The 1,153,433-nt window shown below is 44.2% G+C and overlaps 3 protein-coding genes across 12 annotated transcripts in view; 1 reads left to right on the plus strand and 2 right to left on the minus strand.

Annotated features, from left to right (window-relative positions):
* Positions 1 to 16,814: 16,814 nt before the first annotated feature.
* Positions 16,815 to 534,767, minus strand: ING5 (inhibitor of growth family member 5). Its single transcript, XM_033958242.1, has 10 exons — positions 534,442 to 534,767; positions 454,936 to 455,007; positions 424,269 to 424,291; positions 369,213 to 369,356; positions 351,186 to 351,297; positions 258,760 to 258,853; positions 257,067 to 257,202; positions 184,519 to 184,580; positions 115,758 to 116,029; positions 16,815 to 17,795 (listed from the first exon to the last, which is right to left on the minus strand). Exons 1-9 carry the CDS (start codon positions 534,476 to 534,478, stop codon positions 115,759 to 115,761), a joined length of 951 nt encoding a protein of 316 aa, XP_033814133.1. The 5' UTR covers positions 534,479 to 534,767; the 3' UTR covers positions 16,815 to 17,795; position 115,758.
* A 124,749-nt stretch (positions 534,768 to 659,516) lies between these two features.
* DTYMK (deoxythymidylate kinase) lies at positions 659,517 to 850,147 on the plus strand. Its single transcript, XM_033957656.1, has 5 exons — positions 659,517 to 659,854; positions 717,709 to 717,817; positions 748,688 to 748,778; positions 789,638 to 789,835; positions 849,439 to 850,147. Exons 1-5 carry the CDS (start codon positions 659,659 to 659,661, stop codon positions 849,553 to 849,555), a joined length of 711 nt encoding a protein of 236 aa, XP_033813547.1. The 5' UTR covers positions 659,517 to 659,658; the 3' UTR covers positions 849,556 to 850,147.
* A 140,640-nt stretch (positions 850,148 to 990,787) lies between these two features.
* The window catches only part of ATG4B (autophagy related 4B cysteine peptidase), a 669,563-nt gene continuing 506,917 nt past the window's right edge, over positions 990,788 to 1,153,433 (minus strand). For 8 of the 10 annotated variants that reach the window (XM_033957652.1, XM_033957647.1, XM_033957650.1 and 5 more), the window contains 4 exons: positions 1,151,284 to 1,151,429; positions 1,111,050 to 1,111,106; positions 1,006,355 to 1,006,448; positions 990,788 to 991,513 (listed from right to left, as the gene is read on the minus strand). In XM_033957652.1, coding sequence (XP_033813543.1) covers positions 991,440 to 991,513; positions 1,006,355 to 1,006,448; positions 1,111,050 to 1,111,106; positions 1,151,284 to 1,151,429 — 371 coding nt within the window. In that variant the 3' untranslated portion in view covers positions 990,788 to 991,439. The remainder of the gene's footprint in view (positions 991,514 to 1,006,354; positions 1,006,449 to 1,111,049; positions 1,111,107 to 1,151,283; positions 1,151,430 to 1,153,433) is intronic. The other 2 variants (XM_033957646.1, XM_033957648.1) reach the window with 2 other exon arrangements.

The raw sequence follows: 1,153,433 nt of genomic DNA on the forward strand, positions 1-1,153,433 counted from the left end.
AATCATTGGCTTTGGAACCAGAAAGATACCAACAAAAGGCTTTGGAACCTTGACAAAGAAACCAAATGCGAGGCTTGGGAACCTGGACGAAGTGGCCCACCCGTGGCTGGTATTGCACAGCTATCGGGCGTGACCCCTATTACGATGGGGTTGCCAGTTCAAACTCTTGAACTGGTAGTGACAATGTCACCATGGACCAACGCAATAGAGTAGTAGTAATACTACGTCAATACAAAACTGTAACTTTAAAAATAGAAACATAGAAACATAGAAAGATGACGGCAGAAAAGGGCTACAGCCCATCAAGTCTGCCCACTCTACTGACCCACCCCATTAAGTCTGAGTGCTGATGACTCAGTTCCTTAGCTCAACCCTCATAGAGATCCCACGTGGATGTCCCATTTATTCTTAAAGTCGAGCACGCTGGTGGCCTTGATCACCTGCACCGGAAGTTTGTTCCAGTGATCCACCACCTTTCTGTGAAGAAGTACTTCTGGTATCACCACTAAATTTCCCTCCTCTGAGTTTGAGCGGGTGCCCCCTTGTGACCGAGGGTCCCTTTGGAACGAATATATCGTTTTCCACCTCGACACGACCTGTGACGTATTTAAATGTCTCAATCATGTCACCCCTTTCCCTGCGCTCCTCTACAGTATAGAGCTGCAATCTGCCCAGTCTTTCTTCGTATGAGAGACCCCTGAGTCCGGAGACCATTCTAGTGGCCATCCGCTGGACTTGCTCGGCTCGAAGCACATCTTTACGGTAATGTGGCCTCCAGAATTGCACACAGTACTCCAGATGAGGTCTCACCATGGTTCTGTAAAGTGGCATTATGACTTCAGGTTTGCGGCTGACGAAGCTTCTCTTGATACATCCCATCATTTGCCTTGCCTTGGATGAGGCCTTCTCTACTTGTTTGGCAGCCTTCATGTCTGCACTGATGATTACTCCCAAGTCTCGTTCTTCTGAAGTCCTAGCTAGTGCTTCTCCATTCAAGGTGTATGTTCTGCATGGCTTTCTGCTGCCGAGATGCATGACCTTACACTTCTTAGCGTTGAAGCCCAGCTCCATGTCGAGGACCAGTTTTCCAACGTGATCAGATCCTGCGTCATACTATCCTTGAGATTGCTTTCACTTACTATATTACACAGTTTGGCGTCGTCGGCGAACAGTGCTACTTTACCCTGAAGCCCCCGGGTCGAGTCCCTTATGAATATGTTGAAAAGGGATGGTCCCAGGACCGATCCCTGCGGCACTCCGCTAGTCACCTCTGATGTCTCAGAGAGGGTGCCGTTGACCACCACCCTCTGAAGTCTTCCACTCAGCCAATCCTTGACCCATGCAGTTAGTTTCTCACCTAACCCCATCGATTTCATCTTGTTTAATAGTCTACGGTGCGGGACACTGTCAAAAGCTTTACTGAAATCCAAGTACACTATGTCCAGAGACTCTCCCGAGTCTAGCTTTCCTGTCACCCAGTCAAAGAAGCTGATAAGATTGGATTGGCATGACCTGTCCCTAGTGAATCCATGCTGACAGAGATCCCTCAGATTTCCCTCATCCAATATCATGTCTAATTTACCTTTAAGTAAAGTTTCCATGAGTTTACACACTATTGATGTGAGACTCACTGGCCTGTAATTCGCAGCCTCCGCACTGCAACCCTTTTTGTGCAGAGGAACAACGTTGGCTGTTTTCCAGTCCAGGGGGACTCTCCCCGTACTTAGGGAGAGATTGAAGAGCATGGCTAACGGTTTCGCCAGAACATCGCATAGCTCTCTGAGCACTCTTGGGTGCAAATTGTCCGGTCCCATTGCTTTGTTCATCTTGAGTCTTGACAGTTCTCTGTAAACATCAGCTGGTGTGAACTCAAAATTCTGAAATGGGTCTTCCATGCTTTGCTTTGCTTCCAGCCGTGGCCCGTGCCCTGGTGCCTCGCAGGTAAAGACTGAACAAAAGTAATCATTCAGTAGTTTGGCCTTATCGGAATCTGTTTCCTTATAGTTCCCTTCCGGCGTTCTAAGGCGTACTATCCCGTTTGCGTTTTTTTTCCTGTCGCTAATGTACCTGAAGAAGGATTTGTCCCCTTTCTTAATGTTCTTCGCTAGAGTTTCTTCTAGAGGTTGTTGCCGTGGCAACGTCTCCCAACTTTGTCCCCCTTTTTCAGCCATTGTTAACCTGCGTTGAAAAATGAAGTCCACTTTTCTAGGGGGTTTGAAATATGCTCTTTCTAATGAGACTGATTTGAAAGAGTTTGTAAAAGGTATTTTTCTGTAAAAGCAGGCTGAAAATACCCTATTTTTGGCCTTTTTACACAAATTAGCAACTTTACACTTAATTTGTAAACTAATGGAAAGAGCTTGGAGGTTGAAATTGTACTTTTGAAAACAACGTTGTACTGAGACATTATGCGCCAAATTTCGCATTTATTACTCAATTATTGTGGGAGCTAAGTAATGTCAAACTTTGACTTTTTTGGAGCACTAATTTTTTCGGCCAAGTTTACTGTAATTCAGGCATTCAATCAGTGCTCGGCAAAAATTGTTATTGGTAGCAATGAACAGAGCTCAAAAAGTTGTGCAGGGTAGCTAAGTTTCAGTTTTTTTGGAAACACAGCTCGGGAGATATTGTGTCTCAAAGTTGTCAGAATGTCATTGTCGTACTGTATTTCATTGTGGTATGGGGTCAAACAAATGGCTATATCTCCACAAATATTCCACAGGCGAAACTAAAACTTTACCAAAGTTCGTTTGAGACATGGTGGACTCTGCATATGAAGTTTCATCAAAATCCGTGATGGTCATGCAGGGCACTTTCCAAGAATCTGATCACTTGACATGGAATGACCCAAATCCTTAAAGACAAATTAACACAGCAAAAATCATCTCAATCCCCAATAGCAACCTGCATAATATCATGGGAAATGTCCTTATCTATTCGTAAATGTCCAAATAACTCCTTATGTAATCCGCCTTGAACCGCAAGGTAATGGCGGAATAGAAATCACTAATGTAATGTAATGTAATATTGTAAGCGGCATGAAGAGTGGGTCTCATTTCCCTGGAGGACACTAAGACTGAATTGTTTGCAGACATTTCAGTGATCACACTTCATCGCAGGTGAGAGTTTAGAGAAGTTATACGATGCCTGTCCTCGCATAACATTTGGTACCCTTTTGGATTATCCTTTGCTTTGGATAACAAACCTCACTGCATTACCTCAGTACCGGAAGCACAACACTTACTCACTGAAGGAGGATTTATCAAGCCATTGGAGGGAAAGTCATCCGCCCACTCAATGAGTATCCAGTGTTGGCATCGGGGAGAGCAAAAGCGGAATCTGCAACAAAATTCAGACATTCCATTTGTCTCACCAGACCAACTGGACTGAGTTCCTTGGAATGGGCTGGACCATAATATTCTTGGACTTGAACTATGAGACTAGATCTTCCTGTATCTCAGATCTTATGCCTCACTATCAGTGGGGCTACCTGCTGTATCATCCTGATTGTTAGTCACCTCCTTGATCATTTATGAGCTTACTGTTTTGTTGCTTATTTCATGTTATTCATGGCCCCTAATCATTTTCTAGTTATGGGGACTATGAGCAGGGGGAGGCTGAATTCTTTAAAAGTGATGTCACCCTTCCTATGGTCTGTTTAATTTATGGCCTATCTTTAAAGGGTAGGGAGCTAGGGGATTGTTGTGAAAGTATGAATGGGACTGATGGGGGTTTATGGAAGATAAAGGGAGTGCATGCTTGGTGCGAGTTTCCTGCTGTATGGTTGGAGTATGATTGCTGTGAAAGAATGGATAGATTTGTCAAACATGCTGAGTCTTGACTGATTGATCCCACAACTTAAACAAATTTGTGTTTCTATAAATGTTAGGGGCTTAAATTCACCATGAAAGTGCCAAACATATTTCAAAGAAACTGACAGATTGCATATGCAAAAGACACACTTGTTACCTAAGTGTGAAAAGAATTTCTCCATAAAAATATCAGAAAATTTTCTTTGCCTCTAATAGAGTTAAAGCTAAAACTAATAGAGTAGCTATAGTTTTTGAGAACTCAGTGTTAACAGAGGTAAGAGAGATTGTATAAGATAAAGAAGGACAGCACCTCCTATTGAAAGTAATCTTGGGGGGACAGTTAAGAACATAAGAAGTTGCCTCCGCTGAGGCAGACCCTAGGTCCATCCTGCTCAGCGGTCCGCTCCCGCGGTGGCCCATAAGGCCCATTGCCTGAGCAATGGTATATACCTATCTATACCCCTCAATCCCTTTTTCTTCAAGGAATCTATCCAAACCTTCTTTGAAACCATTTAATGTTTTGTTGCCTACAACAGCCTCTGGAAGCGCATTCCATGTATCCACCACCCTCTGAGTGAAAAAGAACTTCCTAGCGTTTGTTCTAAACCTGTCCCCTTTCAATTTCTCCGAGTGCCCCCTTGTACTTGTGGCGCCCCTTAATTTGAAAAATCTGCCCCTGTCTACTTTTTCTATGCCTTTCAGGATCTTGAAGATTTCTATCATGTCTCCTCTAAGTCTCCGCTTTTCCAGGGAGAAAAGTCCCAACTGCTTCAATCTTTCAGTATATGGGAGATTTTCCATTCCCTTTATCAGTCTAGTTGCTCTTCTTTGTACTCCCTCAAGTACCGCCATGTCTTTCTTGAGGTACGGTGACCAGTACTGGACGCAGTACTCCAGATGTGGCCGCACCATTGCACGATACAGCGGCATGATGACTTCTTTCGTCCTGGTTGTGATACCCTTCTTAATGATACCCAACTGTTATACCTCAGCATATTCAGCATATTAAATATTACTGATATGTCTCCTCAAGTCTGCTTATCTGACCTCTTTGTCCTGAGTGTTACCTTGACCACACCAAAAGGATAGTAAAGACAGATGGCCTCTGTAACACCTTCTTGATAGCATCAACGAGACAGTGCAACACCTATCCTGACTTCCTTTATTTGAGTGACAACTGGATAGCATCAAAGAGACAATAAACTGCAACACCTCCTTGCTTATTTAAGATCCTGACCTCTTTTGACCTCCTTACCGCTTAATTAACATCAGTAAAGATAGATGGGAAACTACATCAAAAAGAAAAGGGACAGTGAACATCCTAACCTCCTTGATCTTCAAAGGGACAGTGAAACCAGTCTCATGGGAAAACAATTACTGCAAACACCTCTTTCTGACATCCTGACCTGGGTGTTGTCAAAACACAGAACAAAAGAGCAGGACTAATTGTAACAGCAGGACCAGCTGTTTATACTTTTACTATGAACTCCGCAGTGTGCATCCTATATAAGACCGGGATTCTGACCCTGACAGTAGAATCCTAGCCGGCTACAGGAACAGAAGCCACGAGGCTAAAGGGTCAGTCTCCCGTGTCCACTCACCTATCAATTGTATGGATTCTCCAATTGGGAAGGGAGTGTTTGCTTGGGATACGGTGAAGGTATTTAATTCTTATCATATATATATATGTATAATAAAGTGTTATTGTTTATGCTTTATATTGTCTGGGTGCTTTTCTGAGTGTTACTGATCATCCCACCTGTATGAAATTAGTGGCAGAACAAATTGGTACCAGGAAGTGGGGTAATCATGTGGTCAGAAAAGCTAACTAGAAAACAAGGGGTAGAGGAGCAGGCTCCCAATCCCTCCATTCCAAATGGGAATGAAATTATGGGAAAATTAATGACCACTGAGTGGTCTGTAGAAGCAGTAGAAGCAGGATTGTGTGAATCCTGTACTTTTGGAAGTGGGGATCCACATGAATTATGTGCCTCCTTACAAAGGGTGAAAATCTCAAAAGGAGAAGAGCAAGAAGTAATTTCTAGACAAGGAAGGATGATTTTGTCAGACTGGAGGAATTTGCATGAAGCTAAACAGGAATTACAATTGAAATCAGGAGAGCTGGAAAAGAATAGGTGTAATCAACTGCATGCCTTTGGAATGCTGCAATGTCAGAATAAGTTGTTAATAGATAAGGCCGTGCGATATGCACGATATAAATACAACAAACGGAGGCGGAAAGTGAGTTACAGAAAAGTTAAAATCTTAAATTATCATCTGCCGAATGATTGGAATCCAAACAAACGGGATGGGAATATTTGGGATTCAAATTCTAATAACAGTGAGGAGGATATATGTGTTAAAGGAGAACAGGCAGAAAGTTTAGAAGCAGAGCCTGTGAGGAGACAAAGATTACAGGGAAATCTGCAAACAGGAGAAAATCTAGTTAGGGAGGATGTTACTCCACATGAAATCATGGATATGATGGCACGCTTTACACAGCAGCCTGGGGAACCACTAATACAGTGGGTAGTTCGGGTGCAGGAGCTGGGTGCAGCAGGGATTATGTTAGATGCCACAGATGCCCCTAAATTTGTTCAAATTAGTCAAGAAGTAGCAATGCAACATGCGTTGCGGGAGGATCCTTATCCTGCAAAAAATGCTCAATGGTCTTTATTAGAGATAATTAGTAGGGGTGTCAGGAGGCGATATCCACTTGAATCTGATTGGCCCTCAAATGATAAGATTTGGTATACATTAAAAGATGCTCAAATGAGAATTAAGGAGGAGTCTATGAAGGCAGCCTTAGTAATAGGTCACGCTGACACATATATGTCATTACCTTTTACTGAGTCCATGAGAAATAAAATTATTAAGCATGCTGCACCAGCATACAAACAGGTAATGATAACTTTGTTGATCAATCAAATAGACAGGACTATTTTGGAAACCTTAGAAGCAGTCCGACAGTTAGGAGATCGGGGGGACTGGGGACCTCAAAATACTTTTGATAAAAAGAGAACAGGACAATCCAATTCAAACAGGGCTAAGCGGGTGTCTCGGAGGAATATGTTTTTGGCATTAATAAAAGATGGTGTAAAGAGGGAAGAAATAGATGGAAAAGATACAAGGACATTATGGGGAATGTACAAAAGTAGAGGACTGGGAAAGAAATCTATGCCTCAAGCACAAGTGAACAAAGGAGAGAGGGTGCCAACGGCTCCCCCTGAGGAAACTGCTTCCATTCTTTATCCTGATTTAAAAGGGTGGAAGTGTTGGGAGGATCAATAATGTGAATGCCGAGCCTCAGTGTGTGCCTGGACCAAATTAGAACAGCGTCCGCAGGTAGAGATAAATACCTAGTAGAAATCTGGGGAGCAAAAGGTACAAGCTGTAGTGGACACTGGGGTGTAGGAATATAAATATCAGGATTGGGGGGAAAATTATACAAACAGGAAGACAAATTTTAAAATTGGACAATTACCACTTTGGGATTAATCTATGGGATTCCTTGCCAGATATCCAAAAAGGGTTAACATGACAGGATTAATCTATGGGATTCCTTGCCAGATATCCAAAAAGGGTTAACATGACAGCTTTCCGATGGAATCTATAGTTTTGGTAAATTGCCAGACATTCCTATGAGATCAGTAGTGGTGGAGAAAATAATAGTAGTACTGATCGCCACAAAAATTGTACTATTCCTATAGTGGAACAATGTCCAGAACCATTTACATCCACTTGGCAAGGGAGGCAATATACATATACCAGACTACCACAAAAAATACTTACAGATGCCGAGAGGTGATAGAGAAAGCTAAACTGTAGAAATATTGCTAAGTGACCTTTATAATGTATAAAGTTTTGTTAGATAGTATAAGGAAGTTGCACTCCAAGTAATTTTGCAAATGTGTCTTTTACCTAAAACACTAATATTGTGAACCACTGTACATGCACGTAAACCTCTCTTGTATATTTTATAGATTAAAAATTCCCTGCGTGCATTCTCTTACGATTGTGTGACAGAGCTTTGAAATGGAAGAAAATAGAAAAGAAGACCAGTAAAACTATATAGAGCAATTAACTTAAGTTTCTATCTCTCTCTTTCTTTTAGAAGCTTAGTATCCAGACATGGTCAGGAGAACCAATTTCACTGTGCCACATTTAAAATACGTCCAGCACTGTGACCTGATAGTGGGAATCCAATGGATACCACATTTGTTTGTGACTCTTTTGATTACAGATTAAAATCAACCCTGAATCATTACCGATGGAAGAAAGCATGCCGGAGCTCTGTGTTTGTCTGTTTCTGTTATATGTTGTCTGTTTTAGCTTATGGGGTACCCCAACATTGCACATTGGCCATTTCCAGAGTTTATTCCACCCCTTCTATTAGTCCAAATGGTACCATATCCCTTTCCAAAAAAGATTCCCCCCACATACCAGAAAGTATCTTATGAAAACCATGCTCACAATGATTTTATGCTAGGGCTCACAGGCAATCGAGGCCAGCAGCGTGCCAGTTTTTTTAGAAATAAAGGGGACGCCCATGTGGGATCCCTACGTGGGTCAGGGCAAAGGGTCTATAGAGTGGGCAGACTTGATGGGCCTTGGCCCTTTTCTGCCGTCATCTTTCTATGTTTCTATGTTTCTATACAGCCCAATGATAATTTAGTTAGGGGTTATATTATAAAAGGATATCTGAAGAGAAATAATTAGAAAGCTTTATACCTGGTAAAATGGTGTTCATTGATATTTGATATTTGCTAAATAAAATAAAAAATGGTCTCTCTTTATTTAACTTACCAGGTATAAACAGTGCAGTGCACATCTCTGACATAAGTTATTTTGGTAAACAATTACTGCAAACACCTCTTTCTGACATCCTGAACTGGGTGTTGTCAAAACACAGAACAAAAGAGCAGGACTAATTGTAACAGCAGGACCAGCTGTTTATACTTTTACTATGAACTCCACAGTGTGCATCCTATATAAGACCGGGATTCTGACCCTGACAGTAGAATCCTAGCCGGCTACAGGAACAGAAGCCATGAGGCTAAAGGGTCAGTCTCCCGTGTCCACTCACCTATCAATTGTATGGATTCTCCAATTGGGAAGGGAGTGTTTGCTTGGGATACGGTGAAGGTATTTAATTCTTATCATATATATATATATGTATAATAAAGTGTTATTGTTTATGCTTTATATTGTCTGGGTGCTTTTCTGAGTGTTACTGATCATCCCACCTGTATGAAATTAGTGGCAGAACACCAACATTCTGTTTGCTTTCCTTGAGGCCGTGGCGCATTGCACTGATGCCTTCAGTGTTGCATCTACCATCACTCCCAGGTCTCTCTCCAGGTTGCTGACCCCTAGTGGTGTTCCCCCCATTTTGTATGTGAACATCGGGTTCTTTTTCCCCATGTGCATGACCTTGCATTTCCCCACGTTGAAGCTCATCTGCCATTTTTCGGCCCACTTTTCCAGCTGTGTTAGATCCTATTGAAGATCTTCGCAGTCTTCCCTGGTTTGAGCCCTGCTGTATAGTTTGGTGTCATCTGCAAATTTAATGACCTCACACTTGGTTCCCGCCTCTAGGTCGTTTATGTAGATATTGAACAGGAGCGGTCCCAGCACCGACCCCTGCGGAACTCCGCTCGTGACCCCTTTCCAGTCTGAGTAGTGGCCCTTTACGCCAACCCTCTGTTTCCTGTTTGCCAACCAGATTTTGATCCATCAGTGGACCTCCCCTTGTACCCCGTGGTTCCATATCTTTTTAAGCAGTCTCTTGTGTGGCACCTTGTCGAAGGCTTTTTGGAAGTCAAGGTAAATGATGTCTATAGATTCCCCTTTATCCATCTGGCTGCTCACCCCCTCAAAGAAGTACAATAAGTTAGTGAGGCATGACCTACCCTTGCAGAAGCCGTGTTGACTCGGTTTTAGCTGCCCATTTTTTTTGATGTGCTCACAGATGCTGTCTTTAATCAGTGCCTCCATCATCTTTCCCGGGACTGAGGTCAGGCTCACCGGCCTGTAGTTTCCCGGGTCTCCTCTTGCGCCCTTCTTGAAGATGGGCGTGACATTTGCTATTTTCCAATCCTCCGGGATCTCTCCGTTTTTTAAGGATAGGTTGCATATCTGTCGAAATGGCTCCGCTATTTCGTTTTTTAGCTCCTTGAGTACCCTTGGATGAATGCCGTCCAGACCTGGCGATTTGTCACTCTTTAGTCTGTCAATCTGCTTGAGTACATCCTCTTGGCTTACTTCTAAATCGACCAGCTTATCGTCTTGGTCTCCTATAACGGTCTCCTCGGGTTCCGGAATGTTGGTTATATTTTCCATCGTGAAGACTGACGTGAAGAACTCATTTAACCTGTCAGCTATCTCTTTCTCTCCTTTTACTACTCCCTTTCTGTCACCATCGTCCAATGGTCCCACTTCTTCTCTCGTCGGTTGCTTCCCCTTGACGTATCTGAAGAACGACTTGAAGTTTGTTGCTTCCTCTGCCAGTCTCTCTTCGTATTCTCTTTTTGCTTTTCTAACCATTCGATGACACTCCTTCTGGTGTTCTTTGTGCACTTTTTGGTTCTCCTCTGTTTGGTCTTTTTTCCATTTTCTGAACGATGCCTTCTTGTCGGTTATTGCCTTCTTCACTGCATTTGTTATCCACACTGGATTTTTTGTTCTATTTTTTTTGCACCCTTTTCTGAACTTGGGGATGCATAGGTTTTGCGCTTCGTGCACAGTCTCCTTGAGTAAGGTCCAGGCTTTTTCTACGGATTCCGTCTTCCCTATGTTGCCTTTGAGTTTCTTTCCCACTAATTTCTCATGGCATCATAATTTCCTTTTTTGAAGTTGAGTGCCGTCGTTGTGGTTCTTTTCCCCTTTGATGATCCAATTTCAAGCCTGCACTGGATCGTGTTGTGATCGCTGTTACCTAGCGGGGGTAATACCGCCACCTCTTTTGCTGGCCCTCCTAGTCCGTTGAAGATTAGGTCAAGAGTGGCATCGCCCCGTGTTGGTTCCGTGACCAGTTGCTCCATGAAACAGTCCCTCGTGACCTCTATGAATTTGGTCTCTCTTGCGCAGTTTGAGTGTCCAATACTCCAGTCTATCCCAGGATAGTTGAAGTCCCCCATCACCACCACATTTCCGCTTCTGCATACCTGCCTCAGTTCAGCTTCCAGCTCCTGGTCGATTTCTTCCGGTTGTCCAGGTGGGCGGTAATACAGACCCAATTTAATGTCTGCCCCTGCTCCTCCCTGTAGTTTAACCCATAGTGATTCCAAGCCATCGCCCATACTGTTGTTTCCATCCTGGCTGATGGTATGGAGTCTTTTATGTACAGCGCTATCCCTCCATCCTTTTTATGTGTCCTGTCTCTCCTGTACAGTTTGTACCCTGGTATGGCCACATCCCATTGATTTTCCCCTGTCCACCACGTTTCTGTGACTCCAATTATGTCTAGGTCCTTATTGCTGGCAGTGATTTCCAGTTCTCCCATTTTGGCCCTCAGGCTCCTAGCATTTGTGTATAGGCAGTTTAAGACCCAGTTTTTTGTCCTCTCATTTTGTTTCCCTCGTGCTTTGGTACTCTTGCAGTTTTCTTCATGGTTTACCAGCCCCTGAGCTTTGTCCTCCTCCTGCTGTGTGTGTGTGACGTCCTCTGCCTGCTTCCCCTGCACCTCCTGCTCTCCTAATTCCCACTCAGTCCTGGGCTCTTTTTCGCAATGTCTTTGTCCCTCTGGCTCCTGTTGTTCTGTATTGGTGCCTCTTACCAGGTCCATTTGTGCCCTCGATCCCTGCAAAGCGTCTTTAGGTCCCTTTTCAAAACATATACACTCATTCCCGAGTCCTCCTTTACAATGTCCCAGTTCAGTATCCTTGTCAGGTACTGATGTCCGATGTGTCGAGGTCAGGTCGACTATCGGCTTTCCCCTTCTCCTCAGTTTAAAGCCAAGTCTATGACGTTCTGGACGTTGCGTGCCAGCATCCTCGTCCCAGCTGTGCTAAGGTGCAGTCCATCTCGTCTGTAGAGCTTATTCTTCCCCAAAAAAGTAGTCCAGTTCCTAACAAAGTGGAAACCCTCCTCCTCGCACCATCTCCTCAGCCAAACGTTAATTGATTGTAGTTCGCTCTGTCTCTTTGTGTCTGCCCTCGGTACTGGCAGGATCTCTGAGAAGGCTATTTTCCTTGTCCTTAGTCTCAGTTTCCTCCCCAGGGTCCTGTACTGGTCAGTTAGTGTAGCCCCGTTGAAGTTTCTCCTGCTGATGTCGTTGGTTCCGATGTGGATCACTACTGCTGTCTCCTCCGTCTCGGTTCCCTCCAGGATCCTCTCGATATTGTCGATGATGTCCTTTGTTCTTGCTCCCGGGAGACATGTTACCAGTCTGTCCTCTCTCCCTCCGGCTATATGACTGTCTACTCCTCTCAGGATTGAGTCCCCAACTATGATAGCCGATCTCCCCTTCTTCAGCTGTCTCTCTGGTCTCAGATCTGTGTCATATGTTCAGTCCAATTGTCCGTCCTCTGGGCTCTGCTGTGTCTCCGCCCCTGGTCTCAGGTCTGTGTCATCTGCGCGGTCTGCTAGTCCTTTCTCCTGGCTCTGATGGATCTCCTCCTCCTCTGCCTGCCCAGGTCCTCCGCAAGGTCCTAGTTTCATGGTGTCTGGTGGTTCCTGCCGTCCAACTGTTGGTTCTCTCCTGGTGTGTTGGTGGTCCTGTGCTGCCACCATCCTGCAGGCCTCCTCAATGAATTTCTCGAGTTCCCTAACTTGTTCCGCGATGTTGCTCTCTCTGGCGGTGTCCTCGGTTGTCCAACACTGTTCTTCCATGGTGCACAGTCCCTCCAGTTCTTGTACTCGAACCCGCAGTCTCCCGACCTCCTTCTTCAGGCTATCCAGTTCCTGACATCGATTGCATATGTATGCCTGCCTCCCGGAGGGGAGGTAGTCATACATATGACACTCGATGCAGAAAACTGGGTAGCTCCCCTGGGTTCCTGTAGCCTCCATTCCTGCAGCCTCAGTGATTTGGGAGTGGTGCCTGGTGTGCAGTTAGCTGGTGTTCTGGAGTCTTTGGCTGTCTATGCTCGACCCTTCTCGAGGCCCTTCGCAAAGGCGCTCTCGCTAAGGCGAGCGCCTTTGCCGCTCGCCTTCGCTGCGCGCCGAACGGCCGTGCGCCGTTGGCTCCCTTCCTGTTAAGGGGGAGTCGGGGCTGACGCTGATGACGTGGAGGGGGTGGGCGGAGCTTTCTCTCGCCGCTACCCGCTCCTCTCTGCCTCCGCTGGCCCTGCTAAAAGAAAAAAAAGAAAAAAGAAGAACAAAGCACAATCCTCCGGCTCCGCTCTCCTGCCTCCGCTCCTCGCAACGCGGCCTTCGCCCTGGCTCCCTTCCTGTTAAGTTGTATACATTATTGAATCTATATGCCACCAAAAGTGACCAGGGATTGTTCTTCCAGAAGATCAACCTCCTACTTGAAGAGACAGCAGAGGGTAAACTGATCCTCGGTGGAGGCTTCAATTTAACTTTAAATATTAAACAAGACAATTGGTCCTGTGAGGTGGGATAATGCAAAGCTGATAAGAAATTTCTACAGAACTTGCTTGATAATTGGGATCAGGTCAACATTTGGCGACTCCACCATCCTCTTGACACTGATTACTTATTTTTCAGAGGTCTATAATTCATATTCTAGAATAGATATTTGGCTGGTGGGCAAAGATCTCCCTGTAGTGAACACTTCTAGCACTGAAACCAGAGTTTGATCTGATTACACCCCAATTTACCTTAATTTGACATTACTGCAACCAACAACAGGGCAGAGATATTGGCGGTTTGATGATAGTATTCTTTTGGACTCCCAAAACGTGCTTCAAATTGAGTGAGATTTAAAGGAATACTTTGAATTCTATGATGTGGCTAATGTCTCCCCAGAGACATTTTGGGAGGGTCTAAAGGTGGTACTTCAGAGTAAACCAAGACTTAGGGCCCATGCACATAAAGCTCAAGCACAAAAGAAAGCAGACCTATGACTCTGTTTATATCAACTGGAACAGGTTCATAAACAGAGACATTCAAACCAGAGCATATTTAACAAGCTAAGGACAGAGATTCAAGATCTGGAATTGGAAGGTATGCATTAAAATTACAATCCCTTAAGGAATACTTTGAAACTGCTAACAGAGCAGGCAGGCTTCTAGCTCACAAACTAAAAAAGAAAAAAACTTAGGAACACTATAGTGAGGATTGTAGACAAGTAGGAAACAAATTGCAGAACCCCTGAGCAGATACAGCTTGCTTTTACTCAATTTTATATCATACTCTGAATAAACTAGAACAAGAAGTCCTATTGCCCATCATCACTAATTTTCTAGCTCAAGTAGAGTTTTCTAGATGAATGGCAGCTGAGGTGGACCAATTATCCCTGCCTATCATGGAGGATGAAATTTTATGGGCTATCAAAGATATGCAAAGTGGCAAGGCCCCAGGTTTAGAGGGCTTCACCACTAAATTCTATAAGATTTTCAAGGCCTACTTGGTGAAGCCCCTTGCTAGACTACTCAGTATTTTCGATGGCGGAGCTGTACTACCATACTCTTGGAAGTTAGCAGTCATCACAGTTTTACTAAAATCAGGCAAGGACTCCATTAGCTGTGGCTCCTATCACTCTATATCATTATTGGGCATAGACTATAAAATTTTTACAAAAATTATGACAGAGATTATACTCCTTTATGCCATAACTAGTGCACAATGATCAATCAAGGTTTATTAGAGGCCAGCAAACATTCGATAACATCTGCAGCATTTATTATCTTATATGGCAGGCTAGCAAGAGGGGAGAATTGGCTTTAATATTGGGAACCAATGTTGAGAAATCATTTGATAGGATCTACTGGCTCTGTTTCAAACTTTGAGTAAGATGGGTATTTCTGTATCCTGACCTGACAAGTTTTAAACTGGGTCAGGGAACAAGACAGAGGTGTACCCTTTCACCAGTTCTATTTGCACTGGTGATAGAGCCCTTAGCTCAACTGGTCCGCCAAAATGTTAGAGTACTAGGCATTCCCTATAAATTATAGTGCTTGGGATAGCTGGTTCATAATACTGTATCTTTCATTGATCTAAAAAAACTCCGATATTTTTACCAATCTATATGAATTGTTTGTTATCCTTCAAATTTAAAATAAATAACTCATGACTTTATAAGTCAAATTGCACTTAGCTTATGTAATTGGAGGAATGTGGTTAGAACTACAATCTCAGCACCTTGAGGTTGTGGGTTCAAACCCCGTGCTGCTCATTGTGACCCTGGGCAATTCACCTAATCTTCCACTGCCCCAGTTACATTAGACAGATTGTAAGCCCACCAGGACAGATAGGGAAAATGCTTGAAATATGTATGTATGTAAACCGCTTTGAATGTGGTTGTAAATTATAAAAAAGCGGTAAAAAAGTCCCAGTTCCTTTCCCTAATTCTTACAAACACTAGATGCTATGTTATAGGTTCCGAGATCCTTTTTTTCTCCCATTTAAATAGTGTGTTATTATATTTACAGTATTTTTCAGAAGTCATGTGGTTGTGATATAGAAGATTCTTCAATCCCTTTACAGGTCTCAACTGTCAGCAATAGGATTGAAAATGGATATAAAATGGTTATATCATTGGTACTACATGCCAGTTCATCTTAAAGCTATATTTGGTAAGGGCTTATGCATATCTGGTGGTCTTGCCCCAAAGACCAACCTTTTGGGACCAAGTTATGACTTTTCTGGGGGATGTTCTGGGGGAACCCATCATTAAGAATGTTGAATGTTATCGCTTAAAACAGGTCTCTGGCTTAAACAGGGGCCTGGCTTAAACAGGGGCTCTGGCTTAAACAGGGGCCTGGTCTCTGGTATCACGTAGGTGGAAGTAGGTTCATCAGGTTGTCATAGCTAGCTGCTGGGGATTGCATCAGCATGGAAAAATCCAGACCTTCCTAGTTTGACAGCTGTGCTAAAGATGATGAATTATATTTACCTGATGTCTGAGCTTACCACTTTGAAGAGAAATAGACTCATACTTCCACAAGATATGGGAGAGTAATACCACTTGGGTAAAAGCCTCCCAGTTTAATTCAAAGTAACTTTGCTTTTCAGAATTATTTGGAAACTATATTGTCCTTAACCCTACATCCTACTATGTTTAGGAATTAGCAGGGAAAGAGTGAGGGTAGATAGGGTGAGAGGGAGAATCTTTTGAGGGGAGGGAGATCTTCTTGTTAAATTTGGTTATATAATCTAGAAGGCACTTTGTGATGCCTGTGTTAGCCATGTATTGAAGAACAATAGTATATTCTGTGCAAAGTCCTTCTTTATACCTTTATTTCCTGTTCATGTACTTTTTGTTAAAAAAAAAAAAAACCCAAACCAAAGCCAAATGATTCCACATGGGGTTGGGTGGGGGAAGAGGGTATAAAGGAGGGAGACAGTATAATGGGACTACACAAGAGAAAACCAACTCTCTTTCTCTAAACACACAAAAAAAAAACATAACCTTACTGTTTCTTGTTTTCACTTTTCCACAGACTTGAGAAGAGGCTACACCAGCTATCTGACCAACCACCTGCAGGAGATTGAGGAATACTGAATAGCTAAGGGGTTGCAGAAGGTTTCTTAACCGATGACATCATAGTTCAGTACGTCTCAGTCTCTACCTACTGGCAGAAGAACATAACCTATGTGTCTGGATTAATAACAGCAGCCACCTTTACAGGTTGAGGAAATACATTTCCCCTCTCACTCCCTGAACCATGAACATAAAACTCTAATCAAACTGCATTTACATTCAAGAACACAGATTTGACTAAAGTGCTTGTGCTTCCTAATGGAAATCAAACCCATTCCAGTTGATAAGGAAATTTCTCAATACATTCTTCATCTGTGACATAACATGTTAATCTTCAAATTATATCAGAATCACAAAACAATCAGGAAAATCAACATTGATTTCCCTTCTTGGATGTATGGGACTCATTCAAAAGCAATGAAATTCTTTTTTTTTAAGATACTTAAGACAATTTACATGAATTTCCAGACAAAGGATATATATATATATATATATATATATATAATGGAACTCTAACATTTTAATGTAGCCATTTGCCAGAACAGGCCAGCTTGATACTGTCAATAGGAAGACTATATAACTAGAGGAGAGCTACAGAATAAGGCTGGATGATGGCACTATCCTGGATTATTAGGTAATAAGCATAGTCGGTAACAGTTTAGGAGCTGGATAATATTCAGGCTAATATGCAATACTGGTATGTCAAAATAAAAGTATGCTAGACTGATGAAAGGAGAAAAGGAAAGTGACTGATAAAAAAAGTGGATAAACTTCTGCATTTCATTTTCAAAATCTACTTTTCAAAGGCCAGTTAGTTGGTTTACATGGATTTAACTCAAGGCAAAATAATCCACGGGAAGTACATTCACATTGTGGTGAAAGAAGACAACACACACCATCAAATACTACAGTTAAATTGGTCAAGAGTAACTCCCAGCACTAGAATATCTGGGGCTGGCAAAGCATGAGGTACAGCTTTGCATAAATAACGTCAAACTGGATAGGGTGAATAATGTTAATGGGTTCAGTGCTTGATCATGATCAACAGTAAACAAGTCACTGAGCTATTATCCCTCCATACCTTGACATATCCCATAATATACACACACTACTTGTAACATATGATATGACAGTCTCTATTATATTGACAAGCACAAATCAGTTCCTTTTGAAATTCAAACTTTCAGCAAACTGGCCACAGAACAATAAGACAACAAAACGAGACATATGAGAACATAACAGATTCAAATCAAGAAAAAAGTAAGAAATTATTGGGGTAATAAGAATAAAGAAATATATTAAACTGCTCTCTTCTGGATTATGCAATCAACATCTATTTCTTCTTCCATTCCTGAACGCAGCGTGGACAGAACCTAAGGGTAAAAAAAAAAAAATCAATATGTGCATCACAAGAGTTTGTCTGGCTTCCAAACTCAGTTCATCTCACTTCACGTTCTAAAGAAATCCAAAACACACCAGGATCTTCACAAGAGGTCAAACAACAAAGCACAGCATAATGTCAGCTCCCTCTGGAGGTTCTCAGAGTATTACTTCTCAACTCCAGTCCTTGAAGGTCACAAACAGATCTAAATTTCATATATCCAAATGTCTGATGGTGCTACAATGCACTCTAGATCCACTTACCTTTCATTTTGAAACAGTATTTAAAAAAAGAAAATAAGTAGGTCTCTTGGACTCTTTTGGACACTTGGAAGTAAATTTTCATAAGCTTGATTAGTATCTAATGGAGTAATTCTCTATAGATTGTTTAAAGGTAGGCACCACAATGATACATGTTAAGTGTGGATTCTATAATGGTAAGTCCTGGATGCGTTAGGTATTCAAGGTAAAGTTCTCTCATGGTTTAAGGGGTTCCTTGAATCTAGATTATACAAAGTCAGATTTAACAATACATCTTCTAACACTTGGAAAAATCCCAGCAGAGTCCCACAGGGCTTACCATTTTCTCCTACATTGTTCAATGTGCATTTCTCCTCCTTGGGTTATATACTGAGTAACTTGGTGTAAAACTGTTCAGCTATGCTGATGATATTACAATCATCATCCCATGCAGTACTGTTCCGTCCAATAGTACTCAAATTACTGAGTCGGTGTTGAATCTGATGGATTCTTGGGTGCAGGAATTTAAATTGAAATTAAAACAAGACAAAACCAAATTTTTTTTGCTTCTTCACAAAATACTTTTATTGAACCATCAATTAAGATAAATTCATCACTTTACACGATATGTTCAACAATTAAAATATTGGGCGTTTTTGATCAGCATCTGACCATGAAGAACCAGATCGATGCTATGATTTGAGATATTATACTTTGTGGAAACTGCGTACCATCAGATCCTATTTTGAGATTTCTGTCTTTAAAATTCTGGTTCAGTCACTATTGCTGAGTCTTCTTGACTACTGTAACATCATTTATTTGTCAAGCACTAAGAAAAATATGGCCAGACTGAAACTGCTGCAGAATATCACGGTCAGATTGATTTATGGCCTGAATAAATATGATCACGTGATACCTTTTTACCGTGAGTTGCACTGGCTTCCTATGGAAGCCCGTGTTGCCTTCAAGCTAGGATGTCTATGTTACAACGCTGCTTTCGACTCAGCTCCATTATAATTAGTCGATAGATTTCTCATAGCGTCCCATAAGAATAGCAGAGTCACCTGCTCTTTTTGTTTTTCCATCAGTCAAGGGATGTAAAAGTAAGAACTATCTTGAACACACTATCATAATCAAGCAGCCTACTATGATAGAGATTTTCAACACCTACTGCTTACATCCTATTCTTACGAACAATTTAGAAAACAACTGAAAACTTTTCTCTTTTCAAAATTCTTGACCTAATAGCTTTCATTGTATTATTTTTATAAGCTTTGTAAAACCGCATCGAACTTATGGTTAATGCGTCTAGAAATCTGGTGTTATGTTATGTAAATCTGTAAAACTAGAAGTAAAGGGACAATCTGACTGACTGAAGAAGTATTGCCTGGATTGGATGGTATATATCTCAGAGTGCAGACTGAAAAATGAACTTGCAAAGCTAATGTTAATAATTTATCTTTATGTTTAAATCTGTTTTATTAGAGTTTTCAAAAAACACTAGTATGCAAAATATAAACCAGACAATATACAATACACATAAGACCCCCCCAACCAAACCCTCCCCCCCCCTAGGAACAGTCACTGCAGTAAACAATCAGGTGAGTAATCAATCGAGCAAACGTGCCCTCACATTAGGCGACATAGTAGAACAGAAAGGCCTCCAACAACGAAGGAACAAAATACCCTGCTTAGAGTGTAGATCAGGAATGGCCTGGCGTTCATATCCCAACAAATGGATCATATGAATCCGCCAGTGAGAGACAGAGATGTTTGTGGCGACAACCAGCATTGTAAGATAGTTTTTATACCTACAAATATGGGCCCTTTGAACAAAAGCATCATGCCCTAGTTTGACCGGGACCAGAGAGAACTTTAAAGTGAAAAGAAAAGGTCACTGTAGGTGTCCAGGAGCACTTCCAAAGGGACTGAATCAAAAGGCCTATGCGCCGCCAATAGGCCCGAATTACCAGGGCATAACCAAAACATATGCCCAAGGGTTGCCCTAGGAGCATTACATTTAGGACAGCACGTAGAAGAACTAAGACGTGCTCTATAGGCACGCACAGGGGCAAAGTAGGCTCGCACCAGGAACTTGTATAACGTTCCCTCTCCACCGCTGCAACCAGGACAGTTGACCTCAATTTAAAACTCCGCTTTAACATGGATGCTGACACTGTCACTTGTAAGTCTAGAGTCCAGGAACTTGCCAAAGCAGCATAGTCCAGTTCCCCAGCCAGTTCTTGAAGAAAGCGATGGTGAAAGAGCGAAGCGAGGTGGCGATTTGCGCTGTTAAACAAAAGGATTTAGTCAATTTTTCCCACACTTCCTCTGTTAAGGCCTGTTGAGGAAGGGACCGTACATAGTGCAAGAGTTGACCATAGCTCAACCAATCATTGGTTGATAATAGATGAGAGTCCATCAGCATCTGGAATGATTGTAATGTACCATCAGGTTGCAACACTTGAGACAGATAAAACACACCATTCCGAGTCCATGAGGATGAGGTGCCCAAACCAAGACCCGGTGAAAAATCCCCATTACCAAGAATAGGTAAACACGGTGTCACATCAAACCGAATGTGCAATTGTGTGCATATTTGTTTCCAGATTTTACGCACCGGGAATAAAAATAAATCCCCATAACGGTGAGTACGCAAAGGTAGGTGCGGGACATGTAATAAGTAACTAAAGTGAAATGGAGCAAAAGCATGGCATTCCACCCCGGCTGCTGAAAAGTGAGAAGTCTCACAGAACCAATCGTTCAAAATGACGGAGTTTGGCAAGCAACATTCATTCTTCCAAATGCAACAACCCCAGGCCCCCCTGAGCAACGGGCAAAGAAAGAGTACGAAGGGGAATCCAGGCCCCCCTGAGCAACGGTAAAGAAAGAGTACGAAGGGGAATCCAAAGACGTTTACCACCCCATAAGTATCCTGATAGCGTTTTATGTAACACCCGGAGGTGACGGCGTTGTAGGAGCAAAGGTAAAGTCTGCAGAAGATACAACCACTGGGGAATAATCATCATATTATATAAGGCTATATAATATCATATTATATAAGGCCCAGGAGAGTTAATGGATAGGAGCGCCAAGCATGAAGCCTCTGTCCCGTGCACGTAAGCAAAGGCAAAACATTAAGCATATATAACTGAGCTAAATCCCGCGGGATCAAAACCCCTAAGGTAACGTAAAGGTGTAGAAGTCCATTCTAAGGGAAAGGGCCCGATCCAAGAGCTCCGGACCTCCTCCTGTAAGGGGAGGACTAAGGATTTCTGCTTGTTCAAAGTAAGACCAGAGAAAAGATGAAACTCGTCCAGTATCTCAAGTGCCCGAGATAAAGATTTTTGAGGGTGGGCCAATGTCAACAGGATATCATCGGCGAAAGCCAAAACCCGGAGTTGAGAAGAGCCCTCCTGCAGTCCGACCAAAATATCATCCCTTTGAAGCGTCCGTATAAGGGGTTCCAAATTTAACAAAAATAGTAAGGGCGATAACAGGCAACCCTGACGAGTCCCCCTACCAACCTCAAAGGGCTTTGTAAGGATCCCATTAACTAAAATAGACGCCGTAGGGGAAGAATACAAGGCTCGCAATGCAGATAAAAACCACCCTCCAATGCCCACGTATTCCAGGACCATAAAAAGATAAGGCCAAAGAACCTGGTCAAAGGCCTTGGCTGCATCGAGACTAACTAAAACGCCAAGGGTGTCCGAGGCTTGCGCCCTGGCCATTGCCAGCAGTGCCCGACGAACATTAAGAACAGAGTGACGACCCTGAACAAAGCCAACCTGCGCCGGAGAAATAATATGAGGTAAAAGGGGTGTTAAACGATTAGCCAGCAAGCGAGACAGAATTTTTACATCTACATAGTCCAGGAGCTGTCCCAAATCTCCGAGCAGGCACTGGACAAATCCATCCTCGTGACACCCAAACCCTCAGCCTTGAGGACCAACGACTGGGGTACAGGAAATGGCTGGGGGACGCCGACTCCTGGCAGCTGGTAACCTCCTCCACAGGCAAGCACAGGAGACCCCCCCCTTTCTCAGTTTCTTCTTCATCTTCTTCCTTTTCTCTCAAAACAGGGCAGTTTACATCGACCCCACAAATCGCCCTGAGAAACAGATTCCAGATCCTACAGGAAGGGATTGCAGTTGAGGAACAGGAAGACGTCCAACACATGACCCCAGTCCCAGGGACGACTGAACAGCTCCCCTCAAAGAAACGCAGGGTGGTGGTCCATTGGGGATTCCATGTTAAGGGGCACCGAGGGACCAATTTGCAGACCGGATATACAATCAAGGGAGGTTTGCTGTCTGCCTGGGGCCAGAATCCGAGATGTCACCACCTGTCTAGATAGACCTTCTCAAAACCACAGGACCACTTCCCCATGCTTCTCATCCACGTTGGGACCAATGACACTGCCAGGAACACCCCGGAGACCATACCCAAAGACTTTGGAGCCTGGGTGAGGAAGCTGAGGCAGTTGGGAGCGCAGGTGGTCTTCTCATCAATCCTCCCGGTAAGAGGTAAGGGTAGAGCCCAGGGAGGAGCGTATCCAGAGGACTAACGAGTGGCTACATGGATGGTGCAGGGAGATGAACTTTGGATTTTCTGGACCATGGTAGAGGCACTGCAGGGGACTTCAGGGACCAGACGGACTCCACCTGACCAGAAGAGGTAAGAACGTCTTCGGACGTCGACTAGCCCGCCTACTTCGAAGGGCTTTAAACTAGGTAAGTTGGGGGGAGGGTATCCGTTCATTCTCTGGAGCAGTAAGTAACTATCCTGAGGAGGTGAGTCGCCACTCTGAGTCTGAGGTAAGTGCACACAATACATCGGGGGGTCACACTAACTCAGGCGGGAAACTCTATACAGGGACTTAGCAAACATAAGGTATGGAGAGCTATGTACGTCAATGCACACCAGTTTGGGCAATAAAATTCTAGATTTAGAGACGGAAATAATGAACGCCGACCTAGACGTAGTGGCGATATCCGAAACTTGGTTCACGGACTCACACGGGTGCGGATATGGTTATACCGGGTTACAACTTACTCCGTCGAGACAGGGAAGGGCAAGTTAGGAGGAGGGGTAGCTCTATTACACTAGAGAAGACAGCAAAACTACCATAATCACAGAGTTAAGTATAGCCGGGAATCCCTCTGGGTGAACCTGGCTAGAGGAAATGAAAAAATGCCTGTATCTTGGTGTGATTTACAGACCTCCGAGACAACAGGTAGACAAGGATATGGAATTAATCGAGGACATTGAAAACATCACCTTGCGTGGGGACACAGTACTGTTAGGGATTTATAATATGCCCGTATACAGATTGGAATGCACTTACCGCACAAACTAGCGGCAGTAGAAGGTTGTTAACCTCCATAAAAGGGTGCACAGCTCAAACAATTGTATTGGAGCCCTCTAGGGACCAGGGCGTTACTAGGACCTTGTACTCACCAACGGAGACAGGCGTATCAGAAGTTTTGGTAGGTGATACGCTGGCCTCCAGCGACCATAACATGGTTTGGTTCAACCTTCGGAAGGTTTCTCCAGATCGACCACAACAACAAAGGTCCTAGAAATTTTCGTGGCACTGACTTCAAACGCATGGGAGACTTCGTCCATCGGGCACTGCAAGACCATGCCGAAACCAATAATGTAGAGGGCCAGTGGGGCAAACCTGAAATCTACCCTACATGAAGCAATAAATCGCTATATAAAAACAACAAGCAAATGACGGAGGAATAACAGACCCCAGTGGTTCACTACAGAAATCTCGGACCTCGTTAAGAAAAAGAAAAAAGCATTTGTTTCCTACAAACATTCAGGAAGAGGAGCAGCAAAAGAAGACTATCTGGCCAAGTCCAAAGCTGTCAAAACGGCAGTCAGAGAGGCCAAGCTTCAGATAGAAGAGAATCTAGCAAAGGACATTAAGAAAAGGGATAAATCCTTTTTCAGGTACATCAATGATAGGAAAAGAAACACAAATGGGATAGTACGCCTTAGGAAAGCAGACGGGTCTTATGCAGAATCAGATTCCGATAAAGCCGAACTACTAAATGAATACTTCTGCTCAGTCTTTACCTGCGAGGCGCCAGGGTCCGGTCCACAGTTGCAAGCAAGGCATAGCTCAGATGACCCATTCTGGAATTTCGAGTTTACACCCAGCAGCGTCTACTGCGAACTATCAAGACTCAAAGTGAACAAAGCCATGGGACCGGACAATCTACACCCCAGGGTGCTTAGAGAGCTGTGTGATGTCCTGGCAGAGCCATTGTCTGTGATCTTCAATCTTTCCTTGAAGGCGGGAAAAGTCCCCTTGGACTGGAAAACAGACAATGTAATCCCACTCCACAAAAAGGGCTGCAGGACAGAGGCTGAGAATTACAGACCGGTGAGTCTCACATCCATAGTGAGTAAACTCATGGAAACACTAATTAAGCATAAATTAGATACAATCCTAGACGAGAAGAATCTACGGGATCCCCGCCAACATGGATTTACCAGAGGCAGGTCCTGCCAATCCAATCTGATTAGTTTCTTTGACTGGATAACAAGGAAACTGGATGTGGGTGAGTCCCTGGACGTCGTTTACTTGGACTTTAGTAAAGCTTTTGATAGCGTTCCGCACCGCAGACTATTGAACAAGATGAAATCAATGGGACTGGGAGAGACGTTAACTACATGGGTCGGTGATTGGCTAAACAGTAGACTTCAGAGAGTGGTGGTAAATGGTGCCCCTTCAAAAACGTCGGAGGTGGATCAGTGGAGTGCCTCAGGGCTCGGTCTTGGGGCCCGATCCTCTTCAACATATTTGTGGGAGATCTGACTCAGGGGCTTCAGGGTAAAATCACATTATTCGCCGATGACGCCAAACTATGCAACATAGTAAGTGAGAACACTTTACCAGACAGTATGACGCAGGACCTACTTCTATTGGAACATTGGTCCTCGACTTGGCAGCTAAACTTCAATGCTAGAAAATGTAAGGTCATGCACCTCGGCAGCAGGAATCCATGCAAAACTTACACACTAAATGGTGAAACCTTAGTTAGGACCCAAGGCGGAACGTGATTTGGGGGTGATCATTAGTCGAAGGACATGAAGACTGCCAATCAAGTGGAGAAGGCTTCATCAAAGGCAAGACAAATGATGGGATGCATCCGAAGAAGTTTTATCAGCCGGAAGCCCGAAGTTATAATGCCATTGTACAGATCCATGGTGAGGCCTCATCTGGAGTATTGTGTACAATTCTGGAGGCCACATTACCAAAAGGATGTGCTGAGAGTTTGAGGTCGGTTCAAAGAATGGCCACCAAAATGGTCTCGGGACTCAAAGACCTCCCGTATGAAGAAAGGCTGAATAAATTGCAGCTATATTCACTTGAAGAACGTAGAGAGAGAGGAGACATGATAGAGACGTTTAAATACATCACCGGCCGTATTGAGGTGGAGGATGATATCTTCTTTTTTAAAGCCCCTCTGCCACAAGAGGCCATCCGCTGAAAATCAGGGGTGGGAAATTTCATGGCGACACCAGGAAGTTCTTCTTCACCGAAAGGGTGGTCGATCGATTGGAATGAACTTCCACCTCAGGTGATTCAGGCCAGCAGCGTGAAGGATTTTAAAAGGAAATGGGATACACATGTGGGGATCTCTAGGGGGGTAAATTCCAAGGGGGTAGGGTTTGTGGAGTGGGCAGACTTGATGGGGCTGTGGCCCTTTTCTGCCGTCATCTTCTATGTTTTCTATGTTTCTACATTAAGTAAGGAAATTGGTCTATATGAGTCAACCACTATCTTTAGGTTTATTCGGTTTGGGAAGTAATGTGATGGTGGCAGAATTTGCAAAATCTGGGAAGGCCCCGGTTTCCAAGGCTTCCTCGTAGTAGCTCATCAACGAGTCACATAGCTGAGGGACAAACATCTTAAAAAATTCCGGCGAAAACCCCGTCTGGGCCGGGGGCTGTGCAAGAGCGTAAGTTCTTGATCGCCCTTTGGATTCCACGCCCTGTATAGGTCTGTTTAAGGCTTCCTGCTGTTGGTCTGTAAAGCGAGGTAGGGCCAGCTCATTCCAAATAATCCAAAACATCAGGGCCACAGGAAGTACCAGGACCCGAATAAAAAGTAGAAAAATGCCGATAAAATGCATCTGCAATATCCATCGGTTTAGTATGATGGCTGACAGAGACCCTGTCAGGATTTTTGAAATATATCTAGATTCATGCCAGTTCTTAGTTAAGGATGCCAACATCCGACCCTAGTTTATTCCGTAACGATAAAATTATATTTACGATAAATAAGGAGGAACGTTTAGTACGATCGTGAAGTAACACATTAAGAGATACCTGTGCCGAAATGAAGTTCATCCCGTAGTACAGCGGTAGGGATACGGAGGTAGTGCCGCCTTCAAAAAGGAGCACTGACGCTCCAGACGACTAATTCCAGCCGAAATGCGTTTATTCCGTGCCGCCACATAGGCGATTATCGCCCCCCTAAGGACAGTCTTAGTGATTTCCCAAAATAGACCTGGGTTAGAACGATGTTGGGCGTTAGTGAGCACGTAATCCTCCCAGCTAGTTCGGAGATAATCCCAAAAGGTGGGATAAGAAGATTAAGAAAGGGAAACGCCACCTATGCGAACCCAGAGGAGACAATACCCAAGCCAAATCATACCCATATAGGGCAATGATCAGATATCTCCAGTGGTCCTATGACTGCCTCAGAAACACGCGCAAACAGGGATTCCGATACCAAAAGATAGTCTAAGCGAGAAAAGGACCCATGGGCACGAGATTGGTGTGTGTAATCTCGCTCCGACGGGTGGAGAAGGCGCCAGGGATCTACCAGGCCCAAAGACTTACAAAGAAAAGGGATGCCTTTATTCAGATTAGGAGAAGAAGACACCGCAGAGCTGGAGCGATCAAGAGTAACGTTCATTACCTGATTGAGATCTCCAGCTATAACCAGAGGCAGCGATGTGTCTTGGAGACCCAGAGACACCAGAGAATCGAAAAAATCCTGGGAGTAAGTATTTGGCCCATATACATTCAGCAGCCGAAAATCAGTACCCTGTATAGAAATATGTACGAGTAGATATCTACCCAAAGGGTCCTCAGAAAATTGGCGTATAGAACATGTGTAAACCTTTGCGTACTAATAAACAGACTCCCGCATTTTTCCCTGATGAAGATGCTGAATACACTGAGCCCACCCAACCCCTTCTCAACTTTTGGTGTTCTTCCTGGGATAATTTAGTTTCCTGTAAGCACACCATATCCGCCTGATGGTGTTTTATCTGTCTCAAAAGTTTAGTGTGTTTCACTGGAGAGGTAATGCCAGATACATTCCACGAAAGGAGACGGAGGGAGTGGTCACCCAGGGTCGCAACTCAAACTGCTAGAAACAAGACAAATTAGGTGTCCAACACCTGGGTGCCCAGCCCCGCCCAAGTGTGCAATAGTGACCCAAGCATAGAAAAGAATACTCACAAATTGTATACACAACATCAAAAGAAAAATAATGAAAACCCAAAACATCATATCGGTGGACTGTTCCCAACCCAACAACCCCCCCTCACCCAAACCCCAAAGAGACCCAAAAAACATACCCCTGAAAGAGTATGCTAGAGGTAAAAAATGACACCCCACAGGACCCCACCCCTCCAAACAACAGTAATAAATTACACAGTTTCAATCATGGAAAACAAACTTTGAGAAATCAACAGATTATATGATCAAGCAATATAATAGCCGCACTGACGTGTGTATAAAGCCCTAGGTCTCAGGAAAGTGTCATGGAGGCTCCAAAGGAGATTGTAGATTTTTGTTAATGTAGTCAGCAGCTTCAGAGGCCACTGTAAACAGATGCCAGGAGCCCTCATGGTGGATCTTCAAGACGGCAGGATATATGAATTGAAAACGTTGCTTGTGATCCACCAATTTGGAGCAGAGGGGATAAAAAGCTTTCCATGCGTTCTGTAAGGGCAGTGGAATAATCTTGACTAATCCGGATGGTAGAGCCCTCGAAAATTGTATGGCATCTCGTTTGGCACGGTACTGCCGTAAGATTTCCATTTTATGTCTGTAGTTCAGAAACTTGGCCAGCAAGTTCAGAAACTTGGCCAGCACAATCCGAGGCCTGGAATCCCGGGCAGGACGAGCGCCTAGGCGATGAGCGCATTCCAGGCAGAGAGGGCCCAAGGAAGCTGTATCAGGGAATTCCAGTTCCAGCCAGCCCTCCAACTCCGCTAGCAGGTGAGCATCCGGGATATTTTCAGGAATGCCCAAAAAATGAAGATTCCCCCGGCGTGAACGGTTCTCAAGACCGTTTAGCTTAGCCGCCTGCAGCTGAACTGTTTCTTGGAGGGCCGTGAGGTCCAGCTCGTGAGAGTTGATGGAGTCCTCTGCTGTGGATACTCGCTGTTCGAGCTCGGTTGTTCTAGCCGCGGTGTCTGTAAGTAGCTGTTCCAGACAGGTCATTTGGGTCGTTAGTGTGTCCATCTGTGGACCCAGAACCTGCGCCACCGCCACCTTGATGTCGTTCAGCACCGCGGCTGTGAACTCCGACACAGCGGTTCCGGATGCGGCCGCCATTTTGGCCCCGCCGGGGCTCGATCGCTCTTTTTCTTTTCGAGCCGGTTTCATGCGTGCCGCCTCCTGGGATCGCGTTAAATACCGTCCATGGGATCCCCAGTAGGTGTTGGACAAGCATGCCGACCAAAACGCCGAACAGCCAGGGAAAAAATGCTGTAGGAGGAGCGGGGTCCCGGAGCCGATCAGGAATGTGTCCTCACCCGCTCATAGCGTCACATGACCGCCTCATAATTTATCTTTAAAATCTAGCATGGTAGAAGAGGAAGCGACATCAGCACTCTGAATGGCAGCCTGAACATGGAGCTCTGTGCTGGCCCAGGTGATATACTAAGCGTTTTCCAGTGTTTGTATCAAATAAAAGTGGATTCTTTCTCACCACTTAACTCGGGTAACTAGGTGTGAACTTTATAGTGATGTTATTTGACCCGGGGGAAACGACAGCAGTCACAGGATCCAAAATGTCGCAGCCAGAAACACAGCCACATGCGGCTCTTGATGGCGCATTAGTGGGACACCTTGGAATCTATACCTCGGAGCCCTTTGATGAGACTTGCGAGTGGATACAGGAGATTCACACAGTCTTAGGGGCCATCTGTATTGAATTAACATCATTAACAACTGACCTATAGGTCTGAAATCAAAGACCTGGGACCCTGAGTTGAAGCAGACAAATCACAGTTGGAGGAACAGCAATCAGTGATGACAATGCGAAAGGTGTCACGGCCTCCCAGGCAGTTCTAGCCGACAAGTTAGAAGATTTGGAAAACAGAAGTTGCAGATCAAACTTATGCTTTCGTGGCTTGCCTGAAATGCAGGAATACGCTAATGCAGAAGAGATTGCCAGACAACAGGTGGGCCACATTTTAGCTGCTGATAGGGTGCCTCTGGCACCAGACTGGATCAAAATTAATTGAGTGCATCACTCTTTGGGTAAAGTGTGGTCCAATGTGGCAAAGGACATTATTGCTTGTTTTACTGAATTTAAACTTAAAGAATCTTTTCTACATAAGGTCTGAACTATGGATAATCTCACATGGGATACATACCCCATAGAAGTCTACCAAGATCTAGCAGCTGCAACTTTGAAGCACAGCCATGACCTGTAACCCATTATCTACAGTCTAATAACATTAAGTATAAATGGAAATACCCTTTTACATTGTCATTTTATTATCAAGGAAAGCTATTTTCAATTAAGATGTGTGAAGAAGCAAAACTGATCTTGAATGGAATTGAAGGAGTGGGGGCCATGACAACGTCTATGGTGATGCATGTGTTGAACTCTCATCCCAAATGGCAACGGGTGGAAGGTGGTAAGAAGCGCTTAATGCAACAAAAATCAGATTTAAAACTAGTCTGAACCTGACATTCTGAACCTGTTGGGCTACCTTTGATTGGATAGGTTGAATATCAGAAGATTCTTTTTTTTAAAGCGCTTCCGAACACTGGACTAAGAATAATATTAGGCCATGTGCAGTGGACGTTTCTTCCCCTCTTTGGCAAAGCAAAGGGAACAGATTTTCTTTTATCCAGGCCCTTTGGACTATGAGGTTACTTGGAGGGAGGGGGGATATGATAGTTTTCTTTCTTGTTTCATTTATTTCTGCCAAATTAGAGGGGGGGGGGGTAGGTAAAGCATTGTTTCTATGCTCCTGCAATAGGAAAGAAGGCTGGTGTGGCTATTCTTGTCAATAGAAGGCTGTCTGCTGTATTTGGTAACTTTCAGGCAGATCCTATGGGTAGGTGGCTTCATGTAAATGACTTCAAGTATCAATACCCTGTCGCTTCTCAATGTTTATGCTCCTAATTCAAATCAGTCTGAGTTCTTTTAAAAACTCCAACAAATAATTTTGTCACTGGCTACATCTAATTTAATTGTAGCAGGAGATTTCAATGCTGTCAATGGATCCATTATTGGATAAACAACATAGTAAGCAATTAAAATCATTAGGCTTAGAAAATCTTGTGCACTCATATGGCTTGAAAGATATATAGCGGACTCTTCATTTTAATGCTCATGAATTTTCCTTTTGCTCCCAAGTACATAAATCATTTTCAAGAATTGACTACATTTTTGTTATCAGATAATTTAACACAACAGGTTACAAAGGCTAGCATAGATCCGATCCTTTTGGCATTTGGGTGGAATATCAGTTTAATGATGAAGAATCTACTGGACCTGTTTGGAGGTTATAATAATACATTGCTTGCAGATCAAACTTTCTTGAGAAAATTCAATTAAACAATGAATGAATATTTTCAACTCAATACCTCAGAGAAAAATCTTTTTGGGAACAATTTGGGATGCTTTCAAAGCTACCATTAGAGGGCAAATAATTTCCTATTCAGCGCATATTAGGAAAGTGATAAAAATCAGAATTTTCAAATTTGGAACAAACTATTTTGACTTTAGAGTTGCAGTTGGCTTCGAAATGGGATCAAGTTACATTGAATTGCCCTGCTGAAAACTAAATATAAATATAATGAGATTTCCTCACATTTGGCTAGGAAAGATTTGTTTTCTCAGCAGGCTCTGTATTATGGAAAACTCAAATAAAGTGGGAAGATTATTGGCAAACTACCTTAAAGCAAAAAAAAAAAAAAAAAAAAAAGTAAAGATTGTGGCTATTAAAGATGAGAATGGTAAAATTCAGACTCAAATAGGAAATATTTTAAAACAATTTTTGGATTATTACAAAGTTTTGTATTCTTCTGAGCCTTATATTAAATAAAGAAATTAAGGAATTAGAATTTTTAAAATTAATTCAGGGGCCAAAAATTCCTGAGCATATAAAAGGAAATCTTAAAGAACTTCAGACAGTATTGAAATCCTCAGAGTTGGATCTGGATTTACAGTGGAGTTTTTCAAATCATTCCAAAGTATACTATTATCTCAGCTTCTAAATTTATATCAGTCACAACTGACTAAAGATTGTATTTCAGGTACTATGGTGGAATCTTTAAACCACTGTTTTGCCGAAGCCAAATAAAGATCCCATGTTGGTTTCAAATTATAGGCCTATTTCTTAATTAATATAGATGGGAACCTTCTGGCTAAATTACTGGCTGTTAGACTAGCCAAGGCTTCTCCCTTATATGATTGGTAATGCACCAGACGGGTTTCTTTGCTCAGAGACATTCTTCAAATAACACTAGATTGGCAGTTTCATACGTTAAATTTATCAAAAACAATGGATGATCCGGCCTTCTCTGTTTCTTGGATGCAGAGAAGGTCTTTGATCGTGTAGAATGGACTTTCATGTATCAAGCAATGGATTGGTTTGGCATAGGGAATTCGGATTCATTCAAATGATCCAAACCCTGTATAGTCCTCTTCTGTTAGATTATATATTAATAATACATTTTCTGAACGTTTTATGTCTGAAAAGGGGAGTTAGACAGGGATGTCCCTTATACTCCTTTGCTTTTTGATATTGTTTTGGAACTCTTGTTGGCTATTCAGCAGGCAAATGAGATACAGGGAATTTCATATGCAGATATTTTGCTTCATTTGAAGAATCCTGAGTCTACCATACCGCAATTTACTGGAATTGATAGATCGGTTTGGTAAATTTTCGGGGTACAAAATAAACTGGAGTAAATCAGAGGTTCTTCCATTAAATGTGCATTGTGTTAAAGGCTTATTTGATCCATTCCCATTCCTTTGGAAGGAAGAGGGAATAAAATATTTGGGTATTATGATTCAAAAAACATTGAAAGACACAATGACAGTAAATGAAAAAACGCTATTGCTGAAAGTCAAAGAAATGTGTGAGCATTGGAACCCATTGCATCTTTCTTGGTGGGGGAGAGTCCAAACCATTAAAATGATGAGTTTGCCTGTAGTTTTGTTATCAAAAGAGTATGTTGCTTGTTTATTTTCAAGGGTCCTTTTATAAAAAATTAAATGGGATTCTCATAAAATTTATTTGGCTGGGTAAAACTGCTAGGATAGCCTTAGTAGCTTTGCAAAAATCAATTATGGTAGGTGGGGTAAATTTTCCAAATTTCTATAGATATCATCAAGCTTTCATTATGAGACAGGGTATGTACTGGATCCTTCCTGAACTCATGGAGCATCATTCCGGACTAGGCTTATTCTAGAATGGCAACCTATGTCCCCATTACAGTTTCACGTTATTGTAAACCGCCTAGAAGTCGCAAGATTGTTGGCGGTATATAAGAATAAAGTTATTATTATTATTATTACGGTTATGTCATATTTTGAGTATCAAGTTGCCCCAAATTTACAAGGACAATAGTATTCTTTTTGCCACATGGAACACCTTAAAATTTATTAACAATTTAACAGCTGTACCGGTACAACAATCCACGTGTTGAACTCCAAGATTCAAATTGGTGAGTCTAAGATCCACTGGAAGCATTAGCTGCAGGCAGGTATATGTATGTTAGATGATGTGATCTCCAATGGGAAGAATGCTAAGGGGCTCATAATCGAAAGAGAACTATGTCCAAAAACCGGCCTAAGTCGGCACTAGGTTAAACATTTCTCAAATACATCCAAGGTGTCAATACTAAAAACAGGTTTTGGACGTATTTCCAAATGACCAAAGCTAAACGGGGCATTTTGTGGAGGATGTGTCGAGGCGGGACGTGGGCTGGCTTAGACTTAGTCCGTAACAGTATGTATAACCGAAAGTTATACAGCCCACGATCGACGGAACTTGAACGTTGTGACTAAAACATGGTCTAAGTCACAAAAAACCCAACCTAAACTCACCAGATAAGCACTTAAAACACATAATACAGACCCCCACACACTACCCCAGTGATCACTGACCCCCCCTAAAAAATAATAATCACATCTTTAAAATTCAGCCTCCAGACCATCATCATCTGCCCCCTGGCATAGGAAAGCCTAGTCGTCCAGCACAGAGGCAGCTTAAGTCATCTTGGGGGGTGGGTTAGGGACTCATAGAGAGGAGGACCCATGCCCATAAGCTCCTGTAATCACTGATTGATACTTAAACATGTGGCACTACCCTATACACCCCCAAAACCCTTTTTTACTGGCATATAAGTGAAAGTGGCTCCTACAGCCATAAGGGCTATTGGGGTGATAGATAAGTGGATTTTAGGGGATACTAGAGGTGGTTTGGGGGGCTCACCGTAACCTATAAGGGAGCTGTAGGGAGGAGAAGACATGGCACCCTTTTTGTGAAGTTTACAGCAGTGCCCTGTAAGGTATCTCACTATTTAGGTGACATGTCTGGGTGTGCAGTCCATCACTTTGCAGACCCCTGCCACGTCCAACAGGGAATTGTTCTAGGCGTTTTGGACTTGTATGGAAAGTTGGATGAAAATGTGGTATAAAGATGAACAATTTAGCAGCTTTGGACGATTAGATCGCAGGACGTATAAATAGACGATTTTTGAAACGAAAAAAAAGTTGGACATATTTTTTGAAAATGTATCTTAAGCTGTTTTTTACTTTGGACGACTTGAGAGATGGACTTAAAACGAACTTGGATGTCCCTTTCGATTATGCCCCTCCACATCTATTACAACTGCCAACTATCATTCGGCATCTCAAAGTCTCAAGCATATAAATGGTTGCAGTTGAAACAGGCCATTCAGAGTGGGTTCCCTGATTCGCGAAATTTAAAAAATCAGTATAGCTTGCCGGGCCTATGCTTCCAGACAGATTTGCTAGTACATCAGGCTGCCAAGTGGTATAAATTAATATCTGAGTATTTAAAAAAGAAGCCTAAAACTAGTCTAAAAGACATTTGGGCTCTGATTCTGCAAAGTGCTCCCGATTGTAGACAAGTGTAGGCATCTTACAGCTGTCTAATCAGCCAATTGGGGAGGCACTTTTTCTAAAAAAAAAAAAAAAAAATGCTCCCCAGGCAGGCCGCCTATATTGAAGGTGCCTCCAGGAATTTCTAGAGAGGCCCGCAAGCCGCCTAAGCTCGCCTAAGGCTAGGCGGTAGCCTTAAGCGAACCTAGGCGGCCCTATGCGTCTCCCCTAGCAGAATGGGAGATGCTTACAATGTAGGCTAGCAAAATGCTGGCCTACATAGTAAGTAAACGTGGCTGCTGTACCTAATCGCGGCAAGGATCTCCCTGCCGTGATTAGTATAGTGGCTGTGGCTAAAGGCCACATAAAGTCCCCTCCCCCCAGCGATCACGGCAGAAAGGGTGCCCAACCCCTCCTGCCGACCCCCCAACGGCCCTCCATGACGATCGCGGCAGGAGAGTACCCAACCCCTCCTGCTGATCCCCCCATGGCTCCCCCTAAGATCACCGGCAGGAGGGTGTCCAACAACTCCTGCCGACCCCAATGGCCCCCCATAAGATCGCTGGCAGGAAGGTGTCCAACCCCATCCTGCAGGACCCCCCCCAGCGAACATCCACCACCGCCGGAACCCCACTTTGACCTTACCAGCAAGTTGGACCGGACGGTTCCTCGCACGTCCGGCCAGCAGGCCCGCCTTCGTCCAAGGCCCTCCCCTACCCTGTCCAAACCCACAGGATCCTAGGACCTGATTGGTCCAGGCACCTAAGGCCCCCTCCTGCTATAGGAGGGGCCTTAGGCGCTTGGGCCAATCAGGTTCTAGGATCCCTGTGGATAAGCAGGGTAGGGGTGGGCCCGTCTCATTTGGACGGAGGCGGGCTTGCTGGCCAGACGTGCGAGGAGCCGTCTGGTCCAACTTGCTGGTAAGGTCAAGGGGGGATTCCGGGGGTGGTGGTGTTCGCTGGGGGGGATCCAGCAGGAGGCGTTGGACACCCTCCTGCTGGTGATCTTAGGGGGGAGCCGTTGGGGGGGTCAGCAGGAGGGGTTGGGTACCCTCCTGTCGCGATCGTTGGGAGAGCCCTTTGGGGTGTCAGCAGGAGGGGTAGGGTACCCTCCTGCTGCGATCGTCTGGAGGGCCGTTGGGGGGTCGGCAGGAGGGGTTGGGTACCCTCCTGCCGGCGATCTTTGGGGGGGCCATTGGGGGGGGTCTGGGGAGGGATGTTGGGCACGTTAAACTCGATTCTGTAACCGGCATATGCAACATGGTCGTCGGTTACAGAATCGGGTTAACTTTGGGCGGGTGTAGGCCCGATTCTGTATAGGACGCCCAGGATTGACGTCCTATACAGAATCCGGGCCTCAGAGCATTGAGATAAAGCAGCGGATTACTGCTACTCAATGGCAATGGATTTGGACTTGGAGAATAAGTTGTACAGCATCAGCATCTATGAGACAAACTTGTTTTTTTCTGTTGCATAGAATTTTTTGGACCTCAGTTAATTTGCAAAAGTTAGATAGTACAAAATCTAATAGATACTGGCACTGTCATCTTGATATAGGGACGCTGGATCATATGTTAAAATGGTAAAACCAGAGGACATAATTTGAGGTTGAGGGGTGGTAGATTCAGGGGCAATGTTAGGAAATTCTACTTTACGGAGAGGGTAGTGGATGCCTGGAATGCGCTCCCGAGAGAGGTGGTGGAGAGTAAAACTGTGACTGAGTTCAAAGAAGTGTGGGATGAACACAGAAGATTAGAATCAGAAAATAATATTAAATATTGAACTAAGGCCAGTTACTGGGCAGACTTGCACGGTCTGTGTCTGTGTATGGCCGTTTGGTGGAGGATGGGCAGGGGAGGGCTTCAATGGCTGGGAGGGTGTAGATGGGCTGGAGTAAGTCTTACAGAGATTTCAGCAGGTGGAACCCAAGCATAGTACCGGGTAAAGCTTTGGATTCTTGCCCAGAAATAGCTAAGAAGAAAAAAAAAAAAAAAAAAAAATTTAAATTGAATCAGGTTGGGCAGACTGGATGGACCATTCGGGTCTTTATCTGCCGTCATCTACTATGTTACTATGTAATTTTAATTTTAGGAACTAGGATTCCGTTGTCGTATGAAGTGGCTATTCGTGGACTTTATTGTATGTTAAACCTCCGTTAGATAGACATAGATGCAGACTTTTAATTGTTATGACAGGAATTGCCATACAGATGATTACTAAAAACTGGAAAAAGTGGGATCGACTTAATTTTTCCTTTTGGTGGAAGTCTTTATGTTTATGCTATAAATTTGAAAAAATGTATGTAGAAAGTACGGGACATAACAAAATTTTTAAATTTTTTAAATTAACATGGGACCCATTGATTAAGTTTATGAGTTCTGAGTAAGCTAGAAAATCCCTTAATTCCTATAAGATTCAATTATACATCCAGGGAGGGAGAGGAGGGAGGAGGGTATATATTATTATCTATATAATAAAACGTTAGCGGCGCATGCGCTTTTAAAAAAGCGTGATCCCTGCCGCTGTGGTGTGTGATTCGTGGCCTTGTTCCATTTTAGAACCCAGCCAGGGATCATTCTGGCCACTCCCCTCCTCCCGCCCTCACTCATCAACCCGAAGCAAGCTCGAACACACCTCCCGCCCCCACCTCACCAACCCGAAGCAAGCTTGAACACACCTCCCGCCCTCACCTCACCAACCCGAAGCAAGCTCGAACACACCTCCCGCCCTTGCTCACCGCTGCCGCTGATCCTCCTCTTCGGGGCAGCCTGCGATTGTGGCCAGCTTTGGCGGGCCTCGCAGGCCACTTTCCGGCCTTGGTGGCACGTTCCCTCTGACGCACGGGATCGCGTTGGGGTGGAGCATGCTTCCGGGTTGGGGAGTGGCCTGCGAGGTTCGCTGGGGCCGGACACCACGATCGTGGCCTGCTTTGGAGAGGAGCAGGCCAGAAGATGCTGGGATGGAGGGACGGTAAGCAGGGGGATCAATATAGGGGGTCACAGGGAGAGGGAAAGGGGGCTGCTTTGGGGGGAAGAGTGTGCTGAGGGGAGACATAAGGGGCCATGGAGAGATAGGGAGAAGGAAAGGGGGCTGCTTTGGGGGGAGGTTTGCTGGGGACAGACAGTTTTTGCTCTGGGGGGAAGACAGAAGGGGCCATGGAGAGACAGGGAGAGGGAAAGGGGGCTGCTTTGGGGGAGGGGTGTGCTGGGGGGGAGACAGAAGGGGCCATGGAGAGATAGTGATAGGGAAAGGGGGCTGCTTTGGGGGGGAGGTGTGCTGGGGACAGACAGTTTTGCTCTGGGGGGAAGACAGAAGGGGCCATGGAGAGACAGAGAGAGGGAAAGGGGGCTGCTTTGGGGGGGAGGTGTGCTGGGGGGAGACAGAAGGGGCCATGGAGAGATAGGGAGAGGGAAAGGGGGCTGCTTTGGGGGGGAAGTGTGCTGGGGACAGACAGTTTTGCTCGGGGGAGAAGACAGAAGGGGCCATGGAGGGACAGGGAGAGGGAAAGGGGGCTGCTTTGGGGGGAGGGATGTGCTGGGGCAGACAGCTTTGTATAAGTATATCACCGGCCGTATCGAGATAGAAGAGGAGATTCTCTTTCTCAAGGGACCCTCGGCCACAAGAGGGCATCCACTCAAACTCAGGGGTGTCCATGGCGACACCAGGAAGTATTTCTTCACCGAGAGAGTGGTTGATCCTTGGAATGAGCTCCCGGTGCAGGTAATGGAGGCCAACAGCGTGCCAGATTTTAAGAGCAAATGGGATGCCATGTGAGATCCCTCAGAGGGTTAAGTTAAGGAGATCAGTCATTAGTAGTGGGATCTCTAGGAAAGTAGACTTGGGGGTGGGTAAGTAGTGTGGAAAGACCTGATGGGCTATGGCCCTTATCTGCCGTCATTTTCTATGTTTCTATGTACCTACAAATCCAAAATGTGGCCCTGCAAAGGGTTTGAGTTTGAGACCACCGACTTGACAGTACCCTTGGATGAAGCCCATCAATTACATTACATTGATGTCTTTTATCTCGCCAATACCTTTCAGTTCTAGGCGGTTTACAACAAGAAATTAGCCTGGGCATTCCCAGGGAGATTACAAGGTTGAAAGCTATAGTATGTGTCGGGATCTGGGAATGGTCGATATGGTTTGGTTAGATCATTTGACAAATTTCTTGAATAGCATGGTTTTTAGTTCTTTCCTGAATGTTTTGTAGTTGGGCATCGTAGTCAGCAGATTTGCGAGGTGGTGGTCTATTTTTGCTGCTCTGGTGCCTAGTAGACCGTCGTATAGTGGGTAAAGTGTGCTTGAGTTCTCCTTGGTCTGGATGTGTTTTTCCTGATTAGGCGATTGTTCAGATAGCTTGGTCCATTTCCATTTAGGGCTTTGAATAGGGTGCAGTAGAATTTGTGTTGTATGCGTTCTTGTACTGGGAGTCAGTGTGAGTCTTGGAAAGCTGAGGTAATGTGGTTGTATTTTTTCAGCGAATATATTTGTCTTAGGGCTGTATTTGGACTGTTTTGTAATTGTTTTAGCATGTTGGGGGGAATGACAGGTAAAGTATGTTACAGTGGTCCAGGAGTCCTAGGATTAGCGCTTGTACTATGAGTTTGAATTGTTTGTTATTGAAGTATTTTCGGGCTTGTCTTAAGTTGCACATGGTTGCGAATGCCTTCTGAACTGTTTTGCTGATTTGAAGTTGCATGATGCAGCCTTTGTCTATCATTATTCCCAGCAGTTTTAGGTTGGATTGTAAGGGATATGTGATGGAGTTTATTTCTAGGTTTGTTATGGTTGGGGTTTTGTTTCTTTCTAGAAGTAAGAATTACAACAAAAATAACTGTTTCTCTGGACATCTGGGACACTTTGCTATCTGGTGATCAATCTTCTCAGGAATATAGATATATGCTGGTAATTTTCCTGGCAGCCTTCGGGAGCTTTTTTGGCTCCTAGAGGACTGGACCTCATTTTCTCATTCTTGGATGGGATAAATAGTTGCTATTAAAATGATCTTATTACCTATGGGGCTTATAATCGAAATAGAAAAACATCCAAAAACCGGCCTATGTTGGCACTTGGACGAACATTTCCCAAATATGTCCAAGTGCCGATAATAAAAACAGGTTTTGGACCTAGGCCTTCATAGTGCCGCTGAACGACCAAAGCTAAACGGGGCATTTCAGGAGGCGAGTCAAGGGCGGGAATTGGGCAGGATATGGGCCGGCATAGACTCAGTTGTACAGCATGTATAACTGAAAGTTATACAGCCCAGGATCGACGGAACTTGGATGTTGTCACAAAAACCTACCTAAAGTCAGCAGATAAGCACTGCAAACACATAAAACAGACCCCCACACACTACCCCAGTGATCATCGACCCCCCCAATCCCATAAAAATCGTAATCACACCTTTAAAATTCAGCCTACAGACCATCATCACCTGGCCACCTGGCATAGGAAAGCCTAGTCGTTCAGCACAGAGGCGGCATAAGCCGTTATGGGGGTGGGTTAGGGACCCATGGAGAGGTGGACCCATGCCCATAAGCCCCTGTAATCACTGCATTGATACTTAAACATGTGCACTCCCCTATACATCCCCCAAATCCTTTTGTACTGGCATATAAGTGGCTCTTGCAGCCATAAGGGCTATTGGGGTGGTAGATAAGTAGGTCTAGGGGATTCTGGAGGTGGTTTGGGGGGCTCACCATGACCTATAAAGGAGCTGTAGTGAGATGATGACATGGCACCCTTTTTGTGAAGTTCACAGCAGTGCCCTGTAAGGTACCCCCACTATTTAGGTGGCAAGTCTGGGTGTTCAGTCCATCACTTTGCAGACCCCTCCCAAGTCCAACAGGGCTTGTTCTAGGCATTTTTGACTTAGAAGAAAAGTTGGACGGAAATATGGTATAAGATGGACGATTTAGAGGCTTGGACGATCAGATCGGCAGGACATATAATTAGATGATTTTCGAAACAAAAAAATTTTGGAATGTATTTTTCGAAAATGTGTTCTAGGCTGTTTTTTTACTTATGGAACGACTTGCGACCTTAGACGCAAACGGACTTAGACGTCCCTTTCGAATTATGCCCCTCTAAGCTTTTATATTTGTTTTTGTCTCTTCCATTAGACATGCCGGGGCTCATTTTTCCAGGAGTTGAATAGGAAGTGTTTCACAATATATTGGCAAAGGAAGCCTCCTAGGGTGAAGCATCAAGTAATGTGGTATTTGAAAAAACAGGGGGGAATGGGAGTACCCAATTTTGAGTTATATCACTGGGCAGCGCAATTGTAAATACTGTCAGCCTGGTCCAATAGAATACTTAAATTATGGGTGTAAATGGAACAGCGATTATTGCCTATGGTGCCCTTTTGGGCTATTCTGGGTTTGCCCCAACAGCAGCTTTCCGCTTTGATGGGTAGATCTGCCCCTTTAGTGAGTTGTCTCTTACAATTCTGGTACTCTCTTCGCTATACTTGGTTCCCTGAACGTTAATATTTTGGATTCACAGCCATTTTATATACTCCAGGATTAAATAGAGGGGTATAGATAGAAGATTACTGCACAGGTCCTGGACCTGTTGGGCCGCCGCGTGAGCGGACTGCTGGGCACGATGGACCTCGGGTCTGACCCAGCAGAGGCATTTCTTATGTTCTTATGTTAAATACTGATCTGTCCTGGTCGATTTTTCTACGCTGGGTGAAAGCATCGTTGTGTACTTTGGGTCAACTATGGAGTGAGCAGGGAATGTTGTCCTGGAATACATTACAGGAAGAGTTTGGGTTGCCTAACTTTGAATCCTTCTACTATAACCAGCTTAGAGATCTATTATATAAAAAAGCTAGAGATAAACTCTTCCTTCCACATAAGTATCTATTCTAGAGCATGTTTTATAGAAACCTCCACATCAAAGTTCACTGCCTTTCTTGTATTGGGTGATCTTGATACGGACGGATCCTATGATACATTATAAAACTTTATGGGAAAGAAAACTTTCATACGCTGAGAGATTGGAGAAACTGGGGTTCTTTTCCCTGGAGAAGAGGAGACTTAGAGGGGATATGATAGAGACTTACAAAATCATGAAGGGCGTAGAGAAAGTGGAGAGGGACAGATTCTTCAAACTTTCGAAAACTACAAGAACGAGAGGGCATTCGGAAAAGTTGAAAGGGGACAGTTTCAAAACAAATGCTAGGAAGTTCTTCTTCACCCAACGTGTAGTGGACACCTGGAATGAGCTTCCGGAGGGTGTGATAGGACAGAGTATGGTATTGAGCTTCAAGAAGGGATTGGACAATTTTCTGCTAGAAAAGGGGATAAAAGGGTATATAGATAGAGGATTATTACACAGGTCCTGGATCTGTTGGGCCACCGTGTGAGCGGACTGCTGGGCACGATGGACCTTGGGTCTGACCCAGCGGAGGCACTGCTTATGCTTATGTTCTTATTACACTTGAGCAGTGGAGTAAGAGTTTTCAGAGCTTGTTGAAAACTTCTATTTCAAGTAACATGAATGAAAATGGTCATAAAATATTATATAGATGGTATTATACTCCTCAAAGCTTGCATAAGATTTACAGCACAGTGAATTCACTGTGCTGGAGAGATTGTACTGAAGTGGGGGATTTTGATGATATTTCGTGGAGATGTCCGATAATACAAAGATTTTGGACTTGGTTTGTTTTATACTTATCATCTGATTACAGGTGATGATTATCCACAAAAGCCTATATATTGTTTATTACATGTGAAACGGACATTGCTTGCCTACTAAAAAAACTGGCAAAGAAACGCTGCTATCTCGACCTCTGTCAAGCTAACCTACTAGACCACGCACCTACCAAATTTATACACTGGCTCATTGATCTCACCAACTATGCCTAATGGAAGGGATCTACCCCACAACGCTGTCTACCATCTCCCTGATACCCATCCTCAAGGACACATGACTTCACCCAAGCAAGGCAGAGAATTACAGACCTATAGCTTGAATAACGTGGCCCGCCAAGCTGATAGAATTTAGCATCAACACACAACTGTCCAAATTCCTCCACCAGATAGATGGCTTCCATGACACCCAACAAGGCTTCAGACCAAGTCACAGCACTGAATCACTCCTTCTCATGTTCCTTGCAAAAGCAAAGGACTATCTGAACAAGGACAAATAATAATAATAATAACAGTTTATATACCGCAGGATCGTGAAGTTCTATGCGGTTTACAATGATTAGAAATGTTACAGATTGAGTGAATAAACAAAGTTTACAGATGGAATGAATAAACAAAGTACAGACTTAGCGATGGTGGTTCTTGCGGTCATTTGTTAAGGACTAAGATTGAATAGGTTGGTTTCCTAAGTATTTTAGGAATAGATGTGTTTTCAGGCGTTTCCTGAATTCTCCATAGGTAGTAGGCACAAGCAATTGTTCAAGGTCTTTACCCCATAATGCTGCTTGATGTGCGAGAAGATGTTGATGATGACTTTTAAATTTACAACCTCTAACCGGTGGAGAAACGAAGTTTAGGTGTGAGCTACGCTTGTGTCTGTTGGTTGTGAAAGAGAAAAGGTCTGTTATGTATTTAGGGGCTAAGCCATAGAGTACCTTGAAGCAAAAACAACCAAACTTGAATTTCACACGTGCCTCCATCGGTAGCCAGTGTAAAAGTCGATAGGAAGGTGTCATGTGATCAAACTTCTTCAGTCTACAAAGTAGTCTAACCGCTGTATTTTGAACTAGTTGCAATCACCGCATGTACTTCTGGGGGAGTGCCAAGTAGGCAATGTTACAATAATCGAGTTGACTCAGAATAAGGAATTGTACTAGAATTCGAAATGATGAGGCATTGAAGTAAGCTCTGATGGACCGAAGTTTCCAGAGGGTGTGAAAGATTTTTCTGATCAAGAAGTCTACCTGGTCTTTCATGGTCAGGTCCTGGTCCAATATCTTCATAGTGGGTTGAATGGGATAACTAAGGTTATTGATGCACATTGGTGCTTTAGTGTCGAGTGGATATGGCGCTGCTATGAAAAATTTTGTTTTCTTTGAGTTTAGTTTAGCCTGAATTCGGTCATCCATTGCTCCATCCGATTTAATACTTCTGTTGCTTTGTGGGTGACTTTCGAGACAGTGTTGGTGAATGGGATAATTATCGTGAAGTCATCAACGTAGCTAAATAGTTTTATCCCCAGCTGGGATAGTTGTGCACCCAATAAGGACATGTAAACATTGAAGAGCAAAGGGGATAACGGTGATTCTTGTGGCACGCCAGATGGATTGCTCCATGTATCTGAGAGATCGTGATTAAAACGGACTTGGTATGTGCGTGATATAAGGAAACCTCAAAACCAGTTCAGTACTTCTCCTCTGATTCCAATTGCATCTAGGCATTGCAACAGTTTTCCATGGTCCACCAAGTCAAAGGCGGAACTCATGTCAAATTGCATGATTAGGGCATTGAGGCCCTTACTGAACAAGTACACAAATTGTCCAGAATGGCCACAATTACTGTTTCAGTGCTAAATAGAGGCCTAAAACCAGATTGAGTTTCGTGCAGGAGAGAGAATTGGTCAAGATATTCCATTAGTTGGGTGTGTACCAATCCTTCCATGATTTTTACCATAAATGGAATAGATGCTACAAGTCTATAGTTGGTTATTGATGTTGCTGATTCTTTACAATTTTTTGGGATTGGGGTTATTATAATATGACCATTGTTGGTGAGGAATTTTCCATTGTATAGGTCGGGGGTCGGCAACCTGCGGCTCCAGAGCCGCATGCGGCTCTTTTCCACCTTTGCTGCGGCTCCGGTAGTGTGTCACGCAGGCATGCAGCTTACAAGTCCGGTGTCGCGGCGGGAAATAGCCATGCTGAGCAGTGAGCTCAGCACATACACAGATGAAAGCCTTGCTTGCTGATTTGGTCCGGCGGCCCCCACCCCGCCGTGCCGCCGGACCAATCAGCAAGCAAGGCTTTCATCTGTGTAGTGCTGAGCTCACTGCTCAGCATGGCTATTTTCCCGCCGCGACGCTGGACTTGTAAGGTGCATGCCTGAAAAGAAATCATCTTGGCCGGGGTCGGTGTCATGCTCCGGAGATCTACAGCCTTCCTATCTCCCTCTCCCTTCTACCTGCTTCCGGCCACATCCCCTGCTCCGCGGCTCTCTTCGGCAACTCAGCAGCAGCGATCGACACAAGCTTCTGATGTCGGGACCTACCCTCTGCGAGTCCCGCTTGTTTCAACTTCCTTTTTCCACAAAGGCGGGACTCGTAGAGGGAAGGCCTCGATGTCGGCAGCTTGTCTTGATCACTGCTGCTGACGAGTTGCTGAAGAGAGCCGCGGAGCAGGGGGGTGTTGCCAGGTGCAGGTAGAAGGGAGAGGGCCAGATGAAGGACTCGTGGGTGAGGGAGAGGAGAAGAGAGAGAGAAAGAGAGAAGGGAGGGAAACAAAAGGAAATATTCATACTGGGCTGGGACGGAGTGGAGGGAGGGTGGAAAGATTCTAGCTACAGGGTGCAGTAACAAAGGAAAAGGGGGGAAAGCTGAAAATGGAGATAGTGACACAAAGAAGAGAAAGGGTAAGCAGGACCTACTGAATAAGGATAGAGATACAGAGGGGACATGAAGAGGAGGTGAAATAGAGACATAGAAGTAATGCTTGAAAAAGTGTGGGTGGGGGGATAAAGACATTGAAAGGGCAAATGGTGAACATTGGCGTAAAGATAAGGACAGAGACAATGAAGATTCTGAAAAAGTGGTGAGATAGGGATATAGGTGAGATGGACACAAAGAAGGGTGATGCTGGAAAATAGGTGGAATGGTAATTCTGACAGAACAGAAGGGAAATGCTGGATCAAGGAGAGATGGGGCTCAGGCTGGATGGAATGAGGAGAAATGCCTTGTTGGCCCGGAACTTCCTCTCCTACGTCAGAATTGACGTCAGGGAGCGGAATGCTGGTCAGCGCAACACTTCTGCAGGGAAAGCTTGGGACGGTGGTGGCTTGGGGGCTGTTCCCCGATTGCGGTGGCAGCAAACCGAGTGGCTTGGGGGACGGCACGGAGACAGAAAGAAGGGGGAACAGGGAGACAGAAAGAAAAAGTTGGGGGAGAGAATGAGGTCTGGAGGAGAGGAAACATACAGGAGGCTGAAAGAAAGGAAGAAAGATTGGATGCACAGTCAGAAGAAGAAAGTGCAACCAGAGACTCATGAAATCACCAAATAGCAAAGGTAGGAAAAATGATTTTATTTTCAATTTAGTGATCCTGTATATAGCATTAAGATAAGAAACAATATATGCAGTGTTAGATTTGTTTTATAATGGTTTTGCGGCTCCAAGTTTTTTTTTCTTTTCGAAAACGGGTCCAAGTGGCTCTTTATGTCTTAAAGGTTGCAGACCCCTGGTATAGGTTATTGGTTAGATAATTCAATAGGGATAATTTAAAGCCTAATGGAGCTGCTTTCATATCTCTGGGGGACATGAGTCCAGTAACAGTATGGAATTAGAGTATTGTTATATAATTTGATGTAGTTATTCCAATCTGAGTTGTGGAAGGAACTCTAGATCATATCGCTGGTATTTCATTCTGGTATATCAATTGATTGATGTTCGTATGCAGGAATTGTCGAGTACCGTATTTATCGCGGATATAACGCGCACCTGTGTAAAACGCGCACAGGGGTATAGGCGCGCAGAAATCACGATGATATGTACCAAAACTTTTCTATACCGCGCTCAGGCATATAACGCGCATGATGCCCGACGCTCCTTTCGCCCGCCCTGACTTTCCGTGCGCGGTCCGACTCTCCGTTCACCCCCCCTGACTTCCGTGCACTGCCCTGACTTTCCGTGCGCTGTCCTGACTCTCCGTTCACCCCCCCTGACTTTCCGTGCACTGTCCCCCCTTGAAGTCCTGTCCCCCCTTGAAGGTCTGTCCCCATCCTGAAAGCCTGATGCCCCCCCCCCGACGTCCGATACATCCCCCCCCCCGGCAGGACCACTCGCACCCTCACCCCGAAGCACCGCCGACTCCCCAACAATATCGGGCCAGGAGGGAGCCCAAACCCTCCTGGCCACGGCGACCCCCTAACCCCACCCCGCACTACATTACGGGCAGGAGGGATCCCAGGCCCTCCTGCCCTCGACGCAAACCCCCTCTCCCCAACGACCGCCCCCCCCCCAAGAACCTCCGCCCGTCCCCCAGCCGACCCGCGACCCCCCTGGCCGACCCCCACGACACCCCCACCCGCCTTCCCCGTACCTTTGTGTAGTTGGGCCAGAAGGGAGCCCAAACCCTCCTGGCCACGGCGACCCCCTAACCCCACCCCGCACTACATTATGGGCAGGAGGGATCCCAGGCCCTCCTGCCCTCGACGCAAACCCCCCTCCCCCCCCCAACGACCGCCCCCCCCCAAGAACCTCCGCCCGTCCCCCAGCCGACCCGCAACCCCCCTGGCCGACCCCCACGACCCCCCCACCCCCCTTCCCCGTACCTTTGGAAGTTGGCCGGACAGACGGGAGCCAAACCCGCCTGTCCGGCAGGCAGCCAACGAAGGAATGAGGCCGGATTGGCCCATCCGTCCTAAAGCTCCGCCTACTGGTGGGGCCTAAGGCGCGTGGGCCAATCAGAATAGGCCCTGGAGCCTTAGGTCCCACCTGGGGGCGCGGCCTGAGACACATGGTCGGGTTTGGCCCATGTGCCTCAGGCCGCGCCCCCAGGTGGGACCTAAGGCTCCAGGGCCTATTCTGATTGGCCCACGCGCCTTAGGCCCCACCAGTAGGCGGAGCTTTAGGACGGATGGGCCAATCCGGCCTCATTCCTTCGTTGGCTGCCTGCCGGACAGGCGGGTTTGGCTCCCGTCTGTCCGGCCAACTTCCAAAGGTACGGGGAAGGGGGGTGGGGGGGTCGTGGGGGTCGGCCAGGGGGGTCGCGGGTCGGCTGGGGGGGCGGTCGGAGGTTCTTGGGGGGGGGGCGGTCGTTGGAGGGAGGGGGGTTTGCGTCGAGGGCAGGAGGGCCTGGGATCCCTCCTGCCCGTAATGTAGTGCGGGGTGGGGTTAGGGGGTCGCCGTGGCCAGGAGGGTTTGGGCTCCCTTCTGGCCCAACTACACAAAGTACGGGGAAGGCGGGTGGGGGTGTCGTGGGGGTCGGCCAGGGGGGTCGCGGGTCGGCTGGGGGACGGGCGGAGGTTCTTGGGGGGGGCGGTCGTTGGGGGGAGGGGGTTTGCGTCGAGGGCAGGAGGGCCTGGGATCCCTCCTGCCCGTAATGTAGTGCGGGGTGGGGTTAGGGGGTCGCCGTGGCCAGGAGGGTTTGGGCTCCCTCCTGGCCCGATATTGTTGGGGAGTCGGCGGTCCTTCGGGGTGAGGGTGCGAGTGGTCCTGCCGGGGGGGGGGATGTATCGGACGTCGGGGAGTCGGCCGGGCAAGAGGGCTTGGGCTCCCTCTTGCTCCGATCGTGGATGCGGGTGCGGGTGGGAGCGCGTGCGAGCGGTCGTTCGGGGTGGGGGTGCGAGCGGTCCTGCTGGGGGGGTGAATCGGGCGTCGGGCGGGGTGGGAACTATGTTTAAAAACTTTTCTATACCGCGCTCAGGCATATAACGCGCGAGAGGTATGCGCGGTAGGTAAAATCGCGTATAACGCGCGCGTTATATCCGCGAAAATACGGTAGTTATTTCTTAGGTTTTTGATTTTTGAGTTGAAATGTTTTGCTAGTTCGTTTGCTGAGGGTAGTTTGGCATTATGCATGGGTTGAGTGTGGCGTGTGGTGTCGAATAAATTTGTAACTATGTTGAACAGTTCTTTTGTATTGGCTCCTTTTGAGCCAGTATTAGATGAGTTGATTTTGGACGAGTAAAATGTTTTACATTTTTCTTTTATCTGTTGTTTGTAGAGTTTTATGTTGGATCTCCAGATGTTTCGGTCTGACAGTTTTCCCGTTTTTTTCCAGATTCTCTCTAATCGTCTTACTGATTGTTTCATTGTTAGGAGTTTGTATTTGTTTGAGCAGCTTTTGCTCTTTCGTATTGGGGCAATTTTATCTAAGATGGACGTGCTAGTTTTCATCCTATGAGCATAGAAGTCAACTCCTTCTTCTTCTATCTTCGCTTGTAGATCATATTGTGAACAATATTCCTCTGGATTGATATGGCTCCTTGTGATGTGATCTCTTTTTGTCCGTTGGCGTGTCTTAGTTTTTAGCTGGGTCCAAATTAGATTGAAATATATGAAATGGTCGGACCAGATATCATGACACCAGGTACCATTTGAGAGAGAGATGGGAGGGTTTGTGATTTCCTTTATTGACATCGCTACCATATCTAGGTGATGGCCTTTTTTATGCATTTCAGTGGGTGAAGGGAGATTGTAATTGAGTAGTAAAAGAAAGTTTTTAAAGTCTTTCGCTTCTGGATTGTCTATTTCATCTAGATGTAAGTTTATGTCTCCTGCGATTAGGTTATGTGATGAAGTGATTGAGTTGTGTAGGACGAATTCGCAGAAGTCCTCTCTAGCTTTTGGCCAGCTTTTCGGTGGAACATAGAATAGTATACAAGAAAGGGAGTCTTCTAGTTACTTATTGCTAATTTTGCAAGCTAATATTTCTAATTGATCATTCATTTTGGAATCCAAAAGTTCAACTACAAATCCTTCTTTGGCGACAATTGCTAATCCTCCCCCTCTTCTTCCTTCGCGATTTAGCGTGTGGATTTTAAAATTATCTGGTATGAGATCATTTATTATTGGGTCAGCTTCAGACAGAAGCCATGTTTCCGTTAGAAAGAGACAGGCTATTTGCTTGTTGATGATCCAATCTTTAATTAAGAATACTTTGTTCCTAACAGATCTGGTGTTGAGATATGCACAGGGAACGGAAGTAGATGTGATAGGTTTGTTCTGATAGGTTTTACTTCCCTTATCCTTTTGTTTTTTGGGGTACGTTGATATCTTCCGTTGCTTGAAATTACCTTGATCTGATTTTCTCTATCTTCTTGTTGGTTGATTATAAACCTAATGGGTAAAGCAGAGTAATGGATTAAGTGTAGCTGTGGATAGAGCCTATTCATGCCCTCCACACTCCTGGTGGTGGAGTGGTCTCCTGGATGACTGAGGTGGAACAGGTCTTGCATGAGTTTTTTGCTAAACTGTATGATCCGCCGCCTGATGCTTCTCCGGATCACCCTATCCAACTAATCACCCCTTCTTCGTTACCTCCTTTACTAAATGCCTCTGCTCTGCTTTATCGAACTCCACAGTATATATCACCGCCGTATGTAACAATACTGTATGAACTCCGCTATATATATGCAACTTACAGCAAATGTAATTTCTCTGCAATTGTAACCGACCTGAAAAATAACTTCACCGTAAATGTAGCGTCGCCAAAAATGTAAATGTAGCTATGCCAAAAAAAAAAAAAAAGTGTAACATCGCTGTAATGTACAGTCTCTTCATCTGTTAACCGCATAGAACTTCCATGGTAATGCGGTATACAAAAATAAAGTTATTATTATTATTATCGATTATTTACAGTCATTGGGGATGCCGCGCCTATCTGAGGAGGCAGTGGATTGCTTGAATCTACCTTTTCGGGCATTAGAGTTACAGAATGACATTAAGGCCCATAAAGCAGGGAAAGCCTGGGGCCCTGACGGATTTTTGGAAGAGGTCTATAAGATGCTGACTCCCCAGCTTTGTGATCCTTTACTATGTTATTGTAATGAAGCTATTGCATGGGGTTCTTTCCCCCATTTTGCCAATGAGGCCCTTATCACACTCCTTTTGAAAACTGACATGATGGCAGATGAGCCCAGCTCTCACCGTCCCATTTCACTGATTAATGTGGATCTCAAGGTTTTTTCTTGCATGTTGGCGGACCGCATTGCTATTTATCTCCCATCTTTGGTCCATGATGACCAAGTTGGTTTTGTCCGTGGACACCAGTCCGTTTGTAATGTCAGTAAGGTGCTTTTCACCATGGCTCACTGTCATCACCATCACATTCCTGCTCTTTTTGTTAGCTTAGATGCCTCCAAGGCCTTTGATAGTGTGCACTGGTCTTTTCTTTTCCCACATTGACCCATGTAGGCCTTGGGGGCTTTTATTTGGATGCTGTTCGAGCTTCTTTGTTAGTAAATGGTACCGTTCTGACTCCTTTCAGATATTGCGGGGCACTAGACAGGGGTGTCCCTTATCCCCTTTATTGTTTCTCCTCTCCTTGGAGCCTCTACTTTGTATTTTGCGACTTTTTGAACAGGAGAGTGGCCTGTGTGTCTGTGATGCAGAAGTTAAAACATTAGCATTCGCGGATGACTTGTTTCTAGTTCTTACTAATCCTACTGTGTCTCTTCCAATGGCACGTGATTTGATTTCTGAGTTTGGGTTCTTTTCTGGCCTCTTTTTAAACCTAGATAAGTCTGTGGCTCTCCCATCCTTTCCTGTAGTTTGCACTGGCTGGCCTGGCATTTTTCCACTTACCTTAAGTACTTAGGAGTATTATTGCCTAGTGACCTGTCACATTTATATGCACTTAATATTGAGCCTTTATTTTGGGACTTGACCAACCAACTGCACCTGTGGCAGGGATATATCCTCTTTCTCTTGTGGGAAGAGTCAGTTTATATAACATGATTGTAGTGCCTCGTTGGCTGTATGTCTTTCAGGTTCTTCCGTTGTATTTGCTCCATAAGGATGAGGCCCGACTTAGTCGTTTGGTACAAAGATTTCTATAGAAACATAGAAACACAGAAGATGACGGCAGATTAGGGCCATAGCCCATCAGGTCTGCCCACTCTACTAACCCACCCCCAAGTCTACTATCCCAGGGATCCCATTCCTGGTGACAGGTTCCCTTGGCTTAACCCTCTAAAGCAGGGGTGTCAAAGTCCCTCCTCGAGGGCCGTAATCCAGTTGGGTTTTCAGGATTTCCCCAATGAATATGCATTGAAAGCAGTGCATGCACATAGATCTCATGCATATTCATTGGGGAAATCCTGAAAACCCGACTGGATTCCGGCCCTCGAGGACCGACTTTGACACCTGTGCTCTAAAGGATCCCACATGGGCATCCCATTTGCTCTTAAATTCTTGCACGCTGTTTGCCTCAATCACCTGCACTGGGAGCTTGTTCCAAGGATCAACCACTCTCTCGGTGAAGAAATATTTCCTGGTGTCGCCATGAAATTTCCCACCCCTGAGTTTAAGCGGATGCCCTCTTGTAGCTGAGGGTCCTTTGAGAAAGAGAATCTCTTCTTCCATCTCGATACGGCCGGTAATATACTTAAACGTCTCGATCATGTCTCCTCTCTCCCTACGTTCCTCGAGTGAGTACAGCTGCAAATTTTTCAGCCTTTTCTCGTACGATAGATCCTTGAGCCCTGAGACCATCCTGGTGGCTATCCATTGCACCGACTCTACTCTCAGCACATCTTTTCGGTAGTGTGGCCTCCAGAATTGCACACAGTATTCCAAATGAGGTCTCACCATGGTTCTGTATAATGGCATTATGGCTTCAGGCTTCCGGCTGACGAAACTCCTGCGGATGCAACCTAACAACTGTCTTGCCTTAGATGACGCCACATGATCACCAGTTTTCATGTCTGCGCTGATGATCACTCCCAAGTCTCGTCCTGTTGAAGTTCTAGCTAAGGTCTCACCATTCAAGGTGTAAGTTCTGCACGGATTTCTGCTGCCGAGGTGCATGATCTTGCATTTCTTAGCGTTGAAGCCCAGCTGCCAGGTCGAGGACCAAAGCTCCAACAAATGTAGGTCCTGTGTCATACTATTGGGTGAATTGCCATCTCTCACTATATTGCATAGTTTGGCGTCGTCAACGAATAACGTTACCTTACCTTGAAGTCCCTGAGTTAGGTCACCTATGAATATGTTGAAAAGGAGCGGGCCTAAGACTGAGCCCTGCGGTACTCCACTGGTCACCTCCAATGTTTTAGAGAGGGTACCGTTAACTACCACCCTCTGAAGTCTGCCACTCAGCCAGTCATTGACCCATGTAGTTAGTGTTTCTCCCAGCCCCATTGATTTCATCTTGTTCAACAGCCTGCGATGCGGGACACTATCGAAAGCTTTGCTGAAGTCTAGGTATACGACGTCCACGGATTCTCACAAGTCTAACTGTTTTGTTACCCAGTCAAAGAAGCTGATGAGATTGGATTGGCAGGACTTACCCTTGGTGAATCCGTGTTGACTGGGATCCCGTAGATTCTCCTCATCCAAGATTGCGTCTAATTTACGTTTGATTAGTGTTTCCATGAGTTTGCATACTATTGATGTGAGACTCACCAGTCTGTAGTTTGCAGCCTCTGCCCTGCAACCCTTTTTGTGCAGTGGAACGACGTTAGCTGTTTTCCAGTCTATGGAGACTCTCCCCGAACTTAGGGAGAGATTGAAGAGTCCTGATAGCGGTTCTGCCAGGACATCACACAGCTCACTGAGCACCCTGGGGTGTAGATTGTCTGGTCCCATGGCTTTGTTCACCTTGAGTCTTGCCAGTTCGTAGTAGACATCGCCAGGTGTGAACTCGAAATTCTGAAACGGGTCTTCCACGCTGGGCCTTGCCTGCAACTGCGGACCGTGCCCCGGTGCCTCGCAGGTGAAGACCAAGCAGAAGTATTCATTCAGTAGTTCTGCTTTATCGGAATCTGATTCTGCGCAGTTCCCATCTGGTTTTCTAAGGCGTACTATCCCGTTTGTGTTCTTTTTCCTATCACTAATATACCTGAAGAAGGATTTGTCCCCTTTCTTCATGTTCTTTGCCAGAGTCTCTTCCACTCGAAGTTTGGCCTCCCTGACTGCCGTTTTGATCGCTGCAGACCTCGCCCTATGTTCTAGTTTAGCTTCCCTAGTCTCCGTTCGTTTGTAGGAAATAAATGCTTTTTTCTTCTCCTTGATGAGGTGCGAGATTTCTGCGGAGTACCATTGGGGTTTGTTGTTTCTCCGCCGTTTGTGTACTGATTTAATGTAGAGGCTTGTTGCTTCATGTATGGTAGATTTCAGGGATGACCACATAGCTTCCACATCATCGGTCGTAGCTTGGTTCTGTAGTGTCCGGTAGACGAAATCTCCCATGCGTTTGAAGTCAGTGCCTCGGAAGTTGAGTACTTTTGTTTTCGTGTTTGATCTAGGGAAACCTTTCCTGAGGTAGAACCACACCATGGGCGGGCAAGCAAATTGAGACGGTCTCCTCTCTTGTTGTTATTCCCAGTTATCACCCATGAAAGCTGGGTGTTGCTGCTTTCCTTAAATGGTCAGTTGCGATTGCTCTAAAATGTATTTTATTGAAGTGGTTGGACGTGGAGGCACCTGACCTTTCCCTTTGGAGGACTCAAATAATCAACTTTCTGATGTGGGAACGCATAGACATTGTGGATATCTCCTCTCCTAAAGGACTGACCTTTCAGCGGGTGTGGGAACCCTTTTGTACCACCATGACTACTGTGGCGTGGAGTCAGTTATTGAACTATTGATGCTGTCTGTGTTCGATGGTGTCTCTTAAGTTTCTTACTGTTGGTACCCTTCTTTGCTGATTGGAGAACGTGAGGGGGTGGGGGAGGGGATTCAGGTGTGGGGGGAGGGTTGTTGGGGGTGGGTATTGTTCTTTTTGAAAAATGTTTTTGAGCTTTCATGTATCTGTAAGAATATGCTGTACCTTTGAAGTATTACACTCAATAAAAATTATTTGACCATAAAAGTGTATCACCACTTTAAGTTCTTAGAAACTTTATGACTGCCCACACCTCTGGTCCAGAGTTATCGTGCCACATGAGTCGCCTCGCTTGCTTTGGTCTACTGAGCATTTTGACTTGTCTGTCCCATCTGTGCAGGACTTGAGGCTTTCAACATCCAGGAATAGTGTTTTTCACTGCAATGGCCCCAGGGAATGGAACAACATTCCAGAGTATATCCACCATGAGCAGAATTTACAGAACTTTAAGAAAATATTGAAAAGACATTTGTTCTGACGATGAAATATTGATATGAGAGTGCTCGAGAGAGCAGTAGTGGTGACTGTTGAGTGCAGAGTGTGGGTCACTGTTGTATTCCATGGTCTGTTTTGTGTTACTGGCTTTAATGACTTGTATATCATAGGCATTTTTATACTCTGTTGTATACTGATTCTTGTTGAGCATAGCAGAAAGCAATACAGGCTGCCAACCATGTGGAAATCGTTCTCTTGGTTACAGGCTAGCTTAGCCTGTTACGATCAAGGGAGATGAACAGTTGAGATGTCCTATGTCAGTGTCTCTCAATACGTAGTACGAGTACCCTTGGCGGTACATGGGCCACTTGTTGGGAGTACGTAGCATGGCTGCTGCGGAGAATATTCTCTGCCCATCCATCCGAAGCTGCACTGCCACCGGCGGGGATTTCTCCTTGCTGCCCGCCCCACCCACAGAAGTGGACAGTTTTCAATGTAGTGTAATCATCATCAGGATGCTCCATCCTCTTCTATATCTTCAGTATTGGATTACCTTCTTCACTTAGCCAACTCAGGATTGCAGGCTGCCTGTGCGAGGCCATCAGCTCTGCTGGTCCCCTGCTCTGGAACAGGAAGTTGATGTCAGATGGTGTGGGGGCTTGCAGATCTCAGACTCACAACTGCTCCAGCACTCCTGAGGTCCCTGCACCCAGGGCAGACCACCCCTCTACTCTGCCCTTGGGTACACCATTGCTGTTCCCTGTAAGCTGAATGGGACCAAAGCAGTAACCATTATACTATGTTCCATGTTTAACACATAACCCCTACAAGCCTATTTTTAAGGCTGTGGTCGGGTGTACCTTCTTCTCTTCCTCCCCTGTCCTTTCTGAAAACATCTAGTACAGAAGAATTTCTTATCATCTCCCCATCCCTAGTGTCTCAACTTGAGGGAGAGAAGATTAGATTCAGAGAGCTACTAGTCCTAGATAAGTGGCATGGACTACTGCTACTGTTTGGGTTTTTGCCAGGAAGAAGATGAGGAGGATCAGTGAACAGCTCTTTTGCTCTTTGAAGTACATGATTAAGATTGATGTTTCCCTGACCTCGAGCATTGAGTAGAAGAGGAACGCTGATGTCTCAAAGCAGTAGATCAATACACTGATGGAGAGCGGGATCTATACACTGATGGAGAGTTGGACCTTTGATGCAATGATCGATAATAGGAAGTAGAATGTCGAGCTAAGGATTGACGATTGTCTCGGTGAAAATCCATGTAGACGTTCTGAGAGAGAGCTGATTGTGGTACTGTGGGGCCTCGTGGCGCTATGTTCAGACTGGGCCGCACCGAGGGGGCCGATGTAAGCACTGGCACTCCGTGCAATTTGAAAGGATCACCGAGCTCCCTCTGGAAGAATTCATTGAGCTTCTCCCTAAATGAAAGCACCAGTACTGTTGGCTTATCTGCTGGTACCATCAGTGCAGCAGTTTGCCTAGGAGAGGGTGACTTTGATAAGGATGCACACCTCGAAGGAGAGACAAACCGCAATAGTGGTGAACGTTGGGTGTCGCTGTTTGGTCTGCATCAAGGGACTTGATGCTGTTGTGACCTGCAATGCTGGTTGGGAAGCAGATGGCTTCTTATCTGGCTTCCCTGATGGTGCAAGATCTCCCAATACCGATGTAGGAATCTTCGATGTTGAGGTCTTGTCTTGTCAATGTCCATGGCTGAGCCGAACAACTTCTCCTGCTGAAGATGATGGGCTTTGATAGAGTACTTCTGTAAGGTGGAACACCGAGCACAAGTCTCCACCCAGTGCTCAGGGCCTAAAGACTGCAAACACTAACAAAAAGGGTCAGTGACAGAAATAGGCCCTGACACCTACAACATTTTTTAAAGCCCGTTAACAGTTTTGACATGGGCAGAAAATGGCTTCAGCGAAATTAAACTCAATTTTGTCCCAATGGAAAACCCCGAAGGCCGAAGCAGACAAGAAAAAAAAAATTTTGTTTTCTTTTCTACAGATATTTTTTTGTAAGTTCAAAGTGTTTTATTGAATTTTATAAACATATACAAAACATATAGAAAACATTTTTTGACATAATGTTCATAGGCGATACAGCAAACATGTACGTTAACATAATGGTTTAGCATTGTAGTATACATGGGCAGGTATAAAGAGTGTGTACAGAAACCGAGAGAGAGAAAAGTGGGTATGTAGTCGATAAGTAATTGATAACTCAAGACTCATTACAATATCTAAATAAAGGTGACCATACATTATTGAATTTGCAAAGGGTTGCAGTTCTTTCAGCTAATGCCTTTTCATATTTGCCAGTAAAGCACAAATTATTCCACCATGTGTGGTATTCAGTCTTTGAAAGATCCTTCCAACAAAATAGAATGTTTTGAATAGCCAGGGAGAGCATGATAATTAAAAGTCTGCCACTGTATGAGTCAAGTGTGGATTTAAGACCATGCCCCTTCATGATAATTATAGGAAACGTGAATGGTTTAGAGATGTTCAGTATTAAACAAATGGTGTGCCATACTCTCTCCCAATACTGCTTCAGATGTTTGCAAGAAAATATGAGATGTTCCAATGTGCCTGGGGACGTAAGACAAGACCAGCAAGAGGGGGAGGATGACGTATCAATCTTATTGGCTAATATGGGCATCCAAACAGCTCTATGCAGCAGATTATACATGGATTGTAATAAGGAGGCCGATCTGATGGATTTGAATAAGTGAAGCCAGATGGAGGACCAATCTATGGCATCCGATGGGAGGTTCAATTCTTTGCCCCATTTCAACTCCAGATTTATAGGCATATGGTATTTAGATTGTTGTAACCACTTATACCAAATTGAGGCTTTATTGTCCAACTGAGAAATTTTTCCCAGCAGAGCCGCCAGGCTGGGTTGAGCGTGCAGGGCTAGGGCATCGGGCAAGGATTTCTTAAGACAATGCATCAGCTGAACCCATTGGAAGTATTGACTACTTGGAAGATTCCACATTTGAGAAAGTTCCTGAAATGTCATCCACTTGTCTTCTATCATTAAATCCTGAATCGTTCGGATGCCTAGTTGTTTCCATAACGGCCAGGAGATAGGAGCTTCATGAATCTTGAATTTCACATTGTTCCATATGGGTATGAGCTTGGAGTGTTCCCAGCGTACTTCTAAGAAGGAATCAACCTCTGCCAAAGCTGCCTTGTAGGAGGAAAGAATAGAGTCATTTTTGTCAGTATGTGATAGTGAAGATCCCGCCAGATATTGCATGCGTGAGGTACCATACTTAAGAGTTTCAAGAGTGTGCCAGGAGGGTGTCTCAGCATGTCTCAATCCTGAGTGACTCAAGGCCCATTGTCTGATTAGAAATGCGCTGTGGTATTGGGAGAAATCAGGATAATTAACACCACCACAAGTTCTACTGGCGTTTAGTTTGGCTAGTGCAATACGGGGTTGTTTTTTGTTCCACAGGAAGCTTGATGTGAGAGAATCTACACTCTTGTAGAAGGAGGATGGAAGAAAAAATGGGAGCATGTTCAAAACATAATTAAGTTTTGGTGCTATCATCATCCGAATCGTCTCCAGTCTTCCCCACCAGGACAGGTGTAATGGAGACCATTTATTCGTTGAAGTTTTGACTATGTGAAGAAGATATTCTATGTTATGTTGTATTGTCTCCTCCAAAGAGGGCCCAAAGAATACCCCTAGGTATTTCATTTTCACACGAGACCATGTAACTCCAAGTGCCTTAACCTCAGCTTCCACATCTGGACAATTGAGAGGCATGACTTCCGTTTTACTGGTATTGAGTTTGTATCCTGACACCGTGGAGTAATTAGCAATCAACTGAAAGAGTGAAGGAAGCGATGAAGGTGTCATGTAGAGCAAGATGTCGGCAGCATATGCTGATACTTTAATCTCCATACTACGAAACTTGAAACCAGTTATGTTAGAGTCCAATCTTATGGAGTTCAACAGTTCTAGTTCAAATAATAAAGGTGACAGGGGACAACCCTGTCTAGTTCCCCTGGATGGGTGAAAAGGTGATGATAATGAACCGTTGATAAAAGTCCGGTGGTGGGTGAGGTGTAGAGTATACGAATTTTATCAATAAAGTTGTTTGATATGCCATACCATTGCAATACTTTAAACAAAAATGACCACTCCACACGGTCAAAGGCCTTCTCAGCGTCTAATCCCACAGCAATAAGATCTTGTTTACTCTCTTGGGCATGAGCTATAATGTGTGAGAAGGTACGAGTATTGTCACATGAGTAACGTCCTGTTATGAAGCCACACTGGTCTGGGTTGATCAATTTGGAGATTACCGATTGTAGCCTCCCCAATAATATTTTAGCGTAGATTTTAGCGTCTACGTTGATTAATGAGAGTGGCCTATAATTAGAAATATATCTGGGGTCTTTATCCGGCTTAGGTAAGACTATAATATGGGCTTCGGTGAATGATCTGGACACTTGTCCCGTGGAGATGAGATGTTGAATAAATTGCACATAGGGAGAGATGCTACATCTTGGAATTCCTTGTAAAACTCTACAGTTAGCCCATCTGGACCGGGTGCTTTTCTTGCAGCCATAGAGTTTATAATTTGAGAGATCTCAGTATGGGTAATGGGACGATCCAATGTCAAGTTATCTTCTGCACCAAGCTGGGGATGTGGGAGGTCTTTCAAGAATGTGGATGCTGTCTGATGGTGTGGCAACTCTGAAGTGTAAAGGGACTGGTAATAATCCTTAAAAGCTTGCGAGATCTCCTTGGTGTCTGTCAATGATACTCCCTTATCAGTTAATATACTGGTGATGTTGATTCTATCTGCACGTTTCTTTAGATAGGGGCAAGCAGATGTCCACACTTATTGTTTTCTGAAAAATAGGTGGTGGACTGTTGAAAAACGGCCTGAGAGGCTTGCTTGCTAAGAACCGAATTATAAAGGAACCGAGATTTGTTAAGCTGTAGTAAAAGCTCAATATTAGTTGGGGTGCGTTGATGACTTGATTCCAGTTCTCTTATTTCATCTTCATAGCGATGTAACTGTTCTCTTCGCTTTTTGTGGAGGTTGGCTGTGAAAGATATTATTATGCCTCTGATATAGGCCTTGAAGGCGTCCCAACAGCTAACCCAAGAGGTGTGTTCCGAAGTGTTTAGTACAAAGTATTCTTTAATGGCATTTCGAACCGCATCTTTAAACCCAGGCTCTTGGAGCAGGCCGTGATTGAAGAGCCACTGTTTGTTGTGAAACGGAATTGGTGAAAAGGTGAGTTTTATTCCAATTGATGCATGATCAGATATCATAATTGGTGATATAGAAGAATCTGTGACCGAGTCACATAGAGAATTGCTTAAGAGAAAGAAATCGATGCGTGAATATGAAAGATGAGGGCTAGAGAAGAACGTGAAGGCTTCTTCTTTGTTGTGCATACATCTCCAGATGTCAGATAGGTGTAAAGTATGAATAAGGTCCTGTAGAGCATATCAAGATCTGGATTTCTTATAAGCATGCTGGGATTTTCTATCTACTGTTGGATCCAAAACCATATTGAAATAGCCTCCCAGTATTAGTTGTGAGTTGGCATCTGACAGAACTGTGGCAGCAAGCGCTCGAAAAAAGTCAGGGTTATCAGAGTTGGGACCATATATGTTAAGGATGGTGAAGATCTGACCAGCATAACTCAATGTGACCTTAACCCATCTTCCATTAAGATCTGAGGAGGAGGAGAGTACCGAAAGCCCCTGTTTCTTTCTAATTAATGTGAGGACCTCTCCTTTCTTGTCCAAGGCTGAGGAAAAATAAGCCGGCATAGCCCATGATGGATGAATCTTACTCGATGCAGTCTGATCCAGGTGGGTTTCTTGGATCAAGATAACATCAGGGTTGCGTTGCTGTAGATGGGTCAAAATCTTTTTCAACTTAACCTTGTTATTGAGTCCCTTTGCATTCAGTGAAATGATCTCAAGAGACATCAAAATTTGCAATAATAACACGTACATACCCAGTGTTTGTACAGACCAAGTGAGATAGGAACAGATCTATACCCATGTTTACTCTGAAACGCTTGTAACATGTGATCATGTGGAAAAACAAAAGCATTATGAAAACAAGTAGGCAACCATGAACATTAGAAATACAGAGAAGTGACATAAGTCACAAGAAGAACCTATGAGTGCAGCAGTGAGAGCTAAAATAGCAAGGAAGAAAAACAGAGCACCCAGAAACATGCATAACAATAAATGGACATAAGTCCAATAATGTAGAGTAACCACTGCAGGAGTGTTTGCAAATAAGTAAGCTGAGTTGAGCCAACAAGCAGCTCATTCATAGTACAGAAAGTCCAGAACGAGTGGAACTTTGAAACCTAGGATCAACCAAAGTAAAGACATCCACAGACTATCAGCATTCAAACCTGGTGAATTGGGGTAGATGAATGCTGTACAATATAAGCAGTTAAGTCCTCCGGAGATGTAAAGTCCTTCGTCTGATTGTGCAAGGTAACTCTCATGCGGGCAGGATACATCATGCCAAATTTCGCGGAGAGTTGCTTTAGCTGAGGCCTGTATGATAGTAGTTGCTTGCGCCGGAGTGCTGTTGTCTTATTTAAATCCGGGATGAATAGTATGGTATTACCTTCATGTTTCACAGGAGCCCGGATTTTTGCGCGCTGCATTATGTCAAGAACGTGTTGGTATCTCAGAGATTTAAACACCATTGGTCTCGGAAAGCAATCATTATCTCTGCGATAAGATGGCACTCGATGCGCTCTCTCTATCTCTAAGTCATGCTGGAAATTGAGATCAAGCAGTTTAGGTATGAGGTCTTCTAAATACTTAGCCAGATTGCGATCATGTGTCCCTTCAGGGAGCCCTAATAGACGTATGTTAGATCTAAGAGATCGATTGCAGCTATCTTCCAGTTCTCTTTCCAGGGAAGAGATGCGAGTAGATTGTTTGCGCAGTTCAGAAACCGAGGAAGTGGTCGCGGCCATCTTGTCTTCAAGTGTGGTGACTCGTGCCTGAAGCAACGAAAAATCAGTAGACAAGGTGGATAATTTATCATTGATCTCGTCGGTGTTAGTTTTTGTGTCTGCAACCAGCTCCTTAAGTTCCCGTAATTCCGCCAGGATTGCTTTGTTGTTAGAATCACCTTCCGTGTTAGGTAGTGGGACTTTCGAGGGAGATGGCGGGTCGGGCTTATGCCGCTTGCCCACTTTTTTATCAGCCATCTCACGCGAGCAGGTTTAAACTCGACGAAGATCAGTTGGTGTTGTTAAGAAGATCGTAGATGTCAAAATAACCAATTTTTTTGCGGTCGATTCGCAGGCAGTGGTTATGATTTTACGAACAGGGGCAGGAGCTCCGTAATCAAGCTGCCATTTGTCGCGGGCTCAGCAGCGCCCCCATTTTTTTTTTTTTAAGAAAAGAAAAAAGATACTAGAAAAACTAGTCAGAAAAAAACCACGAAGCGAGAAGGCCACACAGACTGATGGAGTTCAGTCAAAAAAGTACTTGGCTCTGTGGAAAACGAAGAATTGAGGAAAAATGAGCCTATGTCGGCCAGGAAGGCACTTGTTTAGGGCGGGCAGTTGCAAATTTTATAAAAATTTAAAGTAGTGATACACTTTTAATACCGACTGTACCGGGGCTCCGTGGATGACGTCACCCATATGTGAGAATATACTGCCTACTTGTCCTGGGATAATACCAAGTACAGTGGAATGGGTAGATATGAATCACTTGTTTACTCTTTCCAAAAATACTAGGACAAGGGGGCATGCAATGAAGCTACTAAGTAAATTTAAAATGAACTGGAGAAAACATTTCTTCACTCAATGTGTAATTAAACTCAAATTCATTGCCAGAGAATGTGGTGAAAGCAGTTAGCTTAGTAGGCTTCATAAAAAGGTTTAATTTCCTAAAAGAAAAGCCCATAAGCCAGGGGTGCCCAACGCGTCGATCGCGATCGACCGGTAGCTCAGGAAGGCAACGTGAGTCGATCGCAGAGCCCATCCCGTGCTCTGTGATAGACTCGTGTTGCCATCCCGATCTACCGGGCCTATCAGCCTTCCTCTCCCCGACGTCAAAGACGCCGACGCCGGGCATTAGGCTGTTTTTGTCATTTTGGGGGGCGTGGTGGCGGCAGCAGCAGCAACAGCCTGAAAAAGAAATCATCCTGGCCCGGATCGGTGTCATACTCCGGAACTTCTACCTCTTCCAGCAGCCCTCTTCCTGCTTCCGGCCACACCCCCTGCTCCGCGGCTCTCTTCGGCAACTCAGCAGCAGCGATCGACACAAGCTTCTGACGTTGGGGCCTACCCTCTGCGAGTCCAGCTTGTTTCAACTTCCTTTTTCACAAAGGCGGGACTCATAGAGGGAAGGCCTCGATGTCGGCAGCTTGTCTTGATTACCGCTGCTGACGAGTTGCTTAAGAGAGCCGCGGAGCAGGGGGGTTTTGCCAGGTGCAGGTAGAAGGGAGAGGGCCAGATGCAGGACTCGTGGGTGAGGGAGCAGAAGAGAGAGAGAAAGAGAGAGGGGAGGGAAACAAAAGGAAATATTTCATACTGGGCTGGGCTGGAGTGGAGGGAGGGTGGAAAGAATCTGGCTACAGGGTGCATTAACAAAGGAAAAGGAGGGAAAGCTGAAAATGGAGATAGTGACACAAAGAAGAGAAAGAGTAAGCAGGACCTATTGAATAAGGATAGAGATACAGAGGGGACATGAAGAGGAGGTGAAATAGAGACATAGAAGTAATGCTGAAAAAGTGTGTTGGGGGGGAGATAAAGACATTGAAAGGGCAAATGGTGAACATGGGGTAAAGACAAGGACAGAGACAAATGAAGATTCTGAAAAAGTGGTGAGATAGGGATATAGGTGAGATGGACACAAAGAAGGGTGATGCTGGAAAATAGGTGGAATGGTAATTCTGACAGACACAGAAGGGAAATGCTGGATCAAGGAGAGATGGGATGAGGAGAAATGCCTTGTTGGCCCGGAACTTCCTCTCCTACGTCAGAATTGACATCAGGGAGCAGAATCCTGGTCAGCGCGACGCTTCTGCAGGGAAAGCTTGGGATGGCAGTGGCTTGGGGGCTGTTCCCCGATGGCGGTGGCAGCAAACCGAGTGGCTTGGGGGACGGCACGGAGACAGAAAGAAGGGGGAACAGGGAGACAGAAAGAAAAAGTTGGGGGAGAGAATGAGGTCTGGAGGAGAGGAAACATACAGGAGGCTGAAAGAAAGGAAGAAAGATTGGATGCACAGTCAGAAGAAGAAAGTGCAACCAGAGACTCATGAAATCACCAAACAGCAAAGGTAGGAAAAATGATTTTATTTTGAATTTAGTGATCAAAATGTGTCGGTTTTGAGAATTTATATCTGCTGTCTATATTTTGCACTATGGCTCCCTTTTACTAAACCGCAATAGCGTTTTTTAGCGCAGGGAGCCTATGAGCATTGAGAGCAGCACGAGGCATTCAGCGTAACTCCCTGTGCTAAAACCTACTATTGTGGTTTAGTAAAAAGGGAGGGGGTGTATTTGTCTATTTTTGTATTTTGTTACTGAGGTGACATTGCATAGAGTCATCTGCCGTGACCTCTTTGAAATAACCCGGAACATGAATAATTAACATTTTCTCTACCTTTCAGTGTGCTTTGTGTTTTTTTTAAATTTTATTGTTGGTAGATCATTTTGACTTAGTCATTATAAAAGTAGCTCGCAAGCCCATAAAGTGTGGGCACCCCTGCCATAAGCCATTATTAAGACAGACATGGGAAAATCCACTGCTTATTTCTAGAATAAGCAGCATAAAATCTGTTTTACACTTTTTGGATCTTGCCAAGTATTTCTATCTTGGATTGACCACTGTTGGAAATAGGCTTGATGTATCTTTGCTCTGTTCTGGTAGGCAACTCTTATGTTCATTGTAAAATACTATGATAAGTACACAGTTGTGCGCTTAACTTTAGGCATGTGCACCTATGCTAGTTCAACAGCTAGTATAAATACTATCACATAACTACAAGCAGTTAGGCATGCAGCTGATAGCCTTCTATAACCCATGCATGTTAAGTGCTAGGCATGCTCCTAATCCACCTCCACAGTTGCGGGCTATGTAATTTACACATGCAGTTTGCAGAATCCCGACTAGCAGTAGTTGTACGTGTGCTAATTAGTGCAAATACAGCCAATATTTGGTAATAGCAAAGAAAATGGGATGCAATCTTTATTTTCAATGGAGTACAGATGATATAAAAAATGATACTTGACAGCCATGTTTTGGCTGGTCAGCCTTCATCAAGAGTCAAATCAGCCTTCTATTCTCTATACAGCATAAAGTTCTGATGGCAAAATTAATATACAATGTGCGTGAACATGAATACAGCAAATGTCTAGTATGCAGTTTAGTCACAGACAATGCTGAAAGTGTATCCAAGATGAGAAGAAATTTAGAAGAGCAGGAAGAAAATAACAAGCTAATAACATATGGTTGCAGTGCTCATTTGCTGCACTTGCTGACCAAATACTTTAGTGTCCCAGAAATAAAGACTAATGTTGAAATTGCTAAATACTTCTGTCACAATCATTTTGCTGCTGCAGCAGCAGCAGCTCTGAAAAGAATGGGTGGAACCAAGTTAACAATCACACAAGATGTTAGATGGAACTCTGCAGTGGACTGTTTTGAGCAATATATTAAGAACTGGCCTATGAGTATTCTGATGACAGATTATGAACAAAATCAAGAGAAAATAGATGGCACTGTTAAAGACAAAATCCTCAATATTAGGCTTGAGAGAAATGTTGAAGTTATGCTGAGAATCCTGAAAACTCATTCTGAAGCTTTAAACAAAATACAGAAAAATAGCTGCTTTATTGCTAATGTTGTTTAAATTTGGAAGGAACTGAGTGAGCAAAACAGAACTGCATAATGACAAAATTAGAATTTATTAAAAGGTGCTAAGCTTAAACATATAGAAGAGCATAATTTAAAAAAAAAAAAAAAATCTAGTCCCCTTTTGGCCTATGTCCCTAAACGCTGAAAATAGCAGCAGGGAAATGTCCATTCTCAAAAAAATAATCCAAAATGAGGGGATTTTTTGAGAATGGCCTACCTCTACGTTCAGCAGTTTAATCGCCCAGACCACCACTACATCTAACCTTAAAACACATTCCCCACAAAAAAATTGCCCAAGTTCCAAACACTCAAAACAAGACCTTTTAGACGAAGGAGGGGCCAGTCCTTCACCTAAAAGCTGGATTCTGTAACCGGCGTCTGTCAAAAATAATACCGGTTATAGAATCCCCCTCCTCCCCAAATGGCTGCGAAACAGCAGGAGGGATCCCAAGCCCTCCTGCCGGCACCCCTGAACCCCCGACAATACCAGCAGAAGGAAACCCAGGTCCTCCTGCTGAAGACGGTCCCTCATAACCCCAAACAACCCCCCACTACCAAGGACCACCCACTAACCTTAACATTGGTCAGACGGATGGGTCCCTGGTCCGTCTGGCTGGCAGGCCCGCCATCCTCAGAATCGCAGGGCCTGACCCTTCCCGGTGCATTGTGGGATGCACCGGGGAGGGGCCTAGGGCCTGATTAGCCCATATGCCTAAGGCCCCGCCCTTAGGAGGAGCCTCAGGCAACTGGGCCAACAGGAAGGAGCAGACCCGCCATGCCAAGAATGGTGGGCCCGTCCGGCCAGCCAATGTTAAGGTTATTAGGAGGGGTCTGGGGTGTTGATGGGGGGTCGGGGTAGTGGGGGGGGTTGTTCTGGGAGGTGTTCGGGGGTTCACAGGGATTCTCGTGGGTGGGGGGCCATCTTCAGCAGGAGGGCTTGGGATCCCTCCTGCCAGTATTGTCGGGGGATAGGGGGTTTGAGTGATCAGCTCAACTTATACCTGTTTTGACTTGGTCTAAGTCAAAATGTATAAGTTCCGACTAGGCGATCTCCTTAGACTTTTGGTTATACTTGCAGTACGACTAAATCTAGGTTTGCCCACTTCCCACCCTTTCCTCCTCCTCTAAAAACGCTTCTTTTCAGTCTAGGCATTCAGAGGCAGGTTAAAACTTGAATCTCCTGCTTCAGAACAGCTCCACTACCAACGGGAGCTGCCCGACGCCTCAGCACACCTCCTCACTGCAGGGATCTGAATCGGGACAGTGTGGGAGACGAACTCTGCCTCCTGACATCCCTAGCAGGGCTCTAAACTTGAAGCTCCTGCTTCAGAACAGCTCCACTACCAATGGGAGCTGCCCGACACCTCAGCACACCTCCTCACTGCAGGGATCTGAATCGGGACGGTGTGGGAGACGAACTCTGCCTCCTGACATCCCTAGCAGGGCTCTAAACTTGAATCTCCTGCTTTAGAACAGCTCCACTACCAATGGGAAGGGGGGGGGGGGAAGACTGAACTCTGATGCTATACGATCCCTCACTAGAAACTATTGTCTATCTCTAACCAAGTTTCACATGAAACTAACACCTATTAAGCTGTTAAGCTGTTAAACTGCAAGTAATTGTCTAACCCCTCTTTGCTCTTATCTCACTAGCAGCAATTGGTGCTCAGTCTTCATCCAACCCAGCTTGCTTGTTTTCTGGGGGGGGGGTTTCCTTCTCTCTCCTCCAGTTGTCTCACTAGCAACAATTTGGCACCAAGCTCCCATCTTAGCTCTGTCATACTTGACCCTCTATTAGGCTCCAGCTGCAATGGTAGGACTGGCCAGGACCTGATAGTGAGACCTTCTCGAAACTCTTCAAGCCCAGCTCCTCAATCCCCCCATCCTATCATGCCCCCAACTCTCCAGGCCACCCCCTTCCCCACCCCCCTTCCCACCACTTCTCAAACCACCCTCTTCCCCACCTCCAATCCTACCACATCCCCAACACTCCTTACAATACCATACTTCACCATCCCCATCATTACAGGCCAAGGCAGATACAGTGATCTTACCTTCCAGCACAAAAAAAACCACACCATGAACCCTGCCAACCTCATCCCCATTCTACCCTCCCCACCAGCAATACTCTCAAACTGGCACTCATCAATGCAAGATCAGTTAACAAGACCTTCCTCCTACACGACCTCATCCGTGACAAGACTTGGGACGCCCTCATGATCACTGAAACCTGGCTCCAAGACAATGATGGGATAGCACTAGGCGAACTATGTCCTCCAGGCTACCAGGCCCTAACCTTCTCACGTACCTCTGGGAAAGGAGGTGGAGTGACTACCATCATCAAGACCTCAATCACACCAAAACTGATAAACTCTATCAACATTCCCTCCCTAGAAGCTCTTGCCTTCACCATAGGCCACAAACACAAAATCGCCCTCATACTCCTCTACAGAGCCCCCAACTCCCCAACAGATACCCTAGAGACCCTCCTCGATTTCATCACCGAACTGACCATCTCCCACAAACATGTGACCATCCTGGGAGATTTCAATTTCCCAGACTACCCCAACACCTCAGGATAAAGAGACAGCTTCCTCTCCTCCCTCACCGACCTGGAATTTCATCAAGCTATAACCACCCCTACACACTCAGCAGGCAACATCTTAGACTTAATCTTCACCCTCAGAGACCCAACTGCAGAGCACCAACAAACAATCTACACCACCACATCTGTCCCATGGTCAGACCACCACCTCATTGAATTCCAACTCCCACTCTAAACTACCCTAGCCCCGTGTAAAGACCTTAACCCTCCTACGCCAACTCCCTAACTCAGTCAGCCCTCCAGCCATGGCTGCAGGCATTCGCACCCTGAATGAAACCTGCACCAAACATCCCCACTCCATCAACCTAGCAGCCTCCACGTGGCACTCCAACATTCAATCCCTCTATAACAGCCTTGCCCAGACAAAAACAACTCGAATAACCACCAATAAAACACCTGCTCCCTGGTACACCAGTGACCTCCAATCCATAAAACGATCTCTGAGGAAAGCAGAAAGGAATTGGATCAAACACCCAAATTCAGAAACCAAAGCCCACTGGAAAAGCACATCCATCACCTACAAAGCTGCCATCCTAGAAGCGAAGAAAGCCTACTCTCGCCTCCTACAATTAGCCCCTGCTAGATCCAAACAACTATTCACCCTCACAAACCAACTCTTCACCAGTGCCCAAGGAAAAAGCCACAACAACCAAACAGAACTTGATAGTGAGACTCTCTCGAACTTCTTCCAGTCCAAAGTACAAACCATTCGCAACAATCTTGACACCAACACCAACCCCACTCCTGCACACCCCCAGCCTAACCCAAATACCCCATCCTCTACCATGCTCCCCCAACTTGATATGACCACCCATGCCGAGGTTCTCAAGACCCTGAGAGAACTCAAACCCTCCAACACCATCCTTGATCCCTGCCCATCCAGCCTCCTGCTGTCCACAGAAGACGCCATGGCAGAATCCACCCTCCCCATCATTAATACCTCCCTCTCCACAGGGACAGTTCCCCTCAGCTGGAAATCAGCTATTATCAAACCCACTCTCAAAAAACCCACCCTTGACCCCAACGAACCCGGCAACTATCGCCCGGTCTCCAACCTCCCATTTGTCTCCAAACTCCTAGAACAAATTGTGCTCCGCCGACTACACCCTTTCATAGAAGAACAAGTGGCCCTGTCCCCTGCTCAATCCGGCTTCCGAACAGGCCACAGCACAGAGTCAGTACTCCTAGATATCATCGATGACAGCTGGTCAATACTCGACAAAGGCAGCGATGCCCTACTAGTCCTACTTGACCTCAGTGCTGCCTTTAGCACGGTCGACCACCACCTCCTCATATCCAGACTCTATGACCTTGGAATCAAGGACTCTGCCCTCCAATGGTTCACCTCCTTCCTCCACCAAAGGATCCAAACTGTCCTACTAGGGACGCACAAATCTAACCCCAAGCCTATCAAATATGGCGTTCCCCAAGGCGCCCTTCTATCCCCCCTCCTATTCAACCTATACATCAGACCTGTCATTGATATAGCGCAGAAGTACAATATTAAAATCCACTTCTATGCCGATGACATCCAGCTGCTCCTCCCTCTAGGTGAAAACCGATCGTCCCAAATTGCTAACCTCCAACACTGCCTCTCTGACATGAAAACCTGGATGACAAACAACAAACTACAACTGAACGCCTCTAAGACCGAACTCTTATGGATCAGGAAAAAAAACACCAAATACACACGCCCAACACTATCATGGGACTCCACTCTACTAACGGCAACAGATCAAGTACGCAGCCTAGGAGTAACCTTAGACGGACACCTATCCCTATCCACCCACATATCCCGAGTAGTCTCTACCTCCTTCTACTACCTCCGCCAACTGAGAAGGATCAAACCCTACATCTCCACACCTGACCTAGCCCAACTCCTCTACGCATATGTCCTCTCCAGAATGGATTACTGCAGCTCCCTATTTAATGGAATAACCAAAAAAGATCTCAAGCGCCTCCAACGGGTCTAAAATGCAGCTATCCGCCTCCTACACAGCCTCAACTACCATGATCCCATCTCCCCAGCACTCCGCGCTGAACACTGGCTCCCAATTAGCCAACGCTGTGCATTCAAGGCCCTGGACAATAGCACACAAAAAGAATTTATGCCACCACCCCCCTCCTACATAAAATCCATGCTACCCATCTACATCCCCACCCGCACCCTCCGCTCAGAAACGGAGATACACCTATGCATTCCCCCCAGAAGGTCCCTCCTCTCAGAAACTGCCCGCAAACGCTCCTACAGCCACTTCATTCCCCAACTCTGGAACCAACTCCCCCCTCAACTCAGACTACAGAACTCACTAATGACATTCCGGAAAATGTAAAAGACCCTCCTCTTCAACTAAAGGTCACCCTCAGGTCTACACCCAAACCCCTTAAAACTCCACCTCTACCCCTTCTTTCTCCATTCTAATCTTCTGCCTAAATTTCTGTATAGTCCACTCTCAGCCTATACTCAAATAACTTGTATCTAAACTAAACTACTTATATTTAACTTACTGTTCTTAATTTGCTGTATAGTCCCTATATCTAAACTGCTGCACAGTCTCGTATGTCCAAGTATTTAAATCTACTGTATAATCTTGTATGTCCAATTCACTCCATTGTGAATGTTTACTTGTAAACCGTTCTGAGCTACTGGGAGGATGGGATAAAAATCGAAATAAATAAATAAATAAATAAAGGCCTAAGCTGGTTTTAGATATGTCTAAATCCAGATTTGATTATTGGTACTTGGACGATCTGTCTTTTTGATCGTCCAAGTACCGAGTTAGGCCACTTTTTGAACTTTTTTTTTTTTTTTATGAGCCCCATAGGTGCTAGGTGAAATTCTAAAGAATTAAATTACAAGTATTGAAAAAACAAATTTGGGACTTCCGGTTAAGCCATGGAGCTGTGAAAATGTGAGTCACATCAGCTCCAGAGAACCCCGCAGCAATTCAAGTTTCAAGTTTAATAAAATTTGATTATAATGCACTATCATATATTCAATGCGATTTACAAAATTTAAAACAAGGAATGACAGAGTATTTGGGGAATAAAAGACAAACATAGACAAGTACACAATGACAGGAACAAAAGGAAAGAGGGAAGAACTACAATGCTGCCATTTCACATAGCCCAAATATTTTTGTTACCATTATAACACTCATCTTTGACATAAGAAATGTTTATGTGTCTATAGAAGAAAAAAAGAACATTCAAGGGCAAAGAGTTCAGGTACTAAGGGCTCCTTTAAATAAGTTGTGGTAAACGTACTAGCACATGCTTACCTTAGCTTATGTTGAATCAATTTTTATTTTCAAACAAAAAAAAAGTCAACCAGCAAATACCAACACTCAGAGAACAATAGAAAGAAACCCAAGTACAAAGCATCAGATCCAACAATCCCATCCCAAACTTTTCCCACCCCAAACCTCCCAAACCAAAAACAAATAAAAATCTTAGAGCAGTAGGCTTGGACTCTTATAACCCACTGCCAAGGACTACACTGTAATAAAAAAAACCAAACAAACCAAAAACCTGAAATAGAAGGAAGTTAAAACAACACAGAAGAAAAGTTCACAGCTTTCCACGCACCCCTGGCGCCCCAGCGAGAACAGTATAGAGAGCTCCGGCCTTGGAGAGGTTCACAAGGAATTCAAATTGTTACTTCAAGCCCTTGGCAATAGAGAATGGAGATAGGAATCCCAAATCTGAAGAAACTGTTGCTTGCGTCGCAAGCTATGACACACATCCTTCCGTTCCAGCAGCAGCAAAGCATGCAAACGATTCCTCCAAGCCCAAAAGGAAGGTAAAGTGTCTCCAATCCAGACAGAAAGAATCACCCACCCGCCGCATAAACTGATGCTGACTCGGATCAGGCATGCAAAAGGCTTCATATTTATCCAGCAAAAGACCAGTCTCAGAAAGAGGAAGTGTACAACCCAAAACACCCTCTACGTAAGATAAGACCTGCCTCCAAAAGCGTTTAATTTTCACACAGGACCAAAAAGCGTGGATAAACGAATGGGGCTGCACCCTCCCAGGCACCAAGCAGGTATCGAAGTGCCACCCGCGGCCATCGTCCCCCCCAACAGAAACGAGAAAGCATAGAATGTAGTTTAGTAATATCCTTTTTCAAAAGCCACAAAGGGAGTAACTGCAAAGTATAAAGCCATTTAGGAAAAAGGACCATGTTAAATAAATGGATTCTGCCATGTAAAGACAAAGGAAGAGGAGACCAGCGGGTAAAACACTCAGCTGAATAACGCAACAAAGTGTCAATGTTAACACGATACAACGCAGAAGTATGAGTTGTCAATAAGATCCCTAAATAACGAAAAGAAATGGAGACCCATTGAAGAGGAAAAGTCCCAGGCCAAGAGTCCCGCAATTGCTGGGATGTGGCCATAGCAAGAGATTTGTCAAGATTAAGCTTAAAACCGGAATAATCCCCATACTCTGTAAAGGTGGCCATCAGATTCGAAAGAGACACAGTAGGATCCGAGATATGGACTAAAAGGTCGTCAGCAAAGGCTGAAATCTTAAATTCCGAAGAGCCTATTCGAATGCCCAGAATAGCCTCGTTAAGCATAACATCACAAATCAAAGGATTCAACGACAGAGCAAATAACAATGGGGAAAGGGGACAACCCTGACGCGGCCGCGACATATGGGGAAACGAAGAAGAACAGAGTCCCATTGGCCCAGACTAAAGCCTTGGGGAATGATAGAGCACCTGACAGCATCTTGAAAAAAATCCTTGGATACCATACCGATCTAAGACCGCAAATAACTGTATCCAAATAAAAAGTTCCAAGAGACCCGATCAAAGGCCTTTTCAGCGTCAAAGCTGACCAAAAGAGAAGATTGTTGCTTCCGCTCCACAAATTCCAAAGATGCCAAGATGGATCTAATATTTCTAACATTAGTGCGTCCCTGCACAAATCCCACCTGAGGATAGGTTATCAAATCAGGAAGGACGCAAGCAAGACGATTAGCCAAGACCTTGGCAAACAGTTTGGCCTCCACAGTCAGCAATGATATAGGGCGATATGAGGAAGAGAGGTCAGCCTCCTTATGTGGCTTCAAAAACACGACGATTTGAGCAGTAGTAAGAGAGTCTGGAAAGCTACCTTGCTGAATGGCTGCTGTAAAATATCTGCCACAACAGGCACCATAGTGGGGTAAAGAAGTTTATAGAATTCCATCCGAAAACCATCCGGCCCGGGAGCCTTCAACAATGACCCATTCTGTATGACGCCCGCCACCTCCTCTGCAGTAATCGGGGCATTAAGTTTATCCATGGCCCATTCCGATAAACATGGGAGAGGAAGGCCATCCAAATATACCGTACCCTCCATTAAATCAGATTGTTGCTCATAAAGCTTCTTATAATATTCAAAGAATACCGCATTAATCTCTGTGTCCGCCGGACCATGACCCCTCCAGCTGAGCGAAGTTGCAATATATGAGTACGTCCCACAGAGTGACGCACCACCCACGCCAAAAGTTTCCTTCGCTTGTTCCCATAGCGAAAAAATTGATACCTATAATAAGCAAGCGATTTGGTAGCTATCATGCAATAATTCCTGAAACATACACATCAATGTCGGGCTCAGGACCAGGAGATTTTACGTTTGGAACGGAGGGTTGGTGAACTAAAGCCGGCGAAGTTCACCAACCCTCCGTTCCAAACGTAAAATCTCCTGGTCCCGAGCCCGACGTTGATGGCTGGAATATGCCAAGATTTCTCCGTGGAGCACCACCTTTGCCGCCTCCCAATAAAGAGTAGAATCTTCACGATTTTCAATATTATGGAGTTGATATTCAGACCATTTCCTAATCAGGAACTCCTTAAACTTAGGATCCATATACAGGCAAAGCGGAAACCGCCAAAGGAAGGAACCCGGGGAAGAGATGTTCAGATGCAGAGTTAACAAAAGCATGGTATGATCAGAGACATCAAAAGACCCAATCGTAACAGATTCAATCTTGGAAAACAACGAGCTGGAGGGTAGCCAGTAATCGATTCGAGAAAGATGCATGAGCCCTAGAAATATGAGTATAATCGCGCTCACCTGGATGAAGCGTCCGCCAAACATCAATAACATCTAAAGAAGAGCAAAGTAAAGAGATACCCTTAGTGGGGTTCAGCCGATCCTGAGGAGCAGGAAGCGATTTATCTAACAAGGGATCATGAACACAATTGAAATCCCCCCCCCACAAGTAAAGGAACATCGGGATGTTGACCTAGGAGACGAATAAGTAAAGAGAAAAACAGAGAGTAATAGGTGTTAGGAGCATAAACATTACAAAGATTCAAGGAATGATGATTAAGAAGCACCTTAGCGATAAGATACTTACCCCAGGATCCACCCATTGATGCTGAACAGCAAAGGGCAAACCCCTTCCTAATCAGGATCAAAACCCCTGCCTTACGCTTCTCAGCCGGGGCCCCTAGGTGATGACCTACCCACCAGGTTTGAAGTTTGGCATGCTCTGCCGCTGACAGGTGCGTCTCCTGTAAAAATACAAGATCAGCTCTCTGACGGTTCAAGGCTCTCAAGATCTTATGCCGTTTAATAGGCAAAGTGACTCCATTAACATTCCAGGATATACATCTAAGAGCCATCAAATGGAAAAATAAAACAACAAAAAGCAGTCAAAATACCAAAAGAATAACAGAGAGCAAGGTCGTCCCAGCCAGTGATCTGCTCCCACACCATCAATCCAGGCCCGAGCATCCCCACCAAAAGCAGAATGCCAAGCTCAGGGTACCAGGTATGCGAGAGAAAAAAGAAAGAACCCCTCCCCCATAAATGCACACCAAAAAAATACAGAAAACAGAACAAAATAAAAGCCCAGCAACCCCCCTTCCAACCCCTTCCCAACAACCCCCCCACACCCTCCCCACCACCTCTCCCTCCCCGTCCCTCATACGACCCACAAGTGGTCCAGGGGTCCTGTGGAGCAGCTCCCAACATCCCCACCCTATGAAACGTTTACAAACATAAAAACAACCCTCACAAAACCAAACAAACCCGAAAAATTCACTGAAAGGTCTCATGCACAACTGAAGCAGACCAATTTGGAACAGCTAGCAATCCCCAAACTGAGTCAAAGTAACAAGGAACAGTGTCCAAAAGCAGTCCAGGCACCAAAATGGGCCACAACCAAAGCAATAGGAAGCTGTGAAATAAAAACAATACCAAACAGCTCAATAGAGCAGCCAAACAAACGTCCAAAACTCCCAACCCAGCACACCTCCCGTGAAATACACAAGCACACCAATCCCATATACACACATCCCTTGTGCAAACAAAACCACCCAAACCGAAAACAAGGACCTCCCCTCACCCCTAATATAGAACAGGAACAAAACAAAACAAAAAGGAAAAAGGAAGTAAATCCCAAAAAATATACAACAACCACCCTATCAAAATAACAAAGCACACACCTTCAGTCATCCACACAATCCAGGAAACTAAATAGTCCCCAGGATCCACGCCAAGGCCTCCATAACGCCAAGATAACTAGAAGAAATCTGGCAGACAGAAAAACAAGGCAAATGATCTTTCCAAAAATGGCTAATGTCAATTCCAAGACAACATTCAGCTGATCAAGGAGCCGGATCATGGGCCTGAAGGGGACGTGGCTCCAAACCGAAGCGCTTCAACAGCCACCGCTGAAAAAACTTGGTCTGACCAGCATGTCTCAGCCTCAGGCGCATGGGATACAGCAGCGCAAAGGGAATTTTCTTCTGAAACAGCTGGGAGCATACTGGGGGTGAATTCCTTTCCTTTTGGCTTTGCAATAGCAGGGGAGTAGTCCTGGAAGCACAAAACCATGGAGTTGTCATGAATTAGGGGACCCGAAGTAAGGACAGCCCGCAAGATCTCTTGTTTATGGGCCGAGTTCAATAACTTAAGAATGACTGTGTGGGACCTAGAGCTGGGCTCCCCCAACGGACCCAAGCGATGGGCGCGTTCAATTCTCAGGGGTACCATGTGCTGTTGATAAATTCAAAGTATGCGGTAACCACGATTCCAAAAAAGAATGGAGCTCACCATACTTCGCAGTCTCAGGCAAACCAACCCAAATCGTCGAGTTTTAACTCCATAGCAGTGAGTTGCGCTCGGAGTCGCAGATGGTCCCCTTCACATTACTGTACTTGGTCATCCAGGGTAAAAAGACGTTGCTGGTAAGATTGAAAACTCAACCTTGCAAGGTTTCCAGTTTGGGTGTCCACTGAATCTAATTTGTCCACAATAGGCTGCAATTTCAGCAGTGAGGGAGCCCTCCAAAAAAAGTTTAACCTCAGCCACAATTTCAGTTACCCAAGCGGATGTCACAGGGAGCTTGGCGGGGAAGAGATTCGTGGTCGGCCATCTTGGACTCACCCGCTCGGCCCCGATCCCGCTCACGGCGGGGCAATTTGCTGGTCATGAAGCCCAAGATCCACAAAAAGCTCGTCCGTAAAGAGGAGGCCAATCGTTAACAAAAACCCAAAAGGCGAAATCGCTGATCACAGGGTCAAAATGAGCAGATTGTGGGAATGGGATCGGGAGCTCACCCCCACCGACGTCTAGCCTAGCAGCTCGACATCACATTGGCCCCGCTTTTACCGTTAAATGCATCTTTAAAAAGAAAGCATTTAAGATTTCCTTTAAATCTATCTAGATTAGTTTCTTCTCTCAAGTGAACGGGCAGCAAGTTCCATAAGTGAGGAGTAGTCACAGAAAAGATCGTATCCCATCGAGTGTTGATAGTTTTTAAAGAAGGAACTGAGAGTAGATGTTTATCCTCGGATCTTAATGATCTAGATCAGTGTATCGAAACTTTGTGCAGTGGCACACTAGTGTGCCTCCTGAGATTCCAAGCATGCCACACTGAGGAGGAAGAGAAGCGCTGGCCAGCTGACTAAGCTCTTGCTGCGAGGCACCTCCTGTAGGGCTAGAGTGGCGCTGCATATATACAGGCAGCATCTTCCTGCTGCTGTCGAGTTTCTCTCTGCACCCCCCCTGCTGCTGGTGTATTTCTCTCTGAGCGTCCCCCTGCTGCCATCATGTTTCTCTCTGCATGCCCCACCCCCCCCCTCTTGACCAGCAGCGGCAGCTCGGTGTGCTTTTAACTTGGTCACATAGCTGCTGCTAGGATTAATTTAGACGCAGTTTCATCCGGGAGCCTCAGAGCCTTTGCTAGACCGGCCCGTTTCAGTGGACCAGCCAAGCAAAGGCCCCAAGGCTCCCAGATGAAACCGCGTCTAAATTAAATCCTAGCGGCGGCTGTGTGACCAAGTTAAAAAACACACAGTGAGCTGCTGCTAGAGACAGGAGAAGTACTGCTGGACAAGGGAGGAGAGAAAGGGAAGGGAGAAGGGGTACTGCTGGACAGAGGGAAGGGGGAGGATGAGAAGGGTATTGCTGGGAATGGTGAGGATGGAAGGCAGAAGGGTATTGCTGGGAAGGGGGAATGGGGAGGATGGAAGGGAAAAGGGGTACTTACTGGACATGGGGAGAGGAAGAGGTGCTGCTGGACCTGGTAGAAGGGACGGGAAGTGAAGGGAAAGGAAAGATGCTACACACTAGAGGGGAGGGTGAGATGGTGGATGGGGAGAGAAAGCATATTAGCTGTGAGTGCAGTTGGGGGGATGGAAGGAAGGAAACTGTTACAGGAGGAGTGAGAGTTATGAGAGAGGGAGAAATGGACATGGGGTGGAGGAGAGGAGTAAATGATGCGATGGTGAAAGCATGGGTTGGGGAGTGGGAAAGGAAGGATGTCACTTGAGGGAAGAGGCAAGGGAGAGAGAAAAAAAGTGTGTAGGAGGCAGAAAGGGTTGACTCATGGAGAGGGACAAAGGAGGGAAGGAGAAATGTCACACTCAGGGGGGAAGGGAGGAGAGGGTAGAGTGAAAAGTTGGACTCATGGAGGGCGAGAGAGAAATGTTGGTTAAGGGAGGGAAGGAGGACCGGAGAAGAAGCAGCATACAGGAGGAAGAGAGAAAGAATTGGACTGATGGGAAGGAGGGAGAAATGTTGGACTGGGAGCAGGCCAGAAAAGAGGAAAGAGAAGGGAGATGGACTGCAGGGGGCAGAAAGGAGGAAGGGAGAGCAAAATGTTACACTGGGAGGGTAAGAGGGGAGAGATGACTAAAGGAAGGGATAGATACCAGACCAGGGAATTGAAAGGAAGGAGGGAAGTCTGGTAGCGCAATAGAAATAATAATAATAGTAGCAATAGTAGAAAGAGATGCCAGATTATGGGAAGGAGAGGAGAGAGTTGCCAGACTGGGAAGGGCAAAAGGAAGGAGAGAGATGTCGGACCACTGGGAGGAGGGATGGAAGGAGAGAGATGGCAGACTACTGGGGGGAAAGGAGGGAAGGAGAGAGATGGCGGAAATGGTGAGGGAAGGAGAGAGAGAGAGAGAGAGAGGAAGGTAAGTCATGAAAAAGTAGATTTTGAGAAGAAAGCAGAAAAATGGAAAAATTGAATGTTAAGTTAATGCCAATGATGGATGCAAACAGACCGGGGATTTAAAGAGCTTATGAACATATTTAAATATTTAAAGCCTTTAAATGTTACATGATGATATTATTTGAGAAACTTGCCCAGTATTGATGAGAGCGGGGTCTTTTGTTTTGTTCTATAATGATGGATGCAAGGCAGAAAGTGAAGAAGGAGCGAAAAACAGTCAGTGAATAAGAAGGCACTGGAAACATAGTTAAAAGCACAGAAAAATAAAGTCACCAGACAACAAAGGTAGGAAAAATGATTTTGTTTTCAATAAAGTGATAGAAATATGTCAGTTTTGAGAATTTATATCTGCTGTGTATATTGTGGTATATGAAAAATGAATGGAAAAAATTGCATTACAATTAGTAAAGAGGGCTTGGGACTTTGGGAGGTCTATGGTTGGGGGTACTCAGTTGATATTTGTTAGACCTTCCCTGCTGGCATGCCCTACTGGCATTTCAGGGCCTATCTGGAAGGCTTCTGAGCATGTGTAGATATTGATGTGATGATGTCACGCATGCGCATGATATCATCATGGTGATGTCCGCACACTTCTGGGTGCCTCGAGCCTTGGCTACTACCTTTAGTGTGCCCCGGTTTGAGAAAGTTTGAGACACTGATCTAGATGGAATATAAGGAGTATGAGATTTCCAGAAATTAACCCACATTATAGCATCACCCCTATTATTTTGCCCGTGTGAGTTCGCCATGGCTCTGGGAAGTACGCGGCTTTCATATGTGCAATAACTGTGGCTGGATGGCGACAAAATTAACACACAAGGATCAGGAGAAGGGGAAGGCTTGGATCCTAAGATGGCGGATGCAGCAGCGCCGGCCTTTCCCACTCCCAGTTCGCCTAGTTCCACATTAGTAGCGGAGGTCACTACCGAGGGTCAGGCAGTGCTGGAACACACAGTGGACAAACAACTTCAACAAATGCTAGATAAACTGGATGCTATGGACCAGCGGTTTACAGCGATTACTAAAGATCTGCAGGAAGTGCAACAACGAGTTGGCTCAGTGGAAAACACAGGTCATGTGCTCACTACAGATTCCCAAACTACAGCCTCATGTCTCCTTGAACTGGAAGCTAAAGTAGAAGACCTGGAAAACCGGTCACGCTGGAATAATTTGAGGTTGATGGATCTTCCGTAATCCATACCTGCTCAAACACTTTCTACTTTCTTGGAGACATGGATAGTGGATGCTTTACAACTTACTTCTTTGCTGGGCCCGTTCCGCATAGAAAGAGCGCAGAGACTGGGTCAGCATCACGATGCATCAGAGCAGCCCAGGATTGTGATCTTTAAAGTACTAAACTATGCACATAAAGTAGCGATCCTGTGGGCACTTAGAATGGGAAATTCTTTACAATATGAGAATAGGCTGGTGTTATGCTTTCAAGATTACTCAATAAAAGTGCAACAAGCTTGGAAGGCCTTCTCGTCATTGTGTTCCCAAATGTTCTGGGATAAAGTCCACTTCAACTTCATGTACCCTGCTTGCCTGAAAATCTTGCATGCAGGAGCTGCTCACTTCTTTGAGGATGTGGCGATGGCGGGTTCTTTTCTGCAGACCCTGCCAAAACCTTGACTTTGATTTCTTAGACTTGATTTTGGATACGCAGGTCTTATATACACACTTTTTGTCCATGTATCCACTTGCTTCAAGATGGGGGACTGCCTTTCCGTTTCCAGTGACTGACCGTTTTTCGTTTGATGGTGGCTGATCGTTACCTGAGAGCTGAGGATGGAACTGCTGTTAAAATTTACTTCACTGCCTTTGGAGGGAGATATTCCTCCATTTGTTTTTCTTAAAATATATTTTTATTGAGAATGGCAAATGGCCCAGACACAAAATCACAATCAACAAAACGACAATACAGGAAGAACAATAACAACAATGGAAGATCTGACAAGGTCAAGCCTCCCCAAGAAGATAGTCCAGCCGGGAGCAGTCTGGGGTCCAGCAAAGAGAGGAGCATCGGGCCGACCAAGACTCACAGCACCCGGGACTAATACAGCTCCAGATGGGAACATTAGCCATAGTATTTTTACGCTAGGAAACTCACCAACCCTCAGACAAACAAGCAGCAACCCTATACACCGAAAAACCACACAACAGGCATACAGCAAGCATACTATAATCCACCTCAAACAAACTGTCCAACCATACCCCCCCCCCCCATCGAAACCCATCCTCCCGCCCTCAGAGTACAAGGAAGCAGAAGCGCCAAAGTCGGGCGCTCTAGAGGAGTGAATGGAATAAGGTGATCAAAGAGCAATTAAGTAGCAATTAAGATACCAGAGAAAGGAAAATGGTAAACCAGAGGACATAATTTGAGGTTGAGGGGTGGTAGATTCAGGGGCAATAGGTTAGGAAATTCTACTTTACGGAGAGGGTAGTGGATGCCTGGAATGCGCTCCCGAGAGAGGTGGTTGGAGAGTAAAACTAATGACTGAGTTCAAAGAAACGTGGGATGAACACAGAAGATTTAGAATCAGAAAATAATATAAAGAATTGAACTAGGCCAGTTACTGGGCAGACTTGTACGGTCTGTGTCTGTGTATGGCCGTTTGGTGGAGGATGGGCAGGGGAGGGCTTCAATGGCTGGGAGGGTGTAGATGGGCTGGAGTAAGTCTTAACAGAGATTTTCGGCAGTTGGAACCTAAGCACAGTACTGGGTAAAGCTTTGGATTCTGCCCAGAAATAGCTAAGAAGAAAAAATTTAAAAAAAAAAAAAAATTTAAATTGAATCAGGTTGGGCAGACTGGATGACCATCCGGGTCTTTAATCTGCCGTCAATCTACTATGTTACTATGTTACTAAGAAGGTCCAGCAAGCCCCCCCATAAACCAACATAGTGCCTCATGTCCAGTCTTTGGGATTTATCATAGGATCGAATCTCAAATTGAGCCATCTCTCTCAGCTTGGCCTGCTATTGAGCGGTAGGCGGGGGCGGGGGGGAGTCCTCAGAAGCCCAGTAAGTCAAAATCAATTTTTTTGCCACAAGAATGGCATTGTACAGGAATCTACATTGGGAAGGGGAAAAGGCCTGCTCTTGTAGCGATCCCTGGAGGCCCAAAAGAAGAGTGCCATAGTCCCATTCTATAGGCCTATGAAGGACAGATTCAAGGAGGCCCAGGAGCTCCTGCCAAAGGGAAAGCTCAGCGCACTCAAGGAACGAATGGATGTAGGTGCTAAGCTTACATTTACACTTGACACAGAGATCACTGGACCACAATCCAAGCTGCGCCCCCCTATGCCGAGTGATGTGGGCTCTATGTAATATTTTATACTGCATTTCCTGATAGTCTGCCGACTTAGAAAAGAGATAAAGGGTCCGGAAACAGTCCAAGAACTGTGGGTCAGTGATGCTGTGGCCCAGATCCCCCTCCCAGCTCTCCCAAAATTTGCCCATCCCAGGAACCCTTGAAAGAGAGCCGCAAGACACCATACCAGTGGGACAACCGGTTGAGTATCAGGGGAGTAGCCACGAAGAACTGATCCAGAGACCCAGAGTCCCAACCCCCCTCCCCACACACACACATTCCTGGTTTGCAGTGGTCAGTATGCTGAAGCTGGAGAAAGAAAAACAGATAGGTATGGGGATTGCCCATTTTGCCTGGAACTGTTGAAAGGAGGGAAAGGAAGCCTCCGAGAGATCCAGAAGCTGTTCCATACGGTGGCAGCCTCACTGTGCCCTGTGCCCACTCCTGAAACACCGACTGTCCCTGAATTACCCTCGAACAGCAAATAAAAGAAACCGCAGACAATAAGCCCTGCCGTTGCCGCCACCATTACCAGGCATGCCGAAAGAGCAACAAAAAAACGGGAGTGGTCCCCGGAATATGCAGTGTGGTCTGGCTGAGAATGCAGTAAATTAAAGAACTGGAATAGTTGGCTCCATACCTCAACCCACCCGGAGGGAAAGTAGCGATCTTGCCCCGTATAGCCCTTGTGGATCCAGCGCATAAGGGCGGCAATATTGTACAACCATATATCTAGAACATTCAACCCGCCAGCCCCTTAGCCAAGGACAGTTTGGCCAAAGCCATTCGAGGAGTCTTAGACTTCCAAATAAACCAAGAGATTAAAGATTTAAAATGAAGTTCATCCTGACGACAGAGCCAGAGTGGCACCATCTGAAAGGGATAAAGTAACTAAGGAGCAGGACCATTTTTACCAATGCCACATGCCCCAACAGGCCCAGCGGGAGATCCTTCCATGCCTGACACAATTTCCCAATGAGATTGAGATGGCGGAGGACATTCATAGAGTAAAAGGTAATAGGATTATTACTCAAGAATATACCCAGATAACATACAGGAGTAGCCAAGGGTGGGATAGGGAGCAAAGCATGCCATGGTTCTACGGGGCCTCCAGCCAATAACAAAAGCTCAAAACTTACTACAATTGATCTGCAAACCCGACAATGCCCCAAAATCCCGCATGATCGCCAGTGCCTCAGTCAAGTGGGTGGGAGCCTGGTCCAGATAGAGTAAAATGTCGTCTGTAAACAGGGTGATTTTGCATTCCCCCCCCCCCCACACACACACACAGATTCCCCGGACACTAGGGTCCTGTCGTATCTTGAGAGCCAGAGGTTCAATAGCCAAAAGAAACAGCAGTGGGGAGAGCAGGCAACCCAAACACATCAAGCCCCCATTAATGAGCAACCGAGCTTTGGGGTGAGTGTACAGTGCCCTAATCCAATCCAGAAAGAACCCTGTAAAACCATAACCCTCCAAAACCCAAAAAAAATTTTCCCAGGAGACACTATCAAATGCTTTTTCCATATCCAATCCCGCCACTGCGGACTGCTCCCCTTACCCTTATGTTCATGAATGCCCCCAATACTTTCATCATATTCATTGAGGCATATCGACCAGGCACAAAACCCACCTGATCCAGGAAGATCAAGTCCGGCAAAAAACAATTGAAGTGGCGTGCCAGTGTCATAGCTAGTAATTTAATATCCTGGTCCAATGATGAAATGGGGTGGAAGGAACCCACCAATTCAGGATCCTTCCCCGGCTTCGGCAGTAGCACACTATGTGCCAAATTTTCAGGAAAGCAACCGTCAACTCCCGCTACCACATTACACATCCGACTAAGCAGGCCAGCCACCAGGTCCCGTAACAACTGATAATATTCAGTGCCGAAACCATCGTGCCCGGTGCTTTGGCCAAAGTAAGGGAATTAATCGTGGTAGACATCTCGTCCTCTATAAGGGGTGCGTTCAAAACCGCTACCTGATCCTCTGTCAACTGAGGCAGTCCTAGCTCAGCAAAAAAATTGGTCAGGGCTTCCCTATACAAAGGCCAACGTCCATATAAAGTCTGACAGTATTGAACAAATTGCGTTGGGATTTGGCGCTCCCCCATATGACGTACAACCCGGGCATCCTTAATAGTGGTGATAACCTGTCACTTTTTATGCGGGCGGATCAAGTTAGCCAACAGCTTCCCAGTTTTTCCACCCCAACGGTAAAGCTGATTCAGCTGGTAATACCACCAGGTTTTACCGCCGAGTTTCAGCGACGGGAACCAGCCCATGCCGCCAAAGCCTGTGAGGGACACCATCGGCCCTGCCTGCAGGGTGAACGAGCCTCGCTCCGCCTCCTCCCCACTGCCAGACGGGAGAGGAAGCTTTTTTACCGCCGAGTTTTCAGCGGCGGGGAACCAGCCCACGCTGCCAAAGGCCTGTGAGGGACAACCATCGGCACTGCCCGCAGGGTGAACGAGCCCCGCTCCACCACCTCCTCCCACGTGCCAGCCGGGAGGAAGCTTTTTTTACCCGCCGAGTTTCAGCGGCGGGAACCAGCCCACACCGCCAAAGCCTGTGAGGGACACCATCGGCCCTGCCCACAGGGTGAACGAGCCCCGCTCCACCTCCTCCCCACTGCCAGCCGGGAGAGGAAGCTTTTTTACCGCCGAGTTTCAGCGGTGGGAACCAGCCCATTACACCAAAGCCAGTGAGGGACACCATCGGCCCTGCCACCCCCTCTCCCCCTCATTCCCCCCAATATATCTCTATTCCTTCTGAACCCTACACCTTGCACCTAGCTTACAGGCAAAAGTTGATTCTCCACCACACACAACAACACAATGACACCCTGTACAAAAAAAAATCATGCTCGTCCATCTACTACTCTTCCTATTTCTAACCAACTGGAAAACAGCAGGGTACCATACCTCCTCTATCCCAATCATAACAGAATCCTACAGACATCCACAACCGATCAGAAAACTCAACTCCCCCAGACAACTGATAGTCTGCTCTACATTCAACCAAAAAAAACATTCCTACCAGCTGGGGAAAAAGACCACCTCCAAAACCAAGATCAACAGATCACAACACTCACCCTCAACCAAGAAACCTCCTCCACCCAAAATGCACCACCTTTCCCCACATAAGCCACACCTCATTAACTTGTGCATATATGAACATTAGATTGATAGGACCTAAGGCAGACCTAATAAAGGACTGGATAGTTAAAGAACAGCTAAGCTGCTTATTCCTAACCGAAACCTGGCTAACCTCCGACTCAGACCCCTGCATCACAGAACTCTGCCCTAAGGGATACAAACTAGAGCTGGTCTGCCGTGAAATAAAGCGAGGGAGAGGCCTAGCTATCCTGGTCAAAAACAACATCAACATAAAGGTCCTAGACAAACATTCCACTCCCCATATGGATCTTCTAGCCTGCCAACTATTCGACGATTCACTCATAGGGTCCCTGACCTGCATTCTATGTTGCTTAACACCAGGAAAATGGAACACAAATAATCAAGTACTCGAAGATTTCATCTACCAGAACTCTCTAACATCACCTCATAACCTACTTCTTGGAGACATAAACCTCCACCTAGAAGACTACACCTCCAAACAAGTTGATAATATTCTCTCATACCTCAAAGCACTAACCTACCAGATCCTTAATCCCCAACCCACACACGAAAAAGGGCCACCAACGTAGATATCGCAGCAATACATGACCCAACACCTTCATTAATGCCTGATATCCATATCTCAAACAGAGGCCCTGGCGACCCCTCCCTCTGGTCAGACCGCTACAAATACACGCTTTACCATCAACTGGGCAACAATGCCAACAACAAATCATCATCCCCTTAAAATCCCCCTTCAAAAATAACGCCAAAAAATTGAACCAACCACATTCTGGGATAAGGAGCAGACCTTGTAATCGATGAACTGTAAGCCCAAACGAATTCGATATCCCAATGGCGAACCTTAGAATGTAAAACCATCCTGAATGAGCTTGCTCCAGAAAAATTAAAACTTAGAATCTGTAGACCATCAGACAAATGGTTTGACACCGAACTTCTCCAATTAAAAAAGCACTGCAGACAACTAGAAAGAGAATAGAAAAAAAAGAACCTAGAACACACTAAAATAGCATGGAGAAACCTCATCAAACAATATAAGATCAAACTCAAGGAAAAACGGAAAGCCTACTACTCCAAAATGGTAGGCACGGAAACCCTAGACACAAAAAAGCTATTCAATCTAGTAAAGAACCTCATCGATACCAAGCCTTTCCTAGCTACACAAGAAAGCCACCCACCGACAGCCATCCAACTTGCAGACCACTTCAAAAACAAGATCACCAAGATCAGGACCACCTTCAACAATTCACACACCCATCTCGACGAGATAACTACAAACCCACCAATAGGAGAAGCCACTGCTGCAGACAGATGCTGGATCAACTTCCCAGTAATACATTGGTCTGTAATGAATCAACTCTACAAGAAATACAGCCAAGCTTCTTGCGACCTAAACAACTGCCCCACCTACCTGATGACAAACACCTCCACCAAATTCAAAGCTAGCCTCATGCAATGAATTCAAACCACATTAGCAGAAGGCCAATTCCCACAGGACCTAGGAGAGATCATAATCACCCCAATTTGAAAGATCACTAAAGCCCAATAGATAACCCCTCCAACTACAGACCCATCGCCTTAATACCTATATATGTTACAATAATAGAAGGTCTAGTTGCACAACTCCTCACCAACTACCTGGAAGATCACAACCTACTTCATCCCTCACAATCAGAATTTCGAACTAAACACAGCACAGAGACACTACTAGTAACCCTACTAGACACAGCTCGACAGCACCTTAGTCAAAGGCAAAAAAATGCTGCTAATTCAACTTGATCTCTCTGCTGCATTTGACCTGGTCGACCACTCCATACTACTACAAATACTTGAAGCCATAGGGATCGCAGGCAGGGTATACAACTGGTCCCAAGGATTCCCCAAATCTAGAACCTACAGAATAAAGTCCAACAACCTCAACTCTGATCCATGGTCCAACCCCTGTGGAGTTCCACAAGGATCTCCTCTATCACCTACGCTCTTCAACCTCTTTATCTCCTCCCTCGGAACCACTTTAGACAACTGCGCGGACAACATCACCATACTCCTCCCCTTCGACTCAGCAGTCCCCACCTCAACAATAAAACTGGAAAAAACATTAGATGCAGTGGAAAAATGGATGGCAGACCACAAACTAAAACTAAACTCAGATAAAACAAAATTCCTTCTGCTCGAAAAGGCCAAAACCCCCCCATCACAGAATTGGAAATGAAGGCCACCAAATACCCAATACAGCCCGAATTTAAACTCCTAGGAGTAACGATAGACAGATGCTGCACAATGCAGGCCCAAATCAATAAGACAACCCAGAAAGCTTTCTTAATTATGAGAAATCTACGTAAAATAAGAAAATTCTTTGACATAGAGCAATACAGGCTCATAGTCCAATCCCTAGTACTAGGTCTACTGGACTACTGCAACTCCCTCTATCTGCCATGCCCTGCCAACATGCTAAAACAGCTTCAGACTATACAAAACACCGCTCTCAGACTGATCTACTCCCTGAGAAAGTATGACCACATCACCTCTGCCTACCTAAACTCTCACTGGTTACCAATTCAAGCCCGAATTCAATTCAAACTTTACTGTCTATTATTCAAAGCATTAAACGGCCTGCCCCCTCCTACCTAAACAACCGCCTAAATCAAATCCTCACCACTAGACAAAGAAGAACCCTGACCCCATTTGTCTACCCTCCACTCAAAGGTACTCAGCGCAAGAAAATGTTTGACAACCTCCTAGCAACGCAAGCAGCGAAAATCGCTGTTGACAACTATGAGCGACCTCAAAACATTTCGAAAAGAAATCAAAACACTGTTATTCTAAAAATTTATCCAGATACCTTAACTCTCCCCCTCTTTCCTCCCCTCTCTGGTAAAATTCCTCTCCCAAAACCTCCACTCCTTTGGTAATCTTTTCCTCCTCAAATTATCAACCAAGAATACAGTTCAAAATTTCTACCAAGAATAGTTCCCTAAAATGTAATGCCCCAAGAAATGTACAGCTATCTTAACTGTTATCTTGTTTGTAATTGCCTAGAAATGTCCAATCATCTTACTATCTAATTCGCAAGTGCTACGGAAATAAACCAGCTACCCAATCTCATTTGTAACCAAAAATAATTGTAACGTCCCTGGAATTATCCAGCTATTTTTACCCAATGTTTAACCAACAAAATTGTAACGTTCCTGGAAATGTCCAGTCAGCTCTTTTGTAATCCGCCTAGAACTGCAAGGTACAGGCGGAATAGAAGTCACTAATGTAATGTAATACAAAGAGCATTCCGTACGCTTATTAAGAAGCTCCTCAAGCTGACCCGAACCTCTGGGAGCTCCAGACGATCTGCCTCCGACAATGTGCTGATGTGGGTCCTCCAAAGGTAGCCTCCCAGATAGCCGCAATAATTCCCCCTCCCGTTTTTTCCGCTGACCCTGATACTCAATAATGTGCCTCCAAAGCACCGCCTTAGAGGCATACCAGAAAGTAACAGGGCCCACCTCAGTCGTGTCATTCATAAGTGTATAATCTACCCAATGTGCTCTCTAAAAAGTGCGGAAGTCCGGGTCGAGGCAATTTCCAGGAGGAGGTCTGACACCTGGGAGCATAACTCAACCAGAGTCCCACTGGTGCATGATCAGAGATGGTGCTCTCATAAATTTCTGAATGAGTGGCCATGGAGAACAGGTGCTTATCCAGAAGGAGGTAATCCAGCCTGGCATACACTTTATGAGCATGAGAGTAAAAGGTGAAATCAATATCATAGGGGTGCAGAGTGCACCAGACATCTTTTAGATCCAAATGCTGGGTAAGGAAACCAACCCTCCAATTATCATGATCTCTCGTACGGGCCCTGGGCAGCTTACAATCTACCCCTGAATTTGCAGTAATGTCGAGATCCCCGCCCAAAATCAAGTGATACTCAGTATGTTGAGAGATGTGGGCAAGAACAGAGGAGAAAAATTTATGACAGTAAACATTCAGGGCGTACAGATTATACAAAAAGAGCTTATGGCCCCATAGCTCCCCTAGGACCATTACATAACGGCCCTCTTTGTATTGAATTTGTTTATGAAGATGGAAGGATAAACTCTTATGCACTAAAATTGCTACCCCTCTTTGTCTACCCCCAAAAGCTGAGGAAAACACCTCCCCCACCCAGCCATGTTTGGCATGCTCCAGCCAAGAGAGATGGGTTTCTTGTAAGTAAGCAATGTCAGTTTTCAATTTACGGAGACTGGACAAAATTCTAGATCTCTTTACAGGGGACTTAATACCATCCACATTAAACGTGGTCACTGTCAGTTCAGCCATACTCTCCTCAGAAAAAAAGAAAAATCAAACAGCAACACACCAACACTAGCCATTCCAGGGCTTCCCAGCCGGACCCCATGGCTGTGCGATAGAAGCAGGCCAGCACATCAGGAGCGCAAAATCTCCCCACCTGCTCCCCCTCCCCCTCCCCCCACTGTACTCAGAGAGACCCTCAAACATCACGCAAATCTCCATTCATACCTTCATGCACATGTCCAGACAAACTCAACCACCCACTCCCGTCCAACCCTCCCCCTCCCAAACCCATCCCGTGTTCCCCACACACAATCCCAAATCCATTCTCACTGCCTATCCAAAGGAGACCTCCACCCCCACCCCCACCTTCCATAATCCATCCCCGGAATACAGCAATGCAAACATAAGAAAACTTGGAAGATCAACACAAATCCATGCCCAGAGCCCTGGCAGCATCAGGTAACTTGAGCCCAAGGCAGGTCATTAGAAAGAGTGACAGGACTGTCTCGGAACCCTCCAGTGGTACAGACAGAGGCCCTGTCTCAAGAGTCAGCAGGAACAGGGCAGGATTAATCTTTCAGTGGGCCCCAGGCTCACAAGTACACTGGGTCCCCTGGCCCTATCCCTCTTGTTTGCTTGCTTATTTACTTTGTTTATTTTCACTTGATTTTTTTTCTCTTTATTTTATTTTTTTTTATAATTCTTTATTCATTTTTAAACTTTCAACAAGTGTACAATATAAGTAATACATAGATTTACTAACATCACTTGATAAATCTATCAAGATCATAACAAAGGTATATATATCTAAACCCTTCTTCCCCCCTCCCTTTCCATACAATTATTTAATTGAATCAATCTTTGTCATATTTCTTTTTTTACATTTTTATTTATATAAACCCTCCCCTTTCCCTTCCAATCATAAATAATGTTAATAAAATGGTGTTTATTCATTACAAAACAATGTCAATGGCCCCCATATTTCATTAAACCTTTTATAATTTCCATTTTGTATTGCTATTGAACGTTCCATTCTATATATGTGACATAGTGAATTCCACCAGAAATTAAAATTAAGTCTTGTGTGATCTTTCCAATATGTAGTAATATGTTGCATGGCAACTCCTGTCATAATCAATAAAAGTTTGTTATTACTTGCCGATATCTGACTCTTTTTCCTCATAGATATGCCAAATATCACAGTATCATAAGTTAATGCTACAGGATTATCTAATAAAGAATTTATTTGATCCCAGATCGAATTCCAAAAGGCTAATATATAGGGACAGAAAAATAAAAGATGATCCAAAGTCCCTACTTCAAGCTTACAATGCCAGCATCTATTAGACATTGAACTATTTAATTTTTGTAATCTAACAGGGGTCCAAAATGCTCTATGCAAAAGAAAAAACCAAGTTTGTCTCTTAGATGCTGACAGTGTACATCTTATTCTCCAAGACCAAATTTGTGGCCATTGAGATGCCAAAATTTGATGATTAATCTCAATGCTCCAAATATCCCTAAGACCATTTTTAGGTTTTTTATTAACCAATTCACTAATAACTTTATACCACTGTGCGGCCTGGTGACCCAGAAAATCTGCCTGGAAGCATAAAAATTCCATGCTGTATTGAAAATTTAAAGTTTTCCATTCAGGGAACCCTGCCTGAATGGCCTGCTTCAATTGCAACCATTTATAAAATTGTGATTTATTCAGTCCAAATTTATTTTGCAATTGTGTAAACTCAAGCATTTTTCCATTTGAAATAACATCATTTAAAGTTCGTATTCCTGCATTTAACCAATGCCTCCAGACAATCTTAGTTCCGCCAATCTGAATCTTGGAGTTTAGCCATATAGATTGATTTGTCGATTTACTAATAGGAATTTCAGTTAAATTACTTACATATCTTAGAGTTTTCCATGTATCTAATAAAAGTTTATTTTCTTTATACAATCTGGGCATCTTGATACTGAGAATGTGACAAAGATGTAAAGGAGACAGGAGTCGCCATTCCAAGTATAACCAATCTGGAGTGTATTCAATGAGATTTGGGAGGACCCAATACATACCTTGACGTAAAATATAGGCCTGATGATACCTATAGAAATTTGGGAAATTTACCCCACCCTCCTTAATTGATTTCTGTAAAGATACCAAAGCAATTCTAGGTGTTTTGCCAAGCCAAACAAACTTAATAATTATTGCATTCAATTTTTTATAAAAAGAGTTCTGAAAAAAATACCGGAATCATACACATTTGATAGCAAACCACAGGCAATATCATCATTTTTATGGTTTGAACTCTTCCCCACCAAGATATATGTAATGGGTTCCATTGTTCACATAATTCCGAAACCTTTTTTAATAAAAGTTTTTCATTTTCTTTTACTGTATCTTCTATTGAATTTTTAATCCAAATTCCTAAATATTTTAATCCATCCTCTTTCCATACAAAAGGAAATGAATCAAACATAGATTTTATGCAATGCACATTAAGCAAAATAATTTCAGATTTATTCCAATTGATTTTATATCCTGAAAACATTCCAAATCTTTCAATCAATTCTAACAAACATGGTATAGTTGAACCTGGATTGCGCAAATATAATAAAATATCATCCGCATAAGCAGATAATTTGTATTCCCATTCTTTCAAGGGAATACCCTGTATCCCCTTTGTCTGATTAATAGCTATCAATAAGGGTTCTAAAACAATATCAAACAGCAAAGGAGATAATGGACATCCTTGTCTAACTCCTCTATGTAATTTAAAACTCTCAGATAAATTATTATTAATGTATAATCTTGCCATAGGGGAGCTATACAAAGTTTTAATCATTTGAACAAAACCAGGACCCACACCAAACCAATCCAAAGTCTGATACATGAATGACCATTCTACCCTATCAAAAGCTTTTTCTGCATCTAATGAAAGAGCAAAAGCTGGTTCATTCATCATTTTAGTTAAATTTAATGTATGAAATGTCAATCTTGTATTGTTAAAAGAATGTTTGTTAGCAATGAAACCTGTTTGATGTACATCAATTATGTAAGGAAGAGCCTTTGCCAATCTTAATGCCAGTGTTTTAGCCATTAATTTTCCATCAACATTAATTAATGATATTGGCCTGTAATTTGAAACCATAGTGGGATCTTTATTTGGCTTTGGCAAAACAATCACCATAGATTCTGCCATAGTACTTTTAATACAACCTTTATTAAGTTGAAACTGATATAAATTTAGTAAATAGGGTAATAAAGAATTTTGAAATGTTTTATAGAATTCCACAGTAAAACCATCCCCACCTGGAGCGGATCCAACTCTAAGAGACTTCAATGCTGTTTCTAATTCTTTTAATGATATAGGTTCTTCTAAACTTCTTTTTATATGATCAGGAAGCTTTGGACCCTCAAGAAGATTTAAAAATTCCATACCTTTTTGAACTTTATCAATAGAAGACTCGGAAGAATACAACTCTTTGTAAAAAGCCAAAAATTGATTTAAAATGTTATTAGTTTGATTATGCATATTTCCTTTCTCATCTTTTATTGCACTTATTTTTATTCTTCTCTTTTTTGCTTTAAGATAATTTGCAAGTAAACTTCCTGCCTTATTAGATTTTCCATAATACAAGGTTTGCAGAGAAAACAAATCTTTCCTTGCCATTTTTGAAGAAATTTCATTATATTTGCCTTTAGCCTTTAATAAAGTTTGCAAATTTTCGTGATTCCAATCATCTATTAATTTGGATTCCAGCAATTTAATTTCTTTTTCCAAATCTGAAAATTGTTTAATAAGTTGTTTTTTAATATACGCAGAATAAGAAATAATATTACCTCTTATAGTAGCTTTAAATGCATCCCATAAGATTTCCGCATTAATATCTGCTGAGGTATTTATTTGGAAAAATTCCAAAATTTTTAACTTAATTTCTTCAAGAAAAGTTGAATCTGAAACCAATGTATTATCAAACCTCCATAATGATCTATTGTATTCATTATTATCTAGTGTAAGTGTAATCCACACTCCTCCATGATCAGACAAAATAATTGGATCAATGGAAGCTTGTGTCACTTGTTGCACTATGGAATTTGATACCAATATGTAATCAATTCTTGAAAAAGATTTATGAACTGGTGAGCAAAAAGAGAACTCCTGATCATTAAAATGAAGAATACGCCATATATCTTTCAAATTACAAGTATTCACCAAATTATCTAACCCTAATGATTTTATATTTTTGCTTGGTTTTTTTATCCAAAAAAGGATCCATAACAGCATTAAAATCTCCAGCTACTATTAAATTAGAAGCAGCCAGTGGGAGTATTAATTTTTGTATATTAATAAAAAAATCATTTTGATTCGAGTTCGGGGCATAGATATTTAATAAAGTCAAAGTATTATTTCCCATTCTCATTTCCGCTCGTATACATCTCCCTAAAGGATCAAAATCTATCATTTTAAATGAAGCTAAACATTTTGTGTTCACTAATATAGCCACTCCTGCCTTTTTCCCTATTGCGGGAGCGAAAAAACAGTGTTTCACCCAATTATCTTCTAACTTTTTGGATTCAACCACTGATAAATGTGTCTCTTGAATATAATACACATCAGCCTGTTGCCTTTTTAAAAATGCTAACATTTTTTTTCTCTTTACTGGGTGATTAAGGCCATTAACATTGAGTGAAAAAATTTTAATCTCCATCAATCCAAATAATTTTTACAAAAGTTCTTCCAATTATTATATCTGAACAAAAAACTGAAATCATTTGAAATGAATAAACACCACCTTCATTTATATCTCCCAATCCAACATCTCTACCCCAATTATCAAATCCCTTTAACCCCCCTCCCATCCCTCCCTCTCCCACCCTTAATATTGGCTGATAAAACCTGGAACTGCACATACAAGACCAAGTAAAGCTAAACTAAAAGCTCTATACAGACTTCAATTATAAAACAATATTGTATGTAATAATCATATGTATTTTTATAAATAATTTATGTAATATTCTCAAAATATTAAAAAATCAAAATAAGAAACTAAAGATCTTCCACTCACATTATAAATGATAAAAAAGAATGTAAAACTCTGTCTGCTAAAAGTATCAGACTTGTAAGAAACCTATAAATGAAAATTAAGCATTAATAATATATTTTCCTTTTTTTAATTATTGTTATTATTTATTTTTAAATACATATATTCCCCTTAAATATTCTCAAAGAAGCCTACTAAACCTTAAACTAGAGTCCCTTGAAAATCTTTGCTAACTGAAATCTTTTGTACTGAATTTTTATCAAAACCTCCATTAACTCATCATAACCTATGATCTAAATCTGCCACTATAAGCTCTGTATATTAATATCTTATCTTCATGAATATATTGCAATAACATATATCAGAGATTCTAATATCTTATTAAGATATGTAACAGCAAAGGAACAAATCATTTCAACTTTAAAAGTCATCCTTTGAGAAAGAGATATTAAAGGCTCACAGAGAAACAAACTGCCTTTTTCATCAACATTCCATTTCACAGTTTCCATTCAAAATAAACAGAGCCAAACTGTCAGTTAGCAGATTCTCAAATATATTAAAGATGAATAACAAATAAAATCAAATAAAAACCAAGAAGAATCAACTCCAACTCCAGGAAGTAAATAAGTCAAATTAAATTGACATCGGCTGCTCCCTTTGATTTAAAAACATTTCCAACTTCACAGGTTCATCAAAGCTCATAGTTTTGTTGTCAATAGTTATTTTCATAATCGCAGGGTATATCAGGCCAAATCTAGCTCCGATTTCTCTTAACTTCGGCCTCATGTCTAGAAATTTTTTCCTTTTTATCTGCCGTTGTTTTAGCGAAATCAGGAACGATGTGAACTTTGGCATCCTGACATTTTAAATTTGCATGTTCTTTAGCCATTCTTAACACCTCTAAAACTTGCTGGTGTCTTAGCAACTTGAAAATTATGGGGCGAGGACCTTTTAAAGTATCCAGTCTTTTCACTGGTATGCGATGTGCACGTTCAACTTCTATCGGGTAATTAGATTTGAGGGGCAGGACTTTCATCAAAAAATTTTCCACAAATGAAACCGGATTATTTTTCTCCACCCCTTCCGGTACGCCCAAAAGTCTCAAATTACTCCGTCTCATGCGATTCTGGCAATCCTCAACTTCCCTGGTGAGTGTAAAGATTTTTTCTCTGTCCAGTTTATATTGCCTTTTTTCTGCTTCAAAACTGTCCATTCTCATTTCCATTTTTGTTGTTTTAATCTCCAGCACTTCTGTTCTTTTATTTAAAGTCATTACTTCTTCCTGTATTTCATCCAGCTTTTTGGCGTTTTTTAGAAGAATTTCTTTTATCTCTTGTATTTCTTTCCAGAAATCAATGTCACTTTTCTCTCTTGACAACGGACACTTTGAGGGTGTTGCCGGCTCTGGCTTAGATCTCTTAACACTGCCAGTATTAGAAATCCCCATTTCAGACTTGTTTTGTTTTCCTGAAGCCATCACGTTGTATTTTCCTTCGTTTCTTCAGTTAAAATGAAAATTTTATTTCAGTATTTTATGTCATTAATGTCTGTATGTACAGAGCCTCTGCCCTACCCGACCATCCTCGTGCACTCCCAAGCCACGCCCCTTTTCTCTTTATTTTAAAATTCAAAACAAACAACAAAGATCACCTCTTTGCGGACAACATCCAAAGCATTGCTGCAAGAGTGAGACCTGGACATGACATCATTGGACCAGTGCACCAGGCCCCCCTGATCTCTCCGGGCCCAAGGCATGTGTCTACTTTGCCTATTCATTAATCCAGCCCTGACCGGGAATAGACATTACGGGAACTAGCTGCGACCATGTCCAAGAAACCCCCAAGCAGGTCCCAAAGGTGCAGGCAGCTCTCTTGAAGACAGGAACAGGCAAAGCCCCAGTCCAAGGCCCACTAACAGATGCACTCCAAATCACTGGGGCATCACGAAAAGGGGAGCAGGAAGAAAATCAAAAAGGGGTGCAGGAAGAAAATCAAGCAGACAAGTTGCCCACAAACGCGCGGGCCTCCTCCACCATGGCCAAAGTCACAGATGTTCCATTCCTCCAGACCCACAACTTAGCCGGGAAAACCAGGGCAAACTGAATGCCGTTATTATGGAGCTTGGTGCAGAAGGGTGGCATCAGTTTATGTTGTGCCGCTACTCGCACAGAGTAGTTGTTGCACAAAAGCACTTTTGCCCCCTCAAACTTCGCTTTACGAAAGGTCTTAAGGATCGCCTCCTTGCCTTTCCAGCTGCAGTAGCGGGCGAAGGCCATGCGCCCCGCCTGCCGTCCTCCACCTTGAGGCCAATACGGTGGACCCCTCTCACAGTCAAATTGCAGGCCAGAATCTAAAAGGCCCAATTTCTTCGGCAGCCAGGTGCTGAAGATCCGATAGAAGTCTCCGTTGGTAACAGCCAACCAGCCGAAGACTATTTTCAAATTCTTCAAGCCAGTCCTGCATGTCAGCACTCTGCTTTTGAAGCGCACACACCTGCACCTCCAAGGCCGAGCATGTGTCCTCCTGGCCCGAGACTCACTGCTCCACTGGCTTTGTGCATCAAATTTTTCATGGACTTCCTCCATCGACTACAGGAGCTTTTTGAGGTAGTCCACCAAAGCTACCATCATCGATCGGGTTATTTCTTGGATCCAGTCCCCCGCTGGGATAGTGAAAGATGCGAGTTCTGCCGCCATCTTGACTGTGGGTGACTTAGACTTATCTCAGGGTGGTTTTGCTGCTCTTATGGGCATACTAAAGTTTTGTCCGCTTCTCAAATGCAGCAACAACGATCCGGGGTGCTGAGCACTGTGTGCCAATACAGGTTAGGAGTGGAATGCAGTATAAAAGAATAAAGTTATTATTATTATTACTAGTGTTTAAGCATGTTACATTAACGGGTGCTAGAGTAGATATCTGTCTGTCCGGGGTTTTTTTCTTTGTCTCTGTCTCTCTTCTTGGATGCTTTCTGTCTCTCTGGCCCCCTCTGTCTGCCTTTCTTTCTGTCTCCCTGGCCCCCTGCCTGCCTGTATTTCTCTGTTGCGCCATGCCTGCCTGTCTCTCCGTGGCCTCTTCCTATGTCCTTAGTGCCCTCAGTGCCTCCTTCCTATGTCCTTAGTGCCCTCAGTGCCTCCTTCCTATGTCCTTAGTGCCCTCAGTGCCTCCTATGTCCTTAGTGCCCTCAGAGCCTCCTTCTTATGTCCTTAGTGCCCCTTCCTATGTCCTTAGTGCCCTCAGTTCTGCCTGTCTCTCCGTGGCCCCCTTCCTATGTCCATAGTGTCCCATCCTATGTCCTTAGTGCCCTCAGTGCCTCCTTCCTATGTCCTTAGTGCCCTCAGTTCTGCCTTCCTATGTCCTTAGTGTCCCATCCTATATCCTTAGTGCCCTCAGTGCCTCCTTCCTATGTCCTTAGTGCCCTCAGTGCCTCCTATGTCCTTAGTGCCCTCAGTGCCTCCTTCTTATGTTCTTAGTGCCCCTTCCTATGTCCTTAATGCCCTCAGTGCCTATGTCCTTAGTGCCCCTTCCTATGTCCTAGTAGTGCCCCTTCCTATGTCCTTAGTGCCCTCAGTGCCTCCTTCCTATGTCCTTAGTGCCCTCAGTGCCTCCTATGTCCTTAGTGCCCTCAGAGCCTCCTTTTTATGTCCTTAGTGCCCCTTCCTATGTCCTTAGTGCCCTCAGTTCTGCCTGTCTCTCCGTGGCCCCCTTCCTATGTCCATAGTGTCCCATCCTATGTCCTTAGTGCCCTCAGTGCCTCCTTCCTATGTCCTTAGTGCCCTCAGTTCTGCCTTCCTATGTCCTTAGTGTCCCATCCTATATCCTTAGGGCCCTCAGTGCCTCCTTCCTATGTCCTTAGTGCCCTCAGTGCCTCCTATGTCCTTAGTGCCCTCAGTGCCTCCTTCTTATGTTCTTAGTGCCCCTTCCTATGTCCATAATGCCCTCAGTGCCTATGTCCTTAGTGCCCCTTCCTATGTCCTAGTAGTGCCCCTTCCTATGTCCTTAGTGCCCTCCAGTGCCTCCTTCCCATGTCCTTAGTGCCCCCAGTGCCTTCGTCCTGTGTCCATAGTGCCCCCAGTGCCTCCTTTCCATGTCCTTATTTCCTCCGTGCCTCCGTCCTGTGTCCTTAGTACCCATTGTCTCCGTCCTGTGTGCTTAGTGCCTCCTATGTCCTTAGTGCCCTCAGTGCCCCTTCCTATGTCCTTAGTTGTCCCCAGTGCTTCCTTCCTATGTCCTTAGTGGCCCCCAGTGCCTCCTTCCTATGACTTTGTCCCACCCCCACCCTCCGAAGCCAGCCTGCCTGTCTCTCTCCCATTCCCTTTTGCATTATAACACTTGAGAAGCATGTTTCCATCTTCCCCCCCACTCAATACCGCCGCCGTGCAGTGGACCCCACTAACCCTCCCATTGTAAGTTGACTGACGGGCCTCCCAGCTCCGGCAGTGTCTGCAGCGCTCTGGGCGTGCTGCTTCGCAGCCTTCTGCTGCCCTGATTTCCTCTGCCGCATCTCTGATCATGTCATCATGGACGCGGCAAAGGAAATCGGGGCGGTGGAGGGCTGCGAGGCAGCGTGTTTGGAGTGCTGTGGACGCTGTTGGAGGCTTGAGGTTTGTGGTCGTCTCGCGGTGGGAGAGTCGGGTGGGAGGGTCAACGGGGGTTCGGGTGCGGCAGGGGGGCGATGACGATTATATGGGAGCTATTGAAGGGATCAGGGTAGGGTTGAGGGCACCATCGTGTACTGGAAAACAGAACCCTAGGTGCGCATGCGCACTCCTACCTGCCAGGGACCTACTGATCACAGAACACACATGTGGGAATGCGCATGCGCACTTAGGGTTTGTTTTTGTTTTTTTAATATTATCTTTATTAACAATTGCAAAGGAACAAACAACCACGAGCAGAACAGCAGAAAACAGAGCATTCTGAAACAGTACAAAAGAGAATGCCAACAATAGGTGCTCAGTACAAAAAACCCCCATGGGTGGATGTCTATCACAATTGACATTTTTAGATATCTACCCTCCCCAAACAAACACACACCAGCCAGCCCCAAGCCCTCACCACAGACCACATCAACCACTCCGCACTCAATCCACCAGACAGCCCGAATGCACACTCCCTCTCACACACACACACAGATGCAGCTACCCAAGGAAAAACAAAAGCATGAAGACAAAAGGAGAGAGAACAACAGCCTCCCCAAGAAGAAGAAAGAAATCAAGGGGAGGATGCCATGTCCTCTGCCTCCAAACTGGAACAGACCTTCAACACCCGCTGCCACAGATCTCGGTAGCAACGGTGGGTCAGATTCCCAGACTTAGGGACACGCTGAAGTTCATACCGCCCCACCTCAACCAACCGAGCCCTCCAGAGTGGGAAGGAGGCCACAGAATCGCCCACCCAATGCTGTAACAGGAGCTTTTTCACCACCAAGACAACCATGTAAAGAACCCTGTGTTGAGGAAGCATGAGCCCCCTCAATCAAGTCACGTTGATCACCCAACAAGCAGAAAGCCATAGGACCATGGCACAGCTCGTTGTAGAACGCTCTCTAAAAAAGGGAGAACTTGCAAACATACTGCAAAAGAAGGGCATTCTAAAAAATGGTGTGTAAGGGAACCTAAGAAACGATTGCATTTAGTACAAACTGCTTTCTCCCACAGCCCCATACGAGCTCCCTGAGCCCTAGAAATATAAGCCCGGTGCAGGATTTTAAACTGCATTTCCCTATAATCCGTGGAACCCCCCAAGGCATGCTCAGTGGCAAAGAGATCAAGGAAAGTCTTACGATCCAGAAGGGTGCCAAGCTCTGATTGCCACTGGAAAGCCAGGCGATCAATAGATCCCAGGGCCGATGCGTCTTCAGGATCCGATACCAAGTAGCTAATGTGTTAGAAGCAGGAGAGACCTGAAAAAATTGAACATCCAAGGGACCACAGAGCCAGGCCTCTCCCCAGCGAAGCTCTAAGGACAAGTAATAATGCCAGACCTGAAGGTAAGCCCAAAAGTGTGTCTGAGGCAGTCGCCAGTGAGACTGCAGCTGAGCAAAAGAAGGAAAGTGACCCCCCCCCCACTGCAAGAATATCCTGAAGAGTTCTACCCCCTCTCTGCTCCCACTGCCGAAACCAGACATGGCCCATTCCCGGGGCAAAGTCAGCATTTCCATACAACTGTAACAAAAGGGAAGCTGCTGGAGTTTTCCCCTGCCGACGCCGCCACCACCGCCACGCACGCCGCAGAGGTAAAAGATACACAAACTTAGCCCCCCACCCGGAACAGCCGACAACGGGGTGTGCAGAAGGGACAGGACCGAGTGCGGGGCACACCAGGACTCTACCCAACCCCTGGAAGAGAACTTATAACAGCCGACCATCCTTCATGAATAAAGCGAAACAGAGCGGCAACATTATAATATCGAAGATCTGGAAGGTTCAAACCGCCTCTATTTTTATCCAAAGCCTAGGTGGCATAACTAATCCTGGCCCGATTATGACGCCAAATGAAAGAGGAGATAATCGAATGAAACAGACTCACCTCTTTAGTAGTAACCCAAAGCGGCACAGCCTGCAACGGATACAAAATCTTGGGGAGGAATACCATCTTAGTCAAGGCTACCTGCCCCCAAATACCCAGCGGAAGATCTCTCCATTTATCACACAAGCGCTGAATCGCCTCCAAATGACGGATCACATTATAGCGGTACAAAATCTTAAGGTCTGGGCTTAAATATACCCCAAGGTAACGCATCGGCCCCCTCACCGGTGGTATCTCTAGACTCACGTGCCAGGACTCCCCCGCAGTGGACCGCAAGGGAAGAAGCTCAGAATTATCACAGTTAATGCGCAGACCAGAAAGGTCCCTAAAGGAGCGGACTAGAGCGAGGACCCGCCCCAAATTCCATCTGGGTTGGTCCAAATAGAGGAGAATATCATCCGCAAAAAGATTAATGTAGCTCTCCATGCCCCCTATGCGAATGCCCTGAACACTCGGATCACCGCGAATCCTAGCAGCCAAAGGTTCGATAGCTAACATCAAAAAGCAACGGGGACAACGGGCAGCCCTGTCGCGTCCCCCTTCCCAAAGCAAACAGTTCAGTAAACTGACCATTAACCAAAAGTCTGGCCTGAGGTTGTATATATAAGCTACTGATCCAAGTATGAATAGAACCCTCAATGCCAAACTGACGCAGAACCCAAAAGAGATATTGCCAAGAAATACTATCAAAGGCCTTCTCCATGTCTAAGCTGACAATAACTGAATCGCCCACCAGGCCACGCTTCAAGTGAAGGGCCACAAAGCTCTGATCAGATTCATCGACGCATAGCGTCCCGGCACAAAACCAGCCTGGTCCTCATGTATCAACAACAGCAAAAAGGCATTCAATCTATGCGCCAAGATTGCGGCAAAAAGTTTAGCATCCTGATTAAGAAGGGAAATAGGCCTATAAGAACCCACCTGCCAGGCTTAGGCAACAGCACAATATGGGCCATATTAGGAGTCCCCAAACCCCAATTCTCAGAGAGCGCATTAAATGCCCCTGCCAAAGCAGGAGAGATCTGATCCGACAAGATCTTGTAGTACTCAGACCCAAAACCATCAGGGCCAGGTGCCTTAGTTAACTTAAGTTTCTTAATACCTAACAATACCTCCTCAGAACTAACAGGAGCATTCAAACACTCTAGCTGTGCAGCTGTCAACCAAGGGAGCTTAAGCCCCTGAAAGAAAGCGTCCCTGTCAGCATCCGAGAACGGTCGATTAGCATACAAAGATTCATAAAAATGGACAAATTGCTGTTGAATCTGCCGTTCCTGTGTGAAACAAGTACCCTGCGAGTTCCGGATAGACAGGATAACCTGACGGGTTCGCGGAGGCCGGACCAAATTGGCCAACAATCTCCCTGTCTTACCCCCCCAGGCATACAATTTATACCGTTGAAAATATATATCACGAGAAGCCCTCTGCGTCAAAATTGCATCTATCTGCCGTCGGACAGTCAGCAAGCTAATTTTATCCTCCTCCGAAAGAGAGGCACAGTGACGAGTCCTCAACAGTCGAAGCTCCCCCAACAGACTCAATAACTCCGCATCCAGGGACTTCCGCTTGCGAGCCAGATAAGCAATAATGAACCCCCGCAGAACCACCTTGGAAGCCTCCCAATAGGTCACTGGATGAACATCGTCAGTATTATTATGAGAACTACTAGTCTTTAAGCCCGTTACATTAACGGGTGCTAGAATATATGTATGTCTGTCTTTCATTCTTTCTTTCTCTCTCTCTCCTCTTGGCCGCTTTCTGTCTCTCTCTTTCCTCGGCTGTCAACCATCACCCCTTGCCTGTTCCACCTGTCCAGCAGTAGGCCTCCCTTCCTTTTACCTCCCCCTGTCCAGCAGCACTCCTTACCTGCTCCCCCTGTCCAGCAGCACTTCTTCCCTGCTCCCCAGTCACTCTTCCCTGCTCCCCCTGTCCAGCAGCACTTCTTACCTGCTCCCCTGTTTCTCTTCCCTGCTCCCCTGTTCCTCTTCCCTGCTCTCCCTGTCCAGCAGCACTCCTTCTTTTCTCCCCCTGACCCTCTTCCCTGCTCCCCCTGTCCAGCAGCACTTCTTCCCTGCTCCCCAGTCACTCTTCCCTGCTCCCCCTGTCCAGCAGCACTTCTTACCTTCTCCCCTGTTTCTCTTCCCTGCTCCCCTGTTCCTCTTCCCTGCTCTCCCTGTCCAGCAGCACTCCTTCTTTTCTCCCCCTGACCCTCTTCCCTGCTCCCCCTGTCCAGCAGCACTCCTTACCTGTTCCCCCTGTCCAGCATGCGGCTCCTATCAGCATTCCCTCTACCTCCATTTCCTTGTGCATCAGCATTTCCCCCCTCCCTACTTCCCTGTGCAGCATTTTCCTCCCTCCCCACTTCCCTGTACAGCAGCTGCAGCAGCATTTCTTCCCCTGTCCATTTTCCTGTGAGAGCCGGGTGAGAGCTGCTATCTTCAGCTGTTTTTTTTTTTGTAGTTGAAAGCCTCAGCTGCAATTAGGGTTTGCCGGCTGCCAGCGCTCAGCCGCACCCTGAGAGCCGGGTGAGAGCGGCGACCTGCAGTTGTGTATTTTTTTTTTTTTAGTTGAAAGCCGCCGCTGCAGCTCCTCTCTCGATCGTGATGCAGAGCGGGAGGCGGGGCCTCAGCACTGGCTGGGCTGCTCGCAGCGCCGGCCCTCAGGAACTCGAGATCGGCGGCGGACATGCGTGGCGTGCCATGGTGCAAGAGGAACAGAGATCATTGGCGGCGCGAGGTGGAGAGCAGGTGACGTAAAACCCGCGCATGTGCACTCGTGTTTCCGCGACGGGGTCAGGGAACACGATTTTTGAGTGTGCATGCGCGGCCTATCATTTTATTATATTAGATACTCCAACCACTGTTCCCGAAGATATTTATGAAAGTCAAGATCTCTATAAAGGTAACACGGAAATTTCCAATGGCGCTCCTCGGGCTCCGGCGTAAACTGAAACTCCATGACAACAGGCGCATGGTCTGACACCCTGGGGAGCAGAGAGGGCGAGATCAGCAGATAATCCAACCTAGCATATACATTGTGGGGGTGGGAATAAAAGGTATAAGTGCGTTCCGTGGGATGCAAAATCCTCCAAATTTCCAACTGCAACTGGCTAAGCAGAAAATTCACCCCCCGGGCTCCGTGGTCCCTTGCCCCTTTCTTTGCCGGACTACAGTCCAGGGCAGGATCCACAGTGATGTTAAAATCCCCTCCCACCAAAGGTGAATAACCCGGATACATGGCTATCTTGGCAAGCAAAGCGGAAAAAAATTTATGATTATACATATTAGGAGCATACAAATTACACAATAACCATTTGTGCCCCCATAATTCCCCTAAGACTATAACATAGCGGCCTTCTGGATCTTGGAGAACTTTATGAGTGTGGAATGGCAATTGTTTATGAATAAGGATGGCAAAAGACTGCTTGGTCTTTTGTTATGCCTGCTGACTCACTGTCTTAATACTAAAACCTCCACTTGACTGTTTTTATTAATTTTATTTAATTTTAATTACTTTTTATTTCAAGTTTGTTTTACTTACCCACTTTAACTTGAATTGTACTTGTACTTCTACCTCAGGCCCTCTTGTTCTTTCAAAGGACCGCCGCCGCAAAGACGACTCCGCCCACATTACCTCGCTGGTAACGTCCCCCATAAATTTCTCTGCTTTGCGGCGCACGCCGCAAAGGAGCGCACCTAAGGAGCAGGTCCTGCTCCTTTATGCGCTCCTTCATGCTGTTCCTTCATTTCTTATTAACTTCACGTCATAACCCTCATCCTACTACACCCTCGCTTACTTTCTCCTCCCTTCTTAGACCCTTTTGTCTTTTTCTCAATACATATATCTTTTTTTTCTTCTTGATTTTTCACTGCTCAGTCTTTGCCTCCCATATTCCTTCATTTACTACTTCAAACACCATGTCTTCAATCCCAACTATTTGGGGCCGTCGCTATGTCAAACCCACATTCTGTAAAAATCAAGTCAAACCACACTCAAGACAATACATTTCCATCCCAATTCACCCCCCCCTCCAATCCCTATCTCAATCAACTCCATCACTCTCTTACATTCAACTCCGGTTTAATAAACGTTCGCTCTATAAAAAATAAACATCATTTAATTCACGATATAATTATCCAACATAACCTTCAAATACTCTGCCTTACAGAAATATGGTTAACTCAGGGAGATAATGCTTACATCACTCAGGCTTGCCCACCTAATTATAAAGCATTTTTTCAACCCCGCCCCAACAAAAAAGGAGGTGGACTAGCAATTATATATCACACTTCAATTCCTCTTCAGATAAATACCTCCAACCTTTTTTTTCTCACAATCCTATTGAATCTCTTCAATTTTCAATTAGACTTCCTACCCCTCTTAACTTTCTCCTTATCTATTTACCCCCACCTATAACTAAAATCTCCCTTTCATCTCTTATTTCCACTCTAACCGATTTTAATATCACCTATCCTGAATCAATAATTCTTGGAGATTTTAATATCCACTTTAACTCCCCTAATCACTATAATACTTCTGAACTCCTAACCTTGATATCCGACTTATCACTATCGCCTCTCATCCATACTCCCACACATTCTGCAGGAAATATTCTGGACATGATCCTATGCCCAACTGCCTTGACCTTTCTTTTCCATAATTTCGATTTCATCTCTGTACCATGGTCAGATCATACACTGATTATTTGGCAATCAAACATTCCAACTCAATCAAAACTCATCAATCAGACAAATAATTCCTTTTTCACCCGTAATATGAATAATATAACTCTTTCTGCTATCCAATCCTCCTTCGACCTAAATCTCAAAGATTTCTCTTCCCTTCCAATCGCAGAACAATTTTCTAATTGGGAAACTGCTATGAAATCCCTCCTTGACTCACTAGCACCCAAAACCGTCAAACAAAATAAACCCACTCTTAACCCTTCCTCAAAGAAACACCAACCTTGGTTTAATGAAAACTTGATTCTCCTCCGTCGACAGGTCCGTTCAGCCGAAAACAAATGGCGTAAAACTCTTCATAACAGTCACCTTCTTTATTATAAAGAAAAAGCTTCTATCTACAAAAAGACCATTCAACAGACAAAAAAAGACTACTATTCAAAACTTATCTCTACCACTAGTAGTTCATCCACTCTCTTCAGTATTGTCCAATCTCTTTCAAAATATTCTAAAAAAAAACTTCCTCCTCCTGCTTCAACTTTACCATCTGCTGATGAACTTTCCCAATTCTTCGACAACAAAGTCACTACTATTCGATCTCATCTAGGACCTTCTCCTCCTGCTTTTTCGACTCCTACTAATAAAGATTTAACTTTCCTACCTCTCAGTTCTCTTTCTAATTTCAAAGTACCTTCACTAACTCAACTTTTCTCCGTTTTACAATCTATAAATTCTCCCAATAACATTATTGAAAGTTTTCCTCCACAATTTCTCAAAAAATTCTTTTCTTTCTTCGGTCCCTATATAAGGGAAATGATTTTCAAATCTTTTTCTGATTGCTACGTTCCTACTGCATGGAAAACAGCTCTAGTTTTCCCAAAACTTAAACAATACAACACTGATCCTACCTTACCCAACAACTACCGTCCTATTGCCAATCTGCCTTTAATCTCTAAAGTTACCGAAAAAATTATCCATTCTCAACTGTCTGAATTCTTCGATCAAACACATGCCCTACATCCTTATCAGACTGGCTTTCGAACTTCACATTCCACTGAATTATCGTTACTTGGTCTCATTACAACTATACAATACTTTCACGATCACTTAAAATCGGTTATACTAATTTCTCTTGATTTATCTGCAGCATTCGACACCATTGATCATTCTTTACTTCTATCTAGATTAGTAGATTGTAATATCACAGGTCACGCTCTCAACTGGTTTATATCCTACTTTCATCAACGTAACTTTAAAGTTCATGTAAAAAACCAAACCTCTTCTCCGGTAACTCAAACTTTTGGAGTTCCTCAGGGCTCTATTCTATCCCCGTTATTATTCAATATCTTTCTATCCCCTCTTCTTTCTCTTGCCCAGTCATTAGGATTCTCAATTTTTGCCTATGCCGACGATATACAGCTGCTTTACCCGATTAATACCTTAAACCCTTCAGATATTAATGATTTAAATACCAAACTAGATATTTTAAGTGACTGGCTCTTTTCTAATAAACTTTCACTCAACGTTGATAAATCCTGTGGTCTCCTTCTCCCCATTAAAAAATCTGAAACATTACCAGGAACTATTTACATTAAATCTACACCTTTATTTATGGATACTAAAATAAAATTACTAGGTGTTATCTTAGACAGAGAGCTTACTTTTCATGACCACATAAGTTCAGTTGTAAAAACATGTTTCTTTAAATTACGTATCATCCGTTCCATTAATTCCATTCTAAATACCGACTCGATTAATATCCTAATTCATTCTTTAGTCATTTCTCACTTAGATTACTGTAATTCTCTTTTAAATGGACTACCCCAAAAAGAACTTCGACACTTGCAACTCATACAAAATACCGCAATTAAACTCATTAACAAAATAGGTAAGTTCGAACACGTCACCCCCCTTCTTAAAGAGGCTCATTGGCTCCCAGTCACCCACCGTATAATTTATAAAATCATATTGCTCTCTTTTAAAATCAAACTCTCCCATTTGCCCTTATTTCTCGATAAATTATTAATACCCCAAAGTTCTCCCCGTTCATTAAGGTCTACAGACCAAAAACTCCTTTTCATTCCTTCTTTAAAAGAATCCTACTATACTAGGAAAACTAACTTTGCTATAACTGCCCCCACCTTATGGAATTCTCTCCCTCAATTTCTTCGGGATGAAATTCATTTACAAAAATTTAAGACTAATCTTAAAACTTTCTTATTTCAAGATGCTTTCGACAAATCTTAATCTATACTTTGTTTACTTATTTATCTTTTTTTCCCAAAACTAACCTTTACTTCAGCGCATATCTTTTATACCATGCACCCTTATCCCTCATGTTCTACCCCTTCCCTCTATCACATTTCTTCTAATATTATGTAACTTTTCCCTTCCTCCCTATTCTTCCCCACGGTCAGGTTTGTCAGTACATGTTTTATACGTTTTCTCTAACTTTTCTAATACACCATCAACTAGTTCTTTCTATTCTATTTTAAATTTTATTGTTAATCGGTCAGATATTTGTTTTATGATCGGGATATTAAAAACTAATAAACTTGAAACTTGAAACTCCTCGCTTCCGGGTACCGAAGGCAGACGAGCAAACCTCACCCACCCAGTCTCTCCGCAGCTTGAGGTGTTCCGCCTGGGAAAGATGAGTTTCTTGCACGAAGGCGATATCAGTCCCCCTCCTGCAGAGCCAGGTCAATATCTTCTTTCTCTTAACAGGGGAATGAATCCCGTCCACATTTAGGGTAGTTATAGTCAACCTAGTCATTTAGAAAAATGCCCCCAGATGGAAAAACAGGAAGCAGTGAAATACAATAGATGGGTAGCCCCCCAGCTAGGCCTCCCATCCAGGAATACTGAAGCCTGGACACGGGAAAGAAGAGCAGGGGACACTGAAGCAAGTACCCCCTCCCCCTAGAGCGCTGCACCACCACCCACACCGAACACATCCAAACCCATGCACACCACAGCCACTCAAATCCACAGCCAACCTCAACAGCCATCCCCCCACACCCCCCACACCCCAACTACCCTCCCTCTCCCCACCAACCACAACCCACCACCCTGACAGAATCTTCCCCACGGCCATCTCTCAGTCCCCCCAACACAGTAGGAAACGGAGAACAGCCCCACCCCCTCCCCCAGAGAATCCCATCTCCAGAGGCACCCCCACAAACCCCATCCCGTACAAAAAAGAAGCTAAAAAGAAAAAGAACAAAAACTGCGCTCCCAACAACTGGAGCAACCTAAGTCCTTCTACTGAGCTCTCATAGACCAGAGTCCCCCAGAACAAGTATGCTGTCCAATATACCCCAGAAAGAGCCAACCACCACCGGAAAGAAGAAACACCCCACAATCAGTCCATAATGAAAAGGCAGCATCCTCAGGGAAAAGAAAGAAGGAGCCCAGTGGACCACTGTAGACAGTCCAGCCCTCGGGACCAGCAGCAGAGGTAGAGCACGGCCTAACCACCAGGCCCCTCCAATTCCGGAGTCCTCAAGGCTCCCCCTCTCTAGCCAGCAGAAACCAGACAGCCCAGCCTTGAGGGGTGAAAAAACCAGGCCTCCGGGGACCAACAGTACTCACTAGGGGAGGAAAGTCTCAGAGATATAATGTTGAATGCAGACAGCCGTATCAGAGCAGATCAAACAGATCAAACAGAGCAAACAGATCAGACAGCCGCTGGGGCTCCACCATCGACACTCGCGGGCAGAGAGTCCAAATAGCGCTGAGCAGCCACCCGGTCCAGGAATGTATGGGGTTTCCCCTCCCGCCAGATGCGCAAGGACGCCGGATAGACTAGCGCAAAGCGCACTCCCCGTCGATGGAAGGCTGTGCAAAGAGGCGCCATTTCTTTTTGAAGGAAAGCCACGTGGGTAGAATAGTCATTAAACAACAGCAGCTTCTTCCCTTCATATTCCAGCAGTCCTGCCTTCCGGTAAGCTTGGAGAATGAGCTCCTTCTCCTTCCAATTCAAATATCTCGCGATTGTTGCTCGGGTACGGTTGTTATCCTCCGATCGTTGCCCCATGCGATGCACTCGTTCACACAGGAATCCAGCCGGCGGCAGCTCCAGCCCCAGCCGCGTCGGGAGCCAGACTTGAAAAAAGTTATAGAGATCTTGGTCTGCTCGCAGCTCCGGCAGACCCACCACACGCAAGTTATTTCTGCGCTGACGGTTTTCTTGATCATCAAGCCTGCTAGTCAAGGTAGCCACCTGTGCCTGCAGAGCTAGTACGCTGTTCCGCTCCTGTAGGGCCGCATCTTCCCCATCAGAGACCTGCTGCTCCACCGCTGCTATACGGGTAGTATGGGAGTCAAATCGCTCGTTAAAGCCCTCCACAGCAGACTGCAGCTTATGCAGACGATCCTCCAGGGCTGCCGTTACCATTCTCGATATTTCCTGAGCTCATTCACCCCACTGAACCGGAGCAGCAGGGGGAGTCGGGGATGCCGCCATTTTAGCCCCAGACAAAGCCGACTTGTGCTTAGGTGTCTTCGCGGTTTTAACCGGCATGCTAGGTACCAGCTAGCTCGCAGGATCCCTCTCTGCTCCCACAACCCTAAAGAAGGGTCCGGTGTATGCAAAAACAGCCAAACAGCGTGATTTAGAGAGTTAAGCAGATTTTAGGGGGCTCAAGGTCGGAGAGCTTATGGAAACACGTCCTATCCAGGCAAACTCATCACGTGACCCCGCGCACTTAGGGTTTTATTATTATAGATTATTATTATTACTAGTCATTACGCCTGCTACATTAACGGGTGCTAGAATAAATGTCTGTCTGTCTTTCTGTCTCTCTCCCTCCCGCTGTCTCTCTCTCTCCCTGGCTCCCTTTCTCTGTCTGTCTTTCTATCCCTCTCCCTGCCCCTGTGTCTTTCTTCTTTTCTTTCTGTCTCCCTCCCACTGTTTGTCTGTCATTCTTTCCCTCCTTTTCCCTGTGCAGCAGCATTTCCACCCCACTTCCCTGTGAAGCAGCAACAGCATTTCCCTCCTTCCCCCCTCCACTTTCCTGTGCTGAAGCAGCAGTGGTATTTCCCTTCCCCTCCAGATCCCTGTGCAGCAGTAGCAGCATTTTCCCCCACCCTCCCTTCCCTTACCGCGATCTGGCCTGCTCCGTTCAGCCCCTCCCCTTTCTTTTACTGAATTCTGTCCTGCTTCGATTTGGCTTGCTCCGTTCGGCCCCTCCCCCTTCCCTTCCCGCGGTCTAGCCTGCTCCATGCCCCTCCCTTCCCTTATTGCGTTCCTGTGGCTGGAGTCCTCTTCTTTGTTAGCCCCCACTTCCCTTCCCGCGGGCTGGCCTGCTGTGGCCGAAGTTTTTTTTTAAGTTTAAAAGTGCCGCCGCGGCTCCTCTCATGATCCCCGCCAGCGTCAGAAGCCTTCTCCGATGGTGGTGTGGCTCGTGAGAGGAGCCGACACCACAGCTTTTAATTTTTGTTTGAGGAGGTGGAGAACATGGAGTCCAGCGCTGCAGGCCAGTCCTGGCGGCCACAGAGAGAGGGAGCGATATATGTGCACATACATACTCCTGCTGCCACAGACCTACTGATCACAGAGCAGAGATCACAGAACACGCAGGAAAGAGTGCGCATGCGCAGCTAGGATTTTATTATATAGGATTAATAGCCAATGCTTAAAGCTGATTTAGTCAGGGTCGGTTTGGAGCTCTCTTCTCCTGCGTCTGTGTAGGCAGGCTACATTACATCCCCCATTTGTAACCTATGCACTTGGGGTGCTCCCTTTCTGTAGAGCTGCCCTTTGGGACTCTACCCCAGCTCCTGAGGTCTGGAGTGTCTTTGTTAATGACTGTATTTAATTACTTTTGAGAAGCTACGTATTTGGTTTTCTTTTCTCTCCTCTATCCTTGTTGCTTTACATTTTGACATTGGGGAGGTCTGTCCCCTCTATGGGCCGTTTGCCTGAGCGTTTCACTTTGGGGTGCAATTTCTCTGTTAAATTTCTCTGTCAGGACCCTTGGTTTATGCAGAAGTGGCACTTGAGAGGTGCCCAGGGATGCTGTTGATTGGGAGGTTGGGAGGGAGGTAGAAGGATGGGGAGGCTTGGGGAGGGGGAAAGGGGAGTGTTGAGTGGGTTGCTGGGTTGTCAGCGCTGGTTTTCTGTCTTTCAAGATTTCTGGGGGGAGGAAGGAACAGGCTGGGACATCTCCCTCCTATCTATCGATAGATTTTTAACTGTCAGGAAGTTCTATTTGTTTCCTTTTCATGTCCTTTAAATTGATCTCTTGGAATGTGGGGGAATCCATTCACCGATTAAGAGGCAGAAAATTCTCCAGCTGTTACGCAGGACTCACGCTGATGTAGCTTTTCTCCAAGAAACATATTTTACTTCAGTTGAGCATGCCAAATTACGCACTTGGTGGGTGGGAGAAGTCTTCTCCAACTCAGGGAAAAAGGCAGATGTCATTATCTTGGTGGGGAAACATTTACAAGTTGAGGTACATGTTATCCTCCAGGACCCCAATGGCAGCTATATTATAGTGTCAGCGTAAACTCTAGGCCCTATGTCCTTTGTAATCTTAATGCCCCTACCAACCCAATAGCAGGATTTTTCCATCATTTGGCAGATCTTTTACAGGTTTATACCGATATCCCATTGGTGCTGGGTGATGATTTCAATGAGGTGACTGATCCTTCTTGGGACAGATATAAAGGGGTAGGGAGGGAGATCCATAAGCCTTGCACGGGTATCTCAATCCTTTATGACTCTCTGGACCTGGTGGATGCCTGGAGAGCCCTGCATCCCCTGGAGACGTATTTCACACATTTATCCTGGGTGCATGCAACTATGTTTTGTATTGATATACTGCTCTCTCGTTCTGTATTTTCTGATTTTCCTGAATCTAGAATTGGCCCCATTGAGATTTCTGAACTTGCATGGGTGGCAGTAGAATGGCAATTGGCTCATGTATCATGCTCGATTCGTAGATGGAGATTTCCCAGCTACCTCTATAAAGACAGCAAATTTCATACTCATCTGTTAATCCAATGGTGAGCTTTCCACGAAACAAACAGTGTACAATGATGATCCAATGCTAGCATGGGAAATGGCTAAGGCAGTACTTCGTTACTCAGTTTGCGAGTAACGCAGTTTGTGAGTGCAAGACGAGCAAAACACTTAGCAAATTTTTGTCTCGCAAAAGCGAGCACCGCCCCGATAAACAAGCACTTACAGCTGCAGGAAGCGCCGCTTCAGGGGGATTCCTCTTCCGTCCGCTGGCCAGCCTTCCACTCCGGGTGCCTTCTGCATGTTGGAGAGCCTCTGTCTGATCCCACGCAACTGAGTGCCATCCCACCTGCACGTTGCATATGATCACGCACAATGTCAATCATCGACATTGTACGTGATCATACGCAATGTGCAGGTGGGATGGCACTCGGCTGCATGGGCTCTCATAGGTTCTCCAATATGCGGAAGGCACCCGACATGGAAGGCTGACCGGCGGACGGAAGAGGAATCTCCCCGAAGCGGCACTGCGTGGGCTCAGGGGTTCTCCAGCGGCTGGCAGATGGAGGAGGCGTTTCCTAGAGACGGCGCTGCAGCACCCGGCACCCGACAGGTACACACCCCTGGGCCACCCCTCACCACTTCCACAGCACCTTTTGGGTTGTGGAACGAATTGTCAGCATTGTCATTATGGCCTATGGGGAAAGTTGCTTTGATATACGAGTACTTTGGGTTACGAGCATGCTTCTGGAATGAATTATGCTCATAAACCAAGGTCTCTTCTTTGTGACGGCGGTATGGTCACACTCAGGTATTGCTTGATAAGGCTCAGTTGTTGGAGACTCAATGCTCGCTAAATGCCCCTTTACATCAGTAGGCTCAGAAATCCATGGAACATTATAAATTAAACCTTTTTTATTTTGCTAATAAAGGCAGTAAACTCTCGGCTAAATTGGTTAAGCAACAGCAGGGAAGTACACGTATTACCACGTTGTTGGATGAGAGGAATAGCGTTGTGAACTCAGATAACTGCCATTAATAAGGTTCTTAGTTCTTTCTATGAAAAACTATATTCTCAACCTCGTGACCCTTTATCGGCTGGTGAGATGTATCTTTAGAGTTATGTTCTCCTGCCGCTTTTAGCTTTGGTCCAGGGCTAAACTGGATGCCCCCTTCTCAGCTGATAAGATTGAATAGGCTATTCAAACTAGCGCCTTGGGTTGCGAAGTGAATTTTATAAGATCGTGGTAGCCCTGCTTTTGGCTGCTACATTTAATGCAGCTGTAGAGACTGAGAGACTCCCTAACATTTAAATGTACCACAAATTATTATTGTTTTGTTGAAGCTGGGCAAGGGACTGAATAAACCTGAATCCTACAGACCAATTTCACTGCTGAATTTCGAGGCAAAATTTTTACAAAGGTCTTGGCTAATCGCTTGGTTACAGAATGTTCTGGTCTTATTTTGAAACATCAAGTGGGCTTTGTGAAGGGAGCTGATGAAACACCTCACAGCCGTTATGGCTGATAATCTCTCCAGTTTGCAGCTCTGTTGCAAAGAACATGCGCTGAATTTTGGCAGCTCTGGAAAGAGCGGTCCAGGACCAATTCCCTTCTCTGGTGGTCAATTTTGACACCGAGAAGGCCTTTTCCCAGGTAGATTGGGACTTCTTATTTGATGTTTTAAGGACATTTGGCCTAGGACCCTGGTTCATCCGAGCGATCACTACCCTCTATAAAGATCCGCAGGCACAGGTGTGGGCAAACGATGTCCATATGGATGCATTCCTGATTTGCAGAGGTACATGCCAGGGGTGCCCCCTATTGCCAAGTTTCCAAGTTTATTAAATATTTTGATTTATCGCATATTCAAAATTCTAGGCGATGTACAAATTGTTCAAAAATTAAGGTAACATATCATTTAAACATACAATAATTTGGGTAAGAAAAGTAAACTTATTTAAATAGATATAAATACATTTAGGTGAGATATTTCTACGTATAATAATAAAACAAAAGGGAAGTTATTTAATGGTTACATTCATTGTTAAGTTCAATAATTCAAGGGAAGTACATTAGGAAGGGAGACACTGACAATTAACGAAAAAAATTAGATTTGCAATGCAGAAGATTTTAGTCATTAAAAGCATCTGTAAATAAAAAACTTTTAAGTTTAGTTTTGTTATTTATACTGACCTTGGATCCTCTTATTCGAGAAATCCAGGACAATCCAGAGATACAGGGGATGGTAGTGGGAGCCCATCACTTTAAAGTTGTGGCCTTCGCAGATGATATACTGGTCTATTTGACTGAGCCCAAGGTCTTACTGCCTATTCTCTTGGATAGCTTACAGTAATATGGGGACTTTTTGGGCTTCGTAAAGTCATGTTCCCGCTGCAATGGGCGCACACTTCTTTTCACTATCAAGGCATCCAGCTGCCCATTGATAAGTCAAGTCATTATACCGCTTGTATGTAGATAAATTGTTGGCTGAGACTAAGATACTCTTGAGACACTGGCGGAATCTTCCAATCTCGATGGGGCGCATACACCTGTTTCGTATAATCGTTTTCCCCAAGAGGATCTTTTGCAGACATTGCAGCTTTTCCTGCTTAAAAAGGATACCGAGCATCTCCATAGGCTAGTTATTTCCTTTTATGGGAAGGGGGGGACAGGAAAAGCAAGATGAATAGTGTATTTTTGCAGGGTTCCTGGTCCATTGGGGGATTGGGACTCCTTAATGTTCAATTGTACAATCTTGCCTGTCTGCTTCAGTTTACAGATGTAACTTTGGAAAAGAACTAGTTCTTTCCCTGGAATTTGGTGTATCTTTTGCATTGGAAGGGTACAGTTCTGTCCGGCCCAGGGGCAGGTAACTGTTTGGTCTGGCCGCTCTGGCGCGCTTGGAGATGATTATTATCTTTCTGGGGCTATTCTCCTTATATTACAGCCCTTTTGCCACTGTTAGGTAATGCGGACTTTAAGCCTGGACAGGATAACACAGTATTTAAATACTAGGCTAGAAAGGGGTTTTGTTGCTTGGGATAGTTGGTTATTGTAGAGCAGGGGTATCAAACTCAATCACATAAGGGGCTGAAATCTAAAACATAGGCTAAGTTGCGGGCCAAATTTTTAAAATAAACTTAGGGGTCCTTTTATTAAGGTATGCTAACTGATTTAGCAAGTGCTAAATGCGCACCTTAATAAAAGGACCCCTTAGTCTTAGTAGAAGTATAGGGTTACAGAAATTTACAACCTCGCCAACCCCACGCTGGCTCTGTGATGTAAACATTATAACATTTTTAGTCTTGTTAACCATCCCTTTTTTAATAATTCTTAGCATCCAGCCAAAAAAGCTAACAGGATGCTAGGAATTATTTTAAAAAGGGATGGTTGGGTGGTCACGTGATGAGCACGCTCTGACAAGACGTCCCAAGGCAAAGCTCATGGAGCTGCTCCATTAAAATTTGGGGATTCCCCTATTAAACTGCTTGGCACTCACCTTACCAGCTGCTTTTGGCGGGGAATGCCGCAAAGAGGGTCGAGGGGTTCCCAAGATAGCGACAAATGGCGTGCCAGGCACCGCGCAGCCATCTACTCCGCCGGTGGTTCAGCTTAGCGAGGAGGTGGTACGGGAGCTGATGAAACACCTCACAGCCGTTATGGCTGATAATCTCTCCAGCTTGCAGACTACCATTCAGGAGGTCAAAGACAGCGCCGAGGCCTTCAATGCCTGCGTTGTGCAGCTCAAAGACCGGATAGTGGGCCAGGAAGCTGCAACAGATGCAATGACCACAGGGTCACTAAAGTAGGGAAAATCCTGTTAGAAATCTTGTGTTTTAGGGTAGCCACTGATTTGGTAAACAGCCTGCATTTTTGTTTAAAATCCTGTGTTTTAGAGTGGCTTAGAGCCTTTATTTCTGACTTACTAGTTTTCAACCGCTGTGTCTGCTGATTAGGTGGAGAAGTGAGGGGCTCTGATTTACTACTAAGGTTAACTGCATTATCTTTGGGACAGTGCTGTGAACAAGTCTGCCCTGTGAACTTCTAAAAGCTAAGTTACTCAGCATTTCATATTCTGCTCTTTTCACTGTTTTTCAGCATTATATCTGCTTAATTTCTCTTCTCCTCCTCCTTGTTTCTTACTTAAAAAAACAAAAAACCACAAAAAATACACCCTTCTATTTCCTTTGTTAAATCTTATTTCCTCTTTCCATTCATAGGAATAAGGGTAAGACTTATAGTCCCACCAACCCCGGGGACCACTTTTCATATATAGAGACCCAAATAATCAGGACTACTCAAATCAAGTCACTTCACAACCAATCAAGATGACCTTTATTCTATGCAATCACTGTGGTGCTTTAATTCCAAAACACACTATTTGGAGGCTTAAGACTTGCCCCATCTGTCTTGAACTTGCTAGTATTAAGGAGGAGCTCTGCAAACTTAAACAAGAATTGAATACAATTAAAGCAGCTTCCATCACTCCACAAAATCATACCAACTTACCATCTCTACCTCAAAGAATAAAACAGCCCAAGAATAAATGGGTCACAGTACGCTCAGGAAGACTGCGACATGTAACACAGAAACATCCACCTTCACTAATATTACCTCTACAGAATTCCTTCGCTCCACTAGTGCACTGCGATACTCAAGAAAACAGAAAGGAGGTGGGACTAGAACCAATGAAGGTAACTCAAAAGAACAAGCGCACCCTAAGCACAAATAAAAAAGGCAAAAACAGAAAACTATTACTGTTGGGGGATTCCATCATCAGAGGCATTAACCTTGGAACATAAGGCGAGGAGACCAAATAGTGAAATGTCTTCCAGGATCCTCAGCTACTAGGAGTTCCAGGCAAATACAGACTATAATTAAGGAAGAAACTAAGGATTTTAACACTGATGTTGTTATCCATCTGGGAACAAATGATCTGGCCAACAACTCCACACTTGCAGCACAGAAAGCTTTTCGGGAGCTTGGTGAGGGTTTGAAATCTTTTGTAAAGACTTTAGCTTTTTCTGAAATACTGCCTGCATATGGAAAGGGAGAGCAAAGAGTGAAAAACACAGAGGACTTTAATAGATGGCTCAAAGCCTGGTGTCATCAAGAAGGCTTCAGGTACATAGGAGGATGGGGAAATACATGGAAGGACAAGAAGCTATATTGCACTGATGGGCTACATATTACTACAGCAGGAAAAAGAAACCTTGCAGAGAAATTTAGACAATATGTTTCTAGGCATTTAAACTAGAAGGTGGGGGTGGTGTATGTATAAAGGACAATTATAGAGACCACCCCCAGCAAAAGAAAAGATGTGATAGTAGTAAAGATTGCAACATAAACAATATCAGCAACTCATTTCTTAGAATTGCAATGGAAAGTGAAACAAAACAAAAATCCATACAAAAAAAGGAGATTACCGCTGAAAAATAGCTGGAAAGCGATGACCACAAATGCTCACAGTCTAAGCAACAAAGTTCATGATCTGCAAGCCCTGATGTTAGAGGCAGATCTAGATATTGTCGCTATCACAGAGACATGGTTCAGTGAATCACATGGATGGGATGCAAACATACCAGGATATAATCTTTTTAGGAAGGACAGAGATGGTCAAAAAGGTGGAGGAGTAGCTTTGTAAAGATCAATACCCAAGTGACCGAAATGCAAGGGACCTGGGGAGAGGAAGAAGCGATATGGATCGCTCTGAAAAGAGAAGATGGAACTTCTATCTACGTGGGTGTAGTCTACAGACCTCTGACTCAATCGCAGCTAATTGATAAGGATTTGATTGTGGATAGCCAAAAGTTTGGAAGGAAAGAGGAGGTTCTGTTGTTGGGAGATTTCAACCTGCCGGATGCGGACTGGAATGTTCCGTCTGTGGAATCGGAAAGAAGTAGGGAGATTGTGGATGCCTTGCTCTGCTCAGACAAATGGTGACGGACCCCACAAGGGAAAAAGCGATATTGGATCTGGTTCTCACAAATGGAGAGAGTATCTCTAATGTTCGAGTGGGTGCTCACCTGGGAAGTAGCGATCATCAAACGGTTTGGTTTGATATAACGGCTAAAGTGGAGAGCGGCCGCACGTTACTTAAAGTCCTAGATTTCAAACGTACGGACTTTAATGCAATGGGAGAGTACCTGGAGAAAGAGCTGTTAGGATGGGAGGACATAAGAGAAGTGGAAAGACAGTGGCCTAAGCTGAAAGAAGCAATAAAAATGGCTACGGATCTTTATGTGAAGAAAAGGAAGCCGATATGGTTCTCCAAACTAGTGGCGGAGAAAATAAAGGCGAAAGAGTTGGCGTTCGTGAAATATAAAAAAAACCAAGAAGAGGAGTGCAGAAAGGACTACAGGGTGAAACTGAAAGAAGCCAAGAGAAAGATACGTCTGGCGAAAGCACAGGCGGAAGAACAAATGGCTAAAAATGTAAAAAAGGGAGACAAAAATGTTTTCAGATATATTAGTGAAAGGAGTTAGATGAGAAATGGAATTGCTGAACTAAAAGATGCTTGGAACCGATATGTGGAGAGTGATGAGGAAAAAGCAAATGTGTTAAACAAATACTTCTGTTCTGTGTTCACAGAAGAAAATCCTGGAGAAGGACCGAGATTGTCTGGCAAAGTTACACGAGAAAATGGAGTAGATTATTCACCGTTCACGGAGGAGAGTGTTTATGAGCAACTTGAAAAACTGAAGGTGGACAAAGCGATGGGACCAGACGGGATCCATCCCAGGATACTAAGGAGTCAGAGAGGTTCTGGCGAGTCCTATTAAAGACTTGTTCAACAAATCTCTGGAGACGGGAGTGATTCCTGAGGATTGGAGGAGAGCGGATGTGGTCCCTATTCACAAAAGTGGTCACAGGGATGAAGCAGGAAACTACAGGCTGGTGAGCTTCACTTCAGTTGTTGGAAAAATAATGGAAGTGTTGCTGAAAGAAAGGATAGTGTACTTCCTTTAATCTAATGGGTTACAGGATCCGAGGCAACATGGCTTTACAAAAGGTAAATCGTGCCAAACGAATCTGATTGAATTTTTTGATTGGGTGACCAGATAGCTGGATCGAGGACATATGCTAGATGTAATTTACTTAGATTTCAGCAAAGCCTTTGATACAGTTCCTCATAAGAGGCTGTTGAACAAACTTGAAGGGCTGAAGTTAGGACCTAAAGTGGCGAACTGGATTAGAAACTGGCTGTCGGTCAAACGCCAGAGGGTGGTGGTTAATGGAAGTCGCTCGAAGGAAGGAAAGGTGACTAGTGGAGTCCCTCAGGGTTCGGTGCTGGGGCCAATCCTGTTCAATATGTATGTAAGTGACATTGCTGAAGGGTTAGAAGGAAAAGTGTGCCTTTTTGCAGATGATACCAAGATTTGTAACAGAGTAGACACCGAAGAGGGAGTGGAGAATATGAAAAAGGATCTGCAAAAGTTAGAGGAATGGTCTAATGCCTGGCAACTAAAATTCAATGCAAAGAAATGCAGAGTAATGCATTTGGGGATTAATAATCGGAAGGAACCGTATATGCTGGGAGGAGAGAAGCTGATATGCACGGACGGGGAGAGGGACCTTGGGGTGATAGTGTCCGAAGATCTAAAGGCAAAACAACAGTGTGACAAGGCAGTGGCTACTGCCAGAAGGATGCTGGGCTGTATAAAGAGAGTCGTAGCTAGTAGAATGAAGAAGGTGTTGATGCCTCTATACAAGTCATTGGTAAGGCCCCACTTGGAGTATTGTGTTCAGTTTTGGAGACCGTATCTGGCGAAGGACGTAAGAAGTCTTGAAGCGGTCCAGAGGAGGGTGACGAAAATGATAGGAGGCTTGCGCCAGAAGACGTTAATACCCTTCAAGTATTTGAACGTCTGAATCATATCTCCCCTGTCTCTCCTTTCCTCGAGAGCCGTATTCTAGTCGGGTTTTCAGGATTTCACCAATGAATATGCATGAAATCTATTTGCATGCACTGCTTTCAATGCATATTCATTGGGGAAATCCTGAAAACCCGACTGGAATACGGCTCTCGAGGACCGGAATCCCTACACCTGCCCTAGAGGAAAGGAGAGACAGGGGAGATATGATTCAGACGTTCAAATAATTGAAGGGTATTAACGTAGAATATAATCTTTTTCAGAGAAAGGAAAATGGTAAAACCAGAGGACATAATTTGAGGTTGAGGGGTAGTAGATTCAAAGGCAATGTTAGGAAATTCTACTTTACGGAGATTGTGGTGGATGCCTGGAATGCGCTCCCGAGAGAGTTGTGGAGAGTAAAACTGTGACTGAGTTCAAAGAAGTGTGGGATGAACACAGAGGATCTAGAATCAGAAAATAATATGAAAAATTGAACTAAGGCCAGTACTGGGCAGACTTGCATGGTCTGTGTCTGTATAAGGCAATTTGGTGGAGGATGGGCTGGGGAGGGCTTCAATGGCCGGGAGGGTGTAGATGGGCTGGAGTAGGTTTTAACGGAGATTTCAGCAGTAGGAACCCAAGTACAGTACCGGGTAGAGCTTTGGATTCTTGCCCAGAAATAGCTAAGAAGAAAAAATTAAAAAAATTTAAATTGAATCAGGTTGGGCAGACTGGATGGACCATTCGGGTCTTTATCTGCCGTCATCTACTATGTTACTATGACCAACCGCATGCAAGCACTGGAATAAATAGCCCACCTGCTCTACGAGTGGGTGGATGACCAGGAGAACCTTTCGCGCTGGAAGAATCTTCAGGCGATTGACATCCCTGAATCCATGAAGGAAAGTGAGCTGTGCACACGGCTGGAGGGCTGGTTGCCAGGGGCTTTACAGGTGTGAGAGGGCCATCTGATTCTCCGGCTGGAAAGAGCGCACTGCTTAGGCCAGTGTAGGGAGACTGATTCCAGACCGCGTCCGGTGATTATGCGGTTTATGACCTATGTGGATAAGGAGTTAGCTATCCAAAAATACCGTGACTGCATGAAGTTGACTTTTGAGGATCACCAGGTCCTTCTTTTTCAAGACTTTTCTGCAGAAGTGGCTGAAGTGCGCCTCGCTTAACAGGGGAAGATCCTCTACTTTGAGAAACCGCAGGAGGTGGAGGCATTTCTTCATCAATTGCTGCCGCCGGCACCTGGGGGCACTTGAGGGGCTCTGACTACCTCTGCCAACTGGTGGCTCCGGAATCTGTCTCCCTTTTCCTTTGGGTGCTGTTCCCATTTCTATTGCTGGATATGCCTGTGGACTGGCGGCCTGGATGACCAGCTGCCCTGGCACTCAAGCTGCTCCCTTGTTTTTGAGGGGCTCCTTCCGAGTTATAGTTATTTGTTGGTATTTTCCTGTGCCTTATTTTCTTATTCTTGTGCTTCCCCTCAGGTCCCTTTCTTCATAGAGAATGTGTTGTGCTATAAGCTGCACTGAGGGGATAGATTCTCTTTGTCCTTGTGTTTGGGAGCAGAATTCTGTATTTATGCCAATGTACTGCTGGTTGAACTTTCACTTGGACATTTCCTACATTTCGGAGTGGCTCCGGGGAGAGCCGTTTGATTGCTTGTTTTGCTGTATCAGGGGGAGGGGGTGGGCGGGGGGGTAGGGGTATTATGGGGTTTGATTTTTGTTACTATTGGGTGTTGCGGTGTGTCTGGTTGAGTGCATGGGGTGAGGAGGGTGAGTGGGGTGAGGGGAGATGGGGGGGCTGTTGTCACCTATGGAGTTCTGGCTCAGAACCGAGAGCCCACTTCGGGGCCTGCTTCTGAGGTGGGGGGGACCTAGCTGGGGGGGTTGCTCCCGTCCTTTGGGAATGGTTATTCTTTTAGATTAATCTGTTGATGCTCTGGGATAATGGTTAAACTGAAGCTAGTTTTGCTCAATGTATATGGACTACACTCTCCAGTTAAAAGATCTAGGGTACTTTCCTTGCTGAGTAAGCTCCAGGCAGATCTGGTGTATTTACAAGAAAAAAACAAAAGAAAACCACAGACTAATATGTACAAGTTGCAGGCTATGTTTATTATACCAAATATTTAGTGCAGTCACTAATATCACCTTTTTACAAACCAAGGGACCCGATACGGTCCATGTTTCAGAAAACACGCCTTCCTCAGGGGTCCTAATAAATATAAATAACAAATCTATGAAAATACAGATAATACATCATAAATACAAAGGTGGTGTGCATCAATAGCAAAGTGATAACTTTTATGAAATAATGAAGAAATGATCTAAGTAATGTTATTCTTAAATAAGTGTAAGTGCTTAAAAATCTCGCAAGGTAAGTAACATTAAAATATAATAAAAGAATACATAAATAGGAAGTCATCAGGAATACAAAAGTAAACAGAAATACAAAATAGGGAAGAATAGGGAGGAGAAATGATAGGGACATAGAAACCAATGACAGTGCTAATGTCCGTTCAAGTGTGCATAAAATAAGTACAACATGCTTTACATGAATCATAACAAATTAATGGAGTGGGCATAAAAGGACCTACCATGGTAGTTAAGGTTTAAGACAAACCACAATGCTAAAATGGTAATGAACTAAGGTAAAAAATAAGGAAATGATAAGGATAAAACATTCATAAAATGGTAATGAACTAAGGTAAAAAAAATAAGGAATATGGTAAGGATAAAACATTCATAAAATGTATATATTAAGAGTTCATATTATCAAGTTCATATTGTGAAGTTCATGTTATAAAATTCATGTTATAAAAATTATCTTTCTTTATTAAAGAGTTCATGTTAAAAAATCAATATGATCAACGTTGTAGAACAATCTATGATAAAACTTTTAAGACCGAAAGAAAGTACACTTCTCCCTCCGTATTCGCTGTGACAGGGGGATTAACAGAACCGCAAATACAGAAAAACCGCAAATAACTTTTTCATATGTTATTCGCTGTTTTCTATCGTGAATATGGTGAAACCGCGACTAACATGGTAGGAGACCTAGCCTGTTTCTGAAGGAAAGGCAAAACACGGTGAAGAAAGTGCTGGGAATCGGCAATTTTCTCTGTAAATACTTGGAATCAGCGATTTCTCTATGCAAGCTGATGTAATTTTGGAGGAGGAGCCAGCAAACTAAAAACCATGAATAATCGAAACCGTGAATGCTGAAACCGTGACTATGGAGGGTGAAGTGTACCAAGTAATTTTAAAATGTTTTGATCAAAAAGTATTGTGAAGTGTATAAAATAGGCGCTATTAAAAAATTCTTCCACCATCATACAAATATAAATGAAAAACCATATGAAAAAATATGTAAATATTTTTTTTTATATACCACTATAGAGCAAGGGTAGCCTTTTACATTACAATATTGTGACTTATAAAGGTCGTAAGCCAACCAAAAAAAAGGGAGCAGACCACTAATCTTATTAAAGCAAACCACTAAGGGTCAGAGGCCAACTGAAAAGCAAACCACTAATCTTATTAAAGGGTTAACTCAATCTATACAAATGGAGAAAAACTAAAAGTGAGCAGAAAATTGATTCCGGAACTTGGAGACATAGAAAATGGCTGTGTAGCTGTTGAGCTCCTGTCCCTGGGCACCCTTTTGTTGGTTTTCAGCTGTACAACTTTTCTCTTTAAAGGCAGGAAGTCTGGAAATTTTTCAACCAATGGCTTCTAACAAACAATCTAAGCCTGAAACTGCTCCAAAATCAGGAGGGAAGACTAAAAGACCAATAGAAGATTCTCCCATCCCTGTTAAGACTCCTCTGCCTGTGGATGCCTTAGATATGATCGAGTTGTTAGAGGAGCTAAGAAATATTAGATTGGCTTTAAAAGAAGTCACAGAACAAATGGCAAATCTGGATATGGTTAGCACCAGAATGGATCAAATGGAGACCCGAGTGGAGAAAATGGAGCAGGAGCAGCAGCACTGCAAAAAGGATCATAAGATCATTCAAGAATTGGGAAAACAGATGACAGACTATGAAAACCGGGCGAGGAAAATTATGTGAGGATCCTGGGTTTAAAAGAGGGGGCAGAAGGGAAAAAGCACAGTTACTTACCGTAACAGGTGTTATCCAGGGACAGCAGGCAGATATTCTCTACATGTGGGTGACATCACTGAAGGAGCCCCCTAGCGGATGTTTTCGCAAGCAGACTTGCTTGAAGACCTTCAAGCTTGAGAATGTACCGCACATGTGCGAGTGCCCCTCCCGCCTGACTCAGGGCATGCGTCTCCTCAGCGTGTACTCAGTTCAAATAGCAAGCAAAGAAGCCAACCTCGGGGAGGTGTGTGGGTTGTGAGAATATCTGCCTGCTGTCCCTAGATAACACCTGTTACGGTAAGTAACTGTGCTTTATCCCACCCTTTATCCCACAGGACAAGCAGGTAGCATATTCTCTACATGTGTGTGACCTCCAAGCTCACGAGACAGGGAAGGCGGGAGAGCTGGCAAACTAGAAGAATAGATGTTGCAAAACGGACTGGCCAAAATGGCCATCATGCCTGGAGAAAGCATCCAGACAATAGTGAGAGGTGAAAGTATGAACCGAGGACCAAGTGGCAGCCTTGCAGATTTCCTCCACCGGGGTCGGCCGGAGGAAAGCATCATTCTGACCTTGTGCCCCATAACTCGACCCAGCAGGGATAGACCAGCCTGAGCATAACAGGAGATACAAGCGGCCAACCAGTTAGAAATGGTCTGCTTTGAAACAGGGTGCCCCAAACAATTGGGGTCAAAAGAGACGAAAAGCTGGGGAGCAGACCTATGAGGAGCAGTGCGCTTCAAGTAAAACACCAGCGCACGCTTGCAGTCAAGAGTATGCAAAGCCACTTCTCCAGGATGAGAGTGGGGTTTTTGGAAAAAACACCGGAAGAACCACGGACTGGTTAATATGAAAGTCCGAAACAACCTTAGGCAAGAATTTAGGATGCGTACGGAGAACCACCTTATCATGATGGAAAACAGTGAAAGGCAGGTCCGACACCAAAGCCTGGGGCTCAATGACCCTGCGAGCAGAAGTGAGCGCAATGAGAAACACAACTTTCCAAGTGAGATACTTCAAGTGAGCCCAAGCAAGTGGCTCAAACGGAGGCTTCATCACAAGAGAAAGAACCATGTTAAGGTCCCAAACCACCGGTGGAGGTTTAAGGGGAGGATGAACGTGGAAAAGACCCTTCATGAATAGGGAAACCACAGGATGAACAGAGAGAGGTTTCCCATCAACCGGCTGATGAAAAGCAGCAATGGCACTGAGGTGGACTTGAATAGATGTGGATTTGAGACCAGCACCAGACAAGTGCAACAGATAATCCAGCACAGAAGACAAGGAGGCAGAGTGTGGCTCCTGACGCTGCGTAGCACACCAAGATGAAAAACGGTCCACTTCTGATGGAAACATTGGCGAGTGGACTCCTTCCGAGACGCCTCAAGAACATCCAGGTCCGACTGAGACAATTGGAAAGAGGCCATCAAGTCTCGAGGAAGCTGTTAAGTGAAGAGACTGCAGGTTGGGATGAAGTAGAGATCCCCGACTCTGCGTAAGCAGTGAAGGAAAAACAGGCAGAAGAAAATGCTCTCTGACACTGAGTTGCAGCAGAAGGGAGAACCACAGTTGTCTGGGCCACCGAGGAGCAATCAGAATCAAGGTGCTGTGAGTGGACTTAAGCATGACGAGAGTCTTCAGGATCAGAAGGAATGGAGGGAACACATACAGAAAAAGGTTCGTCCAGTCCAGAAGGTGCGGGGTGTAGACCCTGGAGCAGAAGCGAGGTAACTTGTGATTGAGGGGGGGACGCAAACAGATCGACATCCGGAATCCCCCACCAAGCAAACACCTGACACAGAGTCAAGGAATGCAGAGACCATTCGTGAGGCTGCATAAGGCGGCTCAACTTGTCCGCCAGACAATTCTGGTGGCCCTGAATGTAGACCGCCCTGAGGAAAATGTTGCGGCGGATCGCCCAATCCCAGAGCCACATCGCCTCCTGGCACAGGGAGAGAGATCCCGTGCCCCCCTGTTTGTTGATATAATACATGGCGACCTGGTTATCCATGCAGACCAGCACGACACTGTCGCGAAGCAGAGGACGGAAAGCCTTCAGAGCGTTGAACACCGCCCTGAGCTCCAGCAGATACATGTGAAATAGACGGTCTGCACTTGACCAAAGTCCCTGGGTGTGAAGACCGTCCAGATGCGCCCCCCCAAGCATAGGCCAATGAGTTCATCATGAGAACCCTCTGCGTAGGAGGAGCGCAAAACAAAAAACCTCTGGAAAGATTGGTAGAGAGCATCCACCAACAGAGAGACTGTTTCAACAAAGGAGTCACCACAATGTGTCGAGACACCGGATCCCGATCCTGGCTCCACTGAGACGCCAGAGTCCACTGAGGAATGCGGAGGTGAAGTCTGGCAAAAGGAGTCACGTGAATCGTGGAGGCCATGTGACCAATCAGGACCATCATGAGACGGGCCGGAACCGAGGACAGGAGAGCCACCTTTCGACAAAGATGGATAAGGGCCTCCTGACGAGGCTGAGGCAAGAAGGAGCGAAGATGACACGTGTCCAGTACCGCCCCAATAAATTTGAGGGACTGAGACGGACGTAGCTGGGACTTCGGAAAGTTCACCTCGAAGCTGAGACTCTGAAGGAGCGAGATAGTTTGATTCGTCACCCTCAGAACCGCCTGGCGGAATGAGGCCTTGCTGAGCCAATCGTCAAAGTAGGGAAACACCTGAAGCCCCTGCAGGCGAAGGGCCATGGCCACCACTACCAGGCACTTCGTGAACACCCTCAAGGAGGCAGCCATACCGAAGGAAAGAACACGGTATTGGAGGTGGAGATTCCCCACCCGGAATCTCAGATACCGGCAAGAAGCCAGATGAATCGGCACGTGCATATAGGCCTCCTTGAGATCCAAAGAGCACAACCAGTCCCTGTCATCCATCAGGGGATACAACGTAGGAAGAGTGAGCATCTGGAACTTTTCCTTGACCAGAAATTTGTTCAGAACCCTGAGGTCCAGGATTGGACGCAGGTCTCCCGTCTTCTTGGGGACCAGAAAGAACCGGGAGTAAAATCCCGTGATCAGCTGACCCGGAACCTCCTCGACCGCCCTGAGGCGAAGGAGGGCCTGCACTTCCCGCAGAAGAAGGGGAAGGTGCGACTGGGGAGAAGGAAACTCTCTGGGTGGAAGATCCGGGGGTACCCGACTGAAGTGAAGGGAGTGCCCCTCCTGGACGATGGAAAGGACCCATATGTCTGTGGTAAGTTTCTCCCACTGAGGATAGAAATGATGGAGGCGTCTTCCGATGGGAAGGGAGAGGGCTCCAGGAGGAAGGGAGCCAGCAGGCTCAGACAGGAATTATCAAAAAGATGGCCCAGGCTTCGGAGTGGGCGGCTGAGTCTTAGGAGGATGCTGCTGTTGCTGCAGGCGTTTCTGGGGCAGACGAGAGAACGCAGGAGTGGACTTCTGCGGATATCACTGAAGAGGAATCTTGTACTGATGAGCCAGTGGAGTCTTCGACTTGAGCCTCACCAAGGAGGTGATAGACCGCTCATGCTCTGACAGGCGCTTAGTGGCAGCCTCGATGGAGTCATCAAACAGCTCGTTCCCCATACAAGGGAGGTTAGCCAGACGATCCTGGAGGTTGGGATCCATGCCCACAATCTGGAGCCAGGCCAGGCGACGCTTGGAGACCGCAAAGGCCGTGACCCTCGAGGACAGCTCAAAGGTGTTGTAAGCCGCTTGAAACATATAGAGACGGAGCTGAGAAAGAGTCTCATTAAGCAGACGGAACTCCTGCCTACGAGGAGAAAGCACGTCAGACTGGAACGAGAGGAGAGCGTCCACACAGTACCTGAGATAGGACGTGAAGGTGAAATTATAATTTAGAACCCGGTTCGCCATCATTGAATTCTGATAGAGGTGGCGACTGAATTTGTCCATCGTACGCCCGGAGGGACAGCCGCGTAGACCTTGGACGGATTAGATTTCTTCAAGGAGGACTCGACCACCAAAGATTGATGGGAAAGCTGAGCACTTTCGAAGCCCTTGACCAGCACCGTCCGGTAACGGGACTTCATCTTGGAGGGAATGGCAGTGACAGCATAAGGAGTCTCCAGATTCTGAAGGAAAGTTTGCTGTAGCACCTGATGCAAGGGCAAGCGCAAAGCTTCCCGAGGCAGATGAGGAAGCCCCATCTTCGCCAAATACTCCTGAGTATACCGGGACTCGGATTGGAGATCAAGCTTAAGAGCCCGGCCCATGTCCGAAACAAACCGGATAAAGGAGGAGGTACGAGAAGAAGACTCATCCTCCGGAGGCGAGGAAAACTCAGATCTCGGAGCAGCCAAGAAAGAGGGGGAGACTTCCCTGGAATAATAAGCGGGGGCCTCCGAGTCCTGAGCTCCGGACACCAAGGAGGCTCTGCTACACTCCCATGGGGGCGTTGAATAACAGCCCTACTGCAGACGAATCGGGGAGAACCCCGGCGTCCGAGGATCCACCATCCGAAGCTTCAGAGATGTAGGCATGCATGAGGAGACCCCCGTGCAGACAAGGGTCGGTGCCCTCGGTGAGACCACAAGGGGCCCCGAGGAACGAGCAGACGGGGACCTGCCTCAACGTGGCACAGTGCGGGGTCCAGCCCGGGAGACCCGTAAAGTCTCAGGCCTCGAATCAGGCGATGAAGAATTGCTCGAGGGCATCCAGTGAGACTTGAGGGACTGACCCCAAGCAACCGCAGGGGAACGCCCAAACTGGTCAGACGGAGGCTGGGCCGAGGCTGGAGCTAGCTGACCCAGGACCGAGGAAATCTGCATCGTAAGGATAGCCTTAACCATGTCCTCAAACATAGGCACCGAAACCATAGGATGCTGGAGTTGAGGTGTAGCAGTGCGCTCCTTCGGGGGCGACGTCAAGGAAGAGTATTCCCTGTGTGAGGAGGCACGCTTCGAATGATGTCTCGATGTGGCAGAAGATGCGGTAGTCACAAGAGACTCCGAGGTTGGCTTCCTCGCCGGCACAACTGAGGAGGGAAGCAGATACCCGAAGCTGAGGCAGAGCGGGGATCGACGTCTTCAAGGTCGAGGGCGACTTCATCGAGGTCGAGGCCGAGGTCGACCCCTCGGGTTACATGGGGCCAAAAAGTTGAAGAATCTTGGCCACACACTGATGAAGAGCCCGCGGTTGAAGGGTAGCACAACGCGGGCAAAACTCGGCTCGATGTTCAGCACCCAGGCACTCTACACACCAACGATGTGAGTCGGTGATGGAGATTACTCGGTTGCACTTAGTGCAGTTCTTAAACCCGGTCAGAGGCCGGGACATAGGACAAAATACACCTGCGGCCCCGCGAGGCCAGGCAGCCTGACAAAAGCCGACCACCCAGTCGGAAAAAAGAAATAGGAAGGAACTTGTACAAAGATGCGCAGCACAGTGACTCACCTGAAAACAAAAAAGCAAGCCGCGGTGCAAAGAGGCACCATGAATTCGCACAGAGCAAGGGAGCAGGGCTTCTGGCTCCGCGGAAAACTTAGAAGTTTCAAGTTTCAAACTTGAAACTTGAAAACTTGAAACTTCTGGCTCCGCGGAAAACTTAGAACTGAGGAAACGCTGAGGAGACGCATGCCCTGAGTCGGGCGGGAGGGGCACTCGCGCATGCGTGGTACATTCGCAAGCTTGAAGGTCTTCAAGCAAGTCTGCTTGCGAAAACGTCCACTGGGGGCTCCGTCGGTGACGTCACCCACATTCTCTTGAAGCAAATGATGGGATGTATCAAGAGAAGCTTCGTCAGCCGCAAACCTGAAGTCATAATGCCACTTTACAGAGCCATGGTGAGACCTCATCTGGAATACTGTGTGCAATTCTGGAGGCCACATTACCGTAAAGATGCGCTTCGAGCCGAGTCGGTCCAGCGGATGGCCACTAGAATGGTCTCCGGACTCAAGGGTCTCTCATACGAAGAAAGACTGGGCAAATTGCAGCTCTATACTCTAGAGGAACGCAAGGAAAGGGGTGACATGATTGAGACATTTAAATACGTCACAGGTCGTGTAGAGCTGGAAGACGACATATTCGTTCCCAAGGGACCCTCGGTCACCAGGGGGCACCCGCTTAAACTTAGAGGAGGGAAATTTTGTAGTGACACCAGGAAATACTTCTTCACAGAAAGGGTGGTGGATCATTGGAACAAACTTCCGGTGCAGGTGATCAAGGCCACCAGCGTGCTCGACTTTAAGAATAAATGGGACATCCACGTGGGATCCCTACGAAGGTCGAGCTAAGGAACTAAGTCATATGCACTCAGACTTAATAGGTTGGGTCAGTAGAGTGGGCAGACTTGATGGGCTGTAGCCCTTTTCTGCCGTCATCTTTCTATGTTTCTATGTAGATAATATGCTGCCTGCTTGTCCTGGGATAAAATATATTATCTTTTCTATAGGAAGCTATTCCAAAAATACTTCCCCTTAATCTCAAAGTGCCACTAGAAATAGAAAGGGCGGCACTAATCGGCAAGATGGCGTCAGAGCAGTTGGCTGAGAATTTTCCTGGAATATATCGTTGGAGACTTTTTCCTATGCCTAAAAGAAGGGGGAAACAGAGAGGCTTCCTCCACCTACATCTGGCTCTTCAATGCCACGGCAGACTGTAATTACAGCCTTTGCAACTTCGAGCGTATCCACTACTGTGAGTGGGGAAGCTCACAGCTTGGACGGCGAGATGTCGCTCTCGTTAAGCCTGGGAGTACCGCGCCCCCCCCCCCAATGCCTGGAGAAACTTCGGCAGGGCAGACTATGCAGGAGGGCTCGCCGAGCACATCGAGTGAGGCACATTCTGCAGCTGTGTTAGACCCAGAAGTATTCATCAGAACGCTGACTCCTGTGCTGGAGCCATCGCGTGCTGGGAGTGTCGAGCCAGTGGGAGCAAGCGGTGGTGAGGTTGTTGGAGTCCGGAGATCACTTTCCGGGGAAGAAGCCAAAGAAAACCTGGCAGTTACCTCCCTCCTCAAGCCACTGGTGAGACCACAGGCAGTATTCTATCTAGACGGCGATTGAGAACCTACATTTGGTATGCACAAACTTTGTTTCTATTACTTCAAATTCAATATCTAGGATAAGTCTCTTAGAGACTTCTGTTCAACAGCACCAGGTGGATTTAAATAAATTAGAGAAGATAACAACTGAGACCTCAAATTTGGTTACTAAACAGATGACTGATAAAATGATGATCTTGAGGAAAATTTAAAACCTAGAAAATCAACAAAAAAATTTGAACTTGAGGATTCTTAATTTTCCGATTGCTAAGTTTATGTCACCACAAGAACTTTTTTTTTTTTTTTTTTTTTTTATTATATTTTTATTATTTTCAACTTAAATTTCAAGTATTACACTTGTACAGAAAGCAAGAATAGAATGGATATCAAATACAATAGTAATATAATTCCTAAGTTAACAATTATACTATTTATGCTCAAGTCCACAAATTAAGATCCAAGAATTAAAGAAACTTGGCGAAGAAAAAAAAAAAAAGAACAGTAATAATAACAGAAAACTGAGAGCTATAGCATTGAGATAGGGGTCACAATTTCTAAATTATAGGGCTCAAAGATTGTTAACATTCAGACGAGACATAGCCACGAAGTTAGTCAGTTGTGATGGTTCAAAAAACACATATTTAAACGTACGATAATATACAATACACTTACACGGATGTCTCAAATAAAAAGTTGCCCCCAAAGATAAAACCCCAGGTTTCAAAAGAAGAAATTCACGGCGGCGCCTTTGCATCTCCCGTGCCAGATCTGGGAACATTAATATTTTGTAACCAAGAAAGCTTTTTTGTCTATTTTTAAAGTAAAGTTTTAACAACCATGTTTTGTCAATTGGCAAAGCTAAGGTGATAATCATAGTGGCTGGTGATGCTAAATCCTTCTCAGATGTTTCTAAAACCTGTGAAATATTTAAAGGTTCTTGATCTGAAGATTTTACTTTTGGTTGTTGATTTTGTTCTTTATCAGGCAAGTAATAAACCCTTGAAAATGGTGGTAATGAATCCTCGGATATCTCTAAATTTTCCATTAGATATCTCTTAAGCATATCTCTAGGAGTTACTAACTCGAGTTTTGGAAAATTAATTAACCTTAAATTATTGCTACGTGAATTATTCTCAAGCATTTCAATCTTCTTCCTTAGGTTAATATTGTCTTTAACTAAGATCTCTTGAATTTGTTTCGATGATTCAATTTCTTTTTCTATTTTTTGAGTTGATGAATTAAAAGTATTTGTTTCTTCTCTTAAGTTCTTCAGTTCCTTATCATGTTCCTTAATTTTCTCTTCAATTTGTTGAAATGTAGGAGTTATATTTTTAACAAAACCAGCCATTAAGTCCCAAATAGAGTCTAAAGTCACTACTGCAGGTTTAATCAGTACAATTGGAGTTTGTGTAAGTGTAAATTGCTCACCGTCCTGAAATCCTTCGAGGGGAGTCTTCTGTCCTTCCCCCTCAGATTGAGATGGTGTTCCCCCAGACATCTCCATGGGGGCCCTGGAAAAATGGGCCCCAACCTCCAAGCTCTCCAGTAAGTCCTTCCTTGCCTCTGGAGAGGAGAAAACCATTGAATCCGGGGTTTCCCCGCCCCTGGGAGAGCTGGTCGTCTGGGGCTGCGGGGGCGGTGCCCTAACGTCAGGGCTCAGCGTGGTATCGGGCCCAGGAGTATCCACAACGGGTTCGCCTCCCTGTGTCCTCTGCGGGCCGCCATCCGACGTCGCTGTGGCCTCTTGCGTGCGCCTCAGGAGATCCTGTATATTCCCGAGACCCGGGGCTCCAGGACGCCGCGAGGCAGAAGCGGCACTCCGGCCCCGTCTCTTCGGCATCGCGGTAAGTAAAAACCGCTAGGAGAAATTCAAACGAATACGATCCTGGGACACGCAGCTCAGCGCGTCCTGCTCTCAGATCGCCATCTTGGATCTCCTCTGATCCCACAAGAACTTTTTAAGAACTTTATGTTAACAGTTTTGAAAGTTCCAGAAACAAGCCTTCCCCCACTACAGAGAATTTATTATTTAAAACAAATGCAAAAGGGAAAAACTTCAGATGTTGAAAATACACGATTAGATGTTTCTGCTATATTGCAATCTTCTGATATCAAAATTCAGGAACGGATGACATTGTTGGTCTCTCTTGTATTCTTACAGGACAAAGAAATGCTGTTGAAGTTATACTTTAACTTAAAACAAGTCACCTATTTAGGTGAAAGGATATATATATTTCCAGATGTCTCCAAATGGACACAATCCAGGAGGAAAGAATTTTTATTATTGCGCCCAAAAGTGATTGCCTTAGGGGCAATGTTTCAATTGAGATTTCCTTGTAAATGTTTTGTTTCCCATCAAGGGAGTAAATATTTTTTTTAACCTGCCCAATTAGGCTTTTTTCTTGAGGGTAAAGGAGTCTTGACGCAGCCAGAATGAAACATGTTATTTAGTGTGGTGATTAATTCAATAAGAGTAGGTTAACATCAATTGCTGCTCTATTTTCTTTATTTTTACTTTTCATTGTACATAAATTCCTCTTTTCCTGAGGGGATTTCCTTAATCTTGCTCCTTCTCACTAGATTGTGGACTGCATTATGGTAAGTATTCCATTGTTTTATTTCTTGGTGCTTAGTCTGAATAACTAAGTAATGTTATACTTTTGGATTTCCTTTTACATCTATGTATTTTGGATGTAGTGAAATGATAAATTAAAAAAAAAAAAGAAAAAAGAAATAGAAAGGGCACATAGGATCCCGGGGAGGAGACCTCATGGCCAGGTGAGACACAGACCAATAATTTTGCACCTACTGCGTTTCCAGCACGTTTTAGAAATTTTAAGGGTGGCATAAGAGAAAAAAAAAAATCTGTCATATAAAGATTCCAACATTATGTTTGTCCCAGACTTTGCACATGAAACAGTGCAGCTTCACAAACAATTTCTGCAAATGAGACAACAATTGAAGGATATAGGGGCAAAATATGGTCTTTACGACCCTGCTCTAATGAGGGTTACTCATAAAGATAAATTTTAGCAATTTGAAGTCTCAGAAAAGCTAAAGGAGTTTTTGTCCCAACAAGAAACACCAATGGACTAAATCAGGGGTGTCCAACCTGTGGCCCGAGGGCCGCATGCGGCCCCGTGAAGTATTTTATGCGGCCCTGATCGAGGGCGATGCAGTGTTTTCCTTTGCTGCCCCTGGGTGTTTACCATTTTGCCGGCTCCCTCCTCTGTCTTGCTGCAGCGTTTGCGCGGCCCCAGAAACATTTTTTTCGGCCAATGCAGCCTAGGGAAGCCAAAAGGTTGGATACCCCTGGACTAAATGGATAATCCTGTCAGCTGTAAATGGATTTTTATTAACAAATTTTCTCTGGACATTGGAGATTTAAAGAAGAATTTTGATGTTTAATGTTTTTAAACTATTTATTTAACTATATGTTTTTAAACTATGTATTTAACTGTCTTTGGATTTCTAACTGTCATGGAACCATAGATTTGTTTGATTTGATTTTTCCTTCTCATTTAAATTAGCCTTCTGATAGGAAAATTCTATATAAGACCAGTTGTTGTTTTTTTTTATATGAAGCCAATTGGCAACCATTGAGGCTTTGCAATTGTTTGTTGTGGTAAAGAAGCAGTGAATGGCTACCTTGTATCTTTTCATTTTTATTTTACTTTTTATTACAAAAGCTTCTGTAAATAATAAAGATAAAAAATGAGTTTGTGAAGGCTCTCTGCTAAGCAGCTGGATTCAGCAGTTTAACCTCCTCTATCCTCCACTAAGGCAAGGGTGGGTAATATGTTTAGACCTTTCTATTACTGCTTCCCTGATTTCAATAAATATTTCTTCCCCCCCCCCCCCCCACTATGGCTCCCTCCCTCCACATGTAAAGATCTCTCCTATTTCCTTTCTTACCTTCATACTTGTTTTAATTGAATTTAATTTAAAGGAGACCAAGGGCTATCTTGACAAACTTCAAAATGAAATCAGCAAAACCCTAGAGAAAGCGGGCAGTCGGGAGAAAAACAGTAATAATCAGCTGGAACACTTAGGGCTCCTTTTATCAAGTCACGCTAGCAGTTTAACGCGCATAATAGTGCGCGTTAAACCGCTGGCCGCGTCCCTAAGTGGCTTTACGTACTGCAGACTTTGCCTTTGTATCTCTTGCGTAAGTATATCCGGGCCCTTTCCTCTTTGTTGTCCAAGTTCTTTTGGGGTGGACGGAGACCTAAATTGCAGTGGCAGTTGCTGGTGGGCTCTTGGAGCCAGGGCAGTTTTGGGGTTCTGGATATTGCGCTTTATAATCAAGCGTGTCTTTTACGCCACATCCGGGACTGGGTTTTGGGTATGGACCTTTATACTGATCTCTTCTTGGAGCGCGATTATTATTATCCTTCTCACCTTCTTTCTCTATTACATGCTCGGTTGGCGGTGCTGCCAGTTTCTTGTCGACGGAGTGTTTTGTTTCGCCCCCTTTGGGAGGTGTGGCGACGGCTGCTGCCGTTTTGGCGGCAGGATCCCTATGTTATTGTGTTACTGCCTCTGACCGGCAATTTATCCTTTCCCCCGGGGCTGTTTCCCTCTCTCTTTGGGCGCTGGCGAGCTCGAGGGTTTGAGTTTCTTTTTCATATGCTGCGGGATGACGGAACGCTCCTTTCTTGTGACGAGTTGTTACGTAGGGGTCTGCCTTCTTTGGGTCTTCCCTTTGCTCATTGTCAATTGCGGCATTATATGCAGTCTCTTCCTCGTAGCTCTCTTTCTTTGGATTTTGGGATCAGTTTTCGAGCCTTTTTGGAGGGGGGGAGGACTCAGTCTCTGGGATCTCGGTCTCCCTATATCATAAACAACTTGGGGCGCTTGGACCACCGCGGGATTTTTCATTGGTGCTAACGGCTTGGCAGAGGGATTTGGGACGGGAGCTCGGGGCGGGTTTTTTGCTTCGGGCTCTTCACTGTGTTCCTGCTTTGGTGCATAGTGCGGAGCTTCAAGAATGCCACTTCAGGACCTTGTTGAGAGCATATGCCTCCCAGAGCCGGGCCTATCATATGGGCTGTGTTGATACCCAATACTGTCTTACCTGTCATACGGAGGTGAATTCTTACTTTCATGGTCTTTGGGGTTGTGAGAGTATTCAGAGCTTTTGGGGGGCCCTGGCTTCCTTTCTTCAGGGCCTCTTACAGGTTTCTGTCCCTGTCTCTGTATATCATATGTTGTTTGCTCATTTTTCCTTGTTTTCTGTGTACACCTCTACGGAGAAATTGTTTTTGAGCAAATGTTACATTTTGGGGAAAAAGTGTATATTGAATTTCTGGCTGGCGGAGGTTCCTCCCTCCTTCTGGTACTGGAGGAATAAACTACATGACCTTCTCGGATGGGAGGCCCTTCTGGCTTCTTCCTCCCGCCGACGGAGCAGAGACTTTGTTCATATTTGGACTCCTTATTTGGACAGTTTGCCTCCCCGGGTCCGTAGCCGTGTCTTGAATAGACTGCAGTTGTATTCCATCCCGCCTGTCTGATCTGGGAGGGGGGAGCGTTGGGGGGTGTGGCGTTCTGGGTGGGGGGGTCTGCTTTTTTTTGGAGGGGGGGATTGGGGGGTCGGGATGCTTGTAACCTGAGAGGACATCAGAGTCCAGTCCTCTTGGGGGAAGGGAGCTTTGTTTTCAATATTTGAAATGCTTTTTGTCCCGCTGTTTGCTTTTGTTATGGTTGTTGCTTAATAAAAACAGCTTTCACTTAAACCGCTGGCCACGCTAGCCGCTACCGTCTCCTCTTGAGCAGGCGGTAGATTTTGGCCAGCACGGGGGTTAGCGCGTGATGAAACGTCACACGCGTTAACCCCAGTAGCGCGGCTTGATAAAAGGAACCCTTAGTAATTATAAGTAGAGTTAGGGTAAAATGTTTAGTTATTAATTTTTGGTGTCATGAGGGGATAGTTATTTTAATTAATTACATCTGTTTAATGTAATTTATTTTGTTGCTGTACTCCAGTATTTATGTATTCATTCTTTTTGAGTATTTATTTATTCAGGTATTTATGAAATATTTTAGTCTTTAGGGGTTGATTAATTTTAATTTCATGGGGGGGAAGTATTCATTTTATGAATTTTAGAAACTTAATATTTTATAGATTAATTTACTTTGGCACCCTGGGACCTCATATATATTTCCTGATAAATGTTTTAAAAAAAATTTAAAAAATTCAGGATTAGGTCTCATTGCTGTAAGTTTCTTTAATAGGTTAATGGGGTGTTGGTATGATTTGGAGGAATTTAAAGGGTATTCATTGGTCATATTATTAAAGTATATTTGTTTGAATATATTTCATTAATGTATTTCCACATAGGTAGGGAATGAACTTTATTTTGTTGTTATATTCTATTAATTATTTGTCCACTTTTAGTTTATAGGGGTTGATTAATTGTAATCATATAAGGGGAAGTAATGAATTAGGTTGCCTGGGGGTGGGATATGGCTGCTAGTCTAAATATATGTCTTTAAGCAATTGTATGATAAGGGGGCTAGGGAATTGGGGGGAAAGGAGGGATTTTAAGGGGTTTAGGATGTATATTGAACAAAGGGTGTATTTGTGTGATGTATTTGGTATACTATTATGAGTTCTCTTCTTTGAAATTTTACAATTAATTTTAAATTGTTTTCTTTAAACGTTAATGGCCTCAATCATCCTGTTAAGAGGAAGAAAACGCTAAATTTTTTAAAGCAGCAAGGTGCGGATATATGTATGATACAGGAAACTCATTTGAATGCGGGTGAATCTATGAAACTAGAAGGAGGGTTGGTCAAGCAGTGTTTTATTGTGCCGGCTCAGGGAACGAAAGCGGGAGTGGCTATTTTAATCCATAAGAAACGCTCAGCTGTATTTAATTTTATTTCTGCAAATCATTCAGGAAAGTGGATTCAGGTAAAGATGACCTTGGGGAAACAGGCTCTGACACTGTTTTGTGTCTATGCCCCTAATTTAAATCAATTAGTGCAAACTATATAGTTGAAAAAGTCTATAAGATGGGAAAGTAGAAATCAAACCTATAGAGTGGGTCGCGTCGTGGGAAACACATTCTAATCGAGGGATTCACAGCCCTGATGAAACCCGTGTTTGGGTGATAACTTGTTGGTGATAGTATCCCTTAGAATGGACCAGTATAGCTAAGCTAAGTATTAGCTCTTATCTACAATAAATTTTACTTTGGCACTGTTGCACTTTATGAAAAACTAAGATATTCACAAATTTAAAAACAAAACAAACAAAAATGGCCCGGTGAGGATATAATGTATAAATCCAACCACTATGAAACATATTTGAGTGGCTGGTGGCATTTCTGAGGGTCAATTGCATTCAATACTGCGCTGGGAAAATTACCAGGGGGTCTTAGCATGGCCTAATTCAAATCAAGCAGAATTTTTAAAAACTCTTCAACAGGTACTTCTACCACTGGCTGCCTCTAATCTAGTGGTAACTGGGGATTTCAATGCTGTTATGGATCCATTGTTGGATAAACAACCCAGTAGGATTTTGAAATCAATGGATTGGATAATTTAGTTCAATCCTGTGGATTAATAGATATTTGGTGAATTCTCCATTTTAATGCTTGGGAGTTTTCCTTTTGCTCCCAGGTTCATACATCATTTTCAAGAATAGATTATGTATTTGTATTAGATCAATTAGTTTAATAGGTAACCAAAGCTGGCATTGATTCAATTGTTTTATCAGATCATGCTGGAGTTTGGATTGAATTAAAATTTGAGGGAGAAGCCGGGAAGAGCCTGTGAGGAGCTAGTGGCAGCGGCGAGAGGAAGCTCCACCCACCCCTTCCACGTTATCAGCGTCATCGCCCCGACTCCCCCTTAACAGGAAGGGAGCCAGGGCGCGAAGGCCACTGCAGCCGCGTGGTGAAGAGGAGCAGCGGAGGCAGGAGACAGCAGCCAGTGGGGAGAAGCCGGGAAGAGCCGGTGAGGAGCTAACTGCGGCAGCAAAGAGGAGCGGGTAGAGGTGAGAGGAAGCTCTGCCCACCCCCTCTGCGTCATCAGCGTCATCGCCCCAACTCCCTCTTAACAGGAAGGGAGTCAACGGCGCACGGCGAGCGGCAAAGGCGCTCGCCTTAGTGAGAGCGCCTTTGTTAAGGGCCTAAAGAAGGGCCGGGTCGCTACATTCAGGATCCCCAAGAAAGACAGCAATGTAAGAGAGTAGCAAGAGCACAGGATAGCATACACATACAAGCAAGTAAGGCAGAGGGGCAGCAGACACAGAAGATAAGAAACAAGTAGGCCCAGGGGAGACCATACCCACACATGAACAAAGAGTAGCGACACACGAACGGGGAAGCGACAGGTGAAGGCGCAGAAGAAAAGCAGCAGGGACAGAAGATAAGGAAGGGATAGGCCCAAGAGCCAAGCACAGGAGTGAGCACACAAGCTGAGAGTACCAGGACCAGAAGGCAGACAAGAATGAAAGCTGAAGGAACCCAGAGGATGAGCTTTCCAGGGTACTGCATGGACTGCCACATGTACGACTACCTCCCCTCGAGGAGGCAGTCGTATGTGTGCAGACAATGTCAGGAACTGGAGAGCTTGAAGAGTGAGGTCAGTCATCTGAAACACAGGATCCAGGAGCTGGAGGGACGCTACATCTTAGAAGAACCCTTCCAGGCAGCCGAAGACCCTATGCGAGAGAGGCACATCAAGGAACAGGTGAGGGAGCTTGAGAAGTTCATCGAGGATGCCTACAGGAAAGTGGAAGAATAAGAACACAAGCAGCGCAGGGACAAGGAAGACACACAGAATGGAGAACAAGATCCATCTGACACCAAGGTAGAAGGTACCCATGGAGGAATCTCGCAGAAAGAAGAGGCAACACTCTATCAGTGCCTAGAAGGAGAAGAAACGAAGCGCACCTGCGACCGCAACGGAGGCTGAAAAAGGGGAAATCTGCATTCCTGGTGGGAGACTCAATCCTAAGGCAAGTAGACAGTCACATAGCAGGAGGAAGAGAGGATCGGCTAGTTACCTGTCTCCCAGGAGCAAGAACCAAGGACATCGTAGACAAAATTGAAAGAATTCTGGAGGGAGCAGAGATGGAAGAGACAGCAGTGATAGTCCATGTCGGGACAAACGTTGTCACCAGGAGAGACTACAGCAAGAATGCACTGACCGAACAATTCAAGACCTTGGGAAGGAAACGAAAGATGAGGGCTCAAAAGGATAGCCTTCTCAGAGATCCTACCAGTGCCAAGAGCAGAACCGAAGAGGCAGAAGGAGCTACAATCAATAAATGCGTGGATGAGGAGATGGTGTGAGGAAGAGGGATTTCTCTTTGTGAGGAACTGGACAACATTCTGGGGTAAGAAAAAGCTCTTCAACAAAGACGGACTACACCTGAGCATGGCGGGAACTAGACAACTAGCAAATAACATCAGAAGAGCAATAGAGCAAGCGTTAAACTAAGTGGAAGGGAAAAGCTGACAGTTGACCTGGTGTCGACGGTTCGGAAGACGTATCCCGAGAAGATACTGGGTGAGACAAACGCTGGGAAGATGCAAATGGCACACATCAGGAGCAAAATAAACAAGGGAAATGGAAGAAGTAAGAAGAGGTCAGGAGGAACATACTGCAAAGGTAAGTCAAAATGGAACTGGACAACGAGAAGGAACAAGAGGAGGACAGTAGACACATATCACAAGGGGAAGACAAAGGAGAGGAGGACACGAGGAACATACTACATGGGGAAGTCAAAATGGAACTGGACAAAGGGAAGGAACAAGAGGAGGACAATAGGTACATACCACAAGGGGGAGACAAAAGACACATAATCAGGAGTTGGCAAATCAGGAAGGGGATGGAAAGGAGAATGAAACACAAGGAAACATAGCAAGGAAGAGAAAATACCAGGACCTGAACTACATGTACACTAATGCAAGGAGCCTAAAAAACAATATGGGAGAATTGGAAGTCATGGCCAAAAATGAGAGCCTGGACATCATAGGGATCATGGAAACATGGTGGAACGAGGAAAAAAAATGGGACACAGTACTGCCAGGGTACAAGCTCTACCGAAGAGACAGGATGTATCAGAAAGGAGAAGGAATAGCACTATACATAAAGGACACTATTCACTTGGCCAGAGTGGACGCAGCAGCAGTGACAAATGTCCAACTGGAGTCACTATAGGTTAAAATACCAGGTAGAAATGGATCCGAGATAAAGATGGGGCTGTAAATGAAGCAACTGACACAGAAATGGAGGCCGGGTTGAGGCGGGAATGCAAGCATACTAATACCATAGTTATGGGAGATTTCAACTATCCCGGGATAGACTGGAGTCTTGGAAATTCAAAATGTACTAAGGAAACGGAGTTCCTGGAGGCTGTACGGGACTGCTTCATGGAACAACTTGTCAAGGAATCAACGAGAGGGTCAGGGATTCTGGATCTAATCCTCAATGGGCTGAAAGGACCCGCAAAGGGAGTGGAGGTCGTGGGACCACTAGGAACCAGTGACCACAACATGATTCGGTTCAAAGTAGAAATGGGATTACCCAAGGGGATGAGAACCAATGCAACAGTGTTTAACTTCAAGAAAGGGAACTATGATGCCATGAGACAAATGGTGAGGAAGAAACTCAGAAACAGCACCAAGAAAGCTCAGACTGTGGAGCAAGCCTGGTCTTTATTCAAAGACATGGTAAACGAGGCTCAAAACCTGTATATACCCAGATTTAGGAAAGGATGCAAGAAGAATCATACAAAAAAATCCAGCATGGATAACCAATGAAGTAAAAAAAGTGATAGGAGACAAGAAAAAATCATTTCGGAAGTGGAAAAAGGACAAAACTGACGAAAATTGGAAGGAGCACAGGAAGCAGCAAAATGAATGTCATCGAGTGGTCAGAAAAGCAAAGAAAGAAAGAAAGAATATGAAGAGAGACTAGCCAAGGAAGCACGATATTTTAAACCATTCTTCCGATTTGCGAAAGGAAAGCAGCTGGCGAGGAAGGAGGTGGGACCTTTGGACGAGGGAGACAGGAAGGGAGTGGTGAAGGAAGAAAAAGAGGTGGCTGATAGACTAAACGCGTTCTTCTTGTCGGTCTTTACAAAAGAAGACACATCCAATGTGCCTGAACCAGAAAAAATCTTCAAGGGAGTTCAAGAGGGAAAACTATCATACTTGGAGGTAAGCCTCGAAGACATGCTCAAGCAAATAGATAGATTAAAAACGGACAAATCTCTGGCTCCAGATGGAATCCACCCAAGAATACTGAAAGAGCTCAGAGATGAAACAGCAGAGTTACTGCGACAGATTTGTAATCTATCCTTGGGAACAGGGGTAATCCTGGAGGACTGGAAGATAGCAAATGTTACACCTATCTTCAAAAAAGGATCGAGAGGCAACCCGGGGAACTACAGACCGGTGAGCTTAACCTCAGTTTCGGGAAAGATGGCTGAATCATTGATCAAGGAAAGTATCAATGAGCACATAGAAAAAAATAATCTGTTGAGAACAAGCCAGCATGGTTTCTGTAAAGGAAGATCATGCCAAACGAACCTACTGCATTTCTTTGAGGGGATAAGCAAACAACTGGACAAAGGTGACCCTATCGACATCGTATATCTGGATTTCCAAAAAGCTTTTGACAAGGTACCCCACGAGCGCCTACTAAAGAAGCTGTGGAGCAACGGGGTGGAAGGGGACGTGCACAGATGGGTCAAAAATTGGCTGGCGGACAGGAAGCAGAGGGTAGGAGTAAAGGGACACTACTCTGACTGGAAAGGGGTAACGAGTGGTGTCCCACAGGGGTCAGTGCTGGGACTGTTGCTGTTCAATATATTCATTAATGACATGGAAACAGGGACGAAGTGTGAAGTTATAAAATTCGCGGATGACACAAAACTCTCCAGTAGGGTCAGAACTGTTGAGGAATGCAAAGATCTACAAAATGACCTGAACAAGTTGGGTGAGTGGGCAAAAAGATGGCAGATGAGCTTCAATGTAGAGAAATGTAAAGTCTTGCACATAGGGAAAGGCACCCGATGTACGATGGGAGGGAGGGTATTGGGGGAGGGCAACCTTGAAAAAGACTTGGGATATTGGTGGATACAACGATGAAGCCAGCGGCACAAGTGCAGCGGCCTCAAAAAGGTGACAGAATGTTGGCATTATCAAAAAAGGTATCCCCTACCAGACGAAGGAAGTTATCCTGCTGCTGTATAGAGCAATGGTGCACCCGCATCTGGAGTACTACGTCCAATACTGGTCGCCACACCTTAAGAAGGATATGGTGATGCTCAAGAGGGTCCATAGAAGAGCACCAAAAATGATTAAGGGAATGGAAAACCTTGCATATACTGAAAGGCTGAGAAGCTGGGGCTCTTTACCCCTGGAAAGCGGAGACTTAGAGGGGGACTTGATAGGACCTATAAAATCATGAAAAGTATAGAGAAGGTGGAGAGGGACAGATTCTTCACAGGCTAGCAGGGACATCAAAAACAAGAGGGCATTCAGAAAAACTGAAAGGAGACGATCAAGACAAATGCTAGGAAGTACTTCTTCACTCAGCGGGTGGTGGATACCTGGAATGCACTTCCAGGAGAGGTGATAAGACAGAGTACAATAATGGGTTTCAAAAAGGGCCTGGATGACTTCTTGAAGGAGAAAGGGATTACAGGGTATAGATAGAGGGGTACTATACAGGGTACTTCAGGATTAGAGCATAAACAATTCAGGTGGTGGGAACTTACAGGTCAAGGACCTCAAGAGCCACTGCGGGAGCGGGCTGTTGGGCACGATGGACCCCTGGTCTGACCCGGCAGAGGCAATACTTATGTTCTTAAGATTGTAATAGACCTATGTGGAGGTTCAATAATACATTGCTTGCAGATTCTAACTTTATTGAAGAATTTCAATTAAAAATGAATGAATATTTTTAAATCAATGCCTCAGAGGAAATCTCTTTAGAAACACTATGGGATGCTTTTAAAGTTACCATGAGAGGGCAAATTATCTCATATTCGGCACATGTTAGGCAACAACTTAAATTGGAATTCTCTAATTTGGAACAAAATATTAAGGACTTAGAGTCACAATTGGCCTTGAAATGGGAACAAAATACTTTGCAGGCCCTCTTAAAAGCCAAATACAAATACAATGAGGTTTCCTCTCAAATGGCTAGGAAAGAGTTGTTTTCGAAACAGGCTTTGTATTATGGAATCTCGAATAAAACGGGAAGCGTATTAGCTAATTACCTTAAAGCTACAAAAAGGAAAGTAAAAATTGTGGCCATCACAGATGATAATGGGGAAACTCATTCTCATATTGGAACTATCTTAAATTAATTTTTGGAATATCATAAAGCTTTATATTCTTCTGAGCTTTACTCAAATAAAGAACTTGGGGGTTTAGAGTTCTTGAAGTTAATTAAGTTCTTGAAGTTAATTCCTGAGCATATAAAGGTGAACTCTATGATGCGCCTATATCAATGAAAGAACTACAAGCCTGCGCTGAAGTCCTTAGATGTTGGATCCGCTCCAGGAGGTAATGGGTTCACTGTAGAGTTTTACAAATCTTTTCAAATTATCCTATTCCCTCATTTATTAAATTTATATCAAACTCAGCTGATTAAAGTTTGTATTACAGGTACTATGGCAGAATCTTTAACTATAGTTTTACCAAAGCCAAATAAAGATCCTATGTTGGTTTCAAATTACAGGCCTGTTTCTTTGATTAATGTAGATGGAAAACTTCTGGCTAAGTTATTGGCTTTGCGCTTGGCCAAGGCTCTCCCATATATTATCGGTATGCACCAAACAGGGTTCGTTGCTCAGAGACATTCATCAAACAACACCAGATTGGCTTTTCACATGTTAAATCTAACAAAAGCTATGGAAGATCTGGTTTTCTCTGTATCCTTGGATGCAGAGAAGGCCTTTGATCATGTAGAATGGACCTTCATGTATCAAGCAATGGACTGGTTTAGTATTGGTTCTAGATTTATACAAATGATTCAAACTTTGTATAGTTCCCCTTATGCAAGATTATACATTAATAATATTTTTTCTGAACGTTTTTGTCTTAGAAGGGGAGTTAGACAAGGGTGTCCGTTATCTCCTTTGCTTTTTGATATTTTATTGGAACCCTTGTTATTGGCTATTCAGCAGGCAGAGGAGATACAGGGTATTCCTTATGCAGTTCGGTAATACAAGGTCTCTGCTTATGCAGATGACATATTGCTTCATTTGAGGAATCCTGAAACCACCATTCCACATTTACTGGATCTGATTGATAGATTTGGAAAATTATCTGGTTACAAAATAAACTGGAACAAATCAGAGGTTCTTCCACTAAATGTATATTGTACAAAAGTATTATTTGATACATTCCCTTTTCTTTGGAAGGAAGAGGGTATAAAATATTTAGGTATTTGGATAAAAAGTACACTGGAAGAAACTATGAAGTAAATGAAAAATCTTTATTGCTGAAGGTCACAGAAATATGTGAGCATTGGAACCCATTACATCAGTCCAAACAGTTAAGATGATGATTTTGCCTGTAGTCTGTTACCAAATGGGTATGTTGCCAGTGTTTTTTCAAGGGTCTTTTTACAAGAAATTAAATAGCATTCTGACAAAATTTATTTGGCTGGGGAAAGCAGCAAGAATTGCCTTAGTATCTTTTTTAAAAGCCAATTGTGGAGGGTGGGGTAAATTTTCCCAACTTTTATAGGTACCAAATACTTTTATAGGTACACATATACTTCAGACGAATCAGCATGCCATCTTTGAAACTCAAGACCAACCAGTACTAAATCTTCTCAATTCATCTAATAATGCTCCTTCGGGATTATCTCATCCAAAATCCTTCCTCAATTTCATTCCACTTAAAATTTCTAGACATATCATTTTCTTTTGTTAATTCATATATCTTACACCTCCTTCAGTTGAAAAGTGCTTATAGTTCTTGAAATACTTAAAGTGCGTAAGGATTAGAACTAATAGTAGGAATAAAGTTTATATGTATTTATTTGAAAAAAGTGATGTAGTCAAGTCTAAAATGTTAATTAATTATTCAATAAATTAAATAAGTCAGTAGGGAGGTTGGTAATCCTAACTTGGGAAATATGTACTCCTAAGTCTGAGGCTTGTCCCCGTTGAATTTGTTAGTTTAATTTGATTAAAGGTTAAAACTCTAAATTAATTTAATGAAAGGTTAAGAGTTATTCAGTAGATTTAGAATCAGTGTTCATTTTTGATTTTTTTTTTAAATGTCCTCTGAGATTATGTCACGTTCTAAGTATCACAATGCCTAGATTGTATAAGGACAATAGAATTTTAGTAGATACCTGGCGGACACTAAAATGTGTGAATAATTTAATGCCTATTCCGATTCATAAATAAACCTATCAAACCATATGGCTAAACTCCAAGATTCAAATTGGCGGGTTTAAGGTTATCTGGAAACACTGGATGAAGGCAGGTATACGTACTTTGGATGATGTTATATCAGATGGTAAGCTGCTTGACTTTTCACGATTGCCACACAAATTTGGTCTTAACAAATCACAAAATTATAGATGGTTGCAGTTGAAGCAGGCCATTCAGGAGGGGTTCCCTGAATGGAAAAACCTAACTAATCAATATAGTTTGCTAGTCTTATGTTTTCAGGTGGACTTCCTGGGACACTAGGCCGCAGTGGTATAAATTAATATCTGGATTTTTGAATAAGAAACCAAAGACTGGTCTGCGTGACATTTGGAACATTGAGATAAAGCAACAAATTATTGCATCTCAATGACCACAAATTTGGGCTTGGAGGATGAGATGTACGGCATCGGCATCTATGAGACAAACTTGTTTGTTTTTTTGTTACATAGAGTTTTGACCCCAATTCGTTTACAGAAATTAGATAGCTCTAAGTCTAATAGATGCTGCCACTGTCATCTCAATGCTGGGACATTAGATCATTTACTATTCTATTGTCCATTGATATTTAGTTTTTGGAAATCCATCTGGGGCCAAGTGAATAATCTACTGGAAAATCCGGTGGCATTATCATATGATACTGTGTTATTTGGTACTTCCATGAGAGCCAAGAATCAAATCTCTTCTAATAATAATAAACTTTTGCTCATTATGACAGGGGTTGCCATACAGGAAATTATGAAAAATTGGAAAAATTGGGATCGGCTGAATTATAATTTTTGATGGAATTCGTTATGCCAAATCTTTAAAATGGAAAGGGTAATAGTCATACACCAGGGGTATTTTAAGAAATTTAGGGAGGTTTGGGAGCCATTAACAAAATATTGTACAGAATGAATATTATTTTTTCCCTTTGTTCATAGATGTCCAGGGGAGGGGGAAGGGAATATTTTATGATTTATTATGCTTAAGTTCAATTGTTGGGTATAAGGGGGGATGGATATTTGATATGAGTCAAACTTTGATGGTATATTATGTAATGTTAAAGTATCTTTTGTTACACTTGTTGAAAGTTTTAAAAATGAATAAAGATTTTTTTTAAAAAAGTGAGCAGAATAAAGGTAAAATCAAATCGGAACTTACCAAACATATGTGTATACAATGAATAGCGAGCCGACAGTGCAAAGCAAAAAACAGATGCCGAAGCAGAACAGAAACGCCACGGGAAGCCAGGGGAAAAAAAAGGGGCAGTCTAAAATGTGGACAGCTGTGATAGGCCAAGGGGCGTGTCCTGAAGTCTATATCGGGTTAGCTACACTGTAATCTATTGGTTAAAAGAATCTTTAACTATTGTTTTGCTGAAGCCAAATAAAGATCCTATATTGGTTTCAAATTACAGGCCTATTTCTTTGATAAATGTAGATGTCAAACTGTTGGCTAAGTTATTGGCTTTGCGCTTGGCCAAGGCTCTCCCTTATATTATTGGTATGCACCAAATGGGGTTTGTTGCTCAAAGACATGCTTCAAATAACACCAGGCTGGCTTTTCACATGTTAAATTTAACAAAAGCCATGGATGATCCAGCCTTTTCTGTATCCTTGGATGCAGAGAAGGTCTAACTTACCAACAATTTTGAAATGCTTTAAAAAAGCATCTCTTCATTGAATCTTTTGGGAATTAGATAGATCTTGTTACCGTATTCAGTTGTATTCTCTATCTTTTGTAAACCGCATAGAACTTAGCGGTATTTGTGGTATTGAAGTGAGTTTTGTGTTATGTTATGTAATGCCAACTATAATAAACTTCAGAGCTAAGGGGGAACCATTCAAGAAAGCACAGTTACTTACTGTAACAGATGTTATCCATGGACAGCAGGCAGATATTCTCACTGATGGGCGACGTCACCGACAGAGCCCCAGTACAGACCATTTTTTTTTTTTAAATAAATCTTTATTGATTTTTAAACTTTGACAATGCAATACAAATATTTGAACATAAATATTTCATAAAACGCATTATTAAACATACAATTTATACTTAGAACAATCATTTTCTCCCCCTCTTACCAAATTACTACAATAAGACTAATTATGTAATTATAATATTATAATTAAGTATTTTAATAAACAAAATATCTTTCCCTCCCCCCTCCCTCCCCTGGATGTGCAAGGAATTCTACCAACCTCAAAAATAAATAAATAAATTACAATTATTATGATGTAACAAATATAGTCAATGGACTCCACACTCTATTAAATGTACTGCTAAACCCCAAACAGACCATTTTAAAAGTGCATCACCACTTTTATGTCTTTAAAAATTTTGCGATAACTCGTAGTGTGCATGCACGAGTGCCTTCCTGCCCAACGTAGGCACGCAGTCCCTCAGTTAAGATAAGCTAGCTAAGAAGCCATCCAGGGGAGGTGGGTAGGTTGAAGAATATCTGCCTGCTGGCCCTGGATAACACTTGTTACGGTAAGTAACTGTGCTTTATCCCAGGACAAGCAGGCAACATATTCTCACTGATAGGTGACCTCCAAGCTAACAAGAATGGGTTAGCAGGAGTGCTGGCCTTTAGGAAAATAAACTTTTTAATACAGATTGGCCAAAGTGCCCATCCCATTTAGAGAAAGACTCCAGACAATAGTGAGAAGTGAATATATGAACTGAGGACCAAGTGGCAGCTTTACAGATTTCCTCAATGGGAGTAGATCTAAGGAAAGCAACAGAAGCTGCCATAGCTCTAATTTTGTGGGCTGTGATGCGACTCTCTAGTGCCAGTCCAGTCTGAGCATAACAGAACGAGATACAGGCAGCCAGGCAGTTGGAAATCGTTCTCTTGGAAACAGGATGCCCCAACTTGTTCAGATCAAATGAGACAAAGATTTGGGAAGAAGTACGATGAGGTTTTGTCCTGTCAATGTAATAGGCCAAAGCACGCTTACAGACCAGAGTGTGCAAAGCGGTTTCTCCTGCATGAGAATGAGGTTTAGAAAACAATATTGCCAGAACAATCGACTGATTGAGAAGAAACTCCGTGACAACTTTCGGTAGAAACTTTGGATGTGTGTGTAGAACCACTTTATCATGGTAAAAAACTGTGAAGGGTGGATCTGCCACTAAACGCTTGTAAACTCACTGACCCTCCTAGCAGAGGTGAGAGCAATAAGGAAGACAACTTTCCAAGTGAGAAACTTGAGATGAGCTGTGGCCATTGGTTCAAATGGTGGCTTCATCAAAGTACAAAGTACCACAATAAGGTCCCAGACAACAAGTAGAGGTTTGAGAGGTGGTTTAACATTGAAAAGTCCTTTCATGAATCTGGAGCCCAGAGGATGAGCGGTGAGAGGCTTTCCCTCAACTAGTATGTGAAAATCTGTAATAGCACTGAGATGGACTCTGATAGAGGTAGATTTGAGATCAGAGTCAGACAAATGAAGAAGATAATCCAACACCAAATCCACTGATAAGGAAGTTGGATCGTGATGTTGAAGAAGACACCAGGAGGAAAACCTAGTCCACTTTTGTTGATAACATTGTTGGGTGTCTGGTTTCCTGGATGCGTCAATAATATGTCTAACAGGCTGAGAGAAATGCAAGTCAGATGGATTCAGCCCGAGAGAAACCAAGCTGTCAGGTGCAATGATTGCAGGTTGGGATGTAGAAGTGATCCTTGATGCTGAGTAAGCAGAGTAGGAAAAATTGGAAGAGGTATGGGCTCCCTGGAGCTGAGTTGAAGTAGAAGGGAGAACCAAGGGCCACTGAGGAACAATTAGAATCATGGTGGCCGCCTCTCGTTTGAGTTTGAACAGAATCTTTAACATGAGAGGAATTGGATGGAATGCATAGAGAAACAGGCCTGTCCAATCCAGGAGAAAGGCATTGGCTTCCAGATGGAGAGGAGTGTAAAGTCTGGAGCAAAACTGGGACAATTTGCGATTGTGAGGAGCCGCAAACAAGTCCACCTGTGGAGTGCCCCATTGAGCAAAAATGGACTGGAGATCTGCAGAACTGAGAGTCTATTCGTGAGGTTGAAGAATTCTGCTGAGGTTGTCTGCTAGGAAATTCTTCTCCCCTTGAATGTAGACAGCCTTTAGGAAAAGGTTGCGAGCCGTCAGCCAAGTCCAGATTTTCTGGGCCTCCTGACATAACAGGAGAGAGCCCGTGCCTCCTTGCTTGTTTATGTAGTACATTGCTACTTGATTGTCTGTGCGAAGGAGGAGGACTTGAGGGCAGAGAAGATGATGGAAAGCCTTGAGTGCATAATACATCGCTCTGAGCTGTAGGAAATTGATGTGAAATTTCCGTTCCCTGGCAGTCCAGACACCTTGGGTCTGAAGATCGTCCATATGTGCCCCCCAAGCATAAGGAGATGTATCCTTCGTGAGTACCTTGTGACGTAAGGGTCCACTGAGGAGTGCGAAGATGAAGCCTTGCCAGTGGTGTCACATGCACAGTGGAAGCCATGTGGCCCAGAAGAACCATCATGCATCGCGCAGAGATGGATTGAAGAGAGAGCATTTGTTGACAGAGGTGGACGAGAGTATTCAGTCAATCCGGAGGAAGAAACGCCCTCATGAGAGTGGTGTCTAGGATGGCTCCAATGAACTGAAGATGTTGAGTCAGAATGAGATGTGATTTGGGGAAGTTGACTTCAAATCCTAGAGCCTAGAGAAAAGAAATGGTCTGTGAAGTTGCTTGGACCACTTCCTGAGAAGAAACAGCCTTGATCTACCAGTCGTCCAGGTAAGGAAAGACTTGGAGACCGTGCGATCTGAGAGATGCAGCCACTACAATCAGGCACTTCGTGAAGACTCTGGGAGAAGATGCCAGGCCGAAGAGCAGGACCTTGTACTGGTTGTGATGTTGATGTAGATGAAAATGGAGATATTTCCTGGAAGCCTGTGAATTGGGATATGTGCATAGGCTTCCTTGAGATCCATGGAGCATAGCTAGCCGTTCTGACTGAGAAGTGGATAAAGCAGGGCAAGGGAGAGCATCCAGAATTTTTCCTTGACTAGAAATTTGTTGAGATCTCCAAGATCCAGAATGAGTTGCAGTCCTCCTGTCTTCTTTGGAACTAAGAAGTAACAGGAGTGGATCCTTGGTTCTGTGGGAAAGAGGTACTTCCTTGATGGCATTCAGCAGGAGAAGGATTGAACTTCCTGAGAAGAAGAGAGGACTGCGCAGGGCTCAAAACAGACTCTCTTGGCAGATGATCTGGAGGCAGTGTGAAAATGGAGAGTGTAACCCTGACAAATGATGTTTAAGACCCAGAGGTCTGATGTTATGAGTTCCCAACGAGTGATGAAAAGTTAGAGAAGGCCTCCGATGGGCTGAGGTAGAGGATGTGAAATGTTGACTGTAACTACGCCCTGAAGAAACATGTCAAAAAGGCTATGTAGGTTTTGGGGGAGCAGCCTGTTGCTTAGGTTGCTGATGAGGTTGTTGCTTCTGCCTTCTAGGTTGAGGCCAAGCAGGAGGTGTAGCCTTAGCAGAAAACCTGCGTTGGTATGAAGGAGCCTGTTGGAAAGAACGAGGAGGAGAGGCTTCTTTTTAGGCTTGACCAGAGTGTCCCATCTGATCTCATGAGCAGACAACTTCTGTGTAACTGTGTCCATAGATGGACAAAAAGTTCATGTCCCAGACACGGGGCATTTGCTAGCCTATCCTGGTGGTTCACATCAAGCTCTGAAACATGAAGCCAGGCCAGGTGTCTCACGGCTACAGACATAGCTGCAGCCTGGAAGATAAGTTCGAATGTGTCATAGGTAGAATGGACCATATATTTTCTTAAATGAAAAAGGTCAGAAATATGTTGTTGATAAGCAGGAAGCTTGCATTCTGGGAGATATTTCTGAAAATGTGAAATCTGTTTGACGAAATGCTTGAGGAAAAAGGAAAAATGGAAATTATAGTTTCCAGAATGGTTGGCCAACATGGCATTCTGATATAGATGTTTGCCAAATTTGTCCATGACTTTGCCCTCTCTGCCAGGGGGTACTGATGCGTAGACACTAGCCCCTGTAGATTTTTTTAAAGTTGACTCCACTACTAGAGACTCGTGGAGTGACTGAAGGTTTGTCAAAACCAGGGATAGAAGCCATTCTGTATAAAGATTCTAATTTCCGAAGAGCCACAGGGATAGAAAGTGGTGTCTCTAGATTTTAGAAAGTTTCTCGTAAAATGTCATGAAGAGGAAGCTTGAGTAGTTCCTTGGGGGGCTGGTCATAGTCTAAAGTAGGGGTAGGGAACTCCGGTCCTCAAGAGCCGTATTCCAGTCGGGTTTACAGGATTTCACCAATGAATATGCATTGAAAGCAGTGCATGCAAATAGATCTCATGCATATTCATTGGGGAAATCCTGAAAACCCGACTGGAATATGGCTCTTGAGAACCGGAGTTCCCTACCCCTGGTCTAAAGCCTCCAGGAACTGTTTGCTATGTTTAGAGTCTGCTTTCAGTGTAATAGAGAGGTCTTCAGACATTTTGCAAAGAAATCTTGAAAAGTTGGACTTTTCAGAAAAAACAGAAGGTTCCTGAGAAAAACTTTGAGGAGAATCATCATCAGAAAAATCCTCATCATCAGATAAGAGTGGTTTGTGCTCTGAGTCTCCAAACAAGCCTGAATCCTGGATGGAATGTGGGCGGTGTCGAAGGCTTGAGATGTTTCATCTTCTGTAATGCCTTTTGGGACCACACCGGAGTAGTCTCTGGAGATGTTTGCATCGAGGACAACTGGTGTCGGGGAGCTGACAGCATCGATTTCCATGCCGAAAAGCTCCGCACCAATGGAGCATCAAAAGGTGGTGCAGACCATACTGGTACCGAGAGAGTCATGTAGACATAGGCATAATTTGGGTCAGCACCAGCATCTGGAAATGCTCACCCAGTTCCTCCCTAAGAAAATTGTCAATCTTTTGCTTGAGGGAGAGCACCGGTACCGCTGTTTTTTTTGCCGGAACCTTTGGTGCAGCTCCATGCTCTGGTGATGATGAGGCACTCACTGATATTGGAGTGGAGCACTTTCTGTGCTTTTTTTTTTTTTTTTTTTTTTAGTTTTAAACATTTTATTGAAAAAAATAAAGGAACCATACAAAATGTAAAACACACCAAAATCACTGGGACAGAACACAGAGTTGTAACAGTACTCTTTGTAACAAGGCCAACCAAGAGCAGTAAAACAGAACAGTACCAGGAGCTCATCCCCCCCTCCCTAAACCCCCCATTCAACCCCCCTCCCCCCCCCGAGTCCCGGAAATCATACAAAATCAGCAGTAGAAATAAGCCTAAGGAAAACAAAGCAAAACATGGGGTGTAGAAGAAAGAAAAGTATAAGATAAAATTTCAGCCATCCCGTCTAGCCTTCCAATCAAGATATGGTTTCCACCAATGCATGAACATACCCAACGTGTGCTGGCGCACAGCAGTCAACTGAGACATACGAAATCCGTAATCCATTTTGTTAACCACCTGTAATTTAGATGGTATAGTATCTTGGCGCCAAGCAGCAGCCAAGGCCAAACGTGCTGCAGTAACCAGAGGGGCAATAATAGAGGAAAATCTAGAAGGTACTCCCTGAGGCATCAAATTTAACAGTGCACACCCCAGATCTTTAACCATGAGCACCCCACAAATGTCCGATATAACAGAAAACACCATATCCAAAAGGGACCCACCTTTGGACAGGCCCACCAAATATGTTCAAATGTTCCAGAGGCCCCACAGCTATGCCAACAATCATCAGGGAGAGCAGGATTAATCCTATGCAATCGTTCAGGTGTGTAATACCAACGATATAGCATTTTATAACCATTTTCCACCATATTGCTAGCAATAGAAGGTTTAAGGAGAGATCGGAGGATACGCTTCCATTGTGCTGCAGTAAAAGTACGGCTCAAAAGACCTTCCCAATAAACAAAATATTGCACAGGGGGAACATCATGCGAAAGAAGTAACCCATACAATCTAGAAATACATCCTCTCCCACTCGAAGCTTTCCACACTTTATTCCAAGCATCAGAATCCAAAAGAAGATCTGGCAAAGCTCGTCATCTAAGAAAATCAACAACCTGGTTATATTGTAACAAGTCCGCTCCCTGTAAACCATATTCCTCCTGCAGTTGGGAAGTCGGAATCAAGGCCCTATCCACCACAAACTGTCCCAAAGTAGTCAACCCCCCGGCTTCCCAAAACTTAAAACGAGAGTCAGAATGTCCTGGCAAAAACCCCTCAGCTATCCGCACAGGGGTTTGAGAAAAATACACCCTACCCGGAAACAATTTCTCCCGAAACAACAGCCACACATGCAAAATAACCCCTACCACCGGGTTAGCCTTTTGAACCAGAACCCGAAGTTTACCCAAAGCAAACCACGGTACAGAGCGCAATGAAATATCACCCAAAAACCAAGCATCCAATTGTACCCAAGTCCTATGAGGCTCTTGCTGCCATGCCAATAAGTACCGCAACTGAGCAGCCAGAAAATAATAATAAAAATTGGGAACCGCCATGCCTCCCCTATCCCGTGACTGAAACAACATTTGACGGCGGACTCGTGGAGGTCTCCGTTTCCAAATATAAGAAAAAATCATACGGTGTAAATGTCAAAAAATGCCCTTGGAAGAAAAATTGGCAACGCTGTAAAAAAGTAAAGAAAACAAGGCAAAAACCATCATTTTGATCACATGAACCCATCCCAGCCAAGATACAGAAAGATTTCCCACCGATCTAAATCCTCCCTCACCTGTTGCAATAAGCGGGGATAATTGGCATCATATAAAGAAGACAAATTTACCGTAAGATGTATACCCAAATACTTCAATGAAGAAGTTGTCCACCGAAAGGGAAACCGTTGTTGCAAATCCAAACAGTCCTGTCCCCTAATTGTGAGATTAAGAATCTCTGATTTAACCATATTGACTTTAAGGCCAGAGACCTGTCCATACTCAGCTAAAGCTGTCACTATCCCCTGAAAGGACTCCCCTGGGTTTCGAAGCGTAAGGAGAATATCATCCGCAAAAAGAAGTATTTTCTGTTCTTGTCCTCCGCTAACAATACCTTCAATATTAGGACACTCTCGCACCCTCTGTGCAAACGGCTCCATAGCTAGCACAAAGAGGAGAGGCGATAAAGCACACCCCTGTCTCGTACCTCTAGCGAGCTCAAATTCTGCACAATAAGCACCATTCACCTTAAGAGAAGCTAAAGGCTTAGCATACAAGAACGAACCCAATCCAGATATTGACCCGATATTCCCATAGAGTTTAACGTCAAAAGCCTTTTCTGCGTCTATTCCTAAAATCAAAGCAGGGTCCTTCCGTGCTTGCACAGAATTAATAATATGAAACACCCTGCGAAGATTATCAAATGTCTGTCGACCTTGGACAAAGCCCGCCTGATCATCCTGTACCAATACTCCCAAATAATGCTGTAGACGACGAGCCAACACTCCCATAAAGATTTTGTAATCCGTTCCAAGTAGAGATATAGGACGATACGACGCTCTATCAGTAGGGTCCTTTCCAGGTTTTAACAACAACGTTACCCCAGCCAATCTCCACGACCAAGGCAATTCCGCAACCCCCGTCAAACTATTAAAGAATTCCGTAAGCGACTTAACCAAAAATGAGCTAAAACATTTATAAAATTTATTGGAAAAACCATCCAAACCAGGCGCCTTTCCCATAGGCAAAGCCTTAAGGACTAGAAGCGTTTCTTCCTCCTCTATAGGCCTAGATAACCAGTTCGCCTCTTCCAAGGATAGTTTAGAAAGCGACACTTGAGCCAAATATTCACCCACCGCCTGGTCCAGTACTATATCCTCCTCCCTGTATAACTCAGTAAAGTATTGTGTAAGAATAGCTCCAATTTCTCCAGAGGAGTTATACAACTTACCATCCAGGCCTTTTAATTGAAAAATAAAGTTTTGTTGACGCTGCTGCCGAAGCTTATGAGCCAAAAGACGCCCTGCCTTATTACCCGATTCAAAATACCGTTGCTTCAAAAGTTCAAGACGCTGCGAAATTTCCTTCAACTCCAACTCCTGAAGAGTCCCCTTCACAGTCCGGATCTGACGCAATACCTCAACATTCCCCCTGTTCTTCTTATGTTGAGCCTCCAAATCCCGCAACTGAACCCTAAGATCCTGCTCCTGTTGAAATCTCTCCTTCCTACGAAATGCCGCCAAAGATATAATCTTGCCCCTCATTACACATTTAAGTCCCTCCCAAAACATAACTGGAGAAATCCCCTCTGTAAGATTAAATTTAAAATATTCTTTAAGATTATCTACAAGCTGAGAAACATTAGCCGGATCCAACAGAATTCCTTCATTCATACGCCAAAAGTTTTTGCCATGACTCCTTTCCTTACGCAACAACGAAAACCAGATCGGGGAATGATCAGACCACACCCTAGAAGCCATATCCACCTCATCCACCCTTAATAACACTTCCGCAGATACCCCCCAAAAATCAATCCTTGAGTATGAATTATGCACCTCAGAAAAATAGGAATAATCCCGTACCCCAGGGTTGTGGTGACGCCAGGGATCAGTCAACCCCCAATGAGTAAAAAGGTCCATCAATTTTTTCCTATCCTGATGCCCATACGTAACCCCATCCGCCGAACTGTCCAAAGATGGGTCCCAAGATAAATTAAAATCCCCCCCTAGCACCACATTGCCTTCAACCAACTCCTGCATCACCTGTCCCAAATTCTCAAAAAAGGAGCCCTGCTCCTTATTAGGAGCATATATATTAACACAAGTAAAAAGTTCCTCATGAATAGTGACTTTTACAATTATATAGCGCCCCTGTTTATCCCGGACTACTTCATGCACTACAGGAGCCAATTCCTGCGCTATGAAAATTCCTACCCCATTTTTTCTTCCTGCTACAGTATTGGAGGCTAAATACATATGTGGGTATTTCTTATGATGGAGATAAGGTTCATGCATTGGTCGGAAATGAGTCTCCTGTATAAAACCAACTCCCACCTTCAAACAATCAGCTTCCTTAAATAACAATTGACGCTTCCTGGGAATATTTAATCCTCGCACATTAAAGGACATCCATCGTACCATGTTAAAACTCAAATATACAATCCAACTTGTATACCAGCATAAATCCCCCCAAAACACAAACCCCAGTTCCAAGCAATCCACTGCAAATATAACAACCCAAAAGCGATGTCCAGGACCTCAACCCCCTTCCCTACAACAACCTTTCCCAACCTCAACTCCATTCCCAACCCTCCCCCCTCCCCCCAAAAACCACACCAGCAATGAACTTCCAGCTTTCACCCCCTCCCCTCCTCACCCAGCCTACATTCAATGACCCCTACATTCATACAAATTCCCAACCCCCACCCCAATGCACACCCAGAATAATCAGACCCAACTATACTCCAACACTCACCCCCAGCTGAAAAAAAAAAACCAACCCACCAAATACCCAACCCCAATGGGGATGGTAAACCCGACTATATCACTAGGAAGTGACCCCCACCACAAACAGTAATCCCTAAATCATACAGAACACTTCAAGTGGGGAAAGTCACTGTAGCCTCATCAGAATGACGCTGAAGACACTGTCCACTCTTTTCCCCTCTTCGCCAACGGGACTGACTCACGCTCCCACTGCGCTGTGGGAGGGCCACTGCCGGGTGAGTCTCCTCCGCCAACCATAGCGTAGCTTGCTGCAGCAGTAACTTGGCCTCCTCAGGGGTCGTGACTTTATGAACTTGATTTTGCAAAGAAAATGTTAATCCAAACGGATAATTCCATTTATAGCGAATTTGATGAGCCATCAAGCACTTAGTAACGTCCCGGAAATCCCTCCGCTTCCTGAGAGTGAAGGCAGACATATCAGCATATAGTTCAACTTTAGCTCCTTCCCAGTCAATATGGCCCACTCTCCTCGCCGCTGCTAAGACCTGGTCTTTTAAAGGAAACCTGTGGAAGCACGCTACGAGATCTCGCGGGCGATTCATGAGAGAATTCCCTACAACCCGATGGACTCTCTCGAACTCCATAGTAGGGGGAAACAACTGTTGGATCATCAAGTTGTAAAAATTTTGCACAGATAGCGCGCATGGTATCCTCCAGCGATAGCGAACCACCACGCTCCGGCACTCCCCGGGCCCACAAGTTGTTACGACGGGCCCTATTTTCCATGTCCTCAGTCTTCAACAAAAGCTCCTCATACTTGTCCTCCATTCCCTTACATTGCTGCTGTAGACGTAAAATATCTCCATCATGATCGATAACTCGCTCTTCGAATTCGCTTAATTTCTGGCCCATATCTACCACAGTCTTCCGCAAAGCAGTAACGTCAGAATGCAATTCCTTCTGCATCACCATCATTGTATTTTTAAGGTCAGCAAACCAACCTTGCAACTCCAAACGGGACATTGGCATGTCCACCTCAGGGGTCCCTGTAGGCGATCGGGAACTCAGCTCTCCCTGCACATGCAAAGGCTCACTGCAAAGGCGCGACGAGCAGGCTGCTTCCCCAGGCGCCATCGCTTGAAAAGCAAAGTTCGCAGATCAGTCTGCAATTTTTTTTGTCGCCCGCGGCCATCACTGAACCGCCAGAGCAAAATCAGAAGGGTAAGAACTACCCAAAGTAGGTCACTAAAGTGCCAATGATAGCAAATTAAGGCTGGATGAAGAGGAGCATGTCTCTCACACCGCCATCACACGGATGACATCACCGAAGTCTTTTCTGTGCTTTTTCAAGGTCGGCAGGACTTGGCTCACTGCTACTCTGACCTGAGGCCCAGATGGGGTAGGGGAAGGCTTCTTAGCCAGCTTACCCACAGAAGGTTACAACACCGGAGTTGTTTCTGCTGATGTTGAACGATGCGGTGTCACCTTGGAAACAATGAAAAAAAGAAAGAAGTGACTGAAAAGTCAAAAATCTGAGAAAGCGGGAAGGCAGCACAAAAGAAAAATTTCAACAGCTGTTGAAAACATGTCTTAGCTCCGCGAAAACTAAGAAACTGAGGGACCGCGTGCCTACGTCAGGTGGGAAGGCACTCGCGCATGCGCGGTGCAGGCTATCGTAAACTTTCTTAAAGATTAAAGACTTAAAGTGGCAATGCACTTTTAAAGTGATCCGTACCGGCACTATGTCGGTGATGTCATCCATCAGTGAGAATATGCTGCCTGCTTGTCCTGATAAATATATGTTTGCTGATGATATTTTAAATAGAGTCACACCAATGAACTGGTGGAGGTCACTTATTAAACACTTGGATTTAGACATTGTTGGAAATAATGATTTCATTTTTAACAGCAGTAGCTTCTTCTGTTGGCATAGAAAGAATATTCTCTTCCTTTGGACTTACTCATTCCAAATTGAGAAATTGTTTGGGACCAAATAAAGCAGGAATGCTTGTTTTTCTTTTCCAGATTATGAATAAACAAGAAGATAAGTGAGCTACAGACACAGTATTTTAAAGTTTTTATGTGTATACCTGGTTGATAGTGTAAGTATTTTTAAAGATAAATTGTTTAATCACATCAGTTAACATGGATGTTTAAGCAAACAGAATAATACATTTGCTATAATGGCATTGTTTTGTTTAAATAAAATATTTAAATTGTTATCAAGGTAATGATTTTTCTCCTTTCAATAAAATTCAGCAGAAATGTTGTCCAAATATAAATGATTAACCTATTAGATAAATAATTATGAAATTATTGCGAGTTGAACTATGTATTTCTAATAGTAAAACCAAATCAGTAATTTTTTTTTATATAAGAACATAAGAATTGCTGCTGTTGGGTCAGACCAGTGGTCCATCGTGTCCAGCAGTCCGCTCACGCGGCGGCCCTTGATCAAAGACCAGCGCCCTAACTGAGACTAGCCTACCTGCGTACGTTCTGGTTCAGCAGGAACTTGTCTTGAATCCCTGGAGGGTGTTTTCCCCTACGACAGACTCCGGAAGAGCGTTCCAGTTTTCCACCACTCTCTGGGTGAAGAAGAACTTCCTTACATTCGTACGGAATCTATCCCTTTTCAATTTTAGAGAGTGCCCTCTTGTTCTCCCTACCTTGGAGAGGGTGAACAACCTGTCCTTATCTACTAAGTCTATTCCCTTCAGTACCTTGAATGTTTCGATCATGTTCCCTCTCAATCTCCTCTGTTCAAGGGAGAAAAGGCCCAGTTTATCTAATCTTTCACTATACGGCAACTCCTCCAGCCCCTTAACCATCTTAGTCGCCCTTCTCTGGACCCTTTCAAGTAGCATCATGTCCTTCTTCATGTACGGCGACCAGTGCTGGATGCAGTACTCCAGATGAGGGCACACCATGGCCTGGTACAGCGGCATGATAATCTTCTCCGATCTGTTCGTGATCCCCTTCTTTATCATTCTTAGCATTCTGTTCGCCCTTTTCACCACCGCCGCACATTGCATGGATGGCTTCATCGACTTGTCGATCATAACTCCCAAGTCTCTTTCCTGGGAAGTCTCTCCAAGTACCGCCCCAGACATCCTGTATTCGTGCATGAGATTTTTGCTACCTACATGCATCACTTTACACCTATCCATGTTAAACCTCATCTGCCATTTTGATGCCCATTCCTCAAGCCTGATTATGTCACGTTGCAGATCTTCGCAATCCCCCTTTGCTTCACTACTCTGAATAACTTTGTACCGACTCGGACCCTAGCATAACAGAATTCTGTCCAAAGGGATACAAACTTGAAGTAGTCTGCCGAGAAAAAAAGCGAGGAGGAGGTCTGGCCATCCTAGTAAAAAACAACCTAAATATAAAAGTCCTAGACAAACACTCCACCCCCCACTTAGACCTGCTTGCCTGCCAACTCTCCAGCGACTCACTCAAAGGCACCATTACCTGCATCCTCTGCTACATAACTCCAGGAAAATGGACCGCCACAAAACACGAACTCGAAGATTTCATCTTCCAGAACTCTCTAACCTCCACACACTACCTGGCTCCTTGGCGACATAACCTCCACCTAGAAGACCACACCCCCAAACAAGTTGACGGCATACTTTCATACCTCAATGCATTATCTTTCCAAATTCTTTACCCCCCCAACCCACACACGAAAAAGGCCACCAACTCGATATTGCTGCATATATGTCCCAACATCCCCACTCACCAGACATTCATATTACTAATGGGGCCTGGCACCCTCCATCTGGTCAGACCACTACAAATTTTACTTTCATAATCAACTGGGCACAAAATACAAACAAACACGAACCCCACACAATCTCCTTCAAAACCAGACAAAAAATTGAACCCGCCACATTCTGGGCTTAAAGCAGACCACACAATTACCTACTTAGACCCTAATGAATTCATACACCAGTGGCGCACCCTGAGCGAAACAATCCTCAAAGAGCTAGCCCCAGTAAAGAATAAAACACAAATTCTGCAGACTTTCTGACAATGGTTTGACACAGAACTCCTTCAACTAAAAAGACATTGCAGACTACCTCGAAAGAGCCTGGAGAAAAAAGAACCAAGAACACACCAAAATAGAATGGAGAACATCAATAAAACAATACAAAATCAAACTTAAAGAAAAACGAAAAGCTTATTACTCCAAACTAATTCGGCACAAAAACCCTAGACACAAAAAACTCTTCCAACTAGTAAAGGACCTCACTGACACCAAGCCATTCCTAGCCACACAAGGAACTTCCTCTCCAACAGCTACCCAACTAGCAGACTACTTCAAAAACAAGATTTACCATAATCAAGAACCTCCTTCAATAACTCACCAACCCACCTCAACGAGATAATAATAAACCCTACAACAGGAGATGCCACTGCAGCTGACAGATACTGGACCAACTTCCCAGTGGTACAATGGTCGGACATGAACCGACTCTACAAAAATATAGCCAAGCGTCATGCGACCTGAACAACTGCCCCTCGTACCTGCTTACAAATGCCTCCCCCAAATTCAGAACCAACCTCATGCAATGGATTCAAACTACTCTCACGGAAGGCCAATACCCACACGACCAAGGAGAAATCATAATCACCCCAATACTGAAAGATCACAAAGGAAGGCCCAATAGATAACCCTTCCAACTACAGACCCATCGCCTCAATTCCATTATAAGCTAAACTAATAGAAGGTTTGGTAGCACAATACCTCACAAATTACCTAGAAGACCACAACATACTTCACCCCACACAATCAGGGTTCAGATCCAACCACAGTACAGAGACGCTACTAGTTTCTCTACTAGACAGCATCTTAGCAAAGGAAGAAGGATGCTGATTATCCAACTCGACCTCTCTGCCATATTTGACCTGGTAGATCACACCATACTTCTTCAGATCCTAGAAGTCATAGGGATCTCAGGAGGGGTATACAATTGGTTCCAAGGATTCCTCAAAACAAGAACATACAGAGTAAAAACAAAAGATCTTATATCGGATTCCTGGTCTAACCCCTGTGAAGTACCTCAAGGGTCACCTCTGTCGCCCATACTCTTCAACCTATTCATCTCCTCCCTTGGTACTATTCTAGATAACCTAGAAGTAACTTCATTCAGCTACGCAGATGACATAACCATACTCCTCCCCTTCGACTCACAAGATTCCACTCCAATAGACAATCTGAAAAGAACACTAGAAGCAGTGGAAAATTGGATGCTAGACCACAAACTGAAGCTCAACCCGGACAAAACAAAATTTCTATTGCTTGAAAAGGACAAAACCCCATCTATAACCGAGTTAGAAATAAAAGCCACCAAATACCCCATACAGCCCATTCTTAAACTCCTCGGAGTTACACTAGACAGATGCTGCACCTTGCAGGTCCAAATCAATAAAACAACACAAAAAGCATTCTTTACCATGCGCAACCTACGAAAAATAAGAAGTTTTTTGACAAAGATAAATACAGACTCATAGTCCAAGCCCAAGTCCTGAGTCTAGTGGACTACTGCAATATCCTCTACCTACCATGCCCCACATATTTAATACAACAACTACAGACTGTACAGAACACAGCCCTCAGACTGATCTACTCACTTGGAAAATTTGATCACATCACCAATGCCTTCCTAGACTCACACTGGCTACCTATACAAGCCCGCATACAAGTCAAACTATACTGCCTACTATACAAAGCAGTAAACAGAACATAGAAACATAGAAACATGACGGCAGAAAAGGGCTATAGCCCATCAAGTCTGCCCACTCTACTGACCCACCCCATTAAGTCTGAGTACTAATGACCTAGTTCCTTAACTCGACTCTCGTAAGGATCCTACTAGGGCATCCCATTTATTCTTAAAGTCAATAACGCTGGTGGCCTTGATCACCTGCTCTGGAAGCTTGTTCCAGTGATCTACAACCCTTTCTGTGAAGAAATACTTCCTTATGTCACTATTGAATTTCCCTCCTCTGAGTTTGAACGGATGCCCCCTTGTGACCGAGGGTCCCTTGAGAAAGAAGATGTCTTCTTCCACTTCGACACGTCCCATGATGTATTTAAATGTCTCAATCATGTCCCCCCTCTCCCTGCGCTCCTCTAGAGTGTAGTAGCTGCAATTTGTTTAGTCTTTCTTCGTACGAGAGACCCTTGAGCCCCGAGATCATCCTAGTGGCCATCCGCTGAACCGACTCAACTCTAAGCACGTCTTTACGGTAATGTGGCCTCCAGAATTGTACACAGTACTCCAGATGAGGTCTCACCATGGTTCTGTATACAGTGGCATTATGACTTCAGATTTGCGGCTAACGAAGCTTCTGTTGATACATCCCATAAGTTGCCTTGCTTTGGATGAGGCCTTCTCTACTTGTTTGGCGGCCTTCATGTCTGCACTGATGATTACTCCAAGTCCCTTTCTTCTGAAGTCCTAGCTTAGTGTTTCTCCATTTAAGGTGTAAGGTTTGCATGGATTTCTGCTACGAGATGCATAACCTTACATTTCTTAGCGTTGAAGCCCAGCTGCCATGTCGAGGACCAGTTTTCCAACGTAAGCAGATCCTGCGTCATACTATCCTGCAGATTGCTTTCACTTACTATATTACATAGTTTGGCGTCATCAGCGAATAGAGTTACTTTACCCTGAAGCCCTTGGGTCAAGTCCCTTATGAATATGTTAAAAAGGAGTGGACCCCAGGACCGAGCCCTGTGGCACTCCGCTGGTCACCTCCGATGTCTCAGAGAGGGTTGCCGTTGACCACCACCCTCTGACGTCTTCCACTTAGCCAATCATTGACCCATGCAATTAGTGTCTCACCTAACCCCATCGATTTCATCTTGTTTAATAGTCTACGGTGTGGGACGCTGTCGAAAGCCTTACTGAAATCCAAGTACACTATGTCTAGAGACTCTCCCGAGTCTAGCTTTCCTGTTACCCAATCAAAGAAGCTGATAAGATTGGATTGGTATGACCTACCCTTAGTGAATCCATGTTGACTAGGATCCCTTAGATTCCCCTCATCCAAAATCGTATCTAATTTGCATTTAAGTAATGTTTCCATGAGTTTACACACTATTGATGTGAGACTCACTGGTCTGTAATTCGCAGCCTCCGCTCTGCAACCCTTTTTGTGCAGAGGAACGACGTTAGCTGTCTTCCAGTCCAGGGGGACTCTTCCCATACTTAGGGAGAGATTGAAGAGCATGGTTAACGGTTCCGCCAGGACATCACACAGCTCCCTGAGCACTCGTGGGTGCAATTCGTCTGGTCCCATGGCTTTGCTCACCTTGAGTCTTGACAGTTCGCTGTAAACATCAGCTGGTGAGAACCCAAAATTCTGAAATGGGTCTTCCTTGCTTGGCTTGGCTTCCAGCTGTGGCCCGTGTCCAGGTGCCTCGCAGGTAAAGACTGAGCAGAAGTAATCGTTCAGTAGTTTGGCTTTTTCGGAATCTGTTTCCACATAATTCCCGTCTGCTGTTCTGAGGCGTACTATCCCGTTTGTGTTCTTCTGCCTGTCACTAATATACCTGAAGAAGGATTTGTCCCCTTTCTTAATGTTCTTTGCTAGAGTTTCTTCCACTCGAAGTTTGGCCTCCCTGACTGCTGTTTTGACCGCTGCAGACCTTGTCTTGTATTCAATGTTAGCTTCTTTCTCCCCGGTGCGTTTGTATGAAAGAAATGCTCTTTTCTTGTCCTTGACTAGGTGTGAGACCTCATCAGTGAACCAACGGGGTTTCCTCTTTCTTTGTTGTTTGTTTACCGATTTTATGTAGCGGTTAGTTGCTTCGTGTAGTGTCTTTTTCAGTGTTGACCACATAGCTTCCACATCATCCGTTATTTCTTGAGCCTGTAGCATCTGATGGACGAAATCACCCATGCTTGCGAAGTCAGTGCCCCGGAAATTGAGTACCTTTGTTTTTGTTTGTGATCTAGGGAAGCCCTTTCTAAGGTTGAACTGCACCCACCCACCCACCTATATAACCGCCTAAATCGGAACCTCTCATCCAGGCAAAGAAGAACCCAATCTCCATTCACCTTCCCCCCTTTCAAGGGAACTCAGCACAAAAAGATGTACGACCACCTACTAGCAACACAGGCAGCAAAATTGGACCCCTACATCTCCAACCTGCTCATAGCAACAACTGACTACAAAACGTTCCGTAAAGAAATCAAAACCCTGCTATTCAAAAAATTTATCCAGCTAGCTTAACCCCCCTCTCCTCCCCTCTTGCAATCTCCCCCCTCCCACCCTCTACCTGTATTTTCCTCCAAAGACTCAACAATGTGACAGTTTCTCCTCTTTAACATCCTCGAATTCTTCCAGCATTATCCGACACTTTTCCTATTCTCTCCAACTATCTGGTACCCTCTTCTCAAAACTTTATTATGAACCAGCTCCTTAATTGTACAATGTATCCAGCTCCTTAATTGTAACTTTTTCCTGGAAATGTCCAGTTTTCTTAACTGTAACTTTTGTTCCTGGAAATGTCCAGCTATCTTCTGATGTAATCCGCTTAGAACTGCAAGGTATAAGCGGAATAGAAGTCAGTAATGTATTGTAATGTATCGTCCGCAAATTTAATCACCTCACTTGTTGTACCTATGTCTAGATCATTTATAAAGATGTTGAAGAGCACGGGTCCAAGCACTGAGCCCTGTGGCACCCCAATAGTGACGCTCTTCCAGTCCGAGTATTGTCCATTTACCCCACTCTCTGTTTCCTATGATCCAGCCAGTTTTTAATCCACGTGAGTATTTCACCCTCGATTCCATGGCTCCCAATTTTCCGAAGTAGTTGCTCAAGCAGAACGTTGTCAAACGCCTTCTGAAAATCCAGATATATAATGTCGACCGGGTCGCATTTGTCTCTCTGTCTGTTTACTCCCTCAAAGAAGTGCAGCAAGTTCGTCAAACACGATCTGCCTTTGCTAAAACTGTGCTGACTAGTCCTCATCAGCTCGTGCCCATCAAGATGATCAATGATGCGGTCCTTTATCAGTGACTCTACCATCTTTCCCGGTACTGAGGTCAGACTCACTGGTCTATAGTTTCCCGGATCTCCCCTCAAACCTTTCTTGAAGATCGGCATAACATTCACCACCTTCCAGTCTTCCGGAATCTTTCCCGATTTGATCGACAGATTGGTTATTAGTTGAAGCAGTTCAACTATGGTCCCTTTCAGTTCCTTTATGACCCTCGGATGGATGCCATCCGGTCCTGGGGATTTATTGCACTGGGGGCACTAAGGACAATATAATTGTAAAACTAATCTGAGAAGCTATTTTTCAAAAAATGAAACCTTCATTTGGTTGTAAATATTAAGATTATTCCAGCAAGAATGAGTCTTTTTATAGAAAACATGATCTAAATCAAGTCTTTCTGACTACCGATTTAAACAGATTTGATTTAAATCAAATCCCCCTGTTTTATATGTTCCATGACTGGTAAAATAGGCATGACTACTGTAGGGGCAGAGTCAAAGATGGTGACCCCAGTGGTGGAGCGAGGGTGATAGGTGCCTTTCTCCCGTACTCTTCCTCTGCCCCCCACCCCTACATGCTCCGTCTTAGAAGGGCATGGCAGCCGTCCTCCTTTCCACCTCCCACTCCTTCCCTGTTCCCCCACTGTCGCACGCTGCTTCCCTTCCTCTGTACCTCTAACGTTTCTGGTGCAAGTAGCAACCCCCAACCTACTTTTGCACCTGTGTGGGCTCTCCCTCTGGTGTCACTACCCAGGAAGTGATGTCAGAAGAAGAGCAGACACAGGTACGACATCAGGTTGGGGGCTTCTGCTCAAGCCAGGAACGTTATGGAGGTACGGGGGAAGGGAAGTGGCTTACGTTGCAGTGGGGGGGACAGGGAAGGAGTGGGGGGTGAAGGGGAGGAACAGTGCCACACACCTACCAAGACAGGGCCCCCACCCTCTTACTACGCCACTGGGTGACCCTACCCTTAAGGTTGGTCTTGTATGAGTACCAGTACCTCTTTCCTACAAAAAAGCACAGCAATAGTAATATTATTCAAAAAAGAAAGGGATAAATGTAAAGGAATTCTAGTTATTAATAAATTAAGGTACAACCAAGATAATGGTTGTACCTTCATTTATTAACAACAATGCAGTATCGCAACAGAAAGTAAATTGAGCAGATTAGAAGGGTCCATCGTACATGCTTCCACTGTTTTCCAAGTAACCACAATATGCACAACCTGGTTCATTTTAGACATCCTGAAAATCAGCAATATTTGTCACCATCAAGGACTACAGTTGAGAAAGAACAGTTACTTACTGTGCAGATGTTATCCAGAGACAGCAGGCAGATATTCTCACATATGGGAGACGTCATCCACGGAGCCCGGTATGGACAGCATGAAAAGTGTACTGTCACTAAGTTTTAAGAAACTTCGCAACTGTCTGCACCATGTGTACATGAGTGCCTTTACACCTGACGCCCGCTCATGGTACCTCAGTTCCGTAAGCAAGCTAAGAAGCCAACCAGGGGAGGTGGGTGGGTTGTGAGAATATCTGCCTGCTGTCATCGGATAATACCTAAACAATAAGTAACTGCTTTATCCTAGGACAAGCAGGCAGCATAGTCTCAAATATGGATGGAGGGAATGTTGACCAAAGAAGTAAAGAAATTTTGTAAAAAATTACTTGGCTGAAGCGACCCTCCCTTGTGGAAAAGATTCCAGACAGGAGAGATGTATGAAGAAATAGACTGAGGACCAAGTAGCTGCACTGCAGAATGTATCTTTAGGAGAGGAATATAAAAATACAACTGAAGCTAGACTGCCTAATAACTTACATGATATCAGAGAAGCCCCAAAATGCAGTATAGCCCAAACATGGCAAAAGAGATATAGATTGTAAGGTATGAGGAAATAGATCTCCAGGGATAAGCAAAAACTAACCCATGAGAAATGAAGGGGATGAACCGGTGAGAAGAGATTCTGTAGAGAGTAGTTGCTTGTAAGAGGTTCTTTTGCAGTACAAGGTACGAAGAGCCATTTCTCAAGGGTGATGCGATTAGATGAATATGATGCGATGATGATACGATTAGATGAATATGATATCTCCTGATGAGATGTATATCATGATATCATGATGAGATGAGATGTATATGATATCTCCTGACTTCTGCTGCCCAAACAAGAAGGAGGGGTATAGAGAAATTACTGTATCATGGTGCAAAACCGTACAAGGCTCAAAAGAAGGGAGCAGCAGTGAGAGAGAACAAGTTGAGGATCCCAAACCACTAAAGACCGGTGGAGGTCGACAAGAGCGAGAATTCGTAGGAGCCATTCAGGAAGCTGGTCAGCGTCAAGCAGCAGCACCAAAGCACGCCACTGTTTGTACTGCTTAGCGGCTAAAGAAGCCAGAACTTGGAGCAGCCATGGCAGCGATTGACTGGGTTAGCAGCGGGGCAGGAGCACGGAAAGTTTGCTCCTGCCCAATGCATCCCTGGACCACCAGGAATTCCAGCAGCAGAGGAGGTAGGATGGATAGGGCAGGGATGGGGGACAGGGTGGAAAGCCTGATGGGAGGAGGCACTGTACACATGTGTCAGTATTTTTTTGCTTAATGTATATTTTATTTTATTTTTTATATACTGCTATACCGTGAGGTTCAAAGCGGTTTACAATAAAGATGCATTAAAGATACAATAAAATAAAAATAAATAAAGATAGGTACTTGGAAGTTCTCTAACTGTCCCGAAGGCTCACAATCTAACTAAAGTACCTGAGGAAAAAAAAAAAAAAAAAAAAAGCTGGTATGCTCCTTGAGTCCTGAAATATGAAGCCCAGCCACCAAACAATTGCTTATACAGATTACAGAATTGAGGTTCAGAATACAATACATAGGAAAATTAATTCTGGATACGTTACATAGGAAATTATTTCTGGTTATATTACATAGGAAATTACATTACATAGGAAGTTACATTATATAGGAAATTACATTGCAAAGGAAATTATTTCTGGTTACGTTACATAGAGGATTAACTGGTTTCCTTACGATGATAGTTAGAATGTATTAGTAGGAGATGTTAAGAATCAGGTTGATTACTTGGGTTTCCGGTTACTTTTTTGGGACGTTGAGAAAATGGTACCAGGAAGTGGACTATACTTGGGAAAGTTATAGAGGGGATAGGAGGAGGGGGGGTTTAAGTAGATTGAATATACTTTTTGAATAGGAGAGTTTTGATTTCTTTACAGAATGCTTTGAGATCAGATGTTGTGGTTAACAATTTGGAGATTTATGTTCAAATATATTTTATTGAGCTCAACAGAAAGTCAGCAGTACATTGAACAGGAAGAAAAGCGAACCTCAAATTTTATCAGAAAACCTACAACACCACAGGTACCCAGTATGCCCCAACAACCATCCCCCCCCCTTACCCGGTCCTACTTCCATGTACAGTCCCCAAAGGGGAAAAATGTAGTACAAAGAAACAGACATACAAAAATTAGCAGAACAAGGGAACAATACAGGATATCAACAATTAAGCAATTTGCTGTGAGCTAGAAGGGTCATAGTGTTCCAAAAAGGTTCCTAAGTACACTGGAAAGAGCGCCCAGTAGGAGAAGAAAAGTCTCGTATATCTCGGCACTCCCACATCAGCAAGGTAATCATCTGGCACCGCCAGAGGGAGTAATTCGGTGCCTCTCCGTCGAGCCATTTCAAGGCATTTCAAGGCAATAATAACTGTCCACCTAAGAAAGCTGGCTGCCCCCCATTTTCTTGGGGAATAATGAGGGATGACTCCAAAGAGAGACAGAGGAGAACGTTGAATAGTAATGGTCCAAATACGCTCCACAAAAAGAAATATGGTATCCCAAAAGGAGCGGATGTTGGGACATGTCCAGAACATATGGCCCAAGCCCGCTTCAGAGTCCTGGCAACTAAAGCAGGCAGCGGACTCACAAAAACCAGAGAGGTAAGCCCGCTTAGGGGAGACATATAAACAACAGACTAATTTATAATGTTGTTCCCAAAAAGTAGCATATTTTCGAAAAGTGGGCAGTCTATGAATTGCTTGTAAGATCACATCCTCAGGCAATTCCACAGCAAGGTCCCGAACCCAGGCATCCCGTAATCTAGAATGATCAAACAAGAGGGACTCATCCATGGAATTTAAGGGGAATAGGAAGTTGGGAATCAATAGTAAAGGCTGTGGATAAGAACTCCTGAAAAGAAGTCGTTAAAGATCCTATAGGTAGGGAGTTAAGATAGTGTTGCATTTGTATATAGGCAAAATAGTCAGTGGGCGTAAGATCAAATTCCTCCCGCACCTTTAGCAAAATATCGAATCTTCCCATCATCGTCCACTAATTGAACACATAATGAATGCCCCTTGCTTCCCATCGAGCAAAACTAACCCCATCTATCCCAGGAGGAAAAGAACCATTAAAGCAAATAGACAGAAAAGGAGTGACAGAAGGATTAACAGAATGAAATTTACAGATCCAATGTCAAACTTTCCGCAGAGGATGGTGCAACACCCTGCGGGAAAGAGGCTCAGGTGAAGTAGAGGGTACAGCATGGAGATAGGTACTAAAATGAGTAGTCTGGAAACAAGAGAGTTCCAAAGAGATGTTAGTGAAAGCAGAAGAACCTCTAAAAAGATCATTGATATGACGCATACCACAGGCAATAGTCAAAAAGCGAAGATTCAACAATCCGAGACCCCTCTTGTACCATGGAGCCACCGCCCATTTGTACGGCAGTCTCGCCCTCTTACCGGCCCAAAAAAACCTCTGAACCAAGCACTGCACTCTACAGTCATCTCTGGAAGTCAAATAAAGAGGAAGTACCTGAAAAACATATAACCAACATGGGACAATAAGCATGTTGTATAAATGCACCCGGCCCAAGAGCGAAAACGGGAGACCTCCCCAAAACCGCAACTTATTCTGGAGCGCCTGAAATACAGGCTCCACATTCATAGAGTATAAATGAGATAAATCAAGTACAATTAACACCCCTAAGTACTTCAACGATGTGTCAGCCCAACGCAACGGAAATGCACCCCGCCATGCCGCACGGACCTCAAAAGTAGAAGGCAAAGCCACCGATTTATCCAAATTGAGAGATAAACCAGAATAAAATCCAAACTCAGAGATGAGATCCAAGGCCGTCAGCAAAGAATCCTCAGACCTAGTAAGAATCAAGAACATGTCATCAGCGAAAGCTAAAGTCTTCAATTCTAGCCCCGCAACACTAAGGCCCTGCACCTCTCCAAACCCATGAAGAGTGCAAAGTAAAGGCTCTAAAGAAAGGAGAAAAAGTAAAGGCGAGAGGGGGTACCCCTGTCGAATGCCCCGAAGAATAGGAAAGGAGTCCGTACACGTCCCATTAACCAATAAAGAGATCCTCGGATTAGAGTACAAAGAACCCACTGCATTTAGATAGAAGCCTCCCAGCCCAATATACTCGAAGGTACAAAACAAAAAGGACCAATAAATATTATCAAAGGCCCTAGAGGCGTCGAGGCTAACAAACAAAGCTGGAATACGATGTTGTTGGCAGTGAGCTAGGGCAAAGAGAACCTTACGCACGTTACAGACAGATTGGCGACCATGGACAAACCCTACCTGGTCCTCATGAATGAGCGTGGGGAGATGGGAAGCAAGACGATCGGCAAGAATGTGAGAGAAAAGCTTGAGGTCCACGTTAATCAGAGAGATCGGGCGATAAGAGCTGGGATCATCAGCCACCTTTCCAGGTTTCACCAATAAAGTAATAAGCGCCTCGTTAGCAAACCAAGGAAAAGATCCTCGAGTAATAAGCCAACAAAGGACGACAAAGATTAGAAGAAAGAATGCGGTAAAACTCTCCAGAAAAGCCATCTGGGCCTGGAGCCTTACCAGAGCGGAGAGCTTTGATAGCAGATTCCAACTCCACTGCCTAAAAGGGGCTATTAAGAGCAGTCACAACGTCGTCGGAGAGGCGAGGGATTCCAGAGGACTGGAGATAATCTGCCAATAAGTCCGGTGACGCATCCTCAGGAGCTCCATATAGCCATTGAAAAAAGTCAAAGAGGACCCCCGAAACTGCCAACGTACTGGTCACCCTACCACCCCCCGGGGTTCAGAGAGTTAAAATTGGTTTTCTGTTAGTCTCAACTGTCACTAGTTGCGCCATAAGGTACCCTGGCTTATTACCAAAACGGTGAAACCGATGTTTATAGTAAGCTGTCCATTTCTGAGAACGTGAGTGAATAAGAGAATTGAGAACCTCTTGTGCTGAGCACAGGAGAGGTAGGAAGCAGCGTGCTCAGCAACCAGGAAGCGGCCAGAGTCGGGGCAGAGCAGGAGGAGGCAAATGGGAGCTGAAGGTTCGGGGAAGCGGCGAGAGTACGCTCCGCCCACCCCCACCGCGTTGGAGGCAGCGTCGGACTCCCCCTTGAAAAGGGGCGGAGCCAACGCAGCAACTCATGGTGCTGGTGCTGAGCACAGGAGAGGCAGGAAGCAGCGTGCTCAGCAACCAGGAAGCGGCCAGAGTCGGGGCAGAGCAGGAGAAGGAGGCAAGTGGGAGCTGAAGGTTCGGGGAAGCGGCGAGAGTACGCTCCGCCCACCCCCACCGCATCGGAGGCAGCATCGGACTCCCCCTTGAAAAGGGGAGGAGCCAACGCGGCAACTCGTGGTGCTGGTGCTGAGCACAGGAGAGGCAGGAAGCAGCGTGCTCAGCAACCAGGAAGCGGCCAGAGTCGGGACAGAGCAGGAGAAGGAGGCAAGTGGGAGCTGAAGGTTCGGGGAAGCGGCGAGAGTACGCTCCGCCCACCCCCACCGCGTCGGAGGCAGCATCGGACTCCCCCTTGAAAAGGGGCGGAGCCAACGGTGCGCAGCCGTTCGGCGCGCGGCGAAGGCGAGCGGCAAAGGCGCTCACCTTAGCGAGAGCGCCTTTGCGAAGGGCCTTGAGAAGGGCCGAGAGAAGACAGCCAAGGACTCCAGAATCACCAGGAGCACACCAGCACTTTACAAGAGCGATGGAGGACCCAGGATCCCAGAGGTACTTTCCGGTATACTGCATAGAGTGTAATATGTATGACTACCTCCCCTTGGGAAGGCGGGAGTACATATGCAGTCGGTGTCAGGAACTGGAAAGCCTGAGGATGGAGGTCGGCAGACTGAGGGTAAGGGTCCAGGAACTGGAGGGGCTAGAGGGACCCCGCACCACAGAGGAGACGAGCTGGTCAACCAAGGACACAGATGGAGCAGGCTCCAGTGTGGACCAGGTGAGGGACCTCGAGAGATTCATCGAGGAAGCCTACAGGAAGGTGGAGGAACAGGACCAGCAGCTGTACAGACGGATGTCGGCAGACGAGACCCAGGATCCACAAGGCGACACCGGGGAGGGACCTAGCGGAGGAACCACGCAAGAGGAGGAGACCGCGACTCACCAGGACCCTGAGGGAGAGACACCGCTCTACACCGAGGACACGGACCTGAGACAGAGGAGGTTGCTGAGGAAAGGGAAGTCTGCTATTGTGGTGGGAGACTCGATCTTGAGAGAGGTAGATAGTCATGTAGCCGGAGGAAGGGAGGACCGGCTAGTGACTTATCTCCCAGGGGCCAAGACACGAGACATCACTGATAGGATCGAGAGGATCCTGGACGGAGCAGAGACAGAGGAGACTGCGGTGATAATCCACGTCGGAACAAATGATGTGAGCCGGAGGAACTTCAGCATAGCCACACTGACTGACCAGTTCAGGGTCCTGGGACGAAAGCTGAAGCGAAGTACACGGAGGATAGCATTCTCAGAGATCCTGCCTGTACCGAGGGCAGATGCAAAGAGGCAGGCAGACCTCCAGGCTGTGAATGCATGGTTGAGGAGATGGTGCCAAGAGGAGGGCTTCCACTTTGTGAGGAACTGGACATCCTTCTGGGGAAAGAGCAAGCTCTACCGGCGGGACGGACTACACCTGAGCACAGCAGGAACTAGACTACTGGCAGCCAATGTGAGGAAGGAGATCGAGAGGGCTTTAAACTGAGGAGAGGGGGAAAGCCGACAGCTGAACTGATGTTGACGCTTCGGACAACAGTATCCAGAACAGATGCTGAACGGGCTGACTGCAGGAAGGAAGTAGAGGGACCGGTGGATCTTGTGATCAGACAGCGAGGGAACCATCAGGTAAAGGGAGCTTGCTGGGAGGAGACTAAGGGGCATGAAGACACAGGGGGACTGGGTGGCACGAGGGCAAAAGCTGAGGGCAATATAGAGGTGCCACAAGGCGAGGGGGATCAAACAGAGGTTCAAGGGATGATAGCCCAGGAGGGGGCCGGTAGGGCTAGAAAACCCAGAGGAAAAGTGGGGAAGTGGGGTGGCGGGAGTATGGGGAAGCTGAAAGTTACGAGGGTACAGGCTGAGAGCAAAGCAGAAGCACAGGGAACGGGAGAACTGCCCGAAACTCAAGGGGAGGCGGCCCAGGTAAATGCAGAGGTAAATGCAGAGGTGGAGCAAAAACGACGGGACCTGCGGTGCTTATACACAAATGCAAGAAGCCTCATGGCCAAGATGGGTGAACTAGAAGTCGTGGCCAAGGGGGAGGACCTGGATATAATTGGAATTACAGAAACCTGGTGGACAGAGGAAAATCAATGGGATGTGGCGCTGCCGGGATACAAGCTCTACAGGAGGGACAGGACCCACAAGAAGGGGGGAGGCATAGCACTATATATAAAGGACTCTATCTACTCGGTCGGGATGGATATGGCGACAAAGGCAGAGGGGCTGGAATCGCTATGGATCAAATTGCCGAGAAACAAGGGTGCAGACATAAAACTGGGGCTGTACTATCGCCCACCTGGTACGCCAGAAGGAGTCGGACACGACTTGGAAGCTGAACTGAGACAGGAATGCAGGACTGGAAGTGTAACAGTGATGGGGGACTTCAACTACCCGGGGATAGACTGGAGTACGGGTCACTCCAACTGCACTAGGGAAACAGGATTTGTAGAAGCTGTGAGGGACTGCTTCATGGAGCAACTAGTCAAGGAACCGACGCGAGGGGGTGCTACTCTTGACCTCATCCTAAACGGATTAGGGGGGCCTGCAAGAGGGGTAGAAGTGGGAGGACCACTAGGCAACAGTGATCACAACGCGATCAGATTCACATTAGAAAGGGGGACACCCATAGTAAGGAGGACCGCAACAACTGCGCTCAACTTCAGGAAAGGGAACTATGTTGCTATGAGGGAAATGGTGAGGAGGAAGCTCAGAAACATCTTTAGGATGGAGACTGTAGGAAGCGCCTGGACCCTATTCAGGGACACCCTGCAGGAAGCACAAAGAATGTACGTCCCCAGTTTCAGGAAAGGCTGCAAGAACAAGCGGTCAAAGGACCCGGTTTGGATGTCAACTGAAGTAAAGAGGGCAATAAATGACAAAAAAGTATCCTTCCGGAGATGGAAAAAGGACCCAACGGAGGAAAATCACCAGCGCACAGGAAATGCCAAAAGGAATGCCACCGAGAGGTTAGAAAAGCAAAAGGGGAATACGAGGAGGGGCTGGCCAGGGAGGCAAAAAACTTCAAGGCATTCTTCAGTTACTTAAAGGGGAAGCGACCAGCGAGAGAGGAGGTGGGGCCGTTGGATGATGGGGATAGGAAGGGAGTGATTAAGGAGGATAAAGAGGTAGCTGAGAGGTTGAACACGTTCTTCTCGTCGGTTTTCATGAGTGAAGACACATCTAATATACCGGACTCAGAGGAGCTCATGAGTGGGGAACAGGCCGAAAAATTGGAGCACATAGAGGTAAGTAAGGAGGATGTCCTCAAACAGATAGACAGGTTAAAATGCGGCAAATCACCGGGCCTGGACGGGATCCACCCAAGGGTTCTGAAGGAATTAAGACAAGAAATAGCGGGCACAATCCAGCATGTTTGCAACCTATCCTTGAAAACTGGAGAGGTACCAGAGGACTGGAAATTGGCGAATGTCACACCTATCTTCAAGAAGGGATCAAGGGGTGACCCCGGGAACTACAGGCCGGTGAGCCTGACTTCAATTATAGGGAAGATGGTGGAAGCTATGATCAAGGACGGCATTTGCGAACACATCGAGAGGAATGGCCTACTGAGAACTAGCCAGCACGGATTCTGTAAGGGAAGGTCGTGCCTAACGAACCTTCTGTACTTCTTTGAGGGAATAAGCAGTCGGGTGGACAATGGGGAACCCATAGACATCATTTACCTCGATTTTCAAAAGGCTTTCGACAAGGTGCCACATGAAAGGCTGCTTAGGAAGCAGTGGAACCACGGGGTGGGAGGGGATGTGCACAGATGGATCAAGCACTGGTTGTCGGGTAGACTGCAGAGGGTCGGAGTAAAGGGCCAATATTCTGACTGGGGGGGAGTCACGAGCGGTGTGCCACAGGGATCGGTGCTGGGGCCGTTACTCTTCAATATATTTATCAATGACCTGGAAAAGGAGGCAAAGTGCGAGGTTATAAAATTTGCAGATGATACCAAACTGTGCGGCAGAGTTAGGTCCAGGGAAGAGTGTGAGGACCTGCAAAGGGACCTGGACAAGCTGGAAGACTGGGAAAACAAATGGCAAATGCGCTTTAACGTGGAAAAATGCAAGGTCATGCATATAGGGAAAAAGAACCCGTTGTTCAACTACAAATTGGGGGGGCATTGTTGGGAGAAAGCAGACTTGAGAGAGACTTGGGTGTGCTGGTGGATGCATCACTGAAGCCATCTGCACAGTGCGCAGCAGCCTCAAAAAAAGCCAACAGGATGCTGGGCATCATAAAGAGGGGCATAACAACCAGGACGCGGGAAGTCATCATGCCATTGTATCGAGCGATGGTGCGTCCACATCTGGAATACTGCGTTCAGTATTGGTTGCCGCACCTCAAGAAAGACATGGCGGTACTTGAGAGAGTCCAAAGGAGAGCAACGAAACTGGTAAAAGGGCTGGAACACTGCCCATACGCCGAGAGGTTGGATAGGCTGGGGCTCTTCTCTCTGGAAAAAAGGAGACTCAGGGGAGATATGATAGAGACCTTCAAGATCATGAGGGGCATAGAGAGGGTGGATAGGGACAGATTCTTCAGACTGAGGGGGACAACAGGTACGAGGGGGCATTCCGAGAAACTGAAGGGAGATAGGTTCAAAACAAATGCAAGGAAGTTTTTCTTCACCCAAAGGGTCGTGAACACTTGGAATGCGCTACCGGAGGAAGTGATCAGGCAGAGTACGGTACATGGATTCAAACAGGGATTGGACGGATTCCTGAGGGATAAAGGGATCGTGGGATACTGAGAGAGGTGCTGGGATGTAACACAAGTATAGAAAGCTAACTAGGTAATAAGTATAGAAAGCCAACAAGGTCGTGCATGGGCAAGACCAGAGGGTGAGGACTTTGATGGAAGATAGGACTTTAATGAGAAACCAAGGTGGCAAGGGGCCCCTTCTGGTGATTCAGACAGGTCGTGACCTGTTTGGGCCGCCGCGGGAGCGGACTGCTGGGCAGGATGGACCTATGGTCTGACCCGGCGGAGGCACTGCTTATGTTCTTATGTTGAGTAGACAAATAACGTTCCCGAGTATCCCCCGAAGGAGCTGAGTGAAACGATCGCTTAGCATCGCGTAAGGCCTTTTCCAAAGTGATGATTCCTCTATGGAAACACTTGTTCCTTACACACAAAAAAGAAATAATATGACCCCTAATTACCGTCTTAGCCACTTCCCAAAACAAAACGAGATCATCCATGTGGGTGGCATTATGAGCGACATAGTCATCCCATTGGGCCTGCAAAAAAATTTGAAATTCCACAACCTGAGCCAGGTAGTACGGAAAGCGCCAAGAAAGGGAGCGAAGATAAGCAGCTTCTAAATGAACGTCCATCCATATCAGGGTGTGATCTGAAATAATCAAAGGACCAATTTCTGCAGAGACGATGGAAGAAAACAATGTCGAGGACAGGAAAATGTAGTCAATCCAAGACCAAGTATTGTGAGCCCAAGAAAGATGAGTGTAATCATGAACCTCAGGATGAAGAAGGCGCCAAGGGTCCACTATAGAAAGAGTATCACAAAAAATCTGAAAGGAGACAGCCCTTGGCCCCCAATGAGTAGAGGAAGCACCCGACTTATCAGAGGCAGTATCTAGAACCAAATTAAAATCACCCAAAAGAATAAGTGGATCCCCAGAATAATGAGAGCAAAGCTGAGTCAATTTCTGTAGGAAAGAGGATTCCAAGGAGTTAGGATCATAAACCACTAGGAGAAGGTAGTGTTGGTCACCCAACGTCAGGCGGAAAAGGAGATATCTACCATCAGCGGCCTTATCAAGGACTTGAACTCCCAGCGGCGAAGATTTGCGGATCAACACAGCTATCCCACCATGACGGCCCAGTGACGAAGCAAAGTAGACCTCCCCTACCCAAGAGCGATGTAGTTTAAGATGTTCTGCAGCCGTTAAACGAGTCTCTTGTAAACAGGCAACATCTGAGCGATATTGATTTAGAGCCGATAAAATTTTAGACCTTTTAACCGGTGAAGTGATTCCCCCCACATTCCAAGAGGTTAGTCTAAAAGGAGTACTCAGACTAGAGAATCAGGAAAGAAAGACGCAAAAAATAGACAAGACAGAAACCCCAGGAGCCCAGCCTCCCCTGAGGACAGCAAATCTATAGAGAATGTACATACTGAAGATATATTAACAACAATGTGATATCCTATGAAACCAAACATGAGAACCGAAGGAGGACCGCCCACCCTTCCACTTAACAACCCAACCCATCAATCTCTCCCACCCCCCCCAGAATGCGAACCCCCCCTTAAACCTATATGTCGAAAACTCACCCCGCACCACCTAGGCAGCACGAAGTGAGGAGTCACTACTTTGTGATCGGGGCTCCCAGTCCACCCCACCCACACTAGAAAAGAAAATATACAAATCAGCAATGGCAAGACCCTAATACTGTATTGGCATAGCACATTAAAAACATTGCAAACACTGCATCACCTCCCCCCCTCCCAGATTGAAGCAACATATGGTAGCTCAGGCAGTCCCCCCCAACACCATCCATAAGTAGAGCCAGACCCCATCATCATGAAGCAAAGCAGAAGCCAACCTATAGGGTAGACTCACACAAAGCACCAGGCCATATACAGAAAAGTGCCAAAAACTAGGAACCCACATCCATACTCCAGACAAACCATTGGCATGTGCCACCTATATAAACACACCTAGAAACCCAACAGGAATGTACCCCAAAGATACCCAGGAGAGAATACAAGCACACAAGGCACACACATACGCCCCATCCCCCAGCAGACAAACCATCCAACCCAGAAATAGGAATACCCCAAAAGGACCCAAAGTGAGTAGCATGCACACCAGACACATGTACATCCTCGCCCTTCTCTTCCACAATACCTCCATAGGCGCTCCTAGCAGTACAAAATGCTAGAAAGGGGAGCCCAGAGTCGTAGAGCTGCACCCTACATCCAACGAGGAAAGGGAAAAGCAAGTAGGTCAAAAGAAGATCTTGCGCCTGCAAGTCAGCAAATACAGTCCAACCAGGGCCAATGAACCATCTCCACAGGCAGGCACACACCATACACTCAAAAGCAGCAAGGCCAAGGATTGAGAGGCACCCCATTTCCCGAAAGTGCTCATATTCGAGCCACCCACACAACCCCAACTTCAATCAAGCCCAAAGGCAGAGGAAAGGCAATGCATAAAAGAGGAAAGCCTGTCATTAAGAAATGGAGGTACTAGGTTCCTCTGGTAGCGTATCCAAATAAGCTTGAGTGGAATTCACGGTATCAAAAGTCTTCCACCCAGCGCTTATCCAGATCTTCAAATAGCATGAACCGCCGTTTGCAATTATACAGAGCAGAACACACCGGGGAAAAGGGTCATCATCGCTCTTGCAGGGCCGGGGAATAGTCTTGAAACAGCCGGACTGGGTTCCCATTGTAGCGAAGCTCTTTCCTTTTTTGCTTGTACAAGCGCAGCAATTCTGCCTTGTGAGCATAATTATGGATCTTCAGGATAATCACCCGAGCCCGGGCATGATCATCCCACCGTCTGCCCAGACGATGTGCTCTTTCCAGCCGTAATGGCCCCATGCCTTCAGGTTAAAGCTCCTTGCGGAGCCAGGACTCCGCTGTGGACAACATGCTGTCATCCGACACAGACTCTGGGAAGCCCACCAGCGGAAGATTATCTCTTCTAGAGCAGTTTTCCAAGTCGTCGATTTTTTTCCATCTGCCGGCGCACATGTTCCTTTAGGACCGTTAACTCCCACCGCTGATGTGGTCTGCGCATCTTCCGTCGATGCGACCCAGTTCTCAAGGTCCCCAGTTCGACGCGTGGTGTCGGCTAGTAGATTTTCCAATGTTGAGAGCTGCCCTGTCAGCTGCTCGAATCGAGCTTCCAGAGCTTGCACCGCTTCTATGTGTTCTGCCGATAGCGTGGTGTCAGCTAGTAGATTTTCCAATGTTGAGAGCTGCCCCGACAGCTGCTGAAATCGAGCCTCCAGAGCCCTCACCGCTTTTATGTGTTCTGCCGATAGCTGACGCGCGGGGCCCGACTCATGCGCTGCCATCTTGGGGTCAAGCTTCTGGGAACGGGTGGATTTTTCTTTATCTATACGAGTGGCTCTCCCACTCATAATCGGGCTCAAAGAGTGGACAAACTTGTCCATACACCCCCACCGCCCGAGTCACAGCAAATTGATAAGTTGGAAAGATTAATGCGGTAGAGTAAAGGCCCCGGAGCTCAAGCAGAGCATGTCTTGCTCTACTCAGCACATCACGTGATCTCCCTTAATGTATATTTAAAAAGGGGGGGTCTTATACGCCTATACACCGGCAAATATGGTGAGGATTCTACTCAACAGCAGAGTTTTGGTAAATGTGACATCCAAACTTGTCCATAGTACGGCTTTCACATCCCGGAGATAATGAGGCATGAACTATGGTAGGAAAATATTTCTTGAGGATTGATTCCACTAATGAATGATGTGGAAGCTGTGGACTATCAAATCCTGGAGTAGAGAAAGTTCTGTAAAGCAAATTCATCTTCCCTAGAGCAGCCTTGACAGATAAAGGCACCTCCCAAATTTTGAAAATGATTTGTTTAAACAGTTCATGCAATGGCAATTTTAAGAGATCTTTGGAAGGTCCATGAAAATTCTATATATTTTGGAGTTCAGCAGTAAATGAGGCATCAGTCTCCACTGAAAGAGACAAATCTTTGCACAATTGGTTAATATAAGTGGCAAATGAGAATTCTTCAGGAGAAGATCTTATTTTGGGGATAGTTGCACTAACAGACTCAGGTTCAGAGAGGGGAAAACCCACACTGAGTCAGACTTTGAATCAGAGAACACTTCTGGGAAAAAATGTCTAGACAAAGTCCTGCGACATTTCAGTACTGGTCTGATGAAGAGGCAAAGTGGATCGATGAAATGCCTGATGTCTCTTCGAAAAAGGAGGTCGAGCAAAAGAGGAATGCTGAAGTCTTGGTCTGGAATGCCTCACAGAAGAAGAAGACTTACGACCTGAAGTAGCAGCTCTAAGTCTTGAAGGGAGTATTGCTGAGAAGTAGAACTTCGATGTGAAGAAAAATGCCTGGAGGAAGATCGGCACCGAGACATGATGCCTCACAGAAGATACCTGAGCAGTATTTTGATGCTCCAATGGATCAATGGTATCAGTACCTTGATGCCTTGCAGTGGTATGATGAGGTTGGGCCAGTACCAAGGGTGTTGAATGTAGGTGACGCATGCAATGCAACCTAAAAATAGTGGCAGTCTTCCTGTGAAAGAATTCATCGAGCTTCTCTCAAAAAGAGTGCACCAGTAGTGATTGCTCAACAGCCGGTACCGTTGGTACGTTGTTTCAATATGGATGACCTGGCAGAAGACACACCCCATATGGGAGAAAAAAACCTGAAGCTCAGCAGAACGATGACAACATCTTTTGGCCTGCATCAAGAGACTCAATGCCATTAAGGCCTATGACATCTACCAAGCAGCATGAACCAGTACTGAAGGCTCACCAGCCCATACTCTCGGTGCAGCAGGTTGTCTCGGAGAGGGTGATCTCGATGAGGATGCACACCTAGGAGGAGAGACAACCTGCTGATCCTTAGATCGATGGCATCGATGCGTGGTCAGCATCAAGAGACTCGATGCTGTAGAGACCTGCGATGCTTGCTGGGAAGAGGATGGTTCAGAAACTGGCTTCCCCTATGCTAGATTTCCTGATGTCAATGGAGGAGTTTCAAAGGTGATGGCGCCAAAGTTTTTCTGATGTCCATAGTGGAGCCAAACAGCTTCTCAAGTTGAATACAACGGGCTTTAATGGAACGCTTTTGTAAGGTGGAACAGAGCCCAAACATTGAAGACATCAATTATGTGGATCGGTTATGGAAATAGGCCTCTGGCATCTGCAGCACTTTTTAAACCCCGTCATAGGTTTCAACATGGAAAAAATCTCATCGGCAAGATTGAACTCAATGATTGAATGAAGTCCTGCCAAGGAGAGAACCTCGAGGCTGAAGCCAGAGATTGAACAAAGGAAAAATATTTTAATTTTTTTCTTAAACTATACAAATAAAAGTAAAATTAGACTAAAAACTAGTAAAAAAGAAACACAAAGTGGGATGGCAATGCCGGCTGAACAGAGTTCCGCAAAAGCAGACTTCTACGCTCCACGGAAAACAAAGAACTGAGGTACCACGAGCGGGCATCGGGCAGTAAGGCACTCGTGAATGCGCAGTGCAGGTAGTTGCGAACTTTCTTAAAACTTAAAGTGACAGTACATTTTTCATGCTGTCTGTACCCATATGTGATAATATGCTGCCTGATTGTCTTAGGATAACCCCTGTTATTGAAATGAGCTCATCTGAAATTAAAAGTATCACACTAGCATCTAATTTGGATAGAAACAATAGCCACAAACTCAAAATCAAGATATATTAGCCTACATAGATTATGACCGTATGAGCGAGTTGCTCTGCCCAATTTATATATACTGTAAAACTATAGATCCGACATCTATGTCCAGTGTTACAATGAGGGATCTTCTGTCAAACTTAGTTGATTTCCATTACTGTCTCTTTCTCTAGCACTTCCAATTGGAAGTTATTCTATATACCCAACACCTTTTAAGGATATACAGTACTTTCTTACTGCAAGCCCAAGACTTCCTCTTGTGCCTTATAACACAACCACTTGCTGTGGAGCACCCTTTTCACTTTAATGCACAAGAAGCATTAATTAATTAATTAATCTAATTATAGATGAGTTACTGGATGTTCTTTAATATTCCCTTCTCTTCTAAAGTATACACATTTAGGTTCTTAAATTTCACTTCATTTTACTTGCAGAGCAGATTGTAAGTGTTGCAAAGGAATATGAATACAGAGAAAGTCTCAAATCAAGAGAGAGAATCTCACTCACCATTTTCCTTTTGGCTTTGTAGTAAGATCCACACAAGCAAAATGAAACCATTCAATCGGACACTATAGATTAGAAAGAAGTAAAAATAAATAAATAAATAACACATCTAAAATTTTGGTATTCCTTAGCTGGAAGACATATATATTCAGGTTGCTCACAGTGCAGATGTTCTCTTCACTAAGAGTTAAGAATCTTTCTTTGATATTACCTTCATGATGATAATTTTATAATTGCTTCCAAAGGTTAAAAGTATGCACATTTGTTTCATGCAGCAGACTTTGCTGGATTTTCAATGTTAAAATATGTTTATTAAAAATTTTATATACCGCATAACAGCCAACAAAGGATCTGAGCGGTTTATAATATATATTTCACATCAATTAAGAAAAGAACTCCAATCACAATCAGTGGTGAAAAATTTAATAAACATGTTGGCTTCATTGGAATGGGTAACCCATAACAAAATCCCTTCTCTTTTGACTAGTTTCAAAGCAGAAACAGCATTTCAGTGGGTGAATTGGGGGTACTTATATGGTGTATTGGAGAAATATGGGTGTAGGTGGTATATTTTTTGAAGATGCTATTAAGGCCTTATATCAGGACTCCTGGGCAAGGGTTAGTGTAAATGGGCTGCAATTGGACTTGTTTCCTGTCAGGAGAGGTACAAGACAGGGGTGTCCCTTATCCCCCCTATTTGTGCTCAATTTAGACCCCCTTATTTGGAAACTGATGGGGTATTTACAAGTTAACAGGTGTTTAAGATATCCGCATATGTGAATGATCTCCTTGTTCATCTCACTCTGGAAAGTTTTGAAGAGTATGGGAATTTGGGGGGCTACAAACTCAATATGTTAAAATCTGAACCCTTAGCAACCGATGACACCGTGAAAGCTACTTTGGGTCCTTTATTTCCATTATGGTGGTTAGAAGGAAGTATTCGATATTTGGGCATTATACTCCCATCTGATTCAAGGCTCCTATATTAAGTTAATATACTGCCACTGCTTTCACTTACTAAATGACAATCTTTACCTTGTCTCTGGGAGGCTGTATTTCACTGTTTCAGATGGTGCTATTTCCTAAATAGCTGTATGTTTTACAACTGGTACCACTCTGGCTATATAGAAAAAAGATTGGGGAGTTTTACGGAAGGCCATTGCTAATTTTTGTTGGGTAAATAAGAAGGCGAAGATGCGTTTTGATAATCTTTTGGGCACTTGGCATGGGAGGGGGATGGGGCTTCCGGATATTCATCTCTATAATTGGGCATGTTTACTACGACATATGAGAGATTGGATTTTTGATCTTACAGATTTTATCCCTTGTTTGTTGGAGCAGGAACTTTTTGCTTCCATTCATCTACGATATTTGTTGCATCCCCAAAGAGGTCAGTTACCATTGAAAACCTGAAATAATATATTTCTGCTTCCTTTAGAGAATATCATGGCGTTGTTTAATGACGCTACGGCACTTTAATCCCCCCTATTACAGATACCCTTCCTTTACAAAGAAATTTGAATTTTGCGCCTGGGATGAATACTGTAATGTCTAGAAGATGGCGAGCACAGGGCATACATACACTAGAACAGGTCTAACAAGCAGATGGCACTCTGAAATCTTTTCAGTCGGTTCTACTACGCCAATGATAGTTACTTTGGATATATTTGATTACATTCAATTACAACATTATGTTGCTACCATTCACACATAGGGGCTGTTGGTGAGTGTGGCCAGAAAATTATGTGTACTCTTTTTACTTGTGAGGATGACAAATAGGATCCTGTAGCCATTTCACAATTACATAAAACAATTAGGGATCAGCTTTGAGAGGCTTTCTGGTCCCAATTTCTCAACCATCTCCCTCCTTCTCCTGACCATACCGACCCTAATTCCAATTGGCACAACTGAGTAACCCTTTCTGAATCCACTTACCGTGCTCTCGCTCCTCTCACTACTAAACCTATCTCCCACTCCCGCAAAGCTCCCTGGTATCTTCCATATCATAGGGAATTGAAGCAAAAATGTTGAGCACTGGAGCGTAAATGGAAAAAATCGAAATCCCCTTCTGACAGACAATCCTGGAGAGACAACATCAAGTTCTACAACATGGTATTGACAAAAGCAAGGAAAAATTTCTATGGTGACAAAATCACCAGATCAAAAAAACAAACTAGTACACTGTTCAACATCTGGCGTAATTTAACCTCAAAAAATGACTCCACCTTCCCCTTCTCTCCCCCATCCGCAAACGACCTAGCCAAATTTTTAATGAAAAGATCATTACCATAAGAAGTTCTTCTCCCCAACCATCTCTTACAATTCTCTACCTCCCAATGACTCCAACCTTATCCCTGCTGATAGATCCTGGACTGCCTTCGAAATAGCCTCTGAATCCTAGATCTCTAAACTTTGTCTCAAATTGAAATCCTGCAAATGTATCCTAGATCCTTTCCCATCCTACCTTTACGATAACATTCCTGCGCAGGCCATCTTCTCCCTTACCAATCTTGTAAACACTGCCCTACTATCTGGCCTGTTCTCTACAGAAATGGGACACATTGCCTTATCCTCTCTTCTGAAAAAGCTGATCTCGACCCTTCCTCACCATCGAACTACCGCCCCATAGCAAATATCCCTCTCCTAACCAAACTGCTTGAGTCCATAGTCACTATCTTCTTACCTAGAGAGATTCTCCATTCTCCCCCCCTATCAACATGGCTTTAGACCCAGCTTCAGCATCGAGTCCCTCCTTGTCTCCCTAATATCAAAGGTGCAACAACTACATTCTCGAAACAAATTCGCTGTTCTGTTACAATTCGACCTCTCTGCTGCTTTCAATGTCGTTCACCACGACATACTACTTTATCAACTTTCCAAGATAGGAATTGATTCCACCGTTCTTAATTGGTTCTCAAACTTCCTTCGCTCTCGCTCCTACACTGTCAACTCTAATGGCGCCATGTCCGCTCCTTGGTCTCCTTCTTGCGGTGTCCCTCAGGGATCACCCCTATCCCCTATCCTTTTTAATATCTATATGTCCTCACTGAAGCTCTTCCAGCTTTCCCCCTTGAAACAATCTACACATACGCTGATGATATCCTTGTCCTTCTTGAAACAGACCAGAACCTCACCAACCTCCACGATAACATAACATCCTGCATAATGAGACTCCACTCCTGGTTCCTATCGGTACAGATGAAACTAAATGAATCAAAAACAAAATTACTCTGGCTCGGCCCAAAGTTAGAACACCTGCCTTCCTCTTCGCACTACCCTCAGGCACTGCCTTACACCTTGAGTTCTCAAGCAAGGTCCTTGGCGTCATTATTGATTCCTCTCTCTCCCTCAACGACCACCTCAACTCCTTGACAAAATCATGCTTTTTCAGCCTCCACATGCTAAGGAAAGCAAGACCCTACTTCTGCCAAAAACATTTCACTGTCCTTGTCCAATCCATCATCCTCTCCAAACTTGACTACTGTAATGCCATTTACCTATGCTTAACAAAAAAAAAGCCTCCAAAGACTCCAGCTTATTCAGAGTACAGCAGCCAAGCTGATCTTTGCAAAACGTAAATCTGACCACGTTCCCCACTCCTGGCCAATCTGCACTGGCTCCCAGTGATTTCCAGAATCCAATTCAAATGCTCTTACCTGGCTTTTAAGATTATTCACGGCATCCTTCCTTCCCTAATCCCACTTTCCTTCAACTCCTCTGCCCTGACTCCACCAGGACCGCCCATAAATTAAAACTATCCTTCCCCTCCCTACATGGTATTCCTCCATGCAGTAAACTGGGAAAATCACTTCTATTCAAAATCACAGGTCTCTGGAATGACCTTACCATCCCGCTGCGGAACCTGAGCTCCCTCCATTTATTCTGCAAGCAACTAAAAACCTGGCTCTTCTCTAACATGTAATTTCTTTTTCCCTTCCTTTTCCACTCAACTTATAAACTTATGTAAACCTTTTCCACCCTTTCTCATTTTTAAGTTCTTGTAAACTGTGCCGAGCTCTACTTCCGTGGAGATGATGTGGTATATAAACTTAAGGTTTAGTTTAATTTAGTTTAGCTTGTTTTAAAAAAATTGGAAGAACTGGGATAGGTTAAATTACATATTCTGGTGGGAACCCCTCTGTTATATTTTAAAATGGAACGTTTCATGGCCATACAGCAGGGACGTTACAGGAATTTTATGGATGTTTGGGAGCCATTGGCTAAATTTTGTAAGGAATGATGACTGATTTTATTTCATTGACTTGCAAACATACACACTCAGGGTTGGTGAGGGGGAGGGGGAAGGGAGTTGCATTGGAATTTGATTCAGGAAATTTATGGATAGTTTCTTGAAGGTTTTTATTTTATTTGAATATTAGGTGGGAGGGGGAATATAATTGTACATTAACGTCTGAAAGTTTATTGTGCTTTTCTTGTAATATTATATGTATATGAATTACTTGTTGCACAATTGTAGTTTGAAAATTCATAAAGATATACAAAAAAGAAAAAAAAGGAATTCTTTCTAGAGCTTATTTTATTCAAGTACAAGTCTGTCATGCTGGACTGGCCTCTTCTGCATTATGGAGACTGAACTCTGAGGGACTTTCTTAGAGATTCAGATTCCACAGGTGAACCTTGAGGGGAGGAATGCTGGCCTAGTGCCCTCAGTAAGCCTGGTTCTAAGAGAGAGGTTGTAGAGGCTTAGCATTAAAACTAGTTTTCACAGCAACCTGTGAACTGCATGTATAATTTCCATATGTATTATTTACTTGACGAGAGAGCTGTCGATTAAAAAGCTTCTTTGGATTTGTTTAGGACCTTTTTGAGACATTGGGGAGTAGCAAGTGGGGAGAGAGGCCTGGACAACTCTTTAAAGTCAGGCCAAGTGTGATACGTTTCATGGGGATGTGAATCCTCTCACCCTAACTGAAAAATACTCCTTGAGAAGAGACCTCTGGCTGGTTTCAGCCTCTTATTTTGAGACTAAACTCCAAGGATTTTCGTAGAGATCAGACTCCACAGGTCACCCTTGAGGTTAATTTCCACCCACCCACCCCAAGGAGGAGCTTTTTTGGCTCTTCAGCCAACCAGAAACAGGGCATTATTTCTGTAGGATTTTTCTGTTCTTTCTTTTTTCTTCCAGGTGGAAGTACTTCTGCAACCACAGTAAGGCAGGAAACATTGTGTCACCAAAGCTGCTGCTCAGGTTACAGCTTCTGTCTCTGTACAGACAGAAAATGTTACCCAAGCAGAGGGCATGGTTCCATGTGCAAGCTGTCTTCAGCTTGAATCCCTCATTAAGGAAGTAAAGGAAATGAGAGAGGGAGGTGGTAAGACTGAAAAGCATCCGTAAGAAATGAGAGTTATATCGATGAAATGGTTCATGAGGCTTCAAATATTTCCAGCAGTGGAGAAGAAGAGGCTGTACTGAGGAAGACAGCTGGACTCAGATTATTGAACTCTGAAAGATAGGTACTGTGACTCCACCCACCCTTGAAATGAAGAACCAGTATGCTGCCCTGGAAGTGGAGGAGATGAAAGCATACCAGGAAGAGGAAGGCCCAAAGCTTGAAATTCCTAAAATTGCTAGATCCATGATCACTAGGAATGCATAAGATAGCGGTGGTTGAAGATTATTTTCTGAGGGGTACAGAAGCATCCATCAGCAGACCAGATGTGTTGTCCTGAGAGGTATGCTGTCAGCCTGGGTACCAAAATCCAAGATGTTACAGAAAGATTGCCAAGACTCCATCAAGCCTGATGACTATTATCCGATCCTGCTCATCCACATTGGAACTAATGATACTGCCATGTAACCCTGCAAACGTATCAAAAAGTGATTTTGTGGCTCTGGGAGAGAAGGGTGAATATAGTCAGGTGTGCAGGTGGTATTCTCGTCCATCCTCCCCGTCGAGGGTTAGGGCCAGATCAGAGAAGAACGCATCCTAGAGATGAAATGTATGGGCTATGTGGATGGTTTCATTGTGAGCGTTCTGGCTTCCTGATTTTTCAAGGGCTACTGAGCTGGGATAGGTATAGCATCTATCAATGAAGGGAAGAAGTGTCTTTGGCGGCAGGCTGGCTAATCTACTGAAGAGGGCTTTAAACTAGAAGTGATGGGGAGGGTGATCAAAGCCCCCGGGTGAGTATAAGCCCTCAGGTAAGTAAATCACTGAATACCTCTATATCAGTGGTCTCAAACTCATGGCCCACCAGGTACTATTTTGAGGTCCTTGGTATATTTATCATAATCACAAAAGTAAAATAAAACAGTTTCTTGATCATATGTCTTTTTAGCTATAAATTACAATGCAGTATAACCTTGGTTTGCGAGCATAATTCGTTCCAGAAGCATGCTTGTAATCTAAAACACTCGTATATCAAAGCAAATTTCCCCATAGGAAATAATGGAAACTCAGACGATTCATTCCACAACCCAAACACTTCAATACAAAATACTATACGTATTTGTATTGCAAGACCTTGCTCATTTAGAACAGTCACTACACTCCCGCAGCGTCAGAGAGAGAAGAACCATTGGCTCAGCTGTAATGATGTGACGCGTGTATACTGTATGTACTCGTATTGTAAGATTTTGCTTGTTTAGAACAGTCACTACACTCTTGCAGTGTCAGAGAGAGAAGAACCATCGGCTCAGTTGTGATGTGTGTTTACTGTATGTACTTGTATTGCAAGACCTTGCTTGTATATCAAGTTAAAATTTAATAAAATGTTTTGCTTGTCTTGTAAACACTTGCAAACCAAGTTACTTGCAATCTAAGGTTTTACTGTATTATTATTAAGACTTAGCCAAAAGGAAAGATTTATAAACTATAAAGAGCTTTACCTCATGCAAAATTATCATTTTTAAATATGACATTAACTATTTTTTCCGAAGCCCTCCAAGTACCTACAAAGCCAAAATGTGGCCCTGCAAAGGGTTTGAGTTTGAGACCACTGCTCTACATAGATGGGAAAAGGGGGCAATGTCTGGAAAGCAGTATATACTAATGCTCAAAGTATGGGAAACAAGATTCTGGATCTAGAAGCTGTGATGGAAGAAGATGAGTTGGATATATTGGCTATCACAGAGACGTGGTTCACGGAGAACCATGACTCAGATGTAGTTATACCAGGCTATAATCAGTTCAGGAAAGACAGGGTAGGAAGAAAAGGAGAGAGAGTAGTGTTATATGTTAAAGATCATATTAAAGCCACACAATTGCAGGATCTGCAGGGCAAGGATAAGGCATTGTGGATCAATTTGGAAAGAGGGAATGGTATAGATATTTACATTGGTGTGATATACAGGCATCCTTCACAGATGGAAGAAGAGGTCAGAGATTTATCATATACGTATACTCGAATATAAACAGATTTTTGGGCCAAAATATTGGCCCAAAATGGGGGTTTCAGTTTATATTCGGGCCAGTGTCCCCCTCCCGGAGTTGTTGCAGGCCTCCACCAGGCTCTATACCCTGTCTCCCTTCCCTGTTGTATCCATTGTACCTCCTCTCTGGCGATATCTTGCATGCCACCGCACCTTCTGTATGCCCCATGTACCTAGAATCCCTGGTGGTCCAGAGGTGGCAAGACTGTCTGACTGAATGGCTGCAGCGAGTCTCGTGAGAATTTGCGGGAGACATTCAGGAAGCCGCTCAACACCTAGCAGTAGCGCGGGAAGCGCGCTCCTTCTCTGCACAGCTGAACTGTCAAAACTCACAGCAGCGACCAGCTCAGCAGCAGGACAAGAGCACGGAAAGCTCGCTCCTTCCCACCTCACCTCAGAACCACCAGGGATCCAGGTACACGGGTCCATAGCAAATGATGCGGCGGCATGCAGGATATCAGCAGAGAGGAAGTACAATGAACAGGACAGGGAGGGAAGGATTTGGATGCAGTACCTGGCAGGGGAGGGGGGCTGGATGTGCCAGTGCCTGTGAGGGGAGGGAGGCAAAAGGACTGGGTGCAGTACCTGGCAGGGAGGGGGGCTGCATGCAGAGCCTGAGAGGGGAGTGTAAGGAGGGGGTGTTGGGGTACAGATCCCGGAAGGGCTGGATACTTAATATTAAGCTGCCCGTCTTATATTCGAGTCAACCTTTTCTCCTCCTTTTGTGGGGAAAAATGGGGGTCTTGACTTATATTCCAGTATATAAGGTAATAGCAGACATTCAGAATATACTATATTAAAAAAGGGGAAGTTTTACTAATAGGTGATTTAACATGCCAGATGTTGATTGGGGTATCCCTACTGCAGGGTCTTCTAGAAGTAGGGAGACTCTGGATTCTCTACAAGGAGACGTGTTCCAGCAGTTGGTAATGGAACCCATGCGTGATGGGGTTATACTGGACTTAGTGCTTACAAACAGGGAAAGTGTTTCTGATGTTACAGTGGGTGATCATCTGGCATACAGTAATCACTGCATGGTTTAAAACTGAGACAGGTATAGAGAGGGCTCATTCAAAAGCAAAGGTTCTAGACTTTTAAAAAAACTAGCTTTATTTGGATGGGGGATTACATCAAGGAATTGTCGTCTGGATGGGAACATCTAGGAGAAGTGGAAATGCAGTGGGCAAAACTGAAAGGAGTAATTGTAAGTGTGACAAACCTTTTTGAAAGGCACGTAAGTAAAAGTAAGAGGAAAGAAGGCTGCTTTGGTTCTCAAAAGTAGTAGCTGAGAAGGTAAGGAATAAGAGCTTAGCTTTCATAAACTACAAAAGATCACAGAAATAAAAAGATAGGCAAAAATATCTGGAAAAGTTAAGAGAGTCTGGTTGTGTAGTCAGGAAAGCAAAGATGCAAATGGAAGAAAAAAATAGCTGACACAGTAAAACGGGAAGACAATACATTTTATAGATATATTAGTGATAGGAAGAAGTGCAAAATGGCATTGTGAGACTCAAAGGTAAAAGGGAGAAATAAGTAGAAGCTGATTAAGAAAAGGCTGAATTGCTTAACAAATATTTCTGTTTTGTGTTCACGGTTGAAGGCAAACATGAATAGGGATGAAGTGATAGACCCTTATCGATTTTCAGAGGGTTGTGTTCATGAGGAGTCTGCTAAAATAAAAGTAGATAAAGCGATGGGGCCCGATGGTGTACATCCGAGGGTGCTCAAGGAATTTAGGTAGCTCTGCTGACTGACCTTTTCAATGAGTCTCTACAGTCGGGAGTGGTACTGGAGGACTGGAGAAGGGCATATGTGATCCCTCTCCACAAAAGTGAAAGTAAGGAAGAAGTAGGGAATTACAGGCTGGTAAGTCTGACTTCTGTGGTAAGCAAATTAATGGAAAGGCTTTTAAAACAGAGAAAGGTCAAGTTTCTGGAATCCTGTGCATTACAAGACCGGAGGCAACATGGATTCACTAGAGGTAGGTCTTGTCAGACAAATCTGTTCAATTTCTTTAACTGGTTGACCAGAGAATAGAGTGAGTGTGCTAGATGTGGTGTATTTAGATTTTAGCAGTCTGACAGTGTTCCACACAGACGTCTAATAAATTAACTGAGTGCCCTCAGGATGGGTCCCAAAGTGACGGTCTGGGTAAAGAACTGGTTGAGTGGAAGGCAGAAGGTAGTGATCAATGGAGATCACTTTGAGGAAAGGGATGTTACCAGTGATGCACCTCAAGTTCTGTTCTTGAGCCTGTTCTTTTTAACATTTTTATAAATGACATTGCTGCAGGGCTGTCGGGTAAGATTTGCCTCTTTGCTGATGATACCATAATCTGCAATAGAGTAGACACCCAAGATGGTGTGAACAACATGAAGAAAGACCTGTTGAAGCTTGAAAAATGGTCTGAAATTTGGCAGCTAAAATTTAATGCTAAGAAATGCAAGGTCATGCATTTGAGTTACAAAAAAACAATCCTATATTATGTGTTAGGGTATGTATTGGGTCCTCTCAGAGCTCATGGAAAAGTTCCCAGATTGGTCGACGTTGGAATGGCAACTCATGTTTCCTCTGCGATTATGCCATGTTCTTAGTATCAAAATACCTAGGTTATGTAAAGAAAACAGAATATTAGAAGGATCATGGAAAACTTTAAGATATGTGAGTAATTTAACACCTATTCCAATACACAAATCAACGAATCAGACAATATTGACAATCAGACAACTTTGACAAGATTCAAATTGGCGGATTTAAGGTCATTTGGAAGTACTGGATGATTGCAGGTATATGTATTTTAGATTATGTTATTTCTAATGGAAGCTGCTTGATTTTTCACAGTTGCAACATAAATTTGGCCTTAATAAATCACAATGTATTAGATGGTTGCAATTGAAGCAGCTAAAAATATTCAGGAATACAATCGTAAATAATCAATAGATATTTGTCAGAAACGTATTGTAGATGATATTTAGTAGCAGGGAGTCATTCAAACCACATATACACGAATTGCTAACACAACACAAACTGTATAAAAAATCATAATACAACAGAGAAAAATAAACCTCAATTGTGGAAGGCTGGGACTACACAAATGCCCAAACCTATTCACATCATCACGGATTTATAAAAAAACTCAGTATACATATAAATAAATAAATAATTTCCATTCATACAGAATCAACTCTTTTTCAAAATTTTTTCAGTATAAGTAGTGTGCGCAAAGTTCAATGCATTAATCGTGTCCAAAAAAGTGACCAGAATCCCAAACTAACTAAATTATTAGCGAGGGCTACAGCTCAACTTCACTTGTGTAAGCGGTTGTGGAGGCGTAGAGCATAGAATCACGGTAACAGAGAAAAATGCACTCATCTGAAGGCGTAGAACTTCAAAAAAGGCTTCTAACTCCTTGACCCGACAGAAAAGTCTTTCTGTTTCGCCTGAAAAGGCTACTTCAGGGGATCCATGCAATGTCCAAAATTCTCCCCGCTTCTTACAACCTGACAATAGTAAAGCCGGCTCCTCTCAAAATGGTGCTGGGACTGTGAGACGTGCCCGGCTCGAACAAAAAAACGAACGAACCGGGCGACGTGACGTCATCACGAAACATGATGCGTGATAGACTAAACACCGGCTCATGTAAAACCAAATATAATTAAAGAATCTATATGTTGTAAATAGTTCTCAAGTTCAGAAGAAAGGTTGCCATTCATAAACAGTGTTCAAACCAAGAGGTTCTAAAGTTTGTAGTCGATTGATCCATTGTTGCTCCTTCTGCCATAACACTCTCCTAATATCTCCTCTTCTCTGAGATTTCTGCCATAACACTCTTCTAATATCTCCTCTTCTCTGAGATGGAATCATTTTCTCTATCACCCAACATTTCAAATTCTCAAACTTATGTCCGCATTGGATGCAATGAGCAACTATAGGAGCTGTCAATTTCCATGTATTTAAACAACTTTTGTGCTCTGTTAATCTCACGGTTAAAGTGTGTGATGTTTGACCTATATATAATAGGTCACATGGACATTGGATTGCATACACAATGTTAACAGATTGACATGAAGAGGTGTGACGTAAAGCATAGTTCTTACCATTGCTTGGATTAATAAAATTGGAAACAGTGACCATTATGTTGCAGTTTGAACAATGACCACATGGCCTATGTCCTAATATGGTGTTCATATCTTCATCATTAAATTTTTCTTTGGAAGTGTGACATAACAAGTCACTTAGATTCTTGTTTCTTGACTGAGAGAAAATGAATCGCTTATTTTCAAAACAAGGGAGAGTTTTAAGTAGTGGAAGATGTCTTTTATACTTCTTGATAATTTGCTGAGACATTCGGGTTTGTTTAATTATACAAGGAATTAATGCTTCTTCTGGTTGAGATTTTTTATAATCTAACAACGTTTCTCTGGGATTATGTAAAGCATGTTTTTTTTGCTTTTTTAACTACAGTGGTGCCTCGCATAACGAACGCCTCGCACAACGAACGCTGCACACAACGAACTTCATGTCTTGATTCACACAACAAACTTCGTTTCACACAACGAACTTCACACAACGAACTTCGTTTCACACAACGAACTTCGTTTCACACAACGAACTTCGTTTCACACAACGAAGTCGCCCGAGCTGCCGATGTATTGCATCCTTCCACGCAGGCACTTCAGGCAGGCGTTAGTCACTGCGCTTAACTGCCCTCTCTCACTGTATACAGTCGTCCTTTTAAGATAAACTCAATGTTTTTATATATCATGGCTTCTAAAAAAAGCAGGAAGGTGATTTCTGTTGAAATGAAACGGGAAATAATTAGAAGGAGTGAATGTGGGGTAAAACAGTGTGACCTCGTCAAAGAGTTTGGCCTCAGCAAGACCACCATTTTCACCATTTTGACAAATTTATCTTTTTTTATGTCATCTTAGCATATTTTATGCTGCAGAACGAATTATTTTTTTAACATGTATTGTTATGGGAAAACGCGTTTCACATAACGAACTTTTCGCATAACAAACTTGCTCCTGGAACGAATTAAGTTCGTTGTGTGAGGCAACACTGTATAGTATAAGGATAATCCCTAGATAGCAATCTTTGTTCTAAAATTTTCGCTTCTTGTACAAAATTTTCTTTGGTGTTACAGGTCCGTCGATATCTCAAAAATTGGGCAAAGGGGATGCTAGTTTTCAAATGGACAGGATGCATATTATCAAACTTCAATAGAGTATTTCTGTCTGTATTTTTACGATAGATGGAAGTTTCAAAACTGCAGTCTTTCTTTTGAATTAAAACATCTAGAAAACTGATCTTATCCTTACTATATGACATGGTGAATTTTATAGATCGATGACATTGATTTATTAATCTATCAAATTCTAGGAGTTGTTGCAAAGTGCCTGACCATTTGACAAATATATCGTCTATGAAACACCACCATTTGAATATATGTTGAAACTCAGATAGCGTATAAATAAATGACTCTTCAAACCATGACATGTATAGATTGGCTATTGTGGGTGCAAATGAAGCACCCATCGCGATCCCTGAAAGTTGTTTAAAAAAATCTCCATTGAAAATGAAATAGTTATTTTTCAGGGCTATCGCACATAATTCTTTTAAAAAACAAGTGTGACTGTTATCACGATACGGTTGAGAATTCCATAAAGCTTCAAGTACTTGAAGGGCTTTTTCTTGTGGAATACTTGTGTACAAGGAACACACATCGAAAGTAACCAATATGCAGTCTGTAGGCATTTCAATTTCCAAATCGTTTAACATCTTTAGAAATTGGGTAGTGTCCTGTATATATGATTTAATGCTTTTCAAAAAACCTTGAAGTTGTTTATCAATGTATTTACTTGTTCTTTCTAATAACGAATCACAGGCCGATACAATGGGATGACCCGGTGGACACTGAGGCCCTGATTCTCCAAAAGTGCATCCCGAGTTTAGGCAGCTGTAGGCGTCCTACAGCTGTCTAATCAGCCAATCGGGATGCACGTTTAAAAAAAAAAAAAATGCTCCCCAGGCAGGCCGCCTATATTGAAGGCGAGGCCCGCAAGACACCAAGGCCCTGATTCTGTACAGGACGCCCGGGAGAGGCTCCTGATAGAGAGTCGGCACCTCGGCTATGGCCCGAGACATTGGTTGGCATGAAATGCTTATCTATGGGACCCGTTATAATAGGTGTAGAGACCTTGGCTTTCCCCTTTCTTTTGCCCATGATAAATAATAATACAAACACTTAAATAACTCACTATTTCCCAGTGTCTCCAAGGGGCTCCCAAGGGGCATGACCCGCCCCTTAGGGCATGCCCCTTTGGCCACGCCCTGCGGCCGGGCGCCGCAGTCTCGGCATCCTTTTCACTCACGAGTGAAGGACCCGGATGACGTCGATGTAGTTGTCTCCTCGGATGCCCGTAGGAATTCGGCTCCCGATGTCTCCTGGCTCTAGCTGGAAATTGAGCACTGCTATCCAAGGCAAATAAGTCTCCTCTAATAGCACCACCAATGCAGATAAGTTCTCCATGGGTGAGCAGTCTCGGCGTTCTTTTCACTCATTAATGTGGGCTTGAGGAAAATGATTTGGTTATTTTATGTTTAAACTTTAATTTCTATGTAAAATTCCTTTCTTTCTTATTGTTGTAAAATGATAATGATGGAAAAAAAAAAAAGGGAATTTTAGCAGTTTCATCTATATGTTGGAGCTCACAAGTCATAAGGTTTTTAAAATTTGAATGTTGGGTGATAGAGAAAATGATTCCATCTCAGAGAAGAGGAAATATTAGGAAAGTGTTATGGCAGAAGGAGCAACAATGGATCAATCGACTACAAACTTTAGAACCTCTTGGTTTGAACACTGTTTATGAATGGCAACCTCTCTTCTGAACTTGAGAACTATTTACAACATATAGATTCTTTAATTATATTTGGTTTTACATGAGCCAGTGTTTAGCCTATCACGCATCACGTTTCGTGATGACGTCACGTCGCCCGGTTCGTTCGTTTTTTTGTTCGAGCCGGGCGCATCTCACAGACCCAGCACCATTTTGAGAGGAGACGGCTTTACTATTGTCAGGTTGTAAGAAGCGGGGAGATATTTGGACACTGCATGGATCCCCTGAAGTAGCCTTTTCAGGCGAAACAGAAAGACTTTTCTGTCGGGTCAAGGAGTTAGAAGCCTTTTTTTAAGTTCTACGCCTTCAGATGAGTGCATTTTTCTCTGTTACCGTGATTCTATGCTCTACGCCTCCACAACAGCTTACACAAGTGAAGTTGAGCTGTAGCCCTCGCTAATAATTTAGTTAGTTTGGGATTCTGGTCACTTTTTTGGACACGATTAATGCATTGAACTTTGCGCACACTGCTTATACTGAAAAAATTTTGAAAAAGAGTTGATTCTGTATGAATGGAAATTATTTATTTATTTATATGTATACGGAGTTTTTTTATAAACCCGTGATGATGTGAATAGGTTTGGGCACTTGTGTAGTCCCAGCCTTCCACAATTGAGGTTTATTTTTCTCCGTTGTATTATGATTTTTTATACAGTTTGTGTTGTGTTAGCAATTCGTGTATATGTGGCTTGAATGACTCCCTGCTACTAAATATCATCTACAATACGTTTCATGCAATTGAAGCAGGCCATTCAGGTAGGGTTCCCTGAATGGAAAGATGTTAATAATCAGTATAGTCTGGAATTCTTGTGCTTTCAGGTGGACTTCCTGGGACACCAAGCCGCTCAGTGGTATACATTGATAGCTGGATTTATAAAAAAGAAACCAAAAACTGGTCTTAGGGATATTTGGAGCATTGAGATTAAGCATCAAATTACTGCATCTCAATGGCCACGAATTTGGACTTGGAGGATGAGATCATGAGGGGCATAGAGAGGGTGGGTAGGGACAGATTCTTCAGACTGAAGGGGACAACAAGTACGAGGGGGCATTCGGAGAAACTGAAGGGAGATAGGTTCAAAACAAATGCAAGGAAGTTTTTTTTCACCCAAAGGGTCGTGGACACTTGGAATGCGCTACCGGAGGAAGTGATCAGGCAGAGTACGGTACAGGGATTCAAACAGGGATTGGACGGATTCCTGAGGGATAAAGGGATCGTGGGATACTGAGAGAGGTGCTGGGATGTAACACAGGTATAGAAAGCTAACCAGGTAATAAATAAGTATAGAAACCCAACAGGTCGTGCATGTGCAAGACCGGAGGGTTAGGACTACGATGGGAAGATAGGACTTAAATGAGAAACCAAGGTGGCAAGGGAGCCCCTTCTGGTGATGCAGACAGGTCGTGACCTGTTTGGGCCGCCGCGGGAGCGGACTGCCGGGCAGGATGGACCTATGGTCTGACCCGGCGGAGGCACTGCTTATGTTCTTATGTTCTTATGTTCTTATGTACAGTGTCTGCATCTATGAGACAAATTTGGTTTTTTCTATTACATAGAGCTTTATGGACCCCAGTTCGGTTACAAAAGTTGGATAGCTCTAAATCTAATAGTTGTTGGCATTGTCATCTCGAAGCAGGGACTTTAGATCATTTATTATTCTATTGTCTATTCATTTTGGCTTTTTGGAAATCAATATGGGGCCAAATAAATTGTTTATTAGAAAATCCGGTGGCATTATCATATGATACTATATTATTTGGCATGTCAATGAGAGCTAAGAGTCAAATATCTTCAAACAATAATAAGCTTTTACTTATTATGACCAGGGTTGCCATACAACAGATTACAAGCAATTGGAAGAATTGGAATAGATTGAATTATAACTTCTGGTGGAATTCTTTGTGTCATATACAGTATATAAAATGGAAAGGGTAATAGCTACACAGCAGGGGTAAAGAAATTTCAAGATGTTTGGGAGCCTTTTAACAAATTATTGTAATATGTAACAAATTATTATATTGAGTAAACATTTTCTCTTTAATTGTGTATATTCATGGACGGGGAGGGGGAGGGGTGATTTTAATCTTTGTATAAAAATAAGGAATGTATAGAAGGATTCTATTATAGGCTTTTATCTGTTGTTAAAAATTGTTATGGAATGGGGGAGGGGGAGATAAGTTTTAAGATGGATTATTGAAGAATATTAAGTGTTATATTTAAGTAAAAATGTTAAGATTTGTTGTCACACTTATTATAAGATTTAAAAATGAATAAAGATTTATAAAACAAAAAACCAAGGGAACGGTACAATTTAAGGGGTGAAGAATTTATGTGCATGACAGAAGAGAAGGACTTGGGTGTGATTGTGATCTTAAGGTGGCCAAACAGGTTGAAAAGGTGACGGCAAAAGCTAGAAGGATGCTAGGGTGAATAGGGAGATGTATGGCCAATAGGAAAAAGGAGGTATTGATGCCTTGTATGAGACTCTGGTAAGACCTCATTTAAAATATTGGGTACAATTCTAGAGGCTACATCTTCAAAAAGATATAAAAAGGATGGCATCGGTCCAGAGGAAAGCTTCTAAAATGGTGCGTGGTCTTCATCATAAGGTGTATGGGGACAGACTTAAAGATTTCAATCTGTATACTTTTGAGGAAAGGCGAGAGAGAGGAGATATGATAGACACGTTTAAATACCTACATGATGACTTCTGGTGATGCCACTAAACCAAATGGCAGATTAGAGCCAGAGTTCTGATTCCGGTGAGCAAATTCTCCCTTCCCAGAGCACAAGTGAGTAGGTGGTGGGCGACGAAAGTGTGCGGCAGCTTACCATAGGGTGCAAGCGGGTGGAACATGTCCTTAAAAAAGAAAGGTGATGAGGGGAAGCCACACAAAAAGGCAATGGACAAATGTGGTCTACTCCAGTTGCGCATCAGTGCGTGAGTCTGGGGAGACCGAGTCGGAGGAGGAGTCAGTGAAGGGGGCTTCTCTGAGACTGAGGCACATGGACCAAAGCAGACCTCCAGCAATGGGATTGTGATATCAAGCAAGAGGTAGCTGCGGTGAAGGGGAAAATTAAGGATGCAGTCAAAGAAATTAAAGCGGGACCTGGCAGACCTCATGGGGAGAGTGGAGGAGAAGGAACGTCACATAGGGAAGCGGGAGGAAGTGGCATAAGAGCTGAATGGGGCATTTGAAGTGGCTTAAAAGGACTGGAAGGACTGTTATAATTGTGTGGAGGACCTGGAAAATAGGTCAAGGAGAAACAATGTCCACATCCATGGGGTGCCAGAATCGGTGGATTATACTGGGCACCTTTGAGTGGAAGACGCATAAGGTAGAAGTGTTTCAGGATCTGTCTACAATTACACTGCAAAGATGGAGAGAGTTTTGACCGATAGTGGCGGTCCTGAAGCAGAAAAACTTTAGATATTAGTAGCTGTTTCCATTTGGGCTCCTAACCACCATCAATGGAGTCCATAAGAAAGTGACTACAGTAGCGGAGGTGGGAGCGTTGTTGAGGAAAAAAGGGTTGCTCAGTGTGGAGGATCCAACCCCAGGGAAGCAGACGTTGCAGAATCTGGAGAAATTTCACTGGAGAATGAGCTCTTGGCAACAGGGATCTGGGAGCTGGGCACTGGAGGAACCTACTGGGAGCAGAGGAGATTGTACAGACACCTGAAGAGGAGAGGAGTGGGAGATGACGGGTTTTTTTTTTTTTTTTGAATGGCTGCTTTCGTCCATCCTGGGACCTAACAATGTTATGGACCTTCTGATTCTCAAAGTGGAGTGTGAAAGGGGTTGGATGAGAGGGAATTTTGATATGGGGGGTAGTGTGGGAGCGGTATGCTGACTGTTGGAGGGAGGAGGGAAGGGGGAAGGAGGGGGAGGAAATAGAAATTGGTGGGGTCACACAAAGTCATAGAGGAGACTAGGAGACTGAAGGAAAGGGTTATGGGGAGGGGGAGAGGTTGGGGGAGGGGGAGAGGGGAGGGGAGGGGGGAGAGGGGGGTAGGATAACAGCAGGGTTATTTCTGGGAGACTTTGGATGTGGGAGGCATGGGGGAAGAGGCGTGGGTCTATTTGCACAAGCCATGGGGATTGATAAGTTGAGGGTGGGTAGCCTCAATGTTAAGGGTCTTAATATGCCTCGTAAAAGACCCTTCCTCAAAATATCAACCAAGAATACAGATCCCTAAAATGTAATGCTCCCTCGAAATGTCCAGCATTCTTAATTATAATCTTATTTGTAACCTTATGTGTTATATTACCTAGAAATGTCCAGTCATCTTACTATCTAATTTGCAAGTTCTCCTGGAAATATCCAGCTATCTTACCTCTTTTGTAACCAAAAAACAATTGTAACGTTACTGGAAATGTCCAGTTAGCTCTTTTGTAATCCGCCTTGAACTGCAAGGTATAGGCAGAATAGAAGTCACTAATGTAATGTAATGAAAGAGTTAAAGAGGCTTCAGATTGCTGTCACTTTTGCTCAAGAGACACATTTTGTGAAATCAAGGGAGAAACTGGTACAATATAGAGACTATCCCTATAGAGTGTGGGCTTCCAATAAGAAGGAACGGAAAAAGTCTGGGGATGAGTTCTGTTTGCTAAACATCTTAAGATAGTTCCGGAGAAGGAATGGAGGGATATGGGGGGATGCTGGGTCATTTGGGTAGGACAGATTAATGGAGAATTGGTCACCTTGGTTAATCTCTATGCTCCTAATTCTAAGCAGGATCAGTTCTTTGATGCGGTTTTGGCCAAAGTACTGCAGGTGAAGGTGTTAGTAGGAGGGGATTTTAATTTGGTTACTGATCCTAGATGGGACTCTACGTGATCTGGAGGGGGATAGGCAAAAAGTGGATAGGCAGCACCTGTGGCACTTTGTGGACATCCTCAACATTGTGGATGGGTAGAGGTCCCAACATTGGCAAGGAAAGGACTATTCATATTATTCCCCAGTCCATGGAGTGTATACTCGGATTGATATGATTTATTTAGATGGGGGAAGGGCAGTAGACTGCTGGATTTACATATTGAGGATATTGGGTGGTCTGACCACGCTACCATTTTGATGGATGTGAGGTGGGGGCCCTGAGTGTTGGAGATCGCTACTGGAGATTGATTGACAGTTTGGTGATGCATAAGGTTGAGCAGATTATTTTAGACTTTTTGGAGCATAACAATATCAATCAGTATTCTCCAACAACGATTTGGGAAAGTCTGAAAGCTGTACTTCGAAGTGAGCTTATCTCTTTGGCTACCCATAAGAAATGAACTAAATTGCAGAAGGAGCAAAAGTTGAGGGCGACCTTAACACAGTTAGTGGAGCAACATAAGCGGGGTCAAGGGGGAGAACATCTTAAGCTGAGGATTCGGGAAGTTCAGAAGGAGTTTGGGAAATCAGAGGATGAGATTAAATTTAATTTGGAGAGACTTTGCCTTCAGTTCTTTGAGTCAGGGAATCAAGCAGGGAAATTATTAATGCACCGCCTTAAACTTAAACAAACGCAATCTAATATCATGGGGTTACAGGATCGAATGGGAAAGATATTGACGGCTGAGGAAGCCATTCAGAAGCGGTTTACAGAATTTTTATCAAGAACTCTATACACCTGAGAGTCAGGGATCTGAGGAAGACATAGGGCAATTTCTCAAGGGGGGGATTTTCTTTTAATTTCAATTTTTTTTAATTGCTTGGGTGATAGGGTGGGTGGGAGGGATTGGGTTGAGTCTTGAATAATTAAATATTTATATAGGTGCTTACTATTTCCTTATAAAGATGAAATTTGACATTTCCACTTTTGGAAGGGTATAAATATACTTTATCAATAACTATATCTATAATAATTTTTAATGGGGAAATATGTTGATCTTATATATTCTAAGGATTTTAAGTGATGTATAAAGTGTAAAATGTATCTTTTTTCTTGTATTCACTTAATGAAAGTATTAAAAATGAATAAAGATTTAAAAAAAAAAAAAAAAAAAAAGGACCTGGGTAAGGCATCCTTGACGGAGTCTGAGGCTCAGGGATTAGATACCGATATCACAATAGAGGAGGTACAAGCAGTGATCCGATAGCTTAAACCGGGGAAGTCTCCTCTGCTGATGAGTTTACAGGCCTATTCTACAAGAAGCTCCACTATTGGTAAGGGTTTATAATGATCTCAAAGAGGGAGCACAATTGCCTTTTTTCATGAGACTGATGGGGATTACGATTCTACCTAAACCTAGGAAGGACAGTACTCAGTGTGGGAGTTATCGACTGATTTCCCTTTTGGGGATTGATACTAAAATCATGGCGTGTGTGTTGGCAGATAGATTATTGGCTCATATGCTTTCGCTCACCCATCCCGATCAGGTGGGGTTTATAGGGAGGAGGCAGGTGGCTGATGGGATCTGTAAGGTCCTGAATTTGGTGTAGCAGGCCCAGCGGAGTGGGAAACCTTGGGCAAAATGGTACCCACTAGTGCCGACACTTGTTGGACGGGGTATGGGCAATGGATTATGTTTTTTCACATGTTGCCCAGAGATTCAGGTATATTGAGGACAGGTATTTGGCTATGTGGGAAAACTTCTTCAGGTGCCCTTAGAGAAGAGGGCAGAAATAGCACTACTGGGGATGCACATGAAGGGGGGGGGAGTTGATGATATTCAGGATAAATTGGCTAGGCTAGCGTTCACTAGCGGCTAGGCTGACTGTGGCTCGCTATTGGAGGAGCTCAACTATGCCCACTTTGCAATTCATGCGGGAAAAATTAGGCTGGGTGTATGATAAGTATAGGCTTTCGGCCTTGTTGACCAGAACGTCCTCTCCGAAGTCAGAATTGACGTCGGAAAGAAGACTTCCTGTCGGGTTTAGCAGCTGTAGTGGCAGGGCAGTAAGAGCAGCAGACAGGGGGAAAGATGGGGAGGCTTTTTTTTTTTTTGCGGCAGGGAGGAAAGGAGATAGGTAGGTAGGCAAGCAGTCAGGCTTTGGGAAGGGAGGGAGAGAGGAAGACAGGCAGGCAGGCTGGCTTGGGAGGTGGGGGTGGGACAAAGTGTGGAAGGCAGTGAGAGGGACATAGGAAGGAGGCACTGGGGGTACTAAAGACATGGGAAGGAGGTACTGGGGCACTAAAGACATGGGAAGGGGCACTAAGGACTTGGGAAGGAGGCACTGGGGGCACTAAAGACATGGGAAGGAAGTACTGGGGGCACTAAGGACAGGAAGGGGCACTAAGGACATGGAAAGGAGGCACTGGAGGCACTAAAGACATGGGAAGGAGGCACTGGGGGCACTAAAGACATAGGAAGGGGCACTAAGGACACAGGACGGAGGCACTGGGGGCACTAATAACACAGGATGGAGGCACTAGGGGCACTAAGCACACAGGATGGGGGCACTGGGGGCACTAAGGACACAGGATGGAGGCATTGGGGGCACTAAGGACATGGGAAGGAAGGAGGGAGGGAATAGAAAGGGACAATTGTTGGGCCTGAGTGCAGAAAGAAACAAAAGAAAGGATACACAGACAGAAGGAAATGCAACCAGAGACTCATGAAATCACAAGACAACAAAGGTAGGAAAAATGATTTTATTTTTAATTTAGTGATCAAAACGTGTCAGTTTTGAGAATTTATATCTGCTGTCTATATTTTGCACTATATTTGTCTATTTTTCTTTAGTTACTGAGGTGACATCGCATATTTGAAAGTTATTTCCCTTGACATCTTTGAAAACCCCTCCAAATATAAATGATAATTAACATTTTCTCTGCGTATAGTGTGCTTTGTATTTTTTTTTAATTTTATTACATTAGGGATTTCTATTCCACCATTACCTTGCAGTTCAAGGCGGATTACAAAAGAATTATCCAAGATGTATTACAACAAGAACTTACAAAAAAAAAAAAAATTGGTCATTTTCAAAAAGAGTGAGAAATGGGTAAGGTTATTTGTTTGGGGTAGTTGGCTTTAGTGAGAGATGGAGTTTGAGACTTGCGGTATTATTTCTTTTTTCAGAATTTTCTTGAAGAGTATGGTCTTTATTTCTTTTCTAAAAGTCTTGTAGTCGAGGGATGCCGTCAGTAGATTGGCGATTTGGTTGTCTAGTTTGGCTGCTTGAGTGATGGCCAGAAGGCCATCATATAGTTTTTTCCGTTTGACCTCCTTAATTGGGGGGTATGAGAATGGGGTGTGAGTTTTCCTATGTCTGGTTGCGGTGTTGTGGATGAGGTGGTTATTCAAGTAGTTTGGACTGTCTCCGTATAAAGTCTTAAATAGTAGGCAGTAGAATTTAAATTGTATTCTTGCTGGGATCGGAAGCCAGTGCAATTGGAGATATGCTTCTGTAATGTGATCATGTTTCTTTAATGAGTAGATGAGTCTTAGTGCTGTGTTTTGGATTGTTTGTAGTTGTTTTGTTATGGTTGTAGGGCATGGGAGGCAGAGGATATTACAGTAGTCAAGTAGGCCTAGTATTAAAGACTGAACTATGAGCTGGAATTGAGTTTTCTCGAAAAATTTCCGAACTTGTCTTAAGTTTCTCATGACTAAGAATGACTTTTGTATTGTTTTATTGATTTGCGGTTGCATGGTGCAGCATCTGTCGATAGTTATTCCTAGCAGTTTTAGGGTGGTTTGTATGGGGTAGTTGATTGCGTTGATTTCAATGTTGGTTATGGTTGGTATTTTGTTGTTTTCTAGGAGGATGAATTTCGTTTTATCTGGGTTCAATTTCAGTTTGTGATCTTTCATCCAAGTTGCTATTGATTTTAGTGTTTGGTATATTGTGTTCGTCATGGAGAGTTCAGGTTGATCGAAGGGTATGAGAATGGTAATGTCATCGACATAACTGTAGGAGGTTATGCCTTGTTTATCCAGGTGAGAGCTGAAGGAGGCTGTATAGAGATTGAAGAGAGTCGGGGATAGAAGGGATCCTTGAGGAACTCCACAGGGGTTTGACCAAGGTTCAGATTTTTGTTCGTCTGATTTTACTCTATAGGTTCTTGATTTAAGGAATCCTTCAAACCATGTGTATACTTTATCTGTGATACCTATTGTATCCAGGATTTGTAGTAGAATGTTATAGTCCACCAAGTCGAATGCAGCGGTAAGGTCTAGTTGTATGAGCATCATTTTTTTTCCTGTGCTGAGATGTTGTCTGGCTGTGTCCAAGAGAGATCCTAGTAGTGTTTCCGTGCTGAAATTGTTTCTGAAGCCAGATTGTGTGGGATGGAATATGTTATGGTTTTCTAGGTAATTGGAGAGGAATTTGGCAACTAGTCCTTCTATTATTTTGACATAGAGTGGATTAGAGGCAATGGGTCTGTAGTTGGCTGTTTGGTCTATCGGTCCTTTGGGGTCTTTGAGGATCGGGGTGACGAGATAGGAGACAACCGCACACCAGGAGGAATAGTGAGAGCACAGGAAGACATCCCCCCACCCGAAGAACAGGAAACAATTTCAAGAGTATCATTGGAGGAAGAAGACTGGCCCTACTCCAAGGACGTGGACCTACGCCCCCCCAAGGAACTCCCGAATAAAGAAGATGGGGATCATCGTAGGCGACTCCATTATACGACATGTGGACAGCCACACCGCAGGAGGAAGAGAGGACAGAGTCGTCACCTGTCTGCCTGGAGCAAGAGTGAAGGATGTGACCAACAGGATCACCAGGATCATAGATGGCGCAGGGGGAGAGGACACCGCTGTGCTTATCCACGTGGGAACAAATGATGTGAGCGGGCGGAAGTATGACAGGGAAGAGCTGAAGGGCCAGCTCCGCTCACTCAGAAGACAACTGAAGATCAGGGAGGTGAAGGTGGCCTTCTCTGAGATCCTCCCAGTACCAAGAGCGGATGGAAAGAGACAAGGGGAATTGCAAGTAATCAACGCCTGGATGAGACGATGGTGCGAAGAAGAAGGCTTCGACTTCGTGCGCAACTGGACGGCGTTCTGGGGAAAAAGCAAGTACTACAGAAGGGACGGACTACACCTCAACAAGGAAGGAGCACGAGTTTTGGCAGGCAACATGAAGAAGGCAATCAAGAAGGCTTTAAACTGAAAGATAGGGGAAAGCCGACAGTTGACCACCGGTCGATGGCACGGATAGCAGGATGCCCCGACGAAGAAGCCAAGGACTACTACTCCTACACAAGAGAAGACGACCTCACAGCCAATAAGGGAGAAAAAGCAGGAAGGGACAACTCAGACACAGGAGAGGGACGACCACACAGCAAACAAGGTGATAACACAGGAGCAGTAAAGGATACCGTAATTGAAACTATAGGGACGGCCAAAAGTAGAAGGTCCAAAAAGGTAACACAAAGGGAACTTAGATGTATGTATACGAACGCTAGAAGTCTAGGTAACAAAATGGGGGAACTAGAGACAATAGCGAGACATGACATATTGGATATCATTGGCATAACAGAAACATGGTGGAATGAAGAAAACAAATGGGACACAGTACTACAGGGATACAAACTGTATAGAAGAGATCGAGTAGGGCAGAAAGGTGGAGGTATTGCTCTATATGTTAAGGAGGGAATAGATTCTGTTGAAATGGTTACAACAGAAATGAAAAAGAAGCTTGAGTCACTCTGGATCAAAATTCCTGGTCAATATGGCGCAGATACGAAAATTGGCCTTTACTATCGTCCCCCAGGACAGGCGGAGGAAACTGACTCAGAAATGATGGAGGAAATCAAACAAGAATGCAAGACGGGCAATGTAATTATATTGGGAGACTTCAATTTCCCAGGGATAGACTGGAAACTAGCAACCTCCAACTGCGGCAAGGAGGCCAAGTTCCTGGAGGTGCTAGGGGATTGCTTCCTGGAACAAATGGTAAAAGAGCCGACAAGAGGCAACGCCACCTTGGACTTGGTCCTAAATGGCCTCACGGGACCGATAACAGAAGTGGAAGTCGTGGTTCCACTGGGAATGAGTGATCACAATGTAATCAACTTTAAACTTGACATCGGGAAAGGGAAACATGCCAAAACCTTAACCACCACCTTAAACTTTAAAAAGGGTAAATACGATCGCATGAGGGCCATGGTAGAAAAACGACTAGAGAAGATGGTGGACAAACCTGAAACGGTAGATCAGGCATGGTCCCTACTGAAAAATACTATCACAGAAGCACAAGATCTCTACATTCCGAGGATTTCCAAAGATCGGAGAACAAAGAGCAAAAGAGAACCGGCATGGCTTACCATACAGGTGAAGGAAGCCATAAAAGAAAAGAAGGACTCTTTCAAAAAATGGAAATGCATAATGACAACCAAAGCCTGGAACAAACATAAAGATGATCAGAAGAAATGTCACAAGGCGGTGAGGGATGCCAAACAGGATTATGAGGAAAAAATAGCCCAGGAGGCCAAAAAACTTCAAGCCCTTCTTTAGATACGTGAAAGGGAAAAACCTGCAAAAGAGGCAGTGGGACCCCTGGACGACCAGGGAAGAAAAGGGTACATCAAGGAAGATAAACAATCGCAGACAAACTAAATTCCTTCTTTGCGTCTGTCTTTACGAAGGAAGACACCTCAACAATACCTGAAGCGGAGAAAGTGTTTCCAGGAGAAATAGAAGACAGCCTCACCACAGTTGAAGTGGACTTAGACCAGATATACTATCAGATCGACAAACTTAAAAGTGACAAATCCCCTGGACCGGATGGAATTCACCCGAGAGTCTTAAAGGAATTGAAGGTTGAAATCGGAGAGTTATTGCAAAAAACTTGCAAACCTGACAATCAGAACTGGACAGATACCGGACGACTGGAGGATAGCGAACGTCACGCCAATTTTCAAAAAAGGATCGAGAGGGGAACCGGGCAACTATAGGCCTGTGAGTCTTACGTCGGTCCCCGGCAAGATGGTTGAAGCACTGATCAAGGATAGCATAGTCCAGCACTTGGACGCACACGACTTGATGAAACCCAGTCAACATGGATTCAGGAAAGGGAAATCATGTTTGACGAATTTACTCCAATTTTTTGAGACCGTAAACAAGCAAATTGATAGTGGGAAGCCTGTGGACATAATATACTTGGACTTCCAGAAAGCGTTCGACAAAGTTCCACACGAAAGACTTCTCAGGAAACTACAAAGCCATGGCATAGAGGGAGATATACAAAGATGGATAGGCAAATGGCTGGAAAACCGAAAGCAGAGAGTGGGCATAAATGGGAAATTCTCCGATTGGGAGAAAGTGACTAGTGGTGTACCCCAGGGCTCGGTACTTGGGCCGATCCTTTTTAATATTTATATCAATGACCTGGAGGAAGGAACATCCAGTGAGATCATCAAGTTTGCAGACGATACAAAACTATGCCGGGAAATCAGATCGCAGGAGGATAGAGAGGAACTCCAGAGCGACTTGTGTCGGTTAGAAACATGGGCGGAGAAATGGCAGATGAAGTTCAATGTGGAGAAATGCAAGGTAATGCATTTAGGCAATAAAAATAAGGAATACGAGTATACAATGTCAGGTGCAACTCTGGGGAAGAGTGAACAAGAAAAGGACCTGGGTGTACTGATAGATAGGACCCTGAAGCCGTTGGCACAATGCGCGGCAGCGGCAAAGAAGGCAAATAGAATGTTGGGCATGATAAAGAAAGGAATCTCGAGTAGATCGGAGAAAGTTATAATGCCGCTTTATAGGGCAATGGTCAGACCACACTTGGAATACTGCGTCCAACATTGGTCTCCCTACCTAAAGAAGGATATAAAACTGCTGGAGAGGGTGCAGAGACGAGCAACAAAACTGGTGAAGGGTATGGAGAGACTGGAAATATGAGGATAGACTTATAACACTAGGATTGTTCTCCCTTGAGAAAAGGAGACTGCGTGGGGATATGATCGAGACCTTCAAAATACTGAAAGGAATCGACAAAATAGAGCAGAGAAGATTATTTACACTGTCCAAATTGACACGGACTAGAGGACATGTAATGAAGCTAAGGGGGGACAGGTTCAGGGACTAATGTCAGGAAGTTCTGCTTCACTCAGACAGTGGTTGACACCTGGAATGCCCTCCCAGAGGCGATTATTGCGGAATCGACCGTCCTAGGCTTCAAGAGCAAACTAGATGCATATCTCCTTAAGAGAGGCATATAAAGATATGGTGGACTATAAATTATGCCAGGTGTACACCTGGCAGGGCCTCCGCGTGTGCGGATCGCCGGACTTGATGGACCGAAGGTCTGATCCGGAGATGGCAGTTCTTATGTTCTTATGATGATTTCGCTGAGGTTGGTAGGGTAGTGGCCGTTTATTAGCGAGATTTGTATCCAGTTTAGAAGAAGAGTGCGGAATTTTGTGCTGGATGTTTTTAGGAGATAAGGTGGACAGTTGTTGAGGTCACAGGATGCATGGCTGTATTTTTTGTAGTATTTGTTGAATTCGGGCCATTGTATGTTAGGGAATTAAGACCATATTCTATCTGCTGCAGTAGAATCTCTATCTATGGGGAGAATTGTGAATTCGTTAGGATGGGTAGAGGTGTCACTGAGGGTAGCTCTTGCATTGGTAATTTTATTTTGGAAGTGTTCTGCTAATGGAGTGGCTGAGGGTGGGGTAGTATTGTTAGTGGTCAGGTAGGGTTTGGTGTCGGTTAGGGTTTTTAGAATTTGGAATAGTTTTTTGGTGTCTTGGGTTTCAGTGCCTATTAGGTTGGTGTAGTGTGCTTTTCTCTTGTCCTTTAATTGTGATTTGTATTGTTTGTTGATTTTTTTCCAGGCGGATTTTGTATGATCCGAGTTCGATTTTCTCCATTTTCTCTCTAGTCGTCTACATTGTCTTTTGAGTTGTAGCAGTTCGGAGTCGAACCATTTATCTGATCTCCTGCTGGGTCTGGATTTGGTTTGCAGTGGGGCTAAATCATCAAGGGTGTTGGAGCAAAGTCTTTCCCAATGTAAGATGAAGTCCTCAGGGTTGTTTTCTTGAATAGTTTCATCTATTTTAGACCAGAATATGGAGGGTTCGATGTGTTTGCGTGAGGTGTATGTTACTTTATTGAGTTTTGGTATAGTTTTTTTGTTGTTTTTGGTCCAGTTTATGTTGAAAGTGTAGGTGTAGTGGTCTGACCAGATGGATCTGGACCATGTTCCGTTAGATGTATGAATTTCTGTTAAGGATGGTTGGTGGGTCATGAAGGCTGCAATATCAAGTTGGTGGCCTTTTTCATGAGTTGTTTGTGGATTTAGCATTTGGAAGGATAAGGCTTTGAGAAATGAGAGAAAGTTGTCTACTTGTTTGGATGATTGATCATCTAGGTGTAGATTTAGGTCTCCTAGGAGTAGATTGTAGGTTGCTATTAGTGAGTTTTGGTATATGAAGTCTTCTACTTCGGTTCTTGCTAAAGACCAGTTTCCCGGCGCTATGTAGCAGAGCATGCAGTTTAGTGTGTCTTTTAGTGTGGTGCTTGAGAGTTGGCAAGCTAAAAGTTCCATGTACGGGTTAGATGTTTTCTCAATTATATTAAGGGTTAGATCTTGTTTGATTAAGATTGCTAGGCCTCCGCCTCTTTTTTTTTTTTTCTCTGCAGACCACTGTAATTTTGTATCCTTGTGGGCAGACTTCAGTTATTCTGGGGTCTGAGTCGGAGGTTAGCCAGGTTTCTGTGAGGAAAAGACAGTCCAGGTTTTCTTGTGTTATCCAGGTTTTTATAAGCTCTGTTTTTGGACCTAGCGCTCTGATATTTAAGTAGGCGCATTTGAGTGTGGATATCTCTGTGTGATAGTTGTGGGTTGTGTTTGGATATATAAGTGATTTGGTGTGCCGGTGTGGTTTAGTCTTAGTGTGTGTTGGTCTTCTTCCCCATGCTGTGGTAATGGAGTGTAGAGTGTTAGATTGTAGGTTTGAGTTTCTGTCACTTGATGTTCTCCTATTTTGGAAGAGAGATTTATTTATATCTGTAGTGGGTGTAGGGAGGAGGTTATTTGCTGCTGTCTTCCCGCTGGTTAAAAGAAGGATTAACAGTATGAAATGCTGGGCTCATGAGGTTAGCTTCATTTTGGGTTTGTTGTTTTGTTATTTTTTTTAATTTAAATTTTTTTAATTTTTATTTATTTATTTTTTTTGTTTGGTGGTTGGTGAAAGGTGGTAGAAGGGTCTTTGGTGGTTTGGCTGCTGTTTTTCAGTTGGTTTACATTTGGTAGTGTTGTGGGGGTGGATCGCTTCTTGGTCGCTTCACAAAGGTGCTATGAGCGTCTTAGACAGCGTGTTGTTAGGCGCTGAATCTTTTATTGGTTCAGCGTAGTCCCGTCGGGTGGGGAGGAGGGGCGGAGTGCGCTCCCAAGCTGGCAAGCCTCCCTGCCTGCTCCTGGGTCCAGCGATGTCGGCCAAAGTGAGATTCAAATAAAGCAAAAAGAAAAAGAGACAAACGGGTGCTGGGAGACTCCCTGAGCCTTCCAACTGGCTCAGTGTAGTCCTTTCAGGTGGGGGAGGGGCGGAGTTCGCTCACACGCCGGCAAGCCTCCCTGCCTGCTCCTGGGTCCAGCGATGTGGCCACAGTGAGTTTCAAATGAGAAACAAGAAGTAAACAGAAACTAACAGAAACACGGGTGCTTAGAGACTTCCTGAGCCTTCCAACTGGCTCAGTGTAGTCTAGAGGTCTGCACGGGAACGGGGATCGCGGGGATCCCGCGGGTTCCCCCCCTGGCCCACGGGACTCCCACGGGGACGCCCCCTGGCCCACGGGACTCCCACGGGGATGCCCCCCTGACCCACGGGACTCCCACGGGGACGCCACCCTTGCCCACGGGACTCCCACGGGGATGAAAACAACCTACCTAAATTCTGGCGATGCAAGCATGCAGCTTACAAGTCTGGCGTCGCGTCGGGAAATAGCCATGTTGAGCAGTGAGCTCAGCACGTACACAGATGAAAGCCTTGCTTGCTGATTGGTCCAGCGGCCCCGCCCCACCGTGCCGCCGGACCAATCAGCAAGCAAGGCTTTCATCTGTGTACATGCTGAGCTCACTGCTCAGCATGGCTATTTCCCGACGCGGGCATTAGGCTGTTTTTTGTCATTTCGGGTGGGGGATGGCAGCGGCAGCAGCAGCCTGAAAAAGAAATCATCCTGGCCGGGTTCGGTGTCATGCTCCGGAGCTTCTACAGCCTTCCTATCTCCCTCTCCCTTCTACCTGCGGCTCTCTTCGGCAACTCAGCAGCAACGATCGACACAAGCTTCTGGCGTCGGGCCTACCCTCTGCGAGTCCCGCTTGTTTCAACTTCCTTTTTCCACAAAGGTGGGACTCGTAGAGGGAAGGCCTCGATGTCGGCAGCTTGTCTTGATCACCGCTGCTGACGAGTTGCTTAAGAGAGCCGCGGAGCAGGGGGGTGTTGCCAGGTGCAGGTAGAAGGGAGAGGGCCAGATGCAGGACTCGTGGGTGAGGGAGGAGAAGAGAGAGGGGAGAGAAACAAAAGGAAATATTTCATACTGGGCTGGGCCGGAGTGGAGAGAGGGTGGAAAGATTCTGGCTACAGGGTGCAGTAACAAAGGAAAAGGGGGAAAGCAGGAAAATGGAGATAGTGACACAAAGAAGAGAAAGGGTAAGCAGGACCTTCTGAATAAGGATAGAGATACAGAGGGGACATGAAGAGGAGGTGAAATAGAGACATAGAAGTAATGCTGAAAAAGTGTGTGTGGGGGGGGAGATAAAGACATTGAAAGGGCAAATGGTGAATATGGGGTAAAGGACAAGGACAGAGACAAATGAAGATTCTGAAAAAGTGGTGAGATAGGGATATAGGTGAGATGGACACAAAGAAGGGTGATGCTGGAAAATAGGTGGAATGGTAATTCTGACAGACACAGAAGGGAAATGCTGGATCAAGGAGAGATGGGGCTCAGGCTGGATGGAATGAGGAGAAATGCCTTGTTGGCCCGGAACTTCCTCTCCTACGTCAGAATTGACGTCAGGGAGCGGAATGCTGGTCAGCGCGACGCTTCTGCAGGGAAAGCTTGGGACAGCGGTGGCTTGGGGACTATTCCCCGATGGCGGTGGCAGCAAACCGAGTGGCTTGGGGGAGGGCACGGAGAAAGAAAGAAAGGGGGCAGACAGAGAGACAGAAAGAAGGGGGAACAGGGAGACAGAAAGAAAAAAGTTGGGGGAGAGAATGAGGTCTGGAGGAGAGGAAACATACAGGAGGCTGAAAGAAAGGAAGAAAGATTGGATGCACAGTCAGAAGAAGAAAGTGCAACCAGAGACTCATGAAATCACCAAACAGCAAAGATAGGAAAAATGATTTTATTTTCAATTTAGTGATCAAAATGTGTCTGTTTTGAGAATTTATATCTGCTGTCTATATTTTGCACTATGGCTCCCTTTTACTAAACCGCAATATTGTTTTTTAGCGCAGGGAGCCTATGAGCATTGAGAGCAGCGCGAGGCATTCAGCGTAACTCCCTGTGCTAAAACCTACTATTGTGGTTTAGTAAAAAGGGAGGGGGTGTATTTGTCTATTTTTGTATTTTGTTACCGAGGTGACATTGCATAGAGTCATCTGCCTTGGGAAATGTATATGGCAGATATCTTTGTTTTGTGTTCAAAAGAAAAGGAAATGCATTTCTGGTTTTATTTCTACAGTGTTGAAGTACTTGTTGGCCCTTGCTGTGACTGGTGGGGATCCCCAAGCACCGCCAGCAGAGGACCTCCTCTAGAGATGGTCAGAACTCCCCTCCACCAAGCGCAGCAGTCGCTGGCAGCATCCATGAGCCACTGAGGTGCCAGCATCTGTGACTCAGGGACGCTACTGCTGCCTGCCAAGCTTGGCAAAAGGGACCCCAGGCCAACTGCAAAGGAAGTCCTCAGCTGACAGTTTGTGGGTTCTCATCAGCTGAGTATTTATATTTTATATTTACATTAGAGGTTCTGGTAGAAACCCATTTACAAAGTATGTATTCTTCCCAATTAATATTTCCAAATTAATAGTCTCTTTGCTTATTTGTAAATGGGTCTCTACCAGAGCCTTTAATTCAGTAGCATAATTAAATAAAATAACTATTTCTGAAGTTTATAGGGAAGGATGGTGACGGAGGGGATTCCTCGCGGGGACGGGTGGGGACGGAGGGGATTCCTCGCGGGGACGGGTGGGGACGGAGGGGATTCCTCGCGGGGACGGGTGGGGACGGAGGGATTCCTCACGGGGACGGGTGGGGACGGAGGGATTCCTCACGGGGACGGGTGGGGATGGGTGGGATTTTGGCGGGGACGGGTGGGGACGGGTGGGATTTCTGTCCCCGCGCAACTCTCTAGTGTAGTCTCGTCGGGTGGGGGGAGGGGCGGAGTGCGCTCCCATGCCGGCAAGCCTCCCTGCCTGCTACTGGGTCCAGCGATGTCGGCCCTGTGCAGTCCCGTCGGGATGGGGGAGGGGCGGAGTGCACTCCCACGCCGACATGCCTCCCTGCCTGCTCCTGGGTCCAGCGATGTGGCCAAAGTGAATTTCAAATGAGAAACAAGAAGTAAACAGAAACTAACAGAAACACGGGTGCTGAGAGACTTCCTGAGCCTTCCAACTGGCTCAGTGTAGTTTCGTTGGGTGGGGGGAGGGGCGGAGTGCACTCCCATGCCGGCAAGCCTCCCTGCCTGCTCCTGGGTCCAGCGATGTGGCCAAAGTGAGTTACAAAAAAAAAACCAAATAAGATATGTGTACATGAAAAATGACTGGAAAAAATTGGGGCGAGATTGGGGGGTGGGGCTAGGGGGTGGTTGGGGGTGGGGCTAGGGTGGGTTTGGGGCAGGGCTAGGGTGGGATTGGGGGCGGGACTGACAATTAATAGATGTCCCTTTTTGATGAAAAAAAATAAATGGTCACGTTACGCATGACCAGGGTTGATTGGGGGATATTAGGGGTGGGTTGGGGGTCACGAAAGTTCTTTTCATTATTCTGTCTTCTTGGTTTGTTTATCTTTGTTGTAATTGGGGTGCCTCTCTGAATGTGGAATGGTTGGGGGTTTGGATTGTGAGACTTTTGCCTGCTGTTACTGAGGGGGGGAGGGGGGTTTCTAGGGATGTATTGGAGGCTGGTTTGTTCAACATGAGGAAGGGGTATTTTTTTGTATTGTAGTTTTTGCTTGATGACATATTGTGTTTTTTCTTCTAAATAAAGAATTATAAAAATAAATAAATTAATACCTACATGATGTAAATGCGCATGAGCCGAGTCTCTTTCATTTGAAAGGAAGCTCTGGAATGAGAGGGCATAGGATGAAGTTAAGAGGTCATAGGCTCAGGAGTAATCTAAGGAAAGACTTTTTTTTATAGAAAGGGTGGTAGATGTGTGGAACAGTCTCCCAGTAGATGTGGTTGAGACAGAGACTGTCTGATTTCAAGAAAGCCTGGGATAGACAGTGGGATCTCAGAGAGAGGAAGAGATAATGGTAACTGTGGATGGGCAGACTGGATAATCCATTTGGCCTTTATCTGCCATCATGTTTCTATGCTTGATTTCAGGAAATTTTAAATTTATTTATTCATTTTTCTATACTGTTCTCCCAGGGGAGCTCACAACGTTTTACATGAATTTATTCAGATACTCAGGCATTTTTCCCTGTCTGACCCAATGGGCTCACAATCTATCTAATGTACTTGGGGCAATAGGGGGATTAAATGACTTGCCTAGGGTCACAAGGAGCAGCAAGGGGTTTAAACCCACAACCTCAGGGTACTGAGATTGTAGCTTTAAACTTTTTATATTTTCTTTAAAAATATCTTACATATTAAATCGCGATCATCAACACACAACATGATTAATTGCGATTAAAATTAATTTTCCTGAAGCCCTAATTTAAATTAAACAGAGAAAAGTAAATTCTTGAAAGACTTGATAGATTGATTCTGAATTATATACTGTAAGCTTGACACCTCGCCTAGATCTTGGGAGTTCAACACAACCCACTGGCAAGTTCTATATAGTCTACCTAAAGTTAGGCGCCTACATCGGCGTACCTAGATGATATAGGTACCTAATTAATAGACTTAATTGGCTTTAATTGGACTTTAAGTTAGGCACCTAACTCGAAAAACACGATTCTATAAAAAGCAGGTGCTTAATCAAAGAACCTACCTATAAAAGGGCATAGTTAGGGGGTGGGTCATGGATGTAGGGGCTAACATGCTCGCTTTTTGGACTATAGAAAAGCAAGCATGTTAGCCCCTACTACAAACTGCTACACTGGTTACCAATGGAGGTGCGAATAATGTTCAAGTTCTCTTGCCTATGCTTTAAACTGGTGTGGGGAATGGTCCCTACCTATCTCTTACCACATTTCGAGCTACACATTCCCAGTAGGACAACCAGAAACTCCAATCTTTTTGCCTACCCAAGGATCACTGATTGCAAATACAGGTCCTTTATGGACTGAACTTTGAAGTCTCAAGCTAGCAAACAGCAGACCTGGCTAGGCAACTACATCAACAGAGCTAGGCTGACCTACGTTGCATTTCAGAAAGAAATTAAGACAGCACTGTTCAACAGATTTATCTCCTAATCAGTTACCAGTTCTAAACGATTAACTCCATGCTGATAACTTGAGAAATACGTGTACTGTACAAACTGTATTGTATCGTATTGTATTTTACTAATTGTAATCTGTAATTCACTGACTGTCCAGCTCTTTTCACTGTGAACCGCCTAGAAGTCGCAAGATTATGGCGGTATAGAAGAAATAAAGTTGTTATTATTATTATTATTCTTTTCTAGTTAGGTGCCTCTTTGTAAATTAGGTGCAGATATTTAGGCAAAGAAAACCCTGATATAAATTGGGTACATCTAAAGTTAGGATGCCTAGCAATGCTAAGCACGATTCTATATAGTGCGCCTAACTTTTATAGAATCGCTCTTAGTGCTTTACTAGTCGGTGCCGATTTTTTACCATCTATCTTCACATTGATTGTTCAATCACTATTACAATTGCAAATGGATTATTGCAATTTTGTCTATTTGGGTTGTACTCAATTTTTCATTAGAAAATTACAAACAATTCAGAATATGGCTCTCATGTTAACCTTTTCAGGTAAAGACTGATAGGGTTACTCCTTTCTTTAAAAGCTACATTGGTTGCCTGAAAGGGCCAAAGTGAAGTTTAAAATTATGTAGGTTAATATTTATGATTCTATATGGTTACGCACCAAGTTGAATGACAAATTATATTCAAATATTAAACAGAGGTACAATTCATTCCATTAGAAAATAGAATCTCCCTTTTGGCGACTTAATAATGCCTTACTTTTAGATGATGCAATAGTGGACAAAATCAAATCTTTTACCACAGAATTTTTTGAAATTAACACCAAAGATTCAGAAACCTGTCCTGCTATTGTTTGGGAAGCTTACAAAGCCTCCCTCAGAGGTGAATTGATTAAACTTGCTTCCTGGAAAAAAAAAACAATCCATACAAAAAGAAAAAGAATTGGAAATCTCTATCAAAAACTTAGAATACAACATATGTCCACTCATTTGCATGATCCATCCATGTTCCAACGAATTCAAAATCTTAAATATGAATATAATACTCTGCTTTCCCACACGGCCCGACGTGACATTTTCATTTCCTCCTCCGGTCACTATATGGGAGATAATCTTATGGGTCGCCCTTTAGCTAGGTATCTTAAAACTAAATCAAAACGTTTACACATCTCAGCTGTTCAAGACTCATCAGGACAATTAGTTAGAACCAGATCTCTGATTTCTTCCCATTTGAAAAATTTTATACTACTCTATATCAATCTGAGCTATCAGCCCCTGAATCGGATATAGACTCTTTCCTCGCCTCTTTAACTCATCCGACTGTATCGGAATCTATAAAAACAAAACTGGACGCTCCCATCACCACGTCTGAGATTGAAACTACTATATCCTCCTTACCCACTGGGAAAGCCCCAGGTCCGGATGGCTTTACTAATGAGTTCTTCAAAATTTTCCGAGCTCTCTTGGCGCCTCAACTCCTCACATATTATGATTTCTCCACCTCCACTCCGGATAAACAATTTAATTTCGCTGAGGCCACTATTGTAGTTATTCCTAAACCAGAACGCGATGCTACTTTGGTTAAAAATTTCCGTCCTATCTCTCTCCTTAATTTGGATTACAAAATTATGGCAAAACTACTCGCATTAAGACTCCCAACCCTTGTACACAAAGATCAAACAGGATTCATCAAACAAAGATACATAGGAGATAATTTACGCTTATTTCACCATATCAATGCTCACGCCAAAACACTGTCAGATCCTGTGATTGGTCTAGCCATTGATGCTGAGAAAGCCTTCGACCGAGTGGAGTGGCCATTCTTATTCCAAGTACTGAAATGGTACAATTTTGGTCCTTTCTTCACAGACTGGATAGAAACACTATATAGACAACCCACAGCTCGTATTCTGATTAACAACTCTCACTCCAACAAATTCCCCCTTCATAGAGGCACCCGTCAAGGCTGTCCCCTTTCACCATTGTTATTTGACTTAGCGTTGGAACCTCTCCTGTCTGCTATCCGACAATGTCCCCTAATTAAGGATATCCCCTCGTCAAGTCGAGACATTAAATTAGCAGTCTATGCTGACGATGTCCTTCTCTTTCTCAGAGATCCTCTTGTCTCCTTGCCCCATCTTATTAACATTGTCTCTCAATACTCTCAACTTTCTGGATATTCTGTTAATTGGGAGAAATCAGAAATCTTTCCTCTCAATGACCACATCTCCTCCTCAGATCTGGCTCAATTTCCTTTTTCATGGTCACAGGGAGCTGTGAAATATTTAGGGGTCCTAATTCATAAAGATCCAGTACACGCACAGGATCTGAACATATCCAAAATCAAAAATTTAGTTTTAAACACTACAACTCGTTGGTCCCCACTTTATTTGTCATGGTGGGGCAGAATAGCCTCCATTAAAATGACTTTAGCCCCGCAAATTAATTACACCCTTTCCATGCTTCCCCTCCTATGCCAGAAAAAATTATTTCATTGGCTCAATATGAAAATCTCTGAATTTATTTGGAACAAGAAAAAACCCCGTATCGCTCTCGCCAAGCTGAAGGCCTCTAAGATTAATGGCGGATTAAATTTACCAGATTTTTATTATTATTATATCGCATCTTTAGCCAAATATGGAGTTTATTGGATCGTTGATTCTAATCCTCAGGATCAACCAGCATGGTTTGAAATGGAACGCTTTTTAAGTGCACCACTGCACGTTTCCTGCTTCCTTACAGTGTCAATACCTAGACACTTGAGAAAGTATTCCTTGTTGAGGTGCAACGCAGCATGCTTTTCATCTTCTAGATGCAACGGCTGAGATCTCTGTTAGCGAAAGCCCACTCATGTCCCTTTGGAATAACCCTAAAATTCAAAATAAAGGTAGATCCCTTTCATGGAAGAGGTGGCAACGGGCGGGTGTTGAGTTTGCTCATCAATTAATCTCCTCCACCTCATTCGTTTCCTTTTGATATTTTTTGTTCTGCATATTCACTTCCATCCTCTATACATTCCCAATGGCTCATGCTTACTGGAATACTGTCTAAGGTACATATACGCCCTGACTTTATGACCTCTATCCACACTGTTCACCACTGGTCTACTCTGGCCTTAATGAAGGGTAAAGCGATATCTCTTTTTTATAGTATTCTAAGAGATCACTCTTTCACCTTTTTACCTCAATCAGTGAACCAATGGGAATCGATTCTGCAGACTACGCTTTCTGATATAGATTGGGAACTTTTCTGGTCCTCTACAAACCGTCCTCTTCTATCTTCCAGAGTCTCGCAATCAATGTTCTTCGTTATGTGGAATGCAGTATGGACCCCATTTCGCATGTGGAAAGCGAAGCTAAACAAGACTCCAACTGCTGGAATTGTTTGAAAGAGTCCTGGAACTCTTGATCACATGCTTTTTTCATTGCACTATAGTTCACTCCTTCTGGATTCGTATTTGGGACACTATAAATCTATTACTAAGTGTTCAGAAGAGATTTCCATGGACATTATAATTCTTCGTTCTCAACACCCTTGTTTCGCACAAACAAACTGCCCACCTAAACTCATGATGCCATGTTTGTAACAGCTCTTATGCATATTCTAAAAAATTGGAAATCATCCTCGCTACTTGACTACACCTTTTGGTGGAACTCTCTGAGCATGTATCACATAATTTGAATCTTATGCATATGAGAAAAACATGATTTCCTCGACTCTCCAGAAACATGGTGCGAAATAAATCACCTTGGTCATTCTTAGATTCATATGTTCATTCTAACCAGTAGACACTTCTGCCTCTCTATCTATCTATCTCTCTCTTTTTTCTCCCTCTTTCTTTCCCTCTCTCTATTTCACTTTCCCTGCTTTTCTGCCTTTCATATATCTTCTATTAGCAGTTACAAATACCCTGGATCCTTTTATTAATCTGGTTGTATGTAAATGATTGTAGACATAGACTTTTTTCTACACCATTGTGTCTTATTCAGATTTTGTGTATTTGAACTGCTCTCTGTAAATTTCTTATAATATTCAATAAAAACTAATGAACTGGAGAAAATAGATGGTTTTGCAGTATTTTAATTTAATTTAATTCTTATATACCGCTAATAACCCGTGAGGTTTCTAAGCGGTTTACAAAAATGATGCATTAAAAGATACAATAAATAAAATAAATAAGATAGGTACTTGGAACTTCCCTAAGTCATTAATGTAATGTAATGTAATGTAAAGGCTCACAATCTAACTAAAGTACCTGAAGAAACAATTTATGAAAAGTAAAGATAAAAATATAAAGACAGAGGTAGAGATAGAGATAGAAATGAATATTCCAACAAGATGGCAGCCAGTTAGGTCATCTTCTGTGCTGTCTCTCTTGTCCTGCTTTTGTTTTTGTTTTATTTTGCCTTTGTTGAATTTTTCTTTTAAATTTCTTTTTTGTTGGTTTTTTGTTCTGTCTCTGCTGTTTTCATTTGGGACTTCCAGTCTCGTTGGTGTTTGCTTCTTTTGAGCTCACTTACCGATTTCCAGTTTGACAGTTGCTCCGATCTGGCAGCTGAGGGAGCAGTTGCCTGATGCCTGAATGGTCCTATGGTGAAGGTTAAGAGTTGAAGAATTGGGTCCTGTTTTTTTCATGGTGGATGGGAGAGTTCTGGCTTTCGGCTCTTTGTGTTCATGTCCAGCCACTAGCGGAGATGAGTGTGGGAGCACTGCTTCGCTCCCTCCCGAACCAGCATAGGACCAGCTCCGTTGAATTCAAGCTGCAACAACGGCGTGCTGAGGGCAGATGAAGGCGGGAGCCAGCCCACGCTTGCCACGGAGGGACTACATCGGACCGGCATGCAGGTCGGTCGAGCCAGCTCGACCTCCTCCCCGTTACCATCAGGGAGAGGAGATTAAATCTTTTCTCCCTGTTAGGTTGTGGGAGAAGCGGAGCGGTGATTGCACTCCTCTCCTGAGTGGGCTGGCGAAAGATGTCAGCCCGCTGCTTGAAAGCAATCTTTTTTTTTTTCCCTGCTGGGTCGTGGGAGAGGCGGAGCGGTGCTCACACGCTACTCCTGAGCTGATTATTAATATTAATATGAAGATCTACAATGCGGTGGAACTGTGACCAGGTGTGCCCTGCTGGAGAGGGGCTCCCGATACTGCTGCTGGTTTCGGTGAGCCATTAGCACCGCTTCTTTCAAAGTGTTCTCCCCTGCTGGATCGGGGGAGGGGTGTAACTGTGATCATGTGCCCTGCTGGAGAGGGGCTCCCGATACTGCTGCTGGTCTCGGTGAGCCATTAGCACCGCTTCTTTCAAGTGTTCTTCCCCTGCTGGATCGGGGGAGGGGTTGTAACTGGTGATCAGGTGCCTGCTGGAGAGGGGCTCCGATACTGCTGCTGGTCTCGGTGAGCCTTTAGCACCGCTTCTTTTAAGTGTTCTCCCCTGCTAATAAGATTAGATCAAAAAAAAATTGTTCACATCATCATTCTCCTATCAAGTGTAACAGATGTGGAATGCCTTACTGGTTTCAATAAGATTGCAAAGAAACTATTAAAAGGTTAAAATGTTTATTTCAAAATGTGTGTTAACGAAATGGACATTATAGGAGATTGATGTAGATGACTTTGAAAATTAATTATTGTCATGTGGTGCAAATATAAAGTTAGTTTGGGGTAGTTTGGGGCTTATAGTCTATATGGAAGTTAGATTAAACTTGGGCTTTACTGTATAGCTGTCCAGACCAGGCTTGAACTGTATTTTTTAAAAGAGAATTAAGCTGTCAGCCTTATTGATCCAAGCTGGTGTACTGAAAAACATTGCAGCATGGAGTTGAATTGTTTATTCTAGATGAGATCATGGGACAGATAATCTTGGTGGAAGGCCATTTAGGTCATGATGATCTGGGACAATCCTGCATACACCCATGAAGGTGGTCAGAGACTTCCCTTTAATGGGCCTATCAGAGAATGACTTAATCCTCATCCAGCTGGACCAATCATGAACTGACAAGCTCCATTACTTCCATGTTAGCCTGTCAACAGCCAATGACAGGACTTACCATTCATGTGTATGGCAACAAATCCTATATAACAATGGATTTCCTGAACACAGAGGAAGAAGAAAAAAGAAGAAGGAGGAGGAGAAAGAAAAGGAGAATGAGACTGTAAGAGAGAGCTGGTGGCTTCCAGCCCTGCAGAGGGATTGGAAAGATGTACCATGGAAAAGGATGCTTTGCAGAGACGTGGGAGGGGGGGGGGGGGGGTTGCAATTAGAGAATTGCGCGGGGACAGAAATCCCACCGATCCCCGCCAAAATCCCACCCATCCCCGCGAGGAATCCCCTCCATCCCCACCTGTCCCCGCGAGGAATCCCTCCATCCCTGCGAGGAATCCTCTCCGTCCTTGCCCGTCCCTATAAACTTCAGAAATAGTTATTTCATTTAATTATGCTACTGAATTAAAGGCTCTGGTAGAGACCCATTTACAAATAAGCAAAGACACTTTATTAATTTGGAAATATTAATTGGAAAGAATACATACTTTGTAAATGGGTTCCTACCAAAGCCTCTAATGTAAATATAAAATATAAATACTCAACTGATGAGAACCCCCAAGCTGTCAGCTGAGGACTTCCTTTGCAGTTGGCCGGGGGTCCCTTTTGCCAAGTTTGGCAGGCAGCAGTAGCGTCCCTGAGTCACAGATGCTGGCACCTCAGTGGCTCATGGATGCTGCCAGCGACTGCTGTGCTTGATGGGAAGGAGTTCTGGCCCTCTCTAGAGGAGGTCCTCTGCTGGTGGTGCTTAGGGATCCCCACCAGCCACAGCAAGGGTCAGCAAATACTTCAACACTAGAAATAAAACCAGAAATGTATTTCCTTTTCTTTTGAGCACAATACAAAAAATCTGCTATATACATTTCTCAAAGCTAACATACTTTAGTCAATAAATTCCGTTTTTTTACCTTTGCTGTCTGGAGACTTATTTTTCCATAAAGTTGGCCCAGTTTCTTTTTTTCCACTTTCCCATCTTCTGTAAATTCTATCTGTTGCTGTTCATTGGTTCCTTCTACCATGGTCCAGCATTTATCCCTCTCTCATCCCCAGGACATTGTGCAGCATCTTTTGCCCCTGCCACCAGCCCCATTCCCAACATTTCTCCTTCTATCATCCCTCTCCAGCTCCCATGCCACATTTCTCCCTCCATTCTCTTCACCAACTATGTCCAACATTCCTCCCTCTTGCATCCATTTCAATCTGTCCCACTGTTTCCCTTTCCACCACAATATTTCTCCCTCTCATCTTTCTCTTTCCTCTCATCTGTACCTCACTCCCTCCCTACTGACCAAAATTCTCCTTTCTTCCATTCCCCGTGTAAACAACCATCTCTCTCTCCCTCTCACTGACATTACCCATACCCAATTCTCCCTTTCCATTCCCTCCCCCCTTCAATATCTCTTTCCCTCCCTTCCTCCAACCTCTCTCCCAAGTTCATGCCTTGTGTCCAAAACGCACTCCCTCCCCCCTTTTGTGGTCCCGCGTTTGTCTCCCATGTTCGGCCCCCTTCTGTCCCGCATTTGTCTCCCACTTTGACCCCTTTTGTCCTGCATTTGCCTCCCATGTTCGTGTCCAACCCTCATCTTCCAGCAAATTACCTTTCAGCAACTTTCTCTGAGAGGTAGCTCGAACCACGAGGCTCGGCTTCTATTTCCTGCCTGCCCTGCAGCACGTAGCTGACCAGAAGTCTCCCCCGTAGTCAGCGCTGATGTTGGATGGAAGGCTTTGCGTAAGTCACATGCAGCGTGCATGGGCTCGTTGCCCTACATGCTGGCACGTAACTGACGCAAAGCCCTCCCCTCCGACGTCAGCGCTGACATCGAGGAAGACTTTCCCGGTCGGCTATGTGTGCTGCAGGGCAGGTAGGAAAAGAAGACAATTCCTCGCAGCTTGAGTTGCATCCAACCCGCGGGATCCCCGAGACCATGAGGGGGGTCTCTACGGGATCCCCGCAACCCGAGGGGGCATCCCCACAGGATCCCTGCGACCCGAAGGGGGAACCTGTGGGATCCCCGTGGGTCCCGCAGAATTCCCGTCGTTCCCGTGCAGCTCTCTAGTTGCAATCTCTTCCTATGCAGAGGTGGGAAATGCAGCTACAGTGGAATTCTGTTTCAAATTGGATTCTTTTTAGAGCAGTACTAGTCTGACAGCAACTAGCAAAGTTCAAGTTCATTCACTGAACAAGGAGTAGGCTAGAGTAAACATGTAGTATTGACTGTGTGGAAACATTAAACAAAAAATTAAAAACCAGGATGTTGTAACAAACTTCCTAACATTCACTTCATAAAATTCTATACTCAGAATGGTCAATATATTTCATATTTTATTAAATTACATTTATTTTCTAAAAAAAATTTTCTTACATTTCATTTCTAAATATATATATTTACTAGAAATATAAAGTGCAAATATAACGTGCAAAGTGCAATCCTGTGCAAAAACAGAACAGAGCTGCAGCTCTGTGATCAATTCATATAGTTCACATAGTTCATCAATTGATCTTCATAATTCATCGAGATATAAAATCTCCATAAGTTCACTCCAAAAAAACTTTATGTATCAACAAGCAAGTACTTATCTCCATCCCTAATGGCGGCTAATGTGAGTGAAATATAGAACTTGCTCTATGAAGTGAATATAACATCATTTTACCTAATGGATTTTGGACACTTTGATCACACAATGGGTTAATCAATTGGGCTGCAGCAGCATAGAAGAGGATTCCGATTGGTCAAAGGACATAGATAAGTGCGCAACTGGACGATGTTCTGGGGGAAGAGCAAGTTATTCAGGAAGGATGGACTCCACCTCAGCGGCGACGGAACAAGGCTGCTTGCAAGCAACATCAAGAGAGAAATTGAGAAGTTTTTAAACTAGGAAGAAGAGGAAAGCCGACAGTTGACTAAGAGTTGATGGTTCAGGAATCGGTATACCCAAAGGATACCGTGCAGGATGATAGCGGGGAAGACTCACAAGATCATAGGCAAGACAGAAATCCTGATAGATCAAAAGGGACACAAGAGGGAAGGAAATGCAAGAAAGTAACAGGCCACAAACTCAAGGTATGTACACGAACTCAAGGAGCCTAAGGAATAAGATGGGGAAATTGGAAGCTTGGCACAAAAAGATAACCTCGACATCATCGGCATCATCGGCATCACAGAAACATGGTGGAACGAGGAAAACATCTGGGACACTGTGCTACTAGGATACAAGCTATACCGCAGAGACAGAGTGGGTCATAAAGGAGGGGGTATTGCCCTATACGTCAAAGAGGGAATTGAGTCTACTGGAGAGAACACACCAGAAACGAAAAATAAGGTAGAGTCTCTTTGGGTCAAAATTCCGGGAACAAATGGAACGGAAACATAGATCGGCATCTACTACCGACCCCCAGGGCAGTCCGAAGAAATTGATGGAGAAATGACGGATGAGATTAAATGCAACTGCAAGGGAGGCAACACAGTTATCATGGGCGACTTCAATTATCCGAGGATAGACTGGAACCTAGGCACCTCCGGCTGCTATAGGGAGACCAAGTTCCTGGATGCTGTAGGCGATTGCTTCCTGGAACAACTTGTCAAGGAAAATACGAGAGGAAATGCAATTCTGGACTTAATTCTAAATGGACTACGAGGACCGACGCAAGATGTAGAAGTAGAAGAGACGCTGGGAAGCAGTGATCACAATATCATCCGCTTCAACCTGGACACAGGGGCAAAACATCGATCCAGAATGTCAGCCATAGCACTGAACTTCTGAAAAGGGAATTATGAAGGGATGAGACTCATGGTGGGGAAGAAGATTAAGAAGAGGATAATCACTGTAAAAACGCAAGAGCAAGCATGGTCCCTTTTTAAGGACATGGTCACCGAGACGCAAAATCTATATAATCCGTGTATCAACAAGGGATCCAAGAGGAAAAAGAACAAAGAACCGGTATGGCTCACTGTAGCAGTGAAGGAAGCGATCAGAGACAAAAAGACTGTTTAAGGAATAGAATAGGTCAAAAACGGACAAAAACTGAAAAAGCACAAACATCAAAGCAGGTACCATAAGGCGGTAAGAGGGGCCAAAAGATACTACGAGGAAAAAATAGCCAAGGAGGCAAAAAAAACTTCAAGCCGTTCTTTCGATATATTAAGGGGAAACGACCCGCAAAGGAAGCGGTGGGGCCGTTGGATGACCATGGAATAAAGGGATTGCTAAAGAAGGACAAAGTCATCACCGACAAACTGAACACATTTTTTGCGTCTGTATTTACTGAAGAGGACATACACAACATATCGGAAGCCGACAGGCTATACACAGGAAATGAAGAAGGGAAACTGACAGGGCTGACGGTCAGTTTAGAAGAGGTATGCAGGCAGATTGATAGGCTTAAAAATGATAAATCCCCAGGACCGGATGACATCCATCCGAGGGTAATCAAGGAACAGAAAGGGGCTATAGCTGAACTGCTTCAACTAATAGCCAATCTGTTGATCAATTCTGGAAGACTAGAAAATGGCAAATGTTACGCCGATCTTCAAGAAAGGTTCGAGGGGAGATCCGGGAAACTACAGACTGGTGAATCTGACCTCGGTACCAGGAAAGATGGTAGAGGCGCTGATAAAGGACCGCATCATTGATCACCTTGACGGACATGATCTGATGAGGACCAGCCAGCATGGCTTCAGCAAAGGAAGATCTTGCTTGATGAACTTGCTGCACTTCTTCGAGGGAGTAAACGGGCAGATAAATAAGGGTGACCCAGTTGATATTATATATCTGGATTTTCAGAAAGCGTTCAACAAGATTCCGAATGAATGACTACTTTGAAAAATTGCAAGCCATGGAATTTAGGGTGCAATACTCACGTGGATTATAAACTGGCTAGAGCATAGGAAACAGAGAGTGGGGGTAAATGGACAATACTCGGACTGGAAAAGCGTCACTAGTGTAGTGCCGCAGGGTTCGGTGCTTGGACCAGTGCTCTTCAACTTATTTATAAATGACCTGGAAATTGGTACGACAAGAGAGGTGATTAAATTTGCAGACGATACGAAAATATTCAGAATAGTGAAGATGCAGGAGGTTTGAGAAGACCTGCAACGTGACATAAACACGCTTGAGAAATGGGCCACGACATGGCAAATGAGGTTTAATGTGGATAAGTGTAAGGTGATGCATGTTAGTAACAAAAATCTTATACACGAATACAGGATGTCCGGTGCAGTACTTGGAGAGACCTACCCAGGAAAGAGACTTGGGAGTACTGGTTGACAAGTCAATAAAGCCTTCCACGCAATGTGCGGCGACGGCAAAAAGGGCAAACAGAATGCTGGGAATGATTAAGAAGCGGATCACGAATAGATCGGAGAAGGTTATCATGCCGCTGTACTGGGCCATGGTATGAAAAGAGGAGACTGAGAGGGGACATGATCGAAACATTCAAGACTTAGTAGATAAAGACAGGTTGTTCACCCTCTCCAAGGTAGAGAGAACGAGAGGGCACTCTCTAAAGTTAAAAGGGGATAGATTCCATACAAACGTAAGGAAATTCCTCACCCAGAGAGTGGTAGAAAACTGGAATGCTCTTCTGGAGGCTGTTATAGGGGAAAACACCCTCCAGGGATTCAAGACAAAGTTAGACAAGTCCCTGCTGAACCAGAACGTACGCAGGTAAGGCTATTCAAAGTTAGGGCACTGGTCCTAAAACCTAAGGGCCATCGCATGAGCGGACTGCTGGGCACGATGGACCACCGGTCTGACCCAGCAGCGGCAATTCTTATGTTCTTAATATATAAACAGACCCCATTACATAACTTCTTGGTTTTGTCCAAGCTTCTTGATTTGTAATTCACATAGAATCTCAATAGCTAATTATGGCTTATATGAACAGAAATGCAAATGTAAAAATGTAAATATCTGCTTATACTCCAACTAGGCCACTATGTTCTATTGATGCTCATTGGCTAGTTCCCCCTCCCCTTTAAATGCCTATTATGAATCAATTACAACTCCTATAGGAGGGGGCCTTATGCATCTGGGCCAATCAGAGCCTTAGGCCTCTTCCCGGTGCATCCAGGGAGGGACTTGAGGCTCTGATTGGCCTAGGTTGTTTAAGAAACACAATAGGGTGAACAATGAAAAAATAAAGCACAGATAACAAAATGAATGGGATGTGTGAAAAAAATAGGATGAATATAGAACAGATAAGGTAAGGGGGGAGAGGGTGGGTGTCATTGGGGGGAGGAGTGTTGTGTGGCAGCAGGAGAGTGTGGGCATCTGCTGAGGGGGGGTGTTGGTTGGGTGGTGGGAGATATTGGGCATCTCTCCCGCTGTTTTGTTTTGTGTTTATTCTGCACATGTGCCCATCACTATCACCAGCAAATTTAGCGAGTCTTCGCTACTCTTTGCCAACCTCATGTGCATGAGCATTTTTTGGAGAATGGCTCGCTTTTTTAAAATCGCTACTGTAACGGCTGCAACAGCAGCCCGTTATTTTTTTACAGAGTTTTTTGAGCATCTAGGCCAGTGTTTTTCAACCTTTTTTGGGCAAAGGCACACTTGTTTCATGAAAAAAATCACGAGGCACACCACCATTAGAAAATGTTAAAAAATTTAATTCTGTGCCTATATTGACTATATATAAAGTAATTATCTTGAATAGGAATCAAATAAACACAAAGAAAGTATTTTATAATTACTTTATTATGAAATATTAAGTAAACAGAATAGTGAAAAATTATAAAATACTTTATTCAGTGCGAAACCTGGGCCTGTTTGGCTGAACACAAAGCTGATATTCTGGCTGGAATCGAAGAAAGACACACACGTAGCTCTTCGTCAACAGCTCTCAGTCTCTCTCTGTATTTGGTTTTTATAGCATACAAAAATAGACAAATATACCCTCCATCCTTTTTATTAAACCACAATAGCAGTTTTTAGCGCAGGGAGCTGCGCTGAATGCCCAGCGCTGCTCTTGACGCTCATAGGCTCCCTGCGCTAAAAACCACTATTGCGGTTTAGTAAAAGGTGACCATATTGTAAAATATAGACAGCAGATATAAATTCAGAACTGTGCATAGTAAGTGAAGGGAAGTTTTCATCTCTGGGAATTTACCCAGTTAACTATTAAGTTATTTGGGCAAATTCCTTTGAAAACTGTGGTAATACTGCCTCCACTTTGCTAAATTTAAAATAAAATCATTTTTCCTACCTTGTCTGGTGATTTCTGGTTGCACTTTCTTCTTCTGACTGTGCATCCAATCTTTCTTCCCTTCTATCAGCCTGTATGCTTTCTCTCCTCCACACCTCATTCCTTCCCCCAACTTTTTCTTCCTCTCTCCCTGACCTTTCTTTCTTTTTTTCTGTTTCTCTTCTTTCCTTCTGTTTCCCTGCCTGCCCCCTTTCTTTCTTTCTCCCTGCCGTTCCCCAAGCCACTGCCACTGCCGCTGCCATCGGGGAACAGGACCCACCAATGGATAACAGGCCCCAAAGCCGACGCATGCTCTCCCTGACGTCAATTCTGCAATCGGAGAGGAAGTTCCGCCCAGCCAGGCAGCAATTGGCTGGCCCGAACTTCCTCTCCGACTGCAGAATTGACGTCGGGGAGAAGAAGACTTATCGGCTCGATAGATTAGATCGCCAAGACAAAGTGAGTCCTGGGTGATCGACTCACTTTGCCTTGGCGAGCTACTGGCGCCCCTGCCTCGGGCCCCCTGTCAGCTCCGGGCCCCTGAATGCAGGACTGGTAGTACTGCCCTGATGGCGGCCCTGCGGCACACCAGGCAACATCTCGCGGCACACTAGTGTGCCGCGGAACAGCGGTTGAAAAACACTGATCTAGGCCACAATACCTTAAAGGTAATGCAAACAGAAACAGGCAAACATTGTAGCTCTTTCAATATGAAAGTAATATGATCTGTTCTCTAACAATCATACATGCTACTTATTACAAAGGCATGCACTAGCTTGATCAGATTTTCATGAATTAGTAGAGGCTTCAGCTGTCATATTAATAATGCAACAGACAAGGGAGTAGCTACATAGAGGAATAGATGGCTACTTTCAACTAGAAACACAATAGGGTAAACAATGAAAAGATAAAGCACAGATAACTAAATGAATGGGATGGGTGAAAATTATAGGAAGAAGATAATACAGATACAGATATATGTGTGAACAAGTAGAATTTAGAATGAACATAGTACACGATATTTGTTTTATGTGTAAATAAAGTAACTTGAGTGTACGTATTTTGATGTTTCATCATTTAGAGTTTTGGTGCAATCTCTTATATTAAGCCTATTTGACTACTGCAATGTTGCTTATTCAGCAATTTCTCAAAAGAACATGCAACGATTGCAGATGGTGCAAAATGCAGCAGTCAAGCTGATTTTGGGGTTAAAGAAATATGACCACATGACACCCCTTTACCGGGTGTTGCATTGGTTACCAGTGGAGACGCATGTGAAATTAAAACTCGGTTGCTTTTGTTTTAAGGCTCTATTTGGTTTGACTCCCAAATATATAAATGAGCTTTTTTCTTTTACAACTAATAGACATAAAACAAGCTCACATTTGAATTTTGTTTCTCTGCCTGTTAAAATGGGTCGCAGATCGCCTGTCTTCTTCGGGACTAGGAAGTAACGGGAGTAAAACCTCCTACTCTGCTGTTCCAGCGGAACTTCCTCTATTTCATGGAGACAAAGCAGAGCTTGAGCTTCCTGAAGAAGGGCAGTCTGGGATGGATTGGAAGGAGACTCTTTTGGAGGCAGGTCTGGAGGAACCTGGATGAAAGGAAGAGAGTATCCTTCCCTGATGATAAAAAAAGCTGAGAGAGCTTAGGCGCAGCAGGAGTCTAAGGTTTCTGTTGCCTCTGCTGCTGTTGTGGTTGTTTCTGAGGAGGTGCTCTTTTATAAGGAGCTGCTCTCTGTGAAAAACGCCTCTGAGAAGATGAAAGAGGTCTGAAGCCTTTAGAAGTGGAAGGCTTAAGCTTAGGACAAGTGATGGAAGCAAACGATTTTTCATGTTCAAACAGTTGTTGAGTAGCTGCCTCGATGGAATCATCAAACAATTCATTGCTTTGACGAGGAATGTGGCCAATCTTGAAGATTGGGGTCCATGTCTATAGTGTGGAGCCAGGCAAGCCTGCGCATCGCTACTGAAAAGGCGGCGACCCTCAAGGCAAGTTCAAATGCATCATAGGAAGATTGAAGGAGATGCACGTGAAGTTGAGCCAGAGTGGTAGTCACATGTTGAAACTCTGAAAAACGATGTTGAGGAATAAATTTGTAAAATTCAGGGAGGATGTCAACCAAATACTTTTAATACGTATGGGGCTGGCAGCGATTAGGTGTCTTATAGCTTCCTATTGGAAACAACCCTTGGTACCAGATGAACAAGAGTGGAGAATGAAATTTTTAATGATTAGGGAAGATGGAAATGTATGTAGCTAAACGCAGATGGTACTATCAACAATCGTTACAAACCTGGACTATTATTACTGAGAAATTGAATTTATTGAATGCATAATATTACAAGAGATCCAGATTTTTATATACATTTGATGTTGGGGTGGGGGGAGGGATTGACTTGGAACGTTGTGGGGATAATATATTTGTCACAATTAATATTATGGATGTTAAAAGTTTGTAAAAGTGGATTTTACTATATTATACGTATTAATTATGTTTCAACTTTAATAAAATTTTCAGAATTCAAAAAAAAAAAAAAAAGAGTTGTTTGGTAGAAACCACGACCATATCCATGGTCCTGCCCTCTCTTCCAGGAGGGACAGTGGTATAAACTGTGACAGGATTGGTTCTTGACAGAGAAGATTCCACAAGGAAGGCTGATGGGATAACTGAGATTTCTCGAAGCCTTTGCAGTGGACCATCTTGTAACAAGATTCCAGCTTTCCTGGTACAGCAGGAATGGAATAAGGTGTCTCAAGATTTAGCTTGAAAGTTTGAGAAAGAAGTCTATTAGTGGGCAATGTAAGAGACTCCGCAGGAGGACAAGACATATCCACTTCCTCTAAATACTTCGTAGAGTATTTGGTGAGGAAAAAAGAAAAAAAACCATCTGCTCCAAGCAAGGTTGACCCCGAGGGGAAGAAGGTGACCTCGAGGCGCCTCGCAAAGCAGAGAAAGAAGGAGGCGTTCTCGACTTCGTAGTTGGAGGCCTCAAAGAGTCTTGAGGCCTGGAGAAACGAGGCCTGTCTTGAGAAGAGGACCTGGGCCTTGATGGGTATCTCGACTGATGTGGAGAACAGTGCCTCAAACCAGGCAGGTTCCGCTGAGAGAAAACGTTGAGGAGTCCTGGCCCATGCCTCGAAAAGGGCAGCGCCTTATGTGAGGAAGCAGGGCTGGAGGCTGGAGATTGAGGTCGAGACATCAAAAAGGACTAAGCTCCTTGTGTCGAGGTATCTTGAGATACTGGCAAGGACTTGGCTCCTTGTACAGAGTGCTTAGGCTCCAGACGAGACACTCGCAAAGACTCAACTCCTTGCATAGAGTATATATATTCCGCTCGAGGCACTGCCAAGGACTCGGCTCCTTATTCAGAGTGCTTAGGCTCCAGACGAACTCCTTGCATAGAGTGTATAGATTCAGCTCGAGGCACTGCAAAGGACTCGACTCCTTGTGGTACTGCTGAGTGCTCAGGCTGTGCTGCAGGAAGCAGAGTAAAGGCAGGAGTATGTTTGGCAAGCATATTACCAAACTCCTGAGGCATAATGGTCTGGATCATAGCCTGCAAATGTGAAACCGAGATTTGATCTGGTACATTTGGTATGGCTATAGTCTCCGAAGAAGAGGAGAAAGAATGATGCCTCAATTTGGAGACATGCTTCTTGGGCAGCTTCAGAACCACTGCTGAAACAGACTGCTGCGCTAACTAACCTGAGGAAGACAGCGAGGAAAGCAGCTCCTCAGGAGAAGACATGGCAGATTTGATCGAGGACGAGGACTTCCCAAACGAGGAAGGTTTGATGAAGGCAAGGTAGAAGGCGGGAGCCCCATAGAAGACTTGACTGGATCTGAGGTCGAGGTCAAGACCAGGGTTAGTGGAACCATACCGCCAAAGATTTCTCCACCGGACCTGTGACTGGCCTGGACATAGGCAGAAAAATGGCCTCATCAAAATCGAAACCCGCTAGCGGAGCCTGCAAAGCAGGCCCTGCCGTGACAAAAGAAATCAAATTAAAGGGGGTATGGGGGGGGGGGTTTGTAGAAATTAACACATGCAAAAAACAGTGACCCTGAAAAATAACAGAACACGAGCCGTGGTGAGAGAAGGCACGAAGTATTAGAACTGAGTCTAGCACAGAGCGTCGAAAACATGACTTCTCGGCTTTGCGGAAAACTGAGAACTGGGAAAACGCGCGCTCTTGCGTGGGCAGGAAGGCACTCGCGCATGCACGGTGCGGCAGTCACAAACTTTCTAAGTTCTGCAAGCAAATCAGCTTGCAAAGCTGTCCACATTGGGGCTCTGTGGAGGACATCAACCCACATGTTGAGAAAAGGCTGCCTGCTTGTCGTGGGATAAATACTGTATACTCAGTCAAACACCCCCCCCTCAAAAAAAACAAAAAACAAAAACCTAATCCTGCACTGTACTGTTAACACCTTTACAGAAGCTCCTGCATGGAAAACAATCATAGAAACACCCTAATTCCATATTGTAATACCATTAATGAAGCCCATGTATTGTAATACCATTACAGAAGCTATGTAAACTGCTCTGAATTGACTCCCCAGTCATTAGTAGTGGTATAGAAGCTTTCAACGAACAATAAAACAATTGAAAATAGCAAATTTTAACAATATGATTTATTTGTTGGTCAAACTTTAAAGTTAAAAAGTGATAAATCGCCAGGACCGGATGGAATACATCCCAGGGTATTAAAAGAACTAAAAAATGAAATTGCTGACCTGCTGTTAGTGATCTGTAACCTGTCGCTAAAATCGTCTGTAGTACCTGAAGATTGGAGGGTAGCCAATGTTACGCCGATTTTTAAAAAGGGCTCTAGGGGAGATCAGGGAAATTACATACTGGTAAGCCTCATTTCAGTGCCGGGCAAAATGGTAGCAACGATTATAAAAAATAAAATTGTGGAACACGTAGACAAGCATGATTTAATGAGACGGAGTCAGAATGGGTTCAGCTGAAGAAGATCTTGCTTCACAAATTTGCTTGACTTCTTTGAAGGTGTGAATAAACATGTGGATAAAGGTGAGCTGGTTGATATAGTATATCTAAATTTTCAGAACGCTTTTGATAAAGTTCCTCACGAGAAGCTCCTGAGAAAAATAAAGTGTCATGGGATAGGTGGCAAAGTTCAGTTGTGGATTAGGAATTGATTATCGGATAGAAAACAGAGGGTAGGGTTAATTGGTCACTCTTCTCAATGGAGGAGAGTAAACAGTGGAGTGCCGCAGGGGTCTCTACTGGGACCGGTGCTTATTTATAAATGATCTGGAAATTGGAACGACAAGTGGGGTGATTAAATTTGCAGATGACTCTAAACTGTTCAAAGTTGTTAAAAAGCATGTGGATTGTGAAAAATTGCAGGCGGACCTTAGGAAATTGGAAGACTGGGCGTCCAAATGGCAGATGAAATTTAATGTGGACAAATGCAAAGTGATGCACATTGGGAAGAATAACCTGAATCACAGTTACTGGATGCTAGGGTCCACCTTGGGGATTAGCGCCCAAGAAAAGGATCTGGGTGTCATCATAGATAATATGATGAAATCTTCCACCCAATGTGCAGCGGTGGCCAAAAAAGCAAACAGGATGCTAGGAATTATTATAAAAGAGATGGTTAATAAGACTAAGAATGTTATAATGCCTCTGTATCGCTCCATGGTGTGACCACATCTGGAGTACTGTGTTCAATTCTGGTCTCCTTATCTCAAGAAAGATATAGTGGCGCTAGAAAAGGTTCAAAGAAGAGCGATCAAGATAGTAAAGGGAATGAACTCCTCACGTTTGAGAAAAGACTAAAATGGTTGGGGCTCTTCAGCTTGAGGAAGAGACTGCTGAGGGGAGATATGATTGAAGTCTACAAAATCCTGAGTGGAGTAGAACGGGTACAAGAGGATTGATTTTTCACTCCGTCAAAAATTACAAAGACTAGGAGACATTCGAAGTTACAGAAAAATACTTTTAAAACCAAATGGAGGAAATTTTTTTTCACTCAGAGAATAGTTAAGCTCTGGAACGCGTTGCCAGAGGATGTGGTAAGAGTGGATAGCATAGCTGTTTTTAAGAAAGGGTTGGACAAGTTCCTGGATGAAAAGTCCATAGTCTGTTATTGAGAAAGACATGAGGGAAGCCACTGCTTGTCCTGTATCGGTAGCATGGAATATTGCTATACCTTGGGTTGTGGCCAGGTACTAGTGACCTGGATTGGCCACCGTGAGAACGGGCTACTGGGCTTGATGGACCATTGGTCTGACCCAGTAAGGCTGTTCTTATGTATTGTTGCAGTGAAAACCAAGAGTTAAAATCCGAAGGTGTTCCGCCACTTATTTCGGTCAAATGGGATGATCAGTGACACTCAGAAAAGCACACAGACAATATAAAAGCATAAACAATAACCCTTTATTCTACATATATAAATATGAATATAAGCATAAAAAACATCACCGTAATCCCAGGCAATGACCTGCAACAACCAGCCTTCACAATTGGGAATCCTTGCAATTGATAGGTGGGTGGACCCGGGAGTCTATCCCTTTAGACATCTTGGATTCTAATCTTAGGAGCAGAATCCTGTCCTTTTAAAAGGGTGAAAGCTGTTGAGTTCAAAAAGCATAAACAGCTGGTCCTGCTATTACAATTAGAACAGCTGGTCCTGCTCTTTTGTTCTTTTGTTTTGACAACACCTAGGTCAAGGAGGTGTTTGCAGAGACTGGTTTCCCATGAGACTGGTTTCCCATCTGGCTTTACTGATGTTATGTGAGCGACACGTAGGTAAAGGAAGTCAGGATGTCAGTTAAGCTGGGAGGTGTTGAAGAAATCATCTTCCCATCTGGTTCCCTTTGATGTTGTTTTGGGCAACACTCAGGTCAAGGAGGTCAGAATGTCAGATAAGCAGACTTGTGGATACATGTCAGTAATATGCTGAGTTTCAGTTACCCCCCTGGCTAGTCCTTTTGATGTTATCAAGGAGGTGTTACAGAGACCGGTTTTCCATCTGTCCTTTTGATGCTGTTTGGGCAACTCCCAGGTCACAAAGGTCAAGATAGCAGATTGTGGAAACCTTTGATGTTGTCTTGGCAACACCCAGATCAGATAAGCAGACTTGAGGAGACATATTACGTTAATTACCCCCTGGTCATTGGCATAACAGTCCACCCCTGGATCCTAAAGTCTGCACCTCCCAATAAGAAATCATCCGCATAAACGGAGAGAGTTTCCTTTTGTATACACAATAGGTAAACCCACAATTAAGAAATGTTAACATAAGGATAGTTAGAGTAAGGAATGAAAAAACACCTTTTGTGCCGTAGCCCTCCCTCTAGTAAAAGCATTCCACCAAGGGTGTGCAGTGGTAGCTTCAATGTGATCTGATTGCTATATTTTGCATGGCTTTCTTTATAGATGGCAATAAAATACATTGGCAAAAGAAAAATTAATATTTACATTTGATATACACATACTGAAAAGGGAGCTTGAATAGCATGAATCACAAGTTTAACAGTACTGCTCGTAACAAAAACATTTTTATGTGATATTTCTTGTATAAAGGTATAATCTTGCGGTGGAATGGTCCATTGGCACAAATTGTCATAGAATGGCACGTTTGTTTTATTTTGTTCATCTATTTGTTGCCCATGATAAGTGGGAAACCCTAATTGGGGTCCCAATGTCAAAGGCATCACCGTAAAAGGACACATTGTTTCATTTCAAAATTACACCATTTTCTATCTAAGGGTACAGAATGTGATGTGGTTTTAAATCAATGAGATAAAGTTAATTCTTTGTGATATTTATATTCCTCCACCCCAGTGTCCCCTACAGCTTGTACCTTTTGCTCCCCAGATTTCTACTAAATATTTATCTCTACCTGCGGACGCTGTTCTAATTTGGTCCAGGTAAACACTGAGGCTCGGCATTCACTTTATTGATCCTCCCAACACTTCCACCCTTTTAAATCAGGATAAAGAATGGAAGCAGTTTCCTCAGGGGGAGCCGTTGGCACCAAAATATCCTCCCTCTCTCCTCTGTTCATTTGTGCTTGAGACATAGATTTCTTTCCCAGTCCTCCACTTTTGTACATTTCCCATAATGTCCTTGTATTTTTCCCATCTATTTCTTCCCCCTTTACACCATCCTTTATTAATTTCAAAAACATATTCCTCCGAGACACCCGATTAGCCCTGTTTGAATTGGATTGTCCCTTTCTCTTTCTGTCAAAAGTATTTGGAGGTCCCCAGTCCCCCCGATCTCCTAACTGTCGGACCGCTTCTAAGGCTTCCAAAATAGTCCTTCTATTTGATTGATCAACAAGGTTATCATTACCTGTTTGTATGCCGGTGCAGCATACTCAATAATTTTATTTCTCATGGACACAGTAAAAGGTAATGACATACATGTGTCAGCGTGACCTATCACTAAGGCTGCCTTCATAGCCTCCTCCCTAATTCTCATTTGAGCATCTTTTAATGTATACAAAATTTTATCATTTGAGGGCCAATCAGATTCGAGTGGATATCGCCTCGTGACACCCCCACTAATTATCTCTAATAAAGACCATTGGGCATATCTTGCAGGATAAGGATCCTCCCGCAACGCATTTTGCACTGCTACTTCTTGACTAATTTGAACAAATTCAGGGGCACCTGTGGCATCCAACATAATCCCTGCTGCGCCCAGCTCCTGCACCCGAATTACCCATTGTATTAGTGGTTCCCCAGGCTGCTGTGTAAAGCGTGCCATCATATCCATGATTTCATGTGGAGTAACATCCTCCATAACATTATTTCTAGTTAGATTTTCTCCTGTTTGCAGACTTCCCTGTAATCTTTGTCTCCTCACAGGCTCTGCTTCTAAACTTTCTGCCTGTTCTCCTTCAACACATATATCCTCCTTACTGTTATTAGAATTTGAATCCCAAATATCCCCATCCCGTTTGTTTGGATTCCAATCATCCGGCAGATGATAAATTAAGATTTTAACTTTTCTGTAACTCACTTTCCGCCTCCTATTCTTATATTTATATTGTGTACATTGCCCAGCTGCCTTTCCTGTTACATTTTGATAGGTGTCTACCTTATCCATTAACAACTTATTCTGACATTGTAGCATTTTAATGGCATGATTATACCTTTTCTTTTCCAGCTCTCCTAATTTCAATTGTAATTCCTGTTTAGCTTCATGCAAATTCCTCCAGTCTGACAAAATCATCCTTCCTTGTCTAGAAATTCCTTCTTGCTCTTCTCCTTTTGAGATTTTCACCTTTTGTAAGGAGGCACATAATTCATGTAGATCCCCACTTCCAAAAGTACAGGATTCACTTAATCCTGCTTCTACAGACCACTCAGTGGCTATTAATTTACCTATACTGTCATTCCCATTCGGAATGGAGGGATTGGGAGCCTGCTCCTCAACCCCTTGTTTTCTAGGTAGCTTTTCTGACCACATTGATCAACCCCACTTCTGGTACCAATATGTTCCGCCACTTATTTTGGTCAAATGGGATGATCAGTGACACTCAGAAAAGCACACAGACAATATAAAAGCATAAACAATAACCCTTTATTATACATATATAAATATGAATATAAGCATAAAAAAACATCACCGTAATCCCAGGCAATGACCTGCAACAACCAGCCTTCACAATTGGGAATCCTTGCAATTGATAGGTGGGTGGACCCGGGAGACTATCCCTTTAGACGTCTTGGATTCTAATCTTAGGAGCAGAATCCCGTCCTTTTAAAAGGGTGAAAGCTGTTGAGTTCAAAAAGCATAAACAGCTGGTCCTGCTATTACAATTAGAACAGCTGGTCCTGCTCTTTTGTTCTTTTGTTTTGACAACACCTAGGTCAAGGAGGTGTTTGCAGAGACTGGTTTCCCATGAGACTGGTTTCCCATCTGGCTTTACTGATGTTATGTGAGCGACACGTAGGTAAAGGAAGTCAGGATGTCAGTTAAGCTGGGAGGTGTTGAAGAAATCATCTTCCCATCTGGTTCCCTTTGATGTTGTTTTGGGCAACACTCAGGTCAAGGAGGTCAGAATGTCAGATAAGCAGACTTGTGGATACATGTCAGTAATATGCTGAGTTTCAGTTACCCCCCTGGCCAGTCCTTTTGATGTTATCAAGGAGGTGTTACAGAGACTGGTTTTCCATCTGTCCTTTTGATGCTGTTTGGGCAACTCCCAGGTCACAAAGGTCAAGATAGCAGATTGTGGAAACCTTTGATGTTGTCTTGGCAACACCCAGATCAGATAAGCAGACTTGAGGAGACATATTACGTTAATTACCCCCTGGTCATAGGCATAACAGAAGGCTGTCCACAGAAGGGGAAATAAGTTTACTGTTAAGGTTAGATAAAATCTGGTTTGGTCATCCTTTACAAAAACAATTATTTGGATATCATCAGCAAAAAATGAGATGGGAGACCCCAGCTTTCAAGTAATTCTTCTAATGGAGCCATACACAAGTTAAATAACAAAGAAGAAAGTAATTTGAGGAATGCCACAATCCAAACTTTTGCTAGAATATAATTGAGTTCCAGCATGCCAATTGAGAGCAATTAGTAAAATAAGATTTAAACCACTGAAAGACAGTAGACTGAATTCCAACTTTTTGTAGCAGGGAATGTAATTTGAGAGATGGTGTCAAAAGCAGCACTTAGATCTAATTGGATCAACAATGCATTGTAACCTTGATTGCCCTTTACCAGGACATCACCGATAGTAGACAACAAGAGACATGGGGCTAGATTCACTAAGCAAGCCAATTGTGTACCAATTGTTTGCGCTCACTTTCCGACTACGGCTTGATTCACTAACTTTCCTTCAGAGCACATCTGCACCCGATCTGATCTGCGCATGCAAATGAGTAAAAAGGCTTGTGAATTTCTTAACGGGTTGATTCATGAAACCATTTCGTCCAAACCGACTGGCCTTTCCTGTCCAAAAAGTTACGATTACTGAGGACCAGTCGTTTACATCCTCGCCGACTAATTCTGCCTAGCAACTGACGCATGCATGTTAAGGAAAAATTATGTTCTTACCTGATAATTTTCTTTCCTTTAGACGCAGCAGATGAATGCAGAGAGCAATGGGATAGCGCACATCTACCAGCAGGTGGAGATAGAGAAACTGATTAACAGGTGGTCCTATTGGTTGGCACTCCTTCTGTATCTCCAGTATAGCTCCTTGCCCAAGCATCCGTAACCATCAATAGGCATAGCATGTAAAAAACTTCTTTCCCATAACAAATCTCAAAAGGCAAGAATACAGAATACAACCATCAATAATAACAAACTTCGAAAGTTGGAAAAGAAAAAACCGACAGACAACATCCAGAAAGGATTCATCTGCTGCGTCTAAATGAAAGAAAATTAATAGGTAAGAACATAATTTTTCCTTCCTTAACAACAGCAGCGAGATGAATCCAGAGACCAATGGGATGTAGCAAAACAATCTTCAATCTGGGTGGGAAGCAAACGCCGCCTCCGCAACAACCGAAGAACTAAACGCTACTGCATGGGCCCCCACATCCAACCAGTAATGCTGAGAGAAAGCATTCTCGGAAGACCAAGTAGCCGCGAGATAAAACTCCTCCAAGGAAAAAAACCTCTGGACCGAGTTCAAGAAGTAGCCATCATTCTGGCGGAATGGTCATGTAGTTCTTTCGCCAACCGCTTCCCTGCCATCAAGCAAGCGTAAAGAATGTCCTCCTGGACCCATCGAGCGATGGAGGCTTTGGACGCCACCATACGTTGGAGGCGTCCCGTGAAGAATACAAAAAGGTGATCTAAACAACTAAAAGTTGTTAGAAACCTAGCTCGCGGAGAACGCTACACACTTTCAAAAAAATGCAGTGAATAAAAGTGCGTCTCCCCATTTCTCCTCCCAGGAAGAAGGAAGGAAAAGTGAGAGTGTCATAAAAGAAAGGATGACACCTCCTTAGAATGAAATTGTGGTACCGTCCAAACTGACACCCCAGATTTTGTAAATTAGAAATAGGAATACCCGCCAAACAAGGCCTGCAACTCAGAAAACCGCCAAGCTGAAGCCATGGCCACAAGAAACCCCGTGTTCAACGGCAAAGCCCTTTAGAGTCTCAAAAGACAAGATGAAATGAAGCCATTGGTAAACTGCGAAGTACCTTAAGACTGTACTCTGGACAGGGCTTTCTAAGAGGTGTACGAATATATCGTACTCCGTTTAGGAACTGAACTACATGAAGCTGAGAAGTAATCGAAGAGCAATATACCTAGCCCTTGTAACAAGCTAAGAATGGCACTTGAAGCTGAAGGGAATCGAACGCTAAGCCCTTGGCAATACACTTGTGCCAAAAAAGAACTCTTGAAAGGTGCAAATGTTGAGAAGTATCCAAGAAAGGAAAAACCTTCAAAAGGAAGCAGAAGCCACAGGTGAAGACGTCTGTATCGCCTGGATAAGAGAAGAAACAACCTGCTTCGCATAACCCTTACACTTCAGCCATGACTTTTCAAAAGCTAGGTCGCAATACCAAAGTAGTACGAATATCCATGTTGATCAGACCCTAGGTGAGCAAATCCAGAGATACCAGGAAACTCAACAGTCCAGCTGTCGAAAGATTCATCAGATCCGCATAGCAAGGATGGCGCAGCCAATCCAGAGATTCTACAAATACTGTGCCCTGAAAGTGAGCTTGAGATGGCAAATCCAAGCCATCATCAGCCAGGGGAAAACACTGAAAAAAGAGAAACCAGAGGTGAGAAAGAAGCCACACTGCTACCCCCTCTGACTCCCACTCCCTGTGCCCGCTGAAGAAGCTAGGAAGCTTAGAATTTTGAGACGAGGCCATGAGGTCTAGTTCCAGGAGATCTCACTTCCATATAAAGAGCTGGAACACCTGAGCCAAAATTCTCAATATCCAGGATGTAGAAGATTTCACTAGTACTAACATTTACACTTTCTAGAGCGTACACAGCGCTATACACTGTAACATACAATAAATGAGCCATGCACAGAGAAAGTTTATCCAAACTCTTTTCCTGACCCATAAAATGATCTGCCAACAGAAGAGGAAGACGAGGATCCACCCAATGAAGTAGAACTTTACCTTCCAACTGAGTACATCACCTACTGCCCAGGCTGTAAAGAAATACCCCCATCATAATACTGACTGAAAAGACCTTCAGCGTCATTCTGGAAGAATGGTCTGAAGCTCCAGAAACGGTAGCCTGACCATGCTCCAGAGTAGAAGAATGAACAAGTACTTAGTCGCCTCTTAAGACCAGACTCCTGGAGCTGAGGATGGAAGGCACCGAGCCCCCCAACTCGACAGCCCGGGATTATTGGTGGCCATGAGCTAGTCCAGCAAAGACCGAGGCATGCCTTTGAAAAGAGAAATCTCGCTGAGCCACCAAATCATACAGAGTGATGCTTGAGGAGCCTACCAAATAATTGGAGCCCTGAGATACTGGGAACCACCGGAACAAAAGCGACTGCTGTAGAGTCATAATGGGAAAGCAAGCTGAAGTTCCCAGTGGAGTCGGCAACAAGGATCCTAGAACCTGTACAGAATCCCATACTCTTGGTCATGGTGACCAAAGAAGAATGCAAACCTGAGACTGTGACCCATCGCCCTAGTCTCTGGGAAGAAACACATTTCTCTCCTATATGAATAAAACATCTCCCCGATATACCTATAAATAGTACAGGAGAAAAGAGCGTTGTGCAAATTCGAAGATTCATGTCCAAAAAACTGAGGAAAAGAAACCACCCTTTTCGTGTCAGTCAAATGGCCCGACTGGAAGACGTCCGAATCAAGCAGTCAGTCAAGAAGAAATTAGGTGAATTGCCTGGTAGCACCAAAACGGTACCACTGCCCACATTTTCTAAAATGTTCGTGAAGCCTTGGGTAGGCGAAATGGCATGTGCCAAAACCGAAAGCGCTGCTCCAAGAGAGGCAAGCAAACCTAGTGCAGAGTCGAAATCCATAGTGAAAATGTAAATATTCTCCCAGTTTTTCTGCAGAAATGTGTAACCCTGAGAAACTAATTCAGCAGAATGAGATCCAGCCTGCCCAATGCCCCCGTCTTGGGCACCATGCAGTAAGTGGAACAACGTCCCTTAGTTCCTGAAGAACTACAAGAACTGCCCTGAGGACCAGTAACACTTAAAAGAGAAACACCAAACATAGAGACTCCAAGAACGAACCGGAAACCTGAGGAGGATGCAAAGTTGCAAGCATCCTGAAAAATGTTCACAGCCCCCTGACCTAACATTATAGCGTCTTCTCCCTCATGAGAAAGCCTGAAGAGTCATTGGAAGAAGTCAAGATCCCCTCAGAATGAAGTGCAGAAGGTCAGGGAATGGCAGGATGAGAACTGTAGGATCTGTAAGAAGAAAGAAATTCTCCTAGGAAAGATCAAGTTTCGCAATGTAAAGAGGAGTATACTGGAACCATGAAAACAGTACTAACTCCATGCAACGTGAGCGAAATACGTATGTCCTTTAAAGTGAATATGTACTAGATGCAATCAAGATGCTGCATCTACTGCCCCGTGGAAAACAACAGCATCCTAACAGGTATCAGACAAAGCTCACATCGCTGAGAACTTCAGGGATGAGGCTAATCGCCACATAGCGTGCACTCCTCCACGGGTTTGATAGAATAAGTAACTAGCTCCTGGTTAGAAGGAGCTGCACAGCCTTTCCTGTCTGGTCGGGGGGTCCATCTAGCATGTGCCATGAGAAGAGGGCGACAGGAGAAACCAGCGTGATAAGCATGGAAATCTGAAGTCCAGGCCCTCTCAGAAATAGAGAAAGAGAGTCCTGGCCGCAGGAAGATGCGAAGTGTCATTATGCCCATAGAGACAACCCGAACTTGGAAACTGTTAGTACAACCTTTAGGCATATATATCCTATGCCACTACTAGACACATGCAGCGCAGCACAGAGGCCCAAATAAGAAGGACAGTTATCAACAGACAAAGGCTCAATCTGCAGGGACCCCCTGAGAAACAATGAGATACCCATGTGAAATACAGGGCACTATCTTACTGCTGATCTCACTGTGCCGTCGACCCAGTCCGGAGACAAACCGAGACTGGGTGACCTAGCACAGGTCAGAGTCTCTCTGGTAATCCCCTTGAGTGCTAACCCCAGAGTCTGATTAAACTAGCAGCTTCCTTCAAGGGAATACAGCAGGAACACAGACACACAGACATAGACGTTTAAAAATGACCAAGCTTGTCCCAAAGCTGGTGAAACACGTACAACTTGTGTGAACCGGAAAGGAGAGAAGCTGGGCATACCCTGACCAAAGTCAGCTGTAAATAAACTACCGGAACGCTGCAGTTCTCTCGCCATCGCTGGAGACCCAAGCGCATGCCTGATTCTCACTGATAAGTGGCCACTGCATCAACGCTCCTAGAAACATAGTCGGATTCAAGCCCCGCAAAATTTACCCTGCCACGGCCTGCCTAGAAAGAAAATCAGACTCGGGGAATAACAAGAAGAACGGTGCAGTGCTTCCCACAGCGCCGGAAAAAAAACATGTACCATCTCATGCGCGCTGCTATAAACCGGCACCTGCACAATCAGCTGCACATGGCCGTGACAAACACCGACGAAAGAGAGCCTCAGAATAAACAGGACTACTACTGCAGCACTGAAACCCAACAAGGAGAACAAGTGCGAGCATGAAATCACACCGTTACTGCTGCGTTGTAACCAACAAGGAAACCAAGTGTGTGCATGCAAAGGGCGGGAAAGTCCCGGCTCCCTAAATGGATTTCTAGTCATAAAACTTAGCCTCAATAAAATATCCATTCCTTACACATACGTTGACCGAATCCACAGTACTAAGACTCCCAAACAGAACCTGAAGTTCAAACAACAGTAAAACACACATACATACTCACAAACTTGTTATTAGGGCCGATTGAAGCCAATAAGAGCTGGTTGTGCAGCAATAACAGGACAGAATGTAGCAACTGTGGTCTCCTGGTTTGTCTGTTTGTTTGTTTTTAAACAGAGAAGGGAAAGAAGAAAAAATTGAGACCCAGTCAGACCCTCTAGCAATGGAGGGAGGATGACGCAGGGACCTGGGGGGGCCCAGGTGTAACCCCTAAAGCCGGCACCATTCAGCAGGACACCCCTTTCTCACTGAAGAGAAAATCTCAACAGGAGTATTGCCAGCTCACTGAAGAGAAACCTCAACAGGAGAAACAGAATGGCAGTCTCACTGAAGAGAAACCTCAACAAGAGAAAATAAAGTTCCAGTTACAGCCAGAATCCAGGAGCTATTCAAAAAAAAAAATAAAATAAAATTCTATTCTCCTCATATCACTCTTTCTCTCTCTCTACTTTTTCAGATAACTGCACATCAGGCACCACTCCCAAATCACCGAGGCTACAGGAATGGAGGCTACAGGAACCCAGGGGAGCTACCCAGTTTTCTGCATCGAGTGCCATATGTATGACTACCTCCCCTCCGGGAGGCAGGTATACATTTGCAATCGATGTCAGGAACTGGATAGCCTGAAGAAGGAGGTCGGGAGACTGCAGGTTCGAATACAAGAACTGGAGGGACTGTGCACCCTGGAAGAACAGTGCTGGACAACCGTGGACACCGCCAGAGAAAGCCACATCGCGGAACAAGTTAGGGAGCTCGAGAAATTCATTGAGGAGGCCTGCAAGAGGGTAGAGGCACAGGACCACCAACACACCAGGAGGGAACCGACAGTTGGACGACAGGAATCACCAGACACCATGGAACTAGGACCTGGCGGAGGACCTGGGCAGACAGAGGAGGAGGAGATCTATCAGAGCCAGGAGAAAGGACTAGCGAACTGCGCAGATGACGAAGACCTGAGACCAGGGGCGGAGACACAGCAGAGCCCAGAGGACGGACAAACGGACTACACATATGACACAGATCTGAGACCAGAGAGACAGTTGAAGAAGGGGAGATCGGCTATCGTGGTCGGGGACTCAATCCTGAGAGGAGTTGACAGTCACATAGCCGGAGGGACAGAGGACAGACTGGTAACATGTCTCCCGGGGGCTAGAACAAAAGACATCATCAACAACATCGAGAGGATCTTGGAGGGAGCCGAGACGGAGGAGACAGCAGTAGTGATCCACATCGGAACCAACGACATCAGCAGGAGAAACTTCAACAGGACTACACTAACTGACCAGTTCAGGACCCTGGGGAGGAAACTGAGACTAAGGACAAGGAAAATAGCCTTCTCAGAGATCTTGCCAGTACCGAGAGCGGACACAAAGAGACAGAGCGAACTACAATCAATTAACTTTTGGCTGAGGAGATGGTGCGAGGAGGAGGGCTTCCACTTTGTTAGGAACTGGACTACTTCTTGGGGAAAAACAAGCTCTACAGAAGAGATGGACTGCACCTTAGCACAGCTGGGACGAGGATGCTGGGCACGCAACGTCCAGAACGTCTAGACTTGGCTTTAAACTGAGAAGAAGGGGAAAGCGATAGTCGACCAGACCTCGACACATCGGACATCAGTACCTGACAAAGATACTGAACTGGGACATTGTAAAAGAGGACTCGGGTCTAAGGGTGTATGGATTGAAAAAGGACCTAAAGACGCATTGCAGGGATCAAGGGCACAAATGGACCAGGTAAGCGGCACCAAAACAGAACAACAGAAAACAGAGGGACAAAGTCATTATGAAAAGAGCCCAAGACTGAGTGGGAATTAGGAGAGCAGGAGGCGCAGGGGAAGCAGGCAGGGTACGTCACACACACACAACAGGAGGAGGACGAAGCTCAGGGGCTGGCAAACCATGAGGGAAACTGCAGGAATACCAAAGCACAAGGGAAACAAAGAGAGAGGACAAAAAACTGGGTCTTAAACTGCCTATACACAAATGCTAGGAGCCTGAGGGCCAAAATGGGAGAAACTGGAAATCAACAGCCAGCAATAAGGAACCTAGACATAATTGGAGTCACAGAAACGTGGTGGACTGAGGACAATCAATGGGATGTGGCCATACCAGGGTACAAAACTATACAGGAGAGACAGGATACATAAAAGGGTGGAGGAAATAGCGCTGTACATAAAAGACTCCATACCATCAGCCAAGACGGAAACAACAGTACGGGCAGATGGCCTGGAATCACTATGGGTTAAGCTACAGGGAGGAGCAGGAGCAGACATTAAACTGGGTCTGTACTACCGCCCACATGGACAACCGGAAGAAATCGACCAGGAGATGGAGGCTGAACTGAAACAGGTATGCAAAAGCGGAAATGTGGTGGTCATGGGGGACTTCAACCATCCTGGGATAGACTGGAGTATTGGGCACTCAAACTGCGCAAGAGAGACAAAATTCATAGAAGTCACGAGGGACTGTTTCATGGAGCAGCTGGTCACGGAACCAACACGGGGCGATGCCACTCTTGACCTAATCTTCAACGGACTAGGGGGGCCAGCAAAGGAGGTGGCGGTATTACCCCCACTAGGTAACAGCGATCACAACATGATCCAGTGCAAGCTTGAAATTGGATCAACAAAGGGGAAAAGAACCACAACGACGGCACTCAACTTCAAAAAAGGAAATTATGATGTCATGAGAAAAATGGTGAGAAAGAAGCTCAAAGGCAACATAGGGAAAACGGAATCCGTAGAAAAAGCCTGGACCTTACTCAAGGAGACTGTGCACGAAGCACAAAGCATATGCATCCCCAAGTTCAGAAAAGGGTGCAAAAAAAATAGAACAAAAAACCCAGTGTGGATAACAAGTGCAGTGAAGAAGGCGATAAGCGACAAGAAAGCATCGTTCAGAAAATGGAAAAAGGACCAAACAGAGGAGAACCAAAAAGGGCAGAAAGAACGCCAGAAAGAGTGTCATCGAGTGGTTAGAAAAGCAAAAAGAGAATACGAAGAGAGACTAGCAAAGGAAGCAACAAACTTCAAGTCGTTCTTCAGATACGTCAAGGGAAGAAACCGGCGAGAGAAGAAGTGGGACCATTGGACGATGGAGACCGAAAGGGAGTTGTAAAAGAAGAGAAAGAGATAGCTGACAGGTTAAATGAGTTCTTCACGTCAGTCTTCACGATGGAGAATATAACCAACATTCCGGAACCCGAGGAGATCGTAATAGGAGACCAAGACGATAAGCTGGTCAACTTAGAGGTAAGCCGAGAGGATGTACTCAAGCAGATTGACAGACTAAAGAGCGACAAATCGCCGGGTCCGGATGGCATTCACCCAAGGGTACTCAAGGAACTAAAAGACGTAATAGCGGAGCCACTTCGACAAATATGCAACCTATCCTTAAAAACCGGAGAGATCCCGGAGGATTGAAAATAGCAAATGTCACGCCCATCTTCAAGAAGGGCGCAAGGGGGGACCCGGGAAACTACAGGCCGGTGAGCCTGACTTCAGTTCCGGGAAAGATGATGGAGGCACTGATTAAAGACGGCATCTGTGAGCACATCGAAAAAAATGGGCAGCTAAAACCAAGTCAACATGGCTTCTGTAAGGGTAGGTCATGCCTCACAAACTTATTGTACTTCTTTGAGGGAGTGAACAGCCAGGTGGATAAAGGGGAATCTATAGACATCATTTACCTTGACTTCCAAAAAGCCTTCGACAAGGTACCACACGAGAGACTGCTTAAAAAGATATGGAACTACGGGGTACAAGGGGAGGTCCACCGATGGATCAAAAACTGGCTGGCAAACAGGAAGCAGAGGGTTGGCGTAAAGGGCCACTACTCAGACTGGAAAGGGGTCACGAGCGGAGTTCCGCAGGGGTCGGTGCTGGGACCGCTCTTGTTCAATATCTACATAAATGACCTAGAGGCGGGAACAAAGTGTGAAGTCATTAAATTTGCAGATGACACCAAACTATACAGCAGGGCTCAAACCAAGGAAGACTGCGAGGAGCTCCAAAAAGATCTAACGCAGCTGGAAAAGTGGGCCGAAAAATGGCAGATGAGCTTCAACGTGGGAAAATGCAAGGTCATGCACGTGGGGAAAAAGAACCAGATGTTCACATACAAAATGGGGGGGAACACCACTAGGGGTTAGTAACCTGGAGAGAGACCTGGGAGTGATGGTAGACGCAACACTGAAGGCATCGGCGCAATGCGCCACAGCCTCTAGGAAAGCAAACAGAATGCTGGGTATCATTAAGAGGGGTATTACGACCAGGAAGAAGGAAGTTATCATGCCGCTGTATCGTGCAATGATACGGCCGCATCTGGAGTACTGTGTCCAGTACTAGTCGCCATACCTCAAGAAGGACATGGCGGTACTTGAGGGAGTACAAAGAAGAGCAACCAAACTGATAAAGGGAATGGAAAATTTCCCATATACCGACAGATTGAAGCAGTTGGGACTTTTCTCCCTGGAGAAGCGAAGACTTAGAGGAGACATGATAGAAACCTTCAAGATCCTGAAGGGCATAGAAAAAGTAGACAGAGACAGATTTTTCAAATTAAGGGGCACCACAAGTACAAGGGGGCATTGGGGGAAATTGAAAGGGGACAGGTTTAGAACAAACGCTAGGAAGTACTTTTTCACTCAGAGGGTGGTAGACACATGGAACGCGCTTCCAGAGGCTGTTGTGGACAAGAAAACACTAAATGGATTCAAAGAAGGTTTGGATAGATTCCTAGAAGAAAAAGGGATTGGGGGGTACAGATAGGTATAGACCATTGCTCAGGCAATGGACCTGATGGGCCGCCGCGGAAGCGGACCGCTGAGCAGGATGGACCTATGGTCTGCCTCAGCGGAGGCAACTTCTTATGTTCTTATGTTCTTATCACCTGCTGGGAGATAGAGCATACTGGAGATACAGGAGGAATGCCAGCCAATAGGACCACCTGTTAATCAGTTTCTCTATTAGAGAATGACATGGGGAAAAAATCTGTCCCCGGCTCACCGTCCCCTTCACCGCCCCGTCATAGAAACATAGAACATGATGGCAGAAAAGGGCCACGGCCCATCTAGTCTGCCCACACTAATGGCCCACCCCCCAACTAAGTTGCGGCTGTACTCACTTGAGGAAAGAAGAGAACGGGGAGATATGATTGAAACGTATAAGTACATCACGGGACGCATCGAGTCAGAAGATGATATCTTCTGGCTCATGGGACCCTCAACCACCAGAGGGCATCCGCTGAAAATCATGGGAGGGAAGTTTCATGGCGATCCCAGGAAGCACTTCTTCACCGAAAGAGTGGTGGATCATTGGAACAGACTCCCACCCCAGGTGATAAAGGCCAGTAGCGTAACGGATTTTAAGAAAAAATGGGATACTCACGTGGGATCTTTAAGGGAGTAAATTCAGGGGGGGATACTTGGAATGGGCAGACTTGGTGGGCTATAGCCCTTTTCTGCCGCTTTTTCTATGTTTCTATGTTTCTATATTTCTAACTACCTCCATGAAGAGATCCCACATGCCAATCCCATCTTTTCTTAAAATCTGGCACGCTGCTTGCCTCAATTACCTGTTGTGGAAGATTATTCCAGCGATCAACCACCCTTTCAGTGAAGAAATATTTTCTGGTGTCGCCATGAAATTTCCCACCCCTGATTTTCAACGGATGCCCTCTTGTTGCCGTGGGTCCTTTAAGGAAAAAGAGATCCTCTTCCACCTCGATACGGCCTGTGACATATTTGAACGTCTCGATCATGTCTCCCCTCTCTCTGCGTTTCTCGAGTAAATACAGCTGCAACTTACTCAGTCGTTCCTCATACGGGAGATCCTTGAGTCCTGAGAACATCCTGGTGGCCATTCGCTGAACCGACTCAACTCACCGCCATTCCCTTCACCGCCCCGTCACCGTCACCGCCATTCCCCTTCACCGCCCCGTCACTGTCACTGCCATCCCATTTACCGCCCCGTCACGTCCCTAAGCATCCATATAAGCCTCAGTACTGCAAAACACCATGAAGACAGAAGAGAGTCTTGCCACTACTACTATTGCACTGAAAATCTGTTTCAGTGCCTCTGCCCTGTAGTAAAAACAGAACATAAAGTAAATCAATTGACTTGTCCTCCCTTGCAATGACGTGTCCCCCATGTTCACCTATAGCTCGAATCAGGTCAATTGTGCACACTAAAAATGCCCACCTGAGCACATAATCATGCAGATGCTGCAGTACAATGAGCAACAGGAGGATCTGGAACGTGAGCGCAGGCAGACAGTGATACAAAAACAGCAGACACCCGACCGATTGCAGCGTTCCGCCATCTCCCTCCCGCCACTCACCTTAGATGTAGAGTATGCTGGCTTTCCTTTTCGCCCATCCGCACGCGCAGCTGCTCATTTGTTCAATATTCTCCTCTGACGCAACCGGAAACAGGAAGTTGCAGGAGAAGAGAGAAGATTGATCAACTCGAGCAGCCGCGCGTGCGCGGCTTTTTGAACGCGTGCAGCTGAGTGAAAAAGAAAGCCATCATACTCTACATCAGTGTTTTTCAACCTTTTTACACCCATGGACCGGCAGAAATAAAAGTATTATTTTGTGGACCGGCAAACTACTAGGACTAAAATTTAAAAACCCCGTATCCGCCCTATCTCCACGAGCTCGGTCACCTCAGTAACTATAGAAAAATAGACAAATATAGTGCAAAATATAGACAGCAGATATAAATTCTAAAAACTGACACGTTTTGATCACTAAATTGAAAATAAAATCATTTTTCCTGCCTTTGCTGTCGGGTGATTGATTTCATGAGTCTCTGGTTGTGTTTCCTTCTGTCTGTGTATCCTTTCTTTCATTTCTTTCTTTCTGTACTCAGGCCCAAGAATTGTCTCTTTCTATTCCCTCCCTCTTTCCTTCCTATGTCCTTAGTGCCCTCGGTGCTTCCTTCCCATGTCCTTAGTGCCCCCAGTGCCTCCTTCCCATGTCCTTGGTGCCTCCTTCCCATGTCCTTAGTGCCCCCGGTGCCTCCTTCCCATGTCTTTAGTGCCCCCAGTGCCTCCTTCCCATATCCTTAGTGCCCCTTCCTGTCTTTAGTGCCCCCAGTGCCTCCTTCCCATGTCTTTAGTGCCCCCAGTGCCTCCTTCCCATATCCTTAGTGCCGCTTCCTGTCTTTAGTGCCCCCAGTTCCTCCTTCCCATATCCTTAGTGCCCCTTCCTGTCTTTAGTGCCCCTAGTGCCTCCTTCCTATGTCCCTTTCACTGCCTTCCACACTTTGTCCCACCCTCACCCCCGAAGCCTGCCTGCCTGTCTACCTCTCTCCCTCCATCCCTAGCTATAGCCACCTGCTGCCTCCCTGCCGCTCAAAAAAAAAAAAAGCCTTCCACCTTTTCCCCTGCTCTTACCACCATGCTGCAGCTGCTAAAGCCAACGATTGGCTGGCCCAGAACGTCCTCTCCGACGTCAGCATTGACGTCGGAAAGACTTCCTGTCGGCTTTAGCAGCTGCAGCATGGCGGTAAGAGCAGGGGAAAAGGAGGGAGGCTTTTTTTTTTGCGCCTGTGCCTTGCTGCGATTGGGCGGGTGGTGACCGTGCGATCCTTGATTGCCTCACTGCGGAGACAGATCCATTCACCGCTCCACGGGACGGAGAATGGCCTTGTCCCCGTCCCCGCAGAGGCCACTATTTTTTCTTCCCCGTTTCAGCAGGTTACCCGCGGCTAGCCGCGGGTAACAACCACCGTGTCATTCTCTATTCTCTATCTCCGCCTGCTGGTAGATGTGTGCTATCCCATTGGTCTCTGGATTCATCTGCTGCTGTTGCTAAGGAAGAACCCCATTAAAAATATATATCTACCCCTCCAAAAATCCAAAATATATCGAAACTTTTAAATATATGTAAACTTTCATGTACATAAGCGTTAGAAATATTTTTTTATTTTTTTGGAATGCGCATAACGAGCGAATGGAGTGAATCTCGGATTTGTAATGCGCATGGCGAGAAAATCACGGATTAACCTTGTGCTCTCCTTGCGCATTGTACATTTCAAATATCAATGCCAAATAACAAAAAAAAATCCAAAATCAAATATAACTTTTAAGGGTCAGCTATCCTCCCCCTTCCTTCCAGCTAGATTGTCGCGTCCTAACGAACTAGCGCATGCGTTATGTGCTTCAAAACCATCGATCGATGTTTCAGCACTAATAGCGGTGTGTTTACGATTGGATCATTTGCATGGACTAGCTTTACTAACTTGATTGGCTACAATGACTTGGAAACGGATAGGACACGAATCAGATAGATTTCAGGTCTTTAGTGAATCCTGCCCTTGGTACTATGATGTGACCTACTGTGACTTGTGAAGTAGCTGTGTTTTTCATTGAAGTCAGTTAGTTACATTACATTAGTTGATCAAGAACTGCTTTTTCTAAAACTTTAGTTAGTAACGATAGCTTGGAAATTAGTCAAAAGCTAGAACAGCCCTTTGTAGAAGAAGAATGTACCTGGAGATATTTGGTTATAGCAAAATCAGTACACTTTTGAAATTGAAATCAGAAACCTTCTTTTGTTCAACAGCAGTGCCAGAATCAGTAGATGAAGATAAAAGAAAATTTGTTAATCAGGCGCTAAGCAGGGACAAATGTAACAAATATGGACCCTTACATCTTGGTTGTCACAGCCAATCATCTCTCCATAGGACACCTGGTGGCATAAGCAGTAAGTAGGTTCATTTGGATCAACTGGCATATCCAGAACATCTGAAGGATGCACAGCCAAAATGGTCTCAGCAAAATCAGCTCTGCATAGAGATCAGGAATAGCACCTTTCAGTATGAGTTTACACACAATACATTCCGCATGGATACACAAGACAGAGGCATCTAAAAGCTATGCAAGTTGATTATTTCAGAAGTATAGCACCAGTTACTTAACACACATTTGTCTGTTACTAAGGGCAGCCAAAACTTGTTCCATATAAGCTTTATTATCTGACATATAAACATGACTAAAATCAGTATTTTGTTCAGTTATTTATTCATTAATTCTAGTATTCAAAGGAAAAAGTTATCCTAAGATATATACCGTATATACTCAAATATAAAGCAAGATTTTGGGGTCAAAAAATTGGCCCATAAATGGGGGTCTTGGTTAATATTTGGGCCACCACTCACCCGCCCCCCTCCCGCACTTGTGGCAGGCTTCCGCCGGGCCACCAGGCTCTGCACCCTGTCCCCCCTCTCTGCCCTGTCCATTGTACCTCCTCTCTGACGATATCCTGCATGCCGCCACGCCTTCTGTATGACCCGGGTACCTGGAATCCCTGGTGTTCCAGAGGTGTAGCAGGCAGGAATAAACATTCCACGCTCCTGCCCCACTGCTAAGCCGGTCGCTGCCGCGAGTTCTGGCTTCAGCTGTACTGAGCAGCAGCGCACTTTGGATACTGCTGCTTGGCGCTAAATGGCTTCCTGAATGGTTCCCACGAATTCTCACAAGACTCGCCGCAGCCATTCAGAAAGCCACTCAGTGAAGAGCTGCAACGCCCAAAGCGCACTCCTGCTTGATACAGCTGAACTCGGAGTAGCGACCAGCTCAGCAGCAGGGCAGGAGAACGGAAAGCTCGCTACTGCCCGCTACACCTCTGGACCACCAGGGATTACAGGTACATGAGTCATATGGAAGGCACAGCAGCATGGAGGGTATTGGCAGAGAGGAGGTACAATGGACAGGGCAGGGAGGGAAGGGCCTAGAAAGGAGGGGACTGGGTGCAGAGCCTAATAAGGGAGATTGGGAAGGGGGCTGGGTGCAGTGCTTGACAGGGGGGGCTGGGTGCAGAGCCTGACAGGGGAGGGAGAGGGTGCTGGGTGCAGATTCTTGCGGGGCACTTGAATATTAAGCCACCCGTCTTATAGTCAACCTATAGTCCTCCTTTTTGGGAGGAAAAATGGGGGTCTCAACTTATATTTGGATCTACTTATATTCAAGTATATATGGTATATGTTCTTTGGTGGTAATACTAATCATTTACACACAGCTACATGATCATTTGTACTGACCATGGAACTCCAAATGCTTAAAGGAATATTTAAAGGTCTGATGAAGATGCATTCAAAACAGCTGTAATCTGACTTGAGCATTTGTTATTCTCCACCATTTCAAGATTAATTGTTTTACTTCTATATGAAGACATGATTATAAAAGGCAAAGAAAATCTGAGCATGAGTGCAGCATGCTTTCTTTCCACTATTCAGTCAGACACAAAAAGCCTTAAGCAAGTCTTAATCTGAGAATGTAAGCTTTAATGTATCTTTTGTAATATGTTATTTTCAGACAGAAGTTAGAGAATGGCTGTTTCTTACCCTCCTTTTAATTTCTTTTTCTTAGGCGTGTCCTCCTCAGATACCCGCTGGCCTCGGCCCCGGGATCTTCGCTTTTCCTTCTGCCCACGTCCCTCTAGAAAGATATCAACAGATCAGATTAAAAGGTTCCTAGAAATAGTTGGGGGCCGAATATGTATTTCATCTACTACTGATATGCAACCATAACACAAGCTATGAAACAGCATGGTAGACAGACAGAATAGATTTAATTTATGTTGCTAGCTTTGGAAAAAGTTGAAATTAGAAAGAGAAAGCTACTGTGAAAAAAACCAGTGTGTAGGGAAACTGAATCCTCTGTACTGTGCAATATTTCACTTACACATAGCAGCACCCTGTGTCAGTAATTGATGCACAAAAACAGAAGAAAAGAAATCCCTCGCAAAGAACAAACAGGCACTACCACAGTGAAGGAGACAAAAACCAATGGACTATAGTTGGATCAATTTATTAGATGATACAAAAGACAACACAATTTGTATTTCGGCCAAGGTCCTGCATCAGGAGTCTAAAAGTAAATTAAAAATAAAATAAATATTAATCAATTAATAGTACCCAATGATTATAAAAATTAAAGACAAAATTAAAAAAAAATTATAAAGCAAATATGCAATACAAGACAATAAAAATTGTAAAATGACAAGAACAATAATATGAAAGTTGCAAGCTTACCCCCCTTTTTACAAAACTGCGCTATCATTTTTTAGCACTGGACACGGTGGTTACAGCTCTGATGCTCATAGGAATTCTATGAGCATTGGAGCTGTTACTACCATGATTAGCAATTAAAAAAGCAAATTATAAAAAAGGGGGGGAAGCGGTAATTAACAAAACTACAATAACAGCTCAGAAAATCATCAATTGATTACATGCAATTGGTAATATTTCTCTTCTTTATTCCATGGTTTTAAAATAAAACATACAAAAAATATATGCAGTTATACCTTGGTTTGCGAGCATAATTTGTTCCAGAAGCATGCTCGTAATCCAAAGTGCTCGTATATCAAAGCAAAGTTCCTCTTAGGCCTTAATGGCAACTCGGATGATTCATTCCACTGACTTAATAGGTACATATCTCTGATCCTACCTGACCCCTGAACTGAGCCAACCTGACTCATATCCCTTCTTCTGTCTTCTTCCACTGCTATCCTCCATTTTCACACCCCACCCCAGGAACCGGCTTTGCTGCTCCCCCGAGGCCACCGGCACTGCTCCCTCCCTTCAGGACAGAGATCGCCTCCTCCACCCACTGACCGGCCCTGTGCTTACCCGTGTGCCGGTGCTAAAAGTGCCTGCCACTAGTTCTCTGCTGGGCTGCTGCGGGCCTTGAGCATCTGCGCATGCTGAAGGCCTTCTGGCTCTCACCCTCTCCGAGATTCTCATGAGATTCGGTGGCCCCTGTGGCCTCGGGGGAGCAACAAAGCCGGTTCTCGGGATGGGGTGTCAAAGCGGAGGGCAGCAGTGGGAGAAGACAGAAGAAGAGATATGAGTCAAGTTGGCTTGGGTCGGGGGTCAGGTCAGGTCTGGTCAGATCAGAGAGATGTACCTATTAAGTCAGTGGAATGAATCATCCGAGTTGCCATTAAGGCCTATGGGGAACTTTGCTTTGATATACGAGCACTTTGGATTACGAGCATGCTTCTGGAACAAATTATGCTCGCAAACCAAGGTATCACTGTATATATTTTTTGTATGTTTTATTTTAAAACCATGGAGTAAAGAAGAGAAATGTTACCAATAGCATGTAATCAATTGATGATTTTCTGAGCTGTTATTGTAGTTTTGTTAATTACTGCTCCCCCCTTTTTTTTTTTTTTTTTACAAAATCACGCTAGTGTTTTTTATTGCTAATCATGATAGTAACAGCTCCAATGCTCATAGAATTCCTATGAGCATCAGAGCTGTAACCGCCTTGTCTAGTGTGTCAAAGGTGATGCTGCGCGGGCATATTATCACATACACGGCTGGCAAATGCAGGAAGCGGGATGGGGAACTTTTGTAGTCATCTCAAAGACTTCAGGCCTTCGGTGCTCTCATATCCAAACTTTGTCAGAACAAGATCGCCTGGAGAACCAGGACATTCGACGCCAATTAGAGGAATTGCTCAATAAATGCACAAAGCATTTTTTGTATTACCAACGCTTCCAGCTCTACTGCTGGGGAAGTAAGACTGGGAAGCTGTTGGCTAACCCGGTATGACCACATAAAAAGAGGCAGGTTATTATCACAATCAGAGACATTGGGGGACTAGATATGAGGGTTAATGTCATATTACCGAACAGTTCATTCATTATTATTCGACCTTGAATGGGCGTAAGCCCCTGGACAAGGATGCCCTGCTTCAATTTTTTGAGGGCCTTGGCTTGCCTCGGTTGACAGAGGCCCAGGTTGCAGTGTTGAATGCCCCTGTTATGGCCACAGAAATATCTAGTACGATAAGATCCCTCACTCTGGCTAAGGCCTCCGGTCCTAATGGTTTTGGCCCAGAATACTATCGAATTCTGCATGACCTAGTGGCTCGACCACTTAGTGAGATATGTAATGCGGGGGCTGGGGATGGTCTCCCTGACAACTTGGCCCATATTATACTGTTGCCAAAGCTGGGGAAGGACCCTGAGTTGGTGGGCTCTTTCCGACCCATCTTACTCCTGGACCAGGATATTAAACTACTCGCTATGACCTTGGCGAGTCACCTTAATTGTTTCTTACCCAATCTCATTCGCTCTGACCAGGTGGGTTTTGTGCCAAGCAGATACACATCTATGAATCTCCTGAAGGTTTTGGGGGCTATCCATGAGCAGGTCAGTGGGGGGAGGGGGGGTGTCAGTCAGCAGTGGCGGTCTTAGACATGGAAAAAGCCTTCGACAGTATCTCATGAGAGTACTTATTCTGGATCATGGAAGGGTATGGATTTACTGGTCTCTTTCTGGGGTGGGTACAGGCTTTATACCATAACCTTAGAGCTTGGTTATTGATCAAAGGGGGGCCCTTTGGATTACAATGGAGTACAAGGCAGGGGTGTCCGCTGTCCCCACTGCTGTTCTTCTTGCCATAGAACCACTTGCCATTAAAATCTGGTAAGCAGATCAAATTAGAGGAGTGTGGGTGGGGGGCAGGGAAAGTAAAATCAGCCTGTTTGCAGATGATATTCTGCTTTATTTGGAACAGGCACCCACACACCTGGCAGAGGCGCTGGCGGTTGTGCAGCATTTTGATGCGTTGTACGGCTTGCAGGTAAATTGTAGTAAATCATAACTCCTCTTATTGGCTGGTGGCCCTGCGGGAGCAGTGGCATGCTCTCCTACCCATTGTACCTTCAGATAAACCTGTCCAATACTTGGGCATCTACTTGAGCACTAGCCCTGCCACGTTATACTCTGCCAATGTTCTTCGCCATAGAGGCTGTGGCAGGTGTGGCAGGACCTTCTGATAGGTTTAATGGGGTGGGTAGCTTTAGTTAAAATGGTCTTGCTACCAAAGCTGCTTTATCCACGTCAGATGCTGCTGCTTTGGCTTCATCGTAAGGATGAGCTACGGTTTACATCTATAATTACCAAATTTATCTGGAAATCTAAAGCTCCCAGAGTGGCGTTGGCTAAGCTTAGTCTAGCAAAGGGTCTCAATGCCCCTGATATCCGGCTGTATAATGTATCTGCCCTTCTATGCTGGATCCATGAGGGCTTCACGGGGAGTACCTGTTATTTTCCCTTGGGATGGGCTGAGGGTTGGAGCCACCCTTTCAAATTTCTCAATTTGTTATATTCTCAATTGGATCATGTGGCTCACTCTGGCAATAGGTCATGGTTTTTGCTGTCCTTCCAGCAGGCATGGAAGTGGTGGAGGCATAGACAGAGTTTGTGTCCCGACATCTCCCCTTATGTGTTGTTTGAAGTTAACTCCCAATTTCTGCCGGGGTGGGGGTGCTCTGTCTTTCAAGACTGGGCTCAGCGTGGGTGTACATGCATGACACAGATACTGGAACTTCCAGACACCTCTTTTCCATCCTTTCAGCAGTTTCAAAAGAAATGGGATCTCCCTCACAGGTATCTGTTTTCTTTCCTCCAGCTTAGACATTACTGGGATTCTGAACTCCATGGTCGACCAGAGGCCTGGGAGCTGGGGTCTTTGGACAAGATTTTTTCCGCCATTCCAGTGCTGCTCAACAAGTTGTCTCACAGGTATTGAGTGTTGCGGCTCTCAGCCCGGATGCCGGCATGAGCTTTCTTTGGGAGCATTGGGAAGGGGATATTGATCAGAGTTTTTCTGAACACCAGTTTTTGGAGTGTTTTCAGACACTCTATCTTTTCTCTAAATCCACTGATTTTCAAGAACTACAATACAAGATTTTACACAGAGTTTATATCACCCGGCATTGGGGGGCGCAACTTGGGTTGTGGGAGTGCGATGTTTGTGTTAAATGGAAGTGTCACCCTGGCACCTATATTCACTCTTTTCTTGAATGCACCAAGCTTACTATTTGACAAGAGCTGCTGCCCCTTCTTGAAACCACTCTTAACCGCTCTGTGGAGTGGGATTAAGGGGCACTTCTTTTGGGAGTTCAGGAGCTGCTGCAGGAGCATGGCATTACTATCCCTCAGTGTCGCTTTCTTTATAATGCTATACTCTTAGCTAATTAACCCTGACATATTGGGTTTTGGAGGATGCGCCCCCCCCAACGCTCCAATGGAAATGTTTTCTACTAGAAACACCATTTTTTCCGCAATCGCACCTTTGCTTTGGAATGCAATGCCACCACACCTCCGCAGTGATAATTCTCTAAATAAGTTTAAAACAAACCTAAAAACATTTCTATTCAAAGACGCTTATCAAAATTCCAATTAAGAACCCTATAAAGGGAAAATAAAAACTAATAAATAGAGAAACGCTTTCAGAAGTGACATCCCCTTTCTCCTCTTGTTTTATTCTTTCCCTCTTCCCTTCCTTTTATTTTTATTTACACAATGTAAATAAAATCTCCCCCTCCCCCTATGCCTCTTGTCTCCAACATGACTTAATTTTGTCCTTGTCCTGGCCTCAATCCCCCTATTTTTATTTCAATTTATTTTTTTAAGCTATTTTAAATATTTTAGTTTGTATTATTGTAAACCAACCAGATACTTGTGATGGTCAGTATATCAAGCTATGTTTTTCCACCTTATGGATACTCCGTACCCAGTGGCGTACTAAGGGGGGGGCGGGAGGGGCGGTCCGCCCCAGGTGCCAGCCATGAGGGGGTGTTCCCGGCCTTGCCGTTCATTCCCCCCACCACCACCCCCAAAGGACCGCTCGCCCCACTGACCTTCCTGCACCACCTGTAAAGCAGCCGCAGCAGGATCGCGACTTCAGCGATACCTGAGCTGCTTGGACGCTGCTTCCTGCGCCGTGGTCCCGCCCCTCCTCTGACGTCAGAGGAGGGGCGGGAACGCGGCGCAGGAAGCAGCGCCTAAGCAGCGCAGAGATCGCTGACGTCGGGATCCTGCTGCGGCTGCTTCATAGGTGGTGCAGGAAGGTCAGTAGGGCGAGCGGTCCTTCGGGGGGGGGACTGAACGGCAAGGCCGGGAGCATAGGTAGTGCTGCTTCATAGTGGTGCGGGGAGGCCAGGGGCGAGCGGTCCTTCGGGGTGGGGCGGGCGGGCAGGCAGGCTTTCAAGGAGGAGGGAGGTGACAGACAGGCAGGAAGGCCTTCAAGGGGGGGGACAGGCCTTTGGGGGTGTGTGCAGACCTTCAAGGGGGAGGGACAGGCCTTCAAGGGGGGGGCAGGCAGGCCTTCAATGGGGGGACAGGTCTACAAGGGGGTGGGACAAGCCTACAAGGGGGTGGGACAGGCCTTCAAGGGGGGAACAGGCCTTGGGGGGGTGCAGGCCTTCGGGGGGGGGTGCAGGCCTTCAAGGGTGGGACAGGCCTTCAAGGGTGGGACAGGCCTTCAAGGGGGGGACAGGCCTTCAAGGGGGATTCAGGCCTTCGGGGGGGGTGCAGACCTTCAAGGGGGTGCCAGCCTTCAAGGGGGGACAGGCCTTCAGGGGGGTGCAGGCCTTCGGGGGGGTGCAGACCTTCAAGGGGGGGGGGACAGGCCTTCAAGGGGGGGACAGGAAGGCAGGCCTACAAGGGGGGACAGGCCTACAAGGGGGAGAGGACAGGCCTTCAGGGGGGGTGCAGACCTTCAAGGGGGGGACAGGCCTTCAAGGGGGGGACAGGCAGGCAGGCCTTCAAGGGGGGACAGGCCTACAAGGGGGGGAGGACAGGCCTTCGGGGGGGTGCAGACCTTCAAGGGGGGGGACAGGCCTTCAAGGGGGGGACAGGCAGGCAGGCCTTCAAGGGGGGGACAGCCCTTCAAGGAGGTGGGACAGGCCTTCAAGGGGGGTGCAGGCCTTCAAGGGGGGACAGGCAGACCTTTAAGGGGGGACAGGCCTTTGGGGGGGACCCTGGTTTAGAAGTACACAGAGGGAAGGGGGTGTTCAAAGAGACGTGCATATGCCAAACTTTGGGGGGGGAGGAAGAAATAATGGGTCTGAAAATAGAGGAGAGGGAGGGAGATGATGGACCATGGGATTTAGGGAGGGAAGGAACAGAAAGGGAGAGAAATTGGACACAAGGGATGGTGTGGAGGAGGGATAGAGATACTGGATAGGAGGGTAATTGGGAAAAGAAAGGGAGAGATGGTGGACTCGGGTGGTGGGGAAGGAGGGAGAGATGCCGGATGAAAGGGTAGTTAAGAAAAGGTGGATCTGTGGAGGGAGATGAAAAAAAGGAAAGATACCAGACTTCCTAGGGAGGGAAGGGAAATGGAAAGGGAGGACAGAGTTGGCAGATGGATGGTTAGCATGCAGAAAGAAGAAAGAAGGAGACCCCAAGTTATCAGAAGAAAACCAGAGCCTTGGACCAACAAGATTTGAAATATAATCAGACAACAAAAGGTAGAAAAATTAATTTTATTTTCTGTTTTGTGATTATAATATGTCAGATTTGAAATGTGTATCCTGCCAGAGCTGGTGTTGGACTGCAAACGTGAGCTAGGATTTAACAGAGAGAGGAAAAGTCCTTTTTGTTTCTTTATTTTATTTACACCACAGCGCCAGTGTGGTTAGGAGAAGCCAAAGGGGGTGAAAAAGCTATAAAACCCACCAGGAGTTTTGAAAAAAATCACCCAACTGGGCAGGAAAATCGAATTGAAAAACCAATTCAATAGGCTGAATCGAATCAAAATTTTTTTTCCTGAATCTGGCAGCATTAGTTTGCGCTACTGTCTTAGACTTTAGGACCTGGGATTGGGGAGAGATGGCATCCTCAGTACTTTATAATGCAAGTGAAACGAGGATTTGGTCAGACTTTTGAAGGGTCTGCAGAAAAAAAATATTGTATAGGCCGGGGACATGAGACAGCAGGAAATGGGAACTTTTCTTCCTTCTATTTTTGTGATTGGAAAGGCTGAGGATGTCAGAGAGTTCAGTTAAAATATGTGCTTTATAAGAAAATATAATTATGTGTTTTATAAAGTTTATAGCATAGCTGGCCTACCCAGTGAGGTGTTCCTAGTGGTGGTGGTGGTGGTGGCAGCGTGTCAATGTGTTGAGAGGAAGAGGTGGTCTGGGAAATTCTGCTGAGCAAACTCTGGGCCCATTTCCACCCCCCAGTTAGTCCACTCCACTCAACTGGTTCACACACTGAGTGGGTCTTTGGGTGTTGTTTTGGGATCTCTTCCAGTGGTTTATCAGTATCTCCTTCTGGTCCAAGGAAGGAAACTTTGTTATCCTTAGCATTGACCTACAGAATATGTTTGTAACAGCGCTGCTTGTGTGGCATTAGGCTATGTAGTGATCGAAAGAAAAAAACAGACCTTTGCACATTTTTGCACTATATGGTGGGTGTATGAGGAGATTCACATTTCCTGCACAGCTAAGTCCATGTGAAGTTACCTTGTGCTGTATTTGACATCTAGCAAGGTCTCTGTTTGAAAGGAAAGATCTAAACTTAAAAATGAAGTGGCCAGAAGTTATGGTAAAAGCAGATAGTGTAGCTGGTTTTAAGAAAGATTTGGACAAATTCCTGGAGGAAAAGTCCATAATCTGTTATTAAGACATGGGGGAAGTGTCTGCTTGCCCTGGATCGGTAGCATGGAATGTTGCTACTCTTTGGGTTTTGACCAGGTATTAGTATCCTGGATTGGCTACCATGAGAATGGGCTACTGGGCATGATGGACCATTGGTCTGACCCAGTTAGGCTATTCTTATGTTATGTTCTCATCTGTAGGGGCCTTTGTTTTCACTTCTTATTTTAATGTATTTTTTTTCTGGGAACTTATCAGTGTTTTTTATAATGGGAACAAAAATGGAAGAGAATTAATGTGTGTGGGATGAGGAGGTAACTAATTTCTTCAGCTAAATAATTCAATCCACCTCAACCAGACATAGGAGAACTCACGCACCATTCACACACCCTCCAACCAAAAACGGCAAAAGAAAAAAACTGTTCGACAACCTCCTAGCCATTCGAGCTGCAACACTCGACCCCCAACTCTACAACCAATTGACATCGACCACAGACTGCAAAACCTTCAAAAAGAAATAAAAACCCTTCTATTCAAAAAAACACATAAAACCGAACTAACACAATCAGAACTGTCCCAAGCATCACCTGCAACTACTCCATATGTACTTCTGATGTCATGACAATTCAAACATAATTTATGTTATGTTATGTTTGGAATATAAGAAAATTTTCACTGCCTGTTTCTATTCTGACCATTTATTCCGTTTAATGGTCATTACAAAAAAATATTTTTTTACATGGGGGGGGGGGTGTCAAAAAATGATGGGCCCCGGGTGCCACATACCCTAGGTACGCCACTGTCCGTACCATTAAACACTATTTTGACTTCCTCTCTTTTCGACTGCTGGTTCAATCTCTGATATTAAGCATCTTAGATTACTGCACTATTATATCCTTGGGATCCTTTAAGAAAACCATCAAATGATTGAAAGTCATTCAGAATGCTGCCATCCTTCTCATTTATGGTCTCAAAATTTAAAAAAAAAAAAATCGGACCATACAAGCCCATATTACAAAAAACTACACTGGCTGCCGGTGGAAGCAAGAGTCATTTTCAAGTTTGCCTGCCTCTGCTTCAAAACCATAACAGGTTCATCCCCAGTCTACCCGTCGCACCATTTTGAATTTCCAAGCACCACTTGCACACGTAGTGCCTACCTGTTTGCTTTCCCATCCTTGAAGGGCTGTATCTACAAGAGATTCCTTGATAGATCATTATCATTCCAAGCAGGCAAATGGAATAAATGGTTAACCAACTTCATTTCAAATGCACCCTCCTACCAAATCTTCAGGAAATCAATTAAAACCTATTTCTTTGATAAATTTCTCCGACTCCTTTCCTGTCTTGTTGTATCTTTTAAATGCTTCTGGATAAATCCTGACTATTCTCGGCTTGCTAATGTAATTTGAAAGTCTTTTTTTGTGTCTGTATACACAGGGCAGGATTAATTCTTCGAGGGCCCCTAGGCACACAAGTACACTGGGCCCCCCTGGACCTGCCCCACCCACACCCCGCCCCCATTTATCTATTTTTCTTATTTACTTTTTTATTTCCACTTATATTTCTTTTTTTAAATTCAAAACAAACAAAGATTAGCATACCAGTGCACAGTTTTTCTTCTATGCAACCCCCAAACATCTCTGAACAAATCCCCTTTCCTTCCCTTCCCACCTACTTACCCAGGACATTAACTCTGAACCCTTTCAATACGTATATAAAAGCGTTTAAATATATTGTAAAGCAGTAATACTATCCAAAATATAAGTCTATATTAATAACCAAATTTACATTGCCTAACTGCCTCACTCTACATCAGGGGTGTCAAACTCAATCACATAAGGGGCCAAAATCTGAAAAAAAGGCAAGTCGCAGGTCAAATTTTTAATTAAGATACTTAGGGGTCCTTTTAGTAAGGTGCGCTAATTGCTTTTGCGCACGCTAAATTTGCACCTTAATAAAAGGACCCCTAAGTGACTAAGGCTTAGTCTTAGCAGATATATAGGGTTACAACATTTCCAACCCCACACCAGCTCTGTGCTGTACACAAAATAAATATTGTAATCACAAAACAGAAAATAAAATTATTTTTTCTACCTTTTGTTGGTCTCAGGCTCTGGTTGTCTTCTGATAACTCGCTTGCCAGGGTGTCCTGCCCATTTGTCGCTTTCTTCTTTCTCCATGCTAACCATCCATCTTCCATCTCTGTCCTCCCCTTCCGTTTCCCTTCCCTCCCTCGGAGGTCTGGCATCTTTCCTTTTTTTCATGTCCATATCCGCAGCTTCAGCAAAGGACACCACCATCCCCAGATCCACCATCTGTCCTTTTCTCAACTACTCTTTCATCCAGCATCTCTCCCTCCTTCCCCACTACCCCAGGGTCCATCATCTTTCCGTTTCTCTTCCCAACTACCCTGTCCTATGCCACTTCCAGAAACTGTATGCCTCCCCCTTCTATCTTTCCCTTCACCCCCACTGGTCTGGCATCCATCTTCTTCCATTCTCTCCTCCAATGATCTGGCATCTCTCTCTTCTCCTCTTCTTCCCTTCCCTCTCCCACACCCAAACCCACATGTTCTGGCATTTTACTCTCTTCTCTCTCTTCCCCCCCACTTCCATCAGCATCTGCCCCCTTTCTTTCCCTCCAGCCTAAATCCATCCAGTATCCTTCCCCCTTTCCCTGCACTCCAATTCCATCAACATTAGCCCAACCTAAATCCATCCAGTATCTTTCCCCCTTGTTTTCCCCCTTTCCTTACACACCAATTCCATCAGCATGTGCCCCCTTTCTCTCCCTCCACCACCCTTTCCACACAGCAACAGCAACGGGCCTCCCTCTTCCCTCCACGGCAATGGGCCCCCACCCGACAACAATGCCGGGCCCCCACCCGACGACAATAGCGCCGGCCCTCCCCCCCCCCCAGCATCGACTGATGGCAATGCAGCCAATGAAGCTCGAAGAAGATCCCGCGATGACTGCGTCTGCCGGTCCATCCCCCTCTGACGTCATTTACTACTTGTTTTGTTCTATTTTTATCATTTAAATTTTTCCAGAATTCTATTGTTCAACAGTTCCTCCTTCTGCATCTATTCCTTTCTCTCCTCTCTTCTACCTTCCAAAGTACTTAGATCAATGCAGTCTTGTTAGAATGTTTATTTTCTTATTTTTTCCTCTATCTCTATTTTTCACTTCTTTATTACTCTCCAGGTACTTTAGTTAGATTGTGAGCCTTCGGGACAGTAAGGGAATTTCTAAGTACCTTTCTTACTCATAATTTTAATGTATATTTTCTGTAAACCGCTTAGAACCTAACGGATTAGCGGTATATAAGAAATAAATTACAATAAATTACATTACATATTCTCTTTTCATCTCTTATTCCTCTTCTAATCTTTCTTGTAGCTCTAGTGTCCTTACTGTATTCCAGGGGGTAGGGGTGGGGGTAGGGGGTGTTGGCTCTGTCTGGGATGTGTGGTTGGTTTGTTGGTTGTTGTATGATTGTTGTTTCGGTCAGGGTGGGTGGGGTGAGGTTTGGGGGGGTGAGTGGAGGTGTGTTTGCTGGGGTTTAAAAATGCCAAAATGAATGGTGGGTTGGCATGGCTCTGCGTTGGCAATTTGACCTTTCTGATTGTTGATGTGTGGTGGTTCACTACTGGACTCTCTTACATTTTATGGTTTGTACTTTTCTCTTTGTGAATTCTAGTCATAAGAACATAAGAACATAAGAAATGCCTTCACCGGATCAGACCTTAGGTCCATCTAGTCCGGTGACCCACACACGCCTGCCTTTTGCCTGCTCACACCACAGCTGACATCTCCAGAGCTCCCAGGCCACCTCTCTTCCTCCGGGGCTTGGCGTGTGATCGAGTGCCGTCCCCCAGAAGCAGCCGGGAACCCCCCTGAACTGCGGCAGTTAAGCCGTTCACCTGCTCCTGCCTTTTGCCTGCTCGCACCGTAACTGACATCTCCAGAGCTCCCAGGCCACCTCTCTTCCTCCGGGGCTCGGCGTGTGAGCAAGCTCCGCCCCCCAGAAGCAGCTGGGAACCCTCCTGAACTGCGGCAGTTGAGCCGTTCGCCTGCTCCTGCCTTTTGCCTGCTCGCACCGCAACTGACATCTCCAGAGCTCCCAGGCCACCTCTCTTCCTCCGGGGCTCGGCGTGTGAGTGATCTCCGCCCCCCAGTAACAGCCAGGAACACTCCTGAACTGCGGCAGTTGAACCATTTGCCTGCTCCTGCCTTTTGCCTGCTCACACTGCAACTGACATCTCCAGGGCTCCCAGGCCACCTCTCTTCCTCCAGGGCTTGGCGTGTGATTGAGTTATCACTGGACCTTCCTGCACCTCAGCGCAGCTGCCAACTCTGCTGCAGAAAAAGAGGAGGAGTTAATGTGCCCCCGACCAACATGGCACCCAGAACAGACCGCCCCCTCCCTTACGATGTCACTGTTCAGTTTTTATCGGGCATTGTTGGGGCAGGTCGCGTCGGTGAGGATTGCCGAGTTGGAGCAATCGCTCACCCAGCCCCTCCATCCCATCATCGCCGTCACCCCTGTCGCCGAGAAGCCGGCAACCAACCCGGCACTCGCCCGCTGCTAGAGGCACCCGGCCCTGACACCAGCCTGGGCCTGCTGAGCAGCGTCGACTCAGAGAAGGCGCTGCAGCCGCTAGCTTCGGCCATGATGAGGAGCGACCCCCACGACCACCACCGCCACCACGAGGGGGAGGCCATGGTTGGCGCCGCAAATGACGCGAGCGGTGCCTGTCCTGAAAGGAGACAGATTCAGCGAATTTGACATGCAGGCGGAGAGAGTGAATATCTTAGACGAGTTGATGACCGGAGACACTGGATTTGGGGCTTCCGGTTTGCTGACAAGGATCGGATGACATCTGGAGAAGTTTTGCAGCCAAAGCAGTGAAGTCATTTCAAGCTGGACTTCAGTCTTGACTGTTTGTTTTTATTTTTTCACTTTCTTTTTTTAGTTTATGATATTTTATTTTTAAATCTCATTCATTGTTTTGCCACTTGGTTTTTGTTTCCTACTTTATTACTTAAATTTCATTTAAATTTCCCAAGAATTCTATAGTTTCAACGGTTCTCCCTTCTGCTTCTATTTCCTTTCTCCCCTCTTTTTCAACCTTTAGACCATTGTAGTCTTATTAGAATGTTTATTTTCTTATTTTTTCTCATCTATCTCTATTTTATTTTTTCATTACTCTACTAATTGTCATTTTTCTAGGTACTTTAGTTAGATTGTGAGCCTTCGGGACAGTAAGGGAATATCTAAGTACCTATTTTACTTATAATTTTAATGCACCCTATTGTCTATTTTTTCTGTAAACCGCTTAGAATCCTAACGGAGTTTAGCGGTATATAAGAAATAAATTACATTACATTACACGCGGAGGCTACATAGGTGTTCACTGATGAAGACCTTGTTTACTTGTATCCCTAAATGTGATTTGCAAGAAGGTGTGCATACAACTTGCCCTAGAATCCTAGAATGGTGGCCTCCGTCACAACCTCCTCCGGGAGAGCATTCCAAGCGTCTACCACTCGCTGTGTGAAACAGAATTTCCTGACATTTGTCCTGGGCCTGTTGCCCCTCAGTTTCAGTACATGACCTCTTGTCCGAGTCACATTTGACAATGTGAATAAAGATCTTTCTTGCTCTATTTTATCAAATCCTTTTAGTATTTTAAAAGTCTCTATCATATCCCCTCGCAGTCTTCTCTTCTCGAGGGTGAACAATCCCAGTTTTCCGAGGTGTTCTTTGTAGCTCAAATTCTCCATGCCTTTTACTAGCTTCGTGGCTCGCCTCTGTACCCTCTCCAGCAGGGTTATATCCTTCTTTAAGTAGGAAGACCAGTGTTGGATACAGTACTCCAAGTGTGGTCTGACCATTGCTCTGTAAAGCAGCATTATGACGTCCGCCGATCTACTTGTGATTCCCTTCTTTATCATGTCCAGCATCCTGTTTGCTTTCTTTGCCGCCGCTGCGCATTGAGCCGACGGCTTCAGGGTCCTGTCTATCAGTACCCCAGGTCCCTTTCCAGTTCGCTCTTGCCCAATGTTACACCTAACATTTTATATTCATGTTCCTTGTTTTTCCTGCCCAGCTGCATCACTTTGCATTTTTCTATATTAAACTTCATTTGCCACTTTTCCACCCATTTCTCTAGCTGGTTCAAATCTCTCTGGAGTTCTTCGCTGTCCTTTTGTGACCCAACTGCCCGAAATAGTTTTGTGTCATCTGCAAAATTGATTATATTACTTGTTGTTTCCTCTTCCAGGTTATTTATGATGATATTGAATAAGATGAGCCCAAGAACCCAAGATGAGCCCAAGGTGGGGCACACCGCTTGTCACCTTCTCCCAATCCGAGAACTTCCCATTTATGCCTACCCTCTGCAATCTGTTCTCCAGCCATTTGCCTATCCATCTTAGTATATCCCCTTCTATTCCATGGCTTTGTAGTTTCCTCAGAAGCCTTGTGTGTGGAACCTTGTCGAACGCTTTCTGGAAGTCCAAGTATATTATATCCACCGGGTCTCCGCTATTGATTTGTTTGTTCACCTTCTCCAAAAACTGAAGTAAATTTGTCAAACATGACTTCCCCTTCCTGAAGCCGTGTTGACTGGCTCTCATCATTGTCACTTGTATTGTTGCCTTGAAACCTGTTGATTTTGCTTTATGCTGTATGTGCCATCGGCCATTTTCAATAAACATATATTGAGAATGTGCCTTTACAGAAACAGGAGATTGTTTTTCTGCAAGAATGTAGGTGGATGAAATGGTCCTACTCACCGGGAGATCGTGGCCTTAGAAGTGGAAGTACCTCGCTGACTCGATTGCGTCAGCACCAACAGATGGTCGGCAAGGCAAAAATTGTTAGTGACCTCCAGGTAACGCAGCAGAATTCTGCACACGTCCAACTTCTTCAGGAGATGAAGAAGGTAAACACACGTCCTGATTGACATGAAATTGTGAAACCACCTTCGGCAAGAAGGAAAGGAATTGTCCGGAGCGAAACTCCCGTGTCTGAAATTCGAAGAAAAGGGTCTCAACAAGACAATGCCTGAAGTTCGGAAACCCTGCAGGCAGAAGTGATGGCGACCAGAAAAACAGTCTTGTTCTTAAGATCCAGGAGAGAAGCATCGTGAAGAGGCTCAAAAGGAGCTCTGGCAAGACCTGACAACACCACGTTAAGGTCCCAGGCCAGGAACGGATTCTTAAGAGCCCCCTTCAAGAAACATGCAACATCTGGATGTGACGCTAACGATGACCGGCTATCCCGAGATCAGAAACAAGATAGACCAGCCACATGGACTCTTAAAGACGCCACTGCGAGGCCCTTATCCAGACCAGCTTAGAGAAAAGCAAGGACCTGCGACACTGGAGCCAAAAAAGGGTCCACCTGATCCTGGTTACACCAATGTTTAAAGGTTCTCCACGCCTTAGTGTAGGCAAACACTGTGGATGACTTCTTAGATTTGAGAAGAGTAGCGATCACAAGCTCTGAATAGCCTTTACGCTCTAAGGCCGCACGCTCAAGAACTAAGACATAAAAGCAAAGCAACACGGATCTTCCATGGCTACCGAGTCTTGCGTAAGAAGGTCTGGGTAGGTGCTCAGGTGTAGACTGCGTCCTACCCACAGTCACATCAGATCTGCGTATCAGGGTCTTTGCAGCCAGTCAGAAGCCACTAGAATGACTTGGCCTAGATGAGTCGCAATCCTTTGAAGAACCCTGCCGATCATAGGCCAGGGTGGAAAGACATAGAGAAGAACATCCGGAGGCTGTGGCTATATGAGAGCATCGAGCCCCGCACTTCTGGGCTCACATCTGCAGATGAAGAAGTGTGGAGCTTTCCTGTTTTGTGCCATGGCCATAATATTGAACATAAGAACATAAGAATTGCCGCTACTGGGTCAGACCAGTGGTCCATCGTGCCCAGCAGTCCGCTCACGCGACGGCCCTCTGGTCAAAGACCAGCGCCCTAACTGAGACTAGCCCTACCAGCGCACGTTCTTCTTCAGCAGGAACTTGTCTAACTTTGTCTTGAATCCTTGGAGGGTGTTTTCGCCTATGATAGACTCTGGAAGAGCGTTCCAGTTTTCCACCACTCTCTGGGTGAAGAATAACTTCCTTATGTTCGTACGGAATCTATCCCCTTTCAATTTTAGAGAGTGCCCTCTCGTTCTCCCTACCTTGGAGAGGGTGAACAACCTGTCCTTATCTACTAAGTCTATTCCCTTCAGCACCTTGAATGTTTCGATCATGTCCCCTCTCAATCTCCTCTGCTCGAGGGAGAAGAGGCCCAGTTTCTCTAATCTTTCGCTATACGGCAGCTCCTCCAACCCCTTAACCATCTTAGTTGCTCTTCTCTGGACCCTTTCGAGTAGTACTGTGTCCTTCTTCATGTATGGTGACCAGTGCTGGACGCAGTACTCCAGGCGAGGGTGCACCATGGCCCGGTAAAGAAGCATGATAACCTTTTCGATCTGTTCGTGGTGCCCTTCTTTATCATTCCTAGCATTCTGTTCGCCCTTTTCACCGCCACAGCACATTGTGCAGACGGCTTCATCGACTTGTTGATCAGAACTCCCAAGTCTCTTTCCTGGGAGATCTCTCCAAGTACTGCCCCGGACATCCTGTATTTGTGCATGAGATTTTTGTTATCGACATGCATCAATTTACACTTATCCACGTTGAACCTCATCTGCCATGTCGATGCCCATTCCTCGAGCCTGATTATGTCACGTAGCAGATCTTCGCAATCTCCCTGTGTCTTTACTGCTCTGAATAACTTTGTATCGTCCGCAAATTTAATCACCTCACTTGTCGTACCTATGTCTAGATCGTTTATAAAAATGTTGAAGAGCACGGGTCCAAGCACTGAGCCCTGCGGCACCCCACTGGTGACGCTCTTCCAGTCCAAGTATTGTTCATTTACCCCCACTCTCTGTTTCCTAAGCTCCAGCCAGTTTTTAATCCACGTGAGTATTTCAAGTTTAATAATAAGTTTAATAAGTATTTGATTAATCGCTTCCTCAAATATCTAAGCGATGAACAAATCATTCAATTTACAGGGGTTATAAAAGACAGATGGACACTGAACAAAACATATTAAATTAACGACTAACAGAATAAACAGAAAAGGAAAACAAAGGGAAAGGCAGGGTAATGATCAATAATAATGATAGAAAGAAGGACGATTATAGTAAAAAAACAATAGGAGGGAAATAAAAGAAGTAGCCTTATGAAAATAAGCAAAAATAGGCTGGGACTCCTAAATATCATAAGCGTCTTTGAAAAGAAAGCTCTTAAGTTTACTTTTAAATTTATATAAGTTCTTTTCTTCTCTGAGATATATAGGGAGGGAGTTCCAAGTTTGAGGAGCTGTAACAGAGAAGATAAAGTGCCGCCGTGTATTAATAACTTTAAGCGAGGGTGTAACTAATAGATGTTGATCAATAGATCTCAATGATCTGATTGGGGTATAAGGAATCAATAACTTGTAGATGAAAGCTCGATTCCATGGCTCACAATATTTCGAAGTAGTTGTTCATGTGGAACCTTGTCAAATGCCTTCTGAAAATCCAGATATACAATGTCGACCAGGTCGCCCTTGTCTATCTGCCTGTTTACTCCCTCGAAGAAGTGCAGCAAGTTCGTCAAACAAGATCTGCCGTTGCTGAAACCGTGCTGGCTGGTCCTCATCAGGCCGTGTCCATCAAGGTGATCAATGATGCGGTCCTTTATAAGAGCCTCTACCATCTTCCCCGGTACCGAGTTCAGACTCACCGGTCAATAGTTCTCCGGGTCTCCCCTCGAACCTTTTTTGAAGATCGGCGTAACATTCGCCACCTTCCAGTCTTCTGAAATCTTTCCCGATTTGATCGACAGTTTGGCTTTTAGTTGAAGCAGTTCAGCTATAGTCCCTTTCAGACGGGGTTGTCTCCATCTCACGATCGCCTGAAATGCCTGAAGTGACAGGGCTCACTCGCCAGGATCCTCACTGACTGAGGAAGTCCGCTTGAACGTTGTCCACTCCAGCCACATATGACGCTGTCAGTGCCAGGAAATGACGTTCCGCCCAAAGGAAAGAAGCCGAGCCTCCTGAGCCAAGGGAGAGAGCTCTTGGTCCCTCCTTGTCGACTGACATATGCTACTGCCGTCGCATTGTCAGAAAAGACAGCTTGCCCCCCAGAAGACTCTGTAATGCTCTCAGGGCCAGCCAAATGGCCTGGAGCTCCAGCCAGTTGATGGACCACTTCCTCTGCGATGGAGGGGACGACGTCCCGAAGGCTGGCATCCGTGGTTACCACAATCCAGGAGGCAATCTGTTAATGGGATACCCTTTCAGAGCATCTGAGGGCAAAGCCACCAGGCCATGCTTGCTCTGGCCTCCAATGTCCATGGCAGATGCATCTTTAAGACATCTCGATGTTGTGCTCAATGAGAAAGCAAGGCATACTGAAGAGGATGCATGTGTGCCCTTGCCCAGGGGACCACATCCAGCATGGCTATCATGGAGCCCAACATCTGAAGGTAGTCCCACACTGAAGGAGCCGCCTTCTTCAACAGAACCGAAATCTGCACACACAGCTTTTGTCTGCGAGGTCTGGGCAGGTAAATGCAGCCCACTGCCATATCGAACAGAATTCCCAAGTATTCTGGGCATTAGATGGCTCTTCCTGAAGTTGACAATTCAACCCAAGGATTCCAGCACCCAGAACACCCTTTCCACCGTAGTACACCACTCTGCCAATGAGGGCGCTTTGACCAACCAGTCGTCCAGATATGGGTGAACTTGCAACCTCATCTTCCTCAGATGAGCTGCTACTACCACCATCACTTTGATGAACGTCCGGGGTGCTGTTGCCAGGCCAAAAGGCAGAACTGAAAACTGATAATGTTGATCCAGCACATGAAACCTTAGAAATTTGAAGTGAGCTGGAAAAAATGGGAATGTGCAGATATGCTTCCGTAAGATCCAAGGAGGCCAGAAACTCCCCCAGAGACACTGCTGCAATGACCTACTTCACGGTCTCCATCCAGAACCAAGGAATCTTGAGAGCCGCATTAACATGTTTCAGATCTAGAAAAGGTCTCCAATCTTCCAACCCTTTCTTTGGCACGATGAAGTAAACAAAGTATCTGCCCGAGCCCAAAAAATATCACTTGGCACTGGCTCTATTACTCGAATATCCAGCAAGCGCTGAACCCTAGCCTGGATTCTGCACGCTTTTTCCTGACCCCCTGCAGGAGAGGTCATGAGCCAATTTGACAGGGGTTGGGCAAATTTCAGCTTGTAGCCTGAACGAATAATTTCCAAGACCCACTGGTCTGCAGTAATGCGCATCCAGGCAGGCAGAAACTCCGATAGCCAACCCCCTATCTTTAGAGGGGGCCTCGGCTGCCTGGCATCATTGGTAGTTTGGGCAGGAAGGGCGGTGGCTGGCTGGGAGCACTTGTAGCCCACATATCTACCTTTGAAGCCCCATGAAGATCTCTACGACGAGGAGGGAGAATACTGTTTTGTAATCATGAAAGTTTCTTCTGGAGCCACAAAAATTATAATGCCCTACTATCCAGCAGAGACTTTAAAGGCAAATGAGCCAGGGTTGCCTTGGAGGTGGAATCTCCAGCCCACTGCTGAACCCAGAGTATCCGGCAGGCCAATATAGAATAGGCTGAGACCTTTGCTAGTACTCTCAAAAGGTCGTATAAGCCATCCGCTAAGTAGTCCATCCTAGCCATTAGAAGCTGAGGAGGAGGATCCACTGCATCAGTCTAGCTTATGCAACCAAGCCATATAGGCGCATACCACAAATGACATAGCCACAGCAGCTTTGATTCCTAAATTAGCTGTTTAAAATTTTTTCCTGAGGATCACATCCACCCTGTGATCCTGCATATCTTTTAACATAACGCCCCCTCACTAGGTAGCGAAGTACATCGGGTCACCTGGGCCACCAAGGAATCCACCGTGGGTTGTCCCAGCACCTGCTGACACTCCTGCGCCAGAGGATACAAGCGAGACATGACCTTAGTATTCCACAAAGGACTTTCCGGAGAGTCAAACTGCTCTGTGACTAAGAAACTCAAATCCGGATGCCAGGTAAAAATTGCAGATTGGGCTCGTATACTGCAGAGCCATGGAGAAGAAGTGGAAGAAGAGGAAGGAGTGGGTTTGTCATCCAAGTCAAATTCCTGCAAAGATTCAGCAATCAAGTCAGGAAGTGCTGCAACTTTAAATAAGCGCACCACAGTCGGATCTTCTCCAGGATCTGGAGCCCCGAAGGGATCCGCAGATACAGCATCCCACTCCGGATTCTCTAATCCAGGGAATATTTGATCAGCGAGGTCCGGATCTGCAGCGGTAGCCTCCTGAACAGACTGTGAAACAGCCAGGATGGCCTGAGACTGACATCCCCAAGGAGATACTGGCACTTTGCGACATCATAGGGGGCAACGGATTAACATCCAGCCACCGGAGCCCTGGATTGAAACTCGGACCACATGGGACTCCCCCAGGGAAACCCCCCTCTTGCAGGGAGAGTGTCAGCGCTGCAATGATAAATCTCAACCCTGCATTGAGTCCTTGGCAGTGGCCGGACTCAGACATAGTGGAGCAGAGCTGTAGGGATGAAATTTATCATTGCAGCACTGGATCCTTCCATTCAAGAAAGAAGACTGAGGGGAGAGGCCCTGAGTGTGGGGTATAGGAGGATGAGAGCTGTGGCTTGGGGTGGCAGGAGGATGGGAACCAGATGGAACTGAAAGAAGGCCTAAAAGCGAGTGTAGAGACTAAAGACATGTGGCATTGAGGAGGGAAAGAAAACAATGGTGAAGGCACTTATCTCTGTGTTCTTGGCGCAGGCATTTCCTATGGTACGGGTAGAGATAGGCCTTGAGACAAGTGCAGGCAGGATTAGTAATATTGATATTCTAGTTTGCTTTGTGATAAAAATACATTGTTAAGACCACCATTTTCTATTTTGCTTTATATATTCATGTGAGAGATACCAGATTATAAGTGCATGGTAGAAATTGCTTGTAGCTGCTAGAGAATATTTTTATTACAGAATAGTTTATATAGTGTGCACATTAAAATATTTATGGGGGGAGGGCGGGAACGGAGGAGATTCTGGTAGAGACGGGCAGGAATGAGCAGAATTCAGATGGGCAGGATTTCTGTCCCCGTGAAGCTAATTCAACTCCAACACTGCCTAATAACTTTTATGAAAACCAAAAAACTATATCCCACCATTCCGAGTTTAATAGTCTTTTCTTCTAAGATAGTTCCTAAAAAAGATACCATCTCTCAATGGTACAAATTATTACAATCTGCTCATTTTTCTCATCCCTTGTGGGACCAAATTGACATGGCAATTTGATCTTAAAATGGATCTTGCTGAAAAGCAATGGGAGCACATCTGGATTTCCATTCATAAATCTCTAAAATCTGCTGCAATCATACAAACTATGTTTTCTGTGCATCACAAAGCCATATAGACACCATATAAATGATCTAAACTTATAAATGCTGATTTAAATTTTTGTTGTTCCTGTAACAAATATATTGGCACGTTATCCCATTTACTTTTTTACTGTGTCCAACTACAAGAGAGTTCTGGCAAAAAATTTGGTCAACCATTTATTTTCTACTGAATATCAATGAATCTTTCACCTTTAATATTGTTATTCTGAGACTCTATGGCTTTAAATATCCAACTGTAGAGGAACAATCTAAACTACTATGAATTTTACTAAACTTAGCTATCAAAACCATTCTCAGCCATTAGAAAGATACTTCTACAGTTGAGTATAATCACTTGATGGAACACAGTCTATATCACTGCCAGCTGAAAAAAAACCCAACAGTAGGCGCTCTTTTACTAAAATTTGGGAACCACTTGCTTAATACAGTTATACACCCTTTTAGCCAAACTCAAAGAGAAAATAGTTTTCTTCCAAATTTTGGAATTCATCAACCCCCCCCCCCCCCACACACACACACACAAATCCTACATCTGAACCAAATTGGTTTCAGACAAAATCATTCTACGGAGCTTTCACTGATCGGATTGACAACAAACATCCTCTACCACCTTGACCACCACAAATCAGTTGCTCTTATTTCTCTGGATTTATCTGCCGCTTTTGACACAATCGATCACAAATTAATTCTACAACGCCTACATAATATCGGAATTAAGAGACCAAATTCTGGACTAGTTCATCTCCTATTTCTCTAATAGAACCTCAAAAGTCATTTTAAAACACACTACTTCTAACCCTTTTCCTAATAAGTACGGTGTACCCCAGGGTTCTATTTTTTCTCTGCTATTATTTAACATATTCCTGACTCCCCTTTTGACTCTGGGCCAGTCAATTGAATTTTCTATATTCGCTTACACTGATTACATTCAGTTAATTCACCCAATAGATCTTGACAACCCAGAAGATACATCTCTTATAAACCAAAAGATGGAAAAAAATAAATAATTGGTTAAGCTCTAACATGTTAGCATTAAACATCAGCAAAACAAAAGTTATGATTTTTCCAATTAGAGATAGCCTTTCTCTATTTAGCCCAATTTCAGTACAGTATCATTAACTCCCCTACAAACAGTGCCAACATTCAAACTATTGGGTAGTCACCTTCAATGGAAAACTTACCTATCACAATCAAATTAGCATGGTAGTACAAAAATGTTTCCAAAGACTCCACATGATTCATTCACTTTCCAGATTACTAGACTCAGCATCCATCAACATTCTAAATCATTCCCCTGTAATCTCCTGTCTCGATTACTGCAACGCTTTTTGTAAAGGTATAACCCAGAAGGAAATAAGACGCTTGCAGAATGTGCAAAATACTTCAATTAAAATGATAACTAATGCAAGGAAATACGACTATGTTACCCCGTTACTAATCAAAGGTCACTGGCTCCCGATAGAGTATAGAATAGCCTATAAAATCCTTTTACTAACATTTAAAGCTCGTGCTACTAATCTTCCCGACTTCATAAACAGACTTCTTATTCCATACACCTCCCAAAGCTTACTTTCCATTCCATCTCCGAGACATATCAATATGATGGGTACGAACATCTTATTGGTTACCGCACCATCTCTCTGGAAATCTGCACCAAATCATTTATGGGAAGACAACTCTTTAACTTACTTCAAGTCCAAATTAAAAACATACCTGTTTAAGAACGCTTTCAACCTATAACCGTCCTGTTAAGGACTCTACCTTTTTCATTTTTTTATTTATTTAACCTGGCATTTGCTCCCCAGCCTTATGTTTTTTTCACCTTCTTTGCTCTTTCCTATTAAATATTGTAGTTCTACCTCCTTCCTCATGTTCCAGTTAGTCCGTTATGTCCTGTTTATCCTTTGTTTCTTAAGTGAAGCTTAATGGCCTGTATTAATAATTGTATTTTATCCTTTTTTTATTGGATGTACACCGCCTAGAAATTTGATTTGGTGGTATAACAAATTTTTAATAAACTTGGTAACTTGGAATTACCACCCTTTTCTTATTAGTGTACATCCATAGAGCATATTTTCCTGTATACTATACTGTTTATTGATAATGACAAAATGTTGCTTTTTGAGTTTTGTTTAAGGGGGGGTTTCAATATGTACTGATTATTGTGTTATTTGTATGGATTTGGGGGTTGGGTTTTTTTTATAATTCAATAAAAATTATTGAACACTACACCTGGTGTAAGGTGGGTCTGGTATTAACACCTGAAATTAATTTACATGTCTGGCAGAAGTGAGTGTTGTTAATAAGATCCCTTTCTATGTGAGAAATTGTAGAGAAAAAGAATGAAGTTCAAAGTAACATTCTTTCTGCGAGGAAAAAAATCTAAATCCCCTGCAGACAAACTCTCCTGGAGGGTCAACATCAAAATCTACAACACCGTTCTAAAAAAGCAAGAAAAAACTTCTACTGAGACAAAATCTCTAAATCCAACAATCAAAGTAGCACATTGTTTAACATTTGGCGTTCCTTAACCTCCAAAAATAACTCCATCCTTCTCTCCTCCCCCTCAGCCGACTCTCTAACACAGTTCTTCAACAATAAGGTCTCCACCTTGAGGCGCTCCTTCCCACCTGCAATCTCCTACAAATCCCTGATTCCAATCGACCCCAACCCACTCTTAACAGACTCCTATCCTATCCCAGCTGACAGATTCTGGTCTTCCTTCAAACCTGTTTCTGAATCCTTGGTCCATAATCTCTGCCTCAAACTGAAATCCTGTAACTGCACCTTGGATCCTTTCCCCTCCTACCTGAGCTAGACCCCGCTCTACCATCCAACTACTGTCCAATAGCTAACATTCTCCTTCTTACCAAGATGCTAGAGTCCATCATATCCACTCAACTCTCCTCCTACCTTGAGAAATTCACCATTCTTCAACCCTACCAACACGGCTTCCGTCCCAACTTCAGCACCGAATCCCTTCTGACCTCTTTAATCTCAAAAGTTCAATATCTCCAATTCGACCTCTCTGCATCTTTTGATATCGTACATCATGATATTCTAATTTACCAACTCACCGAAATAGGCATCAACTCCACAGTCCTTGACTGGTTCTCGAAGTTCTTACGCTCCTGCTCCTACATAGTCAACATGAAGGGCTCCTCCTCCTCCCCCTGGAACCCGATCTGTGGAGTCCCGCAAGGCTCACCTCTCTCTCCTATCCTTTTCAACATTTATATGTCCTCCCTTAAACTCCCCCCTCGAAACACTCTACACTTATGCAGATGACATCTTTATCCTACTCGAGACCGACCGAACCCTCACAAACCTCTCAGCGAACATAACCTCATGCATATCGAACCTTCAATCCTGGGCTCACACTGTGCAGATGAAACTGAACGAATCTAAAACAAAACTTCTCTGGCTCGGCCCAAAACTGGACCAACTGCCCACCTCCATCTCACTGTCCTCGGGCCCCACTTTACATCTAGAATATTCAAGTAAAGTTCTGGGAGTCATCATTGACTCTACACTTTCCCTCAACGATCACCTCAACTCCCTAGTAAAAAAATGTTTCTTCAGCCTCCACATGCTACGGAAAGTGAGATCCTGCTTCCATCAAGAACACTTTGCCGTCCTAGTACAATCCACCATCCTTGCCAGACTGGATTACTGCAACTCTATCTACCTAAGCCTAACAAAGAAAAACCTTCAAAGACTCCAGCGGATTCAGAATACCGCTGCCAAGCTTATCTTCGCAAAAAGCAAATTCGACCATGTCTCACCGCTTCTGTCCAAGCTCCATTGGCTACCGATAATCTCCAGAGTCCACTTCAAATGTGCCTGCCTCACTTTCAAGATCCTACACGACATCCTCCCTCCCCTCATCCCTCTCGCTTGGAACTCCTCCAACCCTAATTGCACCAGATCCACCCAAAAAATGAAACTTTCCTTTCCCTCGCTAAAAGGCGTTTCCCTTGTAGGGAAACTTGGTTCCTGTCTCCATTTCAGATTCACTGAGCTCTGGAACAACCTTACCTCCCCTCTCAGGATTCAAAGCTCTCTCCAACTCTTCCGTAAACATCTGAAAACCTGGTTATTCTCAAAACCGTAACTCCTCCTCCCTCTCTAATCATTTTAGTCCTCTAATTCTCTTCTCCTCTTTTTGCCCCCTCTGGAGTTCCTTTCTACCCTAACTCTTGTTAACCGTGTCGAGCTTTACGAATGTAGAGATGATGCGGTATACAAACCTAAGGTTTAGATTAGATTAGATTAGAGAAGAGGACATTCTCTTTCTGAGAGGAGAGATGAGATGAGTAGAAGATATATCTCTGGTTGAGTATACATTAGATTTTATCCCCCAAATTATCAAAGCTCAGAGCAAAGTAAATTGTAGGTTCCTTTATATAGACAGTTCAGAACTTAAAAGAACAAACTTTACATAGCTAATTTCCATAGAATAAAAGCTTTTTATAGTTTTTAACTTGAATTTTCTGCTTGAGAAAGTCTTCATTCCCGCCCACCCAGCCTAGCTCATTTCTTTACTTATAGTCTTAATTTTTTGCCAATTATTCAAATTAGGACAACAGGAGAACTCCTATTACATATTCTTATTATATTTCATTACCTGCTAAGAGTCAAACACTAAATAAAGCATACATTATAATCCTAAGGCTCTCTATACTAGTCTAATATATTTCTAGTAGATTAATAGGGTTTAATTAATCAATTCAATAATAAAATGCAGTCAGTAGTCCAGCAGCAAGAGGAGTGCTATCTAGTCTTTTGCACTGTGTAACATGTCATATGTTTAATGTACAGTGCTGCGTATGTCTAGTAACGTTATAGAAATGATTAGTAGTAGTAGTCAAATGTATGATTATCTCCCAGTTGGCGAGAAGTTATATGTGTGTGGGCTCACTGCAAAGAGCTCCTAGCTCTCAGAATATAAGTCTGTGCCCTTGAGACTAGAGTAGCAGACTTGAGGAGCTGAGGGAGACAGAGAAGTGTAGAAGAAACCTAGAAAGACCTCACGTGTCACTTAGGATATTAGATAGTGCTGAGGAGGAGCCGGCTGTCTTGGTACATATAGATACCAATGGAAGCTAAAGGTAGAAAGCTGAAATTCAGATCCTCCAGGGTAGAATTTTCAGAAATGCTCCCAGTTCCACAAGCAGGACCCAAAAGGTAGGCAGAGCTCTGAAGTCTCAATGCATGGTGGAGACAATGGTTCAGCGGTGAAGGATTTAGATTTGTTAGGAACTGGGCAACCTTCTGGGAAAGTGGGAACATATTCCAAAAGGATGGACTCCACCTTAACTAGGTGGAACCAGGCCGCTAGTGCTAATATTTAAAAAGGAGACAGAGCAGCTTTTAAACTGAAATGGGGGGGGGGAGGGGGGAGAAAGTTAACAGTTGCCCACAAGCAGATAGTTTGATGTGGAGTATCCTTGAAGGATACTACTGAAAAGCACAGTTACTTACCGTAACAGGTGTTATCCAGGGACAGCAGGCAGATATTCTCACACATGGGTGACATCACAGACGGAGCCCCGGTATGGACACTTGAAAAGTGAATCACAACTTTAAGTTTAGAAAGTTCGCAATCAGCCACACCGCGCATGTGCAAGTGCCTTCATGCCCGACGTAGGCACGCAGTCCCTCAGTTAAGATAAGAAAGCTAAGAAGCCAACCAGATAGTTTGATGTGGAGTATCCTTGAAGGATACTACTGAAAAGCACAGTTACTTACCGTAACAGGTGTTATCCAGGGACAGCAGGCAGATATTCTCACACATGGGTGACATCACAGACGGAGCCCCGGTATGGACACTTGAAAAGTGAATCACAACTTTAAGTTTAGAAAGTTCGCAATCAGCCACACCGCGCATGTGCAAGTGCCTTCATGCCCGACGTAGGCACGCAGTCCCTCAGTTAAGATAAGAAAGCTAAGAAGCCAACCAGGGGAGGTGGGTGGGTTGTGAGAATATCTGCCTGCTGGATACCACCTGTTTCGGTAAGTAACTGTGCTTTATCCCAGGACAAGCAGGCAGTATATTCTCACATGAGTGGATAGTGGAAGAGTTGGCCTTTAAGAAAATAAATTTTGTAATACAGACTGGCCGAAGTGTCCATCCCGTCTGGAGAAAGACTTCAGACACTAATGAGAAGTGAAGGTATGAACTGAGGACCAGGTGGCAGCTTTACAGATTTCCTCATTAGGAGTAGATCTGAGGAATGCTACAGAAGCTTCCATAGCTCTGATTTTGTGGGATGTGACTCGACTCTCCAGGTGCAGTCCAGCCTGAGCATAGCAACCAATTGGAAATCATTCACTTGGAAACAGGATGCTCCAACTTGTTAGGATCAAATGAGATAAAGAGTTGGTTAGATGTTCTATCGGGCTTTGTCCTGTCGATGTAATAGGCCAGAGTACATTTACAATCTCCAGCATGAGAATGAGGCTTAGGGAGAAAAACTGTAAGGACAATCGACTGATTGAGATGAAACTCCGTGACCACTTTCAGTCGGAACTTTGGATGCATGCGTAGAACCACTTTATCATGGTGAAAAACTGTGAAGGGTGGATCTGCCACCAACGCTTGCAACTCACTGACCCTCCTGGCCGAAGTGAGCGAAATAAGAAAAACAACTTTCCAGGTAGAAACTTAAGATGAGCTGTGGCCAGTGGTTCAAATGGTGGCTTCATCAACCTAGAAAGAACTACATTAAGGTCCCAGACTACAGGAGGAAGTTTGAGAGGTGATTTCACATTGAAAAGGCCTTTCATGAATTTGGAGACCAAAGGATGAGCAGTAAAAGGTTTTCCCTCGACTGGCATGTGAAAAGTTGTAATAGCACTGAGATGGACTCTGATAGATGTAGATTTGAGTCCAGAGTCAGATAGATGAAGAAAGTAATCCAACACGAAGTCCACTGATAATGAAGTTGGATTATGATGATGAAGAAGACACCAGGAAGAAAACCGAGTCCACTTCTGTTGATAACATTGCTGAGTGGCTAGTTTCCTGGAGGCGTCGATAATAGTGTTGATAGGGTGAGAAAGATGTAATTCAGCTGAGTTCAGCCCGAGAAATACCAAGCTGTCAGGTATAATGATTGCAGGTTGGGATGAATAAGGACTCCTTGATTCTGTGTAAGCAGAGAAGGAAAGATTGGACCTGGTGCTGAGTTGAAGTAGAAGGGAGAACTAATGCTGTCTGGACTAGTGCTGCCCGATTCAGGAAAAAAAATTTCAATTCGTTTCAGCCTATTGAATTGGTTTTTCGATTCGATTCTATTTTCTTGCCCAATTGGGTGTTTTTTTTCAAACATCCTGGTGGGTTTATTTTATAGCCTCTTCACCCCCTTTGACATATTGTAATCACAAAACAGAAAATAAAATTAGTTTTTCTACCTTTTGTTGTCTGGTCATTATTCAAATTTTGTTGGTCCCAGGCTCTGGTTGTCTTCTGGTAACTTGCTTGCCAGGGTCTCCTTCCTTCTCCATGCTAACCATCCATCTGCCATCTCTGTCCTCCCCTTCTGTTTCCCTTCCCTCCCCAGGAGGTCTGACATCTTTCCTTTTTTTCGTCTCCAAGTTTCAAGTTTCAAGTTTATTGAAATTTTGATTTGAACGCAATATCAAGTATTTTCAATGCGAATAACAATTCTAATTTGGGGGGGACAAATAAAACCATTTAAAAACAATAAACATACAATCATATCCATAGTGAATTGGAGATACATAAGGAAGGCAGGGATAAATTACAATTAAAAAAAACATTGAAGGAAGAACAGCATCAGGAAGGGTATTAAAAATTTTTTTTAGGTAAGATTTGATCTAAAAGTAAATGTATAAATAGGACTTGGTCTAAAAGTGAATAGGAAGATCAATGACCTATTTACAGATCTGGTTAGATTTAAGTATTTTGTCCTAAGTTTGTTGATAGAGGGAAAAGAAAAAAAAACAACTATCCAATCTAAGATTCATATGCATCTTTGTATAGGTAACTTTTTAGTCTGCTTTTAAATTTATCTAGAGAGGTTTCAGCGCGTAAATAGATTGGTAGCTTGTTCCAAAGCTGGGGTCCCAAGATAGAAAAAATTGTAGTTCTTCTAGTGCCTATTACTTTCAATGACGGAATGGTCAGCAAATGCTGATCTGTTGATCTTAAATATCTAGCTGGGGAATATGGTATTAAATATCGATGTAAAAATGTTGGAGCATTAGTTTGCTGAATTTTGAATGTAAGCAATGCAATTTTATATGTTATTCTATATGAGATAGGTAGCCAGTGTGCTTCTTGCAAAAGAGGAGTAACATGATCGTATTTTTTAGAGTTAGTAATAATTTTTATTGCTGTGTTTTCTTAACTACTCTTTCATCCAGCATCTCTCCCTCCTTCCCCACCACCCCAGGGTCCACCATCTCTCTCTTTTCCCAAACTCTACATACAAACCGTGAGTAAAAGACGGAGAAATAATAGACCCCAGTGGTTCTTCGCAGAGATCTCGGACCTAGCAAAGCATTTATATCCTACAAAGAGCATTTATATCCTACAAACAATCACGACAACTAGAAACTAAAGAAGCCTATCTGGTGAAATCTAGAACTGTTAAAACAGCAGTCAGGGATGCCAAACTCAGGATGGAAGAAAAAAATAGCTAGGCATGTTAAAAAAGGGGATAAATCATTTTTCAGGTATATTAGCGACAGAAAAAAGAACACAGACGGGATTGTGCGCCTCAAGAAACCTGACGGTAACTATGTAGACTCGGACTCAGATACAGCCAAACTACTCAATGACTACTTCTGCTCGGTCTTTACCTGTGAGGCGCCGGGATCCGGACCACAGCTGCAGACAAGGGAGTGCTCGGAGGACCCATTCCGGGATATTAAATTTACCGCGAGCAGTGTCTACCAGGAGCTATCGAGGCTAAAAGTGAACAAAGCCATGGGACCAGATAATCTACACCCCAGGGTACTTCGGGAATTGAGAGATGTCTTGGCAGAACCATTAGCTGCGCTTTTCAATCTTTCCCTAAACAAGGGAAAAGTCCCCTTGGACTGGAAAACTGCTAACGTTATTCCGCTCCACAAAAAGGGATGCAGGTCAGAGGTTGAAAATTACAGACCTGTGAGTCTCACATCAATAATGTGTAAACTTATGGAGATGTTGATTAAAAATAGATTGGATAGGATTCTGGATGACGAGAGGCTGAGGGATCCCCACCAGCATGGATTTACGAAGGGAAGGTCTTGTCAATCCAATCTGATAAGCTTCTTTGACTGGGTAACGAAAGAACTAGATAAGGGAGAGTCCCTGGATATAGTGTATTTGGACTTCAGTAAAGCCTTTGATAGTGTCCCACACCGTAGGTTATTGAACAAAATGAATACAATGGGACTGGGAGAAACATTGTCTGCATGGGTTAAAGACTGGCTCAGTGGTAGACTTCAGAGGGTGGTGGTAAATGGTACTCCCTCAGAAACGTCGGAAGTGACCAGTGGAGTGCCACAGGGCTCGGTCTTGGGTCCGATGCTATTTAATATCTTTGTACGAGACCTGCCCCAAGGACTTTGAGGTAAAATTGCTTTATTTGCCGATGACGCGAAGCTATGCAATGTAGTGGACAGCGCAACCGTGCCCGACACTATGAGGCAGGACCTACTTTTACTTGAAAAATGGTCAAACACTTGGCAACTGAGCTTTAATGCCAAAAAGTGTAAGATTATGCACCTTGGTAGTGGTAAACCCTGCAGAACATACACCCTGAATGGTGAAACCTTAACAAGAACTGTCGCAGAACGGGACCTGGGTGTAATCATTACTGATGATATGAAGACTACCATTCAAGTGGAGAAAGCTTCAACCAAGGCTAGACAAATGCTGGATTGCATCCGAAGAAGTTTTGTCAGTCGAAAGCCTGAAGTTATAATGCCGTTGTACAGGTCCATGGTGAGACCTCATCTGGAGTACTGTGTTCAGTTTTGAAGGCCACATTATCAAAAGGATGTGAAAAGAATGGAATTGGTTCAGCGAATGGCCACTAAGATGGCCTCAGGTCTCAAGGATCTCCCATATGAAGAACGTCTAAGCAGGCTGCAATTATATTCTTTCAAGGAATGCAGAGAGAGGGGAGACATGATAGAGACATTCAAATATCTTACAAGCCGTGCTGAGGTGGAAGAAGATATCTTTTTCCTTACAGGTCCCACGGCAACAAGAGGGAATCCACTCAAACTCAAGGGTGGGAGACTTCATGGCGACATCAGGAAGTACTTCTTCACCAAAAGGGTGGTTGATCGTTGGGATGGTCTTCCACGTCAGGTAGTCGAAGCCAGCAATGTGCTCGAATTCAAGAGACGATGGGAAAAACATGTGGGTTCACTCCGGAGAAATGCTTAAGGGGAGGGTTCTTTTAAGGGGAGGGTCTTTGAGTGGGCAGACTTGTTGGGCCGTCTGCCCTTTTCTGCTTTCATACTCTATGTAATCTATGTAATCCTATCCAGTATCTCTATCCACCCCCCACACCATCCCTTGTTTCCAACTTCTCTTCCTTTTTGTTCCTTCCCTCCCTAAATCCCATTGTCCATCATTTCTCTCCCTCTCCTCTATTTTCAGACCTATTATTTCTTTCCCCCAAAGTCCAGCATATGCATGTCTCTTTGAACCCCCCTTCCCTCCCTCCCTCTGTGTACTTCTACACCAGGGCCCCCCTCTCCTGAGGTCTGTCCCCCCCCCGAAGGTCTGCACCCCACCCCTAAAGGCCTGTGCCACCATCACTGAAGGCCTGTTTCCCCCTTGAAGGCTTGTTCCCCCCCTATAAAGGTCTGCATCCCATCCCTGAAGGCCTGCCTGTCCCCCTTGAAGGTCTGTCCCCCCTGAAGGCCTGCACCTCCCCCAAAGCCTGTCCTCCCCTTGAAGGCTTGTCCCCCCCCCTGAAGGCATGTCCCCCCCCTTAAAAGCCTGCATCCCACCCCTGAAGATCTGCCTGCCTGTCCCAACCCCCACCCCAAATGACTGCTCACCCCCCCCAGAAGGCATGCTTGTTCCCCCTGGCCTCCCATTGGTGGCCAGCTTCCCCCTGGCCTCCTCACACCATTAATCTTATAGGAGCAGCCTGCAGATAAGATTGCGGTGCTAGCGATCTTTGTACAGCTTCGGAGCTGTTTCCTCTGCCGCGGTCCTGTCCCTCCTTTGACGTCAGAGGCAGGATCGCGGCAGAAGAAACAGCTCTGAAGCAGTGCAAAGATCACTAGCACCGCGATCTTGTCTGCAGGCTGCTCCTATAAGGTAAACGGTGCAGGGAGGCCAGGGGAGGAAGCCGGACACCGGGGGGGAACCAGACGCTAGGGGGGGAAACCGACAGCAGCATTTCCTGACTGACCCTTCCCCCTCGTCCTCTAAAACAGGTGTGGCAGCGGCCGGCCAGCAAGAGCAGCGCTGCTGCTCCTGCTTTAGGGGGCGAGGGGGGAGGGTCAGCCGAATCAGGAAGCTGATTTTTTTTTTATTTTTTGCTTTGAATCGATTCACCCGAAGTGAATCGGTGAACCGATTCGAAACTTGAATCGGGCAGCACTAGCCTGGACCACCGAAGAGCTATAAGGATCATGGTAGCCGACTCCTGCTTAAGTTTGAAAAGAGTTTTAAGATTAGAGGAGCAGGAGGAAACGCATAGAGAAACATTTGCGTCCAATCCAGGAGAAACGCATCTGCTTCCAGACGGTGAGGTGAATAAAGACTGGACCAGAACTAGGGCAACTTGTGATTGTATGGAGCTGCAAAAATATCCACTTGAGGAGTTCCCCATTGTGCGAAAATGACTTGGAGAGTTGTTGAGCAGAGAGTCCATTCGTGAGGCTGAAGAATTCTGCTGAGGTTGTCTGCCAAGGAATTCTGCTCGTCCTGAATGTAGACTGCCCTCAGGAAAAGATTGCGGCCCATCGTCCAAAGCCAGATCTTTTGAGCCTCCTGACAAAATGGAAAAGAGCCCGTGCCTCCTTGCTTGTTTATGTAGTACACTGCTACTTGATTGTCCATGCGAAGGAGGACTTGATCGGTCAGAAAATGTTAGAAAACTTCTGAGAACATTCTGAGCCTTTTCTTAAAGGGCCAGATTTAAATGGAACAGCACAGAAATATTTCTCCTTTCTGGGCTGTGCTGTCCTGGGAACATGGGCTGGTTCTGGATCAAAGTCCATTATCTCAGGGTCTGGGAAGCGCAGTGCAGGGGTCCCTGCCACACCCTGCGTTTGAAGACCATTTATGTGTGCTCCCCAGGCATATGGGGAAGCATTTGTCATGAACACCTGTTTATAAGGAGGCAGATGAAAAAAAAGGCAACTGGATAGATTGAAGTGAAATTTGCATTCTGTAGCAGTCCAATATCCCTTGTAGCAAAGACTCCCAGCTGACCCCTTTCTGGGCTCACTGTGTCCCCGCCTGACCGAGCGATTCAATGTGTGACTATGCTGTTTGTCCCTTCCAGTGCCTCCCATGCATACTGCTGGACTAGGTTATAAAAGCAAACATTCAGCAACAAAAGAAAACTTCAAGCAGTTTCATTATTTTTAATGAAAACTCCGGCTTTATTTTTCTGGGTTTCATTCACCCACAAAAGAGTCATGTTTGTCAGGATTTACAGCTTTCTGGATAATGTCCAAACACAAGAAAAAAAACAACCACCTTTTTATAATCCACAAAGACTGGACTGGCCCCAGTATTATCCCTCCACCTAGGGATCAGGATTCTGGAAGGTTTGTTATCCCTTCCCCCACCACACTGGTGACCAAAAGCTTCTCTTAAGTTTTAATCACTTTAATCACTTTATCACTTTTAAGCACTCAAAAAAACAAACAATTTTTACAGGATTTTCAGAGAGGAAAAACAAAACAGAATAATTGTCCCAGTACCAAAGACCAAACATGAACTTCTGCAACTGTCCTCTCTCTCTGTTAAACAGCCGCTCTCAACAGGCAAAACATTTAGCCCTGGGCACACGCTGCTAGAGGGAAACAAAATTCAACAAGGCAACAGGCTTTACAAATCTTTAGAGAAACCCCCCCCTCCCAAACTCTGCTTTGTTCCAGGCTGCTCCACTAAAGCTCCATGGACTCAGCCTGCTGCTATTCTACTTTCGGGTAGCCCTTCCAGTCCATGCGAGGCAAACAATCCTCACTCTCAGCTGGCTGCAATTCCTCCATGCAGAAGTCTCTTGCTCAGTCTGAAACATCCCAGCTGCTCTCAGCTCTCGAGTCCTCACCCAGCTCCTCCTCTCCTACTGCCTGAGCTCTGCTGCTGGAAAAGGGCTCTCTCAATCTATGCCCCTCCCCCTTTATTAAAACAGATGCAGGTTTCCTAAGCTGGTTGATTCCTGGCCAGAGCACATTCTTGCCTTTTCTTAAAGGGCCAGACTTAAATGGAACAGCACAGAAATATTTCTCCTTTCTGGGCTGTGCTGTCCTGGGAACATGGGCTGGTTCTGGATCAAAGTCCATTATCTCAGGGTCTGGGAAGCGCAGTGCAGGGGTCCCTGCCACACCCTGCGTTTGAAGACCATTTATGTGTGCCCCTCAGGCATACGGGGAAGCATTTGTCATGAACACCTGTTTATAAGGAGGCAGATGAAAAAAAAGGCAACTGGATAGATTGAAGGTCATCCACCAGTGGAGCGACTGTAGAAGAGATGAGGTTGCAGAGATGTGCTGTGAGAGCTGGTCGTCGCCTGAGACCACTGCGAAGCGAGGGCCCACTGGGGAGCACGAAGATGCAATCTGGCAACTGGCGTCACATGAACCGTGGAGGCCACGTGTCCTAGGAAAACCATCATGCGCCTCGCAGATATTGTTTGGAGATGAAACATCTGCTGGCAGAGTTGAATTAGAGTAGATAGGTGATCTGGGGGAAGAAATGCCCTAATGAGAGTAGTGTCAAGAATTGTTGGAGACATTGAGTCGGTTGCAGGGATGACTTGGGAAAATTGATCTCGAATCCTAAGGTTTGAAGGAAGGAGATAGTATGAGTTGTCACCAGCTCCACTTCTTCAGGCGCTGAAGCCTTGATCAACCAGTCATCCAGGTAAGGAAAAACCTGAAGACAATGAGATTGGAGGGCTGCTGCTCCATAATCAAGCACTTCGTGAATACCCTGGGAGAAGATGCCAGTCCGAACGGAAGTACCTGGTATTGGTAATGACGCTGGTTCATTTGAAAGCGGAGGTATTTCCTGGAAGCCGGATGGATGTAATGTGAGTATAGGTTTCCTTGAGATCCAGAGAGCATATCTATTCATTCTAAGCCAATAGGGGATAGAGAAGGGCAAGAGAGAGCATTTGAAATTTCTCCTTGACGAGGTATTTGTTGAAAGCTCAGAGATCCAGGATGGGTCACAGTCCTCCCGTCTTCTTTGGTACTAAGAAATAGTGGAAGTAGAATCCCTGGTTGTGTTGCGAGAGAGGAACCTCCTCAATGGCATTGAGAAGAAGAAGGGATTGAACCTCCTGGAGAAGAAGAGAGGACTGTGCAGGGTTCAAAGCAGACTCTCTTGGAGAATGATCCAGAGGGAGGGTGTTGAAATGGAGGATGTAATCCTGACTAAAGATGTTTAATATTCGAAGATTGGAGGTAATGAGCTCCCAATGACTGATGTAATACTGAAGCCACCCTCCTATCGGCTGAGGAAGTGGTTGTAGAATGAGAACTGTAGCTATGCTCGTGAGGAACACGTCAAACAGGCTGCTGAGGTTTCTGTTGAGCAGCTGCTGAGGTTCTGTTAAACATCCAGCTGGCTGTTTAGGTGGTTGACGCTGCTGTTGCTTCTGCCTTCTAGGTAGTGGAGGAGCAGGAATAGAGAATGACACGGGGAAAAAATCTGTCCCCGTCACCGCCCCGTCCCCGTCCCACCATCCTCTGCACTGCCCCGTCACCACCGTTCCCTTCACCGCCCCGTCACCGTCATCCCTTTCACCGCCCCGTCACCGCCACTGCCATCACATTCACCGCCCCGTCACCGTCACCGCAGCATGCATAAAAGCCTCAAACAGGTATGATTTTATATACTTATCTTTATTAACGTATTCCCATGGGTTACATACTGAACATGTGCTGGATTCCTCCATTCTTGCAGCACATGTTCAGGAATAGGATTCAGTAACCCATGGGAATGGACACAGCACACTACTACACTAGTACTCAGATTAAAAAAAAAAAAGAACCAGCTCCTAGCTCAGCCAGACTCCCATCTCCAACCGGTCAAAGAATCCACTCAAAAAAAAAAAAAAAAAAGGACCAGCTCCCAGCTCAGCCTGACTCCCGTCTCCAACCAGTCAAAGAATCCCACTCTGATTAAAAAAAAAAAAAGAACCAGCTCTCAGCTCAGTCAGACTCCCGTCTCCAACCGGTCAAAGAATCTCACTCAGATTAAAAAAAAAAAAGAACCAGCTCCCAGCTCAGCCAGACTCCTGTCTCCAACTGGTCAAAGAATCCCCACCCCCACCCCTGCCGCCGCCGCCGCCAACCCTGGGCAGGCAAGTAGTAGGAAAGTGTGCACCTTACCTCTACTTGTAGCGCCAAAGTTTTTAATGAAATTTCAGCTCCTCCAAGTCTGCAGCAGTGACTCCTCTCCAATCCAGCGACTCCCAAAAAAATCCTGGGCTTGCCTCTCAGCTCCGAAATCCCCCGATTTCCAATCGCTACTGCAACCCATTAAATATCATGGGTGGCAGTAGCGATTGGTCCCCTTCTTGAGCAGGAAAGAACTGACTAATGAGGAGCCAGAATATTGAAGGGGGCGGAGTCAGGCAACGTGCAAGTCGGGTGGAGAGAGACGAGTTGGAGGAGACCACATGGCCGACAAGCATGGCCGCTGGAAAAAAATCAGACACCCGTCCCGAAGTGAACCGAACACACGGTGAAGACCCGGTAAATCGCGGTATGTAGAAGGGGATACATTTGCCTGCGGGGACAAATCTTTTCACCGTTTTTGCAGGCGGTGAAAACTTTTGTCCCCGTGTCTGCAGTGATTTGGCTATGGAGTCTCCATAGCCCGCAGCCAAACCGCAGCCACACCGCGGTTCCCCGCGGGGATCGCTCCCCGTGTCATTCTCTAAGCAGGAACAAAAGCCTTGGCAGCATAGCGACGTTGGTAAGAAGAGGCAGGCTTGAAAGGTCAAGGAGCCTGAGGCTTTTTTCTAGATTTCACCGTGTCCCATCTGGACTCATGGGCAGAAAGCTTTTGTATAGAAGTGTCAGTAGAGTCATCACAGTTTGTCACCCAGATGAGACGCTCACCTGAATCAGCACCATGCGCTTATGAGACTTACATGAGGTCGGCATGACTTGACTCAATGCAGCTTTGACCTGTGTATCGGAGGGGGAAGTGGAAGGCTTCTTAGCTGGCTTACCCAATGTGGAGGATTGTGACACCAGAGACAGCATCAGCAGATCTGCCGGTGTCGATCTCAGTGTTATCTTGGTTGGTGCGGTCGTCTTGACTGGTGCGGCCGGGTTCGGTGATGAAGTAGGCTTCGCTTCCATAGCAACATCAAAAAGATTTTGCTGCAAAAGATGATTTTTTGAAAGTTCTCTTCTACAACGAAGAACAGCGGGTACAAGTTTCAGGACAGTGCTCGGGACCCAGGCACTGGAAACACCAGTGGTGAGGGTCGGTAAATGAGATAGGCCGAGCACAGCGACCACACTTTTTTTAAACCTATAGGCAGGCGTGACATTGATGGGAAGACTGCCTCTGTGAAATTGAACGTGACGATTGAGGCTGCGAGCCTGTGAACAGAAAAATTAAAGGAAGAAAGGATTCTTTTTTTTTTTTAATTTTATTTATTTATTGAGCAAATTATCAAGAATAACTTCTTGTACAGAGTATGATCGACAATCAGCAATATACAAAAAGGAAATTAAAATAAACAATCAGAAAATAACTAATTTGCTTAATCAATTTTTAAAGTCCTATAATAAGGATCCAAGGTGGTAATTTGAGTTTAAAGTAAAAACTAAATAAAGTATAGCAAATTTACCAATTAGGCGGTTTTGCTGTAAGTGGTTCACAGGAACATTCTAAATAACTAACTAAGTTGTTACTATCTCTCCTTCAAGACGTTTCATGGAGAGAAAGCCCGTCAGCTGTGAAGATTCAAAAAATACATAATTAGAAGATTTGTATTTAACTATACACTTGCATGGATATCGTAATAAGAATAAAGCCCCCATCGCAGTGACCCCTGGTTTAAGGAGCAAGAACTGTTTTCTGCATCTCTGGGTTTCTTTTGTCACATCAGGAAATATCTGAACTCTCTGTCCCATAAACTCTTTGTGTCTATTTTTAAAGTATATCTTTAAAATCCAATTCTTGTCAAAAAAAAAAGGATTCTTTAAAAAAAAAAAAAAAAAAAAAAAATTTGCAGTAACAAAGAAAAGAATAAGAAAAATGACAAAAAAGTCACAAACCACGAGAGCAGGAAGGCAGCAAAAAGAGAAAAAACTTTCAACAGCCGTTGAAATATGTCTTCTTAGCTCCGTGGAAACTAAGAAACTGAGGTACCGCGCACCTACGTCAGGCAGGAAGGCACTCGCACATGCACGGTGAAGGCTGATCGCAAACTTTCTAAACTTAAAGTTGCGATTCACTTTTCAAGTGTCCGTTGGGGCTCCGTCGGTGACATCACCCATGTGTGAAAATATGCTGCCTGCTTGTCCTGGGATAACAGGATATTTAGGGAGTCCCAACAAAGAAGTTTCAATAATGGTGAAAGAAAGCCAGGAGTGTTTAAGGGCAAGGGATTGGAACTTGTATACCATGGTCCTTTTTGTAGTTATACAATCACACTCAAAGCAGTTTACATATATACAGGTACTTATTTTGTACCTGGGGTAATGGAGGATTAAGTGACTTGCCTAGGGTTACAAGCAGCAGCCCTGGGATTCAATCCCACAACCTCTGGGTGCAGAGGCAGAAGCTCTACCACTAGGCCACTCCTCACCTTCAAGGAAAGCAGCGTAAAAGACTCAGATTATCCTTGTCATCTTCTTAGCAGTCTGTACATACAAGGAAAAAACACAACTTGAAGTGTCTGAATACAAATATTAGAAGCCTAAAAAATAAAACAGGAGATTTAAAGTATATAGCACTGAATGATGAGGTAGATATACATTAATAGGCATCTCAAGAGACCTAGTGGAAGGAGGACAATCAATGGGACATTATGTTACCTGGGTACAAATTATATCACAAGGATAGAGTAAATAAAATTGGAAGGGAGTACACTATATGTTAAAAAGGGAATTGAGTCAATCAAAATAAACATGTATCTCCAGAAAAAGGAGGACAGATTGAGGCATCTGGGTTTTACTTCAATTGACAGATTGCAGGGTGGAATCTATATGGATAGAAATTCCATGTGTGAAGGGAAGGAATATACAGGTAAGGTTATACTACCGTCCCCCAGGACAAAATGAACAGACAGATACAGAAATGTTTTCAGAGATTAGGAAAGCTGGCAAATTGAGCTGGATGAATCAGGGAGAGCTATGGAGGTAAAATTCCTGGTCCAGGAACTGACAAGAGGGGAAGCTATTTTAGATTTGGTCCTTGGTGGATAGTGGAATGTAGGGCATAGTACAGGAGGTAAATGTGTTGGGTCCACTGGGAAACAGTGATCATAACGTGATCAAATTTTAACTGATATCTGGAGTGATGTTGCTAAAGAAATCTACTGTAGAGGGCTGACTGAAGCTGTTGCCGACATCTCCCTTCAGTCAGGCACCCCTGCAGCCACCACCCGGCATCTGCCATCGGGAGGAGAGGTCCTCGCTCCCAGGAATAAAATCTGCTGTGAGCCGCGGAACGCAGCCCGCGGACGCGAGCCCATGGCCGCGTGTCTGAAGAGGCGTGGCCAAAGGGGCAGGACACGCCCCTTTTGAGCCCCTTCGGAGCCCAGGAGGAGCAGGGAGCAGATTTGTGAAGTTATGGGCAAACGAAAAGCCAAGATTATTTCTACTATAAATTCTGGTCCAATGGATCGCCATTTATGCCATATTCTTGTAACAGTGATGGAAGGTAAGCCTGATTTACAGACCCAATCTGTTTCTCTCTCATCTGGGGAACCCACGCCTCCACCTCAACCTGTTCAATTTTCCTTAGAGAAAGATGATTCTGACTCCATAGTAGAATCGGATTCATCTCCTCTACACTCATTTGAACTTGAACTGGATGCCAAAAGCATAATAAAGGGGAAACAATTGTTATCTGTATCCCCTGTTTCTATGCCTATTGGGCCTGTTAACAGGCCTGAGTTGGGCAATAAAGTGGTTACTCTTCAAGATGTCTGGACAGTTGTGAACAGAATTGATAAAGTGGAAGCATCTGTTTCTGTAATGCAATCTTGTGCAGTTTCTAATGTTAAGGATAATACTTTATTCCACTTACAGATGGAAAAAATGGAAAACGCTATGAGATCCAGGAACCTCAGATTTCTGAATTTTCCTATATCTCATTACCTTTCTCATTTGGAGTTATTAAAATGTATTTAAAGGATATACTTTCCTACACTAAGATAGAATCCTTCATACCAGATAATCTTTATTATATTCAGTTTAAATATTTCTCAATTCTTGGAATCATCGAAGGATTTTATAGCCAAAAGAGCAACATTGTTGGTCACTTTCAAAACTGACATAGAAAAACAGGACATTCTTAAACTATATTTTATAAATAAGAGTGCCCTGTTTTGTGGTCAACAGATAAACATCTTTCCAGATGTCTCCAAACAAACACAATATAGGAGGAACAATTTCTACAACTCAAGACTCGAGTCTTGGGTGTAGGAGCTTCTTTTTTCCTTAAATTCTCATGTAAATGTTTGGTGACTTATCAAAACGTTAGATATGTTTTTGTAGATCCAGCTCATTTAGAGAATTTTCTTCAAGATAAAAACAAAGTGAACATTTTACCTGAAACTATTGCAGAGATTGAGGTTGAGTGAAATATAGAAGTTCTTTCTTTTGCCTGATCTGAAGACTACTGAATAATTTCCTGTTAATTTTTAATTATGATTTGGTGATGCCAATAGAACAAGCAGCCCTCATATAATGTGGACTTGAATTAGATTTTCTTTTATTTTTGATGTATTTTCCTTGATTATTTGTTTTCATGGAATTGTTATAAGTTGTAACAAATGAATAAATTTATAAATAAAATTAAAAAAAAGAAAAGAAATCTACTGTAAAGGCGTTTAATTTTCCAAAAGGTGACCAAGATAAAATGAGGAAAATGGTTAAAAAGATGCTAAAAGAATCAATAACAAAGGTTAGGACTATAAACCAGGTATGGATGTTAATTAAAAATACTATTATAGAAGCCCAAACCAGATGTATTCCGTGTATTAACAAAGGTGGAAAGACAAAATGAGAGCTACCATGGTTAAAAGGTGAAGTGAAAGAAGCTAATAGAGCAAAAAAAAACCCACAAACAACTTTAAAGAATGGATAAAGGATCCAAATGAAGAAAATAAGAAGACACATAAGCACTGGCAAGTTAGATGTAAAGCACTGATAAAGAAAGTTAAGAAAGAACATGAAGCGAAACTTGCCAAAGAGGCAAAAACTCATAGTAACAATTTTTTAGGTACATCAGAAGCAGTAAACCTGTGAGGGAATCCATGGTACTGATGGATAATCAAGGAGCAAAAGGGGCATTCAGAGAGGATAAGGCCATAACGGAGAGACTGAATGAATTCTTTGCTTCAGTCTTTATGGAAGAAGATTTTTTACCCTCCAGAAGAGAAGGCTGCAAGGGGATATGATAGAGACTTTTAAAATACTAAAAGGTTTTGACAAAATGGAGCAAGAATCTTCGTTATTCACATTGTCAACAGTGACTCGAACAAGAGGTCATGGACTAAAACTTAGGGGAGGCAGACTCAGGACTAATATCCGGAAGTTCTGCTTCACACAGCGAGTGGTGGACGCCTGGAATGCTCTCCCGGAGGAGGTTGTGACAGAGACCACCATTCTGGGATTCAAGGGCAAGTTGGATGCACATCTTCTTGCAAATCACATTGAGGGACACAGGTGAACAAGGTGTCCATTAGAGAACACCTAGCTTGGCCTCCGCGTGTGCAGGTCGCCAGACTAGATGGACCTAGGGTCTGATCCGGTGAAGGCATTTCTTATGTTCTTATGTTCTTATCGGAGGGGTAATGATGTAAACGAACTTAAAAATCTTGGTGAATTTGGAAGATATACCAAGCCAAATTGACAAGTTAAAAAGTGATAAATCACCTTGACCGGATGGTATACAACCCAGGGTACTGAAAGAACTCATACATGAAATTGCTGGCCTGCTATTGGTGATCTGTAACCTCTCGCTAAAATCATCTGTAGTAACGGAAGATTGAAGGGTGACCAATGTTATGCTGATTTTTAAAAAGGGTTCCAGGGGAGAACTGGGAAGCCTGACTTCAATGCCAGTCAAAATAGTGGAAACAATTATAAAAAATAAAAATTGTGGAACACATAGACAAACATGATTTAATGGGACAGAGTCAGCATGGGTTCAAGCAAGGGAGGTCTTGCCTTACTAATTTGCTTGACTTCTTTGAAGGTGTGAATAAAAAGGTGATAAAGTTGAGTCGGTTGATGTAGTGTATCTAGAATTTCAGAAAGCTTTTGACAAAGTTCCTCATGAGAGGCTCCTGAGAAATAGTCATGGAATAGGAGGCAATGTTCAGTTGTGGATTAGAAATTGGTTATCAGTTAGAAAGTAGAGGGTAGGGTTAAATAGCCATTTTTTTCTCAATGGAGGAGGGTAAATAGTGGAGTGCCGCAGTCCGTACTAGGACCAGTGCTATTTATTTATAAATGATCTGGAAATTGGAATGACACTAAACTGTTCAGATTGTGAAAATTTGCAGGCAAACCTTAGAAAATTGGAGACTGGGCGTCCAAATGAAATTTAATGTGGATAAATGCAAAGTGATGCACATTGGGAAGAATAACTCAAACCAGAGTTGCACCCCCTCTCCCCACACAAACTATACCTCACTAGCCTGTGCATATATGAACATCAGATCAATAAGCACAAAAGCAAACCTTATAAAGGACTGGATAGTTAAAAAACAGTTAAGTTGCTTATTCCTAGCCGAAACCTGGCTAACCTCTGACTCGGATCCCAGCATCACAGAACTCTGCCCGAAGGGTTACAAAATAGAATTGGTCTGCAGAGAAAAAAACGAGGAGGAGGTCTAGCCATCATACTCAAAAACAACATCAACATAAAGACCCTAGACAAACACTCCACTCCCCATCTAGATCTCCTAGCCTGCCAATTATCCAACGATACACTCATAGGAACTCTAACCTGCATTCTTTGTTACACAACACCAGGAAAATGGAATGCTAACAAACAAGCTCTCGAAGAATTCATTTACCAGAACTCCCTAACATCACCTCATAACCTACTCCTTGGAGACATAAACCTCCACCTAGAAGACCACACCTCCAAACAAGTAGAAAATATACTCTCATACCTCAAAGCACTGAACTACCAGATCCTCAACCCCCAATCCACACACGAAAAAGGTCACCAACTAGATGTCGCTGCATACATGTCCCAACACACTCACAATCTCGAAATCCACATCTCAAATGGGGCTTGGCATCCCTCCCTCTGGTCAGATCACTACAAATACACCTTTTACATCAATTGGGCTCAACACAATAACAAGCAACCCCCTCCCAAAACCTCCTTCAAAACACGCCAAAAAATTGAACCCTCCACATTCTGGGACAAAGCAGACCCCGCAATCACCAATTCATATCACAATGGCGTACTGTAAGCGAAACCATCCTGAATGAGCTAGCTCCTGAAAAATCAAAATTCAGAATCTGCAGACCGTCAGACAAATGGTTCGACACTGAACTTTTCCAACTAAAAAAGCTCTGCAGACAACTAGAAAGAGAATGGAAAAAAAAGAGCCTAGAACACACAAAAACAGCATGGAGAACTCAAATCAACCAATACAAGAACAAACTCAAGGAAAAACGGAAACGGAAAGCCTACTACTCCAAAATGATAGGCACGGAAACCCTAGACACAAAAAAGCTATTCAATCTAGTAAAGAATCTCACCGACACCAAACCTCACCTAGCTACACAAGGAAACCACTCACCGACAGCTATCCAACTAGCAGACCATTTCAAAAATAAGATCACCAAGATCAGAACCGCATTCAACAATACTCACACCCACCTCGACAAGATAACAACAAACCCTTCAACAGGAGAAGCCATCGCCGCAGACAGAAGCTGGACAGTCTTCCCCGTATTACATTGGTCGGATATGAATTGACTCTACAAAAAATACAGCCAAGCTTCTTGCGACCTAAATAACTGCCACACCTATCTGTTATCAAACTCCTCCACCACATTCAGAGCCAACCTCATGCTATGGATTCAAACCACATTAACAGAAGGTCAATTCCCTCAAGACCTTGGAGAGATCATAATCACCCCAATCATGAAAGACCACAAAGGCCCAATAGATAATCCCTCCAACTACAGACCAATCGCTTCAATACGAATATACGTTAAAATAATAGAAGGTCTAGTTGCATAATACCTCACCAACAACGTGGAAGACCATAACCTACTTCATCCCTCACAATCAGGATTTCGAACCAACCACAGCACAGAAACACTACTTGTAACACTACTAGACACAGCCCGACAGCAAATTAGCAAAGGCAAGAAGATGATGCTAATCCAACTTGACTTCTCCGCAGCATTTGACCTGGTCGACCACTCCATACTGCTACAAATAATTGACGCCATTGGGATCTCAGGCAAGGTCTACAATTGGTTCCAAGGATTCCTCAAATCAAGAACCTACAGGGTAAAGTCCAATAATATCAAATCAGAACCATGGTCCAACCCATGCGGAGTTCCACAAGGATCACCTCTATCACCTAAGCTCTTCAACATATTCATTGGAGATCTGACTCAAGGGCTTCAAGGCAAAGTAACCTTATTCGCTGATGACGCCAAACTATGCAATATAGTAGACGGCCATAATCTACAAGATGCTATGGAGCAAGACCTGCGTACTTTAGAAAGTTGGTCCTTGATGTGGCAGCTGGGCTTTAACGCCAAGAAATGTAAGGTCATGCATCTCGGTAACGGAAATCCTTGCAGAACTTACACCCTGAATGGAGAAACTTTAACCAGGACTACGGCAGAACGAGACTTAGGAGTAATCATCAGTGCTGACATGAAAGCAGCCACTCAAGTGGAGAAGGCTTCATCTAAAGCACGGCAGATGATAGGTTGTATCAAGAGAAGCTTCGTCAACAGGAAACCTGAAGTCATGATGCCATTGTACAGAGCCATGGTGAGACCTCATCTGGAGTACTGTGTGCAATTCTGGAGGCCACATTACCGTAAGGATGTGCTCAGAATGGAGTCGGTTCAGCGGATGGCCACCAGGATGATCTCGGGGCTAAAGGGTCTCCCGTACGAGGAAAGACTGAGCAAATTGCAGCTCTACACTCTTGAAGAGCGTAGGGAGAGGGGAGACATGATTGAGACATTTAAGTACATCACGGGACGGGTCGAGGTGGAAGAGGATATCTTTCTTCTCAGGGGACTCTCGACCACAAGAGGACATCCGCTCAAACTCAGGGGAGGGAAGTTTCGTGGAGACGCAAGGAAGTACTTCTTCACGGAGAGAGTGATCGAGCATTGGAACAAGCTTCCAGTGCAGGTGGTCGAGGCACGCAGCATCCCAGACTTCAAGAACAAATGGGATACCCATGTGGGATCCCTACGGGGTCATGCCAAGGGATAGAGTCACTAGGACTTAAATGAGCGGGTCAGTAGAGTGACAGTATAATTACAATTATACTTAAGGGGTCAGAAGACTTAAGAGGGTGGGTAAATAGTGTGGGCAGACTTGATGGGCTATATGGCCCTTATCTGCCGTCATCTTTCTATGTTTCTATGTTTCTATTTCCTCCCTTGGAGCCACTTTAGATAACTTAAATGTTACATCCTTCAGCTACGCAGACAACATCACCATACTCCTTCCCTTTGACCCATCAGAGCCCACCACTACAGCAAAACTGGAAATAATCCTAAATGCAGTGGAAAAATGGATGGTAGACCACAAACTGAAACTAAACTCAGATAAAACAAAATTCCTTCTGCTCGAAAAGGCCAAAACTCCCACCATTACAGAACTGGAAATTAAAAACACCAAATACCCAATACAGCCCGAACTCAAACTCCTAGGAGTAACGATAGACAGATGCTGAACAATGCAGTCATAAGAACATAAGAACTGCCATCTCCGGATCAGACCTTCGGTCCATCAAGTCCGGCGATCCGCACACGCGGAGGCCCTGCCAGGTGTACACCTGTCGTAATTTATAGTCCACCATATCCTTATATGCCTCTCTTAAGGAGATATGCATCTAGTTTGCTCTTGAAGCCTAGGACGGTCGATTCCGCAATAATCTCATCTGGGAGGGCATTCCAGGTGTCAACCACTCTCTGAGTGAAGCAGAACTTCCTGACATTAGTCCTGAACCTGTCCCCCCTTAGCTTCATTACATGTCCTCTAGTCCGTGTCAAGTTGGACAATGTAAATAATCTTCTCTGCTCTATTTTGTCGATTCCTTTCAGTATTTTGAAGGTCTCGATCATATCCCCACGCAGTCTCCTTTTCTCAAGGGAGAACAATCCTAGTGTTATAAGTCTGTCCTCGTATTCCAGTTTCTCCATACCCTTCACCAGTTTTGTTGCTCGTCTCTGCACCCTCTCCAGCAGTTTTATATCCTTCTTTAGGTAGGGAGACCAATGTCGGACGCAGTATTCCAAGTGTGGTCTGACCATTGCCCTATAAAGCGGCATTATAACTTTCTCCGATCTACTCGAGATTCCTTTCTTTATCATGCCCAACATTCTATTTGCCTTCTTTGCCGCTGCCGCGCATTGTGCCGATGGCTTCAAGGTCCTATCTATCAGTACACCCAGGTCCTTTTCTTGTTCACTCTTCCCCAGAGTTGCACCTGACATTGTATACTCGTATTCCTTATTCTTATTGCCTAAATGCATTACCTTGCATTTCTCCACATTGAACTTCATCTGCCATTTCTCCGCCCATGTTTCTAACCGACACAAGTCGCTCTGGAGTTTCTCTCTATCCTCCTGCGATCTGATCGCCCGGCATAGTTTTGTATCGTCTGCAAACTTGATGATCTCACTGGATGTTCCTTCCTCCAGGTCATTGATATAAATATTAAAAAGGATAGGCCCAAGTACCGAGCCCTGGAGTACACCACTAGTCACTTTCTCCCAGTCGGAGAACTTCCCATTTATGCCCACTCTCTGCTTTCGGTTTTCAAGCCATTTGCCTATCCATTTTTGTATATCCCCCTCTATGCCATGGCTTTGTAGTTTCCTGAGAAGTTTTTCGTGTGGAACTTTGTCAAACGCTTTCTGGAAGTCCAAGTATATTATGTCCACCGGCTTCCCACTATCAATTTGCTCGTTCACGGTCTCAAAAAATTGGAGTAAATTCGTCAAACATGATTTCCCTTTCCTGAATCCATGTTGACTGGGTTTCATCAAGTCGTGTGCGTCCAAGTGCCGGACCATGCTATCCTTGATCAGTGCTTCAACCATCTTGCCAGGGACAGACGTAAGACTCACAGGTCTATAGTTGCCCGGTTCCCCTCTCGATCCTTTTTTGAAAATTGGGGTGACGTTCGCTATCCTCCAGTCGTCCGGTATCTGTCCAGTTCTGATTGTCAGGTTTGCAAGTTTTTGCAATAACTCTCCGATTTCAACCTTCAATTCCTTTAAGACTCTCGGGTGAATTCCATCCGGTTCAGGGGATTTGTCACTTTTAAGTTTGTCGATCTGATAGTATATCTGGTCTAAGTCCACTTCAACTGTGGTGAGGCTGTCTTCTATTTCTCCTGCAAACACTTTCTCCGCTTCAGGTATTGTTGAGGTGTCCTCCTTCGTAAAGACGGACACAAAGAAGGAATTTAGTTTGTCTGCGATTTGTTTATCTTCCTTGATGTACCCTTTTCTTCCCTGGTCGTCCAAGGGTCCCACTGCCTCTTTTGCAGGTTTTTTCCCTTTCACGTATCTAAAGAAGGGCTTGAAGTTTTTGGCCTCCTGGGCTATTTTTTCCTCATATTCCTGTTTTGCATCCCTCACCGCCTTGTGACATTTCTTCTGATCATCTTTATGTTTGTTCCAGGCTTCGGTTGTCTTTATGTATTTCCATTTTTTGAAAGAGTCCTTCTTTTCTTTTATGGCTTCCTTCACCTGTTTGGTAAGCCATGCCGGTTCTCTTTTGCTCTTTGATCTCCGATCTTTGGAAATCCTCGGAATGTAGAGATCTTGTGCTTCTGTGATAGTATTTTTCAGTAGGGACCATGCCTGATCTACCGTTTCAAGTTTGTCCACCTTCTTTTCGAGTCGTTTTTCTACCATGGCTCTCATGCGATCGTATTTACCCTTTTTAAAGTTCAAGGTGGTGGTTAAGGTTTTGGCATGTTTCCCTTTCCCGATGTCAAGTTTAAAGTTGATTACATTGTGATCACTCGTTCCCAGTGGAACCATGACTTCCACTTCTGTTATCGGTCCCATGAGGCCATTTAGGACCAAGTCCAAGGTGGCGTTGCCTCTTGTCGGCTCTTTTACCATTTGTTCCAGGAAGCAATCCCCTAGCACCTCCAGGAACTTGGCCTCCTTGCCGCAGTTGGAGGTTGCTAGTTTCCAGTCTATCCCTGGGAAATTGAAGTCTCCCAATATAATTATATTGCCTGTCTTGCATTCTTGTTTGATTTCCTCCATCATTTCTGAGTCAGTTTCCTCCGCCTGTCCTGGGGGACGATAGTAAAGGCCAATTTTCGTATCTGCGCCATATTGACCAGGAATCTTGATCCAGAGTGACTCAAGCTTCTCTTTCATTTCTGTTGTAACCATTTCAACAGAATCTATTCCCTCCTTAACATATAGAGCAATACCTCCACCTTTCTGCCCTACTCGATCTCTTCTATACAGCTTGTATCCCTGTAGTACTGTGTCCCATTTGTTTTCTTCATTCCACCATGTTTCTGTTATGCCAATGATATCCAATATGTCATGTCTTGCTATTGTCTCTAGTTCCCCCATTTTGTTACCTAGACTTCTAGCATTCGTATACATACATCTAAGTTCCCTTCGTGTTACCTTTTTGGACCTTCTACTCTTGGCCGTCCCTGTAGTTTCAATTACGGTATCCTTTACTGCTCCTGTGTTATCACCCTTGTTTGCTGTGTGGTCGTCCCCTCCTGTGTCTGAATTGTCCCTTCCTGCTTTTTCTCCCTTATTGGCCGTGAGGTCGTCTTCTCTTGTGTAGGAGTAGTTTTCCTTGGCTTCTTTGTCGGGGCATCCTGCTATCCGTGCCATTGACCGGTGGTCGACTGTCGGCTTTCCCCTATCTTTCAGTTTAAAGCCTTCTCGATTGCCTTCTTCATGTTGCCTGCCAAAACTCTTGCTCCTTCCTTGTTGAGGTGTAGTCCGTCCCTTCTGTAGTACTTGCTTTTTCCCCAGAACGCCGTCCAGTTGCGCACGAAGTCGAAGCCTTCTTCTTCGCACAAATCAATAAAACATCCCAGAAAGCTTTTTTAATTATGAGAAATCTACATAAAATAAGAAAATTCTTTGACCCAGCACAATTCAGGCTAATTGTCCAATCCCTAGTCTTAGGTCTACTGGACTATTGCAATTCCCTCTATCTACCTTGTCCTGCCAACATGATAAAACAACTTCAGACTATACAAAACACTGCCCTCAGACTGATCTACTTCCTGAGAAAATATGATCATATTACAACTGCCTTCCTAGACTCTCACTGGCTACCTATGCAAGCACGAATTCAATTCAAATTCTACTGTCTATTATTCAAAGCATTAAACGGCTCCGCCCCCCCCTATCTAAACAACCACCGCCTAAACCAGATCCTCACCTCAAGACAAAGAAGAACTCTGAACCCTTTTGCCTTCCCTCCACTCAAGGGCACTCAGCGCAAAAAGATGTTTGATAACCTTCTGGAGACGCAAGCAGCAAAACTTAACTGTAATCTATTTGTTATATCACACAGTAACGTACAGTCAATTTAATATCAAGTTCTTCCGGAATTAATCCAGCTACCTCTCCTCCCTTGTAACCAAAAAAAACAACAAAACAAAACTGTTGTAACTTCACTGGAAATGTCCAGTTAGCTCTTTTGAAATCCGCCTTGAACTGCAAGGTATAGAAGTCCCTAATGTAATGTAATGTAATGTAATGCTAGAGTCCATCTTGGGGGTCAGAACTCAAGAAAAATATCTGGGTGTCATTGTAGACAATATGATGAAACCTTCCGCCCAATTTGTGGCAGCGGCCAAAAAAGCAAACAAGATGCTAAGAATTATTTAAAAAGGATGGCTAACAAGACTAAGAATGCTATAATGCCTCTGTATCACTCCATGGTGCGACCTTCCCTTGAGTATTGCATTCAATTCTGGTCGCCTTATCTGGAGAAAAAAAAAAAAAAGATATAAAGGATCTAGAAAAGGTTAAAAAAAAGAGCAACCAAGATGAAAAAAAGGATAGAACTCTTCTCGTATAAAAAAGACTAAAGTGATTAGGGGTCTTCAGCTTGGAAAAGAGATGGCTGAGGGAACTCTACAAAATCCTGAGTGGTGTAGAATGGGTACAAGTGGATTTAGAGTTTACTCCATCCAAAATTACAAAGATTAGAGGACTCTAGAAGTTACAGAGAGATACTTTTAAAACCAAAAGAAGGAAATATTTTATCTCTCAGAGAATAGCTAAGCTCTGGAACACTTTGATAGAGACTGTGGCAAGAACAGTTAACATAGCTGGTTTTAAGAAAGATTTGGACAATTTCCTGGAGGAAAAGTCCATAGTCTGTTATTGAGACATACATGGGGGAAACCACTGCTTGCCCTGGATCGGTAGCACAGAATGTGCTTTGGGTTTTGGCCAAGTTCTAGTGATCTAGACTGGTCACTGTGAAGACAGGCTACTGGACTAGATGGATCATTGGTGTGACCCAGTAAGGCTATTCTTATGTTCTTAAAGGGAAACCTCATGAGAGCCATGAGGATGACAAGCAGATCCCAGATCACCAGAGGAGGCTTGACAAGGTGTTTTGTGTGAAACAAGCCTTTTATGAACCAAACTACCAAAAGATGAACAGATATTAATTTATCATTAATCCCTGAGTGGAAAGCACTAATTACACTCAAATGTACCCTTACTGAGTTAGTTTTAGTCCAAAATTAGAAAGATGGAGGAAATACTTCAGAATAGAAGGGTTAAGTGCATTGGCTGTACACCAGAAGGAAAAATTTGACTATTTAAAATGGTAACATTTCTGTGGAAGGTTTTCAAGAAGCTATAAAGTATTGCAGATAGGTCTTCTGTAAAGTTCAAAGACTAGACCTATGTCAACCAGAACTACGCCATTAGGGCAAGGGAGCAGGAGTCAGTGCAAAGGAGGGACTGGCCGCTCTGTGTGATGAGAGTTGGAGAAACATATCTGTTCAAACAGGTTTACCCAGCCTACTAAGCCAGGACTGAACCAAAAACCAAGGAACTAGAAACTAAGGGCTCCTTTTACGAAGGCGCAGTAGCAGTTTAACACGCGTAATACATTACATTACATTACATTAGGGATTTCTATTCCGCCTGTGCCTTGCGGTTCTAGGCGGATTACAATATAGAAGATGTCTGGGCAATTCCAGTAGAATTACATTACAGGATAAGAGTAGATTACAGGAACAGTAAAGAATTATGATACAACAATTTAACAGAATGGTACATAACACAGAGGATAATACATGTCACAGAAGATAATACATATCACATGAGATAATATATATCGATTGAATCAAGTTAAATCAGGTGTAGTGTAGAAGAGTTACAGTACATTCTAAATCACAGACAAGGAGATACTATAGGTGGGTATTTCTGAAGGTGTTGATTGAGAACTCGTTGGGAGGAGGTTAGAGTGATGGGAGATATTTTTTGAACAATAGTGTTTTTATTTCTTTACGGAAATCTTTTATGTCTGTTGTTTTGATCAGTAATTCTAAGATGTCAGAGTCGATTTTAGCTGCCTGTGTCCCTAGAAGGTTGTCGTAAAGTTTCTTACGACGAGTTCCGTTGAGAGGTGGGAAGGTGAAGATGTTCTGCGTTCTCCTTCTTCTGGGTGAGAGGTAGTAGTGAAAGCGGTTGTTTAGGTAACTAGGTGCCGTGCCGTGGGTTACTTTGAAAATGAGACAGTAGAGTTTGAATTGTATTCTTGCTCTTATTGGTAGCCAGTGAGATTCTAAGTATGCATTAGTAATGTGGTCATGTTTGCTGAGTGAGTATATGAGTCTGAGGGCTGTGTTCTGGATGGTCTGCAGTTTTTTTATTGTGTTGATAGGGCAAGGTAAGTAAAGGCTGTTGCAGTAGTCTACAATGCTCAGCACAAGAGATTGGACAATGATCCGGAATTGGTCTTTATTAAAAAAATTTCTGATTTTTCTTAGATTTCGCATTGTGAAGAATGCTTTTTGGGTGATTTTATGAATTTGTGTTTGCATTGTGCAGCATCTGTCTAGATGTATACCCAGGATTTTGAGGGAGCTTTGTATTGGGTACTTGATTGAGTTTACTTCCAGTTCTGTTAGGGATGGTTTTTTGTCCTTCTCTAGCATTAGGAATTTAGTTTTGTCTGGGTTCAGCTTCAACTTATGATTTGTCATCCATTTTTCTACTGTTTCTAGTGTTGTTTTCAGGCGTCCTGTGGAGGTTGGATTGTGGATGTCGAAAGGAAGGAGGATGGTTATGTCGTCCGCATAGCTGAAGGAAGTAATATTTAGGGTGTCCAGGGTGGTGCCTAGGGAAGCTATGAATAGGTTGAAGAGTGTGGGAGAGAGGGGAGAGCCTTGTGGCACTCCGCATGGATTGGTCCATGGTTCTGATAGAATGTCTTTTGATTTGACTCTATATGTTCTAGTTTTAAGGAAGCCTTGGAACCAATTGTGAACTTTTCCTGAAATTCCAATTGCGTCTAGTATCTGGAGAAGTATGGCATGGTCCACCAGATCGAATGCAGCCGAGAGATCAAATTGGATGATTAGCAGTCTGTGTCCTTGGCTGAGGTGTCTTCGAGCTATGTCTAGTAAAGATACCAGAAGAGTTTCTGTACTGTGGTTGGTTCTGAATCCGGATTGGGATGGATGTAGGATGTTGTGGGCATCTAGGTACATGGACAGTTGTTGTGCTACTAGCCCTTCTATTATTTTGACGTATGTTGGAATTGAAGCGATTGGTCTGTAGTTCGATGGGCTGTCTATTAGACCTTTGGGGTCTTTCAGTATAGGCGTAACTATGATTTCACCAAGGTCAGGTGGGAACTGGCCTTCCCTGAGTGTGGTTTGCAGCCATAATATGTAGCTAGCTCTGAAGTTGGTGGAAGCTGTTGCTAGTAGGTATGGTGGGCAGTTGTTCAGATCACATGAGGATTTGCAATATTTTCTGTATAGCCTGTCCAGATCAGACCACTGGATTGTGGGGAAGTCGGTCCAGGATCTGTATGCTGATATGGACTCATCTGTTATGGGTTTTATTAGAATCTCGTCTATGTTGTTTTGTGAGTTATTGAATGTTGTTCTGATTGAGATGATTTTATTTTTGAAGTGGTCTGCTAATTGGGAGGCTGTAGGTGTTAGGTTTCCCTGGGTGGCTAGACATGGTTTGGTGTCGGTAAGGGTTTTTACTAGGTTGAAAAGTTTTTTTGTGTCTGGTTTGTCGGTGCCTATGAGGTTGGAGTAATAGTCTTTACGTTTTTCCTTCAGTTTGATTTTGTATTGCTTGATTTGGATTTTCCATTCTGTTTTAGTGTTATCTTGTTTCTGTTTTAACCATGCCCTTTCTAGTTGTCTACATTTCCTTTTTAGTTGTAGGAGTTCGATGTCAAACCATTTGTCTGATTGTCTACATATTTTATTTTTTGCTTTTAGTGGTGCTAGTTTATTCAAGGTCGATTCGCTGAGAGACCGCCAGGTGTTTATGAATTCACTAGGGTTACTGGAAACTAATGCTGGGTCCACTGCGCTCCAGAATGTGTTGGGGTCGATTTTCTGTCTGATCATAAAGCTTGTTTTGGGAGGAGTGGGTTTATTTTTGTTTTGCTGCCATTTGATGGTGAAATTGTATTTATAGTGGTCCGACCATAGGGTGGGTTGCCAAGCGCCGTTGGTGATTTGGATGTTTTGTGTATTGAGGTTTGGGGATGAGTATGCTGCAATATCGAGTTGATGACCTTTTTCGTGTGTTGGTTCAGGATTGAGGATCTGGTACGATAGGGTATTGAGGTATGATAGAATATCTACTACTTGTTTGGAGGTGTGGTCTTCTAGGTGGAGGTTTAAATCACCAAGGATCAGATTATTTGTAGAGGAAAGAGAGTTCTGGAGGATGAACTCTTCTAGGTCTTGTTTGGTGGTATTCCATTTTCCTGGGGTGATATAGCATAGAAGGCAGTTTAGATTTCCTGTAAGGGTGGAGTCAGAAAGTTGGCAGGCTAGAAGGTCTGAATGAGGGGTGGAGTGCTTGGCTAGTACTTTGATGTTGAAGTTGTTTTTTACTATGATTGCTATCCCTCCTCCTCTTCTGTTAGCTCGGCATATTAGTTCAATTTTGTATCCGTTAGGGCAGAGTTCTATAATGTGTGGGTCTGTATCAGATGTGAGCCAGGTTTCTGTAAGGAAGAGGCATCCTAGATCATCTTTTATCAGCCAGTCTTTGATTAGTTCTGTTTTTGGACTTACCGATCGTATATTTAAGTATGAACATGCTATTGTGGTTTTTTTGAGGGGGATGGGGGTAGTAGCTATATTTGATAGTATTTTATATGATGTCTGAGGTCTTTGTAAGCTTGTCTTGGCTTTTGTTGTATGTCTTTTACCCCAGGTTGTGGGAATGCTTACTTGGTCGGATGGTGAACAGAGGATCAAGTTTCTAGGGGTTTGGAGTTTCCTGGTTTGTAAAACAGATTTGTGTGGTACTGTGATGATTGGGATTGGCTGTGTGTGGTATCCTGCTGTTTTCCATTTGTCTATGAAGAGGGATAGCAGTAGTAGCGCAAGGATGAGTTTGGGTGTGTTTGTATCCATTGTGTGAATAGTGGGGAGTAGTTGTGTGGGATTTGCTGGTACTTTGGTGGCCCTCAGTATTTAGGCTGGTCGTTTGTACTGTTTGTAGGTTGCGTCACTTAAGTGAATGTTTGTTTGGTTTTGGTAGTGGTGTTCTATCTAGAGTGATTTCCGGATGGTGTGGGTGGTTTTTCTCACTCACTTCTAAGTTAACTCTTCTAAGTTAACTGGTATTGGCAGCTTATGTGTTCCGGTCGTTCGCGCTAGGAATTTAGATGGCTCCTTTGCTGAACGGGAGTGGAGTGGAACAGGGCTCCCACTCTGACCTCTCTCAGGATCGGGTCCGGGACTCTGAAGGTCCTGCTGGTGTCTGGTTAGGGGCCCGATAATATGTGTTTAAGCAATTTGGGGTAAGCTGTCTATCAGCATGTTGTCAACCATTAAGTATGAGTCTACAGTTGAATAAAACAAGGTAAATAATGCAGTTAAATAAATCATTGTAAACTAACTGTTAAGTGAAACCAGCAGTTGGGCTTGAGACTAGTTCTTTGTGCTAATATATGTTTAAACTGGTTATGGCAGGAAGTCTATCATTACGTTGTTTATCAGCCATTAATTATAAGTCAACAGTACATATAAGACAAGGTAGACCATCAGTTAAATATCGCAATCTATGTCAATGTATGCCGGCCTTACTGCTGGCTAGTGGTGCAAGAGGGCTGTATGTCGTTGGAGGATTCAAAGGTAAGGAGACCCTCGCTGGTTTTGGGGGAGGGGCGGACCGCCTCGCGCTCCCCCGCAGGATCGGGCTCCTCTTTCCTCTTTTCCTGCCTACCTGCAGGCTCTCTGTGCAGGCGAGGCAGCGTGTCTCGGGCTAGATCAAAGGAGACCCCGCTGGTTTCGGGGGAGGGGCGGACTGCCTCACGCTCCCCTGCAGGCTCGGCTCCTCTCTCAGATTTAACTGCCTTCCTGCTTTCAGAGTGCAGGCAAGGCAGATCGCCGGTGTGGGGCTCTAAAAAGCAAGGAAACCCCGCTGGTTTCTCCATTTGAAGATGAAGATGGACAGTGCATCAATCCTAACATCAAAATCCAGTGATGCATATTTCAGCATGTTAGAGTGGAGCTATGAGGTAATAGCATGCCCTAAACTGCTGGCCACACTAGCCGCTACTGCCTCCTCTTGAACAGGCGGTAATTTGCTGGCTAACGCAGGGGTTAGCGCGTGATGAAAAGTCACGCGCATTAAAGCTGCAACCGCGGCTTCGTAAAAGGAGCCCTGAGACATTAATATGACATTGACAAATTTAATGTTTATATATGACTTGACCTGTCTCTTATCCCTATGTATAATGTATCCACTAACCTGAATCCTATACCTTTGAAAACCTTGAATTGTCAAATCTACTATTATGTATGTACTGTAATCCGCCTAGAAACTTACTGATAGAGCAGAACATAAATCCATCAAATAAACTTCCATGGATTTGTGGATGACAGTTTCAAATCTGACATAGCCAGTTGGGAGCAATTAGGATCATGGCCCCTTGGTCTCGCTGTATCTTGAGAAGAGTGTTCCCCTTGAGAGAAGTGGGGAAGAAACAAGTTTCAAGTTTATTAGGATTTTATATACCGCCTATCAAGGTTATCTAAGTGGTTTTTACAATCAGGTACTCAAGCATTTTTCCCTTTCTGTCCCGGTGGGCTCACAATCTATCTAACGTACCTGGGGCTATGGAGGATTAAGTGACTTGCCCAGGGTCACAAGGAGCAGCGCGGGGTTTGAACCCACAACCCCAGGGTGCTGAGGCTGTAGATCCAACCACTGCGCCAGTGGAGGAACAAAGCATCTGGGACTACTCAACTGGGAGCTTAAAGCCTGAAGCAGTAGAAGGGGAGCTTGCTGTTCTGAGATGATGCCAAGAGCTTTATTATTTCCACTGCTGAAAAATCCAGTGAACCAAAGGTTCATGAACCGAAAGGTTTGAGTCGTACTTCTCGATCGATCCTACCAGATAATATTAGAAAACTTGAAATCAATACCCTTCATACAAAACTTTGGAGTACCTCAAGGCTCAATACTATCACCCATTTTATTCAATTTTTTTCTTGCACCATTATTGACCCTTGCCCAGTCAACTGGATTCACGGTTTTCGCATACGCTGATGACATACAACTTTTTACACTCTCTCCAAGGTCACATACCAGGGGAAATACAAGAAATCAACCTCAAATTGGACAAAATAAGCATATGGCTCAATGAGAATATGCTATTGCTGAATATCTCTAAGACCAAAGCACTCCCGTTCCCCATTAAGGACAGAGAAGTCTTTCAGGCTCCAATCTGTATATGATCCACGCTGATCCAAATGGACACCGCCATTAAATTGTTAGGGATAATCATAGACAACAAACTAACCTACCATCATCAAATAAGCTCAGTGGTCCAAAAATGTTTCTGTAAACTAAAAATGATTCGTTCCATTTGAGCACTTTTAGAACCATCATCTCTTGATATTCTGATTCATTCGTTAGTCATCTCCCACCTTGATTATTGTAACTCTCTCTACCAAGGCATCACTCAGACAGAGATCAGAAGACTCCAAAACATTCAAAATACAGCTGTGAAAATTATATACAAAGCCAAAATATTTGCTCATGTAACCCAGTTTCTCATCGTATAACATTCAAAATTCTACTTCTTCCATTCAAAACAAAATTAGCACATTCTCTGGCTTTTATTGATAGATTGATCAGTGAAACCTTACTCTACTTCCAGAACTCTAAGTTATTTTTATCTGTTCCATCGATGCGAAATATTGTTTATGACACTACACGGAAATCCGTCTTCTCCGTCATAGTACCATCCCTATGGAATGCTTTGCCCATTCAACTCAAACAGCAAGATTCCTTATCTAAATTTAAATCAGAACATAAAACATTCAAAATACAGCTGTGAAAATTCTAATTTAAAGATTTTTATAATTCATAAGATTTTTCAAAAACTTAAACTTGCATGCTGAGGGACCATTTGTAGCACTGGAAGATTGTGCCAGCTAGGTAAACTGTTTTGAGAAATATTCCCAGGTCCATATTTCCACATTGCTGCCTGACATACTAGGTAAGAACATATTCCTTCTTGCTTATATATCATTATCTGGTTGCCAGTGTGAACGAAAACTATCTGACTGAGAAGGCGGTCCTGGAAAGTTTTGAGGGTGTTTCAGGTTGCTTGCTATTGTGAAGGCCATGAAGATGAGCCCTCCAATCTACCATGGAGGCATCTATAATCAAAACTTTCTGATATGAAAGGGACTGAAAGAGGTCTCCAAATCAGGTTGTGTGAAAACTGCAAAGAGTGGTGAAGCTCTTAACTTGGACATGGTCTGAAAGAGTTCCTGTAGCCTGAGATCTTAAGAGGAGTGAGTACATTAAAATGGGAGTTGAATTGAAGGTGCGATATGGGCAGTGGAAGCCATGAGGCTTAGGAAACAAGAAAGTTGATGAGCAAATACTTGTCTAGACCTGAAAATTTGTTTGAATAGAGTTATTATGGTTGTTCCCTCTTTGCAGAGGTAGAAAATTTCAGCCCTGGACGGTGTCGAAAAGGGTTCCAATGAACTCCACACACTGCACTGAAAATGTGATTTGTGGTAGTTGATTTCAAATCTAATGAGTTCTAGGAAATGGATGACTGACAGATTGGAAATCTGCACCATCTACTGGGAGACTGCTTTGATCAATCAGTTATCAAGGTAACATAGTAACATAGTAGATGACGGCAGATAAAGACCCGAATGGTCCATCCAGTCTGCCCAACCTGATTCAATTTAAATTTTTAAATTTTTTCTTCTTAGCTATTTCTGGGCAAGAATCCAAAGCTTTACCCTGTACTGTGCTTGGGTTCCAACTGCCGAAATCTCTGTTAAGACTTACTCCAGCCCATCTACACCCTCCCAGCAATTGAAGCCCTCCCCAGCCCATCCTCCACCAAATGGCCATATACAGACACAAACCGTGCAAGTCTGTCCAGTACTGGCCTTAGTTCAATATTTAATCTTATTTTCTGATTCTAGACCCTTTGTGTTCATCCCACGCTTCTTTGAACTCAGTCACAGTTTTACTCTCCACCACCTCTCTCGGGAGCGCATTCCAGGCATCCACCACCCTCTCCGTAAAGTAGAATTTCCTAACATTGCTCCCGAATCTACCACCCCTCAACCTCAAATTATGTCCTCTGGTTTTACCATTTTCCTTTCTCTGAAAAAGATTTTGTTCTACGTTAATGCCCTTCAAGTATCTGAACGTCTGAATCATATCTCCCCTGTCTCTCCTTTCCTCTAGGGTATACATATTCAGGGCTTCCAGTCTCTCCTCATACGTCTTCTGGCGCAAGCCTCCTATCATTTTCGTCGCCCTCCTCTGGACCGCCTCAAGTCTTCTTACGTCCTTCGCCAGATACGGTCTCCAAAATTGAACACAATACTCCAAGTGGGGCCTTACCAATGACCTGTACAGGGGCATCAACACCTTCTTCCTTCTACTGACTATGCCTCTCTTTATACAGCCCAGCATCCTTCTGGCAGCAGCCACTGCCTTGTCACACTGTTTTTTCACCTTTAGATCTTCAGACACTATTACCCCAAGGTCCCTCTCCCCGTCCGTGGAAGACATGAATGTCCCATCTGCGCAGAGCTTCAGACACTACCACCAGGTATTTTGTGAATAAGAGGAGCTGATGCCAAGGTGATTGGCAGTCATTTTGATGAAACAGGGGACGAAAGGATCCCAGGGATACCATGCAAAATTTTCCTTTGAGCAGCTTATTGATCATCTTTTTTAAAATGAGAATCTTCTTTGATATGAGAAAGTAAGAACATAAGAACATAAGAAGTTGCCTCCATTGGGTCAGACCAGAGGTCCATCGCGCCCAGCAGTCCACTCCCGCGGCGGCCCATCAGGTCAATGACCTGTAAGGTGACTGGTGTCTAAGCCCTTTTAATCCCCTTGTCCTTCCCTGTAAGCCCTTTCATAACTTATCTCTACCTCTATCTGTATTCCTCAACCCCCGTGTCCTTCAGGAATTTATCCAATCCTTCCTTGAAGCCCGGTAGGGTACTCTGTCCTATTACAGCCTCTGGAAGCGCATTCCAGGTGTCCACCACCCTTTGAGTGAAAAAGAATTTCCTAGCATTGGTTCTAAACCTGTCCCCTTTCAATTTCTCCAAGTGCCCCCTTGTTCTTGTGGTTCCCAATAGGCTGAAGAATCTGTCCCTTTCCACCTTCTCTATACCTTTCATGATCTTGAAAGCCTCTATCATGTCTCCTCTGAGTCTCCGCTTTTCCAGGGAGAAGAGCCCCAGCCTTTCCAACCTGTCTGCGTAAGAAAGGTTCTCCATCCCTTTTACCATTTTCGTCGCTCTCCTCTGAACCCTCTCAAGCATTGCCATGTCCTTCTTGAAGTATGGTGACCAAAATTGGACACAGTACTCCAGATGCTGGCGCACCATCGCGCGATACAGCGGCATGATGACTTCCTTCGTCCTGGTCGTAATTCCCCTCTTAATAATACCCAACATTCTGTTTGCTTTCTTTGAGGCTGCTGCACATTGTGCAGTTGATTTCATTGTTGCATCCACCAGCACACCCAAGTCTTTTACAAGGTTACTTTCCCCTAGCACTGATCCCCCCATTTTGTAACTGAACATCGGATTCTTCTTCCCTATATGCATGACTTTGCATTTCTCTATATTGAAGTTCATTTGCCATTTATTTGCCCACTCTTCCAGTTTGTTTAGGTCCCTTTGTAGGTCTTCACATTCTTCCACTGTTCTAACCCTGCTACAGAGTTTGGTGTCATCCGCAAACTTTATAACTTCACACTTCGTCCCCTTTTCCAGGTCATTTATGAATACATTGAACAGTAGCGGTCCGAGCACCGACCCCTGCGGAACACCGCTCGTGACCCTTCTCCAGTCTGAGTAGTGGCCCTTCACTCCAACCCTTTGCTTCCTGCCTACCAACCAGTGTTTAATCCATCTGTATACGTCCCCTTCTACCCCGTGGTTCCACAATTTTCTAAGTAGCCGCTCATGAGGTATCTTGTCAAAGGCTTTTTGGAAGTCGAGATAAACAATGTCTAAGGGCTCCCCTTTGTCCATCTGGCTGTTTATCCCTTCAAAGAAGTGCATTAAGTTTGTTTGGCATGATCTTCCCTTGCAAAAGCCATGTTGGCTCGCTTTCAGTTGTCCATTTTTCTCTATGTGCTCACTGATGCTGTCTTTTATCAGTGCTTCTACCATCTTGCCCAGGACTGAAGTCAAGCTTACTGGCCTGTAGTTCCCCGGGTCGAAGATAGGTGTGACATTCGCTATTTTCCAGTCCTCCAGTATCTCCCCAGTTTTCAAGGACAGATTACAAATGTGTCGGAGTATTTCCGCTATTTCATTCCTCAGTTCTTTTAGTACCCTTGGGTGGATTCCATCTGGTCCTGGTGATTTGTCGCTCTTCAATCTATCTATCTGTTTGAGGACATCCTCATGGCTTACCTCTATTTGCGACAGTTTTTCTTCTTGGTCTCCACTTATGATCTCTTCAGGTTCTGGTACATTGGATGTGTCTTCGCTCATGAAGATTGACGAGAAGAACTTGTTTAACCTCTCAGCTACCTCATTCCCCTCCTTTACCACTCCCTTTCTGCAATCATCTAATATAAAGCAATTTTTATTGAAGCGAAAATAACACAGCAAAAAGATTCAATCATGTGGAAAAGCAACAAGTTCCCCAACGCCCACCCACCCCCCAAACCCAACCCCTCCCCAAACCACCCCCCAACCAAGACCATCCAAGCATCAAAAAGAAGAAACAAGAATAAGCAAGCCCAGAAACCAGCAGCATCCCAACCCTGTGCCACTGGGGAGGCCCAAACACCAGAGTCCAAAATACCATGCAAACAGAGCTCTGTACTCTGATGAGCCCTGAGAGGACCACTAGCCCCCCCCAACCCCCCCTCCCACCAAAAGGGGCAGAAAGGAGGGGGAAAAAAAAAAAAGAGAACCACAGCCGGGGAGAGGCACACCCGAGCACCTCCAATCACCGCTCAGAACAGCTCAAATCCGCAGCAGATTTAGAATTAAGCTCCGACTTCTAGAAGACAGTTAATAGATATAGGGCCCCCAAACCCGCAGGAAAAAATTTTTCTGTCGAAAGGAAGCACACACCTGACTCCTCTCAAGTAACATCAAAGCATGCAGCCTATTGCGTCATGCCCAATACGCAGGAGGGTCAGCCGACACCCACTCAGTCAATATGACCTTTTTAGCTACCAAGCCCGCCTTCCGCAAGAATAAACTGCCGACCCCAGGCAGCAAACGAAAAGCCTCAAATTTATCTAAGAGAAACCCCACCGGAGTAAGCGGGATTGAACAGCCCAACACAGCCTCCAAATATTGGACTACCCACCTCCAGAAAGACTGAACTACCGGACACCCCCAAAAGGCATGGAAGAAGGACTTCGGGGCAGCTATACATTTCTCACAAAGATCCGAATCAGCCAAACCAGAATGAAACAGTTGAACCCTCGTGAAGTACGCCCTATGGAGCACTCGAAACTGGCACTCCCGAAGTTCAGCGGAGACAGAAAGAGTCGGGATCCTCCGAATAAGGCCGCCCACATCCAAATCGGTCGGGAGAAGACCCAAGTCCGGGGCCCAACTAGCGCACAAAAGGGCCCAAGAGCGAGGCGGGGCCAGCAAACAAAGCTCCTTATGTAACGCCGAAACAGAAAGCCCTCCATCTGCAAAACCAGCAAAAAAGGAGCGAAGCCGAGAACCTAAACCGAGCCGCAGGCCCTCCACCCTCAAGGAACGAACATAATGGTCCAATTGCATATAGGCAAAAAAATCAGTGGCCTGAACCCCGTTCTGAAGTTGAAATGCCGGCCAAGAGAGGAGGTTCCCATCCCCGGTCAGTACATGCTCCAAAATAGTCAGTCAAAGTTGGGCCCAGCGTCGAAAGGAAGCTGAAGAGCGGCCGGGCAAGAATTGAAGGTTCCCTTGCAAAGGCAACTGATCTGACACCCCCGGCTTTTCTCCCAAGCTCAGCACCAAAGTCTTCCAGGTATCTTGCAAAGATCCCAACAAGAAGCTAAAGCGCAGAGAAGAAGGAAGAGCCGACCGAGGCGCATGCAATAAAGAATATAAATGCCAAGGATGATAGTACGCCCGTTCATACGTCCAGCACGTATACACGTCTTGTTCCAAAATCCAATCACCAAGATAATGGAGGAGGCAAGCCTGATTATATGTCTGCATATCGGGAACACCCATGCCGCCCCTCAACCAAGACCCAATCAAAAATGGAAACTGCATCTGCGGCTTCTTCCCATTCCAAAAGAACCTAGAGAGAAGTCGATGAAGCTCCCGAATATCTTTCTGCAATAAACGAATAGGCAACAACTGCAGAACATACAGCCATTTTGGGAAAATGATCATATTGAAGAGATGAATGCAACCATGCACCGATAGGGGAAAAATCCTCCAGCCGTCTAGCCGCCGACAAGTATAATCAAAAAGCAGTTGTAGGTTAGTCTGCTTAAGGGAAGAAACCGAGGCTGTCAACTGTATACCTAAATACCGAAAGGCACCATTCGCCCAGCGCAACGGGAAGATCCCCGGCCAAGTGTCCCAAACCTCAGGAGACGTCGGAAGGGCCAAGGACTTATCTAAATTCAACCGAAACTTGGAAAAGTCCCTATATTCGGCCATCACCATTAAAAGAGCAGGTAACGCTGCAACCGGATTAGTAAGATGGACAAGGAGGTCATCCGCGAAAGCTGAAACCGTAAATGACTCCCGCCCAATACGAACTCCACAAATATCTGGATTATGGAGAACATCCCAAATGAACAGATCCAGGGTAAGAACAAACAGAAGAGGAGATAAAGGACACACGTCCCATTTGTTTTCCTCAGTCCACCAAGTTTCTGTGATTCCAATGATGTCTAGGTCCCCCTCCTTGATTTCCAGTTCTCCCATTTTGGCCCCTAGGCTCCTTGCATTTGCATACAAGCAATTTAAGTCCTGGTTTCTTCCTTCCCCTGCTGTTTTTCCTTGTGATTTTGATTTGCTCCTCTTTCCGTCCCCCTCATGGGCTGCCAGATCCTGAGTTTCGTGTCGTTTTTCTTCATTCTGCGGTGTGTCTTTCTCGTCCTCTTCCTTTTTCCTCATTTCCACCCGCTCCTCCAGCTCCTATTGTTTGCTCATCTGCTCGTTCTCTAGTTTCTCTTGATCCTCGCACCCCTTTTGTTCATCTTTTGTTTCTTCCCAGCAGTTTCCCCGCTGAATATCTTTATTTGATACTTCTGTCCGAACTATCGACTGCAGCTCGACTGTCGGCTTTCCCCTTCCTCTCAGTTTAAAGCCTGCTCTATTCCTCTCTTGACGTTGTTCGCCAGCAGTCTCGTCCCTGCTGTGCTCAGGTGTAGTCCGTCCCTCCTGAAGAGCTTGTTCTTTCCCCAAAAAGTTGTCCAGTTCCTCACAAAGTGGAAGCCTTCCTCCTCGCACCATCTCCTCAGCCATGCGTTTATTGCTTGCAGCTCGGTCTGCCTCTTCACATCCGCCCTCGGTCCCGGCAGGATCTCCGAGAACCTTGAATAGAACTCTCAACCTCTCATCCGTGAAGGAACTGGTTCTATAGTATTGTGCTAAAATAAGGTTTAAGAACTCTTGATGAAGTACCATCATTTGAAGGAAGATGAAACAAGACTCTCTTGGTAGATGTTCAGTAGGCCTTCTTTCCTAACAGAGAACGTAACCCTGTCGAAAAACCTGAAGAACCCAATGGTTGGAGGTAATGAGGGGCCATCTCTCTTGATAGATGAGCAGGCAGTAATGTTCTCCATGAAGGAGTCAAAAACTGGGTTGTTTAAGCTGCATAGGGGCCTATGATTTTTGTCCTCACTGCTGCCCCAGACATGAGAACTGAATGGAGGTTCTCTGAACCAAAAGGGAAGTGGATATATAACAATGCATAGAAAAAGAATAATAGGAGCATCGTGGGTCTCCACAAAATCTCCTAGATGAAGGAGGAATAGAAAGCTATGACCTAGAGAGAGTCAATGGCTGTATGCTTGCTTTTGATAAGGTCAGCTACTTCTTCAACTTTGTCGCTAAACAAGTTGTCTCCTCGACAAGGGACATCTGCTAGATGTACTGCAGGCTCAAGATCTGAAACCCTGTCAGTACAGATGATGCACGGTTATATCCTGTGTGGAGACACAGGATGACACATTAAAGGCATGTTTCTCAAGATACTTATGACAATCTAGAAACTTTCTGTGGAGTGAAAGTCAGAAGTCTTTTACCGAGGGAGAAAATCTGTACAATCTGTACACTCTGTAGAGTACACTCTGTATTGTAGACTTGTGGAATAAAGCTAGTAGCCCAATATGCAATTAGTTAGCATAGAGCAGTGGTTCTCAATTAGTGTGACCCCAAGAGATAGGAGTTATCACAATAAATTTGGGGTCAATTAGTGTGACCCCCAAGAGATAGGAGTTATCACAATAAATCTGGGGTCAATTAGTGTGACCCCAAGAGATAGGAGTTATCACAATAAATTTGTAAGCCTGTGTTTCCTTTACAACCATTACTACCTGCAAGCTGGGAAGACCAGCAATCTTGAGTCAGGTTCTTGCAATCCCCATAACAGGTCCCTTATTTCTGCTTCCCACTACGCCCAATAATAACTGTTGCTTCCAGCTCCAACTGAACATGTTGCAGATCTGCTGGTTTCTGAATAGCCCAGGGCGCTGTGCATATTCGTTAGTTGTTCTGTTGCTTCAGAGTATCTGGCAGTGGAGGGATTTTGTGGTGCTGTTACTGAGGCGACACCAGAATTTGACTATGTTTGTTTTGTTGTATGACAAGTGAGGCACCTGAGACTGATGTGTCATATACAGTTTTTAGCATCGCCCAACGACAAGCTCAAAGAAACAAAGATACATGTGAATGGTGTGGATTATGATATAGACCAATCCATAAAAATACTGGGAGTAACGTTGGATAAACATCTTACACTGGAAAAACATACCAATTTATTGATTAAGAAATGCTTTTCAGTGCTCTGAAAGCTCTGTACCATTAAGAAGTATTTTGATCAATGATACATATGAAATATCGCAAGCTTTTAAGGATTTCTATCAGTCCTTATATACTTCTGAATTAGATGACACATCTTCACCTGCTGAGTTTTTGGACGGTATCCCTCATTGTCGTGTGGATGGGAGTGATGCGGAATGGTTAGATGCACCTATAACCCTATTTGAATTGTCTCAAACTATTGCTTCAATGGCGACAGGGAAGACTCCTGGCCCAGATGGATTACCAATGGAATTCTACAAAGAGTTCCAGGATGTCCTGGCGCCTCATTATTTACAATTCATAGAACATCTTATCTCATCTGGGAATGTATCAGGCTCCTTTACTGAAGCAACAATAATAGTCATTCCTAAGCCGGGTAAGGATCCCAGATTGATATCCAATTATAGACCGCTGTCTTTAATAAATGTCGACGCAAAAATATTTGCTAAACTACTGTTCAGCAGGTTACAAAATATCATAGCCAAACTGATTGCTCCAGAACAATGTGGATTCATCACTGGGAGATACTCTAATGACAACACGAGAACCTTCTCCAATATTATCGCTCATTCGGAACATCTAAGTCAAGAACTAATGGCTGTAGGACTGGACGCGGAAAAAGCCTTTGATAGGATTGAATGGCCTTTCTTATTTAAAGTTTTACAGTGGTATGGTCTTCCTGAACATTTCATCAACAAAATTCAGGTTCTCTATTCGTCCCCCACCATGAGAACGTGCATTAACGGAACATTATCCTCTGTGTTCAAGCCAAACAGGGGTACCAGACAGGGATGCCCCTTGTCGCCGTTGCTCTTTAATCTAGCTCTAGAGCCGCTCATAAAGCAATGTTACTTACCGTAACAGTTGTTATCCAGGGACAGCAGGCAGCTATTCTCACTAGTGGGGTGATGTCATCCGACAGAGCCCCGACACGGACATCTTGAAAGCATGTCTTGCTTGAAGAAACTTAGAAGTTTCGAGATGCCCGCACCGCGCATGCGCCAGTGCCTTCCCGCCCGATGTACCGGGCGTGTCTCCTCAGTTCAGGTAGCTAGCCTGAGAAGCCAACCCAGGGGAGGTGGGTGGGACGTGAGAATAGCTGCCTGCTGTCCCTGGATAACAACTGTTACGGTAAGTAACATTGCTTTATCCCAGGACAAGCAGGCAGGTATTCTCACTAGTGGGTGACCTCCAAGCTAACCCCAATGGGATGGTGGGAGAGTTGGCAATTTCAAGAGAATAAATTTTGTAACACTGTTTGGCCAAATTGTCCATCCCGTCTGGAAAAAGTGTCCAGACAATAATGAGAGGTGAATGTATGAACCGAGGACCAAGTGGCAGCCTTACAAATCTCCTCAATCGGTGTCGATCTGAGGAAGGCTACAGAGGCCGCCATTGCTCTGACCTTATGGGCTGTGACCTTACAGGGAAGGGATAATCCAGCCTGGGCATAGCAGGAAGAGATACAAGCCGCCATCCAGTTAGAGATGGTGCGCTTCGATACAGGTCGTCCCAACTTGTTTGGATCAAAGGAGACGAAAAGTTGAGGAGCAGTTCTGTGAGGCTTTGTGCGATCCAAGTAGAAAGCTAAAGCACGTTTACAGTCCAGAGTGTGCAAAGCAGCTTCCCCAGGATGAGAATGAGGCTTTGGAAAGAACACTGGAAGCACGATGGATTGGTTGATGTGAAATTCAGAGACCACTTTAGGCAGGAATTTCGGATGAGTACGAAGAACCACCTTGTCATGATGGAATACAGTGAACGGTGGATCCGCCACTAGGGCCTGAAGCTCACTGACGCGGCGAGCAGACGTGAGGGCCACCAGAAAAACCACCTTCCAGGTGAGATACTTAAGTGGAGCCTTGTTGAGAGGTTCAAACGGAGGCTTCATGAGATGAGACAGGACAACATTGAGATCCCAAACCACAGGAGGAGGTTTGATAGGAGGGTTGACATGAAAAAGACCTTTCATAAATCTGGAAACCACAGGATGAGCAGACAAAGGTTTCCCCTGTAGAGGCTGATGGAAAGCCGCAATAGCACTCAGGTGGACTCGTATGGAGGTAGATTTGAGACCAGACTGAGATAGGTGTAAAAGGTAGTCCAATACAGAAGAAAGGGAAGCTCGCTGAGGTTCCGTAGCATTGGAAATACACCAGGAGGAGAATCTAGTCCATTTTTGGGAGTAGCATTGTCGAGTAGCAGGCTTCCTGGAAGCCTCCAAAACCTCCCTCACTGCTTGAGAAAACTGGTGAGGAGTTATGTTGAAAGGAACCAAGCTGTCAGGTGGAGGGACTGCAGATTGGGATGAAGTAGTGAACCTTGATGTTGAGTGAGAAGTGAAGGAAACACTGGAAGAAGTATGGGCTCCCTGCTGCTGAGTTGAAGTAGAAGGGAGAACCAAGGTTGTCTGGGCCACCGAGGAGCAATTAGAATCATGGTGGCATGGTCTGATCTCAACTTGACCAGAGTCTTCTGAATGAGAGGAAAAGGAGGAAACGCATATAGGAAGCGATTCTCCCAATCCAGCAGAAAAGCGTCTGCCTCGAGGCGGAGAGGAGTGTAGATCCTGGAGCAAAACTGAGGCAGCTTGAAGTTGTGGGGGGCTGCAAAGAGATCTATCTGAGGTGTCCCCCATTGTGCAAATATCTGATGAAGGGGTTTGGAATTGAGCGTCCATTCGTGAGGCTGGAGAAGACGGCTCAATTTGTCTGCTAAGACATTGTCCTTCCCCTGAATGTAGACAGCCCTGAGGAAGGTGTTGTGGCAGACTGCCCAATCCCAGACTCGAAGAGCTTCCTGGCAAAGGGAGGCCGAGCCCGTGCCCCCTTGCTTGTTTACATAATACATGGCGACCTGATTGTCGGTGCGAATTAGGACTACCATGTCGTGAAGCAGATGTTGAAAAGCCTGAAGAGCATTGAAGATGGCTCTGAGCTCCAGAAGATTGATTTGATGGAGTCGTTCCGCACTGGTCCAGAACCCCTGAGTGCGAAGACCATCCAGATGAGCTCCCCATGCATAGTTCGATGAATCGGTCGTGAGAACCTTCTGGTGGGGAGGAGAGTGAAACAGCAAACCTCTGGATAGATTCGAAGAGGTCATCCACCAAAGAAGAGACTGCCGTAGAGCAGGAGTGACTACAATGTGGCGGGGCAATGGGTCGGACACCTGAGTCCACTGAGATGCCAAGGTCCATTGAGGAATTCTGAGATGTAGTCTGGCAAAAGGCGTCACATGAACTGTGGATGCCATGTGACCCAAGAGGACCATCATGTGTCTCGCTGAGATGGACGGGCGAGAAGACACCGACTGGCAGAGTAGAAAAAGAGCATCCATGCGCTGAGGAGGAAGGAACGCTCGAAGTTGGATGGTATCCAGGACCGCCCCGATGAAGGGGAGAGTCTGGGTGGGCTGAAGATGTGACTTGGGAAAGTTGATCTCGAAGCCCAAGTTCTGCAGAAAACAAATCGTGGTCAAGGTCGCCGAAATGACCTCTGGGCCCGACGGGGCCTTGATGAGCCAGTCGTCGAGGTATGGAAACACCTGAAGACCCATGTTCCGGAGTGCAGCGGCCACCACCACCAGACACTTCGTGAAGACTCTGGGCGAAGAGGAAAGGCCAAATGGAAGCACTCGATACTGCAGATGTAGATGTCCCACCCGAAATTTGAGGAACTTGCGGGAGGCCGGATGAATCGGGATGTGAGTGTAGGCCTCCTTGAGGTCCAGAGAGCATAACCAATCGTTCTGCTCGAGGAGGGGATAGAGAGAGGCAAGGGTCAGCATACGGAACCGCTCCTTGACCAAAAACTTGTTGAGGACTCGAAGGTCCAAAATGGGCCGCAGATCGCCCATCTTCTTCGGAACTAGGAAATACCTGGAGTAAAACCCTTGGTTTTGCTGATCTAACGGGACCGGCTCGACGGCCCGAAGCCGAAGCAAAGCTTGGGCCTCCTGGAGAAGAAGAGCGGTCTGCGTTAAGTTTGAAGGATACTCTCTTGGAGGGTGGTCCGGGGGGACCCGTTGGAAATGAAGAGAGTATCCCTCTCTTACGATGGTAAGGACCCAAAGGTCTGTGGTGATCGCCTCCCATCGATGACAAAAATGATGGAGACGACCCCCTATGGGAAAAACAGTGGAAGACAGAACGTCGGTTATGCTCCCTGGAAGAGAGTCAAAAAGGCTGAGTAGCCTTGGGTGCAGCCGGCATCTGAGGCTTCTGCTGAGTCTTTTGCGGAGGCTGTCTCTTCGCAGGCTGTCTCGCAGGAGGAGTCTGTCTCGGTTGATAACGCCGCTGGTAAATTTGAGGCGGTCTGGATGGACGAGACTGCTGAGGTTTCGGTTTAGGACGTAGAATAGACTGAAAAGACTTTCCATGGTCCGACAGCTTTTTAGTAACAGTTTCGATGGACTCATCAAATAGATCCGCTCCTGCACAAGGTACATTTGCCAGTCTGTCTTGGAGGTTCGGATCCATATCAATGGTTCGAAGCCATGCCAGACGACGCATGGCAACCGAACATGCCACCGCTCGAGCCGAGAGGTCAAAGGCATCGTAGGAGGATTGCATCAGTTGAAGGCGTAATTGGGACAGGGTCGCCACCACCTCTTCAAACTGGAAACGAGCCTGAGCATCGATGAAAGGAGTGAACTTGCGGAGCACCGGCAAGAAAAAATCCAAGTATGAAGAAAAGAAAAAGTTGTAGTTGAGCACTCGAGTCGCCATCATCGAGTTCTGATAGATACGTCTACCAAACTTGTCCATCGTTCTCCCCTCTCTGCCCGGAGGAACGGAAGCATAGACTTGGGAGGGATGAGAACGTTTGAGAGAGGACTCGACTAGAAGGGACTGATGAGAAAGTTGAGCTCCCTCAAACCCCTTGTGGTGAACGATGCGGTATCGAGCATCCAGTTTACTGGGGACTGCAGGTAAGGAATACGGTGTCTCAAAACAGCGCATGAAAGTCTGGTCCAGCAGTTTGTGTAGAGGAAGCCGAAGTGTCTCCGCCGGAGGATGAGGTAAATGCATGGTGTCCAAATACTCTTTAGAATATTTTGACCCAGTGTCCAAAGTCACATCCAAGTCATCCGCCATTTGTCGGAGAAAGGATGAGAAAGACAGTTGGTCCGCCAAGGCCGGCCGACGAGACGGGCTAGAAGACGTGGAAGCCTCCGGGTCCAGGGAGAGCTGAGATCGGCAGGGAGAATAGGAAGTAGATGGTTCCTCATACTCCGGCCCTTCCGGCTGGGACAAATCCGACGAGGAGTATCCCAAATGCTGCATCTTCTTCTGCGGGGACACCTCCGAATGACGTGAGGAGTGCCGAGAAGAGTGTCGAGATCGATGCCCCTCCCGGTGACGGGACGGAGAACGAGATCTTCTATGCATCGAGTGGTCCCTCGAAGCCTCAAAGGAATGGATAGGGCTTGATGCAGTGGATCGTAGAGGTGGCAGAGATGCGGATTCATGCAGCGCCACCCAGGTCTGGTATGGAGTGCGGAAGAACTCCTCCTGCGATGCAGTATGCCCAGGACTACGATTATCAGGAGCCGCCCTAGCACCCTGTTGGCGTGGAGGTGTGATGGGCTCCAAAGGTGGCATCTCAGGAAGGGAAGCCCTCCTGGAGGATTCCGCCGCCCTCCGCCGATCCCCCTCGTCGAGTAGAGAGATTGAGCGACGAGGAGGAGGGGGAGGGGGCGGACCGCCCTCTGAAACCGGGGTCGGAAGCTCACCGTGAATGTTGGCAATAAGCCGGGGTCCCATAGTGCGCATAAGCTTGACAAACTGAGCTTCTAGCAGGGAACGAAGCGAAGCCGACATGGAGGGATCCGCACCGAAAGGGGGTCCTCCAGTATGGTCTTCGCGTTCCTTCGTGGCCAAGTGCTTCTGCTTGCTAGCTTTAGGCACTTTGATGACCACCGGAGGAACAGTGGAAGGCGGTACCTGAACCGAGGAGACGGAAGCAGGCGCCGATGCTGAACTCGATGCTGAAGCCGGTGTGAACGATGCGGGCTTCACGATGCTCGATGCAGGAGTCGTCGATGCAGGTTTCGAACGGACCGGCGAAACCTCAACAGCCGCAGTAGTAGAGACGTCCTTGGCAGTCTCCATCTTGAACATCGACTCCCAGAGCAAGCAGCGCCGCTTAAACGAGCGCGCAGTGAGCGTGGAACAAGGCCGGCACGATTTCGGAACGTGTTCCGGACCAAGACACTGAAGGCAGCGTCGGTGTGGGTCCGTCAGCGAAATCGCACGCTGGCACTTGCTGCACTTTTTAAAACCGGTGATTGGTCGGGACATAGGCCGGAAAATCGACGCTGCAAGGTCGAAGCCGCTAGGGCCGCAGCCACGAGGCCGGCCCGGCCGAACCGCCGGAAGAAATAATTTTAAGTTTTTTTTTTTTTTTTTTTTTAAATAAAGTAAAATTGAAATAAAATTAAAGAAAGAAACAGAAACGCGGGTAATTAGAAGGCAAAAACTGAATTTCAGTCAGCGCAGAATGAAGTACAAACTTCTCAGCTCCGCGGAAAGAAAAGAACTGAGGAGACACGCCCGGTACATCGGGCGGGAAGGCACTGGCGCATGCGCGGTGCGGGCATCTCGAAACTTCTAAGTTTCTTCAAGCAAGACATGCTTTCAAGATGTCCGTGTCGGGGCTCTGTCGGATGACATCACCCCACTAGTGAGAATACCTGCCTGCTTGTCCTGGGATAATAGCAATACTTAATGATCCTAACATTGCTGGATTTACATTTAAAAATCAAGAAATAAAGGTGTCAGCATATGCGGACGACATCCTACTCTATATTACTCCGTCCTCCTTGCCTCATCTTCTTTCCATTATCAAAAAATATTCGAAGGTGTCTGGATATAAACTTAATACTGGCAAAACGGAAGTAATGCCATTGAATTGTCCTGGTGCTAAGCAAGAGGTCCTGGAACATGGAGTCCGTTGGTCAGACAGAAAAATGAAGTACCTGGGGTTTTTCTTCGGACCCACCATAGAAGAATCTATTCAACATAATGTGGAACATATGATAGAAATTGTCAAAAATGCCACAAGATCTTGGTCACCACTCAAATTGTCCTGGTGGGGATGTCTCGAAACCATACGGATGATGATAGCCCCAAAAATAAATTATATATTGAACATGCTTCCATTTCACCTACCACACACCTTTTATAAGACTGTTGACACACTTCTCACTCATTTCCTCTGGAATAAGAAACAATCTCGCATAGCTTTGCATAAATTAAAGGCTCCTCGGGATAAGGGTGGTGTAAATTTTCCATGCTTTTATCTTTATCATAATGCGTTTCTTATGAGACATTGGGCTCAGGGTCATAATGGTAACAGAAATGTGGATGAACCTGCATGGCTGTTGTTAGAAAGAGCGATTCATGGTGAAGTGAGGATGAAATGTCTGGCGGGGGTATTGCTCACGAAACAAGATAAGAAGGATCCAATTCTATTGGCATATAAGACAGCCCTGACCGCAGTAGAATCTAACATGTCTATCTCTTGGACTGAATCTGGAATGATACCCATATGGAATAATATGATGTTCATGATTCAAAACGAACCGATTATATGGCCAATTTGGCAAGCTTGTGGTATCTTGCTGATCCGAGACTTATGGAATGAAGGGGGTTGGATGCCGTTTAAAGAACTCTCTGCTTACAAGAACTTGCCAAGTACTCAATATTTCCAGTGGCTGCAGCTAACCCATTGTGCCAAGGGTGTGATATCTGCTTTTACAACTCAGCTGAAGCCACCGAGCTTAAGTACATATCTCTGCAAATTCTCATTGAAACACAATAAAGCTTCGCTGTGGTATAAGCTATTGCAAATTGAATCTTTCAAAGCTCCTATTGAAACTGAGCTTAAATGGCACAAAGATTTGAGCCTCCCTTCTGACGCCATTGATTGGTCGCATGTATGGTCAGATATTTATTCTTCCATTCGATCTGCATCACTATTACAATCTATGTTTTTCTTTTTGCACAGAGCAACTTGGACACCTGTTGTCTCTAACAAAATTGATTCGCAGAATTCTGACTGTTGTTGGACTTGCAAACAGGAAAGAGGTACCCTGTTACATCTTGTATTCTCATGTAAACACTTAACCCTATATTGGGACAAAGTGTGGTCCACAATATGTACTGTCATGAAGATATCTGAGCCTATAACTATATCTGTTATTGTTCTAATGACACAGGGCTTATCCCATACCCTTAATAAGTTTGAATCAAGATTATTCACTATTATGTTAGCTTTAGCGATACAAACTGTGTTATATTGTTGGAAAGATCTCACTAAAGTGGAATTTCACACTTGGTGGAATACGTTGTGTTTGATTAGTAAATATGAAAAGGCTTTAGCTGAGAGAACGGATACCTTATCTACCTTTGAGAACATTTGGGCATTGCTCATTGCTCATTGTGGTTGACATGGTCCTTTATCGTTCTTATCTTCCTATTTTTACTGACTGAGCTGATTCTTTATATTCGCATCACCTGCTTTGGGAGTTCACATTGTCTGATACTTGAATATTTATTCTGGTATGCTACTGACTGATGTGTTATGCATGTGAGAATACACTGTGGACTGCACCTTTTACATATACACTTGGATTTCTTTGTTCTGTAATTCTTATGTTTGAAAACCCAATAAAAAGTTTTGAACTAAAAAAAAAAAAAAAAAGAAGTATTTTGACAAAGCTTCCTATCGTTTGCTGGTGCAATCTTCAATCTTAAGTATTCTTGACTACTGTAATATTGTATATGTAGGGGCTTGTAAGAAAATTCTTAGAAAATTAAGAGTAGTACAGAATACCGCTGTTCGCCTCATTTATGGTTTTAAAAAAATGGGAGCATATTACTCCTTTCTATCAAAAACTGCACTGGTTGCCAGTGGAATCTCGAGTTATATTTAAGTTCTCATGCATCTGTTACAAAGTAGTTTTTGTCACCAGGTTACCTGTTCCCTCATTTTTCCTTGAGTCACTTTAACAAGAATACACAGAGAGTACATCTGTTTACATATCCTTCCATAAAAACTTGTCACTATAAGAGGTTCCTTGAGAGAACTTTTTCATTTCAGGCCACCATATTGAATGCATGGCTCGGCAAAATGATGTTAGAAGGATTTTAGACAATTGCTAACAACTATTCGATAGGATAGTATCTTAATGTTCTCTGCTTTTTTAACATGTATTTTTAACTCTATTCATTTTACTCATATGTTTGTATTTTTTCTTAATGTATTTATTAGAATTGCATGTACTGTTGTTAGCCGCTTAGAACCTTCCCGGTATGGCGGCATATAAATAAATTAAATTTAAAAAACACCATCAACATCTTCTCTCACATCAAGCGGCATTACGGGGCAAAGATCTGGAACAACTGCTCACGCACTACTTATGGGGAATTTAGGAAACACCTAAAAACATACCTGTTCCTGAAGTATTTAGGCAACTAACCTGTACAATCCTACTCCACAATAACTGATCTCTAGCGCTGTTAATAACTAGCTTCTAACCTTGTTAATTCTAATTAATTTATAACATCTTTTAACCATTGTAAACTGCATAGAACTTCATGGTACTGCGGTATATAAACTGTTATTATTATTATAATTATTAAATTCATTCTAAATTTTAATTTAAACAATTCAATTCTAAACTTTAGTTCAAACAATTAAATATTTAGGCATGCTCTGTTCAGCTGTGAATTTTAGTGCCTGATGTTTCTGCTAGGCATGTCACAACCAACCAAAGGTTGAGAACCACAGGCACAGAGGCTTAGAATACTTCACTACCAAAAGGGAGTCTAGTGTTCTAGCTTCTCCTCCTGGAAGCTTTTATGTGAATTCCACAACCAATGAATGATGTGGCAATTATATATTTTTCAAAATCCAGAACATTTTTGTACTCTACATAGCATCAAAAAAGGAACTTTCCAGTTTTTTTTAAAGATCATTTACGATTCTATGAAAGGGTACTGTGATATTCTCTCTAGGAAGGAGCCAGAATACAATACTTCAAAAGCGCCAAACGAGGTATTGCCTCCATTTCAAAATAGGATATTGTCTGAGCCATCTCACAGACAAACCCAGGAAATGAAATGTTTTCTGGATCAGACTTAAGCCTAGCCTGAGACGTTTTATGGATCCTGTTACATCTCTCAGTAAAAATTGGAATCCAATTCTTCAAAGTACTCTTCTCGGGAGGTATGTGGAAGAGAGTGTTGGCTCTGCATGGATGGGCATCAAGGCATATGACCCATGAAAAAGCTTCTCTACTGATTTTGCATGCATTGGTCGGGTTTAAACTGTCCCCAACAGTCAATGCCAGAGTGTAAGACTTTTCTCATGACTGATGCACCAATATATTTTTGGCCTGGACTGAGGTTGGTGCAAGCTTATTGCTTAAGCAGTAGCCCTGGAAACTCATGTTTGAACACGGCCCAGATCTCCTAAGAACAGCCATACTGAGACAGACCAATAGTACATCTAGCCCATCCAGGTCACAAGTAACTGGCAGAAACCCAGGTCACAAGTAACTGGCAGAAGTCCAAATAGTAACAACATTCCATGCTACCAATCCAGAGGAAGTAGTAGTTTTCCCTGGAGAGAAGGCATCGTTGTAGGCTGGGAAGCCAATGTAGAGGCAAGTTGACAAAGTGTAGGAGACCTCAAGGATCCAGAAGGCCAATGGTGAAGAGCAATCAGTGTAGAATCAACACTTCCCCAGTGATGAAGACTTCTGGTGGTTAGTGTTTAGAACTGCTGCCTCAGCACCCTGAGGTTGTAAATTTGATTCCAGCCTAGTCCTTGTCACTCTGGGCAAGTCACATAATCTCCCAATGCTCCAGGTACCACAGTTAGATTGGGAAAACACTTTAAAGTGCGCAATTACTACTCAATGTATTGTAAACTGTTGGGGGGCGAATCTCTTCATGAAAAAGACAGTTAATAAACCCAAATAAATGAATAAGACTATGATGCAGAGGCAAACCGAAGCTGAAAAGAGGCAGGAGACTAAGGGGATCGGCGAGAGTTAGCTCCGCTCACCCCTGACGTCAGCCACCAAAGCTCCCCCTTAAAAGGGGAGGGGCCAACGGCGCACAGCCGTTCGGCGAGCAGCAAAGGCTTAGCGAGAGTGCCTTTGCAAAGGGCCTCAAGAAGGGCAGAGTTAGTACATCAAGGAAGGGCGACAAGGTAAGAAAAACAATAACTAACATAGCAGAAAATCTTAAACTGTTATCTTTAGCAGGAACGACAATGGAAGCAGAGGAAAACCAGAAGATGAGCTTTCCAGTGTTCTGCACAGACTGTCATATGTATGACTACCTTCCCTCGGGGAGACAGTCATATGTATGCAGTCAGTGTCAGGAGCTGAAAAGCTTGAAGAAGGAAGTCTAGCGACTTGAGGACAAGATAAAGGAGCTAGAAGGACTTTACACCACGGAGGACCCTATCAGGACATTTGAAGACTTCATGAGTGAGAGACACATCGAGAAGGAAGTCAGGGATCTCGAGGAATTCATTGAGGAAGCATACAGGAGGAGGGTGGAAGAGAACAATCTCCAGATGAAAGATGAAGTTACACCAACACCAACATGGAAGGGAGAGCAAGAAACAGATGACCTCAAAGAAGACACCCACAGAGGAATACCGCACGAGGGGGAGGAATTGGCTAGTCGATGCCCAAAAGAAGAGAGAGCGAAGCACACCGAGGACATCGACCTGAGACCGAAGCGAAATTTGAAGAAGGGAAAGTCAGCGATTTCTAGTGGGAGACCTCGATCCTGAGGCATGTGGACAGCCACATAGCAGGAGGAAGAGAGGATCGGCTGGTGACCTGCCTCCAGGAGCAAGAACCAAGGACATCGTGGACAAATTGGGAAGATCCTGGAAGGAGCGGAGATGGAAGAGACCGCAGTAATGATCCACATCGGGACGAATGATGTCAGCAGGAGAGACTACAGAAGAAGCACGCTGATAGAACAGTTCAGGATTCTGGAAGGAAGCTGAAGATGAGGACCCAGAAGATAGCATTCTCGGAGATCCTACCATGTACCGAGGGCAGATGTGAAAAGGCAGGAGGAACTACAATCAATAAATGCGTGGATAAGGAGATGGTGTGAGGAAAAAGGGTTCCACTTCGTGAGGAACTGGACAACGTTTTGGGGCAAGAGCAAGCTCTACAGGAGAGATGGACTGCACCTGAGCGCGGCAGGAACAAGACTTCTAGCAAACAACATCAAGAGAGGAATAGAACAAGCTTTAAACTAAGAGGAAGGGGAAAGCCGACAGTCGACCTAGTGTCGACGATTCGGAAAGAAGGTATCCTGTGAAGATACTAAGGGGAAAAAAGGCTGGGAAGAAACAAGGGATGAATTACAGGACTCAACTAACCCAGAAGAGGAGGTTAGAAAGATTGTAGCAAAAGAGAAGACACTAAAGACCGAAGCACAGGGAAAGGAAATGAAGACAACAAAATGCCAGGATCTAAATTGTATATATACTAATGCAAGGAGCCTAAGAAACAAAATGGAGGAACTAGAAGCCGTAGCTAATGCAGAGGACATAGACATCGTTGGAATCTCTGAAACATGGTGGAATGAGGAAAGCAAATGGGATACCAGCGCTGCCGGGGTAACAAGCTCTATCGCCAGGGACAGGTCAGGACAGAAAGGAGGTGGAATAGCCCTATACATAAAAGAAAGCATACAATCGACAAGAATAGATACAGCGGAGACGACCAACAAGCTGGAATCACTATGGGTTAAAATACCGGGTAGGAAAGGACATGAAATAAAGAATGAGCCCTATACTATCGTTCACCCGGGCAAACCGGAGATATCAATAAAGAAATGGAAGCTGAGATGAGCGAGGAATGCAAAAGCAGTTACACAGTTATTATGGGAGACTTCAACTACCCCGGGATAGACTGGAGTCTTGGAAGCTCAAGATGCGCTAGGGAGACAGAATTCCTGGAGGCTACACAAGATTGCTTCATGGAGCAGCTTGTTAGAGAACCGACAAGAGGAAATGCCACTCTGGATCTAATCCTAAATGGGTTAATGGGACCTGCAAGGAAGTGGAAGTAGTGGGACCATTGGGAAACAGCGATCATAATATGATCAAGTTCAAGATTGAAGTAGGAATATCGAAAAGAAAGAGAACCATAGCGACAACTTTCAACTTCAGGAAAGGAAACTACGAAGCAATGAGGGAAATGGTAAGGAAGAAACTTAGGAACACTTCCAAGAAATGCCAAACGGTGGAACATGCCTGGTTTTTTTTCAAGGGACACGGTGAGCGAGGCTCAAAATCTGTACATCCCCAGATTCCGAAAGGGGTGCAAAAAGAGTCGAACAAAAGATCCAGTATGGATCACTAAAATAGTGTCATTCAGGAAATGAAAAAAGGACAAAACTGAGGAGAACTGGAAAGAGCAAAGGAAGTATCAAAAAGAATGTCACCATGTGGTTCGTAAAGCCAAAAGAGAGTATGAAGAGAGGCTAGGCAGGGAGGCACAAAATTTCAAACCGTTCTTCAGATATGTTAAAGGGAAACAGCCGGCTAGGGAGGAGGTGGGACCGCTGGATGACGGAGACAGGAAGGGAGTAGTGAAGGAGGAGAAAGAAGTCGCGGAAAGACTTAACATGTTCTTTTCGTCTGTATTTACGAACGAAGACACAACAAACATACCAGAACCTGAGCAATTCTTCAATGGAAATCAAGCAGAAAAATTAACATCCATGGAAGTGAACCTTGAAGATGTGCGCAGGCAGATAGAAAAACTAAAAACTGACAAATCCCCGGGTCCAGACGGAATCCATCCAAGGGTTCTGAAAGAATTAAAGGAGGAGATAGCAGATCTACTTCAGCAAATTTGCAACCTATCCCTGAAAACAGGAGTGATTCCGGAGGATTGGAAGATAGCCCATCTTTAAAAAGGGATCAAGAGGTGACCCGGGAAACTACAGTCTCACCTCGGTTCCGGGGAAAATGGTGGAAGCACTGATAAAAGAAAACATTGATGAATATTTGGAAAGAAACAAACTTCTGAAAACAAGCCAACATGGTTTCTGCAGGGGGAGATCGTGCCTAACTAACTTATTGCACTTCTTCGAAGGAATTAACAAACAGATGGACAGAGGAGACCCCATAGACATCATATACCTGGATTTCCAAAAAGCCTTTGACAAGGTGCCACACGAGCGTCTACTCCGGAAACTGAAGAACCATGGGGTGGACGGAGACGTACATAGATGGATCAGAAACTGGTTGGCAGGTAGGAAACAGAGGGTAGGGGTGAAGGGCCACTACTCGGAATGGAGGAGGGTCACGAGTGGTGTTCCGCAGGCCTTGGTGCTCGGGCTGCCGCTATTTAATATATTCATAAATGATCTAGAAACAGGGACGAAGTGTGAGATAATAATATTTGCAGACGACACCAAACTATTTAGTGGAGCTCGGACTAAAGAGGACTGCGAAGAATTGCAAAGGGACTTGAGCAAACTAGGAGAATGGGCAACGAGATGGCAGATGAAGTTCAACGTTGAGAAATGTAAAGTATTGCATCTGGGAAGCAGAAACCCGAGGTACAACTATACAATGGGAGGGATGTTAGTGAACGAGAGTACCCAAGAAAGGGACTTGGGGGTAATGGTGGACATGACAATGAAGCCGACGGCACAGTGCACAGCGGCCGCTAAGAGAGCAAGTAGAATGCTAGGTATAATCAAGAAGGGTATTACAACCAAGACGAAAGAAGTTATCCTGCCGCTGTATCAGGCGATGGTGCGCCCGCATCTGGAATACTGCGTCCCAATATTGGTCACCGTACCTTAAAAAGGATATGGTGTTACTCGAGATGGTTCAGAGGAGAGCGACACATCTGATAAAAGGGATGGAAAACCTTTCATACGCTGAGAGATTGGAGAAACTGGGTCTCTTTTCCCTGGAGAAGAGGAGACTTAGAGGGGATATGATAGAGACTTATAAGATCATGAGGGCATAGAAAGAGTAGAGAGGGACAGATTCTTCAAACTTTCAAAAAATATAAGAACAAGAGGGCATTCGGAAAAACTAAAAGGGGACAGATTCAAAACAATTGCTAGGAAGTTCTTCTTTATCCAGCGTGTGGTGGACACCTGGAATGCGCTTCCAGAGGACGTAATAGGGCAGAGTACGGTATTGGGGTTTAAGAAAGGATTGGACAATTTCCTGCTGGAAAGGGGGATAGAAGAGTATAAATAGAGGATCACTGCACAGGTCCTGGACCTGTTGGGGCCGCCACATGAGCGGGCTGCTGGGCACGATGGACCTCAGGTCTGACCAGCGAGGCATTGCTTATGTTCTTATGGTGTCAGCATCATGCTAGAAGATGAGCCATGTATGTATGGTGCATCAATGAAGAAAACTTAACATCCTTTCACATCCTAGGTACAGAGTCTGATGCTGGACACCTTGATACCATGTCTGTGCACTTGAAGTTGTTGCTGCTGGCGTTGCTATAACTTCCACATGTGGTATCAAGTCCCCTGCCATACTCAATATCAGTGCCAACACCAATGGAGGTTATGTGTCTGGCATAAAGTACCCTGCTATATCCGACATCGATGCCAACATCGATGTAGATTACGTGTCTGGTGCTGTGTTCCCTGCCATGCCTGAAGTCGATACTGATAGAAATCCAAAAAAATTAAGTACACTGGAGTCCTCAGGCTTTTGTATAGACAGAGAACATACACTGAATATCCCAGAACTCAGGTCCCGAGCACTGAATACACCAATTATGGGGGTTAGAGTTTTAAATGGGTCTTTAGTACCGAGTACACTCTGCACTCTGTAACATGGAGGGGAAAACGGCCAATGATGAGGCTTAATAGCTCAAGGAGTTCGATGCATTGAAAACTGTTGATGCTCTTCAGCCTAAAAAAGCACTGGAAGTCCTGAAGGCCGTATAACCATGAACTTGAAAAAAAATTGACAAATTTGATAAAATGACTTTAAAATGAAAAACAGAAGAAAAAAAAGGACAAAATATGAAGTAAAATAAGAAAAAAAACCCACAACGAAAAGTTGATTCCATCTTCTCCATGTTCCTTTCAGGTCCCTCATAGCAAACCAGTGCACACAGCGATCTTTTTATTATTTTTTTTTTTTTCTTCTTAGCTATTTCTGGGCAAGAATCCAAAGCTTTACCCAGTACTGTGCATGCGTTCCAACTGTCGAAATCTCTGTTAAGACTTACTCCAGCCCATCTGCACTCTCTCAGCCATTGAAGCCCTCCCCTGCCCATCCTCCACCAAATGGCCATACACAGACACAAACCGTGCAAGTCTGCCCAGTAACTGGCCTAGTTCAATATTTAATATTATTTTCTGATTCTAAATCTTCTGTGTTCATCCCACGCTTCTTTGAACTCAGTCACAGTTTTACTCTCCACCACCTCTCTCGGGAGCGCATTCCAGGCATCCACCACCCTCTCCGTAAAGTAGAATTTCCTAACATTGCCCCTGAATCTACCACCCATCAACCTCAAATTATGTCCTCTGGTTTTACCATTTTCCTTTCTCTGGAAAAGATTTTGTTCTACGTTAATAACCTTCAAGTATTTGAACGTCTGAATCATATCTCCCCTATCTCTCCTTTCCTCTAGGGTATACATATTCAGGGCTTCCAGTCTCTCCTCATATGTCTTCTGGCGCAAGCCTCCTACCATTTTCGTCGCCCTCCTCTGGACCGCCTCAAGTCTTCTTACATCTTTCGCCAGATACGGTCTCCAAAACTGAACACAATACTCCAAGTGGGGCCTCACCAATGACCTGTACAGGGGCGTCAACACCTTCTTCCTTCTACTAACTACGCCTCTCTTTATACAGCCCAGCATCCTTCTGGCAGCAGCCACTGCCTTGTCACACTGTTTTTTCGCCTTTAGATCTTCGGACACTATAACCCCAAGGTCCCTCTCCCCGTCCGTGCATATCAGCTTCTCTCCTCCCAGCATATACGGTTCCTTCCTATTATTAATCCCCAAATGCATTACTCTGCATTTCTTTGCATTGAATTTTAGTTGCCAGGCATTAGACCATTCCTCTAACTTTTGCAGATCCTTTTTCATATTTTCCACTCCCTCTTCGGTGTCTACTCTGTTACAAATCTTGGTATCATCTGCAAAAAGGCACACTTTTCCTTCTAACCCTTCAGCAATGTCACTCACAAACATATTGAACAGGATTGGCCCCAGCACCGAACCCTGAGGGACTCCACTAGTCACCTTTCCTTCCTTCGAGCAACTTCCATTAACCACCACACTCTGGCGTCTGTCCGACTGCCAGTTTCTGACCCAGTTCACCACTTTGGGTCCTAACTTCGGCCCTTCAAGTTTATTCAACAGCCTCCTATGAGGAACTGTATCAAAGGCTTTGATGAAATTACATCTAGCATATGTCCTCGATCCAGCTCTCTGGTCACCCAATCAAAAAATTCAATCAGGTTCGTTTGGCACGATTTACCTTTTGTAAAGCCATGTTGCCTTGGATCCTGTAACCCATTAGATTCAAGGAAGTACACTATCCTTTCTTTCAGCAACATTTCCATTATTTTTCCAACAACTGAAGTGAGGCTCACCCCCGGCAAAAGAAAAGATGTGATAGTAGTAAAGGCTGCAACATAAGCAATATCAGCAACTCATTTCTTAGTATTGCAATGGAAAGTGAAACGACACAAAAATCCATACGAAAAAGGAGATTATCGCTGAAAAATAGCTGGAAAGCGATGACCACAAATGCTCGCAGTCTAAGCAACAAAGTTCATGATCTGCAAGCCCTGATATTAGAGGCAGATCTAGATATTGTTGCTATCACAGAGACATGGTTCAGTGAATCACATGAATGGGATGCAAACATACCGGGATATAATCTTTTTAGGAAGGACAGAGATGGTCATAAAGGTGGAGGAGTAGCTCTCTATGTAAAGATCAATATCCAAGCGACCGAAATGCAAGGGACCTGGGGAGAGGAAGAAGCGATATGGATTGCTCTGAAAAGAGAAGATGGAACTTCTATCTACGTGGGTGTAGTCTACAGACCTCCGACTCAATCGCAGCAAATTGATAAGGATCTGATTGTGGATATCCAAAAGTTTGGAAGGAAAGAGGAGGTTCTGCTGTTGGGAGATTTCAACCTGCCAGATGCGGACTGGAATGTTCCGTCTGCGGAATCGGAAAGAAGTAGGGAGATTGTGGATGCCTTTCAAGAGGCTCTGCTCAGACAAATGGTGACGGAACCCACAAGGGAAAAAGCGATATTGGATCTGGTCCTCACAAATGGAGAGAGTATCTCTAATGTTCGAGTGGGTGCTCACCTGGGTAGTAGCGATCATCAAACGGTTTGGTTTGATATAACGGCTAAAGTGGAGAGCGGCCGCACGATACTTAAAGTCCTAGATTTCAAACATACGGACTTTAATGCAATGGGAAAGTACCTGAAGAAAGAGCTGTTAGGATGGGAGGACATAAGAGAAGTGGAAAGACAGTAGTCTAAGCTGAAAGGAGCGATAAAAATGGCTACAGACCTTTATGTGAAGAAAATCAATAAAAACAAGAGAAAAAGGAAGCCGATATGGTTCTCCAACCTAGTGGCTGAGAAAATAAAGGCGAAAGAGTTGGCGTTCATGAAATATAAAAAAAACCCAAGAAGAGGAGAGCAGAAAGGACTACAGGGTGAAACTGAAAGAAGCTAAGAGAGAGATACGTTTGGCGAAGGCACAGGCGGAAGAACAAATGGCTAAAAATGTAAAAAAGGGAGATAAAAATTTTGTCAGATATATTAGTGAAAGGAGGAAGATAAAAAATGGAATTGCTAGGCTAAAAGATGCTGGGAACAAATATGTGGAGAGTGATGAGGAGAAAGCAAATGTGCTAAACAAATACTTCTGTTCTGTGTTCACAGAAGAAAATCCTGGAGAAGGACCGAGATTGTCTGGCAAAGTTACACGAGAAAATGGAGTAGATTCTGCGCCGTTCACGGAGGAGGGTGTTTATGAGCAACTTGAAAAACTGAAGGTGGACAAATCGATGGGACCAGACGGGATCCATCCCAGGATACTAAGGGAGCTCAGAGAGGTTCTGGCGAGTCCTATTAAAGACTTGTTCAACAAATCTCTGGAGACGGGAGTGATTCCTGGGGATTGGAGGAGAGCGGATGTGGTCCCTATTCATAAAAGTGGTCACAGGGATGAAGCAGGAAACTACAGGCCGGTGAGCCTCACTTCAGTTGTTGGAAAAATAATGGAAGTGTTGCTGAAAGAAAGGATAGTGTATTTCCTTGAATCTAATGGGTTACAGGATCCGAGGCAACATGGCTTTACAAAAGGTAAATCGTGCCAAACGAACCTGATTTAATTTTTTGATTGGGTGACCAGAGAGCTGGATCGAGGACATATGCTAGATGTAATTTACTTGGATTTCAGCAAAGCCTTTGATACAGTTCCTCATAGGAGGCTGTTGAACAAACTTGAAGGGCTGAAGTTAGGACCCAAAGTGGTGAACTGGGTCAGAAACTGGCTGTCGGACAGACGCCAGAGGGTGGTGGTTAATGGAAGTCGCTCGAAGGAAGGAAAGGTGACTAGTGGAGTCCCTCAGGGTTCGGTGCTGGGGCCAATCCTGTTCAATATGTATGTAAGTGACATTGCTGAAGGGTTAGAAGGAAAAGTGTGCCTTTTTGCAGATGATACCAAGATTTGTAACAGAGTAGACACCGAAGAGGGAGTGGAAAATATGAAAAAGGATCTGCAAAAGTTAGAGGAATGGTCTAATGCCTGGCAACTAAAATTCAATGCAAAGAAATGCAGAGTAATGCATTTGGGGATTAATAATAGGAAGGAACCGTATATGCTGGGAGGAGAGAAGCTGATATGCACGGTCTGGGAGAGGGACCTTGGGGTGATAGTGTCCGAAGATCTAAAGGCGAAAAAACAGTGTGACAAGGCAGTGGCTGCTGCCAGAAGGATTCTGGGCTGTATAAAGAGAGGCGTAGTCAGTAGAAGGAAGAAGGTGTTGATGCCCCTGTACAGGTCATTGGTGAGGCCCCACTTGGAGTATTGTGTTCAGTTTTGGAGACCGTATCTGGCGAAAGACGTAAGAAGACTTGAGGCGGTCCAGAGGAGGGCGACGAAAATGATAGGAGGCTTGCACCAGAAGACGTATGAGGAGAGACTGGAAGCCCTGAATATGTATACCCTAGAGGAAAGGAGAGACAGGGGAGATATGATTCAGACGTTCAAATACTTAAAGGGTATTAACGTAGAACAAAATCTTTTCCAGAGAAAGGAAAATGGTAAAACCAGAGGACATAATTTGAGGTTGATGGGTGGTAGATTCAGGGGCAATGTTAGGAAATTCTACTTTACGGAGAGGGTGGTGGATGCCTGGAATGCGCTCCCGAGAGAGGTGGTGGAGAGTAAAACTGTGACTGAGTTCAAAGAAGCGTGGGATGAACACAGAAGATTTAGAATCAGAAAATAATATTAAAGATTGAACTAGTCCAGTTACTGGGCAGACTTGTACGGTCTGCGTCTGTGTATGGCCGTTTGGAGGAGGATGGGCAGGGGAGGGCTTCAATGGCTGGGAGGGTGTAGATGGGCTGGAGTAAGTCTTAACAGAGATTTCGGCAGTTGGAACCCAAGCACAGTACCGGGTAAAGCTTTGGATTCTCGCCCAGAAATAGCTAAGAAGAAAAAAAAAAAAAAAATTTAAATTGAATCAGGTTGGGCAGACTGGATGGACCATTCGGGTCTTTATCTGCCGTCATCTACTATGTTACTATGGCCTGTAGTTTCCTGCTTCATCCCTGTGACCACTTTTATGAATAGGGACCACATCCGCTCTCTTCCAATCCCAGGAATCACTCCCGTCTCCAGAGATTTGTTGAACAAGTCTTTAATAGGACTCGCCAGAACCTCTCTGAGCTCCCTTAGTATCCTGGGTCCCGTCTGGTCCCATCGCTTTGTCCACCTTCAGTTTTTCAAGTTGCTCATAAACTCCCTCCTCCGTGAACGGCGCAGAATCTACTCCATTTTCTCGTGTAACTTTGCCAGACAATCTCGGTCCTTCTCCAGGATTTTCTTCTGTGAACACAGAACAGAAGTATTTGTTTAGCACATTTGCTTTCTCCTCACCACTCTCCACATATTTGTTCCCAGCATCTTTAAGCCTAGCAATTCCATTTTTTATCTTCCTCCTTTCACTAATATATCTGAAAAAATTTGTATCTCCCTTTTTTACATTTTTAGCCATTTGTTCTTCCGCCTGTGCCTTCGCCAAATGTATCTCTCTCTTAGCTTCTTTCAGTTTCATCTTGTAGTCCTTTCTGCTCTCCTCTTCTTGGGTTTTTTTATATTTCATGAACGCCAACTCTTTCGCCTTTATTTTCTCAGCCACTAGGTTGGAGAACCATATCGGCTTCCTTTTTCTCTTGTTTTTATTGCTTTTCTTCACATAAAGGTCCGTAGCCATTTTTATCGCTCCTTTCAGCTTAGACCACTGTCTTTCCACTTCTCTTATGTCCTCCCATCCTAACAGCTCTTTCTTCAGGTACTTTCCCATTGCATTAAAGTCTGTACGTTTGAAATCTAGGACTTTAATTATCGTGCGGCCGCTCTCCACTTTAGCCGTTATATCAAACCAAATCTTTTTAATGATCGCTACTTCCCAGGTGAGCACCCACTCGAACATTAGAGATACTCTCTCCATTTGTGAGGACCAGATCCAATATCGCTTTTTCCCTTATGGGTTCCGTCACCTTTGTCTGAGCAGAGCCTCTTGAAAGGCATCCACAATTTCTCTACTTCTTTCCGATTCCGCAGACGGAACATTCCAGTCCACATCCGGCAGGTTGAAATCTCCCAACAGCAGAACCTCCTCTTTCCTTCCAAACTTTTGGATATCCACAATCAGATCCTTATCAATTTGCTGCGATTGAGTCGGAGGTCTGTAGACTACACCCACGTAGATAGAAGTTCCATCTTCTCTTTTCAGAGCAATCCATATCGCTTCTTCCTCTCCCCAGGTCCCTTGCATTTCGGTCGCTTGGATATTGATCTTTACATAGAGAGCTACTCCTCCACCTTTATGACCATCTCTGTCCTTCCTAAAAAGATTATATCCCGATATGTTTGCATCCCATCCATGTGATTCACTGAACCATGTCTCTGTGATAGCAACAATATCTAGATCTGCCTCTAACATCAGGGCTTGCAGATCATGAACTTTGTTGCTTAGACTGTGAGCATTTGTGGTTATCGCTTTCCAGCTATTTTTCAGCGGTAATCTCCTTTTTTTGTATGGATTTTTGTTTCGTTTCACTTTCCATTGCAATTCTAAGAAATGAGTTGCTGATATTGTTTATGTTGCAATCTTTACTACTATCACATCTTTTCTTTTGCTGGGGGTGGTCTCTATAATTGTCCTTCATACATACACCACCCCCACCTTCTAGTTTAAATGCCTAGAAACATATTGTCTAAATTTCTCTGCAAGGTTTCTTATTGAAGTTCCAGGGCAGCCTTGTTCACAGCAATGTCCCAAAGATAATGCAATTAACCTTAGAAGTAAAACAGAGCCCCTCCCTTCTCCACCTAATCAGCAGAAAACAATGGCTGAATACTAGTAAGACAGAAATATAGGCTCTATACCACCTAAAACACAGTATTTTAAACAAAAATGCAGGTTCTATCAGTGCTACCCTAAAACACAAGATTTATAACAGGATTTTCCCTACTTTAGTCACCCTGAGCCACAGGCACCAGGATTTAATTAGAGTTAACAAAGTCTTACCCTTTTTCCTATGAAGAGGAAGAGGAAATAAGATTTAACAGAGGAAAGAGAAGGGTTTATTTATTTATTTTTTTTTTAGTAAGAAACAGGGATGAGAAGAGAAATTAAGCAGATATAATGCTGAAAACCATGAAACAAGCAGAATATGAAATGCAGAGCAACTTATCTTATTGAAGTTCACAGCTTTGTTCACAGCAATGTCTTCCAGCAATGTCTTCCAGCTCTCCCGCTCCATTTGAGGCCACTGGCTGATTGGTTGCTGTGAGTTCTCAGCCAGCAGCCTAAACGGAGCAGGAGAGCTGGAAGATCGCTCCTGCTCCATGTACTGGCTGGCCACATGAGACCCAAAAGGTATGTGGGGGAGGTGGGAGGGAGGTGTGAATGTCCGATTTTGGCAGGCAGAAGGCTACCGAGGAGTGTTGGTGGGGGGTGCACGAGGGGGGGTGGAGTCGGCTGGGACGGGAAATGGGGGTTCCCTCATAACCTGGACCACCCCTGAGCAGGCCCAGTGAAGGCCTGCAAGGCATGAGGAAAGAGGGAAATGGTACAGGGCAGGGAGGGAGGGGGGACAGGGTTCAGGGTGCAGAGCCTGGCAGGGAAGGGAGTGAGAAGGGGGTGTTAGGTGCAGAGCCTGGCAGGGTAGGGCACTTGAATATTAAGCCCCTGTCTTTGAGGGGGAAAACTGGGGGTCTTATATTCGAGTATATACGGTAATACAAATTCATTCTGGTTACCATGTGGTATATACTTACTATGCAATATTACATCTTCTACATTGTATTTTACTTGTTATATCCACATTGTATCTTCTAAGTTACATCCACATTATACTCATTACAATAACAAAGTTCTTCTTAGTTGTAACCCGTCCCGAACTGATCTGATGAAGATTTGGCGGGATATAAGTCAACATTTAACATAACACATGATGTGAATGTATGGATAGATGCTCACATCGCAACTTTGCAAATCTCCTCTATGGAGACTGATCTCTGACATTATGAGCACTTACATCACCCCCAAAAATCAGCCCTGCCTAGATATATGTAAAAGGAGATGCAATCTGTCAGCCAATTGGAAATTGTGTGGTCAAATGAAATAAAAAGCTGGGTGGACTATCTGTAGGCTTTAGTCCACTCCAGATAGAAGCCTAAGGCTTCCTTGCAGTTTAAAACAGTGGTTCCCCAACTCTGTTCTGGAGGACCACCAGGCCAATCGGGTTTTCAGGATAGCCCTAATGAATATGCATGAAGCAGATTTGCATGCCTGTCACTTCCATTATATGCAAATCTCTCTCATGCATATTCATTAGGGCTAGCCTGAAAATCTGATTGGCCTGGTGGTCCTCCAGGACAGGGTTGGGAACCACTGGTTTAAAGTATACACGTACAGCATGCTTTCGTCTGACTAAGCATGTACAGTGAGTCAACTACTAGAGCCTGAAGCTCACTGACCATATGAGCTGAAGTGACTGCCACCAGAAATACCACTTTCCAGGTCAAAAACATCAAATAATGGGAATCAAGTGGCTCAAAAGGCAGTTTTCATCAGCTGGGAGAGAACTGGAGAATGACACAGGGACAAATTTGTCCCCGTCCCCATATTAACTCAATTTCCCCACCCCGCGAGTTTTGTCGCTATCTCTGTCCCTGCCCCATTCCTGTAAGCTCTACCTTAACAGCACAAGCCTCAAACACTTATAATTTTAAAGTGTTTGAGGCTTGTGCAGATGGAGACAGAGCTTGCAGGAATGGGATATGGACAGGAAAAGAACTTGCAGGGACAGGGAAAACTTTGTCCTCATGTCATTCTATAGTGAGAACCACATTAAGATCCCATGACAGGTTTGATAGAGCACTTTGACAATAATAAACCTTTCATGAATCAGCCTACTAGAGACAGGCTCACCTCCTACACAAGTATATTTATAGCAGTGGACTTTCAAGTGGAAGATTTTCAAAGGAAAGCTCTGTTTATATGACAAAGAAATGTATACAAGTGCATGCACTCTCTCAGGTAGTAATCCTATCTCCACACCATCAGGCAAAGTTCTTGAATTTGTTGCCAGTTCTTTTCCTCAGCCTGCAGCAGACCCTTCACTTTCTCTCATTCTTAAATTTCTACTCTCTTTCAACAATCCCATTCCCCTAAATACTCACTAATTCCACAGCTCTCCTGAAAACACCATAGAGTGCAAAGCCTCTTCTTCCTGGGACTAGAAGCCTCCCCATTGGCTGGATCCTACCACAGCCTTTGCACTGGATGGGGAAGAATTGATAGCTAGCTACAGAGGGCTAAATTATGAAAAAAAATACCAGATACTTTAACCATCGTGTCTGACTGAGCCTGGTAATTTACAAATTTGTAGAATCCTATAAAAATCCAGATAGTTGGCAATCCAAGACTCCCGAGACCTCAACACATCTGACAGGGCCTCCTCCCTAAACATTTGGACCTGAGGTATATACCTAGTTTGCCTATGCCTTGATCTGGTTCCTTATATTCATAAGAAATAAACAATGTTGCATTCACCCAACTTATGATTTCAGTAAACAATGCCTTAAGTTGGTCTTCTGCATAGCTCTTGCCACACATCTTCAAGCACAAATGGCATTCTGAATCAGAACATACTTTTTAGACCTCGTGCTTCAGCACTTTCAAAGTCACTACACTCCAGCTTCTCCTTTAGGTCTGCTTCAAACCGTGCCAGGTCTGCATCCAATCGCCGGATGTGTTTATCCACCTGTACCAGAAAAGGACAAAAGAAACCTCACAACACTGAAGGAGAAACACATGGATCAGGGTGGCAACCATGTATCTTAGAACCAACTATTGTGTTTCCCCGAAAATAAGACCTATCCTGAAAATAAACCATACCATGATTTTTAAAGATGCTCCTAATATAAACCCTACCTCAAAAATAAGCCCTAGTTAAGATCAACCCCCCGAAGCCACTCCGACTCCATCCCTTACATTAGTGCTGCCTGATTTGCCAATCATCTCTCCCTTCCTCTCCTTCACCCCAATTCTTCCTCTTTCCTTTCTCCCCCCCCCCCATGTGCAGCATCTTTCCTCTGCTAGTCTCCTGCTCCAGAAGAGGAAGTTGATGTCAGAGGGGGGCAGAGGCTAGTGAAGCCAACGGCCATACACAGGTGGACCACAGATTCACTGCTCCAGCAACCCTGAGATCCCTACACCCAGGGCCCCCCCTCCTCCGACATACCTTTCATACGCCACTGTGAGCCTCCACAACTCTTCAATTGTTTTCTGAACTCTTACAAAAATTTTTGTGTGAACCTGATGGTTGCTAACAAAAGCTTTTTAAAGACATAGAAACATAGAAATAGACAGCAGATAAGGGCCACGGCCCATCTAGTCTGCCCACCCCAATGACCCTCCCCTACCTTTCTCTGTGAATAGATCCCACGTGTCTATCCCATTTGGCCTTAAAATCAGGCACGCTGCTGGCCTCAATAACCTGAAGTGGAAGACTATTCCAGCGATCAACCACCCTTTCAGTGAAAAATAATTTCCTGGTGTCCCCGTACAGTTTCCCCCTGATCTTCCACAGATGCCCCCTTGTTGCTGCGGGACCCTTGAAAAAGAAGATATCTTCTTCCACCTTGATGCGGCCCGTGAGATACTTGAATGTCTCGATCGTGTCACCCCTCTCTCTGCGTTCCTCGAGTGAGTAAAGCTGCAACTTATCCAGCCGTTCCTCGTACAGGAGATCCTTGAGTCCCGAGACCATCCGGGTGGCCATTCTCTGGACCGACTCCAGTCTCAGCACATCCTTACGGTAATGCGGCCTCCAGAATTGCACACAGTATTCCAGGTGGGGCCTCACCATGGATCTATACAATGGCATAATGACTTCAGGCTTACGGCTGACGAAACTCCTGCGTATGCAACCTATGATTTGCCTTGCTTTGGATGAAGCTTGCTCCACTTGATTGGCAGTCTTCATGTTCTCACTGACGATCACCCCTAAGTCTCGTTCTGCTTCAGTTCTTGTTAGGATCTCGCCATTAAGGGTGTAAGTCTTGCATGGATTTTGGCTGCCCAGGTGCATGACTTTGCATTTTTTGGCATTGAAGCTGAGTTGTCAGGACCTAGACCAGCGCTCCAGTAGGAGTAGGTCGTGCATCATGTTGTCGGACATTTAATTTATGTCTGTTGTGCTTTTGCCCACTACATCGCTTAGTTTGGCGTCATCGGCGAATAATGTTATTTTACCTCGCAGCCCTTCTGCCAAGTCTCTTATAAAGATGTTGAATAGGATCGGGCCCAGGACTGAGCCCTGTGGCACTCCACTGATTACCTCCGTCAATTCGGAGGGGGTGCCGTTCACCACTACCCTCTGAAGCCTACCTCCAAGCCAGTTCCCAACCCATTTCGTCAATGTGTCGCCCAATCCTATAGAACTCATCTTGCTCAGCAACCTGCGGTGTGGTACGCTATCGAATGCTTTACTGAAGTCCAGGTATACGATGTCCAGGGACTCCCCCAACATCCAGCTTCCTCATCACCCTGTCAAAGAAGCTGATCAGGTTGGATTGGCAGGATCTCCCCTTAGTAAATCCATGTTGACAGAGATCCCATAGATTCTCCTCGTTCAGGATCGTATCCAATTGGCGTTTGATTAGAGTTTCCATTAATTTGCACACTATTGATGTGAGACTCACCGGTCTGTAGTTTGCTGTCTCCATCTTGGAGCCTTTCTTGTGGAGTGGAATGACATTAGCCATCTTCCAGTCCAACGGAACATTACCCATACTAAGGGAGAGATTGAAGAGCGCGGATAGCGGTTCCGCCAAGACATCACACAACTCTCTGAGCACCTTGGGGTGTAGGTTGTCAGGCCCCATTGCCTTGTTAACCTTAAGCTTTGACAGCTCGCAGTAGACACTGCTGGGTGTAAACTCGAAATTACTAAACGGGTCATCTGTGTCAACCCTTGTCTGTAGCTGAGGGCCGAGTCCTGGCGCCTCGCGGGTGAAGACTGAGCAGAAGTATTCATTTAACAGTTGGGCTTTTTCCGAGTCCGCTTCTACATAGTTTCCATCTGGTTTCCTAAAACGTACTATCCCGCCTGAGTTCTTATTTCTGTCACTGATATACCTGAAGAAGGATTTATCTCCTTTCTGGATGTTCGCTAGAGACTCCTCCATGCGGAATTTGGCCTCCCTAACTGCTGTTTTGATGGCTTTTGACTTGGCCAGATAGACTTCCCTAGAGTCCTGTTTCCCTGATTGTTTGTATGAGATGAATGCTTTTTTCTTCTCCTTGATGAGGTCCGAAATCTCCGCAGAGAACCACTGTGGCTTATTGTTCCTTCGCCGTTTACTTACTGATTTAACATAGCGGTTTATTGCTTCTTGTATGGTGGCTTTCAAAGTCGACCACATTTCTTCCACGTTATCGGTTTCTGCTTGGCTTTGTAGCGCCTGGTGAACGAAGTCTCCCATTTCTTTGAAGTTTGTGTCCTTGAATTTGAGGACCTTGGTCAGTGTGGTAGATTTAGTGAAACCTTTCCTGAGATTGAACCATACCATGTTGTGATCACTGGAGGCCAATGTGTCGCCCACCGAGACCTCTGTTACACTTTCTCCATTGGTAAGTATCAGGTCCAGTATTGCCTGATCCCTTGTTGGTTCCAACACCAGTTGCCTGAGTCTTGCTCCCTTCATAGAGTTTAATAGCCTCCTGCTGCTGCCGGAAGCAGAGGAAAGCGTGTCCTAATCCACATCAGGCATGTTGAAGTCACCTAACAATACTGTGTCCCCACACAAGGTGATATTCTCTATATCTCTGATTAATTCCATATCTAGGTCATCCTGTTGTCTTGGGGGTCTGTATATTATGCCAAGATACAAGCATTTGTCCTTCCCTCTGGCCAAATTTACCCAAAGGGATTCCCCAGTGTAGTGGACATCTGTGATTCTGGTGACCTTAATGTCATCTTTAGTATATAGAAACATAGAAATTGACGGCAGAAAAGGGCCACAGCCCATCGAGTCTGCCCATACCAATGACCTACTCCCTGACTTTTACTGCCCTATAGATCCCACGTGAATATCCCATTTTCTCTTAAAATCTGATACGCTGTTGGCCTCAATCACCTGCTGGGGCAGCTCGTTCCAATGATCGACCACCCTTTCGGTGAAGAAGTACACCTCCTCCCATTTTGCCCTCCCTGTCCTGGCGAAGTAAGTTGTAACCCGGTATGACCATGTCCCACCCGTGGGAATCCGTGAGCCAGGTCTCAGTTATCGCCACCACATCCAGGTCGGCATTCCTCATTTCTGTTTTTAATTCCAGCATTAAAATCAACTTCCATGCTTTGATAATGATGATATGAATTGTATTCAGGCCTAGAGGTGCTGCATAGTAACATAGCAGATGATGGCAAATAAAGGCCCGAATGGTCCACCCAGTCTGCCCAACCTGTTTCAATTTAAATTTTTTTATTTTTTCTTCTTAGCTATTTCTGGGCAAGAATCCAAAGCTCTATCCAGTACTGTGCTTAGGTTCCAACTGCCAAAATCTCCATTAAAACCTACTCCACTCCATCTAAACTCTCTCAGCCATTTAAGCCCTCTTCAGCTCATCCTCCCCCAAACGGCCATATACAGACACAGACCATGCAAGTCTGCCCAGTACTGGCCTTAGTTCAATATTTAATATTATTTTCGGATTCTAGATCCTCTGTGTTCATCCCACGCTTCTTTGACTCGGTCACTGTTTTCCTCTCCACCATCTGTCTCGGGAGCACATTCCAGGCATCCACCACCATCTCCGTAAAGAAGAATTTCCTTACATTGCTCTTGAGTCTACCACCCCTCAACCTCAAATTATGTCCTCTGGTTTTACCATTTTCCTTTCTCTGGAAAAGATTTTGTTCTACATTAATACCTTTCAAGTATTTGAACGTCTGAATCATATCTGCCCCTCCTTTCCTCTAGGGTATACATATTCAGGGTTTCCAGTCTCTCCTCATACGTCTTTTGGCACAAACCTCATGTCATTTTTGTCACCCTCTTTTGGACTGCTTCAAGTCTTCTTATGTCCTTTGCCAGATACGGTCTCCAAAATTGAACACAATACTCTAAGTGGGGCCTCATCAACGACCTGTACAGGGGAATCAACACCTTCTTTCTTCTACTGGCTACATCTCTCTTTATACAGCCCAGCATCCTTCTGGCAGCAGCCACTGCCTTGTCACACTGTTTTTTCGCCTTTAGATCTTTGGACACTATCATCCCAAGGTCCCTCTCCCCGTCCGTGCATATCAGTTTCTCACCTCCCAGCATATGTTGTTCCTTCTGATTATTAATCCCCAAATGCATTACTCTGCATTGAATTTTAGTTGCCAGGCATTAGACCATTCCTCTAACATTTGCAGATCCTTTTTCACATTTTCCACTCCCTCTTCGGTGTCTATTCTGTTACAAATCTTGGTATCATCTGCAAAAAGGCACACTTTTCCTTCTAACCCTTTAGCAATGTCACTCACAAACATATTGAATAGGATTGGCCCCAGCACTGAACCCTGAGGGACTCCACTACTCACCTTTCCTTCCTCCGAGCGACTTCCATTAACCACCACCCTCTGGTGTCTGTCCGACAGCCAGTTTCTAACCCAGTTCACCACTTTGGGTCCTAACATCAGCCCTTCAAGTTTATTCAACAGCCTCATATGAGGAACCGTATCAAAGGCTTTGCTGAAGTCTAAGTAAATTACATCTAGCATATGTCCTCGATCCAGCTCTCTGGTCACCCAATCAAAAAATTAAATCAGGTTCGTTTGGCACGATTTACCTTTTGTAAAGCCATGTTGCCTCGGATCCTGTAACCCATTAGATTCCAGGAAGTACACTATCCTTTCTTTCAGCAACACTTCCATTATTTTTCCAACAACTGAAGTGAGGCTCACCGGCCTGTAGTTTCCTGATTCATCCCTGTGACCACTTTTATTAATAGGGACCACGTCCACTCTCCTCCAGTCCCCAGGAATCACTCCCATCTCCAGAGATTTGTTGAACAAGCCTTTAATAGGACTCGCCAGAACCTCTCTGAGCTCCCTTAGTATCCTTGGATGGATCACGTCTGGTCCCATCGCTTCAGTTTTTCAAGTTGCTCATAAACACTCTCCTCTGTGAACGACGCAGAATCTACTCCATTTTCTCCTGTAACTTTGCCAGACAATCTCGGTCCTTCTCCAGGATTTTCTTCTGTGAACACAGAACAGAAGTATTTGTTTAGCACATTTGCTTTTTCCTCATCACTCTCCACATATCGGTTCCCAGCATCTTTTAGTTTAGCAATTCCATTTTTCATCTTCCTCCTTTCACTAATATATCTGAAAATATTTTTGTCTCCCTTTTTTACATTTTTAGCTATTTGTTCTTCTGCCTGTGCTTTCGCCAGACATATCTCTCTCTTGGCTTCTTTCAGTTTCACCCTGTAGACCTTTCTGCACTCCTCTTCTTGGATTTTTTTATATTTCACGAACACCAACTCTTTCGCCTTTATTTTCTCCGCCACTAGTTTGGAGAACCGTATCAGCTTCCTTTTTCTCTTGGTTTTATTTATTTTAATGATAATCTAGCTGTGAAAGAGAGATAGTGTGCCTATGTGGTAAAGGCATAAAAATTCAGAAGAATCCTGTCTGCCTTTCACTCTGGATCTTCTTTGTTTCTTGAGAATAGAACAGAATAAAATGTGAGTGCTTTTTAAGAAACTCAGAATGGAACACTGTTTTCTTTTACAGGTGTTGTTATGGGAGAGGGTTCTTATTTTTATTCTGTAGTGAATAAAATAAATTGTTGCTTGCACTACTACTATGCACTGATTAATTTGGAAATAACTTCTCTGGTAATGTTTTCTTCTTTAGTTGCACTTTATATTGAGAGTCTCACTGGCTAAGCTTTTTGTTTTAATTTGTCTTCACAGAATGGCATAGAATGGCAAGACAACTCTTTCCGTAACAAAATACTTACTGTGTTTCACCGAAAATAAGACAGGGTCTTATATTAATTTGTGTTCCAAAAAACGCAGTAGGGCTTATTTTCGTGGAATGTCTTTTTTTTTTAATGTACAACAATCACCCACCCCAATTCTTCCTCTTTCCTTTTTCTCCACCCCCCCCCCCCCAATGTGCAGCATCTTTCCTCCCCTCTCACCCAACCCCTTGTGCAGCAGCTCCAGAGGCCTCCAAAAACAGCGGCAGCGCTCTGAAGGGCTGCTTCGCAGTCTTCCCCGCCTGGGATGGGCCTTCCATCTGACATCATCATGCAGCAGAGAGAAGACTGCAAAGCAGTCCATTTAAAGTGCTGGCGCCGCCACTGTTTTGAATTCTTTTGGAGTGGAGATATCAGGCTCACGGTGGGAGCGTCGGTGGGGTTCTGCTGCACAGAGGGATGGGAGGGAGGGATAGAAAGACGCTGCAGAGGGAACGCCCAGCCCAGGCCTCACAATACTTAAAGTCCTAGATTTCAAACATACAAACTTTAATAAAATGGAAGAGTATCTGAAGAAAGAGCTGTTAGGATGGGAGGAAGAAGAGAAGTGGAAAAACAGTGGTCTAAGCTGAAAGGAGCAATAAAAATGGCTAAAGACCTTTATGTGAAGAAAATAAATAAAAACAAGAGAAAAAGGAAACCAATATGATTCTCCAAACTAGTTGCGGAGAAAATAAAGGCAAATGAGTTGGTGTTTCTGAAATATTTAAAAAAATTAAAAAAAAAATCAAGATGAGGAGTATAGAAAGGACACCGGGTGAAACTGAAAGAAGCCAAGAGAGATCGTCTGGCAAAAGAGAAGGTGGAAGAGCAAATGGCTAAAAATGTAAAAAAGGGAGCCAAATTTTTTTTTCAGATATACAAGTGAAAGGAGGAAGATAAAAAATGGAATTGCTAAACTAAAAGATGCTAAGAAACGATATGTGGATAGTGATGAGGAAAAAACAAACATGCTAAACAAATACTTCTGCTCCGTGTTTACGGAAGAAAATACTGGAGAAGGACCAAGGTTGTCTGGCAAAGTTACACAAGAAAATGGAGTATATTCTGCACTGTTCATGGAGGAAAATGTTTATGAACAACTTGAAAAACTGAAGGTGGACAAAGCGATGGGACCAGACTGGATCCATCACAGGATACTGAGGGAGCTCAGAGAGATTCTGGCAGGTCCTATTAAAAAGACTTATTCAACAAATCTCTGGAGACGGGAGTGATTCCTGGGGACTGGAGGAGAGCGGATGTGATCCCTATTAATAAAAGTGGTCACAGGGATGAAGCAGGAAACTATAGGCCGGTGAGCCTCACTTCAGTTGTTGGAAAAATAATGGAAGTGTTGCTGAAAGAAAGGATAGTGTACTTCCTGGAATCTAATGGGTTACAGGATCCGAGGCAACATGACTTTACAAAAGGTAAATCGTGCCAAACGAACCTGATTTAATTTTTTGATTGGGTGACCAGAGAGCTGGATCGAGGACATATGCTAGATGTAATTTACTTAGACTTCAGCAAAGCCTTTGACACGGTTCCTCATATGAGGATGTTGAACAAACTTGAAGGGCTGAAGTTAGGACTCAAAGTGGTGAACTGGATTAGAAACTGGCTGTCAGACAGACGCTAGAGGGTGGTGGTTAATGGAAGTCACGCGGAGGAAAGAAAGGTGATAGAAATAATTAATAGTAATAGTAGTAGTAGTGGAGTCCCTCAGGGTTAAGTGCTGGGGCTGATCCTGTTCAATATGTTTGTGAGTGACATTGCTGAAGGGTTAGAAGGAAAGGTTTGCCTTTTAACAGATGATACCAAGATTTGTAACAGAGTAGACACCGAGGAGAGAGTGGAAAAGATGAAAAAGGATCTACAAAAGTTAGAGGAATGGTCTAATATCTGGCAACTAAAATTCAATGCAAAGAAATGTAGAGTAATGCATTTGGGGATTAATAATCGGAAGGAACCATATATGTTGGGAGGTGAGAGGCTGATATGCACGGATGGGGAGAGGGACCTTAGGGTGATAGTGTCCAAGGATCTAAAGGTGAAAAAACAGTGGGACAAGGCGGTGGTTACTGCCAGAAGGATGCTGGGCTGTATAAAGAAAGGAGTAACCAGTAGAAGAACGAAGGTGTTGAAGCCCCTGTACAGGTCGTTGGTGAGGCCCCACTTGGAGTATTGTGTTCAGTTTTGGAGACCATATCTGGCAAAGGACATAAGAAGACTTGAAGCAGTCCAAAGGAGGGTGACAAAAATGACAGGAGGTTTATGCCAAAAAACGTATGAGGAGAGACTGGAAGCGCTGAATATGTATACCCTAGAGGAAAGGAGGGGCAGATATGATTCAGACATTCAAACTATACTAAACTAAACCTTGGGTTTGTATACCGCACCATCTCCATAGTTGTGTAGCTCGGCACGGTTTACAGGAATTGTAATTAGAAAGGAACTCCATGGAAGGGCTAGATGAAGATCAGAGGGGAGAAGAATGTTAGAGGGCTAGGATGTCAGAAGAGGGGGGAGTGTTAGGTTTTGGAGAAGAGCCAGGTTTTCAGATGTTTATGGAAGAGTTGAAGAGCACTCAGGTTTAGAAGAGGGGAGGTAAGGTTGTTCCAGAGCTCGATGAATCTGAAGGAGAGGGAAGTCCCCAGTTTTCCTGGGTGGGAAATGCCTTTTAATGAGGGGAAGGATAATTTCGATTTTTGGGTAGATTTGGTGGTATTAAGATTTGAGGAATTCCAAGAAAGTGGAATTAAAGGAGGAAGGATGCCATGGAGGATCTTGAAAGTTAGGCAGATGCATTTGAAGTGAACTCTGGAAAATATCGGGAGCCAATGAAGCTTGGAAAAGAGCGGTGAGACATGATCGAATTTACTTTTTGCAAAGATAAGCTTGGCCGCAGCATTTTGGATCCGTTGGAGTCTGTGAAGGTTTTTCTTTGTTAGGCTAATGAAGATAGAATTGCAGTAGTCCAGTCTGGAGAGGATGATGGATTGGACGAGAACGGCAAAATGTTTTTGGTGGAAGCAGGATCTTACTTTCCTCAGCATGTGTAGGCTGAAGTAGCATTTTTTTACCAGGGAGTTGAGGTGGTCATTGAAGGACAATGTAGAGTCAATGATGATGCCCAGGACCTTGCTGCAGAGTGGAGCCAGAGGGCAGTGGGATTGAGGTGGGTAGCTGAGATAAATTTGGGCCAAGCCAGAGTAATTTTGTCTTGGATTCATTCAATTTCATTTGGACGGTGTGGGCCCAGGATTGGAGGTTCGAGATACAAGAGGATATGTTCTCTGAGAGATTAGTGAGATTCGAGTCGGTCTCGAGAAGGACGAGGATGTCATCAGCATAGGGGTATATTGTATAGATGGAGGAGTTTTAGAGAGGTCATATAAATGTTGAAAAGGATAGGAGATAAAGGTGAGCCTTGCGGGACTCCACAGATTGATATCCAGGGGGAGGATGAGGTGCCATTCCTATTGACAATGTAGGATCGGGAGTGGAGGAATTTTGAGAACCATTCAAGGACTGTAGAGGTGATGCCAATGTCGGAGAGTTGGTAGATTAGAATATCGTGGTGAACACGTCGAAAGCGGCAGAAAGATCGAATTGCAGGAGGACGGCGAACTTGTTGCGGGAGTGAAGTTGTTGAACCTTGGAGATTAGGGAGGTCAGTAGGGATTCAGTGCTGAAGTTGGGGCGAAAGCCATATTGGTAAGGTAGGAGAATGGAGAATTTCTCTAGATAGGATGAGAGTTGGGTCGATATGATGGTCTCGAGCAACTTGGTTAGGAGAGGGATATTTGCTATTGGGTGATAGTTGGATGGTGTAGAAGGGTTGAGGTCGGGTTTTTTCACTAGAGGGGTTAAGGCGATATGGCCCATTTCTGGGGAGAAGAGGCCCGAATATAGGGCGGAGTTTAGGAGTTTGGTAATGGAAGAGATGGCCTGAGTGGGTATTTCCTCGTAGAGGCAGGAGGGGAAAGGGTCCAAAGAACAATTGCAAGATTTCAGTTTGAGACAGAGTTTAAGGATGTGGGATTCGGATACGTGCTCAAAGGCAGCCCAGAATCTGTCGGCTGGAATAGTGCTAGGGGCCATTAGAGAAGGGTTGGGGTCAGTGAGCACCAGGGAGTTGTAGGAGATTGCAGGTGGGAAGGAACAACGTAGGGTAGTGACCTTTTCATTGAAGAATTTTGCTAGAACTTCGGCTGAGGGAGAGGAGGGGAGAGAGATGGAGTCTCTTTTGGAGGTTAGAGAGTGCCAGATTTTGAAAAGTGTACTGCTCTGGTTGTTGGATCTGGAGATTTTCACGCCGTAGAAGTTCTTCCTTGCTTTTTTTAGTGCTGAATTGTAGAGCTTAATGTTGGCTCTCCAGGACTGTCTATAGGGGAGTTAGATTTTTTCCATTTGCGCTCCAGGGCTCAACATTTCTGCTTTAGTTCACTGTGATAAGGGAGGTACCAAGGGGCTTTGCGAGGGTAGGAGATTGATTTGGTGGAAAGGGGGGCGAGGGAGTGGTAGGTTTACTCGGAGAGGGCAGTCCAGTTATGCCAGTTGGATTCGGGGTCTGCAGGCTTAGGAGCAGAGGAGAGTTGTTTGAGAAATTTTGTCCAGAACAGGTCGCTTGAAATTTTTTTGCGAAAGGTAATGGAATTAGAGGAGCGGGGGGGAGCCCCAAGATGCGACATGAAGATGGGGAGACTGAAGGTCCCAAGGAAGTGGTCAGACCAGGGGACCTGCTCCCAGCGGGTGTCGCCGGCTACGGTTTTGTATGCGGTAAGGTCCAGGAAAATGATGAGGTCTAGAGTGTGTCCCTTTTCATGGGTTGGGGAAGGTGAAGGTGGGGAAAAACCAAGAGAGATGAGGAAACTCTTCAGTTCAATCGTGTCCTTGTTGGAGTTGTTATCAAGGTGGAGACTGATGTCCCCAATGATCAAAAGTCTTTGAAATTTGAGGAAGGCGTTTGAAATGGTTTCGAGAACGAGATCAGAGGATTTGTTCCATTGGGTAGGTGGGCGGTAAAGAAGTAGGATACCCAGTGGGTGAGGTTGGAGTTCGTCATTGATCGAGGCTAGCATGTATTCTAGAGAGGTGTGGCTGCCCTTTTCGATGAGCTGGACATCGAAGAATGATTTGTAGATTAGTGCCAGGACCGCCTCCTTTTTCGGTTGGTTCTGGGAGAGAAGAGACCTTGGTAGCCATGGGAGCAGAGTTCATTTTGAGTAAATATGTCATCTTTTGTGATCCAAGATTCCGTGACGCATAGGAATCCCGGGTCAGAGTCTTTGAGTAGGTCCTTCAGGATTTGAATCTTATTGCAAGTGGATCTGGCGTTGCAATAGAGTGTTGGGACTGGGGTGAGAGGAATCTGAAGCAAGGTTGGGGAGATTTGCGGAGGGAACAGGTTTTAGGGATGCGTGGTTGACTCTTTGAGGGGTTTTTTTTTGGAGGGATGGTTTCTGGTGCGCAGCAACGTGGGGATTTTGAGGCCAGGGCAGATGTTAAAGTCAATTGAGGGGTCGGGAAGGTTGGGGGGAGGAGGTTTCAAGCAAGGGGTGGTGTAGGGAGAAGAGCAGAGCAGGAGAAGGAGCCATGAAGGCGGATTCATGATGAGGGTTAGTTTTTTTTTTGTTTGATTTTTTTTGTTATTGGGGGAGAGCTTTATCGGGGGAAGAGCTAGGTAGTTTGAATCAAAAGAGGAAGAAGATTGGGATGGAGCCCGATCTTAGAGGAGGGTGAACTATGATATCTAAACTGGATGAGCGACAGGATAGTGGACTGGGTAGTCTGCTAGGATTACGAACTGGATGATCAGCAGTAGGTAGAGTAAGAATCAGAACAGCTGGAAAATCAAACTTGGTAGCAGGGTAATAACATGTAGGGGTAATAAGTGGCAATGAGAAACAGTAAATCAAACTTGGTAGCAGGATAATAACGTGTAGGGGTAATAAGTGGCAATGAGAAACAATAAGTGTTCTATGAGGAGATGGCGACTGCTCATGCAGAGTAGCTGTGCTGTTAGTGGCGGTTGGACGGGTCAGTTGCCGTTAGCACTGGGACTTTTTCAGCAGGTTCCCCTGCTGGATCGGGGAGGGGGCGGGGCAGTGCTCCCACGCTGGTTGGTCGGCCCCGAAGTTGTTCTCTGCCCGCTGGTTTCGGTGCGGGGGATGGCTGGAGAAAAACTGCTGGTGCTGGGGCTTTTTTAGCAGGATCCCCTGCTGGATCGGGGGAGGGGGCGGAGCAGTGCTCTCACGCTGGTTGGTCGGCCCCAAAGTTGTTCTCTGCCCGCTGGTTTCGGTGCGGGGGGTGGCTGGAGAAAAGCTGCTGGTGCTGGGGCTTTTTTAGCAGGATCCCCTGCTGGATCGGGGGAGGGGGCGGAACAGTGCTCCCAAGCTGGTTGGTCGGCCCCGAAGTTGTTCTCTGCCCGCTGGTTTCGGTGCGGGGGACGGCTTGAATTAATACTTGAAAGATATTAATGATTAATACTTGAAAGATATTAATACATTAATACTTGAAAGATATTAATGTAGAACAAAATCTTTTCCAGAGAAAGGAAAATGGTAAAACCAGAGGACATAATTTGAGGTTGAGGGGTGGTAGACTCAAGAGCAATGTAAGGAAATTCTTCTTTACGGAGATGGTGGTGGATGCCTGGAATGTGCTCCCGAGAGAGGTGGTGAAGAGGGAAACGCTGACAGAGTTCAAAAAAGCGTGGGATGAACACAGAGGATATAGAATCAGAAAATAATAGTATATTAGTGAAGAACTAAGGCCAGTACTGGGCAGACTTGCACAGTCTGTGTTTGTACATGGACATTTGGTTGAGGATAGGCTATGGAGGGCGTCAATGGCTGGGATGGAGTAGATGGGCTGGAGTGAGCTTTGATGGAGACTTCAGTAGTTGGAACATAAACACAGAACCAGGCAGGGCATTGGATTCTTGCCCAGATATAGCTAAGAAGAAAAAAAATTTTAAAGATTGAACCAGGTTGGGCCATTCGGGTCTTTATCTGCTGTCATCTACTATGTTACTATGTTAAAGATGCTGCATGTTGGGAGGGGGGAGAAAGGATAGAGGAAGAATTGGGGTGGAGGAGAGGAAGGGAGAAATGATTGTTGTACATAAAAAAAAAGATATTTCACAAAAATAAGCCCTAGTGTGTTTTTTGGAACACAAATTAATATAAGACCATGTCTTATTTTTGGTGAAACATAGTAAGTATCTTTTTAAGGAAAGGGTTGTCTATGCCACATACATACTGAGGCTTCTATGCCATTCTGTGTCTATGAAGACAAATTAAAACAAAAAGCTTAGCCAGTGAGACTCTCGATATGGCCTAAAAATGTCAGATCATATTAGCCCGTTCTACAGAAAACTTCACTGGTTGCCGTTCGAGGGCAAGGGTCATCGTCAAATTTGCCTGCCTCTGCTTCAAAACCCCTAACAGGCTTATACCCCAATCTACATGTCACACCACTTTGTATTCCCAAGCTCCACTCGCACACGCAACGCCTATTTGTTTGCCTTACCCTCCCTAAAGGGCTGCATCTACAAGAGATTCCTTGATAGAACACTGTCATTCCAAGCAGGCAAATGGAATAAATGGCTAACCATCATCATCTCAAATACTCCCTCCTACCAATCCTTTAGGAAATCAATTAAAACCTATCTCTTTGATACATTTTTCTGACTCCTTCCGACCTTGTTGTACTTCAGAACAGTGGCGTACCAAGGGGGGGCGGGGGGTGGTCCACCCCAGGTGCAGCCTTAGGAGGGTGCACAGCCGGCCCGGTCCCTATCACGCTCCCACCCTCCCAGTGAGAGCAGCAAACCTCCCTCCAGTAGCGTCGGCTGCTTTGCGGCTTTCTCCTCCCTCTGCCGCGTCACTGATGTCATCAGTGACGCTTCACCGGCAGGAGAAAGCCGCAAAGCAGCTGACGCTCCTGGAGGGAGGTTTGCTGCTCTCGCTGGGAGGGTTGGAAATGTTCACTTGGAGGGGGGAGAGATAGGAGGGTCAGCGGGGGGTTCGGCTGGGAGGGGGGAGAAGCGGTCTGCCTCGGTGCTCCAAGGCCTGTCGCCATTACCTTCTTCGGGCAGCAGCAGCTTTTACAATTCGCTGCTGTTGCAGGCTTCAGACCTTCCTCTCTGCCGGGTCCTGCCTACTTCCTGTTTTCATGAAGACAGGACCCGACAGAGAGGAAGGCCTGAAGCCGGCAACAGCAGTGAATTGTGAATGCTGCTGCTGCCTGATGAAGTTCAGGACACCAGGCCTTGGGTGACAGAAGGAGGAAAGGGAGCAGAGGGGGAGAGAATTGGGGAGAGTGTTGCTGTACCCAACTGGAGGGAATGAAAGGAGATGCCAGGGCTTGGAGGGAAGAAGAGACACCAGGGCATGGAGGGAAGGAGGAAGGTATGCCAGATCAAGGGGAAAGGAAGGAGATGTCAGAGCATGGAGGGGGAGGGAAAGATGGAAGAAAAGGAAAGTAGAGAGATGTCGGGAATCAGGGAAGGGATGATGCCAGACCATGAGGTGGGAAGGAAAGAAAGGAGAAGAGAGAGATGCCAGAGCATAGGGGAGTGGGTGGTGACAGAGAGAGAAAAAACGGAGAGGTGACAGAGTTGAAATCAATCATGTACAAAGGAGAGAAGGGGCACGGGATAGATAGTTTATGGAAGGAGCATAGAAAGAGGGAAGATGCTATATGGAAGAGAGAGAGGGTGCACACTGGAAAGAAAGAGCACAGAGGGCAGTGAATGGAAGGAGCGAGATAGAGGGTGAACAGTAGATGGAAGGGGTAGAGAGAGGGAAACAGACACTGAATGGAAATGTGAGGAGAGGAAGGACAGCTGCTGAATGGAAGGTGTGAGGAAAGGAGGAGCAGATGCTGGAAGGGAAGTGGGGAGGAGAAATAAAAAAAAGGGCACATGCAGGATTGAGGGAAGAGGATAGAGTTAGTTACTGGAAGGAGTGAGGGAAAGAGGTGGCAAGCATATAGGTAGACACAGTGAAAGAGGGAAATTGAGACTGAATAGTAAAAAAGAATTTAGACAGAGGCAGAAAATAAATTGAGAAGGAAGACCAGGGAAGAACAGGAGGAAGGGAGCGGAGAGAGGAGATGCCAGAGCAGGGGGGAAGGAGAGGAGACGGATAACCAGACCAATGGGGGGTGAAAGGAGAGATGGAAGGGGGAGGCATACAGTTTTCTGGAAGAGGCATAGAAGGAGAGAAGATGCCATATAGGGGCAGAAAGAGAGATGGCAGACAGTGGATGGAAGGAAGAGAGTAACAAGAAGACGAGGGAAAGCAGAAACCAGAGAAGACAAAGATAGAACAAAAATTTTCTATTTATTTATTGCTTTAGGAGATATGTGTCACTGTTTCTGTGGTATTGCATTGTATGCAGAGTCCAGCTTCTTGCTGGTTCAATTTAACCTTTGTCTATGTATTTCTATTTTATCCCCCCTTTTACAAAACTGTGGAGTGTTTTTTAGCGCCAGCCGTGGTGGTAGCAGCTCTGATGCTCAGAATTCTATGAGCGTCAGAGCTGTTACCACCGTTGCTAAAATCCACACTACAGTTTTGTAAAAGGGGGAGGGGTAAGTTTGTGATGACATTCCATACTAGGCGAAGGTGTTTTCTGTGTTCTGTGTATTCGAAAGACATGGTTTTCTGTTAGGATTGACTGCAGGATTGATCTGTACTAGTCTGGCTTGTTTAGTTTTACAATGGGTGTATTGCTGTTGTACTTCTCACTGCAGGTATGTAAGATGCTGCCTTTTCATAGGTACTCATATGTGACATGTGGCTTGTTACTAAAAATCATGTTTTTTCGTACAGATGTGGGGGGTGTGCCAAAAAATGATGGGCCCCGGGTACGCCACTGCTTCAGAACTACTTATTGCATCCTTGACACCAATGTAATTTGAAACTATTCTTTGTAACACTCTCTGTAATACTATTGCATCCCTGACACCAATGTAACTCGAAACTACTCTCTGTAACATCGCTGTCTATGCACAGTCTCTTCCTCTGTAAACCGCTCTGAACTGTTTGTGTTACTTGCGGTATATAAAATAAAGTTATTATATTATAAAGTGCAACTAAAGAAGAAAACACTACCAGAGAAGTTATTTCCAAATTAATCAGTGCACAGTAGTAGTGCAAGCAACAATGTATTTTGTTCACTACAGAACAAAAATAACACCTGTAAAAGAAAACAGTGTTCCATTCTGGGTTTCTCAAAAAGCACTCACATTTTATTCTACCACAGTTCTATTCTCAAGAAACAAAGAACACGCCAGAAGACCCAGAATGAGAGGCAGACAGGATTCTTCTGAATTTTTATGCCTTTACCACATAGACATTTCAAACTAGATTTTGAATAATCTGAACCAGTGTTATCTTACCATTATTATCTCTCTTTCACAGCCAGATTATTATGCAGCACCTCTGGCCCTTATATACTTCAAGAGAAAGGCCTGAATAGAATTCATGTCATCATTATAAAAGCATGGAAGTTGATTTTAATGCTGCCTTTAAAAAGCCTTTGTTAGCAACCATCATGTTCACACAAAAATTTTTGTAAGAGTTAAGAAAACAGTTGAAGAGTTGGGGAGGCTCACAGTGGCGTACCAAAGGCATGCCGGGGTGGGGTGGGGGCCTGCGGGCAGGGAGTTCAGGGTTGTTGGAACATGATAAAGAAGGGGATCACAAACAGATTGGAGAAGGTTATCATGCTGCTGTACCGGGCCATGGTGCATCCTTACCTGGGAGTACTGCATACAGCACTGGTCACCGTACATGAAGAAAGACACGGTACTAATCGAGAGGGTCCAGAGAAAAATGACTAAGATGGTTAAGAGGTTGGAGGAGCTGCCCTACAGCAAAAGATTAGAGAAACTGGGTCTCTTCTCCCTCGAACAGAGGAGATTGAGAGGGGACATGATCGAAATATTTAAGGTACTGAAGGGAATAGACTTAATAGATAAGGACAGGTTGTTCGCCCTCTCCAAGGTAGGGAGAACGAGAGGGCACTCTTTAAAGTTGAAAGGGGATAGATTCTGTACAAACGTAAGGAAGTTCTTCTTCACCCAGAGAGTAGGGAAAACTGGAACACTCTCCCGGAGGCTGTCATAGGGGAAAACACCCTCCAGGGATTCAAGACTAAGTTAGACAAGTTCCTACTGAACAAGGACATACGCTGGTAGGGCTAGTCTCAGTTAGGGCGGTGGTCTTTGACCAATAGGGCCGCCGCATGAGCGGACTGCTGGGCATGATGGACCACTGGTCTGACTCAGCAGCGGCAACTCTTATGTTCTTATGTTCTGTGGTCCGCCTGTGCGCAGCCGTTGGCTTCAATAGCCCCTGCCCCCCTCTGACATCAACTTCCTCTTCTGGAGGGGGAGACCAGCAGATCCAATGGCCGCATACAGGCAGCCCGCAACCAATCTACACATTTTCTCACTCCCTGGAGGGGGATGCTTCACTTCGGGTGTCCGCTTCGCCAGGTACGTCACTGGAGGCTCATTTTCAAAGAGCATAAGCTTACAAAGTTCCATATGTTATCATGGAACCTTGTAAGTCTAAGTGCTTTGTAAATGAGCACCTTAGTCTTAATGCTTACTCAGCTCTCATCTACCAATCCTCACCATTTCATATGTCTGCATTGCCAATTGCACTTTGTCATCACTGTACTCCTTGCACTTGCTGTAGGCATTCTGGATCCGTTGCAAATGTTCCACCCGCTGCACTGGAGATAAGCTTCGCACTGTTGCAATGTAATGTGCGGCAGGCTGTCAATCTCTGCTTCTTATCTGTAAAGACACAACTATTTATTTATTTATTTGTTTTCTATCCCGTTCTCCCCAATGAGCTCAGAACGGGTTACAGGTTAACACACATAATATACAGTTAATGGATTATAATTTGCCATAATTATAGTACAAATTTTGTCAATACAAGTTTTTATCCTAACTTGACACATGCTAGGGATCTAATACCAATATACATAGAGGGGCATAATCAAAACAAACTTCTAAGTCCGTTTTAGGCCTAAGTCACTAGTCGCCCAAAGTCGGATATGGGAAAAGGTCCCATTTTCGAAAAATACATCCAACATTTTTTTTTTATTTTTTCTAAAATCATCTAACTGTACGTTCAACTGTCTGATCGTCCAAACCACTAAGTTGTCCATTTTTATACCCCATTTTTGTCCAAAAATTCGTCCCAAGTCAAATACGCCTAGAAAAAGACCTTTTGGACGTGGGCAGGGTCATCAAAGTGATGGACTGGACACCTAAACATTGCACAGAGTAGTGGGATACCTTATAGTAGTGCTGCCCGATTAAGGAAAAAAAATTTTGATTTGATTTGGTTCAGCCTATTGAATCGATTTTTTTCGATTTGATTTTCCTGCCCAATTGGGTGTTTTTTTTCACCCTCTTTGCCTTCACCTAACCACACTGGCGCCATGGTATAAACAAAATAAACAAACAAAAAAGACTTTTCCTCTCTCTATTAAATCCTAGCTTACGTTTGCGGTCTAACACCAGGCTTGGCAGGATACACATTTCAAATCTGACATATTGTAATCACAAAACAGAAAATAAAATTATTTTTTCTACCTTTTGTTGTCTGGTCATTATTCAAATCTTGTCGGTCCCAGGTTCTGGTTGTCTTCTGATAACTTGCTTGCCAGGGTCTCCTTCTTTCTTTTTTCTCCGTACTAACCATCAATCTTCCATCTCTGTCCTTACCTTCCCTCTCCTGGAAGTCTGGCATCTTTCCTTTTTTTCATCTTCATCCACAGATCCATCTCAACTACCCTTTCATCCAGCATCACTCCCTCTTTACCCACCATCTCTCCCTTTCTGTTTCCAACTACCCTCCTATCCAGCATCTCTATCCCCCCTCCACACCAACCTTTGTGTCCAACTTCTCTCCCTTTCTGTTCCTCTCATCCCTAAATCCCATTGTCCACCATTTCTCTCCTTCTCCTCTATTTTTAGACCTATTATTTCTTCCCCCAAAGTCCGGCATATGCACGTCTCTTTGAAACCTCCCTTCCCTCCCTCCATGTACTTCTACAACCAGGGCCCCCTCCCCTGAAGGCCTGCACCCCCTGAAGGCCTACACCCCACCCCTGAAGGCCAGCCTGTCCCCCCCCTCCCTCCCAGCATCAATTTACCTAATTTCAGCAGCCTACATAAGATCGCTGGCACTAGCGATCTTTGCAAGCTGGCAAACGTCTTCAGCGTTGTCTTCTCTCTGCCGCGGTCCCGCCCCTCCTCTGATGTCAGAGAAGGGTTGGGACCGCGGCAAAGAGAAGAGTGCTCCGAAGACATATGGCAGCTTGCAAAGATCGCTAGTTCAAGCAATCTTATGCAGGCTGAAATTAGGTAAATTGATTCCGGAGGCTAGTGGGGAAGCTGGGCACCAGTAGGAGGCCAGCAGGTAAGCCACTTCCCCACTGACCCTTCCCACTCACCCTCTAAAACAGGAGTGGCAGGCCAGCAAGAGGCAGCCCTGCCGCTCCTGCTTAGGGGCGAGGGGAGAGGGTCAGTCAATGAATCGGGAGGGCCGATTTTTTGTCATGGTAAATCAAAGTGAATCGGTGAATCGATTCGAATCGTGAATCGGGCAGCACTACTGTACAGGACAACTGCTGTGAACTTCACAAAAAGGTGCCACATACACATCTCACCACAACAATCTTATAGGTCATGGTGAGCCTCCCAAAACACCCCCCCAGAACCAACTAGACTCACTTTGTCTAACACCCCAATAGCCCTTATGGCTGCAGATGCCACTTATATGGCAGTACATAAGAGTTTTGGGAGTGCACGTTTCACCATGCATGCAGTGGTTAGAGTGGCTTATGGGCCTGGGTCCTCCTTTCCATGGTTCACTAGCCCATCCTTCAGACCACTTAAGCCACCTCTGTGCAGCTCTATTAGGCGTTCCTATGCCAGGCTGCCAGGAGCTGATGTTCTGGAGGCAGATATGTAAAGTTGTTATTATGATTTTTATGGGGGTGGGGGTGAGGTCAGTGATCACTGGGGCAGTGTATGGGGGGTCTGTACTTTGTGTCTGCAGTGCTTATCTGGTCACTTTGGATACCTTCTGTGGACTTAGACCTGTTTTTAGATGGCTTAAGTCACAACGTCCACGTTCCGTCTAGGCAGTGTTGTAAAACTTTCGGTTATACATGCAGTATGACTAAGTCTAGGACTGCCCACGTCCTGCCCAAATCCCACCCTCGACACTCCTCCTGAAACGCCCCTTTTAGCTTTGGGCATACTGCAGCACTGTGAAGGCCTACCGTAAGACATTTTTAGATACGTTTAAAACTCGGTTCGATTATCGGCATTTGGACGACTTGTGTTACTGATCATTCAGGTGCTGATTTAGGCCGAATTTTAGATATACAATCAAACCTCGGTTTGCGAATAACCCGGTTTGCGAGTGTTTTGCAAGACGAGCAAAACATTGTCGCAAAACTTGTCTCGCAAACCGAGTGTTGACTCGATTTGCAAGCACCCCTCCCCCCAATAACCGGCATCGCTCCCCCCCCGCTCGCAAAGGCCCCCCCCCCACTCGAACCGGCACCCCCCACCCGAACAATTGAACTTACCCCCCCCCCCCCGCCTGGCACCGGTACACAACCCACAGGACATGCCGATGCCACTAGAAGATCTTCCTGCTTCTGCCAGGCCTTGAGCATGCATCTGTGCATGTTCAAGGCCCTCTAATTCTCCCTCTCGCCGAGATTCTCAGAGATGTCCGAGAATCTCGGCGAGAGGGAGAATTAGAAGGCCTTAAGCATGCACAGATGCAGGCTTAAAGCCCAGCAGAGGCAGGAAGATCTTCTAGCGGCACCGGCACGTCCTGTGGGCTGTGTGCCGGTGCCAGACGGGAGGGGGGGGTAAGTTCAAGTTGTTCGGGTGCTTTGATATACGAGTATTTTGGTTTATGAGCATGCTTCTGGAACGAATTATGCTCATAAAGCAATGTTACTTACCGTAATAGTTGTTATCCAGGGACAGCAGGCAGCTATTCTCACTAAAGGGTGACGTGATCCAACGGAGCCCCGATGCAGACGCCTCACAAGCAGTTTTGCTTGAAGAAACTCGAAGTTTCGAGTTGCCCATACCGCGCATGCGCGAGTGCCTTCGCGCCCCGTGCAGGCACATCTCTCCTCAGTTCAGATAGCTAGCAGAGAAGCCAACCCAGGGGAGGTGGGTGGGACGTGAGAATAGCTGCCTGCTGTCCCTGGATAACAACTGTTACGGTAAGTAACATTGCTTTATCACAGGACAGCAGGCAGGTATTCTCACTAATGGGTGACCTCCAAGCTAACCATAATGGGATGGTGGGAGAGTTGGCAACTTAGGAGAATAAATTTTGCAACACTGTTTGGCCAAACTGTCCATCCCGTCTGGAGAATGTATCCAGACAATAATGAGAAGTGAAGATATGAACCGAGGACCAAGTGGCAGCCTTACAAATTTCCTCAATAGGTGTAGATCTGAGGAAAGCCACAGAAGCTGCCATTGCTCTGACCTTATGGGCTGTGATTTTACTGTGAAGGGGTAATCCAGCCTGGGCATAGCTGAATGAGATATAAGCTGCCATCCAGTTGGAAATGGTGCGCTTAGAGATAGGATGTCCCAACTTGTTCGGATCAAAGGAGATGAAAAGTTGAGGAGCAGTTCTGTGCGGTTTGGTGTTCCAGGTAGAAAGCCAAAGCACGCTTACAGTCCAGAGTATGAAGAGCTGATTCTCCAGGGTGAGAATGAGGCTTTGGAAAAAAACACTGGAAGAACAATGGATTGGTTGAGATGAAATTCCGAAACAACTTTAGGAAGGAATTTGGGATGAGTGCGAAGCACCACCTTGTCATGATGGAACACTGTAAAAGGTGGGTCAGCTACCAAGGCTTGGAGCTCACTGACTCGTCTAGCCGAAGTGAGACCAATGAGGAAGACAACTTTCCAAGTGAGATACTTCAGATGAGCCTTGTGAAGAGGTTCAAAGGGAGGTTTCATAAGTTGAGAAAGAACAACATTGAGGTCCCAAACCACTGGAGGCGGTTTGAGAGGGGGATTGACATGGAAAAGTCCTTTCATGAATCTGGAAACCACAGGATGAGCAGAGAGAGGTTTCCCTTGAAGCGGCTGATGGAAAGCAGCAATTGCACTAAGATGGACTCGTATCGATGTAGATTTGAGGCCAGAATGAGAAAGGTGCAAAAGATAGTCCAAAACCGAAGACAAGGAGGAGTGTTGTGGCTCGTGATGATGAGAGAAACACCAAGTAGAGACTCTGGTCCACTTTTGGTGGTAGCACTGTCGAGTGGCAGGCTTCTGTGAAGCTTCCAAGACGTCTCGCACAAGTTGGGAAAACTGTAGAGGAGTTATGTTGAGAGGAACCAAGCTGTCAGGTGTAGGGACTGCAGGTTGGGATGAAGCATAGATCCCTGATGCTGTGTAAGTAGCAAGGGAAAAACAGGTAGAGGATACGGCTCCCTGGTGCTGAGTTGAAGGAGAAGGGAGTACACCAGGGTTGTCTGGGCCACCGTGGAGCAATCAGAATCATAGTGGCCCGATCTGACTTCAGTTTGACTAGAGTCTTCTGAATGAGAGGGAATGGAGGAAACACATATAGGAAGAGATTTGTCCAGTCCAGAAGAAAAGCATCTGCCTCGAGGCGCTGAGGAGTGTAGATCCTGGAGCAGAACTGAGGCAGTTTGAAGTTGGGGGGGGCCGCGAAGAGGTCTATCTGAGGCGTTCCCCACTGAGTGAAGATCTGATGAAGGGGCGTGGAGTGGAGAGTCCATTCATGCAGTTGCAGAAGATGACTCAAGTTGTCTGCTAAGGCATTGTCCGCCCCTTAATTAAACAGCTTTGAGGAAGGTGTTGTGGCGAATCGCTCAATTCCACACTTTCAGAGCTTCCTGGCAGAGGGAGGCTGATCCCGTCCCCTCCCTGTTCGTTGATATACTACATGGCAACTTGGTTGTCTGTGCGAAGGAGGACAACCTGGTCATGAATCAGATGTTGAAAAGGCATTGAGAGCGTTGAAGATCGCCCTGAGTTCCAGGAGATTGATGTGGCACTGGCGGTACATGCTGGTCCAGTATCCCTGGGTGCTGAGGCCGTCCAGTTGAGCTCCCAAGCATAAGTCAACGAGTCGGTCCGTGAGGACTTTCTGGTGACGGGGCGCGGTGAACAGTAAACCTCTGGATAGATTGGAGGATAGCATTCACCAACGAAGAGACTGTTGCAGAGCAGGAGTGACCTGGATGTGTCGAGACAGAGGGTCGGACACCTGCGTCCACTGAGATGCCAGTATCCACTGAGGAATCTTGAGGTGAAGTCTGGCAAAAGGAGTCACGTGAACTGTAGAGGCCATGTGGCCAGAATGATCATCATGTGTCTCGCCGAGATGGGACAGGCGAGAGGACACTGAGTGACAGAGGTGGAGGAGAGCTTCCTGGCGTGGAGGGAGGAACGCTCTGAGTTGGGTAGTGTCCAGGACAGCTCCGATGAAGGGGAGAGTCTGAGAAGGCTGAAGATGGGATTTTGGGAAGTTTATCTCCAATCACAGATGCTGCAGCAACCAAATTGTCTTCTGGGTCGCAAGGACAACTCCCTGAGATGTTGAATTCTTGATGAGCCAGTTGTCCAGGTAGGGGAACACCTGGAGGCCATGGTTCCTGAGTGCTGCGGCCACTACTACCAGGCACTTGGTGAAGACTCTGGTGACGAGGCCAGGCCGAAGGGGGAGCACTCAGTATTGAAGATGAAGACGTCCCACCCTGAATCTGAGGTATTGATGGGAGGCCGGGTGAATGGTAATGTGAGTGTAGGCCTCCTTGAGATCTAGAGAGCATAACCAGTCGTCTGCTCAATAAGGGGGTACAGGGATGCTAGGGTCAACATGCAAAATTTTTCTTTGACCAGAAATTTGTTGAGCACCCTGAGATCCAAAATGGGGCGCAGATCACCCGTCTTCTTCAGAACATGGAAGTACCGGGAGTAGAAACCCTTGTTCTGTTGTGACAAAGGAACTGGCTCGACAGCCCCGAGCTGCAACAAGGCCTGGGCTTCCTGAAGAAGAAGGGCGGTCTGGGTCAAGTTGGAAGGATACTCTCTTGGAGGATGTTCCGGGGGAACTTGATGGAGCTGAAGAGAGTATCCCTCCTTGACGATGGAGAGGACCCACAGGTCGGTGGTGATAGTGGTCCATCGGTGATAAAAGTGATGGAGACGACCTCCAATCGGTGGAGCAACTGGGAAAGGCAGAACGACAGATGTTATGCCCTCTATGAGACAGTGAAAAGGGCTGAGGAGCCTTGGGGACTGTTGATGGTTGAGGCTTCTGATGCTGCTTTTGAGAATGCTGCCTCTTCACAGGCTGACAGATGGGTGGAGCCTGTTTTGGAGGGGAACGCCGCTGGTAGATCAACGGTGGGTGTGATGGATGAGGAGGAGCAGGCTTGGGCTTCGGACGCAGGATGGACTGAAAAGACTTTTCGTGGTCCGAGAGCTTCTTGGTTGCCGCCTCAATGGACTCGTCGAAGAGGTCGGTACCAGCGCATTGCACATTGGCTAGCCTGTCCTGGAGATTGGGGTCCATGTCGATGGTCCTGAGCCACACCAGCCGGCGCATGGCCACCGAGCATGCTGTGGCCCGAGCCGAGAGCTCAAAGGCATCGTAGGAGGACTGCATCAATTGAAGCCGGAGTTGGGACAGCGAAGCCAGAACCTCCTGGTACTCAAACTGTGCCCTGGGGTCCAGATAGGGCATGAACTTCTGGAGTACAGACAGGAAGAATTCAAAATATGTGATGAAATGGAAGTTATAATTCAGAACTCTGGAAGTCATCATGGAGTTCTGATAAATTCTCCTGCCAAATCGGTCCATGGTCTTGCCCTCCCTACCAGGTGGAACGGTGGCGTAGACCTGGGAGGGGTGAGACCGCTTCAGTGAGGAATCCACCAAAAGGGATTGATGGGAGAGTTGGGAGCCATCAAACCCTTTGTGGTGGACTGTGCGGTACCTGGCATCCAATTTCCCAGCACGGCAGGGATGGAATAAGGTGTTTCAAGGCACCGCACAAAGGTCTGGTCCAGCAGCTTGTGTAAGGGAAGCTTGAGGGATTCAGCCGGAGGTTGAGGAAGGTGCATAGTCTCCAGGTATTCCTTCAAAAATTTAGACCCTGTGTCCAGGTGTATGTCTAGATCAGTTGCCATCTGCCGGAGGAACGAGGAGAAGGACAGCTGGTCAGCCAATGCAGGGCCTCGAGAAGTACTCGAGGACGTCGAGGCCTCTGGATCCAATGAGGACGGGGATCATGGTGGTGATAAAGACCCCAGTGTGTCCTCGAGCTCTGGCATCGGAGGGGGTGAAGTAGCCGGTGGTGAATACTCGAGAAAAGGCTGCTTCCGATGAGGCGAGGCGTGCCTGGAAGAGTGCCTCGAACCATGATGCAAACTGTGCTTGGAAAACGGCCTCGATGGACGAGGCGAGTGGGTCTTCGCTGAGGCCCCTAGATAGTGGATGGGGCTGGAAGCGGTTGATCGAAGCAGAGGTGGTTGGCTGGGCTCGCCCCGAGGGACTCGTAGAGGCTCGAGCCTTTGCATCGGGTGAATCGGTTCCACTGGAGGCACTCGCAAAGACTCTGCTCCTTGCATCGAGTGGATCAGTTCCAATGGAGGCACTCGCAAAGACTCTACTCCTTGCATTGAGTGAATCGGTTCCAATGGAGGCATGGGGCAAAGAATCTGCTCCTTGCAATGCATGCAATCGATGCCAGTACCAGACACTCGCAGAGACTCTGCTCCCTGTTGAGAGTGTGTAGTATCGCTGAGGGCACCGGAGGCGGCTCAACCTCGCGGGAGGCCTCCACGTGCCCAGGCTGGATTTGGGAGAGAAGCTTAGGCCCCATGGTGGTGAAGAGCTCAATGAATTGCTTCTCCAGTAAGGTCTGGAACGAGGCCGGCAAGGATGGGATCCGCATTAGCAATGGGACCACCTGCACGAGCCTCACGCTCCTTAGAGGCAGTGTGTGAGTGCTTGGGCTTGGGAGCCTTGGGCACTTTTAGCACTACCTGTGTGCTACCTGACTTGAAGAGACCGAGGAAGGCATCGCAGCAGGCGCTGGAGTCTGAGCCGGAACAAAAGAGGCAGGCTTGAGGAGACTCGAAGCTGCAGAGGTGGGAGACTGGAGTGTGGATGATGTCGAAGGCGAGGGTCCTTTCGATGAGGATGGCTCCGCCGAGGACTCCATGAACAGCGACTCCCACAAGACGCAACAACGCTTGAAATCACGTGCGGTGAGTGTGGAGCAAGGCTGGCAAGATTTCGGAAGGTGTTGAGGCCCGAGACACCAAAGACAGCGTCGATGAGGGTCCGTTAGCGAAATCGCGCACTGGCACTTGGCACATTTTTTAAAACCGGTGATAGGCCGGGACATAGGCCAGAAAAGCTCAGCCGCATGATCGAAGCCGCGGGGCTGCGGTCACGTGGCCTGCCCGGGTCGAACGGATGGAAGAAATTTTTTTTATTTTTAAACAATAAAGAACGACGAAAATCAGCGATTAAGAGAGAAAGAACCAAAACCGCAGACTTTAGAAGGCACAAGTGAAAAAACTTCACGCAGAGAGTCGAAGACGGACTTCTCGGCTCCGCGGAAAAGTAGAACTGAGGAGACGCGCCCTGCACGGGGCGGGAAGGCACTCGCGCATGCGCGGTGCGGGTGACTCGAAACTTCGAGTTTCTTCAAGTAAGACTGCTTGTGAGGCGTCCGCATCGGGGCTCCGTTGGATCACGTCACCCTTTAGGTAATAATAATAATAACTTTATTTTTCTATACCGCCATAATCTTGCGACTTCAAGGCGGTTTACAATGAAAGAGAGCTGTACAATCAGCGAATTACAGGTGAGATCAGGTAGGGAATCACTGATTATCAGTGTTTACAAGTTACAAATAGGTTACAGTATAATCTTAATCATTTTTACATCAAAGGGGCTGGATAGTCAGCGAATTACAGAATACAGGTGGTGAGAATACCTGCCTGCTTGTCCTGGGATAAAACCAAGGTTCCACTGTATTTCTGTTTCGATTATGAGTCCCATAATATACAGTTTACAGGTTCAATTTGCCATTGTTATTAGGCAAGATTGTTACAGTGCCATTGTTACAGTGCAAGATTTCTCTCTCTTTTTTTTTTAACATTCTTTATCGCATTTTTAAACAAACTAAAATATAAAACCATCTGAATATACAATATTTCTTGCCAACAATGTTCATAAGCAATATATCCAGAAGGGGCAGCATTAGTAGTCAGCATTTTATCAATACAGGAAAATGCTTTCCAGTAATGCTCACCAGTAGTTGGCTCACCAACCGCCAGTAGTCCTGCACCAAAGGGCAGTTCCACCAGGTTATGACAGAAATCCCCCCAGCTGGCCACAACGCCTCCAGCACAGGTTCTCTGGGATGCCATATATGTGGGCTAGTTTACATGGGGTCATATACCATCAATAATAAAGTTTATCTCCATTTTCTATTAGGTTAGAAGAAACAGGTAAACAAATTTTTATATATTTGTGCCCACATAGTGTCATAACTTGCCAATCCAGGTCCCCCTCCCATCAATCCTTGTATCCTATATAATAAAACTCTAAGCACGCATGCGCACTTAGAGTTTTGTGATTCCTGGCTCCATGAGGTGTGTCCTCCGTGCCGAATTTGATTTTCGAACACGGAGGCAGGCCAGAACACGGAGCAACTCCCCCCTCACCGTCACTCACTGCCAGAGTGTCGCCTCACTGCTTGATGCTGATTCGGAGGGGGGTACAGGCACACCTGCCAGCATCTTCTTCTCACCCTCCTCCCTCATGCCTGCTCAACCGCCCACAAAGCACACTGCGCAGTGCTGCCGCTGGCCTCGCCATCTTCTCTCCACTGAGGCTTGCCTTCCTCCAACGGACTCTTCTCGGCCTTTATAAGCGGTACCGCTCCCCCAATTCCCTTATCTCGGCGGCAGCAGCAGCAACGGTGGTCCCGGTGGTTTTTGCAGCCTTCCATCACCAAAATGGCCGTACCGGCCGAAGTTTACTTTTAAGTTAAAAGCCGCTGCGGCGGCTCCTCTAATGAGCCGCAACTGCGTCGAAGAAGGCTTCCGACGCAGGCGACGATCGTGAGAGGGGCCATGGCACATTTAAACTTAAAAATAAACTTCAGCCCGTAGGGCCGTTTTTCCTACGATCGAGATGGAGAGCAGGGAGGCCAGAGACTAAAACTAATCCTGCATGCTATATCGCAGCAAGGGAAGGGGGGGGGGCGGCAGGGAGCTGGCCAGACCGCAGGAAGGGAAAGGGGGGGTAGGGGGAAATAATGCTGCTGCTGCACATGGGATATGGAGGGAAAGCAAAATACCGCTGCTGTTTGCTGCACAGGAAAGTTGGGGGGAAGGGAAATGCTGTTGCAACAGGGAAGTGGGATAGGGGCAAGGAGAGAGACAGATAGACAAAGGATAGAAAGAAAGACAGGGGCAGGTAGAAAGACAGAAAGAAAGACAGACAGACACATATTCTAGCACCCTATCAATGTAACGGGCTTAAAGACTAGTAATAATAATAATAACAATCTTTATTCTTCTATACCGCCATACGAACATAAGCAGTGCCTCCGCCGGGGTCAGACCACAGGTCCATCCTGCCCAGCAGTCCGCTCCCGCGGCAGCCCAAACAGGTCACGACCCTGTCTAAATCACCAGAAGGGGCCCCCAAATCGTGCAACTTCTAGGCGGTTCACATTGAAGAGAGCTGGACAATCAGCGAGTTACAATATGCAGATAGTCAGTGAAATTACAGTATGCAGAATCTTAAAATGCAGCAAATTACAATATAACACACAGTTTGTTAAGAATTTCAGAGGGACATATAGAAATAATAGAATTAGATTTAGTGTTTGGTGTAGTTACTGTTTAGGTGATATATCTGTCAAATAAGGCAGTTTTTATGACTTTTCTGAAAGCATCGTAGGTCAGTCTAGCTCCATTAATGTAGTTGTCTAGCCAGTGTTGTTTGTTTGCTTGGTACAAAAAAGTTCTATCCAGAAAGGTTTTGTATGGATCACAAGGAGCCTCTTTTCCTAGTAGAGCCAAATATATCCAGGAAATCCTACCTCTTCCCACCCCCTTGAGCAATGCTTTTTCTAAATGAGTCTCTCCTAAACTAAGATCCCCAAACACTTTTTTAAGAAAATGTGCGTAATTGTGTGTAAAGAAAGGAATCCTGGTTCAAGAAACCATACTACTCCTTTTTTTTAATTAAATCTTTATTCATTTTTAACACTTTCATTAAGTGAAAACAGAATATATTAAACATTATACACTTTAGACATCACTTAAAATTTTACAAGATTCAGACAGATCAAAAACTTTCCCCCACCCTACCCAATCCGAACCATTAAAGTAACTTTAAAATAACTTTAAAATTTTTCATAGTTTTAGAAATACACTATTAATGTTTTAACCATAAATTATACATTTATAACCATTCAGAATTGTTTATCAATCCTCAAAAATACCACCCTTTTCCCCCAATACCATCAGTAAAAAATATTTATTTAAAATCTTATATCCCCCCCCTTCTCTGGATGTGCAGTTTATCTGACAACAAAAATCACAACTATAATAATTCTACAAAAGACATCAATGGGCCCCATATTAATTTAAAATTTTTAGTATTCCCTAACACATCAGCGTTTATTTTCTCATATTTATAAATTAGACATAAACTTGCCCACCAGAATGTAAAGTTGAGACGATCCCAGTTTTACCAGTTGCATGTAATTAGTTGTATAGTTGTATTTGTCATAATTAAGAAAAGTCGTCTTTTATATTTGTCTAGGAGATCTTTAACATGTAAAATGGTACCACAAATCACAACTTCATAAGTTAAAGGAATCTCAGATTCTAAAATATTATTATGTCCCCAAATTGATCTCCAAAAAATCAGTATCTTTGGGCAATAAAACAGTAAGGGGTAATAATAAATAAATAAAGTCTAAAAAAGTGTCCTAAATGGCTATTTGGACGATCAAAAGCCTAATCGTCCAAGTACCCATAACCAAAGCTGGTTTTTAGACGTATCTAAAACCGCTTAGGCCTTTCCCTGCCACTAAACGCACAGAGAGAAAAGAGGTTGTGTTTAGAGGAGGGAGAAAGGGCGAGCAGTGGGCGGGAGGTGGGCCGACCTACAACTAGGCGTACAACAGGTATAACCAAAACATTTACAGGTTGCCTAGTCGGCACTTAGTACCTTTTTGACTTAGACGTAGTCAATCCAGGTCTAGTGTCGAAAAAGGGGCCGCTGAGCTGATAGCCGCTGGCGCTATCAGTTCAGCAGCCCGGCAACCTACCCACCGCAAGCATCGCGGCAGGAGAGATGCCTCATCTTCCCTACCGCGATGCCATCTCTCCTCTACCCGAACTGCTGCGATGCACGGCAGGAGAGATGCCCTATCTCTCCTGCCGCGGGTCGCGGCAGTTCCGGTAGAGGAGTGATGGCATTGAGGTAGGGGAGATGAGGCATCTCTCCTGCCGCGATCCATCACCCCCACCCTTGCAATTAACATCGGGCCAGGAGAGAGCCCAAGCTCTCCTGGCCCGCGGCGACCCCCCCGCCGCTCCTTGAATGGGCCAGGAGGGAGCCCAAGCCCTCCTGGCCCTGGCGACCCCCTCGCCGCTACTCGTTCGAGCCAGGAGAGAGCCCAAACCCTCCTGGCCTCAGCGACCCCCTACCCCCACCCCGCACTACATTACGGGCAGGAGGGATCCCAGGCCCTCCTGCCCTCGACGCAACCCCCCTTCCCCCAATGACCGCCTCCCCAGAACCCCCGATCACCCCCCCAACTGACCCCACGACCCCCCCACCCCCACCCCCCTTCCCCGTACCTTGTTTCAGATGGCCGGACAGACGGGTGCCAAACCTGCCTGTCCGGCAGGCAGCCAACGGCAGAATGGGGCCGGATTGGCCCAGCCGTCCCAAAGCCCCGCCCACAGGTCAAAAGCGCGCGACGACGAAGGCGCGACGACAACCCAGTTAAGTTTCCAGTAAATGAGGGGGGTTACAACCTCCCAAACCCCCCCCCCCAATGCCGGCGCGATCTCTGTTAAGTAAAGTGGGGGGGTTCCCCACCAACAACCCCCGTCGGAGCCCCTTAAAATACTGTTTTTCTCAGCGCGCTTCCGCCTTGTGCTCAGTTGTCTGCGCTGGGTTGTCGGCGCGCCTTTGTCATCGCGCGCCTTTGTCTATGAACCCATTTCTGTAACCTTAAGCAATAAAGATTTTTCATTTATTTTCATTGTTTCTTCCAGTGTCTTATAAATCCATATTCCTAAATATTTTATACCCTCTTCTTTACAAAGAAAAGGGAACTGATCAAACAATCCTTTTTGAGAATGTATATTAAGCGGAAAGATTTCTGATTTACTCCAATTTATTTTATATCCTGAAAATTTTCCAAATCTTTCGATCAAGTCCAATAAATGTGGAATAGCCAATACTCCTCCTGTAGATGCTCAAAGGGGTCAGTCTCCGACTCCTGCCACATTTGTCCCAAGGTCCACAGGCCCGCCCTAACCCACTGATAGCGAATGGGATCCTTACTCCATGGATAGAAATCAAAAGTCAAGCTGATAGAGGTACTGATAAAATAAACCCATTCTGAAAACATCTGTCAACGAAGCCTGTGCCAAATTGTGAGTATTGCTCATAAGAAAGGATTAGGAGTATGTAGATGTATGCACAATTTAGCCTTGAGAAACCACGGGCAGCCTCCTATAAGTGATCGCGGGAAGGGATGCCTGCCTCTAATGCATCCAGGGTTTGTCTGCAAAATTAATCCATGCCACTATTTCCTGCAACAATGCTGCCTGATATAAAGAAAAAAGCAGGGAGTCACGTGATTGTGCTGAGCAGGGCACGACGTGTCCTTTCCCACCCTGCCTAGCCTCCCTCAGTGTTTTGTAACTCACGGTCGTGGTTGGAGAGTTGTATGGACAGGTTTGTACAAATTACAGCCCGGATATGAGCGGAAAATCAATGAAAAAGGATTAAAGAAAAGGACACGACCCCAAGATGGTGGCAGCAGTCCCGGGTTCCGCGCTCCCTCTATCTGAAGCGCATATTGAAGCGCTCTCAGCGTCGATGGTGCGGGCTCTTGTTTCCCGATTTGAGCACCTCTCGGGCCAGCTGACATTCTTTGGAAAAGTGCTCACGAAACGACACGGCACACAGGCGAATTGGAAACGCGGGTGGCGATGGTTGAGGATGTGCACCACGGATCTTCTTTCCCTTAAAGAGCAGATCCAGCACCAGGCCGAGAAACTAGAAGATCTTGAAAATCATTCTAGAAGGGATAATTTGAGGCTGGTGGGCCTCCTGAAGCGATCCCCCGACGCTTGTCTTTTTATCCACCCTCGAGTCCTGGTTGCAGAAGGAGCTTCGTTGCCGGAGAGAATGGGGCCCTTGCGCCTCGACGGGAGCACCGTCTTGGCATGAGAGCTGAAGATCATACCCGCACCAGGGGACCATTCTCAAGGTGCATAATTCTGCTCACAAGGCAGAATTGATGAGGCATTACAAGTTGAAATGGAACACCCTTTGCTACGAGGGAGCCCCGATTAAACTTTTCCAGGACTACTCCCCTGCTCTGCAGGAACATCAGCGGTGATTTTCCAGGGTGTGCTCATCGTAAGCAGCATTTTATGCTGCTTTACCCGGCGCTCCTGAAGATCTGGACGAGCGACGGGTGGAAGAGCTATGACACTGTCGAGGCTGCCCAGGCATTCTTGGATGCCTTGCCCGCTGAACCTAGTCCTTCCTTGGCACCCTGAGTCAGCAGGAGCAGTGGGGCTGATTCTGGACTTTTGGGGATCTTATCTGATGGGTCGCTTGTGGAGAGTTACTGCCGGTGGAGTGTTTTGTTTTTTTCTAACTTTACTTGGTCCTCCATGCCCTTTCTGTTTAGTGGGCTTTTGTTGATTGGGGTGAGCTTAGGGATTTTAAGTGTGTCTGGGGGTTTGAATGCTTGGGTATAGTATGCATGAAGGTCCAGAGAAGGGCGACTAAGATGGTTAAGGGGCTGGAGGAGTTGCCGTATAGTTAAAGATTAGAGAAACTGGGCCTTTTCTCCCTCGAACAGAGGAGATTGAGAGGGGACATGATCAAAACATTCAAGGTACTGAAGGGAATAGACTTAGTAGATAAGGACAGGTTGTTCACCCCTCTCCAAGGTAGGGAGAACGAGACGGGCACTCTCTAAAATTTGAAAGGGGATAGATTCCATACGAATGTAAGAAGTTCTTCTTCACTCAGAGAGTGGTAGAAAACAGGAACACTCTTCTGGAGTCTGTTGTAGGGGAAAAACACCTCCAGGGATTCAAGACAAAGCTAGACAAGTTCCTGCTGGGCATTTGTTGGCGCGTTTAGTTGAGGCCAGGACGAGTCGTAAACCGATTTTAATGCTCAGGACTCCGGGGGGGGGGGGGGGGAGGGTGTCTCACACTGCAGGAGTGTCTGAGGCTCTTTATGATTTCTTCACCAGGTTATATTCTGCCCCTAATGATGCCTCCGAGGTTCTGGTTGATGGATTACCTTCAGGCGTCTGGGTTACCCTGTCTTCCTGAGGATGTAGTGTCCAGCTCTTAACAGCCCTTTTTAAATCGATAGAACTACAAACTGCAATTAAATCTAATTGTCCAGGCAAGGACCCTGGTCTGGATGATTTTCGAGGAGTATTTCTATCGTATGCTGTTACCCCATCTTTGGGGCCCTTTGTTTGGACTATTATAACGCTGCTATAACTACGGGCTCTTTTCCTTGTTACGCCAATGAAGCCCTCATCACGTTGCTGCTGAAGCTAGGTATAAAAGGCCGACAACCCTGGATCTTATCGTTCGATCTCCTTGATCAACGTCGATCTTAAATATTTCTCACGCCTGTTGGCTGATCGTCTTGCTCCTCATCTTCCCATTATTATCCATACTGATCAAGTTGGTTTTGTCCGTGGCCGTCAGACGGTTTGTAATGTGCGCAAGGTTCTTTTTGCACTCGCACATTATCAACATCACGAGATTCCTGCCCTGTTTGTAAGTCTGGATGCCTCTAAGGCCTTTGATAGTGTGCACTGGTCCTTTTTGGTTCGTACTCTTGAATATATTGGGCTTGGGGGGTTCTAACTTCAAGCGATATATTCCTTATACTCTAATCCTAGAGCATCTCTGCTGATCAATGGCACCCGCACTGACTCTTTTCCTATACTCCGGGGTACGAGACAGGGTTGTCCCCTCTCTCCATTGCTCATCTTACTTTCTTTAGAACCTTTGCTTTGCACTCTTCACCTTTGTGATAAGGTGCGGGGCCTCCGCGTAGCGTGTGTTGACTTGAAGACGTTGGCTTTCATGGATGACATGTTTTTAATTCTTACGGACCCAGAGGCTTCTTTACCTGCGGCGTTGGATTTGATTTCTGAATTTGGTTTCTACTCTGGTCTTTCTCTAAATTGGATAAATCTGTGGCCCTGCCCTCTTGTCCTGCGGTCCGTACTGACTGGAGAGGATGGTTTCCTCTGAGGTGGGCGGAGTCCGCATGAAATATTTGGGAGTATATATTCCCATTGACCTTACTAGGTTATACTCTTTGAATGTGGAACCTTTGTTTCAGGCCCTTGGTGAACCAGTTACAGTTATGGCGGGTCTTCCACTCTCACTCTTGGGTAGAGTAAGCCTGTATAATATGCATATTGTTCCTTGTTGGTCATATATTTTCAGGTTCTCCCTTTGTATTTGACTCCGAGGGATGAAAAGCGGCTTGAGCGCCTGGTTCAGCAGTTTTTGTGGGCGAGGAGACGAGCTCGCTTGCCCTACTGACGAGCGGCCTCTCCGTGGTATAAGGGAGGCTTAGGCCTTTTAAACCTTCGTTTCCTGACTACTGGATGTGGCATGCGCCATATTAATGATTTTTTTCGGGGTACTTCTTATTTTACTAACACCACCCTAGAACTATCCTGTTTTACTACAATCCACTTTAGTGCATTTTTTCACTCTGCTCTCCTCACTAAGCCGAGCCTCCTCCCATGTACAGTGTTACATTGTCCTCTACGGAGGGTTTGGCACTGGGTCTGCAAATTTCATTCGCTTAGTCCTACTGTTTCTCCCTTCTTACCTTTTATGTTTTAATCTGAACTTTCCCCCAGGGGTGGATGGGGCTAGTTTTGTAGGCTGGGAAGCAGGGGGAGATTCATTATTAGTTTCATCTGGTGGAAGAAGATGGGACCATTAAGTCCTTTGCTCAGTTGTGTGAGGAATTTGCCATCCCTCCTACTGACAGTTTTGCTTACATGCAGATTCGTCATTATATTGCTTCTTTACCCCGTGCCAATCTTACGGCTCCTTGCCAAGAGCTGTTGTCTACTGCATTTACATTTGGTTCCCAATTGCCTGTTCCTCTGAAATTCTACCATAGGCATCTTAAGGATGAGTCCCCCTAGCTGCTCACCGTTTAAGGGAGGCCTGGGTATGTGTTCTTAATGTTGAATTGCCTGAGGATGTAATTCTGAATGCGGTTAAATGTTTACCTGCTCTCAATAAATACATGACTTTTTGGGAGCAACATTATAAGCTGGTCCTTCGTTTGTACATCTCTCCTAAGCGAGCGCACCTGGCAGGGATTCGAGCTTCTGCTGCCTGCCTTCGCTGCAATGCCCCTGAAGCTGGATTGGGGCACATGTTCTGGACTTGTCCCTCCATCCAATCCTTTTGGGAGGCCATTTTCCTCTTTGTGGACACTACTTAGAACATTACTATGCAACGTTCTCCTCTCCTTTTGTTTGCAGCCTCTCTACATTTTCATCCCCGGCACCCTGGGGCGGGTGCTTTTCTCTGATGGACTGTTCTGCTTGCACTGAAGTGCATCTTGCTCAAGTGGCTGGATGTGGAAGCTCCAGACTATTCCTTGTGGCATTGCCGAATGATTACCCTTCTGATGTGGGAGTGCAGGATTTCTCCTCATTGCATGGGAGAGTCTTTCAGCGTACCTGGGAACCTTTCTGGAATACCTTGACTCCAGTAGCATGTAGCCGATTATTGAACTGTTAACTTGTTTTCTGTTTTGTGTCTTGGATTGATTCTATTGTTTGTATCTTGGTGAATGAGGACTGGGGGAGGTTGGCATGGGTGAGGGGTGAGTGGAGGGGGTTTGAGGGGTTTATGCTAAATCTGTGAGCTGGTATTGCTGTATTATTATGTTGCTTTGCATATTGTTTCTCTTGGGCTCAATAAAATATATTTGACAATAAAGAAAAAAGCATCGTACTCACATGCCTCCATGAGACTTGATCTGATATAAAATAGAACGGGCTACAAATATAAGCAAAAACTTTTTGTGTCAAATTTATGATAAAAGGACTGATCATTTACTATTCTATTGTCCATTGATTCTTTGGTTTTGGAAATCTAATAATGGGGGTCAAATGAACAATTTATTGGAAAATCCGGTGGCATTATCGTATGATACTGTGTTATTTGGTACATCAATGAGAGCTAAGAGCCAGATATCTTCTAATAATAATAAACTTTTGCTCATTATGACAGGGGTTGCCATACAGCAAATTATGAAAAACTGGAAATATTGGGATCGGCTAAATTATAACTTTTGGTGGAATTCGTTATGTAAATCTTTAAATGGATCGGGGTAATAGCCATTTAGGGATGTTTGGGAGCCATTAACAAAATATTGTACAGAATGAATATTATTTTTTCCCTTTGTTCATACACTCCAAGGTGGGGAGGGGGGTAGGGATACTTTATGTTTTCTATGCTTAAGAACAATTGTTGGGTATAAGGGGGAGGGATATTTGATGTGAATTGGATTTTGATGGAATATTAAGTGATGTTAAAGTGTAAAGTATCTTATGTTGCACTTATTGAAAGTTTTAAAATGAATAAAGAATTTAAAACAAAAAAAGAAATAAGGAACCGAGGGAGTGCAATGGGCAATGCCATAAAAAATAAAGCAATTTAGGAAGCAGCATTTATTTTTATTGCTGCAATGCATCCAACCACCCCAATGTTTAAGCCCTCCCTACGACTCCAATTCTACAAAGAGATTATGAAGATCTGGAAAATGCTCTCAACTGCTCCCTTCCCCGGGGGTCTAATAGTTGACTTCACCCTACTTTCCAATGTATTCAAATGCATCCGTACAGATTGGCTCTTCTCTGAAAGTGGATTCATGCAGTGTGTGCTTGGAGGGTTATAAGTTTGCCCCAGATGACCACTTTGAGAGCCTCCCACAGCATTACCAGCTAGATGTCCACTACATCAGTGTTCTTCAACCGCCAGTCCGTGGACCGATGCCGGTCCACAGAAATTTCCTGCCGGTCCACAGGGCCGACATGTGCTTCGGGCTCGATACAGTTTTCTTCAGTCACTGGTCCACAGTGCGATCGATGCGGCGATGTCTTCGGGCCAGCTCCCTCTTCCTCAGTGCTGTAGTGCCACAAGCCATGGGCAGAGGCTCCTACCCGTGTCCTGAACCGTAAGCCTTCTCTCTGATATTGTAACGTCAGAGGGAAGGCTTCCAGATGAGGCGTGGGATGCGTGAGGAGCCGCTGCCCATGGCTTTGTGCATTGCAGCACTGAGGAAGAGGGAGCCAGCCTGAAGATAACACCGGGGGGTAGGCCAGAAGGCAAGGCACAGCATGGAGGGAGGGAGACAACAATGGTAGGGGAAATGATTTTATTTATAATTTAGTGATTGACTTACATCTGCTGTCTGTTCAGGAAGAAATGCATTTGTTTCTTTTCCCTCTGGGTTATATTGCATGCAGAGTCTTGCACCTTAGGGTTTGTTTGTATTATTAGTTACTTTTAGTTTTTTGGTCCCGTATTTGCATGAGGTTATCTGTGTTCTGGTCGGAATGAATACTGAGAAGCATACAGTGTGCTTTGTGTAGTCTAATTTTGGGTTAACCAATATTTGTTATTAATACGATTGTAGTGTGTGTGTGTGTGTGTGTGTGTGTATGAAAAATGAATGGAAAAAATGGTGTTACAATTAGTACTATTATGGGGACGGGGTCTGGGGCGGAGATTGGGTGGAGATGGGCGGGGTCTGGTCCACGACTTAGCCCAGTGTTCTTCAACTGCCGGTCCGCGGACCGGTGCCGGTCCACAAAATATTATTTTATTTCCGCCGGTCCATAGATGTCAAAGGTTGAAGAACACTGCACTATATCATTAAATGTGAGGTATTCCACAATCTCCTTTTCTATAGTTTCAATATTAACAGACTCCAAAAGTAGGGCTTCGTTGAACCACCAAGGCGGTCTAGGCCTCTGTTCTAAGCCTCCCCTAAGGGTCAAAAAAAACCAGAGCATGCTCGGAATATACTGTACACTATTGACTATCCGACACACCTGCAGCCTATGGCGAGTAGAGGCCTCTCTCAGGAAAAAGTCTATCCTAGAATAAGATCCATGCAGAGGAGAGAAATAAGTATAATCATGTCAATAGGATGCTTATAATGCCATAATTCAGTTTGACCCCCAGTGGTATAAAAAGGACTGAAGGCGGTCTCTATCTTTTTGTGCACAGAGCACTTTTGCAGAGGAATTATCCCTCATTGGGTCAGGTGTTAATCCTCCTTTTATAAACACTCCCTGGATCTTTCTCTGCAAGACGGACTCCAAGTGATCATAGAAATCCCACTGACCCTCATTTGAGTTGTATATATTTACCAATGTATAAGCTGTATCCCCCAACTTAACCACTAACAGGAGATATTGACCTTCCGGACCTGGTATGGTATCGTAGTGTGCAAGCAAAATAACCACACCCTCCTTGTTTTTTGTTTGACCTTTTAGAATCTATGTTAGACCCCTGGAAATTTTCTATGGTGTAATAGATGTTCATGTTTAACTATAAATGCGTTTCTTGTATAAAATCTATCATGACTTTAAGATGCATAAGTTCCTTAAACAGGAGATGTCGCTTTGCCGCTACATTTGGGGCCCCTGACATTAAGAGTCAGGAAATTCAAGTCACTCCTTAATTTGGGACATTTAATTCAACTCCATCACTAAGAACCGAGCCTTCCTCCACCAAACAAGGCTCCCCCCAAGGAAAAGGATCTTCTATAATAATCCATTTCCCACCCCCTGCCCCAGCCTCTCCAACCTCCGCATTTCTCCAAACACTGCTTCCAATCCTCACCTGTTCCCCCCTCTCCCCAACTCCCTATCAACACCACTGGGCCTCTCATTAACTAACAATGGCCCATGAATCAATGGGGAGACAACCCAATCTACATACCTCCGACAAAACAAAGAAAACAAATATCCTTAGAATAAATTTCCCCAATCTCCAAACCAATTAAAACATATCAACCTCGCTCAAGTATACAGAGCATCCAGGAAAAAAAAAGAAACATAGCAAAGCGGGCATTTTTATGGGCCAATCCAGGACTGGAGGCAGCAGGCCAAGTGCATGGCCCTGCCTCCTTACTGGCAGAGCATACTACCATAGCAAAATATCCAGCACTATATCCACCTCAACCGTCACACTGGCTTGCCATTTCAATTGCTTGGGCTGCTGTTCTTAGGTGGGATTGCTGGTTAGCTAGCCTCTGCTCGTGGCCACCTGCTGCCATCTAGGTTCCAGGATCCTGGAACTTGCTGGCCGAGATCTTAACAGCTGCTTCCCTGATGGTAGAGATTTAGGTTGCAATTTTCCTGCTGGAAACGTCAGGGAAGCCTCCTCCAAAGAATGCTCCAGGGTAGAAAAGCAGCGGAAATGGTGGCACCTATCGATATTTATATTTTTTTTCTCATAGATACTGCAGAAAAGGCTTCAATTCTGATCACGCATCACAAGGTGACTGAGGCAAGGTCCTGATATTTTTCTATATCATATGAGTTCCCATTGAATATGATCCCTGCCTCTTGCAGTCTTCATTGACCACTTCTTTAATCTTAAATCAGTATAGAAGGCAATGATATCGCGTGGTTTAATTACTTTGGCGGGGCTGACATGACCCGATGGGCTCGTCCAATTGGTATGTTCTCAGGGAGGACAGTTGCGGTGGCCTCTGACAGGTAAAAGGCATGCTACCACTTGTATTACTCATGTACAGTTTGTATAATCTGCCAGCTCAGGGACCCGACCCCCCCTCCTCCCCCCCCAGATATCATAAATTAGACCTGCGGCTTCTATTTCCTAGATCCGCTAGTTTATCAAGACATAGCTTAGATGCGCAATCAGATCCTTAGAACGGGAGGTCCATTATTACCATGTGCTCACGTTGCTCCTCCAGACATTCTTCTGTGTCACTCACCCGCTGTCCCAACTCCGCCATTTCACCTCATAGATCTGCCTCCAGGGTGGTGAGCTCTTCCCACACTGTTTTAATATCTGTGCAAATCTCAAGCATCATTGCTCAGACCTCTTCCACTGGGTCCAGTGGTGGCGGTAGAGCAAAGTTTGTATCTGGGCCTACTGCCGGTCCCAAAGCTAGACCACCCTTTGGGCCTCTTGGGCCGCCATCTTGGAGCACTCTTGATTGCTTGGAGAGCAAGCAAATTCTTGTAGCGTCTTGCACTGCACAGTGAATATCTGTTGCCACAAGTCACAACGCTTACACCTCAGCCTTCTAGTCGCTATCTTTTGAGCCCAGTTTCGACCCAATTGACCTGCAATAGGAAACAATACACTTCTCCCTCTGAATCTGCGGTTTCAGCAACTGCGAATTCGGTTATTCGCAATTTTTTTTTTATACAAGAAATGCTGCATTCCCCGGACCTTACCTCGTGGTCTAGCGGGCTTTTGGGGCAGGAGCAATCTTACTATGCTCCTGCCCCTTGTAGATTACTGAGAAAAAATGGCTGTGGGGAATTCCCGTCATAGTCTCGAGAGACTTCAGGAACTCCCTGCAGCCATTTTGTCTCAGTGATCTGCACGGGGCAGGAGCGTAGGAAGATCGCTCTTGCCCCGAAAGCCCGCTAGACCACCAGGTAAGGTCCAGGATGCTGGGGGGAGGAAGGCGGGAGGGAGGCAGGGGTGGGTCAGAGCCAGCCAAAAATTTATTCGCGAATTTTCAACATTTGTGGGCCGGCTCTGCCCCTAACCCCCACAAATATTGAGGGAGAAGTGTATCTTATGGAGGCATGCAGAGCAATGTTCTCAGCCATCCATTCAGGTCGGTGACATCGCTTCCCTCACCCAAGATTTTTCAATACTAGTTTTTATCCTAACGTGACACATACCAAGGATCTAGTAGCAATATATATTTCTTTGTAATCCATCAGTTAAGGGCAGGGGCGTTACGTGAAGAGGTATGCTTTTACTGCTTTCCTAAAACTGAGGAGTCGACTCTTTCAGGGATCTGATCTGCGGGGGCAGTTGATTCCAGTGGCTCAGTATGAAGTAGGAGTAAGAACATCGTTTGGCGGTTTGAATTTGAAGGGCACAACCAGGGGGAGTTTTAAGGCGTATTTCATCTTGGGAGTGGAGGGACCTGTTTGGCACATACGGAGGAAGCATGTAGCCTGGCGCCATGTCGTGCAATGATTTGAATGCTAGCATCAGGCCCTTGAAGACACAAGGTTTGGTTACAGGGACAGATACATTTCTCAAAATCCCAGACCATCCAAAGGCTCCAATTGGTACCGAGTCTAGAGAATTACACTGGAACAAAACTTGTCTCCTTGCCCATGGGCTCTGTCCCTGTCCACACAAGCCTCTTAACCGTTATGATTTTGTATTTAAATCTTTTTATTTAGTATAAAATAGGAGCAAAATCCTGTAAAACTGGTGTTTATAAATCACAAATAGAAAACAATTAGGAAGTGACATCATGAGCCGTGATGGCAGCTTAATTTTGCAGCTCGTTCTCCCTCCAGCAAAAATCACTCAGCTCATAGCGAAATCAGCAGTGGATTGGCGGTGAATTTATCAATTCTGATAGCTAAGCTTCCTGGCTTGTTGCACATTGATTCCATGTCGCACTCACAGCGTAAGACTTTAAAAGATTATGCTTTTCAAATGGTCCCCAACAGCAAGGCCTAAAATGGAGGACAGCAGGAGCCTGTCTGAGCCTGGACCTTCCAAGACCGCATCAGAGACAGGGGAGCAGAATGTGGGAGATCCGATGGAAGAATTTCATGAGCTACTCCATGAAATACTGATGTTAAGGCAGTCCGGGAGTAGCTCACTGCTTTATCGGCAGACCTGAGAGGAGAGATTAAGAATTGGGGCACAGCGTGGAGGAGGTGGAAACTCAATTGGATGAGCAATATGATTCCTTAGAGCTGGTGCAGTCCCAACTTAAGGACGCCTGAGTCATACAGAGTCAGCTGTTAGATAAAGTTGAGGATCTCGAAAACCGGAGTCGACGGGTGAACATTAGAATTCGGGTGTCCCTGAGGAACCTGCCTATTCTAATTGCAAATTGGTGGTGCAAAAGGTGGCATGCTTGCTTCTTTCAAATGAAACCCAGGTGATTGCGCCTGACTCCATAATTCTGGAAAGAGCCCATAGATCGTTGGCTGCCCCCCCTGCGCAAATAAGCCTTGAAATATCATAGCATGTTTTAAGGACTATAAGAAAAGGAAGAAATTATGAATAAAGCTAGAAGCAAACAGCTCATTAAATGGGATGATCTAGTGACTGAGCTTTATCAAGATCTGGCGACATTTACATTGCAAAGGCAGGCAAACCTTTGTGCAATGGTGTCTCACATAAGAACATAAGAAGTTGCCTCCACTAGGTCAGACCAGAGGTCCATCACGCCCAGCGGTCCACTCCCATGGCGGCCCATCAGGCCTATGACCTGTGAAGTGGTCCCTGACTATTCCTATAACCTACCTCTACTTCTATCTGTACCCCTCAATCCCCTTATCCTTTAGGAACCTATCTAAACCTTCCTTGAACCCCTGTAGCGTGCTCTGGCCTATCACAACCTCCGGAAGCGCGTTCCATGTGTCCACCACATTCTGGGTAAAAAAGAACTTCCTAGCGTTTGTTCTAAACCTGTCCCCTTTCAATTTCTCCGAGTGCCCCCTTATACTTGTGGTTCCCCACAGTCTGAAGAATCTGTCCCTGTCTACTTTCTCTATGCCCTTCAGGATTTTGAAGGTTTCTATCATGTCTCCTCTAAGTCTCCGCTTTTCCAGGGAGAATAGCCCCAGTATTTCCAACCTGTCAGTGTATGAAAAGTTTTCCATACATTTTATCAGTTTAGTCGCTCTTCTCTGAACTCCCTCAAGTACTGCCATGTCCTTCTTGAGGTACGGCGACCAGTACTGGACACAGTACTCCAGATGTGGGCGCACCATTGCATGATACAACGGCATGATGACTTTCTTCGTCCTGGTCGTGATACACTTTTTAATGATACCCAACATTCTGTTCGCTTTCTTTGAGGCTGTCGCACACTGTGCTGATGCTTTCAATGTTGTGTCCACCATCACCCCCAGGTCTCTTTCAAGGTTGCTTACCCCTAGCAATGATCCCCCTATTTTGTAGCTGAACATCGGGTTCTTTTTCCCTACATGCATGACCTTGCATTTCTCTATGTTAAAGCTCATTTGCCACTTTTTTGCCCACTCTTCCAGTCTCGTTAGGTCCCTTTGCAGGTCTTCGCTTGGACAGGAGCGGACCCAGCAGAGGTGAGGGGAAAGAGGCAAGGGGAAAGACACGAGAGATAGCTCCGCCCACCCCCGACGTCACCAGCTGACTCCCCCATAAAAGGGGTCGAGCCAACGGCAAGGAGACCAGCTGTTTTCTTTTTCTTCTTCTCTTACTGCATTTAGGAGGTGCTGTGCAGTTTTAGCTGACCCGAAGCACGTGGAGAGTAGGTGGAAGCCAGCGGGGATAGCGAGTAGCTGCAGGGAGAGAGGCAGTCTGAGCAAGTTCAGTGAAGCGGAGAGAGAGGCAGACTGTGCAGAGGGGGTCAAAAGTAAGGAGAGCAGAGCGAGGGAAAGCAGCCGAGCAGGCAGAGGAGAAAGCAGCAGGACAGGAGCGGACCCAGCAGAGTCCAGGGGAAAGAGGTGAGAGATAGCTCCGCCCACCCCCAACGTCACCAGCTGACTCCCCCATAAAAGGGGTCGAGCCAACGGCAAGGAGACCAGCTGTTTTCTTTTTCTTCTTCTCTTACTGCATTTAGGAGGTGCTGTGCAGTTTTAGCTGACCCGAAGCACGTGGAGAGTAGGTGGAAGCCAGCGGGGATAGCGAGTAGCTGCAGGGAGAGAGGCAATCTGAGCGAGTTCAGTGAAGCGGAGAGAGAGGCAGACTGTGCAGAGGGGGTCAAAAGTAAGGAGAGCAGAGCGAGGGAAAGCAGCCGAGCAGGCAGAGGAGAAAGCAGCAGGACAGGAGCGGACCCAGCAGAGTCGAGGGGAAAGAGGCGAGAGATAGCTCCGCCCACCCCCCGACGTCACCAGCTGACTCCCCCATAAAAGGGGTTGAGCCAACGGCACGCAGCCGTTCGGCGCGCGGCAAAGGCGCTCACCTTAGCAAGAGTGCCTTTGCGAAGGGCCTCAAGAAGGGCCTCAAAGGAATAAACCTTCAACTTTAATCTGTACTTGAGCTTCTACAACTACTAACTACCTAATTAACTACAATCTAAACTTCCAACTTCCTAACAAATCTTTCCTCTCTCTACCAAACCACCAAACACCTACAACTTTCACGCTAAGCAGGCAGACCACACCAGTCACTTTCCTCAACCTTTTAGACCTCCCTAGCCCACTAAGACAAAGACAGTCTTAACTAACAATCATCTGATTACTGACTATATCTCTTAAACCTCAACACTAGCTAACCTATAACCTCAACACTATCTAACCTATAATAAAAAATTATAACTATAACTATCTAAAAAAAAAAAAAAAAAAAAGGGGGGGATTTCTAATTAATTAATTTACACCTTCTAAAATGGCAGGTAGAACCAGAGGTAGCAAGACTTCAATCAAGACAGGCAGTACAGTCGCCGAGGGTATCCAGGGGGTGGCTACGGCACATGTGCAGATGGAGGGGCAGCCAGGACAGAGTACGGAGGTCTCTGTGCAGACCGAGGCCATCCCCTCAAAGATATCTACAGTTGCTACACAGACAGATGTAACGGATCAGCTAGATGGAAACCTTTTACTGGAGCTGAGGAACCTGAGAGAGAGGTCCAGCGCTTAAGAAGCATTCGAGACGACGAGACCTTCATCGACGGCGTCATCCAGGAACTGTCCCAGATCACCAAACAGGAACCAAATGTGACCATACCCGCGACACCCAAACAAACTACCAATCCTGATACCTCCAGACCAACCATCGGAGTACAGGAGGAGGCTGGGGACACTGACTCCTGGCAACTGGTGACTTCCTCCACAGGAAAACGCAGAAGACCTTCCTCATCTTCTGTCTCTTTCTCTCACACACAGGGCTGTTCTACATCGACCCCGCAGGTCACCTTGAAGAACAGATTCCAACTGCTACAGGACGAACCTGACAACGAGGTACAGAGAGATGATCAACAGGAGATTCCAGTTCCAGAGACACCAGATCGAACCACCCCTAGGAAGCGCAGAGTGGTTGTCATTGGAGATTCGCTACTGAGGGGCACCGAGGGACCAATCTGCAGACCAGACTTGCAATCAAGAGAGGTTTGCTGTTTGCCAGGGGCCAGGATCCGGGATGTAACCGCTTGCCTGGATAGACTCATCAAACCTCAGGACCACTTCCCCATGATCCTTATCCACGTCGGAACAAACGACACCGCCAGGAGCACCCAGGATAGCATACCAGCAGATTTCAGAGCCCTGGGTGAGAAGCTGAGGAGGATGGATGCACAGGTGGTCTTCTCCTCGATCCTCCCTGTAAGGGGCAAGGGCAGAGCCAGTGAGGATCGCATCCAGAGGACTAACAACTGGCTGCGAGATTGGTGCAAGGAGATGAACTTCGGGTTCCTGCAACATGGAGAGACACTACTAGGACTACAGGGACCAGATGGGCTACACCTGACCAGAAGAGGGAAGAATGTCCTTGGACACCGACTGGCCCGTCTACTTCACAAGGCTTTAAACTAGGTATGTTGGGGGAGGGTACAAGCACAAACACAAACAACCTATCTGACAAGCTAGGTCATCAATATTTCTCTGAGACTGGGGTAAGCAAACACCGCAATTCTGGGCCTGGGACTGTGATGAGTAAACACATTTCTAAGTATGGGGCGAGTACACACATTTCTAGTCTAAGGTAGGTTCACACTGTAATTCCGGGTCTAGGGAGAGTACACACATTGCAAGCTGTACTAAAAGAATTAAAGTAGCTCAAACAGTTATTCCCCCACAGAGTACAAACACTTTCGAACCTAGGGTAGGTACACTTTGCAATACCGGGTCTAGGGAAGGTACATAAACTACAAGTAGTACTGAAAAGGTCCACGCAGCTCAAGCAGGAACAGCCCCATGGAGTGCTATGTACATGGAGGGCTATGCTACATGGAGGGCTATGTACGTCAACGCCCATAGTTTGGGCAACAAGATCCTGGAACTTGAGACTGAAATGAGGTGGTGTGACCTGGATGTGGTGGCGATATCTGAGACCTGGCTCACCGACTCCCACGGGTGGGACATGGTGATACCAGGATACAACCTCCTTCGCCAAGACAGGGAGGGCAGAATGGGAGGTGGTGTAGCATTATACACTAAGGATGATATTAAAGTCACCAGAATCACAGATACACAGGGGAATCCCTTTGGGTAAATTTGGCCAGGGGGAATGACAAATGCCTGTATCTTGGCATAGTTTACAGACCCCCAAGGCAACAGGATGACATAGATATAGAACTAATCAGTGACATAGAGAATATCACCTTGCGTGGGGATACAGTGTTGTTAGGAAACTTCAACATGCCTGATGTGGATTGGAACACACTTTCCTCTGCATCCAGCAGCAGCAGCAGACTATTGAACTCTATGAAGGGAGCTAAACTGAGGCAACTGGTATTGGAGCCAACGAGGGAACAGGCAATACTGGACCTATTGCTTACCAATGGTGAAAGTGTCACTGAGGTCTCAGTGGGCGACAAGTTGGCCTCCAGCGACCACAATATGATATGGTTAAAGCTCAGGAAGGGTTTCGCCAAAACTAACACATTGACCAGGGTCCTTAGCTTCAAGAATGCCAACTTTGAGGGTATGGGGGATTTCATCCATTAAGCACTACAAAACCAAGCAGGAACAGATAACGTAGAGGAACTGTGGTCAACTCTGAAAGCTACCATTCAGGAGGCGACCAATCGCTATATAAAATCAGTGAGTAAACGGCGTAGGAACAATAAGCCACAATGGTTCTCTGCGGAGATCTCAGACCTCATAAAAGAGAAGAAAAAAGCGTTCATCTCCTACAAACATAAAGGATCTCAGGACTCTAGAGAAGTCTATTTGACTAGGGCAAGAGCCGTCAAAACAGCAGTTAGAGAGGCCAAAATCCGAATGGAGGAAACTTTAGCAAAGAACATCAAGAAGGGCGATAAATCCTTCTTCAGGTACATTAGCGACAGAAACCGCAGCACAAGCGAGATAGTACGCCTTAAGAAACCAGACGGGACCTATGTAGAAGCAGACTCGGAAAAAGCTGAACTGTTAAATGAATACTTCTGCTCGGTCTTCACCCACGAGGCGCCAGGTTCCGGCCCTCAACTACAAAAAAAGGATGGCTCAGTAGACCCGTTTAGTAACTTCAAGTTCACAACAAGAAGTGTCTACTGTGAGTTGTCAAAACTCAAGGTTAACAAAGCAATGGGGCCAGACAACCTACACCCCAGGGTGCTCAGGGAGTTAAGGGACGTCCTGGCGGAACCACTATCCGTGCTCTTCAATCTCTCCCTTAGTACAGGTAGAGTCCCGTTGGACTGGAAAACGGCTAACGTCATTCCACTCCACAAAAAAGGTTGCAGGACAGAGGCTGAGAACTACAGACCAGTGAGTCTCACATCAAAAGTGAGCAAACTAATGGAAACTCTAATCAAACACCAATTAGATATGATCCTGGATGAGGAGAATCTGCGGGATCCCCGTCAGCATGGATTTACCAAGGGGAAATCCTGCCAATCCAACTTGATCAGCTTCTTTGACTGGGTGACGGGGAAGCTCGATGTTGGAGAGTCCTTGGACATTGTATACTTGGACTTCAGCAAAGCATTTGATAGTGTCCCTCACCGCAGGTTATTGTGCAAAATGAGTTCTATAGGATTAGGTGACACTTTGACTAAATGGGTTGGGGACTGGCTTGGTGGTAGGCTTCAGAGGGTGGTGGTAAACGGCACCCCCTCTGTAACGACGGCAGTGATCAGCGGAGTGCCGCAGGGCTCGGTCTTGGGCCCGATCCTTTTCAATATCTTTATAAGAGACTTGGCTGAGGGGCTTCACGGTAAAATAACATTATTCGCCGATGACGCCAAACTGTGTAACATAACAAGCAAGAGCACAACAACAGACAGTATGAAACACTACCTACTCCTATTGGAGCAATGGTCTAGGACCTGGCAACTGAGCTTCAATGCCAAGAAATGCAAGGTCATGCACCTTGGCAGTCAAAATCAATGCGAGACTTACATCCTAAATGGCGAGATCCTAGCAAGGACTATTGCAGAACGGGACTTGGGGGTAATCATCAGTGAAGACATGAAGACTTCCAATAAAGTGGAGCGGGCTTCATCCAAGGCTAGGCAGATTATAGGATGTATACGTAGGAGTTTCGTCAGCCGCAAGCCTGAAGTCATTATGCATTGTATAGATCCATGGTGAGACCTCATCTGGAATACTGCGTACAATTCTGGAGGCCTCATTACTGCAAGGATGTACTGAGGCTTGAGTCAGACCAGCGAATGGCCATCCAGATGGTCTCGGGACTCAAGGATCTCCCGTACGAGGAACGGCTGGATAAATTACGGCTATACTCACTCGAGGAACGCAGAGAGAGGGGAGACATGATCGAGACGTTCAAATACCTCACGGGCCGTATCGAGGTAGAAGAAGTTATCTTCTTTTTCAAAGGTCCAACGGCGACAAGAGGACATCCATGGAAAATCAGGGGCGGGAAATTGCACGGCGACACCAGGAAATACTTTTTCACCGAAAGAGTGGTTGATCGCTGGAATATACTTCCACTTCAGGTGATCGAGGCAAGCAGCGTGCCTGATTTTAAGAAGAAATGGGATCGTCACGTGGGATCTCTGCACAGAGATAAATAGGGGAGGGTCATTGGGGTGGGCAGACTAGATGGGCCGCGGCCCTTATCTGCCTTCTTTTTCTATGTTTCTAAGTTTCTATGTTCTGAGATCGGGGCAGGCAGAGGAGGAGAGGGCTGAGGAGAGAAGCAGAAGGCAGGATAGAGGAGACACGTGGAGGTAGAAGGGAAAGAGCAAAGAGAGGCAGAGGGTGAGGGGCTGAGGCGAGAGTTAGCTCCGCCCACTCCCTGACATCACCGGCAGCAGACCCGGTGCTCCCCCTTAAAAGGGGAGGGGCTAAGGATCGCAGATCAGCTTGCTTTCGGCTTGTTCTGAGATCGGGGCAGGCAGAGGAGGAGAGGGCTGAGGAGAGAAGCAGAAGGCAGGACAGAGGAGACACATGGAGGCAGAAGGGAAGGAGCAGGAGAGAGGCAGAGGGTGAGGGGCTGAGGCGAGAGTTAGCTCCGCCTACTCCATGACATCACCGGCAGCAGACCCGGAGCTCCCCCTTAAAAGGGGAGGGGCTAAGGATCGCAGATCAGCTTGCTTTCAGCTTGTTCTGAGATCGGGGCAGGCAGAGGAGGAGAGGGCTGAGGAGAGAAGCAGAAGGCAGAACAGAGGAGACACGTGGAGGCAGAAGGGAAGGAGCAGGAGAGAGGCAGAGGGTGAGGGGCTGAGGCGAGAGTTAGCTCCGCCCACTCCCTGACATCACCGGCAGCAGACCCGGAGCTCCCCCTTAAAAGGAGAGGGGCTAAGGATCGCAGATCAGCTTGCTTTCAGCTTGTTCTGAGATCGGGGCAGGCAGAGGAGGAGAGGGCTGAGGAGAGAAGCAGAAGGCAGGACAGAGGAGACACGTGGATGCAGAAGGGAAGGAGCAGGAGAGAGGCAGAGGGTGAGGGGCTGAGGCGAGAGTTAGCTCCGCCCACTCCCTGACATCACCGGCAGCAGATCCGGAGCTCCCCCTTAAAAGGAGAGGGGCTAAGGATCGCAGATCAGCTTGCTTTCAGCTTGTTCTGAGATCGGGGCAGGCAGAGGAGGAGAGGGCTGAGGAGAGAAGCAGAAGGCAGGACAGAGGAGACACGTGGAGGCAGAAGGGAAGGAGCAGGAGAGAGGCAGAGGGTGAGGGGCTGAGGCGAGAGTTAGCTCCGCCCACTCCCTGACATCACCGGCAGCAGACCCGGAGCTCCCCCTTAAAAGGGGAGGAGCCAACGGCACGCAGCCGTTCGGCGCGCGGCGAAAGCAAGCGGCAAAGGCGCTCGCCTTAGCGAGAGCGCCTTTGCGAAGGAGCCTTGAGAAGGAGCCCAGGCAGCCCAGCAGCAAAAATCTAAGGTACTTTTCTTCTCTTCTCACTTTTCTCTCTCTCTACTCTTTCAGCTAGCTGCGCGCCAGGCACCACTCATACGCACCGTGGGACATAGGAACAGGATAGAAGAAATGGAGGCAGCAGGAGCCCAGCAGAGCTACCCAGTATACTGCATCGAATGTCATATGTATGACTACCTCCCCTCCGGGAGGCGGGTGTACATATGCAGTCGATGCCAGGAACTGGATAGCCTGAAGAAGGAGATTGGGAGACTGCAGGTTCGAATACAGGAACTGGAGGGACTCTGCACCATAGAGGAGCAGTGCTGGGCAACGGAAGACACCGCCAGAGAGGACCACATTACAGAACAAGTTAGGGAACTTGAGAAGTTCATCGAGGAGGCCTGCAGGATGGTGGAGGCACAGGACCACAAGCACATCAGGAGGGAAATAACAGACAGATGACAAAATCCACCAGACGCCATGGGAGTAGGACCTTGCGGAGAATCTGGACGGGCAGATGAGGAGGAGACCCGACAGAACCCGGAGGAGGGAATAGAGGACTGCATCACCGATACAGACCTGAGACCAGAGAGACAGTTGAGGAAGGGGAGATCTGCTATCGTGGTGGGAGACTCAATCCTGAGAGGAGTGGACAGTCACATAGCTGGAGGGAGAGAGGACCGCCTAGTGACATGTCTCCCGGGGGCAAGAACGAAGGACGTCACCGACAGAATCGAGAGGATCCTGGAAGGGGCCGAGACGGAGGAGACAGCTGTAGTAATCCATGTTGGAACCAACGACGTCAGCAGGAGGGACTACAACAGGACTGCACTAACCGATCAGTTCAGGATCCTGGGGAGGAAACTGAAACTGAGGGCAAGGAAGATAGCCTTCTCAGAGATCCTGCCAGTACCTAGAGCAGACGTAAGGAGGCAGAGTGAACTACAAGCAATAAACGGTTGGCTAAGGAGATGGTGCAAGGAGGGTGGTTTCCTTTTTGCACGGAACTAGACAACTTTCCTGGGAAAGAATAAGCTCTACAGGAGAGACGGACTGCACCTGAGCACGACTGGGACAAGGATGCTGGCACGCAACATCCAGAGCGTCATTGATTTGGCTTTAAACTGAGGAAGAGGGGAAAGCCGACAGTCGATCTGACACATCGGACAAAAGTATCAAGTAAGGATACTGAGCAGGGACATTGTAAAAGAGGGCTGGGGACTGAGTGGGAACTTTTGGGAAAAGGACTTAAGGATACAACACAGGGGCCCAGGGCCATGGACATAGAGCAAGGACATTGTAAAAAAGGGATCGGGACTGAGAGGAAACTTTTGGAAAAAGAACCTAAGGACGCAATGCAGGGGACCCGGGTCAAAGATATTGAGCAAGGACCCTGTAAAAGAGGGCTCAGGTCTGAGTGGGAACTTTTTGAAAAAAAATTGCAGGGGTCTTGTGCACAAATAAAACTGGCAAGCAGCACTAATAGAGAACAACGGAATCCAGAGGGACAACCAAAAACAGGGGAACAGGCTGAGGACGAAACAGACACACCACAGGAGGAGGATGACCGAGATGAGGCTTGGGGTCTGGCAACTCACAAGGGGGCCAGGAGCGCCAAACCACGAGGAAAAACAGCAAGAAAGGCGAACAAACGGGACTTACTTTGCCTATACACTAATGCTAGGAGCCTAAGGGCTAAAATGGGAGAGCTGGAAATCCTAGCCAGCAAAAAGGGCCTAGACATAATTGGAGTCACAGAACGTGGTGGACTGATGACAATGAATGGGATGTGGCTTTACCAGGATTCAAACTCTACAGGAGAGATAGGTCACACAAAAAGGGTGGAGGAATAGCGCTATATATAAAAGATTCCATACCTTCAACCAGAATGGAAACAACAGTAAGGGCGGACGACTTGGAATCACTATGGGTTAAGCTACCAGGAGGAACTGGAGCAGACATAAAATTGGGTCTGTACTATCGCCCACCTGGACAAACGGAAGAAATCGACAAGGATCTGGAGGCTGAACTGAGGCAGGTATGCAAAAGCGGAAGTGTGGTGGTGATGGGAGACTTCAACTACCCGGGAATAAACTGGAGTATTGGGCACTCAAACTGCATGAGGTAGACCAAATTTCTGGAGGTCACGAGGGATTGTTTCATGGAACAGCTGGTCACGGAACCAACACGGGGTGATGCCACTCTTGACCTAATCCTCAACGGACTAGGGGGACCCGCTAAGAAGGTGGCGGTACTAGCCCCACTAGGAAACAGCGATCACAACACGATCCAGTACAGGCTAGAAATTGGATCATCAAAGGTGAAAAGAACTACAACGACTGCACTTAACTTCAAAAAAGGGAATTATGATGCCATGAGGAAAATGGTGGGAAAGAAACTCAATGACAGTGCAAGAAGATGGAGTCCTTAGAAAATGCCTGGACCATACTCAAGGGCACAGTGCACAAAGCACAGAACCTGTGCATCCCCAAGTACAGGAAAGGGTGCAAAAAAAATAGAACAAAAAACCCAGTGTGGATAACAAATGCAGTGAAAAAGGCGATAAGTGACAAGAAAGCAATGGAAAAAGGACAAAACCAAGGACAAGAACCAAAAGGAACACAAAAAACACCAAAAGGAGTGTCATCGAGTGGTTAGGAAAGCAAAAAAAGAATATGAAGAGAGACTGGCAGGGGAAGCAACAAACTTCAAATCATTCTTCAGGTACGTTAAGGGGAAGCAACCAGCAAGGGAGGAAGTGGGACCCTTGGATGATGGGGACAGAAAGAAAGTGGTAAAAGAGGAAAAGGAGATAGCTGACAGGCTAAATAAGTTCTTCACGTCAGTTTTCACGAGGGAGGACACAACCAACATTCCGGAGCCCGAGGAGATCGTAAAAGGAGAGCAGGATGAAAATCTGGTCCAGCTAGAGGTGAGCAAGGTGGATGTCCTCAGGCAGATAGACAGGCTAAAGAGCGACAAATCGCCAGGTCCGGATGGCATTCACCCAAGGATACTCAAGGAACTAAGGAACGAAATAGCTGAGCCATTTCGACAAATATGCAACCTATCCCTAAAAACTGGAGAGATTCCGGAAGACTGGAAAATAGCAAATGTCACGTCCATCTTCAAGAAAGGCTCAAGGGGAGACTACAGGCCGGTGAGCTTGACCTCGGTCCCGGGAAAGATGATGGAAGCACTGATTAAAGACAGCATCTGGGAACACATCGACAACTATGGGCAGCTAAAGTCGAGCCAGCATGGCTTCTGCAAGGGCAGGTCATGCCTCATAAACTTATTATACTTTTTTGAGGGGGTAACCAGCCAGGTGGATAAAGGGGAATCCATAGATATCATTTACCTTGACTTCCAAAAAGCCTTCAACATGGTGCCACACGAAAGACTACTAAGGAAGCTATGGAACCATGGGGTGCAAGGGGAGGTCCACCGATGGATCAAAAACTGGCTGGCGGACAGGAAACAGAGGGTTGGAGTAAAGGGACATTACTCAGACTGGCAATGGGTCACGAGCGGAGTTCCACAGGGGTCGGTGCTGGGACCGCTCCTATTCAATATATTCATTAACGACCTGGAAGCAGGAACAAAATGTGAGGTTATTAAATTTGCGGATGACACCAAACTATATCGCAAAGTCAATAACATGGAGGACTGCGAAGATCTCCAAAAAGATCTGACAACACTGGAAAAATGGGCCAAAAAGTGGCAAATGAGTTTCAACATAGGGAAATGCAAGGTCATGCATATAGGGAAAAAAAACCCGATGTTCACTTACAAAATGGGGGGATCAGCGCTAGGGGTGTGCGACCTTGAAAGAGACCTGGGAGTGATGGTAGACACAACATTGAAGGCGTCGGCGCAGTGTGCCACGGCCTCAAGGAAAGCAAACAGAATGTTGGGTATCATTAAGAAGGGTATCACGACCAGGACAAAGGAAGTCATCCTGCCACTGTATCGTGCTATGGTGCGCCCGCACCTGGAGTACTGTGTTCAGTTCTGGTCGCCGTACCTCAAGAAGGACATGGAGGTACTTGAGAGGGTCCAGAGAAGAGCAACTAAGCTAATAAAGGGCATGGAGGACCTCTCATATACTGACAGACTGAAAAAGCTAGGGCTTTTCTCCCTGGAAAAGTGGAGACTTAGAGGAGACATGATAGAAACCTTCAAGATCATGAAGGGCATAGAAAAAATAGACAGGGACAGATTTTTCAAATTAAGGGGATCAATAAGTACAAGGGGGCACTCAGAGAAATTGAAAGGGGAGAGGTTTAGAACAAACGCCAGGAAGTTCTTTTTCACACAGAGGGTGGTGGATACATGGAACGTGCTACCAGAGGATGTGATAAACAGGAGCACGCTACAGGTGTTCAAAGAAGCTTTGGATAGGTACTTGGAAGACAAAGGGATTGAGGGGTACAGATAAGAGTAAAGGTAGATTATAGGGATGGGATTAGAGGTAAGTTACAAAATTAATCAGGGACCACTGTTCAGGCACTAGGCCTGATGGGCTGCCGCGGGAGCGGACCGCTGAGCAAGATGGACCTCTGGTCTAACTTAGTGGGGGCAACTTCTTATGTTCTTATGTTCGCAGTCTTCCGCGGTTCTAACCCTGCTGCAGAGTTTGGTGTCATCTGCAAATTTAATAACCTCACATTTTGTTTCCGCCTCCAGGTCGTTAATAAATATATTGAACAGGAGCGGTCCCAGCACCGACCCCTTTGGAATTCCGCTCGTGACCCATTGCCAGTCTGAGTAATGGCCCTTTACGCCAACCCTCTGTTTCCTGCCTGCCAGCCAGTGTTTGATCTATCGGTGGACATCCCCTTGCACCCCGTGGTTCCACAGCTTCTTAAGCAGCCGTTCATGGGGTACCTTGTCGAAGGCTTTTTGGAAGTCAAGGTAAATTATGTCTATGGATTCCCCTTTATCCATCTGGCTGTTTATTCCCTCAAAGAAGTACAGTAAGTTCGTGAGGCACGACCTTCCCTTGCAGAAGCCGTGCTGGCTCGCCTTCAGCTGTCCATTGTTCTCTATGTGTTCGCAGATGCTGCCCTTAACCAGTGCTTCCATCATCTTTCCCGGAACTGAGGTCAAGCTCACCGGCCTGTAGTTTCCCGGGTCACCCCTTGATCCCTTCTTAAAGATGAGCGTGGCATTTGCTATTTTCCAGTCCTCCGATCTCCCCAGTTTTTAAGGATAGGTTACATATTTGGCGAAGTGTATCCACTATTTTGTTTCTCAGTTCTTTTAGTACCCTTGAGTGGATGCCATCCAGACCTGGTGATTTGTCGCTCTTCAGTCTGTCTATCTGTCGGAGGACATCCTCTTGGCTTACCTCTAGTTGGCTTTTCATCCTGATCCCCACTTATGATCTCCTCGGGTTCTGGAATATTGGATGTGTCCTCTCTCGTGAAGACTGATGAGAAGAACTTGTTTAACCTGTCAGCTATCTCTTTTTCCTCCTTTAACACTCCCTTCTTGTCTCCATCATCCAATGGTCTCACTTCCTCCCTGGCCGGTTGCTTCCCCTTCACGTACCTGAAGAATGGTTTGAAGTTTCTTGCTTCCCCCGCCAGTCTCTCTTCATATTCTCTTTTTGCTTTTCTAATCACTCGGTGACATTCCTTTTGGTGTCTTTTGTGATCCTTCTGGTTGTCCTTGGTTTGGTCCTTTTTCCATTTTCTGAACGATGCTTTCTTATCCCTTATCGCCTTTTTCACTGCATTTGTTATCCACACCGGGTTTTTTGTTCAATTCTTTTTGCACCCTTTCCTAAACCTGGGGACATACAGGTTCTGTGCTTTGTGCACCGTGTCCTTGAGTAGGGACCAGGCTTTTTCTACGGTCTCCATCTTCCCTGAGCTGCTGCTGAGTTTCTTTCCCACCATATTCCTCATGGCCTCGTAATTCCCTTTTCTAAAATTGAGTGTGGTCGTTGTGGTTCTTTTCACCTTTGATGTTCCTATTGCTAGCTTGCACTGGATCATGTTGTGATCGCTGTTTCCTAGTGGCGCTAGTACTACCACCTCCTTTGCGGGTCCCCCTAGCCCGTTGAGGATTAGGTCGAGAGTGGCATCTCCTCATGTTGGTTCCGTGACCAGTTGTTCCATGGGTCTCTTTTCCCTGGAGAAGAGGAGACTTAGAGGGGATATGATAGAGACTTATAGGATCATGAAGGGCATAGAGAGAGTAGAGAGGGACAGATTCTTCAAACTTTCTAATAATAAAAGAACAAGAGGGCATTCGGAAAAGTTGATAGGAGACAGATTCAAAACAAATGCTAGGAAGTTCTTCTTTACCCAACGTGTGGTGGACACCTGGAATGCGCTTCCAGAGGACGTAATAGGGCAGAGTACGGTACTGGGGTTCAAGAAAGGATTGGACAAATTCCTACTGGAAATGGGGATAGAGGGGTATAAATAGAAGATTACTGCACAGGTCCTGGACCTGTTGGGCCGCCGCGTGAGCGGACTGCTGGGTATGATGGACCTCGGGTCTGACCCAGCAGAGGCATTTTTTATGTTCTTATGTTCTTATGAAACAGTCCCTCATAGGCTCCAGGAATTTTGTTTCCCTCGTGCAGTTTGAGTGTCCAATACTCCAGTCTATTCCAGGGTAGTTGAAATCCCCCATCACCACCACACTTCTGCTTTTGCATACCTGCCTCAATTCAGCCTCCAGGTCCTGGTCATTTGCTTCTGATTGTCCTGGCGGGCGAAAGTACAGTCCCAATTTTATGTCTGCTCCATTTCCTCCTGGTAGCTTAACCCATAGTAATTCCAAGCCGTCCGCCCTTACTGTTGTTTCCATCCTGGTTGATGGAATGGAGTCCTTTATATATAGCGCTATTCCTCCACCCTTCTTGTATGTCCTGTCTCTCCTATAGAGCTTGTACCCTGGTATGACCACATCCCAATTGTTGTCCTCGGACACCATGTTTCTGTGACTTCAATTATGTCTAGGTCCTCCTTACTGGCTATGACTTCTAACTCTTCCATTTTGGTTTTTAGGCTCCTTACATTAGTGTATAGGCAATTTAATTCCCGGTTGTTTACCTTCCCTGTTGGTTTTACTCGTGGTTTGGTGCTCCTGCCGACCCCCTCATGGGCTGCCAGTCTCCGAGCCTCGTTTTGTTCATCCTCCTCCTGTGGTATGTCTGTTTCATCCTCATCCACCTCCTGTGGTGTGTCTATCTCGTCCTCAGCCTGCTTCCCCATTTTTGGATGTCCCTCTGGCTCGTGCTGTTCTCTCTTCTTCCTGCTCTTTAGTTTCGTTTGTTCCTTGGGCCCCTGTATTTCATCTTTGGGTCCTTTTTCCAAAAATTCCCACTCAGTCTCGAGCCCTCTTTTAATGTTCCCGGCTCAGTATCCTTGTTTGATACTCTTGTCCGATGTGTCGATGTCAGATCGACTATCGGCTTTCCCCTTCTCCTCAGTTTAAAGCCATGCCTATGCCGTTCTGGACGTTGTGTGCCAGCATCCTCGTTTCAGCCTGTGCTCAGGTGCAGTCCGTCCTTCCTGTAGAGCTTGTTTTTCCCCAAAAAAGTTGTCCAGTTCCATACAAAGTGGAAACCTTCCTCTTCGCACCATCTCCTCAGCCAACCGTTTATTGCTTGCAGCTCGGTCTGCCTCCTTGCATCCGCCCTCGGTACTGGCAAGATCTCTGAGAAGGCTATCTTCCTTGTCCTCAGCTTCAGTTTCCTCCCCAGGATCTTGAACTGCTCAGTTAGTGTAGTCCTGTTGTAGTTCCTTCTGCTGACGTCGTTGGATCCAACGTGGATTATCACTGCTGTCTCCTCCGTCTCAGCTCCTTCCAGGATTCTCTCGATTCTGTCGGTGATGTCCTTCGTCCTCGCCCCCGGGAGACATGTCACTAGTCGGTCTTCTCTCCCTCCTGCTATGTGACTGTCCACTTCTCTCAGGATTGAGTCTTCACTCCGATTGCAGATTTCCCCTTCTTCAGCTTCCTCTTTGGTCTCAGGTCTGTATCAGTGACGCGGTCCGCTAATCCATCCTCCGGGTTCTGGTGGGTCTCCACCTCCTCTGTCTGCTCGTTTTCTCCACAAGGTCCTTCTCCCCTGGCGTCTGGTGGATTCTGTCCCCCATATATTGGTTCCTGTCCCCCGGTGTCTGGTGGATTCTGTCCTCCATCTGTTGGTTCCCTTCTGAATTGCTGGTGATCCTGTGCCTCCACCATCCTGCAGGCCTCCTCGATGAATCTCTCGAGCTCTCTAACTTGCTCCTTGATGTGGCTCTCTCTGGTGGTATCCTCAGTTGCCCAACACGGTTCCTCTGTGATGCGAAGTCCCTCCAGCTCCTGGACCCTGACCTGCAGTCTCCCGACCTCCTTCTTCAGGCTATCCAGTTCCTGGCATCGACCGCATATGTATGCCTTCCTCCCGGAGGGGAGGTAGTCATACATATGATACTCAGTGCAGTATACTGGGAAGCTCTGCTGGGTTCCTGCTGCCTCCATTTCTCTTTTCTCGTTCCTAAAGTCCCTCGGTGTGTGGGAGTGGTGCCCGGCGTGAAGCTAGTTAAAAGAGTAGAGAGAGAAGAGAAGAGAAGAATGAGAAGAGAAGAAAAGTACCTGTGGTTTATTTTTCAGAAGTTAGAATTTGCTGCTGGGCTGCCTGGGCTCTTGGCTTCTTCTCAAGGCTCCTTCGCAAAGGCGCTCTCGCCAAGGCGAGTGCCTTAGCCGCTCGCCTTCGATATGCGCCGAACAGCTAAGCGCCGTTAGCTCCTCCCCTTTTAAGGGGGAGCTCCGGGTCTGTTGCCGGTAATGTCAGGGGGTGGGCGGAGCTAACTCTCGCCTCAGCCCCTCACCCTCTGGCTCTCTCCTGCTCCTTCCCTTCTGCCTCCACGTATCTCCTCTTTCCTGCCTTCTTGCTTCTCTCCTCAACCCTCTCCTCCTCTGCCTGCCCCGATCTCAGAACAAGCTGAAGACAAGCTGATCTGCGATCCTTAGCCCCTCCCCTTTTAAGGGGGAGCTCTGGGTCTGCTGCCAGTGATGTCAGGGGGTAGGTGGAGCTAACTCTCGCCTCAGCCCCTCACCCTCTGGCTCTCTCCTGCTCTTTCCCTTCTGCCTCCACATGTCTCCTCTTTCCTGCCTTCTTGCTTCTCTCCTCAGCCCTCTCCTCCTCTGCCTGCCCCAATCTCAGAACAAGCTGATCTGCGATCCTTAGCCCCTCCCCTTTTAAGGGGGAGCTCCGGGTCTGCTGCCGGTGATGTCAGGGGGTGGGCGGAGCTAACTCTCACCTCAGCCCCTCACCCTCTGGCTCTCTCCTGCTCCTTCCCTTCTGCCTCCACGTGTCTCCTCTTTCCTCCCTTCTGCTTCTCTCTTCAGCCCTCTCCTCCTCTGCCTGCCCCGATCTCAGAACCTGCCTGCCCCGATCTCAGATCTCACCTCCGAGCTACTAACATCCACTACCGATGGCAACACCCATTTGCCCTGAATTTTTACCTAGAAGGCAAACTTTATCAAATAAAGTTTATGGAGGAAGCGGGTGGAATGTTTCCAGAGCTGGTCGAGTCTACTGCTCGTGATCTGGAAGAAGCTTCCTCACACAGTAACCCTATGCGCTCTGTTTGCCCACCCTAGCAGCGAGAACATAAAGGTGCAGGATAACTTACTTGAGAAAGATCTGGGGCACAACTCCCTACATGAGTGCTGCAGTGCAGATTTTTCCTTGGCCTGTCACTTGTGGGACCATTATAGGGGTCTGCCTACCAGCACGATATGATGTGTTTGCTGAGTAGATGGACTGACAGAGGATTCTGTGGATTTTTTTTCTACGGGTGGTAAGGGAGCAAAGTTATTGTTCGCTTTTATGTGAATTTTCACTGCTGTTTTGTGTGTTTGTTATACTGGTTGCAATGGTTTTGTGGGTCGGTAGTTCAATAAGTGTGGGTTTTCTGAGGGATTTTTGAAGATGTGAATATTGTATGAGAGTGCTGGGGGGGTGCGGGACTTCACTTCTTTTTGGTTTTTGGGGGACCCTCTAGTGTGGGATTTCTTGCTTGATTAGATGGTAGGGAGGGGGAGGAGGAGGAGGGTGGGGGAGGGAGGAGGGTGGAGTGGGGGTAGGGGTGGGTACCTTCTTTCCTCCTTGTATAGAAGCTTAGTATTATCTTAGCCTAGGATGTGGCCCTTTTGCTGTGCATTTCCTATACTGGATAGATATAAATGGGTGACCTGAAAATGTTATCGTTTAATGTGCAAGGCTTGAATACCCAGATGAAAAGATCTCTTATGTTTAAAGAAGCCCTATGCTTACAGGCGGATATTGTGCTTATTTATCCAAGAAACTCATTTGTAGGTGAAACATGCTCATTTATTCAGACATAAAGATTTCCAATATTCCTATTTGGCATCTAATCTGGCCAAACCTAAGATAGCGGGTGTATGGATACTGCTACATAAAAATTGTAGATGGCAACCTCATAAGGTCTGGTTGGATGCTGAAGGTAGATATATTTTATTGGTGTTGACATTTGGGGGTAAATATGTGTTGGTACTTAATGTGTATGCGCCTAATGCTGATTGAGGTCCATTTTGATTGCTTCTCTGCTGCGTTACAACACCATCTGGAAGGCAGATGGTGGGGGGAGATTTTAATCTTACACCTAATCCTCATCTAGATAACTCTGGTAGGGCTGTGGGGTATGCTCAAGGGGATCGGGATCTCTTTCATAGTTTTTGTAGAAAGTGGGATCTTGTGGATATTTGGAGGGAAAGTTATCCGAGTGGGCAAAATTATACCTATTTTTCCCCAATGCACAAGACTTTTTCCAGGATTGATCTGTGGCTGAGGGATCCTGAGTTAAGACGTGCAATGGACCGGGTTGATATACATTCTAGGACGTGGACTGATCATAATCCTATTACTTTGGAGCTACAGCTGTGGAGGCTAGGACATTGAGTGAGGTTTTGGCAATTTCCAGATGAGCTTTTGGAGAATCCTCTTTATGTTAAACAGATTGAACAAGCTATTTTAGAATTTTTAGAGTTCAATTGCACCCCCGAGATTGACCCTCTGATTTTGTGGGAAAGCTTTAAAGCTTTGCTTTGTGGTAAAATAATTTCTTTACAAGCACAGGTCAGAACGGTTGGCAGGCAGAAAGAACAACAATATAGAGAGGAAATTTTGTCTTTGGAACAAATTTGAAAGATGGGTAATAGCACTTCAATTCAACGGGCAGCCATACACAAGGCGCTCTTAAATCTTCATGCGTTGAAATTGAGGGAGATTAGGAGTAAATTGAATAGGCTTAATCAAACTTACTACTAATTAATAATCGGGCTAGTCGTATGCTGGCCCGTAAGCTGCAATTACAATCCAAGTGAAATGAGATTTATGAGATAGAGGATGAAAAGGTTGGGCATGCTACTACTGATTCGAAGATACGACAGTGGTTTGTGTCTTACTTCTCTAAGGTATATACTCCAAAGGAGAGGCCTACCTTAACTCAGATTGAGGCATTTTTAGACACTATGACTTTGCCATCTGTGACAGCTGGGGAGCTGCATCAGTTGTTTGCTCCTATAGAGATAGAAGAGGTGCTTTCAATTATTAAGAGTTTACCAGGTACAAAGGCCCCTGGATTGGATGGGTTTTTCAATCAATTTTATAAATGTTACCAAACACTGATGACCCCACTTTTGAATACAGCATATAATGCGATTGATGAGGCAACCTTGCTACCCCATTCATGGCAGCTGGCTGGGGTGACAATATTGCCAAAACCTGGGAGGGACCCTAGGAGCTGTGGGTCATATAGACCCATTTCCCTATTGGGGACCAATTATAATATATTCATTAAATTGTTGGCGACCCTTCTCCAGAGGGTCTTTCCCGGGTTGGTACATGGGGATCAAACTAGGTTTATACAGGGGCACCAACCATTCGATAATACTAAGTGAGCGCTCTATTTATTGGAACAAGCTCAGCAGGGCGGTGAAGCTGCTCTGTTGGTGTCAGATGCAGAGAGGGCCTTTGATCAGGTGTACTGGCCCTTTCTTATGGCGGTGCTGCAGAAGATTAGAATGTCGGGGGTCCTCTCTGCATTGGATTAGGGCCTTGTAAAGACAGCCTTTGGCTTCCTTGAAGATTAATGTGGGATATTCCGAGACAATGGAATTGTTTTGTGGGATGCGGCAGGGGTGTGTCCTATCCACCCTTTTGTTTGCGCTTACTATCAAACCATTGGCACAGTTGATATGGACGGATCCTCATGTCTTGGGAATTTTGGGGGGGTGGGTTAGACCATAGGGTGATGCTAACTTTGACCCGGCCTCAGCAATCTCTTGGCCTGGAATGCAGATCTTCATATTACTTTGTCCCATCAGGATTACAAAACTTATGTGTTAGGTTTTACTAAAGTCTCCGATAATGTATTGCATTGGGAACAACACTACAAATTTGCACTTAGTCTATATATATCGCCTAAACAGACTTTGCATATGGGTATGTCCACTGATGGTGAATGTCCAAAGTGTGGGTTATTACTTGCCTCCTTAGGGCATCTGTTTTGGCATTGACCCCTTGTTTTGGCTTTTTGGAAGACTCTCCTTGCTTACATATCGTCATTATGGGCCTGTGGAATCAAGTTGGACGCTCTTTTGTTATTTGATTTATATTCGTTGCAGAGTACTATGTCAAATGGGTTTCGCAATTTTTTGCGGAAAGCAATACATATGGAGAAAAAAGTGATATTGATTAATTGGCTTGGTAGGAGTCTGCCTTCTCTTACCAAATGGAGGATGCAAATGATCACTCTGCTTAAAAAGGAGAGGACTCAGATTAGGGATCTGACTTCTTTACAGGGGTGTCAATTTAAGAGAACCTGGAATACCTTTTGGGATTCTTTGACCCTACAGGTACAGACTAGTTGTCTTTTGAATATGTAGCTTATATTGTATGCTTCCTTTCATTCTGTAGATGTATACTGCACTGTGTTGTGTTGGGGGGGAGCTGGGATTTTGTTTTATCTGTTTCATTTTTGCTGTGATGTGTATTGTATTTTCAATAAAAAGATTATTCTCGTAATAGCTCACAAACAGCTCCATCTCATCACTCCAGCCTACATCATCTCCAAACTTCAGCACCCCACCCACCCCCTCCGCTCCAAGGCAGAAAGGCGATTACGCATCCCCCCAGGGAGATCTCTTCAGATGGAAACAGCCTGCAAGTGCTCCTTTAGCCATTTTATCCCACACCTATGGAACCGACTGCCTGCTCAGATAAGATCGCTGAATTCACTGATGAACTTCTGAAGAACAGTAAAAACCTTCCTTTTCACCTAAACTACCCCCAGCAAGCAGTACCCTTTTTCTCTTCTTCCAGCAGGAAACACCTCTTGTGACTGCTATGAACATCTCTCTGTATCCTGCTTTGTCCTATGCCACCATTGCTACGAGCAGTTTCATGGCCGCCCTATGTAAGGTACCATGAACTCCTAATATAACTGTAATGTGCCATGAATGTCTAATATATTCTGACTAAATGTATCTATTGTAATCTACTGTGAATGTTCCTTTGTAACCCATTCTGAGCTCACGGGAGGATGGGATAGAAATCTAAATAAATGAGTATACGAGAGTAGAAATGTGGAAATGGGAAGAAGATAAAAGGGAATAAGAGGATGAGAAAATGTGAAAGCTAGGGGATGAGAGAAGGAGATTAGATAAAAAGTGAAAAAAAATAATGCAATGTTCCCTCTAGGTTGCATGGCCGCACATCTTTTGGTAGGAGGCCACGTAGCCAGCATACCAAGACCTCTGGCCATACTCTGCTGCTGCTGCCTGTGGCTTTGTGAAGAAAGAAGTGTAGCTGGAAGAAAGGAGAAGGATGCCTACTTGGATGGCTTAGAGCTGGCCAGAACACAGGTACAGACCCTTGGAAGGGGGCACAAACTTAGGATACAGAAGGGAGAGAAGGGGCACAAACTTGGGATAAAGGCAGGAAGGAAGGGATGGGGCATGAACTTGGGACAAAGGATGGAAGGGAGGAAGGGAATGAGATGTTGAGATGGGGAAGGGAATAGAAAGGGAGAATTGTTGAGAATGAGTGTGAGTGAGAGGGAAAGAGATGGTGTACATGAGGAATGGAAGAGCGAGGAGAATTGTTGGACATGGTGGTGGGAGAACAGTGAGGTAGAGATATGAGAGGGAGAAATGTTGGATGTGGTGGTGGAGAGGGAACAGGATGAAAAAGGATGCAAGAGGGAGGAATGCTGGACATGGCGGTGGAGGAAATGAAGGAAGAGATGTGACATGATGCTGGAGAGAGGTAATAGAAGGAGAAATGTTGGGCATGGGGCTAGTGGGCAGTGATGCATGTCCCCTAATACTGTGCAAAATATAAATATAAAGATAGCAGATCTAAATTTGAAAAAATATGAAACAACCACAACCACTTTACAAATTAACAAATAGAAATAAGACAAAAGATGGAAAATAAGATATAATTTTATTGGACCAATACATTTTTCAATTAGCTTCCAGAGGCCAAACCTTCCTCAGGTCAGTACAGTATACTGCAGTTATAGTATCCTGTCCTGATCTGACTGAAGAAAGTGGTTTTGGTCTCTAAATACTGGTTAAAAAATATATTATAATTAGTCCAATATAAAAATCACCTTATTTCCATTTTTCTATTTATCAACACAGCTACAATATTACTTTATCCTAAAGAAAAAAGAAATTTATTTTTTTTACCTTTGTCATCTCTGGTTCTGCTTTCCTCATATTCTCTTCATTCTCTATCCTTCCATTCCAGTGTCTGCCTTCTCTCTCCCTTTCATCCAGCATCTGCCCTCTTTCTCTGCCCCTTCCATCTAGCATCTGCCCTCGTCCCCCCTTCTATATGGCCTCTGCCCTCTTTCTATGCCCTTCTATTAAACTGTTTAATCTCCCCCTTTTATCCAGTTTGTGACCCTCTCTTTTTTACATGATTCATTCCAGCTTCACTCCTCTCTATTTTTATCTCTCTCTCTTCCCCGTCTCCCTTCTCCCATGCTCTGTCATGTCTCTCCTCTCTTTCCTTCCCCACCCCACCCCATTCTGTCCTCTCTCCAATGGTTTGGCATTTCTCCCCTCTCCTTTCCTTTCCCCAGGTCTGTTACCTTTGCCTCCTACCCTTCCAGCCTCTCCAGTCCAACCAACACCACTGGCACCCTACTCCATGATCTGGCATCATCAGTTTCCTTCCCTTTCATCTCTTCCTCCACATGCTCCTGGCGATCTCTCTCCTCTCCATCCCTCTAACATGGTCCAGCATCTTTCTGTCTTCACCTTTCTCTTTTCTTCCCTGCCCCACCCATTGTTTGGCATCTGTCTCTTTCCCTTCCATCTCTCTCCTCCCCCCCTGTGGTTTTGAATCTCTCTCCTCTGCTTACCTTCCCCTCCTTCACGCCATGGTATGGCAACTCTCCTTCCCTCTCCCTTCCTTTACCTGAACTTTGCTTCTTTCCTCCCTCCCAATTTGACTTCCTCCTCTTCCCCTCCCTCCCCCCAATAAGGTGCAACATTGCTCCCTCCCCTGTTCTCTTCCTATAGGATGACTACCTCTCCTATTCTTCTACAGAGAGAATCTGCCATTTCCAATCTTTGGGCTGCCGGCAGTATCAGTCACTGCACATGCTGCCTCTGCAGTCCCAGAAGCTTTCGCTTAGCATCATCTGCCTGTCCCCACATAGGCAAAACTTCCAGGCTGCCGAAGGTAGAGTGTGCATCTGATGCTGCCAGCATCCCGAAGATTGCAGGCTTGCCTTCAGCGGACTGGAGCACCATGAATACCTAGACAAAATAAAGAATTTTCAAAAGTCACCTGGATGCCCAACGGAGCCCATCAAAAAGAGGACATGTCTGGGGAAACTTGAACATCTGGTAACCCAACTTTGATGGGATTAACATTATCTTTGTCTTTCCCTCAGCAGACTTTTATTTCCTTGACAGCCAAACTGATGGGAAGCACAAGTGGTCCGGGTCACCAACATGCTAACTCTGGCGCTATGCCCCCCCCTTCTCCGTCTACAGCTGGCTGTTAATTACTGCAGCAGAGTCTGCCGGCAATCTTATCTTTTCACAGCTTCACTAACTGAAGCAGCCTTATCTGCTCTCCCCTGTCAATTACATCCACCTAGGATTCTTGCTTTTGGTTGCCTGAGTCTGAAGGCTTTAGTATAGGCAGTGAAGATGGTGAGCTGTCACCAGTTTCCAAGTTTATTTAGATATTTGATATACCAGCTTAGACTTAGGGCTAGATTCACTAACCCATTTTTCCCAGGGCAATCCTTGGCTGATCCCAACAGGCCCAACGAATTCACAAATGTAAAAAAATTCAAATGAGGGCGATCAGAGGAACGCCCTCATCTGGCCAACACGGATCGCTAGTGTGCGATCCCGCACAATGCACAGACCATCTGTAGATGGGTCCTGCGCATGCGTCAAGACCCCTCTGAGTCGCAACTTTTTTTTGTTTTTTTTACTTTTTTGTAGCCCAGCGAGCCGTGTGGTTTTAACCCACTAGTTAAAACAACGGGCTCGCAGTACGGGGAAGGACAGGAGAAATTCGGGAGGCAGGCAGAAGAAATCCGGAGACAAGCAGTGTGGCGATTCGGGTAGAGCAGGCAGGAGAGATCGGGGCAAAGCAGGGCGGTCGATTTCAGGGCAGAACAGGCAGGAGAAAATCCAGGGAAGAGTAGGGTGGCGATTCGGGGCAGAGCAGGCAGGAGAGATCCATGAAGAGCATCGGGGCAGCAGCAGGAGAGATTCGGGGCAGCAGAGAGCAGGCCTCAATGGAGCTGGAGAGGTCGGAAAGATGTTTGCAACTGGTCCCCAGTAGATGCGGCCCGTTTCAGGAAAAAAAATTTGATTCGATTCAGCCTATTGAATCGATTTTTCGATTTGATTCAATTTTCCTGCCCAATTGGTGGATTTTTTTTTTTTTTTTTTCAAACATCCGGTGGTTTATTTATAGCCTCTTCACCCCTTTTATAGCCTCTTTATCCCCTTTGCCCTCTCCTACTCCACATTGGTCCTGTGGTGTAAACAAAATAAACAAATCAAAAAAAGTACTTTTCCTCTCTCTGTTAAATCCTAGCTCACGTTCACAGTCTAACACCAGCTCAGGAAGGATACACATTTCAAATCAGGACATATTGTAATCACAAAGCAAAAAATAAAATTATTTTTCCTACCTTTTGTTGTCTGGTCATTTTCTAATTATGTTGGTCCCAGGCTCTGGTTGTCTTCTGATCAGACTCTCCTTCTTTCTTCTTTCTTTGTGCTAACCATACATCTTCTATCTCTGTCCTTACCCTTCTGTTTCCCCTTTCTTCCCCCGGAAGTCTGGCATCTTTCCTTTTTTTCATCTCCATCCCCCCCCCCCACCCCGAAACTGCAGCGATGGACCCCACCATCCACAGATTCCAGCATCTCTCCTTTTCTCAACTACCCTTTCATCCAGCATCTCTCTTCTCTGTCCCTGTCCCTATTCTCCTCTCCAGTGGTGTCCCCCTTGTGTCCCTGTTCCTATGCTCCCCTCCATGCCCAGCTCTTATCTCTGTTTCATGTTTCTTCCCATATCCAGCTTCTTCTTTCTCTCTTCCTTACCTTCTGTATCCCCTTCTCCAGGTACAGGCTTTCTCCTACTGTCTCTTCCTGCCATCCTGCACCCTGCCCCACCTACTTTGGAGCAGTATCTGTCCCTCTTGTACCCTTTTCCCTTGCTGGTCTTGCATTTTTCTCTCCCTCTCTCCATTAGTCCAGCACCTCACCTCTGCTTTCTGCCCCCTCTTTTTGGTTTAGTACTCTCTCTTCCCTTCACTTCACCCCAGGTCTGGCATCTCTCCTCCATCTGCACAGGCCTGGCAGGCATCTCTCAATCTTCAACATACGAGCATAGCAAATGTTTTATACTGCCCCCTCCCCCCGCAAAAGGCCTGCCTCCCTGCCACAAAGGCATCCCCCTTTCCCCCCCCCAGGCAAGCCTGCATGTTCCCCCAGCATCTCCCAGCTTTTATCTTAAGCTAATACAGCAGCCTGCAGGATCGCTGGTGCTATAGCTATATAATTCTAGAATGTTGCCCGAGTAAGACCTGGGCTTCACTGTCTCTCTCTTATATTTTTTAAGTTTTTAGTCATATTTAGTTTTATATTGTTGGTTTCTACATTATTTTGTTCCTTTCATCTACCTTATCCATAGTTTTACATGGTTCTGTATTTTTTTCTTTTAATTTTCACTCGGGCGAGTCAGAGAACATCTTGGATAGGAGGAGTTTGACAGTTATAGAATCACAGCATAACTGTCTACTAACGTAAAGGCCTGGAACGGTTAATTTTCAGCAGAAGCCCATTCCTACCTGCGTGTGTGGCTGCAGATCATTGTGGGAGGCAAGACCAGTGTAGACGGCGTGCAGCCTTTCTGCTGCCCCTTTACCTTTGCCTGCAGGCCGAAGCAAGCATCGAGGCTCCAGAGAGGAGAGGTGCGTGGGAGCACTGCTCTGCCCCTCCCTTCACAACAGCGGGAGACTTCGGGATTTTAAAAGAAGCCTCTTTGAACAGCGTGCAGCCTTTCTGCTGCCCCTTTACCTTTGGCCTGCGGGCCGAAGCAAGCATCGAGCTCCAGAGAGGAGAGGTGCGTGAGAACACTGCTCCGCCCCTCCCTCACAACAGCGGGAGACTTCGGGATTTTAAGAAGAAGCCTCTTTGAACGGCGTGCAGCCATTTGGCGTGCCGATGAAGGCGCGTGCGCCTTTGTGAGCGCCTTCGTGAAGCGCCTCCGCAGCCCATTGTGTGACCGTCGAAAGCCTTCCTGCCTGTGCAGGATCGATCCGGGCTGATCTGCCCACCACAGCGTTTGTTCCTCTCTTCAGCCCTTGAGGGCTGCCAAAAGACTCCCCCCCCCAGCGACTCCACAAAGCAGAGGAAGGAGGAAGCTATCCTCCATCTTGTTCCTCCTCCCCCCTTTCATTGTTCTAAGTTTCTCTTGCCCTCTCCCAATCTGAAATTTGTTAGATACTAATCTGTTAGACTTAAATTGTCAGTTGCTAAATTGCATTCATTGCCAGGATCTTGCCCATTTCCTTCATGGTAACAGTTAGACGCTATACTGTACTCATTCCTAGGATCTTACCAAAGCGCACCCTCTGTTACCCCGTTAGATACTAAATTGTCAGCTGCCAAATTGTATTCAATGTAAGGCCCCTGCTTGTATTCATTACATGGAAACTGTTAGATGCTAAACTATACTCTTTCCTAGGATCATGCTTAAACTCACTCTCTGTCTCCCTGATCCCCTCTAGCCCATCTAAGTCCTTGCCCTGGCTTCCTGACAGTGCAGCCTTCCCTTGCTAAATCTCTCCGATTTAAGTTCTCCCTGCATATGACTCTGCATGGAAAATTTATGTTTCTCCTTGCTTAAGTTCCTACATGAAAATAGTTTTAGATGCTAATTTGTACTCATCGCTGAGATTTGGGCTTAATGCTCACTTCCTCCTGCGTTGTCCTCTAATCGCTTAGTTCCATTTCTGATTAACGTTTAAAAAATAAAAATAAACCCTGACACCCATTTCACACCCTGATCTGTTTATTAGCCTCTACTTGACACCGTGCTGTCCTTCTGTTCAATCCACATCTCAGACATTAAATTAGTACCCAGACCTCTCCCCAATTGACGCTAAGCCTCTCCTCTGCTTAGTAAATTGGTCACACGCGATCCAAACAAGTCCTGCCTCCCAGCCCAAAAGGCTCCCCAAGTCCCACCATGAAGCCTCCCCTCTGGCTCCTTCTTCTCCTTCTCTGCTCTTCTCTTAAGACCACCCTCTGCTTGAAACCTCCCTCCCCCAATCTACTAGATTCCCCAAATGTCAGTAATATCTGCCCCGGTCTCAAAATCCCCACGCTGATGCACACCAGAAGTCACCCCTTCCAACAAAAACCCCGCAAAGTCAACCACGCCTCTTTAAAGCCTGTGCCCCCCGCCAATCTTCCAACCATGCCCCTGATTCTCTTACCCCAGTCCTGACACTTCACTGCAACGCCAGATCCGTATGCAACAAGATTCAAATTTTGAAGGACCTTCTCGTAAATTCTGATCCTGGATTCTTCTGCATCACGGAGTCCTGGATCACTAAAGACGATCTATTTACACAAAACGAGCTATGCCCCCAGGGCTACCAAGGCCTCTTCTCACCTAGAATAAACCGAAATGGAGGCGGCCTGGCACTCCTCTACAAATCTTTCTTTGATGTCCAGCTCCTCGAAAAGGGCAGCCACTCCTCACTAGAATATATGTTAGCCTCAGTCAACGATGAGCTCCATCTACACCCACTGGGATCTTATTACTATATCGCCCACCCACCCCTTGGAGCAACTCCTCCGAACTCATCCTCGAGACCACAACAAACGCGTTCCTTAAGTTCCAAAGACTACTGATCATTGGAGATATCAATCTCCACCTTGACGACACCACCAGCAAAGATGCATCCAAATTTAATAACTTCTTCACCTCTCTAGGTTTCTCCCCCCCTGCCTCCTCTCCAACCCATGAAAAAGGCCACACACTAGACTTCATCAGTTTCCTCGATCTTACTGTTTACAAAACTTCAACCGATGACACCTGTTGGGACCACGTTCCCTGGTCCGACCACTTCTTAGGAGCTTTCTGTCTCCCCATTTTCATGTTGCCACCTTGGAACCTCACCCCATACCTCTAAGTCCATTACTTTCCACAATAAAAATTTCAAGCGATCAGTTCTGGACCAAATTTCTCGACTAACTTCTCCTCCCATGCCTAAGCCTGTAGATTCAGTAACCAACTGGCACAACTGAATTACCCTCTCAGAATCCACCTACCACTCCCTCGCCCCACTTTCCACCAAAATCATCTCCTACTCCCGCAAGGCCCCCTGGTACCTTCCATACCACAGGGTACTGAAACAGAAATGTCTATCTCTGGAACGCATCTGGAAAAAAATCTAAATCCCCCACAGATAAACAAACCTGGAGGGTCAACATTAAGCTCTACAATACTATACTCAAAAAAGCAAGGAATGAACTTCTATGCTACAAGATCTCTAGATCAAACAACCAGAATAGTATGCTGTTCAACATCTGGCGCTCCTTAACTTCTAAAAACAACCCTTCCATACTTCCCTCCTTATCCATCAGCCGATGTCCTAAGCAAACTTCTTCAATAGAAAGGTCACCACCTTAAGAAGCTCCTTCCCACCCACAGTCTCCTACAACTCTCTGGTGTCCGCCACTCCCAACCCTACCCCAAATGTCTCCAACCCTATCCCAGTCAACAGATCCTGGACTGCCTTTGAGCAAGTATCTGAATCGCAGGTCCTTAAAAACTCTGCCTGAAACTGAAATCCTGCAACTGCACCTTGAACCCATTCCCATCCTATCTATTTGAGAAAATACCCGTACAGGCCATCTCATCTCTTATCAAACTTATAAACTCTGCCCTATTATCGGGCCTCTTCTCCCCAGAAATGGGACACATTGCGTTGACACCCCTACTGAAAAAAGCTGACCCTCCATTCCATCCAATTACCGCCCAATAGCAAAAATATTCCTCTCCTAACCAAACTGCTAGAGTCCATCATTTCCTCCCAACTCTCATCCTACCTTGAAAGATTCTCTATTCTCCTACCCTATCAATACGGCTTCAGATCCAACTTCAGCACTGAATCCCTCCTGGCCTCTCTAATCGCTAAGGTTCAACAACTTCATTCTCATAAAAAATTTGCCGTTCTCCTTCAATCGACCTTTCTGCAGCTTTTGACGTTGTCCATCATGACATTCTAATCTCCCAACTCTCCGAGATAGGCATTAGCTACACAGTCCTTGACTGGTTCTCAAACTTCTTACGTTCTTGTTCTTACACCGTTACCAAGAATGGCACCTCATCCTCCCCATGGAAACCGACATGTGGAGTCCCACAAGGTTCCTCCCTATCTCCTATTCTTTTCAACATTTATATGTCTTCCCTGAATCTCCTCCACCTATTCCCCCTAGAAATACTTTACACTTATGCCGATGATATCCTGGTCCTCCTTGAGACTGACGCGAACCTCACTAATCTCGCAGCGAACATCTCCTCGTGCATAACGAACCTCCAATCTTGGGCCCTCACATGTACAAATGAAACATAATGAGTCCAAAAACGAAACTACTTTGGCTCGGCCCTAAACTAGACCAACTACCCACCTCCATCCCATTGTCCCAGGCTCCTCACTACAGTTGGAGTTCTCTAGCAAAGTTTTGGGCAATCACCATTGACTCCTCACTATCCTTCAATGACCACCTCAATTCCTTGATAAAAAAATGCTTTTGTAGCCTTCACATGCTGAGGAAAGTGAGGTCCTGCTTCCATCAAAAACACTTTGCCATCCTCGTACAATCCATTCATCCTCTCCAGATTGGATTATTGCAATTCCTATCTACTTAAGCTTAACAAAGAAAAGCCTCCATAGACTCCAACTAGTCCAGAACACCGCGGCTAAGCTTATCTTCTCAAAAGTAAATTTGACCATGTCTCACCACTCCTGTCCAAGCTTCACTGGCTTCCTGTTATCTCCAGGGTCCGCACTTTAAATGTGCCTGCCTAACCTTCAAGATCCTTCACGGCATCCTTCCTCCTCTTATTCCTCTATCCTGGAATTCCTCAAATCCAATTTCTCCCACCAGATCCACGCAAAAACTAAAATTATCCTTCCCCTCCTTAAAAGGCATCTCCCATGTTGGTAAACTAGGGTCCTCCCTCCCCTTCAGAATCACTCAGCTCTGGAATAATCTTACTTCCCCTCTTCGTAACTTGAGCTCCTTTCAATCTATTCCGTAAGCATCTGAAAAACTTGGCTCTTCTCCAAAATGTAACCTCTCCCCTCTCTGGTACTTTAAGCCCTAACCTCATCTTTATACTTATTTCTATAATTCCATTGGAGTTCCGTTCTATCCCAACCCCTGTAAACCATGCCGAGCTCCACATTGTGGAGATGATGCGGTATATAAACCCAAGATTTAGTTTAATTTAGTTTAGACATGGTTGATCGCTGCTGGTGGTTGCTTCTCTCATTGTGGAGGAGTTGGTGGTGTTTCCAGATCCGTGGAGTGGAGCAGTGCCATGGACTCTTCCTCCTGGTTGTCCACCGATGAAGGCAGAGTGCTGTATTCTTCAGGAGCTGCCATGAGCATCCGCCACCCATCGAGAAGCAGTGCGGCCCACCTGAATTCCTGGCAAAATCATGTTTTTTCAGCCTCCACATGCTGAGAAAGTTAGATCCTACTTTCACCAAAAACATTTCACCGTCCTTGTACAATCCATCATCCTATCCAAACTCGATTACTGTAATGTCATTTATTTATGCCTAACAAAAAAAAAGTCTTCGCAAACTCCAACTTATCCAGAATACTGCAGCCAAGCTGATTTTTGCTAAACGCAAATTTGACCACGTTTCCCCACTACTTACCAATCTTCACTGGCTCCCAGTACTCTCCAGAATCCATTTCAAATGCTCCTGCCTGGCTTTCAAGATCATTCACGGCATCCTTCCGCCCCTAATCCCTCTATCCTTCCTCGCCCTGACGCCTGCTACCACCAGATCAGCCCACAGACATAAACTATCCTTCCCCTCTCTACACGGCATCCTCCACGCAGGTAAACTGGGAAGATCCCTTCTCTCCAAAATCACGGGCCTTTGGAATGATCTCATTATCCCGCCGCGGAACTTAGGCTCCCTCCAACTATTCCGAAAACAACTGAAAATCTGGCTTTTCTCTAACATATAACATCTCTTCTCCTGATCACATCCCCTCTTTTATATGCTTTTGTAAATCCTTCTCCTCTCTCTTCCCTATTTTTAAGCTTTTTTAAACCGTGTCGAGCTCCACTTCCGTGGAGATGATGCGGTATATAAACTTAAGGCTTAGTTTAGTTTAGTTTAGTTCTATCTCTGTGCATCATCTGCCTGGAAGCGATGAGTCGGGGCTGCAGCAGCTGGAAAGCCCGAGTTGATATCTGTCCCATCTGAACTTTTGCTGTTGGGATTATTTAAACTATGCTGAGCAAAAGAGCTGCTTCAGGAAATTGGATCTTCTGTCAGACTTATTTGATTTTTTTCTTTTTCCAGTTTATGAATTATTTAAAATTTTATTCCATTGTTTTTACCCCTATTGTTTTTATTTTATTTATTGAATTTCCCTGAATTATATTGTTTAACTGTTCCTCCCTTCTATTCCTTTTTACATATTACTTTAATTCATTTAGATATCATTTACATAGATGGCGCTCTGTAAAGTTAGGAATTTCTATGAAATATTCTACATACTTCTCTCTTCTCCACTCCTTCCTGCCCTCCATAGTCCTCCCTAACCCTCTTCTAACCCCTTCCTCTTAATGTCGCCTAGAGCTTGTATAGGTATATGCGACGCATCAAATGGAAGAAATGAAATGAAAATAGAGGCACATTTCCTCTGCCGCGATCCTGACCCTGACATCAGAGGAGGGGCGGGACCATAGCAAAGAGAACATGCCGCTGAGGATGGGCCAGCTGCAAGGATCACTACAGCACTGGCGATCCTACAGGCTGCCGTAATTACTTAAGGTAAGAGCGGGGAAGCTGGGGGAACATGCAGGCCTTTCCGACTGACCTCCTCCCCCTCAAGCTGAGCAGCAGTGGACGGCCAGCAAGAGGCAGCGCTGCCACTACCTGCTTTAGGAAGGCACGGGGGAAGCTCAGTCATCAAATCGGGAGGCCGATTTTTAGAAAAAAATTGAAACGATTCACTTGATTCGAATGGTGGAAGTCTATCGAATCGTAAATCGGGCAGAACTAGTCCCCAGTAGTCGCTTCTTGGGTTGATCGACCAGGCCCAGTCGTTTTAAAAAATTTCATTGGTGAATCGCATCCTGTCTACTTTGTATGCGTTTCCCCTCATTTGTATGCACGGATTGGAAGCAGATCGCAGGAGAGATTAGTGAATCGGGCCGAGGGAAGATCTGGTCGCAAAGGGTCACAAACTGCTTGCTTTGTGAATCTAGCCCTTAGACTCTAACAAGACTTAGGGCTAGATTCACAAACCCCTGATGCCGTGTCCGATTGCACGCAGGCCGACAAATTCACAAAAGGCCTGCATGCAAATGGTGGACGATCGTTAACGACGCCCCCAACCAACTGAATGGATCGCTAGAAGCCCTGGCAGTAGTGACAGGAGAAGCACTTCCTGTCACTGCTGTCACGGCTTTTCCAGCTTTTTAAATTTTTTTTTTTTTTTAATCGGGCAGGATATTTTGCGTGTTTTACACATGCAAAATAATCAGCCCGATTAAAAAAAAATTAATCCCACCTCCCTCCCAAAGTGCCCCTTCCCACCTCCCTTCCCGAACCAAAAAATCTGACGCCGCTTTTAAAATGGCTAGGAGGGATTCCATTACAGTTGGGAGAAGGAGGGGTGCTCAGTCTCTCCTGCTCCAGACCTCCTCCGATGACAAGTGTGGCCTTAGCCCCGCTCTGGTGCATCATGTGATGCACAGGGTGGGGCCTAAAGCCCTGATTAGCTGAGACGCCTCAGGCTCTTCCCTTGCCAAAAACAATAGCCAATCAGGGACTTCCTTAGACTCCTCCCTAAGGAAGTCCCTGATTGGCTGAGGCGCCCCAGGCCCCTCCCAAGGAAGGAACCCGAGGTGCCTCGACCAATCAGGGCCTTAGGCCCCATTCCATGCATCACATGATTCACCAGGGTGGGGCCTAAGGCTGCACGCATCTTCAATCGAAGGCCTGGAGCAGGAGGGTCTGAGCAGTGCACCCCTCCTGCTTCCAACTGTTAAGGGTACGGGAAGGGGGGGGTGAGTCCAGCCGGGAACCGGGAGGGGGGGTCTCTGGGGTGGCAGGAGGGTGTCGGCAACCCTCCATGCCTTTGTTTTAGGGTGGGGGGAGTAATAGATATGGGCAGGAGGGAGTGGAGACCCTCCTGCCATATTTAAGAGCTGCGGTTTAAGGTACGGGGAAGGATGGACTGGCCCAGCCGAGCCAATGGCGGGTTTGCTATGGCAGGAGGGAGTTGGCATCCCTCCTGCCATATTCATTCGTTTATACGCAGGGACAAGGTGGGCAGTGTTGGGCCTGATGGCAGTGGCGGATTTTGGGTTAAAACCACAGGCTTGCTCTGCTAAAAAGCATTGCGAGCCCATGGTTTTAAAGGGCAGGGCAGGAGAGTCAGCAGTCGCTTCTTTTCTGATCAGCAAGCCCAATTGGTGTTACAAAAATTATTTAGTGAATCGCTGCCTTTCAAAATTTGCATGCCAATTTCCCTCATTTGAATGAATGGATCGAGATGGGATCGCTACACACGTTAGTGAATTGGGTTGGAGGGAAATCAGGTCACAAAGGGTTCGCAAATCGATTGGTACACAATCGGTTTGCTTTGCGAATCTAGCCCTTAGACAGATTTAATACACGAGGGTACTGGGGTTTGGGTTGGATAGATAAAAAATACTATTGAAGTAAAAAAAAATTTTAAAGGAATGTTTGAAGGGGAGGGAAAGAAACAGAGGGGGGGCGGGGAGTCGCTTCTTATAAGCGGTTCTCTTTCATCTTGGGTGGAGTCATCTTGGGTGGAGTCTGGGTTTTTTTGCCCTCCTAGAGGTAATGCCATGCCGGAAGGGGGGGGGGAGAGAAGCAACAGCAGTAACCCTGTGACTAGGAAGGAAAGCATTGGCCAGAGTCATAAAGGAAGGCGGTCCATAGATTGAGTCTGCTACTCCTGCATCGGGAGGAGGTAAAAAACATAAAACATATGCCAGCACTACAAAACTGAAGAACTGCAGTAAAATCAAGGGCAAGAACATTTCTTTTTTTACATGGGAACAAACCTCTTTACCATTCCCACAGGGCGGTACTCAGTTTCACTACCGCATCTGCTGTAATTATTATTGAAGTTATATTTTTACCACGGTTAACCGCATGTCTTTGTCTACTCCCTACAGAGCCTACTCTGGTCTCTGAGCTGATCAAGTATAGTTTGAGCAAGTTGATTTTGGATCTGATGGTTCTGTCTTTCAAACTGAATACACCATGAATACTAACAGATATTATACTCCTGGGGGAATACGTTACTAACAGATATTATATTATTACTCCTGGGGGAATTCTGCATAACCACACAGCATAGAATACCCCATGTCTGCAAAATGCACAAAATTCTGCACATGTCATGCAAAATTCAATGCAGTCATGGGAAACAGTACTTCTACTCACTCTCTTCCCCTGTCCCTGTAGCATTGTGAGACTCAAAGGTGAAGGGGAGGAATATGTAGAAGCTGATAAAAAATAAGGCTGAATTGCTTAACAAATATTTCTGTTCTGTATTCACAGCTGAAGCACCGGGTGCGAGACACAGAAAACAAAAGCAAATAGGGCTGGAGGTGTGATAGACCCTTATCGATTTTCTGAGGATTGTGTTCATGAGGAGCTCGCTAAACTAAAAGTGGATAAAGCAATGAGGCTGGATGATGCATATCCAAGGGTACTGAGGGAACTTAGGGAAATTCTGGCGGCTCTGCCGCCTGACCTTTTCATTGCTTCTCTAGAGTCAGGAGTAGAGGTCTGCACAGGAACGGGGATTGTGGGGACTCCTTCCAGGCCAATGGGACTCCCATGAGGATGGACCTGGGGTTCCTATCCCAAGACCTACCTAATTTCTGGTCCGGGTCCGGTGCCGCACTGAGCTCCCAATGAATCAGCAGCAACAGTCTCTGTCACGTAGGCATGGAGCTCAGCAAGTAGGCACACATTAGTTCAGCTGCAGCACAATGGGCCAATCACAAAAAACCTTAGAACTCTGGGCCAATCACAAACGACCTCAGAGTTCTAAGGTCGTTTGTGATTGGCCCGTTGTGCTACAGAGCCACAAACAGCTGGTAGGAAATGAGCCATGAGTCAGAGGAGGGATAACTGGCGGCTGAGTTGCTGCTTTTTGGGGAGCTGTGGTGCTTCACTTTTCATTTGTTGTTCGTTCTTTTTATTGCCTTTTCATGCACATCTAAGGTGCTGCTTTGTGCCGTGTTCTGCCCTGCCCCCACCTGAGCTGGCCAAAGTTGCATGGGATAAGTGTGGGGCACTGGGTCTGGAGAAGGGAAGGACCTCAGGGGGGGGGGGAGAGATGAGATCTGCTTGCATAGGCAAGAGGGGAAGCTAGAATCCTGCACCTCCCCCTCCCTGGCTCCCCGCTACCCTAGTGAAGGTGGCTGCAGTTCCTAGGTACTGGGGTGGCTGGCTGGGAGAGGGCCTACTTCCCCCTGCCAAGCCGCTTGGCAGGAGCTGGCTGGAGCTGCTGAGGTCAGGATTAGTTGAGGTGAGGGAGGGGGGAAGCTTGGCGGGTGCTGCGACTTGGCATGCAATGTGACATGTGTGGGAGGAAAGAGAGGAGAGTCAATTGGCCCACAGGTTAGGGCCGGGGTGGGCTTGGGGTTGTGGGGGACAGCTAGGGGGAAGGGAGAGGAAAGTGACAGGCAGGCCAGGGTGAGGAGAAGAAAGAGTGACAGCTAGGCATGAAGGTAGAGAGTGAGGTGACAGGGAGAGGAGGGGGGGCACAAGATAGCAGAGATAAGTAAGCAGGCAGTATGGCTAATATGAAAAACTAGCAAAAGGGACGGGTGATGACCATCATGAGGGGTAGGAGAATGAGGCAATGGTGACATGGAGCATGGGATGACAGGTAGCTAGAGAATAAGGTGGCAGACAGGCCAGCCAAGGTGATAGCCTTCCTCCTTGGACAGAGAGAAGTAGGGAGAGAGTGAAGTGGAAGGCTGGATGGGAGGAAGGGGAAGGGAGAGAATCTGGTGACAGGGGTACAGAGATGATGGTGACAGCCAGGCAGGATCAGGGGTAGGGAGAGTGTGGTGATGGTGGACAAGGAAGCAAGTGGGCAAGTGTGAAGGGTAGGGAGGTGATGGCGACAGGCAGACCAGCTGGCTGGGGGAGGTAAGGGATGTGAGGTGATGGTGGTAGGCAAGTCGTATGTGGTGAGGCGATAGTGGTGTCAAGTTAGGGCATGAGGGAGAGCAAAGATAACAGAGAGGGGAGAGCTGGGGTGATGGGTTGGGAAGGGAAGAGAGAATAATGGGATAAGCCTGACTAGCAGGGAAGGGACAGCTTGTTACTGGTGATAGGTTAGGGACAGGTGTCATGGAAAACAGCACAGTGGAGTAGGGGAACGCGAGTTGTGGTTGCACTCAGCTTCTTCTTTGCTAACATCTTTCTGTGGAGTAGGAATGTGAATAAATGGCATATTTGTATACCTCCAAATAGCCAAAAGGCTGCACCAATAATTAGGTTGCCAATTCTTTATTGGGGTGTTTTCCAGCACTATTCAAAAAATCTACCTAATTTAGGTGGGGCAATGGGGGAGTTAAGTGACTTGCCCAAAGTCACAAGCACTGTAGGCTTGAACCCATCGTGGTGGTTTGGTAGTCTTAGGTGTCTGTCTATATAGGACGCCAGTGTGCAATTCTCTCTTTCTCTCTTTCTTTCTTTCACCTTCCGCACCAGTTATGTATTAAAATGGTTAGAATTTGATTGTAATTATGTTAAAGAGTTTTGTTCTACCCCATTTTTAAATGTTATACGCTTTGAAGCTTTTGATATTGCGTACATAACAAAAATTTAATAAACCTGAAACTTGAAACTTTTGTGGATCGTGGGGGCTGCTTTTCTCTGTTTTGCTGGAGGGGTTGTACACAGGGGACGGGTACTTTAGATTTCACCATAACAAAAATTTTGTATTGGCATGCCTTGAGTTCTGATACTGTACATTATGCTTGATCTTTACTTCATCTTGTTATTGTTATTCTGTATTTGGTTGTATTCAGCACTGGTTCTGCGAGTGCTATTGATGTACTTGCATGCATTATGGTTTTGCCTATAGAGATTTTACCAAAAAAAAAAAAAAAAGTACCGGGAGGGGGGGTTCTGCTGGCTGGCTGGCTGGCTGCCAGTAAACATGCCTACCATTAGACGTGCCCTGTACCCTGTCCCAGGCCTACCACTAGACCACCAGAGGGGGACAGGGTACAGGGCACATATTTGGTTGAGAATTTTTTTTTTCTTGGTTTTTTCCTCCTCTACAGGTGGGTGCGTCTGATAGTCAGGGGTGTCTTATACAGTAAAAAATACTGTACATTCCTGCCCACCTCTCAAAATCCTATATATCTATCTGAATGAATCAGGGGAGTGTAATTTAGGTCATAAAGATCAGTACCCACAGGCCCAAATTAAACCCCCAGGTATTGCATAGAGGATTTAACTCAATGGAAAGGAAAGTTCGCCCGCATTTTATCCTTGACCCCCATCTGCCAAGTTGACATTCAGCAGTTCTGATTTATTTAAGTTAACTTTAAAGCCCGAGACCCCACCATACTCCCTAAGTTCCCCCAGCGAGGGAACCGGGTCCTGAATGGTAAACAAAATATTGTCAGCAAATAAACTCAACTTATATTCCCCCACTGCAGTCCACACCCTTCAAATGTCCCCATTAGCACAAACCCGTTTTGCCAGGGGGTACGATCACCAACATGAACAAAATTGAAGGAAGGGGCAGACTTGCCTAGTTGCCCCAGGGCAAAATGGTGCCGAGTACTCTCTGTTCACCTTAATACAGCTCAATGGATTCATATATAACACCCAAATCCACGCCTTCATACAGGGGCCTAATCCAATGGCTTCAAGCACCTTAAACGAATATGACCATGAAAAACCCTATCAAAGGCCTTTTCGGCATCGATAGAGAGAAATACCATGCCCTGGTGTAATCTTCTAACCCTCTCCATGATATTAAATACCCGCCGAACATTATCCCCAACTTGCCGCCCCGCAACGATACCAGATTAGTCAGGATGGACTAAACCAGGGGTAGGGAACTCCGGTCCTCGAGAGCCATATTCCAGTTCAGGTTTTCAGGATTTCCCCAATGAATATGCATTGAAAGCAGTGCATGCAAATAGATCTCATGCATATTCATTGGGGAAATCTTGAAAACATGACTGGAATACGGCTCTCGAGGACCGGAGTTCCTACCCCTTGACTAAACGTAGTAACCAACTCAGACGATCCACTAAGATCCTAGTGAAGATTTTGTGTCTACTACCAGCAGAGACATCAGACAGTACGACGCATAGAGTTTAGGATCCTTGTCCTCTTTAAATAAGACCATAATGTCTGCCAACCAAATAAAGAAAGGCATACTGACCACCTCATTGCCAGTTATTAAAGAGATGAAGCAACAGGAGCAAGAGAAGCTCAGGGAAGCTAAGCACAAATAAAAAAAGCCAAAAACAGAAAACTATTACTGTTGGGGGATTTCATCATCAGAGGCATTAACCTTGGAACACAAGGCAAGGAGACCAAAATAGTGAAATGTCTTCCAGGATCCTCAGCTACCAGGAGTTCAAGGCAAATACTGATTATAATTAAGGAAGAAACTAAGAATTTTAACACTGATGTTGTTATCCCTCTGGGAACAAATGACCTGGCCAACAACTCCACACTTGCAGCACAGAAAGCTTTTCGAGAGCTTGGTGAGGGCTTGAAACCTTTTGTAAAGACTTTAGCTTTTCTTGAAATACTGCCTGCATATGGAAAGGGAGAGCAAAGAGTGAAAAACACAGAGGACTTTAATAGATGGCTCAAAGTCTGGTGTCAGCAAGAAGGCTTCAGGTACATAGGAGGATGGGGAAATACTTGGAAGGACAAGAAGCTATATTGCACTGATGGGCTACATATTACTACAGCAGGAAAAAGAAACTTGCAGAGAAATTTTAGACAATATGTTTCTAGGCATTTAAACTAGAAGGTGGAGGTGGTGCATGTATGAAGGACAATTATAGAGACCATCCCCTGGCAAAAGAAAAGATGTGACAGTAGTAAAGATGCAACATAAACAATATCAGAAACTCATTTCTTAGTATTGCAATGGAAAGTGAAACGAAACAAAAATCCATACAAAAAAGGAGACTACCGCTGAAAAATAGCTGGAAAGCGATGACCACAAATGCTCGCAGTCTAAGCAACAAAGTTCATGATCTGCAAGCCCTGACCTGATTTTAGAGGACAGATCTAGATATTGTCGCTATCACAGAGACATGGTTCAGTGAATCACATGGATGGAATGCAAACATACCAGGATATAATCTTTTTAGGAAGGACAGAGATGGTCAAAAGGTGGAGGAGTAGCTCTCTATGTAACGATCAATATCCAAGCGACCGAAATGCAAGGGACCTGGGGAGAGGAAGAAGCAATATGGATCGCTCTGAAAAGAGAAGATGGAACTTCTATCTACGTGGGTGTAGTCTACAGACCTCTGACTCAATCGCAGCAAATTGATAAGGATCTGATTGTGGATAGCCAAAAGTTTGGAAGGAAAGAGGAGGTTCTGCTGTTGGGGAGATTTCAAACCTGCCGGATGCGGACTGGAATGTTCCATTTGCGGAATCGAAAAGAAGTAGGGAGATTGTGGATGCCTTTCAAGAGGCTCTGCTCAGACAAATGGTGACGGAACCCACAAGGAAAAAGCGATATTGGATCTGGTCCTCACAAATGGAGAGAGTATCTCTAATGTTCGAGTGGGTGCTCACCTGGGAAGTAGCGATCATCAAACGGTTTGGTTTGATATAACGGCTAAAGTAGAGAGCGGGCCGCTTGTATACTTAAAGTCCTAGATTTCAATCGTACGGACTTTAAATGCAATGGGAAAGTACCTGAAGAAAGAGCTGTTAGGATGGGAGGACATAAGAGAAGTGAAAAACAGTGGTATAAGCTAAAAGGGAGCAATAAAAATGGTTACGGACTTTTATGTGAAGAAAATCAATAAAAACAAGAGAAAAAGGAAGCCGATATGGTTCTCCAAACTTGTGGCGGAGAAAATAAAGGCAAAAGAGTTGGCGTTTGTGAAATATAAAAAAAAAAAAGAAGAGGAGTGCAGAAAGGACTACAGGTGAAACCGAAGAAGCCAAGAGAGAGATACATCTGGCAAAAGCAGGCGGAAGAACAAATGGCTAAAAATGTAAAAAAGACAGACAAAAATTTTTTCATATATATTAATGGAAGGAGGAAGATGAAAAATGGAATTGCTAAATTAAAAAGATACTGGGAACCGATATGTGGAGAGTGATGAGGAGAAAGCAAATGTGCTAAACAAATACTTCTGTTCTGTGTTCACAGAAGAAAATCCTGGAGAAGGATCGAGATTGTCTGGCAAAGTTACACGAGAAAATGGAGTAGATTCTGCGCCGTTCACAGAGGAGAGTGTTTATGAGCAACTTGAAAAACTGAAGGTGGACAAAGCGATGGGATCCATCCAAGGATACTAAGGGAGCTCAGAGAGGTTCTGGCGAGTCCTATTAAAGACTTGTTAAACAAATCTCTGGAGACGGGAGTGATTCCTGGGGACTGGAGGAGAGCAGATGTGGTCCCTATTCATAAAAGTGGTCACAGGGATGAAGCAGGAAAACTACTGCCGGTAAGCCCTCACTTCAGTTGTTGGAAAAATAATGGAAGTGTGCTGAAAGAAAGGATAGTGTACTTCCTTGAATCTAAATGGGTTACAGGATCCAAGGCAACATGGCTTTACAAAAGGTAAATCGTGCCAAACGAACCTGATTAAATTTTTTGATTGGGTGACCAGAGAGCTGGATCGAGGACATATGCTAGATGTAATTTACTTAGATTTCAGCAAAGCCTTTGATACAGTTCCTCATAGGAGGCTGTTCAACAAACTTGAAGGTCTGAAGTTAGGACCCAAAGTGGTGAACTGGGTTAGGAAACTGGCTGACGAACAGATGCCAGAGGGTGGTAGTTAATGGAAGTCGCTCGGAGGAAGGAAAGGTGAATAGTGGAGTCCCTCAGGGCTTGATGCTGGGGCCATTCCTGTTCAATATGTTTGTGAGCTGACATTGCTGAAAGTTTAGAAGGAAAAGTGTGCCTTTTTGCAGATGATACCAAAATTTGTTACAGAGTAGACACCGAAGAGGGAGTGGAAAATATGAAAAAGGATCTGCAAAAGTTAGAGGAATGGTCTAATTCCTGGCAACTAAAATGCAATGCAGAGTAATGCATTTGGGGATTAATAATCGGAAGGAACCATATATGCTGGAGGAAAGAAGCTGATATGCACGGACGGGGAGAGGGACCTTGGGGTGATAGTGTCCGAAGATCTAAAGGCAAAAAAACAGTGTGACAAGGCAGTGGATGCTGCAGAAGGATGCTGGGCTGTATAAAGAGAGGCATAGCCAGTAGAAGGAAGAAGGTGTTGATGCCCCTGTACAGGTCATTGGTAAGGCCTCACTTGGAGTATTGTGTTCAGTTTTGGAGACCGTATCTGGCGAAGGACGTAAGAAGACTTGAAGTAGTCCAGAGGAGAGCGATGAAAATGATAGGAGGCTTGCGCCAGAAGACGTATGAGGAGAGACTGGAAGCCCTGAATATGTATAGAGGAAAAGAGAGACAGGGGAGATATGATTCAGACATTCAAATACAGTACTTGAAGGGTATTAACGTAGAACTTAATCCAGAGAAAGGAAAATGGTAAAAAAAAATGGTAAAAAAATGGTAAAAAAGGAAAATGGTAAAACCAGAGGACATAATTTGAGGTTGAGGGGTAGTAGATTCAAAGTCAATGTTAGGAAATTCTACTTTACGGAGAGGGTGGTGGATGCCTGGAATGCGCTCCCGAGAGATGTGGTGGAGAGTAAAACTGTGACTGAGTTCAAAGAAGCGTGGGATGAACACAGAGGATCTAGAATCGGAAAATAATATTAAATATTGAACTAAGGCCAATACTGGGCAGACTTGCACGGTCTGTGTCTGTATATGACCAATTGGTGGAGGATGGCTGGGGAGGGCTTCAATGGCCGGGAGGGTGTAGATGGGCTTGGAGAGAGTTTTTAACGGAGATTTTCAGCAGTAGGAACCCAAGCACAGTACTGGCTAGAGCTTTGGATTCTTGCCCAGAAATAGCTAAGAAGAAAAAATTTAAAAAATTTAAATTGAATCAGGTTGGGCAGACTGGATGGACCATTTATCTGCCGTCATCTACTATGTTACTATGTTACTATGCTTTTGTAAAATTTCACCGTAAATCTGTCCAGCCCTGGTGATTTTCTGGCCTTCATAGATTTTAGGGCCTGATTTGCTTCAATTAGAGTAATAGGGCGGTCAAGCTTCAGCAATCGACTCTTCTATTTTCCCCATCTGGGCAGACTGTACGTAATCCTCTATCTGGGCCAGATCTTTGTCAGCCTCTGATGTGTAAAGCTTTTGATAATAATCCACATAATATGCCCTAATCTCTTACTTCCTCCCCAGATTTCCCATGCACTAAAAGAATATTATTCTGTAGTCTACGCACTCTCAATCTGTGACTGGCTTTATTATGGAACTCAAAATATCTCTGCTTTAATAGCTGAAGATGGAACTTCATATGTTCCAACATATAGCCCTCCAGTTTCCTTCACTCCTCCTGCAATAGTTTGAAAGTCTTTCTATTCTAGGGCTGGTGCTTGTGCATACCCTCCAGGGCTTATATAAGTTGCAAAAATCTGCTTTCCTACTCTCTCTGCCATCGTTTGCTAGAGGAGTCTAGCACAAGAAGGCCTTCAGGCCCTCCCAGACAGCCTCTGGAGAGGCCTCACCCCCCACATTCAACTCTATGTACTCCCACAAACCACTCCTCAACCTATCATATCACCCCTGGATCATCTAATAAGCTGTCATTAAGCCTCCAAAATTTTCTACCCTGTTTGGCATGGTCCCTGTTATTTGTATCCACACTGGGGCGTGATCTGACCAAGTAATCGAGTCTATACTCGCCTCCCTTACCCTCTGCATCATACTACAATCAACAAACAAGATAGTCGATGCGGGAACAGAACCCATGAACAGTAGAGAAATAGGTATAATCTCTTGTCTGGGGATGTATACACCTCCACCCATCCTCTACCTGCAGAGTACTTAGAAAATCCCAAAAGGTTTTCCCTATCCTTTGTCATAATTCCCACCCCCCCACCTCCCTGAGCTGTCCAAAGAAGGGGTCATAGTCAAATTAAAATCACCCCCCCACTATTAGAGATCCCTCACAATGATGGAGAATAATAGGTAACAACTGTTGGAGAAAGGCCCCCTGTGGGTCTCACACTATGTTCTTCACCTCCACCTGTAATCCCCTAGCAAAAAAAATACCCACTCCCTCTTCTTGGAAGAACCAACCCTGGAAGCCTAATAAGAAACAGGAAACCTAGAGTCCCTCATTAACCATTCCCTGCTAAGTAGGAGGTGGGTTTCTTGGATAAGACACACAAACGCCCAAAGTCACCCCAGTTCTCAAGACAGCAGAATGCTTACCTGGAGAATTGAGCCCACATATATTATAAGACACAATTTTCAGCTTACCCCATGCTATCCCCAACCCATTAAATCAAAGAAAAGCACCAACATTCCCCAAGTATCCAACCCCCCCATCTGCCCCCCCCCTTACCACACCATGGGAATCCAACCATTTCTACCAACCGGGAAGGAAGAATCCGTCTCCCAGCACCCAAATTAATATCCAAAAATGTCACTTCTATCACATCCCCTTTATGTTTAATCATTTTTATTAATTTTTCCAAAGAAATTCCATACAACTCAAGCACACACATCCCCTTTATGTATACATCCCCCAGCCCTCCCAAATTTAACAACCATACATTCCACTGCTCCTCCTGACTACAAACTAAGGGATCAAACTATCTCCCTCAAACACTCATATTCTTCCTCAACCCGCAATACCAACCATAGGTGCATCCTTCCCACATACACACAATACCTCCCTCATATATACCCACTCAACAACACTATCACTACCTTCCCCCACCCTGTGCATTCATCCAATACACCCACAGTCACTTCCCAATTTCTACCCCCCACAGACACATCCCTTCAAATCACACTCACACCCCATAGAGGGGGCTATAGTAACCCGACTTAACTTGGGTCATAAGTACATCAAACAACATAGCCCAAACTGTTAGACCACTGACTCCCCATTAGAACAGAGCACAAGGTCCATGTGAAGAAGTGCGGAATGTGCCCAGGTCATGTAGATCCCCCAGCTGGTCCTGCCTCACAGGCCCTAGCCAGAGGTCAAGCTCTACATTTCATCTTCTGCCAGCGGAAAACTGCCAAACGTTGTCGAACATTCTGGGCCAAAATAGTCTCCTCTTCCTCAGCTGGATCTTGAATGCCCTATTTCACCAACAGCTCTCGGGCCTCACAAACAGATGTTACTTTAATATGCACGCCATTGAAAGTGACCAGGAGTCCAAAATGAAAGGTCCATCAGTATCTCATGTTGGCACAGGCCAATGCCTGGGTCACTGGCTTATATGTACATTGCTTCTGCAGAGTGGAAGCAACCAAATCCAGAAACAGCTCCAGGTGATGACCCTCCCAGGTAACTGTACCAAGCTCAAGGGCCCAGCGTAATAAATGCTCTTTCAAGTTGAAGCTTTGGAAGCATACTACCAAGTCCTGGGGCCACTCCGAAGATAGAGGTCCCAGAGTCCGGTGCGCCCGTTCAATCCCAGGCTTCAGGCAGTCCTCCTGCAGCAGCCATCGGACCAACCTGATCACCACCTCCCTGACGTCACAATAGGTATCTGTGTCAAGGACAAACTGCACCCTCAAGCTGTTCCGCTGGATGTGGGTTCTCTATGTTTCCACAGTATCTATCCAGGCCCCAGTTCAACCAGGTCCGATTTAAGATCTTGAATGGCCTCCTTCACCTGTGTCTCGACTGCTGCTATATTAGGCTTCACTGCTGCAAGCCATTCCCGCATGTCTGATTTAGTCAATGCATTCATAGCAGGGAGGCAATCAGTCTCCAGAATCTCTGTTCAAGGCACACTCATCTGCGGCTGCCACTGCTCATCCTCCCATCAATCCCACACCATGTGGCTTGAGATCTTTTCCCCAGTGCGAGCAGCAGCACTGTCTACAATCACTTTTTTTTATGCCATCCGTGTGCTGCTCCATACACCAACTCAGGGTCAGCTAAGGAAGCTCTGGCAGGGTGCTTCAAATGTAAGTATTTAGGGAATATTCGCAGGCATCGATCAGAGCTCAGCACTTAAGCTCCCATCTTGGACCAGTGACGTCACTTCCTCCGACAGCTAAGATTTAATGCTAAGAAATGTAAGGTTATGCATTTAGGCTGCAAAAAACAGGGGGAACCATACAGTAGGGGGTGAAGAACTTTTGTGCATGAAAGAGGAGCAGGACTTGGGTGTGCTAGTATGTGATGATTTTAAGGTGGCCAAAACTGGTTGAAAAGGCGATGGCAAAAGCCAGAAGGATGCTAGTATGCTTAGGGAGAGATATGGCCAGTAGGAAAAAGGAGGTATTGATGCCCATGTGTAAGACTCTGGTGAGACCTCATTTAGATTACTTGTATACAATTCTAGAAACCGCACCTTCAAAAAGATATAACGGAATGGAGTCGGTCCAGAAGAAGGCTACTAAAAATGGTTGGTGTTCTTAATCATAAGGTGCAAGGAAACAGACTTCAAGATCTTAATATGTATATTTTGCAGGAAAGGTGGGAGAGGGGAGATATGATGCAGATGTTTAAAAACCTACAGAACTCTGAGGACTTTCTTAAGAGATCAAACGCCACAGGTGACCCTTGAGGGGAGGAATACTGGCCTAGTGCCTAACCCTCAGTAAGCCTGGTTCTAAGAGAGAGATTGTAGAGGATCATCATTAAAGATAGTTTTCACAACAACCTGTGAACTGCATATATAATTTGCATATATTTGCTTGAGGAGAGAGCTGTTGATAAAAAGACTTCTTTGGATCGGTTTAGGACTTTTTGAGACTTTGGGGAGTAGCAAGTGAGAAAGAGAGGCCTGGGAAAACTGTTAAGTCAGGCCAAGCATGCTATACTTCAGGGAGGCGTGAATCCTCTCACCCTAACCTGAAAGAGCTCTTTTTTTTTTTTTTTTTTTATTAAGTTTTTTTTATTGAATTTTTTTTCCATTTAACAACAAGTGTCATAAATTTTCATACAATTATCTTAACAATACACTTGATATTTTTATAATATATTTTATATATAACATTTCTTGTCTTATTTTTCTTATGGTTTTATATATCATATAATTGTAATTATTTTTCTTATAAAGTTATACAATATATATATTGTAATGATTTTATCTATTATTATTTAAATATGAACCTTTTCCCCCTCCCTTTATTACGTTATTTTCATGTAAGAATATCATCTATTATAATATTTTATTTATAATATATGATAAAGAGAATAATTCCCTCCCCCCCTCCTTCTTTATACTATTTTCTTATCATGGGAAATTGAAATTCAAATATTGCAATATTCTGTTAATGGTCCCCAAATCTTCTTGAACTTATTCATATATCCTTTTTGTGTTGCAAATGCATGTTCCATCTTATATATATGGCAAACTGAGTTCCACCAGAAATTATAGTTCAATCTGTCCCAATTTTTCCAATTACGTGCAATTTGCTGTATTGCTATTCCAGTCATTATAAATAAAAGTTTGTTGTTATTTGATGAGATTTGACTATGGGCTCTCATTGTAGTACCAAATAGAATTGTATCATATGTCAAGGCTACTGGATTTTCTAACATCCTATTTATTTGGGGCCAAATTGATTTCCAAAATGTTAATATGAATGGACAATAGAATAAAAGATGATCTAATGTCCCTGCTTCTAGATGACAATGCCAGCATCTATTAGACTTAGAGCTATCAATTCTATGTAAACGTGTAGGGGTCCATAGAGCTCTATGTAAAATAAAAAACCAAGTTTGTCTCATAGATGCTGACATTGTACATCTTATCCTCCAAGACCAAAGTCGTGGCCATTGAGATGCATTAATTTGATGCTTAATCTCAATGCTCCAAATATCTCTAAGACCATTTTTTTTTTTTAATGTATAAATCCAGATATTAATTTATACCACATTGCGGCCTGGTGTCCCATGGAATCTATCTGAAAACATAAGAATTCCATACTATGATAATTATTAAGATTTTTCCATTCAGAGAACCCTGTCTGAATGGCCTGCTTCAATTGCAACCATCTGAAATATTGTGATTTATTTAAACCAAATTTATTTTGCAATTGTGAAAACTCAAGCAGTTTACCTTTATTTATTACATCTTCTAAAATACGAATTCCAGCCATCATCCAATGTTTCCAGATAATTTTAAAACCGCCAACTTTGATCTTTGGGTTAAGCCATATTGTTTGAGTCGTTGATTTAGTTATTGGAATAGGAGTTAGATTACTTATATATATTATAGTTTTCCAAGTATCCATTAATATTTTATGATCTTTATATAACCTTGGCATTTGAATACTTATCACATGACTCAGACGTAAAGGAAACATTAATCTCCATTCTAACCAGAACCAATCTGGTATATGTTCAATGGGTTCTGGGAGGATCCAATACATACCATGACGCATAATATAGGCTTGATGGTACCTATAAAAATTTGGAAAATTTACCCCTCCCTCCTCAATTGGTCTTTGTAAAGATACTAGAGCAATTCTGGGGTTTTTTCCAAGCCAAATAAATTTTGTTAATATTTTATCCAATTTTTTGTAAAAAGACCCCTGGAAAAAAATTGGTATCATACCCATTTGATAACAAACTATTGGTAAAATCATCATTTTTACAGTTTGCACTCTCCCCCACCAAGATATGCACAAAGGATTCCATTGCTCACACATTTCTGACACTTTTTGTAATAAATTTTTTTCATTGGTTATCATAGTTTCTTCTATAGTTTTTGTAATCCAAATTCCTAAGTATTTTAATCCTTCCTCTTTCCAAATAAAAGAAAATGAGTCAAATAAACTTTTTGTACAATGTACGTTGAGTGGAAGTACTTCTGATTTATTCCAGTTTATTTTATATCCTGAAAATTTTCCAAATCTTTCAATCAGTTCGAGTAGTTTTGGAATGGTTGTTTCCGGATTTCTCAAATAAAGTAATATATCATCCGCATATGCTGATAATTTATATTCTCTATCTGAATGTGGAATACCCTGTATCTCCTTTATCTGTTCTATAGCTAATAACAAGGGTTCTAAAACGATATCAAAAAGCAAAGGAGATAGTGGGCATCCTTGTCTAACCCCTCTTTGTAGAATAAATTTTTCTGAAAAATCATTATTAATATATAATCTAGCAACAGGGGAGTTATACAATGCCTTTATTATTTGTATAAAACCGGATCCTATACCAAACCATTCCATTGTCTGAAACATGAAGGACCATTCCACTCTATCAAAAGCTTTTTCCGCATCTAATGAAATAGAGAATGCTGGGTCATTGATGGATTTTGTCAAATATAACATGTGATGTGCCAATCTAGTATTATGAGACGAATGTCTTTGAGCAACAAAACCTGTTTGATGCATATCAATAATGAAAGGGAGAGCTTTAGCCAATCTTAATGCTATTGCCTTAGTTAAAATTTTTCCATCCACATTTATTAAAGAAATAGGTCTATAGTTTGATACCAAAGTAGGATCTTTATTTGGCTTAGGTAAAACTATAGTTATTGATTCAGCCATAGTACCTGTAATACAACCTTTATTTAGTTGTTTCTGATATAATTTTAATAAATAGGGCATTATGATGTTTTGGAATGATTTATAAAACTCTACTGTATAACCATCTCCACCTGGAGCGGATCCAACTCTGAGGGACTTCAATGCTGTAACTAACTCTTTTAAGGATATTGGTTCTTCTAAACTTCGTTTTATATGTTCAGGAATCTTTGGTCCATTTATTAACTTTAAAAATTCTATACCATCTTTTTCCTTTTCTGAATAGGGCTCGGAAGAATACAAATCTTTATAGAATTTTAAAAATTGTTTTATTATGGGATTAGTTTGAGATAACATTTCTTTATTTTCATTTTGAATTGCAATTATTTTTGTTTTTTTCCTTTTTGCTTTGAGATAATTTGCAAGCAATCTTCCCGCCTTATTCGAATTTCCATAATACAGAGCTTGTTGTACAAATAAATCTTTTCTAATGATTTTTGAAGAAATTTCGTTATATTTACCTTTAGCTTTTAACAATTCTTGTTGTGTCAAATAATCCCATTTTTCAATTAATTTTGATTCTAGAGACTTTATTAATTTTTCTAATTCTATAAATTGTTGTTTTTCTTTTTTTATTTTCATTGCTGAATAAGAAATAATTTGTCCTCTAGTATATGCTTTAAACGCATCCCATAAAGTCTCTATGGAAATTTCTTCTGTATCATTAATTTGAAAATATTCTTCTATTTTTTTTATAAGATTTGTACAAAAGTCATTATCTGCAAGCAATGTATTATTCAATTTCCATATAGGTCTGTTTATATTTTGATCTATTATTTTAATTTCAATCCACACTCCACCATGATCAGATAATACAATTGGATCAATGACAGCCTGTGTGACTTGATGTACTAATTGATTAGAAACAAAAATATAATCTATTCTAGAAAAAGAATTATGGACTTGTGAACAAAACGAAAATTCCCGACCATCAAAATGAAGTATACGCCAAATATCCTTTAAATCACAAGATTGCACCAAATTGTCAAGACCTAATGATTTTATAAATCTTCTCGGGCTTTTATCTATCAATGGATCCATCACAGCATTGAAATCTCCTGCCACTATTAAATTTGAAGTAGCCAGTGGAAGAATCAACTGTTGCAGAGTTTTAAAAAATTCATTTTGATTTGAATTAGGGGCATATATATTGAAAAGCGTCATGGTGGTATTTCCCATGTCCATTTCTATATATATCCATCTTCCTAAAGGATCAGCTGCCTTAAACTTAAATGAAGCGGAACATTTTTTATTTATTAATATTGCAACTCCAGCTTTTTTTCCTATTGCTGCAGAAAAGTAACATTGCTTGACCCAATCACCTTTTAGCTTTATGGATTCATTATTTGATAAATGGGACTCTTGTATGCAGCATATATCAGCGTTTTGCCTTTTCAAAAATAATAATGCCTTTTTTCTTTTAATCGGGTGATTTAGACCATTAACATTTAAAGAGATTATTTTAAGATCCATTTAATTTTAATGTAATATGTATTATAACAATCCCATCTGCAATGTTTTTTATGAACTTAATTTTCCCATAAATAAGATAGTTTGAGGAATTATCTATTTTACCCCTACCCTTAAAATTTAATACCCTCCCATTCCCTCCCTTCCCACCCCATTTGTATACGATCACTTGGAAACACAACATAGATCAGGTTTAACATTACTCCATTACAAGCTAAAAAATAAATTATAGTTTTATACTTATTACTCCATGCTAATAACATAGTATAATATATCCTTATACTAATATTTGTTATATTTATTTTCTCTTTTATTCATTTTCAGAAATATATATATATATATCTATTTTTTTTCCCCCTTATAATTCTTACCTTTCTTTATTTTACAAAAAATTACTCTAAAACAGAATAGAGCAAAGAAATGATTCTAATCTACAGGATTTTAACAGAGTTTCATATAATTCAATCAAGCCTGACTAAAAGCTTAGTTCCTAAGAACTTAAAGGCGTTACTAAAAACTTAAAAGCCTAGAAAGTGTTTATTAAATAATTATTATTAATCTGGATTCCTAAAATTGCAATATATTAATTGTCAGGTTAGTCAAAGTATCTATTAACCCATTTTTAAGTAAATAAATAAATTCAGTTTAAGTATATAGTGAAAGTCATTGGTAAATAAATATCCAATAAAATGCAATATCTTTCTTTCAAAATTATATGTGTAAAGTATGAGAAGGATGAGAATAAAATAGATGAGAAAAAGATATAGAAGAAATACAACATTTGAAGACAATTTTTTTTTTTTTTTAAAGTACTTCTATAATAAACTTAACGTTCTTCACTATCTTTGTCAGGGAACATGCCAAGAATGCATAACAGTTAGCTCAGTGTATCAGCTGGGAATGGTTACAAGCTTGTTTGCACATATGGCAAACATAAAGGAAGGGCTCAGCTGTTCTCCTCCAACTGGGTGGGAATTAACTTTCTGCTTCTTTTACTAATATAATTGTAGTCATTATGTTCCACATCTTAGCGTCTGGGTCTTCCGGGATATTCATAGCAGGGCAGATTCAGTTTGTAATTTACTCATGTGTTGGTAGCCTTCTATTCAGGATTTTTTTTTTTTTTTTTTTTTTAATGAGACACTTCCCAATCGACCACAAGTTTTCACGCAGGTTGCACTACTGTTTGTACTTCCTGTTGACACGCAGATCCCTTCTTCTACTCAGCAACTCAGCAAACATAGTATCTCTAGTGTTCCACCTTTCTCCATTTTTCTCTCCGTGAGCATATAATCCATGCTGCAAGAGGATATTTTTCAAAAATCTCCTCCATCTCGTCCCTTCAGCTGCATATATATTGAATTTTCCAGGTAGATCAATGTTCTTTTTTTTTTTTTTTTTCCCCTCCACAACATTCTGTTACTGACATGTTTGCATTCTTTTCAAGTTGTTCCATTTTCCTGTTATTTGCTTTTTTTAAAAAATTTCTAGCATTCTAAACTGTTTTTACAGTTTTTTAATGTTTAGATTATTTTGTATATAATAAATCAAAGTGAAAAGTTATTAATGTCTTCTTGTTATATTAAATATTTTAAAATATTCCCAAAGTTTCTTTTTAAGATGTCATTGGTTGTTCAAATGTTTCAAGGTATTCTGCTAGTTTTTTAGAATCATTAAAATTTTGTGTTTTATTTCCTAATGTTACCTTCATCACCGCTGGGTAGAGTAATCCATATCTTGCTCCTAGTGCTCGTAGTTGAGGTCTTAAATCAAGGAGTTGTTTTCTTTTTTGAGCAGTTTCTCTAGCAAAGTCTGGCACAATATGTATCCGTGCATCTTGACATCTTAGGTTTTTATTTGCTTTAGCTAGCTGGCATATTTCAACTACATGTTGATATCTTAGTAGTTTAAAAATAAAATTTCTTGGACCTTTTTGTGTGGTTGTTTTCTGTCCCGGTATTCTGTGTGCCCTCTCTATTTCAAGAGGCACCTTGGATTTTATAGGCAGTATCTTTGGGAGGAATTGTTCTAAGAAATTGATAGGATCATTTTTTTCCACTCCTTCCGGCATCCCAATAATTCTTAAATTATTTCTTTTTTCTCTATTAACACAGTCTTCCAGATCTTTCTTTAATATTTCCATTTCCTTCCAGGCTTGTTTGTTTTGTATAACCTCAGTATGTACTTCCTCTGCTCTTTCCTCTAAGTGTGTCATTTTGTTGTCAATTAGATCAACTCTTTTTGTTAATATAGCAACATCATCTATTGCTTTTTGTAGTTGTTTTTTGATCTCCAGTACTATATCCTTTATCTGTTTTATTTCTGCCATCATATCTTGATCTTCTGCAGGCAGTGGTACTCTTGATGGTGTCCCTGGTTCTGGCTTTGATCTTTTGTTACTGCTGGTTCCTGATCCTCCGGTTCCTGCATCGTTTTTATTTTGTTTGTTTGATGACATTTTCTTCTTATCAATCTTTTTTCCAAATAAAATTGAATTGTTGGAGTTTTAAATTTGAAATAGTAGCTTGTTTAGCCTGGAGCACAGCTCTTAACCGACCATTTCCTTGTGTGTCCAAGTTCTAGAATCCTGAAAGAGCTCCTTGAGAAGAGATCTCTGGCTGGTTTCAGCTTCTTAGTTTGAGACTGAATTCTGAGGACTTTAAGAAATCACAGGTGACCCTTGAGGGGAGAAATGCTGGCCTAGTGCCTAACCCTCAGTAAGCCTGGTTCTAAGAGAGAGGTAGTAGAGCAGTGTTCTCAAACTCAAACACTTTGCAGTGCCACATTTTGGATTTGTAGGTACTTGGAGTGCCTCAAAAAATGGAAATGCATAAAGACAACCGAAGCCTGGAACAAACATAAAGATGATCAGAAGAAATGTCACAAGGCGGTGAGGGATGCCAAACAGGATTATGAGGAAAAAATAGCCCAGGAGGCCAAAAACTTCAAGCCCTTCTTTAGATACGTGAAAGGGAAAAAACCTGCAAAAGAGGCAGTGGGACCCCTGGACGACCAGGGAAGAAAAGGGTACATCAAGAAAGATAAACAAATCGCAGACAAACTAAATTCCTTCTTTGCGTCTGTCTTTACGAAGGAAGACACCTCAACAATACCTGAAGCGGAGAAAGTGTTTCCAGGAGAAATAGAAGACAGCCTCACCACAGTTGAAGTGGACTTAGACCAGATATACTATCAGATCGACAAACTTACAAGTGACAAATCCCCTGGACCGGATGGAATTCACCCGAGAGTCTTAAAGGAATTGAAGGTTGAAATCGGAGAGTTATTGCAAAAACTTGCAAACCTGACAATCAGAACTGGACAGATACCGGACGACTGGAGGATAGCGAACATCACGCCAATTTTCAAAAAAGGATCGAGAGGGGAACCGGGCAACTATAGGCCTGTGAGTCTTACGTCGGTCCCCGGCAAGATGGTTGAAGCACTGATCAAGGATAGCATAGTCCGGCACTTGGACGCACACGACTTGATGAAACCCAGTCAACATGGATTCAGGAAAGGGAAATCATGTTTGACGAATTTACTCCAATTTTTTGAGACCGTAAACGAGCAAATTGATAGTGGAAAGCCTGTGGACATAATATACTTGGACTTCCAGAAAGCGTTCGACAAAGTTCCACACGAAAGACTTCTCAGGAAACTACAAAGCCATGGCATAGAGGGAGATATACAAAGATGGATAGGCAAATGGCTGGAAAACCGAAAGCAGAGAGTGGGCATAAATGGGAAGTTCTCCGACTGGGAGAAAGTGACTAGTGGTGTACCCCAGGGCTCGGTACTTGGGCCGATCCTTTTTAATATTTATATCAACGACCTGGAGGAAGGAACATCCAGTGAGATCATCAAGTTTGCAGACGATACAAAACTATGCCGGGAAATCAGATCGCAGGAGGATAGAGAGGAACTCCAGAGCGACTTGTGTCGGTTAGAAACATGGGCGGAGAAATGGCAGATGAAGTTCAATGTGGAGAAATGCAAGGTAATGCATTTAGGCAATAAAAATAAGGAATACGAGTATACAATGTCAGGTGCAACTCTGGGGAAGAGTGAACAAGAAAAGGATCTGGGTGTACTGATAGACAGAACCCTGAAGCCGTCGGCACAATGCGCGGCAGCGGCAAAGAAGGCAAATAGAATGTTGGGCATGATAAAGAAAGGAATCTCGAGTAGATTGGAGAAAGTTATAATGCCGCTTTATAGGGCAATGGTCAGACCACACTTGGAATACTGCGTCCAACATTGGTCTCCCTACCTAAAGAAGGATATAAAACTGCTGGAGAGGGTGCAGAGACGAGCAACAAAACTGGTCAAGGGTATGGAGAGACTGGAATATGAGGATAGACTTATAACACTAGGATTGTTCTCCCTTGAGAAAAGGAGACTGTGTGGGGATATGATCGAGACCTTCAAAATACTGAAAGGAATCGACAAAATAGAGCAGAGAAGATTATTTACACTGTCCAATTTGACACGGACTAGAGGACATGTAATGAAGCTAAGGGGGGACAGGTTCAGGACTAATGTCAGGAAGTTCTGCTTCACTCAGAGAGTGGTTGACACCTGGAATGCCCTCCCAGAGGAGATTATTGCGGAATCGACCATCCTAGGCTTCAAGAGCAAACTAGATGCATATCTCCTTAAGAGAGGCATATAAAGATATGGTGGACTATAAATTACGCCAGGTGTACACCTGGCAGGGCCTCCGCGTGTGCGGATCGCCGGACTTGATGGACCGAAGGTCTGATCCGGAGATGGCAGTTCTTATGTTCTTATGTCTTATTAAAGAAATGACAGTTTTCCATGAGGTAAAACTCTTTATACCTAGTTCATAAATCTTTCCTTTTGGCTTAGTCTTAATAATATTGTAATTTATAGCTAAAGAGACATATGATCAAGAAACTGTTTTATTTTAACTTATGTAATTATGATAAACATACTGAGGGCCTCAAAATAGTACCTGGCAGGCTGAGAGTTTGAGACCACTTTGGTAGGATTTTTCTGTCATGTAAGTTCTTCTGCACCACAGTATGGCTGGGAAACATCGTATCACCAAAGCTGCTGCTCAGGTTACAACTTCTGTCTTTGTGCAGACACAAATGTTACCCAGGCAGAGGGAGTAGTTCCATGTACAAGCTGTCTTCAGCTTGAATCCCTCATGAAGGAAGTAAAAGAACTGAGAGAGGAGATGGCAAGATTGAGAAGCATTCGTGAGAATGAGAGGTACATCGATGAAATGGTCCATGAGGTGTCAAAGATTTCCAGTAGTGGGGAAGAAGGGGCTGTGCTGAGGGAAGACAGCTAGACTCAGATTACTTAACCTGCAAGATTGGTACTGTGACTACCCCTAAACTAAAGAACTGGTATGCTATCCTGGAAGTGGAGGAGATGAGAGCATCCCAAGGAGAGGAAGGACCAGAGCTTGAAATCCCAAAAAGTACTGGATCCATGACCACTAGGAGGTGTAAGGTAGTGGTAGTTGGCGATTCCCTTTTGAGGGGTACAGAAGTATCCATCTGCAGACCAGACATGATGTCACGAGAGGTATGCTGTCTGCCTGGTGCTAAAATCCAAGATGTCACAGAAAGCTTTCCGAGACTCATCAAGCCTGATGGCTACTATCCGATGCTGCTCATCCACATTAACACTAATGATACTGCCAGGTATCCATGCGAATGTGTCAAAAGTGACCTTGTGGCTCTGAGGGAGAAGGTGAAACAGTCAGGTGCGCAGGTGGTATTTTCGTCCATCCTCCCTGTCGAGGGTAAAGGCCAGGGCAGAGAAGCTCACATCCTGGAAATGAATGCGTGGCTACGTGGATGGTGTCGGAGAACATTCTGGCTTCCTGGACCATGTGATGATATTCCAAGGGCTGCTGAGCAGGGATGGTGTGCATCTATAAAAGAAGGGAAGAAGTGTCTTCACCAGCAGGCTGGCTAATCTACTGAAGAGGGCTTTAAACTAGAAGTGATGGGGCAGGGTGATCAAAGCTCCTGGGTGAATATAAGCCCTCAGGTAAGTAAATCACTGAATATCTCTACACGGATAGGAAAAGGAGGCAACGTCTGGAAATCAGTATATACTAATGCTCAAAGTATAAGAAACAAGCTTCTAGATCTAGAAGCTGTGATGGAAGAAGAGGAGTGGATATAGTTTCAATCACAGAGATATGGTTCACAGAGAACAATGACTTAGATGTAGTTATACCGGGTTATAATATGCTCAAGAAAGAGAGGTCAGGAAGAAAAGGAGGAGGCGTAGTGTTATATGTTAGATTATATTAAAGCCAAACAATTGCAGGATCTGCAGGGCAAGGAAGAGGCAAAGGGGATCAATTTGGAAAGAGGGAATGGTGAATATATTTACATTGGTGTGATATACAGGCCTCCTTCACAGATAGAAGTAGATACAGATTTAATAGTAAACATTCAGAATATATCTAAAAAAGGGGAAGTCTTGTTAATAGGTGATTTTAACATGCCAGATGTTGATTGGGGTAACCCTATTGCAGGTTACCCCAATCAACATCCTACCTAAACAACCGCCTCAACCAAGCAACCTCAACCAGACATAGAAAAACGCACTCCCTATTCACACCTCCCCCGATCAAAGAAGTAAAACGGACAAAACAATACGATGGCCTCCTAGCCATTCAAGCCGCATAACTAGATAACCAAATCTCCAACCTACTGATAGCCACCTCAGACTACAAGATTTTCAGAAAAGAAATAAAAACTATACTCTTCAAGAAATTCCTGAAACAGTCCTAACTTTACCTACTCTTAACAACTCTAGAAATGACAAATGATCTACTCTTTACAACTCTAGAAATGACAAATGATCTACTCTTTACAACTCTAGAAATGACAATTGCTCTTCCATTGTAACCCCCATTTATAAATCTTTTGTAATCCACCTTGAACCTCAAGGTAATGGCGTAATAGAAATCTCTAATGTAATGTAATGTAAGTAGGGAGATTCTGGATTCTCTACAAAGAGAACTGTTCCAGCAGTTGGTAATAGAATCCACATGGGATGGGGTCATACTGGACTTCGTGCATACAAACACGGAAAGTGTTTCTGATGTTACAGTGGGTGATCATCTGGCATCCAGTGATCTCTGCATGGTACGGTTTAATATTAAGATGGGTATAGAGAGGGCTTATTCAAAAGCAAAGGTTCTAGACTTTTAAAAAACTAATTTTGTTTGGATGGGGGTTTACATCAAGGAATTATTATCTGGATGAGAACGTCTGGAAAGAGTGGAATTGCTGTGGGCAAAACTGAAAGGAGCGATTGTAAGGGCAACAAACCTTTTTGTGAGGCAAGTAAGTAAAAGTAAGAAGGCCACTTTGGTTCTCAAAAGTAGTAGTTGAGAAGGTAAGGAATAAGAGGTTAGCTTTCATAAACTTGCAGAAAGAGGAAGACAGGCAAAAATATCTGGAAAAGTTAAGAGAGGCTGGTCATGTAATCAGGAAAGCAAAGATGCAAATGGAAGAAAAAATAGCTGACACGGTAAAACGGGGAGACAAAACATTTTTTAGATATATTAGTGATAAGAAGAAGTGCAAAAGTGGCATTATGAGACTCAAAGGTGAAGGGATGAATATGTTAAAAAGCTGATAAAGAAAAGGCCAAATTGCTTAACAAATATTTCTGTTCTGTGTTCACAGCTGAAGTGCTGGGAGCAGGACAGCAGAAGACAAACGTGAATAAGGATGGAGGAGTAATAGACCCTGACTGATTTTCAGAGGGTTGTGTTCGTGAGGAGCTAGCTAAAATTAAGGTAGACAAAACGATGGGGTCGAATAGTGTACATCCTAGGGTGCAGAAGGAACTTAGGGAATTTCTGATAGCTCCGCTGACTGACCTTTGCAATGAGTCTCTAGAGTCAGGAGTGGTACCGGAGGACTGGAGAAGGGCGGATGTGATCCCTCTCCACAAAAGGAGAAGTAAGGAAGAAGTAGGGAATTACAGGCCGGTAAGCCTGACTTCTGTGTTAAGCAAATTAATGGAAACACTTTTAAAACAGAGAACGGTCAAGTTTCTGAAATCCTGTGGATTACAGGACCAGAGCCAACATGGATTCACCAAAGGTAAGTCTTGTCAAACAAATCTGATCAACTTCTTTGACTGTGTGACCAGAGAAATGGATAGAGGATGTGCACTAGCAAAGCAAAGCCTTTGACATTGTTCCACACTGGCATCTAATAAATAAATTCAGTGCCCTCAGGATGGGTCCCAAAGTGAAGGCTGGGTTAAGAACTGGTTGAGTGGAAGGCAACAGAGGGTAGTGATCAATGGAGATCACTTTGAGGAAGTGGATGTTACCAGTGGTGCACCTCAAGTTCTGTTCTTGGGCCTGTTCTTTTTAACATTTTTATAAACGGTATTGCTGAAGGGTTGTCGGGTAAAATTTGCCTCTTTGCAGATGATACCAAAATCTGCAATAGAGTAGACATGGCGGCTGGTATGAATAACATGAAGAAAGACCTGGCAAAGCTTGAAGAATGGTCCGAAATTTGGCAGCTAAAATTTAATGCTAAGAAATACAAGGACATGCATTCAGGCTTCAAAAATCCAAGGGAACGGTATAGTTTAGGGAGTGAAGAACTTATGTGCACGACAGAAGAGCGGGACTTGGGTGTGATTCTGTGTGATGATCTTAAGGTGGCCCAATAGGTTGAAAAGGTGACAGCAAAAGCTAGAAGGATGCTAGGTTGCATAGGGAGTGCGATGGCCAGTAGGAAAAAAGGAGGCATTGATACCTTACTTAGAATATTGTGCACAATTCTGAAGGCTGCACCGTCAAAAAGATATAAAAAGGATGGAGTCAGTCCAGAGGAAGGCTACTAAAATGGTATGTGGTCTTCATCATAAGGGGTATGTGGACTGACTTACAGATCACAATCTGTATACTTTGGAGGAAAGGCGGGAGAGGGGAGATATGATAGAGATGTTTAAATACGTATGCAATGTAAATACGTATGTAATGTAAATGCGCATGATTTGAGTCTCTTTCATTTGAAAGGAAACTGCAATGAGAGGGCATAGGATGAAGTTAAAAGGTGGTAGACTCCGGAGTAATCTAAGGAAATAGTTTTTTACAGAAGGGTAGTAAATACATGGCATAGTCTTCTGGTACAGGTGTGGAGACGGACTGTCTGAATTCAAGAAAGTGTGGGACAAGTATGTGGGATCTCTTAGGGAAAAGAGGAGATAGTGGATACTGCATATGGGCAGACTGGATGGGTCACTTGACCATTATCTGCCATTATGTTTCTATGACTGAGCTCAGCTTGGTCTTCTCCATCTCTGTCTGATGGTGGATGGTCATAATCCACTCTTCTCAGAATTTATCTGCTGCTGACAATTTAAATAAAGCAATACCTAAAACTACTTAAAACAAATATTAATATAGAATAAGAGACTACCATAAACAAACAAGACTATCCTAATAAGCTAGCACTCGGCCTCTGAATATCTGGCTCCTAATCCCTTCTTTTCTCCTTTCAGCGGTTAGTCATTACAGCAGAAAGTTTGAGTATCTGCACACACCTTCTGTTCTCTGATCCAGTTCACGCATCAGCTGAAAGTTTCTCTGCAGCTCGCATGGCAGGTTTTCTATACCTAAAACACAAATGCTCATAGTCAGGAAGTATCAATGTCAAAAAAAGCTAAATTTTCAACTCAATATGCAGCCAGAGTCGCAGCTGAATTAAATCCAGATATTTAGTGCCAGTATCCAGATAGTGACTGCCTGGTCAGTGTTGGCATTATTCAGAAATAGTGATAGCCAGCTTACTGTATATATTCAAATAGAAACAGATTTGTGGGGAATGGTGTCACGTGTCCAGGGCAGGCCCAACATGCGAGGCAGGCAGCTGATTCCTTCCTGGGAGGAAGGGGGAGTGAGGAGTCAGCGGCGCATCTGAACTGTGATCAGCCCTGCCTTTGGTTCCAATCCTGGTCCCGCTAGACCAGCTGGCAATGAAGAAGCTAGATACCGCAGGAGCCTTCCCTCTTGCCAAATCGCTACAGACTCTGCTGCTCTTGATCCCGCCCCTCAAAATCAGGAAGTAACTTCAGAGGGGGGGGGTGGGATCAAGACCAGCAGAGCCTATAGCGATTTAGCAAGAAGGAAGGCCCCTGCAGCATCTGGCTTCTTCATTGCCAGCTGATTTAGCAGGACCAAAGGCAGGGCTGATCGCAATCCAAATGTGGCACTGACTCCTCACTCCCCCCTCCTCCTGGCAGCTGGCAAATAGCATAGACGACCACCACGGCCACTGCCGGGAGGAATCAGCTGCCTGCCTCACATGTCGGGCCTGCCCCAGACGAACAACTCCGCTTCCTACAGCCAGAACCCCAGGTAGGTAGTGTTGGAAGTGGCAAAGGGAAAGGGTGATGGGGACAGATCATGGAGGGAGAGAGAGAGATGAGGTGTTGGAGGAAAGAGGGGAGAGGATATACTGGATGGAAGGGGCAAGACAAGAGATACTGGTTAGAAGAGTAGAAATAAAGAGAGAAAGAAGATGGGGGAAGAGAGGGAAGAGTTAGCATAAAAAATTGGAGAATAATAGGATGAGGAAGATGGAAAGCTGTAAATAGAGGTAGATAGAGATGCAGAAAAATAAATGGAGGAAAACTGAAAGGAGAAGATTAAAGGTCTAAGAAGGATGTAGGAGAGGAAGTAAAGGAGAGAAAAAGGCAGATAGAGATGCAGAAAAATAAATGGAGGAAAACTGAAAGGAAAAGATTAAAGGTCTAAGAAGAATGTAGGAGAGGAAATAAAGGAGAGAAAAAGGCAGATAGACGAAGACCCTGAAAGAAAATTAAGAAAAAAAGATAGAAGAAAGCAGAAACTGGAAACTGGGATAAACATGAATAAAATAGACAGACAACAAAGGTAGAAAAAAAGTAATTTTGTTTTTAAATTCATGAACAGAAAATGCAGTTGTATTGTAAATTTACACTGCTTTCTTTTCATTTTCCAAAGTGTAGGGTGCTGTTTCTCTTTCTCTGGTGTTGAACTTGTCACAGTCCATACCCCTGAATAGCACAGCGAACCCTGTGACTATAACAAATAATGAGCTGGCACGACCCCCACTGACTTAGGGAACCCTTCAGGTTTAAAGTCTGTTGTCTGTTGCATGCAATAGGGCTGCAGGTAAGTATTCCCTTTCCTTCTGAGAGAATAAGGACTCAGACAACAAAGCAGGTTTCCAGCTTTTATTCTGACCAAGAGCCAGATTGTGGTTAAAGCTCACCACTATCTTGCAGTGCAAAAACACATCAAAACAATTTCAAGAAAAATAGGAAGCACAAAAAGAAAATGGCCAATAAACACAGGCTCTCAGTTAAAGTCAGAATAGTTGAGAGTTCAACTGCTGGTTCCTAGACTTAAGTTTTAAGCTATAGTCCTCTTCACGAGGACAGCCTTGAGAATAGGTTAATTAACCAACTTTGTAAATCCCATGGAAAGGTTTCAAATGGAGTTCTTCCCACAAGCAGCATAAGATATTGTCACAAACAGTTTTGCATTCAACATGCCCTGGAAATTCTCATAGACCTCAAAGAATGATTATCCCAAGACAAACAGGCAGCGTATTCTCAACATGTGGGTGATATCATCCACGGAGACCCGTAGCGGACAGCCTCGCAAGCAGATTTGCATGTAGAACTTTCAAAGAGTTCACGAGTGCTGCACTATACATGCGCAAGTGCCTTCCCACCGAACATAGGTCGTGCGTCTCCTGTGAGGTATCTCAGTTCTCTGTGGAGCCAAGAAGCACCTGTTTCTCAGCTCTGCCGAATTTGAGTTGCCTTCTCGCACCGCGGCGTTCTTTTTTCTTAATTTATTTTCCTTTAGTTGCTGTGCGGCGCATCTCTTAAAAAAAAAAAAAAACCCACAAAAAAAAACCTTATTTTTTTCTTCCGGCGGGTTTTGTCCGGCAGAGCTTGGGCTCAGGCCCTGCCGCCGGTCCTCGTTTGGTTCCAGCCGTATTTTTTTCTATGTCCCGGCCTCTTACCGGGTTTAAGAAGTGTAGCCAGTGTAATCAGGCGATTTCTCTCACCGACCCCCATCGTTGATGTATCAAGTGCTTGGAGCCTGAGCATTGTCCCGAGTCTTGACCGCGCTGTGCTACCCTTCAAAAACGAGCTCTCCGCAGATGTCGTACCAAGATCCTCAAGCTCTTTGGTCCTATGGAGGCGTCTACTGAAAAGACCTCGACCTCCGTGGCGGCCTCGTCATCCTCGGTCAAGTCGCCCTCGTGCTCGAAGGCCTCATTTGCTGCGTCTCTGAAGGTCTCATCCTCAGGCAAGTCTCCTCTTTCCTCCGCAGGTACGCTACCTAAGAAGCCTCCAGCTGAGTCTCAGGCAATCCAGGCAACAAGTGCAGTTGTGCCAGCCTCTACGAGACCTCCTTCAAAGCGTGCCTCCAAACATAGGTAATATTCATCTTCAAGGTCGCCCTCTATGGAGTGCACTGCTGCATCTTCCAGAACAGAGTCATTGGTCTCGGTGCCTGTCTTCGAGGACATGCTGCAAGCCATCTTGACCACGCAGCTTACCTCGGTTTTGGCCAAGCTTGCCCCTGCCTTGGCCCTGCTTTCTGCGAGCCAATCTGAGCATACTGTCGTAGCACCTCGAGCAAAATCTCTGCAGTCTCGACCTCTGTCCTCAAGTGACTCCTCACCTCGTCCTTCCAGGTCTGTGTCTCCTGCTACTTCATCCTGTCCAAGACGTGGTGGAGAAGCCTCGATCGAGCCCTCACTCAAAACATTCCTCATCCTCAAGGCACCTGGCTTCAAAGAAGACTAAAGAGTCTCCTAGGAAAAGTACCGAGTCTCATATGCCTCATTCCTCGATGCCTATCGAGACCCCTTCAAAATCCAGGCCTAGGTATCGAACCCCAAAGCTTTCAACGCCTCGTACTTCTCCGGCTCCAGGCCCTTCCAGGTCCCGGACTCCTCTGTCGAGGCCTCCTACGAGGGATCCTCGTTCACCTGTTTCTACGAGGCACGAATCGAGACCTTCAGTTCCTCATACTCCTTGAACTTCTTCCCTCGAGGCATCTTAAACTTAAGCACTCAATGACTCCTCCAATGTCAAGTGGGGATTCTTCTGTGACTCTTACGTTGGATATGGACCTCCCTTCTCAATACTCCAGGAAGGCTTCTCCTTCTTATTCAACGGCGCCTAGATCTCGCTCCCCTTCTCATGAGGACTCTTTGACTTCAAAGTCCACCTCTTTTTCAAAATTCATTTTTGACATGAGTAAGGCTCTTCAAGTTGATCTGCAATCTGAGTCTATGTATACTCCTGAGCATTTGGCTGAGATGGAATTACCACATTCGCCAAAGGACACTATGAGGCTTCCTGCTTAGAAGCAAACTTTTCTCAGGAACCTTGAGACTCCTTATTCAATCCTGGCTATCCCCTCTAAGATGGAATCTCGTTACCGTACGGTTCCTTGTAAGGGATTTGAGAAGTCACAATTGTCACACCAATCCCTGGTGGTTGAATCATCTATTAAAAAATCTAATTCCACCAAGGTGTATGCCGCAGTCCCTCCAGGCAGAGAGGGACGCACGATGGATAAATTTGGACGTCGCCTATATCAAAATACCATGATGGTGAATAGGATCCTAAATTACAACTTCATGTTCACCTCTTATCTCAAATATTGCATAAAGACCATGCCCTATTTTTGAACACCGGTTGCCTGCATTTCAACAACTTCAGCAGACTCTCTCTCAAATCCATCTCTTTATGCTTCAAGCCACTTATGATGCATTTGAGATGTCATCTCAAGTCACTGTTTTTTCTGTGGTAATGCGTCGTCTAGCATGGCTTCACATTGTTGACATGGACCCTAACTTGCAAGATTGTCTAGCCAATTTGACATGCCAGGGTAATGAACTCTGATGACTCCATAGAAGCTGCCATCAAACGTCTCTCGGAACATGAGTGATCATTTGCCTCTTTTATTCAACCTAAGGAAGGCTAAACCTCCAACTTCCAAGCCTTATAGGCCACCTCCACGTAGATATACACAGAAATCTACTCTGGCTTTCTCTAGAACTTGTCATAGGAAGCCTCCACAACAGTAGTGTCAGCAAAAGCCTCAGACACCTGCTAAAGCTAAGCCGGCTCAGTCTTTTTGACAATCTCAGTCTGAGCATACCAACATAAACATAAGAACATAAGCAATGCCTCCACTGGGTCAGACCCGAGGTCCATCGTGCCCAGCAGTCCGCTCACGCGGCGGCCCAACAGGTCCAGGACCTGCGCAGTAGCTCCCTATCTATACCCCTCTATCCCTTTTTCCAGCAGGAAATTGTCCAATCCTTTCTTGAACTCCAGTACCGTACTCTGTCCTATTACGTCCTCTGGAAGTGCATTCCAGGTGTCCACCACACGCTGGGTAAAGAAAAACTTCCTAGCATTTGTTTTGAATCTGTCCCCTTCCAATTTTTCCGAATGCCCTCTTGTTCTTATATGTTTTGAAAGTTTGAAGAATCTATCCCTCTCTACTTTCTCTATGCCCCTCATGATCTTGTAGGTCTCTATCATGTCTCCTCTGAGTCTCCGCTTTTCCAGGGAGAAGAGCCCCAGCCTCTCCAATCTTTCAGTATATGAAAGGTTTTCCATGCCCTTAATCATTCGTGTCGCTCTCCTCTGGACCCTCTCAAGTATTGCCATATCCTTCTTAAGGTACTCCAGGTGCGGGCGCACCATTGCCCGATACAATGGCAGGATGACTTCTTTTGTTCTGGTCGTAATACCATCCTCCTTCATCCATCAGACTTCTCTCCTCCCCATAGGAAGTCAACTCCATCACTTTTATTAACAATGGGAGCACATTACATTGGACCTCTGGATTCTCACCATCATCCGAGAGGGTTACTCGCTTCAAATTCCACCAGATCTCCCTCCAAGAGAGTTTCCTTCCAACATATCGCAACTTTCCCTTCTTCTTCAGGAGGCTCAGGCTCTTCTTCACCTCAGGGCGGTTGAGGAGGTTCCTTTTTTACCAATGGAACACAGGTTTTATTCCCATTATTTTCTAGTTCCAAAGAAGACGGGGGATTTGCGACCTATCCTGGACCTCAGAGCTCTCAATAAATTTCTTGTCAAAGAAAAGTTTTGGATGCTCTCTCTCCCAACACTGTATTCCCTGATGGATCAAGGCGATTGGTTATGCTCCTTAGATCTCAAAGAGGCTTATACTCATATTCCAATTCATCCAGCCTCTCGCAGATACCTAAGATTTTGGTTAGGGAATCTACATCTTCAATACCGGATGCTTCCTTTCGGCCTCGCCTGATCTCCCAGAGTCTTCACGAAGTGCCTGGTGGTGGTGGCTGCAGCGGATGCGGATGCTGATCTTCAAGTCTTTCCATATCTGGACAATTGGCTCATCAAAGCATCGTCTCAACAAGAGGTTATTGTAGCGACCCAAAAGACTATAGTCTTTCTCCAAGTCTTGGGTTCAAAGTCAATTTTCCAAAGTCCCAGTTACGTCTCTCTCAAACTCTACAGTTTATCGGAGCTGTCCTGGACACTGTTGAACTCAGAGCATTCCTTCCTCAATCATGTTAGGATACTGTAATTCACCTTTATTAGCAGGTGTCTACACTCACGTCAATTTCAGCAAGACAAATGAAGATTCTTCTTGGTCACATGGCCTCTACAGTTCACGTGACTCCTTTTGCCAGACTTCAACTCAGAATTCCTCGGTGGACCCTGACGTCTCAGTGGCAGCAATCTTGCAACCCACTCTCTCAACACATTACAGTGATTCCTTCATTGAGACAGTCTCTCCACTGGTGGATGCTCTCTTCCATTCTTTCCAGAGGTTTAATGTTTCACACACCTCCTCATCAGAAGGGTCTCACGATAGATTCCTCAGCTCGATGGGGAGCTCATCTCGATGGTCTCCGTACTCAAGGCCACTGGTCCAGCACAAATCGTCAATGTCACATCAATCTGTTGGAACTCAAAGCGATCTTTAATGCTCTCAAAGCTTTTCAGAACCTTCTTCACGACCAGGTAGTCCTAATTCAAACAGACAACCAAGTCACCATGTACTATGTCAACAAGTAGGGAGGAACAGGATCTCTCCCTCTTTGTCAGCAAGCTCTGAAACTCTGAAGCTCTGGAATTGGGCAATCCTTCACAACATCTTCCTGAGAGCTGTCTACATCCAAGGGCAGCAAAACTGGCGAACAAATTGAGTCGTCTTCTACAACCTCACGAATGGACACTCAATTCCTCGCCTCTACATCACATTTTTGCTCAGTGAGGAACTCCTCAGATAGATCTCTTTGCGTCTCCCCACAACAACAAGCTGCTTCAGTTCTGCTCCAGGATATACTCTCCTCATCGAATCGAGGCAGATGCTTTCCTTCTGGTATGGACGAATCAGTTTGCCTATACGTTCCCTCCATTCTCTCTGATTCTCAAGACTCTTGTCAAACTCTAGAAGGAGCATGCCACCATGATTCCAATAGCTCTTCGGTGGCCCAGACAACCCTGGTACTCCCTTCTACTTCAACTCAGCAGCAGGGAGCCTCTACTTCTACCAGTGTTTCCCTCTCTGCTTACACAGAGTCAAGGATCTCTACTTCATCCCAATCTGCAGTCTTTATACCTAATGGTTTGGTTCCTCTCAACCTAGCTGCCACTCTACAGTTATCTCAATCTGTACAGGATATTCTAGAGGCTTCCAGGAAGCCATCCACTAGGCAGTGTTACACCCAGAAATGGGCTAGATTTTCTACTTGGTGTACTACTCATCACAAGGAGCCGCAATCTACCTTCTTGTCTTCAGTTTTGGATTACCTGCTACACTTGTCTCACTCTGGACTCAAATCCACATCTATTAGAGTCCACCTCAGTGCCATTGCTGCTTTTCATCAGCCTATTGAAGGGAAGCCTCTCTTGCTCATCCTGTGGTTTCTAGATTTATGAAAGGACTTTTCAATGTCAACCCACCTCTCAAGCTGCCTCCAGTGGTTTGGGATCTCAATCTTGTTCTTACTCACTTGATGAAGCCTCCATTTGAACCAATAGATTCAGCTCATCTTATATTTCTCACTTGGAAAGTGGTTTTTCTCATTGCACTCACCTCTGCTAGATGAGTCAGTGAGCTCAAAGCTCTAGGGGCAGACCCACTTTTCACAGTTTTCCATCATGACAAGGTGGTCCTCCTTACTCATTCAAAATTCTTACCTAAAGTGGTTTTGGAATTTCATCTCAATCAATCCATTGTCCTTCCAAAGCCTCATTCTCATCCTGGAGAAATAGCACTTCATACTCTGGACTGTAAGCGTACTTTGGCTTTCTATTTGCAATGCATTCAACCTCACAGAGCTACTCCTCAACTTTTCATCTCCTTCGATCCAAATAAGTTGGGGCATCCTGTTTCCAAGTGAACCATCTACAACTGGATGGCTGCTTGCATCCCTTTTTGCTATGCTCAGGCTGATCTCCCTCTGCAGGGTCGTCACAGGCCATAAAGTTAGAGCTATGGCGGCGTCTGTAGCTTTCCTCAGATCAACTCCTATTGAGGAAATCTGCAAGGCTGCCACTTGGTCCTCGGTTCATACATTCACCTCTCATTATTGTCTGGATACTTTCTCCAGAAGGGACGGCCATTTTGGCCAGTCAGTTTTACAACATTTATTCTCTTAATTTGCCAACTCTCCCACCATCCCATTCTGGTTAGCTTGGAGGTCATCCACATGTTGAGAATATGCTGCTTGCTTGTCCTGGGATAAAGCACAGTTACTTACCGTAACAGTTGTTATCCAGGGACAGCAGGCAGATATTCTCACAACCCACCCACCTACCCTAGCTATCTGAACTGAGGTACCTCACAGGAGACCACGACCTACGTTCGGCGAGAAGGCACTCATAAGAACATAAGAATTGCCCCTGCTGGGTCAGACCAGTGGTCCATCTTGTCCAGTAGTTTGCTCTCGCAGTGGCCCTCAGGTCAAAGACCAGTGCTCTAAATGAGTCCAGCCTCACCTGCTGAGGAGTAGTGGCTCGTGGCCAGTAAGGGGGGACATGATAGTGCAGTATTTTGTGGAGTTTTTCTACAAAAGCGCCTGCTTTTCGTATGATTCTGGGTAACTCTAGTTAGATACAAGCATATATGTGTTAGTTAAGGCCACGCCCAATAGAAGCGTACGAAAAATTGGTGAATAAAAATCTGAATATGGATGTAGCCAAGGCCAGAAAAACACACTACAGATTAATATTAAGGAAAAGCATAATATTCTTTTTATGCATTTTGCTATTAAGCCAGACCATAGGGGAAATCAGAATACATTTTTAGAGGTATGAAACTACCTCCATGTTTCTTTCTCTTTTGTTCTCTGTTTTTCTGTATCTTCTGCTTGGCTTTACTCCATTTTGTGTTCAGCCTATGTCCCTAGTCTTTGTTCAGGTTTTCCCCTTTTAGTCTCGTGGTTTTAATTGATACCAGATGTGCCTTAGGCTGGTTAGGAAGAGCATATTAGATTACGTATCCCAAACTGAGATATAACATGCATTAAATATGAATGACATATAATGTGTGAAACTATGAAAGTTTGGGGCCCCTGAATGTGTGATATGTGGTAATATGAATGATCTGTAAAAGAAGAGGTACTTAAAGTGAAATGTTTTATATAAGGAACACTAAGGAAAAATCCTAAGGCAACATCTGGAAATAATTAGTCAGAAACTGCTGTATCAGTCTCTAGCATAGGAAGGGGGGCATTGGTAGCCCACACTTAGGAATGTGTCAGTTTCTGTAAAGTTCAGAGAATGGAGGGGGGAAATATCCCTCCTCCTTTGTCTGATACTGACAGGAAGGGCTAAGAACTTTTCAGCAGGTTACATAGATGAAAAGTCCGTAGTCTCTTATTAAGACTTGGGGGAAGCCTCTGCTTGCCCTGGATCAGTAGCATGGAATGTTGCTACTCTTTGGGTTTTGTGCAGGTACTAGTGACCTGGATTGGCCACCGTGAGAACGGGCTACTGAGCTTGATGGACCAATGGGCTGACCCAGTAAGGCTAGTCTTATGTTCTTATGGATCATGGTAGGAGGAACCAATGGACAGCAACCGCTTGAAGAAGTATTTGTAGAAGACATGAAAGATAGAGAAACTGGAACCAACTTGATGGAAAAATAAATCTCCAGATAACAAAGGTAAAAAGAAAGGAATTTATTGACCTGAAATATGTTGGCTTTGGGAAATGTACATATATCTTTGTATTGGGTTTAACAGAAAAGGAAATGCATTTCTGGTTTTATTTCTCCAGTGTTGAAGTACTTGTTGACCCTTGCTGTGGCTGGTGGAGATCTCCAAGCACCACCAGCTGAAGACCTCCTTCATAAGTGGCCAGAATTTCTCTCCACCAAGCATAGCAGTCGCTGGCAGTATCCCTGAGCCACTGAGATGCCAGCATCTGTGACTTGGGGACACTGCTGCTGCCTGCTAATCTTCAGAGGAAGGCCTAAGCTGACATAGCTTGAGTAGTAATAATAATAATAATTTTATTTTTGTATACCGCAATATCACAAAACAGTTCAGAGCGGTTTACAATGCAAGAGACTGTACATATACAGCAAAGATACAATACAAGAGAATGTACAATGCAGTAGGGAGCAGTTAACAATGCAAGAGACTGTGCATATACAGCGAAGATACCTTTTTGACTATCTAATACAGAGCATAACCTCCATCGTTCTGCCTCTATCCTCTCCCCTTCCCATTGAAGGTTGTCTCCATCATTTTTACCAGCGCTGAGAGATCATTACATCAAACCTCTGGGTGCTGTCCATCATCAGGGAAGGATACTCTCTTCATTTCATTCAGGTTCCTCCAGATCTGCCTTTAAGAGAGTATCCTTCCAATCCATCCCAGACCGCCCTTCTTCAAGAAGCTCAAGCTCTGCTCCATCTCTGTGCCATCAGAAGCTCAACCTCTCCATGCTATCGAGGAGGTTCCTCCAGAACAGCGGAGCAGGGGGGTTTTACTCTTGTTACTTTCTTGTTCCGAAGAAGACGGACGATCTGCGACCTATTTTGGATCTCAGAGCCCTCAACAAATTTCTTGTCGGATAAATTTTGGATGCTTCCTCAGGCATCATTATACCCACTTCTAGATCAGAACGATTGGTTATGCCCTCTAGATCTCAAAGAGGCTTACACTCACATTCTCATTCATCCAGCCTCTCGACATTTCCTCAGATTTCAGGTGGGAAATCTGCATTTTCAATACAGAGTGCTACTTTTTGTCCTGGCTTCATCTCCAAGAGTGTTCACCAAGTGCCTAGTACTAGTAGCAGCAGCTCTGCGGAACCATGGTCTACAGGTGTTCCCATACCTGGACAACTGGCTCATCAAGGATTCAACATCTCAAGGGGTTATTGTAGTGACTCTACAGACTACGTGGTTCCTACAAAGTTTGGGGTTCTAAATCAACTTTCCCAAGTCCCAGCTACATCCCTCTCAAACTTTACAGTTCATCGGAGCTGTCTTGGACACTGTCCAACTCAGAGCATTCCTTCCTCAATAACATCAGGATGCTCTTATTCATCTCTGCAACAAAGTGTCTTCCTTGGCTACAATTTCAGCAAGACACATGATGGTTCTCCTAGGTCACATGGCCTCTACAGTTCACATGACTCTTTTTGCCAGACTTCATCTCAGAATTCCTCAGTGGACCCTGGCTTCTCAGTGAGTGCAGGCTTGCGACCCACTCTCTCAACATATTACAGTAACTCCTTTGTTGAGACAGTCTCTCCACTGGTGGATGCTCTCTTCCAATCTCTCCAGAGATTTACTGTTTCAAATGCCCTCTCATCAGAAGGTCCTCATGACAGATTCCTCGATCTTCGCTTGGGGGGGGGGCTCATCTTGACGGTCTCCGTACTCAAGGCCATTGGTCCAGCACGGATCATCGGTGTCACATCAATCTTTTGGAATTCAGAGCGATCTTCAATGCTCTCAAAGCTTTTCAGCATCTTCTTCACGATCAAGTAGTCCTCATTCAGACAGGCAACCAAGTTGCCATGTACTACATCAATAAGCAGGGATGAAAAGGATCTCTCCCTCTTTGTCAGGAAACTCAAAGGGTATGGAAGTGGGCAATCCATCACAACACCTTTCTGAAAGCAGTGTACATTCAAGGAGAGAAAAACTGTCTGGCGGACAAATTGAGTCATCTTATGCAACCTCACAAATGGACACTGAATTCCTCGCCTCTCCATCACATTTTTTCTCAGTGGGGAACTCCTCAGATAGATCTCTTTGCGTCTCCCCACAACAACAAACTGCCTCAGTTCTGCTCCAGGATATACTCTCCTCTCCCCTTAAGGCAGATGCTTTACTTCTGGAATGGACAAATCAGTTTCTCTGCATTTCCTCTGATTCTCAAGACTCTTGTCAAACTCAAGATCATGCCACCATGATTCTATAGCTCCTCGGTGGCTCAGACAACCCTGGTACTCCCTTCTACTTCAACTCAGCAGCAGGGAGCCTCTACTTCTACCAGTATTTCCCTCTCTGCTTACACAGTCAGGGGTCTCTCCTTTATCTCAACCTGCAGTCTCTACACCTGACAGCTTGGTACCTCTCAACCTAACTGCCACTCTACAATTTTCTCAATCTGTACAGAACATTTTAGAGGTTTCTAGGAAGCCTACCATTAGGCAATGCTACAATCAGAAATGGACTAGATTTTCTTCTTGGTGCACCACTCATCACAAGGAGCCTCAATCTACTTTCTTGTCTTCAGTTTTATATTACCTGTTCCACTAATCACAATCGGGCCTCAAATCCACATCCATTCAAGTCTATCTCAGTGCTATTGCTGTTTTTCATCAGCCTATCGATGGGAAACCCCATCTGTTCATCCTGTGGTTTCCAGATTTATGAAAGGACTTTTCAATGTCAAACCGGACCGCCTCCAGTGGTTTGGGATCTCAATGTTATTCTTGCTCAATTGATGAAGCCTCCTTTTGAACCAATGGCTTCGGCTCATCTCAAATATCTCACTTGGAAAGTGTTTTTTTTCTCATTGCTCTCACGTCTGTTCGCAAAGTCAGTGAGTTTCAAGCTTTAGTAGCGGAGCCACCTTTTACAGTATTCCATCATGAAAAAGTGGTCCTCCGTACTCATTCTAAATTCTTACCTAAAGTGGTCTCAGAATTTCATCTCAATCAATCCATTGTACTTTCAGTGATTTTTCCAAAGCCTCATTCTCACCCTGGAGAATCAGCTCTTCATACTCTGGACTGTAAGTGTGCTTTGGCTTTTTACATGCAACGCAGTCAACCACATAGATCTGCTCCTCAACTTTTTGTCTCCTTCGATCTAAACATCTGATTTCCAAGCGCACCATCTCTGACTGGTTAGCTGCTTGCATCTCTTTCTGTTATGCTCAGGCTGGACTGCATCTACAGAGTTGAGTCACAGCCCACAAAGTCAGAGCCATGACGGCATCAGTGGCTTTCCTCAGATCTACTCCTATTGAGGAAATCTGCAAAGCTGCCACTTGGTCCTCGGTTCATACCTTCACTTCTCATTATTGTCTGGATACTTTCTCCAGACGGGATAGCCATTTCAGCCAGGCAATATTACAAAATTTATTCTCTTAAGTTGCTAACACTCCCACCATCCCATTCTGGTTAGCTTGGAGGTCACCCATATGTGACAATAGGCTGCCTGCTTGTCCTGGGATAAAGCATAGTTACTTACCGTAACAGGCGTTATCCAGGGACAGCAGGCAGCTATTCACACAACCCATCCACCTCCCCTGGCTGGCTTTTCTGCTAGCTATCTGAACTGAGGAGGCATGCGCCCTGCACTGGGCGGGAAGGTACTCTCGCATGCGCGGTGTGGCAGTTGCGAACTTTCTAAAGTTCTACAAGCAAGTCTGCTTGCAAAGCTGTCTGCATCAGGGCTCCGTGGATGACATCACCCATATGTGAGAATAGCTGCTCGCTGTCCCTGGTAAGTAATTGTGCTATATCTGCACTTTATTGTGGAAAATAATAGAAATTTAATACCTCGCTAATAACTAAACTTGTACACTTTAGTATAGTCATCTACCAATGGCATTCCAAACACTCACAGAACAAAAAAATAGGAAACAGCAATCCAAGTGGGGAGTGGGATAGACATCAACCTTGGGATAGACAATCTTTATTTGTACAAATCAACTTACAATTATAATACACATAAATTCACATAAAAAGTCCAAATGTATCAAAAGTCCTGTTTTTGGAATAATATAATCAATGACCCGACACAGTCTGTGTTTCGGCCTCCAAATGGAGGCCTGCCTCAGGGGTGTGATTTATAGGTCTAAAAGAAATACATTGCATATAGAGAAAATGAAAAGAAAGTCAAGACTGCATACATAAAAATACACTTAAAAGTATATGGATCTCCAAAATTTAAATAAATTGATCAAATCAAGTTCCATTACTTGTTTTAACTTAGTCACTCTCCTAGCAGGCAATTTTCCATAGAAGCAACTTTCAAACATAAAAATTCAAAACCCAAATTAGCACAAACACTGGCAGCTTCAAAATCCCCACAACTCACTTTTACAGCAACTTATGTCCTTGGCTTCTGCATAAGTTCCTGACTCTGTTGCCATGACTGGAGTATTCACAAACTCCATTTTTTCAGGTTGTTCCTCCACTGGAAAGGAAGGGATTTCTTCCATCTCCCAATCTCCATTTCTTCTGCTGTCTGGCTGGGGTAAGAGCTCACATCTCTCCCTGCATGGCTGCTTGCCTGCTTGCTTCTGTGTCTCCTGCTCTTTACGGAGCTCATTGCCCTATCCCCTCAGCCTTGCTAGGGGGATGGGACTGCTTTCTCTCCTCAGCTATATGTGTTTCTCAGGGACAGCATTTCTCTGTCTCTGCTTTACAGGAGCAGAGTGCAATCGGGGTTCTAACCCTTTCACAGGATTAGGAAAGGCTCTGGGCTGAGTAAAGTCTTCCTGCATGTTACTTACTAACTGCACTGGTGGTAGTCAGCGATATCAGGTTCTAGCTTGCTGATCTGGTCAGCTCTTCTGCATAGGGGCAAGATGTTCCTATACCTTTTCGTAGGGCCAAATTGTTTATTGGCAGTGGATATGTCACAAACTGAAGCACAGGGAGCAGGACCGCAGAAGATAAATGTGAATAGGGATGGAGGAGTAATAGACCCTGATTGATTTTCAGAGGGTTGTGTTCGTGAGGAGCTAGCTAAATTAAAGATAGACAAAGCGATGGGGCCAGATGGTGTACAACCTAGGATACTGAAAGAACTTAAAGAAGTTCTGGTAGCTCCGCTGACTGACCTTTTCAACAAGTCTCTAGAGTTAGGAGTGGTACTGGAGAACTGGAGAAGGGCGGATGTGGTCCCTCTCCACAAAAGTGGAAGTAAGGAAGAAGTAGGGAATTACAGGCCGGTAAATCTGACTTCTGTGGTAAGCATATTAATGGAAACACTTTTAAAATAGAGAATGGTCAAGTTTCTGGAATTCTGTGAAAAAAGGGAGTACAAGACCATATAAATATGCGATGAGGTTAAAATTAAAAAAAATGTAGTGCCAGCATATGTAATGTCAATTGTGGGTATATAAATACTAACAGATTAAAAAAATACACATTAAAACAAATTAAAAAGAGGAGATCATAGAAAAACTATTAAATCTAATTCTTCATTTAAGCCATGAGGGGTGGGGGGAATAAGACTGTTAAATTCAAAAATAAACTTTTGTTCTTCTTGGAGCAAAGTGCAGTCAATATCTCCACCCTGTATACTTATAAACATTTTAAGTACAAATCTCCAGTGGTGTGACCCATTTCTTGCCAGTGTTGTACTAAGGATGCAGAAATAGTGCCCCTATTTAAGCAACTCCTATGTTTAATGATTCTGGTGTGTATCTAGTGATTTCTTTAAGGCATGGAGCTCTTTTTGCAAGTGTTTTGGACAGTCTTTAAACACTCTGGCATTTCCTTAGCTCCAATTTACTCCGTGTTCACGGGGCTGACACACCCTTTCTTTACGTCACCGTATGTGCACCTCCCCCCTTTTTTCCCGCCTGTCAATCTCTATATTTTTAGTGCTATTTACGCCAGAGCGTCTCTACCAGGTGACTTCCGAGTACCCTGCTTTGCGACTTCTTTTTGCAAACCTTTTATATTTTCTAGAGATTCTATAGCCCCTTTTTGTTTGTGACTTTGACTTTCTCAAGTCGTTTTAATTTGGACTCTCTCATGTCTTTTCAGAGTCCTGTTCCCTTACTAATGGCTCACTAAAAGTTTGCTCTCCTGTTGATCACAGTTATGTCTTCTAAATATATTATTTCTTAAAACTTATAAGATAATATGAATATATATCATAAGGTGATGTGCTCAGACCTTTTACCCAATAAATAGTGTAGTCACTACAATGGGTTTAACAAGGGGACCATCATTGCAACCACCTGTCCCCGCCCTCCCTCAATGTTCTTTGCCTAATTATAACACTAAGTTGGTACTTATCTGAGTGGGGAGGCTTAGTGTAGATGAACTTGTCTTTGTTAAACCTCATCGGTGACCAAATTAAAGTGATAACGTGCAGTGTTAAAATCCAAAACCGTAATTTCAAATATCTTTCCCGTCCCCCCGACTCGAGTTTCGTTTCCTTCGTCGGGGAGGGACACTATAAAAGAAAATACACTAGTTAGATCTGCTTATCTTTGTTAGATTTATAAAAGATCTAAGCTATAGCTATTAATACTGTTGTTTCAATTAAAGACTATTCAAAGTAGTATATTACCTGAAAACGGCAAACAGAGGTCAAACTGCTTCAAAATCTGGGAACCGAGTACCTCCTGTTACCCAGAATCTGTATTTATATAGAACGTTAAGCGGAAAAGGTAGGGCTATAGACTTTCCCGGATGTTAACTCTGCCTGGGAAGTATCGTATTTCATTATATAACTAACCAGTCTATGTCTACATTTAAGCCCTGTGGGTGCAAGGTCTGCCAATTATATATGAAACGTTGTTCTTTTTGAATTAATAGTTTTGATGTATTTCCTCCAGTGTCACGTACTTGTACTAACACCGTATATTTAAGATCTTCCAATGTATGAAAGTTTTCCATCCAATGAGATACCAGGGGGGCGGAGACACGATTTTTTCTGATGTTACTAAGATGTTCTATTATTCGTGGCGTTATGCCCTATACAAATCACAGTAACGCAATCAAGCATATTATTAAAAAACACTGGCCAATATTACAATATCATCCCACACTAACCAATCTCCCTAAATTTGCGTTCTCAAGAGCTAAAAACCTTGGGGAACAGTTAAGACACAAAGCTAATGGGAGCAGTCCTAACAACAAATCACCCCATAAACCCTGTGGGAAATGTTCGACCTGCCGCTATGTATCAAACGTTACCCATTTGAGTATACCCGGGTACGGACGACACTTTATATTAAATACAGGAACAGATTGTCAGTCTAAGGGGGTTGTTTATTGTATTCAATGCCCCTGCGGACAACTATATATAGGACAAACGATACGCATGATAAAAACACGAATAATAGAACATCTTAGTAACATCAGAAAAAATCGTGTCTCCGCCCCCCTGGTATCTCATTGGATGGAAAACTTTCATACATTGGAAGATCTTAAATATACGGTGTTAGTACAAGTACGTGACACTGGAGGAAATACATCAAAACTATTAATTCAAAAAGAACAACGTTTCATATATAATTGGCAGACCTTGCACCCACAGGGCTTAAATGTAGACATAGACTGGTTAGTTATATAATGAAATACGATACTTCCCAGGCAGAGTTAACATCCGGGAAAGTCTATAGCCCTACCTTTTCCGCTTAACGTTCTATATAAATACAGATTCTGGGTAACAGGAGGTACTCGGTTCCCAGATTTTGAAGCAGTTTGACCTCTGTTTGCCGTTTTCAGGTAATATACTACTTTGAATAGTCTTTAATTGAAACAACAGTATTAATAGCTATAGCTTAGATCTTTTATAAATCTAACAAAGATAAGCAGATCTAACTAGTGTATTTTCTTTTATAGTGTCCCTCCCCGACGAAGGAAACGAAACTCGAGTCGGGGGGACGGGAAAGATATTTGAAATTACGGTTTTGGATTTTAACACTGCACGTTATCACTTTAATTTGGTCACCGATGAGGTTTAACAAAGACAAGTTCATCTACACTAAGCCTCCCCACTCAGATAAGTACCAACTTAGTGTTATAATTAGGCAAAGAACATTGAGGGAGGGCGGGGACAGGTGGTTGCAATGATGGTCCCCTTGTTAAACCCATTGTAGTGACTACACTATTTATTGGGTAAAAGGTCTGAGCACATCACCTTATGATATATATTCATATTATCTTATAAGTTTTAAGAAATAATATATTTAGAAGACATAACTGTGATCAACAGGAGAGCAATATTAACGAAAAGTCACAGAATAAAACATAATATCTCCCCATCTATACCACACTATTTGTTAGGCACATCAAGGGAGTTATGGCGACTTTGAGCAAAACTTCAAAATCGGGATTATCCGAAGAACGGATTTCCTCTCTCCTAGGCAGTGCCCGACTATTTGAAGAGGGCACAATTGAACAAAGCACCACTTGGGATGATATCAAATATTCTCACAAAACATTAATTAGGTCGCAATTACATTCAGCGGCTTTAGTCGAATATTGCCACCACATGAGGGTGCCAAGAGGCCTAAGGCTCTATAAAGAACCAAGGTTCCAAGATAATTCTGAATACATCAAGAATTGGAATGAGACATTAACACGCTGCTCAATAGACCTTATGCTGCTAACGATTGACGTACTTGTACCAGTAATTGACCAACAACAGAAAGAACTAAGCACCAAATTAGAATTAATTAAACAGCAATTACCTGATGAAGAATTTCTGTTGAGTTATCAAGAACATCTAGGCCAAATGGACAAATATCAAAAAGAGCAACGTCAATTAAAAATCAATAAGTTTCGCCGAGACGAAATTGATTTCACCAAGGGTTATATATATCCATGGATGAATCGTAACATCAAAACAAGAAGGCAGAGAACTATCCTCAACAAGAACAAGAAACTTACCTTCAATCTATCTACCAGCAATTCGTCATCTTCAGAAGAAAATGTTGCAATGTCTCAACAACAAGCTGATACATCCAGCAGAGATATGAATCTGGTACCGCAATCTTTTTTAAGAATAGCACCCACAGGTGGCACGAACACCACAATAAACAAAATAGGAACTCGCAGCACGAACAAACACAAGAAATAAACAGCCCTAAAATAACTGGAATATTTAATTTATCCGTCAGAAGACTGAATAAACAGGAGGAGGAGTTACTGATGAAAGGACTTTCATTTGTTCCGAGTGTCAGACATGATAGTTTTGACACTCGAGTTCATTTACAACGATTTTCCGTTCTATTAAACTAAAGCAGTTTTTCCAAGATAAAAACCTCAATGAGCCGTCATTACCCACAGGTCTCAAATTAAAATCTACGTGGATGCCACCGGGCCAACCAGACCCTGTAATAACAACTTTTGAAAAATTGGTAATCAGGGATGTAAAAAACTTGGAAACCAACGGAAGAATAATAAACCACTCCAACCTCTCGTATCAACAAAGGAAGATTATACAAGAGCTTAAATCAGATCCAACAATCATAATATCAAGGGCAGATAAGGGAGGGGGAATTGTTATACAAAATTACTCAGATTATAAGAATGAAGCGTTACGACAACTACGAGATACCACATACTATAGGGTATTACAACAAGATCCTACTACTCAAATTAAATCAGAAGTAGATGGGATAGTGAACTCTGCCAGGGAACTATCAATATTGACCAATAAAGAAACAAAATTCCTGATTAACGATTTTCCCAGGATTCCCAAAATTAATTTCATACCAAAAATACACAAATCGGATAAAAATCCTCCAGGACGCCCAATAGTAGTTGGGCTGGGCTCGGTTTTGGAACCACTTTCTCAGTATTTGGATAGTCAATTAAAACATCTGGTTCCTCGTGCTGAGTCATATATCAGAGATACAACACATTTTTTACAAGTGATAGAACAATATTCCCACCAGGCTATAAATGATGATTCAATATTAGTAACTGCAGATGTAGTTGCATTATACACAAATATCCCACAACGGGAAGTTATCCAACTTGTCCAAACTCAACTATTGAAATTAACAATGAATGATTCAAAAAGATCTCTATTGTTACAATTTGCAAAATTAGTCATAAGTAACAACTATTTTCAATTTGAGGAGAATATATATCTCCAAATAAAGGGCGTAGCTATGGGGGCCACTGTAGCGCCCACATTAGCCTGTCTCTATATGACTCAGTACGAGGAAACACATGTTTACAGTTCACAATATTTCCAATATGTATCATGTTGGAAGCGGTTCATTGACGATATCTTTTTTGTGTGGAGTGGTGGAGAAGTTAAATTAAAAGAGTTTTTAGACGAACTTAATCTAAAAGATGACAATATATCTTTCACACATAATATAAATAGTAATCAAGTTACATTTTTGGATATAAAGATCATCAAACACAATCAACATATATCCACCACTCTACACAAAAAACAATCCGATAGAAACACATTGTTACAATACCACAGCTTTCATCCACGAGCACTACGTAATAGCATTCCTATTGGGCAGTTCCTTCGCTTACGAAGGATCTGCTCAGAGGAGAGCGATTTTGACAAACAAGCGAATGAATTATACAATAAATTTACACAGCGAGGATATCCTGGGAAAATTGTGAAAAAGGCCTGGAAAAGGGCAAAAAATTGTTTTCGCCCTTGGTTGATGTTGGACCAGCAAAACAAACATAAAGAACAAAATTTAGTTTGCGTTATGCCCTATACAAATCACAGTAACGCAATCAAGCATATTATAAAAAAACACTGGCCAATATTACAATATCATCCCACACTAACCAATCTCCCTAAATTTGCGTTCTCAAGAGCTAAAAACCTTGGGGAACAGTTAAGACACAAAGCTAATGGGAGCAGTCCTAACAACAAATCACCCCATAAACCCTGTGGGAAATGTTCGACCTGCCGCTATGTATCAAACGTTACCCATTTGAGTATACCCGGGTACGGACGACACTTTATATTAAATACAGGAACAGATTGTCAGTCTAAGGGGGTTGTTTATTGTATTCAATGCCCCTGCGGACAACTATATATAGGACAAACGATACGCATGATAAAAACACGAATAATAGAACATCTTAGTAACATCAGAAAAAATCGTGTCTCCGCCCCCCTGGTATCTCATTGGATGGAAAACTTTCATACATTGGAAGATCTTAAATATACGGTGTTAGTACAAGTACGTGACACTGGAGGAAATACATCAAAACTATTAATTCAAAAAGAACAACGTTTCATATATAATTGGCAGACCTTGCACCCACAGGGCTTAAATGTAGACATAGACTGGTTAGTTATATAATGAAATACGATACTTCCCAGGCAGAGTTAACATCCGGGAAAGTCTATAGCCCTACCTTTTCCGCTTAACGTTCTATATAAATACAGATTCTGGGTAACAGGAGGTACTCGGTTCCCAGATTTTGAAGCAGTTTGACCTCTGTTTGCCGTTTTCAGGTAATATACTACTTTGAATAGTCTTTAATTGAAACAACAGTATTAATAGCTATAGCTTAGATCTTTTATAAATCTAACAAAGATAAGCAGATCTAACTAGTGTATTTTCTTTTATAGTGTCCCTCCCCGACGAAGGAAACGAAACTCGAGTCGGGGGGACGGGAAAGATATTTGAAATTACGGTTTTGGATTTTAACACTGCACGTTATCACTTTAATTTGGTCACCGATGAGGTTTAACAAAGACAAGTTCATCTACACTAAGCCTCCCCACTCAGATAAGTACCAACTTAGTGTTATAATTAGGCAAAGAACATTGAGGGAGGGCGGGGACAGGTGGTTGCAATGATGGTCCCCTTGTTAAACCCATTGTAGTGACTACACTATTTATTGGGTAAAAGGTCTGAGCACATCACCTTATGATATATATTCATATTATCTTATAAGTTTTAAGAAATAATATATTTAGAAGACATAACTGTGATCAACAGGAGAGCAAACTTTTAGTGAGCCATTAGTAAGGGAACAGGACTCTGAAAAGACATGAGAGAGTCCAAATTAAAACGACTTGAGAAAGTCAAAGTCACAAACAAAAAGGGGCTATAGAATCTCTAGAAAATATAAAAGGTTTGCAAAAAGAAGTCGCAAAGCAGGGTACTCGGAAGTCACCTGGTAGAGACGCTCTGGCGTAAATAGCACTAAAAATATAGAGATTGACAGGCGGGAAAAAAGGGGGGAGGTGCACATACGGTGACGTAAAGAAAGGGTGTGTCAGCCCCGTGAACACGGAGTAAATTGGAGCTAAGGAAATGCCAGAGTGTTTAAAGACTGTCCAAAACACTTGCAAAAAGAGCTCCATGCCTTAAAGAAATCACTAGATACACACCAGAATCATTAAACATAGGAGTTGCTTAAATAGGGGCACTATTTCTGCATCCTTAGTACAACACTGGCAAGAAATGGGTCACACCACTGGAGATTTGTACTTAAAATGTTTATAAGTATACAGGGTGGAGATATTGACTGCACTTTGCTCCAAGAAGAACAAAAGTTTATTTTTGAATTTAACAGTCTTATTCCCCCCACCCCTCATGGCTTAAATGAAGAATTAGATTTAATAGTTTTTCTATGATCTCCTCTTTTTAATTTGTTTTAATGTGTATTTTTTTAATCTGTTAGTATTTATATACCCACAATTGACATTACATATGCTGGCACTACATTTTTTTTAATTTTAACCTCATCGCATATTTATATGGTCTTGTACTCCCTTTTTTCACAGAATTCCAGAAACTTGACCATTCTCTATTTTAAAAGTGTTTCCATTAATATGCTTACCACAGAAGTCAGATTTACCGGCCTGTAATTCCCTACTTCTTCCTTACTTCCACTTTTGTGGAGAGGGACCACATCCGCCCTTCTCCAGTTCTCCAGTACCACTCCTAACTCTAGAGACTTGTTGAAAAGGTCAGTCAGCGGAGCTACCAGAACTTCTTTAAGTTCTTTCAGTATCCTAGGTTGTATACCATCTGGCCCCATCGCTTTGTCTATCTTTAATTTAGCTAGCTCCTCACGAACACAACCCTCTGAAAATCAATCAGGGTCTATTACTCCTCCATCCCTATTCACATTTATCTTCTGCGGTCCTGCTCCCTGTGCTTCAGTTTGTGACATATCCACTGCCAATAAACAATTTGGCCCTACGAAAAGGTATAGGAACATCTTGCCCCTATGCAGAAGAGCTGACCAGATCAGCAAGCTAGAACCTGATATCGCTGACTACCACCAGTGCAGTTAGTAAGTAACATGCAGGAAGACTTTACTCAGCCCAGAGCCTTTCCTAATCCTGTGAAAGGGTTAGAACCCCGATTGCACTCTGCTCCTGTAAAGCAGAGACAGAGAAATGCTGTCCCTGAGAAACACATATAGCTGAGGAGAGAAAGCAGTCCCATCCCCCTAGCAAGGCTGAGGGGATAGGGCAATGAGCTCCGTAAAGAGCAGGAGACACAGAAGCAAGCAGGCAAGCAGCCATGCAGGGAGAGATGTGAGCTCTTACCCCAGCCAGACAGCAGAAGAAATGGAGATTGGGAGATGGAAGAAATCCCTTCCTTTCCAGTGGAGGAACAACCTGAAAAAAATGGAGTTTGTGAATACTCCAGTCATGGCAACAGAGTCAGGAACTTATGCAGAAGCCAAGGACATAAGTTGCTGTAAAAGTGAGTTGTGGGGATTTTGAAGCTGCCAGTGTTTGTGCTAATTTGGGTTTTGAATTTTTATGTTTGAAAGTTGCTTCTATGGAAAATTGCCTGCTAGGAGAGTGACTAAGTTAAAACAAGTAATGGAACTTGGAGGCTGTTTATACTTCAGGGGTTTTTCTTGTGCTGTTTATTTTTTTTTTTTTCTGTGATTGCACTGCATTATGTTTTGAGCTGAACCAGCTGAGAAGTGGTTGGCATGGCAACAGCTGGAGAAAGGCTGCTTATTTAGAACAGCACAGTTCTTACTGAAGTGCTTTGAGCTCTGGGGATAAAGCACAGTTACTTACCGTAACAGTTATTATCCAGTGACAGCAGGCAGATATTCTCAACATGTGGGTGACGTCATCCATGGAGCCCTGTGGCGGACAGCCTTGCAAGCAGACTTGCTTGTAGAACATTCAAAGAAATTCCGTACAAATTTAAGGAAATTCTTCTTCACCCAAAGAGTGGTAGAAAATTGGAACGCTCTTCCAGAGTCTGTTATAGGGGAAAACACCCTCCAGGGTTTCAAGACAAAGTTGGACAAGTTCTTGCTAAACTGGAACGTACGCAGGTGAGGCTGGACTCATTTAGAGCATTGGTCTTTGACCTGAGGGCCACCGCGAGAGCGAACTGCTGGACAGGATGGACCACTGGTCTGACTCAGCAGGGGCAATTCTTATGTCCTTATGAGTGCCTTCTCGCCGAATGTAGGTCGTGCGTCTCCTGTGAGGTACCACAGTTCAGATAGCTAGCTAAGAAGCCAACCAGGGGAGGTGGGTGGGTTGTGAGAATATCTGCCTGCTGTCCCTGGATAACAACTGTTGCGGTAAGTAACTGTGCTTTATCCCAGGACAAGCAGGCAGCATATTCTCAACATGTGAGCATGGATAATGAGACACCAGCGCACTTATAAAGCTGCAGTTGTCAATTAAACTGCTAGCTTTCACTCAAGGTGTGCAAAATAACAAAAACATGGAAATGACACATAACGCAAGGTTAACCAAAATAATTATTTATTGCTTTTATTTTTCCATCATGGACCTCAAAAGGCTAGTTGCATTAGCGAGAGGTCATTATAGTTGCCAAAATGCTGGCCTTCTGATAACGATCTCAACCCGATACTTCGAAGCTCCCCAATATATACCTTCAGTCCAGTTTGACATCATTGGCCATCAGCCAGTCCAATAATGGAGGCTGTCCTAAAATTTGGACAAATAATTTTTCTTTAACATGGAATATAAGTTCCAGAAATCATATTTTTTGTTTACATTCATTTCTGAATATACATAAACATTTTATTATTACATATTCAATATTCTTTTTGTCCTTCTCAAAAAGCGTTCCAGAGCTTAACTATTCTCTGAGTGAAAAAATATTTCTTCCTATTGGTTTTAAAAGTATTGCCCTGCAATTTCATCAAGTATCCCCTAGTCTTTGTAATTTTTGATGGCGTGACAAAAAAAAAAAAAAACCAACGATCCATTTAGCACAGTTACTTACCGTAACAGTTGTTATCCAGGGACAGCAGGCAGCTATTCTCACAAGTGGGTGACGTGATCCAACGGAGCCCCGATGCAAACGCCTCACAAGCAGTCTTGCTTGAAGAAACTTGAAGTTTCGAGTCGCCCACACCGCGCATGCGCGAGTGCCTTCCCGCCCAGCGCAGGGCGCAGCTCCTCAGTTCAGATAGCTAGCAGAGAAGCCAACCCAGGGGAGGTGGGTGGGATGTGAGAATAGCTGCCTGCTGTCCCTGGATAACAACTGTTACGGTAAGTAACTGCTTTATCCCAAGACAAGCAGGCAGGTATTCTCACAAGTGAGTGACCTCCAAGCTAACCAAAGTGGGATGGTGGGAGAGTTGGCAACTTAGGAGAATACATTTTGTAATACTATTTGGCCAAACTGTCCATCCCATCTGGAGAAAGCATCCAGACAATAGTGAGAAGTGAAGGTATGAACCGAGGACCATGTAGCAGCTCTACAAATTTCCTCAATAGGTGTAGATCTGAGGAAAGCTACAGAAGCTGCCATTGCTCTGACCTTATGGGCTGAGACTTTACTGTGAAGGGGTAATCCAGCATGGGCATAGCAGAAAGAGATACAAGCCGCCATCCAGTTGGAGATGGTACACTTAGAGATAGGGCATCCCAACTTGTTTGGGTCAAAGGAGATGAAAAGTTGAGGAGCAGTTCTGTGCGGTTTGGTGCGTTCCAGATAGAAAGCCAAAGCACGCTTACAGTCCAGAGTATGAAGAGCTGATTCTCCAGGATGAGAATGAGGCTTTGGAAAAAACACTGGAAGAATAATGGATTGATCGAGATGAAATTCCGAGACAACTTTAGGAAGGAATTTTGGATGAGTGCGAAGAACCACCTTGTCATGATGGAACACTGTAAAGGGCGGATCCGCAACCAATGTTTGAAGCTCACTAACTCGACAAGCAGAAGAGAGGCCAATGAGAAACACCACTTTCCAAGTGAGATACTTCAGATAAGCCTTGTCAATAGGTTCAAATGGAGGTTTCATAAGCTGAGAAAGAACAACATTGAGGTCCCAAACCACTGGAGGCGGTTTGAGAGGAGGATTGACATGGAAAAGTCCTTTCATGAATCTGGAAACCACAGGATGAGCAGAGAGAGGTTTCCCTTGAAGCAGCTGATGGAAAGCAGCAATTGCACTAAGATGGACTCGTATCGATGTAGACTTGAGGCCAGAATGAGAAAGGTGCAAAAGATAGTCCAAAACTGAAGATAAGGAGAAATGTTGAGGCTCCTGATGATGAGAAAAACACCCAAGTAGAAAATCTAGTCCTTTTTTGGTGATAGCATTGTCTAGTTGCAGGCTTCCGTGAAACTTCCAAAACATCCCTCACAGCTTGCGAAAACTGGAGAGGAGTTACGTTGAGAGGAACCAAGCTGTCAGGTGGAGAGACTGCAGATTGGGATGAAGCAGAGATCCCTGATGCTGTGTAAGCAGCGATGGAAACACTGGCAGAAGGAAGGGCTCCCTGCTGCTGAGTTGAAGTAGAAGGGTGTACCAAGGTTGTCTGGGCCACCGAGGAGCAATTAGAATCATGGTGGCATGGTCGGACTTCAGCTTGACTAGAGTCTTTTGAATGAGAGGAAATGGAGGAAATGCATATAGAAAGAGATTCGTCCAGTCCAGAAGAAAAGCATCTGCCTCGAAGCGATGAGGATTGTAGATCCTGGAGCAGAATTGAGGCAGTTTGAAGTTGTGGGGAGCTGCAAAGAGGTCTATCTGAGGCATTCCCCACAGAGAGAAAATGTGATGAAGGGGCGTGGAATGGAGAGTCCACTCATGAGGCTGCAGAAGATGACTCAAGTTGTCCACTAAGGCATTGTCCACCCCCTGAATGTAGACAGCTTTGAGAAAGGTGTTGTGGCGAATTGCCCAATCCCAAACTTTCAAAGCTTCCTGACAGAGGGAGGCCGATCCGGTGCCTCCATGCTTGTTGACATAATACATGGCGACTTGGTTGTCCGTGCGAATGAGGACTACACGGTTGTAAAGCAGATGTTGAAAAGCATTGAGAGCATTGAAAATCGCCCTAGGTTCCAGGAGATTGATGTGGCACTGGCGGTCTGTACTGGTCCAATAGCCTTGAGTGTGGAGACCATCCAGATGAGCCCACCAAGCGTAAGTCGAAGAGTCGGTCGTGAGAACCTTCTGATGGGGGGGCATGTGAAACAGTAAGCCTCTGGATAGATTGGAAGAGAGCATCCACCAGTGAAGAGACTGTGTCAGAGCAGGAGTGACCTGGATGTGTCGAGTCAGAGGGTCGGAAACCTGCGTCCATTGAGATGCCAGGGTCCATAAGAACATAAGAACATAAGCATTGCCTCTGCTGGGTCAGACCAGGGGTCCATCGTGCCCGGCAGTCCGCTCCCGCGGCGGCCCCCCAGGTCCATGACCTGGAAGTGTTCCCTACCTAACCTAAAATATCCATACCCCATTCGCTCAATGTCCTGTAAGGTAACTCTATCTGTACCCTGTAATCCCCTTCGCTTCCAGGAAGTCATCCAGTCCCTTTTTGAACCCCAGAATTGTACTCTGTCTTATCACCTCTCCGGGAAGCGCGTTCCAGGTGTCCACCACCCTCTGAGTGAAGAAGAACCTCCTTGCATTCGTTATGAATCTGTCTCCTCTCAGTTTTTCTGAATGACCTCTTGTTTTAGTTGCCCCTGCTAGTCTAAAGAATCTGTCCCTCTCCACCTTCTCTATGCCTTTCATGATTTTATAAGTTTCTATCATGTCCCCTCTCAGTCTCCGCTTCTCCAGGGTAAAGAGCCCCAGCCTGTCCAACCGTTCGGCATATGAAAGGTTCTCCATACCCTTTATCATCCTCGTTGCCCTCCTCTGGACCCTCTCGAGTATTGCCATGTCCTTCTTGAGGTATGGCGACCAGTATTGGACGCAGTATTCCAGATGTGGGCGCACCATTGCTCGATACAGTGGCAGGATAACTTCCTTCGTTCTGGTAGTGATACCTTTCTTGATAATGCCCAACATTCTGTTCGCTTTTTTTGAGGCCGCTGCACATTGTGCCACCGGCTTCATTGTGCTATCTACCAATACCCCCAGATCTTTTTCTTGGCTGCCTTTCCCGAGTACCCTCCCTCCCATCGTGTAGCTGTACATGGAGTTTCCTTTCCCTATGTGCAAGACCTTACATTTCTCCACATTGAAGCTCATCTGCCATTTTTTTTGCCCACTCACTCAGTTTGTTCAGGTCGCTCTGCAGTTCTTTGCATTCCTCAACAGTTCTGACCCTGCTGGAGAGTTTTGTGTCATCCGCGAACTTGATAACTTCGCACTTTGTCCCCATTTCTAGATCATTAATAAATATATTGAACAGCAGCGGTCCCAGCACTGACCCTTGCGGAACACCACTTGTGACCCCTATCCAGTCAGAGTAGTGCCCCTTTACTCCTACCCTCTGTTTCCTGTCCGCCAGCCAATTTTTGATCCATCTGTGCACGTCCCCATCCACCCCGTGGTTCCACAGTTTCTTCAGTAAGCGTTCATGGGGCACCTTGTCGAAGGCTTTTTGGAAATCTAGATATATAATGTCTACTGGGTCACCTTGGTCCAATTGCTTATTTATCCCCTCAAAGAACTGCAGTAGATTTGTCTGGCATGATCGGCCTTTACAGAAACCATGCTGGCTCGATCTCATCAGATTATTTTTTTCTATATGCTCATTGATACCTTCCCTGATCAGTGATTCGGCCATCTTCCCCGGAACAGAGGTTAAGCTCACCGGTCTGTAGTTTCCCGGGTCGCCTCTCGATCCTTTTTTGAAGATCGGTGTAACATTCGCTATCTTCCAGTCCTCCGGGATTACCCCTGTTCTCAAGGACAGGTTGCAAATATGCTGCAGTAGCTCTGCTGTTTCATCTCTGAGCTCTTTCAGTATTCTCGGGTGGATCCCATCTGGGCCCGGAGCTTTGTCCGTTCTTAATCTATCTATCTGTCTGAGAACGTCTTCGAGGCTTACCTCCATGCATGATAATTTCCCCTCTTGATCTCCCCTGAAGATTTTTTCCAGTTCTGGCACACTGGTTGTGTCCTCTATTGTAAAGACCGACGAGAAGAACTTGTTTAGCCTACCAGCCACTTCTTTTTCCTCTTTCACCACTCCCTTCCGGTCACCCTCATCCAGGGGCCCCACCTCCTCCCTCGCTGGTTGTTTCCCTTTCACATATCGGAAAAATGGTTTGAAATTTCTTGCTTCCTTGGCCAGTCTCTCCTCATACTCTTTCTTGGCTTTCCTGACTACTCGGTGACATTCTTTTTGATGCTTCCTGTGCTCTCTCCAGTTTCCTTCAGTTTTATCTTTTTTCCACTTCCGAAATGATTTTTTCTTGTCTCCTATCACTTTCTTTACTTCACTGGTTATCCATGCAGGGTCCCTCGTCTGATTCTTCTTGGAACCTTTCCACTGAGGAATTCTGAGGTGAAGTCTGGCAAAAGGAGTCACGTGTACTGTAGAGGCCATGTGACCCAGAAGAATCATCATGAGTCTCGCCGAGATGGACGGGCGAGAGGACACCGAATGTCAAAGACAGAGAAGAGCTTTCAGACGTTGTGGAGGGAGGAACGCTCTGAGTTGGATAGTATCCAGAACAGCTCCGATGAAAGGAAGAGTCTGGGAAGGTTGCAGATGTGATTTTGGAAAGTTGATCTCGAACCCCAGACTCTGCAGGAACCAGATAGTGCGCTGAGTCGCCAGGACGACTCCCTGAGATGTGGAATCCTTTATGAGCCAGTCGTCCAGGTAGGGAAACACCTGAAGACCATGGTTCCTGAGCGCTGCAGCCACCACAACCAGACACTTGGTGAAGACTCTGGCTGATGATGCCAGGCCGAAAGGGAGCACTCGGTATTGAAGATGAAGATGTCCCACCCGAAATCTGAGGTATTGACGGGAGGCTGGATGAATGGGAATGTGAGTGTAGGCCTCTTTGAGATCCAGACAACATAACCAGTCGTTCTGCTCGAGAAGGGGATACAGAGATGCCAGGGTCAGCATGTGAAACTTTTCTTTGACCAGATATTTGTTGAGCACCCTGAGATCCAAAATAGGACGCAGATCACCTGTCTTCTTTAGAACAAGGAAGTACCGGGAATAAAAACCCTTGTTCTGTTGAGCCAAAGGAACCGGCTCGACAGCCCGGAGCTGGAGCAAAGCCTGAGCTTCCTGAAGAAGAAGGGCGGTCTGGGCAGAGGAGGAAGGATACTCTCTTGGAGGATGTTCCGGAGGAACTTGATGGAACTGAAGAGAAAATCCCTCCCTTACAATGGAAAGGACCCAGAGGTCGGAGGTAACAGTCATCCATCGGTGGTAAAAATGATGGAGACAACCTCCGATAGGGGGAAAAACGGGGAAAGGCAGAATGACTGACGTTATGCTTTGAAGGAGACAGTCAAAAAGTCTGAGGAGCCTTGGGGATAGCAGAGGGTTGAGGCTTCTGCTGTTGCTTCTGCGGATGCTGCCTCTTAACAGGCTGATGGATGGCAGGAGCCTGTTTAGGTGGAAAATGCCGCTAGTAAATCAAAGGCGGGCATGAAGGATGAGGAGGAGCTGGCTTTGGCTTCGGACGGAGAATAGATTGGAAAGACTTCTCGTGGTCCGAAAGCTTCTTGGTTGCCGCCTCAATGGACTCATCGAAGAGGTCAGTACCAACGCACGGGACATTATCCAGCCTGTCCTGCAGATTGGGGTCCATGTCGATGGTCCGGAGCCACGCAAGGCGTCGCATGGCCACCGAGCAAGCAGTAGCCCGAGCAGACAACTCAAAGGCATCATATGAGGACTGCATCAATTGCAACCGGAGTTGGGACAAAGAAGCCAGGACTTCCTGGTATTCGAAATGTGCTCGAGAATCCAAGTAGGGCATGAACTTGGGAAGGACAGACAGGAAAAATTCAAAATAGGTAATAAAATGAAAATTGTAATTGAGAACTCTGGACGTCATCATAGAGTTCTGATAAATGCGCCTGCCGAACCTGTCCATTGTCTTGCCCTCCCTGCCAGATGGAATAGTAGCATATACCTGGGAGGGGTGAGACCTATTCAATGAAGATTCCACCAAAAGGGATTGATGGGATAGCTGGGCGCCGTCAAACCCCTTATGATGAACCGTGTGGTATCTGGCATCCAATTTTCCCGGAACAGCAGGGATGGAATAGGGGGTTTCCAGACTGCGGACAAAGGTCTGATCCAACAGCTTATGAAGAGGAAGCTTGAGGGACTCAGCAGGAGGTTGAGGGAGATGCATGGTCTCGAGATACTCCTTTGAAAATTTGGACTCAGTGTCCAGTTGAATGTCCAAATCAGCTGCCATCTGACGGAGAAAAGAAGAAAAAGACAGCTGGTCAACCAAAGCAGGGCCTCGAGAAGGACTTGAGGATGTTGAGGCTTCTGGATCCAATGAGGACAGGGATCTCGATGGAGAAAAAGATCCTATCGTGTCCTCGAGCTCCGGCATAGGAGGAGGTGAAGTAGCCGGTGGTGAATACTGAAGAAAAGGCTGCTTCCGATGAGGCGAGGCATGCCTGGATGAATGCCTCGAAGAATGTCTCGATCGATGATGCGAGCTATGTCTGGAAGCAGGCCTCGACAGACGAGGTGAGTGTATTTTTGCTGAGGCCCCCAGAGACTGGATGGGGCTGGAAGCGGTGGATCGAAGCAGAGGTGGATGGCTGGAAGCACCACGAGGCACTCGCAAAGACTCGAGCCCAGGCTGGAGTTGAGAGAGAAGCTTCGGCCCCACTGTGGTAAAGAGCTGAATGAATTGCTTCTCAAGTAAGGTCTGGAACGAAGCCGGCAAGGATGGATCCGCGTCAGCAACGGGACCACCTGCACGGGCTTCATGCTCCCTCGAGGCAGTGTGAGGTGCTTGAACTTAGAAGTCTTGGGCACTTTGAGCACTACCGGGGGAATGGGCTGCTGCGCTATCTGACCTGAAGAGACAGAGGAAGGCACCGCAGCGGCATCGAAGGCTAAGCCGGTACAAATGAAGCAGGTTTGATGAGGCTCGGAGCAGCAGACGTGGAAGGCTGGAGAGCTTCGGATGAGGTTGAAGGTGAAGCACCCTTTGATGACGAAAGCTCCGTCGAAGACTCCATGCTGTAAAGCTGCTCTCACAAGAGGCAACGACGCTTGAAAGCACGGGCTGTAAGTGTTGAGTAAGGCCGGCACGATTTCGGGAGGTGTTGAGGCCCGAGACACCGAAGACAGCATCGATGAGGGTCCGTCAGTGAAATCGCGCGCTGGTACTTGGAACACTTTTTAAAACCGGTAGCAGTCCGGGACATAGGCCGGAAGAGCCCCACCGCAAGATCGAAGCCGCGGGGCTGCGGCCACATGGCCTGCCCAGTCGAACGGATGGAAGAAATTTATTTTTTTTTGGAAAAACAACATAACACGACGAAAATCAGCGATTGAGAGAAAATTAACCCAAAACCGCGGACTTAAGCAGGCACAAGTGAAGAAACTTCAGGCAGAGAGTTGAAGACGGACTTCTCGACCCCATGGAAAAGTAAGAACTGAGGAGACGCGCCCTGCACTTGGCGGGAAGGCACTCGAGCATGCGCGGTGCGGGCAACTCAAAATTTCAAGTTTCTTCAAGCAAGACTGCTTGTGAGGCGTCCGCATCAGGGCTCCATTGGATCACGTCACCCACTTGTGAGAATATCTGCCTGCTTGTCCTGGGATAAGTACCTATTTCTACTCCACTCAGGATTTTGTAGACTTCAATCATATCTCCCCGCAGCCATCTCTTTTCCAAGCTGAAGAGCCCTAACCTTTTTAATATTTCATCATACAAGAGGAGTTCCATCCCCTTTATCATTTTGGTCATTCTTCTTTGAACCTTTTCTACTGCTGCTATATCTTTCTTGAGATAAGGAGAACAGAATTGAACGCAATACTTCAGGTGAGGTCGTATCATGGAGCGATACAGAAGCATTATAATATCTTTATTTATTTAATTGTATTTATTTATTTACCATAATTCGATTTCTATCCCATCCTCCCAGTAGCTCAGAATGGGTTACAAGCCAACATTCACAGTGGAATACATTTGGACAGTACAATGACTATTCAGTACAGGAACTTATGCACAAGTAGACTTGTTAACCATCCCTTTTTTTAATAATTCCTAGCATCTTGTTTGCTTTTTTGGCCGCCACCACACATTGGGCAGAAGGTTTCATCGTATTGTCTACACCGACACCCAGATCCCTTTTTGGACGCTAACCCCCAAGGTGGACCCTAGCATCCGGTAACTGTGATTTGGGTTATTCTTCCCAATATGCATCACTTTGCATTTGTCCACATTAAATTTCATCTGCCACTTGGACGCCCAGTCTTCCAATTTCTTAAGGTCTGCCTGCAATGTTTCACAATCCGCTTGCATTTTAACAACTTTGAAGAGTTTAGTGTCATCTGCAGATTTAATCACCTCACTTGTCATTCCAGTTTCCAGATCATTTATAAATAAGTTAAATAGCACCGGTCCCAGTACAGATTCCTGAAGCACTCCACTGTTTACTCTCCTCCATTGAGAAAAATGACCATTTAACCCTACCCTCTCTTTTCTATCCGATAACCAATTCCTAATCCACAACTGAATTTTTGTCACCAATCCCATGTCGTTAATTTTCTCAGGAGCCTCTCACAAGGAACTTTGTCAAAAGCTTTCTGAAAACTTAAATACATTATATCTACTGGCTCACCTTTATCTAACATTTCTCTCTTCCCTCCCTCCCACTTCAACAGCATCCTCACTCCCTTCTATCCTGGATCATTCTCCCCTCCCCACTACTGCACAGTATTTCTCCCTCTCTCCTCCATCCCCAGTGCAACATGTCTCCCTCTCTCTGTCCATCTTCTTTTTCCCATCCCATTTCCTCCCTTACTGCAAAGGGAGTGAGAAAGGAGAAAGAAGAATCCAGGATGCATCTCTCTCACAAGCCACATAAGAATTCCCGCTGCTGGGTCAATCCAGTGGTTCATCATGCCCAGCAGTCCGCTCCCGCGGTGGCCCCCAAGTCACAGACTTGGCCCTAACTGAGTCCAGCCTTACCTGCGTACATTCTGGTTCAGAAAGAACTTGCCTAATTTTGTCTTGAATCCTTGGAGGGTGTTTTCCCCTATAACAGCCTCCGGGAGAGCGTTCCAGTTTTCCACCACTCTCTGGGTAAAGAAGAACTTCCTTACGTTTGAATGGAATCTATCCCCTTTTAACATTAGAGAATGCCCTCTCGTTCTCTCTACCTTGGAGAGGGTGAACAACCTGTCTTTATCTACTAAATCTATTCCCTTCATTATCTTGAATGTTTCGATCATGTGCCCTCTCAGTCTCCTCTTTTCAAGGGAGAAGAGGCCCAGTTTCTCCAATCTCTCATTGAACAGCAACTCCTCCAGCCCCTTAACCATTTTAGTTGCTCTTCTTTTGACCCTAGTACTGTGTCCTTCTTCAAGTACAGCAACCAGTGCTGGACGCAGTATTCCAGGTGGGCATACCATGGCCCGGTACAGCGGCATGATAACCTTCTACGATCTGTTTGTGATACCCTTCTTAATCATTCCTAGCATTCTGTTTGCCCTTTTCGCCACCACCACACATTGTGCGGATGGCTTCATTGACTTGTCAACCAGTACTCCCAAGTCTCTTTCCTGGGAGGTCTCTCCGAGTACTGCACCGGACATCCTGTATTCGTGTATAAGATTTTTGTTACTGACATGTATCACTTACACTTATCCATGTTAAACCTCATTTGCCATGTTGCAACCCATTTCTCGAGCATGTTTATGTCACGTTGCAGGTCTTCGCAATCCTTCAGTGTCTTCACTACTCTGAATAACTTTGTATCATCTGCAAATTTAATCACCTCGCTCATCGCACCAATTTCCAAGTCATTTATAAATATGTTGAAGAGCACCCAACCCAACTCCAGTCCGAGTATTGTCCATTTACCCCCACTCTCTGATTTTTATCTGCCAACCAGTTTTTAAAGTACGTATTTCACCCTTGATTCCATGGCTCGCAATTTTTCGAAGTAGTTGTTCATGCGGGACTTTGTCGAATGCCTTCTGAAAATCCAGATATACAATGTCGACCGGGTCACCCTTGTCTATCTGCCTGTTTAGTCCCTTGAAGAAGTGCAGCAAGTTCATCAAGCAAGATCTTCCTTTGCTGAAGCCGTGCTGGCTGGTCTTCATCAGACTGTGTCCGTCAAGGTGATCAATGATGTGGTCCTTTATCAGCACCTCTACCATCTTTCCCAGTACCAAGGTCAGACTCACCGGTCAGTAGTTTCCCGGATCTCCCCTCAAACCTTTCTTGAAGATCAGCGTAACATTCGCCACTTTCCAGTCTTCCGTAATCCTTCCTGATTTGATCAACAGATTGGCTATTAGTTAAAGCAGTTCAATTATAACTCCTTTCAGTTCCTTGATTACCCTCGGATGGATGCCATCCGATCCCGAGGATTTATTGTTTTTAAGCCTATCAATCTGCATGATACCTCTTCTAGACTGACTGTCAACCCTGTCAGTTTCCCATCTTCGTTTCCTGAGTATAGCCTGTCAGCTTCCGGTATGTTGTGTATATCCTCTTCGGTAAATACAGAAGCAAAAAATGTGTTCAGTTTGTAAGTGATGGCTTTATCCTCCTTTAGCACTCCCTTTATTCCGTGGTCATCCAATGGCCCCCACCGCTTCCTTCGCGGGTCGTTTCCCCTTAATATATTGAAAGAACAGCTTGAAGTTTTTCACCTCCTTGGCTATTTTTTCCTCATAGTCTCTTTTGGCCCCTCTTACTGCCTTATGGCACCTGCTTTGATGTTGTTTGTGCTTTTTCCAGTTTTCGTCCATTTTTGACCTTTCCATTCCTTAAACAGTCTTTTTGTCTCTGATCGCTCACCGCTATAGTGAGCATGCCGGTTCTTTGTTCTTTTTCCTCTTGGATCCCTTGCTGATATGTGATATATATAGATTTTGCACCTCGGTGACTGTATCCTTAAAAAGGGACCATGCTTGCTCTAGCGTTTTTACAATGCTTATCCTCTTCTTGATATTGTGGTCACTACTTCCCAGCGTCCCTTCTACTTCTACACCTTGTGCCGGTCCTCGTAGTCCATTTAGAATTAAGTCCAGAATTGCATTTCCTTTCGTATTTTCCTTGACAAGTTGTTCCAGGAAGCAATCGCCAGGAACTTGGTCTCCCTACTGCAGCCGGAGGTGCCTAGGTTCCAGTCTATCCACGGATAATTGAAGTCACCCATGATAACTGCGTTGCCTCCCTTTCAGTTGCGTTTAATCTCGTCCGGCATCTCTCCATCAGTTTCTTCGGACTGCCCTTGGGGTCGGGAGTAGATGCTGATCTTCATTTCCATTCCATTTGTTCTTGGAATTTTGGCCCATAGAGACTTTACCTTATTTTTCGTTTCTGGAATGTTCTCTCCGGTAGACTCAATTCCCTCTTTGATGTATAGGGCAATACCCTCACCTTTTTGACCTGCTCTGTCTCTGCGGTATAGCACAGTTACTTACCGTAACAGGTGTTATCCAGGGACAGCAGGCAGATATTCTTGACTGATGGGTGACGGCACCGACGGAGCCCCGGTACGGACAATTTTAGAGTGATTGTACTCTAAGAACTTGGAAAGTTCTAGTAGGCCGCACCGCGCACGCGCGAGTGCCTTCCCGCCCGACGGAGGCGCGCGGTCCCCAGTTAAGATAAGCCAGCTAAGAAGCCAACCTGGGGAGGTGGGTGGGACGCAAGAATATCTGCCTGCTGTCCCTGGATAACACCTGTTACGGTAAGTAACTGTGCTTTATCCCAGGACAAGCAGGCAGCATATTCTTGACTGATGGGTGACCTCCAAGCTAACAAAAGGAGGGATGGAGGGAAGGTTGGCCATTAGGAAAATAGATGTTGCAAAACAGACTGGCCGAAGTGTCAATCCCGTCTGGAGAAAGCATCCAGACAATAATGAGACGTGAAAGTATGAACTGAGGACCAAGTAGCAGCCCTGCAGATTTCCTCAATAGGAGTGGAACGAAGGAAAGCTACAGATGCTGCCATAGCTCTAACTCTATGGGCCGTGACAGAACCTTCCAGTGTCAGTCCGGACTGAGCATAACAGAATGAGATGCACGCTGCAAGCCAATTTGACAATGTACGTTTAGAAACAGGATGTCCCAATTTATTAGGATCACAGGACAGAAAGAGTTGGGGAGTTGATCTGTGGGGCTTAGTGCGCTCTAAATAGTAAGCTAAAGCCCGCTTACAGTCCAAAGTATGCAAAGCCTGTTCACCTGGATGAGAATGAGGTTTCGGGAAGAATACAGGCAGGACAATTGATTGGTTGAGATGAAATTCAGAGACAACCTTAGGGAGAAACTTTGGATGTGTACGCAGAACCACTTTGTCATGATGAAAGACTGTAAAAGGTGGATCAGCGACTAGTGCATGCAACTCACTGACCCTCCTGGCAGAGGTGAGAGCAATAAGGAAGACCACTTTCCAAGTGAGAAACTTGAAATGAGCTGTAGCCACAGGTTCAAACGGAGGCTTCATTAAGGCGGAGAGAACCACATTAAGATCCCAGATAACAGGAGGGGGCTTGAGAGGTGGTTTCACATTGAAAAGTCCCCGCATGAATCTGGAAACTAAGGGATGAGCCGAGAGAAGTTTCCCATGAACCGGCTCATGAAAAGCTGCAATGGCACTGAGGTGGACTCTGATGGAAGTAGATTTGAGACCAGAGTCAGACAAAAAAAAGAAGATAATCTAATATGGTCTCCACAGCAATCGAAGTGGGATCATGATGATGAAGAAGACACCAGGAAGAAAACAGAGACCACTTCTGTTGGTAACATTGAAGAGTGGCCGGTTTCCTAGAAGCATCTAGAATAGAACGAATGGGCTGAGAAAGAAGCGAAGAAGCTGAGGTCAGCCCGAGAGATACCAAGCTGTCAGGTACAGAGCCTGGAGGTTGGGATGTAGAAGGGACTGTTGATGTTGAGTAAGCAGAGACGGAAACAGTGGAAGAAGAATGGGCTCCCTGGAAATGAGTTGAAGTAGAAGGGAGAACCAATGTTGCCTGGGCCACCGTGGAGCGATGAGAATCAGGGTGGCTTGTTCCCTCTTGAACTTGAATAAGGTCCTTAAGATGAGAGGCAGAGGAGGGAAAGCATACAGGAACAGATTGGACCAATCCAGGAGAAACACATCCGCTTCCAGACGGTGAGGAGAGTAGAGTCTGGAGCAAAACTGGGGCAGCTGATGATTGTGAGGAGCTGCAAAAAGGTCTATCTGAGGAGTGCCCCATTGAGCGAAGATGGACTGGAGAGTCATGTGATCGAGAGTCCATTCGTGGGGTTGGAGAATTCTGCTGAGATTGTCTGCCAAGGAATTCTGCTCTCCCTGAATGTAGACAGCCTTCAGGAATAAATGGTGAGCTATCGCCCAAGACCAAATCTTTTGTGCCTCCTGACATAACAGGCGAGAGCCAGTCCCACCCTGCTTGTTGATGTAGTACATTGCAACTTGATTGTCTGTGCAAAGTAGCAGAACTTGAGGATAGAGAAGATGTTGGAAAGCCTTGAGGGCATAAAACATCACCCGGAGTTCCAGGAAATTGATGTGATGTTTCTTTTCCTGAAGAGTCCAAAGGCCCTGAGTTTGGAATTCGTTCAAGTGAGCCCCCCAGGCATAAGGGGAGGCGTCGGTGGTGATGGCTAATTGATGTGGAGGCAGATGGAACAGGAGGCCTCTGGAGAGATTGAAAGATTTCAACCACCATTGTAGAGATTGACGAAGAGATGATGTCACAGAGATGTGTCGTGAGCAGGGAGCTGTCGCTTGGGACCACTGGGTAGCTAGGGTCCATTGAGGAGTGCGTAGGTGAAGACGTGCGAAGGGGGTGACATGAACTGTCAAGGCCATGTGACCCAAGAGTATCATCATTTGCTTGGCAGAGATGGAGCGCTGCGGAAGTACCTGCTGACATAAATATTGAAGAGTCTGAAGCCGGTTGGACGGCAGGAACGCTCTCATGAGGACTGTGTCCAAGACCGCTCCAATGAACTGAAGTCTCTGAGTCGGGATGAGATGTGATTTGGGTAGATTGATCTCAAATCCCAGAAGTTGGAGAAATAGGATGGTCTGGTTGGTGGCAAATAGCACTGCCTGAGAGGAAGTGGCTTTGATTAACCAGTCGTCGAGGTAGGGGAAGACCTGAAGATGATGAGAGCGGAGAAAAGCGGCCACCACAATGAGACATTTGGGAGAGGATGCAAGACCGAAGGGTAGCACCTTGTACTGGTAATGACAGTGATTGATCATGAAGCGGAGGTACTGTCTGGAGGCCAGATTGACCGGAATGTGAGTGTATGCCTCTTCGAGATCGAGGGAGCATAGCCAGTCGCCCTGATTGAGAAGAGGGTAAAGAGTGGCCAGAGAAAGCATTTTGAATTTTTCTTTGACTAAGCATTTGTTGAGATTGCGAAGATCTAAGATGGGTCTGAGATCTCCGGTTTTTTTGGCAACCAGAAAATAACGGGAGTAGAATCCCTGCCCCTTTTGATCTAGAGGAACTTCCTCTATGGCGTTCAGAAGAAGGGATTGAACCTCCTGAAGGAGGAGGGAGGACTGAGGGGTGTTCAAAGCAGACTCTCTTGGAGGACTTTGGGCAGGCAGAGTCTGAAAATTGAGAGAATAGCCATGGCGGAGGATGTTGAGGACCCACTGGTCCAAAGTGATGCTTTCCCAACGGCTGACAAACAGAGAGAGACGTCCTCCTATGGGTTGAGGCAGATGGGCGGATGGTAGAAGACTGGCTATGTCCTGGAGAATGAAGTCAAAAGGGTTGAGTAGACTTCTGCTGTGGAGGAGGCTTCACCTGTTGTTGTTGCGCACGAGGTGGTTGACGCTGTTGCTGACGTTGACATCTAGGTTGCTGGGGAACCGATGGTAAGGGTCTAGCAACATAATGGCGTTGATAGGCTGATTGCTGCTGAAAAGGCCGGGTAGGTGGAGTCTTCTTCTTATTTTTGAGAAGAGTGTCCCAGCGAGTCTCATGTGCTGATAATTTTTGTGTGGTGGAGTCTAAGAGAGTCACCAAAAAGTTCATCCCCTAGGCATGGTGCATTAGCCAGGCGATCTTGATGGTTGACATCAAGCTCCGATACTCTCAGCCAAGCCAGGCGACGCATGGCAACAGACATCGCCGTGGCTCTTGAGGTAAGCTCGAATGTATCATAGATTGAGCGTACCATGAATTTGCGAAGCTGGAGAAGTGAGGAAGAACATTGACGGAAAGCAGACCATTTGCGTTCAGGTAGGTATTTCTCAAAAGAAGCTAAGTGTTGAATCAGATGCTTCAAGTAGAAAGAGAAATGAAAGGCATAATTACCTGATCTATTTGCCAACATAGCATTTTGGTACAACCTCTTTCCAAATTTGTCCATGGCCTTTCCTTCTCTGCCAGGAGGGACTGAGGCATACACACTAGCACCCTCAGATTTCTTGAGAGTAGATTCTACCAATAATGATTCGTGTGGGAGTTGGGGCTTATCAAACCCAGGGATGGGTATGACTTTATATAAGGAGTCTAATTTACGAGGAGCCCCTAGAATAGTTAAAGGAGTTTCTAGATTTTTATAGAAAGTCTCCCTTAAAATATCATGGAGGGGCAACTTCAGAAATTCCCGTGGAGGCTGGTCGAAGTCCAATGCATCAAGGAATGCTTTGGATTTTTTGGATTCAGCCTCCAAGGGAATGGAAAGAGACTCGCACATCTCCTTCAGAAAAGTTGTAAAAGAAGAATTATCTGGTTTAGAGGATGGATCATGAATAGAAGGATCCTCCTCACCAGAAGAACACTCACCCTCAGAGAATAGTGGTTCTTCAGAGTCGCCCCAGAGGTCAGGGTCCCTGACTTGAGAACTTCGATCCCAGGAATCCGGTGTCGAGGGCTCAAGGTGTCGGGATTTACGCACCGACTTGCCCGACCGCAAAGGAGAGGTGAAAGGCTGCAATGGTGCCGAAGTTTGGACAGCCTGATGAAGAGCTCTCAGTTCCGGTGCCAGTACCGGCATGGAAGTGGAGGAAGCTGAATGGATCGGTACCAAAAGAGTGGAAGCTGACAATAGGGGCTGCTCCACTGTCGGTACCGGTGGCTCAGACCGGACCGGGACTGGAAGGTTCGGTGCCAAGAGAGCAGGGAGGAGTTGCTGCAACTGCTCTTTAAGCTGCACCTGAAGGACGGCTGCAATACGCTCGTCCAAAGAAGGCACTGGTACCGCTTTCTTTTTCTGCGGTACCTGTGGTGCCGCTCGTCGTCCAGAGGATGAGGAGGCAGATGAAGATGCACTCACCTCTATAGGGGCGGAGCATTTGCGCGGGCGCCTCGTGGTCGGCAGGACTGGACTCGCTGCTACAGCAACCGGAGGGCGCTCGAGCGGGGAGGGCTTCTTAGCCGGCTTACCTGACTGTTGCGACGCCGGAGCGGTGTCACGTGGCGTCGAGGAAGTAGGTGCCGATTGCGAAGGAGCCGATGCCGGTGTCGATGCCGCAGAATCAGCCATCTCGGCACCGAAAAGTAACTTCTGTTGAATTTGTCGATTTTTCAACATTCTTTTCTTTAAAGTGGCACAACGGGTGCAGGTGGAAGCCCTATGATCCGGACCCAGACACTGTAAACACCAGTTGTGCGGGTCGGTCAAAGAAATGGGCATAAAGTTGGCACTTTTTGAACCCTGGCTGAGGGGGCATGAAAGTAAAGACGGCCTCTGCCAAATCGAAAGCCGAGGCTTCGATGATGGCAAGAGGCCCCGCCGGGGCGAACCCAAGTATGAGAAAAATATATATATTTTTTTTTTTTGCCGAAAAAAATACTAAAAGGAAAAATAAAAGGAAGAAATCTTCAGATACAAAATCCGCGCGAGCGGGAAGGCGAAAAAGAGCTTTTCAACGGCCGTTGAAAAGAATGCGGCTTCTTAGCTCCGCGGAAACTAAGAAACTGGGGACCGTGCACCTCCGTCGGGCGGGAAGGCACTCGCGCGTGCGCAGTGTGGCCTACTAGAACTTTCCAAGTTCTTAGAGTGTAATCACTCTAAAATTGTCCGTACCGGGGCACCATCGGTGCCGTCACCCATCAGTCAAGAATATGCTGCCTGCTTGTCCTAGGATAAAGTTTGTATCCCGGTAGCACAGTGTCCCAGACGTTTTCCTCGTTCCACCATGTTTCCATGATGCCGATGATGTCAAGGTTATCTTTTTGTGCCATAGCTTCCAATTCCCCCATCTTATTCCTTAGGCATCTTGCGTTCGTGTACATACACTTGAGTTTGCAGCCTGTTACTTTCTTGCATTTCCTTCCCTCTTATGTCCCTTTCAATCCATCAGGATTTATGTTTTGCCTATGATCCGGTGAGTCTTCCCCGCAATCTTCCTACAAGGTAACCTCTGGGTATACCATTTCCCGAACCATCGACTCTTGGTCAACTGTCGGCTTTCCCCTTCTTCCTAGTTTAAAAACTTCTCAATTTCTCAGTTGCTTGCAAGTAGCCTTGTTCCATCTCCGCTGAGGTGGAGTCCATCCTTCCTGTACCTTGCTCTTCCCCCAGAATGCACAAAGTGGAATCCTTCTTCCTCACACCAGCGTCTCATCCATGCGTTGACTGCTTGCAGCTCCGTCTGCTTCTTCTCGTCTGCCCTGGATACCGGCAAGATCTCCGAGAACACTACCCTCAGCGTTCTGGTCTTCAGCTTCCCTCCTAGCATCCAGAACTGGTCCTTCAGTGCTTCCCTGCTGAATTTCCAGTTGTTCACGTTGTTTGTCCCCACGTGGATCACCACCGCCGTATCTTTCTCTTCCACGCTGTCGATGATCCTGTCGATGCAGCTCATTATATCTTCTACCTTGGCTCCCGGTAGGCAGGTCACCAGTCGATCCTGTATTCCTCCCGCTATGTGGCTGTTGACTTGTATAGAGATGGAGTCCCCCACGACGATTGCCATCCTCTCTATCTTCTGTCTCTCTAGCCACAGGTCCATGTCCCCGGTGTATGTCCATCTCTCCAGCTGTAGGTCCGTGTCCTCTGTGCACTTCCATCTTCCCTCATTCTGGCATTGACTTGCACCAGACTCGTCTTCCTGCGGTTTCCCTCCGCTGTTTCCAGGTCTCGCTGCTATGTCACCTATTTCTTCCATGTGGTTGTCCTCCAGGTGGTCTTCACTCACTGTAGGTGTATCTTGGCAGTTCCACTGTTGGTGATTTTCCACGGCCTCCCTGTATGCCTCCTCGATGAACTTTTCTAACTCCCGGACTTTTTCCTCAATGGTTTCCTCTATCTTGAAGTTTTCTGCCTCTCTGTCCTCCTCCTTCACTGCTCGAAGTGCTTCTAGTTCTAGTATTCTGCCTTCCAGGAGTCTGACTTGTTTCTTCAGGCCCTCCAGTTCCTCGTGCCACGTCCAACATTTCTCTCTCTTTCATCCCCTGGCCCTTGAGCAGTATCTTTTGCCCCTCCCCACCAGCCCCATGCCTAACATTTCTCATTCTATCAGTCCTCTCCAGCACCATTCTGCGTTCCTCCCTTTATTCCCTCCACCATGTCCAACATTCCTCCCTCTTGCATCCCTTTCCATCTGTCCCACCCTTCTCTCTCTACCACAACATCCAATATTTCTCCAATGTTCTCCTCAGGGCTTTTTAGCCGGGCGGTTCGCACCGCTAATTTAGAGGACCACCCGGCTGTCATCTATCGGGAATCCTGCTGCTTCCACCACTCAACATAAAAAAAATCCCCCCAAAAAACCATCTCTCACCAGCCTGGAGATGCAAACTCATGCTTCGGGGCTCTAAGGTGTGCGTGCCGGCTTCCCTTCTCTTCCCTCCGAAACCGGACGTTACGTCGGGGGAAGGGGGGCGAGAAGGGAAGCCGGCACGCACACCTTAGAGCCCCAAAGCACGAGTTCGCTATGGGCTCAGGCAGGAGACTAGTCAACGACAGATGGAAGCTTACAACTCGCTGCCAGGTCCTGCCTACTTTATGTTTCTGCAAAGGCAGGACCCGGCAACGAGGAAGGCCCGAAGCAAGTTGTAAGCTTCCCTCCGTCGCTGACCTATGCCTAATGAGGCAAAAAAGTCACGGCGCAAGGGAAGCCTCCCCTTCGCTCGCTTGGAAACTTCACCGCAGCGCAGGATGCCTATGGTGCAGGACAGGACACTGAACAAATCGGACTTCGCATTCTCTTCCACGCTGTCCTTCGCAACCTCGCTGCTTAAAGCGTGGTCACCACCTGTTTGATACCAGTTCATTGCCAATCCCCCTCTCCCGTTCTCTGAATCAACATCATGTCCAGGTTATCGCAGGATGAAATATACAATGGCTACCCGACGCAGTTAATCCCGGCCAGATCGGTGGTCTTCTACCATAACGAGGATCCTTTCTTCATTGGCAGGAAATTGGTGATTAATGGCAAGCATGTGCCCACTTTTGACACCATCCTGTCAGAGTTGACTAGGCACGTGCCCGTGCCACAGGGATCGGTGCTGCAGATCTTCACACCGCGCGAGGGCCACCCCGTGAGCACCATGGAAGACATCCTGCCAGGCCATACCTATATCATAGCGAACAAGGAATCTTTCCGGGAGCTTGAGTACATGACATCAATGTGCGAGGGGGTTGCAGGTAGTAGAAGTCAGGTGGACTGATATGGACTTGTACGTTATAGGGGTGTGAGTGACATATAACTCCATGATTGATATGACTGATTACTAGTTGACAAAGGGCCAAAATTCATTTGTATATGTTTTGATATTATTTTATATTTAGCAATTTTTCACTGAAAAAAAACTGTGCAGGTACAGTAGTACTGTGGTATTCCCCCCCCCCCCCCCAGGATTTGAAGTTACTGTAAAGTTATTTCAAGTTTGTTTAGCTCTTGGTAGGATAGTAATTGTGAATCATTTCTAACCAAAATTTGTATGTCTATTCAGTAAACAGGGACATTCAAGATGCTGAGTGCAAAAAAAAAAAAAAAAGAGAGAGAGAAAACTTAAAAAATGGTGAACATGTGTCATATGAATATAAAGGAGTGAAAAAGCTAATATAAGGGGCCTGTATGCAAAAACTTAAATAGAAAGTAGAAAATAGCTCGGTTTGCATCTTGGAGATAAGGATTTTTTAAATTAAAAATGCAAAATTATGCCAAAATTTCTGGGATGTGGTCATTTGTCCCCCTTCCTCCCAGCAGGTCTACCATCTCTCCTCCCACACTAGATCCAACATCCATAGTTAGTGGAATGCTTTTTTGTTTGGGGGGCCCAAAAGCATTGCCCAGGCTCCACCCCAGACCCAGCCACCATACTAATAATAGTACTAATTGTAAATGCCAGTTCTTCCATTCATTTTCCACATACACACAATATAATCTTATTAATAATACATAATGGTAACCATAAAATTAAACTACACAAAGCACACTCTTTACCCCTCCCCACTTTGCACAGCATTTCTTCCTCTCTCCTCCACCCCATGTGCAACGTCCACCATCTCTCTCTCATTCCTTCCCTTGCTGCAAAGAGAGTGAGGAAAGATAGAGGGATCCAGGGTATATCGCTCCATCTCCTTCTACTGCCACATCCAACATTTTTCCCTCTCTCATCCCCCCCAAGACTGTGTGCAGCATCTTTTGCCCATGCCCAACATTTCTCCTTCTATTATCCCTCTCCATAACTATGCGACATCTCTTCCTCCATTCCCTCCACCACCAGGCCCAACATTCTTTCCTCTTGCATCTGTCCCACTGTTCCCTCTCCACCACCACATCCAACATTTCTCCCTCTCATCTCTCTCTACCTTACTCCTCTCCCACCAACATGTCCAACAATTCTCTTCCTATGCCCAACATTCTCCTCTTTCTTCCTTTTCCCATGTACATCATCTCTTTCCCTCACACCCATGCTCAACAATTTTCCCTTTCTATTCCCTCCTCCACCTCAGCATCTCTTTCCTTCCATCCTTTGTCCCAAGTTCATGCCCCCTCCCTCCTTCCTTACTGACATTTTCTCTGCATACAGTGTGTTTTGTGTTTTTTTAAAATTTTATTGTTGGTAGATCATTTTGACTTGGTCATTTTAAAAGTAGCTCGCAAGCCAAAAAAGTGTGGGCACCCCTGCTGTAGAGCCATTTCTTGTATGACTGGATGAGCTATATTTATCTATTTTTTTTTAGTTGTTTAAATTCATGTAGAAATAAATGGCTAGATTAAACCTAATGACTTCATTAATGCCTTTCCCTTTTTTAAACCTCTATACCATTTGAAAGAGGGCAAATATCTAATTATTCCCGTCTAGAATTGGATACTTCTTAAATTTAGTAAAAATATTCTGGCACAAGTGTCAAACTTTAAAAAAGGAAGTCAGATTGAGCATTGGAAAATAATAATAAATTAATAAAAAATAGTACACATTTAGGGCTCCTTTCACTAAGTTGCAACAGTGGTTTTAGCGTGCGCTTAGCACGCGCAGAATTGCCATGTGCACTAGACGCTAACGCCAGCATTGAGCTGGCTTTAGTTTTCCCCTTAACGCGGGGGTTTGCACGCGCTAAAAATGCTAGCGCACCTTAGTAAAAGAGGGGGTTAATTTTCCCCATCCCACCCCACCCGGCTATTTTTTCATGCCACCCAGCTGGAAAAAATTTCTGGGGAGAACACTGTTTCTCCCTCCTCTCAAAGATCAATGCACCTCTCATTTCTCCCTCCCCCAAACCCATAGCCAAGGCTCACTCCTCTCTCCAGGCCCTGACCTTTTTTTTCTCCCCAACCCATGATTTTCCTTCCCCCCAAGGGCCTTCCTGTGCACCGGGTCCAGCAGGAGTGGGGAGGAGGCAGGAGCATAGTACTCTCAGGGATGCTGCCAGCTCAACTCTAAAATGCTCCACCCCCCTGCACTCTGCCATATTTAAGGTAGCCCCCAGCATACCAAGGTACTCGATGGTCCAGCAGAGGTCCTCGTGATAGGAGCATGGCCCTTTTGCTCCTTGTTATACCTAGGGCCAGGGGGTAAATGAACTCCGCATACATGTCTCCTCAAGTCTGCTTATCTGACCTCCTTGTCCTGAGTGTTACCTTGATAACATCAAAAGAACCAGATGGGAAACTTAACACCTCCTTGACCACATCAGGTCGTGCATGTGCAAGACCGGAGGGTTAGGACTTCGATGGGAAGATAGGATTCAATGGGAAACCAAGGTTGCAAGGGGGCCCCTTCTGGTGATTCAGACAGGTCATGACCTGTTTGGGCCGCCACGGGAGCGGACTGCTGGGCAGGATGGACCTATGGTCTGACCCGGCGGAGGCACTTCTTATGTTCTTACATCAAAAGGACCATATCTGACTTCCTTTGCCTGCGTGTCGCCCGGATAGCATCAAAGGGACAGTAAAACCAGATGCTTTCTGCAACAAGTCTGCTTATATGACATCCTGACCTCCTTGATATCAAAAGGACAGTAAACTGATTTCACACCTCCTTGACCTGAATGTTGTCCAAACAACATCAAAGGTTTAAGTATCTGCTATCTTGACCTCTTTGACCTGGGTGTTGTCAAAACAGAGAACAAAGGAGCAGGACCAGCTGTTTTACTAATAGCAGGACTAGCTGTTTATGCTTTTGAACTCAGCAGCTTATAAGAACGGGATTCGGCCCCTAAAATCAGAATCCATGACGTCTGGAGGGAGAATCCAAGACGGCTAAAGGGACAGTCCTTTGGTCCACCCACCTATCAATTGCAAGGATTCCCAATTGTGAAGATGGTCGTTGTATGAGGTCAAGGTGATGCTATTTTATTCATATATATATATATATATATATATATATATATATATATATATATATATATATATATATATATATATATATATATATATATATAATAAAGGGTTATTGTTTATGCTTTTATATTGTCTGTGTGCTTTTCTGAGTGTCACTGATCATCCCATTTGACAGAAATTAGTGGCGGAACATATTGGTACCAGAAGTGGGGTGATCAATGTGGTCAGAAAAGCTAACTAGAAAACAAGGGGTTGAGGAGCAGGCTCCCAATCCCCCCATTCCGAATGGGAATGACAGTATAGGTAAATTAATGGCCACTGAGTGGTCTGTAGAAGCAGGATTAAGTGAATCCTGTACTTTTGGAAGTGGGGATCCAGATGAATTATGTGCCTCCTTACAAAAGGTGAAAATCTCAAAAGGAGAAGAGCAAGAAGTAATTTCTAGACAAGGAAGGATGATTTTGTCAGACTGGAGGAATTTGCATGAAGCTAAACATGAATTACAATTGAAATCAGGAGAGCTGGAAAAGAAAGGGTGTAATCAACAGCATGCCATTAGAATGCTACAATGTCAGAATAAGTTGTTAATGGATAAGGCTGTGCGATGTGCACGATATAAATACAAAAAACGGAGGCGGAAAGTGAGTTACAGAAGAGTTAAAATCTTAATTTATCATCTGCCGGATGATTGGAATCCAAACAAACAGGATGGGGATATTTGGGATTCAAATTCTAATAACAGTGAGGAGGATATATGTGTTGAAGGAGAACAGGCAGAAAGTTTAGAAGCAAAGATTACAGGGAAATTTGCAGACAGGAGAAAATCTGACTAGAAATAATGTTATGGAGGATGTTACTCCACAGGAAGTCATGGATACGATGGCACGCTTTACACAGCAGCCTGGGGAACCACTAATACAATGGGTAATTCGGGTGCAGGAGCTGGGCGCAGCAGGGATTATGTTGGATGCCACAGATGCACCTAAATTTGTTCAAATTAGTCAAGAAGTAGCAGTACAAAATGCGTTACGGGAGGATCCTTATCCTGCAAAAAATGCCTCAAATGATAAAATTAGGTATACATTGTAGCGTGGCCGGCCCTCAAGGCTCGTGGTAACCGGCCCACGCTTACAATATTCTCCCCAGCGTGCTTCCCCAAGGTGGAGGAAGTCCCTGTTGTGCAAAACTTATCCTATGAGTTTAATCAGAATGGCCTCACACAGGTAAGTTATTAAAATGAAGAAATCAAATTTATTGTTCTACTGAACAGGTCCAAGCAAAAAATATGAAAAAACATGAATTCCAAACGGTCTTGGTTATAAACATGAAAACAAAATAATATGAAGGTAACCAGCCTGGTCTGGATAACTTTCTCCAAGTTCATCTATCAATGTCCCAGGTATCACAAAGTCTCTGGCAGTTCTTGACTCTCTCAAAGTCTTATTTGAAAATTGACAAACAATTATGTTATACTGCACTGAGTAGCGCTGCCCTTTCAAAAACACAGAGGGATAAGGCAGGCGGATTTATCAAGGCAGCTCCTTGTTATCAAGGCAAAATAAATTGCAAACAATTCACTAAGGTGCTGGGTAAATCCTGTTTCAGCTATCAGGATGTTTACCTCTTATGAAAAGAAAATGTTGAGGTTCTTTTCATAGCAGCCATCTTGACAAAAGAAAAAAAACTTCCCATTAAAGCAAACACATTTTCACTAGCATACATCCCTTTAGCTAGCATGCTTACCAAAAACCTCATGCCCAGCAGAATTGGAAATATTCACATCTTAATTACAAAAAAAAAACCAATTCCAAACTAACTGATTTCCATTGCTTCATGCAATCCCACCTCTGGTGAAACACTGTAATCCATATCTTCACATTCTGGATTTACCAAGGTTGTTTCAGCTGGTTCAGAGTCCAACATTTCCACATCTTGTGGCTCTGGAGGAATTGGAAGCTCCTTCCACATGAGAGCTTCTCCAGTCTTTTTCTTTCTCTTGGTCAGCCAGCTCTCTAAATGCTGCCAAGCTGCTGTACCACGCCCAGCCCTACTCCGGGGCTGAACTTCCTTCAGCTGTGTTTGCCTTTTCCCCTGCTTAGCCAGCTTTCCACAAAATGGAGGATTTAAAGGGGCCTTACCAGATTTCACCAGGCTGTGTTCTGCATCAGGTCTGAACACAGCCTGTGCTTTCTGGTCTTGTTCCTGCCTATCAGGGACACAGTGATTAGCCCGGACCAGTTTCAGGGGATGTTTTCTTTCATTCTTTTCTGGCACAAGGCCGGCATTGGACTCTGGCTTGTGACATACCCTCCCCCTTAAACCATGACCACCCGGGCATGGTCTAACTTCCTCCGGGTTCTCCTGCAAACGGGAAAGCCTAATAGCGATTACGGGCCTTACCGCCCTTCTTGCCTGTCTGAACTGGAGGTGGCTCAGGGTCCCTGAAGTCATCGGGCCATCGCAAAACCGGCCCGCCATACTTGGCTTCTAAGCTCTTGGCCTCTTCCTCTTCCTCAGTTGCCATATCGGTGACTTGTTGGGCTAAGGCAGTCATAACTTCAGCCATACTACCCAATTCTTCGTCCCGTATTTTATTAACCTGACCTTGAATGTCTGCCATCCCCTTTTCCAATCCCTTTAAGGAGTTCTGTATCAAGCTAACCTGTTGTTTCTGTTGTTCCACCTGCTCTTTAGGGATGTGATTCTGCTTTGACCACTTTTCAGACTCCTGCTGTTTATCAGTCAAAGCTTTACATACCGTTTCAAGGTCTTTTATATTCTGGACAACCTTTTGTTGTTGGGACAAATTACTAGCAAGCTGTATCCTAACCTGCTGTACCTGGTCATCCATCTGAGTCACTAAACTCTGGAGTTTCTTAGACTCTTGCTGACATTGTTCTACAATATCTCCTGTAAGCTTTTTAGACCAACCTTCAGGGGGTTCCTGGGTAGGAGTGTCATGGCCTTCCCTCTGTTTCCTTGTCAGAATTGACCACTGATGTTGAGCTGCTTCCAGCTCTTTCTTCCACTCCTCCCTTTGTTGGGTGCTTATCTGATGTAAGTCCCCTTTCAGCGCCTTAATATCTTCCCGCAGAGCCCCTAGGTTTTCTCCCTGAGTGTCAGCACTCTTCTGGGTTCCTTCCGGGGAAGTGCACTGAATCTCGGCTCCCTCTGTGTTCCCTGTAGAGCCAAACCCTTTTTGACCCCTTTTTGTGTCACGGAGATGGGTCCAACGTTCCAACTTTGCGTGCCAAATGCGCTCACATATCATTTGGGCAATACGTTGGCCAGGCTTAACGCTATAGTCTGCGTTTCCTTGGTTGACTAATACAACCCCTAGGTTACCCCGAAAATCAGGATCCACTACTCCTGCAGCTACATCAATGGCATGTTCTAGGGCCAAACCTGATCGTGGGGCTATCCTAAGATAGGACCCGGGCGGCATAGACACCTGCAGGTCCGTATGTACCAGGGCTCTACTCTTAGAGGGAATTATCAATTCCTCCGCAGCATACAAATCAAAGCCCGCTGCCCGTGAATAAGCATGTGTAGGAGCATGAGCGTTATCAGAAAGAGGCACCCATCGAATTACTGGGGTCCATCTTTTCCGATGAGGCCCCCATCCCTGGGACCTGCGCCAGGAGGGACGCCTAAACTGACCACTTTCCTCTGGGATGTGGGCACCTAGCACCTGCTTGGCTACCCCTGTAAGGGAATCATTTTGTTCGTGTTTTCCCACTCCCGCTAGGTCCTTTACTGGGGTCTGGGTAAGCCAATCCCTCCCTAGAATCACCGGATAAGGAGAGGCGTCTAAGACAGCCACGGATAGATGTCTCCTTACCCCCCCATAATCGACTACAACAGGGTGTAACGGGTACTTCCTAATAACCCCATGTATGCAAACTATGGGCACCTTTTTATCAATCTTTTTATCTTGTTCCTTTCTGAGCAGCTGGTGCCAGAAGGATTGAGACACTACCGACTGTTCGGCCCCCGTGTCTACCAGAGCATTCACTTTTCGTCCTGCTATGGCCACCTGTACTCTATATTCCCCTGAAATTATATCACAGCCTCCCCGACCTATTACAAAATCTCTTCTTACCCGGCAGTTCCGCTGTATATGGCCCATTTTCCCACAACGGAAACATTTGGGTCCTTCCCTACGTGCGGGACCCCCGGGCTCAGGAGTTTTCCTTTCCCTAAAGGATGGCTTTTGGGGAATGGTGTGTCTATTGGTAGGTATAGACTCTTTCCCTACCTCACCTCGGGAAGAAGGAACTACCCTAACTTCCCCTGCAGAACCCCTAGCATCCAAATAAGCCTCAGATACTTCCAAAACTTGCATCAAGCTCTTACATCCTTGCTTTTGCACCCAGCCTCTGAGCTCCTTGGGCATAGATTCTAGGCATTGCTCTTTAATAATTTCAGCAAAGAGTGCCCTAGGGTCAGCTAGGCAAGGTTGTAACCAGCGTTCAGCCATTTTAGTTAGGCGTTGGACAAGGGCCTTAGGTCTTTCGTATTCTCCCATTATGGCCGATCTAAATTTCTGCCTATAATGTTCATGTGTGTAGCCTAAGTAGTCTAAAATGTGTGCTTTAACATTTTGGTAGTTGCTGGCTAAATCAGGGTTCAAGGTTTGGAAGGCAGCCAAAGTCTCGCCCGCCAAACATGGTAGCAATCGTGCTGCCCACTGTTCCTGCAGCCAACCAGCGGCATTGGCCGTCCTTTCAAAGGCTGATAAAAAGTCATCAGGTTCATCAGTGGGTGTAATTTTATGTAAGTGCATCCAAGCCAAAGGATTGGCTCCTACCAGCTGTTGGGGTGCTGGATTTAATAGCGGTGCACCCATCATCGGTTGCCTTGGGGCTTGAAGAAACTGTGCAAACAGTCTTGATTGCTCCCCCATTGCAGCCATGAGTTCTTGGTGCTGTGTCTGTGCGCGGTCCTGCGCCTGGTTCCAGCGATCCTGGCTTGTCTGGAAGACTTCCTGCATCTCCTGGATCTGCTTCTGGCGTTCTCCAGCTATCAGGGCCAACACCTGCTGCTGCTCCATCTCCAACACCTGAAATGGAACAAAAAAGAAAACAAAAACCAAGTGTGGCTCCTTTTAAGTTTTGCCTGACCCTCCTCCCACAGTGTAGCCGACCAGCCTCCCTGAGTGATACTTATTATCCTCAACAGCCCGTTAGATTAGGTACTCTTACCCGCGGTACTGATGAGTCTGCGCACTGTATCACTCTGGTACTCGGGAACACTCCGACTCTGGTCTGGATACCACTGCTCTCCAGGATGGGTCTTGCGTCCGACTCCGAGCCTCTCTGAGCTTGGACTGCTCTCCCAAAAGAACTGGAACACCGGCTTCCAAGGTCCCAGCGCAGCTGATTTCCGGTTGTCCTGTGGCTTGTTTTCCGGTGTCTGTAAGTCCTTAGTCCACCAGCATAAGTCCACAGCTTCTCAATAATCAGCTCCAACCAAATTCCAAAAGTAAGTCCAAAAAAAACAACAATTATTTATTTATTTTTTTTTCCAAAAAAAAAATTTTTTCAACAACAGGGGGTGCTGTATCCCACTCCTGATACCACGTGTAGCGTGGCCGGCCCTCAAGGCTCGTGGTAACCGGCCCACGCTTACAATATTCTCCCCAGCGTGCTTCCCCAAGGTGGAGGAAGTCCCTGTTGTGCAAAACTTATCCTATGAGTTTAATCAGAATGGCCTCACACAGGTAAGTTATTAAAATGAAGAAATCAAATTTATTGTTCTACTGAACAGGTCCAAGCAAAAAATATGAAAAAACATGAATTCCAAACGGTCTTGGTTATAAACATGAAAACAAAATAATATGAAGGTAACCAGCCTGGTCTGGATAACTTTCTCCAAGTTCATCTATCAATGTCCCAGGTATCACAAAGTCTCTGGCAGTTCTTGACTCTCTCAAAGTCTTATTTGAAAATTGACAAACAATTATGTTATACTGCACTGAGTAGCGCTGCCCTTTCAAAAACACAGAGGGATAAGGCAGGCGGATTTATCAAGGCAGCTCCTTGTTATCAAGGCAAAATAAATTGCAAACAATTCACTAAGGTGCTGGGTAAATCCTGTTTCAGCTATCAGGATGTTTACCTCTTATGAAAAGAAAATGTTGAGGTTCTTTTCATAGCAGCCATCTTGACAAAAGAAAAAAAACTTCCCATTAAAGCAAACACATTTTCACTAGCATACATCCCTTTAGCTAGCATGCTTACCAAAAACCTCATGCCCAGCAGAATTGGAAATATTCACATCTTAATTACAAAAAAAAAAACCAATTCCAAACTAACTGATTTCCATTGCTTCATGCAATCCCACCTCTGGTGAAACACTGTAATCCATATCTTCACATTCTGGATTTACCAAGGTTGTTTCAGCTGGTTCAGAGTCCAACATTTCCACATCTTGTGGCTCTGGAGGAATTGGAAGCTCCTTCCACATGAGAGCTTCTCCAGTCTTTTTCTTTCTCTTGGTCAGCCAGCTCTCTAAATGCTGCCAAGCTGCTGTACCACGCCCAGCCCTACTCCGGGGCTGAACTTCCTTCAGCTGTGTTTGCCTTTTCCCCTGCTTAGCCAGCTTTCCACAAAATGGAGGATTTAAAGGGGCCTTACCAGATTTCACCAGGCTGTGTTCTGCATCAGGTCTGAACACAGCCTGTGCTTTCTGGTCTTGTTCCTGCCTATCAGGGACACAGTGATTAGCCCGGACCAGTTTCAGGGGATGTTTTCTTTCATTCTTTTCTGGCACAAGGCCGGCATTGGACTCTGGCTTGTGACAACATTAAAAGATGCTCAAATGAGAATTAAGGAGGAGACTATGAAGGTAGCCTTAGTAATAGGTCACACTGACATATATATGTCATTACCTTTTACTGTGTCCATAAGAAATAAAATTATTAAGTATGCTGCACCGGCATACAAACAGGTAATGATACCTTTGTTGATCAATCAAATAAACAGGACTATTTTGGAAGCCTTAGAAGCGGTCCGACAGTTAGGAGATCGGGGGGACTGGGGACCTCAAAATACTTTTGATAAAAAGAGAAAAGGACAATCCAATTCAAACAGGGCTAATCGGGTGTCTCGGAGGAATATGTTTTTGGCATTAATAAAAGATGGGGTAAAGGGGGAAGAAATAGATGGGAAAAATACAGGGACATTATGGGAAATGTACAAAAGTAGAGGACTGGGAAAGAGATCTATGTCTCAAGTACAAGTGAACAAAGTAGAGAGGGAAGATATTTTGGTGCCAACGGCTCCTCCTGAGGAAACTTATTCCATTCTTTATCCTGATTTAAAAGGGTGGAAGTGTTGGGAGGATCAATAATGTGAATGCCGAGCCTCAGTGTTTGCCTGGACCAAATTAGAACAGCGTCCGCATGTAGAGATAAATATTTAGTGGAAATCTGGGGAGCAAAAGGTACAAGCTGTAGTGGACACTGGGGTGGAGGAATATAAAAATCAGGATTGGGGGGAAAATGATACAAACAGGAAGAAAAAAAAATTATTAAATAAATAAATTTTTTACAGATTTTAAAATTGGACAATTACCAATATACTGTATTGATCAATGAGATTCCTTAAAATATAATAGGGATAGATATCCTAAAAGGGTTAACATTACAGCTTTCCGATGGAATCTATAGTTTTGGTAAATTGCCAGACATTCCTATGAGATCAGTAGTGGTAGGGAAATTATCCAAACCAATAGTAGTACCGATCTCCACTAAAATTGTAAACATGAAACAATGCATTTTTTATTATTATTCCTATAGTGGAGCAATGTCCAGAACAATTTGCATTCACTTGGCAAGGGAGGCAATATACATCTACCAGACTACCACAAAAATTAGAAATAGAGTTTTGTTAGATAGTACAGTGGTGCCTCGCATAACGGACGCCTCGCACAGCGAACGCTGCGCACAACGAACTTTTTGTCGTGCTCCCCACAACGAACTTCGTTTCACACAACGAAGTCGCCCGAGGGGCCCGGGGGGGGCGGAACTACTCTCGCCGAAGCCGGGAACAGCAGCACCCATGAAGAGAAGGAGAAGACGGCGTGTAGGGGACTCCAGTAAATGCAGAGCAGCAGCTGTGGCAATCAAAAAAAGAGGAGGTCTGCTGTTAAGGTGGACCAGGGTCCTGGAAAATTCGTGAAATCCTGCAATATTACCAGGATCTCAATACAAGTCCATGAGGATCCTGGAGATCCTGCAAATCCTGGTTTTACCCAGACCCGATTCTCTGGTCCTATCTTACGAGACCTGACCCATTTACAGCAAGTTAAGCCATGTTTAAGCTAACGAAAAAAAATCCAGAAAACATCAAAAGATTATTTCCTTTTTAACAAATAGTAATACTGTACCATGAAATACTGTTCCATCATCTCCCTCCACCTTACCCTGGATGCCGAGTTCTCCGGCCCTCTTTCTCGGCCAGCCGCACGCTTTCAGGGAGCAGCGCACGCGCGCATGCTCTGTTGCTCAATCTTCTCCTCTGACGCAACCGGAAACCGGAAGTTGCAGGAGAGTAGAACATTGACCAACTCCAGCAGCTGCGCGTGCACAGCTTTCTGGAAGCGTGCGGCTGGGTGAGGGAGAGGGCCGGCAGACTCCGCATACAAGGTGAGGTGGAGGGAGGGAAATGTAGGGCTGCAGAACGAATTATTGTGTTTTAAATGTATTCTTATGGGAAAACAGGGCTGCAGAACGAATTATTGTGTTTTAAATGTATTCTTATGGGAAAACGCGTTTCACACAACGAACGTTTCACATAACAAACTTGCTCCTGGAACGGATTAAGTTCGTTGTGTAAGGCACCACTGTATAAGGAAGTTGCACTTCAAGTGATTTTGCAAATGTGTCTTTTACCTCAAACACTAACATTGTGAACCACTGTACCTGCACATAAACCTCTCTTGTATGTTTTATAGATTAAAATGTCCCTGCTTGCATTCTCTTATGATTGTGTGACAGAGCTATGAAATGGAAGAAGATAGAAAGAAGACCAGCTTTCTATAGAGCAATTAACTTAAGTTTCTATCTCTCTTTCTTTTAGAAGCTTAGCATCCAGATATGGTCATGAGAACCAATTTCACTGTGCTATATTTAAAATACTTCCAGCACTGTGACCTGATAGTGGGAATCCAATGGATACCAAATTTGTTTATGACTCTTTTGATTAATAGTGTGCTTATTTACAGATTAAATTCAACCTTGAATCATTGCCAATGGAAGAAAGCATGCCGGAGCTCTGTGTTTGTCTGTTTCTATTATGTGTTGTCTGTTTTAGCTTATGGGGTACCCCAACAATTCACATTGGCCATTTCCAGAGTTTATTCCACCCCTTCTATTAGTCCAAATGGTACCATATCCCTTTCCAAAAAAGATTCCCCCACATACAAGAAAGTTTCTTATGAAAACCATGCTCACAATGATTTTATGCTATGGCTCATACAGCCCAATGATAATTTAGTTAGGGGTTTTATTATAAGAGGATATCTGAAGAGAAAAAATTAGAAAGCTTTATACCTGGTAAAATGGTGTTCATTGGTATTTGATATTTACTAAATAAAATAAAAAATGGTCTCTCTTTATTTAACTTACCAGGTATAAACAGTGCAGTGCACATCTCTGACATAAGTTATTTTGGTATTACATTCTGTACGTGTGTATGGTCTCTCTTAAATGACATAATAATTATGTCCAGAACATAAAAAGGTGTATTTTCTGAATGTCCTACAGAATACCTTTAAGTGCATTAGTGTTGTTTCTCTCATCTCACACAAATACTACCTTACACACAAGTATTGTGTCACATGTTATCACCTTCTGTACATAAAGTGGTTTTTCTCCTTTTTCTCTTATCTTCTCTTTTACCACTAGGGGTGTTTATTGTAACTAAAGCATTGAAGCTAAACAGTCATGATGAAATATTTTCCTTGAAAAATCACGTACTGGGAAATGTTATTCCATATAGACTTTCATCCTTTTGTGATAAAATTGGTCAGCTCTGCTCTCTCATTCTGATGATTTGGCTAACATGCTGGGTTAAGAGAAAATTTCACCAGATCGAGAAGATGATGACACGCAACCAGACATACAGTGCCGTGCCATGATGCTATTATGTGGCACCGACTTGGGAATAGAAGTAAGCCTATATCCTGCCACTTCACATTAGGGCTGGTCTCTGGGGGTGGTGCACTTGACTCTTACGTGAGTGAAGGCATGTGAGTGGCATAGCAAGCCTATTGAAACTGGAGCATAGCCAGACCCTAACCAAAGCTGCTAAGAAAAACGGGATACCAGATAACTGCAGTGATCAATGGTGGATAGGAAGCTACCCTAAATGTATGTAAGCCATGAGTAAGAGCACAAATATAATATTAATAAGATTATTAATTTCCATGATTCCCTATACATGATACTTTCAAGTAAAATGCCTAATTAGCAAGAAATATTAGGGAATGCAAGAATACCAGGTTTAGAACATAAGGAAATAATTTACCTAAATGTAGAACCTGAGGTATAGTAAATACTATTGTTTCTGAAATACTGGCTGGCAAACAAGTATATTTTGGCTCCAGAGTAGCAGATGTATTTAGATGGGAAGGTGAATGGGTGCCAAATACTGTACATAATTATGAACTAACACTACGATATGATCAGTTAATGTTACATGTCGTCAATGATATCACAAAGAATTAACTTTATCTCATTGATTTAAAACCACATCACATTCTGTACCCTTAGATAAAAAATGGTGTAATTTTGAAATAAAACAATGTGTCCTTTTACGGTGATACCTTTGACATTGGGACCCCAATTAGGGTTTCCCACTTATCATGGGCAACAAATAGATAACAATTTGTGCCAATGGACCATTCCACCGCAAGATTATACCTTTATACAAGAAATATCACATAAAAACCTTTATATTTGTTGAAACTTGTGATTCATGCTATTCAAGCTCCCTTTTCAGTATGTGTATATCAAATGTAAATATTAATTTTTCTTTTGCCGAGGTACTTACTCCAATTATTTTATGGCCATCTATAAAGAAAGCCATGCAAAATATAGCAATTCTAAATAAAGCAAAACAGCAATGTAACCTTACTTTGCTACGGCATAAAATAGATACTGAATTTTGAAATACTAACTTGCATTCTGTGGCAGATCATATTGAAGCTACCACTGCACTCCATTGGTGGGATGCTTTTACTAGAGGCAGTGCTATGGCACAAAAGGTGTTTCTTCATTTCTTACTCTATAATTTTGTTTAGCTATCCTTATGTTAACATTTCTTAATTGTGGGTTTACCTATTGTATATACAAACGGACACTCTCTCCCTTTATTCGGAGGACTTCTTATTGGAAGGAGGAGCAGACTTGAGAATCCAGGGGTGGACTGTTATACCTAGGGCCAGGGGGTAAATGAACTCCGCATACATGTCTCCTCAAGTCTGCTTATCTGACCTCCTTGTCCTGAGTGTTACCTTGACAACATCAAAAGAACCAGATGGGAAACTTAACACTTCCTTGACCACATCAAAAGGACCATATCTGACTTCCTTTGCTTGCGTGTCGCCCGGATAGCATCAAAGGGACAGTAAAACCAGATGCTTTCTGCAACAAGTCTGCTTATATGACATCCTGACCTCCTTGATATCAAAAGGACAGTAAACTGATTTCACACCTCCTTGACCTGAATGTTGTCCAAACAACATCAAAGGTTTAAGTATCTGCTATCTTGACCTCTTTGACCTGGGTGTTGTCAAAACAGAGAACAAAGGAGCAGGACCAGCTGTTTTACTAATAGCAGGACCAGCTGTTTATGCTTTTGAACTCAGCAGCTTATAAGGACGGGATTCGGCTCCTAAAATCAGAATCCATGACGTCTGGAGGGAGAATCCAAGACGGCTAAAGGGACAGTCCTTTGGTCCACCCACCTATCAATTGCAAGGATTCCCAATTGTGAAGATGGTCGTTGTATGAGGTCAAGGTGATGCTATTTTATTCATATATATATATATATATATATATATATATTATATATAATAAAGGGTTATTGTTTATGCTTTTATATGTCTGTGTGCTTTTCTGAGTGTCACTGATCATCCCATTTGACAGAAATTAGTGGCGGAACACTCCTACTTCTTTGCGGCTGCCTTCTAAAATAGCTGCTGCGACCTTTCCTGGGTACTCGCATTTCCAGTAATATCACAAGAGGTCACAGCAGCCATTTTAGGTACTTTGGTAGGTCTGGGGGGCAGAAGAGCTGCAGGTTGCTGACCCTGCCCTAGCCCAAGCAGAAACTCTTTCCTCCCTCCCCATACCCCCTCACAATGCATGCAGCATCTCTTTCCCATCCACCCTGAAAGGAAAGGAAAAGTTTTCTGTCTCTGTCTATGCTGGAAGTAATCAAATGCAGAATGTTCCTGTTTACTCTCTTAATGGTTTGGGAAGAGGTCATTTAATCATGTTAACGAAGTTTCGTCTTTAAGACAATAAAGGCTCAAACCCCCCTGCCATGTACATATCCTGCTCACACACACCCTCCCCTCTCTTGTCCATCCCCCTTTTCCTGTGATGGTTACCACTGACCCATGTGAAAGATATATAACTGAATGTACTCTGAAAATAAAACAGGCTATCCCTTTAGAACTCTGTCTGCGTATTTTTCTTTCTAAGGGGAATTGCCTCCAGACGTCTGAAATAGATGATAAAATGTTTGCAGGACGATTTCGGGACCAAGAAACGGATCCTGTTCGTTTCAATTTGGGGGCTACGTCCGCGATGGACTTGACATTACCAATATTTTGTGAGTATTTCTGAATTTTGAATTCTGTTCTTTAATACTCACTGGTATTGGAGCGTCATGTTCCAACCCTTTATTTAAACTGTAGGGTTTTTGGTAAACCCGCCGTGGTTACTGTTCTTTTGGCAAGGACAAATATTAATGTGGAGTTTTCGGTAAGCTCCCGCCACGAAAATAAACAGCTGCCATTCTTTCGGGAAGAATGAAACTAAGTGAAGACTTTTGGAAAGTCTCTATTGTGGATTTATAGAAACGTCTGCTCATTCTGTCATCTGTACCATTCTTTGCATGCGCTTTTCTCTTCTATCGCTTAGATAAGATTTTATAGAGTATAAGATTATATTGTATATTATTAATGTACCTCGCTTATAAGGTAAGGTAAGCGAAAATTTCTGCATTGTTATATTGTTTTTGTTATTGAAAAAATTCCTACATTGTGATATTGTTTTTCTAATGGGTCATAAAGGCACTTAGGATTCTCCCCCTCCTAGACTGATGAGACTTTGTTCGTTTCAGTAATAATAATAATAATGGTAATAACTTTATTCTTCTATACCGCCACAATCTTGCGACTTCTAGGCGGTTTACATTTAAGAGAGCTGGACATTCAGCGATTTACAATATGTGGAGGGAGTACAGAGTACAGAGACTATTAGGAATCAAAATTACAAAATATAATGTTTGCTAAGAATTTTGGAGCGGACCTGTAAAGAAAAATCGCAGCTTTCCTAAAAAAAGGGAAAAAATTACAATGTACAGTTTGTTTAGAGATTCAGACACAGCAAGAATTAGGATTTCAGAGAGCATTGTGAAAAGAAAGAGTACTTGGTGAGGTTCTGTCGAATAGGGTAGTTTTTATGAGTTTTCTAAAGGCATTGTAGGTCAGTTCGGCTTTATTAATGTGACTGTCTAGCCAATGTTGTTGTTTATTTGCTTGGAGCATGAAGGTTCTGTCCAGAAAGGTTTTGTATTTACAATTGGTTATGCTTGGGTATGCAAAAAAGATAGCTGTTTCTGGTTTGTCTTGTTGGGTTGTGGAGTGCAAAGTGGGTTTGTAAATACATAGGTGCTAGTCCCCAAACTAGCTTGAAACATATGCAGGAGAACTTGAATAATATTCTTGCCTCGACTGACAGCCAGTGCAGTGGTTTGTGGTGGGGGTGACATGGTCATTCTTTTTTAATCCATATATCAAATGGACAGCTGAGTTCTGAATGATACCCAAATAAATGATATTACAATAGTCCAGGGTAGAAAGCACTAGTGATCTAAACGATAGTGGGTTGAAGTATTTTTTGATGGTCTTTAATCTCCATAACATCGTGAAACATTTTGTTGCCACTATATTCGTGTGTTCAATCATAGTGAGGTGTGTGTGTCCAATGTGACTCCCAATATTTTTATTGTGTTGGTAATTGGGTAATCATGGTCTTTTATATGTAGCGTTGAATTGGTAATTTTATCCGTTGGGCTTGCAAGGAAGATTTTTGTTTTTTTCTGTGTTAAGTTTCAGTTTGAAGTTGCTTGTCCAATGTTCTATTTCGGTCATTATATGAGTAATGTATTTTGAGGTTTCATTTGTTATGCTGTTCACTGGGATTAGGATGGAGATGTCGTCTGCATATATGTACTAGATCAGGTTTGGTTTTGCAGTGGGTGTCCTAGAGATGATATGCAACTCCTTTGTTGTAGTGACAAGCAGGTAGTGACAAGCAGGCTGACTAGTTTTCAGCACTGTTTGTGGGTAGCATGGAGCAGCTGGTAGGCTGGCTGAGAACTTTTCAGCAGCTTGTTTGATACATAGACAAATTGTCTGAAATAAGTTTTAAGAATGATAAAAGAATATTGGAAATGTTATAAAATGTTAATGTATATTCAGTGGACAGAACGAATATGATTTCTGAAACTTTGTTATGTTGCCCGTGTGTGTGATACTCTCCCTCCGGCTCACATCTTTCTGTGTCACCGGTCCTTTCCCGTATGTGTTTGCACTGATTATAATTTAAATTTCTGCCGTTTCTTGTACTGTGTCACCGGAAAGAAAAAAAAAAATTCCGTTTTAGGTTTCAGGTTTGTTTGGGGAACTTACCGAAACAAAATGGAAAAGGGTAGAAATACATTTGTGTAATTATTAAAACAGAAGTCAGAAAGGCATATATTAAAAAAACAAAACAAAACAAAACAAATCATAATGAAAAAGAGAGGGAGAAGGATCAAAACAAAAGGGAGGAAACAAAAAATAAATAATCTAGCACTTTGTAGAAAAGATTAAAATGAATAAGAAAAGCAAGGAGCAAAGTCCCATTACAGTCCTTAAAAGGACTATTATACTCCAAATGCGTCTTTAAAAAGAAAGGCCTTCAAGCTAGTTTTAAATTTATCAAGTGATGAACTTTCTCTTATATAATTTGGTGCTGAGTTCCAGACGGTAGGGGCCGTCACAGAAAAGATATTAGTATGCATGGTGCCAATGTGTCTTAAAGAGGGAATGGATAACCGGTTTTGATAAGAAGAACGTAATGTGCGATGGAGGTTGTGGGGGATTAATAACCTGTTGATGAAATCAGGTAGACCGGAAGCTAAGGTTTTATGTATCAGTAACATTATTTTATAAGTAAATCGATGATCTATGGGAAGCCAATGGGAGTTAATCAAAAGTGGTGTGACATGATCAAATTTTCGAGCTTTTAAGTTGAAATGATTTTAATGGCAGTATTTTGAATAATTTGGAGGCATTATCTTTCTTTCTTAGTGATGCCTTTATATAATGCATTGCAACAGGATCGAGATACAATGCAGATAGAATTGGAAAGAGTAAAAAGTGATTTGACAGCCAGAAAAAAAACAGTGTTAGTGCATAGGGATGTCCTGACTTTCTGTATCTAAATACCAAGGTCACTCAAACCTTCACAGCCCTGCCGGACTCCTATCACTTTCCTGTGGACTCATTTTTGGAGACGCAGGATAAGGGAAAGAAGTCAGACTCTGAATTCAGCTTGAGGTATGTGGCACCTTTGATTTTGGACACTTGCGGTCGCCCCAATGTTAATACTACAAAAAAAAAAAATTTATACAAAAAAAAAATACAAAAAATAAATTATATACAAAAAAACCAAAAAAACAAAAACAACAACAACAAAAAAAAAACAAAACACAAACTATTTATAACCGACCCCTGGATATACTCCTTGTCTTATCTTTAACTGCACTGCCTGTTTCTTTCAACTCTCTCTTCCCCTTCCCCTCCTCCTGGCAAATTCTCTATCTAACCCCTTCATATTGGCCCACCTGACCCCAACCATGAAGCCTTCACTCTGGCCCCTTATCCTCCTTCTCCTCTCCCTCACAAACACTTCCCACTCTCAAAAACCTCTCCCCCCAAACTCTCCCGACACCACATTCATCAACAACACCTGTCCTGGCCTCAGAATCCCCACGCTAATACCCACCAGACCCCATCACTTCAAAAAATACCGAGGAGTTAACCTCACCTCCTTGAAACCTGTTCCCCCAGCAAACCTACCCAACCTTACCTCAGACTCTCTCACCCCAGTCCCTACCCTCTATTGTAACGCCAGATCCGTCAGAAATAAGACCCAAATAATAAGAGATTTACTCGAGGATCGTGATCCGGGTTTTCTGTGCATCTCTGAATCATGGATTGAAAAAGACGACTTACTCACTCAAAATGAACTCTGTCCCCCAGGCTACCATGGTCTTTTCTCCCCTAGAATAAACCGGAAAGGAGGAGGTCTTGCCCTTCTCTACAAATCATTCTTTAATGTTGAACTTCTTGAAAAGGGCAGCCATCCCTCCTTAGAATTCATGTTAGCTTCAATAAATGACGAACTTCATCCCCACCCATTAGGCATCCTGTTACTTTACCGCCCTCCTACCCCCTGGAACAAATCCTCCGAAATTGTTCTTGAGACCATAACAAGGGCCTATCTAAAATTCCAAAGACTACTGATCATTGGCGACATAAACCTTCACCTAGAGGACAACACCAACAAGGACACAACTGATTTCAAAGACTTCCTCATTTCTTTAGGCTTCACCGCCCCACCACCCACCCCTACCCACGAAAAGGGGCACTCCATCGACATCATCAGCTTTCTTGACCTGACTGAGCACAAAACCTCCACTGTTGAGACCCGTTGGGAATCTGTTCCCTGGTCTGATCACCTCCTAGGCCATTTTTGCCTCCCTGTCTTCATGTCAGTCCTTGGTACCCCTACCCGAGCCTCAAACTCCATCACCTACCGCAAAAAAATCACTAGTGAACTATTCTGGTCCCAGTTCCTCAACAAATTCCCTCCTCTTCCCACTCTCATGGACCCAGACGCATTCTGGCACAACTGGGTGACTCCCTTTCGGAAACCACGTACCATGCTCTTGCCCCTCTAGCCACTAAATCCATCTCCTACTCTCACAAGGCCCCCTGGTATCTCCCATACCACAGGGAATTAAAACAGAAATGCCGAGCCCTCGAGCGAAGATGGAAAAAATCGAAATCCCCTTCAGATAGGCAATCCTGGAGAGAAAACATCAAATCCTACAACTCCATACTAAAAAAAGCTAGGAAGATCTTCTATGGAGATAAAATCTCCAGATCAAAAAACCAAAACAGTACACTCTTCCACATCTGGCGAAACCTAACTTCTAAAAACGACTCCTCCCCCTCCCCCACCCTCCCATCTCCAAATGACTTAGCCAATTTTTTCAACGAGAAGATCTCTACCATAAAGAGTTCGTTCCCCCCAGCTATCTCTTACAACTCTCTTCCTCTGAAAGACTCCGACCCTATCCCTGCTGACAGATCATGGACTACTTTCGAACCTGTATCCGAGCCCCAGATCTCTAAACTCTGCCTAAAACTTAAATCCTGCAAGTGCATCCTAGATCCTTTCCCATCCTACCTCTACGAAAGCATCCCAGCGCAGGCCATCTCTTCCCTTACAAACCTTATAAACAAAGCTTTACTATCGGGCCTGTTCTCCTCAGAAATGGGCCACATTGCCTTGTCCCCTCTTCTGAAAAAAGCCGATCTTGACCCTTCCTTACCATCGAACTACCGCCCCATAGCCAACATCCCTCTTTTAACAAAACTTCTGGAGACCATAGTCGCTACCCAGTTCTCCTCTTACCTAGAGAGATTCTCCATCCTCCAACACTACCAATTCGGATTTAGGCCCAATTTCAGCACCGAGTCCCTCCTAGTTTCCCTAATCTCAAAGGTGCAACAACTACACGCCCGAAACAAATTTGCTGTTCTCCTACAGTTCGATCTCTCCGCAGCTTTAGACGTCGTGCACCACGACATACTAATCTACCAACTTTCCGAGATAGGAATAGACTCCTTTGTCCTAAAGTGGTTCTCAAACTTCCTTCGCGCACGCTCCTACACTGTCAACGCAAACGGCTCCAAATCCACCTCGTGGACACCATCCTGCGGGGTCCCACAGGGTTCTCCCCTATCCCCTATTCTCTTCAACATGTATATGACCTCCCTGAAGCTTCTCAAACTATCCCCCCTTGAAACAATTTACACATATGCAGACGATATCCTTATCCTCCTCGAAACAGACCAGAACCTTACAAACCTCCAAGAGAACATCACCTCATGCATAATGAGTCTTCATGCCTGGTCCCTCTCTGTTCAGATGAAATTAAATGAATCAAAGACAAAACTACTCTGGCTCGGCCCAAAGTTAGCACACCTGCCCACCCTCTTCACTCTACCCACAGGTCCCGCTCTTCGCCTTGAGTTCTCAAGCAAGGTCCTCGGCATCATTATCGACTCTTCCCTCTCCCTAAACGATCACCTGAACTCCTTGGCAAAATCATGTTTTTTCAGCCTCCACATGCTTAGGAAAGTTAGATCCTATTTCCACCAAAAACACTTTACCGTCCTGGTACAATCCATCATCCTATCCAAACTCGATTACTGTAATGCCATTTACCTGTGCCTAACAAAAAAAAGTCTTCACAGACTCCAGCTCATCCAGAATACTGCGGCCAAATTGATTTTTGCTAAACGCAAATTTGATCACGTCTCCCCCTTACTTACCAAGCTTCACTGGCTCCCTGTACTTTCCAGAATTCACTTCAAATGCTCCTGTCTAGCTTTCAAGATAATTCACGGCATCCTTCCGCCACTAATCCCTCTATCCTTCCTCGCCCAAACGCCTGCTACCACCAGATCCGCCCACAGACATAAACTATCCTTCCCCTCTCTACGTGGCATCCCCCACGCAGGCAAACTGGGAAGATCCCTCCTCTCCAAAATCACGGGCCTTTGGAACGATCTCACTATCCCGCTGCGAAACCTGGGCTCCCTCCAGCTGTTCCGGAAACAACTGAAAACCTGGCTTTTCTCTAATATATAACATCTCCTTCCTACTTCCCCCTTTTCATATGCCCTTGTAAACTCTCTCTCCCCTCTTCTTGTATTTTTAAGCTTTGTAAACCGTGTCGAGCTCCGCTTCCGTGGAGATGATGCGGTATATAAACTTAAGGCTTAGTTTAGTTTAGTTTAGTTTAGGGTCAGGATAAATTAACTTTAATTGATACATGGGCCAGAATCAGTTTTACAAATAGAGCAAAAAAAAATATGGAAATTTGTGAGATTCAAGTTCAAGTTTATTTTTAACTTATTGAATAGCTTAATTTAATTTGCTAAGCAATTTACAAATAAAAACAAAAGGTGTACATATATGCTTATTTATAGTAAATTACATGAGCCTGACATACTGACATACAAACTAACAGATACATAAGGAAGAAAGGGCAGAACTACAATTGTATTAATAAAGCACAAAAGAAGACATGAATGGTGAAAACAATAGGAATGGAGGATAAATAAATTAAAGGCGTCTTTAAAAAGGAAGCTCTTCAGATTGCTTTTAAAATGGTTTAGGTCATTTTCTTCTCTTACATGCTGAGGTAAGGTGTTCCATAATTGTGGGGCCATTACAGAGAAGATATCATGATGACGAGTTCCGATAACTTTCAGTGATGGAATTGTTAAGAGTTTTTGATTAATGGATCTTAAATAATGTGATATACTATGGGGAATAAATAGTTATTAATGAATTGGGGTTCGTTCAAAGACAGTGTTTTATAAAAAAAAAAAAAACTAAAAGTAGGATTTTAAAGGTAATGTGATGAGTAACAGGAATCCAATGTGATTCGATCAGGATGGCAGACAGAGCTTGATAGGTGTGGAAGAGGTTTAATGAAACCTGGACCCAAGAGGCAGGTCTTAGTGCCCATGCAAATATGGATTCCCTACTTATTCAGACTTTCCTTTCTAACCTCCATTCTCCTTTGCAGATTCTGGTCAAACAAATGATTTCAAAATGGCCCACTAGTTCTCGTGCAGAATTTCAGATTGGAAAAAGGAGCAGTGCGGGGTTTGAACCCCCAAACCTCGGGTTCCTTAGGCTGTAGTGCTAACCACTACACAACACTCTCCTATGCTTTGAGATCTCTAAGCCTCGGGAAATCCTGCATTATCAGGGCCAGCTACCTACCTGGGGACCACGCCTGTCCGCTCCTCACGGAAGAGGGGGTCATGGGTTTCGTAGGGGGCAGGCCCCTGCCTCCGATCGAGGTGGTAATAATCCATCCAGAAGTACTGGATGTTTTAATTGCGGAGACCCTGGTCACTGGCTTAATCAATGCCCATCTGGCCGGTGCCCAAAGCCGCCCTTCGGACGGACTTTGGTGCAAAGAGGGGAAACCCTGTATACCAGCTGCCCTTGTTATTGTTGACATGTTCTCCCGATAACCTGAAGTTTTTCCCCACTACAAATGAAACTGCTCAGACTATGGTGAACATTTTACTTTGCGAAGTCATCCCTAGGTGGGGATGTCCCACACACATCAACTCAGATAATGGTCCTGCTTTCACTGCCAGAGTATGCAAAGATTTAGCTATCGCACTCCGCATTGAGTGGAAATTTCATCTCCCATATCACCCACAGAGTTCCGGTATTGTCGAACGCATGAACAGGACTATTAAAGATAAAATCTGGAAAGCCACAGCTAGCACATTTGTGAATGGAAAAAAATTCCTTCCTATTGTTTTAGCTGAAATTAGGATGTTGAAAAATTAAAATGTGTTTTTCTTTTCTTTTTCTTAGCAGCGGTTCGGATATATGCATGCCCATCCCAGTTTTGGCACAAGGATATTTCTGGTGTTTTCCAGGGATCCTCTTTGTCACTGCAGAGATAAAGACGATCCAAAGAGACATTAGCTTTTCTAAATATGAGATGGTTATGCTATGCATTATTTGTCCATATACTTTACTCATGTGTTCATCTCTGTTTTGTTTTTCTATAACAATGTGTTTATTTCCAGAGATAAGTTCAGCTCTGAACACTTGACTGATGGAAGAATAGTTTCCAGCATAGAGCTATGTGTTTTGTGTTTTGTCTGTGCCATGTGGTCTGTGTTTTGTCTACTTGTTTTGGTTTGAGGGGTACCCCAGGATTTCTAGAGCTCTATTCCCACTTTTTACTAGCCCAAATGCGCAATGTTCTTTTTTCCCTATAATTTGCATTTGCTAAATGTAGCTTAGTTAGGGGTTATATTTTTAAGAAAAGGTTTTATTCTATATCTATACATGTTTATTCTATGGTGCTCACTAGATATGAACCATTCAGTACACATTTCTGACATAATTTTTTAAATACATTCAGTACAGAATTATGGTCTCTCTGAATTGCCATAATAGTTATATGCAGCACACAAAAACATATCTTTTTGGAATGTCTGATTAAGAACCTTAAGTACTTGAATATTGTCTCTCTTTTGCCATAACTATAACAAATAAATGTATTAATATTGTCACATGTTGCCACATTCAGTACAGGCAACCTGGTCTCTCTCTCTCTCTCCATTCAGTACAGGCAACATGGTTTCTCTCCCGTTTTCTATCTCTTATTTGGATCATACTGAAGTACAGCTGCAGAATAATATAGGGACTCTTTTCAAATCCCTCCCTGTATGCACAGACATCATTTCATCTCAAGGGTGAACACCACTAGTTTCCAGTGATTTGACAGATCCTGTGCACATTTCATCCCAAGCGTGCATCTCACCAGCTTAAAGAGACTGTAATTCATCTTCCTGTACCCTGACTGCAAAGACTTTTACACAATGTTTCCTGTTCATCGGATATAGCCACCTTCTTAAGAACGCTTTGCTGTACAATTCCACCTATTTAACCTATTCTACGGACATTCCAGACTTTATTTCATATGCTGTACATCTACTACCTCTTGGTATGGGCAATGAGACATTTCATAAGCTGCTGAACTTTATTGAACAATTTAAGAAAACCTCCAAAGAAGTGAATCATACTATCACTTTTGAAAATGGACAGATTGCACAAAATTTGCTCCGAGATGCTCATGTCTCAAGCTTTGGAACTTTTCTTTGAGTATTCGCCCACTGCAAACCATGTATTTAATGTTTTAATTCACCCTATCATTAACTTAATTATTGTACAAATTTTGCTATGTATATTGTTATGATTCTCCTTTGCTGTAGAGTGAAACACGTGTACATTTCTTTTCTCACAAGGTTCCTTCTAGTTTTTAAGGCAGTTATATATGAATTTCCAGTATCTTCTCCGACACTTGCTAATTTGGTTCTAATTTGGTTTTAATTTGGCATGGCCTATTGCATTACCATTACCAGGGTCAGAGATAATATTATCCCATATCCCATACTTACATACTCTCTTATGACATCTTTGTACCTTTTTGCCTGGGCCTCCTGAGAAAGTTTCCTGCATCCCTTATGCACCGTTCATTCGCTCAACGACGGGTAAGATATAGATACGACCTATGCAACCTAAGACAGAGGTTTGAACTCATAATGGGAACTGTTCATCTTCATAGCTTGGAGAACAGGGGACATGCTTATATACTGTTAGAGATTGGCAAGGCATAAGCGAGGAAAGCTGGCTAAGGGTACCACAAGTTTGCTTTCATTTCAAAGAATATGGAAGATGTCAGCATAGCTGTTGCAGGCGTTCAGCATTTTGGTTGGCATAGCTGGTGTCAGCCAAGGCCTATGGGAAATTGTATCAATCTGACTCTGGCATGGGGATGCAGATAGACCCTGAGGGCAGGAAGACGGTTTCAAGTAGTCCTGATTAAATCATGATTAGCTAAAATGTGTTAATGTATTAATCAGAAACTATTGTCCGAGGCATACTGGAAATTTAACTACAGCCTAGTATTCTTTTTGGAAATTATAGGTATGCTTCACTGTTGCAGCATTAGATTTTGCTTTAGGTGATATTTACTGGCTCTGTGGAGACCTCCGGCTCCGTGTTAAACTACCCAGCCAGTAGATAGACCAGTGCGCTTTAGCTATACATAGATGAGATAGGGGTCCCAAGAGGGGTCCCAGATGAATTCAAGGCCCGAGACCAGGTTAAGGCTAGGTTTGAGTCCCTTATTACTATCAATAAGAATGTTGATTGGATTAATTACATTTATTATAATCAGCAACGCTTTGTTGGGTGTCTGTAAAATTCTCCCCAGTACTTTATCCTGTTGCACCTTTATTCCTGACAATGCAAGTCCCACGGGTAAGGTTACTATGGCCGTTAAAAAATTAGAAGACCTCTCTGCTGAACTTAAACGTAATTCTGGTTTATCTAATCCTTGGGATCTGTATTTTATTTGGATGCAGGGGTGGGTGAAAGACCTTCTTATTGTTATAGTCTTAATTATTATCTGCACTCTTGTTGCTTATGTAATTTTTAGACTGTTCCTGTGCTGTTTGACTCGTATTACAGCCCCTAAAACCCCTCCTCAAGAGACATATCTAGAATATCTCTCCCTCCACGCTCATGCTGTGCATTTATGATGTCATTTTCATGACGTAAGAGGGGATTGAAAGGAAAGGATAAGTTTTCTGTCTCTGTCTATGCTGGATGTAATCAAATGCAGAATGTTCCTGTTTACTCTTTTAATGGTTTGGGAAGAGGTCATTTAATCATGTTAACGAAGTTTTGTCTTTAAGACAATAAAGGCTCAAACCCCCCTGCCATGTACATATCCTGCTCACACACCCCCTACCCTCTCTTGTCCATCCCCCTTTTCCTATGATGGTTACCACTGACCCATGTGAAAGATATATAACTGAATGTACTCTGAAAATAAAACAGGCTATCCCTTTCGAACTCTTTCTGCATATCTTTCTTTCTAAGGGGAATTGCCTCCAGACGTCTGAAATAGGTGATAGAATGTTTGCAGGATTTCGGGACCAAGAAACGGATCCTGTTCGTTTCACACCCCAAGCAGGTACAGCTTGTTACAAGCCTCTCTCTTCAGGCCACAAACAGCATTCCTTCCCTCCTCCATGCTACTGGAATCTGACCTGAAGCCTTCCCTCTGATGCGTTTGCATCAGGTGGAAGCTGCTGGTAGCGTGAGGAAGGAACTTTGCTGGCAGCCAGGGCCGGATTAAAGGATAGGCCCAGTAGGCACGTGCCTAGGGCCTGAAATTGTAATTGGGGCCCATTGAAGGAGGGCAAAGAGAGCAGCTGTCTTACCGTCTCCCTTCACTTCACCTTTTTTTTTTTTTAAACGGCAACAGCACTTAAGATCGGCAATGCCCCCCCCCTCTCCCCCTCCAGGCATCAACAGCACTTCAGATCAGCAACGTGGCGCTCAGTCCAAAGCTTCCCTCTGACACAGCTTCCCGTTTCCAACCAGACAGTTCGCGTCAGAGGGAAGCTTTGGACTGAGCACCGTGTTGCTGATCTGAAGTGCCATCACCGGCGGGAGGGGACATTGACGATCTTAAGTGCCATTGATGCCGGAGGGGGGGCCCATTTCTCTTCTTACTTGTCACCGTTTGAAAAAAAACAGAAAGAAAGTTGAGAGAAGGGGACAGATAATGGAAGTGGGGCAAAGGGAGAGAGAGAGAGCGAAGGGGCAAAGATGGACATGGGGCGAAGGGAGAGAGAGAAAGGGGCAGATGATAGACGTGGAGAGAAGAGGGAGAGAGAAGAAGGCAGATGGATGTCAGTTGAGAGGGGAGAGCAAATGATGAATGGAAGAGGACAAAGAGAACACATACTGGATGGAAGGAGGGGATAAAGAAAAAGGACATATGCTGGATGGGGGAAGAAGATAGAGATAGTGAGATAGTAGAGGGGTGAAGGAAAGGGGTGGCATGCTGTGGGTAGACACAGTGAAAAAAGGGAAACTGAGGACTGAATAATAAGAAAGAATTTAATTTAGACAGAGGCAAAAAAATAGAGAAGGAAGACCAGAGAAGAAAGGGAACAATAATAATAGAGTGGTACCTCGGTTTGCAAGTACACTGGTTTGTGAGTGTTTTGTAAGACGAGCAAAACATTCGCAAAATCAGCACCTCGGAAACCGAGCATGCCTCGATTTACGAGCGCTCCCCCTCCCGCGAACTGGCACCCTCCCTCCCCGCCGCGATCCGGCATCAAAAAGGCACCCACCCACCCGATCACATTTCTTACCCCCCATTTGGCACCGGCAGCAACGCACAGGACATGCTGGTGCCGGTGCCCGAAGATCTGCCTCCTTTGCGCTGGGCCTTGAGCATCTGTGCATGCTCAAGGCCTTCGGGTTCCCGTTCTCTCCAAGATTCTCGGAGATCCGAGAATCTCGGAGAGAACGGGAACACGAAGGCCTTGAGCATGCGCAGATGCTCAAGGCCCAGCGCGAAGGAGGCAGATCTTCGGGCACCGGCACCAGCATGTCCTGTGGGTTGATGCCGGTGCCCGTGCCAAATGGGGGGTAAGAAATGTGATCGGGTGGGTGGGTGCCTTTTTGATGCCGGATCGCGGGGGGGGGGGCAATGCCAGTTCTTAGGGGGGGGTAGAGCAGCGCCGCTGGCCTCGGGGGATGGGGTGGGTGGGAACAAATCAAGCGAGTTTCCCTTAGTTCCTATAGGGAAACTCGCTTTGATATACGAGTACTTTGGTTTACGAGCATGCTTCTGTAATGAATTATGCTTGTAAACCAAGGTACCACTGTAATAATAACAATCAACTTATATACCGCAGGACCGTGAAGTTCCATGTGGTTAACAAAAGATTATAATAGTGTATACAATTGAATAGATTGGAAATTATGGAACTTAAAAAATAAAACTAACAGAATAAATTGCTAAAGTATGATGTCTGTAAACATGAAAATATTTAAGAAACAAGTATGTCTTTAGGTTTCTTCTAAATTTCACATAAGAACTCGAAGACACGATCAGATTTTCCAAATCCTTGCCCCATAATGCTGCCTGATATGACAAAAGGTTCTAATGATGTTTTTTAAATTTGCAACCTTTAACGGGTGGAAAGACAAAGTTCAAGTGCGAACTTCTCCTGCATTTCTTATTTGCAAGAGTAAAATGGTCAATCAGATATTTGGGAGCAAATCTGAACAGAACTTTGAAACAGAAAAAAACAATTTTAAACGCGCCTCCACTGGCAACCAGTGCAACTTCTGGTAAAATGGTGTTATATGATCATACTTCTTCAGCCCAAAGATTAATCTAACAGCCGCATTCTGAACCATTCGCAATCATTACATATTTCTCCGAGATATTCCTAGATAAGCAATATTACTGTAATCAAGCTGATTGCATCCCTTTCCATCTGTCCCACCTTTCCCTTTCCACCACAACATCCAATATTTCTCCCTCCCTCTTCTCCACCACTATCATGTCCAACAATTCTCCTTCTTTTTTTCTTTCCCCATATATAGCATCTCTTTCCCTCCCATTCAACGCACCTATTCCAACAATTCTCCTTTTCTCTTCCTTCTGGCAGCATCTCTCATTCCCTCCCTTCCCACTACCCCATCCATTATCTCTCCCTCCCTTCCTAAGCCTCCAACCTATACAGCATCTGTTCTTCCCAACACCCTCCCAGCTGTGCATCTGTTCTTCCCTGCCTTTCCAACCGCACCCCCACCTGTACATGTGTTCCAAAATTCCATGTGTATCCTTGTGTACCAAAATTCTAAATGATTCTACATCAAAATAGGTCCTAATAGATCGCAATTTCCAAAGGGTGAAAAAAAACTTTTTCTAACCAAGGACTCCACCTGGTTCTTCATTGTTAAACCCTGATCCACTATTACACCCAGAATCTTTATAGTTGTTTGAACAGGGTAGCTATGATTGTTTAATATCAAAGGTGTATCAGTATCATATGGGCGTGGAAAGGCCACAAATAACTTAGTTTTTTCTGAATTTAGTTTTAATTTAAATTCAGTCATCCATTTCTGTTAGATAAATATGAAGCCTTTCGGCTTCCACAGCGGGGTCACTGTCAGTTTATTTGGAAGGTGCCATGGGAAAGACAGTGATCCTTGTGGCTTGGGTTGATCCTACTCCACCATCTTATTGGGCTTGGCAAAACCGCTTACATGCACTTATGTTATTAGAACGTAGGAAGGCTTGCATTAGTGCTAAACGTAAAAGACATTTTTCTTACTGTTTGGAAGCCTTATGTTCAATCCTTGTCTCCTTGAGCTCACAGTGTCATTTTAAATTCCCTTTGAATTGACCTTATCGGGAGGTGCCACAATGTGGTGCCAGAGGTGTGGGTGTGCAGGTTTCCCCCTCCCCCCCTTTTTTTTTCTTCCTTATCTTTCTTCTTTTTTTATCTCCTCCTTCTTTCTTCTTTGTTGTTGGGGGTGAGGGCGGGGGGGATGGGGCATCATATGTTGTGATTTTCTAGAGATACTGGATAGTATATGATGTCTGGGGTCAAGGGTTGAGTTGGGAGAGGGGGTTTCTACTGCTGGAGAGCTTATTCTGCGTTTTGCACTGGGGGGGGGGGTTAAGAATACCACCCTCTCATGCTATTTGTTCTTTGGATTTTCTGTTGTAGGTTTTCCTTCCTTGGGTGGTGGGGGGAAGTATTAACTGAGTTCTGGGTGTTGGAGGTATTGTTGTGGGATTTTTGCTCAGTATATTGCTCTTCTTGTGGATGCTGTGTATTCTTTGTTGTTTGTTTGCTTTCTCTTTAAAAAATTTGTTTCAATTTAAATTCAGTCATCCACTGTTCCATTAGTCCTAATGCTTTTGTTGCCATGGGAATTATTTCTGAAAGTGATTTAGCAAATGGGATGATGATTGTAAAATATTCCGCATAGCTAACAAACAATTTTATCCCCAAGTGCGATAACTGGGCACCCAAAGAGGACATATAAACATTAAAGAGCAGTGGGGACAGAAGCGAACCCTTAGAAACACCGAACGGATTACACCAAATTTCTGAAAGATCATCTTTGAAACGGACCTGATAGGTACGAAACGTAAGAAAACCTCGAAACCATTCCAACACCTCACTTCCGATGCCAATTGCATCCAAACATTCTAACAACTTCTCATGGTCTACCAAGTGAAAAGCGGAACTCATATTGAATTGCATAATCAAGGCATTGAGATCTTTGCTAAATAAATTGCAGAGAGAAGAGAGAGAGATGCCAGAGAATGGGGAAGGAGACAGAGATATCAGATTTGAGTGGAGGAAATGAAAGAGATGCTAAAAACCACAGGGGGGGAGGGAAGGAGAGATAGAAGGAAAGAGATGTCAACCCATGAGGGAACAGAGGGAAGATGATGGATGCCAGACCAAAGGGAGGGGGTCAGGAGGAGAGATGGCAGGGGGAAGACAGAAAGTTTCTGGAAGGGGCAGACAGTGGATGGAAGAAAGAGAATGACAAGAAGATGAAGAAAGCAGAAACCACATGACAAAAGTAGAAAAAAAATTATATTTTTTTGTTTTAGGATAAAGTAATATTGTTGATAAATGTATTGATAAATGTTTAGAAATAGAAAATGGAAATACGGTGATCATTTATTGGACTAATTTTAATACCTTTTTTTATTAACTTTCAGAGACCAAATTCTCCTTCCTCAGGTCAGGACAGGATACTGTAACAATAGTATACTTTACTGACCTAAGGAAAGAAGGTTTGACCTCTGAAAGCTAATTAAAAAAATGTATTAGTCCAAATTGTATCATCTTATTTTCCTTTTTTTTGTTGTTAATTTGAAAAGTGATTTGTTATTTATCTTTTTTCAAATTTACATCTGCTATCTTAATATTTTGTTCAGTACTGGGGATATGTACCACTGTTTCTTCACCCCCTAAACTGTACAGTTCCTTCGGTTTGTAGCACAAGCCAGCATGCTGAATGCTCTGCATTGCTCCAATGGTCATAGAATTCCTATGATCATCAGAACAGCGCAGAACATTCAGCCCGCCAACGCTAAAAACCTCTTCCGTGCTTTTGTAAAAAAAAAAAAAAAAAAAAAGGGGGGGTAGTTTTGTGATTACTTTTTCCATACTGGGTGAGGGTGGTTCTGTGTCCTGTGTGCATGAAAGACATGGTTTTCGGTTAGCATTGACCAGCCTTGTTTGGCGAAATGCATCAGGCATGGTTCCCGGGAGCATCTTGAATAAATCTGATTTTAATCTCCTTATTGTCTGCCAATCTTCTTTTGTTCCATGTTGGATTCTTTGGTGGACAGCTTGCCTTGTTGTTTTGTTACAAATTAACATACATGGAGTGGAATGTACCGGAGGAGTTATAGATTTGGTTGTTTATACATTCATATAGGTTAAAGTTGAATGACAGAGTGAGGCAGTTGAGAGAAGTTGCAAACTTGGTTATTAATGCAGACTTATGTTTCGGATAGTATTACTGCTTTACAATGCATTTGAATACTTTTATATATGTATGGAAAGGGTTCAGAGTTAAAGTCCTGGGCAAGTAAGTGGGAAGGGAAGGAAGGGTGGATTTGTTCAGAAATGTATGGGGCTTGCATAGAACTAAAACTGTACACTGGCACTGGTATGGTAATCTTTGTTGTTTGTTTTGAATTTTATAATAAAAGAAATACAAGTGGGAATAAAGAAGTACAGTAAATAAGAAAGCAGGTAAATAAATGTGGGCAGGGCTAGGGAGTCCAGTGTACTTGTGTGCCTAGGGGCTCTCGAAGAATTAATCCTGCCCTAGATGCATAAAACTCACTGGTCCCGGAATAAAGTGGGATTGTATAAGAATTTTAATGTTGGGTATGGCGGGTCAGGGCATTACTAGACTACCAATGCAGAAAGCAATCAATGATAGAGGGAAGGGAGAGTCAGGTCAAGTGGAGCTACTAGAAACCCACACCTCAAAAAAAACAAAACAAAACAAGAAAAACCACCTTTCTATAACTGCCCTGAGCCTGATGAAAATTTTTGCACGTTTACCTTTTCTGCCACAATGCACAGAAAAAATTGCTTTTTGACACATGTAACATTACTGTTCATTTTAATGCTGTCTGTGGTCATGTTTACCATGCAAGTTAACCCCACGCTGAACTGCTTTCTGCATTATGCAGACATTAGCCAGTACATAGACCACTCATAAACTGCTCACTTCTAGCTGCAGTAGCTTTGTATGGTATGTTGGAAATTGCATAAATAAAAAGAGCAGCTCACCAAAAGAATCCAGAAACTCATTAAAAAAATATCATGAACCAACAACCCTGTACTTGAAAAATAGTAAAGAAAAGTGGGAGAGGAGGGGAGCGGAATTGGACAGACAGATGGAACTTGAAAAGAGGAAGGAAGAAGGGAAAGTAAAAGATTAAAGGAGAAAAAAAGAGATTTGTCAACTGTATCACCTCAAATTATTTTGAGAAGTTGGCGTTTGTGGACAGATTAAAAGTTAGAACAGCCAGTATCCTGTTTTCACTTAAGCAACCAAATACATTTTTCCTTTAAAGGAGAGCTGTTTTGTATAGTCATCTTGGAAAAGAGCAAACACAAAATGAATACAGTATACTCAGCATATATTAGTTAAGGTTTAGAGTCCGAAGGCATATTCTGATTCATTTTACAGTACTAGCCTGAATAATTCGTATATCAACCACATTAAGCAGCTGAGGTTGGCTAAATAGTGTAAAACAAAATGAAGTACACACATTCTCAAAAGCGTAAGGGGCAAAAACTATAATCATATCCAAATACTTGAAAATAAATAAAACTCTTTGAACTTAAAAAATCATATCCAAATGTCAAGAGTCAAGTACAAGTGTAAATAAAGCTACACTTCACAGATAACACTTATATACAGCATACCTTTCAGATCACCACCACACAGATACTTCTTTACCTTTATCCTTGGATTGTTTTTGTCTCAAAACATTTTAATAACACACAAAGACAACCAATTAATCCTTGGATTTTTATTACAGCATACTAATGTCATTTAGCCTCAGCAGTGTAAGAACATAAGAGCTGCCAAAATGGGACAGACCAAAGATCCATCAAGCCCAATATCCTAATTCCAACAGTGGATAACCTAGGTCACAAACTCCAAAACAGATTTTATGTTACTTATTTTAGTAATAAGCAGTGCAATTCCCAAATCCACTTTAATAAAGGCACGCACTAATCTATTTGCAAAAACCCAAGCGTCCAAAGTATTATATAACCATCCGTGCCTCCTGTGACGTAGAACACAGGTTACACCCCCAGATGACGCAGGATCCCTCGCCTCCGCCCTGGGTATAGCGAGTCTCTGTGGTTGGTGACGCATGTTGTAATTGTAGTGGACCGGACAATCCGTAAGAGCACTTCCCAGGCCTAAGCTCTAGAACACAGTTGTATCAACAGATAGTAAATATCCCAGTCACAGTATTGCAAGTCTAGCCGACCTCTAACTATGCAGACATCGCCAGCGAACAGCGAGTTGTTCTCTACGTTGCTCACGTGTCTCAACAGAATAATACTCTCAGTCACCGCTTCTCAGTGAATAAGTCTCCCACCTACATAGCTCCAGAATCCCTGACCGAGATACTGTCACTCACTGTCTAGGTAATGTTCCAGGTACATCGCGGTCGCCATATTTCTTCCGCTCTCCAGGCTTTCCCACCGGTCTATCGGGCCTACGTCTGAGGGACTTCATTTAATATTCATGAGGTGGTGGCTTCCGGTTGGTTAACCAGCCTCAATATATATATTAATATTAACGAGCAGGTGAGAGCTCCCCCCCTCTCAAGCAGTCGCAGATATCGTAAGTTTTTTTCGAGTCTGGGTAAACCCAGGATTTGCAGGATCTCCAGGATCCTCATAGACTTGTATTGAGAGCCTGGTAAAATTGCAGGATTTTACCAGGATCCTGGTCCACCTTAACAGCAGACCTTTTTTTTTTTTTTTATTGCCACAGCTGCTGCTAAGCATTTACTGGAGTCCCCTACAACGCCGTCTTCTCCTTCTCTGCCAGTCCCGCCCCTTATGACATGCTCTTCACTTCTCGTGTGGGCGGACCGGCAGAGAAGGAGAAGACGTCAGCGTGGGGACTCCCTGCAGAATGACAGCCAGAGGGGCAGTAAAATAGGCTACCTGCAGAGTGACAATCAGAGGGGCAGTAAAAAAAAAAAAAATAGGCTATAACTTATCTCACAGAGGAAAAAAAAAGAACAGCAATACTTTGGATTTAGAATTTCAGTAACCTGGTCAATCTTACTGAAACTAATTATCCAGATTTATTCAATTTTTATACTGTTTACCCAGGGGAGCTCTGAATGGTTTACATCAGGGGTGCCCAAATGGTCAATCACGATCGACCAGTAGATCGCAAAGGCAACGCGAGTCGATCACGTTGCCTTTGCAATCTTTTTCTCCCTGCAGCTTCCCCAAGCCATGCCTGGCGTGTACAAGCACCGGACTCACAAGACTTCACCTCTGATGACAATTCTGACGGTTTAGTAAAAGGGAAGGAGGTATATTTCTATTTTAGTATAGTTGTTACTGAGGTGACATTGCATATTTTAAAGTCATCTGCCTTGACCTTTGAAAAAAAAAAAACGAATTCAAATAATTTTCTCTGTGTACAGTGTGTTTTGTGTTTTTTTAAATTTTATTGTTGGTAGATCATTTTGACTTGGTCATTTTAAAAGTAGCTTGCAAGCCCAAAAAGTGTAGGCACCCCTGGTTTACATTTATTCAGGTACTCAAGCATTTTTTTCCTCTATGTCCTGGTGGGGCTCACAATCAATCTGGGGCAATGGGGGGGTGTTAAGAGACTAGCCCAGGGTCACAAGGAGCAGCCTGAGTTTGTACCCACAACCTCAGCATGCTGAGGCTGTAGATTTAACTACAGTGCCACATGCTCCCCTAGGCAAGTTAATGTTACTGTCTTTTAAACAGTGCAGCAGGATGTAGCTCCTCCTCCTTCCATTAATATTTCTATACCTGCAGCAGGAGAAGATCAACAAACATCTTCTGGATGGACTAATGTCTAAGACTGTTGAAAAGGTGGAATCTGTCTTCTACCAGAAAATTATTGTGTTCAAAATTAACATGACTCCAAGGTGCATTATAGATTATTGTCCTCTCCCCGTGTTTCTTGGACATGAGTTTTTCAACTTTAACCCAGAATGTAAATTAACTTCAGACAGCCTGTAAAAGAAGTGGAAAACGCTTCTGCCTGCAGTTACACCAGCTGCAACACGGTTTTGCTTTTTGTGTGGCTTTGAGGGATACCTGACTGTAGGGTTTCGAGACATCCCCCAGAAATGTCCTCTTTTTGAGGACGTCAGGAGATCCAGATAGCTTTTGAAAACCCGGCAAGCAATGGGGGCAGGGTTAGGGTGGGATTGGTGGCGGGATTGGGACATGATTGGGCAGGGATGGGTGAAACTAGGCAGGTCTAGGGGGGTCCGGAATTCCAAATGCGTAATCTGGTAACCCTACCTGAGTACACCCCCAGCTCTGAGTATATTCTGGCTCTAGCAGTGCCACCTGGCCTCCTTTAAATAGCATCAAAAATTGGTTGAAAGAACTCCCTGGGAGTAAGAGCAGACTGGCCTCCTAAACATAGATGGCTAGGGCAAGGTGCACAATATTCCGTACCAGGATATTGCAATTCTGACCCCAGGAAGGGCTGCATCTATCTGGATTTAGCACCCTTAACCACCTATAAGGCAGGAAACATCCAGTCATAAGAACATAAGCAGTGCCTCTGCTGGGTCAGACCAGGGGTCCATCATGCCAAGCAGTCCACTCACGCGACTGCCCATCAGGTCCAGGACCTATATAGTAACCTTCATTTAAGGAATGAAAAGGTCAAATACGGATGAAAACTGGAACAAGCACAAACAACATCAACGCAGGTGCATAAGGCAGTAAAAGGGGCCAAAAGAGACTACAAGGAAAAAAATAGCCAAGGAGGCGAAGAACTTCAAGCCGTTCTTTTGATATATTAAGGGGAAACGACCGCAAAGGAAGTGGTGGGACCGGTGGATGACCATGGAAATAAAGGGAGCACTAAAGGAGGACAAAGCAATCGCTGACAAACTGAACACATTTTTTGTATTTGTATTTACCGAAGAAGATGTACACAGCATACCGGAACCCATCAGGTTATATGCTGGAAACGAAGACGGAAAGCTGACAGGATTGACGGTCAGTCTAGAGGAGGTATGTAGGCAGATTGATAGGCTTAAGAGCGATAAATCCCCGGGACCGGATGGCATCCATCCAAGGGTCATCAAGGAACTGAAAGGGACCATAGCTGAACTGCTTCAACTAATAGCCAATCTGTCGATCAAATCGGGAAAGATTCCGGAAGACTGGAAGGTAGCGAATGTTACACCTATCTTCAAGAAAGGTTCGAGGGGAAATCCGGGGAACTACAGACCGGTGAGTCTGACCTCTGTACCGGGAAAGATGGTAGTCACTGATAAAGGACAGCATCATTGATCACCTTGACGGAAACGTGCTGATGAGGACCAGTCAGCATGGTTTTAGCAAAGGCAGATCGTGTTTGACGAACTTGCTGCACTTCTTTGAGGGAGTAAACAGACAGATAGACAAGGGCGATCCAGTCGACATTATATATCTGGATTTTCAGAAGGCGTTCGACAAGGTCCCGCATGAACGACTACTTCGGAAAATTGCAAGCCATGGAATTGAGGGTGAAATACTCACGTGGATTAAAAACTGGCTGGAGCCAGACCGGAGAGCCTTACATGTTTAAGTGACCCCTGCTGTGTTGAGAATAATGGAAGTACTTTGGCTGAACTTTTTCTAGCATTTCAGGAGCTATTTGCCTGAAGGCTTTGTGGACAGGTTTGCATCCCAGAAAGAACAAAGAGAAAATTTTGTGTAGCTCGAATAGTTTAAATTGCTAGTTTTGGAGGAAAAGCATGGAGAGAACTAGGAGTCATGAAATATTGATTAGAACTAGGTATAGACTTTAGAAAATATATTTCTCTTGTTCCTTTATTTTTAAAAGTTATAAGAGGGAAAAGAAAATGAATGTAGGTCTAGAAAGAATTAAGAATGTGGGTTTCAGATAGATGAGTGATAATGAGGGAAGTGTTTTTTAGACAAATAAAAGATTATGAAGATGAGATTGGTGGTTTAATATTTGTCAAATGAGCAAGGCACCAGAGTTGGATAGTAAGTGTGGTGGAATTTTGCCATACGTAAATGGACAAAAGAAGTTTGAATAGCTAGATAGTTGAACTGTTTAGCTGTTTCAAAGCAGGACGTTAGAAAAGAACGTATAGGCATGTTAAAGAAAGTTTTGTGAAACTGTTATGGAATGTATTTAACAGTGAAAGAATAATTTTGTGAAAAGAAAAAGATTGATTCCAAAAAATAGATACCATGCTTAAAAGAGAGATTGTTTTTGTGAGTGCAAGGACAGATTCAGCATGTATGTGAGGTTTCTGTTAGGTGTGCATAAGAAAAAAAAAAATCCCTGCCTTTGTATTTTTATCCTAGTGTTCTAATTAGTTCTGAATAAGAATTTTTGTTCCCTGCATGGCTTATAAAGTATTTTAAAATTGTGTATTGCCTGAATGTATGACTAGGGAGTAATCAATTTTAATATACTTTAAAATTAAACTGGGAAGTTTAAAATAAAAGACTAACAAAGATAGAGGTTAAATACCCATATTTTTCTGAAAATTGAAATATATGATAAACAAGGGCTTGATAACATTGATAAAGGATGGATTGAGAATAATTTCCTTTGTGCTAGTGGAAAGTTTAACTGAGTCCCGTAGATAATGGGTCTGTATTTTAAATTTTCCTGTGGCCATATTTGGTATCACAGGACCCTGTAAAATCTTTGCTTTATCTTCCAGCTAATACAAGTCTCGACAGAATATCAATCAATCCTGTCTGCAGAGGGGAGGCACCACGTTTAACATGTGCTTTCCTTGCAGTACCTAAACCAGGGGTGTCCAATGTCGGTCCTCGAGGGCCGCAATCCAGTCGGGTTTTCAGGATTTCCCCAATGAATATGCATGAGATCTATGTGCATGCATTGCTTTCAATGCATATTCATTGGGGAAATCCTGAAAACCCGACTGGATTGCGGCCCTCGAGGACCAACATTGGACACCCCTGACCTAAACCGACCACTTGTACCACATTTCACCACTAGAGCTGTAAAGAGCATAGAGAATCCATGTCTGAGTTTTCGGCGGGAATTTTAACTTTTCTTTGTCTCCCACTAATTATGTGCTTATTTTCCAGCAGTAACAGTGCATTCTTTCTACAGACGGCATGCTTTTTTACTCCCTTGGACAAAGGAAAGAAAGAAAAGCAGTTCCATAGTTTACAGAGCAGATCAGCTTGAATTTTCCCCGGCATATAACAGACAAGATTTCCTTTAAAACGCTGCAGCAAGAACTTCTAAAGTCAGTTTCACTGAAATTAATTCAGAGACTCTGACCTTACAAGTTGCTAAAATATTTGCAAAGATATTTTGGACTCATAAGATTTTGGAGAAAAAACAGACTTTATCTTAAACCACTTTACTTTAAATCACTCCATTTGAATTAGGCTTCTGCACTTTAATTATGCTTTTGCATAATTTAATAGGCTTATTATGATATCGTGTTAGTTATTGTATTTTCTTTATTATTGGCCTCAGGCATTGTTCTCAGAAAACATTTTTTGTTTATCCTGTATTTAAATTTTACTCATATTGCTGTATCTATGTATGGTGACAGGTTCTAAATTGTCATACATTGCAACAGTGTTTCTTATTGGGTTTAACTGCTGACATCACCAGTTCTTTTAATGATTTTAATTTAAATTTGAGAAATAAGTTCTTGCACCACACAAGTTCTTGCACCACCACAAAAATTATATCTAGTGTGCATTCACTGAGTGCATCATCTGCACATGGGTAAATTTACATATTAGACATATTTGGGTTTCTTAGCACTCTGCATTATTTTATACCTTACTGATTTAATTTTAGGTTACTATGCAAAACACTTCTGAGCATAGGGACCAATTCTAAGTTAGGTGATACTGAGGTTCTCCTATTTTAGGAAAATCTAGGGATTTAGATATGTCTAATATCCAAGATGGCGTCATAGAAACATAGAAACATAGAAAGATTATGGCAGATAAGGGCTATATAGCCCATCAAGTCTGCCCACACTATTTACCCACCCTCTTAAGTCTTCTGACCCCTTAAGTATAATTGTAATTATACTGTCACTCTACTGACCCGCTCATTCAAGTCCTAGTGACCCTATCCCTTGGCATGACCTCGTAGGGATCCCACATGGGTATCCCATTTGTTCTTGAAGTCTGGGATGCTGCGTGCCTCGACCACCTGCACTGGAAGCTTGTTCCAATGCTCGATCACTCTCTCCATGAAGAAGTACTTCCTGGCGTCTCCACGCAAACTTCCCTCCCCTGAGTTTGAGTGGATGTCCTCTTGTGGTCGAGGGTCCCCTGAGAAGAAAGATATCATCTTCCACCTCGACCCGTCCCGTGATGTACTTAAATGTTTCAATCATGTCTCCCCTCTCCCTACGCTCTTCAAGAGTGTAGAGCTGCAATTTGCTCAGTCTCTCCTCGTACGGGAGACCCCGAGACCATCCTGGTGGCCATCCGCTGAACCGACTCAATTCTGAGCACATCCTTACAGTAATGTGGCCTCCAGAATTGCACACAGTACTCTAGATGAGGTCTCACCATGGCTCTGTACAATGGCATCATGACTTCAGGTTTCCTGTTGACGAAGCTTCTCTTGATACAACCTATCATCTGCCGTGCTTTAGATGAAGCCTTCTCCACTTGAGTGGCTGCTTTCATGTCAGCACTGATGATTACTCCTAAGTCTTGTTCTGCCGTAGTCCTGGTTAAAGTTTCTCCATTCAGGGTGTAAGTTCTGCAAGGATTTCCGTTACCGAGATGCATGACCTTACATTTCTTGGCGTTGAAGCCCAGCTGCCATATCAAGGACCAACTTTCTAAAGTGCGCAGGTCTTGCTCCATAGCATCCTGTAGATTATAGCCGTTTACTATATTGCATAGTTTGGCGTCATCAGCGAATAAGGTTACCTTGCCTTGAAGCCCTGAGTCAGATCCCCAATGAATATGTTGAAGAGGAGTGGGCCCAGGACCGAACCCTGTGGCACTCCGCTAGTCACCTCCGACATTTTAGAGAGGGTACTGTTAACTACCACCCTCTGAAGTCTGCCATTAAGCCAATCTTTAACCCATGCAGTTAGAGTCTCTCCTAATCCCATCGATTTCATCTTGTTCAGCAGTCTGCGGTGTGGGACGCTGTCGAACGCTTTGCTGAAGTCCAGGTACACGACGTCCAAGGACTCTCCTGAGTCCAGTCTTCTTGTTACCCAGTCAAAGAAGCTGATTAGATTTGACTGGCATGACCTACCCTTGGTGAATCCATGTTGGCTGGGATCCCGGAGATTTCCCTCGTTCAGGATCGTATCTAATTTATACTTAATTAGTGTTTCCATGAGTTTACACACTATTGAGGTGAGGCTTACCGGTCTATAGTTTGCAGCCTCAGCCTTGCAACCCTTTTTATGTAGAGGAATGACGCTGGCTGTTTTCCAGTCTAACGGAACTTTCCCCGTACTTAGTGAGAGATTGAAGAGCACTAGACGCGCTGAGAAGCCGCTCTGAGAACTTCTTCTTATAAATTTCTTAGCGGGGGGGGGGTCACGTGATGTGTTGAGCCGAGCGGGACGTGCCTTGCTCGTGCTCCGGGGCCCCAGGTCCCTTTGAACCTGTTCCTGCGATTTTTCTGGCTCGAATCTTAACTGCCCGATCGGGGAGTACATGGACAGGTCTCCCATTGTGCTTAGCCTGGCCATGAGCAGCAAATCGTGCCGTTCTACAAGAGACAGGGAGACCAGATCGGCGCGGCCGGATTGCAAGATGGCGGCGGGTGACTCCGGTTCCGCGCTCCCCTTGTCAGAGGCTCACATAGCTGCACTGTCTGCCTCGGTCGTGCGGGCCTTGGATTCCCGATTTGACCAACTGTCTGGTCAATTAACATTGTTGGAGACTCTTTTGGGGGAGACCACGCGGCGAACAGGCGAGCTTGAGCACCGGGTCTCACAGGTGGAGGATGCCCACTCTGCTTCCTCTGTGGATCTGGCGGCGATGCAGGCGCAATTAAAGCGGCAAGCGGACAAGCTGGAAGATCTTGAAAACCGCTCAAGACGGGACAACTTGCGCTTGATTGGCCTCCCTGAAGCGGTTCCTGAATCCCGCCTGCTCACTGCTTTGGAGTCCTGGCTCCGGACGGAGTTCCCTCTTCCGGCTGGTGTGGGCCCCTTGCAACTCGATCGGGCGCACCGCCTGGGCCGGCGATTTGATGGCAGTGATCGAGCTCGGGTCACCATCTTTAAGATCCACAACTCAGCCGTGAAGGCTGAGTTGATGAAGCAATACCGACAGAAGAGGAATACGCTTCAGTATGATGGAGTTCCGGTTCGCCTGTTCCAAGATTATTCTCCGGCGCTGCAGGAGCGCAGGCGGCGCTTCTCCCGAGTGTGCTCTGCTTTGTTTGATCGGAAGCATCGATTTCAACTTCTCTACCCGGCGCAATTAAAAGTTTGGACTTCTACAAGATGGCAGGTTTTTGCTACCGCAGAGGAGGCACAGAACTACCTGGATTCCCTACCGGGAGAAGCGGGACCCTGTCACAATCCGTCCCCTGTGGCTCCGCTCATCCCAGAGCTGCCGGTGGCTAAACCCTATCCAGTCATACAGCGAGCTAACCACGGGGATAGGATTGTGACCAGTCCCAGGGAAAAATGTGTATTCCCCTTTAACTTGAATCAGTCTGAACTGCAGGGAGTAGAGGAAGGGGAGCAGAACAGCTCAGAAGAGCCCCAGAGGAACCTCCCTCCCTCTGTTCACTCCCAGCTGAAACCCATAATGAAAAAACCAAGACAAGCTAGGCAAACAGTGCAGGTTACTCCTCCCCCTCAGAGAGCAGGGTGTGTGTTCGGTTGAACAATTTAGAGGCTGCTCTGAGGAGAGGAAAGTCAGTTGGTCCTGGGCCAGCTCAGGGAAGGGTCTCTCCTGATTGTGCTCCTGAATGTGAGGATGTTGTAATGCAGGAAGTAGACACTGACCCTTTCGCCAACCAGCCAGCCCTGCCTGAACCCATGGACTGTGGGGAGAATCTTGGACTGCCTGAAGATATGCTCCTGGAGTGAAGATAAGTGGCAGGTCTGGAGGTTTGTGAAGGCAGGAGCTTACTCTGTTTGATAGAGTGTTGTTATGCAGAACTATGTATTAGGAACTGCATAGACTTGTGCTAAGGAAGAAAAAAAAAAGTGTTTTTTTTTTGGTTAGCTAAATTCAACTGGCCTGAATTTGGGACTCATGTATATGAGAGTGAGGGAAGTAAATGTTGTGATTGGGGAGAATTCACTTAAGATCCAGGTTGGGTTAGTGGGGCCATTATTGGCATTCTGAAGTATCAGAAACTTGATAAGTGAATTCCTTTACTCCCCTCCCCCGCCAACAGCTTCTATGTTGGTTACAGCCAAGCTTTAATTCTGGCTGAGCTTGGAGGCCCAGAACTTGTGAGAGTGTAAAAAGGTTTCTTTACCTTCCTAAAAGTAAAGACAACCCCTCTAGAGTTCTGTTTGTGATTGCAGTGTTTAGCTGTGACTTACCTGGTTTGCCTGATTAAAGGTAGAAGTGATAAACCCATTCCTGTGGGTCCACTTCATATTTTATTTTGGTATTTGGTTAAAGCATTCTACTTGGACTTTGAAGAATTTGTTTATTTTTTTGAATGCTTGTGGATTAACTAAGGGAGACGTTGCTCCCATCATCGTTCCACTGAATAAAGTGACTATGAACAAGTAAAGCTGACTTGTTTTACCTTTATATTTGATTCCTGACAAGTGGAGATATACCAACAGGACTTCCTTCCTTCATCGGAAGCACGCCGGAGTTGCGCTCGGGTGAGCAGAGTCCGGGTTCCGGAAAACACAGGTACCGGCTCTGTCACATATGGTATCAGGAGTGGGATAGAGCGCCTCCTGTTGGACACTAGTGGAACTTTTGGAAAAAAAAAAAAAAAAATTTTTTGTTGATAGTTGGAAAAAAAAAAAGGTTTTGAACTTTGGAGCTAATTTGTTGTTTTAGCTTGTTATTTTAGTTTGTTGTGTGGGTTCCTGTCCTTGAGTGCCTGCTTCCTGAGTCTTCTGCCGGGAGTGCCGAAGAAGCTCGTGACCAGAGGGATCCTGTTTAGCCCACGGTGAACCTGTGCTGGAAGAGGACCAGGGAGAGCTGGAAGCCAAGATAAGAGGACAGAAACGCAGCTACACGACTGGGGGCCAAGGAGGCCTACAAACAAAAGGCAAAGACTCACCTTACGCTCTGGTAAGAGGCTTGACCAGGGGGTGAGGAAGATTGACTACCCTTATATAGTGGTACCGCACTTGGGTTGGTCTTTCTGCTTGTTTCTTTCTGTAGGTTACCCGGCACGATGGACCAGCAACAGCTGATAGCGTTCCTGACGGCCGAGAGGCAAAAACAAAGCGAGGACTTACAAGCAGTGTTAAAAACCAACCAAGAGTTATGGTATCGGTCCCAGGAGCTGTCCCGACGGCAACACGACGAGATGGTGCTGGCAATGGGGGAGCAAACGCAAGTACTGTCTAAAATTTTGCAGAACCCCTCGACAACTGCAGGCAGTGAGCCTGGACTTAGTAATCTACCGCAACCCTCAGGAGCAGCTAACCCTCTAGCCACGCTGAATCTGTGCAAGATCACACCAGCGGATGCTCCGGATGAGTTCCTGTCCGCATTCGAGAGGGTAGCTACTGCTGCTGGTTGGCCTCAGGGTCAGTGGGCTGTAAGGCTACTCCCATGCCTTGCAGGAGAAACCCTGTCTGCTTATCAGACATTAGCCCCTGAGGTAGCTAACAAGTATTTAGGCTACACCCAGGAGCATTACCGTCAGCAGTTTAGAGCAACCATTATGCAGGATAAGGAAAGGCCTAAGGCACTTGCTCAAAAGCTGTCTAAGCTGGCTGAGCGGTGGCTTAGTCCATGGCTTGGGGATGCCCGGGCTATTGTATTGGAGGTGATCAGGGAGCAGTTTCTGCAATCCGCTCCAAAGAATTTGCGGGGCTGGGTGCAGAAACAGGGCTGCAGAACCCTAGCCCAGACATTAGAGGTGGCGGAAGCCTATTTGGACGCCCAGGGCGCCTATGAGGAGGAAAAGACAACCACCCTACTAGGTCTGGGAAAAGCTAAGGGCAGCCGAGGTCAGGACCAACCTAGGAAAACCACAGGGTATCCTAGGGCGAAGGAGCCTGTCCCTGAAAAACCCCTGAGGTGTTATCGCTGTGGGAAAACGGGTCATACCCAGAGGTATTGCAGGGTTACCCGGGACTTGATGATAACCCAGAGTCCCAGGACTAAGATTCCTGAGGCATATCGGGTAGTAGTATCAGTAGCAGACAAGAAAGTGTCGGCTCTCGTCGACACAGGGGCTGAGCAGTCGGTGGTGTCAGGGGAACTGTGGAAAGAGCTGGATAAGGGCCAGGATACAGGTACTGAGAGGGTGCCCATCACATGTATTCATGGGGAGGCCCAGGAATACCCCCTGAGAACCCTGATCCTAAGATATGGGAGCCGGGAAATCCACCTAGCAGTGGCCATACTGGAGTCGGCGCCTTACCCGTTAATATTGGGACGGGACTGGCTTGCTCTAGCGGAGACAGGAAGGTCCGGAGTCAGGCAGAGCCCAGAGAATTGGGTGCTGGGGAGTCGGGTGGAAGGAAGGCCTATTGCCCCACTGGAGCGGCAACGTAAATCCCGTACACCGAAAGCTAGGAGCTGGAGGCCGACGATTCATTGGGCCCCGCTCTCGGGAAAGGCTAGGGCACCTACTCGAGCTTACCCTAGGGCCGCCGGGTATGACGTGTATGCGGCCCATGAACAGGTAATACCCGCTAAGGGACGGGCTCTGGTTAAGACAGACATCCAGGTGTCCCCTCCCCCAGGTGCCTATCTTAGAATAGCTCCACGATCTGGGTTAGCCCTTACACAAAATATTGATATAGCTGCTGGGGTGGTTGACCCAGATTACAGGGGGAATGTGGGAGTACTCCTGGTAAACCAGGGGAATTCGGAATATAAAGTCCAGTGTGGAGATCGGGTGGCGCAGTTACTGTGTGAAAGAATTTGGCACCCTGACATTGTGCAGTGCTCCTATCTCCCAGAAACAAGCAGAGGGCAACGGGGTTTTGGCTCTACAGGGATGGGAGTGCCAGGGGTTAGCTCCTCTCCTGAGTCACTAGCTAATCCGCCCGGGGATACTGGGGCTAGGTCCTTTGCCGCACTCGAGGCAGAGGTTGATAAGATTAAACAAAGTTTAATAACAGCTCGCCAGGACTGGGAGGCCGGGTTTAAATCCTGTGCGGAGGCCAGTTTTCAGGCCTGGAAAGATCCCATAGACCAGGAACACAAAAGAGCCAGAGAGCAAGTTCTATCACAATGTCAGCGTGAGTCAGAAAAACTTGCTAAAGTAATGGAGCAAGTTAACACTCAACTCAAGTTAATTCAGGGGCAGGTCAAAGACAATCAAGCCCAGCAGCAAGCAGTCCAACACAGTATGAAGGAAATAAAGGACGCTTGTGGGGAATTAACGACCAAAACAGGGAAGGCAGAAAGGAGGGTGGTAAAACAGCAAGCGCAGGAGGAACTGCTAGAACAACACGCCCAACACTTCGAGAAGGTCTTGGATACCTTTAAAGGAATGGAGCAGGACATGGAAGAACTAAGGGAACAAATCGCCCGAATGGGAAAAGAGGACTTAGGGGGCATTACCCAGGTTGTAGCGGCATTGGCCCAGAGGGTGGAGGGGCTAGAAGATCCAAAGAATCATAATGGCGAAACATCCAGAGGGTGGGGTGAGACATCCCTGTTGAGATGGCCAGAGGATTTTGAGGACCCAGACCCTATACCTCTAAGTCAGGGGAAAAATCTGCATAAACCCCGGAAGCGCTGCTAGGGATGGTTTTGCATCGCCCTGGCAAGTTAAGTATGAATGTTGACACTCTGTCTCGAATGCAAGAGGATAGTGAGTTGCCCCTGGAAAATAGGGACAATCAATCCTTAAGGGTGAGGGTATGTCACAATCCATCCCCTGTGGCTCCGCTCATCCCAGAGCTGCCGGTGGCTAAACCCTATCCAGTCATACAGCGAGCTAACCACGGGGATAGGATTGTGACCAGTCCCAGGGAAAAATGTGTATTCCCTTTAACTTGAATCAGTCTGAACTGCAGGGAGTAGAGGAAGGGGAGCAGAACAGCTCAGAAGAGCCCCAGAGGAACCTCCCTCCCTCTGTTCACTCCCAGCTGAAACCCATAATGAAAAAACCAAGACAAGCTAGGCAAACAGTGCAGGTTACTCCTCCCCCTCAGAGAGCAGGGTGTGTTCGGTTGAACAATTTAGAGGCTGCTCTGAGGAGAGGAAAGTCAGTTGGTCCTGGGCCAGCTCAGGGAAGGGTCTCTCCTGATTGTGCTCCTGAATGTGAGGATGTTGTAATGCAGGAAGTAGACACTGACCCTTTCGCCAACCAGCCAGCCCTGCCTGAACCCATGGACTGTGGGGAGAATCTTGGACTGCCTGAAGATATGCTCCTGGAGTGAAGATAAGTGGCAGGTCTGGAGGTTTGTGAAGGCAGGAGCTTACTCTGTTTGATAGAGTGTTGTTATGCAGAACTATGTATTAGGAACTGCATAGACTTGTGCTAAGGAAGAAAAAAAAAAGTGTTTTTTTTTTTGGTTAGCTAAATTCAACTGGCCTGAATTTGGGACTCATGTATATGAGAGTGAGGGAAGTAAATGTTGTGATTGGGGAGAATTCACTTAAGATCCAGGTTGGGTTAGTGGGGCCATTATTGGCATTCTGAAGTATCAGAAACTTGATAAGTGAATTCCTTTACTCCCCTCCCCCGCCAACAGCTTCTATGTTGGTTACAGCCAAGCTTTAATTCTGGCTGAGCTTGGAGGCCCAGAACTTGTGAGAGTGTAAAAAGGTTTCTTTACCTTCCTAAAAGTAAAGACAACCCCTCTAGAGTTCTGTTTGTGATTGCAGTGTTTAGCTGTGACTTACCTGGTTTGCCTGATTAAAGGTAGAAGTGATAAACCCATTCCTGTGGGTCCACTTCATATTTTATTTTGGTATTTGGTTAAAGCATTCTACTTGGACTTTGAAGAATTTGTTTATTTTTTTGAATGCTTGTGGATTAACTAAGGGAGACGTTGCTCCCATCATCGTTCCACTGAATAAAGTGACTATGAACAAGTAAAGCTGACTTGTTTTACCTTTATATTTGATTCCTGACAAGTGGAGATATACCAACAGGACTTCCTTCCTTCATCGGAAGCACGCCGGAGTTGCGCTCGGGTGAGCAGAGTCCGGGTTCCGGAAAACACAGGTACCGGCTCTGTCACAACCCTCATCGGCCACCTGAGTTCTGTAGCAGAATTGTTGATTGGTGCTATTCTCCCACATTTGAGTGGCTCTACTCTGTTTGGGCCATTGTTAGCCCTTTGAGCATTGCTCCAGATTGCTTCCTTTTGGCCTTTTGGCCTCTTGGACTTTGACTATTCCTTTTCACCCAGAGTTTGGGCTGGTTTCTGGCCCATTCTTGTTATATTTTCTGTTTTTACTGTAACTGGTCATTCTGGAGGTGTGTGCCTGGATTTGCTGTTTTGTACTTTTCCTGTTTCTATTTAGGGCATTTTTAGGTGTCCTTGGTAGGTGTGGATGTTCTTAAGGGTTATATGGGTATTGTGTACATGAGGGGGAGTTGGTTTCCTGCCTGAGTCGGGGGGTTTGTTTCTTTTGGCGGGTGGGCGTATGTTTGTGGGAGCTACGTTTGTTTGGGGTGGACATGTGTGTGTATTGCTGGGAATGAGTGCTGGGGGGGAGTATTTGTGTGCCTGGGGGTTGGTGTTTGTTCACTTTTAGCATTGTGCCAGTGGGGTTGACTGTATTATGATTGTTTGGATTACACGCCCCTTGGGAGGCTTCTTGGTGATCCTTTAGGCCAGCTGGCATTGGACTGTGTTACTCCCCGGGTTTGGGGGTTATTTTGTTTTTTCGCTTCGCTCTCCTATGGCTCCTTCGGAGTGTGTGATGGATGGATGGGATGTTCTGCTTGTCTAGGATGGGGATGGGTTTGAGGGATTTGGGGCCCTACCTGCATCTTTGTGACTCTATCTTTGTTCCACGTGTGTGGGACGAGGGTTTCATTCTGGAAGGGTTCTTGGAGGGTTTGTTTCTGGGGGGTGGGGGGGGTTTGGGGAACGGGGGGTGGGTTGGGGAGGGTGGGGGTTGGTATTTGGGGGTGGGGGGTCCTCCTTCACAGGGTTTGCCTCAATTTTGCTGTGCTCTTTTGCTCCATATTTGTTGCATTGTTCTTCTTTGGTGGTCACTGCTACTCTGGGGGGGGCTGGGCCCTTGGGGTAGTTTTCTTTTGGATTCCTTTTTCTTTTCTTGCATCTTTCCTGCCTTTCCGCTGTGAGTACCCCTTTTAGAATTACATCTTGGAATGTAGGGGGGATTACGTCGCCTGTTAAGAGATCCAAAATACTTGCAGCTCTACAGCGTTATCACTCAGATATTGCATGTCTACAAGAAACTAGACTAACCGATGCTGAACATCTTAAGTTGCGTCGGTCCTGGGTGGGAGAGGTGTATTTTGCTTCCTCATCGGGCCGTCATGGGGGCATTGCTGTGTTGGTCCGCAAGTCTTCTCCCATTGGTGTCCAGGTTCTGGATAAGGAGTCCGACGGCAGATCCCTGCTCTTACGTCTTACCTTGGGTGGGCGCTCATATCTTTTGTTAGTGGTTTATGGCCCCAATTCTGGTGAATCAGCCTTCTTGCAGCGGTTGCTCCAACTTTGTTCTCGTTTCCCTGGTGATCCTCTATTTCTCCTGGGAGATTTTAACTTGGTCATGGCTCCTGATCAGGATAAATCCGGATCTCCTGTTTCTTCCTTGGGTTCTAAGGGTCACCTTCTTTCGGATTTTTGTGACTCTCTTTCAGTTGTAGACCCTTGGCGCCTCCTGCACCCTGAAGTCTGCGATTACACTCATCTTTCTCGTGTCCATGGCTCTTGGTCTTGTTTGGATTATATCTTCTTGTCTTCCTCTTTGTTTCCTTCCGTTCAATCGGCTGAGATAGGACCTCTGTCTATATCGGATCATGCCCCTATATGGATAGATGTTTTCTTGGATTCTTCATACCTCCGAGCGTCGTTCTGGCGGTTTCCCTTCTATCTTGCACAGGACACGGAATTTCGTACCTTTTTGCAGGCCCAATGGGATGACTATTCCGCGAATAATGCTTCCCACTTGGATGATCCTATTTTGTTTTGGGAGGCTGGGAAGACGGTGATTCGGGGTCATATCATTTCATTTCTGTGTGCCCGTTCCAGGCGTATTAATCAGGGGATTGTTACTCTCGAACGGGCCTTGCGTTTGGCGAAGCGGTCCTTTTCTCTTCACCCTTCCCAGGAGACTCGTGACTGTTATCTGTCTACCCAGGTGGCCTTGAACTCCCTTCTTCATTCTCGTTTTCAAAAATGTAAAGCTTTTTACCAACATCGTTTTCATCGCTATGGGAATAAACCCGGCCGCCTTAATGGCTCGTTTGGTTAACGCTAAGACTGGGAGGAAACCAATTTTGACTTTACGGATCAAGGGTGGTGGAGTGGTGTCCCAGACTTCTGAAATCTCCGGGGTTTTATTTGACTTTTTTCGTCGGTTATATGACGCTTCGGAAGATGCTTCTTTGGAGATGGTGACAGACTATCTTCACTCTTCTGGGCTCCCTCGTTTGTCGGAGGCTTCGGTTTCTTCGCTTAATAGTCCGTTCCGGGCAGCTGAATTGGAATCAGCTATTAAATCGCTCCGCTCTGATCGGGCGCCTGGCCCAGATGGGTTCTTGGGTGACTTCTATCGGATCCTTTCTCCTTCTCTTTCTGGACCTTTGTTGGCATATTTTAATGAAGCTGTTGCCCGGGGTTCCTTTTCGCGCTTTGCGAATGAGGCACTTATTACCTTACTCTTGAAGCCGGGTAAAGAAGCGGACTTGCCTGGGTCCTACCGCCCCATTTCTTTAATAAACGTTGACCTCAAGCTCTTTGCACGCATGCTGGCTGATCGTCTTGCTCCTCATTTACCACAGCTTATACATGAGGATCAGGTTGGCTTTGTTAGGGGCCGTCAGTCTGTACACAATGTCCGTAAGGTCCTTTTCGCTCTTGCCCAGTGCCAATCTCGCCAAATTCCAACCTTATTTGTTAGCCTAGATGCCTCCAAGGCGTTTGATAGTATTCATTGGTCGTTTATGTTTCGTACCTTGGAGTATGTGGGGCTCGGGGGATTCTTTTTAGATGCCGTAAGTTCCCTTTACTCTAATCCGCATGCTTCTTTGCTGGTTAATGGGACCCGCTCGGATTCTTTCCCTATTCTTCGTGGAACCCGACAGGGTTGCCCTCTTTCCTCTCTTCTGTTTCTTCTTTCTTTGGAACCCTTGTTATGCACTCTTCGGGGATTCGCGGAGGTTCGAGGTCTCTCAGTTGGCGACTTTGAACTTAAGACTCTGGCGTATGCAGATGATCTGTTCTTAATTCTTACCCATCCTGAAGATTCTCTCCCGGCAGCTCTGGATCTCATTTCTGAATTTGGGTTTTATTCAGGGCTGTCTCTTAATTTGGATAAATCCATGGCCTTACCTTTTCCGCCGGATTTACGCACTTCCTGGAGGGGTGCGTTCCCTCTCCGTTGGGCTGATTCCACTTTGCGGTATTTAGGGGTTACGATTCCGTTAGATTTATCTGATTTGTACAGGTTAAATGTCACGCCGCTGTTTCAAGCTTTACACAATAAGTTGCACCTCTGGGAATCTCTTCCTTTCTCGCTTTTGGGCCGGGTACATTTGTATAATATGCTCTTAGTTCCCTGTTGGCTTTATGTTTTTCAGGTCCTTCCCCTTTATTTGACTTATCGTGATGAGCGAAGAATAGAGCGCCTAGTACAGAAATTTCTTTGGGCTGGTAAGAGACCACGTTTGTCATATAAGCGGGCGGCGACTCCCTGGTATAGAGGGGGTTTGGGCTTATTGAATCTTCGTTATTTGACGATTGGTTGTGGCATGCGACATATTAATGACCTCTTTCGGGGTACTTCAGCTTTCACTAACACTTCTCTAGAACTTTCTTGTTTTTCTTCTGCTCACTTTAGTGCCTATCTGCATTCTGTCCCTTCTCTTCTACCTGAATCTCTTTCTATGAAAGTATGAAAGTATTGCATCGACCCTTGAAGAAGGTTTGGCGTTGGGTCTGTAAATTTCACACTCTTTCTTCCTCTGTCTCTCCCTTTCTACCTCTTCGCTTTAATGGTTCTTTTCTGCCTGGGATTGATGGGCCGAGTTTTGTTCGGTGGGAAGCAAAGGGCATTCACTATCTATTTCATTTGGTTAATGATGATGGTACACCTAAATCTTTTGCTCAATTGCGAACAGAATTTGATATTCCCCCTTCCGATTTTTTTGCTTACATGCAAATCCATCATTACATTTCTTCCTTACCTCCTAGTTCCTTACAAGCCTCATGCCAGGAGTCGTTGTCTACGGCCTTTACCATTGGTTCGCAGGAGCCGGTCCCTCTCAAGTTCCATCATCGCCACTTGAAAGATGAATGCCCTTTGTTTGACCATTCTCGGCTGCAAGATGCTTGGTCTTGCGATCTTGCTGTAGACTTGCCTTCGGACATACTCCTGCAGGCTGTCCGACGTCTGCCAGCATTTCGAAAATATACCACCTTTTGGGAGCAACATTTTAAATTGATTTTTCGTTTATTTATCTCTCCTAAAAGAGCTTATTTGGCTCATTTTCGTTTAACCGCTGCCTGCCTTCATTGTCAGGCTCCGGAAGCCAGTTTGGGACACATGTTTTGGACTTGTCCTCAGGTACAGCATTTTTGGACTGCATCTTTGCTTTTGTTGAGACTCTTTGGCATGTTACCATCCGCAGTTCCCCTTTGCTTTTGTTTGGGACTATTCCTCACTACTTTCCACGTTCCAAAGGGGTTGCAGCTTTCCTCAAGTGGTCTATCCTGATTGCTTTGAAATGCATCTTGCTGAAATGGCTGGAAGTTGAAGCTCCGGACTATTCCCTTTGGAGGAGCCGCATGATTGCTCTCTTGATGTGGGAGCGACGGGATGTGGCTGATTTGTCCTCTCGTCAGGGCCGCCTTTTCCAGACTACTTGGGAACCCTTCTGGACTACTTTGACCCCTCTGGCTCGTAGCCGGATACTTAATTGATGCTTTTTGTACTGCTAATTCTTTGCTTACTTTTGTGTGGAGTTTGTTCTTTGTTTATTTTTGGTAATTGGAAGGAGGACCCAGGGGTGGGATTGGGTGGGGGAGGGGTGGCTTGGGTTGGGTGGTGGGGAGGGAGGCTATTTGGGGGGAATACTTCAAACTCTTTTGAGCTGGTTTTGCTCTTGTTGTGGCATTCTGTTGTCTTTCATGATTGCTCAATAAAATATATTTGAACATAAATTTCTTAGCGGTTCGAATTACCTACCCGATGCCTAAACGGAGGGGCCATAGTGCCGCTGGTGCCTCGTGGCCCACTGCCACCCCTGCGGTCGGCGATATCGGGGAACTCCTCAGATGGATACAGGGAGCATTTTCGGTGTCGGAGAGAGGCCCGCAGAGGAGTAGCGGCGTTGGCGAGGCCGTGGTGATTCCTCCAGGATTGGAAACATCTTTGAGCCCCGACGTTAGGGCGCCGCCCCCGCAGCCACAGTTGAGCAGCTCTCCAAGGGCCAAGGGAACCCCGGATGTCGGGGTTTTGCCTTCCCCTGAGGCAAGTAGTCCATCACAGAGCCGGCTGACAGGAGCTCCTTTGAAGAAACTGAGGGAAAATCATCTAAGGAGAGGCGAGTTAGTCTTCAGGGACAGCGACAAGTTAATCAACTGGACGGTGAGCACTATGACACTTCTTTACCTTTAATTTCTTTGGAAAAACCCTCAGAAGTAACTCTGGACTCACTATGGGATCTTATGGCCGGACTAGTGAAGACCATAAGTCCCAAACTTCAGTCAATTGAGGGGAAACTGTCTCAACATTCTACTGAACTTAAAGAATTGAAAAATGAAATGACTGCCTCTAATTCCTCTGTTCAAAAGCTTGAACAGGAAATTAAATCATCTAAACAACTACAGGAAACTTTAATGAAAGATAATATAAATCTTAGGAGAAAGATGGAGAATTTGGAAAACAACTCCAGATACAATAACTTAAGATTAATTAACTTTCCTAGGCGACCATTGATACCACCTAGAGAAATGTTTAAAAGATATTTTCTTGAAGTTTTGGGGGCCTCAGAAGATTCATTACCTCCTTTATCACGAGTCTATTATTTACCTAATAAGACTAAATTGCTAAAAAAGTCGTCGGACCAAGGATTATTGGATGTATCGGAGTTATTGGAAAAATCTGATAAAGAGGCTATAGAACCAAGTACTTTGATTATAACAGTAGCTCTTTCTATTGATAAAGTTTGGTTGTTAAAACTATACTTTAAAAATAGACAGAAAGAATTCATGGGTTGTAAAGTGCAGATATTTCCTGATCTTTCACGAGAGACTCAAAAGCGTCGCCGTGAATTTCTTATGTTGAAGCCAGGTGTTACATCTTTAGGTGCTACTTTTTATTTACGACATCCTTGTAAGTGTAGTTAAATATGTTTTCTTTGAGCCTAATCAGTTGACTTCTTTTTTAGAGCTCTCCCATTTGGAGGCAGAAAAACCATAAGCTCTAAGATTATTGTTTAATCTGAGTAATCAGCCGTCTAGCTAACTTTACATGAAAGAGTGTACTTTTGTTCAATTCTTTTTCTTTTGCTTTCGTTAAGAAACCTTGGATCTAATTTGAGGACTTGAGCATTTTAGTTTATACATGATCTAAATGTTATTGGAATGTTTCTTACTTTATGGAATTCCTAATTTGCTTTCTGTACAAGTTAATTCTTGATTATATGATTTAAAAATCAATAAATATATTTAACATAGATATGTCTAATATATGTCTAAGGTTCTATCTTTCTCTTAGCTATACTTTCTTTACATTTTCTGATCTTTATACCTCAAAAGTACTAGAGTTTCATTGATGCCTCTATGAATAAAAGAACAGATGCAAGTTTAGTCTCTGCTCTGCTCTAGGGCTATTGCACCTGGACTAGAACAGACAATGCCTATATACCCACCACTGGAATGGTAAGTTTCCTGTATGGTGTAGCTTAGCCAGCAACTTACTTGAATGGGTTTTATCTAGGATAGTGGATGGAATTTGCTTGCATTCTTACTTGAGAATTCAAGTATACTTTGGGTCAGATCTTCTAGGCACCTGTCTTTGCAGGTCTAGGTAGTATATTTTTCTGGCTTTTGTGCAGTCAGTCCTATCTAAGTGGCATTAAAAGAATATACTTGCACAGACACACACTGATCCATAAGAAGGGCAGTACCCAAAGTAACCCCCCTGAGAGCCAGAGGTAAGACCACGAGCGCCCCAGGTATGAATATCACGTGCGTAAACTTACGTAATATTCAAGAGGGGATTGAGCAGTAGTGGCTCGTGGCCTATAGGGGGCGATATCTATGGTACATTAATGGAATGGACAGTGCAGGACATGATGGTACAGTATTTTGTGGACTTTTTCTACAAAAGTGCCTGCTTTTCGCATGGTTCTGGGTAACTCTAGTTAGATACAAGCATATGTGTTAGTCAAGGCCACGCCCAATAGAAGCATACGAAAAGTTGGTGAATAAAAATCTGAATATGGATGTAGCCAAGGCCAGAAAAACTTCCTTAAATTCACCCTCTTAGCCTCCACTATGTATCTAAACCTATCTCTTATTCTAGCATCTCTATGTATCTTTCCTTAAAATTTGTAACTTCCTGGAAATGTCCAGCCTTCTTCAATTGTAATCCGCTTAGAACTACAAGGTATAGGCGGAATAGAAGTCTCTAATGTAATGTAATGTAAAAACACACTATAGATTAATATTAAGGAAAAGCATAATAATATTCTCTTTATGTATTTTGCTATTAAGCCAGATCATAGAGGAAAATTAGGTAATGCATAACATACATGCATAGAGTTATTAAGAACTCCATCTTGGCTCTCTGCTGTTCTTTGTCTTCTCTGGTTCTTTGTTCAGCTTCCCGCCTTTAGCCTCGTGGTTCTAATTGATACCAGATGTGCTTAAGGCCAGTTAGGAAGAGCATATTAGATTCTATATTCCAAACTGAGATATAACATGCATTAAATATAAATGAAATACATGGTGTGGATCTGTGGATGAAAGGGGTCCCGAATGAATGATAAATATATGAAAGATACATGAAAGAATGGTGTGTACTTAATTTCTAATATTTTATATATTTTAAACCTGAAGGAGCTCTAAGGAAAAATCCTAAGTTAACATCTGGGAATAGTTAGAATCAGAAACACTGCACTAGTCTCCAGTATAGGAAGGCTTCTGTGAGTGTATCAGTGAAATTTGAAGCTGTCAGTTTTTCAGAACAAGGGGGAACAGCCCCTCCTTTCTCTGATGCTGATAGGGCCAAGAAATTTTCAGCAGGTTATCTTACATAAATGAACTGTTTGAAATAAGTTTTGAGAGTGACAAAAAGAATATTAGATATGTAGTAAAATGTAATAATGTATATTCAGAAATAAATGTAAACAAGAAATATGATTTCTGAAACTTTCATTCCATGTTAAAAAAAAAAATTCTTTGTCCAAATCTAAGGACAGCCTCTGTAAGTGGATTGGCCGACAGCCAATGATGTCAAACTGGTCTGAAGATATATATTGGGGAGCAACGAATTATCGAGTTGAGATTTTTGTCAGAAAGCCAGCGTTTGGCATCTGTAAAGTTCTCCCGGTAACGTAATAACCTTTTGAGAATTAATATGAATAATTAATAATAATATTTTGGAACCTTTTACGTCATGTGCCATTTGTCATATTCATTTTACCCACCCATGAGCAAACCTGGCTGTTCACCACCTATAAGGCAGGAAACATATATTCCATGCACTCTTTCCCTATCAAAAGCACAGGATATGCCAGAAGTTTCAGGATTTGCAGGATATCCATGATCCAGCAGCATTTGTCAGGATCCTGTAATTCTGACCCCAGAAAGGGCTGCATCTATCTGGTTTCAGCACCCTCTACCACGTATAAGGCAGGAAACTTCCATTCCATGCACTCTTTCCCTATCAAAATCACAGGATATGCCAGGATGTTTCAGGATGGGGTCCATTATGCCCAGCAGTCTGCTCACACAGCGGCCCATCAGGTCCAGGACCTGTATAGTAGCCCTCTATCTACCCTTCTATCCCCTTTTCCTACAGGAAATTGTGCAATCCCTTCTTGAACTCCAATACCGTACACTGTCCTATCACGCCATCTGGAAGCGCATTCCAGGTGTCCACCACTCGTTGGGTGAAGAAGAACTTCCTAGCATTGGTTCTGAATCTGTCCCCTTTTAATTTTTCTGAATGCCCTCTCGTTCTTGTAGTTTTCGAAAGCTTGAAGAATATGTCCCTCTCCACTTTCTCTATGCCTTTCATGATTTTGTAAGTCTCTATCATATCCCCTCTAATTCTCCGCTTCTCCAGGGAAAAGAGCCCCAGTTTCTCCAATCTTCCAGCGTATGAAAGGATTTCCATACCTTTTATCAAACATGTCGCTCTCTTCTGAACCCTCTAAAGTATCGCCATATCCTTCTTTAGGTACGGCGACCAATATTGGATGCAGTACTCCAGATGCGGGCGCACCATCGCCCGATACAACGGGAGGATAACTTCTTTCATTCTGGTTGTAATACTCTTCTTGATTATACCTAGCATTCTATTCGCTTTCTTAGCGGCCGCTGCGCACTGTGCCGACGGCTTCATGGGCTTTTCCACTATTACCCCCAAGTCCCTTTCTTGGATACTCTCACTCAGTAACAGCCCTCCCATCGTGTAGCTGTACCTCGGGTTTCTGTTCCCTATGTGCAAGACTTTACATTTCTCTACTTTAAACTTCATCTGCCATCTCATCGCCCACTCCCCTAGCTTGTTTAGATCCCTTTGTAAATCTTCACAGTACTCTTTAGTCCTAGCCCCATTAAATAGTTTGTTGTCTTCTGCAAATTTTATTACTTTGCACCTATTTCTAGATCATTTATAAATACATTGAACAGCACCGGTCCAAGCACCGACCCTTGTGGAACTCCACTCGTGACCCTCATCTAGTCCAAGTAGTGGCCCTTCAATCCTACCCTCTGCTTCCTCCCCGCCAACCTTAACCACCTATAAGGCAGGAAACATCCAGTCCATGCACTCTTTCCCTATCAAAAGCACAGGATATGCCAGGATGTTTCAGGATTTGCAGGATCCAACAGGATCTGTCAGGATCCTGCAATTCTGATCCCAGGAAGGGCTGCATCTATCTGGTTTCAGCACCCTCGACCAACTATAAGGCAGGAAACATCCATTCCATGCACTCTTTCCCTATCAAAAGTACAGGATATGCCAGGAAGGTTCAGGATGTGCAGGTTTTGCAGGATATCCAGGATCCAGCAGGATTTCTAAGGATCCTACAATTTTGACCGCAGAAAGTGCTGCATGTATCTGGTTTCAGCACCCTCTACCACATATAAAGCAGGAAACTTCCATTCCATGCACTCTTTCCCTATCAAAATCACCGGATATGCCAGGATATTTCAGGATTTGCAGGATATCCAGGATCCTGCAATTCTGACACCAGGAAGGACAGCATCTATCTGGATTCAGCACCCTCAATCACCTATAAGGCAGGAAACATCCTATCAAAATCACAGGATATGCCAGGATGTACCAGGATCCTGCACTTCTGACCCTAGGAAGGGCTGCATCTATCTGGAATCAGCACCCTTAACCACCTGTAAGGTAGGAAACATCCAGTCTATGTACTCTTTCCCTATCAAAAGCACAGGATATGCCAGGATGTTTCAGGATGTACCAGGATCCTGCAATTCTGACCCTAGTAAGGGCTGCATCTATCTGTATTCAGCACCTTTAACCACCTATAAGACAGGAAACATCCATTTCATGCACTCTTTCCCTATCAAAATCACAGGATACACCAGAATGTTTCAGGATTTGCAGGATATCCAGGATCCAGCAGGATCTGTCATGATCCTGCAATTCTGACCCCAGGAAGGGCTGCATCTATCTGGTTTCAGCACCCTCAACCACCTATAAGGCAGGAAACATCCATTCCACACCCTCTTTCTCTATCAAAAGCACAGGATATGCCAGATGTGCAGGATTTGCAGGATAACCAGGATCCAGAAGGATCCTGCAATTCTGACCCTAGGAAGGCCTGCATCTCTCTGGATACAGCACCTTTAACCACCTATAAGGCAGGAAACATCCATTTTATGCACTCTTTCCCTATCAAAAGCACAGGATATACCAGGATGTTTCAGGATTTGCAGGATATCCAGGATCCAGCAGGATCTGTCAGGATCCTGCAATTCTGACCCCAGGAAGGGCTGTATCCCACTGGATTTAGAACCCTTCACTACCTATAAGGCAGGAAACATCCATTCTCTGCACCCTTCCCCATCAGAAGCACAGGACCTGCCAGGATCCTGCAATTATGACCTCAAAAAGGGCTGTATACACCTGGATTCTGTATCTTTCACAACCTATAAGTGAGGAAACATCTATTCCCTGCACTCTTTCACCATGAAAAGCATTGGACCTGCTAGAATCCTGCTGGATATGTGAGGTTTCTGTAATCTGAGTCCAGCTGTCTTCCTTCAGCACAGCTAGGGCTGGTATTAGGGGAGGGCGTTCATGAAAGCTGTCCAGTGCCCCTCAGCTCCAGGGGGGCCCACAGTGAGGGCATCTCTTCCCTTCATCAAGCCATCTCCTTCCCTTTCCATCACCTTTGTAGGCACTTTTCAAATTCAGTTTTCTCTCTCTGAGGGGCCCGGATGCTGCAGCCATTCTCACAAGTCACGCACCACTACTCCAAAGCTTCTCCTCTGACATAAGCCGCCCGGGCGGAAACAGGAAATTGCACCAGAGGAAAAGCTTTGATGGCAGCCATGAGCGATTTGTGAGAATGGCTGCCGTGTCCAGACCCCTCTGAGAGAGAGACCTTTGATTTTGAAAAGCGCTTGCCAAGGTGACAGGAAAGGAGAAAGATTGCCTGATGAGGGGAAGAGTTTGAATGGAGCTTAAGGGAAGTGGATGGATATGGGGAAGGGAGAGAGGGGAACAGACACTGAAGGGAATTGGGGAGGAGAGAAAGAGGAGCAGACCCTGGATGGGAGGGGAGAAAGGGGAACAGAGGCTGGATGGAAGTGGAGAGGAGAGAGAGGGGAGCAGACTCCAGAAGGAATTGGAGAGGAGAGAGAGAAAGCACATACTTTTGGAAAGAGGGGATAAAGAAAAAAGGGCACATGCTGGATTGGGGGAAGAGGTTAGAGTTAGTGAGATACTGGAAGGGGTGAGGGAAAAAGGTGGCAAGCTTGGTAGGTACACAATAAAAGGGAAATTGAGGACTGGAAAGTAAGTAGATAAAAGGTAGAAAACAAATTGAGAAGCAAGAGCAGAAAAGAAAAGGAAAGGGAGAAGAGAGAGAGATACCAGGATGGGGGGGAGGACAGGAGGAGATAAATGCTAAAAACACCTGGGGGAGGGTGGGAGAGATGGAAGGGAAGAAGACAGAGATGCCAGACCATGGAGGGAGCGGAGGGAAGAAGATGGGTGCCAGACCAATGTGGGGAGGGGAGAGGCAGACAGTTTCTTGAGGCATAAAAAGAAAGCAGATGCCATATGGAAGAAGCAAAGAGAGTGGATGGAAGGAAGAGAATGATGAGAAGACGAGGAAAGCAGAGACCAGACAACAAAGGCAGAAAAAAAAATTCTATTTGTTGTATTTGTTTATGGAAATAAGGCGACCCTGTTTATTGGACTAATTTTATTACATTTTTTACTAATTCACAGACCATAACTCCTTTCCTCAGGACAGGATAGGGATACTGTATAGTTTACTAACCTGAAGAAAGAAGTTTTAACCTCTGAATGCTAATTGAGAAATGTATTAGTCCAATAAAATGGCGGGCACTAAATTTTCTTCCTGCCATGTCCCATGCCTCCTACTCAAATGCAAAATATAAATTGGTGGGCTTCCCAAAGCGCTGCCAGCTGAAGATCTCTTCCTTTAGGAAGGTAGGGGGGATTTATTCAGAGATGTTTGGAGGTTGCTTATAAGAGAAACTGTACACTGGCACTGGTATGGTAATCTTTGTTATTTGTTTTGAATTTTAAAATAAAAAAGTAAAAAAGAAATAAAGTGGAAATAAAGAAGTAAATAAGAAAATGGGTAAGTATATGGGGCGGGGCAGAGGGTGTGGCAGGTTAGGGTGGGGCCGTGGCAAGAGGGGAATTTGTTATATGGGGTGGAGGGAATGATTAAGAGAGAGAGAGGGAATAAGTTGGATTTTGAATTTATAAACTAGTAAGGGAGAAAGGCAGACATACTGTACAACATGGAGAGGCAGAGGGAGAAGAGAGATGCTGTGGATAATGGGGAGAAGGCAGGGCGGATATTTATGAGATCAACAAGTGCATAGGAAGAACAGACATGCTGGACATCAAGGGATCCTGATAAAAAGATGCAGGAAATTGAAGAGGGGAATGGAGAAGAGACATAATGGAGATCATGAACGAGAGAGAGATGCATCCCTCAGAGAGAAAACTTTGATTCTGAAAAGCACCTGCGAAGCTGATGGGAAGGGAGAAAGATGGCTGATGAAGGGAAGAGATGCCCAGACCGTGGGAACCTCTGGACCTGTGGTGCCTAGGGCAGCTTCCCTGTTTGCCCTCCCCTAACGCTGGCCCTGGCTGTGCTGAGTGAAGACAGCTGGACTCAGATTATGGAACCCTGCAAGATTAGTACTGTGACTCCACTTGTTCTGGAACTGAAGAACCGGTATACTGCCCTGGAAGAGGAGGAGATTAGAGCATCCCAGGGAGAGTAAGGACCAAAGCTTGAAATCCCCAAAATTGCTGGATCCGTGACCACTAGGAGACGTAAGGTAGTGGTGGTTGGCAATTCCCTTCTGAGGGGTACAGAACATCCATATGCAAACCAGACATGATGTCTTGGAGGTACGCTATCTGCCTGGTGCCGAAATCCAAGATGTTACGGAGAGTTTGCCGAGACTCATCAAGCCTCTTCAAGACTATTATCCAATGCTGCTCATCCATGTTGGCACTGATACTACCAGGTACCCCTGTAAATGTATCAAAAGTGACTGTATCTCTGGGAGAGAAGATGAAGCAGTCAGGTATGCAGGTGGTAGTCTCGTCCATCCTCCCTGTCAAGAGTAAAGTCCAGGGCAGAGAAGCTCACGTCTCGGAGATGAATGCGTGGCTATGTGGATGGTGTCAGAAAGAGTTTTGGCTTCCTGGATAATGGGATGATTTTCTAAGGGCTGGGATGGTATGCATCTATCAAAGAAGGGAAAAAGTGTCTTCAGCAGCAGGATGGCTAATCTACTGAAGAGGGCTTTAAACCAGAAGCAATGGAGCAAGGTGCTCAGAGCCCTGGGTGAGTATAAGCCCTCATTTAAGTAAACCACTGTATACCTCTACACCAGTGGTCTCAAACTCGCAGCACGGGGGCCACATGTGGCCTGCCAGGTACTATTTTGAGGACCTCAGTATGTTACCATTGTTCTGGAACGTTGTCTGCCTCACTGCTGTAACCTCACGCAAGCACTTTCCTGCATCTGTATGCAATTGTGAGGTGGAGTGGAGAGGATAATCGCGTACAAACACTGGAAAACGCTTGTGTGAAGTTACAGTAGTGAGGTGGGCAATGTTCCAGAACGTAAGGTAACCATTGGAGGCACTGCAACTTGTGCATGTGTATGTAATCTCGTGAACTGTTGCAAAATTTGGCACCTCTCCTTGCGGTGACTGCTTGATGTAAGATGGTGGTTGTGTCCTGGTGCTGGAGGAGGTGAGAGCTGAAGGCGGTTGCAGATGCGACCACCGGACACTTAAGGCACAAGTTTTCCAGGCTCAAGCGAATATTGATTCTCCCCTCTACAAAAAAGCCCTAGAGGACTACACCAAAATCTTGTCTCTTGCAGCTGATACTTTAGAATTTAAATCACATGAGGTAAAACTCTTTATAGTTTATAAATCTTTCCTTAATTGCTTCTGATAATTTCAGCTATACACGGCTGAAAGCAGTGCAACATGCAGAAAGTGAAAAACTATCTAAACTTCACTTTCTGCATATTGCACTGCTTTCAGCCGTGTATAGCTGAAATTATCAGAAGCAATTAAGGAAAGATTTATAAACTATAACAAGTTTTACCTCATGCAGAGTTGTCATTTCTTTAATATGACATTAACTATTTTTTCTGTGGCCCTCCAAGTACCTACAAATCCAAAATGTTGCCCTGCAAAGGGTTTGAGTTTGAGACCGCTGCTCTACACGGATGGGAAAAGGGGGCAATGTCTGGAAAGCAGTATAATAATAATAATAATTTTATTTTTTATATACCGCCAAAGCCAAAGTAGTTCGAGGCGGTTTACAACAAGAAGAGCTGGACAGTCAGCGAAGACATAACAATGAAGTCCTTGAATACAATGAATATTTAGAATAACAGTGATGTCTTTGAATACATGCATATTTGTATATACTAATGTTTGAAGAATGGAAAACAGGATTCTGGATCTAGAAGCTGTGATTGAAGAAGATGAGTTGGAAGATATTTTGGACTCATAAGATTTTGGAGAAAAAACAGACTTTATCTTAAACCACTTTACTTTAAATCACTCCATTTGAATTAGGCTTCTGCACTTTAATTATGCTTTTGCATAATTTAATAGTAACATAGTAACATAGTTACTTGTTATGATATCGTGTTAGTTATTGTATTTTCTTTATTATTGTCCTCATGCATTGTTCTCAGAAAATATTTTTTGTTTATCCTGTAACATAGGCTTGTTATGATATCGTGTTAGTTATTGTATTTTCTTTATTATTGTCCTCATGCATTGTTCTCAGAAAATATTTTTTGTTTATCCTGTATTTTAAATTTTACTTCATATTGCTGTATTCTATGTATGGTGACAGGTTCTAAATTGTCATACATTGCAACAGTGTTTCTTATTGGGTTTAACTGCTGACATCACCAGTTCTTTTAATGATTTTAATTTAAATTTGAGAAATAAGTTCTTGCACCACACAAGTTCTTGCACCACCACAAAAAAATTATATCTAGCGTGCATTCACTGAGTGCATCATCTGCACATGGGTAAATTTACATATTAGACATATTTGGGTTTCTTAGCACTCTGCATTATTTTATACCTTATTGATTTAATTTTAGGTTACTATGCAAAACACTTCTGAGCATAGGGACCAATTCTAAGTTAGGTGATACTGAGGTTCTCCTATTTTAGGAAAATCTAGGGATTTAGATATGTCTAATATATGTCTAAGGTTCTATCTTTCTCTTAGCTATACTTTCTTTACATTTTCTGATCTTTATACCTCAAAAGTACTAGAGTTTCATTGATGCCTCTATGAATAAAAGAACAGATGCAAGTTTAGTCTCTGCTCTGCTCTAGGGCTATTGCACCTGGACTAGAACAGACAATGCCTATATACCCGCCACTGGAATGGTAAGTTTCCTGTATGGTGTAGCTTAGCCAGCAACTTACATAAATTACTTGAATGGGTTTTATCTAGGATAGTGGATGGAATTTGCTTGCATTCTTACTTGAGAATTCAAGTATACTTTGGGTCAGATCTTCTAGGCACCTGTCTTTGCAGGTCTAGGTAGTATATTTTTCTGGCTTTTGTGCAGTCAGTCCTATCTAAGTGGCATTAAAAGAATATACTTGCACAGACACACACTGATCCATAAGAAGGGCAGTACCCAAAGTAACCCCCCTGAGAGCCAGAGGTAAGACCACGAGCGCCCCAGGTATGAATATCACGTGCGTAAACTTACGTAATATTCAAGAGGGGATTGAGCAGTAGTGGCTCGTGGCCTATAGGGGGCGATATCTATGGTACATTAATGGAATGGACAGTGCAGGACATGATGGTACAGTATTTTGTAGGAGTTTTTCTACAAAGTGCCTGCTTTTCGCATGGTTCTGGGTAACTCTAGTTAGATACAAGCATATGTGTTAGTCAAGGCCACGCCCAATAGAAGCATACGAAAAGTTGGTGAATAAAAATCTGAATATGGATGTAGCCAAGGCCAGAAAAACTTCCTTAAATTCACCCTCTTAGCCTCCACTATGTATCTAAACCTATCTCTTATTCTAGCATCTCTATGTATCTTTCCTTAAAATTTGTAACTTCCTGGAAATGTCCAGCCTTCTTCAATTGTAATCCGCTTAGAAGTACAAGGTACAGGCGGAATAGAAGTCTCTAATGTAATGTAATATAGTGGTGATCACGGAGACCCATGACTGGGATGTAGTTATACTGGGCTATAATCTGTTCAGGAAGAAAAAAGAGAGGGAGTAGTTATATGTTAAAGATCTTATTAAAGACTATAATCTGTTCAGGAAGAAAAGGAGGGGAAGCAGTGTTATATGTTAAAGATCTTATTAAAGGCACACAATTGTAGAATCTGCAGGGCAAGGAAGAGGCAGGGCAGGATTCTTCAAGGGCCCCTAGGCACACAAGTACACTGGGCCCCCTATCCCTGCCCATGCCCCACCCATGCCCTGCCCCACCCCAAGGAAGAGACTAGTTAATCTAATCATGTATTTGGTATAACTTATGGGCAGACTGGATGGACCGATCAGATCTTTATCTTCCGTCATTTACTATGTTACTATATTAAACACAACTGCTACAAACCTCCCCAACCCCAAGAAAACCAACTGACAAGGGGGAGAGACAAGAAGAAACCTCAATCTAAATTAATCAGCAAATTACACATAGTGTGAAACAGGTTACAGAGAAGAGAACAATACTGGATTTTTGAATTACAGACCCTTATTCCTAATGGACATAACGATTATATAGAATGGCAACTTACATACTAGCCTTTTTTGCGAACTGACTTTTGCTTAATTTTCTTTTTTTCTTTTTTGCGTACACTCAGTATAATCCCATTTGCATCTTTTGTGGGACTTACTTTGTTGATACGTTGTCATTTTTTACTCTTTTTGGTATTCAGGGAATTTCCACTTCTTCCCTCAAGAAATTGGTCATCTGACTTTTTCATCCAATAATACTAGTGGCTGCAGTTTAAATCTGGAGGCGTTTTCCTCCGTTAGGTGCCATTTTCTGCCTTACTTTCCAAGCCACGCCGGAGGAATCACCAGTCTTATTACAGTCCAGTTGTTCCTGAGGAAGGGGGTGTGCACCCCCGAAACGGAGTCCCGTTGGACGGATGATGTCACACATCGGCTGGCTGTTCTACAGTCTAAAGAAGCTAAGTACTTCCATTCATTGACTGGCTTGGTTCTGATTTGGACAGATTTGGACACTTTCCTTCCTTGTTTGGCCCCCCTGGCAAGGAGTAGAGACAAGAATTTCTTAACCTTATAGTGTGTTTTTTTGATTCTAGAATCTTTTTTCACACTTAGCACTTTTTGGGGGTGCACTTGATTTATTCTCACCTACAGGAAGAACCCGGGGATGTTTCACAGTTTACACTCTTTCTGAGTGTCAGCCGGTGACAGCCTTTCCCTTAGTGGGCGGCTGTGTTACTGAGGGTTCTCCTGTTTCACACTATGTGTAATTTGCTGATTAATTTAGATTGAGGTTTCTTCTTGTCTCTCCCCCTTGTCAGTTGGTTTTCTTGGGGTTGGGGAGGTTTGTAGCAGTTATATATATTTTTCCTCCCTATACATTTTTGGGTTCTATTTCGTGTTCACTATATTAAACACGACATCCCCATCCACCACCGCTTGCAGCCAGCGTTCCCTAGATAGGAGGTTCACCTACCTGCCTGCAGCTCCCGCCCTCCCCGGATCCCATGACACATTCCCTGGGCAGAGCCTCACTTACCTGCAGCTCGCCTTGATCTCCAGGCTGTAACCAGTCAAAGACACCACTGCAAGATTCACTTTAAAATCTAGTGTTCCCCAGAGCACCCTGTGGAACTGCGCCCTGTTCCACTTCCAGCCACCGCCTCCTTCTTTTCCTGCCATGCACGGTAGCCACTGCCCCTTCTCGCTGCTGCCACTCAATGGTATTACTATTTATTATTTTTAATTAGTAGCACAGAGAGAGAGAGGGGAGACACCAATGTCACAAGTGTGTCATTTTTTTCCAAGGGAAAAAGCAAAACCTCAGCACAGTGGCGTACCCAGCATATGGGACACCCGGGGCCCATAATTGTTTTTGCCCCCCCCATCTGTATGAAAAACATGATTTTTAGAAATAATCCACACGTCGCACAAGAGTGCACCTAGAAAAACTGCAGTGACCAGTACAACATCAATACCCATTGTAAAACTAAACAAGCCACACTAATACAGATCAATCCTAACAGAAAACCATGTCTTTCGAACACACAGAACACAGAAAACACCTTCGCCTAGTATGGAATATGTAATCACAAACTAACCCCTCCCCCTTTTACAAAACTGTAGTGTGGTTTTTATCCTTGGTGGTAACATAACATAAGAACATAAGCAATGCCTCTGCTGGGTCAGACCTGAGGTTCATCGTGCCCAGCAGTCCGCTCACGCGGCGGCCCAACAGGTCCAGGACCTGTGCAGTAATAGAATTCTGAGCGTTGGAGATGTTACCACCATGGCCAGAAGTAAAAAATGCTCTACGGTTTTGCAAAAGTGGGGATAAAATAGAAATACGTAGACAAAGGTTAAATTGAACCACCTTTGCAACACCACAGAAACAGCAATGCATCTCCCCTAAAGCAAAAAAAATTAAAACATTTTTTCTACCGTGTCTTGTCTGGTTTATGCTTTCCTCATCTTCTTGTTACTCTCTTCATTTTATCCACTGTCTACCCTCTTTCTGCCCCTTCTATATGGCATCTTCTCTCCCTTCACCCCCATTGGTCTGGCATCCATTTTCTTCCCTTCCCTGGCATCTCTTTCCTCTCCTCTCCTTCCCTTTCCTCTTCCACACCCCCAAGGTCTGGCATTTTACTCTTTCCTCTCCCTTCCCCCACTTCCATCAGCATCTGCCCCCTTTCTTTCCCTCCAACCCAATTCCCTCCAGTATCTTTCCCCCTTATGTCTCTCTCCCCTTTCCCTACAAACCAATTCCATCAGCATCTGCCCCTTTCTCTCCTTCTACCACCCTTCCATACTACCCTGCCCCCTTTCTCTCCCTCCACCACCCTTCCATGCTTCTTTCTCTCTCCCTCCAAACAAATGCTGTCGGCTCTGCTCCAGGAAGGTCCCACAATGACTGAGTCTGCCGGTCCATCCCCTTCCAACATCACTTACTCCGGAAGAAGTGATGTCGGAAGGGGATTGACCGGCAGACGCAGTCATCGCGGAACCTTCCTGGAGCATAGCCGGCCATATTGCCGTTGACACTGGGGGGAGGGGCTGTCACTGTTGATGTCGCCGGGGGGTGAGTTGACTTTTTACCTTCCTTTAGTGGCACCCCCCGACAGTTTTGAGCCCTAGGCACTTGCCTACTGGGCCTACCCATTAATCCGGCCCTGGGAAGAGGCACTTCAGATCAATTTGGAAAGAGGAAATGGTAAATATAACTACATTAATGGGAGATATGATAGAGACATTTAAATAACTATGTGGCATAAATGTGAATGAGTCAAGTCTCTTTCATTTGAAAGGAAGCTCTGGAATGAGAGGGCACAGGATGAAGTTAAGAGGTGATAGGCTCAGGACTAATCTAAGGAAATACTTTTTTACAGAAATGCTGGTAGATGCATGGAACAGTCTCCTGGAAGAAGTGGTGGAAACAGAGACTGTGTCTGAATTAAAGAAAGCGTGGGATAGGCACGTGGGATCTCATAGAGAGAGGAAGAGATAATGGTTACTGCGGATGGGCAGACTGGAATGGACTTTTGGGCCCTGATTTTGCAAAGTGCTCCCAATTGTAGGCAACTGTATGCATCCTACAGCTGTCTAATCAGCCAATTGGGAGGCACTTTTTCTAAAAAAAAAAAAAAAATGCTCCCCAGGCAGGCCGCCTATATTAAAGGCGCCTCCAGAGAGCCTAGAGAGGCCCGCAAGCCCGCTTAACCTCGCCTAATTCTAGGTGGTAGCCTTAAGCGAACCTAGCAGAACGGGAGACGCTTACAATGTAGCCTAGCAAAATGCTGGCCTACATGGTAAGTAGATGTGGCCGCAATACCTAATCGCGGCAAGGATCTCCCTGCCATGATTAGTATAGCAGCCGCGGCTATGGCCGCAAATCTCCCCTCTCCCCAGCGATCGCAGCAGGAGGGTGCTCAACCCCTCCTGCTGACAGAACCTGCCCCCCCCGACAATCGCGGCAGGAAGGTGCTCAACCTACCGACCCCCCCAATGGCCCTCCCGTGGGAGATTTCACTCTAGGAGATCGGCATGGAGATTTTTCCTCTGACGTGTCACAAACCTCAGTAGAGGAAATGGAGAAGTCAGCATCTGAATCAAACTGAAGATGCGGACTTCTCCATGTGGTTGTGAAGATGAATTGTGATGATGTCTGTGTTTGCACCGATACCCATCAGATGATGAAGTCGAAGCTGAAGTTGGGGACCGTGGACATTTAGAAGCATGGTCAGGAGGATGCTTCTTTTTGGACGAAGTCAATGTGGAAGACTTGGTATGTTTAGAAGCATGATGAGAAGAGTGATGTTTCTTACAAGGGATCAGTGTCAGAGACCTGAAACATTGGGAAGTATCTGCAAGAGAATGGTGTTTCTTCTTGGAAGAACATTTGCTGGAATGAGAAGGCGATGATCGACGATGCCTTGATGAACTTGAATGACAAGAAGATGCTGAGCAGGATTGATGAGATGATCGGTGTTAAGAGGTGCTTCGATGAGGTACCGAAGAGCCAGACCTCACAGTGTCATGCTCAGGCTGAGCCATTACCAGAGCAGTCAGTGCAGAGGTCATAAGGTGAAACATGTCACCAAATTCTAAGCGGTAAAGCGCATCCAGCTTTTCCCAAAAAGACAGACACCGGTACCGTCGGCTTTTCTGCCGGTACCAAAGGTGCCGCGGAGAGGGTGACTCCGATGAAGATGCAACGTTCGATGGAAAAGAAGTGAGTCATAAGAGAGGTTATCACTTGGCCGGGATGATTGGACTCGATGCTATAGTGGCCTGCGACACAGACCAGGAAGCTGGTGGCTTCTTAACAGGCTTACCAGAGGGAGTGATGTCCTCCGACACCAGTGTCTGTTTTGATGGCTGGGAAGTTTTATCGACGTTCATGCTAGTGCCAAATAACTTTTCCTGCTTTAATTTGTGGCTTTTGATGGTATGTTTCTGAAGCAATGAACAACATGAACAGGACTCAACACAATGTTCCAGGCCCAGGCACTACAGACACCAACAATGTGGGTCAGTGAGAGATATGGGCTATTGACACCTGCTACACTTCTTATAACCCATCAACGGATGGGACATTGATGGGAAGAGCACCTCAGGCAAATCAAACTCAATGACTGAGATGGACATGTGAAACTCTGCTCTCTAGACTAGACCACAAGCAAGTTTCTTCCCTGTTCCTCTCCCTCCTTCCACTGTTATGATTCCCTTACTCCCCCTCCTACTGGTATTAACGATCCCCAATCTCTCCCCAAGTCACTGAATTCCTTAACACCTCACCACTCACTCTTTAAACCCATTGCCTCTCCCTTCCTCTTATCCTCTTCTCCACTCTCTAAAGATCCAACACTTTCTCCCTCTCATTCGATCATCCACTCTCTCCCTGCTTGAACCTCACCCACATCACAGCAGCAGGTGCCCCCTCACTTCTCCTACCCTCACCCATACCACCTTCACCTCCTCTAGCTCTCTGCCTGCAAGAGGAAAAAAATAAACCCAGCTTTATTATTTTTTTAAAGAAAGAAAAAAGGGAGAAAAGAAAATACACGAGAGCGGGAAGGCAACAAGGCAAAATTGAATGATATTCAAAAAATACAACTTAGCTCCACGGAAAACTTAAAACTGAGGAGTCGCAAGCCTAGGTCGGGCAGGTAGGCACTCTCGCAAGTGTGGTGTGGTCAGTCGTGAACTTTTTTAAATTCTTAATGTGGCAATACACTTTTTAAGCTGTCTGTACCAGGGCTCCAAGGATTACGTCACCGACATGTGAGAATATGCTGTCTGCTTGATTGGGATAATGGATGTTTCCTGTCTTATAGGTGGTTAAGGGTGCTGAAACCAGATAGATGCAGCTCTTCTTGAGGTCAGAATTGCAGGATCCTGACAGATCCTGCTGGATCCTGGATATCCTGTAAATCCTTCACATCCTGGTGTATCCTGTGATTTTGATAGTGAAAGAGTGCATGTAATGGATGTTGTCACCTGCCGGGGCCTCTGTAAGATTAAGGAGGACCGCCGATAGGGGGTAGCACAACCCTGGCGTGGCTCCCAAAGGGGGAGACCTCACTGGTGCCTCAATATCCTAGTCTTCGCTCAAATAAAGCACAGCGAGCCTAGTTGAATCAAAAATAATGTGTCAGGTTTACTTTATCGCCTAACACATAATCATTAGAAAACTCAAAATACAGATAAGGAATCATTAAAGTCCAAGTTTCCCTGTTAAAAAAAAACACACAAATAAAAGACTTTTGTCTTACACTCAGTTCTGTGAAAGCAGCGCAGGGCTGCTATCAGGTAAATTCACAGTCCCGGTTTTACTGCTCTCCCTGCATGAAAACACAGTCTCTGAAGAAACACATCAAAATTAGTCCCATAGGAAGTCCTTAAGAATTGCGCTTGCACCCTGGACTTTCAATTCAAGACAATCCGGTTTCTTCACCAGGTATTTACAGGTTCTATCATAAAGTAAACTTAAAACATGCAAAGCAACAAAAAAACTCTAGCCTCACTGCAGGCTCTTGTTCCTTCAGCACTAATTAGCTTACAGTCTTTCCCACTGCTGGGCCACAGAATTGTTGGATCCCCTTTCAATATCTAGCTTCAATAAGCTCCCTCTGAAACCCAACCCTTGGTTCTTCGGGGTTCCTACCCCAATTCTGTGAGTCCTTAGAACTTAGGTGGCTTAATTGGGAAACTGTTTTACAAGCCAGCAAACCTTCTCCAGTTCCTCTGAGCTTCTGCACAGCTGTAGTGTAGTGAGTTAATCAGGCTGCTGCAGCACTGCTCTGGGCTTGTCTTTACTCAAACAAAAACAATCAAAAATAGCTTTCCATTAATCTTTTCCCTTATTATTCTTATGCAGCTCCGTACCTGCAACCCTTAGTGGAAAGCTGCCAAGCCTACATCCATGGCTTCCTCTGTCTCGGTCTCAGGCATGCCCCATTCATCCAGTTCCATGTTTTCCACCATACCCAGCTGCTCGGCTGGCTCTTGAGGCAGGGAATCCTCACACTCCATAGGTTCTGGAGCGGGGTCTGGCCTTTGCCTGGCCCGGAGAACGTTCTCTGCCAGCTCCTGGTGTGCTTTTCCCCTTAATGCTCTGGAGAGCTGCTTAAGAGGCTTTTGGCCACGCCCTGCACTCAGTGTGTGTGTGTCTAGCTTGCGTGCTCTTGGGCTCCCCTCCAGGTTGCCGGGCAGAATACTACTGGGAACCTGGTTTAACCTCCTAGTGTGACTCAGGCTTCTCTTGGGTCGTGGAGCTAACTTATACTCTGGGCATTGCTCCAGCTCAGAAGGCTCAGGACAGGCAGCACGGTTTTCAGGATCTTCATCCTGATCGTCCTTAGGCAGACTCTGGTCTCTAATACAGGATTGAGACCGGGGTTTCACTTTGACATGACCGTCGCGCAGGGTGGAAATGTCACAATGTTTCCTGCCTTACAGGTGGTTAGAGGTGCTGAATCCAGATAGATGCAGCCCTTACTGGGGTCAGAATTGCAGGATCCTTACAGATCCTGCTGGATCATGGATATCCGGGATATCCTGCAAATCCTGGCATATCCTTTGCTTTTGATAGAGAAAGAGTGCATGGAATGGATGTTTCCTGCCTTATAGGTGGTTGAGGTTGCTGAAACCAGATAGATGCAGCCCTTCCTGGGGTCAGAATTGCAGGATCCTGGTACATCCTGAAACATCCTGACATATCCTGTGCTTTTGATAGAGAAAGAGAGCATGAAATGGATGCTTCCTGCCTTATAGTTGGTTGAGGGTGCTGAAACCAGATAGATGCAGCTCTTCCTGGGGTCAGAATTGCAGGATCCTAACAGATCCTGCTGGATATGCAGCCCTTCCTGGGGTCAGAACTGCAGGATCCTGACAGATCCTGCTGGATCCTGGATATCCTGCACATCCTGCCATGTCCTGTGCTTTTGATAGGGAAAGAGTGCATGGAATGGATGTTTCCTGCCTTTAGGATGTTTCTTGGTTGAGGGTGCTGAAATCAGATAGATGCAGCCTTTCCTGGGGTCAGAATTGCAGGATCCTGGTAGGTCCTGTGATTTTGATAAGGAAGGAGTACAAAATGTGGATGTTTCCTGCCACTGTCCTCCCCCCTCCCCCCCTTCACTTTACTTTGTATGCTATTTTTATTTCTTCTTTCTGGAACATATTGATTGTATTTTATGCCTCTTTCAGTCCCCCACAATCACTCCCTGCAGCAGCTTCCACTATTTAGCTTTGCAATTTGCACCAACTATGTTGTCTGATTTTCTCTCATTCTGCAGGAAGTCCCCTCCCCTTTTGTTGTCATCATTGTCTTCTGCCAAGCCCACCCACAGAAGAATAGAACTGCATCATAGGAGGCAGGACTTTACAGAGAAATTCTCCACTGAAAGACAGCCTGCTGCTGTCATTAAAAAATGAGCATTCTTTAAGGTGGTCTGCCCTACATACCGGAGATCCTGAGAATCCTGCAAATCCTGTTTTTTTACCATGTTCCCCTGAAAAACTTGCGTGTAATAGAACAAAGTGGAATTAAGAAAGAAGATTTTTTAAAAATGGGTGATGAAAGGGGAATGCCTTTTATTTTAAAGGTGCAATATTATAAGGAAAACTTATATATTTTAGTATAGGGGTCTGGGTTTGCAGGGTCCAAGATTTGCAGGATCTCCAGGATCTTCATTGACTTGTATTGAGATCCTGGTAAAATAGCAGGATTTGCAGGATTTTCCAAGATCCTGGTCCACCTTAACAGCAGACCTCCTCTTTTTTTGATTGCCACAACTGCTGCTATACATTTACTGGAGTCACCTACAACGCCATCTTCTCTTTCTCTGCCGGTCCCGCCCCTTATGACATGCTCTTTTCTTCCGTGTGGGCGGACCAGCAGAGAAGAAGACGTCACCATGGGGCCTCCCTTTAGTTTAGAATGACAACCAGACGGGAATAAAAATAGGCTTGCAACTCCGTCTACTCCTTCTCTGTCGGTCCCGCCCCTTATGACATGTTCTTATCTTCCTGTGTGGGCGGACCAGCAGAAAAGGAGAAGACGTCAGCACGGGGACTCCCTGCAGAATGACAGCCAGAGGGGCAGTAAAATAGGCTACTTGCAGAACGACAATCAGAGGGGCAGTAAAAAAATAGGCTATAATTTATCACGCAGAGGAAAAACAGGAACAATACTTTGGATTTAGAATTTCAGTAACCTGGTCAATCGTATTGAAACTAATTATTCAGATTTATTTATTCAATTTTTTATACTGTTCACCCAGGGGAGCTCTGAATAGTTTACATCAGGGGTGGCCAAATGGTCGATCGCGATCAACCAGTAGATCGCAATGGCAATGCGAGTTGATCGTGTTGCCTTTGCGATCTTTTTCTTCCTGCAGCTTCCCCAAGCCAGGCCTGGCACGTACAAGCGTCGGACTCACAAGACTTCACCTCTAACGTCAATTCTGACGTTGGAAAGGAACATCTGGGCCAGCCAATCGCTGCCTGGCTGGCCTGGAATGTCCTCTCCGACGTTAGAATTGACGTCTGAGGTGAAATCTTGTGGGCCTGGCACTTGTACGCGCCAGGCCTGGCTCAGGGAAGCAGCAGGAAGAAATTTTGCTGGTGGCTTGGGGTGGGGGTAAGAAAAGAATCGGGGAAGTGGAGAAAATGGCATGATGGCTTGGGGGGCAGGGGGAGAGAGAAAAAAAGGCAGAAATAAAGAGGGGGCAGGGGGAGAGAGAAAGAAAGGTATGCAGGCAGAGGGAGAGAGAAAGAAAGGCAGAAAGAAAGAAATATTGGCTTTACAGAAGAAGGAAGTGCAACCAGAGACTCATGAAATCACCAGACAAAAAGGTAGGAAAAATGATTTTCTTTTCAATTTAGTGATCAAAATGTGTCCGTTTTGAGAATTTATATCTGCTGCCTATATTTTGCACTATGACCCCCTTTTATTAAACTGCAATAGCAGTTTTTAGCGCAGGGAGCCTATGAGCATTGAGAGCAGCACAGGGCATTCAGCGCATCTCCCTGCGACAAAAAACACTATCACAGTTTAGTACAAGGGGAGGGGGTATATTTGTCTATTATAGTATAGTTGTTACTGAGGTGACATTGCATAAAATCATCTGCCTTGACCTCTGAAAAAAATACCCAAATTCAAATGATAATTAACATTTTCTCTGTGTACAGTGTGTTTTGTGTTTATTTAAATTTTATTGTTGGTAGATCATTTTGACTTGGTCATTTTAAAAGTAGCTTGCAAGCCAAAAAGTGTGGACACCCCTGGTTTACATGAATTTATTCAGGTACTCAAGCATTTTTACCTGCATGTCCTGGTGGGGCTCACAATCAATGTAATATACCTGGGGCAATGGGGGGGCGAGGTTTAAGAGACTAGCCCAGGGTCACAAGGAGCAGCCTGGGTTTGTACCCACAACCTCAGCATGCTGAGGCTGTAGCTTTAACCACAGTGCCATACGCTCCCCTAGGTAAGTTAATGTTACTGTCTTTTAATCCAGTGTTTTTCAACCTTTTTACACCTATAGACCGGCAGAAATAAAATAATTATTCTGTGGACCGGCATCGGTTTGTGGACCGGTGGTTGAAGAACACTGGGCTAAGTCGTGAGCTAGACCCCGCCCATCTCTACCCAATCTCCACCCTAGACCCCGCCCCCACAATAGCACTAATTGCACCTTGCACGTCCCGTGCCTCATCTGGAAGCCTTCCCTCTGACGTTGCAACGTCAGAGAGAAGGCTTCCAGTTCAGGCACTGGATGCCCGTAGGAGCCACTGCCCGTGGCTTTGTGTACTGAATCAGTTAGGAAGAGGGAGCTGGCTCGAAGATAACGCCACATCGATTGCACCGTGGACCGGCGGTGAAGAACACTGTTTTGGGCCTGATGCACGTGCTGGCCCTGTGGACCGGCAGGAAATTTCTGTGGACCGGCACTGGTCCATGGATCAGTGGTTGAAGAACACTGTTTTAAACAGTGCAGCAGGATGTAGCTCCTCCTCCTTCCATTAATATTTCTAAACCTGCAGCAGGAGAAGATCAACACCTTCTGGATGGACTAATGTGTGAGACTGTTGAAAAGGTGGAATCTGTCTTTTACCAGAAAATGCTTGTGTTCAAAATTAATATGACTCCAAGGTGCACTATAAATTATTGTCCTCTCCCCATGTTTCTTGGACATGAGTTTTTCAACTTTAACTCAGAATGTAAATTAACTTCAGACATCCTGTAAAAGAAGTGCAAAACGCTTCTGCCTGCAGTTACACCAGCTGCAACACGGTTTTGCTTTTTGTTTGGTTTTGAGGGATACCTGAGTGTAGAGTTACCAGACTTCCAGATTCCCCCAGAAATGTCCTCCTTTTGAGGACGTCTAGAGATCCGGATGGCTTTTGAAAACCCAGCAGGCAGCGGGGGGCAGGGTTAGGGTGGGACTGGCGGTAGGACTGTGATATGATGGGACAGGGATGGGTGGAACTGGGCGGGTCTAGGGGGGTCCGGATTTCCAAATGGGTAATCTGGTAACCCTACCTGAGTACACCCCAGCCCTCTCATTCAGGCTCTAGCAGTGCCACCTGGCCTCCTTTAAATAGCACCAAAAATTGGTTGACAGTACACCCTGGGTGTAAGAGCAGAGTGGCCTCCTAAACATAGAGGGCTAGGGCAAGGTGCACAATATTCAATACCAGGATCCTGCAATTCTGACCCCAGGAAGGGCTGCATCTATCTGGAATCAGCACCCTTAACCACCTGTAAAGATAGAAACATCCAGTCCATGCACTCCTTCCCTATCAAAAGCACAGGATATGCCAGGATGTTTCAGGATGTGCTGGATTTGCAGGATATGCAGGATCTGAAAGGATCCTGCAATACTGACCCCAGGAAGGGCTGCATCTATCTGGTTTCAGCACCCTTAACCACCTATAAGGCAGGAAACATCATTCCACACCCTCTTTCTCTATCAAAAGCACAGGATATGCCAGGATGTTTCAGGATGTGCAGGATTTGCATGATATGCAGGATCCAGCAGGATCTGTCAGGATCCTGAAATTCTGACCCCAAGAAGGGCTGCATCTATCTGGATTCAGCACCCTTAACCACCTGTAAGGCTAGAAACATCCAGTCCATGTACTCCTTCCCCATCAAAAGCACAGGATATGTCAGGATGTACCAGGATCCGACAATTCTGACCTCGGGAAGGGCTGTATTTCCCTGGATTCAGCACCCTTAACCACCTATAAGGCTAGAAACATCCAGTCCATGTACTCCTTCCACATCAAAAGCACAGGATCCTGCAGGATGTGTCAGGATATACCAGGATCCTGCAATTCTGACCCCAGGAAGGGCTGCATCTATCTGGATTCAGCACCCTTAACCACCTGTAAGGCGAGAAACATCCAATACATGCACTCCTTCCCCATCAAAAGCACAGGATCCTGCAGGATGTGTCAGAATGTACCAGGATCCTGCAATTCTGACCCCAGGAAGGGCTGCATCTATGTGGATTCTGCACTCTTCATCACCTATAAGGCAGGAAACATCCAGTCTATGCACTCTTTCTCTATCAAAACCACAGGATATGCCAGGATGTTTCAGGATGTGCTGCATTTGCAGGATATCCAGGATCATAGTAACATAGTAACATAGTTGATGACGGCAGATAAAGACCCAAATGGTCCATCCAGTCTGCCCAAACTGATTCAATTTAAATTTTTTATTTTTTTCTTCTTAGCTATTTCTAGGCAAGAATCCAAAGCTTTACCCGGTACTGTGCTTGGGTTCCAACTGCCGAAATCTCTGTTAAGACTTACTCCAGCCCATCTACACCCTCCCAACCATTGAAGCCCTCCTCAGCCCATCCTCCCCCAAATGACCATATACAGACACAGACCATGCAAGTCTGCCCAGTACTGGCCTTAGTTCAATATTTAATATTATTTTCTTATTCTAAACTAGTCTTTAAGCCCGTTACATTAACGGGTGCTAGAATAGATGTATGTGTGTGTCTTTCTTTCTTTCTTTCCCCTTGGCCGCTTTCTGTCTCTCTCTTTCCTCGACTGTCAACCATCACCCCTTGCCTGTTCCACCTGTCCAGCAGTAGGCCTTCTCCCTTCCTTTTACCTCCCCCTGTCCAGCAGCACTCCTTACCTGCTCCCTCTGTTCCTCTTCCCTGCTCCCCCTGTCCAGCAGCACTTCTTACCTGCTCCCCTGTTCCTCTTCCCTGCTCCCCTGACCCTCTTCCCTGCTCCCCCTGGCCAGCAGCACTCCTTACTTTCTCCCCCTGACCCTCTTCCCTGCTCCCCCTGTCCAGCAGCATTCCTTACCTGCTCCCCCTGTCCAGCATGCGGCTCCTCTTCTTTAAAACAGCCTACCGGCTGTAACGAACCTCGCAGGCCGCTCTGAGGCACGGTTGACATGGCCACTATATGGTTGGTTTTTTTTACTGTCTCTCTGTCTTTTTAATTGGCTACTGTATGTGTGCCTTTTTTTCCCATCTATCTCCTTGGCTGTTGTTTGTCATTTGTTTCCTGTGTCTCTCTCTGTCCTTAGTGTTTTGTTATTTTTTTCAATCTGTCTCTTTAGCCACCTGTCCTTCTGTGCGTGTCTGTGTGTCTCTCTCTCCTTGTCCTCTGTGTTTTGTCATTTTTTCATTCTGTCTCTTTAGCCCCCTGTCCTTCTGTGAGTGTCTGTGTGTCTCTGCCTTGTCCACTGTTGTTTTTTTTTTTTTTTAAATCTCTGTTTATTTCCTGATCCCCTCTGTTTCCATGGCAACTCTGAGATTGTGGCCCACGGCGTAGACGCTCGCCGCCCTCCCCCCTCTCTCCTGGTGCTTGCAGTCCTGTCCCACTGGCGTAGCGAGGGATCCGCCGTTTTTGCAGCGCCAGATCCGGTGCTTCGGTCAGCCGTCTAAGCCCTGTGTGCATCATCGGCCTGGAGGAGCCGATCGGGGTGGTGCTCCCGTCCCCGCCGTCCATGCGTGCCGTGCGTTAGGCCGCCAGTCCTGCCTCCTTTTTCTTCAGTTTGTATCTCCCTCTTCCGCTTCTCCAACCCCCTGCCAGTCCAGCGCGTCTCTCCCCATCTCCTCCCTGTGCGCGCATGGTCGCTCTCAGGCCTCCGCACCCCACCATCCTAATATCAAACTCATACCTGAGGCCGGCCACCACCACCACTTCCGCAGCTCGCACGGCTTCGATACCCCGTCCCCTCTGACGCGCCAGGGGCGCGCATGCGCACTCGTATTTTCGCGATGGATCAGGGAACACTTTTTTTAGTGCGCATGCGCGGCCTATCATTTTATTATATTAGATCCTCTGTGTTCATCCCACGCTTCTTTGAACTCAGTCACCATTTTACTCTCCACCACCTCTCTCGGGAGCGCATTCCAAGCATCTACTACCCTCTCCGTAAAGTAAAATTTCTTAACGTTGCCCCTGAATCTACCACCCCTCAACCTCAAATTATGTCCTCTGGTTTTACCATTTTCCTTTCTGTGGCAAAGATTTTGTTCTACGTTAATACCCTTCAAGTATTTGAACGTCTGAATCATATCTCCCCTGTCTCTCCTTTCCTCTAGGGTATACATATTCAGGGCTTCAAGTCTCTCCTCATACGTCTTCTGGCACAAGCCTCCTATCATTTTTGTCGCCCTCCTCTGGACCGCCTCAAGTCTTCTTACGTCCTTCGCCAGATACGGTCTCCAAAACTGAACACAATACTCCAAGTGAGGCCTTACCAATGACCTGTACAGAGGCATCAACACCTTCTTCCTTCTACTGACTATGCCTCTCTTTATACAGCCCAGCATCCTTCTGGCAGCAGCCACTGACTTGTCACACTGTTTTTTCGCCTTTAGATCTTCGGACACTATCACCCCAAGGTCCCTCTCCCCGTCCGTGCATATCAGCTTCTCTCCTCCCAGCATATACAGTTCATTCCGATTATTAATCCCCAAATGCATTACTCTGCATTTCTTTGCATTGAATTTTAGTTGCCAGGCATTAGACCATTCCTCTAACTTTTGCAGATCCTTTTCTACTCCCTCTTCAGTGTCTACTCTGTTACAAATCTTGGTATCATCTGCAAAAAGGCACACTTTTCCTTCTAATCCTTCAGCAATGTCACTCACAAACATATTGAACAGGATCGGCCCCAGCACCGAACCCTGAGGGACTCTACTACTCACCTTTCCTTCCTTTGAGTGACTTCCATTAACCACCACCCTCTGGTGTGTGTCCGACAGCCAGTTTCTGACCCAGTTCACCACTTTGGGTCCTAACTTCAGCCCTTCAAGTTTGTTCAACAGCCTCCTATGAGGAACTGTATCAAAGGCTTTGATGAAATCCAAGTAAATTACATCTAGCATATGTCCTCGATCCAGCTGTCTGGTCACCCAATCAAAAATTCAATCAGGTTCGTTTGGTAAGATTTACCTGTAGTAAAGCCATTTTGCCTCGGATCCTGTAACCCATTAGATTCAAGGAAGTACACTATCCTTTCTTTCAGCAACACTTCCACTATTTTTCCAACAACCAAAGTGAGGTTCACCGGCCTGTAGTTTTCTGCTTCATCCCTGTGACCAATTTTATGAATAGGGACCACATTCTCTCTCCTCCAATCCCCAGGAATCACTCCCGTCTCCAGAGATTTGTTGAACAAGTCTTTAATAGGACTCGCCAGAATCTCTCTGAGCTCCCTTAGTATCCTGGGATGGATCCCGTCTGGTCCCATCGCTTTGTCCACCTTCAGTTTTTCAAGTTGCTCATAAACACCCTCCTCCGTGAACGGCACAGAATCTACTCCATTTTCTCGTGTAACTTTGTCAAACAATCTCGGTCCTTCTCCAGGATTTTCTTCTGTGAACACAGAACAGAAGTATTTGTTTAGCACATTTGCTTTCTCCTCATCACTCTCCACATATTGGTTCCCAGCATCTTTTAGCCTAGCAATTCCATTTTTCATCTTCCTCCTTTCATTAATATATCTGAAAAAATTTTTGTCTCCCTTTTTTACATTTTTAGACATTTGTTCTTCCGCCTGTGATTTCGCCAAACATATCTCTCTCTTGGCTTCTTTCGGTTTCACCCTGTAGTCCTTTCTGCTCTCCTCTTCTTGGGTTTTTTATATTTCACGAACGCCAACTCTTTCGCCTTTATTTTCTCAGCCACTAGGTTGGAGAACCATATCGGCTTCCTTTATCTCTTGTTTTGTTGATTCATCCCACAGGATCTGTCAGGATCCTGAAATTCTTACCCCAGGAAGGGCTGCATCTATATGGATTCAGCACCCTTAACCACCTATAAGGCTAGAAACATCCAGTCCATGCACTCCTTCCTCATCAAAAGCACAGGATATGCCAGGATGTTTCAGGATGTGCAGGACTTGCAGGATATTCAGGATCTGTCAGGATCCTGCTATTCTGACCCTAGGAAGGGCTGTATCCCCCTCGATTCTGCTAACATTCTCAATATTATGGCTGTGACAGGGTAAAGGATAGATTTCACAGATTTTCCAGATAAATGTAAAATCAGTCTTCTTGGTTATTTTTTCATGCTGGCTGTTGCATGTTTCAGTATATTTAAAGTACTTGTGCTGATTTGTTAATTTCTGTTTTGTGGTACCACCCCTTATAATGTACTGTTCTCATTCTGTGTGGCTATGATTGTAACATAGTAACATAGTAGATGATGGCCCAATCTGATTCAATTTAAATTTTTTTAAATTTTTTCTTCTTATCTATTTCTGGGCAAGAATCCATAAGCTCTACCCGGTTACTGTGCTTGGGTTCCAACTGCCGAAATCTCTGTTAAATCTACTTCCAGCCCCATCTAAACCCTCCCAGCCATTGAAGTCCTCTCCAGCCTATCCTCCCCCAAAGGGCCATATACAGACACAGACTGTGCAAGTCTGCCTTAGTTCAATATTTAATATTATTTTCTGATTCTAGATTCTCTGTGTTCATCACACACTTCTTTCAACTCAGTCACCGTTTTCCCCTCAATCACCTCTCTCTGGAGCGCATTCTAGGCATCCACCACCCTCCCCGTAAAGTAGAATTTGATAACATTGCTCTTGAATCTACCACTCCTCAACCTCAAATTTTGTCCTCTGGTTTTACCATTTTCCTTTCTCTGGAAAATATTTTGTTCTAAGTTAATACCCTTCAAGTATTTGAATGTCTGAATCATATCTTCCCCGTCCCTCCTTTCCTCTAGGGTATACATATTCAGGGCTTCTAGTCTCTCCTCATACGTCTTCTGGTACAAGCCTCCTATCATTTTTGTTGCCCTCCTCTGGACCACTTCAAGTCTTCTTACGTCCTTTATCAGATACGGTCTCCAAAACTGAACACAATACTCCCATCGTGAAATATTAAAAAACCCAAGAAGAGGAGTGCAGAAAGGACTACAGGGTTAAACTGAAAGAAGCCAAGAGAGAGATACATCTGGCGAAAGAACAAATGGCTAAAAATGTAAAAAAGGGAGACAAAATTTTTTTTCATATATTAGTGAAAGGAGGAAGATGAAAAATGGAATTGCTAAACTAAAAGATGCTGGGAACCGATATGTGGAGAGTGATGAGGAAAAATCAAATGTGCTAAACAAATACTTCTGTTCTGTGTTCACAGAAGAAAATCCTGGAGAAGGACCGAGATTGTCTGGCAAAGTTACACGAGAAAATGGAGTAGATTCTGCGCCATTCACGGAGGAGAGTGTTTATGAGCAACTTGAAAAACTGAGGGTGGAGAAAGCAATGGGACCAGAGGGGATCCATCCCAGGATACCGAGGGAGCTCAGAGAGGTTCTGGCGAGTCTTATTAAAGACTTGTTTAACAAATCTCTGGAGACGGGAGTGGTTCCTGGGGATTGGAGGAGAGCAGATGTGGTCCCTATTCACAAAAGTGGTCACAGGGATGAAGCAGGAAACTACAGACTGGTAAGCCTCACTTTGGTTGTTGGAAAAATAATGGAAGTGTTGCTGAAAGAAAGGATAGTGTACTTCCTGGAATCTAATGGGTTACAGGATCCGATGCAACATGGCTTTACAAAAGGTAAATCGTGCCAAACAAGTTTACCAAGTTTCTAAGTTTATTATACAGTTTGATTAATCGCCTAATCTATATTCTAGGCGATATACAAAATAGTACGAATATTTAAAAACATAGGTAAATTATTACATAGACAAACAATATTTCAAAAACAAACAAACCTGATTGAATTTTTTGATTGGGTGACCAGAGAGCTGGATCGAGGTCATATGCTAGATGTAATTTACTTAGATTTCAGCAAAGCCTTTCATATGGGTCCTCATAGGAGGCTGTTGAACAAACTTGAAGGACTGAAGTTAGTTCCCAAAGTGGTGAACTGGGTTAGAAACGGGGTGGTGGCTAATGGAAGTCGCTCAGAGGAAGGAAAGGTGAGTTGTGGAGTCCCTCAGGGTTCGGTGCTGGGGCCGATCCTGTTCAATATGTTTGTGAGTGACATTGCTGAAGGGTTAGAAGGAAAAGTGTGCCTTTTTGCAGATGATACCAAGATTTGTAACAGAGTAGACACAGAAGAGGGAGTGGAAAATATGAAAAAGGATCTGCAAAAGTTAGAGGAATGGTCTAATGCCTGGCAACTAAAATTCAATGCAAAGAAATGCAGAGTAATGCATTTGGGGATTAATAATCGGAAAGAACTGTATATGCTGGGAAGCTGATATGCACGTACGGGGAGAGGGACCTCGGGGTGATAGTGTCCGAAGATCTAAAGGCGAAAAAACAGTGTGACAAGGCGGTGGCAGCTGCCAGAAGGATGCTAGGCTGTATAAAGAGAGGCTTAGCCAGTAGAAGGAAAAAGGTATTGATGCCCTTGTACAGGTCATTGGTGAGGCTAAAGACCCGAACGGTCTATCCATTCTGCCCATTAGTTATACCAATTAAAAATACATGATTAAATGAACTTGTCTCTTGATCTTTTAGTTAAGGACTCGACACATCAGTGGAATTCCCTACAGAATGACAGATGCAGCTCTTGCATTACCTGGAAGAAGTAATGTTCAATTGCCAGAGGCTACTTAGGGTGCTGGGGGCAGGGCTGAATTAAAGGGTAGGCACAATAGGCATGTGGCTCGAACCTGAAAACATCAGGGATGCTAACCAGTGTTAGGGGAAGGCAAACAGGGCAGCTGCCCTGGGCCCCACTCTCTGGGCTTCTCTTCCCCTTCCCCTCACCTTCATGGCAGTTTTCTCTCTCAGAGGGGCCCTGATGTGGCAGCCATTCTCACTAGTTGCATGCGCGTGGCTACCGCAAAGCTTCTCCTTTTGCATAATCTGGCAGAAACCGGAAGTTGAGTCATAGGAAAAGCTTTGGAGGAGCCGCAAGCATGCAATTTGTGAGAACAGTTTCCCCATTAAGGCCCGTCTGACAGAGAGAACTTTGGTTTTAAAAAGTGTCCACGAAAGTAAGTGGAAGAGAGGGAAATGACCCGATAAGAGGAAGAGGTTGAGTGGCACTTTAGGCTTAGGGGGACAGACGCTGAATGAAAGTGTTGGGGAGAGAGTGAGACAGACAGTGAATGGAAGTGTGGGGGAGAGAAGGGGACAGACATTGAATGGAAGTGTGGGGGAAAGGGGGGACGGACATTGAATGGGAGGGGGGTGAGAGAGGAGAGCAGATGCTGGAAGGAAGTGGGGAGGAGAAAGAAAAGAGGGCACATGCTGGACTGGGGGAAGAGGATTGAGTTAGATATTGGAAGGTGTGAGGGAAAGAGGTGACAAGCTCTAGGTAGACAGAATGAAAGTGGGAAATTGAGGACTGAATAGTAAAAAAAAAGAATTTAAATAGAGACAGAAAATAAATTGAGAAGGAAGACAAGGGAAGAAAAAGAGGAAGGGAGAGGAGAGAGAGATGCCAGAACAGGGGGGCAGGGGAGGAGACAGATACCAGATCTGGGAGGAGGAAAGGAGGAAGGAGAGAGATACCAGATCTAAGGGGAAGAAAGGAGAGAGATGCTAAAATCTGCTGAGAGGGAGGGAAAGATGGAAAGGAAGAAGACAGATGCCACACCATGGGGGGAGCGTAGAGAAGTAGATGGATGCCGCCAGATCAATAAGGGAGGGGAGAGATGGAAGGGCGAGATAGGCAGTTTCTGGAAGAGGCATAGAAAAAGAGCAGATGCGGTATGGAAGAGGCAGAGAGAAGGCAGACAGTGAATGGAAGGAAGAGAATGATGATGATAATAATAATAATAACAGTTTATATACTGCAGGACCGTGAAGTTCTATGTGGTTTACAATGATTAGAAATGTTACAGATTGAGTGAATAAACAAAGTTACAGATTGAATGAACAAACAAAGTACAGATTTAGCAACAGGTAGTTCTAGCGCTCGGTTGTTAAGGACTAAGATTGAATAGGTTGGTTTCCTAAGTATTTCAGGAATAGATGTGTTTTCAGGCATTTCCTGAATTCTCCATAGGTAGTAGGCACAAGCAATTGTTCAAGGTCTTTACCCCATAATGCTGCTTGATGTGCGAGAAGATGTTTATGATGACTTTTAAATTTACTACCTCTAACCGGTGGAGAAACGAAGTTCAGGTGTGAGCTTCGCTTATGTCTGTTGGTTGAGAAAGAGAAAAGGTCTGTTATGCATTTAGGGGCTAAGCAATAAAGTACCTTGAAGCAAAAATAACCAAACTTGAATTTCACACGTGCCTCCATCGGTAGCCAATGTAAAAGTCGATAGGAAGGTGTCACATGATCAAACTTCTTCAATCCATAAAGTAGTCTAACCACTGTATTTTGAACCAGTTTCAATCGCCGCATGTATTTCTGGGGGAGTGCCAAGTAGGCGATGTTACAATAATCGAGTTGACTCAGAATAAGGGATTGTACTAGAATTCGAAATGATGAGGCATCGAAGTAAGCTCTGATGGACCGAAGGTTCCAGAGGGTATAAAAGATTTTTCTGATCAAGGAGTCCACCTGGTCTTTCATGGTCAGGTTTTGGTCCAGTGTTACACCCAATATCTTCATAGTGGGTTGAATTGGATAGCAGAGTTGTTGATGCACATTGGTACTTTAGTGTCGAGTGGGTATGGCGCTGCTATGAAAAATTTTGTTTTCTCTGAGTTTAGTCTGAATTCGGTCATCCATTGCTCTATCCGATTTAATACTTCTGTTCCTTTGGGGGTGACTTCCGAGGCAGAGTTGGTGAATGGGAAGATTATTGTGAAGTCGTCAGCTTAGCTAAATAGTTTTATCCCCAACTGGGATAGTTGTGCACCCAGTGAGGACATGTAAACATTGAAGAGCAAAGGGGATAGCGGTGATCCTTGTGGCATGCCAGATGGATTGCTCCATGTATCTGAGAGATATATGTGCGTGATATAAGGAAGCCTCGAAACCAGTTCAGTACTTCTCCTCTGATTCCGATTGCGTCTAGGCATTGTAATAGTTTTCCATGGTCCACCAAGTCAAAGGCGGAACTCATGTCAAATTGCATGATTAGGGCATTGAGGCCCTTACTGAACAAGTAGCACAAATTGTCCAGAATGGCCGCAATTGCCGTTTCAGTGCTAAATAGAGGCCTAAAACCAGATTGAGTTTCGTGCAGGAGGGAGAATTGGTCAAGGTATTCCATAAGTTGGGTGTGTACCAGTCCTTCCATGATTTTTACCATAAATGGAATAGATGCTACAGGTCTATAGTTGGTTATTGATGTTGCTGATTCTTTACAATTTTTTGGGATTGGAGTTATTATAATATGACCATTGTTGGTGAGGAAATTTCCATTATATAGGTTATTGGTTAGATAATTCAATAGGGATAATTTAAAGCCTAATGGAGCTGCTTTCATAATCTCTGGGGGACATGAGTCCAAGACACAGTATGAATTAGAGTATTTGTTATATAATTTGATGTAGTTGTTCCAATCTGAGTTGTGGAAGGAACTCCAGATCATATCCGCTGGTATTTCATTTCTTGGTATATCAATTGATTGATGTTCGTATGCAGGTATTGTCGAGTAGTTGTTTCTTAGGTTTTTGATTTTTGAGTCGAAATGTTGTGCTAGTTCATTTGCTGAGGGTAGTTTGGCATTGTGCATGGGTTGAGTGTGGCGTGTGGTGTCGAATAAATTTGTAACTATGTTGAACAGTTCTTTTGTATTGGCTCCTTTTGAGCCAGTATTAGATGAGTTGATTTTGGACGAGTAAAATTTTTTACGTTTTTCTTTTATCTGTTGTTTGTAGAGTTTTATGTTGGATCTCCAGATGTTTCGGTCTGACGCTTTTCCTGTTTTTTTCCAGATTTTCTCTAATCGTCTTACTGATTGTTTCATTGTTAGTTCGACGTCAAACCATTTGTTGTATTTGTTTGAACAGCTTTTGCTCTTTCATATTGGGGCAATTTTATCTAAGATGGACGTGCTAGTTTTCATCCAGTGAACATGGAAGTCAACTTCTTCTTCTTCTTCTACTATCTACGCTTGTAGATCATATTGTGACCAATATTCCTCTGGATTGATATGGCCCCTTGTGAAGTGATCTCTTTTTGTCCGTGGGTGTGTCTTAGTTTTTAGCTGGGTCCAAATTAGATTGAAATAATATGTGAAATGGTCAGACCAGATATCATGACACCAGGTACCGTTTGAGAGAGATGGGAGGGTCTGTGTTTTCTTTTATGGATATCGCTACAATGTCTAGGTGATGCCCTTTTTCATGCGTTTGAGTGGGTGAAGGGAAATTGTAATTGAGTAGCAAAAGAAAGTTTTTAAAGTCTTTCGCTTCTGGATTGTCTATTTCATCTAGATGTAAGTTTATGTCTCTTGCGATTAGGTTATGTGATGAAGTGATTGAGTTGTGTAGGACGAATTCGCAGAAGTCCTCCCTAGCTTTTGGCCAGCTTTTCGGCGGAACATAAAATAGTATACAAGAAAGGGAGTCTTCTAGTTCCTTATTGCTAATTTTGCTCATTTCTAATTGATCGGTCATTTTGGAGTCCAGAAGTTCAACTACAAATCCTTCTTTGGTGACAATTGCTAATTCTCCCCCTCTTCTTCCTTCGCGATTTAGCGTGTGTATTTTAAAATTATCTGGTATGAGATCATTTATTATTGGGTCAGATTCAGACAGAAGCCATGTTTCTGTTAGAAAGAGACAGGCTATTTGCTTGTTGATGATCCAATCCTTAATTAAGAATGCTTTGTTCCAGACAGATCTGGTGTTGAGATATGCACAGGGAACGGAAGTAGATGCGATAGGTTTGGTGGGAGTAGTTGTTCTGATAGGTTTCACATAGTAACATAGTAACATAGTAGATGACGGCAGATAAAGACCCGAATGGTCCATCCAGTCTGCCCAACCTGATTCAATTTAAATTTTTTTTTTTTTCTTCTTAGCTATTTCTGGGCGAGAATCCAAAGCTTTACCCGGTACTATGCTTGGGTTCCAACTGCCGAAATCTCTGTTAAGACTTACTCCAGCCCATCTACACCCTCCCAGCCATTGAAGCCCTCCCCTGCCCATCCTCCTCCAAACGGCCATGCACAGACACAGACCGTACAAGTCTGCCCAGTAACTGGCCTAGTTCAATCTTTAATATTATTTTCTGATTCTAAATCTTCTGTGTTCATCCCACGCTTCTTTGAACTAAGTCACAGTTTTACTCTCCACCACCTCTCTCGGGAGCGCATTCCAGGCATCCACCACCCTCTCCGTAAAGTAGAATTTCCTAACATTGCCCCTGAATCTACCACCCCTCAACCTCAAATTATGTCCTCTGGTTTTAACACTTTCCTTTCTCTGGAAAATATTTTGTTCTACGTTAATACCCTTTAAGTATTTGAACGTCTGAATCATATCTCCCCTGTCTCTCCTTTCCGCTAGGGTATACATATTCAGGGCTTCCAGTCTCTCCTCATACGTCTTCTGGCGCAAACCTCCTATCATTTTCGTCGCCCTCCTCTGGACCGCCTCAAGTCTTCTTACGTCTTTCGCCAGATACGGTCTCCAAAACAGAACACAATACTCCAAGTGGGGTCTCATCAATGACCTGTACAGGGGCATCAACACCTTCTTCCTTCTACTTACTACGCCTCTCTTTATACAGCCCAGAATCCTTCTGGCAGCAGCCACTGCCTTGTCACACTGTTTTTTCACCTTAGATCTTCGGACACTATCACCCCAAGGTCCCTCTCCCCGTCCGTGCATATCAGCTTCTCTCCTCCCAGCATATACGGTTCCTTCCTATTATTAATCCCCAAATGCATTACTCTGCATTTCTTTGCATTGAATTTTAGTTGCTAGGCATTAGACCATTCCTCTAACTTTTGCAGATCCTTTTTCATATTTTCCACTCCCTCTTCGGTGTCTACTCTGTTACAAATCTTGGTATCATCTGCAAAAAGGCACACTTTTCCTTCTAACCCTTCAGCAATGTCACTTACATACATATTGAACAGGATTGGCCCCAGCACCAAACCCTGAGGGACTCCACTAGTCATCTTTCCTTCCTTCGAGCGACTTCCATTAACCACCACCCTCTGGCGTCTGTCCGACAGCCAGTTTCTGACCCAGTTCACCACTTTGGGTCCTAACTTCAGCCCTTCAAGTTTGTTCAACAGCCTCCTATGAGGAACTGTATCAAAGGCTTTGCTGAAATCCAAGTAAATTACATCTAGCATATGTCCTCGATCCAGCTCTCTGGTCACCCAATCAAAAAATTCAATCAGGTTCGTTTGGCACGATTTACCTTTTGTAAAGCCATGTTGCCTCGGATCCTGTAACCCATTAGATTCAAGGAAATACACTATCCTTTCTTTCAGCAACATTTCCATTATTTTTCCAACAACTGAAGTGAGGCTCACCGGCCTGTAGTTTCCTGCTTCATCCCTGTGACCACTTTTATGAATAGGGACCACATCCGCTCTCCTCCAATCCCCAGGAATCACTCCCGTCTCCAGAGATTTGTTGAACAAGTCTTTAATAGGACTCGCCAGAACCTCTCTGAGCTCCCTTAGTATCCTGGGATGGATCCCGTCTGGTCCCATCGCTTTGTCCACCTTCAGTTTTTCAAGTTGCTCATAAACACCCTCCTCCGTGAACGGCGCAGAATCTACTCCATTTTCTCGTGTAACTTGCCAGACAATCTCGGTCCTTCTCCAGGATTTTCTTCTGTGAACACAGAACAGAAGTATTTGTTTAGCACATTTGCTTTCTCCTCATCACTCTTCACATATTTGTTCCCAGCATCTTTTAGCCTAGTAATTCCATTTTTTATCTTCCTCCTTTCACTAATATATCTGAAAAAAATTTTTATCTCCCTTTTTTACATTTTTAGCCATTTGTTCTTCCGCCTGTGCCTTCGCCAAACGTATCTCTCTCTTGGCTTCTTTCAGTTTCACCCTGTAGTCCTTTCTGCTCTCCTCTTCTTGGGTTTTTTAATATTTCATGAACGCCAACTCTTTCGCCTTTATTTTCTCAGCCACTAGGTTGGAGAACCATATCGGCTTCCTTTTTCTCTTGTTTTTATTGATTTTCTTCACATAAAGGTCCGTAGCCATTTTTATCGCTCCTTTCAGCTTAGACCACTGTCTTTCCACTTCTCTTATGTCCTCCCATCCTAACAGCTCTTTCTTCAGGTACTTTCCCATTGCATTAAAGTCCGTACGTTTAAAATCTATAAGTATCGTGCGGCCACTCTCCACTTTAGCCGTTATATCAAACCAAACCGTTTGATGATCGCTACTACCCAGGTGAGCACCCACTCGAACATTAGAGATACTCTCTCCATTTGTGAGGACCAGATCCAATATCGCTTTTTCCCTTGTGGGTTCCGTCACCATTTGTCTGAGCAGAGCCTCTTGAAAGGCATCCACAATCTCCCTACTTCTTTCCGATTCCGCAGACGGAACATTCCAGTCCGCATCCGGCAGGTTGAAATCTCCCAACAGCAGAACCTCCTCTTTCCTTCCAAACTTTTGGATATCCACAATCAGATCCTTATCAATTTGCTGCGATTGAGTCGGAGGTCTGTAGACTACACCCATGTAGATAGAAGTTCCATCTTCTCTTTTCAGAGCAATCCATATCGCTTCTTCCTCTCCCCAGGTCCCTTGCATTTCGGTCGCTTGGATATTGATCTTTACATAGAGAGCTACTCCTCCACCTTTATGACCATCTCTGTCCTTCCTAAAAAGATTATATCCCGGTATGTTTGCATCCCATCCATGTGATTCACTGAACCATGTCTCTGTGATAGCAACAATATCTAGATCTGCCTCTAATATAAGGGCTTGAAACATAGAAACATAGAAAACATAGAAATAGACGGCAGATAAGGGCCCACGGCCCATCTAGTCTGCCCACCTTAATGTCCCTCCCCTACCTTTGCCCTGTGAATAGATCCCATGTGCCGATCCCATTTGGCCTTAAAATCGGGCACGCTGCTGGCCTCAATCACCTGTAGTGGAAGACTATTCCAGCGATCAACCACTCTTTCAGTGAAAAAGAATTTCCTGGTGTCACCTCGTAGTTTCCCGCCCCTGATTTTCAACGGATGCCCTCTTGTTGTCGTGGGACCCTTGAAAAAGAAGATATCTTCCTCCGCCTCGATGCGGCCAGTAAGATACTTGAACGTCTCGATCATGTATCCCCTCTCTCTGCGCTCCTCGAGCGAGTATAGCTGTAATTTGTCAAGCCGTTTTTCGTATGGTAGATGCTTGAGTCCCGAGACCATCCGGGTGGCCATTCTTTGCACCGACTCCAGTCTCAGCACATCCTTGCGATAATGCGGCCTCCAGAATTGCACACAGTATTCCAGGTGGGGCCTCACCATGGATCTATACAATGGCATAATGACTTCCGCCTTACAACTGACGAAACCCCTTCGTATGCAGCCCATGATTTGTCTTGCCTTGGACGAAGCCTGCTCCACTTGATTGGCAGACTTCATGTCCTCACTGACGATTACCCCCAAGTCTCGTTCTGCTACCGTTTTTGCTAGGATCTCGCCATTAAGGGTATAAGACTTGCATGGATTCTGGCTGCCCAGGTGCATAACTTTGCATTTTTTGGCATTGAAGTTGAGTTGCCATGTCCTAGACCATCGCTCCAGTAGGAGTAGGTCGTGCATCATGTTGTCGGGCACTGAATCTTCGTCTGTTGTGCATTTGCCCACTACATTACTCAGTTTGGCGTCATCGGCGAATAATGTTATTTTACCTCGAAGCCCTTCTGCCAAGTCTCTTATAAAGATGTTGAATAGGATTGGGCCCAAGACTGAGCCCTGTGGTACTCCACTAATCACCTCCGTCATTTCGGAGGGGGTGCCGTTCACCACCACCCTTTGGAGCCTACCTCCAAGCCAGCTCCCAACCCATTTCGTCAATGTGTTACCTAATCCTATAGAACTCATCTTGCTCAGTAACCTGCGGTGTGGTACGCTATCGAATGCTTTGCTAAAGTCCAGGTACACGATGTCCAGGGACTCCCCAATATCCAGCTTCCCCGTTACCCAGTCAAAGAAGCTGATCAGGTTGGATTGGCAGGATCTCCCCTTAGTAAATCCATGTTGTCGGGGATCCCGTAGATTCTCCTCATCCAGGATCTTATCTAATTGGTGTTTGATTAGAGTTTCCATTAGTTTGCTCACTATCGATGTTAGACTCACTGGTCTGTAGTTTGCTGTCTCCATCTTTGAGCCTTTCTTGTGGAGTGGAATGACGTTAGCCATCCTCCAGTCCAACGGGACGCTGCCTGTACTAAGGGAGAGGTTGAAGAGCGCGGACAGTGGCTCCGCCAAGACATCATTCAGCTCCCTAAGCACCCTGGGGTGCAGGTTGTCCGGCCCCATTGCTTTGTTAACCTTGAGCTTTGACAGCTCACCGTAGACACTGCTGGGCGTAAACTCAAAGTTACTAAACGGGTCAACTGAGCCATCCCTTGTCTGTAGCTGAGGGCCGAGCCCTGGCGCTTCTCGGGTGAAGACTGAGCAGAAGTATTCATTTAATAGTTGGGCTTTTTCCGAATCCTTTTCCACATAGTCTCCGTCTGGTTTCCTAAGACGTACAATCCCGCCTGAGTTTTTTCTTCTATCACTGATATACCTGAAGAAGGATTTATCTCCCTTCTGGATGTTCTTTGCTAGAGACTCCTCCATGAGGAATTTAGCCTCCCTGACTGCTGTTTTGACGGCTTTTGATTTGGCCAGGTAGTTTGCTCTAGAGTCCTGCTTCCCTGATTGTTTGTAAGAGATGAATGCTTTTTTCTTCTCCTTGATCAGGTCTGAGATCTACGCAGTAAACCACTGTGGCTTATTGTTCCTTCGCCGTTTACTTACTGATTTTACATAGTGGTTTGTTGCTTCTTGTATGGTTGCTTTCAAAGTCGACCACATGTCTTCCACGTTATTGGTTTCTTCTTGGCTTTGTAGCACCTGGTGAACGAAGTCTCCCATTTCTTTGAAATTTGTGTCCTTGAATTTGAGGACATTGGTTAGTGTAGTAGATTTAGTGAAATCTTTCCTGATATTGAACCATACCATGTTGTGGTCACTGGAGGCCAATGTGTCGCCCACCGAGACCTCTGTGACACTTTCTCCATTGGTAAGTATCAGGTCCAGTATTGCCTGATCCCTTGTCGGTTCCAACACCAGTTGCCTGAGGCTTGCTCCTTTCATAGAGTTTAATAACCTCCTGCTGCTGCCGGAAGCAGAGGTAAGTGTAACCCAATCCACATCAGGCATGTTGAAGTCACCTAGCAATACTGTGTCCCCACGCAAGGTGATATTTTCTATATCTTCGATTATTTCCATATCCAGGTCATCCTGTTGTCTTGGGGGTCTGTAAATTACGCCAAGATACAAGCATTTGTCCTTCCCTCTGGCCAAATTAACCCAAAGGGATTCCCCAGTATACTGGACATCTGAGATTCTCGTGACCTTAATGTCATCTTTAGTATATAATGCTACACCCCCTCCCTTCCTACCCTCTCTGTCCCGGCGAAGCAAGTTGTAACCCGGTATGACCATGTCCCACCCGTGGGAGTCTATGAGCCAGGTTTCGGATATCGCCACCACATCCAGGTCGGCATTCCTTATTTCTGTTTCCAATTCCAGGATCTTGTTTCCTAAACTGTGTGCGTTGACGTACATAGCCCTCCATGTTATATTTTTGTTATGTCTCAGTGGGGATATTCCTGTTTGAGCTATTTGAACACCTTTAGCATTGTTTGTGTTATTTGTGCTTTCCTGAGGCTCAGAACTACAGTGTGTACTCCCCCTAGACCCGGAATTACAATGTGACCCATAAATATGATGTGACCCTACTCCCGACTCAAAAGTGTGTGCACTCACCCCTGACCCAGAATTTTGGTGTCTACTTTCCTCAGCCTCATAAATGTATTGGCATTTTAGTTCGCCTGGTATGTTGTTTGTGCCTGTACCCTCCCCCGACTTACCTAGTTTAAAGCCCTGTGGAGTAGGCGGGCTAGGCGGTGTCCAAGGACATTCTTCCCTCTTCTGGTTAGGTGTAGCCCGTCGTGTCCCTGTAGTCCTTGCAATGCTTCTCCATGGTGCAGAAACCCGAAGTTCATCTCCTTGCACCATCCTCGCAGCCAGTCGTTCGCCCTTTGTATTCGATCCTCTCTGGCTCTGCCCTTGCCCCTCACTGGGAGAATCGAGGAGAAGACTACCTGCGCATCCATCCTCCTCAGCTTCTCCCCCAGGGCCCTGAAGTCTTCAGGTATGCTGTCCGGGCTGCTCCTTGCGGTGTCGTTGGTTCCGACGTGGATTAGAACCATGGGGAAGTGGTCTCGGGGCTTGATGAGTCTGTCAATGCAAGCAGTGACATCCCGAATCCTGGCCCCTGGCAAACAGCAGACCTCTCTTGATTGTAGGTCTGGTCTGCAGATTGGTCCCTCGGTGCCCCTCAGCAACGAATCTCCGATGACCACCACTCTGCGCTTCTTAGGGGTGGGCTGTACTGTTGATTCCGGAGTTGGAACCGTCTGCTGAACAACTACTTGTAGCTCTTTCTCCGGACCTTCCTGTAGCAGCTGATATCTGTTCCTCAGGGCGATATGAGGTGTCGATGTTGAGCTGTCCTGTATGGGGGAAAAAGAGACAGAGTTAGGTCCTCTGCATTTTCTTGTAGAGGAAGTCACCAACTGCCAGGAGTCAGCATCTCCAACCACTTCCTGCATTCTGGTAGTTTGTCTCAAGGTGGCTGTTTTGGATGCTATGGGTGTTCCCAGGGTGGTCTTGTCAGGTTCCTGTTCAGCGATCTGAGACAGCTCCTGGATGACTCCATCGATGAAGGTCTCGTCTTCTCTGATGCTCCTTAAGCGCTGAACCTCCTCTCTCAGGCTCTTTAGCTCCATCAAAAGGCTTTCGTCCGGTTGAACCATTACTTCTGTCTGCATTGAGACTGTAGACATCTTTGAGGGGATGGCCTCAGTCTGTACAGAGACCTCTGCCCTCCGTCTTGGTTCTACTTCCATCTGTATTCGGACCATAGCCATCCCCTGGGTGCTCTCGGTGACTGAACTGCCTGTTTTGATTGAAGTCTTGCTGCTTCTAGTCCTACCTGCCATTACAAAGGTTTATTGTTATTATTTCTTAATTTAAATTTTTTTTTTTTTTTTTTTTAGGATGTTTGTTAGGGTGGGGGCTGTTAGGTGTTGGTCAGTAAGTGTTGAGGGAGGGATAGAGGTAGTTAGTTAGTTCTTGGTCTGAGGGATGGAGTAGTTAGTTAGTTAGTTAGTAGTAGTAGTTAGTTAGTTAACAGTTAGTTAATTGTCAGTTAAGAACGTCTGTTTGTTAGTGTGCCTGTTTAGTGAGAAAGATTTAGTAGCTTGTTGGTGAGATAGAAAGTTGTAAGATTGAGAGTTAAAGACTTGGTAGAAAGTTGTAGATTGATAGTTAAAGACTTGGTAGAACGCTAAAGAAAGACTGAAGACAATTGATTAGTTAGCTAGTCTTATAAGTTGGGAGTCCGGCTATAGTTGATAGCCCTTTCTTGATGCCCTTCTTGAGGCCCTTCGCAAAGGCGCTCTCGCTAAGGCGAGCGCCTTTGCTGCTCGCCTTCGCCGCACGCCGAATGGCTGCAGATCATGAACTTTGTTGCTTAGACTGCGAGCATTTGTGGTCATCGCTTTCCAGCTATTTTTCAGCGATAATCTCCTTTTTCATATGGATTTTTGTGTCGTTTCACTTTCCGTTGCAATACTAAGAAATGAGTTTCTGATATTGTTTATGTTGCATCTTTACTACTGTCACATCTTTTCTTTTGCCAGGGGTGGTCTCTATAATTGTCCTTCATACATGCACCACCCCCACCTTCTAGTTTAAATGCCTAGAAACATATTGTCTAAATTTCTCTGCAAGGTTTCTTTTTCCTGCTGTAGTAATATGTAGCCCATCAGTGCAATATAGCTTCTTGTCCTTCCATGTATTTCCCCATCCTCCTATGTACCTGAAGCCTTCTTGATGACACCAGGCTCTGAGCCATCTATTAAAGTCCTCTGTGTTTTTCACTCTTTGCTCTCCTTTTCCATATGCAGGCAGTATTTCAGAAAAAGCTAAAGTCTTTACAAAAGGTTTCATGCCCTCACCAAGCTCCCGAAAAGCTTTCTGTGCTGCAAGTGTGGAGTTGTTGGCCAGGTCATTTGTTCCCAGATGGATAACAACATCAGTGTTAAAATCCTTAGTTTCTTCCTTAATTATAGTCAGTATTTGCCTGGAACTCCTGGTAGCTGAGGATCCTGGAAGACATTTCACTATTTTGGTCTCCTCACCCTGTGTTCCAAGGTTAATGCCTCTGATGATGGAATCCCCCAAAAGTAATAGTTTTCTGTTTTTGGCTTTTTTATTTGTACTTAGGGTGCTCTTGTTCTCTTGAGTTTCCTTCATTGGTTCAAGTCCCACCTCCCTTCTGTTTTCCTGAGTATCGCAGTGCACTAGTGGAGCGAAGGAATTCTGTAGAGGTAATATTAGTGAAGGTGGATGTTTCTGTGTTATATGTCGCAGTCTTCCTGAGCCTACTGTGACCCATTTATTCCTGGGCTGTTTTATTCTTTGAGGTAGAGGTGGTAAGTTGGTATGATTTTGTGGAGTGATGGAAGCTACTTTAATTGTATTCAATTCCTGTTTAAGTTTGCAGAGCTCCTCCTTAATACTGGCAAGTTGAAGACAGATGGGGCAAGCCTTAATTCTCCAAATAGTATGTCTTGGAATTAAAGCACCACAGTGATTGCATAGAATAAAGGTCTTGATTGGTTGTGAAGTGACTTGATTGGTTGTGAAGTGACCAGAAATATAGGCTCTATACCACCTAAAACACAGTATTTTAAACAAAAATGCAGGTTCTATCAGTGCTACCTTAAAACACAGGATTTATAACAGGATTTTCCCTACTTTAGTCACCCTGAGCCACAGACACCAGAAATATAGGCTCTATACCACCTAAAACACAGTATTTTAAACAAAAATGCAGGTTCTATCAGTGCTACCCTAAAACACAGGATTTATAACAGGATTTTCCCTACTTTAGTCACCCTGAGCCACAGGCACCAGAAATATAGGCTCTATACCACCTAAAACACAGTATTTTAAACAAAAAGGCAGGAAGAGGAAATAAGATTTAACAGAGGAAAGAGAAGGATTTATTTTTTTGTGCTTTTTTATATTTTTTTTTTAGTAAGAAACAGGGAGGAGAAGAGAAATTAAGCAGATATAATGCTGAAAACCAGTGAAAAGAGCAGAATGTGAAATGCTGAGTAACTTAGCTTTTAGAAGTTCACAGGGCAGCCTTGTTTATCTTTTTGTTTTTTTTTGTGGTGCGTTGATGTCTTCCATTGCTTGAGATTACCTTAATCTGATTTTCTCTATCTTCTTGTTGGTTGATTATAAACCTGGTGTGTAAAGCAGGGTAATGGATTAAGTAGCTGTGGATAGAGTGACTTAACCTCCTTAATGTTATTGCATATTATTCAAATATATTTATTGAGCTTAACAAAAGTAGCAAGTAACCAAACAATAACAAGCAAGCTCAGCATTTTAAATAACAAAACCTGTACCTATAAATAACCCAACACCACCCACCCCAAAATAAATAACCCCCCTCCCTCCCAGGATCCTCCTTCCAAATACATCTCAGGTCAGAAAAATTAAACCAGATAACCAGGTAAAACAAAGAAAACAAAATTCAGAAATTCAACAGTTTAGCAAACGGCTTCGGGCCAGCGGGGTCATTGTTGTCCAGAAGGGTTCCCAAGTCCGTTGAAAGACCCGGCCTGGAAGAGAAGAAAGGTCTGACACATCTCTCCGTTCATACATCAAAAGGGTAATCATCCGACATCACCAAAAAGAATAATCAGGAGCTGTATCTTCAAGCCAATGAGTCAAAATGCATTTCAGAAAAGCATTTCAGAAAAGCATTTCAGAAAAGCAGAAGCACCCCTTACTCGAGGGAAAAAATGAGGAACAGTCCCAAATAAAAGCAAAGGAGAACGACGAATGGAGATTTTCCAGATGCGCTCCACAAAGACAAAAACAGCATTCCAATAAACTTGAATAGCAGGGCAAGTCCAAAACATGTGTCCCAAACCCGCTTCAGGAGCTTGGCATCTCAAACAGGCTGCATTTTCACGTAGATGAGATAAATATGCCCTCTTTGGAGAAATATACAAACGGAAAACTAACTTATAGTGTTGTTCCCAAAAAGTAGTATATTTCCGAAAGGCTGGCAATCTACGGACAGCCTGTGAGAGCACATCTTCCGGCAAATTTACAGCTTGTAGGTTGAACTGACTTCTTCTTGTCCTAATGGCTATTTGATACTTCCTGTTTCTAGATAGGTGATTTTAAGTTTCCCGCTGGTTCGGGGGAGGGGGCGGATTGCTTGCCTGCAAGCACAGGCCCGGCCTCCTGCCTTTCTCTCCTGCTACCCACTGGTATCTATGCTGATTTATAAGTTTCCCCGCTGGTATTGGTGCTGGTTCTTAAGTTTCCCCACTGGTTCGGGGATGGGCGGATCAATTCTCTTGTCTGCAGGGTCGGGCTCCTGCCTCCGCTGGTATCGGTGTTGATTTATAAGTTTCCCCGCTGGTGTTGGTGCTAGTTTTGAGTTTCCCCTTGGGGGATGGGCGGGTCAATTCACTTGCCTGCAGGGTCGGGCTCCTGTCCGCTGGTATTGGTGCTGATTTTTAAGTTTCCCTGCTGGTATTAGTGTTGGTTTTAAGTTTCCCCGCTAGTATCGGTGTTGGTTTTAAGTTTCCTGCTGGTATCGGTGTTGGTATCGGTGCTGGTATTGCTGCTGATTTTTAAGTTTCCCTGCTGGTATCGGTTTCTAGGTTTCCCTGTTGGTTCGGAGGATGGGAAATCAATTAGTTTGCTTGCAGGATCGGGCTCCTGCTTTAATCCCCTGCCCTCTGGTATCAGTGCCGATCCTCTAGGTTTCCCGTGGATTGTCTGCTCATGGGGTCAGGCTCCCGCTCTCCCTCTCCTCCCCACGCTGGTTCCTGGAGGCCGATGAAGGCAGCAGCACCTCCGCGGTGCTCCCCGTTCAGCTCCCCTGCGCAGCGCCTGGGCGCAGGGTCGCTCAGATCCCGACCTCGGATCGTGTCTCTCCGCTCCACCACTGCGTCCGGATGGGGAGCACTGCTGTCGTGGGCAGCGGCGGCACTAGTGGGGGAGAGCGGCACTGCTGTAGGTCTCCCACAGTGGCCTCGGCCCCGATCCAGGCTCTCTGCCGCGCCTCTTTCTCGGCTCTATGCTGCGGAGTGCAGCTCTCCACTGCGGCACGTGGGCGACTCTTCCCCACCAGGAAGCACGGGCCAGGTGGGCTGGAGGTCAGGTGGATGCCGGGTGGGCTGACGCTAGGTGGGAATCGACAGTGGTGGCTCCCATGGCGTCCTGGCCTCGGCTCTCTGCCGCCTCACTGCCCCAGCTCTTGGTCACGGCGTGCGGCTCTCCACCCCAGCGCCCGAAGGCTCTCTGCCACGATGCGGTGTCCAAGGCGATCGAAAGCGGTCGAAAAGGCCAAAGGTAATCGTCCAACTGAAATTAAAGGTAAACGGAATTAAATGAAACAAAAAATGAAACAAAAAAAACCCCAAAAATAAAAACTAAAAATAAAAGAACGAGTAAGATAAGATGAAGAAAGCAGAAACAAGATAACAAAGATAGAAAATTTTTTTTTGTTATTTATTTATATTTGCTTTAGGATAAAGTATTATTGTAGCTGTGTTCATAATCGTTTATTAATAGAAAATTGAAATTATGTGATCCTGTTTATTGGACTAATTTTAATACATTTTTACTAATTCAGAGACCATAACTCCTTTCCTCAGGTTAGGACATGGATACTGTAACAGCAGTATAGTTTACTGACCTGAAGAAAGAGGCTTTAACCTCTGGAAGCTAATTGAGAAATCTATTATTCCAATAAAATGGCGTGCACTAAATTTTCTTCCCACCATTCCCCATGCCTCCTACCCAAACGCAAAATATAAATTGGTGGCCATCCCAAAGCCCTGCTGGCTGAAGATCTCTTCCTCTAAGAAGGAAGGGGGGATTTGTTCAGAGATGTTTGGTGGTTTCATAGAAGAAAAACTACACTGGCACTGTTATGGTAATCTTTGTTGTTTGTTTTGAATTAAAAATAAATAAATTAATAAAATAGAAGTAAATAAGAAAATGGGTAAATAAATGGGGGTGTGGCAGGAGGCCAATGGACTTGTGTGCCTAGGGGCCCTTGACAAATTAATCCTGCCTTTGCTGGGGGTGTAGGAAAAGGGGAATCTGTTATATGGGATGGAGGGAATGGTTAAGAGAGAGATGGAATAAGTTGGATTGTGAACTTATAAACTAGTAAGGGAGAAAGGAAGACATACTGTAGAACATGGGGAGGCAGAGGGAGAAGAGAGATGCTGTGGATAATGGAGGGAAGGGAGGTCAGATATTTATGAGATCAACAAGTAGCATAGGAAAAAAGACATGCTGGACTTCAAGGGATCCTAGAAGTAAGATGCAGGAAATTGAAGAGGGGAATAAAGGAGAGACATAATGGATATCATGAACACAAGAGATGCTTGAAATCATGGGTGGGGAGAAGGTAGAAGATAGATGAAGGAGTTCAGAGAGGGAGAGGAATAGAGACATGCTGGGCATTACAAGTTAGGGGTGAGTGAGGGACAGAGATGCTGGACATCACAGTGGAAGTTTGAAAGATATAGAACAAGAAAAATGCTGGTTGTATCCTGTTGAATTGGGCCCTTCTAGTAGGAATGGATGTGGATCATCATGGATTCAGCAGCTGTTACCACTACATTAACTCTATCCATATGGACCGGAAGGGCTGGATTCACCTGGATTTAATACTCATTCCCCTTCGAAGTGTCAAGATCTACCTAGATCTAGTAGTCATTGTCACTAGAAGAGCTGTATTCACATGGATTCTGCATGCATTCCCACCTGAGAAGCTGGATCTACCCAGATCCAGTACTCAGTCCTTTTGTGCTGAATCCACTCATCAGGAATCCCCCTAAAATGGCAGGATATACCCCGATCTTATCAGAAGGGCTGGATCCTCTTAGATTAAGCACAAATTCATACCCGAAGACATGAATGCTAAGAGTTTGACCATCATGGGTGAAAGTGTGTAATAATGTAGGCCTCAAATTTTGAGTGTTTAATTCTTGTGAAGGAGGGTGAAAAAGGTGGCTATTTTGCCTGGAGGGGAGGGGCTATGTAGAAGGCCTCTTTTGATCTGGTTTGAGAGTTGTTGGGGTGTAGTAAAGACGATGGTCTGTTCTTGCATTGAGAGGGGAAATCCATCATGGGAGTTGAGGTCATAGAGGAAAACACTCAAAGTTTATATACATAGCATTGTAAATATTAGAAAAAATTCTCTGTTTGAGCATGTATGCACAGTAGAAAAATCTATGTAACATAATTATCATACAGCAATGATAGTTGCTAACTCTAGGGAAAAGATCAACACTGAAATATTGGTGATACTGACTGTACTGGTTGCCTTTTTAGCTGTCTGTGTGATCATGCAATCTTTATCATGGAACATGGTTATTGCCTTTTGATTATTTTGCCGAAAGTGGCTAGTAGTATAATGGGTACACCTCATGTCAAAATGATTGACAGCTGTCAGAGATAAGGATCGACCAATCAGCGTTCACTTCCGGGTTAAGCCCCGCCCATTGTCCCACCTTAGTCTCCACCCATGCCCGCCCCTCCCATAGGAATGAATGGTGGTAGCCCTGCCCATGGCCCTGCCCCCCGCCCATGGCCTCACCCCTCAAGCCACGCCCCTCCCATTGCCCCGCCCCCTCATGTCCCGTCCCGGAAATGCACTTTTTGATGACATCACTGGAAATGGGGGCGTGTTTGACCCCGGAAATACGCTTTCTGATGACATCACCGGAAATGGGAGTGCCTGCCCCTACCGGAAATGCGCTTTTCTGATGACATAGGCGGAAATAGGGTAAATGAAGCGACGAAAATGCGCTTTTCTGACCACGTAGACGGAAATAGGGTAAATGACGCGGCGGAAATGCGCTTTTCTGACCACGTAGACGGAAATAGGGGAAACAGACTTAGTCAAAACCCCCACCCGGAAATGATGTGGCCAGAAAAGAAGCGTCTTTATTTTAACAGTTTTTAGTTAAAAGACAGGGTTTAAGAGCTCATGGATAGAGCAGATCACAAAACAAAAGGCATTCACAAAATCTTTCCTGCTTTTAAAACAGAGCAGGGGCAGAAGCAATCGAGAAAAGGTTGCATTTGCTTTTAACACACTTTCAGTAGGAATTCTGAGCTAATGGTTAATGGGCCAGCTCCCCTATTGTCATGGTAACATCTGATAAGCCCCCCCCCCTCCCCTGATAAAGCCAAGGGGGAGAGAGGTGGAGGTGTGTTTAAACATGTCTGAACTTGTCCCGGCCCCCTACTGTTGTCTTAACAATCTGAAAAAAAAAACAAAAGCAGCTGTCACCTAACAGGGCTCTGTTAAAAAGGTAGAGCTATGAAAGAATCTTTATTGAAGCAAATTTATTATGATCCATACGCGGCAGGAAGCTATGGAGGCATTAACCCTCTACTTCAAGCGGCTAAAAAGAGTGATATAACAGTCCGGAGAAAAGATGTGGTGGATTGGATCACCGGTCAAAACGCATACAATTTACACAGACCGGCTAGAATCCATTTTAAAAGAAATAAAACAATTGTGTCGGAAGTTGACAGACAGTGACAAAGTGACTTAGTCGACATGTCAGCCTTTGCCCGTTATAACAACGGTTACAAATACATCTTAACGGTAATAGATATCCTGTCAAAATATGCATGGGTCGTATGTTTAAAAACAAAAACAGGTTATGAAGTTACCGAAGCCTTTGAAACAATATTTAATTTAGGGCGTACACCTGAAAAACTTCAAACAGACAAGGGTAAAGAATTTTTGAATAAGTCTCTGAAGAATTTATTAAAACAAAAAGGTGTTAGCCATTTTGTGACCCATAATGACGTTAAAGCAGCTGTAGTGGAAAGATTTAACAGGACTTTAAAATCCAAAATGTGGAGATATTTTACAGCCCATTATACCTTTACTTATCAAGACGTCCTACAGGCTATAGTGCACAGCTATAATTATAGTTTTCACAGAACGATACAGGCGAGGCCTGTAGATGTGACACCCTCAAACTCTTTGCAGATTTGGAAAACAGTCTACGGCAGTAACATCAAATGCGATCCCACCAAGGATCTCTTAATGAAAGGAGACCATGTAAGGCTATCAAAACTTAAAGGAAGATTTCAGAAAGGTTACGAGCAAACATGGACGGATGAGATATTTATAATAAAAGATGTTTTAAACATGGGTCAGAAAACAATATACAAGATACAGGATTACGATAGCGAAGCTATACAAGGTTCTTTTTATCCTGAAGAATTACTAAAAGTCAAGCCTCTAGAGGACAGAATATACCATATCGAAAAGGTTCTAAAGGTAAAAGGAGGGGGGTAAGAACAAAATTTGTCTTGTGAAATGGAAGGGGTGGCCTGATAAATTTAACAGTTGGGTGAAGGCCTCAGAGATTCAAGACATCTGATTTTGTCTTTTGAAGCAGCACAGAGAGAGAAAAAAACAAAATGAATGATGGTGGCTTTTAAATCACATTGCCTAGCAATGCTTCGGCAGCTATGTTTCCCCATAATACCAGCTCTAATTTCACCATACAAATAGCTAGGCCTTTGGACTTACAGGGTCCGTGGGAAGCTGGGCTGGTGGAAATACAATACCCACATACTTGGGAAAATATTAAGGAAGACATAAAGTACGTTGTCACCTCTGCAGAAGGAAATGTACGCCAATTTACAATCCAGAGAGGATATTATGCGACCATGGGGAGGTTATTGGATACCATGAATCATGACATTAGAAGCGCCTATGAGTCTGAGAGACCGCCGAGAATCATATATGACCCCAATACGCGAAGAATTCATGTAAAATCAGAGGATAAGTCTGTTATTTCTGCAAGGGGTGATTTGGCAACCATTTTGGGGGTAAAGGCTAACGTTAATACAAGGCTTTCTCATTTCCCAGCAAATATTGAGGCCGGCTTTAATACCTCTACGTGTACACCGATATTGTAGAGCACCAGTTAGTAGGTGCCCATTTTGTACAACTGTTGCACTGTGTTCCAGCTCTAGGGTCAGCGGATAAGTTTATCACCCTCACGTACGATAAACCGCACTATGTACCTGTGAACAAGCAGCACATCGATACCATCACATTTGAAATAAAGACGGATCAGAACAGGAACGTCTCATTTCGTTACGGGAAGGTGATCCTTAAGCTTCACCTGCGGCCCAAGAAGACTGTTGTGTTTTAAAATGTTGGTGTCTAAAGATTACGGAGACCCCAAAGCATACAAAAATTATTACACAGCACAAACCGGTTATGGACTTTCAGGATATCACGGAGCCCCTGTCATGTACGGTGCCGGTGTAGGTGGCGTATTTCGTAGTCTCTTTAGAAAAGCAATACCGCTTTTGAGAAGGGGTTTTGAAATTATTAAACCACATGTGAAAGGAGCCGCAAAAAACATAGCTAAAGATGTCGCAACAACCGTTCTAAATAAAATAAACCATTCCGCAGAGCAGGCAGGGTCGGGATTGGCTGTGGTTAGACGGGCTGTTAAAAGAAAGAGGACCCACCCTCAAGAGATTCTGCAAGGACCTCCAAAACCTTTTAAAAGAAAGAAACCTCAAGGTAACAAATCACAGAAGCTATCCAGCAGATCCAAGAAGAGAAGGACCCGTTCTACGAAACGTGATATATTCTAAAAAACCATGGCTTTTGTACACAACGGCTCTGAAGAATGCGTTAAATCAGAACTAGATCTGTTTGAGCTATCCCCAACCCAAACCAGTATCGAAAAAAGCATCTATGTGGAAATACCACCATTATCAGCTTTATCGGAAACAGCACCTTTGGACTTCTACATAGCGGGGCACGGTGAAGACTACATTGATTTAAACAACACTCTCCTGCATCTGACCTGTAAAATTGTGAAAGAAGACGGTTCAGACATTGACGCAGCCACCAAAGTAGCCCTGGTAAACTACCCGATTGCATCTATTTTTTAGCCAATTGGATGTTACCCTGGGAGACCAGCTGATTAGTCAGAGTAATAACTGTTACCCCTACAGAGCCCTCATAGAGCTGCTCCTCAATTACGGTGAAGGAGCCCTCAAATCACAGTTCACAAGCGGTCTGTTTTATAAGGATACAGCCGAACATCACGATGTTAGAGATATAGGTGCACGTAATGTGGGTTTTACCAAAAGGGCTCACTTTACAGCATCTAGCCACAAGGTGGAACTGTTGGGACATTTACACAGTGATCTATTTTTTCAAGAAAAGCTACTCATCAATGGCGTAGATCTTAAAATAAAACTGTCAAGTAACAAAAACTCTTTCTGTTTAATGAGCGGTAATGCTGAGCAAAATTATAAACTCCTTATCTTAAACGCTGCCCTCTTTGTAAAGAGAGTTAAAGTGGCCCCGGGAGTGCGCTTGGGACATGCTGAAGCTCTACTGAAAGCTATAGTATGCGATAGACCGTGTGGGGTTGAAGGTGTTTAGCATACCGGCCAGCGCCCGTGTGACTAATCAGGAAAATCTCTTTTTGGGGCAGTTACCAAAGCTCATCGTGTTGGGCTTTGTGGATAATGACGCTTTCAGTGGTAATTACGCTAAAAACCCTTTCAATTTTAAACATTACGATATTAATTTTGCAGCTCTGTATGTAGATGGTGAACAAGTACCCGGAAAACCTCTACAACCTGACTTTGAAAATGGAAATTGTGTGAGAGAATATATGCAGCTTATTCAAGCGACCGGTAAACACCTGAAAGACAACGCCCTCCTGGTTGATCGTCAGGAGTTTTACAAAGGTTATATGCTGCTAGCCTTTGACCTATCGCCAGACCAGGAGTGCGCAGACCACTACTCGCTGATCAAAACCGGTAACCTGCGGGCTGAAATACGTTTTGCCAGAGCTTTACCTCACACTGTGAACATGATTGTGTATGGGGTTTTCGACAACGTGATAGAAGTTAATCATAGAAGGAATGTTCTTTTTGACCATTCTTGAACATGAACACCGTACAGATCTTCCATGTTTTAAAGAAGGACTCCTGTGTTGCAGAATCTTTTTTAGATGTACTGCCCAGTGACTGGTTAACAGGATTAGAAATACCAAGGAAACCTGTGGGAATTGTCGTGAACACACACCCACACAACCTACCAGGTGAACACTGGTTGGCCCTCTATGTGACCGAGGACGGGACAGGAGAATTTTTTGATTCTTACGGACAACCACCGGATAGTTTATTCTTTCCTAACAGCATTATGAACTTTTTCAATAAACACTGTAACGCTGTATTATATCATAATAGACAGTTACAACACCCGCTGTCTGAGGCCTGTGGCTATCACTGTGTGTTTTTTTTACATCATCGCTGTAAAGGGCAACCTTTTGAAAATATTTTAGAAATGCATTCTGAAGATTTAATGCAAAATGATGAAATGGTACTGAAATTTGTAAAAAATAAAAAACAAGTCTTGTGTAGACCTTTTCAAAACCCGTTTCATACACCCCAGGGCTGTGTTTCCTACCATGAATGTCATGCTGTTTCTAAATAAAAAAAAAAGTAAACCTTAAAATCAAAATGTCTGCAGTCTTTTATTTTCATTTTTAAAAAACATTATTTTATTGAAGATATGTTTTTATACACTCAGCCACCGGTAACTGGGTAATAATTTACGTCTTTTATGAGGAAGGAGTTCTTTGGTCTTGGCAGGTTTTGTATATAGTTCAGGAACCTTAATAGCTGTAACAGTACCTCTCTGTTGGCTGCGTTACCCACAACCGAGGAAGGCATATTTAATTGAGCTAAGGTTTGCATGAACTCCCCCCAGCCTAGGGGCCTTCTTTGCTCTGAAAGAGCATGGGTCTGCGTAACACTGCGAACGAGGTCGAGCAGGTTAGAACCACTGATAGGTGTTCCTTGGTATACAAATGTACCATCTCCCACCCAGGATACAACACTTTTGTTTTTTGACAGTTTGTTAAGCAGGACTTCAGCATTTTTCCTATAGCGCGTATTGATGCTGTTTAACACTTCTTGAACCACAGAGTCGGGAGGTATACTATTTTCTGGAGCGGGGGTTGTTGAAGCATCAACCGGTCCCTGTAGATTGTCACACCCCTAGCCTTAAAGCTCGGTTTGTGCCAGGCAGGGGTTTGTCTAAACCTATTACAACTGTCAGGAGGGCTGATCAATGTAACAAGCCAGAGGGAAAGAATAGGGAAGATGGTTCATTTCCCTTTAAATCTCAGGTAGCTGAGCTCCAGGGTGTGAAAGACGCTGAATGTAACAGCCTGGAACAGCCTGAGAACACTCCCTCCTCTCCTGCCAATTCTCAGCTGCAAAAGCTGATTGCTGCTCCTGAGAGAGTTAGGAAAAAGCTGCAGGCTGGCCCTCCCCCTCAGAGAACTGGGCGTGCCCGGCTGAACGTAATAGAAGCTGCTCTGAGGGGAAGGAAGTCAGTCTGCCCTGAGCCTGCTCAGGAAGGAGGTATCCAGGACAATGCTCCTGATCCTCACAGCTCTGCTGATGTGGAAATGCTAGAGTTTGATACTGACCCTGAGACTAACCAACCAGCAGAGCTTGAATTTATGGATTGCCAGGAATCTGCAGTTTGTCCTGAAGGTATGCCTATGGAAGAATAATAGGATACATGTTTGTGAAACTTTTGGTTTTTCCTTCTAGCTCAGGTGAGCAAATTGTTTGAACTGCTTCACAGCAGCTGTTGGCACTTGAGGGAAGAAAGAGAGCAGTGCTGCACTTCTCCCTTTAAGGGAACTTTTGAAAAGGAAAAAACGTTTTTCTTTAATTGGAGAAATCTGCTCTGTTAAGTTTACTTTTGGTGTTTGAATGCTGAAGAATGAGGAAGTAAGACTGGGGAGAATCCACTGTACATCTGGATGGGATTGTGGGGCCATTTGGGCATTCAGTGTTAGCAGATATTTTGGTGGATTCGCTTACTCCCCTCCCCCACCAACTCCTTTGGAGCTGGCTGGGGCCAAGCCTATTTTACTCTCAGGCTTGGACACAGCACTATAGGCAGTGCTAATAGCAACCTTGCTAACTGTCTCTCTTTTTGAAGATAACAGTATTGTTTTGAAGATTTATCTTGGCCACTGATGACAAACGTTTTTTTTGTAAAGTGTTTTAGTTACTTACCTGTATGGAGATGAGAGCTGAGACGTACTGTTTTTCATCAACTCTGGTTTTGTTTTGAGATACTCGTATTGGTGACTTGGAGTACAGACTGAATGGAAGTTGGCTCCCAATATAAGCCCCAATAAAAGTGACTTGTAGCATGAACTATAAAACTGACTCTTTTGAATTTTTGTTTTCATGCTTTACCCATGAACATTGAGCCCAGCAGGACTTCCAACTTTATGGAAGCACGTCAAGTGTGAGTATTTGTGTGTTTGGACCGGAGCCTACCTTATCCACAGGTGCCGGCTGGACCACAAGATACACATTTAGCTTTTCTTTTTCCATATCCTTTTGTTTGTTCAACATGAGATAACGTTGTAACACTTCTGAATAACGTTTAACTTTTTCATGGTTGGACAAACCAGGGCTCTGCAGTATGTTTTTCATTTCCTCGTCTATCCTAAGTATGGTTGAGGTTCTAATATTTTCTTCCCAGTCTATGGGGTTTCTCAAGCGCTCAAGTTGTTGACTAGGGACCAGGTACATTTTTTCAGCGTGATGCATCAGCGGTTTGTCAGAAGACCCGTTATCAACGGTATAGCAAAACTTAACAAGGGCCCTATAAATCCGTCCAATTGTTTCACTAACTGCTTCTTTTTTTTTCTTAAGGGTTAATCTTTTATCACACAGTCTTTTAATGGCGTGACGCTTCCCTTTTAAAACCTTTATCTGGTTTTGTGAAAGCGGGATGTTACCTTTTAGGGTGTTGAGAGCGATTTCAGCTATAGCAGCCACCAAATCATCAGAGGCTGTATTCACTATGGCTTTTCTGTGCTGCAGCGAGGCTTGGACTAAAAGTTTTAAAAGGGGCAGGTTTCTCTTTACATGGCTAGATATGTTACCTGAGACACGCCCCAGCATATATGAAGGGATCTGGTTATGTATTCACAGCCTTTTACGGGTTGATTGTGGTTTTACACAATATACCGTTGTCCAGTCTGGCGGGAAAATATCCGTTCTCAATCTGTAAGCCTCAGGCGTTGTGGTATTTAAGTCCACACAGAGATAGCCGTACGGCTTTCTGGTGGCATCCTCGAAGGCTTCTGAAAAGAATTGTGATTTTCCAGGGTACATCTGCCTAGCTAGAATGGCTACCTGTAACTTATCTCTAGGATTCTTAAAGAGAACCATGTATTTGGTGTTTAAAGTTATAGTCCGGCTTGTTTTACCCTGGCAGAAAACATTCTGAACTATATATATGATGCTCAGGTTTCTGTGATGTACGTACTTAGTAAAGGCATTCTCTATTTCGCCGCTTTTACAGGCAGAATCCATTAGATCATCTATAATAATCAAGTTTACTTTATGGGTTGGAAACATTCAGTCATCGTTAAAAGTATCAGGCAAAATGTCCGTAAAAGTAATAAAAGGATATTTATTTAACATTTCTTTATACAAAGGCTGCCAACAACTATAACACCAAACAATATTGTCAGGCATGACAGACAATACACGGCCAGCGTGTTCTAACAGTTTTTTAACAAAGAAGCTCTTGCCTGAATTGGACGGTCCTGCTAATATACAAGAGAAAGGGTGCGACCAGCGGGCATCCACCGTTCTAGTATCCGTAGGGTAGTGTGCTGAACCCATCCTCCTCCTTCACTCTTTTGTCATACACAACTTGCTGTGTTTTTTTAATCACACCGGTCTCTATAGTCCACCTCTTTTTGTTTCTTATAATACCGGTTTGTTGCACCCCTATCTTTTTCTGGGGTAAACCCTCTGCACCCGGTTTGTAGTCAAAAACTAGATCTTTTAAACTAGTAAAATTGATTTTCTGGCTGTTTTCTACATTTAACGTTATCCCTTTCACTTTCATACAGGTCTTTCCACTTGTCAGTTTGTAACCGTATGTTTTAGGACCCGCTGATACATACTCAATTATATGTTCATCGGCAGGTATCTCACTGGTGAGCTCCCCTAAATAATCGCCCAGAGGGGGGTTCCAGTCACCCTCCCGGCTCACAAATATCACAGAATCTGTATCGTGGTACAGACAACGTTCTTGTAGATTGTCTAGAAGTTTGTACAACTCTAAACGCGCATAGGCTGTTGTAAAACAGGCTATGAAAACATTAGTGTTACCGGGCAAAGTAGTGCGGTCTTTTGAGTGCTTCCAAGAAACGCAGGCTGTTTCATCATCGATAAAGTCACATGATGAAACCTCAAATTCAGGGGAAAACAGATATTTAAAGAGATCAATCTCTGACAATGCTAACGGTAGGCAGGTTTGTCCTTTGACCAAATTTCCCCCACAGAGAATTTAAGAAAAGTTTTGCTATTTGGCGTTTAGCAGGGTTTAACTGAATATGGTCTGCCTGCAAAAGTACACCTTCTTTTCTATAGAAATCAGAGATGTACATGTTTTGTTTTTCTGTATCATTGCACCACCGGGGGTAGTCAGAAGCCTCTTGTTTTTGACGGAGGTGTATTTTGATGTATTCAGAAAAGAGACTGTCAGATGTTTGCTCGAAATGCCAGATTTCATAGATTTCAACAACCACATAACCTTTTGCAATGGTAACATCCATCTCCACCGTGTACCAAGTCCCCACGAAAGCTCTCTCCTCATCCGTATGGGCACACGTTTCCTGTTGCCGTGCGTCGGCACAAGTACGGCACAAAGGAAACATAAGTTTACCCCCACACCCTAACGGGTAACACCGGGAAAAAGAGCTTTCTTGGAGGATATACTTTTGCTTTTATAAAACCAAAGTAATTTGTGGGTGGACCAAAATTGTCATAAATGATTTGCAGATGGCCTGTTGGATATTCCTTTGTTTTATTGACAAATGGGTATAGGCTGGTAAAATCGTAATAGTGAATTTTTTCCCCAGGTTTTGTTTTGTAGTATAGAGAAACAGCATTTGTTCTACCCCCAAAAAGGGCATCTCGTGGGGCCAAGGGTTGCGGTAATGCAGCGCTAGCCAGGAAGTCTGCACAGCCCCTATCATTTTCTTTGACCATCTGCTTCCACTCATGCTCCCACAGACTTATGACCTTGAAGCCCAGGCTTTCCAGGTAGGCTGTCTTTAGCTGCTTTTTGTAATAAAGAGAGCCATAGGTCGTGGCTGTTACAGGATTCTGGTCTTTATCATTATAACAGACCAGACAGCCGTGATAAAAGCAACTATTAAATTCAAAAGCTGTTTCTACCCCATCAATGACAGCGTAACCGTCAAGAAAATAAGACCCCACCTTTCTTTCACCCCCGTTCAGAGCATGCATGATCTGTATATTTTGTGCAGCCTCTTGATATAGCAACCATTGAATAGAGGGGGATGAATATCTCTTTTTGTGTCTGTGATAGTTATCCGGGGGGATGAGCGCCACGGTCTTGGATTCTAAAAACATAAATCTGAACATGGCCATACATACAGAGGCTAGGGTTATATATTGGAAAGGGTCTAAACAATTTATTAGAATTTCTGAAGTACCCTCACGTTCTACAACCACATCTTTCTGTGTCATTTTCATGATTTCTGCTCTGTAGAGAACACATGCCTGTCGCAAAATAGCCACATCCTGTTGACAGTAATAAGCAAACTCTTTTTGCAAATCAAACGTCTTGTGCTGGTTGTCCTTGTACCATTTTAAAAATTCCTCTTTTTCTTCAGGCATCATGTTTCTCACACCATAATGCTCCTTATCCGGCATACACCCCACATAGTTTTGATTTTCCTGAGTATTAAAAAAATGCGGGAAATAACCCTTACAGCCTGGAAAACCTAAGGCCTTTGGAAGTTTGCTAAGTTTCATAGGTAGGAAATTTAGAGAGTCTATGAAACGAATAGCTAAAGGTTCTACTGTGATTTGTAAAAGTTTACCACCTTGAACCAACAGATCTGTGTCCATCTTTTCCTTTAACAGTTGGCTAAGAACAAAATACCCGTCATAGCCTTTGGCATTATGGGCTATGAAGGTATAGTCTTTAAATTTTTTGTCACAAAAAACCTGTATAAAAGCAAAAATACACTCAAGACCCTTGAATTCCCATTTTCTTGTTTCGTACAAGTCCTCGGCATATATGTAATTAGGAATGTGCCAGCCCGTTTCCTACATACATTCGCAATCGTAAATAATATACTTTTCAGATGTTTTGAGTTTATCGATGGTGTCATAAAACATAAGTGTATGTCATCACCGCTTAAGGGTTCACGGCATAGCTTACACATCCTACCCTTACATTTATGTTTTTCGTTCACATAGGACTCACATTTCAGACACAGTGTTTTAGATAAACACTCCACTTCTTTTTTCTGCGCCAGCTGTCTATGTCTATCTAAACAGTCTTTAGAGCGACAACACATCTTGCAATTAGGACACCTCTGCTTATACCGTCATTGTTCAAACATGTCTGTGTCGAACAAAGACGGCACCATAATGTACAGGAGTGGTCATGACTATAGGGCTTCTGGCAAAAAGTACAGAAATTACGCTCCCCATAGAATTTTTTGACATCGGTTATGCCGTAGAAATGATCGTCATGTAGCAATAAGAAAACCGTTTTTGGATAAATGGGCTGGTCTGATGTTTTAAAGCAACACCACGAGTTTGTATAAAACACAACTCTTATATTTATCTTTAAATGTTGTTCTATGGTTGCTACATCATCGAGCATGACTTTTTTATGTACCGACCACCCCAAATCATTATGTAGCTTTTCAGCACCTATTAACAGTTCAGCATCTGTGAGTTTTACGGAGGACATAAGGGCTGTAAGGCTACCGGCAAAACACAGGTTATTGCCTGTGTTATTCAAATCTATTAAATACATCCTTTTTTTCTGCAAAATCTGGCTAAACAGTATAGATTTTAACACCCTACGACCCCCACCACCCTTGTTTCTTATTACAAGTACAACAACACGGAATAAATCACAGACCTGTATTTCTCTGTGACTTTGAAGGAGTTTAGCAACCTGGTCTAAGAAATCATCAGCATCTAGCGATTCGGGATTTAATTTACCAGAAAACAAGGAGTTGTGAAAAAGTGACGAATGTAGGTGCACTTGTACGTAGTCACCGGGCGATACTCTATTGCTAACATCATCCAGGATATGTTGAATGCCTTGGCGTATAGCATTTTGAGCATTACTTAATGATGTTATCCTGTCTAAATTAATGAAACGAAATTCTTCTGAATAAAGCACACCATGAAACTTGTCCAGTTTACGATCCCATCTTTTCACAAATTGGACATAGTTGATTGGTTCTGAATCTTCAGAAGGACCTAATGCACCCTTATTTGAACCATCCTCTGACACTTTGCTGCTATCAGAATAATTATCAACTTCATAACATTCTCCTTCTGTGCTGTCTGGCTGTGCTTCTGTGCTGTTAAACTTTTCTGTCGGCTTCACGGTATCTGCTTGTGACTTTCTAACATTTTTCCGATCTACAATTTATAACATAGCATAACCATTAATACTTTTTCCCCATCCTTGAGGATCTGTCTGTGCTTAACATTTTCTTCATCAACTATTATAAAAGTAATAACATTTTCTTTTACACTAGTCTCCTTACAAAATCAGAATACTTACTATTTCGTTTATCTTTTGGTTTCCTGTAAGCAGCTTTGGACTCTGGTTTCCCGTGTAAGAAGCAAACTATGCGATCTTTTCCTGTTATACTTTTCCGTCAGGTTCATGGTATCTGCTTGCGACTTTCTAACATTTTCCCAATCTACAATTTATAACATAGCATAACCGTTAATACTTTTTTCCCCACCCTTGAGGATCTGACTGCCTAATATTGTCTTGATCAACCATTATAAAAGTAATGACATTTTCTTTTAACCCTAGTCTCCTTACAAAACCAGGATACCTACTATTTCGTTTATCTTTTGGCTTCCGGTAAGGAGCCGGTTGTTGGTTAGAACTTGTCGATGTAGAAGGTGTCGGCTCTCCAGCCGTTTCTTGGTCTAATCATAACGAAAAAAAGAATGTTTTGTAGATGCTGTTTTTAAAAACCAACATATGTGCCAGATAATACATTTGTCACTTACTGTTTAATATCTGTTGTCTTTTTCTGGTAAGAGATAGTTTATTTCTACCATCAGATCCCCATTCCTGTTTTTAAATGCAATGATAGATTCAGAGAAAGAAAAAATGATGTCCCTAAAACCAAAAATAAAAGCCCCTTTTCTACTCACCATGTTAGCAGTTGATGTATCCGGGGTCCGGTGTAGTACCCACAAAAACCAGAATGCTTGCTGGTCTTCTCATAGTTTATTTTATACACTTATACCCCCTCTATAGAGGTTATCCATTCACAAAGGCTTTATTGTATGTCTAAGGCCTCTACTAGAGCTTGTTTGTCTTGGTTAGTCATTTTAGATACCAAAATGACCCCTACGTGTCTAGAGCCTAGTTCCTTATAACCTGTCACACCTTCTATTGTTTTAGTTTGGGCTGATAATACATGTGGCTAGCCATTTCTAAAACACACCACACATTTTATAATTTTTAAGAAAATCTTTATTTTACAACAATAAAATGTTTAAACTTTTATACAAACAAACATACCGTTACACACTGTATTTCCCACAATCCCGAGAATAAAAAAATAAAACATGTTTTAAAAAGCATTTCTTTTGAAGAATGATTTATAATCGGTGTCATGGATTAAATCATTTACAATCTCTACATATGCACCATCTCTCATGAAATTGACCAATCTATTGAGTAGTCGTGGCCCGTTTATAGAGGTCTTAATATCTCTGATTAAATCAATGATTATATTAATGCTTTCATTACAAAGCATCAATATTTTCATTTTATAGCCTACAAAAGTGACTACATTTACCACACGTCCTAGGCTTAGCATGTCACAAGTTTTTTTGAGTTTCTGCTGTATTTCCTTATGTAATGTAATGTAATGTAATGTAATTTATTTCTTATATACCGCTACATCCGTTAGGTTCTAAGCGGTTTACAGAAAATATACATTAAGATTAGAAATAAGAAAGGTACTTGAAAAATTCCCTTACTGTCCCGAAGGCTCACAATCTAACTAAAGTACCTGGAGGGTAATAGAGAAGTGAAAAGTAGAGTTAGAGGAAAAATAAAAATAAAATAAACATTTTAACAAGACAGCATTGATCTAAATACTTTGGAAGGTAGAAGAGAGGAGAGAAAGGAATAGAAGCAGAAGGGGGAGCCGTTGAACAGTAGAATTCTGGAGAAATTTAAATGATAGAAATAGAACAAAACAAAGACAAAAGGCAAAACAATAGATAAGATTAAAGATAAATCATAAGCTGGAAAGAAAAATAAAATAAAACTTTGTCTTCAATCCACGGTTTCAGCGTCAGTGATGAAGTGGAGCAAGTAAGTTTAGGAGGAGCGATTGACGTTTCCAGAAAGGGCTTCTTCAGGGAAGAGACTTGGCAGACAGTCCCAGGATGCCTATGTCTCCTCCCCTGCGATGTTCTCCCATCCATGCATTCCCTCCCAATCAATACTTCAGACTGTCCTACTGCTTTCAGAGCACAATTGACCACTAGAACGCTTGTTAAGAGATCCGTTGCTTTTGCTTAATAAACCATATGGAGTCTCAGGGGCTGAAAGTGCTAGAAATCTGACCGTATATTTGCTTGCAAAACTGTTTATATATTTTTGAAAAAATAAATGTGTTTTAAATGCACGAGAAAACAAAAATAAATGTTCAAATAAGTTCTGATAGTACAGTGAATAGATTAGGAAAAACAAATTTTAAAAAGTCTAAATTTTTATTCTAGCTAACAGATTTTTGCAAAATATTCTGATGGAAAGCCTATTTTAAAAATGTTTCAAGCGCTTTTTTAAAATTTTTTTTGAATAATGAATATGTATCGAGTCTGGTCAGCTTTGGTTCTACCCAAGTCAAAGATTATCATCATAATGTCCCCATATCAAGCAATCGTGGTGTTTTTGCCCACCAGCACGTATTAAGCAGGCTCCACAATCTTCATCCTTCACGCCTTGCAGACATTTATTTAGAATGCAGTATACAGCTACCTTTATAACTGATTTAAGTTCTGTTGGTGTTTTGGAAAGGCCTATGCCGGTCCACAGTCCATAATCACAAGAATCTTCAGGTTTACGCTCATTCACCGCTGGTTCTCTTTGAAACGAGCAGAAAAAACACAAACATGATAGATTTATCATCGGCATGTACACCTTGTCCACAGGTTTCTGTGATCGTGAAGATCCGCCACTTCCCTACAAAAAAACAAACATACAGAAATAAATTTTCCTTTTTAAAACACATGAACACATTCAGCTTCATAAACCCTTCAACGACCCCTGGTAATAAAAAGTGCGTGTGTGTCTCTCTCTTACCGTGGAAGATCCTGGCTTTTCCAACATGTCTGTTGCTTCGGCTTCAGCAGCGGCTTCATAAAATTCAATATCTGAAGTATTATCCTCTGGTAGTTCATAGCCTACATCTTCATTTTCTATGTCTGAATCATATAGCTTTTGAGCATCTGGAAACTCTTGTATTTCAGAATCTATTAATTCGTGCGTATGCTCCCCGGTATCTGCCGTCACGTCAATTGGTTTTTCAGCCGGTGAGTAACCCTCTTTCTCCACATTACAGTCTTTAAGAAAGTTACGAGGCCTCTTGGTAGGCCTTTTTTCAGTTACCTGCGTGTTAAAGGGGTCCATATTTTCTTTGTCTGATTCGTACAGTTTTTCTGTCTTTGGGTAACCCTCTTTTTCTACATCACGATCTTTAAGAAAGTAACTCAATCTATGAGCCTTCGTGACAGTCATTTTGTTTGACGGCTTGAGAACCTTTATTTCTGTTGCTAACAGCTGTGAGAACTTTTTATTTCTGATGTTAACAGCTGTTAAAGATCTAAGACATACGTCATTATGACAACACCAGGGGAGACCGGGACAGGTTTAAACACACCTCCTCCCTCTCCCCCCTTGACTTTATCAAGAAGGATGACCCAATGAGCTGTAAGTCCTGTTAAATCTTTCCACTACAGCTGCTTTAACAGGATTGTAAAATATCTCCACATTTTGGATTTTAAAGTCCTGTTAAATCTTTCCACTACAGCTGCTTTAACATCATTATGGGTCACAAAATGGCTAAGTCACTTTGCCACTGTCTGTCAACTTCCGACACAATTGTTTTATTTCTTTTAAAATGGATTCTAGCCGGTCTGTGTAAATTGTATGCGTTTTGACCAATGATCCAATCCACCACATCTTTTCTCCGGACTGTTATATCACTCTTTTTAGCCGCTTGAAGTAGAGGGTTAATGCCTCCATAGCTTCCTGCCGCGTATGGATCATAATAAATTTGCTTCAATAAAGATTCTTTCATAGCTCTGCCTTTTTAACAGAGCCCTGTTAGGTGACAGCTGCTTTTGTTGTTTTTTTTTTTCAGATTGTTAAGACAACAGTAGGGGGCTGGGACAAGTTCAAACATGTTTAAACACACCTCCACCTCTCTCCCCCTTGGCTTTATCAGGGGAGGGGGGGGCTTATCAGATGTTACCATGACAATAGGGGAGCTGGCCCATTAACCATTAGCTCAGAATTCCTACTGAAAGTGTGTTAAAAGCAAATGCAACCTTTTCTCGATTGCTTCTGCCCCTGCTCTGTTTTAAAAGCAGGAAAGATTTTGTGAATGCCTTTTGTTTTGTGATTTGCTCTATCCATGAGCTCTTAAACCCTGTCTTTTAACTAAAAACTGTTAAAATAAAGACGCTTCTTTTCTGGCCACATCATTTCCAGGTGGGGGTTTTGACTAAGTCTGTTTCCCCTATTTCCGCCTACGTGGTCAGAAAAGCGCATTTCCGCCACGTCATTTACCCTATTTCCGCCTACGTGGTCAGAAAAGTGCATTTCCATCGCTTCATTTACCCTATTTCCGCCTATGTCATCAGAAAAGCGCATTTCCGGTAGGGGCAGGCACTCCCATTTCCAGTGATGTCATCAGAAAGCATATTTCCGGGGTCAAACACGCCCCCATTTCCGGTGATGTCATCAAAAAGTGCATTTCCGCGGTGGGACATGAGGGGGCAGGGCAATGGGAGGGGCGGGGCTTGAGGGGTGGGGCCATGGGTGGGGCGGGGCCACTGACGGGGCTACCACCATTCATTCATATGGGAGGGGTGGGGCATGGGCGGAGACTAAGGCGGGACAATGGGCGGGGCTTAACCCAGAAGTGAATGCTGATTGGTCGATCCTTATCTCTGACAGCTGTCAATCATTTTGACATGAGGTGTACCCATTATACTACTGTGGCTATACGCATTGTTGCTACGTTAAGAACCATCACAACGAGCCTGCAAAGAGCATGAATGTGTCTGTTCCATTTACTTTGGTCTGTGTTGTTACCACAACTAAATGGTATGGGGGATGGGACTTATATATTGTTTTTTTCTGTGCACTGACAATCAAAGCAGTATTTTTGACAGGTACTGAAGCTGGCCGCTGCAAGGCCGCCTTAGAAATGACCGAGACCAGTCTTTTTATAGTGAATAATAAGCTTTAAATTTATTTATATTTAACAATACAAATAAGTATGCAGCAACTATTATTATCCAGATACAGAGGAGAGATCCAACACTGAATGCTAACAATTCAGAATGGAGAGTTTTCTCTGAGTTGGTAAGGCAAATCTGTCCTACTTATATACACAGCTTATCAAATAATCTCCCTCCTTCTCTTATCCTGGATTGGTACAATAATTTTATATACCAATATTAATGGTCAAACTACAATTAATATATTGTTCCTTCGTTCCAGGGTCTGCCTTTTAAAAATCAGACAAGCGTAACCACTTTTAGGTCTGGGGGTTTACTTTTGTGTTCCCTCTTTAGATCAGGGGAACTTATTCATGCATTATAATTCGGGGCTGGTTCCAAGTTCTAAATTCAGCTGTGTTTTGGTTGCGTTGTCTGCATATTGAAGGTGGGAGTCTGTACTTTCAGCAGTCTGGTCTTTCCAGCAGTCTGGTTTTTATTCAAACTTCAGTTCCTATATACGTGTTGAGGCCAGCCATAGTGCTGTTTCTTCACCTACCTGTATGGCAGGACTTTGGTCAGTGTCATCTGCACAGGGATAGTGATTTTTCAACTCAGTGCTTATTTTTTGTACATGGGGCAATGATGTGTTAAGTGATTTGCCTAAAATCAGAAGGAGCTGAAGTGGAATTCACAAATCTCAGGGTGCTGAGGCAGCGGCTCTAACCACTAGGTTATTCCTCCATTCCTAGGTTGATTGTGATAGTAGTGATTACATCTGTCAGGTATGGAACATACTTACACTCAAAGTGCTGGGAGTGGGGTATGTTCTTCAACCTGGATGGAGAGGTAGCACCAACCTAGATGTATGAAAAGGGCATTCCAGCAACATAGCATCAACTCACAACCAATGTTCCCTCTAAGGATTGATGAGGTGTGTGCAAAACAAAATATGCATGAGCGACAAGTTACATACTCCACAAATTTATGAGCAGGCACGGAGGACGCATTTTTAAACAAATGTAGTTTATCCTTGTACTCCTTATGTATTTTTAATCATCTATGGATATGTTTGTATGTTTATTGTTCAAATGGTTTTATTTATTTCCCCAAATTTATTTTTGTTATACGCATTGAAAATATTTGATATTGCATTTAAATCAAAATCTCAATAAACTTGAAACGAGTGCCCATGAGATTGTGGGAGGGTTAAATACTCAAAACTTAGAAGAATAACAATTTACTTAAAGTTTTTGCTTTGCCAGCTTTCTGGTATCTTTACATACAGTGGCGTACCTAGCATATGTAACACCCGGGGCCCATCATTTTTTGGCACCCCCCCATCTGTATGAAAAACATGATTTTTAGTAACAAGCCACACGTCACACATGAGTACCTAGGAAAAGGCAGCATCTTACATATTGCAGTGAGCAGTACATCAATACACCCATTGTAAAACTAAACAAGCCAGACCAGCACAGATCAATCCTACACTGTCAATCCTAATAGAAAACTATGTTTTACAAAACTGTAGTGTGGATTTTAGCCACGGTGGTAACAGCTCTGACGCTCATAGAATTCTGAGCATCAGCGCTGCTCCCACCACGGCTGGCGCTACAAAACGCTCCACAGTTTTGTAAAAGGGGGGATAAAATAGAAATACACAGCTTCAATGCTCTAGCTCAGGGGTGCCCAAACGTTTTGGGCTTGCGAGCTACTTTAAAATGACCAAGTCAAAATGATCTACCAACAATAAAATTAAAAAACACAAAGAACACTATACGCTGAGAAAATGTTAATTATCATTCCTATTCTGGGTTTGTTTCAAAGAGGTCAAGGCAGATGACTCTATGCATTGTCACCTCAGTAACAACCATACAAAAATAGACAAATATACCTCCCTCCCTTTTTATTAAACCACAATAGCAGTTTTTAGTGCAGGGAACTGAGCTAAATGCCCAGCGCTGCTCTCGACGCTCATAGGCTCCCTGCGCTAAAAAACACTATTGCGGTTTAGTAAAAGGGGGCCATAGTGCAAAATATAGACAGCATATATAAATTCAGACACATTTTGATCACTAAATTTAAAATAAAATCATTTTTCCTACCTTGTCTGGTGATTTCATGAGTCTCTGGTTGCACTTTCATCTTCTGACTGTGCATCCAATCTTTCTTCCCTTCTTTCAGCCTGTATGCTTTCTCTCCTCCAGACCTCATTCCCTCCCCCAACTTTTTCTTCCTCTCTCCCTGCCCTTTCTTTCTTTTTTCTCTCTTGATGCCCCCTTTCTTTTTTTCTGTTTCCCTTCTGTCTCCCTGCCTGCCCCCTTTCTTTCTCCCTACCCTCCACAAAGCTACTGCTGCCACCTTTGGAGGAAACAGGCCCCAAAGCCACCGCCGCAACCATCGGGGGGAAACAGGCCCCAAAGCCACCGCCGCAGCTGCCCCAAGCTCTCTCTGCTTCCCACCGGGCCGACCAGCAATCCCCCGACGTCAATTCTGCCATCAGAGAGGAAGTTCCGCCCAGCCAGGCAGCGATTGGCTGGCCCGAACTTCCTCTCCGACTTCAGCCTTAGGGCGGGTGCACAACCGGAACAGACCGCACCTCCCTTGGTACGACACTGAAGACATGGCAGCGGCTCCTCTCACGAATCCCCACCTGCATCGGAAGTCCGATGCAGTCGGGGATCTTGAGAGGAGCCGCCGCTGCATCTTTCAACTTTAAAATACAGGCCGCTGCCGCTTCCTCTCACCTCTGCCCGCCCTCGAGTGAGCGACAGGAGAAAGCGTATGAGCGACGCCACTGAAAATAGTGAGCGATCGCTCATGCACTCACCTTAGAGGGAACACTGCTCACAACTACATATATGATGTCATTAGGTACTTCAGACTTTAAAGATACATGTTGCTTAACTTGAAACGCTGCACTTCACCAAGCTATATCTTGCATATTGATGAGATGTTATTAATAATTACATGGTATAGTGATGTTTGTGGTTTCAAACAACAGACAAATGTTATCTTGATTATGAGGGGATATGCTAACACATTGTTTATGATATGGTTTGTACTAGTTCTAATTTTTCACTGTATATGAACATTCATTTCACAAAAAATCAATAAGATGTCATCACGTTATGTGTTTTTATTAACTGTTAGTACCATTCAAATGTTATTAATTTACACCCTTCATGTTCCAATGTTTTAACACTTGTAGCATGTAAGCAGTAAAAGTTTTATGTTATCATTTTTCTGGTTTGATAGCTGAGGGTATCCCATTCATAGTTCAAAATGATCTCCTCCCTGTTTTTCCTGGGATTCTGTATGTTATCCTGCGATGACCAAACTGGGTCAACATCACCTGTACAAGAAATGGATAAGTTTGATGTCATAATAATTCCTATCAACATCTTGCTTCATTTAAAGGCACATATGCAATATCTTTTTCACAGGGTATATTGGTTTGTTTATTTATTTTAAGAATTAGTCCCGAGAGAGTCATAAGATAGCATAGGATGCCCTACGTTATTCTGAGTACCTCCCCACACACAAGCTCCTGCATCTTTGCTGTCTCCCATCCCTGATGTTGTTACCTGATAGCAGGTGCACACACCCACTTTCCCCCTGCATGTTGGTCTATAATGAAGTATGGTTATACACAAATCATGGTGTCAGAAGTGCTGGTCCAAAGATCAGTCATTTTGCGAACACAGCTGCTGAATGTACACTATCTTTAGTTACTACATCAAAAATAATTACATTAACTTTGTTTTAACACTTCTGGACTTATGCGTGTGCATGGTTCTGGAAGGGGGACCATGGGTGCAACAGAAAGACATGCTTTGGAGGAGAAAGGGTTGTGTCTTGGGTGAGGGTAGTGAGAGGATTGGTAAATGTTATTATCAGAAACATAGAAACATGATAGCAGATAAAGGCCAACTGGCCCATCTAGTCTGCCCATCCGCAGTAACCATTATCTCTTTCTCTCTCTGAGAGATCCCACGTGCCTATCCTAGGCCCTCTTGAATTCAGACACAGTCTCTGTCTCCACCACCTCTTCCGGGAGATTGTTCCATGCATCTACCACTCTTTCAGTAAAAAAGTATTTCCTTAGATTACTCCGGAGCCTATCGTCGCTTCAGGGCAGCTCCACTGAAACCGGGAGCTGCCCCAACAGAAACCCTGCCTTTCCACCGCAGGGAAGGACATCGGGTCGGCATGGGAGACCAGCTCCACCTCCCGAGGCCCCCTGCGGCCCTAACATTAACTCCCAACCTCTTCATGGGTGGGATGGGTTCCAATAGGCGTTAGAACTGTTACCAAGACCTGGAGTGTACTGCTAAGAAAAAGTTCCCAATTAAGACTTGCCCCATACGAACTATGCGAGATCTGGGCCGAGGGAATTAACCCCCTCAACATAACCAATATGATCAGAATTCAACTAGTCTTAAGGAACGAGCAAACCGCTCAGTATCACTTAAATAATCCAAATATTGACTATTACTTAAAAAACTCAGAAATTAGGTCAGGCCAGGGAAATCAATATAGTTATTGCAATAGGAAGGTGTCACATTAATCTGCAATCATGAATTTACTACTGATTCTATTGATCTACTTAACAACCGGTTGCATTAAGGATATTAATACACTCTATCCACAACTACAAATAGTCCATTACCCCGAAGAACCTATCAGGCTCCTAACTAACCAACGGGAAGATAGAGAAAATCTTATTAATGTAATTATTAGCAAAGGAAGACACCAATGTACCCTCAAAAAAAGGACAAGGGAAATAAAACCTATCAGAACCACCACATCTGCAAGATCTATCACACCCACTTCTGTTCCTTGCGCCTACCTTAACACCAGATCCGTAAGAAACAAAGCTTTTTTAATCAAAGATTGGATCATCAGTAAGCAAATAGCCTGTCTTTTTATAATAGAAACATGGTTAATGTCTGAAGAAGATCCAATAATAAATGACCTTCTACCAGATAACTACAAAATTATTATGCTAAATCAGGATGACAAAAGAGGGGGAGGCTTAGCAGTTGTTTCTAAAGAAGGATTTGAACTTGAACTATTGGATTCCAAAATGACCAATCAATTAGAAATACTAGCATACAAAATTAGCAATAAGGAACTAGAAGAATCCCTTTCTTGCATACTATTTTATGTCCCACCAAAAAGTTGGACAAAAGCCAGAGAGGACTTCTGCAAATTTGTTCTACATAATTCAATTGCTCCTTCATATAATATTATCGCAGAAGACATAAACTTACACTTAAATGAAGAGGGTAACCCAGAAGTGAAAGATTTTAAAAACTTCCTATCTTTGCTTAATTATAACCTCCCTCTAACCACACAAACACATGAAAAAGGCCATCATTTAGATGTAGTAGCTATGTCCACAAAGGAGACACTGGATCCTTCCATCTCTCTACCGGAGGGCACCTGGTGTCGTGACATCTGGTCTGATCATTTCACTTACTATTTTACCCTATCCTGGACTCATCTAAATTCCAAAACACAATCAAAGATAAAAAAAAAAAAAGAATATCTCTCAAGGGGCCATATCAACCCAGAGGAATATTGGTCTGAATATGAACTACAAGCAGAGATAGAAGAGGGGGTTGATTTCTGAGATCACTGGATGAAAACGAACACAGCCATCCTAGGCAATATTGCCCCTAAACGCAATAGTAAACGCTGCCCAAATAAACATAATAAATGATTCGACGCTGAACTTTTGAAAATTAAACAAGTAGTAAGACGCCTTGAAAGGATCTGGAAAAAATCGGGAAAACTGTCAGACCGGAATATCTGGAGATCCAACATAAAAAGTTACAAACAATTGATCAAAGATAAACGCAAAGCATTCTACTCATCCAAAATTAACCCATCCAATACTAGTTCGACAGGAACCAATACAAAATAATTGTTCAACTTGGTTACAAATTTATTTGATACCACACGCCTCACTCAACCCATGCATAACATTAAGTTACCTTCAGCAAACGATCTAGCACAACACTTTCACTCAAAAATTAAAAACTTAAGGAATAACTGCTCAGCAAACGACATACATGAACATCAAATAGTTAACAGACAAGGAAATGAAATACCAGTGGATATGATCTGGAGCTCCTTTCAAAATTTAGAATGGAATAATTATATCAAAGTATACAACAAGTATACAAAATCGTACTGCGTTTTGGACTCCTGTCCCCCAGAAATTATGAAAACAGCCCCATTAGACTTTAAACTAACATTGTTGAATTATTTGTCTGAAAATTTAAAAAATGGAAAATTCCCTATGAATAATGGTCACATTATAATAACCCCAATTCCAAAAAAATCGTAAAGAATCACTAGCATTAGTAACCAACTACAGACCAGTAGCTTCCATTCCATTGTTTGTAAATATCATGGAAAGATTAGTGCACACCCAATTTATGGAATATCTTGACCAGTTCTCTCTCCTACATGAAACCCAATCTGGTTTCAGACCTTTATGTAGCACTGAGACAGTAATTGCAGCCTTATTAGATAACTTACACTCCTTGTTTAGTAGAGGCCTCAATGCCCTGATTATGCAATTTGATATGAGTTCCGCCTTTGACTTAGTAGACCATGAGAAATTGCTACAATGCTTAGATGCAATTGGTATCAGAGGAGAGGTGTTAGACTGATTCCAAGGCTTCCTTATATCCCGCACTATCAGTGCAATAGAATGGCTGGCTGATTGAAGAGCTCCTCATACTCAGCAGTTATTTTTTAATATATTATTAGTTTATTTAAAAAAAAATTTAAAGAAAGTTCTGAAATGGCTTCATTAAAACAAACAAAACTAGAAAATTATTTTTCTACCGGAGTTAAAGCAAAGAGATTGAAGCCTGAGTCGGTAATAGCTGCTCAAGTTCCCTTACCGAAAGAGAGTGCAGATCCTGTATCGGTGGATATTCTGGAGGAACTTCGGGTGATTAAATCAATGTTAAAAGATAACGCAGAAAATATGGCAGCTATGAGAGAGGAGATTTCTACTGTTACTAAGCAGCTGGAGATATCTAATCAAAGGGTGGATCAGTTAGAGTCCCGCATTGAGAAAATGGAAGTGGACCAGAGGCAGTGCAAAAAAGATCACGCTGAGCTTAAGGACCTGCAAAAACGTATGGAAGGTTATGAGAATTACTCTCGTAGATGTAATGTTAGGATCCTTGGGATGGCTGAAGGATCGGAAGGAAAAGACTGTGTCACCTTTTTAGAAAATTTGCTGCCAAATTTATTTTCAATTTCAACGAAGTTTCCGTTTGAAATAGAACGTGCACACAGAATTCCTGTGAGGCAGTTAAATGGGCAGCCTAGACCAAGACCTATAATATTAAAACTTCTCAGATTTCAGCATGGAATTGAAATTTTGCGGCTTGCCAAAGAAAAAAAGAAAATAGAATATAAAAATTCAGCTCTTATGTTTCTTCCTGATTTTGCCCCAAAAACAGCTGAAAAAAGAAAACAGTTTTTATTATTGAGACCCCAATTACAGCAATTAGGGGCAAGATATGGTCTCTTTTATCCTGCTTACATGAGGGTAACTCATGATAATCATACTATAAAATATGATGATCCTGTTAAACTTCAACAATATATTGAAGGCTGTGAAAATCGTATGGAATAGGATACTATCCAAGATTTAAACAAAAACTGCTATGATTTGTTACTAACTTCTTCAATTTGTTTGAATCCAAACTAGTTCAATCCAAACTAGTTTGTAGCAGAAATGTTTTAACTGCTATTACAACTTCATCATATAATACGAGACTTTTAATTTGCCTGAATTGTAATTTCATTGAAGCATTTTAACATTCAAAGGAAGAGTCCTGAAGAAAGACTTTTTACAAAGTTCTATTAATTTTTTGAGCATTTTTTCTGTTGTCTTTCCTGTGGTTTTAACAAGACTGACTTTCCTGGGGATATAACAAGTCTTTGAGGTCGACTGGTTCTGTGGTTTTGCAACTTCTTATGAAACCTAATATTGATTTGACAAGCTTGTCCTGGAAATTTTGTTCTGGTCATCAATTTTTTGAAATCTAATTCTATTTTTTCTGATGTTATGGATTAACAGATGATAGATGTTTATTTGATTTATTAATTATAATTTATATATCTTTTTTAATATTATGGCAGATACTTCCATAATAACATAAATAATATAGAGATATGAGTTTTATTTTTTTTATCCTCTAGCTGTAACATTAGTGTTTAGTAAAGATGATTTGAATCTTTTATAAGTTGAGAAATGGATTACTTTTATCTTTAGATATGATTTTCTTCTAGTGTGACAAGTATTTAGTATTTATATATATTTATTCTTATATGTTCTTTGTTTGCTGATTTTAGGTTTTTATTTTATTATAAAATTTATAATGAGGGAATGAATGGATATGAATTTTAAAGGTTGGGAAGATTTGGAATTTTTATTATTTTAATGTTCATTTATATTCTGGATATCTAGTAATAATCATTTTATTTAATCATTTAGTCTTCATTTTTAATATTTATTAATTTTTCTAAATTTGTTACGTTTTGGTTGAATAGGATGATAATTTTATATAATAATTTCTACTGTCTCTAATTTTAGATAATATAAATTATATAATTTAATATATTAATTTATTTATTTCATATTTCAATATTTATTATTTTAATATTTTATTGGGTATCTATTAATCATAAACATTAATTTATTTATTCATTTAGTTTTTTATATTTGGTATTTATTAATTTTTGTGATTTTTTGTTTTGTTTGGATAAGTTGGAAATTTTATATAATAAGTTTTAATGTCTATAATGAAAAATGATATTAGTTATATAATATAATTTATTATTTTCAAGATTTCATTTTATGGTAATTTTAAGTAATGATTTTAATTTAATTCATTATTTTAAGATTTTATTATAGTATGAATTGATAGTTTGCTGGTTGGGGATTTCTTTCAATTTCCTGGTCTTTATGTGTGCTGTCATTCACTTATATTTGTTATGGGGATGGGTGTGGGAGGGTATATAGGGGTTTTAAGGGAGGGTAATTGGATGTGTAATTGGGATAATTTATATATAAGAATTAAAATCTTTTCAGGTCATTTTCTTTGGTTCCTTAAAATAAATATAAATATAAATGTATTTTAAAATGTATTCGTTGAATGTTAATGGACTCAATCACCCTATAAAGAAAAAGAAAGCCTTATCTTTTCTTAAAAGACAGGGGGCAGATATTTATTTCCTGCAAGAAACTCATTTATCTGCATTAGAATCAAGTAAGCTGGAAGGGGGTTGGGTTAAACAGTGTTTTTTTGCCCCTGCTGTAGGCAAAAAAGCTGGTGTGGCTATCTTGATACATAAAAAATGTATGGCTACTTTTACTATGTTATCTATGGATCCTTTCGGAAGATGGGTCCAAGTAAAAATGAGCTCAGGGAAAGATACCTTGATACTGTTCAATATCTATGCACCTAATTTGAATCAATCTGAGTTTTTTTAAAAACCTTCAACAAATAATTTTACCATCATCTTCCTCCAATTTAATTTTGGCAGGGGACTTTAATGCAGTAATGGACCCTATTTTAGATAAAAAGCCTAGTAAAATTTTAAAATCTTTAGGATTAGATAATTTGATAAATTCTTGTGGTTTAAAAGATATTTGGAGGATTTTTCATTTCAATGATCAGGAATTTTCATTTTATTCCCATGTTCACAAATCATTTTCTAGAATTGATTATTTTTTCGTTTCAGATAATTTAGTACAGAAGGTTAAGAAGGCGAATATAGATTCAATTATACTTTCAGATCATGGGGGTATTTGGATTGATTTTGAGATAGATGAACAAGAAAATAATAGACCTGTTTGGAGGTTTAATAATACATTGCTAGCAGATTCCAATTTTATAGAAAAATTTAAGTTAAAAATAAGTGAATTTTTTCAGTTTAATGAATCAGAAGAAATGTCTCAGGAAATTTTATGGGATGCCTTTAAAGCTACCTTGAGAGGACACATAATTTCGTACTCAGCATATGTTAGAAAACAACTAAATAAAGATTTTTTAATTTTAGAACAAAATATTAGAAAATTGGAAATTAAATTAAAGGAAAAATGGGAACAAAGTATTTATCAGAATTTGCTAAAAGTAAAATTTAGATACAATGAGATATCATCACAATTGGCTAGAAAGGAGTTTGTGTCCTATAAGGCATTGAATTATGGAACCTCAAATAAGGCGGGAAGATTACTAGCTAACTATTTAAAAGCAAAAAAAAGGAAAGCTAATATAATGGCTATTTCAGATGATAATGGAATAATTCATTCTCAAATTAAAAATATTTTACAACAATTTTTGAAATTTTATGAAAGCTTGTATTCTTCTGAGCATTATTTTAATAAAGAGAAAGATGGTTTTGAATTTTTAAAGTTGATTAATGGCCCTAAAGGTCCTGATCATATGAAAGAAAATCTCGAAGCACCTATAACACAAAAAGAAATTCAGAGGGCTTTAAAGTCCCTTAGAGTTGGATCCGCTCCAGGAAGTGATGGATATACGGTAGAATTTTTTAACTCTTTTCAAACTATTTTGTTACCCCATCTTTTCAAATTATATCAGTTTCAACTAAATAAAGGTTGTATTACAGGTACTATGGCAGAAGCTTTAACAATAGTTTTGCCTAAGCCAAACAGAGATCCCATATTGGTTTCAAACTATAGGCCTATTTCTTTGATTAATGTTGATGGGAAATTGTTAGCTAAAATATTGGCTTTGCGTTTGAATAAGGCTCTCCCTTATATTATTGGTATGCATCAAACAGGTTTTGTTGCTCAAAGACATTCTTCAAATAACACCAGATTAGCGTTTCATATTTTACATTTAACAAAGGATATGAAAGATCCGGCTTTCTCTGTTTCTTTAGATGCAGAGAAAGCATTTGATCGGGTAGAATGGACTTTTATGTATCAAGCAATGGATTGGTTTGGTATTGGTTCTCGATTTATACAAATGATTCAATCCCTGTATAGCTCCCCATCTGCTGGATTATATATAAATAATACTTTTTCAGAAAGGTTCTTTTTAGAAAGGGGAGTTAGACAGGGTTGTCCATTATCTCCTTTGTTATTTGATATTGTTTTGGAACCTCTACTTTTAGCTATTCAACAATCAAAGGAGATAGAAGGTATTCCTTATGCAGGTCGGGAATATAAAATTTCTGCTTATGCAGATGATATTTTGATTCATTTGAGAAATCCGGAGTCAACCATTCCACATTTATTGGATTTGATTGATAAAATTGGAAAATTTTCAGGTTATAAAATAAATTGGAATAAATCAGAAATTCTTCCACTAAATATACATTGTATAAAAGGCTTATTTGATTCGTTTCAGTTTAGTTGGAAGAAAGATGGAATAAAATATTTAGGAATTTGGATAAAAAGTACATTGGAAGAAACAATGAAGGTAAATGAAAAATCCTTATTACTAAAAGTTACAGAATTGTGTGAGCAATGGAATCCTTTGCATATTTCTTGGTGAGGGAGAGTGCAAACAGTAAAGATGATGATTTTGCCTATAGTTTGTTACCAAATGAGTATGTTACCAGTTTATTTTCAAGAGTCCTTTTACAAAAAATTAAATAATATTTTGACAAAATTTGTTTGGCTTGGGAAAAAACCAAGAATTGCTTTAGTATCGTTGCAAAAATCAATTGTGGAGGGTGGAGTAAATTTTCCAAACTTTTATAGGTACCATCAAGCCTATATATTGCGTCAAGGTATGTATTGGATCCTCCCTGAGCTTATTGATCATCAACCAGATTGGTTATATTTGGAACGGAATTTGGTGTCCCCTATGAGACTTCCACATGTATTAAGTATCAGATTTCATAAATATGCTAAGGACAATATAATTTTATTGGATACTTGGAAAACTATTAAATTTATTGATAAATTAACAGAGGTACCAATAATGAAATCTACTTTACAGTCCTTATGGTTAAACTCCAAGATTCAAATAGGCGGTGCTGGAATCGCTTGGAAGAATTGGATGCAGGCAAATATTAGGACATTAGATGATCTTATTTCTAATGGTAATCTGCTTGAGTTTTCACAACTGCAGCATTCATTTGGTATTTCAAACACTCAATAATATAGGTGCTTGCAGTTGAAGCAGGCTATTCAGATAGGGTTCCCTGAATGGAAAAATTTGAAAACTTATTTTAGCTTGCAAATCCTTTGCTACCAAACAGATTTAATAGGACATCAGGCTGCCCAGTGGTATAAATTGATTTCTGGATTTTTAAATAAAAAACCAAAAAATAGTCTTAGAGATATTTGGAGTATCGAGTTAAAACAGCATATTTCTGTTTCTCGTTGGCCACGAATCTGGACTTGGAGATTAAGATGTACAATGTCAGCATCTATGAGACAAACATGGTTGTTTTTATTACATAGAATTTTTTGGACTCCAGTTAGGTTGAATAAAGTAGATAGTTCTAAATCTAATAGATGTTGGCATTGTCATATTGATATTGGGACTTTGGATCATCTTTTATTTTTTTGTCCATTGATACTTGGCTTTTGGAAGTCGATTTGGGGGCAAATTAATAATATTCTTCAATCCTCTATTCCTTTGACATATGAAGCAATAATTTTTGGAACGATTCTGCATGATAAACCCACTTTGGATAGAAATAATAGTCGCCTTTTCATGATCTTATCAGGAATAGGGGTTCAAATGATCACATCTAATTGGAAAAATCATGATAGGATTAATTTTAGTTTTTGGTGGGCAACTGTATGTGCAACATATAAATATGAAAAGATTATGGCAGAGCGTTTAGGGTTTGTTAAATCCTTTAAGGGGATTTGGGGTCCATTAACTAATTTTGTCACATTATAATTAAAGTGATTCCTTTTTCTTTATGTTAGATTCCTTTGCACATCTAGGGTGGGTGGGGGGTGGGGGGGGGTGTATTATTTATTTAGAGGTATAAATTTCATAATATTCTATAATATTGATGAGTATAATATAATATCATTACTGTTATAGGTTAAGAAGGGATTTAAATTTTTATTGTAATATTTCTGATGTTAATAGTGTATTTTCATATAGTTTTTTTTTTTTTTCAATTTTTCAAATGTATACATTGTCAAGTTCAAAATATCAATAAAGAAATTAAAAAAAAAAAAAAAAGTTTGTTTTGATTGCAATCTCTCGGATACCTGGAATAACCCATCTGGTATCCCACAGGGGTCACCACTATCTCCATTACTTTTCATTGTTTACATGTTGTCACAGGCCCAGCACGGCTGCTGACCTTGTTCCAGGTAAAGGACAGAGAAGCTTAACCATGAAGCTGAACAGGGCTGATCAATGTAGTAGCTCTTCCACTAGCATGCAACCAGGCTCTGTTTCTAAAGAGAGGTCCCAAGAGCAGGAGCCCTGGGAGGAGTGGGAACAGTTGGAGAACAATAACTTTATTGAACCTAAAGTAGCTCCCAGTAAGGCACAACTCAGGAAACAGTCTCTTAGCCCTTTAAGCACTCACCTGCTGAAGTTAATTGGAGAACAGGAGAAAGCTCAGCAGAAGCAAAAGCTTGCCCATCCCCCACTCAGGTTAGGGCGTGGCTTGCTCAGAGCAAGGCAAATGCAGCAAGGCAGTCCTAGGAGAGGCAGTTCTGAGCCAGCTGAGGAAGAAGACATATGGTCAAGTGCTCCAGAGCGCAAGCAGGGGAATGAAATTGAGATGAAAGATGTGGAAGATTCCTCTTTGGTGGACCAGCCAGACTGCCCACAGCCAAGTGAAGCTATGGACATTTCCTTTGAACCTGAGGAGGTTTTCATGGAAGAAAGTTAAGTCTTCTTTTTACTTTTCATTATTTTGAGTTAATGAATGCAGAGACTAGTGCTTGCTGAAGGGGAATTTCAAGACTCACTACAGGGAGATTTTGCCCTGTTTAAAGGTTTTTTTGGACTGTTTTTTCCTCTCCTCACTGTTGTGGAAAATTCAGCCACTGAGTGTTACAGTGGGGGTTTGTGGGGCGAATCCACAGAAGATCCTCAGGGTTGGGATTGTGGGGCCGATTGTGGCAATTTTGTTTGTGGATTCAGCAACTCCCCATCCCCCGCCAGCTTGTCAGAATTGGAAGGGGAAGCCTGATTCAATACAGGCCAACACAGCGTGCTTATCAGGACCAAGTGACTTTTATAAATGACTTTTGTGAAACTGTGCAAACTTGCCAATCGCTGTTTTCCTGGGTTACTTTGAAGGAACTGGTGAGGAACCATTTATACTTACCCGGAGGAAAGGGTGTTACCAGTCTTGCGTTGACTTAATAGTCAAGAAGAATGTACTGTTTGCGTTTGTTCTTACTTTTTGGGTTTTGCATTTTTGGATATTAAATACATTGCTGAGCAAAGCTTTATTGTTGCTTAAAGCCTCTTTGTTTTGGGAGAACTGTGCTGTTCTGACCTTTATTTTCTCCCTATTTTAATGTGACCAGCAGGACTTTCAACCTTTTGCATTTAGCCTAATGCATTTAGGCAGTAAAAATAAGGAATACGAGTACAGAATGTCAGGTGCAACTCTGGGAAAAAGTGAACAAGAAAGGGATCTGGGTGTACTGATAGATAGGACCCTGAAGCCGTCGGCACAATGTGCGGCAGCAGCAAATAAGGCAAATAGAATGTTGGGCATGATAAAGAAAGGAATCTCGAGTAGATCGGAGAAAGTTATAATGCCGCTTTATAGGGCAATGGTCAGACCCCACTTGGAATACTGCGTCCAACATTGGTCTCCCTACCTAAAGAAGGATATAAAACTGCTGGAGAGGGTGCAAAGGCGAGCAACTAAACTAGTGAAGGGTATGGAGAAACTGGAATATGAGGATCGACTTAAAACACTGGGATTGTTCTCCCTTGAGAAAAGGAGACTGCGTGGGGATATGATCGAGACCTTCAAAATACTGAAAAGAATCGACAAAATAGAGCAGAGAAGATTATTTACATTGTCCAATTTGACACGGACAAGAGGACATGAAATGAAGCTAAGGGGGGGCAAGTTCAGGACTAATATCAGGAAGTTCTGCTTCACACAGAGAATGGTTGACATCTGGAATACTCTCCCAGGGGAGATTATTGCAGAATCGACAGTCCTAGGCTTCAAGGGCAAAGTAGATGCATATCTCCTTGAGAGAGGCATATAGAGATATGGTTGGCTATAGGGTAAGCCAGGTGTATACCTGGCAGGGCCACCGCGTGTGCGGATCACCGGACTTGATGGACCGAAGGTCTGATCCGGAGATGGCGCTTCTTATGTTCTTATGAGTCGCCAAGTTTTGAGGCGCTCCATGGTGTCGGCTCAGAGTATGATGATCCTTCTGGGCCACATGGCATCGACGGTCCACGTCACTCACTTCGCCCGCTTGCATCTGAGGCTTCCTCAGTGGACTCTGGCCTCTCAATGGCGGCAGGATCGCGACCCAGTCTCTTGTCCAATAACAGTGACTCCTTCTTTGAGACACTCGCTCCGTTGGTGGACCAACTCTTCCAGTCTTTCAGGGGGTTTGCTGTTTCTCGTTCCTCCGTGTCGCAAGGTCCTGACCACGGACTCCTCGGAGTACGCGTGGGGGGCACATCTCGACGGTCTGCGAACACAGGGTCTATGGTCGGCCGAGGACCGTCTTTGTCACATCAATGTGTTGGAGCTTCGTGCCATTTTTCTGGCTGCTCGAGCTTTCTGCCACCTACTGCACGACCAAGTAGTGCTCGTGCGGACGGACAATCAGGTGGCGATGTATTATGTAAACCTTTGAAGGCACGCCAGAATTTGTATTTTTGCACACTGCCCGGTAGCCATCCCAGAGCCCACTATCAGGGGTATGACAATGTCAACATTAGGTGCACAACTGTCCCAACTAGGAATAAAATTATTCAGTTATGCAGACGACTTTATGATCATCATCCTATTCGCCACCTCTCTCTCAGAAGTTACTCCTATGGCAACAGAAGCACTAAACTCGATGGAACAATGGATGACTGAATTTAGACTGAAGCTCAATTCAGAAAAAAAATTCTTCATAGCTTCGCCACACCCACTAGATACTAAAACTCCACTACGCATCAACAATCTTAGTTACCCCTTTCAACCCACTCTGAAGGTTCTGGGCGTAACGCTGGACTAGGGCCTAACCATAAAAGACCAGGTAGACTCTTTGGTCAAAAAAGTTTTTTTTTACTCTCTGGAAGCTTCGGTCCATTAGAGCATATTTTGAGGCACCATCATTTACAATCCCGGTACAATCCCTCATACTGAGCCAACTGGATTACTGCAACATCGCCTATCTGGCAATTTCCCAGAAGAACATGCGGCGATTGCAACTGGTGCAGAATGCAGCAGTCAGGCTGATCTTCGGGTTGAAGAAGTTCGATCACATAACTCCCTCCTACCGACTCCTGCATTGGTTGCCAATGGAAGCGCATGTGAGGTTTAAGTTCGGCTGCTTTTGCTTCAAGGTTCTATTCTGTCTAGCCCCCAAATACATAACCGACCTATTCTCCTTTTCAACCAATAGACATAAAAGAAGCTCAAACTTGAATTTTGTTTCCCCCCCGGTTAGAGGATGTAAATTCAAAATTCATCACAAACATCTTCTCTCTTATCAAACAGCATTATGGGGCAATGATCTGAAACAACTACTTATGCTTGCCAATACATATAGGGAATTTAGGAGACAATTGAAAATATATCTGTTCCTAAAGTACATAGGAAACTGATTCGCACAATCTCTCTCTCAATACCAGATATCTAGAACTGCTAAACAATAGATATTAACTATGTCAATTCTACTCAATTTGTAACATTTTTTATAATCATTGTAAACCGCATAGAACTTCACGGTCCTGTGGTATATAAACTGTTATTATTATTATTATTAACTTCATCTTATGCTTTCTCATTGTAGACTTTCCTTTCAAATTAAAGAAACTCGACTCGTGTGCATTTACACCACGTACTTATTTAAACGTCTCTATCATATCTCACCTCTCCCGCCTTTCCTCCAAAGTATACACATTGAGATCTTTAAGTCTATCCCCATATGCCTTATGATGAAGACCACAAACCATTTTAGTAGCCTTCCTCTGGACTGACTTCATCCTTTTTATATCTTTTTGAAGGTGCAGCCACCAGAATTGCACACAATATTCTAAATGAGGTCTCACCAAAGTCTTATACAGGGGCATCAATACCTCCTTTTTCCTACTGGTCAAACCTCTCCCTGTGGACCCTAGCATCCTTCTAGCTTTTGCTGTCACCTTTTCAACCTGTTTGGCCACCTTAAGATCATCACATACAATCACACCAAAGTCCCACTCTTCTGTCATGCACATAAGTTCTTCATACCCGAAACTGTAGTGTTCCCTCGGGTTTTTGCAGCCCAAATGCATGACCTTGCATTTATTAGCATTAAATTTTAGTTGCCAAATTTCAGACCATTTATCAAGCTTTACCAGATCTTTTTTCACGTTAGTCACACCATCCAGCATGTCTACTCTATTGCAGATTTTCGTATAATCTGCAAAGAGGCAAATCTTATCTGACAGCCCTGCAGCAATAGCGTTTATAACAGTGTTAAAAAGAACAGGCCCAAGAACAGAACCTTGAGGCACACCACTGGTAACATCCCTTTCCTCAGAGTGATCTCCATTGATCACTACTCTCTGTCGCCTTCCACTCAACCAGTTCTTGACCCAGCCCGTCACTTTGGGACACATCCCAAGGGCACTCAGTTTATTTATCAGACTGTGTGGAATACTGTCAAAGGCTTTGCTAAAATCAAAATACACCACATGTAGCGCACTCCCTCTATCCAATTCTCTGGTCACCCAGTCAAAGAAATTGATCAAATTTGTCTGACAAGACCTACCTCTAGTTAATCCATGTTGCCTCCGGTCCTGTAATCCACAGGATTCCAAAAACTTCACCATTCTCTGTTTTAAAAGCGTTTCCATTAATTTGCTTACCACAGAAGTCGGATTTAAATGGCCTGTAATTCCCTACTTCTTCCTTATTTATGCATTTTTGGAAAGGGACCACATCCGCCCTTCTCTAGTCCTCCGGTACCATTCCCGAATTAGAGGCTCGGGACGCTTATCTTGATACTGATAACTGTAATACTGCATCCGTATTAGCAAAGTTGATATAGGTTGCACAACCTTTCTACAATTTGAATGTTCTTTTATCAACTAGAAATATTGAGGTAACAGTATCTGACAATGACACACTAGGTCATTCCTCTAAGGCAGGGGTAGGGACTCCGGTCGAGAGCCATATTCCAGTTGGGTTTTCAGGATTTCCTCAATGAATATGCATGAGATCTATTTGCATGCACTGCTTTCAATGCATATTCATTGGGGAAATCCTGAAAATCCGACTGGAATATGGCTCTCGAGGACCGGAGTTCCCTACCCCTGCTCTAGGGGAAATTTGCATGGATCACCAACGGTATTACTCATTCATCTCACTGTCCAGCTAATTTCTTCATTATCTAGACCAGGGGTGCCCACACTTTTTTGGCTTGCGAGCTACTTTTAAAATGACCAAGTCAAAATGATCTACCAACAATAAAATTTTAAAAACAAAGCATACTGGACGCAGAGAAAATGTTAATTATCATTTATATTCCACGGGTTTTCAAAGAGGTCAAGGGAGCTGACTTTATGCAATATACCGCTCCTTTTTACTAAACTGCAATAGCGGTTTTTAGCATGAATGCCCTGCGCTTTTAGCATAAATGCGCTGAATGCCGTGCGCTGCTCTTGATGCTCATAGGCTCCCTGTGCTAAAAACCATTATTGCGGTTTAGTAAAAGGGTGCCATAGTGCAAAATATAGACAGCTGATGAAAAAACGGACACATTTTGATCACTAAATTGAAAATAAAATCATTTTTCCTACCTTTGTTGTCTGGTGATTTCATGAATCTCTGCTTGCACTTTCTTCTTCTGGACTGTGCATCCAATATTTCTTCCCTTCTTTCAGCCTCCTGTTTGCTTCCTCTCCTCCAGACCTCATTCCCTCCCCCAATTTTTTCTTCCTCTCTCCCTGCCCTCCTTCCCTTTCTTTCTCTTTCTTTCTGTCTCCCTGCCCCCCATTCTTTCTGTATGTCTGTCTTTCTCTCTCCATGCCCCCTTTCTGTCTCCCTGTCTTTCTCTCTCCATGCCCTTTCTGTCTGTCTCCCTGTCTGTCTTTCTGTTTCCCTGCCCTTCCCCAAGCCACCGCCGCCGCAATCAGTGAACAGGTCGCTGCCGTAAAGAGGACACTGAAGTGCCGGGCCAACCATCCTTCCCCACCCGACGTCAATTCTAACGTTGGAGAGGATGTTCCGGGCCAGCCAGGCAGCGATTGGCTGGCTCGGAACTTCTTCTTCGACATCAGAATTGACGTCAAGTGAGGAACGTTGGTCAGCCCGGCACTTCAGCGTCCTCTTTACAGGGTCAGGAAGCAGGTAGAACGGAAGACAACGCAAGTCTATCAAGGAGCCCGAGATGGGCTCCGCAATCGACTCACATTGCCTTCGCAATCTACTGGTCGATCACGATTAACCTTTTGGGCACCCCTTTACTAAAGTGTGAATATCCCACTGACCCTTCTAATTTTTGGGCAGTGGGCTGGGAACCATCCACCCTTGTTTTAATGGTCTAAGATTACCCTCCCAAAAGTTCCCACTATCAGGGATGTGCAATGTCAGGTCACTGAATTCACTCCGGGCTTTATTTCTCCTTTTAAGGTTAGTTAGCATTACCCATCCCCCACTCACTATGCTTTGCTTGCATACAGGGATTCTGGTTTAATTTCTGTTGCTAAACAATCCTCACATTCACACATCAAACTCTCATTCATTATAGTCTCTCATGAGGTTTCTTTAAGCACTTTAGACCATTGTTATAGAACAAACTTTCATTCCCTTCCCCTACACACTACCTTACGGACTCATGCTGCTTTCAGACATATAGTCTAAGGCTTCTGAGCTGCAGTCCATTGCATTCCTCTCAGAGATATCTTCCTCTACCTCCATAAGAGATTCTTCACTCTCTGAAGCTGGGTACAAGCTATCCTCTGGAGCAGCATTTGGCCAAACCTGCTCATGGAGCTTTTCCCTTCCAATTAGCCTCTGCTTGGAAAGGAAAGTATTTTTCAGCATGGCAGTGCTGTGGGACAGGGAGTTTCTTAGCAGAAGGCAGTAAGATAGAGCTCCTAGCCTTCCGTTCTCTGTTCTGTGAGGAACGTCCTTCCCTCCAGGTTCCTGATTCCTTGTGTGTGTTCTCAGCTGGCCTTGATTTATTCTGAGGGGAACTTTCACTGGTGCTCTAACCACGTTCTGCCTGTCAGCTCCATCCCTTTCCCTAACCCTTCCTATGTCAGATTGCCTAACCAGAGATTTTACAGGATATTAACAAATGGTTTATAAAAGGGATTTTAGTGGTTTGGAACAGGTATTCTGTTCTTCTCTGCCATCCCTTCTCTGTTCTGCCCTGCCTATATGATCTTAGCAATGGGAACAGAGTTAATGGGCAGCTTCCTTGGTTTAGGAATAGCACATTTGCTTTAGTGGCATGGTTTACAACATATTTTGAACTAGTGACAGGAGCTTCCCTGTCACAATGTATAGTGGAAAGTGTTAAGGCCATCAAAATCCTACTGTACTGCCATATAGATGACACCTGCAACCATAATAGGTGGTATACTGTACAAGTGAGATTAGTGCAGGGGTCTCAAAGTCCCTCCTTGAGGGCCGCAATCCAGTCGTGTTTTCAGGATTTTCCCAGTGAATATGCATGAGATCTATGTGCATGCACTGCTTATTCATTGGGGAAATCCTGAAAACCTGACTGGATTGCGGCCCTCAAGGAGGGACTTTGAGATCCCTGGATTAGTGGGTTTGTGGGGAGTTTTGAGGTGGTTAAGCTGAGATATGTACCTGACACTATTTATATGAAGTTCACAGCAGTGCCCTCTAAGGTATACCACCACTCCTTTAGCAGGTTTGTATGACTGGTGTATCATAAATGGTGGCCCTTCCTATATCCAAATGGCCTGGGTTTGGAGGTTTTAAACTCTAAATTTTGGTTGTGGTTGAAAATGGCTAAAAAAGTTTGGCGTCCTAAGGTTTGATATCCTGCCAGTCAAGATGTTTAAATAGGTGATTAAAAAAACCAATATGATGGATGAATTTTGTGTGCCCTTCTCATCAGACTTTATCAAAAATGGTCCTCCATGGGTTCAAATCTAAGGCCTAGATTCACTAAGCAAACCGATCGGTTTGCGAGCCTTTTGCGACCTGATTGCCCTCCAACCCGATTCACTAAGTTTCAAGTTCAAGTTTCAACTTTATTTGAATTTGGTGTTTCGCTTATTATAATCTAAGCGAATTACAATAAAAAAAAAAAGATTTAACATATAACATTAAAATATATAATACTACATAAAAAAAAAGGGGCGGCGATAGACTGACAATACAGACAAACTAAGATACATTAGGAAAAAACAAAAGGAGGTAAAGTTACAAATTGTTGTTTCCCGTAGGGGAGAAAGAGAGGTTGTAGTAGTGAGGGTAAAACATTTGGATTGGGATATTGCTAATAAAGAAGTCCCCGATTTTAGATCGTAGAGAAATGGTTAATTTTAGAGATTAAATGTAGTTTTGCTTGTAGTGATCCAATCCTCCCATGCAAATTAGTAAAACCCCATGCAAAATAGCCAAGCGATTGATTCACTAACAATTGCTTAGCTATTTTGAATCAGGTTTTACTATTGGCAAACCCAACTGCTGCAGACCTGTCAGTAACTGAGTTACCGACAGGTCTGCGGGTTTTTTGACAGGCCTGCCTGTCTTTTTTTATTCATTTTTTTTCCATGGCACAGATATTTTGCATGTGTTATACACGCAAAATATCTGCCCCATTAAAAAAAAAAAAAGACAGGCAGACATGTAAAAAAATGGCCGAGGGCCCCCCCAACAAAGGCAATCCCCCCAATGACCCACAAAAAGCAGAAGGGATGTCCATTCCCTCCTGCCACCTCCTGACCCTGCCCTCCCTGCCCGGGTGAATATGGCAGGAGGGATGCCAACTCCACCTCCACCTGAGCCAATCAGGGCCTTAGGCTTCTCCCCATGCATCACAAGATGCACTGGGGCGGGTCCTAAGGCCACATTCGCGGTGCATCATGGAGGAGGAGAAGAAGCAGGAGGACTTTGTGGTTCCTCCTGCTCCTGAAGACAGCGCTGAAGGCCTAAGGAGCAGGAGGGACTGAGCACCCCTCATGCTCCCAACTTTTAGATACAGGGGAGGTGTCGGGTCAGGCTGGGTCGGGCCAGGCCCAACCGGGGGTGGGCCAGGCCAGTCGGGGATCCAGTGGGATGGTCGGGGTGGTGTGGTGGGCTGGCCAGTTGCAGTCGTTTTGTGGCAGGTGGGAGTTGGCATCCCTCCTGTCATATTCACATGGGCAGCGTCAGGTGGAGAGGCTAGGGTGTCTGGGGCACTTTTGTTGGGTAGGGGAGGCTTTTTTTTCATTTTTTTATAGGCCTGATGTTTTGTGGCCCATTAAAAAAAATGGAAAAAAAAAAAAAAAAGCCAGCAGAAGTCCTGAAAGCAGTGACAGGAGGCTGCTTCTCCTGTCACTACTGTCAGGGTCTGCATATGCTCAAGGATCACTCTCTAGTGATCTGTGCAGTGTGGGGGGGGGGGGGATGTCAATGATCGTCCATATTTGCATACAAGCCTTTTGTGAATTTGTCGGCCTGCATGCAATCGGGAACGGTTGGACACGGATTTGGGGGTTAGTGAATCTAGCCCTAAAGTGGTAGTTGAGGTTTAAAGTTATTGGTTTAATGGTATTTTAACAATTTAAACAGTGATAACCTAGGTACTATTTTGCAAGTCTGTTGTGGAATAACTACTTGCCAGTAAATTTTTTTAGATAATACACAAAGAATATGCATTAATGAGATTTGCATAAAATGTGACACTGTATGCAAATAAAGTTCATGCATATTGTGGATATCCTGAAATCCTGACTGGGAAGGGGTACTCCAGGACTGGCCAGAATGGATAGTCCATTTGGCCTTTATCTGCGAATGGGCAGACTAGAATGGTCTTTATTTGCCGTCATATTTCTATATTTCTATGATTTGGGAAGCAGTGACCTATGGAATACAGAAACAGAAAAATGCTTATTTTCAAAGCACATAGACTAACAAAGTTACATAGTGGTGCTCATTTTCAAAATACTATGATACACAGTATGTTTAAATGCTTTAAAACAATTCCCATAGTAACATATAACTTGGCATGAGTATGTGCTTTGAAAATGAACCTCTAAATTAAGATTTGGTGCTGTACATATTCTGTGGAACTGCAGCACGATTCTACTCAGTAGGTTTTATCAAGCTGATAGAGTACCACTTCCACACACAGCAGGGATGAGGGGAAAACAATCATTTAACATCTGATAATTACTTGTTGCAGAGCCTCTCAGTCTATCAGGCAACACCCAGGAGCTTCTAGCTCAGGCAGTTTGGGCTCAAGTCTAACCAAAATTGGCTGACTGACTGAGTGTCTATGCCACTGCAGTGTCGCTGTGTCCAGCCAAATCAGAAGTCAAAAAGTTTGGCACATAACTATCAGGCACCAGATATGTTTTTCAAACTATTTTCCACACATACTGTGAACAATAGTTTATTAGTATGGAAACACAGCTTTGTTATCACCATCCTTTCCGTGAAGCCAAAAAACAGGTACAAAAAGGATACAAAATATGCAACTGAATATTTGGTGCAGGAGAATAAAGAGTGGAGAGCCACAATCCACATTATATTAATTTTCACATATCAATATAAGTGTGTAATAATAGTTTTTATTAAATTGACCATTGACCTTCCCCATGCAGTGCAGGTATTTTACAGCACATATATGAACATTATTGGTGGACGATTAAACAACTATAACAATATAACACTCATTCAAACTTCAGAATTAAAGAAAATTGTGCAATACTCATGAGGAACCCAATTTATATCAACACTGTTTTTATAACTAGGCACAAAAGCACACATAAAGACTGGCATTATAAAGACAATATGAAACTCATACTGTGTACATAGATAACATATAACATTAAAAATAGAATCCATCAATCATGCAGTTTAAACTTTATATATTAGGTACACTTGAAATTGACATTCATGAAAATGGTGGCAAAACATCCATTGTAAATCAAACATAATTTTCTTTGTTGTGTCCAAATGAAGTGTCATCAATGCATTGGTCATTGTCGAAAGAGAACAAGATGAGGGGGCCAGTTTTGAAGGACAGATGGTCAAAGCAGACAGCAGGGAGCACCCAGTGGTTGCTGTCACCTTCCTTCTATTATGAAAATCAGGTGTATATCAGCAGCAGGTATTCACTTCTGAAGAATGCTACAAGCTAGTCAGAAGAGCAGCATCTAATGGAATGTGTGACAAGGGAGGCAGATTCAAGTTGTACCGTGTCTGTTAATTTTTTTATCCCAAGCTTTCCTGGAAAAAATAGAAAAGTTATAGTCAAAACATATACAAGAGAACTGAATCCTGAAGGAAAATAAAGTGAATATTCAGGTGCAGCAGGTAATTTTATGGCACGGGATGAAAAAAATCAACAAAAAACTGAGTTGTATAAGGTTTTGAACCTTTGTACTACAGTTCACAGTATACAAGATCTAACTACAGGTGGTGTTTAAAACAAGAGAGATAGGTATTTAATAGTCTTTTTCTTATTAAAGAATGTGGTGACTACATCACTATTTATTTTGCACAGATTAGAATAATCAGAAACATGAGCAGAGGTGTAATATTTATGCTGGACTAACATGTTTGCCCTAAGGGGAAGGAAGTTGAAATGAAAAAGATCCGTTTCTTGGTCCCGAAACTGCCCTGCAAAACACCCTGTCATCTGTGTACGGATATCCGGAGGCATTCTCCTTAGAAAGAAAAGATACGTAGACAGTGTTCTAAAGAGGTTTGCCTAATCTTTTGTTAGTACATCCAGCTTTTATACTTTTTTAACATGGGTCAGTGGTATTAGCAGATGACGTAAGTACAAACCATATCTGGTGACAGGATACATAGGCTTCAAAGAAGTAATCAAAACTAGAGAAGGGAGGGGGGTGAGTGAATGAGCAGGATATGTACTTCATTGTTTAAACTAAAAGGTGTTAAAGCTTCCTTTATCTATCTCAACCAGTACATGGCAGTGGGGGGTTGAGCCTTCATTGTCTCTGACTGCTAACTTCATTAACATGATTAAATGAACTCTTCCCAAACATCAAGTTTTTGATTACCCCCAGCATAGACAGAGACAGAAAACTTATCCTTTCAAATGTGTCCTTTCAATCCCCTCTTACGTCATGAAAATGATGTCATAAATGCACAGTATGAGCGTGGAGGAAGAGATATTCTAGATATGTCTCTTGAGGAGGGGTTTTAGGGGCTGTAATATGAGTCAAACAGCGCAGGAACAGTCTAAAAATTACATAAGCAACAAGAGTGCAGATAATAATAAAGATTATAACAATAAGGTCTTTCACCCACCCCTGCATCCAACTAAAATCAGATCCCAAGGATTAGATAAACCAGAATTACGTTTAATGGCCATAGTAACCTTACCCATGGGACCTGCATTGTCAGGAATAAAGGTGCAACAGGATAAAGTACTGGGGAGAATTTTACAGACACACTCCTTCTCTGCAAGGGTCATATCCAGGGCCATGCGATTTTGGAAAGCCATCTGAGAAGTGGGGCCTAACTGATCAGCAATACCTTGCAAGGCGTCCCTAGAGTAAGTCACAAAGCGTTGCTGATTATAATAAATGTAATTAATCCAATCAACATTTTTATTGATAGTAATAAGGGGAATAAGGGACTCAAACCCAGCCTTAACCTGGTCTCGGGCCTTGAACTCATCTGGGACCCCTCTTGGGACCCCTATCTCATCTATGTATAGCTAAAGCGCACTGGCCTATCTATTGGCTGGGTAGTTTAACACGGAGCCGAAGGTCTCCACAGAGCCAGTAAATATCACCTAAAGCAAAATCTGATGCTGCAACAGTGAAGCATACTTATAATTTCCAAAAAAGAATACTAGGCTGTAGTTAAATTTTCAGTATGCCTCGGACAATAGCTTCTGATTAATACATTAACACATTTTAGCCAATCATGATTTAATCAGGACTACTTGAAACCGTCTTCCTGCCCTCAGGGTCTACCCCTCAAACCAAAACAAGTAGACAAAACACAGACCACATGGCACAGACAAAACACAAAACACATAGCTCTATGCTGGAAACTATTCTTCCATCAGTCAAGTGTTCAGAGCTGAACTTATCTCTGGAAATAAACACATTGTTATAGAAAAACAAAACAGAGATGAACACATGAGTAAAGTATATGGACAAATAATGCATAGCATAACCATCTCATATTTAGAAAAGCTAATGTCTCTTTGGATCGTCTTTATCTCTGCAGTGACAAAGAGGATCCCTGGAAAACACCAGAAATATCCTTGTGCCAAAACTGGGATGGCTATGTATATATCCGAACTGCTGCTAAGAAAAAGAAAAGAAAAACACATTTTAATTTTGCAACATCCTAATTTCAGCTAAAACAATAGGAAGGAATTTTTTTTCAGTTCACAAATGTGCCAGCTGTGGCTTTCCAGATTTTGTCTTTAATAGTCCTGTTCATGCGTTCGACAATACCAGAACTCTGTTGGTGATATGGGAGATGAAATTTCCACTCAATGCGGAGTGCGATAGCTAAATCTTTGCATACTCTGGCAGTGAAAGCAGGACCATTATCTGAGTTGATGTGTGTGGGACATCCCCACCTAGGGATGATTTCGTGAAGTAAAATGTTCACCATAATCTGAGCAGTTTCATTTGTAGTGGGAAAAAAACTTCAGGCTATCGGAAGAACATGTCAACAATAACAAGGGCAGCTGGTATACAGGGTTTCCCCTCTTTGCACCAAAGTCCGACCGAAGGGCGGCTTTGGGCACCGGCCAGATGGGCATTGATTAAGCCAGTGACCAGGGTCTCCGCAATTAAAACATCCAGTACTTCTGGATGGATTATTATCACCTCGATCGGAGGCAGGGGCCCACCCCCTGCGAAACCCGCGACCCCCTCTTCCACGAGGAGCGGACAGGCGCGGTCCCCAGGTAGGTAGCTGGCCCTGATAATGCAGGATTTCCCGAGGCTTAGAGATCTCAAAGCGTAGGAGAGTGTTGCGTAGTGGTTAGCGCTACAGCCTAAGGAACCTGAGGTTTGGGGGTTCAAACCCTGCACTGCTCCTTTTTCCAATCTGAAATTCTGCACGAGAACTAGTGGGCCATTCTGAAATCATTTGTTTGAACAGAATTTGAAAGGGAGAACAGAGGTTAGAAAGGAAAGTCTGAATAAGTAGGGAATCCATATTTGCATGGGCACTAAGACCTGCCTCTTGGGTCCAGGTTTCATTAAACCTCTTCAACACCTATCAAGCTCTGTCTGCAATCCTGATCGAATAGAAACATAGAAACATAGAAAAAGACGGCAGAAAAGGGCTATAGCCCACCAAGTCTGCCCATTCCAAATACCCGCCCTCTGGTTTCACTCCCCTAGGGATCCCCTGTGAATATCCCATCTTCTCTTAAAGTCCAACACGCTGTTGGCCTCAATCACCTGCAGTGGGAGTTTGTTCCAATGATCCACCACTCTTTCAGTGAAGAAGTATTTTCTGGAGTCGCTATGGAACTTCCCTCCCCTGATTTTTAGCGGATGCCCCCTGGTGGTCGAGGGTCCCATGAGGTTGAAGATATCTTCTTCCGACTCGATACAGCCCATGATGTACTTAAATGTTTCAATCATATCACCCCTCTCTCTTCGTTCCTCAAGTGAGTACAGCCTCAGTTTATTCAGTCTTTCTTCATACGTGAGATCCTTGACCCCCCAGACCATCTTTGTGGCCATTCGCTGAACCGACTCGATTCTCTGCACATCCTTCCGGTAGTGTGGTCTCCAGAATTGAACGCAATACTCCAAGTGAGGCCTCACCATGGACCTGTACAGCGGCATCATAACTTCAGGTCTCCTGCTGACAAAACCTCTACGAATACAACCCATCATTTGCCTTGCCTTGGAGGTAGCTTTCTCCACTTGATTTGCAACCTTCATGTCATCACTAATGATCACCCCTAGATCATGTTCCGTCGTGGTCCTGGCCAAGGTCTCACCATTTAGTATGTAAGTTCTGTGCGGGTTTTTCTTATCCAGGTGCATTACCTTACACTTTTTAGCATTGAAGCCTAGTTGCCATGTTGCCGACCACCGTTCAAGCAGTAGTAGATCTTGTGTCATATTATCAGGTAAAATGCTTTTACCTACTATGTTACAAAGTTTGGCGTCGTCGGCGAACATTGATACCTTTCCTCTAAGTCCTCGGGTAATATCTCTTATGAATAAGTTGAATAGAATCGGGCCCAAGACCGAGCCCTGCGGCACTCCACTGATCACGCCTGACGTTTTGGAAGGGGTACCGTTTACCACCACCCTCTGAAGTCTACCACTCAGCCAATCCTCAACCCATGTAGTTAGAGTGTTCCCTAACCCTATTGATTTCAGTTTGTTCAATAATCTTCAGTGTGGGACGCTATCAAAAGCTTTACTGAAGTCCAAATACACCACATCCATTGATTCTCCGGCATCTAGCTGCCTAGTAACCCAGTCAAAAAAACCAATCAGGTTAGATTGGCAGGATCTGCCCTGGGTGAATCCGTGCTGGTGTGGATCACGTAGGTTTTCCTCGTCTAGGATCATGTCAAGATGTCGTTTGATCAGTGTTTCCATGAGCTTGCACACTATAGAGGTGAGACTCACTGGTCTGTAGTTTGCCGTCTCTGTCCTGCATCCCTTTTTGTGGAGTGGGATAACGTTGGCGGTTTTCCAGTCCAAGGGGACTCTTCCTGTGCTTAGGGAGAGATTGAAAAGAACAGATAATGGTTCTGCCAGGACTTCACTCAATTCTCTTAGTACTCTGGGATGTAGGTTGTTTGGTCCCATGACTTTATCTACTTTGAGTCTTGATAGTTCGTAGTAGACGCAACTGGGTGTAAACTTGAAATCTTGAAACGGGTCCTTCTGGTTGTCTCCCGTTTGAAGCAGTGGACCAGCTCCCGGTGCTTCACAGGTGAATACTGAGCAGAAGTATTCGTTTAGTAATTCTGCCTTGGCAGAATCTGATTCTACAAGGCTACCGTCCGATTTCTTCAGGCATTCTATCCCGTTTTTGTTTCTTTTCCTGTGACTAATATAGTTGAAGAAGGATTTATCCCCTTTTTTAATGTTCCGTGCTAGATCTTCTTCCATTTGGAGTTTGGCCTCTCTGACTGCTATTTTGACAGCTTTAGATCTGTCTAGATAGTCTTCTTTCGCCTCTCGTTTACCTTTATGCTTGTAGGTGATAAATGCTTCTTTTTTCTTTTTAACGAGGTCCAAAATTTTTGCACTGAACCATTGGGGTTTTTTGTTCCTCCTGTGTTTACTCATTGTTCTTGTGTAGCGGTTTGTTGCTTCGTGTAGGGTGGACTTCAGAGTCGACCACATATCCTCCACATTGTTAGGTAGTGCTTGTTTATGTAACTCCTGACGGACAAAATCGCCCATACGGTCAAAGTCTGTGCCTCTAAAGTTGAGAACCCTAGTTGCCGTGTTTGACCTTGAGAAACCTTTCTTAAGGTTAAGCCATACCATATTATGGTCGCTGGAGGCCAGTGTGTCTCCAACTGAGACATCCGAGACGCTATCTCCGTTGGTGAGTACCAGGTCCAGTATCGTTTGGTCCCTGGTGGGCTCCAACACCATTTGCTTGAGTCGTGCACCCTTTATGGAGTTCAGAATTCTTTTACTGCCACACGTAGTCGTGGAGAGTGTGTTCCAATCTGCATCGGGCATGTTGAAGTCCCCTAACAACACTGTGTCTCCCCGTAGAGTGATGTTCTCTATGTCCTCTATCAGTTCTAAGTCTTTGTCTTCTTGTTGTTTCGGAGGTCTGTATATCACACCAAGGTATAGGCATTTTTCATTTCCTCTGGCCAGATTCACCCAGAGGGATTCCCCAGAGTATCTAACATCTGTAATCCTGGTAGTTTTGATGTTATCCTTAGTGTATAGTGCTACCCCTCCACCTAACTTGCCCTCTCTGTCGCGACGTAGTAGATTGTAGCCTGGTATAGCCATATCCCACACATGCGAGTCTGTGAACCAGGTTTCTGATATTGCTACCACATCTAGGACAGCGTTTATTATCTCAGTCTCTAATTCTAGAATTTTATTGCCCAAGCTGTGTGCATTAACATACATAGCCTTCCATACCTGTGAAGAGATCCCCTTTTGGGTTAGAGTGACTCCTAAATTATCATTGATATTTCCCTTTAGATTATCATGGATAACATGCGTACCTACCTTAGACCCAGAAGTGTGGGTGTGACTCGCCTCCTCAGGATGGTTTCTTACTGCTCTGGGATATAAATAAGTGCCCTCCCCCAACTTACCTAGTTTAAAGCCCTGCGGAGTAGGCGGGCCAGGCGATGTCCGAATACGTTCTTACCTCTCCTGGTTAGGTGTAGTCCGTCGGGTCCCTGTAGTCCCTGGAGTGTCTCACCGTGGTCTAGGAATCCAAAGTTCATCTCTGTGCACCACATGTGGAGCCATTCGTTAGTCCGTTGGATACGCTCTTCTCTAGCTCTGCCTTTGTTTCTTACTGGGAGGATCGATGAGAAAACCACCTGCGCTCCTATCTGCTTCAGCTTCTTTCCCAGAGCTCCAAAGTCGTCGGGAATGTTCTCCGTGGTACTTCTGGCAGTGTCGTTTGTACCTACATGGATGAGAAACATGGGAACTACGTTCATGGGAACTAAGTTCCCTTTAGAACTACGGAACTCTGGAACAACCTCTCATCCCCGCTCAGAAATTCTAGCTCCTTCCAATCCTTCCGTAAACGCTTGAAAACTTGGCTCTTCTCAAAAATCTAATCACCTCCCGTTCTCTAGTTCCCTGCCCCTCTCTATCTTCTCAGTCCCTCTCCTATACCCTTTCTTTGTAGTTCCTTTCCTCTCAACCTCTGTAAACCGTGCCGAGCTCTGCGCACGCGGAGATGGTGCGGTATACAAACCTAAGGTTTAGTTTAGTTTAGTTTAAAATGATCATTGGGCTTTATAAGTTTGTCTAGGCTGGTGGTGACATCCCGGATCCTGGCTCCGGGAAGACAGCAGACCTCTCTTGACTGCAAGTTGGGCCTGCAAATTGGTCCCTCGGTGCCCCTTAGCATGGAGTCCCCAATGACCACCACTCTTCGTTCCTTCCGGAGGGGCTGATCCGTGAGCCCTGGATTTGAGGTTAGGTGCTGAGTATTCTCCTGAGCCCCTTCCGTTATTTCCGTTGTTTCCTCGGTGTTCCCTTCTTGTAGGATTTGAAATCTGTTTCTGAGGGTGAGTTGTGGGGTAGTTGTAGAGTTATCCTGTTGGAGAGAAAAAGAAGAAGAAGAGAGTGAGAATGAGGTGGATTTTCTTTGCTTGCCCGTAGAGGAGGTTACCAGTTGCCAGGGGCCGGCATCTCTAATCATCTCCTGTACTCCAATCATTGATTTTAGGGCTGTAGGTTTGGGGGAGTCAAGGATGGACCTGTCGTTGGTTTGCTCTGTGATGTGAGACAGTTCCAGGATAGCCTCGTCGATGAAGGCCTCGTCATCTCTGATACTCCTCAGTCGCTTTACCTCCTCCCTGAGGTTCAGCAGTTCCTGCACGATGTCCTCGTCTGTGTGTCTCTGTCCCAGCTCCTCTGTCTGAGTAGAGACTGTAGTGAACGTTGGGAGTGGAATGGTCACGGTCTGCACAGAGACCTCTGCCCTCTGATCCGTGTCACCCTCTTTCTTCTGAGTATAGACCTTGGCCATCCCCTGGATCCCTCCGGACGCTGGGGTGTTGATCTTGATAGTAGCCTTGCTGCCACGTGTCCTCCCTGCCATTTCCGGCAGATTTATTTCTGTAAAAGAGAAGGGTTGAGATATCAGAGAGTTTGTAAGGAGAACGGTGGAGAATGAGATATTAGAGAGTATGAGAGATTAGAGAGTCTGAGGGGTTCTAGGGAAGATTGACTATCTGAATGAGAGTATGTAAGAAAAGTGTATGATTGTACGAAGAAAATAAAGGTGTGTCTGATAGAGTATGAGAATGTAGAGTGTATATTAGGTCTGTATAAGGCCCTTCTCAAGGCCCTTCGCAAAGGCGCTCTCACTAAGGCGAGCGCCTTTGCTGCTCGCCTTCGCTGCGCGCCGAACGGCTGCGCGCCGTTGGCTCGCTTCCTTTTAAGGAGGGGCCCGGCGCCTACTGCTGATGCGGTGGGGGTGGGCGGAGTTACTCTCGCCGCTACCCCGAAGTTGTTTGCCGCTCGCCTTGCCTTACACGCGCTGCCCCTGCTTGCTGAGAATTCTCCTGCTTCCTCAGCCCTTCTCAGCCCTCTCGCTGCAGTGGCGAAACCGTCAGCTCGCCTCCTTTTAAGGAGGGGCCCGGCGCCTACTGCTGATGCGGTGGGAGTGGGCGGAGTTACTCTCGCCGCTACCCCGAAGTTGTTTGCCGCTCGCCTCGCCTTACACGCGCTGCCCCTGCTTGCTGAGAAGTCTCCTGCTTCCTCAGCCCTTCTCAGCCCTCTCGCTGCTCTCGCTGCAGTGGCGAAACCGTCGGCTCGCCACCTTTTAAGGAGGGGCCCGACGCCTACTGCTGATGCGGTGGGGGTGGGCGGAGTTACTCTCGCCGCTACCCCGAAATTGTTTGCCGCTCGCCTCGCCTTACACGCACTGCCCCTGCTTGCTGAGAAGTCTCCTGCTTCCTCAGCCCTTCTCAGCCCACTCGCTACTCTCGCTGCAGTGGCGAAACCGTCGGCTTGCCTCCTTTTAAGGAGGGGCCTGGCGCCTACTGCTGATGCGGTGGGGGTGGGCGGAGTTACTCTCGCCGCTACCCCGAAGTTGTTTGCCGCTCGCCTCGCCTTACACGCGCTGCTCCTGCTTGCTGAGAAGTCTCCTGCTTCCTCAGCCCTTCTCAGCCCTCTCGCTGCTCTCGCTGCAGTCACATTGGATTCCTGTTACTCATCGCATTATCTTTAAAATCCTACTTTTAGTTTTTTAAAACACTGTCTTTGAACGAACCCCAATTCATTAATAACTACTTATTCCCCATATTATATCACGTTCTTTAAGGTCCATTAATCAAAAACTCTTAACAATTCCATCAATGAAAGTTATCGGAACTCGTCGTCATGATATCCTCTCTGTAATGGCCCCACAATTATGGAACACCTTACCTCAGCATGTAAGAGAAGAAAATGGCCTAAACCATTTTAAAGGCAATCTGAAGAGCTTCCTTTTTAAAGACGCCTTTAATTTATTTATTCCCCATTCCTATTGTTTTCACCATTCATGTCTTCTTTTGTGCTTTATTAATACAATTGTAGTTCTGCCCTTTCTTCCTTATGTATCTGTTAGTTTGTATGTCAATATGTCAATGTCAGACTCATGTAATTTACTATAAATAAGCTTATGTGTACACCTTTTGTTTTTATTTGTAAATTGCTTAGCAAATTAAATTAAGCTATTCAAATTAAGCTATACATTAACATTTTATAACATTTCCAATATTCTTTTATCATTCTTACAACTTATTTCAGACAATTTGTCTATGTATCAAACAAGCTGCTGAAAAGTTCTCAGCTTGCCTGCCAGCTGCTCCATGCTACCCACAAACAATGCTGAAAACTAGTCAGCCTGCCTGTCACTACAACAAAGGAGAAGGAGGACGAGAAGGAAGGGCTGCCCTCCCCCTCTCCCCGCCAAAGACTGCCACAGAATTAGAATCAGATCTCTGACTCCAACTCAACTACTTCACCTCAAGCACCACAAATTCACCCATACCACACATCCACAACCCGGTTCACTCACATTCAATTCATATTAAGCCTTACAGGGTTCACCACTTTCACCTACCCTATTCAACATTTACATATCCTCTCAAGGACACCCACTGCAAAAACCAAACCTGATCTAGTATATATATGCAGACGACATCTCCATCCTAATCCCAGTGAACAGCATAACAAATGAAACCTCAAAATACATTACTCATATAATGACCGAAATAGAACATTGGACAAGCAACTTCAAACTGAAACTTAACACAGAAAAAAACAAAAATCTTCCTTGCAAGCCCAACGGATAAAATTACCAATTCAACGCTACATATAAAAGACCATGATTACCCGATTACCAACACAATAAAAATATTGGGAGTCACATTGGACACACACACCTCACTATAATTGAACACACGAATCTAGTGGCAACAAAATGTTTCACGATGTTATGAAGATTAAAGACCATCAAAAAATACTTCGACCCACTATCGTTTAGATTACTAGTGCAATCACTAGTGCTTTCTACCCTGGACTATTGTAATATCGTTTATTTGGGTATCATTCAGAACTCAGCTGTCCGCTTGATATATGGATTAAAAAAGAATGACCATGTCATCCTCCACCATAAACCACTGCACTGGCTGTCTGTCGAGGCAAAAATATTATTCAAGTTCTCCTGCATATGTTTCAAGCTAGTTTGGGGAAGCACCTACGTATCTACAAACCCACTTCGTATTCTACAACCCAATAAGACAAACCAGAAACAGCTATCTTTTTGCATACCCAAGCATAACCAATTGTAAATACAAAACCTTTCTGGACAGAACCTTCATGCTCCAAGCAAATAAACAACATTGGCTAGACAGTCACATTAATAAAGCCAAACTGACCTACAATGCCTCCAGAAAACTCATAAAAACTACCCTATTCGACAGATACATCACCCAAACAGAACCTCACCAAGTACTCTGTTTCTTTTCACAATGCTCTCTGAAATCCTAATTCTTGCTGTTTCTGAATCTCTAAACAAACTGTACATTGTAATGTTTTCCCTTTTTTCAGGAAAGCTGCGATTTTTCTTTACAGGTCCGCTCCGAAATTCTTAGTAAACATTATATTTTGTAATTTTGATTCCTAATAGTCTCTGTACTCTGTATTCCCTCCACATATTGTAAATCGCTGAATGTCCAGCCCTCTTGAATGCAAACCGCTTAGAAGTCGCAAGACTGTGGCGGTTTAGAAGAATAAAGTTATTATTATTATTATTATTACTGAAGCGAACAAAGTCTCATCTGTCTAGGAGGGGGAGAATCCTAAGTGCCTTTATGACTCATAACAAAAACAATATCACAATGCAGCAATTTTTTCAATAACAAAAACAATATAACAATGCAGAAATTTTCGCTTACCTTACCTTATAAGCGAGGTACATTAATAATATACAATATAATCTTATACTCTATAAAATCTTATCTAAGCGATAGAAGAGAAAAGCGCATGCAAAGAATGGTACAGATGACAGAATGAGCAGACATTTCTATAAATCCACAATAGAGACTTCCCAAAAGTCTTCACTTAATTTCATTCTTCCCGAAAGAATGGCAACTGCTTATTTTCGCGGCGGGAGCTTACCGAAAACTTCACATTAATATTATTCTTACCAAAAGAACAGTAACCGCGGCGGGTTTACCAAAAACCCTACAATATAAATAAAGGATTGGAACAGGACGCCAATACCAGTGAGTATTAAAGAACAGAATTCAAAATTCAGAAATACTCACAAAATATTGGTAATATCAAGTCCATCCCGGATGTAGCCCCCAAATTGAAACGAACAAGATCCGTTTCTTGGTCCCGAAACTGCCCTGCAAAACACCCTGTCATCTGTGTACGGATATCCAGAGGCATTCTCCTTAGAAAGAAAAGATATGTAGACAGTGTTCTAAAGAGGTTTGCCTAATCTTTTATTAGTACATCCAGCTTTTATACTTTTTTAACATGGGTCAGTGGTATTAGCAGATGACGTAAGTACAAACCATATCTGGTGACAGGATACATAGGCTTCAAAGAAGTAATCAACACTAGAGAAGGGGGGGGTGAGTGAATGAGCAGGATATGTACTTCATTGTTTAAACTAAAAAGGTGTTAAAGCTTCCTTTATCTATCTCAACCGGTACATGGCAGTGGGGGATTGAGCCTTCATTGTCTCTGACTGCTAACTTCGTTAACATGATTAAATGATCTCTTCCCAAACATCAAGTTTTTGATTACCCCCAGCATAGACAGAGACAGAAAACTTATCCTTTCAAATGTGTCCTTTCAGAAGTTACTACCACACATAAAACAACTTTAAATGACTTCTTTACACACATAACACAGACAGACCTTTACCTAACGATCACAAATGGAAATTGAACTGGTAACCTCAAGAAATTAAACTTCACAAGCATTAAACTAGACAAATAAAAACAGATATGCACTTAATTCTGTACTGAACACACAGGGATCCCATACCCAGGTCCACCAAAAATTAGCCAACTCTCTAACTGTGGTCCCCCAAAACTGCCAGTTGTAGACCACCTCCTCCAGTCCGGCAGCCAGCAATCTCCAAGTTCTGCAGCTAGTGGCAGTTCCCACCAGCTGCAGAGCCTGAAGAGTTATCCTAAAGCTAAACAAATTTATTCCCTATATTTGTTGTATGGTTTCTGCTTTCCTCATCTTCTAATCATTCTCTTCCTTCCATCCACTGTCTGCCCTCTCTATGTCTGACACATCCTGCATGATCCTGGCAGGTCCTGAACTTTTGATAGGGAAAGAGGGTATGGAATGGATGTTTCCTGCCTTATTGGTGTTTGAGGGTGCTGAAACCAGATAGATGCAGCCCTTCCTGTGGTCTGAATTGCAAGAATCTGACAGATCCTGGATATCCTGCAAATCCTGCACATCCTGAAACATCCTAATAATTGATAACAAGAAAAATAGAAAGGGAAGATGATACTTATTAATGAATCAATTCTGACTATACTTGTAAACTATGTCAAAGCCATCATAGCATCTAATAAATCAATGATTTCCAAAAATTATATATGTAAAAAATATTTGTTAACACTAAATCAAGATTCCTATTAGATATTTAGAACAAAAAGTGGTGGACATATCATAAATTATACAGACTTCAGTCTTAGGAACCTCTTATGATGTATACCATTACGGGTTCCTGTCTTGTATATTGTTGTAATCATCTATGTCCACCATCCCCTACCAAACAAATTTTTTTTAATTTATTCAACTACTTAATTTTAAATTTTATTCCCTAATGTGTTTATTTAACGCTTTATTCCCTAATAAAATTAGGATCACTAAATTTATTATAACACATTTAGATAATAAATTAATGAAAATTTAGAGAATTCTTTTATAATTCAATGAATTTATAAATTAAGAGAACTTTTTATATAGTGCATGAAGTGCATGTGGAAAAAACTTACAAATAAATAATATTATGTGCAAAATAGCTTATTAAATATGAAAAATATATAATGTGCAAAACCACTAATGTTGAATAAAAAAGGAAAAAATGAAGAAATGGAAGGAGAACAGGCAACACTTAGTTTTATCGTGAAGTGGAGCCAGCCACCATCAACGTTGATATGCTAATCAACTCCTGACGCCCTTTGTTTCTAGAGGCGTTTCAACCCTGAACTTCTTCAGGGGAACTTCCAAACTCGAGTTGCCTTAGAATACTAAACAAAAGAAACTGGCATTGTCAGCACAAGACGAACATTAGAGAAATGTGATGAGCCAGTCTGACGCTCATGCAAATTTTTTATATATAGGTGGTTAAGGGTGCTGAATATAGATAGATGCAGCCCTTCCTGGGGTCAGAATTGCAGGATCCTGACAGATCCTGCTGGATCCTAGATATTCTGCACATCCTGTGCTTTTGATAGGGAAAGAGTGCATAGACTGGATGTTTCTAGTCTTACAGGTGGTTAAGGGTGTTGAATCCAGATAGATGCAGCCCTTCTTGGGGTCAGAATTGCAGGATCCTGACAGATCCTGCTGGATCCTGCATATCCTGCAAATCCTGCACGTCCTGAAACATCCTGGCATATCCTGTGCTTTTGATAGGGAAAGAGAGTATGGAATGGAGGTTTCTAGCCTTACAGGTGGTTAAGGGTGCTGAATCCCGATAGATGCAGCCCTTCCTGGGGTCAGAATTGCAGGAACCTGGTACATCCTGACACATCCTGCAGGATCCTTTGCTTTTGATGGGGAAGGAGTGCATGGACTGAATGTTTCTAGCCTTACAGGTGGTTAAGGGTGCTGAATCCAGATAGATGCAGCCGTTCTTGGGGTCAGAATTTCAGGATCCTGACAGATCCTGCACATCCTGTGCTTTTGATAAGGAAAGAGTGCATAGACTGGATGTTTCCTGCCTTATAGGTGGTTAAGGGTGCTGAATCCAGAGAGATGCAGCCCTTCCTGGGGTCAGAATTGCAGGATCCTGGTACATCCTGACACATCCTGCAGGATCCTGTGCTTTTGATGGGGAAGGAGTGCATGGACTGGATGTTTCTAGCCTTATAGGTGGTTAAGGGTGCTGAATCTAGATAGATGCAGCCCTTCCTGTGGTCTGAATTGCAGGATCCTGACAGATCCTGCTGGATCCTGGATATCCTGCAAATCCTGAAACATTCTGGCATATCCTGTGCTCTTGATAGGAAAAGAGTGCATGGAATGGATGTTTCCTGGCTTCTAGGTGGTTGAGGGTGCTGAAAACAGATAGATGCAGCCCTTCCCGGGGTCAGAATTGCAGGATCCTGGTAGGTCCTGTGCTTTTGATAAGGAATGAGTACAAAATGTGGATGTTTCCTGCCACTGCCCTCCCCCCTCCCTTCACTTTACTTTGTATGTTATTTTTATTTCTTCTTTCTGAAACATATTGATTGTATTTTATGCCTCTTTCAGTCCCCCCAATCACTCCCTGCATCAGCTTCCACTATTTAGCTCTGCAATTTGCACCAACTGTGTTGACTGAATTTCTGTCATTCTGCAGGAAGTCCCCTCCCCTTTTGCTGACATCATTGTCTTCTGCCAAGCCCACCCACAGAAGAATAGAACTGCATCATAGGGGGTGGGACTTTACAGAGAAATTCCCCACTGAAAGACAGCCTGTTGCTGTCATTAAAAAATTGAGCATTCTATTCTTAAGGTGGTCTGCCCTACATCCTGGAGATCCTGCAAATCCTGGTTTTTACCATGTTCCGTATGGGGTTAGCATAGAACTAAAACTGCACTGGTATGGGTATTTTTGTCCTTTGTTTTGAATTTTAAAAAATAAAAGAAAAAAAGAAATACAAGTGGAAGTAAATAAGTGGGGTGGGGCGTGGGCAGGGTAGGGGGCCCAGTGTACTTGTGTGTCTAGGGGCCCTCAAAGAATTAATCCTGCCCTACCTACAGGTCAGCACATTTAGTCTTTCTCTGAGTGCTCCTGCGCCAGATATAGCTGAATCATAATAAAATATCTGTATTTGTACTAAATCTATATTTAAAAGTTAGGATATGTAAATTAAGTTATACGCTTTGTTTAGAAGTGTTCTACTCTTGCGACTGTATTTGGGTCTTTTATATGTCTTCAGTAGATGGCGCTGAGTATCAATGCCTCTGTAAATGCGTATCCGATTCTATGGTCCCGAAAACGACGAGACACCTCTAGCTCTCACTGAGCCGTTCTCAAATTTACGGATACATGCTTGGCATCTTCTGGAAGGGCGCGGTAGCTTTAAAAAAGGCGACGGTGGAGCAGTGGCTGCTAATGGCGTGCAGAAGGGGTGCTCTTATTGTGTTAGAAGGAGTGGATCGAGTTGGGAAAACCACCCAGTGTAAAAAGCTGGTGGAAGCACTTTGTCAGTGTGGTCATGTCGCTGAATTGCTGAGGTTCCCAGGTAAGCGGTTTTTCAGCTCGAAGTTCCCGCCGAAGACGTAGGAACGGCGCGCTTATTAGATGACGCCGCACTAAAGAAGTTGTTTGCAGGAGACGGGTTATTGCTTTGATAGCTGGCATAAGTATAGGAAAAGAGTAGGCCGCTGCACCATGGTCCTTATCAATATTTACCGAATTAGTAGCTAGAGAGCTTGGAGGTGTGAGTAGAGAATGTCTTGTTTGGTCCGTTAATCAAAAAGGAGTTTGTCCTTTGGTAGTTAGTTACATGCAGTGCCTAGCGTTCCCATATGAATAGTGGCGGTTTTCAGTCAAAAGCTTTGGTGTCTAATGTGGGCATACAGTTATAGAGGGATGTAAATTAAATAAAGCAAATATTGACAGTAGCTAGTAAAAATGGTAACGGAGAGGCATCCTTAACACGCAAAGGATTAAGTTGAGGGGATCTGTATTTTTATAACTTTATATTATTTCCTTGCTCTTTAATAAGAGTGAAAGTATATAGTCTGATATGTTCCTGATTAAATATCCAGGTATGCACTTGCGTAGGCAGTTAGTAACTTCACTGTTCACTTAGAACTGCCATATTTTCTCTTTGAAAAAAGAGGACGCCTCCAGTCCTACCTACCTCATTCCTCCCCCACCCCTCTTCTCCCGCCGCACTTCCCTGAGCTCAAAAGCGGCATTTGGAAGCCTTCGTGTGTGTGTGTGTGTGTGCGGACTTCGATACAATGACATTCCACACACGTGTGAATGATGTCATCACAGTGGGCCGCACATACGCAAAGGCTTTCAGACGTGATTTCCAAAACCCGGACAAACTGCTGGGTTTTGGAAATCCCTTCAGGCGCCTGGATAGTTCTCTAAAAAGAGGACATGTCCAGATTTTTACAGAAGTATGATAACCCTATGTTTGTTGAAGTGGGTGGGGATAGGCAGACAGAGCAAGTTAAAAATCATTGGGTGGAAGTAATATTCATATGAGCAGGAAAGGTACAGTGGTGTACTTTTGACCACTGCAAAGAAGTACTAGATACCAGATATAATCCCTCATTGCATGGCTTTGGTGCTGTTGTACCAACTGCTCCCCTCCCCTACAACTGATGGTAATGTGCAAACTGAATACACTACAGAAATTATGTGCAAAAAAAAAAAATAGTGTTCCCAAAACAGTGCAACATATTAAACAATATTTTTAGTATTATGGGGATATATGCAGGCACTTTTAACACTTGGCTCCCAGTTAGTCCTAGCTCCCCAATCCAGATTCTTCCAGTTGGCCATGTAAACCACTGTTAACAGAAATCTTGTGGTTAATGGCAACCATAAAAAGAGATTATGGCTTAGATTAAAAAAAAAAAAAGTGTAAAAAAAAGATGGGCTGCTATCGCAGCCATTTTAGTAGTGATTGTAAAAAAGCGAGTCTCCCAAAAATGTTCATGCAAATGAGGGTGGCGGAGAGAAGCGAAGATTTGCTAAATTAGCATGTGGCCATCACTAGTTATAGTGATGGGCAAATGCGTAGAATAAATAAATCCCCCTCCCCCACAACAGAGATGCCCAATGTCTCCCACCCCCCAAAGAGATGCCAACCAACTCCCAACCCCCCTCGGCAGCAGGAGAGTTGCCCATGCTTTTCTGCTGCCAACCAACACCCCCCCCCCCAACAGTCATAGGGGAAAATTCATGGAGTATGCAGAGGCCAGGATGCAGATCTTGTCAGACCGTTTGGTGCTGGAGATCATTCAGAGTGATCACAAGCTCAAATTCGTTCAGCCCTTAACAACCTAGTTTGTGGACTCCCTGATGGGGTGACCAGAGAAAGCAAGCAAGGGTTGTTAGATATTCAGGCCATAGAGACCGTGCTGCCTGATGATTGAGATTCGGGCAGATATTCTATATACTTCATAGTGCCCACGAAAGGCTCAGAAATTGGAGACCCATTCTGGATCTTACACATGTTGGTGTAGTGCTGAAAGTTCTCTACTGTTGCATGGAGACAGATAACTTGTTGACTAAGCCAGCTCCATCCACATGGTACTACTTCCCAGTGCTGGGCTCCATGGCAGCCACAATAGATGTGGTCCTGTGGGCAAAGGCTCATAAGCATCCTCTCCAGAGCGCTCTAGCGCATTGGTCGCCACAATTGGACACCATGCACTTCAGAAGCCTAGGCCAATGTGGGCTGGTTGCTCCGCCCACAGATGTTATCAAGGGGCATGCTTCTCAGAATAGCTTCATGAGTAATTGTGACAACAGATGCCAGTCTGTTCAACTGGGGGGCTCACTGCAACACATGTCCAATCCAGGGTCATTGGTCAGCCTCCCAAAGGAAATGGTTGATCAATAGATTGGAGCTTCGAGCAATTTGATTTGCATTGTAGGAGTTGGAGAAAAGTCTGAGGGACAACAATCTGAGTTTCTTGGACAATGCTACTGCAATGTCGCATGTCAATACCCAGGGAAGCACCAAGAATACGCAGCTGAGTCTGGAGGCCCACTCTGGTGGGCAAGGTGTCATCTTCAGGCTCTTTCAGTGGTACATGTAGCGGGAATGGACAATATCCAGACTGATTTTCTCAGCAGACAAACACTGGATCTGGGAGAATAGATGCTGTCTTCCAAGCCATTGTTCATTGCTGGGGTTGCCCAATATTCGATCTGATGGTGACAGCAAGACACAAGAAGGTAGACTGCTTCTTCAGTCGAAGATCTGAGCCCAGAAGCGCAGATCTGGATGCTCTGATCCAACCATGGTCAAAGAACGAGCTCTTGTATATGTTTCCTCAGCCCAAGATAGGGTGGATACCCCACAGGATTGAAGCCATCTGGAAAAAGTCAACTCATGTGGCACCAGGACTACCAGATTGGCCACACTGAACATGATATGCAGATCTAGTGTGTCTTTAGAGGGGTGCAGATCTCAGTCTGCGAGTATAGCCAGACCTTCTTTCTCAGGGGCCAGTGCTCTTAATGGCTTGGTTCTTGAGCGTGGGCATTGGCTCGCAAAGGATAATTGGAGGTAGTGATTGCTACTCTTCTCGGAGCCAAAAAGCCTACAACGGTCTCTGCTTATGCCAAGGCATGGAAACATTTCAGCATTGATGCATTATGGAGAAGGTGGAGATGTTCTCTGCTCCAATATCAATAGTGGTAGCTTTCCTCCAAACTAGCCTTGATAAGGGTTTTACAATGGCCTCCTTCAGGGTCCAAGTGGCAAAACTCTCTCTTGTTTGGGCTCAAGTGCATAAAGCTTCCATGGTGTCTCATCCGGACATAGCCAGATTCCTGGCTCAGGCCCCAAGTAAAATGCCTGTTTCCATCAAGGAACCTTAATGTAGTTTTGAAAGGCCGCAGTCAGGCTCCATATGAGCCACTTAAGAAGCATCTTGATGGATTGTTCGAGGAAGACGTTTTTTCTTGTAGCCATTACCATAGTGAGAAGAGCCTCAGAACTACAGGCAGTGTTGTGTAGAGAACCCTTCCTCAATATCATGGAGGCCGGAGTTTCAATGCGCATGATTCTATGTTATTTTTTCTGAAGGTGGTTTCGACTTTCCATGTCAATCAGGAAGATTGCTGGCATTCCAGTCCACAGGTTCTAAGAAGGACCAAATTCTGAAAAATTTTGATGTGAGGAGAGTCCCCCTACAATATCTTGAGGTTACTGAGTTCTGGCTGTCTGACCATCTTTTTGTGTACATCAGTCAGGCTCAACACTGCATACTGGCATCTAAGATCATGATTTCCAGATAAATCTTGTGGCTAGGCCCAGGAGGGTCAGACCTATAGTTGCCCAGTACACACAATGCTGACCGAGTGGAGTTGCATGGAGTTGTTGGATACTATGACACTGTGACAAATTCTCATGTCCCCAAAAGCCTTCTTGCTTCAAATGTTTTTATTAGCATAAGGCAGTCACCTCAAACAGTTCAAGGAAAAACCAAAACAATTTCATAACATTTCAATATATTTTCTTCTCCCAACTGGGCTTTGTAAAAAGATTTTCTCCAAATCTTTCAAGAATTCAAACAGCTTTAAGTCCAGCTCTAACAAAAGAACAATAAAGGTTAAGCAGGGCACCCAAAGTACAAAAATAAAACCTATTTTGCCTCTTGTAATTATAATCCTTACTCACCTTTAGGTAGGTCTTCAGCTCGGCTTCCTCTGGCTGGGCCAAACTTAAATTTTCCAGTCCAGACAAACAATTTATTTAACTTCTGCCTTTCTTCTGTTTCCTTTATTTCATTGCCTGAAATGCTACATTGAGTTTTTATATTAAGGCCAAACTCAATGGCAATAGGGACCAACCTCCCACAATGACTGATTATAATAGGACCCTTTCAGTCTTCAAAAGCTTAAAGTCCTCTGCAATATTGTTTTCCCTCAGCAGGCTTAGCACACCCACAAAAGAAAAAAAAAACCAATTTCCTTTGCACTGCCCTCTTAAATTGATAGAGGGCTTCAAACAGTTATTTTGCTTGTACCAAAACAGTAGCTCGAGCCTTAAACTCCTTCCTTATCCAGTTTTTAGCAAAACTTTATTAGTCTATTTAAGTTTTCAGCAGCTTAGGTAAACTACGTTATCCCAGGACAAGCAGGCAGCCTATTCTCAACATGTGGGTGACATCATCCACGGAGCCCGGATGCAGACAGCTTCGCAAGCAGACTTGCTTGAAGAACTTTTAGAAAGTTTGCGACTGCCGTACCATGCATGCGTGAGTGCCTTCCCGCCCAACGCAGGGCGCGTGTCTCCTCAGTTTTCTGTGGAGCCGAGAAGTCCTTTTTCGACGTTCTATGCTAAACTCGGTTCTACTTCGTGCCTTCTCTCACTGCGGCTCGTGTTTTATTTCTTTTCAGGGTCACTGTGATTTTCTTGCACATTTTATTTTTTTAAAAAAAGACTTAATTTGATTTTTCTTTTCTGTCATGGCGGGGCCTGCCTCGCGGCCTCAGCCTGTGGGCTTCGATCTCACTGAGGCTATTTTTCCGTTTATGTCCCAGCTGGTCACAGGCTTCAATAAGTGTAGCCGTTGCCAGTGCGCGATCTCCCTCACTGACCCACATAGGTGGTGTGTTCAGTGTTTGGGACCTGACCATTGTCTGGAGCCGTGTGCCCGCTGTGCTACCCTTCAACCTCGAGCCCTCAAACGTCATCGGGTTCAGGTGGAAAAACTCTTTGGTGGTATGGATCCACTTTCCTCGGTCTCGACCTCGACTCCAGTCAAGCTTCTCACCGGGGTTCCGCCTTCTACCTTGACCTTAATCAAACCCTCCTCATTTGACAAGTCCTCGAGCAAATATTCTAAGTCTTCTCCTGACAAAGACGCTTGCCTCGCTGCCTCCCTCAGGTCAGATACCAGCAGTAGTTATCAAGCTGCCCAAGAAGCATGTCTCCAAGTCGAAGAGTCATTCTTCCTCGGAGACTATAGCTACACTGAATGTGCCAGATCCTCAAGTCTCAGTGTCACATTTGGAGGCTATGATCCAGACCATTTTGGATTGTCAGTTTGGTAATATGCTTGCCAAACATACTCCTGCCTTGACTCTGCTTCCTGCAGTCCAGTCTGAGCACTTAGCACTATCACAAGGAATCAAGTCCTTGGCATTGCCTCGAGCTGAAGTTACTCACTCTATACAAGGAGTCGAGTCCTTGGAAGTGCTTTGACAGGATTCTACACACTCTATGCAAGGAGCCGAGTCTTTGCGAGTGTCTTGTCCAGAGCCTCAGCACGTTTCTCAAGCAGTCCAGTCCTTATCAGTGCCTCGAGATACCTTGACACAAGGAGTTCAATGCCTTTTGGGGTCTCGATCTCCAGGCTCCATCCCTCCTTCCTTGCATAAGGCGTTGCCCTTTCCGAGGCGTAGGGAAAAGACTTCTCGACAGCAAGACCTGCCTGGTTCGAGGCACAGTTCTCCACATCAGTCGAGACATCCATCGAGGCACAGATCCTCTTCTCGAGACAGGCCTCGTTTATCCAGGCCTCGAGACTCTTTGAGGCCTCTAACTCCGAAGTTGAGGACACCACCTCTGGAGCCTTACACTTATACATCTTCACCTGCGAGGGATTCTATCCATTCTCTCAGTGAGTTATCTATACCTGCATATTCAGATCTCAGGTAACAGTACTCCAGAGAAACTTCACCTTTGTTCTCTGCCTTGCAAAGCACCTTGAGGTCACCTTCTTCCCTTCAAGGTCAACCTTCCTTGGAGCAGATATCTTTTTCTTCTTTCCTACTTGAAATGAGTAAGGACCTCAATATCACTTTGGATTCTGGTTCCAAATACTCTATGGAGTATTTAGAGGAAATGGGTATGTATCGTCCTTCTGCGAAGTCTCTTAAATTGCCCATTAATAGGCTTCTTTCAAGTGGAAGGAATCTTGAAACACATTATTCCATTCCTGCTGTACTAGGAAAGCTGGAATCTCATTACAGGATGGTTCACTGCAAGGGCTTTGATAAATCTCAGTTATCCCATCAGTCCCTTCTTGTGGAGTCTTCTCTGAAAAGGACCAATCCTGCCAAAGTTTATGCCACTGTCCCTCCTGGAAGAGAGGGCAGGACCATGGACAAGTTTGGTCAACGTCTGTATCAAAATTCTCTTATGGCAACTAGAGTTTTGAATTATAATTTTGTTTTCATTTCTTATTTCAAGCATTTGCTTGACACACTGCCTGAATATTTTAAATATATTCCTCAACACCGTCTTCCAGGTTTTCAGCATGCAGTTACTACCCTGTCTCAACTCCGCATGCATCTCGTACAATCTTCCTATGATGCATTTGAGCTTTCCTTAAGGGTCACTGCTTTTTCAGTGGCAATGCGCCGGTTTGCCTGGCTCCGCACTTTAGACATGGACCCCAGTCTTCAAGATCGTCTGGCCAACATCCCTTGCCAGGGCAATGAATTGTTTGATGACTCCATTGAGGCAGCTACTGTCTGAACATGAGAAATCGTTTGCTTCCATCATTTGTCCTAAGCGTAAGCCTGCTATGTCTAAAGGCTTCAGGCCTCTTCCATCATATCAAAGACGTTTTCCACAGAGAGTAGCTCCTTATGCATGAGCGCCTCCTAAGAAACAACAGCAGAAGCAAAGGCAGCAAAAATCTCAGACTCCTGCTGCATCTAAGGCCTCTCAACCTTTTTGACCATCTAATACAGAGCATAACCTCCATCGTTTTGCCTCTGTCCTCTCCTCTTCCCATTGGAGTTCGTCTCCATCATTTTTACCACTGGTGGGAGATGATTACATCAGACCTCTGGGTGCTGTCTATCCTCAAGGAAGGATACTATCTTCGTTTCCTCCAGATCTTTCTCCAAAAGAGTATCCAAAACGAAGATAGTATCCTTCCAATTCATCGCAGACCACCCTTCTTCAGGAAACTCAAGCTCTGCTTCATTTCCGTGCCATCGAGGAAGTTCCCTTGGAACAGCAGAGCAGGGGTTTTTACTCCCGTTACTTCCTAGTTCCAAAGAAGACGGGTGATCTGCGCCCTATCTTGGATCTCAGAGCACTCAACAAATGTTTAGTCAAAGAAAAATTCTCTGGCATCCCTTCTGGATCAGAACGATTGGTTATGTTCTCTAGATCTCAAACAGGCTTACTCTCACATTCCCATTCATCCAGCCTCTCGACAGTTCCTCATATTTCGGGTGGGAAATCTGCATTTCCAATACAGAGTGCTACCCTTCAGCCTGGCATCATCTCCAAGAGTTTTCACCAAGTGTCTAATTGTAGTAGCAGCAGCTCTGTGGAACCATGGTCTACAGGTGTTCCCGTACTTAGATGACTGACTCATCAAAGATTCAACATCTCAAGGGGTTATTGTAGTGACCCAATGGACTATTTGGTTCCTTCAAAGTTTGGGGTTCGAAATCAACTTTCCCAAGTCCCAGCTACAGCCCTCTCAAACTCTACAGTTCATCAGAGCTGTCTCGGACACTGCAACTCAGAGCATTCCTTACTCAGCAGCGTCAGGATGCTCTCATTCACCTTTGTCACAAAGTGTCATCCCTTACTACACTGTCAGTGAGGCACATGATGGTTCTCCTTGGTCACATGGCCTCTACAGCTCATGTGACTCCTTTTGCCAGACTTCAACTCAGAATCCCTCAGTTGACCCTAGCATCTCAGTGAGCTCAGGCTTTCGACCCACTTTCTCAACACATCAGAGTGATTCCTTCGTTGAGACAATCTCTCCACTGGTGGATGCTCTCTTCCAATCTCTCCAGAGGTTTATTGTTTCAAATGCTCCCTCATCAGAAGGTCCTCACGACAGATTCTTTGATCTACGCTTGGGGGGCTCATCTCGATGGTCTCCGTACTCAAGGCCATTGGCCAAGCACAGATCGTCGGTGTCGCATCAATCTGTTGGAACTCAGAGCGATCTTCAGTGCTCTCAAAGCTTTTCAGCATCTTCTTCACAACCAGGTAGTCTTCATTCGGACAGACAATCAAGTCGCCATGTACTATGTCAACAAGCAGGGAGGAACAGGATCTCTCCCTCCTTTGCCAGGAAGCCCTGAAGATTTGAATTTGGGCAATCCTTCACAACACCTTCCTGAAAGCTGTCTACATTCAAGAAGAAAAAAACTGTCTGCCGGACAAATTGAGTCATCTCTGCAACCTCACAAATGGACACTCAATTCCTCGCCTCTTCATCACATTTTTTCTCAGTGTGGAACCCCTCAGATCTCTTTGTGTCTCCCCACAACAACAAGCTGCCTCGGTTCTGTTCCAAGATATATTCTCCTCACTGACTGGAGGCAGATGCTTTTCTACTGGAATGAACGAATCCGTTTCTCTATGCATTCCCTCCATTCCCTCTCATACTCAAGACCATGATTCTGATCGCTCCTCAGTGGCCCAGGCAACCTTGGTTCTCCCTTCTACTTCAGAGTCAGGGGTCTCTAGTTCATCCCAACCTGCAGACTCTACACATGACAGCTTGGCTGCTCGCAACTTAACTACCATGCTACAGTTTTCTCAATCTGTACAGGACATTTTAGAGGCTTCTCGGAAGCCTGCTACTAGACAATGCTACAATCAAAAATGGATTAGATTTTCTGCTTGGTGCACTATTCATCACAAAGAGCATCAATCTACCTCCTTGTCTTCAGTCTTGGATTACCTGTTCCATTTGTCTTAATCAGGCTTCAAATCAACATCCATTCGAGTCCACCTCGGTGCAATTGCTGCTTTTCATCAGCCTATCGAAGGGAAACCCCTTTCTGCTCATTCTGTGGTTTCCAGATTTATGAAAGGTCTTTTCAATGTCAAACCACCTCTCAGACCGCCTCCAGTGGTTTGGGATTTCAATGTTGTTCTTGCTCAATTGATGAAGCCTCCTTTTGAACCAATGGCTTTGGTTTATCTCAAATATCTCACTTGGAAAGTAGTTTTTCTCATTGCTCTCATGTCTGCTTGCAGGGTCAGCGAGCTAAAAGCTTTAGTTGCAGACCCACCTTTCACAGTATTCCATCATGACAAGGTGGTCCTCCGTACTCATCCTAAATTCTTACCTAAAGTGGTTTCAGAATTTCATCTCAGTCAATCCATTGTACTTCCAGTGTTTTTTCCAAAGCCTCATTCTCATCCTGGATAAACAGCTCTTCATACTTTGGACTGTAAGCGTGCTGTGGCTTTTTACTTGCAAAGAACTAAGCCACACAGATCTGCACCTCAACTTTTTTTTTGTCTCCTTTGATCCAAACAATTTGGGACACCTGATTTCCAAGCGCACCATCACCAACTGGTTAGCTTCTTGCATCTGTTTCTGCTATGCTCAGGCTGAACTGCATCTACAGAGTCGAGTCACAGCCCTAAAGTCAGAGCCATGGCAGCATCAGTAGTTTTCCTTAGATCTACTCCTATTGAGGAAATTTGTAAAGCTGCCACTTGGTCCTTGGTTCATACCTTCACCTCTCATTATTGTCTGGATGCTTTTTCCAGATGGATGACCATTTCGGCCAGGCATTATTACAAAATTTATTCTCTTGAATTGCCAACACTCCCACCATCCCATTCTGGATAGCTTGGAGGTCACCCACTTGTTGAATAGGCTGCCTGCTTGTCCTGGGATAAAGCACAGTTACTTACCGTAACAGGTATTATCCAGGAACAACAGGCAGCTATTCTCACAACCCACCCACCTCCCCTGGTTGGCTTCTCTGCTAGCTATTTGAACTGAGGAGATGTGCCCTGTGCTGGGTGGGAAGGCACTCGTGCATGCACGGTATGGCAGTCGCGAACTTTCTAAAAGTTCTTCAAGCAAGTCTGCGAAGCTGTCCGCATCCGGGCTCCCTGGATGAAGTCACCCACATGTTGAGAATAGCTACCTGGTGTCCCTGGATAACACCTGTTACAGTAAGTAACTGTGCTTTCCTGTATAAGACTATCACTCTTCAATGCTAGCACAGCTTTCCACTTTCATTCAATGTCAGTTTCCTTTGATTCTCATAAAAATCAGAATTAACTTTCCCAAATATGTTCTGCCTGACATAAAGATTCTCTGTTATCGGAAAGCTCTGTCAGTAAATTCTCCTCCATTTCCACTTCTGGGTAATCAAAAATATATTCTGGAGGTTGTCTGACCTGATTCCTTCGCTGTGCTGTGCTTTTCCTTTCTGAATGTGGTTGTGGAACAAGTTTCATCTCTTGGGACTGCTGCTGCTGTTCTGTATTCCACCCTCCTGCCTTCCTTTGCCAGGCTTCAGGGAATGAGAAACGGGTGTGGGCTGTTCCCAATTACCTGCTTCCTAGTGTGAATTTTGTGTTTCCTTAAACTGGTCCCCTGCATACTGCATGGAGTAACCTGGTTAGAAACACTACCTGCAGTCTTGCCTCTCCTGGCTTAATGGTTCCCCCCCATGTCTGACTTTGCCTTATTGAACCCAAACCTATGAAAAGATAAATTGGTTACATAAGAACATAAGCAATGCCTCCGCTGGGTCAGACCTGAGGTCTATCGTGCCCAGCAGCCCGCTCACGTGGCGGCCCAACAGGTCCAGGATCTGTGCAGTAATCCTCTATCTATACCCTTCTATCCCCTTTTCCAGCAGGAAATTGTCCAATCCTTTCTTAAACCCTAGTACCGTACTTTGCCCTATTACCTCCTCTGGAAGCGCATTCCAGGTGTCCACCACATGTTGGGTAAAGAAGAACTTCCTAGCATTTGTTTTGAATCTGTCCCCTTTCAACTTTTCTGAATGCCCTCTTGTTCTTTTATTTTTTGAAAGTTTGAAGAATCTGTCCCTCTCTACTCTCTCTATGCCCTTCAGGATCTTTAAGTCTATCATATCCCCGCTAAGTCTCCTCTTCTCCAGGGAAAAGAGACCCAGTTTCTCCAATCTCTCAGTGTATGAAAGGTTTTCCATCCCTTTTATCAGATGTGTCGCTCTCCTCTGAACTCTCTCGAGTAATGCCATATCCTTTTTAAGGTACAGCGACCAATATTGGACGCAGTACTCCAGATGCAGATGTACCATCACCCGATACAACGGCAGGATAACTTCCTTCGTCCTGACTGTAATACCCTTCTTGATTATATCTAGCATTCTATTCGCTCTCTTAGCAGCCGCTGCGCACTGTGCCGTCGGCTTCATTGTCATATCCACCATTACCCCCAAGTCCCTTTCTTGGGTACTCATTCAATAACATCCCTCCCATCGTATAGTTGTACCTCGGGTTTCTACTTCCCACATGCAATACTTTACACTTCTCAACGTTGAACTTCATCTGCCATCTCGTTGCCCATTCCCCTAGTTTTATCAAGTCCCTTTGCAATTCTTCGCAGTCCTCCTTTGTCTGAGCTCCACTAAATAGTTTGGTATCGTCCTCAAATTTTATTATCTCACACTTCGTCCCTGTTTCTAGATCATCTAGATCAGGGGTGCCCAACACGTCGATCGCGATTGACAGGTCGCTCGCTCAGGCGACCCCAGTCGATCGCAGAGCGGGTTCCCTTCTTCCCTTCTCTTTTTTCCCCTTCTGACTGGCCTGCTCCTGAATTCTGCTGCTGCCTCCTCTGCTCAACATTTAAAAAAAAAACAAAAAAACCGGCTTGGAGAATTTATGCTCCGGGGGCTAACGTGTGCTTGTACCGGCTTCCCTTCTCTTCCCTCTGAAACCGAAAGTTATGTCCGGGGGGGAGGGGGGAGGGGGGAGAGAAGGGAAGCCGGCACGCACATGTTAGAGCCCCATTCGCGGGCTAAAGCTGGAGACAGGTCAGTGAAGCTTGCGATTTGCTCTTCTTGCTGCCAGGTCCTGCCTACTTTCTGTTTCCTCAAAGGCAGGACCCGGCAGCATTTCTCCCAATAGGTCGATCTTGGGCCGATCAGCCTTCCTCTCCCCGACGTCAATTCTGCCATCGGAGAGGAAGTTCTGGCCAGTGGAAGGGCAGGGAGGGAGAGAGAGGGCAGGCAGGGAGACAGAAGGAAAGAAGAGAAACAAAAAAAGAAAGGGGGCATGAAGAGAGAAAGAAAGAGGGCAGGGAGAGAAGAAGAAAACGTTGGGGGGGGTGGAATGAGGTCAGGAGGAGAGGAAGCATACAGGCTAAAAGAAGGGAAGAAAGATTGGATGCACAGTCAGAAGAAGAAAGTGCAACCAGAGACTCATGAAATCACCAGCCAAGGTAGGAAAAATGATTTTATTTTAAGTTTAGTGATCAAAATGTGTCTGAATTTATATCTGCTCTCTATATTTTACAATATGGTCCCCTTTTACTAAACCGCAATAGAGGTTTTTAGCACAGGGAGCCTATGAGCGTCGAGAGCAGCGCTGGGGATTCAGCGCAGCTCCCTGTGCTAAAAACTGCTATCGTGGTTTAGTAAAAAGGGGGGGGGGTATTTGTCTATTTTTGTATGGTTGTTACTGAGGTGACAGTGCATAGATCATCTGCTTTGACCTCTTTGAAAAAACCCTGGAATAGGAATGATAATTAACAATTCTATGCGTACAGTGTGCGTTGTGTTTTTTTAAAATTTTATTGTTGGTAGATCATTTTGACTTGGTCATTTTAAAAGTAGTTCGCAAGCACAAAAAGTGTGGGCACCCCTGATCTAGATCATTAAATAACAGCGGCCCGAGCACCGAACCCTGTGAAACACCACTCGTAACCCTCCTCCAGTCCGAGTAGTGGCCCTTGACCCCTACCCTCTGTTTCCTACCCGCTAACCAGTTTCTGATCCATCTATGTATGTCTCCGTCCACTCCATGGTTCTTCAGTTTCCGGAGTAGATGTTCATGAGGCACCTTGTCAAAGGCTTTTTGGAAATCTAGGTATATGATGTCTATAGGGTCTCCTCTGTCCATCTGTTTGTTAATTCCTTCGAAGAAGTGCAATAAGTTAGTTAGGCATGATCTCCCCCTGCAGAAACCATGTTGGCTGGTTATCAGAAGTTAGTTTCTTTCAAAATGTTCATCGATGTTTTCTTTTATCAGTGCTTCCGCCATTTTCCCTGGAACCGAGGTCAGACTCACCAGTCTGTAGTTTCCCGGGTCACCTTTTGATCCCTTTTTAAAGATAGGCGTAACGTTGGCTATCTTCCAATCCTCCGGGATCACGCCTGTTTTCAGGGATAGGTTGCAAATTTGCTGCAATAGTTCCGCTATCTTCTCCTTTAGTTCCTTCAGAACCCATGGATGGATTCCGTCTGGACCCGGGGATTTGTCAGTTTTCAGTTTTTCTATCTGCCTGCGCACATCTTCAAGGCTCACTTCCATGGCTGTTAATTTTTGTGCTTGATTTCCATTGAAGAATTGCTCAGGTTCCGGTATGTTGGTTGTGTCTTCGTTTGTAAATACAGACGAAAAGAACATGTTAAGTATTTCCGCGACCTCTTTCTCCTCCTTCACCACTTCCTTCCTGTCTCCATCGTCCAGCAGTCCCACCTCCTCCCTAGCTGGCTGCTTCCCTTTAACATATCTAAAGAATGGTTTGAAATTTCGTGCTTCCCTGGCTAGCCTCTCTTCTTTCAAGTTAGGAAACGTCTAAAAACACACCTGTTCCTAAAGCATCTTGACTACTGATCCACTTATCTCTCTCCCCTCAATAGCGACTAACTGTCCTTTTGATCACTTTCTCCTCAACAATGAATTTTCTGTCTTATTACTTCTCTTTCTTCTTCCCCTCTTGAAGTCAGTCAATTTGTACCTCTGCTTAATCTTTTGTAAACCGCATAGAACTTCACAGTAATGCGATATATAAGCTGTTATTATTATTATTATTATTATTATTCATACTCTCTTTTGGCTTTTCGAACCACACGGTGACATTCTTTTTGATACTTCCTGTGCTCTTTCCAGTTCCTCTCAGTTTTGTCCTTTTTCCATTTTCTGAATGAATTTTTCTTATTGCCTATCGCTTCCTTCACTATTTTAGTTATCCACGCCGGGTCTTTTGTTCGACTCTTTTTGCACCCCTTTCTGAATCTGGAGATATACAGATTTTGCGCCTCGCTCACCGTGTCCTTGAAAAAAGACCAGGCATGTTCTACCATTTGCCATTTTTTGGAAGTGTTCCTAAGTTTCTTCCTTACATTCCCCTCATTGCTCCGTAGTTTCCTTTGCTGAAGTTAAAAGTTGTTGCTATGGTTCTCTTTCCTTTCAGTATTCCTACCTCAACCTTGAACTTGATCATATTATGATCGCTGTTTCCCAACGGTCCCACTATTTCCACTTCCTTTGCAGGTCCCCTTAGCTCATTTAGGATTAGATCTAGATGGCATTTCCTCTCGTTGGTTCTCTAACAAACTGCTCCATGAAGCAGTCTTGGGTAGCCTCCAGGAATTCTGTCTTCCTAGCGCATCTTGAGCTTCCAAGAATCCAGTCTATCCCGGGATAGTTGAAGTCTCCCATAATAACCGTGTTACCACTTTTGCATTCTCGCTTCATCTCGGCTTCCATTTCTTCATCGATATCTCCGGTTTGCCCGGGTGGATGATAGTATAGGCCCATCTTTATTTCAGGCCCTTTCCTTCCCGATATTTTAACCCATAGCGATTCTAGCTTGTCATCTCTGCTTTGTCCAATCTTGTCGATTGTATGCTTTCTTTTATGTATAGTGCTATTCAACCTCCTTTCTGTCCTGACCTATCCTGGCAATAGAACTTGTACCCCGGCAGTGCTGTATCCCATTTGCTTTCCTCATTCTACCATGTTTCAGAGATTCCAATGATGTCTATGTCCTCTGCATTGGCCATGGCTTCTAATTCCCCCATTTTGTTTCTTAGGCTCCTTGCATTAGTATATATGCAATTTAGATCCTGGTATTTTGTTGTCTTCATTTCCTTTCCCTGTGCTTCGGTCTTTAGTTTCTTCTCTTTTGCTACAATCTTTCTAACCTCCTCTTCTGGGTTAGTCGACTCCTGCAATTTGTCCTTGTTTCTTCCCAGCCTTTTTCCCCCTTAGTATCATCACGGGATACCTTCTTCTGAATCTTCGATGCTTGGTCGACTGTCGTCTTTCCCTTTCTTCTTAGTTTAAAGCCTGTTCTATTCCTCTCTTGACGTTGTTTGCTAGAAGTCTAGTTCCCGCCGTGCTCAGGTGCAGTCTTTCTCTCCTGTAGAGCTTGCTCTTGCCCCAGAACGTTGTCCAGTTACTCACACCATTTCCTCATTCACGCATTTATTGATTGTAGTTTCTCCTGCTTTTTCACATCTGCCCTCGGTACCGGTAGGATCTCTGAGAATGCTATCTTCTGGGTCCTCATCTTCAGCTTCCTTCCCAGAATCTTGAACTGTTCTATCAGTGTGCTTCTTCTGTAGTCTTGATCACGCTCTCTTTAGTCTTGCCAGTGTGTGCTTCTTTCTCTCCATCCAACTCTAGGTTGAGGAATGGGTCTTAAGTTTTTCTGAGAACTGATTCAATTTTGCCTGCCTTTCATTAGGGACTGGTTTCTTTTCAGCTTTCACTGGCATGCACAAAGACTTCCCTGTGACAAGTTGCAGGGCCATTTTGTCATATTATGAAAAAATTAGGACACCCCATGAAATACTCAGTTCTTTCTTAAGAAATGTTTACATATCGATGTAAAATCCTTTTTGTTTTTATTTATCTCTGGAAAAGAAAGTGAAATAAGAGAGATCCACAAAATGTGTATTCTAACTGAGGAATAAGTTAGGACACCCCCACATGTCCTCCCACTTAAAGTGGTTCAAATCACACACAGGTGTATCACATCAGGTGCACATGATTAGAACATCAATACGCAGCATTTTGAAGGAGTTTTTGCCCTACTTAAACCTCATACATTTAGTTTGGTGTGTTCATGATTGCTGCAGTGAGAGTGAACACCACAGTGAGATCAAAAGAGCCGTCTGAGGCCTTCAGAAAGAAGATTATAGCAGTTTAAGTCTGGTAAGGGATTTAAAAAGATCTCAAAAGAATTTGACATTAGCCATTCCATGGTCTGGAAAATAGTGTACAAATGGAGGCCTTTCCAAACAACTGCCAACATGCCATCCAAGCAAGTTGACCCCCAGAGCAGACAGCAAAATGCTAAAAGAAGTCTCCAAAAACCCTAAAATATCATCACGGGACTACAGCAGGCTCTTGCTACTGTTGATGTGAAAGTGAATGCCTCTACAATCAGAAAGAGACTGCACAAATTTAACTTGCATGGGAAGTGTCATTTTTACACATTGAGACTCAATGGAGTCATAAGAACATAAGAAGTTGCCACTACTGGGTCAGACCAGAGGTCCATCGCGCCCAGCGGTCCGCTCCCGCGGCGGCCCATCAGGTCTGTGACCTGTGAAGTGGTTCCTGACCATTTCTGTAACCTACCTCTACATCTATCTGTAACCCTCAATCCCCTCATCCTTTAGGAACCTATCTAAACCTTCCTTGAAACCCTGTAGTGTGCTCTGGCCTATCACAACCTCCGGAAGCGCGTTCCATGTGTCCACCACCCTCTGGGTAAAAAAGAACTTCCTCGCATTTGTTCTAAACTTGTCCCCTCTCAATTTCTCCGAATGACCCCTTGTACTTGTGGTTCCCCACAGTCTGAAGAATCTGTCCCTGTCCACCTTCTCTATGCCCCTCAGGATTTTGAAGGTTTCTATCATGTCTCCTCTAAGTCTCCACTTTTCCAGGGAGAACAGCCCCAGCATTTTCAACCTGTCAGCGTATGAAAAGTTTTCCATACCATTTACCAGTTTAGTTGCTCTCCTCTGGACCCCCTCAAGTACTGCCATGTCCTTCTTGAGGTACGGCGACCAGTACTGGAAACAGTACTCCAGATGTGGGCGCACCATTGCACGATATAGCGGCATGATGACTTCCTTCGTCCTGGTCGTGATACCCTTTTTAATGATACCCAACATTCTGTTCGCTTTCTTTGAGGCTGTCGCACATTGTGCTAATGCTTTCAATGTTGTGTTCACCATCACCCCTAGGTCTCTTTCAAGGTTGCTCACCCCTAGCAGTGATCCTCCCATTTTGTAGCTGAACATCGGATTCTTTTTCCCTACATGCATGACCTTGCATTTCTCTATGTTAAAACTCATCTGCCACTTTTTTGCCCACTCTTCCAGTCTCGTTAGGTCTCTTTGCAGGTCTTCGCAGTCTTCTGTGTTTCTAACCCTGCTGCAGAGTTTGGTGTCATCAGCAAATTTAATAACCTCGCATTTCGTCCCCATCTCCAGGTCATTGATAAATATATTGAACAGGAGCGGTCCCAGCACCGACCCCTGTGGAACTCCGCTCATGACCCATTGCCAGTCTGAGTAATGACCCTTTACTCCAGCCCTCTGTTTCCTGCCTGCCAGCCAGTGTTTGATCCATCAGTGGACATCCCCCTGCACCCCGTGGCTCCACAGCTTCCTAAGCAGTCATTATTTTTATTTTCTCCATCACTTTCACTCTTACCCATCACTTTCACCACATTTGTCACATTCTTTCACTAGCTCATTTTATCCTTAATACTTGATCAGTCTCCTTTTTATTTATTTTTGCACCATATCACTCTTCTTCATGATGTCACTTGAATCCATAGATTCACCAATAAAGAGATCGCCCTACTTGTTTACCTATCATTCCAATGTAACCCCATTACTTATAGGACCCCTGAAGAAGACTATCTTGTCGAAACACGGACCGTGTTGGGTCCCACGCTTTCAGCGGACTAGGTCCTTCAGGTTTTTATGTGGATTGCTCAGTTATACTTTTGGAACTTTGATATTTTCAATAAAGTCCATTTCAGGAACATTGTCACTCCACAGTGGTTTTTGATTTCTCTATGGATAGATGAGCCTAAAATTGAATTATTTTGGACACCAGAAAAGAGGACATTTTTGGTGTATACCAAATACAGCATTCCAGGAAAAGAACCTCGTACCTACTGTGAAGCATGGAGGTGGAAGTGTCATGGTTTGGGGATGCTTTGCTGCAACAGGACCTGGCCAGCTCACTATCATAGAATCCACCATGAACTCTGCCATGTATCAGAGAGTGCTTGAGGAACATGTGAGACCATCTATAAGAAAATTAAGCTGAAGCAGAACTAGACCCTGCAACATGACAATGACCCAAAACATACCATTAAAACCACCAAGGACTGGCTGAAAACTAAGAAATGGAGAGTCCAGTGAGCAGGGCAGGCAAGAGAAAGTTGGAAGGCAGGCAAACAGGATACAGAATCGGGAGCTGAGAGAGGAGAGTAAGAGAGGAACAGAGAAGCAGGGCAGGCAAGAGTGAGGGGCAGCGGCGAGAGATAGCTCCGCCCACCCCTATGATGTCAGCCAGGCACTGATCCAGAGCTCCCCCTTAAAAGGGGAGGAGCCAACGGCAAGTTAACATCAGAGCCTAGTGAGCAGGGTAGGCAGAAGAAAGTCGGGAGGCAGGCGAACAGGAGACCAAATCGGGAGCTGAGAGAGGAGAGTAAGAGAGGAACAAAGAAGCAGAGCAGGCACGAGAGAGGGGCAGCGGCGAAAGATGGCTCTGCCCACCCCTCTAACATCAGCCAGGCACTCATCTGGAACTCCCCCTTAAAAGGGGAGGAGCCAACAGCGCTCAGCCATTCAGCGTGAATCGAGAGTGCCTTTGCGAAGGGCCTTCAGAAGGGGCGAGTTGCTGCACGAGCAGCAGGCAGAGAGGACACCAGCAGCTAAGGAAGCAGCAGACAGAAGGAGGAAGATGAGCTACCCAGTTTTCTGCACTGTCTGCCATATGTATGACTACCTCCCCTCTGGGAGGTGGTCTTATGTATGCATTTGATGCGAAGAACTGGAGAGCCTGAAGAAACGAGTTAGACTCCTAGAGGGCAGAATACTGGAACTAGAAGCACTTCGAGAAGTGGAGGAGGAGGACAGAGATGCAGAGAATGCCAAAACAGAGGAAACCATTGAGGATGAAATCTGGAAGCTGGAGAAATTCTTCGAGGAGGCATACAGGGAGGCCGTGGAAAATCACCATCAACAGTGGAACTGCCGAGATACACCTACAGGGAGTGAGGATCACCCGGAGAACAGCCACAAGGAAGAAATGTGTGACAGCAGCGAGATCTGGAATCAGCGAAACGATCCCACAAGAAGATGAATGCGGTGCAAGCCAACGCCAGGATGAGGGAAGATGGAGTGCACAGAGGACACGGACCTACCACGGCTGGAGAGATGGCCACACACCAGGGACACGGACCTGCGTTTAGAGAGGCAAGAGAAGATAGGACAGCAATCGTCATGGGGGACTCTATCATCAGACAGTCGACAGCCACATAGCAGGAAGAAGACAGGATAGGCTGGTGACCTGCCTACCGGGAGCCAAGGTAGAAGACATAGTGAGCCACATTGACGGGATCATCGACAGCGTGGAAGAGGAAGATATACTGCAGAGACGGTGGGGGCATTGCCCTGTAAGTCAAAGAGGGAATAGAGTCTGCTGGAGAGAACATGCTGGAAACAATGAATAAGTTAGAATCTCTATGGGTTAAAATTCCGTGAACAAACGGAATGGAAATGAAGATCAGCATCTACTTACTGACCCCCAGGGCAGTCCGAAGAAATTGATGAAGAAATGATGGCTGAGATTAAACATAACTGCAAGGGAGAAAATGCAGTTATTATGGGTGACTTCAATTACCCAGGGATAGACTGGAACCTAAGCACCTCCGGCTGCAGTAGGGAAACCAAGTTCCTGGATGCAGTGGGTGATTGCTTCCTGGAACAACTTGTCAAGGAAAACACGATTCTGGACTTAATTCTAAATGGACTATGAAGACTGGCGCAAGGTGTAGAAGTAGAAGGGATGCTGGGAAGCAGTGAACACAATATGATCTGCTTCAACCTGGACACGGGGGCGAAACAACGATCCAGAACGACTGCCACAGCGCTGAACTTCCGAAAAGGGAATTACGAAGGGATGAGACTCATGGTGGGGAAGAAGATTAAGAAAAGGATAGGTGCTGTAAAAACGCTAGAGCAAGCATGGTCCCTTTTTTAAGGACACAGTCACCAAGGCGCAAAATCTATATATACCGTGTATCAACAAGGGATCCAAGAGGAAAAAGAACACGGAACCGGCGTGGCTCACTGTAGCAGTGAAAGAAGCGATCGGAGACGAGAAGATTTCTTTTAAAGTATGGAAAAGGGCAAAAACGGACGAAAACTGGAAAAAGCTCAAGCAACATCAACGCAGGCGCCATAAGGCAGTAAGAGGGGCCAAAAGGGACTATGAGGAAAAAATTGCCAAGGAGGCAAAACTTCAAGCGTTCTTTCATAAAAACATAGAAGATGACAGCAGATAAGGGCCATAGCCCATCAGGTCTGCCCACTCTACTGACCCACCCCCAAGTCTACTATCCTAGGGATCCCACTCCTGGTGACAGGTTCCCTTGGCTTAACCCTCTAAGGGATCCCATATGGGCATCCCATTTGCTCTTAAATTCTTGCATGCTGTTTGCCTCGCTCACCTGTACTGGGAGCTCGTTCAAAAGATCAACCACTCTCTCGGTGAAGAAATATTTCCTGGTGTCGCCATGAAATTTCCCGCGCCTGAGTTTGAGCGGATGCCCTCTTGTGGCTGAGGGTCCTTTGAGAAAGAGAATCTCTTCTTCCATCTCGATACGGCCGGTAATATACTTAAACGTCTCGATCATGTCTCCTCTCTCCCTACGTTCCTCGAGTGAGTACAGCCGCAAATTTTTCAGCCTTTCCTCGTACGATAAATCCTTGGGCCCCGAGACCAACCTGGTGGCCATCCGTTGCACCGACTCTACTCTCAGCACATCTTTTCGGTAGTGTGGCCTCCAGAATTGCACACAGTATTCCAAATGAGGTCTCACCATGGTTCTGTATAATGACATTATGACTTCAGGCTTCCGGCTGACAAAACTCCTGCGGATGCAATCTAACAACTGTCTTGCCTTAGATGAAGCCTTCTCCACATGATCAGCAGTTTTCATGTCTGCGCTGATGATCACTCCCAAGTCTCGTTCTGTTGAAGTTCTAGCTAAGGTCTCACCATTCAAGGATTTCTGCTGCCTAGGTGCATGATCTTGCATTTCTTAGTGTTGAAGCTCAGCTGCCAAGTCGAGGACCAAAGCTCCAACTAATGTGTCATACTATCGGGTGAATTGCCGTCTCTCACTATATTGCATAGTTTGGCGTCGTCAGCGAATAACGTTATCTTACCTTGAAGCCCCTGAGTTAGGTCCCCTCATAATATGTTGAAAAGGAGCGGGCCCAAGACTGAGCCCTGCCGTACTTCACTGGTCACCTCCGATGTTTTACAGAGGGTACCGTTAACTACCACCCTCTGAAGTCTGCCACTCAGCCAGTCATTGACCCATGTAGTTAGTGTTTCTACCAGCCCCATTGATTTCATCTTGCTCAACAGCCTGCGATGCGGGACACTATCAAAAGCTTTGCTGAAGTCTAGGTATACGACGTCCACGGATTCTCCCAAGTCTAGCTGTTTTGTTACCCAGTCAAAGAAGCTGATGAGATTGGATTGGCAGGACCTACCCTTGATGAATCCATGTTGACTGGGATCCCGTAGATTCTCCTCATCCAAGATTGCGTCTAATTTACGTTTGATTAGTGTTTCCATGAGTTTGCATACTATTGATGTGAGACTCACCGGTCTGTAGTTTGCCCTGCAACCTACTTTGTGCAGTGGAACGACGTTAGCTGCGAAGGAAGCGGTGGGGCCGTTGGATGACCATGGAATAAAGGGAGTGCTAAAAGAGGACAAAGCCATCGCTGACAAACTGAACACGTTTTTTGCATCTGTGTTTACAGAAGAGGATATATGCAACATACCAGAAGCTGATAGGCTATACCTAGGAAACAAAGACGGGAAGTTGATTGGGTTGACGGTTAGTTTAGAAGAGGTATGCAGGCAGATTGACAGACTTAAAAATGACAAATCCCCTGGACCGGATGGCATCCATCCAAGGGTAATCAAGGAACTGAGAGGTTACAGCTGAACTGCTTCAACTAATAACCAATCTGCCAATCAAATCGGGAAAGATTTCGGAAGACTGGAAAGTGGCAATGTTACGCCGAACTTCAAGAAGGTTCAAGGGGAGATCCGGGAAACTACAGGCCAGTGAGTCTGACCTCAGTACCGGGAAAGATGGTAGAGACACTGATAAAGGACTGCATCATTGACTACCTTCATGGACACAATCTGAGGACCATCTAGCATGGCTTCAGCAAAGGAAGATCTTGCTTGACAAACCTGCTGCACTTCTTCGAGGGAGTTAACAGGCAGATAGACAAAGATGACCTGGTTGACCTTGTGTATCTGGATTTTCAGAAGGCGTTTGACAAGGTTCCGCATGAATGACTACTTTGAAAAATTGTGAATCATGGGATTGAGGGTGAAATACTCGAGTGGATCAAAAACTGGTTGGCAGATAGAAAACAAAGAGTGGGGGTAAATGGACAATACTCGGACTGGAAAAGCGTCACCAGTGGACTGCCGCAGGGTTCGGTGGTTTGGCCTGTGCTCTTCAACATATATTTATAAACGACCTGGAAATTGGAATGAAGAGCGAGGTGACTAAATTTGCAGACGATACGAAGTTATTCAGAGTAGTGAAGACGCAGGAGGACTGCGCAGACCTGCAACAGGACATAAAACACGCTCGAGAAATGGGCCGCGATATGGCAAATTTAACATGGATAAGTGTAAGGTGATGCATGTCAGTAACAAAAATCTTATACACGAATACAGGATGTCTGGTGTAGTACTTGGAGAGACCCCCCCAGGAAAGAGACTTGGAAGTACTGGTTGACAAGTCGATGAAGCTGTCCGCGCAATGTGCAGTGGCGGCAAAAAGGGCGAACAGAATGCTTGGAATGATTAAGAAGGGGATCGCGAACAGATCGGAGAAGGTTATCATGCCACTGTACCAGGCCATGGTGCGACACCCCCCCCCCCCCTCCACCTGGAATAATGCGTCCAGCACTGGTTGCCGTACTTGAAGAAGGACACGGTACTACTCGAAAGGGTCCAGAGAAGAGCGACTAAAATGGTTAAGGGGCTGGAGGAGTTGTCGTACAGCGAGAGATTAGAGAAACTGGGCCTCTTCTCCCTTGAAAAGAGGAGACTGAGAGGGGATATGATTGAAATGTTCAAGATAATGAAGGGAATAGACTTAGTAAATAAAGATAGGTTGTTCTCCCTCTCCAAGGTAGAGAGAACGAGAGGGCACTCTCTAAAGTTTAAAAGGGGATAGATTCCGTACAAACGTAAGGAAGTTCTTTTTCACCCAGTGAGTGGTGGAAAACTAGAACGCTCTTCCGTTGGCTGTCATAGGGGAAAACACCCTCCAGAGATTCAAGACAAGTTAGACAAGTTCCTGCTAGACCAGGACGTACACAGGTAAGGCTAGACTCGGGGCTCAGGTCATTGACCTAGGGGCCGCCGCGGGAGCAGACTGCTGAGCACGATGGACCACTGGTCTGACCCAGCAACAGCAATTCCTATTAGTCAAAGCCCTGATCTTAATCCCATTGAGATGCTGTGGGGTGATTTGAAAACGGGCTATACATGCAAGAAACCCCTCAAACATCTCGCAGCTGAAAGAATTCTGCATTGGGGAGTGGGCCAAACTTTCCTCGACCGATGTCAGAGATTGTTAGATGGCTTCAAGAAACATCTCACTAGAATTATTTAAGCCAAAGAGGGTACACTAGCTATTAGGGGGTAGGGTGTCCTAATTTATTTCTCAGTTAGAATATACATTTTTGTGGATATCTTTTGTTTCATGAGTAAATCGAGGAAATTGTTGTTGTCCTGCAATTATATCACTTTCTTTTCCAGAGATAAATAAAAAAATTTTGAGATCGATATGTGAACATTTCTTAAGAAAACTGAATATTTCATGGGGTGTCCTAATTTTTTCCAAAACTGTAAAGAATCCCACAGTAGAGTGTCTAATATAGATAAGGAGGATAAAAGATCTCAGAAAGCTGCTTGATTTAGGACACTAGTATGTAATATCAAGATTGAATGATTACCAGTTTTAATCATTGACTGTTAGTTTCACCTCCTCCCTAGTGCTCAACTGAAATCTCTTCATAGTTATAAATTTATATTTCACTTTTTAATTTAAGAGATTTTCACTTGTCTTTTAGTATGCAGAGTTTCTAGCCAGCCCCGACAGGACCCGTTTTGCCAGTTAATGGAGGAGGTGGAACTAAGGGTCAATGATTAAAGCTGATAACCATTCAGTCTTGATATTACATTACATTACATTACATTAGTGATTTCTATTCCGCCATTACCTTGCGGTTCAAGGCGGATTACATTCAAACTAAAAACAAGAATTGCATTCAAAATTTGAAAGAATAGAATAAGCGATGATATAAAATTTTTAAGGTAATAAAACCCCCCCCCCCCCAAAAAAAAAAAACGTTGGGTAAAGAGTTACCAACTGGATGTAGAAGTCTTTAAGAGATAAGAATGGGGTGAATTATGTGGTTTTAGATAACATTAGGTAAATAGAAGAATATTAGAGAGTTCTAAGGGTATAGAGAGTGTTGGATGTTGGGTTGGGATTAGTCATGCTGGATAGGTTTTATGTGTTTTTTGAAGAGTATGGTTTTAGTATCTCTCTTGAAGGTGTTGTAGTTTGTAGTTGAAGATAACAGGGTGGTGATTTGTCTGTCCAGTTTAGCTGCTTTGGAGGCTATTAGGTTGTCATAAAGTTTTTTTTCGTTTGACATTTTTGGATGATGGATGAGAGAATAGTGAGTGGGTTCTTCTATGTCTGGTTGAGGAGGATTGATTTAGTCGGTTATTCCAGTAGGTTGGGCTTTCTCCGTTGATAGCCTTGTAAAGTAAGCAGTAGAATTTGAAGTGCACTCTCGCTTCTATTGGAAGCCAGTACCCCCTATGCCTCTGTGATATGGTCATTTTTTTTTTAGTGAATAGACAAGTCTTAGGGCTGTATTCTGTATTGTCTGCAGTTGCTTTATCATGGTCGCGGGACATGGTAGGTTGCAGTAGTCTATCATCCCAAGGATAAGAGATTGTACCAATAGAAGGAATTGCTTCTTTTCGAAGAATGTGTGGATTTTTCTTAGATTTCTCATGGTCATGAACGATGCCTTTATTATTTTGTTAATTTGGGGTTGCATAGTGCAGCCTCTGTCAATTATGATTCCAAGCAATTTTAGTGTAGGTTGTAGTGGGTATGAGAACAAATTTATTACAAGATTAGTTAATGTTGGAGTTTTGTTATTTTCTAGTAGGGTGAAATTTGTTTTGTCAGGGTTAAGTTTACACATTAGTGTCCTAAATCAAGCAGGTTGCTGAGACCCTTTATCCTCCTTACCTATATTAGATACTCTACTGTGGTATTCTTTACAGTTTGGGATTGTTGCCAGTTAATCCCATATACCAACTTCTTTGTTAGTTCAGTGTTGTAATTTTTTCACATGACTGTTATTGCCTTTGGAAAACAGTCACGAGTCTCTTTGAAGGTACAGCGGTTTCCTCCAAGGAGTTTTTATAGGGCAGTGACCTGGTCCACTCTAAGTTCATTTTTCCAAGTTTTATAGAGTGGATGTGGTGGCAAGGGAAGGACTCTGCCTTGGGTCCTCTGAGCTGCGACACAGAAGGGGTACACTTCTCCCTCAGTATTCGTGGGGGTTAGGGGCAGAGCCGGACCGTGAAGTGTGAAAAATCACGAATAACTTTGTGCCGGCTGTGACCCACCCCCAGACTTTATCTGGTGGTCTCCGCCTCCGATCGCCTCCTTCCGTGCGTGTTACGTGTTTGCAGGGGCCAGTGCGAGTGCTTCGGTCTCTTTCCCCGCTTCGGTGTCGGGCCAGCAGAGCGAAGATCGTTCCTCTCTGGGTTGGGCAGCCTATGCTGGCCTTACCTGGTGGTCTAGCGGGCTTTCGGGACAGGAGCCCCGTGCAGATTGCCAATAGGAAATAGCTGCTGTGAGCTCCCGTAGTCTCTAGAGACTACGACAGGAGCTCACGGCAGCCATTTCCTATTGGCGATCTGCACGGGGCTCCTGTCCCGAAAGCCCGCTAGACCACCAGGTAAGGCCGGGATGCCGGGGGGAAGGCGGGGAAGGTCCGAAATGAAGCTTCCCCCCCCCAAAAAAAAAAATATATATATATCGTGAATAACCGAATCCGCAGATGCTGAAACCGTGAGTTCGAAGGGGGAAGTATACATTCTTACATGATCCGTTTATAATAGTATTCAGGGGAATAGTTTGGCAAAGCACCAGGCCGAGTTACAAAATGTGCACAACTATAAATTATGCATCTGTGCTTTTATTTTGACTTTTATTGCTTTTTTTTTCTTCCTCTTCCTCTTGCTTTGCTTTTTTATTTTTATTTGAAGTCATTTTGAATGAACTTGGCCCTTTAAGCGTGTTAAGCTTTTTTGGGGGACTTAAAATCCTGTGTTAAAACAGATTCACACAGCAAGCCCAAAACTAACTCTGCATCAAAAAGGGGTGTCCCAGTATTTTTATTGCATGTTGTGTCAATATTCTCATTTGCACATGGTGCATGCTAAGAGTTAACATGGGACTACTTACCACCATCTATTTAGGATGCACTATTTACTTCCACATTAAATTCTGCATTAATCAGTTGGCATATACTAAATGTAACATGCTAGCTGGCTAATGCTTACTTCTTGTACAATCCCTCTGGAGGCTGAACTTGTGGGATCTTTGATCCTCTTTAGCCTCAGCTGCATTGCTAATAAAACTTGTTCCCTCCCATCTAGGCTATCTGCCTGGTAGCTTCCTTCCATGCTCAGTTTGTTCCTGCAGCCTCGCTGCATGAGTGAAATCATTTTATTTTGCTTGTGATTTGTATTCATTTCCTAGTCTTTGATTTGTTTCGCGGGTTTGCCCAAGTGCTGCGGATCAACTCTGTGGGAGTGATCCTTCAGCGGGAGTTCGCAGACATTTTTAATTTTGTCTGCTTCTGGAGGGTGCTCTGTAAGCTTAAACTGCGGTAAGCCCTCTGGACAGCCTGCAGATTGGATCGGGTCTCTGGGATCAGGAGCCTTCTCTCCCCTGGTTTGTCCACAAAGGGGTAGAGTGCAGGCTGCTGCGGTTCCGTGGAGGTACATTTGGATTGGAACCAGACCGCATGCCTTCCCTAATTTCCCTGAGGGGTCCTGGTGGTCGTGATCTGTGGTGACAGGGAAGGTGAGGCGGTCAGAAGACCTGAAAAATCTGAGGTACTGATCTTGCTTGTACTATGTATTGCAAGCTGCCATAGACTTTCATTGCAGCACATCTCTGTGGTGTCTGTGAGTCACAGAGTTTGGCGATTTTGGAGGGTGCTGAAATCGGGGTTTGGGGTGGTTTCCTTGCATGCCCTGGTTCCCCCACATACACACACCTGTAAAATCACCATTTTTTTGCAGTTCCCTGCATTTTTCCCGGGCAATTTTAGGGCAAAATTGGCACCCGCAGCAGCTATCTTGGATTTTCTTTAAAGTTTTCAAAAGTATATTTTTTGGACTTAAAAGCTTCGTTTTTGCTCCAAACTTAAAAGATGGCCACCTCAGGACAGGATGGCATGGATTCATGCCTTAAATGTGGCGGATGGCTGACTGATTTGCAGCCGTGTATCACGTGCGCCGTAGCCCGCGAAAGGCAAGAACAGTGCATAGATCTGCACTATCCTCCTCGGAGAGGATCTGCTTTCTTCTGATTCCACCGGAGATGCGATTCCAGCATCTGGGACACCAAAATTGGGCGAGGAGGGCGCTTTCGTGAAATGCAAGCACAGTTCCGTGGGAAAAGTCTTATAAGTCTTCAAAATATTCCAAATCCGAGTCCTGTGGATCGACTCTTGCCGCTGGTGACTATTTTCCGCTGGAATTTGTGGATATGATGTATCTGGCTTTCATGAGAAAAAGGGCTATTATGCCTTTCTCTCCCTCTCAGACTCTGGTGAGGCAGTCTGTTCAACCTTTGGATTCCAGCATGTCTATTTGCTCCTTTGCTGGTCCACCTGAAAACAAGCAGCAGCTCCTCGCCATTGCCTCGATACCTGCGTCCATTTCTATGCTGCTGCTGTTGCATGGCTCTTCGGCAGGGTCAGCTGATGTAACTAACTTAGTGGATCTAGGGGATTCCCAGAACACTGATTTCCGCGATCTGGGAGAGGATCAGGCAGTGCGCAGGCTTTTTAAATCCAGCCACCTCCCCGATCTTATCTCTAAGTCCCTGCAGACATTGAATCTTGATTTGGACTCGGTGGTTCAGGCAGAGTGTTCCATCATTAGTTCTAAGCCCCCGCTTTCCGCTGCATTTCCGGGCCACGTGGACTTGGAGGAAATGCTCTTGGAGGTTTACGAAGCCCCAGAGGGTCCCCTGAAGTGCGCTATGGCCATGACTAACTTGTATCCCATGGCATCAGAATTTTCCAAGCATTTAGTCCTGCCAAAGGTGAATTCGGCAGTGGCCCTCGGATGGAGAGATTGTCCTGAAGGATGTCTAGGACAAAAGAGTGGATTTTGTCATGAAGCGTCTTTTTGATTCCGCTGCGGCGGGAGTGCGAGCTGTGACGGTCACTTCCTTTGTGGTCCAAATTCAGTCAGGATCCTGAGGAGGTTGTCCTTCGGGACCTCGACTTCCTGGTTTCTGGAGTGAATTGTTTGGCAGACTCTGTCTTGAAAGTTTTTGCTAAGCTGGGAGCTTATTCAGTTTCTGCAAGGAGAATGGCTAAGCTGGGAGCTTATTCAGTTTCTGCAAGGAGAATGTTATGGATTCACCAGTTGGGTGATTCTTCAGCTAAGGCTACGCTGAGCAAGTTGCCTTTTAAAGGTTCGCTCTTGTTTGGCCAGGGTTTGGATGACCTTATGGCCAGTGTGCAGGATCATAAGCCTAAGGTGCTTCCTGACTCTAGATCTCGCCCAACCACGGGGCCGGGACAGCCGAATGGTTCCTGTCCGATCTAGTTTTTGAGGCCATAGTGCGCCGCTGGGGTCGTCTCACTTTCAATCTGATGACGTCTTCAAAGAAATTTGAATTTTTTTTTCCTTTTTATTGTGTTTGTGAATCTTTGGATCCCAAATGGTCGAAATTAAAAATTTTATTTTCCTATGTGTATTTTTGGGAAGTTTTTCCTTTATTTATATTATCACAGTGTTATGTGTGATTATGAACTTTATTTTTATTTTTTATCAATTAAGTTGTATGCAATCTAGTTTAGGCACCCATTTTTACAGAATAGCGCAAAGCCAGATAAATGGTCATATAATTAGTACCAATTAAGTGCTTATTATTAGCTCTAATACTGTTTTTAGTGTGAGTCAGCAAGGTAAATGCTCTGACACTTATAGGAATTATCTGAGCATTTACCGTGCTAGTATGCGCTAAAAATCTCTAGTGCAGCTCAATTTTTTTTTTTTTTTTTAAAAGGGGCTGTAATTTATTGGAGCTTGTGATCTGGGATCCATGCTCAGATTTGGGTGACCTTTATAGAATCCAGCAGTAAGTGCTTAATGCAGAAAGAGCAGACTGGATGGGCCATTTGGCCTTTATCTGCCATAAAGTTCTATGGAGGAAAGGCGAGAGAGGGGAGATAAGATAGAGACGTTTAAATACCTACAAAATTTAAATGTGCATGAGTCGAGTCTCTTTTATTTGAAAGGAAACTCTGCAATGAGAGGGCATAAGATGAAGTTAAGAGGTGATAGGCTCCCCTACCATGATCCCTTTGTTTTCCTAAACTCTCGACCACCGGCCATGTTGCGTCACAAATCTATAAAATATTCATTGATTCCCAATTTTTAACACTCATGTTCCCGTACAAAAATCATGGGAATTAGACTTAAATTGCCAACTACAGGACAGACAATGGTTAGTCATTTGGTCTAAAATCCTTAGAACAATCCCCTCCTAACTCGATGCAATCCATGTACCTTTTGCATCATAAATCAACTTGGACTCCTCAAAAACTCCATGTATTGGGCCTATTACCCTCCAACAAATGTTTGAATTATAAATCGCTCCCAGGAACTCTACTTCATATGATTGTTGAATGTTCCTGTTTAAAAAATTTTTGGACTGATGTCTGGTCCATTATCCAAATGATTTTTTCGTTTTCATTCTGACTTCTCTTCTACTATAGTCATTTTGAAATCAGAGGCTCCTTCACTCAATCTACATTTCTCATCGTCACCTTACGACTTATATTATCTAACTGGAAATCATTTGACTCTCTTAATGTACATTTCTGGCTTCAATCCTGATCTCTGCTACTATGCCTCTATCTACCAAAGTCCACATGAAATGGGCCATCTTTAAAGATTATTTAGACTCTCTTTAATACTTAATTAGATATACTTATAGTTCCACTCATCTATTTTTCACTACTCTTTTTCTTCTCTTATCTTTGGCCTCTGGGGGACTCATTTCTTTACTTCCCCTCGACAGTAGTTTTTCTCTTCCCTTTACCTGTTAGTAACCTCTCCTTCTCCCTTATTTTCTTTCCTTTCCCCTCCCCTATTTGCTTTCCTCTTATCTCATTTGATTGCAACACAACTCTTAGGATATTGTTTTCCTATGCACATTTGATCTTCTTCTGTTGTGATTGGACTCTTGTTCCCGACACTGTTCTATCGTTCCATGTATATGATGTTGAAATAGATCTTTTTCCCTTTTTGTATTTTGATAAAATTTTCAATAAAATTTCTTGGTTTAAAAAAAAAAGAGGCGATAGGCTCCGGAGTAATCTGAGGAAATACTTTTTTACAGAAAGGGTGGTAGATGCGTGGAACAGTCTCCCAGAAGAGATGGTGGAAACGGAGATTATGTCTGAATTCAAGAGGGCCTGGAATAGGCATGTGGGATCTCTCAGAGAGAGAAAGAGATACAGTATAATCTTGTTATAACGGACTTCAATGGACCTGGCAAAACAGGTTGTTATATCCAGAGTCCATTATATTCAGAGTTGCATTTTTTTAAAACTTTATTTAGGTCAACTTGAAACAATGTACAATCAATGAACAACAGTCACTGCACAAGCAAATCAGCAACATCAATAACAAAGCTCAGCAAAACATTACTATGGCATGAAATGATATCAAAACCAGAACACTAAAAGATGTTCTAAAGCAGGGGTCTCAAAGTCCCTCCTTGAATATGCATGAGATCTATGTGCATGCACTGCTTTCAGTGCATATTCATTGGGGAAATCCTAAAAATCCTAAAATTCCGACTGGATTGAGGCCCTCAAGGAGAGGGACTTTGAGATCCCTGTTCTAAAGCATTATGTTGTTCTGTACTGGAAAGAAAAATAATCTGTCATTTTCTTCTGGGCTGCATTTCTTTCATATGTACGCATTTTGATACAGTATCACTGGCACGCCATGCACCTTTTAGGCAGAGCCTGCATGTCCGTTATAGCCAAACAAAACTACAGTTAAAAGCGGCTCTGGGGACTAAATTGTTTGTCCATTATATGTGAAATTCTGTTATATGCGAGTCTGCTATATGCCATGCTTTTCTGTATGTTCATAAAGGCGCACGGCCGGGACCAGCGGACCTCATAAGCACATAAGCATTGCCTCCGCTGGGTCAGACCAGAGGTCCATCATGCCCAGCAGTCCGCACACGCGGAGGCCCATCAGGTCCAGGACCTGTGCAGTAGTCCTCTAACCGTACTCTTCTATCCCCTTTTCTTCAGAAAGTTGCCCAATCCCTTCTTGAACCCCAATACTAACTATAAACGCCTTCACCGGATCAGACTTTAGGTCTGATCCGCACACGACCCGCACACGCGGAGGCCAAGCCAGGTGCTCCCAGATGGAGACCCTGATTACCCATATCCCTCAATGTGATTTGCAAGGAGGTGTGCATCCAACTCACGCTTGAAACCCAGAACCTCGTCTACTATAGACGATATTCCGTTATAAGCGAGTCCATTATAACAAGATTATACTGTTATCCCAGGACAAGCAGGCAGCATATTCTTGACTGATGGGTGACGGCACCAACGGAGCCCCGGTACGGACAATTTTAGAGTGATTGCACTCTAAGAACTTGGAAAGTTCTTGTAGGCCGCACTGCGCACGTGCGAGTGCCTTCCTGCCCGACAGGCGCGCGGTCCCCAGTTTCTTAGTTTCCGCGGAGCTAAGAAGACGCGTTTCTTTCAACGGCTGTTGAAAGTTATTTTTTCTATTTTATATCGTCTTCCTGCTCGCGTAAACCCCTTTGGAAATTTTATTTCCGTTATTTCTTTTCTTTTCTAAAAAAAAAAACTTAATTTTTTTCTTCAGTTTTCGTTTAGCCCCGGCGGGGCCTATTGCCATCATTGAGGCCTCGGCCTTCGATTTGGCAGAAGCCGTATTTACTTTCATGCCCCCTCAACCCGGGTTTAAAAAGTGCCAGCGGTGCGCTCGACCAATTTCACTGACAGACCCACACAACTGGTGTCTGCAGTGTCTTGGTCCTGACCATCGAGCGTCTACCTGCTCCCGCTGTGCGACTTTAAAGAAGAGAACACTTAAAAACCGCCAGATACAGCAGCAGTTATTGTTCGGCACCGAGATGTCTGATTCTGCACCACCGGCACCGACGTCGGCTCCATCTCAGTCGGCACCGACTTCGTCGACACCGCGCGATACCGCGCCGGCGTCGCATCCCGCAGGTAAGCCGGCTAAGAAGCCTTCCCCGTTGGAGCGTCCTCCGGTCTCAGTAGCAGTGAGTCCAATCCTGCCGACCACGAGGCGTCCACGGAAGCGCTCCGCCCCGATTGAGGTGAGCCCCTCGACATCGGGTTCCTCTTCGGAGTGTAGAGCGGCACCCAAGGTACCGCAGAAGAAAAAAGCGGTACCGGTGCCTTCATTGGACGAGCGCATTGCCGCAGTCCTGCAGGTCCAGCTAAAGGAACAACTCCAACAGCTACTCCCTGCTCTTTTAACTCCAAGCCTTCCAGTCCCGGTCTGGTCTGAGCCGCCGGTACCGAAGGTGCAGCAGCCCCCTCTATCGGCATCCACTTTGTCGGTACCGGGGCACATCACTTCTTCGGTATCAATGCCAGTCTTGGCACCGGAACCGAGACACCAGGCTGTTCAAACATCGGCACCGGCACAACCCTTAACGTCTCCTGGTACCGGTTCACAGAGGTCTGGTAAGTCGACTCATAAAACTCGACACCTAGAACCCTCCACACCGGAGTCACGGGACCGCAGTTTTCAGGTGAGGGACCCTGATCTGTGGGGTGATTCAGAAGAGCCTTTCCTCTCTGAGGGAGAGTGTTCATCAGGGGATGAGGATCCTTCTGGTTTTGATCCATCTTCCAAACCTGATGCAACTTCTTTCACCTCTTTTCTTAAAGAGATGTGTGACTCTTTATCTATTCCCTTGGAGGCTGAATCCAAAAAATCCAAGGCATTTTTAGATGCTCTTGACTTTGACCAGCCTCCAAGGGAATTTCTCAAGCTGCCTCTCCATGACATTTTAAGAGAGACATTTTACAAGAACCTAGAGACACCTTTGACCATTCCAGGAGCTTCCCGTAAACTGGACTCCTTATATAAGGTCATACCAATTCCAGGCTTTGACAAGCCTCAACTCCCCCATGAGTCTTTATTAGTAGAGTCTACTTTAAAGAAATCCACGGGGGCTAGTGTGTATGCCTCTGTCCCTCCTGGCAGGGAAGGTAAGGCCATGGATAAGTTTGGCAAAAGACTGTATCAAAATGCAATGCTTGCGAACAGGTCAGGAAACTATGCTTTCCATTTTTCCTTTTATCTTAAGCATCTTATTCAAAGTTTGTCATCTTTTGAGAAATATCTCCCTGACCGTAAGAAACCAGCTTTTCGCCAAGCTTCTTCATCACTCTTGCAACTCCACAAGTTCATGGTCAGATCAATTTATGACACTTTTGAGCTGACCTCTAGAGCCACAGCTATGTCAGTGGCTATGCGACGACTGGCCTGGCTCAGAGTGTCCGAACTCGATGTCAATCACCAAGATCGACTGGCCAATGCACCTTGCTTAGGAGATGAGCTGTTTGGAGAATCCATGGACTCTACTACTCAGAAACTCTCAGCTCATGAAACTCGATGGGATACTCTCCTTAAGACAAAGAAGAAGGCCCCACCTTCTAGACCTTTTCGTCAACAATCGGCCTACCAACGGAGGTTTGTGGCTCATCCATTACCTCAAACACAGCAACAACCCAGGCGTCAGAGGCAGCAACAGAGGCAACCTGCTCGACCTGCCCAGCAGCAACAGCAAGTGAAACCTCCTCCTTCTCAAAAGTCAACTCAGCCCTTTTGACTTGGTTCTCCGGGACATAGCCAATCTTCCTCCTTCTACTCATCTTCCACAGCCCATAGGAGGACGCCTTATACATTTCATAAGCCGTTGGGAAATCATCACCTCGGACCTGTGGGTCCTCAACATCATCCGCCACGGCTACTCTCTCAACTTTCAGTCACCTCCTGCCCAAAGTTTACCAAGAGAGTCTGCTTTCAACACTCCTCGGTCTTCCCTCCTTCTTCAAGAAGTTCAATCCCTCCTCCTTCTGAACACTATAGAGGAAGTTCCTCTAGATCAGAGAGGGCAGGGATTCTACTCCCGTTATTTTCTAGTCCCCAAAAAGACAGGAGATCTAAGACCCATTCTAGATCTTCGCGATCTAAACAAATGCTTGGTCAAAGAGAAATTCAAAATGCTTTCTCTGGCCACTCTTTACCCTCTTCTCAATCAAGGCGACTGGCTATGTTCCCTCGATCTCAAAGAAGCATACACTCATATACCGGTCAATCTGGCCTCCAGACAGTACCTACGCTTCATGATCAATCGTTGTCATTACCAATACAAGGTGCTGCCCTTCGGTCTTGCCTCCTCTCCAAGAGTGTTCACCAAATGTCTGATTGTGGTGGCTGCTGTTCTACGATCTCACCACCTTCAGGTCTTTCCTTACCTGGACGACTGGTTAATCAAGGCCAATTCATCTCAGACTGTTCTCCTGGCCACCAACCAAACCATCATGTTTCTTCAACTTCTGGGGTTCGAGATCAATCTACCCAAATCTCATCTCATCCCCACTCAGAGACTTCAATTCATCGGAGCTGTCTTGGACACAGTCCTCATGAGAGCGTTCCTGCCATCCAACCGTCTTCAAACGCTTCAATCTCTGTGTCAGCAGGTGCTTCTACAACTTTCCATCTCTGCCAAGCAAATGATGATACTCTTGGGTCACATGGCTTCCACAGTCCATGTCACACCCTTCGCACGTCTTCGCCTGCGCACTCCTCAATGGACCCTAGCTACCCAGTGGTCCCAAGCGATGGATCCTTGCTCACGTCACATATCTGTCACATCATCTCTTCGTCAGTCTCTACAATGGTGGTTGATATCCTCAAATCTATCCAGAGGTCTTCTGCTCCATCTACCTCCTCATCAACTAGTCATCACCACCGACGCCTCCCCTTATGCCTGGGGAGCCCATTTGAACGAGTTCCAAACTCAAGGACTTTGGACAGCCCAGGAAAAGAAGCATCACATCAATTTCCTGGAACTCAGAGCGATGTTTTATGCCCTCAAGGCTTTCCAACATCTTCTCTTCCCTCAAGTTCTCCTGCTGTGCACAGACAATCAAGTTGCGATGTACTACATCAACAAGCAGGGTGGAACGGGCTCTCGCCTCTTGTGCCAGGAAGCCCAGAAGATCTGGACTTGGGCCATAAATCACCATCTATTCCTGAAAGCTATCTACATTCAGGGAGAAAAGAATTCCTTAGCGGACAAGCTCAGCAGGATTCTCCAGCCTCACGAGTGGACACTCGATCCTTTCACTCTACAGTCCATCTTCGCTCAATGGGGCACTCCTCAGATAGACCTCTTTGCAGCTCCTCACAACCACCAGCTGCCCCTATTCTGCTCCAGACTCTACTCTCCTCACCGTCTGGCAGCGGATGCATTTCTCCTCGACTGGTCCAATCTGTTCCTGTATGCTTTCCCTCCTCTGCCTCTCATGTTGAGAACCTTGTTCAAGCTCAAGAGGGAACGAGCCACCATGATTCTGATTGCTCCGAGGTGGCCCAGGCAACATTGGTTCTCCCTTCTACTTCAACTCAGTTCCAGGGAACCTTTTCTTCTTCCACTGTTTCCTTCTCTGCTTACAACGCATCAGGAGATCCTTCTACATCCCAACCTCCAGTCTCTGCACCTGACAGCTTGGTATCTCTCGGGCTGACTTCTCATGATACGCTTTTGTCTCAGCCTGTTCGTTCAATTCTGGATGCCTCCAGGAAACCGGCCACTCTGCAATGTTACCATCAGAAGTGGACACGTTTTTCTTCCTGGTGTCTTCTTCATCATCATGATCCCACTTCCCTTGCAGTGGAGACCTTGTTGGATTATCTTCTTTCTTTGTCTGACTCTGGCCTCAAGTCCACTTCCATCAGAGTCCACCTCAGTGCTATTGCGGCTTTTCATGAACCAGTCCATGGAAAACTCCTCTCAGCTCATCCCTTGGTGTCCAGGTTCATGCGGGGTCTTTTTAATGTGAAACCACCTCTTAAAGCCCCTCCTGTTATCTGGGATCTCAATGTAGTTCTTTCCGCTTTAATGAAGCCTCCATTTGAACCTTTAGCTACCGCTTCTTTCAAGTTCTTCACTTGGAAGGTACTTTTCCTTATTGCTCTTACCTCTGCCAGGAGGGTCAGTGAGCTACATGCACTAGTTGCGGATCCACCTTTTACAATCTTCCATCATGACAAGGTGGTTCTGTGTACACATCCAAAGTTTCTCCCTAAGGTTGTCTCTGAATTCCATCTCAACCAATCCATTGTTCTGCCTGTCTTCTTTCCGAAACCTCACTCGCATTCTGGAGAACAGGCTCTGCATACTTTGGACTGTAAGCATGCTCTGGCTTACTATTTAGACCGTACTAAGCCCCACAGATCATTCCCTCAACTCTTTCTGTCCTTTGATCCGAATAAATTGGGACGTCCTGTTTCTAAACGTATGTTGTCTAATTGGCTGGCAACGTGCATTTCATTCTGTTATGCTCAGACCGGACTGACACTGGAAGGTTCTGTCACGGCCCATAAAGTCCGAGCTATGGCAGCATCTATAGCTTTCCTCCGTTCCACTCCTATTGAGGAAATCTGCAAGGCTGCTACTTGGTCCCTCAGTTCATACTTTTACATCTCATTATTGTCTGGATGCTTTTTCCAGACGGGATGGACACTTCGGCCAATCTGTTTTGCAAAATTTGTTTTCCTAATGGCCAACCTTCCCTCCATCCCTCTTTTTGTTAGCTTGGAGGTAACCCATCAGTCAAGAATATGCTGCCTGCTTGTCCTGGGATAAAGCACAGTTACTTACCGTAACAGGTGTTATCCAGGGACAGCAGGCAGATATTCTTGCGTCCCTCCCACCTCCCCGGGTTGGCTTCTTAGCTGGCTTATCCTAACTGGGGATTGCGCGCCTCTGTCGGGCGGGAAGGCACTCACGCGTGCGCGGTGCGGCCTACCAGAACTTTCCAAGTTCTTAGAGTGCAATCACTCTAAAATTGTCCGTACCGGGGCTCCGTCGGTGCCGTCACCCATCAGTCAAGAATATCTGCCTGCTGTCCCTGGATAACACCTGTTACGGTAAGTAACTGTGCTTAATGGTTACTGTGGATGGGGATATTAGTTGGGCCATTTGGCCTTTATCTACTGTCATGTTTCTATGTTTTTGTTAGTGGAAGCCTAAGGGCCCCTTAGTTCGCTAAATGGTATGAAAGATGATTATGATGAAGGGAGGCTGAGGTTTGTGTACTCACTTTGCATTTACATTTAGATTGAATTTACGTTATACTTTCTCTAAGTTTAACACTTCAGAAACCTATGCAATCACCTGGAATATGGAATGTCATTTTTCAATACAACTCATTAAATTGGCTACTGAAAAGTTCCGATTTCAAATATATTTATTTATTTTCAGTAACAAAAAACAGAGTTGTATAAAGAACAAAAAGAACAATGAACAAGTGAACAGAGAGGTTCAATAGAACCATCCAGAAATCCAGAGAATACAGAATACAGAGAGCAAGTGACATGATATTAGTAATATTTCACAACCAAAAGGAATACAGGGAGAACCTGGAGGCTCATGAAAAAAACCCATTGTATAACCTGGAGAGGAAAAAGGACGAAGATGGAAAAACAGAGAAAAAGGGAAGAGAAAGGTAGTGAACAAACAGATGTTGAAAGAGAGAGACTAGTAATAGAAGAAATGAGTAGAGAATGATGAATGAAAGATACGGGACGGACATCCCATGCCAATCTGGAGAAGTAAAAAGAAAAGGAAGAGAAAAGAGTGGATACAGTCGAGATCACTAAAGACTGGGTGAAAGACAACGGTTAAAAAGAGTAATGTTGAATGGGTTCCCATATCTTGGAAACGAGGTGTAATCGATTTGTAAATTCGGCAGCTTTTAATTCATAGGAATGAATCATAAGAACAGTGTTCCACCAGAAAACAACATTAAGCAAGTCAGCGGATTTCCAATTGTGAAGAATCATTTGAATTGTTAAAGCTACTAAAATATTAAGAAGAGATTGTTGACTGGTGGAAAGAGGATCTGACACTGCTAAAGCTCTGTAGAGCAAGATATTGAAAGAGAACCCCGAGGAAATAGGGAGAATATGTTGAATGAGGCGCCATATTTGTGTCCAGAAGTCCTGGAGGATAGGACATGCATATATCATATGATGAAGATCCCCTAACTCCGAGGCACAATGCCAGCACAAATTGGAATCTCTGAGACCGGCCATATACATCTTGTTAGGCGTCCAAAATACTTTGTACGCAAGAAAATAAAGCGATTGAAATAAGCTGGCGGATGCTGTCGGCCGAATTATTTTACTGAAATAATGATCCCAATCCTGCTCAGATCCCTGCCAAGTGGAGCAGGACAACCAGATGTCCGTAGATCTCTTAGATCTGGGGTATAAATGTGAGCGAAGATCTTTATAGAAGAGGGACGTGGTGTGGCCTAGTTCAAGAGCTAACCTTGAGAGTATCATGAAGGGAGAGGTTTGACTATAGGTAAAAATGGATGGTGAGCATTTAAGCAGACAGTGAGATAGTTAAATCCAATGGAAACATTCCGTTGCAGGTAAGTCAAACTTGTCCATGAGCTGAGCAAAGGAAAGGAGCTTACCATTGTCCATGCCCTGATTTAAGGTCCATATCCCTTTGTCTATCCAGGACCTCCAGTAGATAGGACGACTATCAATGCAAAAGGAAGGGTTACACCATAGAGGAGAGACGACAGTGTTGCGTCTATTGGATCCGGAAATAAGATCAAAATGCTGAATCGCTTGAAGGGTGGCATGAATGGTGGTAGATTTACAAGGTAGTGCAGAAGTAGAAAGGAAAGATAAGTTAGATAATGGGATCGGGCGGACAAGATGTTGTTCAACTCGAAACCAGGCAGCCAATTCATCAGAAAGACTAGAATCCAGGGACCAATAAGAACTGTAGCGTAGAAAAGAGGCAATATGATGGAGAAAGAAGTCCGGAAAGCCCATGCCCCCATTTTCTTTAGAGGATTTAAGAATTTTCAGGGAAATACGAGGGGTTTTCTTACACCAAAGGTAAGCTGAAAGCTTCACTTCAACACTTTTATAAAACTCCTTGGGGGCTAATCTAGGGAGCATGGAAAGATAATAATTGATAATCGGTGTAATAGTCATCTTAATAGCCTCAAGACGCCCCCACCAAAGCAAGGAAAGAGGGGACCACCTCTTCACCAATGCATCAATCTTGGATGTTAAGGCAGCTAAATTGATGGACATCATGGTATCAGTATCCTGATGAAAAAGGATACCAAGGTATTTTAGAGAAGAACTGGCCCATCGAAACGAGATGGGACCACAATCAGCCAGCGAAGTAGAGTCATTGAGAGGCATAACCTCGGATTTATCCCAGTTTATGCGATAGCCGGAACAACGCGAAAAGTCAGATACTAATTGGAGGAGACCAGGAATGGAGGTGGCTGGTTTTGAAAGAAACACCAATAAGTCGTCAGCGTATGCTAAGGTTTTGAGTTGTGAAGAGCCCACAGGGATGCCAAGCAAGTGTGGATGTTGACGGATTGCCAAGAGCAATGGTTCAAGAGCTAAATTAAATAAAAGGGGAGACAAGAGGCAACCCTGTCGAGTGCCCCTGTGGAGAGAGACGGGGGTGGATAAAGAATCATTGATCCGTAGTCTAGAACAAGGCTTATTGTACAATAGTCTAACCCATTGTACAAAGTACGAACTTTCATAAAACCTACTTGATCAGGATGGATTAGGTTGCCCAGGATCTTATTCAATCGGGAGGCTAGGACTTTAGCCAGGATCTTACAATCAGTGTTGAGTAAGGAAATGGGGCGATAGTTGGCTACGCATGTTTCATCCCTCCCTGCTTTGGGTAAAACAATGATGTGTGCTTCCGTAAAACCACCTTGGTCATCAGGATTGGAGAAAAGATAGTCGAAAAGATGTTTCAGCAAAGGGACAAGATCAGTAGAGAAGGTTTTGTAAAATTCCATCGGGAGTCCATCGGGCCCTGGTGACTTATGTGAGGAAAGGGATTTTATGGCCTCAAGAATCTCGGCTTCAACAATAGGAGCACCGAGGCAAGAGGCCTGGGCATGATCCAAAGAAGGATGGGAGATATCCTGGAAGAAGACCGAACTAGGAATAGAGGAAGAACTGGTGGACGAAGAGTATAAAGCACTATAAAAAGTGGCAAAGAGCTGAGATATAGAGTCGACATCTGTAACAGAGGTACCATCTTCTTTCATTAATGCAGCCACTCTAGATCTTTGTTTGTGATTAGCCAGGTAGCGAGCCATAGAGTGCCCCGCTTTGTTGGCAGACATGTATGTACCGGTTTTGGAGATTAAGAAGTCTTGTTGAGCTTTAACCCGAGATAGTATATTATATTCAACCTTTTTCTGAACTAAATCCGGAGATATTTGAGTAAGATTACTCGTGATCTGCTGTTGTTCCAATAGGGAGATATCCTTCTCCAAGGATTCCATGGTAGAACGATCTGACTTATGCTTCCAAGCAGAGAAACTAATTACTTCGCCTCGAAGGGTCGCCTTAAAAGCTTCCCAAATGGAGGTGTAAGAATCAATGGAAAAAGTATTAATAGAAAAGAAATACGCAATGAAGCTTCGGATTTTATCTTGGAATGCAGGGTCCAAGAGAGTAGAAGTATTGAGCCTCCAATTTCGATTAGGACGTGTGTGTTGTAATTCCACGTGTAACCCGATGGGAGCATGGTCCGAAAGAATAATAGGATGGATAATAGCCGCTCGGATCATAGGGAGGAGAGATTTAGAAATGAGAAAGAAGTCTAGCCTAGAATAAGAGCGATGAGGGGCAGAGTAGAATGTGAAAGATCGTTCATCCGGATGAAGTAATCTCCATGGATCGCAAAGACCAAGATCTTGAATAACATTGTGGAGTTCAGATCGCATTTTGGAGGGACGAAACTGCGAATGAGAGTGTCTATCTAGATTTATATCTAATGGGAGATTAAAGTGTGTGTATTGATTCTAATTCCCCTCTCATATCCTGCGAAATTTCCATTTGGGTTTTCATCAAAGATTTTATTGTTTGCAGTTCTGTGAGGATCGGGTCAATCTCCTCCACGAGGTCTGCAGCGGAGCCAGGCTTCTCAGGAGAGGGGGGAGCTGACTTGAGACGTTTACTGGCTGGAAGCGTGTCGGCTTTAGATTTTTTGCTGGCCATGTTGTACTAGTAGATATAAAAGCTACTAATAAGGCTTCAAGTGCAAAAAAAACCAAAAAAAGGTAAGAGGAACAGGCAAATTCTGAACGATTATCTCAGAAAAGGGTGGGAGCAAGCAGCTCACACGACCATCTTGTTCAAGTCCAAACTGGAAGAGTCTGGCTACTGAAAAGTAACCATAAGATCCCTAGACATTAATTAAAATGCCAAGGTGAATGGAAACTAAAATATAATCATATATTAACCTATACATGATCTGCTGTTTAACCCTCTTTCACAACAAAATGGATGTAGATTTTAAGCTGACCTTCCCTCCCCCTTCACATGTTCATCGGGAAAAAGTTATATGGATCTCCATGTCCCCAAAGTTTGGAATAATCTATGACAGTACCTGCATCAATCGAACTTACATTACCACTTAAGGAAAATGTTGAAGATATATCTCTTCTCTCATTAAGCATGTAAATCATTTAATATAATAAAACGCTAGGCCGTGCATGCGCACTTCCTATGTGTGTGCCGGTTTTCCGTGAGCTGTAGCAACACATAGGAAGTGCACATGCGTGGCTTACACTCTGTCCTGCTCCCTGTTGAAAGACGCAGCGGTCGCCGCCTCTCTGCTCTCTCTCTTCCTCCCCCCCCCCCCTCCAATTCGGATGTCGGCTGCGGCGGCTGCTGGCCGCGGCAGCCAAACCCGGAAAACACTTTTCTTGCAACTTTGCATCCAGATCAGGACAGATTAACTGTGCCGCTCACATCAAAAGACAACCCTTCCGCGTTTTAAGTTGGGCACTGCTTCTCCTGCGGCATGAGTCGGATGTCGGCCGCGGCGACTGCTGGCCGCGGCAGCCAATCCAGAAACATAAGTAGGGCATGGAGTTCAGAAGGAATGTATGGGGGGGAGGAAAATACTGCACAGGGAAGTGGGCTGGGAGGGAAATGCTGCAACACACGGAAATGGAGGGCAGAAAAGGGGTTGATGGACAGGGGAACAGGTGCTGATGAACAGGGAGGGGGGAGGGGCAGAAAAATAAAGACAGGCCTACTGCTGGACAGGGGGAGCAGGAAGGAGGTGATGATGGACAGGGGGAGGTAAAACAAAGGGAGATGGGCTTCTGCTGGATAAGGTGAGCAGTGATGGGGTGGTGGAGGACACAGTGGAGGTAAAAGGAAGGGAGAATGGACAGGGGGATCAGGCAAGGGTGGTAGTGGACAGCCAAGGGAAAAAAAAAAAAAGACAGACAGAAATACAGAAAGCGGCTAAGGAGAGAGAAAAAAAAATAAAAACAGACACACATATATATTCTAGCACCTGTTAATGTAACGGGCTATAAGACTAGTTTTTCATATTTATTATTCAGTAATCTTATTGTATATTGAATTCTTGTTGAAATTTAATGAGGTATAAGAAACTATGGTATGGTATGGTTTTATTCTCCTGTTTGCATGGATGTTCTCCATGATGATGTATCCTTTTTTCCCTCCCAAAATAAGACCTATTCTGAAAATAAGCCCTAGCATGATTTTTAAAGATGCTCCTAATATAAATCCTACCCCCAAAATAAGCCCTAGTTAAGATTGACCCCTGAAGACCCCTCCCCTCGAATGTTCCCAACACTCCCTGACTTTATCCTTGACACTAGTGCTGCCTGATTTGTTGAAAAAAATCAGATTCGTTGATTCAGCAACCCCCACCCCTGCTGCTTTAGGCGGCCTCGGAGTGGAGGTATGTCAGTCTCATGGTGGGAGGGTCGGTGGGGTTCTGCTGCACAGGGGGATGGAAAGGAGGGTGGGATAGAAAGATGCTGCACAAATGGATGGGTGAGAGGGGAGGTATGATGCATGTGGAAGTGGGGGGAGAAAGGAAAGAGGAAGAATTGGGGTAGAGGAGAGAAAGGGAGAGATGATTGTTGTACATGAAAAAAATAAGACATCCTCAAAAGTAAACTTTAGTGCGATTTTTTTTTGGACCCAAAATTAATATGACACTGTCTTATTTTCAGGGAAACACGGTAGATTAGCAGTATATTGCTTGAGATAATTTAGTAACTTTGATATTTTTCTGTTATCCCAGGACAAGCAGGCAGTCTATTCTCACATGTGAGTGACGTCATTCACGGAGCCTAGATGCAGACAGCCTTGCAAGTAGACTTGCTTGTAGAAAATTTAAGTTTCAAGTCTTCCGCACCATGCATGCGCGAGTGCCTTCGTGCCCAGCATAGGGCACATCTCAGATCTCCAAGGAGCTGAGAAGTCCATCTTTGACGCTCTGCGCTTTACTTAGTTTGCTTTGTGCCTTCTCTCACCGCAGCTCGTCTTTTCTTTTCTTATTACCTTGTCGCTGTGTTTTTTCTTTTGATTATTAATAGCAAAAAAAAAAAAAAGTTTTAGTTTTCATCGACTGACTGGCGGGGCCTACCGCATGCCCTCAGCCTGCGGGCTTCGACTTTGCTGCGGCTATCTTTCTTTCTATGTCCTGGCCGGTCTCGGGTTTCAAGAAGTGTAGCCAGTGCCAGTGTGCGATCTCCCTCACTGACCCACACCGCTGGTGTCTTCAGTGCCTGAGGCTTGACCATTGCCCAGAGTTGTGCGTTCGCTGTGCTACCCTTCAACCTCGAGACCTCAAAAGTCGTCAAGTTCAAGTGGAGAAGATTTTCAGTATGGAAATCCCTGCTACACCCTCGACCTCCGACTCAGTTAGGCCTGCTGCGGGGTGTCTTCCTGCCTCCATGACTCCGACCTCGAGTCTCATCAGACCTTCCTCATTTGGAACGTCATCGACCTTGAGTAAATCTGCCAAGTCTTCTCCTGAGTTTCCCTCAGGTCAGATACCTCAGTAGACGGTTCCGGCGGTGGTCCTCAAGCTACCCAAGCATCATTCCTCCAAGTCGAAGCATGCTTCCTCTGCCATCTTGGAACCTTTAGCCTCAGCAAGTGGTCCAGTTTCAGACTCGGACCACAATTGCAGGCTACCATCCAGCCCATTTTAGAGCGGGAATTTGTTCAGTTACTAAGCAAGTCCTGCCTCGACTCTGTTTCCTGCAGTCTAGCCTGGGCACTCAGTAGTTTTGCAACAGGTCAAGTCCTTGCCTGTGCCTTGAGCTGAATCTTCACACTCTATGCAAAGAGTCGAGTCTTTGCAAGTGTCTCGACTGGAATCCTCACACTCTCTATGCAAAGAGTCGAGTCTTTGCAAGTGTCTCGACTGGAATCCTCACACTCTTTATGCAAAGAGTCGAGTCTATGGGGTTTCTTTCTACAGCTTCCAGCCCTATACCCTCACCATAAGCATTGCCTATTTCGAGGCACAGGGCGAAGTCTCCTCGACCTTGCACGAGACCTGCTTTCAGGCAGCACTCTCATCGCTGGTTGAGACCTTCATCGAGGCGCAGGTCTTCTTCCAGAGAGAAGCCTTCCTCGTCCAGGCCTTCCAGTTCTTCGAGGCCTCAAACTCTTTGATTGAGGACACCGATAGCATAACCTGAGGACTCAGCTAATTCCAATGCCTTATCCCAGTCTGTCTATTCACTGGGATACCAATACTCCAGAGAGGCCTCACCTTCGTTCTCCACTTGAGGTTATTGAGTCCCTCTTGAGGCCATGCTCTGGCGGATCAATTGTCCTTTTCCTCCGTCAAATGACTGAGGACCTGGATCTTAAATTGGACACGAGTTCTAAGTACTCTAAGGAGTATTTGGAGGAAATGAGTATGCCTCGGCCTCCTGCAGAGTCTCTCAAATTTCCTTTTAACAGGCTTCTATCTCAAACTTTCAAGTGAAACCTGGAGACTCCTTATGCTATCCCTGTTGTTCCATGCAAGTTGGAATTGAGGTATAGAACTCTACATTGCAAGGGCTTTGAGAACTCCCAACTATCTCATCAATCCTTTCTTATGGGATCTTCATTGAAGAAGAGTCATCCTTCCAGGGTCTATGCTACCGTACGTCCTGGCAGAGAGGGAAGGACCATGGACAAGTTTGGCCGTCGTCTTTATCAAAATTCGATGATGGCCTCCTGGGTTTTGAATTATAATTTTATCTTTACTACTTATTTCAAGTATTTTATTGATATACTCCCTGGTTTTTCTAAAGACCTTGGTCAATATAGGCTTTTAGAGTTTCAGCAAGTCATTGCCACTTTGGCACAACTCAGGTTGCCCCTTCTTCAGTCATCTTATGATGCCTTTGAACTTTCCTCGAGGGTCACTGCATTCTCGGTAGCGATGCGCCGTCTGGCCTGGCTTTGCATCATCTATATGGATCCCAACCTTCAGAATCGTCTGGCTAATATTCCTTGTGAGGGCAATGACCTCTTTGATGAATCAATCAAGGCCACCACCAAGAAGTTGTCTGAGCATGAGAAATCCTTTGCTTCCATCGTCGGACCAAAGCCTAAGCCAGCTCCTGCAAAGCCTTCTTGATCTCTTCCATCCTATCAGAGGCGTTAATCTCCAAGGGCAGCTCCTTACACTCGAGCATCCCCCAAGAAACAACAACAGCAGAAGCAACAAAAACCTCAGCCTTGTGCTGCACCCAAAGCTTCTCAGCCTTTTTGACTGTCTCAAACAGTGCATAACCTCCATTGTTCTACCTCTGGCCTCTCCTCTCCCCATAGGAGGTCATCTCCATCATTTTTGCCATTGATGGGAGATCATTACATCTGACCTCTGGGTGCTGTCAATAATCAGGGAAGGATATTCTCTTCATTTCGCTCAGATTCCACCATAGCTTCCTCCAAGAGAGTATCCTTCTAATCCATCCCAGACCACCCTTCTTCTTCAGGAAGCTCAAGCTCTGCTTTGTCTCCATGCCATCGAGGAAGTTCCCTTGGAATAGCAGAGCAGGGGTTTTTACTCCCATTACTTCCTAGTTCCGAAGAAGACGGGCGATCTGCGACCCATACTGGATCTCAGGGCTCTCAACAAATTTTTGGTCAAAGAAAACTTTTGTATGTTGTCCCTAGCATCCCTTTATCCCCCTTCTAGATCAGAACGATTGGTTATGTTCTCTAGATCTCAAGGAGGTTTGCACTAATATTCCCATTCATCTAGCCTCCCGTCAGTACTGAAATACCTCAGATTTCGGGTGAGGAATCTGCATTTTCAATACAGAGTGCTACCCTTTGGCCTGGCATCATCTCCTAGTGTTCACGAAGTGCCTAGTGGTGGTAGCAGCAGCAGCTCTGCAGAACCATGGTCTCCAAGTATTCCCCTACCTGGATGAATGGCTCATCAAAGATTCTACATCTCAGGGGGTTATTGTAGCGACCCAATGGACTACGTGGTTCCTACAAAGCTTGGGATTCAAAATCAACTTTCCCAAATCCCACCTTCAGCCCTCTCAGAATCTACAGTTCATCGGAGCTATCCTGGACACTATCCAGCTTGGAGCATTCCTTCCTCAGCAGCGTCTGAATGCTCTTCTTCAACTGTGTCAGTGTCTTCCATTTTGCATTCTCAGCAAGACACATGATGGTACTACTCGGTCATATGGCCTCGACCGTTCACATGACTCCTTTTGCCAGACTTCCCCCTCAGAATTCCTAAGTGGATCCTGGCATCTCAGTGGACACAGGCTTGTGAACCACCGTCTCGACACATTACAGTCATTTCTTTGAGACATTCTCTCCACTGGTGGGGAACTCCACAGATAGATCTTTTTGCATCTCCCCACAACCACAAACTGCCTCAGTTCTGCTCCAGGATGTACTCTCCTCATCGCCTCAAGGTGGATGCTTTTCTGTTGGAATGGACAAATCTCTTCCTGTATGCATTTCCTCCATTCCCTCTCATTCTCAAGACTTGTCAAGCTCAAGACCAATCATGCCACCATGATTCTGGTAGCTCCTTGGTGGCCCAGGCAACCTTAGTATTCCCTTCTACTTCAACTCAGGAGCAGGGAGCCATACCTTCTACCAGTTTTTCCATCTTTGCTTACACAGAGTCAAGGATCTCTACTTCATCCCAACCTAGCAGTCTCTACACTTGATTGCTTGGTACCTCTCAACATAACTCCTCTTCAGTTTTCTCAGCCTGTTTGAGACAATTTTAGAGGCTTCCAGGAAGCCTGCCACTGGACAATGCTACCACCAAAAATGGGCTAAATTTTCTACGTGGTGCATCTCTCATAACAAGTAGCCTTGAGATACCTCCTTGTCTTCTGTCTTGGATTATCTTTTGCACTTATCTACTTCTGGTGTCAAGTCTACATCCATTTGAGTCCATCTCAGTGCAATTGCTGCTTTTCATCAGATTTATGAAAGGACTTTTCAATGTCAAACCTCCTCTCAAACCACTTCCAGTGGTTTGGGATCTCAATGTTGTTTTTGCTTAATTGATGAAGCCTCCTTTTGAGCCAATGGCTTCGGCTCATCTGAAATATCTCACTTGGAAAGTGGTGTTTCTCATTGCCCTCACATCTGCTCGAAGAGTCAGTGAGCTGCAAGCTTTAGTTGCTGATCCGCCTTTTACAGTTTTCCATCATGACAAGGTGGTCCTCCCTACTCATCCTAAACTCTTACCTAAAGTGGTTTCAGAATTTCATCTCAGTCAATCCATTGTACTTCCAGTGTTTTTTCCAAGACCTCATTCTTATCCTGGAGAATCAGCTCTTCACACTCTGGACTGTAAACGTGCTTTGGCCTTATACTTAGAACACACCAAACAATACAGATCTCCTCAACTTTATGTCTTCTTCGATCCAAACAAGTTGGGACATCCAATTTCTAAGCGTACCATCTCCAACTGGATGGCTGTTTATATCTCTTTCTGCTATGCCCAGGCTGGACTACATCTACAGAGTCGAGTCACAGCCCACAAAGTCAGAGCCATGACGGCTTCAGTAGCTTTCCTCAGATCCACTCCTATTGAGGAAATTTGCAAAGCTGCCACCTGGACCTCGGTTCATACTTTTACCTCTCATTATTGTCTGGATGTTTTCTCCAGACGTGATGGCCATTTTGTCCAGAGAGTATTACAAAATTTATTCTCCTAAGTTACCAACACTCCCACCATCGCATTCTAGTTAGCTTGCAGGTCACCCACATTTTAGATTAGGCTGCCTGCTCTTGTCCTGGGATAAAGCACCTTTACTTACCATAACTGGTGTTATCCAGGGACAGCAGGCAGCTATTCTCACAACCCACCCACCTCCCCTGGTTGGCTTCTCTGCTAGCTATCTGTGCTGGGTGGGAAGGCACTTGCGCATGTGCGGTGCGGCAGACTCGAAACTTCTGAAGTTTTCTATATGCAAGTCTGCTTGCGAGGCTGTCCGCATCTGGGCTCCGTGAATGATGTCACCCACATGTGAGAATAGCTGCCTGCTGTCCCTGGATAACACCTGTTACGGTAAGTAACTGTGCTTTTCCTTGTTTAAGCACCTCCACCCCAACCCCCCCCCCCACACACACACACTTTTACTAAGCCATAGTAGAGGTTTCTACTGCGCCCCAGTGTACTAAATACTCTGATACTATTTTGATGCTCATAGAATTCCTATGAGTGTTGGAGCAGCATCAGAGCATTTAGTGCTCTAGGCCACAGTAGAAACCTCCTAATAATAATAATTTATTCTTATATACGGCCAAAGCCAAGAAAGTTTGAGGCGGTTTACAACAAGAAGTACTGGACAATCAGCGAAGTGGTCACAGTATAAAGTCATCGAATACAAGCCATGATAGTTCGAGGCAGTTAACAACAAGAAGTGCTGGACAATCAGCGAAGTGGTCACAGTATAAAGTCATCGAATACAAGCCATGATAGTTCGAGGCAGTTAACAACAAGAAGTGCTGGAAATCAGCACCATACAAAAACATCGAATACAAGCTTACAGCGTGGAAGAAGTGAAAAACTAAAAAATTTCTTAGGTTACAAATTGATTAAACAAATTAGTTTTTACTGATTTTCTAAAATTAAAGTAGGATGAGGAATGCAGGATGATGTTACCCAGCCAATCGTTCCATTTACCTGCCTGGAAGGCGAGAGTTCTGTCCAGAAATCTTTTGTAGTGGCAGGCCTTTATTGTCGGATAGGTGAACAGATGAATTTTACATGTGGGCCTAATAGAACTATTCAGATTAAATTGAGACACCAAGGATGTGGGGGCCAGGCCAAATATTGATTTAAAACAGAGGCAGAAAAATTTAAACAAAACTTGTACTTCCAGGGCCAGCCAGTGAAGTTTTTGATAATAGGGGCTTATGTGTTCCCATTTCTTTAGCCCAAAAATCAGTCAAACTGCCGAGTTTTGGATAACTCGGAGTCTTTGAAGGGTTTTTTTTTTTTTTTTTTGAAGGATCCCAAGTAAATTATGTTGCAGTAATCCAGCATGCTCAAGATGGAATATTGGACCAATAAACGGAATGATGCTGCATCAAACTATTTTCTGATGGTTCTGAGTTTCCATAGGGTCGAGAAGCATTTTACATTACATTACATTACAGATTTCTATTCCGCCATTACCTTTCGGTTCAAAGCGGATTACAATAAGAATTGTGGAGGGAAGGGTTACAAAGTTGGATTGGAGATCGTTTCTGAGAGAGGGAAAGGTAGGATCAGGGGTAGGGGAGGTGTTCGTGGTATTAGGCTTTACTCGGGGATTTCTTGAAGAGTATAGTTTTTATATCCTTTCTGAACCTCTTGTAGTCAGGGGTTGATGTCAATAGGGTGGAAATTTGGTTATCTAGTCTTGCTGCTTGAGTGGCTAGTAGGCTGTCGTAAAGATTTTTCTGTTTTACTTCCTTGATTGTGGGATAAGTGAAAGGGGTGTGTGTTTTTCTATGCTTGGTAGAGGTAGTTTGGATAAAGCGGTTGTTTAAGTAGGTTGGGCTGTTCCCATTAATAGTTTTAAATAGTGTACAGTAAAATTTGAATTGTATTCTTTCTTGGATTGGAAGCCAGTGTGAGTTGATCTATGCCTCAGTGATGTGATCATATTTCTTCAATGAATATACGAGTCTCAAAGCTGTGTTTTGGATTGTTTGTAGTTGTTTAATCATTATTGCCGGGCAGGGGAGGTAGAGTATGTTGCAGTAGTCGAGTATACTGAGGATTAGTGATTGTACTAGAAGCAGAAATTGTGGTCTTTCGAAGAATTTTTGGACTTGTCTTAGGTTCCTCATGACTGCGAAAGATTTCTGTATCGTTTTGTTTATTTGTGGTTGCATGGTGCAGCCCCTGCCAATAGTCATTCCAAGTAGTTTTAGGGAGGTTTGTAGAGGGTAGTTGATAGAGTTGATTACTATGTTGGTAGTGGTAGGGACTTTGTTATTTTCTAGGAGGATGAATTTAGTTTTGTCTGGGTTGAGTTTCAGTTTGTGATTTTCCATCCACGTCATAACTGTAGCTAGTGTTCGGTGTAGTGTGTCTGTCATTGCTAGCTTTAGTTGGTCAAAGGGTATGAGGATGGTGATGTCATCAGCGTAGCTGTAAGAGGTTAGACCTTGTTTGTTCAGGTACATGCCGAGAGAGGCAGTATATAGGTTGAAGAGTGTAGGGGATAGAGGAGATCCTTGTGGGTCTCCGCAGGGGTTGGACCACGGTTTGGATTTTTCCTTGTCTGATTTTACTTTGTATGATCTGGATTTTAAGAAGCCTTCAAACCATGAGTATACTTTGTCTGAGATGCCTATTGTGTCCAAAATTTGGAGAAGTATGTTAATGGTCAACTAGGTCGAAAGCTGCCGTCAGTGCTGAAGTGTTGTCTTGCTGTGTCTATAAGGGAGCCTAATAGTGACTCAGTACTGAAGTTAGTTCTGAAGCCAGATTGCGTGGGATGGAGTAGGTTATGGTTTTCGAGATAATTGTTGAGGAATTTGGCTACTAGTCCTTCTGTTAGTTTGATATATAGAGGTATTGAGGCGATTGGTCTGTAATTGGATGGGTTGTCTGTTGGACCTTTTGGGTCTTTTAGGATTGGGGTGATGATGATTTTGCTGAAATTAGTTGGGAAGGTGCCATCTGTGCTCATCTGTGTGAGCATTTAAAGTAAGGTGACGGTCCAGAGTCACTCCCAGAATTTTTATGGATGGGGAAGACTTGACCATTCAAGAAAATCGATGAGTCTTTAATTTTATCATTCGGGCTTGCCAAGAAAAATTTGGTTTTGTCTGAGTTGAGTTTCAATTTGAAGTCGGTCATCCATAATTCAATTTGCTTTAATATGGATGATAGTTGATTCTTTGTCTCGGAAGACAGGGTGGTGAGGGGAATAACTATGGTGATATCATCTGCGTAGATGTAAAATTTAACTTTTAAGCTTTGCAGTAGGTTCCCCAATGAGGCGAGGTAAATGTTGAATAATGTAGGAGAAAGGGGAGAGCCCTGCGGAACTCCGCAAGAGTTTACCCAGCTGCGGGATTGTTTATTATCACTATAGACTTGGTATGATCATTTGCTCAAAAAACCCTGAAACCATTTTAATGTGTTGCCTGAAAGACCAATTGCCTCCAAACAGTCAATCACAATAGCATGGTCAACCAAATCGAAGGCACTGCTTAAGTCTAATTGCAGAACTAATGCGCTTGTGCCTTGACTGAATAAGGTATGAAGGAAGTCTAGCAATGATGCAATGACAGTTTCTGTGCTAAACCCCGATCGAAAACCTGACTGATTGTCTTGTAGAATGCTAAATTTGTCCAAATATTTAACTAATTCCTGGTTGACCAAGCCTTCCATCAGCTTAACAAATAAGGGGGTGCTCGCAATAGGTCTGTAATTTGATGTCAACTGGATAGATTCCTTAGGATTTTTTTACGATTGGTGTGATCAGAATCTGGCCTAGATTCACAGGAAATGTACCGGTTAGTAATAGAGAGGAAAGCCAATTGTATAGCTTAGCTTTAAAAGTGACTGGAGCGACTTTCATAATATTTGGAGGACAGCAGTTTAATCTGCAATAGGAATCGGCGTATTTCATGTAAAATTTGCAGAATTGCTGCCAGGATGGAATAGTAAAATTGTTCCATGACATATCTACCCTGGGTTCATCTTTATATTGGGCAACTGGGTAGTTCAGGTGGTTGGTTGTGGCGCCCATTAGTTTGGATCTCAAGTTATTGATTTTGTTGTTAAATTCGGCCAGAGCATCTGCAGATGGTGGAGGATCTGAGGTAGAACAGGTAAAGGCCTGAATATCAGAGATTGTTGACTAGTTTAAAGATATTTCGACTATTAGTGTTCGGTGAGCCAATTTTTTAGGCGTAAAAGTTAGTGCGTTTTTTTGTTAGTTTTTTGTATTTTTTTACTTTTAGTCTCCAAGTCAATCTCCCTTCACTGTTCCCTGATTTCAACCATTGTCTTTCAAGTTTTCGCAACTCTCGTTTCACATTTCCTAACTCAGCGTTGTACCAGCCTTCCAGATTCTTATTTCTCGTTATCCTTAATTTAGTGGGGGCCATTTTAATATTTGCGTACTCATGTTAGTCCACGAGTCCACCGAAAAGGAGTCCGAGTCTGAACTGGAAGTTATGTCATAGTGTGACCAGAATTCCGCTGGGTTCACCAAACCTCTGCTAGCTGCCATTTTCTTATTTCTTTTAGCTTCCTTGGATTTGGTTGGGGGGCATCTTAATTGCCAGATAAATTGGAAATTACATAGGTGGTGGTCTGACCAAAGTGAGTCAGTCCAAGTGGCTTGCTTCCAGTAAATCTTGGGATTGACTAGTTCTTTGGAGGAAAAAGTAACTGGATCTAACTTGATGGGTCTTTTCAGGGCTGGCATAAAGAAGTCTAATGACGAGATAAAGGATAGTAAATCTTTAGCCGCCCTGCTCTGCCTGCTCTAGGTGAATATTCAGATATCCTATCAGAAGGTTATAGGGGCCTGATATTGAGTTTCTAAAGAGCAATTTGTAGAAAATGTCCTTGGCTGCGGGCCATTTCTTAGGAGGAATGTAAAATAGGGTAATTATTAGAGCGTTTTCTAACTGATCTGTCCAGAGTTTACAGGAAAGAATTTCAAGATCTGCTGAATTTCAAGCTAGGATTGTAGACTCGAAGGACTCTCTTAAGATAATAGCTACTCCTCCCCCTTTTCCCCTGCTTCTAGGTTGAGATATTATTTTGAAACCAGAAGGCAGACAGTCGCGTATAATAATATCGTTATCCGAGACCAACCATGATTCAGTTAGGAGAACAAAATCAGGGTTGGTATCTTCCAGCCAGTCTTTAACCATCTGCGACTTGTTCCTGATAAATCATATATTTAAATAGAAACCGTTAAGGTTTTGATGGTGGGGAGCGTCTGTGGTTACCGAGTAGGTAAGCTTCCTCAGCATCCGCTGTTTTTTTACAATAAGGTCTGCTAGGTTTTCGCGAAAGGGGTACAACAGGGATTTGAAAGGGACCACCTTCAGAACAATTGTATAGAAAATGATTTGCAGTCTTAAGAGGTTCTAAATTAGTAGAGCGGGATCTTATAAGGACTGGAATGGGAGGAGTATATAAAGCAACACCTGTCCTGCTTTTGTAACAGATCCAGTAGAAGATAAGGAACCAAATCAGATAATTACTTAAAGAGCGCCATCGTGTAATGAATGGTCAGCAGAGAGTGATAGCTTTGTCCGGAGTAAGACTAGCAGATTAAATTGTGCAGAAAGTAAGGTAGAATTTATCCAGAGTAGACAAACAAATACTATAACTGGAGTAGATATGCAAATACTTTGGCCGGAGTAGACAAGCAAATACTTTGGCCGGAGTAGACAAGCAAATACTTTGCAGTGTTCTCCCCAGAAATTTTTTCCAGCCGGGTGGCATGAAAAAGTAGCTGGGTGGGGCAGGATGGGGAAATTTGGTGGTGGGGAAAATTAACTCCCTCTTTTACTAAGGTGCGCTAGCATTTTTAGCGCACGCAAACCCCTGTGCTATGTGGGAAAACTAACGCCAGCTCAATGCTGGCGTTAGCATCTAGCACATGTGGCAATTCTCTGCGCACTAAGCGCACGCTAAAACCACTATTGTAACTTAGTAAAAGGAGCCCTAAATGTGTACTATTTTTATTAGTTAATTATTATTATTATTTTCCAATGCTCAATATAACTTCCTTTTTTAAGGTTTGACACTTGTGCCAGAATATTTTTACTAAATTTAAGAAGTATTTGCCCTCTTTCAAATGGTATAGAGGTTAAAAAAAGGGAAAGGCGTTAATGAAGTCATTAGGTTCAATCTAGCCATTTATTTCTGCATGAATTTAAACAACTAAAAAAAAAAAAAGATAAATATAGCTGATCCAGTCATACAAGAAATGGCTCTACAGCAAGGGTGCCCACACTTTTTGGGCTTGCGAGCTACTTTTATAATGACCAAGTCAAAATGATCTACCAACAATAAAAAATTTTTTTAAAAAACCCCACAAAGCACACTGTACGCAGAGAAAATGTTAATTATTTATATGCTGCAGGTTTTCAAAGAGGTCAAAGCAGATGACTTTATGCAATGTCACCTCAGGAACAACTATACAAAAATAGACAAATATACCCCCTCCCTTTTTACTAATCGCAATAGCGTTTTTTAGCGCAGGGAGATGCGCTGAATGCCCTGCGCTGCTCTCGATGCTCATAGGCTCCCTGTGCTAAAATGCTATTGCGATTTAGTAAAAGGGGGCCATAGTGCAAAATATAGACAGCAGATATCAATTCTCAAAATAGACACATTTTGATAACTAAACTGAAAATAAAATCATTTCTTCCACAATTGGACATGCTTAGTTACGTCAGCTCTATGGCTGCTTTAACTTTAAGGCGCCTGAATCTAAGGCTATATGCTACCATTCTGTAATGGAACCTGGGAGTCCATTTACTGCTATAGAATAGGCGTTCCCTGTACAGTCTCAGGGTGCCTACGAGGAAGAACCCACTTGGAGAATTGCCCCTTATTTTTTAAGGATTATAAAAACAGAAGCAATAATGTGAAAAACAAAACCCAACCTTAAAACAGGCTGAATTAATTTGTGAACCATTATTTAAAGGATACTCAGAAAAAATATTGTTTTCTCTTAGCTTAAATGAAATAAACATATTCCTATCCATCATTTGACTATAGCTAAGTGCAAAAGAACATTAGCTCGAAAAACCTCATAGAGCTGCAGTGAAATAGAAAAGTGATTTCGTTTTACTGTAATTTCTGCATTAAGTGGATTTGCACACCCCAAGCTCCTTAAATCCTGATGCACTTCTAGCTTTTCCTGTATCAGACTTTGCAAGATTAATAAATGGAGCATCCTTCTGCCTGCCAGTTAAAGGATGAAAAACAAATGCCTATAAAGTTCAAATCACAGCTTGACTAAACTTGAACTTTCTTGATTTCATTCTTCCTGGCTGACCACTTTATCTTCCACAATAGGCACCAAGGTGGCTTGGATCGGAGCTTTAAAAGAGCAAGCAGAATCGGGTCCGATGTCCGTGTGTTTGTTTTTCTCAAATGGTATACCACTACACTTGCTGCTTTTACTTGCTTCGGGCCTTCCTCGTTGCCGGATCCTGCCTACTTTCTGTTTCCGCGAAGGCAGGACCCGGCAGCGAAGAAGGCCCGAAGCAAGTAAAAGCAGCAAGTTGTAAGCTTCCCTCCGGGGCTCTATCGTGTGCGTGCTGGCTTCCCTTTTTTTTCTCTCCGAAACCGGAAGTAGCGTCCCGGGGGGGGGGAGAGAAGGGAAGCCGGCACGCACACAATAGAGTCCCGGAGGGAAGCTTACAACTTGCTGCTTTTACTTGCTTTGGGCCTTCCTCACTGCCGGGTCCTGACTTTGCGGAAACAGAAAGTAGGCAGGTCCCGGCAACGAGGAAGGGCTGAAGCAAGTAAAAGCATGCTGGCAAAAAAAAAAAGGCAGGCGTCAAACAAAATTTTTGGTGGCGAGTCAGCCCGGGAAGGAGCATCGGCCGCAGCAGCAGGATTCGCTGGGCGGTCATCTAAATTAGCCGGGCGCAGCACCCGGCTATAAGGCCCTGGGGAGAACACCGACTTTGGCTGGAGTAGACAAGCAAATACTTTTGGCCGGAGTAGACAAGCAAATACTTTTGGCCGGAGTAGACAAGCACTTGGTAATAGCTGGAGTAGACATGCAAATACTCATTGATTAGTCCAGTCCAGTCCAGTCATGCAAATACACGTTCTGGAGCTGGTCTCCGGGCTGAGCCATTGGGCCTGCTGGCCGCTGGGGTCGATGCGAATGTCCCTGGTATCAGTGGGAGTGAGGATCCCGTTGGAGGTTGGTCGTTGGTATCAATGCAGGTGAAGATCTCATTGGAGCTTTTTCAAAAGTTCCCAGCTGGATTCGGGTGGGCGGAGCAGCGCTCACATGCTCTGGAGCGGATCTCCGAGCTGAGCCGTTGGGCCTGCTGGCCGCTGGGGTCGATGCATGTGGAGGTGGGGGGGGGGGGTTGTTTGGATTATTAGTAAAAACTTAAAAAAAAAAAGAAGTGATTTACTTAAACACTTTAGTTATCAATTTTATTACATTGTATTTTATGAAATTTATTTGTTGCATACCACTTTGAAATTGGGCAGTGGGATATAGATTCTTGGTACTCTATAAACCTTTTTAATTGATAAAGTGATAATTGCTGGACTCTGCATATTATTTTCAGCTCTTCTATGATGAGACTTGTTTGTTTGTTTGTTTTTTTCTTACTCTGCATTTTGTTCCCTCTTTACCCCTCAGAAAGAGCAACAGAAGTAGGACAGTTGGTGGACTCCTACCTGGCAAAGAGGATTAATCTGGAGGATCACACAGTGCATTTGTTATTCTCTGCTAACCGCTGGGAGCATGTGTAAGAAGCTACGAGCAATAGAATTACAGTAAACTCTGTTATCTGGCAGCTATGGGGATTGGTGGATGCCCGGATAACTGTAGTTTCTGGTTGCTTGAGAATTACTGTAAAAATAGTTTGGTCTCCCTCCCCAACTAATGCTAATGTTGTACCTACAAGTTCCACTTGTAGGTACAACATCTGTTCTTCCCTTCTTTCTGGGTCACTTTCTCTCCCCCCTTCTCGCCCCACTTATGGCTCCAGTATCTATCCATCTATCTCCCCCTCCTTTGTACCCTGCTGGACCCTCCCTCCACATATGCTTCTGGTCCACCTCCTCCCCCCCGCTGCCCTCCCTCCCTCCACATGGGTCTGACCTCTTGGACTCCCCCTCACTTACTGAAGCAGCAGCTGGTCAGCAGAGGCAGTGCTGCAAAAAAACTGCTCGCAACCAACCCCGGCAAGGCTTTTTCCTCTGCTGCATTGGAAGTGATGTGTCAGAGGAAAGGCCCAACTGAGGCTGGCTGCGAGCAGCCTGTTTTCAGTGCTGACTAGCTGCTGCTTCAGGTAAAGGGGGGGTTGTGGCTCTGGACTGCTGCCGCTGCTTTGGAGCAGGAGGGAGGGGGTTTGCGGCTCAGAACTTCTGCTTTGGAGTTGGAGGGAAGGAGGATTCGTGGCTCAGGACCATTGCTGCTGCTTCAGGGCGGGGTTCACATCTCAGGGCTGCTCCTGCTGCGTCGGGTACAAATTTTTTTTTTTTGGCCAGTTGGATGAGAGTGCTGGTTGCTTGAGTACCGGTTAATTGGGATTCTACTGTAACAAAGGAAAAAAAGACAACGATCCACTGCTCAAAATAACATCAAAATAAATTACTGTATATACTCTAATATATACTGGGATTTTGGGGTCTAAAAATTGACCCAAAAATGGGGGTCCCAGTTTATATTCGGGCCAGCGCTCCCTCCCAGAATTATTGCAGGCCGTCGCCCAGCTCTTCACCCTGACCCTCTTCCCTGCTCTGTCCTCGTACCTCCTCTGCCTATCCCTGGTGGTCCAGAGGTGCAGTGGCAGGAGCGAGCTTTCCGCGCTCCTGCCCCACTGCTAACCCGATCAGGTTTCTTCAGCCGTTGAGCGGCACCGAGCAGGAGCCAGTCAAGAAGCAGCTCAGCACCGAGCAGCAGTGCCAAAGCGTGCTCCTGCTCAGCGGTTGAAACCCAATCTCATGGCAGCCACCACTGACTGGGTTAGCAGTGGGGCAGGAGCGCGGATAGTTCACTCCTGCCTGCTGCACCTCTGGACCACCATGGATCGGCAGAGGAGGTACAAGGATAGGGTAGGGAGAGGGGACAGGGTGCAGAGCCAGGGAGGGAGGGGAGCTGGGTGCAGAGCCTGACAGGGGAGGGAGGATGGGGAGCTGGGTGCAGTGCCTGACAGGGAGGGGGCTGGGTTGAGAGCCTGGCAGGGCAGGGCACTTGAATATTAAGCTGCCTGACTTATATTCAAGTCAACCATTTTTCCTCCTTTTGGGGGTGGAAATGGGGATATCGACTTATATTTGAGTATATACAGTACACATTTTACTTAAAACTCAATAGTTGAATATTCTGTTTGCATAAATAGAATATTCCCTAGTAAGAAATACTGATTATGAAATTTAAATAAATGTATACATTTTTTTTAAATATCATTTTGAATGTTGTGGTTTTTTTCACCTTTGTTGTGCTTCTCTGTAAATAGTGGAGGCAGTTAACAGTGCCTTTATAAAAGTCTTCATGTCCTTGTACTTCCTTAGCACCAGCAGCAGATGAATCCTGAGACTAGTGGGTTGTATCCATCTACCAGCAGGTAGCGATAGAATACTGAATTGCACTCTGTCCTATTGGATGAGACATCTCGTAATCCAATATGCTCTTATCTCCAGCAGAGTGACATTTTCTCACTAGCCCCTGATTTGTCTGCCTGCCTCTTAGCTTCTGTTCTAGTTTTCTAGTTCAGTAGAGCTTTGGGATGTCCTGGCCGAGTGGTACAGCTTTGGGGGTTAACACCTCATCACCCCAGGTCCCTTCCCCACCCAAGTGTTCCTGTCTCTGTGCAGCTTCTCCCCTTGCTCACACTGTTAATTAAAAAAAAAAAAAAAAAAGAGAGAGGACCAATTGATGGACAGATAAAGGTACCAGTGGTAAGTAGAGGTCTGAACGGGGATCGCGGGGATCCCCCCTCTAGGCCCATAGGACTCCCACAGGGACCCCTCCAAGGCTGACGGGACTCCCACGGGGATGGAACTGGGGTTCCTATCCCGACTCGAGGCCTACCTAATTTCTGGTCCAGCACCGCACTGAGCTCCTGACGAATCAGCAGCAACAGTCTCTGTCACTTAAGCATGGAGCTCAGCATGTAGGCAGTAAGCTCAGCACATGCACACATTGGTTCAGCTGCAGCACAACGGGCCAATCACAAACAACCTCAGAGATCTAAGGTGGTTTGTGATTGACATGTTGTTCTGCAGCTGAACCAATGTGTGCCTGTGCTGAGTTTACTTCCTACGTGATGAGCTCCAGAGGAGGGAGAGCTGGCGGCTGAGTTGCTGCTTCTGGGGATCTGCGGCACTTCACTTTATGTTGCCTTTTTGTGCGCGTCTAAGGGATTGCTTTGTGCAGCCACCCGAGCGAGGAGCGGGATGGCTCTCTGGCTCCCAGTTGCGTTCTGTCCTGCCCCCCCACCTGAGCTGGACAATGTTGCACAGGGTAAGTGTGGGCACTGGGTCTGGAGATGGGAAGGACTTCAGGGGAGGAGGGGAGGGGGGGCGGACTGGGCCAGAACCCTACGGCTCCCCGCTGCCATGGTGAAGGTGGCTGCAGCTGTTGAGCACTGGGGTGGCTGGTTGGGAGAGGGCCTACGTCCCCTGCCAAACCACTTGGCTGGAGCTGCTGAGGTCAGGTTAGTGGGGATGGGGGAGGGGGAAAGGCTTAGCAGGTGCTGGGACTTGGCATGCATGTGACAGGTGGGGGAGGAAAGAGAGGAGAGTCAATTTGGACCACAGGTTAGGCAGGGGTGGACTTGGGATTGTGGGGGACAGCTAGGAGGAAGGGAGAGAGAAGTGACAAGACAGGCCAGAGTAAGGAGAAGAAAGAGTGAGAGCTAGCATGAAGAGAGAGAGAGGTGACAGGGAGAGGAGGGGGGGGGCACAAGATAGCAGAGACAAGTAAGCAGGCAGTATGGCTATATGAGAACTAGCAAAAAGGACAGGTGACGACCATCATGAGGGGTAGGGAGAATGAGGCAATGGTGACATGAAGCATGGGATGACAGGTAGCTAGAGAATAAGGTGGCAGACAGGCCGGCCAAGGTGATAGCCTTCCTCCTTGGCCAGAGAGAGAAGTAGGGAGAGAAGTGCCAGGCTGGATGGGGGGAAGGGGAAGGGAGAGAATCTGGTGACAGGGGTACAGAGATGATGGTGACAGCCAGGCAGGCCTGCCAGGATCAGGGGTAGGGAGAATGTGGTGATGGTGACAAGGAAGCAAGTGGGCAAGTGTGAAGGGTAGGTAGATTGTGTTCTATATGTATGAAAAGGACTGTTTTCTTTTAGTGTTGACTGTGCAGGATTGATCTGTATTAATCTGGCGCAAGTGGCAGAAATAGTTAAGCACTGCTTGCACTGTGGAAAGCATTGAGCAGTGTCGGGGATGTGTTCAGGGGGTGTGCGGCCTCTTCAGCATCAGAGGACACATCTGCAGTAGATGGTTAGCTCTTTTCCCATACAGGGTATGGTAGGTGGATCTAACTCTCCCATGGCCATTTTGGTGTAGCATGAGACGGATCTTGCAGTTTCTTCTGTGACTTCGGCAGGGTCCTTTTCTTCAGCCCTCTCCTTTTCTGGGTCCTCTCAACTGACATAGTGGGTTTTATCAGGTCCTGGCTCTGTCTCTACAGGGGCCCAATCTGAGGGTTCCCCCTCCCCCCTCAGAGTTTGTTATATTGCTCCACAGAGATTACCTTTACAAGGCTTTGGAGCTTCTGAAAACTTCTGTGTCCCAGCCCTGGGACTTCTGTGTACCCATTTCCTTTCACTATGTCACAGCAACAGACATGGAATCCTTATCACTGTTGTTCTCCCTCCCCCCAGGATAGGTCAGTGTCTTCCTTGGAGATCTTTTTGGAGGACCTGAAGAAAGAGCTTAGGAGTAATGAGGCTGATGATCCCACAGCTGTGCAGGTTTTGCACTGAGAGAAGTTGTCATCTTTCATTTCCAAAGCTTTACAGGTACTTAATTTTTCTGTGCCTGAGTCACAGACCCCCATCTACTTCTAATCTAAGATAGCGATCACTAAAAACCACCAAAGATGTTTTCTCATGCATAAGGCAATTCAAGAATTAATTTTGGTACAGTGGTCCACCCCAGATGCCAGTTTTAGAGTGCCTAAGGCCATGTCTCACCTTTTATCCTATATCTCGGGAGGAGCAGGTTAAATTAAATCTCCCTAGAGTGGACTCCTTATTGGACTCCTTAGAAGAAAAATACCGGTTGAAGGTGGTGTGGCTTTAAAGGATGTTCAGGATAGGAAGTTAAAATCTTCTTTGCCAACAATCATTTGAAATTTCTGCACTCTTTGCAGGTGGCTATTTGCAGTTTCTATGCTGCTCGAGCTTGCGTTTCCTGGGTCCAACAAGTAGCAGGCTCCTTAGTGGAATCAGAGTTCCTAAACATGGAAATGGGCCTGACTTATTTGGCGAACGCTTTGTATGACCTTGTAAGGATATTTGACGAAGCAAATGTCTTTAGTGGTGACAGCAAGGCAGTTTCTTTGGCTCCAGCATTGAGCAACTGATGCTACTTCTAAGCAGCAAATAGTCAGACTGCCTTTTAAGAGTAAGCTTTAGCTTGGGGAGGATCTAGAGAAATTGGTCAGTCTTCAGGGAATCTAAAACACTGATGTTGCCTGAGGACAAGCCTAAAGTGTCCTATAAACCAGTGTTTCTCAATAGAGAAAGACACGGGGAAAAAATCTGTCCCCGTCGCTGCCTCGTCACCAGATCACCATCCCTGTCCCTGCCGTCCCCTTCACCGCCCCGCTTCTGCCCACAGACGCACGCGACTGCATGTACGCTCCGGCGACTTTCAACAAGTCTCAAACCTTAAAATGAGCTGTGAAGGTAAGGGGGATGCCGGTTGCCATTCCAGCAGCAGTGGAAGCAACAATCAAGGCTACTCGGATTAGATATGTAAGCTGATAAAAATCTTCTAACATTGCCTTTCCTGTCAGTTCTGCATCTCACAATCTCAAGTGACACAGCTTTCTGATATCTGGGTAAAGTTTCTCTTTTATTTGCTATACTGTTTGAGGGCCTAAACGACTAGTATGAACTTCTCCTTCATATTAAAAATCAACTCGCCACCCTTTCTTTCAAGAAACTGCTTAAACGAGATCACGACTGCTGAGGATCCAAGATGGCCGCACGAGAGGTTGTTTGAGCTTCACTCTCCCTGAAGCTCCTTAAAATCTCCGTTTACTTCAAAACTTTGTTACCTGTTTTGAGCAATGCTGAAGAGGAGGGGACGCAGCGCTGCTGGAGCCTCGCAGCGCTCCAGAATGGCCGTCTTCGGTAACATCGAGGAGCTGATGAGGAGAATGCAGGGCATGCCAGTATCTTCGGGGAGTCCCCTGCAGGAGACGCATGTGGAGGCGCATCTATGCCGTTCTCCATGGGGTTGGAGACATCGCTGAGCCCCGAAGTGAGAGCAACTCCCCCACGCCCTCAGTCAACCAGTTCCCCGCGAGAGGAGGTACTTCCGGAGGTCGGAGTTCACCTCCTCCCGGAGGCTAAGGAGAACAACAGGGGGACTGTGTTGCAGGACTCCCTGCCGGTGCAGAGGAGTCTGAGCGAGGAGACTGAGGAGGAAGCGGTGGGGGATGAGAGAACTCGACAGACTGTTGTAGGAGACACGCTGCCAGAGGGTGAGCTAACTAAATTAAATTTACAATCTTTTCAAATTGAGAAGCCCCGAGAGGTAACATTGGACTCTCTGTGGGATCTTGTAGCCAACTTGGCAAGATCCATAAATCCGCAATTACAACAATTAGAAAAGAAACTTAATGACCACGAAACTGAGATTAAAAATTTAAAGACTGGACTTAAGGACTCTAACACTTCAGTACAGAATATCCATCAAGAATTAAAAGTCTCCCAACAAATTACTGAGGTATTAATTAAAGACAATACTAACCTAAGAAGGAAGATGGAGGCAATGGAAAATTTTTCTCGTAATAACAATCTTAGACTGATAAATTTCCCCAGGGTTCCTATGATAGCCCCTAGGGAAATGTTGAAACGCTATATGACGGAAGTATTGGAGCTTTCTGAAGAGTCATTACCACCATTTACGCAGGTCTATTACCTTCCAAATAAGACCCAGGACCAACAACAAGAACAGAAATTGGGACATGATTTAATGAATATATCTAATATTTTGGAAATATCTGATAAAGAATTAGTGAACCCAGCCACTTTACTTTTGACAGTAGCTCTCGTACCAGATAAAAACTGGTTGCTAAGACTTTTCTTTAAAAATAAACAAAAATAATTTTTAGGTTGTAAAATTCAGATGTTCCCAGATTTGGCTAAGGATACGCAGAGAAGGAGACGAGGATTTTTGTTAAGGAACCTGGTGTTATATCCCTGGGGGCGACTTTTTACTTGTGACATCCATGTAAATGTGTAATTAATTATCGTTCTCATAAATTTGTTTTCTTTGAGCCATCTCAACTGACAACCTTTCTCTCAACTGCATGTCTGGAGAAAGTAGAGTGCTTAGCTTAAGAAAGGGTGCTCTAATCTCATTCAACTAGTTATTGCTTTGTTAAATGTAATTACTTTGATTCGCCTATTACCCTTCTTGGATCTGTTTGAGGACTTGAGTTAAAATTTATGCTTATATTAGATATTCTTTTATATATTTTCATTTGTATTAATTTCTAGCTGAATTTCCTTTCTGTACAAGTTTATTGCTTGATTATATTGAAAAATTCAATAAATATATAATTTTTTAAAAAAAAGAAACTGCTTAAACTATCACCTCACCTTAAATGCTTTTGGTTCCATGACCCTGTAGCTTTCTCCTGCCCCTCTTTCTTTTCTCAATATTCCCTACTCTCCTCTTACATCCTCCTCTTCTTTTCATTTTCATCTACATTTTCTTCCACCATTTTGATATTTGTAAGCTGTATAGATGCCTTTCCAGGCCCTTTGGCAATGTATCAAGTGTTATAATATAAATAAATTAATTAAACCGTAAAGGAGCATTCACAGAAGGGTGGAGGATGGGCAGGTCAAACAATTATACACGTGGAGGATCATAAATTGTCTGGATCGGAACGAATCGACCAAAGATCGGCAGGAGGATACCAGAAAACTGCAACCTTACCTTAGGTCAGGAATGGGACTCGCCAACGACGCTGACTCTGTACCACCGACAGCACCTCCTTTTCAGAACCTGCTCCTCTGGGCTCTGCGACTCGCTGCTGCTAAATAGCACTCACAACATGAGTTTTGAAAATGGTGTGGCAGTAGCGATTGGGTCATAGCTTGGGGGAGGAGAAGATGAAGATCCAATTGGTCGCAGAGCCCAGAGGAGCAGGTTCTGAAAAGGAGGTGCTGTCGGTGGTACAGAGTCAAGGCAAGGGCAGAGAAGAACAGAAAGACTATGGTCACGGCATCATGTTGGCAATGATGAGGGCAACAGGGAACTTAGAAGGGCCATTGAAGACACTGTGAATAGCGGTAAGCAACGAAGGGTGCCTTCAATTGCGGGGACGAGGCTTGTCACCGTTCTTGCGGGTGGTGAAAAGTTTTGTCCCTGTGCCTGCGGCGACTTGGGCTTTAGCGTCTCCATAGTTGCGGGCAAACCGCGGCCCACCGCGGGTTTTCTTCACCGTGTCATTCTCTATTTTTCAACTTCTTCAAGCCAAGTACCCCCTAAGTCTAACAAATATCAACCGAGTACCCCTCCCAGACTCCACCCCTGACCCCACCCCCATAATAATAGTATTAATTGTAATGCAGTTTATTCCATCCATTTTTCATATACAGTATACACAATGTAATCTTATTAATACATAACGATAACCACAAAATTTTTTTAAAAAAACATTTGTACACTATGCAAAGAAAATGTTAATTATCATTTATATTCAGGGATTTTTTCAAAGACGTCAAGGCAGATGAATTTAAAATATGCAATGTCATCTCAGTAACAACTATGGAAAAACATAAAAATATAGACAGCAAATATAAATTCTCAAAATGGACACATTTCGATCACTAAATTGAAAATAAAATCATTTTTCCTACTTTTGTTGGCTGATTTCATGAGTCTCTGGTTACACTTCCTTCTGACTGTGCATCCAGTATTTCTTTCTATCTCCAGCATGTTTTTCTCCTCCAGACCTCATTCCCTTCCCCAACCAACATCTCTTTCTGTCCCTCCTTGAGTCCAACTTTTCTTCCTTTCTCTCTTCCACCCCTATTGGCAACATATCTCTCTCTGTCTGTCTGTGTGTGTGTCTCGCTCTCTCTGTCTCTGTCTTCAGTCCCTCCCTTGCTGCAAAGAGTGGGGAAAGACAGAAAGATAACCGGGGTGTATCTCTCCCATCCCCTGTACTGCCACATCCAACATTTCTACCCCTTTCATTCCTCGGTTCATGTGCAGTATTTTTCACCACTGCCCACCAGCCCCATGCCCATTTCTCCTATTGCCCCTTTCCAGCACCATACCACATCTCTCCCTCCATCACTATGTCCGATATTCCTCCCCCTCGCATCCCCTTCAATTTTCCCTCTCCACCACCATATCCAACATTTATCCCTCTCATCCTTCTCTTCCCCAAGCATCTCTACCTCTCTCCTCTCTCTCTCTATGCCCAATTTTCCTCTTCCTTTCCCCATATGTCATCATCTTTCCCTCTCACTCACACTCATGCCCAATTCTCCCTTTCTATTTCCTCTCTCCTATGTCCCAAGTTAGTGCTTCCTTCCTCCCTCCCTTCTGTGTCCCAAGTTCATGCCACCTCCCTTCATAGTAACATAGTAGATGACGGCAGATAAAGACCCAAATGGTCCATCAGTCTGCCCAACCTGATTCAATTTACATTTTTTCTTCTTAGTTATTTCTGGGCAAGAAACCAAAGCTCTACCTGGTACTGTGCTTGGGTTCCAACTTCTGAAATCTCTGTCAAAACCTATTCCATCCCATCTAAACCCTCCCAGCCATTGAAGCCCTCTCCAGCCCATCTTCCCCCAAACGGCCATATACAGACACAGACTATGCAAGTCTGCCCAGTACTGGCCTTAGTTCAATATTTAATATTATTTTCTGATTCTAGATCCTCTGTGTTCATCCCATGCTTCTTTGAACTCAGTCACCATTTTCCTCTCCACCACCTCTCTTGGGAGCGCATTCCAGGCATCCACCACCCTCTCGGTAAAGTAGAATTTCCTAACATTGCCTTTGAATCTACCACCCCTCAACCTCAAATTATGTCCTCTGGTTTTACCATTTTCCTTTCTCTGGAAAAGATTTTGTTCTACATTAATACCCTTCAAGTATTTGAACGTCTGAATCATATCTCCCCTGTCCCTCCTTTCCTCTAGGGTATACATATTCAGGGCTTCCAGTCTCTCCTCATACGTCTTCTGGCACAAGCATCCTTTCATTTTCGCCCTCTTCTGGACCGCTTCAAGTCTTCTTACGTCCTTCGCCAGATATGGTCTTCAAAACTGAACACAATACTTCAAGTGGGGCATTACCAATGACCTGTACAGGGGCATCAACACCTTCTTCCTTTTACTGGCTATGCCTCTCTTTATACAGCCTAGCATCCTTCTGGCAGCAGCCACTGCCTTGTCACACTGTTTTTTCCGCCTTTAGATCTTCAGACACTATCACCCCAAGGTCCCTCTCCCCATCCGTGCATATCAGCTTCTCACCTCCCAGCATATACGGTTCCTTCCGATTATTAATCCCCAAATGCATTACTCTGCATTTCTTTGCATTGAATTTTGGTTGCCAGGCATTAGACCATTCCTCTAACTTTTGCAGATCCTTTTTCATATTTTCCACTCTCTTTTCGGTGTTTACTCTGTTACAAATCTTGGTATCATCTGCAAAAAGGCACACTTTTCCTTTTAACCTTTCCGCAATGTCACTCACAAACATTGAACAGGATTGGTCCTAGCACCGAACCCTAAGGGACTCCACTACTCGCCTTTCCTTCCTCCGAGCGACTTTCATTAACCACCACCCTCTGGCGTCAGTCCAACAGCCAGTTTCTAACCCAGTTCACCACTTTGGGTCCTAACTTCAGCCCTTCAAGTTTGTTCAACGGCCTCCTATAAGGAACTGTATCAAAGGCTTTGTTGAAATCTAAGTAAATTACATCTAGCATATGTCCTCAATCCAGCTCTCTGGTCACTCAATCAAAATTCAATCCTGAGTCGAGTTCATGACCCAACGTACTCCTTCTCCCCCTCCTTTCTCCCTTTGTCCCAGAAAGATTGCATCCCCTTACTTGTTTGTGCCACACATGATCCATCTGCCTTCAGCGGCTTGTTGGGAGGGATGCATAGGCAGCGATTCACACACTCTGATGTGGGAAAGAGGGTTTCTGGGTCAGCTACGTGCAGCATGTGAACTGCTGCCGTTCCCCCCCCAAAAAAAAAACAACAAGCCCCTGAAGGAAGAATGAGTGAGTGGCAAGAAGGTAACTGGGAACTGTGGCCCCCTGCTGACCCGGAAGGCTTTCCTCTGATGTCAGCTCTGACATCTGAGGGAAGCCCTGTGGGTTGACTTCGGGAGGAGAGGGAGGTTGGGCAGAGATCCCCAGCAGTAGCTTCAGTGGGTGGGACGGGCAGCAAGGAGGGGTCCCCGGCAGTGGCAGCTCGGCTACCATGAACAGGTTGGCAGAAAATATTCTCCCCGGCAGCCATGCCGCCTACCTCCAAGGGTATGCGTACCGTGAGATGAGAAACACTGCTATAAACTCTCCCAGGCACACTTGCTTTTCCGAGATAAACAGGGAAGGTCCTGTTCGCTCCAAAGTCTAGATTTTCTCAAATGCAGCCTTTTCAGGCTGACAAACGTTCTCTTGCCCAATCCTACGCTTTCTTGTTCTTCCCAGTGATGGGGGGTCTTGGCTCACTCTGCTAGCTGGCAGCATTGGGGGACAGCTGTCCCATTTTTATGTGAAGTGGGCCAAAATTACATCAGAGCTGTGGGTGTTGGGTCATTATTTGAGACAACTGCAAGCTAGCCTCTCACAGATTTTTTTTCTTAGAATCCCTGTGCAGAATCTGTTCCAAAAGGGAAGTAGTTTCCTTAACATTGCAGTCCCTGGTGGACTTGGGAGCAGTAGTTCTAGTTCCTTCTTCAGAGCGTGGACAGGGTCGATAATCCCATTTACTTCATTGTCGCAAAGAAGAGAGGAACTTTCCAACCAGTTCTCGATCTCAAGAAAGTCAACAAGTTTGTCAAGGTATGTCACTTTCATATATCTAGACTGGTCTGTCTGGTCACTCCAGTTCCTTTGCTCTGGTATCTGTAACCACCTCTGATTTCTCCCTGGCTTCTGGCTTGCTGAGTGTTAGACCAAAGACCCACATTCATCCCCTTGAAAGTTACCTACAGAATTCTGAACTCTAAGAAGATACTCGGAGATCATTATCAGCTAAAAGGGTCAAAACCAGTCACAAGTCCTTCCTCAAGTGCCCTCTTTCATCAGGGTGAGGAAATTCCCATTAAACACAATCTAGTCTCTTGGTCTCCATTATCAGTTCCCCAAGGCTACTTCCAAATTTATTATTCAATTTTGTATACCGTTCTCCCAGGGGAGCTCAGAACTGTTTACATGAATTTATTCGGGTACTCAAGCATTTTTTCCCTGTCTGTCCTGGTGGGCTCACAATCTTATCTAATATACCTGGGGCAAGGGAAAATTGTCCAAATCCCAAAAGTTCCCAACACAAGAGAGCCTTTCAATTAGCAGTTCTTTCCATATGTAAACATGTGCAAATCCAGCATGTAAATCAGTTTGGCAGATGAAAACAAATCAATTGTCCCACTCTCAGGGGATCAATCCGCATCTATTTTGTGAGATGGGATGCTCCTGCCACTTGCTACGTAACGCCCCTTGACTATCTACTTTACCCACTAGCAGAGCATTGGACCCTCACCCTAATAATAATGGGGACCTACCAAGGCCTAGCCTCGGAACCAAGTTGCCTTTGCATGGGTGGTTTTATTTTTTGTTTTATTTTTATTTATTTATTTTTTTTAAGGGAGCTCTCCCTGGGATGGCTTGCCTCCTGTGACAGGATGTATATCCCATCATAATTGTTCATTTGCTGTGGTCCAGCCAGGTGCATTTCTAGTGGTGTTAGATCTCAAGGAGGTGTATTTGCATATTCCGATTTGGCCTCCTTTTTAGCAATTTCTTCACTTTGTAGTGCTGGAACAGCATTTTCATTTTCAGCATCTACCGTTTGGCCTTGCAACTGCCCCACAAACATGTTCCAAGGTAATGGTAGTAGTAGTAGCAGTTTTTCTCAGGAGGGCATTCAGGTTCATTCCTACTTAGACAACTGGCTCATCTGAGCATCCTTAGCTCAGGAGAGCCATCTGATAACGACCAGAGTTGTCTTGCTTCTGCAGTCTGCAGGATGGGAGGTCAATTTTCTCAAATGTCTGCACTAAATCCATGGAGTACTTGGGGATCTGTTTTCTGCACTGCTCAGGGCAAAGTGGGGTTTTTTTTCCTCGATTGGAGACGGTCCAAGCTTTTGACTCAAATCCAGATGCTGCTTCAATCTGCCTGGGATCAATGGCAGCAACCTTGAAGGTAATTCCATTGGCTTGCTGTATTGCTGGTCGCCAGTGTCTCAGGACTATGATCGTCAACTGTGCTGGACTCCTCAAGCTTGCTGCAGCATGTAATGGCTACAGCCAATCTCCATCAGGAAATGCCTCTAGGGGTGACTAATTGGATCCTAGTGACAATGGATGTGAGAATGTCTATGATATTGCTCAGGGCAGTTGGAACATGATGGAGGCCCAGTGGGTCGATCAATCGCCTGGAGCTCAGAGCAGTATTAGCCTTCTAAAACTTTCTGGAGGGCAGCTAGCTCCGAGTTTTGTCCATAACGTTAAGCCAATGGTATAGATCCATAGGCAGGGAGGCACTCGCAGTGCCCCAAATTCCTGCTGAATCTATGCCCCCAATAACAAAAGCCTATTATATTTCTTTGGGTAGCCCACTGAAAAAAAAAAATTTCAGTTCAGAACCAGAAGGCCAGTCTTAATGCTACTAGCTTTTTGGAGAACTCTGATACTGTTTTAAATAAAGCTACCCTTATTGCAACGTTCACATTAGAGTACAATAGGAATTGAATACTTTAAATGTATTTCAGAGTTAAGGATGTAAACTTCATGGGTAATTCAATTTTGATATTTCCTGACCGTTGTAGGGCCACTCAACAGAGAAGAAAGCACAGTTACTTACCGTAACAGGTGTTATCCAGGGACAGCAGGCAGATATTCTCTACATGTTGGTGACGTCATCTACGGAGCCCCCTAGCGGACGTTCTCGTAAGCAGACTTGCTTGAAGATCTTCAAGCTTGCGAGTGGACTGAGCATGCGCGAGTGCCCCTCCCGCTCGACCTAAGGCATGCGTCTCCTCAGCGTGGCCTCAGTTCAGATAGCTAGCAAAGAAGCCAACCCAGGGAGGTGGGTGGGTTGCAAGAATATCTGCCTGCTGTCCCTGGATAACACCTGTTAACAGTAAGTAACTGCTTTATCCCAGGACAAGCAGGCAACATATTCTCAACATGTGGGAGACCTCCAAGCTAACTAGAATGGGATGGTAGGAGAGTTGGCAATTTAGGAGAACAGATTTTGCAAAACTGATTGGCCAAAATGACCGTCCCGCCTGGAGAAAGCATCCAGTCAGTAGTGAGAGGTGAAAGTATGAACCGAGGACCAAGTGGCAGCCTTGCAGATTTCCTCAATTGGAGTCGAGTGGAGGACAGCAACAGACGCCGCCATTGCTCTTACCTTGTGGCCTGTGATTTGACCCGGCAGGGAGAGATCAGCCTGAGCGTAACAAAAAGAGATACAAGCGGCCAACCAGTTAGAAATGGTCCGCTTAGAAACAGAGCGACCCAAGCGATTAGGATCTAAAGAGATGAACAGCTGTGGAGCAATACGATGAGCTGCAGTGCGCTTCAGATAGAAAGCCAGCGCATGCTACAGTCAAGGGAATGCAGAGCCACCTCTCCAAGATGAGAATGGGGTTTTGGAAAAAACACAGGAAGAACAATGGATTAGTTGATGTGAAAATCCGAAACAACCTTAAGCAAGAATTTAGGATGGGTACGAAGAACTACCTTATCATGATGGAAGACAGTGAAAGGTGGGTCTGCCACCAAGGCTTGATGCTCACTGACCCGATGGGCAGAAGTGAGGGCAATAAGAAACACAACCTTCCAAGTGAGAAACTTCAAATGAGCCCGCGCCAGTGGATCAAAAGGAGGCTTCATCAAGCGAGCAAGGACCATGTTGAGATTCCAAACCATAGGAGGAGGATTCAGGGGCGGATGAACGTGAAAAAGGCCCTTCATGAAGCGGGAAACCACAGGATAAACAGAGAGGGGTTTCCCATCAATGGGCTGATGAAAAGCCGCAATGGCACTAAGGTGGACTCGAATCGATGAGGACTTGAGTCCAGCGCCAGACAAGGACAGTAGGTAGTCCAAAACAGACGATAAGGAAGCAGACTGCGGGTCCAGGCGCAGCTGAGCACACCAAGAAGAAAAATGGGTCCACTTTTGATGGTAACACTGGAGAGTGGACTCCTTCCGAGAGGCCTCCAGGTCATCCAACACCGACTGGGAGAACTGGAACGAGGGCATTAAGTCTCGAGGAACCAAGCTGTTAAGTGCAGACACTGCAGGTTGGGATGAAGTAGAGATCCCCGACTCTGCGTAAGCAGAGAAGGAAAAACAGGCAGAAGAAGAGCCTCCCTGGAACTGAGATGCAGCAGAAGGGAGAACTAGGGCTGTCGGGGCCACCGAGGAGCTATCAGAATCATGGTGGCATGCGTAGACTTGAGCATGACAAGAGTCTTCAGAATCGGAGGGAATGGAGGAAACGCATACAGAAACAGGTTCGTCCAATCCAGAAGGAAAGCATCCGCCTCGAGCCTTTGAGGGGTGTAGGCCCTGGAGCAGAAGCAGGGCAATTTGTGATTGAGAGGGGACGTGAACAGATCGACATCCGGAGTCCCTCAATGAGCAAATACCTGACGCAGGGTCGAGGAATGGAGAGACCATTTGTGAGGCTGCAGCAGGCGACTCAACCTGTCTGCCAGGCAATTCTGCTGGCCCTGAATGTAGACTGCCTGAAGGAAAATGTTGCGGCGTATGGCCCAAACCCAGAGCTGCATCGCCTCCTGGCACAGAGATCGAGACCTTGTGCCCCCTTGTTTGTTTATATAATACATGACGACTTGGTGTCTGTGCGAACCAGCACCACCTGGTCGCGAAGCAGGTGACAAAAAAGCTTTCAGAGCGTGGAACACCGCCCGAAGCTCCAACAGATTGATGTGACAAAGGCGGTCGGCACTGGACCAAAGACCCTGAGTGCGAAAACCGTCCAGATGAGCTTCCCATGCAAAGGCCGACGAGTCCGTCGTGAGGACCTTCTGCGGGGGAGGAGGATGAAACAGAAAACCTCTGGAAAGATTGGAAGAGAGCATTCACCAGCGGAGAGACTGTTTCAACAAAGGAGTCACGACAATGAGTCGAGAGACAGGATCCCGATCCTGGCGCCATTGAGAGACCAGGGTCCACTGAGGGATGCAGAGGTGAAGTCTGGTGAACCGTGGAGGCCATGTGTCCGAGCAGGACCATCATGAGCCGGGACCGAGGACAGGAGGGTCACCCGCTGACACAAGCGAACAATGGTCTCCCGACGAGGCCGAGGCAAGAAAGAGCGGAGACGAACCATATTTAGGACCGCTCCGATAAACTTGAGAGACTGGGACGGACAGAGGTGAGACTTGGGAAAGTTCACCTCGAATCCTAGACTCTGAAGGAGCAAAGTGGTTTGATTCGTCAGTCGCAGAACCTCCAGGCGAGAAGACGCTTTGATCAGCCAGTTGTTGAGGTAGGGAAACACCTGTAGCCCTCGGAGACGCAGGGCCACTGCTACCACCACCAGGCATTTCGTGAAAACCCTTGGAGAGGCTGCCAGGCTGAAGGGAAGAACACAGTATTGGAGATGGAGATCCCCCACCCGGAATCTCAGATACCGGCGAGAGGTCGGATGGATCAGAATGTGCATGTAAGCCTCCTTGAGGTCCAATGAGCACAGCCAGTCCCCTTCATCCATCAGGGGATGCAGCGTGGGAAGGGTGAGCATTCTGAACCTTTCCTTGATCAGAAATTTGTTCAGAGCCCGGAGGTCCAGAAGAAAGTACCGGGAATAAAACCCCTTATTCCACTGATCCAGAGGGACCTCCTCGACTGCCTGAAGGCGAAGGAGGGCCCGAGCTTCCTGTAGAAGAAGGGGCAGCTGAGACCTTGCAGAAGGAAACTCTTTTGGTGAAGGTCCAGGAGTACGCAACTGAAATGAAGGGAGTACCCTTCCCGGACAATGGAAAGTATCCAACTGTCGGTGGTAAGACTTTCCCACTGAGGATAGAAATAATGGAGACGACCCCCGATGGGAAGGAGGGAAGGCTCCAGAAGGAAGGGAGACAGCAGGCTCAGACAGGGATTGTCAAAAAGATGGCCCAGGCTTCGCTGGAGCCGGGGGCTGGGCCTTAGCAGGACGCTGCTGCTGTTATGGAGGGCGCTTCGAAGGTGGCCGAGAGAAAGCAGGAGTAGATTTCTGTGGGTACCTCCGCAGAGGAAATTTGTATTGCCGAGCTGGAGGAGTCTCATCAGAGAGGTGAAAGACTGTTCGTGTTCCGAGAGGCGCTTGGTGGTCGCCTCAATGGAATCATCAAAGAGCTCATGTCCCACACAAGGGAGATTGGCCAAACGATCCTGGAGTTGGGGTCCATATCCACAATCCGGAGCCAGGCGAGGCGACGCATAGCAATCGCAAAAGCCGTGACTCTCGAGGACAACTTGAAAGCGTCATAAGTCGCCTGAAACATATAGAGAGCGTCTCCTCGAGAAGACGGAACTCCTGACGCCGAGAAGCTGGCATGTCCATTTGGAATGAGTGAAGGGTGTCCACACAGAACCTGAGATAAGATGTGAAGGTAAAATTATAGTTGAGGACACGGTTCACCATCATTGAGTTTTGATAAATACGGGGACCAAACTTGTCCATCATACGTCCCTCCTGGCCCGGAGGGACCGCGGCATACACCTTGGAGGGGTTGGACTTTTTCAAGGAAGACTCCACCACCAAGGATTGGAGGTAAAGCGGAGAATTTTCAAAGCCTTTGACCGGGATTGTCCGATAACGGGACTCCATCTTGGATGGAATGGCAGTAACCGCATAAGGCGTCTCCAGGTTCCGGAGAAATGTCTGCTGGAGAACCTGATGTAGCGGCAAGTGCAGCGGCTCGCGGGGCGGAGGAGAAACACCCATCTCTGCCAGGTATTCTTGGGTATAATGGCACTCAGACTTGAGATCCAGTTGCAGCGCCTTACCCATATCAGAAATGAAACGAGTAAAGGAGGAGTTTCTAGAAGAAGACTCGTCCCCCTGAGGTGACCCAGAACGAGACCAGGGGGCAGCAGAGAAAGAGGGGAAGACTTCCCTTGAATAAAATGCCGGGGCCTCGGAGTCTCGAGAACGAGAAATCGAGGAGGCTCAACTGAACTGCCTTGGGGGCATTGAAGAATGGCCCCGTGGAAGGTGGATCGGGGAGGAATCCGGTGTCCGAGGCACCAGCTTGCAGGGCCACGGTGAAAACGGGGCAAACGAAAACTCCCTACAGGCCTTGAGGAAGACCCCTGGGAGGCGGCCACCTGCCTCATTGGGGAAAACGAACCAGTTTCCAACTCCGAGGCGAGCACAGGCCCTGCGGCCCGTGTGGTCGGAGACCTCCCCCGAAGAGGCGGAGAAGACCGGGGATTTTTAGGAGGGACAAGCCTCGACAAAGTAGAGGGCGAAAACTGAACCCCCTTCCGGGACCCCTGTAAAGCTACAGGCCCCGACTCCAGGGATGAAGAATTACTTGAGGGCAGTCTGCGAGTCTTGCGGGCACGGCCACGAGGCACCAGGGAAGAACGCCCAGGCTGGTCAGACCGGGACCAGTTGAGTCGAGGTCGGGACCAGCTGGCTCACAACCGAGGAAATCTGCATAGTAAAGATAGCCTTAAGCATGTCCTCTAACATAGGCACCGAGACCCAAGGATGTTGGGTTAGAGGAGCAGCAATGCACTCCTTCGGGGGCGACCTCAAGGAAGAGTATTCCCTACGTGAGGAGGCACGCTTTGAATGAGGTCTTTTTATTTTTTTTTATTTTTATTTTTTTTATTTATTTGATTATTCATTACAATATCTTAGTAACAAACATTCATGAATGAATACAAAAAAAATTGCAAATGCAAATTCCATACAAGGATCTACAAAATAACATTAAGAAATCAATCAACCATATCCTAGTCCACATTATCGCTGATTGCCAGTGTTTTAATCTATAAACATCAAATCAAATCTATCTATCCACATTCTAAGAACAGGCAAATGGCCTTTATATATTTTTTTACACATCAACCTCCAAAAGTAAAATTAGTATTTGAAATTAAACTTTCAACCAAGGTTTTCCTTTAATAAAATCTTCCAACTGGACTGGATCAAAAAACACATATTTATCACTTTCATACGAAATCAGGCATTTGCATGGAAATTTCAAAAAGAAAGTGGCTCCAACTGCCAAAACCTTAGGCTTTAGCTGAAGGAACTGCTTCCTTTTAAATTGGGTTTGTCTAGAGACATCTGGGAAAATTATCACCCGTTGACCACAAAACATCTCTTGTTTTTTTAAGAAATATAATTTTAGGACATCTTGTTTTTCAAGCTCTGTCTTAAAGGTCACAAGGAGAGTTGCTCGCTTATCAATTATGTCTTTAGATGATTCCAAAAACTGTGATACATTCAAACTATCAGGTAACACTATTCTATCCATTCCACCTTCATTAACCCTTTCCTTATGGTCTCTTGAGATGTAATATAAATTATCAACCTCAAAGGTCTCCACTTTAGTATAATGTAATATCTCCTTCAAATACATTCTCAAGAGCTCCATCGGGGAAAGGTACTCACAGACTCCGAGGCCGGTGTAGCGGGAGGAGCCGAGGCCGGAGCCTTCGAGGCCAAGGGGAACTTCGAGGCCGAGGCACCCAATGATGGTGCTGAGCTTGAGGCCTGTCCCGCAGGATCCATCGGGCCAAAGAGTTGGAGAATCTTGACCACCCTCCGATGAAGAGCCCACAGTTGCAAAGTCGCACAACGCGGGCTAGACTCAGCGCGGTGATCCACACCCAGGCACTCCACACACCAACGATGGGGGTTGGTGATGGAAATCACCCGGTTGCACTTGGTGCAGTTTTTAAACCTGATCGAGGCTGGGACATAAGAAAAGTACAGCCGTGGCCCTGCAAGGCCAAGCGGCCCGAGTAAGACCGACAACCCGGTAAAAAAGACACGAAGTGAAAATAAAGACGCGAGCACAGCAACTCACCAGAAAATAAAATAAAAAAAGTAAGCTGCGGTGCAAAGAGGCACAACGAATTCGTGTGAAGCAAGGGAGCAGGGCTTCTGTCTCCGTGGAAACAATAGAACTGAGGCCACGCTGAGAAGACGCATGCCCTAGGTTGGGCGGGAGGGGCACTCGCGCATGCGCGGTCCACTCGCAAGCTTGAAGATCTTCAAGCAAGTCTGCTTGCGAGAACGTCCGCTAGGGGGCTCCGTAGATGATGTCACCTGTGAACATCTAAAAGCTAAGTTACTCAGTATTTCATATTCTTCTCTTTTCACTGTTTTTCAGCATTATATCTGCTTAATTTCTCTTCTCCTCCTCCCTGTTTCTTATTAAAAAAAACAAAAAAACACAATAAAATAAACCCTTCTCTTTCATTTGTTAAATCTTATTTCCTCTTTCCCTTCATAGGAATAAGGGTAAGACTTATAGTCCCATCCACCCAAGGGATCACTGTTCATATATAGAGACCCAAATAATCAGGATTACTCAAATCAGGTCACTTCACAACCAATCAAGATGACCTTTATTCTATGCAATCACTGTGGTGCTTTAATTCCAAGACATACTGTTTGGAGGCTTAAGGCTTGCCCCTTCTGTCTTCAACTTGCTAGTATTAAGGAGGAGCTCTGCAAACTTAAAACGGGAATTGAATACAGTTAAAGCAGCTTCCATCACTCCACAAAATCATACCACCTCTACCTCAAAGAATAAAACAGCCCAGGAATAAATGGATCACAGTAGGCTCACAAAGACTGCGACATGTAACACAGAAACATCCACCTTCACTAATATTACCTCTACAGAATTCCTTCGCTCCACTAGTGCACTGCGATACTCAAGAAAACAGAAGGGAGGTGGGACTGGAACCAATGAAGGTAACTCAAGAGAACAAGCGCACCCTAAGCACAAATAAAAAAGCCCAAAACAGAAAACTATTACTGTTGGGGGATTCCATCATCAGAGGCATTAACCTTGGAACACAAGGTGAGGAGACCAAAATAGTGAAATGTCTTCCAGGATCCTTAACTACCAGGAGTTCCAGGCAAATACAGACTATAATTAAGGAAGAAACTTAAGGATTTTAACACTGATGTTGTTATCCATCTGGGAACAAATGACCTGGCCACAGTTTCAGCACAGAAAGCTTTTCGGAAGCTTGGTGTGGGTTTGAAACCTTTTGTAAAGACTTTAGTTTTTTCTGAAATACTGCATGCATATGGAAAGGGAGAGCAAAGAGTGAAAAACACAGAGGACTTTAATAGATGGCTCAAAGCCTGGTGTCATCAAGAAGGCTGCAGGTACATAGGAGGATGGGGAAATACATGGAAGGACAAGAAGCTATATTGCACTGATGGGCTACATATTACTACAGCAGGAAAAGAAAACCTTGCAGAGAAATTTAGACAATATGTTTCTAGGCATTTAAACTAGAAGGTGGGGGTGGTGTATGTATGAAGGACAATTATAGAGACCATCCCCGGCAAAAGAAAAGATGTGATAGTAAAGATTGCAATATAAACAATATCAGCAACTCATTTCTTAGTATTGCAAAGGAAAGTGAAATGAAACATAAATCTGTACGAAAAAGGAGATTACCGCTGAAAAATAGCTGGAAAGCGATGACCACAAATGCTTGCAGTCTAAGCAACAAAGTTCATGATCTGCAAGCCCTGATTTTAGAGGCAGATCTAGATATTGTCGCTATCACAGAGACATGGTTCAGTGAATCATATGGATGGGATGCAAACATACCAGGATATAATCTTTTTAGAAAGGACAGATATGGTCAAAAAGGTGGAGGAGTAGCTCTCTATGTAAAAATCAATATCCAAGCGACCGAAATGCAAAGGACCTGGGGAGAGGAAGTAGCGATATGGATTGCTCTGAAAAGAGAAGATGGAACTTCTATCTACGTGGGTGTAGTCTACAGACCTCCGACTCAATCGCAGCAAATTGATAAGGATCTGATTGTGGATATCCAAAAGTTTGGAAGGAAAGAGGAGGTTTCAACCTGCCGGATGCAGACTGGAATGTTTCGTCTGTGGAATCGGAAAGAGGTAGGGAGATTGTGGATGTCTTTCAAGAGGCTCTGCTCAGACAAATGGTGACTGAACCCACAAGGGAAAAAGCGATATTGGATCTGGTCCTCACAAATGGAGAGAGTATCTCTAATGTTCGAGTGGGTGCTCACCTGGGAAGTAGCGATCATCAAACGGTTTGGTTTGATATAACGGCTAAAGTGGAGAGCAGCCGCACATTACTTAAAGTCCTAGATTTCAAACGTACGGACTTTTAATGCAATGGGAGAGTACCTGAAGAAAGAGCTGTTAGGATGGGAGGACATAAGAGAAGTGGAAAGACATTGGTCTAAGCTGAAAGGAATGATAAAAATGGCTACGGACCTTTATGTGAAGAAAATCAATAAAGACAAGAGAAAAAGGAAGCTGATATGGTTCTCCAAACTAGTGGTGGTGAAAATAAAGGCGAAAGAGATGGCGTTCGTGAAATATAAAAAAAAACCCCAAGAAGAGGAGTGCAGAAAGGACTGCAGGGTGAAATTGAAAGAAGCCAAGAGAGAGATACATCTGGCGAAAGTACAGGCGGAAGAACAAATGGCTAAAAATGTAAAAAGGGAGACAAAAAGTTTTTCAGAGATATTAGTGAAAGGAGAAAGATGAAAAATGGAATTGCTAAATTAAAAGATTCTGGGAATCGATATGTGGAGAGTGATGAGGAAAAAGCAAATGTGCTAAACAAATACTTCTGTTCTGTGTTCACAGAAGAAAATCCTGGAGAAGGACCAATATTGTCTGGCAAAGTTACACGAGAAAATGGAGGAGAGTGTTTATGAGCAACTTGAAAAACTGAAGGTGGACAAAGCGATGGGACGAGACGGGATCCATCCCAGGATACTAAGGAAGTTCAGAGAGGTTCTGGCGAGTCCTATTAAAGACTTGTTCAACAAATCTCTGGAGACAGGTGTGATACCTGGAGATTGGAGGAGAGCGGATGTGGTCCCTATTCATAAAAGTGGTCACAGGGATGAAGCAGGAAACTACAGGACAGTGAGCCTTACTTCAGTTATTGGAAAAATAATGGAAGTGTTGCTGAAAGAAAGGATAGTGTACTTCCTTGAATCTAATGAGTTACAGGATCCGAGGCAACATGGCTTTACAAAAAGGTAAATTGTGCCAAACAAACCTGATTGAATTTTTTGATTGGGTGACCAGAGAGCTGGATCGAGGACGTATGCTAGATATAATTTACTTAGATTTCAGCAAAGCCTTTTGATTCAATTCCTCATAGGAGGCTGTTGAACAAACTTGAAGGGCTAAAGTTAAGACCCAAAATGGTGAACTGGGTTAGAAACTGGCTGTCGGACAGACGCCAGAGGGTGGTGGTTAATGGAAGTCGCTCGGAGGAAGGGAAGGTGAGTAGTGGAGTCCCTCAGGGTTCGGTGCTGGGGCCGATCCTGTTCAATATGTTTGTGAGTGACATTGCTGAAGGGTTAGAAGGAAAAGTGTGCCTTTTTGCAGATGATACCAAGATTTGTAACAAAGTAGACACCGAAGAGGGAGTGGAAAATATGAAAAAAGATCTGCAAAAGTTAGAGGAATGGTCTAATGCCTAGCAACTAAAATTCAATGCAAAGAAATGCAGAGTAATGCATTTGGGGATTAATAATAGGAAGGAACCGTATATGCTGGGAGGAGAGAAGCTGATATGCACGGACGGGGAGAGGGACCTTGGGGTGATAGTGTCCGAAGATCTAAAGGCGAAAAAACAGTGTGACAAGGCAGTGGCTGCTGCCAGAAGGATTCTGGGCTGTATAAAGAGAGGCGTAGTAAGTAGAAGGAAGAAGGTGTTGATGCCCCTGTACAGGTCATTGATGAGGCCCCACTTGGAGTATTGTGTTCAGTTTTGGAGACCGTATCTGGCGAAAGACGTAAGAAGACTTGAGGCGGTCCAGAGGAGGGCGACGAAAATGATAGGAGGCTTGCGCCAGAAGACGTATGAGGAGAGACTGGAAGCCCTGAATATGTATACCCTAGAGGAAAGGAGAGACAGGGCAGATATGATTCAGATGTTCAAATACTTGAAGGGTATTAGCATAGAACAAAATCTTTTCCAGAGAAAGGAAAATGGTAAAACCAGAGGACATAATTTGAGGTTGAGGGGTGGTAGATTCAAAGGCAATGTTAGGAAATTCTACTTTACGGAGAGGATAATGGATACCTGGAATGTGCTCCCGAGAGAGGTGGTGGAGATTAAAACTGTGACTGAGTTCTAAGAACTGTGGGATGAACACAGAGGATCTAGAATCAGAAAACAATATTAAAAATTGAACTTAGGCCAGTACTATGCAGACTTGCACGGTCTGTGTCTGTAAATGGCTATTTGGTGGATGATGGGCTGGGGAGGGTTTCAATGGCTGGGAGGGTGTAGATAGGCTGGAGTAGGTTTTAACTGAGATTTCGGCAGTAGGAACCCACGGACAGTACCGAGTAGAGCTTTGGATTCTTGCCCAGAAATAGCTAAGAAGAAAAAATTAAAAAAATTAAAATTGAATCAGGTTGGGCAGACTGATGACCCATTCGGGTCTTTATCTGCCGTTATGTTACTATGTTATTGTGTAGAGAATATGCTGCCTGCTTGTCCTTGGATAAAGGTCTTTTTAAACCCCTGGTATTGGACCTCAAAGGGACTTTTTTTCTTGCAATTTCCGTGCAAATGTATTATTAAAGTAAAGGAGAAATCTTTTGCATTCTTTAATCCTGAGCATTTGAAAAAATTCTTGGAAGCAAGGAAGTCTTTAGTTCCAATAGCAGTCTCTACGCCTTCAAATGTGAATTATGTGGAAATTAATGATGCTTAACATGTAATCCGCCAGCTAATGTCTTGCCTCAGTTCTCTTAAATAATTTTGATATTGATTTCTTTATATCTTGTTTCAATTGTAACTCTATTTCTTTGTCAAGATTTATGAAAATTTAAATAAATAAAAAAACGAGAAAATTCGGAAAGTAATCGGAGACCTTCTGGCTACTCGATCCCATTGGCCTGGCAGTATCTCCAGGTTTTGGGGTTCATGGTTGCGACGATAAATGTAGTTCTGTGGACCAGAGCCGGACAGCATTCCTTGCAGGAGGCTCTGTTGCCCCAATGGAATCCGCAGCGAGACCCATTACTTGCCCTCCTGCTTTGAATGGCGGTGGCATGTAGCAGCATGGCATGGGGTTGCGTCCCCTGTCGCTGGCCAGGGGTCTTCCGCTCCAGATTTTGGATTGGGTGACTGTCAACAGACACGAGTCTCTCCAGCTGGGGGGTGGTCTGTATGTCTGTTCTGGCGCAGGGTCGGTTGGTGCTCTCAGAGCACCAGTGATCACTCAATCGACTGTTATTGAGGGTGATTCGTCTGGCCCTCTTGCATTTCCAGGGTTGTCTTCGTCATCGAGCTGTCTGAGTGTTCTTGGAGAATGCCGTGGCGGTGGCTTATGTCAACTGGTGGGGAGGGCACAAGGAGTCCCTCCCTGAGCATAGAGGCTCGGTTGCTCTCTTGCTGGGTGGATTCAGCACTAAATTTGAGGGGGTCCCTGGTTTAGTACCCCCTTCTGTGTCTGTGTCTTCCTATAGCACTATTTTTGTCGTTCAGGTTCCAAATTTTCCATAACCTGTTTTCTAGTTGTCATTGTTGCTGTTTTGCATTTGCTAGTATGAGCAGAATTGATTTGTGTTGGGAGTTCCCTGTTTTCCTCTATCTCTTGTTTATTATCTTCTGTAGATGTTCATGGCTGCTTGAAGACTGACTGGTGTCCAAGGGGCATGTTCCAGGATATGCTAACAGAGAGGAGTTAAGACTTCAATCATCTGAGGCTTCTTACAGTGTTTGGCGGCAAAGGATGCATAAATCCACTAATCCTGGAATAAAGAGAGGGTTTACAGTCCGGGAGGGCTGGAGGGGGTACTTTCCTTTAAAATGGGCTGATTCCTCTTTTCATTATTTGGGAATACTCACTCCTTCTACTACCTCTCTTAAGGATTGTAACCTCCGGTTGTTGATGAATTATACTAGTCAACGGTTGGAGGGATGGCGGTTTTTCCCCCTTTACAGCTATTCAACATGGTACTTTTTCCAAAATGGCTCTATGTTCACCAGATGCTCCCCATTCGCCACTTTTAAAAAGATCTGCGAGCGTTGTATAAATTAATGTCTTTATTTTTGGGGGGAGGCAGGAAACCAAGAGTGGCTTTTCATTCTTTGTTGGGGTCTTGGTCCCAAGGAGGGATGGGAATCCCAGATATGCAGACATACAATCACATTTGTCTTGTTCGAAATCTAGGCGATTGGATTTTGGAGAAAGGCTGAACAAATTGCGACTATACTCTCTTGAAGAAAGTAGGGAGAGGGGAGACATGATTGAGACATTTAAATATATCACTGGTCGTATCGAGGTGGAAGATATGTTCTCTCTTTGAGGACCCTCGACCACAAGAGGGCATGCGCTAAAAATCAGGGGCAAGAAGTTTCATGGCGACACCAGGAAGTATTTCTTCATCAAAAGAGTGGTTGACAATTGGAATGAGCTTCCAGTGCAGGTGATTGAGGCCAGCAGCGTGGCAGATTTTAAAAACAGATGGGATACCCAGGTCGGATCTCTAGGAGGGTAGAGTTAAGGGGATGGGTCATCAGAGCACGATATCTCAAAGGGTAGCTAGGAGGGAGGGTCAATAGAGTGGGCAGAATTGATGGGCCTTGGCCCTTTTCTGCCGTCACTTTCTATGTTTCTATGAAGTCTATATGTGTTTGCGTATGAATTGTTCTTCTATCATCCTTGGCATTTATCATCTTTACTCCATGTTCTGAGAGCGGTGCTTCCTGTCCCATTACGTTCCAGTTTTTTATTAGGCTCCCTTCGGGATACTTGGAAAATTTTAGTCCTTTTGCTAGATGGGCAGCCTGGGAATTCGGATCAATTGTCGATTCAAGGAACTCTTCAGTTTGCTCTGGGGAGGGATAGTTCCTCCTTTCAGCATTGGAGACAGACTGGTATAACTTTACTGGAGCTTGTACTTCGGCAGGATGGTTCTTTGATGTCCTGGTGAGAGTTTCAGCAAAAGGAGGGGATTTTGGCCATAGATCACTTTGCTTATTTGCAGTAACAGCATTATGTGTGTTCTCTGGGGGTAGAGGTTCTTCACTGTGGTCTTGGTGGTAAACTTTGGGATTTTTTTGCCCAGTTTCGGGACACTGGCCTTACAGTAATGCTGTTGCATAAAGCACTTTATCAGCTTACTGTGGCTAGATCTTGGGAGTCTTTATGTGCGCCCTGAGCACCCAACTTGGGTCTACGCCCTCAGGATTTGAATATTGGTAGCTATATCCGCTGTATTCCAACTCTTTTGTTGTCTGCTGAATTACGGGAGTGTCAGTTTGGGTTATTTCTAGGGCTCTAATGTGTGCATGCCGGCTTCCCTTCTCCCCCACCCCCCCCCCCCCCGGGACATAACTTCTGTTTCGGAGGGAAGAGAAGGGAAGCCGGCACGCACACATTAGAGCCCTGGAGAATGAGTTCGCTACGGGCTAAGGTGGGAAATCTCCAAGCCGGTGAGGGTTTAAAAAAAAAAAATGTTGAGCATCAGCAGCAGCAGCAGCAGGATTCATGATCGGATGACAGCCAGGCGGTCATCTAAATTAGCCGGGCGGACCACCCGGCTAAAAGGCCCTAGGGGAGAACACTGTATACAGATCGCGATAAAACTGCATGAAATGGTCTTGAATAGCTTTATCCTACGTGTGCAGCACAGAAGAGTTCTCCCGAATATGGGAGATGCGCGTTGCCTTCCGGAAAGACCGGACAAGATTAGCCAGGAGCCTCCCTGCCCGATTGCCCCACTGATGAAGTTTATGCTTGAAAATATCAATATGAGTAAGGGCCCTATCGGTGAGGATAGCGTCAATTCGTTTACGCAGACTAAGATAAGACTGACAGGCCTCCTCTGAGTCATGTTGCAAGTGGCGAGTCTGTCGTTCTCTCAATTGTTTCGCAAGAGACATTAGCTCAGCATCCCGCTGTTTGCGTTTGCGGATTGTATATTCTATAATGCAACCCCTGAGGTAGGCCTTTGCGGCCTCCCAGAACACCGTGTCAGATACGTCGCCCCCCTGCATCAGACTGCACATACTTGGCCCATTCCTCTGCGAGGTAAGTGTGGAAGGCATCATCCAAATACAAGGAAGGATTGAAGCACCAGATGCGGTCAGTGAGGGACCCCCCCCCCCACTTCAAAGTCAGCGTGACAGCCGCATGATCACTGAAAGGAACATCCAGGATATGGGTGCACACCACCCGCCCAATGGACCGAGAGGGGATCAAAATATAGTCCAAGCAAGAGTGACTGTGATGCACCCCGGAGAAGAAGGTAAAATCCACCTTTCCCGGGTGATAGATGCACCACACATCCTGGAGATCCAATTCCCCCAGCAAAAAATTCACTCCCAGGCACTCGTTGTCCCTCCTCACTACCCTAGGTGGTTTACAATCAAGAGAAGAGTCACTGGTCACATTAAAGTCTCCACTTACTATAAGTTCGTAATTTGACAATGCTGAGAGATGAGCCAAGATACCCGAAAAGAAGGAGTGGGAGTAAACATTAGGGGCATATAAATTGCATAGCACTACGGGTTTGTCAGACAAGGTCCCTGCCCAGATGACATAACAATCCTGAGGGTCCTGAAGAACTTGTGCATGACCACCATGAGCCCTTTATGAATAAGAATAGCAACACCCCGTTGTTTAGAGTTATAGAAGGAAGAGACAACCTCCCCCACCCAGTCGCTTGCCAATTTAATGGTGCTCACTCACCGTAAGATGAGTCTCCTGTAAAAAAGCCACGGAGAGCTGCTCCCGCCGCAAAAAGGAGAGAACTTTTGTCCTTTTCGCCAGGGAGTTAATACCAGCTACATTTAAAGTAATGCACATGAAATCAGCCATAGCCATGAGAGGTACAGAGAACCAAACTACAAAAGTACTTGTGCATATTGTGATCTCCAAGGGCCTCCCAGCCGGACCCCCTGGGACAAGTAGAAAAAAATCCAATCACCCAGCCAACAAGCACCCCCCAATCCCCCCCAACCATCCATCCCCACCATACTACAACTCCATGCTCCCGCAAGCAGTCAAGGGAAAAACCACAGCAAACACCACCACCCCCAATCCGGCCCCCAAGACTCACCCCAGAGCATTACCGCACATAAAATCTGGATCAAGGCCACACACAACCCAACAAACACACCCCTCCCCCCACCCACCAAGTCCCACCCCCATCCTCCACATTCCAGCCAGAATAAAAAGGAGAAAAAAAGCCCATGTCTAACCCCCACCCCATCCAACCTAAGACAGAATGTCAAATTGTCCACTAGAAATAACTACAACCCACATATCAGCAGAAAAGAGAACAAGAAAAAGTCCCCAAACTCCAGTCCTTAAAAAGAACAGAGCAGGCCATAGCAAAAACAAAGAAAAACGATAAAGCACAAGGCCACTAAAGAAAGGTATCTAGGCAAGCCCTGAGGGGCCTAGGTGTAGAGCAGCAGAGAGGCAGGCAGGCAGGAAGAAAGTAGTCAGTGGCCCCAACATCACAGATCTGATCCCTCTCCGACCCGGCACAGGGGAAACTCCACAGTAGGCAAGATGTCAGAAATCCAAGCCTCCAGCAGCACCACTGGCCCAAGCACCCGTGGAGCCTCAGGTCCTAGGGCCCTGCACGAGCAGGCAAAGCCCCCCACCAAAGACAAGGAGACGCCATGTGAGAGGCCACGAGGCAGCCACTGCCACAGCTACCTCAAAGGCTCAACCACTGCAGGACGGCTCCGCTAGAGTTCAGTTAGTTGGGGAGAGGGGGGGGGCGGGGGCTAGCTCTGAATGTAGGCTTTGAGGGCATCCATGGAGTCACATGTCTTCGGACCTCCTGCACACACGATGCGAACCTGCGCTGGGAACAGGGCAATGAAACTCGGTTCCCAGTTACGTAGTTCAGAGCAGTAGGGGGCTAGGGCACGCCGGCGCGCAGCAAACTCTGCCGAATAGTCATGGAAGAATAACATCTTGCCCCCTGATACTCCAACACTCCTTTCTTCCTGTAGAGGGTCATCAGCTTGGCTTTGTCTGCAAAATTTAGGTATCGGGCGATCATGGGTCTCGGCCTGCCATCTCCCTCCTGCCGCAGCTCCAGGTGGTGGACCCGTTCCACCATGAGGTTCGGGCCCGCAGGAGTGAGGCCAAGGGCTTCGGGGAACCAGCGCTCAACAATCCCCCAAAGTTCCTCATCCTTTATGGTTTCGGCGAGACTCACCAGGCGTACATTGTTGCGCCCCGGTTCTCCTGGTCCTCGAGCCTGGCATGGAAGGTGGCACAGCGCGTTTCCAGCGCACAAACCTGCGCTTCCATTGTTATCGTGCGGTCTTTATGCTCAGCAATACGGGACTTTGCCGTCTGTAGACGCTGCCCGTGGCGTGCCATGCGATCGCGTATATCCTCCACAGTTGCCTGCAGCTTAGAAAGGTGATCATCGATCACAGTCGAGATGGTCCTCGTCATTTCTTTAACAGTGGCCTCCTGCAGGACTACAGTCAGAGACGAGGAAGGCACAGATGCCATATTGCCAGCGCTGGAGTGCTTAGGAGTTTTGGCCTGTCGTGCCGATTTTATGGGCATAACTCAATCCCGGGCCCAAAAACAGGATCAGGAGTCGCCCACGTAGTGCAGAGGAAGAAGCACTACACTCCGATGCCAAAAGAAATCGTGGCAGGCAGAGAAGGAAGCAGAAGAGAGCAAAGTTAAATGGGTGAGGGTCGGAGCTCGAGCAAGAAGCCACCGCTCAGCTCCATTTCATCGTGTGACCTCCTACATATAGCTACTTGATGAGATTTTCCATATATATTTGGGGTAAACAAGATGTCTCCCTTTTCAGGTTGTCTAATTGTCTAGAATATCATACACATTGGACGCAATTATAATAAATTTATTGATTTAACCCACACCAAACTGAAATTTGAGTGATAGTCAGTAGATAAAATCTATGGCATATTTGTCACTAATAACTTTTATCTTGCTTTAGGCCATTAATTAAGGAGAAGTTAAACAATGGAGTCACATTGGTAGTGGACAGATACGCTTTTTCTGGGGTGGCTTTCACAAGTGCAAAGGAGGTTAGTGATTTCCCTTCTTGGATTTATAAAACGCCAACAGTTTGCACTGGTAAAAGGTGCTTGTGCAATTATGCTATTAATATAATTTTGTAAAATCATTTTTTTTCTCAACTAGCAGGTTCATGCTGCTCCTTTTGGGCATTCAACTTGATCAGAACCAATAGATGTGCCTCCATAAGTGTTCATTTATTATCTATTGTATTTGATATTGTCACTAGAGTTCATTCTTATTTATTTAAACCCAATTATTAATCTACCTCTCAAAATATTTCTTAGCAGATAATATCTGATATTTAAAATCATAATTAAACAGTAACAACAAATACCTACAAACAATACACCAGAATAAATTATATCCGTTATGTCATTCTTATCATCCCACTGGTCAGAACTGAACTTGTAGACTATGCCCATCAACCAGCAAATGGAGACCGAGAAAGAAAGTAGTTATGGTGATTTGTCCCTTAAGGAATTGTGCAGTCCTGGAATCTACAGTATTCTGTCTCCAGTAGATGGTGATGGTGCTTAATACTGTTTTGTTGCTTTTTAACCCTACTAGTTAGGATATTTTACATTACATTTGTGATTTCTATTCCGCCTGTGCCGTGTGGTTCTAAGCGGATTACAGTTAAAAGAGATCAGGGCATTACCGAGAGAATAACATAACAACAATCAAGTAAATTACATGCTGTGGTATAGAAATATAGGTATAAGAAATCTGGATTTCTCGATAGAATAACTCGACAGGGATCAAGTAGATTACAAGGTTCAGTGGGGAAAATAGTATAGGCAACTGAAGAAAGGTACCTAACTTTGAAGGAATCAATTGAACGGATATTTTAATAAGTTTTTCAGCTTTACGGTAAGAAAATTTATAATAATAATAATATTATAGCAATAATTTATATTCCGCATAGCCTACAATTCTATGCGGATTACAAATTATTCAGGTACTCAAGCATTATTCCTTAACTGTCCCAGCAGGCTCCCACTCTTATCTACTGTACCTCCCAAGGCTCTCTTCCTATTTCTCCCCCTACCCTGGGATAGGTGCTTGGTATTGAGAAGCATCCAGATTTCTCCTGGGCCAGTTTCCAAGCTGGAACCAGGGAATTATTTTTGAGCTGCTGCTGCTGCATGCCAAAGGGAAATACTTGGTGTTGCCAAGTCCCTCTCTTTTTCCCCAACACCCTAAGGTGATGCTCCCTGGAAATTTTTTTCATATTGCAAGTATGCTCTGTGTTAATTTGTACTTGCTAACAGTTCTTGGTGTCAGCTGCACTGTTCTGCACAAATAGGTGTTATCCCTTCCTTCCACCAGGTGGAGGTAGAAAAACCTGAATACTGCTAGTGACATCGCTAGCATAAGCTGAGGTGTTCCCTGAAACAATCCAGTATATTTCTCCACCTTCAGCAGGTGGTAGGTCGTACTGATGGTGCTCTTATCCATGGCCTAGCACTCTGCATCTAATGGCTGCTCCCAGGTCAATCTCAAGACCATACCTGATTGCGCTCAGAGCTGGACTCCACAGCCCTCAGTCACACTTTAATGCCACTGCAAGGATTTGGCTTGGTTTTGTGGGGGCCTTACCTGAAGGGTGCAGGTCCCTATCCTCACATCCCTTTTGGATGTAGTCCCCATGGACTTCCTTGCTGCTCCTAAGCTTTCCAAAAGTGCTCGCTTCTGCAGCACATATAGCTGTACATGCAGGAAGGGTCTTCCTCGGTTAGTTTGGGCTCTGGCATCATGCAGGAACACTAGGATGCTGCTTAACATGGTTTGTGGGAGAGATGTCTCTCAGGCAGCAGGAACTAAGCAGGTGTTCTGGAGGAGGACCAGCACGTGAACAGACGTCTGGGTCCGGCCACTCTTCAGGCTTCTATCACACACACAAAGGGTAGCAACTTGGCATGGCATAGCTTGTAGGCCTCAGGATCAGGAACCATAAGCATGGGCTCCCTTCTTAGACAGTGTCTGCCACGAGCCCTCTTGGGAATTCATTTTTATATTCTATTGGACTCTGTTCCTATCGGGGAAGATGATGCTTTCCACACCTGCTTTGACCTCTTGACCTGAGTGTCTCTAAAAATGTCCTTTAGACATTACTTCAGGAAAATTCCAGGATCCGTGGCTCCTCCTTCTGGCCCTCGGAATATTTGGGCTTCAAATTGTCTAAAGGGCCAATGTTCCCCAAATAAGGCTCCAAGCTGGAATACGTAATGACAAATCCCATTGGTATTGGTTCAGTTCGTCACTTATGAGACCCCCTTAGGAGCAAAAGTAGGCAAGAGGTTTTTCTCTGTTTCAGGCCCATCCTCTGAATAAGCAAGTGAAATGTATTTGGCTTCTGTATAATAATCTTATGTGCAGGCCTAACCCTTACATAGACACCCCCGTACCACCACCACCACTACTACAAAAAAAAAAATTTGTCCTAGCTAGCTTTATGCCCTTTGTCAAGGGCTAATGCTGTTGTAAACTAGGTGAGAATTTCCTTGTACACGCTGGTCCTAAGGGCCAGTGTACACCAAGGCAGTTGGATAGGCCCATGCACGTCTGCCATGTAGTAAGGCATGCTGATAGTACACTCTGCATGGTTTGTAGAGCCAACAGCTAAGCAGGGATAATTGATTTATATTTATAGTATGTAAATGTGCATTTAGTCTGTATTTTTCTCAGTGAGCATCTGCATGTTCTGTACCCTTCCTCCTTCACCTGCTTAGTTCAAATGGATACATTCCTCACATAGTGTTCCTGCCAAGGCAGATTGGCAGAATCCTTTCTTTTATCTCAATTCACTTGGATAAGGAGAATAAATCCCTGATCATTTGATATGGTTGGGGGGGGGGGATTCATTCTTGTCTACACCAGGGCCTTAGGGGTCCCAGTGTATTTTTTGGCTCTAGAGTTTGACCCAGATGATTAAGCAGGCCCTGCAGAGGTCCTCTCTTGGGACCTAATCCTAATCATTATCCCTAATTCTTTCTCTCATCATTTTGTGAGTCTCAGCAATATAGAATAGATCTTGTGGTTCTGGAGAGTCTGGGTTCTTTGGAGGTAGCTAAGGAGACCTTGGAGGTCCTCTCAGGCTCCCAGTTCCCTGTGGACTCCAGTTCCGAGGATTTTCTCTTTCAGGAGGCTGTGGAGGAATGGTCCCATGGGTTTCAGCTCCTTTGTTGTGAGGAGTTGTCTAGTCTCTTAGATGAGGTTGCAGGGGCTTTGGTTATGCTTAAGCTTCCTACTGTGGTAGAGTGAGACTCCCTGGATAGTTCCTTTTGGGTGACCAAGATTCTTCATCAGCTCTATGCTTCTACTGAGGAGGCTAAGAAATGCTGGATCTTCCCAAAGGTGGATACCCTGGTTATGGGGGTCACAAAGGTGACTGTATCTGGCCAAGAGGGCTTGGGCCTTAGGGAACTCCATAAAAAGAATGTGGGGCCCTTTTTAGTGGGGGCCTCAGCATTCAGGCTATTTGTAGTAGTTACATAATTATGCTGCATTGGTCCCAGCGATTGATGAAGTCCCCAGAGATTTCTCGCCTAAAGTCCAAGTCAACTTTTTTGGTGCGGATGTCCTCTACAGTCTAATTCAGTGGTTCCCAAACCTGTCCTGGGGGACCCCCAGCCAGTCAGGTTTTCAAGATATCCCTAATGAATATGCATGAGAGAGATTTGCATATAATGGAAGCGACAGGTATGCAAATCTCTCTCATGCATATTCATTAGGGATATCTTGAAAACCTGACTGGCTGGGGGTCCCCCAGGACAGGTTTGGGAACCACTGGAATTCATCTGATTTCCTGCTCAGTGGTGGTGGTAGGGGGGTTGCTGGTGGTTGTGGCTTCCCCATTGCGTGTGGATGCAGTTTCCAAGAAGCTATTGAATCAGCTGTCCTTTAGGTGACTCTTGCTCTTTTGTGATGACTTGTAGAAGTTGGTGAAGGATATGGGGGAGGCATGACTGTCTCCGTGAGCTGCAGCTAGGGTGTGCAGCAATCTTTAGTCTTAAGGGGGTGGGCTGCTGCAGGTCAACTCAGTGCCCTTAGATCCTTCAAGCAACATTCCTTTTGAAGCCCCAGGTGAGCTAGGCTCTCGGGTCCCTCAGGCAGAATCTCAATTGCTCTGCCTGACCAATGAGGATGTGCCAGGCCCCTTGGTTGTTTCTAGTGGGAGGAAGACTGTCTCTTTTACAGTGACTAGTTAATTCTGGAGATGATTGAGAGGGTACTCTATGGAGTTCATTCATCTGGTTCCAGATGTTTTCATGACCTCTACCAGCGGCTTGGCTCTAAAGCACAAGGCTGTCATTTTTACCATTCAGTATTTCTGTGGTTTGGGAGCAGTGGAACTTGTTCTGCCAGCAGAGCACAACTTAGACAGGTACTTGGTCTATTTCATGGTTCCGAAAAAGGGTGATTCCTTTCACCATATCTTGGACCTCAGTGTAAAGGGTGGTTCCTTTCACCCTATCTTGGATCTCAGTGTGGATGCATTGTTTTGGTTGGGGTTTTCTTGTGGGGGTTTTTTGCGAGTCCAGTGCTTCTGGATGGAAATTCCTCGCTCAATTATCACCTCATCGTGGCTGAAGGAGTTCTCGACTTCCAGAGACCTCATGGAGGCCTACTTCCACTTCTCCACTGCAGATCCATCACAAGAGATATCTGAGCTTCTGTGTGGTGGGGTGGCACTTTTCAATATCAGGCCTTGCCGTTTTGCTGGGCTACAGTGGCCCACACGTTTTTGAAGGTGATGGAGGTGGGTGGCTGCAATTAGGATGACTTGACTAATTCAAGTCAGCTCAGCTTTGGAGACCAGTCTGGATACCTCACAGGTCATTTTACCTTCTAGAATCCCTGGGTTAGTTGGTAAACTGGCACAAGAGCCATCTGGCCTTCTCAGTCCCTGGAATATATTGGGATCTGCTTTGACATAGCCAGAAGGATGATCTTTTTTTTCTCTTCTGGAGAGGTCAGAGAAGCTCTGAGCACAGTTGTGCTGGTTGTGCAGTCTACTGGGAGCCCACAGTTTGTGATTACTTGCAACTCTTGGGCTTCATGGCTGCTATGCTGGAGGTGGTGGAGAGAATTCATCTGTACGTCAGAGATGTCAAGACAAGCCGGAAGTCAAACAGCAGAAGAAGTGTGGCGTGGTGGTTAGAGCTACAGCCACGGCACCCTGAGGTTGTGGGTTCAAACTCTGCGCTGCTCCTTGTGACCCTGGGCAAGTCACTTAAATCCTCCAGTGTCCCAGGCTTGAAGTACCTGTATGTAAACTGCTATGTGTTGTTGTAAAACTACAAAAAAGCAGTATACAAGTCCCAACCCCTTTCCCTTTCATCAAGCCTTCAAGTTCTGGTTACTTAAAGACTTTGAATGGACTATGTGCTATTAAGTTTGAGTAGTAACAGTGGTATCTACGGATAACCAGGCGGGAAGTGTTTTGTCCTATATTCATGTGACTAGAGTGATATATATATATATATATTTTTTTTTTTTTTTTCAGATATGTAAACAGAGTGTATTTCTACGCTCCCAGAGTGCACTGCTGAGCTCTCTTTGTCCTGGCTGCTTCTCTAGTGTGTCCTTGGGCAAAGATTTGTATGCACCCTGTGCATCAGGCCCTGTTGTCTCAATGGTCATCAGCCTCGCAGAATTTCCATTGTCCTCTGTTGTTGCTGCCCAAGGTAAGGCTCAGTCGCCTGATAGATGGTCCAGTTTATCTACTGAGAGGGGTTCCTCTGAATCCCCTGCAGTAGGTTTTGGTCACCACAGATGTAAGTCTTGGGTTGGGGAGCTTATTATAAAACCTGGAGGAGGGTGGCTCAGGCCAGGATGCATCCTGGAGTCCCTGGCTGTCTTCCCAACTCTGTGAGAGTTTTGGTTGCTCCTCAAGGGGAAAGTGGTCAGTAATGTTGCACTACCATCGCAGTAACATACATAAACAAGCAAGGCAGCGTCAGGAGTCAGTTGGCCCTAGAGGCAGCATATCTGTTGGTAGGCAAAGGCCCATCAGCAGTCCACATTGCTGGCAAGGACAAGGTTCAGGGAGATGTTCTTGTTTCTTCATGGATCCAGGAGGGTGGGAGTTGGGGTAACAGGCCTTTCATCTCATTCTGGATTGCTGGGGCTCTTCACAATTTTGACTGATGGCATCCAGGAACAGCACAGAGGATAGATAGATGCCCTAATTCAAATGTAGCCATTACAGGAGCCCTTCTTTGTCTTCCTCTGTGACTTCTGCTAGGCCGTCTCTTGCGAAGAATTGTGCTACTAATATCTGCTCCTATTAGTGGCACCAGAGTGGTTTCACAGTCCATGCTGTGTGGTTCTCTGGAGTTTCCTAATGGAGAATCCTCTTCCACTGCACAGGGGTTGCAATCTGCTCCAGCAAGAGCTGGTAGACAGAAGATCTGGATTCCATCTGGCTTAAGATTTAGCTATTGAAAGGAGAGGTTTTCCCCTATGGTGGTCTCTAGACTGCTCCACTACAAGAAGTCCTCTAGATCCTTGGCTTAAGTCCGGCTCTGGTGAGGTATGGGGAATGGTCCCTGGTCTATGTCGGAGTACATACCCCGAGTCGCGTTTTCTTGCACACTTAAAGATGAGTATTTCTATCTACTAAAACTATTTATGAAAACTGCACTTAAACACTTAAAAAATTTTTGGACCGATGACGATTTCTGGTATAGTATATACTGTGTGTGTTGAAACTTAATTTTCACACAGTTACACCACTGAGGTCTATGAAGCTTTATAAAGATGTTATTCTAAGGTCTTTTTCTTGGAATGAATGTGAATGTTGGAAGCACAGCTATGTTCCACATGCGCTGTAGTCCGCAAGGGGTGTGAGGATTTCCAGGGTTCACAGTCATCGATCTCCAAAGAGGGTCTTCTAGCACCTTTTTCCCCAACTCTTGTGAAAATAGTGTCGGGGGCCATGGGGAGTGCACAGGCGATGCTATGGCAAAACTTAAGCGTATCTCGGGAGCTAAACCTCATAAATCCTCCAAACAGTCCAAGACTGGTACACAGGGGTCTGCTCCCTCTGTGGAGGATGGGTTCCCCCTGGATTTTGTTAATATGCTGTATCAGGCATACTTTGGTTAAAAAGTCTTTGCCAGTTTCCCTTCCACCAGCCTCTGTGCCAGTCACAGGGACCCCTGCTCCTGTGGACTAGGGTCTTTTCTCTTGCCTCCCCTTGGGGTTCCAGTAGGTAAGCTGGTAGTGCCCGTGGTTGTACCAGATATGCTTTCCATACCTCTGCTTTCGCAGGGGGTCACTGTGGCGACTACAGATGTGGCAGATCAGGCAGATCCCCTTGATTTGGGGGAGGATTACACTGTGCGTAGGTTTTTCAAGCACTTGCATCTTGTGGATTTGATTTCTGAATCTCTCTAGGAATTAAAGCTACAGTCTGAGCAGCCTGTTGTTGCAGAATCTTTCCTCCTGAGTGACCAGAGGCCACAATATGCCTCTTTTCCTAATTATCGTGACCTCGTTCGGATTGTTACGGACATCTGGAAGACTCCTGAGAGTCCCTTGAAATGTGCTTGCTCCATGGTGCAGCTTTATCCTATGACAGATGCTTTGCTTCCTTGAAGGTAGATTCCTTGGTGGCGCAGGTCACCAAACACACTTCTCTCCCCAGGGATGGGGGCGGGAGGTGGATGGTGGTCCTGAAGGATATTCAGGACTGACGTGTGGATTTTGTCCTTAAGTGTCTGTTTGATTCAGCAGCCACTGGTGTTAGGGTAGCGTCAAGTCTCGTCTTTCGTGGCTTGGGCTTGCTATTCCAAGCTGCGCCATGATACTGACACTAATGCTTCATGACTTGGATTTCGTAATCTCGGTAGTGGATTATATGGCTGTATGACATCTTGAAAGTCTTTCCTAGGCTTTACACCTATTCCATTTCAGCTCGCAGTATGCTCTCGATCCAGCAGTGGTCTGGCAATTCATCTTCTAAAGCAACCTTTAGCTGATTTCCCTTTAAGGGACAGCTGCTGTTCGGCCAGGGTCTGGATTATCGCAGGCCCAAGTTGCTGCATGTGAATAGATCCCATCCTTCAAGGGGTATGTGGCATCCTAATTTTTGTCCCTTCAGGTGCTCTCATCTGTACTCGGGCCCTTCCGCGAACCAGCAGTCCTCTTCGTCTGCCAGATTGTGCTTTAGTTGTTCTCGAGGCTAGCTATCCATGGGGAATCATCCGATGGCTCCTGCAAAGAAGCAATTCTGATGCCCCCTCTCCCCCATGCGTATCATGATTGTTGGCTTTTTTAGCGGCATGACAGGCCATTACCTTTGATTGCTAAGTCCTGGAGGTTCTCAAATATGGCTATAAACTGGAGTTTCTCTGTCCTCTTGAGTATTTTCTGGATTCCCCCGCAGGCCGGTCCGAGAAGGCCCCTTACGGGTGCAGTCTGCAGATTACTAGATATTGCGGCCATAGAACCCGTTCCAGAGTGAGATTTGGGCTCTGGGAGATACTCAATATACTTCATCGTTCCAAAGAACGGCTCCAATGATTGGAGACCGATTCTGGACCTTGAGGCAGTCAATGTGGCATTGAAAGTGCCTCACTTCCACATGGAGACGGTGTGCTCATTGATAGCATCAGTGGGCACCGGGAGAGTTCCTAGCCTCCCTGGATATGACAGAGACATACCTTCACATTCCCATTTTTCTAGACCATCTAGAGGTTCCACATCTTGGGCCAACATTTACAGTTTGTGGTGATGCCTTTTGGATTGGTGATAGCACCTAGGACCTTCACCAAAGTGATGGTGGTGGTGACGGCCCAATTCCGCACCCTGGGTGTCCTGGTTCACCCGTAGCTGGATGACTGGTTGATCAGAGCTCCCTCAGAGTCTGAGGGACGTCCTGCTGTTCATCAGGTGGTACAGTTGTTGCAGCGTCTGTGCTTGGTGATCAATTTCAGGGAGTCACCTCAAGCTGACTCAAGATTTGGAATACCTAGAAGTTCGATTTCATATGAGACAGAACAAAGTGTTCCTGCCTGTGTCCTGTCAGGAGAAGCTTAGTCAGGCTATCTGGGATCTTCTGGCCACTCTGGTCCCAAAGGCGTAACAGTACCTACAAGTTCTGGGGACCATGGAGACAGCGGTTGATGTGGTCCTTTGGGCAAGAGCCCATCTGCGTCTGCTACAGTATGCTCTGCTTTCGCACTGGAATCCCCAGTGAGACTCCTTACATGCATACCTGCCCTGGATGACTGTGGCACGGAATAGTCTTGCATGATGGTTGTGACCCTTTTCATTATCCAGGAGCCTTCCCCTCTGGATCTCGGATTGGGTGATTCTGTCTACTGATGCAAGTCGCAAAGGCTGGGGTGTGCTGTGTATGACTGTCACTGTTCAGGACCAGTGGGCTCCCTCAGAGCGAGCGCAAGTGGTCATCAGTCGCCTGGAGCTTTGGGCGATTCGGTTGGCTCTTCTCCACTTCGAGGATTGTCTCCATCATTGAGCAGTCCACATATTCTTGGACAATGCTACAGTGGTGGTTTATGTTAATCGTCAGGGGGCAAGAGGAGTCTCTCTCTTGAGCGTGGAGGCTCAACTTCTCTTTTGGTGGGCAGAGAAACACTAAACGACGCCTTCAGTGGCAGGAGTGGACATTGTTCAAGCAGATTTTCTCAGTCGTCAGACTCGACCCTGGAGAGTAGTCTCTGTCTCCAAAAGTGTTCAATTGCATAATAGATCAGTGGGGTATCCATATTTGATCTCATGTCGACTGCAGACAACAAGAAAGTGAATCAGTTTTTTATCCCAGGACAAGCAGGCATGATATTCTCACATGTGGGTGACGTCATCTACGGAGCCCCAGCGCGGACAGCTTTTCAAGCAAACTTGATTAAAGTTTCAAGTTTGCTACACTGCACCACGCATGTGCATGCCTTCTTGCCCACTAGAGGGCGCATCCCCACCTCGTGGTCCTCAGTTCAGATTTTTCCGCGGAGCCAGAAGCCCTGTGGAAATTGAGCTCCTGTTTTTCTGCCTTCTGACACCGCGTCTGGGTTGTTTTGCTCGGTCGCTGTGCTTTATTTGTTGTTTTCCTTCTTAGTCACGTCGTTTATCGTCGAAAAAAAAAAAAAGTTTTATTTCTTCCGTTCGGCTCCGGGGGCTCCCGGGAGCCGCGGCCGCGGGACGTCGTTCGTTCCCGGCCCCTTTTCTTTTTCATGTCCCGTCCCTTGACGGGCTTTAAGAAATGCACCCGGTGTGATCGGTTGCTGTCAATTACCGATCCGCACCGGTGGTGCTTGATTTGCTTGGGTCCGGAGCACCCTACTGACTCCTGTGAGAGGTGCTCCACTTTTCAGTCCAGAGCGCTCCGCCGACGCTGTGCCCGGATGGCGGAGCTCTTCTCTGCAGACCCCGCGGCGGGGAAGGCCTCGACGTCGGCTTCGGCCTCGACCTCGGCCTCGGGATCCTCGCCGCGTCCCTCGACTTCATCGAAGCCTGCTGCTCCGACAAAGCCTTCCTCGGGTAAGTCCCCGCTTCCCTCCTCAGCTCCGGGTTTGGCGAAGAAGCCATCTTCGGGCTCTTCGACAGCGGGTGGGTCGGCCTCGGCTCAGCCCAAGGTTGGCAAATCTAGTGCCCCGAGGGAATACTCGAGACCGAGGTAGCCCTCTAGGGAGCACCCCCCGGCCTCGGACCTACTGGCCATGATGGGGATCCCGGCCTTTCAAGACTTGCTCCGAGCGTTGATTACCTCGGAGCTGTCCGGAGCCATCGAGCAGCTGCAGCAGGCTTCGGCCTCGACGTCCTTGGCCTCGGTGCCCTCGACTTCGGGTGCCGGTCCGGCCCCGACTTCGGCCCCGACCTTGCCCTCGACTTCGACCTCGGAGGCCCAGCCTGAGAGAACCGTTGGGCCTAGGGACAAGGTGCGTTGGGTCAGGAGGATATCCTCGTCCTCTTCTTCGAGATCTTCCCGAGGCGTCGTCCGAGGAAACCCAAACATTTTCGGGGTTCTCCTCGGAGGCGTGGCCGCTCTTCGCCGCTCGAGGGCGAGACCTTGCGTGTCTCGGAGCTCCACCTCGACAACCCAAGCCTGATTCGTCCCCCGCGAGAGGGGGTTCGAGAGACTCTTCCCCGAGACGGAGGGGGCGCGCCTCGGTACCTCGGACCCCCGGGGTTTTCTCCCAAGGGCTCTTCGGGGCACAGGCGTTCCCCGACCCCTTCGAGGTCGCTTGATGTGGCCTCCTGGGGATCGGGGTCTGGCAGGGAACCGCGGTATTCCCGAGAGGCTTCCCCCTTCTGTTCGGCGGGGAGATCTCGGACCCCCTCACCGGCCGCCAGAACATCCTCCTTCTCCAGGTTCGTGCAGGATATGGCACAAGCCTTGGGACTTGACTTAATGGCGGGTTCTCAATATACTAAAGAGTGTCCTAGAGGAGCAGGATCTTCCTACTCCCCCGAGGGAAACTCCTCGCCTTCCCCCTGAATAAGGTTCTACATCAAACCTTCCTTAAGAACTTGGACTCCCCTCTTACAATCACTGCGGTGCCGTCGAAGATGGAGTCCAAATACCAGACCATTCCATCTAAAGGGTTCGATAAGCCTCAACTCTCCCACCAGTCGTTGATTTTGGAGTCGGCGCTTAAAAAGACTCAACCCTCCAGAGTCTCGGCGGTGGTCCCGCCCGGAAGGGAGGGGAGGACCCTGGACAAGTTTGGTCGTCGCCTCTATTCTAATTCCCTCATGGCCATCAGGGTCCTCAACTACGCATTTACGTTTTCATCCTATTTGTGTAGCATGGTGAAGGACCTACCTCAGTATCGGGAGGTTATCCTCCTTCCCATCGAGAGGGGGTTTGCCACATTCATGTCCAATTTGTCTCAGTTGCGGCTGTACCTGATCCACGTTGTACCTGTACGACGCGTTTGAGCTTGCTTCGAGGGTCTCGGCCTTTGCGGTGGCTATGCGCCGGCTGGCCTGGCTCCGTACCCTCGATATGGATCCTAACCTACAAGAACGCCTGGCCAATTTACCATGCGTGGGTTCTGAATTGTTTGATGAAATCATTGGAGGCGGCGACCAAACGTTTGTCGAACAGGAGCGCTCCTTAGCCTCCTTGTTCCGTGCTAAACCTCGTGCCCCGCCGCAAAAATCTTTCAGGCCGCCCCCGAGGAGATACCCGCAGAAGTCTACCCCTGCATTTTCTAGACCTCCAGCACGGCACCCTCCCCAGCAGGGTAGAGGGGGACAGCCGAAACCTCCGGCGCAGGGAGCGTCCAAGCCGGCCCCGTCCTTTTGACAGGCTATGCGGATGGGGGCAGGCCCCCTCCGCAATATCACCGGACCCCCTCCCAATCGGGGGCCGTCTCAGGTCCTTTTCTTTGGCTTGGACCGAGATTACATCAGACGCATGGGTGCTCCGGATCATCTCCGAGGGCTACTCGCTGAATTTCTCAGCCACGCCGCCGGACCATCCACCCGGAACGTGTCCGTCCAACCGCAGCCAACTTCCCCTTCTCCTTCTAGAGGCCAGGGCCTTGTTGAGCCTACGGGCGGTGGAACCAGTGCCCCCAGAACAACGGGGAACGGGGTTTTACTCCCGTTACTTTTTGGTCCCAAAGAAGACAGGGGACTTACGCCCCATTTTGGACCTCCGAAAGCTCAACAAATTCCTGGTCCGGGAGAAGTTCCGGATGTTGTCACTTCCGGTTTTATACCCTCTGTTGGAGGAGGGGGACTGGATGTGCTCCCTAGACTTGAAGGAAGCTTACACTCATGTTCCGGTGCATCCGCTTTCCGCAAGTATTTACGGTTCAGGGTGGGAGATTGGCACCTTCAATATCGGGTCCTCCCATTTGGTCTGGCTTCGTCCCCTCGAGTCTTCACGAAGTGTATGGTGGTGGTTGCGGCAGCTCTGAGATTCCAGGGGCTTCAGTTCATCCCCTTTATCATCTTGGTCACTCTTCTTTGAACCTTTTCTAGCGCCACTATATCTTTCTTGAGATAAGGAGACCAGAATTGAACGCAATACTCCAGATGAGTTCTCACCATGAAATGATACAGGGGCGTTATAATGTTCTTAGTCTTCTTAACCATACCTTTTTAAATAATTCCTAGCATCCTGTTTGCTTTTTTGGCCTCCACCGCACATTGGGCGGAAGGTTTCATCATATTGTCTACGATGACACCCAGATCCTTTTATTGGGCGCTAACCCCCAAGGTGGACCCTAGCATCTGTTAACTGTGATTCAGGTTATTCTTCCCAATGTGCATCACTTTGCAGTGTTCTCCCCAGAAATTTTTTTCCAGCTGGGTGGCATGAAAAGTAGCCGGGTGGGGCGGGATGGGGAAATTGGTGGTGGGGAAAATTAACCCCCTCTTTTATTAAAGTGCGCTTGCATTTTTAGCGCGCGCAAACCCCTGCGTTACATGGGAAAACTAACGCCAGCTCAATGCTGGCGTTAGGCATCTAGCACACGTGGCAATTCTCCACGCACTAAGCACACGCTAAAACCACTATCGTAACTTAGTAAAGGGAGCCCTAAATGTGTACTATTTTATTAGTTAATTATTATTATTATTTTCCAATGCTCAATATGACTACCTTTTTTAAGGTTTGACACTTGTGCCAGAATATTTTTACTAAATTTAAGAAGTATTTGCCTTCTTTCAAATGGTATAGAGCAGCGGTCTCAAACACGCGGCCCACAGGCCGCATGTGGCTCTCCAGGTTTTATTTGCGGCCCGCGGTCTGGAGGCGATCATTCTCTTCCTTTTGGAGCAGCAGCCGGCTCGTTCATTCAAAGCCGCGGGTTGGCAGCTCCTTGCGCTATCCACTCCTGCATCGGAAGCCTCTCTGATGTCACAACATCAGAGAGGCTTCAGACGCAGGCACGGATCTCGCAAGGAGCCACCACCCGCAGCTTTGAACGAACGAGCCGGCCAGACACGCTGCTGCTCCAGTGGCGTACCAAGGGGGGGGGGCGGTCCACTGTTCTCTCTAGAGTGCGGCTCGCGGCTCGTCTAGAAAAGTGGTGCCCAACCTGCTTTCCTTCCCTTCTCACTGCTGCCATCGGGGATCAGGCCGGCATCGTGTTCTTTGATCTCCCTGCGGGGCCGACCAACTCTCGCAGCTCGACGTCAATTCTGACGTCGAGAGGACGTTCTGGCTAGCCAATCGCTGCCTGGCTGCCCAGAACGTTCTTTCCGACATTAGAATTGACGTCGGGCAGCGAGAGTTGGTCGGCCCCGTGCAGAAGAGAAGCAGGGAGATCTCGGCCTGTTCCCGATAGCGGCAGCGGCAACAGCAGCAGCCTATTCCGCGGTGGCGGTGGCATGGGGGAGGGAAGGAAGGAAGAAAGAAAGAAAGAAGGTGAGTTGGGGACAGGGAGACAGAAAAAAAAGCAATAAATGGGGCACGAAGGAAGGAAGAAAGAAAGAAGGAGGGGGGACAGGGAACCAGAAACAAAGCAAAAAATGGGGCACGGAATCAGAGAAAGACAGACATAGAGAAAGAAAGAAAAAGTTGGTGGAGGGAATGAGGTCTGGAGGAGAGGAAGCATAAAGGAGGCTGAAAGAGGGAAGAAGTATTGGATGCACAGTCAGAAGAATAAAGTGCAACCAGAAACTGATGAAATTACCAAACAAAGGTAGGAAAATGATTTTATTTTCAATTTAGTGATTGAAATGTGCCAGTTTTGAGAAAGAAAAGATATTGAACTTTAAATGTGAGTGCTGCAGAAAAAAATAGAGTACTTGGAGGGCCGCAAAAAAAAATAGTTAATGTCTTATTAAAGAAATGACAATTTTATATATCTTTCCTTTTAACTGTTAAAGGAAAGTTTTATAAACTATAAAGAGTTTTACCTCATGCAAAATTGTCATTTCTTTAATAAGACATTAACTATTTTTTCTGCGGCCCTCCAAGTACCTACAAATCCAAAATGTGGCCCCGCAAAGGGTTTGAGTTTGAGACCACTGGTATAGAGGTTAAAAAAAGGGAAAGGCGTTAATGAAGTCATTAGGTTCAATCTAGCCATTTATTTCTGCATGAATTTAAATAACTAAAAAAAAAGATAAATATAGCTCATCCAGTCATACAAGAAATGGCTCTACAGCAAGGGTGCCCACACTTTTTGGGCTTGCGAACTACTTTGAAAATGACCAAGTCAAAATGATCTACCAAGAATAAAATTTTAAAAAAACACAAAGCACACTGTACGCAGAGAAAATGTTAATTATTTATATTCCGCAGGTTTTCAAAGAGGTCAAGGCAGACGATTCTATGCAATGTCACCTCAGGAAAAACTATACAAAAATAGACAAATATATCACCTCCCTTTTTACTAAATCGCAATAGCGGTTTTTAGCGCAGGAAGATGCGCTAAATGCCCTGCGCTGCTCTCGATGCTCATAGGCTCCCTGCGCTAAAAAACACTATTTCGGTTTAGTAAAAGGCCATAGTGCAAAATATAGACAGCAGATATAAATTCTCAAAACAGACATTTTTGATTCTTTATTGATTTTTAATCAAAAACAGTGTCATACAAATGGAAGAACAAAAGATATTCCACATATTCCACTATTACCTATACAGGTAACATAAATATCATTCAATAATTTCATTTTCCTGCATATAATATCATAATATATCCTAATATACAATACAAATTACCCAAATATCACTATCAATAAAAAAAAGACACATTTTGATTACTAAACTGAAAATAAAATAATTTTTCCTACCTTTTTGTCTGGTTGCACTTCCTTCTTCTGACTGTAAATCCAATATTTTTTTCTTTCTGCCCCTCCCCTTTTCTTTCTGTCTCTTTTTCTTTCTCTCTCCCCCCTGCCTGCCTGTCTTTCTGTCTCCCTCTGCCCTCCCAAGCCATCGCGCCGATTTCTCCACTTCCCCGATTCTTTCCCTACCCCCTAAGCCACCACGCCGATTTCTCCCTGCTGCTTCCACGAGCCAGGCCAGGTGCGTACAAGTGCCGGACTCACAAGACTTCACCTCTGACGTCAATTCTAACGTCGCTGACGTCAATTCTAACGTCGGAGAGGAAGTTCCAGGCCAGCCAGGCAGCGATTTGCTGGCCCAGAACTTCCTCTCTGACATCAGAATTGATGTCGGAGGTGAAGTCTTGTGAGTCCGGCGCTTGTACGCACCTGGCCTGACTCAGGGAGGCAGGAAAAAAAAGATTGCAAAGGCAACGCGATCGACTCACATTGCCTTTGCGATCTACTGGTTGATCGCGCTCGACCATTTGGGCACCCCTGCTGTTATGGTATCTTGTCCTGACCTGAGGAAAGGGGTTTAGTCCCCAAAAAACTGCCTTATTTCCATTTCCTTTTTATAAACTTTAATCAATACATACAATACTACTTGATTCTACGTAAAGCAACAAAAAAATTTTTTCTACCTTTTGTCGTTCTGCTTTAATCATCTTCTCTTCGCTCTCTCCTTTCTATTCAGCATTTGTCCTCGCTCCCTTCCATGCAACATCTGTCCTCTCTTTGCCCCTTCCACCCAGCCTCTGCCCTCTCTTTCTCTACCCCTTCCATATACTGTCCACCCTCTCTGTGCCCCTTGCATCCACTGTCCACCCTCTCTGCCCTTTCCATCCAGTGTCCGCCCGTTCTCTGTTCCATATGGCATCTTCCTCTTTCCTATGTCACTTCAATAAACTGTATATCCTGTGCTCTTTTTCTCCTTTGTACATGATTCATTTCAGCTTCACCCCCTCCCCTATGCTCTGGCATCTCTTCTCCTTTCCTTCCTTCCCACTCCACCTCATGGTCTGGCATCTCTATCTCCTTCCCTTCTCTCCCTCCATGCCCTGGGATCTCCATCTTCCCCCTCCCCGCCTATGTGCTGACATCTCCCACCCTCCATGGTCTGGTAGCTCCTTTCCTTTCCCTCCCTCCCATAGTCTTGGCATCTCTTGCCTCTCCTCTCCCTTCCCTGGTCTTCCTTCTCCCCTCTTTCTCCCCAATTGGGTGCTGCTGCAGCAGCACTTCTCTCCCCCCCCCAATTGGGTGCAGCAGCAGCTTTTCTGTCCCCCCCCAATTGGGTACACCAGCTTTTCTCCTCCCTCTTCCCCCCAATTGGGTGCAGCAGCAGCTTTTCTGTTCCCCCCCCCCCAATTGGGGTACACCAGCTTTTCTCCTCCCTCTTCCCCCCAAAAATTGGGTGAAGCAGCAGCAAACATTTCTCTTCCCTTCCCCCCCAAAAATGAGTGCAGCAGCAGAACATTTCTCTGCCCCCCTCCCCTCCCCCATTTGGTGCAGCAGCATTTCTCTTCCCCCCTCCCAATTGGGTGCAGCAGCATGTCTCCCCCCCATTGGGTGCAGCAGCATTTCTCTTCCCCCCCATTGGGTACAGCATCAGCATTTCTCTTCCCCCCCCTCCAATTGGGTGCAGCAGCAGCATTCTCTTCATCCTCCCCCATCATTTCTCTTCTTCCTCCCCCTCTAATTGGGTACAGCAGCATTTCTCCTCCCATTCACTCCCCCCCCCCCCCCGGTCTTACACCCGGCAGATTCGCTACAGACAAAGGCAAATTGCAAGTTTCCTTTCGTCGCTGACCTATCTCCCAAAGGTCAGCAACAGAGGGAAGCTTATAACTTGTTGCTTTTGCTTACTTCGGGCCTTTCTCGTTGCCGGGGTCCTGCCTTCGCGGAAACAGAAAGTAGGCAGGACCCGGCAGCGAGAAAGGCCTGAAGTAAGCAAGAGCAAGTAAGCTTCCCTCCGTGGCTGGCCTACCTCCCGCATGCTCCGAAGCTCTAAAGGTACCATTGTCCGTGCCGGCTTCTCTTCCCTCCCCCCCGGACGTAACTTCCGGTTTCGGAGGGAAGAGAAGGGAAGCCGGGTTCAAGTCGCTTGCTGGGTTTTCTTTTGTTAGTCAGGTGGGAGGTCTTTCGGCGGCTCTTCAGCTGCACGTTAAGAGGTGGCGGCAGCAGGATTCGCGGCAGATGACAGCCGGGCGGGCATCTAAATTTTGCTGGGCGGACCCCCGCCTAAAAAGCGATGGGGAGAACACTGCTTTGCATTTGTCCACATATTTGCCACTTGGGATTTCCAGTTTCCTAAGTCTGCCTGCAATTTTCACAATCCGCAATGCATATTAACAACTTTGAACAGTTTAGTGCCATCTGCAAATTTAATCACATCACTCGTCATTCCAATTTCCAGGTCATTTATAAATGTTAAATAGCACCGGTCCCAGTACAGACCCCTACAGCACTCCAAAGTTTACTCTCCTCCATTGAGATAAAATGACCATTTAACCCTGCCCTCTGTTTTCTATCCAATAACCAATTTCTAATTCACAATTGAACTTTGCTACCTATCCCATGAATCTTTAATTTTCTCAGGAGCCTTTCATGAGGAGCTTTATCAAAAAGCTTTACTTAAAATCTAGATACATTACATCAACCGGCTCACCTTTATCCACATGTTTATTCATACCTTCAAAGGAAGTCAAGCAAATTGGCTGAACCCAGTCTGACTATCATTAAATCACGTTTGTCTATGTGTACCACAATTATATTTTTTTATAATTGTTTAGGCTTACCAGTCTGTAATTTCCCGTATCTTCCCTGGAGCCCTTTAAAAATCAGCGTAACATTGGAGGGTGTCAATCTTATGAGTGTGAACAAACTGCCTATGAGCTTGAAAAAGCGGATGATACTTATTTATGTTTAAGAAACAACTACAGCAGTGGAAGCTAGACTCAATAGGGCACTGTCTTGACCTAAGATGCCGCTGCGTGAGCGGACTGCTGGGCACGATGGACCACTGGTCTGTCCCCGCAGCAGTAAATCTTATGGAAACTGTATTGATTACTGTATAACGAGTGCCGAAAAGGTCGATCATGATTACCAGTAGATCACAAAGGCAATGTGAGGCGATTGGTGGAGCCATCCCGGGCTCCACGATAGACTCGCTTTGCCTTTTTACGATCTTGTTCTCCTCTCTTCCCTGATACCAGAGCCCGTGCGTACAAGCACTGGGCCCACAGCCTTCTCCCCCAACGTCAAGAGGAAGTGCCAAGCCAGCCAATCACTGCCTGGATGGCCTGGAACTTCCTCAACAACGTCAGAATTGACATGGGGGGGTGGGGGGCAGGCTTGTGGGCCCAGTGCTTGTACACATCTGGCCTGGTGTCAGGGAAGCAGGGAGAAAGCAGCAGTGGCTGGGGGGCAGGGAGAGAGAGAGAAAGACAAAGGAGGGGCAGGGAGGGAGAAAGACAAAGGAGGGGCAGGGAGAGAGAAAGACAAAGGAGGGGCAGGGAGAGAGAAAGACAAAGGGGGGGCAGGGAGAGAGAGAAAAAGACAGGGGGGCAAGGAGAGAGAAAGACAAAGGGGGGCAGGGAGAGAGAAAGAAAGGTGGGCAGGGAGAGAGAAAGAATGACAGAAAGAAAGGAAAGGAGACAGGGAGAAAGGAAGAAAATGATTTTTTCAATTTAGTGATCAAAATGTGTTCGAATTTATATCTGCTGTCTATATTTTGCACTATGGCCCCCTTTTACTAAACTACAATAGCAGTTTTTAGTGCAGGGAGCCTATGAGCATCAGGACCAGCGCAGGGCATTCAGTGCAGCTTCATGTGCTAAAAACAGCTATTGCGGTTTAGTAAAACGGGAGGGGGTATATTTGTCTATTTTTGTATAGTTGTTACTGAGGTGATATTGCATATTTTAAAGTCATCTGCCTTGTCCTCTTTGAAAAAACCCTAATATAAATGATAATTAACATTTTCTCTGCATTCAGCGTACTTTGTGTTTTTTAAAATTTTATTGTTGGTAGATCATTTTGACTTGGTCATTTTAAAAGTAGCTCACAAGCCAAAAAAGTGTGGGCACCCCTGCTGTATATACTCAAATATAAACTGAGGTAACCTTTTTCCCCCTCCCCCCCAAAAAAAAGGAGGAAAAAAGGTTGACTTGAAAATAAGCCAAGATTAGAAATTTGGGTATGTGAGTGCTATAACTAGTGTCAATGACCATAACAATCAAAATTAGTGTGGTTGAAAAGTGCTTCAAACTACATAAACAAAAAAAACCACACTCATAAGAAAGACGTGGTTATATACATCAGATTATGGAATGTTCTACCCAATTCATGGATTACTTTGTGCTTCAAATAGCACACTCCTGTTTACCTCATAGGTTCAAACCACCTACCTACTTACATCTTAAAATTAATCTTTTATTAATCTATTAAATGTTAAAAAATATTTAGTTGAATTAGTTGAATCAAATTAATTATTCAATAAAGGTCCAAGTGTTTCCAATACCAAACAGGCTTCTTAAGAGGAATCGGCTGTGCAACAATTCATTAAAAATCATGAAGTTCATAGAGACAATGCAGTTCGTGAAGTTCATAAGTGCAAAAAAGTGTTCATTACAACTTCTAAAAATTGATGCGAATTGTCAATTGAAACCTGGAGCTCGTTGTTGAAAATTGTTTTAATCATGACTGACGTGGCTGTGTTTTGTGGGAATAACAACTTGCCTGCTGCGTCAGGGCACTGAATGCAACGGTTACTGCAAAATGAAAGAACTCATACTACTAATTTTTGTAGCAAAATTAAGCCAAAGACTTGAAATGCTTCTGATATTTACCTTAACGGCACTGTAGCACTCTCCTGCCGATTCCAATCAGCACACAAAATGGCAGTGCCACGTTAAAAAACATACTGACATCAGAATCATTAACATCTGAACCAATAATTAAAGGGAAACTGCGGGTATCCTTACATATCTTTTTTTGCCTTTTTAAGAAGAGCGCAGAATCCCTTATGTGTATCTTCAAATTCATAATGAACTCAATAAAGTATGCCCTTCCATGGCTTGTTTAAACCCAGTGGTTTCCAAAGTTTTGAGCTTAAAAATCCATCTTTGTTCTTTATGAGCTAGCATGGAATGCAGCACTTTTATTGATTACAATGAGGTCTGGCTCTTTTCTTATTTCATCTCCATCCCTGCAGCTGCAGCGATGGATTCCACCATCCCCAGATCTACCATCTTTTCTCAACTACCTATTCATCCAGACTCTTCCTTCCTTCTCCACACCCCAGGGTCCACCATCTCTCCTTTCTCTTCCAACTACCCTCCTATTCAGTATCTCTATCCTTCCCCTCCACACTATCCTTTGTGTCCAACTTCTCTCCCTTTCTGTACCTTCCCTCCCTCCATCCCATTATCCACCATCCTCTCCTCTGTTTTTAGACCCATTATTTCTTCCCTTCCCCCCTCAGTCCAGCATATGCATGTCTGTTTGGACTCCTTCTTCCCTCCCTCCATGTACTTTTACACTAGGGCCCACAACTGCCACACCCCCCCCCCCGAAAGTCTACATGTTTTCCCCCTTCTTTACAGCAGACCCTGCCTTCTTTCTAGTGGCCTCCGGCTTCTCTGTCACCTTTAAAAGTAGGCTGCAGAGGATTGCCGGTGCTGTAGCAAACCTAGCAGACTGCTGTTGGCCTCCACAGCACGTTCCCTCTGCCGCGGTCCCGCCCCTGCTCTGATGTATGGGACTGCGGCAGAGGGAACGTGCTGCAGAAATCGACAGCCAGCCTGCTAGATTCGCTACAGCTGACTGGTGATCCTCTACAGGCTGCTTTGAAGGTGAGACCGGGAAGTCAGGATTGTAGGGAGGGAAGGAACAGAGAGCCAACGATGCGGGCTAATCTAATTACCCTGCGGACCAAATTTGGCCTTTGGGCCTGAGTTTGACACCGCTGTCATAAGGTATATGGGAACAGACTTAAAAATCTCAATCTGTATTCTCTAGAGTAAAGGCAGGAGAGGGGAGATATCACATGTAAATACCTACATAATGTAAATGCGCATGAGTCAAGTCTGTCATTTGAATGGAAACTCTGCAATGAGAGGACATAGGTTGAAGTTAGAGGTGTTAGACTCTGGAGTAATCAAAGGAAATACTTTTTTTACAGAAAGGGTGGTAGATGTGTGGTAGAGATGACACAGGGAAAACATTTGTCCCTGTCACCACCCCATCCCCGTGACCACCATCGGTTGTCACCACCCCATCCCCATGACCACTGTCCCCGGCCCCGTCCCGTCCCTGTGACTACTATCCCCGCAGCATCCATACAAGCCTCAGTACTGCAATATTTAGCTTATTCCTTCCTTATAAATCAGGGGTCTCAAAGTGCCTCCTTGAGGGCCGCAATCTAGTCGGGGTTTTCAGGATTTCCCCAATGAATATGCATGAGATCTATGTGCATGCACTGCTTTCAATGCATATTCATTGGAGAAATCCTGAAAACCCTGACTGGATGCGGCCCTCGAGGAGGGACTTTGAGATCCCTGTTATAAATCAAAGGCTGCGAACTAGAGAAAGAGATGTTCCAGCTGGCAGGGCTTTGTTTATAATTTTTTATCAACACAACTATATACTACTTTATCCTAAAGCAAAAAAAGAAATAAAATAAATAGAAATTGTTTTTTTTCTACCTTTGTTGTCTGGTTAACGCTTTCCTCATCTCTCATTCAATTCCATTCCATCCACTGTCTGCCTTCTCTCTGCATCTTCCCATTTGCTCTGTTACTGTGCCTCTCCTATTTCTCTCTCCACCTCTGCCTCCCCCCCACATAGTCTGGCATCTCTGTCTTCTTCCTTCCAGCGTCTTCTCCCCACTCTGTCTTCCCCATTTCCCTCAGCATCTGTTCCTCTCCACTCCCCTTTCACGTCTGTTCCTTTCTTTTCTACCACCACCCTTCCCTCTCGCCACTTCACCGCCCTCAGCACCCCTCGCGCGGCACGAGAACCTCCCTCCCCCTTACATTTGCAGCGCATTTTAAGTTATTTTCCAAAGTAACTTGCTCAAGCCGGCCAAGCCTACCTGCAGTCGCGTGTGTCTGTGTGTCAGAGGAGAAGTGTCCACCTACAGACGCATGCAACTGCAGGCAGACTTGACTGGCTTGAGCAAGTTACTTTGGAAACTAACGCGCTGCGAAGGTAAGGGGGGGAGCCGGTAAGTAGGAAGGAGGGGGGCCACGCATGATCGGGGACTGCACGTGTTCCCTCATTTAACTGCGTGAACTCTCAGGCCTTGAGCATGCGCACATGCTCAAGGCCCAGCACAGGAGGCAGATCTTCGGGCACCGGCACCAACACACAGGACATGCTGGTGCCGGTGCCGGTGCGGAGGCTACACCAAAGTAAGAAGAGGGTTCATATGGGTTGGGGGACCTCAGGTCACGGCGGGGGGGTGCCCGATGGCGGCGGGGGGGGGGGGTGCCGGTTCGCGGGGGGGCCTTCGGGGGGAGCAGCGCTGCTGGCCTCAGGGGGGTGGGGGGGTGGGAACCTATCAAAGCGAGTTTCCATTATTACCTATGGGGAAACTCGCTTTGATAAACGAGCATTTTGGATTACGAGCATGCTCCTGGAATGGATTATGCTCATAATCCAAGGTACCACTGTATACATTTTCAAAATTGACTATTTCAGTCACTAAATTGAAAATAAAAACATGGTGTTTGGGTTTTTTTTTTCCCTTTTCCTCTTGGATCATCTTGCTCCCTCTTTGCTCAACTCTCTTTCCAAGGCCTCCTTATGTATTTGCATTTGCTGTTTTTTTCCTCTCCGTCTCCTCTTACATTACATTCATCTTTGGTACTAATTTTCATATTCAGTTTTCCATTTTTCTGCCTCCATTTCAGATCTATCTTTCCAGCTCTTCCCCGTCCATATGCCACCATCTCTTCCCGTTCCCGCTGTCTGTGCCACCATCTCCTTCCTCTGCCCTTTCCACATTCAGCATCTTTCCCTTCTTTCTCCCTCCCAACCCAGTTCCAAAGAACCATTCACTACAAAAACTACAAGGAGATCACCGGCATGGGAGCAATTCTCTTGCACCGTTCCTTTGCTGCGGTCCGCCCAAGCAGAAACAGGATGTTGCTTCAAAGAGGGATGAACCGCAGTGAAAGAACAGTATGGAGAAGGCCACAGCAGCTCTGGAGAATCAAAAAAACAGTGGCTTAGGCACTTTTGTCCTTCACTACCTGCTCACCCTTGTCCAAACCGACGTCGCACCTACAGTTTTGGGACTCAGGAAGCTGACGCTCTGTGCTGGTGAAGGGCCTTGAGCATCTGCACATGCTCAAGGCTTGCTGGATTCCGAGAATCCTGGAGAGGGTGGGTGCCAGCAGGCATGAGCATGCGCAAACACTCAAGGCCCTTCACCAGCACAGAGTGCCCGAGTCTGCTTTCTGAATCCCATAACTTTAAATGCGATGTCTGGGTCAGGGGGAGTGGGCAGTGGAGGATAGGAGTGCTGGTCATCGGGATAGGGAGGAGGAAGATAGCATTACCAGTAATCAGGGTGGATAGCAGTGCCAGTCATTGGATGGGGGAGGGAAGACAGCAGTGCCGGTCATCGGAGGGAAGTGGATGATGATGGTGCTGGTCATCAGGGGTGGGGTGGGGTTGAAAATAGGAGCGTTAGTCATTGGGTGGGGAAGGGAGGAAAAAGCAACATAAAAAGGAGGGGTGAATATAAACACAAGTCCCCTTTTTGGGCCCAAAAATCTCAGTTTGTATTCAAGTATATATGGTACAGTAAGGAAGCATGATGAAGCACTAGTCTATTTGTATATTTGATAAGTTTTGTTCTATGTCATGTTTTGATTATGTATGTATGATTTTCTTTGCTCTGGATAATAGTGGGCTTCAAATAATAAATAATAACTTTAATTTTGTATACCGCAATACCACAAACAGTTCAGAGCGATTTACAGTGTAAGAGACTGTACATACACAGCGATGGTACAATGTAAGGGAATGTACTATGCAGTTGAGAGCAAATTACAATGCAGGGGACTGTACATAGTTTAGCATGGGTATTAATACTAGTGATATATGATGAATAAGAACAACTGCAGGTTTGAGGATGTAATGAATGGTGTTTAGTGTATGAATGTTTGGTCTCTCTTGTGTAATTTTGTGTATATGGTTATTTAAATAATTTTATAATGATTGTGAAAGTATTTTCTATAACAAGGTGATAAACCAATAGTTTCAAGTTTATTTGAGTCTTGATATACCGCTTTTATCCCAGGACAAGCAGGCAGGTATTCTCACTAGTGGGTGACGTCATCGAACGGAGCCCCGATGCGGACATCTCACAAGCATACTTGCTTGTAGAAACTTTTAGAAGTTTCGAGTTGCCCACACCGCGCATGCGCGAGTGCCTTCCCGCCCGATGCACCGGGCGCATCTTCTCAGTTCTTACTCTTCCGCGGAGCTGAGAAGTCCGTCTTCTACTCTCTGCGCGAAGTCCCTTCACTTGTGCCTTCTGTGTCCGTGGTTTTGAGTTTTCTTGCTCATTATAGTTGGTTCACGCTGCGTTTTCTTGTTTTAAAAAAAAAAAAAATTATTTTTATCGTTCGACCGGCCCCGCGGCTTCGATCTTGCGGTGGAGCTTTTTCGGCCTATGTCCCGGCCTGTCACCAGTTTTTAAAAGTGTGTCAAGTGCCAGCGCGCGATTTCGTTGACGGACCCTCATCGACGCTGTCTTCAGTGTCTCGGGCCTCAACATCTCCCGAAACCATGCCGGCCTTGCTCCACACTTACAGCACGTGCTTTTAAGCGTCACTGCATTTTGTGGGAGTCGCTGTTCAGCATGGAGGCGTCCCCAGAGCTGCCCTCATCGCAGAGCGCCATACCTTCGACTTCCGCTTCAGTCTCTTCGGCCTCGAGTCTGCTCAAGCCTGCCTCGTTCGTGCCAGCTTCGACTCTGACGCCTGCTGCGGTGCCTTCCGCTGTCTCCTCAGGTCAGGTAACGCAGCCTCCCATTCCTCCAGTGGTGCTCAAGGTGCCCAAGGCTTCTAAGCCCAAGCCCCCTGGTAGCCGAGTTAGCGATGTCCGTGCTGGAGGTCCCATTGCGGATCCCTCTTTGCCAGCTTCGTTCCATGCCATGATGGAAAAGCGATTTGTCGAGCTCTTTACTAAGATTGGGCCGACGCTTCTCTCCCAAATCCAGCCTGGGCACGCGGAAGCCTCGGCGAGTGTCTGGTCTGGCTTCGGGGCATGCCTCGCAAGGAGCAGTCTTTGCCCATGCCACCTTTGGAACCGATACACTCGATGCATGGCGCTGAATCCTCCACCTTGCCTGGAGTGGAACCTTCCTCCTCTATGCCGAGCCTCGAGCCTTGGGGAGTGCCTCGAGGGACTTCGTCTCAGCCTCCTCTGCTTCGATCCACAGCCTCCAGCCCCATCTGCTCGATGGCTGCTTCGTCTGGGCTTCGCTCGCCTCGACGCTCGAGGCCTGCTTCTAGACACAGTTCGGGTTGTTCTTCGAGACATTCATCAAGGCATTCATCGAGGTATGCCTCACCTCGTCGTAAGCAGCCCTTTAGGGAGTTTTCTCCGGATTACTCGCCTCCTCCTCCTATGCCGGAACTCGAGGACATCGTGGGATCGTTCTCTCCCTGCCGGTCCTCGGCCTCGGAGGATCAGGCAGCCTCGACTTCTTCGAGCCCGTCTCGAGGCCCAGCCCTGGCTGACCAGTTATTTTTCTCATCCTTCCTGCGGCAGATGGCGGTGGATCTGGATATTACCCTGGATTCGGGTTCCAAGTTTTCTAAGGAATATTTGGAGACGATGCATCTTCCCCAACCTCCTGCTGAGTCTCTCCACCTACCTCTCCATAAGCTTCTGGACCAGACTTTCATGAGATGTTTCGAGACTCCTTACTCCATCCCCGCTGTTTCCGGGAAGTTGGATGCCAGGTACCGCACGGTGCACCATAAGGGCTTCAACGGGGCACAGCTTTCTCACCAGTCCCTCTTGGTTGAGTCCTCCTTGAAGCGGTCTCATCCCTCCCAGATCTATGCCTCCACTTCTGGCCAGAAGGGCAAAACCATGGACAGATTTGGCAGGCGCATCTACCAGGACTCGATGATGGCTTCTCTAGTCCTGAATTATAGTTTTCATTTTGCAACCTACTTTGAGTTTTTTCTCTCCATTCTACAAAAGTTTTTGCCATATCTAGACTCTCAGGCTCGCTTCGAGTACTCTGAAGTCCTGGTGTCGTTGTCCCAACTCTGCCTGCAGATGATGCAATCGTCTTACGATGCTTTTGAACTCTCGGCCAGAGCTGCTGCTTGTTCGGTGGCCATGAGACGCCTGGCGTGGCTCTGGACCATTGATATGGACCCGAATCTCCAGGACAGGCTGGCGAACGTTCCCTGTGCGGGAGCAGACCTTTTCGACGAGTCCATTGAGGCGGCGACGGAGAATCTGTCGAAACATGAAAAGTCTTTTCAATCTATTCTCTGCCAGAAGCCCAAGCTATTGCTCGCCCGTCTCGCCCGCCTATGATCTATCAAAGGCGCTACCCGCCGAAGCAGGCGCCCATCATCCGTCAACCTGTGAAGAGGCAGCACCAGCAGAAGCCCCAACAAAAGCCTCAGCCTTCTGCTGTCCCCCAAGGCTCCTCAGCCGTTTTGACTGTCTCGTAGGAAGCATAACTTCCATCGTTCTGCCCTCCCCGTTTTTTCCCATCGGAGGTTGTCTCCATCATTTTTACCATCGATGGACGACTATTAACACCGACCTCTGGGTTCTTTTCCATCGTAAGAGAGGGATACTCTCTTCAGTTCCATCAAGTTCCTCCGGAACATCCTCCAAGAGAGTATCCTTCCAACTTAACCCAGACCGCCCTTCTTCTTCAGGAAGCTCAGGCTTTGCTCCGGCTTCGTGCCGTCGAGCCGGTCCTGTGGGCCACGGAACAAGGGTTTTTACTCCCGGAACTTCCTTGTTGCGAAGAAGACGGGCGACCTGCGTCATATTTGGACCTCAGGGTGATCAACAAGTTTCGCATGTTGACCCTTGGTTCTCTCTATCCCCTCCTCGAGCAGAACGACTGGTTATGCTCTCTAGATCTCAAGGAGGCCTACACTCATATTCCCATCCATCCTGTCTCCCGTCAATACCTCAGATTTCGGGTGGGACATCTTCATCTTCAATACAGAGTCCTCCCTTTTGGCCTGGCTTCGTCACCCAGAGTCTTTACCAAGTGCCTGGTTGTGGTGGCCGCAGCACTCAGGAACCATGATCTTCAGGTGTTTCCCTACCTCGACGACTGGCTCATCAAGGATTCCACGTCTCAGGGTGTCGTCCAGGCAACCCAGAGGACGATCTGGTTCCTGCAGAGTCTGGGATTCGAGATCAACTTTCCCAAATACCATCTACAACTTTCCCAGACTCTTCCCTTCATCGGAGCTGTTCTGGATACTATTCAGCTCAGAGCGTTCCTTCCTCCTCAACGCCTGTCGGCTCTTCTTCATCTTTGTCACTCGGTCTCCTCTTGCCCGTCCATCTCAGCGAGACACATGATGGTGCTTCTGGGCCACATGGCCCACAGGGCCACAGTTCACGTGACTTCTTTTGCCAGACTTCACCTCAGGATTCCTCAGTGGACCCTGGCGTCTCAATGGTCGCAGATCTCCGACCCTCTGACTCGACACATTCAGGTCACTCCTGCTCTGCTACAGTCGCTTCGCTGGTGGATGCGAAGTGACGTCTCCAAATCATCCAAAATACATCAGTTAAATTAATTCATAACGCAAAAAAATTCGACCATGTTACCCCTTTACTTATTAAATCACATTGGCTCCCCATAACTCATCGAATTACTTTCAAAATTTTATTTTTGGTATACAAAACATTGAGCTTCAACGAACCCCAATTTATAGCAAAAATGATTGTCCCATACAGACCTTCTCGTTCTTTAAGATCTTCCTCATCACAACCGCTCTCAATCCCTTCGCTGAGAATCATAGGCACAAGACGTAATGATATGTTCTCCGTGAAAGCCCCTACATTGTGGAACTCCCTTCCAAATTTTATTAAAAATGAAACAGACCTAGTCTCTTTTAAGAAAATTTTAAAAACATACTTATTTCAAGATGCATTTGATGCATGAAAAGTAACATTTCAGGTTTCCGCATTCTATTTATTTTATCATAACCCATCACTACCCAATGTGCTTTCCTATTGATGTTAAATTCTAATATATAAAAAAATTGTAATTTTCCCCCTCCTCCCCACCCCTTCCTGTTTGTCCAATTTTGTCTGTCTTTTGTTTAAAATTTTGTTAACTAAATGTATTACCACATTCTGATGGTTTTTAAATTGTACATCGCTTAGATATTGTTATAAGCGATTCATCAAATGAATATTAAACTTGAAACTTGATGCTGTCTTCCAATCTCTCCAGAGGTTTGCTGTTTCACATGCCTCCCCATCAGAAGGTCTTCACGACCGACTCCTCGAACTATGCTTGGGGGGCTCATCTGGACGGTCTCCGTACCCAGGGCTATTGGACAAGTGCGGATCGTCTGTGCCATATCAATCTACTGGAACTCAGGGCGATTTTCAATGCTCACAGCTTTTCAGCATCTGCTTCATGACATGGTGGTCCTCATTCGCACGGACAATCAGGTCACCATATATTATGTCAATAAACAGGGAGGCACGGGATTGGCCTCCCTCTGTCAGGAAGCTCTGAAAGTTTGGGATTGGGCGATTCGCCACAACACCTTCCTCAAAGCTGTCTACATTCAGGGGGCGGACAATGCCTTGGTGGACAACTTGAGTCGTCTTCTGCAGCCTCACGAATGAACTCTCTATTCCACGCCCCTTCATCACATCTTCTCCCTGTGGGGCACGCCGCAGATAGACTTCTTTGCAGCTTCCCACAACTTTAAACTGCCTCAGTTCTGCTCCAGGATCTACACTCCTCATCGTCTCGAGGCAGATGCTTTTCTTCTGGACTGGGGGAATCTCTTTCTGTATGCGTTTCCTCTCATTCAAAAGACTCTGGTCAAGCTCAAGTCCGACCAGGCCACCATGATTCTGATTGCTCCTCGGTGGCCCAGGCAACCTTGGTACTCCCTTCTTCTGCAACTCAGCAGCAGGGAGACTTTCCTTCTGCCAGTGTTTCCATCTCTGCTTACGCAGCATCAGGGATCTCTGCTTCATCCCAACCTGCAGTCACTACACTGGACAGCTTGGTTCCTCTCAGCGTAACTCTCCTTCAGTTTTCACCAGCTGTGCGGGATGTTTTGGAAGCTTCCAGGAAGCCTGCTACTAGACAATGCTATTCCCAGAAATGGACTAGATTCTCTACGGTGTTTTTCTCATCACAAGGAACCTTAATATGCCTCCTTGTCCTCTGTTTTGGACTACCTTTTGCACCTGTCTCATTCTGGCCTCAAGTCTACATCGATCGGAGTCCATCTTAGTTCAATTGCTGCTTTCCATCAGCCTCTTCAGGGGAAACCTCTTTCTGCGCATCCTGTGGTTTCCAGATTCATGAAAGGACTTTTCCATGTCAATCCTCCCCTCAAACCACCTCCTGTGGTTTGGGACCTCAATGTTGTTCTTTCCCAGCTTATGAAGCCTCCATTTGAACCTCTTAACAAGGCTCCTCTGAAATATCTCACTTGGAAAGTGGTGTTTCTCATTGGCCTCACTTCTGCTCGTCGAGTGAGTGAGCTTCAAGCATTGGTTGCGGATCCGCCCTTTACAGTGTTTCATCATGACAAGGTGGTCCTTCGCACTCATCCCAAATTCCTCCCCAAGGTGGTCTCGGAATTTCATCTGAATCAATCCATTGTTCTTACTGTGTTTTTTCCAAAGCCTCATTCTCACCCTGGAGAATCAGCTCTTCATACTCTGGACTGTAAGCGTGCTTTGGCTTTCTATCTGGAACGCACCAAGCCACACAGAACTGCTCCTCAACTTTTCAACTCCTTTGATCCGAACAAGTTGGGACGCCCTATCTCTAAGTGCACCATCTAATCTAATCTAAACCTTAGGTTTGTATACCGCATCATCTCTACATTCGTAAAGCTCGACACGGTTAACAAGAGTTAGGGTAGAAAGGAACTCCAGTGGAGGGAAGAGGCAAAATGAAGAGAAAATTTAGAGGACTAGAATAACCAGAGAGGGAGGAGGAGTTACATTTTTGAGAATAACCAGGTTTTCAGATGTTTACGGAAGAGTTGGAGGAGCTCAGATTCCTAAGAGGAAAGGTAAGGTTGTTACAGAGCTGAGTGATTCTGAAAGGGAGGGAAGAACCTAGTTTTCCTACAAGTGAAATGCCTTTTAGAGAGGGAAAGGAAAGTTTCAGGTTTTGGGTGGATCTGGCAGAATTGGGTTTAGAGGAGTTCCAAGAAAGAGGAATGAAGGGAGGGAGGATACCGTGTAGGATCTTGAAAATGAGGCAGGCACATTTGAAGTGGACTCTGGAAATAATTGGAAGCCAGTGGAGCTTGGATAAAAATGGTGAGATGTGGTCGAATTTGCTTTTTGCGAAGATAAGCTTAGCAGCGGTATTCTGAATCCGCTGGAGTCTTTGAAGGTTTTTCTTTGTTAGGCTAAGGTAGATAGAGTTGCAGTAGTCCAGTCTGGAAAGGATGGTGGATTGGACAAGGATGGCAAAGTGTTTTTGATGGAAATAGGATCTCACTTTTCTCGGCATGTGAAGGCTGAAGAAACATTTTTTTACTAGGGAGTTGAGGTGGTCGTTGAAGGAAAGTGTAGAGTCAACGATGACTCCCAGAACTTTACTAGAATATTCAAGATGCAGAGTGGGGATGGAGGTGGGCAGTTGGTCCAATTTTGGGCCGAGCCAGAGAAGTTTTGTTTTAGATTCGTTCAGTTTCATCTGCACAGTGTGGGCCCAGGATTGAAGGTTCGATATACATGAGGATATGTTCGCCGAGAGGTTGGTGAGGTTCCGGTCGGTCTCGAGGAGGACAAAGATGTCGTCTGCGTAAGTGTAGAATGTTTCAAGTGGGGAGAGATGGAGGAGTTTAAGGGAGGACATATAAATGTTGAAGAGGATAGGAGAGAGAGGTGAGCCTTGCGGGACTCCACAGATCGGGTTCCAGGGGGAGGAAGAAGTGCCCTTCATGTTGACTATGTAGGAGCGGCAACTGGATGGCAGCTTGTATCTCTTTCTGCTATGCCCAGGCTGGATTACCCCTTCCCCATAAGTCACAGCCCATAAGGTCAGAGCAATGGCAGCCTCTGTAGCCTTCCTCATATCCAATATATACAACTGGGTAAATTTCAAAAAAAGGGAGATTTGTTCCCAAATGACCATAAACAGGCAAAAAACTAGTAAAGGAACAAGCTACTTTAAATACCTTTTTAAACCAGAGTGGCGCTCAGAATCCAAGATGGAGTAAAAAACTTCAAATTGGGGTGCAAACCCCTAAAATGCGTTTTTTATAGAATCAATCATTGCACCATTTTGAGTGAAAAGGTAATAGAAAGTGCTTATTGAAAAACACTCTTGCTTTAAATGTCCAATAAATGTCCAATAAAGTGAAAATGTTCCAACTATTATATAAGTTTAACTACATGAGTTCAAATCAGAACTTATCTTAATGGTTCAGATAGCGTTGACCCGGCGAGGTTCTGACGCGTTTCGCCAATCCTGGCTGCCTCAGAGAACCTACTGCACTGCTAGTGAACTACTGCTTAGTTTAAAGGTGCTTCTTTATCTAAACAAAGTAACAAAATCAGAAAATGATGCTGGTTTGTAACAAACATTCATAGTGAAACAATTATACAGCTACTAAACAACTCTCATGACGCTGACAGCAGGGTACCTGGTACAAAGGAACTTCTTTTACATTTCCTGTGACGTGGGAACTCAGCTGAGCTCCCTGTATTTGTATAATGACGATGTGTCAATCACCTAATGAAGAAACGCCCACCACTCTACTTCTTTGTTTAACCCTTTGGGAGACACAGTTTGCCAGTGAAATATCCACCTTTGTTCTTGTTTCCACAACCAAGCTTGTACATTGCCTCCCCTATCCAGGTGAGCCACTTCCAAAACAACAAAGCGAAGATCTTGCAATTGATGTGGGGTGACATGCCAGTGTTGTACCAGGGGGGCCCCCATATCACCCCTCCTGATTTTGCTCAAGTGTTCAGTAATACGAGTTTGATTCTCTAGTGGTGTGCCCAATGTAGAGCATGCTGCAAGGGCACATAATCATATAGACTACCCCCTGAGTGTCGCATCAGTATACTGCTGAAAAGTATGCATCTTAGTAAAGTAGGATGTTGATACATGTGGTTTCTAATAGTGTAACAACAAATGCTACAGTGACCACATTTAAAATGACCTACAGGATGCATAGTGAACTGGTTGATGTACTGACAAACTGAGAGGAGGGTCATGCGGTCACGCAGCATTTCTGCCTCTAGAATATGCAAACAAAGGAGGTTGTTCAAGGCTTTTGTGAACTTGTAAGATGTGCCAATGTGTATTGATGATCTTCTTAATGGCAAATGCTTTGTAAGAATAAGGAAGTGTGCATACCATCCGGGCTTCTGCTTGGTCAGATTTAGACTGTAACAAATAAGTACGATGGGCATATAAAGCCCTTTTATATGCCTTTTTGATGATGCTGTGGGGGTATCCACGTTCCACAAACCGTTGCCACATATCACGAGCACGGGTCTTGTACTCGGCTTTATTGCTACATAAGCGTCTTAGCCGCAAAAATTGACCCACAGGTAAATTGTCTCTGAGGTGGCGAGGATGATAACTGGTATAGTGAAGCAAATTGTTTCTATCAGTGTTCTTCCGATAGATCGTGGTTTCAAAAGAACCATGGTGCAAAGAGATAAGAATATCAAGAAATGCAATCTGAGTGTCTGACGTGACTGCAGTAAACTGTAAATGCGAATTGCACAAGTTAAGCCACTGTAAAAATTGATGAAAGACTTCCAGGGTATTGATCCAAACTAAAAAGATGTCATCTATGTATCGTTTCCACACATAAATGTCAGAAAAATACGTGGAGGTATAGATGTACTTATCTTCAAAATCCGATACATAGAGACAGGCCAGTGACGGGGCCATTGTGGCCCCCATAGCAGTGCCCTGTATCTGCAAAAAAAATTCTGTGTCAAACATAAAATAATTGTGTTTTAATGCAATGCTAGCGATGGTTACTAAGAAGTCCACTCGAGCTGAAGATAACTGAAGGGTACCTAGATGTTTCCGCACTACCTCAATGGCACTGAGCTGAGGAATATTGGTATATCAAGTGTAACCAAAAAAGCCCCCTGAGGAATAGAATGAGATTCTTGAAGCCAGGTCAACATTGAGGTGGTATCCTTAACATATGACTTTGCTGAGGTAACTAAAGGTTTCAAATAGAAGTCTACAAAATCAGAAAGAGGCTCCAGCACTGAACCGATCCCTGAGACGATAGGACGTCCCGGGGATTCGTCATATTTTTATGAACTTTGGGAACCAAAGTATATCACCTGGGATGACAGGATGATTTTGATTGTAAAAACCGGAATTCTTTGTCAGTGATAGTCCCCTGTTTCTAACGCCTGCACAAGAATGTGTTGAATGAGATCAGAAATTTCAACAGTGGGGTCCTGTGATAAACCCTGGTAGTATCGAGTGTCACTTAGTTGCCTGCGAGCTCATTAACATAAGCATTGGTATCTTGCAATACGATCCCGCCACCTTTATCGGCGGACCGTATGACAATATCAGAATCTTTAGCTAAAGTTTTGCAAAGAATGGGTCATCTCCCTAGACATATTACGCCTAATATGTGTAGGGTGGTTTTCTAAACTGGACAATGTCTTGCTCAACTAAGTTATGAAACACTTGTACGTGAGGATCCAAAATACCCGGAGGGTTCCTATGTAGATGGTCTACTAAGCCCCGTGGGGTCTGAGTCCGTCATTTTGTCTTGAAAAAATAATTTCAGATTGCATTTTCTGATAAGTTTAAATAAACTAATACGGGTGTCTAAAGGGTTATAGTTTGTGAAAGGAACAAACGACAACCCTTTAGACAGGACAGACATTTCACTGGGATGGTCAACCTCCTGCTGGATAAGTTAAAACACATTATTCATTACTGCTAGGGCTTCGGAGGGACGTCTCCCCCTGGTGGTCCGAGGTGCCCCGGCCGTGAGAGGCCGGCCCTTGAAAATTTACTGTAGTCGACCGGGTTTGTATCGGGCCTGATATAGTGGATCCACTGGAATCAGAACTAGAATCTTCACCGCCTGTTCCACTGGATGTTTGAGCATATGTTATTTTTCTAGGCTGGCGGGGCTCGCTTATTGCGATCCATCCAGGGATAAACAAATCCCCGGATGTAATCTCCCTCGTCTCTCTTGAATTTCCCTATCTTTGTCTTTCTTATGTCTGCTCTGAATTCTTCCATTTGTTTTTTTAATTCTCCCATTTTAATGGTGAAATCTTCTGGTTGAGTAGTAGTTTGCACTGCTGTTATCTTATCCTGAAAATCAGTTTGATAAGTGTTCAATTCAGTTTTTGTGGTGTCTATAATGAGCAGCCAGCCAGCCTAGAAAAATAACATATGCTCAAACATCCAGTGGAACAGGCGGTGAAGATTCTAGTTCTGATTCCAGTGGATCCACTATATCAGGCCCGATACAAACCCGGTCGACTACAGTAAATTTTCAAGGGCCGGCCTCTCAACGGCCGGGGGCACCTCGGACCACCAGGGGGAGACGTCCTCCGAAGCCCTAGCAGTAATGAATAATGTGTTTAACTTATCCAGCAGGAGGTTGACTCCCAGTGAAATGTCTGTCCTGTCTAAAGGGTTGTCGTTTGTTCCTTTCACAAACTATAACCCTTTAGACACCCGTATTAGTTTATTTAAACTTATCAGAAAATGCAATCTGAAATTATTTTTCAAGACAAAATGACGGACTCAGACCCCACGGGGCTTAGTAGACCATCTACATGGAACCCTCCGGGTATTTTGGATCCTCACTTACAAGTGTTTCATAACTTAGTTGAGCAAGACATTGTCAGTTTAGAAAACCACCCTACACATATTAGGCGTAATATGTCTAGGGAGATGACCCATTCTTTGCAAACTTTAGCTAAAGATTCTGATATTGTCATACGGTCCGCCGATAAGGTGGCGGGATCGTATTGCAAGATACCAATGCTTATGTTAATGAAGCTCGCAGGCAACTAAGTGACACTCGATACTACCAGGGGTTTATCACAGGACCCCACTGTTGAAATTTCTGATCTCATTCAACACATTCTTGTGCAGGCGTTAGAACAGGGGACTATCACTGACAAAGAATTCCGGTTTTTACATCAAAATCATCCTGTCATCCCAGTGATATACTTTGTTCCCAAAGTTCATAAAAATATGACGAATCCCCCGGGACGTCCTATCGTCTCAGGGATCGGTTCAGTGCTGGAGCCTCTTTCTGATTTTGTAGACTTCTATTTGAAACCTTTAGTTACCTCAGCAAAGTCATATGTTAAGGATACCACCTCAATGTTGACCTGGCTTCAAGAATCTCATTCTATTCCTCAGGGGGCTTTTTTGGTTACACTTGATATACAAGCTTTATATACCAATATTCCTCAGCTCAGTGCCATTGAGGTAGTGCGGAAACATCTAGGTACCCTTCAGTTATCTTCAGCTCGAGTGGACTTCTTAGTAACCATCGCTAGCATTGCATTAAAACACAATTATTTTATGTTTGACACAGAATTTTTTTTGCAGATACAGGGCACTGCTATGGGGGCCACAATGGCCCCGTCACTGGCCTGTCTCTATGTATCGGATTTTGAAGATAAGTACATCTATACCTCCACGTATTTTTCTGACATTTATGTGCGGAAACGATACATAGATGACATCTTTTTAGTTTGGATCAATACCCTGGAAGTCTTTCATCAATTTTTTACAGTGGCTTAACTTGTGCAATTCGCATTTACAGTTTACTGCAGTCACGTCAGACACTCAGATTTGCATTTCTTGATATTCTTATCTCTTTGCACCATGGTTCTTTTGAAACCACGATCTATCGGAAGAACACTGATAGAAACAATTTGCTTCACTATACCAGTTATCATCCTCGCCACCTCAGAGACAATTTACCATGTGGGTCAATTTTTGCGGCTAAGAGCTTATGTAGCAATAAAGCCGAGTACAAGTACCCGTGCTCGTGATATGTGGCAACGGTTTGTGGAACGTGGATACCCCACAGCATCATCAAAAAGGCATATAAAAGGGCTTTATATGCCCATCGTACTTATTTGTTACAGTCTAATCTGACCCAAGCAGAAGCCCGGATGGTATGCACACTTCCTTATTCTTACAAAGCATTTGCCATTAAGAAGATCATCAATACATATTGGCACATCTTACAAGTTCACAAAAGCCTTGAACAACCTCCTTTGTTTGCATATTCTAGAGGCAGAAATCTGCGTGACCGCATGACCTCCTCTCAGTTTGTCAGTACATCAACCAGTTCACTAGTGCATCCTGTAGGTCATTTTAAATGTGGTCACTTTAGCATTTGTTGTTACACTTTAGAAACCACATGTATCAAACATCCTACTTTACCTAAGATGCATACTTTTCAGCAGTATACTGATTGCGACACTCAGGGGGTAGTCTATATGATTATGTGCCCTTGCAGCATGCTCTACATTGGGCACACCACTAGGAGAATCAAAACTCGTATTACTGAACACTTGAGCAAAATCAGGAGGGGTGATATGGGGGCCCCCCCTGGTACAACACTGGCATGTCACCCCACATCAATTGCAAGATCTTCGCTTTGTTGTTTGGAAGTGGCTCACCTGGATAGGGGAGGCAATGTACAAGCTTGGTTGTGGAAACAAGAACAAAGGTGATATTTCACTGGCAAACTGTGTCTCCCAAAGGGTTAAACAAAGAAGTAGAGTGGTGGGCGTTTCTTCCATTTAGGTGATTGACACATCGTCATTATACAAATACAGGGAGCTCAGCTGAGTTCCCACGTCACAGGAAATGTAAAAGAAGTTACTTTGTACCAGGTACCCTGCTGTCAGCGTCATGAGAGTTGTTTAGTAGCTGTATAATTGTTTCACTATGAATGTTTGTTACAAACCAGCATCATTTTCTGATTTTTGTTACTTGTTTAGATAAAGATAGCACCTTTAAACTAAGCAGTAGTTCACTAGCAGTGCAGTAGGTTCTCTGAGGCAGCCAGGATTGCGAAACGCGTCAGAACCTCGCCGGGTCAACGCTATCTGAACCATTAAGATAAGTTCTGATTTGAACTCATGTAGTTAAACTTATATAATAGTTGGAACATTTTCCACTTTATTGGACATTAAAAGCAAGAGTGTTTTTCAATAAGCACTTTCTATTACCTTTTCACTCAAATGGTGCAATGATTGATTCTATAAAAAACGCATTTTAGGGTTTGCACCCCAATTTGAAGTTTTTTACTCCATCTTGGATTCTGAGCGCCACTCTGGTTTAAAAAGGTATTTAAAGTAGCTTGTTCCTTTACTAGTTTTTTGCCTTCCTCATATCGACACCGATTGAGGAGATTGTAAGGCTGCTACTTGGTCCTCGGTTCAGTACCTTCACTTCTCGTTATTGTCTGGATACTTTCTCCAGACGGGATGGACAGTTTGGCCACAACAGTATTACAAAATTTATTCTTCTAAATTGCCAACTCTCCCACCATCCCATTGTGGTTAGCTTGGAGGTCACCCACTAGTGAGAATACCTGCCTGCTTGTCCTGGGATAAAGCAATGTTACTTACCGTAACAGTTGTTATCCAGGGACATGCAGGCAGCTATTCTCATGTCCCACCCACCTCCCCGGGGTTGGCTTCTCTGCTAGCTATCTGAACTGAGGAGATGCGCCCGGTGCATCGGGCAGGAAAGCACTCGCGTATACGCGGTGTGGGCAATCTCGAAACTTCTAAAAGTTTCTACAAGCAAGTATGCTTGTGAGATGTCCGCATCGGCGGCTCCGTTGGATGACATCACCCACTAGTGAGAATAGCTGCCTGCTGTCTCTGGATAACAACTGTTACGGTAAGTATCATGCTTTATAGTCAAAGCTGTTTTCCAATTAATACAAAATATTAAAAAGTTTAAAATATAAAATTAAAGGGAACAAATTCACAGATACCATACAGGAGATGATACACATGGGCAAATGGAGAGGATACATGGCATAAAATAAAAGAAAGGGGAGGTAAAAAATAAAAGGTAAAAGGAATCTTTAATGTACGGCCTGACATCTGAGGTTTTGAATAAAAATTAAGTATAAATCTCAAAAGCATCTCTGAAAAGAAATGTTTTAAGATTAGATTTCAAATTATTGAGATTCTTTTCTTATCTTAAGGTCAGAGGTAAAGCATTCCACAGTGTAGGAGCAGTTACAGAAAAGATTGTTTTACGTGTTGTATCGGAACAATTAGCGGACTAAAGGGACCGCTAGAAGATATTGTTGGGAAGAACGTAGTGTCCTATGTGGATCATATGGGATTAACATCCTATCTATAAAGGATGGAATGTGATTAGATTGAACTTTAAAAGTAAGAAGTAGTATTTTGAAAGTAATCCTATGTGAAATGGGTAGCCAATGAGCTTTGCTGAGGAATGGTGTTACATGATTGAAATTTTTAGCGTTAAAAATGATTTTTATAGCAGTGTTCTGAATGACTTGTAATCTCCTGATCTCCTTTTGTGTGATGCCCTGGTAAAGTGAGTTACAATAATCTAAAGTTGAAATTACTAAAGCATGGATAAGAATATTGATTGAATTCAGATTAGGTAGTGATTTGAGAGATCTGATCATTTTTAATTTAAAGAAACATTTTTGTACCACAGAGCTGATCTGAAATTTAAAAGATAGCATGTTGTCCAGGATCAATCCTAGAACTTTAATGTTTGGTACAAATTCAATTGGAATTGAAGAGATACATATTGGGGGTACAAGGTTTTCAAATTGTTCCTGGGAAAAAAGCATACATTTGTTTTTTGGTATATTAAGTGAAAGAAGATTCTGAAAGAGCTTCCCTGTGGAGTTAGGGGTTAGTAATTGAAGCTATAGAAGGATTCAGGTATTCCATATACTAATGAGGAGTAGGCAAACTTACAAAACAGTAAGAGAGAGCATATTTCTCAAATTTTTTCACTTCTTTAATTGAAAAAAAAAAGAGGGGCTCATGGCATTTTACAGGATGATTTGAAACCAGTCTGTTCACAGCCATTTTCTAGCTGACTTCTATGCATGGCTTCTTGTCTGTTCCATTTTCCATATTTTTTGGTAATGAATTCTATATTGCTTCAGTGCCATTGCTCTTACTTCATTCCACATTGTTATTGGGGAGCCCACTATATTTCTTTGAGTTGCGCTCGCTCTCTCTGTCGGCTTTAAAAGCTTTGACTTTTCTCAGTGTTCTGAACAGATTTGATATTGCTATTGCCCTCCTTGGCTATTACATGTTATAATACAGGTGGTGGTCTTCTTTGAGTTATGTTGGTTTATCATTTGAGATATTGAAAGTTCTGAGACTGCAAAACACCCTTAGGAACTACTTTCTTTGTCTTTCTCCATCTGCTGGTCAATGAGCATAACCCACAAGTTCTGGACATTAGTTGGCACTTAGGGAAAGAAAATTTTTCCTTGTGTTTTGAGGCTAGATTTTAATGAATTACTAAATGTTATTCCTCTGTCAGTAATTTACTTTTTCTAAGCCAAAATCTCTGGCATAGGGACTTGAGATAATAGTAACTACTGATGTAAGTTGTTTGGGGTGGTTACTTTTACTTGTTTATTCCTGACCAGTGTACATTGACTATATACCTGTGTCTTATAAAAATGGATAATGACTATTTGACTTTCTCTTAATGATCAAATAATCTCCACCTTTCTTTTTAGACAATTTGTGCCCAGTAGTTCCCCATATTGTTCTTTAATTCATTTTCCTCCTCTTTCTTTCATGCTAGATTTCTTTGTATTTGTTTTTAGTGTTTGTTTTGTTCTCTTTTGCACAGAACTTCTCCCTAGAATGGTGTAAGCAACCTGATGTGGGTCTTCCCAAGCCTGATTTGATCCTTTTTCTGCAACTGAGTCCAATGGAGGCCTCAAAACGAGGTGACTTTGGCAATGAACGTTATGAAAACTACTCCTTTCAGGAGAGAGTTCTACATCGCTTCTTCCAACTCATGGAAGATGAGACTTTAAACTGGAAGGTGAGTGAGACTAAAGAAAAAGTCTTTGCTTGTTTGGCTGACATTGCTGCCTGGATGTCCTGCTATCATCTGAAACTAAATACTATATGTCCAAAACTGAGCTGCTTCTCCTTTCCTCCTCAACCTTCTGCTCCTCCTCCTTTCTTCATCTCAGTAAATAATACTGTCATTGTTCCAGTCTCTTCTGTTTGCAACCTTGGAGTGGTCTTCGATTCTAACTTCTCATTTTCTACGCACATCCAACAAGCTGCTAAGACCTGTCGCTTCTATCTCTTCAATATCACCAAAATTCGCCTCTTCCTGTCTGAACACACTACCTGGACCCTTGTCCATGCTCTCGTAACCTCACGCTTAGATTACTGCAATCTACTTTTAACTGGTATCCCGCAGTGTCACCTCTTCCCCTTGCAATTTATGCAAAACTCTGCTGCATGACTCATCTTCTACCAATCTCGCTACGCTCATGTCACCCCTCTCCTTAAGTCACTTCACTGGCTCCCTATCCACCATTGCATACAGTTCAAGCTCCTAATTCTGACCTACAAGTGTGTTCATTCTGCTGCCCCTCAATATCTCTCCTCTCTTCTCTCCTTTATACACCTCCCAGAGAACTCCATTCCTCAGATAAGCTGCTTTTAGCTTTACCCTTTTCCTCCACTGCCAATTCCCGACTTTGTTCCTTTCATGTAGCTGCCCCCTATGCCTAGAATAAATTACCCGAGTTTGTCCATCAAGCCCCTTCCCTTGTTTAAAAGCAGACTGAAAACTCACCTTTTTGAGATAGCCTTAAATCCTTAACCCTACTCCTCAGCCCTCCAACCCAGCCAGCTGATTAACCATTCCCCTTAACTGTATCCATGACATCCTGTTTGTCTGTCTTGGCTGTTTAGATTATAAACTTTTTCGCGCAGGGACTGTTTTCTTCTTCTTTGTGACTCTGCAACTTCGTGCATCTGGTAGTGCTATAGAAATCATTAATAGTAGTAGTAAGGAAAGCATGTTTAGAATGTATCATCTTTTTGGCCATACTGTTGTAATGTACAAAATGTTTTATGTAATTGTTTTCTTTATTTTTATGATTTATCTATGTCCTTTCTATAGTGAGAAGTAACCATAATAAGAAAGAAAGATAGCATATTTGCTACTTTTTTTTCTATTGTTTCTAAGCTTGCAAGTATGCAATACATCAGACCTTGGTGTTCAAAATAAATCCCGTAAAGCTCCCCTCCCCAGATAGGACCCAACACCCCTAGAAATGAACCTATAAATAGAAGACAAGGGTGAAAAATAACAGCAAATTAGCCAATTTATTTAAAGAACTTATCTGCTTATCTCCTAAGCAGCTTACAAGTAAATATACACAGTAGAGGTCAAATTTTACCATACATTTTCCAATACATTACAAACATCAATCAGCTTTGTTTACATTGTTCAACAAAAAATTGTAGTCATTCCCAAGCATTTTATTGGATGTCAGAGGGACAGCTAAAAGCTAAGATGAAAAAAATGAGCCTTAAGTAATCATAGAAGTCTCTCCGTCTATGTTGATGATGGGGGAGAGGAATTCAAGAATATGTTTCAAAAGTAAGATAGCAATTGGACAGTCAATGAATGTGCATCTGAACAGAATTTCAAAAAAGTGACGGGATTATTATTCTAACTCCAGTTTTTAAAAAATTCAACTTTTAAAGCTTAATGAGTTGACCAACTATTGCCCTGTGGCCTTGATTACCCCTATTAACTAAGATTCTCCAAGGACAAGTTGGCATACTATTCTCACATGTGGGTGATATTCATGAAACCCAGTACAGACACTACTAAGTGCAATATCATTTATTTTATTTTTTTTTAGTTCAATCATTATTGAAAATTTTATAATATACAGAACAATAGGGCAACAATGACCAATACACTAAGCAAATAGTAACAGAAAATATACAGTTTGTCCATCATTGCCACAGAAAGAAGCCAGGGTAGGAAACATCCTACCAAAACCATAAGCAACGAAACCAGGAAAACTGGCCAGACGTGTAAAATGCAGTGTATTGGCAAAAAATAAAATAAATTAGCAATGTTATTGACAAGGTGAGCAATGAGATCAGTATAGATGAACAGAGTCAGGTTCGCAAGGGGCTGCAGTGGGACATATCGCCTTAAGTAGCCTCAAGGAAGGCAAGCAAGGGCGTCCACATTTTTTTAAACCTACATAGGAAACTGCACCGTTCAGCTGCTATTCTTTCATATTTAGCATATAGACATATTGTACTCCACCATTCATTATGAGACCCATTGGTGAAGTCTTTCCAATTAGCAAATATAATACGTAGTGCAACCAACATCATGAGTTGAAGTAGTAGAATTTTATCCCGAGGGATAGACAAATGAGGGGCAGTCAAACTAACAAGTATGAGCGGATAGGACAGAGGAATATCAATATCCATTAATGAACAAATTTGAGCCCATACACGGTGCCAATAATTTTGCAATAACGGACAGTCAAATATCATGTGTTTCAGTATACCTATTGACAATTTACACGACCAACAGAGGTCACTAGAATGAGCTTTCTGTATTTTAGATAATTTGCTAGGTGTCCAATAGGCCCTTTATACCAAAAAGAAAAAGGACTGGTATAGTGCAGCTGAGCTGGTACATTTGTATAGTGACGTCCACATCAGTCTCCAATCCTTGTCTTCAATAGGTATATTCAATTCAGCTTGCCATCGAGGTTGAGTGGTAAGGATGGAAGATTGCTTAGAAATTTGAAGCGTTTTATACCATTTTGAGGCTTCCTTTTTTTAAATGCAAATGCCAAATAATAGTTCAGAAGATCAGGTTCTTTCCATTTACCCTTTTTACCACTGAGCAGGTCACGAAATGCATGTTTGAGTTGAAGTCATTGGAAAAAAGCTGAAGGTGGAAGGTGATACAGAGAGCTAAGTTTATGTATAGGGTATTTGGAGGCGTTTATTTCTAGTTCTGTGATGGAGGGATTCTTATCTGCAAACTTATACTTATACTTATACTGCAAACCCTCGCTAACTTGTCAGTTATAACCGGACAGATACCAGAAGACTGGAAGATAGCGAACGTAATACCAATCTTCAAAAAAGGATCAAGGGGAGAACCGGGAAACTATAGACCAGTGAGTCTCACATCGGTCCCTGGGAAAATGGTTGAGGCTTTGATTAAAGACAGCATTGTACAGCACCTGGATAACCATGACCTGCTGAGAGGTAGTCAGCATGGCTTCAGGAAAGGGAAGTCATGCTTGACAAACTTACTTCAGTTTTTCGAGGGAGTGAACAAACAAGTCGATAGCGGAGAACCGGTTGACATAATATACTTGGACTTCCAGAAAGCGTTCGACAAAGTACCTCATGCGAGACTTCTCAAGAAACTACAAAGTCATGGAATAGAAGGGGATATACTGAGATGGATAGGAAAATGGCTAGAAAACAGAAGACAAAGAGTGGGCATAAATGGGAAGTACTCAGACTGGAAGAAAGTAACTAGCGGTGTGCCTCAGGGCTCAGTTCTTGGGCCTATCTTATTCAATATCTTCGTAAATGACCTGGAAGAAGAAACGACCAGTGCTATCATCAAGTTTGCAGATGACACAAAACTATGCCGAGCAATCAGGTCACAAAAAGACAGCGAAGAACTCCAGAGAGATTTGAAGCAACTTGAGAGATGGGCAGAAAATTGGCAGATGAGTTTTAATGTAGAAAAATGCAAAGTGATGCACCTGGGCAGTAAAAACAAGGAGCATGGGTACAAACTGTTAGGTATAACAATGGGGAAGAGCGATCAAGAAAAAGACCTGGGAGTACTGATAGATAGAACCCTGAAGCCATCGGCTCAATGTGCAGCGGCGGCAAAGAAAGCTAACAGGATGTTAGGCATGATAAAGAAAGGAATCACGAGTAGATCAAGGGAGGTCATAATGCCGCTTTATAGAGCAATGGTCAGACCACACCTGGAATACTGTGTCCAACACTGGTCTCCATACCTGAAGAAGGATATAACACTACTGGAGAGGGTGCAGAGGAGAGCGACGAAGCTAGTAAAAGGTATGGAGAACTTGAGCTACAAAGATCGCCTCAGAAAACTGGGACTATTCACCCTTGAGAAGAGAAGACTGAGAGGGGATCTGATAGAGACTTTTAAATTGCTAAAAGGAATTGACATAATGGAGCAAGCTCACTCACCAACAGGGGGAAAGGATGGTGAGCAAGAAACAGCGTTATTCACATTGGCAAATGTAACCCAGTCTCGGACCAGAGGTCATGGCCTGAAGCTGAGAGGGGACACGGCCAAGACAAACGTCAGAAAGTTCTGCTTCACACAGCGAGTGGTGAACGCCTGGAACTCTCTCCCGAAAGAGCTGGTGGAGGAAACCACCGTTCTAGGATTTAAGGGAAAATTGGACGCACATCTTCTTGCAGAAGACATTGAGGGATACGAGTGACATTGTATTCGCCAGGGTGTGCCTGGCTGGGCCTCCGCGTGTGCGGAACGCCGGACTAGATGGACCCCGGGTCTGATCCGGTGCAGGCATTTCTTATGTTCTTATGTTCTTATCCTTTTCAAGCAGTAGAAATTTTGTTTTGTCAGTGTTCAGCTTCAATTTGTGATCTGCCATCCATTTTTCCACTGCTTGAAGGGTTTTTTCCAATTTTTCTGTAGAAGCTGGGTCAGGAGCATCAAAGGGTAGGAGTATGGTGATGTCGTCAGCGTAGCTGAATGAAGTTACATTCAGATTGTCTAGGGCAGTGTTTTTCAACCGCTGTTCCGCGGCACACTAGTGTGCCGCGAGATGTTGCCTGGTGTGCCGTACGGTCAGGGCCGCCATCAGGGCAGTACCACCAGTCTAGGGAGAGGGGCGGTCCGCCCCACGTGGACAGGAGAGAGCTGGACGGGGGACCCGCGGAGTTCAATACATCTCGAGCCGCGAGGCTCGTCTTCTGTTCCTGCCTGCCCTGCAGCTAACATATAGCCGATCGCAAGCGTTCCCCGATGTCAGCGCTGACGTCGGAGGGAGGGCTTAAGCAAAGCCCGCCCTCCGACGTCAGCGCTGACGTCGGAGAATACTTCCGTTCGGCTATTTGTGCGCGGCAGGGCAGGCAGGAAGCAGAAGACAAGCCTCGCGGCTTGAGCTTCGTTTTGCTGAGAAAGTTGCAAAGATGGGCTGGGAGGCAAACACGGAACACAAAAGGGGGGAGGGAGTGCGTTTTGGACACAAGGCATGAACTTGGGAGAGAGGAAGGGAGGGAAAGAGATGCTGAGGTGGGGGAGGGAATGCGTTTTTGGACACAGAAGAAATGGACTTGGGAGAGAGGAAGGGAGGGAAAGAGATGCTGAGGTGGGGGAGGGAATGGGTTTTTGGACACAGAAGGCATGGACTTGGGAGAGAGGAAGGGAGGGAAAGAGATGCTGAGGTGGGGGAGGGAATGCGTTTTTGGACACAGAAGAAATGGACTTGGGAGAGAGGAAGGGAGGGAAAGAGATGCTGAGGTGGGGGAGGGAATGCGTTTTTGGACACAGAAGAAATGGACTTGGGAGAGAGGGAGGGAAAGAGATGCTGAGGTGGGGGAGGGAATGAGTGTTTGGACACAGAAGGCATGGACTTTGGAGAGAGGAAGGGAGGGAAAGAGATGGTTGTGTACACGGGGAATAGAAGAAAGGAGAATTTTTGGTCATAGGGAGGGAGTGAGGTACAGATAGTGGCATACCAGGGTGGGGGGGGGGCGGTCTGCCCCACCCCGGGTTTACGTCCCAAGGGGGTGCACAGCTGGCCACCCTCCAGTGTTGTCCCTAGGCCGGCAAACTGCGGCTCTTTAGCCACTTGAGTGCCACCGCCGCCATCGGGAACAGGCCGGCGCCAAGTTCTCCCTGCTTTTCCCTGTGGGGCCGGCCAACTCTCGCCACTCGCGTCAATTCTGACGTCAGAGAGGACGTTCTGGGCCAGCCAATCGCTGCCTGGCTGGCCTAGAACGTCCTCTCCGACATTAGAATTGACGACGGGTGGCGAGAGTTGGTCGGCCCTGCGGGGAAGAGAAGCAGGGAGAACTCGGTGCCGGCCTGTTCCCGATGGCGGCAGTGGCAGCCTATTCCCCAGTGGCGGTGGCAGCATTATAAAATACTTTCTTTGTGTTTATTTGATTCCTATATATTTATATATAGTCAATATAGGCACAGTTACATTTTTTAACTTTTTCTAATGGTGGTGTGCCTCGTGATTTTTTTCATGAAACAAGTGTGCCTTTGCCCAAAAAAGGTTGAAAAACACTGGTCTAGGGTAAGCCCAAGGGAGGATAAGAAGAGGTTGAAGAGAGTAGGTGAGAGTGGTGATCCTTGAGGAACTCCACAGGGGTTGGACCATGGTTCTGATTTAAGATTGTTTGACTTTACTCTATAAGATCTGTATTTAAGGAATCCTTTGAACCAATTATATACCCTGCCTGAGATCCCTGTGGCTTCTAGTATCTGTAGTAGGATGGTGTGGTCGACCAGATCGAATGCTGCAGATAGATCGAGTTGAATTATCAGCATCCTTCTGCCTTTGCTGAGGTGCTGTCGGTCTGTGTCTAGTAGGGTTACTAGTAAAGTCTCCTTGCTATGGTTGGATCTGAATTCGGATTGAGAGGGGTGGAGAAGATTGTGGTCTTCCAGGTAATTTGTGAGGAATTGTGCAACTAGTCCTTCTATAAGTTTGACATATATTGGTATTGAGGCGATGGGTCTATAGTTAGAGGGGTTATCTATAAGGCCTTTGTGGTCCTTCACAATTGGAGTGATTATGATTTCTCCTTGGTGCTGCGGTAAAAAGGCATGGTGATAATCCAGGAAATTCGGAAAGTTGAGACCTCCATCTTGTCTAGGTAACTTAAGTTTATGTAGCGCTATTCTAGGGATTTTATTATTCCAGAGGAATTTGGTCAAAAGTTGGTCCACACGTTTATAAAATGTTAAAGGTAACAAAACGGGAAGCATGCTGAGGGGATATAAAATCTTCGGTGCTATCACCATTTTGATTGACTCAATTCTTCCCCACCAAGATAGGTTCAATGGGTTCCATCGAGAAGTGAGGGTAGTGATCATATGTAATATATCTTCCACAGCAAATTTTATCGTATCCTCAATAGTTGGGCCAAAATGTATCCCTAGATACTTAAGTTTTCCTTGCGACCACTGAAAGTTATATTCCGCTATCGAGTGTTGAAGCACAAAATTGTTAAGTGGCATCAATTCAGTTTTGGTGGCATTAAGCTTGTACCTAGAATAGTGTGAATAAAAGTCGATGAGATCTAGTAAATGAGGTAAAGAGTGAGGTCAGTATAGATCAATACATCGTCCGCATAAGCAGAGAGCTTCAATCCCATAGTTCCTCTAGTAATACCGGCAATTATCAGAAGAATGTCGTATAAAAAGAAGTAATGGTTCAAGTGCTAAATTAAAAAGTAAGGGCGATAAGAGGGACATCCCTGTCTCGTACCCCTAGTAGGGTGAAAAATTTCACAGATTAGACCGTTATCTTGAGTGATGTAGTGGGTTTAGTATATAAGATCTTGACCAGTGGAAATGAATTATTCAGAAAAACCAAACCAAAGCCATTGCGCTAAACATAAACTGCCACTCAACTCTATCAAACGCTTTTTCAGCGTCAAGAGCGAGAGCTAAATAAGGATGAGACGAGTGTTGAGCAATTTGGATGAGAGATGTGAACAGTCCTAGTATTATCACTCGCCAATCTCCCCGCCAAAAATCCGTTCTGGCTCTTCACCAATCAACTTGGGTAGTACAATTTGCATTCTATCTGCTAAAAATTGTTTGCATATATTTAGCGTCTATGTTAATAAGGGATAGAGGTCTATAATTTGAATTTTTAATGGTCCTTACCTGGCTTGGTAATGACAATTATAGACGCTTCCGTAAAGGTACCTGTGACTATGCCCGTGGAGTTAAAGTAGAGTGTACAGTTGAAGTAACTGGGGAGCTAAAATATCCTGAAAAGTATGTAGAAATTCACACCGTGAAGGCCGTCAGGTCCAGGGGACTTCTTCCTCGCCATCGCTTCAGGGAAGAGATAATATCATCAACCGTGATGTCCCGATATGAGCAACATATTATTCTCTATGGTCAATTGAGGTCGTTGTGTCATAGGAGTAAGAAATTCAGTGACATCTCTGTCGGACAGCTCTGTAGAATATAAAGATTCATAGAATAATTTAAAATTATGAAGGATTTCTAGTGGTTCTGTGCATTTGGTACCATATTTGTCCAATATGGCATAAATATGAGATTTTTCTTCACGAAGTTTCAAATATTTGGCCAAAAGATGGCCACTTTGATTATTGGTACTATGGTAACATGCAGTTTGCATAAACAGAGTATTACCAGCTTGTGTACTTGTAAGTGCAGATTATGTGCTAATCTGGATTCTCGCAGCTCAGTCAATATCTGCATATTTTCAGGCTGTAGTTATGTAAAATCTCCAATCTCTTGATTTTCCCTTCCTGTTCCTGTAGGATTTGTTTGGTACGTTTATTTCTACCTGCTTGATATGCTATTTTGCACCCTCTAATATAAGCTTTACAGGCATCCCATAAAGTGACCCTATTCTTGTGTGCAAGAGAGTTAAATTTAAAATAATCCTTCAGAGCATTTCCTATTTTAAGGACAAACTGTGGGGATCATCCAATAATTGCATTATTAAATCTCCAAGAATGAGGAGATGTAGATTGTATCATAATAGCATCCAAATGCAGCTCAGATCGCAGCATGGGTCAGAAATGGAGATCTCATTTATCAATGCAGCTATAATGTTGTTCGAGAAGTTTTTTACTTAGAAAAAAAATAATCAAGACGGGAGCACGAATTGTGAGGTGGGTGAATAAAAGGAGAATTGAGAATCTGTGCGATGTAAAAATCTCCAAGGTATACAATCAAATCCAAAATGAGATAGCATGTTATGCAAGCTGTGCCAAGGCTCTGGGTTATTTTGTACGATACAGTGGACTTCCTATCAATAAGAGGGTTCAAGGACCAAATTGAAATCTCCTGCCAATATATAGGCATGAGAGGACTCAGCTAGGTGCTATGGGACGTAAGGTATCAAAGAAGAGTGGGTCATCAACGTTAGGTGCATATACATTGAAAATTGAAAGCATGTGATTCATTAGTTGAATCGTTATCAAATTCCAACGTCCTTAGGACCGTATCATTTTTGTGATTTAAAATTTGGAGAGACTCAGGATTATTTCGAACTAGGATAGCAGTACCATTTCTCTTTTTGGTGGCTGGCGAATAATAAACCTCCCTGGACACAACTAGTCTTTAACTTAAGGTTTTCTGCAGCTGTCAAATGCATCTCCATGAAACAGTATTATATCTGGAGATTTAACGAAAGACATGAGTAAGTATTTTTTTCCATTTGATTGGGGTTATTAAAACCTTTACATTTAAGGAAAGAGTAGTTTCAGCGAGTAATTAGACACCTGCAGCCCCCGCAAAACCCATCAAACATAGTTGCATCAAATAAACCATATCTGGAAAAAAGAAACAGCGTCCTGTGTGCCAATATACCAGTATTCGCGTCCTCAAAAACTTAAACAGACGGATATATGGTAAACAATCTCTGTGGGAAACGAGTACATAGAAAGCCGCACAACTACCTCACGGCTGCTTAATACAATTCAAAGTAGATAATAATCGCCAAATGTAAGTACCAGGTCTTGCAATAGGCATGAAAACAAAATATAAACAACTATGAATAGTATTACAGCATCTTCAGGAATTTATGCCATGTAGACAATCTATCGGAGTAAAATAACAACCGGTCATCCCCAGCAGAACGCAGAAAGTGGATTAACAAGTATAGCCATCTCAAGCTATATTAAGTAAATATTTCATCAGAAAAAAACAGTACAGAAAATTATATGATTATATAGAAGCACAAGGACAACATTAATCCATTATGATGGGCAAAGGTTAGTGGACAATAGAAAAGAAGAAGAATAACTAATGGACATTCAGCTAAGTGAAAGCAGAGACAGCACCAGAAGCATTATTGCAGAATAATATATAGTTATAGGAAAATAACAGGAACACATCAAAGGATATTGGTACTGGCGCTACTCCGAGAGAAGTTCAGAGAGAAGCGACACAACATGATTAAGGGATGGAAAGCCTTTCATATGCTGAGAGATTGGAAAAACTGGGACTCTTTTCCCTGGAGAAGAGAAGACTTAGAGGGGATATGAGAGAGACTTACAAGATCATGAAGGGCATAGAGAGAGTAGAGAGGGGACAGATTCTTCAAAACTTTCAGAAAATAAAAAAACAAAGAGAGGGCATTCGGAAAAGTTGAAAGGGGACAGATTCAAAACGAATGCTAGGGAAGTTCTTCTTTACCTAACGTGTGTGGACACCTGGAATGGCGCTTCCAGAGGACTTATAGGGCAGTCGTACGGTACTGGGGTTTATAGAAAGGGATTGGACAATTTCCTGCTGGAAAAGGGGGATAGAGGGGGTATAGATAGAGAATTACTGCACAGGTCCTGGACCTGGGGGGCCGCCGCGTGAGCGGACTGCTGGGCGCGAAATGGACCCTCAGGTCTGACCCAGCGGAGGCATTTCTTATGTTCTTATGTTAAACAATGTGTCGTCATTTGTGGTGGTGTGATATAGAGTATAGGTAGCATTTCCCAGTATCAATCCTTTGCAAGTAAATAAATTACCTGAACAAAACAGTGCAGATACTTATATAGGGGAAGAGAATTCAGTAACACTCCAGGGCCTATGGGAACAGTCAGAATGATATGAATACAATATAAGAAGTATAAAGCAGAGGACATCTATCCATTGTAAGCATAAGCATCACCAGGCAGATTAAAGCAAGAAATCATGTAATGAACATAGCAGCAGTGTAATATAAAATAGTAGAAGTAAACATAAAACATCAATCTATTAAAAGCAGAGACATCCCTAGACATTGCATTACAGCAAAGTAATTGGCATATAGAGAAGCAGCATAACAATAGAGCTTAGAAAGATAATAAGTGGTAATGCAATATAGAAGAAATATGAGAAACGTGAAACATCATTCATAGTCATGGTCAATCAAAATAACAAAGTAGGTAATATGTATTGTGATGATGTGACCCGCAATAGAAGAAGATAGAGTAATATAGATATTTAGAAGGAAGTGAGAAAAAGTAATATAGATATTTAGAAGGAAGTGAGAAAAAGTATAACAACAACACACCAGGTAATATTAACGGTGCGGATAAAATATATATTAGAAGAATAAACTAGAGGCAACTATCTGTGGTAACCAAATGCGTCAACAGGTATTGCAGAAATTGACATGGTATGGAAAAGGAGCAGAAAAATAACAAATCAGGTAATATACTTTGTAGGTATGTGATAGACAATAGAAGAATAAACTTAAGACATCTATCTATTGTAAACAAATGTGACAGCAGATAAAGTAATACAGAGGTTTACATAATAGTGAGAAAGAGCAGAAAAATAATAACCAGGCAATAAATTGTATTGATGTGATAAACAATAGAAGAATAAACTTAAGACATCTATCCATTGTGAGCAAATGTGACCTCAGGTATGGCATTGCAGAGATTTACATGGTAGTGAGAAAGAGTAGTAAAATAACAAATCAGATAATATTGATCGCTGTGAGGTGACATACAATAGGAGAATAAACTTAAGACATCTATCCATTGTAAACAAATGCATCAATAGGTAGGGTATTGCAGAGATTGATATGAGTCAGAGAAGGAGCAGAAAATTAACAACCCAGTTGATATAAATTGAAGATATGTGATATACAATAGAAGAATAAACTTAAGATATCTATCTATTGCAATCAAATGTAACAGCGGGTATAACAACATTTTAAATGGTAGTATAAGGAGCAGAAAATAATAAACCAGGCAATACAAGTTATACTGATGTGATATACAATAGAAGAATAAATCTAAGACATCTATCTATTGTAAACAAATGCATTCCCAGGTAGAGTGTTGCATGGATTGATAAGATACAAAGGAGGAGCAGAAAATTAACAAACGAAGTGATGAAAATTGTAGATATGTGATACACAACAGAAGAATAAACTTAAGACATCTATCTATTGTGATTAAATGTAACAGCAAGGAAGGTATAGCATAAGTTTAGGTGTTGGTATAAAGAGCAGAAAAATAATAACCCAAGCAATATGAATTGAATTGATGTGATATACATTATAAAAATAAACTTAAGATATCTATCTATTGTGAGTAAATGTAACATCAGGTAGGGCAGGTCAGAGATCTATATGACAGTGAAAAAGAGCAGAAAAACAACAAATCAGGAAATATTAATCGTAATGATGTGATATACATTAGAAGAAGAAACTTAAGTAGGGTATTGCAAAGATTAAAATGGTAGAATGAAGTAGCAGTGGATTAACCAAACATATACTGTGAATTGTAGAGATGTGACATACAATAGAAGAAATAAACTTAAGACAATCTATCTATTGTAAGTAAATGTGATAACAATCAGGGCATTGCTAGAAATAAATATGAGAGCGAGAAGGAGCAGAAAATGACAAATCAAGTGATAATAATCATAGTGATGTGATATACAATAGAAGAATAAACTTAAGACATCTATCTATCGTAAACTAATATGGTATTAGGTAAGGTATTACGGATATTAATAAGGTATAGCAAATAGGCAGAAGAATAGTAAATCTAGTTATAAGACAGTATGGGACATGGTATCCAATAGAAGAATTAAACTTAAGACATCTGTCTATTGGAGGCCAGGTATTAGCAAGTAGAAACATGATAGAGAGAGGTGGCGATGGAGATATGTAGTAAAACAAAAGTAACCTGACTATTGCAGTGATGTAATGTAAAATATGAAAAAGTAATCTCAATGCATTAATTTAGTTGGAAACAAACCGTATGACTGACAATAAAAGGAATACTACGAAACACTTCTATCAAGGCTAAGCATAAAAAGTCAGTAGTCATAATAGTCACAGAGCAATGAAACATGAAAGTGATACACGTCGTATACAGCAGGCCGCATCATGGGTGATATTGAGCATACAGGGAGAAACACAGAAAGGTGAGCAGCGCACTTATCCAAGCAGGAGATTTGAAGCACAGCAAATTTAAGAGCTGCGTATAGATAGCGGGTTTTCCGGAATGTGACAAAACGCTGTGTACAGTTAGCTCACATGGTGCTGAATTTTTCACGCCAGCCGCCACGTGTCACCATCTTCCTGAAGGCAGTGAAGGCGCCATGATGTCTGCCAAAACTTTGTCACTGGAATGGCGCTCGAGAGAGAGGATAGAACAGAAGCCCATAAAGTAATTCACAAACCAAGGCATAATGTAGAGATGGTGAGAATAGAAGCCTACGTAATCATATCTACAAGGCCGTTGAAGAAGAAAGATTGTCCAGTAAGTCATACCGTAGAGTATTTCTGCAGGTCCGGTGAGAATGAGCTAGTTGATAGTATCGCAAGTACATGGCATTAGCGAAAGAAAGCAAACCGCATGGCTTTCACACTACATCAATTGGTGAGGGTCGCATCTCTTCTATGAAGTCAGCGTGCGCGATGGGATCCATAAAGTCTTTAGTAGTATTATTTAGAGTTACCCGCATTTGCGCCGGGTACATCATACCATATTTGGCATTAAATTCCTTCAACTTGGGGAGATATGCTAACATTTGCTTGCGAAGCTGAGCGGTTCTTTTGCTCAGATCCGGTACGAATAGAACATTATATCAATCAAGCTTTAAAGGAGCTTCACCTTCGCGCGTGCCATGATTTCAGGTATTTGGCTGAAGCGAAGCAGCCGAAGCACAATCGGGCATGGAAATCGAGCATTCTAGAGCACATGGGAAGGAACTCTGTGAGCGTGGTCGATCTCCAACGGTTTGTCAAATTGTATATCTAGAATCTTGGGAATGAAGGTTTCCAGGTATTTAATCATATTAGTTGATTCAGTTCCTTCCGGGATCAATAGAAACATAGAAATAGACGGCAGATAAGGGCCCACGGCCCATCTAGTCTGCCCACCTTAAATGTCCCTCCCCTACCTTTGCCCTGTGAAGAGATCCCATGTGCCGATCCCATTTGGCCTTAAAATCAGGCACGCTGCTGGCCTCAATCACCTGTAGTGGAAGACTATTCCAGCGATCAACCACTCTTTCAGTGAAAAAGAATTTCCTGGTGTCACCTCGGTAGTTTCCCGCCCACTGATTTTCAACGGATGCCCTCTTGTTGTCGTGGACCCTTGAAAAAGAAGATATCTTCCTCCGCCTCGATGCGGCCCGTAAGATTACTTGAACGTCCTCGATCATGTCCCCCCCTCTCTCTGCGCTCCTCGAGCGAGTATAGCTGTAATTTGTCAAGCCGTTTTTTGTATGGTAGATCCTTGAGTACCCGAGACCATCCGGGTGGCCATTCTTTGCACCCGACTCCAGTCTCAGCACATCCTTGCGATATATGCGGCCTCCAGAAATTGCACACAGTATTCCAGGTGGGGCCTCACCATGGATCATACAATGGCATAATGACTTCCGCCTTACGACTGACGAAACCCCTTCGTAATGCAGCCCAAGATTTGTCTTGCCTTGGACGAAGCCTGCTCCACTTGATTGGCAGACTTCATGTCCTCACTGACGATTACCCCCAAGTCTCGTTCTGCTACCGTTTTTGCTAGGATCTCGCCATTAAGGGTATAAGACTTGCATGGATTCTGGCTGCCCAGGTTGCATAACTTGCATGTTTTTTGGCATTGAAGTTGAGTTGCCATGTCCTAGACCATCGCTCCAGTAGGAGTAGGTCGTGCATCATGTTGTCGGGCACTGAATCTTCGTCTGTTGTGCAGTTGCCCACTACATTACTCAGTTTGGCGTCATCGGCGAATAATGTTATTTTACCTCGAAGGCCCTTCTGCCAAGTCTCTTATAAAGAATGTAGAATAGGATTGGGCCCAAGACTGAGCCCTGTGGTACTCCACCAATCACCTCTGTCATTTCGGAGGGGGTGCCGTTCACCACCACCCTTTGGAGCCTACCTCCAAGCCAGCTCCCAATCCATTTCGTCAATGTGTTACCTAATCCTATAGAACTCATCTTGCTCAGTAACCTGCGGTGTGGTACGCTATCGAATGCTTTGCTAAAGTCCAGGTACACGATGTCCAGGGACTCCCAATATCACAGTTTCCCCCGTTACCCAATCAAAGAAGCTGATCAGGTTGGATTGGCAGGATCTCCCTTAGTAAATCCATGTTGTCGGGGATCCCGTAGATTCTCTTCATCCAGGATCTTATCTAATTGGTGTTTGATTAGAGTTTCCATTAGTTTGCTCACTATCGATGTTAGACTCACTGGTCTGTAGTTTGCTGTCTCCATCTTTGAGCCTTTCTGTGGAGTGGAATGACGTTAGCCGTCCTCCAGTCCAACGGGATGCTGCCTGTACTAAGGGAGAGGTTGAAGAGCGCGGACAGTGGCTCCGCCAAGACATCACTCAGCTCCCTAAGCACCCTGGGGTGCAGGTTGTCCGGCCCCATGGCTTTGTTAACCTTGAGCTTTGACAGCTCACCGTAGACACTGCTGGGCGTAAACTCAAAGTTACTAAACGGGTCAACTGAGCCAACCCTTGTCTGTAGCTGAGGGCCGAGCCCTGGCGCTTCTCGGGTGAAGACTGAGCAGAAGTATTCATTTAATAGTTGGGCTTTTTCCGAATCCTTTTCCACATAGTCTCCGTCTGGTTTCCTAAGACGTACAATCCCGCCTGAGTTTTTTCTTCTATCACTGATATACCTGAAGAAGGATTTATCTCCCTTCTGGATGTTCTTTGCTAGAGACTCCTCCATGAGGAATTTAGCCTCCCTGACTGCTGTTTTGACGGCTTTTGATTTGGCCAGGTAGTCTGCTCTAGAGTCCTGCTTCCCTGATTGTTTGTAAGAGATGAATGCTTTTTTCTTCTCCTTGATCAGGTCTGAGATCTCCACAGTAAACCACTGTGGCTTATTGTTCCTTCGCCGTTTACTTACTGATTTTACATAGCGGTTTGTTGCTTCTTGTATGGTTGCTTTCAAAGTCGACCACATGTCTTCCACGTTATCGGTTTCTTCTTGGCTTTGTAGCGCCTGGTGAACGAAGTCTCCCATTTCTTTGAAATTTGTGTCCTTGAATTTGAGGACTTTGGTTAGTGTAGTAGATTAGTGAAACCTTTCCTGATATTGAACCATACCATGTTGTGGTCACTGGAGGCCAATGTGTCGCCCACCGAGACCTCTGTGACACTTTCTCCATTGGTAAGTATCAGGTCCAGTATTACCTGATCCCTTGTCGGTTCCAACACCAGTTGCCTGAGGCTTGCTCCTTTCATAGAGTTTAATAGCCTCCTGCTGCTGCCGGAAGCAGAGGTAAGTGTAACCCAATCCACATCAGGCATGTTGAAGTCACCTAGCAATACTGTGTCCCCACGCAAGGTGATATTTTTCTAGATCTTTGATTATTTCCATATCCAGGTCATCCTGTTGTCTTGGGGGTCTGTAAATTACGCCAAGATACAAGCATTTGTCCTTCCCTCTGGCCAAATTAACCCAAAGGGATTCCCCAGTATACTGGACATCTGAGATTCTCGTGACCTTAATGTCATCTTTAGTATATAATGCTACACCCCTCCCTTCCTACCCTCTCTGTCCCGGCGAAGCAAGTGTAACCCGGTATGACCAATGTCCCACCCGTGGGAGTCTGTAGAGCCAGGTTTCGGATATCGCCACCACATCCAGGTCGGCATTCCTTATTTCTGTTTCCAATTCCAGGATCTTGTTTCCTAAACTGTGTGCGTTGACGTACATAGCCCTCCATGTTATATTTTTTGTTATGTCTCAGTGGGGATATTCCTGTTGAGCTATTTGAACACCTTTAGCATTGTTTGTGTTATTTGTGCTTTCCTGAGGCTCAGAACCACAATGTGTACTCCCCATATACCCAGAACTACAGTGTGTACTCCCCCTAGACCCTAATAAATAGGGATCCCTAATATTCTCAGATTATTTCGGCGGGATCTTAAATTCGCTTCTTCCAATTCCCGTTCAAGTTGAGGAATCTTTTTGACTTGCAATTGCAGGTCTTTGATGTGTGTCTGCTGAGTAGCTTGTTTATCTTCTACCGATTGTAGTCTTTGCTGGAACTGTTCAACATCTTCCCTCATGTCGGCAATGTCAGATTTAATCTCCGTGACATCAATCTGAACATCCACTAGCATAGAGCGTAGGGTCTTAAGCGCAACCAATATGGCCTGCGGGCTGTCGTCTTCTTTGTTTTCATCCGACGGCTTTTTAGGAGATGGTGGGTCAGGCTTGTGCCATTTGTCTACTTTCGAAGAAGCCATGTCGTTACAGGAGTAAGTAGATGTTTTGACCTCTCAAAAAAAAGAGTTTTGAAGAAGCGATTATTTTGATTTGGTAATTGTACAGCCGGAGCTCTGCAGTTATGTTGCCATCTCCTATCTGGCTCGCTAGCACTCCTACAATATCACTTTAAATCTTTAGTCAGTGCCCATACTGCATGTGCCAGTACCATGCCTTTCCACCCAATATCTGCTCATTTTCCAAGGAGCTGAGAAGCTGTGTCTTCAGTTTTCTCTTCAGCATATCAATACCTACCTTTTTTTTTTTTTTTGTATCTTCCCATACTTATTTTTCATTGTTTTCCTCATAATTCATTCTTTTTATCCTGTTCCAGTATTTTACCCAGGTTTGGTTTATTTTTGTCAACTTCTGTTTTGTCCTTCAAGCCACTTGGAGCCCTTTTTTCTTCCCCAGGAGTGTCAACCGTTTTCAGCATCCTAGTTACTCAAAGGGCACTTTGAGCCCTTTGATTTGGCATCTGCTGTTTCCCCTCTATGTCAAAGAGAGTGTGGCTAAGAAATGATCTTGATTTAATCAGACCATTTCAGGCTCTGATACACATAATTGGTGTGTCCATTGTCTGGATCTTGAGACATCAGGACTTTCACTGTGTTCTTTGCTTCTGCATGTAAGAGAGGTCACTGAAAGCACAAAACTTTAGTTCAAAAACCCTTTTGCAACCACATCAGCATTGAGCATGGCAGGGAACTCAAAAATCAACACTCAACCTCCTATGATGCGGGCATTGATACTGTTTATTAGTTGTGGAATCTGCCCTTAAGCATTCATGCAGCTCACACTCTCACACTTCTCCAGGCAGAAAAGCCAGGGCATTAGATTCTTTTAGCAGACATATATTTTCTAATCAACTGTGCTCATCAATAGAATTATGGACTACCAGTTCTACATTTCGACTTATTTTAAATCCTTCCTTACTTAAACAACTGTCTGAGTTTACGGAATTCTCCTCCCAGACAAACTAAAACAGTTTCAATAATTGTTTAAGAACTTGTTTACTTTGAGAAAGTATATGATTAGAGGAATTTTATATGCAAGCAAATGTTTCTTCTTAAACATCTGCAGTTGCAATTACAACATGCTGTTTAGCTTGGTTTAAAGTCTTTGATTTGGAGACTTGGTTCAAGAATGGCCACACGGATGGTCACAGGGCTCAGGGATCTCCCGTATGAGGAATGGCTGAATAAATTGTAGCTCTACTCCCTGGAGGAACGCAGGGAGAGGGGGGACATGATCGAAACATTCAAATACCTCACGCGCCGTATCGAGGTGGGGGAGGATATCTTCTTCAAGGAACCCACGTCAACACGAGGGCATCCATGGAAAATCAGGGGAGGGACATTGCATGGCGACACCAGGAAATACTTCTTCACCGAGAGGGTGGCGGATCGATGGAATGGTCTTCCGATACAGGTGATTGAGGCCAGCAGTGTGCCTGATTTTAAAGCTAAATGGGATCGAATGGTGGGTTCTCTTCGCAAAGGGAGGTAGGGGAGGGTCATTGGTGTGGGCAGACTTGATGAGCCTTGGCCCTTATCTGCCGTCACTTTCTATGTTTCTATGTTGTAAGTAATACAACCTGTTTGGGATAAAATTGAAGAGGTTACACATAAGATTTTAAAAAATATGCGGATGCTATGAACCTTTCAATCTTCATCATCTAGAAGATATTCTGCTTCATCCAGAGTGACGTTGATATTATCCCAGGACAAGCAGGCAGCCTATTCTCACATATGGGTGACGTCACCGACAGAGCCCGGATGCGGAAGCCTCACAAGCAGACTTGCTTGAAGAAACTCGAAGTTTTGAGTCACCAACACCGCGCATGCGCAAGTGCCTTCCCGCCCAACGCAGTGCGCGTCTCCTCAGTTCTCAGTTTTCTGCGGAGCCGAGAAGTCCATCTTTGACTCTCTGCGTTTAACTTCGTTACTTTGTGCCTTTTCTGAACCGCGGTTTGTATTTTTTTCCTCACGAATCGCTATTCTTTTATTTCTTTCATTTTTAGTCTAAAAAAATAAATACATTTTTCATCTTCCGTCCGTTTGCCGGGACAGGCCGGCCGCTCAGCCATAGCCCGAAGGCTTTGATCTTGTGGCGGCTATTTTTACTTCTATGTCCCGGCCTGTCACGGGCTTCAAGAAGTGTAGCAAGTGTCAGCATGCGATTTCTCTTATGGACCCACACGGTCGCTGTCTCAAGTGCCTTGGGCCGAAATATCATCCGAAGTCATGCCTGCGCTGTACTACGCTTCAACCTCGAGCCTTCAACCGTCGTTGTATTTTGGTGGATAAGCTCTTCGAGATGGATTCTTCTTCTGATCCCTCGACTTCAGAGGCGACCTCAGCCTCGACTCCGATTGAGGTCCCTCATGCTTCTACTGCTTCTACCTCGAGCCTCATCAGACCTTCATCGTTTGCAGCGGCTCTTTCTTCGACGACATCTGCTGTATCTTCCCCTGTTTCCTCAGGTCAGATAGCTCAGTAGACGGTATCAGCGGTGGTGATTAAAGTGCCTAAGATTTCCAAGTCAAAGCGCATTCACACTGCCCCGAGGGCCCCACCAGCCAAAGCAAGTAGTCCGGTTTCAGACGCGGATCCATCCTTGCCGGCTTCTTTCCAGACCATGTTGGGAGAAGCATTTCATTCAGTTCCTTACTAATATGGGACTGAAGCTTCTTCCTCTTATCCAGCCTAGGCATTCAGCAGATTCCCACGAGGTCGAACCGCTTCCTTTGCCTCAGTCTGAGCTTACACACTCTTTGCAGGGAGCAGAGTCTTTGCGAGTGTCTGGTCTGGCATCTAAGCACGTGAAGCAAGGAGCAGAATCTTTGCAAGTGCCTCGACAGGAATCCTCATAATCTATACAAGGAGCAGAGTCTTTGGAAGTGCATCGAGGTTCCTGCATCAAGCCTCTTGAGCTTCGATCTACAGCCTCCAGTCCTATCCATTCTTTGATAGCATCGGCTGCTTCTGTCTCCGAGGTGAAGTCTCCTCAATCTCCGAGATCTGCTTCCAGGCACAGTTCTCACCGACGATCGAGGCCTTCATCGAGGCATCCTTCCAGGTGTAGTTCTTCTTCTAAAGAACGACCTTCTTCAACTAAGCCTCGATCTACCCCTACTTCGACTAGACCACCGACTCCTCGTTCGAGGTTTCCAATGCCGAACCTCGAGGATGTAGCGGTTTTGATTGCCTCGTCCTAGTCACCATATTCATTTGATGCCTTTTTTTCCTGCCAAAGCTTCATCTTCGACCAGGCTGCTTCGACGTCCTTGAGTCCTCGAGGCAAAGCATTGGCAGATCAGCTATCTTTCTCATCTTTACTTCGTCAGATGGCTGTGGACTTGGATAAGAACATAAGAATTGCCACTGCTGAGTCAGACCAGTGGTCCATCATGCCCAGCAGTCCGCTCACGCGGCGGCCCTCTGGTCTAAGACCAGAACCCTAACAGACTAGCCCTACCAGCGCACGTTCTTGTTCAACAGAAACTTGTCTAACTTTGTCTTGAATCCTTGGAGGGTATTTTCCCCTATAACAGCCTCTGGAAGGGCATTCCAGCTTTCTACCACTCTCTGGGTGAAGAAGAACTTCCTTACGTTTGTACGGAATCAATCCCCTTTCAACTTTAGAGAGTGCCCTCTTGTTCTCCCTACCTTGGAGAGGGTGAACAACCTGTCCTTAGCTATTAAGTCTATCCCCTTCAGTACCTTGAATGTTTCGATCATGTCCCCTCCTCTGTTCGAGAGAGAAGTGAGCAAGGGACATCGACGCCTCTTTGAAAGCTTTGGTTTGAAAATAATAACACATGCAAAATGACACCAGCGCAAGGTTTTCAAAATTATAATTAAGATTTATTTAATTATTGTTTCTATTTTTCCATTATGAGATCAAAAGACTCAAGCATAATTGCTTAACAGTTGCGCTAATGGGAGATCATTATAGATGCCAAATGCTGGCCTTCTCATAACGGTCTCGATCTCATATCTCTGGTCATTCTATTATATAACTTTTGGCTTAGTGACATCATCAAGTTTGACAACCAATAACAGTTCACCAAAGAGGTGGTCTTAAAAGTTGGGCAAAGAAAAGAAAAATCCCTCCATGTTTAAAAGTTAGACAGAGTTTTAGAACAGTACATTTGATTTCTGAATTAATATTATAACATTATTCAAGAGAATCTACAATTATTAACATGGTGCTGAAAAGTTCTCAGCCCTAAAGGAAAAACTCTCGGGCTGCCTGAGCTGACAGTCTCACACACAAAGAGCAGGAATCTCTGACTTAATTACTCCCATATGTTTCTTTAGGATTTCTTTAGGTTGCAAAGATATATAAATATATTTTTCAAAACAACACAGTCATACACTTCACTCCAGGGGCCCCCATTCATTCATAACTCGGCCATTCATACTTAATGCATTTTATCTCTTAGTTCAGAACACGTTATCTTCCTAGCCAGTCTACAGCAAGCACATGTGGTATTAATTAACACCACGAGGCTGGGAACAAAGACCTGGACACACAAACTGGATTCCAAGAACCCAAGATGGATTCCAAAAGACAGAAAATATAGCAAAGACAGAGAACCAAGATGAATTCCTTTGGTTTCCTTTCTGATATGACCCAACAGCAAAATATATAAAAGAACACCATTCTTTCCCTTATTTTAATCTATAGTGTGTTTTTTCTGGCTTTAGTTACATATTATTCAGATTTTTATTCACCCGTTTATCCGTACGCTTCTATTTGGGCGTGGTCCTTAACTGGCACAGATGTTTGTATCTAACTAGAATTACCCAGAATCATACGAAAAACAGGCGCTTTTGTAGAAAATCTCCACAAAAAATACTGCACTTATCATGTTCTGACATCCATTCCATTACCGTCCCTTAACCATCACCCCCTGCTGGCCACGAGCCACTACTCCTCAGAAGAGGCCCAGTTTCTCTAATCTTTCGCTGTACGGCAGCTCCTCCAGACCCTTAACCATCTTAGTCGCTCTTCTCTGGACCCTTTCGAGTAGTACCGTGGCCTTCTTCAGGTAAGGCGACCAGTGCTGGACGCAGTACAACAGGTGAGGGCGAACCATGGCCCGGTACAGCGGCATGATAACCTTCTCTGATCTGTTCGTGATCCCCTTCTTTATCATTCCTAGCATTCTGTTTGCCCTTTTTGCTGCCGCCGCACATTGTGTGGACGGCTTCATCGACTTGTCGATCAGAACTCCCAAGTCCCTTTCCTGGGAGGTCCCTCCAAGTACCACCCCGGACATCTTGTATTCGTGCATGAGATTTTTGTTACCGACATGCATCACTTTACACCACAGGTGTCAAAGTCAGTCCTCGAGGGTCACAATCCAGTCAGGTTTTCAGGATTTCCCCAATGAATATGCATGAGATCTATTAGCATACAATGAAAGCAGTGCATGCAAATAGATCTCATGCATATTCATTGGGGAAATCCTGAAAACCCGATTGGATTGCGGCCCTTGAGGAGGGACTTTGACACCCCTGCTTTACACTTATCCACGTTGAACCTCATCTGCCATGTCGATGCCCATTTCTCGAGCTTGATTATGTCATGTTGCAGATCTTCGCAATCCCCCTGCGTCTTTACTACTCTGAATAACTTCGTATCATCCACATATTTAATCACCTCGCTCGTCGTACCTATGTCCAGATCATTTATAAAGATGTTAAAGAGCACGGGTCCAAGCACCGAGCTCTGCGGCACCCCACTGGTGACGCTCTTCCAGTCCGAGTATTATCCATTTACCCCCACTCTCTGTTTCCTATGCTCCAGCCAGTTTTTAATCCACATGAGTATTTCACCCTCAATTCCATGGCTTGCAATTTTCCGAAGTAGTCGTTCATGCGGAAACTTGTCGAACGCCTTCTGAAAATCCAGATATACAATGACGACTGGATCGCCCTTGTCTATCTGTCTGTTTACTCCCTCAAAGAAGTGCAGCAAGTTCGTCAAACACGATCTGCCTTTGCTAAAACCGTGCTGACTGGTCCTCATCAGCCCGTTTCTGTCAAGGTGATCAATGATGCTGTCCTTTATCAGTGACTACCATCTTTCCCGGTACAGAGGTCAGACTCACCGGTCTGTAGTTCCCCGGATCTCCCTTCGAACCTTTCTTGAAGATCGGTGTAACATTTGCTACCTTCCAGTCTTCTGGAATCTTTCCCGATTTGATCAACAGATTGGCTATTAGTTGAAGCAGTTCAGCTATGGTCCCTTTCAGTTTCTTGATGACCCTCGGATGGATGCCATCCGGTCCCGGGGATTTATCGCTCTTAAGCCTATCAATCTGCCTACATACCTCCTCTAGACTGACCGTCAATCCTGTCAGCTTTCCGTCTTCGTTTCCAGCATATAGCCCGATGGGTTCCGGTATGCTGTGTACATCATCTTTGGTAAATACAGATGCAAAAAATGTGTTCAGTTTGTCAGCGATTGCTTTGTCCTCCTTTAGTGCTCCCTTTATTCCATGGTCATCCAAAGGTCCCACCACTTCCTTTGCGGGTCGTTTGCCCTTAATATATCGAAAGAATGGCTTGAAGTTCTTAGCCTCCTTGGCTATTTTTTCCTCATAGTCTCTTTTGGCCCCTTTTACCGCCTTATGGCACCTGCGTTGATGTTGTTTGTGCTTGTTCCAGTTTTCATCCGTTTTTGACCTTTTCCATTCCTTAAATGAAGTTTTCTTGTCTCTGATCGCTTCCTTCACCTCTACAGTGAGCCAAGCTGGTTCTTTGTTCTTTTTCCTCTTGGATCCCTTGTTGATAATCGGTATATATATATATATATATATTGCGCCTCGGTGACTGTGTCCTTAAAAAGAGACCAAGCTTGCTCTAGTGTTTTTACAGTGCTTATCCTCTTCTTAATCTTCTTCCCTACTATGAGTCTCATCCCTTCGTAATTCCCTTTTCGGAAGTTCAGTGCCGTGGTTGTCGTTTTGGACCGATGTTTCTCCCCTACGTCCAGATCAAAGCGGATCATATTGTGATCACTGCTTCCCAGCGTCCCTTCTACTTCTACATCTTGTGCTGGTCCTCGCAGGCCATTTAGAATTAAGGTCAGAATTGTATTTCCTCTAGTATTTTCATTGACAAGTTGTTCCAGGAAGCAATCGCCTAAAGCTTCCAAGAAATTGGTCTCTCTAATGCAGCCGGAGATGCCTAGGTTCCAGTCTATTCCCGGATAGTTGAAGTCACCCATGATAACTGTGTTGCCTCCCTTGCAGTTGCGTTTAATCTCATCTTGTCATTTCTCCATCAATTTCTTTGGACTGCCCTGGGGGTCGGTAGTAGATGCCGATCTTCGTTTCCAGGTCATTTGTTCCTGGAATTTTGACCCATAGAGACTCTAACTTATCCGTCAGTTGTGGCGTGTTCTCTCCAGCAGATTCAATTTCCTCTTTGATGTATATGGCAACGCCCCCACCTTTTTGAGCCACTCTGTCTCTGCGATATAGTTTGTATCCCGGTAGCACAGTGTCCCAGGCGTTTTCCTCAGTCCACCATGTTTCCGTGATGCCTATGATGTCAACGTTATCTTTATGTGCTATGGCTTCTAATTCACCCATCGTATTTGTAAGGCTCCTTGCGTTTGTGTACATACACTTGAGTTTACAGCTTTTTCCTTTCTTGCATTTCCTTCCCTCTTGTGTCCTTTTCGATCTCTCTTGCCTGTAATCCGGTGAGTCTTTCCCTTTATCTTGCACGGTATCCTCTGGGTATACCGGTTCCCGAACCATCGACTCTCTCTCTCTCTGTCGACTTCGGCTTTCCCCTTCTTCCTAATTTAAAAACTTGTCCACTTCTCTCTTGATGTTGCTTGCAAGTAGCCTCATTCCATCTCTGCTGAGGTGGAATCCATCCTTCCTGTAGAGCTTGCTCTTCCCCCAGAACATTGTCCAATTGCGCACGAAGTGGAATCCTTCTTCCTCACACCAGCGCCGCATCCACGCGTTGACTGCTTGCAGCTCCATCTGCCTCTTCTCATCTGCCCTGGGTACCGGCAGGATCTCCGAGAATGCTATCCTCTGCGTTCTGGTCTTCAGCTTCCTTCCTAGCATCCGGAACTGGTCCTTCAGTACTTCCCTGTTGTAGTTCCTATTGCTCACGTTGTTCGTCCCCACATGGATCACTACCGCCGTATCTTCTTCTTCCACACTGTTGAGGATACTATCGATGCAGCTCACTATGTCTTCAATTAGATACTGACTCCAACTACTCTAAGGAATATCTCGAAGTCATACATCTTCCTCAACCTCCAGCAGAGTCACTTAAGCTTCCTCTTCATAAGCTTTTGAATCAGACTTTTGGTCGATGCATGGAGACACCTTTTTCCATACCAGCTGTTCCAGGAAAATTGGACTCCAGGTCTTCTTATGATGCCTTCGAGCTGTCTGCCTGAGCAGCTGCTTGCTCTGTAGCTATGCGTCATCTATCTTCGTACCATTAACATGGACCCTAATCTTCAAGACCGCTTAGCTAATATTCCTTGTGAAGGCAATGACCTCTTCAATGAATCTATCGAGGTAGCCACCAAGAAATTGTCCGACCATGAAAAATCCTTTGCTTCTATTGTCAGACATAAGCCAAAGCCAGCTCCTGCTAACCTACACGCCCTGCTCCTATCTATCAGCAGCGTTTTGCTCCGAGGACAGCTCCTTATAATCGTCCTTCTCTTAAGAAACAGCAGCCTCAGAAGCAACAAAAACCTCAACCTGCTGCTGCACCTAAGGCTACCCAGCCTTTTTGACTGCTTAAAACAGAGCATAACCTCCACCGTTCTGACTCTGCCTTCTTTTTCCCCTATAGGAGGTCATCTCCATCATTTTTACCACCGATGGATGATGACCATTATATCCAACCTCTGGATACTTACCATCATCAGGAAAGGATACTCTCTTCATTTCACTCAGGTTCCACCAGCGCTTCCTCCAAGAGAGTATCCTTCCAATCCTTCCCAGACCGCCCTTCTTCTTCAGGAAGCTCAAGCTCTGCTTTGTCTCCATGCCATCGAACCAGTTCCCTTGGAACAGCAGAACAGGGGGTTTTACTCCCGTTACTTCCTTGTTCCGAAAAAGACGGGTGATCTGCGGCCCATTCTGTATCTCAGGGCTCTCAACAAATTTCTGGTCAAAGAAAGGTTTCGAATGTTGTCCCTGACATCCCTTTATCCCCTTCTCGAGCAGAACTACTGGTTACGCTCTTTGGATCTCAAGGAGGCCTACACTCATATTCCCATTCATCCGGCCTCCCGTCAATATCTCAGATTTCGGGTGGGGAGTACTACTCTTCGGCCTGGCCTCGTCTCCTAGAGTGTTCACTAAGTGCCTGGTAGTGGTAGCAGCAGCTGTCAGGAACCATGGTCTTCAGGTATTTCCCTACCTCGACGACTGGCTCATCAAAGATTCCACATCTCAAGGGTTATTGTAGCAACCCAACAGACTACCTGGTTCCTACAAAGTTTGGGATTTGAAATCAATTTTTTTTTTTCTTCCATGAAAATTTTATTGATTTTATAATAAAACCAGTTTAACAGAGGCACAGAGCAGTACAAACACAAACAATGTTATATAAAGATATAAATCAAATACAGTCATACATTAGAGGTTTGCAAATAGTTCAGTAAAGGGGACCAACAAGAATTAGCAGAACGAAATTGACCTTTACGTTCGTAGAATACCATTTCATATTTATGATGTTGTAAAACTAAATTCCACCAATGTTGGACATGAAGTAAGTTCGCAGATTTCCAATGAGTTAGAATCAATTTCTGAGCAAGTATGATTAATATATCAAACAATTTTCTTTGAGAGTCTAATAGGTCAATATGTATGGAGTGTGATTTGAACATTATTATAGATAAAGATAATTGAGTATCTAAATGAAACATTGATTTCATGATGGACCACACATCTTGCCAGAAAGAAGTTACAAATGAACATTCAAATATCATATGAATCAATGAACCTTGACCCGTTTTGCAGTTCCAACATATATTAGAAGGTAAAAGACCTGCGATACATAACTTATGAGGGGTCCATAGAGCCTTATGATACAAAAAGTACATAGACTGTAATGTACTAGCTGATGATAGGGACCTCAGAGATTTAGACCAAAGAAGCGCCCATGCTTTATTACCTAATTGATGTTCACAGTCTTTTTCCCAAATACCCATAAGTGTGTTATTAGGTAAGTTATCCTGAATTAGGGCCAATTTATATATTTTAGAAGCAGTATGTCCTGTTGTCGATAGGGTTGAAGCAAGATTAGAGATGGTCGGTTGATGAGCAGTAATAATTTGAAGAGAGACATTGTTTGAAATACAATGATGAAGCTGCATCCATTGAAAGTAAGCTGAGGACGGAAGAGTAAATTTAGTTTGTAGGGTGGAGAAAGGAAGTAATTTAACATTAGTGTCTACAATATCTTTTAGGAAGAAAATACCTTTGTCTATCCATTCTTTCCATAAGAAAGGTTTTTTGTCTATGAGAATATTTGGGTTATACCATAGAGAGGTATATAAAGAAGTAGCATAAGCACTTTCCAGAGTAGAATCAAAATCTAAGAGACATTGAATTGTCGATTGTATCAAGGGATATATAGATGGGCTACGTGTTGCTGTTAGATAGGCAGAAGGAGGGAGAGGAGCCATCATTTGTTTTTCAATCTCTAGCCAAACTGGTGAATTAGGGTCTTGGTCGGAAAACCAGTATAGACCTTGGTGAGTGATGAAAGCTTTGTGATATGTACAAAAATCGGGAAAAAAACTCTACCAGCTTCCTTTTTCAGTTTAAGTTTTTTAAGTGCTATCCTGGGTTGTTATTTTGCCATAGGAAGGAAGACAAAAGGGAATCTATCTTTTTGTAGAAAGCTGGAGGAAAAAGACAAGGGGTCATAAGTAAAATGTAATTTATTTTGGGCATGAACATCATTTTTATTGTTTCCAATCGACCCCACCATGAAAGGAATAGAGGGTGCCAAGAGTGAATTAAGGCTTTAACAAATGTAAGTATTTTCTGTGTGTTAATTTCCATAGTTTCCGAGAGAGATTGAGTAAGTTCGATACCTAAGTATTTTAATTTGTTGGAGGCCCAAATTAAGTTATAAAGTTGGACCATAGCTGGAGTAGCATAAAGATTTAAAGGAAGAGATTCCGTTTTATCCTGATTGAGTTTGTAGCCTGAGAAAGAGGAGTAACTAACTATAGTATTGAGAAGTTCTGGAATCGAGGTTTCCGGATTAGAAAGATATAGGAGAATATCGTCTGCATAAGCAGAGAGTTTAACTTCAGTAGAATTGCATATTATGCCAGATATATTTGGATTCTGTCTAATTTGGATAAGTAAGGGTTCTAGGGCAAGGTTAAACAGATATGGGGAAAGAGGACAACCCTGTCTAGTTCCTCTATGAAGTTGAAAGGTGGAAGAAAGAGAATTATTCGCAATTATTCGAGCTGACGGAGAGGTATATAGGACTCTAATCATTTGAAGAAACGGGGATTGAGCTCCAAACCACTCTAAGATATGAAATAGATAATTCCATTCAATTCTATCAAAAGCCTTCTCGGCATCAAGAGATAAGGCTATTACTGGTTCTGGTAAGTTGATGGCTATATGGGAAAGATGAAAGAATAGTCTAGAATTATCTGCAATAAGTCGATTAGGCATGAAGCCAATTTGATTAGAGTGAATAACTTTATGAATAACCTTTTTTATTCTATTCGCCAATATTTTAGCATATATCTTATAGTCTACATTCAATAATGATATAGGTCTATAATTTTGTACTTTCAAATGATCTTTGTTAGGCTTTGGAATGACAGTAATAATTGCCTCGCTAAAACGGCTTCTGTGGACTACATCTGGGGTAATATATTGAAATAGCTCTAGAAGATGATGTAAGAGATCCTTTTGAAAAATTTTGTAAAATTCTACGGGAAGACCGTCTGCACCTGGTGATTTATTTGAATTTAGTTGCTTCAATACAATAAGAATTTCCTCTGAAGTAATGGATTGATTTAAAGCAGCATTCTCTGAATCAGACCAAACTGGTCGATGCATATTTGAAAGAAAGGAATTTAAAGAGGCTGGATCAGGTGAAGCTTCAGATCGATATAGACTCTGATAGTACTCCTGAAAAACCTCCAAAATACCAGAATATGAAGTGATAGGAGAGTCGTTCTTATTATGTATCACAGGAATTTGAATTTTACGTTGTTTTCTCTTCAAATATGAAGCTAACATTTTACCACTTTTGTTTCCTTCCGCATAATATTTGGCTTCACTGAGGAAGATTTGCATCCCCGCTTGTTTGGAAATAAGACGGTTATATTGGTATTTAAGTTGACATAAAGTATTATATTGTTTGGGATCTTTTGTAGTGCAATATATGTGTTCCTGATTTAGAATTTGAGCTTCCAAATCTGTTGTAATGGCTCTATCAGTTTTCGATTTATGAGAAGCAATAGAAATGAATTCTCCTCTTAACAAGGCTTTAAATGCTTCCCATGTATTTAATGGATTGGTATCAGAAATAACATTGGAGACAAAAAAGTCTTGAATAAATTTCTTAATACGCTCTACTATTGCGTCATCTTCAAGGAGAGAGAGTTGCAATCTCCATGAAGGGGATCTAGGGATTGGCGTTGTATTCCATAAGAAAGTGCCAGATACTAGTGAATGGTCTGAGATGAGAATCGGAGAGATGTAAGTGTTGGTAATGGAATTGAGAAAAGGAGGAGAGACAAAAATATAATCTAACCGGGAGAAACTATTGTGTGGAATAGAGTGAAATGTATAATCTCTATCTGTAGGGTGCTGAAGCCTCCAAACATCTAATAATTGAAGATGCGTAATAAGTGATTGAAAGGAAACATGAGATTTTTGTGGAGACAGTGTGGATTTCGATTGTTTATCTAGATACAGATCTAAAGGAAGATTGAAATCCCCTGCCATAATAATTGGCAGAGGTTCAAACGTTTGTATAGTAGTTAATAAATCAAGAAAGAATTCTGGAGAGTCACTATTGGGTGCATAAACATTTATCATAAGAAGTGGAACATTATGAATAGTGATCTGCAATATTATCCATCTACCATTAGTATCAATAGCTTGACTAAGGATCCTAGGTTGTATAGATTTAGAAAATAGTATAGATACCCCTCCTCTTCTACCCAACGAAGGAGAATCAATCCCAGAAGAGATCCAGTTACAGGATTTAATCAGAGAGGAAGTGGAGGAAAGATGTGTTTCTTGTAACATTATAATATCTGGTGATTTCTGTTTTAAGTGAATTAGGACCTTTTTCCTTTTTATAGGGTTATTAAGCCCATTAACATTCCATGAGACAACAGTGACAGGTAATTGCTTATCTAAAGTCATAAGTGCGCATTACAGGAAATAAGACTGAGTTATGAAAAAAGAATTACAAAATATAATCTCAGAAACATATGCGTACTGCCAAGTGCCAAAAAAAGAAGAATACAAACAAAAAAAACAAAGGCTTAACTGTAAATACAGTATAGAGAAAAAGGCATGAAGGACCAAAATGGTCCAGCCAACAGTATGAAGAAAGAAGAATGGTGCCATTAAACTAAGAGTAACAAGGACACACAAATCTCTCCTTTCAGTAAACAACAGAACAGTATGCAAACGGAGTATGAGAATACAAAAAACATTAAATTGAGGATAATAGTGTATTATGTACAGATCAATCACTGAATAAGTATACTAACAAAAAAGAAAAAGAAATTGAAGCTCCCTTCAGTGATGTATAAAGAAGGAAATATAAAATAGTATTTATTGCATAAAAAAAAGAGAATTATCCAATGAAACATGGCTTGTGATTAAGTAAGCCATATTAGGATTAAAATAATACATGTATAATTTTTTTTGTCTTTTAATTTATATATATATATATATTTTTTTTATTATATTTCCCCTTCATATACAGATCCCCCATAGATGATCTTAGACTTTTTTTTCCCCTTTTTTTATTTTTATTCCTCTTTTTCCCCCCCCCCCCCTTTTATCTGTTCCCTTTAATCCATAATAGAAATAATATCCCTAATTCACACCAGGATACACAATAGACTATATGAAGAACATCTAGAAAAAATAAACAAAAATGGGGGAGAGAAATCAACCCACATACACTATTATGTAAAAAAACCTTACATATTAGGGTAATTTCCTTTAACATGTTATTTTTATATTATTTTTTTATTATTTTTTTTACTTTTTTTCAATTACATTTTTTTTTGTTATTTTTTAATATTTTAATTTTTTAATTTTTTACCTTTTTACTTATAATATAATCAAGTATTGTACCTAAACCCCTAACTAAATCCCAGTTATCTTCAGTTCCCTCCCACCCTTATCACTCATTGATACATATTGAAAAACATAATCCCATAGGTGATCCGAGAGAAACCATATTTACAGTAACAAAAATCTGTAAAGTAAAGTAAAGGAGACAAGTAAATCTCTTTTATAGTGTCAATAAAGGATAAAATCCAGAAATATTGTGGGGAGAAAAATAAGAGTCTAGACCAAAATATATAGGATATTATACTGTAAGGAAATGAAGTATATGTGTGTGAGTAAGAAAAAAGGGAAAACTGAGTTTTGATAATCCATAAAGATGAATCAACCAAAGGTATGAAGAAGTCAGCAAATAAAGAAGGCCGTGATAAATGAAAAGCTGATGCAGGCTCACATAGTGGTCTTCACTTCTCTAACAGAAAGAGCAGGCATGTATCTGGAACAAAACATAAAGTCATCAAGAGGAAGACATGCCCTGCGATTGCAGGCCATCTAAGAAGGACTGAAATTGCTCTGGGGATTCAAAGTGCCGAGTTGAGTTATTAATTGTCACGATCATCCGTGCAGGGTATTGTAGGCCGTATCTGGCTCCCATCGATTTGAGTCTCGCCCTCATTTCAAGAAAGGACTTTCTTTTTCGAGCCGTTGTCTTTGCCAGATCCGGAACTATTAAGATCTTCTTGTCCTCAAATTTCAGATCTGAAGTGGACTTTGCAGTAGTTAAAATTTGTTGAGCCTGGGGATAGCGTAGTAACTTTGCTACGATGGGTCTTGGTCTCGTAAAACCTTGCTTCACAGAAGATGGCGTCCTGTGAGCGTGCTCGAATTGCAAAGGTGAGTCAGATGGTAAATGCAGGATTTTCAGTAGTTGGTCTTTAAGAAACTTAATTAGGTCTGTTCCTTCTGCACATTCCGCTAATCCGATGATTCGAATGTTATTTCGACGATTGCGATTAGAAAGGTCTTCCAATTCCTGATCTAGTTTTTTAAAGTGCTGCTGAACTCGTTCCTCAAATTGTGCAGAGGAAAGTGCCGCCATGTCTGCCTTATTTTCTAGCGCTTCCACACGTGCTTTGCAAGATTCAAAGGAGACAGAGAGTGAATTTATTTCACTACGCATTTCACATGTGACATCGTACTGCTTTGTTATTAGATCTTTTAGTGCCCGAATCTCGTCCAACACGATATCAGAGGCCTCCGAATGGTTTTTACTCACCAACTGTTTTTCCGGGGTCGGAGGATCGTGTTTAGATCTTTTTGATCCTGAGGTTTGTGGTAATTGCGAATCTGCTTTGGTAGATTTAGTCGCTGCCATTTCAGTGAGAGAATGAGATATTTATATTCTCGATTATTAAAGTTTATCACTTGCTCCATGACGGTGTTTTAGGAACCGAGGAGGAGAGAACAAATTATGCAGCCATCTTGTTCTCCAGCTCAATAGCGCCCCCTGAAATCAATTTTCTCAAATCTCACCTCCAGCCCTCACAGAATCTACAATTCATTGGAGCTGGTCTAGACACTGTCCAACTCAGAGCATTCCTTCCTCAGCAACGACTGGAAGCTCTTCTCCATCTCTGTCATACAGAAGTCTTCCCAGTCTTCCTTTTCCAATACTCCTGCACAGTGCCTGTTCCATCATGGTTTCACCCAGCTCCAACTCATTCCATCCTTTCTGTGTATGAAATCCCTGAGCTGCTGATAAGAAAATAAATCCCTAATGGGGATATTATATTCATCAGCTAAGTGTAAATCATATTTTTATTGTTGAACAGCAGCCAAAACAGGCCAACAATAGAAACAGACTGGGGTGTCTTCCCGCTCTACCATCTCAGCGAGACACATGATGGTACGCCTAGGTCACATGGCCTCCACAGTACACGTAACTCCTTTTGCCAGACTTCACCTCAGAATTCCTCAGTGGACCCTGGCATCTCAATGGACGCAGGTTTGCGATCCATTTTCTCGACACATAACAGTCACTCCTTCATTGAAGCAGTCTCTCCGTTGGTGGATGCTCTCTTCCAGTCTTTCCAGAGGCTTGCTTTTTCAAATGCCCCCCATCATAAGGTCCTCATGACCGACTTTTCGAACTACGCTTGGGGTGCTCATCTTGATGGTCTCCGTACTCAAGGCCTCTGGACCAGTACGGATCGTCAGTGTCATATCAATCTGTTGGAACTCAGAGCGATCCTCAAAGCTCTCAAAGCTTTTCAACATCTTCACGACCAAGTAGTCCTCATTCGGATGGACAACCAAGTCGCCATACAGTCAACAAACAGGGAGGGACGGAATCTGCCTCCCTTTGTCAAGAAGCTCTGAAGGTTTGGGACTGGGCAATCCGCCACAACACCTTCCTCAAAGCTGTCTACATTCAAGGGGCGAAGAATTGCTTAGCGGACAACTTGAGTCGTCTTCTGCAATCTCACGAATGGTTTCTCCATTCCTCGCCTCTTCATCACATTTTTTCACAGTGTGGAATATCTCAGATAGACCTCTTTGCAGCTCCCCACAACTACAAAGTGCCTCAGTTCTGCTCCAGGATATACTCTCCTCACCGCCTCGAGGCAGATGCTTTTCTTCTAGAATGGACGAATCTCTTTTTATATGCATTCCCTTCATTTCCTCTCATTCTCAAGACTCTGGTCAAGTTGAAGAACGATCATGCCACCATGATTCTAATTGCTCCTTGGTGGCCGAGACAACCTTGGTACTCCCTTCTACTTCAACTCAGCAGCAGGGAGCCATACTTCTACCAGTTTTTCCTTCTCTGCTTACACAGAGTCAAGGATCTCTACTTCATCCCTACCTGCAGTCTCTACACCTGACAGCTTGGTACCTCTCAACATAACCCCTCTTCAGTTTTCTCAATCTGTAAGAGATGTTTTAGAAGCTTCTAGGAAGCCTACCACTAGACCAGGGGTGCCCAACGCGTCGATCGCGATCGACCGGTAGCTCAGGAAGGCAACGTGAGTCGATCGCAGAGCCCATCCCGGGCTCTGTGATAGACTCGTGTTGCCGTCCCGATCTACCGGGCCTATCAGCCTTCCTCTCCCCGACGTCAAAGATGCCGATGCGAGCATTAGGCTGTTTTTGTCATTTCGGGAGAGGGGCATGGTGGCGTGGCGGCGGCAGCAGCAACAGCCTGAAAAAGAAATCATCCTGGCCCAGGTCGGTGTCATACTCCGGAACTTCTACCTGCTTCCGGCCACACCCCCTGCTCCGCGGCTCTCTTCGGCAACTCAGCAGCAGCGATCGACACAAGCTTCTGACGTCGGGGCCTACCCTCTGCGAGTCCCGCTTGTTTCAACTTCCTTTTTCCACAAAGGCGGGACTCGTAGAGAGAAGGCCTCGATGTCGGCAGCTTGACTTGAATACCGCTGCTGACGAGTTGCTTAAGAGAGCCGCGGAGCAGGGGGGTTTTGCCAGGTGCAGGTAGAAGGGAGAGGGCCAGATGCAGGACTCGTGGGTGAGGGAGCAGAAGAGAGAGAGAAAGAGAGAGGGGAGGGAAACAAAAGGAAATATTTCATACTGGGCTGGGCCGGAGTGGAGGGAGGGTGGAAAGATTCTGGCTACAGGGTGCATTAACAAAGGAAAAGGGGGGAAAGCTGAAAATGGAGATAGTGACACAAAGAAGAGAAAGAGTAAGCAGGACCTACTGAATAAGGATAGAGATACAGAGGGGACATGAAGAAGAGGTGAAATAGAGACATAGAAGTAATGCTGAAAAAGTGTGGGGGGGGGGAGATAAAGACATTGAAAGGGCAAATGGTGAACATGGGGTAAAGACAAGGACAGAGACAAATGAAGATTCTGAAAAAGTGGTGAGATAGGGATATAGGTGAGATGGACACAAAGAAGGGTGATGCTGGAAAATAGGTGGAATGGTAATTCTGACAGACACAGAAGGGAAATGCTGGATCAAGGAGAGATGGGGCTCAGGCTGGATGGAATGAGGAGAAATGCCTTGTTGGCCCGGAACTTCCTCTCCTACGTCAGAATTGACGTCAGGGAGCGGAATGCTGGTCAGCGCGACGCTTCTGCAGGGAAAGCTTGGGACGGCGGTGGCTTGGGGGCTGTTCCCCGATGGCGGTGGCAGCAAACCGTGTGGCTTGGGGGAGGGCACGGAGAAAGAAAGAAAGGGGGCAGACAGGAAGACAGAAAGAAGGGGGAACAGGGAGACAGAAAGAAAAAGTTGGGGGAGAGAATGAGGTCTGGAGGAGAGGAAACATACAGGAGGCTGAAAGAAAGGAAGAAAGATTGGATGCACAGTCAGAAGAAGAAAGTGCAACCAGAGACTCATGAAATCACCAAACAGCAAAGGTAGGAAAAATGATTTTATTTTCAATTTAGTGATTAAAATGTGTCAGTTTTGAGAATTTATATCTGCTGTCTATATTTTGCACTATGGCTCCCTTTTACTAAACCGCAATAGCGTTTTTTAGCGCAGGGAGCCTATGAGCATTGAGAGCAGCACGAGGCATTCAGCGTAACTCCCTGTGCTAAAACCTACTATTGTGGTTTAGTAAAAAGGGAGGGGGTGTATTTGTCTATTTTTGTATTTTGTTACTGAGGTGACATTGCATAGAGTCATCTGCCGTGACCTCTTTGAAAAAACCCGGAATATGAATAATTAACATTTTCTCTGCCTTTCAGTGTGCTTTGTGTTTTTTTAAAATTTTATTGTTGGTAGATCATTTTGACTTAGTCATTATAAAAGTAGCTCGCAAGCCCATAAAGTGTGGGCACCACTGCCTAGACAATACTATCACCAAAAATGGACTAGATTTTCTACATGGTGTTTTTTTCATCATAAGGAGCCTCAGTATTCCTCCTTATTTTCTGTTTTGGACTACCTTTTGCACTTATCCAATTCTGGCCTCAAGTCTACATCTATCCGAGTCCATCTCAGTGCAATTGCGGCTTTCCATCAGCCTATTGAAGGGAAACCCCTCTCTGCTCACCCGGTGGTTTCCAGATTCATGAAAGGACTTTTCAATGTCAGTCCTCCTCTCAAACCGCCTCCTGTCATTTGGGACCTCAATGTTGTCCTTGCTCAACTCATGAAGCCTCCATTTGAACCAATTGATAAGGCTCATCTGAAGTATCTCACTTGGAAAGTGGTCTTTCTCATAGCCCTCACTTCTGCTCGACGAGTCAGTGAGCTGCAAGCTTTAGTTACTGATCCACCTTTCACGGTGTTCCATCATGACAAGGTGGTTCTTTGTACTCATCCTAAATTCCTCCCTAAAGTGATCTTGGAATTTCATCTCAACCAATCCATTGTTCTTCCAGTGTTTTTTCCAAAGCCTCATTCTCACCCTGGAGAAGTTGCTCTTCATACTTTGGACTGTAAATGTGCTTTGGCCTTCTATTTGGAATGCACCAAACCGCACAGAACTGCTCCTCAACTTTTTGTCTCCTTCGATCCAAAATAAGTTGGGACATCCAATTTCTAAGCGTACCATCTCCAACTGGATGGCGGCTTGTATCTCATTCTGCTATGCTCAGGCTGGATTTACCCCTACACAGTAGAGTCACAGCCCATAAAGATAGAGCAATGGCAGCTTCAGTTGCTTTCCTCAGAATTGAGGAAATTTGTAAGGCTGCTACTTGGTCCTCGGTTCATACCTTCACTTCTCACTATTGTCTGGATACTTTCTCCAGACAGGATGGACAGTTTGTCCAAACAGTATTACAACATTTATTCTCCTAAATTGCCAACACTCCCACATCCCATTCTGGTTAGCTTGGAGGTCACCCATATGTGAGAATAGGCTGCCTGCTTGTCCTTGGATAAAGCACAGTTACTTACCGTAACAGGTGTTATCCAAGGACAGAAGGCAGCTATTCTCACAACCCATCCACCTCCCTTGGTTGGCTTATCTGCTCGCTATTTGAACTGAGGAGACGCGCCCTGCGCTGGGCGGGAAGGCACTCGCACATGCACAGTGCGGGCGACTTGAAACTTCGAGTTTCTTCAAGCAAGTCTGCTTGTGAGGCGTCCGCATCCGGGCTCCGTCGGTGACGTCACCCATATGTGAGAATAGCTGCCTGCTGTCCCTGGATAACACCTGTTATGGTAAGTAACTGTGCTTTCCTGTACAATCCCTCTGGAGGCTAAACTCGTGGGTTCTTGTATGTCTGATAGCTTCTGCTGCAGGGTTACTAAAACTTGTTCCCTCCCCTTTAGGCTACCTGCCGGGAGCTTCCTGTCATGCTCAGTTTTGATTCTGCAGCTTCTCTGCATGGTTGAAATGAGTCTATTCTGCTCGTGATTTGTTTTCAATTCCTAGTCTCTTTTTTATTTATTTTGCAGGTTTGCCCATGTGCTGCGGATCAACTCTGTGTAAGTGAACCTTCCACGGGAGATTGCAGACAACTTAAATTTTGTCTGCTTCTGGAGGGTGCTCTGTAAGCTTAACCTGCAGTAAGCCATCTGAATGCCCTGCAGATTGGATCGGGTCTCCGGGATTGGGAGCTATCTCTACTCTGGTTTGTCCGCAAAGGGGTAAAGTGCAGGCTGCTGTGGTTCCGTGGATGTACGCCAGGATCGGAACCAGACTGCATGTCTTCTCTAATTTCCCTGAGAGGTCCTGGTGGTTGTGATCTGTGGTGACAGGGAAGGTGAGGGGCTGAGAAGACCTGAAAAATCCAGTTTAATCAGCTCCTGAGGTACTGATATCTTTGCTTGTACTGTGTATTGCAGGCTGCCATAGACTTTCATTGCAGCACATGTCTCTGGTGTCTGCGAGTCACAGAGTTTGCCGATTTTGGGGGGTGCTCACATCAGTGGCGTACCTAGGGTATGTGGCACCCAGGGCCCATCATTTTTTGACATCCCCCAAATGTAAAAAAATATTTTTTGTAATGACCATGAAACGGATTAAATGGTCAGAATGGAAACAGGCAGTGAAAATTTTTTTTTAATTGAACCTCATATATTACATTACATTACAAGCGCGCTGTTACAAACATATTCTGAAGGTCAATGCTAAGGTTAACAAAGTTTTCTTCCTTGGAACAGAAGGAGATACTGACAAACCACTGGAAGAGATCCCAAAACAACACCCAAAGACCCACTCAGTATGTGAACCAGTTGAGTGGAGTGGACTAACTGGGGGGTGGAAATGGGCCCGAAGTTTGCTCAGCAGAATTTCCTAGACCACCTCTTTCTCTCAACACATTGACACGCTGCCACCACCACTAGGAACACCTCACCGGGTAGGAAAGCAATGCTTATAAATTTTATAAAACACATTATTATATTTTCTTATAAAGCACATATTTTAACTGAACTCTAACATCCTCAGCCTTTCCATTCACAAAAATAGAAGGAAGAAAAGTTCCTATTTCCTGCTGTCTCATGTCCCCGGCCTATACAATATTTTTCTTCTCCTCCTCAGACCCTTCAAAAGTCTGACCAAATCCTCGTTTCACTTGCATTATAAAGTACTGAGGATGCCATCTCTCCCCAATCCCAGGTCCTAAAGTCTACGACAGTATCACAAACTAGTGCTGCCAGATTCAGGAAAAAAATTTTCGATTCAGCCTGTTGAATTGGTTTATCGATTCGATTTTCCTGCCCAATTGGGTATTTTTTTCAAACATCCTGGTGGGTTTATTTTATAGCTTTTTCACCCCCCTTTGGCTTCTCCTAACCACACTGGTGCTGTGGTATAAATAAAATAAAGAAACAAAAAGGACTTTTCCTCTCTCTGTTAAATCCTAGCTCACGTTTGCGGTCTAACACCAGCTCTGGCAGGATACACATTTCAAATCTGACATATTGTAATCACAAAACAGAAAATAAAATTAGTTTTTCTACCTTTTGTTGTCTGGTTATTTTTCAAATCTTGTTGGTCCAAGGCTCTGGTTGTCTTCTGATAACTTGCTTGCCAGGGTCTCCTTCTTCTTTCTCCATGCTAACCATCCATCTTCCATCTCCATCCTCCCCTTCCGTTTCCCTTCCCTCCTCCGGATGTCTGGCATCTTTCCTTTTTTTCGTTTCCCTCCACAGATCCACCTTTTCTTAACTACCCTTTCAACCAGCATCTCTCCCTCCTTCCCCACCACCCCAGGGTCCACCATCTCTCTCTTTCTTTTCCCAGCTACCCTCCTAACCAGTATCTCTATTCCCCCCCTTCACAACATCCCTTGTGTCCAACTTCTCTCCCTTTCTGTTCCTACCCTCCCTAAAACCTATGGTCCATCATCTCTCTCCCTCTCCTCTATTTTCATACCCTTTATTTCTTCCCACCCAAAGTCCGGCATATGCACGTCTCTTTGAACCCCTCCCCCTTCACTCCATGTACTTCTTCACCAGGGCCCCCCTCCCCTGAAGGCCTGCCCCCCCTTAAAGGTCTGCATCCCACCCCTGAAGGCCTCTCCCCCCCTTTAAGGCCTGCACCGCCCCCGAATGCCTGTCCCCCCCCTTGAAGGCCTGTCTGCCTGCCTGTTCCCCTTGAAGACCTACCCTCCACTTGAAGGCCTGCACCCCCTCGAAGGCCTGTCCCTCCCTTGAAGGCTTGTCTCCCCTGAAGGCTTGTCTCCCCCCCAAGGCCTGCCTGCCCACCCCACCCTGAAGGCCTGCTGTCCCCCCTTAAAGGTCTGCATCCCACCCCTAAAGGCCTATCCCCTCTTGAAGGCCTGCATCCCCCAAAGGCCTGCACCCGCCCTTGAAAGCCTGTCCCCCCCTTGAAGGCCTGCACCCCCCTCGAAGGCCTGCACCCTCCCCTTGAAGGCCTGCACCCTCCCCCGAAGGCCTGCCTGTCCCCCCCTTGAAGGCCTGCCTGCCTGTCCCTCCCTTGAAGGCCTGTCCCCCCTGAAGGCCTGTTTCCCTCCCCCCCCCCCAAGGCCTGCCTACCCCCCTCCTCCGAAGGACCACTCGCCCTCCCCCCCACCACCTCGAAGGACCGCTCATCCGCCCAGCTTCCCTGCACCATTTACCTGAAGCAGCCTGCAGCAAGATCGTGATCCCAGCGATCTTTGCGCTGCTTTGGCTCTGTTTCCTCCGCCGCGATCCCGCCCCTCCTCTGATGTCAGAGGAGGGGCGGGACCGCGGTGGAGGAAGCAGCTGAAGCAGCGCAAAGATCGCTGGGATCGCGATCTTGTTGCAGGCTGCTTCAGGTAAATGGTGCGTGGAGGCTGAGGGGGGAGGAATCCAGACGTGAGACGTCGGGGCTGAACCGGACGCAGGGGGGGGGGGAACTGGACCGGGAGCACTCCCTCAGGGCTTGCACCCAGGGCGGACCTCCCCCCGCCCCCTATTAGTACGCCATTGCCACACATCGTGGTTTTGGGTGGTTTCCCTGCTTGCCCTCCCCCCCCATCAACCTGTAAAATCCTAAAATCGCCATTTTCCTGTGTTTATAATGAGCATTTTTCAGTCAAAATCGGCACCTGCAGCAGCTATCTTGGATTTTCTTTAAAGTTTTTAAAACTACATTTTTTGGACTTAGAAGCTTCGTTTTTGCTCCAAACTTCACAGATGGCCACCTCAGGACAGGATGGTATGGATGCATGCTGTAAAAGCTGTGGATGGCTTGCTGTTTCGCAGCCGTGTATTCTGTACGCCGAAGACCCATGAGGGGCTTGAACCATGCATGGATTCCACACTATTCTCCTCTGGAGAGGCACTGCTTTCATCAGATTTCACCGGAGATGCGATTCCAGCGTCCGGGACACCAAAATTAGGCAAGGAGGGCACTTTTATGAAACACAAGTGCAGTTCCGGGGAAAAGTCTCAAGTCTTCAAAACATTCCAAATCTGAGTCCTGCAGATTGGCTCTGGCCGCCGGGAGCTATTTTCCGCTGGAATTTGTGGATATGAAGTATCAGGCCTTCATGAGAAAGCGGGCTATACCTGTGTCTCCCTCTCAGACTCTGGTGCGGCAGTCTGTTCAGCCTTTGGATTCCAGCATGTCAGTCTGCTCCTTGCTGGTGCGCTTGAAAGCCAGCGGCAACTTCCTGCTATTACCTCGGTACCTGCGTCAATTTCTATGCTGTTGCTATTGCACGGCTCTTCGGTGGGCTCCACTGACATGGCTAGCCTAGCAGATCTCGGGGATTCCCAGAACACTGATTTCCGTGATCTGGGAGAAGATCAGACAGTGCGCAGGCTCTTTAAGTCCTGTCGCCTTCCTGATCTTATCTCTAAATCCCTGCAGACATTGAAACTTGATTCAGACTCAACGGTTCAGGTGGAGTGTTCCGTCAGCAGTTTTAAGCCCATGCTTTCCGCTGCATTTCCAGATCTGGCGGAAATGCTCTTGGATGTTTGGGAGGCCCCAGAGGGTCCCCTGAAGTGTGGTAGGGCCATGGCTAAATTGTATACCATGGCATTGGAATTTTCCAAGCGCCTAGTCCCGCCGAGGGTGGATTAGACAGTGGCCGAAGACTAGATTTTGTCAAAGCTTTTTTTTTTTAAATTATTCCGCTGCAACGGGACTGCAAACTGCAGCGGCCACTTCCTTTGTGGCCTGGGCCTGTCATACTAAATTTCGTCAGGATCCTGAGGAGGCTGTCTTTCAGGATCTCAACTTCCTGGTTTCTGGAGTGAATTGTTTGACAGACGCACTCTATGTTATTTTGAAAGTTTTTGCTAAGCTGGGAGCTTATTCAGTTTCTGCTAGAATATTATGGATTTGCCGGTGCTTGGGTGATTCTTCATCCAAGGCTACGCTGATCAAATTGCCTTTTAAAGGTTTGCTCTTGTTTGGCCAGGGTTTGGATGATCTGATGGCAAGTGTGCAGGACCGTAAGCCCAAGGCACTTTCTGGCTCTAGACCTCATCCGACCAGGGGGAGGGGATGACTGAATTTTCGTCCCTTCTAGAGAAATTCACAGTACGCCAGACCCTCTGTGGCGGGACAGCATTTCAGAGCATCATACAGACCTCGCTTTGGAAATGCAGTGCACCAACAGCCTTCCAACTCTCGACCTTCTGTCCCTTCCAAAAGAAAATTATGACACCAGGTCTCTGGCGAGGCCCCCCCCCAATTTGGGGGCAGCTTTCGGCTTTCCTTTCAGAATGGCTAAAGATTACCTCAGATCAGTGGGTCCTAGAGGTACTTAGGGACAGTCTTCGACTGCAGTTCTTTCAGTCCTCTCCCGAGGGAAATCTGGACTGGGCCAGCAAGGTGTGCGCTACGGTGTGCTGGTTACTGGATCTGGTGGTCTTACATCTGTTCCCAAGGGACAACTTGGGCTCCGGGAGATACTCGATTTACTTCATCGTGCCAATGAAGGACTCTTAACGATTGCAGACCAATTCTGGACCTGAAAGCAGTGAACACATTCTTGCAAGTTCCGAGTTTCCAGATGGAAACAGTGCATTCTGTCATAGCGGTGACACCTGGGGAGTTTTTTGCTTCCTTGGATCTCACTGAAACATATCTCCACATCCCGATATTCCCAGTTCATCGGAGGTTCCTGAGGTTTCATGTTCTCGGGAGGCATTTCCAGTTCGGCGCTCCCTTTCGGCTTGGCATCGGCATCCAGATCTTTTACCAAGATCATGGTGGTGATGGCTGCCCATCTGCGATCTCTGGGTGTGCTTGTGCATCCGTACCTCGAGGACTGGCTGATCAGAACTCCCTTGTGGGTGCAGGGCCGCTTGGCGGTTCGCCAAATGGTATCTTTGCTGGAACATCTCAGATGGGTGATCAATCTGAAGAAGAGTCGCCTCGAGCCAACCCAGGACTTGGAGTACCTGGGAATCTGGTTCCACACGGGTCTGAACCGGGTATTTCTTCCAGAATCCAGAAAACTCAATCTCGGGAGTGCGATTTGGGAAAAATGCTTGAGTACCTGAATAAATTCATATAAACTGTTCTGAGCTCTCCTGGGAGAACAGTATAGAAAACTGAATAAATAAAAAATAAAATAAAAATGTTAGCGATCTTGGCCCCGACGACCTGGCAGTACCTACAGGTGTTGGGTCTCATGGTGACAACCATAGATGTGATTCTGTGGACGAGAGCTCACCTGCATACTCTTCAGTTTTCACTTCTGATGCGGCGGAATTCCCAGAGAGATGCACTGGGGGTGAAGCTGCCTCGGTTGGCAGTAGCACGCATCAGTCTGTTGTGGTGGTTGAACCTGGTCATACTGAACAAAGGGCTCCCTCTGCTGGTCTTGGACTGGGTGATCATGACCACAGATGTGAGTCTCTCTGGCTGGGGTGTAATTTGCATGTCAGTTCCGATCCAGGGCCACTGGATGGCGCGGGAGAGCAGATGGTCCATCAGTTGACTGGAGCTGCGAGCAATCCGGTTTGCTCTGCTGAGATTTCAAGGGTGTCTCTGCCGGAAGGCTCTCCGTGTGTTCTCAGACAATGCGATGGCTGTTACCTATGTCAACCGTCAAGGGGATACAAGGAGTCCCCTGCTGGGCTTGGAGGCTCGGTTACTCTTTACTTGGGTGGAATGACATCTGTTGTCCTTGTCCATGGCTCATTTGGCCAGCGTAAACAACGTTCAGGCAGACTTTCTCAGTCGTCAGACTCTGGACCAGGGAGAATGGTCCCTGTTTGGGCTGGCGTCCTACCTTAGATCTGATGGCATCTTCTCAGAACAAGTAGGCAGGCAGATTTTTCAGCCGACAATGGGAGGTCATCAGCGAAGGACTCGACGCTCTAGTTCAACCTTGGCCCAAAAGGAAACTTCTGTACGTCTTTTCCCCCGTAGGGCGAGTGCTGTGCTGGGTGTTCTCTCACAGGGGTCCGGTGATCCTTGTGGCTCCGGACTGGCCCAGGAGACTTTGGTACGCAGACCTTGTGAGGTTGTCCTCAGAGAGGGGTCTGCGTCTTCCTTGCCATCAGAGGTTGCTCACGCAGGGGCCGATTGCACTTCAAGATCTGGATGACTTTGGTTTTATGGTGTGGCTTGAGCGGGGAGCCTGGGTGACAAGGAGTTATTTCTCTGTGGTTCTCGCCACGCTCCTGCAGAGCAAGCGGAAATCAACTATATCAGCCTACGCGAAAGTCTGGAGGTGTTTTCAGGCTTGGTGTGCGGAGGTTCAGGTGGACCCTTTGGTACCAGTGGTGGCTCAGGTTGTGGACTTCCTGCAGGCTGGCCTCAGAAAGGGTCTGGCGGTCTCTTCTCTACGTGTTCAGATTGTGGGATTCTCCTGTTTAGGTCCCTCTTCATTCAGGGTTCTCTGGCTTCTCACCCGGATGTTGTCCAGTTCTTGAGGGGGGGCTTGCGACTGCCTTACCCTTTGTGGAACCTGAATTTGGTCCTATGCTCCCTGACTCGTCCGCCCTATGAATCCCTGGATGGGATCTCTCTGTAAGATATTACTATTAAGATTGTCTTCCTAGTGGGTGGTCACATTGGCACGGCGAGTGTCAGAGCTTCAGGCTTGGTCGTGCAGAGGTCCCTTTCTTCACATCAAGGAGTCTGCGGTGATTTTGAGGACTGTGCCTTCTTCTCTTCTGAAAGTGGTTTCCACTTTCCACGTCAACCAGAAAGTTCATTTGCCAGCGTTTCCAAGCCTCAGGACCATGTTTTACGGTCTCTGGATGTACTGCGTTTGAGATACCTAGAGGCCACTAACGAATTACGTCTGTTGGACCATCTGTTTGTTCTGGCAGGCCCCGCGTGTCTGGGTTGGCCTGCTTCCAAGACTACCATTTCTCGATGGATACGTTCAGCCATTTCCATGGTCTATGTGGCGGTGGGGAAGAAGCTTTCCCTTGGGGTGAAGACTTACTCTACTAGAGAAATGGCTTCCTTGTGGGCTGAATCTTATGCCGTCTCGCCTGAGGAGATTTGTCGGGCAGCTACTTGGGCTTCCCTTTTCCAGGTTTTACCGGCTTGATGTGGCAGCTGAGGGTGATATGGCCTTTGGCGCTTCTGTTCTCGTGGCGGGCTCATCAGACACCCCCCCCCCCCTGAGATTTGGGACTACTTTAATACGTCCCACGAGTTAAGCCTCCAGAGGGATTGTACAAGAATGAAAGATTTAGGTTTCTTACCTCTGCTAATCTTCCTTCTTGTAGATCTCTAGAGGCTGAACCCCCGTCCATCTGTTTTGTCCGATTCGCAGGTCGCCTCTTCAGTAACTGGTAAGCTGCATGTTTGTCTTTGACCAGCCTCACTAAGAATTACAAGAATTACCCCTTGGTAAGGTTTAGGGGTGCCCCTTCTGCTCTTCAGCTCTTCAGGCTGTGACTACGTTCCATAAATTTTCCTATGTTTTGCAGTTTTATAATGTTTACGTTATGTGTTTGATTACAGTTGGCCTTATTTGGTCGTAATTTTTAGTGTGATATTTTCTTGAGCAGAATTGACTGGTGGCGGGAGTTCCCATGCCCTCTCTTTTCTTCTGTTTTCTGTTGTCATAGATCTACCTGGCTTTTCTACTAACTGAGCATGACAGGAAGCTCCCGGGCAGGTAGCCCAAAGGGGAGGGAACAAGTTTAGTAACCCTGCAGCAGAAGCTATCAGACATACAAGAACCCACGAGTTCAGCCTCCAGAGGAGATCTACAAGAAGGAAGATTAGCAGAAGTAAGAAACCTAATCTTTCATTACTGTAACACCAAACGCTGTTGCAATTGGCCATCTTCATCATCTTTTATAAGCCTGATGCTCATTAACCCCGTGCAAGGCAACAAAGGACACAGAAATCACAACCTCAATCTTGGTCCGAACAGACTCTTCCAACTCTTCTAGAGAGGATTGCCAGCATTCCCCTGCCTCTTACTCCGAATCTCATCATCCGAGGCAGATTAATTTACTTTCATCAATGTTAGACTCTGATCACAACATTAGTGGGTGTTTCAAGTTGTCACTCAGGGCTATGCCCTACACTTGATCAGAAAACCTCCAAATCACTGACCAAGAGTCTCCTTTCAATTCCCTCCAGAAGACCTCTTGATGAAAGAACTCTCAGCCCTTTTCCAGCTAAATGCAATGGAACCTGTTCCTCTGTGAGAGAGAGGACAGGGGTTTTGCTCAATGTATTTCCTAATACCAAAAAAGATCAGAGGCCTTTGACTTATTCTAGAACTACGTGTTGAAGGAGAAGTTTTGCATAGTCTCTCTGGGAACTCTTGTACCTCTACTGGAAAGAGGTGACTGGCTTTGCTCTTTAGATCTCAGAGATATACACTCACATATCCATCCTTCCCGCTCATAGAAAGTATCTTTGCTTTCACACTGATCTTGACCTTTCAATACAAAGTCTTGCCCTTCGAACTGGCTTCAGCCCCTCGTGTTTTTACAAAATGCCTAATGGAGGTGGTGGCAGTTCTTCGCGCATAGAGATTTCACGTACTGTATTTCCCTACTTGGACAACTAGTTGATCAAGGCTTCATCATTGCAAACAGCTCAGTATGCAATCAACAGGTCAACTCCTGAACATGCTCGGGTTTGCCATCAATTACCAAAGGTCATCCTTCTCAAGTGCTGGAGTTCATTGGAGCTCTCTTGCAACATAGTCGTCTTCTGCTTTTCTATAAAAACAGAGAGTGAACAATCTCATTAATCTGTGTCAAGCATTCTTCATCTTTCAATGCACTACCACATGTCAGATATTAAATATTCTCAGTCACATGCCATCAATAGTACACATTTACACATCTTAACATCCAGAGTCTTATAGTGGATCCTGTCGAACACTGCTCCTCCCAACTGAACTTCTATGAAAAGCTCACTGCACTGTCTATGTTGCAAGTCTGTCTGGTCTCTGACTTCTTCCTGAGAGCTGCTTGCTGCCACAAAGCAGCGGCGTTTCAGGCCCCACCCACCAGAAATCAAACCGGGACTCTGATTTCTTCCCGAGAGCCTCTTGATTTCTTTAGACCTAATGGCAGCCTTTGATACAATCGACCACTCAATTCTTCTAAACTGTCTTTGGATATCTCAGGAACTGCCTTAAAATGGTTTATGTCATACTTCTCAGATAACAACAAAACAACAAAAATTCGAATGGTACTGTATTGATAAAATAAACAAATAACAAAACATTCACAAAAATCAAAAAAGAGACACCGATTCCAAAGCTATTTATTAAAATTTTTTTTACTATAAACCTTAAATCTAATTATTTAAAATATTAATTAATTAATGTGGGGAAATGCCTCAGACTTGGGAGTAATTCTTTCCAGCTAGAACTCATTCAAGAGAAGAATTAATTAATCTCTTGCCTCCTTATAACATCACAGGCAAGTTCCCCACCTCCCTACCAAAATATTTATTTTATTACTTTAATTAAATAACTTATAACTTTTGATCTAATTTTAATTAATTTAGTAGAGAATCAACATATGACTTATAATCTATTTTAAATTAATTTAGTTTAAGAATCAGCATATCATTTTTTTGAGACTCGAGACCAACTTCTGTTAGAGCAGTGGTTCCCAACCCTGTCCTGGAGGAACACCAGGCCAATTGGGTTTTCAGGCTAGCCCTAATGAATATGCATGAAGCAAATTTGCATGCCTATCACTTCCATCATATGCAAATCTCTCTCATGCATATTCATTAGGGCTAGCCTGAAAACCCGATTGGCCTGGTGTTCCTCCAGGACAGGGTTGGGAATCACTGTGTTAGAGTATCAATTTAACTATCTTCTTACATTTCAATTTATTTCATTATGTTTCAAGTATATCTTAACTCCTTATTTTAAATTTATCAATCCTAGATTTCATTTAAACTTATCAAAGTTGAAAGTGCTATAATGCTTAAAAGACTAAAAAAGCTAAAAGTTCATAGAAAAAGAGCAGAATGTGCAAAGAAAAAAGTGCTGGAATGTTAAAAAGTATTTCAAAACGAAGTTACTTCGGCTGAAATAAGCCCACAGTTCAGTTTAAATTGCTATTCAGTTCAAAGCAAAATCTTAAGTTCATTTAATTTATTCAAACTTATGATGATTCAAACAAAAAGTTCTTCATATATTGTACAAGGTATTTAGCTCAAACGTCTTGTGCCAAACTAACTCCATTGCTTGTAATCAATATTCAACGAGGCCTTTGTTTCGCAGGGCAAAACTGTAGCACCCGCTGCATCAGGGAAGTGACTTAGGTAACGCTTATGTTAACTTTTTCAAAACTCCAAAGGCACATTGGCCCCAAGCAAATACTTCTCAGATAGACAATATCAGGTCTGCCTTCAAACTTTCTCTTCAAATCCTTACTTGCAAGGTTCAGGTATCCCCCTAAGGCTCCATCCTATCGCCCATGCTTTTCAATCTATTTCTTCCACCGCTATTGACCATCACACAATCAATTGGATTCACAATCTTCGCGTACGAGGATGATATTCAATTAATTCATCCAGTTCAAACGCACAATCAGCCTGAAATTCAGGAAATCAACCAAAAATTGAATATGATTAGCGCCTGGCTAGGCCAAAACCTTCTATCACTCAACATTTCAAAGTCTAAATTAGGTTCATATATATTTAAGAATGTGTAAGTGGTTTGCCACAGCTGGGCCCTGAGGAGTAGAAAATGTCCCTCTCGATCTCTTAGTACCTTCTGTATTTGCCAGGGGTGAGTACCAGCAAATAAAATGCCCACCCCTTTTGTCTTAAAGCCCCCCAGGTGGGATGCAAAGAAAGTATGGGGATAACGTTGATGGAATACCAATCTCTCATGCCTGGGACGCAGATGCTTTTCCTGTATAAATAGGACATTGTTTTTAGACGCAGGGCCTCTTTAAAGAGAAACCTACGTTTCACATTAAGGGATAGAAAATGTACTGCAGTCATACTAGAACAAAATCAGCACAGCTGGGTTATTGGCAAACCTGTCATGAGCAAAATGGTGAACAATTCCCCTCTCAAAACCCACACAATTCAACCCCCCCATCCCAAACCACCTCCCAAAACTAACTATCTAAGCTAGGCCCTGGAAAAAACAACAAGGCCCGCTACACCAAAGAATTTCCCTATAACATATTACCCCACCAGCTGTAACAGCCCAAACACGATTCAAACATACTGTCAGTCTAACTATGCCTCTTAAACCAGGCCTCTCAGTAAGGCCTCCCATACAGGATCTTTGAGTAGGGCCCTGGTCATACAGAAAACTACCCCCTGCTCTATTGCTAAACAAGAGCAAAGTTATATCATGTTATCACAGTCTCTACTAAGGAGTTTGGACCTCAAGCCGGTTTCCCAGTCTGCGTGGAGGCTTCTCAGACCGCTGTGCTGCAGTCACTTGCCGGGTCAGGCATCCGCCCATTTTGTTGGTCGCTGCCATCTTGGTTTCGGAATTCGGGAAGCCTTGTACTGGGCTCTCCCCATAGGTTCCCCTTGCGGGTGGCCCTTATCAGCAAAGTGTTCTGCTGGAAATTGTGTAGATGCCTCTTCCAACAAGCGGATGGTACAAAATTTTCCCTCCCAATAGAATAATAGGGTAAAGGGGTATCTCCATCGATATCGGATTCCTTTCTCTCGCAAGCATTGCAAGAAGGGTCGCAATTCCGCTCTTTGCCGCAGCGTTACTGAAGCCAAATCTTGATACACCTCGATGTCATAAGTGTCCCATTGAATGGTACCATGAGCCCTTGCTGTTTTCATCACTTCCTCCTTTACAGTATAATCTGCAAAGTAGGCTATTGTGTCCCAAGGTTTATTACCATGTGGAGTTGATAGAATTTGATGAGCCCATTCTAGATGGATTGTCTCCAGTTGTCGTGGAGTAGCCTCCGTAGAGAGTAGCATACTAGCTATCCCTTGAACCATCCCATTGCAATTGGAGTAGTCAGCTTGTTCAGGAACTCCCCGGATCCTAAGGTTAAAGCAGCGACTTCTGTTTTCAAGATCCTCAAGTTTATCGAGTTGCCATTTCATTTGCACGTGTGTCTAGCAGAGTCACCTGTTCTTGCTGTTCCTCCAGCCGCTCTTTGGTTTCACTCACCTGTTGCCCCAGCTCAGAGATTTTTCCTTTTAGTTCTGCAGTCAGGGTAGATAGCTCACTGTTTTAACGTCTGCCCGGATCTCATACCTCTTCCATCGAGTCTGGTGCTAGTGAAGCAGTATCACCTTGGTCAGGACCCGTGTACAGATCATTGGCCGATTGTCTGTCTGTTCTTCCTGTGCTGTCATTTTGTTACACGCCTGGGAACTGGGAGTAAAAGCAAAATCTTAAAGCATTCGCCGTTGCTGCACGAGCATCTACCCCTGCTGAGTGAGTCCACTACTCTTCAGACACCAAAGGGAGCAATCTAAATACAACTTAGCCCGCTATTGAGCACGATGGGGCGCTTTTATGAAGGTATACGGAACTTCTCTCTCAGCCTTTCATACCGGCTGGTGACATCACTTCCCCCCAAAAAGGGGTTTTTAAACTTTTTTTTTTTTTAAAGTTTTAATTTATTGAAAAAATCAAAGAAATACAAGTACAGCAAAACATACAATTGTAACATGACTCTTTGTTACAATGCAAATAATATCTCAACATATATACTACAATCCCCCCAACCTCTCCCCCCCCATGGTTCTGGAAAGAGCATAAAGAAAACAGCTAAACAGAGCAGAGCTTACCCAAGATGGCGGTTTGATTTCTTCACGGAGACGTTGTCATGATCTATCTTGGATGTTTTTTCCTGTTTACCTGAATGGTAAAAAGAGAGTCTAAAACCTGGGTGTTTCCGGAGGAGCCTGTTGTGGTTTGGACTAGGCCAGGGTTAGGCAATTCCGGTCCTCGAGAGCCACAGGCAGATCAGGTTTTCAGGATATCCACATTGAATGTGTATGAGATGGGTTTGCACGCACTGCCTCCTTGAGATGCAAATCTATCTTGTGCATATTTATTGTGGATATCCTTAAAACCTGACCTGCCTGCAGCTCTCGAGGACTGGAATTGCCCACCCCTGGACTAGGCCGATGGATGTCTTTGTGGAACAAGGCTCCTGAACTTTACAACCGGAGGAATTAACCTCGGCTGGAGAGGGTACACAAGCTGAGGTGTGCGAATTCTCATTTGAGGGAGCTACTCTTTCCTCAGAGGTGCGAAACCCACCTACTCACCCAAAGCAACAGAGGAGCTGTTGGTGGCTAGACCGGCTCGGGATGTCCTCTCGATGCCCAAACAGGGCAGAAGCCCCGACCCTGAGCGAAGTCAGGAGGAGTTCTCTGTATCTTCTTTGCAGTCGGCAGGCAGATTGGAACAAGCTCATGATCTTTCAGCGATTCCTAATGTGGCATCAGGTACTGTGAGAACTACTTCGGGTCCCAGAACTAAGTTAGCTCCTTTACAAAGGCCTAAGGGCTTTAATATGAAGCCCATTTGGGAGGCAATATCTAACTTGCAAATCTCTCTGGGAAATCAAATGGAGCAACTTTCCTTAAAGTGTACAATGTGCTTTCAGAAAATCAGCAACTAAAGGCTAGAGCAGGGGTAGGGAATTTCGGTCCTCGAGAGCCGTATTCCAGTCGGGTTTTCAGGATTTCCCCAATGAATATGCATGAGATCTATGTGCATGCACTGCTTTCAATGCATATTTATTGGGGAAATCCTGAAAACCCGACTGGAATACGGCTCTCGAGGACCGGAGTTCCCTACCCCTGGGCTAGAGTATTAAGTTTGGAAAATAAATCAGACAATATGGAAACCGGAGTAAAAACTTTGGCAACACAGGCTTTGACTTGGATAAAAGATAGTGCAAGTTTGGACAATGGTGGACAATTTCATCAGGAGGTGTAATCTTCGGATTTTTAACTTCCCAAAAATATTTACGATAACTGCACTAGTTATGTTTAAAAGATATTTGAATGAAGTTCTGAAAGTACCGGAGTCTTCGTTTCTGCCTCTCTCCAAAGTATATTATGTTCAAATATGTTTTATTGAGCTCAACAAAAACATCAAACAGGAAACAAAGTACAAACAAGCTCAGCATTTTAGATAACAAAACCCATCCCCCACAGATCATATCCCCCCAATAAACCCCCCCCCCACCCCAATACAACCCTTCCCAAAATATCTACCCCCCCCCCAGGGTTCCAAAGTATATTATTTACCTAGAAGAATTAAATCTCAAAGTCCTAACCAGCAGAATCTAATTGCTGATAGTTTGGATTTAACTAATTTCCTGGAGAGGTCAGAGACTGAGACTCAAGTTTCTGCTACATTATTGGTAAAGTTTGCAAATGATTCTGATAGGGAACGGATGCTTATTAAGAATGTATCCAGACGTGTCTCGTCCTACCCAGAAGAGAAGGAAACAGTTTCTTATTTTGAGAAACCAGGCACTTCAATTGAGTGCAACTTTTGCTCTGAGATACCCTTGTAAATGTGTTTTGGTGTTTAAAAAAAACAAGATATATTTTCTATGAGCCACAGCAGTTATCAAAATTTATTTCAGCTAAAGGGCAATGTATTTCTACTTCATGAGTTATGTTACAACCAGTTAGCTCGGAGATGTAACATTCGTAAGCCACTCAACCCCATCTTTAGTTTTTCTTTGTAATATTTTCTTGAGGTTAAATTTCAGCTATACATCAGCTCCGTCTCTATATATGGTGGACTAACTACAACTTGCTGTTTAATTTAATTTTCCTTTTAGTAATGTTAAAAAGTAATGGAATTCTATTACTTATACATATTTCTGTTTGCAAGATGTTTTTTCTTTTCTTTACTTGTTAAATGGTCAAAATTTTAAAATTGATAAATAAAGAATTAAAAAAAGAAAACAGCTAAATAGATAGCCCCCTTCGTTCACACCAAGCAACATATGGTTGCCACCTCATCTGAAACCTTCCCAATCTATAATATTTCATAGCAGTTAACTTTGTCATATGGTATACATAATTTAATTTGCGTACTACTTGCTCCTGGGTAGGAATGTGCTCCTGACGCCATGCTGTGGTCAAGACCAGGTATGTTGCTGTCACCAAAGAAGCAATGAGGGGAAAAAACTTAGTGGGTACTCCAAGTGGGGTCATATTGAATAACGCACATCCCACCTCTTTAACAATTAAAACCCCACAGATATCTGACATAATGGAGAAGACCAGTGTTCTCCCCAGAAATTTTTTCCAGCCGGGTGGTATGAAAAAGTAGCCGGGTGGGGTGGGATGAGTAAATTTGGTGGTGGGGAAAATGAAAAGGTCCTTTTACTAAGGCATGCTAGCCATTTTAACATATGCTAAATGCTAATGTGTCCATTATAGTTTATGGATGCGTTAACATTTAGTGTGCGCTAAAAAAGCTAGCACACCTTAGTAAAAAGATCACTAAATGTGCACTATTTTTATTAGTTAATTGTTATTAATTATTTTCCAATGCTCAATGTGACTTTCTTTTTTAAGGTTTTTGACACTTAGGCAGTGTTCCAGTAGCATTTAAGCCACCCTTGAAAAAAAGTAATGCAGATCCTCTTATTCTGAATAACTACTGGCCAGTATCAAACCTTCCATTTCTTTCAAAACTACCGTACTTGAGAGAGTGGTATTCAACCAACTTCAAACTCATGTTGAATCAGTTAATGCTTTGCATCCCTGGCAATCTGTGTTTTAAGATACAGCACAGAGACAGTAGTTCCTGCCTTAGGGCTCCATATACAAAGCTGCGATAGCAATTCTGCCACAGCAAATGCACTGAAGCCCATAGGAACTGAATGGACTTTGGTGCATTTGCCATGGGAGAATTGCTACTGTGGCTTTGTAAAAGGGACCCTTACTGAGTGAACTCCATACTAGTCTCCTAGAGACCAATGTTTCCCAACTTCTTCAAGCCAAGTACCCCCCTAAGTCTAACAAATACCGAGTACCTCAGTCCAAGCTCCGTCTCTGACCCCACTCCCATTGTAATAGTACTAATTGTAATGCAATTTCTTTCATTCATTTTTCATGTACACACAACCCTACTGTACAACCATTAAAATACTCCTCCCCAATGTCAAAATTATAAAAATCATATTAATACAAAAATAATAATAATGCAGAATACATTTTTGAGCTCTTTTTGGATGGACTATTCTATGAAGAGCGAAGCGGCAAGTTAAAGACCTCTGAGAACTCTTGAGGAGATCGCGGCTGTTGAGACCTGTGGGAGTGGAACCGCAAGCGGAACCGAGGGAGCCCAGCTGTGTACCAGAAGGCCGTGCCTGTTATCAACCCAAACGCTCAGACTTGTCAGTCTGTCCAGTAAGGGTACCTTGGGGACAGCTGATTGAGGATTCTGGGTTGGTAGCGAGGGCGGGAGCTGGGACTAGTGGGGAAAAAAAACCGCACTTGGGTTTCCTTGTCTGTGTTTGCTTCACAGGTAGCACCATGGATCTACAGCAGCTGTTTACCTTGTTGGCGTCGGAACGTCAAAAGCAGACTGAAGATTTGAAGGCGGTGCTAAAGAGTAACCAGGATCTCTGGCGTGCGAGCCAAGCGGAAGCTGGTCAGAGACATGAGGACCTGGTGAACGCCATGGGCGAGCAGACCAGGACATTTACTCAATTCCTGCAAGGAACTATGTCTAGTGGTGCATGAATATTGCCAACGACTGGAGTGCCGGTAGGACCAAACCTTAACTCCATTCAGCTGTGTAAGATGGGACCTACCAATGGACCCGATGATTTCCTAATGGCCTTTGAAAGGATGGCAGTCGCAGCCGGCTGGCTGGAGCAACAATGGGCCACGAGGCTAATACCATGCCTTGCTGGAGCAGCACTGGCGGCGTATCAGTCTCTCAGCCCTGAGCTAGCTAACAACTATAGGGCCATTAAGAACCACATCTTGGACTACCTGGGTTACACAAGGGAACATTATAGACAGGAGTTCAGGAGTGCGCAGTTAGGGGATAAAGAAAGGCCCAAAACTTTGTTACACAGGCTGAGGAAGCTAGTGGAGCGATGGCTACAACCCTGTCTTTTAGATCCACAAGCCATGCTTGTGGAAATCTTGGAGCAATTTTTAGAGGCTCTGCCGAAAAGCCTCAAGGCATGGATCCAGAGACAGGGGAGTCGTCCATTAGGGCAAGTTATCGAGCTGGCGGAGGCATACATTGACTCCAACACTTCCTCAGGGTCTGAAGGGGTCACCCAAGGGGGCACTTTAACCCGAAGGGGGCCCATAACTCAGGCAGGGGAAAAGTACCCTAAGTCCCAAAGGAGAACTCAAGACTCTAACCTGTCCACTAAGAAATCTATATCCTGTTGGGATGTGGCAAGAGGGGGCATGTTCAGAGTAAGTGTACCAAGGGTATAAGTTTGTTGGGGCTTCAGATCCCAACTGACTCCTCTCAGGACGGATATCATGTGACTGTGAGGGTGGAAGGTTATCCTCTGGTGGCCTTCTTGGATAGCGGGGCCTCTCATTCTATGATGAGGGAGCAGGTCTGGGACGCTATCCGGACGAAGGAGGCAATGGTGGGTACAGAAGGTCCTAAAGTCTCAATTAAATGTATTCATGGGTATGTAACTGATTGGATGAAGGTGCAATATGGGAACAGGGAAGACAAGTTATTAATTGTGGTGGTTCCCAGAGCACCTTACGAAATGATTTTGGGTCGGGATTGGAAGGGTTGGCCAATAGATTGGGACCTGGGGCAGGCCTTGGTCAGTACACGGGCCCAATGTGAAAGAGCAACCACTTCTGGGGAGACCCTAGGGGAGACATTCCCATTTCAGGGGGAGCTATTCCAGGAGAGAATAAGGATAGGACCACGTCTCACCAAGGCTCAAGTGAAACGGCAGAAATGGCAAAGGAGGCAAGCTCTCACTCGCACCTCTTAACAGCAGGAAGTCCCGTCTGTTCCTGAAAAGGTATTAGCGACCTTTCCTACCTTTCAGGCAGAACAGAAGGCAGATCCCTCTCTACGGGCTGCATGGCAGCAGGTGGGAAATAGTAGCAAGGGAGCATTTAACATGATAGTGAAACGGGGGTTATTGTATCGAATTAGTACTGCGAGGGGACTGAACAATAGGGTTGAACAATTAGTAGTACCCCAAGGTTTTAGGTCCCTAATACTGCAGATGGCGCATGATCACCCTTTGGCTGGTCATAAGAGAGTGGGACGCTACAGAGACGCAGATTCTGCAAAGATTTTTTTGGCCTGGCTTACGCCAGGAGTTAGTGCATTTCTGTGCCTCTTGTCCCACATGCCAAAAATTAGCCATTCAAAAACCCTTTAGGACCCCATTAATCCCCATTCCGTGGGTAGAGCAACCTTTGAGAAGATGGGCCATGGATATTGTAGGGCCCCTCCAGAGAACTCCACGGGGGTATCAGTACATTCTAGTGGTGATGGATATTGCCACCAGGTTCCCGTGGGCGTTTCCCTTAAGGAGGACATCTACCCAAAACATCACTAAGGAATTAATCAGTTTATTTTGTTCTGTAGGGTTCCCTAAAGAGGTACTCACGGATTAGGGAGGTAATTTCGTTTCCCGAGAGTTGGAGGCATTTTGGCAAAGGTTTAATATAAGGCATATTAGGACCACGGCCTATCATCCTCGGGGAAATGGGTTAGTGGAATGGTTTAATCAGACCCTTAAACTGATGCTCAAGAAGGGAGCCAGTAAAGAGTTGACTGATTGGGATCTGATGATCCCTTGGGTATAATACGCTAGTAGGGAAAAGGTACAGGTTTCTTTGAGAATAAATCCCTATGAAATGTTATTTGGGAGAAAACCTAGAGGGCTACTAGATATCCTTAAAGACAGGTGGGCCCCCCTCCAGAATGTCGGGTAAATATAATATCTTACCTGGGGGACCTTAAACAACGCTTTAAGAGTTTGGTGGAAAAGGGTAAGGCTTAGATGGGGAAAAGCCAGGAGAAACAAAAACCTATTATGACAAAGGTTCTCAGAACCGTCAGTTGCAGGTAGGAGAACAAGTCCTGGTCTTAATTCCCATGGATCCCCACAAGTTTCTGGCACAATGGAGGGGGCCGGTCACCATAGTCCAGAGAGTTAATGAGGTTGATTATAAGGTCAAGGATAAAAAAGGAAGGGAACAAATCTATCATATAAACCTTAAGCCGTGGAGGGAACGTCAGACCTTAGCCCTCATTGGAGTTTTGTTTTTGGTTGAAAAGTTTTCCTTTTTTTTGTAATGGACTCTAACCGGACTATAATTTGAAAGAAAACTGCCCTCTGAGGAAGAGTTTTTTTTGTTGTTGTTTGAATTTGAATTCTTTTTGGTTTCTCAACCAGAGACTGTTTGTTAAACATTGTTTGCACTTTGTATGAGACCCCCATTGGCTTTGGTATTTTGATCCTGACAAGCAAGTTACTATTTTTGTTTGCTTTGACAATTAAAAGTATTCCCTTCATTGACACTGGGCCTATTACTTTTGGATGGTGTCCCTTTCATTGAATGCTGAAATAACATATCCTTGTGAAGCCCGCAGTGACTCGCAAGAGTCTACTTGTACTGGTGACCCCAGACACCTTGCCTGGAGCTTGCCGGCTACAATGGGTAGCAAGGAAAAAGAAGAAAGAAGGAGACCCTGGCAAGCAAGTTATCAGAAGACAACCAGAACCTGGGATCAACAAAATTTGAATAATGACCAGACAACAAAAAGAGGAAAAATGATTTTATTTTCAATTTAGTGATCAAAATGTGGCCGTTTTGAGAATTTATATCTGCTGTCTATATTTTGCACTATGGGCCCCTTTTACTAAACCACAATAGTGGTTTTTAGCGCAGGGCATTCAGCACAGCTCCCTGCGCTAAAAACAGCTATCACGGTTTGGTAAAAAGGGAAGGGGTATATTTGTCTATTTTTGTATAGTTGTTACTGAGGTGACATTGCATAAAGTTATCTGCCTTGATCTATTTGGAAAACCCCCCAGAATATAAATGATAATTAACATTTTCTCTGCGTACAGTGTGCTTTGTGTTTTTTTAAATTTTATTGTTGGTAGATCATTTTGACTTGGTCATTTTAAAAGTAGCTCACAAGCCAAAAAGTGTGGGCACCCCTGGTTTAAATAAACTAAGACTTAAAAAAAAAAAATCAAAACTGTCAGAAGTAATTGCTGCTTTTTATGGAGACAGGTAACTTTTATGGGGGATGGGTGGGGACAGAGGATATTCCATAGGACGGAGGGGATTCCTCATGGGGACGGGCAGGGATGGAGGGGATTCTGGCGGGAACAGTTGGGATACTGGTGGAGACGGGCGGGATTTCAGTCCCTGCGTAACTATTCTCCACTGCAAAAGGGGAGGAGCTCAGTCTTGGAGATGCCCTTATGCAGATTTGCAACTAATGGGATGTAACATGTTTTGTACAGAAGCTATATCTCATCACTGAAAGAAGATTAGCAAAGTAAGAACCTAATCTTTCATTATTTTGGATGGTCTGCAATAACAAATTCCATAAATGAGATATTTGAGTAACACGCTTAAAAGATTGTTTGTAGTTATCAAGTGGGCAAGATTCAAATTAACACATTTACAAGATTTGAAGAGTATTTTAGCCAACTGAGGTCAACAATAGAGGACTTCAGGGGCTGCATGTGGTCCTGGAGCTATGGGCCATGTACTGGAGATCACTAAATTGTGTATATCTGATAAATTGTGTATATCTGATAAATTGTTTATATCTGATAAATTGTTGTAAATCTGCGTGTCAATGCAGATACTACTTTAATTGATGTAAATCGCCTAGAACTCACCGGGTATGGCGGTATATAAGAATAAAATTATTATTATTATTATTATTAGTGTGATCACTAGGCTATTTTCACCAACATTTTAAAAAAAACCACCTAATTAGCAGATAAAATATACTTAGAAGGTTAAACTTATCAGGAAAAGAAATTCATGCTAAAATATAGATATAAGAATGTATTTTTGTTTTTAACCTTTTGTCTTTTTATGGGAGTACAGGTGGTTGACGCTTCAAAGAACATAGAAGATTTGCATAGGGAGATTCAATCACTCTCTGAAGATGCCATACAAGAGGCTCATGATAAGCCCCTCGGAGAGCTCTGGACAGAGGAATGATATTTGAAATTCTATGCTACCCATACACATTTATTATGGGACAGAAGAAGCAGCTCTTCAGGCTAATGCTCGCCTTTTCACTCAAACACAACAGTTAGTCCCAACTGTCTTGCCTGTCTAACAAACAATTGGTTGTCTAGGTATTGGTCTTTGTATATTTTCCATTTTCTATGGCTCTGTGTTCCAAAGAAATTTCAAATGTTTTATTTTTTTTGTTTGTTTTATTTTTTTAAGCAAAGCTAAAAGTAAAGTAAAGCCAAGATTTTGCTTTGCTTGAAGTACAGGGGAGACAATGGAAAATAGTTGCTATTTTTTAGGTTTGGTTTAAATTGTTTGCTATATTATCAGAAAATTTGGAAAACAAGCTGCCCTTTCTATATTGAACCCTTTTTATTTAAATCTGAGAGGCTAACAAAGTGCATTTTACTATTTTTTGACTGGACAGTAGTTATTTCTGAAATGGGATCTGTGTTTCAGATGTCAGTTTGATGTGCATTTTCACAAATTACATTCATTTCTTGCTCTTTCTTTATACAATTGTAAAAAATCCATGTTTTTAAGTGATATAATAAAACTGCCATATCCTACCTTAGCTTCCTCCGTATCCTTCCTCTTATATAAAAAAAACAGCTTTCATGATGCTGCTGCCAGTATTTACACTGTATTATATCCAGTATTTTAAAACCAGCTTTAATATTACTATCAATATTTAGTTTATGGTTTTTAACTCTTTGATACTTCTAAAATCAGATTCTCTAGAGACAAGCAGGGGATATGCAGGCACACTTTTAGGTGAAGTTCGCTGATAAAGTCTATTCTCTGGAGACAAGCGGGGGATATGTAGGCACACTTGTAGGTGAAGTTCGCTGATGAAGCCTATGTGCTGGTGCTCTCCCCTAGCTTTACATTTACTGGGCATGTGCGAGAGTCAGTACTCCCACTGCCCCTCCCCTTGGAATGTCAGGTTTTTTTTCTAACTGCTCCTGACAGGTCACAGTGCTCCCCTATTTTCTCCTCAGTTTTCTTCACAGACTGAATAAATCCCCCAAAACTAATAATAATAACTATCAATAACTAATAAAATAGAATAATAATTCGGAGAGAAATAGATAGAGGTGAGTCTTAACCAAGCAAAAAAAAGGATTTTAACTGAGGAGCCTGCTTCATGGGACACAGCGTTTTGTCAGCTGTCAAAACTTTTTCAAATTTAGCAGCGTTTACACGGAGGGTGCTAGGACTGCTAAGCCTTTTTTTGTTTGTCTTCCTTCTTCAAGCCGTGATAAACAGCGGCTTGCAAGGGATTGGTGCCAGAACTTCTCGTCGGAGGAGAGAGCAGAGAAAGAAATTTTCAGCGGGCCAGCGCGAGGGGAAAGCCGACAAGCTAGCAGAGAGCCAGGGGCAGGCGAGAGGTAGCTCTGCCCACCCCCACCGCGTCAGCGGCTTCAGCCCAGACTCCCTCTTAAGAGGGGCGAGCCGCGGCAAGGGGCTCACTGCTTCAACGTCGGAGGAGAGGAGAAGGGCAGGCGAGGAGAGGAGAAGGGCAGGCGAGGAGCAGAGAGAGAAATTTTCAGCGGGCCAGCGCGAGGGGAAAGCCGACAAGCTAGCAGAGAGCCAGGGGCAGGCGAGAGGTAGCTCCGCCCACCTCCACCGCGTCAGAGGCTTCAGCCCAGACTCCCCCTTAAGAGGGGGCAAACCAACGGCGCGCGGCCTTAAGAAGGAGCCCAGGCAGCCCAGCAGCGATATCTAATAATTATACCACAGGTACTTCCCCTCTTCTCACTTCTCATTTCTCTTTCTCTTTCTACTCTTTCAGCTAGCTGCGCGCTGGGCACAATCCTTTCACACCGTGGGACATAGGAAAGAGAAAGGAGCAATGGAGGCTGTGGGAACTAGAGAGTTGCGCGGGGACAGAAATCCTACCCGTCCCCACCCGTCCCCGCCAAAGTCCCACCCGTCCCCTTGAGGAATCCCACCCGTCCCCACCCGTCTCCGTGAGGAATCCCTCCGTCCCCACCCGTCCCCGCGAGGAATCCCCTCCGTCCCCACCCGTCCCCGCGAGGAGTCCCCTCCGTCCCCGCCCGTCCCTATAAACTTCAGAAATAGTTATTTCATTTAATTATGCTACTGAATTAAAGGCTCTGGTAGAAACCCATTTACAAATAAGCAAAAAGACTTTATTAATTTGAAAATATTAATTGGGAAGAATACATACTTTGCAAACGGGTTTCTACCAGAGCCTCTAATGTTTATAAATTTTTATCAACACAACTAATATACTATTTTATCCTGAAGCAAAATAAAAAAAAAAAGAAATATAATTCTTTTCCTACCTTTGTTGCCTGGTTTCTGCTTTCCTCATGTTCTCATTCAATTCCTTCCATCCACTGTCTCTCTTCCTTCTGCATCTTCCATTTGCTCTGTTACTGTGCCTCTCCCTTTCTTCCCCCTTCCAAATTGGTCTGGCACCCATCTTCTTCTCTCCGCTCCCCCCATAGTCTGGCATCTGTCTTCTTCCCTGCCAGCGTCTTCTCCCTACTCTCTCTTCCCCATTTCCTTTCAGCGTCCTTCTCCCCCCATCTTCCCCATGTCCTGTCAGCGTCCTTCTCCCCCCTCTGTCTTCCCCATGTCCTTTCAGCGTCCTTCTCCCTCTCTGTCTTCCCCATGGCCTTTCAGCGTCCTTCTCTACCCCCCGTCTTCCCCATGTCCTTTCAGCATCCTTCTCCACCCCTTTGTCTTCCCCATGTGCTTTCAGCATCCTTCTCCCCCCTCTGTCTTCCACAAGTGCTTTCAGAGTCCTTCCCCCCGCCCTTCCCATGGCCTTTCAGCGTCCTTCTCCACCCCTTTGTATTCCCAATGTGCTTTCAGCGTCCTTCTCCCTCCTCTGTCTTCAAGTGCTTTCAGAGTCCTTCCCCCCCCTCCCATCTTCCCCATGGCCTTTCAGCGTCCTTCTCCCCCCTCCTTCTCTACCGCCCCGGGTGCAGCACAGCCGGCCAGGTCCCCTTACTTTTGTGGCACTTCCCCGACCGACCGACAACAGCCCCGGTCCAACAAACCTCCCTGCCCTTAACCGCGAATCTAAATTACCTTATTACAGCTGCTGTAAGAAGATAATTTAGATTCGCGGCTACAGGGCAGGGAGGATTGTCGGACCGGGGCTGTTGTCGGTCGGTCGGGGAAGTGCCACAAAAGTAAGGGGACCTGGCCGGCTGTGCTGCAACTGGGGCGGGGCGGGGCGGACCGCCCCCTCCCTTGGTAGCCACTCGAACCGCGAGGCTACTCTCCTTACCTGCACTGCCTGCAGCACAGAGCCAAACGAAAGTCTTCCCGACGTCAGCGCTGACGTCGTAGGGAGGGAGGGCTTTGTTTAAGCCCTCCCTCCCCTCCGACGTCAGCGCTGACGTCGGGAAGACTTACGTTCGGCTCTGTGCTGCAAGCAGAGAAGGTAGGGAGAAGAAGAGCCGCGCGACTGAGTACATCCAGCCCCGCAGGAACCCCGCGACCCTAGGGGGCGTCCCCACGGGATCCCCGCGACCCTAGGGGCGTCCCCACGGGATCCCCGTGACCCGAAGGGGGAACCCGCGGGTCCCGCGGGATTCCCGTCGTCCCCGTTCCCATGCAGCTCTCTAGTGGGAACCCAGCAGAGCTACCCAGTATACTGCATCGGGTGCCATATGTATGACTACCTCCCCTCCGGGAGGCAGGCATACATATGCGGTCGATGCCAGGAACTGGATAGCCTGAAACAGGAGGTTGGGAGACTGCAGGTTAGAGTCCAGGAGCTGGAGGGACTCTGCACCATGGAGGAGCAATGCTGGGAAACTGAAGACACCACCAGAGAGAGCCACATCGCGGAACAAGTTAGGGAGCTCGAGAAGTTCATTGAGGCCTGCAGGATGGTGGAGGCACAAGACCACCAACACACCAGGAGAGAACCGACAGTTGGACGACAGGAACCACCAGACACCATGGGAATAGGACCTTGCGGAGGACCTAGGCAGACAGAGGAGGAGGAGACCCATCAGAGCCAGAAGAAAGGACTAGCGGACTGCGCAGATGACACAGACCTGAGACCAGGGGCGGAGACACAGCAGAACCCAGAGGAAGGACAAATGGACTGCACATATGACACAGATCTGAGACCAGGACCTGGCAACTAAATTTCAACGCCAAAAAATGCAAGGTCATGCATCTTGGCAACAAAAATCCATGTAAGACTTACAGTCTTAATGGTGAGATCCTAGAGAGAACTGTAGCGGAACGTGACTTAGGGGTAATCATCAGTGAGGACATGAAGACTGCAACTCAAGTGGAGAAAGCTTCATCTAAGGCCAGACAAATCATGGGTTGCATACGCAGGAATTTCGTTAGCCGTAAGCCCGAAGTCATAATGCCATTATATAGGTCCATGGTGAGACCCCATCTGGAATATTGTGTGCAGTTCTGGAGACCACATTACCGCAAAGATATGCTGAGACTTGAGTCGGTCCAGCGAATGGCCACACGGATGGTAACAGGGCTCAGGGAGCTCCCGTATGAGGAACGGCTGAATAAATTGCAGCTCTACTCCCTAGAGGAACGCAGGGAGAGAGGGGACATGATCGAAACATTCAAATACCTCACGCGCCGTATTGAGGTAGGGGAGGGTATCTTCTTCAAGGAACCCACGTCAACACGAGGGCATCCGTGGAAAATCAGGGGAGAGACATTGCATGGCGACACCAGGAAGTACTTCTTCACCGAGAGGGTGGTAGATCGATGGAATAGTCTTCCGATACAGGTAATTGAGGCCAGCAGTGTGCCTGATTTTAAAGCTAAATGGGATCGAAAGGTGGGATCTCTTCACAAAGGGAGGTAGGGGAGGGTCATTGGTGTGGGCAGACTTGATGGGCCTTGGCCCTTATCTGCCGTCACTTTCTATGTTTCTGTGTTTCTAGAGAGACAGTTGAAGAAGGAGAGATCGGCTATCGTGGTTGGAGACTCAATCCTGAGAGGAGTAGACAGTCACATAGCTGGAGGGAGAGAGGACCGACTGGTAACATGTCTCCCGGGGGCAAGAACAAAGGACATCATCAACAATATCGAGAGGATCCTGGAGGGAGCCGAGACGGAGGAGACAGCAGTAGTGATCCACATCGTAACCAACGACATCAGCAGGAGAAACTTCAACAGGACTACACTAACTGACCAGTTCAGGATCCTGGGGAGGAAACTGAGACTAAGGGCAAGGAAGATAGCCTTCTCAGAGATCCTGCCAGTACCGAGAGCGGACACAAGGAGACAGAGCGAACTACAGGCAATTAACGTTTGGCTGAGGAGATGGTGCGATGAGGAGGGTTTCCACTTTGTTAGGAACTGGACTACTTTCTTGGGGAAGAACAAGCTCTACAGAAGAGATGGACTGCACCTTAGCACAGCTGGGACGAGGATGCTGGCACGCAACGTCCAGAACATCATAGACTTGGCTTTAAACTGAGGAGAAGGGGAAAGCCGATAGTCGATCTGACCTCGACACATCGGACATCAGTACCTGACAAGGATACTGACCTGGGGCATTGTAAAGGAGGACTTGGGACTGAGTGTGTATGTTTTGAAAAAGGACCTAAGGACGCATTGCAGGGACCGAGGGCACAAATGGAACTGGTAAGCGGCACCAACACAGAACAACAGGAGCCAGAGGGGCAAAGACTTTGTGAAAAAGAGCCCAGGACTGAGTGGGAATTACGAGAACAAGAGGTGCAGGGGAAACAGGCTGAGGACGTCACAGACACACAGCAACAGGAGGAGGATGAAGCTCAGGGGCTGGCAAACCATGAGGAGGACTGCAGGAGTACCAAAACACGAGGAAAACAAAAAGAGAGGGTCTTAAACTGCCTATACACAAATGCTAGGAGCCTGAGGGCCAAAATGGGAGAACTAGAAATCACTGCCAGCAAAAAGGACCTAGACATAATTGGAGTCACAGAAACGTGGTGGACTGAGGACAATCAATGGAATGTGGCCATACCAGGGTACAAACTATACAGGAGAGACAGGGCACATAAAAAGGGTGGAGGAATAGCGCTGTACATAAAAGACTCCATACCCTCAACCAGGATGGAAACAACAGTACGGGCGGATGGCTTGGAATCATTATGGGTTAAGCTACAGGGAGGAACTGGGGCAGACATTAAATTGGGTCTGTACTACCGCCCACCTGGACAACCTGAAGAAATTGACCAGGACCTGGAGGCAGAACTGAGGCAGGTATGCAGAAGCGGAAATGTGGTGGTGATGGGGGACTTCAACTATCCTGGGATAGACTGGAGTATTGGGCACTCAAACTGCGCAAGGGAGACCAAATTCCTAGAGGTCACGAGGGACCGTTTCATGGAGCAACTGGTCACGGAACCAACATGAGGTGACGCCACTCTTGACCTAATCTTCAACGGACTAAGGGGGCCAGCAAAGGAGGTGGCAGTATTAGCCCCGCTAGGTAACAGCGATCACAACACGATCCAGTGCAGGCTAGAAATTGGATCATCAAAGGGGAAAAGAACCACAACGACGGCACTCAACTTCAAAAAAGGAAATTATGATGCCATGAGGGAAATGGGAAAGAAACTCAAAGGCAACATAGGGAAGATGGAATCCGTGGAAAAAGCCTGGACCTTACTCAAGGGAACTGTGCACGAAGCGCAAAACCTGTGCATCCCCAAGTTCAGGAAAGGGTGCAAAAAAAATAGAACAAAAAACCCAGTGTGGATAACAAATGCAGTGAAGAAGGCGATAAGCGACAAGAAAGCATCGTTCAGAAAATGGAAAAAAGACCAAACAGAGGAGAACCAAAAAGTGCACAAAGAACACCAGAAGGAGTGTCACCGAGTGGTTAGAAAAGCAAAAAGAGAATACGAAGAGAGACTGGCAGAGGAAGCAACAAACTTCAAGTCGTTCTTCAGATACGTCAAGGGGAAGCAACCGGCAAGAGAAGTGGGACCATTGGATGATGGAGACAGAAAGGGAGTAGTAAAAGAAGAGAAAGAGATAGCTTACAGGTTAAATGTCTTCACGATGGAGAATACAACCAACATTCCGGAACCCGAGGAGATCGCAATAGGAGACCAAGATGATAAGCTGGTCAATTTAGAGGTAAGCCAAGAAGATGTACTCGGGCAGATAGACAGACTAAAGAGCGACAAATCGCCAGGTCTGGACGGCATTCACCCAAGGGTACTCAAGGAACTAAAAAACGAAATAGCGGAGCCACTTCGACAGATATACAACCTATCCTTAAAAACCAGAGAGATCCCGGAGGATTGGAAAATAGCAAATGTTACGCCCATCTTCAAGAAGGGCTCAAGGGGCGACCCAGGAAACTACAGGCCGGTGAGCCTGACCTCGGTCCCGGGAAAGATGATGGAGGCACTGATTAAAGACAGCATCTGTGAACACACCGAAAAAAATGGGCAGCTAAAACCGAGTCAACATGGCTTCTGCAAGGGCAGGTCATGCCTCACAAACTTGTACTTCTTTGAGGGGGTGAACAGCCAGGTGGATAAAGGGGAATCTATAGACATCATTTACCTTGACTTCCAAAAAGCCTTCGACAAGGTACCACATGAGAGACTGCTTAAGAAGATATGGATCCACGGGGTGCAAGGGGAGGTCCACCGATGGATCAAAAACTGGCTGGCAAACAGGAAGCAGAGGGTTGGCATAAAGGGCCATTACTCAGACTGGAAAGGGGTCACGAGCGGAGTTCCGCAGGGGTCGGTGCTAGGACCGCTCCTGTTCAATATCTACATAAACGACCTAGAGGCGGGAACCAAGTGTGAGGTCATTAAATTTGCAGATGACACCAAACTATACAGCAGGGCTCAAACCAGGGAAGACTGCGAAGATCTCCAAAAGGATCTAACGCAGCTGGAAAAGTGGGCCGAAAAATGGCAAATGAGCTTCAACATAGGGAAATGCAAGGTCATGCACGTGGGGAAAAAGAACCCGATGTTCACATACAAAATGGGGGGAACACCACTAGGGGTCAGTAACCTGGAGAGAGACCTGGGAGTGATGGTAGACGCAACACTGAAGGCATCGGCGCAGTGCGCCACAGCCTCAAAGAAAGCAAACAGAATGTTGGGTATCATTAAGAAGGGTATTATGACCAGGACGAAGGAAGTCATCATGCCGCTGTATCGTGCAATGGTGCGGCCGCATCTGGAGTACTGTGTTCAGTACTGGTCGCCGTACCTCAAGAAGGACATGGCAGTACTTGAGGGAGTACAGAGAAGAGCAACTAAACTGATAAAGGGAATGGAAAATCTCCCATATACCGACAGATTGAAGCAGTTGGGACTTTTCTCACTGGAAAAGCGGAGACTTAGAGAAGACATGATAGAAACCTTCAAGATCCTGAAGGGCATAGGAAAAGTAGACAGGGACAGATTTTTCAAATTATGGGGCACCACAAGTACAAGGGGGCACTCGGAGAAATTGAAAGGGGACAGGTTTAGAACAAACGCTAGGAAGTTCTTTTTTACTTAGAGGGTGGTGGATACATGGAACGCGCTTCCAGAGGCTGTTGTAGACAAGAAAACATTAAATGGTTTCAAAGAAGGTTTGGATAGATTCCTAGAAGAAAAAGGGATTGAAGGGTATAGATAGTTATCCCAGGACAAGCAGGCAGCATATTCTTAACGTATGGGTGACGTCACCGACGGAGCCCCGGTACGGACCTTTTTAACTAGAAAGTTCTAGTTGGCTGCACCGCGCATGCGCGAGTGCCTTCCCGCCCGACGGAGGAGTGCGTGGTCTCCAGTTTCTTCGTTTCCGCGGAGCGAAGAAGACGCATGTGCTTTTCAACGGCCGTTGAAAACTCTATTTTTGCCTTCCCGCTCGCGATTTTTTGATCCACTTTTTGTTCTATTTTTGTCTTTCGACTTAATTTTCTTTACAAAAAAAAAAAAAACTCGTCTTTTTCTTTACTTTTTATAGCCGGCCCCGGCGGGGCCTGTTGTAATCATCCAAGCCTCCGGGTTTGATTTCGCGGAGGCCGTGTTTCCCTTCATGCCCCCTCAACCGGGCTTCAAGAAGTGCCAGCGGTGTGCACGCCCGATCTCTCTAACTGACCCACACAACTGGTGCCTTCAGTGTTTGGGTCCGGAGCATCGGGCTGACACCTGCACCCGCTGTGCTACTCTTAAGAAACGCACTCTTAAGAACTGGCAAATACAGCAAAATATTCTTTTCGGTACCGGTTCTACCATGGATCAGGCCCCGACATCGACGGCACCGCCTAAATCGGCACCGACCACATCGACACCGCCTGATCCTCCTTCGGGGTCGATAGCGTCAGGTAAGCCGGCTAAGAAGCCTTCCACTTCCCTTGAGCGCCCTCCAGTTACAGCGGTGACCCCGGTCCTTCCGGCGTCCCGCCGATCCCGTAAACGCTCCGCTCCGATCTCGGTGAGTGCCTCGTCATCGGCCTCCTCATCGCCGGAGCGTCGAGCAGCACCTATGGTACCGAAGAAATCTAAAACGGTACCGGTGCCCCCATTGGAGGACCGCATCTCGGCCATCCTCCAGGACAAACTCCAGGAGCAGCTACAAAAGCAACTCCAACAGCTCCTTCCGACCCTACTGGCACCGCTCCTTCCGGTACCGGTCCGGCCCGAGCCTCGCACCACTCCACCAGTGTCCACCCCCTCGGTGCCGATGGACACATCCATGCCGGTCTTATCTGCCCAGCCTGCACTTCAGACTTGCTCTGCAGAGGACCCTTCCCGGGCCCAAGATCGACGCCGGTCGTCTCGGGACCGGGATCGGCACCATTCCTCCCGGGACAGGGATCGACGCCGGTCTTCATCCCCCGGCACCGTATCCATGCGATCTGGCAAGTCCCTTTCTAAAACCCATCATACTGAGCCGGCTATCAGGGACCCAGATTTATGGGAGCAATCCCCACTCGGTACCGAGGAGGATGCCTCTTCTACAGATGAGGAACCCTCCATGGCTGAAACCACTTCCAAGCCCGAGCAATCCTCCTTCACGAAATTCCTTCGGGAGATGTCCGCGGCTCTCTCCATACCACTTGAGTCCGACTCTAAGAAGTCCCAGGCCTTTTTAGAAGCCTTGGACTTCGACCAACCTCCCAAGGAATTTCTCAAACTGCCCGTACATGATATCCTACGGGAAACATTTTATAAAAATTTGGAAACTCCACTTACTGTTCCAGGTGCCCCTAAAAAACTGGACAGTTTATACCGGGTCATCCCTATTCCGGGATTTGATAAACCCCAATTGCCCCATGAGAGCCTCCTCGTAGAGTCCACTCTCAAAAAATCTCAGGGTTCCAGCGTTTATGCCTCCACCCCTCCTGGCAGAGAGGGGAAAACAATGGACAAATTTGGAAAGCGCCTATACCAGAATGCCATGCTGGCTAACAGAGCCAACAACTACACCTTTCATTTTTCATTTTATATGAAACATCTGGTCCAACATCTTTCTGCTCTACAAAAATATGTACCCGAGCGTAAGGTCCCGCTCTTCCAACAACAGATTTCCAACCTCCTTCAGCTCAGAAAATTCATGGTGCGCTCGATTTATGATTTCTTCGAGCTCACTTCACGAGCCTCCGCACTGGCTGTAGCCATGCGACGCCTAGCCTGGCTGAGGGTGTCTGATCTTGATGTGAACCACCAAGACCGCCTCGCCAACGCGCCCTGCCTTGGTGATGAACTTTTTGGGGAGTCTCTAGATACTACAACACAAAAACTTTCGGCTCATGAGACCAGATGGGACACCCTCATTAAGCCTAAAAAGAAGACTCCACCTGCACGACCATACAGACCTCAGTCCTCTTACCAACGTCGCTTCTCTGCTAGGCCGCTTAATCCTCCTCAACAGCAATCCCGTCGGCCTCGCCAACAACAGCACACTCAGGCTCGCTCTCAGTCTCACCAGGCGACCAAGCCTCCCCCTCAGACTAAACCTCCTCAGCCCTTTTGACTCCTTTCTCCAGGGCATGGCCAGTCTCCAACCGTCGATGCCTCTTCCTCAACCTATCGGAGGCCGCCTCACCATCTTTCTCCAACGCTGGGAGGCCATCACATCAGACCTGTGGGTTCTCAACATCATCCGTCACGGATACTCACTAAGGTTCCAGACTCTTCCTGTAGACCATCCTCCCGTAGAGTCTGCTTCTCACTCCTCCTCAATGCCATCGAAGAAGTTCCTCCAGACCAAAGAGGTCAGGGATTTTACTCCTGCTACTTCCTGGTACCCAAGAAAACGGGAGATCTTCGTCCCATCCTAGACCTCAGGAACCTCAACAAGTGTTTGGTCAAGGAAAAGTTCAGAATGCTCTCCCTTGTCACGCTTTATCCTCTTCTATCTCAACACGACTGGCTATGTTCCCTGGACCTCAAGGAGGCCTACACTCACATCCCAATCCATCAGGCTTCACGTCGCTACCTTCGATTCCAGATACAGACTCACCACTATCAGTACAAGGTACTGCCCTTTGGTCTCGCCTCATCACCCAGGGTGTTCACCAAATGCCTGATTGTGGTAGCGGCCTTTCTCAGGTCCCACAACCTACAGGTGTTCCCCTACTTGGACGATTGGTTGGTGAAAGCACCTACATCTCCACTTGTACTGCAAGCCACTCATCAAACCATCTCTTTCCTCCATCTCTTGGGATTCGAGATCAATTATCCCAAGTCGCATCTGCTTCCCACACAACGCCTCCAGTTCATCGGAGCAGTTCTCGATACCAATCAGATGAGGGCGTTCCTCCCTGCCGACCGGCACCGCACCCTGCTTCACCTTTGTCGACAGGTGCTCCTCCATCCATCCATCCCTGCTCGGCAGATGATGGTCCTTCTGGGCCACATGGCCTCGACAGTCCATGTGCTTCCTCTGGCGCGACTCCACCTCAGGATACCTCAATGGACCCTTGCCAACCAATGGTCACAGACCACGAATCTTCTTTCTCATCCCATCTCTGTGACATCGTCTCTTCAGCAATCTCTTCAATGGTGGTTGAACTCCTCAAATCTCTCCAGGGGACTTCTCTTTCATCCACCCCCTCATTCCATGGTCATAACCACGGATGCTTCCCCCTATGCATGGGGGGCTCACTTGGGCGATCTCCGCACCCAGGGACTCTGGACCCCTCAGGAGCGTCAACATCACATCAACTTCCTGGAGCTCAGAGCCATGTTTTATGCTCTCAAGGCTTTCCAGCATCTCCTCTACCCTCAGGTTCTTCTCCTGTGCACGGACAACCAAGTCGCCATGTACTACATCAACAAACAAGGCGGCACCGGATCTCGTCTCCTTTGTCAGGAGGCCCTCCGAATCTGGACCTGGGCCACGGCCCACAATCTTTCCCTCAAGGCTGTCTATATCCAGGGCGAACAGAACTCCCTGGCCGACCAGCTCAGCCGCATCCTTCAACCTCACGAGTGGACCCTGGACCCTCCCACTCTCCACTCCATCTTTGCTCGCTGGGGCACCCCGCAGGTGGACCTATGTGCAGCTCCTCACAACCATCAGCTGCCCCAGTTCTGTTCCAGACTCTTCTCTCCGCATCGTCTGGCCCCGGATGCATTCCTGCTCGACTGGACGGATCGGTTCCTCTATGCCTTTCCTCCACTCCCTCTGATGTTGCGGACCTTGTTCAAGCTCCGCAAGGACAGGGCCACCATGATTCTCATCGCCCCTCGGTGGCCCCGACAGCACTGGTTCTCCCTCCTGCTTCAGCTCAGCTCCAGGGAGCCCATTCCTCTTCCTGTGTTTCCTACTCTGCTTACACAGCAGCATCAGTCTCTACTGCATCCCAATCTGTCTTCCCTCCACCTGACAGCTTGGTTTCTCTCGGGCTGACCTCTCCAGATAACCTGTCTCAGCCTGTCCGTCGCATTTTGGATGCCTCCAGGAAACCCACCACACTCCAATGTTACCATCAGAAGTGGACCCGGTTTTCCTCTTGGTGCCTCCTGCATCATCACAATCCCACCTCATTGGCGGTAGAGACCGTACTGGACTATCTGCTCTCTCTGTCCGATGCTGGTCTCAAGTCTACCTCAATCAGAGTCCACCTCAGTGCCATCACTGCTTTTCATGAGCCTATCCTCGGAAAACCTCTCACGGCTCATCCTCTGGTTTCCCGGTTCATGAGAGGCCTCTTCAATATCAAACCACCTCTACAGCCTCCTCCGGTCGTCTGGGACCTCAATGTGGTTTTGTCAGCCCTCATGAAGCCTCCCTTTGAGCCTCTTGCTACTACTTCGCTCAAACTTCTCACATGGAAGGTGCTTTTCCTCATTGCCATCACTCTGCCAGGAGGGTCAGTGAGCTGCATGCACTGGTCGCCGATCCACCGTTCACTGTTTTTCACCATGACAAGGTGGTTCTGCGTACCCATCCTAAATTCCTCCCCAAGGTGGTTTCAGCCTTTCACCTCAACCAGTCCATTGTGCTGCCTGTCTTCTTCCCAAAACCCCATTCTCATCCTGGGGAACAGGCGTTACACACGCTGGATTGTAAGCGTGCCCTTGCATACTACCTTGACCGTACCAGGGCTCACCGCTCCTCTCCCCAGCTTTTTCTGACCTTCGATCCCAACCGTCTGGGTCGTCCTGGCTCTAAACGAATGCTGTCCAATTGGCTTGCTGCCTGTATTGGGTTCTGTTATACTCGGGCCGGCCTGTCACTGGAAGGAGCTGTCACGGCCCACAGGGTCAGAGCTATGGCTGCTTCTGTGGCTTTCCTCCGTTCCACGCCTATTGAGGAAATCTGCAAGGCGGCCACTTGGTCTTCAGTTCACACATTCACTACTCACTACTGTCTGGATACCTTCTCCAGACGGGATGGACACTTTGGCCAATCTGTGTTGCAGAATTTATTTTCCTAATGGCCAACCATCCCTCCTCCCTCTCTGTTAGCTTGGAGGTCACCCATACGTTAAGAATATGCTGCCTGCTTGTCCTGGGATAAAGCACAGTTACTTACCGTAACAGGTGTTATCCAGGGACAGCAGGCAGATATTCTTACGACCCACCCACCTCCCCGGGTTGGCTTCTTAGCTGGCTTATCTTAACTGGAGACCACGCACTCCTCCGTCGGGCGGGAAGGCACTCGCGCATGCGCGGTGCGGCCAACTAGAACTTTCTAGTTAAAAAGGTCCGTACCGGGGCTCCGTCGGTGACGTCACCCATACGTTAAAAATATCTGCCTGCTGTCCCTGGATAACACCTGTTACGGTAAGTAACTGTGCTGTATAGACCACTACTCAGGCAATGGGCCTGATGGGCTGCCGAGGGAGCGGACCGCTGGGCAGGATGGACCTATGGTCTGCCTCAGCGGAGGCAACTTCTTATGTTCTTAAGTAAGCCACCAACACCGCTGCTAGCTCCCCCAAGGCCCTGTTTCGGTACTGCAAGGGGAGGGATGCCAACATATGCCGATGTCGCAAAAAAACGAAAAACCGGTATTATCAGCAGGGAGACAGAAGCAGAAGCTCCTGACGTGGGACAGAAATTTAACACCTTCGCCTCCATCAGAGTCTTTATCACGGAGCTCCTCTGCAAAAGCAGCTTCCATTTCAAAGAATTAAAAAGCTCCCGCAGGCTCAACCTTGGCCTCGCGGTCCTTTCCTGACCTACAGCCTGCTACTTCGGGAAATTCAGGTACTTCTTTAAAGTCTTCTAAAAGTGTAAAAAGAAAGGTGAAGCCTGCTCCTATTTTATCAGAACTGGAGCCTATTCCCCCTAACAGAGTTTCTCTGCCAGCTGGGCATACAGAAATGCCTTCACAGGGAATGGAGTCTTTTCAGGCTATATCTGTTTTTTTCTCATTGTGTCAAAAGTTTATGCAGGTTAGTGCTTCTTTTTTGCAGACTTCTCACCAGCTTCCTTCTGTTCAGCTGGCTCAACCTGCTTCAAATTTAATTCAACAGGTTACCCCAGAGGAAACTTTAATTTCCATTTCAGTGCCACCTTCACCTATTCTCTCATGGGCCCCTGGTACACCAGTATGCTGTTCTCCAAGACACGAGCCTCACTCTCCTGCCTGGTCAGAGCCCATCATCCTACCAGAACATAAGAAGTGCCATCTCCGGATCAGACCTTCGGTCCATCTAGTCCGGTGATCCGCACACGCGGAGGCCCTGCCAGGTGTACACCTGGCGTAATTTTTAGTCACCCATATCCTTCTATGCCTCTCGTAAGGAGATGTGCATCTAGTTTGCTTTTGAATCCTAGGACAGTCGACTCAGCAATAACCTCCTCTGGGAGAGCATTCTAGGTATCAACCACTCTCTGAGTGAAGCAGAACTTCCTGATATTAGTCCTGAACTTGTCCCCCCTTAGCTTCATTCCGTGTCCTCTTGTCCTTGTCAAATTGGACAATGTAAATAGTTTTTTCTGCTCTAATTTGTCAATTCCTTTCAGTATTTTGAAGGTCTCTATCATATCCCCTCGTGGTCTCCTTTTCTCAAGGGAGAACAATCCCAGTCTCTTAAGTCGATCCTCGTATTCCAGTTTTTCCATATCTTTTACTAGTTTTGTTGCTCATCTCTGCACCCTCTCCAGCAGTTTTATATCCTTCTTTAGGTTGGGAAACCAATGTTGGACGCAGTATTCCAAGTGGGGTCTGACCATTGCTCTATAAAGCGGCATTATGACCCTCTGATCTACTCGTGATTCCCTTCTTTATCATGCCCAACACTCTATTTGCTTTCTTTGTCGCCGCCGCACATTGTGCTGATGGTTTCAGGGTCCTATCTATCAGTACACCTAGGTCCTTTTCCTCTTCGCTCTTACCCAGAGTTGCACCTGACATTCTATACTCGTGTTCCTTATTCTTTGTGCCTAAATGCATTAATTTGCATTTCTCCACATTAAACTTCATCACCATTTCTCCGCCCATTTCTCTAACTGACACAAATCACTCTGGAGTTCCTCGCTATTCTTTTGCAATCTGATTGCCCGGCGTAGCTTTATGTCGTCTGCAAACTTGATGATCTCACTGGATGTTCCTTCTTCTAGGTCATTGATATAGATATTAAATAAAATCGGCCCAAGTACCGAGCCCTGGGGTACTCCACTAGTCACTTTCTCCCAGTCGGAGAATTTCCCATTTATGCCCACTCTCTGTTTTCTGTTCTCCAGCCATTTGCCTATCCATCTTTGTATGTCCCCCTCTATTCCATGGCTTTGTAGTTTCCTGAGAAGTCTTTTGTGTGGATCTTTGTCAAATGCTTTCTGGAAGTCTAAGTATATTATGTCCACCGGTTCTCCAATATCAATTTGTTCGTTCACGGTCTCAAAAAATTGAAGTAAATTCGTTAAACATGATTTCCCTTTCCTGAAGCCATGTTGACTGGCTTTCATCAGGTCATGTGTATCTAAGTGCCGGACTATGCTGTCTTTAATCAGTGCTTCAACCATCTTTCCAGGAACAGACGTAAGGCTCACAGGTCTGTAGTTGTCCAGTTCTCCTCTTGATCCTTTTTTGAAAATTGGTGTGACATTCGCTATCTTCCAGTCATCCGGTATCAGTTCTAATTGTCAGGTTGGCAAGTTTTTGCAATAACTCTCCAATTTCACCCTTCAATTCTTTTAAGACTCTCGGGTGAATTCCATCCGGTCCAGGGGATTTGTCACTTTTAAGTTTGTCGATCTGGTATTATACCTGGTCCAAGTCCACTTCTACTGTGGTGAGGCTGTCTTCTATTACTCCTTTGAACACTTCTACTGCATCTGGTATTGTAGCAGTGTCCTCCTTTGTAAAGATGGACGCAAAGAAGGGATTTAGTCTGTGCAATTTGTTTGTCTTCCTTGATGTACCCTTTTCTTCCCTGGTCGTCCAGCGGTCCCACCGCTTCTTTTGCGGGATTTTTACCTTTTACGTATCTAAAGAAGGACTTGAAGTTTTTGGGCTCTTGCGCTATTTTCTCCTTATAGTCCTTTTTGGCATCCCTCACCGCCTTGTGACATTTCTTCTGATCATCTTTATGCTTGTTCCAAGCTTCGGTTGTTTTCGTGCGTTTCCATTTTTTGAAAGAGTCCTTCTTTTCTTTTATGGCTTCCTTCACCTGTCTGGTAAGCCATGCCGGTTCTCCTTTGCCTTTAGTTCTCCTTTCTTTGGAAATCTGCGGAATGTAGAGATTTTGTGCTTCTGTGATAGTATTTTTCAGTAGGGACCATGCCTGATCTACCGTTTTAATTTTGTCCATCTTTTTCTTGAACCATTGTTCTACCATGGCTCTCATGCGATCGTATTTACCCTTTTTAAAGTTTAAGATCGTGGTTAAGGTTTTGGTACGTTTCCCTTTCTCGATGTCAACTTTAAAGTTGATCATGTTGTGATCGCTCGTCCCCAGCGGAACCGTGACTTCTACTTCTTTTGTCGGTCCTGTGAAGCCATTTAGGACCAAGTCCAAGGTGGTGTTGCCTCTTGTCGGCTCCCTTACCATTTGTTCCAGGAAGTAATCCCCTAGCGCCTCCAGGAACTTGGCCTCCTTGCCGCAGTTGGAGGTTCCCAGGTTCTAGTCTATCCCTGGGAAATTGAAGTCTCCCAAGATTATTACATTGCCTGTCTTGCATTCTTGTTTGATTTCCTCTATCATTTCTAAGTCAGTTTCCTCTGTCTGCCCTGGGGGTCGATAGTAAAAGCCTTTTGTGTCTGCGCCATTATGTCTAGGAATCTTGATCCAGAGGGACTCCAGCTTCTCTTTCCTTTCTTTGGTAGCCACTCCAACAGATTGTAATCCTTTCTGAACATATAGGGCAATACCTCCACCTTTCTGCCCTACTTGATCTCTTTTGTATAGTTTGTATCCCTGTAGTACTGTGTCCCATTTGTTTTCTTCATTCCAACCATGTTTCTGTTATGCCAATGATTCATCGGGTCTTGTTATTGTCTCTAATTCCCCCATTTTGTTTCCCAAACTTCTAGCATTCGTATACATACATTTGAGTTCTCTTTGCTTTATCTTCTTAGACTTTCTACGCTTGGTTGTCTCTACTGTTTCTTTCACGGTATCCTTTTCTGCTCCTACATTGTCTCCCTTGTTTGCTGTTTGGCCGTCCCCTCCTGTGTCTGAGTCATCCCTTCTTGCCTTGTCTCCCTTATTTGCTGTGAGTTCGTCCCCTCCTGTGTATGAGTAGTTGCCCATGGTTCCTTTGTCGGGGCATCCTGTCGCCCGGGCCATTGACTGGTGGTCGACTGTCGGCTTTCCCCTGTCTTTTAGTTTAAAGCCTTCTCGATGGCCTTTTTCATGTTGCCTGCCAATACTCTTGCTCCTTCCTTGTTAAGGTGTAGTCTATCCTTTCTGTAGTACTTGCTTTTTCCACAGAATGCTGTCCAGTTGCGCACGAAGTCAAAACCTTCATCTTCGCACCATCGTCTCATCGCTTGCAATTCCCCTTGTCTCTTTCCATCCACTCTTGGTACCGGGAGAATCTCTGAGAAAGCCACCTTCACCTCCCTGATCTTCGGTTTTCTTCCGAGTGAGCGGAGCTGGCCCTTCATTTCTTCCCTGTCATACTTCCACCCGCTCACATCGTTAGTTCCCATGTGGATAAGCATAGCAGTGTCCTCTCCCCCTGCGCTGTCTATGATCCTGAAGATCCTGTTGGCCACATCCTTCACTCTTGCTCCAGGCAGGCAGGTGACGATTCTGTCCACTCTTCCTCCTGTGATGTGACTGTCCACATAACGTATAATGGAGTCGCATACGATGATCCCCATCTTCTTTATTTGGGGGTTCCTTGGGGGTCGTAAGTCCACGTCCATGGTGTAGGGCCAATCTTCTTCCTCCTGCGATACACTTAAAAATGTTTTAGGCTCTTTGGGTGGGGGGATATCTCCCTGCATTCTCTCTCTTCCTCCTAGTGTGCGGTCGTCCCCTACCTCAACTTCAGTTTTTTCTGAATTTGCAGGGGTGTCTTCTCCTCTCATCCAGGCCTTCTTCCTGGGTTGCTCGGGTACAGCTTTCCAGCCCTGGGATCTCCACGTGTTGCTGATGAGCTTCTTCAATGAATCTCCTCGTTTGGACTGAACTCCACTAGAAACTTCTCCTGTTCTCGGATTCTATCTTCAAAGATGAGGAGTTTTTAGTTCCGTCACTGTCTCCTCCAGCAGTCGTACATGCCGTTTCAAGCTATCCATCTCCATGCACCTACTGCAAATGTATGCCCGCCTCCCCGAAGGGAGGTAGTCATACATATTGCAGCCGGTACAGAAGACAGGAAAGCTCATCTTCTGACTTCCTTGGGCTTCCACTTCTTGCTTCCCTTATGAGTTGTCCGAGTGATTTGTTGTGAAACTTCTGTCTCTGTTTACTGGTTTTTTTCCGACTTCCTGTCTGCTGTCTTCCTGTTTGTAGGGAGACTGTTGGTGTTGTTGTGTTGGGACCTTTGTGTGTTTGTTTCCCTTCTAGGTGTGTGGTACTGTGCCTGCCTCCCTCTTAACCTCTGACTTCCTGTCTGCTGTCTTTCTGTTAGTAGAGAGTCTGTGTTGCTGTGTTGGGACCCTTGTGTGCTTGTGTCCCTTGTAAGTGTGTGGTACTGTGCCTGCCTCCCCCTTTCCTACTGTGCTTCCCCCTTTCCTACTGTGCCTGCCGCTACCTTGCCTTGCTTGCTGCTTCTCTTGTGTGTGCTGTCTTCGCTCTACCTTACCTTAATTGTTCGTGTAGGTTTGTTCCTTTTGTGTCTGTCTCTTCCTTACCTTCTGTGCTTGCCGCTTGCTGCTTCTTTACCTTTATGTCCTCTGGTGTTCTTGTTAGTCCCATCCAAAAGCCCTTCGCAAAGGCGCTCTCGCTAAGACGAGTGCCTTTGCCGCTTGCCTTTGCAGCGCGCTGAATGACTGCGTGCCGTTGGCTCCTCCCATTTTCAAGGGGGAGTCCGGCGCTGCCTCTGACGCAGTGGGGTGGGCGGAGCGTACTCTCGCCGCTTCCCCGAACCTTCAGCTCCCTCTTGCCTCCTGCTCTTCCCTGCTTTCTTCGGCTCTCCCTGGCTGCCTGGAAACGCTGCCTCTTTCACTCCTGTGCTCAGCACCAGCACCGCGTGTTGCTGTGCTGGCTCTTCCCCTTTTCAAGGGGGAGTCCGGCACTGCCTCTGAAGTGGTGGGGGTGGGTGGAGCGTACTCTCGCCGCTTCCCCGAACCTTCAGCTCCCTCTTGCCTCCTCTTGCTCTTTCCCCGCTTTCTCCGGCTCTCCCTGGCTGCTTGAACACGCTGCCTCCTTCACTCCTGTGCTCGACATCAGCACCGCGTGTTACCGCGTTAGCTCCTCCCCTTTTCCTGATCCTCAACTAGAGCAGCCTATTCAACCGAGCTCCTCTGAAGAGTATGCCTATAAAAAATATATACAAAAGGTTTCTTCCTATCTCAGCCTGAATGAGGCAGCTGTTCCTACCAGCAGCAAAGATTTTCAAGCTATTTCACAATCTTGTAAGACTCCAGCGAAAGGGTTTGTTGCCTTACCAGTGCATTAAGATTTGCAGGATCTTCAATTAGAAAATTGGCAAAAACCTTTTACAATGTCCACAGCTTCTAAACGCTTAGAGATTCTGAGGGAACTGTGTTTTCTTTTCTCTCTCCTAACTGCTGCTCTTCCTGAGGATTCTATCAGCTGGTTCAACACAGCTTTCCCTGTCCCTATATAACCTATATAGCTTGTATAGCCTGCTTATTTAACTTGTACAAACTGCATGTCCAGCATGTCATAGATTGTTATAAACTGCACCTATAGCCTGTTTCCGCATGTAAAACCACATGTATAGCCAATATACGCCTGACCCTGACCCTGTTCTAAGTTCTCCTATAGGACACTATTCAGTTGCTAAGTGTATGACCTTGTTCAAAGTTTCTTATTTGACACTATTCAGTTGCTAAGTGCCTGTCTTTGTCCACAGCTTCTTATAGGACACCATCCAGTTGCTAAGTGCTTTCAATGTTAAGGGACGAGCGCGATATTTAAGCCCTCTCCTTTACCTCTATACTAGTTCCATCAAGGTATGCTAAGTCTGTCTAGTCCTCTCTCTACCTAGTTGTCTAGATCCTCTTCTTGCTTAGATACCAAGTTGCCTAGCTTTCCCCCCCCCCCCCCCAAAAAAAAAATATATATATATATATATTTTCACAACCCAAAAGCTCACCAAAGGCTCACCAACCTCTCTCCATAAAGCCACCCTCGTGGCCCTTTCTCCTCCTACTTTGCTTTTCCCTCAACTCCACCCTCTGCATAATACCTCCTTCTCCCGATCTTCTCAATTCCGCAAATACCAATAATATCTGCCCTGGCCTCAAAATCCCCACGCTGATTCGCACCAGACCACATCCTCCCCCCAAAAAACCCCGAAGAATCAACCATGCTTCTTTAAAGTCTGTTTCCTCTGCCAATCTCCCCAACCTTGCCTCTGACTCGCTCACCCCTGTCCTAGTGCTTTATTGCAATGCAAGATCCGCTTGCAACAAGATTCAAATTCTGAAGGACCTACTTGAAGATTCTGACCCTGGTTTCCTATGCATCACGGAATCATGGATTAAAAAAGATGACCTATTTACACAAAATGAACTCTGCTCCCATGGCTACCAAGGTCTCTTTTCACCTAGATCTAACCGTAAAGGAGGTGGCTTGGCAATTCTCTACAAATCCTTTTTCGATGTTCAGCTCCTCGAAAGGGGTTGCCACACCTCACTAGAATACATGCTTGCGTCCGTCAACGATGAACTTCACCCTCACCCACTGGGCATCCTGCTCCTATACCGCCCACCTACCCCTTGGAACAACTCCTCCGAACTCGTCCTTGAGACTATAACAAACGCCTTCCTCAAGTTCCAAAGATTATTGATCATCGGAGACATCAATCTCCACCTAGACGACATCACCAGCAAGGATACGATTGAACTTATTAGCTTCCTCACCTCCCTTGGCCTCACCCCTCCTGCACCATCCCCAACCCACAAAAAGGGGCACACACTAGACCTCATTAGCTTCCTCGACCTTACCGCTCACAAGACTTCAATTGACGACACTCGCTGGGAACACGTCCCCTGGTCTGACCACTTCCTAGGGGCTTTCTGTCTCCCCATCTTAATGTCGCACCTTGGGGCTCCACCCCGTACTTCCAACCCCATTACCTTCTGCAAAAAAATCACAAGCGACCTGTTCTGGTCTAAATTTCTCAATCTATTCTCCTCTGTCCCTAAGCCTGCAGATTCAGGTACTAATTGGCATAACTGGGTCGCTCTCTCCAAATCCACCTATCTTTCCCTCGCCCCCCTTTCCCACTAATTCCATCTCCTATCCCTGCAAGGCCCCTTGGTTCCTCCCATATCACAGAGAGCTAAAACAGAAATGTCGAGCTCTGGAGCGCATATGGAAAAAATCAAAATGTCCTATAGACAGACAGTCCTGGAGAGTCAATATCAAGCTGTACAATACAGCACTAAAAAAAGCAAGAAAGAACTTCTATGGTGACAAAATCTCCAGGTCCAATAATCAAAGCAGTACTCTATTCAACATCTGGCGCTCCCTAACCTCCAAAAGAGACCCCACCTTGCTCCCCTCCTCTCCCTCAGCCGATGTTCTAGCAAAATTCTTCAACGATAAGGTTTCTTCCTTGAGATGTTTTTTCCCTCCTTCAGTCTCTTACAACTCCCTAGTGCCCACCGATTCCACTCCCACCCTAATGGTCTTCAACCCTATCCCAGCTGACAGATCCTGGACCACCTTTGAGCGCGTATCTGAATCCCTGGTCCTCAATTTCTGCCTCAAACTGAAATCCTGTAATTGCTCCTTGGACTCATTCACCTCCTACCTATACGAGAACATTCCCGCTCAGGCTATTTCTTCTATCACCATTCTCATAAACTCCGCACTTCAGTCGGGCCATTTCTCCCCAGAAATGGGTCATATCGCCTTGACCCCACTACTGAAAAAATCTGACCTTGACCCTTCCATACCATCCAGCTATCGCCCAATTGCAAATATCCCTCTCCTAACCAAGATGCTAGGGTCCATCATTTCTTCCCAACCTTTATTTCTTGATAAACTTCTTATTCCCCAATGCTCCCCTCGTACTTTAAGGTCAACAGACCAAAAACTTCTCTTCATTCCCTCTATAAAAGACTTTTACTATACTCGGAAAACAAATTTCGCAGTAACTGCGCCAACACTGTGGAACTCTTTACCATAGCAAATCCGTGACGACCTTCATCTAGACAAATTTAAGATAAACTTAAAGACTTTTTTATTTCGTGACGCCTTTAGTTAAGTTCAGACTTATCTTAATCTTCTTTTTTCCTCTTTTTTTTTTTATTTTTATTTTAATTTTTTTCATCTTTTTTCCCTCTCATTCTAATCTCAACCAACCGCTTTCATATGTTCTTTCCCCTTCCCCACTGTCACCAGTTCTTCTTCACTATGTAACTTTCCCCTTCCCTCCCCTTTACCCTCACTTTCAAGTTTGTCCTGTCTATGTTATATATGTACACATATTTATTTTTAATACCTAATATTTTATCTTACTTTTATCTTGTTTTATATATATTGTAAACCGTCCAGATATTACATAGTAACATAGTAACATAGTAGATGACGGCAGATAAAGACCCGAATGGTCCATCCAGTCTGCCCAACCTGATTCAATTTAAAAATGTTTTTTTTTTTTTTTTTTTTTTTTTTTCTTCTTAGCTATTTCTGGGCGAGAATCCAAAGCTTTACCCGGTACTGTGCTTGGGTTCCAACTGCCGAAATCTCTGTTAAGACTTACTCCAGCCCATCTACACCCTCCCAGCCATTGAAGCCCTCCCCTGCCCATCCTCCTCCAAACGGCCATACACAGACACAGACCGTACAAGTCTGCCCATATTTGTTTGATGGTCGGTATATTAAAAAACCAATAAACTTGAAACTCTATTCTTTTACCCTATCAATATGGCTTTCGTCCTAACTTCAGCACCGAATCTCTACTGTCTTCCCTGATTTCAAGGGTTCAACAACTTCACTCTCGAAACAAGTTCACCGTCCTCTTACAATTTGACCTTTCCGCTGCTTTCGACGTTGTTCACCATGATATTCTTGTTTACCAACTCTCTGAGATAGGTATCAACTCCACAGTTCTAGGTTGGTTCTCTAAATTCCTCCGCTCTCGTTCTTACATTATTAACATGAATGGCACCTCATCCTCCCCCTGGAAACCGAATTGTGGAGTCCCGCAAGGCTCTCCGCTATCCCCTATCCTTTTCAACATCTATATGTCCTCCCTAAAACTCCTCCACCTATCCCCCCTTGAAACAATTTACACTTATGCAGATGACATCCTCGTCCTCATCGAGACTGATTCGAACCTCACTGACCTGTCTAAGAACATATCCTCTTGTATAATGAATCTACAATCCTGGGCCCACACTGTGCAAATGAAAGTGAATGAGTCCAAAACAAGACTTCTTTGGCTCGGTCCAAAACTAGATCACCTACCCACCTCCATCCCACTACTCTCTGGCTCCTCTCTGCAGCTTGAGTTCTCGAGCAAGGTCTTGGGCATCATCATTGATTCCACATTGTCCTTCAATGACCACCTCCAATCCTTGATTTAAAAAAAATGCTTTTTCAGCCTTCACATGCTGAGGAAAGTTAGATCCTGCTTCCATCAAAAACATTTTACCCTCCTTGTCCAATCCATCATCCTCTCCAGATTGGACTATTGCAACTCTATCTACTTAAGCCTAACTAAGAAAAACCTCCACAGACTCCAACGGATTCAGAATGCCGCAGCCAAGCTCATCTTCGCTAAAAGTAAATTTGACCATGTCTCCCTGCTCCTGGCCAAGCTCCACTGGCTTCCGATAATCGCCAGGGTCCACTATAAATGCGCCTGTTTAACTTTCAAAATCCTATATGGTATCCTCCCTCCCTTTATCCCTCTTTCTTGGAATTCCTCAAACCCTAATACCACCAGATCCTCCCACAAATTAAAACTATCCTTCCCCTCGCTAAAAGGCATTTCCCACACAGGAAAGCTAGGGACCTCCCTCCACTTCAAAATCACTGAGCTCTGGAACAACCTTACCTCCCCTCTTCGGAACTTGAGCTCTCTCCAAGTTTTCCGCAAACATCTGAAAACCTGGCTTTTCTCAAAAAATGTAAGTCTCCCTCCAACTTAGGAATCAAGGAAACTCTTATATCTTGGCATCCCAAGTCCTCTAAATTTTCTTCACACTTCTACCTCTAACCCTCTGTTGTAGTTCCTTCCTATTTCTCCTACTATAAACCACGTCGAGCTCTACGAACGTGGAGATGATGCGGTATACAAACCTAAGGATTAGATTAGATTAGATAAAGTTCATAAAGCTCCTGATCACGACATTCCTCAGCTGCCTCATCAATTAATAGTTTCAGAGTCGGCTAGCAAAAAAGCTAAAGTATGAAGAGGCCCCTTACCTGCACCCCCAGATAAAGTCCTTCACCTTCTTGATTCCATGGGTCGCAAGGTTTATCAAGGTTCTATGTTGTCTATGAAAATAAGTGCCCATCAGCTGCAAATTCTACATTTTCAACACTCTATTTTGCAGCAGTTGGATTCTGCAATCTGTGAAGAGTTCCTAAATCTTCTAGTTGCCCTACAGGAATCTACATATCATCTCATCAAGGCCAATTACGATGCCTATGATATGCAATCTAGAACTACAGCAGTTGCTATAGCATCCAGATGCTCAGCATGGTTGCGAGCATCTGATCTCTGGGAAGACCTGCATGAAAGATTAGCAGATGCTCCCTGCTTGGGTGATAGTCTTTTTGGTGAGAAGGTAAAAGCAACAGTTTCTCAGCTGAAAGGAGATTCTTCTAGTAGTAGGGAACTCTCATCACATTCTTCTGAGCAGTCTCACCAGTTTTGACGGCCCTCGTCTTCTTTTACTTACCAACGGCCTTATCAACAGATTTTCAGCAATATTATCCACGATATAGATTTGCTCCAAATAACCGTCCTATTCCACAAAGGAATCGATCATCTGCATTCTTCCTACCTAAACAGCATCCAAAGGCAGGAAGCAGCCTTCTATTCCTCAGCTTCCAGCTATAAATCCTTTGCTTGGTTTTTGACCATTTACCAGTAGGGGGGGTGGCTAACTCATTTCCTTTCAGCCTGTCAGGCTATCACGACGGATCAATGAGTTCTCTCCATTGTGGCACAGGGCTACTTTCTCAATTTCCTTCCCAAGGTAACTCCCTCTTAACCTCCTCCACCTTCTGTGGTTCCTCATCAGCACATTCCACAACTTGCGGCAGAAGTTACTCTTCGACTAAACAACAATGCCATCGAGGAGATACCTCCAAGTCAAAAAAATCAGGGATTTTACTCCCGTTTCTTCCTCATTCCCAAAAAGATTCAAGGTCTCCGACCTTTCTAGACCTCAGACCTCTAAATGCCTGCCTCAAAAGAGAGAAATTCTGGATGTTATCTCTACCAACTATTCTACCTCTTTTGAAACAACATGATTGGTTAGTCACCCTAGACCTCAAAGATGCCTTTACCCACATTCCCATTCATCCTTCTCACTTGCACTTCCTACACCAGAATGGTTCCACTTCCAAAACAGATTCAGCAATCCCTCCTGTGGTGGATTCACTCCCATTCTTTGAAGGAGGGTTGTCCTTTCTAGCCTTTTCCTCCAGCTATCACAATTACGAGAGATGCTTCCACATTGGGCTGGGGAGCGCATCTCAACCAGTGGTGCACTCAAGGGTACTGGTTGGCGAGCGAACAAAATCTACATATTAACCACCTAGAACTCCAGGCAGTATACTATACTCTTCGGACCTTCCATTATTGGCTTCCCAACAAACAAGTTCTGATTCAAACGGACAATCAAGTCACAATGTTTTGTGTTAACAAGCAGGGAGGTTCAGGATCTCTCCCTCTCTGCAGAGAAGCTTTTCGTCTATGGACTTCTGCAAGCGGTCTACATTCTGGGAGAACACAACGTCCTTGTAGATTTTCTCAGCAGGAAACTCGACCCACATGAGTGGACCCTCGACCCTGCCATTCTACATCAGATATTCCTTATTTGGGGAACTCCAACAGATCTCTGTTTCACAGGACAATGCCATCTGCACAGCCTTCTGTTCTCTCCACCCAACTTCTCGAGCAATAGCAATGGATGCTTTCCCCATACATTAGGGTCTCAACCTTCTTTATGCTTTTTCTCCGTTTCCTCTAATATCCAAAGTGCTTCAGAAAGTCACTATGGACAAGGCTCACATTATTCTCATTGCACTTCATTTGCCCCGTCAAATTTGGTATACATTTCTCCTGGACCTTCTGGATGCCCCCCCAATTCCTCTTGGAGACCATCTGTCTCTGCTATCTCAACAGCAGAGCCAGTTACTTCACCCCAACCTTCGCAGTCTCAGCTTGACAGCTTGGAAATTGAAAGCTCAGCCCTAAACAATTTCCCACTTATGCAGCAAGTGAAAACTGTTCCTCTAGCAGCAAAATGTCCTTCTACCAGGAAATCATATCATTCTAAATGGAAACGGTTTTCCATCTGGTCTCAAAATCACCATCACAATCCTCTCAACTGTCCAATGGAGCACATTTTGTTGTATCTTCTGCATGTGTCGGAGTCTGGTCTTAAATCTAACTCAGTTCGATATTTGGCAGTGATCTCCGCTTTTCATATTCCTGTGGATTTTCTCATTTCCTGTGGATATTCCTTTCTCACATCATCCCCCTCATCTCTAGATTTCTCCGAGGTCTTTACAATCTCAAACCTCCCATCCATGATCCACCTCCAGCATGGGACATGAATTTGGTGTTGGATGTCTTAATGTATGACCCATTTGAACCTCTTGGATCTGCTTCACTTTCTTTTCTTACTTGGAAAACCAGTTTTTCTCACAGCTCTAACTTCTGCCAGAAGAGTCAGTGAACTACAAGCACTAGTTACATATTATCCTTATCTTCAGTTTTTCCCTACTAAAGTACAACTCAGAACTCATCCAAAATTTCTTCCGAAGGTTGCAACAGATTTTCATCTCAACTAAACTATAACCTTACCAACGTTTTTCCCTCCGCATTCTTCTTCAGCGGAGCAACATCTCCATACATTAGACTGCAGATGGGCATTGCTTTTTTATATCAGAGCAATGGCTTCCTTACGACAATCTAACCAGCTTTTTGTTTCCTATAATGCTACCCAAGGAAAACCAGTATCAAAACATCTCTCTCTTGGATAGCACAGATAAACACTTGGGACAATTAGAGCTCATAAAGTTAGAGCTTCAGCTACTTCCATAGCCAGCTTAAGATCTATTCCTATTCAGGACATTTGCAAAGCAGCAACATGGTCCTCTGTACACACTTTTACAAAGCATTATTGTTTGGACCAGAGTTTTTCACAGGATGTTCGATTTGGTCAATCAGTTTTAAGAAACTTCTTGCAGTATAAATGGTTCTCCACCACCCAGATACTTTTTTCAAGCTTGGGACTCACAAGTGTGCCTGCATATCCCCTGCTTGTCTTCAGAGAAAGCAAAGTTGCTCATCTGCAACAGGTGTTCTCTGTAGACAGCAGGAGAATGCAGCCACACTTGCCCGTCCGCTATCCCCTTTTTTTCAATCCTTATTGCTAGGGACAAAACTGGCATTCCAAGGGGAGGGGTGGTGGGAGTACTGACTCACGCACATGCCCAGTAAGCATAAAGCTTACTAAGCTAGGGGAGAGCACTGGCACATAGGCTTCGTCAGTGGACTTCACCTACAAGTGTGGCTGCATTCTCCTGCTGTCTACAAAGAACACCTGTTACAGGTGAGCAACTTTGCTTTCACTGAAATTATATCATTGGAGCACATGAGAAACTGCTGTTTGCAGGTACAGCTGAGCACATAAGTCAGCAATACCATTTGACAAATGTGTGAATCATTGATTTATGCAGTATACTACTCAGGCTAGCCTATTTATGTTAAATGATGGATACCATCAGATTACGTGACTCCTGATGCAACTGCTACTCATTTTGCCAAAACAAAGCCTGTGTCAAGTCTGTCTGTTGGATTATATCATCAAGGATTTACTTGTAAGACTCCTCCTGAACCATCTTTTACATATATCATAAAGATGTTGTTCATATTAAAAATTGTGATAAAACGCTTATAAAAAAAATTTCTACTTTGAGGTCCTTGTTTATCCCTTTTGTCATGCAGTTGTCTTATTTGAACTAGGCCTTTAGATATCTTTTTGGTTGTCCCTACCATGATCCATACCTCATTTATTTGGGGTATTTGTTCTTCTGTTTGTGTGAAACTTATGTCATTGGACAGATGAGAATTGCTATGGTCAAGTTGTGTAAGAAGAGCTAGCTACAATCGACTCCACCTAAGTGCACATCTGCAGCCTACCACCATGGTCCCCTTTTTTTTTTTTTTTAAAGTCAATGGATGTAAACTCCTGATAATTACAATTCTAATAAGCACTGATGTTATAGGTCCCACCTCTTATTAGTTCATGTTACATTTACTACGGTTAAAAGCAATCACGTTCACGTGGATGAGCCACATGTTTCGGATCGGCAGTCTAGGCCTAACCAGGTGTTCGAACTTTCGGAACTGCACCATGGCGTCGCGTGGACAAAAATCTTTCTGTGGTTGAACGTGTCCACCATGCTGGACAAAAGTCATCGTCTTTGGCTGAACATGTCGATGTCTTAGAGACTTGACCAACGGGAGAGTCAGGTCTCTATTGCAAAACATTATAGCATTCATCCTAGCCAGATTTCTCAGATTTACAAAAAAAGTAAGCCGTATTGAAAGACTGGCAAAACAGCAATCCTACCAGAAAACGGAAAAGAATGGGGTAGGCTGGAGACATTGAACAGGCATTGCTGCGATGGTTTGCTGAAGCTAGAAGTCAACTGCCAATCAGTGGGCCTCTGCTGATGGAGAAAGCAGCTATCTGAAGAACTGGGTGTGGAAGACTTCAGAGCAACAAACAGATGGCTAGAGAGGTGGAAAGTTCATAACAGCATAAAATTTAAGAAGCAGCATGGTGAAAAATAAGACGTGAATGAGTATGGTGCAGAAAGATGGGTTACAGAAGTGTTGCCATCAGTCATTGATGGATATGAACCATTCAACGTTTTCAACACTGATGAGATTGGCCTGTACTGGCATGCCATCACTGATGGAACATTGACTTTCAAACGCAGCGAAACTGTAGGCTTCAAGGTGCCAAAGGAACGATTGACTTTGCTGCTTAGTTGCAATATGGACGGTAGTTAAAAGCTCGAGCCATTGGTGATTGGGAAGATCTAAATCCTCGGTGCTTCAAAACCATTAATCGCCTGCCTGTTGAATATGAAAGCAACAAAAACGCATGGATGACGGCGACACTGTGGATTGAATGGTTGCAGAAGCTTGACAATCTGATGAGAAGGCATAGGAGGCACATTATAATGCTGTGTGATAACTGTGCAGCACACAGCAATGACTTAAGACTAACCAACATCAAACTTGTGTTTCTTCCACCAAACACAACCTCTTTGATCCAACCGATAGACCAAGGGATAATCACCAACTTCAAACATCATTACAGGTTGCTCGTCTTAAGATATATGATGGCAGTGATTGGTGCAAGCACGTAATCCAGCCGAGCTGCTAAGCTCATGAGAAAAATGGCTGTGCTCGACTTCACATGGTACAGGAGGTGTGAAGTCGAGTCTCATCAGTGATTTCAGATTGCTATCGATGGGCGAGCTTCGTTCACACATCTGATGAGACAACTGAAGCTGACACTTAGTCCATTGAACTCCCAGTTGGACTCTCGCCACAAGTTTGAGTTGTATGTCACCGTTGACAACAATGTGCCCACATCATCTGACGGCACTAATTCTGATATCTGTACAGTCATAAAGAACACTGCAGACAACCAAGAGTCAGATGGAGATGTTCTGTTTATCAAAACTAATGAAATACCTGCAGAGATTGTTTCCTTCTCTGTCGCGCTGAAGTCCCTACACATGCAGCATTATCTGGAGATAAATGGATATCACGACTATGGACAGTTTTACAGCATCAGTGGTCAGATACCCAGCCTGAATCATGCAATCTGCTTGCAGAAAATAATGACTGATTATTTCAGTAGAATGTTGATTTAAAAAGTTTACAGTGTATTGCATTAGACCAGGGATGCACAACTTTGGCCCTTGCCAGGCCAGGTTTTCAGGATTTCCCCAATGAATATGCATACAATGGAAGCAGTGCAGGGAAATTGATCTCATGCAAATTCACTGGGGAAATCCTGAAAACCCAACTGGATTCGACCCTTGAGAGCCAGAGTTGTGCACCCCTGCATTAGATGGAACAATACTGTTTCTATAACTGAACGAGTTAGATTGTGTTCGGTGTGTTTTTTGCATTTGACTACAGCGTACTGTGATTTTTCCTGACTAAAACGTGGTACTCCGATTAAGCGCACACTCTGTTTAAGTGCATGTGGCAGTCTGGTCCGAAGGCCTTGCACTTAAGCGGAGTCGACTGTATATCATTACTGACGATAACAGGAACAGGATCAAACAAGGGCTGAAAATTTCTATTTCTCTAAAGCAAATGTACAAGCTTGAATAAAAAATATCCCTTTAGATAGAAAAATAAGATCAAAAGATATAATAATTTATTTTTATATACTGCAATACCCGAAAGTTCTAGGCAGTTCACAACAATCAAGCACAGTACATACAATGCAATATATACAATGCAAATGCATACATCAGATTAAAATCTTCTGAAGATTCAGCAAAATAAAATGCTAACTATATAAGGAAATATAAACAATTTAAAATAGGATAAAAAGTTAGATTAAGAGAATAAACAACTTTAAGATTCTAGCCTATTAAATAGTTGTGTTTTTATCTGTTTTCTAAAGTCAAGGTAAGAGGAAGCTTCTAAAACAATTTTTGCAAGCCATATATTCATTTTGGCTGCCTGAAAGGAAAAGATTTTCTCAAGGAACCTTTTATAATGACAGAGTTTTATTGAAGGATATGCGAACAGGTGTACTCTTCGGGAGCGCTTATTAGAATAACTCAAGGTAAAATGAGGGATGAGATAACTTGGAAGCATACCAAAAACTGCTTTAAAGCAGATACATGAGAACTTGACTAATACTAGATTCGAATGGCAAACAATGGAGCTTTCGAAAGAAGGGAGATATATGCTCCCATCTTTTTAGACCGAAAATGAGGCGAACAGCCGTATTCTGAAGGACTCTCAATTTATTGATAGTTTTCTTGAAAGCACCCAAATATATGATGTTACAGTAGTCTAAAATACTTAAAATAGAAGATTGGACTAACAAACGAAAAGCTTTGTCGAAGTACTTCTTGATGGTACGAAGCTTCCAGAGTACGGAGATACCTTTAGAACATAAGAATTGTCACTGCTGGGTCAGAGCAGTGGTCCATCGCGCCCAGCAATCCGCTCAAGTGGCGGCCCCCAGGTCAAAGACCTGTGCCCTAACTGAGACCAGCCCTACCTGCGTTCTTTCCAGTTCAGCAGGAACATGTCCAACCTTGTCTTGAATCCCTGGAGTGTGTTTTCTCTTATAACAGACTCCGGGAGAGCTTCACCCAGAGAGTGGTGGAGAACTGGAATGAAGAACTTCCTTACATTGGTGCGGAATCTATCCCCTTTTAACTTCAGAGAGTGCCCTCTCGTTCTCTCTACCTTGGAAAGGGTGAACAACCTGTCTTTATCCACTAAGTCTATTCCCTTCATTATCTTGAATGTTTCAATCATGTCTCCTCTTTTCAAGGGAGAACAGGCCCAGCTTCTCTAATCTCTCACTGTACGGCAACTCCTCCAACCCCTTAACCTTTTTAGTCGCTCTTCTCTGGACTCTTTCGAGTAGTACCATGTCATTCTTCATGTATGGCGACCAGTGCTGGACACATTATCCCAGGTGAGGGCGTACCATAGCCCAGTACAGCGGCATGATAACCCTCTCCGATCTGTTCGTGATCCCCTTAATCATTCCTAGCATTCTGTTCGCCCTTTTCACTGCCGCTGCGCATTGTGCAGACGGCTTCATTGACTTGTCGACCAGTACTCCCAGATCTCTTTTCTGGGGGGTCTCTCCTAGTACTGCCCCGGACATCTTGTATTCATGTGTGGGATTTTTGATACCAACATGCATTACCTTACACTTATCCACATTGAACTTCATTTGCCATGTCACTGCCCATTTCTTGAGCGTGGTTGTTACGTTGCAGATCTTCACAATCCCCCTGCGTCTTCACTACTCTGTATAACTTCATAGCCATTTCCAGATCATTTATGAATATGTTGAAGAGCACAGGTCCAAGTACCGAGCCCTGCAGCACCCCACTGGTGACGTTCTTCCAGTCCGAGTATTGTCCATTTACCCCCACTCTTTGTTTCCTATCTGCTAGCCAGTTTTTAATCCACTTGAGTATTTTGTCAGTTTAATAAAATGTAAGGATGGTCGCACCCCCACAATGTTAGGTTGGAGGGGTTAAGTGAAATGCGCACTGACCAACGCCAGGTCCCAGGTTCAGTTCCCTCACCGATGACTCACCAGGAAGTAGAATCAGAGGCACAGCCAGAGGTTTTTGCATAAAGAATATATTATAGAAATAGTCTTACAGAAAAGCAATATTTATAATCATTACAATTAAGTAGAGAGTATTACACTTAAATAGAGAGCCCAGCAGTTCCCCTGCCTTACAGAGTCCAGAAGGAATTGAGTGTGAAGTTTCAGGGAAAGAGAGAGGGGGATGGGGTGATGTTTCGTGTTCCATAGATAAAGAGAAGGATAGACAGAGAGATAGAGAGATCTCAAGAGAGAACCAGAGTGCCAAGCCAAGAGATAGCTAGATAGAAAGAGAGAGAGGGGGCCAAGACCCCTCTCCTGATAGCTTGATAGGAAAAGAGACACCGATAGCTCCATAGAAAAAGAAATAGATTGATAGAGCAGAGAGCAGGCTTTTATACCTAGGAATCTTATTCTGAAGAGAAAATATTGTATCTCCCAGTACCTTTCTGTTTAGAACTTGCAAACTGTTTGAAACAATGGTTTATTTAATTGACAAAGGAGGGCGTAATACCTGTAAGCATGGTGATGGGATTAGGTCTCCGACTTCTTTGTTTCTTGATCTGTGCACTTGGACCTAAGCACCCTCTTAATCAGACATTAACACCTTTTAGCTAGTCATGATGCAATCAGGGAAACTTAACACAGTCTCCCTGCCTTACAGAGTCTATCTGCATTCCCATGCCAGGGTCAGATTGATATAATTTCCCATAGGCTTTTGCTGACATAAGTAATGCCAACTAAAATGCTGAATGGTAGCGACAGCTAGGCTGACATCTCCCATAATTTTTTTATTTTTATTTTTATTCTTTGAAATGAGGGCAAGCTTGTGGTGCCCTCGCTTACCTCCAACAGTACATCCCCTGTCTTGCAGAATCTCCAAGCTATGAAGATAGGTAAACAGTTCCCATTAAGAGTTCAAACCTCTGTCTTAGGTCGTATAGGCCATAATCTGGGCGGGGATCCCAGTATGCTTATATCTTACCCGTCGTTGAGCGAATGAACGGTGCATAAGGGATGCAGGAAGCTTTTTCCAGAGGTTCAGGTATAAAGGTACCAAGATGTCATGAGAGAGTATGCAAGTATGGAATATGGGAAAATATGTCTGACCCTGGTAATGGTAATGCAATAGGCCATGCCAAATTAAAACCAAATTAGAACCAAATTAGCAAGTTTCAGAGAAGATACTGGAAATACATGTATAACTGCCTTAAAAGTTAGAAGGAAGCTTGTATGATAAGCGTTGTAAAGAAATGTACATGTGTTTCACTTTACATCAAAGAAAAATCATAATAATACATAACAAAATTTGTACAATAATTAAGATAATGATAGGGTGAATTAAAACATTAAATACGTGGTTTGCAGTGGGCGAATACCCAAAGAAAAGTTCCCAAACTGAGACATGAGCGTCTCGTATTAAATTTTGTGCAATCTGTCCATTTAAAAAAGTGATAGTATGATTCACTTCTTTGGAGGTTTTCTTAAGTTGTTCAATGTAAGTATGGAGTTCAGTAAAGTTCAGCAGCTTGTGGAATGTCTCATTCCCCATTCCAAGAGATAGTGGATGTACAGCATATGAAATAAAGTCTGGAATGTCCATAGAATAGGTTAAATAGGTGGAATTGTACAGCAAAGCGTTCTTAGGGAGGTGGCTATACCAGATGAACAGGAAACATTGTGTAAAAGTCTTTGCAGTCAAGGTGCAGGCAGATGAATTACAGTCCAGCAGGAACCGGCAGTCTCTTTAAACTGGTGAGATGCACGCTTGAAATGAAATGATGTCTGCATAGGATCTGATGTTTGCACAGGATACAGGTGGTGTTCACCCTTGAGATGAAATGATGTCTATGCATACAGGGAGTGATTTGAAAAGAGTCCCGATATCATTCAGCAGCTGTACTCCAGTGTGATCCAAATAAGATAGAAAATGGAGGAGAAACCATGTTGCCTGTACTGAATGTATAGAGAGAGAGAGAGAGAGACCAGGTTGCCTGTACTGAATGTGGCAACATGTAACATATTAATGCATTTACTTGGTATAGTTATGGCAAAAGACAGACAATATTCAGGTACTTAAGGTTCTTAATCCGACATTCCAAAAAGATATGTTTTTGTGTGCTGCATATAACTATTATGGCAATTCAGAGAAACCATAATTCTGTACTGAATGTATATATAAAAAAAATGATGTCGAAATATGTACTGAATCTAGTGAGGAGCATAGAATAAACACGGTATAAAAAGTGAAACCTTTACTTAAAAATATAACCCTAACTAAGCTACATTTAGCATATGCAAATTATAGGGAAAAAGAACATTGCGCAATTGGGCTAGTTAAAATAAAAATAAAAAAAAATGGTGAAAAGAGCTCTAGAAATGGCCAATGTTATGTATCCTGGGGTACCCTCTAAACTAAAACAAATAGACAAAAGACAGACCACATGGCACAGACAACATAAAACACTAATTTTTCTTCCATCTGTCAAGTGTTCAGGGCTGAATTTAACTCTGCAAATAAACAAATTGTTATAGAAAAACACAGCAAAGATGAACACCTGAGTTGTACAACTAATGCATATCATAACCATCTCATATTCAGAAAAGGCACAAAGCTAATATCTTCTTTGGAACGTCTCTATCTCTGCAGTGATAAAGAGGAACCTTGGAAAACATTAGAAATATCTATGTGCCAAAATTGGTCTGGGATGGCTATATCTGAACTGCTGCTAAGAAAAAGAAAAAAAAACATTTCAAAGTAGCAGCATCCTCAAGGTCACTTAGAGCAAACTTTGTCCATGTTCCATTCAGGCCGACCTGGACCACATGTCTGCCACCTGGGTCCCACTGCACTCGGAGGAATGGGCACTGCGGTGCAGAAGTCAGGTGCAGGCTAGATTTGTCTTCTTTTGTCTGCACTGTTGTGTCCTGGCATTCAGAGGCAAGGGGCAAATTCCGAAAATCATTAGTCATGACTAGGACAGAGAAAAATGCACATTTAGGATTAAGTTTCACAGTAATGTCAGAGTAAGAGGCAGCCACTGGCACTACAGGCCTTGAAATCTTAGTTAGGGCCTAAGAGTGTATAGTGAGCCTAACAGAGCTCTCTGATTTAGCAAATGACCCAGTTAGAGAGCCACATGCTAAAGAGATAGGTCCACTCAGACCCCTCTCCTCCATCTTAGGCACCAGTTCTGTTGCTGGAGGAAGTACTGGATGCTGTGTTTGTGGTTCAGGATCATTGCCCTCAAACAAAATTTCTGTGTACCTTTTCCCACAATCTTGTGGCCAAACTGAAACATCTGCAGCCTCTGAGTGAGTTACACTATGATCATGCTTCTGCACTAGCATGCTACACTGTGTGGCTAATTGCACAGGAATAACCTCATGAACCAAAGGTTTAGAAGCATTTAGAATTCCTGTACCTAATGCAAGACCAGCCACTGCAATTATTTCTTTGCCTGTATTCTCACTCGTGCTGGCAGTAGTTTCTACAATGTCTTACATTTGTTCCTTTTGTGGGATAGACACACACTTTGAAGCTTTGTCATTTAGACCCTGAATCTCACAAATTTCCATATTTTTCTGATCTCCAGTAGGAGGCGCTCTATCTGTGAAACTGATTCTAGCCCCTGTATCAATCAAAGTTAATTTATCCTGACCCTCTATGGTAGTATTAACATTGGGGCAGTCGGAAGTGTCCAAAATCAAAGGTGCCACATACCTCAAGCTGAATTCTGAGTCTGACTTCTTTCCCTTATCCTGCGTCTCCAAAAGTGAGTCCACAGGTAAGTGAAAGGAGTCTGGCTGGGCTGTGAAGGCCTGAGTCACCTTGGCATTCGGACACAGAGAGTCAGGACATCCCTATGCACTAGCACTGTTTTTCCTGGCTGTCAAATCACTTTTTACCCTGTCCAATTCGATCTGCATTGTGTGACGATCCTGTTCCCATTTCATTTTCTCTTTTTCTAATGCTTCTGTTTGTGCTCTGAGCTCATGGAAAGGAATGTAAGTGGAGGAATTTCTGTAACTACCTCTGACATGCCCTCTATTTCCTGTGTGTGGTGTGTTCTTGTATTGGGGTGCTCCCTCAGCACGCCACCTTCTAGCTTCTGAGACTGAAATAATTTGAGCTGGCTGGGTCTTCCACACAGACCCAATCCTGAGCAGTAAAGTGTCAAAAGGCATAGTTTTAGGGTCCTCCGAGAACAACAGAAGGTGTTTAGTAATCTCGGGAGATAATAATTCTAATAGGAATTCTTTATGTTCTCTCTGACCATAATCTGAGGAAATGGGCCAATGTTCATGTTCGTTAAGTACCGCGTTGATTACCCACACTCTATATGCAAACTGCTATGGTGTATCACTTGGCAGGGGTGAAAGAGTTCTAAGTACTTGCAAAGAGGTGCAGCGAAATAGTTGTTCGATGCCCATCTTTACAAATTGGTATGGATGAACAAGAGATCCAAATTTATAATAATGTGGACCCAGGGCTAGGTGCATAAGCTTATCAAAATCTGCATTGTTCCTTTTGTATTTCCCTAGACCCCAGTGAATCAGTATGTCAATAGCTCATTTGCACCATTCATTTATGTTAAAAGGCATAGGGCCCACTTTCTCCACTATTCTTTCAATGTCACTGTCCTTCATATGTCCCTGCAACACTACAGTTACTGGAGCTGTGTCACTTATAGGGGTACTATTGGTATTGCTCTGGCCTGGTAATGAATTTTCCTCACTTTCGTTTGTTGGTTCTTCTTCCTGTTCTACATCTGTAGCTAGTTTACCCTTTCTCTGACCTGCTACAAAAACGGTTTTCTGACTACATGGATTATATGGTGATGATGGCACAGGTGCAGACGGCAGAATAGCCTGTCCCTGTGAGGCACATTTTGACTTTAAATACTTTAATTCTGCCTTGGCCTCTTCTAATTGTTCATTTACAGTTAAAAAGGAATTTGTGGCCTGAACAATTTGGGTTCTTAGCATGGATATATTAATTTGTGCCTCATCTAAGTCTTTGGACAGCTGATGGCACTGAGTGTTCAAGTCTGTATTATCTTGTTTTAGGCTAATAATTCCTCTACAGAGGCCTTGAATGAAAAGGCATTTTCTTTTATCTGTTTTCTTTCTAAACGCCTGAGAATGAGAAACCATTTGTTTCTGAATATCATGCCATGTGTTTTCTGGAAAATTACCCTCATATGGACCCCCTTTCTTGTCAAAATATTTGTGTACAATATCTGTGAGTTCTTGAAAATCAAAAGGGTTCATATTTGAGGTGCAGAAATCTGCCTTGGTTCGTGGGCAGAGAGAATGGGCTTCTAAATGTCCCTGTCTGTGTGTAGCCTTTGAGATTGAAATGCTCCCACTTATGAAGGAGGGAGAATTTAGTTAATAGGTAGAAAATCGAGGTAAAGCGTGTTAGGCAAGAGTCATTGGCATAAATAATACACTTATGCCCACACTTGCCCACACTGGTTACTACCTGAAATTTACAGGTAGAAGTTTAGCAGGATAAAATATAGAAGAGCAGAGGTGTCAGCTGCCAGTTCCAGTCCAGTGTGCACTGGGCCTTTCACCAGGGCAGAGACTGACAAGAAATAGAATTAAAAGCACAAGGTAAAAAAGTAAAAGTTATTAGTACAGATGTGGCGTGTCTTAATTGAGTGACTGTTTTCACTTTGAACCCTGCTTTTCTTCAGAGCAGCTCAAATATTCTTACATGCAACACCCTAGCAAGCATATAATAGCAAATCATACAATGCAAACTGGCACAGGTAAACTACAAAGACTTTTGATAGTAAAATCTCACCAAATATAAAACCCAAAATATTACTGAAACTTTTCACAATTGTGTCATCCAGTCTAAAACAATTTAAGGGTTCCAAAAGGACTTTTGATTTCTATCTCAGTCTGTCTATCAATCAAAATTGAAATAAAATCTCACCAAGTATAAAACCCCACAATATTACTTGAACTTTTCAAAAGTGTGTCATCCAGTCTAATGCACAATCAATCTAAGGGTTTTCCAAGGACTTTTGATTTCTATATCACTCTGTCTATACATAATCCTATTGCACAGTGCATAAAAAGGAGGAGAAAAAAAAAACTTGAATTCTACTTACCCAAATGAAATCATCAGGAAGGACCGAGACAGAGCCCCCAAAATGTCAGTTTAATAAAATGTAAGGATGGTCGCACCCCCACAATGTTAGGTTGGAGGGGTTAAGTGAAATGCGCACTGACCAACGCCAGGTCCCAGGTTCAGTTCCCTCACCGATGACTCACCAGGAGGTAGAATCAGAGGCACAGCCAGAGGTTTTTGCATAAAGAATATATTATAGAAATAGTCTTACAGAAAAGCAATATTTATAATCATTACAATTAAGTAGAGAGTATTACACTCAAATAGAGAGCCCAGCAGTTCCCCTGCCTTACAGAGTCCAGAAGGAATTGAGTGTGAAGTTTCAGGGAAAGGCAAAGAGAGAGAGAGGGGGATGGGGTGATGTTTCGTGTTCCATAGATAAAGAGAAGGATAGATAGAGAGAGAGCTCAAGAGAGAACCAGAGTGCCAAGCCAAGAGATAGCTAGATAGAAAGAGAGAGAGAGGGCCAAGATCCCTCTCCTGATAGCTTGATAGGAAAAGAGACACCGATAGTTCCATAGAAAAAGAGATAGATTGATAGAGCAGAGAGCAGGCTTTTATACCTTGGAATCTTATTCTGAAGAGAAAATATTGTATCTCCTAGTATCTTTCTGTTTAGAACTTGCAAACTGTTTGAAACAATGGTTTATTTAATTGACAAAGGAGGGCGTAATACCTGCAAGCATGGTGATGGGATTAGGTCTCCGGCTTCTTTGTTTCTTGATCTGTGCACTTGGACCTAAGCACCCTCTTAATCAGACATTAACACCTTTTAGCTAGTCATGATGCAATCAGAGAAACTTAACAGTCTATCTGCATTCCCATGCCAGGGTCAGATTGATATAATTTCCTATAGGCTTTTGCTGACATAAGTAATGCCAACTAAAATGCTGAATGGTAGCGACAGCTAGGCTGACATCTTTCACCTTCTATTCCATGGCTCTCAATTTTTCGAAGTAGTCGTTTGTGCAGAACCTTGTCGAATGCCTTCTGAAAATCCAGATATACAATGTTGACCGGGTCACCCTTGTCTATCTGCTTGTTTACCCCTTCGAAGAAGTGCAGCAAGTTCGTCAAGCAAGATCGTCTTTTGCTGAAGCCGTGCTGACTGGTCCTCATCAGTTTGTGTCCGTCAAGGTGATCAATGATGTGATCTTTTATCAGCGCCTCTACCATCTTTCCCGGTACCGAAGTCAGTCTGACTGGTCTGTAGTTTCCAGGATCTCCTCTCGAACCTTTTTTAAAGATCAGCATAACATTCGCCACCTTCCAGTCTTCCAGAATCCTTCCCGATCTAATCGACAGATTGGCTATTAGTTGAAGCAGTTCAGCTATAGTCCCTTTCAATTCTTTAATGGCCCTCGGATGGATGCCATCTGATCCTGGGGATTTGTCGCTCTTAAGCCTATCAATCTGCCTGCATACTTCTTCTAGACTGACTGTCAACCTTGTCAGTTTCCCGTCTTCACCTCCAGCGGATAGCCTGTCGGGTTCTGGTATGTTGTGTATGTCCTCTTTGGTAAATACAGACGCAAAAAATGTGTTCAGTTTATCGGCGATGGCTATATCCTCCTATAGCACTCCCCTTATTCCATTATCATCCAACGGTCCCACCATTTCCTTTGCGGGTCATTTCCTCTTAATGTATCGAAAGAATGGCTTGAAGTTGTTCACCTCCTTGGCTATTTTTTCCTCGTAGTCTCTTTTGGCTCTTTTACTGCTTTATGGCACTTGTGTTGATGCTATTTGTGCTTTTTCCAGTTTTCATCTGTTTTTGACCTTTTCCATTCCTTAAACGAAGTCTTCTTGTCTCTGATCGCTTCCTTCACCGCTACAGTGAGCTACGCCAGTTCTTTGATCTTTTTCCTCTTGGCTCCCTTGTTGATATGCGGTATATATAGATTTTGCACCTCGGTGACTGTGTCCTTAAAAAGGAACCATGCCTGCTCTAGCGTTTTTACAGTGCTTATCCTTTTCTTTATCTTTTTCCTCACCATGAGTCTCATCCCTTTGTAATTTCCTTTTCGGAAGTTCAGTGCCGTGGTTGTCGTTCTGGATCGATGCTTCGCCCCTGCATCTATGTCGAAGCAGATCATATTGTGATCACTGGTTCCCAGCGTTCCTCTACTTCTACATCTTGCGCCTGTCCTTGTAGTCCATTTAGAATTAAGTCCAGAATTGTGTTTCCTCTCGTGTTTTCCTTGACAAGTTGTTCCAGGAAGTAATCACCTACAGCATCCAGGAACTTGGTCTCTCTACCGCAGCCGGAGGTGCCTAGATTCCAGTCTATTCCCAGGTAGTTGAAATCACCCATGATAACTGTGTTGCCTCTCTTGCAGTTGCGTTTTATCTCATCTATCATTTCTCCATCCATTTCTTCGGGCTGCCCTGGGGATCGATAGTAGATGCCGATTTTCTTTTCCAATCCATTTGCTCCTGGAATTTTGACCCATAGAGACTCTTAAATATTAAATCAGAATGTTTTTCAAAGTGAGGTGTTTATCCAGGGTTACTCCCAATATTTTTAAGGACTGTTCAATGTTATAATCCAACCTATTCACATGTATAATTGTATCTTTAATTTTGCCATTGGGAGTTATTTAAAAAAATTTTGTTTTTTCTGAGTTTAATTTCAATTTAAAAGCAGCCATCCATAGTTCAATCTGCTTTAAAATAGTTGATAGTGAGTTTGTAAACTCAGATGACAAATGGATTAGCGGGATGACTATAGTAATGTCATCCGCATAAATATAAAATTTGAGCTTTAAGCTCTGTAAGAAATTTTCCAGAAAAACAATGTAAATGTTGAACAAGGTGGGGGACAGAGAGCCTTGAGGGACTCCACAGGAGTTGTCACAGCGATGGGACAGAATATCATCCTTAAATACCTGATAGGATCTTTTACCCAGAAACCCACAGAACCAATTCAGGACATTACTCGAGATCCCAATGGATTCCAAACAATCCAACTTGAAATAAGTTGGATTTTTTTTTTACAGAATATCAAGCATAGTTCCATTTCATAAGGTTTAAAGAAACCCAGTTCTTTCTGTTGCAAATACTTGTACAGCTTTAGTTTTCTGTAACTTGCCTACCTTTTCATTTTCCCTTGGCCTGTCTTGTTTTCTTCTTGTGATATTGTTTCCAGATCAATCAGAACTGGTTTTTACCCTTAAATTCTGTATGCGCTTTTATTTTATTTTATTGTTAAGATACTCCCAGCTCACTCCAACCATTGTAGTAGTGGTACTGACCAGTAGTTTATTTCAAGACTTGCTGTACTGTACCACCTTTCTAACACAGAAGTCAATGTGGCTTAAAGATAAGTTCTAAGTAAAGAAAAGAAAAGAGCATGAATATAACAGAAAAGGCACTATTAAGCATTCAAAAATGAATCGCACAATTAAGAATAAATAAAATTCAGGGCAAGTGAAAGTGAATGTGCACAGGGCGCCCATCTAAAAGTCACTATCTGGTAGCAGGCAACCAAATGCAGCTTCTAAACTTCAAAGCCTGTTGCTTGCTTCAGCATTAGTATTCATGGATCCAGAATGTGCTATCTATTGTACATTAGCTGGGGATTGTCATTGTATAGCCTTAGCCAGAATATCACTTTGATATAGAACAAGAGTAGGCAACCACAATCCTTGATGGCTACAACCCAATCAGATTTTCAGGATTTCCACAATGAATATGCATGAGATCTATTTGAATAATGAAGCAAAACAATTTCATGCACATCAATCTCATGCATATTCATTGTGGAAGTATTGAAAACTTGATTGGATTGTGTTCATTGAGGACCATGATTGCCCACCTCTGATATAGAATTATTCCCAACAAATCTTTTTTAACAAGGCACATATGTCTAGATTCCAAAAAGGCAATTATGTTATGACTGTCACAATTGCTAAGGTTCTACCCATATATTTTAGTAATTATTTTTCACCAATAACTATTTAAAATTTTTTTAGACCATCAATTTGACAATGACTTTTCCTTGATAAGCGATAAACAATAATTTACATCTATGACTAAAAATTTTAAATGCATACATATACAGGGGCGGCACTATAATTAAACCAACTGAAATGGGAGCCTCAGGTAGCACTTTTCATGGTGTGGATGTCCAGCCTGCTTGCCATTTCTGTCTTTCTGCAGAGCTTTCAGCTTCAGCTGATCCCTTCCTCTAGTATCTCATCTTTCATCCCCTTGGGGCAGCATTTCTTCTCCCTCCTGCCATGGTCTGCATCTCCCCCTCTTTCTAAGTCCTCTTCCCCGAGTTTATCTTCTTTGCTTTCCAAACATTGGTGGCAACAGTGATTCACATAAGCTGCCTTGCCTCTGCCACCTCTTACTGTGACCCTCCTCTCTGATGTAACTTCCTGCTTCCTCAGAGGTAGGCCACAGTAAAGAGAAAAGGATGGGGCTGGTGGCATGGCAGCATATGTGAATTGCTACTACCACCAACCTTTTGGAAAGCAAAAAGAAGGTAGACTTGGGAAAGGGAGAGATGTCAAACCATGGTCGGGAGTGAGTGAGGGTATGAGCAAGTGATGCTGGGCAACAAGGCAGAAGGGAAAGATGTTGGACTGGGGGGTGGTGGCTAGTACGGAAGGAGAGATGTTGGTCAAGGATTGGATAATGCAAGAGATGGAAGGGAGAGAGGTCAGATTTGAGGGGAAGAAGGGCAAGAGGGAAAGATGGATAGGGAGGCTGGGGGTGGCAGGAGAGGTGTTGGATTTGGGGGAGGCAGAAGAGATGAAAAGGGAGGGTAAGAGGAAAAGGAGAGATGAACTTGGAGAGGGTGGGAGAGGGAGAGATGGAAGGAGAGGGAGAGATGGAAGGAGAGAAACTTGGGAGGGGCAAAAGGGAAAAGGATGGAATGGGAAGGGATAGGGAGAAAAGATGTCAGATGGTGCAAAAGAGAAGGAAAAATATATTGGAGGGGAAGGGAAAGATGTAGGATGGTGAGTGAAAGGAGGGAGAGATTAGGCTTCAAATATGGGGGAGAGGGAGGAAATACTGGGTTACAAGAGTGGAACGAGAGGAAAGTAGGGGGGGAGATGCTAGGAATGGTGAATCCACATGGGAGGTGCCATAAGAAGGTTGTCAAACGTGGGTAGTGTGTGCAGAGGGTAAAATTGTAAGGGGGAGAAAATTAAAAGGGATTAAGAAGAGGATGGGAAATGTGAGAGCTAGGGAGTAAGAGAAAGTTGATAAGTAGGTGAAAAGGAGAGGTGTTGATAAGTAGGGTGGATAAGTAAGAGGTTGAAATTTGAATAGACAGAAAAGAAAAAAAAAACAGGGAAGAGCTTTAAGAGAGATCAATTCCAGAGACAAATGTAGTAAGGGAATGGAACAAGACAAGAGGGGATAGGATACATAACATTGAAAAGGAAGCTTTGGAAGGAGGGCATAGGATAGGAAGTTAAGAGGTGATAGGCTCAGGAGTAATCTAAGAAAATACTTGTTTTTACAGAAGGGGTGGTAGATGCATGGCATACTCTTCTGGTAGAGGTGGTGGAGACGGACTGTCTGAATTCAAGAAAGTGTGGGACAAGTATGTGGGATCTCTTAGGGAGAGAAGATAGTGAATGCTGCAGATGGGCAGACTGGATGGGCCATTTATTCTTTATCTGCATTCATGTTTCTATGGATGGTGGCCACTGGAAACAGAATTAGCAGAATACAGGAAGGCAGAAAAGAGAAACTGGACCAACGTGATGGAGAAACAAAGGTAGGAAAAAATAGTTTTAATGTATATGTATTGTGTTCAATACAACAGTAAATGCATTTGTTTTTCTTTCTCTAGTATTTCAGTATATGCTTCTTGGGGTTCTCAGTTCAATTTTTGTCTCTATTTTGGAATCCCTTGTCTGTGTGTTGCATGTGACAGGTGTGATATTTGTATATAGCTTCTGTGTTGAGATATATAGCAGTCCCACTTGTTCTGTTTTACTTGTAATAGGTGTTTTGGTATTTTAGGGTCCATTGTAGTATTTGTATTGCTGTCTATTCATAGGTTTATGCCAGAAAGAATTCTGCGCCCAGTGCAATGCAGAATTCTCTACTTGCCTTGTAGAATTTTGCAGAGGGAATACAAGACAAAGGTTTCTGATCTCCCTCCCTTTGCAACACACCCAAAGATCCTCCCTACCTGCCCTTACCTTGTCCTCCTGGCTCATGTGACATAAGGAAGAAACAAGCAGCTGTGCATCAGATCACTTCTCCTTTGCTGGCCTGGGCTCAACTGCTGTACAGAGTCCCATATGGTTCAAATAAGCAGTGGGCCCAGGTCACCAAAGGAGGATGAAGTGGTCTGATTTGCAGTTGCTTATTTCTTCTTTGTCACATCAGCCAGATGTAAAATACAGTAATGTGGAGGCAAGGAGAGAATATAAAGAGGTAAAGGTTGGGGGCTGAGAGGAAAAGAAATCTAGAGGGCAGAGAAATCTGGAAGAAGGGAGGGATTCAAGCTAAATCAGTGGAGAGGGTGGAACTTGATGCTAAGTTGGAGTGAAAGAGTTGGGCAAGCTGGAAAGCAATATTACTGGTAAACAACTTAGTAGACAACTAAAGTCACTAGGCTTGGACAATCTTGTGCAATCATGTGGTTTAAAAGATATAAGGAGGCTTTATCATTTTAATGCTTGTCAATTTTCTTTTTGTTCGCAGGTACATCAATCATTTTCTAGAATTGATTATTTTTTTGTATCAGATAATTTAATGAGGCAGGTTACACAGGCTAATATAGATCCGATCCTTTTGATGGATCATGCAGGTATTTGTATTGAGTGCCGAGTTGGTGAAAAGGACTTTACTAGACCTGTTTGGACTGTTTGGAGATTCAATAATACATTGCTTGCGGATTCAAACTTTCTTGAGGAAATAAAAGAAAAAATGGTTGACTATTTTCAACTCAATACCTCAGAGGAAGTCTCATTGGAAACTATTTGGGATGCTTTTAAAGCTATGATGAGAAGGCAAATAATTTCTTATTTGGCACACATACGGAAAATGCTGAAATTAGAATTTTTTAATTTGGAACAAAATATTTGATCCTTGGAGTCACAATTGGCTTCGAAATGGGAACACACTACAGGCCCTCTTGAAAGCTAAATATAAATACAGTGGTGCCTCACACAACGAACTTAATTCGTTCCAGGAGCAAGTTTGTTATGCGAAAAGTTCGTTGTGTGAAACGCGTTTTCCCATAAGAATACATGTAAAACAAAATAATTCGTTCTGCAGCCCTGTTTTCCCATAAGAATACATGTAAAACAAAATAATTCGTTCTGCAGCCCTACCCGCCCGATCGCAGCGTTCCGCCATTTCCCTCCCTCCACCTCACCTTATATGCAGAGTTTGCCAGCTTTCTTTTTCACCCAGCCGCATGCTTTCAAAAAGCTGTGCACGCGCAGCTGCTGGAGTTGATCAATGTTCTCTCCTGCAACTTCCTGTTTCCGGTTGCGTCAGAGGAGAAGATTGAACAACAGAGCATCTGCGCATGTGCTGCTCTTTGAAAGTGTGTGGCTGGCCGAAAAAGAAAGCCGGAAAACTCGGCATCTAAGGTGAGGTGGAGGGAGATGATGGAACACTGCATTCAGACAGGAGGGTGCTGCTGTTCCCGGCTCAAATTAGGAAGCGGCGAGAGTAGTTCCGCCCCCCCCCCCCGGGCCCCTCGGGCGACTTCGTTGTGTGAAACGAAGTCCGTTGTACGAATCAAGACAAGAAGTTCGTTGTGCGCAGCGTTCGCTGTGCGAGGCGTCCGTTATGCGAGGCACCACTGTACAATGAGATTTCTTCACAATATGCTAGGAAAGATTTGTTTTTGCAACAAGCTCTGTATTCTGGAAACTCAAATAAAGAGGGAAGATTATTGACTAATTATCTCAAAGCCAAAAAAAAGTTAAATTTGTGACTATTAAAGATGAGAAGGGTAAAACTCATTCTCAAATTGGAGATATTTTTAAGCAATTTTTGGAATTTTATAAAGCTTTATATTCTTCTGAGCTTTATTCTGATAAAGAACTGGAAGGTTTAGAATTTTTAAAGTTAATTCAGGGACCAAAAATTCCCGAGCATATAAAAGGAAATCTTGATGCAGGGCTCCTTTTACTAAGCTGCACTACATTGCCGCACACGCTAGACGCTAATGCCACCATTGAGCTGGCGTTAGTTATAGCTGTGTAACGCAGGGTTAGCACGCGCTAATAGTCTGCGTGTGCTAAAAATGCTACCGTAGCTTAGAAAAAGGAGCCCTAAAAGAGCTTCAGACAGTGTTGAAGTCCCTCAAAGCTGGATCTGCTCCGGGTGGTGATGGATTTACGGTGGAATTTTTCAAATAATTTCAAATTAAACTTTTACCTCATCTTCTAAAATTATATCAATCACAACTGACTAAAGGTTGTATTTCAGCTACTATGGCTGAATCTTAATTGTTTTGCCGAAACCAAATAGAGATTCCATGTAGGTCTCAAATTACAGTCCTATTTCTTTAATCAATGTGGATGGAAAACTGGCTAAGTTATTGGCTTTAAGGTTAGCCAAGGCTCTCCCATACATGATCGGTATGCACCAAACAGGTTTCGTTGCTCAGAGGCATTCTTCAAATAATACTAGATTGTTTTTGGCATTTCATATGCTAAATTTATCAATTAATGATCCGGCTTTCTCTGTCTCTTTGGATTCAGAGAAGGCCTTTGATCAAGTGGAGTGGATTTTCATGTATCAAGCAATGGATTGGTTTGGAATAGGATCTGGATTTATACAATGATTCATACCTTGTATAGCTCCCCTTGCCAGATTATATATTAATAATACTCTCAGAGCATTTTCATCTGGAGAGGGGAATTAGACAGGGATGTCCCTTGTCTCCTTTGCTTTTTGATATTGTGTTGGAACTCTTGGCTATACAGCAGGCAAAGGAGATACAGGGAATTCCTTATGCAGGTCGGGAATATAAGGTCTCTGCATATGCAGATGATATATTGCTTTATTTGAGAAATCCAGATTTTACCATTCCGTATTTACTGGAATTGATTGACCAATTTAGTAAATTTTCTGGTTATAAATTGGAGTAAATCGGAGGTTCTTCCGTTAAATGTACATTGTGTAAAAGGACTATTTGACCCATTCCTTTGGAAGGAAGAGGGTATAAAATATTTAGGTGTTATGATTCAAAAAACTCTGGAAGACACAATGACACTAAATGAGAAATCTTTATTGCTGAACGTCAAAGAGATGTATGAGCATCTTTCTTGGTGGGAGAGAGTACAAACTGTCAAGATGATGATATTGCCTGTAGCTTGCTACCAAATGGAGATGTTGACAGTTTATTTTCAGGAGTCTTTTTATAAGAAATTAAATAGAATTGTCACTATCTTTATTTGACTGGGTAAAACTGCTAGAATAGCTATAGTATCTTTGCAAAAACCAATTGTGGAGGGTGGGGTAAATTTTTTCCGATTTCTACAGATACCATCAAGCTTTTATCATGAGATAGGGTATGTATTGGATCCTTCCTGAGCTCATGGAACATCTTCCGGATTGGCTTTATTTAGAATGGCAACTCATGTCTCCTTTGAGATTGTGTCATGTTTTAAGTATCAAGTTACCCAGATATGTTAAGGACAAAAGTATTTTATTTGACACCTGGAAAACCTTGAAATTTATTAACAACTTAACAGATATTCCAGTAGAAAAATCCACGTGTCAATCCTTATGGCTAAACTCCAAGATTAAAATTGGTGAGTCTAAGATCTTCTAGAAGCATTGGATGCAGACAGGTATACGTACACTAGATGATGTTTTATCAAATGGGAAAATGCTTGATTTTTCACGACTGCAACTATCATTCAGTATTTTAAAGTCTCAAATTTATAAGTGGTTGCAGTTGAAGCAGGCCATTCAGAAAAGGTTCCCTGATTGGCGCAATCTAAAAAATCAGTATAGTTTGCCGGTCCTATGCTTCCAGACAGATTTGCTAGGGCATCAGGCAGCCAAGTGGTATAAATTAATTTCTGGCTATATGAATAAGAAACAAAAAACAAATTTGAGAGATATTTGGAGCACAGATTAAGCAGCAGATTTCTGCTACTCAGTGGCCACGAATTTGGTCTTGAAAGATGAGATGTACAGCGTCAGCATCTCTGAAACAAACTTGTTTTTTGTTGCATAGGATTTTTTGGACCCAGATTCATCTACAAAAGTTAGATAATTATAAATCTAACATGCTGGCACTGTCATCTTGACAATGGGACATTGGACCATCTGACGGAACGAGGCTACTTGCAAGCTACATCAAGAGAGAAATTGAGAAGTTTTTAAACTAAGAAGAAGGGGAAAGCTGACAGTTGACCGAGAGAGTTGATGGTTCGGGAACCGGTATACCCGGAGGAAACCGTGCAGGAAGATAGCAGGGAAGACTCGTCGGATCTCAAGCAAGACAGATCTAAAGGGACACAAGGGGAAGGAAATGCAAGAAAGGAACAGGCCACAAACTCAAGTGTATGTACACAAATGCAAGGAGCCTAAAGAACAAGACTGTGACACGAAAGGATAACTTTGACATCATAAGAACATAAGCAGTGCCTCCGCTGGGTCAGACCAGAGGTCCATCGTGCCCAGCAGTCCGCACACGCGGTGGCCCAACAGGTCCAGGACCTGGACTGTAATCCTCTATCTATACCCCTCTATCCCCTTTTCCAACAGGAAATTGGCCAATCCTTTCTTGAATCCCAGTACCGTACTCTGCCCTATTACGTCCTCTGGAAGCGCATTCCAGGTGTCCACCACACGTTGGGTAAAGAAGAACTTCCTAGCATTCGTTCTGAATCTGTCCCCTTTCAACTTTTCCGAGTGCCCTCTTGTTCTTTTATCATCGGCATCATGAAAACATGGTAGACTGAAGAAAACGTCTGGGACACTGCTACTGGGATACAAACTATACCACAGAGACAGAGTGGGTCACTAGGGTGGGGGCATTGCCCTATATGTCAGAGGGAATCGAATCTACTGGAGAGAACACGCCAGAAATGATGAATAAGTTAGTCTCTATGGGTCAAAATTCCGGGAGCCAATGGATTAAAAATGAAGATTGGCATCTACGATCGACCCCCAGGGCAGTCCGAAGAAATTGATGGAGAAATGATAGATGAAATCAAATGCAACTGCAAAGGAGGCAACGCAGTTATCATGGGCGATTTCAACTATCCGGGAATAGACTGGAATCTAGGCACCTCCGGCTGCGTTAGGGAGACCAAGTTTCTGGATGCTGTAGGCGATTGCTTCCTGGAACAACTTGTCAAGGAAAACATGAGCGTTAATGCAATTCTGGACTTAATTCTAAATGGACTACAAAGACAGGCACAAGATGTAGAAGTAGAGGGGATGCTGGGAAACAGTGATCACAATATGATCCACTTCGACATGGATACAGGGGCGAAACTTCGATCCAGAACAACAGCCATGACACTGAACTTCCGAAAAGGGAATTACGAAGGCATGAGACTCCTGGTGGGGGAAAAAGATCAAGAAGAGGATAAGCACTGTAAAAACGCTAGAGCAGGCATGGTCCCTTTTTAAGGACACAGTCATCGAGGCACAAAATATATATATACCACGTATCAACAAGGGATCCAAGAGGAAAAAGAACAAAGAACTGGTGTGGCTCACTGTAGCGGTGAAGGAAGCGATCAGAGACAAAAAGGTCAAAAATGGACAAAAACTGGAAAAAGCACAAACAGCTTCAATGCAGGTGCCATAAAGCGGTAAAAAGGGCCAAGAGAGACTACGAGAAAAAATAGCCAAGGAGGCAAAAAACCTCAAGCTGTTCTTTCGATATATTAAGGTGAACCGGTTGGATAATCATTGAATAAAGGGAGTGCTAAAGGAGGACAAAGTCATTGCCGCTAAACTGAACACATTTTTTGTGTCTATATTTACCAAAGAGGATATACGCGACATACCGGAACCCAACAGGCTATACGCTGGAGGCGAAGACGGGAAACTGACAAGGTTGACAGTCAGTCTAGAAGAAGTATGCAGGCAGATTGATAGGCTTAACCCTTTCAGGACCAAGGGACATATTTGTCCCATAACTTTAAAATCCTATAAATTTTGATTGGGATAGTCTACAGTTCTAAATTTGATATGTACGGATTCCATATGATACTGCCTTTATGTAAACAAACTGGTTCCGACATTCATTCATTAGCGTCGTTGCCAGATTGACGAGAAGATTCACTTGCCACACTGTCCATAAGCCAGAAGTTTGATTTTTTTAAAAAAAAATAATGATATTTCACAAAAAAAATCAATTTTTTGGCATCTGCAAGCCCTTTTTACCATAAAAATGTCGTCAAAACCACAAAAATTGGCCTACGATCCTTATGGTCCTGAAAGGGTTAAGAGCGACAAATCCCCGGGACCGGATGGCATCCGTCCGAGGGTCATTAAGGAACTGAAAGGGACTATAGCTGAACTGCTTCAACTAATAGCTAATCTGTTGATCAGATTGGGAAAGATTCCAGAAGACTGGAAGGTAGTGAATGTTACGCCGATCTTTAAAAAAGGTTCGAGGGGAGATCCTGGAAACTACAGACCGGTGAGTCTGACCTCAGTATCGGGAAAGATGGTAGAGGTGCTGATAAAGGACTTTATCATTGATCACCTTGATGGACACAACCTGATGAGGACCAGTCAGCACAGCTTCAGCAAAGGATTTTGCTTGACGAACTTTCTGCACTTCTTCGAGTGGGTAAACAGGCAGATAGTGTGAGCCTGCCGGTGCCGGGTTTTGCAAATGGCTACCGACCAAGGCTCAGCAACGACCGATCTTAACGTGCCTTCAAAAGAAGTTGAAGGTCCTGCTGGGTCTTATAAGTATGATAAAGAAAAATGTCAGGAACAATAAAGCTTTTCAATAAACTTGAGTCCAACTTAATTTCCTAAGTAGCAACTGCTACAGTTTAGTCTTTGAACTCAAAACATAAACAGAAAATTCGGGCTTACAAAAACATAGCCCACACCTTTCTTGCAGGTAAGTGTCCCAGTGGCTGAGTTGTAGCTCTGCCCTAACAGTCCCACAGTTAAAAGGGCAAAATAAGACTACAAAAACTACTTTATACTGGTTATTCACTGTGATTCCTAAACACTTGTAGAACGTATTGCTTAGGCCTGGTTTTTAACAGGCCTTCCCCAGCCAACTTAACAAGCTGGTGGGGGACAGGAATAGCTGAATTCACTATAATTAAGCTTGCCAAACTTGGCCCCACAATCCCAACCTGAGGATCTTCAGTGGATTCTCCCCGTTACTACCCCTTTCACACGGTCAGCAACAAAGTCCCATCCAAACAGAAAAAGGCAAAAGTAAAAATGCACAAAACACATGTCCTTCAATGTCCCAAAATAAGGTGCCAAATCCAGCCGTGAGCCTAGCACTGCTCACGCTGCCTGCACTCGCCTTGTGCTTCCAGACAGCCCAAAAGAAAAACCAAAATTCAAAACCCACAAACAGTCAGGCCGGTGAGCTTGACCTCGATTCCGGGAAAGATGATGGAAGCACTAATCAAGGACGCAATCTGCGAATACATAGAAGGCAATGGACAACTGAAGGCGAGCCAGCACGGCTTCTGCAAGGGAAGATCGTGCCTCACAAACTTACTGTATTTCTTTGAGGGAATAAACAACCAGGTGGATAAAGGGGAATCCATAGACATCATTTACCTTGACTTCTAAAAAGCCTTCGATAAGGTACCTCACGAAAGACTACTTAAGAAGCTGTGGAGCCACGGGGTGCAGGGGGATATCCACCGATGGATCAAACACTGGCTGGCAGGCAGGAAGCAGAGGGTTGGAGTAAAGGGCCATTACTCAGACTGGCAATGGGTCATGAGTGGTGTTCCACAGGGGTCGGTGCTGGGACCAATCCTGTTCAATATATTCATCAACGACCTGGAGACGGGGACGACATGTGAGGTTATCAAATTTGCTGATGACACCAAGCTTTGCAGCAGGGTTAGAAACACGGAAGACTGTGAGGTCCTGCAAAGAGACCTAACAAGACTGGAAGAGTGGGCAAAAAAATGGCAAATGAGTTTTAATATAGAGAAATGTATGGTCATGCATGTAGGGAAGAAAAACCCGATGTTCAGCTACAAAATGGGGGGATCACTGCTAGGGGTAAGCAACCTTGAAAGAGACCTGGGGGTGATGGTGGACACAACATTGAAAGCATCAACTCAGTGCGCAACGGCCTCAAAGAAAGCGAACATAATGTTGGGTATCATTAAAAAGGGTATCTCAACCAGGACGAAGGAAGTCATCATGCCGCTGTATCGTGCAATGGTGCGCCCACATCTGGAGTACTGTGTCCATTACTGGTCGCCGTACCTCAAGAAGGACATGGCAGTACTCGAGGGGGTCCAGAGCAGAGCAACTAAATTGATAAAAGGTATGGAAAACTATTCGTATGCTGACAGGTTGAAGATGCTGGGGCTCTTCTCCCTGGAAAAGCGGAGACTTAGAGGAGACATGATAGAAACCTTCAAAATCCTGAGGGGCATAGAGAAAGTGGACAGGGACAGATTTTTCAGACTGTGGGGAACCACTAACACAAGGGGTCACTCGGAAAAATTGAGAGGGGACAGGTTTAGAACAAATGCTAGGAGGTTCTTTTTTACCAGAGGGTGGTGGACACATGGAATGCGCTTCCGGAGGTTGTGATAGCCCAGAGCACATTGCAGGGTTTCAAGGAAGGTTTAGACAAGTTCCTAAAAGAAAAGGGGATTGAGGGTTACAGATAAAAAAGAAGAGGTAGGTTACAGAAACGGACAGGAACCACATTACAGGTCATAAACCTGACGGGCCGCCGCGAGAGCGGACCGCTGGGCACGATGGACCAATGGTCTGACCCAGTGGTGGCAACTTCTTATGTTCTTCTTATGTTCTTAATTCCACTTAACTCTCATCCATGTGGATTTCTTCAGGTTCCATGGAAGTATCCATAAGCTCTGTGGCATCCGGGTTGGCTGTCTGGTTTGCCTCAGGGACAGAAGTTGCATCCAGCATTTCAATGTCCTGATTCTGTTGGAGTTCAGGAGCCCACTCCTTCGAGCCTCCTTCCTGGACTGTCCCAGGGTAGACTGATTTGGTTTTTCTCAGCTCAGCTTCTAAAGCACTGAGCTGGCCACGCCCTAACCTGTGAGGGGGAAGGGCAACCTGCTGCTTCTGCTGAGTTTACCTTTGGGCCTTAATTGGACCCAACAGTTGTGCATTACCTGAGCTCTGAGCCTGCCTCTTAGGCTGTCCTTTTTTGTAAGGCACCTCCTGCTGCTCCAGGCTGTTCTCCCACTCATCTTTCCCTCCCCAGGGTTCTGTAACATGGTAGTTCAATTGGAACTCAGACCCTATCTGTCTGTCTTGAGTTTAACCTGTCACACTGGTTAGCCCTTTTCAGGGTAAGGCTTGGATTATGAGGAGCCTTATCTGGAACAAACTTAGCTTTTAGGCTAGGGTTGTGACAATAGACAAGGGTGACCCGGTCGACATTGTATATCTGGATTTTCAAAAGGCGTTCGACAAGGTTCCACATGAATGACTACTTTGAAAAATTGAGAGCCATGGAATAGAGCAGGGGTCTCAAAGTCCCTCCTTGAGGTCCACAATCCAGTCGGGTTTTCAGGAATAAGCATGAGATCTATGTGCATGCACTGCTTTCAATGCATATTCATTGGGGAAATCCTGAAAACCTGACTGGATTCGGCCCTCAAGGAGGGACTTTGAGATCCCTGGAATAGAGAGTGAAATACTCACGTGGATTAAAAACTGGCTAGCGGATAGGAAACAGTAGGGGGTAAATGGACAATACTCGGACTGGAAGAACGTCACTAGTGGGGTGCCGCAGGGCTTGGTGCTTGGACCCATGCTCTTCAACATATTCATAAACGATCTGGAAATGGGTACGAGTGAGGAGATTAAATTTGCAGATGATACGAAGTTATTCAGAGTAGTGAAGACACAGGGAGATTGTGAAGATCTGCAACATGACATAACCACGCTCAAGAAATGGGCAACGACATGGCAAATGAGGTTCAACGTGGATAAGTGTAAGGTAATGCATGTCGGTATCAAAAATCCCATACACAAATACAAGATGTCCGGGGCGGTACTTGGAGAGACCCCCCAGGAGAACGACCTGGGAGTACTGGTCGACAAGTCAATGAAGCCATCTGCGGCGAAAAGGGTGAACAGAATGCTAGGAATGATTAAGAAGGGGATCACGAACAGATCGGAGAAGGTTATCATGCAGCTGTACAGGGCCATGGTACGCCCTCACCTGGAATATTGTGTCCAGTACTGGTCGCCATACATGAAGAAGGACACGATGCTACTCGAAAGGGTCCAGAGAAGAGCGACTAAAATGGTTAAGGGACTGGAGGAATTGCCGTACAGTGAGAGATTAGAGAAGCTGGGCCTATTCTCCCTTGAAAAGAGGAGACTGAGAGGAGACATGATCGAAACATTCAAGATAATGAAGGGAATAGACTTAATAGATAAGTTTATTATTATTATGGATTTGATTAATCACTTATTCAAAATTCTAAGCAAAGATTGGTTGTTTACCCTCCTCCATGAAACTCAATCTGGTTTTAGGCCACTATTCAGTACGGATACAGTAATTGTGGCTATCTTAGACAATTTGCACCTACTGTTTAGTAAAGGCCTTAATGCCCTGATAATGCAATTCGATGCGAGTTCTGCCTTTGATCTAGTGGACCACATGAAACTGCTGCAATGCCTAGATGCCATTGGTATCCGGGATAAGGTGCTGAACTGGTTCCGTGGCTTCCTTATATCCTGCACCTATCAGGTAGTTTTAATTATGAGCTTTCCGATACCTGGAGCAATCCATCCGGTGTGCCACAAGGCTCTCCACTATCCCCATTGCTCTTCAACGTCTACATGTCCTCACTGGGCACGAAGCTAACCCAGCTGGGGATAAAACTATTTAGTTATGCAGATGATTTTACGATTATCATACCATTCACCAATTCTGTCTCCGAAACTATTCCCAAAGCTTCAGAAGCCATAAACATGATGGAACAATGGATGACAAACTTTAGTCTCAAACTTAATTCAGAAAAAACAACTTTTTTCATTGCTTCACCACATCCACTTGACATTAAATCACCCCTCTGTATCAATAACCTTAGTTACCCTATCCAGCCCTCCATAAAGATACTAGGTGTAACTCTGGATCAATGCCTAACCATGAAAGACCAAGTAGACTCCTTAATCAGAAAGGGATTTTTTACTCTTTGGAAACTCAGATCCCTTAAAACTTATTTTGTTATATCGTTTTTTAGAATCCTAGTCCAATCCCTCGTACTAAGCCTGCTTGACTACTATAACATCGCCTATTTGGCAATTTCCCAAAAAAATATGCGACGCCTACAACTGTTGCAAAATGCGGCAGTTAGACTAATCTTTGGACTAAAGAAATTTGACCACGTGACACCCTACTACCGGCAGCTACATTGGCTGCCGATGGAGGCACGCATAAAGTTCAAATTTGCCTGTTTCTGCTTTAAAGCTTTACACGGACTTGCCCCAAATACATTACTGACCTTTTCTCCTCAGCCAACAGACACAAGAGAAGTTCACATTCCAACTTCGTTTCCCCCCCAGTGAGAGGTTGCAAACTGAAAAAACACCATGAATTCCTTCTCTCACACCAAGCAGCATCATGGGGTAAAGACCTAGAACAATTACTTTCGCCCTCTACTTATGAGGAATTTAAGAAACGTCTAAAAACACACCTGTTCCTAAAACATCTTGACAACTGATCCACTTATCTCTTTTCCCTCAATAGCGACCTACTGTCCTTTTGATCACTTTTCTCCTCAACAATGAATTTCCTGTCTTATTACTTCTCTTTCTTCTTCCCCTCTTGAAGTCAGTCAATTTGTACCTTTGCTTAATCTTTTGTAAACCGCATAGAACTTCACGGTATTGCGGTATATAAGCTGTTATTATTATTATTAGAGAGAACAAGAGGGCACTCTGAAGCTAAAAAGGGATAGATTTCGTACAAACGTAAGGAAGTTCTTCACCCAGAGAGTGGTAGAGAATTGGAATGCTCTTCTGGAGTCTGTTATAAGGGAAAACACCCTCCAGGAATTCAAGACAAGATTCGACAAGTTCTTGCTGAACCAGAATGAACACAGGTAGAACTGGTCTCAGTTAGGGCACAGGTCTTTGACCTGGGGCCGCTGCGTGAGCAGACTGCTGGGCGCGATGGACCACTGCAATTATGTTGTTTTACTGTCCTTTAATACTTAGTTTTTGGAAGTCGATATGGGGACAGATTAACACTGGAGTCATCAATCCCATTGACATATGATATAGTCATATGTGGGATCCTAAACTCCCTTTGGACCGATATAAAAGCCGGCTATTCCTTATTATGACTGGGGTAGACATACAGATGGTTTCTCATAATTGGAAAAATTGTGATCGCCTTAATTTTCCTTTTTGGTGGACAAATATATGCCTCTGCTACAGGTATGAGAAAATGAATGCTGATATTTTGGAACATAGAACATTATTTAATTTGATTAGTTTTTTGTGGAATTACACACACATCCAGGGTAGGGAGGGAGGTTTGCTTTATGTTCTATGTCTACAGGTTATAGAAGGGAAGTTTCAAGTTTATTAATTTTTAATATACCGACCATCAACGAGTATCTAGCTAGTTTACAATAAAATGCTAAAAAATAGAGATAAAAGTAACACTTATAAAAGTGATATTTTTAGAGAGGAGGGGACGTTAAGGACATTGACGAGACGAACTTGAAAGTGAGGGTTAAAAAGGAGGGAAGAGGTAAAGTTACATTATTAGAGATGAAAAAAAAAGGGTTGAAAGGAAAGGGAGGAAAGGGAAAATACAATAGGTATAGGATCGCTTCATTAAAGCAGTTGGTTGATTGACGATAGGAAGATTCAAGAGTAGTTGAATGCATCTTGAAATAAGAAAGTTTTTAAGTTAGTCTTAAATTTATCGATTAATTTTTCCTGACGGAGTTGAAATGGTAAAGCATTCCATAGGGTTGGGGCTACTACTGAAAAATTTGATTTCCTAGTATAGAAAAATTCCTTTATAGAAGGGATGGAGAGTAGGTTCTGATCAGCTGACCTAAGAGTAAGTGTAGGGCGCAAAGGGATGAGAAGCTTATCGAGGAAGGAAGGTTGGTGGAAGAGTTTAATTTTGAAGGCCAACATGATGGTTTTGTAAGTGATGCGATGTGTGATGGGAAGCCAGTGAGCTTCTTTCAAGAGAGGAGTCACATGATCGTATTTCCATAGCTTGTATATTAGTTTTATTGCCATGTTTTGAATTAGCTGTAAACGACGCGATTCTTTTTGAGGGAGCCCATTATAGAGAGAATTGCAATAGTCAAGGTGAGAGATAACTAAAGAATGGACTAGGGTTGTAATTGCTTTCGTGTCAAGAAAAGAAGTAAGGGAACGTATGAGACGAAGCTTATAAAAATAGGTTTTTACCACTGAGCTGATTTGGTCATGAAACGTTAAATCTTTTCGATGATTAATCCAAGTAATTTTATTTTAGTTTCCATTTTTATGGGGTGGGATTTGATGGAAATCTTTCCTGTTATTGTTTTGTTATTTTTGATTGGAAAAAGTAGACCACATGATTTATTGAGGTTAAGAGAGAGTTTATTTGCATAAAGCCAGTCACTAATTTTGTCTAGTTTATTGTTAATTTCTTGTATTTCTGAGATATTTGAAGTATCAACGGGGTGAAGTAATTGAATATCATCCGCGTAAACAAAGATTGTGAAGCTAATTGACTGGGCTAGAGTAAGGAGAGGTGACATAAAGATGTTGAATAGCAAGGGAGAAAGAATCAAACCCTGTGGGACAACGTACGGTTGTGCTACGGGGGACAACGTAAGGTTGTGCTACGGGAGATGAGGTTTCCTCTTTCGAGTAAACTTTGAAACTGCGTTCATTGAAATATGAGGCAAACCATAAAAGAGCAGAACCTGTAAGTCTTTGAGTCGGTTGATGAGGAGAAAGTGGTCAATGGTATCAAATGCTGCGGACAGATCTAGGGAGATAAGAAGTACAGATTTCTGGTGGTCAAGAAAATAATATATAGTTGAGATGAGACCTAATAATGATAGTTCAGTGGAGTAAGAAGAACGAAAACCAGTTTGATGTGGGTGAAGGGCATGAGTTTTGTCAATAAATTCGGCAAGTTGATTATAAATGATTTTCTCTATCAATTTTGAGATAAGAGGAAGATTGGCGATGGGACGGAAATTGACTGGCAGGGTGGAATGGATGGGGGTTATTCTTTATGTATTATTATTGACTGATTATAAGTGCTTACTGTGATGGATTAATGATTGCATATATTCTGTACTTTTGTTGGCTTGAAAAATTAATAAAGTTTTTAAAAAATAAAAATGCAGTATTTTAATTTACTGTACTTCCTAAATTTCCTAACTTTTGTGCAGAATTTATTATTTTGTGCCAATTCCCTCAGGAGTACTAGGTTGCATGACATGTTTGCTAAACATATTTTGAGCTTGGATTTTCTTTAGATTTGCAATTCACAATGTGCCTGGTAGATAAATTTATGTTGCTATTACTCCAGTGACATAAGAATCAGAATAATTGTGTTGTGATTTCCATGGAGAAATGTCCTAGTTATGATCTGTACTTGATGGGGATGGTGAAGAGCATGGTGACATTTAACTTTTAAGAATTGCTATATTGTGTCATACCAAAGGTCTCTGGAGGGTCACACATACATGTGTCACATACATTGTAGGGGTGATTCCTTCCTCACACCTAAGGTTAGGCCTCTCTGATATCAAGAAGCCTGAACCATTATCTGCAAGAAGAAAAAAAATCATCTTTGCTGTCTGCTGCCTGCCTGATGCATTTTGGGTATGTTTTCAAGAACAAGACTGTTTCTAGCCAAGGACATCTCCTTAGTGATACATGCTCAGCCCGTGTGAACTGGAGGAGGCTTGAGCTTATATGCTGTTCTTATCTATGAAGGCACCTCTCTCTCAAGGCCTGTACAAGACTATACACAGAAAGGCTATTGATTCAGGTTCTGTTTCTGGATTGGTCTTAGTGGGGTCATCTGACGAAAACTAAGAAGAAAGGTGTCTGCTATTATTAGTGTATGCTGGGATATAAGGGAGCTTGGATCTTAGCATAGGTTTCTCTTCACACACCTATAATAATTAAGGACTGATAAGTATCTCTTGTGACAGCTCTCGGATGAGTGAAAACAAAGAACTGCTTTTGAAACAGATCTGGTTTATATATCACATAAGGAACTGTGGCTGACAAACTTTACAGCTTGCTCCAGTGAATAACGGACTCTTGCTGACCGTAAGAACTTCTACAACTTGCTAAGCTGAGGAAAACGGACGGATTCCATCTCCCTGATCTGCCAAGGCTTGCTGATTGTGAGAAAGAAATTATATTTTCTTTTAGTTAAGCTAGATAGAAGTTCTATTGGCTTTGGGAGAGGAGATGTTAAGTATTCCGGTGATAAGCTATTTTGATTGCTGCTATAATCGGGAATTATTATTATAAGAAATTACCTAGTGTGTACACTTAGTAACTGTGATAATTATGTACTGAGTTATATATATGTATTCAGATATTTTGTGAACAATAATTAGTTATTATTTACTGCTGGCATGTGAATTATATTTTTATATCTATAATAAAAATCTTTCATATAGCTCTGGTCTCTATTCGTATAAGCAGGCAAAAATCTTAATCTGTGGATAAGGTATTTATGGGTTGCCCTAGAAACTAGTTATGCACGTGACTTGTTTATGTAACACTAATTTGCTATACAGTACCCATAAATCTACCTACAACATAAATTAGCATTGTCTATATGATGTGTCTTTAAAAAGGTTGAGAATCATTGCATTTAGAAAGCAAAATATTCAGATCTTTTTAAATTTATGCCCTAGATGCACTGGTAGAAAATCTCAACTCATTTTCCTCATGTCATTGTTTGGAGTAGGCCCCTTCTCATATTGCTGTTGTGCATCAGCTTCTTTTGGTTCCACCAAAACCTGTGCCAGCGTTCTCTTCTACCACCTGCTTGGTCTGGTGCCATTAAATCAGATAGAGTGTGGAGTTTTTCTTTGCTCCAGTTTTTCTAGCTGCTGACACCACACAGCTGCTAAAATCCAGAATCTACTTTGTTTCAGTTTCTATGGGGTGTCAGCAGTTTGAGTGGATTGAGAAAGGAGCTCCTTTCTCTGCAGTGGATTTCGTAGTGCTGGGCATAGGGTTACCAGACGTCCGGGAAAACCTGGGCATGTCCTCTTTTTAGAGGACTGTCCAGGCTCCTAGATGATATTTACAAAACCCAGCGTTTGTCTGGGATTTGGAAAGCCCCTACAAGCTCCAGCTGCATTGGGAGGGCCTCTGAACATGTGCGAATGATGATACACGCATCCGCACATGCTCCAGGCCCTCCAGACACGGTTGGAGCTCGTATCAAAGAGGCTTTCTGGGGGTGTGGTTGGAGGGCAGGAACTGGGCGGGGTTAGAGGAAGAACCAGGTAGGGCTGGAAGTAGATCGGGGTGGGGTCGTGTTTGGGGTTTTTTTATATGGTAACCCTAGCTGGGCAGATAGGAGGAGGCTGATAAAAATGGGCTGGGGCTAACAAGGGGGCAGGACTTGGAGACAGATTTGATGCAGGGAATAGGAGGGCATTGGTGGTGAGAGAAGGACAAATATGGGGGAAGCATGAGCATATGCAGAGGAAAATGAAGAGAGAGATCGATGCTGGGTTTAAGGTGGAAGAAAGGGTAGAAAATATTGGAGATGAGTGCATGCTGGAGAAAAAAGTATGGGAGGAAGAGGTAAGGACAATTACTGCTGAGGAAAGGGAGAAAGGGCTACAAAGTGTTTTTGAAGTATAAAATAAGGTGACATAGCTGACAGAGTGGAAATAGAGGTAAAAGGGGGAATGAGAACCTGAACAAGGGAGTAAGACATAAAAAATTGACTGGAGGTAGGGGGAGATGAATAACAGGCGATGAGAGACAGAGATTGATGAGGCCTTGGCAGAGAGACATACAAAGTTGGGAATGGGGGACTGAAAAGTGAATGAAATTTAGGGAATAGGAGGCATGAGAAGAGTGGAAAGTGTAGGAAGTAGAAAGCTGATAAGGTGAAAGGAGACGATTATGGGGAGAAAGGAGAGATAAAATCTAATAACAGATTCATAAAAAGGCCGAAAGAAATAGAAACAAAAACAAAATGGGGATCAGTGTCGGGCATAAGGAAGAAAAGACGGTGAAGAAGCAGAAAATAGAAATAAGATCCTGGAAAGGGACTTTGAGAAAAGCAACAAAAGGAGACAGTAAAGAGAGATGAGAATGCCTCTCATATGAGGAAAGACTAAAGAAGGTTAGGGCTCTTCAGCTTGAAAAAGAGACAACTGAGGGGGAGATATGATTTTAAGTCAGCAAAATCCTGAGTGGTATGGAATGAGCACAAGTAGATTTTTTTTTCTCCATCAAAAATTGCAAAGACTAGGGGACATTCAATGAAAGGCAATCCTTTTAAAACCATTAAGAGGAAATATTCTTTCATTCAGAGAATAATTAAGCTCTGGAACCACATTGCCAGAGGTTGTGTAATTGAGACAGACATGGGGGAAGCCCTGGATCGGTAGCATGGAATATTGCTTCTATTTGAGTTTTTGCCAGGTACTAGTGACCTGGATTGGCCACCTTGAAGACGGGCTACTAGCAGGGCTGGATTAAAGGGTAGGCCCAGTAGGCACGTGCCTCGTGCTCGAAAACATCAGGGGGGGGCCTACCGTGTGGTGCTTTAGGGCTGTTTTTAGGGGAGGGCAAACAGCAACTGCCCTGGGCTCAGGGCTGGCATTATGTAAACAGGGCAGTTGCCCTGGGCTCCAAGGTTCTGGGGGGCCTCTGTGGGCTGGTATATCCTCCCCCTTTTAAGTGTGCAGGTCCGACATCGCCTTCACCTTCACTCGCATCCATTTTTGTTACAGGGGAATGAAAGCTGCGGCAGCGACTGAAACATGGCTTCCCTCCACGCTTTCCTTGTGCCATGGTCTGCCCATGCTGAGAAAGGAAGTTGTGTCATTAGGGGCGGACCATGGCACAAGTAAAGCATGGAGGGAAACCACAGGCTGCATTTTAGAGTCACTGCTGCATCTGACATTCCTCTGTGACAAAAATGGATGCGAGTGGAGGTGAAGGGGTAGGATATGCCAGATCAGGAAGCTCCCTGGACTGTTTTGTTTTAAGTAGAATGGGGATGGGTTTCAAATACTTTGTAGACTGGGGGTGGGGAGTGAAGGGGAAGAACTTATAGGGTTAGAAACAGAGGGTACTAGAGAGAGAGATGGGCAATTTTCTGGAGGGAGAGAAAAGAGTAGTTGGGCATGGGGTGCTGTGAAGAAAAGTGGAATGAGATACTTGAAGGGAAGACAGTTGGAAAGAAAGAGGCAGAGATGGACCTGGGGGTGGTGTAGAGGGAGATATATAGGAGGATAGGATAGTTGGAAAGGGAGAGATATGGCATGGGAGGGCAGTTGGGAAGAGAAAGGGAGAGAATTGGACTTGGGAGGATGAAAGGAGGGTAGGGAGTGAGGGAGAAATGTTAGATCTCTGGATGGAAGGGAAAGAGATGCAGCATCTTTTTTCCCTCTCCCTCCCTCCTATTAAACATCAAGGAGAGAGAGAAGTACAGAAAAAAGGGAGAGATGTTGGACCATGGGGAGAGAGGATGAAAGATGGAATTATAGGAGGGAAGAGAAGTGGGATAAGAAAATGCTAGGGGAAGGAGAGAATGGGGCAGGGAGATATAGCCCGACGAGGGAGGACAATTCTGGAACTGGTGATGCACATGGAAGAGGTCAAAAAGCAGATGATAAAATGAAAAAGAACACTGAATACAGTGATAGAAATTTAATGGGGAGTAGATAGAAGCAGCGGCGAAGAGAGAAGCGAGAGGAGAGAAGCCAGGGGAGCCGGAAAGAGAAGCCAGGGGAGCCGGAGACCATCTACCAGCGGCGAGGAGCGGGTAGCGGCAAGAGGGGGCTCCGCCCACCCCCACCGCGTCAGCGCAACATCATCGCCCGGACTCCCCCTTAAAAGGAAGGGAGCCAACGGCGAGCGGCAAAGGCGCTTGCCTTAGCAAGAGCGCCTTTGCGAAGGGCCTTAAGGGCCGGGCCGCTACATCCAAGGACCCCCAAGAAAGGAAGACAGCAAGATAAGGAAGTATACACATACACGTACACATACAAGCAAGAAAGGCAAAGGGGCAGCAAACAGAAGAAAAGGAAGGGGTAGGCCCAGAGGGGACCACACACAAAGGGAAACGACAGGCAAGAAAAGCACTGAAGAACAGAAGCAGGGGCAGAAGATAAAGTAGAAGTAGGCCAAGGAGGTAGCACACACATACACAAAGACAGCAACAAGCACAGCAGGACAAGAAAAGGCAGACTCAAGAGAACACAAATACACGAGCAAACGGAGAAGGCAAGCATAGGAGGCAAACAAGAGGAAAACAACACATATTCACAAGCAAAGGGAAGCGGAAGATGAAGAAGGTAAGGAAGAGCCAAGCACAGGTGTGAACATACTAGCAAAGAGCACCAGGACTCCTAGAGGGCGGACATGAATGGGAGCTGAATGAACCCGCAGGATGAGCTTCCCAGTGTACTGCACGGACTGGCACATGTACGACTACCTCCCCTCCGGGTGGCGGTCGTATGTGTGCGGACGATGTCAGGAACTGAAGAGCGAAGTCAGTCGTCTGAAGCTCAGGATCCAGGAGCTGGAGGGACTCTACATCTCAGAAGACTCCTTCCAGACAGCTGAAGACCCCATGCGAGAGGGGCACATCGAGGAACAAGTCAGGGAGCTCGAAGTTCATCGAAGATGCCTATAGGAGAGTGGAAGAACAGGAACACGAGAAGTGCAGAAATGAGGAAGACACACAGAGCAGAGGACAAGAAACATTTGGCACCAAGGTAGAGGATACCCACGGAGGAATTTTGCTGAAAGAAGAGGCGAGACACTCTCAGTGCCTAGAGCGAGAAGAAACGAAGAACACCAAGGACACAGACCTGCGACTTCAACGGAGGCTGAAAAGGGGGAAATCTGCAATCCTGGTGGGAGATTTAATCAAGTGGGAAATTCAATCAAGTAGACAGTCACATAGCAGGAGGGAGAAAGGATCGGCTAGTGACCTGTCTCCCAGGAGCAAGAACAAAGGATATCGTCGACAAAATTGAAAAAATCCTGGAGGGAGCAGAGACGGAAGAGACAGCAGTGATAGTCCATGTCGGGACAAACAATGTCACCAGGAGAGACTACAGCAAGAATGCACTGACTGAACAGTTCAAGATCTTAGGAAGGAAACTGAAGATGAGGACCCAGTGGATAGCCTTCTCAGAGATCCTGCCAGTACCGAGGGCAGAAGCGAAGAGGCAGATGGAACTACAATCAATAAATGCGTGGATGAGGAGATGGTGTGAGGAAGAGGGATTTTTCTTTGTGAGGAACTGGACAACATTCTGGGGCAAGAACAAGCTCTTCAAGAAGGATGGTCTAAACCTGAGCACGGCGGGAACTAGACAACTAGCAAATAACGTCAGAAGAGCGATAGAGCAAGCTTTAAACTAAGCAGAAGGGGAAAGCCGACAGTCGACCTGGTATCGACGGTTCGGGAGACAGTATCCAGTGCAGGTACTGAGTGTGAAAAATGCTGGGAAGACACATGTGGCAAGCAACAGGATATGAAAAAACAAGGGAGACAGAAGAAGCGAGAGGAGGACATGATGAACATACTACAAGGGGAAGTCAAAATGGATCTGGACGATGGGAAGGAACAAGAGGAGGACAATAGGAACACACCACAAGGGGAAGACAAAAGAGACAATATTCAGGAGTTGGCAGGTCAGGAAATGGACAGAAAGAAGAATGAAGTGCAAGGGAAAATGCCAGGACTTGAACTACATGTACACTAATGCAAGGAGCCTAAAGAACAAAATGGGGGAATTAGAAGTCATGGCCAATAATGAGAGCCTAGACATCATAGGGATCATGGAAACATGGTGGAATGAGGAAAACAAATGGGACATAATACTGCCAGGGTACAAACTCTACTGAAAAGACAGGACTTATCAGAAAGAAGGAGGAATAGCACTATACATAAGGGACTCCATTCACTCAACCAGTGTGGACACAGCTGCGACAAATGACCAACTGGAGTCACTGTGGGTTAAAATACCAGGAAGAAACGGATCCGAGATAAAGATGGGGCTGTTCTACCGTCCACCTGGGCAAACTGAAGCAGAGGATACAGAAATGGTAGCCGGGCTGAGGAGGGAATGCAAGAACGCTAACACCATAGTTATGGGAGATTTCAACTATCCCAGGATAGACTGGTGTCTTGGAAATTCGAAATGTACGAAGGAAACGGAGTTCCTGGAAGCCGTTTAGGACTGCTTCATGGAACAACTTGTCAAGGCACCAACGAGAGGGTCAGCGATTCTGGATCTGATCCTCAACGGGCTGAAAGGACCTGCAAAGGGAGTGGAAGTAATGGGACCGTTAGGAAACAGTGACCACAACATGATTCAGTTCAAAGTGGAAGTAGGATTGTCAAAGGGAAAGAGAACCAAGGGAACAACGTTTAACTTCAAGAAAGGGAACTATGATGCCATGAGACAAATGGTGAGGAAGAAACTCAGAAACAGCTCCAAGGAAGCTCAGACTGTGGAGCAAGCCTGGTCCCTATTCAAGGACACGGTAAATGAGGCGCAAAACCTGTATATACCCAGATTTAGGAAAGGATGCAAAAAAAAATCAGACAAAAGACCCGGCATGGATAACCAATGAAGTAAAGAAAGTGATAGGAGACAAGAAAAAATCATTTCGGAAGTGGAAAAAGGACAAAACTGAAGGAAATTGGAAAGAGCACAGGAAGCATCAAAAAGAATGTCACCGAGTGGTCAGAAAAGCCAAGAAAAAATACGAGGAGAGACTAGGCAAGGAAGCAAGAAATTTTAAACCATTTTTCCGATATGTGAAAGGGAAACAGCTAGCGAGGGAGGAGGTGGGACCTCTGGATGAGGGAGACAGGAAGGGAGTGGTGAAAGAGGAAAAAGAGGTGGCTGATAGACTAAACAAGTTCTTCTCGTTGGTCTTTACAAAAGAAGACACATCCAATGTGCCGGAACCGGAAAAAATCTTCAAGGGGGATCAAGAGGGAAAATTATCATGCATGGAGGTAAGCCTCGAAGACGTTCTCAGGCAGATAGATAGAAAACTGACAAATCTCTGGGCCCAGATGGGATCCACCCAAGAATACTGAAAGAGCTCAGAGACGAAACAGCGGAGTTACTGAGGCATATTTGCAACCTATCCTTAAGAACAGGAGTAATCCCAGAGGACTGGAGGATAGCGAATGTTACACCGATCTTCAAAAAAGGATCGAGAGGCGACCCAGGGAACTATAGACCGGTGAGCTTAACCTCAGTTCCGGAGAAGATGGCCGAATCACTGATCAGGGAAGGTATCAATGAGCATATAGCAAAAAATAATCTGATGAGAACAAGCCAGCATGGTTTCTGTAAAGGACGATCATGCCAAACGAATCTACTGCACTTCTTTGAGGAGATAAGCAAACAATTGGATCAAGGTGACCCCATAGACATCGTATATCTGGATTTCCAAAAAGCCTTCGACAAGGTACCCCATGAGCACCTACTGAAGAAACTGTGGAGCCATGGGGTGGAAGGGGAAGTGCACAGATGGATCAAAAATTGGCTGGCGGACAGGAGTAAAGGGACACTTCTTTGACTGGAAAGTGGTGTCCCGCAGGGGTCAGTGCTGGGACCGCTGCTGTTCAATATATTCATTAATAATCTGGAAACGGGGATGAAGTGCGAAGTTATCAAGTTCGTGGATGATACAAAACTCTCTAGCAGGGTCAGAACTGTTGAGGAATGCAAAGAACTGCAAAGCGACCTGAACAAACTGAGTGAGTAGGCAACAAGATGGCAGATGAGCTTCAATGTGGAGAAATGTAAGGTCTTGCACATAGGGAAAGGGAACCCCATGTACAGCTATACAATGGGAGGGAGGATACTGGGGGAAGGCAATCTAGAAAATGACCTGGGGGTATCCTAAAGAAGGATATAAAACTGCTGGAGAGGATGCAGAGACGAGCAACAAAACTGGTGAAGGGTATGGAGAAACTGGAATACGAGGACAGACTTATAACACTAGGATTGTTCTCCCTTGAGAAAAGGAGACTGCATGGGGATATGATCGAGACCTTCAAAATACTGAAAGGAATCGACAAAATAGAGCAGAGAAGATTATTTACATTGTCCAATTTGACACGGACTAGAGGACATGTAATGAAGCTAAGGGGGGACAGGTTCAGGACTAATGTCAGGAAGTTCTGCTTCACTCAGAGAGTGGTTGACACCTGGAATGCCCTCCCAGATGAGATTATTGCGGAATCGACCGTCCTAGGCTTCAAGAGCAAACTAGATGCATATCTCCTTAAGAGAGGCATATAAGGATATGGTGGACTATAAATTACGACAGGTGTACACCTGGCAGGGCCTCCGCGTGTGCGGATCGCCGGACTTGATGGACCAAAGGTCTGATCTGGAGATGGCAGTTCTTATGTTCTTAACAATGAAGCCGGCAGCACAATGTGCAGCGGCCTCAAAGAAAGCGAACAGAATGTTGGGCATTATCAAAAAAGGTATCACTACCAGAACGAAGGAAGTTATCCTGCCACTGTATTGAGCGCCCACATCTGGAATACTGCATCCAATACTGCTCGCCGTAAGGGCATGGAGAACTTTTCATATGCCGAAAGGTTGAACAAGCTGGGGCTCTTTACCCTGGAAAAGCGGAGACTGAGAGGGGACATGATAGAGACTTATAAAATCATGAAGGGCATAGAGATGGTGGAGAGGAACAGATTCTTTAGACTAGCGGGGACAACAAAAACAAGAGGTCATTCAGAAAAACTGAGAGTAGACAGATTCAAAACGAATGCAAGGAAGTTCTTCTTCACTGAGAGGGTGGTGGACACCTGGAACGCGCTTCCAAGTGAGGTGATAGGACAGAGTACAATACTGGGGTTCAAAATGGGACTGGATGACTACCTGGAAGCGAAGGGGATTACAGGGTACAGATAGAGGGTTACTTACAGGACAATTAAGCGAATAGGGTATGAACGTTTTAGGTTAGGAGCACTTATAGGTCAAGGACCTGGGGGGCCGCCGCGGGAGCAGACTGCCGGGCACGATGGACCCCTGGTCTGACCTGGTAGGGGCAATGCTTATGTTCTTATGTTCTTAAATAGGAAGCTGGGAAAGGAGTGAGATGGGAAATGGAGAGCTAGAGAATGAGAGGAGGTGGAAAATTGATAAGTAGCTGAAAATGTAAAAAGAAGGGTGAAAAAGGTGACGACATTTGCATGGACAGAGGCAGTAAAGAAAAAAGGGAGGAAAGCTAAAAGCCAGAGATTACCACCACTATGCTGGAAGTTTTTCTCAAGGGTCTCGGCCATATTTAGAAACATAGAAACATGAATAATAATAATAACTTTATTTTTCTATACCACCAACACCCAAAAAGTTCTAGGCGGTTCACAGAATAAAGAGAATTTGACATTCCAATGATGATACAAAGCACACAGAAAAGCAGTACAATATTTCAATAGTGAAAAATACAATCAATCAAGTAATGAATTTTTTGAACAAATAGGTCTTAACCAATTTTCTAAAGGTGCAATAAGATGCAGATTGTTGAATCAGGTCATCTAACCATACTTGTTAGATAGCAAGAGAGAGGAAAAGTCTTTTATTTTGTTTACATTACAGAGCCGGCGTGGGGTCTAAGATTAAGGCAAGGGTGTCAAAGTTCCTCCTCGAGGGCCGCATTCCAGCCAGGTTCCCAGGACCTCCCCAATGAATATGCATGAGATACACTCGCATGCACTGTTTTCATTGTATGTTAATAGATCTCATGCATATTCACTGGGGAAAACCCGACTGGACCGCGGCCCTCAAGGAGGGACTAAGGGGTCCTTTTATTAAGGTGCACATTTAGCATGCGCTAAATCAGTTAGTGTACCTTAATGAAAGGACCCCTAAATATTTTAATAAAAAATTCAGTCCGTGACTTAGCCTATGTTTTAGATTTTAACCCCTTTGTTGCCTGCCAGGGGTCCGCTATGAGCTCTGCGGGCACCCACCACTAAGTGGCACTGAATGACCTTAGGCTTGCCCTCCAAGATGGGAGGGGCCCTACAGGGGAGTGCTGGCTTTGGGATAATTTGCCTTGGCACTTCCTTAGACAACCCAGTATCACACATATAAACCACTGAGGCCAGAACTATGAAGGCCAAATGGCCCATCTAGTCTGCCCATCCGCAGTAACCATTATCCCTTTCTCAGATCCCATGTGCCTATCCCAGGCTGTTTTGAATGCAGACACAGTCTCTGTTTCCACCATCTCTTCTGGGAGACTATTCCATGCATCTACCACCCTTTCTGTAAAAAAGTATTTCCTTAGATTACTCCGGAGCCTATCACCCCTTAACTTCCTCCTATGCCCTCTCATTGCAAATGAAAAAGACTCGACTCATGCGCATATGTATTTAAACATCTCTATCATATCTCCCCTCTCCCACCTTTCCTCTGCCCTATGAACCTCTTGAATAAGCATTGTTGAAGGATTTTTCCATCAAGACAGTGTTCCTGGTGGTGGTCATGTCTACCCGTAGGGTTTCAGAGCTTCAAGCCCTTTCGTTCTGGGATCCTTTCCTACGGATCATGGATTCTGTGGTTATCTTGCAGACGGTGCCTTCCTTCCTTCCAAAGGGGTCTCTGTCTTTCATGTGAACCAGGAAGTTCGTCTTCTGGTGTTCATCCCCTCGGGTTCCAAGACCCAGGACCGGATATTGTGGTCCTTGGACGTTCGTCGACTATTACTGTATTTGGAGGTTACCAATGGATTTTGTGCCTCTCGGACCATCTGTTTGTCCTCTCAGGTCCAATCCGTAAGGGGTAGGCCTGCCTCTAAGGCTACCATTTCAAGATGGATCTGTTCAGCCATCTCTGCTGCCTATGTAGCGGCAGGAAAGAAGCCCCCCTTTGGAGTTCAGGCTCATTCTACCAGGGGTATATCCTCTTCTTGGGCAGAGTCTATGGCAGCTTCGTTGGAAGAGATTTCGTTGTAGCAGAGCTGCTACATAGTCATCCCTGCACACTTTTACCAAGTTTTATCAGATTGATGTGGTGGCCAAGCAGGATGCTGCTTTTGGAGCATTGGTGTTGGCAGCAGGTTCATCGTTCCCACACTGATTTTCAGGACTGCTCTGTTATGTCCCAGCCATTCCCAGAATAAAGTGGGATTGTACAAGAACGAAAGATTAGGCTGTTACCTCTGCTAATCTTTCTTGTAAATCCACACTTTATTCTGGGACCTCCATCCTGTGTCTGTCCGATTTGCAGATTGCTTGCCCGATTACTGGTAAGCTAGATTTCAGTCTCTGTCCAGCCTTTTTAAGAATACCATTCTGTATTATGGAGTTAGGTTTGGGGGTTTCCTGGGTTAGCATCCCCTTCTGACCGTACAGGCTGTGTCTCTCTATAGCACTGGGTTTTTTTATTGTTTAGGTTCTAATGTTTAATAACCTGTTTTCTAGTTTTCATTGTTACTGTTTTGAATATGTTAATATGAGCAGAATTGATTGTTTGGCGGGGAGTTCCCCATTCCCCATTTCCCGCTCTCTTGTTTCTTGTTTTTTTTTCCTGCAGAGATTCCTGGCTGCTTGTAAACTAACTGATGTCCAGGGGATAAGTGCTGAGGGAGGAGCTGAAACTATCAAGTGAAGTTCCTACAGCCCCTGGCTAGCCCAGGAAGACACACCCAGCCGTTCCCAGAATAAAGTGCAAAGTTACAAGAGAGAAGATTAGCAGAGGTGAGAACCTAGTCTTTCGTTCTGATGTTTATAGGAAAGGAAACATGTTACTTGTGGGGATGGATTTCTATCCCTATGCAACTCTAGTAGAGAAGAGGTGCCAGTAGCAGGGTAGTGTATGTGATTGGCTGCCACTAGCAACATCCTTTGGGCTGCTAATGAAGGTAGATTGTGGGCAGGGTAGTTAAGAGCTGGGACAGAGAGAGCACACAAGGGGACAGAGAAGGAGAGCTGGGCTGGGAGGGTATGAAGGAGGGAGAATTGTCACACTTGAGGGAAAGGGGCAAGGAGAGAGAAAAAGTGTGCAGGAGGCAGAAAATGTACTCATGGAGAGAGGAAAATGTTGGATGGGAAGGGCAGAAAGGAAAGAAAGAAATGTCACATTTGGGAAGAGGGAGGGCAGGGAGTAAAAAGTTAAACTCATGGAGGGAGAGGGAGAAATGGTTGGAGGAGAGAATGAGGACCAGAGGGGAAGCATGCAGGAAACAGAGAAAAAAATGTTGAATTGGTGGAGGGGAAAGGAGGACTAAAGGGTGGATGTAGTACATCTGCACATAAGCGGAAATAAGGATGAGGTTGGGAATTACAGGCTGGTTAGTTTGACCTAGGTAGTGAGTAAACTAATGAAAACGCTTCTTAAATGAAGGATAATGATATTTCTAGAATTGAATGGACTGCAGGACCCAAAGCAGCATGGTTTTACGAGAGGCAGATGTGGTCAGACGAATCTGATTGATTTCTTTGACTGGGTGACCAAATAGTTGGATATGAGAAGAATGCTAGATATAGTGTACTTGGGACTTTAAGCCTTTGTCTTAGTGCTGCATAGGAGATTGATAAATAAACTTAATGCATGCATTATGGACCCTAAAGAGGCAAACTGGATCTCAAAGTCCGAATTATGAACATTGGCATGCTCGTATGCTTCATTTGCTGATCATGGAAACTATGTGTCTTTCTGATTAGGATACTTAACAGGGTTGAAAATTACTTAATATTTGGCAGTCCTTTCTAGACACATTAACCCCTACTGTACGCAGTCGTGTTTTACTAGAAAAACCTTAATATATTTTTGTTTTATTTTGCATTCCTGGGGATGGGATGGGGTAGGAGATATTGGGTTGATAGAATTATTTTATTGACAAGAGGACACGCAATGAAGCTAAGGGGGGACAAATTCAGGACAAATATCAGGAAATTCTGCCTCATGCAGAGTGGTTGACACCTGGAATGCTCTCCCAGAGGAGGTTATTGCGGAATCGACAGTCCTAGGATTTAAAAGCAAATTAGATGCACATCTCCTTACGAGAGGCATAGAGGGATATGGGTGACTAAAAGTACGCCAGGTGTACACCTGGCAGGGCCTCCGTGTGTGTGGATCACCGGACTTGATGGACCGAAGGTCTGATCCGGAGATGGCGCTTCTTATGTTCTTATCATTTTTTTAAAAAATGTATTATATTGTTATTAAGGATTGTCTTGTTTGTTCATTTAATTTAATAAAAGTTTTATAATATGAAAAAAAGCTGGTTATGTGGAAGGAGACAAAGGTTAGTGGTAAATGGGAGTTTGCTTGGAGGAAAAGGATTCTGCTGCCGCCAAATCTAGGAAAGGGGGCTCAGGCATCTAAGGCCCTTCCCCTGGGGGAGGGGCCTTAGGTGCCTGAACCAATCGTAACTTAGGCCCCTCCTAGTGCATCCAGGATGCACCGGGAGGGGGAAGGGCTGCCATTATGAAGAGGTGGCCCTTCAAGGCAGGAGGGAGCGGGTATCCCTCCTACCTGATTTTTGATGAAAGGTACGGGGCAATATCTGGTTCTTGAACTGGGTGGGTCTGATCTGAACCCCCCCAGCCAACTAGACCAGGATATGGGGATCAGGGAGATGAGTAGGCTGGGGGTGCTTGGTGTTTGAAGTGTCTGAGGGAAAGAAAGGTGTGCACGCACACATGCACGTGGCAGGGGGGGTCAGAAAGGATAGGTGCTGGCGCCCGGAACTGCCCAACTACTACACCACTAAGAACAGTATAGTACAGGAGGCAAGGAATTTCTGTGCATGGAAAAGCAGGACTTGGGGTAATTGTGTCAGATGATTTCAAGGTGGCAAAACAGTAGAAAAGGTGACGATCAAAGCCAGGAAGATGCTTGGGGCATAAGGAGAGAAATGGCCAATAGGAGAAGGGAGGTGATAATGCCATTGTATAAGTCTCTGATGAGGCCCCATTTGGAATATTGTGTGCAGTTTTGGAAACTGCACTTTCAAAAATCAAACCTTGGACAAATCAAAGTAAAATAGTGCCTGATTGACAACATATGAAAGGATGCAGAAAGAGAAAGTTAGAGAAAATGGAAATCTAGAGGAGTGCTAGAAAAAAGTATTAATGCATCCAGAGCAATTGGTAAAGATAATGGATGAGATAGCAGTAAAACATAAGGCATCAGCATAGGAGGATGACAGTAATAAAAGATGGACCAATTCCGGAACTTGGAGACGCAGCTGCATGGACGTGTAACTTTTAAGCTCCTGCTCCTAGGCATCCTCTGAACATTTTTAAAGTGTTTTGAATTGTTCTCTTAGAAGCAGCTACACTTAAATCTACTTAACAATGACTTCTGTCAAGCAAACCAAATATGAAATGACTGGAGGAAAAGGTAAAAGGCAGAGCCAACCACACCTAAGGTTAATTTACCTTTAGATGCCCTTGACATGATAGAGCTGATAGAGGATATAAGAAGTATTAAAGCAATGATTGCAACAAATACTGACCAGCTGGCTGAAATGAAAAAATTGGCAAACCTAGCACAAAAGATGGAAGTGGTAAGCAGCAAAGTCGAACACTCGAGTTGAAAAACTTGAAATGAAGCAGGTACAATGTAATAATGATCATAAGTCTATTCAAGATTTAAAAAAAAGAATGGTTGATATGGAGAACAGATCAAGAAGAAATAATTTAAGAATATTAAGAACATAAGTAATGCCTCTGCTGGGTCAGACCAGAGGTCCAGCAGTCCACTCATGTGGCGGCCCATCAGGTCCAGGACCTGTATAGTAATCCTCTATCTATACCCTTCTAGCCCCTTTTCCTTCAGGAAATCATCCAATCCCTTCTTGAACCCCAAAACCGTACTCTGTCCTATCACGCCCTCTGGAAGCGATTCCAGGTGTCCACCATCCTCTGGGTGAAGAAGAACTTCCTAGCATTGGTTCTCAATCTGTCCCCTTTTTTAATACAGTCAAACCTTGGTTTGCGGGACCCAGTTTGCGAGTGTTTTGCAAGACGAGCAAAACACTCAGCAAACTTTTGACTCGCAAACCGAGTGTTGACTCGATTTGCGAGCACCCCCCCCCCCGATATCTGGCATTGCTCCCCCCCCCCCCGCTTGCAAAGGCCCCCTCGCTCCAACCGGCACCCCCCCCCCATGCGAACTGGCCCCCCCGCCCGAACAACTTAAACTTACCCCCCCCCCCGTCTGGCACCGGTACGCAGGCACAGATCGTGCCAGTGCCTAGAAGATCTTCCGGCTTCTGCCTGCCTTGAGCATGCATCTGCGCACTTCTAATTCTCCCTCTCGCCGGTGCCGGTGCCAGACGGGGGTGGGGGGTAAGTTTAAGTTGTTCGGGCGGGGGGGGCGCCGGTTGGAGTGAGGGGGCCTTTGCGAGTGGGGGGGGGAGCGATGCCAGTTATCGGGGGTGGGGGGGTAGGAACGTATCAAAGCGAGTTTCCATTATTTTCTATGGGGAAACTCGCTTTGATAAACGAGCATTTTGGATTATGAGCATGGAACGGATTATGCTCGTAATCCAAGGTACCACTGTATTTAAGTATTTTTATTGATTTCAATTTTATATCAAGTAAACTTTTACAGAAAGCAAAGTTAACCACAACATATTACAATCATATAAGTCCATACTTAACAATGTTAAGCAGTTTACAAAAGAAAGAATCTGTCCCCTTTTAATTTTTCCGAATGCCGTCTCGTTCTTGTAGTTTTTCAAAAGTTTGACGAATCTGTCCCTCTCCACTTTCTCTATGCCCTTCATGATCTTGTAAGTCTATCATATTCCCTCTAAGTTTCCGCTTCTCCAGGGAAAAGAGCCCCAGTTTCTCCAATCTTTCAGTGTATGAAAGGTTTTCCATACCTTTTATCAAGCGTGTCGCTCTCTTCTGAACCCTCTCGAGTATTGCCATATCCTTCTTTAGGTACGGCGACCAATATTGGACGCAGTACTCCAGATGCGGGCGCACTATCACCCGATACAACAGCAGGATAACTTCTTTCGTTCTGGTTGTAATATCCTTCTTGATTATACCTAGCATTCTATTTGCTTTCTTAGCGGCCGCTGCGCACTGTGCCGATGGCTTCATTGTCTTGTCCACTATTACCCCCAAGTCCCTTTCTTGGGTACTCTCACTCAATGACAGCCTTCCCATCATGTACATAAGAACATAAGAATTACCACTGCTGAGTCAGACCAGTGGTCCATCATGCCCAGCAGTCCGCTCACATGGTGACCCTCTGGTCTAAGATCAGCACCCTAACTGAGACTAGTCCTACCAGCGCACGTTCTTGTTCAGCAGAAACTTGTCTAACTTTGTCTTGAATCCTTGGAGGGTGTTTTCCCCTATAACAGCCTCTGGAAGAGCATTCCAGCTCTCTACCACTCTGTGGGTGAAAAAGAACATCCTTACGTTTGTACGGAATCTATCCCCTTTCAACTTTAGAGAGTGCCCTCTTGTTCTCCCTACCTCGGGTTTCTGTTTCCTACGTGCAAGACTTTACATTTCTCTACATTAAACTTCATCTGACATCTCGTCGCCCACTCCCCTAGTTTGTTCAGGTCCCTTTGTAAATCTTCGCAGTCTTCTATAGTCCTAGTCCCATTAAATAGTTTGGTGTCGTCTGCAAATTTTATTACTTCGCACTTCGTCCCTGTTTCTAGATCATTTATAAATACATTGAATAGCAGTGGTCCAAGCACCAACCCCTGCGGAACACCACTCGTGACCCTCCTCCAGTCTGAGTAGTGGCCTCTGCTTCCTACCTGCCAACCAATTCTTGATCCATCTGTGTACGTCTCCTTCCACCCCATGGTTCTTCAGTTTCCGAAGTAGGCATTGTGAGCTTGCCGGTGCCGGGTTTTGCAACTGGCTCCCGACCAGGGCTCAGCAAACATCGTCCATAAGGTGCCTTCAAAAGAGGTTGAAGGTCCTGCTGGTTCTTATGAGTAAAACGATAAAGATGTCAAGAACAATAAAGCTTTTCACAAAAACTGAGTACAACTTTATTTCCCCAAATAGCAAACTGCCACAATTTGGGCTACGAATTCAAAATCAAACATAAACAGAAAATCTGGGACTGGCAAAAAGACAGCCCACACCTTTCTTGCAGGTAAGTGTCCACAGTTCTGTTGCAGCTCTTTCTTACAGTCCCTACCATTCAAAGGGGAAAGATAAGAGCTACACAAAAACGGCCCAGCCTTTATACTGGTTCTTCACTATATCTCTGCAGTTCTCTTAACACATGCTGATGAGGCCTGGCTTTTAACAGGCCTTCCCCAGCCAACTTAACAAGCTGGTGGGGGAGAGGGGAGTAGTCGAATCCACTATCACAAACTTGCCAAAAATGGCCCCACAATCCCAACCCGAGGATCTTCAGTGTATGCTTTCTTTTATGTATAGGGCTATTCCTCCTCCTTTCTGACCTGACCTGTCCTCGCGATAGAGTTTGTACCCCAGCAGTGCTATGTTCCATTTGTTTTCTTCATTCCACCATGTTTCTGAGACTCCCAATGATGTCTAGGTTCTCAGTTTTGGCCATGACTTCTAATTCCCCCATTTTGTTCCTTAGCTCCTTGCATTAGTATATATGCAATTTAAGTCCTGGTATTTTTTTGTCTTTGTATTTTCCCTGTGCTTCGATCTTTATTTTCTTCTCCTGTGCTACAATCCTCTTATCCTCTTCTTCTGGGTCAGTCATAGAAATATAGAACATGACGGCAGAAAAGGGCCACGGCCCATCTAGTCTGCCCACACTAATGGCCCACCTCCTAACTACCTCCATGAAGAGATCCCACATGCAAATCCCATCTTTTCTTAAAATCTGGCACGCTGCTTGCCTCAATTACCTCTTGTGGAAGATTATTCCAGCGATCAACCACCCTTTCGGTGAAGAAATATTTTCTGGTGTCGCCATGAAATTTTCCACCCCTGATTTTCAACGGATGCCCTCTTGTTGCGGTGGGTCCTTTAAGGAAAAAGAGATCCTCTTCCACCTTGATACGGCCTGTGACATATTTGAACGTCTGGGCTGAGCTGAGGCAGGTATGCAAAAGCGGAAGTGTGTTGGTGATGGGGGATTTCAACTACCCTAGGATAGACTGGAGTATTGGACACTCAAACTGCATGAGGGAGACCAAATTCCTGGAAACTACGAGGGACTGTTTCATGGAACAGCTGGTCACGGAACCAACACAGGGAGATGCCACTCTTGACCTAATCCTCAACGGGCTAGGGGGACCTGCAAAGGAGGTGGCGATGCTAGGACCCCTAGGAAACAGTGATCACAACATGATCCAGTGCAGGCTGGAAATTGGATCATCAAAGGTGAAAAGAACCACAGTGACAGCACTCAACTTCAAAAAAGGGAATTATGATGGCATGAAGAAAATGGTGGGAAAGAAACTCAACGGCAACGCAAGGAAGATGGAGTCCGTAGAAAAAGCCTGGTCCCTACTCAAGGGCACGGTGCATGAGGCGCAGAACCTGTACATCCCCAGATTCAGGAAGGGGTGCAAAAAAAATCAAACAAAAAACCCAGTGTGGATAACAACTGCAGTGAAAAAGGCGATAAGTGACAAGAAAGCATCGTTCAAAAAATGGAAAAAGGACCAAACAAAGAACAACCAAAAGGAGCACAAAGAACACCAAAGGGAGTGTCACCGTGTGGTTAGGAAAGCTAAAAGAGAATATGAGGAGAGACTGGCGGGGGAAGCAACAAACTTCAAATCGTTCTTCAGATATGTGAAGGGGAAGCAACCGGCAAGGGAGGAAGTGGGGCCATTGGATGATGGAGACAAAAAAGGAGTGGTAAAGGAGGAAAAAGAGATAGCTGACAGGTTAAATAAGTTCTTCACGTCAGTCTTCACGAGGGAGGACACATCCAATATTCCGGAACCGGAGGACATCGTAAATGGGGATTGGGATGAAAAGCTGGTCCAACTAGAGGTAAGCCAAGAGGATGTCCTCAGGCAGATAGACAGACTAAAGAGCGACAAATCGCCAGGTCCAGACGGCATTCACCTAAGGGTACTCAAGGAAGTAAGGAACGAAATAGCAGAGCCACTTCGCCATATATGTAACCTATCCTTAAAAACTGGAGAGATCCCAGAGGACTGGAAAATAGCAAATGTCACGCCCATCTTCAAGAAGGGTTCAAGGGGGGACCCGGGAAACTACAGGCCGGTGAGCTTGACCTTGGTCCCGGGAAAGATGACGGAGGCACTGATTAAGGACAGCATCTGTGAACACATAGAAAACAATGGACAGCTAAAGTCGAGTCAGCACGGCTTCTGCAAGGTTAGGTCATGCCTCACAAACTTATTGTACTTCTTTGAGGGGGTAAACAGCCAGGTGGATAAAGGGGAATCCATTGACATCATTTACCTTGACTTTCAAAAAGCCTTCGACAAGGTACCGCACGAAAGATTGCTTAAAAAGCTGTGGAAACACGGGGTGCAAGGGGAGGTCCACCGATGGATCAAAAACTGGCTGGCAGGCAGGAGACAGAGGGTTGGCGTAAAGGGCCATTACTCAGACTGGCAATGGGTCACGAGCGGAGTTCCGCAGGAGTCGGTGCTGGGACCGCTCCTGTTCGATATATTTATTAATGACCCGGAGGCGGGAACAAATTGTGAAGTTATTAAATTTGCGGATGACACCAAACTCTACCGCAGGGTTGAAACCATGGAAGACTGCGAAGATCTGCAAAGGGACCTAACGACGCTAGAAGAATGGGCCAAAAAGTGGCAAATGAGCTTTAACGTAGGGAAATGCAAGGTCATGCATGTAGGGAAAAAGAACCCGATGTTCAGTTACAAAATGGGGTGATCACTTTAGAGGCACAGACTTCAACCGTATGGGAGATTTTGTCCATCAGGAGTTACATAAACAAGCACAATCTAACAATGTGGAGGATATGTGGTCGACTCTGAAGTCCACCCTATACGAAGCAACAAACTGCTACATAAGAACAATAAGTAAACACAGGAGGAACAAAAGACCCCAATGGTTCAGTGCAGAAATTTCAGACCTTGTTAAAAAGAAAAAAGAAGCATTTATCACCTACAAACATCTAGGCAAACGAGAGGCGAAAAAAGACTATCTAGACAGATCTAAAGCTGTCAAAATAGCAGTCAGAGAGGCCAAACTCCGAATGGAAGAAGATCTAGCACGGAACATTAAGAAAGGGGATAAATCCTTCTTCAGCTATATCAGTCACAGGAAAAGAAACAAAGATGGGATAGAACGCCTGAAGAAATCGGACGGTAGCCTTGTAGAATCAGATTCTGCCAAGGCAGAATTACTAAACAAATATTTCTGCTCAGTCTTCACCTGTGAAGCGCCGGGAGCTGGTCCACAGCTTCATACGGGAGACAGCCAGAAGGACCCTTTTCAAGACTTCGAGTTTACGCCCAGTAGCGTCTACTACGAACTATCAAGACTCAAAGTAAATAAAACTAAATGTAAGACAATGTACCAAGTCTAAATAATCCTCAGATAAACAAAATAATAGACTGGTAAGACTTAAGGTTTAAGATACCATAAGTTTTTGTGTACTCTCAGATACCCGTCTCTTAGATCATCAAAGTTCTCACTAAGGTTGTATATACGGGTTCAGATATCTATCATTGAGTACCGAAAATGCAAATAATACTATAAAGTGCTATAAAGTGCTGAGTGAAATCAAAAATATATATAAAGGTAAGTATGTTGCACTTATCTTAATGCACCCAATACACCCTACGGGACCCGTTTCACCCGATATGGGCTTCTTCAGGGGTCAAATATCTAAGAATAAATACATACAAATAGAAATATATTAGGAATTTCTTAAACCATTAAGAATGAAACATGTAAAAGTGCCTACAATATTAAAATATACATAAATGAAAGATAACAACTTACTAGTGTTGTCTCGGGTTTACAAGACAAAAAATGGCGCTTTAGCATCGAAGACGCCAACGCATGCGCTGTTATAAGCTTACTAATTATTCTATGCGCATGCGTAAAAGATACCGTGTGTTTAAAATATTCTAAAGATATGTTGCATAAATATATGTGTATAAATAAATTGCTTAAGTTAAAATTTTAATAAAATACTCTCCAGTCTATGTTGTAATTAAGACCCTTAGGTGACATGGTTTGTAGTCTGTAAATCCACCTAATTTCTTTTTGTGCAAGACGTTTTCTTCTATCTCCCCCTCTGATATTATATTCCTCTTTGTCAATGCAAAAATATTTTAGATCTTGAAACTTATGCTTTGCAGTAGAGCAATGTTCTACGAGTGGAGCTGTCATCTTGTTGTGTTTTATGTTGGATTTATGTTCAATGATACGTGTTTTAAAACTTCTAGTCGTCATGCCCACATATATTTTTTTACATGGACAGAGAATAATGTATATCACAAAATCGGACGAGCAAGTCAAAAATTTTTTAATGAAATATGTTTTACCGTCTAACGGGTTCGTAAAAGACTTTTGTGTGATGGTCAAGGCACAAATGCTACAACGGCCACATCTATGAAAACCATTTGGTAATGGATTTCTATGGGGAATCACTGTGTGAGTATCCCTAGTGGACGAAAACAATTCCTTTAGATTACGTTCTCTGGAAAACGCCATTCTCAACTCTGTATTTTCAAAAATTTTGTTTGATTGGACTATTTTCCAATTGTTTTTAAAAATCTTAGCTAAAGTGCTACCGTCGTTAGAATACTTCAACACACAAGTCATGATCTCATCTTCAGGGTCGTTGATTTTGTTTTGTTTTTCCTCCATGAGCCACTCTCTGTGAATAAATTTAGCTCTCTTCTTTGACTGTTGTAGTATATTCTTGGGATAACCCCTATCTTTTAATTTACTGAGAAATTTCTTTGAGTGTATTGTGTAATCGTTATGTTGTGTGCAATTTCTTTTAATATGTAGAAGTTGTGAAAACGGTAAGTTCTTCTTAAGACTATATGGATGACAGCTATTAAAATTTAAAAAAGTATTTCTGTCTGTGGGTTTGGAATATAAATCAAATTCAAACTTATTAGAAGTTTGTATTATCTTTAAGTCCAAAAACTCGATCTCCTGAACGGAAATTTTCATTGTAAATTTTAGATGGTCATCGCAACTGTTCAACCAATTGAAGAAAGCATTTAGGTTTTCTGAAGGTCCTGTCCACAACATCAAGACGTCGTCTATGTATCTGAACCATTTGAAAATATATGGTACAAAAGGAGAATTCCAAATCCAAGTTTTCTCAAATTCACACATGTATAAGTTGGCTACCGAGGGAGCAAACACTGCTCCCATTGCTACTCCCGATTTTTGTTGGTAAAATTCTTTGTTATATGTAAAAAAATTTTCTTTCATGGCAATGTGTGCTAAATTTAAAATGAAGTTGGTGGGAATGAAATGTGGCTGGACTCTTTTCTCCAACGTTGCCTTGATGACGTCGAGAGCTTCACTTTGAGGAATTGAAGTATATAATGATATGACATCTAAAGAAACCAGCGTAAAAGGAAACTCGTGTTGGGAAATAGCAATGTTGTTATCACGAGTGACAGATAACATTTTTTCTGGCGGGAGACTATAACCAAGTCCTGGACCCGTATAATGATCGATCCTCTCCGGGAACGTCCACAGGGGGAGCCAGACATGGGGTATCCCGTATCTATGTACAGTGTTGGACCTGGTCGACCCGTGGCGCTTATTACACCCGACAGAAAAAGATTATACACATAGGTCGCGGGCACATGGCACCCTTTCTAAAATAGATTATATTCTTTCCACCAGCAGGGCCTTTCTTAATATAGATTCCGCGATTATTGGTCCCGCAGCGATATCTGATCACGCACTGATTTGGATAGATGTGAATGTAGGCTTTGGATTGCGGGGTCCGCAACATTGGCGTTTCCTAGCTACTTGTATTGGGATGATCATTTTCAAAACTACTTGACAACTAAATGGGAAGAGTTTTCAGAGTTTAATGACCAGCACCGGCAAGATCCCATACTATTCTGAAGCACTGCTAAGGTGGTTCTTAGAGGTGATTGTATATCTTATGTTATCGATCGCAATAGACACTTGTCTAGAGGCATAGTTCGTTTGGAACGAGAATTAGCTGTTGCTAAACGCCGATATACTCAACAGCCGTCTTGTGCTAACAAGGAACATCTAATTTCTGTGGAGACGGCCTTAAATTCTTTCATACATGAGCGCACAGTTAAAATGATGTTTTATCAGAAGTTTCAATATCTTCGTTATGGGAAACCGACCGGGGAAATTATTGGCACGTTTGACTAAACAAGCACGGGGACAGCACTTTGTCTTTGGTCTTAGAGTTGGCCTGGGCCAGTTAAAACATTCAACTGACCAGATAGCGCGATTATTCCACAACCACTTTAAGGGTATCTACGGCCAGCGGGACCTGGGGATCGGTCCTCCCATTCGAGATTATTTGGAGGATTCTGGCCTTCCTAAATTGCTAGAGCAGGATGTGCAGTCTTTGAATGCTTCAATTACTATTAAAGAATTACAGAAAGCCATTCAGACTCAAAGGAACTATTCGGCCCCAGGGCCAGATGGCTTCACTGCTGAATTTTATAAGTTATTAGCTCCCCAGATTGGGCCCCCGTTATGTGAATACTGTGCTCAGGTAGTTGAGGGAGGGAGATTGCCGGAAGCAGCCAATGAGGCTTTAATCACTTTAATTTTGAAGCCTGGGAGGGAGGGAATGGCTCCTGACTCCTATAGACCCATATCGCTTTTGGATGTGGATATCAAAATATTGTCAAAAATACTTGCAGATCGATTAGCGCTCTTTCTTCCCAATCTCATAGCCCCGGATCAGGTGGGTTTTGTGAGAGATAGACAGGCAGTCCATAATGTCCGTAAGGCGATATTGACTCTAGCACATACGCAGGCTCAAGACATACCAATGTTGTTGCTTAGTTTAGATGCCGCACAAGCCTTCAACCAAGTAGACTGGACATATTTATTTGAGGTGCTTGATTATATCGGATTGAATGGTTGGTATGCTCGGGCTATACAGACTTTATACATGAACCGGAGGGCACGTCTCCTGGTTAATGATGTAATCACTGACCCATTCCCCATAGAGAGAGGCACTAGACAGGGCTGTCCCCTTTGTTATTTTTACTTTATTTGGAACCTTTTCTTTGTACCGTTTCACAGGACAGGGACATTCTTGGACAGGGATATTTTTCTGGGATGTCTGTGAAGGTATTAGCTTTTGCGGATGATCTGTTATTCACATTAACTAGACCGAGTCATTCTATTCCCCATCTATTACAAGCTCTGGAGGAATTCCGATTTTATTCGATGTTCACATTAAATTATAGGAAATCCACAGCTTTGGCTAGCCCGCTCGCACTGCAACAGTCTTGGGTGGGGGAGTTTCCTTTTACGTGGGCTATGTCCTCTATCAAATATCTGGGAGTATGGATCCCTAGAAACCTTAAGTCCCTTTATAAGTGTAATATCTCCCCTTTACTGCTTGATACTTTACACCGACTTCAAAATTGGTCCATTTTTCCCTTTTCAGTGGCGGAACGGGTAGCCCTGTATAATATGGTGCTTTTTCCCAAATGGCTGTACCAATTCCAGGTACTTCCTTTATTATTATCCCATGCCCATAACGCCCATCTTACTAAGGGATTACAACGTTTTATATGGGGGGACGTCGCTCTCGCATGACACTTCCTCGAATGTGCATCACTAGGGAAAGGGGAGGATACGGCTTGTTGAATATTCATTGGTATGCCTTGGCCTACCAGATGCGACACATTAATGATTGGTTTAGAGGCACTTCTCATTTTTCTGCAACTCCAATAGAACTGTCATTATTAGCTCCTTACATGTTAGTTATCTGTTACATGTTACCGACTTGTCGCTCTGCCTGGTAGTAGCAAATTACCCCATTTTTGCTCCGGCTAGGCAGACGTGGGGTAGATTTATAAAAGTGCTAAACTGTCTTCTGTGGTTTCTCTGTATTTACCTATTCAGGGCAATGGTGCATTTTTGCCGGGACTGCAAAATTTCAACGATGGGCTGTAAAGGGCCTCCGATACTTATTTCAGTTGTACTCGGAGGATGGAACTTTGGCTTCCTTTTCAACTTTATGTCGTACGTTTGACCTACCAGCTACAGACATATTTGCTTATTACCAGATACGACATTATGTTCAGTCTTTGCCAGTCGAACATCTTACGGAGGACAGTCGTGAAGCCCTTTCTGAGCTCTTTAGTTTACCAGCTCAACAGAGGATCCCTCTTAAATTTAATTTAATGGGCCTCCGAGATTGTCAAGAGGGACCTAATCTGGACATTTTGGTGGCCGCTTGGGCGGAAGACCTGCAGTGCTCTTTGACAGCTCAACAGATACAACAGGTGCTGAAAACCATCAAGAGAGTGTCTGCCAATGTCACACACTGGGAATTACAATTGAAGGTGGTTCTGCGGCTCTACATTCCCCCTGAAAGGGCAGCTCGGATGGGAATTACTCTCACTCATACTTGTCCCAAGTGCGCACAGGCTCATGCTTCATTGGGACACATGCTTTGGACTTGTCCCTTGATTCTCCAATTCTGGCGTGATCTGGGTAACTATATTACATCCCTCTGGGGCAGATGTTGGTCTCCTATGCCCAGAGCTTTATTTGGTATTTATACAATTGCCACACCGAAATTGAAAGGGATGACAGCCTTTGTAGCGCAGATGGTACTATTGGGAAAGAAAGCTGGCTATTACAGGATCCCCTGACTTAGTCAGTGGAGATCTTTGATGATAGTGCAAGCCTCTTTGGAGTGGCGACAGGCCGGTGACCTTGATCTGGGCCCGGGTCGCCGCTTCTGTCAGATTTTGGATGGACCTTACACCCCAGGCCCATGGACGATTATTGAACTTGTGAAGGAAGTCACACGCCACTTGTCAGACTGTTGGAGGTTGATACTACTGTTTTGGGTGGGAGGGGGAAGGGTATGGGCGGAGGGATGGGGGGTTTGAAGTGTGCACATGTGAGAGTTTTTGGATTACACTGCTATGACTTTTTACTTGCATCTTTTTCTTGCAAACTTTTAATAAAGATATTTAAACATAAAAAAGGCCTTTGCACTGCGCAGAGGACCCGTGGCAGGTGCATGCTCGGCGATCTCAAGTGAGTCAGGACTTTTATGTTTTAAAGGTGATCAAACGTCGGAGAGGAAAGAAACAAAACTAGAATTTCATAGCTTACTGTGCCATGCTCCACTACATGGCTCTCTGCATTGACCCAGTATTTTAGTACATAGTACTAGGAAAACAGGATATGGACATCTTACTGACTGCATCAGTAACATGACAGATAAAAATTATTCCAGGACAAAAGTCACAAAGCACTTCAAGACCAAAAGCTAAGATTCCACACAACCTCCTTCTGCCCTGTAGGGTAACCGTTGTCTGCTTTTGCTGTAGCATACTAGGGACTGATTTATTTCAAAAATATTTTATCGGCCAGTAAAAGAAAACACTAAGGGCTCTTTTTACAATGCCGCACTAGGGTCATAACGCGCAGAATAGCACGCATTAAATTGCCACACGCACTAGCCGCTACCGCCTCCTTTTGAGCAGGCGGTAGATTTTCAGCTAGCTTGTGCTAATCAGGTGCGTGCGCTAAAACTGCTAGTGCGGCTTTGTAAAAGGAGCCCTAAAGCCATCTTTTACAGACACAGGAAGGAAAAAAAAGAAAAACAAACAAACATAAAAAAATGTAACTGTGCTGTAAAATTGCAAAAACACACGATCCTATGTATGTCAGGCTCACAGCTTATTTTTGCAGAATCTTTCCATTCTTAAACTTCCATTCTTAAACTGATGTCAAAGTACCGGAATCCAAGACTTGGCAGCTCGAACATCATCTCGGCTATTACAGGATCTGTTTTTTCAAGCACTGTTTATGTTCTTTAATATTTGTTGCGATAGGATAGAGTGGTCCTGCAGGCATGGTCCCAGGTTATAAGGGAAATGAGGCCTTCCTGATGTAAAGGATATATAGGGATCTTCTGGCCTTCGGGAGCCCCTGGACTTTCACAGCCTTACAAGGAGTGTTATGCTTCCTGTATTTCTTTACTGACAGAGGCTCGATGGGGGAATCAGAAGTTTCCAGATGGATTTCTATGCACTATACTAAGATTGATTTTAGAGCAATTAGAAGTGACAGAGAATGATCCAGGATTGAAAATACTTTTAAATGTCATATAGTAATAATTTTTTTTAAATAAAGCTATTTAGTTATGGTGTATGTTTTTAGGTTGATAACTTTTGACTTTTTAATTTATTTTCACTAAAGCTAGATGGAAATGAACTTAGAAATTGATTTTTTTTAAAGCATATACACTTAAGGAATGAAATTTGTTCCATATTTGGTTTTAGTTTAATTAGTATAACATATGATATGTGCTAAATACTTGTACCAGTAAATGAAGTGGGGTTGTTTTATGAATTAATAAGTAAGATGTGAATAATCTAATATACTGTTCACTTTATTCTAAAATGTATTTATGATTCTGTGGATGTTACAAAAGTCAAATTTAGGGCTCCTTTTACAAAGGCACGCTAGCGAGGTTAATGCATGCAACTTTTCATCATGCACTAACCCCCGTGCTGGCCAAAAACTACCACCTGCTTAAAAGGAGGTGGTAGCAGCTAGCGCATCCAGTGATTTAGCACGCGCTATTACGCACGTTAAACTCCTTAGCGCGCCTTTGTAAAAGGAGCCCTTAGTCTTTGATCTGTTAGGTTCTTTTAATTATTATTACATGACTATTGGTTAGGTGAGGGAGTTAAGAAATTATAACTACTTAGGTAACTATAAATTTCTTTTATTTATGTAAATCATAGTATTAATTTTAATCATTAATCTGCATTTTGGTAATTTAAGAATTAATTTAGAATCCTTTTATTTATTCTGGCGTATTTAAGTTTCTACTGTATTGTTATTGTATTCTGGGGTGGATGTTAATGAAATTTTTAAGAGGAAATACTTAGGATGCCTGGGGGGGGGTTTGGGTTACTTGTCTATATGTGCGCTTTCAAGTTGTCAAATGTTTTTGGGGGAGGGAGGGGGCAGGAGGATTTTATGGTAGGATTTTATGGTGGACGTGTATTGATCAAAGGGTGTTGTCAGGTATAAATGTAACTAAGGGTTATGACTTGTGGTTCCATTTCTTTTTTAATACGGCATAATGATTCTGAAAATATTTTCTCTAAATGTCAATGGTCTCAATCATCCGATTAAGAGGGAAAAAAACAAAATGCGGATATATACAACTAGTCTTATAACCCATTACATTAACGGGTGCTAGAATATGTGTGTATGTCTGTCTTTATTTCTTTTTCGCTTTCTCTCTCCTTAGCCACTTTCTGTATTTCTGTCTTTCTTTCTGTCTTTTTTTTTTTTCCTTGGCTGTCTACCACCACCCCTTGCCTGCTCCCCCTGTCCAGCAGTATACCTCCCTTCCTTTTTCTGCCCCCCCTGTCCATCAGCACCTCTTCCCCTGTCTATCCCTGCTCCCCCTGTCCAGCAGTATGCCTTCCTTCCTTTTTCTGCCCCCCCTGTCCATCAGCATCTCTTCCCCTGTCCATCCCTGTCCCCCTATAATCAGGCCTGCCATTAATCTACAGGGTCTTGGCCGGGAGAGGGAAGAAATGCATGCACGTGTACCTGTTGCCAGCTCCACAGCTTTACCATCCTGCAACTCAGACACAAACACTTCCACCAAGCCCCACACTCTTCCGCAGCCATGAAGGAAAGGGGCGGGGACAGGGGGAGGAGCCACGGCTTGGAGGCATACCGGAAAGCGCAGCAGCAAAGGCACAGTCCACAGCCGGCGAGGTCGTATGTTGGAGTGAAGCGCGCTCTGCACTTGCACCTCTCACGGAAGTTTTTTGCTGAAGGAAAAAGTTTATTTTTTAGTTCAAAGCTGCCGGTGCTCCTCTCTCAAGCTGCACCTGCGTCAGAGAAGGCTTCCGATGCAAGCGGGGATCGAGAGAGGAGCTGCGGCGGCGACTTTGAACTAAAAAATAAACTTTGTCCGTATCAAGGCATTGCCAGGTGTCTTCCACAAATTGGCAGATTATGAGGGAGAACAGCGTGAGGTGGAGAGTAGGGGGGCCCGATGCCTTGTGCACTTTCGCCGCTTCCACCGGCTTCTTAGCCCTTTTAGGCGTCTGCCCTCCGCCGACAGCCCTCCTCCCGGAACTGCCACTCTGCACATCCTGGAGTCCTGGTGACGTAAGCGCGCATGCGCACTCTTGCCGGCAACATCCCAACAGATCAGATCTCAGGGAACACGCGGAGAGAGTGTGCATGCGCACTTAGCGTTTTATTACTATAGATATACATGAAACCCATTTAAATGCCATGGAAGCAAAAAATCTAGAGGGTGGATGGGTTTAGCATTGTTTTTTTGCTCCCATGGTAGGGAAAAAAGCTGGGGTGGCCATCTTAGTTAGTGGCAAGTGTTCAGCTACATTCAAATTGATGTCTGTAGATCCCACAGGGAGATGGGTACTGGTGGATATGAGTTTGATGAAAGATACTCTAAGGCTTGTTAATATCTACGCACCTAATTCAAATCAAAATATATTTTTTAAAACTCTTCAACAGTTGATTCTGCCACTGGCTGATTCTAATTTAGTGGTGGCGGGGGACTTCAATGCAGTTATGGATATGATTTTGGATTAAAAAAAACCTAGTAAAATACTAAAATCATTAAGGCTAGATAACTTGGTACAATCCTGTGGTTTAAAGGATATTTGGTGGATATTTCATTTTAATGATTGGTAATTTTCTTTCTGCTCCCAGGTACATAAATCATTTTCCAGAATAAATTATATATTTGTATCAGATCAATTAATGCAGCAGGTTACAAAGGCTGCCATAGATCCAATCATTTTGTCAGATCATGGTGGAATTTGGATTGAATTGAAAATAGATGAATAAGATTATAGTAGACCTGTCTGGAGATTCAATAATACGTTGCTTGCAGATTCCAACTTTATAGAGGAATTTCAATCAAAAATTAATTAATATTTTCAACTCAATGTTTCGGATATCTCTTTAGAAACCTTATGGGATGCTTTTAAAGCTACAATGAGAGGGCAAATAATCTCATATTCGGCACACGTCAGGAAACAATTCAATAAAGAATTTTCAAATTTGGAGCAAAATATTAAAGACTTGGAGTCACAACTGGCCTTGAAATGGAACCAAACTACTGTACAGGCCCTCTTAAAAGCTAAATATAAATACAATGAGATTTCCTCTCAAATGGCTAGGAAAGAGCTGTTCTCTAAGCAGGCTCTGTATTATGGAAACTCGAATAAAGCGGGAAGAGTATTAGCTAATTACCTTAAAGCTTAAAAAAGGAAAGTAAAAATTGTGGCTTTCACAGATGAGAATGGGGAAACTCATTCTCAAATTGGAATTATCTTAAAATAATTTTTGAAATATAAAGCTTTGTATTCTTCCAAGCTTTATTCAAACAAAGAACTTGAGGGTTTAAAGTTTTTTTAGTTAAGGGGCCTAAAATACCTGAGCATATAAAAGAAACTCTTGATGCGCTTATATCAATGAAAGAATTAAGTTCAAGTTCAAGTTCAATTTTATTTGATAAATCGCCTATAAAAATTTTCTAAGCGATGTACAGTTTAAAACAACTTATGGGGGAACAAACAGTCCTAAAACAAATTTTAAAAACAATAATACAGATAACAAACAGTATTAAAAGCTAAAAGGTTTCATGACTAACTGGATACACTAGGAAAAAGGGGGAAAAGTTACAATTATCTCGGTCTAGGAAAGAAGAAACAAAAAGGGTAAAAGGAAGGGGCAAAAGAAAAGAATGGAACAGGAAGAAGATAGAAAGAAAAAAAAAAAAAGTTTAAATTATCAGTTAATAAAAGCATCATTGAATAAAAATGCATTGAAGTCCCTTAGAGTTGGATCCGCTCCAGGTGGTGATGGTTTCACTAGTTTTACATATTATTTCAAAGTACCCTATTACCTCATCTATTAAATTTATGATAAATTTATAGATACTTGAATGATAAAGAATAGTTTGGGTGAGGGGGTTATTGATCTGTAAGAATCTTGTAATATTTTAAGTCATGTCTATAGTATAAATGTTTTATTTATTGTTCTTTACTTATTGAAATTATTTTAAAATGAATAAAGATTATTTAAAAAAAAAAAAAAAATTTATATCAGGTTCAACTGACTAAAGATTGCATTACAGGTACTATGGCAGAATCGTTAACTATCGTTTTGCCGAAGCCAGATAAAGATCCTATGTTGGTTTCAAATTACAGGCCTATTTCTTTGATAAATGTATATGGTAAACTTTTGGCTAAGTTATTGGCTTTACGCTTGGCCAAGGCTCTCCCTTATATTATTGGTATGCATCAAACGGGGTTTGTTGCTCAAAGACATTCTTCAAATAACACCAGGCTGGCTTTTCACATGTTAAATTTAACAAAAGCCATGGATGATTCAGCCTTCTCTGTATGTTTGGATGCAGAGAATGCCTTTGATCAGGTAGAATGGACCTTTATGTATCAAGCAATGGATTGGTTTGGAATTGGTTCAAGATTTATACGAATGATTCAAACTTTGTATAGTTCCCCTTCTGCCAGATTATATATAAACTAGTCTTTAACGGGTGCTAGAATAGATGTCTTTCTCTCTCTCGCTCTCTCCTTGGCTGCTTTCTGTCTTTCTCTCTCTTTTTTCCTCCGTTGTCCACCACCACCCCTTGCCAGCTCCCCCTGTCCAGCAGTAGCCCTTCTCCCTTCCTTTTATGTCCCCCGCGTCCAGCAGCACCTCTTCCGTGCTCCCTCTGTCCCTCTTCCCTTCTCCCCAGCCCATCAGTGCCCCTTACCTACTCCCCCTGTCCAGCATGTTTGTTTGCAGCCTGGTGAGGATAGCGGCCAGCTGTAGTGAACCTCGCAGGCCGCTATGCACCTCAGTAGCAAGTTCCCTCTGACGTGATCGCGAACGTTGGAGGAAACGTGCTACTGAGGTGCTGTATGGCCTGCAAAGTTTGTTACAGGTGGCCACTATTCTCACCAGGCTCCTTTGGAAGAGCAGCGTCAGCAGCGGTACTGGGCGTCGATGATGCGGCTCTGGCGCCGCTGGGAGAGAGCTTGCCTGCAGCTTCCTTCAGCAGCAGCGGTTGGTGAGTGAGGGTGGGAGGAGGGGAGTGGCCAGAGTGTTCCCTGCCGCCGGGTTCTAAAATGGAACACGACCACGGATCACACACCACGGCAGCAGGGAACACGAAACCCTAAGTGCACATGCGCGCTTAGGGTTTTAGTATATAGGATAATACTTTTTTGGAATGTTTTGTCTGGAGAGGGGAGTTAGACAAGGATGTCCGTTATCTCCTTTGCTGTTTGATATTTTTTTGGAACCCTTGTTATTGGCTATACAGGCAAAGGAGATCCAGGGTATTCCTTACGCAGGTCGGGAATACAAGTTCTCTGCTTATGCAGATGACATATTGCTTCATCTGAGGAATCCTGAAACCATTCCACATTTACTGGATTTGATTGAAAGATTTGGAAAATTTTCAGGATATAAAATAAATTGGAGTAAATCAGAGATTTTGCTGCTTAATGTACATTGTCAAAAAGGATTGTTTGATTCATTCCCCTTTGGAAGGAAGAGGGTATAAAATACTTAGGAATTTGGATTTATAAAACCCTGGAAGAAACGATGAAAGTAAATGAAAAGTCTTTATTGCTAAAGGTCACGGAAATGTGTGAACAATGGAACCCCTTACATTTGTCTTGGTGGGGGAGAGTCCAAACAGTTAAGATGATGATTTTGCTTGTGGTTTGCTACCAAATGGGTATGTTACCAGTGTTTTTTCAGGGATCCTTTTACAAAAAATTAAATAGTATTCTTACAACATTTATTTGGCTGGGGAAAGCAGCAAGAATTGCCTTGGTATCTTTACAAAAGCCAATTGTGGAGGGTGGGGTAAATTTTCAAAATTTTTATAGGTACCATCAAGCCTATATAATGTGTCAGGGTATGTATTGGATCCTCCCAGAGCTCATGGAAAATCTTCCAGATTGGTTATGGTTGGAATGGCAACTCCTGTTTCCATTGAGATTGTGTATAAGGACAATAAAATTTTATTGGACACTTGGGAGACATTAAAATGTATTAATAATTTAAGATCTATTCCAATTCATAAATCCATATGTCAGTCTCTTTGGTTGAACTCCAAGATTTGGTTGAACTCCAAAATTGGCGGGTTTAAGATCGTCTCGAAGCAATGGATGAAGGCAGGCATACGGACTCTACATGATGTAATTTCTGATGGAAAGCTGCTTGATTTATCATGATTGCAACAAATATTTGGTATTTCTAATTCTCAAAGTTATAGTGGTTGCAGATGAAGCAGGCCATTCAGGAGGGGTTCCCTGATTGGAAAAATCTTAAAACTCAGTATAGTTTGCCATTCTTGTGCTCAGTGGTATAAATTAATATCTGGATTTTTGAATAAGAAACCAAAAACTGGTCTTTATGACATTTGGAGCATTGAGATAAAGCATCAGATTACTGCGTCTCAATAGCCACGAATCTGGACATGGAGAATGAAATGTACGGTGTCTACATCTATGAGACAAACGTGGTTTTTCTTGTTACATAGTGCATTTTGGACTCCGGTTAGATTACAGAAATTAGATAGTTCCAAGTCTAATAGATGCTGGCACTATCATCTTGAACCTGGGACATTAGATCATTTATTATATTATTGTCTCTTGATACTTCAATTTTGGAGATCCATTTAGGATCAGGTGAGCAAAGTAATGGAAAATCCAATGGCACTAACAGATGACACTGCTATTTGGCACTTTGAGAGCTAAAAGTCAAATATCATCTCACAATAACAAATGTCTCTTTATTATGACAGGGGTTGCCATACAGCTTATTTTAAGGAATTGGAAAAACTGGGATCGATTAAACTGCCTTTTGGTGGGAGTCTTTGTGCCACGTCTTTAAAATGGAACCTATTTGGCTATACAACAGGGACATTATAAGAAGTTTCTGAAGATTTGGGAGCTATTGACAAAATTTTGCAGAGTGATGGTTGATTTTGCCCTTTGATTATGCACATCCAGGGTAGGTGGGTTGTAAAATATTTTTAATTCTTTGAGTACAATTTTGAATATGAATATGGGGGTGATATCTATTTGTCATAGATTACAATTTTGATTGTATTTAGGTGCGATTATAGTGAAATATAATTGTATAACATGTTTCACTTATTTTTGATTTCAAAATGAATAAAGATATTTTAAAAAAAAGACGGACCAGGAAGAAGAGGGAAAGAGAGACTATGAAACATAGGATGTTGCTCTGGCCTGCATCAAGATATAGGTCACAAAAGAGAGGCAGGTGATATAAAAAAAAAAAAGTAGAAAAAGTATAAGACAGTATAAGAGTTAAAAAAAAAAAAGTTTAGGAAATTATCAAATAAGAGACCAACATGGCTGTGTTTCATTAAAAATTAATTGAAATCATGGGTTAATCGAACTTGTGGCGGGCCTGCAGTCCATTTTGGATCTAGGGGGCTAGTCACCCAAAGTCAGCAATGGCAAAATGTCCATGCTCGAAAAGTACATCCAAAATAATTTTTTTTTTTTTTTAAAGTGTCTATTTTGTACATCTAGGTGTTGTCCAGAATTGTCCAGACTGCCAGTGTGTCTATCTTTATACCATATTCTCAACCGAAAATTTGTCCAAGTCCTAAACGCCCAGAACAAGACCTTTTAGATATGGGAGGAGCCAGGAGACATGGCAAGAGAGCAGTGGGGCACTTTACAGAGCACTGCTGTGAACTTCACAAAAAGGGTGCCACATATACATCTCACCAGAACTCCATTATAGGTTAAGGTGAGCCCCCCAAACCCACTATACCCACCTGTCTACAATCCCAATAGCCCTTATGGCTTCAGGTGGCACCTATATGGCAGTACAATAGGGTTTTGGGAGCTCACATTTTCCACCATTAATGTAGTGGTTAGAGTGGCTTATGGGCCTGGGTCATCCTCTTGGTTCACTAGCCTACCCCCAGACTACTTAAGCCACCTATGTGCAGCTCTACTAGGCTTTCCTATGCCAGGTGCTGATGTTCCAGAGCAGGGGTGTCAAAATCACTCCTCGAGGGCCGCAATCCAGTCGGGTTTTCAGGATTTCCCCAATGAATATGCATGAACTGCTTTCATTGTATGCTAATAGATCTCATACATATTCATTGGGGAAATCCTGAAAACCCAACTGGATTGCGGCCCTCAAGGAGGGACTTTGACACCCCTGTTCTAGAGGCAGGTATGTACATTTTTATTCTGAACTTTGTGGGGGTGCGCAGGGTCAGTAAACATGGGAGGAGTGTGTGTGGGTCTTTACTTTGTTCCTGCAGTGGTTATCTGGTTGCTTTGGATACCTTTTGGCACTTATACCTGCTTTTACATCATAACTCATAACGTATAAGTTTTGTTTAGGAAGTCTCAAACATTAGATTATTGCTGTAGGATGAGGTCGGCCCACATCCCGTCCTAACCACTCCTTCAGAAATGCCCCTTTGAGCTCTGGGTGCACAGCAGGATTCAGAGGCCTAAAATTTTCCTGGATACTTCATTTCGATTATCGGTACTTGGACAACCTGCTATTTAGATCTACCTAGTACCAACTTGGGTGGGTTTTTAGATGTATTTAAGTTTTGCTTATGAACCCCATAGTGAATTGGTATCAGTAAAGTACACCTATCTTTAAGTAATTTTCCTTTAAACTTTATTGCCACATCCGTGAGTTGATTGTGATTATTTGCTCCTTTACTGGGACTTCGGGGTCTTCCTGCTAATATGGTGCTAGTTTGGTTCTTTGTGTGTTAGGAATTTCCTGGTAATATTGGGTTTACCTTTCCCTCTTGTGGCTGTCAATCATCTTCAAGCCACTGCTAGAGTCCTATGCTTTTCTTGAATCCTGTGGGGTCTTCATGACATAGGCACCCTGAAGTTATGTTGTATCTGTGGCACATCCCTGCCAGCAAGCTTTATGCATATTTGATAAAAATGAATGTAAAATTGCTTGGAATTTGGATTTGGAATTGGAAAACTAACAACCAAAATTTGCACGCATTCCTATAACTTTTTTACAATGACATGTGACGAGCCATTTAAAATTCCCCTACTCTGACTGATGATGTAGAAATTCCACCAGAGCTGTTTCTAAATCAGGCAAAAGATCTAATGAAATAGAAATTAGATACATTTCATCCAAAGTAGTACAATAAAGGAATTGTGACTAAGCTAGTGCTAGCATATAAAATCCCTCTATAACATAGTACCCAGATACTTCTCAGATTTCCTCTCTTTAATCTGAAGAAAGCGTTACGCTCCCAGGATGAAATTTGCCTACATCCACCTCCAGGACATGCCCTCCAGCTCCAAATAGTCCGGAAATGATCTTACTCCCATTTCCTTCCCAATCTCCCCACATCAGATCTCTTAAAGGACTCCTAAACTTCAGAAAAGCTATGAAAACCTACCTCTTTCCTTAATCCTTCACTCAACCTTAACCTACTCCTACCCTATCTTTCTGCTTTGTCTCAGCAGCATTCTCCATAGAATGCAGCTTAAAGATTACACACTCAAAGATGTTTATCTTTTGTGTATAAACTATGCTTATGCATTGAACAGGGTGACAAAATCATATGCCACATCCATGCCAGACTCGATAATTATTTGTAGAACTTATGTAGTATCCGCCTATTATACACGTTACCTGTACCGCTCCCTTGATTCTAAAGTGAACCTATCCAGGATTCCTCTAAAACTATGGACTCCTTTTACTAAGCTGTGGGAGCATTTTTAGTGCAAGCGCTATGCAGAAAAACTAACGCCAGCTCTATGGAGGTGTTAGTGTCTAGCACGCGCTAAAACTGCTAGCGCAGCTTAGTAAAAAGAGCCCTATGCAATATTTAGAGAATTTCTTTATCTGATCTTGTAATTTCATAAATGTTTAGTCGTAACCCCTCACAGTATTCAGAATGTAATCTCATGTAATGATTTATTATAACATTATGAATATAAAATGTAACCTGTTCTGAGCTCTTTGGGGAGGACGGGATAAAAAACAAAGGTCAAAAAGGATGAAAATTGGAAAAAACACAAACAACATCAAAGTAGGTGCCATAAGTCGGTAACAGTGGCCAAGAGAGACTTTGAGGAAAAAATAGCCAAGGAGGCTAAAAACTTCAAGCCATTCTTTTGATATATTAAGGGGAAACGACCGCGAAGGAAGCGGTGGGGCTGTTGGATGACTATGGAATAAAGGGAGTGCTAAAGGAGGACAAAGCCATCGCTGACAAACTGAACACATTTTTTGCATCTGTATTTACCGAAGAGGATATAAGCAACATACCGGAAGCCGACAGACTATATGCAGGAAAATAAGATGGGAAGCTCACAGGGTTAACAGTCAGTCTAGAAGAGGTATGCAGGCAGATTGATAGGCTTAAAAATGATAAATCCCCAGGACTGGATGGCATCCATCCGAGGGTTATCAAGGAACTGAAAGGGGTTATAGCTGAACTGCTTCAACTAATAGCCAATCTGTTGATCAAATCGGGAAGGATTCCAGAAGACTGGAAAGTGGCAAATGTTACGCCAATCTTCAAGAAAGGTTTGAAGGGAGATCTGAGAAACTACAGACCAGCGAGTCTGACCTCTGTACTGGGAAAGATGGTAGAGGCACTGATAAAGGACCACATCATTGATCACCTTGACAGACAAAATCTGATGAGGACCAGCCAGCATGGCTTCAGCAAAGGAAGATCTTGCTTGACGAATTTGCTGCATTTCTTTGAGGGAGTAAACAGGCAGATAAACTAGGGCAGGGGTCTCAAAGTCCCTCCTTGAGGGCCGCAATCCAGTTGGGTTTACAGGATTTCCCCAATGAATATGCATGAGATCTATGTGCATGCACTGCTTTCAATGCATATTCATTGGAGAAATCCTGAAAACCCGACTGGATTGCGGCCCTCAAGGAGGGACTTTGAGATCCCTGGACTAGAGTGACCCACTCGACATTGTATATCTGGATTTTCAGAAGGCGTTCGACAAGGTCCAGCATGAACGACTACTTTGAAAAATTGCAAGCCATGGAATCGCGGGTGAAATACGAACGTTGATTAAAAACTGGCTAGCAGATAGGAAACAGAGAGTGGGGGTAAATGGACAATACTCGGACTTGAAAAGCGTCATGAGTGGAGTAATACAGGGTTCGGTGCTTGGGCCCATGCTCTTCAACATATTTATAAATGACCTGGAAATTGGTACAATGAGCAAGGTGATTAAATTTGCAGACGATACGAAGTTATTCAGAGTAGTGAAGACAGAAGAATTGTGAAAACCTGCAATGTGACATAAACATGCTCGAGGAATGAGCTGCAACATGGCAAATGAGGTTTAAAGTGGATAAGTGTAAGGTCATGCATGTCGGTAACAAAAATCTTATACACAAATACAGGATGTCCGGTGCAATACTCGGAGAGACCCCCAGACAAGAGATTGGGAGTACTGATCGACAAGTCAATGAAGCTGTCTGCGCAATGCACAGCAGCGGTAAAAAGGGCGAACATAATACTAGGAATGATTAAGAAGGGGATTACAAACAGATCGTCGAAGGTTATCATGCCGCTGTACCGGGCCATGGTACTCCCCCACCTGAATACTTCATCCAGCACTGGTCGCCATACATGAAGAAGGACACAGTACTACTCGAAAGGGTCCAGAGAAGAGCGACTAAAATAGTTAAGGAGCTGGAGGAGTTGCCGTACAGTGATAGATTAGAGAAACTGGGCCAACTGGGCCTCTTCTCCCTTGAAAAGAGGAGACTGAGAGGGGACATGATCGAAACACTCAAGATAATGAAGGGAATAGACTTAGAGATGGTGAACAACCTGTCTTTATCTACTAAGGTAGACAGAATGAGAGGGCATTCTCTAAAGTTAAAAGGGGATAGATTCCTTACGAATGTAAAGAAGTTCTTCACCCAGAGAGTGGTAGAAAACTGGAATGCTCTTCCGGAGGCTGTTATAGGGGAAAACACCCTCTAGGGATTCAAGACAAAGTTAGACAAGTTTCTGCTGAACCAGAATGTACGCAGGTAAGGCTAGACTAGAGGGACTGGTCTTTGACCTAAGGGCCGCCGCAGGAGTGGAATGTTGGGCACGATGAATCACTGGTCTCACCCAGCAGCAATTCTTATGTTCTAAGTTCCAGGTCTAAATAAGGATGTCCTTCCCCTCTTGGAGCTGGATGACCATCTTTTGGCCCCACCCAAAACACACTCAGGCTATTCTTCCACGCCATATGGAAATACAACAGTTTTACATATCCATAGTCTGGCTTTATAAAATTGGTATTTGGATATCCATACAATAAGATATCTAAATGCTGGTTTTCAGCTGTCCAAAACACAAATACAGCTCTTAAAATAAGCATGATAGCGGTCTCTGTTGTCATCATAGAATGGTTCCAAAACAGGCCCTTATGTTCTTTCATGCAAAAGCAATCTATTATAAAATTATCCTTTTAATGGCAACCATAATTGTGCTCTATCTCCAAATAGGAGTACAGATATAGTGTAATGGATAGAGCAGTGAGTTAGGAACCAAAGTTATGCTTTGGGTGAGCCACTTAATGCCCCATGCTTTGGAAGAAGGCAATGACAAATCACTCTTGTATCATGCTAAGAAAAGTACAAGGAGGGAGACTATTATGTGGTCACCATCTGATCTGGAATCTTCAAATAACTGCCACTAGATCTTGCTGTTACAGCACTCAGTGGGGTGGGGTGAATCAACATGGCTAAGATATTTTATTGTTAATCCCAGTTTTAGTAACTCTTACACGCATAAAATGGTACTTATGCTAAAATAGCACAAGGGAATCTTGACAGTAGCCCATATTGATTATACTCTCACTGTACTAGAAGGTAAATAGACTGACATAAAACAGAAACTGAGGCTTTAAAACATTAGCACACAAAGTATATATCCTGAAAAGCTATATATCTATTCTATATCATACCAGGCTACCCAAACATATAGGCAACAAGGCAAAAGAACAAACAGTAAAATCTGCCCTTCTTTATAGATAACTTTAGTAACCATGGAGCTATTTGATATCACTGGACATGTGGAGGGGAATAATTAAAAAATACATCTAAGTCCGATTTGTCGCCCAAAGTCAGCAGCGGCAAAATGAGATCCCTGCTTTAGACGTATTTTTTGAGAATGGACAAAGTCCCTCCTTGAGGGCCGCAATCCAGTCGGGTTTTCAGGATTTCCCCAATGAATATGCATTGAAAGCAGTGCATGCACATAGATCTCATGCATATTCATTGGGGAAATCCTGAAAACCCGACTGGATTGCGGCCCTCAAGGAGGGACTTTGAGACCCCTGGTCTAAAGTATACCTTTTTTTGAAAATCATTGAGGCGTTTGATCGTCCAGACCACCATTACATCTATCTCAGGGGTCTCAAAGTCCCTCCTCGAGGGCCGCAATCCAGTGGGGTTTTCAGGATTTCCCCAATGAATATGCATGAGATCTATGTGCCTGCACTGCTTTCAATGCATATTCATTGGGGAAATCCTGAAAACCCGACTGGATTGCGGCCCTCAAGGAGAGACTTTGAGATCCCTGATCTATCTTTATACCATATTCTTGACCAAAAATATCAGTCATAAATGCCCAGAACAAGACCTTTTGGATGTGGGAGGGGCCAGCATTGTGATGGACAGGCCATCCAGACATAAGAGAGCAGTGGGGCACCTGACAAGACACTGCTGTGAACTTCACTAAAAGGGTACCACATAAACATCTCATCAGAACTCCCTTATAGGTCATGGTGAGCCCCCCAAACCACTATACGCACCTGTCTACAACCTCAAAGCATGGTTACTTACCATTAACAGGTGTTATCCAAGGACAGCAGGCAGATATTCTCACATATGGGTGACATGTAATGTAATGTAATGTAATTTATTTCTTATATACCGCTACATCCGTTAGGTTCTAAGCGGTTTACAGAAAATATACATTAAGATTAGAAATAAGAAAGGTACTTGGAAAATTCCCTTACTGTCCCGAAGGCTCACAATCTAACTAAAGTACCTGGAGGGTAATAGTGAAGTGAAAAGTAGAGTTAGAGGAAAAATAAAAATAAAATAAATATTTTAAAAAGACAGCATTGGTCTAAATACTTTAGAAGGTAGAAGAGAGGAGAGAAAGGAATAGAAGCAGAATGGGTCAGCGTCAGTGATGAAGTGGAGCGATTGACGTATCCAGAAAGGGCTTCTTCTGGCCGACAGTCCCAGGATGCCTATGTCTCCTCCCCTGCGATGTTCTCCCCATCCATGCATTCCCTCCCAGACACACTGCCCGTGCCCCAGCCGCTCCAAGGAGGCTGCCCCAGATGAGACATCATCCACGAAGCCCCAATGCGGACAGCTGCACAAGCAGTCTTACCTGAAGAACTTTAGAAAGTTTGTGACTGATCACACTACACCTGTGCGAGTGTCTTCCCACCCAACGTAAGGCGCGTGTCTCCTCAGTTCAGATAGCTAGCAAAGAAGTCAACCAGAGGAGGTGGGTGGGTTGTGAGAATATTTGCCTGCTGTCCCTGGAAAACACCTGTTATGGTAAGTAACCGTGCTTTATCCCAGAACAAGCAGACAGCATATTCTCATAAGGGTGACCTCCAAGCTAACCAGAATGGATGGTGGGAGTGTTGGTGATTAGAATACATTTTGTAATACTGTTTGGCCAAAGCGGCCATCCTGTTTGGAAAAGAATCCAGACAGTAATGTGAGGTGAATGTATGAACCGAGGACCAAGTAGCAGCTTTCCATATTTCCCCAATAGGAGTGGATCTAAGGAATGCTACAGAAGCTGCCATAGCTCTAACTTTGTGGGCTGTGACTCCACCCTCCAGTTGCAGCCCAGCCTGAGTATAACAAAATGAGATGCAAGCAGCCAATCAGTTGGAAATGGTTCTCTTGGAAACAGGATGTCCCAACTTGTTTGGATCAAAGGAGACAAAAAGTTGAGAGGAGCGATGTGATTTAGTCCTTTGCAAATAGTAGGCCAAAGCGCACTTGCAGTCCAGCATATGAAGAGCTGCTTCTCCAGGATGAGAATGAGGCTTGGGAAAGAACACTGGGAGAACAGATTGATTGAGATGAAATTCTGTAACAACTAAGAATTTTGGATGAGTGCGGAATACCGCCTTATGATGAAATTTTGTAAATGGTGGGTCCGCTACCAAAGCTTGAAGTTCGCTAACTCTGCGAGCAGATGTGACAGCAATGAGGAAGACCACTTTCCAACGAGAAGAGCTGAATATATTGGTTCAAAAGGAGGCTTCATGAGTCTAGCAAGAGCAACATTGAGATCCCAAACTACTGGAGGTGGTTTGACATTGAAAAGTCCTTTCATAAATCTGAAAACCACAGGATAGAGGTTTCCCTTCTAGCGGTTGATGAAAAGCAGCAATTGCACTGAGATGGACTCTGACAGAAGTGGATTTGAGGCCAGATTGATAAAAATGAAAAAGACAATCCAGAACTTAAGACAAGGGGGTAGACTGAGGTTCCTGATGATGGTTGAACCAAGCAGAAAACCTAGTCCACTTCTGGTGTAACATTGCCTGGTGGCAGGTTTTCTAGAAGCATCTAAAATGTTTTTGACAGCCTGAGCAAACTGAAGATATGAAGTTATGTCTCAAGGAAACCAGGCTGTGAGATGTAGAGACTGCATGTTGGGATGAAGTAGAGAACTGTGACTCTGTGTAAGCAAGAGATGGAAAAACTGGTAGAAGTAAAGGCTCCCTATTGCTGAGTTGAAGTAGAAGGGAGATCCCAAGGTTCTCTGGGCCTCTGAGGAGCTACAGAATCATGGTGACATGATTTCTTGTTTGAGTTTGATAAGTGTCTTGAGAAAAAGAGGAAATGGAGGGAACACATATAGGAATTTGTTTGTCCATTCCAGAGAAAAGCATCCGCTTCCAGGCGATGTGGAGAGAAGATGCTGGAGCAGTTTGTTGTGGGGAGAATGCAAACAGATCTACTTGAGTCCCCACTGAGAAAAAATGTGATGGAGAGATGGGGATTTGAGTGTCCATTCCATGAGGTTGTAGGAGACGACTCAATTTGGCAGGAAATTTTTCTTTCCTTGAATATAGACAGCTCTCAGAAATATATTGTATGGAATTGCCCAATTCCAAATCGTCTGAGCTTCCTTGCAAAGAGGGAGAGATCCCGTTCCTCCCTGCTTGTTCACATAGTACATGGCTACTTGGTTGTCTATACGAATGAGGACCACCTGATCTTGAAGATGCTGAAAAGCCCTGAGAGCATTGAAGATTGCTGAGTTGCAACAGATTTATGTGGTGCTGATCTGTGGTGAGTACAGAGACCATCTAGGTAAGCCCCCCCCCCCCCGAAGTGTAGGTGGATGAATCTGTTGTGAGGTCCTTCTGGTGAGGGGGCGTTTGGAACAACAAACCTCTGGAAAGATTGGAAGAAATTATCCACCATTGAAGAGATTGCCGTAGAGAAGATGTTACTGTAATGTGCTGGAAGCCTGTGACCACTGAGTCCAGGGTCCATTGAGGAATCCTTAGGTGAAGTCTGGCAAAAGGAGTCACGTTAACTGTAGAGGCAATGTGACCTAACAGAACCATCATATTTCTTGCTGAGAGAGAAGTGAGGGTGGACACTTTTTTGTTAAAGTTGTACCTGGGCATCCTGACACTGTTGGGGAAAGGAATGCTCTTGAGGTGCACCCTGTCTAGAAGAGCTCCAATAAACTGTAGGGTCTAAGAAGGCTGCAGTTGAGATATGGGAAAGTTGATTTTGAATCCCAAATTTTGCAACCCCAGCCCACTTTGTCTTGGATTTGCCAGAAGCTTTTGGCCATTTGCCTAGGGGGCATCGGGCTCTGTGCAGATGAGCTTACTGGGCAGGAAATGTATTCTTCAGTGCTGGATGGTCCCGGACTCTCCAGCATTTTGGCATTGGCAGAACCGGTTGCATCAGTTGGCCAGCTGGGAGGCGCGAGATGCCGGAGGGGCTAGGAAGCGAAAGATGTTGTTCTTGAATATCTGGGAGCCATATCTGCAAGCCTTGCATCCAAAGGGCCACAGTGTGGTCTTAAGATGGGTGTCCTAATCTGGGCCCTCGGGTAGTCGGGCTGGGAGAGTAATGGTGAGTACTGATAGGGTGGGGTGGAGAGTGCCATGGGGGGGAGGGGAAGGGGGGATTGGGGAGGGGAGGTGGGTGGTATTGAAAGGTTCTGGCACTAAGTCACAGATAGAATAAGTGGGCTTAGGTGGGGGGAGGGGGTGGTGCAGCATCTTTGGGGCTCATAAGAGTCCAGGGCCTTGGAGTGCCTTTCCACCTGCATTAATCTCGCTCACCCTATGTAGAGTAGGATGGGGGAGTTTGGTTGAAGTTACTCTTCTTTTGTCCATGCTTGTTATATTATTGTACAGTGGTGCCTCACACAACGAACTTAATTGGTTCCAGGAGCAAGTTTGTTATGCGAAAAGTTTGTTATGTGAAACGCGTTTTCCCATAACAATACATGTTAAAAAAAATAATTCGTTCTGTAGCATAAAATATGCTAAGATGACATAAAAAAAGATACATTTTTTGTTATTATTTTTATTTAGATACATCTAAAAACATACCGTATTTGCCGGCGTATAAGACGACTTTTCAATACCTTAAAATCCTCCCCAAAGTCGGGGGTCGTCTTATACGCCGGGTACTGTTTACATGCCCTTACTTTACATGCCCTAACATCTCCTTCTTTACCTCCTTACGGTGCTTACGGTAAGTCCTCCTGGCCCTGGCGACCCCCCCCTAGTTGTTCGGGCCAGGAGGGAGCCTAAATCCTCCTGGCCACGGCGACCCCCTAACCCCACCCCGCACTACATTACGGGCAGGAGGGATCCCAGGCCCTCCTGCCCTCGACGCAAACCCCCCTCCCCCACCGACCGCCCCCCCCAAGACCCTCCGACCGCCCCCCCAGCCGACCCGCGACCCCCCCTGGCCGACCCCCACGACACCCCCACCCCCCTTCCCCGTACCTTTCTGTAGTTGGCCGGACAGACGGGAGCCAAACCCGCCTGTCCGGCAGGCAGCCAACGACGGAATGAGGCCGGATTGGCCCATCCGTCCCAAAGCTCCGCCTACTGGTGGGGCCTAAGGCGCCTGGGCCAATCAGAATAGGCCTGGGAGCCTTAGGTCCCTCCTGGGGGCAGGGCCTGAGGCACATGGTCGGGTTGGGCCCATGTGCCTCAGGCCCCACCCCCAGGAGGGACCTAAGGCTCCCGGGCCTATTCTGACTGGCCCAGGCGCCTTAGGCCCCACCAGTAGGCGGAGCTTTGGGATGGATGGGCCAATCCAGCCTCATTCCGTCGTTGGCTGCCTGCCGGACAGGCGGGTTTGGCTCCCGTCTGTCCGGCCAACTACAGAAAGGTACGGGGAAGGGGGGTGGGGGTCGGCCAGGGGGGTCGCGGGTCGGCTGGGGGGGCGGTCGGAGGTTCTTGGGGGGGGCGGTCGTTGGGGGGAGGGGGGTTTGCATCGAGGGCAGGAGGGCCTGGGATCCCTCCTGCCCGTAATGTAGTGCAGGGTGGGGTTAGGGGGTCGCCGTGGCCAGGAGGACTTGGGCTCCCTCCTGGCCCGATATTGTGTGGGGAGTTGGGGAATCGGCGGGGCAAGAGGGCTTGGGCTCCTTTTTGCCCCGATCGTGTCGGGGAGTCGGGGGGGCAAGAGGGAGCCAGGCGGAGAGAGGGCAGTTAAGCGCAGTGCCTGCGCGGAAGGATGCAGCTCGGGCGACTTCGTTGTGTGAAACGAAGTTCGTTGTACGGATCAAGACATAAAGTTCGTTGTGCGCAGCGTTCGCTGTGCGAGGCGTCCGTTATGCGAGGCACCACTGTATATGATGCATCATTGTTTGTACTGTGCACCTTTGGGGTGCCCTGGCGTTGTATTTACTGTTTGCATCAATAAAAATTGTTTGATCCTAACCCCTTGAGACATAGGGTCTTTGATGAACCAATCATCCAGATAAGGAAAAAACTGGAGTCCGTGACTTCATAAAGCTGTTGCTACTACTAATAGGCTCTTCGTGAAGACTCGGAGATAAGGCCAGGCTGAAAGGTAGCACCTTGTATTGGTAATGTTGATTTCCCACCCAAAATCTGAGGAACTTGTGAGAGGCTAGATAAATGGGAATGAGAGTGTAAGCCTCCTTGAGATCCAGAGAGCATAACCAATCGTGATCCAGAAGGGGGTATAAAGATGCTAGAGAGAGCATCCAAAATTTTTCTTTGACCAAAAATTTGTTGAGAGCTCCGAGATACAATATCAAAGACCTCCCATCTTCTTTGAAACAAGGAAGTAACGGGAGTAAAACCCTGTGTTCTGCTATTCCAGGGGAACCTTCTCAATGGCATTGAGAATGAGCAGAGCTTGAATTTCCTGGAGAAGAGAGGTCTGCGAAGGATTGGAAGGAAACTCTTTTGGGGGGTGATCTAGTGGAACCTGAAGGAAGTGACGGGAATATCCCTCCATGATTGTGAGCACCCAGAGGTTGGCAGTGATGAGTTCCCAGCGATGATGATGATGGAGATGACCTTCTAAAGCAGTGGCTCCCAAACCTTTCCTGGGGGACCCCCAGCCAGTCAGGTTTTCAAGATATCCCTAATGAATATGCATGAGAGAGATTTCCATACCTGTCACTTCCATTATATGCAAATATCTCTCATGCATATTCATTAGGGATATCTTGAAAACCTGACTGGCTGGGGGTCCCCCAGGACAGGTTTGGGAACCACTGTTCTATGGGAAGGAGAGAAGGCAGAGATAGAGTGATTGACATGCTCTGGCTGAGATAGTCAAAAAGGCTGTGTAGGTTTTGATGCAACAGTTGTTTGAGCTTTTTGTGGATGTTGGCATAGTTTCTTTTGTGGTGGTCTGGAATAAGGTGCAGACTTTGGAGGCTAGCTCCTCTGGTAAGAGGCAAATGGTTTGTATCCCCGAGAAGCAGATTTAGCTTTTGGCCGGATTAATGTGGAAAAAGACATCTCATGCTCAGACAGCTTCTTGGTGTTTTCGATAGTCTCCAAAGAGTTCATCACCCAGACACGGAATGTTCACCAACCTGTCCTGGAGATTAGGGTCCATATCGACAATCCGCAACTACGCCTGCCGTCGCATGGCTACTGAGAATGCAGTAACGCAGGGGTAGGCAATTCTGGTCCTCGAGAGCTGGAGCCAGGTTTAAGTTTATTATATTATATATATATATATATATTTTTTTTTTTTTTTTTAAATTAAGTTTCAAGTTTATTATATATTTGATTAATCGCTTACTCAAATTTCTAAGCGAGCAGGTCAGGTTTTCAGGATCTCCACCATGATTATGTAGGAGATGGATTTGCATGCACTGCCTTCTTGAGATGCAAATCTATCTTATGCATATTTATTGTGGATATCCTGAAAACCTGACCTGGCTCCGGCTCTCGAGGACTGGAATTGCCTACCCCTGCAGTAACGTGAAGTTCGTTCGTATGCATCATATGCTGACTGAACCATATATACTTGGAGTTGGGTGAGAGTACAATACATATGTTTAAATTCAGCCAGCCGATGCAAAGGCAAATATTTAAAAAAAGTTGGCATAGTTTTTATCCCATGGTTCTACTCTCACACCCTGGGGGTACCATAGCATACACTTTAGAACAGTGATTTCCAACCCTGTCCTGGAGGAACACCAGGCCAATCGGGTTTTCAGGCTAGCCCTAATGAATATACATGAGAGATATTTGCATATAATGGAAGTGATAGGCATGCAAATCTGCTCCATGCATATTCATTAGGGCTAGCCTGAAAACCCAATTGGCCTGGTGGTCCCCCAGGACAGGGATGGGAACCACTGCCTTAGAAAGATTAGACTTTTTCATGGAAGATTCCACCACCAAGTGTTGGGGCTTCTTGAAACCCTTACACTTTGTATCAAGAGTCCAGTTTTCCAGGAACTGAATATGGAGTGTCTAGATTTCTACAAAAAGTTTGCTTAAGAATGCCATTTATTGGGAGTTTAAGTAATTCTTTAGGAGGATGTTTAATTTTCTAAAGAATGCCATTTATTGGGAGTTTAAGCAATTCTTTAGGAGGATGTTTAATTTTTTAACTCCTCCAGATACTCCTCCAGTTTGATGTTAAGGTCCCGACTCATTTGATGAATGAACCTGGTAAAGAAAACAGTTTCAGGAGAAAACTCTGAAAGGTGGAATGAGTAAAACCTTCCACTGGGGAATCATAGGTTACAGTGTATGAAGGTGAAACCCCATGTGCATATTTAAAATGAATGTCAGAGTCCTCATGCATGGAAGGTGAAGAATATCGTCAACTAGAACGATGTAGAAATGAATGAACAGGTGATACCGAACGCTTCTGCTTAAGTGAAGCTGCTGGTGAGAGATGGATCGATTTAAAGGCATGTTTTCCCGATTTGAAAGCTGGGGATGAATAGAGAAACTGGAATGCTCTTCTGGAGTCCGTTATAGGAGAAAACACCCTCCAGGGTTTCAAGACAAAGTTGGATAAGTTCATGCTATACTGGTGAGACTGGACTCATTTGGAGCACTGGTCTTGACCTAGGGGCCGCCGCGTGAGCGGACTGCTGGGCAGGATGGACCACTGGTCTGACCCAGCAGCAGCAATTCTTATGTTCCTGTCGACACTCAGAGGAAGAATAATGTTTCGGTGGTGGAGACCAGCGCTTTGACTTAAGAGAGGGGGATCAATGCCTTGATGATTGATGCTTAGTAGATAGTGATAGATACTTCGATGAACGTCGCTTCAGAGTAACTGATCTGCACCTTGATGGTCGATGTCTTAAGGAAGATGAAGACTGGTGCTTCGATGAAGGCGAGGAATAATGTTTAAGGGAAGAGCTATGCTTCATGGAGTGATGCTTTGGCAAAGCAGATCGATGTCTCGAAGCCTGATGTTGAGAGGCATGGCTCAAGGACTAGGAATGTTGAGGAGGTAGCATCGTTGTCTTGATAGCTTCAGTCGGCATGGACCGATGCTCAGGCTGGGCTGTGGTCGGAGGTGCCGACATGGGAGTAATTATGGAGACCATATTGCCAAACTCCAGCTTAAAAAGAGCATCAAGCTTCTCTTTGAATGCTTGCACTGATACTGTGAGTGTAGACTTTGGTATGACTGGTGCTGCAGCTCGCTCGGGCGATGAAGACATCGAAGAAGATGCTCCTCACGACTTGGAAGCAAGCTGTATGAGTGGTCTCTGAGTGGCTGGCACAAATTGACTCTGCCAGTATGGCCTGAGACTCTGGGAAGCTGGTAGCTTCTTTGCTAGCTTACCTGATGGAGATGGTAAGATTGACTTCGACATTCGTGCTTCGGGCGACTTCGAGGTCGATGGCTTACCTGATGACAAGGGTTTACCCGATGTCTATGTCACAGGCTTCACTGAAGTAGTATCCATACTGAAGAGCTTAGTCTGTTGGATACGCATGTTTATGATGGATCTTTTCTGAAGTGTAGCGCAAACAAGATTCCACACAGTGGTCTGGGCCCAAATACTGTATACACCACTTGTGGGGATCTGTTAGTGAGAAAGTACGCTGACACATAGTACACTTTTTAAACCCTGTAATCAGATGGGACATAAACAGAAAAACTGCCTCAGCCAAATTAAAATGCAAAGGATGAAGTGGCGGACAAGGCCCCGCCGCCAAAAAACAGTCAAAAAGAATAAAATAAAATATATATATATATTTACACTTCTCCCTCTGTATGCGCGGGTTTATTACTTGCGACATCAATTGTTCATGGTTTTTTTGCCTCCCAAACTAAATTTTAAAGGCTGTCTTTGATCCATCCCTACCTCCCTCCTGCATCATAGACCTTAGCTGGTGGTCTAGTGGTGACATGGGGCAGGAGCGATTTACGCTCCTGCCCCTTGCAGAGCAGTCAATAAAAATGGCTGCCATGAGTTCCCATGATTTCATAAGACTAAAACGGGAACTCACGGCAGCCACTATTGTTGATGGCTCTGCACGGGGCAGGAGCATAGGAAGATCGCTCCTGCTCCGCTTCACTGCTAGATCACCAGGTAAGATCTGGAGAGGTCCAGACCGCAGGAGGAAGGCGGGGTGGGTCAGAGTTGACCCTAAAGTTATTCACGATTTGCCATATTTGTGGGCCAGCTCTGCCCCTAAACCCCGCGAATACAGAGAGAGAAGTGTGTGTGTATGCATGTATATATATATATATATATATATATATATATATATATATATATATTTCAGTTTAATAAAAGGAAAAAAGATAAGTAGTTGAAGACTCAAAAAACTGAAGACTAATAACTAACCTGTGGCTGAAGAGCACTAGACTTTCACACAGAACATCAAAGTAGGGACTTAGCTCCACGGAAAAACTAGAACCTGAGAAGACACGCGCCCATGTTAGGTGGGATGGCACTTGCGCATGTGTAGTGCGGTCAGTCATGAACTTTCTAAAGTTCTTCAAGCAAGACTGTGCAGCTGTCCGCATCGGGGCTCTGCGGATGATGTCATCCATATGTGAGAATATGCTGCCTGCTTGACCTGGGATAATAGCCTTTATAGCTGCAGCTAGCACCTATATGGCAGTACAGTGAGGTTTTGGTGAGCTCACATTTTCCACCATTAATGTAGTGGTTAGAGTGGCTTATGGGTCTGAGTCCTCTTCTCTATGGTTCACTAGCCCACCCCCAGACTACTTAAGCCACCTCTGTGCAACTCTACAAGGCTTTTCTATGCCAGGGTGCTGATGTTCCAGAGGCAGGTACGTATGTTTTTATTCTGATTTTTGTGGCGGTGTGAGGGGGGTCAGTGAACACGGGGGGAGTTTGTCTGGGACTTTACTTTGTCCCTGCAGTAGTTATCTGGTCACTTTTGGATACATTTTGGGCACTTATACATTGTAACTTAGTAGACCTAAAAACAGGTATAAGTTCTATCCAGGCAGCCTCATCAAACTTTCGATAATAGGTGCAGCATGACTTATGTCTAGGTCGGCCCACATTCCACCCTAATCACTCCTCCAAAATGCCCCTTTCTGATCTGGGCGACACAGCGGGATTCTGAGGCCTAAAAAGTCCATGGAAACGTTAAAAAGCCATTTTGATTATTGGCACTTGAACGACCTGTTCTTTTGATCGTCCAAATGCCAACTTGGGTGGGTTTTTAGACATATTTTTGTTTTGATTATGAGCCTCAGAATGGTCAGAGAGAGTACAACTGGAGTAAGATTAGAATACTAAAACTAGCTAATTAGCTGTTTAAATGATATATGCACATTTTGAATAAACATAAGGTTGATCCAGGTTTTAAATAAATTATGTTTAAAGCTCTGCGAGGAGAAAGAGAAACCAATAGAAAGTTAGAAATTATGAATCAATTAGTCCAGTTCTAGTACTTATAGTAAATTTCTGTGGGGACTGCTCATGCATGTCTAAATGAAAACATATTGGCAGCTTTTTCACATTGGTTCATACCTCTGCAAAAAGAGACTTGGAGGGGCATAATCAAAAAAAACGTCAGTCCCCTTTTGGCCTAAGTCCTTAAATGTTCAAAGCAGAAGCAGGGAAAGTGTCCATAACCAAAACAAACGTCCTTGTTTTGATTATGGCCTGCCTCTACTAAACGCCCAGATCACCACTATGTCTACAAGTACACCCCCATGACGTCTACACTTTTTGCCCATAATGAATCAAAAAAACGCCTAAGCCCCAAACGTCCAACAAAAGGGCTTTTAGAAGAAGGAGGAGCCAGTCCTTCGCCTAAAAGCTGGATTCTGTAACCGGTGTCTGTCAAAAACAACACCGTTTACAGAAGATCCAGGCAGGAGGGAGGGACCCAAGCTCTCTTGCCCTCTTGAAACGCGACCCCCCCCCCCCCCCCCCCCCCCCCCCCCCCCGACAACAGCGGGGCAAGAGGGAGCTCAAGCCCTCCTGCCCCGCGGCATCCCCGACGATATCGGGGCAAGAGGGAACTCAAGCCCTCCTGGCCCCGGCGACCCCCCCCCCTCCAAAAGGAACGGGCCAGGAGAGAGCCCAAGCTCTCCTGGCTCCCGCGACCCCCCCTACTGGATTGGGCCAGGAGGGAGCCCAAGCCCTCCTGGCCCCGGCGACCCACTACCCCCCACTAAAATACGGGCAGGAGGGATCCCAGGCCCTCCTGCCCTCGACACAACTGCCCCCCAGAACTCCCGATTGGCCCCCCCTGCCAACCCACGACCCCCCCCGGCCGACCCCACAACGCCCCCACAAGCCCATGTGCCTAAGGCCCTGCCCACAGGAGGGGCCTAAGGCTCCCGGGCCTATTCTGATTGGCCTAGGTGCCTCAGGCCCCACCTGTGGGCGGGGTTTCTGTTGCCTGGGCCAATCTGGCCCCATTCTGGACCCGGCTGGCTGGACGGGTGGGCTTGGCACCCGTCTGTCTGGCCAACTTACAGGTACGGGGAAGTGGTGGGGGTGGTTGTGGGGAGGTCGTGGGGACGGTCATTGGGGGGAGGGGGGTTGTGTCGAGGGCAGGAGGCCCCTGTAACAGCACCCGCCGTACCACTTCCCAAACCTTCAAAGCAGTCCGGACTGAGGATAACCACCCCCACCTTCCTGGACACCCATGGCAGATGCATTAACGGCACTCTTCCTAATGGAAACATTTTAAAAGAGAGAATGGTCAAGTTTCTGGAATTACAGGACTGGAGGCAATATGGATTCACTAGAGGTAAGTCTTGTCAGACAAATCTGATCAATTTCTTTGACTGAATGACCAGAGAATTGGATAGAGGAAGTGTCCTAGATATGGTGTATCTAGATCAAGGCTGCCCAATGAATATGCATGAGAGATTTACCTGCATTCCCTTCATTGTGGATATCCTGAAAACCTGGCCTGCCAGTAGATCTCGAGGACTGGACTTGGGCAGCCCTGATCTAGATGTTAGCAAAACCTTTGAGAGTATTCCACAAGGATATCTAATAAATAAACTGAGTGCCCTTGGGATGGGTCCCAAAGTGACAGGCTGGGTCAAGAACTGATTGAGTGGAAGGCAACAGAGGGTAGTGATCCGCTACCAGTGGTGTGTCTCAAGGTTCTGTTCTTGGGCCTGTTCTTTTTAACATTTTTATATTGCTGAAGGGTTGTCTGGTAAGATTTGCCTCTTTGTGGATGATACCAAAATCTGTAATAGAGTAGACACCCAGCATGGTGTGAATAACATGAAGAAAGACTTAGCAAAGCCTGAAGAATGGTCTGAAATTTGGCAGCTAAAAAATGCAAGGTCATGCATTTGGGCTGCAAAAACCTGAGGGAACGGTACAGTTTAGGGCAGGGATGTCCAACCTGCGGCCCAGGTTGAGGATGATAGTGTTTTCCTCTGCTGCCCCTGGGTATTTACCATCTTGCCGGCTCCCTCCTCTGTCTTGCTGCAGCGTTTACACGTTTATGCGGCCCCCCAGGAATTTTTTTTGGCCAATGCGGCCCAGGGAAGCCAAAAGGTTGGACACCCCAGGTTTAGGGAGTGAAGAACTTATGTGCACGACAGAAGAGCGGGACTTGGATGTGATTGTAGGTGATGATCTTAAGGAGGCCAAACAGGTTGAAAAGGGATGGTGAAAGCTAGAATGATGCTAAGGTGCATAGGAAGAGGTATGGCCAGTAGGAAAAAGGAGGTATTGATGCCCCTGTATAAGACTTTGGTGAGACCTCATTTAGAATATTATGTACAATTCTGGAGGCCACACCTTCAAAAAGATATAAAAAGAATGGAATTGGTCCAGAGGAAGGCTACTAAAATCGTATGTGGTCTTCATCATAAGGCGTATGGAGACAGGCTTAAAGATTTCAATCGGTATACTTTGGAGGAAAGGCAGGAGAGGGGAGATATGATAGAGACGTTTAAATACCTATGTAATGTAAATGCGCATGAGAATTGTGTGAGCAATGGAACCCTTTACATGTCTTGGTGGGGGAGAGTCCAAACGGTTAAAATGATGATTTTGCCTGTGGTTTGCTATCAAATGGGTATGTTGCCAGTGTTTTTTCAGGGGTCTTTTAACAAAAAATAAAAAAATAGTATACTTACCAAATTTATTTGGCTGGGTAAAGCAGCTCGAATTGCCTTAGTATCTTTACAAAAACCATTGTAGTGAGTGGGGTAAATTTCCCAAATTTTTATAGGTACCATCAAGCCTATATAATGTGTCAGGGTATGTATTGGATCCTCCCCAAGCTTATGGAAAATCTTCCGGATTGGCTGTACTTAGAGTGGCAAATTATGTCCCCATTGCGATTGTTTCATGTGTTGAGTATCAAGTTACCCAGATATGTTAAGGACAATAGTATTTAATTTGATACTTGGAAAACCTTGAAATTTATTAATAAATTAACAGATATTCCAATAGAGAAATCTACTTATCAATCCTTATGGCTAAACTCCAAGATGGGATCTTCTGGAAGCATTGGATGTAGGTAGGCATTTGTACATTAGATGATGTTATATCTAATGGGAAACTGCTTGATTTTTCACGACTGCAACAATCATTCGGTGTTTCAAAGTCTCAAAATTATAGGTGGTTGCAGTTGAAGCAGGACATTCAGAGTGGGTTCCCTGATTGGTGAAACTTAAAAACTCATTATAGCTTGCAGGTCCTATGCTTCCAGACAGATTTTTTAGGACATCAGGCCGCCTAGTGGTATAAATTAATTTCTGAATTCTTGAATAAAAAACCAAAAAATAGTCTTAAGAGACATTTGGAGCATTGAGACAAAGCAGTATATTTCTGCGGCTCGATGGCCACGAATTTGGACTTGGAGGATGAGATTACAGCGTCAGCATCTATGAGACAAACATGTTTTTTTGTTACATAGATCTTTTTGGACCCTTGTTAGGTTACACAAGTTGGACAGTTCTAAATCTAATAGATGGCACTGTCATCTAGACATTGGGACACTGGATCATCTGTTGTTCTATTGTCCTTTGATACTCAACTTTTGGAAGTCAATATGGGGATAGATTAATCTCATATTGGAATCCATAATTCCATTGACATGTGAGGTAGTTATATGTGGAACATTGCTGCATATTCCCCCCATGGACTGCTATAAATGCAGGTTTCCTAATTATGACAGGGATAGCCATGCAAATGGTAACTCGCAATTGGAAAAATTATGATCGCCTTAATTTTCCTTTTTGATGGGCGAGTTTGTTTATGCTATAGATAGGAGAAGATGAATGCTGATATGTTGGAGCATAGTAATTGGTTTAAACTGGTTTGGGGTCCGTTGACATCTTTCATTACTTCGTTATAGTTATCTTTTAATTTTAATTTATTTCCATACACATCCAGGACAGGGGAATATCTCTGGTTTATTCTTTGATCAAATGTGTTGGAAGAGATGGGAGGGATATTTTTCTTCTGCATTGATTGAATATAAGTGCTTATTTTGATTATTAATGTTTGTATAAATCTTGGCACTTTGTATTAGTTTTGGAAAATTAATAAAGATTAAAATAAATAAATAAAATAAATACCTACATGATGTAAATGCGCCCGAGTCGAGTCTCTTTCATTTGAAAGGAAGATCTGGAATGAGAGGACATAGGATGAAGTTAAGAAGTGATAGGCTCCAGAGTAATCTAAGGAAATATTTTTTTTTACAGAAAGGGTGGTTGATGCGTGGAACAGCCTTCTGGAAGAGGTGGTGGAGACTGAGACTGTGTCTGAATTCAAAAGGGCTTGGGATAGGCACGTAGGATCTCTTAAGAGAGAGGAAGAGATAATGGTTACTGCAGATTGGCCATTTGGCCTTTATCTGCCATCATGTTTCTATGTAATCCCATTATCCTGTTTCCAACAGTGGCAAACCCAGGTCCCAAGTACCTAGCTAGATCCCAAGTAGTAAAACAGATTTTATGCTACTTATTCTAGGAATAAGCAGTGGATTTTCATAAGTCATCTCAAGATTGTCCTATGGATTTCTCTTTTAGGATATTATCCTAGCCTTTTCTAAACCCCACTAAGCTGATTTCACCACATTCTCCGGCAACAAATTCCAGAGTTTAATGAGCTCTGAGAAGAACCCAGTCACTGGAGTCAAATAATGTCTTTCCTCTCCATCAACAGGGGCATTTGCACTACTTGCCTCACATTTTATACCAGCCTTGTGTTTCATCAGCAACACAGATGAGTCTAAGGGCCATAAAGAGTACTGTATCATGAAGTTCCTGAAGAGTCATGCCTTCTGTAACATCCTAATACAGAGCAACCAGTTTAGGACATCATGATGTGGCCTAGATAGCAGTAGTATGACTGGTGTACCTCTCAAATTGACATTTTCTTACTCCAGGAGTGACAGTTGAAGCCCCAGCAGGTTTTTTTTCTTTTTAAATTTTAAAGAATTAATTTAAAAAAGAAAATAAAAAGAGATAATGTTCTTAGCTTACTAATATCCTTTCTAGTATATAGGTGTCATTCTGGACGGACAGGTAATAGCTCAGTGTCTGCGAGCCATGCAGAAGGAAGTCATTCTGGCTTTTGAATCTCTCCTACTTCACCAGATTGCTCTGCTGCCCTCTTCAATTTTGTTCCAAAATAGGCAATAGCCCCTTCTAAAACACATATGAAGGAGGGGTACAGGGAAACTCCCCGAAAAACAAATCTGTTCTGCTTTCAAGTTATAACAAACATGTTAAACACTGAACAAAATAATCAATCAATCATGCCAAACAAACATTAATGGAACTCAAATACCTCAAAGTGACATAAGCAATAGCTTCTTTTTCATAATTCTAGTATCCAATTGACAGGTTTGGATATGAACATTCTGAGTGAGACATAGGCAGGCACAGGAAATAAATGACAAGAAAGGGATCCAGAATGACACATCTACTAGAAAAGGTATTAGCAAGGTGAGAAAGGACGGTATGTATAAAAGAAGTCCCAGAAATCTAGGGCAGGGCCACTGTGCTGGCTCGTAACACTGAGGATCCAAATGCAGATTCCTCCTTTGCTGCCACATCCAGCCACATCCACTCTGTAAAACTTGGAAAATGTATGTAGAGTGAACAAAGTAACTGCCCTACAAATCTCTTTGGTGGAGACCACCTGTTTCTGCCCCGATGACGCAAAGCTTGTAGTCTAATGCACCTTTACAGAAACGGGGACTGTTTCTCACAAACAATATATGCTGATGAAATGGCACTAAAGATCCATCTGGAAATCGTGGCCTTGGAAGTGGGTGAATTACAACTAGCTGGATTTGTAGGCATGATGAGGTAGCCTGAACTCAGTGACCTCAAGAGATCGGAGCAGCACTCTTAATGTTCAACCTCTTCCTTTTTCTTGGAACCTGTGGACCGGAATGCCAGCAATCTGACTTCCTGATTGACATGGAATGCCAAAACAACCTTCGGCAAAAAGGACTGAACAGTGTGCAAAGAAACTCCAGTTTCAGTAAATTTGAAGAAAGGTTCTCTGAAGAAAGGGCCTGCAACTCCGTGACCCTTATCACCGAGGTAATGGCCACTAGAAAAACTGTTTTGAGCATCAGGTCCATCAAGGATGCTTCCTTCAGCAGCTCAAATGGGAGCCTGGCTGATATCCTGCAAAACGTTAAGATCCCAAGTAAATGGAGGTCTCACCAAGGGTCTGATACATAGTGCTCCCTTTAAAAATCTGGCTATGTCTGGATTAGACATTAGCATAATCCTCAGTCTTGAGCCCTAAAACAGGAGAGTCCCGATACTTAAGAGACTCTCACCACTCAGTGGCCAATACCAGAGACTGGAGCAGAGAAAGGCTCTTCTTCCTTGCACTAGTTCTGGAAGGTTTTCTAAGGCTTAGCATAGGCCAAAACCATCATCGGCTTTTTATTTATTTTTATTTTTTTTAAATTCTTTATTCATTTTTAAACTTTCTTAAGTGCAACAAAAATACAATCATATACACTTTAACATCACTTACTAATCCATCAAAGACTAATTCACAACAAATACCCTCCCTCCCTCCTTTATAACCATCAATAGAACTTTAGCCCAATATATCATTAAAATAACTCCACCCTCCCCCCCCCACCCTGGACGTTAATAAACACAAGGCTTTTTAGAACTAAGCAAAGTAGCAATGACTACCTCTGAATATCCCTTGTACACTAATGCCTTGCACTCAAGAGCCATACTGTAAGAGCAATGTGATCTGGATCTTCTTTGCCCACTTGTCCCTGAGACAGGAGGTCCATCAGCACCCATAGCCTGAGATCGAGACCTGTTTGAAGATGAACTAGATCTGCATACCATGGTCTACATGGCCATCTGGAGCCATGATAATGAATTTTCTCCCAATGGCCTGCAATCCTGTGGAGGATCCTTCCTATCATGGGCCACGGAGAGAACATGTATAACAGTTCACTCTGTGGCCATGGCTGGCCCAGAGCAACTAGGCCTGCACTTCCAGGCTTGGACCTGCGACTGAAAAATCTGTCTGCTTTCCTGTTATTTACTGTTGCCATAAGATCGAACGTTGGGTAACCCCCAAGGACGAAAAATGATTTGGAAGACTGCTGCAGACAGCGTCCACTCACCTAGATCCAGGGTCTGTCTGCTGAGAAAATTGGCTTGGACATTATCCACACCTGCTACATGCACTGTTAAGAGTGCCTGAAGATGAAGCTCTGCCCACTTGAACAGTAAGTGGGCTTCCAGATTCAGCTGAGCACTCTTGGTGCCCCCCCTGGTGATAGACATAGGCTATCACAGTACCATTGTCCGAGAAAGACTGCTTGGCCCTCCAAAGTCTTCTGCAGTTTCTGCAAAGCCAGGCGAATGACTCGACCACTTATTTGGGTGGCCGACTAACATCCCTGAATCAGATGACAATTGTAGCGCGCCCCCCCCCCCCCAGCCAAACAGGCTGGCATCTCTTGTCACAATTACCCAGGAAGCTATATAGAGGGGCATGCTCCTGGCCAACAACTGGGGATGGAGTCACCAGTCCATTCTGGGTCGGGCTGCCAGAGTCCAGGGCAGGGGTATCTGCAGGGAGTCCAGTTGAGACCATTGCGATAACAACACATTCTGGAGAGAACACATGTGAGCTTTCACCCAGGAAACCATGTCTATAGTGGCAACCATGAAACCTAACACTTGGAAGATTAGTGCCATGAGAATGGAGCTGGCTTGGCTAACAAGCTCATCTAAGTGCAAATCTTTTCTCTGCATGCCTCTGGAAGATAGATACGGCCAACTGCCATGTTGAATAAGACATCCAGGTATTCCAAGGAGCCGTCACGGCTCTTTCAGAAATTCACTATCCAACTCAGGTTCTGCAGAACTTGGACTACATGAGCAACTACTTGCTTTCCTTCGGTGAATGATGGACTTCTGACCAACCAGTCATCCAGGTATGAACCTGTAAGCCTATCTTCCGCAGGTGGCCAGCCACCACCACCACCATCTTGGTGAATGTGCAAGGCACTGTTGCCAGTCTAAAGGGAAGGGCCAAGAACTGGTAATGGTTTTCCAGAACATGAAACCTCAGGAACTTTCTGTGGTCTTGAAATATGGGAATATGCAAATAGGCCTCTCTCAGATCTAGAGAGGCTAAAAACTTCCCCGGTGCAACCGCAGCTATGACAGATTGAATTGTCTCCATGTGGAAGCATGGAACCTTGAGGGCTGCATCGATGCAAGTACGATCCAGATAGGGTCTTTACTCGTTTAAGTCTTTGGCACGACAAAATATATGGAGTATCTGCCCAAGCCCGAATCTTCGGGCAGCACAGGCTCTATTGCTTGAATATTTAACAACCCCCGTCCTGTGGCCTCCACCCTGCCTGCTTTTTCTGGTCACCTTGCTGGGGAATCCATAAATCAGTCTGTCAAGGGCCGGGCAAATTATAGCTTGTAACCGTTCTGAATGATTTCCACTACCCAACGGTCCAATATCTGCGCCCAGGTTTGCACAAAGACTAAGAGCCGTCTCCCCTATCTTTAAGAGAACTGCTCCGGACCTGGCATCATTGTGTCTTTTGGAGATGGGAACTGGAGGCTTAATTTCATCTGGGCCCTGAGAACCTCTATCTGGATCCCTGTAAAGATATCTGAAAGGCAGCTCCTCCTGAATACTGCTAAAAATACTTGGAGCCACAAAAATTAGTGTCCTGAGCCTCTAGAGCAGGGGTCCTCAAACCTTTTAAACAGGGGCCAGTTCATGGTCCTTCAGACTGTTGGGGGCTACACTATAGTTTGGAAAAACAACATGAACAAAAAGCTGGTGACGCTCCTGTGCCATTAGATACAGCCAAGCCATATTCCTGACTCTTTTAAGGTTCCCTTCAGGAGCATCCCAATGATATCAGGATGCCAGGAAAAAGTAGAAGACTGGGCTCTCACTCCATTCATAATAGAGGAAGGAGCAGAGGGGACCTATTGGGAGTCCAAGTTTAACTCATATAGAAAAACAGTAATAAGATCCAACAGAACTGAGGGTTTGAATAGATGGAGGACAACAGGGTCTAATGTACAAGCATCTGTCTGTGTCCCTGCATCTCCTAAGAGGGAGAGCATGCCATTAGACAGCAAGGGCATTGTAAGCGACCCTTCATCCTCTGAATCTCCCTCAGAAAGGTCCCTAACTCCTGGCCAGTTGCAGCCAGTGTGGCAAGAGCACCATGAGAGCCCCTTCCCCCCTCATGTGCCTTCAGAAGCACTGCCAGATTTCTCTTTAGAAGGTTGGCTGTTATGAAAGGCTGTCCAAATTAATAAATTCTGGAGAAAATGCTGTACTAGGCCACACTGAGTCTCCTGTAGAGGACTCCAGCTTGCATCTCGAGCTCCGCACCACTGCATTGAGGATGACTGGCCATCCGGGGCTCCAAAAGGAATATAGCTAGAACCAAATGGACTTCCTATCTGTTCTTCAGCTCTAGAGAGCAAAGCCAACCGCTCCTACCTCCCCTTCATGGGCTGTGTGGCATGTGGTGCAAGAGCACTCTTTGGGTGCTCATCCAGCACAAATCTGGCATAAATTAGGGTCAAAAGAGCCTGCGGACTCCATCCCTGCCAATTTTGAGGCACAATGAAGGTTTATGCTTGTTCCATGATATTCCCCAATATCTAAAATCCTAAAATTACTTGTTTTTTTATTTTATTTTAGCGTTTTAGAGCCATTTTTGGCACCAAACACTGCCACGGTAGCCATCTTAGATTTCCTAATTTGTTTTTTTTTCAATTTACAGGTTACTGTAAGGTTTGAAGTGTTGGGTCCCCCTCAATATTAGGTTGGAAGGGATATGTGAGAGGCGCCCTTACAAACGCCAGGTCCCAGGTTCAGTTCCCTCACTGAAGATTCACCAGGAAGTAGACTCAAATAAGAAGCACAGCCAGAATGATTGCATAAAGAATATATTATAGAAAGTCTTACAGAAAAGTATTACAATTAAGCATTACAATTAAGGAGAGAGCAAAGTAGTTTCCCTGCCTTACAGAGTTCAGAGGCAAAGAGACAGAGAGGCCTGAAGTTCCAGGGAAATCCAGAGAGAGATTGAGAAAGGGGGATGGGGTGATAGTCTAAGCTTCGGGTTCCATAGATAAAGAGAAGGATAGACAGAGAAAGAGATAGAGATAGAAGTGTGTTGCAGAGAGGAGGCTTTTATACTTGGAATCTTATTCTGAATATAGAAACTATTGTATGTCCCAGTATCTTTCTGTTTAGAATTTGTAAACTGTTTGAAACAATGGTTAGTTTAATTGATAAGGAGGGTGTCATACTTGCAGGCATGGTAGATGGGATTAGTCTCTGGCTTTTTTTGTCCCATTCAAGCAGCCTATCTTCTTGATAAACAATCCAGTCTGGCTGGATGATTAATGTATGTGAATTCTGTGCAGGAGCACAGAATTCTGCATCAACATTCCAGAGTCAGATTGATATAATTTCCCATAGGCCTTTACTGACATTAGTTATGCCAACTGAAAATGCTGATTGCTAGCAATATGCTGACATCTCCCATACTTTTTTTTTCCCTTTGAAATGAAGGCAAGCTTGCGGTACCTTTCTATAAACAGCCAGTCTGCATTTCGCAGATGCCTCGCTTACCTCCAACAGTATATCAGCACGTCCCCTGTCCTGCAGAATCTCCAAGCTATGAAGATAAACAGTTCCCATTATGAGTTCAAACCTCTGTCTTAGGTTGTATAGTCATCTGGGCGGGGAAACCCAAGATGCTACATCTTACCCGTCGTTGAGCGAATAAACTGTGCATAAGGGATGCAGGAAGCTTTCTCAGGAGGTTCAGGCATAAAGGTACCAAGATGTCATGAGAGATATGCAAGTATGGGATATGAGATAATATGTTATGTCTGACCCTGGTATGCAATGGAATAGGCCATGCCAAATTAAAACCAAATTAGCCAAATTAGCAAGTGTCAGAGAAGATACTGGAAATTCATGTATAACTGTCTTAAAAGCTAGAAGGAACGTTGTGGGATAGGCATTGTAAAGAAGTGTACATGTGTTTCATTTTACAGCAAAGGAAAATCATAACAATACATAACAAAATTTGTACAATAATTAAGATAATGATAGGGTGAATTAAAACATTAAATACGTGGTGTGCAGTGGGCGAATACCCAAAGAAAAGTTCCCAAACTGAGACATGAGCGTCTCGTAGCAAATTTTCTACAGTTTGTGCAATCTGTCCATTTTCAAAAGTGATAGTATGATTCACTTCTTTGGAGGTTTTCTTAAGTTGTTCAATGTAAGTATGGAGTTCAGTAAAGTTCAGCAGCTTGTGAAATGTCTCGTTCCCCATATCAAGAGGTAGTGGATGCACAGCATATGAAATAAAGTCTGGAATGTCCATAGAATCATTAGTTACCAGAGGTGTGGAGTAGGTTGAACTGTACAGCAAAGCATTCTTAGGAAGGTGGCTATCATGAATCCGTAGATCCAACGAACAGGAAACATTGTGTACAGCATGTGTGAGAAGGTAGAGAAGTCTTTGCAGTCAGGGTGCAGGAAGATTAATTAATCCAGCAGGAACTGACAATCTCTTTAAACTGGTGAGATGCACTCTTGAGATGAAATGATGTCTGCACAGGATCTGTCAGTCACTGGAAACTGGTGGTGTTCACCCTTGGGATGAAATGATGTCTGTGCATACAGGGAGGAATACACCGGCTTGAAAAGAGTCCAGATATCATTCAGCAGCTATACTCCAGTGTGATCCAAATAAGAGATAGAAAATGAGAGAGAAACCATATTGCCTGTACTGAATGTAGAGAGAGAGAGAGACACCAGGTTGCTTGTACTGAATGTGGCAACATTTGACAATATTAATGCATTTACTTGGTATAGTTATGGCAAAAGAGAGACAATATTCAGGTACTTAAGGTTCTTAATCAGACATTCCAAAAAGATATGTTTTTGTGTGCTGCATATAACTATTATGGCAATTCAGAGAGACCATAATTCTGTACTGAATGTATTAAAAAAAATTATGTCAGAAATGTGTACTGAATCTAGTGAGCACCATAGAATAAACACGGTATAGAGTAAAACCTTTTCTTAAAAATATAACCCGTAACTAAGCTACACCTAAGGTATGAAAACTATATCTTAAAAGAACATTGCGCAATTGGGCTAGTTAAAAAAAAAATGGGAAAAGAGCTCTAGAAATGGCCAATGTTTTGTATCCTGGAGTACCCCCTAAACTAAAACAAATAGACAAAAGACAGACCACATGGCACAGACAAAACATAAAAAACAAAGTTTTAGGCATGAAACTATTCTTCCATCTGTCAAGTGTTCAGGGCTGAATTTAACTCTGCAAATAAACACATTGTTATAGAAAAACACAGCAAAGATGAACACCTGAGTAGAACAAATAATGCATATCATAACCATCTCATATTCAGAAAAGGCATAAAGCTAATGTCTCTTTGGAGCATCTTTATCTCTGCAGTGATAAAGAGGATCCTTGGAATACATTAGAAATAACTTTGTGCCAAAACTGGTCTGGGATGGCTATGTATATATCCGAACTGCTAAGAAAAAGAAAAAAAACATTTTAAATTGGCAGCATCCTCAAGGTCACTTAAAACAAACTTTGTCCATGTTCCATTCAGGCCGACCTGGACCACATGTCTGCCACCTGGGTCCCACTACACTCGGAGGAGTGGGCACTGCGGTGCAGAAGTCAGGTGCAGGCTAGATTTGTCTTCTTTTGTCTGCACTGTCGTGTCCTGGCATTCAGAGGCAAGGGGCAAATTCCGAAAATCATTAGTCATGTCTAGGACAGAGAAAAATGCATTTAGGGTTAAATTTCACAGTAATGTCAGAGTAAGAGGCTGCCATTGGTACTACAGGTTTTGAAATTTTAGTTAGGACAACGGGGATATTTTAAGAAGTTTCAGGATGTGTGGAAACCATTAACAAAATATTGTAAAGATTCATTTGAAATTGTTTCCCTTATATTTATTAACTTAAGATGTAAGGTGGAGGGATGAGAAAGGGGAAGGGATAAGATTTTATGAAATGTATCAAGGATTATTTGTAAGTGATGTATTTATTATTAATGTGAATGAATATATTTAACACTTAATGTAATTTTGAAAATGAATAAAGAATTTATTTTAAAAAAAAGAAATCTTAATTAGGGCCCAAGAGTGTATAGTGAGCCTATTGGAACACCCTGATTTAGCAAATGACCAAACTGGAGAGCCACATACTAAAGAGATAGGTCCACTCAGACCCCTTTCCTCCATCTTAGACACTAGTTCTGTTGCTGGAGGAAGTACTGATGCTGTGTTTGTGGTTGAAGATCTTCAGCCTCAAACAAAATTTCAGTGTACTTTTTCCCACAATCTTGTGCCCAAACTGAAACATCTGCAGCCTCTGAGTAAGTTACACTACTATCAAGTGGCTGCACTGGCAGGCAACACTGTGTGGCTATCTGCACAGGAGTAACCTCGTGAACCAAAGGTTTAGAAGCATTTAGAATTCCTGTACCCAATGCAAGACTAGCCACCTTAACTATTTCTTTGCCTGTATTCTCACTCGTGCTGGCAGTAGTTTCTACAATGTCTTTCATTTGTTCCTTTTGTGGGATAGACACACACTTTGAAGCTTTGTCATTTAGACCCTGAATCTCACAAATTACCATATATTTCTGATCTCCAGTAGGAGGCGCTCTATCTGTAAAACTGATTCTGGCCCCTATATCAATTAAAGTTAATTTATCCTAACCCTCTATGGTAGTATTAACATTGGGGTGGCCGCAAGTGTTCAATATCAGAGGTGCCACATACCTCAAGCTGAATTCTGAGTCTGACTTCTTTCCCTTATCCTGCGTCTCCAAAAATGAGTCCACAGGAAAGTGATAGGAGTCCGGCAGGGCTGTGAAGGTTTGAGTCACCTTGGTATTTGGACACAGAGAGTCAGGACATCCCTATGCACTAACACTGTTGTTCCTAGCTATCAAATCACTTTTTACTCTGTCCAATTCTATCTGCATTGTGTATCGATCCTATTCCTATTTGATTTTCTCTTTTTCTAATCTTTCCTTTTGGTCTTTGAGTTCATGGAAAGGAATGTAAGTGGAGGAGTTTCTGTAACTACCTCTGAAATGCCCTCTATTTCCTGTGTATGGTGTTTTCTTGTATTGGGGTGCTCCCTCAGCACGCCACCCTCTAGCTTCTGATACTGAAATAATTTGAGCTGGCTGGGTCTTCCACACAGACCCAATCCTGAGCAGTAAAGTGTCAAAAGGGGTAGTTTTAGGGTCCTCCGAAAGCAACAGAAGGTGTTTAGTAATCTCGGGGGATAATAATTCTAATAGAAATTCTTTATGTTCTCTCTGACCATAATCTGAAGAAATGGGCCAGTGTTCATTCTCTTTAAGTATTACCCACACTCTATATGCAAACTGCTCTAGTGTATCACTTGGCAGGGGTGAAAGAGTTCTAAGTACCTGCAGGGAGGTGCATCGAAATAGTTGTTCGATGCCCATCTTTACAAACTGGTATGGATGAACAAGAGATCCAAATTTATAATAATGTGGACCCATTCATTTATGTGAAAAGGCATAGATCCCACTTTTTATACTATTCTTTCAATGTCACTGTCCTTCATATGTCCCTGCAGCACTACAGTTACTGGAGCTGTGTCACTTATAGGGGTACTATTGGTATTGCTCTGGCCTGGTAATGAATTTTCCTCTTCATTTGTCGGCTCTTCTTCCTGTTCTACATCTGTAGCTAGTTTACCTTTTCGCTGGCCTGCTACAAAAACGGTGTTCTGTTTCTCTATAAACTGACTGCATGGATTATATGGTGATGGTGGCACAGGTGCAGACGGCAGAATCTGTGAGGAGACAGCATTAACCTGTCCCTGTGAGGCACATTTTGACTTTAAATACTTTAATTCTGCCTTGGTCTCTTCTAATTGTTTATTTATAGCTAAAAATGAATTTATAGCTTGAACAATTTGAGTTCTTAGCATAGATATATTAATTTGTGCCTCATCTAAGTCTTTGGACAGCTGATGGCACTGAGTGTTCAAGTCAGTATTTTCTTGTCTTATGTTAATAATTCCTCTACAGAAGCCTTGAATGAAAAGACACTTTCGTTTATTTGTTTTCTTTCTAAACTCCTGAGAATGATTAACCATTTGTTTCTGAATATCGTGCCATGTGTGTTCTGGAAAATTACCCTTATATGGACCTCCTTTCTTGTCAAAATATTTGTGTACAATATCTATGAGTTCTTGAAAATCAAAAGGTAAAATTATGGTCTTACCTGTTAATTTTCTTTCCTTTAGAAGCAGCAGATGAATCCAGACTAGTGGGTATAGCTCACATCGACCAGCAGGTGGAGATAGAGAACTGATTAACAGTTGGCCTTAAAGCCTGGTGTTCCTTCTGTTGATTCAGTTATGCACATTGCCCAAGCATCCCGAAAGGAGAATGAGCCGCAACAAAACTCCATTCCAGTAGAAAATGTGTCTTTCTCTTCTTAACATTATTATTTGTTTTTGTTTTTTTTTTTTTTTCAGCAATGAAATAATACACTTACCAACCATAGCCCCAACTAAACCAATCAACTAAACACCCTACACACCAACAGTGCATTTGGGGAGGGGCTCTGGATTCATCTGCTGCTTCTAAAGGAAAGAAAATTAACAGGTAAGACCATAATTTTACCTTCCATAGCAAAGCAGCAGATGAATCCAGACTAGTGGGATGTAGCAAAGCAAACTCAAACTGGGTGGGACGCCAATGCCGCCTCTGTCAGCACTGCAGCGCCAAAACTCGCCTCTGAACGGGCCGCTACATCTAACCGATAATGCTGTGAAAAAGTATTTCTCGACGACCAAGTGGCCGCCCGGCAAATCTCCTCTAAAGACATCCCCCCGGACTCCGCCCAAGATGTCGCCAAAGCCCGAGTGGAATGAGCATGAAGGTGCTCCGGTACCTTCTTCCCTGACAACACATACGCCGAAGCAATAGTGTCCTTGACCCAACGCGCAATGGACGCTTTAGACGCCGCCATCCCTTTGTTTTTACCCGCGAATGCGACAAAGAGATGGTCCGACCGACGAAAATCATTCGTCACTCCCAAATAATGGAGAAGCATACGGCGTACATCTAGTAGCCGTAAAGACAAAAATTGTTTCCCCCAATCCTCCCTCCGGAAGGATTGAAGGAACAAACTCTGGTTCACATGAAAGGAAGAAATAACCTTCGGCAGGAAGGACGGCACCGTACGCACCGACACCCCAGTCTCCGAAAAACGCAAAAAGGGTTCTCTGCAAGAAAGCGCCTGCAGCTCCGATACTCGCCTTGCTGAAGCCATGGCCACCAAAAAAACTGTTTTCAGCGTGACATCTTTCAACGTGGCCGCTGACAAGGGCTCAAAAGGTGCCCCCTGCAACTTCCCAAGGACGAGTTTAAGATTCCATGTTGGACAAATTCGCTTTACCGGCGGGCGGATATGGTGAACCCCCTTGAGGAAACGGACCACGTCCGGCTGCGACGCGAGAGCCGAGCGATACACCCGGCCCCTGTAACAGGCAATGGCCGCCACCTGAACCTTTAACGAGTTATAGGCTAACCCTTTCTCTATGCCCTCCTGCAGGAAAGCAAGAATAGCCGGCAGAGAAGCCTTGAAGGGCGCCACTCCCTGGCGAACGCACCATGCCTCAAAAATCCTCCAGACTCTCGCATAGGAGGCTGACGTCGAAAGTTTCTTGGCTTTAAGCAGGGTGGCGATCACCCGCTCTGAATAGCCCTTCTTTTTTAGCCTTGACCGCTCAATAGCCAGGCCGTAAGACCAAAGCGGGCCAGATCTTCCATCCATATTGGACCCTGAGTCAGTAAGTCCGGAGTTACCTGGAACGTTACCCGCTCGCCTACCGAAAGCTGAATCAGATCTGCGTACCATGGCCGACACGGCCAATCCGGAGCCACCAGGATGACTCTGCCGCGAAAGCGAGAGATGCGCTGTAACACTCGACCTATCATGGGCCAAGGCGGGAACACATACAGAAGGGAATTCGGAGGCCATGGGAGAGCTAACGCGTCCACCCCCTCCGATCCCTTTTCCTTGCGTCTGCTGAAGAACCGAGGCAACTTCGCATTGCGGGACGAGGCCATGAGATCCATCTCCGGCAACCCCCACCGACGGACTAGCAGGCTGAACGCTCGAGCAGACAACTCCCACTCGCCCGGATCCAGAAGATTTCTGCTGAGAAAGTCCGCTTGCACGTTTTCGTGACCTGCAATGTGTGCCGCCGACAGAAGCGGAACATGCCTCTCCGCCCATCGAAACAAATTTCTTGCCTCTTCTGCCAACTGCGGACTCCGGGTGCCCCCCTGCCGATTGACATAGGCGACCGCCGTGACATTGTCCGAAAAGATTCTGGTCGGCTTGTCCTGAATCAGTGACTGAAAAGCCAGCAGCGCCAGTCTGACCGCTCTTAATTCCAACAAATTGATGGGCCACTGGGCCTCCTGGAAGGACCACATCCCCTGCACTGACGCCTGCAGGCACTGGGCCCCCCATCCCCGCAGACTGGCATCCGTTGTGACCACTACCCAGTCCGGCGTGGCCAACGGCATGCCCCTCCAAAGATGCAACTCGTGGAGCCACCACTGCATGCTGCGAGCTGCTCGGCGACTCCATTGGAGATGCACATTGTAGTTCAGAGAAGCTGGGGACCAGCGAGAGAGCAGAGACTGTTGTAAGGGCCTCATGTGGCTCCGTGCCCAGGGGACCACCTCCAGAGTCGCCACCATGGAGCCCAGCACCTGTACATAATCCCAAACTCGAGGTCTGGCCGACCCGAGAAGTAGGCGAATCTGAGCCTGCAATTTCTCCCCCCGGTCTCGGGGTAGAAACACCTTCCCCAGGGCCGTGTCGAACCGCACCCCCAATTGCACCAACGACTACGACGGGGACAGAAAACTCTTGGGAAAGTTGACAATCCACCCCAACGACTGGAGGAGAGAGATCACTCGCTGAGTAACCGCCATACTCTCCTGTCTGGACGAGGCGCGGATTAACCAGTCGTCTAAGTAAGGGTGTACCCGAATCCCTTCCTTGCGGAGAAAGGCGGCTACCACCACCATGACCTTGGAAAAGGTGCGGGGAGCCGTTGCCAAGCCAAAGGGCATTGCCCGAAACTGATAATGCTGGCCTAGAATCGCAAACCGCAGATACCGCTGATGCGGAGGCCAGATCGGAATATGGAGGTACGCTTCCTTGAGATCGAGGGACGTGAGGAACTCTCCCGGTCTTACAGCCGCAATAACCGAGCGCACCGTCTCCATCCGGAAATGGCGAACACTGAGAAATCTGTTGACTCTTTTGAGATCCAGCACCGGCCTGAAGGACCCCCCCTTCTTTGGTACAATGAAGTAAAGGGAATATATCCCGCTGCCTACCTCTTCCGGGGGCACCGGTACCACTGCCCCTAGCTCGAGCAGCCCCTGAAGAGTCATCCTGACCGCGTCTCCCTTGGCCGCCCCATTGCACGGGGACACCAAGAAAGAATCTACGACGGGAGAGGCGAACTCTAACTTGTACCCTTCTTGAACAATGTCCAACACCCACTGATCTGACGTGATCGTGGCCCACTCCGCCCGGAACTCCGAAAGCCGGCCCCCTAAGGGAAAGGCGGAGGGAGCCAAGCCCCCGTCATTGTGGAGTGCGAGTGGCTGGGGTACGTGTTGACTGCCCCGAAGAGGGTCTCGTCGTACGAAAGGAACCCCTCTGCTGAAACCTCGGTCTCGAAGCAGAGGACGAACCAGACGCCGATCTGAAGAAAGGCTTACCAGACCTGGATCTCCGAACATCCCTGAAGCGCGGTCTAGACGATGAGGGCCTCACCGGGGGCCTAGCCCTATCCTCCGGTAAACGTTGAGTTTTGGTATCCCCAAAATCTTTCACCAGTTTATCTAAATCTTCTCCAAACAATAAACCCCCTTTAAACGGGAGTCTCACCAGCCGAAGCTTAGAAGCTGCATCGGCCGCCCAATGCCGTAGCCATAAGGATCTGCGAGATACCACTGAAAGAGACATCTGCTTCGCAGACGCCCTAATAATATCATATAAGGAGTCTGCCAAATAAGCCAAGCCGGACTCCAAATCTGCCAGCTCCGAAGGGCCAGAACCCCCAGACTCCATTAAACTATCTGACATTACTTGCGACCACTGCAGACATGCTCGCGCCGCATAAGAGCTGCAGATTGCGGCCTGCAAGGTAACTGCCGCTACTTCAAAGGACATTTTTAATGAAGATTCAATCTTCCTATCCTGCGCATCCTTCAACGTCACTCCCCCCTCCACCGGTAAGGTAGTCTTTTTGGTTACCGCTGCCACCAAAGCATCCACCCTGGGTAATCTAAACTTATCCAGTTCAGTCGGGTCAACCGGATACAAGAGCCGCATGGCTTTTGCCACTCTTAAACTGGCTTCTGGCGTATCCCATTGCGCCGAGATCAGCTCTTGCATGGCTTCATGCACCGGAAAAGACTTAGGTGGTCTACGTGTACCTGCCATCAGGGGATTACCTGATACCGCAGTATCTGCCTGAGAAATATTCAGCCCCTGTAAAGCCTTCGAAATTAAGGAAGAAAGTTCTTCTCTATGAAACAAACGTAGAGCGGACGGGTCATCCACGTCTTGACCCGGGGGATCCACTGCATCCCAATCCAGGACCTCCCCCTCCTCCAACGATTCCGGAAGAGAAAAAGGGGATCTAGGCAGAATATCTTCTGCTACCGCGGTTGCGAGCCTGCGCTTCTTTGCTACCAGCGACCGCCCCGGCGACCCCACCGTGCCCTCAGCCGGTCTGCCTGTCTCACCAGTCACCACAGCCGACGTCGAGGGCACCGGAAGGGACACATCGACCACCGGCACCGGCGGGGCGGGCTGCGCACCCTCTAACAAAAATGCCCGGTGCAGCAGCATAACAAATTCCGGCGAAAAAGAACCAAACGGACGGGCCGCTGAACCGCCCTGATCCGTGCCGGGGAGCGGGGCCGCGACTTCCGCTGGTGCTCCCGACTCCCCCATCGCCGCCGAACTCCCCACTGCCATGGAAGAGCCCCGCAGCTCTGACTCACCCTCGCGTGCTGGGGACATTTCCCTTGCCTCCCTGACCCGGGCAATAGCAAGCTCACAAGCCTGCAAAAAGGCATCTTCTGCCGGTGCAGCCTCACACTCGGCAGAGCACAGGCCCGACGGTGTTCTGCGCGTTCCACAGCGCGAACACCGCTGACCGGCCTCCGTTGCCATCCCGCGTTCCAGCCCGGCTTTTTTTTTTTTTTTTTTTTTCACACGCGGCGAATGCCGCCGACTGCCGACTCCGCCCCCAACCACCCCTACACTCGGGAACGCGACACCCAAGCCACGAGGCAGGGAAAACACTCACCAATTTGCACCCGCGATCTCAGACACCAGGACACAGCTGGTAAGTGTACTGAAAGCAAATGCAAAGATTGCAAAGCTCAGCACTAGACAGGAAGTCGACTCTTTTTTTTTTTTTTTACTGGAATGAAGAAAGAAGACTCCTGCAGGACAAACAAACCCCTCAATCACACGGAGGGGAGGGTGGAGCAGGGACCTGGGAGGGCCCAGGTGTAACTCCTAAAGCCGGCACCACTCAGCCAGGCACCCCTGTCCTACTGAAGAGACTGAGTCTCAACAGAGGAAGTCCACCGAACACCAATATCTCCGGCAGCAGCCAGAATCCAGGAGCTAGAGGGCTAGCTCAGTCCCTGCTGGGAGATAGAGCAAAACTGAATCAACAGAAGGAACACCAGGCTTTAAGGCCAACTGTTAATCAGTTCTCTATCTCCACCTGCTGGTCGATGTGAGCTATACCCACTAGTCTGGATTCATCTGCTGCTTTGCTATGGAAGGGTTCATATTTGAGGCTGCAGTCTGCCTTGATACATGGGCCTTGCTCATCCCTGTCTGTGTGTAGCCTTTGAGATTGAAATGCTCCCACTGATGAAGGAGGGAGACTTTAGTTAATAGATGGAAAAAAAATGAGGTAAAGCGTCTTAGGCAAGAGTCATTGGCATAAATAATACACTTATGCCCACACTTTAAATGCAAAGGTTACTACCTGAAATTTACAGGCAGAAGTTTAGCAGGAAAAAATATAAGAAGTCTGTTAGAAGAGGAGAGATGCCAGCTGCCAGTTCCAGTCCAGTGTGCACTGGGCCTTTCACCAGGGCAGAGACTGACAAGAAATAGAATTAAAAGCACAAGGTAAAAAAGTAAAAGATATTAGTACAGATGTGGCGTGTCTTATTTGAGTGACTGTTTTAATTTTGGACCATGCTTTTCTGCAGAGCAGCTCAAATATTCTTACATGCAACACTCTAGCAAGCCTATAATAGCAAAGCATAAAATGCAAACTGGAACAGGTAAACTACAAAGACTTTTGATAGTAAAATCTCACCAAATATAAAACCCAAAATATTACTGGAACTTTTCACAAATGTGTCATCCAGTCTAAAACAATTTAAGGGTTCCAGAAGGTCTTTTGATTTCTATCTCACTCTATCAATCAAAAATGCAAAGTCTATTGATAAGTAAAATCTCACCAAGTATAAAACCCAAAATATTACTGGAACTTTTCACCAGTGTGTCATCCTGTCTAACGTCTAAGGGTTTTCCAAGGTCTTTTGATTTCTATCTCACTCTGTCTATACTGCACAAGGTCTTTTGAGTGGAAAATACCATCTCTCACCTTGTCTTAGGCAGCCAATAATCCTATTGCACAGTGCCTACAAGAAAAAATAAAATTGAATTCTACTTACCCAGATGAAATCATCAGGAAGGACCGAGACAAGCCCCCAAAATGTAAGGATTGTTAGTGTGTGGCCCCCACAATGTATGGTTGTAGGGATTACGTGAGAGGCGCCCTTACAAACAGGTCCCAGGTTCAGTTCCCTCACTGAAGATTCACCAGGAAGTAGACTCAATTAAGAAGCACAGCCAGAATGATTGCATAAAGAATATATTATAGAAATAGTCTTACAGAAAAGTATTACTATTAAGCATTACAATTAAGGAGAGCAAAGTAGTTTCCCTGCCTTACAGAGTTCAGAGACAAAGAGACAGAGGCCTGAAGTTCCAGGAAAATCCAGAGAGAGATTGAGAAAGGGGGATGGGGTGATGGTCTAAGCTTCGGGTTCCATAGATAAAGAGAAGGATAGACAGAGAGATAGACAGAGATAGAGATACAAGTGTGTTGCAGAGAGGAGGCTTTTATAGCTTGGAATCTTATTCTGAATATAGAAACTATTGTATGTCCCAGTATCTTTCTGTTTAGAATTTGTAAACTGTTTGAAACAATGGTTAGTTTAATTGATAAGGAGGGTGTGATACTTGCAGGCATGGTAGATGGTATTAGTCTCTGGCTTTTTTGTCCCATTCAAGCAGCCTATCTTCTTGATAAACAATCCAGTCTGGCTGGATGATTAATGTATGTGAATTCTGTGCAGGAGCACAGAATTCTGCATCAACATTCCAGAGTCAGATTGATATAATTTCCCATAGGCCTTTGCTGACATTAGTTATGCCAACTGAAAATGCTGATTGTTAGCAATAGCTATGCTGACAGTTACACCCTCCACCCCTACCCTACCCCGATTTTCCTCATAGGCTGTAAAAGCCTTATTCACTGTGACCTGTGCTGGCAATGTGCTGCCACCTGCCTCAACTCCAAAGGTAGCTGGGGATCTGTGAGAAGAAATCACTGCCTCAGAACTGAATATTCTTCCAGCGTTGAATCTTCGGGCTGCCATTCTGACAGAGCCTCCAACCCCTGTGAACACGGTAGGCGAAACTCAGCTGCGAAACCCAACTGAGCCCCCTACAGGTGCCTAACAGCCTTCACTCAAGCCCCTGCAATGCAGTAGGCAAGCAGTACTACAAGGGAATGGCCCTGAGCTCCAAAAACGCTTCTGCAAGCTGGCCAACAGCTACCACAAGGGTTACATTACATTAGGGACTTTTATTCCGCCTATACCTTGCAGTTCAAGGCGGATTACAAAAGAGCTAACTGGACATTTCCAGTGAAGTTACAACAGTTTTGGGGGGGGGGGGGGTTTGGTTACAAGGGAGGAGAGGTACCTAGATTAATTCCGGAAGAACTTGCAAATTGGATATTAAATTGACTGTACGTTACTGTGTGATATAACAAATAGATTACAATTAGAGTACAAATAAGATTACGTTACATTTCAGGGATCTGAATACTTGGTTGGTGTTTTGGGGAGGAAGAGATTATTTAAATGGAGGTTTTGAGGGAGAATTTATCTAGGAGGACGGGGAAGGGTTGGGTTAAGATATCTGGATAAATTTTTTGAAAAGTAGGGTTTTGATTTCTTTTCGAAAAGTTTTGAAGTTGCCCGTTGCCGTCAACAGGTTGGAGATGGAGTGGTTAAGTTTTGCTGCTTGCGTCGCCAGAAGGTTATCAAAAATCTTTTTGCACTGAGTGCCCTTGAGTGGAAGGAAGGCAAAAGGGTACGGAGTTCTTCTTTGTCTTGAGGTGAGGATCTGGTTTAGGCGGTTGTTTAGATAGGGGGGGCGGAGCCGTTTCATGCTTTGAATAATAGACAGTAGAATTTGAACTGAATTCGTGCTTGCATAGGTAGCCAGTGAGAGTCTAGGAAGGCAGTTGTAATATGATCATATTTTCTCAGGGAGTAGATCAGTCTGAGGGCAATGTTTTGTATAGTCTGAAGTTGTTTTATCATGTTGGCAGGACAAGGTAGATAGAGGGAATTGCAATAGTCCGGTAGACCTAAGACTAGGGATTGGACAATTAGCCTGAATTGTGCTGGGTCAAATAATTTTCTTATTTTACGTAGATTTCTCATAATTAAAAAAGCTTTCTGGGATATTTTATTGATTTGGGACTGCATTGTGCAGCATCTGTCTATCGTTACTCCTAGGAGTTTGAGTTCGGGCTGTATTGGGTATTTGGTGTTTTTAATTTTCAGTTCTGTAATGGTGGGAGTTTTGGCCTTTTCAAGCAGAAGGAATTTTGTTTTATCTGTTTAGTTTCAGTTTGTGGTCTACCATCCATTTTTCCACTGCATCTAGGGTTATTTCCAGTTTTGCTGTAGTGGTGGGCTCTGATGGGTCGAAGGGGAGGAGTATGGTGATGTCGTCTGCGTAGCTGAAGGATGTAACATTTAAGTTATCTAAAGTGGCTCCATGGGAGGAAATAAAGAGGTTGAAGAGCGTAGGTGATAGAGGTGATCCTTGTGGACCTCCCCATGGGTTGGACCATGGTTCTGATTTGATATTATTGGACTTTACTCTGTAGGTTCTTGATTTGAGGAATCCTTGGAACCAATTGTAGACCTTGCCTGAGATCCCAATGGCGTCAAGTATCTGTAGCAGTATGGAGTGGTCGACCAGATCAAATGCTGTGGAGAGGTCAAGTTGGATTAGCATCATCTTTTTGCCTTTGCTAATTTGCTGTCGAGCTGTGTCTAGTAGTGTTACAAGTAGTGTTTCTGTGCTGTGGTTGGTTCGAAATCCTGATTGTGAGGGGTGAAGTAGGTTATGGTCTTCCAGGTAGTTGGTGAGGTATTGTGCAACTAGACCTTCTATTATTTTAACGTATATTGGTATTGAAGCGATTGGTCTGTAGTTGGAGGGGTTATCTATTGGGCCTTTGTGGTCTTTCATGATTGGGGTGATTATGATCTCTCCAAGGTCTTGAGGGAATTGACCTTCTGTTAATGTGGTTTGAATCCATAGCATGAGGTTGGCTCTGAATGTGGTGGAGGAGTTTGATAACAGGTAGGTGGAGCAGTTATTTAGGTCGCAAGAAGCTTGGCTGTATTTTTTGTAGAGTCGATTCATATCCGACCAATGTAATACGGGGAAGACTGTCCAGCTTCTGTCTGCGGCGATGGCTTCTCCTGTTGAAGGGTTTGTTGTTATCTTGTCGAGGTGGGTGTGAGTATTGTTGAATGCGGCTCTGATCTTGGTGATCTTATTTTTGAAATGATCTGCTAGTTGGATAGCTGTCGGTGGATGGTTTCCTTGTGCAGCTAGGTGAGGTTTGGTTCTTTACTAGATTGAATAGCTTTTTTGTGTCTAGGGTTTCCGTGCCTATCATTTTGGAGTAGTAGGCTTTCCGTTTTTCCTTGAGTTTGTTCTTGTATTGGTTGATTTGAGTTCTCCATGCTGTTTTTGTGTGTTCTAGGCTCTTTTTTTTCCATTCTCTTTCTAGTTGTCTGCAGAGCTTTTTTAGTTGGAGAAGTTCAGTGTCGAACCATTTGTCTGACGGTCTGCAGATTCTGGATTTTGATTTTTCAAGAGCTAGCTCATTCAGGATGGTTTCGCTTACAGTACGCCATTGTGATATGAATTCGTTGGGGGCTATATTGGTGATTGCGGGGTCTGCTTTGTCCCAGAATGTGGAGGGTTCAATTTTTTGGCGTGTTTTGAAGGAGGTTTTGGGAGGGGGTTGCTTGTTATTGCGTTGAGCCCAATTGATGTTAAAGGTGTATTTGTAGTGATCTGACCAGAGGGAGGGGTGCCAGGCCCCATTTGAGATGTGGATTTCGGGATTGTGAGTGTGTTGGGACATGTATGCAGCGACATCTAGTTGGTGGCCTTTTTCGTGTGTGGGTTGGGGGTTGAGGATCTGGTAGTTCAGTGCAGGCAGAGCTATACTCTCTTAGCACTGAAATGAAGCAAGAAGACTGTGAAGAGACCAAGTAACACCGACAAAAATAAAGAAGTAGAGCAGTAAGACTCCTTCAGGCTTGCATTCAGAAAGAAAAAACTGAAGGGGGCAGCAGAGCCCTTTGAAGTAAGAGGGATTCAAAAGCTAAAGTGGCTTCATTCTGCATGGCTTGCAGTCACTGGAATAGTACCTGTCTGTCCAGAATGACACACTTACTGTGTTATGCCTCCGGCTACCTGTTCTGATTTCTTCATCCCTGCTCTCCAAACCTTTGCCTATTTTTCTACATCATTTTGTAGCCAAGAAACTGCCCAGAGGCGGTCATCCTCTGAGAAAACCTACTAATTGTAAGTACACTTGCTTACTTTATTCAGAAGTATAAAGTATAATTCAGAAGATTATAAGAGCATCCTACATGTGTGTTAGCATGCTAATGGTTTAACTTTCTGATAAGTACATCTTTACATTGGGGAAATGGGTGGTGTATGAGATCAGTAAAATATTGCACTAGAAAGCATGTTTTATAAAAAAAAAAGTATTAATCATGCAAAAATCAGGCAAATTAACATAAAAATCACAAGCTAGCTAGTCCACAACACAATGACTCAAATACAAAATGAGCCAAACACAACTTGTCTTCAGTCTGAATAAACAAAATAGTATCTGACTCAGAGAAATGAATAATAATCACACAATACATCTTCTAGAGCAGTGGTTCTTAAAGTTGCATTGACAGATAAGAAGGTACAGATTCTAAAGATGCCTTATATATTTCTTGGTAATTCTTAAACTCATTTTAGATTAGAAAGGGAACACACATACCTACCAATTGGGCGTAGAAAGGTTTTACTGGTTGTCTTTAACAACATAGGCTATATTGCAAACATCGTCCAGGCTGGAAACTTATGCACAAAATGTTTCATGCGCACATAGGCCACCAAACTTAGAAAGAACACAGGTTTCTGCCATCAGTTTCTTTATCAGTTTAATCAATACCATATCACAGGTTTACAGCTCCTTAATTTGCTTTCCCAGCTGCCCCATTCTAATCTTTGTTCAGAGAGAGACTGGGCATTATACTGGACCTCCAATTTATTGGTAGCCCTAAATACCGTTAAGTATTTCTCTAGAACAGTGCTTACCAATTCTTTTTATGCCCATGACCCCATTATTGTAGCAAAATAAAATTATATGACCACCAGAATAATAATGATGTACCTATAGAGAGCTCACCTCGATCATGACCTCAAAAGTAGGTTTTGTATCTTCATTTGGGGTCTTGACCTACAATGTAGGAAGCTCTGTTCTAGAATCAGTGACAGTCCAAACTAAATTTAATATAATTACCTGAGATCTAATTGATAGTATTTTTTGGATAGGCAGAATTTCTGTCCTACAAGTGCCTCTCCTTCTCATCAGCATCAGCTATCTCACAACATTCTCCCCATCTGCTACCATCAGTGATATTTCTCAAATCCCAAGCAAAAAAATGCTGTATTCGAAACAATGGCAAAAACTTAACAAAATCTCTCTCTCTCTTCAGGAGACATATCAAGCAGAGAAGCCATCATATGCTTTCCTGGGGAGACCACTACAATATCTCCTGCTCTTATAAGGTATAAACAACCCTCAGGACTGAATAAGGTCTTGACTTTAATTGGGTTGGCTAGCCCCTTATACAATGATAAGTTTCCAGCATGGAGTATAAAAGAAATCCAGCATGGCCTCTATAAACCGAGGCAGTGAAAGTTCTTAAGGGTAGGACTTCACCTCCCATTTTGCTTGACCATTGATCAGGTATGTTCAAACACAAGTATGTAATTCTGGCTCAGAGCTCAACTTAATACTACCTTCTATTGGCTATCTTGGATCCTCCTGAACTGTTTCATATTTGCAGTAGTTACCCCTAGCATATTAAACAGTTTGAAAAGACAAAACTCTAAATTAAAGAAAAAAATGTATTAAAAAACAAACCAACCATGGAGGGGGGGAGGGACAGAATTAGAAAATGTACAAAGCAATCAAGAGGGAAACACTGTTCATGCGAGTGAATGGTTAAAACTAGAGGGAACTGGTAAGATAGTGCTGTGCATGATGTCCTGCGTGTGCTCAGAAAATCTTAGGTTTTCTGAGCTTGGCTATCCATGTCTGCAACATCAGATAACATCACCCACTTGTATGGTCAATTCATCCTATTTTTCAACGGAGAACTAATTACAAATACATTTACAGACTTGTCAAATAAAGGTATGTGTAATATTTAGCATTTCTATCAACCACAATGAAATTTAACAGTTAAAAATGTTTCCTCTTGACCTTCAGTTTTTTTATTCTGCCATTCTCAATGTTCTCCAATTTCATTTTTGGGACAATCTTCCAACTGCCTTCAGGCCTGCAGCAATTTTATATATATATATATATATATATATATATACACACACACACACAGAGATAAGAAGGTACAGATTCTAAAGATGCCTTATATATTTCTTGGTAATTCTTAAACTCATCTTAGATTAGAAAGGGAACACACATACCTACCAATTGGGCGTAGAAAGGTTTTACTGATTGTCTTTAACAACATAGGCTATATTGCAAACATTGTCCAGGCTGGAAACATATGCACAAAATGTTTCATGCGCACATAGGCCACCAAACTTAGAAAGAACACAGGTTTCTGTCATCAGTTTCTTTATCAGTTTAATCAATACCATATCACAGGTTTACAGCTCCTTAATTTGCTTTCCCAGCTACCCCACTCTAATCTTTGTTCAGAGAGAGACTGGGCATTATACTGGACCTCCAATTTATTGGTAGCCCTAAATACCGTTAAGTATTTCTCTAGAACAGTGCTTACCAATTCTTTTTATGCCCGTGACCCTATATATATATAAATATATAGATGTGCTGAATCATACACAGGTTCTATTTGACCATAAAGACAGAAGCATTTCCACATAATCAAAATAAAGTATATACTTCATTTTAAATCTTGAGAAGCAAAATGTGGGACAAGTCAAACATGAATATTTTCTTCTATTAATAGGATGCCAGTGGAATATTTTCTTCTGTTAATAGGATGCCAGTGGACCTTATGATTTGTCTATGAGTAAAATTTGTGCCTGTCCAAATATTTTGTGTTGACAAATCCAGCACGATAAGATTGAGAAAGCAAAGTTTTCTGATTGAAAATGGCAAACATTCCAGCTGAGGCCACACAGGATGCTGAATATATTCAAGGCTTGGTCTCATGATATATGATCGAAAGTTCTGTTTTGCACACCCAGATTGCTTGCTTATACAGTTATGTCCAGCTACTGCTTTAGATTTTTGTTTTAAAGAGAGAGAATTTCAAATTCCTCATCCTCAGAATCAAAGAACCTCTCCAGTCTGTCTGCATCAGAAGAATCTGCAAGACATATTCAGTCATGTTAAAGATGATTGTGCCAAAAGATTTGCAAACTGGCCCAGAAGCAGCCAGACATATATGAAGTGAATCACGGCTGGATAAGGAGAATACTCAATACTCCAACAATGGGGAATATAATTTCTTACTCAAGAGGTAATGCTGCTTCCTTTCTAAGAAAACATTTCATTGTTCTCTTCCTTACTAAGCCACAGTAAAATAAAAACAAAAAATCTAAGTGATACTTTTTCTTATTGAACTAACTAGTACATAGTTAGCTGTTTCATTTGCTTATCTCTGATCTGAAATAGAGAAGGATTATCTTCGAAAGCTATATGAGAAAAACAAAGTATTCAAATGACAGTCTTACAGGAAGAGGGAGTGGAGCAGAAAGTGGGAGACGAGGAAAGGCGATTATGAAGGTTTCATAGCAATAAAAATTATGTTTTGTAATGTGAGAGAAGTCAATGTCTTTGTTAAATCCTGTCTGGTGAGTTTCAAAATGTTTTAGCATTTTGTTCTCAAAGGTCTTGTGTTCCTTTTAATATTCTCAAAACCAAAACTGCAGGAAATGTACAAGGTGCAGGAGTTTTATTCAATAAAAAGTATAAAAGTCTCAAAATCAACAATAAAAACAACGAATAGAAAATAAAATTTAATCCAAAGGTTGGTTCTTGATGTAAAGCGTATTGGACCTGACCCAGTCCATGTTTCAAAAAACACTTCTTCCTCAATGGCCCAGAATATTCATTACATGGATATACAAGAACCATATGGATCAAAAAACATAAAGAATCTAGGGGCACAGGCAGAATAGCTCTCCTGTGAATAATGCTGCTCAGAAAAACACTGACAATGATTTTATTTTCATTTTAGCGACTGAATTATGTTGGTGTTGGAATTTACATTTGTTGGCTTTATTTTGCACTGTATAAGAGGACATGCATTTCTTTCTTTCTCTGGTGTTGTACTGCATGTAGAGTCTGGCATTTTAGGTTTTCATTCTTGTATATTAGTACTTTTAGTTTGTGTTCCTATATTTAGTACTATTATGGGGGTGGGTTGGGCAGGATCGAGGATGGAGCTTTTGACCTCCCCCCCCAGACAAAAAAGTATTCTGCTGCCTATGGGCATGACAACTAGAGAACTAAGGGCTAAATTCACTAAGCCCACCAATCGTGTCCCGACCCCCGATCCGATTCACTAACCTTCCTCCTGCACCCGATCCATGCATGCAAATGAGGGGAAATGGCATGCAAAGTAGGAAGGGACTCAATTTACTAAGTCAGGAACACCAACTGGGCTGGCCGATCAAAAAAGAAGCGACGTCCTGTCCTCTCTACTGCCCTGAAATCCCAGCCCTGAAAAAACCCTGTTCTCTGCCGCCCCGACTCTCCTGCTTTTGCTGCCCCGATTCTCCTGCTCTGCCACCCTTCCCTGCAGTGCAAGTCTGTGGTTTTAACCTGCTTTAAACCTGCGGGTTAAAACCATGGGCTCACAAGTAAAAAAGTCAAGAAATAAAAAAGCAAAGTTTTGTTCATGGACAGCAAGCACATGCGCCGACCATCTACAGGCAAAGGAGATGGTCTGCACATGCGTCAGGATCGCTCAGCAGCGATCCATGTCATCAGTGTGGGGCATGCCTCCGATCACCCCTATTTGTATGAGGATGCGTTGTGGAACAGTCGCCCGGCCATGGATCGGATCGCCCACGGAGCAGGAAGGTTAGTGAATCTAGGCCAAAGTACGAAGATTATTGAACATAAATTCAATTTACCTAGAAATGTGATTAAGGAACTGTTAGTACAACATTGAACCTCCTACAACCATAAGATTCATGATTCCATCCCACAGGGGAGAAATGTCACACCTGATTAGAGGGAGGGAGGGGTAAAGGAGAAAGTCGCCAAATTGGGAGGGAAGAAGAAGGAAGACCAGAGAAGGGTTGATAACTTCTAAATTATATTGTGATCAAATATATTCTGATTTTTAGTTTCCGGTGCCTTGTTCTATTCTTGTCCAATGAAAAGTTAATGCTTTTCTGACTATTTTAAAGTGACTGTATAACTGTGTTTCTCTTTCCCATGTATTAGTTTGTTTGACATTTATTGTTGCAAAGTATGTTACAAAAGGGGAAGTAAAGTAAAGGGGATGGAGAAATTTGTAGTTATGTATGCAATCTATATATTTTTTTCATGTACTTTCCTTGCTTTCAGTAATGAGCCGATTGGAGCACTGTTTAGTCAGAAAAAAAGGATAGCTTTTTAGCAAGAAACATAAAGCTGTGTTTTTCATGTGCTGTGCTTCAGTTAATGGATCTTTTTGTCTAATTAGGAAATAGCACTGCTGTTTATCCACAAAAATAGAAGGATTTGCATGTAATATATTTGTTTTGATGTGCCCTGTTTATGTGGTGCCTTATTAAATGTATTTTGAGCTTAATAAAACAAAAATAAACACCCAGAGAGCTATTTAGCAGAATGCATTAAAGACGTCCAAACGTCTATAGAACTCAGGTCTATCTGAAGCCCAAACTATGCTGAAAAGTAGACCTAGTTTTCATTCACCTACAAGCTGGCATGAGATGGACACCCTAGTCACTCAGCATTATGCAAATGAATCAAAGGACACCCATATTGAAGCCTTGCCCAGACCACACCTATTCCGACCACACCTATTCCATTAGGCGTGAGTTTTCTCAATGAGCGTCCATGAAATTGTGGAGGCGCCTACAAAGTAACGTCCACATCCTTTGGACGTCCATGTGCCAATTATCGCTCATTAAGACCCTTAAATGGCTCATTAACCACTTAGTCTAGACGCCTAAGTCCCGCTCAGCATTAGGTGGGACTTAGGTGCCCTTTATAGAATCAGGACCTGTGAGTACAAGGAAACTCATTTAATAATATGTAAATAAATTGATATAATGAAATTTATTGGGTTGCTATCAAAGCCGAATAAGAACTAAGGGCCTTATTCTCTTTAGGATGCCAGTCATGTGTTAATCACGCATCAGCGTCCTAAAGTGAATTGCGTTTATATTGCTGAACAGATGCCTTAAATGTAGGCCAGTTGCAGGCCTACATTTAAGATGTCTGTCTTGCACCTACAAAGATGCATAGGGATGCTTAAGCAAGCCTGAGGCCACTTCTGGGCAAAACCATGCCCACACTCTGCCTTGGGCATGCTTAAATGTCCCTACGCATCCTCGTACATGCGCTACGGACGCCTACAATGTACGCCTTCCTTTAAACAATTTTTTTAAAAAATCTTTATTCATTTCATATCTTAAAATCAAGTAAAATAAATGATGTTTAACAATTGAACATTTAAAAACACTTGAATTCTTACATTTGATCGTATCATCCTAAAATATTGTACCCCCAAAAAAATGTGCACTCCCAATTTGCTGCCAGATGAGGGTAGGATGCTTACCACCACCTGCAATTGGGACATATGTTTTGAGAATCAGGCCCTAAAGATATTGGGAAAGATTTAAGTTTGCTAGTTATGCAGAAATACAGAAACTGATTGGCCTGTGGCTGCACAAACATAAGCAATAGGAGTAGAATACCACTCTATCAGACCATACACCTCAGTATACTCAAACTTTTATTATATAATTTTTATAAGCTTTTTGTTAAACTTTTTTAGACATACAACTATATAGCCTCAGAAATGGAGCCTACGCATAGCAACACAGTCATCAACCGGGAGAATCTGCGTAGTACAAATGCTCCTGCTCCAATCATTGGCTTCTAAATCTAATATTATCAAACGTCTTCTTTAATTATTTAACCTACTAAAACTTAATAGAGTATCCACCACACCATTCAGTGCTGTAGAATTAATGACATTAATCTGGGTACTCAATATCAACTACTGTGTGTAAAGTCCAAATATGAAAAACTCGACCAAGCAACTTATCTTGTTAGTTGAGTGTTCTTCATTGTCGAAGTTTAAGCAATAAAATTTTCAAAACATTCCGTTCGCCAACGCGGCCAGCGTTTCGCGGGTATACTATACAACCGCTGCGTCAGGGCCATCGGAACATTCACACACACATCCTAACTGAAAAAATAAACAAACATTAGCACATACTCATTCCAAAACTCAAAAAATTCATATAAAAATTTTAAATAATTCACTACTCACATACGTATACTCAGTCAACGCTTTCCAAACAGAGATAAAATGGCTGCAACATTTGTTTTATAGGCTAAAGACGTCGCTAACGTGCTGACGTCATCTAAACATGACAGTGCACGTTTTGCTTCGCAAAACCAGCTCTTAATAAAAGTGTTGCCATTCAAATGACCTATTGAGGCCCCTAGGCCACAAAGTATCTAATCTATTAATCCAGCGCTGTTCTTTTTGAGCCAGATAACGTCTGAAATCCCCTCCCCTACTCCCCGGAAAAACTACGTCCAGAACCAGAATTTTTAGAGACCAAAAATCATGAGCCTGTTCTATACAATGTTTTGACAGAGGGGCCCCCAGGACTTTATTCTTAATATTGCTCTTGTGTTCGGTGAGCCTTATATTAAGCTTCCTAGAAGTCTGCCCTATATAAATCAGATCACAGGGACATTGTATAATGTATACGACTCCACAGGTTTTGCAATCAGAAACATGCCGCAGCATGTATATCCGTTTATCCTTCGGATTGCAAAACCTATCGGTACATATCATAAGTTTACACATTTGGCAGGAACCACATGATCTATGCCCTAGCTGGGTCCCATCACCATTAGAATTCACACTCAATAACTGTGAGGGACACAAAATCTCCTTAAGATTCCGAGTACGTCAGAATGCTATTCTCAGCTGACAATCTTTAAAAGTGTCAGAGGTCTGCAAAATCTCCCAGTGTCTCCTTAGAGACCGAACCACCTGATGACATTGGCTCGAATATGTCACCACACAAGTGATAAACTGACCACCTGAGCTCTGTGACTATTGGGGGTAAGCAAAATGTCTCTGTGGCTATACCTCGCTCTTTTATAGGCTGCCGACACAACCTTTGAGGGATAGCCACGAGCCAGAAATTTCTTTCTTAAAACATCGGCCTGTTTCTTAAAATCATCTAGTGTTGAACAGATCCGACGCGTCCGCAAAAATTGGGAGTAGGGTAGACTTTTTTTCAGAGCACTCGGATGAGCACTCCGATAATGTAAAGTGGAGTTACAATCAGTTGGTTTCGTATATACTATTGTGTGGAATTCACCATTCCTAATTTCCACTGACACATCCAGAAAGGGGATCTTAAAAGGGCTAGAAGTATAGGTGAACTGAACCTTAGGATGGCAATATCAACGTCCGCAGACGCGTTCCCAACGAGGTCAACGGTATCCGTGAACGGACCGAATGCGACATCGGAGCCTAAGGAAATGCAAATTATTAATCTCTCTCAGCATCGTATTACATCTGATGAATATAGTCTACTTTCAAAAGGTTTATCTTTTGTTCCCACTACCCCTGTTGATTTGTTTCAGAACAGGATTGATTTAGAGAAATTCTATAGGACTTTGAGAATTAAAGCGTTCTTTGCTGATGATGATACCAGTACACAGGTTGTTGAGGAATCGACTGTTTCACCTAAATCTACCTGGGTCCCGCCGGGCCCAGTGGATCCGTTGATTTCCACATTCCATAAATTGGTTGAAACGGACATTTTAAAAAATAAGTCTAGAATTAAGGAGAAGACTTTTTATAACATCAGTAAGGCTGAGAAAGATGCCATTCGATCATTGATGTCCGATAAGAACCTGATAATCAGGAAAGCAGATAAAGGAGGGTCAATTGTGCTACTGAATAAAGAATTTTATCTCAACGAGGCACATAAACAACTATTTAGCTCAGACTATGATGTCCTTGCGTTTGACCCTACTGATCATCTTCTGCAAAAAATTAATTCTCTAACGAAAATGGCATTGGATGCAGGTTACTTGACGAAGAAGGAATTTCGGTTTCTGAACACTTTACATCCGAAGATCCCGATTTTCTATCTACTACCGAAAATCCATAAGTCTTTGAGGTCTCCCCCGGGTAGACCGATTGTTTCTAACCGAGGTGCTCTTTTGGAAGCCTTATCTATATATATTGACAAATTTCTTCAAAATTTTGTTTGTCAAACTACTGCGTTTACTCAGGATACCACACATTTTTTACAAAAATTGGAGACTGTTAAGCTGGAGCCTCATTCCATTCTTGTGACTATTGATGTCTGCTCCCTGTATACAATTATACCTCAGGGGGAAGCTTTGCAAATTATTCATGACACCTTTAAACAAAAGATTGAATCCCAAAGTTCCAACTGACTTTATTTGTGCTTTGGCAAAGCTGGTTCTATGCGACAGTTTTTTTATGTTCGAGGACCACCTATTCCATCAGAAGTCGGGCATTGCTATGGGGATCACGATGGCCCCTTCAGTTGCCAATCTTTTTATGGACAAGTTTGAGTGTGATTGGGTGTATGGTTGTGAGTTCTTTAAGTGGGTTACCTTCTGGACAAGATACATTGACGATATTTTTGTGATTTGGGATGGGGGCCAGGAGAAATTGCAAGAATTTCTCTTATATTTGAATGTATGCCATCCTAAGGTTCAGTTCACCTATACTTCTAGCCCTTTTGGATGTGTCAGTGGAAATTAGGAATGGTGAATTCCACACAATAGTATATACGAAACCAACTGATTGTAACTCCACTTTACATTATCGGAGTGCTCATCCGAGTGCTCTGAAAAAAAGTCTACCCTACTCCCAATTTTTGCGGACGCGTCGGATCTGTTCAACACTAGATGATTTTAAGAAACAGGCCGATGTTTTAAGAAAGAAATTTCTGGCTCGTGGCTATCCCTCAAAGGTTGTGTCGGCAGCCTATAAAAGAGCGAGGTATAGCCACAGAGACATTTTGCTTACCCCCAATAGTCACAGAGCTCAGGTGGTCAGTTTATCACTTGTGTGGTGACATATTCGAGCCAATATCATCAGGTGGTTCGGTCTCTAAGGAGACACTGGGAGATTTTGCAGACCTCTGACACTTTTAAAGATTGTCAGCTGAGAATAGCATTCCGACGTACTCGGAATCTTAAGGAGATTTTGTGTCCCTCACAGTTATTGAGTGTGAATTCTAATGGTGATGGGACCCAGCTAGGGCATAGATCATGTGGTTCCTGCCAAATGTGTAAACTTATGATATGTACCGATAGGTTTTGCAATCCGAAGGATAAACGGATATACATGCTGCAGCATGTTTCTGATTGCAAAACCTGTGGAGTCGTATACATTATACAATGTCCCTGTGATCTGATTTATATAGGGCAGACTTCTAGGAAGCTTAATATAAGGCTCACCGAACACAAGAGCAATATTAAGAATAAAGTCCTGGGGGCCCCTCTGTCAAAACATTGTATAGAACAGGCTCATGATTTTTGGTCTCTAAAAATTCTGGTTCTGGACGTAGTTTTTTCCGGGGAGTAGGGGAGGGGATTTCAGACGTTATCTGGCTCAAAAAGAACAGCGCTGGATTAATAGATTAGATACTTTGTGGCCCTAGGGGCCTCAATAGGTCATTTGAATGGCAACACTTTTATTAAGAGCTGGTTTTGCGAAGCAAAACGTGCACTGTCATGTTTAGATGACGTCAGCACGTTAGCGACGTCTTTAGCCTATAAAACAAATGTTGCAGCCATTTTATCTCTGTTTGGAAAGCGTTGACTGAGTATACGTATGTGAGTAGTGAATTATTTAAAATTTTTATATGAATTTTTTGAGTTTTGGAATGAGTATGTGCTAATGTTTGTTTATTTTTTCAGTTAGGATGTGTGTGTGAATGTTCCGATGGCCCTGACGCAGCGGTTGTATAGTATACCCGCGAAACGCTGGCCGCGTTGGCGAACGGAATGTTTTGAAAATTTTATTGCTTAAACTTCGACAATGAAGAACACTCAACTAACAAGATAAGTTGCTTGGTCGAGTTTTTCAAATTTGGACTTTACACACAGTAGTTGATATTGAGTACCCAGATTAATGTCATTAATTCTACAGCACTGAATGGTGTGGTGGATACTCTATTAAGTTTTAGTAGGTTAAATAATTAAAGAAGACGTTTGATAATATTAGATTTAGAAGCCAATGATTGGAGCAGGAGCATTTGTACTACGCAGATTCTCCCGGTTGATGACTGTGTTGCTATGCGTAGGCTCCATTTCTGAGGCTATATAGTTGTATGTCTAAAAAAGTTTAACAAAAAGCTTATAAAAATTATATAATAAAAGTTTGAGTATACTGAGGTGTATGGTCTGATAGAGTGGTATTCTACTCCTATTGTTTGTATTTATAGATAATACCACAGGGTTATATTACTGAAGGTGCACAAACATAAGGCCATATTGAAAACAATGATGTACATGGTGATATGTATTAACTTTGCTGTATTTTGTCTTAGCTGCACCTTCGTAGAACTTTCTTTTTTAACATTTGTTGAAGACTTATTCATAGTCTATCAGGAAGGGGGGGAGTGTGTGTGTATGACCTTTCTCACACAGAGGACCAAGTTACAGAGAAAGTGCCTTAGCAAGACTCTACTGAAACCTGGTAAAGATGGCCCATAGCCGAGTATTAAAGCCTAACATGAATTAGCATAATTTACAATTTTCTCAAGACTTTTTCTTCATTGGCCACCAGAGAGGAACTGACTGTTCCTACTAGGATTACTGGCATACTACTTGCAGAAGAAATTTTATCAGACTGTACCTTAGAGCTTTAAAAGCTTGTTTTTGTTTTCTTGCAACTAGACATTTCATTGTGGTTTTAGAGCTTTTATCATTTACCCAACAATTATTAAGTAATGTTCTGTGTGCATTACTGGAATTATTATTATGTTTGTGAAATTGTGAGACAGTGATATGCCAATTGAAAGAATTATGCATTTTACTGGATGTAATTCTAAAGAAATTGTATTTTCATCCTGTAATTCTAAAGAATGTATTTTCATCCTGTCTTGAATCTTGTATCTGTTCCCTATTCTCTGCTCAATTCAAGAGACTCCCATAGAAAGACCTGGCGCAAGTGCAGTGAAGAGAATGAAGATATCATCAGCTGATAAGAGATGAAGGCCATGGGTGATGCAACAGATACTGCCTCTAAAGAGTGCAATGCTGAACGTAAAAGCATAAGAAATTCAAGCGTGGTCGCCCAGACTTCAACATCTTGACCTGTGAACACAACCTAAAGATATTCAGAGTAATCAAGTCTGCACTAGTCATCTCTTTCTTTGGAGAGCACAGGAATAGTCTTTCTTGAAGTGAAGAGTTTTGTTAATTTGTCTCCTTGGGTGCGGTAAGCTCTTGACAGGACGAAACCTTAAAGTACATTTAAATGTACAAATGCATAAGAAAGAGCACAATTTTATGTGGATAAGATGTTTAAATAAGGAACTACTCCACCTGTGGTAATGTAATCAGATATTGTAGGGTAATCTCTAATATTCTCATTGTGAAGTCTTTTACTGCCTGTTGCATTTCTTAACCTTAATGGACCTTAACACAGTAAATGACAGCAGATAAATACCTGAACAGTTCAACCAGTCTGCCCTGTAACTACATGCATTACAATTTCATGACTGAATTGTCTTTCTTTTTGTTTCTTCTGGATCACAAATCTTAGAAGTCCACCTGGTACTATGCTTAGGTTTCAACTACTGGAGTTGCCATTGAAGCTTACTCCAGCCTATCCAAACCATCGCCGTTGTGGGATTCAGACTGTGAAAGTTTGCCCATTTATATTCTAGTTAGATATCCTCTGTGTTCATCCCACACTTTTTAAAAATTCTGTCACCTTTCTTCTCTCCACCATTTCCCTCAGGAGGGCACTCCAGTCATCCACCACCTTCTCCGTGAAAAAGATTTCATAACATTACTCCTAAGTCTATCACCCCTCAACCTCAAATTATCTCCTCTAGTTTTACCAATGTCTTTTCTCTGGAAAATATTTAGTCCTATATTAATACCTTTGAAATATTTACACATCTGTATCATATGTTCCTCCTCTCCTCCAGAGTATACATGCTGAGGTCCTCCAGTGTCTTCTTGTCCTTCTTGTACCAATTTTGCTGCTTTCCTTTATGACTGTGGTTAAATGGGAAAGTAGTAGAACTCTTTGTTTGCACTGCCCCAAGCATAGGGTCCTGCTCTCATTTGGCTAGCCAAGATTTATAGTTGGCATTTATTATATCTTGGTTTTTCTTAGTTCATGTTATCTTTGTTTACACACAATGATTGTGCTCAGTGCTTTAAGAGCATGCCGGAGCTACCACGAAGAATTCATGTTGTCGTATCCTCTATCAAGCCTCAACATTCCTCATATGACATACTATTCTTAGGTTGTGATGGTGGAAAAATAGTCCAGTATTGCATTAGAAAGCTGGGCCATTACAATGGTAGGTATAAGAGAAAACACGAAAAGAGACAGACAATGTAAGTATTCCAAATTGGGATAGATGGGAGAAGTTTATGAGGCAGTGTAATTAAAGAATAATATTGAATCTATTTTCAAACCACACTCAAGCTTTCAAGCTTATGTAAAAACATTAAGATAAACTGGCTGTGACAATCAAGCTGAATAAAAATATTAAAGTTTTATAAGTGATACAAGCTGAAGTTCACCAAAAAACAGCCCAGTGTTACAGGAAAACATGCTTCTATGTGAAAAAGCTAAGACAAAGAAAGGCTTGAATGTAGTTTCCTGAAATTTTTAAGGAAGCTGGTCACTTTAGAGAGGAAGCAGATAACAAAGAATTAGCTATTCCAGATGGACAGAAGCTTCTAATTGATAAGGAGATATGAAAAGACATGATAATTCTAAAGGACACTAGAAATCAGAAAAAAATGAAATGCTAGCATCTACTGGGTTATGTAAAAATTGTTATTACATTACATTACATCAGAGATTTCTATTCCGCCATTGCGGTTCAAGGCGGGTTACAAAAGAGATAAAAAATGGAAGGTTACAATGAAAGAACATTTGTCCTTTCTAGAGAGGTAAAGAGTAGGTTATGTAGTTTCTGTGTGGCGGGAAGAGGGAGGTGGGAAGTACGGTAAGTTTGAAGTTAGGGTTGTTTCAGGAATTTCTTGAAGAATGTAGTTTTTATTTCTTTTCTGAAGTTATGCCTATTTCAGGAATTTCTTGAAGAGTATAGTTTTTATTTCTTTTCTGAACGTCTTGTAGTCTGGCGTCATTATCAGTAGACTGGAGATTTTGTTATCTAGTTTAGCTGCTTGAATGGCCAGGAGGCCATCGTATAGTTTTTTCCATTTTACTTCTTTGATCGCAGGGTGTGTGTTTTTCTATGTCTGATTGAGGTGGTTTGGATGAAGCGGTTGTTCAGGTAGGTTGGGCTGTCTCCATTTAAGGCTTTAAATAACATACAGTAGAATTTAAATAGTATTCTTTCTTGGATTGGTAGCTAATGTGAGTTGATGTATGCTTCTGTAATATGGTCGTGCTTTCTCAATGAGTAGATGAGTCTTAGAGCTGTATTTTGGATTGTTTGTAGTTGTTTAGTCATTGTAGCAGGGCAGGGGAGGTAGAGGATGTTGCAGTAATCTAGTAGACTTAGGATTAAGGATTGTACTATAAACTGGAATTGTGTTTTTTCGAATAATTTCCTGACTTGTCTTAGGTTTCTCATCACTGCGAAGGATTTCTGTATTGTTTTATTTATGTGTGGTTGCATGGTTCAGCATCGGTCTATAGTCATTCCTAGTAGTTTTATGGTAGTTTGAATGGGATAGTTGATTGTGTTAATTTCTATATTGGTTATGGTTGGGACTTTGTCGTTTTCGAGGAGGATGAATTTAGTTATGTCTGTGTTGAGTTTCAGTTTGTGATCTTTCATCCAGGTTGCTACTGTTTCTAGTGCTCGGTGTAGTGTGTTTGTCATGGCGGTCTTTGGTTGATCAAAAGGTATGAGAATGGTAATGTCATCTGCATAACTGTAGGTGGTGATGCCTAGATTATCTAGGTATGTTCTGAGAGATGCAGTGTATAGGTTGAAGAAAGTAAGGGATAGTGGGAAATCTTGTGGTACGCCGCAAGAGTTGGACCAAGGTTCAGATTTTTCTTTATCTGATTTTACTCTGTATGTTCTGGATTTTAGGAAGCCTTCAAACCAAGAGTATACTTTATCTGAGATGCCTATTGCATCCAAAATTTGCAGTAGGATGTTATGGTCTACCAGGTCAAATGCTGCGGAAGGTCTAGTTGTATGAGAAGCATTTTTTTTCCTGTGCTGAGTTGTTGTCTGGCTGTGCCAATGAGGGAGCCTAGTAATGTCTCTGTGCTGAAGTTGGATCTGAAGCCAGATTGCGTGGGGTGAAGTATATTATGGTCATCTAGATAGTTGGTGAGGTGTTTGGCTTCTAGTCCTTCTGTCAGTTTGACATACAGAGGTATTGAGGCAATGGGTCTGTAGTTGGATGGTTGGTCTGTTGGTCCATTTGGATCTTTTTGGATTGGGGTGATGATGATTTCGCTGAGGTCAGTTGGGAAAAGGCCGTCAGTGAGCATGGTTTGTATCCATTGCAGAAGTAGAGTATGGAATTTTGTGCTGGAGGTTGTAAGGAGATATGATGGGCAGTGGTTAAGGTCACAGGATGCTTGGCTGTACTTTTTGTAGAGTTTATTGAATTCAGACCATTGTATGTTGGGGAATTGATACCAAGTTCTGTCAGCTGCAGTTGATTCTTTATCTGTGGGAAGAATTGTGAGTTTGTTTAGGTGGGATGGGGTACAATTGAGGGTGGCTCTGGCATTTGTAATTTTGCTCTTGAAGTGTTCTGCTAAGAGGGTGGCTGAGGGGGGTGGGGTATTGTTAGTGGTCATGTAGGGTTTGGTGTCTGTTAGGTCTTTTAATATTTAGAATAGTTTTTTGGTATCTTGGGTTTCTGTGCCTATTAGATTAGTGTAATGTGTTTTTCTCTTGTCCTTTAGTAGTATTTTGTATTGTTTGTTAGTTTTTTTCCAGGCGGTTTTTGTGTGATCTAGATTAGTTTTTCTCCATTTTCTTTCTAGTCGTCTGCATTGCCTTTTAAGTAGGAGTAGTTCATTGTCAAACCATTGATCCGATCTTCTGCTGATTCTAGTTTTGGTTTGTAGTGGGGCTTGTTCATCAAGGATGTTGGTAGTCAGATTGTTCCACTGTGAGTTGAAGTCCTTGGGGTCACAGTCCTGGATTGTTTCATCTATTTTTGTCCAGAATTTGGGGGGTCGATGTGTTTGCGTGAGGTGTAAGTTATTTTTTTGGGTTTAGGTATAGTTTTGTTCTTGGTCCAGTTGATGTTGAATGTGTATGTGTAGTGGTCTGACCAGAGGGATGGGGACCAGGTTCCATTAGATGTTTGAATTTCTGGGGAGGATGGTTGATGGGTCATGAAGGCTGTGATGTCAAGTTGGTGTCCTTTTTCATGTGCGGTTTGTTGGTTTAGGATTTGGAAGGATAAGGCATTGAGAAATGATAGACAGTTTTCTGCTGGTTTGGATGCTTGGTCTTCAAGGTGTATGTTTAGGTCTCCTAGGATGAGGTTGTATTCTGCTGTTAATGAGTTTTGGTATATGAAGTTTTCAAATTCAGGTCTTACTGTGGTCGTTTCCTGGTGTTATGTAGCAGAGCATGCAGTTTAGTGAGTTTTTTAGAGTGGTGCTTGAGAGATGGCAGGCAAGGAAGTCCATTTGTGGAGTGGATGTTTTTTCGAGTATATTTAGGGTTAGGGAGTCCTTGATTAAGATTGCTAGTCCTCCTCCTCTTTTTTTCCTCTCTGCAGGTCACTGTTATTTTGTATCCCTGAGGGCAAACTTCTGCTATTCTAGGATCTGCGTCTGAGGTTAACCAGGTTTCTGTGAGGAAAAGGCAGTCTAGGTTTTCGGTTTTTATCCAGTTTTTTATGTGTTCTGTTTTAGGTCCTAAGGCTCTGATGTTTAAGTAGGCACGTATTAGGGTGGTGATATCTGTTTGGAAATTGTGAGTCGTTTCAGGGTAGATGAGTGTTTTAGGAGGAGGTTGAGATTTGGTCTTGGGAAGTGGTCTTCTTCTCCAGACTAAGGTGATGGGATGTTGAGCGCTGGTTTGGTGGTTTGAGCTTCTAACTATTGGGGTTCTCCTGCTGTGGTGTTGGATTTTGTTTGCAGGGGAGCATGTGGGTGGGGCTGGCAAATTGTTTGCTACTGCTTTCCCTCTGGTAATGAGGAGGATTATCAGTAGGGTGCCCAGGGTGGATATGCAAGAAGTAGCATTATTTTATGTAGTGCTGTTAAAAATTATGTTGGCAAATGTATGTTTTTGAAAGCACAGAAGAAGTACGTACAAAGAAATTGTTTATGCAGTGTTCCAGTCATCTATTCCTGAAAAGAACAGGCCATGTGACCAGCTTTACTATTATGTTCTAAAATATGTTAATTATCAAAAATGTCAGATAAGGTTTACATGTTTAAACTTTAGAACCCTCCTTCGGAAAGGATATCAGGAGGTGCAAAGGGCAATCTTCTCTTCCAGATACAAAATGCTGTTATTACTTACCATTTTTTATTAAATAAACTTGGACATCTGCTTATTGCAGTACAACCTATGTATCCAATTTATTTGAAATAGGTTGAGAATCCCCCCATTTTAGGAAAGGAAAACTTATCCTAGAAGATTCCTTCTGTCCCACTGTTCTTTATTTCTCTACTTTTTTGTGGCAATCAAACTGCTTTTATCCAGTTTCTTTTAAATAAAAAATATATTGGAGAAATAAATAAATCAATATAGTAATGGTTCCCATTTCCAGATGGCTAGGTAGGAATTACCTGGTGTGAGATTTAGCGCATCTGGGTTGCAGAAATGAGATGTCTGATGGTCCATCAGCTCAAACATTGGCAGGGTTTCACGGATTAGGGAAAGCTATTCATAGAAAGAAAAGGCTATAAGCAGTGGCTCTTTCACCAGTATGCAACAGCTATAATGAAATATTCATGAATTCACACATACACATTTCTATACATCAATGGTCATATATTCACACAACTGTTCTACCTAATTAAGAGACACACATCTACACACTTTCAGTGGATAAAGATGCACACATCCACCCTGAGAAATACAGATCCATTTCCCCTTGGAAATACAAATGCAAGCTTGTATATTTCCTTGCTGGATAAGGATGCATACTTATCCTTACTCTTAACTTTCTCTAATGTACATATGCACTCTCTTTCTCCATCCCAAAAGCAGAGATGCAAATATAGATACAATAAATGGTATAACCTATCACTCTCAACTGCAATTCTTCCTGATGTCTTCAATCATGCTGTAGTTATACCTCTCCTCAAAAAACCCTCACTAGATCTCATATCCTTCTCCAACTATCACCCCATCTCCCTCCTTTCCCTTCTTATCCAAGCTACTTGAATATGCTGTTCACTGCTGTTGCCTTTCATTTCAAGCTATTCTTGATCCACTCTAATCAGGCTTTCACCCACTCCATGCCATGGAAACTGCTCTTGCTAAAATCTCTAACAACCTGTTACTGACCAGATCCAAAGGCCTCTAGCATCTACTCTATCCTCATCTTTCTCAATCTATCTGCTGCTAAAACTGAATATGGTTAAAATCAAGCTCCTTATCTTTCTGTCTAAACCTATGTCCTCCCATTCTCTATTTCTGTAGACACTCTCCTCCCTGTCTCATCAGCTCGCAACCTAAGAGTCATCTTTGACTCCTCTTTCCCCTTCTCTGCTCAGATCCAACAAACTACTACAGCCTGTTGCCCCTCCCCGTAGCGCACCTTGATAAAAGGAGCCCTTAGTCTCTGTGTCAAGCAAATTAACACATCTTCAGGAGCCGTTGAAGAGGACCCACCAGGAAGACAATCAAGGAAAGTCTGCGCATCTACCACCTTTTCATAAAAGGTGGTGTGTCCATCATAATGAACCTTGAGTTTAGCTGGATATATTAGTGAAAAACATATCCTCCTTTTAAATAACTCTGAGCAAATAGGTGAAAAAGTTCTCCAAGATTGAACAGCAGCGGAATAATCTTGAAAACAAAGCACTCAACAATTTTCATAATTCACTTGAGATTGAGCTCTCATTCCCTGTAATATTAATTGCTTATGTGCAAAATTTAATAAACAAAGTATTAAAACTCTGGACTTCTGCGCTCCGCCCCATTTAGCCCCAAATCTATGCACGTGTTCTATTTTAAAGTCTGGAATTTTAATGGTCAGATTTAAAGTTTTTGGTAACCATTCCTTCAAAAATACCGACAAATTATCTTCCGCCTCTATTTCTGAGAGCCCTACTAAATGGAGATTGTTTCTTTGAGCCCTATTTTCATAATCATCCAACTTTCCTTCTAAGTCCATGACCTGTTTGCGAAGTTGTTCTTGTTCACATGACACCGCCTGGGCCTGATTTTCAAGGGCACTCGCTCGAAATTGCTGGGCATCCATTTCCAATCCCACACTATCCAACCTTTCATGTGCTTCCTCCACACAGTCAAAAAGTTGTAATTTCTTGTCCAGCACTTTCTCCACTGCAGTTGTTATATCAACTACTAGCTCAGCCGTCCATTCTGGCTAACCGATGTACTTAACACCATTTTGTTTTCCTCAGCCTTTGTACAAGGTTTCTCCTTCTTCCTGATTTCGTCGCCAACAGCTCTGTTACCGTTCCTTGATATTTGAGACGGGAGAAGTTATCACACCCGCTTTTACAAATTTGAAACTGTTTACTCGTGGGGAACCAGCTTTTCAGCGAGGTAAGGAGAGAATGTGATGGAGCTCAGCACAAATGCTGCCACTCCATTCTTTGGCGCTAACGGAAGTTTTTTCCCTCTATATGGTCTAATGTGGGGCTTATGGTTTGCTTAAGATTGCCTGTAATTAACAAATTTTGTTGAGTTCCTGTTAGTGATCAAAGACTATTTTTGATGTAAATTTAAATCTCATAAATAAAAAAATAATTTAAAAAAGCTTTATAGAACCAGCCCTGGAAGACTGGTGTGACATGTCTAGAGTAAATTGTAGTTCTGGCTAGGAATGTGCAGTAAACAGCTCAGCAAGTGAGTTAAGTGCATTAGAAAGTTATTTTCTTTTTTACTCTGCTTGTGGTTTCTCCTAATAATCTATTTTTAAAAAAATTGTTAGCCCTTAGGGTAGAGGGCAACTGAAACTGAATCTGCAGCCAAAATTTGCTGTTCAGCTTCAGCCAGAACCAGTCAATCGTCCCTGCCCCCACCTGCTTGCAGAAAGCCTGTTCCTCCGGGCCAGCTTGCTCCAACTCTGGCAGAAAACCTGTTCCCCCATCCTGCCTACCAACTGTGCCCTCCCCCCACCCATAGGCCCTCCCTGGGCCTACCTTCAGAGCCTCTTCAGGGTAGTAGCGATCCCAACTTACTCCTAACCTAAAGTGACCATTTATTTTTTTCATCAAAATGGGACATCTATTAATTGTCAGTCCTGCCCCTAATCCTGCCCTAGCCCAGTCCCCAATTTCTTCCATTCATTTTTCATGTACATAAAATATCTCATTAATTCATAATGGTAACCATAAATTAAAAAAAAACAAAACACAAAGCACACTATACATAGAGAAAATGTTAATTATCATTTATATTTGGGGGGTTTTCAAAGATGACAAGGCAGATGACTATAAAATATGCAATGTCACCTCAGTAACTATAGAAAAATAGACAAATATAGTGCAAAATATAGACAGCAGATATAAATTCTCTAAACTGACCCATTTTGATCACTAAATTGAAAATAAAATGATTTTTCTGAATCACGTTATGCAGTAGACTGAGGCAGACGTGTGCTGCCTGAGCTCCCGAGCCCACTGGGAGGTAGTTCCCTGCCCTTCCCGGCACATGGACAGATTTTTGTCTTCTCCAGTGCCGCAGATGACCACACGCATGGCCATAAAGGAACGCGATCGACAGCCGCTGGGGGCGGACAAAATGGCGCTGGGCACGACAACAGCGATCAGCCAGATTGCTCTGGAGGTGCTATGGGATACAGGTGATCACAGCGGCAGTATAGCTGGGTATCGATCGCCTTTCAGAACAATTACAGCGGCTGGAAAATTTGATTGCTGACACTAATCACCGTACTACTGAATTACAGACTCGCGTCTCCAGACTGGATGACATTCAGGGAGCACAAGATAAAACTCTTCAAGACTTGCGGGACCTCACTCGTGCTCAAGCTGGAAAGCTTGAAGATCTGGAAAATTGTTCCTGCAGGTCCAATCTTCGTTTCCTCGGCATCCCTGAAACAATATCAGGGTCGGCCTTATTGCAAGCCTTGGAAATGTGGCTGGCAGATACCTTTCCCATGCGAGAAGGCCTATGTCCCATACCCCTGGAACGGGCGCACCGCTTGGGCAGGAAGCATGCACGGGAGGCCCGCCCAAGGATGGTCATCGCCAAATTACTCATTATAACCACAAAGTTGAAATCCTGCGTAAATATAAACAAACCCGGGACACGCTGAAATTTGAGGATTCCAAAGTGCGTATTTTTCAGGATTATTCAGTGGCGCTAACCAAGAAAATTGTTCTACCCACTTTGTTCTACCTTGGCGGAGAAAAAGATGAGATTTATGTTCATTTACCCTGCAGTTTTGAAAATATATCATCAAAGCCAGTGGCATACTTTTGACTCCTCTTTGGAAGCAGATAATTATTTTAATACCTATGTATTACACCAGCCTGACCCCAATTGATTGGGTATGATGATTATGTTTGGCTAATGAATCTGGGTTGTCATTATCATTTCAGAGAGGTTGTGATGAGGGGTCATGGATCCCTGATTTTATGGGAACGACGACTACTCTCTTTTCACTGTTGCACATGTTTTGTGTATTGGTTTTGTGGGGTCTGCCTTGATAGATTTTACATTTACTGATATTAGATTCCACAATTTTGTTTAGGATGTTTAAACAATTATTTCTGCACTATCTGGGGTCCTGGCTTGGTAGATATAGGGATCTATCTGGTAAGGGGTACTGGTGGGGACTCGGGGCTCGGGAAGGCATCAATCTGTGATCTCTCGCACCTCTAGGGCCACCGTGGTGTAGCTCTATAGTGGTGAACGACTGGGAATGAGGGTTGGGGGAAGGGTAGGGAGGGAGGGTGGGGAGATTGGAGAGGGGGTGGGAGTGGGTAGGGTTACATGTGAACATATTTCAGCTAAAGGAGCAGTTGGGTCCAGATAACTATGATCGGTCATCTTTCCATAAGAATATGGGGGTACTTCTTCGACTGGTTGTACTTGGGCTGGCCCTGAGCCTAATTTTGCAGTCTTGGGCTAGGCTGGGAGCCTGGGACGGCCTGTTATGGGTGCAGTCATTTTTGTATGACAAATTTTTTCCTCTCCTTACTAGACTATAGCTACCTCATTGAGAATTATATCTTGGAATGTATCAGGCATTACTTCCCCTATTAAAAGAACAAAAATTTTAACTCAGTTGAAACGAAATAGGGTCGATATAGCATGCTTGCAAGAAACCCGCCTGACGGATGTGGAACACTCTAAATTGGGTAGATCCTGGGTGAGCGCTGTTCATGCAGCATCTTCTCCGCAGAAGCGAGCGGGTGTAGCGATCTTAATACGCAAATCTTTGCCTTATACTGCCCGAGTGGTAGAAAGTGATCCCCAGGGAAGATATTTGTTGCTTTCTTTGAAGGTGGGTACATACTCATTTTATCTTCTCAATGTGTATGCATCCAATACTTATGACCACTCATTTTTTGAATATATTACAAATTTGTTACTAGAGCGGGTGACTGACCCAGTGTTCCTTGCAGGATATTTTAACCAAGTCCTGGATCAAAGTTGTGACCCCTGCTCCTCAACTGGGCAATACACTGGGGGAACGCAAACTCGGGGTATCCCATATCTTTGTGCCACACTGGACTTGGTAGATCCCTGGCGCTTGCTCCATACGACAGAAAGGGATTATACACATAGACCGCGCGAACACGGAACGCTTTCCCGAATAGATTATATACTTACCACGAGCCGGGCCTTTTTTAAATGTTGATTCAGCAGTCATAAGCCCCGCGGTAATATCAGACCATGCATTGATATGGATAGATGTGAATGTAGGCTCTGGCTTACGAGGTCCTGTGCGCTGGCGATTTCCTAGCTACTTGTTTTCTGATGACCATTTTAGAACATTCTTAGTAACTAAATGGGAAGAATATTTAGAGTTTAATGGTCAGCATCGTCAAAACTCAGCTTTGTTTTGGAGCAGTGGTGTACCAAGGGGGGGGTGGGGGGGGGGGGGGGGGGGGGCGGGAGGGGCGGTCCGCCCCGGGTGCCAGCCCTGAAGGGGTGCTCCCGGCCTTGCCGTTCAGTCCCCCCACACCCCCGAAGGACCGCTCGCCCCACTGACCTTCCTGCACCACCTGTGAAGCAGCAGGATCACGAGGTCAGCTATCCCTGAGCTGCTTGGGCGCTGCTTCCTGCGCCGCGGTCCCGCCCCTCCTCTGACGTCAGCTAGGAGGTTGTCGAACAGTTTTTTTCTTTTGACGTTTTTGGTTGGAAGGTGTGTGAATGGTGCGTGAGTTCTCCTATGTCTGGTTGAGGTGGATTGAATTATTTAGCTGAAGAAATTAGTTACCCCCTCATTCCACACACATTAATTCTCTTCCATTTTTGCTCCCATTATAAAAAAACACTGATAAGTTCCCAGAAAAAAAATACATTAAAATAAGAAGTGAAAACAAAGGCCCCTACAGATGAGAACATATCAAGAATAGCCTAACTGGGTCAGACCTATGGTCCATCATGCCCAGTAGCCCATTCTCATGGTAGCCAATCCAGGTCACTAATACTTGGTCAAAACCCAAAGAGTAGCAACATTCCATGCTACCAATCCAGGGCAAGCAGACACATCCCCCATATCTTAATAACAGATTATGGACTTTTCCTCCAGGAATTTGTCCAAATCTTTCTTAAAACCAGCTACACTATCTGCTTTTACCATAACTTCTGGCCACTTCATTTTTAAGTTTAGATCTTTCCTTCCAAACAGAGACCTTGCTAGGTGTCAAATACAGCACAAGTTAACTTCACACGGACTTAGCTGTGCAGGAAATGTGAATCTCCTCATACATCCACCATATAGTGCAAAAATGTGCAAAGGTCTGGTTTTTTCTTTCGATCACTACATAGCCTAATGCCACACAAGCAGCGCTGTTACAAACATATTCTGTAGGTCAATGCTAAGTTTAACAAAGTTTCCTTCCTTGGACCAGAAGGAGATACTGACAAACAACTGGAAGAGATCCCAAAACAACACCCAAAGACCCACTCAGTATGTGAACCAGTTGAGTGGAGTGGACTAACTGGGGGGTGGAAATGGGCCCGGAGTTTGCTCAGCAGAATTTCCCAGACCACCTCTTCCTCTCAACACATTGACACTCTGCCACCACCACCACTAGGAACATCTTACCGGGTTGGCCAGCAATGCTATAAACTTTATAAAACACATTATTATATTTTCTTATAAAGCACATATTTTAACTGAACTCTCTGACATCCTCAGTCTTTCCATTCACAAAAATAGAAGGAAGAAAAGTTCCCATTTCCTGCTGTCTCATGTCCCCGGCCTATACAATATTTTTCTTCTGCAGACCCTTCAAAAGTCTGACCAAATCCTCATTTCACTTGCATTATAAAGTACTGAGGATGCCATCTCTCCCCAATCCCAGGTTCTAAGACAGTAACGCAAACTAGTGCTGCCAGATTCAGGAAAAAAAATTTCGATTCGATTCAGCCTATTGAATTGGTTTATCGAATTGATTTTCCTGCCCAATTGGGTGTTTTTTTCAAACATCCTGGTGGGTTTATTTTATAGCTTTTTCACCCCCCTTTGGCTTCTCCTAACCACACTGGCGCTGTGGTGTAAATAAAATAAAGAAACAAAAAGGACCTTTCCTCTCTCTGTTAAATCCTAGCTCACGTTTGTGGTCTAACACCAGCTCTGGCAGGATACACATTTCAAATCTGATATATTGTAATCACAAAACAGAAAATAAAATTAGTTTTTCTACCTTTTGTTGTCTGGTTATTTTTCAAATCTTGTTGGTCCAAGGCTTTGGTTGTCTTCTGATAACTTGCTTGCTAGGGTCTCCTTCTTTCTTCTTTCTCCATGCTAACCATCCATCTGCCATCTCTGTCCTCCCCTTCCATTTCCCTTCCCTCCCCCGGATGTCTGGCATCTTTCCATTTTTCGTCTCCCTCCATAGATCCACCTTTTCTTAACTACCCTTTCATCCAGCAGCTCTCCCTCCTTCCCCACCACCCCAGGGTACACCATCTCTCCCTTTCTTTTCCCAACTACCCTCCTAACCAGTATCTTTATCCCCCCCCTCCACACCATCCCTTCTGTCCAACTTCTCTCCCTAAAACCCATGGTCCATCATCTCTTTCCCTCTCCTCTATTTTCAGACCCATTATTTCTTCCCACCCAAAGTCCGGCATATGCACATCTCTTTGAACCCCTCCCCTTTCCCTCCATGTACTTCTACACCAGGGCCCCCCCTCCCCTGAAGGCCTGTCCCCCCTTAAAGGTCTGCATCCCATCCCTGAAGGCCTGTCCCCCCCCTTGAAGGCCTGCACTCCCCCCGAAGGCCTGTCCGCCTGTTCCTCTTGAAGGCCTTTCCCCCCCTTGAAGATCTGCATGCCTGTCCCCCTTGAAGGCCTATCCCCCCGAAGGCCTGCACCCCGCCCGAAGGCTTGTTCCCCCCTTGAAGGCCTGCATGCCTTTCCCCCCCCGAAGGCCTGTCCCCCTGAAGGCCTGTCTGCCCACCCCACCATGAAGGCCTGGTGCCCCCCCCCAAAGGACCACTCGCCCCCACCACCACCACGACGGACTGCTCATCCCCTCGGCCTCCCCTGGGGAAACAGCCTGCACAAGACCGCGATGCCAGCGATCTTTGCCTGCTTCAGCTGTTTCCTTCGCCACGGTCCTGATGTCAGAGGAGTGGCGGGACCACGGCGGAGGAAACAGCCGAAGCAGGCAAAGATCGCTGGCATCGCGATCTTGTGCAGGCTGTTTCCAGACGCGACACCCGGCGCAGGGGGGGGGAACTGGACCGGGAGCACCCCCTCAGGGCTTGCACCCGGGGCGGACCTCCCCCCCACGCCCTCCCCTTAGTATGCTACTGGGTAGCGGGAATCCTTCCATTACATACACCTTAAATGGAGAAAAATTAACAAGAACTGAAGCAGAAAGGGACTTGGGAGTAATCATCCGTGAAGAGATGAAGGCTACAAATCAGGTGGAAAAAGCCTTAGCAAAGGCTAGACAAATGCTTGGCTGCATCAGAAGAAGCTTTATCAGCCGAAAGCCCGAAGTTATAATGCCATTATACAGATCCATGGTGAGACTGCACCTGGAGTACTGCGTCCAATTTGGAGGCCACACTACCAAAAGGATGTGAAGAGAATTGAGTCAGTTCTGAGAATGGCCACAAGGATGGTCTCAGGACTCAAAAATCTTCCATATGAAGATTGTCTGAGTAGGCTGCGCTTATACTCACTCGAGGAGCGCAGAGAAAGGGGGGACATGATAGAAACCTTCAAATACATAACGGGCCGCATCGAGGAGGAGGAGGAAATCTTTACTCTTACGGGTCCCAGGGTGACAAGAGGACATCTGCTAAAACTTAGGGGAGGGAGATTTCATGGGGACACCATGAAGTACTTCTTTACCGAGAGGGTGATTGATAGATGGAATGGTCTTCCACGTCAGGTGGTTGAGGCCAGTAGTACACTAGACTTCAAGAGACGATGGGACAAACAAATGGGGTCGCTACAGAGGTATAATAGAGGATAGTTTCTCGAGGGTGGGAGGGATCTTGATTGGGCAGACCCCTTTTCTGCCGTCATATTCTATGTTTCTATGTTTCCTGAAGGCTGTACGGGACTGCTTCATGGAACAACTTGTCAAGGAACCGAGAGGGTCAGCGATTCTGGATCTAATCCTCAACGGGGTGAAAGGACCCGCAAAGGGAGTGGAGGTCGTGGGACCACTAGGAACCAGTGACCACAACATGATCTGGTTCAAAGTAGAAATGGGATTAACAAAGGGGATGAGGACCAATGCAACAGCGTTTAACTTCAAGAAAGGGAACTATGATGCCATGAGACGAATGGTGAGGAAGAAACTCAGGAACAGCATCAAGAAAGCACAGACTGTGGAGCAAGCCTGGTCTTTATTCAAAGACACAGTAAACGAGGCGCAAAACCTGTATTTACCCAGATTTAGGAAAGGATGCAAGAAGAATCATACAAAAAAATCAGCATGGATAATAACCAATGAAATAAAGGAAGTGAAAGGAGACAAGAAAAAATCATTTTGGAAGTGGAAAAAGGACAAAACTGATGAAAATTGGAAGGAGCACAGGAAGCAACAAAAAGAATGTCACCGAGTGGTCAAAAAAAGCAAAGAAAGAATACGAAGAGAGACTAGCCAAGGAAGCATGAAATTTTAAACCATTCTTCCGATATGTGAAAGGAAAGCAGACGGCGAGGGAGGAGGTGGGACCTTTGGACGAGGGAGACAGGAAGGGAGTGGTGAAGGAGGAAAAAGAGGTGGTTGACAGACTAAACATGTTCTTCTCGTCGGTCTTTACAAGAGAAGACACATCCAACGTGCCTGAACCGGAAAATATCTTCAAGGGAGATCAAGAGGGAAAATTATCATACATGGAGGTAAGCCTCGAAGACATGCTCAAGCAGATAGATAGATTAAAAACTGACAAATCTCCGGGCCCAGACGGAATTCACCCGAGAATACTGAAAGAGCTCAGAGACGAAACAGCGGAGTTACTGCGGCAGATTTGTAATCCCGGAGGACTGGAGGATAGCAAATGTTACACCAATCTTCAAAAAAAGATCGAGAGGTGACCCGGGGAACTACAGACTGGTGAGCTTAACCTCAGTTCCAGGGAAGATGGCCGAAGCATTGATCAAGGAAAGTATCAGTGAGCACATAGAAAAAAATAATCTGTTGAGAACAAGCCAGCATGGTTTTTGTAAAGGAAGATCATGCCAAATGAACCTACTCATTTCTTTGAGGGGATAAGCGAACAACTGGACAAAGGTGACCCTATAGACATCGTATATCTGGATTTCCAAAAAGCCTTCGACAAGGTACCCCATGAGCACCTACTGAAGAAACTGTGGAGCCATGGGGTGGAAGGGGAAGTGCACAGATGGGTCAAAAATTGGCTGGCGGACAGGAAGCAGAGGGTAGGAGTAAAGGGACACTATTCTGACTGGAAAGGGGTCACGAGTGGTGTCCCACAGAGGTCAGTGCTGGGACCATTGCTGTTCAATATTTTCATTAATGACCTGGAAACAGGGACGAAGTGCGAAGTTATTAAATTCGTGGACGACACAAAACTCTCCAGTAGGGTCAGAACTGTTGAGAAATGCAAAGATCTACAAAGTGACCTGAACAAGCTGGGTGAGTGGGCAAAAAGATGGCAGATGAGCTTCAATGTAGAGAAATGTAAAGTTTTGCACATAGGGAAAGGGAACCCGATGTATAGCGGGAGGGAGGGTACTGGGGGAGGGCAACCTAGAAAAAGACTTGGGCGTATTGGTGGATACAACGATGAAGCCAGCGGCACAATGTGCAGCGGCCTCAAAAAAGGCAAACAGAATGTTGGGCATTATCAAAAAGGGTATCACTACCAGAACGAAGGAAGTTATCCTGCCGCTGTATCGAGCGATGGTGCGCCCGCATCTGGAGTACTGTATCCAATACTGGTCGCCGCACCTTAAGAAGGATATGGCGATACTCGAGAGGGTCCAGAGAAGAGCAACAAAGATGATTAAGGGCATAGAAAACCTTCATATACTGAAAGGCTAGAGAAACTGGGGCTGTTTACCCTGGAAAAGCGGAGACTTAGAGGGGACATGATAGAGACTTATAAAATCATGAAAGGCATAGAGAAGGTGGAAAGGGACAGATTCTTCAGGCTAGCGGAGTTATCAAAAACAAGAGGGCATTCAGAAAAACTGAAAGGAGACAGATTCAAGACGAATGCTAGGAAGTTCTTCACTCAGAGGGTGGTGGACACCTGGAATGCGCTTCCAGGAGAGGTGATAGGACAGAGGACAATATTGGGTTTCAAAAAGGGATTGGATGACTTCTTGAAGGAGAAAGAGATTACAGGATAGAGGGTTACTATACAGCAGTGGTCTCAAACTCAAACCCTTTGCGGGGCCACATTTTGGATTTGTAGGTACTTGGAGGGCCGCAGAAAAAAATAGTTAATGTCTTATTAAAGAAATGACAATTTTGCATGAGGTTAAACTCTTTATAGTTTATAAAACTTTCCTTTAACAGTTTTACCTTATGCAAAATTGTCATTTCTTTAATAAGAAATTAACTATTTTTTCTGCAGCCCTCCAAGTACTCTATTTTTTCTGCAGCACTCACATTTAAAGTTTAATATCTTTTCTTTCTCAAAACAGGCACATTTCTATTACTAAATTGAAAATAAAATCATTTTCCTACCTTTGTTTGGTAATTTCATCAGTCTCTGACTGTGCATCCAATATTTCTTCTCTTCTTTCAGCCTCCTGTATGCTTCCTCTCCTCCAGACCTCATTCCCTCCCCCAACTTTTTCTTTCTTTTTCTATGTCTGTCTTTCTCTGATTCCTTGTCCCATTTTTTGCTTTGTTTCTGGCTCCTTGTCCCCCCCCTTCTTTCTTTCTTCCTTCCTGCCCTCCCCCATGCCACCGCCGCCGGGGAATAGGCTGCTGCTGCCGCCATCGGGAATAGGCCGAGATCTCCACGGGGCCAACTCTCCCCGCCCGACGTCAATTCTAACGTCGGAAAGGACGTTCCAGGCAGCCAGGCAGCGATTGGCTAGCCAGAACGTCCTCTCGACATCAGAATTGAGGTCGGGCGGCGAGAGAAGCAGGGAGATCAAAGACACGGTGCCGGCCTGTTCCCCGATGGCAGCGGTGAGAAGGGAAGCAGACGATCCGCGAGCCGCACTCTAGGGAGAACAGTGGACCGCCCCCCCCCCCTTGGTACGCCACTGGAGCAGCAGCGTGTCTGGCCGGCTCATTCCATTCAAAGCCGCGGGTGGCGGCTCCTTGCGAGATCCGTGCCTGCGTCTGAAGCCTCTCTGATGTTATGATGTCAGAGAGGCTTCCGATTCAGGAGCGAATAGCGCAAGGAGCCGCCAACCCGCGGCTTTGAATGAAACGAACCGGCCAGACCTGCTGCTGCTCCAAAAGGAACGGAATGATCCAGTCCAGACCGCGGGCCGCAAAAAAAACTTGGAGAGCCACATGTGGCCCGCGGGCCGCATGTTTGAGACCGCTGCTATACAGTGTACTACAGGATTAGGGTATAAACATTTTAGGCGGTGGAGAACTTACAGGTCATGGACCTGGGGGACCGCCGGGAGTGGAATGCTGGGCATGATGGACCCCTGGTCTGACCCGGCAGAGGCAATGCTTATGTTCTTATGTTTGTAAGTGCTGTAAAGTGTCCTGCAGTACGGAAGAAATATTACTTTTGTAAAGCGTAATGATATCTCTAGGGATCTATATCCCCAAGTATTTAATAGAGGTAGAGGCCCAAGTGAAAGGAAAGTCCCCATCCTATGATTGTTGCAATGCAATTGGGCTGGCCAAAGCAGTAGATTTCTGGTAATTTAAGGAAAAGCCCAAGTAAAAACGAAATTCTTCCAGAGCTTGCAAAAGGTGAGGAATAGATTGACCAGGGCTGGTTAAAGTAAAAAGTAAATCGTCTGCAAAAGCTAAGACTTTGAGGGATTGATTTGCAAAGTCAATTCCATGTATATCTCAATCTTGAGCTACAGTTCGAAGAAAAGGTTCTAAATAAAGCAGGAAAAGTAGGGAGGACAAGGGACAACCCTGCCTAGTATCCCGTTCTATTAATATAGGGTCCGTGATGACCTCATTAACCAACAGCCGTGCCATTGGATTTAAATACAAGGTCCTCAACGCTCTTGCATACCAACCAGTCATTCCCATATAATCTAGCACCTCAAATAAATATGTCCAATTTACTTGATCAAAAGCTTGCGGTGTATCTAAACTGAGTAACAGCATCGGTATGTTTTGGGATTGTGTATGTGCCAATGTTAATATCGTCTTAAGAACATTATGTACTGCCTGCCTACTTCTCACAAAGCCCACCTGGTCCAGAGCAATAAGGTTCGGAAGAAGGAGAGCAAGTCTATCAGCTAAAATTTTTGATAGGATTTTAATATCCACATTTAAAAGTAAAATAGGTCGGTAGGACTCGGGAGCAGCACCCTCCTTCCCTGGCTCTAGAATTAAGGTAATTAGGGCTTTAGTAGCTCCCTCTGGGAACTGCTTATCCTGTATTGCCTGAGTATAATACTCACGCAAAAAGGGCCCAATCTGAACTGATAACATCTTATAGAATTCTACTGTAAAGCCATCTGGCCCTGGTGGAGAGTAATTTCTTTGAAGCTGAATGACCTTCTGCAATTCTTTGGGTGTGAGAGGTGCATTCGGATAACCGAGGAATGCCAGAATCTTCTAAATAGTCCTAAATAAGAGGCTTATCTCCCGAGTCCCGCCAACCATAGATTTCCTGAAAATAATCATGGAAAATCTACGCTATCTGCTCAGTAGAATGTTTCAACTGACCCATGTTATCTCTAAGACCAGACACAAAGCATTGCCCCCGTGCCTGTTTAGTTAAATGCGCTAATAGCTTCTCGGAGCGATTCCCATAACAACGGTACTGAAATTTCTGATATAACAACATCTTAACTGTATGCTCATGTATGTAAGAATTGAGGGTCGTTTCTACAGAATTTAAGTGTTCCTTAAGAGCTTGAGTCGGTTGTTGAATGTATTGTCGTTTTGCTGCTGCCAACTCTCGCTCTAATTGGACTATTCCCTTAGATAAATGTCGATTACGGGCTATAACGTATGCAATGCAATCACATCTAATGACCGCCTTAGCAGTACTCCAAAACAGTGGTGTACCTAGGGTATGTGGCACCCGGGGCCCATCATTTTTTGACACCCCCCCCCCATGTAAAAAAATATTTTTGTAATGACCATGAAACGGAATAAATGGTCAGAATAGAAACAGGCAGTGAAAATTTTCTTATATTCCAAACATAACATAACATAAATTATGTCTGAATTGTCATGACATCAGAAGTACATATGGAGTAGTTGCAGGTGATGCTTGGGACAGTTCTGATTGTGTTAGTTCGGTTTTATGTGTTTTTTGAATAGAAGGATTTTTATTTCTTTTGAAGGTTTTGCAGTATGTGGTCGATGTCAATTGGTTGTAGGGTTGGGGGTCGAGTGTTGCAGCTCGAATGGCTAGGAGGTTGTCGAACAGTTTTTTTTCTTTTGACGTTTTTGGTTGGAGGGTGTGTGAATGGTGCGTGAGTTCTCCTATGTCTGTTTGAAGTGGATTGAATTATTTAGCTGAAGAAATTAGTTACCCCCTCATCCCACACACATTAATTCTCTTCCATTTTTGTTCCCATTATAAAAAACACTGATAAGTTCCCAGAAAAAAAATACATTAAAATAAGAAGTGAAAACAAAGGCCCCTACAGATGAGAACATAACATAAGAATAGCCTAACTGGGTCAGACCAATGGTCCATCATGCCCAGTAGCCCATTCTCATGGTAGCCAATCCAGGATACTAATACCTGGTCAAAACCCAAAGAGTAGCAACATTCCATGCTACCGATCCAGGGCAAGCAGACACTTCCCCCATGTCTTAATAACAGATTATGGACTTTTCCTCCAGGAATTTGTCCAAATCTTTCTTAAAACCAGCTACACTATCTGCTTTTACCATAACTTCTGGCCACTTCATTTTTAAGTTTAGATCTTTCCTTTCAAACAGAGACCTTGCTAGATGTCAAATACAGCACAAGGTAACTTCACATGGACTTAGCTGTGCAGGAAATGTGAATCTCCTCATACACCCACCATATAGTACAAAAATGTGCAAAGATCTGTTTTTTTCTTTCGATCACTACATAGCCTAATGCCACACAAGCAGCGCTTTTACAAACATATTCTGTAGGTCAATGCTAAGGATAACAAAGTTTCCTTCCTTGGACCAGAAGGAGATACTGATAAACCACTGGAAGAGATCCCAACACAACACCCAAAGACCCACTCAGTGTGTGAACCAGTTGAGTGGAGTGGACTAACTGGGGGGTTCAAGTTCAAGTTCAAGTTTATTTTGATAAATCGCCTATATAAAACTTTCTAGGCGATGTACAATAAAATACAAGTTATAAAAACATATTATCATATTAGTAATATAAAACATCCAAAACATCAACATAAACAATTGTTAATTAAATTAAATAAAATGAAGAGAATTTCTCTTTACCTAACACTTAACAAAACATAACAGGGGGAAGGAGGGAAAGGATTACAATGTTTCTCTTAATAAAGGAAAGAACATAAGGAAGGGAAAGACAATATAAAAGAGGGAGAAAAGGAAGGAAATTAAACATTAAAAACATCATTAAATAAAAAAGGAAGGAAATTAATCATTAAAAGCATCATTAAATAAAAAAGTTTTCAACAATTTTTTAAAAGAAATAAGATCTTTTTCCTTTCTGATAAAAAGAGGCAGGGTGTTCCAGAGTTGGGGAGCTAGTACAGAGAACATATCATTTCTCCTTGTTCCAACAATTTTTAGCGAAGGGACCGATAATAAGTCTTGCTGGGAAGATCGAAGGAGTCGAGTTGTACAATAAGGGGTTATCATTCTAGATATGAATAATGGCGTATTGAACAATAGTACCTTGAAAACTAAGAAAGCTATTTTAAATGTTATCCGATGATTAATGGGTAGCCAGTGCGACTTGATAAGAAGAGGAGTAACATGATCGTATTTTTTTCCTTTGTGTATAAGTTTTATGGCCGTATTTTGGATTATTTGAAGTCTTTTCTTTTCTTTTTGAGATATGTTATACAGTAAAGAATTACAATAGTCTAATTTTGAAATTATCATAGAGTGAATCAGAATATTAATAGATTTTGGTTCTAGAAAAGATGAAATTGATCGTATTAGGCGTAATTTATAGAAACAGGATTTTACCGTTTGACTTATGTGATCGTGGAAAGATAGATTCGTGTCAATGATTACACCTAGAATTTTATAGATGATACAGATTCTATTGGATTATTTTCAAGCATAAATGATGATTTAGATGTGATGTCATTTTTCCATGTAAATAACATAGTTTGTGTTTTTTTAATGGATGGAAATGGGCCCGGAGTTTGCTCAGCAGAATTTCCCAGACCACCTCTTCCTCTCAACACATTGACACGCTGCCACCACCAACACTAGAAACACCTCACTGGGTAGGCCAGCTATGCTATAAACTTTATAAAACACATTATTATATTTTCTTATAAAGCACATATTTTAACTGAACTCTCTGACATCCTCAGCCTTCCATTCACAAAAATAGAAGGAAGAAAAGTTCCCATTTCCTGCTGTTTCATGTCCCCGGCCTATACAATATTTTTTTTTCTGCAGACCCTTCAAAAGTCTGACCAAATCCTCGTTTCACTTGCATTATAAAGTACTGAGGATGCCATCTCTCCCCAATCCCAGGTCCTAAAGTCTAAGACAGTAGCGCAAACTAATGCTGCCAGATTCAGGAAAAAAAATTTCGATTCGATTCAGCCTATTGAATTGGTTTTTCAATTCGATTTTCCTGCCCAGTTGGGTGATTTTTTTCAAAACTCCTGGTGGGTTTTATAGCTTTTTCACCCCCTTTGGCTTCTCCTAACCACACTGGCGCTGTGGTGTAAATAAAATAAAGAAACAAAAAGGACTTTTCCTCTCTCTGTTAAATCCTAGCTCACGTTTGCAGTCCAACACCAGCTCTGTCAGGATACACATTTCAAATCTGACATATTATAATCACAAAACAGAAAATAAAATTAATTTTCTACCTTTTGTTGTCTGGTTATATTTCAAATCTTGTTGGTCCAAGGCTCTGGTTTTCTTCTGATAACTTGTTTGCCAGGGTCTCCTTCTTTCTTCTTTCTGCGTGCTAGCCCTCGGTACTGGTAGGATCTCTGAAAAGGCTATCCTCTGAGTCCTCATCTTCAGTTTCCTTCCTAAGATCTTGAACTGTTCAGTCAGTGCATCCTTGCTGTAGTCTCTCCTGGTGACATCGTTTGTCCCCACATGGACTATCACTGCTGTCTCTTCCGTCTCTGCTCCCTTCAGGATTCTTTCAATTTTGTCGACGATGTCCTTTGTTCTTGCTCCTGGGAGACAGGTCACTAGCTGATCCTCTCTCCCCCCTGCTATGTGACTGTTTACTTGCCTTAGGATTGAGTCTTCCACCAGGATTGCAAATTTCCCCTTTTCAGCCTCCGTTGTGGTTGCAAGTCCGTGTCCTTGATGCGCTTCGTTTCTTCTCCCTCTAGGCACTGATAGAGTCTTGCCTCTTCTTTCTGCAAGATTCCTCCATGGGTACCTTCTACCTTGGTGTCAGATGGTTCTTGACCTCTGTTCTGTGTGTCTTCCTTGTTTCTGCGCTGCTCGTGAACTTCTCGAGCTCCCTGACTTGTTCCTCGATGTGCCTCTCTCACATAGGGTCTTCGGCCGCCTGGAAGGGGTCTTCTAAAATGTAGAGTCCCTCCAGCTCCTGGATCCTGTGTTTCAGACGATTGACCTCACTCTTCAAGCTCTCCAGTTCCTGACATCGTCTGCACACATACGACTGCCTCCCCAAGGGGAGGTAGTCGTACATGTGGCAGTCCGTGAGGTACACTGGAAAGCTCATCCTCTGGTTCCTTCAGCTTCCATTCTTGTCTGCCTTCTAGGAGTCCTGATACTCTCTGCTTGTGTGCTCACTCCTGTGCTTGGTTCTTCCTTACCTTCCTCATCTTTTGCTACCCTTTGCTTGTGTGTGTGTTTTGTCTGCATCTTGCTTTCTTTATATGCCTTCCTTTTCTGTTTGTTAGTGTATTTGTGTGTGTTTTCTCCTGAGTCTGCCTTTTCTTGTCCTGCTGTGCCTGTAGCTGCTGGGTTTGTTTTTTTGTTTTTTTTCCTTTTTGCTTGTGTGTGCGTATGCTACCTCCTGGGCCTATCCCTTCCTTATCTGGTCTAAATTTCCCCTCACTGTGGCGGGACGGGTAGCCTTATATAATATGGTGCTTTTTCCCAAATGGTTGTATTACTTTCAAGTGCTCCCGTTGTTATTATCCCATACTCATAATGCACAACTTACCAAGGGTTTACAACGATTCATATGGGGGGGGGGGGGGGCAAAACGACCTCGTATGACACATCTTCGGATGTGCCTGCCTAGAGACAAAGGAGGGTACGGTTTGTTGAATATTCGTTGGTATGCTCTGGCTTGCCAGATGCAACATATAAACGATTGGTTTAGAGATACCTCTAATTTCACTGCTACTTCCATGGAATTATCATTGTTAGCCCCTTATCATATCAGCTATTTTTTACATGTCTCAGACCTGGCGCTCCGCCTGGTGGTGGCAAAATACCCCGTTTTTGCCCCTGTTCGGCAGACATGTCGATGGCTTTGTAAATCTGCTAAATTGTCTTCTGGGGTTTCTCTGTATTTACCTATTCAAGGAAATTGTTCTTTTATGCCTGGTTTGCAAAATATTTCTTTTAAACGATGGGACATGAAAGGATTACAATATCTTTTTCAATTGTTTTCAGATGATGGACAGATGGCTTCCTTTTCTGCTTTATGTCGTACGTTTAACATACCGGTAACAGATATTTTTGCTTATTACCAGGTACAACATTATGTTCATTTTTTACCAGCAGAACACTTGACAGAGGATAGCCGAGAAACACTCTCTGAACTCTTTAGTCTTTCAGCACAACAGAGGATACCACTTCGCTTTCACCTACAAAGCATCCGGGAATGCCAACCGGGTCCGAATTTGGACATTTTGGCAACCTCCTGGGCAGAAGACTTGCAATGCTCTTTGACAGCACAACAGATACAACATGTGCTCAAAAATATCAAGAAGGTGTCCTCTAATGTTATTCACTGGGAATTACAATTGAAGATTGCTCTGCGATTCTACATATCCCGAGCGAGGGTCCTGGATGGGAATCACTCAACATCATAATTGGGACATATGCTTTGGACTTGTCCACGCATTCAGCAGTTTTGGATTTCCCTTGATAATTATACTTCTCTTTGGGGACAGCGCTGCACCAAGAGCGTTATTTGGGTATTATACTATAATAGCGCCAAAACTGAAGGGGATGACAGCCTTTGTGACAAGAGTGTAACTATTGGGCCAGAAAGCAATTCTGACCAACTGGTTGTCTCGGGACCCACCCTCAAACAGTCAGTGGAGATCATTGATGATCTTACATGCCACTTTGGAGCGAAGACAGGTTGGTGAACTGGACTGGGGTCGGGGTCGTCGATTTTGCCAGATCTGGAAACACTTTTGGATGGATCTTACGCCCCAGGCTTGTGGTAGATTATTGAATTTGTGAAGATGGCCGCATGTAACTGGATGTGTTATTGGACTCTAACCCTAAAGAAATGGGGGGGGGGGGGAAGAGGTGGTGTGGGTGGGGTTTGGCTAGTGCACATGTATGAGATTTTGAATTTAATGGTTGAATGTTTGTTCTTGCACTTTATGGAAAACTTTAATAAAAATACTTAAACATAAAATGATTTTTCCTACCTTTGCTGTCTGGTGATTTCATGAGTCTCTGGTTATGTTTCCTTCTGACTGTGCATCCTTCCTTTCTTTCTTTCGGCACTCAATTGTCCCTTTCTATCCCTTCCCTACTTCCTTCCTATGTCCTTAGTGTTCCCAGTGCCTCCTTCCCATGTCCTTAGTGCCCCCCAGTGCCTTCTTCCCATGTCCTTAGTGCCCCCAGTGCCTCCTTCCCATGTCTTTAGTGCCCCCAGTGCCTCCTTCTTATGGCCTTAGTGCCCCTTCCTATGTCCTTAGTGCCCTCAGTACCTCCTTCCTATGTCCCCCTCACTGCCTTCCAGCCTTTTTCCCACCCCTCCCCCAAAGCCAGCCTGCCTGCCTCCCTCCCTTCCTGCCACGCCAAAGCCAGCCTTAGGGTGCTGAGATAGTGGTTTTAACCACTGCGACACACTCTCCCCTCTATGACCTGTACAAGATTCTCCACCCTGCCTAGAACAAAAATCAGTAGAGTCTGCCACTCAATGAGAGAGGGTCTGTTTAAAGACTGCAAGTCCTAGGTTGTTAGGGTTATAGGAGACAAAAAAGCTAAAAGTCTTCCGTGTAAGATTTTATAACATGAAATAGTATAGCAGAGCTGGTTTACAGACCAATATGTGGAGAGTGGCTTCTGCTGGTTGAGAATATGGTTTCAGAAAGAAAACAGGCAGGACAGTGGTCTGATTAAGGTGGAAATCTGAGACCACCTTGGGTAAGAAGACAAGATGTCCAGCACCCGATTCAACCCCTCCCCCCCAGGTCAGCTGACTCTGCCTGCCAGCCTCCCTACTTCCCTCCCTGCTGTGCCGATTCAAACCCCCCTGTCCGCTGCACCTTCTTCTTGCCACCCATAAGCCTTCTTCCCAATCGCTGCCTGGCTGGCCCGGAACTTCCTCTCTGACGTCAGAATTGACATTGGGAAGAAGGCTTCTGGGCGGCAAGAAGCAGCGGTGGCGGATCAGGGGTTTGAATTGGCGCAGCAGGAAGGGAGGAAGGGGAAGTGATCGCCAGTTCCGTTGTCCCCACACACACTTCAGGACGCTGTCCCTGAAAACGGGACATTTCAGCGTCCCGAAGCGGTGGGTCAGGACAACGGGACGGTCAGTCCAATAACGGGACGGTCCCGTTGAAAACGGGATGTATGGTCACCTTATCCTAACCCCACCAGCTCTGCAGTCAAAATAGCTGCCACAACATCCTGTTGTGGGAGGCTTGGGCAGCCATTTTGTGAGTGAATTAGCATGGGCAGGGGCAATCCCCAGTCGCATTTGCATTTCAGGTCGGTTTCTGTGCTGAAGTAGAAATAAAAATTTGTTCGGCCTCTACTACAAGGAAATATTCAAAAGCACTTCTTGAATCAGTGCTAGCTAAGATAAATTCTAGAGTGTAGGAAAAGCAAGAACATGGAGTGCTGCAACTTCAAATTGCTTGCAACTCAATTTTTCAATATGTAGGAAAAAGGAAAAGATGGAAAAGTGGACCAGGGAGAAAAATGGGGAAGGTGGGAATAAATAAGGGAGGAAGGGAAAATAAACAGAAGGCAAGGAGAGGAAAATGGGATAAGGAAAGGGGAGCAGGCAGAGGACAGAGATTGGAAGGGTAGAATAAGAAGTTTCAAGTTTATTAAAAAATTTTTATACCGCTTAATCAAATTTCTAGGCGGTGTACAGAAATAAAATATGTCTTAAAAAAGAAACAAAACAAGTTAGAATTAAAATACTGTACTAAATAGAACCAGGTTGGGTTAGTAGACACATACAAAAACATATATACTAACAACACACAGTTAGGAAAGAAGAGTAGAACTACAACCTTTAAGAAAAAAGCACACTTAGGGGAGAAAACAATAGCTGAGGGTAAAAGCTATAATTTGTTTTAGTCCTTAAAAGGACAGTTGTTATCCAAAAGCATCTTGGAATAAGAATGTTTTTAGTTTTTCTTTAAATTGCTTTAGCGCGGATTTGATCTGTAAATGATTAGGCAGCGAATTCCAGAGAGAAGGTGCAGTGACAGCAAAATTGTTGGATCTCAATGTGCTAATTAATTTTAATGATGGAACAAGGAGATGCTGTGACATAGATCGAAGAGATTTAGTGGGATTATAGGGAATTAGGAGCCTATCAATAAACTCTGGTTGATTGTTTAAGCGAGTTGTAAAAGTTAATAGTAAGATTTTGTAGCTAATTTTATGTTCAATGGGTAGCCAATGTGCGTTTAACAGGAGAGGAGAAACATGATCATATTTCTTTGCGCCATAAATGATCTTGATAGCAGTATTCTGCACTATCTGAAGGCGTCTAATTTCCTTTTTTGTAATACCCTTATAAAGGGCATTACAATAATCTATACAAGAAATTACCAAAGAATGGATCAGTGTATTCAAAGAAGCTGGGTCTAGTAGTTTAGAAAGGGAACGTATCATTCTAAGGCGGTGGAAGCATTTCTGGACCACCGTACTAATATGATTGTGATAAGAAAATTTACAATCAAAACTTTAATTGGGAGAGATTAAAATTTTAAGGGAGCCTGAAGAGTTATTCCATCTTTAAAGGGAAAGATCATTAGTTTTGATTTATTGATGTTGAGGGACAACCTATTTGAATCTAACCACAATTTGATTTTTTTCTAATTTGTGGTTGATGGAAGCAACATCCTCTATGTTATTAAGATCGATGGGGTGGATTAATTGTACATGCAAAAGAGGGGAGGAATGCAAAAGGGGGGAGGAAATTGGAGGACAGTGATAATGGGTGAAGAGATGAGGGATACAAGACAGAAGCAGGAAGTGAGCAGTTTGTGACAAATAGCAAAGGGTAAGGCCTGATAGCATAGAGATGTATGTGAGCAGCAAGTGAGCTGCGAGAGAGAAAAGAATGGAAAACTACACAGGAACAGGATAGGATTAATTCTTCGAGACACACAAGTACACTGGGTCCCCTGCCCCCACCCCCATTTATTTGCCTGTTTTCTTATTTACTATTTTATTTCCACTTGATTTAATTTTTCTTTTTTTTTTAAATTCAAAACAAACAACAAAGATTACTATACCAGTGCCAATGTACAGTTTTTCTTCTATGCAACCCCCCAACATCTCTGAACAAATCCCCCCTTCCTTCCTAGAGGAAGAGATCTTCAGCTAGCAGGGCTTTGGGAAGCCCACCAATTTATATTTTGCATTTGGGTAGGAGGCATGGGGCATGCGGGAAGAAAATTTAGTGCCCACCATTTTGCTGGACTAATACATTTCTCAGTTAGCTTTCAGAGGTTAAAACCTCTTTCTTCAGGTCAGTAAACTATACTGCTGTTACAGTATCCCTGTCCTGACCTGAGTAAGGGAGTTTTGGTCTCTGAATTAGTTAAAAAAAAAAAAAAAAAAGTATTAAAATTAGTCCAATAAAAAAGATCACCTTATTTCCATTTTCTATTTATAAACATTTATTAACACAGCTACAATAATACTTTATCCTAAAGCAAAAAGAAACAGAAATTATTTATAGGATCTACGGTCCTGTTGTCTGGTTTCTGCTTTCCTCATTTTCTCATAATTCTCTTCCTTCCATTCACTGGCTGCCCTCTCTCTGCCTTTTCCATATGGTATCTGCTTTCTTTCTATGCCTCTTCCAGAAACTGTCTGCATCTCCCTTCCATCTCTTCCTCTCCCCATTGGTCTGGCATCCATCTACTTCCTTCCACACCCCCCATGGTGTGACATTTGTCTTCTTCCCTTCCATCTCTCCCTCCCAGCAGATTTTAGCATCTTGCTCTCCTCCTTTCCTCCCCCCAGACCTGGTATCTGTCTCCTTTCCTTCCCCCATGTTCTGGTATCTCTTTCTCCTCTCCTTTCCTTCTTTTCTTCCCTAGTCTTCCTTCTCAATTTATTTTCTGCCTCTGTCTAAATTCTTTCTTACTATTAAGCCCTCAATTTCCTTCTTTCATTGTGTCTACCTACAACTTGCCACCTCTTTACCTCACTCTTTCCAGTATCTAACTCTTCCCCCAATCCAGCATGTACCTTTTTTCTCTCCTCCCCACTTTCTTCCATTGTCTGCTCCCCTCTCACCCCCACATTTCCATTCAGTGCCTATCCCCCTCTCTCACTTCCATTCAGAGTCTGTCCCCTCTTTCTCCACACAATAAACTTAAAGTGCCACTCAACCTGTTTCCCTTATCAGGCCATCTCTCTCTCTTCCCCTCAACTTCACGGATGCTTTCCAAAACCAAAGTTCTCTCTCAGATGGGCCTGACGGGTAAGCCATTCTCACTAGTTGCACGAGGCTGCCCCAAACCTCCTCTTATGCAACTTCTAGTTTCTGCTGGATAGCCTCAGAGGAGAAGCTTTTGGACAGATGGGCATGTGCAACTAGTGAGAATGGCTGCCGCATCAGGGCCCCTCTGAGAAAACTTGTTTGGGAAAGCACTGCAAAGGTGAGGGGAAGGGAGGGAGATGACCTGATATGGTGAAGAGATACCTAGATAGTGGGGCCCAGGGCAGCTACCCTATTTGCCCTCCCCTAACGCTGGCCCTGGTCATAGCACCATATCGGCGGGCCCCCCTGATGTTTTTGGGCCCAAGGCACGTGCCTACTGGGCCTACCCTTTAATCCAGCCCTGCACAGGAATCATAAAAGAAATAAGACATAAGAAGGAATTATGTAAAAGAAAGATGACAGCAAAGTGGAAAATCTACTGGAAAGGTTGAAGGAATGGAATAGCTAAAATCATGGGCACCCAGTATGTAAGACTTGGGGAGGCTGAGCCTTTCCAGCCCTAACCATGACCTTCCTTCATCTCCCTCCTGTTACCACCCCCTACCATTGTTGCTGCTTCTTCAGACTAGCAATAAAAAAGAAAACAGCTGTGGGGTTCCATCCTCCATGCTCACAGAAGCCCCCTCCAAGATCAGTCTCCTGTTCCGGAAGTGATAAGACTGGTACAACCAGCAGAGATGCATGGATTTTGCAGCCTTGGGGCTGTGAGGATTAAAAAAAAATTATTATTGCCGCTGCTAGTCTCAGGGATGGATGGGGGAGAGAGAAGAGATGTTGTATGGAAAGGGGAGTGAGAATGAGATAATGCTAGATAGAAAGTGGGGATACAGAGAGACGAGTTGCTGGATAGAAGGGGAGAGAGTGTTAATGATAGTCTTGGAAGAGGAGAAAGAAGAAAGGGAGAACCACGGTGAGGGAAAGAGATGGAAAGCTGTAGGTAAACACAGTAAAGAGGGAAATTGAAAACTGAGTTGTAAGAATGAATGAAATCTGGACAAAGGCAGAAAAGCAAGAAGAAAGCTGAAAGGAAAAGAAATATTGGAGACGGATGTAGTGGAGGAAATGAAGAAGAAAGGAGAAAGAAAAATGACAAATGGATAGGAATCCCTGGCAAAAGAAGAAAGAGGAAAACAGAAACCAGAGACTGGAGCCAACATGACTAGATAAATTAAATGGCCATACAACAAAGGTAGAAAAACAAAATTATTTTTAATTTAGGATAAAGCACCATGGTAGCTGTGTTATTCTACTTTAAAAGTTAAAATAAAAATGAAACAAAAAAAATGGAAAATACGGTAACATATTTCAATCAGCCTAACATATTTCTGACTAGCTTTGAGGCCAAAAATTCCTTCTTCATATCAAAAGCCTTATATTGTCCTGACCTTAGGCAGCATCTGAAAGCAAATGTGTTACGTTAGTTCAATAAAAAGGCATCTTATTTTCCATTTATTATTCTAGTTCTATTTGTTAATTTGTAATGTATTGATTGCATAATGTTAGGTATAAATTTCAAAAACTCTATTTTGCACATTACAGGAGGACATGTGTTACTGTTTCTCTTTCTCTGGTATTGCAATGTATGCAATATTCTGGTTTCATGGGATTCAGTTTAATTTTTGGCTACATATTTCTACAGTATTTTTAGTTTGTGGTTACTTGCTCTATATTTGGTAAAGATGATCTATCTATGGTTGGTTAGGATTGAATGTTTAGTTTTCTAAAAGATATATCAATGTTTAGTGTTCACTGCAGTGTTTACGGTGCTGCTTTTTCCTAGGTAGGCCTTTGTTGAGTGATTCTTTGAATTTAATGCTATTATGGTATTCTAGAATTGCTTTACAGGTCCTGAATGACATCTGTAGGGTTTTATATTACTTCTCAACATGCCTGGTTTTAGATTTAGCTCACACCTTTCTTAGTAGTAGCTCAGGGTGAGATAGTAGATATTTTCCTGTTCTTGGAGAGCTTACAATCTAAGTTTGTACCTGAGGTGGTGAAGAGTTAGAGTAACTAGGTCCAAGATCTCAAGGAACAGCAGTGTGTGTGTGTGGGGGGGGGGGGGGGGGGGGGGGGGGGGGGGGGGAGGGGGGGTTCCGGAACTTGACAGTGGACAGGATGGCTGCGTGAGTTAACTGCTCCTCCCTCACTGGTACCAATCTGCTTACCTGACAGCACAGCTGGACTTATCACTCTTAAAGTGAATAATTTACTGGACTTTATCATCTACAGTAAGAATGTATTCAAGCAGACAGACTAAATTAGAAGCATCTTTTGCAGCTGGGGGCTCAGCAAAGAGACAGAAGGCAGATCCTCCTACTCCATCCAAAGTGCCCCTTCCCAGAGACTCTTCTGCATTTGAACAGCTGATGGAGGAATTAAAATCCATTAGAGGAGTGCTTAATACACATACTGGTAAGTTGGACATCATGCAGGAGGATCTACACTCCCTAACACAGAAGTTGGCAGTGTGTGAGCTCAGGACTGCTCAGTCAGAACACAGTTTAATTGAAGTAGAAGGCCGCTTAAATAAGGTTCAAACAGACACTAAGGATCTGGCATGTATGGCAAGAGAGCTAGAGGAAGTGGAGAATAGGAGCCGTAGGTGCAATATTCGGATTATAGATTACCAGAAGGGATTGAAGGGGGAAATACTATCTCCTTTGTGGAAAATATGCTGCCAAAACTGCTCTCCTTGAACTTGCAGTTCCCACTTGAAGTGGAGAGAGCACATAGGATTCCTATGAAAATTTCAAACAGGCATACCGGCCCGAGGCCTATAATCTATAAACTACTTCGGTTCAGGCAGGCAATTGAAATTTTAAATGCAGCAAAACAAGCCAGCTCTTTAAAATGGCAAGATAGTAAGCTTCATATATTCCCTGATTTTGCTAAGGCGACAGCAGCCCGAAGAAAACGGTTCCTCCTCCTTAGGCCACAATTGAGGTAGTTAGGAGCTAAATATGGTCTCTTCTACCCTGCAAATATGAAAATCACTTACAACAATACCACTACCTATTACAAGGATCCGTGCAAACTTGAAGAATTCATTAATCAAAACTTGGAACATAACAGTAATGTTTACTGGCTTGGAATCAAATGTTTTTCTTTTCTTTTTGTGCTCATATGAGTTTTATTATGGGAATGGAACTGTTCTCTTTTTTTTCCTATTTCTTATTGTGTATTTTATTTTTCCGAGAAGCGCTGTCATGGAGATCACACTGAGTTTTTTCACTTACAGAAGAAATGAGTTCGTTGAAGAGGGGCGGGGCTTCCATTTCTTACCGTTATTGCTGAAGTGCGCCGAGTCTTCATGTTTGTAGCGCGCAAGGATTTCTGGAGCTCTTGACTTTTCATTATTCCACTAAGATGAGCTTCTATGTGGTGCCCTTGGATATGGCCAATACTGGGGGACTGAAGCTAACGGGGTAGAACAAACGACGTGGTGCTTCTGAATTGTGTTTGTGCCAGCGTCCCCACGTTTTGGTTGGGGTGGTTAGGTGATCATGACACGTGTTTCTGGAAGTACCTTGAACAGAGCAATGATGCCGCTGCCTCAGTATTCAGTGCTGGTTTGGTGTCTGTTGGTTCACTGACAGCATAAGGTTCCCTGTTTTTGCATTTGTCTGAACAGAGTTTACAACATCGGGCAAGTGGGAGCCTAGAGGACAGTTGGCAGGGTACCATTTTTTGCCAGACGCCCTCCTTTTTTTTAGTGTATTGATGTCGAAGGACGCGCATAGGCCAAGATCTGCTGGAGAAACACCTGACACTACAGGAGCGGCTATGACGATATTGGACCGTTATGCCCAGGACATGGGTAACAACTGCATCATGCATCTCGGGTTGACACTAAGGCACCGATTCTGTAAACTATGCCTAACTTTAGGTGTGCTTTAGGCGTCCGATTTAAGTGGATAATGAGCGATTTAAGGGTCTTAAGCGTTAATTGGGACTTAGATGGAGTTAGGCATCGATTAGGTGTTCTTAGAACACAGACGCAAGATAGATGCAGATTTAGGGAATACTCGCGTCTAAGTTTGTAGATGTGGGTGTAACGTGGGCGTGGTTAAGAACAGGCACCACATAGACACTAGTTAGGTGACAAAGCGCGCCTAAACAGCGTGGAAAATGTAGGAGAAGGAAAAGCTGGTCTAAGTGTAGTTTTTGCTTCATTTCAATGCAGTTTCAGCTTTCTTAGTCGGAGACTTCCTATAGATGCAGATTAGGTGTGCTTTCACCTTCTGCAATATTTCCTATAGTGAGTTTGAATATGGTAGGGTTTTTTTCTTCTTTCTCCCTCCTAATAGATTTAATAAGCCACCATATCAATAGAGCACATCTAAAGGCGAAATAGAGCACATCTAAAGGCGAAAAAACAGTGTGACAAGGCAGTGGCTGCTGCCAGAAGGATTCTGGGCTGTATAAAGAGAGGCGTAGTCAGTAGAAGAAAGAAGGTGTTGATGCCCCTGTACAGGTCATTGGTGAGGCCCCACTTGGAGTATTGTGTTCAGTTTTGGAGACCGTATCTGGCGAAAGACGTAAGAAGACTTGAGGCGGTCCAGAGGAGGGCGACGAAAATGATAGGAGGCTTGCACCAGAAGACATATGAGGAGAGACTGGAAGCCCTGAATATGTATACCCTAGAGGAAAGGAGAGACAGGGGAGATATGATTCAGACGTTCAAATACTTAAAGGGTATTAACGTAGAACATAAATCTTTCCAGAGAAAGGAAAATGGTAAAACCAGAGGACATAATTTGAGGTTGAGGGGTGGTAGATTCAGGGGCAATGTTAGGAAATTCTACTTTAACGGAGAGGGGTGGTGGATGCCTGGAATGCGCTCCGAGAGAGGTGGTGGAGAGTAAAACTGTGACTGAGTTCAAAGAAGCGTGGGATGAACACAGAAGATTTAGAATCAGAAAATAATATTAAAGATTGAACTAGGCCAGTTACTGGGCAGACTTGTACGGTCTGTGTCTGTGTATGGCCGTTTGGAGGAGGATGGGCAGGGGAGGGCTTCAATGGCTGGGAGGGTGTAGATGGGCTGGAGTAAGTCTTAACAGAGATTTCGGCAGTTGGAACCCAAGCACAGTACCGGGTAAAGCTTTGGATTCTCGCCCAGAAATAGCTAAGAAGAAAAAAAAAAAAAAAAAAAAAAAATTTAAATTGAATCAGGTTGGGCAGACTGATGGACCATTCGGGTCTTTATCTGCCGTCATCTACTATGTTACTATGTTTTAATATAAACATATTGCATGGAAAACATAGTACTTTTCTGCCCAAACAGTAATATGATTTACTCATTACACCACCTTTGGCTTTCCTGCTTAAAAAGAACCTCCTTTTTTCTCAACAAACAGTGCTGCAATCAGCTCTTTCTTGAGAGCAAAGAAAGAACATGAAAAACATATCATTATTGCACACATTACTTCATTTCTCAGCACTTAAAAAGAGAAAAACCAGATATAGACCTTAACATGCATTTTCCCTCTTTGCAAAATGGAGCTCTTCAGCTTCACAAAGCTGATCTCATTGTGAGATCATTAAGCTGCACCTTCAAGGTAGTATGCCACAATTAAAAGATACGCTGGGTGTTGAACTCACAACCTCTGTATGACCAGCACTTTTAACCCATACATCAGCTTCTTCTCAGGTGGATCTCACTGCCCTTTCATATCATAGTTGACTGACCTGCCTATGTATCATCTGATTAGCTATCATATCACAATCACCACAAAGAAAGCATTTCTGGCTCATCAGATTAATGCGCCTTTTTGCACCTTGTCCATCTTCTGAAGCTCCAAGGTTCAAATCCCACCCTCCTCAACAGCTCTCATAAGTGGTGGACTTTGCTGTTTTTCATCAGCATTCTGCAGTTTGCAGGCACAGGTGCATCAGATACATTCATTTTCTCTCTGCTACAAGCCATTGTGGTAGGAATGGATTTCCTTCTATGCAATATCTGCACAGGGCAACAGGTATAACAGTTTACTTAAAACTTCAGAGGGCTTGGACAGGTATTGAAGGAGGGTACATGTATCCTAGAGACATTCCTGTTGGTATATTCAGCTTGACTGTGGTTTCATGCTTGAGGAGTGTGTGTTGGGGTGGAGAAGGGGGGTTAGGATGAGAGAGAACAGGCTGCTTTAGACATCTGAGAATTGCTGCAGATCATTTTAAAGATCAACTCAAATATGTTTAAGCAAAGGAATGGCTAAAGAGTTTGAAAGTTTTCTGGTAGAAAATATCAAATATTTGTTAACCACACTCAAGACTTGAACCCCTGACGTATGAAAGATAAAAGCAGTGCCTTAAGGCATAGAGCTGTAGAGGGAACTTCATTTAGAATTTGGTAACAGAGCCTCTACAGACTAAGCGGATGACAAAGGGCTTCTAGTAAAAGCTTTGAGAAGTGAAGGAATTGATTAAAAGTCAGGTGCACATGCTAGCTGTCTCTCTCACTGCCACAATAACTGTCTTTACGATAGCCCTGCTATGTTATTTTATTCACCTTGCCTACTTGCCTTTTTTTAGTTCATCTTAAGATTGATTTTTGTGCTTTCTCGCTCCCAAAGGGAACCGCCGCCGCTTCGACTCCGCCCACAAGCTCTTGGTAGCCTTCCCTATAAAACCACCTCCTTTGCGGCGCACGCCAAAGGAGCGCACCTAAGGAGCAGGTTCTGCTCCTTTATGCGCTCCTTCATGCAGCGACTTCACACGCCTCTCCATTACTGCCCCTACTACTTTCTAAGCTATCCTATAAGTTCAATTCTCCTTCTGCTCTTAAATATTTTCCTCACTTACAGCTCTCTCATACTCCCCTATCTTTTCCTCTTTTCCCCTTCCTTACAATAACACTACTCGAATGTCTTCCATCCCGGTTATATGGGGTCATTGACCCCCCCCTCGACCTTTAACTAACAATCGACCTAGGTGTTTTACCACTATTACTACTACTACAATTCCCTTAACCTTTCAGTTACCATCACAACAAATGTTTAAAATTAACATAGGTCTCTTAAACGTGCGTTCCATCAAAAACAAACATCATTTAATTCATGACTTAATCCTTGAATACAATTTCCATATCCTCTGTTTAACTGAGACCTGGCTCTCCCAGGGGGAGGAGGCTTATTTGACCCAAGCCTGTCCTAACAACTACAAAGTCAAATCCCAACTTCGATCACATAAAAAAGGAGGTGGTTTTGCAGTGTTCTATCATAATTCCATCCCTTTCCATTCTGATATTCCCACCTCATGTAACAACCACCCTGTGGAAACTCTTCAATTTTCCATAAAACATCCCCATCCCCTCAATTTCCTTCTTACTTATCTTCCCCCCAGTTACAAAATCAGCTTTAGCTACCCTCATGTCCACCATCACAGACTTCAATATCTCTTATCCCAACCCCCTTATCCTCGGAGACTTCAATATTCATTTTAATCTTCCTAAACACCACAACACAGCTGAATTCCTGACCTTAATATCAGATCTATCCCTAACTCCTCTATTTGCCTTGCTCACCCACTCCGCTGGACACACTATAGACATGATATTCAGCCCAACATCCATCAGCCATCTCTTTCAAGATTTTCTAACCCATCCTCATCCCTTGGTCCTGATTATGTCCTTATACACTTTCAACTAAATTCACCCACTCAACCATTTTTTTCCCCATAAAAACACCTACATCACTAGAAATCTCAATAAAATCACCTCTACTACGATTCAGGACTCTTTTAAAATAAACCTACAAGATTTCACTAATCTTCCAATAGAAGAACAATTTTCCTTTTTGGACCACTTCAACAAAATCCTTAATGGACTCCATTGCCCCCCCTCAGGAAAGATTATTAAAATCACAACCAAACAGGAAACCATGGTACAATGACCAACTCGCTCTCCTCCATCGACACCTCCGGTCCTACAGAGCATAAATGGCGGAAATTTCAATCAAACAATTCTCTCATGTTATACAAGGAAAAAGCTACCCAATACAAAAATGCCATACACAAGCAAAAAAAGAATATTATTCTAAAGTACATTACCACAAACTCATAACTCTTCAGCACTTTTCAGTATTACAGTGGTGCCTCACACAACGAACTTAATTCGTTCCAGGAGCAAGTTTGTTATGCGAAAAGTTCGTTATGTGAAACGCGTTTTCCCATAACAAACATGTTAAAAAAAATAATTTGTTCTGCAGCATAAAATATGCTAAGATGACATAAAAAAAGATAAATTTGTCAAAATGGTGAAAAATGGTGGTCTTGCTGAGCCAAACTCTTTGACGAGGTCACACTGTTTTACCCCACATTCACTCCTTCTAATTATTTCCCGTTTCATTTCAACAGAAATCACCTTCCTGCTTTTTTAGAAGCCATGATATAAAAAAATATTGAGTTTATCTTAAAAGGATGACTGTATACAGTGAGAGAGGGCAGTTAAGCGCAGTGACTAACGACTGCCCTGCAAGTGCCTGCGCAGAAGGATGCAATACATCGGCAGCTCGGGCGACTTCGTGTGTGTGAAACGAAGTTCGTTGTGTGAAACGAAGTTCGTTGTATGAATCAAGACATGAAGTTCGTTGTGTGCAGCGTTCGTTGTGCGAGGCGTTCGTTATGCGAGGCACCACTGTAGTTCAATCCCTATCCCCGTACTCTAACAAGAAACCTCCTCCATTATCCATACAACCACTTGTTTCTGAGCTTGCCCTCTTCTTCGATAATAAAGTTAAAGAGATCAGATCACATCTCAGTCAATCTATCCACACTCTCCCTCAAGATGTCATCAACAAGTCGACTCTTCTATCTTTTAGTACCTGTAATAACTTTATTCCCCCCTCTCTAACAAACCTTCAGAAAACACTACAATCTACAAATGCATCTAACAATTCAATAGAAAGTATCCCCCTTAATTCTCAAAAAAATTATTCCCTCTCTTTGGGCCATTTCTTTTGGAAATGGTGACTAATAGTTTGTCTAATAGTTTTGTTCCAAAAGCCTGGAAATCAGCTCTTGTTTACCCAAAATTAAAAAAATTCCAATTCGGACCCAACTTCGTTATCAAACTTCTGCCCAATTGCTAATCTACCTCTCATCTCTAAAATAATGGAAAAAATCATATATAACCAACTAGCCGATTTCATCGACAAAACCAACGCCTTACACCCCAATCAAACTGGTTTTCGCTCATCTTACTCCACTGAACTATCATTACTAGGACTTCTTTCTACTATATACTATTTCCTTGATCACCGAAAATCTGTTCTCCTTATCTCTCTCGATCTTTCCACCGCCTTCGACACTGTTGACCACTCTCTTCTCCTCGACCACCTTAGAGACTGTGGTATTACTGGCCAAGCACTCTCATGGTTCACCTCATACTTTACCGATCGCTGTTTCAATGTTTACTCAAACAACGAAACTTCTTCACCTATATTTCAAACCTACGGTGTTCCACAGGGTTCTATTCTATCCCCTCTGCTATTTAATATATTCATGTCCCCTCTCCTCACTTTAGCACAATCAATAGGTTTCACAATTTTTGCCTACGCAGATGACATCCAAATACTTCATCCCATAGATTCCACAAACATCGCCGATATACAAGAAATTAATTCAAAATTAGATAAAATAAGTGATTGGCTCTTTGCAAACAAACTCTCCCTCAACATTAATAAATCTTGTGGTATTCTCTTCTCAACCAATCCTAACGAAACAGTAACAGGAAAAATCTGCCTTAAATCTCAGCCTGTAAAAATGGAAACAAAAATAAAATTATTAGGGGTTATCATAGACAAAGATTTAACATTTCACGATCATATCAGTTCAGTAGTAAAAACCTGCTTCTACAAAGTACGACTTATTCGATCTTTAACCTCCATCCTTGAAACCGAAGCAATCGCGACCCTAGTTCATTCCCTAGTCATTTCGCACCTTGATTATTGTAATTCTCTTTACAATGGAATTCCTAAAAAGAAACCCGACGTCTTCAGCTCATCCAAAACACTGCAATAAAACTTATATATAAACTAGGGAAATATGACGTCACTCCTCCCTTGAAAGAAGTGCATTGGCTACCCATTACACATCGTATCACTTACAAAACTCTTATGTTGGTCTTTAAAATCAAATCTTCCCATCAACCATCCTTTCTTGACAAACTTCTTATTCCATTTTGCCCATCACGGACCCTTAGATCTGCTGACCAAAATTTACTATCCGTTCCCTCTATAAAGGAATTCTTCTATACTAGAAAAACCAACTTTTCTGTAGTAGCTCCTACTTTATGGAACTCTCTGCCATCCCAACTTCGTCAGGAAAAACTTATTGATAAATTTAAAACTAATCTGAAAACCTTATTTCAAGACGCATTTTATTACTCATGATTCTTCTTTCACCATTCACCTAACCGCTTTAAAGAAGCGCCCCCCTCCCTCTGTTCCTTCCCTCCCCCTCCCTCTCACATTCAAACCTTTTTTTTTTTCTCCTTTCTTCATCACTATAATGTAACTTTTCCCCTTCCTTCCTCCAGAAGAGCGATGTGTTGTAGTGGTTTGCTCCCGAATGAACCTCAATATTCATGGTCCATAGGTATCATCTGAGAGATACTTCAGTGGTGACCCCGACGTGATGATGTGTTGTAGTGGTTTGCTCCCGAATGAACCTCAATATTCATGGTCCATAGGTATCATCTGAGAGATACTTCAGTGGTGCACCCGATGCAGACTCTCAGATGAAGCAGGCTGTCCGCCTTGCACAGCAAGAAGCCGTTCAGCTTGCTCACATACAATGGGCTCAGCCTATTTCCCCCTGGCAGCCCCAGCCTGCTCCCATTTCTGGGCCTCGGGGTATGCGCGGCGTAGGGCGTACCGGTTTCTCTCAACCTCGAGATCGATCCCAGGTCCAGTGTTGGACCTGCAATAAACATGGCCATATCTCTTCTGAGTGTTGGCATAACCCCTTCACACGGGGCGCCAGGGAGGGGCCCGTGGCCGAGGTCGGCCTACTCCCCCTTCTACTGCTTCTAATTCCGCCTCTCCTCACCCTTTTTCTTTTCCCTACTCTTATGCTCCCCCGCAACCATGGCAAAACCCCACAGAGCCTTTTGTTCCCAAACCCTCTCCTGACTCCCAATGACTAGCCCACTATGTTCACATTTCTGTTTCCAGCCACACTGAGCCTATCAAGCTGGTACAAATCGGTGACCAAACCAATATCCCCTTTATTGTTGACACCGGTGCCACATTAACCTCCATAAATTTCATTCCTCCCCACTATCCTGTTTCCACCCGGACGGTTCCTACCATTGGTATTGAGGGGGCTGCCCAGCAGCATCACATCATTCCCGATGTGCTATTAATCATTGATGGCCAAGTTTGTACTGTCTGATATCCTGTATGTTTCCTCTTGTCCTGTAAACCTCCTGGGCCGTGATGTGCTTTCAAAAATCAATGCCATCATCGCCTTCGTAGGTTTTCATCAGTCGGCACCCACATTGATTCTGCGGCCCGATACGGTTGCGTACCAGTGTGTCTGGTGTCAACTTATTCTAAAGACCCTGTCACCGGTTCTACCATTCCTCAATACCCCTTAAAGCCAGATGCTTTAGAAGGTATCCGATCTTTAATTCATGAACTCTTGGACAATGATATCATGAGCCCACTGAATCCCCCTGGAACACGCCCCTTTTTCCCATTTGCAAGGCGGATGGCAAATCCTGGCGCTGGTACACAATCTGCGTGGTTTAAATCGCCTCTTACAACAAGAATTCCCGGTAGTCCCTAATCCTGTCACGTTACTTACCTCTTCTACCTACATGCTTGGTTCTCTGTCATCGACCTCAAGAATGCTTTTTACTCTATCCTCTTACATCCTGAATCTCGCCCCCTTATTGCCTTCACAGTAGGCACCGACCGTTACATGTGGCAGCGCCTTCCCCAGGGCCTCCATGAAAGTCCGGGTATCTTTTCCCGTGTTATCGCTCATGACCTACAGGGGTTCCATGACACTATGCCCCCTGATTCTCAAGCTTCCCTTTTTGCTTATGTGGACGATCTTCTCTTGTCCGCCGACACTGAATCTCTTTGCCAACAGCTCACTGATGATCTTCTGTACTATCTACTTTCAAAGGATACACCATTAACTCTGACAAATTACAATATTGTCAACAGGAAGTCACCTTTCTGGGCCACAACATCCGTGCTGACAGTAAATTCCTCTGCCCTACTCTACTCAACGAAATTGATACCCTTTCCATCCCCCACACTGTACATGATCTCTGTGCCCTACTGGGAACTACTTAACTACTGTCGGGAGTACATTCCTTGCTTAAGCACCCGTGTTCTGTCTCTTCGCTCACATTTAAAAGGGAATCCAGAGGGGGAACAGGCCATTCAGCTTGCCCCCTCGGATGTTGATATTATCAAATCCCTACAAGCTGATCTCAAGTTAGCCCCTCAGTTTATGTTACTTCTCCAAACGCTCCCGGTCGAGTTGTATGTCATTAACCACCCAGAGGGGTGGGCTGCCGTGGCCTGTCAAGACAACCACACAATTTGTTACCTGTCAGGCTCTTTCACACCGGTTGAAGTATGCTTCAACCACTGTGAACAGGGGGTAGTCGCAGCCGTTAGCACCGTTCTCAAAATTTACCAGTTTTTACCATACGCCTGCATTATTTTACATTCTACTCATGCACTGTCAAAAATTTTATCCCTTCCCACCGTCACTTTCACTACATGGAGACTGGCTACTTACTTAGCGGTTCTCCTCACAGGGAATATTGATATTCACCCCGTCTCTAAGGATAATGTCCTGCAGGATAAAGTGCAGCCATTCCTTGCTTTCTTCGGTCCCGAAGCCACGGCATTACATGGCTGCCCCCAAGAACTGCCTACTAACTCAGTCGTCAAACCATACAAAGATGGTTTTCATATTTTTGTGGATGGTTCACAAACAAGCACAGGCACGGCTTTTGCCTGGTTTGTTTACAATATTAAGATCAAATTTGGGAAAGCGGTTGGAGCATCATGCCCACATCCCTTACAGCACAAGCGGCAGAGCTGGCAGTTCTACTACACGCCCTTGAAACTTATCCCGACCAAAATCTGACAATCTATTCTGACTCTATCTACGCTATTAAATGTATTGCAGAAAATCATGACAAATGGCAAGTTAGAGGGTTCATTGATAGCACGGGAAAACCACTACAACACATCGCTCTTCTGGAGCGTCTTATGACAGCCATACAGAACAGGCACACCCCTGCAGCAATTGTCAAAATAAAAGCCCACGACAACACAGATGGGTCCTTCCCTCAAAAGGCACATCAGCATGTTGATCTTTTGGCTAAAGAAGCCACCACATATTCACATTCCGCCCCTTTGTATGTAAGCACAAGGGCCCGCTCTACTGAGCTAGCAGCCTCCTTTGCCGAAGGAGCCACTTTAGAAGAATTGCAACGATGGCAGGAAATGGGGTGTAAACAGGTAAAAGGCGTCTGGAGAACACAAGATATGAGGACATGTATATCCACAGCTTCCTTATGGCTGTATGCCCAAGATTACCATGTGAAAACACATGCTCCTTTCTCATACCTTAGTGCCCGACTCAAAACATTAATTTGGCATCCCAAATTAGATGCCATCTTGAAAGAAATAGTCCGGTCATGTCCAACTTGCATTAAAACAAATCCTAGAGGCACTCCTACCCCCCTAGGGGTTATACCTATTCCAGAAGGGCCATGTAGGAAGTGGCACATTGATTACACAGATATGATATTTGAAAACCAAGGGAAAAGGTACCTCTTGGTATGTATTTGTCCTTTTTCACAGTGGATCGAGGCTTATCCATGCGCCTCAGAAACCAGGAAAGAGGCAGCTCAGAAAATTTGTACCGAAATTGTAAGTAGACATGGTGTACCGGAAGCCATTATTTCAGACAATAGAAGCCACTTCCGAAATGACCTCCTAAAAGAACTATGTGGCTCGTTAGGCATTGAGCAAAAATTTGTTACTGTTTATAGACCACAAGGTAATGGACTGGCCGAAAAGGCCAATGATCTCATTAAAGTGGCCTTAAAGAAACTCATGCCCTTAGAATCTAAAAACTGGCTGAAGTTTTTGCCGGCAGCTCTCTATGCAGTCCGGAATCGGACCCTACAGTTTAAGGATCTTGTAACCAGTCCATTCCAGTTGTGCACTGGAAGGTTACCATATTTTCCGCCTTTCCAACAGCCTGGCCAGAGAGCCTTGCCTCAAGTCATATCTGATTATGTGTTTTCTTTGCAGACAGCACTACAATTACTGGACGACAAAAGACAATCCTCCATATGGGCCCCAACACCGTGGGTCTACAAATACCACAAGGGACAGCAGGTATACAAACGCAACTACCAAAAGCAGAACTGGAAGCAGCTGGCCTTCCACGGACCGTATACTATTGAGGAAGCGTACCCATTTGCAGCCAAGCTGCAAGGACAAATTACATTGGTGCACCATAAAGACCTCAAGCCGGCTCCTACTGAAGAGTCAACCTCGACTCAACTCAACGCAAATAAGTAATCCAGCTTATGAGCTGGTGGACTAGATTACTGTCTTCTGAATTTATATGTTTCTTATATATATTTAGTATCTCTTGTTTGCTAGGATATGTTATATTAGTATTGTGTTCCAAAAGGTGTAAAACGACTATAGACTTTGGCTTTCATGTGCACTTTCTTAAATGATAACATACATACCCCCTTACCTTTCATGAGTGACAGCGGCGAGATATGCGTTAGCTTATAGAACCCTAGCATATTCATTTGCAGCCCTTATTCTTTTTTTCGCCTTGTGGGGTTTCCTTTCTGTACTCCAAGCCCTCGTTTGGTTTTGGGGTTACCAATTTCCCTGGTGGGTCTGTTGTGTGTGCCGCTGTATTCCCCGGCTAACCGACTCCCTTCCTCCCTCTTCTGATTCTCTAACCGTATGACCCAGAAATCTAAAATGGGAGCTCCGTGTAGCCTCTTTCCCAATCCCCAACCAAGTAGGCTCTCTCTCCCCCGCTTCATGGGACATAAATTAAATAGCCTAATACAAAGATTAATTATCTTTTTCTGGCTATGCACAGTTGTTCTTACGTCCACTCCAGGTGAATCTAAGCCTAGGATACCTCCCCCTCTGCAGGCTTGCACCCCTTGTGTGCATCAGACACGAACAGGCACCCACCTTACTAATATGCTGATTTATTACAAGCAGTTTACCTGTAATACTACCATCACAGAATGTGCATATAAAGGCTATACATACCATATGTGCGCAGCTAACGGGGGGGGGGGGGGAACAATACTTCCACTCATATCTGTTTCGATCCTCAAGCCCGTCCTTCTTATCAGTTGTATTTACGGTCCTGTGACAATCATAGGGTTTCGCTGCTGGAATACAAAGAGCAGCACTTCCCCAAAAATCACTTCTCTTAACACACCTATGGGTTTTTCCTTTGATGTTTGTACAGTCATTAATTACCAGAAGTTTTCACATCATAACTGCGATAAGCGCAATCCCTTCAAATAGTTCCCCCTTAGGAAATATCTGTCCACAATGAGACTGGTACACCTATGATAAAGACGGGTACTATTGGTGTAGTACCTGGTCCCTGGTGATAGCCGACACACAAAATCCTGCTTTTGGGGGGGATCCTTTAGTAAAAATAACACAAAGTTCCACAGCCCCCTCAAGACAATGTGTTCGCCACAACAATTGTTCCTTAATCTATTTTCATATACAGAAACCTAAGGCTTTCTTGACCCCCTCAGCGATATCAGATAGCTATTGAGGTCGGAGGAACGGCTCCCTATGGGTTTATGGAAATAGGCATTAAACTTACTCAACCAGTTTCCTTCCATAAGACCCATTATATTGAGGAAATAGAACATTCAGTTGAATACGGCACCTCCGCGAACAACCTTTTCCTCACCCTAGCTGAAACTATAGCAAGCAGCTTAAATATCACTGACTGTTATGTTTGCGGTGGTACCCATATGGGGGAACACTGGCCGTGGGAAGCACAGGAAGTTGACTTTACTGAGACATCTTCATTTGTGGTGAATCTCACTAGGCCTCCCCCAGTAACAATAGGCTCCCCTTGGGTCTTGAAAGCCCTTTTTGTTCCCCGTTATTGCCTTGTAAGACCCCCAACCTCCCAAACCTCAGGGGCTTTCCAAGCAGGATGGTCTGCCTGCACCCATACCTACTCCTGGAATCATTCCTGGTGGGTCACCTGGCCCACTGACACCCGACCCTTTAAGGACACTTTCTTTCAGCTATTACACCATTCACGTTATTCTAAGCTTCAGAAAGGCCCATTTGAAATAGTTAATTGGCCAGCCCCAGATGGTCTTTATTGGATATGTGAGAATAAAGCTTATGCTTGGCTACCCAAAAATTGGGAAGGATCATGTGCCTTAGGTATAATCCATCCCAGTTTCTTTCTGCTTCCGCTTGAACATGGGGACCGTTTAAGGTTCCAAGTGTACCAATCCCTCAGCCGATCCAAGCGTGCTGCAGATGTTAGTAAGAACTTACAAATTGGTACCTGGACAGATAAAGAATGGCTCCCTGCTCGTATTATCAGTTACTATGGGCCTGCTACTTGGGCGGCTGATGGCATGTGGGGATATCGTACTCCTATTTATATTCTGAATAGACTTATTCGACTCCAGGCGGTTGTCAAAACCATTACTAATGCTACCTCACTTGCCTTAAACCTTTTGGCTGCCCATGATGATGAACTCAGAAATGCCATCTACCAGAATCGTTTAGCTTTGGACTATTTACTGGCTGCTGAAGGTGGTGTGTGTGGAAATTTAATTTGTCTAATTGCTGTTTGCATATTGACGAAATAGGCCAGGTCATAAAAGATATAACTGATAGCATGAAAGAAGTCGCACATGTCCCTGTACAGACTTGGAGTGGAGTTGCACCTGATTGGTTCACCTCCTGGTTTCCTAACATTGGTGCCTTGCGTCCTATTTTGATCTCCTTAGGTATCCTGTGTCTCATTTTTTTACTCGTACCCTGTTGTGTCCCCTGTTGTATCAGTCTTGTACGCAGTACTACGGCACAGGTGTCCCGACAAATGCTGGCCACACATATATTGTGACAGGGAAGAGCCTGTCAGCAGTTTAAACCCAGCTTTAAACCCTGCCTTGCAAAGGCTGGCCCCTATTCCTAAGCCCAGGAAGCTGCCTAATAATCCTGTACCTATCACCAAGAGCCAACAGGCAGGGCAAGGCAGAGAGAGAAGGGCAGAAACCATAACATCTGGTTTAGGGCACTATAATCCCTTTTATAATACCTTGGGCAAATCTCCAACAAAACCTCTAGTAAAGAAAACCAGCACAGGCATGGTTAATGAGAGGGGTGTGGCTGGCAAGCAGGACGAACCCAGAGGGAGAGTGGGATTAGGCTTACAGCATAAAATGAGCACAGGTGGAAACACTGGGGAGAAGATTAGGGAGGAGATTGGGAAGAAGACTGGAGGGGAGAACACTCGGGAGAAGACTGCAGGGAGGAATGCAGGGGAGAGACATGCCGTGCTAAGCAGGAAAGAGCCTGCTAGGAGGTCTCTGTCCCAGACCCTAGCTAAAGCACAGCTGGTCTTACAACCCTCCCGAGCTAACAGACTTCTGACTCCTAAGCAGAAGTGCAGGGGAGTAGAAAGACTTCCAGGGCAGGGCAGGGCTGGCCGTTAGCTGTCTCTGAAGGGAGTTCTTACCCTGCCTCAGAAAGCGGAGATTCCTTAATGGAATTAGAGGGAGAGCTATCTGAAAGCAGTGAGATGGAGTGCAGTCTCGCAGTATGGGATCTTCTCGAGAATCACAGTTAACAAGGTAAGAATGGGGGAGGGGAATGAAAGTGAATGTATCTTTGTGTAGCGTTCTTTCTCCCGTAGCAGAACTGTGAGCATGTGTGAATGAATCACCTAGAGCCTGAGAGGGAGGCCATGTAGATAAAGGGAAGGAGGTGAGAACCTTTAATTAACTTCCCCGAGAAGTGTAACGGAACTCAGAGACCTGACATTGTGTAACCCTGAAGCAGGGAACTTTCGGGAGGGGACTTACACCAGTCATAAAAGGTTGGGTTATATAAAGTTCCCTAGCCCTACCCAGGAGCATAGGGTAGTGGGGGGCATTGGACTTTGGGAGGGTTAGGTCACAGAGCTTCCTGAAGTATTTCCAAACAAAAGGAGCAAAATTAAGGAGAAAACGTTTTGGTTTATTTTTTGGCTTTTCTGCCTGGGCAGCAGGCTGGACTGTATTGTAAGGAAGAAACCTTATGAAAGTATGTTTTGATTTAAGTCTCCTCAGACCAGAGGGACTACTGGAACCCTAGTGCTGTGAACTAGGGGTAATAAAGATAAAAGCTGAACTTTACCAAGAACGTAGTCTCCACTAATTATTCTACTGCTTATCCAGTGGGAGTCCTCCTGGGAGCGCTCCGTCCTTACGCCTGGGGCGGGAGCCGGGTTGCCAGCGCTAGGCTTACCCCCGGCCCCGCCACAATATATTGTCATCTCAACCCCCAAACGGCCAATGCCGGATACCAGACTATGAGACCCATACACAACCTTTTTGATAATAGTGACCTGGCTGATATTGACGCCCCTCCCTATGAAACAACAGCACCGGATGTCTTTTCCCAAGAGCTTCTACCACCACCACCACCACCACCTATCTCCAATACGTCAGTAATCTATGCTGATGTTTCTAACATTTATATCTTAAATGCCCATTTGATTTCTGCTTCGCGCAATATCTTAATCATTGACTGCTTATTATAGTATTGTAAGTAATAAGTGTAGTGTGACATGTTATGCTGCTCTGTCCTCATTAGCATAGTAGGGGTGGGCACTTGTCCCTTTCATTTTTTATCATATACAATTTCTAGCACATAGCCCTGTGCCTATGCTGTACAGTCACTGACACAATCTATCCTTTCGCCGAATGTCCGGATGTCAAAGCCACCTGGAGGGGCTTTGAAGAGGGGATGAGAGGAAGAGGAAGATGGAAAGAAGAAGGATCATGGAAAGTTCTGGTATGAAAAATTCTTGTTAGTCCTGATATAAAACAGGTGAAGCAGGATAAGAAGAAACCAGAGCTCACAGAACCCCCCCTCCCTCCTTTCTCCTTCTACAACTGATAAAACAGTAGATTAACTGTAAAAAGATATTTCACAAACCACTTACCAGAAGGCATACAAGGATGGGGAAATACCCTGTTTTTAAGTTAGCTACTGTATAGACAAAAACTTGAGAAAAATAACAGGCCCGGATATCATGCAAGGATGAACACAGCCCATGGTCAGAAAATAGAATTCTCAAGAATTATCATCTAGCGGCATATGCCAGAAATGTGTTAGGACACCACAGCAGGGAGGGGTTTGATGCTCGGAATTGCTTATATGGTATAGGGAAGGGGCATTTGCGGGAAAAGGTTAGTTCTTACGGTAAACAGAGCAAACGTATAACATGACACAAAATAAACAAGCCAATAAATGAATCTAGTTAGGTAATGATGTATAAGAAAATAGCCAATAAAGATGTATCATGTAATGTAGGCCAACGTGGTGTTGGCCACCAAGAAATGTATAAAAACAGGCCTTTAGGAGGAAGTAAGCAGAACAGACATCAGAGGATCCTCAGGCCTGAAGATCACATTCTGTTACTCTATATGCTGAATGCTTTATTTCTGTAAGCTGTTATTGACTGGATAAATAAATACATACTTATTGAAATCAGTATATAGCGTGTGAGGTCTCCATTTCGAGGTAGGCCTGAACAGCGGCCTACTTCACTTGTTAACCTCACTTTTATGTCTGTCATTGTCAAATGTCCTTAATGTTCACTCTCCCCATTACTCTTTCTCCTTTATTAATTTTATAATCTATAAATATAATTTTACCTTGATTTTAACTTTTATTGTAAACCGGCTAGATATTTGTTGATGGTCGGTATATTAAAATCAATAAACTTGAAACTTGTTTGGCCAAACCACACCTAAAGCACGCCCATTCAGATTTGAAAGATTTCTGGTGGGAAGCCTATGACGTCAGACGCTACTTAGGCATGCTTAGTATAAGAAGGACCACACTACTACACTAAGCAATTAAGAATTAAACAGAAAGTATGGCGTTCTGAGGAACATGGTGATGGTAGACATTGGACTTATTTAAGGTGGTAACTAAATTATTAATAAGCTGTAGTATAAGAAGGTCCATTAGAGCAGTGTTTTATCTTTTAGGACTCCTTTTCTGTGTTATTGCTTATGCTGATTTCTGAGACTTGACTTTTGATTATCTTTTAACCTTTTCATTCCTATATCTGCCACAACTCTCCATTTCATAGGACCATTAGCAGCTATAGTAATTTGCAATTTTTATGTTTGTCTAACCTTTTTTATCTTTCCAGGAACAAATCTAGGTGAGAATGATATATTGCTAGCTACTTAGGTGTCTTTATTAGATAAAAGCTCAGGCAGAACTGATTTCTTCTTCTGGACTCCCATTCTGTGTTATTGCTTATGGTGATTCTCCATTAATTTTTTGTCCTCCTGATATATGCTACAACTCTCCATTCCACAGGGTCATTAGCAGGTCTGAGAATTAGTGATGATAAAATTTGGTTCCAGGAGTCTTGGCTGAAACCCCCCCCCATGCTGTTTGAAACTTTGGTGCCAGCAAAATGATATGCAAGTTACATGAATATGTGGAACCTATGATGTTGGGAAGATGGAAGCAGTTCTTTTCCTCATAGAGCTAAAGGTAAATCATTTTAGAGTCATAATTGATAGGCATCCTTATTATAAAAAGAACAGTGTTTTTTTTTACTTCTGTCATTCTAGCTGTTATTCTGAGGACTGTGGTGTGACATATTCTTCCAAGTTTTACCGTGCGCTGAAGCGGCACTGTTTAGGTGCCATTAGTGTGTGCTAAAGGTTAACACGTGCATGTTATCCTAAGGATGCATTAGTACTTAGCACATACGTGGATTTAGCGCACCTATGTAAAACACAGCCTAAAACTCACCAATCAACTCTTAATTTATCTCAATCCATCTTCCTTTTTCTTCAACCTGCCTTCTACCAGGAGCAGATTCTGGGATCTTAACAATTCTTTCACAGTAACAACTTGGACCTAGGAGTTGCTTACTATGCATACCTGACATCCATCTCATTGAACTGCTGTTGCCTGATATTACACTTGCATGCTGCTTTCCTGGACTGTGTAAATAAAATCTAAACCATATTTCTGCTTGTGCTTATTTATATTGAGTAGCAGCCGGGCATTAGCGTTTCCTATTAATAAGCACCACTTCAGCTACTTGGTCACATTGACCTTTGTCTTATCTAGTGTTCCATGAGGCCCAAGCTGCAAAGGGGGTGGGGTGGGGGTGGCAAACAGGGTAGCTGGCATGTCTCCTACCTCACAGCCTGCAATCAGCATAATATTTGAGAACATAAGATTAGATGAGAGGTGGAGAGGATGAACCAGGTGCCTTAACTTGGTGGCTTCTTTCAGTCAGTTTCCTACCCTGACAGCTTGAGATATGCTGAACTGCAGCCGATTTGGCATGCTTTGGGTGCTCCATTACAGAGCCGCAAGCCTGCTGATGCTACTGCCCAAAGGACACCTAAACAGAACAGTATAATCCAATTAGAATTGCTATGATTTTATGGTTGATTCTGTAGCACAGCGGTTAGAATGAAGGTTGGGGTGTGATCCTGGTCTGGGTTTGACTCCCTCATGTCCTTCAGCTGACAAAATACTCATTTTAATAGAAATGACAAGCTATAGACCAATCACATCTAATTTTCATCTTAAACAGCACATTAGCAATACTAGAAACAATCTATTCCAAAAGTTGAGTTTGCATTTGATAAAAACAGCAGTATTTGAATCCATATCACATTTATTGAACCCGAATTGAGATTCTGGCTTTTGGGACAATGAAAGCAGTACTTTAAGTCATTGAGCTACCAGTCTTTTGTCTCAACTAACTGTTAAGCAGTTAGCTAAGCAGATTTTACCTTATCAGATCACTAAGCTATGATATGACAGGGGAGTCAGAGAAACTGGAGTGGAAGGTGCTGTAACTCAATGAGTTAAAGCGCTGTACTGATCTTCCAGAGGTTGTGGGTTCAACTCCTGGCCCGTCTTTTACTTGTGGCATTCTACTTTGCAGGTGCACTTTGATGATGTCACAATGAGGACATCATTGTGCAGCTGTATACCTTCATTTGCAATGAACTAGAAGCTACATTCAGGTCTGTTCTGTGTTTTATTCTGTTTTTAAGCTTGGCCAATTTAAGTTATAGGCTTTCTTTTTGCTTTGAAGAATGAGCTGATTGTAGCAATGTTTCATGACATGGTTAAACTAATGTGGATGTAAGTTGCCAATTCTGTATCGCTTGGGAGATTGGTGGGATGATGAAAGGATAGACTTTTTATTTGCAGAAGAAAGGAACTGGATTCTCTGGTCTTGTGATAATTTGTTGTTAAGAGTTCTGCTTATATTTTCAATTAACTTAATATATTAATATGTTAAATGGTACACCGACATTTAAATGTTCTTTGATCTGAATATCAATTATTGTTAAGGGGATAAATTAGGAAGCTTGCTTATTAGGGTGATTTATTTAGGGATAAGCTTCAATTTCAAAATTATTTATATTAGGTTAAATATTGGTTCAGATTAATGTTTGGCACTATCAATTGTTTAGAGGCAACACTGAGGATTTTTATGAACTTTTACATGGTTGATTTATCTGATTATCACTTAATGATTTGGTATTTCATTCAAGTTGCTTATTATTGAGTTATTTTTTTCTTGTAATTTTTCAGTTAGTTTTCTCTAAGGGTTCCTTTTATGAAGGCGCGTTAGGGCCTTAATGCGCGGAATAGCATGCGCTAAATTGCCGCGCGTTCTAGCCGCTACCACCTCCTTTTGAGTAGGCAGTAGATTTTCGGCTAGCGTGCGCTATAACACGCACTAATTCGGTGCATGCTCCAAAACGTTTAGCATACCTTCATAAAAGGAGCCCTAAGTTTTTCTTCTACATGCTAATTGTTATACTAATAAATGATAATGATAAATTAGAATTAAAGGGTACTAGATATTGGGGGATGGTATAGTTATGAAAAGATTTTCTGTAATTTGAATTTCATTATTCCTTACATTGGGTTAGTTTAGGGATGGGTTAGTTTAGGGATGCAGAGAGGGTGCTGGGGGAGGTTAGCAGACGCTGGCCTTCATGCTTAGAAGTTTTCAGGTGATATGGAGGGGTAGGTTTGGAGAGGGAATGGGGGTATGGGGGGTTTGGGTTCTGGACTACTGGGAGGGGTTAGGGGGAGGGATTTAGATTGGGACCCTGGATGTGGGAGGAACTCTTACTTATGTATCAAAAGGAAATCAGGAAATATTTGATAGCATGGTAATCATTGTAAAATGGCATTAAAACAATTTCTTTGATTATCAATGGGCTTAACCATCCAATGAAAAGGAAAAAAAGACTATTTTTTAAAACAGCAGGAAGCAGATATATATTTTATTCAGGAAACCCACTTATCTGCTGGCGAATCGACCAATTTGGAAGGGGGGTGGGTCAGTTTTTTCGCTCCTGCAGTAGGAAAGAAGGCAGGGGTAGCTATCTTAGTAAATAGAAAATGCTCAGCTGCATTTAGGGCTCCTTTTATCAAGCCGCGCTAGTGGTTTAACGCCTGTAATACCACGTGCCAAACCACGCTAGCCGCTACTGCCTCCTCTTGAGCAGGCAGTAGTTTTTGGCCAGCGCAGGGGTTAGCGCATGATGAAAAGTCACGCGCGTTAACCCCGCTAGCACAGCTTGATAAAAGGAGCCCTTAGAGCAGGGATCTCAAGTCCCTCCTTGAGGGCTGCAATCCAGTCGGGTTTTCAGGATTTCCCCAATGAATATGCATTGAAAGCAGGGCATGTACATAGATCTCATGTATATTCATTGGGGAAATCCTGAAAACTTGACTGGATTGCGGCCCTCAAGGAGGGACTTTGAGACCTCTGCCTTAGAGTAATTTCAGCAGATCCCAATGGGAAGATGGATTCAGGTGGCACATGAGCTCGGGGAAAGATTTCTGATGCTTTTAATATTTAAGCCCCTAATTCAAACCAGCCAAATTGTTTCAAAACTCTTCCAACAGTTGATTCTGCCACTGGCTTCTTCTAATTTAATAGTAGCTGGGACTTTATGCTGTTATTGGGACCCATTGTGGACAACAATTCAGTAAGCTAATAAAATTCAATGGGCTTAGGTAATTTAACACAGTCCTGTGGCTTGAAAATATATGGTGGATTCTCCATTTTAATGTTCAATTTTCTTTCTGCTCCCATGTGCATAAATCATTTTCAATAATAGATTATGTTTTTGTTGCTGATCAATTAACTCAGCAGGTTACAAAGTCCAGCATAGACCCAGTATTTGTATCAGATCCATGCTGGAGTTTGGATTGGAATTTAAATTTGCTGAACATGATTGTAGTAGACCTGTTTGGAGATTCAATAATACATTGCTTGCAGATTCAAATTTTCTTGAGGAATTTCAATTAAAAATGAATATTTTCATCTCAATGCCTCAGAGGGAATCTCTTTAGAAACGTTATGGGATGCTTTCAAAGCTACTATGAGAGGGCATATCATTTCGTATTCGTCATACATTAGAAAACAGCTTAAAATAGGATATGCTAATTTGGAGCAAAATATTAAGAAATTGGAGTCACAATTGGCCTTAAAATGGGAACAAATTACTTTACAGACCCTCTTAAAAGCTAAATATAAATACAATGAGATTTTCTCTCGACTGGATAGGAAATAATTGTTTTCTCAACAGGCTCTGTATTATGGAAACTCAAATAAAGCGAGAAGATTATTGGCTAATTACCTTAAAGCAAAAAAAGAAAAGTAAAGATTGTGGCTATTAAAGATGAGAAGGGTAAAACTCATTCTCAAATTGGAAATATTTTTAAACAATTTTTGAAATATTATAAAACTTTATATTCTTCTAAGCTTTATTCAAATAAAGAACTTGAGGGTTTAGAGTTTTTAAAATTAATCAAGGGACCAAATATTCCTGAGCATAAAAAAGGAAATCTTGAGGCGCCTATGTCACTGAAAGAACTTCAAGCAGCGTTGAAGTCCCTTAGATTTGGATCCGCTCCAGGTGGTGATGGGTTCACTGTAGAGTTTTACAAATCATTCCAAATTACATTACCTCATCTTTAAATTTATATCAGGCTCAACTAACTAAAGGTTGCATCTCAGGTACTATGGGCCTTTTTTACAAAGCCATGCTAGCAGCTGCCCTGCGCTAATGGCCACGAAGCCCATAGAGATTTAAAGGGCTTTGGGGCTGTTGCCATGCGGCAGCCGCTAGCGCAGCTTTGTAAAAGAGGCAGTATGGCAGAATCTTTAACTATTGTTTTACCAAAGCCAAATAAAGATTCCATGTTGGTTTCAAATTACAGGCCTATTTCTTTGATTAATGTAGATGGAAAACTTCTGGCTAAGTTATTGGTTTTACGCTTGGCCAAGACTCTCCCTTATATTATTGGTATGCACCAAACGGGTTTCGTTGCTCAAAGACATTCTTCAAACAACATCAGACTGGCTTTTTCATATGTTAAATTTAACAAAGCCATGGAAGATCAGGCCTTCTCTGTATGCAGAGAAGGCCTTTGATCGTGTAGAATGGACTTTATGTATCAAGCAATGGATTGGTTTGGTATTAGTTCCAGATTTATACAAATGATTCAAACCTTATATAGTTCCCCTTTTGCCAGATTGTATATTAATAATACTTTTTCTGAACGTTTTTGTCTGGAGAGGGGAGTTAGACAAGGGTGTCCATTATCCCCTTTGCTTTTTAATATTGTTTTGGAACCCTTGCTGTTGGCTATTCAACAGGCATAGGAGATTCAGGGTATTCCTTATGAAAGTCGGGAATATAAGGTTTCTGCTTATGCAGATGATATCTTGCTTCAATTGAAGAATCCTGAATTCACCATTCCGCAATTACTAGATCCGATTGACCGATTTGGAAAACTCTGGATATAAAATAAACTGGAGTAAATCGGAGGTTCTTCCGCTAAATGTACACTGTGCAAAGGTTTATTGACTCATTCCCTTTTCTTTGGAAGGAAGAGGATATAAATATTTAGGTATCTGGATTCAAAAAACACTGGAAGAGACGCTGATGAGTAAATGAAAAATCTTTATTGCTGAAGGTCTCAGAAATGTGTGACCAATGGAATCCCCTTACATCTGAACTTGGTAGGAGAGAGTCCAAATGGTTAAGATGATGATTTTGCCTGTGGTTTTGTTACCAAATGGGTATGTTACCAGTTTATTTTCAGGGGTCTTTACATAAACAATTGCGGTGGGTGGGGTAAATTTCCCAAACTTTTATAGGTACCATCAGGCCTATATACTGCATCAAGGTATGTATTGGATCCTTCCTGAGCTCATGGAACATCTCCCTGACTGACTTTACTTATAATGGCAACTCATGTCTCCAATGCGATTGTCAATTCTCTATAATCACAGCTCTAGAATATTTCTACAAAATTTTTTTTAAATGTTTTGTAGAAATATTCTAGAGCTGTGATTATAGAGAATTGAGAATTGAGTTATTCATCACAGGATACTACTAATGATCTCCCTATTAGTAACAATATCCAATGCGATTGTGTAATGTTTTAAGTATCAAGTTACCCAGATATGTTAAGGTCAATAGTATTTTATTTGACACCTGGAAAACTTTGAAATTTATTAACAACTCTAACAGATATTCCAGTAGAGAAGTCTACGTGTCATCTCCTTAATGGCTACACTCCAAGATTCAAATTGACGAGTCTAGATATTATGGAAGCATTGGATGCAGGCAGGTATACATACACTAGATCAGTGGTTCTTACACTGGGTTCGACCGAACCCCAGGGGTTCGGTGAGTCGATCTCGCGGGTTCGGCAGAGGTCAAAACACACCTCCGATCATATAGCGCTTCGGTCACGTTCAATATCTATAAGTTATTCAGTGATTTTGATTCAAGATGATCGTGTACTCGGTTTCTTGATCTATCAATCTGTAACTAACGCCTTATATACATCAATCAATCTCCTGATCAAAATTTGTGATTTAACTGATAGATGATTGAACGTGACCGAAGCGCTTATGATTCGTGCTGATGATACGCCCCGCTTGTCCATAATTGGACTGCAGGTGATCATGCAACATCGCTTGGCCCTATCTGTGCTGCAGGGGATTTGATGCGCACAGTAGTTGAATTGTAACTGTTGTGATGGTATGTCTGTGTGATTACCTATCTTTAATATTTAATCCCCTTACTAACTATGTTGAGCAAAATACGAAAGTGGTCGGACGAATATGTACCAATATGGATTCACATGTATAACGGAATGTGAAGGGAGTCAGCGTCCTAATTGCATTGATTTGCAATGCAAAGTTGAGTAATTCTAGTCTAGCTCTGGCAAAACTTAGGGAACACTTCCTTAAGCTGCATGGAATGGAAAATACAAGACACACGCTCGCTGAATTCAAGGTGAAGAGAGCAAGATTCGATGAAAAGGCTACTCTGCCTGTTCTCGGCTTTGTACCCATCAACAAACCAATCCTCACAGCATCATACGAAGTTGCCTTACCTGATCGCAAAGCAGGGCAAACCACACACCATTGGTGAAACACTCATAAAACCAGCTGTGTTGAAGATAGCGAATATCATGCTGGGAAAAGCGGCTGAAGTTCAGTTATCTGAAATTCCTCTTTCAATGACATCATCAGCAACAGAATAGAGGATCATGAGCAAAGACATCTTGGCTCAAGTAGTTGCAGATCTGATTTCAAGCCCGGCAAAATTCAGCCTTCAACTCGACGAGACCACAGACGTTTCCAATCTAAGCCAGCTTGCAGTATTCGTGCGCTATGTGAAAGACGACATGATAAAGGAAGATTTTTTATTTTGTAAGCCTCTTACAACAACAACTAAGGCAACTGATGTGAAGAAACTTGTGGATGACTTCTTCAAAGACAACAATCTTTCGTGGGATATGGTTTCTGCAGTTTGTTCGGACGGAGCTCTCAGCCATGCTCGGAAGAAGAAAGTCCGGTTTTGGTGTGCTAGTGAATGCCGATGCACCACACATCCTTGTTACGCATTGCATTCTGCACAGGCATGCGTTGGCAACAAAAACCTTGCCTCCAAAACTGGCGAAGTTTTAAAAATTGTTGTGGAATGCGTAAACTATGTGCGAATAATGCTCTGACGCACCGCATCTTCAAGGAGCTGTGTAAAGAAATGGGATCTGAATTCGAGGTACTTCTGTACCATTCTAACGTTCGGTGGTTATCCCGGGGAACAGGTGCTGAATCGTGTTTTTGCCATGCATGTGGAATATAGCTCTGTTTTTGCAAGAGCAGCAACATTGTCATGCAGATTGCTTCAAAAATTCTGAGTTCATTCTCATTTTAGCGTACATGGCTGATATCTTTGCAGCTCTCACTCATCTCAATAAGCAGATGCAGGGTGGTGGAGTCAAACATCATCGAAGCGGAAGAAAACCTGAAAGCTTTTCAAAAAAAGCTACCATTATGGAAACGACGAACAGAAAACGATAACTTCGCAAACTTTCCCCTGCTAGACAACTGTGTAAGTAAGATCGAAGATGTATCTGGAATCGGAGACATTTCTGTACCCGCGGAATTGAAGCAAACTATTGCCACGCACTTAGATGAGCTTGCAAAGTCTTTCGATGGATCCTTCCCTACAAGAGAGTCATATCCAGCATGGGTGAGACAGCCGTTCACGTTTAGTGTTGAGACAACAGATGTCAATGATGAATACCTCGATGAAATCATTGAAATTCAGCAGAGCCAGGTTCAACAGCAACTCTTCAGAACAACAACACTCTCAATGTTTTGGTGTCAACAATTGGTAACGTACCCCGTTATTGCTAAAAAGCTCTGGAAATTTTTCATACCGGTTTGTTATAACATATCTTTGCGAGCAATCCTTTTCGAGGATGCTGGACATAAAAACAAAGAAAAGGAAACAGACTTTGTTGCGGAAAATGACATGAGAGTGGCACTTGCAAGGTAAAGCCGCGCATTTCTGAACTGGTCTCTGAGAGGCAACAGCAGAAGTCACACTGATTTGCAGTAAATTTCATTATTATGTTATTATTATTCAAAATATAGGAGAACTTTTTTGTTTTCAAAATTGATATTATTTTTTCCTCACTGTATACCTATGTTTTGAATTTGTAAAAATCATATTTTTATTTTTTCCAATAAGTTTCAAGTTTATTATATTATTTGATTAAACGCTTTTCAGGATACAAAGCGTTTTACAAAGAAATAAAATTGGATTTCTTAAATCACAAATACATCGTAAAATAAAAATAATTACTTTAAAATTAAAAAAAACGAACTGGGGTAACAAACACACGAAACAGCAGGAAAGGAGGGAAAAAGAAAAAATACAATAAAAAAAAAAAATGTGTTAATCAGATTAGGTTAGAACATAAGGACGGTGTGATGGAAAAGAATTTGAGAACAGGAAATCTAAAGAGAGGGGGTAGATAATCTGAATTTAATAAAAGACGATGAAATTAGGAATCAACCGGAAAATAAACTTTTAGTTAAAGGCTTCTTTAAAAAGACAAACACTTTAAGCTATTTTTGAATTTTTTTCAAATCTTGTTCATGTCGTAAATATAGAGGGAGTGAGTTCCAAATAGTTGGGGGCTGTAACCGAGAAGATCAGGTCACGGCGAAGTACCAATGATTTTTAAAGAGGGGACATATAGGGAAGCTTGTGAGGATGATCTGAGAACTCTTGACGGGCTGTAAGGAATCAGGAGCCTATCTATAAATGCAGAAGTATTATTTCTTATTGTCTTTAAAGACTAATAGAGCTATTTTATATGTTATCCTATATGAAATTGGTAGCCAAGTGAGCGTTTTGAAGCAGAGGTGTGACATGATCGAATTTTTTTTGAACCTGAGATTACCTTTATTGCAGTGTTTTGTATGATTTGGAGGCGCCTTATATCCTTAAGATATGCCCCCTCTTAACAAGGAATTGCAGTAGTCTAGTTTTGAATATCACTAGAGAGTGAATTAAGTATTGAGCGAAAATGAATCGAGAAGGGGAACCAACGAACGAATCATTCTTAGTTTATAGAAACAATTTTTAACCAAAGCACTGATGTGTAATTGGAAAGTAAGATTATTGTCTATAATGACGCCCAAGATTTTTGTATTGGTAGTGAGATTTAGGGGTTTGTTATCTATTAGATTGGGTTGATGAGTTGTACACCTTCTTTCCCTGAGAAAAGCATAGATGTAGATTTATTGATACTTAAAGAAAGTTGATTATTGTTCAACCAATCATGAACTTTGGCCAGCTTACGGTTAATTTCGAATATATCCTGGGAACTTGAGGAATCTATGGGGTGCAATAGTTGAAAATCATCCGCGTAGGCATACACTGTGAATCCTATAGATTGACATAGGGTTAAAAGGGGGGCCAGATAAATGTTAATAGTAATGGGGGACAATATGGACCCTTGTGGTACGCCATAATTTGTTTGATATGGCTTTGAAATAGAATTGTTAAAGTGTACTGTAGAAGATCTATTAGTAAAATATGACTGAAACCAATCTAAAACTTGGTCCTTTGATACCAATGGAAGAAAGGCAGTGAAGTAATAAATGGTGATCAATTGTGTCAAAGGCTGCCGCTAAGTCTAAAGAAATGAGAACGACAGATTTATGTTGGTCCAGAAGTAATGAATAGTTGTGACAAGACCTACTAAAGAATGTTCTGTTGAGTGATTCTTACGAATCCTGCTTGATTAGGATGTAAGACATGAGTTTTGTCTACAAATCTGACAACTGTTGAAATACTACTTTTTCAGTTAATTTTGCTAGGAATGGAAGACTCGCTATTGGACGATAGTTAGAACAATCGCAAGGACTAGTTTTGGAATCCTTGATAATTGGTAGAAGAACTGAATGTTTCCAGTCTTTTGGAATTGATGATGTAGACAAACTTTTATGAATAATTTGTAGAATAATTGGACCGAAAATTGAAAAGTAGCGTTTAAGAAGAAAAGGAGGAAAAGCTTCGGTTTTAGAACCTTTAAGTTTTATTGTTTGAAATAACTGTCTTAGTTCAGATAGAGTAGGAAGGATAAAGTTGGAACATGTAGCTTGAAAATTAATTTGATCTTCATCAGAAATAGAAGAGGAATTGTTAATTATATTAGCTTTGATAGTGGTAATTTTTGTGTAAAAATAAAGAAGGGTTCGGTGAACACACATATGAAACTGGTGGGGTTCAGTACCTCCAACAAGGTTAAGAACCACTGCACTAGATGATGTTTTATCAAATGGGAAAATGCTTGATTTTTCATGACTGCAACAATAATTCGGTATTTCAAAGTCTCAAAATTATAAGTGGTTACAGTTGAAGCAAGCCATTCAGAAGGGGTTCTCTGACTGGCGAAATCTAAAAAATCAGTATAGCTTGCCGGTCCTATGCTTCCAGACAGATTTCCTAGGACATCAGGCTGCCCAGTGGTATAAATTAATATCTGGTTATATGAATAAGAAACCAAAAACTAATCTTAGAAACATTTGGAGCATTGAGATAAAGCAGATTTCTGCGTCTCAATGGCCACGAATTTGGACTTGGAGGATGAGATGTACAGCGTCAGCATCTATGAGACAAACTTGTTTTTGGTTTTTTTTTTGTTACACAGAAGTTTTTGTACCCCTGTTAGATTACCAAAAGTAGATAGTTCTAAGTCAGCGGTCTCAAACACGCGGCCCACAGGCCGCATGTAGCTCTCCAGGTTTTATTTGCGGCCCGCAGTCTGGACTGGATCATTCTCTTCCTTTTGGAGCAGCAGCGTGTCTGGCCGGCTTGTTCCGTTCAAAGCCGCGGGTTGGCGGCTCCTTGCGCTATCACTCCTGCATCGGAAACCCTCTCGCAAGGAGCCGCCACCCGCGGCTTTGACGGAACGAGAAGGCCAGACCACGGGTGGCTGCTCCAGTGGCGTACCAGGGGGGGGGCGATCCACCCCAAGGGGGTGCACAGCTGGCCACCTCCACTGTTCTCTAGGTGCGGCTCGCGGCTTGTCTAGAGCAGTGGTGCCCAACCTTCTTCCCTTCCCATCGGAAACAGGCCGCACCGTGTTCTTTGATTCTCCCTGCTTCTCTTCCCTGTGGGGCCGACCAACTCTCGCCGCCTGACGTCAATTAGGACTTCTGGCTAGCCAATCGCTGCCTGGCTGCCCGGAATGTCCTTTCCGACGTTAGAATTGATGTCAGGCGGCGAGGATGTTGGTCGGCCCCATGAAGAAGAGAAGCAGGGGAGATCTCGGCCTGTTCTCGATGGCGGCTGCGGCAGCAGCCCTATTCCCCAGCGGCAGTGGCATGGGGGAGGGCAGAAGGAAGAAAGAAAGAAGGGGGAGCAGGGAGCCAGAACAAAGCAAAATGGGACATGGAATCAGAGAAAGACAGACATAGAGAAAGAAAGAAAAAATTGGGGGAGGGAATGAGGGTCTGGAGGAGAGGAAGCATACATGCGGTTGAAAGCAGGGAAGAAATATGGATGAACAGTCCAGAAGAATAAAGTTGCAACCAGAGACTGATGAAATTTACAAACAAAGGTAGGAAAATGATTTTATTTTCAATTTAGTGATTGAAATGTTCCAGTTTTGAGAAAGAAAAGATATTAAACTTTAAATGTGAGTGATGCAGAAAAATAGAGTACTTGGAGGGCCGCAGAAAAAATGTTAATGTCTTATTAAAGAATGACAATTTTGCATGAGGTAAAACCAGAAGGCTAGCTGGCAGGCAGTACCCCTGTCTTTGCCCCACCCTGCCTCACCCCCTATTTATCTGTTTCTTATTTACTTTTTTTATTTCACTTGTATTTCTTTCTTGTTTTTAATTCAAAACAAGCAAAGATTAGCATACCAAGTGCACAGTTTTTCTTCCTATGCCATCCCCAAACATCTCTGACAATTTCTCCTTCCTTCCCTATCCCACCTACTTACTCAGTACTTTAACTCTGAACCTTTCATACATATCATAAAAGTATTCAAATATATGTAAAGCAGTAATATTATCCAAAATATAAGTCTATAACCAAAATATAACCATGTTAACAATGCCTCACTCTACGTCAACACTGTAACCCATATGTATGTATTAAACAACTAATTTGTAACTCCTCTAGTACGTTCCACTCCATGTATGTTAACTTGTAATGAAACAACAAGGCAAGCGGTCCACCAAAGATTCCAATATGACTCAAAAGAAGATTGATAGAAAAAAGGAGATTCAAATCAGGTTTATTCAAGATGCTTCCAAGAACCATGCCCGATGCATTTCGTCAAACAAGGCTAGTCAACGCTAACAGAAATAACCATGTCTTTCATAAACCATAACACAGCATACACCCTCACCCCAGTATGGAATAAGTAATCAACAAACTAAAAATAGAAATATGTAGATAAAGGTTAACTGAACTACCAAGAAAGCCAAACTGCAAACAGTGAAACACCACAGAAACAATGACACATAACCCCCTAATCTCTGCAATATATAAATATAGCAGATGTAAATTTGAAGAAACTGACACATTTTGATCACTATTGAAAATAAAATCTATTTTTCCTACCTTTATTTGGTGATTTCAATGAGTCTCTGGTTGCACTTCATTCTGACTGTGCATCTGTTTTTTTCCCTCCTGCATGCTTCCTCTCCTCTTGACCTAATCCCAACCAATATCTCTCTTTCTGTCCTTCCATGAGTCAACTTTTTCTTCCTCTCTCCCTGTCCCCTTTCTTTCTTTCTTTCTCCATGCCCCTTTCTTTCTTTCAGGCTTTCTTTTTTCCTGCCCCTCCCCTTTTTTTTTCTCTCTCTCCGCCGCTGCTGCCTGATTTTCGCCAGCCACTCGCCCTCAATTTCCTCCTGCTTCCCCTGACATGATGGGCCACAAGCCTTCCTGCCCGATGTCAAATCTGAAGCTCGGAAAGGAAGTTCCGGGCCAGCCTATCGCTTCCTGGTTGACCCGGAACTTCAGAATTGACGTGGGGGGGGGGGGGGGGGGGGGGGGGGAAGAGGAAGAAGGCTTGTGGGCCTGCAGCTTCGGGAGCGAGGAGGAAAGCAGATGACATCATGGCTCAAAACAGAAGGCAAGGGCCCAGGGCAGCTGCTCTCCTTGCTACCCCCTAACGCTGTCCCTGCATTGGGGGGAAGATGAGGCGTTCTGATCGAGGGAGGAGGCAAGGCAAGAGATTGTTTCTCCCTGTAGCCAAAATTGTCCTTTTCATAGGGGCCCTGACATGGCAGCTGTTCTCTTTTTTTAAAAAAAATTCTTTATTTAATATTTTCTGATACATTGAGAACAATGCAAAACACAATTTAAAATGAATATGTCTCATAATATTTGTTAAACTAAGAGAGAAAACCCCCCCCACAAACAACATGCCATTACACATTTTAAACATTCTCATTGTATATCACGGCAGCTGTTCTCACAAGCTGCCAGCGGCTGCCCCAAAGTTTTCCCTCTGCCACAACTTCCCGTTTCCAACAGGGCAGATCGTGGCAGAGGGAAAACTTTGGGGCAGCCGCCGGCACCTTGTGAGAACAGCTGCCGTGTCCGAGCCCCTCTGAAAAGAACAATGTAGGAGTTCAATCAAGAAGTTCAGATCGCGGGGCCCCCCTGGATCTGTTGGGCCCAGGGCAGCTGCCCTGTTTGCTCCCCACTAATGCCGGCCCTAGGGCCCCCCTGACAATTCCGGGCCCTAGGCACGTGGCTCCTGGGCCTATTCTTTAATCCGGCCCTGAGCCTGAGACAGTGAAAATTATGCAGGAAAGCTTGCACTCTTGTATAGAGCCTTTAAATCCTGGCAGGAGATTTTTACCTGAGATGTTTGCTGTTCCTTTAAGAAAGGAGCAGGGAAATCTGACCTCTGGCAGATGTAAGCAGTTCTCTAGAGAACTGATTCACTTCTCCCCAGCCAGGCAGAGGGGGCGTGGTTTTAAGCTCCCTAAATGGAAGCCAGTGATAGAGTCAGGAGGAGGCAGTCAGCAGAAGGGGGGGCAGGAGACAGAAAGAGTCAGAGAAAGACATTTGTCTTTTTCCCAGCCAGACTGTGAGATGCAAGAAGTTGATTCGGCCCCAGACCTGCAACAATTGAATGTGGAGGTTATGGATTTTGAAGCAGCAGCAAGTGTGCCAGAGCCCAGTGTGGAATTGATGGAAATCAACTGCTGCAAATGTGAGTATACTGAATTGTGCTATTAACTCTCCGAGAAGGACATTGCCATAAATTATGTTTTGTTTTGAGTGTTTTGCCTAGAAGAAAGTGGTCTGTGCTGGCAGGAGCTTTCCTGCTTATGAACTGTAACATTTCAGAGCGCTTTTTTTTTTTTTGTCTTTTCAAAACTAGCTCAGAGAAAACGTTTGTTTTTTGCTATTTTTGTTTTTGCTTGTTGGCTGGGTTTTGACACTGAAGTGTGTTTGAATGGAGGCAGCTAATGCAGTGTAGTGCAACTGCAGCTGTGCCTGGAAGCTGTTCTGAATGCTGAGACAGCTTGTGCCTCAGAACTGTTCTTTCTATGACTACAAGTTGCTGGACTGTAAGGTTGTGAAGTTCATATTTGACTCTTTTGCTTCACTTACAACCAGAGAGAGTTATTTAAAAACTCTTTGGGACAGAAAAGCTGCCTGATGCAAGGAGCCTGCTCAGCCTGTATAAAAGGGGCAAACCCCTTGCTAACATTAAGCATTGCCACTAGATACTTTAAAAACCTGCCTGAAAGTATTGCAATAGTGTACCTCTCTGTATCCAGTGTCATTACCTGGCATAGTGCTGAAAAAAAGTTAAGATTTTTAGAAGTTTACCTAATTCCAACAGCTGAGGTGGCTGTTGGCCAGTTGCTGGATGAAAAGCTGTATTTTTGTTTACTTCTAATATTCTTTGTTTTGGTTGCTATTGAAATTGTTTAATTGTTTCAAGTTTATTAAATTTTTACTATACCGACTATCAACAAGTATCTAGCCGGTTTACAAGTTAAAATAAAATAAAAAATAAAATTAATACAATCTATAAAATAATTAAAAAGAGAAAGAAAAGGGGATTGTGATTCTGTGGGAAACAGGGTGCCAGTGGCCAAGAACAATCAATCTCTCTAAGAACTTGGTGGAAGTTTATTTCTTTTGGATAGAAGGGGAAATACCCCAGATACTGGGGTTTGACCATAGCATAGCCATTGCCAGGCCTGAAGGGTACCCCAAGCTAAAGAGGACATGCCAGATCAGTATTTTGTTGCAGCCCGGGTGGTTGGCTGCACTCATCAGAGACCCCGGGTTGTGACAAAACATTAGGCAGATACAGCCTAATGTAAACTAAAGGCCAGCAGATCTGAAGCTCAGGCAATCTACCAAAAAATTGATAAAGTCTACTTTGGTGCTGTTGAACAACACTTGGTCAACATGGTCAACAAAAGATACTGGATTTGGGTAGCTAAAGCTGACTGGGAGCCACTGCATATATTTCCTGAATACTACACAAATAGTTTTTGTGTTTTTATAGGAACCTATCCCTGACAGAGATAAATTAAAACATGATCATGTTAGGAAGTTGCCTTTATTTATTTCTTCTTTATTAAGATAAGTACAAGTTCGGATTTTGCACTAAGGAAAAATAAGGTTCTTACCGCGATAGCTTTCTTTGTAGTAGAAGGACAAAGGATTCCAGACAATAGGTGGTCTCCCTCTTCCTATGAATTGTTTGCAGAAGGATGTCAATCACATCTTTCAACTCCGACTCCTTCCCCAGTGGACTGCACTGGCACCTTCAGTTTGTACTAAAGCAACTGATCACGAAGGAGGGTTATGAGGAATCTCCCCAATAAATCAATTCTGTTCTGCTTTGTAATAAGTATAATAAATACTATTAAACAGCATGAAAAACTTGGATGGAACTAACAACCCACCAGTGTGCGTACATCCAGTACTCATACAAATGAAACTCAATGTCTCATCTCATTCTAATTTGTCTGAGATCTTCTCTCATTGTTATTATTATTATTTTTTACCACTGCTATGTTCTTTTCTGGCTGGCAGATAAAATTCCCCAGCTCTGGATATACACATTTGTCCAAGGCAGAAAACAGATGACAACCGACAAGGTGAGGTGGCCGGAATCCTTTGCCCTTCTACTACAAAAAAAATTATTAAGGTAAGAACTTAATTTTCCCTTGTAATCCAAAAGGCAAAAGATTCTGGCCAACAGGTCAAATTACAAAACAGTCCCTTGCATCTAGGGTGGGACAGATGAGCCTGCCCTTAAGATCGAGGATCCAAAGGCAGTGTCCCCAAGTGCCGCTATATCATCTACTCTGTAAAACTATGTAACGGTATGGCAAGTAGACCATGTAGCTGCCTTGCAAATCTCCTTCAGCGAGATCACCCTGGCTTCTGTCCATGAGGAAATCACACTTTTGGTGGAATGTGCTTTCTCAAAGGGAGAAGCGGCCATTTATCACAGCCAATGTATGTCGAAGAAATCACTATTTTAATCTCTCTAGAAATGGATGCTTTAGAAGCTGGCCTGCCCCGTCTAGCCTGGCTGGTCAAAACAAAAAGATGATAAGCCAAAACTAATTGGTTTCTTCCAGGTAGCAGAAAAGAACTCTCTGCATATCCTGCAATTTCAACACTTTATCCTGTTTCTTCGAGCCCGTGGGCCAAAATCCTGGCAAACAGACTTCCTGATTGACATGGAAGGCCTAAATAGCCTTCAGTAAGAATGAAGGAACCATGTAATATTAAAAACTTGTTACCTACATGAGAGTGCCTGTAACTCTGAGACTCTTCTCGGACAGGCAATTGCCACTAGAAACACAGTTTTAACAGTAAGATCTAACAGCAACACCTCCTGCAGAGGCTCATACAGAGCTTTACTGAGCCCCTTCAACATAATGTTGAAGTTCCATGATGGGAAAGGCATACACACCGAAGGACACATCCGGATGAGCTGCCCCTTCAGGAACCTGGACACATCTGGATAAGCTGCCAGAGAACTCTCTTCCTCTTGAGCTCTAAAACATGAGAGACCTGCCACTTGCACTTTAAGAGAGCCAATCGATAACCCCTTGTCAAGTCCAGCCAGTAGAAAGGCTAGGACCATAGAAATTGGGGCTTGCAAGGGCTCTATCTCCTCTGTCATACACAATTGCTGAAACATCTTCCAAACCTTGGCAGAGGCTGCAACTGTAGCTGGCTTCTTAGCTCTAAGGAAGGTGGAAGGTAGAAATAACTATTTCCAAGTATCCTGTCCTCGCTAGGGCTGTGCACTCAAGAGCATTGCCATAAGCCCAAAGCATTCTGGATCCTATATGGGAACTGAATCCTGATCGAGTAGATCCAAATGAACTGGTAACTTGAAGCTCTTGTTCCTCTGGAGACAAACAAGATCCTCATACTATAGTTGATGCAGCCAATCCGGAGCCACTAGGACTACAAGCCACGGGTAGTTTGCTATTCTGTGGATGATTCTTAAATGACTGCATTGGTTATTGATCCAGCACAGGGTGCAATACAAGGTATTGTCGCTAGTTCATCAGATTGTGTATCATGTCTCTCCCATTATACTGAAGGAGTGGTTTGTATATACTGGCTACAAAAAAGTTTGAGATCTGAAAAAAATCATGCAATTAAATTTCAATAAAAGTCAGTCTATCGTACAGTCAAGGATTGGGAATGCTATGATTTCAGTAGGGGAGGTCAGCCTTTGGAATAGCTTGACTGGAACCTTGCGGGTTTTTTTATGTATGTTACTCATGTAAATTGTGTAGGTCATATGCGATATATAAATTTTTTAAATAAATAAATTTGGCCATGGAGAGAACCAGTGGCGTACCTAGGGTATGTGGCACCCAGGGCCCATCATTTTTTGACCCCCCTCCCCCATGTAAAAAATATTTTTTGTAATAACCATGAAAAATAAATGGTCATAATAGAAACAGGCACTGAAAATTTTCTTTTATTGAACCTCATATATGTAACCATTAATCCAAGCATAGCATAAATTATGTCTGAATTGTCATGACAACAGAAGTACATATGGAGTAGTTGCAGGTGATGCTTGGGACAGTTCTGATTGTGTTAGTTCGGTTTTATGTGTTTTTTTTTAATAGAAGGGTTTTTATTTCTTTTTTGAAGGTTTTGTAGTTTGAGGTCGAGGTCAATAGGTTGTAGAGTTGGGGGTCGAGTGTTAGGAGGTTGACGAACAGTTTTTTTTCTTTTGACGATTTTGGTTGGAGGGTGTGTGAATGGTGCGTGAGTTCTCCTATGTCTGGTTGAAGTGGATTTAATTATTTAGCTGAAGAAATTAGTAACCCCCCCATTCCACACACATTAATTCTCTTCCATTTTTGTTCCCATTCTAAAAAACACTGATAAGTTCCCAGAAAAAAAATACATTAAAATAAGAAATTAAAACAAAGGCCCCTACAGATGAGAACATAACATAAGAATAGCCTAACTGGGTCAGACCAATGGTTCATCATGCCCAGTAGCCCATTCTCATGGTAACTAATCCAGGTCACTAGTACCTGGTCAAAACCCAAAGAGTAGCAACATTCCATGCCACCGATCCAGGGCAAGCAGACACATCCCCCATGTCTTAATAACAGACTATGGACTTTTCCTCCAGGAATTTGTCCAAACCTTTCTTAAAATCAGCAATGCTATCTGCATCCTCTAAATAATAATGATGTACTTGAAATTTCGGATATTAATAGGAAACTTGACCAAATTTATCATTGGCTGGATGAAAACAGATTGGCACTTAATATCCAAAAAACTAATATCATGCTTTTTCCATGGAAGGATAGTTTCCCTCTTGTTACTCCTGTCGCTATTCAAAACGTTCCCCTACAATTAGTCCAAAATATTAAAATTTAAGGGGTAATTTTCAATAATAAACTTACTTTTCACGGCCATATTAGTAACATCATGAAAACTACCTTTTACAGATTACGTAAAATTCGCTCTATTTCAAAATTTCTATGTCCCAAATCATTCAACATTCTGACTCACTCTTTGGTGATGTCTAAAATAAACTATTGCAATTCTCTATTTAAAGGAATTGCTTTACATGAAATAAAACATCTCCAAATCATACAAAATGCATCAATTAAATTAATAACCAAATCCAGAAAATTCGACCATGTAACACCGCTTCTTAAAAATGCTCACTGGCTTCCAGTTATTCACAGAATAACTTTTAAACTTTGTATAATCATCTTCAAAACTCTATATAATATGACCCCCGCTTTTTTATTTAAATTATTAATTCCATATTCTGCAAGGAGAATTTTAAGATCCAACGAACAAAACTTATTGTCTATTCCTTCATTAAAAAGTATAAATACGAGAAGGCAATTTATTTTTTCATGTACTGCACCTCAGACTTGGAATGCCCTCCCTATTTTTTTAAGGGAGGAGAAGGAATTCGGAAAATTTAAAAGTAACTTAAAAACTTTTCTTTTTAAAGATGCCTTTGCAAACTGATTTTTTTATGTTACTACTCCATTGTACTTTATTATATTTTTTTTAACTATTACCCTTGTGTTTTTTCCCTGAATGTCTCTTCTTTACTTTAATGAATTGTATTTCACCCCTCCTTACCTAATCTCAAGAGTATGTTAAACAGTGTAATTTATTTTTTTATTTTATTTTATTTTTTTAAATATTCGTATGTATTATACTGTTACCTAACAAATGTAAATTTTAATGTGTACATCGCTTTGAAGTTTGATTAAGCGATTCATCAAGATACCTAATAAACTTGAAACTTGAAACTTTTACCATAATTTCTGGCCACTTCATTTTTAAGCTTAAATCTTTCCTTCCAAACAGAGACCTTGCTAGATGTCAAATACAGAAAGAACAAAGTAACTTCACAAGGACTTAGCTGTGCAGGAAATGTGAATCTCCTCATACACCCACCACAGGAACGCCATCAGGGCAGTACTACTAGTCCTGCATTCAGGGGCCCGGAGCTGACAGGGGGCCCAGGCTCCCCCAGGGTCCTAGGCCACAGTTCTTCAACCGCCGGTCCCAGTGGCGTACCTAGGGGGAGGGCGGTCCGCCCCAGGTGCACAGGAGAGAGCTGGATGGGGGACCTGCGGAGTTAAATACATCTTGAGCCGCGAGGCTCGTCTTCTGTTCCTACCTGCCCTGCCGCTCACATTAGCCGATCGGAAGTGTTCCCCGATGTCAGCGCTGATATCGGAGGGAGGGCTTAAGCAAAGCCTGCCCTCCGACGTCAGCGCTGACGTCGGAGAATACTTCTGGTCGGCTATTTGTGCGCGGCAGGGCAGGCAGGAAACAGGAGACAAGCCTCTCGGCTCGAGCTCCGTTTTGCTGAGAAAGTTGCAAAGATGGGCTGGGAGGCAAATGCGGAACACAAAAGGGGGGAGGGAGTGCGTTTTGGACACAAGGCATGAACTTGGGAGAGAGGAAGGGAGGGAAAGAGATGCTGAGGTGGGGGATGGAATGGGTTTTTGGACACAGAAGGCATGGACTTGGGAGAAAGGAAGGGAGAGAAAGAGATGCTGAGATGGGGAGGGAATGTGTTTTTGGACACAGAAGGCATGGACTTGGGAGAGAGGAAGGGAGGGAAAGAGATGGTTGTGTACACGGGGAATAGAAGAAAGGAGAATTTTTGGTCATAGGGAGGGAGTGAGGTACAGATAGTGGCATACCAAGGTGGGGGAGGGTGGGAGGGCGGTCCGCCCCACCCCGGGTTTACGTCCCAAGGGGGTGCACAGCTGGCCACCCTCCAGTGTTCTCCCTAGGCCGGCAAACTGCGGCACTTTAGCCACTTGAGTGCCACCGCCGCCATCGGGAACAGGCCGGCGCCAAGTTCTCCCTGCTTTTCCCTGTGGGGTCGACCAACTCTCGCCACTCGCGTCAATTCTGACGTCGGAGAGGATGTTCTGGGCCAGCCAATCGCTGCCTGGCTGGCCTAGAAGGTCCTCTCCGACGTTAGAATTGACGTCGGGTGGCGAGAGTTGGTTGGCCCCGCGGAGAAGAGAAGCAGGGCGAACTCGGCGCCGGCCTGTTCCCGATGGCGGCAGTGGCAGCCTATTCCCCAGTGGCGGTGGCAGCATTTTCCCAATGGTGGTGGCATAGGGGAGGGCAGGGAGAAAGAAAGAAAGGGGGGGCAGGAAGCCAGAAAGAAAGGGGGCAGGGTGAAACAAAAAAAAATGGGGCACGGAAAGAGAGAGAAAGACAGACATACAGAACGAAAGAGGGTGTGGAGAGAGAGAAAAAGAAAGAAGGGGCAGGGTGAGAGAGAGAGAAAAACAGACATACAGAAAGAAAGGGGGTATGGAGAGAGAGAAAAAGAAAGAAGGGGCAGGGTGAAACAAAGAAAAAGTTTGGGGAGGGAATGAGGTCTGGAGGAGAGGAAGCATACAGGAGGCTGAAAGAAGGGAAGAAATATTGGATGCACAGTCAGAAGAATAAAGTGCAACCAGAGACTGATGAAATTACCAAAGGTAGGAAAAATGATTTTATTTTCAATTTAGTGGTCAAAATGTGTCTGCTTTGAGAATTTATATATGCTGTCTATATTTTGCACTATGGCCCCCTTTTACTAAACCGCAATAGCGTTTTTTAGCGCAGGGAGCCTATGAGCGTTGAGAGCAGCGTGGGGCATTCAGCGCAGCTCCCTGTGCTAAAAACCGCTATCGCGTTTTAGTAAAAAGGGAGGGGGAATATTTGTCTATTTTTGTATAGTTGTTACTGAGGTGACATTGCATAAAGTTATCTGCCTTGACCTCTTTGAAAACCCGCGGAATATAAATGATAATTAACATCTTCTCTGCGTACAGCGTGCTTTGTGTTTTAAAAATTTTATTGTTGGTAGATCATTTTGACTTGGCCACAAAGGTAAGGGGGAGGGAGGGAGGGGAGCTGCTGAAAGACATCTAGTAATCCTTGCAGGATTGACTGTGCAGGGAATTATTTTTGTAAAATCATGTTTTGTTATGTTATGTTTGGCATTATTTAGACTTTAATTTCTATGAATGAATAGAATGAAAATGATATAAATTACTTGCTTGTTTTTATGTGCGTGCGCTGAAGGAAAGTGGAGAGAGTGTGGGCTGAGGACGCTTAAGGGAAATGTGGAAGAGAGAGTGGGGAGAAGACGCTGATTTATAAATTGACAATTGTACAGAATTTTGTTTCTTTTTTATATTCATCCATAGCTGCATGTTAATGATGTGCTCATATGCACTTATTTATCATCATAACATATACATCATCATTAACATGCAGCTGTGGATGTGTAAGGACAGGCTGAGGAGGATGGATGGGAAGGAAGGAAGGTGCACATATAAACATATCGTACATTTTTAACATGCATGATGCAGCTATAGGCAAGCTGAGGAGGATGGGATCATACAGATGTGTATGTTCAGATATGCACTCAGATGTGTAGTTTTTTCTGATATATTTATTAAGCTTACAGTATTTCTAAAAACACATTTAATACTTGTTACAAAAAATATTGTGCAATTGTGATCTACTTCTGGCCTACAAAGGTCAAAAGAAATCCTTAACTGAGATTTTACATTCAAAAGTGAATTATATCTACTAGCACTATTATTTATTAGTTATTTATTATGCAGATGTTTGTTAGTTTGTTATTAGTTCAGTATTAGACATATGTTAGTTTAGAATAGATAGGTATAGATTAGTTTAGTTTAGGTTAGGTTAGGGCCCTGCGCTGAAAGAGTCTACCTTGACGTGGTTGCAGGCTTACAAATCTTTTGTTCAACGAGTGCAGCGACAGAGAAAAGTTTGTGTGTATTCGGCCCATGGAAGAAGGGGGGGGTCGGGGGGGAAGGGGGGCGTGGGGGCGTGGGGTGCGTGGGGGCAATAGGATTGCTCAGTAAGGGGCCCAGAAATTTCTGATGGCGGCCCTGACCCACCTATAGTGCAAAAATGTGCAAAGGTCTGGTTTTTTCTTTCGATCACTACATAGCCTAATGCTACACAAGTAGCGCTGTTACAAACATATTCTGAAGGTCAATGCTAAGGTTAACAAAGTTTCCTTCCTTGGACCACAAGGAGATACTGACAAACCACTGGAAGAGATCCCAAAACAACTACCCAGGCACAACACCCAAAGACCCACTCAGTGTGTGAACCAGTTGAGTGTAGTAGACTAACTGGGGGTGGAAATGGGCCTGGAGTTTGCTCAGCAGAATATCCCAGACCACCTCTTCCTCTCAACACATTGACACGCTGCCGCCACTACCACCACCATTAGGACCACCTCACCGGGTAGGCCAGCAATGCTTATAAACTTTATAAAACACATTATTATATTTTCTTATGAAGCACATATTTTAACTGAATCCTCAGCCTTGCCATTCACAAAAATAGAAGGAAGAAAAGTTCCCGTTTCCTGCTGTCTCATGTCCCCGGCCTATACAATATTTTTCTTCTGCAGACCCTTCAAAAGTCTGACCAAATCCTCATTTCACTTGCATTATGAAGTACTGAGGATGCCATCTCTCTCCAATCCCAGGTCCTAAAGTCTAATACAGTAGCGCAAACTAGTGCTGCCCGATTCAAGAAAAAAAAAAATTTCGATTCGATTCAGCCTATTGAATTGGTTTTTCGATTCAACTTTCCTGCCCAATTGGGTGTTAGTTTGTTTTTGTTTTTTTTCAAACATCCTGGTGGGTTATTTTATAGCTTTTGCACCCCCCTTTGGCTTCTCCTAACCATACTGGCGTTGTGGTGTAAATAAAATAAAGAAACAGAAAGGACTTTTTCTCTCTGTTAAATCCTAGCTCAAGTTTGCGGTCTAACAACAGCTCTGGCAGGATACACATTTCAAATCTGACATATTGTAATCACAAAACAGAAAATAAAATTAGTTTTTCTACCTTTTGTTGTCTGGTTATTTTTCAAATCTTGTTGGTCCAAGGCTCTGGTTGTCTTCTGATAACTTGCTTGCCAGGGTCTCCTTCTTCCTTCTTTCTGCATGCTAACCATCCATCTGCCATCTCTGTCCTCCCCGTTTCCCTTCCCTCCTCAGGAGGTCTGGCATCTATTCTTTTTTTGTCTCCATCCACAGATCCATCTTTTCTTAACTACCCTTTTATCCAGCATCTCTCCCTCCTTCCCCACCACCCCAGGGTCCACCATCTCTCCCTTTCTTTTCCCAACTACCCTCCTATCCAGTATCTCTATCCCCCCTCCACACCATCCCTTGTGTCCATCTTCTCTCCCTTTCTGTTCCTTCCCTCTCTAAAAACCATGGTCCATCATCTCAATCCCTCTTCTCTATTTTCAGACCCATTATTTCTTCCCACCCAAAGTCCGGCATATGCGCGTCTCTTTGAACCCCCCCATTCCCTCCGTGTATTTCTACACCAGGGCCCCCTCCCTGAAGGCCTGTCCCCCCCTTAAAAGTCTGCATCCCACCACTGAAGGCCTGCACTCCCCCCGAAGACCTGCACCCCCCGAAGGCCTGCACCCCCCTTGAATCGCCTGCCCCCCCACGGAAGGCCGGCTGCCTGCCTGCCCCCTCCTTGAAGGCCTGCCTGCCTGATCCCCTTGAAGGCTTGTCCCCCCCTTGAAGGCCTGCACCCCCGAATGGCCTGTCCCCCCCTTGAACGGCCTACCTGTCCCCCCCCTTGAAGGCTTGTCCCTCCCTTGAAAGCCTGCCTGCCTGTCCCCCCCTTGAAAACCTGTCTCTCCCTTGAAAGCCTGCCTGTCCCTCCCCTTGAAGGCCTGTCCCCCCCTTTTGAAGGCCTGCCTGCCTCCCCTCTTGAAGGCCTGCCTTTCCCCCCCCTTGAAGGCCTGCCTGTCTGTCACCCCCCTCCCCCCTTTGAATGGCCTGCCTGCCTGCCCGCCCCACCCCGAAGGACCGCTCGCCCCCCCTGGCCTCCCTGCACCACCTATGAAGCAGCCCGCAGCGGGATCGTGATGTCAGCGATCCCTGCGCTGCTTCGGAGCTGCTTCCTGCGCCGCGGTCCTGCACCCTCCTCTGACGTCAGAGTTGGGGCTGGACTGCGGCGCAGGAAGCAGCACCGAAGCAGCTCAGGGATCGCTGACATCGCCGATCCCGCTGCGGGCTGCTTCAAAGGTGGTGCAGGGAGGCCAGGGGGGGGCGAGCGGTCTTTCGGGGGTGGGAGGGACTGAACAGCAGGCCGGGAGCACCCCCTCAGGGCTTGCGCCCGGGCAGACTGCCCCCCCCCCCGCCTACCCCCCTTAGTACGCTACTGGAGAGAACACATATAACAGCCAAGGTTGAATCAAGATGTCCAATCCAGCACATTTGGGCTTGAATCGTCATGCCTTAGAAGTGATCTTCCTTCTTGTTCGTGGCTGAGGCCATGAGATCCATGTTCAGTCTACCCCAAGGCCTGAACAATGAGGTTGACTATCTTCTTGGACAACAACCACTTAACTGGGTCCAAGATCTGCTGGCTGAGTTAGTCGGCTTGTACATTCTCCACTCCCAGCTTATGAGCTGCTGAATACCATTAGGCAAGCTTCTGCCCAATGAAATAATATCTAGGCCTCCATATATGAGAGAGTACACTCCTGGTACCTCCCTGCTGGTTTACTTAAGTTACTGCTGTGGCATGTTCAGAGAACACTTGGATTGCCTTCCCTTACAGGATTTTTCCATTCGGCAATGCTAGATGAATGACTCTTAACTCCCGATGATTTGATGGACTATTTTTCTCTAAGTGAGCAACCACTGGCCTTGAACCAGTTGCCCATTGTAATGGCTGTCTCATCTGTAAAGGCTGGCATCTATCATCAATGTCGCCCAGGATATCTGAAGAGGAACCTTTGACAGAGATTCTGGGTGGAGCCACCAATGAAAGCTCTTCCATGACTCCGCTGTCCAGGGAAGAAGTCACTAGAGCAAATCTGCGGGGATCAGTGGGACAACAGGGACTCCTGGAGAGGGCGCATAGGTGCCTTCACCCAAGGAACTACTTCTATGGTTGCCACCATTGACCCCCATAACCTGGAGGTAATGTCAAGCTGTAGGAGCTGGAATCATCAAGAGGTCCAAAATTTGTTTCTTGAGCTTGTGTGACTCAGGAAGAAGGACAGGGCCCTAGGTAACTCTAGGCATTGATGATGGTTCCAAGAGACTCTTCTTGAAGTTGACTTTCCAATCTCAGGTCTTATAAGAGGTGGACCACTTGTGTTACTGCTTGTTTCCCCTTCCGATTTGGATTGGGCTTGATCAGCTATTAGTCCAAGTATGGATACACCTGGATTCCTGCTTTGTGAAAAAGCGCTGCTACCACAGCCATTATCCTTGGTGAAGGTGCAAGGTGTGTCCAGGACCGAAGAGCAAAGAGCCTTTTCAGGACATGGAAATGCTTTCTTATGATGAGATATTGTATGATGTAATTACTTGCAAATGCTTTATTAGATAAATATTCTGGATCTTAAAGCAAAGTTTTTAACGTATTGAATATGTTTTGTACTGTCTAATATTTGTGACTGTTATGTAAACCGTTATAGGATTTATACGGTATATAAATTTTTAAATACATAAAGGGGTCACGTGATGGCTGCAACCTAGGTGGACACCCCAGAGTCGTCTCTCCCCGGCCCCCATGTCTACATTGGCTAATATATCCTAACTATTTTGCTCCTGGCATATTGCTAGATCGGACGATCGGCTGCTTGGGGGATCCATTGGTGCCTGTCAATATGCCCCAGGAATGGTGTTATGCCAGCCAAGACCTCGCGGCCCACCAAGCCTCTGCAGTAGCATGTTAGCTTCAAAGATGGCATCCCCCAGCACATCGGACTCGCCTCTGCCGGTGGTTCAATTGCAAGATGCGACAATAAAAAATTTCAACTGCAAGATGCGGCGATATAAAGAACTTACCCGCACGCTCGCTGACATCCTTGATAACAAGCTTTCCAAAGTGCATGCCACGCTGGACAAGCTGAAAAAGGGTATAGCGGGGCATGCTGTCTGGTTACAGCAGGCAGAAGAGCATTGTTTCCCACCAGGAAGGACCTGACTGGAGCTCTAAAAATCACAGGTCACATTGCTTGAAAAGCAGGTTTGCGGTTTTGCAGGAGCAGTTAAAGACCAAGAGAATCAGGGGAGGAGGAACAACATTTGGCTCATTGACCTGCCAGAGGCACTCAAGGACCGGGAGCTCTGTGACCTAGTTGAAAAATGGCTACCGACTGAACTGGGCCTGGTAGATTTGAGGGCATGCGCCTGAAAACAGAGTGAGTACATCGTGTAGGAGTGCTGTGAGAAACCAATGCCTGACCTCGACCTGTGACTCACCCGCATTTTTAATTATGCGGGGGAAGGCGCAACTCTTGGCAAGATATAGGCAGCGTCGAACCTTGGAATACCAGAGACAGATAGCTCCTTCTTTTCAGGACTATTCCCCCTGAGTATCTGAGCAAAGATGACTGCTTTCTCCATACTGTATGATAGCTCGTCAACAGGAGGATAAATTTTGCTCTACAGTACCAGGTGCAGGGTAACTCATGATAATAAAACACTGTTCTTGGACATCCCAGCCGCAGTGCAGGCTTTCTTAGACACTATAAATGAGTAATCTGGCTGGGATGCATGTGCCTCTTGGATCCTCCCTGCAGGGCTGACAATTTGGTCTGGGATCTGCCTGAGGGGTCCACAGCCTGGTTGACCCTTAGACTTTCTGCTACCATTTTGTGGATTGGTTCCCAGTGAGGGAAAGGGCTTGGTACTCTGGTTTACCCTTGGGGGGGGGGGGTTTATCTGACGACTTTATCTGCCTAAATACCCTAGGAGAAGCTCACTTTTTTTACCGCCCTGCCTCTCCAAGAGAAGCCTTGTTTTGGGGCGCCTGTATTTCATTTGGGCTGTGTATCTTCTGGGACTGTTCTTTGCTGTTTTAATGTTGTTATATAGGATGTACCCATCTGTTTCAATGGGGGTCGAGGGTACCAGTATGGGCATTTGTTGCTGGGGGTGGGTATCACTGTAGGTGATTTGCGGGGGTGGCTGTATGTATGGTTCTTGGATGGTGTGGCATTGGTGCTTGGTGTGAATTGGGGTGGGGGTTGTGGATTATATGAGGGGTGGAGTGGTGAGGGTTTTTGGGGGTCCCTTGGTGTTTTGGGGTACGGCTGGTGCATGTGAATGATATGCTATTGTAGTTGGCTGGATTGACATTTTCACAGACAGGAAACTGGGCAAAGTCGGGGCAGCCTGGCTGGGGGGCTGCCGCTCCTTTTCTATGTTGACTATCTGCATTTATTCTACTAGCTCTGCTACCTAATGGTAGATATGTACATGGTATCACCTTGCCTATCAAGAGACAAAAGTTTTTGAGTGCGTTGAATTGTCAAAGACCTGATTTTTGCTTTTTTTGCAAGAGACCCGCCTCTCTACTGCTGAACATCTCAAGCGTATGGTGGGTGGATGAGGTCCTGGAGTCTCCTGCGTCACATCGGAAGGCAGGTCTGGTCATCCCTTTGCAGGAAAGGCTTGAATTTGGTGGTGTATAGGGTGTGATCACTCAGGTGTGTAGGAATGACACAAAGGAAACACACATACGCAGTCTTAGAGTCAGGAGGAGGCGCTGCCAGGGGCTAGCTCCGAGTCCCTTTTTATTATGCTTCTAAGCTAATGACATCATAGTAACTCCCTCGTTTACACATATCATGATTGGTGGGTACAAAGGTACATGCTTTTACATTGGTGGATACAAGAAAGATACATGCTTATGCTTATATATCGTGATCACCCCTCCCTTTACCTCGTGCTTTTACCTCATGATCATCCTCCAACTCAGCACTTAGACAAGGGCCTGATTAACACGTGGACAGCACCTGAGTCTGCACGTCCTCAATGCCTGTCAGCTGATGTCCTTTCCAAATAAGGGACTGCTTGATTAAGATAAGGGTTAATATGTGACAGGGGTCTTGTGACAAGAAAGGAGGGGGGGATGCCTCAGCATTCTGTCACAAGTGCTAACACTTTCCTTCCTTAATGAGGGAGAGGGAATGGGAATAATTCTATAATTCTTTCACAGGGGCTCATAATTCTTTCACAGAGGCAGTTTTAGGTTTCAGGTTTATTTAAAAATTATTGATATACCGCCTTATCAAAATTCAAAGCAGTTTTTACATAATATATAAAAACAAAGAGTAGAAAGGCATAATGTTAAAAACAAATTATAATTATTAAAACAATCAAACACATAGACAAACATTAACTTACCAAAACAAAATGAAAAAGTGGTAGAAAATACATTTGTGTAATGAAAAGAGAGAGGTGAGAAGGATCAAAACAAAAGGGGGGAACAAAAATAAATAATCTAGCACTTTGTAGAAAAGATTTAATGAATAAGAAAAGCAAGGAGCAAAATTCCATTACAGTCCTTAAAAGGACTATTATACTCCAAATGCGTCTGTAAAGAAAGGCCTTCAAGCTACTTTTAAATTTTATCAAGTGATGAACTTTCTCTTATATAATTTGGTGCCGAGTTCCAGACGGTAGGGGCCGTAACAGAAAGATATTAGTACGCATGGTGCCAATGTGTCTTAAAGAGGGAATGGATAACACGGTTTTGATAAGAGAACGTAATGTGCGATGGGGGGTGTGGGGGATTAATAACCTGTTGATGAAATCAGGTAGACCGGAAGCTATGGTTTTATGTATCAGTAACATCTAGTAATTCGATGATCTATGGGAAGCCAATGGGCGTTAATCAAAGTGGTGTGACATGATCTAATTTTGAAATTATTTTAAAGGCAGTATTTTGAATAATTTGGAGGCGTTTTATTTTCTTTCTTAATGATGCCTTTATATAATGCATTGCTATAGTCTAGACATGAATGACTAGCAATGAATAAGAGTATTTAAAGAAGTTTGGTCTAATAAAGTAGCAAGAGATCTGATCATTCGGAGGCGGCAAAAACATTTCTTGACTACTGAACTTATATGATCATGGAACGAGAATTTTCCATCAAGAATAACTTCAAGAAGTTTAATAGAAGTAACTATTTGAACAGGAACAGAGTTTATTGTAATAGGGATGGAAGAGGAGAAACCATCCTTAACTGGGAATATCATTGCTTTGGTTTTACTTGATGTTGAGAGCTAACATATTTGTGTTTAACCAGTGACAGATTTGATTCAGTTTCGAACTGATGGAAGAAATATCTGCGGGGTTATCCAGGTCAATGGGGTGAGTAAGTTGAATATTCATCCGCATAAGCGAAGATAGAAAACCCTATTGATTGCCCTAGTGTGATGAGTGGCATCCCTACACAGGTGACCCTTAATAGACAAGACCTATATATTATGTAACATATATGCTCCTAACTAGTGCTGCACAATTCAGGAAAAATTTTTTGATTCATTTTGATTCAGCCTACTGAATTGGTTTTTCGATTTGATTTGATTTTGATTCGATTCGATTTTCCTGCCCAATTGGGTGTTTTTTGTTTTTTTTTCAAACATCCTGGTGGGGTTATTTTTATAGCCTCTTCACCCCTTTTATAGCCTCTTCACCCCCTTTGCCTTCTCCTAACCACACTGGCGCTGTGGTGTAAACAAAATAAACAAACAAAAAAGACTTTTCCTCTCTCTTAAATCCTAGCTCACATTTGCGGTCTAACACCAGCTCTGGCAGGATACATGTTTCAATCTGACATATTGTAATCACGAAAGGGAAAATAGAGTTAGTTTTTCTACCTTTTATTGTCTGGTTCATTTAAATCTTGTTGGTCCCAGGCTCTGGTTGTCTTCTGATAACTTGCTTGCCAGGGTCTCCTTTCTTCTTTCTCCTTTCTAACCATCATATCTGCTATCTCTGTCCTCCCCTTCCGTTTCCCTTCCCTCCCCCGGAGGTCTGGCATCTTTCTTTTATCGTCTCCATCCACAGATCCATCTTTTATAACTTACCCTTTCATCTAGCATATCTCTCTCCTTCCCCACCACCCCAGGGTCCACCATCTCTCCCTTTCTTTTCTCAACTACCCTCCCTATCCAGTATCTCTATACCCCCCCTCCATACCATCCCTTGTGTCCAACTTCTCTCCCTTTCTGTTCCTTCCCTCCCTAAATCCCATTGTCCATCATCTCTCTTCCTCTCCTCTATTTTCAGACCCATTTATTTTCTTCCCCCCCCCAAAGTCCGGCATATGCACGTCTCTTTGAACCCCCCCTTTCCCTCCCTCCCTCCGTGTACTTCTAAACCAGGGCCCCCCTCCCCCTGGTCTGTCCTCCCCCCTGAAGGCCTGTCCCCCCCCATTTGAAGCCCTGCATGCCTGTCTCCCCCTTTGAAGGCCTGCATCCACCCCCGAAGGCCTGCCTGTCCCCCCTTTTGAAGGCCTGCATCCCCCCGAAGCCTGCCTGTCCCCCCCTGAAGGCCTGCCTGTCCCCCCCTGAAGGCCTGTCCCCCCCCCTTTTGAAGGCCTTGCATCCCTCCAGAAGGCCTGCCTGCCTGTCTCCCTCCTTTGTAAGGCCTGCATCCCCCCCCAAAGGCCTGCTGCTTATCCTCCCCTTTGAAGGCCTGCATGCCTATCTCCTCTGAAGGCCTGTACTCCCCTCCCCCGGAAGGCTGCACCCCCCCCGGAGGACTACAAACTCCCCTCCAGAAGGCCTGCTGTCCCCCCTGGCCTCCAGAATCAATCTCCCTAACTTCAGCAGTCTGCAATAAGATAGTTGGCGCTAGCGATCTTTGCAAGCTGTTGAACAGCTTCAGAGCATCTTCTCTCTGCTGCGGTCCCACCCCTTCTCTGACGTCAGAGAAGGAGTGGGACCGCGGCAGAGAGAAGACGCTCTATGCTATGCCGATGACATTACACATTCTCATACCCTTCGATCAACCTGAACTCTCCATGACGAACACAATATATCAAGCACTAAAATCAATAGCAACCTGGATGAATGATCACAAATTGAAATTGAACCCCAGATAAAACGAAATTCATTCCTCCTAGAAACAACAAATACCAACCATAACCAACAATTGAAACTCAACGCAATTCAACTACCCCATACAAACCACCCTAAAACTGCTAGGAATAACTATCGACAGATGCTGCCACCATTGCAACCGTAAATTCAATAAAAACAATACAAAAGTCATTCTTAGTCATGAGAAACTTAAGACAAGTTCGGAAATTCTTCGAGAAAACTCAATTCCAGCTCATAGTTCAGTCCTTAATACTAGGCCTACTTGACTACTGTAATATCCTCTTCCTCCCTTGCCCTACACCATAGCAAAACAACTACAAACTATACAAAACACAGCACTAAGACTCATCTACTCATTAAAGAAACATGATCACATTACAGAAGCATATCTCCAATCGCACTGGCTTCCCGATCCCAGCAAGAATATAATTTAATTTCTACTGCCTACTATTTTAAGACTTTTATACGGAGACAGTCCAAACTACCTGAATAACCGCCTCATCCACAACATCACAACCAGACATAGGAAAACTCACACCCCATATCTCATACCCCCCAATTAAGGAGGTCAAACGGAAAAATAAAAAAACACTATAAGATGGCCTCCTGGCCACTCAAGCAGCCAAACTAGACAACCAAATCGCCAATCTAACTGACATGCATCCCTCGACTACAAGACTTTTTAGAAAAGAAATAAAGACCATACTCTTCAAGAAAACTCTGAAAAAAGAAATAATACCGCAAGTCTCAAACTCCACCTCTCATTAAAGCCAGCTACCCCAAACAATATACCTTACCATTTCTTACTCTTTTTGAAAATGACCAATTTTTTTTTTTTTTTTTGTAAGTTCTTGTTGTAATACATCTTGGATAATTACTTTTGTAATCCGTCTTGAACTGCAAGGTAATGGTGGAATAGAAATCCCTAATGTAATGTAATCATACTATGATCTCTCCCCTCTTGGAGTTTCCAGGAGATGCTCGGGGGGGGATGGGGAGGGGGATTCATTGGAGATTCCCTCTAGCCCTATACTTTGATCTGGAATTTCATCACTTCTTAATCTCATCACTGGAAGGAATATGCCTCCCACAATGCTGTTCATCTGGACACTCTGATCCTTTATTGGAAAACAGTGAAAGCTGTCATGCGGGGAGATACTCACCTATTCCAGTAAGAAGAAAAAAACAGTGGGACTGGCAGGTGCTTTACTTGGTCAGGTCAGGGGGCAATCGTAGACGCTATGGGGATCATCCCACTGGGGTTAATAGGGCTTTATTGCTGGCATCCCAACAGGCTTTACAGGAGCTTTTCCATGATCGTGCTATGAAATCCCTGATTGTATTATAAATATCACCTATATTTACATGGAAATAAGAGTGGTAAGATGATTGCTAACCTAGTGCCGGGCTAAGGGTTTTCCCCTATCATCAACTGCGAATGGCCCGATGGACACCTGGACCGCAGGGACGATGACAAGGCAGAGGTTTTTTCAGCATTATTTTTGTGACCTTTATGCTGCCCTGACGGGCCACACCGCTAACCGGGGAATTTTATTTTAGATCAGATTGATCATCCAGTGGTTTCAGAAGCTGAGAGTGCTTACAGGCCCCCCTTCTTGGATAGAGGAGCTTTGCTCTTGCTATTGGAGGGATCCCTCTGGCCAAGGCCGCGGGGCCCTGGACGGGCTTCCGGAACGAATTTTACTGGATCTTATACGCAGAGATTACCCCAGCTTTGACTACTTTTTTCAGATCAAGTGGCTGGCCGAGGGTTTCTTCCTTCTTCCCTTCAGGAGGCGAGAATAGTGGTGTTGTTGAAACTGGGGAAAGACCCGTTGTGTCCTTCATTGTAAAACTCTTGACACAAAGTTATTTGCTAAATTGTTGGTTAATCGCCTGGCTTGGGTTTTACCATCTCTGGTGGCGGCACTGCAGGTGGGTTTTGTTAAAGGGTAGGGTGGCTACCCGGAATTTGTGGATCATTTTGATATCTTTAGAATGGGTAGCGCAGGAGCGGGTGCCTTCCCTTCTTGTTAGTTTCGATGCTAATAAGGCCTTTGATCACGTTGGGGTGGACATTCTGTTTAGTACTTTACATAATTATGGCTCGGATGGTTTTTCCAGTGAGCAGTGGAGGCACTGTACAGTCAGCCCTGGGCTACGGTCTGGGTTAATGGGATTACCTCTGCTGCTTTTCCTATAAGGCGTGGCTCACGCCAGGGAAGCCCTTTATCTCCCCTCTTGTTCGTGCTCTCTTTGGATCCTTTGGTGTGGAAAATCCTGTCTAACCCGGAGGTTCGGGGACTGAATATACAGGGTCAGTCCTTTAAAATCTCGGCATTTGCAGATGATTTGTTGGTCCATCTGACCTCTCCTTAGGACTCTTTTTCGGTCCTCCAATCGCTCTTGGAAGAGTATGGTGATTTTTCAGGTTTCCGGATTAATTTTGTCAAGTCCTTGGCCGCAGTAGACTCAGTGCAGAAGGAATGGCCAGAGGTATTTCCTTTATGATGGGTGGACGACTCATTTTGGTATCTAAGGGTCTTGCTTACCCAGGATGTCTCCTCGCTTTACAAGACTAATGTTGACGCTTTGCTGGCTTCTACAAAACAGAATTTCTCACAATAGATGCATTTGCCTCTCTCCTTTTATGGTAGGGCCAATTGTATAAAATGGTTATTTTCCCTTGATAGTTATATATGCTTCAGCTTCTTCCTATTGGTCTTCGGCGTTTAGATGTCCAGCAGTTACATAGGTTATTGACCCGTTTCCTCTAGCAGGGTAAGAAGCCTATGATTCCATTACGCTATTTGTTTGTTCCCCTGGATGTTTGAGGGCCTGGGGCTCCCTGATATTACCACCTTAAGATCTTGACAACTCTTTGGTAATTCTTATGTAACTCTTATGACATCTCTTATGCTATTCCTGTAAATTTTTATGTAAACTTTTTATGTAATCTCTGAAACCTTTTATGTAATCCGCCTTGAACCGCAAGGTATTGGCGGAATAGAAATCACTAATGTAATGTAATATAATATCACCTGTCTGCTTTGCTACTTGGGTGATTGGTGTTTGTGGAGTGAGGATTATCTTTCATGCTCTTTTGAATCAACTTTCTTTCATCCATGGGACCTCTTTTCCCTGGTACAGATCCCCGCCAGCGTTACCGACGGCTGTGTGGTCGAGTTTTTCTCCTTAGGTCCTGGAGGTTGTGCTGGCAGACGTTGGTCACCTTATTGAGGGGGGACCCTAGGTTTTGGATCAGCTGCCCATTAGGGGTAACCCTCAATTCTCCCGGGCACTTTGGGTTATACCTGTCAAGTCCCTGGATTTTTGCTGCCCTCATAAGCACATTTCATCCATTTCTCTTAGCGCTGAACTTCAGGAGTGTCAGTATAGGTGGTATTTCAAACTTATTTTTTCTCAGGAACAGGTTCATAGAGCTGGGGGTCATCCCATCTTTGCTGTGCATGCAGTGCCACCAGGGATGCAATTCCTTTTTCTCACACTTTTTGGGCTTGCCCTAAGGTCAAAGAGTTTTTGGCGGGTGGTCCTCTGTTTTTTCTGGAGTACCTCTATGGCCATAACCCTTCCGATGTTACCGGTGGGTTTTCTTTTGGATCACTATGAATCTTTTCGTATAGCGTCTAGGGGCCATGGCCTGCTAATGCAAAGGGCAGCAGTTTTGGGTTAAGAAGATCATTCTCAGTGTCTGGATGCACCCGACCGCACCTGCTTTCTGGGCCTGGTGGAATCGCCTCTATGAGTTAATGCTTTTGGAACAGCGTCATGCCTGCCGTACTTGGAGTTTAGTGCTGAACTCTTTCTAACTTGCTTTTTTCCTTTTTCTTTTCATAGATGTCCAGTTCTGCTCAGCCACCCTGGGGCATCACCGGGAGGATGGATGGTATGAGTGCTTGTATGGTTGTTGGTATGACTAGATTTTGCAGGGGTAGGGTATGAGACTGCGGTGGATGAGGGAGGTTTGGGTTTTTGGGGGGGTTGGTGAGGGCTGGAGTAGGGATGGCTGGAAGGTATAAGAACACAGCCTTCCGCTGTTCACTCCAGGTTTTGACAGGGTTGGGGGGGGCTGGTTCTGGTGGGTTGAAAAGTGGAAATGTTGACCCGCTTTTATTTGCACTTGTTTGCTGTGTTTTCCTGCTGTTGTGTGCTGTTCAACAATAAAAAATGATTCACACTAAATAAATAAATACTTCCTGTGTTCCAGAAATATGGAAATGTGAAGATAGGCCACCATCAAATCCAGGAAGGCTAGAAGTATCCCCAGTGCCACTACCACAAATGACTGACCAAACAGTCTACATGCAGAAGTGAGGAACTCTCTACCCCGCATTTTCCAACTTCAGATCCAAATTAGCTTCCAGTTGTTTAAGCCTTTATTGAGCACTATGAAGTATCTGCCTAAGCCCGATCCTGCGCTGGGTATGAGCTCTATGGCTCGAATATCGAAGAACATTTTCACCATCATATGGATCCTGACCGCTTTTTTCCGGTTGTCCCGGCTTGACAGTCTAGAAAGTTGTTTGGCAATGGTCTTACAAAATTCGATCTTGTATCCCTCTCAAATAATATCCAGCACCCAGTGGTCTGAGAAGATCTGCGCCCAAGCCTCCCGGTAAGCCGACAGCCTTCCTCCCATCTGTGGAAACATGGCCAGGAACCTGACTTCATTATGCTTTCATGGAGGCTTGAGGTCTACTGGCATTGCTAAACCTCTGTCTCGACCCCTGATATAATCTCTGAGTAGAGGCATCTCTATGGTACTGATGAGATCTCAGAGATCCACAAAAATTACCTCAGCCAGACCCTCTAGGGCTCTAAAGTCTGCTGTCTGGTAAAGCCCTAGGGTGACAATCTGCCACCCCTTAACAAAGAGCAGCCCCTTATCAAAGAGCATCTGGCTCTTTTTTTTTTTTTTTTTAATAGATTTTATTAATATTATGATATAAATTAACAGACTTACCATTAACTGTACAAATCATGATAGTATATACATATGATTATGTAATAACAGACATGAAGTAATACAAAGTGATGACAGTACATATATTATCAATAGAAGTATTGTGAGTAAGGTGTACACTCAATGAGCATCATTTTAACCCAACAAAAAGTGGTCATTATATGTCTTAAGTAATATGTTCTAAATTAGAGAATGACACGGTGGCAATTACCCGCGAGTAGCCGCGGGTAACCCCGCCGAAACAGTGGGGGGGAGGGGAGAAGTGCTCACTGCAGGCACGGGGACAAGGTCATCCACTGCCCCATGGAGCAGTGAATGGCCTTGTCACCGCAGTTAAGGGAGGAAAGGCGCGCGGTCACCGATCAAGCACGGCCCCCTCTCTCCCTACCTGAGGCCAAATCTATCTCCCTTCCTCCCTCCCTCTTACCTTCGCAGCACTTTAGTAAAGAAACTTACTGAAGCCGGCGAAGCCTGCCTGCCTGCAGTTGCATGTGTGGGGTGGAAGCTTCTCCTCCTCTGATTGAGAATCTCGGAGAGAGCGAGACCAGAAGGCTTTGAGCATGCGCAAATGCTCAAAGCCCAGTCCGGCCCGGCACAGGGGAAGAAGGAGGATCTCCCTGCACCGCACAGCCCAGCCCAGCCCAGCCCAACGAGGGAGGATCTTCGGGCACTGGCACTGGCACGTCCTGTGCATTGGTGCTGGTGCCCAATCGGGTAAGAGATGTTTTGCGGTGCTGGGGGAGTTGTAGGATCGCGGGGGAGGGGGGGTGACGCGAGCGGGGAGAGGAGGCCGGTTCGCAGGCCAGAAGAGTAAGCGGGAGTGGGAGGAGGTTATAGCAGCATGCGTGGTATACGCGTATGCGTGCTATATAAAATTTTTTTTTTACAGACATGCTTTGGACCCGCGCGCTATACGCGTATGCGTGTTATACACGCATGCGCGTTATATGCGTGAAAATACGGTAATCTATCTTCCTTACAGGTAACTGGGGCCTTTTTCATAATTGTCAGAGGACCCGTATCTAATAAACAGCTTGACTTGACATATTTGTTATACAGCTTAATAAATTGTTGCCAATCTGGGATATCAAATTCGTTCCAGAGCATATCAGCCCTTACATCTTTCTCTCAGCCACACTGGTTGAAAATGGGGAAGATCATTAGTAGATTGTAAAGTGACCCTTAAGGTACAAATTTTATTAATCAGCAGATGGAGATTTTTCATTACTGATTGCTTTACAGAAGCAGTATTGGTTAACGTGTTCACTAATTTAAATAGTTCTCTTACTGTTTATCTTGATTGTGCCTATTTTTGGTGCATAATGATTAGAGCGTTTATCTTTAATAAGATTTCTTGTAAATTTTTAAATTACATCTCCAATTTTCTATGTCTTTCTCATTACCTGTTTTTAGCCAGATCCTTTCCAATTTTCTTAATTTCTGCTTGAAAACCAATAATTTCCACATCATACCATTCGTTTTGAGGTCTATTGTTTTCTTTTACATGTCTTTTAATTGAGCTATTTAATCTAAAATTTGATTACCATATTTTTCGTTCCATAAGATGCACCCTAGATTTAGAGGAGGAAAACCCAAGAAAAAAAATATTCTGAGCCAAATTGTGCCTCTGAACCCAGCCCCCCAGAAAAATAGACAAATATACTGCAGCAGACAGATTTTGATCACTAAATTGAAATCCTACCTTTGTTGTCTGGTGATTTCTGGTTACATTAGATCAGTGGTCTCAAACTTGCGGCCCGCCAGGTACTATTTTGAGGCCCTTGGTATGTTTATCATAATCACAGAAGTAAAATAAAACAGTTTCTTGATCATATGTCTCTTTAGCTATAAATTGCATTATTATTATTAAGACTTAGCTAAAAGGAAAGATTTATAAACTATAAACAGTTTTACCTCATGGAAAACTCATTTCTTTAATAAGACATTAACTATTTTTTTCTGAGATCCTCCAAGTACCTACAAATCCCAAAATGTGGCCCTTCCTTCTTCTTCAGGCCCAATTGTCTCTTTCTATTTCCTCCCCTCCTTCCTTCCTATGTCCTGAGTTCTTGCCCCCTCCCGCCTTCCAGCCTTTATCCTTCCTCCCTCCCACACCAAAGCCTGCATGCCTTCTTCCCTGCCACGCCGATTCTTCTCCCTGGTCCGCTGCTCGCCCACTGCTGCACAACCTCCATGAAGCCTGCCTCCTCCTTGCCATGCCGGATTCTTCATCCCTAGTCTGCCGACAGGCACTGCTACCTCTGCAGAACAACCCCTCCCTCCCCTGGAACCAGACCTTTTTAGCAGGCACCATAAGAAGCACAAAAAACCCTTCACCAAACCCTGGTAAAACCCAACCTACCAACATCCCAAATACCCCAAATAACCAGAGGTTCACCTCCCAGGCCATACACCAGTGCCACTAACACACCCGCACAAGCTACATTTCCCCCCCCCCCCCGAAACACACACAACAACCTGAACTTGCCACAGGAACAATCCTCAAGGCCCCACTGCAGCAACTGCCAGTACTGTCGACATCTCAAGAGCCCAAAGATCTCTCCACTGAAGACTAAAAGCTGGCTCCTCTGACCAAAACGAGGCTCCTGCACTCCCTGGACCGCAACGCACTTAAAATGAGGCTCTGTACTCCCTGACGCAGCGCACACATGACGCCGACTGCTGACACAGTAGTGGCTGACTCTGCTGCCGACTCCTGCTGCCAACAGGGCCAAAGCGGCTGGACTCTTGCTGCTGCAATTCCATGAAGGGCCGGCGGGTGTGCAATTGAGCCCACAAGCCTTCCTCCGACATCAATTCTGACATCAGAGATAAGGTCTGGGCCAGCGATTGGCTGGCCCGGACCTTCTCTCCGACATTGGAATTGACATCGGGGCAAGACTTTGTGGGCCGATTGCACAACGCCAGCCCTTCTCTTCCTTTCTGCTGTCGGCGAGCAGGTAAGAGAGCGGCGAGGAGATGACAGAGGTGGCGACGAGCAGCAGCAGAATGCCGGGGGTGGGGGGGCGCGGAGGTGTATATGACTCCATAAGACGCACCCCCTTTTTGGGGGTGGAAAAAAGTGCGTCTTATGGAGCGAGAAATACGGTAATCATTTTCCACATATTTGGAAAATTTGCCTCAGAGTTCAATTTGACTGCCAATTCATAATGAGACCAAAAATTCTACTGGATCAGCAAAGCCTCTTAATTACACTCTTTTCTGTCCCGTCTTTTAAAAAATTTGGATGAGATGATCTCTCCTGCTAGCTTAATTTAAAATTACAAATACTATGGTCTGACCACATAGAATCATTCCAGCATACCTGACTTAAAATAATTTTGAGGGTTTAACAACTCTTTAGAAGAGAAGGTAACCAGATCCAACTGGTGGCCTTTTTGGTGTGTTTTAACTGGAGTTGGTTAAAAAAATCCCAAAGAGGTTAAAAAAAAAAAGAGTAAAAATCAATAGTTGCTACATTTTCATTTTGCTCTAAATGAATATTACTATCCCCCAAGACCAGATTATAGGGTCCTACCAGTGTATTAGAAAGGAGGAATTCAAAGAGTTTCCTCCTTCGCAGTATTCCATTTTTTGGGAGGAATATTAAATAATGTCCTCTAGACCAGTGGTTCCCAAACCTGTCCTGGGGGACCCCCAGCCACTCCAGGTTTTCAAGATATCCCTAATGAATATGCAAGAGAGAGATTTTGCATACCTGTCACTTCCATTATATGCAAATCTCTCTCATGCATATTCATTAGGGATATCTTGAAAACCTGACTGGCTGAGGGTCCCCCCAGGACAGGTTTGGGAACCACTGCTCTGGACCATTCTTCGAAATCCTACAGGTTAGTATTTTGAAATTCTCAGTAGATTTGAGTCTAACAACTTAAAATCAAAGCAGTCCTTGAGGATGATGGCTCGTCCAACCTCCCCACTTCCAACTTCTAGATATGGGTAATATTTTAAACCTTGTGGAAGGCAATCGTTTACAATGGGATCATTGTCTGAGACCAACCCATGTTTATATCAAAAATAAAAAAAAATCAGGGTTGGTCTCCTCCAACCTGTCTTTTAAAAGTTGTTTTATTTCTGATAGAGCAGATATTCAAATAAAAATCCTGAATGTTAACAAAATTTTAAAAAGTCAGGTTCTTTAGAAAGCTCCAAATATCTTAAAGTACGTTTCTTATTGTCATATGATTTGTAAGATTTACCAAATCTAAGAGTTTTAATTAAAACTGGTATATGTAAGGGGTCTGAATCTGAACAGTCATACAAAAATTGTCAAGAGACTGGCTCTCTACTACAAAATTAGAAGGGTGGCGCCAAATATAATGTACTGGATATAGGTTTTGTGTTTAGTGTGTTGATACACCAGCTCTTATTGCAGATCATAATTAATAGTGCAAGTATCAACAATTGATTTTTAGATGACACCATCTTTCCAGAAAGTAATCACAACTAAAAATAATTATAAAATAGTGCCTCCAACAAAGATAATCAATACTTAGAGGACATTAAGGACATAGCTCCAGCCCCCCCCCTTCATGGCACATGGACTCTCCTCAGTCTTGGCACATGGACTCTCCTCAGCCGCTCATCCAGTGCAAAACTGGCATGATACAGGGGTAAAAAGGCCTGAGGAGACCATCCCTACTGATTTTAATCAAAATTGAGGCATTTTGAGGCAGAGGCTTTCTAAATAAAATCAGGAAATTCAAGATGGTCACCACAGGAGCAATTTCACACAAAAAAACGGCCTGAGGAAGCTACACTAAAGTTCAGAAAATTATGAAAAAGGGATTTTTGAGGTGGGGGACTCTGTCTCTGGCTCCAGAAACCCTTAAAACTGGAAATTTCAGAACTCCCCCCCCCATAGCCTGTACTCACAGAACTGTGCTGCGTCCATGCACCTGTCAACTTCAGCTTAATCTGTAACTGAAATTAATGAAGAAGACTTCTGCCTCTGGACTGGATTCTGCACATCCAAATGCTGCTATCTTTGGGCTGCCAGTTGGGCTGAAGCTTGACTGAGACTTCAACCTCCAAAAGATCATGTATTACAACAGGGGGGAGATAAAATGCAGCTGGCACCAGTTAAAGCCCTGGTGCCAAATAGCCTATACTCAAAATCCTGATAAATCCAGAGATTGCAATGCTAGCTACTAGGGGAATGGACCCCGAGCTCCAAACGTTAATGCAGGCTGGCTACACAGAGACTCAAATGGTTGCCCTGCTAGCTGTAGACTACTGCTATGAGAGTCTGCGCCCTCTCCCAGGTAGAGCTACCCCAGAATAACTGGGTCCTCTGGGTACCAAAGCCTCCAAATTCAGAGACCCCTTCCCTCCAAAATAAAAGTTTGTCACAACAGATCATAAAAACTCCATCTCAGTTTGCTTGCAGAAGGAAAAACTGAAGGTGGCAGTGCAGTCCATTGGGGAAGGAGGTGGAATTGAAAGATGTGACTAACATCCTTCTGCAAACAGTTCACGGGATGAGGGAGATCACCTATGGTCTAGAATCCTTTGCCATTTGTACAAGATGTTTTGGATAATATGAAAATAATATTTAAATTAAATAATGGAAACACTGTAAAATGCACAAAATGGATCAATGAGAACGGGGATGTTTGGCCAGCAATACTATTTTGCTAAGCTCAATATTTAAAGATCTGGTTTTGTATAAAAATGGAAGTGGGTACTTTGATTTTGGTTGAGGATTATTTTTATATACATTTTTATTATTTTTTGGTACTTAACTCTCTGGAGTGTATCCAGTTTGCATAATATCATCAGAGGTACTATGAGGAAATTGCTGGTGAAGACACAGTGAAAGGGACTTTTTTCCTTCTTTCTTTAGGTGCCAATCGACTTGTGCTAGAGTCATAGCGACTTGGTGTTACAGATCTAAAAAGAAATCTGTTTTGTTCTAGTTCGATAAGGTCCTCCAGCATCATCCCCATGGTTGTTTTCAATGTATCCAGCCATCTGATTGCAGGTCGTCCTCTTCATCTGATTCCTTCAATCTTTCCAAACATGATGTCCTTCTCCAATGAACTTTCTCTTCCAACAGTATGACCAACATAAAACAGTTTTAACTTCATCATTTAAAGCTTCTAGTGATATAGCTGGTTTGATCTCTTCCAGAATCGATTTGCTAGTTCTTCTAGTGATCCCACAGCATGTATAAGATCCTTCTCCAACACTAAAGCTCAAATGAGTCAATCTTCTTCTGTCTTGCTTCTGTAGTGCCCAGCTTTCACATCCATAACGGACCACTGAGAAAATAAAATGCATGGACAAATCTGATCTTCGTTTGGAGTGTTATTTCCTTGCCTTTGAATACTTTGTCAAGAGCCTTCATTGAGAACCAAGTGATATTGTGTGGAGTATATCTCCTTGCTAGTTGCATCTTTGTTTACAAAAGAGCCCAGGAGATTGAAATCCTTTATAACTTCTATTCTATCACCTTCAAGCTCAAAATCTTCACCATTTTCCATATTCATGATCTTCGTCTTGTTTATGTTCAGTTGTAATACCATGTTATGATTTTAGCTTTGACTTTTCTCAGTAGATACATATCTTTGCTGCTGGTGATGAACGTTGTATCATCTGCATAGCACAGGTTGTTCATATTTCGGCCATCAACTTTGAAACCAATGCTCTTTTCTTCCAAATTTGCTTTTTTTTTATTTTATTTATTTATAAATTTTCAATTACAATCAAGTTATCACTTGTACAGAAAGATAAAGTTAAGCTGTAAACAAAATACAATATTAGTTATATCCTCCTAACCTTCTAATTCAAGATATCTTAATATAGCTTAACTTTAACTCAAGTCCTCAATTAGAACCAAGTTGTAATAATGAGCGATATAGTAACTGAAGGGACACGTATCAGTATCATGTACCTTGGTAGTTTTCCTTAGGCTATATGTTTTGAAGCTGTAAGAAAAACCAGACCCTGTTTGTTTTTTCCTTCTCTTATGTTGATAAGATGTGTGTTATCTTGTTGTGAAGTGACTTCAATTGTTTTCATAAAGCCATATTTGCAAACAGCTTTAGATAAGCTCTGCTGACCACAGCACCCTCTGTGGACTTCAGTCTCTAGCTAGGAAAAATGCTGATTTCTTTAAAGTTTCATGTGACCTGTGTCCCATTTATGGTTTGTGTTTACGTCACATGCTGACACATGCTGACAACACTGATTCATGTAAAATGATATAAAAGGGATGTAAAGCTAACAATAAATTGGACATGTTTTGGAAGATGATTTCTGGTCTTTAAGATATGTCCCCGGGTGCACCTGACTTCCAAATGACAGAGACAGAGAAAGTATGGGGCAGGAATTGGGACCTAATCCTTTTCAGTTGGGGGCATGCCCGGGATGTGGCAGATGATATCACCAATATTTTGTGAGTATTTTCTGAATTTTTTTCTGTTCTTTAATGCTCACTGGTATTGGTGACCTGTACCCACCCTTTATTTTAAGTTCAAGCTTTTGGGTTCTATTACGGAGTTTTTTGGGGAAAATCTCGGGGTACTTTCAGTAAGCGCCCCTTGTAAATATAAGCAGCTGCCATTCTTTCGGGAAGAATGAAATTATTTATAGAACCCCCCTGCCCACTCTGTCATTTGTGAGGTTAAAAATTTTATAGAGTACTAGTCTTATAGCCCGTTACATTAACGGGTGCTAGAATATATGTGTGTGTGTCTCTCTTTATTTCTTTCTCTCTCTCTCCTTAGCCGCTTTCTTTCTTTCTGTCTTTCTTTTTCCTTGGCTGTCCATCACCACCCCTTGCCTGCAACCCCCGGTCCATTCTCCCTTCCTTTTACCTCCCCTGTGTCCACCACCACCCCTTCACAGCTCTCCTTATGCAGCAGCAGCCCTTCTACCTTTGTTTTACCTCCCCCCTGTCCAGCAGCACCTTCCCTTCTCCCCCTGTCCAACATTAGGCCTCCGTTCCTTTTTCTTCACCCCCCCGTCCATCAGCACCTCTTTCCTTCTCCCCCTGTCCAGCAGTAGGCGTCCCTTCCTTTTTCTCCCCCCCTCCTCCTCCTTCTTATCCCTATGATACACTTACCTTGCTCTGCCCGTGATCAGAGGCTCCCAACAGCCGCCCCAGTTTGCACCCATTGGAAAAGTTCCCTCTGCGGCATCCCGCATCCCTCCTGACGCGACTCCCACTGTCCCGCATCTACCCCCTGTCTTTCTTCTTGTCTTTCTGTGTCCCTTCCTCCGTCTGTATGTCCAAAGCAGCATTTCCTCCCCCCACACCAGTTCCCTGTGCACCTGCCCCTGTGTCTTTCTTCTTGTCTTTCTGTGTCCCTTCCTCCCTCTGTCTGTCTGTCCAAAGCAGCATTCCCTCCCCCCACACCAGTTCCCTGTGCACCTGCCCCTGTGTCTTTCTTCTTGTCTTTCTGTCTTCCTTCCTCCCTCTGTCTGTCTGTCCAAAGTAGCATTCCCTCCCCCTTCCATTTCCCTCCCCCACACCAGTTCCCCGTGCCTGCATTAGCGTTTCCTCTACTCTCTTTCCTTTCCCACAGTCGCGACTACAAACGCGGGCCTGAGTCCTTTGCCCCTTCCCTTCCCGCGGGCCCGACTACACATGGCGATTCAAGCAGCGTGTCAGCACTCTTCACACGCTGCTTCGGGCCCTTCTACTGCCCTGATTTGCTCCGGACGTGCCAGAGTAAATCAGGCCAGTAGAAGGGCCCGAAGCAGCGTGTGAAGACTGCTGACACGCTGCTTAAATCGCCAGGCGGGCCCGCGGTAAGGGAAGAGGGGGGGGGCGGCAAATGAGTTGGGTCCCAGACAGCGGAAAATTGCTGGGCTCCTCGGTGTGGCCGCGATCCCTCTCCTCCCAGACCCCCCCACCGGAGGAACGGAGATCGATTTGCCGCCATTTTGAAGATCGTTCTGCCCTGCTCCTTGCCTTAGTATATTTTTAAGTTGAAAGACACGGCGGCGGCGGCTCCTCTCAAGATCCCCGACTGCATTGGACTTCCGACGCAGGTGGGGATCCTGAGAGGAGCCGTTGCCTGGTCTTTCAACTTAAAAATATAGTAAGGCAAGGAGCAGGGCAGAGCGAAGAACATTGATTCCCATAAGATCATCCGCCTCGGGGGAGACAACCGCCGCGTCCGACATCAGCCTCGGGGGAGGAGAGAGGACTTCAGGCAAGGAGCAGGGCAGATCAAAAAACAGCACGGGCTGACAGCCGCCATGTCCGATATCCGTCTCTGGGGAGGAGAGAGAGAGTGTTTCCGGCGCACTCCTATCTGAGATGCTGTACATCTCACGGAAAACGGACCCACGCGATGGAACTGCGCATGCGCGGCCTAGCGTTTTATTATATTAGATAAGATTTTATTGTCTCTTATTACTGTACCTCGCTTATAAGGTAAGATAAGCGAATATTTTTGCATTGTTATATTGTTTTTATAATGAGTCATAAAGGCACTTAGGATTCTCCCCCTCCTAGACAGATGAGACTTGTAAGGCTTATGTTGTTGTGTGTGTGTGACATTCTTCCTTCAGCTCACATCTCTCTGTGTCACCAATCCTTTCCCGTATATGTTTGCACTGTTTATGTGTTTAACACTGAGGTAGGACATGCTGTTATGTGGAATGAATTGCAAGCGCTGTTTGAATCAGTCTAAGATCTTTCCCTTGTAGTTTGTACACAAGCACTGTTTTTTTGTCTTCCTTTTGAACATACAATAGTTTGATCCTGATTTATTCTGTGTGTTTCTTCTACGGCTGCTTCCTTTGTGTTCTGTGCTGGCAAAATTTTGTTTTGTTTTGTTTTTAGAAGATTAGCCAATTGTGAATTTTCTCTGTGCTTATTTGGATATCTAGTTACTGACCTTAAGGAATGCGATTTTGGTTTTCTCTTTCTGACTGTAAACCTCATTTTTTTCTATTTTGACAAATCTGAATTCTATAATGTACAAATGCACTTTTGACTGCCAGACGCTGTTCTTTGCTTTCATTATCAGGGTCCGTGCATGAATGCTTTTGCCCCTCCCCCCAGACTTCCCGGTTTTGGGCTTTCACTGACAATGTTGTATTTCATGTACCCCCTATAGTGCTTCTTTGAAGTTACTCATTCTCATTGCATCAAGCAGTACGGTGAGATTCCACTGCTTGTCACTTTTCTTTCCTCCGGCATTATCAAAACCACTATCGCTCTTGTTGCAAAGCTGATGGCATTCCCCGCTTCGTCCTAGACTTTAGGGCTGTTAATGTTTTGGTAATTCTCATTGCACTTATGTTTCTTCCTCTCCTCCATTCCACCGGCAGCCAATGTTTTTTTTCTGTCATTGTCCTAAAGAATGTTTTTTTTTAGTCCCTGTTGGCGAGGCTTTTCAGCCCCTTTTTACCTTCACTTTTAAGCAACAGTATATCTGGTGTGGAATGCCCCAGGGCTATGTTGACTCCATTGTCCTCCGGGCTATTCTACAGCCATGCTCAGCCCCTCATGGTTCTGTCCTCATTCTGTACCTCTTTTTGTGTTCCATAATTCAGGAGACCTGTCAGGCTGATAGTTTGCACCTTTACAATGGTTGTCTGTGTGTGGTCACAAGGTGTCACAAAATAAACTGCACTGGTTGTAAATCTGAAGTGAAATACCTGGGTTTTGTCCTGTCTCATGGTCAGAGGAAAATCTGCACTTTCCGCATTGCTGCTGTTCTGGATCTGCCCCGCCCAGTTACCAAGAAAGACATGCTTACTTTTCTTGATATGATTGGTCACTGCCGCCAATGGATCTCTGCTTGTTCCTTCTATGACCAGATTCTGAGACAGACCCTGGTTTCTGAAATGACTGCTCTTATCAGATGGACTCAGGAAATGTTGGACATTTGAGATGTGCTTTGGTTTCTAGCCCAGGTCTGGGTCTTCCTGCTTATGCCCATATGTTTTATCTCTTTGTTTGGGACTATTGTAACACCATGAAGGGAGAACATGGCGGTAAGTTACGCTCTGTTGCCTTTTTTTTCTATAGTCACTGCTGTTCAAGAAAGCCCTGGCTGCTTGTGCTATGGTGGTAGAGATGGTTACTCCTCTGACCCTTGGTCACCCCATTACCCTTCACACTTTTCACAATGTCCAAGCCCTTCTTTTAAATGGGCTCCTGAGTCTCAAGGGTGAACAGGATTCTCTTCCTCTTTTTTTCACAGTTTCAGTCCTTTGTTACTCCCCTCTGAACTTGATGCCTGGCATTTGGCGGGTGCCCAAAGCCGCCCTTTTGGACGGACTTTGGTGCAAAGAGGGGAAACCCTGGATACCAGCTGCTAGCTCTCCCTTATTCATTACCCAATATCATGGTATTGGTTATCTGGTTATCGTAGTGCTCGCTCGACATTTCAACTTCTTGCTAGTGATATTTTCATTCTTGACCTTTTTGCTCCTTGATACAGATATATATAGCTGGATAATTACAGCTGGCACGTTTGTGAATTGAAAACAAATTGGAAAACACAATTCCTTTCTATTGTTTTAACTGAAATTAGGATGTTGCTAATTTAAAATGTTTTTTTCTTTTTCTTAGCAGTAGTTCGGATATATACATAGCCATCCCAGATCAGTTTTGGCACAGATATTTCTAATGTTTTCCAAGGGTCCTCTTTATCACTGCAGAGATAGAGACGCTCCAAAGAGACATTAGCTTTATGCCTTTTTCCAAATATGAGATGGTTATGATATACATTATTGTTTCTTTGTTTTGGTTTTTTTTTTATATCAATGTGTTTATTTGCAGAGTTAAATTCAGCCCTGCACACTTGGCAGGTGGAATAATAGCTTCACGCTTAAAACTTTATGTTTTGTCTGTGTCATGTCTATTTGTTTTAGTTTAGTGGGTACCCCAGGATACATAATATTGGCCATTTCTAGAGCTCTTTTTTCCACTTCTTACTAGCCTAACTGCACAATGTTCTTTTTCTTATAGCTTTCAGATTCTAAATATAGTTTAGTTAGGGGTTATATGTTTAAGAAAAAGTTTTACTTTATACAGCGTTTATTTCGTGGTGTTCCCTACATATGATCCATTCAGTATACATTTCTGAATACATTCAGTACATCAGTATGGTCTCTCTGCAGTGCCATAATAGTTATATGCAGCACGCAAAAACATCTTTTTGGAATGTTCAATTAAGAACCTTAAGTAACTGAGTACTGTCTCTCTTTTGCCATAGCTATATCAAGTAAATGTACTGGTATTGTCACATGTTGCCACATTCAGTACAGGCAACATGGTTTCTCTCTTGTTTTCTATCTCTTATTTAGATCACATTGGAGTACAGCTGCTGAATGATATTTGAAATGCTTTTCAAGCATCTCTTTTCAAGTATCTCTTTCTGTATGCACAGACATCTGGCTGCTCTCCCTTTGAGATTCTCACGGGATGACCTTTCCCCGCCCCATGGGTAGACAAACCCTCAATAGTTGAGAGTAGTGATCTTCCCTTGATACAGGAGGAATACGTCCAAAATCTCATTGAAATATTAGGGCTTGTTCAAAGAAACGTGTCTTGCACATCTCCTTTCTCTCCACAGATTCCTACCCATTTTTTCCAGCCTGGTGATTGTCCAGAAGCTTTCCAAGGATCGGAAGCAGACGGATTTCCCCTTTAGCCTTCCCACTACTGTGATCACTGTGACCAGGCCGCTGCACTCACTGAGGAGTTTCCTGTTTGGATCCACGAAAGTCGCTTGAAGAGGGTTAACCTAAAACCCCAGAAGCAAGTCTTCCCTGCGCAGATTTCACCTCCTCCAGTGGAACAACATGATGATCTTATTGCAGCATTCTACCAACTTTATCATTCTCTTACTGGCAACGCTGCTGCTAGTTTTTCTTCCTGTATGGATCATTTCTAACTGGGTCTACAGGGATGATGTGTTTTGGGTCCACGACACTTTCTGCCCATACCCATCTGTAAATGACACTCCTGCTGTAAACAGCACCCCCGACACCTCTTTGTGAACACGACGTCAAGCTGGACTACTCCCTCGAAAAACGCTGTCCTTCAACTGGAATCCAGAAAGACAGACAGTATGCTACCCTTTGGTATACTTCCAGCAGTGTGCATGTGGTCACCTTCATTTTGAGTATTGTGACATTGTGGACTGTTCATCAATTGATATCCCAAGGCTGTGCCATTGGTTCTCAGAGATTCCTAAAACTAAAGACATATGTATATATATATATATATGTGTTACTGACTCACGTTGGGGGGATAAGTGTGCATTCTGGGGAGCGGTAGGGTGGAATATTGATACTGACTGGGTTTATGAACCAGAAAGTACTCTAAAAAAAGTGGACCAAAATGGTAAACACTGCTTACTTGTATGACCCTTCATAAGGTTGGAACCTGTTATAGGAAAAGTGTTCCTGCACAAATTATTAAGCTTTCTCTTACTATTGACAACCCTAGACCTACTGATGAAGGTATGTACATTATGGACATGTGGTTTAAGGGTAGGTCTAGCTATCCGACCCATCAGTTTTTCTTATGGGATCTATCTACCTCCTCTAATTTTATCTATCCCCTTGTGCACTGTGGTGTTCTAAATACCTTTTGCTGCCTGGACAGAAAAAGCTTGATATTGCCATTACCATCTATAAGGGTAATTACACATGTCATGTTTCTAATCTGACACAGGGTAGTTTTGTAGGTAATTTACCCCCAGGTTATTGTTCTGTCTTGGATTATAGGTATGCCCCATTGTTGCAGCATCAGATTTTCACCCTAGGTGATATTTACTGGCTCTATGGAGACTTTTGGCTCCCTGTTAAGCTACCCAGCCAGTGAATAGGCCAGTGCACTTTAGCTAAGGTTACCATGCTCCCTGCATATTTTTTCTGAAAGGCATCCTTCCTATTCACATGGTTTTTCTTCTTTTCTGTCTCGACATAAATCTGATCTCCTTGGTTGTTTTGATCCACATGTATACATAGATACTATAGGGGTCCCAAGAGGGGTCCCAGATGAATTTAAGGCCCGAGCTCAGGTTAAGGCTGGGTTTGAGTCCCTTATTCCCCTTTTATTACTATTAATAAGAATGTTGATTGGATTAGTTAAATTTATTATAATCAGCAATGCTTTGTGAACTACTTTAGGGACGCCTTGCAAGGTATTGCTGATCAATTAGGCTCCACATCTCAGATGGTTTTCAAAATCGTATGGTCCTAGATATGATTCTAGCTAGAATTCTGTAAAATTCTTCCCAGTACTTTCTGGTGTTGTACTTTTATTCCTGACAAGATAGGTCCTACTATGGCCATTCAGAAATTAGCAGACCTCTTTGCTGAGCTCAAATGTAACTCTGATTTATCTAATTCTTGGGATCAGCACTTTAGTTGAATGCAGGGTTGGGTAAAAGACCTTTTTATTGTTATAATCTTTATTATTATCTGCACTCTTGTCTTTGACTGCTCATGTACTGTGTTATTCGTATTACAGCTCCTAAAACCCCTCCTCGAGAGACATATCTAGAGTATCACTCCCTTCCAGCTCATGCTGTGCATTTATGACAAAGTATAGGACTTTCATTAGTCACCCAAACAAATGAGTTCAAATCAAATTAAACTCTAAAATCACATCGCGTTCCTCAGTATGCCACCCGTGATTAACGAATGGTAGCTGTCCTCATAGGAACCATGTCGTGTGTGATTTTATCTTTAAATATACTTTTTTGCTTTTTAACTTTTTATTTTTGTCAATAAATTATATAAAGTGCTTGTGCCTAATAATTTTAGCAACAGTAGCATATAGTAGCAATTACTTAGCTTTTATTTAATGACTGGGTCTGGTTCATTCCCCACCGACGCGTTTCATTACTTCATCAGGGTCGGGGAAGGATGAAGTAATGAAGTAATGAAACGCGTCGGTGGGGAATGAACCAGACCCAGTCATTAAATAAAAGCTAAGTAATTGCTACTATATGCTACTGTTGCTAAAATTATTAGGCACAAGCACTTTATATAATTTATTGACAAAAATAAAAAGTTAAAAAGCAAAAAAGTATATTTAAAGATAAAATCACACACGACATGGTTCCTATGAGGACAGCTACCATTCGTTAATCACGGGTGGCATACTGAGGAACGCGATGTGATTTTAGAGTTTAATTTGATTTCAACTCATTTGTTTGGGTGACTAATGAAAGTCCTATACTTTTTCATAGTAATTTTTGTGCACTTTGGGATGTGCATTTATGACGTCATTTTCATGACGTAAGAGGGGATTGAAGGGACACGTATCAGTATCATGTACCTTGGTAGTTTTCCTTAGGCTATATGTTTTGAAGCTGTAAGAAAACCAAACCCTGTTTGTTTTTCCTTCTCTGATGTTTGATAAGATGTGTGTTATCTTGTTGTGAAGTGACTTCAATTGTTTTCATAAAGCCATATTTGCAAACAGCTTTAGATAAGCTCTGCTGACCACAGCACCCTCTGTGGACTTCAGTCTCTAGCTAGGAAAAATGCTGATTTCTTTAAAGCTTCATGTGACCTGTGTCCATATATGGTTTGTGTTTATGTCACATGCTGACAACACTGATTCATGTAAAATGATATAAAAGGGATGTAAAGCTAACAATAAATTGGACATGTTTTGGAAGATGATTTCTGGTCTTTAAGATATGTCCCCGAGTGCACCTGACTTCCAAATGACAGAGACAGAGAAAGTATGGGGCAGGAATTGGGACCTAATCCTTTTCAGTAACAAAGAAATAAAAGTAAAGATACGGGTTATTGGCTAAGACAGGAAATAAAAATTTATGAGTGCTTCAAGTATCCACTTCTTTTTTCAGGCGAGCAGCTGATAAGAAGATTGTCAGTTGACTAGGATCAAAGAAAACATATTTTTACAATTGATACACTATCACACATTTACATGGGTGGCGAAGAAAATAGGTTGCCCCAAGAGCAATAACTCCCGGCTTTAACAACAAAAATTCACGTCGACATTTTTGTGTATCTCGTGACAGATCTGGATACATTTGTATTTTATATCCTAGAAAGTCTTTAAATTTATTCTTAAAGAAAAGTCTTAATAGCCAATTCTTGTCTGGTGTCAAAGCTACTGTAAGAAGTGTTTACCGACTTTGCAAATTCACTATCTGAAAGTTCCAACATTGTAGATATATTAAGTACTCGTTGATCATCTTCTTCCTTTAACTTTTCTTCCCTTTTTATTGGTAAATAATACACTTGGGTAATTGGCAGTAGCAATTCCTCGGAGATTTACAATACCTCCATCATATAATGTTTCAACATATCTCTAGGGGTTACTGCCGCAACTCTAGGAAAATTGATCAATCTAAGATTGTTATTCCGAAAAAATTTTTCTAGAGGCTCCAATTTTCTCCTTAAATTAATGTTATCTCTCACAAGTGTTTCTGTAATTTGTTTAGAGGTTTTTACTTCTTGGGAAGAATTCAGAGTTGAATTTTTTAAATCTTGTAAATCAACTTTAATAGTCTTAATTTCCTTTTCTTGAGTATTAATTTTATGCTCTAACTGAGAGAGCTGAGGATTACATTACATTACATTACATTACATTAGGGATTTCTATTCCGCCATTACCTTGCGGTTCAAGGCGGATTACAAAAGGTTAATTTAAAAAAAACAGAGTTACAATGATTAGCTAGAAAGGTAAGTTGTAGATCTTAAGAGCATTTAGAGGTCGTGTTGTTATTGCTGTTTCAGGGAATTTCTTGAAAAGTGTGGTTTTTATTTCTTTTCTGAACGTCCTATAGTCTGGGGTGGTCATCAGAAGGTTGGAGATCTGGTTGTCCAGCCTTGCGGCTTGAGTGGCTAGGAGGCCGTCGTGTAGTTTTGTTCTTTTTACTTCCTTGATTGGGGGGGGTATGAATTGGGGAGTGCGTTTTTCTGTGTCTGGTACTGGGTGCTTGGATGAGGCGATTGTTCAGGTATGATGGGCTGTCTCCGTGTAGGGTTTTAAATAATATGCAGTAGAATTTGAATTGGATTCTTTCTTGGATTGGGAGCCAGTGTGAGTTGATGAAGGCTTCAGTGATATGGTCATGTTTTTTCAATGAGTAGATGAGTCTCAAAGCTGTATTTTGGATTGTTTGGAGTTGTCTTATCGTAGTTTGCAGGACATGGAAGGAAGAGTATGTTACAGTAGTCCAATATACCTAGTATTAGGGATTGTACTATAAGTTGGAATTGTGTTCTTTCAAAGATTTTTCGGACTTGTCTCAGGTTTCTCATGATTGCGAATGATTTTTGAATTGTTTTATTTATTTGCGGTTGCATAGTGCAGCATCTGTCTATGGTCATGCCTAGTAGTTTTATGGTGGTTTGGATGGGATATTTGATTGCGTTTATGTCTAGGTTGGTTGTGGTTTGGATCTTGTCATTTTCTAGGAGGATGAATTTGGTTTTGTCTTGGTTGAGTTTAAGTTTGTGATTTTTCATCCAGGTTTGTGACTGCTTCAAGTGTTTGGTGAAGTTTGTCTGTCATGGTAGGTTTAGAATGATCGTATGGGACGAGGATGGTGATGTCATCCGCATAACTATAGGAGGTTATGCCTAGATTATCCAGATGCGTTCCTAGGGAAGCAGTGTAGAGATTGAAGAGGGTAGGGGATAGTGGAGATCCTTGTGGTACGCCGCAGGGGTTTGACCAGGATTCTGACTTTTCTTTGTTTGATTTTACCCTGTAGGTTCTGAGTTTTAGGAATCCTTCAAACCAGGAGTATACTTTATCTGAGATGCCTATTGCATCTAAGATCTGTAGAAGGATGTTGTGGTCTACTAAGTCGAATGCCGCCGATAGGTCCAGTTGTATGAGTAGCATTTTTTTCCCTGTACTAAGTTGTTGTCTGACGGTATCCATAAGGGAGCCTAGTAGTGTCTCTGTGCTGAAGTTTGTTCTGAAGCCTGATTGCATGGGGTGGAGTAGGTTGTGGTCCTCTATGTAATTGGTGAGGAGTTTGGCTACTAGGCCTTCTATAATTTTGACATATAGCGGAATTGAGGCTATAGGTCTAAAGTTAGATGGGAGGTTTTGTGGTGCTTTTGGGTCTTTTTGGATTGGGGTGATGACAATTTCGCTGAGGTCAGTAGGGAATGTGCCTTCTGTGAGCGTGAATTGGATCCATTGTAGAGTTATGGTGCGGAATTTTACACTAGAGGTGGTAAGGAGATATGAGGGGCAATGGTTGAGGGTCACAGGAGGCATGGCTGTATTTTTTTGTAGAATTTGTTGAATTCTGACCATTGTATGTTAGGGAATTGAGTCCAAATTCTGTCTGCTGCGATTGCCTCTTTTCCTGTAGGGTGGATTGTGATTGGATTTTGATGGGATGGGTTAAGGATGAGTGTGGCTCTGGTGTTGGTGATTTTGTTCTTGAAGTGTTCTGCTAAGAGGGTGGGTGATGGTGGAGGTGTGTTCGTGGTGGTAGTGTATGGTTTGGTGTCTGTTAATTCTTTCAGGATTTGGAATATTTTTTTGGAATCTTGGGTTTCCGTGCCTATGAGATTAGTATAGTAGCTTTTCCTCTTATCTTTTAGTAGATTTTTGTATTGTTTGTTGATTTTTTTTCCAGTCGGTTTTTGTTTGATCTTGGTTCTTTTTTCTCCATTTTCTTTCTAATCTTCTACACTGTCTTTTGAGTTGGAGTAATTCATTATCAAACCATTGGTCTGATTTCCTGCTGGTTCTGGTTTTGGTTTGTAGGGGTGCCAGATCATCAAGGATGTTGGTGGATACATTTTTCCAGTGGGAGATGAAGTTTTTTGGGTCGCAGTCTTGGATAGTTTCGTCTACATTTGACCAGAAAATGGTTGGGTCGATATGTTTGCGTGAGGTATATGTGGTTTTTTTTGATTGAGGTGTGTGTTTGGTCTTGGTCCAATTGATGTTGAAGTTATAGATGTAGTGGTCTGACCATAGGGATGGGGACCATGTTCCGTTAGGAGTTTGGATTGCTGGATTGGATGGTTGGTGAGACATGAATGCAGCAATGTCCAGTTGATGACCTTTTTCATGAGTGGTTTGTGGGTTTAGGATCTGGAAGGATAAGGCATTGAGGAAGGATAGACAGTTATTTGCTGGTGTGGAGGTTGTGTCTTCTAGGTGTAGGTTTAGGTCTCCTAGGATGAGGTTATATTCAGCTGTTAATGAGTTTTGGTAGATGGAGTTTTCAAATTCAGGTCTCGCTGTGGTCCAGTTTCCTGGTGTTATGTAGCAGAGCAAGCAGTTTAGAGAGTTTTTTAGTGTTGGGTTTGTGAGTTGACACGCTAGGAAATCCATTTGTGGGGTGGATGTTTTCTCAAGTATGTTTAGAGTTAGGGAGTTCTTGATTATTATTGCTAGTCCTCCTCCTCTTTTTTTCTCTCTGCAGGTTACTGTTATTTTGTATCCTGGCGGGCATACTTCTTTTATTCTAGGGTCTGTGTCTGAGGTTAACCAGGTTTCAGTGAGGAATAGGCAGTCAAGTTTTTCTGTTTTTATCCAATTTTTTATGTTTTCTGTTTTGGGTCCTAGAGATCTGATGTTAACATAGGCACATGTAAGGGAGGTCGTGTCGGTCTGGGGAATGTAAGTTGTTTCCGGGTATATGAGTGTTGTGGGAGTTGGATGAGATTTTGTTTTCAGAGGTGTTGATCTTCTTCTCCAGGTAACAGTGATTGGGTGTTGAGTGCTGGTGTGGTGGTTCGGGTTTCTTGATGTGAGTATTCTTCTGTTGGGAATTTGGAAGTTGGTTGTACTGGCGGATGAGGTTGTGGTGGGTAAGTTGTTTGCTGTTGTTTTCCAACTAGAGATGAGGAGGATTATCAGAAGGGTGGCTAGTTTGTGTGTATGCAGGGAGAGCTTCATGTTTGATGTCTGGTTCGGAGTGTTCGGAGTGTTAGGTAGAGGGAATGTTTCTCTCTTAGATTAATAATCTTAGCCAAGTCCGCCACTAGATCCCAAATCAAGACTCAAGAGTTACCCAAATTTGCTTTTCTGAAGATGGCTTCACCGTAAAGGTTGAACAAGTAAGGTAACAAGATGCTTCCTTGCCTGACACCACATTTTATTAGAAACCAATCAGTGTTGCCTTATTCTGTTCTCACTGCAGCTTTTTGATTTTCATAGAGGCTCTTTATCAGCTGAATTATATGTTTGCGTATTCCCATTTGTGCTAGAGTTCTCCATAGTTTATCGTGACCCACAGTCAAAAGCTTAGCTGTAGTCAATGAGGCAAAAGTATAGGGGTTTTGGTATTCTTTGCTCTTCTCCAATATCCATCTAACATTGGCAATAATGTCTCTTGTTCCTCGACCTTTTCAGAAACCAGTCTGAACTTCAGGTAGTTCTTGCTCAAGGTATGACTGTAGCCTTCGTTGTATTATTTTTGGAAATATTTTGCTAGTGTGTGTAATTAATGCAATCGTTCTGCAGTTGTTACAGTCTTTGGTGTCACCTTTCTTCGGTATAGGTATGAACAGTGATCTTCTCAAATCGGTTGGCCATGTTTTCTTCTTCCAAATCTGTTGACACAATTGAATGAGACCATGATAGCACCTTCTGAGCCTTTGATTAATTCAACTGGAATACCATCGATACCAGATGACTTGTTTTTCGAGTAATTGCTGCTATGATGACTGCTTTTAAATATCTGGTTCTTCTTCAGCATCAGTTTTCAGTTCAATTTCTCCAGATGACACTAAATTGTTCAAAGTTGTTAAAACGCATGCAGATTGTGAAATATTGCAGGCATACCTTAGGAAATTGGAAGACTGGGCATCTAAATGGCAGATGAAATTTAGTGTGGACAAATGCAAAATGATGCATATTAGGAAGAATAATCCAAATCACAGTTACTGGATGTTAGAGTCCACCTTGGGGGTTAGCACCCAAGAAAGGGATCTGTGTGTCATTGTAGACAATACGATGAAATCTTCTGCCCAATGTGTGACGGTGGCCAAAAAAGCAAACAAGATGCTAGGAATTATTAAAAAAAGGGATGGTTAACAAGACTAAAGATATTATAATGCCTCTGTATCGCTGCACGGTGCGACCTCACCTGGAGTATTGCGTTCAATTCTGATCTCCTTTTCTCAAGAAAGATATAGCGGCACTAGAAAAGGTTCAAAGAAGAGCGACCAAGATGATAAAGGGGATGGAACTCCTTTTGTATGAGGAAAGACTAAAAATGTTAGGGCTCTTCAGCTTGGAAAAGAAAAGGCTGAGGGGAGATATGATTGAAGTCTACAAAATCCTGAGTGGAGTAGAACAGCTACAAGTGGATTGATTTTTCACCCTGTCAAAAATTACGAAGACTATGGGACACACAAAGAAATTGCAGGGAAATACTTTCTAAACTAATAGGAGGAAACATTTTTTCACTCAGAGAACAGTTAAGCTCTGGAATGCGTTGCCAGAGGTTATGGTAAAAGCAGAAAGCGTACCTGGTTTTAAGAAAGGTTTGGACAAATTCATAGTCTGTTATTAAGACACGGGGAAGCCTCTGCTTGCCCTGGATCGGTAGTTTGGAATGTTGCTACTCTTTGGGTTTTGGCCAGGTATTAGTGACCTGGATTGGCCACTGTGAGACTGGACTACTGGGCTTGATGGACTATTGGTCTGACACAGTAAGACTATTTTTATGGCAGAGTTGATGAATTATTTATGATCTTTACTATGCAAGCTATGGTATTATTTTGTAGACATGATTTCTGAGAATTGTCTGTATGTTTATTTTATCATATTTTTGTTTTAAAATTATGTATGTAAATTATGTAAACCGTTTAGTTTTAAACGGTATACAAATTTTTAAAATAAATAAATAAATGTTCTTATCCCTCTACTGCTGATGTAGATGTTGCCACCCTACTTTAATAATTTTAATCTGCATCATCCTGCCCGCTCGACTCCACACCAGCCCCAACCTCCACTTTAATACCGTATACTGTAATCTCCCCAAACAGTTAAATTTGTTTTGGTCATAGGCAAAGCAGTGAGGAAGTGTACATAAGGAGATATTAAAGAAATGACAACTGGAAATCTAAATAAATATAAACAGGAAAACTTATGAAGGATTTAAAAATAAATAAAGGAAGTAAACAGGAAATACAAAGTTTTCAAAATATTTCTTGGACATGTTCTGCTGTAGCTGTAACTGAACAGCTGGGAGGGGTGAAACTGGTAAAATTGGGCCTGAGCATGTAAGAGATGGATAGATACAGCTGGAAGAAGGAGGGAATGAGGGAACATCTGTACATTCTCTCTCTTCTAGTGCCTGCTTGCATTCCCAAATGAACATGTATGAAAATTATATATCTTCTTTTACCCAAGAAGATGATTTTAGGATACATTTGAATACATAGATAAACACACCTTTCTTATATGCTGGCACCACTCTTCAAAGTCACCTTCTGTGTTGCAGAAAAAACCCTGAAAGACATATGAAAACATAAAACAGTTTTCAGAACAGTAAATGTTTTACAACCATATGAAGATATAGCTGTAGTTGGTGCAGAGCATGTCACAGGCTCCTGTACTCTAGGCAGGGATTCTTCAACTGTGGTTTCAATTCACCATGTGTCCTGAGTTGAAGGGAAGGGCCATGGCTCAGGAAAGAGGAATAGTTGCCTATATGAAGTGAGGATGAGTAAGAGTGACTTTGGCCTGCAAAAGTAAAGAATAAGCAGCAACAGATATGGCTGCAGTTTACACAGGCCTGACATGAGGAATAGTAGCTGCAATCTGTACAGATTAAACTATAGTTTGCACAGGCTTGGGACAAGGCAACATTTTGACTATTTATTCATTTATTTTTAAAAATGTCTACTGTCCCTTCCTAATCCACACAAAGTAAAAAACTTAAGAGACAAACAAAATACATAGCTATATAAAATACATACTCTTTACTAAGCTGTGGTAAAAAAAAAAACCTTATGCAGATTTTTCCCTTGCGCTAAGGCCATTCTTACTGCAACTGAAAAATAGTTGATTTTCCATTTTCTGAATTAATAGCCATGTATTAATGTTCAAAATTACAAGAGAGGAGAAAATTTGTGTTCTAAATTGTCATACTACTGGTGAACTGGTGAACACATTGAAAGATGAGGAAAAGACCTCAAGATTATTATTATTATTTGTTTTTTTTATATATATTTATTAGAGGAACAGAGCACAGGAGAAATGTACAACAGCCAAGCAGTAAGCAACAAAATGCAAAAAAAACAGCAATACAGATGTACAATACTACCAGTCAAATGAGCAAACAGAGATATTTCCTATGCAAAGTCCAAATTTTTAATACAGAAACCCCCCTCACTCCACCTTCCCAGAGCCCTCCCCCCAACCCCCTCTGCATCCCAGGAATCTGACCCACTCTAGAAAGAACTTGAACAATCCAAATAAGCCACCGTCTTCCAGCTAGTGGTACCCTTCCTGCGCTATCGCTCCCAAGTCACCATTTGGGACATGCTGGCCCTCCACTGTTGGATCGTAGGGCGCACTTCTCCTATCCAGTGTTGCAAAATAAGCTTTTTAGTGAGCCCCAGAGCTACTAACACAAAGCGTCGAGAAGGCTCTGTAATACCGGCCTCAACCAGGGGACCCGTGACACCCAGCAGCATAGATTTTATTTATAAGAACATTCCAGAGGCCGCCCCAGAACATCCTCTACCACCCGGAGCACCTGCACCCACAAAGGTCCCACAAAAGAGCATTGCAAGAAATGATTCACCATCGTATCTCAGAGAACCAGGCAACGAGGGCAAAAAGCATCCGGCCACAGGCCCATGGTACTCCCCTTGCATCGCGTGATGCAAGCTCTATGTAAGATATTAAGATGAATCTCATGCAAAGCCACGTTAGGGGAAGCCCTAGCACATTCATCAAAACACAAAGCCAATTCCTCAACTGTAACCTCCTCTACCAACTCAGAGCTCCAAGCCTCAGCCATTAAGTCCAGAAACCTGGCAGGCTTCCAGGACCTCCCCATTTTGTACCAGTCTGATAACGTGTTAAACTCAAGAGAGGTGGAAAGAAAAGCCTGATCCAGTGGGGAAAAAGCAGGTACCTGCCCACTTGGCGAGCGGAGTGAGGAGCAGTAACTGCAAAGTTGTAGATAAGCCAGTATCGATCCTGCGCTCCACATCCAATGATCCTGATAAGACTGGAAACTAGGAATCAACCCCGAGCCCAACTCGGTGATCTGACCCACAAATTGACAGCCGGTCCTGCGAGCTCTCAAAAAGAAGGCATGCGTACCAGTGGGGAAGCTAGGACTGGCCACGAACTCCATAAAGGGGGAGGGGCCCGTTGAGCCCCCCACTACCAATTGCCACCAGCACCATGCACTGCGCAGGGGTTGAAGCAAAGAGACACAAGCCCCTGCTCCATTCCACAAAACATTAAACACCGACACCGGAGCAGCCAATAATTGCCAGAACCCTGACGGGGCAAACTTAGACACGCCAGAGTACACCTCATTCACCCATCGGAGCAGAGCCGCCACATTATATAGACGTAGGTCAGGCAGATTCACTCCCTCCTGAGCACGCTCTCTAATCAATTTATGATATCCAATTCTCGCCCACTGAGAGCACCAAATGAAAGAGGAAACAATACTCTTATAAACCTGCACATCCGTTTGTTTAATCCAACGAGGCGCCATTTGCAGGGGATAGAGCAATTTCGGCAGGAAGGCCATCTTAATGAGAGCTATGCGACCAAGAAACAAAATCGGAAAGTCCATCCACTGCCGACATAACGCTCTAATAGCGTCCAATTTGTCCACCACATTTTTCCGGTATACCACCCGATGATCCGCATGCAAGTAGACCCCCAGATACTTAATCGAACCCTGAGACCACTGTAATGGAAAGGTAGGATCATTGCGCAGAACGCACGTCGAGTTAACCGCTAAAGCCTCAGATTTATAAAAATTAATCCGCAGACCCGAAAACGCGCCAAAGTGGCGAATAAGCCCTATCAACATAGGGACTCCAACAACCGCATCACCCAAAAAAATGAGCATGTCATCTGCAAACAAGTTAATTTTAAATTCTTGAGACCCCAGCTGTATACCACGTAAGACCTGCTGTTGCCAGATCTTGGCTGCTAAAGGTTCTAGTGCCAGCACAAATAACATAGGGGATAGCGGGCAGCCCTGCCGGGTACCCCTAGCCAGGGAGAAGGAGGAGGTGAGCGCACCATTTACCAAAAATTGCGCAGTTGGTTGCTCATAGAGATTGAGGATCCCAGCCAGGAAACCCCTCAGAATGCCCAACTGGGGCAGGACCCAAAAAAGGTAATCCCATAAAATCTTGTCAAACGCCTTTTTGGCATCCAGGATGATAATAAGGGCATTTTCCTGGCCGGGATGTCCCCGCAGCACAGCAGGATTCTGCAACACCAAGAATGACCTTAGGACTTTAGCAGAGGAATACTGGCCCGGAACAAAGCCTGCCTGGTCCGGGTGGACCAAGAAAGGCAGAACCTGACCAAGTCGTGCAGCCATGATGGCAGCAAACAATTTGATATCTTGGTTTAACAAAGAAATGGGCCGATATGACCCCAGCTGGTCCTCCGCTCAACCAGACTTCGGGAGTACAACAATATGGACGTGGTTAAGCCTATGCGGGGGCAATTCTCCCCCCACCCCCTGAACCTGGCATAAAGCTCGAAAGGGACCTATCACCTGATCCCCAGCAGTTTGTACTATTCAGGGCACAATCCATCAGGACTGGGTGCTTTAGCTAATTTCAACGCCTGTATAGCTCTCTGAATTTCCATTGCTTGCACCGGCACTTTAAGCTTATCCTGCTTCTCCTGCGTCAAAGTAGGGAGAGAAAGGTCCCAAAAAAAAGTATCCCACTGCTTGGTGTCACAGTCCCCCCATTCATACAAGGCTTGATAAAAAGTTACAAAACTCTGCTGAATAGTCAGCAATATGGTCGCCTCAGTGCCATCCTGAGCCCGTATTTTAGAGATAAGACGCTTATGAGCTCTTTGATTGACCAAGGAGGCCAGCAATTTTCCTGCCTTATTTCCCCAGCAATGCATGCAATACTTGTACATCTGAATGTCCCGTAAGGCCCTCTGAGCCAACAGCTAATTAATTTGACGTCGCAGCCCCAGGTACCGACTCCTGAGGGCTAAAGACCCAGATTTATGCAGATCACCCCGCACCATCCACAATTGATGCGCCAAGTCCAACAGTGTCTGGTCTTGGACCTTCCGCTTGTGTGTAGTGTAAGCAATGATTTTACCCCGTAAACCTGCTTTGCTGGCCTTCCAGAACACCACCTCCGAAACATCAGAAGCGGGGTTGTCTGCTAGATAAGAATCCCATTGTTTTTTCAGAAAAGCCCGGAAGTCTGCGTCCTCATAGAGGGTGGGATTCATTCTCCAACCAGACAACGACCTCTGCAGCACCTGCAGGTAAAGCAGCTCCATCCAGACCAAGTGATGGTCAGATAGTACGCCATCTTCCATCAGCGCTTGCTTAACTCCAGTCAAAAGGGACGGGGCCACTAACAAGTAGTCTAAATGACTAAGCACATTGTGCACTGAAGAATGATAGGTAAAATCAGATTCGTCAGGATGAAGCGTGCGCCACAGGTCCACAAGGCCCAGCTGATGATTGACAAAGTTGACCCCCTTATGTTCCCTATGATGTAAGCAAGGCTTGGGAGGTTTGCAATCAATAAGAGGGTCAGCAGTAATATTAAAATCCCCACCTAGCACTAGTTGGTACTTGGAGAAGGGGGCAAGGGCAGCCACAAGAACAGAGAAAAATCGATGAGAGTAAACATTGGGGCATATATTGAACAAAAAGCATATTTCCCCCCCAAAACTCCCCTATCCATATCACATAGCGACCCTCAGGGTCCGGAATCAATTTGTGTAGCGTGCAAGTATATTTCTTGTGGAAAAGCACAGCAATGCCCCTTTGTCTGCTGTTATAAGAGGCATAGACAAACTCGCCCACCCAATCCCTACGTAGTTTGGCATGCTCAAAGGCACTGAGGTGCGTTTCTTGAAGGAGCAAAACATCAACCTGCAGTTTCCTACAATATTGGAGCACCTTGCTACGCTTGACAGGAAAGTGCAACCCATCAACATTAAAGCTAGCAATTTTAACACCGCTCATGAGGGCGAGGTGTAGCACAAGTGTATATGAAAAACCACATGGGACAGCAACGGCCTCCCAGCCGAGCCGACACGCTGCCCACTCACACAGTAAATCGTGCTGAGACAGACTCCCAGGGCGCAGCCCACCCTCCCGATCCCCCCAAGAAAACTTCCTGTTCCTTCAAACAAACCCCCTACAGACGTTCCCCCTACCCTCCCCCACCCCCACTCAACGACTCCCCATCCCAGATCCACACTCTCATCCACAGCCCCATTACAACCAACCCCAACTTCCAAGCATACACAGATACTCACACTCCCCCCAAACCCCTTTCCCATCCACCCCCCAAGGTCGATTCCAACAGCAGAATCCAGTGCAGTCCATGACCAGTGGGTAAACTAGACAAAAGAAAGAAAAATACAAAGAACTCAATAAAGAACTAAGAACTTAGGGAAACATCACTCTCCAAACTGTATAAGGCAACAAGCCCCCATCATCAAAACCTAAAGTGGTCCAAGAAGCATCCAACAAAGCTCCGAAAGGGAGGCAGCCCTGCAATAAAAGCCCACTCTCCGAGCACCCCATCCAAGCCTCCGCCATCCAAGGCAGCAAGCAGAGAAGTCAAGGTCCTCCATAAAGTCTCTCCCAACGTGACACCGGAGACATCCTCATGGACAAGGATGGGTCCCCCACAAGGTGGAAATGCAGAGAAGAAAGGGGGATCGAGTATCATTCTCCAAGGCAATAGCTCCCATAGGCATCCACCATGCAAATAGCAACAAAGGTTCCACAGTTCTCCTACTGGGCGGGGAGACTCTCAATGAAACGCTTCAGCTCCTCCACCTTAGATACAGTAAAGGTGCGATTCTCGTGGGTCAAGCACACCTTAGCCGGGTATAAGAAGGCAAATCTGATCCCTCTTGCGACCAGTTGAGAGCAGTAAGGCGTAAAGGTTCTATGCTGTTCGACCACCTTAGTAGAAAAGTCTTGAAAGATTAAAATCTTTGTGCCCTCATAGGCCAGGTGCCGGGACTTCTTAAAAAGGTCAAGCAAACGAGCTTTTATAGCATAATTGTGGAAACGGGCCAACACGGCTCTCGGTGTTCTGTGGCCATCACTCTCTCGGCGTTGCCCCACGTGGTGTAAGCGTTCCACCACCACAGGGCCCGCCTGCTCCAGCAGGCCCAGCTCCTTCGGCAGCCACCGCTCCACGATGTATAGGAGCTCAGGATTTTTATCACTCTCCGGGATTCCAATGATCCTGAGGTTCTTCTGTCGGGCCCTGTTCTCCTGATCCTCGACCTTCTCCCTAAGTTGGCAGACTCGTGTTTCTAGAGTGTCTAGCCTGCTGTCCGCCACCACCGCGTAATCTTCCTGGGCCAACAATCGCACCTCCACTTGATGAAGTTGTGCCGCTTATCCCGCCAGAGCATCCTTTAATTCATCCCTGGGGGCATGCAGTTTAGCAAGTTTATCAACTGTGATAAATGCCTCATGGACACCTGCAGCACGTTGGAGAAGCAATCCGCTGGGGTGTCTGTTTGCGTCCCCGCCATCTTGCACGCTGGGCTCCCACTAGGTTTCACCGGCTGGGAAACTTTTGGCGGCATTCCCCGTAACACGGAGATTAAATTGGCGCCACCACGGAGCACAACGATGTTCCCCTGCACTGACCTAGTCAAAGGCGTCCGAAAAGGAGTCTCCACCAGTCATGGACAAATAGTAAGAGGGAGAAATCGTGGAAGTCGGAGTGGAGCGCTGTGCTCAGACGTCCACTTAGGTACCAGCCATCACGTGACCCCCCCAAGATTATTTTTGCTAAGCCTTAGTGTCAATACATCATAACATGCAAACTTCCTAATATGAAGTTTACAGCAACAACTCTATCTTCAGGGATCTTCAGAATGCCAACAGGGTAGCACAACCCTTATTGGTAGCAATCGTCATCGATCCCATATTTTATATTACTCATTTCAGATTTTATCTGTTTTTCTTCAATTTTTCTTTAATTTACTTCCGCTGAATAAGTTAATAAAACTTTTTATATTGTATTATAATCATAAAGACTATATAAATGAACTTGTTTTTGCAACAACACCTCTTCAACATGGTACACGTTTCAATGACTTCTTCAGGGACAAGGTGGTGCTAAAGATAGACCATATAATGCTAGTTTATATGTTTGAGTGTTGCCTGATTGCCATGTTAATTTTAAATTAACGCGGCAATCAGGTACCAAAGGACTCGGCTCCCTATATCTATCTTTAATCTAGCTTTAAGCATATCATCGGGGACTCTATTTTGATGTTTGGATACCCCCATTATCTCTGATTATTTGGCTATAAAAAAGGGAGCGACAGTTCGATCAGAACTAACAACATTTGCGTATCAGCCTTCTGCAGCAGACCCATGCCCAAGGTATCATGGTGGTGGAAACAACTTGTGGGCCGCAGGGTGCGGTTTTGCCTATAATTAAAACAATAGAGCAGATACAAAGTCTGGCTCCACTGGTAGATTTCCGTCTTTTGCTAGATGTTAAGTTCCATATGAACATTAAGGCTGTTCATATGGAACTTTCTACTCTAGCCACTGATTTGTGAGGAGAGCTTGCTGGGTTGGGCTCTCGGCTCATGGAATTGGAGTCCTGACTCGAGGAACATCAAGAGGTACTCTCAAGCTTGGAAACATTGTTTCAGGATTGTAAGACAACAGATATTTACCTTCTAGATAAAATGGAGGACCTGGAGAACAGGTCTCGTAGATATAACCTCTGATTTCAGGGCCTCCCTGAATTGCCTAATTACACCGATTGTGAATTAACAATCCAGAAGCTGGTGGGCTCCCTTCTTAATGACACTCCTCATGCAACCTCTCCTGATCAGTGAGCACATCAGACAGGCAGCCATGTGCAAATGTGCCCCATAACATAGTGGTGTGCTTTAAGAATTTCAAGTTGAAAGAAGCGATCCTGGCGCAAGCATGTAAAAAGGCTCTTTTTCAGTGGGATACTTACCCCATCGAGATCTATCAGGATCTAGCAGCCAGTGCTTTATGTTGTTGATATGAATTTAAGCCATATACACGATAGCTTCTGGATAAGGGTATTAAATACAAGAGGCAACACCCATTTGCGTTGGTTTTCTACATGGAGGGTAAATTACACTGGCTCCGTTCGTTGACGGAGGCAACTCAGCTACTCCCTGATGTTCTTGCCCCATTGGATAAAGACCATTCAGATTCAACTTCCCCACCACAGCATATGGGCTGTCTGCAGCAGCGCTCTAAATGGCTTTGCGTATCTCGGGGAAAGGGTTGTTTGACTCATCAATCTTCAGTGGCCCTGTTGTGACTTATAACTACAGCTAGGGAGTGATGGTCGCTGACCATAGAGACTGGTTGGTCCAATTTTGGAAAGCCCCGTGGAACAGTAAGTTTGGACTTAGCCCAAGCCAAGCGCCGGGAACATGATTTTAGTATGGCTTTATGCCATTTTTAGGGAGGGGGTGCTTTCTTTCATTGGTTTTCTTTTTTTTTTAAGTTCAATGTTTTTTATTGGTTTTATGAATAAACAGTAATACAAATATTTGCAGAGACTGTAAGAATGTAATGAGCCATAAGAAGAAAAAAGAAAAGAATAAAATTGAACAATAGATGACAATCAATCCAAAGTGAGTAAAGTCTAACAATTTTCCAAAAGTGCATAAATTACAGACACAGCAGAAATCATGTGCTCTTAAGTATGTTGTCACAATAATCTAACAGAGGATGCCAGATATTATCATGCTTAGAAACACTGTCATGTTTAATAGCAAAGCTACGTTCGTATCTCATAATTAAGCAAATGTTATGCCACCATAAAGCATGCGATAAGTTATCTGGATTTTTCCAATTAGTGAATATGAGTTTCAACGCAATCATAATTAAACATCTAAGCAATTTAGCTTTTGGGCCTGGAATAATATCTGTTAACCCATATGCACCATAAATCACTACAACCAGTGTTAATTGTTCTTGAATATCAATAATCTCAGTTATAGTTTTCCAGATTCGTAACCGAAAAGTATGAACTGGGGGGCAGTGAAAGATCATATGATCTAATTTACCAACTTCAGATTTGCAAGACCAACAGCAATTAACCTCAGAGTTGGGCAACTTAGAAAGTTTATGGGGAGTCCAGAATGGTTCACGGAAGTTTCGCCCCCCACATTTCGCCCCCAGCAATTCGCCCCTCACATTTCGCCCCCGCACATTTCGCCCCCCGGATGTTTCGCCCCCACACATTTCGCCCCCGCACATTTCGCCCCCCGGATGTTTCGCCCCCACACATTTCGCCCCCGCACATTTCGCCCCTGAGTGTCAGACTATTCCTCTCGCAGGCGATTTCTTTGCCGACACGACGGCAGGCTACAAATTCAAAGTGCACAGCTGGCTGTTCTCACTGCCTCTAATGTCGGCCCTGCAGCTCCGGACTTCCCCACACCTGCTCTCTCCCCCCCCCCCCCCGATCACTATTATTTTAAATGTTATGGCAGCCACGGCGCTGTATCCATCGGAGGAGACTTCTAACCTCGGCCATGAAGTTGCTGTTGCAGGAAGAGTTCCGGGGCAGGCCGAGGTTAGAAGTCTCCTCCGATGGATACAGCGCCGTGGCTGCCATAACATTTAAAATAATAGTGATCGGGGGGGGGGGGGGGAGAGAGCGGGTGTGGGGAAGTCCGGAGCTGCAGGGCCGCCAGCTGTGCACTTTGAATTGGTAGCGGGTTTTTTTTTTAAGGAGTCAGGGAGTATGCTGATGCGCCCCCGAACGCCGGCGCCGCCCCCCAGCGCGAAGAGAGTCGCTCGGCGCTGCGAGCCGCCAGCCCAAACGCAGCCCGCGCAGAGGCGCGGCCCCCCCCCAACGACCAGCCGACCCCGAACGCCACCGCGAGCAGACAACCCCAACGCGGCCCGCGGCCCGGCAGTAGGGGAGCGCCGGTCCGCTGCGGTCGGCGCCGCCAGCCGCTACAGGGGGAGCGCCGGCACGCGCGTTCTGCGCCGCGAGCTGCTGGCCCTAATGCGGCTCGCGGCCTGGGAGGAAGGGAGCGCCGGTCTAATGCGTTTTTTGCCGCGGGCCGCTGGCTCCTACGCGGCTCGCGGCCTGGGAGGAAGGAAGCGCCGGTCTGGTGCGGTCGGCCATTGGTGCCGGAGGGGGAGAAGGAGCCCCCAAGCGGCCCGGCCGGGAGGAGGGGAGCGCCGGTACGGTGCGTTTTTGCGCCGCGGGCCGCTGGCTCCAACGCGGCCCGCGGTATGAGAGGAGGGAAGACTACCGGCTAAGGGCAGGAATCCGATCCGACGCTCCCGGGCAGGCGGACCAGCCCGCACGTGTGGGGCGACCCGCCCCGCTCATATAGTTGCCAGGAAGAGAGTTGTTCGGTGCCGCGAGCTGCTGGCTCACACGCGGCCCGCGGCCTGGGCAGAGGTGCCGCCCCCCCCAACGATTAGCCGACCCCGAACGGCAAAGCAACCTGCGGCCAGGGAGGAGGGAGTCGGCGGCCCTGAAAGCCGGCGCGGCCGACGCCCCGACTCCTTGCAAGCCGCACCCCCCCTCCTGCAGCAGCTCCACGCGGGGAGAGCCGGCAACAAGTTTAAAAAACGCCGAGGGCAGAAAGCCGATCGGCAAGAAGGCGCAGCGCTCTAAGGCGGGCGGACCCGCACGCAAGTTCCGGGCGGGCCGCCCCCACCGTCCTCTCCCTCATCGAGAGCGCCGTCGTGTCGGCAAAGAAATCGCCTGCGAGAGGAATAGTCTGACACTCAGGGGCGAAATGTGCGGGGGCGAAATGTGTGGGGGCGAAACATCCGGGGGGCGAAATGTGCGGGGGCGAAATGTGTGGGGGCGAAATGTGTCTGGGGGCGAAAGGTGGGGGGCGAAATGTGAGGGGCGAACTGCTGGGGGCGAAATGTGGGGGGCGAACCTTCCGGATCCCGTCCAGAATGCCCTGTGCATCAAAAAGAACATAGATTGAGTAATAGCTGCAGAATGTAGCGTTTTATATGTGTCCTTCCACAGCTGTGGCCAGTTTTTCCTCGCAAGAGTGACACCAGTATCTTTTGCCCATATATCACATAACGCCAAATCATTATTAAATTTGAGATTGATAAGTAATGTGTACCAAGCAGCTGCATGACCTTTCTGCTTAATTGTTTTGTTCTGAATGACTATTTTAGAGTTGTTCCAAAGGTAGATGTAAGTAGTGTCTTTACATTTTGTTTTCAGCAGTTTGTCCGTCTCTTTAAGTGCCAAAGTTGAAGAAGAAACTGGATTGTTTTGCGTGCCAGGGTCAGCACGTGTGAATGTAGAATGGAGTAGATCTGCTGAATTAGCTGTTTCAGATTCCAGAATAACCCATGCAGGAAGGACATCTTCTGTAGATTCACGAATCTAATTAGTGCATTGTCTCAACATCATGGCCGAGTGGTACTCATAGAAGCTAGGAAAACGGACTCCTCCATCTAATTTATCCCTTTTTAATTTCTGAAGACTGATACGCGGAGAAGAGTTATTCCACAAAAACTTAGTGAGTACGGATTCAATCATTTTATAAGTAGACTTGTTGAGATATACTGGTATCATACTCAAAGTATAGTTAATCACAGGAGAGATCATCATCTTGATGGTCTCTAATCTCCCCCACCAAGATAAACGAAGTGGCGACCATCTAGTCGTCATTTTGGATACTACATCCATCAAATGATCTGTGTTGAGTTGAATTATTTCTTCAATAGATGGTGCAAAGAGGACACCTAAATATTTTAGTTTTCTTCCAGCCCCAACTGTTGAATCGTTGTGAGCGCCACAGGAGCGTTCAATGCCATCACCTCCATTTTTGTTAGGTTCAGTTTGTAACCTGATATTGAAGAGTAACAATCAATAATTTGCAGAGCAGGGGAGATAGAATCCACAGAAATGTATAGTAACACATCATCTGCATAAGCAGATATTTTGATTTCTTTTTCACCAATACAGATACCTTTGATGTTAGAATCAGATCTCAAGGCTATAAGTAAAGGCTCTAAAGCCAAATTAAACAGGAGAGGTGATAGTGGACACCCCTGTCTAGTACCCCTCTCTGGTTTAAGTGAAGAGGAGAATAGGCCATTAATATAAATCCGTGTGTGAGGAGAGGTATACAGTACACGAAGCATGGCAAGAAAGTGTGATGAGAAGCCAAACCATTCAAGTACTCGAAATAGATAAGACCATTCAATCCTATCAAAGGCCTTTTCTGCATCCAGACTCATAGCGACCAGGGGCTCTTCCATTTCCTTAGCCTTGAGTATAACATTGAGAAAAGTTTGAGTGTTATCACTTGAGAATCTATTAGTCATAAATCCATTTTGATCCATTGCAATAAGTCTAGGTAACACAAGTTGTAATCTGGCAGCCAATAATTTAGCATATATTTTTGCATCAGAGTTAATCATTGATAGTGGTCTGTAATTAGTTACTTTCAAGGGATCCCTATTAGGCTTAGGTAGAACAATTATTGTGGCCTCAGTAAAGGTACCAGCGACATCATTAGTTGTAACCAAATAGTTGAAGTATTCAATCAAGTGAGGTACCAATTGTTCATGAAAAACTGAGTAAAACTCATTCGTCAGACCATCAGGACCAGGAGTTTTAGATTTCGCCATGGACTTAATTATTTCAAACAATTCAGTGGGAGTGACAGGCTCACTCAATTTTAAATTCTCTGAGTCATCTAGAGTGACATGTTGCAAGTCAGTAAGAAAGCTCTCTAGATCTCCCGAATGGTCCAATTCTGATGCATAAAGACTACTATAATAACTCTGAAAAGGATATCCTTAGGATCTGTTTTTAAACTATCATCATCCATTTTTAGTGCAGCAATATTCGTTTTATCCCTTTTGCCCTTTAAATAATTGGCTAAGCTATGTCCACGTTTGTTAGTGTCAGCGTAATAATTAGCATGTTGTGAGAAAATTTGATTGGCCGACATCTTGCTTAGTGTGACATTGTAGGAGAAACGCTTGGCCCTTAAATGCACCAATTTAATCATGTTAGAAGGGTCAGCACAGTGTTCTCTTTCTAGTATTTTAATCTCAGTCTCAAGATCCATCAATTCATGCATCTCTTTCTTCTTTTTTGAAGCAGCATACGATATAACCATGCCTCTGATATATGCTTTAAAAGCATCCCAAACTATAGGCCATCTGGATTCATTAGGAGAGTTATTAATGAAGTATTCGTCAATAGCTGACTTGATATACAATTGAAAATCTTCCTCTTGCAAAAGAGAATTATTAAGTCTCCATTGACCTGATGATGAGTGTTTACCAAATGCGTTCAATTGAAGCTGAACTAGGGCATGATCTGATACACTAATTTCATTTATTGTTGAGGACCTGATATATTGAACTAAAGATTGACTGACCAAATAAAAATCCAATCTAGAATATGAGTTGTGTGGTGCTGAATAAAAAGTAAAATCATAATCATCCAGGTGAGTAATTCTCCAAGCATCCACTAGTTTAAACTGAGTAATAATATCTTGAAGTGCAAACCAATTTTTGGATTTCTTGTAAGAAATTGAGGATTTCCTGTCTTTCAATGGGTCCTGTATGACATTAAAGTCCCCTCCAATAATACAATGTCTATCTCTATTGTCATTTATTAATTCTGCAATGTCAGTGAAAAAATTGGGATCATCTAAATTGGGGCTATATACATTTAGTATCATCAATTTTGTGCCTGCAACATCCAAGCATACCTGTATCCATCTTCCTTGCGAGTCTGTAATATGTGATTGAATAGTAATGTCCTGCCTTTTCCTGATGAACATCAGAACCCCATTCTTTTTCCCCAGGGCCGGAGAATATAGAACTGGAAAAGCCCAAGCAAGATGACATTTTTTAGCTTCTGATTCATTTAAATGTGATTCCTGAATACAGACTACATCGGCTTGAAATTTTGAGACATAGTTGAAGATCTTTTTTTTCTTTATAGGATTATTAAGTCCCTTGACATTAAGTGTTAAGCAGTGTAAAGGCATAAGTACAATAGAAATTGAATTGGTATAAAAAAAAGCGGTGTCATATAGGTAAAAATACATTTCAAATATGTGACAAAAAGCATATAGATTGTCATCTGAAGATAAAGAATAAAAAATACAAAAAATGCAATAGAAAGGTAACTCATTAAACATGAATGGCAGTTAAATATGGGTTAGTGAGCACGTGGCGAAAGCTCACGCAGCCCCTAACACGAATAAAACATTTTGAGAATATTAACAACAAGGCTACCACAGCCATGGAGCAGAACCAAATCTAAAACTTATGATTCAGTTCTAGTCAGATAACACACACTCAACTACAAATCAGCTGCATATGATACCATTACACCAAAATTAGTATACTTATCAAGTATTGTCAATAAGACTTGGAGACAATTTTTCAAGGTAGTCAGCAAGCTCATCCGGTCTGGTGAAGTCTTTGGTGCAATTATTCAATGTAACTCTCATTTTGGCAGGATATATCATCCTGAATTTTGCCCCGAGTTGTTTAAGTTTAGGCCGATATTCCAGGAGTTTTTTTCTCACTTTCGCAGTTTGCTTGCAAAGATCTGGAACAAATAGCAGGGTATGGCTTTCAAATTTTATAGGAGCCTGCAATCTTGCTTGTTGCATGATTTCAATCACTTGTGTATATCGCAGCAATTTCACAATCACTGGTCTCGGATATTTGTCTGGATGAGTAGGCTGCTGAGTGGATATACGGTGCACTCTTTCTATCTCAAACGCCTGCTTGAAATTCAAAGTTAGCAGTTTAGGTAAGGTTTCTTCCAGAAATTGAATCATATTTCTCCCCTCCCATGCCTCCGGTAGGCCAAGGATGCGGAAATTACTCCGTCTGGAATGGTTACCATAATCTTCCAGATCAGTTTCCAGTTGTGTTATACGTTTATTCTGACGCTGGATAGTTTTAATGTTTTAAGCATTCACTGCTATTTTCGATTCTGCCGTGTCAAGTCACGAATTGAGATCAGCGATTCCACTTGAAAGTGGAGATTTCGGCGAGAATCTCGTCCGTCACTGTTTTGTTGTCGGCCATTAGGGAGCGGAGCGCACGCAGCTCTTCAAGCAGTGAGGCCGCAGTAACATCGTCGAGCTTGAGCGGCGGTTTAGATGGAGAAACCGGCTCTAAACTTCGGCGTTTTCCCGCCTTGCTAGTTGCCATACCTTCTTTGCAGCTGCCGGTGAGTAATTTTAGTTAATTGCTGTGGTCAGATGAGCCGTTTTTGAGACTTTCAGGAAACCTTGTGTCGGAGCCGCGCGTTCAGGCAGCCATCACCAACGCGGCACGCTAGCGCCCCCCCATTGGTTTTCTTAGTAAATCAGATTGCAGTGCCAGGTGGAGCTGGGTCCTGCGAGGCTGTTTCCTTTCCCCCTCCTCTTCCTATCTTGTTTTCCTTCTGTTCTAGATGATTTGCCTTTTAAAGGTGCGCTAAGTGAACCAGTTTGGGATTGTTGGGGGGGGGGGGGGGGAAGAGAATGGTGAAGTTGAGGGTGGTAGGAGTTAGGGGGTTTATTTTTGTTTTTCCCTTGGCTCAATGTTAGGGATCCTAATTTTGAGTTTATGTGGAATTGTTAAGCAATAAATGATATGGTTTTTCTGTCCCAGAATGCAAGGGAACTGAATGTTTCACTTAAGCGACAGCTCCTGTTTAGAGAAGCAATGTGCATAAAGGCAGATATACTATTTGTTCAAGAAACGCATCTTCTCTCTAGACATGAGTGGGTGCTTTATCATAACTCTTACCCCTTGAAATGTTTGGCCTTCAAGTAGGAATTAAATCTAGAGAAGTGGGAATATAGAAGGCATTGTGCTAGTGGGCAGGGACTTTAATATCATGATAGATCCTAGCATAGATAATTCAGCTACCTCAACCACTTATGTAACATAACATAACATTGTGCTTATAGACCGCGTTATCAAAAGTTCTACGCGCTTCACAAAAGGTTAAAACATTAAACATAATCATGTAGTTAGATGAATCAAGTGGTCAGGTACTTGGAAAAAAAGATGAGTTTTTAGCTGTTTTCTAAAATGTCTATAGGAGACAGCTATAAGCAACAATGATCAAAATTCTTTCTCATGAGAAGCTGCCTGAGATGCTAGAGTACAATTTAGGAATTTCTTGCTTTTACATCCTTTTACAGATGGGAAATTAAATAGATCATGGGTTTTTCTGCTGTTTTTGTGCTTGGCTATAAAGTAACTATTAACAAGATAAGTTGGGGCTGCACCATATAAGACCTTGTAACAAAAACAGCCCAACTTAAACAAACAATACCTGAGCCTCCAAAGGCAACCAATGCAGTTCACAGTAACATGATCGTAATTCTTCAGTCCATAGATCAATCTAAATGTCGTATTCTGTATCAATGATAATCTCAAAAATTCTTTCTTGGTGACTGATAAATAAGCAATATTGCAATAGTCAAGGAGACTAAGCAATAGTGATTGGACCAATAATTTGAAAGCGGAAAATTCGAATAAGGTCATATCATTCACAGTTTCAATAAAGTTAAATAACTTTTACGTACAACTGTATCAATCTGAGATTTCATAGTGAGATGTTGATCTAATACAATTCCTAAGATTTTAATCATTTAGTGAATTGCCTAAGATGTTGAATGAATATTAATGGAAGGTTCAAGAGAAATTTTAGTAGGTGATGCTATGAAAAACTTTGTTTTGTCTGAATTAAGCTTAAGTTTGAATTACTGCATCCAATGATTCATGCTATCCATTACGGTCTCAATTTGAGTAGTAATTAGAGATAAAACCAAATTACAAGATAAGACTATTGTGATGTCATGGGACACTTAAACACGAACCTAATGATAGGAGATAAACATTAAATAATGTAGGCGATAGAGGGACAGAGCTCAGTGGGTTTGGTAGATATATGGCGTTCCCTCCACCCAACTATTCGAGACTACACTTCCCCCCCCCCCTACAGATTGACCATTGGATAGGGAGCCCTGCCTTGGCACAGACAAAGGAGGCCATTAATCACTCTATCATTTGGTCTGATCACATACCTATTACACTAAAACTGGCATCTGGCCTCATTAAAGCGGGTTGTCATTATTGGCAGCGTCTGCAGGATTTCGCTAACATTTTGCAAATGGAATTGAAATTACAGGAATATTTGGAAATTAATGATAAGTCTGAGGTGTCACCTATGGTGCTCTAGGAAACTTTAAAGATGGTAATGTGGGGGCATTTCATCTTTCCTCAGGCCCACTTGTCTCAGACAAGGAGACTAACGGAGTTCCAACTCCATGCTCATATAGCTTCCAACACATTCCAAAGGGCATACTTTATACATGATCATGATACCTGAATCACAGGACATTAATTTCTCAAAACCACGGATCTACCAGGTTCCTTGGTCTGATCACTCATTCATTACTACATCTTGCTATTTAAAGCCAATAACTAAACCCATTTCGCCCAAAATCTTAATGCCACCTCAATTTTAAATACATTCTCAATTCAGATTGATAATCTAAACCAGTGGTTCTTAACCTGGGTTCGACCGAACCCCAGGGGTTCGGTGAGTCAGTCTCGCGGGTTCGGCGGAGGTCAAAACACACCTCCGACTCATATAGCGCTTCAGTCACGTTCAATCATCTATCGGTTATTCAGTGATTTTGATCAAGACTGCTCGTGTACTCGGTTTCTTGATCTATCAATCTGTAACTAACGCCTTATATACATCAATCAATTCCTGATCAAAATTTGTGATTTAACTGATAGATGATTGAACGTGACCGAAGCGCTTATGATTCGTGATGATACGCCCCGCTTGTCCATAATTGGCTGCAGGTGATCACGCAACATCGCTTGGCCTATCTGTGCTGCAGGGGATTTGATGTGCACAGTAGTCGAATTGTAACTGTTGTGATGGTACGTCGTGTGATACCTATCTTAATATTTTAATCCCTTACTAACTATGTCAAGCAAAATCCGAAAGTGGTCGGACGAATATGTACAATATGGATTCACATGTATAACGGAACGTGATGGGAGTCAGCGTCCTAATTGCATGATTTGCAATGCAAAGTTGAGTAATTCTAGTCTAGCTCCGGCAAAACTAAGGGAACACTTCCTTAAGCTGCATGGAGATGGAAAATACAAGAACACAACGTTCGCTGAATTCAAGGTGAAGAGAGCAAGATTCGATGAAAAAGCTACTCTGCCTGTTCTCGGCTTTGTACCCATCAACAAACCAATCCTCACAGCATCATACGAAGTTGCTTACCTGATCGCAAAGCAGAGCAAACCACACACCATTGGTGAAACACTCATAAAACCAGCTGTGTTGAAGATGGCGAATATCATGCTTGGAAAAGCGGCTGAAGTTCAGTTATCTGAAATTCCTCTTTCAAATGACATCATCAGCAACAGAATAGAGGACATGAGCAAAGACATCTTGGATCAAGTAGTTGCAGATCTGATTTCAAGCCCGGCAAAATTCAGCCTTCAACTCGACGAGACCACAGACGTTTCCAATCTAAGCCAGCTTGCAGTATTCGTGCGCTATGTGAAAGACGATGTGATAAAGGAAGATTTTTTATTTTGTAAGCCTCTTACAACAACAACTAAGGCAACTGATGTGAAGAAACTTGTGGATGACTTCTTCAAAGACAACAATCTTTCGTGGGATATGGTTTCTGCAGTTTGTTCGGACGGAGCTCCATCCATGCTCGGAAGAAAGTCCGGTTTTGGTGCGCTAGTGAATGCCGATGCACCACACATCATTGTTACGCATTGCATTCTGCACAGGCATGCGTTGGCAACAAAAACCTTGCCTCCAAAACTGGCAGAAGTTTTAAAAATTGTTGTGGAATGCGTGAACTATGTGCAAAATAATGCTCTGAAGCACCGCATCTTCAAGGAGCTGTGTAAAGAAATGGGATCTGAATTCGAGGTACTTCTGTACCATTCTAACGTTCGGTGGTTATCCCGGGGACAGGTGCTGAATCGTGTTTTTGCCATGCGTGTGGAATTAGCTCTGTTTTTGCAAGAGCAGCAACATTGTCATGCAGATTGCTTCAAAAATTCTGAGTTCATTCTCATTTTAGCGTAGATGGCTGATATCTTTGCAGCTCTCAATCATCTCAATAAGCAGATGCAGGGTGGTGGAGTTAACATCATCGAAGCGGAAGAAAACCTGAAAGCTTTTCAAAAAAAGCTACCATTATGGAAACGACGAACAGAAAAAGATAACTTCGCAAACTTTCCCCTGCTAGACAACTGTGTAAGTAAGATCAAAGATGTATCTGGAATCGGAGACATTTCTGTACCCGCGGAACTGAAGCAAACTATTGCCACGCACTTAGATGAGCTTGCAAAGTCTCTCGATGGATACTTCCCTACAAGAGAGTCATATCCAGCATGGGTGAGACAGCCGTTCACGTTTAGTGTTGAGACAACAGATGTCAATGATGAATACCTCGATGAAATCATTGAAATTCAGCAGAGCCAGGTTCAACAGCAACTCTTCAGAACAACAACACTCTCAAAGTTTTGTTGTCAACAATTGATAACGTACCCTGTTATTGCTAAGAAAGCTCTGGAAATTTTCATACCGTTTGTTACAACATATCTTTGCGAGCAATCCTTTTCGAGGATGCTGGACATAAAAACAAAGAAAAGGAACATACTTTGTTGCTAAAATGACATGAGAGTGGCACTTGCCAAGGTAAAGCCGCGCATTTCTGAACTGGTCTTTGAGAGGCAACAGCAGAAGTCACACTGATTTGCAGTAAATTTCATTATTATGTTATTATTATTCGAAATATAGAACTTTTTTGTTTTCAAAATTGATATTATTTTTTCCCTCACTGTATACCTATGTTTTGAATTTGTAAAAATCATATTTTATTTTTCCAATAAAGAAGGGTTCGGTGAACAAGCATATGAAATTGGTGGGGTTCAGTACCTCCAACAAGGTTAAGAACCACTGATCTAAACAATGTTGACCTTACTGAACAGATAGCGATGTGGGACGAGGCAAGTCGTTCACTACTAGAAATAATTGCACCAATTAATACTCGGACTATTTCATTTAAAAAAAACATGGTTTACCCCTGAATTGAACCTCTTGAAATGTCAATTTTAATCTCTTGAGTGTAAATGGAGGGCCAACCCCAACTTACCTAACCTTTACAAATATAAAGAATTCACACTACATTACAAAAAAATCAATCAATCTTACAAAAAAGAAATACTACACAAGGTGTATAACAAAAGCTAGGAATTCTGCAACTCTTTATTCAATCTTAAAAAAACTAACACCTCATAAACAAATTCAGAAACCTGGCTTAAAGAGTTCTTTCTCAGCACAAAATCTAGCTGATTTCTTTCAAGAAAAATATGCACATTTTACCTTACCATTGTTAAATGACCTACAGCAAGTAATGCAATCACTTAGGGCTCCTTTTACTAAGCTGTGCTAGTGGTTTTAGCGCGCGCATAGCACACACCAAATTGCTCCACACGCTAGATGCTAATGCTGGCGTTAGTTTTTACGCGTAGCATGGTGGTTAGCGCACGCTAATCGGCAGCGTGTGCTAAAAACGCTAGTGCACCTTAGTAAAAGGAGCCCTTACTTAAAGGACATACTACTGAGGGTATCCCTCTATTCATTGTAAAAAAAAGTTTTTCTTGATCTTTGGTCCATTCATCTCCATGTTCATTAATACCAGTCTTACTACATCTTATTTGCCGAAAGTTTGGAAACACTTGATCATAAGCCCGATACTTAAAAATGGATAAACAACAGGAGTGCTCAAATTATAGACCTATTGCCAACTTGCTATTTAGCGAAATTAACTGAAAAGATTTCTTCAATCAAGTCTCTGAATTTGTTGAGAAAACTAAAATCTTACATCCAAATCAAACTGGATTTCGTAGAAACCATTCAATTGAAGATTCCTTAATAGGTTTAACAACTTCAATACAATACATTCTTGACCTAATCCTAATTTCGTTAGATCTCGCAGCAGCATTTGATACGGTTGATCATCAATTACTTTTACGGTTGACCATCAATTACTTTTACCAAGTACTTGACTGGTTTAAATCTTATTTCACAGATCAATCTTCTACTGTACTTTTCAATAATTCCAGCTCTAAGACATTCTCAAACTCTTTTGGAATTCCTCAGGATCGATCCTATTACCACTACTGTTTAATATTTATCTCACTCCTTTACTGACGTTATGCCAATTCATTGGCCTCACAGCTTTTGCTTATGCTGACGATGTTCAAATCATCTATCCTATTGAGACTGCAAATGATTCCGATATAGATGAAATAAATAAGAAGTTAAATAAAATAAACGATTGGCTAAGGGAAAATATGCTTTCCCTTAGTATCTCTAAAACAAACTGTCTCTTCTTTCCCTGGAAAGATGGTTTACAATTGAATTCTCTCATCCGCATTGATAACATTGCTATTAACCAGGTTAATTCAGTTAAAATCTTAGGTGTAATTATTGACTCTAGGCTCACTTTCAACGCGCAAATAGGTACTGTTCTTAGAAACTGCTTCCATACATTAAGAATGATCAGAACACTATCTAGTAACCTCGATTACCTGTCATTAAATATATCGATTCACTCACTTGTAATGGTGAAAATTGACTACTGTAATTCTTTATATAATGGTATATTATAGAAAGAGATTCAGCATCTTCAACTCATTCAAAATGTCGCTATTAAGGTTATTACAGGATCTAAAAAAATATGACCACGTTACTCCGTTGTTGATAAAGGCATACTGGCTTCCTATCCCCCATAGAACAACATATAAACTCACCCTGATAATATTTAAAAGACATAAAATGAATGAACCAGCATTTCTAGATAAATTGATTATTCCTCATGAACCATCTAGGACACTTAGATCCTTAAACCAACACCTTTTTGTTCCCTCGTTGAAAATAATCGGCACTCTGTCGAACAACAACATTCTCTGTAACAGCTCCCACAATTTGGAATTCTCTACCTTTACACATTAGATCAGAAACCAATTTAGAGAAATTCAAAGGTGCCTTAAAATGTTTTTTTATTCAAAGATGCTTTCGAACTCTAGATACTCTTTTCTGTTAAAAGATATATAGTGATACCAGGTACCCTTTACATATCCGCTACTTGCTCGTCCTGTCTCTTTTCTTTCTTTTAACAGAATCTTAGTAGCATAACATGTGTCTTCTCCTTCCTTCTGTTTGTTCCTTATATGCTTCCTTTCATAACTTTATTATAGTTCCTCCCCCTTTCTAAGTATAATCTGTATGGTTTGTCCTTAGTTTGAAAATATCTGGGAAGGCAGCCCAAGAATAATAATAATAATAACAACAGTTTATTTATATACTGCAAAGCTGTGAAGTTCTATGCAGTTTACATAATTTAAAATACATTTAAAATACAATAAAACCAGAAGAAGATTAGAGAGTAAAGCACCAATAAGTAAAAACCCTAAAAATCTAATAATTACATAGTATAAAATTTTTATAAATTAACTACCTAAGTACTTCAAAAATAAATGTGTTTTTAGATGTTTTCTAAATTCCCCATAAATTTCAGTAAAAAGGAGCAGTTGATCTAAGTCTTTGCCCATGCTGCTGCTTGATATGAAAGAAGATGCTGAAGCAGCCTGACCCCGAGTAGAATGAGCCTTAAGAAAGTATGGAAACAACTTCTTTTGAAGAAGATACACTGAAGTTCCATGATCCAGCGCACTATGGTGGCCTAAGAAGCACCGTCCCCCTTACAAGAACCTGCTAAGAAGACAAAAAGACTATCCAATTTCTGGAACTCCTGGGTCCACTGAACATAAGAGTGAAGGACCCGGCAGACATCCAACTTGTGCAACTGCCTCTGCTCTAAAGAGCCCTCCTGACTGGGATGACCACAGACTGGTTGACATGAAAAGGTGAAACCACCTTTGGCAGGAAAGGAAAGGAGACCTATAAGAGATAGCCTGCAGCTGGGAAATGCGTCTCGCATAAGTAATGGTCACCAGGAAGACCGCCTTAAGAGTAAGATCCTTCAATGAGCAAGAACCCAGAGACTCAAGCACGAGCACGGAGAGGACCAGATTGAGATCCCAGGATGGAACCAAAGGCCACACCAGAGGCCGAAGCAATTTGGCCACCCTCAAAAAACGAATCACATCCGGAGAAGAGGTTAAACACCTACCATGAAGCAAACCGGGAAACGCAGACAAAGCCGCAAGCAGAACCCAGAGGGAAGACCAGGCATGGCTCCTGTCCAGGCCATTCTGCAAGAACTCCAAGATATGAGCAAAGAAGCACAAACAGAAACCATGCCATGCACAGAACACAACTCCTCAAAGATATGCCAAATATGCACATAAGCCCTAGAAGTGGAAAGTCTGTGGGACCTTAAGAGAGTGGAGATCCCTTAATCTGAATAACCTTTGTTACCTAGGTGTTCCTTTTCAAGAGCCAGGCCGTAAGACAAAAGGGACCAGGATAGAACACTGGAATGGGACCCTAATTCAGGTGGTCAGGCGAGAGGGGCAGCAGAAGAAGATCTGCCACGAGATGACAAACCAGATCTGCTTACCAAGGGCGCCTGGGCCAGTCCAGAGCCACCAGGACCACGCAGCCAGGGTGCTGAGCAATGCGAAGAAGTTTTCTGCCCACCATCGGCCACAGAGGAAACACGTACAGGAGGCCCGCTGTTCGACAAGGCTGTACCAGAGCATCCAGCCCCTCGGCCTGAACATCTCTGCATCGACTGAAGAACCAAGGTGCTTTGGCATTGACATTCATGGCCATCTGGTCCATGACCGGCGGCCCCCAAGACTGCACAATCAACTCGAAGGCTGTGAGACCGAGACACGACTCTCCTGGATCTAGCAATTGATGACTGAGGAAGTCCACCTGAACATTTTCCACTCCTGCTATGTGGGAAGCCGAGATGTCCCAAAGATGAGTCTCTGTCCACACCATGAGCAGAGCAGCCTCCTGGTGCCCCCCTTACAATTGATGTAAGCTACCGCTGTGGAGTTGTCTGAGAGAACCTGTCAGCAACATCTGGAACACCAGCAATGCCAACCAGACAGCTCTGGTCTCCAGAACATTGATCAAGACACCTCCTCTGGAGACGAGCTGCCCTGAGCCGAGCGACCAAGACACTTAGCTCCCCAGCCGGTGACTGGCATCCGTGAAAAGCAATGTCCACTGGGGCTGATCCAGACTCATTCCCTGCACCAGATTGGAAGGCTACAGCCACCACCAGAGGCTGCAACGAGCCAACCCCCGAAGAGGAACAGGAGAGTCCAGATTGTGCATCTGAGACGACCACCGTTGAAGCAGAGCATACTGAAGTGACCATATGTGAGCCCGAGCCCACCAAATCACGTCCAGGGAGGCCGTCATCGACCCCAAGACCTAGAGAAAATCCTGCGCCTGAGGACACCAGGAAGCCATCAGAAGGCAAATCTGCAACTACAGCTTGTTTACTCGGGCCTCTGTAAGGAAGACTTTCCCCATGCTGGTGTTGAAAAGAACCCCAAGGTACTCCAGGCGCCAAGACAGAGTCAACCAGCTCTTGGAAAGGTTGACTACCCATCTCAGCGACCGTACAAAGTCCACAACCTGAGCCGTACCCTGGGAGCTCTCCTGAAAAGACTGCTCAGATCAACCAGTTTTCCAGATAGGGATGAACCAGAATGCCCTCTTTGCACAAGGTTGCTGCCATGACCACAATAATCTTGGTGAATGTCTGTGGGCTGTGGCCAAAAAGAAGCGCACAAAACTGATAGTGCTGTCCCAAGATTGCAAAGCAAAGGAACCTCTGATGGGAGGCGCAAATTGGAACATCCAAGTAGGCCTCCATCAGATCGATAGAAATCAGGAATTCTCCAGGCTGAACTGCCAGAATGACAGATCTCAAGGTCTCCATACAAAAAGACGGACCCCGGAGGGCCCTGTTGACTCCCTTCAGATCCAAGATGGTCTGAAAAGACCCCTCCTTTTTGGGCACTACAAAGTAAATGGAATATCGGCCAGTGTGAAACTCCTGAGGAGGCACTGGAACTACTGCTTTGAGATCTAGCAAACTTTGCAGCGTTTGACAAAAAGCCCACTTCTTCCATGCAGCCTGACAAGGAGAAAATAGGAAGCGATCTGGCAAGGGCTGGGAAAACTCCAGAGCATATCCATCCTGAATCACTACCAGGACCACTGATCCGTCGTGATTGCTGCCCACTCCTAGTAAAAGTCCTGCAACCGGGCACCTACTGGCACCAGGGGAAGAGACTGCAAGAAGTCATTGGGCTGGGTGGGCAACGGAGGGACCGGTGGAGGAATCAAGCCCCATCCCCCGACAGCCCCCCCCCCCCCCTCCAACTGTATGCGCTGAAAGAAACAGCCCTGGGGAGACCCAGTGAAAAGAAAGGAAGCCATCCCTTGACCAGAGCGGTAACAGCAAAAATCATGTAAATGCACCCAAGCAATGCTCCCCTGCACAGGTGGGCAAACATGGCTTCAGGAAGACGGGGCACTTTAAAATCAGTCAAGGTCTGAACCAACTTGTCTAGACCCTCACCAAACAAGAAAGGAAATTTCCCTTTTGGTGGGGTCTAAGTTTACCTTAGACGCCGCATCCACCGACCAAAACCGGAACCACAGGGTATGACGAGTGGCCACACTGAAAGCCATGGACTTGGATGAAGCCCACAACAGATCATACATGGCATCTGAGAAATAAGAAGCCCTCATCTTAATCTTAGCTACCACTAAGGACCAGTGATTAGACTCCCGGTCAAGGACACGCTTGGACCACCAAAAACAAGCTCAAGCTACCAGACCCCCAGGGAGGAAGCACAACCCCTGGCTACCTGAAGATAAGCCTTGCACAAGGCTAAAACAAAATCAGGGGAAAAACCCCTTGGTGACACATTAGGAGTCACTGCCAAAGCAGGAGACCAGGAGAAACCTGCCCCTGTCTCTTCAATACAGAGGGAAGGTCACCTGAGGTTGCAGACAAAATGGAGGAGCTTCCCGCTAAAACCGGCGCAAAACCCGCTGAAAAACTCCTCCGAGGACTGCAGTGGTAAAGAGGCCTGAACCGCCCCAGCTGCTAAAGCAGGCAAGTCAGCAACAGCAGTAAAGGAATTCTCAGCACTATCAGCGGTAAGGGAAACCTTATTTCTTTGACCATTGTCACCAGCAGCCTCAGGGCAATGGGTCCTGATTCCACCAGGACAAAAAGAACTCGTGTGCCACTGCGGGCAGCACAAGGAAAGAAAATAAAAGTTCAATGGAAGGAAACACCACCACACTAGGAAGGTAATTTTCAAACGAAAAACTGGATTTATTCTTTAAATTAAAAAATAGACAAGCTGGCTCGCTTGCCTCCAGCTGAATTAGTCCAAAAGAAAAGAAAACACCAATTTGTCAGGATTTGTAGTTAGCAAGCATAGTCTTCCAAAACATTCAAACTGTACAATCAAACAGTCTTTGGGTGAATGCCGACTTAAAGTGAATCTAAGCCAAAGACACGAGCTCTTCCAAAGCTGGTACTGGCTCCGTGACCAATTAATAACCCCAGCTTGAAAAGTCAAAAAAAAAAAAAAAAAACCCACCAAAATCCAGTCCTCTTCTTTTATGCTGTTGTCTTTAGCTTGCACCAGCACTACGGCACTGGTCTCCCCAGCAGCTGACGTGCTGGTCAGGCAGTGTGCTCCGCGTGGTAACAATGTTGCCAGAAATTAGGCCCTCTATCCCACCACTTAGAACGCGGGGCAAACCCTACTGCCTGTGCTTGAAACAGTTCAAGTTCAAAAGAAATAAAAACAAGAAGAAAAGTCTTTCCCCGTCCTTATAGGAGCTTTCTCAATACCTCAGCTTTCTTCAGCTCTTTTAGGGTTATCAAAGAAAACTTCAACATTGTTCAAACAGGTAGGGTTTCAATAACCCACTTAGATGGTTCATGCTACTTGCCCTTAAAGCAGCAAACTTCCATGGGTTGGACTCCGCTCTGAAGCTCAGCATTGGCCTCCGGATCCAGTTCCATGTTTGTAGGAACTTCAGACGGGCAAGGAGTTGGTTCTGCTCCAGCCTCAGTTAGCTCCATGCATTCAGGCTGCTGGCTTCCATCCAGAACTCCCAGCCCTGAGCATCGCCGCCGGTTTTTCAACTGTAGCTGCTCCTGTTCCCTCTGTTTCTCTCCCTGCCTCTCTAACAGATCAGTCCTCAGGTTTAGAAGTCTGCAACTACGCCCCAAACTCTCAGGTGCAGAGGATTTCTTAACAACTACCCTATGACTGTGTGGGGGAGGGGAAATCTGCAACTCTGCTCCCTGGCTCCCTCTACAGGATAAGGAAGAAAAGTAGGGCAACTTGGCAGTTTGTGTTTTAAATGGACCAGAATGAGAAGTGTCTGCCCTTGGAATGTATCTTACTCTAGGGACAGACCTAGCAGGCATAGGCAGCATACCACACCAAACTACCATAGTGTAAACAATTTCAATATACATAAGTTTACACGAAATGCACATTAACTTACAGACTTATTAATGTACAACCATTTCCCCCCACCCCCATCAAATAATCAGAAAAGTATATACCTACAGGAAACCTCCATATATCCCCAAATGAAATTCCAATGCAAAACCCTCCCCCCTCCCATCCACCATTTTGCATTTTCTCCTGCATTAGGAAAGCTGTAGGAAGCAGGACTCCTCACTTACTTTGTCTGCCTGGGTTATTGTCCAACTGCTGCTCCTTGGCTGCTAGGCTCTGACTGTACTCCGCCTCCTGCTGAACCCCTGGGCATGCCCTTGGACCACTAGGGATAACAGAGAACCACCACCATCCTACACCATTCTCACCATCCACCAGGGGTACCAGTCCCCACAAGGAGAAGGGGGCAGATGATGGAAGTGGGGAGAAGATGGAAGGGAATGGAGAAGGGGGCAGATGATGGAAGTAGGGAGAACTTGTGCCGTCAGCGTCAGGCGCATATGGGAAAGCAGCAGCAGTGGTGAGGAGGTGAGGGGTCTTCACCGCTGCTTTTCCACATGCTGGATGTGGGGAAGAAGATAGAGTTAATAAGATAGTGGAGGGGTAAAGGAAAGGGGTGGCAAGCTGTGAGTAGACACAGTGAAAAGAGGGAAACTGAGGACTGAATAGTAAGAAAGAATTTAATTTAGACGGAGGCAGAAAATAAAGAAGGAAGACCAGAGAATAAAAGGAAAGGGAAGAGAGAGAGAGGAGCGAGAGATGCCAAAGAATGGAGAAGGAGACAGAGAGATCAGATCTGAGTGAAGGAAATGAGAAGATAGGGATGCTAAAAACCACAGGGGGGAGGGAAGGAGAGAGATGCCAGACCATGAGGGGAAGAGAGGGAAGATAATGGATGCCAGACCAAGGGGAGGTGGCAGGAGGAGAGATGGAAGGGGAAGACAGAATTTCTGGAAGGGGCAGACAGTGGATGGAAAGAAGAGATGACAAGAAGATGAGGAAAAGGGGATGTATATATATATATATATATATATATATATATATATATATATATATATATATATATATGTGTGTGTGTGTGTGTGTGTGTATGTATATATATATATATATATATATTGTGACAGGGATCTGGCTAGTCCTAACAAAGCCCAGGGAAAAGCCCAGGGAAAAGCTCAGGGAAGCATTAATAATGTTCCAGGGACTAAGGAGAAGAAATATCCTGAGTATAGGGAAAATCCTGAGCACAAGGTTAAGAGAGAGCCTGTCCCTTTAAAAGCTCACAGAGCTCAGGCTGGAACGGGAAGGACAGGGCTCTTTAAGGGATTAGCTAAAGCTGCTGTAAGGGGGCGTGGTTATGGGCCGAGTCTCCCTTTTTTTGAGGTTCCCTCGTCAGAGAGAGGAGAGGGACAGCTGGGACTGGAAGCTCAGGGGAAGCTGAGAAGGAAACCAGCTACAGCAGCTAACTTTTGGCCAGCCTTCAGAAGTTCTCACCAGGATAGGGAAATGCAAAACCTTGAAACACAATCTGAGGTTTGTGACATGGACTGGTTGGAGAGTAATGTTATGTCTGGGGAAGAACACCCTATGGAATGGGAATAGGTTTAGGAAAGCCTGAATGTCCTTTTTCCTTGGTAAAAGGGTTTTGTTTTTTTGTTTCTTCCTTTTTGAGTTTTATGTTTTGTGAAGGATTTTGTATCCTGTTTTCAACCTGGGCTGGAAGCTGCTGAATTTACTGTTGGGTTAGATAAGTGGAACAGTGGCCACACCTGTGGGAGTACAAGTCTCTCTGCTCCTAGTAAAAGGGAACTGCCACTCAAATCTACCAGAAGCCTAATTAGTGCCTAGAACCAGGTAGCCTAACTATTACCAAGGCAGGTACGGTTCTAGCACTGCTTGGGGAAATAACACCTAACATGAACTGTATTTTATGTTCTTAATTTGTGAACTGGAATTGGCCAGCACTGAGGGTGCAGTGAAAAGAACTGGCACATAAGAGAAAGAAAGCAGAACAAGAGAAAAGTGGAATGTTTTGGGGTTTTTACTTTGAATGCCAAATTTTGACCTTTTTTATTTGAAACTTTCCTTGTGGATAAATAAAAGTAATATATTTGGACAAAACCCGGCCAGTGTGGTGTGCAGTTTATGGGAGGCACCAGGCCGCTGTGATCCACCACGGTTACGCTCGCGCCAAGACTGGGATTCTGGGAAGTTACTAGGCCTCGCCAGGATCCCGGTCCCACAATATATAATCATTTAATAAAAAGCATAAAAACAAAAAAACAGGTAAATAAATGGGGTGAGGCTGGGAGTGGGGCAGGGCCAGGGGGCCCAGTGTACTTGTGTACATAGGGGCCCTCAAAGAATTAATCCTGCCCTGAGTATACTTGGGACTGCACAGCTCACTTGTACTACAGCCAAAAGTTTATGTCTCAGTCTCCACCTGCTGGTTATGGTGAGCTGTTACCCATCAATGAGCTGTGCCGGTCTGGAGAGACGCTTAAGAAGTGAACTTAATGTGATCATTAAAAGAATTTAACTATGTAACAAAAGAAGTAAGATTTTGAATGTCCCTTGCTAGAGAAGAAATACATCTATGAACCTGTATCAATTGTGAATCTTGTAAAAAAAAAAAAAAAAATGGGGAATGGATAAGTCATTCCTTTTCAAATTGATTCATAAACCTGCAACTGAGGAAGCAAACGTGGCACCCATCGCTACTCCTGATATTTGTAAATATAAATCTTGAAAAAAGAAAAAGTTTTCTTTCATATCTAAACATACTATATTGATCAGAAATTTCCTTTTTTTCAAGATGATATAAGTACCAGGAGTAGCAATGGATGCCACATTTGCTCCCTCAGTGTTGTCTCTGCAGGTGAGCTATTAGATTTTAACACACACCATAGGCGTCGGAACGGGGGTGGCCACAGAAGCTGTGGCCTCCACAAAAAATTAGCCCTGGTGGTCCAAAGGTGCAACGGGCAGGAGCAAGCTTTCCGCACTCCTGTCCACTGCTAATCTGGTGGTTGGCAGCAGCCGCGGGATGTGTTTTCTTCTACTGCTCAGCAGCAACGAGCACGAATGTGCTTTGGTGCTCCTGCCTGGCACTGAGCGGTTTTTTGACTGGCTCTCATGAATTTTCTCATGATTCATGAGAATTTGCGGGAGCCAGTTAATAAGCCGCTCAGTGCCAGGCAGGAGAGCCAAAGTGCGCTCGTGCTCATAGCTGCTGAGCGGCAGAAGAAAATGCATCCTGTGGCTGCCGCTACCCACCGGGTTAGCAGCAAAGTAGGAGAGCAGGGCAGGGAGGAGGGCTGGGTGCAGATTGACTGGAGGGAGGGAAGGAGGCTGGGTGTAGAGTCTGACAGGGAGGGGGCTGGGTTCAATGCAGTGCCTGAGGGGGGAGGGAAGGGGGCTGGGTGCAGAGCTAGGAAGGGGGTTGGGTGCAGAGTCTGACAGAGGAGGGAGGGAAGGGGGCTGGGTGCAGAGTCTGACGGGAAGGAGAGAAGGGGGCTGGGTGCAAAGGCTGACAGGGGGGAGGGAAGGGGGCTGGGAAGGGGGCTGAGTGCAGTGCCTGTCGGGGGGGGGAGGGAGGGAAGGGTACTGGGTGCAAAGACTGGCAGAGAGAGGCTGGGTACAGGGGGTAGGGAGTTGGGAAGGCAGGGAGGACAGATGCTCAGGGGGTTGGGAAGACAGATACGGCACATACTGGGAGAGGGTTGGGAAGGACAAATGCATGGGTGGGGGGGGATTAGGAAAGGAGGAAAAAAAGAGATGCTGCACAGGTGGAATAGTGGGAAGGGAGAGAAAGAAATCCTGCTGATGGGGAAGGGAAAAGGAATGAAGAATTGTTGGACAATTGACAGTGGCTCAACAGTGGCGTAATCCCAATGCTCCCAAATTAAGAGATATGAGGGATCGACTAGTACTCTGTGAAAAATATAGATTATCAGCTCTTTTGACAAACCGATGGTCACAATTTAAAGATATGTGGGAGAAATATATTGAAGTGGAAAAGGAAGATTTGGAGGATGGTTAGAGATGGAAATATGGATAAAAATTTTAGAAATGAGGATGTTTTGTATATTATCTAATCCTTATGAAGAAGATCTTAGATTAACCAAAGTACCCTTGAGAGGGAGGGGGGGAGGGGAAGGGGATGGGGGGGAGAGATGATATATTTAAATATATGTTTAAAGATATTTTACTTCCATATTTTTATTGCAATGGATATTTATTTATTCGTTCGTTCATTTTTATAGCCCGTCCTCCCCGAAGACCAGAATGGGTTACAATAAAATAAAAATAAAGATAGGTACTTAGAAATTCCATAATTGTCCGAAAGGCTCACAATCTAGCTAAAGTATCTGAGAAAGCAATTATTAAATAGTAAAGATATAACAATTCAAATAATAAAAAATAAAAAGAATAATACTAAAGTAAATCAAAACCTCAAAGACCCAAAGCAGTCCAAGCAAGACAGAGTAGATTGCAGGTGGAAAGGAGGAGGCAGGTCATAGCTAATATTGAAGTCCACCGTCAAAATCACTGCCGGGCCTAAGTGGTTTACTGAAAGGAAATTCATTAAACATATTCAGATAGAAAAGATAAAGATAGAGAGAGAGACAAGATATGTACTAGAGAATGACACAGGGAAAAATTCTGTCCCCGTCACTACCCTGTCACTGGACCACCGTCCCCTTCACCGCCCCGTCCCCGGCGGCTTTCAACAAGCACTCTGAAACCTTAAAATGCGCCGCAAAGGTAAGGGGGAGGGAGATAAATTCGTAGGAAGGAGGGAGGGGGCCGCACGTGATCGGTGAGCATGTGCATTCCCTCCCTTAACTGTGGGGACAAGGACATTCACCGCTCAACGGGGCAGTGGATAGCCTTGTCCCCGCACCTGTGGTGAACACTAGAGAATGACACGGTGACAAAATTCATCACCGTTCCCGTCCCCGCGGATAACCGCGGGAAACCATCTTCATGTCATTCTTTAAGGAGAGAGGGAAGAATCAGAGTATGAATGGCCACAACCACTGACCCGCAAGCTTTGCTTTGAAGAATGCTGGTGTAGAAGGACTAAGGTTGAAATAGACACTAGAAAATGACATGGGATTATTTCCTGCGGTTATCCGCGGGGATGGGAACGGTGATGAATTTTGTCACCGTGTCATTCTCTAGTGAGCACCTTTCCCCCTTCCACCGTTTTGGCGGGTTACCCACGGCTACTCGTGGCTAACTGTGGGTAACATCCACCGTGTCATTCTCTAATATGTACATCCCAACAAGTATTCAGTGAATAAATTAAATTAAAAATTAGAATTAGAATGAAAAAAATAAAATAAAAAATATAAAATAAAGTAAATTCCAGTGAGACAACAGGATCTGATGTTAGAAGTTCGTAAAGACGACATGCCAAGGAGCGAAAGCTGGTATGCTCATTGAGCCCTGAAGTATGAAGCCCAGCCACCACACAATATTTCAGCCATGAGGTTTCCCAGGATGTAGTCTTTAGTGCCAAAATGCAGGCTAGTCATTTGTATCAGAGTCAACGCAGTGCCAAAATGTAGGCATGTCATCAGCCGGACAACCGCCACTATCATCTCAGTGCATTAGCTGCATCAAATGGGCAACCGCCACCATCATCAGATCCGACGGCCGCTCCCAAAGATCTCGGGGTCCCTCCAATGAAAAGGCCAGTTCCCAGGCAAGATAACTGCTCCTTCGGCTGCACACATTGCTGGTTTTTTCTCCTTCATTTTCTGCCATATATCCATCTTTATATGAAAAAAGAGAACCGACTATGATACATACCAATCGTGAGAGAGTGAAACCACTTTGAAGATATGCTCAGAGAAGTGAAACTCTGAAGAGAGAGTGATACCCCCTCTTGGGACAATAGTTTACCTTCCAGTCACTGCATAATCAATATAAATAATCACTCTCTGAGAAATGGTGATGATATTTTTCTAGTTTTCTAAATTTTCTTATGCTTCCAAAATAAACGTGTTTTCTCTGATTTCCATATTTCAATATGTATCAGAGGAACATTGATACGATGCACTTATCTCATAGATATAGTCTTATGGGGTCCCATAAGACTATCTATGAGATAAGTGCATCGTATCAATGTTCCTCTGATACATATTGAAATATGGAAATCAGAGAAAACACGTTTATTTTGGAAGCATAAGAAAATTTAGAAAACTAGAAAAATAATATTACCAGTTCTCAGAGAGTGATTATTTATGTTGAATATGCAGTGACTGGATGGTAAACTCTTGTCCCAAGAGGGGGTATCACTCTCTCTTCAGAGTTTCACTTCTCTGAGCATATCTTCAAAGTGGTTTCACTCTCTCACGATTGGTGTGTATCATAGTCAGTTCTCTTTTTTCATATAACCACAGAACTTAACTGACTCCTATAGAAGTAGTATATTCCCTTTTTTTGGTAAATACATCCATCTTTAGCATTAACTTTTAACATTCAGCGTTCTTCCATTTTCTTCTCAAAATCTACTTTTCCATGCCTTCCCTTCCATGTGCTTGTTGTCCTTTTTTTTTTATTAATGACACCATTGGTCTGTATTTTATGTTTCTCTTATGGGAAGTATTTTGTTATATGTTTTCCTCAAAATAAACAATAAAAAAGAGAGAATTGTTGGACATAGGTGTGGGGCATGAGAGGGAAAGAGAGATGATGTATATGGGGAAAGGAAGAAAGAGGAAGAATTGTTGGATATGATGGTGGTGGAGACGAGGAAGGGAGAAATGTTACACTGGGAGGGTGGAAAGATGACCCAAAGAAGGGAGAGATGTCAGACTACTGGAATGGGAAGGAGAAAGAGAGATGCCAGACCATAGAATGGAAGGGAAGGAGGTGAGAGAGAAATGCCAGATGGCAGAAAGAAGAGGAGAGAGATGTTAGACCTCGGGAAGAGAGAGGGAAGGAGAGAGAGATGCCAGACCATGGGAAAGGAGAGAGATTCCAGGCTATGGGAAGGAGAGGAGAAAGATGCCAGATTATATGAGGGGGGAAGGAGGAAGACAGAAATATTTGGCCATGAGAGAGGGATGAGATGGTGCATAGGGATGGAGGGAAAGCGGAGACAGAGGGAGAAGATGGTGCACAGCAATGGATGTGGCAGGGAAGAGATAAGAAGAAATGCTTCTTATGAATAGAGGGAAGTAGAGGAGAAGAAAGGAAGGGAAGGCATGGAAAAGTAGATTTTGAGAAGAAAATGAAAGAACGTTGAATGTTAAAAGTTAATGCTAAAGATGGATGTATAGACAAAAGTACAACTGACCTCTTAAATGAAATCAGCCTATAGAGGGTGATCAAAAAAATATGTATAAAAATGTTCAGAGAAATGAAACTCTGAAGGGAAGGCTGAAAAACCCCCCTTGGGCAGAGTTTGTATTTCACGTTATTTTTGGTGCTGCAGTCTTTAGAGACACTCTCTACACTGATTTCATTCAGCATGACGCCCTCTTCAATAAAGCACACTAGCAGTTCCGTCTTGGTCCGGCGGTTGGAAGACTCAGAATCGACTCGGCCAGAATCTTTCAGAAGCGGTATGTACGTCTTGTATTTTTTGCGTTAACCATTCCCAGCCGCATGAAGAAGTATGAGATATATTGTCTCGTGTGAGCATTAAGGTGTCTTATTCGCACTTGACAAAGTTTTACTTCACCTTATTTTCAGATGTGTTTTGCAAGTCACGAAGTTTTACAGAACTACCATCACTTGTAGCACTCATGAACTCTCTTTGGAAAGAAACTATTTCGGATCTCCTGAAGCAGGGATCGAAACGGGGCCACGTTGGGACCCCACAAACCCTGTATATGAGCTAAGTGATAGCTTTCTTAGTTCAAGTGTAGCGACAGTTGCATGTTTGATACAAGGAGAAAAGGAGAAATTTATTAAGCCTCCGCAAACATTTGAAAGACTTTAAAATTCTAAGAATTGTAACTTATTCAACCAACAGCCTTTGAGAATGTGATCATAGATTTTTTAAGAAATGACAATGACTGGAAGGTAAACTCTTTACCCAAGGGGGGGTTTTCAGCCTTCCCTTCAGAGTTTCATTTCTCTGAGCATTTTTATACATATTTTTTTGATCACTCTCTATAGGCTGATTTCATTTAAGAGGTCAGTTGTACTTTTGTCTATTAACTTCTTTCTGACTTCATCATTAAATAGTATCTCTAAAACCACTCAAGTAAAAAGATGGATGTATGGCAGAAAGTGAAGGAGAGAAAACCAGCAAATGTATAAGGTGGCCCTGGATACACAGTTAAGAGCACAGACAGAAGGAAGTGCAGCCAGAGATTGGGAAAGATGGTTTGAAAACCAAAATCACCAGGCAACAAAGGTAGGGGAAATGATTTTATTTTCAGTTTAGTGATTGAATTGTGTCAGTTTTGAGAAATTACATCTGCTGTCTATATTTTACACTGTTAAGGAAAAAATGCATTTGTTTCTATTTCTCTGGGGTCGTACTGCATGCAGAGTCTTGAATCTTAGGGTTTTGTTTATATATATTAATATTTTTAGTTTGTGGTCCTGTATTTGCATAGGGGTTATCTGTGTTCTGGTAGGAATGAATGTTGAGAAGCATATGTATAGTGTGCTTTGTGCAGTTTAATTTTGTGGTTAACCATTATGTATTGGTTTTTTGGGGTTTTTTTGGAAATCATGTTTATTGAGGTCACCCAGAGTAACAAAGGGCATACAAGAAATACAGATGCAAACAAAAGCTGCCGTGTACATTGTAAAACAATACAATCAGCATCGCCATCAGAGAACACAGTAATGGTATAAAAACCACAATATGTGCAGTCAAAAGAGAAAAAAAACAAAAAGAAAGAGGAGCCCACAACTCCCATCCAGAGCATAACAAAAAAAACAATGAATGTGTGGGGATACAGAGCACAACAAGCTCCTCAGTTCAGGAGCAAGGAAACAATGAGCGGCAGATAGCTCCCGACGGCGCTCTCATAACTCACCAATCACAAGAACAGCCCGGTTCCCCCATTTGACCCCAGAAATATTTTCAATGCCTATTGCCTATCCCGAAGAATCCCCTACTCAAGATACAACACCCACACCAGCCAACACAAACCAATCATATAGTAATTCATGCACCACACATCCTCCCCAGTCAAACACCCCCCCCCCCTATCTCCCCTCCTCATGGCGAGAGACTAGAGGTACATAAGAACATAAGAATTGTCTCTGTCGGGTCAGACCGGAGGTCCATCGTGCCAGGCAGTCCGCTCACGCGGCGGCCCCTCAGGTCCAGGACCTGAAAGTGCTCCTACCCTAAAACTCACATACGCTTTTCGCTTTTGTCCTGTAGAGTAACCTTCTATCTATACCCTGCAATCCCTTTCGCTTCCAAGAAGTCATCCAGTCCCTTTTTGAAACCCAGTATTGTACTCTGTCCTATTACCTCCTTTGGAAGCGTGATCCAGGTGTCCACCACCCTCTGAGTGAAGAAAAACTTCCTTGCATTCGTTTTGAATCTGTCCCCTCTCAGTTTTTCTGGATGACCTCTTGTTTTTGTTGTCCCCGCTAACTGCAAGAACATTCTCCATAAAGCCAGGTATGCCCGGACCTCCGGACTGGTAGAACATTTATGATAGCAGAGCTCAAAATGTGCCAGCTCTGACATCTGATTGAGCCAGCAGTTCAAGGGAACAGCCCCCTCCTGTGTCCAATACTGTAGAATCGTTCATTTAACCGTGAGCAAGGTCAAATAGATAAAGTGGTGCTGAGGTACAGTGAGGCCCTGTGCTTCCAGCAGGGTTTGATCACCAAGAAGCAGTGTTTTATAATCCCACTCCAGGTAACGCTGCAAGACCAATTGAAGCTGCGTAAAGGAAGAGTTCCATATGGTGAGTTCAGGACACTCCAAAAAGGAATGCAGGAAGCCTGTTTGCATTTAGAGCACAGAGCTGCATCCCACCATTACGTATTGTTAATAAGATTATATTGTGTGTGTATATTTGAAAAATGAATGGAAAAAATTGTATTACAATTAGTACTATTATGGGGGCGGGGTCTGGGGCAGAGATTGGGTGGGGTTTGAGGCCCCCCAAACAAAAAAGCGTTACACTGTCTATGACACACACTGTTTGATTATAACATTCATTGGCTCTCATAAACATCTGCGACATCAGATTTTCACGTTGCCAAATGAACATTATGTTATCTCCATAACGTTTTGAGTTATCCGTTATGGTAGTCATGTACTACACTTGAATCATGCAGCACATATGCGGTTCTTCTTTCCTCTTATAACTTGTTTTATGCACAAACAAGATTAAAAGGTTTTTATAAATGTTTTTATAAATATTTTATATAATAGTTCACATTGTATAATAATTTTAATATTGTATTTTGTATCATATCTGTACCTAATAGGACCCCTGATGAAGGTTGTCCGAAACACGGACCGTGTTGGGTCCCTCGCTTGGTAAAAAGGTTTTTAGACATAATTTATTTGTCACAATAAAATTTGCCTGCATCGTGTACATATCTGCAGTTTTGGATTGTTTGCACATATGTATTCAGCAATAAACGCAGCGTACTAAAATTTACGGATTATAAAAGTGGAATGCTGCATTTTTACAATTAGTAGAAATTGGTTTAATTGATTATGAACAGCTGCCTGGAGTACAGTGGTTAGAAAGACTAGAATAGTATATACATTTATATACTGGAAAGACTGGAATATTATATATATACTAGTCTTATAGCCCGTTAAATTAACAGGTGCTAGAATATGTGTGTGTGTCTGTCTTTATTTCTTTTTCTCTCTCCTTAGCCGCTTTCTGTATTTCTATGTTTCTTTCTTTCTTTTTTTTCCTTGGCTGTCCATCACCACCCCTTGTCTGCTCCTCCTGTTCATTCTCCCTTCCTTTTACCTCCCCCGTGTCCTCCCCCACCCCATCACTGCTCACCTTATCCAACAGCAGCCCTTCTCCCTTTATTTTACTTCCCCCCTCTTCCTGCTCCCTCGTCCATCAGCACCTCTTCCTGCTCCCCCTGTCCAGCAGTAGGCCTCCCTTCATTCCCCCCCCTGTCCATCAGCACCTCTTCCTGCTCCCCCTGTCCAGCAATATGCAGTTCAACACCAGAGAAAGAGAAAAAAAACTATACACTTTGGAATATAAAAAGAAAGCAGTCTACTTTTATTGTCTGGCCATTTTATTCATGTTTATCCCAGTTTCTTCTCTCTTCTCTCAATTTTCTTACCAGGGTTTGCAGTCTATCTGGCTCTTCTCTCATTTCTGTCTTCACTTCCTCTCCTACATCCATCTCTGACTTTAACCTTATCTTTCAGTTTTCCTCCATTTATTTTTCTGCATCTCTATCTGCTTCTATTTCTCCAGTTGTTTGTTTTTTTGGGAGTTGTTGTTTTTTTGTTTTTTGTTTTTTTTTGCTAACTCCTCCCTTCCAGCATCTTCTCTTTCTCTCTCTTCCCCCTTTATTTTCAGTCTTCTAACCAGTATCTGTCTTGCTCCCTCAATCCAGCATATCCTCTCCCCTCTTTCCTCCAACACCTCATCTCTCTCTCCGCCCATCACCTTTTACTCCTTGCTTCTTCCAATGGAGTCGTGAGTCAGGCCTGACATATAAGGCTGGAATCCGATTCCTCCCGGAAGCAGTCCTCCATGTTGTTTGCCGGCCGCTGGAAGGAGGGGGGAGTGATGAGCCAGCGGTACATCTGGATTGTGAGCAGCCCTGCCTTCGGTCCTGTCTCGGTCCCACTAAACCTGCTGGCAATAAAGAAGCCAGACATCACGGGGGGCTTTCCCTCTTGCTAAATCGCTATAGGCTTTGCCGGTCTCGATCTCGCCCCTCAAAATCAGGAAGTAACTTCAGAGATGGGCAGGATCGAGACTGGCAGAGCCTTTAGCAATTTGGCAAAAGGGAAGAACCCTGGCTTTGTTATTGGCAGCCGGTTTAACAGGGACAGGACCGAAGGCAGGACTGGTGAGGAGCAGAGGCCGGAGTCGGGCAAAGGAGGAGACTTACGTTTGAGGGACAGCAGGACTCCGCGTTCACTCCCTCTGTGACGGTTCGTCTTCTGCCAGTGACCTAGTAAGCGCGCATGCGCACTCGTGCGGCTACATCCCGACAGAAAATGGATCAGGGAACACGCATCACGAGTGCGCATGCGCGGGCTAGCATTTTATTATTTAAGATATATATATATATATATATATATATATATATATATACATACACACACACACACACACTGTATATACATATATACACACACACTTATATATATATATATATATTTGAATATATATACACACACACACCCACACAGGTATATACAGTGGAACCATGGTTTATGAGCATAATTCGTTCCAGAAGCATGCTCATAAACCAAAGTACTCATATATCAAAGCGAGTTTCCCCATAGGAACTAAGGGAAACTCGCTTGATGAGTTCCAACCCACCCCCACCCCCCGAGGCCAGCGGCACTGCTCCACCTTACCCTCCCCCACCCCCCGAGGCCACCGGCGCTGCTCCACATCCCCTCCGCTCGCGTTGCCCCCTCTGCCATGATTTGGCATCCCCCACGCACCCACCCACCCAAACACGTTGCACAGGACATGCCGGTACCCGAAGATCTGCCATCTTCCTTTTGCTGGGCCTTGAGCATCTGCACATGCTCAAGGCCTTCTAGTCTCACTCTCTCCGAGATTCTCAGTGAGCGGGTGGGGGATGCTGGATTGCGGAGGAGTGTGTGCCCGTAAATTGAGTCAAGCTCGCTTTCCGAGGCACCGATTTTGCGAATGTTGTGCTCATATTGCAAAGCACTCGGAGAGAGAGAGATAGAGAGAGAGAGAGAATGTTTTTAGCCAGGTAGAGTATACATACTACTGCAATGGAAGGGTCAAGGTCTGAAATCCTCATTCTGCATGGTGGGTGTTGGCAATGGAAGCTCTCATCTGGGATAAAGCAGTTGTTGCTCGGCTCCACTGCAGGCTGTGTGGTGTGGGGATCCAGATAGATTAGTTCTTCACCTATAAAGGGGGGAGGGCACCAGGAAAGTGATTAATGAAATAATGTTACACTGCTTAGATGATTAATAAAATAATCTTACACTGCTTAGATGAAATGGGACTCTCGGGAAGAACCTGGAATTGGTTTCAGGGTTTTTTTTTATAAAAAAGATCCTATCCAGTGGCGTACCTAGCATATGTGACACCTGGGGCCCATCATTTTTAGTAACAAGCCACACGTCACACATGAGTACCTAGGAAAAGGCAGCATCTTACATATTGCAGTGAGCAGTACATCAATACACCCATTGTAAAACTAAACAAGCCAGACTAGTACAGATCAATCCTACACCGTCAATCCTAACAAAAAACCATGTCTTTCGAACACACAAAACACCTTTGCCTAGTATGGAATATGTCATCACAAACTAACCCCTCCCCCTTTTACAAAACTGTAGTGTGGATTTTAGCCATGGTGGTAACAGCTCTGACGCTCATAGAATTCTAAGCATCAGAGCTGCTACCACCACGGCTAGCGCTAAAAAAACGCTCCACAGTTTTGTAAAAGGGGGGATAAAATAGACATACATAGACAAAGGTTAAATTGAACCAGCAAGAAGTTGGACTCTGCATAAAATACAACACCACAGAAACAGTGACACATGTCTCCTAAAGCAATAAATAAATAGAAATTTTTTGTTCTACCTTTGTCTTCTCTGGCTTCTGCTTTCCTCATCTTCTTGTTACTGTTTTTCTTCCATCCACTGTCTGCCATCTCTCTGCCCCTCCCTATATGGCATCTTCTCTCCTTCTATGCCCCTTCCAGAAACTATATGCCTCTCCCTTCCATCTCTCCTTTCACCCCCGTTGGGCTGGCATCTCTCTCCTCTCCTTCCCTCTCCCACACCTCTCTTCTGCAATCCCTTTCTTCCCTCATTTTCCTTTCCAATTTATTTTCTGCATCCATCTAGATTACGTTCTTACTACCCTCTCATCAATTTCCTTTTTTACTGTCTACCTACAGCTCGCCACCTCTTTCCCTCACCCCTCTAGTATTTCCCTAACTCAATCCTTTTCCCCCATCATCTGCCCTCTTCTCTCTCCCCACTTCCATCATCTGCTCCTTCTCCCTACTTCCATCATCTGCCCTCTTCTCTCTCCCCTTTCTCCCCACTTCCATGATCTGCCCCCTTCTCTCAATCTCTCCTTCCACCACAGGCCCTTCCTCAGCTTTCCGATTTTGGCAACAAGATCTGCAACCTCCCCCCGGCGATGACACTTAAGATCGGCAACGGGCTTCCTTCTACCCCTGGCATTAACAGAACTTCAGATCGGCAACGCGGTGCTCAGTCAAAAGCGGAAACAGGAAGCTGAGTCAGAGGTAAGCTTTTGACATGAGCACTAGAGAATGACACGGGGAAAAAAATCTGTCCCCTTCACCGCTCCGTCCCCTTCACCGCTCCGTCACCACCATCCCATTCACCGCCCCGTCACCGCAGCATCCATACAAGCCTCAGTACTGCAATATTTAGCTTATTCCTTCCTTATAAATCAAAGTTCTAGCTACTGAACTGGAGAAAGATGTCCAGCTGGCAGGGCTTTGTTTATAAATTTTTATCAACACAACTAATATATTACTTTATCCTGAAGCAAAAAAAAAAAAAAGAAATAGAATTATTTTTCTACCTTTGTTGCCTGGTTTCTGCTTTCCTCATGTTCTCATTCAATTCCTTCCATCCACTGTCTCTCTTCTCTCTGTGTCTTCCATTTGCTCTGTTACTGTGCCTCTCCCTTTCTCCCCCCCCTTCCAAATTGGTCTGGCACCCATCTTCTTCCCTCCGCTCCCCCCATAGTCTGGCATCTCTGTCTTCTTCCCTGCCAGCGTCTTCTCCCCACTCTCTCTTCCCCATTTCCCTTCAGCGTCTTCTCCCCACTTTCTCTTCCCCATTTCCCTTCAGCATCTTCTCCCCACTCTCTCTTCCCCATTTCCTTTCAGCGTCCTTCTCCCCCATGTCCTGTAAGTGT

Source organism: Geotrypetes seraphini, chromosome 9, assembly GCF_902459505.1.
Source record: "Geotrypetes seraphini chromosome 9, aGeoSer1.1, whole genome shotgun sequence".
NCBI lineage: Eukaryota > Metazoa > Chordata > Amphibia > Gymnophiona > Dermophiidae > Geotrypetes > Geotrypetes seraphini.

What these genes read in the sequence shown, in the direction of transcription:
- ING5 (XM_033958242.1), bottom strand. Translation starts at nt 534,478, where the DNA reads ATGGCGACCGCGATGTACCTGGAACATTACCTAGACA. An exon ending in AAAAAGAAATTAAAAGGAGG is followed by an intron (nt 257,203 to 258,759) that starts GTAAGAAACAGC and finishes ATCTCTATGCAG; the next exon opens with AGCTGATTTTGCTGAGACCA. An exon ending in TTGGCTGTGACAACCAAGAT is followed by an intron (nt 184,581 to 257,066) that starts GTAAGGGTCCAT and finishes TCTAATCTATAG; the next exon opens with TGTCCGATTGAATGGTTTCA.
- DTYMK (XM_033957656.1), top strand. Translation starts at nt 659,659, where the DNA reads ATGCTTGGCATCTTCTGGAAGGGCGCGGTAGCTTTAAAAAAGGCGACG. An exon ending in CTTTCACAAGTGCAAAGGAG is followed by an intron (nt 748,779 to 789,637) that starts GTTAGTGATTTC and finishes TCTTTTGCACAG; the next exon opens with AACTTCTCCCTAGAATGGTG. An exon ending in ATGAGACTTTAAACTGGAAG is followed by an intron (nt 789,836 to 849,438) that starts GTGAGTGAGACT and finishes ATGGGAGTACAG; the next exon opens with GTGGTTGACGCTTCAAAGAA.